Source organism: Balaenoptera borealis (genome assembly GCF_965194805.1).
Source record: "Balaenoptera borealis genome assembly, chromosome: 18".
NCBI classification, from domain to species: Eukaryota; Metazoa; Chordata; class Mammalia; order Artiodactyla; family Balaenopteridae; genus Balaenoptera; species Balaenoptera borealis.
Window position 1 is genome coordinate 31,646,095 of NC_138877.1, and position 1,153,433 is coordinate 32,799,527.

The following is a 1,153,433-nucleotide window of genomic DNA, read 5'->3' on the forward strand; positions in this document are numbered from 1 at the left end:
TGCCCATGGGCGTGTTGCCAATCCCCAATATACTACCAGGATTTCCAGCATGGTGTGGGAGTAGGAAGAGGATTTAAGTTCATCAAGTGAAAGAGCATGTGTCTCATCTGTGGATCTTCCATAACTTTATAAATTTTCCTGTGGGGAATTATGGTCCTCCTTCACAGATGGAGGGAATGAAGTGAAGAAAAGATAAGTGAATTTTAACCAGAAAACCATGAGCCAAGCAGTACACATGGGCAATGGCTTCCAACTCCAAACTCAGCACTCCATCCCTTGGACCACATAGATCTCATAACTGGGGTTTACCCTGTGTTAGAGAATAAATGAGAGGATGAGCTAATTTATTAAGCACATATTTATATATGCACAATCAGATTGCCCATGGTGGTTTAGGGACTATGGGTTATCTTAAAAATATGAAGCACATATAATTTGATATCCATTGAATGTGTATGTCTGGAATCTTCAAACTTCATTTAGTCAATCTAGCCTAAAATAGCAGGATGGAGAAATAATATTTATTGAGGATTTATTATGTTACAGAGTACGTGTGAGATCTTTTACACACTTTTCTCATGTAATGATAAACAACTCTGTGAGAAGAGGACAATTATTTTCTTCTTTTATAAGTAAGAAATCTGAGGATTAAAGAGGTAAAGTCAATTGTACAAAGTTACACAAATAATACTATACTTGTCTGACCCTGAAGTCCATGTCCTTTTCACTAAATCCCAATACTATTCTCACAATTTTGGGGGGGAGGTTAGTAACATATTTTAAGAATTTTTGTATTCTCAAAATAAAAATACATCATATTCATTGCACAGCATTTTAGTACTGTGAAGCTGAGGTTTAGAAGCAAATGATAGAAACAGTTGTATAATGATGATGGTAGCCAATAATTATTGAGTGTTTATATCGTGCTAGGTGTGCTTCTAAACATTTTATATATGCTAACCAATTCTATCCTTACAACAACCCAAAGGACTGAGAACTTTTATTGTCCCCATGTTAAATGTAGATTAAATACAAAAAGAGTTGAAGTAATCTACCCACGTTGACTCAGATGGTAAGTGGATTGAAACGCAGGCAGTTTGGCCCCCTGTCTGTACTATGTTCTGGTGACATAGCCAGAGGAAAGAGAAAGAAATAATGTGGTTTAGTGCCTATTAACAGTGGTCCCCAACCTTTTCGGCACCAGGGACCGGTTTCGTGGAAGACAGTCTTTCCACGGACGGGATGGGTGGGAGGGATGGTTCAGCTGATAATGCGAGTGAAGGGGAGCAATGGGGATCAGCCAGTGAAGCTTCGCTAGCTTGCCGGCCACTCACCTTCTGCTGTGTTGCCAGTTCCTAACAGGCCGCGGACTGCTATCGGTCCGCGGCCTGGGGGCTGGTGACCCCTGCCTAATACGTATCTGATACTTGGCTAGATGTGTTTTCTAGATACCTCATTTGATTGTCAGAAAAGCATGTTACTGAAGATATTGCAGTGATTAAGAGGAAGATCAGAAGTTGACAGGAAACAGTATGTATATATGTTATTATTAATTATCCTATTTTTGCACTAAAGACAACATCCTGAAATTCAGAGAAGTATCTTGCACAGAGTGACATAGCTCATATATGCTATAGTCATGATTTGGAAAAAAATCCATGCCATTTATGCATAAATTTTAGAGCTGTGGTTATAGAGGTTTAGGGAATATATTTAGGTTTTAAAGTAAAATGTAAAGTAAAAATTTGGCATATACAATTTTCTGTTATTAAATATAGACAGAGCATTGAAAAGTTAGTATTGAAATAGAAAACAAGGGACACCTGAAGAAAGGGATATATCTAATTTTTAGAGATAGAAGAATAATGTTCTTCTGATTAGAAAAAACATTTTCCAGTTCATATGCCAAACAGTAATATATGGAATCATCTTTATATTGCCATTATGCAGTGCCTGCATTTGTAGGACCTTAAAATGCATATCACTTGGATAAATGATCAGTGAGGGAATGGGTAGATTAATGAGTGGAAGAATGGATGCAGCTTGCAAGTTTAAAGTGGAATGGGACTCATTATCATGAAGATGAGAAAATAAGGGTGTTTTTTTTCTTTTATGCCTTCTAATATTCTATTGGTAAAGTTAATTTCTATTCTCATATCCTGAGACTCCATTTTTCAAGAAATAAAGGAATCCATTAATTAAGTCCAGGAAAAACACCTGAGCTTGTTTCCACAATTCTAGACGTATGCTGCCCAATACAGTAGCCACTAGCCACATGAGGCTATTCAAATTTATACCATTTTTAAAAATAAAAATCCAGTTTCTTGATCACAATAGTCACATTTCCAGTACTCAATATTCACATGTAACTAATGGCTGCTGTAGTGGACAGTGCAGATACAACAGAACATTTCCATTACTGACGAAAGTTCTGTTGGATCATTGTGTCCCAGCAGGGCAGTGCAAGTTCTTGAATAACAATCACAAGCCAAGCAGCTTGGGTCTGAGAAATTTCTCTGGGGTGGAGTTAGGATTGTGCCAGGTGGATACTCTGACTGTATGGTCAGCCAGAAAGGCTTGGACAAGACAATAAAACCATGTTAGAATTTAAGGACAAAAAGTAGAAACTAGAAAGAATCTCTAAGTTCTAATAAGTTAGCCACAGGGCTAAGTTACAGTGGTTCACTGATTCACTCTAGGATAGAAAACTATCTGTTCTATTTATAGAGTAAGAATGATTAGTGTTCTATGAAATCACAGAGGAACTACACTTATCTCCACTTGGGTAACTTGGGAAGGCTTGATGACTGGACATTATTATGAAGGATGAGCAGGAGATATTTAAACGAAGAACATGAGAAAGGAGGCAAAGGAAATAATTCACATAGAGAGTGTAAATGTACAAAATTTTAGAATCTTAGAAAAACTTCACTTATATCAATATGGCTGGATATGGGGTATTGGAGGAAGATTTATTTATTTATTTATTATTGGGGTATAGTTGTTTTACAATGCTGTGTTATTTTCTACTGTACAGCAAAGTGGAGTTCCCTGTGCTATACAGCAGGTTCTCATTAGTTATCTATTTTATACATATTAGTGTATATATGTCAATCACAATCTCCCAATTCATCCCACCCCCTTCCCCCCCTTGGTGTCCATATGTTTGTTCTGTACGTCTGTGTCTCTATTTCTGCCTTGCAAACAGGTTCATCTGTACCATTTTTCTAAATTGGAGGAAGATTTTTCAGAGATAGGTGCAGTGTATAGAGATAAACAATTTTCAGATAATGAAAAACTTAAGAGGGAAATCAAGGATGCAAAACAATATTCTACATAAGCGAATGTACTTACTCAGTATACATTAGCAGAGGTATAAGAAAGTTAGTAGAATTTGAAGAGGACTCTGAATGATAACTTTGAGTAATGGAAAATAAATACAAGCTAACTCAATATAAACTGAAAAAAATAATTATCTCATACAATAAAATCTACTGTAGAAAATAAATTAATGAGAAAAACAAAGACCAAAGGGAGTTGACAAAAATGCATTTTATTCCATGTCACCCCAGCTAAATAAAAACTTATTGAAATCATACAATTATAGAATTTGTAGTTACTTTAAAGGATTTGTTTCGTCATGCCATTACATATCACTGCACAGATGAATTAATTGTCTAAACAATTCAGGGGCATTATATCCTCATCTGATATATTCAACTATATAAAGCAAAATTGATGTTATTGTTGTGCTTAGAATTCTCTACAAAATAGCTTTATTGTTCAAATTTCCTTTGCTTTTGTTGATTTACCTACATTATCTCATCTCTTGCTCTTTTCTCCCTCTTTCTATCCTCATCTTTCTTTCTGTGTATTCTTCTCTATCATAGCATTTTTCTGTGTCCTTGGTTCGATGAAAAATTTTCATTTTTGAATTTCATCAGATTTCTGGATTTAAAAGAATTTAAATTACATTTGAGATTCTGTCTCTTTTCACATTATGTCATGGTAATTTATGACGAGAAATAATGACAATATGCTCTTGATTCTTTTTAGAAATGTCTTTCACTTTTGTTTTAATTTTAACAGCTTAAATTAAAATATTAAAGAAATGAAAAACTAAAAATAATTTTATTAACCTAAATGAGTAAAGCACTTCCCTTATAATCAGCAAGAGAATCCCTAATCTTTAAATATATTGTATACATTTCTCTCTCCTTTTGTTAATATAAGAATATTGTCCTTAATACGCACCATGTTCTCATCTGTGTTGTATCTAAATAAATATTAGTTTTTTTCTAAGAGCTGTACTTCTATGTCAGTGGATAGATTTAGATGCTTGGAAAAATTCCAGAAGCTTTTTTTAATAATAGAATAAGACCATGCACATTGTGTTTTATTTTGGCAGGTGTATGAGGCTGCCTGTAATAAATTAGCATATTGAGGAAAATTCACATACTTTTAGCAATGGAAAAGTGCAATTTATGGTATTCATTTCAAGATAAAATATAATCAACATGTGTCATTGAGGTAATTTTCCCAAAATGATCTCTTACTAAGTACCCTAAAGGAAAAAAAAAACCCACAAAATATTAAAACTGCAATCCAAATTATTGTGTCCAATCTCAGCAGATCTCAGGGAAGATGGTTAACGATTTTTATATTGCTATACTAGATACCACAACGATTTTCTTTTTCAAGGAATGAGTCATTTTTCAGGAATGAATCATCTTTAAATTCCTTCATATTTGTTCATCAGGAAATATCTTTAATGGGCATATGAGTGCAGTCAATTGCTTCTGTAACATTGAAGATCTAGCAATCCAAACAAATCATGTTGCAGGTGCTTTCTATTTGAAGGAAAGATGTACTTTGACGTTCTTTTAATTAAAGTTTCAATGAAATTAGTTAGCATTCTGCAAAGAGGTAATTCCTTTTCCTCTGGTTATCATCCTGTCAATTCCTGAAGGTACCAATAGCCAGTTAATTATGTTTTCAGTATTTTCACTTTGGCAAGCACAAAAGGGACTAGGTTTATCTTTTAATTCAAACTTCCCTGCAACACTAAGTTACAGTTATAAGGCCCACTTTAGAAAACTTGTAAACACTGTAGGTCTCACCATGGGTAGTTTCAAAATCCAGCTAAAGTAAGTTTCTGTCTGGTATCCATTTGTATTTTAAAAGCAGTAGATATTCTCTGTGTAATAAAAATAAAATATTGTTGCTTTACCGTATTAAGATTTACCAGAATCTATTAACTTGTAGTAGAAAATCACAATAATTAATATTCTTAAATCTAGGTCCTGCTTCTGGCTCTTTCCCTTACTGGTTACAATGTCTTGAATAAAGAGCTTCTTTCTTTGGGTTTCAATTTCTTCATTCACAAATTCAATAAAACTGTAATTTTTAGAACATCTGAGAGCCAGGCACTGAGCAGGCATCAACCACCACATAAAGATGAATAAGATACAGCCTGTGTCTTGTAGCAGTTCAGACTGGTGCAGTGATGTCCACTGTCTCACCAAACTCTGAAATTTTGTGAATTTATAGAAGCATCATTTCTAATGAAATCACAAAAAAACCCAAAAGAAGCAGCAGAAGAAAATCTTGTATTTTTACTTGAGCAAAGTGAGAATTTCCATTCATAAAATAGAAATCTGTTCTTCATCTAATCCATAGATATTAATTTAGTTAGACCTATAATCAAAAGAGAATGAGACAAAAACTGAAATATATTTTTTCCCCTTAGGACTACTGGAGTAATTTTGCATTTTTGAAGTATTTTTGAACATAAATAGTTAATTACATTTGGAGAAAATAATTGTCTGGGTACTGAATACGTTTTTGTCTCCCTCACTCTGTCTCTAACCTGATGCATTATAGAATAGTGTCCATCTTTATAGTTATAATTGAAATCATTGCTTTTGATATAATTACTCTGAATTCTATGGTAACAAAAAGGCCTAATGAAAGGATTATTTTTCCATGAAGGAAATTAAAAAAAAAAAAACTTTAAAAATGCATTCATGGCATTATTTTAAAAATACTTTAAAAATACAGAAGAAATTCTAAGATATTCTGGGTTACATCTGCTCTATCATGCCAAACACTTTAGGGAGAATCCTTTAGAATGATCATTTAACACCTGTAGCACTGCCTCCTCATAGTGCAGCCTGCAATCAGAGTGTGAAGCAATCACCATAACAGTTATAATTTAGATTATGACTTAACAGCACTGGTTGTGAAAGACTACATTGGAGTAAGTGGAATTTCCCTAATCATTGATTGCAAAAAGTGGGCACAATGAGTCAGGAGCCAAAATGATCTCCCTACTCCTCAGAGACAGGAGTGATGGCTGAGTTTTACTGAGCTGGGTTTTATGTGGGAGATGCTTTGCCCACTGGTATCTACTGCATAAAAAAACAGGTTTTGTTCTAGGGAAGTTTTTACAACCTCCTTTTTTGTCAAGGGTCAGTTATACACTTTCAATCAATCTCATCTACATTTTAAAAAACACTTTAAACATAGTGACCAGTATTTTCCAGCCTCTATTAAGTAAATTATAGTTACATTGAATGTTAAGTACAGCATAGCTGTTGTGACAACATTTAGTTAGAACAGTTATTGAAAATTTCAGATAAAGTGCTCCTCTTGACTTCAAAGGAGTTTGTATTATAATTTGAAAAATGGAGATTACTAAAAGACCAAGACCCTTAAATTCATCCCTCTAGCTTTTTACTAATCTTGACTTACTGAGAACTTGGGGGAAAGAAAATGATGGATAAAATTCACTAAGAAAATAAAATACATAAGAAAAATCGAATGCAATATTTGGGGATATGTCAAAATATATTGAATAACATATATTCAGGTAACTGAAGCAAGAAAAAATATTCCATTAACTAATCTTTTTCAGAAAATATGTTAATTCCATTAACACATTTTCTCTTTATCAGAGAAATTACCTTCCTGAATTTATTTCACTTATAGATAATGTTTGTTGTGCTCTACTGTATGTCATTTCAAAATGAAGCTGGGTGGAGTATGTATAATCACTATCAATTGATAAAGACTTAGAAGGAATTCTTGTTAGAATTCCTACCATGTCACTTATTATATGGTCTTGGATGACATTTTGCTTCCTCAGTTATCTTATCTGTAAAATAGGAATGATAGCATCCTTTGAGCTTTGTAAGGATTAAGGAGATAATGTATATACAATACTTAGTGTAGCAAATATAACAGAATAAGTGTCAAATACATGGTAGCTAACACCCATAGTATGAGTTTATTTGTACATATGTGTGTATCAAATTGGAAAACTCTGACTTTGCTTACACTGCTGCTTTTTCAATTTATTATTTATTCTCCTTCTTAGCAAACTTTTTAGCTTTTAGGCTACTAGTCATTCTGACACACTCAAACTTTTGCTGCTGTTCTACTGAAATTTTACTCAGGAACAGGCATTCTGCACCCAAGTATTGCTGAAAAACCATCAAAATTCATGCCTTTTGGTTTGTCTGCCCTAAAAAATGAAAAGTATTAGAATGTGATGAGATATAGATATATATATATATATATATATATATATATATATATAATCAATATTTTGTTTAGTTTGATTATCCTTTCTACACTCATAGAAGTAAGAAGAGTTTTTTTTTTTTTTTTTTTTTAAGTTCAGTGTTCTTGCTTTGACTTCAAACACTTAGAGAAGAAGGGCTCAGTGCTATTTCATATTCACCATAAAATATCCACTCTAGTGAGTAAGCCTATAGAGCTTATTGAAAATATCTTAGGGGAAGCAGATCATTGCCCACAACAGAGAGAACTATTTAATTAATCCCCAATATGCATTTCTATTCTGCCCAAAGTCTCCATTGCCACCATGCAGGGGATCTTACTCTAACTCTGACCAGTCTTCTTTGGCATGCAAAATCACTTCCTGTGAAATACAGCACAGGCCCAGCCTCAGGCCAACTTCTATCCCCAGTGGACTTCTCAAAGTTTCTTTGCAACAAAGTTGGTCTCCCACTTGAAGAAAATTCAAGCACAAACTGCTAAGAAGGTAAATGTTCCTCTACATCTCACACTTCCTAAATCCTGGTAATCATAATCAGTGATACACATATGAACAAGGGGCAGGGTCTATTTTGGAAGAGTTTTAAATTTTTCAAGTATGATAGACTTGTAAAAAGATAGGTTTCTAAAAGATAAATGTACAACCTACTGAGCTACCACAGCACAGGAAAGCTGGACCACTAACTTTACATGATGAATCAGGGAAATGCTTTAGAATAGCTGCTTCATGAGGATGAGTAGGATATTTTTGAATTCAACAAGGAAATAATCCAATCAAAATAAAGTAAACTGGTTAGAACCTAAAATGCCATTGAGGGTCATGGAGTAAACTTAAATCAGGATAAGAGGTTGGGTCTCTATCAAAGCAATGTATACTGTCTTGGAGGGTAAGGGTCAAATTGGAGAAAGATTAGAGGCAGAAATGGCGGTTAAGAAGGTCCTAAAGTCATCTGGGAAGTAGATGGTAGTTGTCTTACCTGAGACTTTGACCAAAGGTGTTAAAAAAAAGATGGGAGAAATTTGTAAATGTAAAATTGATGGATTTTTTGACAAGGAAAGGAGCAGTAAAAAACAGTATGTAGGAGGTTTCTAGGTATCCTAAGGTAGATGTTATGGTTAATTTTGTGTCAGCTTGACTGAGCCAAGGGATGGATACCCAGATAGATGGTAAAATATTATTTCTGGGTGTGTATGTGAGGGTGTTTCTGGAAGAGATGAGCATATGACTAAGTAAAGAAGAGCACGCTTATCAATGCAAGGTGGCATCATCCAATCTGTTGGACATCATATGAATAGAACAAAAATATGGTGGAAAAGCGAATTTGTTCTCTGGTAGAGCTGAGACATCCATCTTCTCCTGTTCTCAAACATCGGCGCTCCTGGTTCTTGGGCCTTTGAACTCTGACTGGGACTTACACCATCAGCTTTCCTGGTTCTCCAGTTTGCAGACAGCAGATTGTGGGACTCCAGAATCATGTGAGTCAATTTCAATAATAAACTTCTTCATATCTATATCTATATCTATTTCTATATCTATATCTATGTCTATGCCTAACCTATTGGTTCTGTTTCTCTGGAGAACCCTGACTAATGCAATGAGTAACTAGGGAGTGATACTACTGGCAAAAGGACAGTTTGTGGAAGAAGATGCTGAGCTCAGTTTTGGACATTTTTAGGTATATTCTAGTGGAGGTGTCATGTAAACAGCCACAAATGTTGCTAAAGACGTTGATTTGTTAGTAGTATGTGAATGATAGTTGAAGCTTGAAAGATAAGTTCATACAACGTGTGAGGATAGGATTTACTAAAGCAGTGATTATAAACTGAAGAGCAATACTTCTGTGGGGTGTCATAGCCAAATAACTAGAGGATTATTTTTAATATCCCTTTCTAGGAGTTTAGATAGTTCTCCATATCTATTCTCACAATCCATCCCAGAAGAATGCTGTGTAACTCTGATAATGATCCTCTAGGATCAACTTTAAGTACTAGGCTAGGAAAAGATAGGAAAACGTTAGTGAGATTTAACAGAAATGGAATCCTGGGGAAAACTTTGATTACAAATGGAGTGTGTGATGGACATTTCCTAATATTCTGTCTTGCCACAGTTTCCTCACTTGTTACATGAGAGTACAATTATTATCTACTTCAAGGAGTTTCCATGTGGATGAAATAAGATTACTTATGTAAGAAACTTGGAACTTTTAAGTAAGTATTTTAAACTATTAAATATTATTTTTATTACCTGGGGAAAATATCAAAACTTGGTCTCAACGTTGGTCAAACAAATTTACCCTGAAAGGGTAAAACAAATCATGAGTGAATGAAGGGAAATGTTGTATGTCAGCAGTAGCAAGCAAGGAGCGGGTAGGGGAATTTCTCAATCTAAAGGAAAAGTCAAGAAGGGGAATAATGGAGGGCAGGTTTGTACAGAAGAGCTGACAATCCAGTACTGGATAGCCCAAACTAATTTCTTTGAATAATTTGTTTGAACATAGGGCAATTTTCATTACCTAATTCCTAGAGCTATTATTTACTTTTCCTTTAAGGATGTACTAAGGGCAACATAGGTGACTAATTAATCTGGAAGTATAAGTAATTTGTGGGTGAATCCTATTTGAATCTATAAATACAGTGGGTCATAAATATTTAACTTAAAACAAAGAACTCTTTAATAAATATATTCCTAGAAATATCTCTTACCCAGTAAGTTGAGTATGCCCATAGAGAGTTTGTAGGTGATATGAGATTTATCTTAAAGCTTCAGATTCTTTTCTGTCCAAGAAAACAGACAAGAAAAATTAAATTCATTTATTCAGAACCTTTCACTTCTGTTCTTCCTACTGTGATTTACAATGAACCAATACCATAGCTCAGCTGGGTGGGATATGTCAAAGCAAGGAAAATAGGAGTTACACACAGATTTAAATCTGTAATAGAGCTACCACTAGGATTTAAAAAAAAGAATGGACATCTAAATCTTGACATCTAAATCTTGGAAGCTCAAAAAAATAAAAGTTCTAGAGTCAAAAGGCAATTGAAGAGAATCACGGTCATCCCCAGCTAAGAGTGAAATTAAAATTGTCTGACGATTTCAGCTTCCAAATGCTGATGACCAAATGTGATTTTCTCCTGGGTAAATCTCTTTTTTGCCCTTATAAAAGTTATATATCCCTGGAAGAATAGTTTTTATGAGTTTGCTCTTAGTTAAAGGACAGTTTAAAGCTAGATATTTTTTCTGAATAAGAAAAAAAACACATAAATTTCTCTAACAGAATATTTTGTCATTTCTCTTGGTCTTCTCGAAATAATAAGGCACCAAATTACACTTTTCTAAAGTTAAAAACTTTATTTTATTGAGTATAAATGAAAACATAATATTCCAGAAAACTTATATTCAAAAGTAATTAAGTTAGCAAAACATAGTGATTTTAAAAATTCCTAGATTTAAAGAGTTAGGAAGGTTAAAATATATCTATGGTGTTCTTAATTATCATTCCAGAAAACCATTACTGCATCTCCATATTGAGAGCTCTGGAGTCAAATATAGATAGATTTTATTCCTACGCATTGGCTGATCAACTTGCAGCACCATACTGGAAAATCTTGAGCACAGTTGATTTAACTTTCAAAAGAAGAAAACTTTACTTTAATCATTAAACTTGTAATAATATCTTTTTCTTCTTAGAGTGTGGTGAATTCCTTAGGTGCATAGCCAATGTTTCCTTCTATCATTTTTTCCTCTCCCAATCCACTTCACTTATACACGCACATACACAATCAGTCAGTGCTCATTGAGAGGGTTCCTACTTTCAAAATATCTACTCTTGCTTCAGAGAAAGGATTTTTCAACTAATCTCTATTATATCACTTTTATTAAGTGTTGGAAATATGTGGAAGTCCCTGGAAAAACTTTGCTGATTTGAAGAGACTGCAGAAAATCTTAATCACTTCTTACAAACAAAAGACTAATAGTCATTTAAAGACATGAAATTTAATGCACACTGGCAATTCAATATTTTCGTTTCCATTTTAAAAATTTCACATCTGCTTCTAAATACTGGGCAATCTTTCAGCTGTGCTCAGATTTCAGCTAACTCTGTCTACCGTGAGAACTGAATTCAAGATTTCTTCAAGTGATTTGAACAGCTAACAAGTCTTACTGTTTAATGAATTGTGTTCTTCACCAAACATTTTTTCTTCTTCTTCTCCTGATTCCTCCCTGATAAAATATAAAGTATGAAACTCTGTGAAGTGGAAAAATAATTCATGAAACATTCCTACAGGTTACCTCCCAAAATGGTGTTTGATATTCATAGAACCCAAATAAAACTGCAAGAATTAACATGATTTAAGAATAATTCAAGTTTGTCTTGAAGCTAACATGAGAAAATATTGATTTGTATATTGAATGAATGAATACTAGACTAAACATTATGAATATTTGACCATTTTGCAATGAGAACAAATAGTAAATTATATTTTAACAAGTCCTGGCTTCAATGAGTCAATAATATTGAGTGCCAATCTAGTAGTTAGATTGAAATAAAAGTGAAAAAAAGATTAAACAGGTGAAATAATAGGGGAATTTATATGCTCAAAATTTCGTGTCAGACTCCCCCAAAGTTTAACCTATCATTACAGAGTTCATGGAAGCATGTAACATCCCATGATTATTCAGAAAATAAAGCAAATAGAGTAGATTTGTTTGGAAGCAAATTTGTTATAGGGCTTTTTAATTGTAATGGTAAAAGACATTAGAGTCTTATTGAATTAAAATAAAGCTGCCCTTTGTTAAACCATTGAAAAATCATTAAGTAGGGTTTAAGAAGTGAGGCAAGGAGGAGCTTCAAGATGGCGGAAGAGTAAGATGTGGAGATCACCTTCCTCCCCACAAATACATCAGAAATACATCTACATGTGGAACAACTCCTACAGAACACCTACTGAATGCTGGCAGAAGACGTCAGACCTCCCTAAAGACAAGAAACTCCCCACGTAGCTGGGTAGGGCAAAAGAAAAAAGAAAAAAACAAAGGCAAAAGAATAAGGATGGGACCTGCACCAGTGGGAGGGAGCTGTGAAGGAGGAAAGGTTTCCACTCACTAGGAAGCCCCATTGCGGGTGGAGACTACGGGTGGCAGAGGGGGGAAGCTTCGGAGCCACAGAGGAGAAAGCAGCCACGGGGGTGTGGAGGGCAAAGCGGAGAGACTCCCACACAGAGGATCAGTGCCGGCCAGCACTCATCAACCTGAGAGGCTTGTCTGCTCACCCGATGGGACGGGTGGGGGCTGGGAGCTGAGGCTCAGGTTTCATAGGTCCTATTCCAGGGAGAGGACTAGGGCTGGCTGCGTGAACACAGCCTGAAGGGGTTAGTGCACCACAGCTAGCCGGGCAGGAGTCCGGGAAAAAGTCTGGAGCTGCCAAAGAGACAAGACACTTTTTCTTGCCTCTTTGTTTCCTGGTGCATGAGGAGATGGTATTAAGAGCGCTGCTTAAAGGAGTTCCAGAGACAGGTGCAAGCCGCAGCTATCAGCGTGGATCCCAGACACGGGCGTGAGATGCTAAGGCTGCTGCTGCAGCCACCAAGAAGCCTGTGTGCAAGCACAGGTCACTGTCCACACTTCCCCTCCTGGGAGCCAGTGCAGCCCGCCACTGCCAGAGTCCCATGATACAGGGACAACTTCCCCGTGAGAACGCACGGCACGCCTCAGGCTGATGCAACGTCACGCCAGCCTCTGCCTCCACAGGCTCGCCCCGCCTCCGTACCCCTCCCTCCCCCAGGCCTGAGTGAACCAGAGCCCCCCAATCAGCTGCTCCTTTAACCACTTCCTGTCTGAGTGAAGAACAGACGCCCTCAGGCGACCTACACTCAGAGGCGGGGCCAAATCCAAAGCTGAATCACTGTGCAAACAAAGAAGAGAAAGGGAAATCTCTCCCAGCAGCCTCAGGAGCAGCGGAATAAATCTCCACAATCAACTTGATGTACCCTGAATCTGTAGAATACCTGAATAGACAACGAATCATCCCAAATTGAGGAGGTAGACTTTGGGAGCAACGATATATATTTTTTTCCCCATTTTTCTCTTTTTGTGAGTGTGTATGTGTATGTTTCTGTGTGTGATTTTGTCTGTATAGCTTGACTTTTACCAATTTGTCCTAGGGTTTAGTCTGTCGGTCTTTTTTTTCTTTTTTTTTTTTTTTTTTAGTATAGTTTTTAGCACTTGTTATTATTGGTAGATTTGTTTTTTGGTTTGGTTGCTCTCTTCTTTCTTTTTTTTTTTTTTTTCTCCCTTTTATTCTGAGCCACGTGGATGACAGGCTCTTGGTGCTCCAGCCAGGCGTCAGGGATGTGCCTCTGAGGTGGGAGAGCCAAGTTCGGGACATTGGTCCACAAGAGACCTCCCAGCTCCATGTAATATCAAACTGTGAAAATCTCGCAGAGATCTCCATCTCAATGCAAAGACCCAGCTCCACTCAACAACCAACAAGCTACAGTGCTGGACACCCTATGCCAAACAACTAGCAGGACAGGAACACAACCCCACCCATTAGAAGAGAGGCTGCCTAAAATCATAAAAAGGCCACAGACACCCCAATACACACCACAAGATGTGGACCTGCCCAACAGAAAGACAAGATCCAGCCTCATACACAAGAACACAGGCACTAGTCCCCTCCACCAGGAAGCCTACACAATCCGCTGAACCAATCTTAGCCACTGGGGGCAGACACCAAAAGCAACGATAACTACAAACCTGCAGCCTGCGAAAATGAGACCCCAATCACAGTAAGTTAAGCAAAATGAGAAGACAGAGAAACACACATCAGATGAAGGAGCAAGGTAAAAACCCACCACACCAAGCAAATGAAGAGGAAATAGGCAGTCTACCTGAAAAAGAATTCAGAATAAGGATAGTAAAGATGAACCAAAATCTAGGAAATAGAAAGGAGAAAATACAAGAAACGTTTAACAAGGACCTAGAAGAACTAAAGAGCAAAGAAAGAGTGATGAACAATGCAATAAATGAAATTAAAAATTATCTAGAAGGGATCAATAGCAGAATAACTGAGGGAGAAGAACAGATAAGTGACCTGGAAGATAAAATAGGGGAAATAACCACTGCAGAGAAAAATAAAGAAAAAAAGAAAGAAAAGAATTGAGGACAGTCTCAGAGACCTCTGGGACAACATTAAATACACCAACATTCGAATTATAGGGTTCCCAGAGGAAGAAGAGAAAAAGAAAGGGACTGGGAAAATATTTGAAGAGATTATAGTTGAAAACTTCCTTAATATGAGAAAGGAAATAGTTAATCAAGTCCAGGAAGCACAAAGAGTCCGATACAGGATAAATTCAAGGAGAGACATGCCAAGACACATATTAATCAAATGATCAAAAATTAAATTCAAAGAAAAAATATTAAAAGCAGCAAGGGAAAAACAACAAATAACATACAAGGGAATCCCCATAAGTTTAACAGCTGATCTTTCAGCAGAAACTCTGCAAGCCAGAAGGGAGTGGCAGGACATATTTAAAGTGATGAAGGGGAAAAACCTAAAACCAAGATTACTCTACACAGCAAGGATCTCATTCAGATTTGATGGAGAAATTAAAAACGTTACAGACCAGCTAAAGCTAAGAGAACTGAGCACCACCAAAAACCAGCTTTACAACAAATGCTAAAGGAACTTCTCTACACAGGAAACACAAGAGAAGGAAAATACCTACAATAACAAACTCAACACAATGAAGGAAATGGTAATAGGAACATGCATATCAATAATTACCTTAAATGTAAATTCCTTAAATGCTCCAATGAAAAGACATAGACAGGCTGAATGGATACAAAAACAAGACCCGTATATATGCTGTCTACAAGAGACCCACTTCAGACCTAGGGACACATACAGACTGAAAATGAGGGGATGGAAAAAGATATTACATGCAAATGGAAATCAAAAGAAAGCTAGAGTAGCAATTCTCATATCAGACAAAATAGACTTTAAAATAAAAACTGTTACAAGAGACAAAGAAGGACATTACATAATGATCAAAGGATCAATTCAAGAAGATATAACAATTGTAAATATTATGCACCCAACATAGGAGCACATCAATACATAGGCAAATACTAACAACCATAAAAGGGGAAATCGACAGTAACACAATCATAGTACGGGACTTTAACACCTCACTTTCACCAATGGACAGATCATCCAAAATGAAAAAAATAAGGAAACACAAGCTTTAAATGATACATTATAAAAAGATGGACTTATTTGATATTTATAGGACACTCCATCCAAAAACAACAGAATACACTATCTTCTCAAATGCTCATGGAACATTCTCCAGGATAGATCCTATCTTGGGTCACACATCAAGCTCTGGTAAATTTAAGAAAATGGAAATTATATCAAGTATCTTTTCCGACCACAATATTATGAGACTAGATATCGATTACAGGAAAAAGTCTGGAAAAAATACAAACACATGGTGGTTAAACCATACACTACTTAATAACCTAAGAGATCACTGAAGAAATCAAAGAGGAAATCAAACAATACGTAGAAAAACTGACAATGAAAACACGACGACCCAAAACAGATGAGATGCAGCAAAAGCAGTTCTAAGAGGGAAGTTTATAGCAATACAATCCTACCTTAAGAAACAAGAAAAATCTCAAATAAACAACCTAAACTTACACCTAAAGAGGTTAGAGAAAGAAAAACAAAACAAAACAAAAAACCCAAAGTTAGCAGAAGGAAAGAAATCATAAATGTCAGATCAGAAATAAATGAAAAAGAAATGAAGGAAACGATAGCAAAGATCAATACAACTAAAAACTTGTTCTTTGAGAAGACAAACAAAATGGATAAACCATTAGCCAGACTCATCAAGAAAAAAGGGAGAAGATTCAAATCAATAGAATTAGAAATGAAAAAGGAGAAGTAACAACTGACACTGTAGAAATACAAGGACCATGAGAGTTACTACAAGGAAATATATGCAGATAAAATGGGCAATCTGGAAGAAATGGACACATTCTTATAAGAGCACAACCTTCTGAGACTGAGCCAGGAAAAAATAGAAAATATGAACAGACCAATCACAAGCACTGAAATTAAGACTGTGATTAAAAACCTTCCAACAAACAAAAGCCCAGGACCAGATGGCTTCACAGGCGAATTCTATCAAACATAGAGGAGAGCTAACACCTATCCTTCTCAAACTCTTCCAAAATATAGTAGAGGGAGGAACACTCCCAAACTCATTCTATGAGGTCACCATCACGCTGACACCAAAACCAGACAAAGATGTCAAAAAGAAAGAAAATTACAGGCCAATATCACTGATGAACATAGATGCAAAAATCCTCAACAAAATACTAGCAAACAGAATCCAACAGCACATTAAAAGGATCATACACCATGATCAAGTGGAGTTTAACCCAGGAATGCAAGGATTCTTCAATATATGCAAATCAATCAATCTGATACACCATATTAACAAACTGAAAGAGAAAAACCATATGATCATCTCAATAGATGCAGAGAAAGCTTTCGACAAAATTCAACACCGATTTATTTAAAAAACTCTCCAGAAAGTAGGCATAGAGGGAACTTTCCTCAACATAATAAAGGCCATATATGACAAACCCACAGCCAACATCGTTCTCAATGGTGAAAAACAAATCATTTCCTCTAAGATCAGGAAGAAGACAAGATTTCCCACTCTTACCACTATTACTCAACATCATTTTGGAAGTTTCAGCCACAGCAATCAGAGAAGAAAAATAAATAAAAGGAATCGAAATCAGAAAATAGGAAGTAAAGCACTCACTGTTTGCAGATGACATGATACTATATATAGAGAATCCTAAAGATGCTACCAGAAAACTACTAGAGCCAATCAATGAATTTGGTAAAGTAGCAGGATACAAAGTTAATGCACAGAAATCTCTTGCATTCCTACACACTAATGATGAAAAATCTGGAAGTGAAATTAAGAAAACACTCCCATTTACCATTGCAGCAAAAAGAATGAAATATCTAGGAACAAACCTACCTAAGGAGACAAAAGACCTGTATGAAGAAAATTATAAGACACTGATGGATGAAATTAAAGATGATACAAAGAGATGGAGAGATATACCATGTTCTTGGATTAGAAGAATCAACATTGTGAAAATGACTATACTACCCAAAGCAATCTACTGATTCAATGCAATCCCTATCAAACTACAACTGGCATTTTTCACAGAACTAGAACAAAAAATTTCACAATTTGTATGGAAACACAAAAGACCCCGAATAGCCAAAGCAATCTTGTGAAAGAAAAATGGAGTTGGAGGAATCAGGCTCCCTGAGTTCAGACTATACTACAAAGCTACAGTAATCAAGACAGTGTGGTACTGGCACAAAAACAGAAATATAGATCAATGGAACAGGATAGAAAGCCCAGAGATAAACCCATGCACATATGGTCACCTTATCTTTGATGAGGATGTAAGAATATACAATGGAGAAAAGATAGCCTCTTCAATGACTGGTGCTGGGAAAACTGTACAGCTACATGTAAAAGAATGAAATTAGAACACTCCCTAACACCACACACAAATATAAACTCAAAATGGATTAAAGACCTAAAGGTAATGCCAGACAGTATCAAACTCTTAGAGGAAAACATAGGCAGAACATTGTATGACGTAAATCACAGCAAGATCCTTTTTTACCCATCTCCTAGAGAAATGGAAATAAAAACACAAATAAACAAATGGGACCTAATGAAACTTAACAGCTTTTGCACAGCAAAGGAAACCATAAACAAGATGTAAAGGCAACCCTCAGAATGGGAGAAAATATTTGCAAATGAAGCAACTGACAAAGGATTAATCTCCAAAATTTAACAGCAGCTCATGCAGCTCAATATCAAAAAAGCAAACAACCCAATCAAAAATGGGCAGAAGACCTAAACAGACATTTCTCCAAAGAAGATATACCGATTGCCAACAGACACGTGAAAGAATGCTCAACATCTTTAATCATTAGAGAAATGCAAATCAAAACTACAATGAGATATTATCTTCCACCGGTCAGAATGGCTATCATCAAAAAATGTACAAACAATAAATGCAGGAGAGGGTTTGGAGAAAAGGGACCCCTCTTGCACTATTTGTGGGAATGTAAATTGATACAGCCACTATGGAGAACAGTATGGAAGTTCCTTAAAAAACTAAAAATAGAACCACCATACGACCCAGCAATCCCACTACTGGGCATATACCCTGAGAAAACTATAATTCAAAAAGAGTCATGTACCACAATGTTCATTGCAGCTCTATTTACAATAGCCAGGACATGGAAGCAACCTAAGTGTTCATCAACAGATGAATGGATAAAGAAGATATGGCACATATATACAATGGAATATTACTCAGCCATGAAAAAAAACGAAATTGAGTTTTTTGTAGTGAGGTGAATGGACCTAGAGTCTGTCATACAGAGTGAAGTAAGTCAGAAAAAGAAAAACTAATACCATATGCTAACACATATATATGGGATCTAATAACCAACAGAAAAAATTGTCATGAAGAACCTAGGGGCAAGATGGGAGAAGGCTAAGATGGGACAAAGTGAGAGAGTGGCATGGACATATATACACTACCAAATGTAAAATAGATAGCTAGTGGGAAGCAGCCGCATAGCACAGGGAGATCAGCTCGGTGTTTTGTTACCACCTAGACGGGTGGGATAGGGAGTGTGGGAGGGAGGGAGACGCAAGAGGGAAGCAATATGGGGATATATGTATATGTATAACTGATTCACTTTTTTATAAAGCAGAAACTAACACACCATTGTAAAGCAGTTATACTCCAATAAAGATGTTAAAAAAATAAAAATAAAATTAAAAAAAATTAAGAAAAAAAGAAGTAAGGGGAAGCTGGTTTACTAGTCAAGTTCTAAATACTGAAGAAATGACAAATGGAAGAGTGTTTTTTTTTAATCTGAAAATTTATCAAATATCCTTTTTCAATGGAAATAATCTGAATACAACTTTAAACATGTGGTCATAATGGATCACACTTGTTCTAGGTATTCCCAACCTAGGACTTTAGTCATATTATTTGCATTTAGTCTTGCTAACAACTCTGCTTATATTCTTTTCAAGAGTTATTATACTGCCTTCTGCAAAGAAAGGCAATATCTGTATTTCCCAACCTTCTAGAACATAATAAAGAAGCAAACGTTTCTGCCCAAAGCCTCTTTGAGCTATTTAATTTACTTTTTGACAAGAGGAGAATGACACTGAGCACTCCACAAAGAACAAAAGCAATTTTTCATACCATGAAATGCAAATGATAATTTAATCATTACTAGAAAAACCATTAATATATATTCAGGAAAATCTTATCCTGTCTTCTTCTTATAGAACAAGTGTGGCTTAAACACATGACATCTTAAAAAAAGGTAACTTTCCATTTCTTAAGAAAAACATTTTAAAGTTTTTATTTTGATGGAAATTAGTCAAAGAGAAAAAAATCAATTAAAATTTAACCAACAGAAGAGATTAATCCTCTATATCCCTGATGACTTTCTTCATCATTATATGTTATCATTCATTCACCTAATTTTAGAAAGACATGAACATCTTTATTAAAGGAGATATTTTTAATAATACTGCAAACTATATGTGTGTGTCTATATATATACATATATATATATATATATATATATATATATATATATATATATATATATGGGCAGTTCATGAAATCACTGAAGAGTTGGGTAGGGTGGAAAGATTACAGAAATATTACATGTACAGTATTAATTTCTAACTTGGCAAATGTTAATGGTGAGAATAATATATTTTATATACTATATTAGAAATAAATAATAGTGAGTAGAAAATTTGTATATTATAAAAATAAAATTATTATTTTATACTTACGGCGGTCTGCCGTGAACTTTGTCAGGGCAATATTTCAACTAGAATCACATAAAATATTGTCATACCCTAGGTCCCAGAAGACTTAGAACTCCCATACCTAAGCAAAGGCAATACTGAAGGAACCCTCTGACTTTGATATCAGCCCAAGTCAGACCATTATGCAATTCTAGAGTAGACAAGCTAAGGGCTGCCAGGCTGATTCATGAAAAAATGTACCTTTCTTCCTTCATAAACACACACATTTTCACAGGCAAGAGACTTGATGTTTGCTGCATTAAATACTTGGGATAACCCATCCGTATTGCCCTGTGCCTCTTTTAATTTACCTTTGTGACCAATAAAACAATCTGGTTCTTAACCTAAAATATATCAGGGATGGATAGCTCCCTTAAATCCTTCTTCTCCCTTTAGCATTATTAAATTCCATTTTCCTGTCATGCTTTATTCAACATATTCCAAAAAAGCTTATTGTTATTTCCATTCAAGTTATTTCTTTTGACTTCTCTATATTCTATTAATGGCTTTCACCAGGGTTGAAAATTAAGAATCTGCTTTTCTATGATCCTAGAATAAGCAGTTACCAAATCCTGCTAGTTTCTCCCTGCATCACATTTTTATTTTTATTATTTGTTGATCACCATGGTAGCAATCATTTTCAAGAGTTCATACCTTTAGGTAGTTTCTTGAACCCATCCTACTCTCTAAAATTTGTCCTGCACAGGAAATTATCCTCTGAAGCACTACTCTGATTATAGTCTATTCTTCTGGAAATTCTTTAATTATTGTTCTACACATGTCATTAAGATGTTCACATTTATTAACATACAGTTGTGCAAAATGATGTTTAATAACTTTTAATCTTTTATATTGGTGTGAGTACACCATTTATCACTTTATTGTTTTTAGTTATTTGTGTTATTGTCCTCTTTTTCTTGATTTGATCTCCTAGAAAAATGTATATTTTACTATATTTCAAATGACCCATTATAGTTTTCTTTTACATATTTGGTTTTTAGTTCTATATTTTATGTGATTTATCATTGTAGCATCCTGATGTTTATTAATATATACTTTTATAAAATTTTCTTAAAATTATCTTTTAAATTGTTAAAAATATATAAACAGCTCATACAAATCAATATCAAACAAGCAATGAAATCAAAAAATAGGCAGAAGACCTGAATAGACATTTTTCCAAAAAAGACACACAGATGGCTAACAGGCACATGAAAAGACGCACAACATTACTAATCATTATAGAAATACAAATCAAAAGAACAATGAAATATCACCTCACACCTGTCAGAATGGTTATCATCAAAAAGTTTACAAATAATAAATTTTGGAGAGAATGTAGAGGAAAGGGAACCTTGCACACTTTTGGTGGGAATGTAAATTGGTGCAACCACTATAGAAAACAATATGGAGGTTCCCCCCAAAACTAAAAATAGATCTACCATATGATCCAGTGATTCTACTCCTGAGTATGTATCTGGAAACAATGAAAGCACTAATACAAAAAGATAAATGAACCCTAATGTTCATAGCAGCACTATTTACAATAGTCAAGATATGGAAGCAACCCAAGTGTCTATCAACAGATTAAGATGTGGCATATATATACAGTGGAATATTACTCAGCCATAAAAGAGAATGAAATTCTACCATTTGCAGCAACATGGATGGACCTAGAGACTACTATGCTTAGTGAAATAAGTCAGAGGAAGACAAATACTGTATATCACATATGGAATCTAAAAAATAATACAAACGAATGTATATACAAAACAGAGACAAACAGATATAGAGAAAAAACTAGTGGTTACCAGTGGGGAGAGGGAAGGTGAGAGGAGCAATTTAGGGGTATGGGATCAAGAGATACAAACTAATATGTATAAAATAGATAAGTGACAAGGATATATTGTACAGCACAAGGAATTATAGCCATTATCTTGTAGTAACTTTTAATGGAATATAATCTGTACAAATTCTGAATCATTATGCTGTACACTTGAAAGTAATATAATATTATAAATCAACTATACTTCAATAAAAGCTTGTTTAAAATTAACATAACCCTCAGAGATTCTCAGTTGACTACAGAAAAATATCCAAACACCTTAGACTGCATTCAAGAGTTTTCAGTCTCACCTCAAAGTATTTTCTAGGTTTAGTACCAACATGGTATTTCTTTTAAAATTATGTCTCCTTCTTTCCATGATCTCCCTTGCTCTCATTTGAGCCATTTTTATTTTCCTCCTGTATTAGTGCATTGACGACCCTGCTTACATTCTTGTTTCTTTTCTTTGGTTTGTTCTCAATATAACTGCCATTGATCCTGCTAACATTTAAATCAGATGAGTTCATTATTTTGTTCAAAACCCTCTCAAGGCTGTCGCTTTTGCTCAAAATAAAACTAAAGTCCTACTAAGCGCCTACAAAACAAGACTGTCTGACCCTTCCATCTCTCTGACTACATCTCCTCCCAGGCTCTCCAACTCACTTGATGCTCAAACTTCAGGGATCTCCTTATTTCTCTAGAAGAATGCCTCTTTCACTCTTTGTGCTCCTATACTATCTGCCTTGCATTTCTCTAATGATGTGCATCTCCTTGTATACCATATTACAATTACTTGTGTCTCTCTGGCTGCTCTCCTGCTAGTTTATCAGCTTTTTGAAGGAGGACACAATTTATTTTCCAGCTTGTGTTTGAAAAACTGCCCCATCAACATCTAAAGGCTTAGACAAATACGTCTCTGATGTGACGATAAATGCATGTTGACTCATAATAAATGAAGTTGAGGGCATTCAATTCATTATGGGCACAAAATGATATTATATTAGAATTAATTCATATTGCTATTTTAAACATTTTAATTAGATACAATTATGTGTTCTTTCTATAAGATTTATAGGAAATATATCATTTAAATATACACAGTCAACCACAAATGAGTGAGTGTAGCCCTTTACAAGCACAATTTCCAGTATGTCTTCAGTTTTTAATAATTTCCTGAGCCTGTTGGGTTGAGAGGGTATTTATATATATGTAGCCTGCAAGAAACTACCAAGACTAACAGGCTTCTCTCAGATCACTCTGCTGAGATCTCAGAATCTGGGAGGGTAATGACAGATACTTAGATCAGTCCCACTTATACACTGTGGATAAGCCTAACATTGATCAGAGTGGCTAAAAAATAAATTTGAGCTGGGTTCATTACTGAAAGTAAAGTTCAAGTCTGCGAGTCTCTATGAGTCATTAGTTCCCTGCAGAATGTACCGCATGATTCCTGCAAAGGACAATGCTTCCACCGGAAAGGCAGATCTAGTTTTCTCACATTGGGTGAGAATTGGATTATTTAGCTGTGTGTTATTTTTAGCAAATTTGTCTGTAGAACATTTATTAAGACTTTTTTTTCCTGAAGTGTGGGAACATTTAGGAAAATTGACACTTTTGAAAGAGACACGTTGCAAAAGCAGTTCCATGTGGTTTTCTTTGATTGGTCTTAAGTATGTTACCATTTCCCTATTGGGCTCCAAAAGAATATCAACAGAAGGAAATGTATCTCTAGCTTTTGTTTTAGTTTTCAGAGGTTTTTTTTTTTTTTTTTTTTTTTTTCTTTTAATAATGATAAGCACTTCAGAAAAACTGAGAAGTCCTTTCCTTTGGCATGTTTCTTGAAAAAGAAAAAAAAAAAAACAAAACACTTTTATTTGAATGTGCCTTCTCTGATGGTGAGAAAGATTCCTGTCTCACACTGTAATTTTAGTTTTTCTGCAGATGTTAGGGACCAAATAGGCACGAGGTAGTCTTGGTGTCCCAATTCTGTAACCAGCAGAACTCTGTTATCTCCTAGTCGGATTTTCAGACAGCAAACTGCATCAGCAAGACACAGCATCTTGTGCAAATTATTTAAATGATAAAGTTTTTATTTTCTTAGAGTTAAAACAGCAATAATAAGAATACATCTGTCATAGTAGTATTCTAAGTATTAAGTGAAATAATAAATGTAAAGGATTTAGCACAATGCCTGGCATAAAGTAAGGGACTGGTCATTTTGTTTTAAAATCTGTTTTTGATTTTTTTTTTCTTCTGCTTTTCTGTTTCTTTTCCCTAATCCAGTGATATTCAACCAAGGGCAGTTTTGCTCCCTGACCACTGACCTCACCCAAGGGAATATTTGTCAATGTCTGGAGACATTTTTGGTTGTCATAACTGGGAGAGGGGAAGCTAGTGGAACCTAGTGAGTGTCAAACACCTTACAATGCACAGGGCAGGCCCCAAAGTAAGAATTATCAGTTCCAAAATGTAAGTGTGTCAAGGTCAAGGAATCAGCTTTCATCTATGCCTTTCTCTCCCGTCTATCTACTTACCTCATTCTTATTCCTCTACTGCCCTCTGCTTTTTCCTTTTATTTATTATTATATTTGTGTCTGTATTCCTTAGAAACAATATTTAAGTAAACCATAAACCTTGAATTTTATTTTACTTTTATGTCTTTAAAATATTGCTATGAGAAATGATCCACATCATTCTCACTCTGGTATTGGGAGAGGCAGTCTGCGTGGGCCCTAAGCATCAGTGACCTTCTGAGTTAAGTGTGTCAGATAGCAAGAGTTATCCTCCCCAGATACCAAGCAGTTTCTGTTGCTAGTTCCAGAAGCAACTACTTAGATCCAAGTGACCAGAGTGTGTTTACCATGTAATTTCTTGCTCCCCAAGGGAGGTGAGAGGGGAGCTGGCTTGTTTGCTGCCTGCTGCTGAAGTTGCTGAACACTTGGCCCTGGATTTCTCAGTCGTGGTGCAGTATTGGGTGCATAATCTTCCTCTGAGCCCATCGTGTCACCCTGTGGGTCTTGAGGGCAATGAGAACGGGCATTACCGTGCAGATTCTCATACTGTTGCTTAACTGCGAATGATCAGTTGTCCTGCTCTGATCCACCATGTCTCGTTAACTAATTTTGGGTTGTAGGGAGTTGTGGTGGATTTACTCATTTCCCTCTGTGAGGCTGGGATTTTTTCCTTACTGCACAACCGGCTAATCTGTGCGAATCAGAGTGCCCTGTAGCATTCAGTTCGTAAGGTTATTTTTTTGTTTTGTTTTGTTTCTGTTCCAATACTATAGCAATTGATCATAACAGGTTTATTCCATCATCATATCAATCACTGGTAGAGCCAAGATTTGAGCACAGGTCTCTCTGACTCCAAACTCCATTCTCTTTGTACCTCATCAGGTATGCTTATTTTGGTTTTATCCTCATACCTTTTAACCGCTCTACATAAACTTTTTCAAATTTTAGATTTTCTAATAACTCTGCCTTGAGTTGCAATGATTCTTGAAGTATGGACTTGGATTTTAACTCTGCTAGACCGTAAATTCCTCAATATCTGAGTCTTACTAATCTTTGTATTTGTAGACTATAAACTTAGAAAATACCACAAACATCTATTTAGTAAAACTGAGACAGCAATATATATTTCATTCTTACACACGGTTTTGTTAGCCCTTAATATGGTTTTGATATTGTGGGGGGTTTTGTAAAATTATTTTATCAATACTATTTTGAATATATCTCAGTATTATATGCTTTCATGAGGGCTCGTCTTTATGCAATCTGAAGATCCCAGCCTCAGTCCCTGAGGGCTATTAAACAGTTTATCTGTTGAGAAATCTTAGAAGAAAAGGTATGGTCCTCCAAAGGTTAGCCCTGAACTCAAGTCATGTAAAGAAAGCTACACTCAAATAATTATTTCAACAATTTTCTTGGAACTATTTCACCAGCTTTAGCCAATGTTTAGTTCATTTATCTCTTTTTCTCTTTTATGTCTCTATTTTCATATTTACCTCACTTTGATTTTAGTATATAGTTATAGGAAAAATATTTTATTTTAAATCAAGGTTTTACAGCTCACTTGATATTCAACCACTTTAGCAGGACAGTGATATTGTACCATAAATTGAAAGAAAAAAAAGTTTCTGCATAGACTGATAAGAGATTTACTAACTTCTTGCTTGATATTGAAATTCTTCATTTTTTTTTTTTTTTATTCAATATAACAAGGAAAAATGAAGCATGACTCCAGACCTCATTTTGGTATTGGTGCCATTCTCCAGGGTTCTTCATACATAAATTCTCTTCAGGAATAAATGTTTTACATTGTCCAGAGGAGAAACTTTTTTTTAAAGTAAGTGAATTTTTCAGTTTTGTAGGGAAAATTCTTGAGCAGTTAAATGGCACTCCTATTACAACTGCACACTCAGCACACTTCCTCTACCATAACAGTTTACATGATTTAAATCAATTTATTTTTTAAGCTTATAGCTTATTCTGAACCAACGAGCATACAATATATGTTTTAAATAATGTTCCTACTGCAAATCAATATTTTCCAGTTTTTATGAGCACTCTATGTAACATGGTAAATAGAAAATAACTTTTTCATTGCATATTCTTCAAGCCCTCTTTAAGAAGCCACACATAGTGGAGAATGGGTTATCTCACATCTTGTATCCTTATGATAGGTCAAACAAATAACGTTTCAAATCTAGCTTCACATATTTTGCAAATGTGTTTGCCATTAGTGATAAATACAAAGAATACTATAATATTTAATTTAAATATGGAAAACAAGCAAACAGAACAGGGAAGTAAATTTATAAATGCTGCCTTCTCTGGTTTTAGAACATAATGCTATATGTAACCTCTTTTTTAAATGTTCTAAAAATGCATTATGTGGGTTATTTCTGAGTTTTGAAAGCCTATTGAAGTCTTATAATCATCAAGAGCAAGAAGGACAAATGTTATATAGCTTGTTCTTTTTTGTGCTGAGTTATGTGTATTAGTTAAACTTCTAGTTGAACTTCTCAACCTTTGGATAATATATATATACACACATATATATGTATATATATATGACTCCACATTACAGGCAATCTAATACCTAACACATTGGAGAGACGTGGTTTATCACAAACGTTTTTAAACCATATTTTCCTTACTCTCACTGGAATCATGCTTTCAAATTCTGTCTGTGCTGCATTTGTTTAACTTTGATTTTAAGGCTATTGAATTGACTGTGTGCTCTGCCATGTCTAGTACATTGTGGGATAAATGGGCTGTAATCAGCTGGAGTATTCCAGTATGCAAATGACTTGCTGGGACTAAGCACACTGGGAACTGTGCTTCCTCTTTCTGATCACCAGAGTACCATTTAGCAAATTGCCATTGCAATGGGCTCAGTGATAGGCTGAGAGCTCTGAATAAGTTAATTGCAGATCCTTAAGGTACCTAACTTACCCTCACAACCCAGCTGAAAACAGGAATACAGGCAGTTCAGTTTGCCTATAAGCACTGAGTTGATGGTCTATTAAGAGCTCTGAACTTTTTAGAATGGCTATGTAAATGAGCAAGGTTTCTTCACTTGCCTATTTATTCTTTGAAATATCCTGCCCTTCCAGGGACAGAGAAGATACAACTGTTCTTCTGCTTGGCTCAGACTTTGGGGAATCTGTTTTTCAGCTGTTGGCAAAGAATTCCTCTTACTTACCTTCATGACTTAAGGAAGCTTTGTCAGATGCGGGAAAGCTATCACTGTGCATCTGAATTTTGAGGATAAAGTGGAAGTACTCTGCAATGTCTTGATTTTTCTAGGTTTTCTGGGACTGTTTTAAGTACTTCAAAAAATAAACTAATGAGGCTTATATTCTATTTAGGGGTGGAGGAAATCAGTACACCGTAGATTTTCCTTGCATATTTCAACCAACAGAACATGCAATTGAAGACATATGGGACTTGGACTCTTCAATTAACTGCTGTGAGAGATGAATTTTGGAAAGGGAGAAGGTCAAATGAGAAGAGAACAGATCAGGGTTAATGCCATCTTTCTTGAATGGCATCTTGGCCTTTGAGCAATGGTAATTAACATAAAACAATTCTCTTTTTCATTAGAAAACATTCCGACCATGGAGCCACACCGAATGATATGACTTTGGGATGTTGAGGCCCTTGGGGGAAAAATATTCAGACATTTAGAACAACTCAATTAGGGAAAAAAAGTTCTTTCTGAAACTAGAGTGCTTGACTATATGCCCAAAAGTATAGAGAATGGCAGGCATGGAACACCCCCCCAACCCTGCCAAACTCTTTATGAAAAGTATTATCTTCCATTCCATTTATGAGAAGACTGCTGCTTTAGGGACAGTCCTGAGTAAAATAATTAAATATAAATTAATCTATGAATTTTAAAGGAAAAACGATATGCATTATTTTGCAGGAACATTGGACAGTTTCCATTAGCGTTTGCTGTGCCACTGAGATATGTAAGTGGTTAGTCAGAAATACAATTTAAAAAATATTGTATACCTTTTAAAGCATATGGGACTCTAAAATTGTCTAAATCAAAACAGCATAAAAAATAACTCTGTCTTTCACACCAACCCATATTAAGAAATTATATTAAATACACACATATATGTACTGTGTATATTCATATATATATATATATATATTGCATTCCTATTTGTGTCTATGTATGAATGTAGATACATATTATTATGTAAGCATGCAAACTGGGAAACAATTGCATTGCACAATAATAATTTATACTTTTCAAATAATATTTTTATTTCAGCTACAGACAGTGGTAAAATGCTTATGGTTTTTCAGAATTTATTCCTAAATCTTTTTTCTTCTTTAAATGTGCACTCTTTTAAAACCCAAGCTTTTTATATCCTGGTTAAAAAGAAATATATTGGGTTGCAGTTTGGAAAGAGCAATATCTGTCATTGCATTTTCTTGTGACTGTCAAGAGCCTAAGTTTCCTTCTGTAAGATCAGTGTTTATAAATCACTTGCTTTCTAAGCAAGCACTTAACAGACATCATCTCTTGAAACATCACAATATTCCTGTGAGGGTAAAAAGGAGCAAATAACATTCTTCTCACTGATCAGAATCTGAGGTCTTTGGCTGAGTTACTGAAACACAATGACAACTGTGTCAAATCACACAGTAAACTTAGAGCAAAAATTATAACCCAGGGGCAGTATTCTCACTACCATGGTTGCAACTGGTTTCTCAGTGCAGTTGAATGTCTTTTACCTTTTCTAAGGGGGTGTGGGAGATGCTACATTTATGATAAAAATAGGTACATATTTCTTCTAACAATACACTTATGGGTTAATGTGAATTTCACTTGCACACTCAATTCCCCAGTTAGATTTAAGCAGCTCACAGTCTAAACAAAAAAATAACATTCACCATATTTCTGCTTGAATTTTATTTTTCAAAAGGCTTTCTCTTTCTACCTGACTCAACTGTGACAACCAAGATGACAAATTAGTTTTCTTTTGATTACCCACCCTCAATATATATCTGTAATCATGTACAGTTTTTTTTCTGGAACATTTTGACATTTCTAAGTGATATGTTTCCTGGGTAAAAGGACTCTTTTGTTATATAAAGGGTTACTACAAGGGTTAGCAATATTAATGCATAATGTCATACATGGTTGTTTGGACATTATAGTGGAGGCTGCTTACAGTTGCCCTGTTTATTGTTGGCTGTGAATGTCTGCTGTTCTAATGTGACATGTTCAGTAACATGACATGGATCACTGGCTGGTTCAAGGTTTCCGCTATAACACTATGAGGTCAATAATAAATAATTTTTCCCAGTCTAAAATGTTCCTAAACCTTGTCCATATAAAAATAAATGGAGTATTGACTAAAATTCCACTTATTTACACACTGTCATGATATTTAATACTTTAAAGCAGATTGCTAATGACCCCTCCCACATTGGGAAGAAAACCACCCTACTGAGTTCCATAAAAATGTGGTTTCCAGAGGAAACCTTTCTACTGAGTCCAATTGAAAGTTATATATCTTTTCCAGAGTTCCAATAGTTTGATGAAAATGCATATGGGTGTGCAAACTTGTTTCTATTTGCCACTTTCACAAATTCAATATATATTTGACTTATATCTTGAGCAAAGACGCAGGTTGTCAAATGTTAAAATTAGTTGAAGCATTGTTTTATAATCTGAAGAGTTCCCTTAAAAGACAGGCATAAAGGCTGAACTGAGGCAAATGAACTGAGCTCCACTGCTCCCCCCCACCCTCCGCCCCAGGTAGGAGGAGCAGCCCAGCTCTTACTTCTTTTTTTTTTTTTTTTTTTGAATAGTGTGTTTGTGATCAATTATTCTTTTTTTTTTTTAATTATTATTTATTTATTTTTGGCTGTGTTGGGTCTTCGTTTCTGCTGAGATCATAACAAACTCATGTGAGTCATTATGATCTCATGAGAAGTATATGAGATGCTTTCATTGAAATTTCACTGAAATCTTAATACAATCATTATGGTTCTTCCACTGAAAGCATAATCCTATGTTGTGAAGCCATCGTGGTGTATTCTGTCAATGCATACTAAGGGAGTCCTCACATACAGATTATTGGCATGATAGACTATAATGGCTCTTTCATAGCTGCCATGGTCCACTGTGTCAATGCACAGTGAAGGAGATTTTAATGCACTGATCCGAGGCTGAAGAGTGCTTCTCCGCTATGCAGAGGAGGGATAGTCTGATGAGTATTTTGATGAAAAGCTGGTTTTTAGATTTTCATTAATTTTTAACAAGCTTCACAGTGATAAAGAGATTAGTGTGCATCATATTAGTGCAAAGGTCAGGTTTTATTTAAGAATATATACCAGTTGTCATCTTCCCAAGATGCAAAACAACTTCTGAAAGCCTTTGTCTCTACCTATCAAGGACGAGAGCACCTGCGGGGTTCATTAGTAGATGCTTCAGGGTAGCCTCCCAAGTTAATCATCCCAGAATCTTTGCCAACCACTAAGAGAAGCTGCAGAAAGCACTTCCTCATTATTCCTAAACAATATCTCTCTGCTTGTGATTTATTATTGGGAATTCTGGATCCAAAAAGTGAAGTGTTTTCCTAAATTCATTTCTAAATGGAAGAAAAGAATTCAAATACATTTTTAGGGAACTTCAAAAGTCTTAAAATTAATGAACAAAATATAGTCATTTTCAAAGTTTTAATTAATCATGCATGACCATATGAATGCTTTTTCTTCACTGTGGAAGAAATTGTTAGATTGTACGCATGGACACTCATTTGTCCTGATTTTTAAATTTGCTTGCTTAAATAAAAGCTATAGCCACCTTTATGCATTTTGCAATTAACTAAAATTACTAACCAATTGGGAATCCAATTTACAAGGTAATTCTAAGACTAACAGTCCAATAAAAGTTAGAAAATTAGAAAACATTTTGCAGAGTTTTAGCCTTTGTTTCTTCTCAGGGCTGGACCTTATCCAAGTTTGATGTTGCCCTTTTCCACTTATAATTTTTTTTTTTTTCACTTCTTTCGCTTTACATTACTTTTCCAGGTATGTGGACTATTTTCTTAACATACTTTTGCCCTCAGCTGAATGTCAGATCATTCTTTCTAAAGTGTGAACTTATAGCTGCAGTTACCTCTGCCTCTATATCATTTACTTTGTTATTAAACCTTCAAGGAGTATAGTGCTATCATATAAAAATTAAGTCTTACAATCCAACTTCTTAAACATCCCAAAGAAATTAAAGTTAAGTGACAGGATTTTTTTGTGTGTCAAGAAATCTCTTTGTATAACCCATGCCACAGAATTAATTTCATTTTTGTTTGAAAGGCTCTCCATGACTAGACTCACCAGTGGCCCAGAAGTAGTAGAGATAAGACTGAAGACAGATTAATAATAATTAAATAACAATAATATCTAACACAAATATGCTAGTTATTCTCTATCTGTCCAGCCAGATCCATTCTCCTTTTCCTCTGCTTTGTTTCTTGGTGGGTTGAGGCCTATGGGTTTTATTGCTTCAGTTTCCTTGGCCTTTGGTATCCAGTTGGTTGCAATTGATGGGAGGCATAAGCAAGAAGTAGGAGGGAATGAGAAGGTGGTCAGCTATTTTTTTTCCTTTGCTCCCTTCTGCTTCAATTCAGCAGCCTGACAGTGGCTGAGAATCAGTTCTCAGGCCCCAATAAAAATATCAGGCCTATGGTAGAAATGACTTTCTGCTCTTGCTAGTTCCTGGGCATCTTAACATGTATCTTTGGTTCCTTTACACTGGGGCACACATCAGTAAATGGTTGCATCATTAAACATTTTCAGTTAAGTTCTTTGAGTAGAATTATATTTCCTATTAAGACTATTTTTTTTTTTTAATTATTAGCACCTTTTTTATTTATTTATTTATTTATTTATTTATTTATTTATTTATTTATTTATTTATTTTGGCTGTGTTGGGTCTTCGTTCTTGTGCTAGGGTCCTCTCCAGCTGTGGCAAGCGGGGGCCACTCTTCATCGCGGTGCGTGGGCCTCTTACCATCGCGGCCCCTCCCGTTGCGGAGCACAGGCTCCAGACGCGCAGGCTCAGCAGTTGTGGCTCACGGGCCCAGCCGCTCCGTGGCACGCGGGATCTTCCCAGACCAGGGCTCGAACCCGCGTCCCCCGCACCGGCAGGCGGACTCTCAACCACTGCGCTACCAGGGAAGCCTAAGACTATTATTGACATAACAAATGGCACCAAGACTGATCCCCAAGAAACAGACTATCAAGATGGCTTTCTGAGACTGGTTACACTCACCAAGGATATAGAAATTACTGTGGCATTTATGCTTGATGACCACAGATTGACTCTAATAATTTGCTTTGTTGGTCCATTGAAGGCTGTACTCAAAAGTATCCTAGTGTCAATAAGGTTAAAACTCAAGAATATCCTTGGCAGGCTATATAAGATTAAATGCAAACACTTTGAGATGGGGAGTGGGTGCTGGGCATGCTGTCATTATTATATTAGGATCCATCCTTTCAGCCACTGTCTATACCACAGACCGGGATATTCCTTTCATCAGGGCACTAAGAAATGCATTGTCAAGAGAAGTACCAACATCATTTGAAAAATTCTGTCTTGGCTGCACTCTGGATGTTGGAGAAGATGGCTGGATATGTTGCCACTGCATTGTGTGCCTTAATTTCAATAATTAGCTCCTTGAGACACAAAGGTAAGACAGCAGCACCTGATCATCAGAGACTAAGTGGGAGCAATTGCCACAGGAAACAATTGGTAATTAAAGTGCTTTGACATCTAAGGATATTTGGCAATGGCTAATAGATATGTGTCCTTAAGAATGAAATAGCTAAGTAACCTACTAAGGTGCCTCCGCCAGTTTCCCTTTGGCAGGCCTGTGCATCACAGCTTGTGTGAGTGTCAGATGCTAATTGTTCACAAATGCTCCTTCTTCAGAGAATCGTTCTCTGCTGAACAGATGTCACTTTGTTGACAGGGCTGAGAGGACTGATCTCTTTATCCTAGGGCGTCCTATGTCATGTTTAAGTGTTCTATGTCATGGAGTTACAAAAGCCCATCCTCCATTGTCTTAATAGCGAGACAAATTCTGTGGTGCAAATCATGAGAAAGCTGACAAAGGGATCAGCCTAAATAAATGTAGACTTAAGCTGAGCTATCCAATCCTTGCATAACTTCTTTCCTCACATTGTCTTGCCTGCCTTACTCCTTTTCTCTAAAGAATACTCACTTATTTAATAATATACTCTTGAACCCTTACTTCAGATTCTGCTTTTAGAAGACTTTCCTTAAGTTTACTGGAGCAAACAAAAACAGCATCTCACCTCTCCCCTCGCAAAGGATATTCTTAATTTGAATAAATAATGTCAATTGGCAGCATCTCATTTTCATTTTCTAGGAAAAGAATTGCACCTTTATTACCTAACCTCCTCATATAGATCAAGAAGGACTTTTGACAACCAAGTAAAGAATAACTTTGACTAAGAAATTCATTTTTTGGTGGAGGTGTACAGAAACAGGCTCATGTACACAAAAATTACTGGCCTCATGATATACCCCATTACACAGAAGTAGCTGGACTGATGCAAAGGTGGAATGACTATTGAATGCCCAATTATGGTGCCAACCAGGAGAATACATCTTGTAAAATAACGGTGCTATTCTATACGATTCAGAATAAGCTTTAAACTAAAACCCACACACGTTGGTATACCTTTGATAACCAGAGAGTAGAGGTCTGGGAAGCCAGGTATGGAGGTGAGTTCTTCCTCCTTCTCTATCTCTCTCTCTATATATATGCAACACTCCTATGCCACTTAGAGAATTTTTATTTCTCTTTCCACAACCTTAGGCATGGCAGGTTTGGAACTCTTAGAGAAGAATGTTTCCATGAAAGAGCATAGCCATTCTTCCAGTAAGTTGGTAGCTAAGACTATCTCAAGCCATTCGGGCTTCTTATGCCACTATACTGCAAGCAGAGTGACCAATCCTAGTTATCAAAGGGTTGAATAGTCATTATAAAATTAGTAAAAGAAGACTATATTTTGAAACAAGGAGACTCTCTGAGGCACATTTGAATAATCCACATCCAATAATAATGACCAAAAGTAAACTGCAGCGGTCCAGTGAGGACAGGATCATTAAGGTCTTTGATCTTGTAAAATTGATGACTTGGATCACTCCTCTGGGTACAGAACCCAGACCAACTGAGTTGCTGACAGAGGTTAAGGGGAACATAGAATAGATGATGTAAGAAGGAAGCAATGGTTAACAATTTAGGATTTATGACCTGCTATAGTAGGTTTTGTTGCAGCTATATTTTATGTTGTGTTTGTTTCTTTTTGCCCTTTACCCTGTCTTTTATATGAAAAGTATTGGCTATGGCTCAAGTTACAGTTTATGTTCTAGATAGTAAGAAGACTGAACTGACACCATCCCATGATGACATGATGGCTGATAAGACCTCTTTGGGTATGAAATATATACATCCAAATAAAGGACAAAAATGGATGCTGAGTGACAAAAGGAGTAGAATGTTCTGGTTATAAAACTTTATTCCTTCCTCCCCCTTCTCATACAATCTCTGCTCCTCTGTGCAATGAAATGCAGGCAGCTGCCCGCTAAGGGCTGTATCACCTGTGTGTCTTTGTCTTCTTTGAGTTCAACCAACATGAAGCACAGGTAGACGATGGTAGAAAGAAGTAGCTCCAGCTCATCAGGCACGGGTATTGTTAATTCCTCTCCTTCCCCTTCAAGCTTAGGTGTAGCAATGACTCCCTACTGTTGATAGTCCATGAGTGTCTCACATTCCTTGTTGGGTCCCTGAACATTCCACACACCTCTTTAAACAGATTATCCATTAACTCCTCTTCAGTGAAACACATCAGAGAGGAATTTGTTTGTTTGTTGAGACGACAACAAATAACATGTATTGACCATTGATGGGTCAGGCACTTTTCCAAATCCATTACATACATTATCCTACTTATTCCTCACAACCTGATAAGTTAAGAACTACTCCTCTGCCATTTTACTAATGATGAAAATGAGCCACAGAGGGCAAATGTCTTGCCCAATACCACATGGACAGTAGTTAGTACCAAACAGAATTGAATCAGAATGATTTGACTCAAGTCCAATCTTTGGGTGCCTTAAAAAATTTAGAGGTATATAGTTTTTGTGTAAATAAAGTGCCCATTAGAAATGGGACATTCTATTTGTGGAAATTCTATTTTAATTCTATTCTTGTTCTTACTTTAAAAACAAGAGACAAAGTTTATCTGGGCTGAAATTCTTTCTACCAACAAGTATAGACACTGAGAAACCTGCACAATATATAAAGATATAAGAACCTTGGCACACCAATTTCATATCCTATAAATAATCTGAGGTCCTAGATTGAATAAATTGTTTTCAGGTAATGTTTTATGTACTCAAACTTTAACAGAGCATTCAGCATTGCTGTCAGAACTTCTCTTCTGAAAATGCGTTTTTATCCTGAATTTGTGACACTTTTCTTCCAGCTTCTCTGGCTTTTTCTTGTATTCCCCAGCTGTCTCCTAATTGCATGTTTAGTTTAAATGGTTTGGAGTTCATGACTTTATCTTGGAGCCTCTCCTGTTCTTTCTTCTGTTTCTCTCTCTTCTTTCTCTTCTTCTCTGTCATTTTAATTTTATATTTTGCATTAGTTTTTCTTGCAAGGTATGTTTGGTTACAGGTTTATCCATCAAAGTAAACTGCTGGCGTGGTTTACCTGGTGGATTTGTCCTGGATGTGGTCTAGTTGGTTGATTTTGTATATTCACAATCTGGAATTACAGAAATGAAATTGAGTGAAAAAGTCATAAATCAATAGAAAGTTATAGTAACAGATACAAAAACATTCAAGCTAGGACTTCAGACTACTGAGACCCGCCATCTAGGAGACCTACAACTACCTGTAACACACAACTTTTCTGTTGGTTTCCTCTTTTGTAAAACCCTATTCACGAGTTAACTCCATATTTTTCATGATTTTAGATTTCTATTTTTCTACTGGCCAAATTAAATAATAAAGATTTGCTTTTGATATCAATTGGTATCCCAAGAAAAATGTGTTACATGTTCAAATAAGTTTGAACACTCCACAATATATTGTTATCCATATTGTTAACTCTGAGCAAATTAACATCTGGGAAAACATTTTTAACTTGTGAAGTTTCTTAAATGGAAGAATGTTTGTTTACACAGAGAAGAATTATGTTATAAGCAGTACATTTTAAATTTAAAGAACCATATTTTTCTACCTAAACTCCTCATTGCACATAACACTGTGGGACAGTCTAAATACAACATGAACTTGGAATATTTTAAGAATTAGTCACCATCAGTACAGCCCTTTTAATATATAGATTATCCAAAATAATATTATATTTGTTCTTGAAGTAAATCCACATGGGGCAGAAAACTGGTCTCTGGATAGTGATGAAAGCCATAGAAGAAAATTGTTGCTTTTCTTAAAAATGAAAAAAAAATCTCATTTAAGAGGTCAGTTTTTTGGCATGAACAAAAACTCTATTTTAAAATCATCTGAAAATGACTGTCTATGTATGGTTAGTGAGAGACTGAAGCTATTTCAGAGAAAATGAATGAGTCACAGTAATGAGTTCTTCCTTTATTGTAGAATTTAAAATAGACTGCTCAGGCTCTTTCTTGGTTGAAGCTACAGTATCACACAAGCATCTTTGAATCTGCTAAATAATAGCTCTCATCCAACATTTCTGATACATTTCATCTGAACTAATCATTAGTGATAGAATTGCATACTTGGTACTTATTATAAGTAAAGATTTTGATAAGTAAACTTTTGAGACCCAACATGAAAATCCAGTTTGAATGAATTTTTCACAAAACTGAATAATGACACATTCAAGATGACCCCGGAATGGGCAACTGATTATGAGATTGGACAAAAAGAGAAGGTAAATATATGAGAATACTTTCAGTCTCAGAACATCTTTTCTTCTCTTTTCTCCCCCATTCCTCTCACTTCTTTGCTCCTTCTCCTTTCTCTAGTCTTACCTTTATCATCATTTTTTCTCATCTCTCTTGCTTTTTCTCTTACTTCCCTGAAACATTGTTTGATCTTTCTTATACTCTCTCCTCCACTTTCTAACTCCTTCCTTCTGGTCACTTTTGTCTCATTTCCTTTCCAATTCTTAATCTTCATTTTGATTATACCTTGAAAAAGGAGGAAAGGCTAAACTTAATGATCATTATTATAATTGAGGAATGTATTTTTGAGTGGTAAATTTAGGTCATATACATTAATGTCATCATTTGGTTCAAATGTTATAAAAACTCATTCAATTAAAGTAAAATCACTCTGAGATTTTTTTTAACACGAGGCTTATCTTTTGAAATAATTGTTTCTCAGCCTGGGCAAAGAATAAGATTGAGTTTATGATGAGAGCAATGTGCCAAAGATCAAGCTGGCCTACTTCTCAATGTTGCCCTGCCTGAGCAAATTGGAAGCTCATCAATGCGTTGGTTGATGATGCAAACAAAAATACATGCACGGGAGGCCAGTCTGCCTGTTGCTATGTGTGGCCAGCCAGATGCTGAGTCCAGTTGCAGAGCTGCTCCTGGCAAACAGAGGTTTCCATGGAGCAGGACATTTGGAAAGACTTTCCCATGCATTTGGAAGGGCATGTTGCTAGCTATCACTCTGAGACATAAAAAAGACAATGTTTTTAATGAACTTCACATTCAGAAACATCATGATCTGGAGAGAGAAAAGCATTCAGTTTCATGTCAGGATTTAGGGCCTATCCCACTGAGCCCCATTTTACTAAAGAAATAGATTTAAAATGCTTATTAAGAGAAGCCTGAAAAAGGACAGGGAATTTCAAAGATATAGGCTGAAAGAGGTGTAGAGTATATACATAGGAAATGTAAGAGTCCTACACTATTTGTACTGATATTAGTGTGTTTTAGTCTGTTTATAGTCTTTTTTTTATGTATACAGTAAAGATACGTTTTTCCCTATGTACCCATGAGCATTAGTAGCTAACCTACCCCAAGCTAAAGATAATCACTCAATTTTCTCCAGCCTAGGTGTAGGTTTGTTTCTCATCTCCATCCCTTTTCTTTTCTCTTCCCTCCCCTGAAGGATTCAAAGCAACTTAATGGTATTAAGCATACTGGGAAAGGATGAAGCAATTCACCTAAAATATGAAATAGGGGATGGCCATGAGGGCTAAGGGCCATGTAGTGGAGGTGGTATTTGTGGTGATAAAGAAAATATATGTTTTTAATGAAATCACAATGTCATTATCACAGCTAACAAAATTAAAAGTAAATCTTTACCATTATCTAATACACAATCCATAATAGAATTTCCCTTCTTTTCCACAAATAACTTTTTTTTATTTATTTGTATCAGGTTCCAAGCTAAGTTCCATACATTCTATTTGGCTGTTATATCACACAGGTCTGATAATTTAAATATATCTCTTAAGGCTGGCACTTCAAATAGAACCTCAGCATTTATTTAATATTATCTTTGTTTTAAGATTTATGAATTATGTGAATTTTTTGAAAAATTAATTCAAAGTTATCAAGAGAAGAACCAATATAACATTGTCTATAATTTAGAAGATAATTTCTCAAAAAAAGATTTGCGATAACATGTAGAAATTATGCCAAAATATTTTGTCTTCAAAGTTAAAAAAATCCTTTAAAGAGAAATGCGTATATATATTTAAAAATATGTTTAAATTTATAAATATATTTATATAAGTTTAATGCACTTAAAATACATAACATGCTAGCTCTTATTTTTACTACCTCACTCTGCTATCAGAGGGAACATGTCTAATAGTCATTATTAAGAATTGGATAATCTAATATTAAATTTAGATGTTTCAGACATACTTAGAGCAAAATAAAATAATTTTCTAAAGTACTGTTTATATGTGTCAATCAAGAATTTTTTTTAGTTCTGATTAATAATTTGCACCTTGGTTCAGAAGACTCAACTTATAGTCATGGCAAATTCTTAACAATTCATCATTAATAATTTGAGATTATAAACATATAAATGTGTAATTAATTTAGTTTATAGACATAAATGTACAGATAGAATTTTCAGCCTCATATTGGCTTCACTCATAAGCAGAAATGGAATTCTTATTGCATATTTGAAATTTCTTTTCTATGAAAAGAATTTTGAAAGATTTATTTTCTTGCCTTTTTAAATTTTTTTTACTAGTTGAAGAGTACTGTGAGCTTATGAATGTTTTAATAGAAAGAAAAAAGAGCCCCAGCTCCTTCTTTTTCTTAAAGCAAATAACATTTTCATTCTAATTCTTCCTCACTCTATAGTTTCACAAGAATTTAAAAATTCCCCTGTCCACATTTCACAGAATCTGACAGACCCATACCCCAACCCCCACTTTAATCTAGTGACTTCCGTATTGATCAGGAATGAGTGTTTTTTGTGCTATTTGACAAAATGAAATACCGTGTGATTATTTTAACCATGTGGGTGTATGTGCGTGCGTGTATGTACACATATGTGTCTTATTATTGTTATGAAGCCAAATTAAATTGCTATATGATAACTGAGATTTAGATTATTATAAATATTATTTTGAAAAAGACAAAAGGCCAGTATGGATTAATTTTGTACAATTGTAGATAAAGTTGATCTTTTTCTGGTTTGCCTAAAATCAGTGTTAGGAACATATTTACATTGTTAGTAAAAATTTCTCCCTTATATAGCCATTTAATCATTTCATGTTTAATTCCTTGTTCATGGCACTGCAGAAAAGTAACAAAATGTCATATTTTAAATAACACTATATCTCAAACATTAAAAAAAAATCTGATCATCCTAATTATTGATGACTTGAATTTTATATACTCTGTTTCATTGTTTTTTTCATGAATTTAAAATTTTGTGCGAGATTCTAGCTTAAAAAGTATGTTATTTTCCATGTTCATTAAGGGAGTATTTTTACCCTAGATATGACGTTTTGTGAGATGAAATAGTTGGTGTTTCCCAGGCCTATTATCAACAGTTAACACTGTATTCACTGGACAAATGTTCGGAATTTTTTGGTAAAATACAATCACACAATTTTTCATTTGCTCGATTCCAAATACTGATATTAACAAAAGAAATATAACTGATGATGAGATAAAATATCAAACAAATGAAGAGAAGTCCCAAGCAATCCCAAATGACACTCAAATTTTGATAAGAACAAACTATTTCTACGTGAGCTGGTAGGCAGAACATCTGGTGAAAATGAAGAGTCATCGGTTTAGTGAAGATGTTTATAATTTCCTCTTTTGATCTTAATGAAAATTTGAAATTTTGTGGTATTTCTGAACAGATAGAGCTGTGACCAATGTTTCTCAATTCACACAGGTGATTTTTGTCAGCTTTTCATATTTAATCTTTTGATGTTATATTTTCTCCCTTTATGGTAATCTGAGGGGAAAGGTATATCATTTTGCAGGTGTACCTGAGGGCCATTATTGAGATAACGTTTCAAAAGGTTTATTTTTAGCTTGTTGCATCCAATTTTTTTGTCTTGCTGTTAGGTTGATTAATTGGTTAATGACAACTTTAAGTCAGTGCTACTTGCTTCTCACAAGCTCTTATATAATAGATGGCTATATTTGACAATTTCCCTTGCTGTTGCTTAAAGAAGCATATGTTTTCCCCCGAACAGAAGCCTGACTTAGGAATTGGTAAGGATGGCAACAATGAAAGAATTATGGGGTGTATCCTAGCCTCCGCTCTCACCAAGTGTAGCCACATAGCAGATGTTTTCTCTATCAGAAAAGCAAGGAGTGAGCACTGGCTGGTGAGAGGAAGGTCAAGAACAGAGAGGAGCAAACTTGGCAGAGGTTGGGGTCTGAGACAGCAGGAGCATTCCCTGCCTCTTCTGTGTCCATATTCCAACCCTGTGACCTTTACAGTCTATCAGTAATATGATCACAAGCGGAAAGTGGCTTTCCCATATGGTTCATTTTCTTCACATAACAGATGAAGAATCATGACAGAGTGAGACCCACAAAAACTCAGTGAGGGTATGTTCCACTAAAAAGGCTGTAATTAGTAGAGTGACAGCCATCAACCTCAGTGATTATCAGTGACACCTATTTCTCTCTTTAAATAAAAGTCAATTTAAAAGCATCTTTAAATAGAGTCACAGATGGAGAAAACAAATTTATGGTTACATGAGGTGAAAGGGGCGGGGGGTAAATGGGGAGACTGGGATTGCCAGATGCACACCACTATATATAAAATAGATAACTAATAAGGACCTACTGTATAGCACAGGGAACTCTCCTCAATACTCTGCAGTGACCTATATGGGAAAAGAATCTTAAAAAGAGTGTATATATGTCTATGTATAACTGATTCACTTTGCTGTACAGCGGAAACTAACAAAACATTGTCAATCAAATATACTCCAATAAAAAATAAATAAATAAAAAATAAAAAGCATCTTTACCCAGCAGAGTTTGTGCTAAGGAAAGATTGGTTAATGTTGAAATATTAGTTAAAAATACATACTTTAGATTCCTAAATAACCCACCCTTATAAAACTCAGACTCTAACCTCTTTTTAAATATGCTTTTGAAGACATTCTTTAATTAAGAAGGAAAAAAAAAAAAAAAACCACAGAGAGAAAATTAGGATGATCAACATTTCTCTTTCTGTTTTAATTCCACGTAGTGAAAGAAGCGATTCCTGGAAATAGTCATGATGTGCTTGGAGAGTAAGGACAATCTCCTCCTACTATTTGGAACATTTAATTTGCAGCTTGAGTTGCGGGGGGTGTTCAGATATTTTATGAACAGCCTTAACATACAATATACAATCTTTTTTGTTTGTCTCATAACACCAATAAGGAGCTAACAGAGCTTACAAGCTCCTTTATAATGGGATGAATGACTGTTGTATTATAATTGCAAACAAAGCTGCAGATGCAATGCAAAATTCTTTTTATGCTTGCAAATATATTTCTCATTGTTCCTTGTTTTAGAAGCAACCTTAATTTGCACTGAAAATTCTGTCAGCATCTTATTTTCATAAGACTATGTATCTTTTAACATGGACCTATTGTTTTTTTCCAATTGGTGAATACTTTTTTCAGGAAAAGTGTTTACGAAATTCACGAGACTAGCACTATTCCTACTGCTATAATTAAGATGCAGTACTTATACCTTAGCCATAAAACTATTCACTCCAGAAACTCATCTTATGAGCAAAGTTTTAGCTTATAGTTTTCTAAAAAGGCCTTTGGGCATATTTTATTTATATATCCATGTGTACAGAAATGTGTTCAACATATTTTTAAAAACTTCTTCCCGGGAGACATAAGGAAATTTTTCAGGTAAATATTTATATGAACCATATCAGAAACCTTACAAATGTATATTACTGATAGATTATTTTAAATAATGTATATTATTTTTTTCTTTCTAAAATGTCCCTATATTTGTATAGATAGTCTTTCTGAATAAAATTATAAATCATCATTAAAGAGAATGGAGGGGGCTTTAGATATCTTATTTCTTTGCTATGTATACTAAGACATTTTTCTACATTTCCTAAATGCACCAGAGATATGTATGTCATTGAATGGAACAAAACAATATTAGTTATAACCCTCAAATCTGTTGATCATGTACTATATCCCAGGCTTTATTCTTGTCAATTTAGCTGTGTTAATAAGTATAATTATTATAATAACACTATAATGTTAACACTGTTATTATTTCCATTTTACAGATGAGAAAAGTGAGGCGCAGAGATTTATTTACTTGCTCAAAGCCATTCAGCTAATGAATTGTAGAACTAGTATTGGATCCTAGACACTTTGAATGAAGAACCTATGTTTCTATCAAGAAACTTTGTCACATTACTAATTCTGGTCAGTCTAGTGGATTGATTTGTTATTTTCCACCATAAATTGCTTATTCCTGGAAAAGAAGATATGCTTTTCAGCTCTAGAATTTTCCTGTATCCTTCCAATTGACTGTGCATGGTCAAGTTGTATGTTCCAAATATATTTATCACTCTTGATTGTAACATTGCTAAAATTAGCTTACATAATTAAATCAAGCCCTTTACTGTTTTTACTTTAAATACTGGCACAATATTAGGAAATAATTATGAACCCATCATTTGTTGGACTCATATCTGTATAATCATCATTGTCATTTTCCTCTGGGGAGAGGATATGGAATCTGCTAGGAGACTTAAAAAATTACAAATTATTTTACAGGACTTATTTCCAAATAAAATCAAGTTTAGCACATTAAAGACTTTGTTCACAATTACCTTTGGTGCTTTGTGAAGGAGAAAATAGCTAAAAATGGCAATCAGCTAAGAAATAGTAAAAAAAATCCAAGGGATAATGACCTAGGGATCCCCATTTTGTTTGCAGCTTGAAATTTTTCAGTTTATTTCTATTGTATGGGATTTCTTCAACAATGCTAAATCGTGTACTTGCCTAAGTCAGAGGCCATCTGTTGGATGGATGCTGCTCACCTGTGATGCCATAATTGTAGAATCTTTTAGGACAGTGTTCAAATCCAGTGTCTTACTTTTTTCCTGCAGCTTGCATCCCTGATTCCTGTTGCAAGGACTTGTAAAGGGAGCAGGAGAGAGCAATATTCTAGTCTTCTTGGAAATTTGCATGTAGCAAAGCATGTAAATCCATATTCACAATGTGCATGGTTCATGGGGTGATGAAGACAATATGAGCCTCAGAGGGAATGATTGTTTCACAACAAGGAACTCATGCATTTCAAATTGCTCGACACCTGGGCTTGAAATAAGTCCATACTCCTGTTGGTTAATGCTGCTGCTGTACTGGCAAGAAGACTGACAGCTTGAAGGGGCATTCACAAAGTCATACAGCCTGTTAATTCTGGGAATGCATCTCTTTTTTTTCCCCTGACTGGCATGATTACAAGAAAAAAAAAAATGCCCATATTTTCCTAGGCCTGCATCTGGTTGCACAGCACAATGAAAACATAGACTCTGCATTGAGTTTATGGAATTCAATTCTCATTATTTCTGCTTGTACAAATGCATTTTGCTGAGATTGTATAAAAAAACTGAGATTATCTGGCATAGACTTTCTTTCATGTCCTTCATCAAACTACTATAGTATTATTCATATCCTTTTAGTTTTCTGTTTTAGTTTCTGGTTTTTTTTCCATACTGTCTGGGTTTTGCCTCATATAGATTCTTGCATAGAAAGGATAAATATCTGATTACTCTTTGGTCTGTGCATAAACATGGTTTTCAATAGATTTCTTGGTTATACTGAGTACAAACTACTTAAAAATATATTAAGCATCTCTTTATTTTCTTTCTCTGCATGGCCACTGATATGTATATATATCAGTAATATATATATACATACACACACACACACACACACACACACACACACATATATATATATATATCAGTTCACACGGATGCACTTGAAATATATAGGTCCAAGGATCTCAGCTCCCCATTATCATCCCAATTATCCTCTTAACTAATGTCCCGTGCACTGTGTATTTAAGGTTTATTTTTGACCTTTTCAATTGCAGCTACACACGTTATCTTTGCAGTTACTGGGGAAAATGGAATTAAATCAGCTAATCACAGGTCTGGGGAAAAAAAAAAAAAAAAAGGAGATTGTTCCACTGAAACCTTAGAAAAACTCTGACAGCACATTCTGTAGCTATTCATATCACTTTTTCAAAAACAAGCTCTGTCTTTAATCTGTTATTTGGTTTCAAGCCTGCTTTGATCCATTATTCACTTTGAAATCCAACCTCTGTTTAGACATTCACCTTAGCCCTATATTCTAAAATTGCACCCCACAGTTCAGAAAGATGGAGTCTTGCAACAGCAGCATTTTCTTAATTTCCCAGATCATAGAAATCCACAGAGGCTACTGAACAGCCGAACACCTCTGAGTTGGCTCCAGCCCCAAGAAGCACAATAATTGGGATTCAAGCAATTAGACAGTAATTTGTTTTTGTATTGTTAGCTAAGTACAGTAATAATGTAAACTAATAACCAAATATTGAAATGTTTCCCAGCCTTTCTTTCAAAGAGCTCTAAAATTCTGGAAGATTAGCATCTTATCTCTATGTGTTGGTTGGTCCTAGTCAGTGCCCAATAAGTAGCATTTTTCTTTACTGACTGAAAACTGTTTAATTTGAGAAATAACATAAAACAATAAAAAAGCTTCCCTTTCCTGAGTGGAAGCCCCAGAGATCTAGCAGCTGAGGTCATCCTTGGGACCCCCTTGCACCGAAATATTGTTCTTCTCAAGTTTTCCAATTAGTAAATAGTTTACATCCTTAGAGATAATATGAGTAAAGGGACAAAAAAGAGGCCAAAAGTACCACTAGGGAAAATTCTCCTCATGGAAACCAGGAATGGGGAAAAGGTATTCACTTCTCATAGAAGAAAATGTTACTTTATGATTTGAAAATACATTGCTTTCTTAAATGAATTTAATCCCCCTAGTAATCTTGTTTAAATAATTTGATTAGTGATTTTTCATTTCATGAAATATTAAAAAGTTCAACATTATTTTTTAAAGTTATAAGAATTCTTTAAAATTCGGAATGAGAGTTCCAAATTATATGGTATTGATTTACAAAGTAACAGGGATAAATGCCTTCTTGTTCTCAAAAAGCCCTCAGTACTACTTCTATGTGCTCCTTTAACCAAGGAGAAACTTTTGCTACAAAGGGTTTTCGGAATATGAATTTCAGTTTCTCATTGGCAAATTGTGGTTAATCCAGGGTGGCCTAAATTATATCAAAAAATATATCTATGTATTTTATTGATAATTTGGTCAGTCTCACACAGAAACCATGATACTTTATATAATTTTATTTAAAAACAAATTGTACTATATTTATTGATTCACAATCAATCATTTTTTGATCAGCTTCAAAGAATTTAAACAATTTATAATGAAAGTTTCATATTAAATACTAATATCAGATTTAAATTATATATATCTCTGAGAGTATTCATGAAGTTTTAGCCAAATACCTGAATATCATAATTTTTACATTATGTATTCTTTTTTCTTTTTTATTGAAATTGATGTACAATATTGTATGTTACAGGTGTAAAATATAGTGATTCACAATTTTTAAAGTTTATACTCCATTTACACTTATGATAAAACACCAGCTATATTCTGTGTTGTACAATATATCCTTGCCGTTTATTTTATACAGAATAGTTTGTAACTCTCAACTGCTACCCTTATGTTGCCCCTCCCCCACATCCCCACTGATAACCATTAATTTGTTCTCTATATCTGTTTCTTTTTTGTTATATTCACTAGTTTGTCATATTTTTTAGATTCCACATATAAGTGATATCATGTAGTATTTGTCTTTCTCTGTCTGACTTATTTCACTTAGCTTAATATCCTTCAAGTCCATCCATGTTGTTGCAAGTGGCAAAATTTCATTCTTTTTTATGACTGAATAGTATTCTATTTTATATATATGGAGTATGGTAGTTCTATTTTAGTTTTTTAAGAAACCTCCATTCTGTTTTCCACAGCGGCTGCCCCTATTTACATCCCCACCAACAGTGAACAAGGGGCTCCCTTTTTTTCACATCCTTGTCAACATTTGTTATTTGTGTTCTTTTTGAGGATAGCCATTCTGACAAGTGTGAGGTGATATCTCATTGTGGTTTTGATTTGCATTTCTCTGATGATTAGTGATGCTGAGTATCTTTTCATGTGCCTGTTGGCCATCTGCATGTCCTCCTTGGAAAAAATGTCTGTTCAGGTCTTCTGCCCATTTTTAATCAGGTTGTTCATTTTTTTTTTGCTGTTGAGTTGTATGAGCTGTTTATATATGTTGGATATTAATCCCTTATCGGTCATATCACTTGCAAATATTTTTTTTTCCCATTCCATAGGTTGTCTTTTCATTTTGTTTATGGCTTCCTTTGCTGTGCAAAAGATTTTAAGTTTAATCAGGAGAAAAGACAGTCTCCTTCCTGGTTTCCATGAGTATGCTGACTACTAGTTATCCATGAATTTTCTACTAGCACCTAAAATTAATATAAAAAATAAATTCTCTGGCTTTCCCCCAACTTCCTTTCTTGCCTTATTTTGATGAAAAGCCCTATAATCCAGGCAGAATTTCAAAATGAATCTTCTGAATTATCTATAATTTTTCCCCAGATAAATACAGTGCTGAGTTAATACTGTCTTTTAACATCTCTCAGTTGTACACTTCCTTTTTATCCCCTATGCTATTGTCTCAGTTCAGGTTTTTCATTTCTCCTGTTTTAATCTCTATAGCACTCATCCCTTTACTGGTCTCCCTAATTCCGTTTTGCCTTCTGATCTGTTTCTATCACATTTCTGGAGTAATCTTTCTGAAATTGAAATCTGATCATGAATCTCTCTTGCCAGTCATTCTTTAATAATTTGGCAATTTCCTACAGAATAAATTCCAAATTTCTTTTCATACACTGTAAATCCCATAAACTTTGGCTCATCCTTTCAACTCTATTGCATGTTCTATCACTTCTTTCTCTTTTCCACCATATACACAACCTATGGTAAAAACATTTTTTTCATTTTCTCCAAAAAGCACATGCTTATATATTTCCCTAGAAACATCTGTCTCCCCAGCATTTCTTCTTTTTTTTCCTTGGCCGCACCTTGCAGCTTGCAGGATCTTAGTTCCCTGACCAGGGGTTGAACCCAGGCCCTCGGCAGTGAAAGGGCAGAGTCCTACCGATTGGGCCGTCAGGGAATTCCCTTCCTAGCATTTCTTATTTAATTTTTTCAAAACACAGCTCAAAATTTTGCACCTCTTGGAGGAATTTTTGTCACATGCAAACTTAGTTGTTACTTCTCTCTGCTTCTCCAAATACTGTTCATATATCCATAATTTCACTAATCATTCCATTAAATGTATAAACTTTTCCAGATAAGTTTAAATTCATGAGAAGTGAGGCCATTTGTCATTTCATTATATTTTCAGAACTTATATATTACCTGATATTTTGTAGGTGATCAATAGTTGTTTTGAATATATGAGCGGTTGTATGCTTTGGGGTCTTTTTCTTCCTCTTACTATGAATGCCATCTCTATCCAATGCTCACTCTCTGCAATATAAATATCCTCCATCCTTTATGGTTCAGCCCACTGTCATTTCATTCACGACATATTTGCTGACCAGTCAGCTCTCCTTTTCCACATAATTGAACTCTATCAATTGTGATGACACTTATTTATCAGTCTTGTGCTAAGATATAAACAGACTAAATTAATTTTCTCTCTACCCAATCCATGCGTGTGTCCCTAATCTCTGGAAAGGTAAGGAGGGGAAGTTGTACAAACAGACCCATTACTGTTCTCATGCACTAAACTTTCCCTTTATGATTTCCTACTTAATTATCTTCATCATCATCATACACAATTCTCAGTGTGCAAACAACAGGGATCACAGAATTTAATGCATTTCAAAAGTGATGATTTCTTTTTTTTCATTCTGTACTGTTCACAGCAGAATTGGGATCAATATCCTTTTCAGTCTCAGGCTTTTTTACCTCAACATTTCATCTCAAAATATACTTTTCTACCTTTTTTACAATGTTTTCTATTAATTTACCTTATGTCATTAAGGTATCAGGAGGTATGCCTTTATATTCCTCAGTCACATTGCTGTTACTGCATAGGTTAATAGCTGACACTTGAGTGGCAAAAAGGAATAAAGCAAGAGATGTGGTATAATGAAGAATGAGCTCTCCAAGTGTATCATAACTACACTCCCTGAGTATACCCATGGAGACAAGTGGCTTGAATGAATTACCTGAATAAGCATAACTTCTTGTATAGAACTAATACAGATGTCATAAATAGAGAAGAAATAATTTCAGTAAGTTAAAAATAATTTCTTGAACCTTTATTGTTTGTCCATGTGGAAAGTAATCTATTGTAATGATCACGTTTGTGCACATTAGAGTCAGACAAACTGGATCCAAGTCTCAGCTTTTCTCCTTCCTGTAAGAGTAACCTTGGTCATTTGATTGGTCTCTAAATATCATTGGGAAGAATTATATTAATAGAACAACTTACAGGAATATCGTGCACACTGAATGTTGAGCATATAGAGTATGTAACTAGTAGCATAAGTGATATCAGCAAAACACATAGGGCATGTTAGATATAGATATGTAATAAGTAGTATGTATATGTGAGACAGAATGGATTTCATAAGGTGCATAATATATATATTACATATATATAGCTAGTAATCTACAAAATATACTACAGATAGAATACATAGAAATGTGAGTGCTGCTCATAGACAGAAAGACCAACTGGAAAGACCAGCTGGAAAGACCAACTCATGATCATACCTCTGCTTGACAGTTCTGTTACTCTTATATTTGGCAGCTACTTGATGACACTCAGCACCATCCTCTTCTGGCCCCCAGATATGCTCTACCTACAACATATGCAAATATAATGCAAGGCTGTTTAGCAGGTGAGTTTATAAGCCACAATTATGGTGATAAATTATCACTATGCTCTCTCTTAGAACACATGTGTGCAAGACTCAGGTAACTTCTGCCTGATCATGCTCCCTTGTTCCTTGCTGAACTTCAGTTTTCTTAACTACATTATCAGCAGGGAGAGCTGATGTGGCAAAAAGAGAGACAGGACATATGGCTATTATGTATTCTAGGACCCAATTGGTATACACTTTTCACCATTCCCCACTTGCTATCTATCCATGTCAGTTGATTCCTTTGCTTTCCCTTTGCTTCTCATTGTGAGTTTTAAACTGATTTAGTAAACTGTGCAACCCAAACATTTAAATTTGGTCAGTTCCATGACTCATAGTATAGCTTTTTTGGTCGTGACTTAGGGACTATTATAACATCATGGGGTTTCCCATACAACACACTTTAAAGAAAAAAAAAAAAAAAGAGGGAAAAGGAAATCAGCAAGTGCATCATAAAAAATAAATACAAATAAGTAAATACATGAAAATAATATTCCTACTAGTGACAAATTAAAGAAAAACTAATTAAAACTAACAGTCATTTTTATTTCTCATGCATGCAAATTTGAAAAAGAATAATAATGGCTAGCATTGACAAGGGTGTATATGTGGCTGGGACATAAATTAATAAAAACTTTCTGTGTGCAATTTGACAATATACATGAAATTACATAAATATGGTATAGTGTTTGACCTGGCAATTATACTGGTAATATATCAGAGGCTACATCCATTAAAAATGTTGATGCTGAGTTCTGCTAATTAGTGTGCTAAGCATTCACTGTGTACTCTTAATTCAGGGTACATATTATAGAATTTCTTTTTGAAATTCATATGCATTTGTATGGTTATATACACAGACAGTACCTGAAAGGAAATATAGCAATTTGTATTGGTACTTCAGAATGGAAAAATATCATTCTTTGTCTTTTTGAATGCTTTATTATGTTTCTATAACAAACATGAATTACTTATATAAAATATGTGTTAAAATGCACTTTCTTTTCTAACCTTTCATTGTGAAATATAACACACATACATAAAATGTAAATGTTCAGCTTAACAAATAAATATAAAGCAAATACCCATGTAACTATGTCAAAAGATAGAATAGTGCCTGCTCCAGAAGCACTCACCATACCTGTTCTTGGTTCCCCTCAGTGGGCCTGCTCCATTTAATAACTATCTTTCTTTTCTGGAAATTATTTCTTAACTTTTCTTTGCCAACTAGATAGTCATCATGAACAATAGAATTTCATCCTGCTTATTAATAACCTTTCAATAAATGCAATCATACTGTATGCAGTCTTCTGTATATGATGTATGCTGTGGGTTAATTTTTATAGATACCCTTTAAAAGATGAAGGAAATTCTCTCTTATTTCTAATTGCCTAAGAGCTCTTTTGTTTAATGACTGTATCCAACATTTCTTTCAATTTATTAAACAACCATATGATTTTTAAAGTCTCTGTCAATCTGTTGATATAATAAATTAAAATTGCTTTCTAATCTTAGATACATCTTGCATGCTTTCAATGAATCCAAATTGTCATGTTGGAATTATTTTGCTAATATTTTTCTTAGGATATTTGCATGATTTTGTGACTGACATATTCTCTTAATTTTCAGCTCTCATAATCCCCTGCTGATTTTTGGTATCAAGTTTAGGCTGTCTCGTGAAAAAAGTTGAAAAGTGGACCCCTTTTTCCTAGTCTTTGGAAGACTGTATGAAAACACTGCAAAGATTTCTTTTGTAGGTAGAACACTGGACTCCCAAAGATGCCCATTTCCAAATCCCTTGAACCTGTGAATACATTTTTTACAAGGCAAAAATAATTTTGCTGATGCAATTGAGAATTAGAATTTGAGATTAGAACTTGAGATTAGAACTTAATCTAATCACATGAATCCAAATGGGGAAAATCTTTCCTTACTGTGGTCAGAGAAAGACATGTGAAGACAGAATCAGAGTAGGAGAGATGCTACATTGCTGACATTGAAGATGAAAAAAGGAGGTCAGAATCAGGGAATTGAAAGCAGCCTCTAGAAACCAGGAAAGAAAGAAAACAGATTCTTGCCTAGGAATATCGTCTTGCCGAAATCTTGATGTTAGTCTAGTGAGATCCATGTTGGATTTTTTACCTACAATATTGTATGTAAAATAATAAATATGTGTTGCTTTAAGCCACTATGTTTATATCAATTTGTTACAGTGCAACATGAAACTAATACAATTCCTTTCATGAATTTTATTGGGATTGGAGTTGAAGTTATATGGCCTTGAGTAACATTTAGGGAAGATATGTAAATTTGGTTAATGTTTATGGGTTAATTAAGGTTTTAATTTTTTATCATCTAAAGGACATTTAATAATTAGCTTTTGAGGAATTCACTTATTTTTTCTAAATTTTAAAACCTACTACATATATTGCGTATAGAATTTTTTATTATCTTTTTAAAATTATGGTAAAAACATGAGACCTACCATCTTAACAAACTTTTAAGTGTATAATTCAGTATTGTAAATGATAAACACATTGTTGTGCAGCAGATGTCTAGAACTTTGTATTCTTGCATAACTGAAACTCTGTACCTATTGAAAAGCAATCTTCATTTCCCCCCTTCCCCTTGTCCCTTGCAACCACCATTCTGTTTTCTGTTTCTATTAGTTTGACTGTGTTGGATACTTCATGGAATGAAGCCATATTTTTTCTTCTGTGACTACTTTATTTCATTTAGCACAGTGTCCTCCAGGTTCACCCATGTTGTAGCATGTGATACTGCATAAACACAAAACTTGGTACTCATTGAAGCTCTATTTAGAATAAATAAGAAGGAAACTGGCAGAATTTAATGAACTAAAATACAACCCTACATATAGAGAGAATAATTAATGTCATAAATAGGTTCTTTGAAATTATAAATAAATTTGCTAAACCTGTAGTGAAATCAATCATGAAAAAGAAATGAGAAAAAGCAAAAAAAAAAAAAAAAATCTATAAAGTGAACTAAAAGGGAACTGGGAGACCCATATACCTAGGATTTATAAGATAATAGGAACTACATCATCTAGATGGTGGAATAGGAAATCCCAGAACATGTCCCCTTGCAGGAAGAAACATTTACCAATGATATATAATCCAAAACACCTTTACAAGATTTCCAGAATCTAGTTAAGAAATTTCAATACTTCAGGCAAGCACAAAGCTGAGAAAAGCCTCATTGAAATGAAAAAGAAATTTCACTTTATCTACATCAGCCCCTTCCCCAAGCCAGAAGATAGCAATGGGTTTGTGACTTCTCCCAGAGAGGGGAGATATTTACTCTATAACATAAATTTGTACACTATATGTAATTATATATAATATAATATATGTATATATAATAAATATATATACATAATTGTATATGTGGTGTTTCTATTATATTTTTATCAATGCTCTAGATAATTTCTTCTTATCTATTATTCAGTTAACTAATTTTTTTAGGTTTGTTAATAATCTTTCAGTTATCAAATATTCCATTCCCATAACATTTACATTTCTTTTCCGAATTTGCACTGATTCTCTGTGTAGTTTGATTTTCCTTGAGGTATCTTCAAGTTTATTGCTGTTTTAAATTTCTTTAAGTATAGTTAATTTATAGTCTGTGTTTGTTATTCTAATAGTTGAAATTTCGATGATTTATTTCTGTTTTTATTTTCTATATTTTTAAAATTTTCCCTGCAGCTCTCTCTCACAGTGTCATATTTTTTTCCCATTTGTGTCTGATTATCACTGATTATGTGATGGATATTAATCTTGAAATATTATCTATAGTAAACATGTGAAGTTGGGTTAAAGTTTCTTTTCCTTCAGAACAGACACTTGTTTCAGCCAAGAACCTGCAAAGAATACTGATTTAAAACCAGTTTAAATCAATTTCAAGACGTAAGATTTCCTAGATTGTCCAAGAAAATTCTGTGAGAGATTAGTTCTCCATTTCTCAGTCTCATCCTGAGGGTGCTGCTTGTTGAGATACCAGCAAGTTGTGAGGAAGGTAATTATTTTGGACTCACTGCTTTCAGTTGTCCTCTGCTTTGAATTCGGCCTCACTCAGTGGAAAGTTCAAATTTCCTGAAATCTGTATATGTACTCAGGACAAAAGTAGATTTAGCATTTATGTCTCTGAATTTCATTTCCTTGTGATATTTCTTCACTCCCTTGTTCGTTGTTACTGTTACAAAAATTGTAATAATATATTTTATCTCTATGTTATTCCTCTCCTCAGAGGGACATGTGGTCCATATATTCTGGCCTGCTATAACCAGAAACAGAAAATCAGAAATGAACCTTTAGTGTGTACTACAGACAATACAAAATCAACTAATTTTAAAAGATTCTTAGGTTCACAAGGATTATTATTTTTAAAAATTTATTGACTTATGATTGACAATTAAAATTTGTATATATAGAGATTTTTTTTTAATGTATTTAATCCCAATTTCAATGTCCATTAAGTTTATTTTATTTTTTTTTAGGTTTCTTTTTAAAAATTCATTTTATTTTTTTAAATAATTTATTAGAGTATAATTGCTTTACAATGTTGTGTTAGTTTCTGCTATATAACAAAATGAATCAGCTATATGTATACATATATCCCCATATCCCCTCCCTCTTGCTTTTCCCTCCCACACTCCCTATCCCACCCCTCTAGTAGGTCACAAAGCAGAGAGCTGATCTCCCTGTGCTATGCAGCTGTTTCCCACTAGCTATCTATTAGGCAGTGAATATATGTCAAATATACTCTCTCACTTCGTCCCAGCTTACACTTCCCCCTCCCCGTGTCCAAAAGTCCATTCTCTACATCTGTGTCTTTATTCCTGTCCTGCTCCTAGGTTCATCAGAACCATTTTTTTTTTTTTTTGGTTTTGTTTTAGATTCCATATACATGTGTGAGCATACGGTATTTGTTTTTCCTTTTCTGACTTACTTCACTCTGTATGACAGATGCTAGGTCCATCCACCTCACTACAAATAACACAATTCGTTTCTTTTTATGGCTGAGTAATATTCCATTGTATACATATTCTACAACTTCTTTATCCGTTCATCTGTCAATGGACACTTAGGTTCCTTCCATGTCCTGGCTATTGTAAATAGTGCTGCAATGAACATTGTGGTACATGACTCTTTGAATTATGGTTTTGTCAGGGTATATGCCCAGGGGTGGGATTACTGGGTCATACCATAGTTCTATTTTTAGATTTTTAAGGAACCTCCATACTGTTCTCCATAGTGGCTGTATCAATTTACATTCCCACCAACAGTGCAAGAGGGTTCCCTTTCTTCCACAGCCTCTCCAGCATTTACAGTTTGTAGATTTTTTGATGACAGCCATTCTGACTGCTGTGAGGTGATACCTCATTGTAGTTTTGATTTGCATTTCTCTAATGATTAGTGATGTTGAGCATCCTTTCATGTGTTTGTTGGCAATCTGTATATGTTCTTTGGAGAAATGTCTGTTTAGTTCATCTGCTCATCTTTTGATTGGGGTGTTTGTATTTTTTATATTGAGCTGCATGAGCTGCTGGTATATTTTGGAGATTAATCCTTTTTCAGTTGCTTCATTTGCAAATATTTTCCCCATTCTGAGGGTTGTCCTTTCATCTTGTTCATGGTTTCCTTTGCTGTGCAAAAGCTTTTAAGTTTCATTAGGTCTCATTTGTTTATTTTTTATTTTATTTCAATTTCTCTAGGAGGTGAGTGAAAAATGATCTTGCTGTGATTTATGTCATAGAGTCTTCTACCTATGGTTTCCTCTAAGAGTTTTATAGTATCTAGCCTTACATTTAGGTCTTTAATCCATTTTGAGTTTATATTTGTGTGTGGTGTTAGGGAGTGTTCTAATTTCATTCTTTTACATATAGCTGTCCAGTTTTCCCAGCACCACTTATTGAAGAGGCTGTCATTTCTCCATTGTATATTCTTGCCTTTTTATAAAAGATAAGGTGCCCATATGTACGTGGGTTTATCTATGGGCTTTCTATCCTGTTCCTTTGATCTATAATTCTGTTTTAATGCCAGTACCATATTGTCTTGAATACTGAAGCTTTGTTGTATAGTCTGAAGTCAGGGAGCGTGATTCTTCCAGCTCCGTTTTTGTTTCTCAAGATTGTTGTGGCTACTTGGGGTCTTTTGTGTTTCCATACAAATTGTGAAACTTTTTGTTCTAGTTTTGTGAAAAATGCCATTGGTAGTTTGATAGGGATTGCATTAAATCTGTAGATTGCTTTGGGTAGTACAGTCATTTTCACAATGTTGGTTCTTCCAATTCAAGAACATGGTATATCTTTCCAACTGTTTGTATCATCTTTAATTTCTTTCATCAGTGTCTTATAGTTTTCTGGATGCACGTCTTTAATCTCCTTAGGTAGGTTTATTCTTAGGTATTTTATTCTTTTTGTTGTAATGGTAAATGGGAGTGTTTCCTTAATTTCTCTTTCAGGTTTTTCATCATTAGTGTATAGGAATGCAAGAGATTTCTGTGCATTAATTTTGTATCCTACTACTTTACCAAATTCATTGATCAGCTCTAGTGGTTTCCTGGTAGCATCTTTAGGATTCTCTATTTATAGTCTCATGTCATCTGCAAACAGTGACAGTTTTAATTCTTTTTTGGTTTGGATTCCTTTCATTTATTTTTCTTCTCTGATTGCTGTGGCTAAAACTTCCAAAACTATGTTGAATAACAGTGGTGAGAGTGGACAGTCTTGTTCCTGATCTTAGAGGAAATGGTTTCAGTTTTTCACCATTGAGAACGATGTTGGCTGTGGTTTTCTCATATATGACCTTTATTATGTTGAGGTAAGTTCTCTCTATGCCTGCTTTCTGGAGGGTTTTTTATCATAAATGGATGTTGAATTTTGTCAAAAGCTTTTTCTGCATCTATTCCGATGATCATATGCTTTTTCTCCTTCAATTTGTTAATATGGTGTATCACATTGATTGATTTGTGTATATTGAAGAATCCTTGCATTCCTGAGGTAAACCCCACTTGATCATGGTGTATGATCCTTTTAATGTGCTGTCGGATTCTGTTTGCTAGTATTTTGTGGAGGATTTTTGCATCTTTGTTCATCACTGATATTGGCCTGTATATTTCGTGTTTTGTGACATCATTGTCTGGTTTTGGTTTCAGGGTGATGGTGGCCTCATAGAATGAATTTGGGAGCGTTCCTCCCTCTGCTAGATTCTGGAAGAAGGATAGATGTCAGCTCTTCTCTAAATGTTTGATAGAATTTGCCTGTGAAGCCATCTGGTCCTGGGCTTTTGTTTGTTGGAAGATTTTTAATCACAGTTTAAATTTCAGTGCTTGTGATTGGTCTGTTTATATTTTCCATTTCTTCCTGATTGTCTCAGAAGGTAGTGTTTTTCTAAGAATTTGTCCATTTCTTCCATGTTGTCCATTTTATTGGCATATAGTTGCTTGTAGTAATCTCTCATGATCCTTTGTATTTCTGCAATGTCAGTTGTTACTTCTCCTTTTTCATTTCTATTTCTGTTGATTTGAGTCGTCTCCCTTTTTTTCCTAATGAGTCTGGCTAATGGTTTATCAATTTTGTTTATCTTCTCAAAGAACCAGCTTTTAGTTTTATTGATCTTTGCTATTGTTTCCTTCATTTCTTTTTCATTTATTTCTGATCTGATCTTTATGATTTCTTTCCTTCTGCTAACTTTGGGCTTTTTTGGTTCTTCTTTCTCTAATTGCTTTAGATGTAAGGTTAGGTTGTTTATTTGAGATGTTTCTTGTTTCTTGAGGTAGGATTATATTGCTATAAACTTCCTTCTTAAAACTGCTTTTGCTGCATCCATAGGTTTTGGGCCCTCGTGTTTTCATTGTCATTTGGTTCTAGGTATTTTTTTAAATTTCCTTTTGATTTCTTCAGTGATCTCTTCATTATTTAGTAGCGTTATTGTTTAGCCTCCATTTCTTTGTCTTTTTTACAGTTTTCTTCCTGTAATTGATATCTAGTCTCATAACATTGTTGTCAGAAAAGATACTTTACAAAATTTCAATTTTCTTAAATTTACCAAGGCTTGATTTGTGACCCAAGATATGATTTATCCTGGAGAATGTTCAATGCACACTTGAGAAGAAAGTGTATTGTGTTGTTTTTGGATGGAACGTCCTATAAATATCAATTAAGGCCATCTTTTTTAATGTGTCATTTAAAGATTGTGTTTCCTTATTTATTTTCATTTTGGATGATTTGTCCATTGGTGAAAGTGGGGTGTTAAAGTCCCTTACGATGACTATGTTACTGTCAATTTCCGCTTTTTTTGCTGTTAGCATTTGCCTTATGTATTGAGGTGCTCCTACGTTGGGTGCATAAGTATTTACAGTTGTTATATATTCTTCTTAGATTGATCCCTTGATCATTATGTAGTGTCCTTCTTTGTCTCTTGTAATAGTCTTTATTTTAAGATCTAATTTGTTTGTTATGAGAATTGCTACTCCAGCTTTATTTTGATTTCCTTTTGCATGGAATATCTTTTTCCATCCCCTCACTTTCAGTCTGTATGTGTCCCTAGGTCTGAAGTGGGTCTCTTGTAGACAGCATATATACAGGTCTTTTTTTGTATCCATTCAGCCAGTCTATGTCTTTTGGTTGGGCCTTTAATCCATTTACATTTAAGGTAATTATCGATATGTATGTTCTTATTACCATATTCTTAATTCTTTTGGGTTTGCTCTTGTAGGTCCTTTTCTTCTCTTGTGTTTCCCACTTAGAGAAGTTCCTTAAGCATTTGTTGTAAAGCTGGTTTGGTGGTGCTGAATTCTTATAACTTTTGCTTTTTTTAAAGGTTTTAGTTTCTCCATTAAATGTGAATGAGATCCTTGCTGGTTAGAGTAATCTTTGTTGTAGCTTTTTCCCCTTCATCATTTTAAATATGTATTGCCACTCCCTTCTGGCTTGCAGAGTTTCTGCTGAAAGATCAGCTGTTAAGCCTATGGGGATTCCCTTGTATGTTATTTGTTGTTTTTCCCTTGTTGCTTTTAATATTTTTTCTTTGTAGTTAATTTTTGATAGTTTGATTAATATGTGTCTTGGCGTGTTTCTCCTTGGATTTATCCTGTATGGGACTCTCTGCCCTTCCTGGTCTTGACTGACTATTTCCTTTCCCATGTTAGGGAAGTTTTCAACTATAATCTCTTCAAATATTTTCTCAGACCCTTTCTTTTTCTCTTTTTCTTCTGAGACCCTTGTAATTCGAATGTTGATGCCTTTAACATTGTCCCAGAGGTCTCTGAGACTGTTCTCAATTCTTTTCAATCTTTTTTCTTTATTCTGCTCTGCAATAGTTATTTCCACTATTTTATCTTCCAGGTCATCTATGCATTCTTCTACCTCAGTTATTCTGCTATTGATTCCTTCTAGAGAATTTATAATTTCATTTATTGTGTTGTTCATCATTGTTTGTTTGCTCTTTAGTTCTTCTCGGTTCTTGTTAGACATTTCTTGTGTTTTCTCCATTCTATTTCCAAGATTTTGGATCATCTTTACTATCATTACTCTGAATTCTTTTTCAGGTAGACTGCCTACTTCCTCTTCATTTGTGTGGTCTGGTGAGTTTTTACCTTGCTCCTTCATCTGCTGCATATTTCTCTGTCTTCTCATTTTGTTTAACTTACTGTGTTTGGGGTCTCCTTTTTGCAGGCTGCAGGTTTGGAGTTCTCATTGTTTTTGGTGTCTGCCTCCAGTGGCTAAGGTTGGTTCAGTGGCTTCTCTAGGCTTCCTGGTGGAGGGGACTTGTGCCTGTGTTCAGGTGGGTGAGGCTAGATCTTGTCTTTCTGGAGGCAGTGCCACATCTGGTGGTGTGTTTTGGGGTGTCTGTGAACTTAGTATGATTTTATGCAGCCTCTCTGCTAAGAGGTTGTGTTGTGTTTCTGTCTTGCTACTTGTTAGGCATGGGGCATCCAGCTCTACAGTTTGCTGGCAGTTGAGTGGAGCTGGGTCTTAGTGTTGAGATGGAGATATCTCGGAGAGCTCTCACTGAGTGATATTAACATGGGGCAGAGAGGTCTCTGGTAGTCCAATGTCCTGAACTCGGCTCTCCCACCTCAGAGGCTTAGATCTGATACCAGGCTGGAGCACCAATACCCTGTCAGCCACATGGTGTCCTGTAAGTCAGAACTCTGAAATGGATTTCACTGAGCTGAAATCACAATGTTCGCAGGATCATCATCATTCTGGATGTTCTGCCAAATCAACTAGCCCTAAAAATGGATGGCGCTGGAGCATAGGGCCCAGACCTGCCATCACTGGCAGTCAGAGATCATGGTTATATTTAGATATTAAAGTGTGGTTTTAAAAAGATGTACAATGATATAATGATGATACAAGTATACATTGTGAAATGCTTACTATAATCAAATTAATTAACACAGCCATCACGTCACTAGTTACAATTTTTTGGTGATGAGAACCCTTAGCATTTACATTCCTAGCAAATTTCAAATAAATACAGTATTATTTACTACAAACTCTATGCTGTACATTAAACCTCTGGAACTTATTAATCTTGTAACTGAGCATTTGTATCCTTTGACAAACATCTCCCCATTTCCTGCAACCCTCAGCCCCTGGCAACCACCATTCTAATCTCTTCTATGAGTTTGACTTGTTTAGATTATAAACATAAGTGAGATCATAGAGTATTTACTGTTTTGTGTCTAGCTTATTTCATATAGAGTAATGTATTTTAAATATAAGCTATATTATAGAAATATTCTGAAATACTGGTTATCTTTTACATAATTACAAAAAAATTCAATTGGGAACTATGTTAGAAAACACAACCTTTTCCTCCTTTTCATTAATGCCTTAAATTATTAGCTTTGAAACTGACAAGTATACTGGTATGTATACCATCTAGGAAAAAAGACTTTTAAATAAAAAAACATTTTTTATTCTGAGAAGAGTCACAAAAATGGAAGGTGCTTACTTAGTTAGCTCTTTCACTGATATACTCTAAACAGCTGCCTGGATTCTTGACACATTAGAGAATCTTAAGGAAGAGAGACAAAACCTCTCAGTTCTACTTTTTAAAGAAAACATGATAGCTCTTGTGTTCTTTTAAAATCAAGGTTAAAATAGACCTGTAAATTAAAAATCTTCTACACTCTACTTTTACTCAGAGGATTTGACACTTAGGTATTATGAGTTCCAGAGCATGCATACAAGTTCCATAATCAAGAAAGCCTTGCTCTCGATTGTGACAACTTTTCAAGGAGAAGCAGTGTACTACATACTTGTCACATGGCCAATCATGGTTGAAAAGCCTTGCTTTGTTGATTTCTATAAGCATTCTATAAGACATTTTACTCTTTTATTCATTTTGATAGACTAGTGCAGGCAGATATTAAAAAGATCAGTATAGGATCACCTGCCACTTGAATACAACCCTATATTTAATAATCAAATACAACCCTATATTTAATAATCAATATTTTGTCCTGGTGATTTGTGTTTTCTAAGTACAATTTTTTTTTCCCTTTTTCCCTTTGTTTTCAATTACAATGAAATAATGCTTTTAGTCTCCAAATATGTATTGTATATGCTTCTCATTTAAGAGAGTTTTGTTCCTTTGGGCAGCCTGAATTTGATCAACATATATCCTTTGTGACTAAGGGCAACTTATGATTAATTAAGTTTTTAGAAGGAAACAAATTTAAAATAGAGAGTAATAGACATATGTGGTTTTCTTTTTAAAAATTTCAGTTTATTGAGGTATAATTGACATGTAATGTTTGTACGTTGTGGTGATTTGAAGTACATATACATTGTGAAAACATTTCCCATTCCGTCTAGTTAATTAACACATCAATTACCTAATATATTTGTCCCTTTGTTTTTATTTTCTTTGGTGAGAGCCTTTAAGTTCTACTCTCTTAGCAAATTTCAATTATACAGTACAGTGTTATAAACTACTGTCCCCACGTTTGTTTCACATTAGCTCCTTACACCTTATTCATCTTATACTTGAAAGTTTGTATCCTTTTACCAATACTTACCCAATTCTTAAGTCTTGGAGAGACAGGTATTATAAAACAATTGGGTGATTTATTTTATTTGTACTTTTCATCTTAGGGCCATACATTTTATTCACACTTTTTCATTAGTGCTTTTCACTGTCACTAAATATTAATAGGGTATCATTTGGCAAGTTTGGTAGGTAGAATTTTAAGATTTTCACACTGTGTTTTACCACCTTGAATAAAAGCTCCCTTTGAGTGTTACAAAACTTGTGAATATAACGGGATATATCTCCTATGACTGTTTTACTTTTTATGGCAAAAGGGCTTTTGCAAATATCATTAAGGCTTCTAATCAGTTCACTTGGTGATAATCAAAAGGGAGATTATCCTGGGTTGGCTTGATTCTGACAGTTGAGGACATTAAAAGAGTCAAGAAGCAACAGTATAGATTCTCTTACTGGTTTTAAAGGAGCAGACTAAAAGTGGTACAAAGGACCATGTGGCAGGAAGTGATGGGTGGCTGCTAACATCCGAGAATAGCCCTTGGTTGACATGTAAGAAAGCAGGAATCTCAGTCCTACGACCACAGAGGGCTGGAATTCTATTAGCAACCAGTAAGCTTAGAAGAGGTCCTTGAGCTGCAGGTGAGACCACAGACTGATACCTTGCTTTTAACCAAGTGACACCATGAAAAGAGGGCTCAGCGAAAAAGTGTCAGATTCCTTTCCCACAGAAACCGTGAGATCATAAATGTGTGCTGCTTTAAGCCACTAAAATTTTGGTAATTTGTTGCACAGCAATAGAAAACTAATATAGCAAGTCAAAAGAACATTTGAAGATACAATTTAATGATTTCTATTGCTCATTATACATCTGTGGCAAATATATTACAATGAATAAATTGGTTTTGGGAAAAATTCAATATCAACTTAACTTGCCAATGTTAACTTGAAATTGTAAAAATATAAATTAAATTTTAGTTAAAAAATGTGGGTCACTTTTCTCATGATTATTTATCAAGTTATAACAGCATCATCTATCTAAGATGATTTTCAGATAAGAAAAGAGACAGGATCTTCCTCCTGATACGTTTCCAAGATTATGATTTAGTGATCTTAGTTGCATGGATTATACCAAGTTACTTAAGTTTTCCATGTTTCAGTTTCATTAACTATTAAATTTAGTTAGATTATATTCCTCTAAGTCTCTTTTATAACAAAAGTTCTCTAGTACTCTGATATTTTAGTGAAAATGTAACTATGTATTTTGAGGAAAAAGTCAGAGTTTTTAATGTCTATTAACAAAGCAAGTAAATAAAGATCAGTACTGAAAAACTTTCACTACTGGGAAAACCAAATTTTCTAATGGCAATCAAGAACTAGATCTTGTAATTCCTTTTTTAAGGATAAAAAGGAAAACCTCTAGGTATACTCCTAGGAATTTAGAAAAACATTTGTGTGAACATTGAGGAAAGTTGAAAGAATACTTAGATCTTTTCCTTTAATACTAGGTTTCTTTTTTTATCTGTTACTGGGCCTATAAAGGCTCAATAAACAAAGTTGAGATAAGGATGAAATCCATTCTAATTCAATTCTGTAAATATTCTATAATAAATATATTAATGTGAACATGAAAGTCGAATGAAGGCAATACCATTAACTCATGCAAAGCATAATTATAATCAGGTCGAGTCTCACACAGGGGTCTCATTCATTTTACCATATAAAAGAAATGTAAGACAATTAATAGTTTTCAAATTAGCTTGACGGGAGAAAACCTACAATTGAGCAATCCATTACTTACTAATGAAGTTACATTCCATAAAGGAGTTCCTCCAAGGAACTTCCTTTTGAAATAATATTTATGTACAGTTTAGCAGAGGTGAGCACTGATTGCTTATCTCAATTGCAAATTTAACAAGTTCCCCAGAGGAAAAAGCACACAGATTGTTTGACTGAATTGTTGTGGCTGGTTTAAAATTATGATGAAAGGCAATGTAAAAATAGAAACCATGTGGGTTTCTTTATTCTGCTTGAAGGGAATGTTACTAACTTATTTTTCCTATAAAAACTCAATGAAATTAGAATTTACATGTTGCTTCCGAATTGGCAAAAACAAAGGGGGGTATTAAATTAACCAGTTTGTTATATTTATTAGTTTTATGTCATTCATTTTAGCCCAGTCACTGAACACGAGTGCATACTCAATGTCAGAAAGTACTAAAGAGAAATAAATATTAAAAAAAGATATAAAATGGTGTGTTATTAACTACATGTATGAATGTAAATTTAAAACATTCAGTAAAGATTTAGTTCCAGTGTACACACAGATAGAAGACTTGTAGACATACAAAGAAGCATGCAATATTATCTCTGACTTTACACACTTACAATGAAATTGATTAAAGATTATAAACATGCTTTTTTCAGACCTATAATAGTCTATAATTCATTCATCTATATAATAAATGAATTCTAGTAGATACCTGGCATTGAGAAAAAGCCATAATTCCTCCTATCATGGAATTTCCTGTAAAATGAGAAACACAGAAAATAAACATGGAAACAATAAATAACTTTAAAGTGACAAAAGTTTTCTCTGAAGATGTTGAAAAGAATTTAGTGATAGAGAAAAATAGATGATGGGGCAGCTAATTAGATGGGGGGAAGCAATATATGCCTTTTTGAGTATGCACCATTTAAGTTGAGACATGATGTTTCTAAAAGAAACAACTATGCCACGAAGTGAGAGAGTGGCATGGACTTATATATACTACCAAATGTAAAATAGATAGCTAGTGGGAAGCAGCCACATAACACAGAGAGATCAGCTCGGTGTTTTGTGACCACCTAGAGGGGTGGGATAGGGAGGGTGGGAGGGAGGGAGATGCAAGAGGGAAGAGATATGGGGATATATGTATATGTATAGCTGATTCACTTTGTTATAAAGCAGAAACTAACACACCATTGTAAAGCAATTATACGCCAATAAAGATGTTAAAAAGAAAAAAGAAACAACTATGTAATGAACCCACATAATGCAAATGGTTTGTGCTGGATTAGAAAGGATTTAGCTAATTAAAGGATGTATAGAGACCATTGTGATTGGATTACAGAGAACCAGAATCAGAGTTGTTTAAAATGTGCTGAAAATGTACCTAAGGGTCAGGGTTTCTAGGCCATGCACAGGATTTTAGATTGCATTGAAAGTTCTACCAAAAGTCAATGTAACAATTTTACGAGGTATGATATGTTCTGATTTATGGCTTTTAAAAAAGTTGACCCAGGCTACTTTAGTTTTAAAGATCATTGGTAGTTAATCTTTCATTGTTAGTGTAGAGGAATGTAAGAGATTTCTGTGCATTAATTTTGTATCCTGCAACTTTACCAAATTCATTGATTAGCTCTAGTAGATTTCTGGTGGCATCTTTAGGATTTTCTTTGTAGAGTATCATGTGATCTGCAAACAGTGACAGTTTTACTTCTTTTCCAATTTGGATTCTTCTTATTTCTTTTTTTTTTCTTTGATTCCCATGGCTAGGATTTCTAAAACTATGTTGAATAAGAGTGGGAAAGTGTACATCCTTGACTTGTTCCTGATCTTAGGGGAAATCCTTTCAGTTTTTCACCATTGAGAATGATGTTTGCTATGGGGTTGTTGTATATGGTCTTTATTATGTTGAGGTAGGTTCTATGCACACTTTCTGGAGAGTTTCTATCATAAATGGGTGTTGAATTTTGTCAAAAGTTTTTCTGCATCAATTGAGATAATCATATGTATTTTATTCTTCAATTTGTTAATATGGTGTATCACATGGATTGATTTGTCTGTATTGAAGAGTCCTTCCATCACTGGGATAAATCCCACTTGATCATGGTGTATGATCCTTTTAATGTGTTGTTGGATTCTGTTTGCTAGTATTTTGTTGAGGATTTTTGCACCTATGCTCATCAGTGATATTGGTCTGTAATTTTCTTTTTTTGTGATATCTTTGTCTGGCTTTGGTATCAGGGTGATGGTGCCCTTGTAGAATATACTCAGAAAATTATAAGACACTGATGAAAGAAATCAAAGATGACACAAACAGATGGAAAGATATACCATGTTCTTGTATTGGTCTATCAATATTCTGATAATGACTATACTACCCAAAGCAATCTACAGATTAAATGCAATCCTTATCAAATTATCAATGGAATTTTTCACAGAATTAGAACAAAAAAGTTTACAATTTGTGTGGAAAAACAAAAGACCTCGTATAGCCAAAGCAATCTTGAGAAAGAAAAATGGAGCTGGAGGAATAAGGCTCCCTGACACCAGACAATAATACAAGGCTACAGTAATCAAGGCAGTATGGTACTGGCACAAAAATAGAAATATAGATCAATGGAAGAGGACAGAAAGCCCAGAGATAAACCCACACACCTATGGTCATCTAATCTATGACAAAGGAGGCAAGAATATACAATGGAGAAAACACAGTCTCTTCATTAAGTGGTGCTGGGAAAACTGGACAGCTACATGTAAAAGAATGAAATTAGAAAATTCCCTGACACCATACACAAAAATAAACTCAAAATGGATTAAAGACACTGTAAAACTCTTAGAGAAAAACATAGGAAGAACACTCTTTGACATAAATCACAGCAAGATCTTTTTTGACCCACCTCTTAGAGTAATGAAAATAAAACCAAAAATAAACAAATGGGACCTAATTAAACTTAAAAGTTTTTCCACAGCAAAGAAAACCACAAACAAGATGAAAAGACAACCCTCAGAATGGGAGAAAATATTTGCAAATGAAGCAACTGACAAGGGATTAATCTCTTAAATATACAAAGAGCTCATGAAGCTCGATATCAAAAAAAATAAAATAAAACCCAACAAAAAATAGCTAAAAGACCTAAACAGACATTTCTCCAAAGAAGACATACAGATCACTAAGAATCACATGAAAAGCTGCTCCACATCACTAATTATTAGAGAAATGCAAATCAAAACTACAATGAGGTATCACCTCACACCGGTCAGAGTGACCATCCTCACAAAATCTACAAACAATAAATGCTGGAGAGGGTGTGGAGAAAAGGGAACCCTCTTGCACTGTTGGTGGGAATGTAAATTGATACAGCCACTATGGAGAACAGTATGGAAGTTCCTTTAAAAACTAAAATTAGAACTAATCTATGACCCAGCAATTGCACTCCTGGGTGTATACCCTGAGAAAACCATAATTCAAAAAGACACATGCACCCCAATGTTCATTGCAGCACTATTTACAATAGCCAGGACATGGAGGTAACCTAAATGTCCATCGACAGATGAATGGATAAAGAAGATGTGGTACATATATACAATGGAATATTACACAGCCATAAAAAGCAACAAAATTGGGTCATTTGTAAAGATGTGGATGGACCTAGAGTCTGTCATACAGAGTGAAGTAAGTCAGAAAGAGAAAAACAAATATTGTATATTAACACATATATGTGGAATCTAGAAAAATGGTACAGATGAACCTATTTGCAGGACAGGAACAGAGACACAGATGTAGAGAATGGACATGTGGACATGGGGGCGGGATAGAAGGTGGGATGAATTGGGAGATTGGGATTGACATATATATATATATACTACCATGCGTAAAACAGATAGCTAGTGGGAACCTGCTGTATATCACAGGGAGCTCAGCTCAGTGTTCTGTGGTGACCTAGATGGGTGGGATGGGGCGGGTTGGTGATAGGGAGGTCCAAGAGGGAGGAGATAGATGTATACATATAGCTGATTCACTTTGTTGTATGACAGAAACTAACACAACATTGTAAGGCAACTGTACCCCAATTTAAAAAAAAAAAAAAAAAAAGAGATTATTGGCAGTTGAAAGTGTAGAGGCCAAGAGTAGAACTCAGGAGACAAATGAGAGACTACGGCCACAGTGCAGCCAAGATGTGGCCTGAATGTTAATAGTAGCACTGGATAGGAAGACAAAGAGGTGAATAGTAGATTTATTTTGATGGTGGTATTAACGAAAATTGCCAGTATTTAGGACAGAGGGGTTTAGAGGAGAGGGATGAATAAAGACAGCCCCAGAATTTTTTGCTTGAGAAGGTGTATGAATGATTGTATCATTTACTGAGATGAGAAACACGTCCAGGTTTCATAAGAAGAAATAATCATGTGCACTGTGGACATGTTATTTTTGAGATTTGTAAATAAAACAAGAAAGTTGGCTTTAAATATGGGCAGTAAAGATATCCAACAAGAAATCTGAGTCATTAGCAACCATAGGAACAGAATGTAGACAGAAAAGAGCAAAGGATGGAGGAATAAGCCCTGGAGACTCCAACATGAAGCTGTCAGAAAGGTTATTGGAAAGGTTATTAGAAAAACCAAGATAAGATCGATATCCTTGAAGCTGAGAGAAGAGAAGGTTTCAGAAGACAGGAACACTCAGCTATGATAAAAACTGCAGAGAAGTAAGATTAGGACAAAATATGATCACGGAAGTTGGCATAAGTAAAGTTTCTAGAGATCGTTACAAAAGCCATTTCAGTGTAATAATGGGGAAAGAAAGTAAATTATAGAACACTGAGAAGTGAATGGAAAGTGAGAAAGTGCAGTCTGTGTGTAGTTAGTTCTTTCTAAAATGTTATCTATATAGGTAAGCATAGAAATGGAGTAGAAGCTGGAAAGAACTGTGGGGAAAATAAATTTATTAAGAAAATTAAGCAGTAAGGCAAGTTTGTATGCTGATATGAATATTTTACTAGAGAGAGAGAATGATGATTTAGGAGACTAGAGGAATGAATGACCAAAGTAGAAAATTTCTTAATTTCTTAAGATTGTTAGAGGAGACCAGATCCAGAGTAAGTGGAATGGAATGAGAAAGAGGAGTAAACTGTGAATATAATATGAGAGAAGATGAACAAAAAAAAAAGGCACATGCAAGTAAGTTAGAAATTAAGCATGAGTCAGAGAATTCTAAACAGATAATTTCTATATTATAAATGCTTTGGAAGCAAGGTCATCATCGGAAACTGATTAGGCAGATGGGACTGTTGAGGAGTACCAAAGTGTTTGAGGATAAAAGGTAATATATGAAATTGTTGTTTTAGAATAGCTTACCAGAGAAATTTTTTTGGATTGCCAGAGATGTTGAGAGAAGACTTGACATCTGATATCATAAATTTAATCTAACACTTTACTTTGAGTCAGCCTAACTGGTTGTGCAGCGTTGATTCTTCTTCTTCTTTTTTTTTTTTTTTGTAATTTTTGAATTTTATTTTATTTTTTTATACAGCAGGTCCTTATTAGTCATCAATTTTATACACATCAGTGTATACATGTCAATCTCAAGTGCCCAATTCAACACACCACCACCCCACCACCAACCCCCTCCCGCCGCTTTCCCCCTTTGGTGTCCATAAGTTTGTTCTCTACATCTGTGTCTCAATTTCTGCCCTGCAAATCGGTTCATCTGTATCATTTTTCTAGGTTCCACACATGTGTTTTAATATATGATATTTGTCTTTCTCTTTCTGACTTACTTCACTCTGTATGACAGTCTCTAGATCCATCCACGTCTCAACAAATGACTCAATTTCGTTCCTTTTTAGGGCTGAGTAATATTCCATTGTATATATGTACCACAACTTCTTTATCCATTCGTCTGTCAATGGGCATTTAGGTTGCTTCCATGACCTGGCTATTGTAAAGAGTGCTGCAATGAACACTGTGGTGCATGTGTCTTTTTGAATTATGGTTTTCTCTGGGTATATGCCCAGTAGTGGGATTGCTGGATCATATGGTAATTCTATTTTTAGTTTTTTAAGGAACCTCCATACTATTCTCCATAGTGGCTGTATCAATTTACATTCCCACAAACAGTGCAAGAGGGTTTCCTTTTCTCCACACACTATCCAGCATTTGTTGTTTGTAGATTTTTTGATGATCCTCATTATAACTGGTGTGAGGTGATACCTCATTGTAGTTTTGATTTGCATTTCTCTAATAATTAGTGATGTGGAGCAACTTTTCATGTGCTTCTTGGCCATCTGTGAGTCTTCTTTGCAGAAATGTCTATTTAGGTCTTCTGCCTATTTTTGTATTGGGTTGTTTGTTTTTTTAATATTGAGCTGCATGAGTTGTTTGTATATTTGGAGATTAATCCTTTGTCTGTTGATTTGTTTGCAAATACTTTTTCCCATTCTGAGGGTTGTCTTTCCGTCTTGTTTGTAGTTTCCTTTACTTTGCAAAAACTTTTAAGTTTCATTAGGTCCCATTTGTTTATTTTGTTTTTATTTCCATTACTCTAAGAGGTAGGTCAAAAAAGATCTTGCTGTGATTTATGTCAAAGAGTGTTCTTCCTATGTTTTCCTCTAAGAGTTTTATAGTGTCCGGTCTTACATTTAGGTCTCGAATCCATTTTGAGTTTATTTTTGTGTATGGTGTTAGGGAGTGTTCTAATTTCATTCTTTTACATGTAGCTGTCCAGTTTTCCCAGCACCACTTATTTAAGAGAGTGTCTTTTCTCCATTGTATATCTTTGCCTCCTTTGTCATAGATTAGTTGACCATAGGTGCATGGGTTTATCTCTGGACTTTCTATCTTGTTCCATTGATCTATGTTTCTCTTTTTGTGCCAGTACCATATTGTCTTGATTACTGTAGCTTTGTAGTATAGTCTGAAGTCAGGGAGTCTGGTTCCTCCAGCTCCGTTTTTTTCCCTCAAGACTGCTTTGGCTATTCGGGGTCTTTTGTGTCTCCATACAAATTTTAAGATGATTTGTTCTAGTTCCGTAAAAAATGTCATTGGTAATTTGACAGCAATTGCATTGAATATGTAGATTGCTTTGGGTAGTATAGTCATTTTCACAATATTGATTATTCCAATCCAAGAGCATGGTATATCTCTCCATCTCTTCATATCATCTTTAATTTCTTTCATCAGTGTCTTATAGTTTTCTGCATACAGGTCTTTCATCTCTGTAGGTAGGTTTATTCCTAGGTATTTTATTCTTTTTGTTGCAGTGGTAAATGGGAGTGTTTCCTTAATTTCTCTTTCAGATTTTTCATCATCAGTGTATAGGAATGCTAGAGATTTCTGTGCATTAATCTTGTATCCTGCAACTTTAGCAAATTCATTGATTAGCTCTAGGAGATTTCTGATGGCATCTTTAGGATTCTGTATGTATAGTTTCGTGTAATCTGCAAACATTGACAGTTTTACTTCTTCTTTTCCAATTTGTATTCCTTTTATTTCTTTTTCTTCTCTGATTGCCATGGCTAGGACTTCCAAAACTATATTGAATGGTAGTGCTGAGAATGGCCATCCTTGTCTTATTCCTGATCTTAGAGGAAATGGTTTCAGTTTCTCAGCATTGAGAATGATGTTTGCTCTGGGTTTCTCATATATGGCCTTTATTATGTTGAGGAAGATTCCCTCTGTGCCCACTTTCTGGAGAGTTTTGTATCATAAATGGGTGTTGACATTGTCAAAAGCTTTTTCTGCATCTATTGAGGTGATCACATGGTTTTTATTCTTCAATTCGTTAAAAAGGTTTATCACATTGATTGATTTATGTATATTGAAGAATCCTTGGATCCCTGTGACAAATCCAACTTGCTCATGGTGTATGATCTCTTTAATGTGTTGTTGGATTCTATTTGCTAGTATTTTGTTGAGGATTTTTGCATCTATATTCATCAGTGATATTGGTCTGTAATTTTCTTTTATTGTAGTATCTTTGTCTGGTTTTGGTATCAGGGTGATGGTGGCCTCATAGAATGAATTGGGTAGTGCTCCTTCCTCCACAAATTTTTGGAAGAGTTTGAGAAGGATGGGTGTTAGCTTTTCTCTAAATGTTTGATAGAATTCACCTGTGAAGCCATCTGGTCCTGGACTTTTGTTTGTTGGAAGATTTTTAATCACAGTTTCAATTTCATTACTTGTGAATGGTCTGTTCATATTTTCTATTTCTTCCTGGTTCAGTCTTGGAAGGTTATACCTTTTTAAAATTTGTCCATTTCTTATAGGTTGTCCATTTTATTGGCATAAAGTTGCTTGTAGTAGTCTTTTAGGATGCTTTGTATTTCTGCAGTGTCTGTTGTAACTTCTCCTTTTTCATTTCTAATTTTATTGATTTGAGTCCTCTCCCTCTTTTTCTTGATGAGTCTGGCTAATGGTTTATCAATTTTTTTTATCTTTTCAAAGAATCAGCTTTTAGTTTTATTGATCTTTGCTATTTTTTTCTTTGTTTCTATTTCATTTATTTCTGTTGTGATCTTTATGATTTCTTTCCTTCTACTAAATTTGGGTTTTGTTTGTTCTTCTTTCTCTAGTTCCTTTAGGTGTAAGTTAGATTGTTTACTTGAGATTTTTCTTCTTTCTTGAGGTAGACTTGCATAGCTATAAAATTCCCTCTTAGAATGGCTTTTGCTGCATCCCATAGCTTTTGGGTCGTCGTGTTTTCATTGTCATTTGTCTCTAGGTATTTTTTGATTTCTTCAGTGATCTCTTGGTTATTTAGTAACGTAGTGTTTAGCCTCCATGTTTTTGTGTTTTTTACGTTTTCTTCCCTGTAATTCATTTCTAGTCTCATAGCGTTGTGGTCAGAAAAGATGCTTGATATGATTTCAATTTTCTTAAATTTACTGTGGCTTGATTTGTGACCCAAGATGTGATCTATCCTGGAGAATGTTCCATGCACACTTGAGAAGAAAGTGTAATCTGCTGTTTTTGGATGGAATGTTTTATAATTATCTATTAAATCTATCTGGTATATTGTGTCATTTAAAGCTTGTGTTCCCTTATTAATTTTGTTTGGATGATCTGTCCATTGGTGTAAGTGAGTGGTTAAAGTCCCTCACTATTATTGTGTTACTGTCCATTTCCTCTTTTATAGCTGTTAGCAGTTGCCTTATGTATTGAGGTGCTCCTATGTCGGGTGCATATATATTTATAATTGTTATATCTTCTTCTTTGATTGATCCCTTGATCATTTTGTAGTGTCCTTCCTTGTCTCTTGTAACAGTTTTTATTTTAATGTCTATTTTATCTGATATGAGTATTGCTACTCCAGCTTTCTTTTGATTTCCATTTGCATGGAATATCTTTTTCCATCCCCTCACTTTCAGTCTGTATGTGTCCCTAGGTCTGAAGTGGGTCTCTTGTAGACAGCATATATATGGGTCTTGTTTTCGTATCCATTCAGCAAGCCTGTGTCTTTTGGTTGGTGCATTTAATCCATTTACGTTTAAGGTAATTATCGATATGTGTGTTCCTATTATCATTTTCTTAATTGTTTTGGGTTTGTTTTTGTAGGTCTTTTTCTTCTCATGTGTTTCCCACTTAGAGAATTTCCTTTAGCATTTGTTTTAGAGCTGGTTTGGTGGTGCTGAATTCTCTTAGCTTTTGCTTGTCTGTAAAGCTTTTGATTTCTCCATCGAATCTAAATAAGATCCTTGCCGGGTAGAGTAATCTTGGTTGTAGGTTCTTCCCTTTCATCACTTTAAGTATATCATACCACTCCCTTCTGGCTTGTAGAGTTTCTGCTGAGATATCAGCTGTTTACCTTATGGGAATTCCCTTGTATGTTATTTGTCATTTTTCCGTTTCTGCTTTGAATAATTTTTCTTTGTCTTTAATTTTTGCCAATTTGATTACTATGTGTCTTGGTGTGTTTCTCCTTGAGTTTATCCTGTATGGGACTCTCTGTGCTTCCTGGCCTTGTGTGGCTATTTCCTTTCCCATTTTAGGTAAGTTTTTGATTATAGTATCTTCAAATATTTTCTCTGGTCCTTCCTCTCTCTCTTCTCCTTCTGCAACCCCTATAATGTGAATGTTGTTCCATTTAATGTTGTCTCAGAGGTCTCTTAGGCTGTTTTCATTTCTTTTCATTCTTTTTTCTTTACTCTCTTCCACACCAGTGAATTCCACCATTTTGTCTTCCAGGTCACTTATCCATTCTTCTGCCTCACTTATTCTGCTATTGATTCCTTCTAGTGTAGTTTTCATTTCATTTACTGCATTGTCATCTCTGTTTGTTTGTTCTTTAATTCTTCTAGGTCTTTTTAAACATTTCTTGCATCTTCCCAATCTTTTCCTCCATTCTTTTTCCAAGGTCCTTGATCATCTTCACTATCATCATTCTGAATTCTTTTTCTAGAACGTTGCCTATATCCACTTCATTTAGTTGTTTTTCTAGGGTTTTATCTTGTTCCTTCATCTGGTACATAGCCCTCTGCCTTTTCATCTTGCCTATTTTCTGTGAATGTGGTTTTTGTTTCACAGGCTGCAGGATTGTTGTTCTTCTTGCTTCTGCTGTCTGCCCTCTCTGATTTTTCATCTATCCACCTTGCTTAGTCGTACATCTTGTTGAGTCCTTGTAATGTTGAGGTTCTTCCAGCTGAGCAGGGATGAAAGTGAGAAAAATGAAAGTTAAGTATTTTTCCTAAGTATTTTTCCAATGTATCATTTATTTTTATGGATTAGAAGACAGAAGAGTTTTGATAGATAGTTAAGAGAATGGTGGTTTTAATATATTGGAGAGAATGATGAGGAGCTACCTGAAAAGATGAGCTGGAAGTGGAGAAGTGTGTGGGGTTTAATATCTTGGTATTAGGTATGTTGGAATTGGTAAACTTGGGAGGGTATGGCTGAGAAGGAGAGGAAATGAAGGTCAGTGCTGATATGGGCAAAAAAAAGCCAGATAAGACAGTATATTTTGGGAATAAGGATAGGAAATGCGGTGGAGCTATAGAGTCTAAATCTCCAGTTTTTTGCATGGAAAAAGGATTAGAAGGTTGATAAATGATAATAGCATTGAGCATCCTTAATTTTAGATCTCAGCTAGATAATCAAATATTTCTAATAATATACTTGAATTGCTACTTATTTTATTGGTTTTAGAAATTGGTATTTGGCTCTCTGCTATGATGAAAGGGGATATTTTCTCAGTTACAGTAAATATGGCTTACATCTTCTTCCCTCTGATCTTCAAAAACAGTTATATCTAGGGTTTTTGTTCAGTTGGTACACACCAGTACAGCCTTACAAGTTGCTTAATATTGAAATAGGCCTGAAAGTTAGTCCAATAACTGCATTCTAGGGCCCTTGAGTGCCTCCTGCTGCCTCTCCCCATATCTCCTTGGACAGAGGGAGTTTTCAAGAGCCCTGATCCAGCACTTAACCTGGTGGGTGGGTACATTCCGAATGATCTAATTAGATGTAAAAGTTGACATATTATGTAAATATCATCCCTGGTTATATGCCTATCTAAGTTCCTTCAGGGGGCCACTGTATCAATATCAAATGCATATTTAAGCCTTTTTAACTTTGTTTTTTTTTGCCTTGACACTTGGCATGTGGGATCTTAGTTCCCCCAACCAGGGATCAAACCCCTGCACCCTGCAGTGGAAGCACAGAGTCTTAACCACTGGACTGCCAGGGAAGTCCCCTAAGCCTTTTTAAAAGACATATACCATCCACTATAAAAATAGGTCCTGATTGTTCACTCTTAAAATTAGGAGTTAGTGACCTACTCTTTTGTTTATCTGCTTTATTTTTTGCCTTATGTCCTATCACATATAGGCCTTACTTTATTAAAATTGATAATATCTGCCTTACATTGTATATACAATTAAATGATAGTAATAAGTAGTATCTAGTAATTTCTATGTACCACACTATCTCAGGTCATAGGAATGGTTGGAAAATTACCTATAATTATTATTTTTTTCACTTCTTTTGGCTAACAATACAAAAGGAATTGGTCTGACTGACTAGTTCTCTGTAACATGTTGCTTTCTAGCTGGCATTTACAAATAGCTTGATGAATTATTTATGATAAAGGTAATCATTCACATTTTGGAAATATTGCACAGATAGTAATTGAATGAGTAAGCAAAATTTAACAACTGGTATGAAAAAAATCTCAATTTCTTGAAATCCTTCACTTCCTTTTCTTGCTGGTAGTTGTATTCTGTACTTGAATAATGACTTTCTGGTGCAGCTTCACTCGTCACTCTGTTTTTTCAACATTTCATCACATTTTTTCTACACTCCCAATAATACCATATGACCTCTGGAGTCTACTTTTTTTCCCAAAGGACAACCTTCTGGATTAATTATTTAAAATTGTATGAATGATGATATAGAGAAGGATAAGTTTCCCCAAGTCAGCTTAAGAAATAAAGGGTACCTGTAGAGCTGAGTATTTCTGGATCTCATTTGCTTGCTCTCAACCATCCTATTCCCCTCTGACACTAGTCTCAACTAACTACCATCCTGAAGGTATGGTTTATAATTTCCTTAAATTTATTAAATAAATATATCACTAACCATATATATACCACTAAAAACCATATAGCATGTTTTTATGTACTGTAACTTTATTTAAATGTTACCATACCATGCATACCATTCACTAGTTTTGCTTTTTTATTTATATTATGTTTTAAGTCTATCCATGTTAATACATCTAGTTTTAGATCATTCATTTCCACAGCTGTGTAGTAGTGCTTTACTCCATGAACTTAACACAAATTATTTGTCTTCTGAAGTTGATGAATTTTTAAGATTGTCTTCGTCTTATAAAAAATTTTCCAATAGACACTTTTATACATGTATATTTGTGAGTCACAGGAAGGATTCTCTAAGGGATTATATATATAAGAGAATAATTGTTGCATCATAGGCATATGCACATATCTTCAATTTTACTAGATATTGCCAAATTACTTACCAAACTGCTTTCAACAATCTATGCTGTCACTGATTAACACTGCTCTAAATTCTTGCCAAAAGTTGAAGCAGTCAGACATATAAAATATTTTGAAATGACAATTTTAACTATTTCTTTGTTGCTTAATCATTTGCATTTGTTGATTCTACAAATGTCATCTTTATATATCTGGTTATGTTTCTAGTAAGTGTAGTCACTTTTTTTCTTATTGATTTGTTAAAATATATGCACAAGGAATATATATTTATTCGATATTTACACATTTTCAGTGTATGACTTTTATTTTCACTTATTTAAAACAGACTTTTGATCCACCGAGTTTTTTTTTTTTTTTTTTTTAATATAGCTTTCAACATTTAATGCCATTTTCCTTAAGGGTTTGTGTTCTTTTTTGTTTGTTTGTTCCTCGTTTAATAAATATTCCTCTATTTTGAAGATGTAAAGTTATTTTTCTCTATTTTCTTCCAAAAGTTATACAACGTTTCATTTGATATCGAATCCACCTGAGTAGACTTGTGTAGGAGTAAAGACCCCATTTTATTTGGTTTCAGGAGAATAATGACTTAATTCTGCCAAAACCATCCATTGATGGCTTCCCCAGTGAACTTCACAGTTGCCTCTCTCCTTTTGGTCTAAACTGGACATGTGGCTCCCTTCATCTGCTGCACAGCTGCCATTGTGAACATTATTCTTCTGAGTTATATCCATATTTTGTGAGATAGACTATAGTAACTTCCTAAGAATGCAAATGTGAGAAGTAACACATTATATTCTTTATATCTGAAACATATCATCAAAGCAGATGTAGAAACCTGTACCTCAGGCAGTAGAGTATGATAAAGAATTGAAATTCTCCATACAGATTGCTGGGATTTGTGTCCTAGCTCTTCTACTTACTACTTATGTGATGATCATGCCAATCTTCAGACTGGGTATGTGTAGCCCTTAGGGGTACATGAAGAGCTTAGAGTGGGTGAAAGGGCATAAATAGTTCAAAGGATTCAATTTTCATATCTCCTAACTATGTATACACATATTTATCTGACTGTGAAAGTACCTGGTTTGACTGAGGTTTGAGTTTTCTTTCCTACCTACCTTTTCACAATCACCTCTCTCTACCATTTTATCAAAGAAGGACATAAATCCTACCCATACTGAATCTTAGTATAATCTACTTTTTGTGGATAAGGTCATAGGGCAACTAACAAATGGACAGTTCAAAATGCTGTTTATGAGTGATTTTAAAAACCGAGGATGCAACTAGAGATTATCATACTAAGTGAAGTAAGTCAGAAAGAGAAAGACAAATACCATATGACATCACTTATATGTGGAATCTAAAATATGATGCAAAGGAACCTATCTATGAAACAGAAACAGAATCACAGAGATAGAGAAAGACTTGTGATTGTCAAGGGGGAGAGAGGTGAGGGAGGGATGGAGTGTGAGTTTGGGGTCAGCACATGTAAGCTTTTATATATAGACTGTATAAACAACAAAGTCTTATTGTATAGTACACATAATTATAGCCAATATCCTATAATAAACCATAATAAAAAAAAAAAAAAAACAGGTGCTAAACATTTTGTGTATGCCAACTGATAAGTTTGCTTTCAACATAATTGAAAGAGGACTTGATCCAGTTGTTAGCTGAAATATCACTAAACATAACATTTGATGATAGATCAGTCTGCGATTTAGCATGTAACTTAGTGAGAAGTCTAGCTTCTGGTTAAAAGCCTGTCTGATTTCTCAGATGGGATCACAGGCAATTACAAAAGTTTTGCCTGGGAGGTCTCATGGAGAAAGCTTTCCTCCCCACACCCAACTTGGTGCACAGCTCATGGATTACATGCATTGGGAACTCTGAAGGGATTGTAGTCAAGGACTCAGGGTCCCCACTCTTTGCATATTTACATTCCTAGCCCTTGGCGCCTTTATCCCTAAATCTCTTTATCTGAGGCTTTGGACAATAGTCTCCTTCAGACTTCTCTGCTGAGGTCTTCTGTGGGGTGAGAAAGGGGAAACCTTAGAGACTCATTTCCACACTCTGACTCAGTACAGATAATTTTCCCCTCGTAGCCCTCCCCCTTTGCTTTCTCCTCCATCCTCCCTTCCCTCCCTCCTCTTCCACAAACTGCCAGAGTCTCTTCTTCGGAGCTTCCTCAACGACGTGACAATTCCAAATCTATACTGATCCACCCAGCCTTCTACCTGGGCGCTGGTCCATGAGAGGAAGACAGGAGATGCTTTCTCCTCTGTTCTTTCTCTCCTAGATCAACTAACCCCTTGACACTTAGGAGCCAAATAAATGAAGTGACAGTAATATAACAAAGCTCTTATTCTCATTAGCTATTTACGTGAACAAATTTCTTCAGTATTTACATCTAAAAAAATGGGAGGGGGGGAGATAGAATTGAGGTTAAATTATTTCTCCTTCTAGCAACTAGTAGTATCAAAAATAATTGGAGCAAAGAAATTACATTCATTTCTTTAAGAATTATGTGCATAATTAAATATTTTTACTTTTATGCTTAATTATTATATGTTAAAATTTTAATATATTTTCGTTGATTTGCAATCAATTTGGAACTCAGACCAGGGGAATTTTTTTTAACACATAGTTTAGGTTATGGGAAAAAAGTTCAATGTTAATTTATATATTTTTTCTTCAGTGAAGAATGAAAAAGGATCAATAAAATACTTTCAAGAATAAAAATATACTATATTAAGATGTAATTCTGTGTGGGAAGTAAAATGGAAATATGAGTACAAGGAGAAGAGAAAAATGATATAAAATTCTCATTTATTGATGAAGAGCTTTTTCATCAATATATAATTGGATTATGATGATTCAAATTCTTATGGTATTCTGATACCATTGGGCATATAAGATTGAATGATGTGAGAACAATACTTTAAAATATCTAAATTTACAATGCATAGAAATAATATACCTTGCAACTATATTTAAACTTTGGATAAAATATTTGAGATGTCAAGTTAAAAGTATGTGCTGGGTACATTGCTTTTGAAAATTATGCTAAGGGTGCATGATCAAAAATATTTGATGACCAGTTACCTAAGAGATCATGATGTTCTCTGATACATGAGAAAGAACGTGGAACACCTTCGTCCTGGTGAAGTACAGCCTCCATGAGAAAGTAAAGCTTACCGAAAGGAGACAAAATCATTGTCTCTTACACAGATACCCAGGAGGAGTTGCAAAGTCATGGAAGATCTAGAGAAAAAATTAGACATAAAACTTCTCAGGTACCTTTTAAAAACCTCTAAGGGCAAAAGTTCAATTCTCACACTTTACATTAATCCCCTCAGGGTTCACTCCTAAATATACTGATTCCTTAGAAGAGTCAACTGTATAAATAATGGCTATAGCATAGATAGGATACTCTCTGTGTCAATCAAGGTCCTGGCAGGAAAGAGATGATTTATTCAAACGGGTGACTGAAGGGAATTGAAGGTAGGGACTCTGTACAGAGGTGTAGCCAAGGTTAACTGAAGAAAGAATGCTGAAGCACTAACATGGATGTGAAGCCTTTACTACCTGTGGTCTTTACCAGATCCCATTGAGAGAACTGCAGGTAGAAAACACGGGTTGCTTTTCAGCTTATGGTCTTACACAGAGAAACATAGCCAAGGTCAAATTGGGGCTGGCGGTGAGAGAAACAGGAAAATAACTGCCCAGAATCTCTTTTCTTCCTCCTCCTTGGCCTCCTATTGGGCAAATCAGATTGGAAGGCAGGGGTTAAGGGATCCTGGTGATGCAGTCAGTTAGAGATCAGACTCCCATGGTGATGGAAGGGTGAAGAAACGAACGGTAGAGGGGAAAATAGAGACAGTCTAATATTTTCAAAAATATTAGTGACTTCACTTTTGAGTAAATTAGAAGTTTATCAAAATGTTGTAAATCCCTCTATACTAACCCTAAATTACACAAGGCAACAGAGTAATTAGTCATTCAGAGTTTACAATGAAGTATGGGAGTTGGAGGAGATGTGAGTAAATGATAATTTTAAAATATATGTAACTGTAAGTAACTCCATTTTAAGGTGTGAGGCATTCTCTGTTTTACACATAAATGTATTTGCTCAATCTAAAAGTAATTAGAGTGCTAAGGGTCACATACACATTTTTAAAATGTATTGAATTAAGAATGGTGTTTAGTTGTCTCAGGTCTCAAGACAGGTTGTCTGTGTGGGAAGATGTTCTCCTAACAAGTGCTGATCAAACAAATATAATGAGAGCCACATAGGTAATTTAAATTTTCTAGTGGCTACATTTAAGAAAGGATAAATTAACTTTAGTATAGATTTATTTAACACAATACATCAAAACTATTATCAATTCAAAATAGTTACTTTAAAAATTATTAATGAGATATTATTACATTCCATTTAGCTTCATAGTGTCTTACAAGCCAGTGTGGATTTTACATACATGCCACATTTCAGTTGCTCAAGAGGCACACATGGTAAGTAGTGAACTTCTTGGTCAGCGTTGTTCTAAAAAACTGTCAAAATATACTTGATAGAAGCAAATGAGGATCTACTGGTAAAAGTATACTGAAGAGATTGTGTTTGAATATTTTTATTGAATGTGCTTTTATATTTCTAACCAGAAAGGCAGAGAGATTATGCAAATGAATTTTATGGAGCTAAAAATTATGTGAGTTAAATCCATTTAAATTCAATAATTCTACCTATCTCTTTCACTCTCTCTTGTTCTTGCCCTTTCTAGTATAATTTTAGGTAAATTAGGAAATGTACCTTGGACTAATAAGAACAATATACAGTTGAAGTAGTAAAATAAAAAAAAAAAAATCAGGAATGAGACTACAGATATTTAAAGAGGGGAGAAAAAGAAACAAATGCAGACTTTTTCCAATTTCATTTTATTGAGATATAATTCACATACCATAAAATTCAGCATTTTAAAGTATACAACTATGGTTTTAGGAATATTCAGAAAGTTGTGCAACAATCACCACTATCAAATTCCACAACATTTTCTTTACTGCCAAATAAATGCTGCATCAGTTACCAGTCACTCTCCATTCCCTCTTCGACTCATCCACTGGCAACCACTAATCTATTTTGTGTCTCTACGATTGACCTATCATCGAGATTTCATACTATGGAATCACATAGTGTGTCACCTTTTGTGTTTGACTTTTTAATTTATCATAATGTTCTCAAAATTCATACATGTTATAGCATGTATCAGTACTTCACTCATCTTTATGACTAGATAATATTCCATTGTATGGATATATCACATTTTGTTTGTCCTTTCTTCAGTTGATGAACATTTGTGTTATTTTCACTTTTTGGTTCTTGTGAATTATACTGTTATGAACATTCATGTACAAGTTTTTGTGTGAACCTATGTTTCCTATTCTCTTGGGTATATATGAGAATTGGAATTGCTAAGTCATGTGGTAACTGCATGTTTAACTTTTGACTCATTGTTAAACTCTTTTCCAGACCAGCTGTACCATTTTACATTCTTACCAGCAACAGTATATTGAGGTTTTTTTTCCATAACATCCTCACAAACACTTGTTATTGTCTAATTTTTTAAATAACCCTCTTAGTAGGTGTAAAGTATATTTCTCATCATGGTTTTCATATATGTTTCACTGAAGATTACCAATGTTAAGCATCTTTTCTTGTACTCATTGGCCATTTTAATATCTTATATGTAGAAATGTTTATTCAAATACTGACTTTGTACATTTTTAAAGTCGGTTATTTTATTTATATTGTTGAGTCGTGGGAGTTTTTTATTTGTTTTGCAAGTATTTATCCCTATTCTGTACATTGTCTTTTACTTTCTCAATGGTGTCTTTTAAATTGCAAAAGTTTGTAAATTTGATGTAGTCCAACTTATTACTTTCTCTTTTTTTGCTTGGTTTTTGTTGTCATATGTAAGAAACTATTGTCTACTCCATTTCACAAAGACTTACATATATGTTTTCTTCTGATAGTTTTTCACTTTCGCTCTTAAATTGAGGTCTTTGGTAAATTTTGTGTTAAGTTTTGTATATGACATGGGGTGGGGGTTGAAATTCAGTTGTCACAGCATCATTTTTTGAAGACGATTCTTTCTTCTTTGTCTAGGCATGCTTGTTGAAAATCAGTTGACCATAAACATAACATTTTATATATGTACTGTCAATTCACAGATTTTGATCTATGAATTGTTTTAGTTCTATTGTTTTATAGTGTTCTTCAAGTTTTAATTTACTCATTGATCTCTGTCTAAATGTTCTATCTATTATTAAAATAGAGTATTGAAGTCTCCAACTGTTACTGTTGAATTTTCTGTTTCTAGTTCATTTCTTTCTTCAGTTCTGTTGGTTTTGGTTAATGTATATTGGGGCTCTGTTGTTACAAACATATATGTGTTAATTATTATAAGTTTTAATCTTCCTGATGGATTAACCTTTTTATGATTTTAATATTTCCTCTCTTTTTCTTTGCCAAAATTTCTATCTTAAACTCTACACTTTGTGATATTACTATAGTCATTTCAGGTCTATTTTTGTTACTGTTTATCCGGCATATTTCTTTTCATCCTTTTACCTTCTACCTATTTGTGCCTTTGAATCTAAAGTTTATCTCTTGTAGACTGTTCATAGTTGGATCATGTTTTTTTTCATAATCCATTATGCCAATCCTGTTTTTAGGTTGAAATCTTTAGTCCATTTGTACTCAGTGTAATTACTGATAATATAGGATTTATGTCTATCATTTTATTATTTGCTTTCTACCTGTCTTAACGTTTGCTTTGTTCCTCTAAACACCCATTGCTGCCTTCTTTTATGTTAAATAAATATTGTCTAGTGTGCCATTTTAATATCCTTGTTGTAGCATTAAAAATTTTATTTTCCTAGTGGTTTCCCCTGGAATTACAATTAACAATTATAAGTCAAGTTTGAATTAATACCTACTTAATTTCAACTTATACAAAACTTTGCTCCTTTATAGCACCACTACCTCCTTCCTTTGTGATACTATTGTCATACAAATTGCATCTCTGTACATTGTATACACCTTAAAATAGATTTGTATGTATTGCTTTGCACAGTTGTATTTTAAATAATACAGAAGAAAAAAAAGATTATAAACAAAATAGTCCTTTATACAGGTATACCTCATTTTATTGCATCTCACTTTATTGCACTTCACAGATACTGCGTTTTTTATAAATTAAAGGCTTTTAGCAACCTTGGGTTGAGTAACTCTATTGGTGCTTTTTTTTTTAAACAGCCTTTTCTCACTTTGTGTCTCTGTGTCACATTTTGGCATTTCTTGCAATATTTCAAACTTTTTGTTATTATTATATTTGTTATGGTGATCTGTGGTCAGTGATCTTTGATGTTACTATTACAAAAAGGTTATAACAGGCTGAAGGGTAAGATGATGCTTAACATTTTTTAGTAATAAAGGATTTTAAAATTAAGGTATATGCATTGTTTCTTTAGACATAATGCTATTGCTCACTTAATAGACTACAGTATAGCATAAACATAACTTTTATATGCACTGGAAAATCAAAAAAATCATGCGACTTTTTCTATTGATATATTTGCTTTATTGTCGTGGTCTGGAACTAAACTTGCATTATCTTCAAGGTAAGCCTGTACTGTCTTTTACATTTACACATGTAGTTACTTTTACCAGATTTCTTCATTCATGTGGATTTGAATTAGTGTCTGATGTTCTTTCATTCAGCCTGAAGGATTCTGTTTAGCATTTCTTATAGGACAGTTTTGATAGTGACAAATTCTGTTTTTCTTTACATATAATGTCTCAATTCTCCTTCACTTTCGAAGAATCATTTTCCTGGATATAGAATCTCGACTGTTCATCTTTTCTCATTGGAAGTTTGAATATGCAATTCCACTACCTTCTAGCTTCTATGGGTTCTGATAAGAAACTTACTGTTAATCTTATTAAAGATACTTTGTATGTGATGAGTCACTTTTCTCTTGCTGCTTTCAAGATTCTCTTTGTCTTTGTCATTTTAGTTTGATTATAAGGTGACTAGATATGGATCTCTGAGCTTATCTTAGTTTAGCTTCTTGAACTTACTGGCTGTATAGATTGTTTTACATCAAATTTGGCAAGTTTTCAGCCACTGTTATTATTATTTTTTTGAATTTTTGAATTTTATTTAATTAATTTTTTATACATCAGTTTCTTATTAGTTATCCATTTTATACATATTAGTGTATATATGTCAATCCCAATCTCCCAATTCATCAGCCATTATGTTTTCAAATATTTTTCTGACATTTTTTTCTTCTCTCCTTCTGAGGCTCCTGTTACAAATATGTTGGTACACTTGATGGTGTGCCACACTCTCTGAGACTCTTCATTTTTTTTTTTTTTTCTTTTATTCCTGTTACAAACTCAGTAATTCCAATTAACCTATTTTCAAGTTTGCTGATTCTTCTGCCAAGCATATTTGCTCTCAAGGCCCTCCAGTGAATATTTTTTTTTTCAGTTTTAGTATTTTCCTACTCCAGAATTTGCATTTGGTTATTTTTTATAATTTCTCTCTCTTTATTGATATTTTTTATTTTGTGAAGCATCTTCATTATTTAGACTTGGTTTTGGTTACTTCTTTGAAAATATTTAAAATAGCTGATTGAAAAGCTATGTTTAGTAAGTCCAATAATCTTGAATTTCTCAGGGATGGTTTCTATTCATTCTTTTCCTTCCTTCTGCATATGGGCTATACTTTCTTCTTTCCTTGTATGTCATGTAGATTTTTGTTGAAATTTTATTATTTTAAATAATATAATGTGACAATTTTAATAATCAGTTTCTCCCACTCCCCAGAGTGTGTTGTTGTTGTCTGATTTTGTGGTGTCTTTCCTAAAATAAATTTGTGAAGTCAGCAGTCTTTGTCATGTTTGGCCAGTGTCTCTGCTTGATTAGCTCAGTGGTCAACTAATGATTAGACAGGGATTCCCTTAAAAATCTTGAACTAATAAGTCCCCAGCATTTGCCAAGGGGCTCCTTGTGCATGTTGGGTCATACATTCAATCCTAAGGCTGGCAGTCTACAACTCTACCTTAGCTTCAACTTCTCTCTTGCACAGAGCTTCATTATCTTCTGGAAGAGAGATTTTAGGGCCTTTTCAGGTCTTTCCTGGGTATGTGCCCAGTTGTACATATGTGGGTCACTTTTTATATGCCCATGAATTTCTGAAAGCTTTTAAAAGCTCTCAAGGGTGTTTCATTTTCCAGCTTTTTTAAAGTGTTTTGATCAGATTCTGATTTGCCCAAACTATTATTGCCTCAGCCAGCTACAATGTAAGCAATTGATGTTAACTGTTTTTTACAAATGCCCAGAAATAAAGACTATTTACACAGAACAATATCAGAGTCAGGTTAAAAAATACAACCTTTAGGAGTGAGAGTTTCCAGGGAACAGCCAAACAGGTCAAACAATGAGAATTTTCTGGCAATGGGGATTTTGTGTTTCAAATCCATCTGCTCTTTACAGGGTATCACTGTAATTGTGGAGCTCTTGGTTTTGAGGCTTCTGTGGAGCTGGAGAGAGAGGAATGGGAATAGGGCAAGTCAAAATGTCACAAATCTCAATGTCTTTAACCAAGATTCAGTAGTTTTTATTGAATAAGCACTGCAGATTTGGGCAAGCCTTTGGTAAATTTCAAAAACTCTGAAATAGTTAATTTTTATTTTTTTTCCCCCAGTGTTCTCATAGCTTTTATTGAGAAACAGATTTTTGGAAGTTCTTATTCTATCACTACTACTGATGTCACTTCAATAGAAGCATATTTAAATCTTATCCAACAACAACAATGACAAAACAAAAGCAAAATCTGGTTCTGGAAATATGGAGATTAAACATGTCACTGCATTTTTTTCGTAAAAAAAAACAACTTATAAATATCATTGCTTATCAAAATATTTGTTCAGAATTTAGGGATTTGTATTATATTCTTTTAGATTTCAAAATGTAATTCAAATGCACGATTTAAATAAATTAGAAAATTTAAGTTTTTACTTAATTAATAACATACCAGTAATTTTGATTTTTTTTTTTATGGCATTGATGATATTTGTACAGAATAAAGAAGTGGAAATTGAGAGACATAGAATATTTTTATACATTTTAAGAACTTGGATCTCTACACTAAAACATAATAACTAACGTTTTATGTGATATAAATTATTATAAAGTGAAGTATGTTAATCAAAACATATCATGGAGTTGAAGTGTATTATAATTGTTAAAATATTGGTCTTTTTAAATGTATCCATAATAAAACTCAAATAATTTGAAAAATTATGTTAGCGGTGTAGCATGTGCCACTCTATTCCAGATATTATTAGTCTAATCCTACTTTTAAAAAATATTCTTATATTTTTTTCTATCATTCCTACTTGCTTTGGGGAATCTGTATATCAACTTGGTAGGAATACAACATTTATCCATGGACATTTGAGAAACTGGATTTCTACTCTAAAGCTGTCCATAATTAAAAATACATTATACTGTTGACCTGTGAGTTAAACTGGTTTTCAAACAAAACTTCAGGAGGTTTTATTTATAAGTATTATTCTTTGCCAATTATGTGAAATTCTATGATGCTAGTTACCTTCTTGATCTTATTTGGAGAATGAGTAGTCTATAATTGGCATTGGCTCAAGATAATGCCAACTGGGAGAAGTAGTTGTGTTTATACACTGCAAATCCAAGTTAATTAAGCTTAAAGGGTTAAGTTAAAATAAGAGCCCAGAACTCAAAAGATACATTTTAAAGTTTTAATATTAGAGCAAGATTTAGAAAAATTAAATTGTAATTGTATATGTGATAATGTGTGGCTTTTGATATAATTTGAAATTTATAATATTGAGGCAGAAATTGTCTGTCTAGCCAGCACTTCTGAGTATGATTCCTTTACCTATAATTATGCAATGGATTATAAAAATTCACCATTTGTTGGCAAAATAAAAATTTCACATAAATTTTGGAGAATGGATAACCCATTTTTCATCATCTAAAACAAAACTCATATAGGCTTCTTTATTTTTCTGTTGCTGCATTTCTTTGCTTTTAAAAAACAGAACTGTTAAACATTACAGTGTCAGTGTGTTCAAATTGAAGGTAAATTCAAAAAGTGAGCTAACATAGCCATTACTTAAGCATATATATAACAAGTCACAGTAAGGAATTATTATTAATTCTAAGTTAAATAATTTTCTTGCATATTTATAGGGAGATGCAAAAAATAAAATGGCTACCAAGAAAAATCTTGAACTTCATTTAGTGACTTTCTTTTGTTGTTTTAATATTTTACTGTTGTTTTAGTAACATTTTATCATATTTTCACTTGTTAAATAAGTAATTATGCTTTTTTTGTTAGTGGTATAATATTTCATTAAAGAGGGGAAAAGAGCTATAGTCATTGACTCAAAAGATTAAAGTAGAAACTATATTACTATATAATTAAAATTTAATTGGATAACATAGACACATTCTTTTTAGATCTGTACATGGGAAGGTTTTAGGGGTAATGTTACTGTAGATGGCTGAACATAAAGACAATCTAAATGAGTGATCAGATTGTGATTACTAGTGTTATTTTTCCACTAAACTTTCAAGGAAGAATGGTTAATTCTATGTCTGCAGCACAGAGGTTCAAATTAAGGCTGGAAGGTCTTGTTATTCCATACACAAGGATGCTTTTGAAGATTAATGGAATTTTGTCAAAAAGACACAGAAGCCAATCTAAAAGCACTCCTACAGCCAAAGTTTGTTAATTTGAGCATGGAAAAGAAGATAATGTCTGTAGATCACAATACATTAAATCCTTGATACCCCAAAATAAAAATTTAATATAATGTAAATATAAAGTATTTTACAAGGAGACACATGACATCAAATAAAGTAATTTTGAGCCATGCTATTAAATGATGTTGGTATTTTTGATACATTTGCTTTAATGGTGAAAAATACAGAAACTAGTAAGTATTTTATACTTTGATTAAAATACATTTTTTTGATTAAAGGTATGGCAAAACCAAGTCAGATATCTAGAATTCAATTAGCTATTTTTTTCTGAGGTATAGTTGATGTGCAATATTATATGTTTCAAGTGTACAACATAGTGATTCACAATTTTTAAAGGTTATTTTCCATTTATAGTTAAAATATTGGCTATAGTGTCTGTGCTTGTAGTTTATTTATTTTACACATAATATTTTGTACCTTTTTGTAATATTTTGTACCTTTTAACCCCCTAATCCTATTTTGCCCCTCCCCCTTCTCTCTCCCCACTGGTAACCACTCATTTGTTCTCTGTATCTGTGAGTCTATTTCTTTTTTGTTATATTTACTAGTTAGTTTTATTTTCTAGATTCCACATATAAGTGATATCATACAGTATTTGTAATGTTATAATTAAAAATATCAACTAAAGTAGCATGATAGGAAGGATATCAAAAAATGCAAGTGCTTATTAAGTGCAAATGATCTAGAGTTATAATGAACAATGTATACAAGCATCTTAAGAATTCAAACTCAAATCAAGTGTTCAGTTTCCAGGAGAGCAACAGATTTCTATGTAATGATGGAAGAATTGAGTACTGGCTATAGCTTGAAACTGGAAAGGTAGGTAAATAATTACTCATATTTTTGAGTCACAGAATCATTAACATAGCTACAAAAGAATATAAGCACACACCAGGGAATATCAACAAGAATCTGGTCAGCATACCTGTCAGAAATCTAACCCAGTAATAGTCTCAATGAAATGTTAGCAAATATCTCTAAAACCTTGGACAATTAAATATAAGAAGATTAAAAAAGCACAGTATTAACATTTCATGTTAAGGGATCTCTACACACTTGGTATTTTATTTACTTGTAATTTGAGTGAAAATTAATCCTGTTGGAATTACTGTGTTATAACTATGGCTAGAATAAATAATTGAATAATTGATTTATCTTTATAATTTATATCTTACAAGCATACAGTTAGTATTGAAATGTCTCACATAAATATTTACTTACTATGTATTTTTAAAATTTTGCTGGAATGTGAAGAATTATATAGTACTAAGGAAGGTTTATGGTATTTCTAGACAATTGCATGTATGAAAGAAAAATTTAATTTGTACATGCTTTTTAAAATCTTTTGAAGTAACATTGAGTACTTTGTACACTGGTTGAAACTTTATTTAAAAACATCTTGAAAGTGACCTTGTATATGGCAGAATTAAAAATAGAATATTAATGTTTCCGAGGTACACTTAAAAAATGCAGATTGAGGAAACTAGTTTTTTATGGTTTGATGATAGCTTTAATCTAGAAGGGAAATGGTTATCCTACAGCATCCAGAGTGGACTGTGGAAAAACTTTGAAGAACCCTATGGTGACCCAGAAGAAATAACTTTAGGAATTATAGCATGGAAAGGAAAACTATTATTCTAATTTCTACAGCTGCAACATCATTTCATCTAATTTTTCAATATATTCCTCTTGCTTACATGTCTCCTCAGTGATAACTAACAATTTCAGTCTCTGAAATGGATAGCATACAGAACACTTAGATATAAATATATGGATTACACAATAAAAAAGGAAGCAAGGTGATGAAAAATTATCACCTTATAATAAGACAGCATTACTGTAAATGGAAAGAAAAAAATAAAACATGAACAAAATGATAGATTCTTAACATTGTACTGTATGAACCACGTGACCCCTTTCAACTGTGTTATCAGCATCCCTTTCAAGTAACTTCTTTGAAGTTTGCTCTTTTGACCACGTTATTGCTGAGTAACATTAAGTTTTCTTTTCTAAGTGTCAAAAGACTTATCCTCTGATGACCATAAAACAATTTTTGGAGGAGATCTAGTTTTATTACTGTTTAAAATAAAACTTGTATTTTTGTGTGGTCAGGATCTTTCCTTCCTGTGATGAGAAGGTCTTATTTTCTGCAACACTACATTTTAAGGATAGTGAACAGGATCTAGTTCTATCTGGAGAAAATCCTCAATGCCAAAATGAGGAGGGCTTAACTAAATTGCCAATACCAAAACTAACTGACCTAATTAAACCCAATTTATTCAATCTCTAAAGAAGAAATATCTACTTGTTTTCTCCTCCTAGACAAGAACTGGCTCCAAGCAATTCTGATAGCCAATGCTGTGAAGAAAAGTGGAGAATTTTTTACCTTTTGTGCATGTAGACTAAGGAATTTCCATTTTCATCTCTACTACCACTACTGTCTTCAGTCTCATCTGCTGTTTTCAAATCCAAACTTTCCAGTATTCCACTTGGCTGACCAGCCCCTTCCTGGTAACAGAGGGCTCACTTTCTAGGCTCAGTGCCATTTCATCCATCAACACTTCGTACAGTTTCTGTTTTTGAGAAGTTTGTCACAATTTCTTGACCACTGGTTACCTTTCTCTGTTTGCTTAATTGTTTTGGTTTCATTCCCTCTTTTGTTATGTATTATTGTTTTAAGAATCTTGGGCAAAATATAGTAGGCTCTGTCAACCATGTGGTTATTAATCTTCATTTAAAAACCACCCTTTCCCAGGCACTGCACTAAGCACTTTTCTTATATTTCTTCATTTTTACCTCAGACCAATCTTTCAAGATGAGTATTATTTTCTTTTTACATGTGAGAAGTTCAAGAATTAGGCAAATAAAACTTCCTTTTTGAGGTCCTCCTGCCGTAAGTATTAGAATTGGTTTTTCAGTCCAAGTTTTCTTAATTATAAATCTATTATTCTTTTAGACTGACTTCTTTTTACTATCAATGGAGAAAAAAATTTCCTTTAATTTTGAAATTTTGATGCAAAGTTGATGCAAATTTTTTCTTTTTTTTCTATACCTTCACCACTATTGAAAACGAGGGAAAAGGTACATTCATTATTGAATGTCTCTAATGTATAACCCTGATGATATTATTTAATACCTATTCTATATAGGTAATATACCTCTTCCATATAGTCAATCTTTCTCTCTCAAGTTAGAGAGAAAAGGTAGTAGTATGGGTGGTCCAAGGTTTTACCAAAATAATACTAAATTGCTAAAAAAAATTTGAGTTGTCAACATTAGAGAAAAAAGTCACTAATAAAGTTTGCAATGGTGATGTCAGAATTCAAGAAGTAAGCTGTAAGTATCTTTCTTCACTTTAATCAAAATACAGGACTAGTAATCATAGTAGTAGTAGCAGTAGTGATAATATTCTCTGCTATTGACTTCTTCAACTTTATTCAGTTGAGGAAGCTTTTACTATGTTGCTTAATGAAAATTCGTCCCATGACTTGTTCTCTTATTTTTAGGCAACCAATATTCTTATGGTTACTTTACTTCAAAAAGCCTCAAATTAGTATTCAAAATTCTAAACAAAAGAATTAATCTGCAAGGATCTTACATTCCTAAAATTAATATGAAAAGGAAATTTAACTCAATGTTTCTAAACATTAGTCATTGATAATCTCTCTTTCAAAATGCAGTAAAACAACCAAAAACCTAAAAGATACTTAATTTTAACATATTCCTGAAGAATGTATTTGCTAATACCTCTAGTGAGAGAATAACTTCCAAAAACACTTGATCCCTGGACCACTAAATTATCTCATATATTTTATAAGAAAACTAAATAGTCCCATTCACAGAAGTTCCCAGAAATTAGAGTTTTTAAAGATTTTATTATACTTCACAAGTATAGAATACAGAATAGACATACTTCATAAGATGACCAGTTTGTTTTTTTCATCTGTATGTACACTGAAAGTGATTGAATCCAATTCAGTTGTTGTGAGATAGATATATAGATAGACAGATGATAGATAATAGAGATTTTTGTGTATGTTTTCATAAAATAAAATTAACAGAGAATGTAACTCAGTTAATTCTTAAACTTATAAGTAGAATTAGTGCTTGTGTATGTGCTGTAAATTTAAGACCACTACTAAAGCCCTTCATTACTTTCTTGTTGATACCTGAAATTCTAACATTAATGATTTATTCATTTGGTAGAATTCTATTACAGCTAAAATCAGCAATGAAATACAATATGCTAAAACATTTTAGTATAGTGCTAAAATACTTTATTGTAGATTTTGCTTGTGATAGACAGCAACAATGAGAAAAGTCCCATCTGGTGGAATGGAAGAAGACTCTAAATATAGGACAAGGAGAATAGCATGCAAAATATGACAATGTGACGTGAATTGTAATAGATGACAGATTTTTATCTATGAAACAGTTTTCTCCAGAATCAATTCTTGTTCCGGCAATGAGTAAAATGGTGACACTTTGAAATCCATGAATTGACAAGTACTGTCAAGTGTATTATTACTGTGAGTCTATTATCTGAGGATATTCACCTCCAGGAGTCAACTAATCTTTGCTGAATGTACCATAGTCAATTCTGCCAGTATGCAAAATGGTGAAGAAACATAGGAAATGGTCTCAGTAAATTAAACTGAATTGTCATCTACATTTAGCCTCTGCCATGGCATCATGATTCATATTGTTATGGCAACTCATTTGAAAGAGAGCAAAGATCAGAACAGATATTCTTCTTTGGTTTGATTAACTGAGAGACATTCTGGAAGAAGAAAGTATAGATTTTGATATACCTTTTATAACGATCTTCAATTCTAAAAATGTATTTTCTAAGAGAATTGCATTTTAATGAGTAAATATTACTTGTATCTACCTACAAACAATATAAAAATATTTGCTATAGGCTAATCTATTGCCCAGAATATATCCTGGACTTTGCAGACATAAAGATGGTTCAGAAAATGTTCCTGACATCAAGAAACTTACTATCAACTGTAGACAACAGTTGTACTTACTGTTCAGGTAATGTGATGCATATGATACAGTCTTAGACAAAATATCTAAGAAAATGAAGTAGGGAGAATCATTCATCCTGCTGGACAAATCAGAAAAACTCTCAAAGAAGAGAAAACATTTAAACTGGAATTTTAAGAATAAACAGTTACATTTTTTCCATCTGAGGAAATAGTTTCCGCATGAGTATGGTATGATCAGGAACTCTGTTAGTGTCAGTTACAGAATTGGGCAATATAAGTATTTGTGGAAGGAAAGAAACTGTACATAATACCATTTCTACAACACATTATGGTGAATAGGTACTGGTTTAGGAACAATGGCAAATTAGGTGGAAATAATACAACACAAACTCTTAAATTCTCCTTTGTAGACTCATTAATCAGTCAGTTCAACATTTAACAAAATATGATTTATAAATATCATGTAGAAAACAATTATCATCAGACAACCGACTCCCTCTTGTGAGAGCACCAGAATCACAACTAACTGCAGAACAATCAATGACAGGAAAACACTGGAACTCACCAAAAAAGATACCCCACATCCAAAGACAAAGGAAAAGCCACAATGAGACAGTAGGAGGGATGCTATCACAATAAAATCAAATTCCATAACTGCTGGCTGGGTGACTCACAAACTGGAGAACACTTATACCACAGAAGTCCACCCACTGGAGTGAAGGTCCTGAGCCCCACGTCAGGCTTCCCAACCTGGGGGTCCGGCAACGGGAGGAGGAATTCCTAGAGAATCGGAATTTGAAGGTTAGTGGGATTAGATTGCAGGACATTGACAGGACTGGGGGAAACAGAGACTCCACTCTTGGAGGGCACACACAAAGTAGTGTGCACATAGGGACCCAGGGGATAGAGTAGTGACCGCATAAGAGACTGAACCAGACCTACCTGCTAGTGTTGGAGGTTTCCTGCAGAGGTGGGGGGGTGTCTGTGTCTCACCCTGAGGACAAGAACACTGGCAGCAGAAGATCTGGGAAGTCCTCTTTGATGTGAGCCATCCCAGAGTCCGACATTAGCCCCACCAAAGAGCCCAGGTAGGCTCCAGTGTTGGGTCACCTCAGGCCAAACAACCAAGAGGGAGGGGACCCAGCCTCACCAATCAGCAGACAAGCATATTAAAATTTTACTGAGCTCTGCCCACAGGAGCAATACCCCACTTTACCTTCCCACCACCAGTCCCTCCCATCAGGAAACTTACAAAAGCCTTTTAGATAGCCTCATCCACCAGAGGGAATAAAGCAGAAGCAAGAAGAACTACAATCCTGCAGCCTGTGGAACAAAAACCACATTCACAGAAAGATAGACAAGATGAAAATGCAGAGGGCTATGTACCAGAATAAGGAACAAGATAAAACCCCAGAAAAACAACTAAGTGAAGTGCAGATAGGCAACCTTCCAGAAAAAGAATTCAGAATAATGATAGTGAAGATGATCCAGGAACTCAGAAAAAGAATGGAGGCAAAGATCAAGTAGATGCAAGAAATGTTTAACAAACACCTAGAAGAATTAAAGGACAAACAGAGATGAACAATACAATAACTGAAATGAAAAATATACTAGAAGGAATCAATAACAGAATAACTGAGGCAGAAGAATGGATAAGCGACCTGGAAGACAGAATGGTGGAATTCACTGCTGCAATATAGAATAAAGAAAAAAGAATGAAAAGAAATGAAGACAGCCGAAGAGACCTCTGGGACAACATTAAATACAACAACATTAACATTATAGGGGTCCCAGAAGGAGAAGAGAGAGAGAAAGGACCCAAGAAAATATGTGAAGAGATTATAGTCAAAAACTTACCTAACATGGGAAATGAAAAAGCTACCCAAGTCCAGGAAGTGCAGAGAGTCCCATACAGGATAAATCCAAGGAGAAACACGCCAAGACACATAGTAATCAAATTGACAAAAATTATAGACAAACAAAAATTATTGAAAGCAACAAGGGAAAAATGACAAATAACATACAAGGGAACTCCCATAAGGTTAACAGCTGATTTCTCAGCAGAAACTCTACAAGCCAGAAGGGAGTGGCATGACATATTTAAAGTGATGAAAGGGAAGAACCTAAAAACAAGATTACTCTACCCAGCAAATATCTCACTCAGATTCGATGGAGAAATCAAAAGCTTTACAGACAAGCAAAAGCTAAAAGAATTCAGCACCACCAAACCAGCTCTACAACAAATGCTAAAGGAACTTCTCTAAGTGGGAAACACAAGAGAAGAAAAGGACCTACAAAAATGAACACCCCAAAATTAAGAAAATGGTCATAGGAACACACATATCGATAATTACCTTAAAAGTAAATGGATTAAATGCTCCAACCAAAAGACACAGGCTTGCTGAATGGATACAAAAACAAGACCCATCCATATTCTCTCTACAAGAGACCCACTTCAGACCAAGGGACAAAAACAGACTGAAAGTGAGGGGATGGAAAAAGGTATTCCATGCAAATGGAAATCAAAAGAAAGCTGGAGTAGCAATACTCATATCAGATAAAATAGACTTCAAAATAAAGAACATTACAAGAGAAAAGGAAGGACACTACATAATAATCAATGGATCAACCCAACAGGAAGATATAACAATTATAAATATATATGCAACCAACATAGGAGCACCTCAATACATAAGGCAACTGCTAACAGCTATAAAAGAGGAAATGGACAGTAACACAATAATAGTGAGGGACTTTAACCACTCACTTACACCAATGGACAGATCATCCAAACAGAAAATTAATAAGGGAACACAAGCTTTAAATGACACAATATACCAGATCGATTTAATAGATAATTATAAAACATTCCATCCAAAAACAGCAGATTACACTTTCTTCTCAAGGGCGCATGGAACATTCTCCAAGATAGATCACATCTTGGGTCACATATCAACCCTCAGTACATTTAAGAAAATTGAAATCATATCAAGCATCTTTTCTGCCCCAAACGTTATGAGATTAGAAATCAATTATAGGGAAAAAAACATAAAAAACACAAACACATGGAGGCTAAACAATATGTTACTACATAACCAAGAGATCACTGAAGAAATAGAAGAGGAAATCAAATAATACCTGGAGACAAATGACAATGAAAACACGACGATCCAAAACCTATGGGATGCAGCAAAAGCAGTTCTAAGAGGGAAGTTTATAGCAGTACAATCCTACCTCAAGAAACAACAAACATCTCAAATAAACAACCTTAACTGACACCTAAAGGAACCAGATGAAGAAGAACAAACAAAACCCAAATTTAGTAGAAGGAAAGAAATCATAAAGATCACAGCAGAAATAAATGAAATAGAAACAAAGAAGACAATAGCTAAGATCACTAAAAGTAAAAGCTGGTTCTTTAAGAAGATAAACCAAACTCATAAACCATTAACCAGACTCATCAAGAAAAAGAGGGAGAGGACTCAAATCAGTAAAATTAGAAATGAAAAAAGAGAAGTTACAACAGATATGGCAGAAATACAAAGCATCCTAAGAGACTACTACAAGCAACTCTATGCCAATAAAACGGACAACCTGGAAGAAATAGATAAATTCTTAGAAAGGTATAACCTTCCAAGACTGAACCAGGAAGAAATAGAAAATATGAACAGGACAATCACAAGTAATGGAATTGAAACTGTGATTAAAAATCTTCCAACAAACAAAAGTCCAGGACCAGATGGCTTCACAGGTGAATTCTATCAAATATTTAGAGAAGATCTAACACCCATCCTTCTTAAACTCTTCCAAAAAATTGCAGAGGAAGGAATACTCCTAAACTCATTCTATGAGGCCATCCTCTCCCTGATACCAAAACCAGACAAGGATACTACAAAAAAAGAAAATTATGGACCAATAACGCTGATGAATATAGATGCAAATATCCTCAACAAAATACTAGCAAACAGAGTCCAACAATACATTCAAAGGGTCATACACCAAGATCAAGTGGGATTTCACCCAGGGATGCAAGAATTCTTCAATATACGCAAATCAATCCATGTGATACACATATTAACAAATTGAAGAATAAAAACCATATGATCATCTCAATAGATGCAGAAAAAGATTTTTGACAAAATTCAACACCCCTTTATGATAAAAACTCTCCAGAAAGTGGGCAGAGAGAGAACCTATCTCAACATAATAAAGGCCATATATGACAAACCCACAGCAAACATCATTCTCAATGGTGAAAAACTTAAAGCATTTCCTCTAAGATCAGGATCAAGACCAGGATGTCCACTTTCACCACTATTAGTAAACATAATTTTGGAAGTCTTAGCCATGGCAATCAGAGAAGAAAAAGAAATAAAAGGACTACAAATTGGAAAAGAAGAAGTAAAACTGTCACTGTTTGCAGATGACATGATATTATACCTAGAGAATCCTAAAGGTGACACCAGAAAACTACTAGAGGAAATCAATGAATTTGGTAAAGTTGCAGGATACAAACTTAATGCACAGAAATCTCTTGCATTCCTATACACTAATGATGAAAAAGGTGAAAGAGAAATTAAGGAAAAACTTCCATTTACCACTGCAACAAAAAGAATAAAATACCTAGGAATAAACCTACCTAGGGAGACAAAATACCTGTATGCAGAAAACTATAAGACACTGATGAAATTAAAGATGATACCAACAGATGGAGAGATACACCATGTTCTTGGATTGGAGGAATCAATATTGTGAAAATGATTATACTATCCAAAGCAATCTACAGCTTCAAAGCAACCTCTATCAAATTACCAATGTCATTTTTTACAGAACTAGAACAAAAAATCTTAAAATTTGAATGGAGACACAAAGACCGCGAATAGCCAAAACAGTCTTGAGGGAAAAAAGCGGAGAAGGAGGAATCAGACTCCCTGACTTCAGACTATACTACAAAGCTACAGTAATCACAGTATGGTACTGGCACAAAAACAGAAATATAGATCAATGGAAAAGGATAGAAAGCCCAGAAATAAACGCACACACCTATGGTCAACTAATCTATGACAAAGGAGGCAAGGGTATAAAATGGAGAAAAGACAGTCTCTTCAATAAGTGGTGCTGGGAAAACTGGAGAGTTACATGTAAAAGAATGAAATTAGAACACTCCCTAACACCATACACAAATATAAACTCAAAATAGATTAGAGACCTAAATGTAAGACCAGACACTATAAAACTCTTAGAGGAAAATATAGGAAGAACACCCTTTGACATAAATCACAGCAAGATCTTTTTTGATCCACCTCCTAGAGTAATGGAAATACAAACAAAAATAAACAAAGGGGACCTAATGAAGCTTAAAGTCTTTTGCAAAGCAAAGGAAACTACAAACAAGACAAAAAGACAACCCACAGAATGGGAAAAAATATTTGCAAACAAATCAACGGACAAAGGATTAATCTCCAAAATATATAAACACATGCAGCTCAATATTAAAAAAGCAAACAACACAATCCAAAAATAGGCAGAAGACCTAAATAGACATTTCTGCAAAGAAGACTCACAGATGGCCAAGAAGCACATGAAAAGCTGCTTAGCATCACTAATTATTAGAGAAATGCAAATCAGAACTACAATGAGATATCACCTCACACCAGTTAGAATAGGCATCATCAAAAAATCTACAAACAACAAGTGCTGGAGAGGGTGTGGAGAAAAGGAAACCCTCTTGCACTGTTTGTGGGAATGTAAATTGATACAGCCACTATGGAGAACAGTATGGAGGATCCTTAAAAAACTAAAAATAGAAGTATCATATGACCCAACAATCCCACTACTTGGTATATACCCAGGGAAAACCATAATTCAAAAAGACACATGCACCCCAATGTTCATTGCAGCACTATTTAAAATAGGCAGGTCACGGAAGCAATGTAAATGCCCATCGACAGACGAATAGATAAAGAAGATGTTGTACATATATACAATGGAATATTTTTCAGCCATAAAAAGAACGAATTTTAGTCATTTGGAGAGACGTTGGTGGATCTAGAGACTGTCCTACAGAATGAAGTAAGTGAGAAAGAGAAAAGCAAATATCATATGTTAATGCATATATGTGGAACCTAGAAAAATGGTACAGGTGAACCGGTTTGTAGGGCAGAAATTGAGATACAGATATGCAGAACAAAAATATGGACACCAAGGGGGGAAAGTGGCTGGTGGGTGGTGGTGGTTATATGAAGAATTGGGAGATTGGGATTGACATATATACATTAATATGTATAAAATAGATAAGTAATAAGAACCTGCTGTATAAAAAAAATAAAATAAATTTCAAAAAATAGTAAATAAATAAATAAAGTTTTAGAGAACCTATGGAAAAAAAAAGAAAGAAAACAATTCTCATTATTGGATATCACTACGGCATAGATATAGGGGGGCAACCATGTCTGAAAACACGAATTCATAATAAAAATTTTGTTGATATTTTATTGCAAAACATGATAAGATAATTTTATCTATGTTTTCAGACTTCATGGTCATGCTGTAAAATAGTGAAAAGAGATCACTCAAAGAAGGAACATAGTAGCCTGGTTCTCCTTTACCTTCAAGATATTAAAGATAGGCAGGATATAAATTTAACGAATTCAGTTAAGATTGTCAAAACCATTGTTTGATCAAGATGTGTATAATACTTCATCAGTAATTGTTTAAGGCCTAGATTCCTCCAATACATATTGAAAAGTCAATAGGCAGAGAAAGGAGGCAAGAAAGAATAATCACAAATGAGCCCTTAAGAATACAGTATAACAAAAATACTGAATCACATGTAAATTCTTTAGTGGCAGAGCACACTTAAAAATCTGAAGGCATGCAGCAGCATATAAAATAGCTCACATTTGTATAAGCTTTGAAAATTAATTTTACACCTGTTTTTACATTTGCTTCTCTCAACAGGCTTGTGTTGTAGAATGGGCAGGAAACTTTATGTTTATTTTGTAAATGAGAAGATGAGTTATTAAGAGGCTAGGTGTATGCCTCATTAATGAGAAGTCCCAGAAATGCAGAGTCTTTACACAGCGCCAGGTGCATCAACATAAGTAAACTAAATAAAGATGTCTGTATCATCAAGTTTTCAAATTTAAAAAGTAGTCATCTGAGTATCTGTTTCCATTATACCCAGACTTCAGAATTAATTACCTTGAATTAAAAGGAGAGATCCAATTCATGCCATCATGTTTTCAATTTTTTCCTATCTTGTAGAAAGTAGAAATATCTGAACTCTTTAAAAAAAAAAAAACTATTCAATGTGATGTGCAAAACCCTGTGTTTTACTAAGATAATAAATTCCAGAATTTAAACTTATACTCTTGGAGTGAGGATATACACAAATAAGGGTTTGAGCCAGTCAATGATAAAGTCCAATAAATGATTCAGACCATCATTGTAAGAGTGGACTTCAGTTGCTGTAGTCAACCAAGGGTTCACGAATGATAGAGAATTTAAGTTGTGCCTGTACTATGGAATAAGTGAGATGAATATGGAATAAAGGGTAAGCATAAACAAATTTATGATCAGATCAAGGAGTAAATGATTTTTGACTAGTGTGGAATATTTATGAGTCTAGAAAGATAGGTTGTGCTGAGATTACAGGCAGATTTGAGGCAGCAACTTTACTTGATGAATTTTGTAGATGAGGGACCTTAATAATTTTCTATGGGCAGAATAGGTTAGAAACAAGATAATTCTTGAAAGAATCCACAAAAAAAGAGCTCACATAATGCGCTGACAAACGATTTGGAATGAAGGACAGATTTTGGAGACTTTGGTAAGCAAGGAATAAGATGCAGTCAAAGACAGTTTCTGGGAATCTCAAGACTATGTTAGCAAGAGAAGTCGTTTAAAGAACTCTTCCTAAGAGCACATACCCTCTGACGGTATTTTCTAAAGGTCTTTTTTTGGAATTAATATAGAAAAAATTCTGGAAAGCAAAGAGAGATGATTGCAAATCAGGTGTTTCACTGCAGGTTTCTTCATAATCAGTTGTTCATTGATTATGCAAACCCCATATGCAAACCTTTACAATTAGAAAAAAGGCAGCTAAGACTCCAGCATATCATGCTGTAGGTTTGTAAAAACTGATGAGTGCTTTCACTCCAGCATTTCAAAATGTTTTCCATTCAGTTATTCTTCTCAAGGTCTTCCAGAATTTTTTTCTCATAGCTATTCTTCTATAATTTTTTTTTCCTGGCAGGATAAACAGTCTTTTAGTTAGGAAACATTATATGCTTCCTCTGCCTAAAGCATATGTCTTACTTCTCTTTTCCACTGGGATTTCAGGAATTGGCTTCCTTACTAAGTACAATACAATGTTGCATCCCTTCTTCCTTAAATTGAAAGTCATGCAGTGATTATTCATTTTAAAATTTCCTTCAACACATATACCTTCCCAACCCCCCACACCCACACAAACCACACTTTCATCTTAGCTGTTAAGTTCCTTACCAGTTATTTGATGAGTTCTGATGATATGCAGAAACTCCTTTGTTTGGCATATTGTTTCTTTCTGATGCACATAAGCAAAGTTTATTTGGATGCTCAGAGTGCATAGAATTTGTTGTTAAGACTGGTAAATTTCAGAAGTCAGTGTAGTGAGATGGTTGTACTTGATTTATTTCTAAAAGATACATGAAGAGAAGCTTTCTAAGTTTTATTGCGCTAAAGCACCTCTTTCCATGCCACCAGTTTTTCAGTGTATGCCGCTCTTGCTAAATTTCACAGACACCACAAAAAAAAGTGGAGAATTTCTGTAAATATAACACTCCCATAATTACTTCAAGAACAGTACACACGTCATCATATTCATTTGCCATTTTCATGGTGGCTTGTCCTTTCTACATTTTATTATTCATTTATGATAGCTATTATAGGCCTTTCAGAGTCTCTCTTGCTCTCCTGAGGAATATTTATGGCTATTATAGGGCTCTTATGAGAAGACCCAAAGATAGTTATTGCAGAAACCCTGTGAAATGCTATATTAGTACAGGGATTGGCTGGCAGTAAAAGATCTCCAGTTGTTTCAGAGTCCCCCTTGATGAAGATAAAGAGACAGGTTATTCCTGGTGAGGTTTCCTTTTCACCCAAGAGAACCAAGTTATTTTTGACGAGGAGGTTAGAACGCATAAATTAACACAGTTCTGCAAATAAAAGCTGTTTTGGAAAGGTCACCAGGAGCAAAGCAAGAAAGGATTTGGGATATATTTGCAAACAGATTTGTGAATGCAGTTTATAACTCTATCTGTCACTAATGGGGAGGTGTGAGGTGCATGAAAAATAAATGACAATGTCTTAGCTAGCACAAAGTACAGGTTTCAACTCTCATCTGAATAGTACTGTCATAGGATGTAGAATGTAAGGTCCTCCAGAGAAGGGCACTAGAATGTTCTATTCACTATGTCTCCTAAGCAGATAGAATGGTGCCTGGCACATAATAGGCTCTCAGTCAATATTTGATGAATGAATACCTAAACTTCTACCATATCTGCTAAAGGTGCTCATTAATTTATAATTAATTATTATTTCTTTATGCAAAGCATTTTTTATTTTCATTTGTTTTGCTTTTGTTTAAGTTGATTTGTCATAATAGAATGGTGTAAATTTTAGTCCACAGTAAAAAGTTGATCAGTCAAAATACCTTCTGATCTCTTAATGTGTCACATTTATTTTTATTTCAAAAAGATTTTCAATTGTTTCTTTGAAAATGATATACTATTTTCATTGCTTTAAACCCCTGTAACTGATCATAAGACCTAAATATTAAGAAATTCATTTAATTCTAGATTTGTTATAAAGTTATTGACGTTAAACAGAATGTTCCACATTCTACCAAACAACTCTAATCTTGATCTAAAAAAAACAAAAAACAAAAAAACAAAACCCAGAAGGGACAAGAGGAAATCATTGAGATATATCTCAATATATCTCAATTTTCATTTAAGTGAAGAAAAGTTTTGCCTGAGGTTTTCTCATTTACCATTTTCTTCTGAGCAATTATAAAGGTGAGATAGGATTAGATCTGGAGATTTGTTTAATTATTCAAATATGTATATTTTGATATCAAGTTGTAGTAAATGTTACATTATTGCCCAGAATACATCAACCGTAGTCACTAGTCTAACTTTATTAGAATCAACTCATAAATTATTCACAGGGTACTATTAAAAAAACCAAAAAGACTATTGCAGATTTTGACAAAAAAAAGAAAAAAAATGGACTTTTGCTTGAATTCCAGTCCAGCTATTACTACCCATATAACCTTATACTCTTAATTTTTTAGTCTAATACTCCTCATGTGATAAAAGTAAAATTTTAACAAGTCCTGTAATTCACAGGATAATTGGAGAATTAAGTGACATCAATATTATGGACACAGAGGAGGATGAAAGCATTTAGATTTAGTTCTAAAGCAGTTAGAAATATTCTGGATTCATAGATACTTATCACTTTTGGCAGAAACCATTGGCAGATACCTAGAGTAAAAACCGTGAGGTCTGGGTGCAAGAGGAAAGGCATAGGTTAAGACACGAAGCTTGGTGACTTGTCCCAGTCCTCTGTTTTTGGTCATGTCCTCCTGGACATGCCACTACTTTTGTTTAAACACCAATCTCTTAATTTACAAAATATTGATACTTATCTGCCTCATTGAATTCTTGTGAGGATACCATTAAATAGTATATTTTAAAAACATTTTAACATTGGGTAATTTCTATACACGTATAAAGCCTTGTTGCAGCCAGTCAAGCACTATCTCTGTGATCCTTCTTTATACTGAACATTTCTTTGCAACATTAAAAACATGAAGTTTTGTCTTATATTATTCCTTGTATCCTCATATATTCCTGGCCATTTCTTGCTTTCCAAGTATCCTTAGCTACCTGGTTGCAGGTACATTACAAATGTCCTCAAGGCCTATGAGGAAACAGAATTGGCCCCTCAAGGATCATGTCACTGTGAATTTTAAAAGAGCAAAAGCAAAATCCAGAACAGACACAGAAATGAATTTTCTGTGTGATGATACTGGTACCTACCCAATGCATCCCTTTCTTCTCTCTCAAGTTTCTATGAGCGCCTACTCTCATATGTAACTATTGTTAGAATACTGACCAAGAAGAAGGTCATCTAGGCCCAAGGGTATAGAGACCTCTTAATGTGCTTGGAGTAGTTGAGTTTTGTTTTCTTCTATCTGTACTTTGTGAATAATACAAACACAGTCAATGCTTTGGATTTCATTTTAGCTCAGCACAAAGCTCTTTAATGGACCATGCTTGTTCTGGTGATGTGTTCATTGCCCAGGTATCCAACAGCTTGTGTCAGTCATCTTAGTTGTATTAGCTGCCTATAAATGTAGCTCCCTGCAAGATGAAATGACCTGGGACCAATTAATTGAAAATGGGAAAAAAATGTAGTAAATGCCATTGGGAGTGATTTAGCAAAACTAGCTATGCATCAATTGCAGATGGCCAGAGACACTGCTTGCCAAATCGAGTTGGCTACATACGAAGGAGAACATACAGTTCAAGCAGCAGGACTTGTGAAGGATGTAGAAATTCCAGCAAAATGGGCATGAACAGATGCAACATTACCTAGGTGCAACAAATGTGAGTGTTCTCTCATTGCTTAGTTGTTGTTGTTGTTGGTTCAAATAAGATATATTTTATGGGGACGGGTATGTTAAACTTCAAGTGATTCCCTGAGGTCATTAAGCCTAGAGCCCCATAGATCTCTTGGCTACAAACAACTCTAGAAAGTTACTTATTTGGGACTTAGAGTTAAATTTTCTGTGAATATTTTAATTGAATAAGAGTTTTCCTAATTATAGTCACATGGCTAAAAATTTCATCCTGCAGGTCGTTCTCATCATAAATGATCATTCTCCATCAATAATAAGCCTATTTGTTTAATCAAAGACAAACCATCATGTCCATGCATGAGAAAGCTGTTCTCCAATGTTTAAACACATCTTCTCTAATTTGAAGCATCTGAACCAATTTCTAGCCTTCATATAAAAGTTATGGATTTAAGAAGTATAGAAATTCCCTAGATGGAAATACTTTTTCATGCTTCTACTAGACATGCAGTAGGCCAAGATCATGAACTTTCACCTGGATCTATAAACATATCTTTATTGAAAGCTTTTGACAATTCCTTTTTGCTTTTGGATATCCTGATATAAGAAATTTCTGAACAATGTTCTAGTGACACATTGAATCTGTACATGAACATTCAACTTAGTGATAGTGATAACCTCTAAGAAGTGAAGCAAACTAGACTCCAGGTAAAATTTGAATAGAAAATAAAAACATTATAATTGAGTTATTTGTAGTGAGGTGGATGGACCTAGAGACTGTCATACAGAGTGAAGTAAGTCAGAAAGAGAAAAACAAATACCGTTTGCTAACACATATATATAGAATCTAAAAAAAGAAAGAAAGAAAGAAAAGAAAATGGTCAGAAGAACCTAGGGACAAGACGGGAATAAAGATGCAGACCCACTAGAGAATGGACTTGAGGATATGGGGAGGGGGAAGGGTAAGCTGGGACAAAATGAGAGAGGGGCATGGACATATATACACTACCAAACGTAAAATAGATAGCTAGTGGGAAGCAGCCGCATAGCACAGGGAGATCAGCTTGGTGCTTTGTGACCACCTAGAGGGGTGGGATAGGGAGGGTGGGAGGGAGGGAGATGCAAGAGGGAAGAGATATGGGGACATATGTGTATGTATAACTGATTCACTTTGTTATGAAGCAGAAACTGACACACCATTGTAAAGCAATTATACTCTAATAAATATGTTTAAAAAAAAAGAAAAGAAAAACATTATACACTACCCTTCATTCGTTTTTGCCATTTAGAACCTGATTAAAATCACCCAGGGTAATTTACTAATTAGATCTCAGCCACAAGTTCTACTATTCATCCCAGTTGCCAAATAGCTTCCATTACTCAGCAATCATATCATTTTGTGCCCGTGTCTCAATATCATCAACGGTAATATTTCCAAATAATTGTTACTAAGCTAGCCAGTATTCCTACAGTGACTTTAAGATTGGAAAATGGCATGAGAATATTATTTATCAGTATGTCTCGGTTATACTTTCTGACACTTACATGAATGATATCAAAAATAAGTCTATACCATCACAAAATGATTTCTGGGATAATTTAAAGTGCTGGTGCTTAAACTTTTCAAGCAGATGTGTGGGACATTTACTACCTACCAGTTGTTTGAGGTTGGGATTCAGAAAGACCTTACTTGGCACATTGAAAATTGCTATTCATGACTCACTTGTCACTATGTTGCCACAAGTGTCTCTTTAAAATATAATTTAATGGACATATGTCACATACATAGTAGACTATCAACACAGAGGAATTTGATTTACTCTTTTTTTTTTTTTTTTTTTGATGGTAAGAACCTCTTTTATTTATTTATTTATTTATTTATTGGATTAAATAACAGGCATTTACTTCTCACAGTTCTAGAGGCTGGGAAGTCCAAGATCAAGGTTTCAGCAATTCGATTCTTGGTGACAACTTTCTTCCTGGTTTGTAAACATCCTCCTTCTGCCTATATTTGTTTTTTTTTAATTTTTTAATTTAATTTATTATTTTTTTACACAGCAGGTTCTTATTAGTTATCAATTTTATACATATTAGTGTATGCATGTCAATCCCAAGCTCCCAATTCATCACAACACCACCCCCACCCCCACCACTTTCCCCCCCTTGGTATCCATACGTTTGTTCTCTACATCTGTGTCTCAATTTCTGCCCTGCAAACCGGCTCAGCTGTACCATTTTTCTAGGTTCCACATATATGCGTTAATATACGATATTTGTTATCCTCTTCCTGACTTACTTCACTCTGTATGACAGTCTTTAGATCCATCCACGTCCCTACAAATGACCCAATTTTGTTCCTTTTTATGACTGAGTAATATTCCATTGTATATATGTACCACATCTTCTTTATCCAGTCATCCATCAATGGGCATTTAAGTTGATTCCAAGACCTGACTATTGTAAATAGTGCTGCAATGAATATTGAGGTACATGAGTCTTTTTGAATTATGGTTTTCTCTGGGTATATGGCCAGTAGTGGCATTGCTGGGGCATATGGTAATTTTATTTTTAGTTTTTTAAGGAACCTTCATACTGTTCTTCATAGTGGCGGTATCAATTTACATTTCCACCAACAGTGCAAGAGGGTTCCCTTTTCTCCACACCCTCTCCAGCATTTGTTATTTGTAGATTTTTCTGATGATGCCCATTATAACTGCTGTGACGTGATATCTCATTGTAGTTTTTTTTTTTGTTTTTTTTTTAAATTTATTTATGGCTGTGTTGGGTCTTCATTTCTATGTGAGGGCTTTTTCTCGTTGTGGCAAGCGGGGGCCACTCTTCATTGTGGTGCGCGGACCTCTCACTATTGTGGCCTCTCTTGTTGCGGAGCACAGGCTCCAGACACGCAGGCTCAGTAATTGTGGCTCACGGGCCCAGCTGCTCCATGGTATGTGGGATCTTCCCAGACCAGGGCTCGAACCCGTGTCCCCTGCACTGGCAGGCAGACTCTCAACCACTGCGCCACCAGGGAAGCCCCTCATTGTAGTTTTGATTTTCATGTCTCTAATAATTCATGATGTTGAGCAGCTTTTCATGTGTTTGTTGGCCACCTGTATGTCTTCTTTAGAGAAACGTCTATTTAGGTCTTCTCCCCATTTTTGGATTGGGTTCTTTGTTTTTTGAATATTGTGCTGCATGACCTGTTTATATATTTGGAGATTGATCCTTTGTCCATTGTTTTGTTTGTAAATATTTTCTCCCATTCTGAGGGTTGACTTTGTGTCTTGTTTGTAGTTTCCTTTGCTTTGCAAAAGACTTTAAGTTTCATTAGGTCCCCTTTGTTTATTTTTGTTTGTATTTCCATTACTCTAGGAGGTGGATCAAAAAAGATCTTGCTGTGATTTATGTCAAAGGGTGTTCTTCCTATATTTTCCTCTAAGAGTTTTATAGTGTCTGGTCTTACATTTAGGTCTCTAATCTATTTTGAGTTTATATTTGTGTATGGTGTTAGGGAGTGTTCTAATTTCATTCTTTTACATGTAACTCTCCAGTTTTCCCAGCACCACTTATTGAAGAGACTCTCTTTTCTCCATTTTATACCCTTGCCTCCTTTGTCATAGATTAGTTGACCATAGGTGTGTGCGTTTATTTCTGGGCTTTCTATCCTTTTCCATTGATCTATATTTCTGTTTTTGTGCCAGTACCATACTGTGATTACTGTAGCTTTGTAGTATAGTCTGAAGTCAGGGAGTTTGATTCCTCCTTCTCCGTTTTTTTCCCTCAAGATTACTTTGGCTATTCAGGGTCTTTTTTGTCTCCATACAAATTTTAAGAGTTTTTGTTCTAGTTCCATAAAAAAATGCCATTGGTAGTTTGATAGGGATTGCATTGAATCTGTAGATTGCTTTGGGTAGTATAGTCATTTTCACAATATTGATTTTCCAATCCAAGAATATGGTATATCTCTCCATCTGTTTGTATCATCTTTAATTTCATCAGTGTCTTATAGTTTTCTGCATACAGGTTTTTGTCTCCCTAGGTAGGTTTATTCCTAGGTATTTTATTCTTTTTGTTGCAATCGTAAATGGAAGTGTTTCCTTAATTTCTCTTTCACATTATTCATCATTGGTGTATAAGAATGCAAGAGATTTCTATGCATACATTTTGTATCCTGCAACTTTACCAAATTCATTGATTTCCTCTAGTAGTTTTCTGGTGTCATCTTTAGGATTCCCTATGTATAGTATCATGTCATCTGCAAACAGTGACAATTTTACTTCTTCTTTTCCAATTTGTATTCCTTTTATTTCTTTTTCTTCTCTGATTGCCAGGGCTAGGACTTCCAAAATTATGTTGAATAATAATGGTGAAAGTGGGCATTCTTGTCTTGATCCTGATCTTAGAAGAAATGTTTTCAATTTTTCACCACTGAGAATGATGTTTGCTGTGTGTTTGTCGTATATGGCCTTTATTATGTTGAGGTAGATTCCCTCTATGCCTACTTTCTGGAGAGTTTTTATCATAAATGGGTGTTGAATTTTGTCAAAAGCTTTTACTGAATCTAATGAGATGATCATATGGGTTTTATTCTTCAATTTGTTAATATGGTGTATCACATGCACTGATTTGCATATATTGAAGAATCCTTGCATCCCTGGGTTAAATCCCACTTGATCATGGTGTATGATCCTTTTAATGTGTTATTGGGTTCTGTTTCCTAGTATTTTGTTGAGGATATTTGCATTTATATTCAACAGCAATATTGGTCTATAATTCTCTTTTTTTGTAGTATCTTTGTCTGGTTTTGGTATCAGGATGATGGTGGCCTCATAGAATGAGTTTGGGAGTGGTCTTTCCTCTGCAATTTTTTGGAAGAGTTTGAGAAGGATGAGTGTTAACTCTTCTCTAAATGTTTGATAGAATTCACCTGTGAAGCCATCTGCTGCTGGACTTCTGTTTGTTGGAAGATTTTTAATCACAGTTTCAATTCCATTACTTGTGATTGGTCTGTTCATATTTTCTGGCTCTCCCTGGTTCAGTCTTCGAAGGTCGTAACTTTCTAAGAATTTGTCTATTTCTTCCAGTTTGTGCATTTTATTGGCATAGAGTTGCTTGTAGTAGTCTCTTAGGATGATTTGTATTTCTGTGGTGTCTATTGTAACTTCTCTTTTTTCATTTCTAATTTTATTGATTTGAGTCCTTTCCCTCTTTTTCTTGATGAGAATGGCTAATGGTTTACCAATTTTGTTTATCTTCTTAAAGAACCAGCTTTTAGTTTTATTGATCTTAGCCATTGTTTTCTTTGTTTCTATTTCATTTATTTCTGCTCAGATCTTTATGATTTATTCCCTTCTACTAACTTTGGGTTTTGTTTGTTCTTCTTTCTCTAGTTACTTTAGGTGTAAGGTTAGATTCTGTATTTGAGATGTTTGTTGTTTCTTGAGGTAGGCCTGTATTGCTATAAACCTCCCTCTTAGAACTCCTTTTGCTGCATCCCATAGGTTTTGGATTATCGTGTTTTCATTGTCATTTGTCTCTAGGGATTTTTTGATTTCCTCTTTTATTTCTTCAGTGATCTCTTGGTTATTTAGTAACCTATTGTTTAGCCTCCATGTGTCTGTGTTTTTTACGTTCTTTTCCCTGTACTTGATTTCTAATGTCATAGTGTTGTGGTCAGAAAAGATGCTTGATATGATTTCAATTATCTTAAATTTACTGAGGCTTGATTTGTTACCCAAGATATGATCTATCGTGGAGAGTGATCCATACACAACTGAGAAGAAAGTGTTTAATCTACTGTTTTTGGATGGAATGTCCTATAAATATCAGTTAAATCTATCTGCTCTACAGTGTCATTTAAAGTTTGTGTTTCCTTATTAATTTTCTGTTTTGATGATCTGTCCATTTGTGTAAATGAGGTGTTAAAGTCCCCCACTAGTATTGTGTTACTGTTGATTTCCTCTTGTATAACTGTTAGCAGTTGCCTATGTATTGTGGTGCTCCTATGTTGGTTGCATATATAGTTAGAATTTTTATATTGTCTTCTTGGTTTGATCCATTGATCATTATGTAGTGTCCTTCCTTGTCTCTTGTAACATTCTTTATTTTAAAGTCTATTTTATCTGATATGAATATTGCTACTCCAGCTTTCTTTTGATTTCCATTTGCATGGAATATCTTTTTCCATCCCCTCACTTTCAGTCTTTATGTGTCCCTAGATCTGAAGTGGGTCTCTTGTAGACAGAATATATATGGGTCTTGTTTTTGTATCCATTCAGTGAGCCTGTGTCTTTTGGTTGGAGCATTTAATCCATTTACTTTTAGGTTAATTATCAATATGCATGTTCCTATTATCATTTTCTTACTTGTTATGGGTTTGTTTTTGTAGGTCCTTTTCTTCTCTTGTATTTCCCACTTAGAGATGTTCCTTTAACATTTGTTGTAGAGCTGGTTTGATTGTGTTGAATTCTCTTAGCTTTTGCTTGTCTGTAAAGCTTTTGATTTCTCCATCGAATCTGAGTGAGATATTTGCTGGGTAGAGTAATCTTGTTTTTAGGTTCTTCCCTTTCATCACTTTAAATATGTCATGCCACTCCCTTCTGGCTTGTAGAGTTTCTGCTGAGAAATCAGCTGTTAACCTTATGGGAGTTCCCTTGTATGTTATTTGTCATTTTTCCCTTGCTGCTTTCAATAATTTTTCTTTGTAATTTTTGTCAATTTGATTACTATGTGTCTTGGTGTGTTTCTCCTTGAGTTTATCCTGTATGGGACTCTCTGCCCTTCCTGGACTTGGCTAGCTTTTTCGTTTCCCATGTTAGGTAAGTTTTCAACTATAATCTCTTCAAATATTTTCTCTGGTCCTTTCTCTCTCTCTTCTCCTTCTGGGACCCCTATAATGCAAATGCTGTTGTGTTTACTGTTGTCCTAGAGGTGTCTTAGGCTGTCTTCATTTCTTTTCCTTCTTTTTTCCTTATTCTGTTCTACATCAGTGAATTCCACCATTCTGTCTTCCGGGTCACTTATCTGTTCTTCTGCCTCAGTTATTCTGCTTTTGATTCCTTCTAGTGTATTTTTCATTTCAGTCATTGTACTGTTCGTCTCTGTTTGTTTGTTCTTTAATTCTTCTAGGTGTTTTTTCTTTAATTCTTCTAGTTCTTTGTTAAACATTTGTTTCATCTTCTCGATTTTTGCTCCCATTCTTATTCTGAGAGCTTGGATCATCTTCACTTTCATTATTCTGAATTCTTTTCCTGGAAAGTTGCCTATCTGCACTTCATTTAGTTGTTTTTCTGGGGTTTTATCTTGTTCCTTCATCTGGTGCATAACCCTCTGCCTTTTCATCCTGTCTCTCTTTCTGTGAATGTGGTTTTTATTCCACTGGCTGCAGGACTGTAGTTCTTCTTGCTTCTACTGCCTGCCCTTGGTGGATGCGGCTATATAAAAGGGTTTTGCAAATTTCCTGATGGGAGGGACTCGTGGTGGGTAGAGTTGGGTGTTGCCCTGTTGGGCAGAGCTCAATAAAATTTTAATCTGCTTGTCTGCTGATAGGTGGGGCTGGGTTCCCTCCCTGTTGTTTTTTTGACCAGAGGCGACCCAAAACTTGAGCCTACCTGGGCTCTTTGGTAGAGCTAATGGCAGACTCTCAGAGGACTCATGCTGAGGAGTACTTCCCAGTACTTCTGCTGCCAGTGTCCTTGTCCTCACGTTGATCCACACCCACCCCCTGTCTCTGCAGGAAACCCTTCAACACTAGCAGGTAGGTCTGGTTCAGTCTCCTATGGGGTCAGTGCTCCTTCCCCTGGATCCTGATGGGCACACTACTTTGTGTGTGCCCTCCAAGAGTGGATTCTCTGTTTTCCCCAGTCCTGCTGAAGTCCTGCAATCAAATCCTGCTAGCTTTCAAAGTCTGATTCTCTAGGAATTCCTCTTCCCATTGCCGGACCCCCAGGTTGGGAATCCTCACATGGGGCTCAGAACCTTTACTCCAGTCGGTGGACTTCTGTGGTATAAGTGTTCTCCAGTTTATGAGTCACCCACCCAGCATTTATGGGATTTGATTTTATTGTGATTGTGCCCCTCCTACCATCTCATTGTGGTTTCTCCTTTGTTTTGGATGTGGGGTGTCTTTTTTGGTGAGTTCCAGTTTCTTCCTGTCAATGATTGTTCAGCAGTTAGTTGTGATTCTGGTGCTCTCACAAGAGGTAGTGAGAGCACATCCTTCTACTCCGCCACCTTGAACCAATCTCTTGATTTACTCTCTTAAGTACCAAAACAAAAGGCAAGTTAATATGATTCTCTCAAGACCCAGAAAAAATCCTTTCAAACTCCTTGAAAGAAATCTGCCTTTAGTGAGTTCACATGAATGAGGAGATGCATCCTAATTTTGTGCTAATTCAAAGAACGTCATAACACATGCATGTAAAAAATTAAACTTTGTCACCTGTAACTAGGTTTAATTACTCTTCTAAGTTCCCATCCCACTGAGTTGGTGTGAAAATACATATCACAGTGGTTCAGGGTTTTCCACCCTGATGAGCCATGTTTAAAGAGCACTAAATTACTTCAAAGGACTTGGGGGAAAAAACTTCCAGCCTTCAGTCACCTGTCCATATATCTTTGACCCTCTTAATTCTATTATTTGCTGTCCAGCAGCTCTTTGTGTTTCACTGTTACCCTTGGGATACCAGAATCTTTGTGAGAGTGAGAAGATGTACTTTATAGCCATGCTGTCAAGGGTTCCTTTGCTTTGATTATTTGACAAATTTCTGTGTGGTTTATTGCATCTTTGCACATTAACGAAATAGGGATGGACCTTTCTCTTTTGGTCTTTTCTTTTCTGCCAAAACTGGGAATTTACCTTCTAATCTCCTTTGGGAGATTAAGAATTAGGTAGGTGCACAATTTTTCCTAATGCTTCTGGGTAAGATGTTTTTCCAATACATGCAAACTCAACTCCAGCTCTGGAATAGAATAGTTTTAGGTTGTCTCTTATTTCTACCTTAATGGCCTTGGAGTAATAATAAGATCCTGGATCTCAAAGAAAAAACAGCAAAGTACCTGTGTATTCAAAAACAACAGGCTAATCATAACATTGATGCTAATGTGCAGGTTATACTTGGATATATTGCCCACCTTAAAAACATAACATGAAACATCCCTTAAACACCTATGCATCAATTTCAATTTGAAAATTTGCAAATTCTCAGAGGCCACCTTGAAGACAAATGAGATATGGAATCACCACAAAATTTTAGGTGTGTTCATAAAGCTTTCTATATTTTGGACACTATGTGTTGAAGCTATAAAGATATCTCAGGAAGTCAGAATCCCTCCAGCAAGTGTATTTTTAGAAATATATGCAGAGCTACCTGGTAGCTCCTATGAGATTTCAAACAGACTTTGAAGGACAAAAAGAGATGATACTTTACAAAAGCATTTCTGAAATAGAAGGAAACATGAGCTTGGGCCATAAAGAACTGAAAATAATCTTTTTGTCTCACTATTATAAAATTAGTCTGTGCTTGACTGTGAAAAAAGTTCACATCAATTAGTGGAAGGAATGGATGAAGTGGCAATGAGGTTATTTTCATGGGGAACTGAAGAGAATAAAAAATATACACATGTATCTACCAAAAAAAGAAAAAAAAAAATTCTACCAGAGTTGCCAATGTTAGAAATACCTGTACAGATATTCTAACCTTGCACCCATGAATTAAGGCACATGAGTAGTTTTCAATTGAATTTTATAAATAAACTGATATAGTTTAAGAAGGGAAGATACTGTTTTTTAGTTAGTGATGAATATTTGCAGTAACTCTATTATGTATGTCCCTTTTAAATAAAATATGCTGAAACCGTGAATTTGGAGAAAACAGGAACATTTTTGTGAATGTTTTTGATGTGTATTTTATGATAGACAAAATAGCACATGTCATGTAACAAGCATATCATGTTCTCAGTATGTTGCCAGACAGTAGAAATACAGACATGAATAAATCATGGACTTTCAAGAAGTTTGCAATAGAGTGAGGAAACAATGACATAAATAGAAAAGTACAATACAATAGTCATGCTGCAGTGTGGATGAGAACTTAGAGAGGAGAGGAACTAGCCCTTCACTGGAAAATAGAATTAAAATATCACCATGTAAATGGCATTTGAGATGTACTGTGAAGCGTGAGTACCAACTCTTTAGGTGAACCAGTAATGGAATAGAATTCTAGGTTGAGGGAAAAGAATATGGAAAGGCAATGGGTCAAAACAAAAGGCATGATTAAGTCTGTGGATACTTCTTTGGATCTTATTATTGTCCGTGCAGATTATGAAGGAGCCAGGTATTAGTTGAAATATAAAAATAGAAATCAAATCTTTCCACTGAACCAAATGATTTTAACTCTAAGATATAGCTGCAGTGCACATATCAGTATGGTGATAGTATAGTAATAATAACAATAATGATCATTTCTGTCATGCCTTCATTAAACGGTTACTAAGCGCTAGCTATTTGAATTCTCATAACCATCCTTCATTTATAGCTGAGAAAACCTTGACTCAAAGATGTTAAATAATGTGTTCAATAGCTAGTAGTAAGTTGTAGAGAAAACATTTAAACCTGGTTCCTATTTGCAGCTCCATCACTGAACTGAGCATAAGGAATAAATTATTTGTACTCACTGATTTTCTCCACCTATAAATTGCCTGCTATAATAGAAATTAAATCCCAAATTTATTGAGAGTAAATAAGAATGTAAAAGAAAGTATTTTGTAAATAGCAATGTATGGAATCACTATTACTGATACAAATAAAGGATATTCTAGTGATTCAGGCTATTTTAAATATTAAAGATGATGAGATTAGGTATATTTAGCAGACTAGCTTTGTATTCCTAGAATAGTTTATTCACGGCAGACAATGTTTTTCAGAATATATTTTCAAAAATACAATTTCTGTACATTATAAATAGTTTTAATTGTGGGAAAAGTGTTACACATTTAGAAAATACTGAGCTAAACATCTTTAAACTTTTTTTTTTTTTTTTTTTTTAATTTTAGGGCTTCTCAGAGGCTTAAATATATGTTCCATGAATTTCCAAGGACTAGTAGAATCTGAAGGATTCAAATAAATTCTCAAATTGATTTGAGCTCAGAAAATTATTTTCTTGGAAGTTATGGGACTAGGGTTTTGTGGAATACATTTTGGAAATCCTGATAATAAGACATTATTTTAAACTTGGTGTTTATGTATTAACATTCATGTAGATATAAATTTTAAAAAATATATTATTATAATGCTTGGGTAATACATGAATTACCTCACAGTCACCTAGAGCTATTAGTGAAAGAATCTAATGAATTAGTGAATGAACACTAAGTCTCAGTAAAATGGAACTTTTAATATGTCACATTTAACACTGTGTCAGACTCGATTATCAGGTGTTGCAAGTGTAGATAATTGAACGTTTTGAATATGCTCTTCCATGCCTACCTCCCAGTATTTTTCCTTTCGGATATATTTTTTCCTGGACTTCCTTTGCAGCAGGAATTTAGTTCAATTCTGGCTAATTAGATATTATATGATGTTGGCTTAGAAATGTTTTGTTGACAATTTTTGTCCCCATCAGAGAGAGAGAGGCACGTGAGATGAGTGATCTCATCTCATAACTTTGCTCTTATTTCCGGACTTTGAACATAATATTCCTGGACGTGATGATCAAGCCAATGCAGTCAGTTTGCCGTCATGAAGATGAAACAGGACACACTGGAAATTCAGACTAGAAAATCAGGAAATTCTGGGTCCTTGATGACATTGTTAAGCTATCAAAAAAACTGAAAACAGCTTACCTATGACTTCTTGTTACTGACATTACTTACTGTGTGATTTAAATTACAGTTAGTTTCAGTTTCCTCTTATTTATACTCCAATGCCTCCTACTTGGTAGAAGGACATTTTACTAATGGGCTCCTTCCTATATGTGTGCTCTGGAGAGTTTGGGATAATTAAGTGTTGCTTAATTGCTTATCCCAACAAAAGACATTTCTGTCTTATATGGTCATCTTTTCTTTCTTATCTGTATTCTAACTTTATATCACAAATGATATGTGTGATATATGTAAAATATTATTTTAGAACAATAAGATTAAAAACAGTATTTTTCTTCACCCACCATCATCACAATAAAAAGTATATATATTTTTTAAATCAATATAATTTTTCTGCTACTGGCAGGTTGGAGTAGACATATCTTTCCCTATTCTACCTGCTAAGTAGAATTAAAAATCCTGAACATTATTTATAATACAAACAAAAGAAATTTCTGAAAGTTAGAAGAAAGCACACTGCTGAGGTTCTTGGGACACAAGTTATAGCATGTTGAGTGAGTTTCTTTTGGTTTTCTTTGGTTTTTTTTTGCTTGATCCCAAGCTTGGAGGTGAAGAAGTTGGCAATATGTATTAAAAAACAAGACCAAACTTTGTGTTGCCAACAAGAAACTCACTTCAAATACAATGAAATAAGCAGGTTGAAAGTAGAAGTACATAAAAAGCTATATTATGAGAACATGAGTTAAATCAATGTAAGAGTGGCTATACTAACATCATACAAGATAGGTTTTGGAGCAGGTAAAATTATCAGAGATAAAGAGACAATGTATTATTTGGATAACATAAAGGGAAAATTTATGAAGAAAACATAGTAATTTTATATGCACAAAACTTACAAAGTTGAGAATTATATGAAGCAAAAAGTGATAAAATTGAAGGAACAAATTTAAAAATCCACAAGCTAGAGATTTCAACACACTTCCCTCAACAACTGATAGCCAACTATATAGAAAATCAGCAAGGATACTGCAAGATCATCATGAAACAGAATGTAGTCAAAATTTATAAAACACTACACTCAACAACAGCAGAATACATACTCTATTCAAGAGCCAAGGAGCATATAGCAAGATAGATGATATTCTGGTCCATGAAAGAAACCTTGGTAAACTGAAAATCATATACAGTGTGTTCTCTGACCATAATGGAATTTAACTAGAAATAAATTTTTAAAAAACAGCAAAATACTTAAACACTTAAACATTTGGACAATAAGTAAAACACTTGTAAATAATCAGTAGGTCAGAGAGGAAGTCTTAAGGAAAAGGAAAAGATGTTCAACATAACTAGCCACAGGGAAATGCAAAATAAAACCACCATGAAATATTAATGCACACCTATCAGAATGGTTAAAAAAAAAATTATTGTGAGGATGCCAAGAAACTGGATCACTGATACATTGCTGTTAGGAACATAAAATGGTACAGCCATTTCAAAAAAGAATTTAGGAGTTTCTTATGCAACTAAAAATGCAACTAATATATGACTCAATAATTGTACTATTGAGCTATTATCTCAGAGAAGTAAAGAAAACTTATGTCCACACAAAAGCCTGTACACAAATTTTGATAACATTTTTATTGCTAATAGCCCCAAACTGGAAATAATCCATACATTCTTTAATGACTGAATAAGTAAACAACCTGTAGTACACCCATACATTAGAATACTACTCAGCAATACAAAGGAATAAACTCCTGATGGATTTAGATGAATCTCCAGGGAATTATGCTGAGTGAAAAAGATAATTCCAAAAGTTTACATATTGTATGACTCTGTGATTCTCTTTAGGCAATATTTTTGACCTGAAAAAATTATAGAAATGAAGAAGAGATTTTGGTTGCCAGGATATAAGGAGTGAATGGGGGCAGGAGGGAGGTATATGTCTCTACAAAATGGCAACATGAGGAATGCTGTGATGATGAAAATGTTCTGTATCTTGACTGCAACAATATCAAAATCATGGTTGTGGTCTTATTCTATAGCTTTGCAATATAGTATTCTTGTGGGAAATGGGGTAAAAGGTACATTGGATTTCTCTGTACTATTTCTTATGCCAACCTACAATTACCTCAAAGTTAAAAGTTTATTTAGAAAATATCACTATGACTTCCCTCTTAGAACTGCTTTTACTGCATCCCACAAATTTTCACATTTTACATTTCTCATTATAGTTTTTATTTCTATTTTGATTTCATCTTTGACCCATTGGTTGTTCAGTAGCATGTTGTTTAATCTCCACATATTAGTGAATTTCCTAGTTTTCTTCACATAATTAAATTCTAGTTTCATACCATTGTGGTCAGAAAAGATGTTTCATATGATTTCAGTCCTCTTACATTTGTTAAGACCTGTTTTGTGGCCTAATATATGATCTATCTTGGAAAATATCTCATGTACCCTTGAGAAATATAAAAATGCGTTGTGAACAGATACCTTAACCTGATTAGTTAAGAAAAAATAAAGATGAAACTGTTTGCTTCAACTGTAATCTCTTGTCCCAAGTGGCTGCAGGCTTTTTATTTGCCTTACAGTATTTTCAAAGAATTCCCACTGCTTTCCCACCATGAGTAAGTTTCAAGTTTGTTGAATCGAAGGCAAGCACCTTGCCATGTAGGATCTTGTGATGGGATAAAGAATAAAACAAAGAGATCTTAGCAACCAAATATATATTTCACCACTTAGACAAGGCAGTAATTGAGTCTCTCACATATTTACAGGCTGACAGTGGAGAATCATAATATTAGTTGTGGTGCTGGTGGAAGAGGAGCTCATGGTTCAATATTTCTTTGGTCTTTAGTCCTTAACTAAGCATTTACATTAAATAAAATATAAAACATCAGTGTTTCAGAAATATTTAGATTACACCCTACAGAAATTAAAGTATATGCATCTAGTAGTCATAAAATAACTCCTGCTCCAATATATCTTATATGGTAAATATTGACTTCCCTTTCCAAAAATACTATAACTTAAATATTAATTTCTACTTAAGAATAGTTAAAAACATTCCTCTTGCCATAAGGCATGGGGTGAATAACTATTGTTAGATGTAAAATATCTGGCTGTATTATTGTGCACCAATATTTATTAAGATATTTTTCCAGATAATTTCAATACTGTTCCTTATTAACTTTCAGAAATATTAATTTTCTGACTCTGGCAGACATTATCAAACGTTTAATTGGCCACAATTAAATAACCCCTCTTAGCAAGAATATTGGTCAGTTGTCTGAGGTTAAATATTGTGGTTAACTCATCGTGACACGAGCACCAGGAAGCCTTTCAAAATCAGACATTTTGTGGGAGATTTAAGCCTCTTTTATGATACTATAATAAAATTTCAGTAAATTTAAATTGTTATTTTCCTATTTGACTTTTAGATTCAAAACATTCTTCTCCAGTGTTTATTGATAGAAAACTGATGGTAAGATCCATGCTGGTGTTATAAAGTGTCACAAAATTTTTTAAAAAAATTCTGATTTACAGCAATGTTCTAAAAGACTACATAAAAGAGGAAAAGTGGGAATAGCTAGAATTTTATCAATATCTAAATCAGTGCCTGTTATTTCATAATTTATGACAGTCAGATAAATGTAAATTGAAGAGAGTGCTTAGACTCTATGTAGCAGGTCATCTAATTATTACTTAAGTCAAACACTAGAACAGCACACTCAGAAAGAAGAGGGAAATGGTTAGACATACATAGGACCTTTAATTCTGTCACTATTATGGCCATATGACTTGGAAAACAAGAATAAGATGACCCTTCTGACCCAATGGTCTGTGACTTGGTTATCAAGGGAGAGAAAAGATTCCTGAATTTCTCCCTTTCAGATGTAGTAGTACTTCCCATTAATATTCTTTAACACTATAAATATATTTTTCTTTAACATTTTAAAATAGAATTCCACCTTCTTTTGGGAAGACTTTGAAAAAGTTGTAGAAATGACCTTATAGAAAAGAGAAGTTAAAAAACCCTCAGTATTTTTTTTCTTTATGGTTGGCTGAAGTTTATTTTTTGCTGTTGCTTTTTATTTGTTTAGTTTCATTTTATTAAGACTTTGGTTTTTAGAGCAGTTTTAGGTTCACAATAAAATTGAGGGGAAGGTACAGAGATTTCCCGTATACTCCCTGCATCCACACATAAAGCCTCCCTCATTGTCAACACACCCACCAGAGGGGTACATCTGTTTTAACTGAGGAACCTACACTGACACATCATAATCAGCTAAGGTCCATAGTTTACATTGCAGTTCACTCTTCGTGTTGATATTCTAAACGTTTGTTATAGATATATATGATATAATATTATATAATAATATATTATATATATTATTTGTATATTACATTATAAATTATTTATTTATACTATATTATATCTATATAATTTAATATTTATAGAATATACATATATAATGATGTGTACCCATCATTATGATGTGTACAAAGTATTTTTACTGCCCTAAAAATCCATTGTGCTGCATCAATTCATATCTCGCTCTCCCAATCTTTGGCAACTACTGGTCTTTTTACTATCTGCATACTTTTGCCTTTTCAGAATATTATATAGCTAGAATCTTACACTGTGTAAAGTCTTTTTCTTAAATTAATTTTTATTGGAATATAGTTGATTTACAATGTTGTGTTAATTCTGCTGTACAGCAAACTGAATCAAAGATATACATATATCCACTCTCTTTTAGATTTTTTTCCCATACAGATTATTACAGAGTATTGAGTAGAGTTCTCTGTGCTATACAGTACAGTCTTATTAATTACTTATTGTATATGTAGTAGTGTGTATATGTCAATCCCAATCTCACTGTTTATCCCTCACCCCCTTCCCCCTTGGTAACCGTAAGTTTATTTCCACCTCTGTGACTCTATTTCTGTTTTGAAAATAAGTTTATTTGCACCATTTTTAAAGAATCCACATATAAGTGATATCATATGATATTTGTCTTCTTCTGTCTGAATTACTTCACTCAGTATGACAATCTCTAGGTCCATCTATGTTGCTGCAAATGACATTATTTCATTATTTTTTATAGATGAGAAACATTCCATTGTATATATGTACCACATCTTCTTTATCAATTCATCCATTGATGGACATTTAGGTTGCTTCCATATCCTGACTATTGTAAACAGTGCTGTGATGAATATCGAGGTATATGTATCTTTTTGAATTATTGTTTCCTCCAGATATATGCCCAGGAGTGAACTGCTGGATCATATGGTGCTCTATTTTTAGTTTTTTAAGAAACCTCCATACTATTCTCCATAGTGGCTGTACCAATTTACATTCCACCAACAGTGTAGGAGGGTTCCCTTTTCTACACACCCTCTCCAACATTTACTGTTTGCAGATTTTTTCATGATGGCCATTCTGACTGCTGTGAGGTGATACCACATGGTAGTTTTGATTTGCATTTCTCTAATAATTACTGATGTTGAGCAACTTTGCATGTGCTTTCTGGCCATCTGTATTCCGTCTTTGGAGAAATGTCTATTTAGATCTTTTTCCCATTTTTTGGAAAATTCAGTTTAAGTTGTTTGTTTTTTTGAAATTGAGCTACATAAGCTGTTTGTATGTTTTGGAGATTAATCTCTTGTTGGTCACTTTGCTTGCAAATATTTTCTCCCATTCTGTGGATTGTCTTTTCGTTTTCTTTATGGTTTCCTTTGCTGTGCAAAAGGTTTTTAAGTTAAATTAGGTCCCATTTGTTTATTTTTTGTTTTTATTTTCATTACTCTAGGAGTTGGTTCAAGAAAGATCTCACTGTGATTTATGTTAGAGAGTGTTTGGCCTGTTCTCCTCTAAGAGTTTTATAGTATTCGGTCTTACATCTAGGTCCTTAATCCATTTTGACTTTATTTTTGTGTATGGTGTTAGAGAATGTTCTAGTTTCATTCTTTTACATGTAGCTGTATAGTTTTCGAAGCACCACTTATTGAAGAAACTCTCTTTTCTCCATTGTATATTCTTACCACCTTTGTTGTAGATTAGGTGATCATAGGTGTGTGGGTTTATCTCTAGAATTTCTATCCTGTTACGTTGACCTATATTTTTGTTTTTGTGACAGTACCATGATGTTTTGATTACTGTAGCTCTGTAGTATTGCCTGATTTTAGGGAGGCTGATTCCTCCAGCTCCATTTTTCTTTCTCAAGATTTCTTCGGCTATTTGGGGTCTTTTATGTTTCCATACAAATTGTAAAATGTTTTGTTCTAATTTTGTGAAAAATGGTATTGGTAATTTGATAAGGATTGCATTGAATGTGTAGATTATTTTGTGTAGTATAGTCATTTTGACAATATTGATTCTTCCAGTCCAAAAACATGGTATATCTCTCCATCTGTGTGTGTCATTTTTGATTCCTTTCATCAGTGTCTTGTAGTTTTCTGAATATAGGTCTTTTGCCTCCTTAGGTAAGTTTATTCCTAGGTAATTTATTATTTATGATACAGTGGTAAATGGGATTGATTCTTTGATTTCTCGTTCTAATTTTTTGTTGCTAGCGTAGAGGAATACAACAGATTTCTGTGTATTAATTTTATATCCTGCAACTTGACCAAATTCATTGATTAGCTCTAGTAGTTTTCTGGTGTCATCTTTAGGATTCTCTATGTATAATATCATGTCATCTGCAAACAGTGACAGTTTTACTTCTTCTTTTCCAATTTGTATTCCTTTCATTTCTTTTTCTTCTCTGATTGCCATGGCTAGGACTTCCAAAACTATGTTGAATAAAATTGGCGAGAGTGAACATCCTTGTCTTGTTCCTGATCTTAGAATAAATGTTTTAAATTTTTAACCATTGAGAATGATGTTTGTTGTATGTTTGTAAAATATGACCTTTATTATGTTGAGGTAAGTTCCCACTATGACCACTTTCTGGAGAGTTTATATCATAAATGTGTGTTGAATTTTGTCAAAAGCTTTTTCTGCATCTATTGAGATGATCACATAATTTTTAGTCTTCAGTTTGTTAATGTGGTGTATCACACTGATTGATTTACATATATTGAAGAATCCTTGCATGCCTGGGATAAATCCCACTTGCTCATGGTGTATGATCCTTTTAATATGTTGTTGGATTAAGTTTGCTAATATTTGGTTGAGGATATTTGTATCTATGTTCATCAGTGATATTGGTGTGTAATTTTCTTTTTTTGTGATATCTTTGTCTGGTTTTGGTATCAGGGTGATCGTGGCCTTGTAGAATAGTCTTGGGAGTGTTCCTTCCTCTGTAATTTTTTTGGAAGAGTTTGAGAAAGTTAGGGGTTAACTCTTCCTTAAATGTTTGATAGAATTCACGTGTGAAGCCAGCTGGTCTTAGACTTTTGTTTGTTGGAAGTTTTTTCAGCACACTTTCAATTTCATTTCTTGTGATTGGTCTGTTCATATTTTTTATTTCTTCCTGGTTCAAATGGAAGGTTGTACCTTTCTAAGAATTTGTCAGTTTCTTCTAGTTTGTTCATTTTATTGGCATAGCGTTGCTTTTAGTAGTCTCTCATGATCCTTTGTGTTTCTGTGGTGTCAATCATAACTTCTTCTTTTTCATTTCTAATTTTATTGATTTGAGTCCTCTCCTTTTTTTTCTTGATGAGTCTGGCTAAAGTTTTATCAATTTTGTTTATCTTTCCAAAGAACCAGCTCTTGGTTTCATTGATCTTTACTATTGTTTTCTTCATCTCTATTACTTTTATTTCTGCTCTGATCTTTGATTTCTTACCTTCTACTAACTTTACGTGGTTTTTTTTGTTCTTCTTTCTCTAGTTGATTTAGGTGTAAGGTTAGGTTGTTTATTTGAGGCTTTTATTGTTTCTTGAGGTAAGACTACATTGCTATAAACTTCCCTCTTAGAACTGTTTTTGCTGCATCTCATAGGTTTTGGATCATCATGTATTTGTTGTCATTTGTCTGTAGGTATTTTTTGATTTCCTCTTTGATTTCTTCAGTGATCCATTGATTGTTTAGTGACATACTGTTTAGCCTCCATTTGTTTGTGTTTTTTACCATTGTTTTCCTATAATTTACTTCTAATTTCATAGTGTTGTGGTCAGAAAAGATGCTGGATGTTATTTCAATTTTCTAAAATTTACCAAGGCTTGATTTGTGACCCAAGATGTGATCTATCCTGGCAAATGTTCCATGTGCACTTAATAAGAAAGTGTATTCTTATGCTTTTGGATGGAATGTCCTATCAATATCAATTAAGTCTACCTGGTCTAGTGTATCTTTTAAGGCTTGTGTTTTGTCATTAATTATCTGTCTGGATGATCTGTCCATTGGTGTAACTGGGGTTTAAAGTCCCACACTATTATTTTGTTCCTGCTGATTCCCCGTTTTATGGCTTTTAGCATTTTTCTTATTTATTGAACTGCTCCTAAGTTGGGTGCATATATAGTTACAGTTGTTATATTTTCTTCTTGTATTGATCCCTTGATCTTTATGTGGTGTTCTTCCTTGTCTCATGTAACAGTCTTTATTTTAAAGTCTATTCTATCTGATACGAGTATTGTTACTCCAGCTTTCTTTTGATTTCCACTTGCATGGAGTATCTTTTTCCATCCCCTCACTTTCAGTCTGTATGTGTCCCTAGGTCTGAAGTGGGTCTCTTGTAGAGAGCATATATATGGGTCTTGTTTATGTATCCATTCAGCCACCCTGTGTCTTTTGGCTGGAGCCTTTAATCCATTTACATTTAAGGTAATTATCGATATGTGTGTTCCATTGCTGTTTTCTTAATTGTTTTGGGTTTGTTTTTGTAGGTTTCTTTCTTTCCTTCCTGTTTTGTTCTCTTCTCTTGTGGTTTGATGACCATCTTTAGTGTTGCGTTTGGGTTGCTTTTTCTTTTCTTGTGTGTGTATCTAGCATAGTTTTGGAGTTTGTTGTTCCCATGAGGTTTTGAAACAGCAGTCCATATATGTACAATGTTATTTAAGTTGCTGGTCTCCTTCCTGCCTATAGAAGTTCCTTTAGCATTTGTTGTAAAGCTGGTTTGTTGGTGCTGAATTCTCTTAACTTTTGCTTGTCTGTAAAGCTTTTGATTTCTCCATTGAATCTGAATGATAGCCTTGCTGGATGGAATATTCTTGGTTGTAGGTTTTTCCATTTCATCACTTGAAATATATCATCCCACTCCCTTCTGGACTGCAGAATTTCTGCTGAAAAATCAGCTTATAATCTTATAGGGATTCTCTTGTATGTCATTTGTTGATTTTACCTTGTCGCTTTTAATATTTTTCCTTTGTCTTTAATTTTTTCCGTTTGATTAATATGTGTCTCAGTGTAGTCCTCCTTGGTTCATCCTGTATGTGTATCTCTGAGCTTCCTGGACTTGAGTGAGTGTTTCTTTTCTCATGTTAGGGAAATTTCAGCTATGATACCTTCAAATATTTTCTCAGGTGCTTTCTCTTTCTCTTTTCCTTCTGGGACCCCTATAATGTAAATGTTTGTGCATTTAATGTTACCCCAGAGGTCTCTTGAGACTGTCCTCATTTCTTTGCATTCTTTTTTCTTTATTCTGCTCTGTGGCAGTGATTTCCACCACTCTGTCCTCCAGCTCACTTCTTCATTCTTTTGCCTCAGTTACTGCTATTGATACATTCTACTGTATTTTTCATTTCAATTATTGTATTATTCATCTGTTTTTTTCTTTAAATCTTCTAGCTCCTTGTTAAATATTTCTTGTATTTTCTCAATCTGTGCCTCCATTCTTTTTCTGAAATTTTGGATCATCTTTACTGTTATTGCTCTGAATTCTTTTTCAGGTAGATTACCCATCTCCTCTTCATTTAGTTCTTCTTGTCGGTTTTTATCTTGCTCCTTCATTTGCAACATATTTCTCTGTCATCTGATTTTGTCTAACTTTCTGTGTTTGTGGTCTCTTTTCTGCAGGCTGCAGGATCATAGTTCCTCTTGCTTCTAGTGTCTGCTCCCTGGTGCATGAGGTTGGTCCAGGGGCTTGTGCAGGCTTCCTGCTCAGAGGGACTGGTGCCTGCCCTCTGTTGGGTGGAGCTGGGTTTTGTCCCTCTGATGGATAGGGCTGTGTTAAGGTGTGTTTTTTGAAATGCCTGTGAGCTCAGTACAACTTTAGACAGCCTGTCTTCTGATGGGTGGCTCTGTGTTCCTATCTTGTTTGTTGTTTGGCCTTAGGCTTTCCAGCACTGGAGCCTGCATGTTGTTTGTTGGGCCCAGCTCTTGGTGCTGCAATGTGGACCTCCAGGAGACCTCACCACAACCATTATTCCCTAGGGCTTCCACTACCAGTGTCCTTGCCCTCACAGTGAGCTATAGTCGATCTTAGCCTCCCCAGGAGATACTCGAAGACCTCTAGTTAGGTATAGCCCAGGTTCCTATGGAAATACTGCTTTGTGTTCGGTTCCAGTGCATGTGAGACCTTGTGTGTGTGCTCCAACAGTGGAGCCTCTGTTTCCCCCAGCCCTGTGGAGCTCTTGCACTCAAGCCCCACTGGCCTTCAAGGATAAATGCTCTGGGCATTCTTCCTCCCAATGCCAGACACTCAGACTGGCTTGGGGGGTCTATTTTTATGTGGGAACGTCCAGGTGTAGCCTGTGTGGATTTAATATGTTTTGGTGTGAGGGCTGTTTTTAGTATAGATTTCTGTCACCTCTTTTCTCAGTGTATGCTAGCCGTTATCCTCTTGATAGGAGGTGTGACTAATGTTGTGGTGACCAGAGCCCACAATGGATATTGAGCAGGGTCTCCCCTTTGCTCTGTGGTTGTCACTGGCTTATCAGAGGCGGGGTCTGCTCCCTAGTTGCTGGAGTAGAGACCCCCGGATCTGTTTCTGAACTGTGTTTCTGATCAGTGGTGCAAGATAGGTGGGATTGGAGCACACCAACTGGGAGGGAAGCCACTGAGTATTCCTCCTCTGGAGCTGTTCACCTGTGGGTGTGCTCTCTTTTATCACCTACCACCCCTTGTACAAGCTCTCAGATTACACTGCTGTTGGCACTGCTTTTAGCCATACCTTAACTGTGGGTATGCCAACAATTGGCCCTGTTGTCTCTCAGACGTTTTTACCAGGCCATCAGCATAGATCCACTGAAGTCAGGTCCCAGAATTGCAGTAGTCATGGATCTGGACTCCCTGTGGGTGCTGTTGGAGCAGCTCACCTGGCCTAACCCCTGCATGTATGTGCCCACAAAGTCTACAGCTGCTAAAACCATACCTGTCTTTGCTGCAGGATCACTCATTGTCCATTCATTCAGATGTTCTGTAGGCTCTGGTTTATAAAGCCAGACGTGGAGGTGTCGATTCAGTTTGTGTAGCTGTGAGGAGAGATTTCAGCTTTTCTTCCTCAGTTGCACGCCCCCTGGGATTCAGTTGTGGTTTCAGCCCCATCTCTGCCTGTGGGCCACTCACAAGAGTCTGCTCCCAAGGCCGCCCTTGTGCACACGAGTTCGCCCAGTGAGGAGGGGGCACAGAGGCGGTGGCAGCCAAGGTTGCAAGAAAGCTGGCCCCTGTGGTGATGAGTCACATGGGTTAGCCGGCAGCCATGGGCACAAGAGAGCCAGCCCCAGTGAGAGCACTTCCTAGTGTCCTGGCAGGCAGGGGCCAGCACGTGGGGAGAGAAGCTGCAATGACAACCTCGCCCCTTGCGCATCACTTAACAATGGTGCTTTGTTTCTATGGCGGTCTAGGTTTCCTCCACGAGCATTCCCAGTTGCAGATTTCTTCATTCCCATTCCCACAGGCTGTCTCCTCGCAGCCAACAGTAGTCCTCTCCCTGGGTTTGCTCTCCAAACCCCAAATTCCTGCTCCCAGCCCCATCTGCAGCACTGGTCACATGTCTCAGTCTGGAGCATACAGGGCTGTGCATGAACCATCTGTGTAGGTCTCACTCTGTCCTGCCTGCCAGAGACGGGTTGCTGTGCTCTCCTCTGAGAGCCCCTGAAGCTCCCCTTCTGTCCCAACTGATCTCCCTGCTGGTGAAGGGGCTTCCCCAGATGTGGTAACCTCCCCTCTCCTTCAGCTGCTCCCTCCTCCACAGGGGCACAGGTTTCATCCTGCTTTCTCTCCTCTTCCTTTTCCTTTCTTCTCTCTCTCATCCTACCCTGTTACATGGGGATCTTTCTTGTCCTTTTAGGTGTCCGAGGTCCTCTGCTAGTGTTCAGCTGGTGCTCTGTGAGAATTGTTCCATTTGTAGATGTATTCCTGATGCATTTGTGGGGAAAGATGAACTCTATGTCCTCCTGCTCCTCCACCATCATGACTCCTTGTGTGTAGTCTTTATAAATTGTCTTTTTTCACTTAGTATTATGAATTTAAATTTTCCCCACATCTTTCCATAGCTTGATAGTTTATTTCTTTTTAGTGCAAAGAATATTCTATTGTCTGAATGTGCCATATTTGTTTGTCCATTCAACTATTGAAGGACTTCATGTTTACTCAGGTTTTGGCAATAGTGAGTAAACCTGCTATAAACACCTGTGTGCAAGATTTTGTGTGGAAGTAAGTTTTCAACTTCTTTGGATATGTACCAAGAAGTGCTATTGCTGGATTGTATGGTAAGAGTATGCTTGGTTTTGTATAAAACCCTCAAACAGTCCTCTAGAGTGGCTGTATTATTTGGCATTTCCACTAGCAGTGACTGAAGTTCCTGTTGCTCCACATCCTCACCAGCATTTGATGTTGTCAGTGTTGCAAATTTTTGTCATCTTAGTAGGTGTGTAGTTGTTTCTTATTGTTGTTTTCATTTTTATTTCCCTGATGACATATGATGTGGAGCATCTTTTCATGTGTGTCTTCTTTGATGAGGTGTTTATTAAGGTATTTGGCCCATTTTTTAATTGAGTTCTTTCTTTTCTTCTTGTTGACTTTTAAGTGTTCTTTGTATATTTTGGATAACAACTCTTTATCAGGTGTGTTGTTTGCAAATATATTCTCCCAGTCTGTGATTTGTCTTCTCATACTCTGAAATCTTTCACAGAAAAGATGTTTTTAATTTTAATGAAATCCACCTTATTAATTATTCCTTTCATGGATTGTGCCCTTGATATCTCTAAAACGTTACTGCTATACCAAAGGTCATCCAGGTTTTCTTATTTTTCTATGAGTTTTATAGTTTTGCATTTTATACTTAGGTCTGTGACCCACTTCAATGAATTTTTGTGAAGAGTATAATGTCTGTCTAGATTCATTTTTTTTGCAGATGAATTTCCAATTGTTTCAGCACCATTTGTTGAAAAGACTCTCTTTGCTCAATTCTCTTACCTTTGGCCCTTTGTCAAAGACCAGTTGACTATATTTATATGGATCAATTTCTGGGATTTATATTCTATTCCATTGATCTATCTGCCTGTTCTTTTGCCAATACCACACTATCTTGATTATTGTAGCTTTTTTTAATAGTAAGTTTTGAAATCAGATGGAATCAGTCCTTCACCTTTGTTCTCTTTCAATATTGACTACTCTGTGTCTTTTGTCTCTCCATATAAACTGTAGAGTCAATTTGTCACTATCCACAAAATAACCTGCTGAGATTTTGATTCTGATTACATTGAGTTTACGGATCAAGTTGGAAGGAACTGACACTTTAACAATATGGAGATTTCCTATCTATGAACATGGAATACCTCTTCATTTATTGATTTCTTATTTGATTTCATTCATCAGTTTTGTGTTTTTTCTCATATATGTCTTGTACATATTTTGTTAAATTTATATCTAAGTATTTAATTTTAGAGGGAGCTAATGTAAATGGTATTGTATTTTTAATTTCAAATTCCTGTATCCTGCAACTTTTTATAATAGCTTATTAGTTATAGGATTTTTTTGTCTATTCTTTTGGATATTCTATATAAATAATCATGTCTTATATGAGCAAAGATGGTTTTATGTTTTCCTGTCCAATCTGTGTAACTTTTATTTTCTGTTTTTTTTTTTTTTTTTTTTTTTTGGTTTACTGCATTAGCAAGAACTTCTAGTAGGACTTTGAAAAGCAGTGATGAGTGGGGACATTCTTGCCTTGTACCTGATATTAGTAGGAAAGAGTTCAGTGTCTCAGCTTTAAGTATGATGTTAGCTATAGGGTTTTTGTAGATAGTCTTTATCAGGTTGAGGAAGTTCCCCTTTATTCCTACTTTATTCCTATTTTAGGGACCCAGTGAACTTGCTCATTGTAGTTTGTATGGGTGCTGAGGCTGTTTTCAGTGTTGTAAATAAAGTCTTATTGGGGAAAAACATAGAGCAATTTGTTGTCATTTTATTTGGCTTATGAATAAATGCATTCTTAAAAGATTTTTTGCATTTGAATTATTACTTGGTTTCTTTAGTGCTAAGTGAACTAATTTAATGGAATGTGCCTTTTCTCTTGAGTTTAATCTTACTTCTACATAACATCTATTCCCTTCCTTCCCATTTTTTCACCCAAATGAACAGTACTGTTTAGCACAAACATGTTTTTCTACTTTGTTATCACTGGTGCACAGTATTGATAGAAGGGTATTAAATATAAGGTTGTGTTGGAATGCGATCTGGTGGTGGATTATCGGTAGACTTGTACCTGGGAACCTGACTAGATATGAATCACAGGAGTCATTTCGGATTATCTAGCACAAAAATAATTATTTTGAAATAGTAGTGAAACAAAGAGAAAGTTTTGCCCATGTTCCCACTAATACCCACACCCCCCACTCCCATGTAAGATTTATTCCTGGTCAAATTTTTTGTTAGTAGAGGTGTGAAAGCAACCTCTCTTCATATAATAGTTCTTATGGTGTTAAGGAAACCAGTATCAATGAAACATGCACTATTTTTAAATGGGATTCAAAAACAGTTTGTGGAATCAGGCTCCCAGACTTCAGACTACACTACAAAGCAACAGTAATCAAGACATTATGGTACTGGAACAAAAACTAAAATATAGATCAATGGAACAAGATAGAAAACCCAAAGATAAACCCACGTGCATGTGGTCACCTTATTTTTGATAAAGGAGGCAAGAATATACAATGGGGTAAAGAGAGTCTCTTCAATAAGTGGTGCTGGGAAAACTGGACAGCTACATGTAAAACAATGAAATTAGAACACTCCCTAACACCATACACAAAAATAAACTCAAAATGGATTAAAGACTGAAATGTAAGGTCAGACACTATAAAACTCTTAGAGGAAAACATAGGCAGAACACTCTATGATATAAATTACAGCAAGATCCTTTTGTCCCACCTCCTAGAGAAATGGAAATAAAAACAAAAATAAATAAATGGGACCTGGGCTTCCCTGGTGATGCAGTGGTTGAGAATCTGCCTGCTAATGCAGGGAACACGGGTTCAAGCCCTGGTCTGGGAAGATCCCACATGCCACGGAGCAACTAGGCCCGTGAGCCACAACTACTGAGCCTGTGCTTCTGGAGCCTGTGCTCCACAGCAAGAGAGGCCACGATAGTGAAGAGGCCCACACACCGCAATGAAGAGTGGCCCCCGCTTGCTGCAACTAGAGAAAGCCTTCACACAGAAACGAAGACCCAACACAGCCAAAAATAAATAAATAAATAAACAAACAAATAAATAAATAATAAATAAATAAATAAATAAATGGGACCTAATGAAACTTAAAAGCTTTTGTACAGCAAAGGAAACCATAAACAAGACGAAAAGACAACCCTCAGAAGGTGAAAAAATGTTTGCCAATGAAGAAACTGACAAAGGATTAATCTCCAAAATTTACAAGCCGCTCATGCAGCTCAATATCAAAAAAGCTAACAACCCAATCCAAAAATGGACAGAAGACCTAAACAGACATTTCTCCAAAGAAGATATACAGATTGCCAACAAACACATGAAAGGATGCTCAATAACACTAATCATTAGAGAAATGCAAATCAAAACTACAATGAGGTAGTTTTGATTTGCACACACCAGTTTCCTCACACCAGTCAGAATGGCCATCATAAAAAATCTACAAGCATTAAATGCTGGAGAAAGTGTGGAGAAAAGGGAACCCTCTTGCACTGTTGGTGGGAATGTAAATTGATACAGTCACTTTGGAGAACAGTATAGAGGTTCCTTAAAAACTAAAAATAGAACTACCATATGACCCAGCAATCCCACTACTGCACATATACCCTGAGAAAACCATAATTCAAAAAGAGTCATGTACCACAATGTTCATTTCAGCTTTATGTACAATAGCCAGGACATGGAAGCAAGCTAAGTGTCCATCGACAGATGAATGGATAAAGACGATGTGGCACATATATACAATGGAATATTACTTGCCATAAAAGGAAAATAAATTGATTTATTTGTAGTGAGGTGGATGGACCTAGAGTCTGTCATACAGAGTGAAGTAAGTCAGAAAGAGAAAAACAAATACAATATGCTAACACATATATATGGAATCTATAAAACAAAAAAAAAGTTCTGAAGAACCTAGGGGCAGGACAGGAATAAAGACGCAGACGTAGAGAATGGACTTGAGGACATGGGGAGGGGTAAGGGTAAGCTGGGACGAAGTGAGAGAATGGCATCGACATATATACACTACCAAATGTAAAATAGATAGCTAGTGGGAAGCAGCCACATAGCACAGGGAGAGCAGCTCGGTGCTTTGTGACTACCTAGAGGAGTGAGATAGGGAGGGTGGGAGGGAGACGCAAGAAGGAAGAGATATGGGGATATATGTATATGTATAGCTTATTCACGTTGTTAAAAAGCAGAAACTAACAAACACCCCATTATAAAGCAATTATACTCCAATAAAAATGTTTAAAAAATAAATAAAGACCAGAGAAACACAAGTAAACAAGACAAAATTGGCCCATAAAGACCTACTTCGAAGTCAGACAGAGAAAGAGAAATATCGTATGATATCACTTATATGAGGAATATAAAAGAAATGATACCAATGAACTTATTTACAAAACAGAAAAAGACCCTTAGACCTAGAGAATGAACTTATGGTTACCAGGGGGGAAGGGTAGGGGGAAGGGATATAGTTAGGGACTTTGGGATTGACATATACACAGTGCTATATTTAAAATGGTTAACCAACAAGGACCTACTGTATAGCACAGGAAACTCTGCTTAATGTTGTGTGGCAGCCTGGATGGGAGGGGAGTTTGTGGGAGAATGGATACATGTATATATATGGCTGAGTCCCTTTGCTTTGTACCTGAAACTATCACAACATTGTTAATCATCTCTACTCTGATATAAAATAAAAAGTTAAAAAAAAACAAACAAACAACAGTTTGAAAACATTTCAGCAAATATGAATAACTTGATATTTAAATGATCTTTGCCCTGGTAGATACATTTTCACAAGTTATACACACACCTTGGAGCATAAGAAAGTTCAACGGCTTGTCTCAAAGTGAACGTGAATTTGCACCTTCACATGGACAAACTGAATAACCCCATAAAAATTCAATTAGCTTCTGTAGGTGTGATTCAATTCCTCCTCCTAAAGACTCAATCACAGTTTTATCTCTATGTTTTATTTTCTGTTTTAGAAAAGGGATACATAAACCCTGTTTTTTTTTTTTTTTCCATGTTATTGAAGTGTAATTGATTATTGGATTTAGTAAGAAGCATTTATCTAACTAATGGAACTCCTAATAAATATTGTCATATTAAGTCATTTCACTGAATCCTAGTGGATTCATTAACCACTAATTTTCTGTTTTTTCTGGTTTGCTTACTTTGGAAAAGATTTGGCCATCTTTCTAAGGTTGTGTTATGAAGGTAATGGATGATAGCAGCTCCTGAACTGTTACTGCTGTGATAAGGTGAAGTCAGCAAGAGGAATGGACACAGAATCAGGATTTCAACCGCACCTGTGTTCTCTGGAGGGGATTTAACTTCACATTCCAGATGTGGGTTTCAGAGACCTAGGGAATGTTATGAAGTTGGAATACATGCTGCCAAGTAGCAATCCATATACTTTTGGTTATGTAACTGCCTCTATTTTGACATTTAGGGACTATTTTGGAATATATTTAGCAATATTAAAGTTGTGTTGCTTTTTCTTACTTTTTTTTTCTTGTAATTGATGGAGGGCCTTTTGAGGATGCTAAATAAACTTACTAGAGAATGGACTTGAGGACACGGGGAAGGGGAAGGGTAACCTGGGACAAAGTGAGAGAGTGGCGTGTACATATATACACTACCAAATGTAAAACCGATAGCTAGTGGGACGCAGCCACATAGAACAGGGAGATCAGCTCTGTGCTTTGTGACCACATAGAAGGGTGGTATAGGGAGGGTGGGAGGGAGGGAGACGCAAGAGGGAAGAGATATGGGGATATATGTATATGTATAGCTGATTCATTTTGTTATAAAGCAGAAAGTAACACACCATTGTAAAGAAATTATACTCCAATAAAGATGTTAAAAAAAATACTAAAATCCACTGACAACATGAGTATGACTAAATTAATACACAAGTATGTAAGACTGAAAGGATTTTTTTATTCTTAATCTATTTGCTTATTGTGATCTTAAAAATAAATATTTGGAGAAGGTGTTGTGTTGCCCAATATCATTCATTGATTGTTGACAGTCCTTTTGTATCAGAAACACTCTGAATAACAGGTCATTTACTTTTGTTATAAAAGTGAGACATTCTATTTGCCTCAAAATGGAATCCATAGCTTCTTAAAGCAGTAGAAGTCTGATTCCCAGAACATCAGTAATAACTGAGACTTGTAATATATATTATTGTTAAATGTATTTGTAAATGGATGACATTGAAGAGGGTTTAAACATGGCAGCAGTTAAGTGACAAAAATGAGCAATGGTACTAGGCAAGACAAATATGAAAAGATCTAAATACCATGGGTCAGGAAATTTAGCAAAACTCTATTAGAGAAACCAAAAGATCAGAATTTTAAATATATTCTTAAAGTAGTTAGGGGCAAGGATTCTGAAGCAAATTGCTTTGGTTCAAATCCTGGGACCTCCAATTTCTTAACCATGTGACCTTAACTGGGCAAATTACTTAACCTGTCTGTAATTCATTTCTCTACTGCAACATGTTTCAGTAGAGAGTTTTTGAACATTTTATGAGTTAATACGTGTAAAGCACTTAAAAAAAGGACCTGCTTCATGTAAGTATTATGTCAGTATTGGATATTTGTGTTGTCATTCTTGTTCTGCATATAGAAAATGAGAATTCTTTTGGACTATGAGATCCTTTGTGCATTGGGTCCCATGGGTGAACAATACTGCTGTTTTTCTTGTTTTTTCTCACTACACTGTCTTCCCAACATGATCAATGAAGATCACATCTGCAGCCATCTTGAGACAATTCTAGAATAGGATTTCCAGGTCCAGAAGGTATATAATGGTTTCCATGTTTTGATATATAATCTGTTTAACTTTTGTAGTGCTGTTTATCTGTTTATCTTCAGGTTATCGGCAAGCCTCAGTGTTGCTGGTATAAGGAGTGATACAGGATCAATTAATGGATCTACATGAAAAACATATCTATTAGTACTGATGAGAAAAATAGTACAGACATTTCTATTAGAAAACATTTTTATTTATATTGGGAATTGAGATAAGAGAGTGAAGGGATTGTAACATAAGTTTAAATAAAAGGGCTGAATCAGAGGCACAGGGACTTGGAATTCCATTTCTAACCAGTGGGGGCTCAAGGTCTGGGTTTGTAAGATATGGATGATAGAGTTGGAGCAGATCAAGACTACAGTTTAAAAATGAGTTAACCTTTGCCAAACTAATGCTGTGTGAGATCCTGTGAATAAAAAGAGCACTTGGAAGAGACCTGTGCTGGCTTTGGAAATTTTCCTTTAGTAAAGCTTAGGTAAGGATAATAAAAGACTACTTACCCTAGTTAAGCAATCCCCATAACTTCTATGTAAAATTCCAAATCCTCCCTATCTTTGTAAATTTGTAACCATCTGGAGAAGCAATTCAAGTACCAACTACAGGAAAATCAGAGAGAATTCCTTTTACTCTCTCTCTCTCTCTCTCTCACGCACACACACACACACGCACACACACAATCACTCTCTCTCTCTTAAAGGTAAAAGAAAAATCAGTAAGTAATCTGATGCCCAGAGGTTTGCATAACCAGAATCTCATAGATCACTGTTTAGAATGCAACTCTGCAAATTCCCAGGCATCTGTTCCAGGACATAAAACTACATGCTTTTTCACAATTCTTTTGTGTGACATTAAACTAATATTTGCAAAGCATAAGACTAGCAAGTATAAGTGGCATTTACAAAGATTTAAATAATTTTAAATATAATTTCTCTGTTGATAATAGTTTGGGAGACAATCATAGTGTGTATATAAAAAAACTCATTTATTTCCATTGAACTATTTATTTTAATTTACTTTAATTTGATTTGAAGGATTTGCCTCCACAGCACATAATGAAATCTTAATCAAAATGGGAACAAACATTATTAATTTAGTTTCTGCATTCATATGCCAAAACAGTTTAAAATGTTTTTTCACTTTAACATGCAGTGTTTCTCTATAATGATTTGATTCCAATGGGCACAAAATTTTGAATGTTACCTCTTATGTGAAACCGTCATTCAATTCTGAACTAAGATGTCATTGATTCCATTAGAGTTTCTGTAAAATAATGATGGCCTGATATGGCTATAGAATTGCTTTTGATGTGATTAGTTGTCTATGCATCTTACTATTTTATTTCAAGCCAAAAGTCACACTTTAAAAGAACATCTAAAGCAAACAAATTAAAATATTTACAATTTTAGAATCTAGATGGTGATTATATGGTTATTCACTGTACATTTCTATCAAATTTGTAGTATGTTCATAATGTTTTTAATAAAATATTGGAAAAAAGTCTCATATAGACAGATAGTTATCAAAGTTATGGTATACTCTACTTCAGTACACAGACTGACGTTCATTGGCTTCTGGGATGCTTTTAACTGCTACATCTTTACCTCTGTTAAAATCACAGATAACATTAGAATCATTGATCAATGAGTAATGTTTTCTTTTCTCTTAATACAATACTAATTAACATTTAGCTTATAGTAAATAATGCATATAGTAAATTTAGATTCATGACTGTTTTAGTCTTTGGCGCTGACTCTTTTTTTAATAAATTTATTTATTTTATTTATTTATTTTTGGCTGCGTTGGGTCTTCGTTGCTGCACGTGGGCTTTCTCTAGTTGCTGTGAGAGGGGGTTACTCTTCGTTGCAATGTGTGGGCTTCTCATTGCTTCACTTGTTGTGGAACACTGGCTCTAGGTGCATGGGCTTCAGTAGTTGTGGCACGCAGGTTCAGTAGTTGTGGCACATGGGCTTAGTTGCTCTGTGGCATGTGGGATCTTCCTGGACCAGGGATTGAACCCATGTCCTCTGCATTGGCAGGAGGATTCTCAGCCACTGTGCAATCAGGGAAGCCCTGGCACTGACTCTTTGAGTTACTTTATTTGGCAGAATTTTAAACTCAAAACAGGATATTTAAGTATTAAAGTAAATATTTAAATATCAGTATATTTAAAACCTTTTATGTTATGTGGTACATAGTAGACTCATCATCAGTAAATGTCTGATGAAAGAAGAAGAAAAAAGAAGCAAGAAAGAAGAAAAAGAAAGAAAAGAAAGAAAGAAAACACAACTGTTCTTTGCTTTGGCCAGTGTCCAGCTATGAAACTAAAGTCCCCTTTGTTAATTACCTCTCAATATAAGGTACTACGGAAAATCAAATCTAAAGAGAAAGTGTTTTCTTAATTTCTTAATTCCATTCAACTGTCTTGCCTTCCCTTGTGCTTTCCTCATATGTTTCCCTAATTCAGAGAGAAAATGGAATGTCATTATTGAGCTAACATTTATGAAACAAGGGGACAGCGGGTGGTAGGGAGAGGAAGGTATCAGTAGGAATCCCTAGTGCCTTGTAGTGTTAATTGAGTCCTTGAATAGTTATGCAAACAATAAGTTTCAGTGAAGTGAATCATTTCAGAATTAAATCTATTAATTATTCTTCATGTTATTTAAAAGTGTTTTCATATGGCCTTCAACCTGCCTTGCCCAATATGTAGTCCCTTAAACAAGACAGCTTGCCTTAAATTGACCACATTTAAATTTAAACCAATGCAGCCAATTGTATACATCAAGTCCTATGGGCGAGGTACAGCACTGTATGTTGTGAAAAAAAGTAATGTGAAGAAAAATCAAGTTTCTGATTATATTATTATCATTTTAGAGATAATGGTAAACGGTTAAAGGACAAAAAAATAATTCAGCTTCAGCTGGCAGGCATCTTTTATAATAATTAGAAGGAAGGAATAGAAAGAGGTGGGCATTGTTTGCCTACCTTACTAATAGCCATCTGTGTCCTCAGGATTGACCCTCACCTCTCCACTCCACTGCCCACATCATTTCTTGTTCTGCTTTTGTCTAGTTGTAAAACAAATTAAAATCCTCAGCTATGAATGCTGTGGTTGGCAGAGTTAGAGCAGTGATATAGTTCAAAGAACCCCATCTGGCAAGCAAGCTCCAAAAACAAAAATAAAACCTTTTTTCCAGCTCACAGAAGTCCAGAGAGAGAGATTAATTAAAGTCAAAGGAGACAAAACACACACACACACACACACACACACACAGAACACTTCCTAGCATTGTCAGGATGATGATTTATTTTCTACTCTCTGCATACATAGTCTTTCTCCTTCACAGTATGTTCTTTGATAAACCAATAGTCTCTTCAAGTACAATTCAAAACATTATAGTATTTATGAATAAATCTCCTTGCTGAACCCATACTTCCGGAATTCTAAAAGAGTTGACTGTATAAATTGTGTCACATTTACATATTATGTTTTTTCTCATCCAGTTTATCTTTGGCACAGTCATTAATCTTTGGGGTTGGGTTTATTTTCACTTAAGGTTTAACATTTTTCCTGGTCTATTGACACAGTGTACCATTTGCTAACCACATCGTCCCCTTTGAGCTCCTCACGTACTTATTTAAATGGCATGGATAATGCTAGATTTCTCCCATATGATGAGGTAATTTACATAAGCATCCTCAGGGGTCTCTGAAGTTCTTGGTGAACATAACATTGTCCAAGATAATAGGATGCCTAGACAATGCTTTGTCCTTTGAATCCTGACTTTTCCTTGTGGTTTCAGGATCCCTTTAGAAGAGCCTGGACTTCCTTTTAGGTTTTTGTTTCTATGAGGAGGAAAAAAAATGCAAAATCAAAGCTCTATAGTGTGCTTTCAATTCTACATTTTAACAGATACTAAAAGCGAAAGAACTGAGCTATCTCTGAAGTATTGTTGGTTCGATGGCTAGGGAGGAGGGAAAACCTGCTGCTCTGTGGTGGAAAAAGAAATTCAGGGATCTTTTGTGCTGAGTGAAATAACATAGCCTTTACTTGTTCTCCTACACAGCTGGCAAAAATGACTTTCTTCCTTTATTTCTTTCCTCTTCTCTTTACTTACTGCACCTTATTGGCTCGTTTGCTCAATGGGAGGAAGAGTAGGTGTAATGCAAATTGCCTGATGTATTGAGGAGGAAATCCTGAGGGTAAACACTTGTATTTTGTAAGGTGATTTCCTATCACCAAATGTTACAAAACTGGGCAGGATAATTCCAGTTGGAGAAATATGTTTCCATTGTTAAGTTATGTGATTTCAGAATTGAAATGGTACTTTAGTAGCATATGACTTAATATATTGATTTGATTTTTTGGTTTTTTGCATTTGCTTTGATTCAGGCTTCATTTTAATTTTAAAATATTAAGATATTGTCAAAGTATACATTATGTTTTTACTCCTGATATTTCTACTTTAAGTCTGCAGTGACAACTGCAAAACTATGAGGATGTTTCAACTCACAGAAGCGTCTGGTACACCTCAAATTATTTACCAGCACCTCAGATCTTCCTGCCAGCCCCACAACATGGGTTAACATCATGGGTCAATTGAAGTTCAATTTACTGCCACAGTATATCATATGAATACTATCAAGATGACTGTGGTTTTAGAAGCGAACTAGTAGCTCAGAATGTTAGGAAATTTTAAAAATCCCCTTGCTTTTTTCTTTCTAGTTTTTCAGTTTGAAATGAAAGCAGACCGTTTTCCAGAAGTGAACAAAGCTTAAATATGTTTTGATAACTAATGGAATGTAATAGGATCTTTAATACCTAGTCTCTAAGGAGATGCCAAATTGATGTAGCAGGAAGGAGCCTGGATTGAAATCTAGAATAAGGTGGGGAAAACCTTATTCTAAAGTCCTGTCACTTAATAACTGTGTGACTTTGGTCAAGTCACTTTACCTATTTAGTCATCAGTTTCAATGTATAGAATACATTGTTATAATACATTTATTTGGAGAAAAGTTAAGGAAATTAGAGTTCCATAGCAGGGATTCTGGAAGGAATTTCCCACGTAACCTTTAATAGAAACAAGCACACACAGAAATATACACATCATACAAGTGTTCTACCAGCTTAGATATAAACTACAGTGGTCTACAAAGCTGATTAAACAGTCAATTTCTCCTGTCTATTTATTAAGCTTTATGAGAGTGAGAAAAATGTAAAGATACAGATACTGTCACCAATAAACAATAGGTATACATGAAAAGAAATTTAACAATACAAGACCTTTTATGAATGTATCCCAATTAATAGTTTATTTAGGGCTAAGGGACACCATGTGTTTTGAATAATCTAATTTTAAAAGGAAATATTTAAGGATGGAGATATTCTCACAGTAGTTCAGGAAAAGCTGACTTAACTAGTCTTGAAGAAGGTCACAAAATAGGCCAGCTCTGGGTGAAGTCTCATTTCTTCACTGTTTTGATTTCACACTCCTAATTTGGTCTTCTCCATCACCTATGTCTTCCTAATGTTGGCATGCAGATAGACCCATCATTCCCTCCTTCCTTCATTCATTTTGCCATTTATTGACCAATTCATTTATTTTTTATTGAGTTTTCATCACCTGTAAGACATTATCTTGTTTACCTCTGCAAATATAAAATGGAATAAGACATACTTTTAGTTTATAAGGAAATAGAGGACTACAGGTGAGGTAAAACAGATGCAATAAACATATTGAAGGAAAATGTGGCTATTTAAATAAAAGTAGTGCTTGTGTATTATACGAAATGAATACAGTGACTTGCAGGATAAAAAAATCAGTCAGGGAGCAAATGTTATTTGAGCTGGATTTAGAAGTATAAATAGTATTTCATTTCACAGAGAAAGAAAATCATACATTTCATGGAGAAGGATTGGCAAAATTAGCACATAAAAAGCAAGAGGGTAAAGTATTTAATGGGGAAGAATATGTATTCTTATCTAAGGAGACCCTAACAAAGAATAGTAGTTGTAGGTAAGGTCTGCAAGGTAGGTCAAATTCAAACACGGAATGTGGAATTTAAACATTAGTCCATTTACAATGACATCCAGTGTTTTTATCAGCTATATGCTTGATTAAAATATGTTTGTAGAAAAATAAATCCATATGGATAAGGAAAGACATAATAGAGAGTATGGAAATTACAATCTGGAAAACCAGCTAGGACTATCATGAAGATCTTAACCAGGAAACTGGCATCAAAACAAAAGGTGACTATGAGAGAAATTAATGAGGTATAATTAAAACATCTGGCTGCTATTTGAATTTGAGGTATGAGGAAGAAATAGTGAGGAAAAAAATGAATCTGAAGTACTCAGCTTGAATAGCTAAGCAAATTGTTTCACTAATAACAGATACAAAATATAGAATAAAAATTACCAAGGAAGTATGAAGGAGATTTTGGGGTGTTGTATAAGTTCATTATTTCACCCTTTGAATATCAGCATATGTATACTTTTGTGTGAAATCATATGCTTTAAGAAATACTTCAAGTAGCAGTCAAAACGTATCAATTTAAAAAATATATCTTTTGACTGATACTTAAAGAATATAGAGGAAACACAGGAGATAAATTCTGCTTTTAAAAGTCTTGTGATATAACTGGAGGAAGAAAATAATACAGTAATAATTACTACAAAAATTCACTGGAAAACAGATGCAAACTAAGTTGTGTCATGTTAACTTAAAGATTAAAAGAATCTCAGCAAAGAGTAAGAAGAGCATCCGTTGTCTGCTACCATTTTAACAGGTCAGCTTCATCGAGTTAGGCAGAGGAACAGCATTTTCAGGAGACAGTAAGGTAAAAATGTAGATGTACCTGATGGATAGGATTCCGTGGTTGGAAAGAATCTGCTTATCAAGTCATCATTAGCTCAAAAACCTGAATGTTCAGGGGAAGCTACAAAGCCCAACTGTTTGCATATTCAGTTTAATAACTTGAATGACTTGAACAGGACCATGCAGAGAGCGAAGCAAGTTCTTCCTCTGCTTTACATTATCATATGTTAAGCTCACAGGGCTACAATAGAAGCACTCAGAGAAAAGCCAATGCATAAATATTGATGGCTGAAATAGGAATTCCTTCCTCACTTGGAACAGTCCTAAAATGAGGAAAGTTTCAGTCAATATTCTGGAAGAAGAGATAAATTTATAATTTTCCCGGAAATTTAACGTAGAATTACTCCATTAATTTACCTATACCAACAATGTTAGCAATTTCTTCTGTTTTTCTGAAGTAGGGAATTGCTGATTCTTTTGTAATTACTTTACTCCTCAGGGACTATCTCAGTGCCACCTAATCATATTAAGCTAGAGTTTAGCTAACTCCGTTTCTCACTTTCACATAATCACAAGCTTTCCTATAGGACCTGTTTTGCTGTGGTTTTCTAAGGCTGATGTTTTATTAGTGCTTCTTGTCTTGCCACTTGAATTATATAAGGTAGTTATCAACTAATAGCAGACCACCAAAATTTTAAATGTATATATATATATATATATATATATATATATATATATATATATATATATATATAAACAATACCCAAGAACAGGTTTCTTTTAACGAATACTATTCTAAAAGTCCCAGATTATACACAGAAGTTACACATCATAAAAAACAATTTTTGGACCTGAATCTTAAAGAATAATTAAATTAAAATAGTTCCTTATTATATTTTTTAAAATTCCTTCATTCAACAATTATAACAATTATTTACTGAATATCTGTTATAAATTGCATGTTTGTGTCCCCCCAAAATTCATATGTCGAAAATCAAATACCTTGTGGGATGGTACTTGGAGATTGGACCTTTGGAAGGTAATTAGATCAAGAAACTGGAGCCCTCATAGTGGAATGAGTGCCCTTGTAAGAAGAGACCTGAGAGAGCTTTCTCTCTCTTTCTCTTTCTCTCTCTCTGTCTCTTTCTTTCTCTCTTTTCTCTCTCTGCCCACAGAGAAGAGAGCTCTAATCAGAACCTTACCATGCCAGCACAGATCTGGGACTTCCCAGCCTCCAGAACTATGAGAAACAAAAATCTGTTTTTTAAGCCACTCAGTCCATGGTGTCTTGTTTCAGAAGCCTGAACTAAGAAACTACAGTTGTCCCTCGATATCTATGGGGTATTAGTTCCAGATACTCAAGTCTGAAGATGTTCAAATCTCATATAAAGTGACACAGTATTTGCTTATAACCTGTGCACATCCTCCAGTGCACTTTAAATCATCTCTGGAGTACTTATAATACCGAATACAATGTATATGCTATGTTAATAATTGTAAATACAATATAACCACTATGCAAACAGGTGCATGGCATATGGCAAATGTAAGTTTTGCTTTTTGAAACTTTCTGGAATTCTTTTTTCCAGAATATTTTTGATGCACATTTGGTTGAGTCTGCAGATGGGAACCTGGCAGATACAGGGGGCTGTGTGTACCTGTTATGTTTTACCTTCTGTTCCATATGCTGGGACTATAATTTTGATATAACAAAGTGACTGTTCTCATGGAATTTATGCTCTAGTACCAGAGACAGACAACAAGCAAATAAAAAAGTATATATTGTATTTTTATAACATACTTTCACATAATAAAAAGGGGCTATTACTAAAACAAAAAAACAGGAAAAAAACTTTAAAAAATGGTATATGGAGAGATATTACTTTGCACAGAATAATCAGAAAATCTTCTTTGGGAAGTGGTGTTTGAGGGAAGACCTGAATCAAATGAGCATTTAAGTGATAGGGAGCTCTTGGAGAAGAGGCTTCCAGGTAAATGAAACAGCAGATGAGAAAGGCTTGTATATGAAGGGTGGGAAATGGGGAAAAGGATAGAATGATGATGAGTGGAATAAGTGAGGGGAGCAGGTGATGAGGCCAAATATGACCTGATAAAGCAATACAGGTTTATTGTAGAAAAGAATAAATATAAATATAGATAAATGGGGCTCATGTGAACTTAAAAATACAAAGCAAAATTAATAAATGATAGAACTCAGAGATCACTCCGGAAAAGAGAGAAATTATGCTGATTGGCTTAGATTAAAGCAGTGGCCACAGATATCTCATTGCCAATTACATAAACCAGTGATTTCTAATTCTGGTTTTGAGACACATGGGGTGGTTTTAATTATCCCAAGAGGTATAATATAATTTTTCAATACATGATTAAAACTTAGAAATGGAAGAATATTCCAAACTCAATTTAACTTGCCTACAATTGTCAATAATCTAAACTTATGGTCAGAAGAAAAAAAGTTCTTGCAAATGAATTTATCTTTAAATTGACTTTTAAATAGAAATTCAAACGACACTGAAGACATTGTGAAATGCTTCTGGCACCATCACCTTATTCTGCTATTTTATTTTAACTTATAACTTCAATGCTTGCTGAAAAGTAAATGTGTAATTATGTTCACCTGTAGGCTAACAGTAACCTAATATGTGTATCTTTACTTAACTCCTGTCTATTACAAGCATAATGACTGGGATGACATTGACAGAAGCATTCCCTGTTTAAATGTGAAAAGAAAATGATGATAAAGAAGGGTATATTCTTACTCTTGCTGAAAGATACCTTTTCATTTTGTAAGCAAAGCTTTTCCATTTCTTCCTTTTCCTTAATTTATTACAGCATATTGCAACTTTCCAGAAAGGCAAGGTTTTTTTGTTTTTTTTCAGTTTGTTCTCCAGCTAGGGAAACTGTTTAGAAAATTGGTTTCTTTTAGTTTGGCCCTGTGCAGGCTTGACCTATTTTACCTTGTTACAGTGATGGAGAGCTCCATTCCTACAAAAATTTAGCTTCAAAGAGTTCTGTTAATGGAAGAACTATAGGCACCTCCTTACAAACAAGGACAAACAAAACTTCTCTCTTTAAATCTTTTAATACAGTTACCAAATTAATGTGTTAAATATATACTTTTAAATAAATAAAGTGAGAATAAGCTAATAACAATAAAGTATTCAGATGTAATTTATACATTGTCATACAAGAGCTGTGATTTACAACCACAGATTTTTAAACTAACATTTTCTTATTAATCAAAATAATGTGATGTACAAAATTAAAGTGAATTCAGATGATAATCTTGATAATTCAAGCATATATGTTTAAATATTATCTTTCCTTCTTGCATTGCTTAAGATAAAACAGATCCAATCTCAAGTTTCTAGCAAATAATTTGCTTTCCCCTTTACAGGACAGTATAGGACAGCAAGATTGGTTAGCTTCATTGGTTTTAAACAACAATTTGGTCTATAAATGAGCCAACTGCTTATTGTTGTTTTTAATGGAAAAACAATTTTATGCAATAACTAGAGGGTACGTCACTAACCTGGGCCAGATTCATTAATTTGTGAGCATTTTTTTTTTTTATTCACAAGTAAAAGAGTGAGTGAATCAACATAACCCATTGCCACACCTGGGAACAAGAACCTCCCGCATATTCTACAGGAATATTGGAATGTTATCTTATTACAGGAGGCAGGATCCCAATTATTTGAGTGTAATTACTAAATTTTTGGCCAAAGTGCTTATTTCATTTTCTCAACATATTATTGCTGCTTTGGCTGGCCTAACTCAAGGTAGCTGATTTTGCAGTAAATGTATTTCATACAGTTGTCTTCCAGAAGTAACAATGTGTTATTGAATTTTCTCTAAATAAAAAATATTATAATTTTGTTCATGACATTGACTAATTAAGATTCAATGAAAGTGCACACTTTGGTCAGTTGAAGACACAAACTAGTTCAAAAGTTATTTCTACACCATTCAACCAATATTATTATAATGGTAGCATAAGTGTAAATAATAAGTATTATTATTATTATTTAATTCATGTTTTAGTTTATCCTGAAGCGCATGGGAAAAAATATTCCTGAGACAGAATAACTTTGTTTATACTGCCAGGGAAACACACTTTTCTAAACACATTTTTGAAACATCTGTTTAATGTCTCTGATTGTTTTTCACTTACAGTAAGCTTGTCAATAAAAATAATCGTTCAGAGAAAATATCATGCTTGAATATATTTGGAAAAAACTCAGTATATTTGGTATAAAAAGCTTTCAAATAATAAAACATTTGCACTTATACTAGAAGTACATAAAAACTGATATGAATAAACAACTGATATGGGTGGAAGGTTTCACATGAAGGGCCTTATTTTTATAGTTGGAATGCTTTCTCAATAAACGCTTGTTATTACTAACTGTCCTTCTAGCAGTCCTCTCTCAGGACACCTACATTTTGACAAAGCCTTGCCACAGAATCTTACCCTTCCTCTAGTTAAAGTCTCCAACAATAAATTTATCTTGATCATGTTCCTTCATTTCAGTTTTTGCCCAGTCTTTCACATTCCAGTTTTTAATTCACTCATTTTTTGTATTGCTAGTCTCTTTAAAAGAGTTATAAGGGGCTTCCCTGGTGGCGCAGTGGTTGAGAGTCTGCCTGTCAATGCAGGGGACACGGGTTCGAGCCCTGGTCTGGGAAGATCCCACATGCCGCAGAGCAGCTAGGCCCGTCAGCCACAATTACTGAGCCTGCGCGTCTGGAGCCTGTGCTCCACAACAGGAGAGGCCGTGACAGTGAGAGGCACGCGCACCGCGATGAGGAGTGGCCCCCACTTGCCACAACTGGAGAAGGCCCTCGCACAGAAACGAAGACCCAACACAGCCATAAATTAAATAAATTAATTAATTAATTAATTTTTATGAAAATAATAATCTTTAATAAAAAAAAGAGTTATAAGGATTGTAATATTATAAATAATATTTAAACATCAACTATGAGCCATACATCATTAACCTGGATTCTTGAATTGGTAATTAATCTTCCTAGCAATGCTGTTAATATTCTGTTATATTCATTTTACAAATAAGAAAATAGAGGCCCAGAGAGTGAGTAACTTTTCAAAGTTAGAAGTAAGGGGCAGGGCCAGATTTTAACCTTGGTCCCTCCAAGTCCAGAGATCATATGCTTTGCAACAAGCCACATGATTTCACTCACTTTATTGGGGAATCAATCTTGCTCTCATGGATCAAGTACAAGATATGACAGGATCAATTGTACTACTGGGTTGCCCTCTCTCTAGATCTCTCTTTCTCTCTCTTGGTGAGCTTTGTCAGTCATCCATGATAGTAAGGTTAGAAGACTACACCAAATCTGAGAGAAATACGAAGAATGGATGAACCTATCTCTAAAAAAATTGTGTGAAATTTCCCAGTTTAATGGGACCAAATTGAATCTATAAACTCGAATTGCACTTCCAAACATTTTGACTTAACTGATAAAATGATTGCCCAAAACATTTATGGGAATTTAGAAATCAATTTGTTCAAAATCTTCATCTTATAGTAATGAATCTAAGGCTCAAAATGATAAATGAGCTCCTTGAAGTCTAAGTCAACTGTATTTTATCATTAATGGGGTTTTAGAATTTTATTAAGTTCATATCCTTTGCTGTGAAGGTTTTCTTTAAAAATTTATTTAGCTAAGAAAATACACAGAATGAACTAGTTTCATTCATAAGGAGAATTTCTGGAAAACTTTTCAACATAATTATATATACATTGAATTGTGGTTCCTACTAACTTACACTGAAACTTAATGCTTAATAAAACATATTTTAGGAGACCTTAATTTTAATATTGCTTTACTCAATTTCCTTTTCTCAAGCATAACCTTAAATCAGATTTTAAACTTGTGGTAGTGTGAAACAGTGAAAGAATTTGTGTTTCAGATTCACGTAGTTCTTTCTGTTCCGAAGCTATCTATTGTTCAATATATTATATTTCTCACGAATTATTTAACCTTTCTGAGCTTCATTTTTAGTTTAAACTAAAAGCTATTCTCTTCATAAGAGATATTATAAGAATTATATATGATAGCTGACATAAAACTCTAGCCCTGTGATTAGTTTGTAATTGAAGGAGATGGTGTTGTAGTTGCCCAATATTTTGTGGCCTATCCTCCTGGGAGGCTTTTATAATCCTGACCCCTGAAATCAGTCTTGAACCATGATTTATGAGTAGAAGTGTTATGTTACCCTGCCATGCAGATGTTTCAAGTGTCTATCATGACAACTGAAATGTCTCATACTGGCTTTCCAGCCAGCAAGAGTCTTGCAATGAAGAAGGCATGGCCACCTTTGATGAAAATGTAAAGTGAAGAAAAGACAAGTCTTTGTTTTTGTTGTTGGTAGCATGTTGTAGCTGTTATAAAAGCAACACAGTCTAGCTTATTTTAACTGATTCAGAAATAATTAACATGTGATAGTCCTCCTAATAGACATTTGTGATTTACTCTCCAATATTTCTTCCTCATTTCCCAATAGAACCTGATTTCTTTTATGTCACCTAGGAAAAGTTCATTCTGCCCACTATAGAGGAGGGGTATTTAAGTCTGAGACCTTTAATGTATTCCCTCATTTTTTTTTTTCTAAGACATGCCCTTTCAGCTGTTCACTGTAACACAAAATTGGCTAGCATTCTCTTTTCCAGGATTAGAGAGCCAATTTAAGTGGATATAGTAAATTCTAGGAAGGTAGGAAAGTGGTAAACTGATTAAAAAACTTTAAGGCCAGGAACACCTCCCTCCATCACACTCCCACCTTCATCCTCACCTCCCACACACACAGCACACAGCTGTTGACTTTATCTACCCCCAAAAAAGAGAAAAATAAATATAATTATGCAGAGAAATTTGGAAAGCAACCTGTACTTTAGAAGTATATTATTGTACCTTGCTATCCAACTTATTGTTTCAGATTTCTCCTAAACAGAGGATTATGCTGAGTCAACAGAGTGCTATGAGAATGCAGAATACTAAGGTGAGTTAGAGATTTCAAGACACTCTCTTGGACTCAAACTTAAGTATTTAAGGACTCTGGCTTTGAGGACCAGCCTATGGAATTTCTGGGTAGCACACAGATCAAAATTCTTCTAAGGTTTTAGGGAGTTATATTGCTAGAGAATGACAAAAATAACAAAAATATGACTGTTGGTCCTTTGATGATCTCTAGGTCTTTAGAGCTCCATGAATAGGAAGGAGGATGCTAAAGCCAGAGTAGCTCATGAAAGCTTTCTAATGTTCATCTCAAGTGTGTCAGTGGAAGACAGTGTAGAGTGGAGACTGTCTTAGTAAACTAAACCAAGGTAATCCTTGGAGACCTGGATTCTGATAACAAAGAAATGTTTTTTTTTTCCTCCTTTGAGGAGTATATAAATGCATTTCATATAAGCATGACCATTTTTAATGGTTCATGCTATGTGTATAGACATTAGTTAATTAAGATAATTAACTCTTTGAGACCTTTGTCGTGTCCTACCATGAATTTATTTTCTCTTTTTTACCTTCACTATTATTCTTTTGGGGATTCACATGTCCCAAGAAAAGCTAAATTCTAGAACCAAGAACATGGCCTAGTTTGCTTCATCTGGACACAATTTTTGATTAAAAATTGGGTAAATGATATAAGCTGTAGTATATATACATATATATATATACACACATATATATATATATATGTGTATATATATATATATATATATATATATATATATATATATATATATACATATACATATATATTTAAGTCATTTCCTGGGAAATCTGGGGAAACAAAAAGTCTGTCCCTTGTTCCAGATGGTATTTTGTGCATATGTGATGTTTTGAAATACTGCTGCCATTTTGCTATCAGAAGAGAATATCATAGATGTGAGAACCAAAAAGAAGCAAACAAAATCTGATCCAATATGTCTGCATTCTCTTCTAGTTCTGAAATTTTTACAAGAAACCATGACCTGCCTTATCCAAAAACTTCCACTTTTGTTGATGTTACTTAAAAAAATACATTTTGCCAGGTAACTTTTTAAAGGACTTTATTTTGGAGCATTTTCATGTTTACAGAAAATTGAGAGGAAGGTACAGAGATATTCCATATGCTGCACACACACACACACACACACACCCATGCATAGCCTCCCTCATTATCCTCATCTGCCACCAGGGCAGCACGTTAGTTACAGTTGATGAACCTACGTTGACACATCATTATCACCCAAGGTCCATAGTTTACATTAGGGTTCACTTTTGGTGTATTTAGACAAAGATATAATAGCATGTATCCATCATTATAGTATCATAGAGAGTATTTTCACAGCCATAAAATTATTCTGTGCTTCACCTATTCAAAAAGAAACTCCCCCCACCCCCTTGTAATCTTTTTACTCTTTCCATAGTTTTACCTTTTCCAGAAGGTCGTATAGCTGGAATCATGCAGTGTGTAGCCTTTTCAGATTGGCTTCTTTCACTTAGCAAATGGCATCTGAGGTTCCTCCACATCTTTACATGGCTTGATAGTTTATTTCTTTTTAATGCTGAATAATATTCCATTTTCCAGAAGTACCACAGTTTGTCTATTCACCTACTAAAGGACAGCTTAGTCATTTCCACATTTGGGTAATTTTGAAAAAAGCTGCTATAAACATCTGTGTGCAGATTTTTGGTGTGCACAAGTTTTTTTTTGCTTTTTTGTTTTTTTGTTTTTTTCTTCCAATATTCTGGTTGCTTTACCTTATCTTTTCCAAGGCCCTGAGGTAATCTATATTAGTATTTTGCTAGCACCTTCTATGTTTTCCTCTATGCCAATATGAAGATACACTCATATAAAACATATAGAACACACACACAAACATATATATTTGTAGTCTCTTTGCTGTCATTGTGAAAAACAGTGGGATCAACTTTTAAACGCATTTATGCATCCTAAATTATCTCCTGGAAATCCATGTCAGTTAACTGGTTGAATTTTAAGTCATTCCTTTAAAAGCTAGGTAATATCTTTTGGTGTGGATATACTAATTCTCTATTGATGGGTATTTATTTAGGGTTTTTGTTTTTGTGTGTGCTTACATTTTTACAAGTATGAGAAATATTCTGATATTAATATTCTTGTACTTATTTTAATTTACATCATTCTTGTATTTATATAGGATAACTTTTCTAGGAGAGTAAATTACAAGGTCAAAAGATAAATTTTTAAAATTATATAAAATTTTATTATATTTTTCCATAATGCTGAAATAATTCACATTTCCTTGAACAAGAACTGAGCACACTGTCTTCCCTACTATCCTACAAGGAATAGATATGTCACTAATTTTTCCAGTCCAAAATATACAAATTACTATCTCTTTGTCACTTAAATTTACTGGCTACTGAGTTTAGGCATCTTTTTTTCAGTGTTTGGACAACTGGATTTACTCTTCTGTGAGTGGCCTAAGCACATCTATTTTTGCTCACTTAGGCCTGGTGTCTATTTTTCACCAGATTACATGTGATTTTCCAGTTTATCTCTAAGAGGTCTGGAAATTTGAATTCTTAATATAAATATCTTTTTCCCAGTTCCCAAAATTTTGTAGACTTCATTTATGGTATATTCTGAAATACAATCTTTTAAGACATTCTATATAGCAAATGTTTCTTTATTTTTACAGTTACCTGACCTAAAGATTGTTTCTAGATTTTAATACAGCTTTTTTGATTTTCTTGCTATATTTTTATCAGTATAAAAATTGATATAACTCTTTTTAACCTTAAGTCTGATACCATTTAGATATTTTATCAGTATGTGTTATGTAACATAGAAATCCAACTTACATTTATTTCCAGATGAAGATGCAATTATGTCAACAACATTTATTAACTGCTGTTTTTTATTTCCCCCTCTGGAGTTGAAGCACTACATTTGCAAGATAGACGTTAAATATTTATATGTACTGGGAACTATTTCAAGATTCCCAATTCAGTTCTATTAATTGGTTTGATTATTCTCAAGTCAATATTGACATATGTGTTTATCCCCAAGCCAATATTAATTTTATTACAAACACTCTAAATATATTATGATATTAGATATATTAGAACTGTTATTAGGATTTTATCAGCCCTGCTCACTTCCATCTACCAACAAACAAATCAACATTCTGTTGAAATATGATTGGATTTGTATTAAATTTATATATTAATTTTGGGAGAGTGGCTATTTTTATTATTTGAAGTCTTTCCCTCAAAATCATTTTTATCCCTTTTTAAGTTTAGATCTTGCTTTATGTTCTACAAAAAATGTAAAGAATTTTGCATTCTGTCTTTTTTATTAAAATTTCCCAGGATTATTATAGTTTTGCAACATTACAAATATAATTTTTTCTTCATTTATATTTAGATACTTACTCCTAAAATTAAAAAAAAAAAAAATTGAACTATTGATTTTCATGTATTTGTCTTGAAACTAAAACATCTCTATACTTTATTATTTCCAGAACATTTACTTTACTTGGAGATCATAATCCTAGAATCACATAATCAACAATTGCTATAGTATTATTCATTATTTTTCAATGTTTTTATCAGTTCTCTTTATTATATTATCTCACTTTTTATTTTACTATGTTTTATCTTATATTTCATCTCTGACAATATGGAATAATAATGATGAAAGTAGTCATCCATTCTAGTTCCTGAGCTAAACTGAAATCATCTTTCTGTTGTAGAATAATATTTACTCATATTTTTGATAAATTGTCATGATTATATTTTAAAAGTTTATAGCTAATCCTATTTATCAGCAAGCAGCTAAATTTTATGTGCAATTATAATCTTACTTATTTACCAAATTTTGCTTTCTTTTTTGTAATACAAAGCATTTTAATTGACGCCATTTGTTACCTTCAATCTACACAATGACAAAGTTTATAAACATATTTAAATATAGTAGTATCAATTCCCAATCTTACACATTCTATATGAATTTAATATTTAAATGGTCTAGTTTTTACCTAATAACTTCAAATAGAATTATTAACTGAAAATCTATTGTTCTTCATTCAGCTTTATCAGTGAGCGCAGATAGTATAGCTTATTAAGACACTCTCTTTTTCAAAACTTTAAGTAATGCTGTAGTGATTTACTTTTATGTATTAAATTTAATATTTGAGAGCAATTACATATTGTCATACATTACAAGCTGCAAGTGTTCTATTAATATTGCTGATTATAATTAATTTAAATATTTTTGACTTGAAGGTTTTTGGTGATAAGGAATTCAAGATTATGCATTAAAAGACTAAAATTTACAATTAATAAATTTTAATCTATATTTTGAAATGTCAATATTTCATAAATGCAAAAAACAAAACCTAACTTACTGAATATGAAATATGGATATTACTTTATTTCATACTCAGAACATTAGGATTTTACCCTTGTTTTGTTCCTGATCAAACACATTTCTCTGATTTTTTGTTTCTTTGCAAATTTTATTTATTTAAAAGTTGTTTTCACTTTTTAAAACATCTTTATTGATATATAATTTATATATCACACAATTTACCCATTCAAAATGTACAATTGAATGTTTTTTAAATTGAAGCATAGTTGATTTAGGATGATGTATTGATTTCTGCTGTACAGCAAAGTGATTCAGTTATACATATGCATACATTCTTTTTTATATTCTTTTCCATTATGGTTCATCACAAGATATTGAATATAGTTCCCTGTACTATACAGTAGGACCTTGTTGTTTACCCAATTTTAAATTAGTAATGCTTAATATAAATAACATTACTGATTTTAATTGAGAAGATTCATTCAGGCTTTTTTTTTCAATATATACATACTTTCATCAACAATGTACAACATAATTTAAAGAAATAATAATATAAAATAAGTAAAACAAATCAAAATACTTCTTTCAGGGTCTAAAATAATATCATATTTGCAAGCCAAGGTTTTACTGCTATCATTAGGCTGCATAAATAACAAGCAATTGTAGTGTGTGTGTGTGTGTGTGTGTGTGTGTGTGTGTGTGTGCTTTCCCTGTATGTGTATTAGGTTACAAGTTTAGGTTCTTTGATATATTTAAAACATCAGTGAACTTTCTAAAGTAACTGACATCTTTTGGATATCATTTATGTTAGGGTAATAGGACTAATAATTTACCATGGATTTAAAGATTCTGTACATATAGTTCTACACTGAGTAATTCAGAGTTGATGAAGTAGGACCAGGACCTTGACCAGAAATATGGGAGAAGCACTTAAATAGTCATAACATGATCTGATAATCTTACTCATAAATTAAGACTAATAAACGTTGGAAGAGTACTGTGTTTGATTGATGTAATAAACTTAATAGACATGTGTCCCAACTTTAATAGGAAAATGTGTTAATATTTTCTTCAAATTTCTTCTTGGTTTTACCATACTTAATTATCTAAAAATATTCTTCTTCATCTGAGAATTATGGGTAAAATATTGATTATCAAATGAGAGAAAAAAATAGACTATTTCCTCTGCTCATGTTAAAGTTGCCAAAGCCTTTAGTCAACTATTTGAAAGAACTTAGCTCTAACCTACCTATTAGAGAATTATAGAGAATATTCTATAAAAGTTTGTGCTTATAGATAATTATAGGTAATATCCTATAAAAGTTTGTGCTTTTTATTCATAGCGTATTTTATTGTAAATTTGTCATTTAAGTTTTCATAAAAATGCTGCGCATCAAGGAACAAATTGTGTCCATCATCAGTGTGGTAATTGCTACAGACCAAGAAACCCAAATGCAGAAATACTAAGAGCTATATAATTAACCAACCATGAAATAATTTGGCTGGCATCATACAAGTCTACTTTGCTGACAAATGATAAGGCCAATATTCTTCTTTGAAATGGAGAATGTTGATTACATTTCCAACTCAAAGAAATTGCATTCTTTAAGTCTCCAGTGGAAAGCAGGAGTCCAGAGTTAATGAAAGAAAATTCAAGACTATCTGGAATTCCTGGGGCTTCCATATTATTATAATATATAATGAATATTTATGGCAAATTTTTGAAGTGCCAATAAAAATAATTATGTGTGTGTGCATATGTGGTTATGTTCAAAAACTTCCTAGAGACAAGAGTACAAAAACTCAAGAAAAATACAAGTTTAGATAAATAAAAAGCTATTACAGTAAACTTGCCAAGTTTGACCCTAATTCCTTGAAGGAATTAAGATGATATACTATCATTTCACATTAAACAGATTTTGAACATTACATTATTGTATGATGACCACACACCATCATCTATCCTAGACTGACACAGCTTTAGATATTTTTATTATTTTCTACAAAGCTGATAATTTTGATCTCTGAGGGTTTTCTTTTAAGTATATAAAAAAATTAATAACTTTTTTTGGATTTCTGTTTCTACATAAGTCATTAATTATGGAGAATGCTCAATATGAATAAGAGATGACCTTGGAAACCTCCCATTCAAACACACACAAGAAAATCTTCAATGAAGTTTTTGTTAACTCTATTACTTTCTATAAAAAAAAATAATTCATTTGAGGGTTATTTCTACTTCAAATATCACTAAAAATATCAATTTCAGTAAGGTAAATTTTTCTGACCGCTTTTGTGTCTGTGTTTTCCTTGCCAACTGGAATTTGCCACCACCATATTTACCCTGCCATTTTACACTTATAATTACAATTTTGCAGAATTTTAATGTACTTTTTGTAATGGAACTTAAAGATTATACAGTTTAGCATTCTTATTTTAATTTACTATTTCACATCTGAGCGGGGAGCGGAAGCACTCTATAGTTGTATGATTATTTCAGTCTGGTGAACCAGTGTCCCTGGACTGTGAACTTCAACAGTGCTTCTCAGTTTTTTCCCCACTTAGGTGGACAAGATGGCTGGTAGAAACTGGAGTTACGTATTTCGCTTCTCCCACGTGATAGGATAGAGTTGTGTATTTCCCTGCTCCCTAAGTACGTTAGGCTCTGATTAAACTCCAGCAGGTTAGACTCTGGTAAAATAGTTTCTCCTAAAGGCAGGCTTTGTTAAGAACAGAGTGCTGCTGTGTATTTCAAAATGGTTCTTTTTTCCTTTCCCCTGCTGGAAGTTGGAGGGTATTTTTCTCTGATATTTACTATGAACAATGTTGACAAATAGTAATATACTATTACTATATTTACTATATTTACTATGAGATCCTGGAAGTAAATATCACAAACATGCAGGATTTCCCCTATAGCTGGGTCCCCTGGATTTTTTTTTTTTTTTTTTTTTACAACTTTATTGGAGTATAATTGCTTTACAATGTTGTGTTAGTTTCTGCTGTACAACAAACTGAATCAGCTATATGTATACATATATCCCCATATCCCCTCCCTCTTGAGCCTCCCTCCCACTCCCACCATGCCTATCCCACTCCTCTATGTGGTCACAAAGCACCGAGCTGATCTCCCTGTGCTATGCAGCAGTTTCCCACTAGTCATCCATTTTACTTTTGGTAGTGTATATATGTCACTGCTACTCTCTCACTTTGTCCCAGCCTCCCCTTCCCCCTCTGCGTCCTCAAGTCCATTCTCTACTTCTGCGTCTTTATTCCTGCCCTGACAGGAGGTTCATCAGTACCATTTTATTAGATTCCATATATATGCATTAGCATATGGTATTTGTTTTTCTCTTTCTGACTTACTGCACTCTGTATGACAAACTCTAGGTCCTGGATTTTTAAACTCTCAGCGTTTTTTACGCTGAGGCTCCAGCAATTCGTCAATTAGAATTTAGGTTTTCCTACCTCAACACCGGTTCTCATGGAGGTTTCTACTCATGGGTTTTTGCGTTGGTAAGTTTTTCTTTTTTTTTTTAAGTTCTCAGTTTATTATTTTATTTTTTCAGCTTTATTGGACATAATTGGACAAGTTTTGTATCTGTCTTTCTCTCCAATTTTGGAGGCAGGGGTTTGCCCTGTGTCTTAACTTCTCTGACAGATCTAAAAAGAGTTGTTTATTTTTCCATTTGTTTTAACTTTGTATTTGTTAGGACAGAGTGGCAACATCTAAGATCATTTCATGCTAGACTGGAAAAATCCAGAGTTGTAAGTTTTTTGGGTTTTTTTAATTAATTATTTATTGTTTGTTTGTTTGTTTGTGTTGGGTCTTCGTTTCTGTGCGAGGGCTTCCTCTAGCTGCGGCAAGCGGGGGCCACTCTTCATCGCGGTGCGCGGGCCTCTCACTATCACGGACTCTCTTGTTGAGGAGCACAGGCTCCAGACGCGCAGGCTCAGTAGTTGTGGCTCACGGGCCTAGTTGCTCCGCGGCATGTGGGATCTTCCCAGACCAGGGCTTGAACCCGTGTCCCCTGCATTGGCAGGCGGATTCTCAACCACTGTGCCACCAAGGAAGCCCCAGAGTTGTAAGTTTTTAATGAAAGACTACATTAACACTGTAGAAGCTCTGTGGGATGGAGGAGTAAGCACGTCACAAGTGCTGAGGACAACCTTGAGCTGCTCTACAGATTTGAAACAGTCTAGTTTTGCTGTGTATAACTGTGTTACAGCTGAAGAGGTAGAAACTCAAATAGTATTTAGGAAAACAGGAGGAAAGACTAAGAAACATCCTATATATGAATTAATCATATTAAAGGGTCATCATGAGAGGCTCCCAGACAGCAATATTTCTATTCAATTCTGAAACACCTGCAGGGATTTTTAACAAATTGATTGTCTTTTTTGCAGATTTTATATAGAGCCGTTTGGTAGGACAGTATCAGCCATGGAGCCTGCTTCATAATGTCATTTCTCATGTGCCAGAGGGTTTATATTGCCAGAGTCCATATTGATCCACTTTATCTGGTTTACCTTTATAGAGCATTTCACATCTTTGTTGATAATGCTAACTGAGTTGCTGCAGAACTGAAAGATTGTTCACAGTATATTGCAATGAAAGTTGTCAAGCATCTTTAGAATGCAGTGAAATTGACAGGATGGAGAGCTTATGATTCTGAATGCATTGACAATAGCCCTTTAAGATGATTATCTCAACAGAGAATTTTTAGGCTGAATTCAATCTGTAAATTTCCCAGCTAGTGTCTCAATCACACTGTATAGTGTGACATTTCAGAATGTATTCCCTTTAATAAAAGCATGCTATTGTGCCTTTTTTAGTTGCTATGGTTAATAAAATTTAAGATTTACCTTTGGGCAGTATTCTCCTGTTTTACTGGGTAAATCATTTTTCCCTCACTGGGCTTCAAAATCTACATTTGTCAACATTGTTCATTAGTTATTATCAAATAGGTATTACTGCTATGATTCTAACAACTCAAATTATTTTATTTATTTATCAGTCTGTTAATTTTTTTGTTTATTTATTTATTTGGATTGCAGTCTATACTACTGACCCTAGAAATATGTCAAACTTCAGTCACACTATTTTATCATTCACATTTGGCTATGGATATATCTTAAATTAACATGTAATTACATTATTATCCAAATTATGCATATGATTTAAAAAGTCAAATAAATTTACACAACTTGTATATGTCTAGAGAACAGGGACTATTAACTCTTTTAGCTACTTATTGTAGGACATCCACATTGCTAAATAACATGCTTGTAATTATTTTAATAATTTTTTTTCAATTTTAGACATAATTTCTGAACTTTTATTTTGGGAAAATAAGTAGTTTTCTTTTTCTTTGTTTGCTTAAACCACTCTACCACTGGCACAGGTTTTTCAGGTCTTCTTATCATTAAAGTGTAGTTATTTATTAATTTTGATTAATTAAAATTTAGAACCTATGACCATCTAAACATCATTTACATGTTGTATGTCAAAAGTATGCTTTTTTTTTTTTTTGACTTTCTTGTTTTCTCTGAAAGTGATACTCTGCTTGTTTGCTTGCTTAGTTTTCTGTATACTACTTAACATTAATTCAACCCCAAATTCTCTACTCCATAATTTCATCTCTTCTGTTTTTCACATATGACTGGCAATCCTTGGCTGTCCACTCATATTTAAGAGTGGTCAGTAGAAAGCTGCTTGGAAGTTACTTGTAGGTGTACAGGTTTGTCAATTGTGGCCTTATTTTTAAGGTGGCTTAGTCAGGTTCTTTTCTTGGGAAACTCCTGCATCTACAGCCTTATATCTTTTCTAGTACACCAAGGAAACTTCTTCTAGACTCCTAACTTCTGAGTATGATGGTGGATTCCAGCACTCTAGAAATGAGTGGGGAAAGAACGTTGGGGCCATGTCATCCAGTGTGAGAGCATTGTCTTAGCCTCTGACATCACAATGTACTCAGTCCTCTCCTTTGCCTTGTGTTTCCCCTCATTCACCCTGCATTTTTTTCTCTTACCTTCTCTAGAGTTTAAATGTCTTTTACCTGGGAGGAGAGAAGGCAGTGAACAATGCTGCATGGAAAAAAGATTCAGGGATTCTTAAAAAGTCTTTAATTCAGTGGGCACTGGTATTACCCATTACTAAGCTTTTTTATTGCAGGGGGCCGTCTATGATACAATTTATGTAGTTTCATGTTTTTTTCTTACAGCAGCCTGAGGATTAAGCATTCCTGGGTCTCCTAAATAAGTTACACTGCTTTATACTCTTTTGCTGTTACTGTTCCCTATTCCATTCTCAATCTCTTTTATTTATTTTTTTAATCTCTTTTAAATATATATCTACTTTTTTAAAATGCTACTTTTAAAAAAATATTTATTATAATTTTAGGGCAGTTTCAGGAGGGAAGAGAGCTAAATATGTTTGTTTAATCTAACATCTCTAACATCAAAATTTTTCTTTTATGTTTCTTTGAATATTAATTTTTTTCAGTTATTATGTTGAAAATTCCATAGATAAAAATTGATGAGTGTTTCAGAGATATCATAACAAAAGAGGTATAGTTTAGACATTGACTCTGATAATTTGATTATTTTAAGAATATTAAAGTACTTGATGTTAATTATTTTTAAAAAGTTAAGAATACAGAAAAGTAAGAAATGATGTTTATCCTTATCACCCAGAGGAACCAGAGTTAATATAGGCCCACAAACAGTGAGACAGTGTTTTGTTTTTTCCAACATAACTTTACAGGCTGAAACAGTACATCGCTAATGCACTTCATGTAACTAGCATTTTCAATTGACAATATATAGTAAAACATTTGTGAGCAAAATAATTCCATAACATTATTTTAATAACTACATGTTATTCTACCATATTTATATACCAATAAGCATAAATATTTATTATATATTTATTTTGGACATTTCAGAATATTTCTAAAATTATACCATGAAGATGATTCTTTTTCCTTTTTTTTGCATTTTTATTTTTATTTTTAAATTAATTTTTAAATTTTAACTTATTTTTTTATACAGCAGGTTCTTACTAATTATCCATTTTATACATATTAGTGTGTATATGTCAATCCCAATCTCCCAGTTCATCCCACCACTACCACCACCACCACCACCACTTCCCCACTTGGTGTCCATATGTTTGTTCTTTACACCTGTGTCTCTATTCTGCCCTGCAAACCAGTTCATCTGTACCATTTTTCTAGGTTCCACATATATTTGTTAATATATGATACTGGTTTTTCTCTTCCTGACTTACTTCACTCTGTATGACAGTCTCTAGATCCATCCACGTCTCTACAAATGTCCCAATTTATGAAGATTATTCTTGAATTCAAGAAACGTTGTTGATCTCAGTTGACAATTAATACTAGAAACAAACTATTGTCAGAAAGACTAATTTGCAAAACTAGTCAAATTATATTTAGCAATCAGTTTCCAAGTTGCATTTCTTTAGTTCAAATAACTACATATAACTGACAAATCAGTGCAGTTATCCATGAGTATGTTTTGCCATAAGTTCATCTCATGGGCTTGGATGCCATAGTAAATGTATTCATATGTTTCTGTAGATTCAAAACTGCTCCCTAAAGAAAAATTTGGGTTTGCTTGACCATATCTCTGTCTTTTAAGAAATTGAATATCCAAGTTAGACCCTCCAATTTTCACTGGGAATTACTACAGATTCCTTACAACCTGGTCATCTTTTGTCTTAAGCATGTGGGTCTGTCTTTGAACAACAATATATTTTATCACCTCATTGACAGTATAGTTTTACCTAGTCAAGAAATCCACTCTATCAAAAAATTTGATTACTAGAAATAATATTTATAAAATATTGTCTGACATATAAGCAGTCTGTTTTTTTGTAATATAGATTGTATTTTCTAAATATAGTTAATTGACCACATTAATTCACCAATAGATTTGCCTTTTGGGGGATATGCAATTATACTCCCCATTGGCTACAAGAAAAGGCCACATGAGACCACATTTGAATTATAATATAAATGTTTAATATGCTGGTCAATGTATCATTTAGTAGTCTATATATATAAACCATATATGAGAACTTTCTTAAGGAATTAAGTTCTATGAATATGTACCATGAATGTCATGAAAAGGAATCATGAATCTTATTCAGTGCCCATCTCCCGTGCTTATCATTATATATGCTATATATATATATATATATATATGGCAATGAAAATCATTTTTATTTGGTCGTATAATTTTTTGTTTTGACAATTGTTTCAGTCTTACTGTTAAATATGAAGATAGAATTAAGTAGAGTTTAAATGTTATTGAAAAAAAAAAGAGATTGGGAAAAGGTAAAGAGAGGCAGTTAAAAAGAGACATCGCTCCACTCTTCTAATTATGACTACCTTTATGTGTTAACTCTCTGCAGTGTTTCTATAATTTAACGACATCTGATACATTTAAGAATTGGCCTCATTAAATAACCACCTACATTACTGACTGAGAGTTTATAATGTTTTTGCTTATTATTTTGCTTTACTTTGTGTACTCACTTGAAATTCTCTAATATTTTTAAGCATGTTAAACTACTTTTTTTTTAATCATGTCTAAACTCTGAATTCCCTTACAAAAATTAATTCAAAGAAGGAAGAACAGTGTGAAAAATTGTCACTAATGAACATTTTACTATCCATCCCCATTTGAAAAAGGCAGAAAAACTAACTAAAGAAATACTGAATAGCTGTGTTGATGCTGCTTTAGTCAGCCAGCTATCTATTTCTGTTTAGTATTACAAAAAAGGTAGATAATCCTCCCAAGTATGTAAGTTAAACAAAATATGAGATATTTTAGTTTATAAAGCCCATATCAAAGTAATTTTTGCTTCTCACCATATATTTTCATTAAGAATGCATCATTGATTTGAATGGGCAATTCTGTATATGGATCGATGGGATACTGTGACTAGCTCTGAAAAGAACCTAACTACAAAATAGCTTGTGGTTAAATGTAGTATCTAAAACATTAATCCATCTGTTCAAATTAAGTCAATATATGTCTCAAGAAAATCAACTACAAGTAAATAAATTGAATGATGAAATAATGCCTATATTCTCTCTGGGACAAATATACTCTGGATATAAAAACATCATTACTTTTTTTTTCTTTTTGCCTATTCTGAAAGGCTTTTTTAAAAATGAGTTTTCACATTTAAAATGGTTATCTTGAAATAAACAAGTCAGTTATGTGAAAAAATTGGTCTGAATTATTTTAATTTTACATTATTCTATAAAGCAGGCCATAAATATATACAAACACATTCTGCAACACATTCTATATGAATCTTATTTGCTACCTGTCTTCCACATAAAGAGTGAGCAGTTGGCACACAGTGCAGGTGGAAGCGAAAAGGAGTGCCCAGCCCAAGGGGGGAACATTCAGAGAGCTTGCTTATTTTTTCAGCTACCCCAGCTCACTGATACAAACTGAATGAAATCCTTCTCTGACTTTTGAAGATGCATTAATTGACATTTAAATGCTGAAGATCATGTATAGGATACAAATTACAAACCTGTAAGGATTTTAAGTATTTATGTTGCAGAAGTAATGTCTGATACAAGATAAACACATTTTCCCAAATATGTAAATTTACAAGGTGGAAAATTTGAAGGAGACATAACTAGAGATAGTCAAGTTTGGAGGGTTTGACTTTGACACCTTGAAGGTGTTCTCACAATGGGCTCATGGAACAGAGACAAGGTATAAGTTAACTTCTTACAAAACTTCTTTTCTTTGTATCTGGAACAGGGTCTTCTGGATCTCTTCCTTCTTAAATCACTAATGAAGACACTCTTTATACATATAAACTTATGTTCTTCTGTTAAATCCTAAAAGTTTCAGGTTCCCCATATTTCTGTTCTTTGTCATTTTATGTTCTTGTTTTCCTGTTGAAAGGGGATTTCATTTTCTCTTGCAAAATTCAATCCTATCTATACTTATATCATCTAAAGCTTCATTCCTGGTCTTGACCTTTCTCCTATCTCCAGTAAATGAGTTTAGGCAGAATATAAGTAAAGCAGAACAAATTGCTACAAGAATGCCCTGCAGGTAATCACCACTTCAAATTGACCAATCCTACTCAATTTCTTTCCCCAAATCCATTCCTGGTTTTGCCTTTCCTATCTTAAGAACATTATTTATTTATTTAGTTAGTTTAGTTTAGTTTATTTTTAACATCTTTATTGGAGTATAATTGCTTTACAATGGTGTGTTACTTTCTGCTTTATAACAAAGTTAATCAGCTATATATATATACATATATCCCCATATCTCCTCCCTCTTGTGTCTCCCTCCCACCCTCCCTATCCCATGCCTCTAGGTGGTCACAAAGCACCGAGCTGATCTCCCTGTGCTATGCAGCATTATTTATTAATCTGTTTACTTTCTTAAGGAAAAAAAAAAAATCCAAGTACATGAGTTCTAAAATTATAAGTTACATACTTTCTGTGTCTAAAGCTTCCCTCACATAAGTCTTCTATCAGCCATTCTCAACCTCTTTAACAAATTCTTATTTCTCACTAATTGTCTCAACATGATTGTCTTAGGCTCTCTCTGATTTTATTAACACTTCTTTTCAATCCATCCATCATATTGCTGCTAAAATTTTCACTCAAAAATACCGGATTTAACTGTCACTTTCCTGTTTCAAATCTTTTATTTTTTCTTAAAAATTTTTGAAGAAATTCAAAGGACTCTCCATAACATAGACTAAATTATTTTCTGTTTTCTTTTCTATATTTTCTCATCCAAATATATAGCCACACTGAATTAATGGCAGTTTTCTCACGTGTGTCATGAAATATATATATTTTACATTATGAGTCCTTTGTCTTTTTTTTGCTATGATGTCTCTTCAATTTTGGTAAATCTAGTGGACAAATATGATAAACACTTCAAAGTCAAATTCCAGTTTCATGTCTCCTTTGCTGCTTTGTAAATAGCACACCATCAATATAGGCTTCCACATTTATTCTCCATTAAGTTATGACAATCTCTAATTTTCACAGCTGATTATAACTATATGCTTATAGCGCAGCCAAACTGACCAGATGATGAGCACCTGGAGGACGTAACCATTTTTCATTTATATGTGTAGGTCCTGTATTTAACGGGCCCATTGTAGGCACTTAATACATTTTCATCATTTAAAAAACTGAGCTTGTGACTGAGTTTGTGACCTTTCCAGTTGAAATGGAAAAAAATGAGAATCAAGCCTCTTTCTAGAAAAGTATACAAAATGTCCTTGCGGTCCTAGCCAACGTTCTACCTATCAACAATATGCGCTGTAATATCCCAAGGCCAGCTCTTGTAGAGCACTCACCTAACAGCTTCAGAATTACCCAGACTGATATTTAGCTCCATTACAAAGCACTTTAGGAGGTGCCTATAGCATGAAATATACACTATAAAACCATATTCTCAACCTTTCCTTCTGTGCAACTCAGTGATAACTGGACTGTTAGGAAGAAAACATTTTGTATGGTTTCTGACTAACCCTTCTGAGTAGTTTTTGTGCTGTTTCAAAGTAATTTAACTCTGGGGAGGGAGCAACAATCATCAGTCTAGGATCAGAATTAATAGGGTCTGTATTGATCGGACAAAGCTCTTTACTGGAGTTCTGGCCAGAGTCAAAAGTAACATTTCTTCACTTCTAACTTTGATTGTCTTTAGGGACCAGCATCAAAAGATGTGTGAGTTGCAAAATGTTAGTCATCTTTTTCAGACCATTAAAAAGCAGAACAGTGTGTCAGGTGATTGAAAACAATGTGAACTATCATTAGATCCTGAATTTTAAAAATCTTGTAGAATAATAAAAAAAAGTTAAGTAGAAAAAAAGACATAACCTACCATTTACTACCCATGTTAACAAATGTTTTCACTGTTTTACTTTTTATTTATTTCTAAATACAGAAACATAGGTAATAAATGTTAAGCCTCCTAGTTATAAATCTGTATTACTAATAATTGTAGGTTTTTTTTAAGTGGCTTATTATTTTTTCCATGTTCTCCTCACATAACAGCAAGATTTACATATACCATTTTATAATGCTTTTTAGGTATATTTGTGGAATCAATTGTACTGCATATCTTACTTCATGGCTTATTTTTTAATTGAATGTTTATTTTTATGTCTGATAATAAAAATTCAGGAGAAAACAAAGTATTACTCAGTTGATTTATATTTTCTCTCCTGTGATTTTTTTCCAAGATCTTTGAATGGGAATTCACTATTGGTTCTTATATTTAGATCAATAATGTAAAGGTAGGTACAAGACATTTTATAGAATGAAGAGGAAATAATGAGCAAAAATGGAAGACACAAAAGAATACAAACATATGCAGAATAAGTAGATCAGTGTGAGATTGGAAACTAAAATTTCATTCATGCCTTATTCTATTTGATAATGGTAGTGATTTTCTTTGGTGTAAATGTTAGAATCCCATCTCTATCCTCAAGCTCATCTATATTATTCCACTGAGTTTAATAATAAATGCTTACATTTTCATTTGATTTGTTTAATATGTTAATTTATAATTTTAACTAGTTTAGTTCACACCTTGTTTGCTGGTTTAAAATATCTTTGTCATTAAAGTAAATATATATGACACAAGCTGATAAAATTAAAAAAGAAAAATAAAAACACTAAATCTACTGTTTTATCCATATAAGTCCAAGGAAATGACTTAACACATTTCCCTTACTTTTATTTCAATAGCTCTCAGTGAATTCATATTTCTGAAGCTGATGATTTACTTACAAGACTGACATTTTTGTATGCAATCCTTACCTCAGATTCTTACTCTATCTTGCATATAAAATTAAATAATAACAATTTTCATGGTGTTTTACAATTGTCTCTTTGCATATCTGATATTTACTTGCCTCCTAAGTAATTTTCTTTCACTTTTATGTTTATTGTCTAGCCTACGACTAACATTAGTAAATGAATACAATAATTGATAAATACATGCTAATATTAATATTATTATCTATGAGGAGATAATCCACAAAATGCTTAGTCATGACATGGCATTTTTTCATACACAGTCTTTCCCTCCACAATCATTTCCTCATGGTCCTCATTTTAATCTTCCTGGAAAACTATTACTATTTTCTGGAGACAACATTAAACAAGAGATAAATCTTTTAATTGTATGTTTTGTTAATAGAAACTGTTGAGAAAACGCATATCTATGAAGGGACATGCCCCTTCCTATGAAGAAAAAGACAAATTTCACAACACTGGGTACATACTATCTCTATTTGCACCTTTCCTCTTTTATTGAACTACATTCTATTTCCCCCTCAAACACAAGAGCTATAAAGTCATACAAGGACATGTCTTGATTTGTAACTTACAAGGTTAATTTAATTACTGACATTTTGATGAAAAAGTCCACATAAATAATAAAACAAAAACTGATAGAGTAGACTGCATTTGCTAAATAGTATTATAAGGATCTCTATATGGTCACTTCTCAGGGAATTTAGTTTGTATTGTGAGCATACCACAATCATCTCTATTTTTATTTCATATAAGGGCAACACAATTTGTACCTGCTTTCATTTTTCAATGTCAATTGTTTTTTCCATTCACAACACACAGTCAGTGTTTGCTGAAGATAATTCTTCAGATAATCTCTATAGTAAACCAGTGACTGTACATTATAAAGACCTATCATCATACACATATCCACACTTACAAATATATATTCTTTCTTCCTATGTCTCTAAAAGATTTTTTTTTCTCAACACAGTTATTGTTTATTATTATTAATCCCTTATTGGTCTATTCCCACTGGGCTTTATACTTACAATTATCCTTTCTTCCACCAGTTTAAATTTCCCATTTCAAAGATTACTTAGCTTCTGTTAATTCAGTAACATTGAAACACATAATCCAAAGAATGAGTTGAATGAAATGAGGCTGGAATGATACATTAGAGCCAGGATATGAAGGTAGTAGGAGTTTTACTTTTCCTAAGAACAATGGAAAAAATGATATTTTGGTAACATATTTAACTTATCATTTAAGTGGGGTTATTTAATCTGCTATGTGGAGAACAACTATTATGGGGACAAAACCAATAAAAGGGACAAAGGTTGATTTAACAATCTGAGTCAAAGTTGGTTTGATATGATCTAATGATATGGCAGTAGTCACTGAGTGTAGGCATAGATTTATGAAATTTATGTGGGAGAAAGGGAGATAGAGAAATAATTTATGACAGCTACGTTTCTATCTTGATAGCTACTTGGATGATGATAGTGTACACAGAGTTAGGGAATGAAGAAAAAAACTGGTTTGGAGAACAATAGCTTGGAGGGTTGCACCTTAGTTTGGATTTCTTGATGAACAGACGCTGAGGAGATGACTCTAATTCAAGGAGCTTATTTGGAAGAGTACTTTAAAAAAGACTGATGGGGAGGAGAAAGTGAAACAGGGAACCGGATACAACAATGCAGGATATGTTACCTGGTAAATTGCCACTTAAGTTAAATTGCTAGATACAGTTTCCAATGAAAAACTGAAGTTTGATCAGTCTGGCATATTTTGGTGTCCGTCATGTGTAAAACATGCTCCCTAGTGTTATCTCCACTGTGAGAAAAACATATTTACAGACTGCAGAGTTAGAGTATTGATAGAAGAGGACTTCTCCCAAAGGATAATTTCCTTCCACTTCTGGCCTATACGCAGGTGGTAAAGGGAGCTCCACCCACCAGAGAAAGCTCTGTTTTGGTGGTTGGACCTGAATGTGTACTGCAGGGAACAGGGTATGAAGTTATGTGTGAAGCAAGAGGGCATTTGTCACACAATGGATTGAAGAAGAAAGAAGTAGTAAGTTGAAACTCATGAGAATGCATTTTTTCCAGAAACCAATAAAAGAGGGAAATTTCAAGAAAGATAAAGCTGAAATATTGAATCTTTAGAATTCAAGGGGAATACAGATTAAAAAGAATACAGTAGATTTACAAATGTTATTTCTGACGTTGTATGAAAACATGCAGAGTAATAGTAGAGGTAGAATTCATAAGTTACATAGTGTTTTTTTCTAATTTTGCCCTTTCAGTTATGGTATACTTATTGTAATTTTTATCAGGGTCACATCTACTTTTGGACACATGAGAGGACTGTATTTCCTTATAACCTTACATTTATGTGACTTGCTTTAGTCAGCTAAATGTCAATAAAGATGATACATGTAGAAGACTGGAATGACCAGGGATCTTCTGCCTGGCACTACTGCCAATTTCTTTGTAGATAAGTTTGTGTTCTGTAATACACACTCTATTGGCTACTGCTATAACACAAACCCTAACATTGCAGATCTCATATTCCTCTTTGGCTCAGTGGTAAATACACATCTGAATTCTATGCTGGCTTTCTACTTCACAGCTCATTTTAAGCTATAGACCTTCCTCTTTAAATCAAGGTGTGTAACTGGGCTCATTCAATGTGTCCCCACCAACATTCCACATTCTGAAGATTGTGAATGGTACCTCTTTGTTGCTATTCTTTTTTTCTTGGTGCATTTTCACTTTTTCATAAATTCTAAAATTGTCTAACATTTGTGTTACATTATTCCTTATTTTCTAGTGTGATTACTTATTATTATTATTATTATTGTTATTGTAATGTAGATTTTAATGCACGGTAAATCTTCACTTTTTTCCATTCCCTTAATCTGAATCTGGTATTTACTTTGTTTCACTGAAACTGCTTTGTTTATTTATATATTTATTTAGCATAGCCAATAACTTTATTATGTTCAATCTAATGGCCTTTTAAATATCTTTTTTATTCTCTTTGACTTTTCAAATTTAAATTATAATTTCTTCAAATTCTTTACTCATTTTGTTTAAGTAATGATACTTCCATTTTTTAAAAACCATTTTTTTTGCTTCAATACCTTGCTTCTTTGTACTTATTAACCTTGTGTATGTGGATAACCTTTAAACTTAAGGCTTTATTCTCAAATTTACCTTTGTCTTCTTCAACATACAGTGTTGGGAGAAATCTAATTGATTCTCATGTATTACATTGTAATTTCTAGACTTTCTTTCAGGTAACCATCTTTGCCAATGGTCTTTCCTCTGATTCATATTTTTATTTTACTGGTCTACAAGCAGAATATTTCTATTTTGTGTTTTAATGACCAAAATTCAGCAAATATAAAGCATAATTAATTTATAGTCCCTGTCTTTTCTCCTCATGGTGGTGAATGGCATTACAATACCCTCACTCCTTCATTCAATTAACTAAAATTATTAGTTCACTTTAACTGTATATAAGCATATTTAATGGTTGGGGCAAAATTTAAAGATAAGTAAACATGTTTCTGATGTCAAAGAGTTCATGATACATTAGGGGATATAAGTCAGCATAAAAATACCATGATGGTAGCAGAATGTAATAGCACAATGAAGAGAATTTTGTATGAAATATAACAAGCATTCAGATCTCTGAAGACTTCTCCTTGGATTTCTTGCAAGTAAATTACTAAATACAACTGACTCCTCTTTTGAGAATTCTCTTAGATTCTTGTTTCCTTTTCATTCTCACAACCACCACTCTACTCTAGGATATTCAGTTTGTCACACAGAGTTAGGTTATTTTCTTCAATGAAGAATGATAATATAATTGGTTTTGTAATCTGATTATAAAATATTATATTGATTAGGGCCTATCTATATGCACAGCAACTATCATGTGTTCCAAAAGGGGAGAGAACACATTTCATTAATGAAAATGAGAATAAAAGATAATATCTTGTTTTACCATTCTCTGAAGACACAGAAAAAAAAAAATCATTTAACATTTAAATATTTTTTTTCCCTCACAATGAAGGGAAAATATACAAAGTTTTTACATATTTCTCATCTGGGGACACATCAGGGAAGCCAATCAGCATTAGTCTTCAGTTTCAAAGATGACTCTACCTGCTGATAAATTTCAATACATCATTATGATGTATCTTAAAGAGCTACAGAAAAATAATACAGGCATTTTTCTCACTTGTAAATAAATTTTAAAATAATCATTCTGGAATTCAAGATCTATCCTAGAGCATCACCTCTTCTCTGAGTTCCTTGTTCACTTGAATATATTATCTACTTCACTCATGCCAGATTAATTTTACCTCAACCATCTTTCTTGTTGTGTTCTCCTTAGTTCTCTATGTACTTGATATTAAAATTAGAAAAAAAAGTGATAGTTTACATTGACTATGATGTCTACCTAAAGTATGCCAACATATAAGTGCCTGTTATAATTAATATAACTTGCTTAGAGATATAGATTATTAGAATCTAGAATTCTATCTAGAATCTTAGAATTCTCCTCTAGAAATGTCATGATTTCTTAAATTTTTTACTTATGCAGCTATATTGTAAACTCCAAGCCAACTGTCATATCTAATGATTTTGTGTCCTTCAAAGAATTTCACAAAGGAGTGCACTTTCAAAAAGTGTTCAATCAATCTTTGTTAATGTAAGTTCATAAAAAGAGTTATCAGATTAAGGTAGTCATTCACAAGTAATATTTTCTCTCATATATTTTATTTTCAATAAAAATAAAGAGATGTAAAATGCACAAAAATGCTGTATTTTAAAATATTCAGAGGACTGATGAAAAGTAAATTTGGAGGTTAATGTTTCCAGTTAATTGCACTCATTCTCTATTTAACTTTATATAGATAATAATTCATATTCAAGTATATTCTCTTAGTGTTGAAAATGTTTGTTATTTCATTTTATTTTATTTTTTTAACATCTTTATTAGAGTATAATTGCTTTACAATGGTGTGTCAGTTTCTGTTTTATAACAAAGTGAATCAGTTATACATACACATATGTCTCCATATCTCTTCCCTCTTGCATCTCCCTCCCTCACACCCTCCTTATCCCACCCCTCTAGGTGGTCACAAAGCACTAAGCTGATCTCCCAGTGTTATGCGGCTGCTTCCCACTACCTATCTATTTTACGTTTGGTAGTGTATATATGTCCATGCCACTCTCCCACTTTGTCCCATCTTACCATTCCCCCTCCCCGTATCCTCAAGTCCACTCTCTAGTAGGTCTGCATCTTTATTCCCATCTTGCCCCTAGGTTATTCTGACCATTTTCTTTTTAGAGTCCATATATATGTGTTAGCATACAGTATTTGTTTTTCTCTTTCTGACTTACTTCACTCTGTATGACAGAATCTAGGTCCATCCACCTCACTACAAATAACTCAATTTCGTTTCTTTTTATGGCTGAGTAATATTCCATTGTATATATGTGCCACATCTTCTTTATCCATTCATCTGTTGATGGATACTTAGGTTGCTTCCATGTCCTGGCTATTGTAAACAGAGCTGCAGTGAACATTGTGGTACATGACTCTTTTTAAATCATGGTTTTATCAAGGTATATGTCCAGTAGTGGGATTACTGTGTCATATGGTAGTCTTATTTTTAGTTTTTTAAGGAACCTCCATACTGTTCTCCATAGTGGCTGTATCAATTTACATTCCCACCAACAGTGCAAGAGGGTTCCATTTTCTCCACACCCTCTCCAACATTTATTGTTTGTAGATTTTTTGATGATGGCCATTCTGACCAGTGTGAGACGATATCTCATTGTAGTTTTGATTTGCATTTCTCTAATGATTAATGATGTTGAGCATTCTTTCATGTGTTTGTTGGCAATCTGTATATATTTTTTGGAGAAATGTCTATTTAGGTCTTCTGCCCATTTTTGGATTGGTTTGTTTTTTTGATATTGAGCTGCATGAATTAATTGTATGTTTTGGAGAGTAATCCTTTGTCAGTTGCTTCATTTGCAAAAATTTTCTCCCATTATGAGGGTTGTCTTTTCATCTTGCTTATGGTTTCCATTGCTGTGCAAAGGTTTTAAGTTTCATTAGGTCCCATTTGTTTATTTTTGTTTTTATTTCCATTTTTCTAGGAGGTGGGTCATAAAGGATCGTATTGTGATTTATGTCATAGAGAGTTCTGCCTATGTTTTCCTCTAAGAGTATGATGGTGTCTGGCCTTACATTTAGGTCCTTAATACATTTTGAGTTTATTTTTGTGTATGCTGTTAGGGAGTGTTCTAACATCATTTGTTTACATGCATCTGTCCAGCTTTCCCAGCACCACTTATTGAAGAGGCTGTCTTTTCTCCATTGTATATTCTTCCCTCCTTTATCAAACATAAGGTGACCATATGTGTGTGAGTTTACCTCTGCATTTTCTATCCTGTTCCATTGACCTATATTTCTGTTTTTGTGCCAGTACCATACTGTCTTGATTACTGTAGTTTTGTAGTATAGTCTGAAGTCAGGGAGCCTGATTCCTCCACCTCCGTTTTTCTTTCTTAAGATTGCTTTGGCTATTCAGGGTTTTTTGTGTTTCCATACATATTGTGAAATTTTTTGTTATAGTTCTGAAAAAATGCCATTCGTAGTTTGATAGGGATTGCATTGAATCTGTAGATTGCTTTGGTAGTAGAGTCATTTTCACAATGTTGATTCTTCCAATCCAAGAACATGGTATATCTCTCCATCTACTTGTATCATCTTTAATTTTTTTCATCAGTGTCTTATAATTTTCTGCATACAGGTCTTTTGTCTCCTTAGGTAGGTTTATTCCTAGATATTTTATTCTTTTTGTTGCAATGGTAAACGGGAGTGTTTTCTTAATTTCACTTTCAGATTTTTCATCATTAGTGTATAGGAATGTAAGAGATTTCTGTGCATAATTTTGTATCCTGCTACTATATCAAATTCATTGATTAGCTCTAGTAGTTTTCTGGTAGCATCTTTAGGATTCTCTAAGTACAGTATCATGTCATCTGCAAACAGTGACAGCTTTACATCTTCTTTTCTAATTTGGATTCATTTTATTTCTTTTTCTTCTCTGATTGCTGTGGCTACAACTTCCAAAACTATGTTGAATAATAGTGGTGAGAGTGGGCAACCTTGTCTTGTTCCTGACCTTAGTGGAAATGGTTTCATTTTTTCACAATTGAGGATGATGTTCGCTGTGGGTTTGTCATATATGGCCTTTATTATGTTGAGGAAAATTCCCTCAAGCCTACTTTCTGGAGAGTTTTTATCATAAATGGGTGTTGAATTTTGTCAAAAGCTTTTTCTGCATCTATTGAGATGATCATATGGTTTTTCTCCTTCAATTTGTTAATACGGTGTATCACGTTGATTTATTTGCGTATATTGAAGAATCCTTGCATTTCTGCGATAAACCCCACTTGATCATAATGTATGATCCTTTTAATGTGCTGTTGGATTCTGTTTGCTAGTATTTTGTTAAGGATTTTTGCATCTAAGTTCATCAGTGATATTGGCCTGTAGTTTTCCTTCTTTGTGACATCTTTGTCTGGTTTTGGTATAAGAGTGATGGTGGCCTCGTAGAATTAGTTTGGGAGTGTTCCTCCCTGTGCTATATTTTGGAAGAGTTTGAGAAGGATAGGTGCTAGCTCTTCTATAATTGTTTGATACAATTCTCCTGTGAAGCCATCTGGTCTCAGGCTTTTATTTGTTGGAAGATTTTTAATCATAGTTTCAATTTCAGTTCTTGTGATTGGTTTGTTCATATTTTCTATTTCTTCCTGGTTCAGTCTCGGAAGGTTTTACATTTCTAAGAATTTGTCCATTTCTTCCAGGTTGTCCATTATATTGGCATATAGTTGCTTGTAGTAATCTCTCATGATCCTTTGGATTTCTGCAGTGTCAGTTGTTAATTCTTTTTCATTTCTAATTCTATTGATTTGAATCTTCTCCCTTTTTTTCTTGATAAGTCTGGTTAATGGTTTATCAATTTTGTTTATCTTCTCAAAGAACAAGCTTTTAGTTTTATTGATCTTTGTTATTGTTTCTTTTTCATTTATTTCTGATCTGATCTTTATGATTTCTTTCCTTCTGCTAACTTTGGGGTTTTTTGTTCTTCTTTCTCTAATTGCTTTATGTGTAAGGTTAGGTTGTTTATTTGAGATGTTTCTTGTTTCTTAAGGTAGGATTGTATTGCTATAAACTTCCCTCTTAGAACTGCTTTTGCTGCATCCCATAGGTTTTGGATAGTTGTGTTTTCATTATCATTTGTTTCTAGGTATTTTCTGATTTCCCCTTTAATTTCGTCAGTGATCTCTTTGTTATTAAATAATGTGTTGTTTAGTCTCCATGTGTTTGTATTTCTTACAGATATTTTCCTATAATTGATATCTAGTCTCATACTGTTGTGGTCGGAAAAGATACTTGATACGATTTCAATTTTCTTAAATTTACCAAGGCTTTATTTGTGACCCAAGATGTGATCTATCTTGTAGAATGTTCCATGCACACTTGAGAAGAATGTGTGTTCTGTTGTTTTTGGATGGAATGTCACATAAATATCAATTAAGTCCATCTTGTTTAATGTATCATTTAAAGTCTGTGTTTCCTTATTTAGTTTCATTTTGGATGATCTGTCCATTGGTGAACGTGGGGTGTTAAAGTCCCCTACTATGATGGTGTTACTGCCAATTTCACATTTTATGGCTGTTAGTATATGCCTTATGTATTGAGGTGCTCCTATGTCAGGTGCATAAATATTTACAATTGTTATATCTTCTTCTTGGGTTGATCCCTTGAGCATTATGTAGTGTCCTTCTTTGTCTCTTGTAACAGTCTTTGTGTTAAAGTCTATTTTTTCTGTTATGAGAATTGCTACTCCAGCTTTCTTTTGACTTCCATTTGCACGGAATATCTTTTTCCATACCCTCACGTTCAGTCTGTATGTGTCCCTAGGTCTGAAGTGGGTCTCTTGTAGACAGCATATATGCGGGTCTTGTTTTTGTATCCATTCAGCCACTCTATGTCTTTTGGATGGAACATTTAATCCATTTACATTTACAGTAGTTATCGATATGTGTATTCCTATTACCATTTTCTTAATTGTTTTCGGTTTGTTTTTGTAGGTCTTTTCCTTCTCTTGTGTTTTCTGCCTAGAGAAGTTCCTTTAACATTTGTTGTAAAGCTGGTTTGGTGGTGCTGAATTCTCTTAGCTTTTGTGTGTGTGTAAAGCTTTTAATTTCCCCATAAAATCTGAATGAGATCCTTGCTGGGCAGAGTAATCTTGGTTGTAGGTTTTTCTCTTTCATCACTTTAAATATGTCCTGTTACTCCCTTCTGGCTTGCAGAGTTTTTGCTGAAAGGTCAGCTGTTAACTTTATGGGGATTCCCTTATGTGTTACTTGTTGTTTTTCCCTTGCTGCTTTTAATATTTGTTCTTTGTATTTAATTTTTGATAGTTTGATTAATACGTGTCTTGACGTGGTTCTCCTTGGATTTTTCCTGTATGGGACTCTGTGCTTCCTGGACTTGATTAACTATTTCCTTCCCCATATTAGGGAAGTTTTCAACTATAATCTCTTCAAATATTTTCTCAGTCCCTTTCTTTTTCTCCTCTTCTTCTGGGACCCCTATAATTCGAATGTTGGTGCATTTAATGTTGTCCCAGAAGTCTCTGAGACAGTCCTCTATTCTTTCCATTCTTTTTTTCTTTTTTCTGCTCTTCAGTATTTTTTCCCATTATTTTATCTTCCAGGTCACTTACCCGTTCTTCTGCCTCAGTGATTCTGCTATTGATCCCTTCTAGAGAATTTTTAATTTCATTTACTGTGTTTTTCATCACTGTTTGTTTGCTCTTTATTTCTTCTAGGTCCTTGTTAAACTTTTCTTGTATTTTCTCCATTCTATTTCCAAGATTTTGGATCATCTTTACTATCATTATCCTGAATTCTTTTTCAGGCAGAACCCCTATTTCCTCTTCATTTGTTAAGTCTGGTCGGTTTTTGCCTTGTTCCTTCATCTGCTGTGTGTTTCTCTGTTTTCCCATAAAATATTCTTTACTTTAAATTAGACATAATTGGAAGATGAACTCACTCTTAGTACTATTTAAAAACAAATCATAATATAAGAACATCATCTCTTGTCTATTTCTCTACAATCCCATGATGATTTCATCTTGGGGGAAATTATAGAAAGAATATAGCAATAAAATAACTTAAATTTTGGTTTTGCAAAATGTAAGATGCACAGATATTTAAAAGCTTTTCTTAATATATTTATATTAATTCTTTTGCAACTTACAGTGTTTTTCATACGTTATTGATCGACTTTTTCCAAATTAAATTATCAAGAAATGAGGTATTTCCCTAAAAATAAACCTACCTGAAGAGACAAAAGACATGTATGCAGAAAATTATAAGACACTGATGAAAAAAATTAAAGATGATACAAATTGATGGAGAGATATACCATGTTCTTGGATTGGAAGAAACAACATTCTGAAAATGACTATACTACACAGAGCAATCTACAGATTCAATGCAATCCCTATCAAACTACCAATGACATTTTTCACAGAACTAGAACAAAAAAAATCACCAATTTGTATGGAAACACAAAATACCCCTAATAGCCAAAGCAATCTTAAGAAAGAAAAACAGAGCTGGACGAATCAGGCTCCCAGACTTCAGACTATACTACAAAGCTACAGTAATCAAGACTGTATGGTACTGGCACAAAAACAGAAATATAGATCAATGGAATAGGATAGAAAGCCCAGAGATAAACCCACGCACATATGGTCACCTTATCTTTGATAAAGGAGACAAGAATATACAATGGAGAAAATACATCCTCTTCAATAAGTGGTGCTGGGAAAACTGGACAGCTACATGTAAAGGAATGAAATTAGAATATTCCTTAACATGATACACAAAAATAAACCCAAAATGGATTAAAGACCTAAATGTAAGGCCAGACACTATCAAACTCTTAGAGGAAAACATAGGCAGAACACTCTATGACATAAGTCACAGCAAGATCCTTTTTGACCCACCTCCTAGAGAAATGGAAATAAAAACACAAATAAACAAATGGGACCTAATGAAACTTCAAAGCTTTTACACAGCAAAGGAAATCATAAACAAGAGGAAAAGACAACCCTCAGAATGGGAGAAGATATTTGCAATGAAGCAACTGACAAAGGATTAATCTCCAAGATTTACAAGCAGCTCATGCAGCTCAATAACAAAAAAACAAACAACCCAATCCAGAAATGGGCAGAAGGTCTAAATAAATATTTCTCCAAAGAAGATTGCCAACAAACACATGAAAGAATGCACAACATCATTAATCATTAGAGAAATGCAAATCAAAACTACAATGACATATCATCGCACACTAGTCAGAATGGCCATCATCAAAAAATCTACAAACAATAAATGCTGGAGAGGGTGTGGAAAAAAGGGAACCCTCATACACTGTTGGTGGGAATGTAAATTGATACAGCCACTATGGAGAATAGTATGGAGGTTCCTTAAAAAACCAGAAATAGAACTACCATACGACCCAGCCATCCCACCACTGGGCATATACCCTGAGAAAACCATAACTCAAAAAGAGTCATGTACCACAATGTTCATTGCAGCTATATTGACAATATCCAGGACATGGAAATAACCTAAGTGTCCATCGACAGATGAATGGATAAAGAAGATATGGTCCATATATACAACGGAATATTACCCAGCCATAAAAAGGAAACAAAATTGAGTTATTTGTAGTGAGGTGGATGGACCTAGAGTCTGTCATACAGAGTGAAGTAAGTCAGAAAGAGAAAAACAAATACCGTATGCTAACACATATATATGGAATCTAAAAAAAAAAAAAAAAGATAAAAATAGTCATGAAGAACCTAGGGGCAAGATGAGAATAAAGATGCAGACCTACTAGAGAATGGACTTGAGGACACAGGGAGGGGGAAGGGTAAGTTGGGACAAAGTGAGAGAGTGGTAGTGTATATATGGACATATATATGCTACCAAATATGAAATAGATAGCTAGTGGGAAGCAGTCTCATAGCACAGGGAGATCAGCTCTGTGCTTTGTGACCAGCTAGAAGGGTGGGATAGGGAGGGTTGTTTTTTTTTTTTTTTTTTAAAGAAAAGAGAGTGAGTGGGGAAATCAGGTAAAGATAACAGATGAAATTATTGTATGAAAAGTATGTAATGTAAATAAAATAAGCTATTTTTTTAAAAAAAGAAATGAGGTATTTCATAAACCTCTGGGTTTAACAATTATCCTATGGTGACATTTTCTAATGAGGTTAACTCAATGTAATTATAGGAAATACTTTTTAGGAAATATTTGTTCAATGCTTACTATGTGCAAGGTGCCTTTTTTTTTTTTTAATTTATTTATTTATGGCTGTGTTGGGTCTTCATTTCTGTGCGAGGGCTCTCTCTAGTTGCAGCAAGCGGGGGCCACTCCTCATCGCAGTGCGCGGGCCTCTCACTATCGCGGCCTCCCTTGTTGCAGAACACAGGCTCCAGACGCGCAGGCTCAGCAATTATGGCCCACGGGCCCTGCTGCTCCGCGGCATGTGGGATCCTCCCAGACCAGGGCTCGAATCCGTGTCCCCTGCATTGGCAGGCAGACTCCCAACCACTGCGCCACCAGGGAAGCCCCAAGGTGCCTTTTTCAATGCCTATAATATTGCATGGTACACGGCAGGTACTTAATAAGAATGTGTGGAATATATAATGAATGAATATGCTAAAATTGATGATACAGAGAAAACGTAAGTCAAATAGCTAAGGAAAGTATCTCTGCAGCAATTCATTGATTGATAAAAGTCATTCGGGAAGTGTTTATTGAGCTCTACCATTTGTCTTATAATTGAAGGGTGTGTGTGGTGAACAAGATGGATTCCTTGCTCTCATAAAGTTTATGCGTTTAGTAGGAGGAAACAGACAAAGAACTAATATAATTTTTTAAATGATAAGTGCCATTACTATAAACAACTTTAAGTTAATATTAGGAGATTGGGTAAGATAGTGACTGGTGTTATCACCTGTATGTTTGTATCTCCCCAAAATTCATATCTTGAAATCCTAACGCCCTGAAAAGTTGGTATTAAGAGTTGGGGCTTTAGGGAGGGGATTAAGTCCTGAGGGTAGAGCTGTTATGAATGAGATAACTGCTTTTTAAAAGAGACTCCAGAGAGATCCTGAGCCCCTTCTGCCCTGTGAGGACAAAATAAGAACTCTGTGACCTGGTAGAGGGCCTTCACCCCATTATATTGGCACCCTGACTTCCAGCCTCCAAAACTGTGAGCATTAAATTTCTGTCTTTTTATAAACTACCCATTCTGTGGTATTTTGTTAGAATAGCCTGAATGGACTAAGACAATTGGGTAGGGATATTAAATAGGCAGTGTCGGAGAAGGCCTAACTGAAAAGGTGACATTTGGTGAATAGAAAATTCAAGAAAAAGAAAAAAAGGAGTAAAATAGAAGTTGCCTTTTGGTAGCTGAGTGGGTAGTTTTGGTTAAAGTATCTCAGATGATCCTAGATATTCAAAGAAATAATAAACCTATAGGAGATTAAAAGGAAAGTTTGGGAGTGATAGATATCCATAAAAGTATATTAGGAGCAAATACGAGAAATATTCGCATTTTTTTGAAATGCAACTTTATTCCTCTTACCTTATGTGGTCTGGAGAAATAAGATTTAAATGTGAACATTCAGATTTTTATAAGTCAATTTATATTATATTTAACAAATAGCTTAGTAGTTGTTAAATTAGTATTAAATATGAATTATTGTTATTAAATATTGTCCTTACCTGCAATCTGTAATGCTGACCACTTCCTGCTAAAATAAGGAGGAGGGAAAATAGATATTATATTATTCTTATTTTATTTCCCAAGGGACTCTTTAGGACAAAGAGAAGAAATGAGAAGGAAAAGGCAAAGCGAAGGGTACAGATAAAATGCTGAATCATTTGATAGTAACAGAAACTGGAGAGGAAATCTGGGTATCAACTAGGAGCTAAAATGGAGTAAGGAGTGTAGAGAAGGGGCTGTCAGGAGTTGTGGAGAGAAGTGCATTGTGAACCCTGCAATGAGGAGAACATTAGAAGAGTCACTGCAGCCAGAGGCCACTGATCAATCTGTCACCCTCAGTACTGGTGATCATTTTTGATTTGAGAGGTAAATTCGCACAGGCAGCTTTGTAGGATCTTTTTGAAACACAAGCATCGTCTCCTTAGTAAGATGTCTGAAATTCTTGCTCAGAGACAGTTCAGGGGCCAGTATCTGATACTAATTACCAGCACACGTAAAAAACAAATTTTACTGATTATATGGAATGTTAAAAATATCACTCCTCCCTCAGTGAACTATGGTGACAAGTTCCTGCCCAAGGGGAATCAGAGTTCTTACAGCCCAGGCAGAGCTGTTTGCCGAGCTGTTTGGCGGTAGCTTGTACAACAAAACGTCTATCTGCCCTTTAACTGATTTAAGGCTGTGTGAGCATTCTATTTACCTAATATATGAGAAAAATGTGTAAAGGAAAACCTGTGTAAATTGAATTGGCGTTCAAACCAAGATGTAGCTGTCAGTTATAATAAGACTGTGAGTGCTATGTGACCTTAGCTTGCAGCAATGAGCAGATTTAACAGTGATTCTGGAAGAAGGAGGCAAAAAACAAATTATTATCTTTCACAAGTAACAGCTCATAATATTAACACAGATCAAAAATAGCATAGGGAAAAGGTGCATTTTAACAAATATTGCACTACAATGATCTCTGTAGGCAGAGATGTTGATTGACAACTAAATAGCAAGCATGTTATATAGTTCATTGCCTTATTTCAGCATATATGGAAACAGAAAATGTGGCATTAAATTTGTTCAAAAAAAGGAAAATAAAGGAGAAAATGCACCATTTAGAAAGAAATTGCTGGCAATCTGAAGTTTATCTTTTTTTTCTCATATTTTTTGTCTAAATCCCCCAAAAGAGATATTGCTAATCTTTCCAGCTCCTGGATAAATTGTCATTAGTTCCAATCCAAACATCAAATGAAGGACACCAAATTCTACTAGTCAGCAAGGCTACTGAGAAATTTAATGTAGTGTTGGCAGAGCTGAGAGTAAGTTGTCAAATTGAGCAAGAGAGACAGAACTTCATTAGCTTCTATGGAAATGTGATTTCAGTACAAAAAAAGTCCCTGATTTAAATCATGGTGACCAGACACATCCAAAAGATCTCCTTCATGGAAAAGAAGAAGGTTGATTAAACAACATGGAAAAGAAGAAGGTTGATTAAACAGTCTTAAATAACAGTTTATGTTTTACTTGAAAGTTGGGCATTTGGCCAATAGATTTTAAAAAAAGAATTACATTCCTTATTGAGTTTTAAAAATAAAATTATTAAAGACTAAAATGTATATATTCAACAATAAAATTCAACATGAATAAGCTTCTTCTGTTTAAAAACTATGATCTTAAAAAGTGGATTGACTTGGTGGATGACATGAAAATTTAGGGATTGTATTGTTCAGAATGATTCAATATTTCACAGGTGATAAAATAAAAAAATATGAGGTAGCATCAAATTTCATAAGCAATTTTGCTATTTTGAAAGTTACCTTTTACAAAATATTTCTCCATTAATTTTGGTATGCTTAGATGAAATTAGTTATATGATGTGGCCACATGTGTAGAAAGTTCAAGGAAGGATTTGGACATGTTACAATACTTTAAAAATTATCACCTTTCATTAAATTTATCACATTGCAGTACACTACCTGAATTGTTTGCAAGTAGATAAATCTATTTCACATCACTCTTTCAAAGAACTTGTTTTTCCTTTGGGGAATTAAGGAGTCTACATAAGAGGTAAAATTGAAAGAATTAATAAGCAACACCAGAAAGATAAAACCATACTTATGTCCTACTTAGTATCTGATTAAGTGAACAATTCTTATTTCCTAAAAATACAATGCTATATTTTAGAGTTTAGATATTATAACTTATTTCAAATTGTAGAAATTCCAATGTTTGTTATGAAACAAAAATATTAAAAGTTAATTGTATGAATGAAAGCAAATGTTTTAAAAACCAAATATACGCTTTTGGAGGAATTTTCAGCATAGTCTACACAGAATGATATTGTTTTTAATATCAATAAAATCTATACTTCAAAAAGTGATTGTTTCAAGAGTGTTAAATTTATATTTAAAATTGGAGTGCTTATCTGGGAAAGTTTTCATAGAATATGTATTTTAATGTCTTAAAAAGCTTTGATTGATGAATACTGGGAGGGAGTGAGTTTCCCTGATAGGTGTTACATATCTGTCTCAGACATTAGGCTTTCTCTTTATTATTTCAGAGTATGTTTCTGGAAAATTCTTTGACATTGTGTTGGTAATTTCAGCTTTCTTCAGAGATTTGATGATATGCCTACTAGTTGTCTTTCCATTCACAGTTCTGCCATAATTTTTCTTGTCACCATTAATTGAATGTGGTCTAGTAACAATTTATAGGCATTATTACATAGGCAATAATGTCACCATTGACTGCAACAGTCAAAAAATTGTAAATATAAGATAGGGTCACTACTTTGGGCTTCATTATTACAGAAGACTTCAAACCACTGGGAATAACACTTCAGTACATTAGTAAGAGACTTCTTCTACTATGGAGTAATTTGAATTCAGAAAAACTATTTCCTAAAAAATAATGACATTTCTAGGAACATTTTTTTTCAAATCGAATTTGTTTACTTCTCTTTTTTATTTCTATTTTACATTGTCTTATGTGAAAACACGTCATTTATTTCTCTCAAATAAATTTTATCTTTAAAAGCTGGCACCATCCCATCCCTGACCCCAGGCTTGATTATTAGGATCTTCTGCTAGCAGTTAAAACCAAACAGAATGTCCTGATTTTCCCTGACTATACTTTCTTGATACAGGTTTTTTCCACTATCGCAAAGTAGAGTGTTTCTATGAAAACTTTTGTAAGCCAAATGGCATAAAGAAGCAATTGCCATAGGACACATGTTGCTAACAGATGCACAAAGTAAATCCAGATCAAGCACAGAAGCTCACAGAAGCACAGAAGTTCAAAGAGATCTTGATGCTGAGATACTGAGTGTAGTTTGCAGGGAAGGAGCTTGGTGGCACCCCTCTCTCTGCTCATGGTGCACTGCCTCTATAACTGCTCCCTGAAAAACAAATGCTGAATGCCATCTTCACTGTTCAACTTTTTCCATAAAAGTGAACATCCTCTTTTGCTTCATTTCACTTATCTAAAACAGGTACTAATATAGAACTTTGGTAAAACAGCAAAGTGGTATAAAGCGAACTTTCTAAAAGCCAGGTATACCTGTACTCTAGAGCTGCTTGGGTTTGCTGAGTGGTCATATCAAGAAACTTTATAATTTAATGGTAGATAGATAAGTATACTTCCAAACTGAATGAGAGTGCAGTTTTTATTCCCTATTCATAAGAGAATTAACTCACATTATTCTAAATTTTCAATTTAGAAAATACTTTTCTCACTTGATTCATACCAGTGTTACCAATCTTCTACCTCACTCTAACTTCAGGTAATATGCCAAGGGAAAAATTAAATATACAGTGATGAATCCGTATTAGGGATAATGTTGTTATGAGAAAAACTTGAGACAAAATTATCACTTTCTTTCTGGGTTCCTTTCTTTTATTGTCTTTTAATGCATCTGGTCTTGCATTTTGATTTCTGCCTTACGGTAATTCTCTGTATTGGACAGTTACTTGGAACAAGAGTGAGCATTAAAAAACAAGATTCATGGTATTGTTTGTGAAGATGTACCTTTTGATCTGAACTAAGTTGAGAAGAGTAGGGAATAAAGGAGTCTGAATTTATGTATTAGCTAACAGGAGAGATATTGGGTGTTCCCTGTAGAACTCAAGCCAGGATTCAGCGCACATTTGACTGAAGTACTCTTGTGATAATCTCTCAGGAAGGAGAGCAAATTAGTTGGCAGCTGGATGGGCAGTTGAAGGCAAGGAAACTATAAGAGCCCAGAGGATATGAATTCAGCATATGAGGAATCTAATATCTTCATATTTGGCAGTAGAGACTCCAAATCTGGATATTATTATCACTTTCAATTTAGAGGGGGAAAGTAGTATAGATATAATAACAGGAATTAGGGAATTAATGAATCTGGGACTTAAATTCAAATTTCTTTCCTATACAATGAGTTCAAGAAGGAGGAATGAAACACAGTTTTACACATACACACACACACAAACACACACACACACAAAATGAGAAGAGAGGTATTTTATAATGTTGAAAAATATTGATATGTTTTAAAAATAAATAGATCAAATATTGGTATGTTTTACTGTCTTATGAATATTTCAATGTAAAAATAAATTAGCTAAGGGAAAAGAGTGTAGTGACGGTTTTGATTTCAGTAGACATGGGTTTTGTTTTCAGTGCCTCCACAGGGATGGGCTAAAAATTATAACTAATATGTATAATTTGTAAGTCAATACAACCTTATTATCTCATTACAGAATATTTATCAAGCCTTAGTCAGCTAATCACCATATAATGTGAATCCAAGTGATAATTTTATAATAATTTTATAATAGAAGGTAATAATATTTATTATTGAAGGTAAAGTGGTTCCCCACTCTTCATTCTTTTACATCTTTCTCATATATATTAAAAATGACAAATATTTCTGCCATATGCTTTCTTATCTTCTTAACTGAATCCAAGCCATACTCGTATGTAGTTTGAAATTTTTTATATTTTACTGTAGGTTCAGGGTAATTTCAAGTGAACCAACTACGAGAATATTCAATAGAATATTCCACGGGACTTCCCAGGTGGCACAGTGGTTAAGAATCTGCCTGCCAATGCAGGGGACAGGCCTTCAAGCCCTGGTCTGGGAAGATCCCACACGCTGCGGAGCAACTAAGCCTGTGTGCCACAACTACTGAAGCTCATGTGCCTAGAGCCCCTGCTCCACAACAAGAGAAGCCACCACAATGAAATGCCCGCGCACCGCAATGAAGAGTAGCCCTCACTCGCCACAACTAGAGAAAGCCCGCGCACAGCAGCGAAGACCCAATGCAGCCAAAAATAAATAAATAAAATTTAAAAGTATTCCCATTATCTATTGAGATTATTTTTATAGGGATTCTAAGCATTACCCTCTGAAATAGAATTTCACATTTCTACATAACAACACTCCACTCACCCAGAACCCAAATAAATACAAATCACGTTTTTAGTAAACAAAATTACTTGATGTCCAGGAGTAAACCTAATCTGTAAGAGTAGAAGCTAGTGAAAATGCCACTCTCAACTCTAACAAAAGGCCTGTACAAATTTCATAAAATGCCTGGTTTATCTATATGGTTTTATACATATATAATCATTGGGATATGTAGCCCAGGTATCTTCTCTACAGAAAATGGAAGGTCCTTGGGAAATTATTATAAAGGAATTTGTCATTCAATTGTTCCTTTATTCTACTTCATTTTGTTCTTTAAGATATTATTGTCACTCCCTGTGATGAGATTTTCTAGAGATAATAAGTTTAAAAGTAGTGATGTCATATGCATACATTTTCAAAATTAGAATAGTAACCTAGTTTCTAAAATGGACTAAGATTTTGAGTATAGCCATCCAGATATTAGGATTTACAGTTTATCTTTAAGTGCTCTCTCCCAAATATTTGATATAGTTAAATGAATCCTGGATTTGGTTGCAAGTGGTTTGTGTTTAAGACTTTGTTTTCCCATATACTCTCTTTGTGAACTTAAAAATATGAGGGCATCTTGTAGAATAACCAGCTCCACACCCACATCCACTAAATGGTGTTAAAATATTGCTGCCCTTGATAGCTTATAGGCTTATTTTTTAAATCAAGTGAAATGACATATATGAAAGCACTTGGTAAATGATAAAGTACTAAGCAGTGCAGTATATACTTTTTGTTATAACATTCTTTAATTTAAAATGCATACATTTTTCATTTTAAAAAAGATGATTTTAGCATGAATATATAAAAATTAGAGGTTTTAAAAATCAAATCCAAGCAATTAAAATTTCAAAAATGATCCCTAGGAAGCATAGATGATGTGCTTCTAGCATGATAATCTCCATGACAAGTAAAACAGCAAGTCATTGTGTAAAATTACAGACTATCTGCTTTTGCAGTAATCCTCATTAAGGCTTCAAAGAAAAATGATAATGTCAAGGTCTTGGGTGGCTCTAGGACATTGACTGCTATCCAAACCATTCTTGCAAATATTAGTAAACTAAGGACAGCAGACTGCTGCAAGCTATTTTTCAGCCAGAAGGTTTAGATTTGTCTCCTAGATGGGTCTGACGTGTTATAGATTTCCAATGGGTTGAGGTTTTCCCAGTTACAGGGTGACTTTCTATGAGTTGCTGCTTTCTGAGGGTCAAGAATGGCCCCTAGTGGGGGACTGAAATTCAATATTTTGCATATAAGTGCAATAAGAATTCCTCCATAAGAAATTCTTAGTTGAAGTCCCTCCATTGTAATTGCTTAATACATGGGACCATGTAATACATGGGACCACTGCTGCTTCAAGATTCTTGTAATAACAGTTGATGACATTTTGGTAGTGGTTGCTATGTGCCAAGCCCTGGTCTAAGCATGTTACTCATATTAACGTTTCTAATTCTCATAGCAATCATATGAAGTAACTATCATTATCATCTCAATTACAAGTGAGGAGACTGAGACACAGAAACATTAATTAATTCATCCACGTTCTCACAGGTAGCAAGTGATGGAGCAGGGAATCAAACCCAAGCCCATTGTCTAATTCTGGAAACTGATCCCAAGACTTCTATCCCATACTGCTGTACCGAACCTATAAGTTTTAAATTGCAACAAAAAAGGGAATAGTACAACTTAAAAATTCCACTTTAATATGTGTCTTTTTTTCCACCTTTTTTTTTCTGAAATGACAGGAAGAAGAATCATGTTAAATACTTTCCACCCATACATAGTTGTCCATTTTCAAATACATATAATCTAGAAAAACTGGACCATCTCTTATTCTTCCACATAGAGCCAAAGATGGGTATGTATAGGGTGAGACTCCAGAGAATCTCCTTTTTATAATCATGGGGAAAGGATCTGAGCTTATTTCCTTTTCCCATCCTCTATCCTTCATACTCTATAGAAAGAAAATGAGAGGAAATATTTATAATTAAGTAAAACTGGTAAGATACACTTACCAGTTCAATTCAGCTTTAACAGTGAATTTTACTTGTTTCTCTAAAGATATCAACATTATCTATTTAAATAACACCAAAGTGCATCTGCTATTTAGCTTTGTTTGAGCTTTTCCCTATCACTGAGATTTAGGGAATACCACTTAAGAGAAGAAAAGCAATTTTAAGGTTATCATATAAGTGACAAAGACTATGGTCTGACAAGATATGCTCAAGAGACCAAAGACAGCTGTAGAATTCCTTTTGGATCTCTCACCCATAATTTCGCAAAGCTTGGTATAATTAACACACTTCATGTGATTTAAGTAACATTTGTTGCTTCTCTATCAGAATGCAAATTTGAGAGTGATATGGATCTGCACAGGAGACAGGAACAACTGTTCTCGAGGTAATAACTTGTGCACTACTTCCCAACATAGAAAGAGGTGACAGATACAGCATTACTCAGGTTTTATTAGGGAGTTAACATATGTTTTATTGCAGCTACAAGTGCTAAAACCAGATATGTCATAAAATCAACTAAAATTAAATGGTTTATTGTCATTTTGGAATTCTTAGTTTCCATGTTCTTAAAAGCTATATTGAATAATAGGACCTGCTGTTGTCAGATGAGCAACCATGTATGGGTAAATGGAAATACAATCTACCAAACAATGAAAAAAAATTTCACTGGGTCAGCATCCACTGTTTTGACAGGAAGAAAATTTCTCAACAATAGGAAGTAATTACTGGTTGGATTGTGTGTGTGTGTGTGTGTGTGTGTGTGTGTGTGTGTGTGTGTACACATTAAACAGTGATACTACAGTCAAGCTTTCTAATCCTGGGACTCATTCTCTTCTATAATAGGTGGAGCATTTGATAAAAGAATCATTTAGAGAAATGGCTTATTCCCCTGTCCTATATTTATGTAAAATGAAAGAAACAGGACCCAAACCCTTTACTATATAGAGATGAGGTAGTCTGATTTGTTTTTTTCTAATTTTGAAATTTGCCTGTAAAAAATCAGTCTAATAGAATACAGACATAGAAAATGAAGCAAACAATCCATTATATGGTAGATCTTTTGAAGTGACACTTTAATATGGAAACAAATTTCAAGGTTATGTATGTAATACTTCACTTAACAAAAAATTGAATGCAAATGAATAAATGTATAAATGCATTTTCTTATATATGTGTAATGCATTTGTACATGTATACACTTATAATATGTATAATGAAGAAAGGAATACTGGACATACTATCTAATGTTTCAAGTTTATGTGTGTGTATATATATTATGTATACACATGTACATAATATATATTTCTTAGCTGCATTATCTATAGTAGTTTCACTGATCACATTGCTCTCTCATCTAAGACAAGAATAAAGAAATATATAAATTCAGAAACATGCTATTGTACAATTCAAGCTTTCCTTAATGTGTTCAGCTTTGGCAGGACCCTCATCCAAAAGAATGCTCCTATGCTTTTATATGCATAAAACTGTATTGAAAGCTCATTTATCCCATATGTCTCTTATTTTTATTTAACCACAGACAAATTATTTTAAGCTTTCAAGATCATTTTGGGGTACTACAGCAGTACTTCTTTATATCAATAGTGGATTTCAAAAATACTCTATGAGAAATGTAGTGGCTAAGCTAGCATGAACGGCTTACTGAATAAAATCAAAGTCTCATTATCATACCACATGAAAAGGAGCTATGAGCTCCTAAGTAGAAATGGTGCTTTTAAATTCTAAACTTACTCTATAGACCATATATCAAAGCTTATTGAAAAGGAGAAATCTACTATAAAGAATAAGGAATGAAGTCTATGTAGAAGTTAAGTTTCTTGTAAGTTGTCAAAGGGAAGTATGCCACTACTGAAGTAAGTGGAGTAAAAAAAGGCAAAGGTAACGCATATAGTTCTACTCAGACTGCAGATGCATGGAGAGAAGTTTCAACCAGAACGTCAATCCATGCACTGCTTCCTTCTTCGAGAATATCTTGCTAAACAACATGATAGGAAAGTCCTGTGAACTTGGTGAACTAAGTGACTTAGTTGATTTATATTTTGCTACAAGCTCCTTAACGGCTCCTAGACTGGAAACAAAATCTGAGATGAGTCGACGAGCCACAAACATACTTGGACTAGCCCTCCAAAGAATTTCAAGATTCAAGTTATTAAATTACAACACAGAAATATTTCATGTGCTTATACAATGTAATTATGTAACTAAACAGAATATTAGAATTTTAGGGTACAAATATTTTTGTGTTTATTTGATAAATCGTATTCTTTAAGTAAAACTTTTTAAGTAATAATTATTTATTTGCAATGTATATTTCTCTTATCGGGAGGTAAATGGTCACCTCATCTAATCTTGAATTAGAATTTTTTCAAATGAACTCATTACATTGTCAAATGACAAAAATATTACAATTTAGCAATGAGTTTGGTGTCCTTTAATTTAAGGGAAAATAATCCATGGATTGGGGGAGTATGGTGCCTCACAAACAGAGGAGCAGATTTCCCTAAGGATTTTGGGCAAGAGCAAGTTTTATAGAGCATTCGAAGCAGCAGTGCAGAAACAAGGCATGATTGACTAGAAGTTTGAGGATTTCCTGGTAAAGTTAGCAAGTCCTGTTTTCTAGGGAAAGGTGAGATAGTTAGAGCTGAGTTGAAGGATTGTGATTGGTGTATGTTAGTTCTCCTAGACAGTGAGACATTTCTCCTGAATGCAGGTTGATTTAGGATTAGATTTGTGGTGTGGGTGGGACCACTGGGGCAGGCTTCATTTTGTGGGTCCCACTATAGGAATTTCTTTATCAACATATACAAAATATATATAGCAAAAGCTGAACTCAGGAATAGTTTTTCTAAGGTAATATGAAATGTATTCCTCCTATCATCTTTTCAGCCAGAATTTGCTTTATATATGTATTCTAGCTATTAATATTAGGTCATTCCATATTAAATCACACAATGCCAAGCACTTTAGTGATGATAATTCTGAGGAATCTATTTTAATTTTTACACATTTACTAAATCACAACTAAATTTTAAGTGTTTATATTTTATAACCCTCTGAAAATCATTCCTGAAACACTTACTAGATGTGTTATGATTTGCACAGTTTTAAGGTTCCCAGACACTTGCCTCCAGGTCACCAATATTTTTCAGAAGGCTGTGGTTGGTTCTGTGGTACAAAGCCGTCTTTCTTCTACAAACTTCATTTCAAAAATCAGAGAAAGAAAATTAAGTCTTTGTTTTTATTTGTAACAATCCACAGATTACCTTCAGATTTATCTAATAATACATAAGGTAGATCATTTTTTCAGACAATATGGCTTTAAGTTGAGTAGGATTTACTCCTAATTTATCCATTATTTAAATATCAAATGAAAGATTTACTATTTTATCTAACATAATATCTGTTCTGCAATATTTCACAAAGAAATTATGTTGTTTATCTCCAGATTAATATGGGTTAGATCTTGGCTCAAGTCTTGAAGTTTCCAATTTACATGAAATCATAACACAAATTTCAGTTACATATGCATATTTAAGAATTTAGCCCAGATGGTCTGAAAAGTTACTAATAGTGCATGCATTGGCCCTTCCAATTTCAATTTTGAGATGTCTGGTGGTCATACTACCTTTATGTCATCTGGCTGAGGAACTCTTTTAAAAAGAGTTACAGGCTGCAGATTAAATTTATGGAGATTATGTTGCTATTTTTTTGATAGATTAAATGTTTGATGTTTATGAGACCTTGTAAATAATTTTGGAAAGTAAATAAAACTCATTGTAACAGGGTCTCATGTTCATCCTAATGTATATTTTTCCCAGAGTTTAGGCATGTCTAGGCAAGTATGAGGATTAGTGGCATGTCTTCCTGCCCTACCCCCATCCTCGTTATTTTTACATATGGGAATAAAGGGGGTCTTGAGAGCTAAATCATTTAGAGAAGACTGCAGGAGCATAAGTGTAGTTAAAAAATGTGTCTAACTTGGAAAGAAGTGTTAATTCTCAGGGCATCACAGTGCCTAGCACTCAGTGACTGACAGTGTTTCAATCTCCTAAAGTCATGAATTAATCTTAAATTGAGAAACCTGGGGAATTCCCTGGCAGTCCGGTAGTTAGGACTCTGAGCTTTCAATGCCGAGGGTCCAGGTTCAATCCCTGGTTGGGGATCTAAGATCCCACAAACTGTGCAGCGCAGCCAAAAAAAACCTGAGAAGCCTGTAATAAAAGAGCAAGAAAACAATTCTTTGTTTTTACATGCCATTGCACAATCTATGCAACTTTGAGAGAGCAAAATGGTGTTAGTATTTCTGACAATTTCTGCAGCATTGAAGGTTAGTGTTTTCAACATCAGTATCATCAGAAAACAGCACCCAGTATAACTATTAGCTTCTTTGGCGTGTCCAACACTGTTGACAAAAATATTAGTAGTCTTCATCAGGACTGATAACTTCAGTGGGCACCAGCTATTGACTTGCTGCTGTTGACATTGTCATCAATGGAAGACAGGAAGAGTGAAGAATGAGAATACTGAGAGTTTTCAAAATTACATAGGATAGACTGTGAGAAAGACATACTTCTGATTTCTACTGTGACTTGGCCTTACCATTTTACAACTCTCACTCCTTCCCCTTCCAGCCTGGTAAATAAGTGATACATTATTAAACAGTGGTAGAAACAGCATACAGAATTGAAAATGTTATTCTTTGCTGCTTTATTTTGATTCAACCTATCTTTTATTGACTCAAATCTAGTTATATGAATATTATAACTCTAAAACATAAATAATATGTATATTATAATTTTTTGCTATTATCACAATAAAAATAATTATAAATATTGTGAATGTTTATACAGTACAATTATGCAAATTTTAAGGACATCTTTCCATAATGGGACATTTCTTCAAATATTCCTAAAATATATCTGATGCATCATAGCCAAAATGGGAAGTCTCAAGATAGGAATGAAGTTAAACAAAAAAATGCTGCCCCCCCAAAAAAAAATGCTCCCTGTGTCTCTTGAGAAGTGTACAAACACTCAATAAACATTAATAAGTGAGTACAACCTACAGTCTTACCTAAAAAATAAAAATTTTTGATTTAAAAATATTTATTTATTTTTCTTGGCCTCACCATGCCATACAACTTGTGGGATCTTAGTTCCTGAACAGAGATCAAACCTGGGCCCTCAGCAATAAAAGTGTGGAGTCCTAACCACTGGTCTGCCAGGGAGTTCCCCCCAAAATACTAATTTAATAGCAAATTCATTTAGTATTTGGTACATATGTACATAGTACACATTTAATAATCTTTGTTAAACATATCCTACTAATGCATATGATATAGATGTTCCTGTCAGAAAAGAGCATAACTCACAATTTTGGTTTCCATTTATTTGTATCAAAAATTATTTTGACTTCTCTGTAAATCTGAATGGCAAATCTTCTGAGATAACAACATGTAGGAACAGAAACATTGTTCCATGTGTGGAGATGTGACAATTTCTGTAGTTTCCTTTCTTTGTACTCATCCCTCCCCATACGCTTATTTTTTTAACATCTTTATTGGAGTATAATTGGTTTACAATGGTGTGTTAGTTTCTGCTTTATAACAAAGTGAATCAGCTATACATATGCATATATCCCCATATCTCCTCCCTCTTGTGTCTCCCTCCCACCCTCCCTATCCCACCCCTCTAGGTGGTCACAAAGCACCGAGCTAATCTCCCTGTGCTATGTGGTTGCTTCCCACTAGCTATCTATTTTACGTTTGGTAGTGTATATATGTCCATGCCACTCTCTCACTTTGTCACAGCTTACCTTTCCCCCTCCCCATATCCTCAAGTCCATTCTCTAGTAGGTCTGTGTCTTTACCCCCATCTTGCCACTAGGCTCTTCATTAACTTTTTTTTTTTTTTTCCTTAGATTCCATATATATGTGTTAGCATATGGTATTTGTTTTTCTCTTTCTGACTTACTTCACTCTGTATGACAGACTCTAGGTCCATCCACCTCACTACAAATAACTCAATTTCATTTCTTTTTATGGCTGAATAATATTCCATTGTATATATGTGCCACATCTTCTTTATCCATTCATCTGTCGATGGACACTTAGGCTGCTTCCATGTCCTGGTTATTGTAAATAGAACTGCAATGAACATTGTGGTACATGACTTCTTTTGAATTATGGTTTTCTCAGGGTATATGTCCAGTAGTGGGATTGCTGGGTCACCCATACACTTATGATTTCTAACATTCATAACTATCCTCCCATTAGAACTACCTCTCTCAAAACTCAATAACTACAGACCAACTGCACTTTAATTACAAGAAAAAATATCTTTGAATTCTACTAAGCACACGATTTATTCAGAAATCCTGAATCAGAATTTCAGGACTCAAGACATTTAAATTAATTTATTCTTTAAAGATGAAAACAGATTGCCCATCAGGAAAGGAAAACTTTAAAGGCACTTTCTACAAGAAGCTTAAAGAACTCACCAGACATTGCTGAAGCCTTGGGGTAAGGAGAAAAAAAAATCTTTTTGATAAATTAAGTATATGTGATTCAAATACAGCATAATTTTATTCACATTACATTTTATTACATAAATTTTAAAATTTGGAGATTTGCTGTACCCAGAATGATTGACGAATTATATCTGCTGATTATTCAATCCTGCAGTGATAAAAAACATATGCTTCTCTTTGCTTTGGTTTCTCAATCTTTCATCTAAGCATCTATATGATACCCATGTAGTTGTATTTAATTTTTGAACTGCATAGTCAAAAATCAAATTATATTTCCCTTTAATTTTTCTCTTTGATTCATGATTCCTTCTGAGAAATGGGCTCACCAAAAAGATAATCATAAGATATACTTATCTAAGTACTTGATAATTTGGTAGTGATTTACATTCAATTCCAAAGCACATTAATGAGTAATGTCTCTCATTCTTTCTACTCATACAGAATATATTATCATTATAATCCACTAGTCATTTTGAACTCTACTCTTAGTTATATCACCTTTCTCACTGAAAACTTTTTGTTCATAATATATTTCCAGCTGTTTTAGTTCCCCAAATTCAAGTTCCTTTCAAAAATCTCCTAACTATATCTAGTTCAACTGCAGGGACCTTGTATGCTTCCTAATACAGTGTCTTGATTATGTTAAGTGCTTAACAGTGCATACTTTAGAGATATATTAATATAATCCCAAACAGATGGTCTAATAATAAAAATTATATATATTCTCAAGGTGATGTAATAAAAATGATCTCTGTTACAAATGAGTAAAATGAAGGATCACTTATAATAATAACTCTTTAAAGGATATTATCAAGGAACAATTTTTTTTTTTTTAATTACAAATGGAGGCTTTGAAGAACATTAAGGTTTGAATACATTTGCTTCAAGCAAGCGTGCTGTGGATATTACTTATATGTCTTTACTTCCCAGTAAAAGAGAGGAGACTACACTGTTTACCCTGAAGAACACTTTACAAGCCACAACAATCTTGAAGGCAACCCTTTTTTAACTATTCAATAATTATTTGTTTGAACCGCTTTAAAAATATTGTTACTTATTAGAATTTTTGCATGATTTTCCACTCAAATTTGCATATAACATACATGTCTAAGCATGAAAATCTTTACCTTAGATCAAGCAAAGCTACAAAATAGATAAAAATCAACAGCATAATATATTTTTAAATGGTCAATTTAACTTTATCAAAATTAACAATTTCTGTTCTACAAAAGACACTGTTGAAAGAATGAAAGACAAGCCATAGACTTGAGAAAATATTTCCAATACATATATATGTTAAATAAGTTGTATCTAGAATAAAAAATAGATTTTGAAACTCAATAATAATAAAACATCAACCCAACTTTAAAAACAGTTAAAGATTTGAATAAACCCTTCATCAAAGAAAATACACAGATGACTGAGAAACACATGAAAAGATGGCATCTTTAGTAAGTAGGGAAAATGCAAATTAAAACTATGTTGAGATGCTATTATATACCTATGGATTGGCTAAAATTTAAAAATATTTATTATGCCAAGTTCTTTTAAGATCAGAGGAACCATAACTCTCATCCATTGCTCATGGGATTACAATATGTTAAGGTCACTTTGAAAAATATTTTTGCAGTTGCTTGCAAAGGTAAACATATGCTTATTAAATGACCCAGCAATCTCAACCTAAGAGTAATGAAGATTTGTGGTTTTGCAAAAAAACTGTACACAAATGTTTGCAGCAGCTTTTTAATAATCTTCCCACTGAAGACAACCTAACTGACATTCAGTGGTGAATAGATGAACAAGCTCTGGCCCATACAATGAAATACTACCCAGCACTAAAAAGGAGTAAACTAGTGACATGCAACAGGCAAATCTCAAATGTGTTATGCTTAGTAAAAAGCCATATTCAAAGAGCAGATTCATGTGCTATATGATTCCTTTTATATACACTTCTGGACAAGGTATGGTACGGGGACAGAAAAAAATCTGCAAACAGTTGTTTATAGCAGCTTTATTTATAATTGCCAAAACTTGGAAGCAACTAAAATGTTCTTCAGTAGGTGAATGGAGAAAAATACTGTGGTACACCCAGACAATGGAATATTATTCAGCACTAAAAATAAATGAGCTATCAAGCCATGGAAAGACATGGAGGGATCTTAAATGTATATTATGAGTGAAAGAAGTCAATCTGAAAAGACTACATGGTGTAAGATTCCAACTATATAATATTCTGGAAAAAGCAAAACTATGGAGACATTAAAAAAAGATCAATAGTGCCAGGGTGGCATAAGGGGGAAAGATGAATAGGCAGAGTACAGAAGATTTTTAAGACAGTGAATATGCTCTGTAGTGGTGGATACATGTACGTTTGTCCAAACCCATAAAATGTACAACACCAAGAGCAAACTTAATGATTTGCCACTGTAGGTTCATCCTTGGTAACAAATATACCATTCTAGTGAGTGATGTTGATAATGGAGGAGGCTATGCATGTGTTGGGGCAGGGAGTATATGGGAAATCTCCGTACCTAAAACTGCTCTCAATTTTTTTGAAATAAAAAAGAGACAAATAGGAGTTGGTGGCCCTTTCTTCTCCGCGGGACGTGGAGAGTGTGGCCGGGACAGACGATGGGGCCTCCGTCCTTGCCACCTCCGGAAAAGACTTCCGAGTGCGTTGCACCTCGAAGCGGGCCTTGACAGAAATGCTAGAACTTTGCGGCCGCTTAGTGCAAAAGTTGGGGGACGTGCTGCCAGAGGAGATTCAGGAGCCCGTGTTGCGAGATGCGCAGTGGACTTTTGAATCAGCTGTGCAAAAGAATGTCAGCATTAATGGGCAAGCATGGCAAGAAGCTTCAGACAATTACTTTATGGATTCTGATATCAAAGTCCTTGAAGACCAGTTTGATGAAGTCATAGTCGATATAGCCACAAAACGTAAGCAGTATCCCAGAAAGATCCTTGAACATGTCATCAAAATCATAAAAGCAAAACAAGAAATTTTGAAGCAGTACCACCCTGTTGTACATTCATTGGACCTAAAATATGACCTTGATCCGACTAAAGACTGCCCCCAGAGAATATGGTATCCATTGCGGCCAAAGAGAATCAGTCTTCACGTATAAACTCTTTGTTCATCTTGGAAGTTGAGATTAGGCACTATCAACATTTAGATTACAGCTTAATGCCTGGACGGGACTTCATTTAAAACAACAGATACGTAGTGATTCTTTTATACAAATATAGTAGCTCTATGCTGGGGTATGATATATTGTATTTCTTTCCTCACCTTTGCATTGATAGTCAATGAAAAGCATATTGTTTGAAAGTTGACACAAAGCCCGTCAATGGTCATTAAGAGTGCAAACTTTTACTGTCGTTGAATACCATCAACACTTGGCTGCCTTACAGCTTTTATGGAATTTCAGAAGTAACGTATTCCATTGGGTTTCCTGGATATACATCTTTCTCTAAAAAAAAAAAAAAAAAAGAGCTCTGTAACTGTTGTCGTTATTTAAGGGCTGAAAGTCATGCCCTCCCCAAAGCAGTTTGATTTATCAAATTAACGTACAGATGGCAAGACTGACTCTGACTTTGTTACTCTAAATTCCGCTAATTTGGATTTGTGGGATTAATTTTAGGATTTTTTGGTTTTGTTTTGTAAGACAAAGACGATGATTATTTGTGTAAGAATTTCTCTTAGAAATAAAAATTGGCATGTAGGCAATGTTTCTTACCCACGCTTTTGTTTTCCGTAGATCTCTTAACCTTTAAACATAATTTGACTTGGAACTAATAGTTTCTTTTCAGGATTTCTCACTATTTCTTTGTAAATGACTCCAGTTCAAAAATATATATCAGATTAATACATTAAATTGTCATTGTGGAACAAATATAGATACAATCATACTGAACTATTTTACATTTAAGAATGTTTATATATCAAGTATATAATCATTGGTAGAAGTCTGAGAAAGCTATATTGCCTATACTTCTAACATTTAACTACAGTTTCTTATTTCTTATTGTGTCTCTTACATTAATACAAGGTAGGCAGGGTCATCTAATTTGCCAGCTGTTTCCCTATTAATGACTCAATACCTTCATTCTTTTGCAGAGGACTTTACTAATCATGAGGCTGGAAAATCTGTACTTCTCTTGTTCATTATGTCTTAATAATCATAAAGATCTAAATGTGACAGAAAATCTGTCACAGTGCAGAAAACTTACAAAGCTACTTTGTCACATTCTGTATTTGAATATTACAACTTGAGATCTGTATATTTGTACACAGTAGTGTGTTTTTTTATTAAAATAATGTACAAAGAAAAAAAAAGAGACAAACACAAGAAGTAGATAAATAAAATGTAAAAATTCCTGCAGCTTAAGTGTATATACAATGCAGTGAGAGCAGAAAGTAATTCTAAATATATCTGATATCAAAGAAGTACTCTCAAGCCTACAGTAAAATTCCAAAGTATCCTCTGATGCAGACAACTCCAAAGAATGTTACAAATATTAATAGTTCCAGTTGTTATTTCTTTTTTGGGGGGGAGGGGACGGAGGGTGAAGTAAAAAAGTATACCCTTATTGCTTTCCCAGGCAAAGAGGGCCACAGCAGGGTAATGCCCTCAAAACTGTGTGTTTCTTGATCAAATCTTGGTAAACTACTTATCCTTTATCCCAGATTATTGGACCACTTACAGATGAGATCCTACAAGAAAGCAACTATTTTAACATTCTTTAATCCACTATTACCTATAAGTAATTGTCCATGGAGTCCTTACAAATTTTATGTCTGGTAGTAAACTAACACCAAGAAATGAATGTTAATCACTTCCATTTTAGGGACATAAATATTATCCTTTGCTGTTTATTTACAAAAAAATTTTGAATTATGGTTAGTAGAATGTTCTCATTTTGGACATCTCTGCTTTGAATACTTTTAATTACTACTTCAAAAAATTTTAATATAATATGAAAATGTTATGTTTAATCAATTCAATTAATTGAAAAACTTACTGGGTAACTGCTATATGATAGGTCTGTGTTAAATGCTGAGAAGACACTAATATACAATAGAGGCTCATTTGAGGAGACAGCAAAGCTAGCATGAAATACAAACCCTGGTGTTACTGCTGCATCAAAGGCAGGTGCCAGATGCTATGGAATTTGTAGGAAAGAAACTGAATGAAGTCATAAATAAAGGGGCATGTCAGAGAAGAAAACTATAAAGGAATTTTTAAAATATTCCAAACTACTTTATTTCTGAACTCTACCTTGCTGGAAGAACTTTGATTTTTTTCTGATGAATCCCACTCTTGATTATTGCTTTGCTATTAGATAAATCATTACATTGTCCTTCAGGTAGATCAAATGCATTATCCTCTATACTCTTTTCTGACCCACGTTCCTGATTTCTTCCTGTACACTGAATAGGTAGATCTTGCATTCTTCATAAGGTTTCTTTTCCACTTATCTGCTATAATTATATCCTCAAGAATAATTGGTCTTTTCAAAAAGTTTGGATAATTCAATCATCACAGATCCAATGGACAAAGTATACAATGATCGGTACTGCAAATTTCAATGTTCTATCAAAAGTATTAAAATTAAGTTCTAAATACATTTTTGTGTAAATTTAGTTTCCCCTGGGACAAGCCTGTCTCCAAACTGTAGACATGCGCAGTGTTATGCTTTGTGGCTAGAATATGGGTGTACTTTCAAACACCTCTTTTGGTTCAGGTCTGATAAAATATATATCTGGCACATACTTTTTATTTAGGGCTAAGGGTGAGGACAATGATTTCAAATTAAAGTGATTTTACTTTGTTATTTTCTTTTCTTCCTTTTGGTTTTCTCACCTATGCCACTTATTCTAATGAGATTTAACTTTGAAACTGGAAACCTAACTCTCTGTTTGTAGACTTAGCTTAATTTATTTGACCTATTTGGCTGCCTTGTTTTCAGTTTTAGTTTCCTAGGTAGACATGTGAAAGACACCTAGGACTGCTGTTCAACCTTAAACCCGCCACCTGATTTCCTGAAATAATCATACCTACTGTTTTAGTGTCCTGGTGACAATGGGACAGAGTTTCCCATTTCTAGACTGCTATTCATAGAATTATAGGATCATAAAAGCCTTCATAGGTTATCTGTTTTCTTAGCTTGCTAGAGAGTTTTCTTCTTCCTCAAACATTTCAGGACAAGAGAGCAAAAAAACTCAGCCTTGAATCAATTCTGGACCACATAATCATAAAAGTCAATTGCCCTTTCTTCACCATGATATATGGAGGGTATAGCACAGCATCCAGGTGCTAAAATAAAGTGTCAATATATATACAAAAGCTGAAAAAACTTTGCAAGAATTTAATGGTATAGAATCTATAAGTAGCACCATGTGAAAAATAGTTGGATAGTCAGTTGGCTAAATACATTTTCTGGAAAAGTGATATCACTAGGTCAAATAAGTTGGATTATCTAAAATAACTAAGAATGAGACATCTATTTGTCTAATATTTAATGAACATATAGCCTAGAGCTTTTTTTAGTCTCTCTTTTTTGTTATTGAGTAGCTCTTGTGACTAAATCATGTTTAAAGAGCAGAAAATAAATCATAGAAATCTAAAGCTGAGAAGAACATTGGGGTAGAATTATTCATGTCTGTTCTACTAACATGATAAAACTAAGACCTAAAATTCTTAGACACTTGAACCACATTCACTTGTAGCTGATGAGCAACACCAAGACTCAAACATCACAAGGTAGCATGATATAATTCAAAGAATGACCTGATGTCAGGGCAAGTAAATAAGATGCTTCCAAGCTCATGACAAATCTGTTCCTTAATTTGTTATCAAAAAAAAGTAGTAAAAGGAAATAATTCATCTGTGAGTCCTGGCTTGTTATTGACTCTGTTTGGTCAATCAGAATAACTTCTAACTGATTCACATTCTTTATGGTTAGTCAGAAGGGGTTGTGGCTTCTAATCAAATCAGCAGGTCTGGAGACCATAGATGGATGAAAAATGAAGACAGTCAGGTGAGTATTTGGATTAGTTTCTCAACAGGGACCTTAGAGTGGATCTTCATGAATATGAGTACAGAATAGCCAAATCTTGAAACTAACAAATTGCACTCAGTTATTAAATATGGAGAAATCTCTTCATTTTTATTTTTCACAACTTGGTAAATGGATTACAACATATTGATCTTGTTATGTTTCTATGGATATCATGGATTCTTATTTAGATCATCTATTTTTTTAGAGGTTAGAATCAGAGGTTTTCTTGCCATCTCCTTTTGTGTGTGGCTTATGATAATGCATTCAGGAATTCAGACATTTTGAGTCAAGAGTTTAGGGATACTTTCTATATGTACTTTATCTTAAAATAGGGGTTTTAGCATTAAGAATGATAATAATTTTGTTTGGCCAACTCAGTATTTAAAAGATATTTATCTTATCTTTCATTGATTAATTGGCTATCTAAATAACAAGGATATAGAACTAAGATAGGAACAAATGTTTTATATATACTATCTCTTACATTTTATTTTAATCCATCTACTATTTCATTTGCTTTCCTTTTGGCCATTTATTCTAAAAATTGATAAGACCTAAAAGCATTGCTTCTCTGAAAAGGTTTTTATTTATTCATTTATTTTTCTTTATGTAGAACTGGCCATGGCTTATAGGATGCAATAAATCACAATCAAGCAGTATGGAAAACATTTTTGAACTGGTAGAGACTTATAGATAATCTAAGACATGCACATATAGAATATGAAGAGTAATACATAGTGGCATTTAATTACCATTTCAGTTGGAAAGAAAAACTAGAAGAGTCACCAGCCCTTCAGAGACTTGGAAAACGGAATCTATCAAGATAAGGAAATAGAAAATGTTTAATGTTTCATAAGCAGATTACTCAAATTTTTAGATTCGTCAACATCAAATTTTTAAAGAAAAAATTAAATATTCAACAAATATTTCTTGAGAACTTACTATGCATGAGCATCCTTTCTTCAGCTGCAAAGCATAGAGAAAAAAATACACGATCACATTCTGAATATTGTATTACAATCTAGAAGACAGTGAGAAACCTGTATAAATAAATGTTTCTAAAAAGGCAAAACATAACTACCAGTTGAAAGAGATAAGTAAAGTGCTATTTCTTTTTTTTTTTTTTTTTCTTAACTCTTTGGAGAAGCATTTAATAAAATTAAAATATTTCTGCTGTGTAGCACCTCTTGGCACTTGAGTACCTATTGTCTAGTGTAGAGAGAAAAACAGGATAAGGTCAGGTGACAGAAGGGTGGTAGACAGAAGTATAGGAAGAGGACAAGTAAAGCAGTTGAGAGATCTAAATATTAGGAAAAGGTAGGGGTAGTGATGAATGCAGTCAGAAAGACAAAAATAGGGACCTGAAGAATCCAAGAAACAAGGAAGGACTGAGATAGCAAATAAATAACTTGCCCATTGATTGGGAGTGATTCTTCCTAGCAACTTAACAAAGCTGGTAATATATAAGTTCTCAGAGAATAACAAAATTAATTTCAAAAGGACATTTAATGAACCTTTAATAAGGTGAACACCTGACTTTTCCATTATCCCTTTTTCCTGAGAATCAATAGACATGGAGTCACATTTATTATTCCATGGGCCAATATATTTTTCAGAGACTGAGGATTCTTTTATTGGTATCTTTTCATTTTCAGGGAAATTGTCAAAAAAATCCAAAGGTTGGAGAACACAGATGAAGCTCATAAAATGTGCATGTTGCCCTGTCAAGTTTAAAGGTAAAACACCAAACATGAAATAGTAAGCCTTCCCCGGGAGTGGGAATAGTGAGTGTACTTCTCATTAAGCAGATGAATAAGGATAAATTAAAAACAATATCAGGCATTAGTAATGGATTTTTCCTATTTTTAAATATACTGGGTAGTGAAAGTGTTTATTACTCATATTTTATAAGTGAAGAGATTGATGTCTAGAAATTTTAAATGACTGGGAAAACTCATAGAGCTTGTAGTCATATTAAAACAAGTTCTCACACTCCCACTGCTCTGTGGCCCTGAAGACAACCATTCCCTTTACCTTGGAGTATGCAGTGTTCCTTCCACCATGCCATGTTATCTCCCCAAAACAAGATATTCTTGTCTATGCTGAGACACCCAATTATTTTCAAAGTTAAAAAATTTATCAAAAATGTTCTTTGTTGGTAGAAAGATTTTTTACTTTGTTCGTTATATGGAGAAAGTAGCTAGCATATGTATTATCTTTTCTCATATAATAAATTATTAGTATACATTCTCAGCTTATCACCAGCCATCTAATTACTAGTTACTGATATATACACTGAGGCTTACCAATCACCACTCCTAAATAAATAGCTATGAGAGGAAAGAAAACAAAAAGAATGAAGAAAAATAAACTCAGATTCTTTTGTTTGTACTTAGCTCATTTATTTTGACAAGCACAGTTTAAATTTAACAACTGGCTTAATCAGCCTTAATGCTGACTCACTCCAGGGTACACTTGAAGAGAAAGCCAGAATCATCAACTTGAGGACAGAAAAGGTCTTCATTGCCTTGTGATGGAAGACAGAATGTTTATTGCTTCTGTGTCTTTGATGATAGAGCTTCTCAGACTAACAACCAAAACATTTACTAAGCAAGTTCTCTGTCTGTAGAGCTATGAGAATTGGCACTAGAAATATTTTTTGTGATTTTTCTTTTCCATTACACAAATAAAATGTTAGGTACTTATGAAAATGTATTATTTTTTTCCCTTTCGTTCCATGTTTGGACAATTCCCTTGTCTATTTCTGAAATTTACGTTACTCTCCTGATTATGGTAAAGGCTCCAAGTCCTTACTGATTTGAAGATATTTACTTGTTGTCTTTTTTTTGGATGATAAAGTGTAATGAAAAATTAAGGGGACTGCCACTCAAGATAAGAGAGAAACAAGTTGACCTGTATCATTTCAAACTGCATATTGTCAACAGATATTGAAAATTAAATTTATGGGAAATGCTATTATAAAATGCCTCTAAACGTCAAAAACTTTCTACTGAGTGTTAAGTCACATTGCTAGGAATATACAGACAAGAAGCAGGAGGAGGCTAATGTGCAAATAAATGAGTAAATACCCAGAGGATTTACCATACAGCATGAAGTACCATAGAGTATTGAACAATTCTTCAAGTTAAAGGAACCAATGTGCCCTTGCCCAAGGCCCCCAGGCAAGGTGGTAAGAATGAATTTAACAGTATATTCACATGATGACACATTTATGTGACACTTGTAAATTTAATCAGTCAAGTCCACTGAATTGCTCCACATCAACTTCATCATACTTTCCCTTGTGATCATGGAAAGTGACTGTGGGCATTATTGGAATCTTTCTAAGGGAAGTTGAGTTGGAAATACACTTAATTTGGCTTTAAAAAGACAGCTGTGTTCTTACAGCTAAGGTATTACCAACTGCCCTAATGTAGGACAGTTTTCTGGGAAAACTTCTACCATTCACTGCACCAACTTATATGGTATGTTTACCACCTCAGGACTTCTGGTACAAGCCAGAATCATAGAACCAAAAGGCCATATTTAATGTACACAGCACCACATATAGAGCTATGTGGGCAGTGAAGCTAAAATAAGATTTGACATGTGTGGAGCAAGAAGCTTGTTTGTGGAAAATTCTTCTAATAATCAGACCAACAAAATTATAAGCAGACAGTTTTAATACCCAGTGAAAGCAGAACTTCTTTCCTGTCATGAATAAACTCAATAATGTGGCATATACAATTAAAAAAGTACCACACAATAAAATTTTAATTTATTTCTGTGTGAATTTAATAGGAATTATTCTGACAACAGGGAGCAAATTGTAATAAAAAGTTTCAAATCATAATAAAATCATTCATTCTAAGATTTGGAATAGAAATTGTGAATAGGCTCTTGAATTATTTGATAATACAATTAATAAAGAACATATCATATAAACATATTGAAAAATATTTTTAAATTTAAATATTTCAATTCCTCTCTAAATAATAAAATAAGTGCACAAAATATAGAACTCATAGTATATCTCTAAATACAAATAATTACAAACTAATTGAATAAAAATATATTTGCACAAAGATGTTTAAAGCCTGAAAGTTTTACATAGAAACTTGATATGAATATGATACATACTATTAAATATCAGTGGTTCTGAGGTAATAAAAGAAAAACTAGAGATTTAGAATAAATAAAGTTGGCTTCTAGCTCTTATGATTAAGAATAAAATTTGGGTTAGGATTTCGTGAGTAGAACTTGTGTTAAAAAATGTTAAGGAAAATGTTGGCAAAATAAAATGTTAATAAAGGTCGAAGTTGGTTCTGAAGGGAAGTAATATGGCTGAGGAGATGATTTGTGGATTAGGTATGTGATATTAATTACTTTCATCTTTAGTTTATATTATATTGTTTAGACAGTGTAGAACTTTGGACTATTGTTGAGGAAGATAGTCACATAACTGTTGTTAACAATTTTATATCTTTAATACTAAAAACAATACATGTGGTTAAATGAAAATCTGATATGAATATGCAGAAATAGATTCATATTTTTGGATGACTGAGGACAATGCATTAACTTCAACATCATTTTCCTCCATTATAGTCTATGGTTGAAATTTACTTATGTAAGTGACATATAAAATTGTAAAAGATGTTCTAATTTTTATTATCATTGTTTAAAAGGAAACATGTTTATGATAATTTATTTATAAAAACAGAAATTTTCTTTTGGTAGTTAAAATCCATATACCCTACAAATAGTATTTATGATGTGTTGAGAACAAAAGTTATATAATTTTTCTAACATTTATGTGGTAAAATGGCAGTCCGTATTTATATGTTCACTGGTACATTTTTAGATTTTAAAAGAAATTATGAACTATTTTTTAAATATATTTGCTATCAGTAGTTAGTAAGAATTTGATTTTTTTTTTTTTTTTTTTTTTGGCCAATCCTCTACTCCTTTGGTGACACTTTTCATCAGAATTTAAGGATTGAAGATTTAGAAATTTGCCTTCCAAGACAATATAATTATACTAAAAAATAAATTCAGGGATAGTAATCAAGTTTTAAATAAAGTTCAACTTCTGAGATCGACATCACAGATGCATGAACAGAATAATGACGTGCTCATCCATGTTTACGTTTATGTGTTCATGTGTGTTATGGGTGACAGATATTATATTCTTAAAAATAAAATACAGTTTTTCTAACACTGCATAATATGCAACCTGTTTTTTTAACATCTTTATTGGAGTATAATTGCTTTACAATGGTGTGTTAATTTCTGCTTTATAACAAAGTGAATCAGCTATACATATACATATATCCCCGTATCTCCTCCCTCTTGCATCTCCTTCCCACCCTCCCTATCCCACCCCTCTAGGTGGTCACAAAGCACAGAGCTGATCTCCCTGTGCTATGTGGCTGCTTCCCACTAGCTATCTACTTTACATGTGTTAGTATATATAAGTCCATGCCACTCTCTCACTTCGCCCCAGTTTACCTTTCCCCCTCCCCGTATCCTTAAGTCCATTCTCTATGTCTGCATCTTTATTCCTGTCCTGCTCCCTAGGTTCTTCAGAACCTTTTTTTTGTTGTTGTTGTAGATTCCATATATATGTATTAGCATATGGTATTTGTTTTTCTCTTTCTGACTTACTTCACTCTGTATGACAGACTCTACGTCCATCCACCTCACTACAAATAACTCAATTTCGTTTCTTTTTATGGCTGAGTAATATTCCATTGTATATATGTGCCACATCTTCTTTATCCATTCATCTGTCGATAGACACTTAGGTTGCTTCCATGTCCTGGCTATTGTAAATAGAACTGCAATGAACATTGTGGTACATGACTCTTTTTGAATTCTGGTTTTCTCAGGGTATATGCCCAGTAGTGGGATTGCTGGGTCATATGGTAGTTCTATTTTTAGTTTTTTAAGGAACCTCCATACTGTTCCCCATAGTGGCTGTATCAATTTACATTCTCACCAACAGTGCAAGAGGGTTCCCTATTCTCCATACCCTCTCCAGCATTTATTGTTTGTAGATTTTTTGATGATGACCATTCTGACTGGTGTGAGGTGATACCTCATTGTAGTTTTGATTTGCATTTCTCTAATGATTAGTGATGTTGAGCATCCTTTCATGTGTTTGTTGGTAATCTGTATATCTTCTTTGGAGAAATGTCTATTTAGTTCTTCTGCACATTTTTGGATTGGGTTGTTTGGTTTTTTGATATTGAGCTGCATGAGCTGCTTGTAAATTTTGGAGATTAATCCTTTGTCAGTTGCTTCATTTGCAAATACAATTGTAAATATTTATGCACCCAACATAGGTGCACCTCAATACATAAGGCAAATGCTAACAGCCATAAAAGGGGAAATCGACAGTAACATTTTCAATGTCATTTCCAAAACTATAAAGTTAACAGGAATTTCATGCAGTAGTTTTTGAAAAGTAGTATTTACCCAAATTAGCATTCTATTCTTTATTACATGTTTTTCTGCTATGCTGTTCATTGATGATCTTATACCCCTCCTGAAACGGCAAACATTGAGCTGGTGGGAAAATTCTTGTCTATCTAATTTGCAATAAAGAATATTGAATATAAATTCCATTTATAATTGGACTAGTGGCTCCCTCAAGAAATCCTTTTAAGGCCCTCTGAACTTGAAAAGCAATAATTCAGTAAATACTTACTAAGTTCCCTACTGTGTGTGAAGCATTGTGATAGCAGTAGGGAAGAAACATAGAAGTAAATAAGAAATAATCTTTTATTTCTATCATGAAATCCAAAATGATACTAAGAACCAGTAGGCATGTAAGTCAAATGTTAAAAGGGACTTAGAGTAAGGAGTAGAAGAAAACTTCCTAAATCTGGTTAGTTCTTTTACCATTAGGCATCAAGATCCAGTTCTTTCAGAAAAGCATGCAGAAAAAATGATTCTGAACTTTGTAGTCTGCATTTATATCTGTAAATAGAGTAGGAATATGAGACTATGATTTAGACCTCAGCCTTAAGTCCATAGGAGTGACATGTCACATTGCACATGCTGTGTGGGCAACCTTTTAAATCTAATTTGCATGAGTCTGCCATCTCTGTTCCACAAGTTCACATTTGCTAGGGCAAGATCACTTCACGGAAGGACGATGGGCTTTCTTGGGCATGCGTTCTTTTCCAATTCCCTACCTGTCTGGTTGTGTTGTTATGACAGTTAGTTCATCTGGGCAGGCTAGTCATTCCTGTTCATGTGACTAGATGACTTCCTAAGTTTATGTTTGCCCTGCTAGTCCAGTCAATCTAGTCAATCTATTTCAAGGAATTGGGTAAGCAAAGAGCCTTTGTAGACCATTAGACCTACGCTTTAACTGACTGAACAAACCAGCATTGGAACATAACAAGTGTATCCCAGCCATTATTGAAATTAATGATGCTCTCTCTGCAAAAATGATGGAAGGAAGGAAAGGATGGGATATTCAAAAATAGGACTCCACACTGAACCATTTTAAGATGTATTTTCCTGGCTTCCCTGGTGGCGCAGTGGTTGAGAATCTGCCTGCCAATGCAGGGGACATGGGTTCGAGCCCTGGTCTGGGAGGATCCCACATGCCGCGGAGCAACTGGGCCCGTGAGCCACAATTACTGAGCCTGCGCGTCTGGAGCCTGTGCTCCGCAACAAGAGAGGCCGCAATGGTGAGAGGCCCGCGCACCGCGATGAAGAGTGGCCCCCCGCTCACCGCAACTGGAGAAAGCCCTCGCACAGAAACGAACACCCAACACAGCCATAATTAATTAATTAATTAATTAATTAATTAATTTAAAAAGTCAACATCCATTAAAAAAAAAAAAGATGTACTTTCCAATTAACTGTTAAATAAAAATTGAGCAAAAATGATCAAATAATTGAGGAGTTGAATTTCTATCCCTATAATGTTCATGTGTCCAATAAAACAAAGCATCACCTTATGAATTGTATTTAGCCTTACCCCATATAAAATTTGAACAATTGCCATCAGTCTTTTTTCTTCTAATTTCTATAACTTTTACCACTAAAATTATCTAAAAATTATTATGTTAGATATCAATTTTGCTTTCTTAATATATAGTTGTGATTGCTTGTGTGTATGACTAACCCATATTCAAAATATACATTCAAAGACATCCACTATATCTGGTGAAGCAGGCTGATTTTCTCATAGCCTCCCATTATTTATGCCTACATATATTTATTTTCTTTCCTTTTTTTTCATATTTATTTAAAGCCACAGATCACATTTCTACTTACCCAGAAGGGTTTTACTTACCCCTTAGTTCTTTGCCATAGCTATTTGTATTCTCTAACTTTACATAATATAGAATTAATATTGTACTTTCCTAATAAGTGCCATTATTCTATAGCTCCTTCTGTATAACACTAGCTTAACAAGTTTAAAAATATCAGCAATTTTTGTATGATCACAATTTTGACGCTTTCTGTGTATTTATTACAATATTATCTGGGTGAATAAACACAAAATGTCAAAATCATTGGCTGTGCGCTTACTTAACCTATGAATCACAAAAGTGACAGCCACAAATAAACCCAACAAAAAACCATCTACCCAATAAAAGGGAAAAGCCTGATTTCTTCTAGTGACCATGTAGCTAGTTTTAGACAACACACTAAAGGGAAGTGACCATCTCTATATAAAAATAATTCCAAAACAAAAAATACTCAATTACTCAAATAATAATTCAAAAAACACTCAAATACTCAATTGTAAACCTATTACACAATGGAATTTCTGTAATTTAATTGTTCTTATTTCTAAGTGATGAACTATTTTATTTTATTGGTCAATATTTTCAGGCAAATATTGGTCAATATTTCGTAGCAAATTATTCCCCATTTTTTCTCTTCTTAAGAAATATTAGTAAATTCAATATTAAATAATCTTTTAAATTTCTGGCTTTACTACATGTAAAATTTAATATTAATTAAACATTTAAATCTATGTAAATAAATAACATTGCTTTTCCTTTTTTGAATCTATCTCACTTAGGCATCTTTCATCTCTGTTTAAATCTTCTGTATTTCTCTGACACCTCCAATTACCTGAACTCAAGAAGCTAGGTATAAAACAATTCAGTGATGTGAGAACTACCTTCTATGACACAGCTTTACAAACTCTGCCCACTGTGTACTCATCCAGATGTTTATATTATGGAAAATGCATGTCATTAAATAGGAGCCCCAACTTCAAGGAACATGCAATCCTGACTTAACATGGAAATAAGAGAGCTATTGCTTCTGAAGGCTGCAGTGCTGATGTGCAGATAAGGAAGGACACTCCGAACCTGGTTGACCAGGTTTTGTAATCCGTATCTCATTTACTATCAACACATTTCAAGTGTTAGTGACTTGTATTTAATATAAAACTCACATGTCTCATCCATAAACTTTAGTTTTCTATCTGTGATGAAATTTGCATGTTGACTTTTCTTAAAAGGAAGACAGAGACATTCATATAAGGCAAAATACTACAAGTGAGACATATGAAATTTATGCCAAAATGCTATTTGAGTAAGTTTGTTACACCTGATTCTATATATGGAATTGTTTGGGGTAAACTCACAGTAATTTAAATTATTTGGAAAATTAGGACATTTAAACTAGGACATACATATGGAAAGTATGATCTTGTAAACAATCCGTATTTACTACAGTGTGCACTGTCTGATTGCCAGTCTGCTGGTGGGATTTCTGTGTCCTCTTTGCACTTATCAGTTGTTTGTGAGTATATGGATTTTGAAACTAATCTTTCATTCCTTTCTTTCCATCAAATAAAGAGAGCTGTGATGGTTCAGTGTCACATGAAAAAATATTGCTTTCTTAAAGGTGAATCCAGAATCTTAACTCTAGATCTATAAAATAAATGAAAAGTGAGAAAAATAGATGGCATAATCAGTTTCATCAATGATTTTCTCTGTTGTGCTCTTATTTTAAAACCTTTACTATTGAGTCAATTTAATATTTGATTAAACTAGAATATATATACATATACATCTCTGAATAATTTATTAAAAAGTATAGGCTTTTATTGGTTATTTTCTTACAAAAAGTGCTTATTTAGGCCTAAATCAAATGGCAAATTGCTGTAATTCTCTACCCATGTTGTGTAGCTAAAGAACACTATCAAACTATTGTCCCGTTGTGTTGTAAGGAATGTAGCCTAGTCCAAAAAGAGGTCTGGACTTCATCCCTGGCTAATGCTAAACCCTTGGAATTTCCCAACAAATAGAAATATCTTTGTTATTCATGGTGGACACTTGGAATTATACTGATAATTTATGCTATATAATGTAATATGGAATTATATAATAATTTATGCTAACAAGGTGACACATGATGGGACCCTGAGGCCACATGATATCTATCATTCAGACCTCTGGAGGGGAGGGGAGACTGGAGATAGAGTTCAACCCAGTGGGCAATGACTCAATCATGTTGATGTAATGAAACCTCAATAAAAACTCGGAGCGCCGCAGCTCAGGTGAGTTTCCCAGGTTGGCGATCCTCCATGCGTGGTGTCACATGTTATAGTGGGGAAGAGGTAACAGTCTGTGACTCCACAGGGAAAGGGTGACCTGAAGCTCCATGTTTGGTGTTCTCCCAAACTCTGCCCTATGTGTCTTTTCCTTCAGCTGCTCCTAATTTGTATCCTTTTCCTGTAATAAACATAACTGTGAGGATAATATGTTTCCCTGTGATCTGTGAGTCTGACTAGCAAATTTTCAAACCTGCGGGTAGTTTGGGAAAACCAGAAACTTGCAGTTGGTATTTGAAGTCTTGGGCCAACTTGTCAGTGTGGAGGACTGCCCCTTAAACTTGCAGTTTGATTAACTCTGGATACCCATCAAGCCAAACTCTTGTAGGGCAATTCTTTTTTATTTTAAATATATTATAATCAAATGAGTAATCAAGATATGAACAAAATTCTGTATTTAAATTTGAATAGAACCAACTGGTAGCCCCTGTAATGTAATAATTCAGTATCTTCAGTTAATTAATTTCTACAATAATGTACTTGATTTTATTTTATGAAATTATTTTCACACATTAAAAACTTCCACTTCTTGAAAAATTATGTATAAGAACATAATTTAGAAAATATTTGCTTAAAGGTAATATGTTTAACAGTTTTGATTAAGAAAACTTTTTAAATTTTAAAATCTTATCTGTGTAGCCAATGCATTTTTTTAATGTTTGATGTACTAGTTTATTTTTTAAAGATGATTCACTGGTATATTCACTAATACTCGCATGATACTGCTTAACTTATTCTCTCTCTTTTTTTTTTTTTTTTTTTTTTTTTTTGCCTGTGTTGGCTCTTCATTGCTGCGTGTGGGCTTTCTTTAGTGTGGCGAGTGGGGACCACTCTTCCTTGCGGTACATGGGTTTCTCATTACTGTGGCTTCTCTTGTTGCAGAGCATGGGCTCTAGGTGTGTGGGCTTCAGTAGTTGCAGCATGTGGGCTCAGTAGTTGCTGCATAAGGGCCCTAGAGTGCACAGGCTTCAGGCTTTAGTTGCGGTGCACAAGCTCTGTAGTTGTGGCCTCGGACTCAGTAATTGTGGCACACGTGCTTAGTTGCTCTGTGGCATTTGGGATCTTCCTAGACTAGGGATCGAACCTATGTCCCCTCCATTGGCAGGCGGATTCTTAACCACTGCGCCACCAGGGAAGTCCCCTAACTTATTCTTATATGAGGTTTGATGGTGACTAGGGGCAAACAGATTCTGATAATATCAAAACAATTATATTTACCTCTAAAAGATAACATGTTAATAAGCAAACATATAAAACAATTAATTTTTATATTAAATGTGACATATTTAGTAAGTATTGAGTGATATCCTAAAAAATATTAGTGAAATAACCAGGACTTGGTGTGAAAACAATATTCCTAAGAGCTGCTTGGAAGAATAGCACAGTGAATCTACATTCCATTGGCTATCATTTTAAGAGACAATTGCAAAACACTAGAAAATAAGGAAATCTTTTGGTTTAATCACTCTTGAAGTCAAAGATAGTATACTTTCCCAGTAGGCAAAGCAAAATACTCATTTTTATTTTTGAATGATCAAATTTTCCACTCCCTAGTGGCTTTTTCACTCTACATAGTGATCTTTTAGATCTTCGTAGTGAGAAAAAGACAAATTGCTTAGATGGGAAGCGTTCCAGAAAATGAGCTACAATACCTGACCCAGTGTCAAGCTGGAGTCTGGCTGCTTTTTTCCCACTTTAATGAGGCTAACCTTCAGCTATGATGGGAAAATGGAATATATTTCTTAATGGCAGACTGTTCTTCAGTATCACAAAACCTAGATGTTGTGCAAGAGAATCAATGACAGCAGGGAAATGATTTTAACCCTGCTGGCTTCTGGCCAAGGAGTGAGCTATTACATTAACACCAACACTTTGTAAGGTTTTAATTTCTAAAATGAGAATACAAAAGACTTGGCAGAAATATTTTAAGGACAAACTCTCTAAAATCACAAGAAATTACTAGAAGGCAAAGTAAGTTGCCTTTTTAATACATGAAATAAAATGTTTCCATTTGAAGCTAAATTATCCAAATATCAATAGTATGGTGAAGTATTAATGATGTTCTGTTAGTTAAAATTAGTATTTAAAAAATCTTGCCAAACACAGTAGGAACAAGAGTAGATGGAGTTAAGATGATGCAGAAACTTCTGCCTAAGCTCTTGGATACATTAGCAAATAATCAAACATTTTAGAAAAATTGAAATATGTTCTGGTAAGAGATGTGAACGATTGCCAGTTTCTAGAGAACAACTAGGTTCTTTTTGGAGAAAAAAAAAACACATTATGAAAGAATTATTATGGTATTTTCCCTGGTATATTTTATTTTAAAAATGGATTTCCATTTACTATGATAAAACAGACTATATTAAAATAGAAAATAGAAACATAGTGGACTAATAAAAATAGAAAATACAATGTAACACTTTAATCAATAGCCCTTTCATTAAGAAGTTTTCCCAATATCCTGAAATTCAAAAATATAATTTTCACATACAAAATTTCAAAATGCACTAAAAATAATTTAAGAACCTGTTCCCACAAGATAATTTATGATTTTGTTATTTCCAAATCTCTTTTTCTTATTAATATAAGAGTTTTCTGCTCACTAATGAAGGTAGCATATTTTTAAGTTGTGATTTCTGTGTATATTTTTATTCTGTTTTCTGGTTATTTTTTCTTTGATGTTTTGATCCACTGTTCGTTTTTTTTTTAAGCTGGTGACATCATCAATTATTTCTTGTTTTGTTTTCCAAACAAATAATGCTATTATTTCCCAGTCCGCAAAAAATTATTCTTATAACACAGAACAAAATATCTTTCTTTCATGGCTTTTTATGGCAAATTAACATGAAAAAATGAGCATTCCTGTAAACACTAATAACAGATAAATTTTTCTCTTAATACAATATGTAATATATGAGGAAATTACTGTATATAACATTGAAGTATTTTAAAAGCATACTGAATTTTCTTTAGACCAGAATAAAAGTGGTATGAATGAAATCCTTCCCTGATTAACACGTTAACATTTTATATTATAAATTGTCTTCAACAGCCTAAGAATCTGCTGGCATCATTGCAAAAACTAGCAACCTTACTTGATAAACACATTACTTGAAGAACTAAACATTCTTATGGTTTTTAAAAGATTTGAAAAGCAGCCCTAAGAACAGATTTGAAAACAGGAAGCCAAAGTAAGGGGTACTTGTTTTTTCCAAATTCTCAAAATGTTTGCAAAATGGCACTAACAACTTGCAAGTGAGATTTTTGGATCTTGTTTTTCATTGGAAAAGGCTTGAAGTTTGAAGAAAACCAAAGTTATCTCATGAAATCAGTAATTTTTATTATTGCTAAATTTGAAAACGTGTAGTATTTGTGCCCTGAAATGCTTCTAAGTCACTTTGTCCTTCATCTATTGAATATGAATTTACATAGAAAATTTTAATTCTAGAAGACCTCATTTATTCCCTGTTATCTGATGTTTCTGAGTCATTTCCCCTGGACACATTATCAATGTTACTGTTTTACCTAATCAGCATTTTTTGACAATACCTACATTTTCAGACAATTTCTATAATAATCAGAGTTAGTATAATGAAAAATAATTGGTCTTGTTGTTTGTTATCTTGCTACTTATTTAATAACCGCATCTTGAAAGTAGCAAAATTTCTTCAATCATAACTGACCCTATCTCTATTTTTATTTTCACCCAAGAAATAAAGAAAAATGGTCAACATTTATATTCAGAAATCTAGTTAAATCATTCAAAGAAATGGTCAAAGTGTAAATAACCCACTGAAAATTTCAGGAATTTAATGTTATTTTCATAACAAAACATAAGCGGAAATAGTACATGTGATTTGGACACTAATGGAGAATATTGGTGTGATTAGTTTTCCAGTGAGTAGAACACAGGGACTGATATACTGTTCTTTAGAAAATAAAATAGATTTCCAAAGTTTCTTCAACATTTTCCACAAACTGCTTTTAGCTGATAAGCGGTGGGGAAGCTATTCATCTTTCAGATGAGAACATGTTTAGTTTATTCTCAATAATAAATGTTTGTAGATTAGAGGGGGAAAAACACATACACAAAGAGGAAATGAACTTTAAATTAGAATACTGACATAGAATTCTTATTAATGAAGTTCAAGTTTACAACTCCCCTTAAATAGAAATTGTATTCCCACGTGCAGGCCAGAAAAAATAGTGACTTTCTAAAGCAGACCCTCATTAGCCTGGGACTTCCTGGCACTAATATTTTCTAATAGTACCTGATTTCCTTAAAGGGAATTGCCTCTCTTCCACTGAGTGTAGTCTTGATAAGAGGGTATTTTCTAATTCCCTAGGATCGCTGCCTACATTTTACCTTAGAAGCCTGGTGGGCACAGTCCTTCCATGCACCACTTGAGATAGCCCGTGGCTGCCATAGGACCAGCTATAACAGAGTCATTATCAGTAAGGCTCACTGCAGGGGAAGGAAGAGGTGATGACAGAGGCAGAGACTAACTAGTCAAGGTAAACTCTTAGTTCTCAGGCACTTTTTTAAATTTCAAGAGTCCCCACGTTTGGACTGATTGATTCTGCCAACTTCCCAAATCTTTCTCCCATTTATCAAAAATTCCCTTTTCTTGAGTTGATTCCTGTCACTAAGAACACTATCTATGGACACCATCTATCCACCAATGATACATATACTGATAAGTTAATTTATCTTTAGGCATTTCTTATTCTAATAAGAGTTTTTTTCAAAATGATTCATATCAATCTATTTTATGAGACCTGTACTATTTAGCTGATAAATTCTACATTTTTGCTATTTTCAAGTTGCTATTCCAAGATACTAGTGATTAAGCATAATATTAATAACATTTCATTACATTTTGGACACAATTTTTCAATTTTAAATATGCTTACACATAAATTGCTTCATCTCAACTGATTATCATAAATGCCAAATTTTCAACAGGCAAATACTACACTTTTATTTTACAGATGGACTACCATTCACTGAGGATAACAAGATTTCTAAGTATAGACAATAATAAGTTTTAAACTCTGTATTTTGTGTTATTTACCACACAACACACTGCCTCCCATCATTGCAGTTGGGACAATTAAAGAGCAAGAGGATGGAATATGTTACTATGTATTAGTGGTTCTGATAAACAATTCCAACGTGTATGTGTAGGGGGCAGATTGCCCACACACCACCAAGCAATGCTCAGGACCCCATTGGAGTGTCTTAACAATTCAACTCAGTTCTGACTCTGATTACCTGGAGATAGTATCAGATTCCACAGGTAGAAGGCTCAGTCCCACAAGATCGCCCTCCAGTTGGAAACCCAGGTCGTTACCTGCACATCTGAGGGATGGCTATAAATCAGAAGTTTCCATGACCCCCTCTTTGGGTTTGGTTAATTTGTTAGAGCAGTTCACAGAACTCAGGAAACATATACATTCACTAGAATACTGGTTTATTACAAAGGATATTAAAGGATACAAATCAACAGTCAGATGAAGAGATAAATAGTTGAGGAACCAAACAAATGAGTGTCTGTCCTCATGGAGTTTGGGACCCAGCATGGTGGCAAGTGTAAGAGTTCTGGTTTCCCAACCTAGAAGCTGTCTGAACCTTCTCCTTTGGGGTTTTTGTGAAGACTTCATTATGTAGGCAAATGTGACTAAATCATTGGCCTTTGGTGATTGATTCAATCTCCAGTTCCTCTCCCCTCCCCAGAAATTAAAGGGTGAGGCTGAAAGTTCCAAGTCTCTGTTCTTGGTTGGTTCCTTTGGAAACCAGCCCCCATCCCAAAAGTTACCTTATTAATATGAACTCAGTTGTGGTGGAAAGGGTATTGTTGTGAATAGCAAAACACTCATTTCACCTTTATAACTCTGAAGTGATGTCAGGAACTGGGGATTAGAGACCAAATATGATAAGAGATGTTCCCCTTGCTCTTATCATTTAGGGAATTCCAAACATTTTGGGAGCTGTGAGCCAGGAATCTTGGGTGAAGACCCAATATATATATATATATATATATATATATATATATATATATATATATATATATATATATATATATATATATGAAATATATTTTGGTCATCTGAATGACCAAGTATATGTTTCTTATAAATCACAATACTGCACTAGAAACAAAGAAATAGGAAAATAAATAGGAAAAAGTCCATAGGCATTGTTCTTAGGTCAGTGGTTTAAGATTGTGTGGAACAGTGTCAAAAATTAGTGGTAATGTCATAGATCTTACTGACACAGTAAGAAGAATCTACAACAGTATCTCTCTCACACTTTCAGGGCTCTTACAGACATTTGGGGTCTGGGAATATCCTGCTGCCTGACTTTTGCCAGGACCCCTCCTCTAGATAAAGGTAGAAAGTGTTCTAAAAATTCTGGCTATCTGAGTCTTAAGCTTTTTCCTCTTCTCACTTGATCTCCAGGCTAAGGACCCTATTTGCTGTGTCAAGGGAGGAATATCTAGGTATTGATGGAGAGTGGCAAGCACAAAGAAGCATTTAACTGAATTTGTTAACTTTAATATTTGACTCATATTTGTAAGCTCTCAAATAATATTCACATAATTAGAAATACACATAACCTATTTCTTCAAGGAACATCCTTTCTAAACAATTGCCAAAGTACACAAAGAGTAATGAAGGGTGTGACAATATATATGTGAATCAGAATTATATTTGGATGTAAGAGGTCAATTATTCAGCTGCTATTTCTATTTGAATGAGCTTACACAGTAAAATGTGGGGATAAGTTGAACTTATGGTGATGAGCAGAGGGGCAGAGAGGGTCAGGAGGAGCACAGTGATCTATGGTGGAGAAGAGCTGACAGGTCCCAAAGGCTAATGGATCTGAAGAAGTTGATAACATTATGTATCTAGCACCATGCTCCTAAGGCCTTGCACATTGCATGAAAGGTGACTGCACTGCTGGATGAAATTCCACATGGAGCAACGTACACTGACTGTCCCAAGGGAACATTTGAACTTTTGGTCAAAGGACAGGCCAATGAATTCTGGAGGAAAAGAACATTACAAGTGTCATAATATTTTTGCTCTGAAGAGTATACAGTCTAGTCATATTGTATTGTGCCTAGTCATATTGTACTTCTCATAATATTTATTCTGGTGTGATTTGCTATTTGAGAGATGTTTTTCTCTTTGAAATAAGGAAAACTTAGATCATTCTTGACCAAATTCCTGTAAACAATGACAGACTTATTGGAACTTACATAAAGGCATTAAAATACAACAAAATTCAGCTCTTAGGAAGATGAACACTTACAACAGACAAAATTTACATTAATTATTTTTTCCTGCCTAAGTCGTGCATGCCCAAGGACCTCACACCACCTGTATTCTCTCTCCAGAGCTGAACTTAACCTCCTAACCATCTGCTTGCTTGCTGCTGTTAAAAGACAAACAAACAAAATTCAACTAAGTAAATGTAAAGATCTAATTGGCTTTATTCAACAATTCACAAATCGGGTAGCATCCCATCTAGCAAATAGTAAGGAGCTCCAAAAGGTTGTAGAAAAGGAAAGATTTTTAAAGGTGGAAACCGGACAAAACAAGAAGTTATTAGGAAAGAGTGGATTTTTTCAGGCTAGGTTACCTTCCTCAGAGGGACAAAAGGGGTTTTAAGGGGCAGATTACCTTACTAGTGCTGAACAGGTAATTCCAGATTGACTGGTTAAAGGTTACATGCCTGGGAGAAGCTGAAACTTCAGTTAGGTTAGACATTAAGTCCTGCTTTGTTGACATGGGCTTTGCATAAGCGACTCCATCTGGGGGCTGGTGTCTCTTTTTTAACACTGTTATTATGATGTTCACACAACAGGCCACTGGAGGGAGGTGGAAAAATGTCAAACAGTAGCCACATCACATCAACAAACAGTAGTGCAGGAGTAACATAAAGCAGTTCCACAGAGCTGTGTAATTTTTTGACCTGGATATCTTCTTAAACATGATGTGGTCTTGATCCTTTGCTTTTACCCTATGATGGACTCTACTGCCAGGAAAGGACTTACTCTGTTTCTTTCCTGTTCTTAACTTCTGTTTATCTAAGCAGCACAGGCAAACAACTGAAAAGCACTATATTATTATAGATAACGTTTTGAGCATTTGTTATTTATGCTTTCATAGCTACATAGTATCTATAGGGAATTAAGGAACAATACTTTTTGAGTGTTTAATTTTATTTACTACTATAAGATCAGCTTGTATGTCCAACACTGATTAATAATTAGAATAGTAGAATATTTTCTGGCACGAGAAAACTTACTAAGAAGGCAAATAAAGTTGGTTTAGGACACTTTTGCTATTACCTTGTAGGTGTTAATATAGGCCTTATCTGTTCTACTTTAATCCAAGGATGCAAGTATCAGATTTCACCATTGCAGCATGGATATGTTAAGGGATGTCTTTTTTTTTTTTTTTTTAACATCTTTATTGGAGTATAATTGCTTTACAGTGGTGTGTTAGTTTCACTTGTGACACTGTTGGAAGGTATTTTCAACAATGGACTGAGAGATCACTGAATAATTCTGTGGTCTAGCCACTCCTTGACCTAGTGAAATTATGAAGGAAATGTACGCTTGATGGACCATGGCTAAAAAAAGATGTAAATCTTTGTTTATTAGCAAAGATTATGTTCCACATCCTAGCAGAGAGGTCTCTCCTAACAAATGCAGTTTGTATCCTAACCCCCAAATCCTGAATGACAGACTTTTTCTTCATCCTTAACTGAAACCAAATATCAAGATCTTGCCACCTTTCAACCAGCTCCAGGATAAAGGAGACTATAGGAGACCACAGAGAAAATAAGTTCACATGAAAGATAATGAAAAAACACGTGAAATTATGTTTGACTATTATTACCTTTAAAGAGTACACCATGAATAACTTAGGGAACTTTACATGTAAATGGTGAAAGAATGAAGGGCAGAGGAAAAATATCTTAAACACACAATGGCCATCCCTATAAAAGCATAGTCACATCAAGGTCAAACAATGAGATCAATCTTATTAATGATTTCTCCTCCAAGGATTCAGTCAATTAAGCAAATCTACATTAGAGTTTTATTTATTGAGCTAGCATTGATTTTTAAATCTAACAATTCTAGCCCTAAATTCTTTTTATGTGAGTTTTTTTAAAGTTGTTTTTTATTGAAGGGCAACATTAATGAAGAAAAGTGTACAAATTATAAGCATTCTGTCTAGTAATTTTTTACAAAGTTACTACATTCATATAACCACTAACAAGACTAAGAACACAGGATATTAAATAGACTTCAGAAGCCTCCCTCCCTTGTGCCTCTGTACTGTTAAAACCCTTCCTGCCATAGCTAACTACTATTCTGACTTCTAATGTCATACATTGTTTGACTGTTATCGATCTTTATGCATTGAATTGCATATACACTTTTTCTTGCCTGTCTTTCACTAGCCAACAGTATAGGATATTCTTGCCTGTTGTTACATAAAATAGTTTATCTATTTTCTTTGCAGCATAGTGTTCTGCTTTGTAAACAGACTACAATTGCTGTATTTTACAGCTGATGGACAGTTGGGTAAAACATAATTTGGAATGATTATAAATACCACTGTTATAACACACACTTATATATGTCTTTGGAGACTCAGGTGTATTCATTCCTATCATGAGAATACAGAGAAGTGGAATCCGTGGGTTGAGGTGACACACCCATTTAGCTTTAATATCAGTTTTTCAAAGCAGCTGCTCCAATTTGTATACCTGCCAGCAGGGTATGAGAGTTCCAGTTGCTCTAGTTTAACACTAATTCTTCTTCTTCTTCTTTTTTTTTTTTTTATGGTAGTCTTTCTGGTAAGTGTGTATTGGTAACTTGCAATTTTCGTATTAAGTAATCTTTGCCTAAGCCAAAATCATAAAAAGTCCTATATTAACTTCTTGAAGATTTCTTTTTTTACATTTGACATTTAGTTTCTTAATCCATGTATAATTGATATTTGTATAGCTGGAGAGGTAAGAGTCAAGAATATTTTTTCCCACATTGATACCAACTTGACCAGCACCATTTATTTCAACAACCATCCTTTTGTCACTGCATTGCAGTGTTGTATACCAAAGATTTGTTAACAAATACATATAGGATTTCTTTTTCTGGGCTCTATTTTGTTATAGTTTTATATTTTTCTTCCTTGTTACCCTGTTACTTGTACAATTGGCATTGTAATAAGTCCTGATATGTGATAGAACACATTCTCCAGATTCATTACTCTCTTTCAAGATACTTTTGTCTATTCTTGGGCATTACAGTTCCATATAAATTAAGAGTTATTTTGCCAATTTTGGAAAACATTTCTCAGATACTGATCAGTTGTTCATTGAATACATATATATGAATTTAAGGGGATTTAACATTTTATTATATTGTGAATACTAATAAATAGAGGTCTTGAAATCTTTTGTTACATTAACTCCTAGGTATTTGATGCATATTATTTATTAAATATTCTGTTTGTTGTTGTATGTAGATATAAAATTGGTATTCATTATGTTGGTTTTGTGTGCAATAAAATTCTCAAGTTCAGCTACTTATTCTAACAGTTTATCTGTAGATTATTTTGATTTTCTGCTTAAACAATCATATTGCATCAAAATAATTATTTTTTAAAAAATTTCTTCCTGTCTAATCCTTATGCTGTTTATTTTGCTTTCCTTAATGCATTAGCAAGGCCCTGCTAGTATTGTGATGAATAAAACTATTTATAGTGGTCATTCTGTCTCATTTCTAAATTAAGGGGGAAAGCTATCATCACCTCACCATTAAAGAGTGATGCTTTACATATTTTTGTAGATGACTTATCAAATTAAAGAGAGTCTCTTAACTTTTTTTGCAACATTAATTTTCATAGGCTAAGCCAATGTATTCTTCAAATAATCCTAAGATATTATGATATTTTATCTTTTTAATGTATTGCTATATTTTATTTGCTAATATTTTGTTTAGATTTTTTGAATCTTTGTTCATAGTTTTTGCATCTTTGTTGCATCTTTATTTATCTTATGTTTGCTGAGGCCTGAATCTTGCCTTTATTTTAATATCTTTATCAGTCTTGGAACCAAGTTGATGACTAACTTACTTTATGGATAACTTACTTTATGGATTATTTTCTCTTTTTATATATGCTAGAAGAATTGTATAAGATTGATATTATTTCTTATATTTTGCTGAAACTATCTGGAGTTTGCTTTGTGAGAACTTTTAAGTTATTGATTATACCTCTTAAGTTGATGCAAGAGAAGGAAATATTTCTTCCCAGGATGCCAAATGAGGGTCCTTGGCTTTGTACAGAAAGAATTCAAGAACTAGCCAAAATAAAATAAAAGCTAGTTTATTTAGAGAGATACACATTCCATAGGCAGAATGTGGAGTGTCTCGTATGGTGAGAGCTGCCCCAGGTATTGGAATATTAGTTTTTATGGGCTGGGAAATTTCATATGCTAATGGGTAGGAGGAATATTCTTGTTAAGGGGCAGGGATTTCTAGAAGTTGGGACATTGAACACTTTTTGGCCTTTTATGGTCAGCCCCGGAACTGTCATAGCATGAGGGGAGTGTATTTTTTAGTATTCTAGTGAAGGCATGATAAGCTAAAAGGTCAATGACGAGACCATGTAGGGTGCCTTCTTGGTGTTAGCTGGTTCCAGCTGGTTTTTGTCCTATCTGCTTTTTCTCCTCAGCTGTGCCCCCTTCTACATTCTTTTAACAGTTGTGCTCTGTCTCCTTCTTCCCTATCTCAAAGGGACATAGGATTATTCAGATTTTATATTTCTTCTTGAGTCTGTTTTGGTGAGCAATATTGCCTATGGAATTTACCCATTTCCTTTAACTTTTCAATATTATTAGGCAAAGAATTGTTAATCATATTCTATTGTGAGTTTAATATCTGTAGTCTTCATAGTGGTATTTCTTTTTTTATTCCTACTATAGATATTTAATTTTTCCCTTTTTTAAAAATAATTTTTGTAAGGATTTATCAAACCAACTTCTGTCTCTGTGATTTAGTGTGATATGTTTGTTTTTTATTTCATTAACTTTCTTTCTTTAACAATCTTAATAGGAAAGACCATCAATGTTGAATAAACCAAAAACAATATTATATTCTGCAAGAAATGGTGGAGATGAATGCCATCCTTAAGGATGTATGTAGGGATAGTGGACTCATTACATCTTGGTTTGATTTCCTGCCCCTGCAGAACCAGATGGACCCTAGAGGATGACTGTAGACTACCTCAGGCTCATTCCATAGTAGCTCCAGTCACAACCACTGTAACAGATACGGTATATTTCCTAGAGCAGTTTAGTAAGATCCCAGATACATAATGTGCATCCATTCATTCGATGGATGCATTCTTTTCTATCCTAATCAGAAAAGTGTTAAAAGCAGGTTTCATTCACATAAAAAGGACAATAATATATACTTACAGTTTTACTGCAGGGCTATGTAAATTCTCCCACCATTGTTCATAACATAGACTAAAGAAATATGGACTATCTTGACAATCTCAGAATATCACATTGACTCACTGTATCAAATATATTCATTGGGCTGAATGAGAAAGAAGTGACTAGTAGCCCAGACAACTTGGTAAGACACACGCATTCCTAAGGGTAAGAAATAAACCTGGTGAAGTTCAGGGGTGTGTCACATCCATAAAGATTTAAGTGTCTGTTGATCATGGGAGTGCCACAATATTACTTTCAAATTAAAAGATAATCATTAAATCTTACAGCTCCTAAAACAAAAACAAAGCATAACATTAGGTATGCCTCTTTAGGTTTTAGAACCAGTTTGTTCTTTCTGTAGGGATACTTATCTGCCCAATATTCTAGGTGACATAAAAATCTGCCAGCTTTGAATGGAGCCCAGAGCAGAAGAATACTTTGCATCAGGTCCAAAGTATGGTATAAGTCATACTTTACCACTGGTAAAAAAGTTAATAAACCAAAACCTTAATTAAATAGAGTTTGGAGACCATAAGGGGAGCTCTCACACCCTGCTGCAATAGCAGAGCCCAACAGGAAGAAGAAAGACTCCTCTTCTTTCCTAGCAAAGACTCAGCCAATAAAAAGCCATGACTCCCTGTTTATCATAGCCCGCTCAACTTCCCTTTTCTCTCTCTAAATGCATTCTTTTTCCCTTGCCGTGGGGTAACTTGGATACAGCTGGCCATGTTTTCAGACTCTGAATTGCAATTCTCTGCTGATGACCCCAAAAACCCCTCTTGGCTGGAGAAATATCTGGCAATTTATTTACTTCAGGCCGACACACTTGAGCCATATAATCCTCCAGACCCTATGATTTTTGAAGTATCAGTGATGAGAAATGATGCTGTGTAGAACTTTTGACAAACTAGTAGGAGAACCACAATTCATGGGTTCTGGAGCAAGGCTACTCGTGGAAGAATTACTCTGGAGCAAGGCCATGCCATCTGTAGTGGAAAATCATACATCTTTAAAAAAAGAAAACAATGTACTTGTGCTTCTGGGCCTTGATTATCATGAGTGAGGTCCTGTCAGACCCATAAAGACATAAGGTTAAGGAGGTCCACATACAATCCATTGTATGGTGGAAGTTGTCTATCTAAGATTAAGTACTAGCTGGATCGGGGCCATGAGCAAGCTGCATATGCAGCCTGGACCCACTGTTGTATCAGCACCTTTCCATCTGTTCAGGCCTATGATCAGATGAAAAGGACTTATGACCAGAAGAAAGAGGAGGGTTATGCCCCATCTTGGATTATAGATTGTCAACTCAATATGTAGGTTTAGACTAATTATGTATGACCATTTCACTACAGTCTCACTATGGAGTACATTTTTAGACAATTATGAGGGAAAAATCCTCTAACTAATCAGAACATCAAGTAGTGCACTAGCATTTACTTTTTTGTAAAAATAAGTGGCCCCAAATTAGAATATACACAGATTCATGAGCAGTGGCAAAATGGCTTGGAAAGCTGATCATAGACCCATAAGGGAAAAGACAGGAAGGTAAGAATAAGGAGACCTGAAGTGGAGGTTTATGGGTATACCCATGAAATCGGACAAGAACTGTGAAGATCTTTACCCACCACAAAAGAGCATCCATTGTAGAAAGGGCACTAAACAACAATGTACAGCAAATGGCCCAGCCAGTTGGTATCAGCCAGTTTTTATCTTTGTATCCATGACTGGCATGATGGGTACAGAAATGAAGTGACCATAAAGGCACAAATGGAGGCTAAGCACAGACCCCAAAGCATGAATTGATCTAGCTGCTATCATCACAGAATGTTAAACTTGCCGTCAATGGGGAATTATGTTAAGTTCTCAATATGGCACTCTTTCTTGAAAAAACCCAACAATTTACTTGTTGGTAAGCTGGCTGCTTTGGGTCTCTTGCATCTTGGAAAGACCAGAGGTTTCTTCTCACAGGATAGATACATATTCCATATATGGGTTTGCCTTTCCTGACTTCAGGCCTTGTCCTCAATCAGCAACATTATCCAGGGTCTTATTGCGTGTTTGATCCACAAGCATGAGATCCCACATAATATCATATTGGGCTAGGAGATCCACTTCTTAGTTAAAAGGGAAGCAAGAGTAGGCCCACGACCTCAAGATCCACTGGTTAGATTATGTATCTCCTGGTTTATCATGCCGGCTTGATAAGATGTTGGGATAACTTGTTGAAGGCACAACTGAAATGCCATATGGAGGCAATACTCTCTGAGAATGTGGTACCATCCTACTGGATATCATATATGTATTGTATGAAAGGACTTTTTGTGGCTCCGTGTCCCCAATATGAAGAATACGTATGTCTGGGACCAAGCAGTGGAAAGAGGAATGGTCACTCCCGATGACCCACTTTGGCCTCTGTAGTGTTGGTGGTCCTGGTCCAGGAGATCCAACAAGAATATCATTGAATCATATACTACAGCTGCCAACTGAATACTTCGGTTTCCTTATTGTTCGTGGACCAGCAGTCAATAAGTGAAGTTACTTTATTAACAGTGATATTAATCCTGATCACCAGGAGGATGAAGGGACCAAGGAAGAATATGTGTGTAACACAGATGATCCACTTGGTTACTCCTTGGTAACTCCTTTCTCAGTTGTGCTGTAGATAGATGGATACAGTCAACCCATCCTGAAAAAGACATGCTGATCAGCAGGAGGTCAGGCCTCTCTAAGATGCAGGTTTGGGTCACACCACATGCTAAGCCATCAAGCAGAAACCTAGAATGGATAGTGGAGTAAGGATAGAATGAGTTTCAACTGAGGACCCCAGACCAACTGAAGTAGTAGGGGCTGTGGGTCTTCTGACTAAACTCCCATTTCTAAATCTCCCTCCAAGATGACAGGCCCACTGGACAAGTGGCTTCCTTGGTGTTCATGGAGAAATAGATATAAACTGTGCAAAAGTTTAACTATGGAAGAAGAGATGCATTTCCCATATACCCTTCAAAGAAGGACTTGCTTCCCAAGCATGGGGAGCATTGGCAGCAAATACCTCCTAGATATCAGCTCTGTCAGTGTCTGCTTTACCTTCAGAGAATCAGCAAACCAAAGATTACACCCATCATGCTGCAGCCCACAATCAGTGAAAAAGAAATGCAGGGGTAGAGATCCCAACTATTTTGGTTTGAGGCAGAACATTATTACCAATCATTTCTTACTCAAGAACTTCTCGCTTTGTTGTGCAACAGAAACTAACACAGTATTGTGAAGCAATTATACTCCAATAAAGATCTATTAAACAAACAAACAAACAAAAAAGGAAAAGACAAACTATGGAAAGGGAGAAAATACTTGTATATCATACATCTGCTAAGAGGTCAATACAGCATACCTTGGAGATATTTCAGGTTCAGTTCCAGACCACTGTAATAAAACAAATATTGCAATAAAGTGAGTCACAAGAAAAAAAAAAAAAAAAAAGAAAGAACTCTTACCGGGCTGAATAATGTTCTGCCCAGACTGCATTGCATTTTGATGATCTCCTTTGATATTTACTGTACCACAACTTTCCTTTCACAGGTATTGATCTTTACCAGTGTCTTGCACCCCAAATTTTAGTGTCTGTCTCTGAAGAACCCAAGATACAATGCTTTGGACCCATGAAATTACCAACATTTTTAAGCCTCTTCTCTCAAAATACTCAAAATCTGCCTCTTCTTGACTTTTTTTTTTAATTAATTTATTTATTTATTCATTGGCTGTGTTGGGTCTCCATTGCGGCGCGCGGGCTTCTCATTGTGGTGGCCTCTCTTGTTGTGGAGCACTGGCTCTAGGCACGCAGCCCTCAGTAGTTTTGGTGTATGGGCTCAGCTGCTCTGTGGCATGTGAGATCTTCCCAAACCAGGGATCGAACCCATGTCCCCTGCATTGGCAGGCGGGCTCCCAACCACTGCACCACCGGGGAAGTCCCTTGACTTTTCTTAATGCCACGTACAGGTTAGCAAATATTTTGTTTCTTTTTTTTTTTTTTTTTTTAATTGAGGTATAGTTGACTTACAAGATTATGTTAGAATCAGGTATAAAATACAGTGATTCAATAGTTTTATAGATTATCTCCATATAAATTTACTATAAAATATTGGCTATACAGACACATGAAAGAATGCTCAACATCATTAATCATTAGAGATATGCAAATCAAAACTACAATGAGGTATCATCTCACACCGGTCAGATGGCCATCATCAAAAAGTCTAGAAACAATAAATGCTGGAGAGGGTGTGGAGAAAAGGGAACACTCTTGCACTGTTGGTGGGAATGTAAATTGATACAGCCACTATGGAGAACAGTATGGAGGTTCCTTAAAAAACTACAAATAGAACTACCATACGACCCAGCAATCCCACTACTGGGCATATACCCTGAGAAAATCACAATTCAAAAAGAGTCATGTACCAAAATGTTCATTGCAGCTCTATTTACAATAGCCAGGACATGGAAGCAACCAAAGTGTCCATCATCAGATGAATGGATAAAGAAGATGTGGCCCATATATACAATGGAATATTACTCAGCCATAAAAAGAAATGAAATGGAGGTATTTGTAATGAGGTGGATGGAGTTAGAGTCTGTCATACAGAGTGAAGTAAGTCAGAAAGAGAAAAACAAATACAGTATGCTAACACATATATATGGAATCTAAGGAAAAAAAAAAAAAAAAGGACATGAAGAACCTAGTGGCAAGATGGGAATAAAGACACAGACCTACTAAAGAATGGACTTGAGGATATGGGGAGGGGGAGGGGTGAGATGTGACAGGGTGAGAGAGTGTCATGGACATATATACACTACCAAATGTAAAATAGATAGCTGGTGGGAAGCAGCCGCATAGCACAGGGAGATCAGCTCGGTGCTTTGTGACCACCTAGAGGGGTGAGATAGGGAGGGTGGGAGGGAGGGAGATGCAAGAGGGAAGAGATATGGGAACATATGTATATGTATAGCTGATTCACTTTGTTTTGGGGCAGGGGCTAACACACCATTGTAGGGCAATTGTACTTCAATAAAGATGTTGAAAAAATATATATATTGGCTATATTCCCTGCGCTATATGTTACATCCTTTTATCTTACTTATTTTATGCCTAGTAGATTGTTTCTCTTAATCTCTTTTATTTATCTTGCCCATCTCCCCATCACTCTCCCCACTGGTAACCACTAGTTTGTCCTCTGTATCTATGAGTCTCTTTCTGTTTTGTAATATTCATTTGTTTTGTTTTTTAGATTCCACATAAGAGTGAAAACACACAGTATTTCTCTTATTCTGTCTGACATTTTTATCAAACATAATACCCTTAGGTTCATCCATGTTTTTGCAAATGGCAAAATTTCATTCTTTTTAAGGCTGAGTAATATTCCATTTCGTTTGTATACCACACCTTTATCCATTCATCTGTTGATGGACACTTAAGTTGTTTCCATATCTTGGCTATTGTAAATAATGCCACTATGAACATGAGGGTGCATATATCTTTTCAAATTAGTGTTTTCATTTCTTTGGATATATAGCCAGGAATGGAATTGCTGGATCATATGGTAGTCTATTTTTAATTTTTCAAGGAACATGCATATTGTTTTCCATTGTGACTATTCTATCTTCCAGGCCACTTATGTATTCTTCTTTTTCACATAATCTGCTCTTGGGGCCTGAGGGATTGGAGCCACACTTCTTAGCTGGCTCTGGATCTCTGCCCTGGCTAGATGCAGGGCTGTGGCCTGAGCTGGCTCTGCTTCTTCCCCTGTGCATGCAGGCGTGTTGGCAATGGCGGTCTCCACCTTAGCAGGAACAGTGCAGAAACAGGAGGGGCTGGAGCAGGAGTTTGGCGCAGGCTGGGATTTGCACTGGGGCAGTCCTAACAGGCCAGCCAGAGCATCAGGCAGTGTTTGATCTGCTGCCCCTGTGCTGGGACTGGGAGAAAGCAAGTCTGTGCATGCTCTTCTCAAGAGCAGACTCCCTTCTTCTTACAGCCTTCCAGGAAACCCCTCTGGTTTTCAAGCCTGCTAAGAGACTTTCTTCCCAGTGTTAAGCCCCGTGGCCATTGTGCCTGATATAGGGCATATATTTCTCCTTAGGGAAAATCCCCAAGCCTGTAATATCCCCCCTCCTATTCTGGGTCACCCAATGGGCGTGACTAGATTGCTTCTCTTTACCTCCTACAGGACTCCATGTGGCTCTTTCTTTACAGCCTTGGTTATAGAAGAGCCATTCTGCTAGTCTCCAGGTCATTTTCAGTGAGAGTTGCTTCGTATGTAGTTGTAGTTTCGATGTGTTTGTGGGAGGAAGTAAGCTCAGGGTCTTCCTGCTCCACCATCTTGATTCTGCCCAGATTAGCAAATATTTTGAAAGTGAAAAATGGCAGACAATGTCACCTTCACCATAATAAATCTTACTTCTCTCTTCTCTCTAGGACCTATTTCCCTCAACTTCAGATTGCTTTGACTTTTTTCCAATGCCTTTAGATACAAACTTTTGTAGTTCATTTAGCTTTTTTATTTGTTCTTGGTGGGAAGATCATTCTAATTCAAGCTACTCTGGTTTTAATCAGATCACAATGCCATAAAAAGTATTATAGACTATATGGTTTAAACAATAGAAATTAATTTTCTCACTTCTCTCTGAAGGCTGAAAGTTTGAGATCAGGGTGCCAGCATGGTGGTTTTTGTTAAGAACACTTTTCCTGGTGTAGGGGCAGAAAGGTATTCCCTTTCTTCCCTTCTAGTTTCTCTGGCTGCTCTGATAATTAAATTGACATAAGACAGATTAACAGCAGAAAAATTAATTTTATATGTACGGGAGTGCCATAAAAATACAAGACTCTTTGGCAGTCAGGTAATTGAAGTTTATGTGCCATCCTGATCTAAAGAGAGGAGCTAGGGGTCTGCCTCTTCAAAGGCGAGGAAGATAATACATGGGAAGATGAGAAGAGCAAATATTTGGTAAATAAATGTATGCCATGCCATAAGTCTTTTGTATGTAAAAAGTTATCTCTGGTTAATAGCTCTCTTCCTGGTATAGGCCCCTTATCTAAGTTCTTTTAGGCAGTTAAGGGGAATAAAAAACTCTCCCTTAATCTGCTGAGTACTGATTGTCTTCAGCTCGAAATAATCCACAGGCCAAACTGCTCCATTTTTTGTTGTTATATTCTACTCCCCTTCACTGGCTTGAAGGCAGTTGCTTTCTTTCTATGTCCTTACATGACAGAGAGAGAAAATACTCTGGTGTCTCTTCTTATGAGAGCTAATCTCATCATGAGAGCCCTTCCCTCATGATCTCAGCTAAACTTAATTTCCTCCCAAGGCCCTATATCCAACTGCTATCACATTGGTGGTTAGGACTTCAATACATACATTTTAAGGGGACACAATTCAGTTTGTAGCATGTCATAACCAAAAGTTGATTATGATTATTTTATTCATTTACCAAATATATGTAAAAATTAAAAAATAAGTCTTTAATGTTCCCAAAGTTCTTTCACCCTAACTCATTTCTAAGAGGAAAACAGTGTTTTAGTTGTTTCATCTGTTATTTATTTCTATACTCCTATATTAATGTCAAGCTATTACAACTTGTTATGAGCTTTTATATGTGCATTCATCAATTTTGACGTTGTATATTGACTCTCTATGATTGTAAATAAGAGTACTAGCTTATTTACATTTAGAATCTTTTATCCTGCCAATGTAATTATCTCTAAAATTTTATTAAATTTATATTTAATATTTTAATTACTATGTTTATATAAATATTGTTTCCTGTTGAGCCAAGCACTATACTGTCAGTTTATTTCATTTATTATATAACTTTTTAATTTTAATTTAATTTAGTATTTCCTTTCTTACATTTTTTCATTATTATTTCACATCTGATATTCTTTCTACACTCCCCCAAAGCTCCAAAAATGTATCTTCATTTAAATTGACATATGATGAAAGCTATTTTGGTAATTCATCAGTTCTATTGATACTTTCCCAGACACAGCCTTCTGAGAGCTCTCTGGCTTCCTACTCTATTCTTACCTGTTAGTTCACCAGACCTTTAGCACAACACTTGTCCTATGCTTGCTTTTCTATCATCCTGAGAATTTCCTTCTCCTTCTTTGGTTCTATGTCTCTTGTTCATGTCTTCTCTTATATTTTCCTCATTATTTTTCTAGTCTTTGCTTGCCACACAGTCACAAAGTCAATGCTACATATTTTACGTTTCTGTTAGGGTATTACCCCACTTCTGGGTACCAATTCTTGTATCATTTAGATTTTACATAACAAATCACCACAAAAAGTAATGGCTTTACTCATTTTCTAAGAGGATTGTAAGGGTAGGGAGGTTTTCTCATCCGGGTCACCTCAAAAATATCTGCTTGGTTACTTCATGTATTTTTGGTTAGCTGGTTGATGGGCTAATGGCTAAATGTTTAAGATGGCCTTGTCTATTGGTTGGCAAGTTGTGAACCAGGTAACTTTAGTTCTATTCTGAGTGATTTCTCATACTCTAGCACAATAGCTCAGGTTTCTTCACCTGGTAGTCTCAGAATTATAAGTGCAACACAAGAGCAAGTGCCAGTGAACATATATTTCTGAGACCTCTGCTTCTTTTATATTTGCTAAAATCAAATTGGTCAAGATAAACTGAATGGTCATTGCAAAATCAAGGGGTCATAGAAAGGGAAGAATTTGGAGCCCTGTTTGCCATCTACCACTCTATCTTCCATAACAATAAATTTTCCTACCTAATCAAAACTCTAGGCTCAAAACTTGTGAATCATCTGTGATTCTGTCTATCTATCAATCTCTCTGATTATCTATCTATCTACAAATAATTCTAAATAGTTTATGATTTGTTGGGCACTGTTCTAAGTCTTCTATAATTATTTACCTTTTAATCTTAACATATCTAGGAGATGGCCCTATTAATATTCCCAAATAACAGAAAAAAAAAAAAAATCTGTGGCCAAAGAGTTTAAAGGCCATACCCAATAAATAAAGTAGAATTTGAAGCTAGGCTGGCTAGATCTGGAGTCCATGTTCTTCATTTTGGCCCCAGAGGTTATGTTTTTGGCCACCTCATCATGTTGCCTGCCATAACTATATTTACTCTCTGATTTTTGTTTTTGAGAGTTCTTTTACCTTTGACATGCATTTATCATCACCCCTTTCTTTTCTGTACTGCCTCCCTAATTTTCCTTTATAAATACCTATGAACTCATGATTAACTACAATAATTGTCCCCTAATAACCTAGTATACTTCTTTCCTCCAAAGCTACGTGACTTTTTTCAATTTCCTCACATTGTGTGCTTAGTCAACCTTTCCACCAGTGTTTAACAGCCTGAGACACATCATATTGTGTTTCTTATTTTTCTCCTTCCTTTCCATATTTCAAGCCTCAAGACTTTCTTTTACATGACCTTCTCTTTTTCAGTTCCCATGTAAATCCATCTCTCTCAAAATATTCTGAATTTATATTAATCAGTACTCATTTTGACAAATCATTTTTAGTCTTAATAGTTACTTCCTTGTTTTAGGAGTGTATGTGTGTTTTTTCAAAATAAAATTTAAATTTACGTCATCATCAAAATGATTTATTTGTTTGTTGATAATTGCTTCTTTGTTGAGCATTACAGAAAAGATATTATATTGTGAATACCAATGTAAGTGGAAAGTACAAGTCTTATCAACAAATTTTACCTTTAGTAGTTGACATGGAAAGAGTTGATTTTCAAGACTGAGTCTTGTGGAGAGTTACTAAAAATAATTCCAGGAAATTGTTAAGATTTCTAAATATATCTGAAGATAAAGAAAAATGTGTGATTTATTGAAAGAATAATATCATTCTAGGAGTAGGGGAACATGGTAAGAAAAGTTTCAATGCTGTGCTTAGGTAAATTATAAGCAAAGTGGTAAATAGAATAATAATAGTATTAGGGGCAGGAGAAGGTCATTTTGGAGATTCATAGTTAGTAGTTCCAGATCTGAAGACAGTTCAAATGAAAAGTATAGTTAACACTATTTTTTTAAATTTATTTTCTTTCTTTCTTTCTTTCTTTTCTTTTCTTTCTTTTTTTTTTTTTTTTTTTTGACTGCATCGGGTCTTAGTTGCAGCACTCAGGGTCTTCTTTGAGGTGTAGGGAATCTTTCCTTGCAGTGTGGACTCTTCGTTGTGGTGCAGGGGCTTCTCTTTAGTTGTGGCGAGCAGGCTCCAGGGCATGGGGGCTCTGTAGTTGTGGAGTGCAGGCTCCAGGGAGCATGGACTCAGTAGTTGTGGTCTGCAGCCTTAGTTGCCCCAGGGCGTGTGGGATCCTAGTTCCTGGACCAGGGATCAAACCCGTGTCCCCTGCATTGGAAGGAGGATTCTTTACCACTCCCTAGTTGAATCCTTTTTGCTACTAGTAGGAGAAGTAGAGACAAAGCTGACATATTTAGTTTTAAAAGACCAAAAAGTGATCTAATAGAACAAGCTTCATTTAAACTCCATAAGAAATATATTGTCCTAATTTTCAGGTCTGTTTTTGTGATAAATAAATAAATACTTAATCCACTCCAGAAACTTACTTTTATTGTAATCTGTTTTAGAAAATTCTGTTTAACCTCTAATTTGCCTGTTTTATAATCTCATAGCTTTCACTCTCAGCCTAGGATTTATATAGCTAAACCATCACAGGATGTACTACAACAGCAATAGAATCAACCAGCCACAATTATAAAGCAACAAGACTCATTGCCCAAGCAGCGGGCCATGTGACCAAATGGGATCTGATACGACAGTATAGCTTTCCTAATTAAGAGGTCCACAAATCCTAAAGGTATATTATAGCAGACTTAGACTATACCAAACTTCATAGTAAAATAGAACAAATATTCAGAATGTAGTTATAGTTTTGGATTAAAACTACTCAAATTTATATTCTGCCTTTAACTTAGTTATGAAAGCTCAAATAAAATAAGCTTTAATTCTTTAATTCTAAGTGTTCTTGAGTACAAAATTTGAAGATGATGATACCTGACATAGAAGGATATGGCAATTGTTAAGAGTTATAAAATACAAAATAGCTAATGAATATTAAGCTTGTTGGACACTGTTTTATGTGCCCAAATTCTCCTTCAGGAGCTAAAGATTTATGGTCCCAGCTAACTTTTATCCAAATGATTTAGTTGGACACCCAGATCAACAAGAATTCCTATAAGTTCTTTTCTATTCCTGTTAACAAGCTATTTGCTTCTTTTGACCAAAGGCTTGAAAAGAAGTCTTGCTACACCAGCTTTTTCTTATTATTTTTGCGTTACTGATGTCTTGTCTTTACCCCTTGCAAGCTGTAAAAAATTAATGACATGACATCACATGTGTCTTAATAAAGGAGATACACTGAAATTATTTTGCTAGTAGCATAAAAATGTGTATTAGAGAGGAAACATGGGGAAAATGGAGAAAATGACTCAGTAGAAATACTAAACTATAATTAAGAGGGTCAGATGTTGATAAGTACAAATTTACTTAGTGGTATATCAAACCAATTTTTGTTTTATATATTATAGTGAATACTAACCTATATGCGATGCCTTTGGGACAATGTCATAACTGCAGCATGACAACTTACTACTAGTCTTAAATTTAGAAAAATAGCTGAGCAAAAAGAGACATTGAGACAAAATTATATTATGAGATACATTCGGATGAACATGTTTGATTCATATATATTACCTTCCAACATAGAGTTAGTTACACAATACTTACTATAATGACAGGTATTACCAACCAATCATAATACTTTTTCTCACTGAAATCAAAAGTAATTGGATTGATTGAATAAAAGGGTTCCCTTATCCTTTCCAATAAAGAACTCGTAGGCAGCCATAACCAGTAATTTGGTGCTTGCATGTAGATTAAATAATTGCTTGTCAGGCCTCTATCTAGTGTTTTATTTTATTTCTCAGAGTGAGCTCATATTAAATGATCTGACCAGATTGGGTATGTGCAATTAGAAAATATTTGGAGTAACCAATGTATTGGATGAATAAAATATGTGTAACTTGTGGGGGAAAAAAAGAAAGGAGAAAAATTTGAGTCGGTCACTCCACCTTCTTTAAAGGTCCCTCTTTAATATATATATATATATATATATATATATGTATTTATATATGTATAAATCAGAGTATATATACCCCTGATTTACTTTAATATTCAGGCACCTAGATGCTTTTTGAATGAAGAAAAAGTAAGTTCCCTATATATTCTATGATTATTTCTACATCTACATATCCTGTACTCACACCATCCCATCATCTTATCCAGTTTGTTTATGATGTTTTGCTATTTCAAATATTATTGCATAAGCTGGTCTTCAGATTCTGCATATCAATGTAATATCTGAAGGTAGTAAAAAGTTTTCTGAGGAGAGCATGATCCTCAGGTTATAAATCCTGTCTACTTATCCTTTATGTAAAAAAAAGCAGTAGACAAATGTTCTCATATTGAGCCCTTTTTTGAAAAGAAAATAACCATAAAAAGCATAAAACAAACACATGAATTTTAAAAATTAAATAAATTCTAACACATAGAAACCAGGGTAGAAATATCGTAAGCAGTATTCTTCCATCCATCCATCCATGGATGAGCAACTAAAAGTCATATGAAGACAAGGGCAAACATTTACAGGTATTAGGGCTTTTCACAAAAGATAAATCATGGTTGAGTGGAGGGAAACTAGAAAAAATGTATTTTCTATATTTCATACCATCCCTATTATTGAAAAAAAATTGTTTTATGTAGATAAAATATGTTTAAGACATAGCAACTTAAGTTGTTTTTTTTCTTTGTTTCACAGAGTTTTAGGAATTAATATACTTAGTTGTGATGAAATGTTTATATTTCAGCAAAATTTTCAATTTCCTTTATTTATTGGTATTTATTTGTTTACATTTAAGAAAAATTAAATTCAGTGATTTTTGCTAAAATTAAAATAATGATAAAATCGTTTAAAAATATTCTCTGGATCCATTTCTTTTTCTCTCCCTTCCCTTACTTATATTTTTCCTATTTAAAAATTTGTCTGTGTATTCATATAAGTAAATGATGTTTATATATTAATAAAGGTAATTTCTTAATGGTGGGCTTCTTGGTGTTGTATAAAATTTTTTTCTTCTTGATGGTTTAGAAACTTATTTTTCATAAACATAGTCTATGATATAAGCAATTTAATAGTGCTAAATCATTATTTGGAATTATTTGGAGGAAGAATTATAAATTCAAATAAAAGTTGACAAGAAGAACCAGTCCTTAAGGGCTACAGTGTAAGAAGGTGTTATGTTTTATGTGGACTTTCAGTTTTCATCTTATAAGTTTGATTAGATTTTTACCTGTAAAAGATTTTGAGAGGGTATTATAATAAAAAGAAATAGAATGAGAAAAATAATTACTTAAAGAAGAAAGACAGACTGATGTGATATGAATACAATTAAGAAACTAGTTTAGACATAGAATGGGTTGTAGAATTGCAAGATAAAATGTAAGGAGACATTTTACTTATTGTTCATTCATTCATCCATTCGTGCATTCATCTGTCATATTTTGACAGATATGTATTTAGTTTCTATTGTGATCAAGCATCATTCTAATACTTTGGTATTAATCAGTGACCAAACATAAAAGCCCTTGCTGTCTTGGATTTTGCATCCTAGGGATGGAGGAGACTGTGATTGTTGGATATGAGATGCTGAGTGGGTCTTAACTATGGTAATGATGTTAGCAGTGGGGAAATATGAAAATACAGAAAAGACGAATCAGATACATAAGCAGCATCACATATCCACATATAGATTAAGTGAATGTTTAGGAAAATTATTACTCCTAGTAAGGGTGTCTGGTAGACTCCTGTTATCGTTTATATATGAATTATCGTGAATTCCACCCAAATGTAATAATTCCTCTTTCCTGATCTTGTCTTTACTTATTTACTACAGAGTTCAAAAAGGATTTAAGGTATCTTAAGGAAATATGTATAACAAAATAGAATAATTCTCCATAGTCTTTGTTTCCAAACTCTCTGGAGATTGAGTTTTTTTCTAAAAAAAATAATCCCCTTAACAAGATCACGTAACTATTCATAAAAGAGAGGACGCCTCTAGAAAATTGTCTTTCTTGGATCACTCAATAATTATTTTGAGGATTACGTGCTTCCATAATTCTTACTTCATTGGGATTTAAGGATTGATGAGCTCAGAATCTGTTAAGGATTTAAGAGATTTTCAAGGAAATGATCTATATAAATACAGGGTTTTACTTTACAATATTCTCCTTTTTTTTTTACTGCCATGTCAATATGGGGCTCACTCAGAGAGCAGCTTATGTGGCATTTACTCCATAAGCTGCTGATTATGTTCTTTAATGTCTGTAAGGCTCAACTTCTCGCAGATGGTACCTGCTTTACTCATCACTTCCTCACATGGTGTGTCAGTCATCCCAGGATCTCTACATGGCCACAATTCTTTTTAGGTTCTTGGGTGACATTTGAAGTACATCATCTTTGACAGCTGTTACTCTCACTTGATAAACAGTATTGATAACAAAGTTTTTATAATTTTTGTTTCACTGACTCCATTTAAAACTTAGAGTTAATTTGTGTTTACACTAGAAACAAATTTGCAAATTAATTGGAAAATTACAATAATTTTCTAATTAACTAAAAGAAAATTGAAAACAAAAATTACCCTCAATTACCAGCAAATTTCAGGGAAGAAAACTTGTGAATTCCATGAATTACTTGATTATAATTATTTCACATTTTCTCCTGTTCTTTTTCCATATGGCTTTGAGTAGCCTACATTTAAAAAAATTAAACTATTATTCACACATTTCTTTTTACCCTGTAATGTTATTGACTGAAATTACATGGAGTTTGTACCAATGCCCTATAAGAGTAATAAAGAACATTACTATTTAGCAACAACATTGACACTAATATCTGTTTTATTTAGAACAATATGTCCATGATATATGCTATATTTGTATTCTGACATCTAGAGTGCAAACTCCTAGGTAGAGAGGATACGGTGAAGAGTCTAAAGAAGAAATCAAGTGTGCTAAAATTGTGTGCTGGGGGAAGGAGAGGGGAATGTGAGGTTAAATCTGTTAATAGATAAATAGATGATAGATAGATAGATAGATAGATAGATAGATAGATAGATAGATAGATAGATGATAGATAGATAATTCATTTTGTGTGTGAGATTTGCAGTTTTCTCTTTAGTACTCAATTTGTTTTAGCCTTTTCAAAGTATTACCTATGTTATGGTTTAAACCCTTACTTATGCTATGGCAGCCTTGCTACCTTTCAATATGTACTGGAAATCATTTATAATCTTGATGTGGTCTCTCAGCCAAGTGTGCTTCATGAGACTCTTATCTTGTGCACATACCAGTGATGAAGAAGGCTTTAACTTCCCCTCAGCTTCACTAAAATTTAGATAGGTTTCTTCCTGACTATAGGCCCCTGACCTCCCTTTTGTTAGAGCATTTACATTAGAAAACTTTTCATTGTAATTTCTTTTTTTTTTTTTTTTTTTTTTTTTAATGTTGGGGTGGCATTTTTCACCAAGTTTCTTTATTTATTTATTCATTTTTGCTGTGTTGGGTCTTCGTTTCTGCGCGAGGGCTTTCTCTAGTTGCGGCAAGCGGGAGCCACTCTTCATCGCGGTGCGCGGGCCTCTCAGTATCACGGCCTCTCTTGTTGCGGAGCACAGGCTCCAGACGCGCAGGCTCAGCAGTTGTGGCTCACGGGCCCAGTTGCTCCGCGGCATGTGGGATCCTCCCAGACCAGGGTTCAAACCCGTGTCCCCTGCATTGGCAGGCAGAATCCCAACCACTGCGCCACCAGGGAAGCCCCCTTCATTGTAATTTCTTATTCTGCTTCTTTGAGCTGTAAATATTCTCCCAGCTTCTTGCCAGTTTTACAAGCCAGGAACATCTTTCTCAAGGACCTGGGAGTCATCCCTTTGAAATGCAATCATCAGGAAAGATAGAGCCCCTATCTCCCAGGCTGAGTGGAAGAGTAGTAGCCTAATTTCAGCAAGCTCCAATTAGCAAACATAGATAGACTCATCACAGGGAGTAAGTTCCCTTCTACATTTTTTAGTACTTTTCTACTAGCTAAACTTAGCCCTTAAAAATCTCTCCTGCCTTTTTTTTTTTTCAGAGAAATTAAGTTCAGTCTCTCTTCCTTATTGGAGTAATCTTGATCTCCATTACAATGGTCTTAAAATCTTCCTTGTCAGAGCAATTTTTCTTTGATTTGCAGAGAAAGGATGTGTCATTTTGTACCTGAATCTCTAATTCTGAGCTGATTTTTCAATTGGGTGTGACTATTGTAGAGATTTACTAATATGTTTTTAAAAGTGAAATAATAATAATCGCATTAAGAAATGGTGAAGAAAACTCATCTTCTCTAATCAGGACACGTTTTTATTAGGAGCTTGATTCTTGTTTCTGGGAGAAGAAAGAGGCTGTCAAGGTTACAGAGGGTTGGCCCATGATTTTATATGAGATGGTAGGTGTTTCCCACCTTCTTGGCTCTATGTTAGGTGACTGTACTTTGGCATGGGCTTAGCTAGAGAGATCTTTAGAAAAAGAGGTACATCTAAGGGGGCAGGAGTGCTGAGAAAGGATAGTCATTCTGATACCATCTTAAGAAGTCAATTCTTCTATCATCTTAGAAATTCTTGCTCTAGATATCTCATTCCAGTAGCATATGATGGCCAAAAAAAAGAAGTTTGTTCTGCTCAAAGAAATTGTTGGTTAAGAAGCAGAAAATGAATTTTTTTTTCTTTTGGCATTATCTCTTTTTTCTTTAAATTTTATTTTCTCAAAACTTGAAAAGGTATTTTAAGTTGACTTATAAATTTAAATGGAGGAAATGCATTTTCCATAATATTTTCCACATTCAGTTCAAGTGAAATGAAATGTTCTTAAAAATACTCAAATCATGTTTATGTATGTTAAAAACAATTTTTTACATCTCCATGTACATATATACATATATTCTTTAGTGTTTGCACAAATGTTTTGACAGCAGTAATAAACACAGACATTTGTCTGCAGTACTAACATTAATATATGTTGGATTTAGAGTTAGATTCCATGCTATATGATATACATGTATTTTTGACCCCTGGAATATGACCTCTTTCTCAGTAGAGAGAATATAGTGAAGAAACTAAAGATTATATTTCTTTATATGTTATATAAACTTATGTGTGTATACATATACACACACACATACATGTATATTTAAATGCATTATATATAAGTATACATGTCTGATAGCCAAAGTTTGTAAAATAAACACATTTTTTTGCATACTCTAATATCACATTGACCTGGAAAAAATACTAGAATGCAGGTTGCAAGAAGTTTATTAGATAGAAATTTATGCATTTATTTAAATTTCTTTAAATTTAAGATAAAATATTTTGTTTCATTTTTACTTACATTTTGATCAACTTCTCTAATAGTCAGGATCAAAACATACTGATGGAGCTTCTGGTGAACTTTAAGCCTTCAAGAGCATTCTAGAATCAATGGGAACACTAAAGATTTCCTTTATTTGACTCTTAGTTTCTCATTGATTTTCCAGGATATCCGTTTGAGTGTAATCTAAAAAAAGATTGTAGAAATGCTTAGTCAATATGCCATTACTTTTCATGAATTCAGTTGATTACCCAGTTACTTTGTTGGATATTAGGTAATAGTTCAACAGTGCAGTTCCTGACTGGTAACATTTTGCTAAAGCCAAAAATCTGGCTCATCTTAAGTCTGAGCGAACATCAAACTTACTAGTGACCTTCTTGTACATGACTCCAGCTCTCTCACAGATTCTAATGCTGCAATTTAAGTTTAATTAACATGAAAATACTTGGCCTTAGAAAACCTCAGCCTTCCTCCTTGAGTAAATATGATTCAAAGAACCATCAAGTGAAGTGGCAACTCAATTTAATGGGGATTAAATTTTCTCTGACTCTGTAATGAAAGGTAACTAAATTTACATTTCACTATTACAGAAATATTTAGTTTTAAATAGATCAAGAGTATAGTCATTTGAGGGTCAGTGCCTGAAGTAATGAAGGGTACCTCAAAACAAGAATAGTTTTAGGAATAATTTTGTAAAAGACAGTATTAGCCTGGTTTTCCACTTGTGGGTAAAGAAATTTGACTGCAACATTCACCCAGTTAAAATGCTTCACCTTAATTTCACTTGATAAAGTTCTATTAACCTAAAAACTTAAAAAATAACAAAACTGAATAGTTGCAAATATCTGAACTGACACCATGGGATGAATTGTAAATACACAGTTTGCTTATATTCAGCAAATGGAGCTAATATTCAGAGATTAATTGTATTAGTACAATTTCTAGAAAAGGAAACAGAGGCTTAGAATGGTTGAATACCTTGACAAACTTCACAGAGCAAATACAGAATTTGAAAGCAGGTAGAGCTGACCCTATGGGCTATGTTTTTTATCACTATGCCATATACTTAATACACCTTAGACAGAAAATTTTCAGAGAATTGTTTCAGTACTGATTCGTGTCAAGGTCATTTTAAAAGGAGTTTGTGTTCCTGTTCCTATGTTAATCCAAGGCAGATGGGTCATTTTCTTTCACCACACATGCTTTAATCCTGAAAAATTCTTAATTCCCATAAATGGATCCTATCAATCATTGCAAAACGTCAGTGGATAGCAACGATGCACTCTCTTCTTTGTTCATCACAGTGACACCTATTTTTGTGACCTGCCCAACTGCTCCTTGTTCTAAGCTTCTCAAACTCTCCTCTGGCTTTGCATTTCAGCTCTCAAAACTTGCTTCAGGTTTGTTGCCATTGGGATCCCTTTGGCATGCCATTTTTTTATTCTATGGATTTTGTTTTATTTTTTAAATTTTTTTATTAGAGTATAATTGCTTTACAATGTTGTGTTAGTTTCTGCTGTACAATGCAGTGAATCAGCTACATGTATACCTATATCCCCTCCCTCTTGGACCTCTCTTCCACCCACCCCCCCATCCCACCCATCTCGGTCATCACAAAGCACCGAGCTGAGCTTCCTGTACTTTATAGCAGGTTCCCACTAGCTATATATTTTACACATGGAGTGTATATATGTCAATCCTAAACTCTCGATTCGTCCCACCCTCCTCTTCCCCCCCTTGACCATTTGATACTTAGTCTTCTGGAATTTACCTTTCCTGACCTACAAAACTTCACTAAAAGGAAGAGATCCAACAACTTTTATTTCTGACACCATGAAGAAAAAAAATAAATGACATCTTTGGTAAGCCCCACTCAGCAGCCCCTGAGTGAGAAATCAATCAAAGACGTATGTATGCAGTTAGCCAATTTCAGGTCCCAGAGGCATAGAGTCTCCATTAAGTGTAAGCTTGTTGTTCTAATTCTTTCCTTTACAGATTTGCTCTTTCACACACTTGTGAACATGCTGGAGTTGTGCCTCTTGTCCAGTTTTTACAATATGTCTGTCAACATTTCCTGTGGTCCTCCATAAATGCCATCTGTGGCTTCGGTGGGAGAGGACTTTAAAATCTCACTGGCTTTTGGCAGAAAATAACCTATCTCCATCTGAATGACTCCCTCCTACCTGTAACTTTAAAACCTAGAATACTCTGGTTTCTTCCTATTTTCAAAGCAACTACCCCCCTCCCTTACCCTTTAACACTTAAAGCTCCCCAGTCATTTGAACTAACTGGAATTAGAAATTTATACTCATATAAAGTATTTTTTCTCAATCCCTTTACTTCTAATTCTAGGTAACACACAAAACTACATAAGTAAGGTAGCATAATTATAATATAAGAAGTAAATAATAAAGAAATAAAATACAGTAAATACTTTAAGAATAGTTAAGATAATAATATAAATATAAATATATAATTAAATATAATATCTAAAACTTATCAGCAAAGTTAGAAATTGTATCCTTTTAGGTACCTATAGAAAGAAAATACTGAATGTGGAGCCATTACTATGTGCCAGCTAGAACTATGCTAGATATTCAGATATCAAAGCTAATAAGGAAAAGGTTTTTTCTCAACAAATTTGAAATGTAATATAGGGAAAGAAAGTTTAAACAAGTAATGGTAGCACTAGATGGATAAGTGCTGTATGGATGTGTAAAAAAATGTCAAAGAACAAATGGCACTCTGCAAGAAAGTCTTCACAAAAGAAATTTTTTATTTTGCTTTAAAAGTGAGAACATATTTTTCATACGGTTAAGAGGGATATTGAGGCAGTTAGAATGATATGTGCTCAAACTTGAGTCACGAAGGAATATTGTCGTTAAAAATGTCCAGTACTTGAATCATAAGATGTAGGTGAAGGCAGAATTGAAGAGATAAGATTGGTTTAAGAAATATTATCCACTTTAGGCATTTAAAGATAAAGGATCTAATACAGGAAATTAGGAGTTTACAAATTCATTGAGATGGCTGGAGGAGTAGATGTCATGGAGTTGCCCCAGGATGTACTGGTGTCCAGAGCAAACTATTTTACTGAAGCTGTTCTTCAGAAATAAAGGAGCTGCTGCTCCAGCATAGTCTTTCATACCCATAAATCAGTTACTAGATACTGGAATGCTGAATACGACCCTTGATGTTTCCTCTTAATAACAGTCTCCCTACAACTTCTATTGTCAGCTGAAATAGCAACAGGAGGATGGACTTGACTTTATCTACCAAATATCACTGAAATTCATTTGATTTGTGGAGTCTAATTTACAATGTCTTTTCAGTATAGGAGGGCACTCTAGAGAGAGAGTTGAAAAAACAGTTCGTATTCTCTAAAGACCATCTCTTTGAGTACTCAGTATCCATATTTAAACTTCCACATATACTTTCATTCCCAAAGGATAGCAGTAGTAACAACATATCTGCAACACTATAAAACCATTCATTTCTGTAAATAAAGATGCACTCATTCTGTCCATAATAACAAAGACTCAAGTCCTATCAGTCATCATATAAACCCTATATGCTATTCATTCCTCTTCTAGTTCAGTCAAATTTCTACTTGTTATCCTATAATACAAGAATATTATAAAGGTAACTTTCAAATTACATCTTATATTAAATAGTAGGGGATAGTAAAGTAAAATAACCAAGGTTTGCATGTAAATAATTAATGACTTTTTATATAGAGAGACAGCAAATACATTCATTAGTTTTACAAATGCTTATTATTATTGATAACTTTCTTTTTCTTCTAAATAGAAGACACTCCAAACGTTATTGTTCTATAACCTAGATGAACTGCTTTCTCTTGCTTTAGCCCTTATGAGTCACTCAATGAATGAGTCAGAGTAACATACCAAAATGTGATATATTGTCTTCAATATCCAGAATCTTAGGAATCATTTTATCTCTAAGTGGTAAGAAGGTCAAGAAGTGAAACTTTTGTTTCTCCCTGGAGGGGTTATTTGAACCTGTTCCAGACTACAATACACCTACAAAGTTCACTGAAATGAAACTCCTTAAATATTCATTTACATCTTTTCTCTCTGATGTGTTTGTATTTTGTCAAAGCATTTAGGATACCCCATTCTTCTTACTCAAAAATAAATGGGCTTAAGGTAACCAGCTGATATAACTCTAAAGTAACATAGTGAAGGTGTACGTCAGTTGCTACATGGTGGAAACCAATCATTACTGTTTTTAGTCTTATTGCAGTAGAGGAATAGTGGTCAATTATAGATAAATAGCCATATGTTGGGTACCGACACGTGGTTATGTATCAAATTACCCCATAATCAAATTACCTCAGTTTAGAAACCACATCTGGGATATCACCTGTAATAGGATTCATTATTTGAATAAGTTCAACGTATTCCATTGTCATTCATTCCCTGTGTATTACCTGTCTTTGGCACCGACCAACTGAGTGAGTTATTTGGAATGTACTAGAAATTTCATTTGGCATTAATCTGTCATTTCCTCTTTTGTATTACTATTTTGGTGCACAAATGTAGCCTCAGGGATCCCCACATTCCCCTTTGCATCATAATTACCTCAACCCATAGGCCCAGAATTAATGTATGAATATTCCAACTCTTCACTCAGAGACTGGAGCATATCTGTTGGATAGACTCTTGTCCTACAGCAAGACAAAACCAGACTCAAACTATTTTTTGACTTGATTCCCAGGAGTGGACTTCCATGATATTTGGTTTCCCATAAATTATAATTTATGAGAATGTATCCAAAAAATCTCTCCAAATATTTTTTTCTCTTTTACTAAGCTATCTTAGTAAATATCTGCATACCATCTTGGAAAAAGCAAACACACATTCATATCAGTGTCACAGGGCTCTTCTTCAAAATTCCCCAGCTTTCTCTTCATTGATGAGATATGGATCTGTGATCTGGATCATATCTGGGAATTGACTGTCATTGAATGTAAAGCCATAATTACATAAAGTTGAACTCGTCTCTTGCTTACCATACAGAGACTTCTCAGATGTTTGAATCAAGAAGGATCCATATATTTCAGTGCTAGAATAGCATAATGAATTAGAAATCATAAAAATTCCACATGGATGTAATTTCTGCTTTGGCACTGCTGTCTTTTAAAGTAACTGTTCCAACCTTGCCTATGGATTAGGGATTGGATGCTGCTACTAAAGACTTACTATTTTGAGATTCTTTCATCAACATTAAGTTAATGCCAACACCTCTTACCTTCAACAGTGGCCTATAGAGAAGAACAGTTCTTTAAAAGGATATTTATACTCCTGTTATCTATGTATTCCTCAATGCTTTTCTTGAGAATTTGTCCCTTAGCTCTTTCAGGAAACATGGTAGTAGGTGAGTAATAAGTTAAATATGATAAATACACACAAACATTCTTATCTTTCTATTATTTTAGATTATTTTCTCCACATTATATCAATTCCTTCTGATACTTTAGCTTCATTCAATGTAGGCCAAAGTTGAATCCAGTTTTAGTCAACTGATTGAGGTAAAACATATTGCCTCTTTCAGCTACTTACGCTTAGATGTTAAGTCCATAGTTTGGGGCCAGCATGCATATAGTAAACGGAAAAACTGAACTACAATCCAGAATCCAGATTCTGAGAATTTCTTTAACAATTCAGACTCTTCAATAAAGAAAGGTATCTTAGAAGTGTGGAATACATATTGAATGAGTCAATCCACAATATCCTCTTCCAGAGAGAAATGTAGCTTTCAGAGGTCTTTGTATTCAATACTTTAAGTTTCAGCTTTAGCTTTTAAGCAATCTGGGATGGGAGGGTTTTTTAGGTGGAAAGAATATACCAAATTTCATTTAGGGAAGGTATTTTTATTGAAAAGTTGGAGCTTGGTTTGGTTTGGTAATATTTAAGGGTTGGTTGGTTGGAGTCATGACTGGGGGAAAAAAAGACACCAGTTAAGAAAAGAATGGTGGTGTAATGGCTGAGAAATTCTAGTGGGATTAAAGAGGTTAAATCATAGGATGTGTCATAAAAATGGAAGTTTTCCCCATGGATGTGCTTGCCTATGAAAATTAAAGCTAAGAGGGAAAAAAACGTTAAAATTTTAAAGATTTCACCATTAACTTTAATGTAAATAATGGTATAACAGCAAAAGTAAAAACCTTAAAAATAAATAAGTTGATCATCAAATTTAAAAGCTATTATTCTTTAAAGAATACTATTAAAAGAATTAAAATATAGACTATAGACTCAGATAAATTATCTGCAAATCACATATTTGATAAAGTATTTTACCCAAACTAAGGTACTCTCAAAGCTCAACAATAATAAAAGAAAAACCTAATGTGAAAAAGCGCAAAATTTGAAGACTTCTCATCATAAAAACATGTCAATGGCAAATAAGTACTTAAAAATAGAAGGGGAGGGCACACTTCCCACATCATTTTATTAGTCATTAGGAAAAATGTAAAATAACACTAAATCTAATACTATTACACCCATATTAGAATGTTTAAAATTAATAAGACTGATCATATTAAATTGGTGAAGATGTAGCATGACTAGAATTCTCATATACTGCAGGTGGGAATGGAAGATGGTACAATCACTTCAGAAAACATTTTGGAAATTAGTTAAAAAGTTAAACATATTTCTAGCATATGATCCAGTTATTTTCCTCATGATATTTACCCAAGAGAAATAAATGCATATATACAAGCAAAAACTTACACATGAATGTCCATAGCAGTTTATTTTTTTAAATAAATTTATTTATTTATTTGTTTGTTTTTATCTTTGGCTGTGTTGGGTTGTCGTCGTTGTGTGCGGGCTTTCTGTAGTTGAGGTGAGCGCAGGCTACTCTTCCCTGTGGTGCAGAGCCTTTCATTGTCGTGGTTTCTCTTGTTGTAGAGCACGGGCTGTAGGCACGCAGGCTTCAGTAGTTGTGGCACATGGGCTCAGTAGTTGTGGTTTGCGGGCTCTTGAGCATAGGCTCAGTAGTTGTGGTGCATGGGCTTAGTTGCTCCGCAGCCTGTGGGATCTTCCTGGGCCAGGGTTAGAACCTGTGTCCCTTGCATTGGCAGGAAGATTCTTAACCACTGTGCCACAAGGGTAGCCCCTAGCAGTTTATTTTTAATAGTCAAAAGCTGGGAAAAACTGAAATGCCCATCAACATTGAATGGATAAACAACTTGTTATAAACAAGTTGGAATATATTAATATTCTATCTTATGATGGAATATTAATCAGCAAGAAAAACAAAAGAACTAAAATAATAATATAAATGAACCTCCAAATATCTATATTGTGTGGAAGAGGTCAGAACAAAAATGAAAAAAAACAACAAAAAGAGTATATACTCTTTGATTTTATTCATATAAAACTCTAGAAAATGCAAACAAATCTATAGTGACAAAAAGGGAATCAATGGTTTCCTGGAAGTGTAAGAAAGCAGGAAGAGCAGTTATTATTTTTTAATAACTCCAATAGAGGCTAGCCTTTTTATCATTGTAGCTGGTAAGATATTTTTGTTGTTCTTAGTAGAGAAATCATACTATTACATATATGTACTATTCTGCACACATTTTTTGATAATTTTTTGTCCACTTTTTACAGTTAGAGGAGAGGAGACATATAAATAATAAGTAAAAGTAGAAGGAGATGATTAAGAATTGACCTATGGCATGAAAGTGTCTAAGCAAATATAAAATGTAACATCAGTAAAAGTAAAATCAGTTATTATTTTTGGCAACTAAGGTTATTCTTTTTGGCTCTCTAAAGGAACCAGAGATCTATCTTGTTTTATTGCTAATTCAGAAAGTGTTATGTTTAGACATTTCATATACTACAAAAAAAAGGTTTGTAAAACAAAAGTAATTTATTGTAATGTAGGTAGGTCTATCACCCTATGCTGTTACAATGAGTTAAAACCTATTTGATTTATAAAACTAGACAACTACAATAATAAACACTTCACAAAATTATATATAGTGAGTTTGTTTTTTTTTTTTTATTTAGAGGCTGGCTGATTTTCAAAAATGCATGTATCTAGAAAATGTACATGTGATCATCAAAGTAAGGTTGTGTCCTATGATTGAAGCTTGAAAGTATTTGACAAATATGATACATGGTTGGAAGTATAAATGACAAGCAAGAATAAAGCGTCTGAGCATGGATGATCTACTTAAACATGCAAGAATGTTTCAACATAATGAATAAACTTATACATCAAACTAAGGCAGACACTTTTGGATTGCAAACTTATTTACAGAATGTTTTTTGTTTATTTTTTTATTTCCCTTTATTGTTAAGCCAAAAGCACTACAGTTGAATTTTGAAACCAAATGAAATGAATTGGAAAGGAAAAGAAGTTAAATGATCAAAAACAAAAGCGATTATACTAGTGCTTGTTATACTCAGTTATAAAGAAAATCTTTGAAAAAATATGGTATAGAACAATGACAGAAAAAAACTTAGATGGATTGTATTATGTTTCCCACCTATTTTAAAGATAGTGTAGATTTCCAGAGTTTTGTATCACTAATATAATTGAGCTCTGATATCTCAGGCAGCTGTTAAGAATTGTGCACTTATTACCTCATTTAATTTTCAGAAAAGCCCATTCTATTTCATCAATTTAAAGTCAATAAATTTTGTTTTTCTTTCTCTTTTATTTTATCTTCTCTGAAGTCAGGATTTATGTTACAATTAATTGAATGCCCTTGTGTAATTGTTGAGGTTTTTTTCTTTGCTAATGATACATAGAATAATGATACATCTCAAACTGTATGGCATCTTAGAGTACCTTATAGATGGCAGTGCCTGTTTTCTATATGAAAAAAAATGATGATCAGAGAGGCTGATAATACTGATTAAAGTGAAATAATTAAGTTTTAGAACCAGGATTCCAACTCAGGATTCTGATAACTGTACATATACACTTCACAAATACTCTATAATACTTTTCCCCATATTATTTGTACATAATATTTCCAACATTAAGATTTACTTAATGATTACAAGGATGATTTTGCCATTATTTCAGCTACAGCTAAGTAATTAATTCTAATAATAGTTACTATTGAAATGAAAATAAGTTAACATTTTTATTGTCTCATGTGAGTTGGTGATATGCATTGTTAGTTCTATTCTTTGAACCTGAAAGAGTACCAGCAATGACCTTTGACAAAATGTTACAAAACAAAATTATTCTTATTACTATAATATTCACTGACATATTGACAGCCTTTGGATGCTTGTGTGGAAAAACTTTTTTTCATAAGATAACAAAATGTCCTATGCGATTGTCAGAATTTACTTGTAAACAATGGATCTGTTCATTCATGCCTTAACTCCATAACATATTGTCCTGAAACTGTCCACGGAGTGAAAATATTCAATTTATCTTATATAAACATGTTTTATACCTATCTTTGCTTCTCTTTAAGAAGATTGAGGTAAAGATGAGGTCATTGTAAAAATACCACATTTAATAATTTAACACATATTCATTAAATGCACCTATTAAATTCTGTACACAGTTCTTGATATAGAGGATATATTATTAAAGAAAAATTATCTCTATTCTCAAGGATAATAAAACTAGAGGAGAGTTATATTAAATATTTGTACAAATGCACATATTAATACAAATTCTGATGTGCTCATTAGAGAAAGGGACATAACTGTCTAAGCTATTACAGCAGTTAGACTTCCCCATAGCGAAAGAGGAGAGAGCCATGGAAGACGTCTGTAAGAGAGTAACATTTAAGATGAATCCCAAAGTATGAGGTGAAATTGGTAAGAGTGAAGTGAAGTGTATTTCATGAAAATTGAACAACTAAGTGAAGTCCCCATGTCAAAAGGCGGTCTTTTATGCACCACTTCAACTTCTCTTGGCCTCACCTGTGTCTTGTTCCACCTGCCCCTGTGTGGATCAGGTCTGCTTGGGTTTTGATTGACCTCATGCAGCCATAACCTGAGTGTGCCCCATCTCATTCTCTTGCCATGTGCTTTGCTTCCAACCCATGACTTCCCTTTTAGTGCCACTGGATCCTACTCAAGGCTCACAAATGCATAACTTATAAGAGCAGAGAATTTAACACTTACTGGGCCAGAACTTTCAGCATGGGAAATAGCAGCTTATTAATAAATTTCTCCCCACTTTTCCCCTATTAAGGATCTTCCTAGAACACAGTTTTAATTATTTCTTGGAGATTGTACCATGGGATCAGGAAATCAGTCCTACTTGCTGTAGACTAGCTTAGCAACCAACGCTCATACTCTCTCCTTCCTTACCTCCTTCCTCACTACGTCCTGCTCGTGAGGCCTGTGTTCCTTAATAATGCAATACTACAGAGTCCACTGACTTAGTTTCTGGAGCAGCCAGGTTAAGACAGGGATGTTCCAGGAACTGCTACTGTATTGATGACTTGCCAGATTAAAAAAAAAAAAAAAAAAAAATCCATTCTAACTAGTTTTAGCAGAAGGGGTCTATTACACTTAATTAAATGGCTTACATCAGGTCTCACATGGATCACAGGTCTTCACACCTCATGGAACACTCAGGCCTTTCTTCTCAAACCCAAGCAAGGCTGTCTCAGGGACTCTGACCTGCTCCACCCCCCGGGCCCAAAACATTGCCCAATGAATGAGAGCAATCAATATTAAGGCATCCATAACCCATGCGTAACACACTAGCACATAACACACACAGAGCACACTAACACATTTTTGTAACTAAACGATGCATGCGTTTATTTTTTTAAATAGATGATGACCATCAAATTGATATGTATTTCAATTACACTGAATATGTTTAAAAGAGTGATGTAATGGTTTTATTTTAAAAATATCAATATTTACATGACACCAGAAAGTATATATTTTGGCAACTCTACCTTCCCTTCAAAAATTTTAGCTGCCAACTTAAAAGTGTGAGGGATACATTATTATTTTTTTTTACATTATTTTTAAAAATACTTTCAGGGAGTACCTGAGCAGAACAGTGTGGGGACCACTGCTTTTCCAATCATTTGGGAAGCTCTAGCTAACAGATTCATTAGTAAGGTTGAAGAAATGCCAACATGAGCACTAAAGAAGACTACCAGAGTCATACATGGAACAGACCACCAAGGAGGTTGCTGTTTCTACCATGATCTGAAACGGTCTCAAAAAGAAGCCACTATAGCTGCTGGTTCTAGAATAACGCCAATGTTGAAAGTTAAAGAAACCACCTTTGCTCAGTCAGGAAATTGTTGCTACAGCTATCAGCTGCAGAACTAAGAGACTAAAAATAAATGTGACTTTCAAACTTACTCTTCCCTAGGATCAAGTTAAAATATATATGTATAACTATTAACTTTAAATACATATACATAAATGTATATATATATATGTGTGTGTGTATATATATATGTATAATTAGGTGGTACTAGAAGAATGCAAAAAATTCTGAGCTGTTTATATATCTGACATAGTCCACCCCCTTAGCTACTCAAAGTTTATATAAAAGATTCTTTCCAAAGAAAGTTAAAAGCCAGTTTCTCTAAGCACTTACACAATGAATGCCACAGCATACTCTGGGGACGGTTAGGAGTTAGGAGGAAGACCATGGTTCTTGTGGTGTTACTGAATGGTCCTTCCTCAAAAGTTTATGGCCTGTCCTTCCTTCAAGGGACTCTAAGTTTGTGATCTGACTCAACCTTGGGATTCAGTGAAAGGCTGTGACGTACTTAATTCCATTTGGCATAAACTGTTTCTTTCTTCCTTCCTTCTTTCCTTCCTTCCTCCCTCCCTCCTTTCCTTCATTCCTTCCTTACTTCCATCTACAGATCAGAGAGAGCTTTATTAAGTTTACCAATAGGTATAACATAAGACCATGTAGAGTATTCCTACTTATTAAAACTTATTAAACCATCTGATGACTTGCTGTCCAGAGAAATGTCCACGCCTAACATCCCTGACATTAGGAAGCGAATCATCCTCATTGAAAGAGATCTTTCAAATAGCAACATCTCCCTTATTACAGAGAACAACTACATTTCTTTTCAGAGATAAGTAAACTTTCTCATCAATGTATTTTGCAATGTCTTGGTGGATGCGTTTTACTGTAAATCTTTTGGTGCACCCAGTTATGATGTTGACAGAATATATATTTTATATTCCAATCTATGAACATTTTTGGATTAATTCTTTTGCATTTATAAGAAATTTAATGTCTTAAAATCATTTAACAAAGTGATAATTTAGTCCTGGCTTCAGTTAACTAACTTAGAAAACAATTAAATCCACTGAAGATTGAATCTTTGTTAAGTGTACCAATATCTGTGGATCAACCTAAATTAGATTTTTCCCTCTTTGACTTAGCATACTTAGAATCTATTCTCTTATATACTTACTATATTTATACTAATATAAAACAGAATCTTGCAGAATTTTGCACTAAGGTATGTAGTTCTTCTGAGACAGCTTTTACATATACACCTCCCTCCTTCCCAATATGTATGTGTATATGTTTGCAAGTGTGTGTGTGTGTGTGTGTGTGTATGTATATATATATATATATATATATATATATATATACACACACACACATATATATATGTATATACACAATAGTTAGATGGAGACAACAAAGGTAGTAGGAAGGTCTTGCAGAGAACTATCATCCCCTTCCAAGGCCACTTCTCAAGGTGAGGTAATTATAAGCTGTTAAGTTAAGCCTCTATTAGGAAGGGAAGAATGGGAGAAACGGCTGCTTCTGTTGTTGGCTGAGGTTTTGTGGACTGACTCTTCTCCTCAATATGGGTCATGCTTTCCTGCCTAGAAAGACTTTTCAGAGTACTCAGCCCAAGTCCTGTGAATCATGAGTTTCCTTCAGTCTGACTAGTGGGAAGAGGAATAATTCCAGGCACAAAGTATTGCTCCTTCTAATGATTTTGGATGGTTCTTTCCTTGGCTTCAGGTAGTTTCCTCATCTGTATTTACTAATCAGAATGCTGGCGTTCCTTAGCTATGTAGCTCTCTCCTCCCCAGTCTCTGTCCTCTGAAATCTAACTGCATTGCTCTTCCCAGCTCTCAATTGTCTCCTTGGTTCAACAAGTCCTCTGAGCTCCAATTCAGTTCTCCCTGTCTGCATGAGTCTTGAATAATTTCTTAGGACATTGAGCTGGGGCAATCATAGGGCTTACTTTGTTTCTCATCTATCAAGAATCACTGTCCTTTACTGACAAATTTCCAGTGTCTTGAAAACCATTTTTTCATATATTTTGTGTGTGCATGCTTTTTTCTTTTTTGAGGGGTGGGGTGGGAAGTGGAGTGTTTTTTAAGCAGAAGGGTAAATCTGTTTCATTTTACTCCATTTTAGATGAAGCAGAAGTCCTCATGATGGTTTCTTAACTTCTAAAATATCAACCTTCATGTTTCATAAAGAGTGGACTGATATACTATAAGAGCGAAGGCAGAAAGATCTGTTTGAGCCTATTCTAGAAGAAAAGGGAATAGCAAATGCTGAGTTGGACTAGAAAGGTGGCTAAGTAAGTAGAAGCAGATATGATATTTATTTTAAAGGCAGGTAATCATGATAATCGAGCAAAGTAATTTTAATCTATTACATTTTCTCATCCTACTAGATATTAGGATGAACAGTCTATTAAAAAAGCACAGGCCAAACTTTTTATGCCATAACTAGTAATAAGAATGTTATTAGATATTAATAGAATAAATTGTTTTTTCATTACCTAGTAAGATTCAGTATTATTAAACTTGAGCATTTATTATAATGGAAGATTTTCCTTGTTTTCAAAAACATGAAATGGAAAAGTTAGAAATAGAGGATTTAAACAAAATTCTCTTAGGATCTGTTAAACTGATTTACTAAATTCAGAGACATACATAAATGGGTTATAGTTCACATTATTATTCTCAGCTAATAATGTATATATTTGTAATTTATTGGCTTCCCAGTAAGTTCAGTAGATTTAATTTTTGTGATTTTTATTCACCTTGCCACAGAACTTAAAGTTAGACCATAATGACAGTGACAGTAATTTATTTGATTTCACAGTCCTGCAAGCAATACCATCAAGCAATAGATAGGAATATCTGAAAAATTTTATAATTCAATATTATATAAGTTGTGTAAAATATTTTAATCCAAAACAGTTGCATTTTACATAACTGGGAAAATCCTATATTTTTAAGAAACTTGATCGGTAAGTAGATAGATGGATTTATATATAAATATATAAAATAATATGTGCTTTCTAATAAATATAATATACAGTTGCCCTTCGATATCATTGGTTTATAACTTAATCATTGAATTTTTGTTAAACCACATTTGAATAGCTTTTCTTTTTAAAGAAATCACAATGTTTTTTTTCCTGTTGGAACTTCTCTTACATTGAGCAATGAAAATTCTATGATTCCTTCTAGTTTTTGCTTCAAGTTGCTTATCTAGAGGTTTTTTTTTTTTTTTTTGCCTTATTTAGACATTTTACTCAGCAAATACTGTTTCTGTCTTACAGCTACTTCAACACCCATATTTGATCTAGTACAAAGATAATACACTCACACTACTTTAAAAATTGCCTTAGGGTCTTCCTTTAACCGCCTATTTTTATTATCTTATCAACTAATGGTCCTAAACTTATTTGAAAAGTGAATATTCATTCACTGAGAAGGAGATGAGACACAAAATAAAAATTTAAGACACATATGATCCAGAATATGAATACTAAGCATTACTTCCAATATGTTGCACTCAATTATAAATTGCATATACAAGGCACACAGAATGCACAGACTCTTTTCACTAATGTCTTAAGATATTAAGAAGCTAATTACTTAAATAACGCTTGACTATTCAAAATGATAAATTGAAAGTTAAATATCTATTTCAAAATGTGCATGTTCTTGTTTCTAATAACTTATGATTATTTCTGAATTTTAAATAATGACATTAACTATTCTGCCTTTAAATGAAATTAATATGAACTGGATTTAGATTCTGTGGGAAAAAAATGTCCCTATAAGAATCAACATACATAAAATTTAAATGCCCTTAACATTGTACAATCTATCAAGTCTTTCATTGGATCTCAGCTGTTAACTTGGCTCGTCTTAATTTGTTCTGCATGAATATGTACATTTCTATCTATGCAATATGGAGAGCTACTAAATGTATTACAATGTACATGACAGGCCGGTTCAACCAAAATTGTTTTCTCATGCTCCACAACTTCTATGTGTCCTGTTAAGCATGTGTGAGAATGAGAATTTTTGTATTTGGAATAACCTGAATTTAGAATCTGAATTCACTTGATGTTCAAATATCAATAGGTTTGTACAATTTTACTGCTTACTGCCATTTACCAGAAGACAACTACTGTATTCATTGAGGAAACACTATTTAATTTGTAACTTTGCCAAGATTCTTTGCCAAGATATCTCCTAATCATGAGTTCAACCTGAAATTTGTTCCTGTTGGATCTTTCCCCATTTCATTAGTTCAACTACATTCTTGCAGTTTATTAGGCTCCATGCTTTTGGAACATCTGATTCTTCTCTTTCAAATGACATGACCAGTCTACATATTTGAAAGAATATTCCCCCTCAGGAAACAAGAAAAATCTCAAATAAACAACCTAACCTTACATAAAGGAACTAGAAAAGAAGAACAAGCAAAACCCATATTTAGTAGAAGGAAAAAAAAATCATAAAGGTCAGAACAGAAATAAATGAGATAGAGACTGAAAAAAATTGAAAAGGTCAATGATATGAAGAGCTGGTTCCTTAAAAAGATAAACAAAATTGATAAGCCTTTAACCAGACTCATCAAGAAAAAAGAGAGTGGACCCAAATCAATAGAATCAGAAATGAAAAAGGAGAAGTTACATCCGACACCACAGAAATACAAAGGATCAGAAGAGATTAGTATGAAAAAAAAAAAAAAAAAAAAGAGATTAGTATGAATGACTATATGCCAATAAAATGGAAACTCTAGAAGAAATAGACAAATTACCAGAAATGTACAATATCTAAAGACTGAACCAGGAAGAAATAGAAAATATGAACAGACCAATTATCAGTAGTGGAATAAAATCAGTGATAAAAACAAACAAACAAACAAAAACTCCCAACAAACAAAAGTCCAGGATGAGATGGCTTCACAGGTGAGTTCTACCAAACATTTAGAGAAGAGTTAACACCTATCCTTCTCACAATATTCCATAAAATTGCAGAGCTATTCTCTCCCTCTGGTTCACTTGACCTCTGCTTCACGTATGTATTTCCACCTGTGTGTCTTTCCTTTTCTGTTTTTTGGCTGCACCGCGTGGCTTGTGGGATCTTAGTTCCCCAACCAAGGATTGAACCTGGGCCCTCGGCAGTGAAAGCACAGAGTCCTAACCTCTGGACCGCCAGGGAAATCCCTGCATTCATTTCTTACTCTGACCAGGGCACACTTCTTCCATAGTTTGCACTATAACTTCTTTTAGGTGTCCGATCAAATGTCACCTTTTAAAACAGGACTCCCTGAATCATTTCTTAAACAAACAAACAAACAAAAACTAACTCCTCCTTCCTGGTATAACTTTTCCACCTTACTCTGTTTTGTTTTTCTACATAGCACTTATCAATATCTGATAGGGTGTTTATTGACTATTTATTTATAACTTTTCTTATTTCCAGGAGGATGGGTACTTTATTTTTTTCTCTACTATATTCCCCACATGTAAACCTGCACTGTTCAATAAAGTGATCACTAGTCACATGTAGCTCTTTAAATTTAAATTAATTAAAATAGAAAACTTAGTTCCTCTGTTGGACTGTTACATTTCAAGTGCTCAATAGCCACATGTGACTAGTGCTACCATAATGGACATGACATTACAGATTATCTCCATCACAGAAAGTTCTATTGGATAGCACTGGTCTAAAATATGCTGAGAGCAAATGTAGACTTTTAATACATATTTGTTGATTAATGGCCTAAAAAATTAAAGGGAAAAGAGAGAGAAATGTCAAACAGAATAAAAGGTATATAATCACAGATACAGAAGTAATTATAAGAATATTAAGTCCCTATTACATGCAAATGTATGGCAGAGGTTTAAAAAAGCTATGTGAAAACTCTGTATTCACAACAAAACTTAGTTTAAAAAAATCTGTCTAAAAATAAGTTGAGAATCTAGCAACTATCATAAAATATTGATAAAATGATTAAAGATATACTTTTTAAAAAGTACAAGGGCCAACAGGGATGTGGTCGAAATTAAAGTTTAGATACTTTAAAGAGCAATGATTTCAATTAATCTACTTTATTCTGAGACATATAAAATTTAAAAATCCATCCTGATCCGTTTTATGAAAATGGCATAACTGCATTATCAATATTGAAGTAACGAAAACTATAGATCAATATTATTCATGAACATATAGGTAATGGTATGAACAGATAATAAATAATTTAATATTTGAATCAACAAAAGAATCAATATAAGAATAATACACTATGAGTAAAATTTGCTTTATGAAGGTAAAATATAATTAATATCACGATGTCTGCTACTATAATTTATTACATCAACAAATTGATAAAGAAAAATAGACATGATTTTACCAATGATCAAAAATATTTGCTAAAATAGGTCAGAAAAGAAAATACTAATAAAATTCTAGGTAAAATGGAATAGAAATAAACTGCAATGAAAATTAAAACAATTCAATCAATTTCAAGATCTAGACAGAAATTTCCTTCATCATTTCCTAACTTTACTTGAATGTTCTTGTCCATATCAGTCGAGATATTAAAAAATGGAACAATCACAAAAAAGAGGAAATAAATCTCCCTTTGTTATTAATATGATTGTTTAGTTAAATAAGAACTGGAATGAAAGTGAAAGTTTTTTTTATTGTGAATAGATATTAGTTGACTACTGTACCAAATGATTTTCTCCATTTTAGCAATATGCACATAGGAAAAGGATATAACGTATAACACATAATGGTGATAATATTTTAAATTTAGAAAATCTTGAAGTAAAAGAATATGATCAACATAAAATCTAGTTGAAGAATGTAAATTGAAGTCTGAGCAATGTAAACTATATATATGTTCTTTTATATAAACACAATATTATTAAAAACTTAGTTATTGTAAAACTAGTAAATAACTTAAGCAATTCCCGTTAAAGTCCCAGCAGAGTTGTTATTGATTTTAATTGAATAAAATTATTTTAATATTATTATGTAATAATAAATGTCCTCAGTAAAGCCAAGTAAAACTAGTTAAGGACATTTTTCTTCCCAGTATCAGAACATACGTTAAATCTAGCAATTATATATGTTTTTAGTTAATGTATTCAAAGTCAGTTAGAAAAGGTACAAATATATATTCACCGAGAAGAAAATAAAATTGTACTGATAATTGTACTATCTTGAAAATGAATTACACACAAATTAAATGCTTAAATGTAAACAAAATTAAAGAGGAAAATAAGGAAACTACATGCGTGGCAAAAGTGTTGGGGAGGATTTCTTCACCAAGACTGGAAAATCAGAAGCTAAAGAAGAAAAGATAGGCATACTTGATTTAAAAAAATATGAACATGGAAGAAAAATAGTATGAACAGACTATATAGATAGACAATAAATTATAAAAAAAATATTTGCAATGCTGAAGATAGGTTATTATCTCTATAATAGTAATTGATAAATGACAAGAAGAGTGTTAAATATTAGAAAATGTACAAAGTATCATCTGAAGAGGCAATTCACAGAAAAACAAATTCTAATGAAAAGACGATTTAGCTCATTAGCTTTCACGGTAATGCAAAGTAAAGTAACAATAAGCTGTCAGATTATAGGAATCAGACTGACAAAAATGAAAAACTCTTTTAACACTTTTTGGTGGAAAAGTATGTATGTACCAATGTAATGTCAAATGTGAATTGTTACATCTTTTTAGCAAAGCATTTGGGAAATATATATAGATACATCTGGTTTAACCCATCAGCCCCATTCTTGGTTATCTACCCCACAGATACAAAAGTACTTGTCTATAAGGACAGGGAGCAAATAGGTTATGATAACATTGTTTGGAATTCCAGAGAATCATGAAATAAAGTGGATTTCTATTCATAAGGCAATAATTGTTTAAATTACAGTATTATGGAATAACCACATATTAGAATATTATGTATCAGTAAAAGTGAATTGGAAATATACCAGGTTATTTGAAATAACAGCATAAATTGTAATTGAATTAAAAATGAAGACAAGCGTGTTGACAACAATCTCACTTTTATACAATTATAATAAATCCTGTGTAATACATGTGTACATAATTATATATAACTATGTATTATATATGCATATATAAATTCACACAGGTATATATATTTACACAGGTGTATATACACATATATAGAATATATAATCATAGAGAAAGATACAGAATAAAATATGCCTAATCGATTATATTTGTGTGTATGTGTTGGGTGTGAGTGTGAATGATTTGTAGAGGGGTAGGGAAAAGGAGAGAAAAGAACCATAGAAAATTAAAATAGTAAACATAATGAAAAATAAAAAGTAGTATATATGACATTATGACATGCATGCATTTATACAATAAAATAATTGTGTAAGTACATTCTTTTAAAGGAAATGGGAAAAAATGAGCATTTTAGCAAGCTGTTGAGTTGAAGATAATAGACTAAACACAATTACCTTGTCATAATCCATTAAATATCGTTTATAATGGTGCAACTACATAAAGAATGGGAGAAAGACATAAACAGACTAGAGACTTGATCACATTTTCAGTAGACTCATAACAGATTGCTCTTCGTGGATGAAGCAGTGTGGTGGAAGCTGAATGTCTCTGAAGAAATGAATCAGGCTTCCAATATTTGACTTTTAGCTTCCACATACTAATTCTACAAAGATAGTGCATAACCAAATAGAACAAGCCTAATCAAAACATCGTGTGTCAGAGCCAATGATTCTATAAAGGTATAAAGTTAAGTGAGCATTTGTCCTTGGAACTAGGATGCATTTGATTTTCCATTGCTTTGCCATCTGTATCTTATGAATATTATAATTCCAATCTTTTTCTTCACTTAGTCAAACTAAGAGATGAAATAAGCTGTCTATATATTCTTAAAATATTCACACAATGCTTTAAGTATGCTAAATAAAACTTTTAATTATAAAAATGCTTGAAATAATTACTATTATATAAACATCTTTAAAAATTTGTATATACAGAAATCATGTATATTTTAAAATCATGAATGCTCAGTCATGTATAACTGAGGTACCAAAAGTTAACAAAGGGGTTAATAGATATTATTGCTACCATGAAGAAAGTAAAAATTAAGATATCGATAGTTCTCTCAAATATGTCTTAGGCTTTTTAGGATCTAATTGGGAACCTCACTATGATTAAAGAGAGAAAATTATTTTCAGTAGGTAGTGGGAAGGGGAAGAAAAGTGGAATAAGAAGGATGGAAATTAATATGCGTATCTTCACTCTTGTATCTTAATTAAGTAATAATTACCTAATTAATGATGTGTTTAATTAATAATGTATAAGTTATAATACTTAAAATAGGCAACTTTAAATTGCTACGTCATTGCAAATCCCATTTAAAGGATGTGATTTTGTATTCCGAAAAAATGTACAAATATAGGCCAAAGTAATTCAGGAAGGGGTAGTTCTTTTCTGACACACTGAAAAATAATTTTAAGAAGACAGAGTTGTCTTTAATATTTTAATATAGCTTATCCAGTTATTTGCAAAGTAATTACTGAAAAATAACAACTTCATGGGAAACACTTTCTTAGGATCTGCAATGGGTCCTAAGATTTACTGGGAAGGTAAGAATTTGTGTCCATGATTAGAAAATCCATTTGAGACGATGTTTACAATTGTGTATTTATTTGCTTTTGCTTTTATATTACCTTTTATCTCCTCTACTAATCTGTGAGCTCCTTGAAGATAAAACCTGTATATTATCTGCTCAGCTTTTTTATTTCCCTTGTCTAGAACATGGCCTAGCTCTTAGCTGAGACCAAATTCTTAAATAATAATGAATGAATAAAGAAACTGTAATATAACTAGTTGCCCAATGGGATGGAGTGAATCATTGTTGACATAAAACACCAGCACTATGTGGCATGTATAGTTATTATGTGTCACTACATGACATGTACCATTATTATTCGATACCTAATAAGTAGACATTTTAATGTGGTTATGTGGTTACACCTTTGTAATTATTCCAATAGTCACACAAAGAGTAAAAGATCATATATGCAATCTAAATTAAAGCTATTTTAAAATTGAATATAAATATACACTGAAGGTTAAAGAGATATTAAGGAGGAAGGAGCCTCTAAAAAGAATGAACTTAACTTTTGAAAGTTGCAAAAAAAGTGATAATATAATAACAAACAGAAAGCCAAGGTAACAGGTGCACATTTAGATAGATAACAGGTAATATTTCCAGCCATAATAAAGTGATTTGGCTTTATGATTATAGGTACTTTATTAGGATATACACTGTGTAAATTCAGGGACATCATCCATCCTGATTTTCATTTCTGCAGAAACTAGAAGAATATCTGGTATGAATTAAATGCCGAGTAAATATATGTTGGGCCAATTAATTAAATTGCATTGCCTTGCACATTCTTTAGTTAGATTTCCTCAATTTAAAAAGGAAGTTTAAATATATATATGTTTTATAAGCATATATTACATACTTATGTATATATATAGCTTTATGTATAAATATATATAGCTTAAAATTACAACATTATAACTCATTTTCTTAATGATAATACTAAAAAATCAATATATTTAAATTTTATTTCTCTAGCTAGTTCTTGTTACACTAATTCCATGTTTTTAATGCTACTAATTTTGTTTATTACTATATGAATTAACTATATGAATCAATTTATCTCTTTTCTTGCATATATGTTTACTTCCTTGGGCAATGAAAGGAGTTTATGATATGAAGAAGATTTCAAGTTATGAATTTCAATCTGCAATACACATTAGGAAAACAAATATTAAAATATGTATTTCATAAATTACCAAATTTTATCACATGAATATTTCCATAAATATGTATTTAAAACACATTTCTCCAATTAAATCACTAATTACAAGTTCTTTACAGACAGTGCTCCTGTAGTAGACTCATCTCACAGTTTGTAACAGTATTCAGTATTTACTCTCCAGAGGTGAAGTATTTCATCATATTAATGCATATAGAAAGTAAGAAAAGGAGGTTTAAAAGAATTTGTTTTTTTTTTTAAGAAAAGAGGTCTACTTCTAACAATAAACTTAGATTTTATAGGCTCTAGAGAAATTAGAAAAAAGTCATCCTTATCCAAATGAGTTTACATCTTCTGAACCAAAATAGATTATGAAACTAAACTTCTTCTAAAAGTATGGGTTATTTTCTCTCTTTCTTTTTTAATTTTAAATATTTATTGCTACAGGTAGTTTTTTGGAGGACTGAGTAGTGAGATCATATTCTTACTAGAGTCCAGGAGCACTCTATACCTACTGGATGCTCAATGACTTTTGTTGAGACGTCTGCTGTGACAACTAATGCTGCCAACAGGTTCCCTAAGAGCTACTCCCTAGTTGCCTCACAGTGGATCCTCCTTGCTCACTTCATTTGTTTTGGAAACATCTTTTGCTCTAGGTATTTTTATTCATTAAATAAATTTTACTGACTGCCTCTAGATACACCAGGTTCTGTGTTTACTGTTAGCTTACTATGATGAACATAATAGTCTTTAAAGACAAGGAGCTAATACATTTGTGTGAGGCAAGCGAGAGAACAGACAACTGTAAATGATATATGTTAGTGTAAGGTTAGTTATAGGTTCTTTTAAGGAAGCTAAAGCAGTGCACTTCACGTTAGCAGGGAGTGAGGTAACCTAGGGAGATAAGGACAAATAGTAGTCCTAAACTCAGGTTTAGTTCTGAGACCTAAACTGAGTCTGAGACTTAAGGAATGAATAGGAATGAACCTGGTTAAAGAGGAGGTTGATAGGGTTTACTTGGATAGTAGATAGCTGAAGGAAAGAAAGGAAGAAAGAAAGAGAGAGAGGGAGAGGGGAAGGGAGGGGGGGAGGAAGGAAGAAAGGGAAGAGTATGAGTGTATGTCCCTGAGAGATGATGGAAAGCATAAACTTAGGTATTTTGGGACTATAAGGTATGAGGGAATGTCAATAGATGAGGCTGGAGAAATAAGCAAAACAAGAAATTTTTGAACAAGAGCAAAAATTGTACAATACATTAATTGTTTAGTGTGACATTAACTGGGTTTGCATATTTAGTTGTTTGTATTACTTTTTTTCTAAAGTCCACTTTAGCTAAATATATTTATTTATCTATCCTTTCTTAATGTAGATTTTATTGATTATATCCTTTTACTTATCTCATGTATTGTTAACATTAACATTTCATTTTGGTTTATTCCATTATATACTCCCATCTCCTTCTTAATATATGGTATTACATAATCTAATTTACTTTTGAAATGTATATTTACTGTATCTTTAGATCAAAAACTTTAAGCAAGTATGAAAAGTCAGTCTTGAGATGGTTGGAATGCCTTTTCTCACTATCTGGCATGGTTGTTAATCATCTCTGCTCTTTCCAGGTCCCATATATACTTACCCTCTGCTACATTCATTCCAAATATGAGCCTTCAAACTATAAAGCCAAAAACTAAGCAGCAATCAATATTTATAGGCAAAAAATTCCTCTATTTTTCTCTCTTCTCTCTTTTCCCTTAAGTTAACATTACTCTACTTTTAGTAATAAGGTACCAGACATTGTTGCAGTCTTTTTGTTGTTGTTCCATTCTTATATTGCAAAAAGCCAGCTTTAGTAGAAAATTCATGAAATAAAATCCAGTGTTTCCATTACTGATCAGCACAGAGGCTAAACTGTTAAGAGAACTAATTAAGAGTAAGAAGTAAACAGAAACTTTCATGAAGGAACACTTTCAACATGTCACAACTTTCTGATTTTTAAAATTAGGTAAAATTACAAAGTATACAATTAATCAATTTTAAGTATACAGTTGGGTGAATTTTGACAAATGTGTACAAACTTGTACTTCTTATCATTATTATGGTAGAGAATATCTCCATCTTCCTGAAATGTTTCCTCATATCTCTTTGCAGTCAATGCACCTCTCCTTCCTCTCACCACCTACTTCCAGTCTCTAGAAATTGCTGAGCTGCTGTCTCTAGTTATAGTTTTGCCACTAAAAAAAATGTTATGTAAGTAGAATAATGTACTCTTTTTTTACAAAACAGAAACAGACTTACAGATATCGAAAATAACCTTATGGTTACCAAAGGGGAAACTTTGGGGGGAGGGATAAATTGGGAACTTGGGATTAACATACACACACTACTATATATAAGATAGATAACCAATAAGGACCTATTGTATAGCACAGGGAACTCTACTCAATATTCTGTGATAACCTATATGAGAAAAGAATCTGAAAAATAATGAATATATGTATATGTATAACTGAATCACTTTGTGGTACACCAGAAACTAACACATTTTACATCAACTCTAAACCAATAATTTTTTTTAAAAAAGGATAATGTACTCTTTGTAACTGGCTTATTTCATTTAGCACAGGACTTTTGATGTTAGTCTATTGTAGAGGGCTGAATGGTGACTTCCAAAAGATATGTCTGCATCTTAATGATTGGAACCTGTGAATATTACCTTACAAGACAAAAGAATAGAATAATGAGATGTGCTTATCCTAGATTATATGTGTGGTCCCTAAATGCAATAACATACAACCTTATAAGAGAAAGCAGAGGGGGTTTTGTCAGACACACAGAGAAGTATATGTGCAGATGGAACAGAGAGAGATGTGACCACGAACCAATGCATGCTAACAGCCACTAGAAGCTGGAAGAGGCAAGGAAAGGATTCACTCCTAGAGTCTTCAGAGAGTTAGGCTTTTAGCAATGTACGAGAGTTTCATTTGCTCTGCTCCCCTTGCAGTACTTGGTGTTTTCAGAGGTTTTATTAGTTTTAAAGTTATTTTATTTGCTGCTGTTTTATTGGGTGTGTAATGGCATTTCATGTCAGCTTAAATTTGCATTTTCAAGCAACAAATAATGTAGAGCACAGCTTCACATGTGTATTGATTATCTGTCTATCTATTTTGGTGAAGTGTATGTTCAAAACTTTTGTCTATATATTTATTGAGTTTGGAGATTGTATTAGTTTGCTAGGGCTGCTTTAATAAAGTACCACAAACTGAGTGGCTTAAACAACAGAAATGTATTGTCTGTTCTGGTCAGTAAGTAAACAAAACTTGAAAATAAAAGAGTCATGGAGACTAGAAGTTTGAAATCAAGGTGTCAGCAGAGCTGGTTCTCTCTGAGGGTTATGAGAAAGAATCCATTCTATGCCTCTCTCCCGGTTCGTGATGGTTTTCTGGCAATCTTTCGGGTTCCTGGGCTTGTTGAAACAGCACTCTGATCTCTGCCTTCACCTTTACATGACCTTCTCTTTGTGTGCATGTCTACCTTTAAATTTTCCCTTTTTATAAGGACACCAATTGTATTATATTAGGGTCTAGCCTCATGACTTCATTTAACTTGCTTACCTGTTTAAAGAGCCTATCTCCAAGTAAAGCAACCTTCTGAGGTACCGGGTGTTAGGACTCCAACATATGAATTTTGGGGGACACCATTCTTCCCATAACAGTGATGAACATGAGAAGTTCTGTGTTAGAGATGTTAGTGATGTTAGTTAGATGTTCCTCTAATACCTCCAAATGAATATGTCCAGGAGTCAGCTGATAGTATTGGTCTGTACCTCAGTAGTTAAGTCCAAGTTATACAAATACTATGAAGAGCAAAATCTAATACTGAGAGTGGTTTATTATTTCAAAGGCTACTATCAGATTAAATAAAATAAAACTAAAAAGTGTCACTTGGTCTTGGTAAGATGGAACTGACTGGTGACTGTAATGAAAGTATTTTTCTGCAGAATGGCGGGGTAGTATACAGACCACAAAGTGGTGGCAGAGTCTTTTTTTAATTAATTTTTTTATTGGAATATAGTTTATTTACAATGTTGTGTTAGTTTCTGCTGTACAGGAAAGTGAATCAGTTATACATATATACATATATCCACTCTTTTCTAGATTCTTTTCTCATATACCTCATTACAAAGTATTGCGTGGAGTTCCCTGTGCTGTACAGTAGGTTATTATTAGTTATCTATTTTATATATAGTAGTGTGTATATGTCAATCCCAATCTCCCAATTTATCCCTCCCCCGCTTCCTCCTTGGTAACTATAAGTTTGCTTTCTACATCTATGACTCTATTTCTGTTTTGTACCATTATTTTAGATTCCACATATAGGCGATATCATATGATATTTGTCTTTCTCTGTCTGATCTACTTCACCCAGTATGACAGTCTCGAGGTCCATTCCTGTCACTCTTATGTGGGAAAACTCATGGTGTCATCAACTTACCACTTAGAGGCTGAGACATTAGATCAAAGAACCCAGAGAACTCTAAGTCAAGAACCAGATAAGATTTTTTTAAGGTAGTCTAACCCAGATTTCTCTCTTTCAACTTAAATTTACACATTCAATTCATACAAAATGAGTTGCCCTCAGCCCTATATTCTACCCAGTTCAAGTTGTACATACTCTATGAATTATCTCCTGACTAAAGTAACACATATTAATTTCCTTTTTCTTCAGTTGTTATTATCCAGCATCATTTTTAAATTATCTGAAGCCAAAATGATTATAACATTTAAAAATATTGGTAATATATATTACATTTGTTATTATACAATGTATGTGACAATATAAATGCACATATATAAAAATAGATATAGGTATACAGATAGTATAAATTTCTTCCTTTCTAACTAATTGAAATGTGAATTTGAAGATAGCTTTGTAGTTTTGTGACCAATGACACATGGCTCTGTGCCAGACACTGAATGCTGCATCGAAACATTGATTAATTTGATAATTGAGAAAACGGATAACAAAATCTTTCATTAAAACACACATTTATTTTACATTAATGAAGTGTTTATTTTGTCATTTTTGAGGGAAATAGAAGATGTTTCGTTTCAATTAAAGACAACTGTCAGCTAACTTGGTAGCGTTTATAAAATTATGAACTAATCAAATGACTATTTACAGATTCCCACCATAAATGCACTCATCTTACATTTACTGAGTTCCTACTCTGTGACAGACATAGTGCTAGTGGTATAATTAGATGCTAAACAAGACTGACAAGACCCTGCCATACTGCAGCTTGCATTTGTGGGAGAGTGACAGATAATACAATAAACAAGTGATTCAATCATGTCTAATGGAAGTGGAGGCTCCTTTAGATTCAGCAGTACACACTGAACCTCAAGAAACATGCCAAACTAAGAGCCAGAGGAGGAATATTCCAGTTGTGGAAAAGGACAAACAAAGCCCCTAAGACATAAATATCATGTTGTATTAACAGTAATTCTCAGATTTTAGCATAGGTCAAAATCACATGTATTGTATAATTGAAGTTTGCTAAGAGAGTAGAAGTTAAATGCTCTCATACACACACAAAAAGGTAAATATATGAGGTGATGGATGTGTTCATTAACTCACTGGGGGGAATCCTTTCACAGTGTTTAAGTAATATCAAATCATCACACTGTATACTTTAAATACTTTTAAGAATCAAAACATGACTGGAGGAAGGTCATTATTTTCCTTGGAACTGGAAACCAGGTAGAGAATATGGTACAAGATGATGCTAGGTGTGGTGGTGGAATTAAGTTAAAAGTTCATCCATTTATTTTCTATTTTCTCAGTAGAGTATGATGTAAGGCTATCAGCTAAGAGATGAAAGAGATGAAGTTTGAAATTATTATCTTGTAAATTAAACAGGTGAAATTAGTTTAGAATCTATAGGATTTCATGGCAGTGTTGAGCATTTGAAACATGGAATCATGAATTTAAATTGAAATTTGAATTGAACTGAAGCCAGTATTCGACTTACTCAACAATGTCAAATATTGAAATGAAGGCTCAGAGAGGAGGTTAATTGGTTTAAATCAGAGTAAGGGTTTTGCTTATATAGTAGAACAGAGGCAATGAAAGGAAAAGGAGTTGAAATATTTGGAAGGGAACATTATAGCTTTATGCTATGGAACATAAGTTGGCAAGGTAAGAAATGATGGCTAAAATAAATAATTAGTACTAAATGAGAGGTCAATGGATGAAGCTATTTATCAGCAGTTGAACAATTATCACAGTTTAAGTACAGAGTCAGTGAGCTGGAATATCAAATATACATGTGATAAATATATATTGTCCAAATAATTATATGATTTGTTTCAAAATTATTTCACCCTCTCTCAAAGTTCTACTGAAATGTGCCTGACTGCATTTCCAGTACAGCATATAAACCATGATGTGGGGACACGGGTCTTGGGGAGAGAATAGTGCTAAAGAGAGAAAAACAGAGAAGAAAGAAAAACAAATAAGAAAAGGAAGACATTTCTTTTTTAGCATTATTTTATTCATAAAATTTTATTTTATAAATTCATATTAAATATACATTAACTATTTTAACTACTCTCAAATAAATATTTTATCACTTTCCCTAATGTGGCAGGACAAGTAATTAATATATAGTATAAATATATCTGTACATTATTTAGCTTTTAATATGTATATAATTAAGTTGAAAAGTTAACTGTGCTCATTCATTAGATAATACAAATTATAATCACCTTGATGGCCTTCTTTCTTGCCTCTCTTAAATTCTAAGATAGAAGGTCCTCTCGGACTTTATTAACTGTAGTTTCTGAAAAAGCTTACATATACATATAAAAAGCTTACCAATAATACAAGGGTGGTGAATAAATGCTGTCAAGCCTTGATTGTAAGTACTTTGAACCACTAAAAATTATACTGTGGTAGTGCAATTATTTACAAGGAAATATTGTCAAATGTATTGTTGAAAGACAAAAAGTTTGAAAAACGTAGCTGAAGTACAATTTTAATTTTTTAACATTTGAATTTATTACAGTGTATGAACATACTTATATAGGGAATAATTTGGATACACACATATATAATTAACAGTTATTAGCTCTAAGTAATGTAATATTAATTTATTACTATGCTTTTCTTCTGAATTTTTTTTCTCTAACAAACATGTATTACTCAAATAATTTTGCAAGTTTATTTTTAAATCTTAAAAAAAAAAAAAAGTGTTTGAGACACAGCCTGGTTCTTCTCAAAAGGTACTATTTTCCTCACTTCACTTTGATCTCTATATTTTAGATTGGATACTTTACACTTCAAGCCACACTAATACACAGATGTTATAACCATATTAAATACTACTATACAATTAAAAATATTAAATATACTTGAATATTTCTCTATTAAGGAGAGAAAATATTTCTCATGGGAAATACTCTTGTGTATGACTCTTTTTCATTACATAATTCTTGATCAGCTACTGAAATTATCTTTTCTGTTCCCCTTTCTGAAAGTTGAAAATAAATCACAATCACTGAGAAAAAAATGACAGGTTATCTGAAAGGATTATTTTATTTATTGGGAAAAAACAAACAAACAAACAAAAACTTCTATTGCTCACAAAACATTAACATAGTCCATTCTGGTAAACTCTACCATATAAGTAAAATTTCCTTTTACTCTTTGTTATTCTTTTCTTTTTCACTTTACTGAATATTTTCTGTTCTTTTTCTTTCATTTTTCTGATTGTAAACTGTTGTCATTCCATTTTCTCACTAAACTGGCACCTTAGATTTTTATTTTATAGAAATCTATGATCATCTTTTATCTTTTAATTGCTTAATACCAAATTAAGCTTACGTGATTTGTTTTAGACAACATGTTTCAATGTCCAATTTTTAGTCATTGACTTTCCTACCTTGACTCACAAAATAAGCCAAAAAGTTTGATTCCCCAAAACCATCCACGTAGTGCTTGTGGCAATATTTTTAATTAAAAATTGCAGCTACTGAATGTAGAGATTTTTTAAAAAGCAATGTAGTTTTTTTTTTTTAAACCAACTATATAGGAAGTGCAAATGTACATAAAAATCACCATTTTTTCATAAAAGTTTATTTTATAAATCCATATTCACTTAGATTTATTATTCCAACCTAGATCTGCCCTAACTAGCATGACTTAGGCATAAAACTTCTCCCTCCTTTTCCTCAAATGTTCTCTGTTATCAACAATTTCATCACTCCAAGAAGCTTATGAATATATTAACTCACAGAATAATATCTTCCTTAAGAGAAAATTCCAGTGATAATAAAAATTATGTTATCTATCATTATTTATCAATCAATGAGAACAACAGTAAATGAGCTGGCTATATTTAATTTTTTAAAACTTGGTATCTCACACATTTGAGTTTGTCTAATTTTAAATTTTAGCAACTTTTAGTTAAAATATTCTTTACAAAGTAAGATATGTGATTATTAGTGAAGAGTGTGAGATGAAGTTGGGGATTTACATCTCATAGCAAACAAGCAAGCGACAGTGTCTTTATGGCACCAGTCAGTGATTTATCTCTCCTTGTCAGGTTGCCACCATATCCAACATCAAATAATTATCATTTCCAGTTATTTGGAGAATTAAACTTGGCCTAGCTTCTTTCTTCACATTGGCATATTCAAAATGGAGGTCAGCAAATTCTTCTGTGTGTACAAGCTGGATAGTAAATATTTCAGACTTTGCAGACCATGTGGACATTTTTTGCAACTACTCAATTCTGCCATTTTTGGGCTAAAACAGCCAGGGAAAATATGAAACAAGTAAGTTGTGTTCCAATAAAATTTTATTTACAAAAGCAGGTGACAATTCCACTACTGGATCATGATGGTGTAGACTCACTTTTCCCTGCTTCTACTTACAACTAAATGCCCCAGAAATAATTCAACAGACAATGGTAAAAGTATTTTGAAAGTTGGAAAGAAGGATGGGCTAAGAATATTAATCCTTAAGGAACAAAGAAAGTATTTAGTTCCTTGGGTTTTATTTTTATTTCCCAAGTACGTTGGACTGGTCACTGGAGAGTTCTATAACTTGAAACCATCAACTGGAATAAAAATAAATAAATAAACCCAAATATACTTTCTCTGCTCAAAGGACCAGGAAAGGCAAAGGCCAATGTTTATTCCATGTCTAAGATATTTGTTGGTTAATTCACTTGCAACAGCAGCATCAAAGCCTTAGTGTCCTGAACCACCCCGGCTCCAAACCTTGGGCACCAGTGACCAAGCAGATCTACCCACAGGGAAAGGAGCAGAGGAGACCTGTGTGTCTTGACCTTTTACCTAGTAGCATAAGGACACTCAAACCTAGTCTATCTCTTCCCTGCTACACCCACTACTCCCCACCACCTCTGCCAAAACATACACAGAAGATTTCCCCACCAACAATAGGCAACATTAGAAAGAAGCTTCTGTCCCTGAAGGAGGCACTGATAGGGTTTATGCAGGAGTCTCAGTAGCAATTGAAGAAAGAAGCATGGTAGAATAGTATTATAAGACCTCTGAAAATTAAACAGTTGTGGGAAATACAGCCCACAAAAGAAGATCAGAATCTATCTGCTAATCTTGCATAGAATAGAATCAAATACCTCCTGACATAATAATCAAAATGTCCATGATGAAACAAAAAGTCACTCATCATATCCAGAACCAAAAAAACCACAATTTGAATGAGGGAAGACAATCAACTGATGCCAATGCTGAGATGAACCAGATGTTGGAATTACCTGATCATGACTTAAATAGCATTACAATAAATATTTAAAACAAATAAAATGATTTTAAAAATCTCAGGAAAGATGTAGAGGTTTAAAAATGCCTAAAAGAAAATGATAGACCTGAAAAATACAACTGAAATAAAAGCTTACTGGATGAATGTGACAGTAGAGTGGAGATGTAAAGGATAAAATCAGTGATTTAAAGACAGATCAATAGAATTTACTTACTCTAAACAACAGAGAGAATAGATTTTTAAAAACTATATATGGGATATATATAGGAATATATGGAAAAATAGCAAAAGATGTAACATTCATATCATTAGAGTGTCAGAAGGAGAGAAAATAGGAATAAAAAACTTTTTAAAAACTGGGTGAAACTTCCCAAATTTGGTGGAAGACATATACTTACTGTATGTTCAATAAGCTTAGCAATGTTAAGTTGGATAAGCTTAAAAATTCTCACCAAAATACATCATAATTAAACTTATTAATATTAAGATAAAAAAAACTTGTAAATATCCAGAAAGAAATAATACATTACCTACGGAGGAACACAAGGCAGCAGATGTATCATCTAAAATAATTGAGGCCAGAAGAAGCAGAACAACATTTTCAAATGCTGAAAGAAGAGCCATCAATTCAGAATTATATATCCTGAGAAAATCTCCTTCAATAATGAATTAAAAATGAAAATTTGTTGCAAGCAGAACTGTCATTTAAAAATAGCTATAGGAAACTCTCTAAAGAGAAAAGAAAGGATAACCAAAGAAGTGTAGGACCTTCACAAAAGAAAGAAACATATCAGAATGGGTAAAAAATAGAAATAAAACATAACAGGCAATTTTTCAAATAATGAGTTTCTTTAATCATATTTTATGGTGGGAGCAAAAAACTTAATATGTTCTGATATGATGCTCAATGTAGGTATAAGAAACAAACACTAGTTATAAAGCAGAAACTAACACACTATTGTAAAACAATTATACTCCAATAAAGATGTTAAAAAAAGAAACAAACACTTATCATAATTATATATAAAAGTCAAGAGAGTAAAGGGAACTAAATGAAAGTAAGTTTTCTACATTAATACAAATAGATTGTGACAAACAACTTATGCATATAGTAATATGTAGAAATATTACTAAGAAACTACAGAGCAATATACTAAAAATACAGAGCAATATACTAAAAATTAAAATAGAATTCTACAAAAAAGTTCAAGTAACCAATAGGATAACAAGATATAAGAAAGAAAAGAAGCAGAGGAAACATACACAAAATAAATAATAAAATGACAGACTTAAAACCTAACAAACCAATAATTATTTTAAATGTAAATGATCTAAATACACCAATGAAAAAAAAAAAAAAAACAGAGATTTGGATTAAAAAACACACAAGACAAACTATATGTTGTCTAAGAGAATCTCACGTCAAACATAACAACATAGATTAGTTGAAAGTAAAAGGACAACTAAACATACATGTAGCACACATTTTAAGAAAACAGGACTGGCTACATTAATATAAAATAAATACACTTCAGAGCAAAAAGAATTATAAGGAATATCATATAATGATAAAAGAATCAGTGCACGAAGAAGACATAATGATCCTGAGTGTGCACTAAATAATAGATCTGCAAAATGCATCAGAAAATACTACTAGAAACAAAATAGGGAATACACAAATCAGCAATTATAGTTAGTACTTCAAAACCTACTCTTTGGGGTTAATAGAACTACTACATAGAATCTCAGGAAGGATGTAGAATTCAACAACACCATCAGCTAAAGAGATCTAGTTGACATTTATAGAACACTCCACCCAACAATGGCAGAATACACATTTTTTTAAGGGCTTTTAAAATATTCAACAAGATAGATAATACTTGTCAGAAAAAAAACTATAAAAATTTAAAAGAATTAAAATTATACACAGTATGTTCCCAGACCATAATGGATCAAACTGGAAACTGATAACAGAAAGACAATAGGAAAATCTCCAAACACTTGAAAATAAAGCACACGTATGATTGACCCATGGGACAAAGAAAGAATCTCAAAGTAACTTTAAAAATACATAGAACTAAATGAAAATAAAAACACATCATAAGAAAGTATATGGAATGCCGCTAAAACAGTATTGAGAGGGAAATTTATAGCACTAAATGCTTGCATTAGAAATTAGAAAAAAATTCAGTAATCTACCTCTCTACCTCAAGAAACTAGAAAAAAAAAGAGCAAAATAAACCTAAGAAAACAAAGGAAGGAAGCAAATCATAAAGAGCAGAAATCAATGTAATTGAAAACAGAAAAAAAGAAAAAATAGAAAACACTAATGAGAAGAAAATCTGGTTCTTTGAAAATATGTTTTTAAATTGATAAAATTCTAGTAAAACTGACAAAAATAAGAGAAAAATCATAAATTACCTGTTTCAAAAATGAAACAGAAGATATCACAATAGATCCTGCTGCTTTAAAAGGATAATAAATGATTAAAACAAATAATTTGACACATCTATTCAACAGCTCAGGAAAACAGATTAACTCATCAAAAACTCAAGCTATAAACTTTAAGCCAAAATGAAACGCAACAAATAACCTGAGTAGTCATGTAACCATTAAAAAAATATATAATGTTCAATTAAAAAGCTACTGATGAAAGAAATAAAAGACAACAAAAGCAGATGGAGAGATATACTATGTTCTTGGATTGGAAGAATCAATATTGTGAAAATGAGTATACTACCCAAAGCAATCTACAGATTCAATGCAATCCTTACCAAATTGCCAATGGCATTTTTCACAGAACTGGAACAAAAAATTTTTACAATTTGTATGGAAACACAAAAGACCCCGAATAGCCAAAACATCTTGAGAAAGAAAAACGGAGCTGGAGGATTCAGCCTCCCTGACTTCAGACTATATATGACAAAGCTACAGTAATCAAGACAGGGGGGGTCTGGGCAAGATGGCAGAAGAGTAACACGCGGAGATCACCTTCCTTCCCACAGATACATTAGAAATACATCTACACGTGGAACTGCTCCTACAGAACACCCACTGAATGCTGGCAGAAGACGTCAGACCACCCAAAAGGCAAGAAACTCCCCACGTATTTGGGTAGGGCAAAAGAAATAACAGAGACAAAAGAATAGGGATGGGACCTGCAACAGTGGGAGGGAGCTGTGAAGGAGGAAAGGTTTCCATGCACTAGGAAGCCCCTTCGCAGGCAGAGACTGCGGGTGGTGGAGGGGGGAAGCTTCAGAGCCACGGAGGAAAGCGCAGCCACAGGGGTGCAGAGGGCAAAGTGGAGAGATTCCCGCACAGAGGCTCAGAGCCAAGCAGCACCCACCAGCCCAAGAGGCTTATCTCTTCACCCGCCGGGGCGGGCGGGGGCTGGGAGCTGAGGCTTGGGCTTCGGTCAGATCGCAGGGAGAGGACTGGGGCTGGCTGCATGAACACAGCCTGAAGGGGTTAGCGCACCACAGCTATCCGGGAGGGAGTCCAGGAAAAAGTCTTCAGCTGCCGAAGAGGCAAGAGACTTTTTCTTGCCTCTTTGTTTTGCGGTGCGCAAGGAAAGGGGATTCAGAGCGCCTCCTAAACGAGCTCGAAGTAGGCGTGAGCCACGGCTATCAGCGCGGACCCCAGAGATGGGCATGAGACACTAAGGCTGCTGCTGCCACCACCAAGAAGCCTGTGTGTGAGCACAGGTCACTATGCACACGGTCCCTCCTGGGAGCTTGTGCAGCCCGCCATGGCCAGGTTCCTGTGATCCAAGGACAGCTTACCCGGGAGAACGCACGGCACTCCTCAGGCTGCTGCAACGGCACGCCGGCCTCTGCCGTGGCAGGCTCGCCCCGCATCCTTACCCCTCCATCCCCACCGCCTGAGTGAGCCAGAGCCCCGAAGCAGCTGCTCCTTTAACACCGTCCTGTGTGAGCGAAGAACAAATGCCCTCAGGCGACCTACAGGCAGAGGTGGGTCCAAATCCAAAGCTGAAACCCTGGAGCTGTACGAACAAAGAAGAGAAAGAGAAATTTCTCCCAGCAGCCTCAGAAGCAGCGGATTAAATCTCCACAAACAACTTGATATAGCTGCATCTGTTGAATACCTGAATAGACAACGAATCATCCCAAATTCAGGAGGTGGACTTTGGGAGCAGGATATATTTTTTCCCCTTTTCCTTTTTTTGTGAGTGTATATGTGTATGCTTCTGGGTGAGATTTTGTCTGTATAGCTTTGCTTTCACCATTTGTCCTAGGGTTTGGTATGTCTTTTTTTTTTTTTTTACTTAAAAATTTTTTTTTCTAAATAAATGTTTTCTTAATAATTTTTTCCTTATTATCTATTATTAAAAATTAAAAAAAAATTTTTTTCTTAATAAGTTTTTTCATATTTTTATTTTAAAAAATTAAAATTTTTTTTTCTTAAAAAATTTTTTTCTTAATATTATTTGTCTTATTTTTATTATAAAAAATTAATAAATTTATTTTAAAAAATTTAAAAAAAATTTCTTAATAAATTCTTTCTTAATAATTTTTTCCTTAATTTTTATTATAATAGCTATATTTTATTTTATTTTATTTTATCCTCTTTCTTTCTTTCTTTCTATTTTTTCTCCCTTTTATTCTGAGCCATGTGGATGAAAGGCTCTTGGTGCTCCAGCCAGGCATCAGGGCTGTGCCTCTGAGGTGGGAGAGACAACTTCAGGACACTGGTCCATAAGAGAACTCCCAGCTCCATGGAATACCAAATGGCGAAAATTTCTCAGAGATCTCCATCTCAACATCAAGACCCAGCTTCACTCAACGACCAGCAAACTACAATGCTGGACACCCTATGCCAAACAACTAGCAAGACAGGAACACAGCCCCATCCATTAGCAGAGAGGCTGCCTAACATCATAATAAGGCCACAGACACCACAAAACACACCACCAGACGTGGATGTGCCCACCAGAAAGACAAGATCCAGCCTCATCCACCAGAACACAGGCACTAGTCCCCTCCACCAGGAAGTCTACACAACCCACTGAACCAACCTTAGCCACTGGGGACAGACACCAAAAACAATGGGAACTACGAATCTACAGGTTGCAAAAAGGAGAACCCAAACACAGTAAGATAAGCAAAATGAGAAGACAGAAAAACACACAGCAGATGAAGGACCAGGGTCAAAACACAACAGACCTAACAAATGAAGAGGAAATATGCAGTCTACCTGAAAAAGAATTCAGAATAATGATAGTAAAGATGATCCAAAATCTTGGAAATAGAATAGACAAAATGCAAGAAACATTTAACAAGGACGTAGAAGAACTAAAGAGGAACCAAGCAACGATGAAAAACACAATAAGTGAAATTAACCGTACTCTAGACAGGATCAATAGCAGAATAACTGAGGCAGAAGAACGGATAAGTGACCTGGAAGATAAAATAGTGGAAATAACTACTGCAGAGCAGAATAAAGAAAAAAGAATGAAAAGAACTGAGGACAGTCTCAGAGACCTCTGGGACAACATTAAATGCAACAACATTTGAATTATAGGGGTCCCAGAAGAAGAAGAGAAAAATAAAGGGACTGAGAAAATATTTGAAGAGATTATAGTTGAAAACTTCCCTAATATGGGGAAGGAAATAGTTAATCAAGTCCAGGAAACACAGAGAGTCCCATACAGGATAAATCCAAGGAGAAACACGCCAAGACACATATTAATCAAACTATCAAAAATTAAATATAAAGAAAACATATTAAAAGCAGCAAGGGAAAAACAACAAATAACACACAAGGGAATCCCCATAAGGTTAACAGCTGATCTTTCAGCAGAAACTCTGCAAGACAGAAAGGAGTGGCAGGATATACTTAAAGTGATGAAGGAGAAAAACCTACAACCAAGATTACTCTAACCAGCAAGAATGTCATTCAGATTTGATGGAGAAATAAACCTGTTTTACAACAAATGCGAAAGGAACTTCTCTAGGCAAGAAACACAAGAGAAGGAAAACACCTACAATAACAAACCCAAAACATTTAAGAAAATGGGAATAGGAACATACATATTGATAATTACCTTAAATGTAAATGGAATAAATGCTCCCACCAAAAGACACAGATTGGCTGAATGGATACAAAAACAAGACCCATATATATGTTGTTTACAAGAGACCCACTTCAGACCTAGGGACACATACAGACTGAAAGTGAGGGGATGGAAAAAGATATTCCATGCAAATGGAAATCAAAAGAAAGCTGGAGTAGCAATTCTCATATCAGACAAAATAGACTTTAAAATAAAGACTATTACAAGAGACAAAGAAGGACACTATATAATGATCAAGGGATCGATCCAAGAGGAAGGTATAACAATTGCAAATATTTATGCACCCAACATAGAAGAACATCAATACATAAAGCAAATACTAACAGGCATAAAAGGGGAAATCGACAGTAACACAATCATAGTAGGGGACTTTAACACCCCACTTTCACCAATGGACAGATCATCCAAAATGAAAATAAATAAGGAAACACAAGCTTTAAAGGATACATTAAACAAGATGGACTTAATTGATATTTATAGGACATTCCACCCAAAAACAACAGAATACACATTTTTCTCAAGTGCTCATGGAACATTCTCCAGGATAGAGCATATCTTGGGTCACAAATCAAGCCTTGGTAAATATAAGAAAATTGAAATCGTATCAAGTATCTTTTCCGACCACAACGCTATGAGACTAGATATCAATTACAGGAAAAGATGTGTAAAAAATACAAACACATGGAGGCTACACAATACACTACTTAATAACGAAGTGATCACTGAAGAAATCAAAGGGCAAATCAAAAAAGTACCTAGAAACAAATGACAATGGAGACACGACAACCCAAAACCTATGGGATGCAGCAAAAGTGGCTCTAAGAGGGAAGTTTATAGCAATACAAGCCTACCTCAAGAAACAGAAAACATCTCGAATAAACAACCTAATCTTGCACCTAAATCAATTAGAGAAAGAAGAACAAAAAAACCCCAAATATAGCAGAAGGAAAGAAATCAGAAAGATCAGCTCAGAAATAAATGAAAAAGAAATGAAGGAGACAATAGCAAAGATCAGTAAAACTAAAAGCTGTTTCTTAGAGAAGATAAACAAAATTGATAAACCATTAGCCATATTCATCAAGAGAAAAAGGCAGAAGACTCAAATCAATAGAATTAGAAATGAAAAAGGAGAAGTAACCACTGACACTGCAGAAATACAAACGATCATGAGAGATTACTACAAGCAACTCTATGTCAGTAAAATGGACAACCTGGAAGAAATGGACAGATTCTTAGAAATGCACAACCTGCCGAGACTGAACCAGAAAGAAATAGAAAATATGAACAGACCAATTACAAGCACTGAAATTGAAACTGTGATTAAAAATCTTCCAACAAACAAAAGCCCAGGACCAGATGGCTTCACAGGAGAATTCTATCAAACGTTTAGTGAAGAGCTAACACCTCTCCTTCTCAAACTCTTCCAAAATATTGCAGAGGGAGGAACACTCCCAAACTCATTCTACGAGGCCACCATCACCCTGATACCAAAACCAGACAGAGATGTCACAAAGAAAAATAACTACAGGCCAATATCACTGATGAACATAGATGCAAAAATCCTCAACAAAATACTCGCAAACAGAATCCAACAGCACATTAAAAGGATCATACACCATGATCAAGTGGGGTTTATTCCAGGAATGCAAGGATTCTTCAATATATGCAAATCAATCAACGTGATACATCATATTAACAAACTGAAGGAGAAAAACCATATGATCATCTCAATAGATGCAGAGAAAGCTTTCGACAAAATTCAACACCCATTTATGATAAAAGCCCTGCAGAAAGTAGTATAAAGGGAAATTTCCTCAACATAATAAAGGCTATATATGACAAACCCACAGCCAACATTGTCCTCTATGGTGGAAAACTGAAACCATTTCCACGAAGATCAGGAAAAAGACAAGGTTGCCCACTCTCTCCACTATTATTCAACATGGTTTTGGAAGTGTTAGCCACAGCAATCAGAGAAGAGAAAGAAATAAAAGGAATCCAAATCGTAAAAGAAGAAGTAAAGGTGTCACTGTTTGCAGATGACATGATACTATACATAGAGAATCCTAAAGATGCTACCAGAAAACTACTAGAGCTAATCAATGAATTTGGTAAAGTAGCAGGATACAAAATTAATGCACAGAAATCTCTTGTATTCCTATATACTAATGATGAAAAATCTGAAAGTGAAATTAAGAAAACACTCCCGTTTACCATTGCAACAAAAAGAATAAAATATCTAGGAATAAACTTACCTAAGGAGACAAAAGACCTGTATGCAGAAAATTATAAGACACTGATGAAAGAAATTAAAGATGATACAAATAGATGGAGAGATATACGATGTTCTTGGATTGGAAGAATCAACATTGTGAAAATGACTCTACTACCCAAAGCAATCTACAGATTCAATGCAATCCCTATCAAACTACCACTGGCATTTTTCACAGAACTAGAACAAAAAATTTCACAATTTGTATGGAAACACAAAAGACCCCGAATAGCCAAAGCAATCTTGAGAATGAAAAATGGAGCTGGAGGTATCAGGCTCCCTGACTTCAGACTATATTACAAAGCTACAGTAATCAAGACAGTTTGGTACTGGCACAGAAACAGAAACATAGATCAATGGAACAGGATAGAAAGCCCAGAGATAGACCCACGCACATATGGTCACCTTATCTTTGAGAAAGGAAGCAAGCATATACAGTGGAGAAAAGACAGCCTCTTCAATAAGTGGTGCTAGGAAAACTGGACAGCTACATGCAAAAGTATGAAATTAGAACACTCTCTGACACCATACACAAAAATAAACTCAAAATGGATTAAAGACCTAAGTGTAAGGCCAGACACTATAACACTCTTATAGGAAAACATAGGCAGAACTCTCTATGACATAAATCACAGCAAGATCCTTTTTCATCCACCTCCTAGAGAAATGGAAATAAAAACAAAAATAAACAAATGGGACCTACTGAAACTTACAAGCTTTTGCACAGCAAGGGAAACCATAAACAAGACCAAAAGACAGCCCTCAGAATGGGAGAAAATATTTGCAAATGAAGCAACTGACAAAGGATTAATCTCCAAGATTTACAAGCAGCTCATGCAGCTCAATAACAAAAAACAAACAACCCAATCCAAAAATGGGCAGAAGACCTAAATAGACATTTCTCCAAAGAAGATATACAGATTGCCAACAAACACATGAAAGAATGCTCAACATCATTAATCATTAGAGAAATGCAAATCGAAACTACAATGAGATATCATCTTACACCAGTCAGGATGACCATAATCAAAAAATCTAGAAACAATAAATGCTGGAGAGGGTGTGGAGAAAAGGGAACACTCTTGCACTGTTGGTGGGAATGTAAATTGATACAGCCACTATGGAGAACAGTATGGAGGTTCCTTAAAAAACTACAAATAGAACTACCATACCACCCAGCAATCCCACTCCTGGGCATATATACTGAGAAAACCATAATTCAAAAAGAGTCATGTACCAAAATGTTCATTGCAGCTCTATTTACAATAACCAGGACATGGAAGCAACCTAAGCGTCCATCGACAGATGAATGGATAAAGAAGATGTGGCCCATATATACAATGGAATATTACTCAGCCATAAAAAGAAATGAAATGGAGGTATTTGTAGTGAGGTGGATGGAGTTAGAGTCTGTCATACAGAGTGAAGTCAGTCAGAAAGAGAAAAACAAATACAGTATGCTAACACATATATATGGAATCTAAGGGAAAAAAAAAAAAAAAAGGTCATGAAGAACCTAGGGGTAAGACGGGAATAAAGACACAGACCTACTAGAGAATGGACTTGAGGATATGGGGAGGGGGAGGGGTAAGATGTGACAGGGTGAGAGAGTGGCATGGACATATATGCACTACCAAATGTAAAATAGATAGCTAGTGGGAATCAGCTGCATAACACAGGGAGATCAGCTCGGTGCTTTGTGACCACCTAGAGGGGTGGGATAGGGAGGGTGGGAGGGAGGGAGATGCAAGAGGGTAGAGATATGGGAACATATGTATATGTATAACTGATTCACTTTGTTATAAAGCAGAAACTAACACACCATTGTAAAGCAATTATACTCCAATAAAGATGTTAAAAAAAAAAAAATCAAGACAGTATGATACTGGCACAAAAACAGAAATATAGATCAATGGAACAGGATAGAAAGCCCAGAGATAAACCCATGCACCTATGGTCACCTAATCTATGACAAAGGGGGCAAAAATATACAATGGAGAAAAGGCAGCCCCTTCAGTAACTGGTGCTGGGAAAATTAGACAGCTACATGTAAAAGAATGAAATTAGAATACTCCCTAACACCATACACAAAAATAAACTCAAAATGGGTTAAAGGACTACATGTAAGGCCAGACACTATAAAACTTTTAGAGGAAAACATAGGAAGAACACTCTTAATGTTTTAAGACTGGAAAATTTCCCTCTAAATACCAGAATAAGGCAAAGATGTCTACCCTCACTATTAGTCAATATAGCACTGAAAATTCTAGCCACTGCACTTAAGGCAAGAAAAAGAAATAAAAGTCAGACAAATTTGAAAAGAAGAAATAAAATTACTTCTATTTGTATATGACATAATTATATTTGAAGAAAGTGCCAAGAAATCTACAAAAACTCCTAAAAAAGAAGTGATTTCAGTGAAGTGACAAGATATAAGATCAACACATAATAAATACTTTTTTTTCTGACAATAAGTGGAAACAAATAAAAAATGCAATTCTATTAATAAGTACTCCAAAGAAAATTAAATATATCAATATAACCCTAAGAAAACATGTACAGGATTGTGTATGATGAGTAAAATGCTGATGAACGAAATTAAAGAATATATAATAGTTGAAGAGATATAGTGTTCATGGATTGGAGGACTCAACTTTGGAAAGGTATCAATTCTCAAAATTCTATCAAAATATCATCAAGATTTTTTTACAGACATATTCAAGTTAATTCTAAGATTTATATGGGAGGGAAAAGGTCCTAGAATAACCAAAATAATTTTGAAAACGAAGAATAAAATGGGAGGAATGATTTTTCCAGATGTTAAAGGATATAATGTAGATGCAGTGTTGCACTAACAGAGGAACAGACAAATCGATGGAGCAGAATACAGAATTTAGAAACAAACCAACACAAATAAGCCTAAATCATTTTTAACAAAGGAGTAAAAGAAATTCAATTCAAGAGGACTGACTTTTTTTTAAAAAAGTTGTGGAGTAATTAGACATTCATAGGCAAAATATAAGCTTTGACGTAAGGCTCACGCCTTTTACAAAAACTAATTCAAAATGAAACATGGAGTTGATTGTAAACATAAAATTATAAAACCTCTAGAAAAAAATAAGAGAAAAATTTTGGTATCTGGAACAAGGTAAAGAATTCTTAGACTTGGCACCAAAATGTGATCCATAAAGGAAAAGAAAATGATAAATTGAAGTTCATCAAGATTGAAAACTTTTGCTCGGTGGATGAATCTGTTAAGATGATTACAAATTTCAGATTAGCAGGAAATATTTGTGAATTACATATGTGACAGAGATCTTGTATCTAGATTAAAGAACTCTCAAAACTCAACAGTAAGAAAGAAAAAAAATCCATTTAGAAAGAGTACCAAAGATATTAGTAGACATTTCACTAAAGAGACATTTGGTACTAAAGAGTACCAAAGATATTAGAAGACATTTCACATATGCTTAATAAGTACAGGAAAAGAAGTTCAAAATCAATTAGTGAATAAGAAAATGTACATTAAAACCACAATACACCCATAGGAATAGCTAAAATTAAAAAAAATAGCTACAATATCAAAGCTAGTGAATATTCGGAGAAAATCAATCCCTCATACATCGCTGGTAGGGATGTAAAATGGTACAGTTGTGATCAAAAACAGCTTGGCAGTTTCTTTAAATAAGCACACATGTAACTATCATACAACTTAGCACTTGCACTCATTTATCTCAGAGAAATGAAAATGTATGTTCACAAAAAAACCTGTACATGAATGTTTACAGCAGCTTTATTCCATTATAAAATTATTTTCAGTGTTATCATATGTGATTTTGTCACTACTTATGAAAAACAAGGGACTTGTTTCTGTTACCATTTTAATGAAATGTAGGCCAAGGCTCAGAGGATTTCCAAGTCTCATAGTTGAATAAGTTGAATAATGGAGACTAGGAGAAATTTCAGTGCTCTTTGCATTCTATCTGACTCCATCTCACCCCACCACAGACATTACTATAATAAAACCAAGAGAAATAGCAGCAAATAATAGTTACTTCTTTCAAGATTCAACCTCAATAGTTAATATATTGCAAAAAAGTGGCAAAATTTGCAAGTTAAAGGCATTATTTGTTTACTGGAATTGAAGATAAATATGAAAGACTGAATCACCACATGACTGAAAATGTTCAAGAAAAATATAGTAGCTCTGCCAAAGTATGGCATAGCCAGAAAAAGCAGAAGAGAATAAGTAAAAACCATGCCAAATATCGTCCAGTTAATCTCAGCCGTATTTAATGGAGCCCTGAATTGACTCATATGTAAATTCCCAGTGCTGGTGTTGATTGCCTTGTGTTTACATAGGTCTTTTTCAAAGGAGTTTAGAGCTCTTAAGACTTCAGTTAGGTCATTCATGAGAGTCAGCACATATTTGCATATACTCTAATAGAACCAGGTTGCTTCTCTAAAATAATATTGTTAAAACCATTACTCTTCTACCAACTTTGATGAATTTGGTAGTCAATGTGCTTCACAGAAAAAGTCAATAAAGTTTCCTTGCCAGATACTGTTCTCTTTTTATAAGTTGCAGTAAAACCATTTGGAAGGAAAAGTATCATTCTCACAAAATTATTTGATATGTGAAAACATTTTGGAAAAAATCATTATCAAAGTTGACTTATCAGTGTTTACAAGGCACCTGTCATGTAACCTCAGAAACCTTGCAACTAATTAGTATAACTTGTCCAGGGAAACCAGTAAATAAGTTCAGATTTCTCATTCTCCTCAGAAATCATAAAACCATAATAGATGTTTATAACTATATAATGTTCGACAAGGGATTTTTTTTTTTAAGAATACATTCAGTGGGGTCACACAGTACACTGTGAGCTCTTAGAAAGAACTGTGGTGAAAATTTAATAGCAACATGTTATTTTTGTGATTATTGTACTTACGTGAAGTTCTTAAGTAGAGGATTGAAGAAAGCATATCTGATGGAGCATTTACCACTCTACTAATTTTACTGGAACACTGAGGTCTCTTTTTAAAGGCCCTTAAAAATGGAACTGATGAAAAGATGAGTTCAAGGAAATGTCATTTTTTCAAAATACATTTCCTCAAGTTGCCATTTTAAGAGTAAATTAGTTTTGCTCACTTGCTCTTTCTCCTTTTACTGTGCGTGAAGTACTGTAAACCTGTATGCTAATGATCACCAGTTACATAAATGACAAAATGAGAGACCATTATGTGACAAACAAATAATAGCAGTAGTAGCTGGTAAATAATATCAGCCATTATACTCTATTTGCTGTTCCCAAAGTGTGACCTCCTAAGACAACCTTTGGAAATATGTTATCATTTAGGAGGTTAATCACATGCTAAAAGCAATTCTTGGCAGAAAACACGATTTTGGCACTATAGCTTTTTATGTTGCAAAATCTCGAAAGTATTATAAATCCAAGTTGAAATTACGCAGGGCTATGACTTACTCTTATCATTGGATCTGTTGAATTCTAAAGCTGGTCTATTTTTAACATAGCAGAGGCAAGATTTCTTGCATTTTCTGAGACATTTTCTTGTCTATCAATTTGTCATAAATGGCTAATTCTTAGATACAGTGATTTACCCAGGAAACACTGCTTCATTTTTCCTGACTATGCATTCATAAATTTCCTTTACAATGAATGCATTTGCTTTCTTATACACACCATAACTCATTATGTTATCACAAAGGGCCTAGGAAACTATGATGTTCAACAAAACAACACATTAATTATCTTTAATATTGGTAAATCCAGTGGTAAATGAGAATGAAAAAGAAGGATATTAAGGGAAAACAAAAAATATGACCTAAACAAGATATTTCTGTTACTGCTAAGGAGGGGAATCTAAACATTTCAAAAGACAAAACAAGGGATCAAGATGACATGGTAATGTAAAAATCATTGAATTCAATTTATGCTCTGCTCTCAGGTCAAGATTAATGCAACCAAATAGTTATATCAATATTTCCAATATGAGATACAACTACTCAACTTATTTGGGGGAAAGAGTAGTATTTGTCTATGGATAAAATAGTTGGGTCCTTTCTTTGCTTACTGGGAATAATCTAATCCAAGATCTTAGCTAGTTTCAAAAATTTATCAATTCAAACATGGATACTTTTTTTTAAACATCTTTATTGGAGTATAATTGCTTTACAATGGTGTGTTAGGTCAAACATGGATTCTTTAGGCATAAAAAATAAAATATCCAAGTTTGAATTAAGAACATTTCACCAATTTAAGAACAGAGAAAAATTTAAGGAAATAAAAGTAGAAATTATTTCTTTTTTTTTTAATGGAGACAATGTGTTACTATCATCTGATGGAGAAATACACATAGCAGAATCAGAATCACAACCTCCCTAAATGTTCAGATCAAAATTTGCCAGAGGCAGGAAAAATCACAGTAATGTGCCACCATACCTGAAAAGAATTTACATGACTCATAAAATCTGTAAGTAGTACATATAGTAGTATGTGCATATAGAATCATATATATATATATAATAGTGAAATGCAGAGCAAGTCTCTTTTACATACATGACAAGTGTAAATACTGATTTAATCATATTTAGTAATCTCATGATTGAAGTGTAACCTCTTTTGGAAGAGAGAATGAAAGGAAGGAATATACACTTTCAGAAGAAAACCCAGGCATTGAATTTGCCTTTATTTTCTATAAGACAAAGCTGAAGAGCTAATGGAATTATTTATACCCTAAAAAATTTTAAATACAAATACCAAGACTAAATTGACCCAGAAAGACTCAGCTCATAAATGGATCACCACAACATCAGATATATTCTGTCAACTCTTGATATGGATTTATTAAAATAAGCCATCAAGGAGATGAGTATTAGGTAAGCTGAGAATTCTGAGAAGCCAGCTTAGATTTGAAATGAAAAAGTCCTGACAACGTGACATATTAAGCTATTTCATCCAAGCTGTTACTAAAAGTAAAAATGAGTTTGCTCTTCCTTTGTCTCTTTCTTACAATAAACTTATTTAGTGTCTTTCCTGTGTAAAACACTGTGCTGGGAAATGATTATGAAATTTCTTCCCTCTTCGAGTTTACAGTATAATAAATGATGTCAAAAAGTTAACAAGAAGGGGCTTCCCTGGTGGCACAGTGGTTAGGAGTCCACCTGCCAATGCAGGGGACACGGGTTCGAGCCCTGGTCTGGGAGGATCCCACATGCCGCGGAGCAACTGGGCCCGTGAGCCACAACTACTGAGCCTGCGCGTCTGGAGCCTGTGCTCCGCAACAAGAGAGGCCGCGATAGTGAGAGGCCTGCGCACCGCGATGAGGAGTGGCCTCCGCTCGCCGCAACTAGAGAAAGCCCTCGCACAGAAACGAAGACCCAACACAGCCAAAAAATAAATTTATAAAAAAAAAAAGTTAACAAGAAATTAAAACACAATGTGATACATGTTATAATAAACACAGTACAGATATTAGGGGTCATGGATAGATACTCAAGGTAACATGTAAGATCTAATCTGAAAGATGAGTAGGTGTTAAACAAGTGATAAGTATGTTTATTTTAGTCTTTTAGTTAGAAGGAAGATAATGTGTAGTGGGGTTAGAGAGAGTTTTTAACTAAACAAGTTCTTAATAAAAAGAGACATATAGAAGTGGGCCAATCTAGAAGATAAGGATGCCAAATCCATAATAGGAAGTTTAAACATTTTCTTAAAAGCAATGAGGAGTCACTGACGTTTTTAAGCAGTGGAGTTAACATGGTGAGATTTTGTTGTTGTTGAAGATAATTCCTTATGCTGTGAAGAAAAAGATTGGAAGATTGAGAAACAAAATTATTTACTTATTAATAATAATAAAATAGGAGAGAGAAAAACAATATTTGTCTTTGGAAATGGACAGCAGAGAATAAGGAAAAATAATGGATTAGTTATACTTTGGAGGTATACTTGAAAGGAGTGTGTGACAAATTGGATGCAGGGTATGAAAGTGGGACAATTCAAGAGTGATATCCTGACATCCTGGTTTATTGTCTGAGAAACTTTATAAATATAAAATAGCCCTTTTGAGTTAATGTTGGTAAATATGAACATACATTGAAGATATCTAAATCTGCTGAATATTAGAATTTTATATCAGTTACATTCAGAATGTTCTTCACAAATGTTCAATTATAGAAATAACAGATATTTTTATTTAACATCTAACAAAAATTGGTTATAAAATGAACACACACAAACACAAACCCACATGAACACACAAACACAAAAAGTCCCCTCTAAAAGGACAATAGGAAATTGTGCTTCTCAATTGCTGTGCAAGAAACAATTTTTTTCTCTCCAAACAAATTTCATAATCAACTAAACTGTCCATATAAGAAAGCTTACATTGGTAAATATAATCAGAATTTTATTTTGACTTTGAATTCACTTTTGGATTTTTTTTAAGATTCTTCTTAGAATAAATAAATAGAAGATTTATCCTTAGTAAAAATTCAATATCAGTTACCTCTCTTCTTTTCAATAGTGTTTATTTTTCAGAGCAGTTTTTGGATTTTCTACATTGATCATATGTCATTTGAGAACAAAGACAGTTTTATTTCTTCCTTCCTAATCAGTTTAGCTTTTATTACTTATTCTTGTCTTATTGCATTACCTGGGACTTCAAGCATGATGTTAAAAAGCAGCAGTGAGAGAAGGCTTCCTTGCCTTGTACCTGGTGTTAATGACTTCAAGGTTTTCACTATTAAGTATAATATTAGCTGTAGGTTTCTGGTCAATATTCTTTATCAAGTTGAAAAAGTTTCCATCTCTTCCTAGTTTACTGAGAGTTTTTATAATAAATGGAATTTGGACTTTGTCAAATGCTTTTTCTACCTCTATTTATATGATCATATTAATTGTTCTTCTTTAGAATCTTTTTTTTTTAACATCTTTATTGGAGTATAATTGCTTTACAATGGTGTGTTAGTTTCTGCTTTATAACAAAGTGAATCAGCTATACATGTACATATATCACCATATCTCTTCCCTCTTGCATCTCCCTCCCACCCTCCCTATCCCACCCCTCTAAGTGATCACAAAGCACTGAGCAGATCTCCCTGTGCTATGCAGCTGCTTCCCACTAGCTATCTATTTTACATTTGGTAGTATATATAAGTCCATGCCACTCTCTCTCTTTGTCCCAGCTTACCCTTCCCTCTCCCTGTGTCCTCAAGTCCATTCTCTAGTAGGTCTGTGTCTTTATTCCTTTCCTTCCCCTAGGTTCTTCATAACCATTTTTTCTTTTTTTTAGATATGTGTTAGCATATGGTATTTGTTTTTCTCTTTCTGACTTACTTCACTCTGTATGACAGACTCTAGGTCCATCCACTTCACTACAAATAACTCAATTTCGTTTCTTTTTATGGCTGAGTAATATCCCATTGTATATATGTACCACATCTTCTTTATCCATTCATCTGTCGTTGGACACTTAGGTTGATTCCATGTCCTGGCTATTGTAAATAGAGCTGCAATGAACATTGTGGTACATGACTCTTTTTGAACTATGGTTTTCTCAGGGTATATGCCCAGTAGTGGGATTGCTGGGTTGTATGGTAGAATCTTGATGTGATAGAGTACATTAAATTATTTTCGAATGTTCAACCAACCTTGCATACCTGAGATAAATCCCACTTGGTCATGGTGTATAATTCCTTTTATGCATTATTGGATAAATTTTCTATTTTGTTGAGGATTTTTATGTCTATATTTATGATAGACATTTGTCTATAGTTTTCTTTTCTTGTAATGTCTTAGTCTGGTTATCATATTAGGGCAGTACTGGTCTCATAGATTAAGTTAGGAAGTATTCTCTCTGCATTTATCTTCTGAAGGAGATTGTAAAGAATTTGTATAATTTCTTCTGTAATACATGATAGAATTCACCAGTGAACTCATCTGAGCCTGGTGCATTCTGTTTTGAATATTTATTAATTGTTGATTCAGTTTCTTTAATACACATATATGCCTCATCATATCATCTATTTCTTCTGCGAGTTTTGGAAGATTATGTCTTTTGAGGAATTAGCCCATTGCATCTAGGTTATCAAACTTGTGGACATAGAGTTGCACATAGTATTCCTTTACTATCCTTTGAAGTCCATGGGATCTATAGTGATAGCCACTGTTTGATTTCTGACATTGTAATTTGTGTGATCTCTCTTTTAGTTTTAGCTAACCTGGTAGAGGTTGATCTTTTTGGCTTGGTTGATTTTCTCTGTATATTTCCTATTTTCAATGACATCAATATATGTTCTAATTTTTATTATTTCTTTTTTTTTTCTCCTTACTTGGAATTCAATTTGCTTTTCTTTTTTTAGTTTCCTAAGGTGGAAGCTTAGATGATTGATTTGGCAATTCCAGGACTTTTGTAGCTTCATATAAATTTTAGGATTATTTGTTCTAGTTCTAGTTCATGGTTATTTTGATAGGGATTGCATTACAGCTATAGATTGCTTTGGGTAGTATGGACATCTTAATAACATTCATTATTCTAATCCAAGAATATGGAATATGTTTCTATTTATTTGTATCATCTTCAATTTTCTTTATCACTGTTTTATAGTTTTCAGAGTATAGGTCTTCCACTTTCTTGGTTAAGTTTATTCTTATGTATTTCATTCTTCTTGATGAAATTTTAAATGGGATTTTTTTTTTTTTTTTTGCTTTCTCTTTCTGATAGTTCATTATTGCAGTATAGAAAAACAAAATATTCTATATATTAATCTTGTATCTTGCAAATTTACTGAATTCATTTATTAGTTCTAATAGCTTTTTGGTGGAGACTTTTGGATTTTCTCTATAGGGTATCACGTCTTTTGCAAATAGCAACTGTTTTACTTCTTCACTTCAATTTGGATGCCTTTTATTTCTTTTTCTTCTCTGATGGCTGTGGCAAGGTCTTCCAACACTATGTCAAATAGAAGTGGTGAGAGTGGGGATCCTAGTCTTGTTCCTGATTTTAAGGAAAGGCTTTCAAATTTTCACGGTTCAGTGTGATGTTTTCTGTGGGTTTGTCATAAATAGTCTTAATTATATTGAGATATGTTCCCTCTATACCCACTTTGATTAGAGTTTTATCATAAATAGATGTTGAATTTTGTCAAATTCAAATCATAGATGCTTTTTCTGCATCTATGGAGATGATCATGTAATTTTTATCTTCCCTTGTTAATGTAATGTATCACAGTGATTGATTTGTGAATATGGAACCACAATTTTATCCCTGGAATAAATCCCACTCAATTAGGATGTGTGATACTTTTTGATATGTTATTGGATTTGGTTTGCTAATATTTTGCTGAAGTTTTTTGCATCAATATTCATTAAAGATATGGGTAGGTGATTTTTTTTTTTTTTTTTGTACTGTCTTTTCTGATTTTGGTTTCAGGGTAAAGGTGGCCTAGTAGATGAATTTGGGAATGTTCCATCCTCTTCAATTTTTTGGAATAGTTTGAGAAAAATAGATATTAGCTCTTCTTTATATGTTTGGAAGAATTCCCTTGTGAAATCATCCAGCCTTGAATTTCTGTTTCCTGGGAGATTATGTATTACGAATTTAATTTCACTACTAGTGATTTGTCTGTTTCTTCCTGATTCAGTCTTGTGAGGTTGTATGTTTCTAGAATTTGTCCATTTCTTTTTGGTTGTCTAATGTTTTGGCATATAAATGTTCACAGTATTCTCTTATGATTTTTTTTTTTATATCTCTGTGGTATCAGTTGTTATTCTCCTCTTTCATTTTTTATTTTGTTTATTTGGGTCCTCTCTCTTGTCTTCTTGATAAGCCTGGCTAAAGGTTTTCAATTTGGTTTATCTTTTCAAAAAAAAAAAATCTCTCGGTTTCACTGATCTTTCTCTTGTTTTTTTGTTTTTTTGGGTTTTGTGGGGTTTTTTGTCTCTATTTTATTTCCTCTCTGATCTTTATTAGTTCCTTCCATCTTCTGACTTTGGGCTTTGTTCTTCATTGTCTAATTCCTTTAGATGGTACATTAGGTTGTTTATTGAGATTTTTCTTATTTCTTGATGAAGGCCTATATCACTATAAACTTAATCTGCTTTTGCTGTGTCCCATAGAGTTTGGAAAATACTTTTTCCATTTTAATTTGTCTTGAGTTATTTTCTTATTTCCTCTTTGGTTTTTTTCACTGAGTGTTTTATTTATTTATTTATTTTTTAGTAGATGTTGTTTAATTACCATATGTTTATGCTTTTCCCATTTTTCTTTCCGCAGTTGATTTCTAGTTTATTCCACTGTGATCAAAAATACTGCTTCATATAATTTCTTTCCTCTTAAATTTGTTGAGACTTGTTTTGTGGTCAATAATGTGATCTATCCTGAAGAACATTTCATGTGCACTTGAAAAAAAATTTGTATTCTGTTTTACAGTGGGATATCCTGTAAAATTTTTTTTTCCCCCCCTGGTTTATTGTGTCATTTACAACCACAGCTGCCTTATTGATTTTTCTTTCTGGATGATCTTTCCATTAATGAAAGTGGGATGGTAAAGTCTCCTACTATTATTGTATTATTGTCAATTTCTCCCTTTATATCTATTAATATTTGCTTTATATATTTAGGTGCTCCTGTATTGGGTGCATATATGCTATTGAGTGTAATATTCTCTTCCTGTACTGACCCCTTTATCATTATGTAATACACTTCTTTTTCTTTTGCTATAGACTTTGTTTTAAAGTCTATTTTGTCCAATATGAGTATTGCTATCCCCATTTTCTTGTCATTTCCCTTTGCATGAACTCTTTTTTCCATCCCCTCTCTTTTACTCTGTGTATGTCTTTAGCTCTGAGATGAGTCTCTTATAAGCAGCATACAGATAGGTCTTGTTTTTTATCCAATCAGCCACCCTATGGCTTTGATTGGAGCATGTAGTCCATTGACATTTAAAGTAACTATTGATAGGTATATACTTATTACCATTTTATTACTTTTTTGTTTGTTTTTGTAGTTCTCTCTCTGTTCATTTCTCCTTTTTGTTTATTCCCTTGTGGTTTGATGGTTTTGTTTAGAGTGTGCTTGTGTTCCTTTCTTTCTAGTTTTTGTGTTTCTGTTGTAGATATTTGATTTGTGATTACCATGGAGTTCACATATGTTGACATAAAACTATATTTACTTCTTTTAAACTGGTAGTCATTTAAGTTCAAACACATACTAAAAGCTCTACAATTTTTTACTCCCCTCCCACACATTTCTTGTTTTGATGTTCTATTTTATATCATTACTTTTATCCCTTATCTGTTTATTTTAGTTATAGTTGCTTTTCAGATTTTGTCTTTTAATTTTTATACTAGCTTATTTAAATGGTTGATCCTCAGCCCTTACTAAATATTTTCCTTTCCTACTGGAATTTTTCCTTTCCTGCAGATTCTTACTTCTTGTTATAGCCTTTTCTTTTCCACTTAAAGAAGACCCTTTAATATTTCTTTTATGGTAGAGTAGGTATTGATGAACTCTTTTAGTTTTTGCTCGTCTGAGAAGTTCTTTATCTCTCCTTGAACTCTACATGATAATCTTGCTGGGTAGAGTATTCTAGGTTGAAGGATTTTCCCTGTCAGCACTTTGAATATGTTATGCCATTCCCTTCTTGCCTGTAACGTTTCTGCAGAAAAATCAGGTGATAGCCTTACAGTAATTCCCTTGTACATGACTATTTTTCTCTTGCTGCCTTTAGAAGTCTTTCTTTGTCTTTAAATTTTGTCATTTTAATTATTATGTGTCTTGGTGTGGATCTGTTTGGGTTAATCTTGTTTGGGACCCTCTTTGCTTCCTGTACCTAGATAGCTGTTTCCTTCTTCAAATATGGGCAATTTTCAGCCATAATTTCATAAAAATGCGTTTTTGACCCTCTTGTCTCTCTTCTTCTGGGACCTCTATAATGAGAATATTGGTACATTTCATGTTATCCTCCAGATCTCTTAAACTGTTCTCATTCTTTAAATTTGTTTTTCGTTTTGCTGTTCTTATTGGGTGACTTCCATTATTCTATTTTCCAGATTGCTTATGCATTATGTATCACTTAGTCTGCTATTCATTCTTTCTGGCTTATTTTTTAATGCAGTTATCTTATTATTCATTTCTGACTGGTCCTTTTTAAAATTCTGTGTTTAGTCTTTTTCCTAATTCAGTTAGCATTGTTATTACTAATGTTTTGAATTCTTTATCTAGTAAATTGTTTATTTCTGTTTCATTATTTTTAGGGATTTTCTATTGCTCTATCAATTGAGACCACTTTCTCTGTCCTTTCATTTTGCTTAACTTTCTCTGTCCCTATGAATTTAGTTGAAACATTTATTATTGTAACCTTGAAGAGTTTTTCTCATCTGGGAGTTTCCCTATACAGTCTGCAAGTGCCTAGTGCCTTTGGTGGGAGAGCTGAATTTGGTGTAAACAGAACTCAAATCTTTCCTCAGGGTGTGCTGGCAGCTGTCACCTTGTTATGAGGTGGGGCTGGTGATGTAGGGGTAAGGCAGGAGCCAGTTATGAAGTGGAGCTTTCCCTCTGCTAAGTGGCCATCACTGCCCTACTAGACGTGGTTGGATCCCAAGTTGATGGAGCAGAAGCCCTGAGAGTTGGATCCAAGCTGGCTCTGTTCCCTTTAAGTCTTTGTTCTAAATTCTCCCAACACAGGTATCCTCATCCCAGAGAGGAACAGCGCTGGACAAAAGGAGTTTGTGTTGTGTCAGCAGCCTGGCCATAGACAAATATCCAGTCTGCCTCTGATGCACTGCCTATGTGACCACCAACAATGGTAGCTTCTCTGCATCTGAGTCTCCTTTGTCCCTCACAGCTGATCACTCTTCCCTGCCTCCCCCACACACTCCCTGTTGTGGAGCCACATGGCAGGTCAGGCAGTGCTCATGTGGGCTCTAGGCATGCATGGGACAGGGCCTGTGGCAGTCAGGGCACTGTCAGAAATTGGGACTGCCCATGAAGTGTTGTCAATGCAAGCATCAGCTATGATTGATGTTGCCATGCTCAGATGTGGCCCCAGGTCCAAGTCACCTCTGAGTCCCATGGCTGAGCTTTCTCCCAGTTGTGGCAGCCATTGCTCCAGTGGGGATCTGTGAGGTGAAGTAAGTAGGGATGGAGCATTTGCCTGGCCCAGGCTGGGGCATGCACAGAGACAATTGTGGGAAACCTTAGACTGTAGCACCTCAATCCGCCCTCTCTGTCCTGGCATGGGAGCTAGCCAGTGCTTGTGTGCTGCTCAGAAGTGGAGTCCAGGCTTCCCACAGCTCTCCTATTAGTCCCAGTGGCCTCCCAAGCAGCCAAGATGCCTCGTCCTCCCTATGTCAGACCCCAGAATTGGAGTGCCCAATATATAGTTCAAATTACTCACACATCAGGGCAGATCTCTGCCAATGTATTCTCCCTTTTACTCTGAGTATCCTCCCAGGGGCACTGGTCCCAATTGGAATGCTTTTTTTCCCCTTCTTATCCAATTTTTTGTGGATCTTTCTTACAGCCTTGGTTATATATGAGTTTTTCTGCCAGTTTCCAGTCAGTTTTCAGTGAGAAATTTTCCACAAGTAGATGTATTTCTGAAGCGATTGTGGGATAGGTGAGTTCCATATCTTCTTACTCCACCAGCTTGACTGATAACCCCCTGTTATGGGAAACTCAACCAAACTAGTTGTCTCTCAGTACAAATTTGACTGTTTGCTCTACTTCAAAAAGGAGATTTTACATACATCTTAATCTTGCACGATTCATCTATATTTTTCACAAATTTTTTACTATCCCTATTTATTATTGCTAAGATAGCAAACTCATAATCAAAGCAAACGTATAATCAACTATGAAACTTTGACAAAATTGTTGCACAAATTCTGGAGCCAACTTTTTACCTTTGTCTCATAGTAGGAAGAAAAATTGTATGTATTTGTGTTAAATTTTTTCCAGGTTTATTGAGATATAATTGACATGTAATATGTACATTTTAGGTATATAATGTGTTGATTTGAAAAACATGTGTTGTGAAATGATTACTAGAGCAGGGTTTGTTAACACCTTTACCTCACATGATTATCACTTCTATTTTATGGGGAGAATATTTGATATCTACTTTCTTAGCCACTTTCAAGTATATAATACAGAAATTTGAGATCTACTCTCTTAACAACTTTTCAAGTACATAACACATTTCAAATATAATAATACAAGTATATATAATGTAATTTTAAGTTAACTCTAATCTTGAGATTCATTCATTCCCCAGAACTTATTCATCTTATAGCTGGAAGTTTGTACCCTTTGACTACAGTCTCCTCATTTTTTCAATTCCCCAGTCCCTGGCTAACCCATTTCTACTCTTTGTTTCTATGAGTTTGGTTTTTTCAGAAAAGATTTCACATATAAGCAATATCATGCAGTAATTATCTTTCCCTGTCTGATTTATTTAGTACAAATAAATACATTTCATTTAGTATAATGCTTTTAAGTTCTATCCATGTTGCAAAAAGCAAGATTTCCTTCTTTCCCATGGCTGAATAATATTCCATTGTGTGTGTGTGTGTGTGTGTGTGTGCATGTGTGTGTTTGAATGTATCTCACATCTTCTTTATCCATTCATCCATAGATGTACAGTTAGGTTCTTTCCATATTTCTTAGCTATTGTAAATAATGTTGCAATGAACATAGAGTTTCAGAAATCTCTTCAAGATCCTGATTTAATGTCCTTTGGATACACCAGAAGTGATATTGCTGGATAATATAGTTGTTCAACTTTTAATTTTTTTGAGAACCTACATTCTATTTTCCATAGTAGCTGCACCAATGTATATTTCTACCAACAGTGCTCAGAGTTCCCTTTCCTCCACATCTTTGCCAATACTTTTTATCTCTTGTCTTTTCAATAATAGCCATATTAACATGTTTGAAGGCTGTCTCTTTGTGGTTTTGATTTGTATTTCCCTAATAATTTGTGAGCATCTTTTCGTGTACTTTTTGGCCATTTGGATCTCTTCTTTGGAAAAATGCCTATTCAGTTTATCTGTCCATTTTTAAATTGGATTATTTTTGAATTAATTTTTATTGGAGTAGGACCTGTGTGGCAGGGAAAGGCAGCCTGGCCTGAGGGGGCCTCTGAGTGCCTCGGAGTGCAGAGATCCAGAGTTCAGAGTAAACAAAAGATGTTGCGGCCATCAAGCCAGCAACCACTACAGCCACCCCGACTGTGCACACTGAGGTGATTCAGGATGGGAAAAAAACAGAATATTGACACTAGATAGTTAAGGCTTCCCTACTGTGCCTCAGAGACCATCAAGTTCAAAGTCCTCATTATGCATATGATGAAGCTAAGGCCCAGGGAGGGGAGTGACTTTCCCAATTCCACCCAGGTGATTTGTGCCAGTGCCCAGACAAGACGCCAAGTCACTTGGGGTTGAACCCACCCCAAATCACTGGGTACAGGAACTCAAGAGACTCGTGCCAAGTCGACCTGCCCTGTAATGCAGACTGGTGGCATGAGAACCCCAGACTCCTGACTCATTTTTCCATGCCACTTCCTTTCAATACCAGCATCTAACTCAGGGCACTGGGATGCTCTGTGCTGCAGGGACCCTGTCTCAAGGAGATGCCAATGTGCCCCTGTGCTCTCTCCAAGCTCCCTTCCCAGTCCCTGTCACCTGGCTTTCCTCCTCTCCCAGCTGCCCTTCTTCTCTCCTCTGATACTTACCTTTTAGAGATTTCTTGCCTAGAATCTTCTGCCGCATTTTCCTCCCACTTGTGTCTCTAAAGATCATTCCTCAAAACCACCCATTCCCCGAGTCATGACAACTCCATCCCCCTCTAAGTCCCAGCCATGTTTCCTGTTCCTCATGCAGACTCTGTGGTGTCAGACCGTCAGCCCCCACACCCATCCTCATGTGGAATACGTGGAATGTGGGCGGGGCTGTTGGTCTTCTGCTCAGTGTGTCTGACTACCTGAAAGTATCTCATGAGAGACTCATTTGTTTGGCTTGAAGGCAAATGCCCCCAGGAGTAGTCACACATGAAGTCATTGACAGTGCTGGTGTCTTGAAGAATAGGAATGACTTTTTCAGTGAAAATGAGAGGGAAGGTAAGTTTCAGCAGGAGCTCAGATCCTCAATGAGAAAGGGAGGCATGGTATTGGGGGTATCTGTAGCAAGCACAGATTGTCTGGGGGGTGTTGGCAAACCTTTTCTGTAAAGGGCTGAATAGTAAATAGTCCATAGACTTTTACTTTTAAGTCTATTTGTAATAGTCTTTAGGGACCACATGGTCTCTGTCACAACTACTCAATTCTGTTGTAGTGCAAAAGCAGCCATAGGCTGAGTTATAGGCTGAGTTGTGTCCCCCTAGATCTATATGTTGAAGGTCTAATGCCCAGTATCTCAGAACGTGTATGTATTTGGAGATGGGGTCTTTAAGAGGTGATTAAGTTAAACAGAGGTCCTTGGGTGGACCTTGATCCAATATGGCTGGTGTTTTTGTAATAAGAGGAGATTAAGACACAGAGGTGTTCAGAGGGAAGGCAATGTGAGGACACAGGGAGAAGACAGCCGTTGACATGGCAAGGAGAGAGGTCTCACGAGAAACCAACCTGCTGACACATTGATCTCTGACCTCCAGCCTCCAGAATTGTGAGACTGTTGGGACTTACTTGGCAGTCCAGTGGTTAGGACTTGAAGCTCCCACTGCAGGGGGCATGGGTTCGATCCCTGGTCGGGAAACTAAGCTTGCACATGCAGAGTAGCGTGGCCAAAAAGAAATGTCTGCTGCTTAAGTCCCCCAGTACAGTCTGTGGTTATGGCAGCCCTAGCAAACTGATACAGGCAGCCTGTACACGAATGAGTGTGACTGTGTGACAATCAAACTTTATGAACATTGAAAAAACATTTTTTATTGGAGTATAGTTGATTTACAATGTTGTGTTAGTTTCTGTTGTACAGCAAAGTGAATCAGTTATACATATACGTATATCCACTCTTTTTTTAGATTATATTCCCATATAGGTCATTACAGGGTATTGAGTAGAGTTTCCTGTGCTACAGAGTAGGTTCTTATTAGTCATCTATTTTATATATAATAGTGTGTATATGTCAATCCCAATCTCCCAATTTACCCCTCTCCCTTTTTCCCCTTGGTAACCATAAGTTTGTTTTCTATCTCTGTGACTCTACTTCTGTTTTGTCAATAAGTTCATTTGTACCATTTTTTCAGCTTCCACATAGAAGCGATATCATATGATAATTGTCTTTCTCTGTCTGACTTACTTAACTCAGTATAACAATCTCTAGATCAAACCATGTTGCTGCAAAGGGCATTATTTCATTCTTTCTAATGGCTGAGTAATATTCCATTGCATATATGTACCACAGCTTCTTTATTCATTCCTCTGTCAACAGACATTTAGATTGCTTCCATGTCCTGGTTATTGTAATTAGTGCTGCAATGAACACTGAGGTATATGTATATTTTAGAATTATGGTTTTCTTCAGATATATGCCCAGGAGTGGGATTGCTGGATCATATGGTAGCTCTATTTTTAGTTTCTTAAGGAACCTCCATACTGTTCTCCATAGTTGCTGTACCAATTTACATTCCTACCAACAGTGTAAGAGGGTTCAGAGCTGGAGGAATTGAAGACGACACAAACAGTTGGAAAAATATATCATGTTCTAGGATTGGAAGAATCAATACTGTGAAAATGACTATACTGCCCAAGACAGTCTACAGATTCAATGCAATCCCTGTCAAATTGCCAATGGCATTTTTCACAGAATTAGAAGAAAAAAATTTACAATTTGTATGAAAACACAAAACACCATGAATAGTCAAAACAGTCTTGATAAAGAAAATGGAGTTAGAGGAATCAGGCTCCCTTACTTCAGACTGTACTACCAAGCTACAGTAATCAAAACAGAATGATACTGGCACAAAAACAAAATATAGATCAATGGAACAGGATAGAAAGCCCAGAGATAAGCCTACACACATATGGTCACCTAATCTATGACAAAGGAGGCAAGAATATACAATGGAGAAAAGATAGCCTCTTCAATAATTGGGAAGACTGGACCGCTACATGTAAAAGAATGAAATTAGAGCACTCCCTAACACCATACACAAAAATAAACTCAAAATGGTTTAAAGACCTAAATGTAAGGCTGGATACTATAAATCTCTTAGAGGAAAACATAGGCTGAACACTCTGTGACATAAATCACAGCAAAATCTTTTTTGATCCACCTCCTAGGGTAATGAAAATTTAAAAAATAAATAAATTAATGGGGCCTAATTTAGCTGAAAATCTTTTGCACAACAAAGGAAACCATAAACAAGACGAAAGGACAACCCTTAGAATGGGAGAAAATATTTGTCAACGAAGTGACTGACAAGGGATTAATTTCCAAAATATACAAACAGCTCATACAGCTCAATATCAAAAAAACAAACAATTCAATCAAAAAATGGTCAGAATATCTAAACAGACATTTCTCCAAAGAAGACATACAGATGGCCAAGAGGCACATGAAAAGATGCTCCACATCATTAGAGAAATGCAAATCAAAACTACAGTGAGGTATCACTTCACACCAGTCAGAATGGCCATCATCCAAAAATCTGCAAACAATAAATGCTGGAGAGGCTATGGAGGAAATGGACTGTTTTTTTTTTTTGTTGTTGTTGTTGTTTTTTACCATGGAGTGATATGAGTTTCTTATATATTTTGGGTATTAACCCCTTACCAGGTATATACTTTGTAAAATATTTTCTCCTATTCCGTAGATTGCCTTTTCATTTTGTTGATGGTTTTATGTTTTATATAGTCCCACTTATTCATTTTTGCTTTTGTGTTTTTTGCTTTTGGTGTCATATTTTAAAAACTTTGCCAAGACCAATGTCAAGAAGCTTTTTTACCTATGCTTTCTTCTAGGAGTTTTACAATTTTAGGTCTTATTTTAAGTCTTTAATACAATTCAAGTTAATTTTTGTGAGTGATGTAAGTAGGGTCTAATTTCATTCTTTCATGAATGATTATCGAATTTCTTCAGCAACACTTATTGAAGAGACTATCTTTTCCCCATTGTGTATCCTTGGCTTTCTTGTCAAATATTAGTTGATCATGTATGAAAGGGTCCATTTTCTGGCTCTTTATTATGTTCCATCAGTCTACGTGTCTCTTTTTATGCCAGTACCATACACTTTTTTGATTATTGTAGCTTTGTAGTATAGTATTTTTAAGCATCGATAGGAACAAGCACAAATTTATTTGGCCTTACAATTTTACATATCTGGTATTAGAAATGGGAATTTAATTCTGCAAAACCAAAGGAAGTGCTCCCCCAATTCATGTCAACACACACACACCCACACACGCACACACAAAACACACTCATAAACATACATACCACTCTATATTACTCATATTACCCATGCTTACTCAGTGGGTAGGTGCATAATCAATTCAGAATATTACTTAGAAATTAATTGGAATTAAATACTGCTGAAATCAGTGACTTTGGTGGAGGTCTAAAATTCTTACAACCTCTCCATTTTTTTTTTTTTTTAAGTATTTGGAATTTCCACAGCTCTAGGGTGTAATCTATGTAGTCCATTCATAAATAAGTACCAGAGCTGTACCTACTGTTTCCTTAGTCACTCATTACTTCTCATTCCCTTGCAATATACAGCCATAGAACAAACTTTCTGTGAAAACATGAATAGGAAAGCCAGTGTTGTAAAGGTATACAATGACTTTGACCAGGTATATTCTTTCAGCATGCCCATCATCTGATTTTCACGTCGAAAATAAAAAACAAATATCTTTGGTGGAAATGCTGTGGAAAAACTATTATGTCTTCTGTGTATGTGTGAGAAAGCCTCCAAAAAGAAGAAATAATAAAAGTATTAAGGATCATCTTTTCAGGTGTTTGTTGGCTATCTGTATGTCTTCTTTGGAGAATTGTGTATTTAGGTCTTCTGCCCATTTTTTGATTGGGTTCCTTGTTTTTTGGATATTGAGCTGCATGAGTTGTTTGTATATTTCGGAGATTAATCCTTTGTCAGTTGCTTCGTTTGCAATGCTTTCTCCCATTCTGAGGGTTGTCATTTTGTCTTGTTTATGGTGTCCTTTGCTGTGCAAAAGCATTTAAGTTTAATTAGGTCCCATTTGTTTACTTTTCTTTTTATTCTCATTACTCTAGGAGGTGGGTCAAAAAAGATCTTGCAGTGATTTATGTCAAAGAGTGTTCTGCCTTTGTTTTTCTCTGAGATTTATAGTGTCTGGCCTTACATTTAGGTCTTTAATACATTTTGAGTTTATTTTTGTGTATGATATTAGGGAGTGTTATAATTCCATTCTTTTACATGCTCAACATCACTAATTATTAGAGAAATTCAAATCAAAACTACAATGAGATATCACCTCACACTAGTCGGAATGGCCATTATCATAAAATCTACAAACAATAAATTCTGGAGAGAGTGTGGAGAAAAGGGAAGCCTCTTACACTATTGGTGGGAATATAAATTGATAAAGCCACAATGGAGAACAGTATGAAGGTTCCTTAAGAAACTAAATTAGAACTACCATGTGACCTAGCAATCCCACTACTGGGGATATACCCTGAGAAAAACCATAATTCAAAAAGGCACATGCACCCCAATGTTCACTGCAGCACTATTTACAATAGCCAGGACATGGAAACAACCTAAATGTCCATCAACAGAAGAATGAATAAAGAAGATGTGGTACATAAATACAATGGACTATTACTCAGCCATTAAAAGGAATGAAATTGGGTCATTTGTGGAGATGTGGATGGACCTAGAGATTGTCATACAGAGTGAAGAAAGTTGCAAAGAGAAAAGCAAATATTGTATATTAACAAATATATGTGGATCTGAAAACAAGTGGTATAGACGATCTTATTTACAAAGCAGAAATAGAGCCACAGACAGATAACAAACATATAGATATCAAGGGGAAAAAGGGAGGATGGGAGGAATTGGGAGATTGGGATTGACATGTATACACTATTGATACTATGTATAAGACAGATGACTAATGAGAACATACTATATAGCACAGGGAACTCTAAACGCTATGTGGTGACCTAAATGGGGAGGAAATCCAAAAAAGAGAGGATACATGTATACGTACAGCTGATTCACTTTGCTGTGCAGTAAAAACTAACACAACATTGTAAAGCAGCTATACTCCAATAAAAATTAAAAAAATAAAATGCTTATTATGTCATGAGAAAAAAAAAGTACTAAGGAAAAAGACAAGGACACGAAGTATAGTTCTCAAAGAATGTGAAAGAGAAGCACAAACAACTTCACGACACTATTAATGTAAGCCCTACCGTGGCTAAGAGACCAAAATTCCAAAGTTCTCACATTACAGAAGAGAAACTGCTGATCACAGAGATCCAATATCACAGAAGTTATTTATTATTGACAATCTGTTTACTTCAGACTAGTTTTCTTATCATACCATGGTTCCTCAGTTCATTTTTGTGTGTAGTCAACATATGTAGATGTGAAATAAGAGTAAGTTAAAACAATATGAATGAATAAGCACCAATGCCTATCTAATGATTGATAAAACCCTAACACCTATGTATTTATGCATACACACTTTTCCTTTTATATAAATGCTAAACAGTGATATTGCCTTGAAAAACATTTATCCTAGACAATCAACAATAAAGCAGTTTTGATGTAGCATATGTAATTTTGTATAAATATTGTATATATATTATTGTTACTACCAGCTATGTTTTGCAGTGTAAACCAATGATTCTTCTACATTTTTTTAAAGTATAGTTTATTTTCATTTTTTTTTAATTTTTGGATTTTATTTTATTATTTTTTTTATACAGCAGGTCATTATTAGTCATCAATTTTATACACATCAGTGTATACATGTCAATCCCAATCACCTAATTCTTCACACCACCACGCCCACCCGCCCCTGCTGCTTTCCCCCGTTGGTGTCCATGTTTGTTCTCTACATCTGAGTCTCAATTTCTGCCCTGTAAACTGGTTTATCTGTACCATTTTTCTAGGTTCCACATATATGTGTTAATATACGATATTTGTTTTTCTCTTTCTGACCTACTTCACTCTGTATGACAGTCTCTAGATCCATCCACGTCTCTACATATGACCCATTTTCATTACTTTTTATGGCTGAGTAATATTCCATTGTATATATTTACCACATCGTCTTTATCCATTCATCTGTCGATGGGCATTTAGGTTGCTTCCATGACCTGGCTATTGTAAATAGTGCTGCAATGAACATTGGGGTGCATGTGTCTTTTTGAATTATAGTTTTCTCTGGGTTTATGCCCAGTAGTGGGATTGCTGGATCATATGGTAATTCTATTTTTAGTTTTTTAAGGAAATTCCATACTGTTCTCTATAGTGGCTGTATCAATTTACATTCCCACCAACAGTGCAAGAAGGTTCCCTTTTCTCTACACCCTCTCCAGCATTTGGTGTTTGTAGATTTTCTGATGATGCCCATTCTAACTGGTGTGAGGTAATACCTCATTGTAGTTTTGATTGGCTTTTCTCTAATTAGTGATGTTGAGCAGCTTTTCATGTGCTTCCCAGACATCTGTATGTCTTCTTTGTAGAAATGTCTATTTAGGTCTTCTGTCCATTTTTGGATTGGGTTGTTTGTTTTTTTAATATTGGGTTGCATGAGCTGTTTATATATTTTGGAGATTAATCCTTTGTCCATTGATTCTTTTGCAAACATTTTCTCCCATTCTGAGAGTTGTCTTTTCATCTTGTTTATGGTTTCGTTTGCTGTGCAAAAGCTTTAAAGTTTCATTAGGTCCCAATTGTTCATTTTTGGGTTTTTTTCCATTATTCTAGGAGGTAGATCAAAAAAGATCTTGCTGTGATTTATGTCAAATAGTGTTCTTCCTAAGTTTTCCTCTAAGAGTTTTATAGTGTCCAGTCATACATTTAGGTCTCTAATCCATTTTGAGTTTATTTTCGTGTACGGTGTTAGGGAGTGTTCTAATTTCATTCTTTTACATGTAGCTGTCCAGTTTTCCCAACACCACTTATTGAAAAGACTGTCTTTTCTCCATTGTATATCCTTGCCTCCTTTGTCATAGGTTAGTTGACCATAGGTGTGTAGGTTTTGTCGCTGGGCTTTCTATCTTGTTCCATTGATCTATGTTTCTGTTTTTGTGCCAGTACCATATTGTCTTGATTACTGTCATTTTAGAGTATAGTCTGAAATCAGGGAGTCTGATTCCTCCAGCTCCGTTTTTTTCCCTCAAGACTGCTTTGGCTATTCGGGATCTTTTGTGTCTCCAAACAAATTTTAAGATTTTTTTTCTAGTTCCGTAAAAAATGCCATTGGTAATTTGATAATGATTGCATTGAATCTGTAGATTGCTTTGGGTAGTATAGTCATTTTCACAGTATTGATTCTTCCAGTCCAAGAACATGGTATATCTCTCCATCTGTTAGTATCATCCTTAATTTCTTTCATCAGTGTCTTATAGTTTCCTGCATACAGGTCTTTTGTCTCCCTAGGTAGGTTTATTCTTAGGTATTTTATTCTTCTTGTTGCAGTGGTAAATGGGAGTGTTTCATTAATTTCTCTTTCAGATTTTTCATCATTAGTGTATAGGAATGCAAGAGATTTCTGTGCATTAATTTTGTATCCTGCAACTTTACCAAATTCATTGATTAGTTTCAGTAGTTTTCTGGAGGCATTTTTAGGATTCTCTATGTATAGTATCATGTCATCTGCAAACAGTGACAGTTTTACTTCTTCTTTTCCAGTTTGTATTCCTTTTATTTCTTTTACTTCTCTGATTGCCATGGTTAGAACTTTCAAAACTATGTTGAATAATAGTGGTGAGAGTGGACATCCTTGTGTTGTTCCTGATCTTAGAGGAAATGCTTTGAGTTTTTCACCATTGAGAATGATGCTTGCTGTGAGTTTGTCGCATATGGCCTTTATTATGTTGAGGTAGGTTCCCTCTATGACCACCTTCTGGAGGGGTTTTATCGTAAATGTGTGTTGAATTTTCTCAAAAGCTTTTTCTGCATCTATTGAGATGATCATATGGTTTTTATTCTTCAGTTTGTTAATATGGTGTATCACATTGATTGATTTGTGTATATTGAGGAATCCTTGCATCCCTGGGATAAATCCAACTTGATCGTGGTGTATGATCCTTTTAATGTGTTGTTGGATTCTGTCTGCTAGTATTTTGTTTAGCAGTTTTGCATCTATATTCATCAGTGATATTGTTCTGTATTTTTCTTTCCTTGTGACATCTTTGTCTGGTTTTGGTATCAGGGTGATGGTGGCCTCATAGAATGAGTTTGGGAGTGTTCTTTCCTCTGAAATTTTTTGGAATAGTTTGAGAAGGTTGGGTATTTTCTCTTCTCTAATTGTTTGATAGAATTCACCTGTGAAGCCATCTGGACATGGACTTTTGTTGGAAGATTTTTAATCACAGTTTCAAGTTCATTACTGGTGATTGGTCTGTTCATATTTTCTATTTCTTCCTGGTCAGTTATGGAAGGTTATACCTTTTTAAAATTTGTCCATTTCTTCTAGGTTGTCCATTTTATTGGCATAAAGTTGCTTGTAGTAGTCTCTTAGGATGCTTTGTATTTCTGCGGTGTCTGTTGTAACTTCTTTTTCATTTCTAATTTTATTGATTTGAGTCGCCTCCCTCTTTTTCTTGATGAGTTTGGCTAATGGTTTATCAATTTCGTTTATCTTTTCAAAGAATCAGCTTTTAGTTTTATTGATCTTTGCTATTGTTTTCTTTGTTTCTATTTCATTTATTTCTGCTGTGATCTTTATGATTTCTTTCCTTCTACTAACTTTGGGTTTTGTTTGTTCTTCTCTCTCTAGTTCCTTTAGGTGTAAGTTAGATAGTTTATTTGAGATTTTTCTTGTTTCTTGAGGTATACTTGTATAGCTATAAAGTTCCCTCTTAGAACGGCTCTTGCTGCATCCCATAAGCTTTGGATTGTAGTGTTTTCACTGTCATTTGTCTCTGGGTATTTTTTGATTTCCTCTTTGATTTCTTCAGTGATCTCTTGGTTATTTAGAAATGTATTGTTTAGCTTCCATGTGTTTTTTTCCCCTTTTTTTCCCCTGTAATTCATTTCTAATTTCATATTGTTGTGGTCAGAAAAGATACTTCATATGATTTCAATTTTCTTAAATTTACTGTGGCTTGATTTGTGACCCAAAATGTGATCTATCCTGGAGAATGTTCCGTGCTCACTTGAGAAGAAAGTGTAATCTGCTGTTTTGGGATGGAATGTCCTATAAATCTCAATTAAATCTATCTGGTATATTGTGTCATTTACAGCTTCTGTTTCCTTATTTATTTTCATTTTGGGTGATCTGTTCATTGGTGTGAGTTGTTAAAGTCCCCCACTACTCTTGTGCTACTGTTAATTTCCTCTTTTATAGCTGTTAACAGTTGCCTTATTTATTAAGCTGCTCCTATGTTGGGTGCATATATATTTATAATTGTTATATCTTCTTGGATTGATCCCTAGATCATTATGTAGTGTCCTTCCTTGTCTCTTGTAACATTCTTTATTTTAAAGTCTATTTTATCTCATATGAGTATTGCTACTCCAGCTTTCTTTTGATTTCCATTTGCATGGAATATCTTTCTCCATCCCCTCACTTTCAGTTTGTATGTGTCCCTGGGTCTGAAGTGGGTCTCTTGTAGATAGCATATAGATGGGTGGGTCTCTTGTAGATAGCATATAGATGGGTCTTGTTTTTGTATCCATTCAGCAAGCCTGTGTCTTTTGGTTGGAGCATTTAATCCATTCACGTTTAAGGTGATTATCAATATGTGTGTTCCTATGACCATTTTCTTAATTGTTTTGGGTTTGTTTTTATAGGTCCTTTTCTTCTCTTGTGTTTCCAACTTAGAGAAGTTCCTTTAGCATTTGTTGTAGAGTTGGTTTGGTGGTGCTGAATTCTCTTAGCTTTTGCTTGTCTGTAAAGCTTTTGATTTCTCTGTCAAATCTGGATGAGATCCTTGCCTGGTAGAGTAATCTTGGTGGTAGATTCTTCCCTTTCATCACTTTATGTATATCATGCCACTCCCTTCTGGTTTGTAGAGTTTCTTCTGAGAAATCAGGTTTTAACCTTATGGGAGTTCCCTTGTATGTTATCGTATGTTATGTGTCATTTTCCCCTTGCTGCTTTCAATAATTTTTCTTTGTCTTTAATATTTGCCAGTTTGTTTACTATGTGTCTCAGTGTATTTCTCCTTGGGTTTATCCTGTATGGGACTCTCTGTGTTTCCTGGACTTGGGTGGCTATTTCCTTTCCCATGTTAGGGAACTTTTCGACTATAATCTTTTCAAATATTTTCTCAGGTCCTTTCTCTCTCTCTTCTCCTTCTGGGACCCCTATAATGCGAATGTTGTTGCATTTAATGTTGTCCCAGAGGTCTCTTAGGCAGTCTTCATATCTTTTTATTCTTTTTTCTTTATTCTGTTCCACAGCAGTGAATTCCACCATTCTGTCTTCCAGGTCACTTATCCGTTCTTCTGCCTGAGTTATTCTGTTATTGATTCCTTCTAGTGTAGTTTTCATTTCAGTTATTGTATTGTTCATCTCTGTTTGTTTGTTCTTTAATTCTTCTAGGTGTTTGTTAAACATTTCTTGCATCTTCTTGATCTTTGCCTCCATTCTTTTTCCAAGGTCCTGGATCATCTTCACTATCATTATTCTGAATTCTTTTTCTGGAAGGTTGTCTATTTCCACTTCATTTAGTTGTTTTTCTGGAGTTTTATCTTGTTCCTTCATCTGGTACATATCCCTCTGCCTTTTCATCTTTTTTATCTTTCTGTGGATGTGGTTTTTGTTCCACAGGCTGCAGGATTGTAGTTCTCCTTGCTTCTGCTGTCTGCCCTTTCGATTCTTCTACATTTTAGGTGCATATATGTAATTTATGTTTAGATTCTTTCAATCCCAATTTTGTGACATAAAATGTTTTATAGCTTAGTATTCTACTTATTATGAAGAACAGTGGAAAGCCAACTGAAGCAAGCTAAAAAAGGAAGTAAAAATTGAAAAGAGAATATAAATTTCACAATTCTTGAATAAAAAAAATGTTATCTTAATGTGAGTTCAGGTGTTAGAAGGTTCCCATATGTAAAGGAATTATACAGTATAAAAATTATGTGCCAAATTCTCATCCTGTGAGATACACTGGCAACTGCATATGAAAAGAATCTAGCTTAGATAGAAAAATTTTATTTAAGAAATAAAAGGGGCAGACAGTTTATGAATGAATGATTATTATATTTCTTCATTAGCAATTATGTATTTTGCATATTAGCTGAGGATATGGAGAAGATGATGATTATAAAACATTGTGAGAAAATCAAGGTGATTTATAAAGGCTGAATAACTAAGCACAAAGGTTATGATAAAAACAAAATTATGGCTGGTGACTTCAGCATTTTTAGTTTGCTGTTGTAATCTGTTTAAAAGCTTTTATTAGATAATTTGATGTCCTTCTGAGATGAAAAGTTAGGGTATGTGACAGCGAGGCCATTAAGAGAAAGTTCTCCAGAGAAGAAGGGACAATGACAACCTTTGAAGAACCAAAAAATACCATCTTAAAACAATAGTTGATGACATTAGAATTACTTAGCCTTGAATGAAAACACTAAAAATGATAATAATGTTCTTTACGCATGGAAAAGGTTTCTATAAAGAGAACTAGTATAAGCACTTCAAATAAATCTAAATCTCCTGCTTGGATAAACTTTTTATGGTAAGATATTTGATAAAGTGACAGTAGCAACGACAGAATCAGAACAGAATAAATGTAAAAGAATACTTGCTCATGAGCAATTGAGAACAAAGAGCTGTTTGTGATCTTAATTATTCCAGATACATAGACTTGGGCAATTTACTTATTCTTAGAGTTTCCTTACCAATAAATAAAGAATATTGACTATCTCTTGCTTAAGGTAAATTCTGATTCTAAAATTATATTCTTCTGATCTGATGGATTTCATTGTTGCAAGCTATCAAGGTGTTGTAAATTCCGTAATCATTGTGACAAGTGCTAAATATGAGATGACCTAAACTTTTAATATGTGTTGTTCTGCATATGTTTAATAAATACTGAGTATGAAATAATTCAAATACAAAACTAAAGTTAGATAATAGATAAATTGATTAAAAATAGCACTTACACTTCATAATCTAAGAATAACAGGTGAACTCTGATTCTTTACACAACTATGTATATCTTTGATCATGCATGTGCATTTTGATCTGCAGAAGTATACATAGATCAACAGAGAAGATACATCTTTCTTAAGGAGACTTCTTAAAGTATTTGGTAAATTGAAGTTAATGTTTAAAAACAAATAAAATGCATCATTGCTATGACCACACACACACACACACACACACACACACACACACACATTCAGGAACATTTTTACATAGCCCTTTATAATTATCATTATTGAGCATGATGATAGAACAAAACTAAGGGAAATATCATAATCTGGAATCCACCACATAGAAAGTAGGATCTATATTTGAATCCACTTAGTTTAGTAGGAGTGTTTATATACTTTTACCACTTTATATTTCTTTAGCTCTTTAAAAAGGAAATAATATGTAATACTTTTGTCTTCAAATTCAACTTTGTTTTCTCTTAATTTATATGAAGGGCTTGTGTTATTATGATAATCATCTACTGCCAAGCTGTCATATAAAATCTGAAAACATTTGGTTTCTTTCACTACTCTGGGCACAAATCAGAAATGCAAAAATTATAATCTCCTAGACCTAATGGGGCTGACCACCACTCTTCCCACCCTTCCTAAAAAGCTCCTGAATTATATATACAAAATATATAATTTTGAGCAAAGGTTCAGAAGATACTGTAATACCAAACTAATCTCATAAGATTCTGTGAGACAGTTCAGTCTATGTTATGTTATTCCAGGAACCAAACTTTTCCCAACGTTTTCAGTGGCTTTTTTGGCACAAACTCAAATGGCTCCAACACCAGGCATAATAACAACAACAGTAACAACAATGGGGGGCGGGCGTAGGCTGATTTCCAAGCAGCATAGAAATAATCATGTGAATTCAGCCAAAGATTGCAAGAATTCAGCATCAGTTTAATGTATTTTGATGAGTTTGGGCCAGTCAGTACCAGTAAATGAATTATCTGTTTGGCTATTGGTGCCTGTAATAAGATCGGTATTTTGATTCTATTTTGTAATGTTTGAGTAACGTGACAAGAGGCAGAAGATACAAGAAAATCAAAAGAAGATAAGTCTCGTGAACAAAACTAAGCAGACAGCAAGTGTCAGAAGCCTGTAAGAATACATAAGAATGGGGATATATGTATACGTATAGCTGATTCACTTTGTTATACAGCAGAAACTAACACAAAATTGTAAAGCACTTATACTCCAATAAAGATGTTTTTTAAAAAAATGATATATAAGAAGACAGCACTAGAAGCATTTGTAAGAACACATTAGAGTAGTATCTTTAAAACTGCACTGATATTAATGAGGAATGGAGATTATAAATAAACATAACCATTGTGAGCTATGGCAGATAAGGAGATAGCCAATGATGAAGAACCACAAGAAACAGAAAGTTTACAATCTGTATGGGAACAAAAATTTACATCAGCTCCTCAATATGTAATCTAATTTGTGTGCTACTCAGAACATATGACAACAGACTATATCTTAAAAAGCCATATGTGGAGGTATATCAGACAAGGATATCAATGGGCTGCAGAGCTTCTCAACCCTGGCTAAAATTTAGAATTACTTGAAAAGTTTTTAAACATACCAATGCAAGTACCTTACCTATAGAGATTCTAAGTTAATTGGACTGTGGTTTTTCCCCAAAGGATTCTAACATATAGCGAGAGTGAGAACTATTGGGCTCCACCATCACATCTTATGCAATATAAATTTGGATATATCTCTGTAACCACAACCACAGTATGCTATGATAAATTTAGATAGAAAATGTGAAGTATGTGGTATATCTTTTTTAGAAAAACATCCATTAAAAACATTTAAGTGTATGCAAAGTATTTCCCTCTTCCAAATTTTGTTTTCAATGACAGAATTTTAGGCACCAGGATTTATTGGAATTTAGATGATATTTACATGCATTATTAATATTCATCTAGCTATTCTGCCTTTAGAATGATCATTTTCCCTATGGATGGAAAGAGTTTAAAGAATTGAGTTCCTATTTAAAAGTAAATATTAAATGCAAAGCGAAGTTTAAATCTGAATACAAAGTTTTTATTCCATTTTCTTTGAATCTACTCAGATATGCATATCTTACATTACTATTAATTCTTCTAATATTTTCTCTTTTAAATAGCCTTTTAATTTTAGAATAGTTTTATATTTTAAAAAGTTATGAGGACAGAATTACCATATAACCCAAACCAAGTTCCCTCATTATTAATATATTACATTAATATATTTGTCACAATTAACTAAAATACATTAAAAATAATGTAATTGATGCATTATATTTATTAATTAAAGTCCATACTTTATTCTGTTTTTCTTAATTTTTACTTAATATCTTTTTTCTGCTTCAGGATTCCACCCAGAATACCAATTACCTTTAGTTTGTGTATCTCCATAGACTCCTCCATCTGTGGTAGTTCCTTAGATTTTCCTTGTTTTTGATGGCCTTGACAGTTTTGAGGATTACTTGTCAGTTTTTTTGCAGAATGTTCTTCATTGGTATTTGTCTAATATTTTCTAATGATTAGATTTGTATTATGGATTTGGTGGAGGAAAACCAGAGAGGCAAAGTGCCATACTCTTCACCTCATATCAAGGGTACATAGTAGCAAGATGACTTATCACTGTTGATGGTGACCTTGATCACATGGCTTGATGTAGTGTTTCTCAGTTTCTCACTGTAGGGTTACTCTTTTTCTCCCCTTCTATACTCTTGGAAGGAATTTACTATGGGCAAGCAAAACCAAAGAAACAACAACAACAATAAAAACACAATGATTGAGAATGTCAAAGGGACACAGGACCCAACTGCAAGAGCTCTTAATGGCCAAAGCTGGAACGACTTCAACAAGAAAATAAAGGAGTATCTGATTATAACCTAATATATAAAATAAATATCAGTGAGTCTACACAGATATATATGTAATTAAATTAATAAATGAATAAGGAGAATAGATAAATCTGCTGCACAAAATAATTGAAAAATATTATGTAGATATGTTATTCTCAAGTAAGAAGTATATAATTCCCTCTCTAAGTGTGGATTGCACATTATTCTATTATTTTTAAAACTTTAATAAAAGGTTTTAAAATTTTCCATGAATTGTCATAGTTTAAAAGTCTATGTATATTGTTCCATCATTGAAATTTTAGCTTTAAATGCATAGTTAGTTGAAATGTTCATAGATATTTGCTTTTAAAAGGTAAATAAATATGTCTGGAGGCTCAGGTTAAGTACTCTAAAACATTTTAGTTTCTAAAACATTTTTACGTATCTGAAAACAGAATTTAGAAATCTTAGACAGTTTAAATATTTAGGGAGTGTAATAAGACTATGCCAATCTATCAATATACTTACACCTTTTATGTAAAATATTAAACAAATATTAAAAATATTAAGATTGTTTACCCTGGGAGTTTTCTATTACAGAACTCTACTCACGATAGTAACATTTTAAAAAATGCCATCTAGATGAAAGAACTGGATTTTTTATCCTAATAATTTTACTAGCTAACCTTAATTAGTATAACTAAACTTTCAGATGCTAGGTAATCAGCCTTATTCCATAGAAAATTGCATTATTTTGGAACTGAGATTTGGATCCAATTCTGTCTTCTCCTGATCTATCACTTCTTTATTTTCCTTTTTACTATGTTTTATTTTAAATTTCAGATTACATAATAAAACCTTTACATCATTATTATTTCCTTAGAAAACATTAAAAAAATAATTATTTTATTCCATATATTTTTTCTAAATTTTTAATTACACGTAACAAATTTATTGAAAGAACTGCACTGAAAGATGAAAACAGAAAGCATTTTATTATTTCTCACTAATGTTTCATTAACGTTATTCTACAGACTCAGTTTCATCACTATGGGATAAAATATTAGACAAATTTCATTGCTGTTTTAGTCACTTATAGATAACAAAAGAATATTTTATTCTTGCACATATAAAAATTCCAAGCCAGTATAATATCAAAGTTCCAAAACGTTATATAGCTTATTTTTGTTCCCTTTCAGATTAGGCTGAGAAACCTGCACTGAGAGAGTAGCATATGGTTGATTTCTTCTCTCATTCTCACTCCATTACCTTCTTGATGTCGTTTTAGGCTCCCATACGTTTATTAGATGCTGTTTTAGGCACTCACGACTTTGATACAATAATTTGCTCATATGTTTTATACAATACTAGTATACAGATACAATAGTAGTTATCAAATAAGAAAATGTTCCAGCAGCAACTAATGTTGTAATTTTTTTTTAACAAACTCAGTATCACAAACTAATGACTAAGTGTAGAGATCAAAGCAATAGACTTCACTAAGGACAAGTCTATATTGTAGGTCAGTAAAACAGCAGTGGCACTGATGCTTTTATTTTGCCCATCTTTAAGGTTTATGTGAATCACTACATCATACTTGATCTTGCTAATATGTGTGTGAATGTGTGGATGGGAAAAAATTAACATAACATTGTTCACAAAATCTCTTCCTCTGCCTGTTATAGAAAACCTGGTTTTTGCTAGTTAAATTCCTAGGTGTCTACAGTGCGTAATCAGGCCAACTAAAATAAGTGGAAGGATTGAGATGTATCAGACCACCCTGATTTTCAACAGGACATAGTTTTTGGTGAAAGAGATGTTAACAGTTATAGAGAAAGAAGAAAGAATGAGAAAAGTGTCAGCACTGAGTTAGTGCCTGAAGAAAATTTTGGAGCATTTGGGTTGACATTAAAAACCCTGAAGCACGTATTGTGGATGTGAAGTATTAAGAAAGAAATTTTAAAAAGTGAGAATTATAATTCTGCTTGTGTTGAGAAAGGAATCACACTTTGCACTTTCAGGAGTCTTAAAAAAATGTAAATTGATTTCCTATTACATACATATTTTACACTATTTTAGAAATGTCAGATTTTTAAAAATGTGTGACCCCTGTGTCCAGACTAGTTACACAGAAGCTAAATTTAAGACGAGTTATATTTTATATCTACCCCATTCATTCCTTTTTTCTCCATTTCTATAACCTTTCTATTATAAAGAGCGTCATGTTCTTAGATCTATGTGGAACTGACAGTAAGGATGGTAGATAGACAAATAAGTCACTTCGTCCCTATAAAATTTGGTATTTATTCTATCAAATCATGATTTTTACCAATATAAGACAAGTTTTCTAAAATTAAAGACATCTTTTTTCTTTTCCCTTGTCACTAGGTGGCAATTTTTAAAAGAAAATTTGTGAAATCAACTGTCACTTAATGTTACTTTTCTGAGCCAGTGAAGAACTTCTACAAATCAGATTTTAGATTGCTTTAACTGTTTCCCAACCCAATCAATTGAAGAGGAACTGATTCAACCTGCCTTTTGAAGAAAGGAAAAAATAGTTAAGGCTCTTACTCTCTGGATTTTGGAAGGTAAATGGTGAAATAGAGTTATAAAATTTTCTAATTTCTTTCTTTGCCTAAGTGTGCAGAATCAGACCCCTTTTCAGTTGATTGTACAAAAGCTCTGGAAAAGTTGTGTCAATTGCAAAGGCTTTTTTCCCCTGAAAGATGCTCTATGTGCCTGTTAACTCCTTATCTTCAAACGACAATCAAGAGTTAAGTAGGCTATTATCTCAGTCCAATTCTTGTTATGTTATATCTCCAATCCTCATACTTAATTGTACCTCTTTGGCTTAGTTTTTTATCTAAAACACCAAGATGATTACCCCATTTATAACATATAATAAATATAACAAATACGTTACATTAAATAGCATAATTTCTTGTATATAACTAAATATAAATAAATGCATTGGCAGAAAATCAACCCACATAATTAACTGCTATATTTAAATTCATATCATAACATATTTAAAGTACATAGCATTATTAGTTTACATATATCAATAACTATATTTCCATGTTTCTGAATGCACAGTGCCTTTAATAATTTACATTTTATGATAAGATTTGATTTCATTATAAAGGATTAAAGATACTTTACTTTTTATTCTTGATAAATATATAGAGAAACTTTATTATCATTTTATTAAGGAAATAAATAGAAGAGGGTAAGTTCTTCACTACCTTCTTCATATAAAATATTATAAAATGATCTTTATTTTCTCTTTCACGTGTCACTATTAACATTGCCTTACATTGCATGCATTCTCTAACCAACCACTTCCTTAAAAATGACTTTTTCTAAAAAAAACTTCAGATACCCAGGGACTTGTAAAATTGCCAATAAAAGTTGTTATAATTTTGAATTTGCTTATTTATATCTGTTTTATGTTGTTTTAATCTTTGTATGTTTACTTTACTTCCCCCATTAGTTTGAGCAGTAAGGGTCCAGGTTAGCTGACCACCAAAACTTAGGTATTTTCAAGGAAACAGCTCAGAATTCTCTTTTAGTCAGAATTCTTTTGTAGCCTTCACATTCTGAAAGATAAAATTAAGCATTCACATATCTATATGTTATTATTAATATTAAATAATAAAGTAGATGGGTATAGGAGATGAAACATTTACAGTAATTGTAGGATCTGGCAAATAGATTATGAAGGTTGATGTAACTTTAATGTTGATTAGGAAATGATAGACATAATATTGCTATGTAACTAATTACTTTTAAAAAATCACTATTAGAAGGTAGTCAGCGACTTAGCACTTGATAATACTAAGTGAACATCTACATGGAAAATCTTACAAATGTTTTTGTTAATATGAAGACACAATGAACATATTTGTAACCTTTATTTTTTTGTTCATTTTTAATTTGCTTTTGAGTAATAAAGCCTGGCTTCTAAGAATACAGTACAAAGGCTCATAATGAATGTAGAATCAAGGAGAACATGCTCATGCTATGCTTCTATTTTAGTAAATTACTGAATATCATTAGTCAATACTATCTTTACATTTATTGGAGTTTTTGTGCATGTATTTAATTAGCTCTAATTCTGTTTGACTTGTATCTGATCATTATTGCTACAAAATAAATTTTCTGTAGTAATGTCCAGAAAGTATAGGAAACCATATCTCAAAGATTGGAGAAGAGCTGGTCTTAGCATATTACAGTAATGTTCTCAGGCCATATGAGACTCCAACATTGATTTCACTGGTGAAAAAAATCAAAGAAACAATAATAGAATGCAAGTAGAACTAGATATATATTAAAATACAAGTGTCTTCTTTTGATTCCTAAATTTGATTAGTGTAAAGTGATAGTGTAAATAGTTAAATGGGAAGTGGCCATTAACTAAATCAAGTATTACAGAAACATTTTCAATTTAAGAAAATTTTAGAATGTTCTAAGGCATCCATAAATGAAATGTCACATGGAAGAAAGCAAAACAAAAATAACAAAACACATAATTTGAGTGTTCAGTTCAAGTGATATATCGAAACAGCTGGTTCAATGCAATAAGATTTAATTCAAAAGAAAGTTACTTGTCAAACTTGTGATCCACTGAAAGATTAATTCAGTAAGTAGTATTCTTTTTGTTTAGTTGTAATCAGTGCATATAATAGTTTTGTAGGTGGCTGTCTTGTGGCTTTCCACTAGATAAGAGTAAATTAGAGTGAATAAAATTTCATTATATATATTTAATATCCACTTGCAAGGAAGAAGGAGTTTGCTATATTTTGCATACAGCAAGAATTCCTGATGTTTCAGTGTTTTAGTGATGTAATATTTATTTTCTTACTACTTTAATTTAATTTTTTACGGTTAGAGTCATTGTAAAATAATTCATATTCTCACCTTGTGAATGATGGCGTATTAGAATGAGTCTTTAGTAATCCTGTTTTACAGAGAAATGAGTAGGATAACTTTGGTTCCATAGTTGCATGCTGAGATGCCAGACTTAAGACCCAAACAAAATGATGAGTTAAAAAGTACCTCCTCATCCATGTATGGAATACATCATATGAAGTAAGAGTTTAGTTTACTAAATTAAAGAAAAAGTTGAGTTATCTGGAAAACATTCATAATTAATTTTAGGGAATGGGAAAGGCATTTTGATATAATAATTGGAAGCGCTACTCATATTCCTCTGTCTTGTCCTTGGGAGAACTTGTCTCAAGCCGCTTAAAGAAAAATATTTAAGAAAACTGAATTAATGAACATTCCTTGGATACAAATAGATATGTTAAAGTTGGTAAAGTGTGACCAGCCATTTCCTCATCTCAACTGCTGCAAAGAATGGAGGTGGGCCTTTGTGAAAGACGATGCTGCTGACTAAAGTTAAGTTTGGAATTCAGAGAGCAGCCCTGATGACAGAAATAACAAATCATAAAGGGCTCCCAAGCACATGTCACACACGTAGGATTCTGCCTGATGAAGGATGGACTAAGTGACCTTAGGCATGAACTGACTACTCTAAACAGAGCCTCAGTAAAAAACTAATATTTCTCAGTTAATTGTGCTTTTTTTCCTCTTCATTTTTCTTTCTTAAACTATTGAAATGTAGGTAATCAAAGCTTATGTATAAATATTTATTAAACAAGTTAAAGAGAAGTCTATAAAAATAAATATGTAAAATAAATATTTTTAAAATTAAAATAAAATATAGTTCAGGTTTGGGGAAACTCAGAGACAAACACAATATACATAATCCATGTGCACAACATGCTTGGATGGGCACAAAATCAGAGTTTAAATACTGGAAGAATACAAAAAAAATTATTCTAAGTGAAATAGTCATAATAGACTTACAGGGGGTGAAATTTGAGTGAGACAGGAATGTAAAATAGTCAATAATAAACATTGCTAATCGGTGCTTTCTGTGTGCCAGTCACTATTCCAAATGATTCACATATATTAACTTATGAAAGTTTCATATCAAGCCTATGAAACATGCTACAATAATTGACCCAATTTTACAAGTGAGGTAAATGAAGCCTATACAAGGCTTTAAAAATAATTCACAGACTTTTAAGAGAGAGTTCTGGTTTTTAAGTAAGATTTTGTCTCTTACTAACAGTATAGCTTACTTAACATGGTTGCTGTGAATATTAAATAAAATTTTACACATAGGCACTTAGAATAAGTCCTCATCTAGGGTAAAGTATTAATAAATATTAAATACTTTATAATCATTATAATTATTTTTATGTTCTTGGTTTTTTGTTTGGTCTTGAATAAAGGATAGTTCTTTGTCTGTCAGTGAGAACAGTAATGGGTGCATGAAAAGGCACAGAATGAGAAGGAAAAGTAGTGTGATGGAGCACAAAAAAGATGGGAAATACAGGGTGGTGAACATTTGTGAAGTGTCTGAAAAAGCTATGCAAATGTTTGTACTTATTCCAGTAGGGCATGGAGAGCCAATTAAGAGATTTAAATAGAATTATCATGATTATTTCTCTGTTTTAAAACATAACTCCAAAGACATTGTGGAGAGTGAAGGTAGGAGAGATAGAGATTACAGGAAGATAAAGTATTAAAGAAACAATCAAGGGGAGACCTTCAAGATGGCAGAAGAGTAAGACTTGGAGATCACTTTCCTCCCCACAAATACATCAGAAATACATCTACATGTGGAACAACTCCTACAGAATACCTACTGAACGCTGGCAGAAGACCTCAGACTTCCCAAAAGTCAAGAAAGTCCCCACGTACCTGGGTAGGGCAAAAGAAAAAAGAAAAAAAAAAAAGACAAAAGAATAGGGATGAGACCTGCATCAGTGGGAGGGAGCTGTGAAGGAGGAAAGGTTTCCACATACTAGGAGCCCCTTCGTGGGCGGAGACTGCGGGTGGCAGAGGGGGGAAGGTTCGGAGTCACAGAGGAGAGCACAGCAACAGGGGTGTGGAGGGCAAAGCGGAGAGATTCCCACACAGAGGATCCGTGCCGAGCAGCACTCACCAGCCTGAGAGGCTTGTCTGCTCACCCGCCGGGGCAGGCAGGAGCTGGGAGCTGAGGCTTGGGCTTTGGAGGTCAGATCCGAGGGAGAGGTCTGAGGTTGGCTGTGTGAACACAGACTGAACAGGACTAGTGCACCACAGCTAGCCGTCAGGGAGTCCGGGAAAAAATCTGGAACTGCCTAAGAGGCAAGAGACCATTGTTTCAATACGCAAGGAGAGAGGATTCAGAGCGCCGCCTAAACGAGCTCCAGAGACGGGCGCGAGCTGCGGCTATCAGCACGGACACCAGAGATGGGCATGAAATGCTAAGGCTGCTGCTGCAGCCACCAAGAAGCCTGTGTGCAAGCACAGGTCACTATCTACACCTCTCCTCCTAGGAGCCTGTGCAGCCCGCCACTGACAGGGTCCCGTGATCCAGGGACAACTTCCCCGGGAGAACACACAGCATGCCTCAGGCTGTTGCAACGTCATGCTGGCCTCTGCTGCTGCAGGCTCACACCGCATTCCCTACCCCTTGCTCCTCCCATCCAGCTTGAGTGAGCCAGAGCCCCCTAATCAGCTGCTACTTTAACCCTGTCCTGTCTGAGAGAAGAACAGACATGCTCAGGGGACATACACACAGAGACAGGGTCAATCCAAAGCTGAATCCCAGGAGCTGTGCGAACAAAGAAGAGAAAGGGAAATCTCTCCCAGCAGCCTCAGGAGCAGCGGATTAAATCTACACGATCAACTTGATGTACCCTGCATCTGTGGAACACCTGAATAGACAATAAACCATCCCAAGATTGAGGCGGAGGAATCTGGGAGCAAAGATATATATATTTTTTCTTTGTTCTCTTTTTGCGAGTGTGTATGTGTATGCTTCTTTGTGTGATTTTTGTCTGTATAGCTTTGCTTTCACCACTTGTCCAAGGGTTCTATCTATCCGTTTTTTGTTTTTTGTTTTTTTTTTGTCATAGAGCTTTTAGCACTTATCATTGGTAGATTTGTTTCTTGGTTTGGTTGTGCTCTTCTTTCTTTCTTTTGTGTTTTTCATTATTTTTATTTTTTTTAAATTTTTACCAAGTATTTTTTTTTTTTTATTATAATAACTTTATTTTTTTTTTCTTTCTTTCTTTTTTCCCTGTTTTTTCTTCTTAGCCATGTGGCTGACAGGGTCTTGGCACTCTGGCCAGCTGGCAGACCTGTGGCTCTGAGGTGGGAGAGCTGAGCTCAAGACATTGGTCCACCAGAGACCTCCTGACTCCACATAATATCAAACAGTGAAAGATCTCCCAGAGATTGCCATCTCAATGCTAAGACCCAGCTCCACTCAATGACCAGCAAGCTACAGTGCTGGGAACCCTATGCCAAATAACTAGCAAGACAGGAACACAACCCCACCCATTAGCGGAAAGGCTGACTAAAGTCATAATAAGGTCAAATACACCCCAAAACACACCACAGGATGCAATCCTGCCCACCAGAAAGACAAGATCCAGCCTCATCCACCAGAACACAGTCACTAGCCCCCTCCACTAGGAAGCCCACACAGCCCACTGAACCAACCTTACCCACTAAGGGCAGACACCAAAAACAATGGGAACTATGAACCTGCAACCTGTGAAAAGGAGATCTGAAACACAGTAAGTTAAGCAAAATGAGAAGACAGAGAAACACACAGCTGATGAAGGAGAAAGGTGAAAACCTACAAGACCAAACAAATGAAGAGGAAATAGGCAGTCTATCTGAAAAAGAATTCAGAGTAATGATACTAAAGACAATCCAAAATCTTGGAAATAGAATGGAGAAAATACAAGAAACTTTTAACAAGGACCTAGAAGAACTAAAGAGCAAACTAACAATGATGAACAACACAATAACTGAAATTAAAAAATCTATAGAAAGAATCAATAGCAGAATCACTGAGGCAGGAAAACAGATAAATGACCTGGAAGATAAAATAGTGAAAATAACTACTGCACAGAAGAATAAAGAAAAAAGAATGAAAACAATTGAGGACAGTCTCAGAGATCTCTGGGACAACATTAAAAGAATGAACATTTGAATTATGGGGGTACCAGAAGAAGAAGAGGAAAATAAAGGGACTGAGAATATATTTGAAGGGATTATAGTTGAAAACATCCCTAATATGGAAAAGGAAATAGTTAATCAAGTCCTGGAAGCACAGAGAGTTCCATACAGGATAAATCAAAGGAAAAACACACCAAGACACATATTAATCAAATAATCAAAAAATAACTCAAAGAAAAAATATTAAAAGCAGCAAGGGAAAAACAACAAATAACACACAAGGGAATCCCCATAAGGTTAAAAGCTGATCTTTCAGCAGAAACTCTGCAAGGCCAGAAGGGAGTGGCAAGACATATTTAAAACGATGAAAGGGAAAAATCTACAACCAAGATAATTCTATCCAGCAAGGATCTCATTCAGATATGAAAGAGAAATTAAAACTTTTACAGACAAGCAAAGGCTAAGAGAATACAGCACCACCAAATGAGCTTTACAACAAATGCTAAAGGAGCTTCTTTAGGCAGGAAACACAAGAGAAGGAAAAGACCTACAATAACAAATCCAAAACAATTAAGAAAATGGTAAAAGGAACATACATATCAATAATTACCTTAAATGTAAATGGATTAAATACTCCAACCAAAAGACATAGACTGGCTGAATGGATATAAAAACAAGACCCATATATATGCTGTCTACAAGAGAAGGACTTCAGACCTGGTGACACATACAGACTGAAAGTGAGGTGATGGAAAATGATATTCCATGCAAATTGAAATCAAAAGAAAACTGGAGTTGCAATTCTCATATCAGACAAAATAGACTTTAAAATAAAGACTCTTACAAGGGACCATGAAGGATACCACATAATGATCAAGGGATCAATCCAAGAAGAAGATATAACAATTGTAAATATTTATGCACTCAACATAGGAGCACCTCAATACCTAAGGCAAATGCCAACAGCCATAAAAGGGGAAATCAACAGTAACACAATAATAGTAGGGGACTTTAACACCCCACTTTCACCAATGGAGATATCATCCAAAATGAAAATAAATAAGGAAACACAAGCTTTAAATGATGCATTAAACAAGATGGACTTAATTTTTTTTATAGGATGTTCCATCCAAAAACAACAGAATACAATTTCTTCTCAGGTGCTCATGGAACATTCTCCAGGATAGATCATATCCTGGATCACAAGTCAAGGCTTGGTAAATTTAAGAAAACTGAAATCATATCAAGTATCTTTTCCAACCACAATGCTATGAGACTAGATATCACTGACAGGAAAAAATCTGTAAAAAATACAAACACTTGGAGGCTAAACAATACACTAGTTAATAACCAAGAGATCACTGAAGAAATCAGAGAGGAATCAAAACATACCTAGAAACAAATGACAATGAAAACACGACGACCCAAAACCTATGGGATGCAGCAAAAGCAGTTCTAAGAGGGAGGTTTATAGCAGTAAAATCTTACCTCAAAAAGCAAGAAAAATCTCAAATAAACAACCTAACCTTACACTTAAAGAAATTAGAGAAAGAAGAACAAAAAAACCCCAAAGTTAGCAGAAGGTTAGGAATCATAAAAACCAGATCAGAAAAAAATGAAAAAGAAATGAAGGAAACAATAGCAAAGATCAATAAAATTAAAAGCTTGTTGTTTGAGAAGATAAACAAAATTGATAAACCATTAGCCAGACTCATCAAGAGAAAAAGGGAGAAGACTCAAATCAATAGAATTAGAAATGAAAAAGAAGTAACAACTGACACTGCAGAAACACAAAGGATCATGAGAGATTACTACAAGCAACTCTATGCCAATAAAATGCAAAACCTAGAAGAAATGGACAAATCCTTAGACAAGCACAACCTGCCGAGGCTGAACCAGGAAGAAATAGAAAATATAAACAGACCAATCACAAGCCCTGAAATTGAGACTGTGATTAAAAATCTTCCAAAAAACAAAAGCCCAGTACCAGATGGTTTCACAGGCGAATTCTATCAAACATTTAGAGAAAAGCTAACACCTATCCTTCTTCCAAAATTTAGCAGATGGAGGAACACTCCCAAACACATTCTACGAGACCACCTTCACCCTGGTACCAAAACGAGACAAAAATGTCACAAAGAAAGAAAACTACAGCCCATTATAATGGATGAACATAGATGCAAAAATCCTCAATCAAACACTAGCCAAGAGAATCCCACAGTACATTAAAAGGATCATACACCATGATCAAGTGGGGTTTATCCCAGGAATGCAAGGATTCTTCAACCTATGCAAATCAAACAATGTGATACAACATATTAACAAATTGAAGAATAAAACCCATATAATCATCTCAATAGATGCAGAAAAAGCTTTCAACAAAATTCAACACCAATTTATGATAAAAACCCTCCAGAAAGTAGACATACAGGGAACTTACCTCAACATAATAAAGGTCATATATGACAAACCAACAGCCAACATCATTCTCAATGGTGAAAAACAGAAACCATTTCCACTAAGATAAGGAACAAGACAAGGTTGTCCACTCTCACCACTATTACTCAACATAGTTTTGGAAGTTTTAGCCACAGCAATCAGAGAAGATAAAGAAATAAAATGAATCCAAATCAGAAAAGAAGAAGTAAACCTTTCACTGTTTGCAGATGACATGATGCTATGCATAGAGAATCCTAAAGACTCTGCCAGAAACCTACTAGAGTTAATCAATGAATTTGGTAAAGTAGCAGGATACAAAAGTAATGCACAGAAATCTCTTGCATTCCTATACAATAATGATGAAAAATGTGAAAAAGAAATTTAAAAATACTTCCATTTACCATTTCAACAAAAAGAATAAAATACCTAGGATAAACCTACCTATGGAGACAAAGGACCTGTATGCAGAAACCTATAAGAAACTGATGAAAGAAATTAAAGATGATACAAACAGATAGAGAGATATACGATGTTCTTGGATTGGAAGAATCAACATTGTGAAAATGACTCTACTACCCAAAGCAATCTACAGATTCAATGCAATCCCTATCAAACTACAACTGGCATTTTTCACAGAACTAGAACAAAAAAATTTCACAATTTGTATGAAAACACAAAAGACCCCGAATAGCCAAAGCAATCTTAAGAAAGAAAAATGGAGCTGGATGAATCAGCCTCCTGAACTTCAGACTATACTACACAGCTACAGTAATCAATACAGATACTGGCACAAAAACCGAAATATAGATCAAAGGAACAGGATAGAAAGCCCAGAGATAAACCCAGGCACATACAGTCACCTTATTTTTGATAAAGGAGACAAGCGTATACAGTGGAGAAAAGACAGCCCCTTCTCTAAGTGGCACTGGGAAAACTGGTCAGCTACATGTAAACGAATGAAATTAGAACACTCCCTAACACAATACACAAAAATAAACTCAAAATGGATTAAAGACCTAAATGTAAGACCAGAGACTATAAAATTCTTAAAGGAAAACATAGGCAGAACACTCTATGACATAAATCACAGCAAGATCCTTTTTGACCCACCTCCTAGAGAAATGGAAATAAAAACAAAAATAAGCAAATGAGACCTGATATAACTTAAAAGCTTTTATACAGCAAAGAAAAACATAAACAAGACGAAAAGACAACTCTCAGAATGGGAGAAAATATTTGCAAATGAAGCATCTGCAAATGACAAATTTGTCATTTGCAAATGACAAAGGATTAAACTTCGAAATTTAAAAGCAGCTCATGCTGCTCAATATCAAAAAAAACAGCAACCTAATCCAAAAATGGGCAGAAGACCTAAATAGACATTTCTCCAAAGAAGTTATACAGATTGCCAATGAACACATGAAAGCTTGCTCAACATCATTAATCATTACAGAAATGCAAATCAAAACTACAATGAGATATCATCTCACACCAGTCAGAATGGCCATCATCAAAAAATCTACAAACAATAAATGCTGGAGAGGGTGCGGAGAAAAGGGAACCCTCTTGTAGTGTTGGTAGGAAAGTAAATTGATACAGCCACTATGGAGAACAGTATAGAGGTTACTTAAAAAACTAAAAATAGAACTACCGTACAACCCAGCAATCCCACTACTGGGCACATACCCTGAGAAAACCATAATTCAAAAAGAGTCATGGGGGCTTCCCTGGTGGCGCAGTGGTTGAGAATCTGCCTGCTAATGCAGGGGACATGGGTTCGAGCCCTGGTCTGGGAAGATCCCACATGCCGTGGAGCAACTAGGCCCATGAGCCACAACTACTGAGCCTACGCGTCTGGAGCTGTGCTCCGCAACAAGAGAGGCCACGACAGTGAGAGGCCCTTGCACCACGATGAAGAGTGGCCCCCGCTTGCCGCAACTAGAGAAAGCCCTCGCACAGAAACGAACACCCTACACAGCCAAAAAAAAAAAAAAAAAAAAAAAAGAATAGGTCAGAGGAGAAAAACACTGTAACCATTAAAAAAAAAAAAAAAAGAGTCATGTACCACAATGTTTATCACAGCTCTATTTACAATAGCCAGGATATGGAAGCAACCTAAGCATCCATCGACAAATGAATGGATAAAGAAGATGTGGCACGTATATACAATGAAATATTACTCAACCATAGAAAGAAACAAAATTGAGTTATTTGTAGTGAGGTGGATGGACCCATAGTCTGTCATACAGAGTGAAGTAAGTCAAAAAGAGAAAAACAAATACCACATGCTAACACATATACATGGAATCTAAAAAAAAAAAAAAAAAAAAGGTTCTGAAGAACCTAGGGGCAGGACAGGAATAAAGATGCAGACATAGAGAATGGACTTAAGGACGTGGGGAGTGGGAAGGGTAAGCTGGGACAAAGTTAGAGAGTGGTATGGACATATATGCAGTACCAAATGATGTAAAACAGATAGCTAGTGGGAAGCAGCCACATAGCACAGTGAGGTCAGTTTAGTGCTTTGTGACCACCTAGAGGGGTGGGATAGGGAGGATGGGAAGGAGACACAAGAGGGAGGAGATATGGGGATATATGCATATGTATAGCTGCTTCACTTTGTTATAAAGCAGAAACTAACACACCATTGTAAAGCAATAAACTCCAATAAAGTTGTCAAAAAAATAAAATTAAAATACAAAATTTTAAAAAATTAAAAAAAAATACAATTGAAATGCTTCATATGAGAACTGAGTGCCTGAAATAGAATAATCTCATGAGTATAGAATAGTAACAGCAAAAAATCAAAAGTTTTACTCAAATAAGCAATAACTCCAAAGTTTCTAGCTTGAATCTTTGGCTTAAATGGTGATGACACTGTTAAATGAGAGATGAAACAAAGTGATGGGAATAATTTTTCAAGGGAGGAAAAGTTTGATTTTAGATATGTTGTGACACCATCACAAGAGATCCCCATGTGAAAATCCTTAGCAAGGTTAGCACTGACAGTATTTTTAGAAAATAGGCACAAGTAGAATATAGTTGAAGATACTATTAAATAAAAGTGAAAGAAAAGCAGGAAAAAATCATGACTCAAGAAGCTTAAAAATAGGGGAAGGGGAAATAGAAAAATATGAAGATTTTTCAATGCAGCAAAGGCATTTACTTACACATAATAGATATTTAAATAAAATAGACAGTCCCCAATTATTTGGAAACTGTTTATCAGACACAAGATATCATAGTTACTGCAAATGACCATTAAATTTTCTCTGAGTTCTTTAACAGCTAAAACGAAAAGAGGCAGGTGATGAGGCTATATTAATTTTATGATCTGATAAAAAGAAACATCTTCCTTCTGAAAAGATAAATGACTTCCCAGCAGTTAATTCAGGGAGCAATACTATCCTGTGAGTACTTATGCAAACATAATTTTATACCAGATAATGTATTCAATGGATTTTTTTTCAGAAGAATAAGCTATGACCATATCTTATGTAGATGGTTGATAAAAGCAAAGTTGATATGTATACAACAGAAACGGACATGTTCCAAGTCCAATAACATCTTTAAATAGAGACAATGAGAAAAAAACAGAACAAAAAGAATAATGAAAGCAATATATTCAAGGGAAATATGAAACAGGTAAAATATGCAATTAGTTGTTAGGCATTGATTTTGATAGGATTAGAAAAATGATATTTTGAATAAATGTTCTATATGAATATAATACCATAATTTGCATAATATTTAGCACATATTTTAAAAAATATTTGCTCTTAAGATACACATTTTTCTTTTTCTTTTCTTTTTTCCCTGTGACATCATCCTTTCTATAATTAGATTATTTAGATTTTTGAATGATTATTACCTTTGAAAATCCTTCAAAGAAAAACACAGAGTATTTGTACTTTTAAGGGATATACTAATCCTAATGACTTTAAACAAGTCAGGAAATAGTGACACATATAATTACTAAATTTATTAATTTTTAAAATATTCCTCTTCCGAATTATTAATTTTATTAAAAATAAAAGTTGGATTCTTAACTATACCACTAAGCCTTTTTTTATTTCCTTGAAAGTTGAAAATATGTGTCAGATAAATTACTTTTTCTTTCCAAAATAGAGTTTTCCTTTAGTTATGGGATTTTTTTTGGCTAAATGGCATACAAAGGGGAAAATTATGACTACTTGAGAAATTTTAAATAGTATACTGACTGATAAATGGATGAATTTTCACTTGTCAGAGCATTTTTTAAAATAATAATGCTTTATCTTAAACATTATCTAAAAATATGAAAAAAATATGGTTAGAGAGAGGGAGTTTGAGAAAATATTTTTAGAAACTGGTATAGATACTGAAAGCCTTCTCTGCTTTGAACTTGGTTTATTCAAGCAATGTATAATCCTATAACAACTTCATTTATCCTATGCATTTTATTTTATATTTAATATCTATGAATAATATATGATCATTGTAACTGGTGAGAATGTCAATATGTTATTATGGTAATCTTTAAGAAATCCTTAAATAGGGACCAAAACTCCTGACCCACCACCATGTAAAAATATTTCCTTTTCATGTGTGACTAATAGATTATGACATTTTATCAAAAGATGGAGGGCAAGGGTACTTTCAACATTTTATGAAAGATGAGCTCCAAGGTACTGTCGGAAATTAGAAAAAAATTTTAACTTATTGGAACTCTTTTAGATATAGATATCATTTTGATTAGTAGTGTTGACTTTTAAGCTTTTGTATACAGATTATGGAGAAGTTTAATATTTTATCTCAACTAAAGCCAAAAGGTGTTTTAATTTAAATTTCTAAAGCCCATCAATTTTATTCAAGGAAGATAAAAAACAAAAAATGGCAAGGAGGTAAAAACATGTTTTTGTTTTTGTTTTTCTGAAATGGAAAAGTGGTAAGGCTTGTAAAAGTTCAGTTCTAAGACCTAATCTTTGAGTGAATATATCAAGTCTGGTGTCCAAGACAACTTGGATGATCAAACATACCTACTTTGAGGGAGAGGTTGAATATTGTCTGACAACTGCATGTGTCAGGAGGGGAAGGAAAGATTAATCTCCAAGTGTTCAAAGAATCATGGAAAGTTCTGGCTCGGTGAGGAAATATATCTAAAGGGCTCAGTAAATCGAAAATCACACATGTAAAGAAAAATGATCAACTTCCTTTTAGAACCTCTTCTCTCCATTCCCTGACATAGTCAATGGCCGAGTCAATGTTCATAGCTAGCCTTTTTCTTTCTACAAATTTTTCCAAAACCAAAACCTGTGGTCAGGTATGTGTATAATAGATATTGCATGGTTAATACAATGTTTAATTCTGTTTTTTACTGGTTTTCTTTAACAAAAAAAGAAAGATGATACTATTAATATCATGCTGCAACTTGCATTTTTTAAAATAACCTTATTCTACTACAGTTTTAGATTCACAGAACTATTGTGAAGAAAGTACAGAGAGTTCCCAAATATCTCACACTCAGTTTCCCCCATTATTAACATTTTACTTTAGTACGGTACATTTGTCACAACTAATGAGCCATAATTGATACATTATTATTAACTAAACCTACACTTCATTCAGATGTCTTCAGTTTTCCCCTAATATCTCTTGTCTGCTCCATGATCCCATCTAGGATACTTTATTACATTTAGTTCTCATGCCTCCTTAACCTCCTCTTGGCTCGTTAAGTTTCTCAGACTTACCTTGTTTTCAATGACACGGACAATTTTGAGGGTTATTGCTCAGGCATTTTGTAGACTGTCCCTCAATGGGAATTTTATTTTTTTTCTCATGATTAGACATTTCTGATATACTGTGGTCAGTGTTATAGAGGAGGACAACCTGAACTGGAGTCCCAAGTCTGCCACTAAGTAATTATTCAATTATGAGCAAGTTTCTGTTTTTTACTATTAACATATAAGTACTATATAACATATAAGTAACATATTAATATTTTATAACCTGAGAAATATATGTATATATGCATGCATATACATATGTACATATGTGTGAATGTGTATATATATGTGTATATATACACATTCACACATATAATTAAAATATGGCATTTTCATTTTATTTACTGTGGACTCTTCAGAGTTGAGACACTTTTTTACTCACTTCTGAATCCCTATTCCATTAACTAGCTGGGTACCCCTCTGTAGGAAATTCTAAATTATTACTGTTGAAAAATATCTATATATGATGCATTCTTGAGCCTAGAGGAATTAAGATAAAAGCTTCTGGTAAACAAGTAAATATTCTAATGAGTTTCTAACAATATTATCTTTAGTGTAGAATGGATAACCTGAAGGAGTTTTGTAAAGTCATAAAGGCAGGTGTCCAAATATAAGCTGAATCAATGATTGGTGAGGATTTTATGGCAGACAAATTGAAAGGGAGATTGTACTCAAAGAGCTAAGGTATCTGCCAATAGAGTGGTTCTGATGAAACAAAGGACTTTGTACTAAGACCTAACACGTATTCTCAAAGCTGTATTCACCATAAATTATGAACTAATAAGAACTATTCTCTATCAGCTTCAATTGAATTTGGCTAATATATATTCAATGCCTATGATGTGCTCAGCAATGTTCTAAGCACCATAGAGAGATCAAATGAACAAAGATAATAGTTTTATTCTCAAGCTTATTGAAAAAATAAAAAGAGACACATTAAAGAGATAATATATAATGTTGCAAGATTAGTACACCAATGAGTAGTATAGACAAATAAAACTATCCCTCCAGGGTGGGACCACAAAGCCACTATTGTTTTAAGGTGAGTCATGTAAGGATCAACATTTCCAATTACTCATGATACTCACAGGCAACTTTAAGATGTTTAACTGGTGACAATTGGAAATTTATAGATAATTCAATAAATTATGGATAGTTACATATTTTATATTCCACTCACATATTCCTTTTAATTTATGCAACCTAAAACTAAAACGAGATATATGTGTTTTAGCCTTGCAATACATTTTTTAAAAGAGGCCCACATTAAGTGGTTTTCTTTTCTCAAATACGTAATTGTAAAACTCTCCTTTATTTTCTCAGAAAATGCTAACATAATTAATAAACAAATATAATTTTAAAAGATAAATTTAAACAGTCACAAGAAAATTTAATTTTTATCTATGAAATGATAAAGTAATGGTGGTTACAAAATATTTCTAATTTCTCATCCAGTAAAACTGCCATTTATTAAAAAGTTGTTCAAACTATATTGCTTAAATTGAGAAGTTTCTGCACTTCACATTTATTTTTCTTAATTCTGATTAAAAATAAGAAGTGATGTACCATCAAATTAAAAAATTACTAAGTAAAAACTTAAAGTCTATATGTGTATAAGCATTTCTTTTGAACTCAATGAAGTAGATAAATGTAAATACATGAAAATTTAATACATGAAAGTTTGGAATGCATTTTTACACAAATAAATTGACATACTACAATTGCATTTCCAAAGTGTGATTCATTATGTTGCTTTGTTTGGAATTTACACTAATCTCCCAACTGCAGTATTTATAAGCAGTGTGTCATTCTCTCACCATCAGTGAGTGTTTCTAAGGCAGCGCTTTTGTTGTCATGGCAGTGATGGATCATCAACGTTCAGTGGAAGACCTGTAATTTGCAAAGTGAATGACAGGCAGCATTGAAAATGCACCGCAGTGGTCTTTTCTAGGTGAGTTGGAAGCTTTTAGTATGAGAGTTTTCTCTCTTTAAGTCGTGTTTTAGTCTTCACACCAGGTTTGACATTTAGATTCAGAGGGTATAAATGAGATCTTCAGGTTTTGAACTTAAAATAAATTCTCCATGTAATAGAGCAGTAAATATTTTACTTTTTCAAAGGATGCTAAGACTCATTTAATCAGAAGTCAGTTTTGTCCTCATCCTTCCTAGCACAAGCTTCGGCCTCTCCCAATCGTAATCTGTATCATTATCTTTTCCATTTGATGTATCTGGAGGATTGAACAAAAAGAAGAATGAAAAAACCCATCACAGCATCTCTTAAGAAATAGCATTTACTTTTGTCATTATTTTTCTTCCATAGGCAAAATCAATTACTCTCTAGCCTGGAATTGAGCTTCCTTCTATTCTGCGACTACACAGTTTTTAAGATGCAGTGCAGGTTCAACATCCTTATGAATCTTCTACTGACCAGACAACCCAACCAAATGTCTCCTCTTTAAATGTCTACAATGTAGCTACTATTAAGTTGTAAAGTGATAAGAATGAAGGATTCATCACTGTTTTGCTCAGTGGAGTAATTTCATAACTAATACATAGTATCCATTCATTAAATATATGCTGAATCATTAATTAATTTAAAAAATACCATTATTGTTACATTATAACTACTGGTTAAACTTAATCATGTACCTATTTAATTTTCCCATGCATGCATCTTCCCCAAATAGATGGTGAGTTCCCAAGAGCGAGGGGAAATGTTTAGTACATCTATGTATTACAAATAACAAATTAAATAACTTGTATTTAATGCCTCTTACAGACCCTACACAGTGCTATGCATACATAGCAGAATACCTACTATGTAACTGATATATGGTAAATATTTAATGATAAAAATAGTTGCATACACCATTATTAAAAATTAGCAAACAAAAGAAATCATGTAACACAAAACATTAATTCTAAACTGCTATGTTAATTTGCATTGGCAAAACATGATATACCCTCAGGCAGCTCCTCTGATTTGACAGATGTGCCCCTGATTTGAGTGGAACATTACTATAAAGTAGGACGTGTGGGTACTATCTTAAATTGCTTTGTCATAGACCCTGGAGCAGTCATAATTTTTAGTTACTCTGGTTTCTCCAGCTCTAAATGCAAGTAGAAATTCCTGTCATCTGTACAACTTACAGTCATGTGATGATCTTAATATATTAAATCCTGTTGGCTAAGACCTTAAGTTTGTCAACAGTCATTCAGTATGTACAAGACAACAGTCATATGTCATTTTCTGTTAGGGTCCTTCACTAGGAAGTTAACACAAACTTACCTACCAGTCATTTACTCATTCAACAAATAAATATTGAGTACCACTGTATGACCTGCTGTGCAAACAAATGACTCTCATATAATTCGAGTAGGCATTATATTGTAGGTACATAAAAAGTGTAATAAGTGCCTGGGGAAAGGAGCTACACAATTCTTCTGGGGGAAATTAGTGGGCATATTTTAACTATTATGTATTCTGGTTCCAGAAAAGCATTATAAATGCATTCATGATTGCTTGATTGTAAACTTGTGGAATATAAATTGGGTAACAGCAGAGAAAGGGAAATTCACACCTGGTTACCATCCTCATGCAAACAATTAGGCAATAGCAATCTCTAGCGGCGTGCCACAGGGACCTATGCTTGTGTCACGTTCATCATTATTATTTTTGAATTAGATGGAGAGAGGAAAATTTGATCCTTAAATTTGTAGGTAACATAAAACTGGAGAATATTACAAATATTATTGGGACAGAATTAACCATAAACATCACATTCAAAAACTGAAACAATAGGCTGAAATCAACAGGGTGAAATTTAACCGGGATAAATATGAAGTGCCGCAGTGCTAAAAACCTCAACTCAAATAAAGAAATACAGGATTGAAAATAACTGGCTTTGCAACATCTACAGCTAAACCACCGTGAGTGAGTTAGATGAATAAAATCTTAATTTGGCCCTAAGTGCTGATGTGTCTTTGAAAAACATATGTGAACACAATTTTTGGCTGTACAGATGGATAGATAATGTCTGGACAGGGCTATAATATTTACTCTCTATTCTACTTGAGGATATTGTATATCTACAAATTTACTTTTGATAAGCTATATTTTGAAAACATCTCTGACAATAGGAAGGCACTAGAGAAGGATGAAAAGAATGATAGGGAAATCATCTAGAAATCATGATGCCTCCAGTGAAGTCAATGGTTGGTGATGGGCTTTAAAACAATGTCAAACAAAATACGATTAAAGGACCTGGGTATTTCTAACAGGAAGAAAAGAAGATTAAAGGGAAACATGACAAATGCTTTCAAATATTTGAAAGCCTATTATGTTGCAGAGGTGATTTAAGTATTTCTACAAAAGGTAGAGTGGACAGAAGATACAAAAGGAATTAGGTAAGAGGTTAACTCAATATATGAAATGTATGAGGAGAGAGATTTGTATCTATTTTATTCACTGCTCTACCTCAGCTTTTGCAAATAATTCTACCCCATGGAAGTAATCCAACAAATATTTTTTAATACTTTAATGAATGAATAGGTAATGAAGTATACAAATCTGATCTGTTGAAAAATGAGGTTTCTCTGTAGGTAGCAGACTAGATTCCCAATAATTATAACTAGTGTCAGAAAAGGGCAGTCAAAATAACACCACTCTAAATAAGGCAAAAAAAAAAAAAAATTCGTAGTAAAGAGTGAAAAAATTTCATAGTAAAGTGTGAAAAAAAAAAAGTTTTTTGGGGATTTTATCCTAAAACTAATATTACCAAAGTGGACATTTTATGTGATAGTCAACAAATTTTAAATTGCAGAAATTATGAGCTAACTTAGAATGAATCAAGTGTTGGTACATTTTGGGTGTGTATGTAGTTTTTCTAACAAATTTATAATAGAACAATATGATATTTTTCAACTCTTATTCGACTTTGGTAACAAGATCATGAAGAGGATCATTCCTGAGACAGTAGTACACTCCATCAATTACTCCAGTCTCCTTTCTTAATTCTTTGATAGTCAAGTCATTCTCTTTGTAAGTGTTCAGAATATTATATATATTTTTTAAATGTTGCTGCTTTAAAAGTTGATTGGTTTAAACTTTCTGATCCTCATTTGTAAAGGCTTTGCATGCAATCCAAATATTCTCCATCATTCCTTTCATGTTGTGTGTATGTGTGTGTGTGTGTGTGAAATCCTGCATCTTTTGAAATATTTGCATTTAATTTTAGATTCAATTTCCAATATATTTCAATGTGTAATCAATTTGTAAGTATTTGGAAATCAACAAGAAACTTTGTTTAATATAGAAGTTAATGTTATGCCAGAAATAGTTGTTTAGGGATAATTTTATAAGTGATATTATAAGTGATTCCTCACTTCTATGTGATTACTACATTTTATGATGTTATGATCAATTTTACTTCCCTACACAACTTTAGATTGAAGGGATCCAAATAATATTTGTAGAGGAAGGATCTTCCCTACAAACTAAGAGCTAACTAATCATTAATCATCAGGAAATATTTTTATTAAGTGAGAGATTTAACTTAATAATATATACTATTCTTTTCAACTTTGTTTGACTTTGCAACAGACACACATGTATTATGCATAAGTCAATCTTGCCATTTAGTACCAGTATAGTTTGCTTTATGTTACTAAATGTATTAATTTAGAGTCATCCAGTCATTTCTATTATGCTAGATTTAATTTACTGTTTGACTGTTGTGACATTCTGATTCTAATATAGAATTTATTAGTTAGACCTTTCAAATTTATGTCATTCAAAATTTTGAACAAGCAGGACTGAAGACATAAACTTACAGACTCTATTTAGAAATTTCCTCACTAACTCATGTACATTTAAAACCACCTAGTTGTACAACCAGTCCTTGGACCCATCTCCACAACCTCCTCAAAATATTTTAATGAAGAGAGATTTTGTGAGACCATTTGATAAAATCCAGGTTCACCTCACCTAAAATGTTGTTAAAATGTAGGATTTTGAAAGAAAAACTGTGAGTTGGCTTCTCTTCTGTGTGAATATATGTTGCTAGCTAATGGTCAATGTTTTTACGTCTAGAGAGTTACAAAAGAGCTATTGAAACATCTATGCCTGAAATTTTAGTTTCTTGCAAGTAGGAACGCTTGATAGTTTTCAATTGTCCAGTGACTCTTTTGTTCTCCCGGGTTCCACAAATAACATCAGTAGTGGTTTGGTGGGCACTTCTGCAAGTTCTCCCAATTCTTTGATATGAACCATATCTGGGTTGGTCGATTTTAAATCATATAGAGTCTCTCTTCATTTATATTAAATGTATTCTTTTTAACAGTCTCTTTTATGCTTTCCACATCATTTTTTGACAGAAAATGGAAGTATGAATTAGAAGCTCTGATTTAGCACATGAATTACAGTGTAACCATCTATATCAAATGTAGGGCAGATCAAATGCTTAACTTTTGTGTTAACATATCCAGAAAAAAAAAAAAAAAACACTTTTGTCCCCTTATATACTGTTTTACAGAAGCTTAAACTGGTTCTGGACAAGTTGCTCCTTCCCCACCTTACCCCCTTCTTTCAGATGAACATTTTGGTTTCTTAAGAACAAACCCCTAGTCGATATAAAATACAGCAACTTGCATGTAGAATATACTTGGTAGATGCTAGTAGAAAGAAAAGTGAATTAATGAATATGTTACAGGGTGATTTGTTGTAAATAAAAGCTAATAAGTATAGGCGGTATTCATCTTTATCCCAGATTAAAATTAGAACTAGAAAGACAGTTGCCATTCTCCTTTGTTATAACCACTGTGGCTTCTTAGTGAGGTGGACACTAATAGGTAATAATCTCAAAGAATGGGAAATTAGAAATAACTAGGGAAAAAAGAAATTTGACTCCTCTCAAAGTGTTTATTTATCTCCTATTTGTATGTTTTTTGTTTGTTCTCTTACTTCAATTTTTATATTGAGGGCATAATTCCACTCAGCAGAGAGTGAGCCTGTGAGGACCAGAGAAAAGAAGATGGCACTGTTTATTTTCAACTTGGAGGGAACTTTTAGTGGGGTCCTAAACTCTCTGCTCCATTTCCATGAGCTATATTTCAGAATGTTTATGTCTTTTGCTATTATTCTTGCTGATACTTTACATATATGGCTATAATACTATTAACAGAAGTAGCTATCATTTGACAAACATTTATATTTCAAACATCAGGACTATCTCCAATAGCTATAACATATGTATAAGATGTTTAATATTATCTTCATTTTACAAATTAAGAAACTTAAGACTAGAAAGTAAAGTGTTAAGACAATATCTCCCAATTATGAAATGACAGAACCAGGTTTCGATTCCACTTCTGTCAGGCTTCAAACCTATGTTTCTTCTACTTTAGCACATCAATCCTCTTAGCCTTCAATGCTAAATTTTAAATTAGATTTGGAATAACACTGGGTACATTTTGGAAACAAAGGCTAGTTTCCCCTCTTGCACCATATCTTTCCACATATTTTCTAAGACTTATTATCTGAGAACTGAATTTAATTCTTCACATCTATCAAGAAACTTGCTGCTACTCTACACAATTCACTGTACATTAGAATTAACATGTCTCTTTTGTGGAGTATCAAGACATTCTCACTTGAAAAAGACATACCATTAAACATTTTATTTATTACTTTTGGCAGTCAAATCTTTAGCCAACTGCCTGTGCTGCCTTTTGTTTCATTTTTAGTCTGACAGAAAGGACAATGGGGCGCCTGGGCAAGCTCCCACATTTCGGGATTCTGTTCTACACACAGCTTTTCTGCTGCCATTTTGAAGCATGAAAGGGACCTATGACAATAGTTATGACAGCAGATTTGAGTTTTTTATATGGTGCCAGCCCTTTTCTTTTTGTAGAGGTAAGTAATATCTAAAGTTGATGCTAAAAAATGCAAAGAGTACCATGCCAATAATTCCTTCTGCTCTTTTGTAAAGGTAACTTTATAGAATTAGAGTGAAAATTCTAAACACATTTTATTTAGAAAGCAATATATGCATATATAACAAATTAAGTGAAAATTTAATATCAAATCAGGTAAAGAATATAGTTAACAAACTAATCAACTATAACTTCATTCTCAGTGTATCCTTTCCTTATTGGTAGCAATGGCATTAATTTTCCACTTCTATCAATTCAGTAATAATTTATGGGACATTCTATGTAAAAGTCACTGTGCTGACAGCTGTGAGAATTAAGAATCTGACTGTGACACAGCCTCCTTTCAAGGGAGGACCGAGTTTACATTCTAAAATAGAACTTGGGTATCCATCATTATACAACAGCATGTGCAATGCATGTAATAAAAGTGCACGTATCACAGGAGCACCTTGGAAAAAGAACTAAGAGGAATTTATATTTTTTAAATTCGTTTTCGAAAGATGGATAAAATTTGACTAGTAAAAGGATATATAGCTGATAAAAGTGACAAGTGACATTAAGATATAGGAGTGAGATGGTTAGTTGACTATTTGGGTAGTCGAGAAAAATGTGAGTGAGAAGAGTGGATAGAAGATAAAATGAAAAAGTAAGTCTGTACCCCTGTAGACCAATTTGAATGTCAGGCTAATGCATTTTTTTTACTTAAAATTAAGAGATATTAAAAGTTTTAGAGCAGGTGACCTAATTAGTGCTATATTAAAACCAAACCAAAACAAAACAAAAACAGTAATACCTAGCTTGGCAGTCTAGCATTCTGATGAGGAAGGTGGACTCTGGGGTCATTTTGCTTCTGTTAATATATATTCACTCCTCTTCCTGGTAGCTGTGTAGTCTGGGACATTTGCTATTCCTTTTCCTTTCTTTTTCTCTGTTTTGTAAAATCAAGGGAATATTAATTATATACCGAGCTCACGCGAGTGTTGTGAGAATTAAATTTGAAAATACAGAATACAGGATGATCCACAGATTAAATATTCCTAAAAAGTTGCTGCAATTAGTACTTTTTACGTCATGTTTTCCTAGGGTCTCTATATATATTTAGATAGTATGAGTGGGAGGTATTTAAGAAAGAGATGAGGCATGGGAGGTAACTGAAGAAGTCTAAATTTTCTGAAAAGGAAGCCATAGGTAAGCAAGGTCATGGTTGTGGTAACTTAGATTGCCCAGAATGATCACCAGTTGAAAAAGTGTCCAGCAGTCAAGGCTGAGTCCAATGAGGTTTTTGATGCCTCTTAGAAAGAATAGAAGAATAGTAGGTAGCGTGTGTTTTGAGTGGAAGACAGAGAGTTCATTTTGACTATCAGTGACGAATTTACATTTTTCACATTACACTACAGCTACTGGCTTCAAAATTTTCATACAAAAAATATTTTAATAAGTTTTTCTAGAAAATAATTCCTCATTTGAATTTAATCTATCTTTCTTCATGTAGCACTGCCACTATTTTCTTTTGGAAGTAATAATAAGTGAGTATGAAGTGTTAGGGTTGTGAGGAATAAAATGAAAACAAAAATAGGCACTCTTTAAACTAGATGATGTGAATTAAAAGCAGCAATTAATACGAAAACAAAAGGAAATAAATAAGTCCCAAGGATCTAGTGTACAGCATGATGACTCTAGTTAACAATACTGGATTGTATATTTGAAAGTTGCTAGGAGAGTAGATCTTAAAAGTTCTCAACACAAGAAAAAAATTTGTAACAATGTGAGGTGATGGATGTTAACTAAACTTATTGTAGTAATAATTTCACAACATATACATATATAAAACCACTATGTTGTACAACTAAAGCTAATACAATATGATAGGTCAATTATATCTCAAGTTAAAAAAGCAAAAAAAGGAAAGAACAGAAAGTAAATTTAAAATGGCAATAAAATTAAATAGTATTTATTTTGGACATTTGTGCAAGGCTTTGAAATTTTTAATATAAAGTGAAATATTTTATTGAATATGATCCTTCCAGAATACTAAGAGATAAGCCATGTGCATGGTAGAATTCGAGCAGATCCAGTAAATCACATCCTTTGTCTTTGCCAACATTTGGAATAAAATGAGAGATGGATATAGAAATCAGACAAATTCGTTCATTCATTCAACAAATATTTCCCTAACTCCTACTCATACTTGACACTTTTAAAGAAACTGGAGATAAAGCAGTGAATGAAAAAATAATACCTGCATTCATAGAACCTATAGTCCACAGACAAGGACTGAAGGGAAATGTTGTGGGAGAAACACAAATGCACTACTCAAAGCCTGCTTCAAGCCAGCACAGGCTGCACACTGCCCAGCTATGAGAAATCTCGCTAGATGCCAGTACCAAGTATTGGCTGATTCAGGCCTGTGTGTGCTTCTGCTTTGGAACCAAGTTGGCACTCTGCAGAGCAGACAGCAGCCATGCCTGAGCAAAGGCCTAGCCATTGCTGTCTGATGTGTAACGCCCTTAATGGACTCGCTTGGGATTTGCAGAAATGATCTCAGGTCTGCGTCATAGTAAATGTGTCCCACCTGCTCAACCTTGCAACCTCATTTTTTTTCAAAAGTATTATCCCCCACCCCAAATTTGTTGTACTGCTAATTCATTGATAATATCTTTTCCTGAAGAGTTGTCACAGATGTTGATAAAAAGATGAAGATAAAATATTTTTTTGTTATAAGGAAGAAAGCCTATTTGTGAATGTGGATTTAGGCCTGGGACTAAAGGGGCTTTCTCACTCTCTACTTGTGAAGCACACAACCTTACCTACACAGTCTCATACTGAAGTGTGGAGCATACATGTCAGCAGGAGTAAGACTGGTAAAATAAACATAACCCTACAATTATCACCCAGATAGGTCACTTCCTCCATAGGGATGAGTGAGTGAGGGGTGGGGAGAGATGAGCCTTGCTACTCCAGATGAAATCTATCCACAGGGAAGCATGATGTCAGGAGAGAGGAGATGCTTATCTACAGACCCATCAGTATTATCTTTCTCATTTCAACAATAACAAAAATAAAGTTTGGTAATGTTGTCATTTGCCAAAGATATAATCTTATACAGTAAGAAGTAAATTTTGGAGTCTGGACTCAAGACTGTTTAAATCCAAGTAAATCCCTTTGAACTTCTTCTAAGTATTTGAACTTCCATGCATCGATTACTGTAGGGGGCATAGAGAAGTAAGTTAGCACCTTTGCCCGTAAGATATGTCAATCAAGTTGGGGAGTCAGAAATTTTGGATTATTCCAATATAATATTATCTCTATGATGTTTGATTGAGGATAGCAAGAAGACACTGAGACAAGCATACTTGTCAACAATGGGCTGATGAAAAATTATGACTAGCTTCCTAGAGCCAGATTGTGGGGAAAGAGATGAAAAATAGAAGGAAATGCTGGGCAAAGGAATTAAGGCCAGGAGATAGGAGAGAGCACAGAACATTGATGGATGACAAGTGGCTCCAAATGACTAGAGCATGTAGCACAAAGGAGAGAGTGATAAAATACGGGGCTATAGATGCATAGAATAGTACTTATTCAGTCAGTAAAGAACCCACCTCATGCCAGACAGTATCGTGTGCTGAGAATATGACAGCAATGAATACAATCAATGGTGTCTTGGTTCTCAAATGACATTGTGTGAATGTGTTCAGGTAGGAGAAGGATCCTCTGTTCTGGGGGCACAGGAGGTAGCACCTTCCTTGCTCTTAGGTGGGTCTATTAATGGCTTCCTAACAAAAGTGAAATCTAACCTGTGTAATGAAGTATGAGCAGGGTTTTATCAGAATAAATGTAGAGGAAGAAAATTCCAAAGAGAGGAAAAGGGATGTGAAAAAACAAAAAGGGAAAAAGCAGGGTGTAATTTATGACCTGGAGAACACTGGAGAATAGAATGTGAAGCAAAGGCATATATTCGGTTGAAAAATATTTGCCTTATGTACTGAGGTGCTCCTATGTTGGGTGCATAAATATTTACAATTGTTATATCTTCTTCTTGGATTGATCCCTTGATCATTATGTAGTGTCCTTCTTTGTCTCTTATAACTGTCTTTATCTTAAAGTCTGTTTTGTCTGATAAGAGTATTGTTACTGCAGCTTTCTTTTGATTTCCATTTGCATGGAATACCTTTTTCCAACCCCTCACTTTCCGCCTGTATGTGTCCCTAGGTCAGAAGTGGGTCGCTTGTAGATAGCATATATATGGGTCTTGTTATTGTATCCATTCAGCCAACTTATGGGTTACCAGGGGTGAAGGGAGAGGGGGACTGATACGGAGTTCGGGATTGACAAGTACACACTGTTGTATTTAAAATGGATAACCAACAAGGACCTACTGTATAGAACAGGGAACTCTGCTCAATATTATGTAACAACCTAAATTGGAGAAGAATTTGAAAAAGAATATATACATGTGTATGTATAACTGAATCACTTTGCTGTACACCAGAAACTAACACAACATTGTTAATCAAATATACTCCAATATAAAATAAAAAGTTTAAAAAAATCTATGGCATATTTAAAGCTTCAAAAAAAAGAAAAATAATGTTCTAAGAAAAAACATATGTAGTCTCTCATCACTTTAGGGTCAGTTCTATATCATCACTTATAAAATCTGTGTTTATTTGAGAATTTTTCTTTCTAAATTATATTTTTCTTTCTATATTGGCTAAAAGAACACAAGGCCCAATCCCATGACTATGCAGATAGTTGTTGGGAAGCCACAAAATCACCCCAGTTTTGACAATGAACATATAAACTCTGATTTCATGACTGTACTTTCATGCCGCTGACTGCAGGCTTTTTTTTTTTAATTGTCAAACTGCAAATGCCTCCAGGATTCTAACATTTTAACTTTACTGATATTTATAGCATAGTAGGAATAAACTATCCATATTTAATGGAGATAGAGAGAGTAGAATATATAAAACTTGACATGGAGCCCTTGTTCTAATTTGTCAGAGGTGATTAAGTTTAATTTTTCCTTCAGAAAACAGGACCAGTAATAGGGCTATGAACATGAGGTACTGCAAACCACATTATAAGCAAGAGAACCTCAAAACTAACCTCTGAGAGATAGGCTTTTTCAGGTGTTTCCAATATGCTTCTTTACAGATCTATATGGAACACTTGTTTCAACATTTAAGCTAAATCTGATATGATTTTCTTGATATTTCAGAATCTAATTAGGAATTTCAAGCAATTTTTATGTATCTAAGTATTTTTAATACACATATAACTTCTAACAGATATTTTGTAAAGAAATAATGTTAGTTTTTGTATTTTATGAGATTTTATGTTGTTATGCTTTAACGTGATATGTTAAAGGAAATCCCAAGTCTCATAGACAAAATGGTCTGTGAAGTAAAATGAAACTATAACCATAGGACAAAGGGAATAAACTATGGTTTATCAAAAGAAAAACCTTACTGCTTGAAGAATATTTTAAAAACAACTCTCCGTGTTAGAGGGAAACCATTGCAAAGAATGGAATTGTCGGCTTTAAATATTTGCTCAAATCAGCCATACTTAATTTTTAATGATGCTAACATTAGCAGCAATGCAGCCTCTTGTTTTGTTTACGTGATGTTGCTATTTCGCCATTACTTTGACAAGTGGAGTTCACTCAGAGATACCGTATGTTTTGGAAGATGAAAGGCTGGCACTGGAAACCACTGGGGACTTTCTGCTTCAGAGTCTAGATATGAACACGCTTAGAACAATATAGAATTTTCTATTTCATGTCCTGCCCCTAGCCATCCTATTAGTTGGAACCTGTGATCAGATTACAGAAAGATTATGCTTTAACCTACATTTAATCTAAACTAAATAGATATGAGAAGCCATGTTAAGAAATTCAATTTTGTTGCTTTTAAGAGGAAGATGAAGAGTGGGGTTTTATTTTGGTGTATTAAATGCTGCTGAGCAACGTAAAATTGTTTTCAATATAGTTTATATCCGTGAAGGACAAAAGTAAGTTGTTCCTTCATTTCAGGAGGATTATTTCTATGAAATTTCCTCTGCAGATACCAGCACCTCAATGGGCAAGAGGTCAGGAAGAATTATAACAAAATGTATCTTGGAGAAGATCTTGGGGGAAAAGATATTATTCCTAAAAGGCATTTCAAAGTCTTAGGCGTTGCAACCATGTCCTTTTTGATACAGTAGTTACTTTTCTTTTTTTTTTTTTTGTAATAGTAAAGTGTAGCTTATCATTCTATCCTTTTCAATCATTGTTCTTTTTATTGGTATTTGAAGCCAGTAAATTTACAATCTATTTTAAGCTCATCTTTAATAAGCACTTGTAGTTGAACCTACCTGGGTTATACTCTGTTTGTTAATTCCAGGCTTCATAAGGGTCTAGGTACTTTTCTTTTGGCTTCCCTTGGGTACCATAATGATGAAGTAACACATCAGACTTTGCGATCTTCTTGATGCTTTTTTTAAAAAATTATGTGCATGACTCACTTTTGTTGTATAGAGGACAATGCCACCTTTAATTTGATTTACATACCATTTAGGAATTACTTAGAGCAATATAACTTTTATTAAAACTGCAGAATGATAATCTTGAGAGATTACTACAAGCAACTCTATGCCAATAAAATGGACAACCTGGAAGAAATGGACAAATTCTTAGAAACGCACAACCTGCCGAGACTGAACCAGGAAGAAATAGAAAATATGGACAGACCAATTACAAGCACTGAAATTGAACCTGTGATTAAAAATCTTCCAACAAACAAAAGCCCAGGACCAGATGGCTTCACAGGAGAATTCTATCAAACATTTAGAGAAGAGCTAACACCTATCCTTCTCAAAATCTTCTAGAATATTGCAGAGGGAGGAACACTCCCAAACTCATTCTATGAGGCCGCCATCACCCTGATACCAAAACCAGACAAAGATGTCACAAAGAAAGAAAACTACAGGCCAATATCACTGATGAACATAGATGCAAAAATCCTCAACAAAATACTAGCAAACAGAATCCAACAGCACATTAAAAGGATCATACACCATGATCAAGTGGGGTTTATTCCAGGAATGCAAGGATTCTTCAATATATGCAAATCAATCAACGTGATACACCATATTAACAAATTGAAGGAGAAAAACCATATGATCATCTCAATAGATGCAGAGAAAGCTTTCGACAAAATTCAACACCCATTTATGATAAAAGCCCTGCAGAAAGTAGGCATAGAGGGAACTTTCTTCAACATAATAAAGGCCATATATGACAAACCCACAGCCAACATTGTCCTCAATGGTGAAAAACTGAAACCATTTCCAATAAGATCAGGAACAAGACAAGGTTGCCCACTCTCACCACTATTATTCAACATAGTTTTGGAAGTGTTAGCCACAGCAATCAGAGAAGAAAAAGAAATAAAAGGAATCCAAATCGGAAAAGAAGAAGTAAAGCTGTCACTGTTTTCAGATGACATGATACTATGCATAGAGAACCCTAAATATGCTACCAGAAAACTACTAGAGCTAATCAATGAATTTGGTAAAGTAGCAGGATACAAAATTAATGCACAGAAATCTCTTGCATTTCTATACACTAATGACGAAAAATCTGAAAGTGAAATTAAGAAAACACTCCCGTTTACCATTGCAACAAAAAGAATAAAATAACTAGGAATAAACCTACCTAAGGAGACAAAAGACCTGTATGCAGAAAATTATAAGACACTGATGAAAGAAATTAAAGATGATCCAAATAGATGGAGAGATATACGATGTTCTTGGATTGGAAGAATCAACATTGTGAAAATGACTCTGCTACCCAACGCAATCTACAGATTCAATGCAATCCCTATCAAACTACCACTGGCATTTTTCACAGAACTAGAACAAAAAAATTCACAATTTGTATGGAAACACAAAAACCCTGAACAGCCAAAGCAATTTTGAGGAAGAAAAATGGAGCTGAAGGAAACAGGCTCCCTGACTTCAGACTATACTACAAAGCTACAGCAATCAAGACAGTTTGGTACTGGCACAAAAACAGAAATATAGATCAATGGAACAGGATAGAAAGCCCAGAGATAAACCCACGCACATATGGTCACCTTATCTTTGATAAAGGAGGCAAGCATATACAGTGGAGAAAAGACAGCTTCTTCAATAAGTGGTGCTGGGAAAATTGGACAGATACATGTAAAAGTATGAAATTAGAACACTCCCTGACACCATACACAAAAATAAACTCAAAATGGATTAAGTTCCTAAGTGTAAGGCCAGACACTATCAAACTCTTAGAGGAAAACATAGGCAGAACACCCTATGACATAAATCACAGCAAGATCCTTTTGGACCCACCTCCTAGAGAAATGGAAATAAAAACACAAATAAACAAATGGGACCTAATGAAACTTAAAAGCTTTTGCACAGCAAAGGAAACCATAAATAAGACCAAAAGACAACCCTCAGAACGGGAGAAAATATTTGCAAATGAAGCAAATGACAAAGGATTAATCTCCAAGATTTACAAGCAACTCATGCAGCTCAATAACAAAAAAAACAAACAACCCAATCCAAAAATGGGCAGAAGACCTAAATAGACAGTTCTCCAAAGAAGATATACAGATTGCCAACAGACACATGAAAGAATGCTCAACATCATTAATCATTAGAGAAATGCAAATCAAAACTACAATGAGATATCATCTCACACTGGTCAGAATGACCATCATCAAAAAATCTAGAAACAATAAATGCTGGAGAGGGTGTGGAGAAAAGGGAACACTCTTGCACTGTTGGTGGGAATGTAAATTGATACAGCCACTATGGAGAACAGTATGGACGTTCCTTAAAAAACTAAAAATAGAACTACCATACGACCCAGCAATCCCACTACTGGGCATATACCCTGAGAAAACCATAATTCAAAAAGAGTCATGTACCAAAATGTTCATTGCAGCTCTATTTACAATAGCCAGGACATGGAAGCAACCTAAGTGTCCATCATCCGATGAATGGATAAAGAAGATGTGGCACATATATACAATGGAATATTACTCAGCCATAAAAAGAAATGAAATGGAGGTATTTGTAGTGAGGTGGATGGAGTTAGAGTCTGTCATACAGAGTGAAGTAAGTCAGAAAGAGAAAAACAAATACAGTATGCTAACTCATATATATGGACTCTAAGGGAAAAAAAAGGTCATGAAGAACCTAGTGGCAAGACGGGAATAAAGACACAGACTTACTAGAGAATGGACTTGAGGATATGGGGGGGGGAGGGGTAAGATGTGACAGGGTGAGAGAGTGGCATAGACATATATACACTACCAAATGTAAAATAGATAGCTAGTGGGAAGCAGCCGAATAGCACAGGGAGATCAGCTCGGTGCTTTGTGACCACCTAGAGGGGTGGGATAGGGAGGGTGGGAGGGAGGGAGATGCAAGAGGGAAGAGATATGGGAACATATGTATATGTATAACTGATTCACTTTGTTATATAGCAGAAACTAACACACCATTGTAAAGCAATTATACTCCAATAAAGATGTTAAAAAAAAAAAAAAACAACAACTGCAGAATGTTTTATGGAGTCCTAGAGATTCAACTTTTACACTTATGGTGAGATGTTTCAGATCTTCTGAGAAAACACTGAGATTACAGGGGTTTATTTTGTTTTGTTTTTTAAACATTGCATTAAAGAAAATCAAATAACCCATGTTACAAATAAGGCAAAGACAGAAAAAATTAGAAAAAAACAAATCATTGCACAAAGACTGCCACAACTCTAAGATGAAATATTTTCCATTTTAATTGCTGGCAATTTTTTTTTTTTTCCTTTGAGCAATGGAAGTGAAATGTTAATACAATTTAATTAACTACACAATGAATTGTTTTTACCACTTACTCTTAAATAGTTTCTTTTATTTCCATGATATGTTTTTTCCTTATTTCAAACACTGGAAAACAATTAACCTTTCCTAAAAAAAAAAAAAAAAAGAGGTATACAAAAGCTTTGAAGTATCGTATGATACAGGGTTGAAGTGAAAGTGATTGCTGGCTTTATTTCCTTTTTTTCCAGTGTAGGGGAACAACACACTTCTAAATTCATTCTTGCAGTTTGCTTCTGTTCAGGCTACTGGAAACCAATTCATGGCTGCATTTCTGGAGAGCATATAAAACTAACATTGGTATGTAGTTTTCCTGACAGAGGCGCACTCATGCAAAGCAAGATGGATGGGATGTCGGCTTTCTCTATCATGGGATCTCCATTTAGTGACCCAGATGAGGACTGTGAGAACCTGTCACACAGACATGACAGGGCCAAGATACGGCTTTAAATGGAGCTCCAAATCTCTTAGATTTGAAGTTGCCGAGAGCACAAAATTTGTCATAAAAGACTTGTCAGTACAGAGTTCATTAAGGTAAAGTATGATAGTACTTTATCTGGACACAGCTGAGCTCTCCCCTGGCAGACTGATCTTCAGTTACAGGAGAGTTGTATTTTGTTTTGTTTCTTTCCTTAATGACCTTTTAAAATGATTTCGTTAATATTTTCCTTGTTCTTTCATCTTAACTCAAAAGTTGCTGATCGCATTTTCCCCCAAGTTTTCCTCCATTTTTTCTCCCTTGTTAAATTTGTAGGTGTGTTTGTGATGTCAATTCACAGTCACTTGGGACTTTACTGAGTCTGGAGGTGAGGTGTTAAACCTCGCAGGACAGAAGTGTAAGGCTCAAGGTGAAAGACAAGGCTCTTGATCACTTTCACTGCAACTGCCACACTACACGTTTCGTGGCTGCCACTGCATTTTCTTTCACTCAGTATCCAGAGATCAGTAATGGTATTCAGAAATGCAAGGCTGTCCAGGATTTAGCTAGAACCCTGATGTTACCAATTCGCAAAGGAGTTAATTCCCAACTGCAAATTGGTTTACAAGAAGTTAAGTCTGCCATTTTAAAATATCATTTTAATAGCAATGTATGACTGTTAATTTCAGCATAATTCAGATTTATTATGTCTTCTTCAAAAACCATTAGTTTTTTGGTTTGTTAGCATTTTTCTTTCTTTCTTTCTTTTTTAAATCCAAAGAACATAACTATGAGGTCAATCAGGGGCATATCTCCTATTATCCTCATTTTATCAATGGGAAAATCAAAGGAAAAGAGAAGAATAAAAATAGTTGTTTTGCCTCAGTTTTAGAAAAAAAAATCACTGGTTTACCTTGTACTCACCATTCCCAGCTTAATGTATTTACTCACCTTTCCCAGCTTAATGTATTTAATCTAAAAGATAATCAAATATTAAATGATATACCACAAATGTGGTAATGCTCCTTCTATCCCCTGTAGGACTGAAGGACTTCTCCTCCAGCTACTATATGTGCTGTCAGATGTCAGCCCTCAGCTGACGGCCTTCCCTGTGTGGCCAGTATCCAATGAATTGTCTCTGTAGGGGAGACAGGGGTTGGACACTTGGCCCCAGCTTAGGACATCTCTAAAGTGTCATCTCAGCTTTAGAGCTTACCATGGGAGCAGCACAGGTTTTTGGTGACATTACATTGCAAAATTGTTCTGCCCCATCCATCCTGATTCCTCTCCTCCCACAGGTTTTGATCACAAGAGCACTCTACAAGACTCTTCCTGCATCCACATTTTGTCTCAGTTTCTGCTTTCCAGGAAATCTGACCAGTGACATGACATTTAGAACTAATGGAAGAGTGGGGTGATGTTGGTAGTGGAAACACAACAATATTCAGCCCTTCAACTTTTTCCTCTCAATATATCTGATGTACATTAAAATATGTTTCTTTTATTACATTGTGTCAACATTACATATCCAACATAAACAGTATAAGGAGGTCCTTGCTGAAGGTGATAATACAAATCAATTTGCACTTAAGCAAAGGATAATGCTTGTCTTATGTCATTTTGAGTATTAATCATATTAATACTGATATGTAAAGGAATCTTACTAAGTGCATTTTTGAAAAGATCAAGTAGCTTCACCAGGTAGACAGAACAACCATCCAGGCTTTACTCTGAAACTGTGGACTTGGGTCTCCTTTCATGTGTGTGATCCTCCAATGGAATGAATGGTTCCTTTAATCAGATCCCCATTACTAAATGCGTATTGACTCATGATATTGTCCATGTTGCTTTATTTTCATGTAATGTATAAACCGTTATTTTGCTGCATGAGAAACTATCACAAACTCAGGAGCTTAAAACAACACACAGTTTTTACTCACAGTTTCCATGAGTCAGGAGCACAGCCTGGCTGGGTCCACTGCTCAGGCTCTCAGCAGGTCTGCACTCAAAGTGTCAGGCAAGCTGTGTTCTCATCTGAAGGCACAGCTAGGGAAGGATCTCTCTCCAAGTTCCCTCATGTTGTTGGCAGAATTTATTATATCTCATTGTATATTGCTTCTTCAAAGCTAGCAGCCAAACACAGACACACACACACAAACACACAGAGAAAGAAAGAGAGGGGAGGGGGAGGAGACTCTCTGGTGTTTTGCTTTTAGACTCTTTTAGACTCTCTATTAAGAGCCCATTAGGACAGACCCACCCAAGATAATCTCACTTTTGATTCACCTAAAGTAAACCAATTAGAGACTTTGATTACATTATCAAAATCCCTTCACTTTTGCCTTGTTTAGATGGTTAGAAGAAAGTTATAGGTTCCACCACACACATGGGGAGATTATAAATAGGTGTATGTCATCTCAGAATTTTGCCTACCACATGAAATAAAATTACATTATTACAAAGCAAACAGCAGTGATTTTTGACGTTACAAACTATGTTCAAATAGGTAACTATAATTTAAGAGAAGGGGTGCACATTTCTGTTTAGGAAGAATCCCAAGTTCTGGATTTTGTTGCCATGATATTGGAGCCCAACTAATTACTAGTCCAGGTTTTCTTTGCCTGACACTCTGACCTCCTGATACAATTCTTACACGTGTCTACTCTCAGAACATACAGTGTCCCAAATGTGCTTCCTAGAGTAAAACATTTGGCTTACTTCTGGGGCTCCAATTTCTCCAACCCTCTATTTTTTCGTAGTTAACTAAATGTGTTTTGCTTATTGCTAATTCAGAGTTGATCATTCTTTCCTAAAGAAGACTGACAGTTTCTTTCTTTTTTATTCTTCAAAATGGCAATATAGGTGCACTTATGATTATTGGATTGAAGGTCATGCTTCTTCCGGTGCACTGAAGAGAGTGGAGGACATTTCAATGCACCATTGTACTTGAATTTGGCCACATGACTGACTTACTTTGACCTAAGGCAAGTTATTGGCTCTAACAGAAACAGAGGTCTTTGGATTGACCTCTTGACTTCCTATCATTCTCCATGAGAAGCATTTCCTCAGTTGACACTGGGCTAAGAGGGATGAGAGAAAATCAGAGCAGGTCTAAATCCAACCCAGACCTTAGAGCCAAGCCTGTCTGACTCACATCTTGAGGTAGAGCCACCAGCAGAATGCAGCCTAGATGAGCTTAACCAAAACTGATCTCTAGTCAGGGGAGCAGAAGAAAGGTGTGTTGTTTAAGCCAATGATTTTTTTTTTTTTAATTGAAGATATAATTTGGCTTTATTCAATGATTCATGAATCAGGAAGTATCCCATCTAGTAAATGGAAGAGCATTCTAAGCCACTGAAATTTGCAGTGGTTTGTTAGGCAGCATTATTTCAGCAATGGTTGAGTAAAACTTTGTCAGGTATGTATGAATTTACATTTATCTACATGAACTTTATATAATATATTAAATAGATCATAATATAGAAAGAAAGGATATTTAATCATTACTCAGTATATACTAATTCTAGCACTATTTGGTGATGCTTTTATTTATAACGCACATGACTTAATGAATGGAGCATCTTGCTCCTCAGTAAATTCTATTCACCTGTCAAATCTAATCTAAGTTTTACCTTCTTTGTGACTCTTCCACCATTTTTTCCCTAGGAACTTCTTTGGACCCCTGCAATATGTATGAATTTACTAAGTGTATTAGATCTAAGTATATGATGTTTGTTCAGTTGGGCTGAACTTCCTCCTGTGCTTGTGGTAAACCATAGTATTAGGGTTGGTACTGTCATTTCCTATGTTTTTTCTCTGGTAAGGTACTATTGCATTGAGTGCTATTTATTTATTAGTTCATCAAATATTTATCGAGAGCCTACTACGGACCAGGCGCTATGCAAAATTCAGTGTTATCGCTTACTCGTCTCTGATGATAGAACTTCTTTACTCAACACCTTATTGCTAGTGATCATAGACTGATTTCTATGTAAAGTAGAGATTGTTAATGGCCGTAAGACATTATCAAATATTGTGCATATATATGAAATATTTTGATATATATAATAAAGATATAAAATTTTAAAGGTTGTTATTGGTATAGTCAGTAATAAAGGTGTATTGAGATGATAACAAAACAATTGAGTAATAACAAAAATATAACAGACATAACATGTATTATATCCTTTCTCTATCTCAAGTACTTTTCAAAGCCCTTTACGTGTATTAGGTCATTAATCCTTACAAAACCCTGTGATGTTGTTAATATCATTGTCCCCAAGGAGGCCAATAAAATTGCTTAAGGACACAAAATTAATAAGTATGGAGTAAGGTTAAAATCTTATGGTAGAACAGGAAACAGGCAAACAAATAAAAATGCATATATAGAACATATATATTATAAAGGTGTCAATATAATATGCTGGTAAAAAATTCAGATTTTAGAATCAGGCTGCTTCTGTTCAAATTTCTGTTTTTACTTATTTGCTGTGTGACCATGAGCAGGTTAAATCAACTAACCTCAGTTACACTTCTGTGAAATTAAAAGAATAGCCATACCTATCTAATTTTTATGTAAAAATTAATTAAGGTGTAAAACTCTTAGAACAGTGCCTGCCAAACAAAAAAGTGCTGAGTAAATTCCAGTAGTTACTATTACTTCATGGGCTTCCCAAAATTAATTGAGTGAATCGATAGTCTTTACAGACACTACATGAACAAAACAAATAGACATGTCCAGGTGAGAAATTAATCAATTATAGAGCAATGCTTACCAACAACTGCTCTTGTGACTTTCACTGTGGGGACCTACCTTTGAAACCAGGATTGTACTTTCTGGCCATAGAATCTCATATCTGTGACAAGTTTCCCCCATAGCCATACCACCCTCTTGTTCTACTTCAGTTTCACAGTCTCTCATGGATAGTGATTGTACAAAAAATAATAAACTTATTGTATACTATCACTGTTCTGGTTGTAATCCTCAACAACATTATGTGGTAAGTATTATTATTACTCCATTTTACAGGTAGAAAACTGAGGGAAAAAGTGATGAAATGACTTACCCAAGAGTAGCAGGAATGGATCTGGACTGTAGAATCTGTTGAGCTTATCTCCCTAAGAGTTTCGTCCCTAATTCAAAATCCTCAAAGTGAATTTGTTAAATTAATTGACTTTATATTTTTGAGCAGTTTTAGATTTACAGAAAAATTAAGCAGAAACTACAGAGTTCCCAAATACCCCTATGATCCTCCAACTACCCGCCATTCGCTCAGTTTCCTCTATTATTGACAACTTGCATTCGTGTGGTATATTTATCACAACTGATGAACCAATATGTTATTAAATAAAATCCAAGATTTGTAATAGGGTACAATTTTTGTATTGTACATTTTATGGATTTTGATGACAGTATAATTGTATGCATCCAACATAACAGTATCATAAAGAATAATTTCACCACCATAAAAGTCTCCTGTGCTTATGCAACCCCCCACTCTTCTCAGTCCCCTGGAAAGCACTGATTTATTTACGGTCTCTGAAGTTTTTCCTTTTCTGAAAGTCATGTAATAGGAATCATATGGTATGCAACTTTTTCAGATTTACTTCTTTCACCTAGCAATATATATTTAAGTTTCCTCTTTGCCTTTCTATGGCTTGATGTCTTATTTATTTTTATCATTGAATAATATCCCATTGTATGACTATGCCTCAGTTTATTTACCTATTCACCTATTGAAGGATATCTTGGTTGTTTCCAAATTTGGCCAATGATGAATAAAGCTACTATAAATATTTGCATGCATAATTTTGAGTGAACATGTTTTCAGCTCATTTGAGTAAATACTTTGGAATATGATTGCTGGATTGTATGGTAAGAGTATATTTAGCTCTGTACATAATTAACAAACTATCTTCTAAAGTGGCTGTACCATTTTGCATTTCCACCAACAATGAATGAGAATTCCCGTTGTTTCACTTCTTCACCAGCATTTGGTGTTGTCATTGTTTTAGATTTTAACCTTTCTAATAGGTGTGTAGTATAGTGGTATCTCATTGCTTTAATTTACAATTTCTAATGGCATGTGATGTTAAGTATTTTATATGCTTATTTTCCATCTGTATATTTTCTTTGGGTTTGGAATTGAATGCAGCATGAGGGTGGGGGTATATTTGAGCAAGCTGAGAATAGAAAAGTCTCCATATTTCCTTTAGAGAGCTACTAAAGGATATAGACACTTTTAGATCAAATCTGTCTTGTGGCCTCCTTGTCTTTTCATCAATAACTATTCTATCATTATGAATAATCGGTGCTGGGTTTCAACTCTCAGATGTTGAAAAATATTTTGAATATTTTGTAGTACTCTCTTGATTGAGTCTCCAAATTATTGAATATCTCTGAAAGTGTTGTTCAAAAACACCAGTTTATGAGGTTACTGATTGCATACCCTGTAAACCAGAAAAAGCAACAGTTGAGCATCACTCAATGATTTTGTTCTACACTAATAGCATATGGTTGGCAAAAAAATGCCCCATAGTCCTGATACAAGAAACTCAGCAACACTAGAGTGCATTAGGTGGCTAGTAAAAACAAAACTCTTTGATGACTATTGCATAATAGTGACCAACATATAGGTTCATCAGTGATAGTTTGTGATTTTCCTAAGACTAGTGAAATATTAGACATTGAGAAATAATTTTTCCTTAAAAATAAGCTAACTATACTGTCTTTCAGTAGAAAGTCAACTGGTTTAAAAAAAAACCAAACAAACCCTACTGTTTTTTAAGCATTCTAATGGACAGTTTTTAGAAAATAGACTCTTTGCTATGCTGTGTTAGTAACAATGACCAGCAAGAGTTAAGAGAACATCCAGAAAATATAAAGTAATATTCCAAGGAGGGACTTGGGCACTGGAAGACTGTAACTTTAATAAAGTGCAAAAATAAGTAATCCTTTGTAACTCTTAATTACCTTAATTTGAATTTAACACTTTCCTTGGTGTCCTCATTCCTGCTAAAGTCTCTCAGAAACTAAAATATATCATGATTAACAGTCTTATTCATGCATTTCATGTGTTTTTATTGTGTGAATAAAGCCCTAAAATGCCTAATTAGATGAATACAGTCTTTCCAAGTGGTGAATTTGGAATGACTCTTCTATTGAGATGGCATTATAATTCCTAATAATATTTTAGCCATAATCATCATATTACTCAATACCAGCCTGAGACTCTTTTTAGTAACATCAAATAGTCTAACTTTTCCAATTTTCTTTCCACATAAAAACATTTATATTTTTACTGCCAAACATATTAGACCATGCATCTGAAACACTGTGTTTCTAGGACTGATGCCTGCATGTCATTATCATCTTGTGTCCTTGTCCCTAATAAATGTTTCCCCGTGGGAGCCACATGGCACTCAAAGCTGCCTGCAGTCTTTCCAGGAGACAAATAATTAGCCACGAAAATAATTCATTTCCAAAGGGAATTCACATTAGCTACATTTCTCATGCATCTCTCTATGAGAATGAATTTCATGTAAGTTAAGTCAGACTGCTTCAGTTAGGACTTAATTCTGAGCTTTCTTTGACTGGTGGATAGGAGAATTTTAGGCGTGAAGGATGCTCTTACCCTAGGATCAGCTGAATCCATCTAGGTTCACTGATCTTTTTCTTAAAAACTATGTTAAAGTAAGCTACTTACATTGGATTTTTAAAGATAAAGAACCCATTAGATTAATTTATGGACCCATCATGTATAAAAGTATACTAAGTAGTCAAATTAAATATATCAATATGAATTATAGGTGTAAGTAAACTCTCAGGTGATTTGATATTTTCCTCTCTTATATATTAGCTAATTCGGTGTCTAAATCTGTTTCATTTGCCCATTTTGTGAGGTTCTATTTTTTGTTATTGATTCTACTGGCTAAATTTATCTCACCTTTTGTAGAGCTATTGTCAATGGTAGGATATGTTGGATCCCTCTTATACACTCCATGATTGATTAGATATTTATTACTATTATTTCTAGATTTGTGGTGTTTGCTCAAATATTCAAGAACCAACTGATCTCCTATTTTTTTCTTTCTCCCCTTTAAACTGTTTTTCTTCTTCTGCCCTATCCTTTGATATCTGTGTACCACACACTCTTTACCACCTATAGTTCTTCTATTGCCATTGAGTTCTTATATTCACCTCAGCTGCTTTGGGTTCTATATCTTGAACGTGACCACATTTTTCCTTGCATCACTAACTTCTTTGTTGGGAAAATATTCTCTTTCCAATGCATTCAGATGCCTTGTGTCCTTCTGAAGTCTTGTCTCTCTCCTTCCATGTTGTTGGAGACATTATTTATCTAGCCCACAAGAAAATCTCTTATTTGGATAGGAAACAGCTAACTTCTGTGTAGTTCCACAAGGAAGACAGTTCTCAACAAGAAGGTAAGAGAAACCTTTATTTATATGCTCTCTGTTTCTTTAAATCAAAGCAGCCATATACCAAATGCTGTTTGCAGTATCTCCAGTGTTCATTCTTGTAAGCAAATGCAGAATAGAATGGCTCGTCTCCATGTCTTTAAAGTTAGCAATGGCTGTGAGACCTGCCTTGGTCATGTCTAACTTCTGGGTATACCTTGAAGAGTCAGTGCAATAATTTTCCATGTAATCTTTTCTGTTAATGCAATGGGGAAAAGAACCACTCAAAATGGTAGCTCTTCCATGAGTTTAAGCCATGGAGTGATGAGGATGACTTGGAGCAAAGGCTCCAATTAACCTGCAATCGTAGAAAATCAAGATAAACACTAAAAAAAGAAAATTAAAATAACTCATAATGCAAATACCAGAGATAATCTTATCAATAATAGATCATATAAACTTCATATTTATACAATCTCTCTTTGTGTGTGTGTGTGTGTGTGTATGTGTGTGTGTATATATATATATATATATATATATATATGGATATATATGGATATATCCACATATATATCCATGCAAAGAATAATAACATTATGGCTTGTTCTTTGGTTTAATAGGAAAGTCTTTCCAAGAGAGAAAATATTCCTTTACAATGTAACATTAATAAAGTAAGGTCTTACATCATATGAATATATTCTCTTATATCTTGGTGTTTGTTTAAACCTATTTAGTTTTTTTTAAACATTCCTGATAATAAACAACTTTGTTAAGCATCCTAGCTTCAGAATATTTCTACATTACATAATTATTTCCTCTGAGGATACATTTATCCATGTAGAATTTCTGAGACAGTACATGTGCAAAATGATTTTTTGTTATATGTAAACACATTTTTGAAAATCTAAAAATCTGCCCTTGTACTAACTGCCTGAGGCTTTTAAATTTTTCTACATTCTTACTAAAACAGGAATTGCTTTTTCTTAACTATTATCAATTTTACTAATGAAAATAGTTTTAGATTTTTGAATTTATTTACATTTGTTTAAAAGCTGGTTTAGTACATGCATCTTTATATTTTTATCTCTCATTTGTTTTGTACATTGTCTACTAGGTGTGATAGAGCTACAGACGTGTGTTATGTTTTGACAAGTGTAATAGTGTTTATCACCATTTTCCTAGGGTGAGGCAGTAAGAGAAAAGCTTTATTCGTTTGAGAAAGAAAATATTGAACTACTCTGGAAGTGAAGATAGTTAATCATATAATCTGTATGTCAACTTCTCCCTTTAGGCTATAAAATTAAGATACAGTATAAATTGTGTTTCACTAAGGTATCTTTTAACTGTCTCTGAGAGACTTTCTGAAGACAAAACTGGTTTACATTTTTATGATCGCTGGTAAAGTAGTGTCACATTTTTATTTGATCAAAACTAGAATTAAATGTATCAAAGCAAACTGAATTTGTTTGAACAGTTTATGACGAACTTGATTTGCTTTTATTTTTTAATAATTGAATTTTAGTAATGTCAAACTATTTTCTCTCTAGAGAACAAAACCACAACTCTAAAAGTCAACAGTGTCATCTAATAAACTGAAAACAGCTTATTTTCACTATACAGTAAGCATAGGATCGAATCAGTTATCAGAATGTCTGATTTCTGATAATGAATTTTAGAATTCTAGGTGATAATTATCTGATTCTTTTTCTATCTATGGATATAATTTGAAATAGAAAATGTGAGTTTGAGAAAAATAAAGAGAAAATTAAGGTTAATTTGGGAAATTGCAAATGTACTTACAAAACTATTTTGAGCAAGACAAATGAAACAAAGCAACAGGTCATCAAAAAATTGGTTTGAACCATTAATAGAAGAAAAGGGGTAGGAGACTCATATTATATGAAATGTAGCCAGATCTCAGATCACTATCTTGATCAAAGGATCTAATCAGGAAGTCAAAATTAATTTCAAAATACTTATTTCCTTGAATTAATCAAATTCCACCAGTGGGAGATAGAGATGCAAAAATGTGTGTGTATATAAATAACTTTTTTTTTTTGCCTTTCTTCCCCAATCAATCACTTTCTTTATTCAGCACAGCTAAGCTAACACTTCTGTCATACTTTACATCCTTCAAAATCACTACCCTAGCCCTGGTCTAGTACATCTCTTTGGCTTTTTATTTCATCTCCTTTTCTGTTGATTTTGTACTATAATGCTAGAAATATCTTGTCTCATTGGAAAGAATCTACATCAAATTAAGGTAGAAGAAGAAATTGATTTAGCCAAGTCATAATCCTCTTTGCAAGTGGATCACTGTGGCCATTAATAATGATTGTTCCAAATTAACATACATTCCTTTAGTTGGGAAAGAAAGTGAGAGTGCTACTTTATACCCAAGGAGATCTCTCAATATTGTCACATAGAAAGGTGGAATAAATATTTTACATCTATTTGAAAATCCAAAATATACTTCATACAAGGGGCAATAGATCAGAATTAAAAATGAGAGCTAATAACTTCTCTGGTGTAAGAACAAACTGTTAAGCAAACCAGAAACAAGTAGCTTAAGCTGGTAAGTTTCATCATTTGTTTTTATTACCTTATTAACTTTTTGATTTTAAAGCATCTATGAAAGAATGATATGTGAGAGCTAAGATAATTATGTAGAAAAATAACTAGAAATTTGGGAAAATACCATCATGGGTGTGTTAGTCAGAAAAGAATAACAAGGGAAATAACAAGCAACCTGCAATTCTTAATAAACTAACATAAGTTTATTTCTCACTCTCTGGAGACCCTACAGCAGGCTGGGCAACCCTGGGCATCTGCTCTCCATATGCTGACTCAGAGACCCAGACTACTCCTATTGTGGCTACATCAACTCTATAAAGCCCAAAGCAGGGGAATCCGAAGGACATTTCCTTTCTTCATCATGAACATGAAGTTCATTTTTTCTGCTCATATTTCATTGAACAGACCTAATCACTTGGCCTCATCTAAATTCAAGAAGGTGATAAAGTATAGGTTTTTTAGTTTTGTTTTATTGGGTTTTTTTAAAAAAAAAATATTTTATTTTACTTTTTATACAGCAGGTTCTTATTAGTTATCTATTTTATACATATTTGTGTATATATGTCAATCCTAATCTCCGAATTCATCCCAGCACCACCATCCCCCTGCTTTCCCGCCTTGAGTTCCATACGTTTGTTCTCTACATCTGTGTCTCTATTTCTGCCTTGCAAACTGGTTCATCTGTACCATTTTTCTAGATTCCACATATATGTGTTAATACACGATATTTCTTTTTCTGTTTCTGACTTACTTCACTCTGTACGACAGTCTCTAGGTCAATCCATGTCTCTACAAATGACCCAATTTTGTTCCTATTTATGGCTGAGTAATATTCTATTGTATATACGTACTACATCTTCTTTATCCATCCATCTGTTGATGGGCATTTAGGTTGCTTCCATGACCTGGCTATTGTAAATAGTGCTGCACTGAACATTGGATGCATGTGTTTTTTTGAATTATGGTTTTTCTCTGGGTATATACCCAGTAGTGAGATTGCTGGGTCATATGGTAATTCTATTTTTAGCTTTTTAAGGAACTATATTTTTTTATGTGTAAAAGATGGATAAATATGAAATAATTTGTGGAAGTATCCAGCACAATTTCTGCCAAAATGGGATATATTATTTAATTATAATGAGGATTGATGTATTTATAACTATCTCAAATTTCCCTAAAAAAAAAGTATATATATATATATATATATTTATATATATATGTTTATATATATATAAATATATATAATATATATATATTTTTTTTTATGTCTATAAATATATATATTAAAACTATATTGGAAGTACATGCTAAAATATCAACAGTGGTTTCTGTATGGAAGGATTGTTTTTGACTTATTTTTGAGCTATTTGGACATAATATTTTATAATTTTTCAATCATAAACATGTAAATTAAGACACATACAATTAGAATATGTGTATAATTATATATGTAGTATATAGACAGAGCTTGAAGCACACCTTTATTTTCTTTTCTCTGTTTAATTTATTAAATATGAATATGAACAAATTCTGCATATTTTTCTTTGATTTTTTTCTGGAAAATTGCCTTTCAAATATATAAAGGTCTACAAAAATTATAATTTTTGCAACCAATGGTCTACTTAATTCATTGATTTGTTTAGTTAATATTTATAAATGTCTTTGTGCCAGGCACTGTTCTGATACTGAGGATTTAAAAATGGGGGAAAATTAGGAGTCCCCATGGAATCTATATTCTAGTAAGAGAAAGACATAAAACAGATGAGAAAAATCAGTAAAATATATAAGATGCTAAAAGTGTTAATGAAAGACATAAAACAGGTATTAGAGATAGAAGTACAGAGGTGGTAGAGGAGGGACCTCAATGTTAAATAACATGATGAGGGAAGACCTCTTCATTAAGCTGATTTCTGAGTAAAGAATTTAAGATAATGAGAAAGTAAGGCCATGTTGATGTCTATGGAGGGAGCATGCCAGAGAGACTAACAAGAAAATAGTACTCTGAGGCAGAACGTCGGGTCGGGTGGGAGCGGGGTCGGGGGGAGTCATAGAGTGAAGGATCAGGCACGTGGCAGCATAGTCTCTGTGATCTTGTGAGCCATGACAATGAGTTTGGCTTTTTGAGTTGGGAACTCATGGGAGTATTTTAAACAGAAGAAGAGATCATATATATTCTCAGTCACTCTGGCTGCTGTGTGGAAACATATGTTAAAGAGGGTCAAGGTCAGAAGCAGAGAGATCAGTCAAGAGCAAGAATCCAGATAAGGGATAAGCTCTTTCCAACTAGAGTGGTAGCAACGGAGGTGGTAAGAAGTGGCCAGGTTGTTGATTCATTTTGAAGGCAAATTCAAAAGGATTTGCTGACATATTACATTTGGAATGTGAGAGGAAGTCTTGTTCACCTGAAAGAATAGAATTCCCCTTTAGGGAATTCTGTGATGAAAGGGAAAGACTGCAAGGATAGGTTTGAGGCATAAAATCAAGAGTACTCTGTATATGTTAAGTTTGGAATAAAATAATAAAATAACCAAGTGTAGGTGTTCAAAAAGCAACTAAAAACACTAGTCTGCCATTTTGGGAGGAGAGAATTGCCCTGAAACTATAGTAATAGTACGAATTAATGCTTATATTGCACTAATTAGATGCCAGGAACTGTTTTTGCTATTATATTTATTATATTTATTTCGTACAAATTTCCTATTAGAAAAGTACTATTATTATCAACATTTTACAATAAGGAAACTGAGACACAAAGTTAACTATTTGTTTCAAGGACTAACAGATAGTAATGTATAGCCAGAGTCTGTTTGTCTGTTAGCCCTGCTTACTGCTTCTCTTGGTAACTAATCATCATAGAGCTAGTTTTCAAAGCCATAAAATGATGAAATCCCCAAAAGTCAGGAGAGAATGGAAGAAGTTCAAAGACTCAGCCTTAGAACACTTCAGAATTAAGAGTTAAGAGTTGAGAAAAATATCATCTCTGGAGGTGAAAAAAGAACATCTTATAAAAAAGAAAATAAGTAAGTCATGCTTTCTTGGAAACAAAGACAGTGCTTCAAGGAGAGGGTGTGATCAATTATGTCAAAAAATGCTGATAGGTCAAACAAGAAAGGCTCCAGATTGATTTTTGGATTTAGCAACATGGAGGACATTGGGAACATTGACAAGATCAGGCTAGTGAAGGGACAAGAGCGAATTTCAGAGGAAGAGGAAGTGAAGATAGGGAATGCAGACAATTTTTTTCAAAGTTATTTTATAAAGCAGAAAAGTAGGGATATACCTAGAAAGGGTAATAGGGCCAAGAAAGGAATTTTTTGTTTGTTTGTTTGCTTTTAAGATTAGAATAATAAGCCATTGTCTGCACTCTCCAAATGTAGAGTGTGTAAGTAGAGTGTATATGCACAGATATAAGAAGGTGTTAGGATGGAAGAAATTATCATCCTATTTTGTTTGTTATCTCAGTGAATGAGAAGGATTCTTCATCTAAGAATTGATGTGAAAGCTAGGCAGCATTTGAGGTCAACCTCACTTATAATAGGAGCAATACAAATTAACACTACTCAGAGATGCCACTCACCATCTAACAGATGGGCCCAAATGGAAATGTTTGACACTATACTATGTTGGTGGAGGCTAGGAGGGAGACAAGATCTCCAATACATTGCCAGTCAGAGTAAAAAGTGGTATAATCCTGATAGAGAGGAATTTAGAAGTTTTTAGAAAAATCATATATGCATTTAGCTTTTCACCCAGCAAGCCCACTTCTAGGAAACATTACCAAAATTATGAAAAAGTTATTGCATTTGATTATTTATTGTGGTATAATTTGTAATTATAGAAGTTTGGAAACAATCCAAATGTAGGTAAATGTAGGACTAGTTGAAAAATTCATGGTTCAACATATGGCAAAACTTTGTACACTTAAAAATCTGTACAGTGACTTGGAATGATCTACAGGTAGGATTGTAAAGGGAATAGGAAAATGTGCAGAGCAACAAATATTTTGTGCTACTTTTTCTGCAAAAAAGAGGGAGGGGGATGTATATATGTACATAGACTCATATACATATATATTTGCTAAAAGAAAAGCTAGAAGGGTAAATAAAAATGAATACAAATGCTTACAATGGAAGTAGGAAGAGAAAAGTGTAGGGGGCAGAGACAGAATTGAGAACCCCCATAGCAACCTTTGTTACACAGTACTGATTTTGATAATTTATGTTTGTTTTACATGCTCAAAAATATTGTATCAAAGGAAATATAGACAAACACACAGAGAAAGAGAATGACAATAAAGTATGCTGCCAAAGTTCGGATACTTAAAAAAAAAAAATTAATAGGTGTGTAAAAGTATCTTAATAGAATTTTATTTTGCATTTCTGTTATTATGGAAAAATTGAGCACTTTCTCATATGTATGTTTTTTAAATGATTTTCTAATGTGATGTGATTATTTGTTCCTTTGGCCAATTTTTCTGTCATGTAGGGGTCTTTTTGATTTTTAGGAGTTCTTTTTATGTTAGGGATATTTGCCTTCTGTCTGTGATATGAAGTGCAAATTTTTCACCACTTTGGTTTGTAACTTAGCTTACATTTGTTTGTTTGTTTGCTTATTGTGATACAAAATAATTCTATGTGTTGAAGTATATCAAACTTCTGCGTTTTTGCTTCAGAACTTTAATTCATACTTAGGAAAACTTTTCCCATGTCCAACAAGGAAAGACTTTTATTTTTTTCTCTCTCTCTGTATCTCTCTGTCTCTTCCTTTCCTTTCTACTTCCTTCCAAATGCCAAAGTAAAAGTTGTACCTGCTAAGGTTAAAAGCAAGGCCGACTTGATTCAAGGCTATTGTGATAGGGAAGAGATGATCATCTCCACTGAAACAAACAGCTGAAGTGTGTTTAAGAGCTGGGATGGGAGGAACCTGGGCCGTCTGCATTTGCTAATCATCCTTACCCAAAACAAAGGTAAACTTTCTCTTACTTTCATGACAGGAAATAGTTTTACAACTTGGATCAAGGTGCCCAAGTAAGTTAGGCTTCTACTCTACCACAGAACCTGGGAGATATAGCCATGATCTTCCTTGATTACATTTCAAAGGGATGGTTCCCAGGTCTTTAGAAAGAGTCATGAACAGTACAGCTGGCAAGAGGCCTTCTAAAAGATTTACATCTCAAAGGAGCAGAGGGAGGATTTACAATTAAAATTTTTCTAAAGAAAATACTCTAAGAAAAGAAATATCAGTGGTCTAGAGTAGGGAAGGAGGCTCTCTAAAGTTTAAGCAAGCTGAAGGGAATGTTAGGTTCCTCTTGGTCCTTTCCTTCCTTCCTTCTTTTTTTCCTTCCTTCCCTCCCTCCTTCCTTCCTTTTTTTTCTTTCTTTGAACATTGGGTATTCAATCATTTTGAAATTCATCTTGATGTGCACATTGATAACTTTGGTTGCTACACTTGGTACTCACCTGCAATCTAAAGGCAGGTGACTGAGGGACTATATTAATGGAAGCTTTTTCAATAACCTCCATCAAATGAGCAGTGCTGATTTAAAAAAGAAAGAAAGAAAGAAAGAAAGAAAGAAAGAAAGAAAGAAAGAAAGAAAGAAAGAAAGAAAGAGAGGGAAAGAGACAGAGAAAGAGAAAGAAAGAAAGAAAGAAAGAAAGAAAGAAAGAAAGAAAGAAAGAAATGAAGAAAGAAAAAAGAACGAGTTTTCCATAAGAACAACAAGAAAGGAAAACTCAATTCCTCTTGTTTTCATTTGAATCTTCATTTCTGTGAGAAGATGTCTTTATTATATTCAGATAGCTATATAACCTTGAGATATACCTAGGAGATTTAAGACTCATTTTAACCCTTCATTCTTTATAGGTATACAAACAAAAGAGGATGGATGGTTGAGTTTGTGAGGTTTTTTTTAATATTTATTGAAAAATGTGGCAAGTATACCAGTTGTGATTAATCAGTATTACCTTCTAGTTCTTCTTAGACTAAATGCTCAAAATTAATTGTGGTTATATTAGAACAAAATCTTCCATGTAACACAGAGAAATAAGATATGCACTGTATAAGGTTATCCCAAATATACAAGATTTTAAAGAATGGAATGATTGTATGAGCTCATTTTCAAGTTTTTTAATTTGCTTTCTCTCCTAAAAATCATTTCTGGCCTTGCCGCTAATGTAATTATTAACAGAAATATTCAAAAATTATATATATATATGTTTTCCATAAAGGTCAATAAAATACATGAATAATTTAAATACAGAATTTATTTTTAAGTTGCTGAGAAATAAAATGGCTGAGAAGTCATAATACTGTACTTTTCATCTGTCCAACCATGAATAGAATAAAATTAATATGTAGTCAAACAGAAATAACCAGAAGATAAAAATATATCCATACATATAAAATTTTTGGCATTGTCTTGGTCTACAAATAAAAAAAAGTTAATATTCACATAATATGAAAAGCTGATGTGTATACGTGTGTGTGTGTGTGTGTGTGTGTGTGTGTGTGTATGTTCAATGCTTTAAAAAAAAATGCAGGACATGCACAGAACGCCTTTTTTAGCATTTATAAATTACATATATTTAACCATATATTTAATGGACATAGAAGTCAAGGGAGCACTTACTAGCCAATTTTAAGATCATTTGAGCATCAAAAAGAATAATGCATACAATTGATTGAAATACATTGACTAAAAATGAAAAGAAAAAAAAAAATCACTGTTCTAGATTAAAGCTGGATAAAGTGAAGTGCAACTTAATACAATGACTAATCCTTGACATAATAGAATTTAAACGGAAACAAATAAAACAAATCTTTTGCCCCTCCTTCCATTATGAAATGAAGTCTACTCCGTTTCCCCGAACCTAGGTTGGTCTTGTGAATTGCTTTGAACAATAGACTGCAGCAGATTCGAGGCAGTATCCGTTCCCAGGTAAGGCTTTAGGCTTGAATTTCAGTTTCCTCAGCCAAGAACCTTCTGCCTTTGCTCTTGGATCTCAACTGCTATATTATAAGAAAGTTCAGACTACACTCCCAAATAATTAATGACCACATGGAGAAAGGTCCTATGACCTGAGAGGCCATTTTGTATATTCCAGTCTCAGTTAAACTCCCAGCTGAATGCAGCCATGAGTGAACGCAACCAGCATCATGTACAGCAAATGTACCAACAAGTTGAGCTTTGCCCAAATCTCAGACCAACAGAGTCACGTGAAATAATAAATCATTATTGTTTTAAGCAACTAAAAATCTTTAGTGTAGCAGGAAATAATGAAACATCTTGTGATATCCTATACCAACAAACAAAAGCCAAACAGTTTTATGGGAGAGCAAATGTGCCAAAGTGTTAAGAATTGAGGATTCTAGTTGAAGTTTGTGAAGATATTCATTCTACTATTCTTTCAACTATTTTGAAGTTTTATTTTTTTTCCAACATAAAACAGTAGAAAAATAGGAATGAACAAATGAAAAAATGAATAATAAATGAATATGTTGTAATGTTAGAGGACATCTCTCTGAGTCCTCATATCTCATTTAAATTTGTACACTGTTCTCACCAAGCATTTCCTATTCCCTTTCCCTGATTTATTTTCTCATATAAAATTATTTTATATTTATGTGGCAACCTAGATATTTTTATATATTGTTATCATATAACATTTATTTACCACCCACCTACATGTTATCTGTATCCCTCACTCCTCCCTCACTATCCATCCCTCATTCTGATTTCACTCTTGCTAGGTCATAAGCTCTAAGAAAACAGAGAATTTTTATGTTTTGTTCGTTGGTAAATCCCCAGAACTTAGTGCCTGGTATGTAGAAAGTGCTTAGTAAATACTTATTGAATTAGTGCATGCTGACATTAAAGAGTCTATTTAATAGTAACAACACCATTGTATTAGTAGAATAACAATGTATTCTAATATATTCTAAAATAATATAATAAATAATATTTGCTTTTGAATGCCTATCACATCTCAAAGATATACTTTACATATATAATTTCTAATTATTAACACCTTCAAAGATATGTATCAAGTCCATTTTATAAATGAACAGAGATTTCAAGTTGCTCAAAGTCAAGAGATAGCAGAAAGTTATCTAAGCACCAGTCTTCACTCTTCCAAACACCTTTCCTCAGTCTTGTTCAGAGATTGTTTTGTCTGAATGGGAATTCTCATCTTCTCTGGACTACTGAGTGTTGGATGAGATTCATTAAGAGAGGTGATGGAAAGAATCAGGCTGACTATAAAGAATCCAATTTGTAAAATTACAATGGCATATGAGGATTGGAAATACATTATTAGTCACTACATATTTCTGCTTTTCACTTCAATTTTATTAAAACATGCTGAATCAATAAAGAAATAAGAGTTTTAGAGCAAAAGTATATGACTTTTGTTTAACAGCATTATTTACTGCCAATCTGATGTCCACTCAAGTTAGACATGACATATGACATATTCATTAGAGTCACTGGAATTCCCATGAACAAAACAATTACAAAGAAAGAATCCAAGATGACAAGTTAAGTAACAAATAACAGAATTAATTGAGAGAAATTGGGCTATCTTGATTTTTTTCAGCAAGAGAGATTAATCCTTGACAAAAGCAAAATGCTGTATTAAAATAAAGCCTTATTGGAGGCAGGACAATCACCTGGACCAAATAATCTGAAAAAGTGCTCAAATATAACCAAGCTAATTGAAAATTTAATCTTTAATTTTCATCAACAAATGTTATTTTTCAAAAATCTCCTTCTCCCATAAAGTGTGTGATGAAATTTCTGAAACAATCTACCAATTTACACATATAACAATAAATATTATTACACTTATTTTATCTCATGCCAACACCCAAGACACTTTTGCTCATCATATAAGTAATGTTTTACCTTCTAGTGAAGATAATGCAAGTGTGTTAAGACAGTGCTGGACATTATTCATTTATCAGTATTACAGCAACAACGGATGAAAATAAACAGAACTCTGATGAAAGTACATAGCTACTGGAATAACTTAGGAGATCACCTTGCCAGATGTGATGCAATTGTTTTGGCAAATAAGTGATGCGCTAGAATACGTATCTATATCTATTTGTTCTATATTCGAATGTGAAGAGAAATTTACAGTTAGTGGGCTGTGGGGAGAGTCAAAATTATCAAAGTCGTAGACATGAGGATTAAAAGTAATATGGTATCCTCTAGGATACAATAACAGAAAAAGGATATTAGGTTAAAAACTAAGGAAATTTGAATAAACTATGTATTTTACTTAATAATAATTTATTAATATAAATCCATGAGTTGTGACAAAGGTAACATACTAACGTAAGATATTAATAATAGGAAACTGGGTATGGGGTATATGTAAACTTTCTGTAATTCACAACTTGACAACACTTTGGAAATCCAAATATATTCTTAAAAAATAGTTTATTGAAAAGAAAACAGAAACAAAAAACATGCAATGCTTTCGTCGCCTAGTCGGGTGTGTTTGTATTTAGTGGTTGCTATTTTTGATGTGCTTTTACTTAACAAGAATTGCAATTGTATCTTAGGGGAAAATGTAATGTAAATGTTAAAGCATAATTAATGCCTATTAAAAATTCTTGATTTCTCTTTGATTAGAGAAAACACACAGTTTCTCTGTTGCCCCATAAGAAAGAAAATAGTGCTGTCTCCAGATCTAGTTATACAATTGACCTAGCATTAACTGTTGAAAAGAAATGGAAGAAGCATATTTTAACACAGCCTTAAAAAGTAGAGGCATTCTTTGCCTGCTCACAAATCTTTAGCTCCCAGATCTGTTAAGGAGATAATGCAATGTAATTATAACCTCTGATTTGGATTTTAATAAATAATTATGAAATATTATTACTGTAATGCAATTATATTAATCTTGTGTGGTCTTTTTAAAATATAAATTTATTTGTTTACTTTTGGTTGCATTGGGTCTTCGTTGCTGCACACGGGCTTTCTCTAGTTGTGGTGAGCGGGGTCTACTCTTCATTGTGGTGCATGGGCTTCTCATCGCAGCAGCTTCTCTTGTTGCGGAGCATGGGCTCTAGGCGTGCGGGCTTCAGTAGTTGTGGCTCTCAGGCTCTAGAGTGCAGGCTCAGTAGTTGTGGTGCATGGGCTTAGTTGCTCCGTGACATGTGGGATCTTCCTGGACCAGGGCTCGAACCCGTGTCCCCTGCATTGGCAGGCTGATTCTTAACCACTGCTCCACCAGGGAAGCCCCATTCTGGTGTGGTCTTATTTTTGATTTTTTTTTTTTTTTCTATTAAAGAAGAGTTGAGGCATGCAATATGAAAATATTTTGGTTAAAAAAATCAGTTATAGCTAACATGTTTCATAACTGCTTGAGAAAATTCAGTGCACCTTTCATTACTTAAATAGTCAGAATATTTTATGTCATTATACCCCTGTTTTTTCAGGAGTGTCAACAATATTTATAACAAGATAATAATTGAGGTCAAAGATGGTGTTAACACGATTCTAACACATTTTTGCTATTTATGTGTCTTTAGACTATTGATTTAAATGTTACCCAATATAGTTTTCTCATCTGCTAATGGCAATAACATTCTCTACCTCATAGAATGTTATGAGATTAAATTAGATCATGTAAATGTAGCGAATTACACTCTAGAGAGAAGCACTAAATTGATTATTTTTTCTGGTTTTGGACTGCCTTTTCCCTTTATAGTGAAAAGGGGAAATTGAAATTCAGAATATAAACAATTATTATAATAATAACAAGTGGTTCTCACATTTATATTATGGAATTTAAAATAATTTCTGATGTAGGTTTACTTCAACCTGTCACATTATCTTCATTGATTTAGTTGATGGGAGAGCTTTTTGTTCCAGTGAAACACCTTCTATTCTTTTATAACCAAGCAGAAGTCATGCCTGATTTACTGCAAATGATATTTAGGCTTTAGATATGTAAAAATTAACATGTTTTACTTTGAAAAAAACACACTAATATTTACTATGCATTGCCATACAGTGTCTGCAATATAATATATACAGTAAAGATAGATATGGGTAGATAGATGGGAGGAAGGAAGGAAAGAAGGAAGAAAAGAAAAGAAAGAGAGAAAGAAAGAAAGAAAGAAAGAAAGAAAGAAAGAAAGAAAGAAAGAAAAGAAAGAAAGGGAGAGAGAGAAAGAAAGGAGGAAAGAGAGAAAGAAAAAAATTCAAACAACTGTATATATTTTTTTATGCATGTAATTCTGTCTGTGTGTGCATTTCTTTATGGATAATTATGTACTAAGGATAAGTAAGCAAGTTACTCCCTGTATTTGTGAGCTTTATCCCTAATTGTATTATTGATGAAAGTAAACCTTTGGGAAAAAAATCACTTTGGCATTTTGGATTCCTACCTAGAGAATAGGGATTAAAGAATATACTTACAGAAAAGGAGGAGGTAAGAACTAATTAGTAATTATAGCTTATGAATATTTACAAATTAAAGTTACTTTTAGACCTAAAGACTTATCATAAAAATGTTTACTATGCAGAAGATGTTCCTTTGAAAAAAATACTATTAAACAAGAATCATTCTGTACCATGTTTAGAATCCAATATTTTAAATTACTTTAAGACAGGTCTGTCATAAGATTTCCTTCTAGAGATTTTGTATAGATAACCAAATAATTTGGTATCTTTATCTGTTTTGTAAAGTGTGGGGCCTAGTGTTGATAATCATTGAGGTAGTTTCTCTGAGTATTTAAATGATTCATTTGAAGGAGGTGAGGTGCTTTGGGGAAACTTTATTAACTTTTCCAGGAGCCAAGAGTATCATTTAACAAATGGTTACTGCCTCTTCCCATCAAAAATGGCCCATTACAACAAAGTCATGTACCATATGTCAGGTAAATCATATGTTGATTGAGCTGGAAAGATTAAAAACCTTTCCAGAAGAGGATAAAATGAAGCAGTAAAGAACTGATATCAAAAAATGAAGTCTACTGCCACCCTGTAGTGCTTAGTAAGTCATTAGCTCACGTTCACTTCACATTAACTGACTTCACATCAGTATACTACCATATTTCACAGCATTTATAAATCCACAAAGAGAATCAAAGCAGTAAGAAATGTGCTCTTCATTGTCGATCAGAAGAGCCAATTACAACTTCTAGAAAATCCCTGTCGAAGTCAGCGAAGTGCAAAGCAAGCAAAAAAGTCACTTCTCTAGGGTATGCCTTTTCAGCAAGATTTGACAACTTACTTACAAAGAATTATCCGAAATGGTGATCACGATCATTATGTGTCTATCACACAAGTGCTAAATGGATGTGTACTACATGCATCCTATAAGAATAAGGAAGACATTTTAAGGATATTGGATTTAAATGATTTCAGTGTCCTTGTAACCTCATAAGCAGATATTCAAGACAGTCCTGTCTTTTAACTTAACCTGTAAAAAACAAAAGTACAGATTAAGAATTGTTTATCACTTTCAACTTCTATAGTATATTCATCTATATTGAACAAAAATTTATTTTTCCTTAAAACACATACACCTGAAGCAATTAAGAAACTCTAGAATTCCACAATTTCTGGAAAATGAAGTCCTTGATGACTTAGAATCTAATATTTATCATGTATATTATGTATCAAATTGGGACACTGAAATTCAGCAATAACTATTTTAAGTTATGTTTTCTATAGATACCATCAGAAGCATGGGTTGATTACACATTCCTGATTCTAATAGCTTTTTGGTTTTTTTGGAAACAGTAATTAATCAGTTAACAATTAACTTAAATAGAAACAATGGAAATCTAGATATCTAAGTTGCATTTCAATTTCACTTTTGAAAACCTATGATTCTAATTTTTTAATGAAATCCTTTGCTTTTCATGATTTTGAAGAAGACCTCTTTGGCTAAGTCAAATTTTACAGTTTTGGGAAAAGTCCTTTGAAGGACTTATAGAACAAGAAACAGATAATGGTGGTTTATGACAGCACTTTATGAAGCTAGAATGAGTATAACGATGTAACAACTCAGCTATGAGTTTAGAAAGATATCATCAAACTGACTTAACGCTATTTTATACCAAAGGAGAGTCCCAAAAGTAAAGGTATATTTGTGTCAGTTGTAACCAAAATACCTTTCTAGAACTGGTTATAAGAAATTTTAATCAGAAATATTTAAATTCATCTCACATAGATACAGATTTCCACAATCAAATAAAAAATGATTTGTCCTACAGTGATTTGTTCTACTAGCTCAGAAGTCTTAAAGAAAATGACAAACCAGTAGCAAAAAGCACAACAAGCATCCAGACCTTGGTTTCTAATATCATTTCCAGCAAAAGGAACCAGGAACCCTTGGAGTAGCGTCTGATTCTAGGCTGGGGCAAGAAATATATAAGAGCATGAAGAATTTTGTAGTGCCATAAAGTAAGAAAGTGCTAAAAAAAAAAAAAAAAAAACACGTGGATGAGGGTATGTCAAAGGAGCACATGACCCATTTGAAGTAGGTATCGACAGAAAAAGCTGAAGGTTTTGAGCAACAAAATAAAAAAAATGGTATTGGATTATAATCCAAAGTATAAAATACATATCCATGCGTCCATTCTGATAAAAACTAAGGTTTGAATAAATTAATAGATGGAAGAGAAGAGATAAATCCTCCATGCATTTATGTTGCTACCCCACCCTCAAGGAGAGGGAGGTTCCTTACATTACTGAGGTCTGCACATAGAGACTTCCAAAGAATATAGTAGAGAAAGGAGGAAGAGAAAAAAAATGACTTTACAGTGAATAAGCCTGACAACACTGCCTTAGTGTATATCGACTGTCAAAAATCATGTTAATAGGATGTAGACATGATATCATATGATGAAAATGGTACTTTACCTTGTAGCTTTTTTCCCTAAAACCTGTAGTCTCAGTTTTATCATGACATCAACCAAATTCCAATGGTGGAGATCCTACAAAATGCTTGATTGTTACTCCTCAAAGCTGTCCAAGTCATCAAAAATGAGGAAAGTCTGAGAAATTGCTACAATAAAGAGGGGCCTAAGGAGACATGACAATTAAATGTAATGTGGTATCCTGAATAGGACTCTAGAACAGAAAAATGACATTAGGTAAAAACCAAAAGAATATGAATAAAGTAATGACTTCAGTTAATAATAATGTATTGATATTATTTTATAATTGTATCAAAATATCATATTAAAATAAGATGATAATAATAAGGATAACTGGATGCAGGACATATGGAAACTCTGTACTATCTTCTCACTTTTTCTGTAAATCTAACACTGTTTTAAAAAATTAAATATTAAAAGTGGAAATATAATAATGTGTGAAAATTTTCAGCCTAGGTGCTTCATAAATATAAGTTAATAAGTCTAGAGCCTTCTGATGTTCTGCCTTGTATAATTACAGTGCATAATCTTGAGAATATTGGTACCATAAAAAATGTCTAAGTTTGGGAATGACTAGATAAATGATATAATTTAATAATTCTTGTCTTATTCTACATGAACTGGATTATTTTCATTAATCTATCAAGTAAGGTCTGAACACTTTTGGTTAACTCTGCTCCATCATCAAATCTCATTTAAATAATGGTAAATGCTTACAAAGTTAAAGAGATCAGTAACTAGGAAATTGGAGCAGGGCAGTCTGTTAAAAGTTTTGACAAAACTATACAGATCTTGGAGATAAGTGGCAGAATTGTCATTTTAGCAGATAAATATGGAGGCTGAGAATAGAGAGCACCTCTACCTTTCTAGTCAGCAGGTAAAAAAAGCAGGAGAGAAAGGCAGCAGAAATCTGTTTTTAAAAAAAAAACTGTTTAGAAATAAATGATTATTATTAAAATTGACTATGCTTATGGAATTTCTATACTGACCACCTCTTCCCTCAAAAGCAAAACAGTTGCATCTGCTTTATTTCTTTTATTCATGCCAAAACTTGAGGAATGCTCTCTATAAAATCTTAATAAGCATAAGCTGCAATAGAACTTGAGTTTCCAGTGTGACTGTCAGGGTCATAGAGCAAGGCCCTTATATTTTGCCTTGGGGTGGGGGAAGCAAGAGTGGGCCTGCTAGCTTGTTCCTCTACCATTCCCCGACTGTTAATTCTTTCCAATTGAGAGCCTCACCCACATACACAAAGCACATAGGTATACCTCATTTTCATCTAGGAAGTCCATTGATGAAATGGCTCTACCAAATGACAACTAAGACAACTGCTTAGATTAATCAACATGGTCCTTCATTTAGAATGATACGAAGGTGTGAGAAGGAAAAAGCACAGCACAGAATAACAAATAATGAACAATGTTCAAATACAACAGGAACAAACAAAAGAAGTACAACTGACTCTCAAGGAACCACAGGTAAGTCAAGGCCTACAAAATTAACTTACATTTCCTATTTTCCTACTTAGTTTCCACAGAGATTTGAGGAGATGTTGGTGAGTAAGGGGAAACATTCACTTTCATATAATGCTAGTGGTAATGAATACTGATGCAACTAGTGGGAGTAGTATTATTGCATAAGTGTTGACCCCTTGACCCAGAAGTTATACTTGTAGGAATCTCTCACAAAGACATATGAGAAAAAGCATGAAGTGACACAATCACAAGAGTATTTATTATATTTGTAATTGCAAAAGACTTGAAACAGCCCAGACACCCCATAATCGGGGAAAGTCCAAATGAACTGCATTTATTCCTTACAAAGAAATGTATGAGAAAAGTAATATGGAAGAGCTCTCCACTCTTCTGTAGTAGTCTTCAGGACATATTGTTAAGTAAAAAAAAAAAAAAAAAAGCAAGTTTCAGCAGAGTATATATACATATATACAATGTAAACCTTGTGTAATAAATTCTGTATATGGAAGAATATGTGTGTTACGTGTGCGTTTGTATATATGTAAACATATTTTAAATATAATAAAAGGAAAATGAAAAATTAATACCAGTAGAGAGAAAAATAAAGCATGTGGATGGTGATAAGAATGGAAGGTAGACCTCTCAATTTTATAATTTTAACTTGGGAACCAAATAATTATTTACCTAATTAAAATGATTTTAAAAAATCAATCCAATCTACAATAGTAGTTTTAAAAACTACTTTAAAAGACAAAACAAATTTACCCACACATATATCCAGTTGGTGACATATTCACACAAGGAAGATTTAATTCTATTGATTATTAACCATGACATTTTGATAGCATATATCTAGTTAGAATGATTCTAGGGGGGGGAAAGAAAAAAACACAAAGAAATCTTAAGTTGATATTGTATTAAAAAACAAATAAAGAATTACATTAAGGTCATTAGGAATCAAAATTTTCAACATTTGAAAAAAATGCAAATATAAAATCAAAGAAATTAAGTAAAAATTGTATGATTTTTAAGCTGAATTAGAAACATCACTATGAACTCATAGTTCATTTTTTTCTTTCTAAAAACAAAAACAAAACAAAAAATAACAAATTTCCAACTCTTTCAACTAAGTAGTTATAGAAGCAATGATAACTCAATAGAAATGAACATCAATAGTGTCCAGATTGTGGTTTATAAATATTATTTACCATGAAATAAACTAAGACTTCTTTGAGAATGATCTGATTCCAGATCTGGGCAGGGAATATACAAGATAAGCTTGAGACATATTGTTGTGCTTAAAAGCAAAGGAAACTAATACCCTAGTATTCCGTCTAAGGGGCAAAGAAACAAATTTGAAGGACCTAAAGATAAATAATTTGAGCACAAAAATGATTAATGAGTGTAATAGATTGAAACATATCAAGTACATAAAAGATCAATGAGTTTATAATGACACTCCCCATTGTTGATTGTTAAGACACCAACTTATTACTTCTAAAAATTGATAAATTAAGAGAAAGAAACAAGGATTTGTCATGTTCTACATTTACTGACTGTATTTGCTGTATCCAAGTAGTTGGACTGGGACATTTCTGCTTCAGATCATCAGTAATTTATCATAGCTATTAAATGCAGAACAAATAATAGAATTAGAGAACCACCATTTTACCATTCTTCAGGAAATAATGCGACCATGTTCCTCTATGGCTACTATGACCATCAGTTGAAAGTTTGATGTGGAACTTTATAACAGAAGAATCAATGACAGTATGAAAGTGGGTGTTATAATAGATAAATCAGTCTAGCAACACCTGAAATCACTGATTAATGTTAGCATCACACAAAAAAATGGGACTATCAGACATCATGGGCATGGTGATATGGTAGAATTAGAAAAACACAATGCTCTAGGTAGCTCATAATTTTTTAGGTAGTCTTCTTTGTTAAAAACTGTTTCCATATATTCTAGATTTCTCTCTTGCTGGACCATTGACTAATACAGGTAGGGTTAATATCACTAGCCCCAAGAAATTGTCTTTCAAGATAAAATTCATACCCTGAATTACTCACAATTCTATTACATATGATGAATTCAATGCAACCTCCTTACTTGAGAAAAATGGCTCATTAGTAATCTTTGAGATGTATAATCACAATTATTCAAGTTATTACCAGTAGTATGGATAAATGGGGTCACAACTAGACGCCAGAATTTTGGTGGTCAACTTGCATTTATTTGCTATAATATCGAAACTGCTACAAAGACTGTAGTGTGTCCTAGCTCCTTCTGACTGTTGGGAAGCAGATAAAAAAAATAATAATAATAACTTTAAGGCCTCAAACTCCCAACCCAAGACAAGGGTAGAAGTAGAAAGCTTTCATGGCAACATTGTAAAATATAATCTCTTCTCGAAACAGGTAGGCAGAAATGGTTGAAGATGAAATGACAAACCTGATGTTGAGTGTAGCAAAGTTGTAATGATAAAGACATAACTTCACTGAAGTTCATATGCTAAGGTTATGATATTGATTTTGAAGAATTAAGAGACTGAGACTTATAATTGGAACTTTAGGACAGAAATAGACTAAAATTAAGCTAAAAATCGTCTTAAATATTCCATGCATCTGAAAGCAATTCCTTCTTCCTTTCTGAAGAAACAGTCTTCTCTGACATAATGACCTTTCAAGGATTTCATCAGGGTCAGGAGTGACCCACTGACTCACAGTGTTTGCCAATTCAACTCGAGATGTCCCACCATCCGTCATTGCCTCATATACCCTAATGAATGTTAATCTTGGCACCGTTCAGAGGAAAGTTGCAATGTCAGCTCTAGGAGGAGGTAGATTATTCCAAGAATTATAGGATCTTGAGGGTTGGTTTCAACAGCATTCTAGTGTGGAAATAGGTTTTATAGACATTAGACCCAAGAAAATTAAACATAAGACTGGGTCAGCTAATCAGCCTGGACTTGGAATTTAATGTGTAAGCAAGTGAGAATGACTCTAACAGTTTACTTGTTTAATTAATTGAGGCTTAGATTCAAAAGTGGTTCTTTTCATAGGCAGAACACTCTGTGACATAAATCACAGCAAGATCCTTTTTGACCCACCTCCTAGAGAAATGGAAATAAAAACAAAAATAAACAAATGGAACCCAATGAAACTTAAAAGCTTTTGCACAGCAAAGGAAACCATAAACAAGACCAAAAGACACCCCTCAGAAGGGGAGAAAATATTTGCAAATGAAGCAACTGACAAAGGATTAATCTCCAATATTTACAGGCAGCTCATGCAGCTCAATATCAAAATAACAAACAACCCAATCCAAAAATGGACAGAAGACCTAAATAGACATTTCTCCAAAGAAGATATACAGATTGCCAACAAACACATGAAAGAATGCTCGATATCATTAATCATTAGAGAAATGAAAATCAAAACTACAATGAGATATCATCTCACACCGGTCAGAATGGCCATCATCAAAAAATCTAGAAACAATAAATGCTGGAGAGGGTGTGGAGAAAAGGGAACACTTTTGCACTGTTGGTGGGAATGTAAATTGATAGAGCCACTATGGAGAACAGTATGGAGGTTCCTTAAAAAACTAAAAATAAAACTACCATACGACCCAGCAATCCCACTACTGGGCATATACCCTGCGAAAACCATAATTCAAAAAGAGTCATGTACCAAAATGTTCATTGCAGCTCTATTTACAATAGCCAGGACATGGAAGCAACCTAAGTGTCCATCAACAGATGAATGGATAAAGAAGATGTGGCACATATATACAATGGAAAATTACTCAGCCATAAAAAGAAATGAAATGGAGTTATTTGTAGTGAGGTGGAGGGACCTAGAGTCTGTCATACAGAGTGAAGTAAGTCAGAAAGAGAAAAAGAAATACCATATGCTAACACATATATATGGAATCTAAGAAAAAAAAAAAAAAAGTCATGAAGAAACTAGGGGTAAGACGGGAATAAAGACACAGACCTACTAGAGAATGGACTTGAGGATATGGGGAGGGGGAAGGGTCAGCTGTGACAAAGTGAGAGAGTGGCATGGACATATATACACTACCAAACATAAAATAGATAGCTATTGGGCAACAGCCGCATAGCACAGGGAGATCAACTCGGTAATTTGTGACCATCTAGAGGAGTGGGATAGGGAGGATGGGAAGGAGGGAGATGCAAGAGGGAAGAGATATGGGAACATATGTATGTGTATAACTGATTCACTTTGTTATAAAGCAGAAACTAACACGCCATTGTAAAGCAATTATACTCCAATAAAGATGTTAAAAAAAAAAATGTGGCTCTTTAAAGAATTTGGAGCAACAGGAACTCTATTCCTTGCTGGTAGGAATACAAAATGGTACAGCCACTTTGAAAGGCAGTTTGGCAGTTTCTTACGAAATTAACATACTCTTACCATACAGCAATCTAATTTGTCTACACAAAATCCTGCACAGGAATATTTATAGCAGCTTTATTTATCATTGCCCAAACTTCGAAGCAACCAAGCTGTCCTTCTGTAGTTGAATAGACAAACTGTGGTACATGAAGACAATGGACTATTATTCAACAATAAAAAGAAACGAGCTGTAGAGTCACTAAAAGACATGGAAGAAATTTAAGTGCACACTAAGTGAAAAAAGCAAATCTGAAAATGTTATTTACTGTATGATTCCAATGATATGACATTCCAGAAAAGGCAAAACTATGGACACAGTAAAAAGATCAGTAGTTGCCATGGGTGTGGGTGAGAAAGGGATGAAAAAGTGGAGCAAAGAGGATTTTTACGGCAGTGAAAATACTCTCTGTGATACTATAATGGTGGATACATGTCATTTGTCTGAACCCATAGAATGTACAGCTAGAAGAATGAACTCTAATATAAACTATGGACTTTGGGTGATAATAATGTATTAATGTAGGTTTATCAATTGTAACAAATGTACCATCTTGTGTGAGTTGTTGATAATGGGAGAGGGTATGTATGTGTGGAGGCAGGGGTTAAGTGGGGAATTTCTGTACCTTTCTCTTAATATTACTGTGAATCTAAAACTATTTTTAAAAAAAAGTAAGGTCTTTAAAAAAATACGGCCTTCCAGTTAATGAATCTGAGATGCCAGAACTTCCCTGGAAACTAATATTAATGCTTTGGAGGACAAAAATAGTCTTTGAAAAACTTTGAGGCAGTTGTTTTCTTTAGACTGGGATTAAGGTGAGGTGTGATACTATAAAACCATGTTCTCTGATTTACATGGGGCTCTTAGAGTGACAAAAGGAAGGGGAAAGTCCTTACTTTTCAGACACTGTCACAGTTGCCTTTGATAAGGCCACAGTTACCTTGTAGGTATGATAACAAGTGCAATAATAATAATAATGTCTTTCTTTAAAATAATTAGAAAAATAAAAACTAAATGTTTGGTTAATTTGGTTAATTTTAAAGAGAATATTTTTGTGTCATTTTTACTCTTCTGTATCTATGCAGTTTTTTTATTATAGAAAAAAACATATAATATATAGTTAATTTTTTTAATTAATAATTTTTTTTAGATTTTTTTTGATGTGGACCATTTTAAAAGTCTTTATTGAATTTGTTACAATACTGCTTCTGTTTTATGTTTTGGTTTTTTGGCCATGAGGCATGTGGGATCTTAGTTCCCTGACCAGAGATTGAACTCTCACCCCCTACATTGGAAGGCAAAGTCTTAACCACAGGAGTGCCAGGGCAGTCCCTATACTTAATTTTTTAAGTGCATCATACAGTATTGTCAAGTATCAGTACAATGTTGTACAGCAAATCTCTAGCACTTTTTCATCTTGAATTACTGATACTCAATATCATTTGAAGAACAACTCCTTATTTCCCTCACCCTTCAGCCCTGGGTAATCTCCATTCTACTTTTTACTCCTGTGAATTTTACTATATAAGGTGCACCATATAGGTTCAGTTTATCATTCTATTCCTTGCCTATTTCACTTAGCATAATGTCCTCAAGCCTTAACAATTCTGTAGCATATGACAAGATTTCCTTCTTTGTTATGGCTGAATAATATTCCATTGAATGTATATACTGTATTTTCTTTATTCATTCATCCATTGATGGGCACTTGGTGCATTATCTTAGAGGCAATACTTCAGTTTTCACCATTGAGTATAATGTTAATATCCTTCTATTCCTAGTTTGTTGAGTATTTTTATCATGAAAGAGTACTGAATTTTATCAAATGCCTTCTCTGTATCTTTTGTGATGATCATGTGATTTTTATCTTTCCTTCTGTTAATGTGGCATATCACATTGGCCAATTTTTGAATATTGAGCCATTCTTGTATCCCAGGGACAAATCCCATTTGATCATGGTTTATGATCATTTTAATGTGCTGTTGAATTTGGTTTTCCTGGATTTTGTTGAGGATTTTGTATCTATAGTCATCAGAAATATTGGTCAGCAGTTTTCTTGTTATGTCTTTTTTCTGTCTTTGATATCAAGGTAATACCCGGTCCATAAAATAAATTTGGAAATGTTCATGCCTCTTCAAATTTTGGGAAAAAAGTTGAGAAAGATTGATGTTAAATCTTCTTTATATATTTTGTGGAATTCAGCCATGAAGTCTTCTGGTCCTGGACATTTTTTGTTGGGAGATTGTTGATTACTGATTTAATCTCTTTACAAGTCATAAATTTGTTGAGATTTTCTATTTCTTCCTGATTCAGTCTTGGTAGATTGTATGTTTCTGGGAGTTCATCTATTTCTTTTAAGTTATCCAATTCCTTGTCATGTAATTATTCATCAGAGTCTCATGATCCTTTGTATTTCTGCAAATTTTATCCCATGTGTAGATTCACGTGACCACTATCACAATCAATATACAGAATACTTCTATCACAAGGATTGCTCATGCTACCCTTTTAGAGCCACAGCTACTTCTCTCCCCGTCTTTTCCCTCTAACCGCTAGCAAGCACTAATCTATTCTGCAGCTCTATAATTTTGTTATTTTGAGAATGCTATATAAAATATATCAAAAATTATGGTGCCTTTTGATATTGGATTTTTTATTCAATATAATTCCCTTGAGTTACATCCCAGTTGTTACATATATCAATTGTTCATTTCTCTTTATTTATTTTAATTAATTAATTTATTTATTTATTTTGGCTGTATTGGGTCTTCGTTGCTGTGCACAGTCTTTCTCTAGTTGCAGCGAGCGGGGACTACTCTTCGTTGCAGTGTGCGGGCTTCTTATTGTGGTGGCTTCTATTGTTGCAGAGCATGGGCTAGGTGTGTGGGCTTCAGTAGTTGTGGCACACGGGCTTAGTTGTTCCGCGGCATGTGGGATCTTCCCGGACCAGGGCTGAAACCCGTGTCCCCTGCATTGGCAGGCAGATTCTTAACCACTGCGCCACCAGGGAAGCCCATTTCTCTTTATTGTTGATTAATATTACATGCTATGAATGTACCACTGTTTGTTTTACCATTCACACACTGAAGAACATTTTAGTTATTTCTAGTTTAGGGCTATTGTGAATAAAGTTGCTGTGAACATTGATATACAGATTTTTATGTGAATATAAACTTTCATTTCCCTGGAATAAATGCCCAAGAATGAAATTATTGGATTGTGTCATAGTTACATGTTTGGTTTTGTATGAAATTACCACACTATTTTCCAGAGCAGGTGTATTATTTTATGTTCCCACCAGCAGGGTAAGCATGATCCAGCTCTTCAATATCCTTTCCAGCATTTGTTGTTAACACTATTTAAAATTTTATTTTAGCCAATCTGATAAGTTTGTAGTGATATCTTATTGTGGTTTTAATTGTATTTTTCTTATGTATTCTGTTCCACTGATCTATGTTCTACCTCTCCACCAATACAACACAGTCTTCATTATTATAGTTATATAATAAGCCTTAACAGTGGGGAGATTCAGTCCTCCAAATTGATTCTTCTCTTTCAGAATTGTTTTAGATATGCTATGTCCTTTACCTTAGCATACAAAGTTTATAATAAACTTGTCTGTGTCTAAAATAACCTGGCTAAGCTTTTGATAAGAATTTCAGTAAGTCTAAATATTAAATTTGGAAAAATGGAGATGTCTGTCCTCTTATTAGTCTTCTAATCCATGAATTTCCCTTCCTTTGTATTCATGTTTCATTAATTTATGCTACTTTCAAAACTTTAATTGAAATGTTTATTAAATTATTTTTATAGTTCTGACTATTATTAGATGAAACTTCTAAACTTCTAATCACATTAATATTTTGCCAGTATCACAAATTTCACATGTACAATTGAAAAATGTCAAAGTGGAGAGGCAGGGTAGGAGGATGCTGAGATCACTTCTCTCATGAACATATCAAAAATCCACAACTACATGTGGAGAAACTCTCACCAAATACAACCTGGAGACTGGCAGAAAGGCTCTTCTATAACTTAGGCCATAAAGAAAGATTCACAGAGTCTGATAGGAAGGGAGGAGGAGTGATCTATGATCTGGTAAAGAACCTCACTCCTGGTGGGGGACCCAGAAGAGGAAGGGGATACAAGGGACTTAAGGACCATTGCTGAGCAGTGAGGGGTTCAAGCCACATATTAGGTACCCCAGCCCTGGGGTCTGACACCAGAAAGATGAGTCTCCTTAGCTGGTCTAAAAAACCAGTAGGGCTTACTGGAGGGCTGTAAGAAACCAAGACTCTGCTCTTGAAGAGCATGTGGACACACTTGCTTACTCCTGTTGACAGTGTAGACAGCAGATTAAAAACTATCTGGAGCTCTGGCTGGCTTGCTGGGACCACACCAGTGTACTTCCCAGTCCACACCAGATACCTGCTCTAGCCCCTCTTGTCCTAGTGCTGCTCTCCACTAGGCCAGAGGCTGCCATTGCTAGGGAGAGTGCACACACTTAGAGGGAATTGAACCAGCTCAGACCTGACCCTGCCTCTGATAAGTGCAGAGGCAGCCATTGCCAGAGGGCACATGCTTGCCCATTTTTAGGATGAGCAAAACTATCTCCAGGATAGAGACTGACATTGCCTGCAGGAGTGAAACCAACAGAGTATTGTGGCATCAACCCCTCCAGCACCCAATCCAGTATCTAACAAAGGTGCACACAATGAGGGAAAAAGGGAAACCAGCACAGAAGTGCACAAGCTCTCAGTCTCTTGCCACTTCCCCAAATAAAGAGGAGACTGTCATTACACAGGAGAGAAACCCACTCCCTTAGGCCTTCTGATCTAGCCCCTTGGGGCTCTAGCCTACCCCTGATAGGGAGGTGACTGTCATTGAGCATAGGATAAGCCCTGGCTTGCACATGACTCTGGTGCTTGTCCCTCCATCTCCTGCACTACCTCTCACCAAGGTGGTGGCTACCATCACACCACAGGTAAAGATGTGTCTATCAGCTTAAAACAAGTAGATATAGGTATAGGTCAACATATACGAAATCCATAGTAACCACAAATTAAAAATCTATAATAGATACACAAATCCTAGAGAGAAAAGAACACAAATATAACAGTGAAGAAAATCATTAAACCACAAGGGAAGAGACTAAAAGAAGAAACGAATAGATAAGGACTACATAAACAACCATAAAACAAGTAACAAAATGACAATAAGTATTTACCTATCAATAATCACTTTAAATGTCAATTGACTAAATGTTCCAATCAAAAGGCATAGGGTGGCTGACTGGATTAAAAAAAAGAAAGATCTATCTATATGCTGCCTATAAGAGGCCCACTTCAGAGCCAAAGACACAGATAGACTAAAAGAGAGGGGCTGTAAAAAGACATTCCATGTGAATGGAAATAAAAAGAAAGCTGGGGTAGCAATACTCACATTAGAAAAGGTAGATTTTAAAACAAAGTCTAAACAAAAGACAAAGAAAGGCACTATATAATGTTAAAAAGATCAATAAAAGAAGATACCGAATTTCTAAACATATATGCACCTAATATAGCAGCACCTAAATATACCAAAAAAAAAAAATTTAACAGACATATAAGGAGAAATTGACAATAATACAATAATAGAATGGGACTTTAACACCCCACTTACCCCATGATCAATGAACAGATCATCCAGAGAGAAAATCAATAAGAAACTATGGTCTTAGATGATACATTAGATCAGTTGGACTTAATAGATAGCTACAGGACACTACATATCAAAACAAGAGAATACACCTCATCTTCATATGCACATGAAACATTGTCCAGGTTATATGACATCCTAGGCCATGAAATGAGCCTTAACAAATTTAAGAGGACAGAAATTATATCAAGCATCTTTTTTGAACACAACAGTATGACACTAGAAATCAATTATAAGAAGAAAAATGGGAAAAACACAGACATGTGGATACAAAACAAAATGTTACTAAAAAGAACAGTGGGTCAACAAAGAAATCTAAGAGGAAATCAGAAAATACATTGAGACAAATGAAAATACAAATGCAACATTTCAAAATCTATGGAATATAACAAAATCAGTTCTAAGAGGGAAGTTTCTAGCAATACAGGCCTAGCTGAAGAAACAAGAAAAATCTTAAATAAACAACCTAACCTACCATCTAAAGGAATTATAAAAAAATGAACAAAAAAGCCCAAAGTCAGCAGAAGGAAGGAAAAAATAAAGATCAGAGTGGAAATAAAATAAGATAAGAGTAGAAATAAAATAGAAGCCAAAAAAAAAAAAAAAAAAAGAGAGAGAGAGAGAAAATCAATGAAACCAAAAGCTGGCTTGTTGAAAAGACAAAAGAAATTGATAATCCTTTAGCCAGGTTCATTAAGGAAAAAAAGAGAGAGGACCCAAATAAACAAAATGAGAAATGAAAGAGGAAAAATTATAACAGATATCACAGATATACAAACATAAGGGAATGCATGCCAACAAATTGGACAACCTAGAAGAAACGGATAAATTCCTAGAAACATATAGTCTTCCAAAACTGAATCAGGAAGAAATAGATAATCTGAACAAACCAATCACTAGTATATAAATTGAATCAGTAATCAAAAATCTTCCAACAGGGTTTCCCTGGTGGCGCAGTGGTTGAGAATCTGCCTGCCAATGCAGGGGACACGGGTTCGAGCCCTGGTCTGGGAAGATCCTACATGCCGCAGAGCAACTGGGCCCATGAGCCACAATTACTGAGCCTGCGCGTCTGGAGCCTGTGCTCCGCAACAAGAGAGGCCGCGATAGTGAAAGGCCCATGCACTGTGATGAAGAGTGGCCCCCGCTTGCCACAACTAGAGAAAGCCCTCTCACAGAAACGAAGACCTAACACAGCCAAAAATAAATTAAAAAAAAAAAAAAAAAAAAAAAAAAACTTCCAACAAACAAAAGTCCAGGACACAATGGCTTCACAAGGGAATTCTACCAAATTTGTAAACAAGAGTTAATATCTATCCTTCTCAAACTATTCGAAACAACTGAAGAGGATGGAATACTCCCAAATTCATTTTACAAACTCACCATTACCCTGATACCAAAGTCAGACAAAGACACTACAAAAAAGAAAATTACAGGCAAATATCTCTGATGAATATACATACAAATATCCTCAAGAAAATTTTAACAAATCAAATTCAACAATATGTAAAAAGGATCATGCCCCATGGTCAAGTGAGATTTATTCCAGGAATGCAAGGATGGTTCAATGTTCGCAAATCAATCAATGTGATGAACCCCATTAATAAAAGAAAGGATAAGAATCACAGGATCATCTCAATAAATGTAGAAAAAGAATAAAATTCAACATTCATTCATGATAAAAACTCTCATCAAAGTTGGTACAGAGGGACTATAGCTCAATATAATAAAGGCCATTTATGACCAACGCACAGCTAACCTCACAATGAATGGTGAAAAGCTGAAAGCCTTTCCTCTAAAATCAGGAGCAAGACAAGGATGCCCACTCTCACCACTTTTATTTAACATAGTATTGGAAGGCCAACAATCAGACAAGAAAAACAATCAAGATTCATCGAAAGTGGAAGGGAAGAAGTAAAACTGTCACTATTTGCAGATGACATGATATTAAAGATAGGAAACCCTAAAGTACCACCAAAAAGCTACTAAAAATAATACCTGAAGTCAGAAAAGTTGCAGGTTACAAGATTAATATATAGAAATCTGTTGTTTTTCTATACACTGGTAATGGACTATCTGAAAGAGAAAGCAAGGAAGCAATTCTGTTTTAAATTGCACGAAAAAGATAAAATACCTTGGAATACTCTTAACCAAGGAGATGAAAGACCTATACTCTGAAAATATTAAGAAATTGATGGAGGAAATTGAAACAAATAAAAGGAAATATATCCCATGTTCAAGGATTGAAAGAATTAATATTGTAAAAATGTCTGTACTACCCAAAGCAATCTAGAGATTTAATTCACTCCGTATCAAAATACCCACATTTTTCACAGAACTAAAACAATAATCCTAAAGTTTATATTGAACTACAAAAGACCTTGAATATCCAAAGAAACCTTGAGCAAAAAGAACACAGCTGAAGGTATCATGCTCTGACTTCAGACTACAGTGCAAAGCAAGGGAAACAAAACCAAAAATAAACAAACGAAGCCTAATTAAACTTAAAAGCTTTTGCAGAGAAAAGGAAAACATTGACAAAAACCAAAAGACAACCTATGGAATGGAAGAAAATTTTTGCGAATTATATGGTTGATAAGGGGTTAATATTTAAAATATATAAACACCTAATACAACTCAATAACAAAAACAACAAACAACCTTATTAAAAATGGGCAGAAGACATGAATAGACATTTTTCCAAAGAAGACATGCAGATGGCCAAAACACACATGAAAAGATGCTCAACATTGCTAATCATCAGAGAAATGTAAGTAAAAACCACTATGAGGTATCACCTCACATCTGTCAGAATAGCTATTATTAAAAAGACAACAAATGATAAATGTTGGTGAGGATGTGGGTAAAAGGGAACCCTAGTTCACCACTGGTGGGAATGTAAATTGGTGTAACCACTATGGAAAACAGTATAGAGGTTCCTCAAAAGACAAAAGCCAAAACTAACATACAATCCAGCAATTTCACTCCTGGATATATATCTGAAGAAAATGAAAACACTAAGACATGAAAGCAACCTCAGTGTCCATCAACAGATGAATGGATAAAGACTATGTTGTTTACATATAAAATGGGATATTACTCAGCCATAAGAAAGTATGAAATTTTACCATTTGCAACCTGGAGGATATTATGTTTAGTGAAATAAGTCAGACAGAGAAAGGCAAATACTGTATATTTTCATTTATATTTGGAATCTAAAAAATAAAAAATAATAAATGAATATAATAAAACAGAAACAGCTTCACAGAGAACAAACTAATAGTTACCAGTGGGGAGAGGGATGGTGGAGGGGCAAATAGGGGTTAGGGACTAAGAGATATAAACTACTAGGTATAAAATAAATTAGATATAGAAGTGTGTTGTATAGCACAGGGAGTATAGCCAATATTTTATAATAACTTTAAATGGAGAATAATCTATAAAAATCACTATTTTGTATACCTGAAACTAGTATAATATTGTAAATCAAACATACTTTAATAGAAAAAAGTCTCTTTCCCCAAGCAAACATCTTTTTTGTTTTTCTGTTTCTGTTGAAGGAGTGATTTCTCCTAGTTATTTTTGGCAACATTTCTCTCCCATATAAAGGTGTCTTCTATTCTTTGCTCCTTCATATCCAGTGGATGTCAGATCCTATTGAATGACCTTTGATACATTCTTTTCACATGTCTTGTCTTTCTCCCTTCAACTAAAGCAACCTTATTTAAACTCTTCTTTACCTATCCCTGACCATTGATGTAGCCTCTTAATTGATAGGTGCTTCAAATATCTATCTCAATCCATTCAGAAACATATTACAAATTTTCATTCAAGAAGATAAACCCTTTTCTCTGATGTTATAACACAGAAAGTTGGTGATTGATTGGTTTTAAAAAGGGAATCTGGTCAACTAATTAGGGTCCTCATATTTCTTTGTTTTAACAAAGCTCTTATCAAGAAGAAAACCAAGAACGAATAGAACCTTAAAATAGGCTTATGTCTCCCACAAAAGTGGTTTTATTAAAATCTCATTTCTATTCAAATCTCTGTACTTTGAGAACTGGGAGGAAGAAATGGCAGGAGGAGAGAGTGTGGGGTGGCATGTTGTGTAGTTGTGTGTGTGTGTATGTTTATGTGGTTGTTTAAAGAAGGAAACTTAAGTCATTGGGCAGCTGGGCTGTTTCATTCGAAAAGCAGACAGCAGGACTTTGAGTCCGTGGAGGTGCCCTAACCTTGAATAGTTTGATCAAAGTATTTTCTCTCCCTCATTGCATGACATAGTGAAGAGTTTTTAAGCAGTCTGATTGATTTTTTAAGCAGTAGGTGTGATTTTTTAGACTCGATCATAGACAGTTACAGAGAATTTAACTGGGGGACCTCGTGGGGGAAACTGCCCTCCCCACAGCAGACTTGGTGCACAAACAACACATTAGTTTCTAGGAGGAGCTGATCAAGGATTCAGGCCCCAGGCTGGTCATGCCCTTCGCATACTGTATTCCTACACTAGGAGCCTTCATAGCAAGGTCCCTTCATCTGAGGCCTTTAGCAGAAGTCCTCTCCAGGCTCCTCTGTTGGGCCTCCTTATCATGGGTGGTGGGGGGGCGGGGGAAGGGGAGCAGGGAAAAACGAAGATACTTTCCTCCTCTGGCTCAGTACCCAGTAATTTTCCACTCCTAGCTCTCCCACATCTCCCTCCTTCCACCTTAGGACCCATAAAACTGTCAGAGACTTTTGTCCTGGATTCCCTCAACAGTGAGAGGATCCTCTCTTCTGCACTGACCCACCCGACCCTCCCCTGGTGTGCTTTTCCCACGGGGAAAAGGGAAGAGGCAGACTGGCGCTTACTTCTGTTGCAGTCTCTTGCTTATACCATGGCAGTAAGTGATTAAAGGCGCAACTCTCATTTTTGTCTTGTTACTTTAATTGGTAACTCTGACATCTGACATCTCTGCTCACTCTCTCCCAGCTCACCTGAGTTCCTGACACAAAGATGTTGGAGGGAAAGGGCCCACGAGAAAGGAAATCGATTATCCCCATCTTCCTCAGAACCTCCATCCTCACTTTTCTTTTCTTCACTCAGTCCCCTTAAGAGAACTTTCATATTGTTATTTATTAGTCCTACATATTACTAACCTCTGTTTCTATTTAAAATATTTAATTTGCATAATACCTTTGGATTATTTTAGTCAAATTCGTTTCCTGCTGCCATTTTATATGTTTTATCAATATTTATTTATATTTTATTTCCTCTATCTTTTAAATAACATACAAAACTTTTCATATTTACTTTCAAATTACTTATATCTTCCCATATAATAATCCTCAATCATAATGAGAATACCCTGACACCCTAGACCTGTTATGGGATCCTTATGTGATTTTGTGAGTGGAACAATAGGTCCTGGTTTTATGGGGATTTTTCTGAGAAAATGTTCCTCATTATATTTTCTCATTTCCTGCAGAATTAACTACGAACTCCTCCACCAAGAATTTAAGAAATGCTATAATGTGATTGCAATCCAACTTTTCTAGTTTTATCTTATAATTGTCCATTTTATGTAACTTAGGCTCTGGTAAAACTGATTTATAATTAGTGCTTTTTCCTTATTTCCAATCTTCCAATTGAAATTATAACTGAACACTAATACCTGGTTCAAGTATGTATTCTTTTATAGGCATTTTATGTTTCAATATGAAATCTCATAGAAAATTTTATACATCTTATAAAATTTATAATCTGATGGTGTCTTTGTCATTTTGGTACTTGTTCAATTAATTTTTATACTTTTCATTTGTTTAATTAAATGCACATTATTTCCCAAATGGGTGAATTTTGAAAAGTCAAATTATGAATACAGGTATAGGTATCTAGGATCTTAGAACTCTGGCAGATGGCAGGTATTCATGATTGCGTGGATGGGTGGTCATTTCATTGTCAGAATAATGATACTCTGTAAAATCACAACATAAAAAAAAAAAAAAAAAACTGAGTGGAGATTGTGGATGGCTCGGAGAATAAAAGCTGTTATGACTGCTCTTCTCTAAGAGTGGATGGAAGACAAAAGATTGAGGATGGAGGTGGAAATTTTGTTTATTTTCTAGGTTAGGAACAGAAAAGGATTTCTACAGAATATGAAGATTAGCCTGAAAATAGATACAGACTGCTTCAAGGGTTTCCAATTCTGTTGTCAACGGCTTTGTCTTTTCCAGTTCTCTCTTATCTGGTCCAGCTGTTCTCTTCCTTCCTTCTTTGTTCTTAGCTCCTCCCCCCATTAGGGAGAGGTCATTGGATAACAGACAACACAGGCACATCAGTATGGAGACTGTTTAGTTTCCCAGGAAACCTTTAATGTCCTGTGATCTCAGGGAATACTTTCCTGTGGAGTATTTTGAAAGACAATTTGAAGTCTATTTTCTCTATGTCTGAAGCCTGAAAAAATATTTACAATAGTCTTTCAAAGTAAAGTTTCATTAAGTGTTAGGTATTAAGATGTTAGTTAATAGTCTCAAAGCACTGCATTAATAACATTCCATCAGAGTTAAGTATGTAGATTTGGTTAAGAAGGAAGGCATTAATGGGAGCATAACCAATTTACACATTATCATAGCAGGATCAAGTTGAGAGAAGAGAAATCTTTCACATAGAAATAAATATTTATTAAAGTGAAATACAGAATTTTACTTACCTGTAAATAGCAATGTATTCATTCACCCATATACTTTCAAAATTAGACCAAAATATCTATCAAATCTACCCTAGTTTAAGAGAAAATATGCAGCAATAATTTCGCAATTTCAAGGCTTTTTCAGACTCTGAGAAATAAAGCTGAATAGAAACTTCATAGATTAATTCAGTAAATAATCTTCACCCCACAAAGTTATAACTATTAGTGGATAAATTATTATCCTTTATATTCCTCTTGTATCTGAAAAATCCATCTTATTTGAAGGTATAAATTATGTATTCTTAAATGTATGATACATGTTAAGTGATTAATCTTTTGCTGAAAATAAATACATAATATGCAAACCACACAACTGAATTTAGTTCAGCCTGTGTGGCCTATGTTTATGCAGTGATTAAGACATATACAATGGAGAACTCATTCTCAACGTTTAAAGACCTTCAATCTACTTAGGAAGATGATTTATACATTTGATAAACAAATATATTCAAGTTTTACTTAACCAATCAAAGAAATCTGTATACTACTAAAAATACTAGCTGGCAAGGCCTCTTTATAAAACTTAAGACAAATCAGGGTTTTATGGAATCTCAATAATTTTGAAATCTCACAAAATTTAATTAAGAACAAATGTAGACTTGTATTTTGATTAAAAATAAATCTCACAATTTCAAGATCAGAGAGAACAGAATTAACTTCAAAACATTTGAAAACTACATTAAAAATTTCATGGACGGGATTAAAAAATTAATAATGGAATAAAACTACTAAAATGAACTAACATATTTTTAGATGGTTCATTTATTCACACATTCCCCAAACAATATTTTCAAGTGTCTACTATATGTCAAGTACTTTAAAAATGAATAAAATATAGACTCTGTCAAAAAAGTCGGTCTTGTTAAATATATAAATATATAAAAAAATAATTGTGTTAACAAGTAAAAATGATATCACTTGATAAAATTAAGTGAAACAAGTGAGTCTAGGTAAAGTTTACAATTATACAACAGTATTGATCAGATGAACATCTATTAATCCTATTTTCGATGAGATCTGTAATACTGAGATTAGTTTAAGTTACATTTTAAAAAGAGATCCTAAACACTAGAATTTATGCAGAAGAAGATAACTAGGATGATAAATAAATCTGGGAAATATGTGATAGGAACAACTGAAGGCACATATTTAGAATAATTATTATGGAAATTGATGAACTCTACTAAAGAAATATACTTCTTAAATCAGACATAACTATTTTAAGGGTTAAAAATGCTGTCATTTAGAAAAGAAAGCACATATTTTCAGAGTTGTTTTATAAAAAAGACCTAGGATTAATTATTTTGTTAGAGAGAAGCAAGGCTCAATTGAGTATGAAGAATAATTTTCTATTAATTTGGACTTGCCCAAGAATGGAATAAGCTGACTTGTGAAGTGTTCAAGAAAAGGTAAGGTGTCAGAAATGATAAAGAAGAAGTTGCTGCTCTAGGTTATATTATGATCTACCCAAGTACTGTACATGATTTTATAATTCTGTATTTATTATGCTTTTTACATACTTCTAAATGAGATATTAACATTATTGTTATAAATACCTTTTGTTTATATCTTAATTATCATTATTAACATTATTTTGGTATCAAGGTCTATAGAATGATGCTCTCAGGAGTTTGTAAAACATTTAAGTTTTACAAACATTAATTTGCATTACACAGATTTATTTCTAATTGGTGATCCACCTCTCTTATCTCTTACTTTTTTGTTATAGCTCAATGCGTTAAGCTATCAGGGAAGTTCCTTCTAATCTGCTGTCAGGTGCAACAAACCAGACAACCAATCTTTTTAAATCAATAAACTTAACTGTGCATACAGTTCTGAGTCAGTAGTTTCCTGTTTGAATGAGATCAATTAATGTGAGTGAACTTCAGACAAATACTTGATAAGCTAAGAGGCCATGCTCTATTTTCTTTTTCCTTTTTATTTTATTTTGTTTTTGCATATGTTGAAGTCCCCTGTTCTCTTATATATTTATGATTGTGATCCAAATCAGATGTCATTCAAAATCTTTCATAGAGTTTGAATGGTAACAAAGGAAGAAGAAGCATAGACATAATCTCAGGTTTTATTTTGATTTGTTTTGTTTTGGTGGAGAAGAGTGAGAAAGGTTATTTTAGGCAAGTAGAAAACACTTGGTAAGAGGAAGGAAGAGGAGAGCAAAGCCATGTGTATAGTAAGCAGACCACTCTTAACTTAAGCAAAAATATAACAAGTAGGAATGAGGGGGAAAAAAAGCATAAAAAAGGTGAAAATGTCAAATTATTGGAGGAATTTTAGAACAGTTTGAAGGAAAGTTTGAGCATTACCACACATGGATACTGGTAGTTCTACACACATACATGGGCACACACACTGCTTTAATTCTCCTCGTTATGTATCCCATTTATTGAGAAAATATGCAAGTGACATTAAGCATTTTTAATATTCAAAATTGAAATCAAGAATCTAATCATTAATAACTTCTAAAAAAACACTCAGATGAATAGTGAAAATTGGTTACACCAATATTTCCCAGTTGTGAATAATTTGAGGGCCCTGAAGAGGCATCATTTAGCTTCTGGGTGGTGAGAAAGCATCAGTTACATTTAAGATCACTTCTCTTCTTTTCTCATTATGCTATGAAAATTAGCCATGAACAATGAACACAATGAGCACAAATGAAAATAGTGGATGAAAGCACAGGTCAATATTTGGTTAACAGATAATCAAATAATTCAGAGTATGCACATATTAAGATTTTGGTCAAACTAAAAAGCCATCATTGAAAACCTGGTTTCAAGAAACCAGTTTTAGAAACACTGTTTACTTTTGTGATAGGACCACTATCACTGAAATACTTTTCTCCTTCAGCTGCTAAGATGTCTTTGATGCTGCAGTCTGTCCTGCACTTTATTTTACTAAAAAAAAAAGGTAATAAACTAAGCAAAGTACCAGAGTTTCTAGAACAAGTACAATTTCCATTGCAGAGAGGCACCCACAGCAGAAAAGGATAGTGTATGAAAGCAAGAAACAAGGAGGGAGAGACAAAATCCACAGGTCACGGGAACCTGCAGGAAGGTTTGGGGAGTCAAGAGAAAGTGAAAAGGATATCCATCTTAAGCACTGAGAGAGCAAGAGGAAGAATTTTAAGAAACATTGTAGTAATTTATAAATTAAATTTCTTTATTTTTGAGAGGTTTCTGGTTCTCTTTATTTTCTTTAGAGTGGTTGACAAATATCTTTTGAAATTTGACATAATGTTGAAACACTTATTGGAGTCCATTTTTATGCAGGTTCCACATGTTTTTTGATTGAATAACTGTGATGGACGTCTGGCTATTACTTCCAGTTACCAGTAAGTGTTCTTAATTTTACTTATCTTGCAATGTAACTATCCTGGGGATCCCTACAAATCTCCTTACACCCTGTCACTCATGTGTCGAGTTCACATTCTTGCGCACTCATCTCACTGTGGTTCTATTGGTCTGATTTCCTCTTATATGACACCCTTCTAGTAGGTACTGGGTCTTACCACACTTATATGTTTCTAGTACATATAAATATCTTATTGTTGTGTCTTTACTGTTTTTTCAAGTTACCATTCTATCCTGATTTACTCTGTTTTATATCTGCCTATGTCACTAGTGACACTATTTGTGATATAAGTTCTCTCTTTTCCTTAAGCTAAAGCCATAAGCAAAACGATTTGTGATAAATGTTCTTCATTTTTTCTTAAGCTAAAAACATAACATTTCCTCCATAGACATATGCATACCAATAATTTCCCTACAAGGACATTTTAAATCCCTAGAGTTTAGGATCTCTGCTTCATTCATTTTTGTGACTTACACAGCAGTTAGTTTGGTTCATGGCAAATAGAGATAGTCAATTAGTACTTGTCTCAAAAAAGAAGGAAATTATTCTAAGATGGCTAAAAGAATAAGAAGAGCAATAGGTTTTTTGAATTATGCACTATTAATATCTCTGTCATTAAGTCTTTTCTTAGAGAAGATTGTTTTAATAGTATGTGATTTCTACATGCCCAAATTAAAATATCTATAGAATTTCTGAATTAATTTAATTGCTGGGAAATCTTTTCATATAGGCTTTTTTTTTTTAATAGTTTAATGAGATTCTTGTCTGCTTACATTCTTTTTTTTTAATGTATGTATGTATGTATGTATGGCTGTGTTGGGTCTTCGTTTCTGTGCGAGGTCTTTCTCTAGTTGTGGCAAGTGGGGGCCACTCGTCATCGCGGTGCGCGGGCCTCTCACCATCGCGGGCTCTCTTGTTGCGGAGCACAGGCTCCAGACGCGCAGGCTCAGTAATTGTGGCTCATGGGCCGAGTTGCTCCGTGGCATGTGGGATCTTCTCAGACCAGGGCTCGAACCCACGTCCCCTGCATTGGCAGGCAGATTCTCAACCACTGCGCCACTAGGGAAGCCCCTCTGTTAAAATCTACTTTTCTTCTTTAAACAAACCAATGAAAAATACAAGAAAAACTTCATATTAAACAAAAATATAGTCAAGATTATAAAACATACCTTCCAAACCTGTGAAGCCTGCACCAAGTGAGAGAGACGATTAAAGACCAGCAAATATTTCTCCAGATTGTAAGTAAATGGTCCAGTCTTTTTTTTTTTTTTTTTTAGGCTGAGTTAGTAGGCTGTATTTTCTTTTTTAATTGGAGTATAGTTGCTTTACATTACTGTGTTAGTTTATACTGTACAGCAAAGTGAATCAGCTATACGTATACATAGATCCCCTCTTTTTTGGATTTCCTTCTCATTTAGGTCACCACAGAGCACTAAGTAGTGTTCCCTGTGCTTTAAAGTAGTTTCTCATTAGTTATCTATTTTATACATAGCATCAGTAGTGTATAGCTGTCAATCCCAATCTTCCAATTCATTCCACCCCCCTTACCCCTTGGTATTCATATGTTTGTTCTCTATTTCTGTTTTGTAAATAAGATCATCTATACCAATTTTTTTCAGATTCCACATATACATGTTAATATATATTTGTTTTTCTCTTTCTGACTTACTTCACTCTCTATGACAGTCTCTAGATCCATCCACGTCTCAACAAATGACTCAACTTCTTTCCTTTTTATGGCTGAGTAATAGTCCATTGTATATATATACCACATCTTCTTTATCCATTCCTCTGTTGATGGACATTTCGGTTGCTTCCATGTCCTGGTTATTGTAAATAGTGTTGCAATGAACACTGGGGTGCATGGGTCTTTTTGAATTATGGTTTTCTCAGGGTATATGCCCAGTAGTGTGACTGCTGGGTCATATGGTAGTTCTATTTTTAGTTTTTTAAGGAATCTCCACATTGTTCTCCATAGTGGCTGTATCAACTTAAATTCCCACGAACAATGCATGAGGGTTCTCTTTTCTCTACACCTTCTCCAGCATTTGCTATTTGTAGATTTTTTTGATGATGGTCATTCTGACTGGTGTGAGGTGATACCTCATTGTAGCTGTAATTCTTTACTGTAGTCTCTCTACTCTGGGATATTGCTGGATGTGGGGGAGGGAAGAATACAGTGATTATAAGAAGGTCAATGGCCAAGGAGGAACGTAAGTTGTTTGAAAAACTGAGGTGACAACTATGTATGTATACATGTTATATGTATACATACATATGTATGTATATATATACACACACTCTAAGGTAGATGTAGAGACAACAGACACAAATTAGAAATGCTGATGGCTCCAGCTCACTTGTCAAAATCTATATGGTAGTCTTCCACTCATAAACACTATTCAACAAAGCAATTCATGGGAATTATGAATAAATGCAGGGGGAAAAGGAGGAAGTGAACACAAAAAGAAGACAGCTAGAACACATAGCAGGAAAATAATTACTCGAGGAAATATGGGATCACCTCAGATAAATAATTCTCAAGTAAATTATAGTCAACATAGTTTTTTTTTTTTTTTTTTTTTAAAGTACACACAGAAAAAGATACATGGTTTCAAGTATTAGATAGAAATAGAGGAGACTCAGAAGCTAACCTCAGGGAAAAGGAATAAATACAAAAAAAAAAAAAAATCAGCACATTACAGATATGCTTATTTTATTAAGCAGAATAGGTAATCATGTCTGAAAATATATTAGAGAAGTGATTACAGAATAGAGTAAATATTCCTGAAACACTTTAGAGACATGGTATATAGGACAGAGGAAAGCACAAAAGAACACTGAAAACAATAAAAACAAAAATAAGCATAATGAATATAAATGGGTGGAGGTGAAAAAAAGAGCTAAATATACACCCTACTGGTGTTCCTGTAAAGGTTTATGGATATAACATACCAAATTCTGTGTGTATGTGTGTGTGTGTGTGCGTGTGTGTTTAGGTAATACTTCTTAAATTTAGGAATGTAATTTAGCAATTAATATTATTTGAAAAAAAATGTTATTTATCTTTTGTTAAATTACAGTAAAATTATTTATTAGAATAGCATTTTAAGTATGACCTCAATTTTCATGTTAAAAAATGCATAGAACTTGTTAGAATCTATCTTTGTTTTCTATTGTGCTTACTTCTAGGCAGTTGGAGTTTGCATGAGTTTAAACATTCTTTTTTACTACTTTTCTTTATCACTTGAAAAGTGTAGGGAATTTAATTTTCTTTAAACAAATACGTGATAATTCCTTTAAATTGAAATTGCCATAGTAGTAAATAATCTTTTAAAATGTAGTTACTGACTTTCTCATAAAATCCCAGAAATATTTGAAGTTTTTGTTTAAATCTCCTAGGTGATTTGGTAGGAGACTTCAGCAAAACTTAAACATTTTGTATCTAGTTGTTTGATCAAGTCATACTCTGCATTGCTCAAAAAAATCATTAACATTGTTCAACAATTTAAAATCTACTGATGTTTCTGTTATAATATTTTTTTCTGTATGGTAATATAAAAATGATGAAGAATGAGAAAATGTGACTATGCTTATGCAAAAATATATAAAATAAACAAAACCAGTCATTATTTGTATTTTTCATAATAAAAAAATGTAAAGAATTTCCACACCTATAAGATAAAGTAGATATTAAGGAAATCAATTTCATTAGTGGAAAAAAATATTTGGAAATTTGCTATAATATGTAATGAAGTAAAGAAGCCCTCACTATCTGGAAAATATTTTCTATGTTTATGTTTTCTATTTTCTTTAATTCATTTTTATTTGGTTTGTTTCTCTGAACAAGTTTTTATAACCTTATCAATGTTGCAATTCTGAAAATCGTATTTTGGCATATTTATAACAAGTGTACAAAACTTTACTGCAGCACTTTTTATGCTCATTTTATTTATTCACGTCACTTCTGAGTTGACCTGCTATTACACTATTATTTTCCTTTTGACTAATTTTAAAAACATAATTTAGCTTACTTTTGAAAATCTTCTTTGTACACAGTTGGGAATGATGAAATACATTAATAATTGATAGTGAATTTACAAAATCCAACTCATCATAATCCTCCAAAACTTGTATTCCCAGAATCATTTCTTCCTCCACAGCATGCTATGTCGTCTCTGTTTTCTCTTCTCCCCATCACCTCATCCCTGTAGGTTAATACTGTTTTAAAAAATGTATTTAATGTCATTGAATGGGATTTTGAGAAATCAAAGAAATAAATGCACATGTTAATTTGTCGCATGCTTACCTAAGAATCATTTAAATATTTTAAAGCTATAATTCACCTAATTTAACCCTAGAGTAATTTTTTTTTTGTCAAAACATAATCCAGCAGTTCGAGAAATGTTAACATTTCTTTGTGTTACTTAAACAGCATACAGTGTGGAGAGGCTATAGAGTTCAGGATGACACCTCTTTGTATACTTTGCAGTCCCAACTTTTTCTTTCATTTTTCTTTCTAAAAAAAAAAAAATGTTCTTCAATATATTTCACCTAGCTGTAGCCCCAACGCTTTATTTCTTTTGTATTTCCCCATTTCCTCCCTTATCTACATAGGTCTCCCTCTCTTTTTTTGTTGTTTTTTTCTGACTTCTACAATACAGTAGCAGTCTAGAAAGATCTGTTATGATAAATGGTAGAATGCTTCTCATAGAGAATGGTAGGGAGACAGACTTGAGTAGTTGAAGGAAGGAAAATCAGTAGTCAGAGACATAAAAAGTCCAAGAACTCTCAAAATAAATGTTTGCTCATTCAAACTTATTATAGTATTATTCTACTTAATGAAATGCTTAGCGTATGTTAATTTAAAACTCTTAGACAGGACGAACAGTAAAATCCCTGACTTCTTTGTAAACAAAAGTGGTGTTAATTACAGGCTCTTAAAGGTATTAGGTGAATATGAAAAATCATGAAACTTATTTATTGTCTTCCTAAATATAGAGCTAAATGAATGGAAAATAGAAACCTTCTTTCATCATGTTTCTAGTTCATAAAAACTACTGTTGCATCAAAAATCTAGATGTGAACAAGAAAATCCAGTTTTTCTTCTTCCTGTAACTGTCCTGTGCACAGCAAATACATGGGATCCTGTGTTAAAACAGTCTGGTCTTCTCTTCCTGGGAAAACAAAATCCATTCATTTCTGTGAAGTTCACAAAGATTCATCACCACCATTATGAAGGCCCCAAAGTTTATATAAAGTTGCCATTCTCTTCATTATGGGTAAATCAACATTCTGGGTAAAGAATAACCGAAGTCCTTAGCATTACATTAGAAACTGGTTCGGGCTTCGGGGAAAACGGCTTGGAAGAAATAATGCAGTGAGAACATGTCTTCACTCAAAGTGTTTGCAGTTTAGGGCTCGGCTCCTCTATTGATAGAGAACTAAGGTCGAAATCAGAAACACTAGAAATTCAGGCAAACTATTCATATCTGTTAGTCAAATTTTTTACTTAGTGACAAACGCTCAACTATACAGAGTGGAACTGGCCAGGCTGGCTTCCCAGAGTGTCTCGGTTGAACAGCAGGCCTAACCAAGACCCAGTCAGGAAGCAGGAAGCATATTGGGTGAAGAAGACTCCAACTTAACACTCATAAGGCACCAGAGAGTTAAACCCTTCCCTGGGTCTCCCTAGCTACAAAATATTAATGTCCATGTTCTTAGTCTCACTCACTATTGAGGACTTTTAATTTGCCATGGGGGCCTGATTCAAGAATTGTGCCAAGGTGTTGACACTTTTGACAGGTCTTTAGTAGCAAGAAGAGCAGAAAGTATAGTGCTATCAGGGGGACACTGCTTTGTGAACATGTGGGTGTGCAGGACAAGCTTTCCATTGCAAACTTTATTGTAACATATAAGATTGTTCTGTCCAGAAACAAAGGAAAACTCAAAAGCAAAAACAAAGCAATTCAATTGCAATTAAATCCATAAAGAAAAAGAAAAAAAGAGATCATTCTGATCATTTTCTCTATATTCTAGAACTATATAAAGCTTTTGTTTTCTTTTGTTCTATTAAAACATTAACTTCCATATTTGAAATGAAAAGTAATCTCTCAGCTATCCAAGCCATGCTTAGAAATTGTGGTGCTTATTAGTTATCTATTTTATACATATTAGTGTATATATGTCACTAATATATTCTCAAGTTTTCAATACTATAATTAATAGTTCTTTGAGTCATATATCACATTTTTATCAATTGTGTTTTAATTAAAATATATTTATAAGCTTAATGGCTACTCAGGCAAACTATTATTAGCACGTTCCCCAAATATGTTAGATTTCAAGTAGCCCATTGAAAAGACCACTGCTACTTTGTAACATATGAAGTGATAGAAGGGTGTATGGTAAGGATGAGTCAGTGGTTATATGTGTAAGTAGAGACAAACTCAAATTTAGCCAGTGTACAGCATATTGAATTTTTGAAAATCAACTAATTTTGAAGCACGATTTTTAATACAAATTATATTAATTCCCAAATACTTCATTTCACATTCTTAGTTTGGAAAACACTAATGACATTTGAATGTACACAGAAGGAACAATCATTTTTTAATTCTGTAGGTACATTATTAAATACTCTCTTCCTTGCTTCTTACATTTTATAAAAATTTGAAACTTCAGTTCCTTGTCTGAAGTCTTTTTTTCCCATCTACTTCTTAACAAAATCTTTCTCTTATATATTCCTTTCATTTGCAACCTGCATCTCGTGTAAGCATCATTTCCAACTACTCCATTAACCTTGATCCCTTCTAATCTATCACCAGGCATACTTCCAGGGAGTTCTTTCCCTGACACACTTCTTAAATGTCTGATGTGACACAATCACATTTTATAGAGGCTAAACACAATCTCAACTTTGTATTTACCCAATTATCTTCACCACTGGGTAGCCAATGGAACTAGGTAATTTGAGTTCATAGATATATATTAAATACAGATTAACTTGTTCAGTTATCTACACATTAGCTACAGTATTACCAAATTATAATATTCTGTGATGTTATATTTAGCTATAGGTTTTCAAATGACCATAGTAAAAAGAAAAACAAATATTCGTGAAATATAAGCCTGATTAATGGTTAATTTGTTGATTAAAAAAAACTCTCTGCAAATCTTTTTTTTTTTTTTTTTTTTTTTCCAGAGAAAGAATAATTTACGTAAGTTTTCTCTTTTTCTTTTTCAGTGCTGGCCAGTGTAATCACCATATCTTTCCAGTGATTGATATTAATTTCACCTCAAATATACAGGTATTTTATTTGTTTATTTATGAGAATACTTTGCTCTAATAGCAGCTTTTGAATTTAATATATTTAACAACTTTCTGAATTATTTTGTGCCAATTTCTTAATTCTATGGGTGCAATCTCCAACCAGTCCTTCATGGAATTTCGTTCAGTTTCTCAACACTGTTTGTATATTATTTTAAATAAATCCAAATGACCAATAAAAGCCCTCTCTTGAAGAGAAATTTCAGTAGTATTGCTACTGTTTTCCACAAACCAATATCCATTGTCTATGAGATATTTTGTTGTTGCATGCTAACAAAAAGAACTGAACCCAAAATCAAAGATCTAAATAAAACTATGCCCAATCATCTCAAATGTTCAAGTTTGGCATTTAGATAAATCTGGAAATAGATTTGGCTAAAAGAAGAGAAAATTGATGTTCTTACATTATTTCTGTGTTCTGTGCTTTTCATGCATGATGTGATTTAGATTCCTTCCAAGCATTTTATACCTACCTACTTTTAACTGTGTACTCCTAATACATCTGAAATGAACTGTTTTTTTTTTTTTCTTGAAAACAAGCAAAACTCCCCAAAACCCCAGAAAACTGCATTTTTGTTGTAATTGTGGACAGTGTCCCTGACAAATAATTTAGTAGTTCTCTGGCACATGTGTGCAAAAGTTGATATTATCAAGATGTTTATTAAACCAAAATTATCTTTTGAGATAAATTCGAATTTGTACTTTTATTATGTAGAAAAAATGAGATGAAACAATCCAAGGCAGTTCATCTTTAGACACAGTTGAACTGTGTTACATGGAAAATATGAATTTGGGATTACTGTTGAGATGATGTTCTTTTGATTTTTAGGGGAAGAGTAACTATTTCTTATTTATAAACCTCACCAATATTAGAATGGCTCAGATTTCCTGGTTTGTTAACTACCCATAAAATAGGACTGGAAGGTTTTGCATAATTTGGTATAGTTGAATTTACGAAAACAATCACTTAGTGAAGAAGATTTAATGACCAAAAACAGGAGATACCATTTTCTCAAAGTCTTTACGTAACACCAACATGTACTTTGGTCCTGGAAGAATGTAATTTAATGTTATTTTATTTTCATTTAGTGTAGTCGATTTGTACAGGGAAGTTTTACTTCACCAAAACATTTTATATCATGTCTTTCAATGTAAACCAAATTTTGCTCTGTGTAAATCATATCACAGTGTCTTATGGTATCAATAAAAACTCATGAGTTTGAAGAACACCATGATAATGAAATTTCTAAAATTTTCCTTTTCAAAGTGCTAGCTCATTCACCCTAAACAGAAAATCATTTTTTTCCATCTGTGAAATGATCAGGTGGTCTATTTAAAACAACAAATTGTAATAATTCTTTGGAATAAAATAGTTTAACTATTATAATATTATGCATGAGTAGTTCAATTTTCTTCATGCGATCTCATAAAGAATTATACATTGTCATTATACTTAGTAATTATGTTGGAAAAATATAATTACACATTAAAATGCATTTTCAGTATTACAGGTAATTAAACTAAAAAACAACTATTTTATGAATAATTCATTTCTTCTTTAAAAAAACTATTTTAAAAAAAATTAGCTGATATCAAAGAATTCTAGAGATTTTAAAAAGAACAAAGGACCAAGTAGGGACTCTATTAAAGCTGTAATATTTTAGTAGTGTTGCAGAGGAAATTCCGAATAATAAGGCATGTAACTTAAGAAGGTCTATGCTTAATTGATGTTGAAATTTTCCTTCCACACCGAAACGTTGACTGAGAATATCCTTGGCAGACAAGCGGACATATAGAAAATGCACATGAATTACATTAGCCCTCTGAGACCTACATACAGTGAGGGTTTTACTGGCACAGAAAAGAAGCTTTCATCTTCCATATTCTCTTCCACGGGCTGCTCCTATTCAAGCTACATGATTTAACTGTAAAGAGTATCAAGATCTTCCACCACTGTACTTAATTTTTATCTATCCACATTTGTGACTCAACTATATTTATTATGACTATTTCAGGTGATTTGGAATAATTTAGTAATTAGAATATATCCCAACTCTCTTTTGGTTAAATTGTTTTAAATTTCCAGGAAGGAGAGAGGAGAAGATGGCAGAAGATTAAGATGCGGAGATCACCTTCCTCCCCACACATACATCAGAAATACATATACACGTGGAACTGCTCCTATAGAACACCCCCTGAATGCTGACAGAAGACGTCAGACCTCCCAAAAGGCAAGAAACTCCCCACGTACCTGGGTAGGGCAAAAGAAAAAAGAAATAACAGAGACAAAAGAATAAGGACGGGACCTGCACCAGTGGGAGGGAGCTGTGAAGGAGGAAAGGTTTCCACACACTAGGAACCCCCTTCTTGGGCGGAGACTGTGGGTGGCAGAGGGGGGAAGCTTCGGAGCCACGGAGGACAGCACAGCCACAGGGGTGCGGAGGGCAAAGTGGAGAGATTCCCGCACGGAGGATGCATGCCGACCAGCACTCACCAGCCCGAGAGGCTTGTCTGCTCACCCGCTGGGGCAGGCGGGGGCTGGGAGCTGAGGCTCGGGCTTCCGAGATCGGATCGCAGGGAGAGGACTGGGGCTGGCGGCGTGAACAGAGCCTGAAGGGGTTAGTGCACCAGGGCTAGCTGGGAGGGAGTCCGCGAAAAGGTCTGGACCTGCTGAAGAGGCAAAAGACTTTTTCTTGCCTCTTTGTTTCCTGGTGCGTGAGTAGAGGGGATTAAGAGCACCGCTTAAAGGAGCTCCACAGACGTGCACGTGCTGCGGCTATCAGCGCGGACCCCAGAGGTGGGCATGAGACGCTAAGGCTGCTGCTGCTGCCACCAAGAAGCTTGTATGCAAGCGCAGGTCACTATCCACACCTCCCCTCCCGGGAGCCTGTGCAGCCTGCCACTGCCAGGGTCCTGTGATCCAGGGACAACTTCCCCCGGAGAACGCAGGGCGCACATCAGGCTGGCACAATGTCACACCGGCCTCTGCCACTGCAGGCTCGCCCCGCATCCGTACCCCTCCCTCCCCCCAGCCTGAGTGAACCAGAGCCCCCAAAGCAGCTGCTCCTTTAACCCCGTCCTGTCTGAAGGAAGAACAGACACCCTCAGGTGACCAACACGCAGAGGCGGGGCCAAATCCAAAGCTGAACCCCGGAGCTGTGCGAACAAAGAAGAGAATGGAAATCTCTCCCAGCACCCTCAGAAGCAGCGGTTTAAATCTCCACAATCAACGTGATGTACGTGCATCTTTGGGATACCTGAATAGACATTGAATCATCCCAAATTGAGGAAGTGGATTTTGGGAGCAAGATATATTATTTTTTCCCCTTTTCCTCTTTTTGTGAGTGTGTGTGTGTATGCTTCTGCATGAGATTTTGTCTGTAGAGCGTTGCTTTCACCATTTGTCCTAGGGTTCTGTCCATCCATTTTGGGTTCTTTTGTTTTTTTTTTTAACTTAAAAAAATTTTTTTTTCCTAATAACTTTATTTTATTTTATATTACTTGATTGTACTATATTTTATCCACTTTCTTTCTTTCTTTCTATTTTTTCTCCTTTTTATTCTGAGCCGTGTGGATGAAAGACTCTTGGTGATCCAGCCAGGCATCAGGGCTGTGCCTACGAGGTGGGAGAGCCAACTTCAGGACACTGGTCCACACGAGACCTCCCAGCTCCACATAATACCAAACGGCAAAAATCTCCCAGAGATCTCCATCTCAACACCAAGACCCAGCTTCACTCAACAACCAGCAAGCTACAGTGCTGGACACCCTATGCCAAACAACTAGCAAGACAGGAACACAGCCCCATCCATTAGCAGAGAGGCTGCCTAAAATCATAATAAGGCCACACACACCCCAAAACACACCACCAGAAGTGGACCTGCCCACCAGAAAGACAAGATCCAGTCTCATCCACCAGAACACAGGCACTAGTCCCCTCCACCAGGAAGCCTACACAACCCACTGAACCAACCTTAGCCACTGGGGACAGACACCAAGAACATTGGGAACTACGAATCTACAGCCTGTGAAAAGGAGACTCCAAACAGAGTAAGATAAGCAAAATGAGAAGAGAGAAAAACACAGAGCAGATGAAGGAGCAAGGTAAAAACACACCAGACCTAACAAATGAAGAGGAAATAGGCAGTCTACCTGAAAAAAAATTCAGAATAATGAGAGTAAAGATGACCCAAAATCTTGGAAATAGAATAGACAAAATGCAAGAAACATTTAACAAGGACCTAGAAGAACTAAAGAGGAAACAAGCAACAATGAACAACACAATAAATGAAATTAAAAATGCTCTAGACGGGATCAATAGCAGAATAACTGAGGCAGAAGAACGGATAAGTGACCTGGAAGATAAAATAGTGGAAATAACTACTGCAGAGCAGAATAAAGAAAAAAAGAATGAAAAGAACTGAGGACAGTCTCAGAGACCTCTGGGACAACATTAAACACACCAACATTCGAATATAGGGGTCCCAGAAGAAGAAGAGTAAAAGAGAGGGACTGAGAAGATATTTGAAGAGATTATAGGTGAGAATTTCCCTAATATGGGAAAGGAAATAGTTAATCAAGTCCTGGAAGCACAGAGAGTCCCATACAGGATAAATGCAAGGAGAAACACGCCAAGACATATATTAATCAAACTATCAAAAATTAAATATAAAGAAAACATATTAAAAGCAGCAAGGGAAAAACAACAAATAACACACAAGGGAATCCCCATAAGGTTAACAGCTGATCTTTCAGCAGAAACTCTACAAGCCAGAAGGGAGTGGCAGGACATATTTAAAGTGATGAAGGAGAAAATCTACAACCAAGATTACTCTACCCAGCAAGGATCTCATTCAGATTTGATGGAGAAATTAAAACCTTTACAGACAAGCAAAAGCTGAGAGTTCAGCACCACCAAAGCAACTTTACAACAAATGCTAAAGGAACTTCTCTAGGTAAGAAACACAAGAGAAGGAAAACACCTACAATAACAAACCCAAAACATTAAAGAAAATGGGAATAGGAACATACATATTGATAATTACCTTAAATGTAAATGGATTAAATGCTCCCACCAAAAGACACAGAATGGCTGAATGGATACAAAAACAAGACCCATATATATGTTGTTTACAAGAAACGCACTTCAGACCTACGGACACATAGAAACTGAAAGTGAGGGGATGGAAAAAGATATTCCATGCAAATGGAAATCAAAAGAAAGCTGGAGTAGCAATTCTCATATCACATAAAATAAACTTTAAAATAAAGATTATTACAAGAGACAAAGAAGGGCACTACATAATGATCAAGGGATCAATCCAAGAAGAAGTTTTAACAATTGTAAATATTTATGAACCCAACATAGGAGCACCTCAATACATAAGGCAAATACTAACAGCCATAAAAGGGGAAATCAACAATAACACAATCATAGTAGGGGAGTTTAACACCCCACTTTCACCAATGGACAGATCATCCAAAATGAAAATAAATAAGGAAACACAACCTTTAAATGATACATTAAACAAGATGGACTTAATTGATATTTATAGGACATTCCACCCAAAAACAACAGAATACACATTTTTCTCAAGGGCTCATGGAACATCCTCCAGGATAGAGCATATCTTGGGTCACAAATCAAGCCTTGGTAAATATAAGAAAATTGAAATCGTATCAAGTATCTTTTCCGACCACAACGCTATGAGACTAGATATCAATTACAGGAAAAGGTCTGTAAAAAATACAAACACATGGAGGCTACACAATACACTACTTAATAACGAAGTGATCACTGAAGAAACCAAAGGGGAAATCAAAAAATACATAGAAACAAATGACAATGGAGACACAACAACCCAAAACCTATGGGATGCAGCAAAAGCAGTTCTAAGAGGGAAGTTTATAGAAATACATTCCTACCTTAAGAAACAAGAAACATCTCGAATAAACAACCTAACCTTGCACCTAAAGCAATTAGAGAAAGAAGAGCAAAAATACCCCAAAGTTAGCAGAAGGAAAGAAATCATAAAAATCAGATCAGAAATAAATGAAAAAGAAATGAAGGAAATGACAGCAAAGACCAATAAAACTATAAGCTGCTTCTTTGAGAAGATAAACAAAATTGATAAGCCATTAGCCAGACTCATCAAGAAAAAAAGGGAGAAGGCTCAAATCAATAGAATTAGAAATGAAAAAGTAGTAAAAACTGACACTGCAGAAATACAAATGATCATGAGAGATTACTACAAGCAAATCTATGTCAATAAAATGGACAACCTGGAAGAAATGGACAAATTCTTAGAAATGTACAACCTTCCGAGACTGAACCAGGAAGAAATAGAAAATATGAACAGACAAATCACAAGCACTGAAATTGAAACTGTGATTAAAAACCTTCCAACAAACAAAAGCCCAGGACCAGATGGCTTCACAGGCAAATTCTATCAAGCATTTAGAGAAGAGCTAAGACCTATCCTTCTCAAACTCTTCCAAAATATTGCAGAAGGGGGAACACTCCCCAACTCATTCTACAAGGCCACCATCACCCTGATACCAAAACCAGACAAAGATGTCACAAAGAAAGAAAACTACAGGCCAATATCACTGATGAACATAGATGCAAAAATCTTCACCAAAATACTAGCAAACAGAATCCAACAGCACATTAAAAGGATAATGCACCATGTTCAAGTGGGGTTTATTCCAGGAATGCAAGGATTCTTCAATATATGCAAATCAATGAACGTGATACACCATATTAACAAATTGAAGGAGAAAAACCATATGATCATCTCAATAGATGCAGAGAAAGCCTTTGACAAAATTCAACACCCATTTATGATAAAAGCCCTGCAGAAAGTAGGTGTAGAGGGAACTTTTCTCAACATAATAAAGGCCATATATGACAAACCCACAGCCAACATTGTCCTCAATGGTGAAAAACTGAAACCATTTCCACTAAGATCAGGAACAAGACAAGGTTGCCCACTCTCACCACTATTATTCCTCATAGTTCTGGAAGTTTTAGCCACAACAATCAGAAAAGAAAAAGAAATAAAAGGAATCCAAGTCACAAAAGAAGAAGTAAAGCTGTCACTGTTTGCAGATGACATGATACTATGCATAGAGAACCCTAAATATGCTACCAGAAAACTACTAGAGCTAATCAATGAATTTAGTAAAGTAGCAGGATACAATATTAATGCACAGAAATCTCTTGCATTCCTATACACTAATGATGAAAAATCTGAAAGTGAAATTAAGAAAACACTCCCATTTACCATTGTAACAAAAAGAATGAAATATCTAGGAATAAACCTACCTAAGGAGACAAAAGTCCTGTATGCAGAAAATTATAAGACACTGGTGAAAGAAATTAAAGATGACACAAATAGATGGAGAGATATACGATGTTCTTGGATTGGAAGAACTAACATTGTGAAAATGACTCTACTACCCAAAGCAATCTACAGATTCAATGCAATCCCTATCAAACTAGCACTGGCATTTTTCACAGAACTAGAACAAAAAATTTCACAATTTGTATGGAAACACAGAAGACCCCAAATAGCCAAAGCAATCTTTAGAATCAGGCTCCCTGACTTCAGACTATACTACAAAGCTACAGTAATCAAGACAGTATGGTACTGGCACAAAAACAGAAATATAGATCAGTGGAACAGGATAGAAAGCCCAGAGATAAACCCACGCACATATGGTCATCTTATCTTTGATAAAGGAGGCAAGCATATACAGTGGAGAAAAGACAGCCTCTTCAATAAGTGGTGCTGGGAAAACTGGACAGGTTCATGTAAAAGTATGAAATTAGAACACTCCCTGACACCATACACAAAAATAAACTCAAAATGGCTGAAAGACCTAAATGTAAGGTCAGACACTATCAAACTCTTAGAGGAAAACATAGGCAGAACACTCTATGACATAAATCACAGCAAGATCCTTTTTGATCCAGCTCCTAGAGAAATGGAAATAAAAACAAAAATAAACAAATGGGACCTAATGAAACTTACAAGCTTTTGCACAGCAAAGGAAACCATAAATAAGACCAAAAGACAACCCTCAGAACGGGAGAAAATATTTGCAAATGAAGCAATGACAAAGGATTAATCTCCAAGATTTACAAGCAACTCATGCAGCTCAATAACAAAAAAACAAACAACCTAATCCAAAAATGGGCAGAAGACCTAAACAGACAGTTCTCCAAAGAAGATATACAGATTGCCAACAGACACATGAAAGAATGCTCAACATCATTAATCATTAGAGAAATGCAAATCAAAACTACAATGAGATATCATGTCACACCAGTCAGAATGGCCATCATCAAAAAATCTAGAAACAATAAATGCTGGAGAGGGTGTGGAGAAAAGGGAACACTCTTGCACTGTTGGTGGGAATGTAAATTGATACAGCCACTATGGAGAACAGTATGGAGGTTCCTTAAAAAACTAAAAATAGAACTACCATATGACTCAGCAATCCCACTACTGGGCATATACCCTGAGAAAAGTATAATTCAAAAAGGGTCATGTACCAGAATGTTCATTGCAGCTCTATTTACAATAGCCAGGACATGGAAGCAACCTAAGTGTCCATCATCAGATGAATGGATAAATATGATGTGGCACATATATACAATGGAATATTACTCAGCCATAAAAAGAAACGAAATGGAGTTATTTGTAGTGAGGTGGATGGAGTTAGAGTCTGTCATACAGAGTGAAGTAAGTCAGAAAGAGAAAAACAAATATAGTGTGCTAACACGTATATATGGAATCTAAGGAAAAAAAAAAAAGTTCGTGAAGATTCTAGTGGCAAGACAGGAATAAAGACACAGACCTACTAGAGAATGGACTTGAAGATATGGGGAATGGGAAAGGTAAGCTATGACAAAGTGAGAGAGTGGCATGGACATATACACACTACCAAACATAAAATAGATAGCTAGTGGGAAGCAACCGCATAGCACAGGAAGATTAGCTCGGTGCTATGTGACCACTTAGAGGGGTGGGATAGGGAGGGTGGGAGGGAGGGAGATGCAAGAGGGAAGAGATATGGGAACATATGTATATGTATAACTGATTCACTTTGTTATAAAGTAGAAACTAACACACCATTGTAAAGCAATTATACTCCAATAAAGATGTTAAAAATAATAATAATAAAATAAAATAAAATTTCCAGAATATGACTAGAAACTTTAAGAATTTGAAGCTTCTTTTGTTCATAACATCTAAAATATATTGAGTTCATCCTATGTTCTCGATAGTGCTTTTTACTAGATCACTTTTATTCTCACAAAAATTACCATTAGACAGCCCATTGTTCAGTAAGGAAACCTAAGTTAGAGAGATTAAATTACTTGCTCAAATAACTTGCAAATAATGAAACAGAGTTTGAACCCAGGTGATCCAATCCAAGAGGATGATATTTTAACCTCTGTATTATAATACGACCTCAGATTTTACCGAACTTCCTTAGAATTGCTTGAGAAATACCCAAATTAGTTCATTATGGCTATCAAGAAGGACTAGATTGTAGCTACACTGTTTTAAGTACATCATTTTTCTGAGGATATATATCTAGTGCAATTTCAGATAGACAGATACACAGATACATCGATATATAGATAGATACATAGATTTCTTAATAGACATTTCTTATGTAACAAACATATCTGATTGTGAAGAGTTTCATGAAAAGATATATTATATTTAGAAGTACTGTGTCTCCATGAACTTTTTATGATGCAAACTCATTTTCTTTCCATTCTACTGACTCCAAATGTTAAACTTGACCACTTTGAGGCTTTAATTCAGTAGCCTTCTAATTATCTCATTATGGACCAACAACCTCTACTTCTCTTATAACAGTGTTGAAAAGGCATAGGTTTGAAGTTAGGCAGATGCAAGTCTAAGTCTTTATTCTGCTACTGCAAACTCTGTAAATTTAAATAATTGCTTAGGTTTCCTTGTATATAAATGAAAGGCAATCTCCTCAAGGTTTAATGTATTCATTTCTCAAATATTGATTATACTGTCACATTGAACCATGTATATGAAATCTACATAGGGATAATATTGAGCACTCAATAGATATCAGGAAATAAATAAAATAAACAAATTATCAATTGATGCCAAATAAGTCCCAGGTATGTCTTCAAACAATGTTTAAATAGGCACATTCTCTTTGTGGTATACAAACAACAAAAACATCTAGTAAGAATATATATAAAATTGTTCAGAGTTGGGTTCTTAGGATGATTATGAAATAGTATTAAATATGCAAAGATGACTAGGATATTGTAGGCAAATGTATCCCTCTCCTTCCCATCAGAGAAAAACACAAATAGTACATTTTCTAGATCCCTAGAAAATCATCCTCAATTATGAAATGTACATAATTACTTTTATGGAACTGTTTAAAAGAAAATTGGTCTTGAAATAAAAGAAGAGAGATCTATGTCAGTGGAGAAAATTGAAAATCATGGTACAAAGAGAATAAAGAAAAGAGAAGAAAATGTTACTTTAAAAAATGCGTGCACACAAAATATAATTAACTTCCGCTACTAGTGAAAAAAAGAGTTTTCCATTCATCTCAATTGCTTACCATTCCAGATATTTATACTTAGCCCTCAATCTCTCCTTAGCTTTAGTGGAGAATCTTCATGGTGTGCTTAAATTACATTTAGTTTCTGTTTGTATTCATCCTGTAACAAGCCTCAGATTGGTCCTTGTGTACTGTCAACATCTCTGCATTTAATGGACAGTAGCAATAAAACTTTCCACATAAATTATGCAATTAACATTTGTTTTAGTCTGTGTAAATGGAAACGCCCTGGCTTTAAAATATAAATTAACAACATCTGTTTTGAAGTAAACCCTGTTGTGTTCCAGTGAAGCTCCACAAATTTATCACCAAATTTTAACAAGACCAGTCCTGGAAAATATTGAACTCAGGCCAGTCAGAATATTCTTTTAATCTACCATCTTTGACATCTAATTAGTTATGAGAATCAAGGCTCCAAGTATTGAAGCAAAATCACATACTCACTACCTAGAATATTTTCCATTTCTAGTGTATGCAGCAATGTTTTCTTGCCTTAGTGAATTCAATAGCCTGGGTCTACAAAAGGGAACCCTTCAGATTAGTAAGGAAGGGATACACAATTTGTGGGAATCAGTGCCAAATTGAAAATATGGAGCCCCTTGTTCAGAAGTTATTAAGAATTTCAAAATGATAAAGTAGGGCAAAAACTTGGCATGGGGCTCTATGTGACCATTTATACAGGACACTAACCCATAAAGCTGGCCCTGGATTTTGTTTGCATCACTCTGTTTGCCTTAAGAATTATGCTAGAAATATGACCTGCAGTTATGTTATAGCAGATTTAATAAATTACATTTTAAACAGCTATTCTTCCCGGATTAGTTTCTTGGATAGCAATCGAATAAGTCAAACTTTTGACTGTATCAATATGCCAAAAAAAAAAAAAAAAAAAAAGAGAAAGAGAAATTTGGACAATCATCTAGTTAATTCCAGCCTCAAAGTCATACTTCTACTTGACATATATGGGAAAAATTGAGTGTTATTTGAATTACTTAAATTATTATATAATTTTAGGTTCTAGATTGCCATTATTATATATTACATGAATTGATATAAGCTTTTATATTACACTTCAATTTTTAACTATTTTGATATCTTTGTTAAAATTATTTGAACAGTCTCCTAGTTATGTGTAATGATAATATCATCTTAATTTTTGGAGTGGATATTGTAATATGCTTGTCACTTATGTGAAATACATATATACAAATAGAAAGATAGATGGTTGGATGGATAGATAGTAGATAGGTAGGTACATAGCTAGCTAGATAGATAGATAGACAGTAGGTAGATAGATAAAGGATACATATTTAATCCAAGTTGAATTTAATCCTACCCTTGAGATCAGATAGGAGTGCTTCAAATTCCTAACGCCATTAGAAACAATATACTTCCAAATGATTTTTGCCGTTTTTAAGATCCCCCTGGCTCCAGGCATGTTTTTTTCTGCAACATATTGACCCATACTTGCAGGTCACTACCAAATTGAGCACACCTGCACCCCCCCCCAAAAAAAAAGAGTAATTACACAGAAAAGCAATGTGATTTCTACTTCTAGCCATAATGGAATTGCTGGGATATATTTTATCCCTCACCATAAAAAATAATTAGACTAAATGTAATGAAAATGTTTTCTAATATTCAACAACAGATAAAGCAGGGCAGAGAGCACTGAGAAAAGGAAACAAATGAACTGAGTTTATAAGTTTCCATAGGCTCCAAAGCTCAGGAATAAGAAAACTGATCAGTTTAACAGTCTCCCTGAGTTGAAGGGATCCTTTTCCTGGTCATGCCCTCCCTTCACCATTGATGCTAATGCTTACAACTAGCGTTTCTAACTCAGAAGCACTGGGGGCTTTCAATTCTGGTCCATAGTCGTCAGTAAACCCAGGGAGTCTAGCCCTCAGAGGTACGGTTTTATCAGCAACCTGCTCCTTCCTTCTGGGCACCAAACTGTGTCCAAACGCTCCTCCCCTTCACCTACAAGAGCAGTTTATATCTTTGCTCCACAACAGTATCCTGAGACACGAAGCTTTTTTATGTCTCCCCATGGGTAGAGACCATTTTCCTCCTTCCTCCAGAAGCAGCGGATTTTTGCCTGTGCCTGCCTCCAGGCAGGAATATTTCCTGTCCCTACCCCAGCAGTTTAAGGTTCTTGTTTCTTAAGAGGGAAGGGTCTGGGAAAATGGGTTTTAGGCCCTCTCCCAGCAGTAGCTGACTCTCTCCTAAATTCCCTCACTGTTGCGTAGGTCTCTTTCTCCTGCCCAGCTCCCAATCTTTTTGTGAGCACCCAGTAATGGGATTAAAAACTTGCAAGTGAGCTCAATCTCCTCTTTATTTGAGGTTCCTAGTTTATCGTAACTGTCACATTAGTCCACAGTCTTCAGAAAATTGTTAAAGTTGTAGCTGACTTATCTTTACCCCTTTTTAATGGAGATACCACTTTTTCCCATACTCTGGCAAAGGTGAAACCTCATTATGTCCCATCTCTCTCTGTGAGGTTTGTCACTCTTTGGAATTTATTTCCCTCAGTTGTCTTGCAAACTCAGCTCTTGGATGGGCTTGTGAAAAGTTATGACATTGTGAATTAGTTGATGTTTTTGTTTTTTACAGAGTGTTCTCTCACACCTTCCTATATTCTATGTAGAAATAGAGCTTTTGTCATAGTATTTTGATTAGTTTTCTTTCTAATGGCTTTTTTCCCTTGGTGTTATCTCTGTTTCCCTCCTTTTAAATGCTTTTATTGTTTTTCTTTTTTGTTTGCTTTGGTATGTGTCTCTCCTGTAGGAACTTTTTTTTTCAATTTCCAAAAATTTTTCCATTTTTTACCAATTTCTTGGAATTTCTTCAGTCTGTGTTAGGGCACATCCACTGGTAGAGCCCACAGTGGAATGTTTCATTGAGAGACACCTGTCCCCCCTATCCTATGGCTAATGTCTAAATCACTTACTATATACACAAGGGTTCACCTCTCTTTCTGGCAGGTTGTGCATTTGAGACTGTTTTACAAAACCAAGCAATGAGAAGAAGAGGTGGTCTCCTAATTTAATCATCTTGTTCTTAAGTGTTCCTTGGTTCAGAACCTTTCCAAATCATTCTCTCTCAATCTTCTTGAGACAATGAGCTTTCTATCTTTTACCATTCTGGGTTAGATACAGGATCCTGGCTCTATAGGGTAAGCAAGCAGATGTCCAGTAGAAAACATATGGTCCTTAGAAACACTGATAAAATATTGTCCTGTTTTTAGCTCTACCTTTCAATTTCACCTTCAGAGGGAAACGTTGCCTCAAATTCACAAGTTGATCTGGGGGCAGGGTAAAGTCTACAACATCTATAACTCCTACAGCTTTCTCTGTCTTTGCATTTTACCCTTAAACATTATTTCTTTTATAACCATTATCCACTTTTCATAATTGTGTTGAAATTTCTTATCCACCATTGCCTGTCTTCCCATTCTATTTGTCTTTCTAGGTTTATACTTTTCTATTCCTTTTCTGTTATTTTAGTTTGGATTATGGAAGGTATGAAATATGTATACACACACATGAACAAATAAATCTACCAAATTTTTCCAGATAGATCTTTTTGCAATAATTTATTTAGGCATAGTCAGACTATCATTTGATGATCATCATTTATATATTATCCTTATTATATTTAAATATACATTAGTTACCTATAATCCATATTTCAAAATCTTTCTGATTAGTCTATTGAGATACATGATTTTTCAATTCCTTATTAAAGCAATAGTCAAAATCCACCATTTAAAAACTATTATGAGCAATGCCTTCACCATTATTAACATCATTACCATCAGTATCAGTTGTCTATATGCCAGGTACTTTTCTGTCCATTTATAAGTATTATTCATTTAAAACTAGGAAGAACTCAATGAACTAGTTACTATTAGCACCCAAAATATTTTAAAACCAAATATCTGATAAGGGGTTTATATCCAAAGTATAATAAGAACTCCCACAACTCAATAGCAAACACATAGATTAGAAAAACAAAACAAAACAAACAAAACAACAACAACAACAAAAAAACAAAGAATAGGCAAGGGACCTGAATAAACATTTTTCAAAAAAAAATAAAACAGATACAAATGTACAACAGATACATAAAATGTGTTCAACATCACTAAAGATCAGAGAAATGCAAATCAAAATCACAATGAGACATTACCTTATCCTGTTAGAATGACTGCTATCAAAAAGATGAGTGATAACAAGTTTTGGTGAGGGTGTGGAGAAGGGGAATCCTTATACATTGTTGGTTGGAATGTAAATTGGTACAGTGATTATAAAAAACAATATGAAGTTTCTGAAAAAATTTAAAATACAACTACCATATGATACAACAATCTCACTTCTGTGTTTATGTCCAAATGAAATTAAATCAGTATCTCAAGGAGTTATCTGCACTCCTATGTGAATGCAGCATTATTTCCAGTAGTCAAAATATGGAAATAGCCTAAGTGCCTGTCAACAGATAAATGGATAAAGAAAAAAAAAAAATATATATATATGTATATAGTGAAATATTATTCAGCTAGAAAAGAGAAAGAAATCTGCCATTTGTGACAACATGGATGAACCTGGAGAACATTATGTTTTGTGAAATAAGCCAGTCACGGAAAGACAAATATTGTACAATCTCACTTATATGTGGAATCCAAAAAAGTTGAACTCATAGAAGCAGAGAGTAGACTGGTGATTTCCAGGGACTGAGGGTGAGGAAAATGGGGAGGTGCAGGTCAAAGGGTACATATTTTCAGTTATAAGACGACTATGTTCTAGAGAGCTAATATACAGCATGATGATTATGGTTAATATAATGTATCATATACTTGACAGTTGCTAAGAGAATAGACCATAAGTGTTCTCACCACACACATAAAAACAGATAACTATATGAGGTGATGAATGCATTAATTAGCCTCATTGTGGTAATTATTTCACAATGTATATGTATATCAAACCATCACATTGTATAATATATATAATATATAATATATACATTTTAATTTGTTAATTATACCTCAATAAAGCTGGAAAAAATTTAAAAAAAAGATAAAACTAAGGTTTTGAGTGGCAGAGACAATATTTAAATAGATACAGTCTAACAAGAGTACCCACTCTTTACCACAGTGCTATGACTGACACTATAAAAGCATTATTAATTAAATAATAACTTACCTTTGATATACTTAGTGTCAATATTAGTTATATTTCCTAACATATTGTTTCTTACACATGGTTTGTCAGGTTTTTACTAAACCTCTTCCATCAGTCCCCAAAGACTGTTATCCCAAAGTTACTAGCATTAATCAAATAACCTAACCTTAAAAATTAAAGGGCTATATGGTCATATTATAGGGCCATTAGAATGTGGGACCAGAAATTCATTTAGCAGAATGCATAAATATGTGCTTAGCAGATACTAAAAATGTACTGATTTTATTTTACTGTTACTATGTCACTTTATATTATATATTACTCTTTTATATTTGAGATCTTTATATGGTGAATAATTTGTTCCAGTTTGCCTGGGGTCTTTCCAGTTTTAGCTGTGAGAGTCTCCCATCCTTAAAAACTCCTCATTTTCAAGCAAACAGAGATGCCCTATATCTTTGTTATATTCTCTGAGAATTTAGAAACATAGAGGCTAGAATAAAAGTAAAGAAATTCCACAAAGGTATTCAAAATACACAAGACCAGTTTTAGAACAAAATAATCATGCTGATTTGAAGACATATATTGGTCATGAGATTCATCTTCACAGTACCTTGTTTTCCTTCATTTCTGTAAGAGTATTGAGGCTTGTCTAAAATAATTAATCGTAGGAGTTCACAGCAATAGTAAACAATAGTGTTTCAGAAAACAAAATATTTTTCCTTCGGAAAAGGAATCATTTCAGGGTGGAAGTGTTCAAAGTCACAGTGCAGGATTGTGGGAAAGGTGGAGGGCACAGAATTAATGTGGGCAAAATAAGGAGAAGAGGACAGCAGGAGGAAACTTCTAAGAATGGTATGATGTGAATAAAGTAGGGTGGTTGCGTCTATTGACCTTGGCCTTGAGTGCTTAGTCAAGGGTTCATATCTTCTTGCATGTATTGGAGAAATGTAAATTTATGAAATGATGGAAACGATGTTCTTTTAGAAAGAGCAAATTATCCTAGTGAGTATGGAACTCCTCAACAGAGGAGAATCATCTAGAAAACTATGATAGAGTCATCTGGTTCTTCTAAGCCATAGCTAGTGTTGAAAAATGAGAGGAGGACCCACCCATCCTTGGGAATTGAATATTCTTGAGAATATTCAATAGAGAAGGAGACAACTTCTCACTATGATCCTGTTGACTTAAAGAAAACCACACAACATAAGAGCTGTGAGTTTAAGTTTTACTTAAACTCAGGGTCTTACTGAGGATTGTAGCCTGGGAAACAGCCTCTCAGTAGTTCTGAGTGGACTAGTCTGTGGAGGTTGGAGAGAAATCAGTATATATAAGATTTTGGCTAAGGAATATGTGCAGTCAAGCGTATATCTCAGTAAAAGGTTACTGCTGGTCACAAGGAACAAATTTCTCAGTTAGTGATTTTAGTGTTTTTCTTATATATGAGAAAATGCAAAAACCTAGGTTAATTAAAATTCTTCCTGAGATATACATCTGACTATCTAAGGGGCCAGATTTTCCAAAGCACAGAGTGCCTCATCTTGTTTTCATCCTGAATTCCTCTCAGGGTGCGGGTGCACTGTTGGTCAGTGACTGCAGTGGCCAATGATTTAACCCTTGTAGAACTGGGTGGTGAATAATCTTTGTTTTATATTTCTCATCTCCTGTCTTCCGTTGTGATTGCTATTCTTTTTTTTTTTTTAATTTTATTATTTATTTATTTAATTTTTGGCTGTGTTGGGTCTTCGTTTCTGTGCGAGGGCTTTCTCTAGTTGAGGCAAGCGGGGGCCACTCTTCATCGCGGTGCGTGGGCCTCTCTCTATCGTGGCCTCGCTTGTTGCAGAACACAGGCTCCAGACGCGCAGGCTCAGTAATTGTGGCTCACGGGCCTAGTTGCTCTGTGGCATGTGGGATCTTCCCAAACCAGGGCTCAAGCCCATGTCCCCTACGTTGGCAGGCAGATTCTCAACCACTGCGCCACCACGGAAGCCCGTGATTGCTATTCTTATGGTGAGACCTCTTGAATGAAGGGCTGTGCCTGCCTAATCATGAAATGCATTATATCATACAATCTGTTTCATAAATAATAGGGAAAATAATGCCAAATATAAAATGCCTTTTAAAGAAAAGTAGGAACTTGGTTAAATATTGTTAAACTGATGAAACAAAGAAGCCATCTGACAGGTTTTCTAATGTCCTGGTTGCCCAAGAAATCAAACCAAAATCCAAACCTATAAATGCCTCAAAGTTAGAAAGTCAAAACCTAAGGACACCAGTCAGAAACAGCCAACTTTTAATCAGAAATAACCAGCTTAAAACTATAGTCAATCAATAATTTCCTTACTTTGCTTCTGCTTTTCTTTCTCAGCTTCTCCTTGAGCTCCTGTTGGTGGAGCACTCCTAACCACTTCTGGGTTAACGTTGCCTAATTCAAATCAATAAATGCTCAAATAAACTCTTAAAAAATTTAATATGCCTCACTTTATCTTTCAACAATTTGTTTCTGCACGCTTAGCCTCACCTCTTATGTCTTCATAGTTCAATTCTATTTTGCTCTTCGAACTTTTTGGTCTTTGTGAACAATGTTCAGTTTTAAACGTTCATGCAAATATCTGGACTGAGTAATACTTCAAGGAAAACTAAATACCTAAATGAAAGTACCAAAGAGGTACATGAGATGGGTAATGCTCAGAGTCAGAAGCTTTGAGTTCCCTTTCTTGAAGTTTCACCATGCAACCCTCCATAAAGAATTTTGGTTCAACACTGCAGAAGAAATATCATTAGGACAAACATTTACCTCATTGAGTTCCAGGACTTTTTTTCGCTTGTTAAATAAGCATTAAGAGTGTTATTTTTAGCTACGTGTGCTTCTCTGGATGCTGAGGACTGGGTATGTCTTACTAGCCATTGACTCAGTAGTGACAAATTCCATTATAACAAGGCAAGAGAATATCTCCTGTATTTCATTATAATGACCTATAACCAGTAAATGACTGATGGTTCTGCACTTTTCTTGCAGGGGTAGGGGGGTCTAAACTAATTTGATCCTGATTTTTTTTTTCTTTTACTCTTAATTCTTTTTGGAATATAATGGTATGTTTTGTTTACTGTTTTACATCTTTGCATTTCTTCTTGCCACATTTTCCTTGTCTAGGCATCTTTTTATATTATTCCATAGACTGACTCATTTAATTCATGAATTATGTTTGCAAAAAAAGTTTAAAATGCCAAATTTTTTAAAAAGAAAGAAAACTCCCCAAAACTAGCATTGTATTTAGATGGAAAACTTGGTGTTGTGTCTCATTCTATTAACAGTAGTTAACAAGTGTAAATTGCTTTTTTACTAGCATAAATTTCCTACTGTGCAGCCCTTTGTTCACTTCATGCTCCTTTCCTGCCCTATTAAGACTGCACAAATACCTGATTCTACCTTAATGTAATTTTAAATGCTTTACTGTTTTGAATAATATTTATTTGTAAGACCCTTCATGAAATGAAAGTGAATGCAGTAAAGCAAGCAAATACCAGGAACTATACCCAACATTGATTCCAGAAAGACTACAGGACTATTGTATATACACACAAATATATAAAAATCATATATGAATATATAAACATGTATATTTTAAATAGTGCTTTAGTTTTTAGGGAATCATGTATATGAGTGTGTTTGTCTGTGTGCATGCATTCATTGGTAGGGAAGTTTGGTTCAACACTGCACATGTATTTCTCATTATCTTCCCTGTCTTGGAATTTCAGAGCTCCATCTTAGAGATTCATCTAAACTGGGAGAAAATTATTTCTGGAAATTTGTAGATGCTTGGTTCCAGTAGTGGAGATATGTATTGATAAATATAACCTTTTAATAAGGCTATTAAGAGATACATATTAGGAAAACTATCCTTGCTCCATGAATTATTTAGAGTATGCTTATGATCATGGTGAACTTTCTGGGTCACTTTCTGGTTTCTTTCTGGACCACAGAATTCAACTGGGTTGCCCTGTCACTTAAAAAAGCTAACACACCACCACCACAGTAAATCTACCAGGGAGTGTGACTGTTAAGTAAAAAAAGTATTCTGACACTTGATAAAATACTGAGGAAGACTTTATTCAGGACTACTATGATAGATGTCAGGACTATCACAATAAGAAAGAGAAATTGAGCTCAACTCCAAATACAACAAGGAAAAATGAGGATTTATAGCCAACAGGTTATTGGATGGAGGCATAAATGGTAGGCGGAGTCTTGCTAAACTGACCTACCAAGATTATTGTTGAAGGCAGATCACGGTGGTCATACATCAACAGGGGAATGATGAAGGATGAGGAATGTAATTAGATACCAAGGTTGGGAAGATTCTCTCAAAAGTGATGTAACAGGATTCTTGCTAAAACTAGACTTTACAAGGACAAAAGAGGACACCCAGGATGAAGCTTAGTTGAGTTGAGGGTTCAGAGGAACCTGGCTAAAATTTGGTTAAGGAGAGAATCTTTGTCATAACCTCCTAGTAGAGTGGAAGAGACAATTCCACTATAGGGATTATAGAAGCAGTAGCAGCAAATGATGGTCTTCAGTAGTTTCAGCTGCCATCCTACCCGTGTTGTGACAGTGCTAGACATAACTACAGTGATAGCCATTGTGAAGTTTGGAGGAGATCTCTGGGCAGGGTCGTGTCAATGGAAAATTAATCAGTCGATCTAAGAATGAATAGGAAAACTTTTTGAGCCAAATTTGAGGATTATAACCCAGGGAGAGCATCTCAGAAAGCTCTGAGAACTGTTCCACCTATTAGAAGTCAAGACACAGTTTATATAAATGTTTTGAGACAGAGAGCTGTACATCAGATGACGAATTATTGACAATTTACATAATCCAGATGTAAGCGGCATCATGGTGGGTCATGTGACCCCTTACAATAGCAAGAAAGAATGTTATCTTTTAAGGATAACATTGTTTTTTGTTTGTTTTGTTTTTGTTTTTGCCCATGCAGCACGGCTTGCCGGATCTTAGTTCCCCGACCAAGGATTGAACCCGGGCCCCTGGCAGTGAGAGCACCGAGTCCTAACCACTGGCCCACCAGGGAATTCCTGGTAGTTGTATTGTTCATCCTGGGAGAATGATGCTCTTTTTGGTTGAATAGGTATTCCTGCTGATGGGAGACGTTTGGTCAATGCCTAGTGCAGATACACAATGCACAGTAGAGGGAGAGAGGAGGTCAAAGGGCAGAGAAGAATATTTATGTTTAAATTATTCTTGTCTTGCCATAAAGTATGAATTTTATTTCACAGTGGCACCAGTATGACAGTGCAGCCCGGGCAGAGCAAGCATCAAAAAAGAGCATAGAACGATCAACAGGAGTCAGTAACATGAGAGGTAACTGCGATCGATGAAAGAAAGCAGATGAGCCATACCCTGAGATGCACACAGACATTTCAAGCAGGAAAGGAACCTTAAATGTGAATCTGAGATACTGTCTTTCCATAGGTAGGGGCTTATGAGAAAGTGATATCTTATTAAATTGACCCCATTTGTACCCATGGGCTGGTGAAGCCTGGGGACGTTCACCTACTGAGATAATAATTCAGAACAAATACAAGATATAAATGCATACATAATAAAAGTGTTAGTAAAATAAAAATCAGCTCATCTTTCATGTACTTCACCATTTTCGATTTATCAGAATCAGGACTGTGAATGATGAATGTGATGAAGATGTCAAAGACAATGGCAAATGCAAATGAGAAAATTAAATCTTACACAGAATACAAAGGCAAATAAATAATTGGAATACAAAATATTTCCTCTTCAAATAAGTTATACACATCTCCACTTGCAGTACATGGTCCAGCAGATCATTAGAGGATATTTCAAGAGATACAATTTTGCATTCATTTACTGTTCTCTAGATGAGGTTTTCTTTGTGAGACCAGAAGAATGCAAAGCTCCATCCAGCTACTGGAAATGCCTGAGTCAATATCTGAGTGCACTTTGGAAGATGAATGGCTGAGAACAGATTTCAAATATTGGCAGAAGGAATCACACTCTTAGAAATTAAGTAGAGCTGTCACTAAACAAGAGCATGAGAGAATTGAATACGACACAATTTTGATACCAGTGAAGCCGCCTCTAATAAGGAAATAGCCTCAGGTTGGCGGTGGGACTTCCTATGAGAGTATTCCTCTGCTATAGGCACTGCAGCTGCTACTGAACACTCTAAAAATGTTGCCTGGCTTGTTCTCACATGCCTCCAACAATCAATGCACAAGTTTTTACTAAGTGCTTTTTCTGTGTCTGGGATTAATTCAATTCGGTGGCAACATAAAAAAGTGAATGACCCCATTCCTGCCATCTGGAAACTTTTGGTCAGGGGCAGAAGTTAATATACATGATTAATAAGCAAACTACAAAAGATGTTTAATAGCAAAGCACTAATGCATTGATTATAGAACTTACCAATAAACATTACAAAATTACTTACAGTTTTGGTTCTGCTATTACTGTGTGATTTGGAGCAATTCTTATTGTATCCCATTCTCAGTGACCTCAGCAGTTAAATGAGGAAATTTGATTGCATGTTCTCCTAGGTGCCTTCCTTTCCAAGGTTTTACAGTTTATGAAGATGTAGACTGTACCAAAAGAAACAAGTTGTTTTGTTTAATTATATTGAATCTTTAGTTTTGCTCAGATTATGAACCACATATGAAGATGAATACTTGAAAAAAATACTACTTTAAAACAAGTTGGAGATCATAAATTATATACCCATCTCAATTTCACAACCCAATTAGTGTATTACAAACAAGGATAATTTCTGCAGTAAGGAAATTTGTTTAACTTTGATCAATCATTTTTAAATCATATAATCATATGTAAGCATGTTTGTCCCATCCCATATATATGTATATTTAAATATATGTAAACATGTACATGCATATGCCATATAAACATATATGTATACATTTGTTTAAATAATGCAGTTAGTAATTATGCAGACACTGAGAAGCTCTTCTATTGGTCTAAAGACAGACATAAATCAACTCGAGATGAAAGAATCAAGGGAAAGCCATGAACCGATATCTCACAAAAAAAGATATACAAACCACCAACATACCCATGAAGACAATCAACATCATTAGTCATCAACGGCGGTCCCCAACATTTTTGTCACCAGGGACCAGTTTCATGGAAGACAATTTTTCCATGTACAGCGGGGGAGTGGGGGGATGGTTCAGGCTGTAATGGGAGTGATGGGGAGCAGCAGATGAAGCTTCGCTTGCTCTCTTGCCGCTCACCTCCTGCTGTGTGGCCCAGTTTCTAACAGGTGGCGGACCACTACTGGTCCTCGGTCCGGGAGTTGGGGACCTCTGGTCATCAGGGAGTGCCAATGAAAATAACAATGAGATACTATCTCACAACCACTAGAATGGATTAAAAAATAAGTCTGACAATACCAAGTGTTGGTGAGGATGTGAAGCAATTGGTGGTATTGTAAAATGAAACAACCACTTCTGAAAATAGTTTAGCCATTTCTAATAAATTTAAGTATACATTTACAATATAGCCTAGCAGTTTCATTCCCGGGTATTTACACAAAACTGAAAAATACATGTCAACACTAGGAATGCTCATAGAAGTTTTATTTGTGAATTAAAAATCGAAAACAGGGGCTTCCCTGATGGCACAGTGGTTGAGAATCTGCCTGCCAAGGCAAGGGACACGGGTTCGAGCCCTGGTCTGGGAAGATCCCACATGCCGTGGAGCAACTAGGCCCGTGAGCCACAATTACTGAGCCTGCGCGTCTGGAGCCTGTGCTCCGCAACAAGAGAGGCCGTGATAGTGAGAGACCCGCGAACCGCGATGAAGAGTGTGCCCCACTTGCCACAACTAGAGAAAGCCCTCGCACAGAAACGAAGACCCAACTCAGCCATAAATAAATAAATAAAATTAAAAATCGAAAACAAAATAACATCCATCAACTAGTTTATTGATAAATACATTTTATTATCTTAATTTAAGAAGTATACTATTCACCAAAATAAAAGAACAAACTGCTGATAAATACCTAACCATGGGTGAATCCCTGAAACAATATGCTGAGTGAAAGAAGCCAGACAAAAAGATAAATACCGTGTGATTTCCTGTACTGAAGATCTACTACAGTCAAAACAAATCCATAGTGATAGAAATCCTGGGGCATGGGTAAGAAGTGGTGTGTAGACTGCCTGCAAAGGACCATGAGGGAATTTTCCATAACATGATTAGAGTAGTAATGATGTATGTATTTGTTTATAAAATTATCAAACTGTACATTTAAATGTTTGAATTTTCACAGTATGATTAAATAGACTACAATATTTTACTAAAATCATGTAATGTGATAAATATCCCTACAAGGCAATCAAATGTATCAAAGCAACATGTTGTACACCTTAAATTTACAGTTATATTTCAAATATTCAATAAAAAATACCATTTTAAAAAAGTTAAAATGTTTGAGAACATGAAAAGAAAGTTTGCATTTTATTAGATGGAAATTTGATCACAGTAAAATTGATTCTTTAAAAAAAATCAGTTTCCCTTGCATTCTAGTTTTGTCTTTGGATAAGAGAAACAGCAATTCGCATTAGTTTGCCAGCCTAGCAAAAAACGAGAATCAATTAGGTTTCTCTGATAGTTCTTTGAATACTGTTACCAAAGCCCCATTCTGGGTCTGGGACAGAATCTATATTTGGTAGATTAATGGGTTAGTAATGAGACTGAACCAGCTATGACAGGCATGAAAAATAAATTGATAGCCCTTTTTGAATTTGTTTTTCACTACAAATAATATTGATATAATAAGTGAAGAAATATTAAATGTTAAAGAGAAAAGTTATAACAGTCTTAAGTTTAAATAATTCTTAGTAAATACCAATTACAATTGTATTTTAGATTTAATATTCATCCATATTTTAGGTGGAAAAATACTGAAAATAAATTTCCAAAATTGTCCACTATTTTAACAGGTATAAACAAATATCATGCTTGATCTAATTATAAGCAAAGAAACAATGCTTCCCTGAATTTTAATGATCCCAAAATTCAAGCAGATTATAATAAAGGAAAACACATCCACGTTGATCAAGTAGTATTGGTGTAGCCTTGACAAAGATGAACAGAATGCTTTAGCAACCTGTAAATGATGTACTGGACCCCAACTCACACACATGCACAAACACCCACAGAATCACATACATACACACATTCCATGATATACCCAGACCTGAAAAACCTCTTTAACTGAGAACTTGAAGTTAAAGAGGTGGTTCATTGCATTACTAATTGTAGAATTTGACTCTTTCTCTAGGTGACTTTATACAATATTCCTCATTTACCAGCCTGTAGGAATTAATTGATAGGAGCCTATGTCCTGATCATGGGCGGAAAAATTATATTGAAAATTTAATAAACCAACAGTAAGCAAGAGAGTGTATTATTGGCTAAAGAATAGACAAAGAGATCAATGGTACAGAATACAGAACCTGGAAATAGAGCCACATAAATATAGTCAACTGATGTTTGACAAAGGAATAAAGGTAATACAATGGAGCAAAGACAGTCTTTTCAACAAATGGTACTGAAATAACTGGACACTCAGATTCAAAAAAAAAAAAAAATGAATCCAGACATAGATCGTATACTTTTCACAATAATTAACTAATTAACTCAAAATGGATGATAGACCAAAATGTAAACCCAGAACTATAAAGCTCAAAGAGATAGAATAGGTGAAAACCTAGATGACCTTGGAAATGACTTTTTAGATAACAGTACCAAAGTCATGATCCATGAAAGAAAAATTTGATAAGCTGGAGTTCCTTAAAATTAGAAACTTGTACTCTGCAAAAGACATCAAGAGAATAAGAAGACAAGCCACAAACTAGGAAAAAATGTTTGTAAAAGACAAATCTGATAAGGAAATGTTACTCAAAATAGACAAAGAACTCAAAAAACTCAAGAATAAGAAGACAACACAATTTAAAAATGAGCCAAAGTGCTTAACTGACTCCTCACCAAAGATAAACAGGTGGCAAATAAACATATGAAAAGATGTTTCACATTATATGTCCTTAGGGAAATTCTCATGAAAACAGCAATGAGTTACCACTGCACATCTAACAGAATGGCCAAATTTTGGAACCCTGACAACACCAAATGAGGGAGAGGATGTGGAGCAACAGGAACTCTCATTCATTGCTGATTGGGAATGCAAAATGATATAGTCACATTTTGAAGACAGTTTGGAAGACAATTTTTACAAAATTAAATATACTCTTACCATAAGATCCACCAATCACATGCCTTGGCATTTACTCAGAAGAGTTCAGAACTTATGTCCACACAAAAACCTGTATGTGGATGTTTATAGCAACTTAGTCATACTTGCCCAAACTTAGAAGCAACCGAGATGCCCTTCAGTAGATGAATGGATAAGTAAACTGTGATCCATCAGACAATGGAATATTATTCAGCACTAAAAAGAAATGAGCTATCAAGCCATGAAAAGACATGGAGGAAACTTGAATGCATATCACTAAGGGAAAGAAGCCAATCTGAAAAAGTTACATAGTGTTTGACTTCTACTATATGACATTCTGGAAAAGGCAAATCTATGGAGTTAACAAAAAATTCAGTGGTTTCCAGAGGTTGAGGTGGGGGAAAATAAGAATAAGTGGAGCACAGAGGATTTTTAAGGCAGTGAAAATACTTTGTGTGAGACTATAATGATAGATTCATGTCACTATACATTTGTCCAAACCCAGAGAAAGTACTACACCAAGTGTGAACCCTAATATGAATGCTGGACTTTGGGTGACTATGCTGTGTCAGTGTAAGTTCATTAATTGTAACAAGTGTACCACTCTGGTGGGGAATGTTGATAATGGGAGAGGCTACATGTGTTTAGAGTGTTTGGGAAAACTCTGTATCTTCTCATTTTGCTGTGAACCTAAAACTACTCTAAAAAATAGTATTTAAATTAAAAAAAATTGAGTATTTAGAAATGTAAAATATTATAATGACATTATAGTTTTTCCATCAGTGACATTTAGATTGTATATTTTGTTAGAGAACTATAAATATCATGGAAAAGTGGTATTGCAGTGTCTTTCAATGTGTTTTCTATAAGATTTTTCAGAAGCTAGTAATTTAAACAGTCCTAACACTGCATGCTGTTTCAGCTGGAAATGTTAATCATATTTCTATACCTCGGGAATGAAGAATACAAAGGCCACAAAATTTCTGCTATAAAGATGATTTATTAATGTTGAATATTCTCCTTTTCATTACTATGCATTTATTTGGGAAAGCAATCCTTGTAGGGGAAGAAGAGATGTATGACAACTAGTAACTTGCAAACAAAGAAAAGGGCCTGCTTCACTGATCCATGTCATTAGCAAAGTCTTGGAGGCTCATAACAAGCACATCAGTCGAACAATACAGACCTCCGTCTCCAAGTTATCCACACACAGGTTCATACACTCACTCTCACACATATAACGCTCACACAAACAACACACAGGCTTAACAGAAGCAATATGCATGCAACACACATTTACACAATACACACACACACACACAATAGACCATTATAATCTACACGTCCATGACAAGTAGCAAGTATTCAGGATTATTACCTTAAAAAATAAACTGATTGAAGGGAAAAATGAAAAAGTAAATAAAGCTATAGAGAGTTACAGATTTTGCAGCCTTTGTCCTGCCCCCCACAAAGTTATTGTCCTTTTAAATCAAAATATATTGTCAGACTGAATAACTGACAAGTTCCTTTTCAAAAGAAAATAAATAATGGTCATACATTTAATCATGTTTCTTGTATCCCCAGGCTCATCATAGTATGTGGGACACAATGAATTCAAGAAGTACTTGTTACATGACCAAACCAATGAATAAGTATACTGATTAGATGAAATAATAAAAAATTGTGGATCATTTTGTGGAGCTGAGAATAACGATAGTATAAATGCTATTTCTAGGTGATAGAGTATCCATGCACATACAGCTTAGTTATATTGCCAAATTTTCCCCCAATAGTGGTTTTCATCTACTTAACTGAAAATGTCTGTTGATTATTTTTATTCTTCTATATCTCTCAGATTTGCTACTTATTTCCTCTGTCTCTATCTTAGTCAAAAGTCTTATTATTTCATACCTTGAATAGGTTGTTCAGAATTTGCCCCCACCCTGCAGATTCTCTCAATTCTAAACCATCATCCTGCATAAAAATGCCAGGCTAGTCTTTTTAAAGCAAGGATTTGGGCAATTTACTACCCTGCTTGAACATCATCAAGTTCCCAACCCCTGTATCAACAGAATAATTTCCAGACTCCTTATCTTTGTATTCAGGTTCCCTACAGGGGTGTTCACACACTTTCTTTCCAACTCACATATTTCTATATCTCTCTTGATTCCCCTAATCAAGTCTACTTAGTATCACTGTGACACACATTGCATTTTTCCATTTTGACATTCCTGCTCACATTGATCCAGTTTTTAAAGGCCATCCTGCTCCTCATCTCGCAGACCCCAGCAACTCTATCATGTTTATGTGATGAAGATGAAGACTTCTCTGACGACACCAGGAAATCATCCTTCTTTTTTCTGAGTAACCAGAGCACTAATTATCTCTACCACATTTCCTAAAATATAGTTTGTGATATAACATTAATTCTATGAGAAAATAAATGTTAATAACAAATGTCTAATAACTTTTGGAAACCCTGATATAAATATACTATAAAAAATTCTTATCAACATTTCTCCAAGCCATGTTAGATGGAATGCAGCATTGATTGCGGAACTCATGTTGTACAAAGCATCTAATGGTACTGGCATTCCACCAAACACATTGTGGGAAAACATTTGTTTATGACAGTTTTATAAGATATATTTCTAGCTTGAATTATCCTTTTGTTTTTTTCCATATAGGCATTTTAATTTTGTAGCTGAACATATTTCCTTCTTTGTGCTGATTTCTAGAATTTTTAGGTTTTCATTACTGTATTAACCTTATTCCTGGCACCATATTGCTTTTTAATTTCCCTCTATGCCATATTTGCTACATACTTCCAATTTTTTAAATCTAAGTATATTTCTTAAAATACTCCAAACTACTTATTAATTTCCTATTGTTGCTATAACTAGCACAAACGGGGTCGCTTAAAACAGCACATATTTATTATCTTACCATTCTGGAGGTCAGAATGGGTCTCACTGAGGTAATATCAAGGTGTTAGAAGTGCAGTGTTCCTTTCTGAAAGCTGTGGGAAGAATCCATTTTTGTGTTTTATCCAGATTTGAAAGGCTGCTCCTGCCCTCACTCTTTGCAAATAACTCCCTTGCATTTTCAAAGCCAGCGATGGTTAGAAAGAGATCTCACTCTGACTTTGACTCTCCTGCCTCCCTCATTCACATTACAAGATCTCTCATGATTACATTACATTAGACTCACTGGATAATCTAATATAATTTCCCCATCTCAAGGTCAGCTGATTACCAACCTTAATTCCATCTGCAGCCTGAAGTCCCCTTTTCCTTGTAACACAACGTATTCATAGTTCCTGGATATAAGAATGTGAACATCTGTGGGATCATTAATTTGCCTACAACAGATACTTTAAACTATTTTGAACTAAAGTATGACAACCAATGTATAAAATAAGTAAAATGTATAAAATAGTGAATAAGTAAAAAGTAGGTAAATAATAATTGAGATGTTCTTTGCGGTACATAATCTTCTTACGTGGATTATAAGTGGTTAAGTAGTTTGTCTTAACTTTTACTGTTTCCCCTCAGTGCCTGAAACAGATTTTTATCTACAGCTGATTCTCAGTAACATTTGTTAAATAAATGCAACTTACATTATTCTATCTCCACAATTCCATAGGCCAATATACACACATATTTACAAACTACAATATTACACATTATTTCCAGCTATTTAAAATGCTTTGATAAATGCTATAAAATATTTATTCTATGTAAAATACTACATTTTCTCTTATCTGTTTAATATAATTTTCAGATCCACCTGAGGTAAATGCTTTATTCTATCTAGCACTCACGAATTAAAGACTGATTCATATACAAAAGCTGAAACCCTAAAATATATGGAAAATGAGAGGAAGAATAGTTGTTAAAAAAAGAAAGAAAATTCTCAGCGATGTTAGTGTGACTTGGGAAGAACGTATAAAATATAAACAGCATTAATATATAGTATATAATAAATAAAAGTGCTACTTTTTTTTTTTGCTTTTGAAACTTATTTCAATGATTTAGAAACTTGATTTTAATTAAAGTAGCAGGATTAGACTATCTTAGATCTTTCCTATTGTTTTCCAACCCTCTGTACCAATTTGAGTAAAGGACAATAAAAATTTGTCATGATCTAGGATTTATATTTGCTGCTGTTATTTAGAAAATATATAATATTAATAATAAAAAATTGAGTAAAGTCCAGTATCCTCTGTGTTTACAACTGTTTGGGAAACTCTATAGCAGGAATTCAGATTGGGAGGATGTGAAATAATCACTTTAGAGCAATGGTTCTCAAAGCTGGCTGTCATTCGTATCTCCAAGGACATTAAAAAATCTCAATGCCCCTCCTTGTCACCCCCCAAAAAAGATTAAATTCTTCTACCTATTTTAGAGATCTGACAATCAAAGAGTTGCACAGTTAGTTGAGAAAGGGGAACAAAATAAAATTCTAATGATTAAGTTTTTAAAAAAATCCCACTGCCCAGGTCACACTTTAGACCAATGAAATCAGAATCAGATTCCAGGTCACACCCCAGATCAATGAAATCAAACTCAGATTCTAATGCATGGGCACAGTGAGTTTCCAGAATTAATGGTCTTACCTTAGGGATTGATTTCCAGCAGCAATTAACAATCTATGAAATCTCTACTTACTAATTTATTCTCTAAATTTATCTCAGCAAGATCGCTAAACTTTTAAAATCCTGAACTTGTAACCATCCCCTTGGGTAAAAGAGATTCATTTTTTCAGCACTCATCCTTTATTTTTTGATTCCTCATCTTTACTTCAGAATCATGCTGGAAGACTTAATCTCAAAATTCAACAATTGATTTTACGTAGTCTTATAATTTTAGCAAGCTAATTAGAAGTTCTTAATTTATCTATGAGTGTGTAACTATATATATTGAGGATTGATACCTAATTCCGAAATCCAAGGAAAAGAGTGAGTGAAGGTTTTAGTTACAGATGGTGAAATTTATAATACCTAACATTTGTTGAGAGCTCACTTACACATAACACAATTTACAAGGTAGGAACTATTACTATTTTTTTTCATTTTCTTTATTTATTTAGTGGGTGAGTAAACTGCGGAAAAGAAAGTGTAAGACTTGGCATAGTCCACACAGCTTTTAGATCTAAAAATCGGGATTACGAACTAAGTCAGTCTAAATCCAGAATGTGTGCTCTTACCTACTATATCACAGAAAAACTTAAAATATTATAATATAACCAAGCATTTCTGAGCAGTAGTGGCAACCCTTTCAGGGATCAGTTTGCCTAGATGTTGTTCTCTTTCCACAAAAGACTTAAAAGGAAGCCTTTCACTAGACCAGCAGAGAAATACAATATTCCCCAAACATTAAGAGGCAGCTGCAGGAAGCATTTTGTAAACATATGGTACTTGTATAATTAATGTTTAAGTAGAGAATTAGCTTACAGTCACATAATTACAGTTAGAAAACCTGAAATTTCCCAAGCTGAATTCATAGTGCCTCTTTTTCTCTTCAAGCCTGTCTACTCCTTTTTTTTTTTTTTTTTTTTTTTTTGCCCAGTGCATAGCAACTAGAAAATTTGTTGTTCAATTCATCTTTTGGAAAATATTCTCCACAAATTCTTTATTTTCATCCAGGTTTCCCACAACCCTTACTTTAGATATCTCCCCCTGCCTTCATTCCAACTACTTGGTTTAAAACTTTGTCCAGGGCTTCCCTGGTGGCGCAGTGGTTGAGAATCTGCCTGCTAATGCAGGGCACACGGGTTCGAGCCCTGGTCTGGGAAGATCCCACATGCCGCGGAGCAACTAGGCCCCTGAGCCACAACTGCTGAGCCTGTGCGTCTGGAGCCTGTGCTCCGCAACAAGAGAGGCCACGATAGTGAGAGGCCCGCGCACCGTGATGACGAGTAGTCTCCACTTGCCGCAATGAGAGAAAGCCCTAGCACAGAAACGAAGACCCAACATAGCAATAAAGCAATCAATCAATCAATAAATAAATCTTTAAAAAAAAAAGAAAAGTTTGTCCATTTTCACCTTCAACGTTGTGATAGCTGCCTGGTTGCCCTATCAGTCTAGCCCCTTTTGCATTGTCCTGACAGATGACCTCATCTAAAATGGAAATATAAGCATGTCTTTTTTTTTTTTTGCTTAAAATAGTTCAATAAATTTCAGGTTAAAATACTAAAATTATCTTCAAGATAAAATCTAATCTCCTTAAATATAGTTCTCAATATGCTTCTATAATCTAACCCTGCCTATTTAGTCTCATTTCTAATTTTAATCCTAATGTACTTCTTTACCTCTAAACATTCATGTATGTGTCTCCCTTTATTAGGGAATCTTAGAAAACCTTTTATTCTCCTGGATATATCCTTTATATATATTTTTAAAATTCATCCAAGTATTACTTTTTTAGGAGTTTCTTATTCAAATCTCCAGCTACAATATAACCAACATTTATTTTCTACGTGACAGCAAATTCTAAAAGTCAACTGCCAACTAAATGTGATACAAAGGAAAAAGATACTCTACACAAATGGAAATTTTAAAAAAAGATGGAGTATCAATACTTATATAAGACAAGATAAACTTGAAAACAAAAACTACAACAAGAAACAAAGAAGGACATTACATAATGATGAAAGAATTAAGCCAAGAAGAGTATATAACACTTAAGAGCATCTAAATATATAAAGCAAGTTTTAACAGACATAAAAGGAGAACTAAACAGTAACTCGTTAGAGAAGGGGACTTTAACACCTAATTTACATCTATGAACAGATCGTCCAAACAGAAGATCAATAAGAAAACATTGACCTTAAACAATACATTATGACAAATGAACTTAATAGATATATACAAACAATACATTCAAAAACAGTAGAATACACATTCTTTTCAAATGTATGTGGAACATTCTCCAAGATAGATCACATGCTAATCAATAAAACAATTCTCAATAAATTTAAGAAGATCAAAATTATATTGAACATCTTTACTGACCACAGTGGTATGAAACTAGAAATCAATTACAAGAAGAAAAATGGAAAAATCCCAAACATGTGGAGGCTAAACCACATGCTGTTAAACAGCCAATGTGTCAACAAAAAAATCAAAGAGGAAATAAAAATTACCTCAAGACAAATGAAAATAGAAACACAGCATTACGAAATCTATGAGATGTAGCAAAAGCAGTTCTAAGGGGGAAGCTTATAGCAATACAGGCCTACTTCAGGAAACAAGAAACGTCTCAAATAAGCAATTTAACATTACATCTACAGGAACTAGAAAAGAAGAACAAAGCCCAAAGTTAGTAAAAGAAAGAAATAATAAAGATCATAGAGGAAACAAATAAAGAATAAAAAAAGGAAAAAAGACCAATAAAATTAAGAGCTGGTTCTTTGAAAAGATAAACAAATTGATAAACTTTTAGCCAGACTCAAGAAAATGAGAGGGTCCAAAATATAAAATCAAGAATGAAAGTGGAGAAGCTACAACCAGTAGCACAGAAATATAATACAAAGGATCATAAAAGATCACTATGCATAATTATACACCAAAAAGTTGGACAGTTTAGAAAAATGGATAAATTCCTAGAAAAAATCTTGCAAGACTGAATCAGAAATAAATAGAAAATCTGAACAGGCTGATTACTAGTAGTGAAATTGAATCAGTAATAAAAAAAAAAATCCCAACAAATAAAAGTCAGGACCAGATGGCTTCACAGGTGAATTCTACCAAACATTTAAAGAAGAGATAATACCTACCTTCCTCAAACTATTCTAAAAAAAATTGAAGAAGATTTGTTCTACAAGGCCAGCACTACCCTGGCACCAAAAGTGGATCAAGACCAAAAAAAAAAAAAAAAAAAAAAAAAAAATATATATATATATATATATATATATATATATATATATACCAATATCCCTAATGAACATATACATGAAAATCCTTAACAAAATACTAGTAAACTAAATTCAGCAATATATTAACAGGATCATACACCATGATCAAATGGGATTTATCCCAGGGATGCAAGAATGTTTCAATATTCACACATTAATCAATATAATACACCATATTAACAAGAGGAAAGGTAAAAATCATATAATCATCTCAGTAGATGCAGAAATAGCATTTGACAAAATCCAACATTTATTTATGATTAAAACTCTCAACTAAGTGGGCATAGAGGGAATACACTTCCACTAATAAAGACCATATATGACAAACACACAGCTATCATTATCCTCTATGGAGAAATGCTGAAAGCTTTTCCTCTAAGATCAGGAACAAGGCAAGGATGCCCACTCCCGCCACTTTTATTTACATAGTACTGGAAGACCTAGCCACAGCATTCAGAAAAGAAATAGAAACAAAAGTTTTCCAAATTGGAAAGGAAGAAGTAAAACTATCTCTATTCTCAGATGATGTGACAGCATATATAGCAAACCATAAAGACTCCACCATAAAGTATTAGAACTAGTAAATAAATTCAGTAATTTCAGAATATAAGATACAGAAATCTATTGCATTTCTATACACTAATTACAAACTATCAGAAAGATAAATGAAGAAAATAATCCCATTTACAATTACAGCAAAAAAGAATAAAATACCTAGGAATAAATTTAACCTAGAGGGTGAAAGACCTCTACTCTGAACACTGTAAGATGTTGATGAAAGAAACTGAAGAAAACACAAATAAATTGAAATATATACAGTGCTCATGGATTGGAAGAATTAATATTGTTAAAATGTCTATGTTACCCAAAGCAATATACAGGTCCAATTCAATCCATATCAAAATACCAATGACATTTTTCACAGAACTAGAGGAAATACTCCTAAAATTTGAATGGATACACAAAAGACCCTGAAGAGCCAAAGCAGTTTTAAGAAAGAATAACATAACTGTAGGTGTCACACTCCCTGATTTTAAACTATACTACAAAGTTTTAATGATCAAAACAATATGGTACTGGCACAAAAACAGACACATAGATCAATGGAACAGAATAGAGAGCCCAGAAATAAACTCATGCTTATATAGTCAATCAATGAATAAGGAGGCAAGATTATAAAGTTGGGGAAAAGACAGTCTCTTCAACTAACAGTGATGGAGAAACTGGACAGATACATGTAAAAATTGAAACTGGACCACTTTCTTATATCATATACAAAAATAAATTCAGAACGGATTAAAAACTTAAATGTAAGACCTGAAACCATGAAACTCCTAGAAGAAAACATAGACAATAAACCCTTGATATTGGTCTAGACAATATCTTATTGGATCTGCCTCCTCAGGCAAGGGTGACAAAAGCAAACAACAACAACAGTGACAACAAAAATAAATGGGACTACATCCACTAAAACGCTTTTACACAGTAAAGGAAACCATCAACAAAAAGAAAAAAGCAACTTACTTAATGGGAAAATATATTTGTAAATGATATATCTGAAAAAGTCTTAATATCTAAAATATATAAAAATCTCAAGCAACTCAATATCAAAAAAAAAAAAAAAAAAACAATCAAATTAAAAAATGAGCCAAGGACCTGAATAGATATTTTTCCAAAGAAGACATAGAGATGACCAACAGACTCATTAAAAGGGGCTCAATATCACTAATTATCAGGGAAATGCAAATCAATACCACAATGAGAAAATACCTCTCACTTGTCAGAATGTCATCAAAGTAACATCAAATAGCAAGTGTTAGCCAGGTTGTGGAGAAAAAGGAATGCTTGTACATGATTGATGGGAATCTGTATTCGTGCAGTCACTATGGCAAATGGTAGAAGTGCCTCAAAAAATTAAAAATATAACTATGATACTAACCCAGCAATTCTACTCCTGGGTATCTACATGAAGAAAATGAAAACACTAATTCAAAGAGATATATGCATCCCTCTGTTCATTGCAGTGCTATTTACAATAGGCCAAGATATGGAAGAAACCCAAAGGTCCATCAGCAGATGAATGGTTAATGAAGATGTGGTATTTGTACACAATGGAATATTACTCAGCCATAAAAAAAGAATGAAATAATGTCATTTGTAACAATATGGAAGGGACGTAAGTTATAGTAAGGGAAGTAAGTAAGATAGAGAAAGACAAATTCTGTACAATTTCACTTATATGTGGAATCTAAAAAACAGAAAAAATGAACAAACCAAACCAAACAAAACAGGCTTATAGATACAGGGAACAAAGTGGTGGTTGTCAGATGGGAGCAAGTTGGGAGAACGGACGAAATAGGTGAAGGAGATTAAGAGGTACAAACCTCCACTCCTTATACAAGAAATAAGTCATGGGGATGTAATATACAGCATAAGGCGTATAGTCAACAATATTATAATAACTTTGAGTAGAGACAGATGGTTACTAGACTTATTGTGGGGATCATTTCATAATATATATAAATTTCAAACCACCATGTTATACACCTGAAACCAATATTGTATGTCTACTATACTTTAATGAAAGTGTATGTTCAAAAAAATGAATAAAAAAGTAAAAGTCAATTGCTATATATGGCAACATTCAGAGAATAAGCAGTTAGGATTAGTTAACAAAGAGCTGAACGGTGCCAGTGATTTTATCATAAGTTAAGGAGATATTTAAAATCTTAGTTAGAAAATGTTCTATTCCAAATTTTATCATGTCCTTTCTCCATATTTGTTCATTTTTTTCCTTAAATTTCCATGAACAAAGTAGACATAAATATGAAATTTTCCTCTCCCTTCAGCAGTGCTGTGTTCAATCTCATCATGTCACTTTAATACAATGTTTAGACTATGGTAATGCATTTACCCTTTTCCTATGGTAGTAGCCCAGATATTGACTATATCTTTTATAATTTACCAGTTAAATTTTACAAAGTAGAAACAAGAACAAAGTAAGAAAAATACTTGGAAAGATGATGTAGAGATGATATAGTGATAACATGCAGTTTGGTAAGTGATTCAAAAGCAATGATGTTTATAATAAACTTATATGAAGGTAATGATTATTACACATGAGCATACAGCCATGATATGGTGTAAACTAGAAGCCAGATCATGCAGTTACAGTGTTTACCATTGTTATTCAATAAAATTTACTTACATCATTTAGTATATCTTCTACTCCATTGTAATGAAGAATACTAGTAAGCAGTTTGCAAAAAATTTTGATTTATAATATTCAATACATTTTTTTCTCTTCTCTTTTTGTTACAGCTCCAACGTCAGGAATCACCATCGGAAAATAAATTTTAATCATTACTGAATAAACAACAAGAACTTTGAATTAGTAAATAACTGTGTTTCTCTTGACCAGGATATAGTATATCCTAATAAGAACTATAGTTTTCTAACTTCATGCTGTGAACATGACTCTACTTGACCCCTCATTACCCTCCATACACATTCGACTCCTATAAAATTGAGAGATTTATTGTTTTTCTTCATTCCAGCTTTGATCAGAAATGTATTCTAAGGCAGATCAATCATTTTTATTGAAATAAACATAAAACTTAAAGTATCTCTAATTATTATATGTTATTATAAAGTGAGAGGACCTCTGGGTTATGGTGACAGAATTCAGAAGACTTTACAGGAAAGTGGAGGAAGCTGAGAATGGGCTTCTATTATACCTTCTTCCACAGATTGCTTTCAAGGAGTGTCATCAGTTTGTCCAAATCTCCAGATAAAGGAGTTTATTGAACCCAGATTGTTGCTGATATACAAGGCTATATCAATTGACAGGTAGGATTTTTCAGCAAGAATTTGAAAGTGATGCTAAGGAGTATTTGAGTAACATTACTATGGTTCTCGCTGATCCTTCTGTTTTGGAGCATGACTAATGCCAAGGGCTGAATTATAAGGAGGACGTTTTATTTCCTAAGCAAAAATCCCAACAAAGGGCCTGAAACCTAGTTATTAGTTTGAAAGCAACTAATATTTCAATTACTTAGCTTGAGACAACATGAGGGATTACAGCGTAGCCTAAAGAATAGTTGACATATAAACATCAGAGAGCTGAGCTGTAGTCACATGGCTACATTTATCCATATGTGCCATAAAGGATCTTAAGGCTTATAAATTAGCAGGGTTGTTAGCATATTAAGGGAAAAAGAAAAAGAAAAAGAAAGATGAAAGTTTTAAAAAAAGAATAAAATGGAAAATTAGACGGGAAAGAAGGTAGGAATTGAGGGAGAAAAAGGCTAGAAAGAGAAATATGTTAAAAGATGCTCAACATAGGAAAAGGATGAGGAGGATGGATAAAATGTGATATATGAGATTCCAATGACAACTAGTAGTGTTTAGAGATTATTAAAAAGCTTCATTCATTCATTCAATTGTACAAAGTAATGGCACAGACATGGTCACTTCTGTCAAGGAGTCATTGTTGGAGAGAGAATTGAAAGAAGTAATGCTAAAATTGATCAGTTGCATTTTATGAGTCTGCAATGGAAAAAGCACACACAAGGAGGACAAAACTACTCAGAATCAGGGAAGTGAGTATTCATTCAGGTTCTGAATGAAAGACAATGTCTTCAATATGGCAATGTCCTAAGAACAGGGGTGCATGGTGAAAACAAAAGTCTAAAAACATATTATTTGACAACCAAAGTTACGTGAGAGAAGCAGTGCTGGAGGCTAAGAGTGAGAAACTTCCCTAACTCTTAGAGTTCATCAAAGAATTAAAAGCTTGATTCCTCCTTCAAAACATATGAACCATATTCTTGCAGTCTTAAAATAACTGAAATTCATAAAAATACATAAATCACAATTATGGCATAATCAAACAGGTTTAACTACAATAAGCTAGCAATTTTTGAGGCCGGCAGTTTCTCATAAAACTGGAACTCTAATTTGGGTAACAGAACAGAGGCAGAATGAAGATACTGTGCCGCTATTTGAATAATTCCTTTTGTTACTAATGGAAAAGAACTGCACCCTGTTATCCTGAAGTAACATTACAGTATGTGGCAGCCTCTAACTAAATCAAAGAGGAAGAGTTAGAGGATATACAACTATATGATATATAGACTTTTGGAACACCATTGTACATGAGGAAGCCAACAAATAATAGTTTGAAAGGTAAGGATACATATAATTACTTAACTAAATAGATAAAATAACCAGTTCTCATAGTGCTACACCTAAGCTTTCAAGCATGCATCTATAAATATGAGGCAATATCTAGTTGTTTATGCAGGTGTCAGCGTTTCCTAAAGGATAGGCTGTAGTTATTAATAAATCATAGCCTAAGAGAAAGATATAATGAAATATCTAGGTTAAGAAATTGTATAGCCATAGGAAGAACTCTCACCTGCCTTGGAAAGTAAATAGCTCTGGGGAGCCATACATGGCCAAAGAAATTCACAAATTTCCTTACCCAGTACATAATTTTAGCATTTAACCTTACTTAGGTTGATCTATTCTGATTGTGTGTGTCTTTTATTTATATTATACTGTGAGCTTAGCAGGAGTAAGAACTATGCCTTCTCCACTTTGCCATCTATTCCTCACATTACTTAGTGTCTACCAGGTGCTCAAGTAATATTATTGACACTTAAGCCATACCGATGCTACTTGACCTCACGTGCTTCATTCAGTAAATCATAACATTCTGCTTTTGCTTTGTTTCCTTCTTCTTTTCTCAAAATTTTCTTCCAATTACTTTCAAGACTATCAGGTGGTTTGGTTGACACTGTATGCCTATTTTAGTAGTTTATATGCAAGTACTTATGTATAAAGGACTGACCACCATGCTTTTGTTGATGAAAAGGTAACCACAGGAGTTTAAAATCCAAAAGATACTGTGACCTAGTTACTTTGATGACTCTCAAAAGTTAGTAGATTTGGAAAGATGTATCTGTGAAAGGCAAGGGAAGTATTCCAGGTAATATCATATCAAAACACATAAATGAATTAAAGAATTGAATCTATTTCATGAACAGTGGATTCAGGCTGAATATACACTCAGTAGACAAATTTGGAAAGGCAGAAGGTTCTCACCTTTGAAAGAGCTTTGGTGTCAGACAAACCATCATATTCCAGTTCTGCAGTTTATAAACTGGGCAAATATGGGTTGCATTAATTTTCTGTGGGTGTGTGAAAGGGATCTCATCAAGAATGTCACAGTTTGTTTCCACAGCACTCAGCAGCCCCAACTTCCTCTTTTGCACCTCCCAACCCACTGCCAATGTAAATTATTGTGTAGTACCTGTATTTTTCAGGAGGATAAATCATGAGAACAGAATTTTTTAGTAAGAACTTTTTTTCAGAACAACATGGAATTATTTTAAGGTGTGTTTCCAGCCGATAGTAAAAATGACAAACTAGAAACTTAGCTAAGTGGATGCTATATTCCAAGAATTCAAGTCCTGAAGAAGGTTATTTTAATATCAAAAGAATGTTGACAACATCTCTTAGTGACACAGATTCCACTAGAATCTCCCCTTTGCCGTGGGTTTGAAGTTGAGCCTCTGGTGACCTTGAGATTTGTAATATCAAACTTCTTTTAAATGACTAAGCAGGTATTATAATTTTCTTTTTTCCTGAAGGAGATGGTAAAGAGTTGCCCATCAGCTTATTTATAAAAAAGCCATTAGGAGAAGGGGGAAAGGAAGAATGGGGATAAAGCCCTTTAAAAAGAGGTAATAAATGATCACATTAGAACAGTAAGATGTAAAATAAGGTCTCTGAATTTCCATTTTTAAAATAGCTTTATTTTTAAAGATTAAAAAATAAATAGATTTATTAAGATATAATTCACATTCAATACAATTCACCCATTTAAAGTATACAAGTCAATGATTTTTAGCATATTCACAGGATTGTTCAACCATCACCACAATCTAGTTTTAGAATATTTTCATCCTCACTAAAAGAAACCCCATACTCTTTAGCAGTATATCCCCATTCTCCTCTCTACTTGTCCCCCACCCCATCCCATTCAATTCTAAGCAATTGCTAGTCTACTTTCTGTCTTTATAAATTTGCCTATTCTGGACACTTTATATGAATGTAATCATACAATATGTGGTCTTTTGTGACTGTTTTTCATCACTTAGCATATTGTAACATGTATCAGTACTTAATTTCACTTTATAGATGAATAATATTGCATGTTATGGAATATCAAATTTTATTTATCATTTCATCAGGTGATGGACATTTAGGTTATTTGAACTATTTGGCTATTAAAACTAATGCTGCTTTAAAAAAAAAAGAATATCACCGTTTGTTGTAAAGATTAAATAGGATTATGGTTATAGGGTATGTTTATTATAGTTCCTCGTACCTAAGACTCAATAAAAATGAGCTTCATTAATCACTACGAAATATAGAAATAGTGAACATTTTTCTCAGCAGGGCTGATGTATCTTAAGAAACTTTCCTTACTCAGTACATATTTCAAAATGAAACTAGTTTGACAGCTATAGAGATACTACAAGTAAGGACACCATGAGTAGGGTAGCATTAATGAAATTGATAGTTAGCAGACAGCCTGGGAACAAAATTATCTAAAACTGGCAACAGATTCAGGGTTCTGTACAGGAGACAACTGTGGCCTACGGGTGTGGAAACTTTGGTTCTCATTCTGACTCCCCACATCTAGCTGCATATCTGCTGTATATTTACTCACCTGTGATAAGCAATAGAATAATAAATCTCCCAGTTCAATTGGTTTTAATATTAAACATCCATGATTAGATTAGATAGATAACGGGGGTGTCAGATGAAAGACAGCATCAAAATTTCAAACTTTAGTGAGAGACAGAAAAGCAGCATTAAAACTATGAAATTTGGAGAGCAAGAAAAGGCACTGATTTGGAGGGAAGAATCTTGCTTTTTTCTCATCTTTATCTGCAGATTGTGATTTTTATTTGCTGGCATAAAACTCAAGTGAAGATATTTAGGAGGCATTTGGGAATATGGGCTTGACACTTCAGAGAGAAGATATACGACAGGAGCTGATTTGGAAGTCCTCTGCATAAAGGTGACAGTTGGGGCTTTGATAGTGAATGATATCACAGAGTGTAAAACTTTTTCAGAAGGGAAAAAAAGCAGTCCAAGAACAGAGCTTTTGCCAAGACTCAAGTACAGGTAGTGTCGAAGGAAGAAGAATCAGAAAAGTTGGTAGACTTTTCAGTGAAGGACTTAACAAATGTATGTCAAAGATAAGTTTCAAGGGGGAAAAAAATGTAGTTCTTCATATCTATATTTACTAAGCTCTACTGAGTGATGATAATAAACATACAGAGGTAGTATTAATAAGCCAATTATGATTAGGAAGATGAGTGTGTATCAGAGTATTAGGCATCACCTTTTCTATCCTAGCTTGGAAATGACAGACCCATGATTCAAACTTAGATATTTCCAATGCCAGGGGCCATGTGCTCTTAGTTATTACTTTAATGAGATCAAGGAAGATAAAGACTCAGAAAAAAACTGTTGTATTTGATATGTGAAAGGTGTTGTGTATCTTTCCAAGAAGAGAAGTCAGATTTCAAAGAACCGAGTTTGGAAGGTGCAGTAATGAGCTGGAGACAAAAGAGAAAATCTACTTCATCTAGAGAAGTAATAAAGTAATAAACTAATATTTTATAACTAGTAAAGAAAAAAAATTAAAGGATAGCAACTTGAGACAGTAACAAAGAGAAAGAAAAACATACCACTGTTATAGGGTGATCTGACCTAATGTTTGGAAAGAGAAAAGAACAAGTAGAAAGAATAAAATTATATTAAAATTATATTATTTTATAATAAGAACTCTACTATGGATTTAAGGTTTCATTGGGTTTAGATCTTGGCTATGTCATTAACTAGATTTTAGAGCTTAGGAAATTTACTTATTTCTCTAAGCCTGAGTTTCTTCATTGGTAAAATACATATAATAACAATACCTAAGGATTAAATGAACAGAGAATATGCAATTGCTTTTTCCTCTGCCTAGAATGTCCTTCCTGCAGATATCTACATGGCTAACTCCTTTATTTCCTTCAAGTCTGCACAGAAATTTCCCTCTCAGTGAGGCCTTCCTTGGACTCCTATCTAAAATTACAAATTTCCTCATATCCTTTACATTACATATTTCCCTTCCTGCTTTAATTTTATTTTAGTGCCTGCAATTAGGTTATCTACTGTTTTTACTTAACATGTTCTTTGTCTTTACACCCCACTCAAATGCATGCTTCATGAAGGTATTGATTTATTTATGCTTTGTTCAGCACACTTTACAGGCTTTGAATAAATATTTATCAACTGAATGAATGAATGAAGATGTATATCAAAATCAACAGCCAAATCTCCTAGCAGGCTCTTCCTCAGGTAGAAGAATTGACAGACAATCTAAACACGTCTTTGTCCTCTGAAAATTGCATCAGAATCTCTCTTGAATATGACACCAGGGCTGTGCCATCAGCTAGCTTATTTCTCATTTCCCCTGTAGATGTTTCAGTCTAGTTAGGACTCATTGTCTGTTCTTATAAAACAAGTGCTTAAGTCATCCTTAATTCCCAAGTACACTTTTCTCTTTCTCTACAATTTTGCCACATTCAGCTTTATTCTCACACCCAGTTGTATTTCTTAGAATTCCAAATGAATTAGGGCCATGAAATCCCTTTGTGTCTGTTTTCTGGGTAGCCTCTCAATCAAGAAACAGTGAAGGGTTTTGTATTTTTTGAATAATTCCTATCTTTTATGAGCCCTATGCACATTTCTACCATTTATTTTTATATTTCTGTGGATCTGGCATATTTCTACATCAAAGCAGTTCAGATAGACTTTAGAAAACAAAACAAAGCAACATCTTTGGATGCAAAGAGAAAAAATATGAATCGTGACTATAATTTCAGAGATCAAAGACTTATGTTAATCACAATTTCTAACTTTGATATAATTTCAATAAATTGCTAAGCCATCCTTTATTAAAACACACTTGAGGTCTTATGGTAAAGTTCCTTAAAATTATGAGAGAAAATTAAATTCTTGGTGGTGACACTAAAATGGGTGTTTTATTTGCTTTAGTAAGAGGATGAGTAAGTAACTCTTAAAAATTTACTTTCTATTTCAAGAGACGAAAAGCACAATCAAGTTTAAGGTAATGAGTGTCAATATTATCAGTTGTATTTTTTTTTTTAATTACTGAGAAAAATATCACATTTATTGCAGGTCATAAGATTAGCTTACTGTTATGAGGTTGTTTGCTTCATTGTCCAGCTGGCTGGCTCTACAAGATTTGTCTACAGTTCATTAGAATTGTATATAACACTCTTATGAGTCCTTTATCTTCCCCATTATCCTTTTTCTATTTTTTTCTTTCATTTTTGTTGTTCTATAAAAGCCAGCATTCCTTTAGTGGCATAGTATCTCCCAAACAGATTCTATTTATAATTAATTAATATGCTTTTCAAACATCACATATTATATAACAGATAACTCCCATTATTGTTGTCTAATTTAATTTCACTTCACTTCCTTTTTTCAAACATATTTCATTGTGATTCATTGGATATTTCAACTATCCAAGCTCCTTCAACTGTCATTCAAAGCCAATTTAATATATCTACTTTCTAATCTCATTGCATTCAGCAAGTATTTATTATTTACTATACCATATGAATTGAGTTACAAGTTCTATCCATTCTAATTGTAATTGTACTTCTTTTATAAATAATTAGCTAAATGCCCCAACTTGTGTTCTACCTATGAAAAAAGACTATGGCAATTTTGTTGGTGCTATTTCATGGTGCCTTACAACCTTTTTTCTATTGTGTAGCCTTTACTTATGATATTTGTATAGCCAGTTTCTTAGTCCTCTGAAATTACTGCCCTATATTAAAAGCATCTCCTGCCTCTGTTTAGCATTTTTGATAAGTAAGATTACTGACACATCATGTAACTCTTTTTTAAAAACTTTCTAGCTGAAATGTACCTGGTCTTGGATGGGGCAACAAATAGGGAGGACATCCCAAAAATGCAGAAAAGGAGTATTGAAAATCCTGGCACCTAATTTTAGATAACTGGACAAAGACAAGTGTGGAAATGTGTTCTCACCTGGAAGAAACATGGACCATGGGGAGAAGCTAGAAAACCTAAAACCTGCTTAGACACTTCTGAAATGTGTTGTGAAGCTGAAGTGATTTGTACTCCTTTTGATCACATTACCAAGACAGACCCCAATAAATGATTTTATCTTTTGTTGCTTGATTGTATAATACTTTATATCCCTGAGCAGATCAGGGTGGCCAGAATGTAGAAGTAGCTGTTTCCAGTAATATGTCAGTTAAATTTGTTTATACTCTTATAATTCTTATTAAAGAGTTATCACTGAAAAATCTGCTTATTTACCTAATTAGTATAATTAATTGAAGAGTGAGAATGTATTGAAAGGGTCACTGTATTAAAGACTTAAGTGTCAGATCTATTAATGTATGTCATAAATATTTATTGAGCATCTACTATGTGTCAAAACTGTTCAAGGCATTGGGGATGCAAAAGAGAAAAACACTGACTAGATCCTTGTGCTTGCTAGGCTTGCATGCTAGTGAAAGAAGACAGAAAATAGAACAAAGACAAGCTGAAAAAAATCAGTCAATGATGAATAGCATGTAAATAATTAAAATAGGATGCAGTTCTGTCAAGTAACAGGGTGGCTCTTTTAGACTGGGTAGGCAGAAAATGTTTTGCTAAAGAGGTAACATTTCAGCCAATATCTGAATAACAAAACCATGTTGGCAAAGATCAAAACTTGTTTGGAGAGGATTCCAGGCAGTGGGACCAGCTTGAACAAAGGCCCCCAGGCATGAGCAAATTTGGCCTATGTGAGAAACAGAAAGAAAGTCAGTCTAGTTGGGAGGGAAGAGTAGTGTGAGATAAAATACTTGAGAAAAGTGGAAGCAATTCATGCATGACTTTGTAAGTCATGAGAGGAAATGGAATTTGATTTTGCAATTGGAAATGTAGAAAGTGACATGATATGATTGGATGGATGTTGTTCAGATAATGTATATGTTCATTTATTCAATAAACCTTTATTAAGTATATTCTACATACACTGTTCTACATACAAGGGATATATCAGTGAAGAAAATGTGCAATGACATCGGCCCTCTTTGAATTTGTTTTATATTGATAAACAGATACATAAATTATACAGTATGTCAAGAGATTATAAGTGTGAGGGAGAAAAAAAATCATAGCAGGGAGGAGGGATTGAGAAATGCTATAAGAGAGGACAGGTAGGTTAGAATTTTAAATAGGGAGCCATTGCAGGCAAGACTGAAAATTTGAACAAAGACTTGAGATTAAAGGAAGGAGTTTGAGACTCTCCCATTTTACTACATTATTTTTATAGTTCAAAAAAATGTCAACTGAAGTTAGTGCTTTTTGTATTTTCACCTTGGATTACCACGTTTATCTCATACTTGTAGCTTGAAAGTTGCCCTTTAACCTCTGTACTTATCGTTTCTATACAATATTCAAATTTTATTTTATTGACACTAAAGAAAAAATAAGTTCTGGATTGAAACAGATTTTAGGTGATGATCCAGACAAACATCTTTTTGTATTTTGTTGTTTGTTTAGTTAGTTTTGCCATTACCTCTCACTATTATTCCTCAACTTGCAGTAATTCAAAGAGACATAATTTTCAAATAGCTGGAACAAAGTTGGATGGTTTATTTTATGTGTCAGCTTGGCTATACCACGGCACCTAGATATTTGGTTAAACACTATTCTAGCTGTTTCTCTGAAGATAATTTTTTTAGGATTTTTAGGAGCCTGGCTGAAATAGGCTGAAGAGGATCCTTTGACAGAGAGAAGCTGTAGATTCAGAGGTTCCTGAGAGCAGTCCTACGGGTTGGAGGAGAGATGAGGTAACACATACAGAAAAAGGACCAGAAGAAAATAAAATAAAAACAAATGGCAAACAGCCAAATAACTGTGCCTCCCTGATAGATTTTTTAAAATTTGTGAAGGTATTATAATGAGATGAGTTTTTCATGTTATATGGATAAGTTCTACTTGGTAAGAAGCCATTATCACCAGTTTTACTGTCAATCAGTATTTAGAAGTAAAACAGAGTTGCTAAAATTTTGCTTTTATCTTAGAAGGGCTGTGTTACAATTAATCTAATGATGTAGTCTCCCATACTAAGAAACTTAATAGGCCTGTAATCATGACTCACCCATAACTATCCCTTGGCAGAAATTCCAAAGAGTGGTCTAGAAAAAGCAAGACACAATCTACATGCATGTTTGAACCTCAGAATTGCTGAGGGAAGCTGAACAATGGGACTAACGGTGTCGACATCTTAGGGCAAAATTTGTCAGATCTAAGCATATGTTTCTAGTCTAGAAGTTTATTTTGAGAAACTCTTAGAAGGAGTAGAGCATTAACAACTTAGCAGCAACTTAACAAAGGTTTTGACCCTGTCAGGACATTGTGCTTGTTAGCTAGAGTGCCCCCCAAATCCTGGATTTAGAAACATAGCTCTGGTTTTTAATAATTGTGACTTATCTGCAAAACCAGGATATCCCAGGAATCCCAGTACTTCAATCTTATAAATAATATCTTCTAGACATTATTTCTTGCACCCAAACGGGACATAAACATTCTTTGTCACACCAAGGGACCTAAGTTTTAAAGCTAAACATATGGACATAGGAACCTAAGACTTGCTGGAGAAAATTTACATTAATTTACATGCCTGTACAAGTTCTATCCTTATCTAATTCTTAGTATCTTTCTCAACTGACTATATCTTAACTGTTGTTTTATTTTTAATGTATAGCCTTAATGAATAAAATTGACTAGCAAAAATATTGCTAATTGCAATTATGCATTTAGGTTGTGATTGCTAAAATATCTATCTGAAAAATCCAGAGCTGGATAAATTTTTATCTTAACTTGTTGGTTAGGTTAGGAAACTCTTTTCCAACCTTTCCTACCCACTCAGGATAAACCTATTTTCCCTCCCCTCCAAAAATCAATCATTAGTCTTTCCCTTTTCTGTTCTTTCCTCTTTCATGTTTCTTGTTGCTACTATTCGTTTTGCCTAGAATTGTTTTCTTATTTTTTTATGTCACTTTCAATTCAGAATAACTCCTTGAAGGCTCTGCTTTTTATGCTTTGTGTCAGCCACAATGACCTAACATTGCTTTACATCCATATCTATACAACCTAAGTAGAATTGGAATTGACCATCAGATTCTGTGTATTCAGTTCGTGGCAGCCTGTCACAAATGCTCTACAAATAAAGTGGCTTGTATTTCAAGAGTTCTGCCAATCACATTAGCCACAAATGAATCTTCCAGACACAGCTATTTCTAAAGAAGTTCATGAAGAGGCATAGACTAGATCTTGATGATTATACATGGATATAAGCTCTCATTTTGAGATGGAAACATGCTCTATGAATCATTATTATTCATGATAGTAAGAATAGCACTACCATCCAATGATACAATAGTAATAATGGCTCTGGTTTGTTATTTGTAACTTAAAGTGACTCATTCAATTCTCAGAATAGCTAATAAATACTTGCAAAATATGTGTTAATTTGGCCTACTGATAAAAACTGCTGTATAAATGTACAATAATCAAATAACAGTAGCAATACTGTGTTCACAAGTTAATTAATAATGAGCTACTATGAAAAAACTGACATCAATCTTATGTTTTAAAATTAGGATTAGAGATTTGGGGTGTTTAAAAAAATTTCATGTAAGAAGGGGCAAAACTAAAAATTAGTTTTTATACTCAAGTGCAATGCATTAAAAATTGTATTTTCACACTTTGGAACTGGGGATTTAACTGCTACTGAAAATGGCATTAATATGATAATGATATGCTAACAAGAATCTTTCACTCCTTGTTTCCTCTAGCCTGAGTGTATATGCTTTTCCTTACCTTTTCTCTCCAGGCTGTCTAGGCAGTAACCTCAACATCTTTTAAGAATGCAGTGAAGAAGTAATTACTATATTGTTCTAAACATATTGCAACCTGAGACAAGCCCAATCTGATATACATTCTTTGAGTCTTTGGCAGAATCAAAGATGAATAAGACATTGTCAAGAAGCTTACCATCCAGAGGAAAAGAGGGAAAGAGGAGCGTAAAAGCCCTGGGAAACACAGTACACTTGAATTCTTTCTATCAAAGAGGACCTCATTTATAATTCCCTGTAACTTTAGGTAATATCTCTTTGTCTTTCTTCTCAAGTCCTTTACACCCTCAATATGCTCTGGAGCCCTCACTTTTCAGACATAGACCCCTTGTCCTCTGCTTTTCTCCCTCTTCTTTCCATTCCTTAATTCCTTAAGTTGATCCAACTGCTTCCTTAGGAGCCCATAGTATTTCTTCAGGAAGTAAAAGTGCAGAGAAAATTACTGGACAAATACAGACTTCTCTTTGGCTGATGGAATGAAGAAAAAGGCAGGAAACTCTTACAAAAATGATACTGCTCTGTCAGACATGAATCACTTAAATATAATTGTCAAGAGTGAGAATTCTAGGGGCTGGAGTGCCTGGATCCAAAGAGCTTCCCTACAAGTTACTGTTTGAATGACCTTGGACAAATGTCCTAATATGTTTTTTGGTAAATATATAATATATATATGTGCATATATAAACACATATGTTATATATTATAAATATTATGTATTATCAATGACTATAATAACTGAATAAATGAATGATTATATGAATACAATAAATATAATAAGAATGTAATGGTATATGAATGCATATCATTACATGACATATAATGAATATAATAATGAACCTAACAATAATACCTAACTCATAGGACTGTTGTACAATTTAGATAAGTAATTATAGATTATTACATCCCTATTACCTTGTCAATAACATGGTAATTGCACAATAAAAATTAGCTATTATTTATTATTATTGTTATCCACAACTGGCTTCTGAATTTATTTTCTAACAGGCTAACAAAAGGACTATTAAAAATCATTTGTTTTCATAAATAGCTTAATGAATTTGATGGCAACACAATACAACACTTACACGAATCACTTTACTCAAATTAGGCACCTTTTCTGTTTGCTTCTGTTCTCTAAATATATATAATTATATTTGATAGTGAAAATCTTATTTTTATGATGAAATGTATAAAATATTATTTCTGTAAATTAGAAAGTCAAAAAATAAATATACTTTTAACTCTGACTACATATTAGAGTAAAGAAGGAGTTTTTAAAAAATACGGATGACCAGGCCCTATCACCAGATATTCTGACTCAAGTCTATGGTCAACATGGGCATTTGCATTTTACTTTTGCCCTCCCTAGGTATTTCCAGTGTACAGCCAGAGTTAAGAAAAGCCATGAGTATATGCGATTATATCATAGAATCTAAGTTCTGAAAGTGATTTTAGAGATTATCTAATTCAAATGTGTCTACAACACAGACTGACTCAGCATATGTTCGAGCACTTCCAACTGATGCAGCCCATTCTGCAAATAGCTCTGGAAGGTGGGAAAAATTTTTATTGATTTTCCACATGCTGATCTTTCAAATATTTAAAACAATTAACCATTCTACTATGCCTACCAGACTTTTTTTTCACAAGGCTAAGCATCCCAAACTCTTTCTAGTAACACTTACACAGATAACCCTTTTCTTTGTTCAGCCGGGCATTCAAAACTGAACAATGAGCAAGGTATTACTATCATCCTATGTATTCTTTGTCTGCTAAATCAGTCTGGGATATATTAACTTTAAGGTCTTTACAACCATATTTTATAATTCATACATCCTGATGCTAAGTAGCATAGCTACTATATTAATTTTCTATTACTGCATATAAAATTACCCTTAAAACAAAGCAGGTAAAAACAATGTATGTTATAAAATACATTATTATAAAATGACAACATATTATTCTATCACAAAATTTTTGAAGGTGAGGGATCTAGTAGGGGAATTAAGCTTAATTTCTTTTTAAACATCTTTATTGGAGTATAATTGCTTTACAATGGTGTGTTAGTTTCTGCTTTATAACAAAGTGAATCAGCTATACATATACATATATCCCCATATATCCTCCCTCTTGCGTCTCCCTCCCACCCTCCCTATCCCACCCCTCTAGGTGGTCACAAAGCACCAAGCTGATCTCCCGGTACTATGCAGCTGCTTCCCACTAGCTATCTATTTTACGTTTGGTAGTATATATAAGTCCATGCCACTCTCTCACTTCGTCCCAGCTTACCCTTACCGCTCCTCCTGTCCTCAAGTCTATTCTCTATATCTGTGTCTTTATTCCTGTCTTGCTCCTAGGTTCGTCAGAACCTTTTTGGTTTTTTTTTAGATTCCATATATATGTGTTAGCATATGGTATTTGCTTTTCTTTTTCTGACTTACTTCACTCTGTATGACAGACTCTAGGTCCATTCACCTCACTACAAATAACTGAATTTCATTTCTTTTTTATGGCTGAGTAATATTCCATTGTATATATGTGCCACATCTTCTTTATCCATTCATCCGATGATGGACACTTAGGTTGTTTTCATGTCCTGGCTACTGTAAATACAGCTGCAATGAACGTTGTGGTACATGACTCTTTTTGAATTATAGTTTTCTCAGGGTATATGCCCAGTAGTGGGATTGCTGGGTCGTATGGTAGTTCTATTTTTAGTTTTTTAAGGAACGTCCATACTGTTCTCCATAGTGGCTTTATCAATTTACATTCTCACCAACAATGCAAGATGGTTCCCTTTTCTCCACACCCTCTCCAGCATTTATTGTTTGTAGATTTTTTGATGATGGCCATTCTAACTGGTGAGAGGTGATACCTCATTGTTGTTTTGATTTGCATTTCTCTAATGATTAGTGATATTGAACATGTTTTCATGTGTTTGTTGCCCATCTGTATATCTTCTTTGGGGAAAAGTCTATTTATGTCTTCTGCCCATTTTTGGATTGGAATGTTTTTTTTTTTTTTTGATATTGAGCTGCGTGAGCTGCTTATAAATCTTGGAGATTAATCCTTTGTCAGTTGCTTCATTTGCAAATATTTTCTCCCATTCTGAGGGTTGCCTTTTGGTCTTGTTTATGGTTTCCTTTGTTGTGCAAAAGCTTTTAAGTTTCATTAGGTCCCATTTGTCTATTTTTGTTTTTATTTCCATTTCTCTAGGAGGTGGGTCAAAAAGGATCTTGCTGTGATTTATGTCATAGAGTGTTCTGCCTATGATTTCCTCTAAGAGTTTTCTAGTGTCTGGCATTACATTTAGGTCTTTAATCCATTTTGAGTTTATTTTTGTGTGTGGTATTAAGGAATGTTCTAATTTCATTCTTTTACATGTAGCTGTCCAGTTTTCCCAGCACCACTTATTGAAGAGGCTGTCTTTACCCCATTGTAAATTCTTGCCTCCTTTATCAAAGCTAAGGTGACCATATGTGCATGGGTTTATCCCTGGGCTTTCAATCCTGTTCCATTGATCTATATTTCTGTTTTTGTGCCAGTATCATACTGTCTTGATTACTGTAACTTTGTAGTATAGTGTGAAGTCCAGGAGCCTGATTTCTTCAGCTCCATTTTTCTTTCTCAAGGTTGCTTTGGCTATTTGCCATCTTATGTGTTTCCATACAAATTGTGAAAATTTTTATTCTAGTTCTGTGAAAAATGCCACTGGTAGTTTGATAGGGATTGCATTGAATCTGTAGATTGCTTTGGATAGTATAGTCATTTTCACAATGTTGATTCTTCCAGTCCAAGAACCTGGTATATCCATCCATCTGTTTGTATCATCTTTAATCTCTTTCATCAGTGTCTTATAGTTTTCTGCATAAAGGTTTTTTTTGTCTCCTTAGGTAGGTTTATTCCTAAGTATTTTATTCTTTTTGTTGCAGTGGTAAATGGGAGTGTTTCCTTAATTTCTCTTTTAGATGTTTCATCATTAGTGCATAGGAATGCAAGAGATTTCTGTACATTAATTTTGTATCCTGCTACTTTACCAAATTCATTGATTAGCTCTAGTAGCTTTCTGGTAGCATTTTTAGGATTCTCTATGTATAGTAATCATGTCATCTGCAAACAGTGACAGCTTTACTTCTTCTTTTCCAATTTGGGTACCTTTTATTTCTTTTTCTTCTTTGATTGCTGTGGCTAAAGCTTCCAAAACTATGTTGAATAACAGTGGTGAGAGTGGATGACCCTGTCTTCTTCCTGATCTTAGTGGAAATGGTTTCAGTTTTCAACATTGAGAACGAGGTTGGCTGTGGGTTTGTCATATATGGCCTTTATTATGTTGAGGTCAGTTCCCTCTATGCCTACTCTCTGGAGGGTTTTTATCATAAATGGGTGCTAAATTTTGTCAAAAGCTTTTTCTGCATCTATTGAGATGATCATATGGTTCTTCTCCTTCAATTTGTTAAATATGGTTTATCACAGTGATTGATTTGTGTATATTGAAGAATCCTTGCATTCCTAGGATAAACCCCACTTGATCATGGTGTATGATCCTTTTAATGTGCTGTTGGATTCTCTTTGCTAGTATTTTGTTGAGGATTTTTGCATCCAAATTCATTCATGTTATTGACCTGTAGTTTTCTTCCTTTGTGACATCTTTGTCTCATTTTGGTATCAGGGTGTTGCTGGCCTCTTAGAATGAGTTTGGGAGTGTGCCTCCCTCTGCTGTATTTTGGAAGAAGGATAGGTGTTAGCTCGTCTCTAAATGTTTGATAGAATTCTCCTGTGAAGCCATCGGGTCCTGGGTTTCTGTTTGTTGGAATATTTTTAATCACAGTCTCAATTTCAGTGCTTGTGATTGGTCTGTTTATATTTTCTATTTCTTCCTGATTCAGTCTCAGAAGGTTGTGCTTTTCTAAGAATTGGTCCATTTCTTCCAGGTTGTCCATTTTATTGCCATATAACTGTTTGTAGTAATCTCTCATGATCCTTTTTGTTTCTTCAGTGTCAGTTGTTACTTCTCCTCTTTCATTTCTAATTCTAATGATTTGAGTCTTCTCCCTTTTTTTCTTGATGAGTCTGGCTAATGGTTTATCAATTTTGTTTATCTTCTCCAAGAAGAGGTTTTTAGTTTTATTGATCTTTGCTATTGTTTCCTTCATTTCTTTTTCATTTATTTCTGATCTGATCTTTATGATTTCTTTCCTTCTGCTAACTTTGGGTTTGTTTTGTTCTTCTTCCTCTAATTGCTTTTGGTGTAAGGTTAGGTTGTTTATTTGAGATGTTTCTTGTTTCTTGAGGTAGAATTGTATTGTTATAAAATTCCCTGTTAGGACAGTTTTTTCTGCATCCCATAGGTTTTGGGTCATCGTGTTTTCATTGTCATTTGTTTCTATGTATTTTTTTATTTCCACTTTGATTTCTTCAGAGATCTCTTGGTTATTAAGTAGGGTATTTTTTAACCTCCATGTGTTTTTATGTTTTACAGATTTTTTTCCTGTAATTGATATCTAGTCTCATAGTGTTGTGGTCGGAAAATATACTTGATACGATTTCAATTTTCTTAAACTTACCAAGGCTTGATTTGAGACCCATGATATTATCTACCTTGGAGAATGTTCCATGAGCACTTGAGAAGAAAGTGTATTTTGTTGTTTTTGGATGGAATGTCCTATAAATGTCAATTAAGTCCATTTTTGTTTAATGTATAATTTAAAGCTTGTGTTTCCTTATTTATTTTCATTTTGGATGACCTGTCCATTGGTGAAAGTGGGGTATTAAAGTCCCCTCCTATGATTGTGTTACTGTCGATTTCCCCTTTTATGGCTGTTAGCATTTGCCTTATGTATTGAGGTGCTCCTATGTTGAGTTAATAAATATTTACAATTGTTATATCTTCTTCTTGGATTGATCCCTTGATCATTATGTAGTGTCCTTCTTTTTCTCTTGCAATAGCCTTTATTTTAGTCTCTTTTGTCTGATATGAGAATTGCTACTCCAGCTTTCTTTTCATTTCTATTTTCATGGAATATCTTTTTCTATCCCCTCACTTTTAGTCTGTATGTGTCCCTAGGTCTGAAGTGGGTCTCTTGTAGGCAGCATATATACTGGTTTTGTTTTTGTATCCATTCAGCCAGTATGTCTTTTGGTTGGAGCACTTAATCCATTTACATTTAAGGTAATTATTGATATGTATGTTCCTATTACCATATTCTTAATTGTTTTGGGTTTGTTATTGTAGGTGTTTTCCTTCTCTTGTGTTTCCTGCCCAGAGAAGTTCCTTTTGCATTTGTTGTAAAACTGGTTTTGTGGTACTGAATTCTCTTAGCTTTTGCTTGTCTGTAAAGGTTTTAATTTCTCTGTCGGATCTGAATGAGATCCTTGCTTGGTATAGTAATCTGGGTGTAGGTTCTTCCCTTTCATTTCTTTAAATATGCCCTGCCACTCCCTTCTGGCTTGCAGAGTTTCTGCTGAAAGATCAGCTGTTAATCTTATGAGGATTCACTTGTATGTTATTTGTTGTTTCTCCTTTGCTGCTTTTAATATTTTTTCTTTGTATTTAATTTTTGATAGTTTGATTAATATGTGTCTTGACGTGTTTCTCCTTGGATTTATCCTGTATGGGACTCCCTGCACTTCCTTGACTTGATTAACTATTTCATTTTCCATATTAGGGAAGTTTTCAACTATAATCTCTTCAAATATTTTCTCAGTCCCTTTCTTTTTCTCTTCTTCTTCTGGGACCCCTATAATTAGAATGTTGGTGTGTTTAATGTTGTCCCAGCAGTCTCTAAGACTGTCCTCAATTGTTTTCATTCTTTTTTTTTTATTCTGCTCTGCAGTAGTTATTTCCACTATTTTATCTTCCAGGTTATTTCTCCAATCTTCTGCCTCAGTTATTCTGCTATTGATTCCTTCTAGAGAATTTTTAATTTCAGTTATTTTGTTGATCATCATGGTTTGTTTGCTCTTTAGTTCTTCCAGGTCCCTGTTAAACGTTTCTTGTATTGTCTCCATTGTATTTCCAAAATTTTGGATCACCTTTACTATCATTACCCTGAATTCTTTTTTTCAGGTAGACTGCCTATGTCCTCTTCACTTGTTTGGTCTCGTGAATTTTTACCTCACTTCTTCGTCTGCTGTGTGTTTCTCTGTCTTCTCATTTTACTTAACTTACTGTGTTTGGGGTCTCCTTTTTGCAGGCTGCAGGTTCATAGTTCCCATTGTTTTGGTGTCTGCCCCCAGTGTCTATGGTTGGTTCAGTTGGTTGTGTAGGCTTCCTGGTGGAGGGGACTAGGGTCTGTGTTTTGCTGGATGAGGCTGGATCTTGTCTTTCTGGCGGGCAGCATCCTGTGGTGTGTTTGTTGGTGTTTGTGACCTTATTATGAATTTCTGCAGCCTCTCTGCTAATGGGTGGGGTTGTGTTCCGGTGTTGCTAGTTGTTTGCCATAGGGTTTCCAGCACTGTAGCTTGCTGGTCTTTGAGTGGAGCTGGGTCTTAGCATTGAGATGGAAATCTCTTGGAGAGCTTTCACCGTTTGATGTTACATGGAGCCGAGAGGTCTCTGGTGGACCAATGTCCTGAACTTGGCTCTCCCACCTCACAGGCACAGGCCTGACATCCAGCCAGAGCACCAAGACCCTGTCAGCCACACGGCCAGGTACATGGGGAGTTTCTTGCCTTTTGGGAAATCTGAGGTCTTCTGCCAGCGTTCAGTAGGTGTTCTGTATGAGTTGTTCCACATGTAGACGTATTTCTGACGTATTTGTGGGGAGGAAGGTGATCTCCATGTCTTACTCCTCCGCCATCCTGAAGGTCAAGCTTAACTTCTTGAAAGAATTTAAGCTTGAATGAATAACGAATTTATGCATATAATTTTAAAATCACAACAGTAATGACCCTGAATTCATACAATTGCTCTTTTTGTGCACAACTAAAGCACTTTGTTATTCTTTATGTCTATTTTTACAAATTATTGAAACCTTTTTTGGTTCACATCATAATCTATTCCTTTTTCTTCACAACATTATGTTACTTGCATATTTGATAATCACACATTGTAATACATATTTATCCAAGCTGTAAATGAAACTCTTGAGACAGATCCAAGCGTGGCACTGTGACATAGCAGTAAACCAGTCGTCTAAGAGGACACTAATTCCTATAGTACAAGATGCACTTTCATTTACAAGTTTACCTACTTAATCACATTATCTTCATCTCCGAAATGATATGATGTGACACTGTGGTGAAGCATTGATCAGATCTACAAATAATGTGTTTACCAGGTTTTTCCCCTGCTCTGATTCAGAAATATCATAAGAGAAGCAGGCTGGGCTTACTCTTTTTCCTTAATAAATGGATCATTACTTTTTGTCATAGAAACATCTGTGGCCTTCGATTCTGAAACATACCTTCCTCTCTGATCAGTTTCAAATTTCTAGCATCTCTCCCATTTTCCATGACTTCTCAGGCACCTTCAAACTAGCTTGTGCATTACTTTGCAATTCTCTTTATAAACTGAAACATAACATGTGAAGGAGAATCAATCCACTTAAAGCCAATGAGTCTATTTTTAAAAGTATTATGTGTTTGCATGTTTTTATCAGTTTCCTAACTTTTTTCTCCCATTTATAAGAATATTTCTTGTTTTCTAATCATCATTAAGTGATGAATTTTCAAGTGAAAGCCAAACTAGCACAGACCTTGAAACAAGTAAAAATGATAGTATTATGCTTTCCACCATAATAATAATAATATTGCTTTCTACTATAACAGTATATTGTCAGAACACCAAATTAAATAGGAAATCTTATCAAACTGATAATAAGGAGCTTTCTTATCTAGAAAAAAATTATAAAATGTATGACTTTTATCTTCCAGAAGTTAAGGCTTTCTAGGTGTTTTAAGGGTAAGATAGTCAACACAAAATCCAGTCTGATTTGAAAAATCTGGATGATTCAACTTTTCTTGAGTTAGGCTCTAATTTCCCAAAGAAAAGCCTGAAGTCTAGCTTCCAAGAGAACGCTTCCAACAAATATTTTATAAATATCTCCTTATTGCAATAAATTCACATCCTCTCACCATCCACACACACATAACTAAGGGCATCACTCTATAGGTTGTTTTAAAGCCTTTTGACGTCTTTCTCTTAGGGTTCATCTTATGTTATTTTTATTTTTATAGCTTGTTGGTATACTAATATATGAAGCACTAGACAATTCAGATTTATTAACCCTCTCTGGAACTAGATATTCTTGCTATCCTGGCGCCAGAATACAGCTCTAAATCATTCTCAGCAATATTCAGCATCAATGCACACAAAAAAACAACTAAGCAATCAACCAGACAAACAAAACCAAGATCACATGAATCCAACAAAACAAGAAGCATGAAAAAAGAAGTAATAATTTAAACTTTAGCTATAGTCTCATACTCAAAATTCTGTAACATATTCTAAGATACAAAAATAATTCATATTATATTGTTGATTGAGGCAGATCTGAGACACTCAGTGAAGACATGGAATTTTCTCTGACAAATTTTAAGTACTGCAATTAAGTACTTCAAGTACTGCTTCATTAATTAAAAATTAGTTGATATACAGTAACAAAAATTGAAAAACACTATTTCCTTGATTTTGAGAGGTTCTTATTATTGTTCCTGTCTTCCTCAAATATCTTTTTCTCAATCTGATTGTCTATTATTCTAACAACTTTGTGTAGAGTGAGTGCTGTTCTTGGATCAGGCGCCATGGTTTAGAAAATCCCCAAGCAAGCAACCATAATAAATAGAAAAATACTTATTAAAATTGCCCAGGAAATAGTCTTCAGACACAGACAAAAAACCCTAATGGATGTCATAAAAGGCTAATGATAATGCAACACTATTTCAATGAAGACATAATATTTCCTGGGAAGAAAATATATGCATTTCCTAAAATATCTGTCGGGAATCATATTCATAATAGCAGCCACAAAAAAAATATAGACAAAAAAGAAGCAAACAAATAAAACAAAACAGGAAAAGTGAGAATTAACCTGTGAATAAACTTTCCTGAGAAGAAATGAGTTGTGAGTTGTCTTTTATAGTGTGTATTGAAGTCCAGAATATGAAAAATAATTTAATTTGCTATTTTTATGTTTAAGGATTCAAGTTTGAATATAGAGTTATAGGGACAAGAAGGGTTCATTTGTTTGAGAAACTCTTGATACTGGATGAAACATCCCTCTCAAGTGCCCTAATATAACATCCAATGGTTATTTATACCTACTCTCCCTGTAACATTTTCTTACTTATTTCTCTCTCCTCATTAAGAGTTCTTGAGCACAGAGAAGGTAGTGTTCAGTAATAGCCATCCATGAAAATATTTATCAAGTGAATGAGTGATGAAAATAAACTTTACTACACAAAACAACTAATGTATAAAGAGTAATTACTTAGTGCATGGGGTAGATTATTGGATATTTTATTTCCAATAAATGCATTTTCAATTTATTTTCAGTAGCTGGCTAAGAGGTAATTTTCATGATACTGTCAAAAGTGTGAAAAATGTGACATGCAGGTAAAACTGAAGTTGATATTTTGAGAAAATGTAGACAAAAAAGGTTAAATGAAAACTGAAAAGAACAGGATATGTTTTTCATAAAGAAGCAAATGAAGTACTTAAATATTATGTAGACCGTTAGTAAAATTATGTTATTAGTAGCCCTGTTAATTTGAGCCATGTTATTATCAGCTCTGAGGATACTACATATCCAGGTCACATCCAGAAACCACGTCCCCCCAAGGATCACCTAGGCAAAGAGGAAAGGTCCCAGCCAAGAAATATTTGGGTAAAAGCTTGGAGGTTAGACTAAACATCAACATAGAACCTTTGTCCTTGTGACCTGACAAAGATTTCTGGGGGCAAGATAGGTAGGTCTGTGGTCTAGTACCACATCATCTTCATAAGGAATATGGAGATGACATCTCTTCCTTAAATATAGAAAAGGCGTCTATTCCTTCTTCTTATAGCCCCAATCGAAGGATAAAAACAGAATTCCATGATATATTCTAAGGCAGTGGTTTTCAACCAGTGGTGATTTTTGCCCCACTAAAGGAACATTTGGCAGTATTTGGAGACATTTTTGATTATCACAACTGAGGTGATGCAGGTAGAGGCCAAAAATGCTGCTCAATATTTTACGATGCACAGGGCAGGTCCCTACTCCCAACAACAGAGTATCTGGTCCAAATGCCAATAGTACTATGGTTAAGAAAACTTGTTCAAAGGTCTGACTATAGCTAATTATGTAAATTACATAATGTAAATTAAATAATGTATAACATATATTCATATAAGCCTACAAATAATAATATAGATATTTCTTTATCTGCATATGGAATATAGCTGCTTATCTTATCTAAGTGGTTTTACTGAAACTAGCTAAGTCTATTGCTCTATGAAGACATGGCTTTAAAGGTGGTGTCACTACACCTACAGCTGCATACTTGTTAAATTGTCAATACCTTCTTTAGAAAACAAAGATCTGTTTCTGGCTTTTGGTTCCCTGCCAACAATATAATCTTGATTAAACTAGCAGTTTCTTTTCTCTTAAAAATAAGGCTGAGTGTTTCTATGCAGTTGAGAGTGAATCACCTTAGGGATTAGTCATCAAAAAAATACATATTATAAGCTCTTTAAAGTTAAAGCGTAGTGTTAAATATATAGCAGCTTGCCATCCCACCCCCCTTGTTGTTAGTGAAGAAAGATGTTTTAAAAACAGGAGGCAATAAATGCCACCTACTTTTAAAGTACAGGGTTCCTGACATTTGCATTTCTGTGTGTATTTAAAGTCTGATATTCACATTGAATTATGTTGGTATTTGAAAACAGACTGACTTTTAAAAAATTTATTTATTTTATTTATTTATTTTTGGCTAACTTGGGTCTTCGTTGCTGCACGCGGGCTTTCTCTAGTTGAGGCAAGCGGGGGCTACTCTTCGTTGTGGTGCACGGGCTTCTCATTGGGATGGCTTCTCTTGTTGCACAGCACAGGCTCTAGGCACACAGGCTTCAGTAGTTGTGGCACGCAGGCTCAGTAGTTGTGACACATGGGCTTAGTTGCTCCGCAGAACGTGGGATCTTCCCGGACCAGGGTTTGAACCCGTGTCCCCTGCATTAGTAGGCGGATTCTCAACCACTGAGCCATTAGGGAAGCCCAAAACAGACTGACTTTTAATATAGTGTATCAACTTCAAAAATGTAAAGAAATAGGATATTACTCATATATTTTCATGTCTAGTAAATACCTGCAAAATTAAACACCTAAATGTTAAAACTGGTTATCATGGAATGAAAGAATTATAGCTGAGTTTTAAACATGACATTTTCAATAATTAATAAATGTGTTACTATAGTAAATTAGCAGGAGTCATTCTTTAAAAAGCTTAATGTATCCCATAAACCCAGATCATAATGATAATTTATAAAATGAAAACGGATTACAATATATGCTTTCAATCTGCTTTATTCTCTTGAAAAATACAAGGAATATTTGTTCCTCTCTCTCTCCACACCCCATACTGCCTCACACTCCTACCACATATACACAAAGTCAAGTTTTAAATGTTTTATGGGTACATTCCATTTATAGATATAACAATTTACTGTATTGAACTGGTCCCCTATTATTGGACATTTTTGTTGTTCTCAAAATTTAGCTCATATATAAAGCTTCAAAAAACATCCTTTTATATCTATATCTACATCTGTATCTACATAATTTGTATGTTTCCTTGATAATTTGCTTAAGATAAATTCCTAAAGTACACAGCCAAGTCAAAGGAAGGCACTTTTTAAAGTCTTCTGGTACACAGTGACAAATTTCCCTCCTGAAATATTTACTGTTACTGAAATTTACTTAATTAGTTAATCTATTTATTTTTACTGTTACTGAAATTTAAATTCCTATGTTCAACCTAAGAGGAGGCCTACTTTTTCTTATCACTAAAATAATACATATGATTTTCATATTTTAGCTAACTGATCACATGCTGCATTACTACATACTTAAAGTTTTTTATTCAAGTGAAAAATAAAATTTTGTGTGTATCTCCCACTGTAGTGTATAAATTCAATGAGAGTGTGACTATGGCTTTCAAAAGATATAATCTTGACCACTATGTCATCCTCCAGGTTCCTCTAGTTTACTCAAGAGCCCTTTTCTTTATCCCATTCACCTGTTTTTGTATAGGATCTTAAGTGACATTCATATTGTAGAATATTACTTACAGATTCCAATGAATAGATGCACTCCATGACATAAAATATCTAGAGACATGGTAGTACTGTAAATAATACAAACAAAAGACACTATGCTCTGATATCAAAAATGTGCCTTTCATTTGGGAAGAGGTGAAATATAACTGGCATTTATCTGACTAGATAATCAATGAAAAGTCAAATAAAATTTACTAAAACATAAAGACTAGAAGAAATAAATATGAGTACACATTTCTAACAATAAATTCAAATATACTCCTACATTAAAAGAAGGCAGCATTTTTTTTTTAAAAATGAAAATTTTCATTTCTTCATCTCTAAATATAGAGCAACAATAGATAAATAAGTAATATTTATTAGTGCTCTACATTTTCAGCATAATCCCATTAATTAGGTAATATGTGGATCCTCTATTAGGCTAATTTACCTAATAGACTATGGTACTTTCATTGTTAGGCAGTTGTTTAAATATTGTTTCAAACATACAACTATTTTCTAACACAGGTTGTCAAGCTTTTATCATTTTATCCGTATCAGCAGTTTTCTAGGGCTTAAAAAATCTCTAAGAATATTAAGCACACATTCTTTTCAATAAGGCTACGTGGATCTATAGCTGTATCAATTGAACCAGGCATAATCATCATCATCATATTTATACTCTGCTTTATAATTAATAAAGTGATTTCATAGATTTTAATCCATTAAATCATCAAAATAGCCCTGGGAGACAAGTTTCTTGCTCTGTTATTATTTTCCTTACACAGAGAAACTAAGGCTGAAGTTCACATGGTCATTATTGCTGAATTTTGCATCATATAGTATTTCCCATTTAAATCCCATTCCATCCAGCTTACTTCTGTTTACTTCCAGTTTACATGTGTACATATAAAAAGTATTCAATATTACACATTTCTGTTACTGTTTCTACTTTACACAACCAATTACATGTGTGAGATAAACTAATCAACGTGACAATTGTTTTTAGTGTTTTAACATGAGAATTGGCCTTACCATCTTTTCTCACCATTATTTTTCCTTCTAACATTATCTATAAAACTAGAATAATTAGGGATGATATAAGCCATCTAATAAACTCAGCAGTCTTGTCATATTCATTTGACATGAAATTGATCTAGTGAGTTGATGGTCACTCCATTCCCCAGAGCCACTGTGAACAGAGAATCCACTCTTTCATGGTTAACATCAACATGATTAATGGCATCAATATGATTCATCATTTCATTAATATGATGTAAACAATAAACTAATTCAGTGAATTAAACGAACAAAAATGTCAATCTACTTTTTTTATCACCTAAACCAAACAACCAATTGAGTGACACTATTAACTTTTCAAACAATTTCTTTGAAATCATACAGGATACAGCTTAATTTGAGATTATTTTACTTGAAAACCTTATATACACATATAATATAAAGACATTTTTCAGTATAAACATTTTGGTGCAAAATATTTTATTTATATACACCTATAAAACTAATTTTAATCATTTTTAATCTTATATATTTCATATTTCTAGTGGCATTTCTTTATTTCAGCAACTTAATATTCTTGTTCACAAAACTAACATGTATGTGTATATATATATATGGAGAGAGAGAAAAAGAAAAAGAGGAAGAGAGAGGAGAGGCATGTAAATAGTATTTTATATTTGAGGTAGAATGTAGATCAGATACCTACCACATGTACTTTCTAATATAATTATTTTAAAAATTAGTATAGTCTATTAAACATGTAAATATTTTTTTCTAAAAAGATGAGTCAGTATTTTTGTCTGGGTTTTAGTTGCTTCTGAGACCATGGGCAATCCCTTAGTGCAAGAAACTTGAAGAGAGAACACACACATGAGGTGTCAATCATAGAAGAGAAACTTAGGTTTTATAGTAAAGCCTTGTCATAGCTTCTCACAAGTATTCCATCTGCAAACATACATGTAGGTTCTATATTTTTTCCCTGTTCACTCACTTCAGGAATGCAAGAAAACTCATCTGAATGAAAATCAGGAAAAAAAAGATGAAACAAATGTTATTGAAATCAAGGAATTCTAATTAGGGAAAGGGTAAAGATGGTATTAACAGCATTTGGATACGCACAAAAACAGGACTATTTTTATAATGTAAAAAGCAATCTTGGGCTTCTCTGGTGTCACAGTGGTTGAGAGTCGGCCTGCCAATGCAGGGGACACGGGTTCGAGCCCTGGTCTGGGAAGATCCCACATTCCGTGGAGCAACTGGGCCCGTGAACCACAACTACTGAGCCTGCGCGTCTGGAGCCTGTGCCCCGCAACAAGAGAGGCTGTGACAGTGAGAGGCCCGCGCACCGCGATGAAGAGTGGCCCCCGCTTGCCACAACTAGAGAAAGCCCTCGCATAGAAACGAAGACCCAACACAGCCAAATAAATAAATAAATAAAAACCCTAAACCAAAGCCTGCCTTTTCAAAACACAAAAAACAAACAAACAAAAAAATCATATACATTTTAGGTAACCAGCCATTTTACATGTGTTGTCATCTATTTATTTGCATTATCAATATATGTGACTTACCCTTATCAATCCAATGCATTCATTTCCAACTTTATTGTTTTAAATTACCAGTATCATCCAGTAATTCTGATGCTCTTTGTGATAAACTTTCTTTTCTTCAGACAGGTCAAATGATGGTTCACACAGAGTTACCCACCAACCCACTCCAGCCCACCATCTGTGGCTCTATATTACATTTTCTGTTGATTCTTTTACTGGGAAGAGTTGCACTAGGGTGAGCTATATCTTACATACTCTTTAATTAATTGCCTTGCTGTAAACTTCTCTGTTCCTGGAATGAGTACCGCAAGAGATTTGTCAAAAAGATAATCAAAAACAGGAAGAGTGAGTGTGAGAGACAATGCCGCTTTCCCACTAGTGTAAATATATGTTATTTCAAACACCTCATGTTAGTACCTTTTGACTTCATCTCCATTTATTGAAAAGAAGCAACTTAACCTTTAGATTATTCGTACATTGTTTTAAATACACCCAGCTGTGTCCAGAGAGTTTCTATTTCTTTCAACATATACTTCAGGGCTAAAAGAACTGGTTTCAACATTTAAATCAAGATTATTCAACACACCTATTTGTCACATTTTCAGTGCTTCTCTCTGATGAAATATGTTATTGACAAACGCCAGTTACACTATAACTCGCTTTGCTTCACAGTGAGCACAAAGATATACTAAATAGTGAATAATCTATATTAAACATTGCTGTATTTCCTTGTTCACTAGAAAAATTGTGTATAGAAGAAGAATATGGTGTCATCTGTTAAAATTGTACCCAGTCAGTGGTAATTCCATCACCCAGCTGACAACTACACACAGAATCAACAATCTTGGTAATATCCATGATTGCATTTTTTGTGAGCATGTGTTAATATTTCTACAAACAGTTCAGAATGATCTAAAATATTTTTTTGTTTTTTTAATGAAGAAAAGGCTAATTTTGTGCAGCAAAGTAGTAAAAAGTGACATTTTTATATTTTAAAGAAGTTGAGCAATGTGATGGATAGTTTGGTTTTTCAGCACATACAGTGAAGTTAGCATTTCTCCAATAATTCAAAAAATTTCACCCCTGAGAGTACTCCCTGATTTTACTTCTTTTTCTTTACCGGTTTTGATTTCCTCCATTATGAGATACACTGAAACATTAAAGGTAAAAATAGCACTATTATACATTTCTCAAAACCTATAGAATGTACCACACAAGAGTAAATACTCATGTAAACTATGATCTTCAGTTAATAATAATGACTCAATATTAGTTCATCAATTGTAACAAGTAAACTATACTAATAATTAATAATGGGGACAAGCATTAATAATAGGGGTGATTGTACACAGGACAAGAGGTGGTATATGAGAACTCTCTGTCCTTACTGTTAAATTTTTATTTAAATCTAAAACTGCACAAAAAAACAAAATTTATTATTTAAAAAAATACAATATTCCAGTTTGAGAAAATATATTTTGAATATTATTATCACTATACATTACTACCAAATATTTTTGCAATGCTTTACAATTCATTTTTCACTTATTTTTGCATTTTTTAATAAGTGAGAGAGTGAAAAAACACATTAATTTTATTTGGGTTCCTAAATACTCTATTCTTAGTTTTTAATGGATTATATAATTTTTAATGGATTATATAATTTTTAATATAAAAAGCTGTTCTTTGATTAACTTTTTTTAAAATTTTTATTTATTTATTTATTTATTTATTTATTTATGGCTGTGTTGGGTCTTCGTTTCTGTGCGAGGGCTTTCTCTAGTTGCGTCAAGTGGGGTCCACTCTTCATTGCGTTGCACGGGACTCTCACTATCACGGCCTCTTGTTGCGGAGCACAGGCTCCAGATGCGCAGGCTCAGTAATTGTGGCTCACGGGCCCAGTTGCTCCGTGGCATGTGGGGTCTTCCCAGACCAAGGCTTGAACCCGTGTCCCCTGTACTGGCAGGCAGATTCTCAACCACTGCGCCACTATGGAAGTCCCTGATTAACTTTTAAGAGCAGTATTTTGAAAAATTAGGAAGATAATCTCAAGAAAATTTTGTATTCATTTTTTAAAAAGGCATTTCTTCAAATACATGCCTAGATGCTAGTATACAGTTTCTACATTGCTATACATATGCAAATATAGTGTTAAGTAGAATGGATGCTGATGTTTACAGAATGTTTGAATCTATTTGATCAACCCAGTAAATGAAAGTGAGAAGTCAATATAATCATCATAGAAGACCACGTCTGTGGACAAGGGTACTGATGGATATTGCCTCAGATCGTCTTATTTGTGCTATGGCTTCTGGTCTCTTCCTTGGGTATCTGGCTCTGCAGCCCAGGCTGGCTTGCCTTGGTCCATTGCTTCTTGATATCTGAAGTGTTCTTAAACAGCTCACACTGCTTCAATAGGAATGTAGTAACTGCATTTCTGTTGCTTTTGTTGTTATTTTTCCATTTCTTCTTCTAATTCTATTTAGTTTATCTATGAAATGCAGAGGCTGTGGAATACTCCAACTCTTTTATGTAACTATACTGAAACTTGCCCTCTAGACTAGAGATATGCAAACTCTTGGTTGATCATCAAAATCATTTAAAAAGTTTTGAAGAAATATAGATACATATGCCTTATCCAAGGATAAATGAATCAGTTATTTCCAGAGGTGGGACCTAGAAACTCCTATTTTAATAAATACCTATATATGACTATAATTAGAAACCATTGCCTGGGAGTATAATTAGCCACAGTATGAGATTATTGTGAACGTGTGTGTGTTTGTATGATTACTACTCTAAAACTCCATCTCATTAGGCCATTGCTCTATCTTCTATGCTTATTTCTTCTCTTCTAATATAAATATTTTCAGGGCAAATAATTGTTTTCTTAATCAGATGATCTAGGCTTTGTCTTTTTGCTATATATACTATAGCTTGTTATTAATTTTTGTTATTGCTACCTGTCCAAATGCACATAATGGTGAAAGTACAAAACAATCCTTTCAGTCATGTCTTCTAATCCTTATGGAGCCCACAAGACAAGCAGAGAAGTTTGACCTGAGAGGTCCTAGAGAGGTTCTTTTACTCAAGGCAACTCATCCTCTTAAACTCAAGTTTAATGTTTATCATGTTACTTTAAATGCATTGACTAATTTTTACATTTAAAATAAGTTTGTATATTGTCAATTTTTTTTTTTTTTAACTTAATTAGCTGGCAAGAGTAATGGAAACACCAAGTTTCAAATATTTTTTTTCAGGGACTAACTTGTCAACTTCTCACAGAGTCTGAATGGATTGAATAGTCATTGGGTTGAAGCAACCAAAAACATTTGCTTACCTAGTTTTTAAGAAAAAAACATTGATTTTTATTAAGATTGATGAAATGTTAGAAACCATAAACACACCAGATAAATATTTTAATTTTGTTGTTGTTGTTGTTAGAACCCTTCTGCACTTCTCAATTAACAATCATATACTAATGGTGGCTTTCACATTTCAGAAGAATGTTCAATCATAAGCAGAAACTGAGCACTAAGAGGAAAAAAGAAAGAAAAAGAAAAATCAAGTGCAGCAATCCAATAAAAAATGGGCCACAAAACCCATAGGTACCATGCATAATGGCCATGAGGTCAGCAGCCCCAAACTCTCTATTCGTATGAATAGAAAAAGCCAGTCACAGACTCTTTCCCAAAGCGATCCCAAGCAGTGTGCATAAGAGCAATAGCTGTAAAATGGAGTCCCAACAGACTTATTCAAACATGCAAATTAACAGCATTGAAAAGCAACGTACAGTAATCAGGTCCCATTTAGTCTTGTAACATCATCTGGGACACAATAGCTGTCTGTGTATCCTGTAGACAGTTTGTATTGGTAATAGACACCACATGAGTAATTAAGCACTTTAAACAAGTCAACCATTTAAGCTGTCCTACAAGTTAGGAGTGAAAAGCAAAGCTGAAACAAAGAGCAATAACTAGGAGCCATTAATCTTGAAAACGCTGGTCCACCCAAAAGCATATGTTCCCCCAAATGAGAGCAGATTGTAGGTCTCACCTGCACTTCAGATGTTTGCTTCATTAGTGTTCTACACACTTAAATAACTTAGATCCCAAACTTTTTTTTTTGTAACTAGAAATAGTAATTGAGGTGATCATTTTCTAATTCATTTTGTATTTTTAAAATTTTTAAAGATCTATTTAACAAATAGTTAAAAATAGTCATCTACTTATTGCTTCCAAGCTTGCTCTATTTTTCTAACTGCATGATTAACTTCAAGACTTATAAGTTGATGTACCCTGGCACTTTGTACCCACATGTCATAAGGCTAGTGTTTGGGGAGTCTGTGATTCCCAGTGTAATCATGCATATAAGCTTTGGATAATCAGATTTAATCTGTTTTAACTTCTGGAGTATGTACTGGGATAGAGTGGTGGAAATAATTTGTCGGACACTACAAAAGATCACATTTAAAGTGTCTGCAGTAGTCATGTACTTCTTTCCAAGAGGGAGATTGTAGAACCCAATTTTCTAAATTATCCCTGATGTTAAAATGATGTACTCTTGATTGCAATGGAACAAAATGAAGGACAGTTGCTTCACTATTTGAAGATCATTATTCTATTAATCCTCAGCCTTTACTCCTCAAGGCTAAATAATTTAAATCCCTTTAGTCTTTCTACATAATTCTGGTTTTAAAGTGCTTTATCATTTTTGTGTATGTTCTCTGAACTCTTTCTAATTTATTCATATCTTGCAGCTGCATGGGTATTTTAGTATGGCCTTTGCCCCACAGCAATCCTGCCAGGTCACTATGGTCAATGTTCCCTTTAATTTTTTCTAGCTGTGTATAGGCTGGATGACAAGGGAGCTGCTGAGAGGGTAGGGTCAGGTCAGGGTGTCAGTGGGGTTACTGACTCACCTGGATTTAATAGCTGGGACAAGAAAGTGGACCAATAGAACCTCCTGAGGCTTCAGACCTGCTATAAATGATGTATGAGACTTTCTTACAGTCACTTCTGAGTTACCCTCAAGGGAGTGAAACTTTACCAACTGTTGTGTGGATGTTCAACGTAAAGAAAGTAGTGACCCACAGATGTGAACCACCACAAAAATTCTTTAACTTATCCTTAACCTTACTATTAAACATTCAGCCTCCTTCTAGGCAGCCAAGAGTTTAGCTTTGAAGATTTGACTTGTAATACATAATAGTTAGGGACTTTTCAGGTGTCTTTCTAGGGAAACAAGAGAATGCTCATTAATTTTAATTCCTCTAATGCCCTCTTCAGTGGTTTGATGAGTCAGGCTCAAAGTAATAGGAGTCATTTTTATATTATTCACTCAACTGCTTTGAACTTCAAGATCTATTATCTTCTCCCTGTCAATATGTCCAAAGCAGTTAAGCAAATGTTATTAAAGCAGAGTCCAGTTTTTATCTGATTATAGATAGCCTAATGTTATCCCATATTAAGACAAGGAAGGAAGCAGGATAGAGGCAAGCTTATCAAAACAGATGAATTACAGAAAGAAAAAAAAATTGAGGGTGGATATGAGTGAATGAAGAAGTGTAGCAACATTCCAATGAGAAAGAAGCCAAGATAGCAGGTAAGAGGTAATCTGTGCCTAACTAAGCCTTGGAAGTTAAGGGAAAGTACTCATACAGAAAACAAGTTTTTGGAAAAAAGGGCCCAGGGCAAGAATAGGGTAGATATGTGGATTGAAGTGTTTGGAAGGACTGGAAATTAGATTGAATACCATTGTATGAAACAAGAGATATTGTGCCACTAACCAAAAATATTAAGAAGCAAGATGTTAGAACTAATTAAGGGTATTTTGCTACTGTGTCCCTAACATTTCAGTAGGATCAATTAGAAATTTTGCAAAAATTGACCCTTCCTCTGAAATAAGAAAGATTATGGTCAAACATTTCCTGGGCAACCAGTGTAGAACTTTGGTAATAATCCAATGAAACTGCATGCTGTTGCTAACTTGTAAATATTAATGTAGCCAGGGAAAAGCTTGCAGATTCCCTTTTATAATATCAGCTAAAATTATACAATGTATACTTATTTCTTTTATCCAAACCCCATACGCTCAATAATATTGTCATATTAGCTAAGACTATGATGAATGTAATGGAAAATGAATGAAGTAGAATTGTACATGAAAAGATAAAATGATCCAGTAACAAGGAATTGTATGAGAGTCAGAGGTACTTCCCATCACTGGGAAATAAAAGTCAAAATAATTGTGTAACAGCAACTCTAAAGGTCTTGCTCAGCATTAGATTAAAACTTGCTATCCCACTAGACTCATTTTATAAGATAATTAAATTAGATTCTAAACAATTGATCTAGACATTGTTGCATAAGAACTGCACATTCTCTTCTCTTTTGTTTCCAATTATTTTTAATGCATAATTTTATTTTTCTACATTATATCTATTTTCATTATAAACAAAAATCTAATCATACCTGTATCTTTCTACTAATGGGAGGGAAAAGGAAACTTTAGAATGAGATTTTTTCCTTTTAACAAAACAATTTCTATCATCTTACCCAACACAGGACATCTTAATTAGAGTTGATGGCAACATTATTTTTATACTGAAAGCTGTGCTAAAAGCTATGATCCCTATTAGTCCATAAAGATTATTGGGCAGCATGTTAGTTCCTAATAAAACCAAGATGATTTGACAAAATTAAAGCAAAATGTCAATGCAATACAGGCTAATGTTCGTTCTATAATAAAAATATTAAAATTCTAAACACTAGTAAATTGAGACATTTTATATAATTTCTTCATGTTGGTACCTATGCTTTTCATGAAATATTTATCTTTCTCTTCTCCTCAAGTCCTTTAAATGCACTACAGTGGAACTTTACTAGTTTTCATGAGAGAAAGAATAGTTTATTTCATTGTGATTATTCGATTAAAATATGTAGAACTGCAACTTTTTTTTTTTTTTTCTCAAAAGTAAGGGTTTTGAGCTTAAGGCAAATAGTCTCCAGCATGGGAAAATAGAACGTTTCTCTTTAAAAAGAATAGAGAGGGGTTAGGTTGAAGTTCTGGTCCAGATGAATTATTATCCTCAGTTCACCCAAGATTCAAGCAAACTGCTCAAGGGATGATTTCAAGCAAACTGGGAGCAAAATAGCTTTTGCAACTTAATATAATGTATCTAGGGAAAACATAGTGAGTATGGTTATATGAATCAGTTTCATCTGATACTCATGATTTAAATATTCTATTAATTCATTTATTTATTCATATTTGCCAAGTCTGTCATATCCTTTCACAATCCTTCCTGGGGTCCCAGCTCTCTTGTGAGGTTATCATTGTATCTGCTATAGACCACTAGCATAGTGATTACAACTATTATTATTGTTATTATTATTTCCTCATTTGAGTGTCATATTCATTCTTGAGCCTATAGGAAGTAGCACATAGGTTTGTTGAATAAAAAAAAAAAAAAGAATAATTAACAGAAGCGATCAAATGATAAAATAAATTGAAATCATTTCTTTTTTTGTGAAATACAGTATAATATTTAATTACAGTTAATATATTTATTCATTTATTTATATTCAGTGCAATTCTTTGAAATCATCTTGCTGGTTTGTTATTAAAAAATAATTTTGAGAATCTGCTGTCCAAACAAACTATTGCCTGCTTTTTACCACATGCTTACAACATATAAGGGATTATCAGATATCTCACTAGAATAATGAAGGCTATCCAACATTTCAAAATTTTAATGCAGTTGAAAAATCTCAAGAATATGAAATACAAGACAGAGGTGTTGAGTTTAGCCCTGTTCATTGATTGGAAGGCAATAAGAGCATATTCACTTTTAATTCTAAATATAACACTAGGACACCTAGAAATATATAATTAAAATACATATTATACACAAATAAGTAAGAATTTTCATTATGAAATTTAATATACAGAGAAACGTTCTCATTTAAGTGATTCATGATCATCACAATTATCTTTTATCCATTTTGGAATAAAAAACAATCATAGAAGTCAAACTGTGAGAAATGCCACATTTTCTAGTAAAACAACACAAGGCACACTCACACTGGGCACCTAGAATAAAGATGAGAATAAACAAAATATGTTCAGTGAATGAACAAATGTGACCTTTGGGGTTTAACAAATGTAGAAAACATGGACAGCCATGCAATTTCCCTAGTGAAAATCCGTATGGTAACTGTTCCTCACCCACTTTCCACTCACTTGGTCATAAATGTGGATCTATGTTTTCTCTGGGGTCTTCTGTGTGCAAGTATCATTTTATTTTCTCTTTTTTTAATTAATTAATTCTGTTCTTATATTCCTCCTGCTTTAACATCTACTCTCCTCTGCATTACCTATCATCTTCCAAGATTATTTGATTAAAAAGCGATAATGACATTTTATACCTTTCTTTTCTACATGCTTATGTAAATTTAGAAAATCAAACAAGCAGATATTCAAATAAATAAATGAAATAATTTTGATTTTTTGCTGATTGCAAGCTCATGACCAATACATCCATAAAAATACCAGCCAGCCGTGGTTAGGTGTGTTTGTTTGGTTTCAGTTGGTAAACATCCTTTTATCAATATTTGTTGACATATTCTGCCTTCCCTGGAGTAGCTCTTCCAAACTTTTTGTCTTCACAAGAGCCCATCCACATTCATTGACTTCTCACTTCTCTCCTTTAACCTTAATCCTTCCTCCCAGAAATGGAAGGAGTTTCAAGAAAGAAAATGTGCATAACTATTTGTACCCATTGCTAGTTCACCTAATCTAATTGTCAATGTTTAGTTAAAGAATAAAGATGCAAATTTTCTTTAATGCTGAATGGATGAGTGTCAAAATTAATATTCATATGAACCCCGGGCAGAAGACAAATATCATCATCATACAGTATCATCATTATACAGAGACTGAAGAATAAATTTGATGTTATACAAAATATAACAATTATTAACATTGTAGTAGTTGATTACTTTAAAAAAAAACATTGATATAATGGAGAAACAATCATTTCTCAGATTTATTATCTGCTAGATTGACTCTGTCTTTCCTACACTGAATGTTTACAATGCCAAACAGATGCTTTCCTTCACCGGAGGTCAGTTGTGAAACATTATATTTCTGGTTTACTCAGCAGAGGCAGGACACCGCTCATGGTAATATTATCACCAAAGCAGTAAAATGTCCTTTCTCTTTCATAGTATCTGATTTAAGGAAAGGTTATTTTCTTTAATGTTTGTGATACACAGCAATTCCTATATAGAAAAATCATATTATCCAATTAGTATACTAGCTTCAAAAAGAATCCCATGTCCTTCCGAAAGTTATTGAGGTAATGTGCTCGTTCCTAATATTTATGTAGATTATCAGACTATTTTCATATTTTCAATTCCTTTTAAGTTTATTACTAATATTTTTGGAAATAGAACTATCAGTGTTTGAAGTCATAATTAATTATTGCAACATTTTACTGCTTTTAAATATACATCTATACTTCAATTCTCTGGTAGAATTTCAATATATATTGCACACTGGAAGTTTTTTTACTGTATCACAAATCTATATGTGAAATGGATATCCAGAAATTACAATAAGTTTGAACGATGGCTGACTTTGTTTTAATCGCCAGCATTGTAACTAGTTAAATGATGTGGAGTACTTATCATAGCATATCACTTTCTCAATGATCCCACGCAGGATCGGCAAGTAGGTGGGCAAAGGCTGATATCAAACTCAAAGAATCATAGTTGCTCATCAATATCTCTAATGTCTCTATCTCACTAATATCTTCGTCCCTGGACAATTAAAAAAAAAACATTCACTTCCGAGGCTGTGCTTTGAAGGAAACAGAAGAAAAATCATGCAGTAGAACAGCAACTTCCCTTACCCTACTGTATTCTCTTCACCCAGAATATTTCCTTATTGTCACTCTTCCTCTATTCTTTTGCTTTCATCTAACAGAAAGGAATCATTCCTTTTTAACTTACTAAAGTGTCCCAAAAGCTGTTCTCTCCTCTGTGTATATGTGTGTGTAAATATTGTTCTATTTTTTGTACCATTACCCTTATCCTTTCAGCTAAATAATTTTGTTTCTTTCTAAATGAAAATAAGCTCAAATCACCCTTTTCAGCATAAATAACTTTTTCTGAAACTAATACTCCTAACTAAGTCTCCACTCCTTATGTTCTGCCTTTGTCAAAGTTTTTCCTAAAAATAGTTTTTATCTGCTATCTGCAGTTCATCATCATCTACTTACTTTTGAGTATCTTGGAATTAGCTTCTCTCTAAAAGTTGGCTAAGTCTATTTTTAAAAATTACCTGTACAGGTACATATTTATAATATTACATAACTTATTATCATACCAACACTTTTAGTTCAGTCTTCTGGTTTTTTTCCCTTCAGCTCGCCACCCATAAAATCCATGCTACCATTCACTCTATATATTCATTTGAATTGTTTCTCTGTGATCATATAATACTCTCTCCCCCATCTCTGTTTCTCTGTCTCCCTCTCTCTCACATACCTACATATTCACATGCACACATATACAATTAAACACATCTATGCATATATTCAATGTTTTATTTAGTGAATGTTTCCTTTAAAAATCATTATCATTATATCTATACATTTCAGTACCTTGCTTTTCTCAGAGAAAAAATTCATAGGTAAATTTCCCTACATCTATATCTATAATTGACTCCTGTTAATACCCATATAGGATGTTATGATTTATATATACCTTGATTCATTTAATCTCTCCTCTACAGAGGGGTGGTTCACATGATTTCCTTTTCTTTTTTTGACACTACCAATCATGCTGCAGTAAACATTATTATACATATATCCTTAAGGTTTGATGTTTTTATTCTAAGTGATATCAAAGTATTTAGCCACTCATGTGGTGGGAGCAGCACCATAACAATAGATACTAATGGTAAGGAACTTGTGTTCCTTGTGTGAAACACTTGTGTGAAACAACTTCATTTCTATGAATAGATTGGCATGAATAGAATTGTTGGGTCAAAGGGAAAGCACATTTGTAATTCTGGTAAATGTTTCCAAATTGCTTTCCATAAAGATATCAATAATTCATATTTCTTTCAAGAATCAGAATTAGTACTTTTTAACCAACATTTCTTCTCTGAGTGATATCAGTTTTTATAATTTTTTTTAGTCTGATATGTATTGTCATTACATTGTTACTTTAATTTGCATTCTCATTACAACTAATGAGTTTAAACTTTTCTATCTCCCTCCTTCCCTCTCTCCTCTCCTTCCTCTCTGTACTTCATTTCTCTTCTGTTTTTTGACAACCTGAACTTGCTTTTCTGAGAAAAATGTTTTCATATTTTTCCCATTGTAGTATTGGGATGTTTGATTTATCCTCTTCTCATAATATCATACAAGTTTTGAGTAACACTACTCTTAGTCTCTGCCTTTAATTAGTTTTTCCAAATCAATTAAGCATCTATTGTCTCTCCTTGGAGTACTTTGCCGTACAATTTAAACAATATTTTATAATTGATTAATTCTAGATTTTAAAAATAAATTTTCAGTTTCCTACTGTATTAATCTGTATGAGCTGCTATAACAAAATGCCATAAACAACAGACATTTATTTCTCTCAATTCTGGAGCCTGGGATGTCCTACATCAAAGTGCCTGCAGATTTAGTTAGTGGTGAAAGCCCTCTTCCTGGCTTGCAGATGGCCATCTACTCTTTGTGTCTTCATGGCAGCGACAGAAAGAGAGAGAGCTCTAGCCTCTTCTTCTTCTTATAAGGACATTAATCCCATCATGAGGCCCCATGCTCACGACCTCGTCTAAACCCAATTACCTCCTAAAGTTCCCACCTCCAAATAGCATTATATTTGGGGTTAGGGCTTCAACATATAAATTTGAGGGAGACAAATATGTTCAGTTCATAGCATTCTGCCCTTTGTCCCCTACAATGCATGTCTTTTTCACATGCAAAATATATTCATATCATCACAACAGCCCCCAAATCCTAACACATTCCAGGATCAATTTAAAGTCTACAGTCCAAAGTTTCATCTAAATATTATTTAAATAAGATATAGGTGAGACTCGAGGTGCAATTCATCCTAAGGCAAAACTCCTCTCTAGTTGGGAACCTGTGAAACCAGACAAGTTATGTGTTTCCAAAATATAATGGTGGACAGACACAGAATACACATTCCCATTTCAAAACACAGACATCAGAAGAAAGGGGTGATGGGCCCCAAGCAAGTCCAAAAACTAGCAAGGCAAATATCTGTAGATCGTGAGGCTTGAAAATAATCTTCCTTGATTCAATGTTTTACCTTCTTGACTCACTGAGGTGGTAGTCCCACCTCTGCTGGACAGTGGTTACGTTCCTGCAAATATGAGGGGTGGCTCTGCCACATGGAGTGTGAGGGGGTAGGGAGAGTTAAAAGAGTGTTGTACTCCAGCTTCTTTTGAGTGGCTTCATCCCCCCAAGGCTCTGAGTGAGCCTGCCTTCAAGGCTTGGGGGTGACTGCTGCCTGGTCTCTTGAAACAGAGGGGATGTTTCCCCATTTGAAACCAAGGAGGCAGTTCTAATGATTCCCAAATTGCCTTCCTGGGTCATTCTTCCCATGTCTTGAAAACCAGTGCATGTTCACAACCAAACAGTTTTATGGACTGGTCCTACAGGATCAAATAAGTCTGGCAGCCTTCCTTCATTCCATCCAGTTTCCATCCTCTTCAATTAACACTGGCCATGTTTCTGCTGGTGTGGCTGACTACGTCCATGTTTCACACCAACATGAATCTCTTTATCAAATGACTGTTAAGCCACACTTTTGGTGTTCTTTTCCAAACACTCTCATTTTTTGCCGTATGGATAGGCTAAGAATTTTCCAAATCTTTAAGTTCCACTTCCTTTTTATTTAACAATGTTTTCATTCATTTATTTCTCTCTTCTCACATTTTACTAAAAGCAGCCATGAGAAAGCAAGTCACTCCTTCAACACTTTGCTTAGAAATCTCCTCAGTTAAATATCCAACTTCATCTCTTGCAAGTTCTACCTTCTATAAAGCACTAGAACAGGAACACAATCTAGCCAAGTTCTTCAACCTTTATAACAAAGATTACCTTTTTTGCCTTTTCTCCATTGTCCAATAACAAGTTCCTCATTTCCATCTGAGATCTCACCAGAATGGTCTTTGCCATCCATATTTGTATAAATTTTTTTTATGTTTATTTAGATTTTTCTCTAAGAAGGTTTTTTCCCCCAGCTCTCTTCTTTTCATCCTGAGTTCTCACTAGACTGCATGGCAATCTTGATTTTTTCTTTCATCCATCTCAAAACTCTTCTAGCCTCTACTCACTTCCAAATCCACTTCCATATTTTTAAGTATTTGTTACCTCAGCACCCCACTTCTAAGTACCAATTTCCTTCTTACTATGCTTAGGCTTCTATAATAAAATATGATAAGTGGCTTAAAATTTCTCATGGTTCTGGAGACAAGGGTTCTAAGATCAAGGTACCAGCGGATTTAGTACCTGGTGTGGACTCTCTTCATGGTTTGCAGATGGCCACCTTCTTCACATGGTGGAGAGAGTAAGCGCTCTGGTCTCTTTCTCTTCTTACAATATAAAGACACTAATTCCATCATGGAGGCCCTACCCTTACAGCCTAATCTAAACCTAATTACTCCCAAATCCCTTACCTCCAAGTATCATCACATTGGAGGCTTAGAGCTTCAACATTTGGGTTTTTTTTTGGGGGGGGGGGACACAAACGTTAAGTACGTAAAACCTACCTTAGTTGAGAATTTCTCTCCCAACTTTTAATTTCATATAGTCTTCTACAATTATTTCTATAATATTTATTATGTTTTCAATTTACAGTCTATTTACAAGTGAATTTAGTATCTTATGTGAGATAGATACCAAACTTTCTTTTCCAGAATGATAGTCAATTGTCATCATCATTTATTGAATAAATCATGCTTTATTTTCCATTCAACTGAAATACTGTTTCTATTATTTATTAAATTCTCACATTTTCTGTGATATATTTGTAAACTCCATATTTCTTCAAGCTACATATTTTTTACTGTTTGATAACCAGATAAATTTTATTAGAATGGCTCTATAGTGTTTTATGATGTGTAGTAAAGCAATCTCCCATTTTCCTTTTTCATATATCTGCTGGAATTGTCACAAGCTTAAACATTCCTTAGTCATAACTGATATTTCCATTATATTAAAACATCACCTCCCAAAACAGGGATTTCTTTTCATTTGTTAAGATTTTGTTTTCAATACTACATATGATTACGTATTATTATATAGATCCTTCATATTTCTTATTAAACTCATCCTTATGTATTTCACATGTTTTTTGTGACTAAGAATGGACTAAAATAAAACACCAATTTTACAATTTGTCTTGTATCCATGTCTACTTCAAAATCGTCTATTGTTAAGTGTACCAATTTTTTTAGTGGTGCCTTTTGAGTTTTCTAGGTATATGATCATGACATCCACAATTAAAACAACAAAAATGTTATATCTCTTCTTCCCCAATGTTTATACTGTCTTTAATTTCCTTATCTTTTTGAATTTGATTTTTATTAAAATCAAATTGGAATCTGACTTATATCAAATGAAATTCAAATAATTTCATAATAACTCCATTAAAATTTCATTGAAATATAATAGCAATAATGCCTATATCTGCTCTTCTCCTTATATTTAATTAATATGGTTTTAGTAGTTTTTCCAGTTGCAATAATGCTTACTGTAATTTTTTGTAAACAGGATTAATAATACTTAAGAAGTTTCTTTCTCATATTCCCTTGCATCTAGAAACCACATAGGTGACTTGAAGTCTATCAGTCAGAATCATCTTCATGAGAATGAGATTCAGAAGTAGTTAATGGAGTAATGACTTCTTATAGGGAAACTGATGTTAAAAACACAGTGGTACTCAGTTTGGTCAATGGGGGCAGAAGTGAACCTGCAACACAGTCCTGCAAATCATAGATGCTTAGAGGTGGTGACAATGTAGTTTTCAAGTAGAAAGACTACTCAGAGGTTGACATATTCCTTGGTTATATAGCTTTGCTCTTATCTAGCATTTCCAGAGATGTATTAACTACTCCTTATTCTTTAATAAGATTATTTCCTGTTTAAACTGTCTAAAAAGTGTTTTCTTGCTCACACCTCACAGTTCTGTGCAACACAATAATTGCTAACAAGACAGGTTGCAAAGAACCCAGAAATAAATGAGTGTAGAATTGAGTTTTTCAACTGGTTTGGATTGGAGGCATAAGGATACAATTTATACTTGCTCTGTTCTGAATGTGTCCCCCTAAAATTCATATGTTGAAATCCTAACACCCAATGTGATGTTATTAAAAGGCAGGGGCTTTGGGGAGGGATTAGTTCATGAGGGTGGAGGCCTTATGAATGGTATTAATGCCCTTATAAAAGTGACCCTAGAGAGATCCCTAAACTCTTCTGCAATGTGAAGATGGTCTGCAACCCAGAAGAGGGCCCTCACCTGACCATGCTGTCAGCCCAGAGTCAGACTTCCAGCCTCAAAAACTGAGAAAAATCAATTTCTATTTTTTACAAGATACTCAGCCTGTGGTGTTTTGTTTTAGCAGCCCAAACCGACTGAATAGTATTAATGTGGGAACTTAGAAGTCCTTGACTACAGTGGCCACCCTGGACATTTTCACTTTGCTTATTGAAATCAAGGTTTTGGCTGACTGAATGGCTGTTAGCACAGACCATTGAGAAAGATACAAGAAATATATATAGAACGCTTAGTTGACCAGATGTTTCAAGTAGTGCTGAGGCACTTAAAGGACATATTAAGCTCAGAGTTTAAAATTCTTGGTTTCTGCAAGGCCAGACTTCCTTAAAATAATATCTTTACATCATTTAATTGTAGGGATTATATAGCTGAAAATCAAATCCATGGTAGGAAACCCTGGATTGCTGATTTGCTGTGGTTGAATTCAGAATTTCATGAGGTCACTATGTGAAAATTAAAGGGTTTACTGTGGAAAAGTGGGGCATAAAACTGGAATGTGGCTAAGTGAGAGAAAGTGGATGACAAAAAAATCCCCGAATCCTTTGGACTTCCTCTCCTTTCGTATCTCTTGAGGCTGTTTTGTCTTCTTTAAATCTCTGTAATGACTTTCCCTGAGGTAGGTATCTTGCAAGGGAAAGTTGCTTATCACATGTCATTTTCTCTACTATACTCCTTTTAGATATCAGGGCCCAATTATACTATCAAACCCAGAACAAGACTTTTATGTCAAATAGATTTGTAAGCATTTCCTTATTTATATCTACCTTGACATTGGAAATATACATAGTGATGAATATTCCATACATAGTGATGAATACCATGAGTGCAGAACCAGGAAGAGAGAAATATAACTGTAGAGTGTTCTAAACGTTTCACTATGTATACACTTACTGGAGTCTCTGGATTCAATAAATGATGTTGAGGAGCTACAAATGGTTCTAATCTCTGCTGACCTTGAATACCAGCACACATTATCAATGGTGTTCTCAATTAAATGAAGGTTAGATGCCCAGAAGAATGCTAAACACTTAGGAATGGGAATGTTGGAGTGGATTACTTTTGCATAACCTATTTAGTCATCTCCTATCAATCAGCTTGAAAATGCCTGTAGGATAGTCCCTTCACTAAGATATTGAACATACATTTGTGAGAAGTGTACTATGAACTTGAGAGGTTCTATAAGGATGGTCCTCTGTGGGCTTTGGATACAAGTAGAAGACCCAACCCCTGAACAAAGCTCTCTCATTATAATGTGGATTTTGAGATCCTGGGGCAACAGAGACCAGTAGCAATACTTAATTGCCAGAAGAAATAAGAATATTTTTAATGGAATAGGTATCATGGTTAAGGACAAAACTAAAGTAGTTTAACCCTGAGAAATGTTTGCTTGTCACTGATCAATGTACAGTCCCTAGTACAGAAATAGACGGACAGTCCATTAAGGTCCTACCTGAGTTGTATTTGTTTTTTAAGTTAAAAAAGCAAAAAACAAAAAAACTTCAGTTCTAAAATGATTACCATGCAAAACAAGTTTCCCTCACCAAGACACTCTAATTCCACACTTCTTCTCCTCTCTGCACCCTTCACCTCATGCCCTCAGTGAAATGAAAAGAACAGTTGCACTTTTTCAACATCTTTCCTCTCCCTTCCCCTAAGCAATTCTTAGATTTTGCTGATGAGGTTTACTATTTTCTGTTATAGAATAGTATTAGAATTCCTCTTGTAATATTTCATTTCTATGTCAAGAATCCTTATGTCACACTTATAGAACATATTCTTAGGTTAGTATAATCAATTTAAGGTCTGTGTTCTACTTGACTTTTTGTTTTGTTATAGCTTATAATTTTGAGGCAAGAGTTAAATTTATCTGATAAAAAAAATTGTCTCAAGGGAGCAATTGGGATTGGAATGATAATTATTCAGGTGTCTTTCAAAATGGTTTGTTTGAAGAACTAGTGCCTTCTTTAAACAAACCACTTAATTATTAAATGAGAAAAATCAGCTCGCATAAAAAAATTAATAAGCTTTAAATCTATTATAAAAACATGTTATCAATACCTTCAAACCCCTTTTTAAGAAGGATTAACTTTGTGATAGCCCTCTGTTTTGCTGCTGGGACCATAATAAAGTGTGTGTTTGCTTTAAAAATTTTGGGGACTTCCCTGGTGGCGCAGTGGTTGAGAATCTGCCTGCCGGTGCAGGCGACACGGGTTCGAGCCCTGGTCTGGGAAGATCCCACATGCCGCGGAGCAACTAGGCCCGTGAGCCACAACTACTGAGCCTGCGCGTCTGGAGCTTGTGCTCCGCAACAAGAGAGGCCGCGACAGTGAGGCCCGCGCACCGCGATGAAGAGTGGCCCCCACTCGCCGCAACTACAGAAAGCCCTCACACAGAAACGAAGACCCAACGCAGCCAAAAATAAATTAAATAAATAAATAAAGAAGCTTTCATTTAAAAAAAAAAAAATTTGTTTTTTGGTTTTTGGTTTTTTTTCCCAGGATTATCAATCCTGGGAAATCAGGAATTTCCTGGTTGTTTGCACGTAAAACATCAATTGATAAGTTTCTTTCAGCTTTGATTCCATGTTGCTGGAAAGTTTGACCAAGCTTGCATGCTAATTTGTCCTTAGTTGCAAGTATTACAGTAAAACTCATACTTTGCCTAATGAAAGGATAACTCTTCTTCGATACAATGAGAACTCAACAGTGACTCAGAAGTAGGAAATTCCCTGGAATCAGGAAACAGAAACCAAAGCTGTTTCATACAGGCCCCACTGGGGGAGAGAAGATTGGACATAGAGCTGTTAGAAATCACAGGAGAGGGGGAGACTGGAGAGAAGAAAAAGTCTAGAGACGCCTTTGTTTATGTGTGTAAAACATACCAACTATGTCATGTGAACTCCTCCTCCCTCAAAAACAAACAAAAAGAAGTGATTTTATGTTATTTATGGAGAACAACAAATAGACTGGTGTCTCTTTGTGTTAGTATGTAGTAGTCACAAATGTGGGCTCAGTTTGCAGTTGAGTTATAAACGTTTCTCTCTATAAGTATAACTATGTACTCACCAAACATCATATTTTTATTGATATCTGTTTAATAATATAAGTTTGCTGGCATCCAATAAGTCAAGTCAGCTTTCAAATTTTAGTGATATAAAACACAATGTCACTAAAGTAATTAACACTATTGTAAATTATAATTTAAGTACTCATTTTCATCTTAGAGATAATCCTAAATGGACAGTTTCTACTATTACAGAGACTTGTAGAATGCAAAGTGTTAAAAAAAAAAAAAAAACCTAAAAAAATAATTAGGCAAGAAGTATCCACATATTCTACATTAGGTTGCCTGATTCACCTAATCTAGAATTTGACCAAAATGATCTTGTCATTCACTAATTCTTTGAGGAGATTTTTTACATAATAGTTAATTTTCCATCACACTACCAGTTAAAGGATGGGGCTGTGCAGGCTCAGTGTTCGAAGACTAGAACAGGGGATGCTAAAATTTGTTGGAAGAACTTGAATGGTGTCGTCTAGAGTTTAGTGAAGAGGACACAGAGACAGGTGTGTGATTCTACATAGAAAAATCTAGATGGGAAAAATAGGCTGGAGGGACCCATGATACCAGATTAGAGGAAAGGCTGAAACAGTTGCTAGCCAGGCTCCAGATTTTGTGGGATTTTCTATGGGCTGGAGAGGATGCCTGAGGATATAGTAGGGTTAACTTGATGTTCTAACAGTATGCCCAGATATCTGGTTAAACATTATCCAGGTGTGTCTATGAGGGTGTCTCCAGAAAAAAATTAGCATTTGAAAGAATGGACTGAGTAAAGCCATCCTCCCTAATTGGGGTGGGCATCATCCTGAATAGAACAAAAAGGTGGAGAAAGACAGGATTCTCTCCCTATCTCTCTTTGTCTCTCTCTGTCTGTCTCTCTCTGTTTCTTTTTCTTTCTGTTTTTCTGGAGAACCCTGATTAATACAAGTCATCTTGACAGGACTAATTCAAGGATCCTGCTGACTGGGGTAGCCACCCACCGAAGCTGGATGGTGTAATGTTGGTTAGAGCAGAAAGCAAGAGGCAGATAGTGGATGCCCATTTTTTGCCCCAAGAAATGATACAGGGGGCCCTCCTCAGGATTGGGGGAGAAATAAATTTCCAAAGAATCCATAAAATTGTCACTTTAAGTGGGGAAGTGAGCAACTGACCACTTAAAGTAGAGATTAGCACCAGTCAAGAAAGGGATTAGCCTTTTTGTCTAATCACACCCTTCCTTTGTCCCAACCATAGAGATTCCAGAGCTATCAACAAACAGAAGCAGGAGGTGGAGCTCACATGGTGAAAGGCCAGACTGTTTTCCCTTGCACACTGCCAAACAGCAAAATATTGTGTTAGGCTCTTTGGGGGAGTGGGAATTACTTTAAATTGGCTAAGAAAGTGAAGTTTTGAAATTGGTTCAGACTAGGCTTTCTCATATCTAAATATGAGTGTTTTATACCAAAAAGTGAGCTGAAAAGATATGAGGCACATGATATATCAGCCAGAAAAATGTTTAAATATAGTATTGTAGAAAGTTACTGTTTGAATTCTGTTGAATCCAGTCCACTCATACAAGCTCAAGTGATTTTTTTTTTTTCCATTTCCTTTCAAAATACTTAGTTCAGGAAATAGTCACAAATTCATAAAGGTATATTCTTATGATCTTGGGATCTGAAAAACATGGCTCCAGAGGCCATGAAATGTAAGAAGGAAAAAATGATGCAGGGACAGAATCCTATAAAGGTGTGGTTCCTAAGAATCTTTCAGGCATAATTGTCCTCAGAGCTAGTTAATTTTGTTCTGAGGTTAGGGTGAATAAATTGGAATTTCCTATCTGCATTTTTCTGTTTTTGTGTAAGAAGGTCTTTGAGCACAATTATAACATATTTTCTCCAAACAAGTAGCTAAAGGTAATAGAAAAAGGGTGCTCCATTTGGAATTAGAGGAAAGCTAAAAGTCAGTGTTCCTTTTCTCTATAATCTTACTAATTTATATGCAGGCATTTTTGGAATTACCAGCAATGGGAAAATTCGATCTCTGAATATAATATAAAAGTAATATTTTCAGCATTTTGGGGAATTTATGATGATCCTCATATAAAAGAGAGATTTTATTGATGAAATTTGGAAAGGAGTTAGACATATATATATAGGTATAAATACAGATATAGATAAAGATATAAATGCACACATTAAGTCTGTGTGGTCCTGTGGTGTGTACATATTTTAATTTAGGTGTATAAAAGTTTAATATCTGTACTATAAAGTAGCTGCTGTATAGTATTAAAGATTGTTACTCTGTAATTTCTTTTTTTAATTCTTTCCCTTTTTTCTCTAAAAAAGTGTAATTTTGCTGTGAATCATTGAAAATTATTTTTAAAGAAATTAGAGGACAACTTAACATTATACAAATGTGTATTTAGAGTTACAGAATTTTGAATGCAACATCAATAAAACCATGGTGTTAGTTTTTCATGATTACAATGTGATGAATCTTAATTATTTTGAGCTTTAACTTTAAGTGGATAACAATGACATTCAACTTCAAATATTGGAGAAGATTTATTTAATTGCCTTATTTGGTACATTTTCTTCCCTTTGAATTTTTTTCTCTAATTTCTTGATGACTTCTGTAAAGAAATTCCCTATAACTGAATATTTATACTTTAGAATCAGGAGATAAATGTATACATGGACAATAAATTCTCAAAGAATATCTATTTCACTGAGCTACTCTAAACTGTTTAGTTACTTATATAATCCATGATTAGGAAGTGGTCCTCAAACCTAATTGCACATTAAAGTCATCTGGGTATTTTTAAAAAATACATATGTCCAGAATCCAAATTCATGTAAATGGTCTGGAAAGGGACAGGAGAATGAGTGTGTTAAAAACCTCTCCAGGTGTTCCTCACCTGTGACCGCTAAATTAGACTAAAGCTGCAAGATTTGTGGTTACTGTTACTAATAGCTCTTGTTCTTTACATCTCACTCTTCTACATTAAAGAAACCCCCTGCAGCCTCTGGGAATAATTTGTTTTTGTTATGCACTTTAAACTATCTCTCAAAAATGGTTTCCAGAATACTTGGAAAAGTAGATTTAATGGATATTGGAATAAAGAAAAATAGTGTTACATGAAGCACTCTGATTTAGTTATGATGGGCTATGAAGAAGAGATTTTAAGAGTGTTGGAAGTTGTATGGTAATAAAACTGAATGAAGGAAAAAAGGATTGAAGATGAATTATCTGAGATAAGTAAATGAAAATGGCACTAGTGAAGAAAGAAATGAATGAGAAAAAAATAGTGTTAAGAAAGAGGAAATTCCTTCTAAATAATGTATTGGGTCCATATCATATCTCAAATCCTACTTTGTAAAATGTCTTTTAGCTTTTGGTTAAGAATATGTGGTCCCCTAAGTTTCCTTTGTGTGAAGGCTGGATGCTTCTTTAATTTGTGCATTCTCTGTATAAGAATCTCATTCCAAGATTCAATCAGAATGAATGTACATGTAAATACCATCCCCCTTGTTTTTTTTTTTTGTATTATGTGTTTTACTTATGTAATTTTAGCTAATTATAACCCTTTTACTCTTTTTGAAGGCCAAAGTGGGCATGATGTTTAATTCTATGTAATTTGGAAGGAATCAGGAATCATCTGGAAATCACCGGAAAAAAAAAAAAAAGCATGCTTCCAGTAAAGAGATATTAAGAATAATAAGAAAGAACAAGGGGACTAGAACATCATGTACAAAATGTGCTTGGCTGTGATTCCTCGTAAGCAAAAAATGCCAAGGACATGGAAAAATTGTCTGCAGTATGTTTAAGCTATGACCTGAATTATGCCTGATAGCCTTGCTTAAAATATAATTGAACAGCCAGTGGGAAAACAGGAAATTGCCTGGATTAGGTGTTGGCTGAGGCTATGAGGAGACTAAATGGATGAAAGTTCAACAACTTACTGAATAAAAGGTACCATAGTTGGTAGATACCTTTCCTTGAGAGAGCAGAAGAAATAGTTTCAACTATCATATAAAGGATAAGATGAGGATGCTAATATAAAATATAGATGTTCTCAAATCAGTAAACTCATATGGCTTTAAAGTATTTGTAAGTATTTTCAATGATACCAAGTATTCAGAGGTTATTCATATCAAAGAAGTTCATCAAATTTGTCCTCATTAAGGAAAAAAATGTCTATCCAATAAAAAAGATATATATCCCATGAACAAAGTCCACAGGAAAATAACAAAGTTGAAAAAAAATGAGCTTAAAATGTACTGACAGTTGAATAGTTGTTTTTTCATGTATAACACACTCACAAAAATCAATAAAAAATAGACAGCAATAGGAGATTCATAGAAGAAAGTGTGCAAATGGCACAGAAACATTAAGAGTTCAGTTTGCCCAATAACCAAAATAAGGAAACAAAATGAAATAAATTTTAGTATATAATTTTTTAAAAAGATTAAAAGTATTACTAATTCTTAGTGTTGTGTGAGAGAGAAAAAAAATCTTAGGTGTTAATAATGGAAACATTTGTGTGTGTTTTTAAATACCAGTTTGTATTTTGCAATTTAATTTATGTTATTTTTATGAAACTATAATTTTCACTTTTATGTAAATACTACTATAACTTTAATTACGTCTGTCATAGGATAATTTATATACAAGATTTATTCTTCTCACTATCATTTATTTACCTATGTTTTCTTAAACTACTTTTTTGCATATATGTTTTACATAAGGATTATGATGTCTTAAATCTCCTGCCCCATCCAATAAACAAACTCTTTAAAATTCAGGAATGACAATCCTCTAAATCCTCTAATGTAGAAAAGTATTTTGTCAAAATACCTGGAAGAAACAAATGAGCTCCTACCAAGAATAAAGGAATCAACTGATGGGTGTCAGTGGATATTGACAAAAGCATTTGCTAAGAAGAACAGTTCACCCCTGAACCTCTGCTCTCATATATACACACCATATGCAAGTGGGTCTTGACATTCCACAGCTGATGATGCGAGAAACAGATGTGAGAACATAATTGGTTTTCATTCAAAATCATGAGCATGAGCTTGAAATACACACTTCAGAAGGCTCAATTTGTTAATGACCAGCTCCACTTGATTGTTTGAACATAGTGAACAAGAAAATTTATGGTATGTAGACCAGAGAGGAAATCTAAGGTAAATTCTTTCTAATCACACACCTTGAAAAGTTGTTACATTTATTTAAAAACTTTACATACTGATGAGTCCAACTTTAAGAAATGTGAACGTTACCCAATTCTAATAGCTTCACTAGAGTCAGTCTTGGTGAATATTAGAAGTAGGTAGTTTTTTTCCTTTGGCGATCTTCTGTCCACTCTACAGTCTTTTTCTTATTTGTCACAAGTTCTGGACAGTCTTACTCCATAGAATAACAATTTGATAAATTCATTCACACAGTCTAAGTTATTAAGATCACCCTATGGTACTCTTACTTTTCAGAGGGCGTCATGTTAGAAAAAAAAGCACAGATTAATTTCAATATATGTGAATGATTTTCCAATTTTGCAATTTAGGAACTTCAGGCTAGACATAAAGAAAATATTCTAAAATCAGCCCCATATCTCTCCTGATGTTTGTCTACTCCAACCCTGGTAACTCTGTTTTCCAAATCAGTAAATAGTTATCAGCACCCTTTCTGCTGTATAAGCCAGCCATCTAAATTGCCCTTGACATCTCTCAGATATGTGAAATCAATTCCAAGTTGTAATGATATTTATCTCCTAAATATGTCTTCCATCCATCTCCACTTTCTCCACATTTGTCAAGGCTACATATTTTTCTATGGATTGACTGAATAGACAAGTTCAGATGATTTGCAAGAGCAAATGGGTATCTTCAGCATGACTGGAAATGATGTTTCGAATGGAAAAAAAAAAAATGCAGGGAGAAGTAAGATGAGCTAGTACTTCAAATTCTGGTAATATAAAGATTTCCCCAGTCTCCTTGGTGGTGTTAAACCCTCAGCATGAGGCTTCCTTTTAAAATGTCGAAGGGGAGAAATATTTCAGGCAATAATCTGATAAATCTAGTAAAACAGTTTTTATTTTGCGTCTACCTAATTAAAGCATCAACTAATCTTAGTAGAGGAATTTTTTTAATCGAATTAAGTTTGCCTAAAGGCTTCTAAGAGAATTTATGATCCACAAAATATTAGCCTAGTAGCATGAAATTTGGCAGCATTTCTAACTGTTTTCCAAAGATCTTTTTTACCCAAGTGATTAAGAAATGTTTCATTTGGTACACTGCTCCCATCCCTGTGGCCAGGTGTAATAATCTCTGAAACTTTCATGGTTTAATCATGTCTTCAGTTAGATAACTCATTTTAAGAATTAGAATTTGAATTACTGAAGACTAATAATACTGAGTACAATATTAAACAAGAGTATACTTTTGGAATTTTGCGTGTGTGTGTGTGTGTGTGTCTGTGTGTATTACTTTCTGTTTTGATCCCCATAATAGCTCTTTAGGATTAATAGGTAAGTTGATAGAAATTATTATAGCTACCAATTTACATATGAAGAAATTAAGTCTTGAGAAATGTCTTGATTTACTTAGGTCTTAGAATATGTCAGGAACATACCACTCAGAGGAAAATAAGGAACTGAGTGAGCACAGACTTGCTAACAAAACTCTATAGAGGCAATTCTTGGAGCTTAATGAATATGTAAAGGCTTTTAAAGTCTCTGAAAACTAAATCAAAATAAATCTCAGCATGAACAGAACAAATCAGAGCAACTTCTTTGCTCGTCAGGGTGAATTTTGAAATGTTTTTCTACACATAGTTATTTTTGATCTGTGTATGTGAACGTGTGTGTGTGTGTGTGTGTGTGTTTATGAATGCTAGAACATCCAGGACTAGTTGAGCAAACTTTAACTTCTAATTTAGAAATCTTGAGAATCTTTACTAATTCTTATGATTTAATGTCTACACTTGATACACTTTGGATCAGTAAATACCATAATCAGTTTCTTGTATAAGTCAAAGAACATAAAACTAGGCAGGACAAGAGTAGGGCAGCATATCTCGTGAGGGGAGATATTTAATGGGTCCAAAGGACAACTAAGATCAATTATTTTTAAAATCAATTTAACATGATTTGATAAAATATGTAAAGTTTGTGCCAGGTGCCTTGGGGATGAACAATGAATAAAACATAATTGATTCCTAAAGTAAATTATAATGCACAAGAAAGACTGACATAAGGTGAAATGGGTTAAATTTTAAAATAGAGTTTAAAATTTAATGAAATTTATATGAAATAAAGGGAAATCAATTCTAACTGAGAAAATAGTTAGCGGTGTAGTGGCATTTGAACTCCACTGAAGGTTGCATATAGAACTTTTCCAAGAAAAAAATAGATGACAAATGGATTCTAAATTAGGAGGTTGTGAGTCAATAATTATTTAAGGACCTCTAAACATGTTGTGATGGCTTAATTTTAGTATGCATGGGGGAGTTTGGTAAAATATAAGACTGGAAAATAAGTTGGAGACAGATGATAAAGCCTTAAATATGATGTGAAGGAATTAAGATTTTTTTCCCCATGGTTAGGGTTGTGACTGCATGCCAACTCTGATTGATTGATAGTGACTTCCAGACCCTGGTACTGAGAGGCATTCAGAGCACCAGGGTGAACTTAAAGATGTGTTTAATCAGCAATGTCTTCCATGGGTAAAGGAGGGTGTCAACTGAAATAAATGCACAACCTAAAAGTTGAGAGTTATATTTTATTTGGCAGACATTCTGAGGACTTCAAGCTTGGGAGACAGGACTCTCAGATCACTCTGAGGGACTGTTCCAAAGAGACAAGGGGGGAGCCAGGATCTATAGGAGATTTTGCAACAAAGACCAGGTAGCTTGAACACCAAAAGATTACTGCTAATTAAAGAAAATCAGATATTTCAAGTTAAGGAATTTAGTTCTTTTCTATGTATGGGAAGATGCAAGGGTCTGGCCTCACTGAAATTATTCCTTTGATATGCACCTCAGCTATCTGGGGCGAGTATCCTGTCCTTTCCCATCCTAAGTCCCCTCAGGGTGTACAGTTGGAAGTGACTGCAGTGACTAGGGCTTGACAGTGGGCAGCCCATTTGTCTCCATCCTGAGTTCCCTCAGGGCTCACCATCTGGGCAGCTATAATATGATGGCTTGATGGCTGCAACATCTTTTGTTTACTGATATAGCAGGCAATATATTTCATTCACAAGGGGTTGTGAAGAAATTAGGTAGGGGGCAAACATAAAATAATTTTGTTTTCCTCCCACCACTTGCTTCAACTATGCTCTATCAGATCTCCTTTCCAGATTCTTACTAACATCTAGAAAAATCTTAGAGCTTTCCAGTAACTTTCCATTATGAAAACTATATAATTGTGTTCTCATTCAGAGTTTTAAAAATAAATATAATCTAATTCACTTTAATTTTCTATCAAATTTAACGTACTTACCTCTTTCTCTTACCTGATGGGCAAGTCACTTTGGATTGGGTTTTGCCAAGATTGTTCAAACCAGGTAAATTTCCTCATCCACAATTTATGAACCACAGTAAACTGACATATATTTGCATAAGCTGACATAATAAATACTGGGGTGATACAGCTTGTCCATTGTTGGTCCTCTCTCTCTCATAACTCTGCTTTCTTTAGAAAGTGTTTATCCCTTTGCTTAAATAAGATAAGGGTAAATCAGTCACTTTCCTGCCTCTTTTTCAGGTTGAAATACTTAATTAGCAGCCTTCAAATGGGTTTGGAAGCAAATAGACAATCAAGGAGGTGAAGGTATAGCAGTGGGATGTGACACAATGAAAGAAAGCAGCAAACAAAGGGTGTTTTATCAAGCCAGCTGCTGCTCTGAGGAATGAGCCTTCGTCCCACTGGGTCAGCTCTAGGAGTCAGTGTAAAACCCATACCTCAGACCTATTCAACTCAAAGGGCTTTGAAGCTAATATGTTTATACGCTAACTCCTATCAGTCATTCCCGGGCACTGCTCATGGGGAGGTGTGTTCATTCCCAGGCACTTTTGGCTGCTACGCAAGTGGCAAAGCAAAATCTAAGGCACAGAAAAAGCTCTCAGGCAAAGTAATTAAGGTTCTGGCATTTGGAAATCCAGTGAGTATTCCTGAAGTGGGAATGGAAAGGGGAAATGGACAGGGCACCAACATCTGCTATACAGTGTCTAAACAAGACATCACAAAGTCTATAAGGAGCTCCTGTGAGTGCCCTCTTTTTTGACATGAGGATTGTTGCTGATGAAAAAAGATAGGAAAGGCAGGATAAATCTCCCCAGGATCTTATGACTCCTAAAATGTCTCCAACTTCAATCAGTTCTTTCCTATGAAAGTCTTCTGTTCACATCAACCAGTGAGGTGATGGGTATAGGGCACTTTGGACCACACCTTATAAGCCCTAACAGCTAACTGAAGGCTTGATTTGTAGTATTGGAGTACTTAGCATCTATAAAATTATGTATTCACGTCACGGCCTTTTGTAATCATCCACTATATTTTCACAATTTTTCCTTTTACTGTTTTACCAAAATATGCTTTTCATTCATATTCATAGTCAAGTGCTATGGATTTGAAAAAAGATATTCATTTCTAATAACTTATTTGCAAAAAAGTATCAAAATGATATTATTTTTTTAATTCAAGTATAGTTGATTTACAATGTTTCAGGTGTACAGCAAAGTGATTCAGTTATACATATTTATATATATTCTTTTTCAGATTATTTTCCATTATAGGTTATGACAAGATATTGAATATAGTTCCCTGTGCTATATGGTAGGTCATTTTTGTTTATCTATTTTATATATAGTAGTGTGTATCTGTTAATCCCAAATTCCTATCTTATCCCTCCCCACCCCTTTCCCCTTTGGTAATTATAAGTTTGTTTTCTATTGACACACAAAATCTTAAGGATAAGAAATACAGATCTAAGAATAAGAAAGGCCAATCTTTAAAAAATTAATTAAAAAAATTCTGATATTGCTAGATGTTTTGCCAAAAGTGACACTAAGAAAAAATATACAGGATGCTACAATAAATTCTATCTTGTCCTCTTTTTTTTTTTTTTGATTTGCAGTAATTATAATGCTTACAATTTCTTAGTTATATAATTTTAAAATTATTCACCCAGAATTATTTTCAATTTAAAAATGGAATGTTATCCAAGAAAAGCCTTAACAACTTCAGTGTTACAGCTTACCTAGAGAAATTTTAGCTAAATGTCTTATTTAAGCCCCATCAGCTGGGTATTTTTATATATAACTCACACTTTTCTCCAACTCCTCTTCATTCACTCCCTCACGTTATGTCTTATGTCATTATCTCCCACACTAAATTATAAGTTTCTTTAAGGACAGCAATTGTCTTTTTTAATGTTAGATTATCAACCTCCCCACAAACACACCCAAGTCCTACTACTAGTAAAATGTTTTCCCTAAAAGCTCTCTCTATACATTACTTTTAGCACAAAAATAAAATCTGAAAGTTTGCAATAGAATTTGCAAGTGGTTTTAACTTCATTTCTTTTTGCCCTTGAAACATTTGAGGAACATACAGTATAACAAGTAGCTAATCATTATTAAATTGATGGGTATTCATTATAATCATTTTAATGTAGACATTACATGCTATTCTATATGCATGCCCTTGTAAGTTAACTTCATTTTGTGCCCTTAAAATGATTAACAGAGAAATACTTTGGTACATACAAATTTCAGCTCCTTTCCCATCAATAATACCCTTAATTGTGAAAATCCAAGAGGGAGGCGATGGTGGCCAAAATAGACGCACTTTCTGGCGCTTGTAACCTGTACTTACAATCCTTAATCTTGAAGGATTCCTCAAAAGGAAGCAGACCTTTCCTTTAACTTAATATATTTAATTATGTAAATTTCACTTGCCAAATATGGGTGGTTGTACTAGGTTTTTCAATTCTATGGAGTGTTAGAAATGAGCTCCTACTTTAGGACATTAACTTTTTTTGCTATCTAATCATTTTGTTTCTGAAAGAATAATTTGTAAAGCAAATGATCACTATTCGAAAACTAAAAAATCATAGGATAATTGGCTAAAAGCAGACACTAAGCACCTTGAATTTTTTAAAAAAGGTTAACAATAATAATGAGAGCTTATATTATTCAACACTTATTTTGTGCTGGGCATTTTAAGTACATGCCATGTAGTCTCTCATTAAATCCTCCAAACTGATAATGAAGATTCTATAATTCTGCCCATTTTACAGGTGAAATAAGTCTCTGCAGTTTAGCACCTTAACAAATGTCATTGAGCTGGTAAGCAATAGAGTTGAGCTATCAGCCTAGGTGGTCTGATGTGCTCTAAAACAGACCTCTAAATTGTTATAAAGAAAAATAAACATGTTGCTGGAAAACTCTATGCTTGGATTTATATTAGAATTAAGAGAAATGAATCTTACATGTGTTTATTTTTAACAAATGTTGTTTGTTGTGTCAAGAGTATATTATAATTACATGATTAAAAATAATATTGCCCACAACATTTGTTACTCATTATTGACCTAGGATGGTTCTTACTGTTAAATCAGAGATGGTGGCCTTCCATCTATAGGCCCCATTTGGCTCTTGCATTAATTCCATCAAACTGGGACTTCAAGCTCCATGGGGTGAGAGCACCCAGCCTTAAGAATAATTTTCTCACTGATAGGTTGCTGTGGCTACTTTCTGGAGAATTGGCTAGCTTGCAATTTTGCCATTGCAAAGTTGTGGACCCTGGGATAGTAACTTCAAATTTCAAAGGGCAGTAAAAGCATGGGGTTGGTGTATTAAACATCTTCACGTGTCTTCCTCTACATTGTCATCTTAGAATCTACTGAGTCTTTTCCTTTTCTTTTCTACTAGTATTCCTGTCTTGTTCTCCCTTCCTCACCACCTACAACTCTGGCTCATTTCTCCTCTCCCTACCATCTACATATCTTCTCTATTTCTCTCCTCCACCCTCTATTATAGTTCAACATTACTTATTACTTTAAGAAGTGGAAGAATGGAACACAGTTTGTTCCATTTCTAGAAAAAGTGTTAAGCATACATTTTAATAAATGTATCTCTTCCCCATGATTGCTAAAATTCCATGACAGTCTTTGAAATAGGAAAAAAATCTTAAAATTACCCTCTGTCATGTCGAAATATTCATAATATTTCCAAAAATACTTGACATAAAATATTTTACATTTACTTGTGATATATAGTCAAATTTTTAAAAGGTTTCTATAAGCATGAATACAATAAGCAATACTAATATTCATGTGATACTCTCTATATGAGAAACAGTTATCTAATGCTGTATAAAAAATCACAGTTTATTTTCAAAAGTAACAATTTTTCATGGTTTCAGTAAGTTAGCGATTCTGACAGGACAAGTAGGGACCACTTGTTTCTCCTCCACAATGTTTAGGCTTCAGCTGGCTAATGTGAAGGTTGGGGAGTGTAATCACCTGAGGGCTGGTTTATTCAATATCTGGTAGCCTATACTGATGAGGCATCTCAGGTCTTCTCCAAGCAGACTTCTCCAAGGGGTTCCTCGCTGAGGTTGGTCTCTCTGAGCTTCTTCTCCACATGGTGCCTGGGGTGGGTGGATAAACATCCTGAGATGTCACCATTTATGACCCAGCCTCAGAAGGCACATAGCACTGGCTCTACCATCTTCTATGGTTGAGGCAGTCACAAGTCCCATCCATATTCAAGGAGAGGGGAAAGAAGAGTCCATCTCCTGGTGGGAAGTGCAAGGTTTTGGAGGAGCAAGTGGGACCAGAAATATTGCTATGCCATTTTTAGAAAATACAATCTATTTTCTGTTCTCCATTTTATATATGAACTATACACTGCCATATGTTAACAGTGATTTCTTCTCTATGTGGGATACGCCCTTAAATCCAGTGATTATTCCTGTGGCATATAATAAATTCCAAAGATGTAACATAACTCCTAATTTCTTTCTAGCTTGAAATTGAAAACCTGATGATAAGGATGGCTCCAACTGATAATATCTATATAGTGTTTTCCAGTTTGGAAAAAAAAATTATATACATATGTAATTTTGCTTAACAAACTTTCCTGTAAGGTAAGTAGAGGATGGTTCTCTGTCTTCAGAAACAGGCTTTAAAAGATTTGCCCAGGTTACAAGTAGATACCAGTAAAAGAATAATGAAGGCAGCCTACTTTCTTTCACAGTGCTAAAGGAGAAAGCATTATTTTAGATCTAAAATGGCTTTTTTCCCCTTTTCTTCAAGACACAATGGCTAGAGGTAAAAGTATAGAAAGTAGCATGTTGCATATTCTAGACGCATAATCCCAGGAATAAACACTCTTGAGAGTGTTTCGTATGGTATATGCATCATCAAAATGAAAAAGTCTTAGTTTTCCTGTCCTGTGTCTGAGTCAGTACTCAAAGAACTGTGAAGTATGGATGCATGTAACTATGTAACTGTCACCTTCCCATACTCTGCACTTTGGAACAAGGCAGAATACCCTGTGCGGGGAAGGCTGGCTCAGTTGATTACTGCTGGGCTAGTGGAAACCAAAAGGCTGCACTTGAACTACTTGCTGAGAGGGTGGTACTCTTGAATCACTAATTAACCATAATCATTATTAGGGTAGCTATTGCTTTAAAACTATTTCTAAGCTTCCCATTTATTTTCAGGTTCCCTTTTCCCCTTCCCCTGCCTACTTGATTTGTTTTAAATTTCAACTGTCGACTACAGCTTTCTATAGCACTTACTCATGACTGCTCCAGCTTTCTACCTTCTTTTTCCATTCAAACAGCTAAATTGGAAGTGTATAGAGTTTGATTTATATTTAGATGCATTTTTTAAATGAAGAGTTAAAAGTTATAAGTCTGCACAGCTTCAGGAAACATTATTGAAAGTCCTTTAAAACCATTATGTAGACTCACTCAAATGGCCGCTACAAATGCACATTATAAAATCAGCCTTTTAGCTGTTAGTATTTCATTGGAGTTTGTACTATTTTCCTTTGCTATTGTCAGTATTTAATGGTAATCATTTAGTACCATAAAGCTAGACATGTTTCTTTATCTGAGAATAATAATGGCACGTATAGAGAAATAAGTGAGGAAGGGAGGAAATTTAAAAATGTGGTAGAGGATTGAGGTTTAGGAGTGCATCAAAATTAGTTTGCAACAATATTGGAACAAACTGGCTTAAACTACAAGTGCGTTTATCATTTTAAGAAAGTAGAAGTCCATATGGAGTGTGGGGTTCAGGGTTAGTAGATACAGTGTCTCAGGGATGACCCAGATTCTTTTTGTCTTTCAACTCTGTCACCTTCAACATCAGCTTCATGCAGGGTTAGTTCTCTCTGTGGAGCTGAAAAGGTTGTTGGTATCTGCAAACTGCTGCACTGCTTGCTTCCTTTTACATATTCAACTGGAGAGGGGAAAATAAGAGCAAGGACTGCGAGTAGGAAAAAGAGGGAGAGGGAAAAGAAGGGGGTTGGAGGAAGAGAGAAGAAAGAGAGGGAGTGGAAGAAGGGAGGGAAAGAGGGTGGGATGGAGGGAGTAAAGACAAGATGGGACGCAAGAGAGGAGAGATCCTTTCAAAAATCTCTCTGATGGACCAGTCTCTCAGGGAGGGCACTAGTAATCATGTACTGACTGTCTCAGTGTGAGATTCTAACCCATCACAGGTGACAATCATGGCAAACCATGACTGGAATACAGCATCATATCAGGACCTTTTCCTGGAGCTGCACACTAAGTCAGCATTTTCTGAGTCTCTTGGGGTACATTGGAGCAGGGTGGATCCCTCAACAAGTTTAAGATTCTTTTAAAAAGGAAGATGAGGAAATAGAGATTGCCTATGTAGCCTAGTATCTGCTATGGGTAGGCAGGTATAGAAATCATGCAATAAAATTAGCCACATACAAAAGGGTTTGAACTTCTTTTTTTCCTAATACACAGTTCCTGTATCATTTATGAATACCTCATTGGAAATAATTCAACTAAATTATAGAATTATAAAATAAGGTATATTAAAGTAAATATATTTTAAGTCACTGAGACAATCATTCTTCATTTAAAAAAAAAATTATTTATTTATTTATTTATTTTTGGCTGTGTTGGGTCTTCGTTGCTGCACGCGAGCCCTCTCCAGTTGTGGCGAACGGGGGCCACTCCTCGTTGCGGTGCGTGGGCCTCTCATTGCAGTGGCCTCTCTCACTGCGGAGCACGGGCTCTAGGCACGCGGACTTCAGTAGTTGCAGCACGCGGGCTCAGTAGTTGTGGCTCACGGGCTCTAGAGCACAGGCTCAGTAGTTGTGGCACACTAGCTTAGTTGCTCCGTGGCACGTGGGATCCTCCTGGACCAGGGATCGAACCCGTGTCTCCTGCACCGGCAGGCGGATTCTCAACCACTGCGCCACTGGGGAAGCCTGAGACAATCATTCTTATTTCTTTTACTTTTATTTGAGAAACTTGAACTGTTGCAATTTACTATTTTCTTTTCCTCCAGGAAAGATTGCAGCTCTTTACAATTATTTCCTCTTTCCATTATATAAAATACAACTTCAATATTATCATGACATTAATGTATTAATTCATTTAAGCTGTACTTGATAAATACCTACTTCAGAATATAATAAGCTAGGTGTTTGGGAATTATAAGAAAGACGCAGAAAGGGGTTTGGTCCCCAAGCTGTTTATGGTATAAGCAGAGATAAGATGTGCATAAATAACTCCAGTGCAAGGTAGAAAACCAGTGCCATTAGAGAAGTGCAGATACAGGGAAATGGGAAATGAGGCTCCTTCACTATATGATTACCCACATGAATTTTCTTTTTTCTCTCTCTTTTTTTTTTTTTTTTTGTAATTTAACTTTATTTTTATAGTGGAGTATAGCTGATTTACAATGTGTTTATTTCTGGTGTACAGCAACTTGATTCACTTACACAGAGACATCTATATATTCTTTTTCAGATTCTTACCAGTCTTACGTATTCTTTTTCAGTTATTACAGTGTGTTGAGTCGAATTCTATGTGCTATACATTATGTCCTCATGGACACATGAAGTTTCAAAGCAAATCTTAGTTCCAGTTCTTGCAGAAATTATTACTAGCTCTTCTTATTTTATCATTACTTATGTCATTATCAGCAGCTCTGCTCACTCTTATCATATGCTAGTTTTACCTACTTATGAGTCACAATAGAAGGACTTTTACAACAAAATATTTAATTTGCCTCTAAAGAAGTTATAAGATATTAAGCTCAGATGGTGCATATGTTCTCGGCCTCAAAAGCAGCCCTCATCCCTGCTCTTCCTCTAACACCTGAAGTCAACAATGTAATCTGTTATATGGTAAATTGATCCAATCACTATTCCAGGTCTTAGACAGTTATATTTGTGTTTTGTTAATCCACAACTGTCCTAAATAGCCCAAAGTTTAGACTAAACTAAGTCAAACTTTTGACTGGAAGTATTCCTGAATGATATCCCTATATTCCGCTTTGGACAAGTGTAAGCAATTACTATGCACACACACGGAATGAGATTGTCACAGGGAAAGTATAACAATAAATAGCATCATAGTGACTGAGGTGGGCATCTTTTTAGCTACTTCAAATTAAGATCTTCATTTTGAACACGAGTTTGATCATTTTATTTGAAGTACTCTGAATTCACAGAACAGCAAAAAATAAAAATTTATAAAAAAAGGAGATTTGATCTGCAGTCCCAATTCTACCACTAACTATCTGGATTACATGTATAATTGTATTTGTTATCCCTGTCTGAATGTTTTTATCCCTAAAATGAGAGAGTTAAACCACTCAGTTCTTAAGGGGGATCCCCTTTCATGTCTAAATTCTATAGTGAGATATTAGAAATATAAAATGTCAAAATAGATCATAAAACTGTGTGAAAATTATGTTCATATTATTTTTATTCCTCTGAATAGAGATTTCCATAGATTAACATAAGTAATTGAGAGTTAGCTGCTTTCAATATGGAGCTAATTATTTATTTAGGTATAAGGAAGTAATTTTTCAGCCTTTTGAGTGTGTCAGATTCTGGGAATGTTGCTTGCACTATCTCATTTAATTCTCAAGTAATCCTTCAAGGTAGATGTTAGACTCTCATAAAAACTGATGAAATACAATAAAGCACAGACTTAAAATTATTTGTCCAAGATCATGCAACTAGTAAATAGTGGAGTTGGAATATAAATCCAGGTCTCTCTATGTCTGTTTATTATAGTCAAATGGTTATGTGTAATTTACCTGTCAAGCATGTAATACTTTTTGATGGAGAATGGAAGTTCAAAAATTGTTTTTTTTTAGAATCATATATTTATAAACCACAGAAAGTTAAGCCTTCTGCTAAAGGTTGAGTAAAGTTTGAACAGTTTTAGATTGCCAAAACAATTTAAGTAGGGTAAACTTGGACAGTATAGAACAATCAGTCTTTTCCTTCCTCTGTAGTAGTTATAGAAGGAATTTCTCCTCTCTAAGGCTCCAGAGAATGCTTTGAAGTACTCTACAAGGTATAATGTGGGAGAATCTGGCTATAGTTTCCATTTATATAAAAAGAGTTTTTATTTTAAAAGCACTTTCACATGCATTATGTAAATATTCAGTAATGAATATTTAATCCAAAGGCATCTGAGCCTCATCTATATTTTTATGGGGCATAATTTATGCAACTTTTAGTCTCCCGATATCTCTGCCCTCTGAAGAACCCCACTTATGACAGTCTGTTAAAAACTAGATTTAATAAATATCCAATATTAATACACCTTGCATATAAAAATAACACTTCATTCCAAAATACAACTTCTTACAGAGAGTTTTGTTTTTATAGCGTCAGTGGGCTTCACTGTTAGCATAATGGAAACAATACAGGTCAGGACACTTAGAGCAGCTTACTCTGTAGGGCTGAAATTGCTCACGATGAAAATTAAAACAATAAACTTCAGCCTAGATGTCTTCATTACTAAAGCATTGGGTCATTTACTTTAATAATGTCAACGTACTTTCCCTCTCACATTCTGTTTAATTAGGAAAGGAAGCAATATGCAAGAGCACACCTCATGGTGTCCCATTACCTTGGAGAAATGTTTTCTCTGTTCCTAAAAATAACATGTCCAATTCTTACACCCTCTGTAAGGGATACCTGAAAAGGTATCTCAATGGGAAGACAACATAGGGACACTAGAATAAAATTGACTTTCACCTTCCAAGGAGAATGTACTTGGAATGACAATAAAACAGGTATTGTGTATATTTTATACCTAAAATAATGTAAAAAAAATGCATAGTCTCAAACAGTTATATGAAAATAATGTTGTCCAGAAATTCTGACCAGAGAGTGAAAGGAAACTGAAACTAACAGAAAGGGTACATATCCATTCTGGTAAAATATCAGTTTAGTGTAGCTACCACCAGTGGAAGTAACAATTTAGCCTATGTTTTCCTTCCCAGTATTTTGAAACTGTAGTAGAAAGGAAATTGGGCTGTGTTTATCCAACTCCTGGAATGACCCTACAGATTGCCAGTCATTATACACAGTCATTATATACATAGTTTTTAAAATAAATAATCCAAAGGGCAGTGCATGATTTATTTTGGTTAGAACAATGGAGGGTTTAAACAGCACATTGTGTAAGCAGGGCTCATTAGGTGTAATCATAAAGTAAGTTTATTTTATCTCCCTTATGTTTATTCAGGGGTGAAGTTTCCCCCCTGCCTCTGGATGATAACACAGACAGGCCCATAACTTTTCCATTCACACGTAGGTAATAAAGAGTTCTATGATCACGCTAAGTCAATAAACAAGCTGTCCTCCATGGAAATTACATGGTTCCATCCAATTGACTTTAATCTTTTTCCCCTTCCCTGGCAAGGGTCTGTTCTATGCAGGAAGCCTAAGGCCAAGCATGGGGCTTGGTTGATGTCCATACCTACTGCTTCTCCCTCATATGTTATCCCAACTTGTTGGTCCCTTTGGTTTGGGAGTGGAAAAGCAAGCAAGAAAAGCAAAGGGTGTCAGAAAAGTACTGCACTTCTACTATTATAAGATGGCTTTGCGCTCAGTTGGCCTCACAGGTGTTTAAAGTTGATTCGTGGGGAAAAGAGTCCTTCCCATCACTGATACCATTTTCTTTCAGTCTCTTGATACCTTTGATACATACTCCAATAGCACAATCCATGCCTTTACTGCAGTGCCTATGAGGTCAGAGATTCCTGTAGCCTTTCTCTGCTAAGCAATAAGGTAAAGCTCATTCAGAATTTTTGGTGTTTTTGGCATGAAAGTGGCCAGTGGGAACATGCCTTCATACTTTGTCTTTCCAAACTACTGTAGTGTCAGCTTCTTGAGAAGCAGATGCTTTTTCTCAGCTTGTCCATAGCAGCTTATGAGCCTGTTACACTCCTCATTTCTCAGGTTTGACTCAGACCACTGTCCATTGCATTACCACCCATCTCAAACATCAGGTCCACATATTAAGCTCTCCAAGTATTCCCTTGAAGCCCTCATCTCGGCTTGAAAGGACAGTGAAAGCAACACTTATTCCTTCCCACTTTGTGGAGGGTCGGGGTGAGTGGGAGACCAATCATATTACAGCTCTCTCTAAGGAAATCTCCATCACCCACTGTGCTGCAAATCTCTGCCCTCTGGATAATATTTTCATAACTTCAATTTGAGTGAAAGTTTTAAGAGCCATCTAATTACTTTTCAGACTCCTACTTTAAAGATTTCGTAGGATACATGCCTTTGGAATTAACTTCTATTGTCTTCATTTCTGAGCCAAAAGTAAGATTGGGAAGAATACCATACATAATCCTGTTCCAAACACTCTAGTACTTTTTTTCTTGAAACTGCTTATACAACACCAAATGTTCAGAAGTTGCTTGAAAAATGGTGGTATAGACTCTGATTTGGATGCAGACTATTAGGGAGAAGATACTTAGAAACTAATTAGACATTGAAATGATTTAAAAAATTATCTCACTATCTGGTTTTTGGGAGAGAAAGCAAACTATTGACTACAAATTAAATCATTGCTCTAACCTTTGCATTAACAATATCAAGTTAGATCCTTCCCATCGGCAATCCCAAAACCCAACTAAATGCATGCATCTTAATTTGTGCTAAAATCTGAAAGAAAAACTTAGCTTGTTTCTACATGTTTTTAGACTTAATATCAAATTGGAAATCAGAAATTTAAAATTTGTTATTGCAGAAACATCTACATGTATAGCTAATTTCACATTTGTGTTCAGATGTTTGGCATGGAATAGAAGCAACATCAGACTTTTGTTTTTTCCCCTTCATAGTTGGCAAAGAGACAAAAAAGCCAAATTCAAGGGAGCACTTCAGTAGTTTACATTATCGGAGAAGAATTATGTGTAAGCATTTCTACATAACTTCCTAAGTTCCTATGAAACTTTGGTCAATATTTGGTATTGATTATTAGCTACCTTTTTAACAATCTGCTCAGAGGTTGGGAAAGGTTGTTGATGAGATGTGATGTAGGAAGTCATATTGCTGAGGAAGGACTTCCCAAAATTGCCAAGGGTGCAGTCTCCAAAAAGAAGTGGAGGTAGAACAATCTGAATAGCCTTGTAGAGAAATGAGAGAAGAGTCATGAAAGCACCTGATGACTTTCAGCCAAAAACTGAAAGAAATACAAAGAAAAACAAATTGCAACATATCTGTTCTCTTTTATAGAAAAAAAGTGCAAAGCTGTCAATGGCCACAGGATTGGTAAATGTAGTACACTTGTCTTATACTATTATATATAAGACATTTGTGGCTTGGAATATTCTAATCTTATTCCAAAATTCCCAAAAAAAAGACAAACAAATTAGGGTCTAATTCCCAAATGCAATTACATAACTTATTTCAGGCCAAGTTTTGAAAGTCAGGAGTGATGTAGGTTTTAGTTCTCAAACTTCTACTTCCTGGGCAGATCTGTGGGGTTCTGTTCCTTAGAGAAACTCATGAGCCCTAGAGTATTAACTTGGCTCTGAAAAGAGAATGAAATGCTGCCTTGTACTTCCTTAGTCCCTAATATAATTACCACAAACCCTCTCTCCTGTAATTGCAAGGTCAGATCCACATTCCTCACCCTTGAATTGCAAATTCCACTCAGGTCTGGCTGGCAGCAGCAGAAGCTAATATTAACTGAGTGTTTATTATATGCCAGATATTTTACAAACTGTTCAAGATGCATTTTCTGGTAAAGACCCCCTTAGCACATCGAGGAGTAGGCTTTATAATTTTATTAATGTATGGAGAAAACCCAAATCAGAGCGATTAAATGTCTTCCTCAAATTATTACAACTCATAAGCAAAAGAGGCAACTGGCAAACCAAGGACACACTGACTCAAATGCTCATATGTGATGTGTGGATTACCTCCCTGAATGACCTTGTGTGAATGAGATACTGTATGGGGCTGAGCTTCGTACCAACCGGAGTCCAGAAACACACTGCTGATTCTTGAAACTAGATTTCCTTTTCTGTGACAGGGTCAGACAGGTGAGACAGAGGTTGTGTGATATGCTATGTTATTTTTCCAAAAGATTTTGTCTATTTATTGCTACGTTTGTGAATAAATATAGATACATATACACCTACGCACACCGGGACACCTGTATTACTTACCTTTCACTCTTAACAAGCACTAAAACAGGCACTGAGACTATGAACATGAATGAGACAGGACCTCTACCTCTCAGGGCCCTGTGGTTTCACTTTGAAGACAAGATGGATTACAACACAATCAGGTAAGTGCTATAATAGATGAAAAAAATATTTGAAGAGGACAGGGATAGAATGATTTCCTCCTTTGTCTATAAGAATTGGAGAATGGAGTGGCATTTTTCCAATGCAGGCCTTTTCTCCATTTTGTAGCTTATATCACATTCATTACTCCATTTTTATTACTTACTTATCCTTAGTAATCCACTTATTTAAACAGCATACCTAAGCAGTCTTGCCTTCTTAAAGATATCCAAAAAGCAGGTCTCAAATGACTAAGCAAATGGATGGCACTGTGACTCAGACTTGTTTCAGTTGAGGAGGCCTGGAATGACCTGGTTACTAACCTTAAGAAGCTTACTTTATAAAAATAAAAATTAAAAAAACAAACAAACAAATAAATAAAAACAATGAAATGCAGAAAGTGATAAATGCTAAGTATTGTGCTAAGTGGTATAAGAAGTGGTCTTGGGCATCCTGTTTTAAGTCATAATGGGTTTCATTGAACTGGCATAGCTGTATTAAATGAGCAGCCCCTCTTCTCTTTTCCACTGCTTAATTAACACTATAGCAAGCTTATTGTTATTCAGATAGGTACCAAAAATTAATGTTTGAAATCAGAGTCATTTCTCAAATGAGATTCAAAGAGGTGTGTAACGGCCATTACCTCATCAGCATTTAGTGTCTCTTCTGAAGGACAAGAGAGTATGGAAGAGAGGAATCAGAATTAGGAAGAGTGAAGATAAAAGAAAGGCCAAAGGAAAGGAATTTTTTTCATTATACTGTGGACTTTAATGGATCTCTGTTGTCAGTCTAATTTGTAAAGATCAATGGCTTCTGTTAAACTGTAGTCTGGGCTTCCCTATCTCCTTTTAATTCATCTACTCAGCACAAGCTTTCTTTTTGAAAGATAAGAGCAAGAGAGAGTCTTCAGATATTTTTACTGGTCCTTTTTTTTCTGTGAGCTCTCAAATAACCTAAAATGTATATGGGAATAAAAACTTCTTAAATCAAGGAATAGGATGTGAAAGCCATCAGTTGAAATACTGTCAGAATACAAGCAAACCACAGTTTATCAGAGTGCAGTTGTGTTTACAAGTTGCTAAACATGTGAAGGAAAAACGAGGAATGGAGTCAAATTTTCAGAAATTTCTTAATGTCTAGCTGTGAAAACCTACAGCAAAACTAGCTCAGTTTTCACAATTTATCCAGGTATCCTTATGTCAAAAAGGAAATTTTAAATTCTTTGTGAAACATACTTTAGCTATTTGACAGGGTGCATCAGCATAATGTATGGCATAGAAGACGTGTCCCTTGTTTTATTTTAGTTGATCATATCTGTTTATCTAGTATTCACAAGACTTTTGTCTAATACTCAGCGTAATGGATTCAGCTTTCTGTTTTCTCAACGTCTTGCTTTGTTACTTTAAAATACAAGAGGAGGAGAAAATAAAATATATTACATTAAAACATTGATAAGTGATAACAAATAAAATTGTAAATATGTATAATAGCAATCGCATATATATAATTTTACCTGTAATATGTCTTATAACTATACATATTATATAAATATGTTTTATATATAGAACTATGTAGGTAGATAATTATGTATTTAATATAATATTTAATATATAATAAATATAATTGTACATAATACCTATACCACTATATAAAATTTTTATTTCTTACTGATATATAGATGAATATTTTGCCTCTCTAACTTCCATAGAAAGTAGCTCTCACTGAAAAAGTTTGATATTACAAATTAATGATATTTTATTGCACACTTTTAGAATACGTTCTAATATTTGAGCACAATCACCCACATCCACTATGCACAATGTTGAGAGTCTCACCTTATGATATGAACATTGTAATTCTAAACAACATTCAATCATCCAAAAAAGAATCAATTACCTTTTGTATAATGTACTATGAAGGTCAAGGAAATTGACTAATACATTCTCAATGATACATTTTGAAATCAAAGGGTTTCCTGTTTGTCTCAGTTAAACTGAAATATAATTTACCACAGTATTCCATCCCCCAAATATTTTAGTTAATGAAGGTTTACTATGTGATTTACTTTCAAAGAATTTTGGAGTCTGTGGTAAAAAGGTACAGAGGACAATGTAAAAAATCCTAGCATGAGTCAAGCAGACTTAGGTTTGGATCCTGTCTCTGTGATAGTCCAGCAGATTGCCACAATAGAACCGGAAAAGAGAATCTAAAAGAAAATGTGTGATCAAACTTTGTATTTTCCTATAAGTTTGCCTTGCAGCTGAAAGAACCCAACAGAGCCCAACACCTAGGGCACAGGATCAAAGGCGCGTTACTGGGAGAAACATAACTTTATAACAAAACCTAATTGGACCCATGCCCCCAGGGTAAAGATCACACGAAATAGCATTGGTGAGAAAGTCTCTAAGACAACCAACCCAAATCAATGCTACTGCCTGGCACAGGCCCATTCATTCTTTGTCATTTCCCAGTCTATTCTTCATCAAGTCACTGTCTCCTTTAAAAATAAATCATCAGTAAGACATATACAAGTACTGAAAAATGAGAAAATGATCTTAAGCAAAAGGCCCTTGAAGAACAGTAATAAGTTATTGGAAAGAACAAGAGGAGTTTTGATGGGAGCTTTCAAACGAGTACTATGTCTTAGTCTCAAAAAATTCTGCAAAATATGACCTTTCAAAACGAGCTCACCATTCAGATAAGAGAAATGGAGGTTCAAGGAAGGGATTATAAGACAAAGGAAGGGGATAAATCAATCTGGAAGAGCTGAGAGGGAAACTAGAAACTAGAACTGAAGATATTACAGGGATGAAAGTGGCATTTAATGCCACAAAAAGAGAACAAAAGTGATTGACAAAAGCATCAGGCAGAAGTGGATCAACATGAGGAGATCACAGGCACAAAGGAGCACCATGGTTATGCAAAATATAAGGGAGGAAAAATTTGTAGTAAAATAATCACAACCATTCTGGTCAAGCTACAGAATTTAAAGGGTTTAAAAAAAAAAAAAAAAAAAAAAGACAGGTACACAGGGCAGAAATTCAGAATGGCATTAGATTCCTTCATAAAAACAATAACAGAAGGTAGTGAAATATATAGACACAGGTTGGAGGTGAAAATGTTTTGGTCACTTGTTCTCAGAAACAAAGGAAACAAAAAGTAAATATTCATAAACACAAGGAATTTAAAAACCGGAAGAGGGTTGGGGAAAGGGGAGTTTTGAGGGAAGGAAGGTTTTGGGTGAAGTGAAATGGGAAATAACCAAATAGTGCAGCCACCAAAGAGACTGTCTAAATAACTTAGGAATGGAGAAACTGTGTTTAAATGACTCTTAAATGACCCACTGAAGCAATTTAATTATAAAACACTAAAAATGATTGGAATTATTTTTAATAGAATAGAATGTAAAGTAACAAAGGAGAAAGAGTAATTTTGTGGCTGTGATTATTTCCTTATGTTTTTAAACAAGGAGTCAATAATTATAGTCTAATTTGAAATATACAGTTATTGGCACCATTTTCACTAGCTAATTTTAGAGGGACATTTTAAAAATACCGTATTTTTGAGTGTATGTGTATGTGTGAATAAACATTTAACTTAAAGTCAAGAGTTCCTTCCCTTACACTTCCGTGGTTGTAGTTGTTAAATTTTATTGAAATTAATACTTTTAAAATAACATGTATAGTGTAGTCTATTTTTCTTAAAATATCATCAATCTCTCCTCCTATAAACATGTGTTTACATTAAATATCAGAAATTATCTTTGCCAGATGTTGATTGGGTAAATTTGTGGGAGGTCAGGTATGATATATTTACTGTTCTTTGAATTTTCCTGTCCTGCATTTTCCTGTGTTCCTATATTGTCCTAATGATAATATATCATTTAAAAAATACTTTTAGTATTCAAAAATATCAGCATATTTCTTATACTGTATTATCTTAAAATACAGTGTTTAACCACTTTCTAAAGTGTTCTAATTATCAACTGCACAAAAATGATAATAGATTACAAATTACTCATAGTTGCACATTTATAAAAGTTTTTAGAGCTGTACTTTCCCAGAAGTCTCTTCTGAAACCAAAAAAAAACAAAAAAAACCATTAAAAACAGCAGGCTACCTTTCTGTTTTAACTTACTGGTTTTTACAGATACTGGAGCCAAAACTAAATTAAAATTCACTATGTTTTTGAGTGCCTAAAATCTCTTCCTAGGTACATGTTCCCATCTATCACCACCTCTACCCCTACCACCCACCTATCATTGTCAAATAAAAGCTATATACCATCCTTCCCCTCCTCCTCTTAAGATTCTACATTCTTCAAATGACCAAGGTTGTACCATGCTAGGATGCAACCAAAGTCAATGTGGGTTCCATACATTTAAACTAATCAAGTGTGAGTTAAAACTTTTTGGGTGCATGAATCTGAGTCATTCTGGTGTTTGAAGATCTTTTTTAGTACTGTAAACCAGGAAGCATTAACAGTGTTCTACAGTCCCATATATAAGATTATATCTAGACAAACTCTGGTTGAATTGTTGGGATGGGAGTCAACACTCTCGCTCTCTGCCTGTTTCCTTACAGTAGAGATGAATTCATTAGTGTAACACTCTTGGTCCCTGTTCATCCTTCCACCAACTCCTCCCTGAGAGTGAAGTGAAGTGAAGTGACTTAATGTGATTAACAAGTTTGGGTGAAGAAATTGGTCACATATAGCTCAGCTTTTTATTTTCTCTTTCCTCTTGAGAGAGGCTACCTTAAAGTGAGTCTTTTCTGCTTTTCTAGCTTCTTCACAGTCAGCCCATCACTGCTGGTTGAATAATCTAACTCTGAGGATTAATATGAAGAAGACCATTCAACTCTTACTTATAAACCACTTTCTACAATAATTAGCTCCTTAATAAAGATAATACTTTGATTTTCATTTGTCTTACACTATATAAGATTTACTACCTTGGCAGAGATATAGCATTGCACTTCTTATTGGGCCTCAGCAAAGTGTGTTGTAATTTTTAGGACAACATCAGAAAGTAGTAAAACCTCCAATCTTGGGCTGTAGGATTCTATAAAGCCTTGTCTCAAAATATTAACTCCTAAACGTTTCTAAATGTAGTGTTTTGCATGCTGTAAATATTAATTCTGTTACCTATTTAGTTGGTAAATGTAATTTTAACAGCACACAGAAAAATGCTATTATTATTACTATTACTGTGTTATAATGGACTGCAGAAAAAGAACTTTCATTTTTAAAGTTACCTCTTAAAGATATACTTTTTTTCCTTCAAGTCAAAAATCCATATTTTTTAGCTTAACATCTCTGACATCAAACCATAGTTTAATTGTCAGCATTATTCTTTGTTTCTTAATTGTATTAAAATAATGACATATCCTTACATGCAATAGTCATAGATTTGATGAAATATGGTATACTGACTTTCTTCATCTGTTTTGGATCTAAACTTTAAAAAGAGTAGCAACTTTTAAAATCTTTTTTTTAATATCTATACCTCTGTTGAAATAAGCCATTTCAAATGTGATTCATTAAAATAAAGTCAAGTAAATCAGACAAGGAAAGACAAATATTATATGATATCACTTATATGTGGAATCTAAAAAAATGGTACAAATGAACCTATTTACAAAAGAGAAACAGAGTCACAGATGTAGAAAACAAATTTATGGTTACCAAGGGGGAAAAGGGAGGGAGGGATAAACTGAGAGATTAGGATTGACATATGCACACTACTATATATAAAATAGATAACTAATAGGAACCTACAGGGAACTCTACTCAATACTCTGTAATGACCTATATGGGAATAAATCTAAAAAAAGAGTGTATATATGTATATGTATAACTGATTCACTTTGGTGTACAGCAGAACTTAATACAACATTGTAAATCAACTATAATCCAATAAAAATTAATTTAAAAAATAAAGTCAAAAGAAAGTGCCAAGAGTATTTTACTTCTCTCTTTTTGATTTTATTTTGAGGGACTAGACAAATACATATAGGAATCAATTACTTCTCTGAAAGTGGGTATGGATATCATGAAGCTTAAGCATAGCCTGGGGTGGTCAGAGTTTGGGAATGCCTAGAAATACCATGTAGTACAAGATTATGCAGTTTCTTTGGCAATTTGCAATTACCAGCTTGCTACCTGATAAGACTTGGACATGAATAGTCTCAGGAAAATGTTCCTGTCCCCTAATACAGCTGACCCATTCTTCACTTCTGGCTGCACTACACAAAAGGCCACCGGATTACTAGAGACTGCATACTTCATAAAACGGTTGAGAATAGCCATGGAGGAGTAAAGGTCTATTTCCCTGAGAATATTTAATATGGGTAAAATGGGATCATCTAGTTGGTGGTCCATATAATCCTCACCCTAGGCAGGTAGCATCATTGGAAATGGGACATCTCTGTTGGGACATGAAACAGCAAAAGGAAAATGCTGTGGATCTCCTGCTTTGTACAATTGTCTTTATATAATTTTGAACCTTGCATCCTTTATAAATATTAAAGATATTTCTCTCCTTTGCCTTTGTATGCTGGATTGTTTCCATCAATCACAATAACAGTTTGTTATAAGAAATTAAATTTTGTCCTTTGTTTTAGTAAAAAATAAGGCAGTTACTTCCTTAGGAATTTTTTTTTTTAAGAAGCATTTAAGGAAGAGCATAGATCTCTGGAAAATATTTTACTGTGGCTTTATCTTCCTTCCTCTCTGTATTAAATTAGCAGTAAAGTGGAGAATAACTGGAGAGTAACGGGCTTTAATAAACTCGTAGTGGCTTTACACCACATACATCGAGATGTAATTCCCTTCAGAAGCATTGAGAGATGAGATAGACCAATAAATCATATACGGTGGAACCCAGTTTTACTGTAGTTCTACAGAAAGCCAAAGTCTTACCTTCACATACCCAGAGGAATTATATTACCTAAAAGAATACAAAGTCTGATATATCATAGATTCTAAGGTATGAATTTTTCTTCTTATTCAAAACAATGTATCTAAAAAAGATTTTCATAAAAAGAGTTTTTGTTATTGTTTTGAGATTAGGTGGCCATTTACATGGTTTTCAAGTTAAAATACCTAAGGTGGTTTAATGTAAGAAAAGAAAGAAATAACTTGAGGATTGCAATTAGATGGTTAGAAGTACATGGTCACTTACCTGTTTCCAAGTGTTAAAATTACTTTTAAAATGTCAATGTAACTGTAATATCATTAAGAACTTTAAAATCTTTTTAAGAAAAATGTGCTATTCATTCTGGGTTATTCATTATGAATTTCTATGTGGCTTTTCATATGTAGATATATTTACATCTTCAAATATGAAACTATGGAAATATAATAAGACCAATCAATTTCATTTATGTGTGAATCACGGCCCTGCTTCTGGGTAATATTCACTTTTAACAAGAGCTAGAGAACAGGTCTCCTTGGCAATGACCATCGCACAGAGTACTGTTTACTGCTCCTGAAAGCCATCGCCATACAAAATGACTAGGTTCTGCATAAAAAATTTTATTTGCCACTCTCTCACTTTGTCCCAGCTTACCCTTCCCCCTCCCCATGTCTACTTTTTCTTTTATTCCCTTTACTCTTTGGGATAAAATTTTATTGAAATACTTCACAATGAATAAGGATAATAGGATATAATAGACTGAGATACTTCCACTTATCTTCAAATCTGTTGTTCTTTGTTATCATCAATGTACTTTTTTTTTAGATAAAAAAGCATAAATGATATTCAGTGATATCTTATTTCAAAACTTCTTGGCAAAGAAGTGTAGCTTCCTCACATTCAATGTTTTTGGAAATTTCTCATCTTATGCATGCTAATCCCATCCTTTGGAAATGTGTAGAGTATATGCACAGTACAATGTAAAAATATAAGGACTGTGAAGGCACTTATGTAAAGTTTTGCCCTTTCTCACTCATGATTTTAAATCAATAGCAGTATTCAAATATCTTTTCCTTCATAGTTAGTTTTAATAAACTATTATTAATATTCAACCCTTCTAAATACACTCATCAGTCCTAAAACTTAGAGTGGTGTAGTGGACTAACTTCCATTCTATAACTTCTGATATTCTTATTTTATATTATTATTTTAGATGATCTCATTTAAAAAATTATTTTTAAGAAATGGAACAAGAAACAAAATTCTAGTTTGAATGATAGTCACAAGCATGTCAAATTCTTGAAATTTGAAATTTTAACATTTGTGATTAGACTACTTTCAAGCAATAGTGAAAGTTCATGGTAAGTACTGAGTTATAATTCTGTTGATCACACATTCGAATTGCCTGCTGTCAAGCAGGTGTCCAAATGTGGGTCATTTAGCAAGTGTGACAGTTTCATTGAAGGTTCACCATCAACTTCTCTACATGGAATCCTTATTTCTCTTTGTGTTGTAATATCATAGCTATGGGGTTGTCTGATTTTTGTAATCTTCATCTCCCTCTGGCCCTTGGGTAATTTTGAAAGGACAGAGACCATCCAGCACACAGACTTTTAAGGATATTCATTGACCTCTTGGCATCATGTGTATAGGGGAAGCAAATAACATAATTTTTTTACATTACAAAAGTCTCTTCCCTATTATCAAGTCTTCAAAACACTAGACATTAAATTAATAGTGATTCAAAGCTATTAGACAAAAGATTGTAGTTATTATTTTCTTTTAGAGTTCCAAATAGCATTTTCTCTGTCTCATCTTCCTTCTTGTGAGGCATTTAGCATACCATTAAATACAACGTTGGCCAAATAACTGCATTAATGTAGTAGAATGCACCTGAGAATTTCTGGCTTTTTTCTATCATAGTGAGGAAATCCTTATTTAAAAATATGTAAAATGTAAGTTTCCATCTCTATTGTGTTACATAATATATATAATATATATCAAAGGATTTATATTCAAAATATATAAATATCTCCTAGATCTCAATATTAAAATGATAAATGGCAGAATAAAAATTGGACAAAATATTTAACCAGTTCACCAAAAAAGATATAGCAATTGCACATTAATGAAAATATATTCAATGTCATTAGTCAACAGGGAAATTCAACATAAATTTACCACCTTTTAGGTTTCACTAAAGTTTTCTTTCTCACTTGATAAGTACTTTTGCAAAAGCTGGAATATTTTTGAAGAGTATTTTTGAAATGTATTCATAGGCTTCTTTTTTCCCTGTATATAAGTATATATATATTTACCTGTGTGTGTACATATATATATATACACATATGTATACATATATGTATATTCCAACTGTTACTTTATTTACCTTATTATCCTTAAGTTAAATGTAAGACACAAGGAAGCAGTTTTGCTTTATTTAAAAAAAAAATGTCCAATCAACACCAATTACGTTTAGTGATATATTTGGGTCAGTATGGACAAGGAAGAATGGATTCTGTTGCTACAGTTCATCTCCAACAATAATATGGCACAATGGTCAGTACAAGACATACTAACCCTGCACTTTTGTGTGCCGATCGGAAATTCTGACCTCTTCTTTGAAGCTAACAAATCAGGTGAAATAACTGAGTTTTTAAAAAGCTTAAACATGAAGCTCAAATACACACACATATATGTATATGAATGTGTACGTATACATGAATGTACGTATAAATTTTTCTTAGTCTTTTCCTTTTGCCTTTTTCTTAATAGAGTCTTGTGATTTTTGTTATTTATATTTTTGTTTGTATAAGAAGTCTTTGTTAACCCCAAATTAAAAGATAGACTTTCTTGTATTTTCTTCTAGGAGGTTTATTATTTTGGCTTTTATATACAGGTCTATGACTAATATCAAGTTTAAATTTGTATATAGTGAGAAGTAGGATTCTAGGATTTTTTGATACACATATTCAATTGTTCTACCACCATATTTTACAAATAATTTACTTGGCACCTCTGTTGAAAATCAATTAAAAATATACATATAGTATATTTTTATATATACTATACATATAATATATTTTTTATAATATAATATCATATAATATCATATATATTATATATATATAGTATAATATATTAGAATATATTATACTATATATTTACATATTATGTATAATATATACTATATGTATACAGTATACATACATATATGTATGTATACTGTATACATATAGTAAATAGTATATACGTATATAATCATAAATGCAATAAATCATAATTTTTCTATGTATAGGAGAATCTATTTCCAGACAATTTCTTCTGTTTCATTAACCTATAATTATGTCCTTATGCTAGTTGCTCATTATCTTGATTACTATAACTATACAGTAAATCTTAACACTAAATAGTATGTCCTCTGATTAAAAAAAAATAACTTTATATATTTTAGGTAATTTAATTTTTCATATAATTTTGGCTACCAGTTTGTCAAATTGTATGAAGAAGTCTACTGGAATTTTATTGAAATTGCTTTGAATCTGTGGAGATCAATTTGGGAGACTTTGCATAATAACAATATTAAGTCTTTTAATCCATGAATATGATTTTACTATTAAGTTTTTTTTTTAAGTTTCCTTAACAGTATTGTATAGTTCTTCAGTCTACAGATTTCATACATATTTTTTTCAATCTATCCTTAAATATCTTATATTTTGATGCTTTTTAAAATTTTACTTTCCAAATTTTGTTGCTAATATAATGAATACAATGGATTTTTATATAAAGCCTGTACCCTGTGATGTTGTATGTCTCTTATTAATTCTGTTTTTTTCTTTTAATTTTTAAGATTTTTAAATTACATTATACAGTCATCCTAAAATAAAGAAAATGTTAATTTTTACTTTCTATTCTTGAAAGTGATGGTTGTTGTTCTTTTTCTTATTGAACTGACCAGGAAAACTGTTGAAAATGAATAGTGAGAATAGATACCCTTGTCATTTCTTGACTTTAAGGAGGAAATATTCAGTATTTCACTATTAAGCATTATGCCACTGAAGATGTTTTCATAAATACTCCTCTAAGGTTGAAGGAAATCTTATTGATCCCTAGTTTGCTAAGACATTTTGTGAATGGCTTTTGAATTTTGTCAAATTGTTCTTCTGCATCTACTTGAGATAATCTTTTTTTTATTTGTCCTTTATCTTATTTATGTGATGAATTATACTTATTGATCAAATCTTTGACTACCTAGGATTAACTGCACTAAATGTTGATACATTATCATTTTTATAGTATGCTGAGATGGATTTGGTTTGATAGTATTTTATTAAGGACTTTTACATCTATGTTCATGATGAATATTGTCATGTAACCTTTCTTTTTCAGTTTTATTTCTTTTTTAAAAAAATGTTATTTCTTTGTTAGGTTTATGTATGGGTCGAACATTGTCTTCATAAAATGAGTTGATATGTGTTTCTTCATTCTCTATCTGCAAAAGAAGTTTGTATTATTTTGAGATTATTTCTCTCACATTTTTTATAGAATTCAATAATAAAGTCATCTACTTCTGGAGGTAAGGTTGTTAATTATGAATTCAATTTCTTTAATAGATATAGGGCTATTTAATTTTTCTATTTCTTTTTGTGGCAGTTTTGGTAGTTTGGATTACAAAAAGTATTATATATTTTCTCCAAGTTGTTGAATATATTGATTTCAACATCTTGTATATAATTTAAGGCTTCTGTTATTATTTTTCTCATCCCCTTCTTTTCTACCATTTGGCTTTTATATCTCTACTTTTCCATCTTATGAATTTTAGATTCCATTGTCAGTAATTTTAGATTACTGATTTTTGAACTTTCTTATTTTTCTATTATAAATATTTTAAACTTTATATTTAACCCCCAAGCCAGCTTGGCTGCATCTGACAAATTTCAATATATAGTATTTTCATTTTTATTTTTCTCAAATATTTTATTGTTTTTCTTGTGATTTCTTCTTACATGCACAAATTACTTAAAAGCGTATTGTCAGATTTCTAAGTTTTGTGATCCAAAATTTGAGCTGTCTTGGTAAATTTTTATGTCCATATGAAAACAATTGTGTAGTCTGCACTTTGGAAAAATACGCATTCCATAGGCAACAATTAGTACAAATTGATTAGTATTATTGTTTTAGTGTCTTGCGTCATGTTGATTTTCTGACGTTTTATATTTCAATAAATTGCTCAGAGAGAAGTTTAAAATCTCTAAATATAATTGTGTGTGTGTCCATGTCTCATCTTTGTTCTCAATTTTGCTTCATGTATTTTTGAGCTGTGTTATTAAGAATATACACGTAGAGTACTGTGTGTCTTTATAAAAAGTGACTATTTTATAATTATGAGATGTCTCTCAATGATATTTTTTCTATTAAGTGTATGTTGCCTGATATGAATATCACTACACCAGCTTTCTTATAATTTTTATTGGTATTTTATACTTTTCCTCATCTAGTTACTTTGTATCTCTCTCTGTCTTTGTATTTAAGGTTAATTTCTTCTCATTCTTCTTCTCTTTTTAAATGTAGGTAAAATTGACATTAAATTAGCTTCATGTGTAAAATGTAGTGATTTGATGTTTGTATTATATATTGCAAAATGATCACCACAATAAGTCCAGTTAATATCTGTCACCATACAGAGTTACAAAGATTATTTTTTTAAAGAGAAAATATAATTGTCTCTCTCTCTTTTTTAAAAAATCTAGTCTAACAAATGGCCATCATTAAAAACTCTAAAAATAACATGCTGGGCAGGATGTGGAGAAAAAGGAACCCTCCTACACTGTTGGTGGGAATGTAAGTTGGTTCAGCCACTATGGAGAAGAGTATGGATGTTCCTCAGAAAACTAAAAATAGAGTTACCATATGATCCTGCAATTCCACTCCTGGGCATATGCCCAGAGAAAACTCTAATTCAAAAAGACACATGCACTCCTATGTTCATAGCAGCACTATTCACAATAGCCAAGACATGGAAACAACCTAAATGTCCATTGACAGATGAATGGATAAAGAAGATGTGGTACATATATACATATATACAATGGAATATTACTCAGCCATAAAAAAGAGCAAAATAATGCCATTTGCAGCAACATGGATGGACCTAGAGATTATCATACTAAATGAAGTAAGTCAGACAGAGAAAGACAAATACCATATGATATCACTTATTTGTGGAATCTAAAATATGACACAAATGAACCTATTCACAAAACAGGAACAGACTCAGGGACGTAGAGAACAGACTTGTGGTTGCCAAGGGGGAGAGGGTTAGGGGAGGGTTGGAGTGAGAGGTTGGGGTTAGCAGCTGTAAGCTATTAGATATAGAATGGATAAACAATGAAGGTCCTACTGTATAGCACAGAGAAATTATTCAATATCTTATGAATAACCATAAAGGAAAATAATATAAAAAAAAGAATGTATATATATAACTGAATCAATTTGCTGAACATCAGAAATTAATACAACATTGTAAAGCAACTATACTTCAATTTTTAAAAAGTTCCTTGGCAAATATATATAAAAAAATGTCTAGTCTGACAACATTGGCCCTTAGTTGATGTGTTTTATACACTTATTTTAATTGGAAAGGTTAAAGAAAAGGTTATTTTTCCATCAAACCTCTATTTTTTCTCCACTTGTTTCAACTATCCTTTCTTTCTTTCTCCTTTCCTGTCTTTTATTAGGTTATGTTAATATTCTATTTTGTCTCATCTATTGGTTTTATTACTATTTATTTTTCTTTATGTTTAGTTGGTTTCTCTAAGGTTTATAATATATGCATTTTTAATTTATAATCTACCTTCAAAAGATATTATACACTTTTGTGTAAGATCCTCAAAAAAATACACTCCTTATTTCCTTATTCCTCTTTTCTGATGATATTTCAGATTTTAATTTTTTTATTTATTTAATTTTTACATCTTTATTGGAGTATAATCATTTTACAATGTTGTGTTAGTTTCTGCTGTACGACAAACTGAATCAGCTATATGGATACATATATCCCCATACCACTACCCAGATTTTTAGATTTACTTATGCTATAGATTCCATAATATGTTCCTATTGTTTTTAACTTTAAAAGTCAGTTAGTCTTTAAAAAAAAAATACCAGCATATTTGCCAACGTCACACATTCTATTTTTGGTATAGATTTGTTGGGGGGTTTTGTTGTTGTTGTTGGTTCTGTTGTGGTTTTTGGTATAATTTTTTAATAAGCTTGAATAATTTTCTTTTACATTTCTTGTGAAAATTTTATTGTGATTTTTTTCAGTATCTGTATCATGATATCTTCAATTTGCTTTCATTTTTCATGATTTTTTAATATAAATGATGGTTTCTTTTATATGAAGGTATTTTCTTTATATACTAGTGTAGGTTGTTTTTCTTTCAGCATTTTAAAGTGTTCCTTTCATTGTCTTCTAACACACATTATTTCTGATGGGATAGTGAAAAATTTTACCTTTGTTTCCCAGTATGTGATGTATCTTTTCTTTCTTCTGGATGTTTTTAACATTTTTTAAATTACTTTCGGTTTACAGAGATTGCTTTTGTGATATGTTTTGTCATGGTTTCTTTTGTATCTATTCTCCTTGGATATTTGTTGAGACACTTTAATTTATATAGTACTAATTTTCATCTAATCTGGAATATTTTACTTATTACACTGTAACATTTTTCACACACACCCCTATTCCCTCTGAGTTCCAATTTCTTGGAAAAAGTTTTATAGACCAATAAGTCTTTTTTCATTTATTGTTATTTTCAGCTTTCTTTCTCTCTGTGCTTCAGTTTGAAGAATTTCTATTGTTATGGTTTCAAGTTCACTGATCCTTTCTCTTCAGTGCCTATTTTGTGTATAAATTCAATAATATAAAATAATTTAATTTTTTAAATCTATACATATTCAAATTGGTTATTTTTTTATATTTTCACTTTTTCTCTTAATTATGTCTGTTTTTTTGTAGGTTCTTAAATACATTTATAATAGCTCTTCCAATAAGTTTGTGTGCTAATCCCATCATTTCTAACATTTTTAGACATGTTTTTACGAACAGATTTTTCTCTTGGTTTCAGGTCTCCTTTTCTTATTTCTTTACATGTCTATTAATTGTTGTTTGGGTGGTAGATATTGTGCTCATGGTTTTATATTCTGCTTTCCATTGTATTTCTTTAAAAGTATTGAGATTTTAGCTGCATGGCAGTTAATTATCTTGTGGATTAGATTGATTCTTTTAAGGCTGTTTTTTAAACCTTTGTTAGGGTGGCCCTCCAGTAGTCTCTTATCTAGATATTGTTTGTTCCTCCTTATAAACTGTGGTCTTTCCAGGATCTCTATTGAATGTTTTTTCCTCAGGTTGGTCAGAACTCATATATCTCCTTTCTGTTGAGAGCTCTAGAAGTTATTTGTTTTATAGATCCTCTGTTGTTCTATTACCTGGCAGTTGTTCTTTGGCTGACCTAAGGAATCTCAGTTTATATAAATCAAATTTATTAGTCAGTCAAAGACTCAAGTGGACCTTTATGCTTGAGCTCTTTCTCTCTTAGTTCTATTATCTAAGTACTCACCCCCCAAAATTCTAGACACCTCAGATTTTCCAAATTGAATCTTACATCTTAGATCTGTGCTCTGGAAAGTTCATCCAGGAAGAAAGCAAAAACAACTGTAAGATTGATGTCATTCATTTCCCTCTCTCAGGGATTACATTTTAATATTGTGTTTTTCCAGTGACAGAAATAGTGGTTTCATACATTTTGTCCAGTTTTCTAGTTGTTTATGCTTAGAGGGCTAATCTAATACAGTTATGCCATATGACAGAAGAGAAATAAATCAAGTATATTGTATTAATATAGTCCTCCATTGTTAGGTTGTTTACCTTACTTATCATTCTGTTAGCTACTTTAAAGATGAAAGCAAGTGTCAATAATTTTTGGAGTCTATTCACTCACCCAGTTCCACCACTTCCCATGTAATGCAAAGAGCTTAGCTGAAAAGATTTTATTTTTAAGCAGATATTAATTTTTATGTACTCTTCTTTGTTTTTCCTGCTTTACTGTTCCTCCATCTTATATCATTTTCCTTATGCATAGAGCAATATTTGAGTCTTTTTGTGTGAAAATCAGATAATGAGGAGTGTGCTCAGTCTTTGTTTCTCTGAAATTATGTTTAGTCCCTATACATTTTGGAGATGTACTTTACCTGGGTATTTAATTCTGGTATTGGCTTACTTATTTTTTTTCATAACAATCTAATTATGTCAGTTTTATTCTGTTTAATATTGTCTCTGTGAAAAAGTCAGCTGCCAGTTTTATTATTACTCCTTTGAAGGTACTGTGTATGTTCTCTTTTTTCTTCTGGCTGCTTTCAAGATTTTCTCCATATCTTTGATTTTCTTTGAATGTAAACGTTTTGAGGTTTGTCAAGCATCTTCACCTGTGGATTGATGTCTTTCTCTTTGGGAAACTATTGTCTGATATCTCCTGAAAAATGTCCCCCCTTTTTTTTCTCTATTAGCCACTCCCATTGCACAAATTATAAAAATCTCTCATGATGTCATCTTTTCACCTCAATGCATATACAATGTTATGTACTATTCTATCTTTCCATTCAATGATCCTTCTATCAATATATAATGTGCATATCCTAATAATTTAAAGTAAATTTTAGTTCTTAATTTTAGTTATAATATCTTTCAACTTTAGAATTTCCATTTAATTATTTTTCATAGATTTCAAATCTTTAGTAAAATTCTTTGCCTTTTAACTTATTTTCCTGAACTTATACATAGTTATTTCTAAATCTAAATCCTATAGCTTCAATATCATGAACACCTCTGTTTCAATTTTGTTGGTCTCCTTTTCTCTGAATTTTCAAACATTGTTCCTATCTCCTAGCATGCCTGTTAATATTTGATTGAAATTTAGATATTTATTAAAATATTTTTTGGAGACAATGATTTCTTTTTTGCCTCATAGAGAATTTAATTTCTGAGAGGCAGTTAGGGAGGTGTCACATCACCTTAATAAAACAGAAGATGAAGTTATTTAAGGCTTGGCTTGGCTTTTTGTGAATACCATTATTTTTCCTTAATCTATTTCTAGGGCTACTTGTAGGGCATAGCGTTTCAGGGAACTCAACTGAAAACCCAAAGTATCCTTTCTTTGGTAAACCATGAATTCCAAATTTTAACACCCACTTCTGTAAGACTGATGAGAGCTTGACTCACCCTTTTAGTCTCTTAGCTATTGTTTTCTGCTTACTTTCTTATCCTCTCATACTATTTAGCATAGGAATTAACAAATACCTTCAGGAGAAAAACATTGAATAATACAAAACTCAATATGCTCCCTTTCTCTCTGAGATCTTTAATTCCTTGGGTCCTTAATTCCTGGAAATTTTAGCTGCTTTCCAATATTGTTTGAAGAATGACTTTGTGATAGATCTGACATTTAGTCATTTTTGTTAAGATGATTATTCTGATGGAATGCTCTCCCATATCCGGAAGCGGAAGTGAACCATTTACTTCTTAACTGCGTAAATAAGTTACATATCCTCCCAATGCAAATCCATTATCATTGTCCTTAATGTATGCTTCATTTAAAAGATAAATTATTAAAATGTTGACCTCTAAATTGATGAATCTAAAATTTAATCTATACTGAGTTGGAGACAGAAGAATGACCCACAAATTAGAATGTTGAAGGATGTTATGAGAAAACACCAAAACTGTGGTCATGAAATTACTTTCTTCTCTTAGATGATTACTGCTGCTTCTAAATCTTAATAGGTCTAGTTTTAAAGCTGTACTTTCAGTAACAAATTTGATAATGAATTCATTTCAATCTTTAAAGTTGTACATGTATTATAATGTATAAACATTTTTGTAAAGGAGTGTATTTATGTAATTTATGAATAAAAAATCCTTTTCTTTTTTTTTTTAACCTGGTAGAGGTATGAGTAGAAAAGCATTTAAAAAATGCTGTAATAGAAACCACACACTTAAAAATTTTTGTGAACTCGAGACTTTACTTTCAGGAACTAATTTCTACTAGATTTTATCTACCTGGAAGAAAGCTAAAGGCTTTAGTCTTACTTAGTGAAATGTTAAAATCAAATAATGATATATTGTGCAGATCACAATTAGGAATTTTATTCTATGCTGATAACATCCACACATCTCTTTTGTTCTTGATTAGCTTCAACTATATATATTATATTCATGTAAGTGGGAATCTATATTCTTTCAGAAACTTTGAAGTCCATAAAAGAATATTTTAATTAAGTAGTTTTATTGATCAGTTGGAGAAATATTTTAGGCATTAAGTAAGATGCTAAATTCATTTTCTGAACTGGTATATCCTCTCAATTTTTATTTACTTGAATTGTCAGGACTATTGAGAAAATGAAGGTTTATTAAAGGACTCCTATTAATTTAGCTTGACTACCATTGAATCTTATAATCAGCTTCATATTTTAGCATGAATAACATGCAATTTTGCAGCTTGGGAAACAACATTTGGTTTTTACATCTTTATCAACATCAATCCAAGGCTGCTTGTTACTTATTAAACAGCACAATTTGGTTTAAATTCAGCTCATCAAATATGAGGTTCTCATCTCTCTGTTTGAGATAATTTGACTTTCTGGAAAAAAAAAAAACTATCATGTTGATGTACGATTCATTAACAAAAAAATCAAGCAGCTATATTTTACTATAGGTTTTGCACTCAGATTTTCAAAAACTTCTGCAGTTTCTACTTTGAAATACTAAAGTCCACCTGTGCTCATATTAGGAAGGCAAAATTTATGCATTTCCTCTATGGCAGATAACAGATTTAATATTTCTATACATCTTTAAGAAGAAGTTAGAGAGCTTGGTTTTCCATACATGGCAATCATCTTCTTTAACTGGCAGCATTCATGACAGAATAAACTCCATTAACTTGTCCTATTAGTGCTCTGTGCAGTCAGCAAGACCAAGGCTGCATAAAATGATGAAATGACTAACAGACTTCCTCAGAGCCCTGCCGAGTGCTTTCTGCCACCCAGAATATATAATTACTGCTCACATAAACAGGCAGAATTTAGTATTCTATTGCTCAGGCAGTCCCTGGAAATCCAAGAAGGTTCTTAATGAGAGGAATAAAAATAAAGTCTTTTCTGTCTGTGCATAGAGAGTCGTTTATTATACTTTTATTATAGACCTATTATATTAAAAAATAAAACTGTTCAGTAAAACCTAATCCTTTTTTCCATTGGCTAATATGATGATCAAACAACTTGGCACACCCTAAAGAGCTTCAGATTGAAGAGGTTTTCTGACTAGATGCCTCCCTAAAGCCTATTCGTTACTTGTGGACAGCAGAGCACAAGGTGAGCCAATAACAGAGGAAATGGGAGCTAATGAAGCCAGCAGACCAGAGGATACTTGACCGAATATAATTAAATAGAAGACAGATATTACATCATTAAAAATAATCCCAGTTAAGTGTTTTAAACCAGGTAGGTATCTTGCTCTGCAGATGGCGTAGCTGTTAGTACTTATCTGAAGAGAGGTATTCTCTTCTGGAATAACTTGTGCAAGAAGGAACATTAGTCACTTCAGAGATATAAATAGCGTTTTTCTTCCCCTCTGCCTCCATTTTCTGCTGCTTGCCTTTACCCTCTGCAACCCTCCCCTTCCCTGCCCATTTGAGGTGAAAGCTAGCTTCAGAGCTGACTAGCTGCATAGACCTGCCAATATAAACCTTGAGTACATTACATTTTAGTCTAACAAAATATAGGAAGCATGAAGCTAAGCAATCATAAAGGGAATGATTGAAAGGAAGAGTCAGAACAGATGTAGAATAGGAGAAGCATGAAAAAAAATCAACATTAAAATCAAATCCAGGTCACTTTTTGCTAGCAAGAATGAGTTTATGATTTGCAGATTGAATATAACTAAGAAGAAAAGTATTTTTCATAACAATGACATATATTCAGCCTTTTTTTGGAAAAGAATTCTTTTTTATATTACAGCAGTATCTTGTCTTGCCCTTGTATTTAAAGGTCTTTTTGCATTTCCATTATAAGTCCCTAGATTGAATGTTTTGTAACTTGGCCACAAAAATTCACTGCAGATAGAAATTTTAAATTCAAGATATTATTCTTGTGGTGGATTTTCTAGACTATTAACATTTTTCATGCATCCTTTTGTGAGTTAATAGGACTATATAACTTGTTTAAATGTTCTAGTTATAGAGAACTATTAATCCTTCCCCAGTTAAGAGTCTTTTATCTGAAATAAAATTAAAATTTAAATGATGGAATACTGTCTTCTGAATCAGTAATTTCATGTTTGTAACATGCATGTTTTCAGGAAGTAAAAAAGAATGATTTGAATTTATTAGATAAGCTGCATAAATCATGCAATCGGAACAGAAGTTATTTTTAGCTACACAGAATCACTGAAAATTAGAATAATAAAGAACTTAAAAGTCACTTAATTTGGTCAGGACACAGTAATTACTCCAAGCAACAAGTAAGGTATATGGGCCTGCTATGGGACATAGTAAAAAAAATTTTCTTAAATTTAGCTCAGGATGAAATTATGGTTTTTGTCCATGAACAATGGATGAAGGCCATCATTTCCTTTAGGGTAAGTTCAAATGTCATAGTGTGTCTAATATGATTTCCACTTGCCTTCAGAAGAATGCCAAAAGAGAGTATATTGTATTTATATATTACTATTCAATATCAAGCTTTATGCCATCCTTCATAATTTTTTTCCTAGTTTGCTTAGAAATTTGTTTAGGAGAAATGATAAAAACTGTGGCCTAAAATAAGGTATGTTTGATTAATGATGTATATCTCTGCTCATTTATGTTACAAGAACATTAAACAAAGTGTCAAATATGAGTTTTAGCCAGTACCTTCTGTTGACAAATCTAGACAAGTGAAGAGACAACTCAAATAACTTTTTGCCTAGGCTATTTGCACTATGTGTAGAGAGGATGCAACACACAAATCTTAATTAGAAATAAAAATAAACAAGGTTTGATAAATAGGAAAGGGGTACAACAAACTGAGATCAAAAAGATGAGAAATATAATGAGTTTATCTGAAAGCACTAGGAATTTGTAGTGGTCTGGAGATGCCCAAGGGTATCTTTAATTTTCACATTTTTAATACAGCAATCTGATGTTAGTTAATAGTTGAAGCCATAAGATTATGAGAAAAGAGGTAGAATGAGGGCAGTACCAGAAACCTGAAGAATGCCTTGAAAGACACTGAGAAGAAAGAGTCAGAAATAGAACAAGATATGTTTTGGGTTACATACATTTAAAGTGGAGAAAGTTAAAAAGAAAGGTAAGTATCTTAAAGCACAAGAGAAACAGATAAGAAGACAAGTACTAAAGAGTCTACTTGCTTTGGTAATAAAGAGGTCAAGAGCAAAGTTGATTCAGTGAAGTGGTTGGAAGAGATTCATAATTACCATAGGTTGAAGACTGAATGGGAGGCGAGCACATAGAGCTTGAAGTGCCATGACAGTAGGACCAGCTTTATCTTGTTTTTCATAGTATCCCCATGTGTACCACAGAGCCTCACATAAGAAAGGTTTTCAGTAATAGTGTGTTAACAGATAGATAGAGATTGACTGATTCATCACTATTCTTTCCAGAAATGGAATTGAAAGGAGAAGAAAATAAGTTGAGCCAAAGCCACAGGGGAATGCCATATTTAAAAATTTTATTTTCTTATATTTCCGTGTAGAAATTGTAAAGAAGTTCTCAGCGTTAGGGAATGAAAATTTGAGTATATAAGAATTGGTGGAGAGCTAAATTATGAAACAAAGTCTATGACATTGACAGAGTATAAGATGAAGGTTAACAGTGTGGCAGTCTTATCCCCTAACCCTGGAGAGAAAGAATTGTGGTTAGATGTCATATAGATCAGTGCATATGAGGGAAATTTCCAAAGTGTTACATAAATATAACACAGATTTAATATTTCTTAATATAGAAGGCGGCAAAGTAACATCATGAGGGTAAAAAGCAGAAAGTTGGGTACAGATTGTAAGAAAAGTTGTGAAATTTCAGAAAGGAGAAAGATTATAGTTAACAGGCAAGAAAAAAAAATTGATAAGCAGTACTAAAGTTTAACCTGAAGTTAAAATCATCAGTTTATAATATAAGCTATTTACAAAGCTAAGAGACTTCAAAGACTAGATATACCAGATAAGACAGACTGAAAAAGAAGATAAATAATTCTAGGGGGGGAGTAGGGGCAAGATGGCGGAAGAGTAAGACACGGAGATCACCTTCCTTCCCACAGATACAGTAGAAATACATCTACACGTGGAACTGCTCCTACAGAACACCCACTGAACGCTGGCAGAAGACGTCAGACCTCCCAAAAGGCAAGAAAATCCCCACGTACTTGGGTAGGGTAAAAGAAAAAAGAAATAACAGAGACAAAAGAATAGGGACGGGACCTGTGCCAGTGGGAGGGAGCCGTGAAGGAGGAAAGGTTTCCAGGCACTAGGAAGCCCCTTTGCGGGCAGAGACTGCGGGTGGCAGAGGGGGGAAGCTTCGGAGCCGCGGAGGAGAGCGCAGCCACAGGGGTGCGGAGGGCAAAGTGGAGAGACTCCCGCACAGAGGCTCGGCGCCAACCAGCACTCACCAGCCCGAGAGGCTTGTCTGCTCACCCGCCAGGGCAGGCGGGGGCTGGGAGCTGAGGCTCGGGCTTTGGTGCTAGCCGGGAGAGAGTCCGGGAAAAAGTCTGCAGCTGCCGAAGAGGCAAGAGACTTTTTCTTGCCTCTTTGTTTCGCGGCGCGCAAGGAGAGGGGATTCAGAGCGCTGCCTAAACGAAATCCAGAGACGGGTGTGAGCCGCGGCTATCAGCGCGGATCCCACAGCAACAGGGGCACAGAGGGAAAAACGGAGAGATTCCCGCACAGAGGCTCAGCTCCGAGCAGCGCTCACCAGCCCAAGAGGCTTGTCTGCTCACCCGCTGAGGCGGGTGGGGCTGGGAGCTGAGGCGCAGGCTTTGGTCGGATCGCAGGGAGAGGACTGAGGTTGGCGGCGTGAACACAGCCTGAAGGGGTTGGCATGCCGTGGCGAGCCGGGAGGGAGCCGGAGAGGAGGTCTGCAGCTGCCGAAGAGGCAAGAGACATTTTCTTGCCTCTTTGTTTCTGGGCGCGCAAGGAGAGGGGATTCAGAGCGCTGCCTAGACAAACTCCAGAGGCGGGCGCGAGCCACGGCTAACAGCGCGGACCCCAGAGACGGGTGCGAGCCGCGGCCATCACCGTTGACCCCAGAGACTGTTAGGAAATGCTAAGGCTGCTGCTGCCGCCACCAAGAAGCCTGTGTGCGAGGACAGGTCACTCTCCACACTGCCCCTCCCGGGAGCCGGTGCAGCTCGCCACTGCCAGGCTCCTGTGATCCGGGGACAACTTCCCCGGGAGAACACACGGCGCGCCTCAGGCTGCTGCAACGTCACGACGCATCTGATGCCGCAGGCTCGCCCCGCCTCCTCCGTACCACTCCCTCCCCCGGCCTGAGTGAGCCAGAGCCCCCGAAGCACCTGCTCCTTTAACCCCGTTCTGTCTGGGCGGGGAACGGACGCCCTCAGGCGACGTACATGCAGAGGCGGGTCCAAATCCAAAGCTGAACGCTGGGAGCTGTACGAACAAAGAAGAGAAAGGGAAATCTCCCCCAGCAGCCTCAGAAGCAGCGGATTAAAGCTCCACAAACAACTTGATGTGCCTGCATCTGTTGAATACCTGAATAGACAACGAATCATCCCAAATTCAAAAGGTGGACTTTAGGAGCAGGATATATTAATTTCCCCTTTTCCTTTTTTTGTGAGTGTATATGTGTATGCTTCTGGGTGAGATTTTGTCTGTATAGCTTTGCTTTCACCATCAGTCCTAGGGTTAGGTCTGTCCATTTTTTTTTTTTTTTACTTAAAAAAATTTTTTTTCCTAATATATGTTTTCTTAATAATTTTTTCCATATTTTCTATTTTTAGAAATTAAAAAATTTTTTAATAAGTTTTTTCCTATTTTTTATTTTAAAAAATTAAAATTTTTTTTTCTTAATACATTTTTTTCTTAAAATTTTTTTTCTTATTTTTTACTATAAAAAATTAATAAATCTATTTTTAAAAATTAAAAAAAATTTTTTCTGAATACATTTATTCTTAATAATTTTTTTTCTTATTTTTTATTGTAATAGCTTTATTTATTTTATTTTATCCTCTTTTTTTCTTTCTATTTTTTTCTGCCTTATATTCTGAGCTGTGTGGATGAAAGGCTCTTGGTGCTCCAGCCAGGCATCAGGGCTGTGCCTCTGAGGTGGGAGAGCCAACTTCAGGACACTGGTCCACAAGAGACCTACCAGCTCCACGTAATACCAAACGGCAAAAATCTCTCAGAGATCTCCATCTCAATATCAAGACCCAGCTTCACTCAACGACCAGCAAGCTACAGTGCTGGACACCCTATGCCAACCAACTGGCAAGACAGGAACACAGCCCCATCCATTAGCAGAGAGGCTGCCTAAAATCATAAGGCCACAGACACCCCAAAACACACCACCAGACGTGGATGTGCCCACCAGAAAGACAAGATTCAACCTCATCCACCAGAACACAGGCAATAGTCCCCTCCACTAGGAAGCCTACACAACCCACTGAACCAACCTTACCCACTGGGGACAGATACCAAAAACAACGGGAACTACGAACCTGCAGCCTGTGAAAAGGAGACCCCAAACACAGTAAGATAAGCAAAATGAGACGACAGAAAAACTCACAGCAGATGAAGGAGCAGGGTCAAAACACACCAGACCTAACAAATGAAGAGGAAATAGGTAGTCTACCTGAAAAAGAATTCAGAATAATGATAGTAAGGATGATCCAAAATCTTGGAAATAGAATAGACAAAATGCAAGAAACATTTAACAAGGATGTAGAAGAACTAAAGAGGAAACAAGCAACGATGAAAAACACAATAAATGAAATTAAAAATACTCTAGATGGAATCAATAGCAGAATAACTGAGGCAGAAGAAAGGATAAGTGACCTGGAAGATAAAATGGTGGAAATAACTACGGCAGAGCAGGATAAAGAAAAAAGAATGAAAAGAACTGAGGACAGTCTCAGAGTCCTCTGGGACAACATTAAACGCAACAACATTCGAATTATAGGGGTCCCAGAAGAAGAAGAGAAAAAGAAAGGGAATGAGAAAATATTTGAAGAGATTATAGTTGAAAACTTCCCTAATATGGGAAAGGAAATAGTTAATCAAGTCCAGGAAGCACAGAGAGTCCCATACAGGATAAACCCAAGGAGAAACACGCCAAGACACATATTAATCAAACTGTCAAAAATTAAATATAAAGAAAACATATTAAAAGCAGCAAGGGAAATACAACAAATAACACACAAGGGAATCCCCATAAGGTTAACATCTGATCTTTCAGCAGAAACTCTGCAAGCCAGAAGGGAGTGGCAGGATATACTTAAAGTGGTGAAGGAGAAGAACCTACAACCAAGATTACTCTACCCAGCAAGGATCTCATTCAGATGTGATGGAGAAATTAAAATCTTTACAGACAAGCAAAAGCTGAGAGAGTTCAGCACCACCAAACCAGCTTTACAACAAATGGTAAAGGAACTTCTCTAGGCAAGAAACACAAGAGAAGGAAAACACCTACAATAACAAACCCAAAACATTTAAGAAAATGGGAATAGGAACATGCATATCAATAATTACCTTGAATGTAAATGGATTAAATGCTCCCACCAAAAGACACAGACTGGCTGAATGGATACAAAAACAAGACCCATATATATGCTGTCTACAAGAGACCCACTTCAGACCTAGAGACACATACAGACTGAAAGTGAGGGGATGGAAAAAGATATTCCATGCAAATGGAAATCAAAAGAAAGCTGGAGTAGCAATTCTCATATCAGACAAAATAGACTTTAAAATAAAGAATATTATAAGAGACAAAGAAGGACACTATATAATGATCAAGGGATCGATCCAAGAGGAAGGTATAACAATTGTAAATATTTATGCACCCAACATAGGAGCACCTCAATACATAAGGCAAATACTAACAGCCATAAAAGGGGAAATCGACAGTAACACAATCATAGTAGGGGACTTTAACACCCCACTTTCACCAATGGACAGATCATCCAAAATGAAAATAAATAAGGAAACACAACCTTTAAATGATACATTAAACAAGATGGACTTAATTGATATTTATAGGACATTCCACCCAAAAACAACAGAATACACATTTTTCTCAAGTGCGCATGGAACATTCTCCAGGATAGATCATATCTTGGGTCACAAATCAAGCCTTGGTAAATTTAAGAAAATTGAAATCGTATCAAGTATCTTTTCCGACCACAACGCTATGAGACTAGATATCAATTACAGGAAAAGATGTGTAAAAAATACAAACACATGGAGGCTACACAATACACTACTTAATAACGAAGTGATCACTGAAGAAATCAAAGGGGAAATCAAAAAATACCTAGAAACAAATGACAATGGAGATACGATGACCCAAAACCTATGGGACGCAGCAAAAGCAGTGCTAAGAGGGAAGTTTATAGCAATACAAGCCTACCTCAAGAAACAGGAAACATCTCGAATAAACAACCTAACCTTGCACCTAAAGCAATTAGAGAAAGAAGAACAAAAAAACCCCAAAGCTAGCAGAAGGAAAGAAATCATAAAGATCATGTCAGAAATAAATGAAAAATAAATGAAGGAAACAATAGCAAAAATCAATAAAACTAAAAGCTGGTTCTTTGAGAAGATAAACAAAATTGATAAACCATTAGCCAGACTCATCAAGAGAAAAAGGGAGAAGACTCAAATCAATAGAATTAGAAATGAAAACGGAGAAGTAACCACTGACACTGCAGAAATACAAAAGATCATGAGAGATTACTACAAGCAACTCTACGCCCATAAAATGGACAACCTGGAAGAAATGGTCAGATTCTTAGAAATGCAGAAACTGCCGAGACTGAACCAGGAAGAAATAGAAATATGAACAGACCAATCACAAGCACTGAAATTGAAACTGTGATTAAAAACCTTCCAACAAACAAAAGCCCAGGACCAGATGGCTTCACAGGTGAATTCTATCAAACATTTAGAGAAGAGCTAAGACCTATCCTTCTCAAAATCTTCCAAAGTATTGCAGAGGGAGGAACACTCCCAAACTCATTCTATGAGGCCACCATCACCCTGATACCAAAACCAGACAAAGATGTCACAAAGAAAGAATACTACAGGCCAATATCACTGATGAACATAGATGCAAAAATCCTCAACAAAATACTAGCAAACAGAATCCAACAACACATTAAAAGGATCATACACCATGATCAAGTGGGGTTTATCCCAGGAATGCAAGGATTCTTCAATATACGTAAATCAATCAATGTGATACACCACATTAACAAATTGAAGGAGAAAAACCATATGATCATCTCAATAGATGCAGAGAAAGCTTTCGACAAAATTCAACATCCATTTATGATAAAAGCCCTGCAGAAAGTAGGCATAGAGGGAACTTTCCTCAACATAATAAAGGCCATATATGACAAACCCACAGCCAACATTGTCCTCAATGGTGAAAAACTGAAACCATTTCCACTAAGATCAGGAACAAGACAAGGTTGCCTACTCTCACCACTATTATTCAACATAGTTTTGGAATTGTTAGCCACAGCAATCAGAGAAGACAAAGAAATAAAAGGAATCCAAATCGGAAAAGAAGAAGTAAAGCTGTCACTGTTTGCAGATGACATGATACTATACATAGAGAATCCTAGAAATGCTACCAGAAAACTTCTAGAGCTAATCAATGAATTTGGTAAAGTAGCAGGATACAAAATTAATGCACAGAAATCGCTTGCATTTCTATACACTAATGACGAAAAATCTGAAAGTGAAATTAAGAAAACACTCCCGTTTACCATTGCAACAAAAAGAATAAAATATCTAGGAATAAACCTATCTAAGGAGACAAAAGACCTGTATGCAGAAAATTATAAGACACTGATGAAAGAAATTAAAGAAGATACAAATAGATGGAAAGATATACCATGTTCCTGGATTGGATGAATCAACATTGTGAAAATGACTCTACTACCCAAAGCAATCTACAGATTCAATGCAATCCCTATCAAACTACCACTGGCATTTTTCACAGAACTAGAACAAAAAATTCACAATTTGTATGGAAACACAAAAGACCCCGAATAGCCAAAGCAATTTTGAGAACAAAAAATGGAGCTGGGGGAATCAGGCTCCCTGACTTCAGACTGTATTACAAAGCTACAGCAATCAAGACAGTTTGGTACTGGCACAAAAACAGAAATATAGATCAATGGAACAGGATAAAAAGCCCAGAGATAAACCGATGCACATATGGTCACCTTATCTTTGATAAAGGAGGCAAGCATATACAGTGGAGAAAAGACAGCCTCTTCAATAAGTGGTGCTGGGAAAATTGGACAGATACATGTAAAAGTATGAAATTAGAACACTCCCTGACACCATGCACAAAAATAAACTCAAAATGGATTAAAGACCTAAGTGTAAGGGCAGACACTATCAAACTCTTAGAGGAAAACATAGGCAGAACACTCTATGACATACATCACAGCAAGATTCTTTTTGACCTAGCTCCCAGAGAAATGGAAATAAGAACACAAATAAACAAATGGGACCTAATGAAACTTAAAAGCTTTTGCACAGCAAAGGAAACCATAAACAAGACCAAAAGACAACCCTCAGAATGGGAGAAAATATTTGCAAATTACGCAACTGACAAAGGATTAATCTCCAAGATTTACAAGCAACTCATGCAGCTCAATAACAAAAAAAGAACAACCGAATCCAAAAATGGGCAGAAGACCTAAATAGACATTTCTCCAAAGAAGATATACAGATGGCCTACAGACACATGAAAGAATGCTCAACATCATTAATCATTAGAGAAATGCAAATCAAAACTACAATGAGATATCATGTCACACCAGTCAGAATGGCCATCATCAAAAAATCTAGAAACAATAAATGCTGGAGAGGGTGTGGAGGAAAGGGAACTCTCTTGCACTGTTGGTGGGAATGTAAATTGATACAGCCACTATGGAGAACAGTATGAAAGTTCCTTAAAAAACTAAAAATAGAACTACCATACGACCCAGCAATCCCACTACTGGGCATATACCCTGAGAAAACCATAGTTCAAAAAGAGTCGTGTACCAAAATGTTCATTGCAGCTCTATTTACAATAGCCAGGACATGGAAACAACCTAAATGTCCATCGACAGATGAATGGATAAAGAAGATGTGGCACATATATACAATGGAATATTACTCAGCCATAAAAAGAAATGAAATGGAGGTATTTGTAATGAGGTGGATGGAGTTAGAGTCTGTCATACAGAGTGAAGTAAGTCAGAAAGAGAAAAACAAATACAGTATGCTAACACATATATACGGAATCTAAGGGAAAAAAAAAAAAAAAAAAAGGCCATGAAGAACCTAGTGGCAAGACGGGAATAAAGACACAGACCTACTAGAGAATGGACTTGAGGATATGGGGAAGGGGTGGGGTGAGATGTGACAGGGTGAGAGAGTGTCATGGACATATATACACTACCAAATGTAAAATAGATAGCTAGTGGGAAGCAGCCGCATAGCACAGGGAGATCAGCTCGGTGCTTTGTGACCACCTAGAGGGATGGGATGGGGAGGGTGGGAGGGAGGGAGATGCAAGAGGGAAGAGATATGGGAACATATTGTATATGTATAACTGATTAACTTTGTTATAAAGCAGAAGCTAACACACCATTGTAAGGCAATTATACTTCAATAAAGATGTTTAAAAAAAATAAATAATTCTAGGATTAGGCATTTAGGGTAAAAAAATAAATAAATAAAAACAAGTGTTTAAATTAATTGAGCAGTTCCGATGACCATATTTTGGGATGCTTAAAATAAAGCCAGGAGGTCTCTGGCTGTGTAATAAGGGAAAGATCAAGAAGTTAGAGACTTTTAGGAGGTTACAGTACAAGTATTAATGAACTGAGAGCATGAGATAGAAGGGATAAGTGATTTGATGAGGTAGTGAGATATTAGCATTTTATATGTATGAGGTGGAGAAAGATGTTAACCCTCAGGATATGGCTATGGAAAGTCAGTGGCTAAACGCACAAGGGTGAAAAATACTGGAATTGAATGGATCATTTCAATTCCAGTAGTATACTTTTTTTCATTGAAGTATGTTTAATTTAGAAAATTGTGTTAGCTTCAAGTGTACAGCAAAGTGATTCACGTGTGTATTTTTTTTCTGATTCTTTTCCATTATAGGTTATTATGAGATATTGAATATAGTCCCCTGTGCTATAGTAAGTTCTTGTTGTTTAGGATCAAACTACTTTTTAAGCTAAGATGTAAGAGAGGTTCTCCACATAGGTATTAAAAGGACCAAGTGGTGCCACACACCTTGAAATAAAGAAGAAGTCAATAAGCTAGATGCAAAGTACTGATAGAAGGCTAGACCAGTTATTAATAGTAATAAATTCATTCAGGAAGTATAGCTGGCAGTGTAATCCAATGGCTTGGGATTCAAAGTAAGAGTGGTTTTTACATGAGAATAGACCCAAGGGATAGTGCAAATATTGAAAAGGAAAGCTGTTTAGAGATATTTAGGACAAAGGAATCATTTTTGATTTGAGGATAAGGCAAGTTACACAAAAACTAAATGTAACTTCATTACAATTAAAACTTCAATTTACGTTTGTTTGCTTTTAGTCCAAAATTTTATTGTGTGCATTTTGTATCAGTCCATGGGTTATTTACTGTGGATGTCTAGATTATTAAGAAAATTTCTGTGTAATTGAGGAGTTCACAAACTATTAGGAACTCACAGTTTATCTGATCTCATAAATGGAAGAGTTTTCCCATATAAGGGAATCAATAAACATAAAACCTATTATTATTTTTATCCATAATTTGCATTAATTGTTTACTTAGAATCTGCTAATGGCTGTCATTGTTTTATGAAGTGGAATCAAACCTTATTCCTCTCCTTAAGGGGATAATAACTTATTTGTAAGTAAAATGAAAGAGTAATATGACATGTCACATAAATGATAGACAGTAAGTGTTTCAGGAGTTTGCAAAGGGAAATTGGACCATGTTATCTCATTTTCCTGTGTTTCAAAGAATGCTGTCTCAATAATCACCATTCTGTTTTTGTTTTGATGAAAAGTAAAGTTAAAAACATTCTAGAGGTATTTTATAGAATGTCCTCACACATTCTAGAGGGCATTGTAGAAAACAGAGCATCCTCTGAAGTTTCTCTTTCCCTGCTAGATTTGCCTAAGGGAGTAAAGATAATTATGACGATGAGCTGTATCTTTATTATTGTAATTTATTGAGTGTTAATGGTACACTCAACACAGTAGTAAATAACAGAAAGAAAATGATCACTCCAGCCTCAGGTCAGAGGCAGAACACAATTACAAACACAGATATAGAAGGGGAGGGCAAGCCCAACACTCAGTGGCATTGTAGAAAAACTAAACATAGACTAGATCACTTAAGCTGACCTAACAAATATGTGAGACATAAGAGAATAAATTGAGGAAGATTAGTGATTAGTGAAGGAATAAATAACACTTCAAGATTGTGAAATAATATGGGACCAAATCAACCAGACCTTGGAGGCCAGTCATAATTTCAAATATGCAGTTCATTCTCAGATTAGATCTCACATCATGCATCCTAGGCTTTGATATGAAATTTATGGTTGCCACTGTGAAAATGAATCATCTTATGTATTGAATAACTCAGAAGTCCTCAGTGAGATTGCAGGAAAAGTTTAGCAATAAATTAACAATTATGGATGAGATGGGAGATATGAGTGCTATAAGAACAAGAGGACTTAACCAAGTCTGGAGGGGTCACAGAGATATATATGTGGCGGTGTGATTCTGACTTGTAGATTGGGGTGTAGAAGAAATTTGTCCAGAGAGAAAGAGGATGAAAAGCAGAAAAAGGGTGAGAGAGAGTGTAGCAGAGTAGTGATACTGGAGAGTGGAAACTACCTGGTATATAAAAACTTTTTAATTTTTGTCTCAATCTTTTCCTGAAGTCCATATGCAATTCTATCTTCATCTTCATTAGACAGCCTAGTACCTTTAAGATAAATTCCTTTTTTTTTTTTAAGGGTTCTGTTAGTTATAAACAACGAACCTTAATCCTTGATAATGCTTTGATATCCACTGATACCAGGAAACAGTTAAAGTCTGACATATTTATAATATTCAAGAAAGGCAAATAACAGTAAAGATGGTTCAGTGGGCTAGGATACGGAACTGTTAAATGAAGCAGTCTAGAAAAATTAGGGTTAATATAAGATGTTATGTTTTAAAATGTGAGATGCCGTTAAGAACATGAACATAGTGAACGTGGTGTTATTCATCTAATTCTACCATACAGGTATTTAGGTCAATTCCTTGAATTTTAACAGATGGGGGTATTACTTAGCAAAACGTTATTAAATTTTTAAATTTTTTACTTTGGGAGCAGCAGAAACTAAATGACAAAAAATCTTCACTATAAATATGATGAATTGAATATGAAAACCTGGGATAATTTTTCATACTTTTTTTGTGAGAATTTGCCTTCTCTGCCTAATCTCTGGGTATATAAAACTGATTCATTTCAAGATGTAATTTAAAAATCTTGTATCTTTATTTTTTAAATTATTTCAGCTGAAAGTATCTCTTCTCCTGTGATGTCATAAAAACTTATGTATAGATTTGTTTTCTTTTATGAATCCTGCTTTTGGTGTTTTATCTAAAACAAAACAAAATAAACAAAAAATAACAACAAAAAACAAAACTATCACCAAAATCAAGTTTACAACGGTTTTCTCCTATACTTTCTTCTAGGAGTTTTATAGTGTGCATTTCACATTTAGATCTACAAAACACCTTGAGTTTATTTTTGTTTGTTTGTTTGTTTGTTTTAGGGCAGTGACCATTCTATGATATACCACTATATGTCAAATTCATTTCAAGGATCTTTGGCAAAACCAGAACTTACATAAGGATGTCAAAGTAAAAATCATACCAGATAAATTTAAGTGGGCAAGGAAGACTCTATTCAAGGTCATTGTGATAGAGAGGCCAGAAATCAATCTGAGCTCACTCAACTCTGCTGAGACAATAGGTGGGAGAGTTTTTAAGAACTGAGGTGGGGATGGGGGTTGTAGACCATCTTTTTTTGCTAATTGACTATACCAAAAAGATAAATAAACTTTCTTGTATCTTCATGATGGTATGTAGTTTTACAACTTGGAGTGATGTGTCCACCTAAGTTAGTCTCCCCCTACCCACAGAATCAGAAATAAGGAGACTATCTTCCTTGCTAGTTATATTTTGAAGAATAGCCCTCAGGTCCTTAAGAAAAACATTATTGTGTTGTAAAACTGACAAGAAGTATTTTAAAGTATCTCAAACAGGCGGAAAAAATTTTTCAGTTATAAATTTTCTAAAGTAAATAATCTAAGAAGAGGGCAGTCAGGGACCTAAAGTCAAGAAGAAGCCATTTAAAGTTTAGTTAAACTGAGGGGAATGGTAAGGCTGTCTTCATCAAGGACAATGTCATCATTGTCCTTTTAAGAGGTCTAGTACATTAAAGTGTTAGTTTATGTTTTGTCAAAAACAATAACCTAAATAGGTTAATATTTCATTATAATTTCTTTTTCCAAGTCATTCCTAGAAAGAAGCAGAGTTTCTAAAATACTTGTGATATCATTTCAATTGATAAAACTCCATAATTTTAAGTTGTATGAAAGCCTTTTTAAAATTTTTTCTTGAAAACCACCAATATTTGATAACTCTTAGTCCTCATGTCTAACATATAGAACTATAGGCTCCATATTACAAGAAATCTAGAATTTAGGATAGTGTACAAATACATGTCATTAGGTGTATCTATAATTTCCTCATTTTGCATATTTTGAGAGTTTTTTTTTTTCCTCATACCACTCTCATGAACGATGCATTTGGACTCTGAGATTTGGATATAATGTCATTAATTAGTAATGAACTGTCTCACAATAATAATACACTTCTTTTTCAATTGAGGTATAATTGACATAAAACATTATGCTAGTTTCAGGTGTACAAAATAATGATGTGGTATTTGTATGTATTGTGACTGGTCCTCACACTAAGTTTAATTAACATCCACCACCACATGTTATAAATCTCTTTTTCTTATGATGAGAACTTTTAAAAGCTACTCTCTCAACAACTTCCAAATATACAGTAGAGTATTAAATTTTTATTAATTTTTATTGGTGTAGAGTTGCTTTATAATGTTGTGTTAGTTTCTGCTGTACAGCAAAGTGAATCAGTTATACGTCTTATTAACTATGGTCACCATGCTGTACATTACATCCTCAGGAATTATATAATTTTATAACTGGATGTTGTTTGTGCCTTTTAACTACCTTCACCCATTTTCTTCACCCCTCACATGTTTTTTTAATTTTACATATCATACCGCTATCTATACCTTTCCTGGAAAGACTGCAGTTCATCCAGTTTCACTGCAAACATGGTGAACATCTCATTCATGGAGAGAGAAATATATATATATATTGCTCTTGAATTACACTTTTCCTCTATATTTTATCCTTTGGAAATTAATTGTCCTTCTTAATTAGCTCTTGGATTTAATTTTAGCAATTCTATGAATAAAAACTCATAGATAAAAGCAGATAACGGTGACTCTACTGCTGTGATCTTTGTTCAAAAACAATTGAAGGGAATGTCTACTAGTTTAGGAGGACATTCAAATGAAAATATATCCTGCATTCTCTTTAGCTAAGGCCTGTTAAGCAATGTGGTAGGGACTGTCTCTTATCATGCATAAAAATCAGTGACCTTTACTCTTTTTTTTCTTTTTTTTAAATTTATTTTTGGCTGTGTTGGGTCTTCATTTCTGTGCAAGGGCTTTCTCTAGTTGTGGCAAGCGTGGGCCTCGCTTCATCGCAGTGCACGGGCCTCTCACTAACGCGGCCTCTCTTCTGGCAGATCACAGGCTCCAGACGCGCAGGCTCAGTAGTTGTGGCTCATGGGCTTAGTTGCTCCGCGGCATGTGGGATCTTCCCAGACCAGGGCTCGAACTCATGTCCCCTGAATTGGCAGGCAGATTCTCAACCACTGCGCCACCAGGGAAGCCCGACTCTTACTCTTTTTTTTTTTTTTTTAAACATCTTTATTGGAGTATAATTGCTTTACAATGGTGTGTTAGTTTCTGCTTTATAACAAAGTGAATCAGTTATACATATACATATGTTCCCATATCTCTTCCCTCTTGCATCTCCCTCCCTCCCACCCTCCCTATCCCACCCCTCTAGGTGGTCACAAAGCACCAAGCTGACCTACCTGTGCTATGCGGCTGCTTCCCACTAGCTATCTATTTTACATTTGGTAGTGTATATATGTCCATGCCACTCTCTCACCCTGTCGCATCTTACCCCTCCCCCTCCCCATATCCTCAAGCCCATTCTCTAGTAGGTCTGTGTCTTTATTCCCATCTTGCCACTAGGTTCTTCATGACCTATTTTTTTTTTTCCCTTGGATTCCATATATATGTGTTAGCATACTATATTTGTTTTTCTCTTTCTGACTTACTTCACTCTGTATGACAGACTCTAACTCCATCCACCTCACTACAAATACCTCCATTTCATTTCTTTTTATGGCTGAGTAATATTCCATTGTATATATGTGCCACATCTTCTTTATCCATTCATCCGATGATGGACACTTAGGTTGCTTCCATGTCCTGGCCATTGTAAATAGAACTGCAATGAACATTTTGGTACATGACTCTTTTTGAATTCTGGTTTTCTCAGGGTATATGCCCAGTAGTGGGATTGCTGGGTCGTATGGTAGTTCTATTTTTAGTTTTTTAAGGAATCTCCATACTGTTCTCCATAGTGGCTGTATCAATTTACATTCCCACCAGCAGTGCAAGAGTGTTCCCTTTTCCTCGCACCCTCTCCAGCATTTATTGTTTCTAGATTTTTTGATGATGGCCATTCTGACCAGTGTGAGATGATATCTCATTGTAGTTTTCTTTTTTTTTGTTTTAGAAATTCACGTTCTTATTTATTGATTGATTGATTGCTGTGTTGGGTTTTCGTTTCTGTGCGAGGGCTTTCTCTATTTGTGGCAAGTGGGGACCACTCTTCATCGCATTGCACAGGCCTCTCACTATCGCGGCCTCCCTTGTTGCAGAGCACAGGCTCCAGATGTGCAGGCTCAGTAATTTGTGGCTCACGGGCCCAGTTGCCCCGTGGCATGTGGGATCTTCCCAGACCAGGGCTCGAACCTGTGTCCCCTGCATTGGCAGGCAGATTCTCAACCACTGCGTCACCAGGGAAGCCCCTCTCATTGTAGTTTTGATTTTCATTTCTCTAATGATTAATGATGTTGAGCATTCTTTCATTTGTCTGTTGGCAATCTGTATATCTTCTTTGGAGAAATGTCTATTTAAGTCTTCTGCCCATTTTTGGATTGGGTTGTTTGTTTTTTTGTTATTGAGCTGCATGAGCTGCTTGTAAATCTTGGAGATTAATCCTTTGTCTGTTGCTTACTTTGCAAATATTTTCTCCCATTCTGAGGGTTGTCTTTTGGTCTTGTTTATGGTTTCCTTTGCTGTGCAAAAGCTTTTAAGTTTCATTAGGTCCCATTTGTTTATTTGTGTTCTTATTTCCATTTCTCTAGGAGCTGGGTCAAAAAGGATCTTGCTGTGATTTATATCATAGAGTGTTTGGCCTATGTTTTCCTCTAAGAGTTTGATAGTGTCTGGCCTTACATTTAGGTCTTTAATCCTTTAATTTTGAGTTTATTTTTGTGTATGGTGTTAAGGAGTGTTCTAATTTCATACTTTTATATGTACCTGTCCAGTTTTCCCTGAACCACTTATTGAAGAGGTTTTCTTTTCTCCACTGTATATGCTTGCCTCCTTTATCAAAGATAAGGTGACCATATGTGTGTGGGTTAGTCTCTGGGCTTTCTATCCTGTTCCATTGATCTATGTTTCTGTTTTTGTGCCAGTACCAAACTGTCTTGATTACTGTAGCTTTGTAATATAGTCTGAAGTCAGGGAGCGTGATTCCTCCAGCTCCATTTTTCATTCTCAAGATTGCTTTGGCTATTCGGGGTCTTTTGTGTTTCCATACAAATTGTGAAAATTTTTGTTCTAGTTCTGTGAAAAATGCCAGTGGTAGTTTGATAGGGATTGCATTGATGCATAGATTGCTTTGGGTAGTAGACTCATTTTCACAATGTTGATTCTTTGAATCCAAGAACATGTTATATATCTCCATGTATTTGTATCATATTTAAATTCTTTCATCAGTGTCTTATAATTTTCTGCATACAGGACTTTTGTCTCCTTAGGTAGGTTTATTCCTAGATATTTTATCCTTTTTGTTGCAATGGTAAACGGGAGTGTTTTCTTAATTTCACTGTCAGATTTTTCATCATCACTGATGAACATAGATGCAACAATCCTCAACAAAATACTAGCAAACAGAATCCAACAGCACATTAAAAGGATCATACACCATGATCAAGTGGAGTTTATTCCAGGAATGCAAGGATTCTTCAATATACGCAAATCAATCATCGTGATACATCATACTAACAAATCGAAGGAGAAAAACCATATGATCATCTCAATAGATGCAGAGAAAGCTTTTGACAAAATTCAACACCCATTTATGATAAAAGCCCTGCAGAAAGTAGGTATAGAGGGAACTTTCCTCAACATAATATAGGCCATATATGACAAACCCACAGCCAACATTGTCCTCAATGGTGAAAAACTGAAACCATTTCCACTAAGATCAGGAACAAGACAAGGTTGGCCTCCCTCACCACTATTATTCAACATAGTTTTGGAAGTGTTAGCCACAGCAATCCAAGAAGAAAAAGAAATAAAAGGAATCCAAATTGGAAAAGAAGAAGTAAAGCTGTCACTGTTTGCAGATGACATGATACTATACATAGAGAATCCTAAAGATGCTACCAGAAAACTACTAGAGCTAATCAATGAATTTGGTAAAGTAACAGGATACAAAATTAATGCACAGAAATCTCTTGCATTCCTATACACTAATGATGAAAAATCTGAAAGTGAAATTAAGAAAACACTCCTGACCCTTACTCTTGAGGAGCAAAATGGGAAGTCAAGCCATAGTCAGGATGAAGAAGTTATATTAATAACTTGGAATGGTGGGTAGAATATTCACCTTGGCCCTAGGAGTTTTTGTGAACCCTCTCGAGTTAAAGGATATGCCCAAAGATAGCCAGGAATTTGAATATCTCCAAAGAGATGGGACCTCTGATCACTGCTCTGATTCAGGAGCAATAGGATTACATATTTCTAATCAGATTCAAGGTAGAAGTTTTATTTATGACTCCCATTTGGAAGGGATTAGGGCACAGAGCACCTAGATGGGGTCACAGATAATTCTGGAAACTCAAAATTCACTAGTGAGAAGGTAGAAAGATAATTATTAAAAGAGTATCCTGTGTCTTTTAAAATTTCTCATTCTTCCCTCCTTATGAGCCCTTTCCTAATAAACAAGGGTATCCACTTTGGATCTTGGAGAATTAAGATTGTTACAATTTCAGGAGAACGGCAGTGCCCAGCTTTTGGAACTTCGTCACAGTGGTCTTTTGGAATCAAAAGAAAACTGGAATTAAGGACAATATCATAGGAAGAGCTTGGCAGATAATTCAGGGAAAGCAGGACTACCCTCCTCAGGCCGGAATGAGAAGAGGGGAAGGCGTTGCTGACAGAGGAGGTCAAGGCTGGGAAGGTGCCACCAGTCCTGGGGGTAGTGGTGAGTGTGAGAAGAGTCAGCACTGAGAGACCCTCCGGCCCAAAACTTCCTTGCCCAGAGCCAGGGAGACCTGAGGATCCTAGCCAGTACCTTCATGCCACTGTTTGATGTTCCAGCAAGCATATCACATAGCTTACGCTGAGCACACATATTATTTATTCTTCTTATCACAGTTGGAAGACAGCTTTCCATGTGCAGCTGTCTGAAACGGGCCTTTGGATCTGAATAAGGAAGTAGCTTGCCTCTGCCTCAAAAATGCTAAGTTCCAACCTAAATTACTTTATGTTGACCACCTTGTCTTCCTGATGTCCTGGGACATGTTAATTCCCACGTTGCAGAGTTGGAGATCTTGACATCAAAATATCCTGATGAAAAAATATAGCATCACATTTAAAAATGAGGGATCTGGAGTCAGGGAGACCTTGATGCGTATTCTGCCTTTTTAATCTTTTCCTAACTCTACATCCTCAAAAGCATTACACTAAGTATATAATAAATGAACATATTAAGATTACTGTGGTCTTAAAAAAATATAGAAAACACTGCATTTAGTTCCATCAACAACATGATCGGATACTGATTAAATATTTACAGTTCACAGTCTGGATTTTGCCACCAAAAGGACACTGCAGTTTTACCTATGGCAACTCTATTTGGTCCGCTCTGGCCTGTCTATGTGTTGAACTGCATCTCGCAGACCTACAAGCCCTGTGCTTGGTGAGCTTCAAGACTGAATAAAGAGCCCAGAGTCAGGGACAGAGACATCAATGGTTTAATGAATGGGGTATCTTACACATCTGAAGCAAGGTCCTGGAGCAACATCCCACCATGTGTGGCAGACGATGGGCAGAAAATGGAAGCAGTCTTTTCTCCCGGGGGAAAGGGGAGATTGCAAGTTATAGTGGGAATTATATCAGGTTGACTCTTTGGTTACCAGGAAAACTAGCAGAGGGGTATGCCTCTCACTGTCCCTTAGTTAAGAAAAATCACCAGCTGGTGCCTGGGGCAAGTATGTAAGAAGGTCAGTCAGGTGAATAGGGTGTAGGTGAAGGAGGCACTGGTCAGGCAGTGGATGTAGAGAGAGCAAGAGAACAGCCGTCTTGAGGGACCTGACCAAATACCATGTATGCTGCAGGTAGACCAAGGACATGTCATAAAAATTATCTTCTTGTAACTTTATACTACTTTGTATTTTCAAAGGAGGAAATTTTCTCAGTGATTCATTCTTGTCAAATGAGAATTCAGGTGTAGTGAAGGAATTCATATGATTCTACTCAAATGGGAAATTTTATTGTAGGACTATGATTTAATTTAAGTCAACGGGAGTGTTGACACCCCAAAAGACATGGGAATCAATGAAGAGGGGCAGATGAGTAGAGGAAACCTAAATTCAAGGAAGGACTCAGGGATACAACTCTTATGATCTTAAGGCAGCACTGCTTCCTGTAAACAATTTATTATGATCTTCATGACAATCATGTCAAAATAACAATCTGAATATCTGCTTCTGTTGGAGAATTTCCTCAGACAAAGTAAATGGTCTTCTGGCACCTCTTCTAACTCTCTCCTGACTACTCTGCACAGGGTTGCATAAATAAAGAGTGTTGTGATAAGGTCAGACATCAAACAAGAAACAATCACATTTTATTGACTCCAAGACATATTTTTACATGTTAATATTTATGAAATCTGACTGTATCCCACAACTGATGGTTTATGTAAATTCAATGACAAGACATTTTCTTTCTTGAGGGCACATTCAAACCTTTGTATATTACAGTAGATGGCATCTTAGATTTGATGAAATAGAGTATACCCTTTGACTAGTGAAGGGAGGGATTAGAGAGCTAAGATGAGTTACAGAAGATCATGACCCAGAATCTGACAAAAGCAGCATGATTCTCAACAATAAGGACTTCTGAATTTTAAGATGTGACAAAGAAGGACGAATGATGGAAGAAACACAAACTCTGGAATTTGAGAGACCTAAAACCATAGGGCCTAGATCAAAATATTTATTATCAATGTGACAGGGAAAAGTTGTTTTAACTTTTCTGAGTTTCATTTCTTACCCTATAAATTGGGATGATAATACCTATAGGGCTACTGGGAGCTCTAGATATATGTGCCAACCCTGTAACATCCATTATATATTTAAATTTTTCAAATAATTTTTATACCACTGTTTTAAGATTGTTAGAAAAGTAGTGTTGTTAGTGTTTGTGCTGGCTGGGTTCCATTTGGTATCTTACCCTTTACTACAATATTAATGATGCCTCACAGAGATGTCCTCCTGTAACAATGTTTATTTGGTCTTAAAATCTCCTGAGTATATATAATTGCTCTTTTTGTTGCCTTAAGTTCAGTATAACCACTGTAACCACATGGTTTTCTGGCAAGTGATTTCTGTCGAAAGCAAGGTTACTTGAACCGAACTTGGTTTAATTGATTTGTTCAATGGAAACACTAAGAATAGCATTTGAAAGGTGTAAATTAGTCTAAAACTAGTTACAGGAGCTGAGGGATGAAATAATGCCACAATCAAGTCCCAACCTGTCAAAGCATCTCCACTGGAGAAGTCTTTTAAATAAATTCCATTTCTGGTTCTCAGGACTACAGAGCCTCTACATGACAATTGTTCATTTCATCGTTAAGTGCCAAGGTATTTATGTCATATTCTATAAGCACCACAATATTAAAGAAAATAACCAACATCCACGCAATGGTAAACAAAATTAATGATTCAGAGAATTATAAAAAGAACACTGAGCTATTAAAATTAGTCTGATCTTTAAGAAATTTCAGCCCAGCAGTTCTAATGTTATTAAAAATAACAAGATCATAACAAGTAGTCATTAGAATTTGCATATGTGAGTGAGAATGTTCTTAATTACAAATTACATTCTCTAAATTATTTAGAAGCTGTAAATCAGCACAAAAAAGAATAACAAGTTTAAGGAGTAAAGTGTTTTAGGGGATTTTCAAGTGCAAATGAAGGCAACAACAATAGCAAAAAACAAAAAAAAAAAAAATGCTTTTTTTTTCCCAATCAAATATTTTACCTGAATAAAATATTATGACAGTTACTATAAAAGTTTATAAAATTCAGTGATACCTCCATTCATCTGGAATTCTGTTTCCTGAAAACTTCAAGTGTTCCAGAAACAGAACTGAGTTGAACTGAGTCCAGGGATTTCCAAAATAACAGACATAAAGTTTAGCTATTAAGTCATTCATTTAACAACTATTTGTCAAATATTTATGAGCTGGGAGTCACTATGTAAAGTGTTAGGAAAATATTGATGGGCAGATCTTGAGATAACTTCCATATCTAGAAGGATGGATTTTAGACCTACTTTTCTCTGTACCTCCCACCAAGAAAAACTAAAAGTCCTGGAAAATATATGTAAAACAAACTTAAGATTACCCTGAAAGCTGGAGAGATTAAGTCAGACCAGCTAAGGAGTTCGAGACCCAAGGGATGATGGTAGTGAGTTTCCTAGATTTTTGTGTAACTTCATTTATCCTGAACTGAATCATGAAGAAGCTGGCAATCTGGAAAAGCCAACAGATGCCAACAAAAATCCATCCAAAAAGCCTGTTCTCTGTGACCAAAAGACCAGGAAAGAGGCAGCCAAGCAAGACAGAAAACTTTTTAGATGATAACCACTTTTCTCTAGTCAAACACCACAGATCAAATTGCAACTACATCCCAGCAAAGGCCAAATGGTGAACCTAGACTTCCACTCTTGCCAGGGTGTAGCAGGATGACCCAACTTGCCTGCTACATTGGTGTCAGAGAAGACTGAGTGGGGAGCTAGAACTTTCATCCCAGCTTGAATAGAAAGACTCCCAACCCCAGTGTCAGTGAAGTCCAGTGTGGAGCAGTGAAGAGGTTCCCCTCTCCCTTAGCCCTCGCTCTCCCAGATAAAGATAGTATCAGCAGATGCCCTAGTGGGAGCGCCTGAATTCATACTCCAGCCCAGCTGTCGCAAAGAGTCCCTCATTTCTAAGTGTTAAAGGAGGCTGAGTCCAAACTTCCACCCCACCTGGCAGTAACAAGGTAGCACTCCCCACCTTTTACCCATCAGGCAATACAAGACGAAGCCAGCAAAAACACAGGACTTAAAAAAGATCAAGAGTTTTATAATACTGAAAATGTTCAGGTTTCACTTGAATATAACTCATGTACCATGAACCAGGAAGATCTCAAACTGGATGAAAAAAGACAACCATCAGACACCATGATGGTGCAGATGTTAGAATTATAGGACAAGAATTTTAAAGCACTTATAACAAATGCTTAGACAAATATTACAAACATTTTTGAAACAATGGAAAAATAGAAAACCTCAGCAAAGAAATAGAATATGTAAAGATGAACCAAATGGCCATTTTATAACTAAAAATTATGATAGCTGAAATTAAAGTAACTCAGTGGACGTGCTTAACAGCAGAATGGAGAGGACAGAGGAAAAAAATCAGTGAACTTGATGAGAACAATAGAAATTTCCCAATCTAAACTAACAAAGAGGAAATAGACTAAAAAATAATTAACAGAGCCTCAAAGACATGTTAGAATATAATAAAAGATTTAACATCTGTGCCATCAGAGTTTCAAAAAGAGAGGAGAAGTGTGTGTGTGTGTGTGTGTGTATTGGGGATAAAGTATTTGAAGAAATAATGGCTGGATAGTTCCCAAATTGGGGCAAAAAACATAAGCCTGTAGAATTTGCTGGTTCCTTGAATGACTGTGTGTTCTAATTGCAGAGTGAGAATACGGATGTATGGAGGAGGGAATAGATGTCAATAAATGCAGTACAAGGGTATAAGCATTGCAGTAAATACTTGAACAAAATTATGATAGAGAGATTAACTCTGATTGGAAGAGGTAAATACATTTCACAGGGATGGATACATGAATCTGATCTTCAAAGTATAGAGGTTAACAAAGGGAAATGCAAGAAATAGATGTAATGGGCAGTGAAAATATTTGGCTTCTATTTGTTACTCTGGTTCATAGTGTTTTTGACTTTCATGTCATATGTACTGAGATGAGGTAGACTATAGGCCTGGAGTAGACTGGCAGCAGCTCTTCAGAAGATAGGAGTGATATGAGTGGTTTTAACAGTTCTAGGCAGGTCCAGTGATAACTAGAGAATGATAACTGCAAGTATAACATACAGAAAGGAGCATGTAGGAGACTGACTTCCAGAATGGCAGGAAAGGACCTTGATAAACTCATTGTCCTCTAAAACAACAACAATAATATGGAAAAGAACACTAAAATCAACCATTTCAGAATGCTAACGGTTAATCAAACCCACAGAATAAACTGAAAATGATCTCTCCAAGAGAAAGTCCTGAACCTCAGTAAGACAGCAGGGTCCATGACATTTATCTTCAGGTCCAGGGAAATCTTCTGACCAATAATTGTTCATTGTTATATCTGATACCAAAACCAGACAAAGACATCCCACAAAAGGAAAACTATAGACCAATATCCCTTATGAATATGGATAAAAAAATTCTCAACATCATACTAACAAACCAAATCTAGTATTTAATACATGAAAAGGATTATAATATGTGACCAAGTGGGACTATCCCACAAATGTAGAATATTTTGGATGGTTCACATATGAAAATCAAACACTGTAGTATATCATATTAACAGAATAAAGCATAAAAATCACACTCATTTCAATATTGGTAGGAAATGCATGTGACAGAATCTAACATTTTTCCATTAATAAAACACTTAATGATTGGTAGGAGAAAGAAACATCTTCAACCTGATAAAGAATATCTTCAAAAAGTCCTTAGCTAACATCATGCTTAATGGAGAAAAAATGGATTCTTTCCTCTTAAGATCAGGAACAAGGATGATCACTGTAGCCACTTTTACTCAACAGTGTACTGTCAGTTCTAGTCACAATATTAGGCAACTCCTAATCCTTTATTTTTCTCTTTTTAAATTTCTCTTCCAGTATCTTGATATAGGATACTTCTACTTTGCACAACTAAAATATTTACATTTATAACTTATTTCCCTTATATTAATTCAAAACAATGGAAGGAGAATATTTGTCTTAGATATAACATAATTATTTAGCATACTTACTTATAATTCATAGAGAGGATTCTGGGGTCATTTATATACTTTTATTCTTGGCTTGGCCAAATTAGGTGCTGTACTTGTTATCATGAGGTAACTGGATAAAAAATTTACTTGCCAGGTATTTCCTTATTTCTAGGCCCAAAGATATCACTAAGACTTAGTTGCCATGATTAATAACAATGTTTCAAAATTTTATTGTTACATTCACAGGAATCTCATGCTCTTTTATTTCTCTGTGTTTATCCTTCATCACTCATTTTATGACACAATTTGTTCTTCTTTCTTGGTTTTACTCATTCCCATCTCCAGTGATAATATAACAATATCTTTTTTGTGATTCAGAATATCTCTCTTACACTTCAAGTACACCTTTAATTTTACCTCCTTCATCAAGATTTATAAATTGACCAACTTGGTTCCAAATGAAAGCTTTCAGTGAAAAAGATTCTGATTCTACATCTGTTTTAAATATCTTAAAAGAAGTTAGCTATTACAAATCAAAACCAGAATGTTTTGGTTATTATTATATTCATCATTATTTTAGTCTGGATTTTATTATTTCTAAAGTCAAAGAATATCCACTTAGCTATATCTATTGGTATAATGCTGCAACATGTATTCCTTAGACATCTTGACAAGTATGTTATGTGAGAAAAGTGCAGAAAAAAGGGGGAGAATAATTCTCTCCGAAGAACCAGTGTGATATGATATTGAAGGTTATCTGCACACTTAAGAGTGATTTTTAGAATTTTCTTTGAAAGGAAATGGCATAACCTATAGTCCATTCTTATCTGCTTTAATAAAAAAAGGCAATGAATGTCACAACTCTGATATCGCTTATAAATTTTAAACATGTCAAAATTGCATACTATTATTCCCATAACTTTTCCATGAGGTAAGAAAAACAGAAATACCAGTCTGGGAAACTATATAGTATAATCTGGAGCCTTTCAAAATTTATTTTATGTGACATTTTGCAAAATATAATTTTTCTTTTCTCGTCGACATCTTCTTCGGACTTACCTATTCTCTGTCTTCGTTTTTGAAATTGCCTCATAAATAGCTTGCTTGGTATGATGCTATACAAATAAAAAGTAGCACTACCTTTATTGTTATGATGATCATTTTTAGTTTAGGTTGATAGTTATACTTCTCAAGTTCAGAAAACAGACATCTATCCATATCTATTCATAAATGTTTCTAACATATGGTATCTAGACACTTGGTCAAGAGGCTGTTTAGTAAAACATAATACAAAAAAGGAACAATAACTTCCTAAATCTCAGCATGATATAATATTAAAGGCTATCCATGAACTTAGGAATGAATTTTAGAGGTTTCCTTGAATAGGACAATCATAACCTATAGATCAGATAAAAGAAAATAGGGGCTGAGAAAAGATAAGTAGGATGTAATTTAGTAAAGAAAATAGTATTGTGTTTTGTGGAAGTTTGGGGCTGAATTTCAACGTAAAATAATTTTTATTGCATTCTCAATGAAAATGTTCAAACAAATGTGACTTATTTTAAAAAAGACCACTGCTATAATCTGTATAGGATTACAATGCAAATAATAAATCAAATGGTTATTATATATCAATTATATATAATTGATACTGTTTGTTCAGTACAGACAGCTTTCTCTATGCAATGGCTATTTTGACAGAAAACTGTGTATATTAATCTTGGTAAATTAAATTTTACTTTTTAATATACTTGATAAAGCCCTAAACTTTAAAAAACATATTTTGATAAATCTTAAATTAAAATTTGTTCTACAAATAAAAATATTCTTATATTCCTTTTTATATGTTGGCTTAAATAGTTCACAAAAATGTATTATTATGACAGGTAATTAATATTATAGAGAGAGTCAACAAAATACGTTCATTTACCTATTCAACAAATACTTACTATTCATAAGTATGCAAGGTTCTTAGACAAAATAATAAAGGTTGAAGCTATTCTCAAGAAGTTTAGAGTTCAAAAAAAAGGGAAATGATTACATTATATATATTTTAGAACTGTAGTTTACCATTAATTCCTTTTCATGATATTCATTAATTAGAAAGAGCAATGGAGTCACAATTTTTCAAACTTTCTGTTTTATGTTTACATCTACCCTGAACCTCACACTAATTACTACAAGTTTAGAAAGCAAAATGGACTCTTCCTACTGGCATCAGCAAATTGCCACTAAACCTGGTCCTAGTGATTTCATTTTGCTTTGACACCTGAAATGAATAAGTCAGATTTTGTGATTGTTACTTGGGTGAAAATCCAAGAATAAATGTTAAGAAGATTAGGCTTAGCAACCTTAGCAACCTAAGTGTCCATTGACAGTTGAATGGATAAAGAAGATGTGGCACATATATACAATGGAATATTACTCAGCCATAAAAGGAAACGAAATTGAGTTATTTGTACTGAGGTGGATGGACCTACAGTCTGTCATACAGAGTGAAGTAAGTCAGAAAGAGAAAAACAAATACCGTATGCTAACACATACATATGGAGTCTAGAAAAATAATGGTTCTGAAGAACCTAGGGGCAGGACAGGAATAAAGATGCAGACGTAGAGAATGGACTTGAGGACACGGGGATGGGGAAGGGTAAGTTGGGAAGAAGTGAGAGAGTGTCGTTGACATATATACACTACCAAATGTAAAATAGATAGCTAGTGGGAAGCAGCCACATAGCACAGGGAGATCAGCTCCGTGCTTTGTGATCACCTAGAGGGATGAGATAGGGAGGGTAGGAGGGAGACGCAAGAGGGAGGGGATATGGAGATACATGTGTATGTATAGCTGATTTACTTTGTTATACAGCAGAAACTAACACAACAATGTAAAGCAATTATACTCCAATAAAGATGCTAAAAAAAAAAAAAGATTAGGCTTAGGGCTCATATTGGTGGAATGAAAGTTGAGATTGACTTAAGAATCTGATCATCATATATCAATCCTATCTTGTCCACGAAGCTTACATGATTAACACATATCACAGATTTATCTTTTCTCTAAATTCCTGTAGGCTGCAATTATTTATTTCACCTCTTCTTGTCTCTTTTTGTTCCTATCCATCAGTTCATAGGTGCCTTAAAGGCAAAGTAATTCCCTCTGTGTCTCCCATCTTCACTTGGACATCTAGCTTGGTTCTGAACAGCCCTTGATCTTATGTGAAAACTCACCCATTTATGACATCAGTGTCTTAATGAAAATTACATTAAGAAAGGACTGAAAAAAGTTCAGTGTTTGCAATTGTTGGAATTGTGACTAAAAAGTGTGACATGTTGACAGAGACATAAAAGAAATGCAGATTTACTCATTTTCATGCCCCCAACAGAGCACACTTAGTGCCTTAACATAGTAATAAATGCTAAGTTGAATTATTTACTCTAAGAAAAAAAAATATATATCTTACCTGTCTTTATTAAAAAATCTGCTTCTGCCATATGAACCAAGGGGGTAGGAACTCACCATACTTAGAATTCTGCCTAATTCACGCAGTGGAACACAGGGAGAGGAAGTAGGTTGGTGGGAAGAAATCATGTTAAGCTTCTTTTAGTCCCCAGACATCAAAGGTTTTCACATTCCCTCCAAGGTCATTTTACTGCAGTGAGTTATGCCTTACACATTATGCTTTCCATCTTCTTCACAGGATGTTTTGAGAATTAATAAGATGCTCAGCTCAGTTCACATATTTCTTCACACCTCTGTGGATCTCCTCCACACCCCAAGGAGTACTTTATAGGCATCCTTTACGGGAGTTTCAGTATGCTCAATTAAGAATAATTTAATTAAAATTTTATTTTAAAAATAACATCAAACTCCCCAATGCTTTCAAACTTACAAGCATACCTCTCTGTAAAACATATATTAATTAGGGATCCCAGCTACGTTTGGTGTTCTTTGGATGTCTTGAACTATCTAACCAAGCACTTCCCTCTTCAATTTAAAAAAACAAATGTAACTGGGGGAAATACGCAAAATTAATATGCACCTGGCACCCTATTCATTGCTTCTGTACGTGGTGTTCTTGCTGCAATTAGTTGGAGCTCTGCACACTGATGAAATGAGGCGGTTGCAGAGGGGAATGCCAATCTGGCCCTTTACCTTTACTTTTCTGATTAATTTAAACTTAAATCATCAAGATGTTACTCTTAAAAGTCAGTTAATTTTTCAAGATAACTCTTTGGTGTTTTACAGATTTTTGATGTTCCCCCACCCCAATAGTTTCTTGTACAACTAACTAACTAACTAGGTAAATGAACAAATAGGAAAATACTTAAAGAGAGGGAAGTAAGAGAGATGAGGGGGAGGGAAACAGGACAGAAAAGTGAAGAAACCAATTGTGAACTAGAAACCTAAAGGGTTGAATTAATTCTCCAACTTTTTAATCAAATTGTTGTGTGTTGTTGTAAAGAACATACTGGCTTTGTGGTCAAAAGTTATTTGTTCTACTCTCCAGAATTCCCTGGCAGTCCAGTGGTTAGGATTCTACGCTTCCACTGCAGGGAGCACCAGTTCAATCCCTGGTGGAGGAACTAAGATCCCTCATGTTGCATGGCCAAAACAACAGAAACAAAAACAATTATTTGTTCTACTCTCGATGATTGGCAACTTACAAACACCTTATATAGTTTCTAGCCAATCACTTAACTTTTGCACTCCTCAGATTTCTTATTTACAAAAAGAGAACCAGATCATCTCCAGGTCCTCTTCTAGCCCTAATTTTGGTGTGTTTGTGTGATACTCCCACTGTCCCATCCAAGGACTGGCCTGAGTCTCAGAAATCATATTTTACTTGTTCACATTTCCTGCTAAACAAATTGCTCAATGGGAGAGCTTGTGACATGCCCACTTCTTATATCCACAGTTCCTGGCACAAGTTAAGCCTTGAATACACATTTACTGAACTATCACACTGAAAAAGGCAAAAATAAATAAATAGCATTAAACTGAAAAGCTATGTAAACAATTTTTTCCCAAAGTAAATATCTATATAACTAATGTTTTTAACTTTAAAAATGTTACATTCTGAGGAAGGTGAAAAATAAATGACAGTGAGAAACACAAGGTGTATTAATAAATAACAGGCAGGTTTTACTGAAAAGTAAAACCAAGAAAAGTAGGATAACCTGTATCACAAAGCCTGTGAGGAAGAAAAGGCAATTTTATAAGAGAAAACTAGTCCACAAGGGCTTCAGCTGCTGTCCTAAACTGCAGAATGCTTGTATAGTCTGTGTTTAATGGTCTACAAGTGACAAATTATCATTTTTCATTTGCTTTTATTTCTTCTTGGTAATTGGAAAGATAATATAATAGCATCAAAAATAGCATTTATGACTTCTAACAATAAGGACCCAACAGTAAGCAACTATTCTGAGACAATGCAATATCCAAGGGCAGTTCTAAGAAGAATGAGCTAATCACTAAACAGAGCTGTCTGATGAAATATCCAATTTAGTTGTTTTGCATAGATGCTATCTCCTGCCACATCAGGAGAAGATTTTCATACAAAATGATTAATCAGCATTAATTTTGGCTGCCACACTAGTCTACCCCTCCAGCTTCTTGCTGTTAACTGTATAAATGGCAATTAGTACAAAGTAATTTACCTAAAACAGGACTAGTTCACATTCTTTTCCTAACTCTCTAAGATCTGCGTTTTGTTTTTGTTTTTGTTTTGTGTGTGGGTTTCTTTGGATTCTTTCCCTCTTATCTGGTTATTCTATTTCCTATATTCAAAATAGTTTCATCTTTTCTCCTGTTTTCCTCTTACTTCTGTTTGCCTTCTTCTTCCACTGATTTATTTTCTACCTTATGCTTCTTATCTGGCATCCAATGCTCATGGATTTGATCTTAACCAATAATAGAGTCAACTTTCCAGTCTGGTTAAAGAATCATTCTCAGTCTGCTATTGGTTCATATTGAATGCTGTTTGAAAAGAAATTATATCTTAAAAGGATAATTTAAAGGACAAGCTAAATCTTATTACAGTATAAAGCCAAATAGTCACAATCTATATACATGATCATATCATATCAATTTAGCCTCTCACAGAATCACTTTCTCTAAGTTCAGTTGCAATGTTATGCCTTTGGCTTTTTCTAAGGATGTTAAAAGAAAAGGCTTTTGACAACTGTAACAATCAAAATCCTCTAAATACATTCCCTTCTGGGAGAGAAGAAGAAAGAGAAGATCATCGCTTTCTCTCACATATTGTTATTCTTCCTTTTCTTTTTTCTCTTTGACAACTAGGAAACTCAGCATCAGATTTTATATTCACTTCTAGCAACTGCTAACAAAACAATATAACCAGCTTAAACCTAAAAATAGAATGCAGTTTTAAATATTTCTGTTTTCTACTATTTACCTTTATTATCATGGCTTCCAGATTCAGAAATGAGCCGTGTGTGTGCTGTATCCAAAGTCTGATGAAGCATCCAGAAAAGCTCTTCTGCAGAAATGTTCTCTCCCACCATGTCAGGAGGAGATTCTTATACAAAATGATTAATCAGCCTTAGCTGGATATAAAACCTCCATGTGCTAATACATATGAAGTATGATGTCAGTGAACATTATAGAATTGATTTCTGTATTTAGAGAGATGTAAGCTGACATTTTACTTGCTACTTCCAAATGCAGAATTTGAGTCCATCTTAATAAAATACACAATTGAGTTTTTAATGGTTAAAAAAAATAGAGAATTTCCAAATTGAATTTAAAAATTATGCTCTTTTTATGGGTACGTTTAATCATATTAAGTTGCATTGGAAATATATTCCAACAAGGAACTTTATAGGGAGGTGATATAGGTACTTGAGATTCTCTTTGACAAATATCGTTATCAGCAACCCAGGTAATTGTTATAATCAGATTAATGTAAACTTTAGTTTTCTACTTTTATAGAGTCAATATGTTTGCATTTTAAGCAACTTTCTTCCAAATGGTCCACATAATGTTGATCTAATGCATTCAAAGCTGGCAAAAAAGACCCTTCAGAAGAGAAATTGCTGATATTCTTTATTCATCTTTTTAAGTCTCCATGAGTAATGTCAGAAGAAATAACTGACACTTAGAACTGTTACCCTATTGCTGTTAAATGTTATTGATATTGTTACAACCAGGAGCTCTATGGATTATACACAACTATACACAACTTCTTTCTCTAACTGTAGTGGATAGAATGGCCAGAAAAATATTGCCAGGGGAATCCTCATTTTCTCTGGTACAGTGATTCATACATCAATCTCATTTGATTTCTTTAACCCTATTTCAAAAATCTCGATAAAAAGGTTCACAGTCAATGACTGTTTGTTTCACAGATAAAGAGTAGAATTGTGGGAAAACTAAATGAGGGTGAGAGGTTAATATGATAGTTTCAGCCATCATATAAGTTTAGCGATCTGTAGAGTGAGGCCACTTGCTGCTATAGCCAATATCGGAAGATTGTTTGGCACAGTTCTAATTCATATGCAAGCCAAACCCTACAACACTTGAAATGTTTAAAAGAAGTTAATTGCAAATACTCTGGAATGACATAAATAATATATAGAAGACTTTTTTTAAAAGCCACAGAAATGAAGTTTCTTTGTTTCCTCTAGCTTAGGAGCTGAAGTATCTAAGAGCAAGTGAGTAAAATACCATAGGGACAATCATGAATGAATTTGCTGTCATTTTATTTAAATTAGCATTCTCACACTTCACTTGTGTATAATTTGTGATATAGTCCCTGTGACACAGTAGTGAGCACTGCTGCTTTAGATGCAATTTAGAGAGGATAACTAGTGTTCTCCTGCGGGTCTTTCTCAACTTTCAAAGGTGCAAAGAGTTTATTAAACATCACTTACCCCCTACCTTTCCCAACTAAATATCTGTTAGTACCCAAAAGCCTCAGGCACAGGAAGGCAGCCTATTAAGATATGAGTATTTGGCTAAGATTTTCCCCGTTGAATATTCTTTCTTATTCAGGTTACAAGAGTAGTATGAAAAGAAAAAGAATACTCATTTTTTTCATATTGTAAGTGAGAAATACAGGTGTCTAGATAAGAAATAAATGATTCAATTTTGTATATCTGCCTCCATAATTTTGATTTTTTCATAAATATTAAGTATATGATTTTGCATCATTCAGCAAATCTTCTCTGGTTACGTCTGAATCAAATTTTGTTCCCAGAATTATATAGTATGACTGTTGATTTTTCTATGCTCTGGGTTAAGTGGCAAATATACAGATTTGAATTTAACCAAGGTAGATTAGTTCAAATAGAAGGCTAACTCTTGCAAATTTGAAAAAAATAAAAGAATTTTGCTCTATGCTTCATAAAGTCAATATGTTGAATTCAGTCTCATGGGAGGTCACTGAGCCTGATACTATGGCTATATAATTTTATGACTCTTCATAACATTTGTTGTATGCAAAGCATAGATAATGACAGAGGAAACCCAAACTTATGCTTTGGTGCATGTACTACTTTTCTTTGTGGTTCATGAAGAATAAAACAATACATTAAAGGCCACAACTAACTGCTGAAGGAAGAAATTGAGAAATAATACTCAGGGATTTAATTTTTAGTTGATTTTCTAAGCATGATGTATCATAATCTATTTCACTATATTCTAATGCCTCTCTTGTATTTTGAAAAATAAAAGTTAAGAAATGCTAGTTGAGAAATTTGTTAATCTGTGCCAAAATTGTTCAAGAGAAGCTTCTTTTTGATATCTATAGTCTAATCTTTTTTTACTTCTTCTTTTTTTCACCTAGCAAGGTTCTCTCTAATGTTGAAAACATCTTCTCTAGAAAAAAAGTGAAAAAAAAAAACTCATGTTAGATATAAATGGAACTCAGATACAAATAATTTGATACACTTTTAAATTTTATTATAGGACAAACTCCATTTATAAGAAAATCTGGATTAAAAGGGATTTCAGGAATTTCTGAGACTTTTTTCATAGGACAGTTCTTTAGGGGATTTGTCAAGACCTTTTAGTATGTCATAGGAATCACTCTCTATTTATCCAGAATATATTTGCTTTAGAATAATTATATATTATTAAACACTTTTGAGGTAGAAGAGAATTTAATTGGAAAATTCCCATTTTATAAATGATTGAAAGACACTTCCTTCATCTCAGAACTAGTGAGTGGCAAAGCTGATCCTAGAAATCAGTTCCTATGATGGTTAAGAAGAATGTTTAGAAAATAAAATTCCATTTCAAAAGAATAAAATATTATTTTCCTTGTGCAGTAAGATAAACCATGAATTCATTTCCCACATTCTTTGTGAACTCAGGCAAATGCAGCTCAAATGAAAAAGCAAACCTAGATTGGAAAATCCATTGACTTAAGGTACAATGTCCGTCCTCTTGACACTTAAGGTTAAAAATGAAAAGGAGTGAAAAAGTAGTCTATGGAGAGTGCTCATTTACAACATAAAGAAAGAAGATTTGCATGCTGCAGAAACGGATGGGGATTTTTGATTTGTTGAATGGAGCTTATTAATAGCCTTCTTCAGATAATTAAAGCATTTGGTATTCAAAATAATTGGAATCATTGAAAATAAAAGATTTAACCTTGACAGTAGTTTTAGTCTGATGGCTGAAACTCATCCTAATAAGAAAAAAGTATTCTCTTAAAGTTTCTAATGATACTTATGGTGCTTTCTAGGTGTATAATATGCTTTCTATTTAAATAAATCAGCTATGCTCCTCAATATGACCCACTGGGTTTGAGTTTGGCAACAGCAACAGAGTGGCAATGCCTTCCCTTGTTTCAAGTTTAGGCAGTGAGTCAACTACAGAAACTGAGGGAAAAGGTATTGCTTAAGGCCATGTGTTAGTATGTTTTGCTTTGGCAGTGGGGTTGGGGTTAAGGAAATGGAATTAATGCATAATAAATTCTTACTGATTATTTTTTTTCCGAATAAAATAAAAATTTTGTGTTCTTTTTTAAATTAAAAAAATAAAAAAGAAATTAAGAAAAATGTAAAAATGAAGTGCTAACTTGTAGAATTCTGAGGGTACTAGAAGTTTGAACATTTATTAACTGCATATTTATTCTTGTTAATATTCCATAAATGGAAAAGTAAGGAAATTTTTTAGATAAAATATCTGATGCCTCAAAATCTCAGTTCAATGGTAGATCTCGATACACTTTATATCAGAAACAATTGAGGGCTTCTGTATAAAACAAATGTTTCATTTTCTAAAATAATCCTTAATTAGTTTCAGTGAAAATCATGGTCGAATTTGTTCTGAGACCATTTTGTGACCAGTTGTGTCCACAACTGGTCACAAAATTTTGAAACGAGAATAAAGGCGTACTGTTTGTGAAAGTAATGTTCAAACAGTGAAACAAAATGAAACAAAAATTACTACGTTTTAAGTCCTAGATTCTTAAGACCTGGTTTTAAGTTTTAACTTCATAAGTTATCAGCTGTGTGACATTACCTGGTAAATTACCTCTCTTATTTTTCTTGTGTAGAAAATGAGAATAATTATATCTGCCTACTTACATCACACCTTGTTGTGAAGATCAGGTCACATTGATGCCCATAAAAGCACGTTAGGAAATCACAGTGGAAATTTTATTGTTATCTTTTGAATGAGAGAGAAAGATAAGAATGAATTTGAATAAGGAAACAGAGGAACGTCTATAAATAAATCTAAACAGAAACTACACAAAGAAAAATAAAATCTGAGAAGACAACAGAAAACTGTATAACACAGATACTGAAACACTAAGAGTCTATTATAACTGCATTTATTTTGTATTGTTTCCAATTTATTCCTCTAGCTCCTGTTATTCAGGTTCCTCCGCTGTTTCTCAAAGACAATCATTGATTAAAAATAAATATATAAATAAAGGACTTTGATCCTCTCTCTCTGGCTTCTACATCTTCTATTCCTTACTTTGACTTGCTTATTTTCCCCCTGGATCTCTATTAAGAAACCTGGATCTGAAGCAAGATCCGTAAATGATGCTTTTATCCCCAAAGACGCATGTTTTCAGAGTTTCTGACCAAGACTTAGACTGTGCACTACAGAACTTTGCCATTTCAAAAGGAAGTTTCAGTCAAAGAAAGTTTAAATTTGATACTTTATTTACAGTGCATCGAGTGGCCTTTATCTAAAATAATCATGAGCTCTCATTTCACAGCGGTGTACAAGAAGAATTGTGGAGTCAGCTTTTTAAGTGTTGGAATTTATTTTAATAAAGTTCCCTTTGTTTCAATACATGAGTTTTTACTAAAATCATTTAATGCTTTATAATTTATTTTAAAATACATGAAAAACAAAGTTAAATATTTTAGTATTTGATAATGATTTACTATTTCGATCTGATGTTCTCTGGAAATTAAGTACTCAATGTGTTAGCAAGATTGATTTTCTGGACCTTCCTTTTTAGTGTTCTTAGGCAAATCAGCTAACCATTTCATAGGTAAAAATCAATCATGTTTATAGCCATCAACCCAAAAAAGATGACACTAACTAAATTTTTTGGTCTATTTTTAACAGCTTTATTGAGGTATAATTTTTATACCATACAATTCATTCATTTTAGGTGTACTATTGATGGTTTTGTGTAAATTTACGGTTGTGCACCCACCTACACAATGCAATTTGGAACATTTATATGACCTCAAAAAAAAGGTCCATTATGCCTATTTGCAGTTACAATTCTCACTTCTAGCCCCAGTCAATCACTAATTTACTTTCTGTTTTTACAGATTTGTCTTTTGTGGACATTTCATATAAATGGAATTGTATAATATTTGGTTTCTTACACCTGGTTTCTTTCACTTGGCATACTGCTTAAAACTTTATTCATGTTTTAGTATGTATTAATACTTCATACTTTTGTATTGGTTAATAGTATTCCATTGTATCAGTATACCCTGTTTTGTTTAGCCATTCATCTGGTGATGGAAATTATGTTGTTTACACTTTTTTGGCTATTTTGAATAATGTTGCTATGAACATCATATACATGTCTCATGTGGCCATATGTTTTCATTTATCTTTGGTAGATACCCTGAATTGCTGGATTGCATGATAAACGTATGTTAACTTTTTAAGAAGCTGTCAAGTTTTTTCCAAAGTGACTTCATTATTTTGCATTTCCACCAATAGTTTATGAGATTCTAATTTCTCCATATTCTCACCAACAGTTGTTATTGTCTGTATTTTTGAGTATGGCCTTTCTAGTAGGTGTGAAGTGGTATCTCATTTTGGTTTAAATTTACCTTTCCCTAATGTCTAATGATGTCAAGCATCATATGGTGTGTTTATTGATCATTCATATATTTTTTCTGTTGAAATATTTTCATTGGTAAAACTGGATATTTGTCTCTTTATTGGAGTAATAACATTTTTTAATCTTCTGGCTGTAAGTTCTTTATCAAGGACTTATTATAAGATATATGATTTGCAAATATTCTCTCCCAATCTGTGACATGTATTTTGATTTTCTTAATGGTGTCCTGTGAGGTGCAGAGGGTTTTTATGTTTGTTATTTTACTATTTGTTTTTTATTTATTTGGCATAAAACAATAAAGAAATTTATAAAACAACTTGAGAAATATTAGCAAATATTATTGTCAAATTAATAAGAGAATTAATAAATAGTTTAAACACTGGCTACAATGCCTGAACCAACATTTAAGATAAATCACACTGCAAATACTGAGTCAACAAATGAAAACAATATCCAATCTCATTACTATTCAAATAAATGTAAACTCTAAATTCATGATAGTGTATTTTGCTTATTAAACCAGTAAAATGAAAAAAAAAATTAATCATGATACCTCTTGAAGTAATTAAGAATGGGCCATTTGATAACACTTATTTTCTCACCCTTATTCTTTAGCAATTGAGATAATTTAAAAGTCCACAGATGGAGAACAAACATCCCCTTTATTACTGATAAAGAACTGGCTGGTGAACATACTTTTGTATGAGAACAAAAACGAACTTGCTAACTCTATAGTCAATCTTTTCCACAAGTCCAGGCCTTGGGAAAGTAAGTTTGATTTTGTAGAGCACCAACACTTACCCAAGTTACTGTCTCTCACTGATCCAGGTGGAGAAGAAAGAACCAGGCAGGGTTTACACAGGGAAGAGAGTTATCAGATGAGTTATCAGACAAGGGATTTATTATAAAAATTAAACCTTACTCAACTGTGGAAAGAGCTGAGAAGATGAATATCCAAAAGGGAGGGTTGAATTATCAGAGAAGTCACCAACCATTTGATCTGAGAAACGAAGTATGTCTAACCAATAATGTGTGACCATTAAGAGATGCTGGCAAAGAAGGTGTTTCTTTTGTGGTTCTGCAACTAAATATTTTGTTAAGGGTGTGACGACTCTCAGTCAGAAAGGCCAGTAATTTGGAAGAAGAGCTGGTCATAGGGTAAAGGAAAATAAGAGGTGCCTCTGTGATCACTGGCATTGCCTCCAACTGCATGATCTTAAAGAAATGGATTCTGATTTTAGTTTTAAAATCTCACATAAATTCTTTGTTGGACAACCATAACCTGGAATCAACAAGTAAGGGGATTCTGAGAAATGTAATTCTAGTTTAACTAATAGACAGTAGAAACCATCAAGGGACCCCCTGCCCCAACTTTAGCTTCTCCCATCAAGAAAGATGAAACAATGACTGTTAGCTTCAAACTAAACTCGCTTCTCTGTAGGATGGAGTAAGGGGTTGGTCAACAGGTCCAGAACATTTATGGAAACTTCTTTTTAATAAACATAAAGAATAGGTAAGAGAGCTTCCCCTTGGCTATTTCCAGTATTGATGAGGATATTTGAAAAGTGGCATTCTCATATATTATTGGGGGAAATGTATGTTAATACATTTTTGAAGTATAATTTTGAAATATGTATCAAAAAGCTTAAAACATGAATGGTCTCTAATACACTATTTTCACTTACAATCATGTATCTAAAAGCAGTAATTGGAAACATGTGAAAAGATATATTTATAAACATATTATGTGTAGCCTTGTTTATAATAAGAGAAAGCTAAAAAGCAACTTCAATTTCCTTCAATATATAATTGCTTAAAAATTATGATGCTAACATCATTGTTGTTAAGATGCGATTATATATATAAGGAGAATGTGCTTTTATAATGACGAATAAGGATGATGTATAGTGTGTAAATATGTTAATAGGGTTATTTAATAGAGTGACAGGAATTCAGCTAATATTATTTCTTCATATTGTTAAAAGCTGTTTGAATTTTTACAATGGATATGCATACACTAAAAAGGAAAATATAGTGTTATTATAACATTTTGAGAGTAAAGAACTATGTGAAAACTGTCTATTCAAGTAAATACTCTGAACAAGTTCAAGGGTTTTTTTTTTGTTGTTGTTGTTTTTAAGAAAATTGAATTGATTTTGGATGACTGCAGCAAAACACACTGATTAAAATACTCCTATCCATGTCGTGCTTGTTTAAAAAATTTCGAATATAAAGTTGAAAAACGTGAACGCATTTTAATCTCATGAAGTTTTAATGAAATTGAGAATAGTATTATTTCTTTAAGCCTGTTGAAATGGTTTCAATATAATCTTCCTCCTAAAACGGTTTACTGCATTTAATGGGAGCGTCAGAAACACTTTCACTTCCTTTTCATACAAGACTATAAGAAGATACAACTTATTGTTGCTATTCTATTCTTCATTCTTCTTTTGGCTTTGATTCTAAGGACAGAGCACCCTTTTCTTCTTGCTACAGATATGACTCTGCATAAATCTCATAGGAAAACTCTCTATGCAAGAAATGATATGGTGAAAAAAAAAAGTTCTTCCTCCTTTCTATATAATTTTTCCCTCTGTGAGCTTGTGGTCTGACCCTGAGTTTTATTATGAATCCCAGTTGCCAACAACTTTCTTTTGTGAATTATAATCACTGGCTTCTCTCTTTGTTAGAGACATAAACGTTTAAACTATAAGGGCTCCCTTGTATAAGCATACCTGCCACACTCCCATGTCTTCTTTCAGCTCTTTTCCTGTGAATAAAAAGGCTTTCAGAGTAAAGTTAAAAGTCAGATTTGTGGACAAATATTTTTCTTTGAGTTGGCTGAAGGTCAAACTCTCTGATCTACATTGGTTAAGTACCATCAAGACACAAGTACATTAGCTAGTAAGAGAGAAGAATGTAAGTATGAAATTAAACTTTATAGAAATCTTCACATCAAATGAATGAACAAAAAAAACACATCTCATAGCAATCCACAGAGTGATGGGCGTTTTAATGACGGGACTGAAGCTTAAGGTTATGACCACAGATTCTGAAGCCAGACTTCCTCAGCAGCGACATTCAGCTCTGCTGTGTATTCTTAGGCAGGTTTCTAAGCCTCTCTGTGCCTTAATACTAATGTCTACCACATAGGACAGCTATAAGGATTCAATGAGTTAATGTATGTCAAATATTTAGAAAATGCTTGCTGCTACAAGTACTGTATGCTATACAATGATTATTACTTTTGATATTTTTATAAAGGGAAGAGGAGAATCATTAGAGTGGGTCAGTATCATTCCCCCAGTGTTAGAGAGCTTAATGATTTTGTGTTCTGTGTATACAGCTGTTTCTTTCATAATAATATAATAACAACAATGTCAAGAGCTTACTATGAGATACACTTTATATATATTATCTCATTTGTTCCACACAAAATCTATAAGGAAGATTAAATATACAGATGAGCAAACTGAGGCTGATTGGGTTTGCTTGAGGTCGGTTAATGAGTGACAGAGCCAACCTGCCTGATGCTAAAGTCACTGCCCTTAAACCCTGTGCTGTGCACCTCCAGAACTAAAGTTGAAGGTAGGAGGCAGGCATCGTTCTTACATCCAGTTTCTATAAACCTTGTTGATAAATTATTTTAAACCTTATTTAAAAATCCAACCATAAACGTGATCTCCCTTTATCAAATAAATCGTTTATGTTCTATTTATAACCCACTGTTTTTTTAAAAAATATGTTTCCTGAATTGACTCAAGGTAGCCTTATTTGTTCACCCAATTAAAATAAATCAAAGATTCTTAGGTTTCTAAAGTATATTTTGTATAAACTTTGGTCAAAATGAATATGATCAAAAATATTCAGAGTTAAAATGGCAAGAAGATGAGCAAGGTTTAATCCATGAATATTATTGTAAAGTCTCATGTTATGACTTTCCCAATAAGTTAAGATCCAGACATCATATGCTGTCTTAAGGATCTGCAATTTTAAACAATTATATTTTCCCTTATTTTGTAGCTTAGACTTAATGATGTTGTCTTAAATCTTTTATATTCCTTGCAACTCTGAGAATTAGAGCAATCTAAATTTCATTCTTATTTTTTCTTCACACACTGCAGGATCTCTGGAGGATAAGAACTGGAAATCTTGAATTTGTTTAAGTCAAAGAAAATAGGTGAACGAGGGCTAATGGAATGCAGTAGATTTGGTAAACAGAGGATTTTCAATTTACTTTTTAGGCTCCCCTTCATCTGTGTTTTCTCTCCAGGTCCAAATAAGGTCTAAATCAAAACCTAGAAAACAACACTGCTCTGGTGAGTTGTTATTAGTATTTTTACATAAATAAAAAACAGACCTATTTTTCTGGAGAAATTGTATTGTCCTTTGGACACAAAAGTGTCATAAAACATATACAAATCTAAAATTACTGTAATGTAAAATTACTTTGCTACAGTTGTCCAGTTCCCAACCACACATGCAACCCTGCCCCTTTATCATATTCATCATATCCAGTTACTCATAAATAAGGGTGGATAAGGATGCAAGAGGCACAAATGAAGAAGAACCAGCACTATAAATGAAGAAATCATAATATTTTAAGGTAAAGATGCATTTCAGAATTTTTATTTTCTAAATTGTCTTGACACTAGCCTTAAGGTCTGTTGAACTCTGATGAATATCACATTAATTTCATTCATCAATCTCAGGATTGATAGATTTTAATATTACTGTTCTATTTGTGTGTAAATTATATCCTAAAAGTACATAGTTAATAAGATTGAATATTGTTAAATTATTTGCAAATTTCCCATTATCCTGTAACTTGATGAGATGATTATTTAGAAGTTAGGTATATTCATTTCCTAGGGCTGCTATAAAAAAGTACCACAAGCTGTGTGGCTTAAACCAACCAAAATGTATTGTCTCACAGATCTGGAGGCTAGCAGTTCAAAATCAGCCCTGGTGTCTATAGAGTCATGCTCCCTCTGAAACATGTAGGGGAGGATCCTTTCTTGTCTTTCTCCTTCCTTGGTGGTTTTGGTTAGCTTGTAATCTTTGCTTGCAAATCTTTGTCCCTGGTTTGCAGCTGCAACACTTTAATCTCTGCCACTATTGTTGAAAGCATTCTCCCCTCATGTGACTGTGTCTCAGAGTCTCTTCTGTTTCTAGAAGAACACCAGTCATATTGAACTAGGGCTTGCACTACTTCAGTATGACCTCATTTTGACTTGATTATATCTGCAAGGTCCTACTTCCAAATAAGGTCACATTCTGAGATACTGGGAATTAGTTTGACAATTATGTTGTACTATCCTCACTTATCACTGTTTTTTGCATGGTTGTTTATAGCTCAAACAAAGTTATGCTAAATTAAAAGCATGCAAATTGGAACAATTTTGTAGATATGACTTCAGAGCTGGACCATACTTCAACAGATTAAGTGATTATTTTAACTAGCCCCTACCTTTATGTAGTATTGTTAACTTTATTCCAAATTTTGATAACGTTACCATGCAATTAATTATTTTAGGCAGTTACATAGTTATGAATGTATCAAAAATTCCATGCCAATTTAATGAAAGTAACAAAGCCAAATCCATCCTCCGCATCCCAACACTGAATTAAATCTTGCAGACAAAGTTTTGGGTGAAGTAGAAAAGAATAGCTTTATTGCTTTGCCAAGCAAAGGGGGCCACAGCAGGCTAATGCCCTCAAAACTTGTGTCCCAACCCAGGAGGTGAAGGTTGTGAGGAGTTTTATAGTCAAGGTGATCTTGGGTGGCCTTGGCCTGTAGTGACTTGAAGCAGGGTTTCAGTTCCTGGCCAGTGATTGAGGTCGGGTTGTGGCGGCGAAAGCACTGAATCCTAGCCACTAGACCAGTGGTCAGTGACAAGGCCCTGGCCCTACGGCTTTGCAGAAAAAGAATTCCCACAAAGATGGAAAGTAGTGAAACAAGTAAAGTATTTATTAAGAGAAAAAAAGAGTACAATACGTGTAAATAGACACACGGGTAGGCTCAGAGAAAGAGTCACGCCCTCGTGGCAGTTTGAATCACTTTTATGGGGCATTTCTTCCAGGTTTCCTTTGACCAATCATTTTGATTTGCCTGGTTCAAAGTCCATATTTGGTGTATCTCAGGATTTTCTCATGTGTGCTTGCAGTGCGTGGCTTTTAGCCAAGATGGATTCTACCGAAGAGGCTTATGGGTAGTGAGCATTAGTTGCCATCACTTAGCATCACTCCACTTTTGACCTCCAAGGAGCCTTTCTGTGCATGTGTAGTCAAGGAAGTCTCCTGACTTCAAGAATGAGGAATATGTGGTCTCTTATTTTCTATCTGGACAGGGCCAGCCTCCTCTCTCAATTGTCCTGTTATTTCCATCTAGGAGTATCGGTCCACAAGGAATGAACTCAAACCATTTGCCCTGGGGGCCCATCTCTCTCTTGCCTCAAAGGGGCAGGGTTGCTGATAAGGATCAGGGTGCATGAAGGACCCTCATTCCTCAATCCAGAGATCATCTGGCATCAGGCGATAACGGGCAAACTGTGACCTTCTCTGGAATGAACAGTGCTTCATCAAGTATTGTAGTTAACACCTTCTATTTGGTGCGGGTTTTAGTGCTGCAAAAGAGCTCAAAGGTATTGCTATGTGTATCCCTTGAGGGGAAACCAGGACCCTGCCCCAAGGCTGCAGTATTGTTTCTTGACTGCTCCTCACTTATCTCTGCATCCCTTCCTTTCCCTGATTAGCAACTGTTTGAACCTGTCCTTTGGAACTCTGGGAAGGGGACACAGAAAGACTTATGTGCCCAGGAGCCCCACAGAGTACTGCTTGGTTTCACTGTTAATCTTATACTGCTCTCAATATCTATACCTAAAATCTTATGATTGATTTTTAAGGTTAAAACCTAGTGTCAGTATTCAAAACTAGCAAAAAAAAAACTTAGGGCAATGAATTTTGTTCCAGATAAACACCTAAGGATGCACAGAAACAACTCAGGCTCCCTTCCAGAGTCTGAAAATATTTCTAATCAGTAATTTTGTAATAAACCTACTCATTAGCAATACTTGGTACTCTCTCTCTGTTAGATCTCCTTTTGTACCTGAACTTTCTGGGTTTTAGTTTCAGTTATATTCACTATTTCAGGAAGTTCCTTGCTGGGTATTTCTTACTTGTTTGATGAAGCTTGATCCTTCTGCCTGACCTTGTTTTAGAAGTAGTTGCTTAAAAGCTGTGAGTTCTTCCACTTATCACTAAAAAGTTTTTCTCTGGCAAAACTGAGCTAAATTCTCTTCCTCTGGGATTGCATTCATTGTGTAAAGTAAGGCAATTCCCCAAGCAAAGTCATGTTCCTTTTCCAGGGCGGTCTGCTGGAGAAAAAGGCAGGCCTTTCTTCAGAGTGGTGGATGCCACTTCAGGCCTGGCCAACTCCCTGTATGCTCCTTTCAGCCTTGCCTCTGGCCACAGGGATGCATCCTGTGTCCTCCCCTCTGTAAAGCTGCTGTGGCCCAATGTGCCTCTGGGCTTTTTACCCTCAGCATCTGGTTGAAGCCGTTTCCTCATATTGACATCTCTTTCTGGCTCCCAATACAAATACTTAAGTATTTTTAGTGTCAGAGTTTTGTTGTTAATATGGTACCTGTAAAGGTTTAAATATATATATATATATATATATATATATATATATATATTTATATATATATATATATTACAGCAAAGGTAAAAAATTGAAAACTGCTGCCATGCTATGATGATTGTCTCTGGCCAGAAGCCTCTGATCCACTTTCTGCTAAATTTTGCAGTAGGGGTCAAATTTTCCTCCTATCTGACCCCTCCCCTGTACTACAACATGCTGGTAAAAAAAAAGGTTCGAGATTTCAACTAAGGTTAAGTGATGTTTAAACTTTAATCGGCTCTCACACTGACACACTTAACATAGAAACAAAAAAAAAAAAAAATCAACACATTCAAGATTTTGGAAAAATCAAGCAGAGAGTGAAAATATTTTTTGGATAAAGGGCTATCATTTCTGTATTAAAAAGCTAATGGATGTATTAAGTGTTCTAGTAACTGCTGTCTGAAGCAGCATCCCCCTCCACACAAGCACACCTTACCTCTCCTCTTCTTCCCAGAATTAGAATTTGAATGGAGTGTAGACACCCCATTGATTGTGAAGAAAATGAAAATACAACTGAGGAATATTTTCATGTTTAAATGACCACTATACAGCATATATCTTCAAATGGCTGAGCCAAACACAGGAGATGGAGTAAACTAATGGTTTTCTTCCTTCCTTTTAATTTTTTTTTGTTTTTTTCATATATCAATATTACATATTTCAAATATTATAATGGAGATTCTATACTTGCACACATATTATCTGGGTAATGTTGGCAATGCACACATATTATCTGGGAAATGTTGGGAACACTGTCATTTAAAATTTTTGGTCTTAGTTTCCTAATTTGTAAAAGTAAAGTTAAAGATAAATAACAAATGAATTGTACAGTTTTTAAAATAGTATATCATGCATTTAAATTCACTTGAGAATTAAGCTTTATAGTTATTACTCACAGAAAATTTTCTCCACTATAAAGTTGAGTCAGATAGGAACAACACTCTTTGACATAAATCACAGCAAGATCTTTTTTGACCCACCTCCTAGAGTAATGGAAATAAAAACAAAAATATAACAAATGAGATCCAATGAAACTTAAAAGCTTTTGCATAGCAAAGGAAACCATAAAGAAGACGAAGAGACAACCCTCAGAATGGGAGAAAATAGTTGCAAACTAATCAACAGACAAAAGATTAATCTCCAAAATATATAAACAGCTCATGCAGCTCAATATTAAAAAAACAAACAACCCAATCCAAAAATGAGCAGAAGACCTAAATAGACATTTCTCCAAAGAAGACATACAGAGGGCCAAGAGGCACATGAAAAGCTGCTCAACATCACTAATCACTAGAGAAATGCAAATCAAAACTACAATGAGATAACACCTCACACCAGTTAGAATGGGCATCATCAGAAAATCTACAAACAACAAATGTTGGAGAGGGTGTGGAGAAAAGGGAACCCTCTTGCACTGTTGGTGGGAATGTAAATTGATACAGCCACTATGGAGAACAGTATGGAGGTTCCTTAAAAAACTAAAAATAGAATTACCATATGATCCAGCAATGCCACTACTGGGCATCTACCCAGAGAAAACCATTTCAAAAAAGACACATGCACCCCAATATTCATTGCAGCACTATCTACAATACCCAGATCATGGAAGCAACCTAAATGTCCATTGACAGATGAATGGATAAAGAAGATATGGTACATATATACAATGGACTATTACTCAGCCATAAAAAGGAATGAAATTGGGTCATTTGTAGAGACATGGATGGGTCTAGAGACTGTCATACAGAGTGAAGTAAGTCAGAAAGAGAAAAACACACATGGTATATGAACGCATATATGTGGAATCTAGAAAAATGGTAACGATGAACTGGTTTGCAAGAGAGACTTGGATATAGAGAACAAATGTATGGACACCAAGGAGGGAAAGTGGGGGGAGTGTGTGTGGGATGAACTGGGAGATTGGGATTGACATATATACACTAATATGTATAAAATATATAATTAATAAGAACCTGCTGTATAGCACAGGGAACTCCTGTGTACAGTAGAAACTATCACAATATTGTAAAACAACTATACCCCATTTAAAAAAATTTTTTTAATAAAATAAATTAATTAATTAAAATTTGAGCCAGAAAGAAGCCAAGTTACAGATTCTTGGTAAATTTAGAATAACTTTACCAACACTTCTGCTTTTTCATCCAGGATCATCTAGAGCTTGTATACTTATTACTCATAATTTTGTCCATTTGTAAACTCTATGCCAAATGCCAGAAACTATTTCTTAATTTTGAAAGCAGATAACAAGTTTTGTAATCAGTTACTAGCTATGTGACTTTGGACAAGCTGCTAAACCATTTTGAACCCCAGTTTTCTTTAAAAGATGAAAATTGTAGCTAATATATACAGCAGCATAGGAACAAAAGAAGGAAGAAATGTCAATGAAAATTTAAGAATATGTAAGTTGGAAAGTGTAAAAAATGCATTATTTGGTTTATTACTGGCCCCCTTTTTAGTGACTAAAAAAAAAACAAAAAACTATGGAATGAATTATAACTTTGGTTACCTAAATTACCTATTCAATAAAATAGCCTGAAGTCTTTAAGTAGCAATGAAGTATACAATACAATGTGTACACCTTTCAACTTGCAATAATGTGAAGGATGTGTTTCAATTAAAACAAAACTCAATTAAAAATACAATGTATAGTATAATCCCACCAACATATCTACCTCTATGTTGATACGGATAGTGATACAGATGTATAGATATGTAGATATGCATGCAGAGAATACTCCAGATGGATATACTGCAAAAACTACATGGTAGCTATGTATAATATTATATTTATTTATTTTGATTCTTTTAAATTTTTTCCTAAATAAACTGTATCCATTTCATAATAAAAGGAAATTCACATTTAAAACAAAAAACTGTGCCTGAAAAACCAAACATAACTAAATATACCCCTTGAAAATGGGAGTCAAATGATGGTTCTAAGGAACTAGTCCAATAAAAAATAAAGCCAACCTAAACAACCAAAACATTTGAAAGAGAAACACATTTTTAAATTACATGCATATTTGACAACTTCTCCCTTTCCTTTTGGCTTCACAGCTGAGGAAAGGGAAAAATGAATTCAGTTACAGGTGATTCATAGTTTATATAAATTCATTTTTTAAGGAACTGAGCTCTAGTAGTTATTAATTATTAGAAGATTTACAGTGTATTTACGAATGTTACATAGCCATGTCTGCTAGAAAAGAATGGATTCTCTCCAAAACGCATGGAAATAAGTGTTGCATTTATACATAGGAAAGAGGATTTAATTCCATCATTATTATTGCCATTTTTAACAGCAATAAAACTCTGCAGCAGCCATCATAATTATTGTCATAGGCTGGGAGGTTGTGGGAAGGCAAAAACATTTTTATAGATTAATAATCTCTTGAGGTCGTGGAGTACCCAATGTACTTCTCTCCTGAGGGGAGGGGAAAGTGAAGGAGCTGAGTCTGATTAAATCTGAGAACGCTGGGTTTCTGTGTGAAGATCTTAACAAGGAAATGAGATTGAGTTGCTTTAAAACTCATCCCGTTCAACTACAGTAAATATTGCTTGGTGGCAGTGAAATCTTAATTAGTATTTCCCCCCTGTTAAACAATTCCAGTGTTTAATAGACACTGTAATAGTGGCATTTGCTTCTCCTGAAATGTTCTTTTTTCAACTCATTTTTTTAATCTCATATTTTCAGAGGAAGGACAGTCTGTAAACTGCCCCTGTCTTTTCATGCTTATTTGCCATTGCCTTACATCCACCTGAACAGAAGCTATTTCTCTCAGGTCAGGTCAATCATCTCAGTTTTTATTACAACAAAGATGTTTCCACAAAAAAAAAAAAAAAGGCTAAGCTGAAAAGTGAATTATGTCAGTACTTAGTCTATTTTTAGAGACATAAATAATTTCAGATGGCTTTGTGAATGTATTTCTAGAATAATGTCATGACTCATTTAATTATAATGTAATGTAATTTAAACCCATGGACAACTCTTCTGAAGCTGAGACTGATTTTTTCCAGATTTACTCCTAAATTTCTAACAGAATTCACATTCACTCTTCATTCATCTTCATTCATTGATTTAAAATTTATTTAGAAAATGTAAATGTGTTGAGAGGTTTAGACATGGATCTTATTCTCAGGGAACTATCAAACTATTTGGGGAAGATACATCATGTACAGAAGAAATAAATATGTATCTGCCTTCCAAAAGTTTAGTTGATTTATATGGTGAAACTTTTCAAAGTGTCCATAAAGCAAAGTTAAAAAAACTAATTAAACTAATTTTTATACATAAACTTTTGCAACTGGTTTAAATGTTTTGTTTTGTTTTTTTCTTTCCTATAAATTGACCAGGAAATATATTCTTTGAACATCTTAATCTCTAATCAGTATACATCTGTAAGTCAAAAGGAGTAGTAAGAGGACAGGATGTTGGAACAATGCTGTAAAACAAGACTGTCTCCAATAGGACATATGGTTACCTTTATTATTTTATTTTTTAGTAGACCCAAGAATATTAATGTCTTCTTTGTTCTGCCTACTATTGTTTCTACAGATTGACAACAGAGTACTTAATTCCTCTTATCAGGTAAGAGAAGTGAACCAGGAGTGTGTGGTTAAGGTAGACCTGGGTAGTTATTATTTTTAATTCAAGAAATGATTGGAATATGGATAAAATGGTAAAATTAGATCAGAATAGTTTCTTCTGTTAATCCAGTATCGCAGCTCTCTTGTCACTCTTCTAGGAAGCTCAGTGAAAATCGTACAAATACTAAGCAACTGAAACAAAACATAGCTCTCTGTATCTTAGGTTAATGTAAGCTCAGTGTTCTTCAATTGAGAGTTTGGAGAGAATCATCCCAGCATGCATAGTTTAACATAATCTCAATCACTATTTTAATACTAATTTTGCTCTGTTAAACTTCTTGGCCACAGGTGAATAATATAGGTATAAATATAAATATAAATAAATATAAATATGTTCTTAAATGAGAGAGAGGGTCTCAAAATTCTCACCCATGATGCATTGATATTTTTCAAGTCATTCAGCTGCAGGAAATATATGGACTTTGCTAAATATATGGACTTTAAACCCTTTTTATGAAATGATTAAAACAGTGAAACTAATAGATGCAAAACAATATAAATTTGTAAAGTATGTAATATTTTAAAATTCCTTCCTAAGATGCTATCAGTTTTGATTCAAAAATAACTCAAGAAGGAAACTAGGCATATATTATCCTCTTTTTGTATATGAAGAATGAAATTCAAAGAGGGTCAGTGACTTTATCCAAAGAAGACATTCACAAGCTCTTAGATTTGGAAAGGGTCTTTTAGGTACTGTGACCATATTTTAATTTTATTATATGGACCCTTTTAAAAATGAAGGGAAAGCTAGAACATCCTTGGAAAACTGAGGTATATGTTTTAAAAATCATGTGGTCAATTACATTCTTCCAATTCCATCTATGATAATTTAGTTTTGGCTTGAATAATTCCAGTGATGGGAGAAAAATATTTTGTGTAACAGGTTATTCCTTTTTTTTTCTTTTGCCATTCCGCGCTGCTTGTGGGATCTTAGTTCCCTGACCAGGGATCGAACCCAGACCCTCGGTAGTGACAGCACGGATTCCCCACCACTGGACCGCCAGGGAATTCCCTTACAGGTTATTCCTTAACAGACTTTTTTCTTATTAGATATTTTATTTATATTCATCCAAAACTTTCACTCATTTATCTTTTACCCATTGATTTTAAGTTTGAACTTAGAAAATGATCTATCTTCCACATAAGAATCCTTTAAATATCTGAGTACGTTCATCACGTCCCTCCTTCCATTATCTGTAGTTCTCTTTCCCTCGCCACCATATTTTTTCCATTGACCCTTATGAAGCATGATTTTCAGACACCTTAAAGTTTTCCATAGTTCTATCTCAAATGTATCATTTAGAAATGTGTGTAGACTACAATAAAAGTAACTGGCGGAATAGAACCAAGTACCAGTTTAAGTATTGACAGATTTAGGATTGTTTCTAATTTTATGTTAACTGATAATGACTGGCATCATGCTGTCATTATGACAGGCATCCAAAGTCTGATTCTTTCATGGGAGCCATTGTGGAATGCAGAGATCCACCCTTGGTTGTAATCACACTAACTCTTTCCCTCATGGGAGAAGTGCTCCCTTGCTACCTCCTGAGTTTCATTCTCCTCCTGACCCTGGGACAAATCCTCTTCTTTGCTGGATCACCTGTCCTGTGCAGTCCAAAAGAGTCTCCTCAGGATGAGCTGCTGGGCTCTGATAGCCCCACAACAACTCATGCATCTTTACCTCAGCAAATGGGAAAATTTCTGTTATCTCTCTTATAGCATTTTTGTCTGGGTGTCTCCAGCCAGACTCCTGTCTTAAACTTCTGGTAAAAGAAAACAAGCATCACTTTCTATGTTCATGTGTGTGCCAATCTCTATCAAGCCCACGTCAATCTGCTGTAAGTATTGTATGGTGCAAAACCTCATAGTTGCAATGCCATGGCATAGTCAAAATCCTGACAGGCAGGGAGAGGTCAGGCTCACCATTCTACAGGAAATCCCCATTCTACTCTAAAAATTCACTTGAAAGAATCTTTTTCAGTTTTCTAGTCTTCTATCATATAATTCTTTTTGAATGGATTTTGTTTGGACCAGCTTTTCTACCCGTTAATAAATACTGGCATGGAGTTATTGGAAAACCATTTTTTTTTTTTTTTTTTTTTAGAATGGGTGGGTATTTAAAGCTATTGTCTTCAGCTTTAGATTTTAGAATTCTAAAATTCTAAAAAAAACATGCATTTAACATTTTCATGTATTAACCTTATCCTTTACAGAACATGGGAAAAGAATCAAAACTATTAAGTTTAATCTATGTACAAATTGTAGGAAAAATAGAGTTATAGTAAGAGATGCTGAAACAGCCTTTTGTACCTCAGCTCCCACTGTTACACATAATATTTAACAGCATGAAAACAACTTAATAGTCATAGAGTCACTGGTCCCATGATTCCAAGCCCTGGGTGCATCCATACTAAAAATGTTTATATAATCCTTATTTCTATAGAATTCTCAGGAAGAAAGAAAAATCAGAATGCTTGACTAACATAATGTTGCCAATATTTATGACACCATGTAAATCTAATCCTCACTGTTGGGAAAAAAAAAATCAGCTTCTTTATCATCCAATAGCTCTTAAATAATAAAGTTTACTTTGGAGGATTAATCATAGGGATCCTGCTTATACATCTCTACCCTGCTCTTTTAAATCATATCACATCTTCTTTTCATTTAGAAAGAATCTAGATGATTTGTATACCTTTCTCTGATTTATGGCTTTGAAGGAGAGCTCTCAAAAGGCTCAGTTAACATGGGAATCAATAATACTGATGCTAAAATGGCTCTGTGTAGGTATGTTTCCTTCTTTCCCCACAATGCTGTCTGGCACGCTTTCCTAAAAGGTCCCTCCAAATATGTTATCTGAGCGTTACTATGGAATCACAGACTAAGAATTGCTCATTTTAAAATATAAATTGACTTTTAATTCTTATGATTAGTATTTTAAAGCCAATTATTATTATTTTTTTAAACATCTTTATTGAAGTATAATTGCCTTACAATGGTGTGTTAGCTTCTGCTTTATAACAAAGTTAATCAGTTATACAATATGTTCCCATATCTCTTCCCTCTTGCATCTCCCTCCCTCCCACCCTCCCCATCCCACCCCTCTAGGTGGTCACAAAGCACCGAGCTGATCTCCCTGTGCTATGCGGCTGCTTCCCACTAGCTATCCATTTTACATTTGGTAGTGTATATATGTCCATGACACTCTCTCACCCTGTCACATTTCACCCCACCCCCTCCCCATATCCTCAAGTCCATTCTCTAGTAGGTCTGTGTCTTTATTCCCGTCTTGCCACTAGGTTCTTCATGGCCTTTTTTTTTTTTTTTTTTTTCCTTAGATTCCGTATATATGTGTTAGCATACTGTATTTGTTTTTCTCTTTCTGACTTACTTCACTCTGTATGACAGACTCTAACTCCATCCACCTCATTACAAATACCTCCATTTCATTTCTTTTTATGGCTGAGTAATATTCCATTGTATATATGTGCCACATCTTCTTTATCCATTCATCTGTCGATGGACATTTAGGTTGCTTCCATGTCCTGGCTATTGTAAATAGAGCTGCAATGAACATTTTGGTACATGACTCTTTTTGAACTATGGTTTTCTCAGGGTATATGCCCAGTAGTGGGATTGCTGGATCGTATGGTAGTTCTATTTGTAGTTTTTTACGGAACCTCCATACTGTTCTCCATAGTGGCTGTATCAATTTACATTCCCACCAACAGTGCAAGAGAGTTCCCTTTCCTCCACACCCTCTCCAGCATTTATTGTTTCTAGATTTCTTGATGATGGCCATTCTGACCAGTGTGAGATGATATCTCATTGTAGTTTTGATTTGCATTTCTCTAATGATTAATGATGTTGAGCATTCTTTCATGTGTCTGTTGGCAATCTGTATATCTTCTTTGGAGAAATGTCTATTTAGGTCTTCTGCCCATTTTTGGATTGGGTTGTTCGTTTTTTTGTTATTGAGCTGCATGAGCTGCTTGTAAATCTTGGAGATTAATCCTTTGTCAGTTGCTTCATTTGCAAATATTTTCTCCCATTCTGAGGGTTGTCTTTTGGTCTTGTTTATGATTTCCTTTGCTGTGCAAAAGCTTTTAAGTTTCATTAGGTCCCATTTGTTTATTTGTGTTCTTATTTCCACTTCTCTGGGAGCTGGGTCAAAAAGAATCTTGCTGTGATGTATGTCATAGAGTGTTCTGCCTATGTTTTCCTCTAAGAGTTTGATAGTGTCTGCCCTTACACTTAGGTCTTTAATACATTTTGAGTTTATTTTTGTGCATGGTGTCAGGGAGTGTTCTAATTTCATACTTTTACATGTATCTGTCCAGTTTTCCCAGCACCACTTATTGAAGAGGCTGTCTTTTCTCCACTGTATATGCTTGCCTCCTTTATCAAAGATAAGGTGACCATATGTGTGTGGGTTTATCTCTGGGCTTTCTATCCTGTTCCATTGATCTATATTTCTGTTTTTGTGCCAGTACCAAACTGTCTTGATTACTGTAGCTTTGTAATATAGTCTGAAGTCAGGGAGCCTGATTCCTCCAGCTCCATTTTTCGTTCTCAAGATTGCTTTGGCTATTCGGGATCTTTTGTGTTTCCATACAAATTGTGAAATTTTTTGTTCTAGTTCTGTGAAAAGTGCCAGTGGTAGTTTGATAGGGATTGCATTGAATCTGTAGATTGCTTTGGGTAGTAGAGTCATTTTCACAATGTTGATTCTTCCAATCCAGGAACATGGTATATCTTTCCATCTATTTGTATCATCTTTAATTTCTTTCATCAGTGTCTTATAATTTTCTGCATACAGGTCTTTTGTCTCCTTAGGTAGGTTTATTCCTAGATATTTTATTCTTTTTGTTGCAATGGTAAACGGGAGTGTTTTCTTAATTTCACTTTCAGATTTTTCGTCATTAGTGTATAGAAATGCAAGAGATTTCTGTGCATTAATTTTGTATCCTGCTACTTTACCAAATTCATTGATTAGCTCTAGGAGTTTTCTGGTAGCATCTTTAGGATTCTTTATGTATAGTATCATGTCATCTGCAAACAGTGACAGCTTTACTTCTTCTTTTCCGATTTGGATTCCTTTTATTTCTTTGTCTTCTCTGATTGCTGTGGCTAACACTTCCAAAACTATGTTGAATAATAGTGGTGAGAGTGGGCAACCTTGTCTTGTTCCTGATCTTAGTGGAAATGGTTTCAGTTTTTCACCATTGAGGACAATGTTGGCTGTGGGTTTGTCATATATGGCCTTTATTATGTTGAGGAAAGTTCCCTCTATGCCTACTTTCTGCAGGGCTTTTATCATAAATGGGTGTTGAATTTTGTCCAAAGCTTTCTCTGCATCTATTGAGATGATCATATGGTTTTTCTCCTTCAATTTGTTAATATGGTGTATCACATTGATTGATTTACGTATATTGAAGAATCCTTGCATTCCTGGGATAAACCCCACTTGATCATGGTGTATGATCCTTTTAATGTGCTGTTGGATTCTGTTTGCGAGTATTTTGTTGAGGATTTTGCATCTATGTTCATCAGTGATATTGGCCTGTAGTTTTCTTTCTTTGTGACATCTTTGTCTGGTTTTGGTATCAGGGTGATGGTGGCCTCGTAGAATGAGTTTGGGAGTGTTCCTTCCTCTTCAATATTTTGGAAGAGTTTGAGAAGGATAGGTGTTAGCTCTTCTCTAAATGTTTGATAGAATTCACCTGTGAAGCCATCTGGTCCTGGGCTTTTGTTTGTTGGAAGTTTTTTAATCACAGTTTCAATTTCAGTGCTTGTGATTGGTCTGTTCATATTTTCTATTTCTTCCTGGTTCAGTCTCGGCAGTTTCTGCATTTCTAAGAATCTGTCCATTTCTTCCAGGTTGTCCATTTTATGGGCGTAGAGTTGCTTGTAGTAATCTCTCATGATCTTTTGTATTTCTGCAGTGTCAGTGGTTACTTCTCCTTTTTCATTTCTAATTCTATTGATTTGAGTCTTCTCCCTTTTTCTCTTGATGAGTCTGGCTAATGGTTTATCAATTTTGTTTATCTTCTCAAAGAACCAACTTTTAGTTTTATTGATTTTTGCTATTGTTTCCTTTATTTCTTTTTCATTTATTTCTGACCTGATCTTTATGATTTCTTTCCTTCTACTGGCTTTGGGGTTTTTTTGTTCTTCTTTCTCTAATTGCTTTAGGTGCAAGGTTAGGTTGTTTATTCGAGATGTTTCCTGTTTCTTGAGGTAGGCTTGTATTGCTATAAACTTCCCTCTTAGCACTGCTTTTGCTGCGTCCCATAGGTTTTGGGTCGTCGTATCTCCATTGTCATTTGTTTCTAGGTATTTTTTGGTTTCCCCTTTGATTTCTTCAGTGATCACTTCGTTATTAAGTAGTGTATTGTGTAGCCTCCATGTGTTTGTATTTTTTACACATCTTTTCCTGTAATTGATATCTAGTCTCATAGCGTTGTGGTCAGAAAAGATACTTGATACGATTTCAATTTTCTTAAATTTACCAAGGCTTGATTTGTGACCCAAGATATGATCTATCCTGGAGAATGTTCCATGCGCACTTGAGAAAAATGTGTATTCTGTTGTTTTTGGGTGGAATGTCCTATAAATATCAATTAAGTCCATCTTGTTTAATGTATCATTTAAAGCTTGTGTTTCCTTATTTATTTTCATTTTGGATGATCTGTCCATTGGTGAAAGTGGGGTGTTAAAGTCCCCTACTATGATTGTGTTGCTGTCGATTTCCCCTTTTATGGCTGTTAGTATTTGCCTTATGTATTAAGGTGCTCCTATGTTGGGTGCATAAATATTTACAATTGTTATACCTTCCTCTTGGATCGATCCCTTCATCATTATATAGTGTCCTTCTTTGTCTCTTATAATATTCTTTATTTTAAAGTCTATTTTGTCTGATATGAGAATTGCTACTCCAGCTTTCTTTTGATTTCCATTTGCATGGAATATCTTTTTCCATCCCCTCACTTTCAGTCTGTATGTGTCTCTAGGTCTGAAGTGGGTCTCTTGTAGACAGCATATATATGGGTCTTGTTTTTGTATCCATTCAGCCAGTCTGTGTCTTTTGGTGGGAGTATTTAATCCATTTACATTCAAGGTAATTATCGATATGTATGTTCCTATTCCCATTTTCTTAAATGTTTTGGGTTTGTTATTGTAGGTGTTTTCCTTCTCTTGTGTTTCTTGCCTAGAGAAGCTCCTTTGGCATCTGTTGTAAAGCTGGTTTGGTGGTGCTGAACTCTCTCAGCTTTTGCTTGTCTGTAAAGATTTTAATTTCTCCATCACATCTGAATGAGATCCTTGCTGGGTAGAGTAATCTTGGTTGTAGGTTTTTCTCCTTCATCACTTTAAGTATATCCTGCCACTCCCTTCTGGCTTGCAGAGTTTCTGCTGAAAGATCAGATGTTAACCTTATGGGGATTCCCTTGTGTGTTATTTGTTGTTTTTCCCTTGTTGCTTTTAATATGTTTTCTTTATATTTAATTTTTGACAGTTTGATTAATATGTGTCTTGGCCTGTTTCTCCTTGGGTTTATCCTGTATGGGACTCTCTGTGCTTCCTGGACTTGATTAACTATTTCCTTTCCCATATTAGGGAAGTTTTCAACTATAATCTCTTCAAATATTTTCTCAGTCCTTTTCTTTTTCTCTTCTTCTTCTGGGACCCCTATAATTCGAATGTTGTTGCGTTTAATGTTGTCCCAGAGGTCTCTGAGACTGTCCTCAGTTCTTTTCATTCTTTTTTCTTTATCCTGCTCTGCAGTAGTTATTTCCACCATTTTATCTTCCAGGTCACTTATCCTTTCTTCTGCCTCAGTTATTCTGCTATTGATCCCATCTAGAGTATTTTTAATTTCATTTATTGTGTTTTTCATCATTGCTTGGTTCCTCTTTAGTTCTTCTACGTCCTTGTTAAATGTTTCTTGCATTTTGTCTATTCTATTTCCAAGATTTTGGATCATCCTTACTATCATTATTCTGAATTCTTTTTCAGGTAGACTACCTATTTCCTCTTCATTTGTTAGGTCTGGTGTGTTTTGACGCTGCTCCTTTATCTGCTGTGTGTTTTTCTGTCGTCTCATTTTGCTTATCTTACTGTGTTTGGGGTCTCCTTTTCACAGGCTGCAGGTTCGTAGTTCCCGTTGTTTTTGGTATCTGTCCCCAGTGGGTAAGGTTGGTTCAGTGGGTTGTGTAGGCTTCCTGGTGGAGGGGACTAGTGCCTGTGTTCTGGTGGATGAGGTTGAATCTTGTCTTTCTGGTGGGCACGTCCACGTCTGGTGGTGTGTTTTGGGGTGTCTGTGGCCTTATGATTTTAGGCAGCCTCCCTGCTAATGGATGGGGCTGTGTTCCTGTCTTGCTAGTTGTTTGGCATAGGGTGTCCAGCACTGTAGCTTGCTGGTCGTTGAGTGAAACTGGGTCTTGATGTTGAGATGGAGATCTCTGAGAGATTTTTGCCGTTTGGTATTACGTGGAGCTGGTAGGTCTCTTGTGGACCAGTGTCCTGAAGTTGGCTCTTCCACCTCAGAGGCACAGCCCTGATACCTGGCTGGAGCACCAAGAGCCTTTCATCCACACAGCTCAGAATATAAGGGAGAAAAAAATAGAAAGAAAAAAAGAGGATAAAATAAAATAAAATAAAGCTATTATAATAAAAAATAAGAAAAAAAAATATTAAGAGTAAATGTATTCAGAAAAAAATTTTTTTTTAATTTTTTTAAAAATAGATTTATTAATTTTTATAGTAAAAAATAAAAAAAAAATTTAAGAAAAAAATTTATTTAAAAAATTTTAATTTTTTAAAATAAAAAATATGAAAAAACTTATTAAATTTTTTTTTAATTTCTAAAAATAGAAAATACGGAAAAAATTATTAAGAAAACATATATTAGGAAAAAAAAAATTTTTAAGTAAAAAAAAAAACAAAAAAAATGGACGGACCTAACCCTAGGACTGATGGTGAAAGCAAAGCTATACAGACAAAATCTCACCCAGAAGCATACACATATACACTCACAAAAAAAGGAAAAGGGGAAATTAATATATCCTGCTCCTAAAGTCCACCTTTTGAATTTGGGATGATTCGTTGTCTATTCAGGTATTCAACAGATGCAGGCACATCAAGTTGTTTGTGGAGCTTTAATCCGCTGCTTCTGAGGCTGCTGGGGGAGATTTCCCTTTCTCTTCTTTGTTCGTACAGCTCCCAGCGTTCAGCTTTGGATTTGGCCCCGCCTCTGCATGTAGGTCGCCTGAGGGCGTCCATTCCCCACCCAGACAGAACGGGGTTAAAGGAGCAGCTGCTTCGGGGGCTCTGACTCACTCAGGCCGGGGGAGGGAGCGGTACGGAGGAGGCGGGGCGAGCCTGCGGCGTCAGAGGCGTCGTGACGTTGCAGCAGCCCGAGGTGCGCCCTGTGTTCTCCCAGGGAAGTTGTCCCCGGATCACGGGAGCCTGACAGTGGCGAGCTGCACCGGCTACCGGGAGGTGCAGTGTGGAGAGTGACCTGTGCTCGCACACAGGCTTCTTGGTGGCAGCAGCAGGAGCCTTAGCGTTTCCTACCAGTCTCTGGGGTCTGCGCTGTTAGCCGCGGCTCACGCCCGCCTCTGGAGTTCGTCTAGGCGGCGCTCTGAATCCCCTCTCCTTTCGCGCCCAGAAACAAAGAGGCAAGAAAAAGTCTCTTGCCTCCTCGGCGGCTGCAGACCTCCTCTCCGGCTCCCTCCCGACTCGCCGCGGCACGCCAACCCCTTCAGGCTGTGTTCATGCCGCCAACCCCAGTCCTCTCCCTGTGATCCGACTGAAGCCCGAGCCTCAGCTCCCAGCCCCGCCCACCCCAGCGGGTGAGCAGACAAGCCTCTCGGGCTGGTAAGCGCTGCTCGGCGCTGAGCCTCTATGCGGGAATCTCTCCGTTTTCCCTCTGCGCCCCTGTTGCTGTGGGATCCGCGCTGATAGCCGCGGCTCGCACCCGTCTCTGGATTTCGTTTAGGCAGCGCTCTGAATCCCCTCTCCTTGCGCGCCGCGAAACAAAGAGGCAAGAAAAAGTCTCTTGCCTCTTCGGCAGCTGCAGACTTTTTCCCGGACTCCCTCCCGGCTAGCACCAAAGCCCGAGCCTCAGCTCCCAGCCCCCGCCTGCCCCAGCGGGTGAGCAGACAAGCCTCTCGGGCTGGTGAGTGCTGGTTGGCGCCGAGCCTCTGTGCGGGAGTCTCTCCGCTTTGCCCTCCGCACCCCTGTGGCTGCGCTCTCCTCCGCGGCTCCGAAGCTTCCCCCCTCTGCCACCCACAGTCTCTGCCCACAAAGGGGCTTCCTAGTGCCTGGAAACCTTTCCTCCTTCACGGCTCCCTCCCACTGGCGCAGGTCCCGTCCCTATTCTTTTGTCTCTGTTATTTCTTTTTTCTTTTACCCTACCCAAGTACGTGGGGATTTTCTTGCCTTTTGGGAGGTCTGACGTCTTCTGCCAGCATTCAGTGAGTGTTCTGTAGGAGCAGTTCCACGTGTAGATGTATTTCTACTGTATCTGTGGGAAGGAAGGTGATCTCCGCGTCTTACTCTTCCTCCATCTTGCCCCTCAAAGCCAATTATTAACAAGTATTTTTTTCCTGTAAATTATCCCAAAACCCAGACTTAAGAAATAAAGAACTTTAGAATTGAAATTGGAAATTCAAAATGTTTGGATTCTAGTGATCCATTTTAATACTATTTGGTTCCTCGGTACCCCACGTGAGTTACATTTTGGCTACTGCTCACTGTTCCCTTTAAATAATTAGATAACTTACAAAAACATACATAATTCAGCAACATAACATTCATAGTTGAGCAAGTAAAAGAGAAACAAAGAGCATATTTAGCTAACTGAAGGTAATTAATTAATGGAGGAAGTATTAAGATAATAAAGTCTCATTTTATAAAGGACCTGCAGCAGCGGTCCCTGACTTTTTTGGCCTCAGGGACCGGTTTCGTGGAAGACAATTTTTCCACAGATGGAGGGGGGGATGGTTCAGGCGTTAATGCGAGCTATGAGGGGGATGGTGGTAATGCGAGCGATGTGGGGGATGATTAAGGCTGTAATGGGAGCGATGGGGAGTGGCAGATGAAGCTTCTCTTGCTCTCCCTCAGCGCACCTCCTGCTGTGTGTCCCGGTTCCTCACAGGCTGCAGACCAGTAGTGGTCCGTGGCCTGGGGGTTGATCTACAGTGATGTAGCAGGTCCACTCCTCTGTTTTGGGAAGAATTATACCCATACCTGGAAGAAGAAAATATATATGATTCACAAGTATCTTTCAATGAGAGACTCATTTTTCAAAATGTCACTTATAAATGTTTTAAAACCTTCACTGTGAAGAAGTTTATAATGTTTAATAAATTAACTGTAATGCATATTATATCTGTGCTTTTTTTTCATTTTTTTGATAGAAATAGACAATTACTTGTTCCTATAGTTTGCAACATAATCCTTATAAAACGTTTGAAGGTTGTAATCACCGCTTCGTGGACACTTCATTAAAAAATAAACAAAAATCTTTCCTGTTTCTTTGACTTTTTATATGTTCTATATTTTAATATAATTGACTATTTTGAATTTCTCCATAATTCTTTCTAACTTTTCAATAAACACACTAGAATGTGGATCTAATATCTGACTACTGGAATACCTCTGAAGAGCTGATATGCTTACCACTGAATTTTCTCCTGGGTTATTGAATCATTCCTGATCTTTCCCTAGAGGATCTTTTTGGGGGTGAATAAACAGCCAATCTGTGCTTAAATCCACTATTTAGAGACTTTTATAGTCAAGATCTTTCTTAAATTGCCTGTAATTGTCGCATGTATGAAGACACCTTCCTAATGAAGAGGGAGTATAAACAGAGGGACAGGAGGCCTGGAGATCCCTTTATTTTGCATAGACATTAAGGGACTTCTTGGAAGGAAACCACTCATTTAAAATCTGGTCCTTCTTGCAATTCCATTTTCTTACCCCTGATGTTTAACATCTTGCATCTGGGTTAACTTATTTTTAATATTGCTGAACCAAAATATGATGTGCTTTTGGGTGATGGTTATGAAGTTTGCAAAAATATATAATAGTAATTTTGAACATCATTGAACTTCACTCACGGCACTGGAAACACTGGAAAGACATTGGCTGTTCATGATCTATTCATCATTATATGCTAGCACTTAGCATTCATTCACTCACTTAACACATACCTGTCAAACACCTACTATGTGTCTGACCCTTTTCTAAGGTTACAAAACAAAAATGCTTGCCCTCAAGGAGCTTACATTCCACTGTCTGACACATGGACATACTCAATAATCACTAGGTTTCTTTATTGAATGAGTGAGTAAGTAAATGAATTAGTTCTTCCAGAAATGATCCTGTTTATAAAATAGTTTAAAAATAGCTACATATTTTTTAACCTATGAAGACAAATCTCTAATTAGTCGTATAAGATCTCTGTGAGGATTTTATATTGCATTTTTTTTTTCTTTTTTGTGTGTGTTTCCCTCATTTAACACATTTTTCTCTCTTTATGCAGCCATTAAAAGTTGTGATTATTTAAGAGCCTATATTTTAAATATATAACATATATATTAAATACATATAAATTAGAGGCTTATATAGAGAGGTGGTGTGTAGATATATAGATAAATTCAGTGTAAGTCTATTTAATATTTGATCTGGTATGAAGCAACAAACAGAACTACTAATTATTGCCCATCCTTCCCAAATGAGTACAAACCAAATATTCCTGACTTTTTAAAATAAATTCCAATCACATGCAACAAAGCGCTCATATACTTTAATAAACTGACATTTATTTTGTTTTGGTTTTATACTTATTTTCATTCATTTGTTTGTTCTTCCCTTTTTTTAACACATTTTTATTTTCCAACTAATCTATGTCACACTAATCTCTACTGTCAAATTGTTCAAACATGGAGGAGAAGACTCCATGGGTTACCATTATTATTCATATTCATTAAAATCATCACTATTGTTAACTGGGTCCACTGTAGTTTCCATTGTGATGAACGTGTTAAACTCAATATAAATTATCCATTTTTAGTATTTACTTAGTATTTACTCATATTTTAGTATGTAGTATTCACTTTTAGTATTAATTGGAATATTTTTATAGTATAAATTAATATAACTATAAAAAATTTTTATTTAGTATGTAGAATTATTAATATTTAGTGTTATGAATGCAAGAATAATTTAGTCAGGAATATGTATAAAGGCTGTCATTGAGTACAGTTCTTTTATTTTCAGGTGATATCTCACTCAATATAATTTAACATCCAGTTGCTTTTGAGTTACAGATGATTTGGTACAGTAAAGGTTATATTATGGCATCATTTCTACATAGTTATTAATTAGTGTGCAAATTATAATTTTTCAAATACTGTAAATGTCACTAATGTCCTTATAGCTTCTTCCCTTACCGATTCAAATTCCAGATTACTCACATGTTATGTAGGGTTTTAGTGGCTTCATGTTATAAATCAAAACACTTGAGATACCTTTCTATAGATATAATGGGTGGGTCAGAATTATTTACAGCATATGCTAAGTATAGCACAAGTGATTTAAGATTGACTTACAGCTCTTTACTGAAGAGTAGACTTTTGGAATAACAGAAAAGTTAGCGTCACATCATCCAGTGCATATATTCTCATGAGTGCTCTCATGTTCAACATATGAACTGTCAGAGTGATCATTTACCATGGATGCCTCTGATGGATGAATTACTCATTTCTGCCTAATGGACCACTCAGCATTTCAACTGAATGGTAACTAAACATATTCTTTATAGTGTTCAATGATCAAACACCTAGTATATTGCTAAGTCCTTAGGGGTACTCAGTGGTTCATTGATGATGATTTTGCTTATGAGTCAAATGGATTAGGGAAACAGAAAATAGAAAAATAATCAATGGCAAAATCTTATATATATATTAACCATATATTTCTTTAAAAAAAAATATTTATTTATTTATTTATTTGGCTGGGCCAGGTCTTAATTGTTGCAGCATGCAGTATCTTCATTGCAGCATGCGGGCTCTTTAGTTGAGGCATGCAAACTCTTAGTCGTGGCATGTGGGATCAAGTTCCCTGACCAGATGGAACCCAGGCCCCCGGAATTGGGAGCATGGAGTCTTAGCCGCTAGACCACCAGAGAAGTCCTCCAATGTTAACTTTAAAGGAGATTAGCACATTTGTCTACTAAACCTGTGACTATAATACAAAACTGTTCAAAGGTAATGAATTAATTAATATAGTTATATATGTATACAATATATGATAGGTAGGTCTCTCTAATAAAAGCTTTTTAAAAGATGTTTTATATTTCTTTTAAGATGATATAGTTTATATCTTAGCCTCAGTAATAACTATTATCACATTGACAACAGTGTATTGAGTCTACAATATTTACTACATAAACCTGTATTATATTTTAGAGTATTTCTAATTAAAGATGATCATTACTTTCAAATAAAAAATAGTATATATAGATTAAGGTTAACATGATGTATTATATAAAATTTTCAGTTTTAATGTAAATGTTTTATTTGAAATTTGGTTCTGTGCAATCTGTATGTTCATTTTGCATCCACTACTATAGTGTTTTAAGAAATTCCACAATTTGCTTACATTAAATATAAGTGAAGGAGACAGAAGGGCAAATATCTCTTCATTTTCTCCTATGCAACTGATATTTGGCAGTAGATTAGTAGTCACATCTGCTCGTGACCTACTTTTACATGGTATAGACCTAATTAGGCTGATGAATATATGAGAAATGTGTCATTTTTAATTAGTAAATGTCATTATTGAGTAGAAAAATGTGAAAATTTAAAGGTATGAAGATTTCTTTAAATTCTCCATATTTACTGAGTCCTATTTTTCACTGTGCATACAGAGTAACACAGAACTCTATTTGGTCCATTTAATTCCATGAGTTAGCTTTAGACATTTTCATTTGTGAATTTGGATTTTACATTTTCTAGACTCAGAATTAATCTGTGGTGTAATGTGGAGCATTGAAATGGAAACAAAATTAACACTGCCAAGAAATATTCCCTACAGTCTGCTATTTACATCAGTTAACCCATATTGTGGACTATAGAATCTTGGCAACACATAAATTGGCCACACAATCTGTGCAGGCATCATATTTTTTAATATTTGGAAAGTTTCTATTCCTTAAAATATTGTAATATAACTATACTGTTTTTTTCTAGGCAGTGACTAAACACGTATACTAAAATGAGACTAATTCATACTTTACCATACAAGTAACTAAGGCATTTACACATACGGTAAACTGTAAATGATGTAAAAATGAGAATTTAATACTAATTTCAAGTGTTTCTATACTACTCTAAGAAATAAATGAAAGCCTTAGTCAGTGGAGGAACATGTATCCATTCTGGATTTCATTTTTACCTAAGTTTTCAGGTGTTTTATTGGGTCTATACCCTCTAAGCCAAAAATCTTAATTTGTTACAAAGACCTATTGTCACATGAAAATTTTTTCCCAGTCTCAGCTGATGGCAGTATTTAAAATGTGTTTCCTGCACCACCTCTGTATGGGTTGCTCCCTGCATGATGCCTGCCTATGCTGATGGCCTGGGTCATATGCTCTATTGGTTTCCTAGGATGGCCCTAACAAAGTACCCCAAACTGAGCAGATTAAAACAATAGAAATGTATGGGTCTTATGGTTCTGTAGGCTGGAAGTCTGAAATTGTCAGCAGGGCTATATTTCCTCTGAGACTGGCTAGAATCCTTCCCTGTCTCTTGCTAGCTTTTGATAACAACTTTCAATCCTTGGTGTTCCTTGGCCACTTCACTTCTATTTCTGTCCCTCTCATGAACATTGGCCATCTTCCCTCTACGTGTCTGTGTCTCTTTCTCCTGTTCTTATAAGGACACCATGTAAGATTGTATTAGGGCCCACCCTAGTCAAATACAATCTCATCTTAACTTCATTACATTTGTAAGACCCTATTTCCAAATAAGCTCATATTTATAGGCATTGGATGTTAGGACTTCAACATATCTTTTGGGAGGGACAGAGCCCAATTCACAACACTTGGCTCTTCTTGTGTTAAGCTCTGTGGTTCTGACCCCACATTGAATGCTATGTATCTTTATTTTGCCTTCCATTTCACTGAGTCATTTCCTGATTTGAGAAAAATCTGAAGACGTGGTGCTATGGGCTGAATGTTTGAGTCTCCCTCCAAATTCATATGTTGAAACCCTTAACCCCCAAGGCAATGGTATTAGGTGGTGGGGCCTCTGGAAGGTGAATACATAATGGGAGCAGAGCCCTCTTTAATGGGATTAGTGTCTTTATAAAAGAGGCTCCAGAAATATCTCTTGCCCTCTTCTGTCATGTGAGAACACAGCAAAAAGATGACTGTCCATGAACCAGGAAGTCCTCACCAGACAGGAATCTGCTGGCACCATGATCTTGAATTTCCAACCACCAGAACTATGAAAAGTAAATGTTTGTAGTTTATAAGCCACTCAGTCTATGTCTGTTATAGCAGGTGGAATAAACTAAGACAGGTGCCTTCCATCTTTTCTATGCCATTGCACTTCCTATGAGATTTAGAGTCTGTCCAGTTTGGAGGTGCCATCCCCAGCTGGCACCTTAATTTTTAAAATTACACTAAGATATAAGGTCCACAGATTTGGAGAAAGAATATGGTCAAAGGGATTTGCATACCCTTTTTCTCCCTTTTAAAGAACAAATCTAAGCAATAGCCACTACCACTGGCTCTGTTTTCTGATGTTTGCCATAATGTCAGAAACTTCAATGACTTGAAGGATACTGGGAACAGGAGCTGACATTGCTAAGAGACTGGTGATATTTGCAAAAGAAAATGTCCTCAGCCAAGCTCCAATAAGGAAACTCCGTTCACCATTCCAGAAAGAAGGAATTTGTTTTCCTACCCTTTTATTATATTCTTAGGGTTGGGTTGTCAGCTCTTTTATTTTTTTCCCTAGGGCAAGATGGTGGGTCTCCGGTGAAATTTAATTACAAACGCTACCTTATCTTCATGAAAACCAATCACAGCCCTGCCCTTGTTGGAATGAGTTACTCTTTAATGGGTTTAGGAAGAAGTACATAACAAAAAGAGCTACATAAAATGCCTCAATCAGGGAATGTCTAGGTTATTCATTCTCCTTTATCCTGATATGCATGTATCTTAGAGTAAGAGTAACATGCATAGGTTGCTCAAGAAAAGTTATGGTGAACTCTTTTTGTTTTGCTAGCAGTTTTATATGACTGGGAGGGTGGTATTCAGATCTTCACTGATGTTTTCCCCAAACATTATGTAACACCTTTTTAATATATAACTTGCTGTAGTAGTAGGAGCTATTCCTTTTTTATCCATTTTAATACAGACTAAGAGCTGCAGTCTATCCTAAAATGAGACCCACTGTTGTAAAAGTCTATAGATAAAGATTTTCATATTTAGAATTGACAAGTTTCACACTGAAAATTAAATGAGTTTAGATGCAACACAGTGATATTTGTATGGGCTCTCAAGCTGGACAAACTGGGTTAGAATTCTTGTTCTATTACTCACTAGAGGAGAGATTTGAGGCAAATTAATTGAGTCAATATAAGAAAAGTATCTCTCATATACATGGAATTCATTTCAGTAGTCCTGTTAGAGGCCTTAAATTCCATCGTTTGACATTTGAATTTAACATCATATAAGAAATATAATTTCTGCTATACATTTACATTCTCAAAAAGAGGATATGCAAGAAAACCAATTGTAGCAAAACCCTAAAGAGTTGTGAAAATAGAGCATGAGATTTGTAATCCAAAAGCTACTTGCTGTTCTGAATCCTTCACTGCTTCCAGAAAACACTGGAGAGCCCTTCATCTTGTCCACATACCAAAAGTTAAAGATTAAATTGGAATCAACTTTTTACAGTTTTAAAAAATTGTTCAAAAGAAGCATTTCATTTTTGGAATGAATAAGATAGTTTTAACATTTTATATTTTATATGCCTAAACTCATTAAAGGTCAGAAAGCTGGAAAAACTTTTCCTTCCAATAAAAACAAGGTAAAATAATATAAATCTAACATCTTATTAAATTTTTTAAATTGAAGTATAGTTCATTTACAATGTGGTGTTAGTTTCAGGTGTACAGCAAATTGATTCAGTTATACATACACATATATATTCTTTATCAGATTCTTTTTCATTATAGGTTATTACAAGATATTGAATATAGTTCCCTGTGCTATATGGTATGCCCTTGTTGGTTATCTATTTTATATATAGTAGTGTGTATCCATTAATCCCAAACTTCTAATTTATTCCTCCCCACATTTTCCCTTTTGGTAACCGTGAGTTTGTTTTCAATGTCTGTGAGTCTATTTCTGTTTTGTAAGTAAGTTCATTTGTATCATTTTTTTTAGATTCCACATATAAGTGATATCATATGATATTTGTCTTTGATTTACTTCACTTATGATAATCTCTAGGTCCATCCTTGTTGCTGGAAATAAAATATTTTTATCTAAAATGTAAGATTTTGATATTCCAAATTGTGCTTACTCTAAATAAACTGCTTTGAAAAGTGAAGTATAACTAATATCCATTAGAGCAGAAATTATAAGTGCTCATATGTATAGACTGTCACAAAATAAATGCATCAGTGTAATCAAGTTAATAAATAAAAGTTTAGAATCACCTTTTCACTCTTTCCCAGTAACTATTCCTCAGCTCACCGAAGGTAAGCATCATTCTGACGTCTTTCATCACAGATTAGTTTTGCTTATTTCTGAAATTAATGCAAATAGAATCATGTGAAAGGTGCCATTTTGTTTCTTTTGATGAACATTATGTTTTCTAGACACAACCACATAACTGTGTGTGTTAGTTCATAATTTTCATTGCTATGTAGTTTTCCATTGTATGACAACACCAGTATGCATCCAGTGTATTTTTATTGGCTATTTAAGTTATTCTGATTTGGGAATGATTATAAATAAATAATGCTGCAAGGATTATTTTTGTTTATGTCTTTTGCATATTTATTGGTATTTTGTTGGTTACGTAAAAGCACTACTGTTTATTGATTCTAGACTAAGGCTATTTTGGATATTACAAATAGTAATGACCATTTGTGCACGTACATTTATTTTGTTTTTGTTAGGATTACACCAAGCATTCTAAGATGCACCAATGTTCAACTTTATTAGGTACTGCCAAACAACTTTTCAAAGTGGCCATTCTAACATACATGTCTATCCACAGTTTTTGAGTGTTTCAATTATTCCACAACATCACCAGGACAGTTGATGTCATCAGTCTTTTTCATTTTCACCAGGTTGGTTGCCCTCATTGTAGTTTCAAGTTGCACTGCCCTATGCTTAATGAGGCTGAGAATATTTTCATATGTTTATTAGCAATTTGCACATCCTCTTTTATAAATATCTTTTTTGTAGTAAGATTTTAGTAAGTTTTTAATGTCTACATTTATTCATATTATTCTAAAAGTAAATATGAGGTTTCTGGAGCAGGGAAGGATTATTATTACTTCCAGCAATAACTACACCAGTACTCAATGACCTATTTTTTTCTACAGCAGTGTAAATGAGAGCCAGACAGGCATGTCTGCTTGTACATCAAAGGGGTTTTATTTTTTTCTTTGCAACAAAGATTTATTTATTTATTTACTTGTTTTTCTATTTAGTTTTCTTAATTGTATTGTAATAAGACCACTTTACATAAGATTTATCCTCCACAAATTTTAAATGTACAATACATTATTGTTGACTATAAGTACAATGCTGTACAGCAGATCTCTAGAACTTATTCTTCTTACTTAACCAAAACTTTATCCCTGTTAATAACTCTCATTAACGCCCTCCTCCTTCCCAGACTCTGCTTCCTACCATTCCAGTCTTTGATTTTATGGATTTGATTATTTTAGATACCTCATGTAAATGGAATCATGCAGTACTTTTCTTTCTGTGTCTGGCTTATTTAACTAAACCTAATGGCCTCAAGGTCCATCGGCATTGTTGCATATTGCAGAATTTCTTTCTTCTTTAAGGCTGAATAGTATTCCATTGTATGTATATATCACATTTTTTTAATCTAGTCATTCCTCTATAGGAATTTAGGTTGTTTCCACATCTAAGCTACTGTGAACAGTGCTGCAGTGAAAATGTGAATGCTACTATCTCTTCAATATAAAGAGGGTTTCTAAAGTCACAAGAAAGGAACTCTGAAGTTAGGAACCTCACATAGTTTATATGTATGCTGTCCAGCTTCTACCATCTTCTGAGAGATAAAAGGGAATCTAATCTCCTTAATGTAAACACTTCCACTTTGAGAACAAAAAGAGGAGGTGCCTGGAGTTTTATGTTCTGGAACATAAGTAAATGTCTATTTATATTGGGAGAGGGAGATAAACCAAACAATGTTTCCAAAGTTTCAGAATTTATCCTATTTTGAAATATAAATAACATGCCTAGAGCAGCTAAATCTCTCTAGAATCCTCATTACTTATTGCTATTTTTTTTAACTTTTAAGATCCGTCCATTAACCCAAGATGCAGGCTTTTTTGCCCAAAAACCTCTAACTTTCTGAAACATGAAAATATTCATATTACTTCCCAGCTGTTTTCTGTCCAATTTTTTATTGAACTTTTTTTCAATTAATATGGATTTGCAGAAGTTCTTCATATATTTTGGGTGCAATTTTGTCACCTTTTGTTTTGTGTCTCTTTTCTCAATTTTTAAAATGTATTTGTATTTCTATGGTTTAATATATTTAATGCTGACATCTTCTGGTTTACTAATCCTTTCAAAAATCAGTGTCTAATGTATTACTAAACTCATTTACTGCAATCCTAATGACAAGTTTTATATCTTTTAATTTTAGTATATCCATTTTATTATTTTTCTCTATTCCTGATCTTTGGTGAAGTTCTCTATCTTTTCATGCATTTTCTTGAGGATATTAATTACAGTTACATTAATGACAATATCTGACCCCTTTGATAGCTAAATCATCCATGGGCCTTTTTTTTTTTTTTTTAATTGGGGTATAGTTGTTTTACAGTGTTGTGTTAGTTTCTACTGTACAGCGAAGTGAGAGTTCCTTGTGCTATACAGCAGATTGTCATTAGTTATCTATTTCATGCATAGTAGTGTATATATGTCAATTCCAATCTTCCAATTCATCCCAACCCCCCTTTCCCCCCCTTGGTGTCCATATGTTTGTTCTCTACATCTTTGTCTCTATTTCTGCCTTGCAAACCAGTTCATCTGTACCATTTTTCTAGATTCCACATATATACGATATTGTTTTTCTCTTTCTGACTTACTTCACTCTGCATGACAGTCTCTATGTCCATCCACGTCTCTAAAAATGACCCAGTTTCATTCCTTTTAATGGCTGAGTATTCCATTGTATATATGTACCATATCTTCTTTATCCATTCATCTGTCAATGGACATTTAGGTTGCTTCCATGACCTGGCTATTTTAGATATTGCTTCAATGAACATTGGGGTGCCTGTGTCTTTTTGAATTATGGTTTTCTCTGTGTATATGCCCAGTAGTGGGATTGCTGGGTCATATGGCAATTCTATTTCTCATTTTTTAAGGAACCTCCATACTGTTCTCCATAGGTCTTTGTTAAACTTTTCTTGTATTTTCTCCATTCTATTTCTGAGATTTTGGATCATCTTTACTAGCATTACTCTGAATTATTTTTCAGGTTGACTGCCTATTTCTTCTTCATTTATTTGGTTTTGTGGGTTTTTACCTTGCTCCTTCAACTACAGCATATTTCTCTGTCTTCTTATTTTGTTTAATTTACTGTGTTTGGGGTCTCCTTTCTGCAGGCTGCAGGGTCGTAGTTCCTCTTATTTCTGGTGTCTGTCCCCAGTGAGTGATGTTGGTCCAGCGGCTTGGGTAGGCTTCCTGCTAGGGGGGACTGCTGTATTCTGGTGGGTGGAGCTGCATCTTGTCCCTCTGATGGGCAGGGCTGCGTCTGGTGCTATGTTTTGGGGTGTCTGTGAACTTAGACTTTAGGCAGGCTGTCTGCTAATCTGTGGGGTTTTGTTCCTGTCTTCCTAATTGTTTGACATGAGGTGTCCAGCACTGGAGTTTGCTGGCCTTTGGGTGGAGCTGTGTCTTAGTGTTAAGACTGAGACCTGTGGGAGAGATCTCAGCAATTAATATTCCATGTGGCTGGGAGTTCTCTGGTGGTCCAACGACATGGACTTGTCTCTCCCACCTCAGAGGCTCAGACCCAACCTCTGGCTGGAGCACCAAGACCCTGCAAGCTACATGGCACAGAAGAAAAGGGAAAAAAAAAAAAAAAAGAAAATGAACAAACAAAACCCCAAGACAAATGGTAAAAGCAAAACTACACAGACAAAAACACACATGCACACACACAAAAGAAAAAAAAAAAGAAAACAAAAAGAAGAGAGCAACCAACAAACAAAACCAAAAATGAAAACAAACACTAAAAACTAAACTAACAAAAACAAAAAATCAAAATCAAATCAAAAGCAGAAAGCAAATTAAAATAGGCAAAGAAAGCATAAAACAAACACACAAAAACGATAAAAAAGATAAAAGAAAAGCAAGAAGAAAACAAAAGAAAAAAACACAGAGCAACAACAAAAAAAGTAAAACTAGAAAAATATAAAATATAGTTAAAAGAAGATGAAAACAAAGGAAAAAACCAAAAATATGAAAAAACACTATATAATGAAAAAATAAAGTAGAAATAGAAAAAATATTAAAAATAAAAGCACAAAAGAAGAAAAGAAAAAAGTAAATAAAAAAATAAAAGAATAGTAAAAAATAACAACAGAACAAAACATTAAAAAAATAGTAATAATAATAATATTTTCCTATGGCCTTAGCTGTCAGTGTCTTTGTCCCCACAGTGAGCCACATCCAATCCCTGCCTACCCAAGAAATCTTCCAATACCTCTAGGTAGGCCTCTGGACCTGCTGTGGGCACTCTGGGGCTAGCTTAGACTCTGATCTGGCCTTACTCCCATGTGTACTTGCCCCCAAATTCCACAGTTGTCCCCAAAGTCCACAGCCTCAATTTTGGGAACACTCATTTTCTATTCAGGTATTCCACAGATGCAGGGTTTACCAAGCCAATTGCGGATATGTAATCTGCTGCTCCTAAGGCTGCATGGAGAGATTTCCCTTTGGTTGCACTGCCCTTGGAGTTCAGCTTTAGTTTTGGCCCCGCCTCTGCATGTGGGCCACCCTTAGGCATCTGTTCCCCACCCAGGCAAGAGGGGGCAAAAGCAGCAGCTGATTAGGGCTCACTTGCTCCCTTGGGCTGGGAAGAGAGTGGGATATGGCAGTCACAATTGGGCTGTGTGGATAGTGCCTGTCGTGACAGAGGCCAGCAGAAAGCTGTAACAGCCTGAGGTGTGCCGTGGCTCTCCCAGGGAAATTGGGCCTGGATTGCGAGACCCTTGGCAATGTTGGGCTGCACAGGCTCCCAGAAAGGTGTGGGCAGTGACCTGCGCTTGCTCACAAGATCCTTGGTGGCAGCAGTGGCAGCGTTAGCCATCATGCACACCTCTGGGGTCCGAGATAACAGCTGCATCTTGCGCGTATCCCTGGAGCTCATATAGGTGGTGCCCTGCCATCTGTGAGTACACAGAGCAAGAAGATCCTATGGCGGGCCCGCCCTTCTATTCATGTAGCCCACAACAATGGTTCCTTGCCTATCTGGCAGGCCCAGCCTTCTTCCAAGACTCCCTCAGCTGTGGCGCCCTAGGCCCCTCAGGCTGTCTTCATGCAGCCAACCCCAGTCCTCTCCCTGGGGTCTGATCTCCAAAGCCTGAGCCTCAGCACCCAGCCCTCACCCACGCAGGTGGGCAGACAAACATCTCAGGCTGGGGAGTGCTGGTGGGCACCAATCCTCTGTGTGAGATTCTCTCTGCTTTGCCCTCCACACCCCTGTTGCTGCACTCTCCTCTGATGCTCCAAAGCTCCCCCCGTCCCCACCAGTGAGGGGGTTTCCTAGTGTGCAGAAAGTTTTCCTCCTTCACAGCTCCCTCCCAGATGCGCAGGTCCCATCCCTATTCCTTTGTCTCTCTTTTTTTTCTTTATTCTTTTGCCATACCCAGTTATGTGAAGATTTTCTTGCCTTTCTGGAAGTCTGAGGTCTTCTGCCAGCGTTCAGTAGGTGTTCTGTAGGAGTTGTTCCACGTGTAGTTGTATTTTTGATGTATTCGTGGGGAGGAAGGTGATCTCCACGTCTTACTTCTATGCTGTCTTGAAGGTCTCTCCCCATGGGCCTATTTCTACTGTCTGTTTCCTCTTGATTTTGTTTCTTGATCATTTTTGACTGAATGCTAAAAATTCTGTAAGGAAATTGTTGATGTTCTATATGATGGTATCTTCTCCATAGAGAATTTAATTTTGCTTTTGACAAAGAGTTAGATTAAAGGCAGATCACCTTATATCTTAATCCTGTCTCAGATGGAGGTGTTCAGACACTGAGATCTTGTCTAGTCCCATTATAGTTCACTCCTAAGAGTTAGCAAGTCAGGACTCTTTTCTTGCATCCTGGGACATACAAAGGTCCATCCTTTCCCTGAAATCCAAATTTTGTGTCCCAGCACTCTTTCAGCAGTGTTACTGGAAGTTCTACTTCAAAAAACTTTGTCAAGATTCTCAGGCATCATCTATTTATAAATCAGCAAATATCAGTTTCACCTCGGTGAATTGTTTTGTCTCTCTAAGATTGTGGTCCCCCAAGGTCTGGTTGCCTAAGTAACTCCCAGGTACTTTCAAAAGACATTTTGGTGGCATTTTTTTTTTTTTTTTAGTTTGTTTTGCTTGTTTTCTTTGATATTAAAACCAGTGTTTCTAGTTATTCTTGGAAAGAGAATTTCTTCTCCAAAACTTGTTCCATTATAGCCAAAGTGGAAGTTCTACTTAGACTATAATTATTCCTAAATTTCTACTTATCATTTAACATTGAGTAAAATTTTTATTTTTTTAATAGAATATTTCTCTGACGTTCTATATTCTCCTGTTTCATTTTTTAATGTTCTCAGAGCTCCTATCCACTTATTGAGGTTTGTAATTAAGTAGTTTTTAGATTAACTTGGTTTATATCTTTATTTATCACTAGTCTGTAAATTCTAAAAATGGAAGGGATATGCCAGTTTGCTTACCATGTAAGCATACAGTAGACACTCAATAAATACTTTTAAATCCTGAATAAACAAACAAAAAGTTTATCAGACATATAGAAAAAGAAATCTCCAAAATTCAGCCATTACTCAGATAAGGGTTAAATTGGTCTAATTTCAATAGGTTATTGTAAGTTAGTTAAACATATCTCATAGGAAAATATTCTCCAGAGTTAAAATGCAAATACACCTAAAATTTTACTTGAGGTATTTCTTTGTAATAATTTATTAAAAGTCCAATCACATAATGTAGACACAGTAGTGTTAGAAAGACTTTTAAATGAGAAAAACAAAACAGAGCATGTTCTCTGTTTCTAAAAATACTTGAAAGCTCCTGCATAGAAAACTAAAACATAGATAATAAATAAGCATGGTTGTAATAAGTACTGATATCAGAGACTAATGTGATAAAGCTCATTAAAATATTAGAAATGCAGTTAAATAAAACTTGTTTTTAAGAGGCATGTTCAATAGCATCACATTTTATGGATAGTCTCTAAATAAATGAATGCATTATAAAAGTTAATTTGCCATCATAAGTTCTCAATTCAATATACAATAATTCTCTGGTGAAATTATCATCTTTGACATACAGCCCAAATATACTCAATAGATTACTTTAGCCCATAAAAAAATATTTTCTTTACTTATAGCTATTCTTTTGAGCCTTAATATCTTATCCTTAGGCCCTAAAATCTACCATTCCAACATGTTGTCTACTATTGAAAAATTACTCAAGGTGAAAAATGTCTATGAACACATTGACTTAATAAATTTTCTAATTTTAGAATTATTTCCAAAGAAATTTCAAGTCAGAACTAGATAGACCAGTGCCAGAGTCACACAGATCCTATTAGCAACAAGAAATTTTAACTGTTAGAATAACATCCCAGTGTGGTAAAGGAGAAATAAAAGTTTGTCATCAGTAAGATATCAGAAGTAAAAGTAACCTATCTTTTTTAAAAAAGGGATATAATTTTTAATGTGTTTACTGAGCTTAGGATATAATTTTTAATGTGTTTACTGAGTTTAGTGTCAGATGTATTCTTGCTCATATTTAACTTTCTAGAAAATTGAGTAATATTGGTACAAAGAGCAATGCATTTGGAGCCATACAGTTTTGGGGTTTGAATTCTAGCTTTATAATTCATTATGTTCTTATTTTCACATTTTTGTTTCCATATCTACAACATGGTGCCAACATTATCTACCATTTAGACTTAAATGACTAAGATAAAACATCCACAAAGTGCATATCAGAAATTCTGGCTCAAACTAAACATCCAAGGTATGCTACTTTTTCTTTTACTGCTGTATTAATGTTTCTTTTAATGTCATATTAATGTTGTTTAATATCTTTTATCTCATATAATTTTTATTCATTCTAATATGCATCTTGTAACCACCATATCAGGTCTATAAGTTGAAATACTTTCTACAGAGTTTGACATAAATTATTTTCCTTTTACAGAACACCTTTCTTTAAAAAGCTATATCTTGTGGGAAAAGTTGGAATATAAATAAAATATTTCATTGAGGAAAAAAATTCATTAATAACCTTTTTGATCAGGGGCTAAATTGCAACAAGTGTCTGTGTCTCTTGAAATCTCAGGGGAAAATGCTGATGATGGAGCTCAGCCTGATTTGTAGAATTTTAGGGAGCACTATAATCAGATAATATTCACTGCCTTAAACATAAATACAGGCAGTATAGTTCATGAAATATAGCTCCCAAAAAGAAAGTTTTATGAGGCTAAATACAAACTCTATTCCGTTCCTTTATCATGACAAATTGTTATTATTGTTATGCTGTCAAGAACCATATGGAAGCCACAAAATGCATGCAAGTCACACTTCTAGTTTAAATGACATATTCCAAAATATAGAGTCAGAATTCAATAGTGGCTTTTTAAAATTCAACTCACCCTCCCAGGATCCTCAAAGTGGTGTAGAAGATTGGTCTTCCACTCTTAGATGACGTGGGTGGAGATCCTCTTGTTGACAGCAGAGAGATGTCCACTGCTTATACACAAGTTCCTACATCTTCTTGGATTGGCCACAGGACTGTGCAAGCTCAACTTTTCAGGATCTTGGTAGAGATGGGAAGCACCATGAGGGCTGAATTTAGAGGATGGGAGCAATGATGAAGTGCCGCCCTGGTATTGGAGATGAATTTTTAAAAAGCCACACCCAAGATCAAGCTCCCATTTGCATTTCCTCTGCATATTTATGTGCATTCTTTCAAGGAGTTTCAAAGATGTCCTTTAGTAATCCTAACTTCAATTTGAAGCAGGATTATGGGAGGAGAGAGGTAGGAGAAGGTGTGAAGAGGATGAAATAAAATGTTTTATCTTCTTGCATTTACACATAGAGGGAGGTTAAGCTGCTCTTTTCATCAGATCATACCTCCATTTCTTCTCCCAGTCAGGCAAAACCATTTACCTTCTTCAATAAACAACCAGAAATAGAAGCCTGCAATTATCCTCATCTGAAATCTCAAATTACTTGTCCTCAAAGGAATTTAACCAAGTGATCTTTACTTTTCATAGGGTGCTGCACATAGGAATCCTCCCACCAGTGTTCCCAACCATCGCCCCCACCTCCATGCTCTGAATCCAGGTGTTCCATCTTCTTGCAACAGGTGCTTCATCCTCAACATTCAGCATCTGGAGAACAGCAACACTTACTTTGTCAGTTCTTATTTTCTAATAATGTCCCAAGCATAAAGTGAGGATTTTAATCATTTATTCTAACTTCCAATCTTATAAATAGTTCATTGGACACTAATAAAACATAATTCAAAGAAAAGAAAGAGGAGAAAATGCAGGTAAGATGTGTTTGAGATATTCATAGAATCCTGACCTGAGCTTCTCAGACTGGGTGCCTGACAGGGCTCAACTGATTTTCAGTTAAAGAGAAAATGTTTAAATCTCCCTCAACAATAGAGTATGTTCTTTTTCTCTAATGAAAAGCACAAGTTCAATAAAATTGGAATTTTTTTAGCTTGTCACTTGACATTTTAAAATTATCATCGTGGTTAATTCTGCCCTTAATGGTAAAATAACAGTGATGAGACTAATATAATTAGAGAAGCAAAAATTACCATTTTTGAGGGCTTTTACATCTCTTACATTTTTGATAAAATCTTTGTGTGCATTATCACTAAACTGTCAGAATAGCTCAGTGAGGTAGGTATTACGTTTCCCGTTTTATAGATTAAGAAACTGAATCTCAGTGATATTAAGTTGTCACATTTCTGTTAATTCACAGACCCTGGCACCCCAACTTAGTTTTGTGTGAGACCAAAGCTCATGCCTCTGGCAACTGAGCTACATTGCCAAATATAAGCTGAAAAGTTTCCCTAGTATTTTACCATTTACCAAATATTTATCTTTTTCTCATTAATGCACCTCACAATCTCATAAATAAATTAATATATGCATTATTGACATTTAAAAATATTTTATTTGTTTAAATGTTATTTTATTGTGATGAAAACACTTAACATGAGATCTACCCTCTCAACAAATTTTTAAGTGTATAAGTACAGTATAGTAACTATAGGCACAGTCTCCTACAGTAGACCTCTAGGACTTAATTATCTTACATAATTGAGACTTTATGACCTTTGATGAGTAGCTTTTCATTTCTCCCTCCCCTCAAGCCCTGACAACCAACATTTCACTTTCTGATTCTATGAACGTGACTATTTTAAATACAGCATATAAGTGGATTATCAATATTTATTCTTCTGTGACTGGTTTGTTTCATTTAGCATAATATCCTCAAGATTTTCCACATTTTCACATATTTCAGGATTTTCATTTCTTTTTTATTAAGGCTGAATAGTATCCCACTGTATATATCTACCACATTTTTCTTTATCGTTTCATCCATTGATGGACATTTCCATGTCTTGGCTACTGTGAATTGTGCTGCAATAAACACTGGTGTGCGAATATCAATTTGAGATCCTGATTTTAGCTATTTTGCAAAAGTATGAAGAAGTGAGATTGCTGGATCATATGGTAGTTCTATTTTCAGTTTCTTGTGGAATGTCCATATTGTTTTCCATAGCAGCTGCATTATTTTGCATTCCCACCAAGAGTGTACAAGGGTTAGAGAAATATCTATTCAAGTCTTTAGCCATTTTTTAATGGGGTTATTAGGTTTGGTTTTTTTGATTTTTGTTTGCTTTTTTTCTACTGAGTTGTAGAAGTTCCTTATATATTTTAAAAATTAACCCTTTAACTGATGTATGCAAATATTTTCTCCCATTCCCAGGTTGCCTTTTCACTCTATTGGTGGTTTCCTTTGCTGTTCAGAAGCTTTAAGAAAAAAGAAAGCAAGGAAGGATCTTCAAGATGGCAGAAGAGTAAGATGCGGAGATCACCTTACTCTCCACAAATACATCAGAAATACACCTACATGTGGAAAAACTCCTACAGAACACCTACTGAACGCTGGAGAAGAAATCAGACCTCCCAAAAGGCAAGAAACTCCCCAGGTACCTGGGTAAGGCAAAAGAAAAAAGAAAAAACAGAGACAAAAGAGTAGGGATGGGACCTGCACCAGTGGGAGGAAGCTGTGAAGTAGGAAAGGTTTACACACACTAGGAAGCCCCTTCACGGGCAGAGACTGCTGGTGGTGGAAGGGGGAAGCTTCAGAGCCACGGAAGAGAGCGCAGCAACAGGGGTGCGGATGGCAAAGCAGAGAGATTCCCGCACAGAGGATCGGTGCCGAAGAGCACTCACCTGTCCGAGAGGCTTGTCTGCTCACCCGGCAGGACGGGTGGGATTTGGAAGCTGAGGCTCGGGCTTTGGAGGTTGGATCCCAGGGAGGGGACTGGGGTTGGCTGCGTGAACACAGCCTGAAGGGGTTAGTTTGCCACAGCTAGCCAGGAGGGAGTCCGGGACAAGGTCTGGGGCTGCCAAAGAGGAAAGAGACTTTTTCTTGCTTCTTTGTTTCCTGGTGTGCGAGGAGAGGGGATTCAGAGCACCACTTAAAGGAGCTCCAGAGGCGGGCGTGAGCTGCAGCTATCATTATGGACACCAGAGACAGGCATGAGACGCTAAGGATGCTGCTGCAGCCACCAAGAAGCCTGTGTGCAAGCACAGGTCACTCTCCACACCTCCCCTCCCAGGAGCATGTGCAGCCTGCCACTGCCAGCGACCAACGATCCAGGGACCACTTCCCCCAGAGAAAAAACAGCACGCCTCAGGCTGGTGCAACATCATGCCGGCCTCTGCCACCGCAGGCTCGCCCCGCATCCGTACCCCTCCCTCCCCCTGGCCTGAGTGAGCCAGAGACCCCGAATCAGCTGCTCCTTTAACCGCGTCCTGTCTGAGCAAAGAAGAGATGCCCTCAGGCGGCCTACACGCAGAGGCGGGTCCAAATGCAAAGCTGAACACCGGGAGCTGTGCAAAAAAAGAAGAGAAAGGGAAATCTCTCCCAGCAGCCTCAGGAGCAGTGGAATAAATCTCCACAATCAACTTAATGTACCCTGCATTTGTGGAATACCTGAATAGACAACAAATCATCCCAAATTGAGACAGTGGACTTTGAGAGCAAAGATATATATATATTTTCCCCTTTTTCTCTTTTTGTGAGTGTGTTCGTGTATGCTTCTCTGTGTGATTTTGTCTGAATAGCTTTGCTTTCAGCATTTGTCCTAGGGTTCTGTCTGTCCTTTTTAATTTTTTTTTTACTTAAATTTTTTTCTTAATAATTATTTTATTATTTTTTATTTTAATAACTTTTTTATTTTATTTTATTTTATTTTATTTTATCTTCTTCCATTCTTTCTTTTTTTCCTCCCTTTTATTCTGAACCATGTGGAGGACAGGCACTTGGTGCTCCAGCCAGGCATCAGGGCTCTGCCACTGAGGTGGGAGAGGCACGTTCAGGACACTGGTCCACAAGACATCCCCCAGCTCCATGTAATATCAAACAGTGAAAATCTCCCAGAGATCTCCATATCAATGCCAAGACTCAGCTCCACTCAACGACCAGCAAGCTACAGTGCAGGAAACCGTATGCCAAACAACTAGCAAGACAGGAACACAACTCCATCCATTAGCACAGAGGCTGCCTAAAATCATAATAAGGCCAAAGACACCCCAAAACACAACACCAGACGTGGACCTGCCCACCAGAAAAACAAGATTCAGCCTCATCCACCAGAACACAGGCACTAGTCCCCTCCACCAGGAAGCCTACACAACCCACTGAACCATTAGCCACTGGGGACAGACACCAAAAACAACAGGAACTATGAACCTGCAGCCTGTGAAAAGGAGAACCCAAACACAGTAAGTTAAGCAAAATGAGCAGACAGAGAAAGACACAGCAGATAAAGGAGCAAGGTAAAAACCCACCAGACCTAACAAATGAAGAGGAAATAGGCAGTCTACCTGAAAAAGAATTCAGAATAATGATAGTAAAGATGATCCAAAAATCTTGGAAATAGAATGGAGAAAATAAAAGTAAAGTTTAACAAGGACCTAGAAGAACTAAAGAGCAAAAAACACTGATGAACAACACAATAATTGAAACTAAAAATTCTCTAGAAGGGATCATTAGCAGAATAACTGAGGCAGAAGAACGGATAAGTAAGTGATCTGGAAGATAAAATAGTGGAAATAACTACTGCAGAGCAGAATAAAGAAAAAAGAATGAAAAGAATTGAGGACAGTCTCAGAAACTTCTGGGACAACATTAAGCGCACCAACAGTCGAATTATAGGGGTCCTAGAAGAAGAGTAGAAAAAGAAAGGGACTGAAAAAATATTTGAAGAGATTATAGTTGAAAACTTCCCTAATATGGGAAAGGAAATAGTTAATCAAGTCCAGGAAGCACAGAGAGTCCCATACAGGATAAATCCAAGGAGAAACACGCCAAGACGCACATTAATCAAACTATCAAAAATTAAATACAAAGAACAAATATTAAAATCAGCAAGGGAAAAACAACAAATAACACATAAGGGAATCCCCATAAGGTTAACAGCTGATCTTTAAGCAGAAACTCTGCAAGCCAGAAGGGAGTGGCAGGACATATTTAAAGGGATGAAGGAGAAAAACCTACAACAAAGATTACTCTACCCATCAAGGATCTCATTCAGATTCGAAGGAGAAATTAAAACCTTTACAGACAAGCAAAAGCTAAGAGAATTCAGCACACCAAACCAGCTTTACAACAAATGCAAAAATAACTTCTCTAGGCAGGAAACACAAGAGAAGGGAAAGACCTACAATAATACACCCAAAACAATTAAGAAAATGGGAATAGGACCATACCTATTGATAATTGCCTTAAATGTAAATGGATTAAATGCTCCAATCAAAAGACATAGAATGGCTGAATGAATAAAAAAACAAGACCCATATATATGCTGTCTATAAGAGACCCACTTCAGACCTAGGGACACCTACAGACTGAAAGTGAGGGGATGGAAAAAGATATTCCATGCAAATGGAAATCAAAAGAAAGCTGGAGGAGCAAGTCTCATATCAGACAAAATAGAATTTAAAACAAAGACTATTACAATAGACAAAGAAGGACACTACATAATGATCAAGGGATCAATCCAAGAAGAAGATATAACAATTGTAAATATTTATGCACCCAACATAGGAACACCTCAATACATAAGGCAAATAATAACAGCCATGAAAGGGGAAATCGACAGTAACACAATCATAGTAGGGGAGTTTAACACCCCACTTTCACCAATGGAGAGATCATCCAAAATGAAAATAAATAGGGAAACACAGGCTTTAAATGATACATTAAACAAGATGGACTTAACTGATATTTATAGGACACTCCATCCAAAAACAACAGAACACAGATTCTTCTCAAGTGCTCATGGAACATTCTCCAGGATAGATCATATCTTGGGTCACAAATCAAGCCTTGGTAAATTTAAGAAAATTGAAATCGTATCAAGTATCTTTTCCGACCACAACGCTATGAGACTAGATATCAATTACAGGAAAAGATGTGTAAAAAATACAAACACATGGAGGCTACACAATACACTACTTAATAACGAAGTGATCACTGAAGAAATCAAAGGGGAAATGAAAAAATACCTAGAAACAAATGACAATGGAGATACGACGACCCAAAACCTATGGGACGCAGCAAAAGCGTGCTAAGAGGGAAGTTTATAGCAATACAAGCCTACCTCAAGAAACAGGAAACATCTCGAATAAACAACCTAACCTTGCACCTAAAGCAATTAGAGAAAGAAGAACAAAAAAACCCCAAAGCTAGCAGAAGGAAAGAAATCATAAAGATCATGTCAGAAATAAATGAAAAAGAAATGAAGGAAACAATTGCAAAAATCAATGAAACTAAGAGCTGGTTCTTTGAGAAGATAAACAAAATTGATAAACCATTAGCCAGACTCATCAAGAGAAAAAGGGAGAAGACTCAAATCAATAGAATTAGAAATGAAAAAGGAGAAGTAACCACTGACACTGCAGAAATACAAAAGATCATGAGAGATTACTACAAGCAACTCTACGCCAATAAAATGGACAACCTGGAAGAAATGGACAGATTCTTAGAAATGCAGAAACTGCCGAGACTGAACCAGGAAGAAATAGAAAATATGAACAGACCAATCACAAGCACTGAAATTGAAACTGTGATTAAAAACCTTCCAACAAACAAAAGCCCAGGACCAGATGGCTTCACAGGCGAATTCTATCAAACATTTAGAGAAGAGATAACACCTATCCTTCTCAAACTCTTCCAAAATATTGCAGAGGGAGGAACACTCCCAAACTCATTCTATGAGGCCACCATCACCCTGATACCAAAACCAGACAAAGATGTCACAAAGAAAGAAAACTACAGGCCAATATCACTGATGAACATAGATGCAAAAATCCTCAACAAAATACTAGGAAACAGAATCCAGCAGCACATTAAAAGGATCATACACCATGATCAAGTGGGGTTTATCCCAGGAATGCAAGGATTCTTCAACATACGCAAATCAATCAATGTGATACACCATATTAACAAATTGAAGGAGAAAAACCTTATGATCATCTCAATAGATGCAGAGAAAGCTTTCGACAAAATTCAACACCCATTTATGATAAAAGACCTGCATAAAGTAGGCATAGAGGGAACTTTCCTCAACATAATAAAGGCCATATATGAGAAACCCACAGCCAACATTGCCCTCAATGGTGAAAAACTGAAACCATTTCCACTAAGATCAGGAACAAGACAAGGTTGCCCACTCTCACCACTATTATTCAACATAGTTTTGGAAGTGTTAGCCACAGCAATCAGAGAAGAAAAAGAAATAAAAGGAATCCAAATCGGAAAAGAAGAAGTAAAGCTGTCACTCTTTGCAGATGACATGATAGTATACATATAGAATCCTAAAGATGCTACCAGAAAACTACTAGAGCTAATCAATGAATTTGGTAAAGTAGCAGGATACAAAATTAATGCACAGAAATCTCTTGCATTCCTATACACTAATGATGAAAAATCTGAAAGAGAAATTAGGAAAACACTCCCATTTACCATTGCACCAAAAAGAATAAAATATCTAGGAATAAACCTACCTAAGGAGACAAAAGATCTGTATGCAGAAAATTATAAGACACTGATGAAAGAAATTAAAGATGATACAAATAGATGGAGAGATATACCATGTTCTTGGATTGGAAGAATCAACATTGTGATAATGACTCTACTACCCAAAGCAATCTACAGATTCAATTCAATCCCTATGAAACTACCACTGTCATTTTTCACAGAACTAGAACAAAAAATTTTACAATTTGTATGGAAACACAAAAAACCCTGAACAGCCAAAGCAATTTTGAGGAAGAAAAATAGAGCTGAAGGAATCAGGCTCCTTGACTTCAGACTATACTACAAAGCTACAGTAATCAAGACAGTATGGTACTGGCACAGAAACAGAAATGTAGAACCATGGAACAGGATAGAAAGCCCAGATATGAACCCCCGCACCTATGGTCACCTTATCTTTGATAAAGGAGGCAAGAATATACAGTGGAGAAAAGATAGCCTCTTCAATAAATGGTGCTGGGAAAACTGGACAGCTACATGTAAAACAATGAAATTAGAACACTCCCTGACACCATGCACAAAAATAAACTCAAAATGAATGAAAGACCTAAATGTAAGGCCAGACACCATCAAACTCTTAGAGGAAAACATAGGCAGAACACTCTATAACATAAATCACAGCATGATCCTTTTGGACCCACCTCCTAGAGAAATGGAAATAAAAACAAAAATAAACAAATGGGACCTAATGAAACGAAAAAGCTTTTGCACAGCAAAGGAGACCATAAACAAGATGAAAAGACAACCCTCAGAATGGGAGAAAATATTTGCAAATGAAGCAACTGACAAAGGATTAATCTCCAAAATTTACAAGCAGCTCACGCAGCTCAATATCAAAAAAACAAACAACCCAATCAAAAAATGGGCAGAAGATCTAAATAGACATTTCTCCAAAGAATATATACAGATTGCCAACAAACACATGAAAGAATGCTCAACATCATTAATCATTAGAGAAATACAAATCAAAACTACGATGAGATATCATCTCACACTGGTCAGAATGGCCATCATCAAGAAATCTACAAACAATAAATGCTGGAGAGGGTGTGGAGAAAAGGGAACCCTTTTGCATTGTTGTTGGGAATGTAAATTGATACAGCCACTGTGGAGAACAGTATGGACGTTCCTTAAAAAACTAAAAATAGAACTACCATATGACCCAGCAATCTCACTACTGGGCATATACCCTGAGAAATCCATAATTGAAAAAGTGTCATGTACCAAGATGTTTATTGCAGCTCTATTTACAATTGGAAGCAACCAAAGTGTGCATGAACAGATGAATGGATAAAGAAGATGTGGCACATATATACAATGGAATATTACTCAGCCATAAAAAGGAATGACACTGAGTTATTTGTAGTGAGGCGGATGGACTTAGAGACTATCATACAGAGTGAAGTAAGTCAGAAAGAGAAAAACAAATACCATATGCTAACACATATATATGGAATCTAAAAAAAAAAAAAAAAATGGTCATGAAGAACCTAGGGGCAAGACAGGAGTAAGGATGAATACCTACTAGAGAATGGACTTCAGGATACAGGGAAGGGTTAAGGTAAGCTGGGACCAAGTGAGAGAGTGGCATGGACATATAAACACTACCAAACATAAAATAGATAGCTAGTTGGAAGCAGCTGCATAGCACAGGGAGATCAGCTCCAGGCTTTGTGACCACCTAGAGGGGTCGGATAGGCAGGGTGGGAGGGAGGGAGATGCAAGAGGGAAGAGATATGGGGGCATATGTATATGTATAACTGATTCAATTTTTTATAAAGCAGAAACTAACACACCATTGTAAAGCAATTATACTCCAATAAATATGTTAAATAAACGAACAAACAAACAAACACCGGGAAGAGGAAAAAAAGAAAACAAGGACTCTCTGTAACTCATTTGCCCAAGAACCCAAAATTTTAAAAAGTCAGAGTCAGAATTTGAATTCAATTATTGTGAATAATTCACACTTTTTATGCAAAATAAATCCGTAGACTTCATTATAGCTTTCCTGGAAACACCACATGAAATATTAACTATTTTTTAGAACTTTCAAAAATAAACAAGAAATTCCAGTATGGAATTCTAGTAATGAAGCCAAGAAGGAAATAACAATATGTGAGATGCCCTCTGGGCAACACCTGCTTTTGTTTTATAAAGTACATTTTTATGTGAAATTACTCTGGAAGAAGCTACTGGCATCTTTTATTCAAGTCAATTCCATATATAATACATAGTTTATGCCTACCATCTGAGAGAAAGGACCACCTAACAGTACTCTTATATGTTCGTCGGATCTATCTGCTCAATGGCATGCCCCATTTGTGGGCTGATCCAACAATTTCATTTGTCACAGTGACCTGCTGACTCATAAATATTTCATATAATCTCTTAACTTAGTGGATTGTATTACTAATACCTAGTGCTTTTTTTTCACTCCTAAAATATAAGATTTAGCCTATTGCTTGATAATTGAATGGAAAAATAAATGTTTTTATAGAATAGTTCTCGTGACAGGATTTTGCAGTTCAACAGAAAGATGGAGAAATAAGAAACCTCTGTTCTCTTATTTTATTCAAAATCAATAAATACAGGACAATAAGGAAAAAGGGAAAAGGTTATTACTATGAACATGCATCAGGTACTTTGGAATTTTTACTTTATTCATGAGAATAAACATATGCACTTGTATTTGAACTGACCAATGATGTATGTTGCTTGGCGCAATTATAAGGATATGTTCCAATCTGCATTCTGACTTTGTAACACTAGGAAGCTCTTATTTGAATCAGTCTCAACAGCAATTTGGAATGACAACAATCCATTTAAAAACAACCTGTTATCCTTCTCAAATATAATAGGATTATGTAAGTCATTGTTCAGAACTAGCTCTTTTCTGTCTTAGAAAATGTGAATGTTCTAATTACCCACTCATCTTGGTTCAAAAACTATTGTAATTCTTTAAATTGGATTCTTCTACAGAATACCGAGGTTGGGAAATTATTTTCTGATTGAAAAATGTGAAAAGTCAATTTACTAACTTTATACTCTTTCTTTGATGTCTAAATATTTACAGTAATTTTGAATGATTCTACATAAAGTACTTAATATTAACAGTGTTTAATGATTATGTGGAACTTTAGTCACTATGAAGTGTTTAGCAATTGCAGGTATTTTTGTACAACATCACTCTTAGATAAGTCAGTATTCAGTCCACATTTTATGCATCTCAGAAAAATAAACCAAATGAGGGAAGCCTGTCAGTGCAGTTTACCATGGTCTAGCTTCAAAATGGAGATGAATTGCTGCTGCCATATCAAGCATATGCAGTCCATCCAAGATCTTTAAAACTGCTGCAGTTAGCAACACTGAGTGATTTTGAAGCACTAGGATCTCCCCCCCGCCCCCCCAGTATGTATATAATAGAGCTAGAGTTTCCAAGATGGGATTCTAGAGGTCAGGGGACAGGAAAAATATATCATCGTGCTCTGGTGTCTTGCACAAAATTCATACCCAAGGTAAGCTCCCAGAAAATGTAAGTTTAATGAAGGAATAAATGTTATTAAGACAATTTTTACATGGAGTGACCAAATAAAATCAGTTCCAGAAGCTCTAATTTAATCTGACAAGCCCATCCTGTCTATACAAATCTGATCTAGGGAAAATCAGAAGTTTTAGGCTTGACTGACATCATTGGCACCATGTTCTGTAAGCCAGTACATATTTATGCTGAAATGGCACCTTTACACTGAAGAACTGAGCAGATTATAGGAAAAAAATCTCTTCTAATTTAGTACCAGTAGCATTTAACATGGTGCATCAATAGCCAACACTGAGGGGCCAGTGGATCAGGAACTTTCCCAAACAGTTTTGCCTATGATTGCAATTAAGTGACCATAGCCTATAGTGACAGGTTCAAGAGTAGAAAAATAAAAGGAAAAAAAAAAAAAAAAAAAAAGGCAAGAAAATAATGTAAAAGTAGATGAAATAGAAGGAATGAGAGAAAAATAGATAAAATAATAGATAAAGTGAGTAAAACTATTATGTTTTTACATGATTTTGGTGGCATCCTGGACACAGGTTAACTATTATACTTTTCAGATACATTCCACAGAGCCCTTGTGTTCAGAGAAAAAACAGAAATAGGAAGATTAGCCAGATGGTCAGATTTATACTTCCTTCCCCTGCTTCCTCTTTCAAATAGGGTAGTTCCACCTTTATATATAATTCCATAATATTTCTATAAGATATTTCATGTGAAGAAAGAGTTTGGATACCTTTAAAAATGTTTATTATTACATTTTTATAGTCCTTCTGTAAGGAGGTAAAGATTTAGGCAGTTATTTTCATTCTATATTTGACAGATCCTATGTTTCAATCTGCAATCCACCACCCATTAGCTACAGAAAACAAGTCTTCAGACATAGACCTTTTATGGTTCCCATTGCTATCTGCAAAATCATCTCCTTCTGTGTTGCCTGTTTAACTTAGACTCTTCCTAAAGTGGCAACTTCATTTGTCTCCTGACATACCCTATACTTTCCCTCTTCCATAACTTTGCTCATCTATTCTCTCCCTTACCTAAATCACTCTTACTGATGTTTTTAACCTGTCTTTACACCCATCTTTCAAAGCCCTCATCAAATGGAAATATACTTCAATGCCTTTTTTGCAATTCTATATGATGGGAAATTTTCCTTCTCTGTATTTTAACACAGAGATATATATCGTGTATTATATGTTTGCTTTTAGTTTTTGTTTATATCAATTATAAAGTTAGTAGCACAGTGTATTGGTGAAGAGAGAATGCTCTGGGATTAGGATGCCTCAGCCAAATCTCAGTTTTGCCACTTTCTAGGTATATGAACCTAAACTAGTCACTTAACCACTTGGTGCCCCAGTTTTCCCATTTCATAGATATTTTGTGAAGTTTAAATACAAGAAAAGATGCAAAAATATTGATAGTATTTTGTACACAGTAAGTGCTCCATGCAGCTATTTATTAAGATCATTATTATTTGTTTTATGAATATGCATTATTTCCCCAAAAGACAACAAGGACTCTGCACTTTGTTTTATTCTGTCATTATACATTGTAGACTGTATCAAGGTGGTTGATATGCAATAGGTAAAAATTATTTTGAATTGAACTGAAATAAACTAAATCAGTGTCCCTTTTTGAGTTCCTCTGCAATAGAAGCTTGCCATTTTTCTTTCTTTTTTCTGGGTTTCCTGGTAGAGTTCCAACTTTGGTGATTACATTTGGTTTATAACATTTCTGGTGCGTTTTAATTGGAAATGTGTTTTTCTTGTCTTCCAGAAGGGTAAAAACAAGAGGAAGCATACAATGGTTCTACCCATAAGTGGTTGCATTCCACTGTGATATGGAGGAGACTAATTCCCTTCACCCTGCCTAACAGAGCTCTGTGGAGACACTATTCATACCTTGGAAATGAAAACTCTTCAGGAGACACCTTCATGAAGCACAATGGCTAATATGCATTAGGAGTTTACTATGGTCATATCTGTATGATACATTTCTCAGTTGTATTTTATATTTATCCCTTCAACGGTCCTAAGAAGTGGGTTGTATAATTATTCCACTTAAGACAATGAATTCAAAATGTTTGCTTGATGTGCTCAAAGTTACACAGCTAGTGAAATGGAAGAATCTGAATCTGAAGACAATTGATTCCAGAGATGGTAGCTTTTGGTAGATTGATTATTTATATCCTAATATTGAGAGTCATCCTTGAAGCATTCTTAGCAAATGTAGAAATGAAGAACACAAGAATGACTGCCAGAAATTCCCATAAAATGCCACTATATGAACTTCTAAGGAACTCTGACATAACTCAGAATACAGAATAGAATAGACCCTGAACTGAAAGTATTCAAATTCTCCCATCCCAAGGAAGAGAGCTCATAATAGAAAGTTAATTTCAGATGCAGAAAATGGAATTATGTTTTGTGCACAATTGAGTTTATAATCTGAAATCCATAGCTATTCATAACTATTTATTTGAACCTCACTAGTGCAATTTAAACCAATATTTTCAGAATATAATTTATTCAAATTGAATAAATTAATTTTAAAAGCACTATAAAATGTGTGTGTAAGCAGCATGAAGTGATGATTCTATAATGCTGCCTATCATTTTTATAGAATTTTTTTTTTTTTTTTAGAAATGGAACATCACTAAGGACATTTCTATCAAGAGTAACCTAAAGCTCTTTCTTCACTTTCTATTCTTGGCTTGAAATCATTTCCAAAGAATACAATTCAAATACTTAATCTTTATTGCATCTTCTTTAGAAAATTTCTCAAAAGGTTATATATCTTTAATGTTAGCAAACTTGTTTTAAGACTTTTCACTCTCAATTTTCTCTTACCAGTTTTGCAGATATTCCAAAGTGTCTTCCTATTCCAAAACAAACTTCTAAAATATGAGTCCCCGTGTAGGCCAAGATGACTTCTGATTCCTCCACTACCAACTTCAACTTTAGCATATGCCTTTTGGGCTATCAACTATTAATGTTTGCTTTTCACTTTGTCTATTACTATGTAACAAACCACTCCACAATTTAGTCTTAAAGCAACAACAGATACTTATTTGCTCACAGTTCTCTGATTTGGGCACAACGTGGAAGAGACAGGTTTTCTATGCTTCATGTGGCATCAGCAAAGGAAGCTCAAATGGAGCTGGAAGATCCATTTTCAAAATGGCCTCATTCAAGCATCTGGCAAGTTTGTACTGGGTGATAGATGGGAGCTCTGCCAGAGCTATTCAAGCAGGAGTCTTGATTTTTCTCCCTGCAGTGTCTCTATTAGTCTAGATTGGATTTGTAAAGTGTAGTCTCAGGATACGAGCATTTCTGACATGGTGGATGGCTTCCATGGCTTTCAAATGTAAAAGTTAACAGGCATTCTTACATATTAGGCTCAGAACTTGAGAGTATTACTTCTGAAATAATTTATTGATTACAAATCCAAGGGGAGTGGTTGCACAAGATCATGACTAGCAATGACTAGTAAAAGATATGGTTCATTGGGAGCTGTTGGGGCAGGGGTGGGGGATGGGAATGAAACAGATTGGCATGCCCTTCTATCATGTAAATATCCAAACTCTCAGGTATTTTAAAACATGATTTCATAATGAAGGTGAAAAAATGGAGAGGAGCAGACGTTAATCAAATATTCAAAAAAGCAATCGTAAAGTTGAGAAGCGAGCAAGAAAAAAGGGTTCCAAGGAAAGAGAATAGCCTGTGCAAAGTTCCCTTGGTTATGAGGAAACATGCTAACTATGAAAGATGCCAGTGTTTCTGGAATACAGATAGTTAGGAGGGCCGGGATGTGAGATGAAACTAGAGGGAAAGATGGGACCTGTAGGGCTTTTGGGGCTGCATTAAGAGAGTTTTCCCTTTATTCCAAGAACACTGAAAAGCTATCTAAGAGTTCTAAGCTAGAAAGTTACATGGTAAGAATTCCAATTAAAAAAATTACTTTGGTTGATACACACAGAGTTTCTCTATTTATAATATTGGAATAGTAATATCACTTCATAATGCTTAAGTGTTCAGCATAGTGTCAAGCACATATTAAACACACCATAACTGTTAGTTCTTGTTATTAACTGCTGTTATTATTACTGCTGTTTGTTGTTTCTGGTGGCTTAGAACTATATTTGTATTCACAAAAATCAGAGATGTTTGTCCAGAAAGTCAAATGATGGGAGTTGTTTGCTGGACATGCAGGAAGGGAGGAGAGTCCTTTTGAAGAAGTAAGCCACATCTGGTGCAAAAACTCAGCAGAAAGATCAAATTCCTCCTTTAAAATAAGACACACACTCAAACACTGTGAGTGCTTAAAGAATAATTAAGGCAAAGCAATACAATGCCTAAGAGAGCCGGTAGAAACAGACCTTAGTGGCAAAGTTCTATCTAGTCAGGATAAAAAGTGAAAACTATTCACAGCCCAGGCCTAGCTGAGTTTCCAGCATCTTCAGTGAGTCCTGAGGAGACTATTCCTCCTATAACATCAGCAGCCTAAGCTATGCCTTGTTCCTCCAGCATCTTGACTCTTGAGGACTTATTGGTCTTTTCTTGCCATTTGTTTTAGTCAGTAGTCCTTGGTCTACCTGTCTGGTCTCCTGCATCTAACTTTAGTGACAACATGAAGCAACAGCAGTAGTGAAGGAGGTAGATTTTCATCAGGCACCTTATGCCTCAAATTTATTTAAAAATTCACTAAAGATTTACTCATCAAACATTTAACAAAAGCCTACTATGTGACAGACATTTTTCCATATTCTAGCAATCTAGAAAACTGACTCTCAGGAACTTAGGTTCTAGTAATAAGGACAGAGGTAATAGGGGAATAAATAAATGAGAGGCAAAAATTTATCTTAATGATAACTTCAAAACAATATAAAAATTAACTGATATAGTGGAAAATGGCTGGGTTTGTGGGGAAGGAAGGTGTGCACGTTATATTGAGTGATATAAAGAAGCCACACTTAGCATTTTTGGACCTAGGTTTCTATCAAGAATAAGCACTAAGTTCAAAAGTTCTAAAGGCACAAACAATATTGGGGTATTGAAGGAACAGAAAGAAGTTTAGTGTTGTTGACTCATGGTCTATCAGCAAAGAGTAGAAGGGGATGAACTTGGAGAGGTAGGCAAGGGTCATACAATGAGACTCTTATGCCCACGCTAAGGAGATTGAATTTTCTTGCATATGCAACGGAAAACCATGGAGTTTCTTTAGAAGTGGAAATATATGATCTGATTTACATTAAACAGCTATCATGGTGTGTGCTTTGTGTTGAACACACAAGAGGGACTTCAGGTAAATAATTTAGGATGTTGTTTCAAGAGAAAAATGATGTTGGTTTAGATCACAGTGGCAAAATTTAAGAAAAAGACATTTGGACTTTGGATGCAAAATTCTAACTTCTGTTAGAATAAACAAGACCTTTGAGTCTATGGATAATTTTGGAGTGGGAAGTATTACTTGCAAAAAGTGAAGTTTATGATAGTAAGACATGTCAGTGTATAAGGAGTAACTGCGAAAAAAAGATGAAATAGTGTATTCACCCTGAATTTGTGGAGTATCTAATTTAGTTTTATAATGTTCAATAAATGGTTTTATAATGTTTATGGTGGAGTATCTAAGAACAAAGAAGAGTTTTAGGCATTTTTTTCCATGTGATTAGAACTTGGTAGTCTAATTCTAACTCTAATGCCTCTAAAAAAAGAGTTCCTTTTGTCTCGTCTCTTTTTATGTGGAAGAAGGATGGATGTAAAGAAGGCTTACGTGTCACCCCTGCTAGAAGTGGTACCAAAAATACACAGATCCTTAATTTTCCTCTTTGAATATTTGGTACAGTAAAAGAGTCAATCTTGGTGCACTGAGGAACAATTCCTGCTATTGTGCTTCTGATTTCCATTAATGGAAATGATGTAATAAACAGAAATCCAGATTGAGGGTCAGTAGATGTATTTTTTGTTGGGGTGGGGGAGGAGAATGACGTCCAGGAAATGTTTTATTAACTGGCTCTGTGATAAGTCACATACACTGAATATGTCTCATTTCCCAATTTACAGAGTGATGATACTCCTTCTTCCTCCAGGAGTCAAAGATAATCATGCATATCATGTATAAGGCATTCTAGAGAAAAGTACATTTGAAATACAATCTCTAATAGTACAATCTTTAAATGTGAACTCGAACCACTAAGTGATTTAGAGACTTGCCGTATTACACACACTGAGTAACAAAGACTGAGTTTATCCATTGAATTCTTAGCTTAAAATCCCTCATTCATGCAGAGTCAATCTAATTTTTCAAAACTCATGTTTTAATAACCAAAAGCTAACACTCTATCTTTAAATATCTATGAATTGAAGGTACAGGTAATTTTCAAATCTAAGAGTGAAGGTGGTAATCCTTAAAGATTAGAACATGTGTGAAATGTAAAGAAGTTAATATAAAATTAGACTAAAATGTGCAGTGTATGTTTTTCATATTCACCTTCTCAGATACTTTAAGTATGTATAAAATTGACTGTGAATAGTTCTTTATTACTAGATTTACAAACTTTTGTTGACATTCTATAGCTTGAAGGTAAAATATCATGAAACAGTAAAATGAAGAATACTTAAGAATTGCTTAAGTGCCATGACTGATCTTTCTTATTATCCTTTATTAGTGCATAATTCATTAAAATGAAGTCATCATCATACACATACACATCATTTCAAACCTCTAGGACTGGTATATAGTATATTTGATTCTTACATTATTATGCAAGATATATTCATGGCTAGTTTTAACACACTGTTTGCCTCGAGTCAGTTGTCGTGCTTCCCCAGAGTGATGTATCTGGTTATACTGTGGTGGGTGTTTACATGAATGTTATTGATGATTTAAGCAACTTGGCTTAGAGGCTCTTTTAATAACTCCTGCTGAAGAAGAGGTAATAATAGTGGACAATACTGTCATCTGCCATACAATACTTCAGAATGTTCCCATTAAGAGAGAACCACTCAGCAGTTTTTCCAGGTGTTACCTATCAGCTACAAATACCTCCTTATTTTCAGTTTCACTCTGTGTCAACATAAATTAGTGGTTTTACAAGTTAATTTCTTTTACTATCCACTGCTTTCTCTGAGAGTGTGTCATGAGTTCACCAACATCAGTGACATCTTTCATATCCATGACAGCATTTTCATTCAATGTAAATATTTGATTTGTAGATTAGCAAGATGTAAAATGATATAACCAAAGAACAAAGAAAATCATGTAGGATGCTTGCCCCGTGCATCAATATTATGTAGACTATCAAGTTAAAGGATATGTAAGTTGGTGTAGTGGGTAGAGGGTACTGCTGAAGAGAGAGTCCTTTGGGGTATGAAGGTCCTGGTAGAAATTATTTCTCACCTCTACTAGCAGTAGGACCGTGGGCACATTATGAACCTCTCTAAATGTCAGTCTTCATCTTTAAATTGAGGATAATAATGTAGCTACTTTTTTTTTTTTTAATGTAGCTACTTTAGAGGATATATTGCAGATGATATCCTTAATATGCCTGGCATGTACTAAGCATCTGAAAAAGTAGATATTATCATTAATGATTGTTATTGTATTAATGTTAGAAATAGAAAATAAATGACATTTTTATTTGTGGTGGTTTTAAGATACATCTGATAATTCTTTGACAACCTGTCCTACTTTTTGTGGAGTTTAATCCTCTCCCCAATATGGATTGGCCTTAGTAACTCACTTCTAACAAATAGAATGTGTTGGAAGTTGCTGTGTGCTTTCTAAGACTAATTCATACATTGTGGTGAAGTTCCCTTCTGACTCTCTCTTTTGGTACACATGCATTTTGAGCTCTGAGTAGTCATGGAAGAAGTCCCTGAGCCACCATGCTGTAGAAATAACATAGAGCTTGAGAGACCACGGAGGGCTGGTGCTTCATCCTCTAGCTGTTTGATGTTTCCAGTCCATAACCAGATACATGATGATTCCCACCCCAGCAGTCTGTCACTGATGAGAGATCTGAGCATGGTGCTATTATTCAAGCCACAGTTGGGAGGGAGCTTTCAGGCAGCAGTAGATTGCCCAAACACTATTACTATGTCACCCCATTCTATCCTTCTGCTCTTTTGCTCTCTCCCTTTCAACATCTTAGTAATTTAATTGTATTTTTATGAATAGTATAGAAAAATTTACTTTCAAATTGTGATACTGTATTCCTTGTAGGTCTATGTGTAAGAGGCTAAGGGATGTGGAGAGTGAAAGATTGTGGGTTATTGTCAAGGCCATAGGTATGGAGAAAGGTATGCAGACTTTTAAGCAAGAGACAATGGTTCCATCTCTGTGGGCACATATGGAGACAGCTGCATTATGTCAGATTTCTTAGGCTGTAGAGCTAGAAAAAGGACATGGATTTAGGAAAATGTGGCCATCTGCACAGCCACTGCATTGCAGTTATGAAGCTCCACTCACAAAACACTACTCTCCTGAAAGTGTTCCCTAACGGAACATGTGGATACCCCAGATGTCCCATGGGGTCATACATAATGGGAAGATACCTATGAATGAGAACAGTTGTCCATTCTTGGAGAATCTGTTACGTCATGCAGGCCATAGAGTCTTAGAATATTAAACCTGACATGGACACTCTTGGCTTCATTACAAAATATGCCAAATGCTAAAAAGGGATGAAAATGGCCCTAACAAACTACGCCACTTCCCCAAGCATTATCTATTGTTTTCTGATTTCCATCATCGATGTTTAGTTAATTTAGTAATTAAATGATGTATCACATTGATGAGTGTGCTGTATTTGTTTCAGAGAATAGTTATTACACGTGGCACTGAAACCCCATCAGAGGACAAGACATTCTGCAGATTTGCTTCAGGAAATTTTATAGGAGTGAACCTTCCGTAACTTTTCTCACCTCACAATTTAAATGAAACACTTCCCTATCTTAAAATCGAGTTCAGTTACAGAGACATAGATGCCTAGAAAACTGTAAGTTTGTGTCAGAAATTTGCCAGAGATCTGTTCTCAGTCTTGTGCACTCTTCTTCAACGTGATGATGCAGTTTCATGTTTACAGAAAAGGTGAGACCCTCTGATTCTCAGGAGGAAGGTCAGTCTCCCATAAATATGTGTTGAAATTTAGAGTTAATCTGAATTAAAGAAATGTTAGTTTGTAAAAGTTGGCAGTAGAGAAAACAATTATATTTAACATTTTCTTTGACCTCTTTTCTCGGTATCACCCCACTTTCACGAGCTCATCTTCCATCTCGGAAATTTCAAGTGCTCCCTTCTCCCCCTATTTTGTCTGTCTGTTCCCTGGTATGCATTTAATGTATGAGATTTTCAAGGGCCAACAATTTGGGGATAGGAAGGGACAAAGCAGAATTTTGCTTGCTCCCAATGTTCTCTGAAATATGTGACATACCCTGCAGGAAATAACATTTTGGATGCCAGACACTCATTACCACATTAATTGCCTCAGTTATGACAGTTTGGGCCTGAGCAAATGTCTGGGAACCTGCCGGCTCCTTGAGAGCAATACGGGCCAAGGCAAGCAGGCTTGGAGCTCCTCAAGCCGCCAGCTAAGAGATGCTGTGATCCGCGCTTGCCGGGTATTCATCTTCACCACTTGAGTCACTGTTACATTTGTGGGAGCGTGGCTGCTGTCAGAAATCTTGGTCTCTAAAAACTTATGAAAAATATTCATATAAACAAAATTAAAATAGAGTTAAATTATAAATTCTCAACAAGGCATTTTCACAATAATGGAATTGTCCAATTGACTGTAGGTCAAAGCAACACAGGGTGAAGGAGGTGGGTGGAGGGCTGAAAGATAAAAGCTCCAGATGGGCTTTGAGCTTCCCTTCATCTGAAATGGAAAGAGCAGTGTAATCAGAGCAGCACATGGAGGGCCATTTGAACTGAGTCGACAGTAAGAAACATTTGAAGTCAAAGGAAAATCCAAAAGAAATTTTCCTTAATACTTTCCCCTCCAAATACAATTAATCTTAGAGTAGCCTTTTAATTAATGTAATTAGAGGTTTTAATTACTGAAAGTCAGGTTAAAGATGAAAAATACCATGTAATGAAGATGATTATTTTCTTCCTCTAAGTCCTTAAGGAAAACCAAATGCAGTTTTTCTTTCCCAGCCCTTTCAACTTCAGTGGTATTTCCTATACTTAAATAATTCTGAGAGTTAAGGGAAAGAAGCAGAGTGAATAGAGTATGTTAAAAGTCTGATTAAACACAAAGAGAAGATAGCTTTGATCTCTCTCAGACCATAAAAGAGTCTCATGGAATTAGGTTTCAATGATATCACTATTATTATAAACAGAAGGTGGCAGTACAAGTGGATCCAATCTTTTCATAAAGCAATTTATAAATAGAAGTTCTTAAATATCAAAAATACAGAAAAAAATTATGACCTATGCATCACAGCGTTACTTGTAAAATGGAAATTTTGGTAAAAAGTGTACTGTTTATTACTGGAATAAAGACTATGTTACAATAGTAAAGAGACTCCAGATATAGTTTAGACAAGAAAGTTTACTCATATCCTGCATAGGCATCTGGCTGATCTAGGAGAGGGTGGGATAGCTCTGTACCATGAGGTTATTCTGAGACCTTGGTTCTTTCCATTTTATTTTGCTTCCATCTCCACATGGAATTTCTGTTTCTAGTTGAGTCACTCCCACTTCTGGCATCCAGACTGAGAAAAGTGGGAAGAAAAAGCAGGAACAGTAAGTAACTGCATTTTTAGAGATGCAGATTGGTAGGTGCATACACTCTTTCCATTTGTATCTAATTGGCAAAACTAAATGACCTCGAGATAACTACCTACAAGGGTTACTGTAAAATTTAGTGTTTTAAGTGAGTGGCCATGTACCCATTTAAATTTGGTGGTGCAATGGTTCTAATATTGAAAGGAAGAAGGAGGGAAAATATACTGGGATGATAGGAATGGATGCCACCAAGTCTAACAACAGAGATACCTGTCAGTATATTTTGAAGTACATATTTTTATGGAATGGTGTAACATCAGCAAAAGATTGTACCAAAAATTTGTAGCATTAAAAAACATTTATGTCATACTTCACACACACACTCACACATCTAAATTTAATGGTTAATTTTATGTGTCAACTTGGCTAGGCCACAGTCCTCAGATATTTGGTCAAACGCTAGTCTAGGTTTTGCTGTGAGGTATTTTTTTAGATGAGATTAACATTTAAATAACTAGACTCTGAGATCCCCCTTCATAATATGTGTGGGCTTCATCCAATCAGTTGAAGACTTTAAGTGAAAACAGACTGAATCCCCTGAGGGAGAGATAATTCTGCCTTCGATGCCTTTGGACTCAAGCTGCAAGATCTGCTCATCCTGGGTCTGCAGCCTGCCTGTATTTACTGCAGATTTTGCTCTTGTCAGCCTCCACAATCACGTGAGACAATTCTTTAAAATCTCTCTATCTCTCTCCACACACACACATGCACACGCACACACACAATATATTATCTATTTTATATACATATCCCATGGAATTCAAAAAAAGTGTGTTCCTGATTTATAGGATACTGAAGTTAAATAAAGATTAACCAGATATCTTTATAAATTATAGTACTAAGGTTTTATATATTCTGGTTTATTTTGTCTCACATAATTTATTTTGAAATTAGAGAGATTTATTAAAGCTTCGCATTTCTTGTTATTTTTCCCTCTGCCTCCTGTATTTCTTGTTTGACCAAGTTGCTGCCATGTAATCTGGTATATAGATTTTCAAAATTATTTTCCTCATTGTATGTTATAAAGTGCCTTTATTTGTCATCTTTGTTGCTTTTTAGCTGGAAGCATGTACTTGAAACAACGTTGCTCAATTTTTTCAAGATTTATATAATGTTTTTGGTAAATCATTTTTATACTTCATAGCTTTAGTGTTTGCTTTGTAATATAAACTGAAGTCTTTTCTCATTTCCTTTAATAGATCAGTTATAATCACTTACATGTATTGATGAGAAGAATATGTCTGATCTTAATTTTTGCTAATTATTTTATGTTTATGTTTGCAGGTGTTTTCCTTTTTAAATGTATTTTCTCTGTTTTCTCCCTGTTTGCTGCATTTTCTAATATTTACAAAGTTTCAATGATTGTTCCAGAGATTACCTTTATATCATGCCTTAGTTCTGTATTTCTGTATAGAGTAACTATTAGTTTCATCCTATGAAAAATAATAATATTTTTCTGTCCTTTTCCTCTCTTCTCTATCATTCTCTTATATTCAAAGATTTGACCTATGATATACTCTTTCTTAGTGTTCAACTGTGTACAGTCAAATACACTTCTACTAATTGATTTGTCAGGTTTATGTTATGTTTTGGCTTATAGCTGTAACACGTGAGGCAACCTGTAAGTTCTCAACTTTTCCCCTCATGCCCTTCTCAATATTTTTAGTTGTTTAATCATGTTTATACTGTATTTTGCCACTCTGGTCTACATTTTCCTTTAGAACTTAGTTTTATTGTTCAATATATTTAATGCTTGCTCTTGTGGCTTTGGCTAAATTTTCAACCACCAACTCTTGGTAGGCTGAATTCATTCTCTATTAGATTCCTCAGGATATTCTTGGGAAAAAAAAAAAAAAAAAAACTCCAAAAAACTGTAGCTTTTATAATTGAAAGATCTTGGCTGGATATAAAATCTTTGGCTCAACCTTCATCTTCTTAAGAATATTTCAAGCCCAGTGTCTTTTAGAGTTGAATAATTGGCTAGAGTCACCTGAGGAAAAGCTCTCTCTTTTCTTTCTTTTTTTTTTTTTTTTTTTCACTTTACAAGTGACTTGATTTTTTGCCTCTTCTGCCAAAATGTTTATTTTAAAATTCCAATAACTTTATTAGGATATATCTTACTATTAACCATTGTATTTCATTTCCCCTGGTATACAGTGGAACTTTCAATATGTAGATTAAAGGGTTCCTGTTATTATTATATTTTGAAACATTAATTCTGTTTCATTGGTGTGATACATTCTTTTTTCACTGTCTTCTCTCATTTTCTAACTCTTCCTTTACTCCTTGATTATGTGTGTGTGTGTGTGTGTGTGTGTGTGTGTGTGTGTGTGCATGTATTGTTTTTGGGAGGGGGGATTCCTCATTTCTATTCTCCATATTTTCCACTGTGTCCCACATTATCTCTTCTCTTGGGCTTCACTCAATTTCATCTGAAATTCTTAAGAGTTTCCTTCATTTCCTTTCCTGAATTTTGCTAGGTCATAATTTTGCCAGTTCCCTTACTCTGCTTCTCTCAGGTTCAAACCATATATTCCCTGAGTTGTTGTATTTGAGTTTTGTCTTTTTCTTTCCTTTGTATAATTCATGGTGGAATCCTCAGTTAAAATTTTCTTCTAATATGCAACAACGTATTTGCCAATCAGTGCTTTTCCTCTCTCAGTAATTTTTACTGCTCTTCCTCACAACTTTTATTATAGTATTGTTGTGCTGGATCCCTTTTAGTTACTAATAGCTGAAGGAGTCGGGCTTTTTTGAACCAGTTGCACTGTTTGGTTTATTTTTATTTTTCTTCTTGGCTGGTGGTGAGGGTGATGGCATCCAAGATTGCCCTCCAGGTTTTCCATCTCAAAGGCTACCTCTTCTGTTGCCTAGATGAACAAATGTCTTATCAAAATATGGCCCCTCTATCGGTTTTCATTTTGTCTTTTTGAAGACAGGTAGGTTCAGGAATCCTTCTGTCCCTGCCTGTGCAGCCCAAGTTCCCAATGACTACTGTAACCAACTTTTGCTGGACTCCAAGGTAAATGATATGCACTTAAGACATGTCATTTTACTGAAGATTCTGATATTTTCTATCCCAGGACTCCTCCCCAGTCTCTTCCACTGGAAACCTACCAGAAACATACTTCACATGTCTTCATCGTCTACATTTCCTGGGCAGAAAGTTTCCTGTTATGGGCTTCCCTGGTGGCGCAGTGGTTGAGAGTCTGCCTGCTAATGCAGGGGACACGGGTTCGGGCCCTGGTCTGGGAAGATCCCACATGCCGCGGAGCGGCTGGGTCCGTGAGCCACAGCTACTGAGCCTGCGCGTCTGGAGCCTGTGCCCCGCAACGGGAGGGGCCGCGATGGTGAGGGGCCCGCGCACCGCGATGAAGAGCGGTCCCCGCACCGCGACGGGGAGTGGCCCCCGCTTGCCGCAACTAGAGAAAGCCCTCGCACGAACCGAAGACCCAGCACAGCCAAAAATAAATAAATAAATAAAAATAAAAGTAGCTATAAAAAAAAAAATTAAAAAAAAAAAAAAAAAAAAAGAAAGTTTCCTGTTACATCTTGGCCCTCTGACGTTTACAATTCAGTATGGGTAATTAATCTTTGAGAACATATTTTTGTAAGTTCTTTCTGGGATCTGCTGCTGCTTCGTCTCTCAGAGCTTCACTGTAAAACACCCTCCCATTTCCTGCACAAGGTGCTCTAGCTCCACAGCTTCCTGCACATCTTTGATTATTAACAAACTCTTTGCTTATGTTGGGATTTATGCATTCCCTTTGTCTTATTACTTCAATCAAAGAGTAGTTGGAATTTTTAAAATTTTATACAGAATTTTAAAGCTGTGAACAATAGATTCAATATCTAAGATGCCACCACATTTACAGCTGCTGTATTTCAATTTCATTAAGGAAACCAAATCCACAGTGCGAAATTTATACGCTGATATTCCCAGGGCAAGTAGTGTCAGAGAAGGGACTAGAACTCAGGTTCTTAGATTCTAGTCTAATCGGCATTTGCCACACATATTACCTTTATCCCTTTTGGTACACTACACACCACTAGGGATCATTAATGTTTTGCTTTTTATACTTAATCTACTGTTAATCAAGCTTTTAGTAATACTACATAAATAATAATTTCTTATGATAATGATTGTTTACAAATCCCTTACATTTAATTATTTCTTGGTTGTTTCCTAGGCTGGTTGTCAGCTATTACACACAAGGGAAGCCATACTGCTTATTGTTTGCAGATAATCATTATGATTGCTCTTATCTACCAATTACTAAATGCACTGATGGACAATTGATATAATTTGGATTGAGTTAGGGGTTAGCACTACAAATGCTTACATCAGGTCTAAATGATGTATGTGTGTATATATACATGTATTTGATATATGTAATTGATATATATATATGTATATACACATAATTTCATGTAATTAATGTCATTTAAAATATTTTTCTCAGCTCAGAAGGAAAAAAGAAAGGGGTCAGTGAGATGGAATCATTGAGATCTCCAGTAAGCTGGGGGAGCTATTGAATGATAAATCCTTGTCTTCATTTCCCATTTATAAACAAACCCAGAGTTATGGGAAACAAAGGAATCAATAATAGAGCATGCAGGCAAATTCCCATCAGATGATATTATCTGGTACTGCAAGGAGATTTTAGAGATGAAGAAAATACCACAAAATCATTTTATAATCAGCGTTCTAAATACACATTTGCCATAAATATTGCAGGAGACATTGCTCAGCCATTTTTAATTTCAGAAGTCACAACATGTCTGGAGAACTCAGACATCTTAACAAATGTTCACAAAAATTATTTCCAAGGCTCTGATAACATAAAGTGAAAAAGATCCAAATGATCATGGGCATGATGTTGAATCCACGAACTTCTGCTTTATCTGTAATCATTTAGCCCACTGGAGTTTTTCATTGCTCAAACCACTTCAGAGACTGCAAGGATTCTCATTCACTAACCAGTATCTACCAGTGAGTAGCAATCTACGTGTTCAGCTTTAAAATATCTGGTTCTCTAATGAATGTGTGGCAAGAGGTGCATGACAAGATTACTGAGTAGTTCACCCCTTAGTCTCTTTTTCTCTTCGGTTTTTCTTTCCCAATAATAAGGTCTGAGCAAGCTACATGCCACCTGAAGTGGGCAATTTGTCTATGGGTCATGTTTTGCACACTTCTTTAATTGAGTAGTATGTGGTTTCTAAGTCAGCAAAGAAAATTTAGAAAACATTCAGATGACTGTATCCAAAGGCTCATTAGCAATTTCCTAGAGCCAGCCCTGTTTATGCAAATACAGTTTAGAACAAAAATCTAACATTAAGAGAAAATCTCACTCTTTCCATAATAGAGGAAGCTTTTGGGTAATATCCAATTAATAGGACAAGCTATTTTGAATGCAGGCAATTGCTCGTGCCAAGTAAATTCTTGAAGGAACAATTCAGGCTCTGTCCTCCAGAGGCTTGTTGAAGTAGTCACTAATGTCACAGTAGTAATGGCCTGAGTCAAACCATCCATTTACATAAGCCAGAGAAGATCACGCCTTGTTTCCTCTAGCACTTTGTTGAGCTATGCCTGTTGCATCTCTAGCATTAGATATAAATAAACCAAATCCTCATTTCGAGAATGGCAAAGAATTAGAGAATAAAACTTACTTAGATAGAAAAGGTAAGAGACAGATTAACCTTAACAAAATAGAGCCACAAGACTTAAGGTTGTTTTTTTCTTACTGAGACATTTTCTTTTCCCTCTTAAGAATAGTTAACCCTCCAGCCATCCATTCACTCATTAACAATGACAACAACAATGCCTGTTGGCATGGAATACACAAGATATGTGGATGGCAAAGAAATAGTTCCCCTTTCTCACTGGCAATCCTAATTGGCCAACATTTAGGGATTAAAGAATAGTTAAATACTTTCAGGAAAGTATAGATGCTCTCTTTCCTCATATGTTAAGAGCCTTAACATATTGGGAGTACTATGTATTCTAATTTTACAAATCTCAGAGGCAGCTGATTTTATATTACATAAGGCGTAAATGAGTTGCTCTTTTTATGTAAGTACTCAGCATTAACCCATGAAACAGACTAATTCTCACAATAAGAACTTGGTGAAATAATACTTGATTAATTTTAAAGAGGTCCCTACAAAGATAAGAATCTATGTTCCCAAATTGTATAATCTAGAGGTTTTCAGAAATCTCATTTTTCTACTTTCTAGACAAATTAGGGTTTTGTAATGGTCTCAGAAGGCTTAAAGTGAGTTCTGACTGTACTCATTACTAACCTTTAATCTTAATCAAGTTATGTAACTTATGATAATTCTATTTTCTTATCTACAAAGTGAGGAGAATAATCATGACACCCCCCAACAGGTTTATGGAGTTCTTTTGGTAAGCCAAAAGTTTATATGTGAAAAACTTCATAAATATAAATTATCTTACAAAAGTTTCTTGTTTTTATATTGGTTGTTGTTGTACTAATTCTTTTTGACCACTTTGGTAGGCTAGAGGAGGAAAAAAATAAGACTTACATTTCTAGTTAGTTTATATATTTTGTCATCAGAGGATAAAATGCCAGTATGTGGGGTTATCATTTGCTCTTTAGACAGTTCTAAAGGGTAGATATTGAATTAAATCAGCAAAATCTTTCCTTCAGCTTAAATGTAACGACATCCAGGATGTTATTCTCCAAAAGATAATATTTATAAAATATAAATGTAGATTCACCTTTTATCCCATCTCATTTAGGTCAAGTTAATGTGTACCATCACCTTCAATGGGCATAGTCTCTATATTTTTCATCAGTTTTGAGATAGGTGCTTGAAATATTCTGCTATCTGTTAGAAATTCCTGATACCTGAGCTTGAGTCACGTGTGAAGATCCCCTATTCTATGCCCATACTTCTCATTATGCCATGAAGCATGTGACATATGGATGTTTTGAATTTGGACATATTTTTCTGTTGGGATCAATATTAGAAATGGTATCTCATTCTTAATTCTAAACAGATGTACTTAAAATATAAATGAGTATCCCGTTGAACCGAGAATTATTTTTATACACTGGTTAAGGGATATATTCTCTCTAAAACAGGATAAGGTTTCACACTCCTTTGCCATGACAGCGAGGCAAACCTAGTTGAGAATTTTAAACAACGTCATGCTCTTTTGTGGTAATGTCCTTCTCGGGAAATACAGAATTCATGAGGACATAGAGGCAGAACTTCCCCCCAAAGTCAGCTTTTTCTATTCTCTTCAAAAGGTTCTTGTAAAGCATCTATATGCTTTAAATGATAATGCCAGAAGAGTGTTTCAATTTTGGGTCATTTAAATTGACTCAAGATAAAGTAAGAATACAAAATAAGTAAGAAGGAAATAACACCTATATGTAATGACTATATTTCTAAAAGGCAGGGTCAGTTCAACTCAATGTATAGGCTGCATCTTCTCTTTCTATCTATCCAATCAGCAGAGACAGGTTATACTCTGCCTATAGAAGGCATACAAAATTGCTTGTTGCTTAGATGTTTGGGTGGTATATGATTCTTTAAAAAAAAAAATGTAACACATTATAGCATATCTATTCGTATAAATTAATTCAATAATAAGCAAAGAAAAAAGAGGTTTATAGTTTACCTTTAAAGTATAAAACCAAAGAGTTTAAAATTAAAATCAAATATTATGACAGCAGCAGACTATCATCCAATATCTGACTTAAGGCACATGTCTAATACCTAAAATATTTAAAGCATTATTAAGCAGGCATTTGACATTATAGAAATGAAAAATATACACTTCAAAATGACTGGACCTCTGAAATGGAATTGATTTTCATTGTGTCTGTCAAAAATGAAGAAAGGAAAAAAGTCCACAAAATAAAATGGCATTTGATACAAATGGTGCTATTATTACATATAAATTGAATATTGAGATTCCATACAGTCTTCTTACAAACTAGATATGCAAACATCTGAAAATGAAATCTGTAATAGGGAAATATAGTGAAGTAGCAAAAAAAGTGAATTTCAGCATTAAAGATACGGGTGCCCCAGTGGAACACAAGAGTAAATTATATGAAGTGACTTTTATTCTCAAAGAAGGAAAGTTAGAATTAATACAGGAATTTTCAACTTGGAAGAAACTTGGATACATTTTAAGTTAAGAAAATGGCTTTTTCTCTAAGAGTGAGTGTTTATAACTTACTACTGTTATTTCAATGGGTTATTTTAACTTAATTTCAAACCTACACATAATTTACAGAAAATATAATTTATGCTGTTTAGCTTGGTTTTCTTACACCTATTGATGTTCAGCAAACCTTTGCATCTCCAATATGAGCTTTAAATGATACTGTATGAATAAATACAATTGAATACCCATACTTAGCTCAAAAATCAGAATCAGCCAATGCAGAAAAGCTCTTGGTTTGGCCACTATAAAATGCATTTTCTTATCCCTACTCAAAATGTGGAGAGCACCAGAATAAAAAGACATCTGCAGGTCACTGCAAAGGAAAAGATAACACTGAAACAACCTGAATATTCTTGTCAATGTGTTTAAATGGATTATTATGTTTCCTTATAACATGGCGTATGCAGTGAAAAGAAAATGTAAGGGCAGTGATTCATGCAATGAACAAGGCGCCTGTGTCACCTAAGTCGAGGCCGAAAATGTGAGTTGGACTGAATGGTGAAGGTTGACATCATTTGTTAGTCGAATGAGCTTTCTGACTAGATTCCCAGAAAAAAAAGAAAGTCCATGAGAAAGAGGAGGATAACTGTTGAATTTGCATAGATGCAAAAAAATAAATAGATGAAAGAGTCTATTCCAACGTTAAATAGTGGGAAATGTAAAATAATTTAAATAATAAATTTGAGAATAAATTTCTTATGATTTATTAACACATACAAATAATAGCACCATGGCCTGCACATGACCCTGTGGTTATATTTTTAAAGAATCATGTTAACAACTATAGCTAAACAAGAATTAGATTGTATTTCTTCACCTTCCTCTTTTCCAAATGCTTTTTGTTCTGTCTTTAAATTCACTTTCATGACCCTGGTCCTGGTGTTTTAAAACAATACACACATGAATATTAAGTAGGTGGATACAACCAAAGAACTTTAGAAATAGAAATATACCCCAAAGTCAGTAAGACCCAGAGAGGAGACTAAAGGACTTTTTGGAGGAACAGGCATTTGAAATGAGAACTCCACACCACAAGCAAAGCTCTCTTTCTCATCCTGACTACTCCAGGGAAGCCCTACGATGCAGACATCCAGGAGGAGCTAGAGACAGAACACAAACACAGAACATAATGTGGTCTCTTTCCACTTGTCTGCTTTGGCTTATGTCATTTCTTCTGCAATGGCTCTAGCTCTCCCTCTACACCTGCAGTAATTTGAACCAACATTAAATGCCAGTTTAAGTTTAACTTCTTACAATTGCAGGTAAGTGACCTTACCTGCAATTGTTTTCCTCCTGAATACTTCTATTACTGGTCTTGTGTCTTACTGTGCTTACAGCTGTCCTGCTGTTTTATACTTTTTAGTGTACCCAATTATCTCTTTACTTAGATAGAAACTCCCTGAAGTTAGACACTCTATCGGCACTTATTCTGAAACCCAGAATAATGCTTTGAATTGTAGCTACTCAATGAATGTCTGTTAAACACACACACACACACTCACATACAGGTATGATAAATAAAATGGCTATTTAGAAATTGTGAGAGTAGTCGTTCTGAAAAATGCTTATGAACATGTAGTTTGAGAGCAGTTTGTATCCAAATTAGCTGTAAAACTTGACCTCCTGAATGTAATGCTTTGGGGACAGGGCCTAGAAACTTGAATTTGTAACAGGTCTTTGGTGATACGTCAGCCCCTTAAGATTTGTGAAATACTATGGGTGTAGAGGGAATGAGGATGAGATATTTTAATAGACTTCAGTCATGTATACTTGTGCCTTCCATCACCTGTATTTCATTATTTTACTATTGTCTATTCTATTCTCTGAGTTCTCCATAAACATCTAGCCAACTCCCTGATTTAGGGTGGTATTGTTTAGAGTCTCCAGGGATCAAAGAATCTAATTTAGAAGGGGTGTGTATTAGTCTTCTAATGCAACTGTAACAGATTACTCCACATTAGCTGTAAAACAATACCCATTTATTATTCTACAGTTTCCATGGGTTGAAAGTCTGGGCGTGGCATAGTTAATTTGGTGCTCTTTTGGGGCCTCACAGAACTGAAACCAAGATGTCAGCCACCGCATTCTGGTGTGGATGGAAGTTTAGAACCTGCTTCTAAAGTCATTCATGTTGTTGGCAGAACCATTTCTTGCAGTTGTAGGACTAAGTCCACTGTTTTGTTGTAAGATAGGGACCTTTCTTACTCCCTAAATTGCTTTCTCACTGCATTTGCTTATGGACCTGTACATCTCAGAGTCTTAAAGAACACTCAGAATCCTTCTCAGAATTGCAATCTCTCTGACTTGCCCATCTATTGCATCTCTTTTGCTTCTCTCTTCTGATGCATCTGTCTTTTACTGCAGGTGGATAAGTCCTCCATTTTAAGGTTTTATGTGATCATGTCAGGGCTACTCTGACAACCCAGTATAATTTCCCTATTGTAAAGTTATATCTCCAAAGTCCTTTTTGCCTTTTAATATAACATTCACAGTTTTCAGGATTGAGGCATGGAAAGCTTTGGAAGGTCATTAGTGGCCTGCTATAAGATGTAAATAAAAGTCTTTAGTTCAAATTTCCCTCAGTTTCTTAATGTCCCTGCTGAAACATTTCCCTAAACTTCCATTCACACCATGTACACTTTAGAGGATACTCAGGACTCAGATTCAATTAAGATTTTAGTTGAGCTTCAGTCATCTCTATGGGTCTTGCTAAACTATCTTTTAATGCCACTTGTAGGGACAGCGTCCTTTCATGCATCTATATTTAGATGTAGAATCATATAAGACTTTTTTGATATTCAAAATTCCTAACTCCTCTTTGCATATATAACTGCTAACCACCACCTCAGTTTTGTTGGTATGGATGCAAGTTTTGGTTTGCTTGGGTTTTATTCCAAAAGTTAGATACAGCTACTTTAAACTAGCTGATTCTGCCATGCTATGTATTTCCAGTGTCATGTCCTCCTGCTAAAATTTAGCTTTATTTGTTCATAGGTCAGTTTCTGAAATAGTGGCAGAGAAGCATCAGTAAGTAACGAGTTAAGCATTTTTAACAAAGTAAAATAAAGCAAGCTACTGTTTAAAGGGATAAATGACTAAAGAAGAGAGGCTTTCCTAAAGAGAAAAAACTTTCCAGCTCTGGGTATGAAAAATGAGGAAGTGATATTGACAAACATTGGCCTATTTAAACTTGTTTTATTGTTGTGGCTATTTGTTGTTTTATTTTTTCCCTATATCCATGGAAAAAAAATTAGGACTATAGTAGCTGACCATGATTTAGGAAAGTTGAATTGTCTTTTCTGGGTTGATTGAGCCCAGGAACAAGTCTGTATTGTTTGAAATATTAACACCATGTTGGAGAAAGAAAGATGTGAACTGCAAAGCAAAGGGATTTTCATATAAGTCAAGGACTTTGGATACCCAAGAACCATGGACAATTTTTCAGGATTTCACAGAGTGCTAAGAACTTTACAGAATTGAATTCATTTCATTTCAAGTACACATTTAAAAAAATTGAAACCTTATTTTAGATAACCAAACATGAGGCAGTGAGGATGAGTTAAATACTGTTTGCTGAGATCACACAACGTCTACAGAACTGTGATTTGTACACTGAGTGTTGCACTTCAAAGCCCATGATCTCTTTGCTCTCAAACATTATTTCCATGGAAAGCAAAAGATTTAAAACTACTCTTATCAAAGCCATGGAGAAAGGTTTAATAGTCACAACGAAAAAGAATGGTAAGATTGGTTTGTAAGTTGCTTGTGTTTTCCATCTTAATTTCTGCTCAAAATTTTTCACTATTCTTTACTTATATGTTTCTTCATTGAAATAGTCAAGGAATGCATGGTGAAATGGTAAAAACACGATAAAGCCCTAAACAATACAAAATACAATACTGTATAAGATCAATATCCCTCCTATATTCACCCAGGAGCTCTCTATATGCCATATTTAGAGGGAACCACTAATACTGATTCATTTACTATGCATACTCTCAGAAATATACACACTTATACAATGTAAATGCATATGTGTGTGTGTGTGCATGTGTGTACACAGATATTTTTGTATACTAGCAGAAGCATAGCATACACAGGGACATAAGACTATTTTTCCAGATGTATAACCTGTTGTCACACATGAAAATATAGCTTGAAGATTATTTTTCAATGTATATGTAAATCTATTGCCTCTGTCTTTTTAATAACTGCATAGTCTGTCAATGTATGTCCTTAATTATTAAATCATCGTGCTATTGCTGGAGTTTCTTCTTCTCTAGTCTTTAATAATCAACAGACAATGCGGTAGTTTACATATGCATATATGCATCTTTACATACGCGTCTGCAAAAGTCTTAGAAATGTAATTTCCGGGTGAGTGTACATGGTTGAATTTTCAAATTTTCGCACTACTTTCCAAGAGTTTTTACCTATTTCCACTCTGAGACAAGATATGAAGTGACTTGTTTCCTCATACCCTCACCTACACAATATTATCACATATTTTTGATATGTGCCAAAGTGGAATGTGAAAAATGGCATCTCGTTATTTGTTTAATTTGCATTTAATTACGTGCAAGATTATGTTTTCATATGCTTAAAAGCCATTTATCTTTGATTTTATTTATTACAGTGAACCGCATCTTCATGCTGTGTCTGTTTTTCTCTTGCATTTTGGTCATTTTGATCACTTGCTTACTGATTTAAAAATACTCTTTTATGATAACGAAATTAGGTTTTTGTCCATCATTTGTGCTGCATACATCTTGTCCTGTTTATCTTTTGATGTGTTTATGAATTATTTGCCATTTAAAAAATGTTATGAGTCAAATTTATCATCAATCTTTTCCTTTATTGCTTCTGACTGTTTGTGTCTTATTTAAAACCTTGATTCTTCTCCATATTTATTTAAAAGACTATGCTGTTGGCTACTTTTGCTGATGTACCAACCGTATTTCATTTTCTCTATTCTAATTTTTTTCACATAGAATTTATTTTTGTGACACAAATAGGAATCTTGTTTTATTTATTTTTTTCCAAATGGCTAGCCAATGTCCCAAGACTTTGATTTGAAACATTATAATTATGATATGTTCAATTTTATAGATAGATGCACAGATAGATTTGGTGTTTGTTTTGTATCATTTATCTATCTCTCTCAATTTAAACAGCAAATCCAAATTATCTCAGTTCCAAAGACAATATATTTTAATGGCTGACAGGCTAGGGTAATATCACTTCAACAAAAAGACATATTCTCACTAGTTTTTTTTTTTTTTTTTCCCAAGTCTAAATTTTTACATGGAATTTGGAATCAACTGGTTTGTGTTTGTAAAGAAACAATTGACTATATGTTGGGTCTTACATCAAGTTGAAAAAAGTTTAAGAATAATAAAATATCAAATTATACTCTAAAGAACAATGTGCATCTTTCCATGTATTTAATTATATATTTTCCCCCTCCATGACTATAAGAGGTTTTCTTCTTTTTTTTCACATAAATCCTGAACATTCTCATTAATTTTATCAATAAGTATTTTTTTTTTCCTTTAAATGAACATAATTATAACACGGTTTTGAAGATTAAATTTCATACATGTAAAAAAATGTTATAAAAGTGATTAGCTCATAGTAAATACATAAGAGTTATTATTCTTAGTACTTATTGACTAATTTAAAATAATTTTATATCTTCACACCTTACTGGATTTAAAATATATTATTAGCTTCAATAACTTTATAAAATAACAAATTTAGTAATGTGTAGATTAATTGGGGTTTGTTCATCAAAACAATGATTATTTTGCCTCTTTAAAAAAATTCCACCTCATTATTATATTTCATAAAATTGCACTGACTTATACTTGCAGATAAATTTTAAGCAATACTTGAATATTTTTTTCTGTTCCTGGCATAATACAAGTAGTTATCTATTTTTTTTAACCACTTTTGCATTGATTTCTGATACACCTTTTTAGGCATTGATATTAGTATTTCATAAACTATTGATTGCATGCGTGACTTTTCTCCTTTTAATTATTTAGATTCCTTGACATTAAATATCTTTGAATATCTGGGTTAATTTTCTTGTTTTTGACTTGTTAAAATTTATTGTTGGATTCTGTTTGCTTATATGCTATCTAGAAATTTTTCATAAGTATTTATGAATTAAATTGTTCTGATTTTCTTTGTTGTATTCTACTGTATATGTTTGCATGTTTTGGGGTATATACATAGTGTTATACTTGCTTTATATAAAAGTTTTAAAGGTGCTTCTTATTTTTATGTGCTCTGGATCTTTAAATATAATTGAATTTATCTGTTTCTTGAAAGTTTGATATAAATCCATTATAAAGGTTTCTGTAATTTTTAATTTTGTGGGATTGGGAGTGGGAGCTGTGAGTTCTTGTGGTGAACAGGTAGACAAAGGGGGAGTTTTATCAAATTCCTTACCCTTAGCTATGATAACTGCTTTGTTAAAAAAAAAAAAAATGTTCTGCCCCTCCCAAATTCAGGGTTTCAGCTCTTTTTGTATACAATTGATTGTAGCATTCTCTTAGAATTTATTCAGTTTCCTTTGTTTTTGTATTATTTGTCCATTTCATTTTCAAACTTTTAATTAGTTCTTTTAAAAAATATTTTTGCTATTGATTAGCTGGTTAATAATGTATTTTATTGTTGTCACTGTTGTTTCAGAGAATTCACTTGAATTTATGTGTTCTAACTTTTGCTTTTTCTCTAATTTATTATTTTTTGCTATTTATTGTACCATTTTAAAATTTTGTCTTGAAGTTAATGATTTTCTTTTTCTCATTTTCTGAGTGAATTCTTAATTAATTAATATTTGGTCACATTTCATAATGGATAATTTCCTTTACTGATTTCCTTTACTAATTTAATGGTAGATGTTAATCATATCTACAAAATACCTTGACAGTAACCTCTAGGTTAGGACTGGATTAAATAGCTGAGTACTATAACCTAGCCAAGTTAATGTATAAAACTAACCATCACAATGAGGGAACTCACCTACAAGGGGAAACTGATTTCCATCACAAATATGTCTTGTTCATTCCTCCAGTTTCTGTCAAGGAAACTTTCGTCACCTCACTCACCGCTCCCTGGATTCTAATCATCTATCTGTGCCTTAGCACATGGAGCTGGGGAGAATACTTGGGGTGCTAAAATCACCTAAACAATTATCTGATCCCATGACAGCCAAACTGGAACACCACCTCCACATTTACTTGGCTCCTTGCTAGCACACACTTTTACCTTTTACATAATAAAGACAGCGATATCCTAAGCAAATTATGGGGATTGGAAGGGAGGGGACAAGAGCAAAACTATGACATTGTCCATATTTTATCCCACTTATCAGTGTTGCTTAGCTTTCTTCTAACTAGACTATAATTTCCTCCACTGAGGGATTTTTAGAGTTTCTACGTTCATTCCTTAGACTCTTCAATTACCCTCTTATCATCTTTGGTATCTTCATAGTTGAGTTGCTTGAGTTAACCAGCAGATTTAACAATAGCTTAAAATTTAGAAAACAATGTTAAGTAATGTTTGCTTATGAACAATTATTATGATAAAGAGAATTTCCTTTTAAAATCAGATAATATAATAAGCAAAGTTAAATAGATAAATATAAATAATAATAGCCTGAAAAATTTTAGTCGTGATGGAGGGAATTGAGTTATTTAATCTTTCAGGAAAAAATTCTCACATTTTTGTTGTTGCCGTTGTTCCAACATATCTAGGTCTTCTAATACACCCCCAGTAGCACGGCTCAAAAAACAGGGATTCTCATTGTTTAATGTGGAAAGGTAGACATATCAGAATCTGGTGTATGAGAGTTTGTGACTGGAAAGAATTCTACAAGTGATTTTCAGATGTCTTCCTCAGATTACAGGCCAATCTTTCCTCAAGTTGGTAATCATTTCTCTAATATTGGAAGTAGCCCATAACACTTAATTGTAGACCTACATAAAAAAGGAGAACTATTCATTTCTAGCTATCTTTTCAAGCCTGAATTTTAACAGCACAACATATTTTTGGTATATTACATTATATTGAAGTGGTATGATATGTATGGTATAATATCTTTGGTATATTATACATCGGAAATTGCCATATATTCTTCTGCTCTATGTCTGCCTCCCCGCTTCTCTGAATGTCTCTCAACAAATACATTAATTTTCAAGGGTAGACACAAAATCATATAAATTTCACAGTGTTGGCTGTGTATCCTCCACTTTTAACTCAGGAGGCATAAGGTTTGAATGGACCATTAGAATTCCTCTAGTTCACTGGTCATGGTTAAAGAAGAATGACATTTAAACAGTTAGTTCCCAATTTTTGCAATTTTTCTTGTTACCACTCTATTCATTTTACTCAGCTTAATAAGCACTTACATTTTACTTCTTACCATTTTTCTACTCATTCATTGATTCACACCAATGAGGTTAAGAGTCATTTAAAACAGATGAACCAGCAGCATATTTTGTTTTTCTTTACAGTAGTCTGAATTACAGTGCGGTTTCCTTTTTCCAATTTTTGGACTAGTGGAAATACATACTTGCTACAATTTATCCTGTGTTAAAGTCAACTAAAAATAAAGAAAATGCAATAGCAATGGATAACACATTTGATAGTACTCTATGATGACTAGATTTTTTAAAGTCAACATTTTTCTATGATCCATAATAATAATTATTATTTATTTCCTGTTTCCCTGAGTTAATTCTCCATCCTCAATTCTTCACTATTTATTGGAAAAAGGAGTCTCGGCAAGATCATTTAATCAGTTTTCAGAATTTAAATGAAAAAAGTCAGCAGAGGAAAATACACATATGTAATTGACAGAAATCTTGGGTTATTCAGGCAGTATTAAAATAGTTTAGAATAATTAATTTGTATGGACACACCATCATTAGGGAAAGTGAAGACAAGATGGATAAGGTGAACATCTCTACTATCACTATTACTAGCATCAACAACAGCAATCAAAATTGGTCTCTCTGCTCTGTCAGGTATATGTGTCTTATTCTTATTCATTCAAGTCCCCATATGATATATGAGAAAATATCATTGACCACATTTTATGGACACAAACAAAATACTTTTATGGTGTTGAACAACCTGTCTAAGTTCATGCAGTTAGTATATCTGGAATATGAACCCAGGCCTCTTGACTTAAAAATGGAGTTTCCCCCACAATTCTAAACTTCTTCCAAATCTCATGTTTTCTTCCAATATTACAGGTATTTTTTTTTTACCTTACTTTCATTACATGTTATAAGAACCCCACTTTCAAATGCTTATTTTATACACTCTACTCATAGTATCACCCAGGAAAATATTAAGAGTTATAATAATGATAGTTTCTTCCTCTCAGAGTTCAGAAGCAGAAACAAAAAATGTGAACATCTATAGATGTGTTTTTGAATGAGAAATATTGGGGGAAAACCATTTGGCACTAGAAGTATGACTAAACTCTGATTTGGTTTGTTATTTGGTCTTTTCTATCACCACCATTAACATAGAAGTGGCCTTGTCTGCCTTTTGTAATATGTGAGCAAAAACAACTTCCAATCCTGATGCCCTCATTGAATGAAATAATATGAACAGACCTCACAACCTCATAGTGGAAATGAGAGAGTAATAACTTCGTCAGTGGAGTTCTTGCTTCATTTCCCATGACTCCAAATAAACCACCTATTCTTGTGCTGTAACTGATATATCACCCATTAGATTGCTTATAATTAATTTTAATATTTTCAACACAGACAAATTGATATTTATGTATTAGTGTCTATGAACTTTAATCTCTGTTTTAGGGGAGGTAGGTTTATTTTGAAGTACTCAAACATGGAATCAGCAATCTAGTGATGGTTAGTTAACATTTGAAAAACACTAATCAGGCATCTACACTCTAGAAGTGACCAGTACAATTGCTTCAACTGACCCTAACTGCACCTTCATGAGGAGTTCATTAATTAGCATAAGGGATGTTGAAAATAGTTTTTCATTAATAAAATGAGCAGCATTAAAATTTGTAAATTATCTAGACATATTTTACAGGCACTACCACAATTGGGTGACGGAAAGAAGACCCTGGTGAGCACCGTCAGCCAACACTCTTTGGAGGAGCACCCCCTGCTCCACTCTAAGACTCTAGTTCAGTCCCTCATTCTGCCAATTGCAGCAGATTATGTGCCCTGATTCTCACTGAGGAAATAATTGATGTTACAACTAGAATATCATTACATCTGCTTCCAGTGAATCTTTGAGCAAGGTATATGTTGCCGTATCTAAAAGATAGTTTTCTTGGACTTCACCAAGCTTACAGAAAAGGGTTGTCTGCCCATTTCTGCCCGAATGAAGAGGTGTTTTGTAGGTGTGAGCTACCTTAACGTGAGACTTTCATTTGGTGTTAAGCTTGTTTTGGCATTTCTAGATCTCTCACCTATCTTCAGTCATAAGACCTAACGATTGATAGCTATTTAAAAACAACAACAAAGTCAAATTATCATGGGTCAGCTTAATATCCCCATCTGCCATATCCTAATAACATTTTTTTCTTAAATTATAATAATGTTCATCGTTTATTATTAGACTTTGCCTAATACAAGTCCTTACTGTAAGGCAATGTGCACAGGGTCTTAATTTGTTGCTGTATTCCTTGCCATTGTTCCTTGAAAGTGCATGTCCTTCATTTAATTACCATCCTTGTCCTGCTACATTTCCTCAGCGACTTCTCAGGTTCATAGCACATCACAATTCCTACAGAAAAGTCTTAAATAATAGAGAAGAATTGTCCTATCCATTCCACTCAGTTGGAGACCTGCTTCAGTTTTGTAAGAGCCAGTATTCACTTCGAAGTTTAAGGTCCAGCTTTTCAAATGCAAGGCTTGGCAACCCCTAAATCTCCACAAGCACTTCAAAATAGTAGTGTGGAACCTGAAAATACTTGTTGAAATATCTAGATTTCTAAACAAAAGACTTTTGAAATTCCATGTTCTTTGGATAACAACATGCTCTTAATCTTATCCAGGAGCATGCCGTAGTAGGTTCTGCTTCTTTTCTCTTTTTTATAAGTTCTTTATCTGTGTTCTGTCCAGCTATAATTCATCAAAGGAAAAACACTACATTTTCCCCACCTATAATTCTTGATCAAAACTTTAACTTCCACTAGTCCCTTTGATATGACTTAGTTATGGATGGAAGCATCTTTTCTTACATGGAAAATGTGAAGATCAGTATCACAAGCCAGGAAAAGGTATGTTCTCACAGCTTATAGAAAGTCTGTGGTCACTCAGCAAGAAGAACTTGGTACAAATTAACATGCTAGAATATTTCACAAGAAAATATATTCATATAATTTCTTTCTGTTCAACATTTAACATATTATATAGCTGGTTAGCATATTCTCCTAATTAGATTATATATAATTTATGGCAGGTAATCAATGTTTTTACTTCTATAATCAATACACTTTAAGCATTACTTAAAGTTTCTATTTTCTAACACTTCTCAGAGGTATAATTATATATATGTAAAATATTTTCTGCAGCCTGGTTATACAATCATTTACAGTACTTGAGTAATACAGTGAACTACACTAAAGTCCACAAACGTTGTAATAAACAAGAGCATGATCAGCAGGAGATAGGTAAAAAAAAAAACAGGAAAAAGCAGTAGCTTTAGTTTTAAGAGTTTCCTTTCCAGCTTTAGCAATAATTAGCCAGATATCCTTGGGCATCTGACCTTGGACATCTGTCCTTGGGTTATTATGAGAATTAAAGAAAAATAACATAAAAAGACAACTCTTTTTGTAGAATGTAGTGAATGCTTACAAATGTACCTTATCCACCTGTATTATTAGGGTTTATTTTTTGAAAAACAAAATGATCTACAAAATGTGTCCACTATGAAAGAATTTTCTAAGTGAATGCAAAGTCTCAGAGAAAATTCTGGTTTGTTGATGGTTTTGAATAGAAAAACCAACTGAGACCAGAGCAGACAATAGGTCCCTAAAGTGTTCCCCCTAAGTTGCTTTGATGTTGTCCTAGTGTCTTGATACCAGGAGGCCAGGGATTGCAGGAAAAGGGTCTTTTTTGTCTTCATTCACTTTCCCCCCTCAGTTTCTGAAATGATTCTCCAGAATTTCTCCTCATAAGAAAGATACATTAGAAATACATCTACACGTGGAACTGCTCCTACAGAACACCCACTGAACGCTGGCAGAAGACGTCAGACCTCCCAAAAGGCAAGAAAATCCCCATGTACTTGGGTAGGGCAAAAGAAAAAAGAAATAACAGAGACAAAAGAATAGGGACGGGACCTGCACCAGTGGGAGGGAGCTGTGAAGGAAGAAAGGATTCCACACACTAGGAAGCCCCTTCGTGGGCAGAGACTGTGGGTGGCGGAGGGGTGAAGCTTCGGAGCCACGGAGGAGAGCACAGCCACAGGGGTGCAGAGGGCAAAGCGGAGAGATTCCCACACAGAGGAGCGGTACCGACCAGCACTCACCAGCCCGAGAGGCTTGTCCGCTCCCCCGCCGGGGCGGGCAGGGCTGGGAGCTGAGGCTCGGGCTTTGGTCGGATCGCAGGGAGAGGACTGGGGTTGGCGGCGTGAACACAGCCTGAAGGGGCTAGTGCGCCACAGCTAGCCAGGAGGGAGTCCGGGAAAAAGTCTGCAGCTGCCGAAGAGGCAAGAGACTTTTTCTTGCCTCTTTGTTTCGCGGCGCACAAGGAGAAGGGATTCAGAACGCCGCCTAAATGAACTCCAGAGACGGGCGCGAGCCGTGGCTATCAGTGCGGACCCCAGAGACGGGCAGGAGACATTAAGGCTGCTGCTGCCACCACCAAGAAACCTGTGTGCGAGCACAGGTCACTCTCCACACCAACCCTCCTGGGAGCCTGTGCAGCTCGCCACTGCCAGGGTCCCGTGATCCAGGGACAACTTCGCCGGGAGAATGCATGGCATGCCTCAGGCTGCTGCAACGTCACGCCGGCCTCTGCTGCCGCAGGCTCGCCCCGCATCCATGCCCCTCCCTCCCCCCGGCCTGAGTGAGTCAGAGCCCCCGAAGCAGCTGCTCCTTTAACCCCGTTCTGTCTGGGCGGGGAACAGACGCCCTCAGGCGACCTACATGCAGAGGCGGGTCCAAATCCAAAGCTGAACGCCGGTAGCTTTACGAACAAAGAAGAGACAGGGAAATCTCTCCCAGCAGCCTCAGAAGCAGCGGATTAAAGCTCCACAAACAACTTGATGTGCCTGCATCTGTTGAATACCTGAATAGACAACGAATCATCCCAAATTCAAGAGATGGACTTTGGGAGCAGGACATATTAATTTTTCGCCTTTTCCTTTTTTTGTGAGTGTATATGTGTATGCTTCTGGGTGAGATTTTGTTTGTATAGCTTTGCTTTCACCATTAGTCCTAGGGTTAGGTCCGTCCGTGTTTTTTTTTTTTTAATCAAAAAAAATTTTTTTCCTAATAAATGTGTTCTTAATAATTTATTCTTTATTTTCTATTTTTAAAAAATAAAAAAAAATTAATAAGTTTTTTCATATTTTTTATTTAAAAAAAAATTAATTTTTTTTTCTTAGTAATTTTTTTCTTAATAATTTTTTTCTTATTTTTTACTATAAAAAATTAACCTATTTTTAAAAATTAAAAAAATTTTTTTTCTGAATACATTTATTCTTAATAATTTTTTTTTCTTATTTTTTATTATAATAGCTTTATTTTATTTTATTTTATCCCCTTTCTTACTTTATTTCTATTTTTTTCTCCCTTTTATTCTGAGCCGTGTGGATGAAAGGCTCTTGGTGCTCCAGCCAGGCATCAGGGCTGTGCCTCTGAGGTGGGAGAGCCAACTTCAGGACACTGGTCCACAAGAGACCTCCCAGCTCCATGTAATATCAAACGGCGAAAATCTCTCAGAGATCTCCATCTCAACATCAAGACCCAGCTTCATTCAACGACCAGCAAGCTACAGTGCTGGACACTCTATGCCAAACAACTAGCAAGACAGGAACACAGCCCCATCCATTAACAGAGAGGCTGCCTAAAATCATAATAAGGCCACAGACACCCCAAAACACACCACCAGACGTGGACGTGCCCACCAGAAAGGCAAGATCCAATCTCATCCACCAGAACACAGGCACTAGTCCCCTCCACCAGGAAGCCTACACAAACCACTGAATGAACCTTAGCCACTGGGGACAGATACCAAAAACAACGGGAACTAGGAACCTGCAGCCTGTGAAAAGGAGGCCCCAAACACAGTAAGATAAGCAAAATGAGAAGACAAAAAAACACACAGCAGGTGAAGGAGCAGGGTCAAAACACACCAGACCTAAGAAATGAAGAGGAAATGGGCAGTCTACCTGAAAAAGAATTCAGAATAATGATAGTAAAGATGATCCAAAATATTGGAAATAGAATAGACAAAATGCAAGAAACATTTAACAAGGATGTAGAAGAACTAAAGAGGAACCAAGCAATGATGAAAAACACAATAAGTGAAATTAACCATACTCTAGACGGGATCAATAGCAGAATAACTGAGGCAGAAGAACGGATAAGTGACCTGGAAGATAAAAGAGTGGAAATAACTACTGCAGAGCAGAGTAAAGAAAAAAGAATGAAAAGAACTGAGGACAGTCTCAGAGACCTCTGGGACAACATTAAACACACCAACATTCGAATTATAGGGGTCCCAGAAGAAGAAGAGAAAAAGAAAGGGACTGAGAAAATATTTGAAGAGATTATACTTGAAAACTTCCCTAATATGGGAAAGGAAATAGTTAATCAAGTCCTGGAAACACAGAGAGTCCCATACAGGATAAATCCAAGGAGAAACACGTCAAGACACATATTACTCAAACTATCAAAAATTAAATATAAAGAAAACATATTAAAAGCAGCAAGGGAAAAACAACAAATAACACACAAGGGAATCCCCATAAGGTTAACAGCTGATCTTTCAGCAGAAACTCTGCAAGCCAGAAGGGAGTGGCAGGATATACTTAAAGTCATGAAGGAGAAAAACCTACAACCAAGGTTACTCTACCCAGCAAGGATCTCATTCAGATTTGATGGAGAAATTAAAACCTTTACAGACAAGCAAAAGCTGAGAGAGTTCAGCACCACCAAACCAGCTTTACAACAAATGCTAAAGGAACTTCTCTACGCAATAAACACAAGAGAAGGAAAACACCTACAATAACAAACATAAAATATTTAAGAAAATGGGAATAGGAACATACATATCGATAATTACCTTAAATGTAAATGGTTTAAATGCTCCCACGAAAAGACACAGACTGGCTGAATGGATACAAAAGCAAGACCCATATATATGCTGTCTACAAGAGACCCACTTCAGACCTAGGGACACATACAGACTGAAAGTGAGGGGATGGAAAAAGATATTCCATGCAAATGGAAATCAAAAGAAAGCTGGAGTAGGAATTCTCATATCAGACAAAATAGACTTTAAAATAAAGACTATTACAAGAGACAAAGAAGGACACTTTATAATGATCAAGGGATCGATCCAAGAAGAAGATATAACAATTGTAAATATTTACGCACCCAACATAGGAGCACCTTAATACATAAGGCAAATACTAACAGCCATAAAAGGGGAAATCGACAGCAACACAATCATAGTAGGGGACTTTAACACCCCACTTTCACCAATGGACAGATCATCCAAAATGAAAATAAATAAGGAAACACAAGCTTTAAATGATACATTAAACAAGATGGACTTAATTGATATTTATAGGACATTCCACCCAAAAACAACAGAATACACATTTTTCTCAAGGGCTCATGGAACATTCTCCAGGATAGATCATATCTTGGGTCACAAATCAAGCCTTGGTAAATTTAAGAAAATTGAAATCGTATCAAGTATCTTTTCCGACCACAAGGCTATGAGACTAGATATCAATTACAGGAAAAGATCTGTAAAAAATACAAACACATGGAGGCTACACAATACACTACTTAATAACAAAGTGATCACTGAAGAAATCAAAGGGGAAATCAAAAAATACCTAGAAACAAATGACAATGGAGACACGACGACCCAAAACCTATGGGATGCAGCAAAAGCAGTGGTAAGAGGGAAGTTTATAGCAATACAAGCCTACATCAAGAAACAGGAAACATCTCAAATAAACAACCTAATCTTCCACCTAAAGCAATTAGAGAAAGAAGAGCAAAAAAACCCCAAAGCTAGCAGAAGGAAATAAATCATAAAGATCAGATCAGAAATAAATGAAAAAGAGATGAAGGAAACAATAGCAAAAATCAATGAAACTAAAAGCTGGTTCTTTGAGAAGATAACCAAAATTGATAAACCATTAGCCAGACTCATCAAGAGAAAAAGGGAGAAGACTCAAATCAATAGAATTAGAAATGAAAAAGGAGAAGTAACCACTGACACTGCAGAAATACAAACGATCATGAGAGATTACTACAAGCAACTCTATGCCAATAAAATGGACAACCTGGAAGAAATGGACAGATTCTTAGAAATGCACAACCTGCCAAGACTGAACCAGGAAGAAATAGAAAATATGAACAGACCAATCACAAGCACTGAAATTGAAACTGTGATTAAAAATCTTCCAACAAACAAAAGCCCAGGACCAGATGGCTTCAAAGGTGAATTCTATCAAACATTTAGAGAAGAGTTAACACCCATCCTTCTCAAACTCTTCCAAAAAATTGCAGAGGAAGAAACCCTCCAAAACTCATTCTCTGAGGCCACCATCACCCCGATACGAAAACCAGACAAAGATACTACAAAAAAGGAAAATTACGGACCAATACCACTGATGAACATAGATGCAAAAGTCCTCAGCAAAATACTAGCAAACAGAATCCAACAATACATTAAAAGTATCTTACACCATGATCAAGTGGGATTTATCCCAGGGATGCAAGGATTCTTCAATATACACAAATCAATCAATGTGATACACCATATTAACAAATTGAAGGAGAAAAACCATATGATCATCTCAATAGATGCAGAGAAAGCTTTGGACAAAATTCAACACCCATTTATGATAAAAGCCCTGCAGAAAGTAGGCATAGAGGGAACTTTCCTCAACATAATAAAGGCCATATATGACAAACCCACAGCCAACATTGTCCTCAATGGTGAAAAACTGAAACCATTTCCACTAAGATCAGGAACAAGACAAGGTTGCCCACTCTCACCACTATTATTTAACATAGTTTTGGAAGTGTTAGCCACAGCAATCAGAGAAGACAAAGAAATAAAAGGAATCCAAATCGGAAAAGAAGAAGTAAAGCTGTCACTGTTTGCAGATGACATGATACTATACATAGAGAATCCTAAAACTGCCACCAGAAAACTACTAGAGCTAATCAATGAATTTGGTAAAGTAGCAGGTTACAAAATTAATGCACAGAAATCTCTTGCATTCCTATATACTAATGATGAAAAATCTGAAAGTGAAATTAAGAAAACACTCCCATTTACCATTGCAACAAAAAGAATAAAATATCTAGGAATAAACCTACCTAAGGAGACAAAAGACTTGTATGCAGAAAATTATAGGACACTGATGAAAGAAATTAAAGATGATACAAATAGATGGAGAGATATACCGTGTTCTTGGATTGGAAGAATCAACATTGTGAAAATGACTCTACTACCCAAAGCAATCTACAGATTCAATGCAATCCCTATCAAACTACTGCTGGCATTTTTCACAGAACTAGAACAAAAAATTTCACAATTGGTATGGAGAAACAAAAGACCCCAAATAGGGCTTCCCTGGTGGCGCAGTGGTTGAGAATCTGCCTGCTAATGCAGGGGACACGGGTTCGATCCCTGGTCTGGGAAGATCCCACATGCCACGGAGCAGCTGGGCCCGTGAGCCACAACTACTGAGCCTGCGCGTCTGGAGCCTGTGCCCCGCAATGGGAGAGGCCGCGATAGTGAAAGGCCCGCGCACCGCAATGAAGAGCGGTCCCCGCACCGCGATGAAGAGTGGCCCCCGCTTGCCACAACTAGAGAAAGCCCTCGCACGAACCGAAGACCCAACACAGCCAAAAATAAAATAATAAATAAATAAATAAAGTAGCTATTAAAAAAAAAAAAAAAAAAAAAAGACCCCAAATAGCCAAAGCAATCTTGAGAACGAAAAATGGAGCTGGAGGAATCAGGCTCCCTGACTTCAGACTATATTACAAATCTACAGTATTCAAGACAGTTTGGTACTGTCACAAAAACAGAAATATAGATCAATGGAACAGGATAGAAAGCCCAGAGATAAACCCACGCACATATGGTCACCTTATCTTTGATAAAGGAGGCAAGCATATACAGTGGAGAAAAGAGAGCCTCTTCAATAAGTGGTGCTGGGAAAATTGGACAGGTACATGTAAAAGTTTGAAATTAGAACACTCCCTGACACCATACACAAAAATAAACTCAAAATGGATTAAAGACCTAAGTGTAAGGCCAGACACTATCAAACTCTTAGAGGAAAACATAGGCAGAACACTCTATGACAGAAATCACAGCAAGATCCTTTTTGACCCAGCTCCTAGAGAAATGGACATAAAAACACAAATAAACAAATGGGACATAATGAAACTAAAAAGCTTTTGCACAGCAAAGGAAACCATAAACAAGACCAAAAGACAACCATCAGAATGGGAGAAAATATTTGCAAATGAAACAACTGACAAAGGATTAATCTCCAAGATTTACAAGCAGCTCATGCAGCTCAATAACAAAAAAACAAACAACCCAATCCAAAAATGGGCAGAAGACCTAAATAGACATTTCTCCAAAGAAGATATACAGATGGCCAACAGACACATGAAAGAATGCTCAACATCATTAATCATTAGAGAAATGCAAATCAAAACTACAATAAGGTATCATCTCACACCGGTCAGAATGGCCATCATCAAAAAATCTAGAAACAATAAATGCTGGAGAGGGTGTGGAGCAAAGGGAACACTCCTGCACTGTTGGTGGGAATGTAAATTGATACAGCCACTATGGAGAACAGTATGGAGGTTCTTTTAAAAACTAAAAATAGAACTACCATACGACCCAGCAATCCCACTACTGGGCATATACCCTGAGAAAACCATAATTCAAAAAGAGTCATGTACCAAAATGTTCATTGCAGCTCTATTTACAATAGACAGGACATGGAAGCAACCAAAGTGTCCATCATTGGATGAATGGATAAAGAAGATGTGGCACATATATACAATGGAATATTACTCAGCCATAAAAAGAAATGAAATGGAGGTATTTGTAATGAGGTGGATGGAGTTAGAGTCTGTCATACAGAGTGAAGTAAGTCAGAAAGAGAAAAACAAATACAGTATGCTAACACATATATATGGAATCTAAGGGGGGAAAAAAAAAAAAAAAGGTCATGAAGAACCTAGTGGCAAGATGGGAATAAAGACACAGATCTACTAAAGAATGGACTTGAGGATATGGGGAGGGGGAGGTGTGAGATGTGACAGGGTGAGAGAGTGTCATGGACATATATACACTACCAAATGTAAAATAGATAGCTAGTGGGAAGCAGCCGCAAAGCACAGGGAGATCAGCGATCAGCACGGTGCTTTGTGACTGCCTGAGGGGGTGGGATGGGTAGGGTGGGAGGGAGGGAGATGTGGGAGGGAGGAGATATGGGAACGTGTGTATATGTGTAGCTGATTCACTTTGTTATAAAGCAGAATCTAACACACCATTGTAAAGCAATTATACTTCAATAAAGATGTTTAAAAAAAAAGAAAAGAAAAGAAAAACCAACTGAGTAATTGCTTAGGAAAATAGGACTATCAAATGTATAGTATTCACAGTATGAAAAACCTTGGTGTGAATACATTAAAAAAGAAGCATGTTTTTTTTTTTTTTTTTTTTTTTTTTTTTAAATAAAGGGCATCATCATGTTTTTCCCCATTTTTTGAATTTTTTATTAATTAATTAATTAATTTTTGGCTGTGTTGGGTCTCCGTTTCTGTGCGAGGGCTTTCTCTAGTTGCGGCAAGTGGGGGCCACTCTTCATCGCGGTGCGCGGGCCTCTCACTATTGCGGCCTCTCTTATTGCGGAGCACAGGCTCCAGACGCGCAGGCTCAGTAGTCGTGGCTCACGGGCCTAGTTGCTCCGCGGCATGTGGGATCTTCCCGGACCAGGGCTCGAACCCGTGTCCCCTGCACTGGCAGGCAGATTCTCAACCACTGCGCCACCAGGGAAGCCCCAAGAAGCATGTTTTTAAACAGAGCAAAACTAGTTACCTGGAGGAAAGAATTACCTCAAATGAATAGACCTTGACAACAAAAAATTAAGAATAATTCAAAAAAATGACAAAAGCATGAAAGCTAAAATATGAACCATGTCTGATGGGAATGCTTAATTTTAGGAAGAATTCACCTCAGACTTGATTTAAAATAACTTTTCACTACTTAATAGAATTAAGAATGCTCTTTTTTCATTGTAAATCTAGTGTTCTATTTTAAATTGATTTATAATATACAGATAATTTTTTTAAAACATTAGGTCATTTCAAACCTCACTATTAAAATAGTTTAATGTATATGACTTTTGAAAATGTTCAAATTTGAGTTTTTATGTATGAGGGGGAACAATGGTAAAGAAATGTCAGCAGCTCTCCTGCCTCCAAAATATCTTGCAGGAGCTATATTCCATTGTAGTATAAGTTTACTGAAAATGTTACATATATACAAAGAAAAGTGTACAGATTTTTCCTTGACTTCTCAGTATGAGGGTTGACCAAGAAGCTTCATGCAGCATGACTAAACTTTGGACAGGTTTCTTCCTGATTCTATCCTCCCTACCTACCCCACCTCCCTCTTTTTTAGAGCATTTACTTTAGAACACCTCATTGTAAATTATTTCTCTGCCCATTTGAGAAATAAATCTTTTAAAAATTCTCTTCTCCGTTTTACAACCCAGAATATCCTTCTCACGGACCTGAGAACCATCTTTAAAAATGTAAATATGAAGAAGTAGCAGCCCTATCTTCCAATTTCCTGGGAGGTTAGGAGACTAACATTGGAGGGCACTTTGTTCCAAGTTGTAAAATAACTTTGTGTCATGAAGATACGAGTAGTTTACTTTTCCTCTGCATAAGGCCAATTAGCCAACAGAGATGATCAAGACTGTACCCTCACTCTAGTGCTCAATAACCCTTCCGTCTTTCGTTTCAAAGGAGCTGAGTTCAACCTGAGTTCGGGCTTCTCCCCTAAAGCAATAGCTTTGAAAAAAAGTCATTCTTACCAGTTTAATTTTGTCCAGTGCAAATTTTGCTTTGACAGGTGTTAGTGTTAAAAACAAAAATACAGTAATATAAGGAGACAGAGAAAAAATGTACTATTTTTATGTAGGGTATTCAACATGTTCTCTCTGATAATGAAATATCTGAAAAGATACCTGAAGGAAAGGACAGATATGGATATATGGATTACATAGAAATGAAAGAAATAGCAGTGTGAAAAATCCTTGATGTGTCATTGGACTTGGAAAGTCTCAGGAGCATCAGGAGACATTTTTCTCCATGGAACATCATTATGCATGAGGTCTTTTAAAAGAGTCAATTTCCTTCTTGCTCAGATGAGAAAACTGAGTCTCAGAATAGTTTGATGACTTCTGTAGATAAATGAAGAAGATTTTTCTATTAGGAAAGCTATTCAATAATCAATCAGTGTGATTTGCTTGTTGAGTTGTGTTTTTCTTTAATAAAGAATGCTAAGGAATTATCAACTGGAAAATCTAATCAGTTCACATCAGAAAATGTAATCATTTATAAAAAATGGGAAAACTTAGGAAAATTCTTCAGTGGTAAATTATAATACAAAGAAGTCATTAGTAATGAAAAATTGAAAACAAACTTGAGATGTGAATTCTATACATTTTGAAAAATGAAGTTTCAGTTACCAACCAAGGCACCTTAGAAGAAAACTGGTTCATAAAGTATCTGCTTGAAACTTCCTTTAATAATATTAATTATAAAATACATGTAAAATAGAGAAGGGATCTAAACAGTAATGAAAGACTACATACTTCAAATATAGCAATAGTAGAAGGTAATCTAGAATTCTGTCTCTGCCACTTATCAGGTAAGCACCTTGGGGCAAATTTTAAATTCTTTAAGCTATGATTTCATGAATTATAAAATAAGGATATTTATATATAACTCACAGGATTGTTATAGGATTAAATGAAATTATGTATGCAAACTGCTTGATATAGCACATGCTTAGCATTCAAAAATGTCAGCAATTGTCATCATGAGTATTTTTATATTGTTACTAAATTGATTGCAAAACTCCCGGGTTTAATTTATGTATCAGTATCTTTTTAATATTGAAAGTTTAAAGAACATTCAAAAACAGAGAAAATATTATAATAAACAAATTTGTGGTTCTATATTCAAATCCTAACTTTTCTCTCCTCAGCAATGGATTATGAGAAAATAAATATCAGTCATCCTATCATTTAATCCATAAATAGTTCAGAATATATCTCTAAAAGATCAGGACTTCTAAAAAATAACATGTTCTATATATCATTCTCACAGCTAAAACAATAATTCCTTAACGTCAACCTTAGTCAATGTTCAAATGTCTCTAATTGTCTCAAAATTTGTTTCAATTGGTTTATTTGTTTTGGAATCAAGATGTAAATAATATTCACACATTGAAACTGGTTATGTCTCTTTAATCTGTTGTAGTCCATAATCTCTATCTCTCTATCTGTCTTGTTTACGAATTCAGGCCATTTTTTTTTTTTTTAATATTTATTTATTTATTTATGGCTGTGTTGGGTCTTCGTTTCTGTGCGAGGGCTTTCTCTAGTTGTGGCAAGTGGGGACCACTCTTCATCGCAGTGCGCGGGCCTCTCACCATCGCGGCCTCTCTCGCCGTGGAGCACAGTAGGCCATTTTTTTAATTTAAATCCAAGACTAAATAAGGCTAATATTCTATCTTATTCTACCCATTGCAACTGTCCTCAAGATGTCTCTTGGTAAAGGAAGTGAGTAATTAATTGGTCGCTAGGCTTTTATAGAGACAGGAGAGGTGGCAGACGACTTCTAGTTCAATAGATGGGAAGCACTCAAGAGAAGGAGCGTGGTCCTCCCAGGGCAGTTTGGAGCTGGGGTGAAGCAGTCAGTCAGACTTAGCAGTAAAATCAATAAAGACAAATTGTTTGCCTCTGCTCACAGAGTTCTTCTTGATAAACTAGATTTTGCCATTAGAGATTACAGAATAAGAGGCCGCTACAAAATAGTCTACGGTTCTCCCCAGATAATCCCAAATGAGGTAATCATTTCACTTGCACCCTCTGATCCTATCATGTTAAACCTTTAAAAAGAATTCCCTGGTATATAGCCATGATTGAAGTCACTTTCCAAAACTCCTCATATATATCATACAGTATTTTCTCTTTTTTTTTCAAAGTAATAAAGCAATAGAAATAAAATCAATATGGAAGGAACAATAATGTTCATGTGCAGATGTTAATTGAAAGAACTCCAAAAAGTAAATATTCCAATTTGTGGGAAAGTAATTGTACAAACACATTGGTTCCAGAAAATAATTTTGGATGGCCAGGAGAACTCAACTGATTAAGGGGGGTGTGATTAAATTTAGCCAGAATACTAATACAGTAGCTCAAGGAATAAGGCAGAAATGTGCAGACTGTGTGAACTGAACAAGAATTTCTAACACATTAATGTGCATGGGTAAACTTGGGTTCCCAACACCAGATGAACAAATGATCCTGAGGTGTAAAGTTGTAAAGGAATTAGAAGCATTGTGAAAGTCTGAAGGTTCAGCAGTAGGAAGAGTAATGAGAAAAGCCAGAAGTCAAACACTTCATCCAAGGAGGGCAAATATGTGTGTCATGGTCTAAACATACCATAGAGAGATCAGAAGACATCTGGCTCTGACAATGACTATTGTGTGCACTTGGGCAAATCATTTGATTTCTCTGAGCCAAGTTTCCCTTTCTCCTTTGGTGAAATGAAGAAAATAACATCTACCTGGAAGCAGTGCTGTAAATAGTAAATTATAAAATACATGTAAATGATCTATCACAATGTTTTTGGTGATGTTTACAAAAGAGTGACAAGTATTCTTCACATACAATATTAGACTCGAGATTGTAAGGCACTTAAAGCTCAGCTGCTCTAATCACAATGCTTGAAATTTGAAAATGGAAGCCATCATTAATATTATTATGTTTAAACCTCTGTGACTTCTCTGCCAAGGATTCATTCAGTTGATAATTATATGCTTCTAATGATGGAGAGTCCATTTACTCCTGAGTTTCACCAAAATGCTTCCAAATACACACAGTAACTTCTTGTGAAATTGGAGTTTTGCTTCTGTTTCAATCTGAGTTAGGAACTGCTTTTACATTCCTGCTAAGCATATTAAATCAGAATACAAGTCACTGATGTTTGGTAGAGTGGATCATATATTTTTGTTTAAAGAGGTGGAGATGAGTGCATTTTAAAATCATAACTAATACAGTGTCCAATGTATAATATGTCTTCCTTAAATGTTTGTTATTGGTGATAAAGGTGATAATGAATCTATTTCTGATCTTTGCTCTTACTGCAATCATTTTGAGGCTCTTTCAGTTTTGTATAAAATTCTCTTCCTGTTGTGTCTTCAAAATATACAGCTGGCCACCATTAGCTCAGACATGCCTCTGTGGCATGTGTGTTTTGTATTATTGCTCATTTGTTTCTTTCTCTGCCTACTCATCTGTTTTCCTGGCTGTGACTTTTAGCTTCCTCATTTGTCTAAGTAAGAATTGTCCTTGGATGTTTCCCTTCCATCATTTCTATTGTTTCTTGCTTTCTGGTCACTTTGTTTGACAGCATCTGTGCAACACTTCACACTCATTAATATCCTCCACAAGTTGCTTAATGATAGAGGAACCCTGTTGAGTGTTTGCACAGTTAAGAAAGAAACCTGTCCAGCTTTTGATAAAAGCCTGTACACAGATTATTCTTAATTTAAGAAATTGTCAGAAGTTAATGACAGGGAAATAAAGGCAGATGCAACTACTCAGTAATTTCTTTGAAATGTGTTGTGTGTGTGTGTGTGTGTGTGTGTGTGTGTGAGAGAGAGAGAGAGAGAGGGGGAGAGAGAGAGAGGTTTAACTCTTTCACTGAAGAAAAAGCACATACATAGACAAAATATACTTATGAGAAATGGATCATCTAACTATAACTAATGCTTAAATGTATTTTGTTAAAACATACCAATGATAATTATTGGAGAAAACGTTTAGATAAGCTTAATTATGCAAAATGCCTAGTCTCTTTATTGTATATTGTATGTGTGCCTAATATATTTCAAATCAAATATCTCTCATATTATTTTACAAGACATGTAAATACTTTGACTACCTCAGTGATAATAAGAATGTTCTAAAATAGACATTTATGTCTTGCCCAATGCCTAGTTCTCACAACGGATAAAGATGGTAATGCAATGAGACATTGTTCAAGATGACCAAATTATCACTCTTTGACTCAAAGATGTAGGCTGGTTATTTCCTCTTTGTGTGTCTATAGCTGCTGTTGACTTTTTTATTCTAGAATTTTCTGTGGAAGAGGCTATTTAAAATCAAGTGCTCACATAGTATGGAGTTTCTGCAATAGTTATAATTCGTGAAGTAAAAAGCTATAAAGGATCATTTACAGTTCAGTCAAGGTTTCTGCAAATGCAGCAGCTGTCAGGTAGATGAAGAACATGTCAGCTAATATTAAGAATGACATAAAGAGCGTGTTCACTCAAAACTTGAAATCAGAGCACAAAGGATAACACAAAATCCTTTCATAAAGAAATTCAACTCCATGGGAATCCTGGTGGGAGATCAGGGGTTTTACTTCACCCACCACTTCCCTGGGGTGAACTGAAGTGTGAAAGGAGCTCCAGGTTCACTCTGGTTTCCTCCTCCTAAAATGGTAGCTATTCTCTAAGTCTTCAAATGTCTTTCTTTTTCAGGCAAGAACAAGAATTAAATTTTCTTAAATTTCCTATCTTGAAAGAGTGTCTGGTTACTTTGAAAATCCTAAGTAGTTCTTTCTATCCTTCTCCTTTTTCAAAAACTTTTCTTTTATATTTAACTTTGTTTTTCCAATTGTTTTAGTTAATTGTAAAAGACAGAGTTTTAGGCACCTCAACTGATAAGAATATTTACAAACTATTTTGTTGTTGAAATAATAAAAGTGGCTCCAACACATCTTCATTATTCCCCAATACACAAACATATATACCACAGACTCATTGGGTACCAATATCTGGACAAGTGAACTTTATCCCAAGGATACTACTTACATTTCAGTTGGGACTGGTTGCCTAGGAATCAGCTCCTTCTTCTGGACCCTAGGAGTGCTTGTCGCACTAACAGTGATTGAAGCTTATTAGCTCCATTAATTCTAATCTCTAGAGTTTGTACACAGGGACAGAGGGGGATACTGTCTTTCTAAACCTTGCCTTGTCATTGGCAGAGATCACCTACAAGATGTACTGGACACATGTTCTATAGAATTTGCTACAAATCAGCTAATCTGCCCAGGATAATGTTTACACAGATGTCTTTTTGTCTTAGTTGGTCATAGATATTTTTTGGTTATTTTTATCATCCCAAGTGAGTGTGGAGGAAAATAGACAACATTAAAAATAAATCTCATTTATGTGCTTCCCAAGGGTAATCAAATCATTTAGGCAAGTATTCACATGCCAGATAGGAAAAAGACAATGGACTACAGAGAATGACTAGTCTGTTGGTAATTTTCTGCAAACCTATCCCATCCTGTCTCCCTTTCACACCTCTATTATAGCATTTAATCTGAAATAAGCCAGATCTGGGAAGCCGTCTGAGTTTTGGCCAGGGAGAGGTCCTGTTCAGTTTTATTTTACCCTGAGGTCTGCATGTGGAAAATATCTTTATTTCTAATGGAGTCCCAGTTTCACAGACAAAAACATCAACACAAAACCTTACTGGAGACTCTCAGCAGCCCCAAAATTATAAAGGTTAATAAATTATAGTGTTCTCCCAAGCTTTCAAAAGGCTCCGGAAGCTAGCATGGAGGCAATCTTCTCTAGTTTCAATCCGTTGTGCATCATAGATAAATTTCCAGAGCTTCACAGAATTGCACATGTTTAAAGACATTGACTGTAAGAAAACAGTTTACATTGGTGCTGCTCATGAGGGTCTCAGAAGGAGAAAAGAACTGTCTGTGAACACACCTACAACAGCGTTTCTTCAATTGGGACCAATGGTTTGGATTCAAGAATTCATCTGCCTGTACCTCCCAAACTATTTGTAGAATTGCATGATACTGTGCATATTTTTTCCAAACAATTTTTTCCCCAAGTACGTTTTTGGTATTCCTTAAAAATAAATATTATTTTCAAATGTCCAAACCAACATTTGCACTGTGACATACAAGAACTAATGTTTGTAATTGAAAGTTGCATGTGCACTTTGGGACATGAAAAAATTTAGTAGATATTTTAGGTACGTATTATATATTGTGTGAGTTAGATGTGTGTGCTTTCATTTCATTTTCACATGGTGAATTTAGTAGCTTTATATGAGTTTATAATGGCTAAAATATACTTAACATTGACATATAATTAGGCATAATAACCTTACCTTGATCATTTCCAAAATGAAATAAATAATAAACTTCTATGGACATAGAATATACCAACATAAAGGAATACTTATTTCTGTGAGGTAGACACAAGATATATTTACTGAGAAAATTAGAAATATTTGCAGAAAGGATTACTTATATTGCAGGAAATGTAAAAATAATGTAGTATAGTTACTACGCTTTTTTCATCAGAAGGAAAAAATTAAAGTATGGATATCAATTTCTAGAGTGTGAGGCTGCTCACTGAACTCTCCTCTATCTAATCAGTATGAATCATCTACATGCATTCTTTCAGACTTCCTGTTGCACAGCCTTGAAAGGAAATGCAAGAGAAATAAACAGTCATAAGGAACATCACCATCCAATCATGAGGCAAGATGTTCACCACTGCCATGAAATATTGAGGCCACAGAACATGCATTAATCATAAGATGATTTTATGTGCCTTTATTGTGTGTTTATCCTAAAAGGTTATGGAAACAAAAATATTTACAGAAATAATGTCTTCCCAATAAGCCACCTGAGAGAACTATGTTTAGAAAGTCAAATGATAAAGAATATTTGATTTAAATAGAAATCTAGCTCTAAAATTTCCAAGGAAAGCCATTGTGTCAGTTCTTAGGGAACAAGATACATGTAAAGAGGTGCAAATGTTCAAATTAAATCTAGAAATATAGCTGAGGCAACTACTTTCAGAAAATAGTAAAATAATTTAACCACTTGTGAGTCAATACCAGATAGATACAAAGTAATATATGCTCATTTGGATATATTTTGAAAAGGAATGTCTTTACATTTTCATAAGTTTTGGGATAACTTAATTATTAAATATATATTGACCAAAGGCATCAGGAGTCCATGGAAAAAATGGCTGATTCTAGGGCTGGAACAGGGAGAACATGAAATAGTTCTGGAACAACTCATTACACTAGAAAGTAAAGAAGCGTTCAAAAATAAAGAACAGAGACCTGTCAAAGGGACAGCAGAGCCAGTCAGAAGGAATTTTTAGTGGCCAAACCTGGGACACTTTGATTAACAAAATTAATATTATAGTATTAGTTCATAAATCAAGGCATAAAATAAATATCCAGGAGTTCATAGTGATATCAATAAATAATAAATTAATTAATACATAAAAAAATAAGGAACAACAGACAAATCTTTCTTACAGAAGTATTCCAAATGATATATGCAGACATCCCCCCCCCTGCCAGGAAGTGGAGCTTAGACATTCCCCCACCCACCCCACCCCACCCCACCCCTCCCTTGGCCTTGAGTATTGGCAGGACTTAGTGACTCATTTCCAAACAGTAGATTAAGAAAGAGAAAAATAGCCCCATAGCACCTTTGCAATTGTGAAGTCCAGCAGACGCTATCTTAACCAAGTGATGGAAGATATGTCATCAGGGATATCATGTGGATGTACTGATATGATGTGATGAGGAGGGTGCTTCATTTCTGTGATATGATATCTACATTCTGAATCATTAAACAAACAGACAAACCAAATGTGAGGGGTGTTCTTGACCAGTACTCTTCAAAACTGTCAAGGTCATTACAAAAATCAAGGAAAGGCTGAGAAGCTCTCACAGACCAGCAGATTCTAAAGAGACATGATAACTGAATGCAGTGTGGATCCTGAAACACAAGAAAAGATATTAATGGAAAAACTGGTGAAATTTGAATAAACTCTGGAGGTTAGATAATGTAATGTACTAATAATGGTTTCTTAATTTTGACAAATGAACCAAGAGTGGAAGATGATAACTTTAGAGAAAATTGAAATTGAGTGAGAGGTATACAGAAAATCTCTGTAAATTCCTTAAAACTTTCCTGTAAATGTAACATTTTTCCAAAATAAGAAGCTTCTTAAAAGAAATACCTGTTGACTAACCTGTTTAAATTAACAGCATTATGAATGTCAACTAATAAAGTTTTTCTTTCTAATTTTTATTTACACTAATGAGAAATCCAATATACTTTCTTGTTTTCCTCCATAGTTTCTCTCTGCTGTACTCTTAGTTATCTTATAGTTAGATGCTATTTTCAATATTATATAGTCCAACAAAGGAAGCAGAATATACAATGGAGAAAAGATAGTCTCTTCAATAAGTGGTGCTGGGAAAACTGGACAGCTACATGTAAAAGAATGAAATTAGAACACTCCCTAAAACCATACAAAAAAATAAACCCAAAATGGATTAAGGACCTAAATGTAAGGCCAGACACTATAAAACTCTTAGAGGAAAACATGGGCAGAACACTCTTTGACATAATTCGCAGCAATATCTTTTTATGACCCACCTCCTAGAGTAATGAAATTAAAAACAAAAATAAACAACTGGGACCTAATGAAACTTAAAAGCTTTTGAACAGCAAAGGAAACAATAAACAAGATGAAAAGACAACCCTCAGAATGGGAGAAAATATTTGCAAACAAAGCATCAGACAAGGGATTAATCTCCAAAATATACAAACAGCTCATGCAGCTCAATATCAAAAAAACAAACTACCCAATCAAAACATGGGTGGAAGACCTAAATAGACATTTCTCCAAAGAAGACATACAGGTGGCCAACAAACACATGAAAAGATCCTCAGCATCACTAATTATTAGAACAATGCAAATCAAAACTGCAGTGAGGTATCACCTCACACCAGTCAGAATAACCATCATCAAAAATCTACAAACAATAAATGCTGAACAGGATGTGGAGAAAAGGGAATCCCTCTTACACTGTTGCTGGGAATGTAAATTGATACAACCACTATGGAGAACAGTATAGAGGTTCCTTAAAAAGCTAAAAATAGAACTACCATATAATCCAGAAATCCCACTCCTGGGCATATACCCTGAGAAAACCATAATTCAAAAAGATACATGTACCCCAATGTTCATTGCAGCACTATTTACAATATCCAGGATGTAGAAGCAAACAAAATGCCCATCAACAGAAAAATGGATAAAGAAGATGTGGTACATATATATACATACATATAATATATATATAATATATATACAATGTATATACATATATATGTGTGTGTATATATATATAATATATATACAATGGAATATTACCCAGCCATAAAAGGAATGAAATGGATGACCTAGAGACTCTCATACAGAGTGAAGTAAGTCAGAAAGAGAAAAACAAATACCGTATGCTAACACATATAGATGGACTCTAAAATAAAAAAAGGTTCTTAAGAACCTAGGGGCAGGACAGGAATAAAGATGCAGACATAGAGAATGGACTTGAGGACACGGGGAGGGGGAAAGGTAAGTTGGAACGAAGTGAGAGAGTGGCATGGACATATATACACTACCAAATGTGAAATAGATAGCTAGTGGGAAGCAGCTGCATAGCACAGGGAGATCAGCTTGGTGCTTTGTGACCACCTAGATGGGTGGGATAGGGAGGGTGGGAGGGAGACGCAAGATGGAGGACATATGGGGATATATGTACACATATAGCTGATTCACTTTGTTATACAGCAGAAATTAACACACCATTGTAAAGCAATTATACTCCAATAAAGATGTTTAAGAAAAAAAAAAAAAGGAATGAAATTGTGCCATTTGCAGAGACGTGGATGGACCTAGAGACTGTCATACAGAATGAAGTAAGTCAGAAAGAAAAGCAAATATCGTATAATATAGTTTATATGTGGAATATAGAAAAATGATGCAGATGAACTTATTTGTAAAGCAGAAATAGAGACACAGACTTAGAGAACAAACGTATGGATACCAAGGGGGGAAGGAGGGATGGGACAAATTGGGAGATTGAGATTGACATATACACACTACTATGTATAAAATAGATAACGAATGAGAACCTACTGTATAGCACAGGGAACATACTCAATGCTCTGTGGTGACCTAAATGGGAAGGAAATCCATAAAAAAGGGGATATATGTATACCTATAGCTGATTCACTTTGCTGTACAGCAGAAACTAACAAAATATTGTAAAGCAACTATATTCCAATAAAAATTAATAAAAAATATTATATAGTTCAGGAAATAGGGTCAGTACGATTCAACTATATATTCATTGCTTAAAAGAAATCATTGTGCTTAATGTTTAAATTATGTGATGGTAAATACAGCAAATGGCCAAAGTTTTATTGCAGGTTTATTTCATTAATGAGATACCAGGAGATCATGAATGATTTAGGATACACATTATAATATTACAAATTGATAATGTAGATAAAATCAATTTATGGCTAAAGAAATATTATCCATCAGCTACACATTTATATTAACACATAGAGTAGGAAGGGAAGGCTAGGGGGTAATAAACAAACAAAAAATCAGTTTGTAAGCTAGCTTCACATGTACACAATGCCGTATATTGTTTTCCCTTAAAAGTAAGTTATGCTGTGCATTTGGATCAGTAACACAAGGTATGTGGTATAACAAATGACCTATTTTCTTCAGTTGCTATATGTGTGACAATTACTCTGAAGAAATGCTTGAAATGATGAGATTCTGAGATAGCTTGTTTTGCGCCAAACCCTTTTGATCTGGTTCCATTATATACCAGGATTCACAGCATTGTTATGAGCACGCAATTACAAGTCCACATAAATAGATATAGTGGACTCATAAGAACTGCAGAATTGAATTCAATACCCAATTGCCAGACTCTCCCTCTGAAAAAAGGAAAAGGACTTAAGAATGGACACCAAGTTTCATGTAAGAGAAGAATAATTTTCTGGTGTTTTTTTTTTTCCAGATCATAATAAAAATTCTATTCCTACACTCTCCCTGATTTCTTTTTAGAGGACAAAAAAAAATCAAAGAAAGAAATATTTTTATCAAGATGAACATATTTATTTTTCTCACTGTCATGTGTCCTGCAAACTTTTCTCATTTGCCAGATGAGTTCTTGAGTCAAGGATAAAAACCAAGAAAGAGCACAATATAACCCACTTCCTTTTTGAACCCATGGTCAAGGTATAATTAGAGATTCCCTTGCATGTGCATAAAATATATTTTTATTACATATATTTATATATAATATCATATATTATTTACATTTTATTACATATATATATATGTATATATATATATGACTCAAAGAAGAATCAGAACATATTTGAAAGACAATTTATAGTAAATTTGGATGTTGTTTATCTGAAGTATTTTCTGTCAGCGCTCTTTACGGTCCTCTATGGATTGCAGTTAAAAAAAAATTCTGTTAAAATGCCTAGTGCCATGACATTATTCCCCAATTCCTTCTGTTCTGATAATTTCATCTACCTACTAGCCTTACCATTTGAAGGGAGTAAGGGAATACCAAGGAATTCTGAGAGAATACTGAAGTAGAAATCATTCAGTGTTGTCACTCTATACCACCTGTCCCTTGCCAGAAAAGTCCTTCTCATCTCTCTACCTTTCATGCATATATTGTATGACTTTAAGGCAAAACTATCATCTCCCTGTGAAGTTCACACTTGTCAAAAACAATTATGTACTCTCCCTGTTCTCACTGTGTATATATACAACCCTATTTTAGTGTGGACTATATAGTTGTAAGCACATGCCTATATGCTTCTCTCTCCCATTAGAAAGTGGGCTGATTGACTCCAGTACTCCATGTTATTAATCTCACCTTTCCACTGGAGCTTACAAAGTGTTCTATGTGATTATTTATGGTTTTTGAATAAATGACACTTAGAAAATACATATGTTCTTTCTTATTGGTCTCCACATGCAGAGAAAAATTGGTCACTTCTGGAAATTATGTATGTCAAATACTATTGCTACTTTTTATCTGAAGTACTCAGAAGGGATGTTCGGCCTTCCAGAAAGTTTTCAATTGCACAATTACCACAGTTAAAAAGTGCCAGTACCATGCCATTTGACTGAGTATGGCATTTATAGAAAGAAAATGTTTGCAGGTTGTGGGGTAAAAGTGTGAAATGATGAATGTATTTTTACTTGAAGCATTTTTTTCTCCAACAATGACATATAAATACGCTTTTGTCATTTCCAAATACAGACACTTAGTATATAGTTTCTATTCAGGGTAACTCTGCCTCTCCACCCCATAACATTTAGAATTTAAATTTGGTAGCTTGGGATTGAAAACCATACCTGCTTCAGACAGGTAAAATAGGAGTCATCACATTCATACCTCTGAGTGCACCAGAAGGTGCAAGGTTTATTGCTCCACCATATGCTGCAGGCTTTGTTATTTCTAGAGTGAAATCTACAAACATAATCAAATTGAATTGAATATCTAAAGGTGGATATTTACCCTGAGGACACTTCGCAAATTCTTACACTGAGGTAACAAAGAGAAAGCATGTAAGGAAAAGACAAAAATATATATATAACCTAAATTGAAAACTACTGAGAAGAATAAGAAATAATAAGATTGGAGAATTGATAGCACAATGAACTGGGAATTCCCTCTCTGTACCTAGAGCAAAGGAATTGATATGAATATTTCTTGGTTGAACAAAGTAATTTGAGTTTTATTATAACAGGAAAAGTGTTATATAGTCATTAACTTTATAAGTAATTCACATGTAGCAAATATAGCTCAATCAATATTGAAATAATTAGCTTCAACCCCAAAAGTGCAATTTAAAATTGAGCTTCTTTCTCTTAACCATTTTGCATTTTTGTCTGAATGATGCAGATAGTTTTGAATTTTCTACTTTTTTTCTGTACTGACATTACCTAGATGCACGTAGATATTCTCTAGTCTCCTTAAATGCAGGAGAAATTTAGGGTGAACTGAGAAAAATAAGTAATGCAGTTGAAATCTCTCTTTGTGCAGGGGATGTGAGCAACCCATTTTCAGAAGAGCATAGATAGTTGAACACGAAAAGATATTTGGCTGGCTGCTGACAAATGGTCATGTAACCCAGTTCTGGGCATACACTAGTTATTAGTTTAGGAAGGGTTTATCTACCAGGTCTGCTTATAAAACATTTTCAGTCTAGATATTTTCTAGGTATTCCTGTATTATCTTTAATCTCTATACTCATTTATCACCTATGTGTTCCTATAAAAATTTTGAATCTCCCATGGTTCCCACTGACTTTATATTAAGATCCACCAGATGGAAACACAGCAGTGGCATGTATAATGAGACAATAGGACAATGTCATGATAGAGTTCTTCATTTCAGAGAGAAAACGATTCATGTGATGTTCTCAAAGACCTGAAGAAAATGTGTGACAATTCTACTGACATTTGAAATGTTGGTATTATATTAACTGGGACAAAATTTCTAAGAAAGACCATCACTTTAACTGTTATTGTTCATGGGATATAAAAAGACAATATTCTCAGAGTGTCAATAAATTGTCATTCACTATACTACATTTTCTATGCATATGAGAGTAGGGTATCATGAAAAATAATTCAGAAAGAGAGATGGTGAATAATCAAGGATAAACATGTGCTAACTTACTGTGAGAACTATCCATGAAGATGAATTATGTACCAAAAGATAAAAAATGAGTAATTAAGAATACAAATAAGAAAAAAAGATGGTATGAATTTCCAGTAGTAGGTAAGTGAAAAATAGTGATATAATAAAATAGTGGTGCCAAGTATTAGGCATATTCCATCTTCTTTCCAGAAAGTTAAAAATCAACAGTGTTAGACAGGTTTAACTAAACATATCAGAAAACAGTGGGTAAATTATATAAAATATCTTCTTAACTACACTCAGGTGCATAAAGCTGACCCTATGAAAATTTGTAAGCTAGAATGCTTTCCTCAACTCTCTATAATTCTACACTAATTCCAACATTTTAATCTTCTTATGGTACCTATAACCAATACTAAATTGGCTGAAAAATGACTTCCCATTACATGATGGCTTTTCACATAACTTAGATTTTATCTTATTACAAGAATCCTCCCGAAGAGGGTAATATCAATGCCAAAGTAACGAATCTCTAATGATAGGCTGGCGGGTGTTATGGCAAATGAATAAGAAAACTATTTTAAGATATCACCTTTTTGAGGAAGTTCAAGCTCTAAAATTTTATTTCACTTAAACATATTTTGCTACTCTGTCAGGTAGCAAACAAAGAGAAAAAGAGTTTCCTTGAGCAGGGATCTTTTCCACATTGCCTAAGTGTAATTCAAAATTTTGATTAGTAGCTTGATTCTCTATGTAATTATTCAATTCCTTTTATTCTGTCTTTTAGATTTTTACCATTACGTGATTAATATATGGCTTTTAATCCCATGCCAAGATTCCACTTTCTACAACAATTGAACTAGGACCTTGTTTTCTTGTACACTGTTGGAACAGAAGAATTTGGTCTTTCAGTTATACTCAGAGTACAAGCTGTAAAATACCAACACTGATTTATGCTTTCCTGTTTTGGAATCATGCAGTCTTAACTGTCCACTGAGTTTTTATTGAGCCTCTTGAGCAGCGTATCAAGTATTCAAGAAAAGTGATTATCTTAAGTCATCATTCTATTTAAAGTAAAGGCTCAGTGTAGAGATGGGTTTACTCATTTTTATATTAATCTGTAAAAACATATTTAAGTTAATGAAATAATAATTATTAAAGGCACAGCTAGCTGATTCTTTCTTTAAAATGTGCATATATATAAGTATAGGAGAAAATATGTGTACATTTTAACACATTGGAGGACTGAAGATAACTGTGTGTGTATACATACATATATATATTATATATTATTTATATATATGTAACCACATATAATTTCTCAAACTAGAGATGACCACTAATATCAAGCTGGTGAATGACTATAAATACAGACAAACATACACATACACACATATTCATTCACCAACACACTTGGATATATAGATATAGATATAGATAATATTTTGGTCATAGAAATGCTATAACTCATTATGGTCCATATAATGAAATCCAAACAGAGAAGAAAACAAACTTAATATGTTATTAAAAAAATAATTGATGTTTTTCTTTGGACAATTTTCAGGGTTTCTTTTAGATGTGGACCATTTTTAAAGTCCTTATTGAATTTGTTACAATATTGCTTCTGTTTTATGTTTTGGTTCTTTGGTTGCAAGGCATGTGGGATCTTAGTTCCCCGACCAGTGATCAAACCCGTACCCTCTGCATTGGAAGGTGAAGTCTTAACCACTGGACCACCAGGGAAGTCCCCAGTTGCATATTTTTCAATAACTTGAATTATTATTTTGAAAAGGCTAGTCTCCAGGTAGGGACTGAGACCCCCTTTCCTAAGGGAAAATATGTATTATTATTGACCTGCTCTTGGAGAAAGAGCAGCCAGAGAAAAAGAAATGCAAGGTGTTACACGGCATGCTTTTACTTTGCCTATAAGAACTTTGTTCTGGGGATCAATGTTTGCACCTTGTAGAAATATGACTTGCATGTTGCCTTTGCAATATGGGTCAGGAAATCAATGTAACACCACAGTTGCTTCCACCAACCTTCAGTTGTCTAGGGTTGCCATGACCATGCACTCTTTAATTTTCAAATTAAATTTGGATTCGTTCCAGAGATCCCTTAAAGAAATTGATTTTTGACTGTAAGTGGCTTACATTGTGCACGATGTTTGAAACTGATGTTGTGGCAACCACAGATAGTTGGCATAAAAACCTCATGTTATCTTTGCCAGGTGCTATCTTTCACGGGAGAAAAGTCTTTGCCCTTTAATGAATTTTATCATTTCTCTTTTTTATATCCTAATTTTCAGCTAACTGATTTTAATAAATTAAGAGTTGTTGATCATGAACTTTGGTTACAACAGGTAATTTTCAATTTTTTCCCAATTTCATAGTTTATATTCTTAAATACTATTTGACTTCTTTTTCTATGTAATTGGAGTTTGGCAATGTATTTAACTAACAATAGGCAATTAGGAACTGAAGAAACTTTGAAATTATAATCAGTAACTGTTGCAAAAATAAATCATTCACCCAGAATGATAGATTATTGCTAGGTAAATCTTTTAGTTAATATATAATTTTTCCTTTGAGAATTTTTTATAATAAGGTTACAAATAAATCAATTTTTTAGTCCTTAACTGAAAATATAAATAGTATTTCAGGATTTTGTGGTGTCCTGAGTTTTCAAAGAGTCATTAATCATCTTTGAGCAATCTCCAAATAGGTTGAAAGTAATAGATATGGTTTTGAATTTCACCTAATTCTACGATACTCTGGATGTACATTTTTTTCTTTTCAAAATGCACATTTTTGTCAACAAAAATTGAAAAATTAAAATCAATATATGGTACAAAATTATATTTAAAAGCATATTCAAAGCATGCTCATATACATTACTCTTAAGAATGGAAACTGATACACATAAACCTTTGGGGAAACATAATGGCAATGTGACAAAAACATTAAAATGTTAATAGTTTTGAAAATTATTTTGGATTCCACAAATTACTCTGGTGAATAATCCCATAATTAGTAAAATCTTGTATAATATAGGCATTTATACAAGTGAAATCAATAAAAAGCAAAACATGAAAGTAACCTAAATTTTCAAAATAGAGGGACTAAGTTAAGGAAATCTTGATGCAAACTTAAAACACGAGACAGGTCATGAGAATGATGGTTTTGGAGATTAAAAAGATATGCATAAATCATTAAGTTAAAAATCAGGATATACATATATATGCTTGTGAACATATAGGAATGCATAGGTATATTCCTACATATAAATGTACATATATGCCTATTGTGCTCACAACTGTGTAACAAAACATTGGAGGAATTTTTAAAGCACGGTGAAAAAATACCTATATGATATTAATTATTGAGTTAGATTGGGTTACAACTATAGGTTTATTCATTTACACCGTTTTTATGTTCTAATTTAGTAAATTTATTACAACAGTAATATCTTATTACCCTTATTATATAATACACATAATATAAACTTTATATATATATATGTTATATGATAAAAGTCAACTTAGCTTTAAACTGAAATAAAATATACTAAATATATTATAGAAGATCAGCTCCATGTTTAAGAAGCTTAAACCCTAAGCCTTATCAATATATGGTTACAATAAAAGTGGACTTTCTTTAAAGATAAATAGTAGAAGCAATAAAAATGAATTATTTATTTATATTTATAAGAAGCAATAAATATAAATCATTTCATATTTTTCCATATTTAACTCTTCATTCATTTGTCAAGTACTTACTAAATGCCTGCTGTATGCAAGAACTGGCTATGTTTTAAAGATGAAATAAGAGAAAAGACAAATGTCTGCCCAAAAGGAGCTTATATGTATAAAGGAGGAGATAAAAAATGAAACAAAAGGAAAAATAAATGATTAAAGTTAATAATATAGCCAAGTTAGTTATGGCAGGAACATAAAGCCTGCCTAGCTTTACATTAATAGAAATTAACTGAGGGGCTATATCTGTCCAGTATCTTGATGAAATTACCTTTTTCCCTATAATCCTATATGAGCTAGGTAATATGATCTACAGAGATAAGAAAACAGACTCAGAAAAAGTAAATTTACCCAAGACCATTAGCTAGTGTATATCTCAGAGTCAAACCAATGTCAATCTATTCTAGAGTCTATTCTAACTCTAAACTCCAATGATAATTAATTTAAATCTAGAAAGATGAGTAGGCATTTGACAGGTAAGGAAAGTAAGAGAGGAATATTGGTTCTAATCCACTGAAATTTGTTCAAATAATATTTTGTAATCCCATAATACAGAAGTGTTTATTCCTCTTACAAGATTGGTGGTGATGATATTAAGATCAAACCCTGGTACTTATAAACCTGTTCTAAGGACTTTATATATATGAGATCCTTTATTTCTCATTAACAGCACCATGAGGGCATAATGTTCACTCCATTTTACACTGAAATAAACAGAGATGTTAAATACTTTGTATAGAGACACACAACTGGTAAGCATTAAAGCTGAAATGTGCAATAGGCATTATGCCATCTAAGTCCATACTCATAACTGAGAGTATGAAATCCTGCTTCTTTCAGAAAGCTGCAGGCTGTGCTAGACAGTAAGGTTTAAGCAATGGGTGAACCATTAGAGAATTCAGTTTAAAGTAGGCATTTTTTTCTTCTCGTGAATGGAAACCAGAATTATCAAGAATGGCCAGGTTTGGGTGACCACCTCTTATACCCTGAAAGCATCCTCTGTATTGATCTAAAATGACACTTATCAGTCTACTAGATGAGTACATGTTTATTTTACTGTGACCTCTTTCCTTCCTCTACCGCATTCATCATTTCTCAGGATGCAGCTCCTGATGGCTGGAACTCTGCTTTATTTGTTATGTGATCCTCAGCATCTGGTTTGTCCCAAAGGCACTATGTTTATCAACAGAAGGCTAGTTAGGAATCCTAAAAGAAGGTTTAGGCAAGAGATGATGAGGTCCTAAACCATAGTTATACAAAAGGGGATGGGAATTAGGGAATATACTGCTGAAATATTTAGAACATAATGATCATCTAGATATGGGCTGAAAGAGAAGGAAGTATCTAAGATGACTGACAAATATCTGGGGGCTGGGGGTTGTGAGGGGGTGGGATCATTCACAAAGAGAGGAATTTTAGGAGTTAAGTTTGAGATATATTGAGTGTGATTTGCCTGTTGTTTTTAAATAGAAATGAATTGTCCAGAAGGCAGCTGAACACAAAAGCTGAGGGACTCAGATTTGGTGTTATCACTTATGGATGCCTATAAAAAATACATAAATTCCAGGGAGAAGCTGGGAGTTGGAATTCCCTCACAACGGTATAGCAATGTGCCAGGGGTGGGGTTTATGGTGAGTGTGTGTCTCAGCCTCTCCTACTCATTTCAATGTGGATATTTTCTCAGTCACCTGAAGTGAAGGAGCCACTCAGCTAGTTTCTGGGTTTCTCTCAGAGGGAACTGTTATGTGTAGCTGTGTGTGTAGTTGTATATGTGCAGTGTGTAGCACAGAAACTGAATAAACATTTTTCCAAAGAAGACATGTAAATGGTCAACAGGTACATAGAAATGTGCTCAACATCACTAATCAGCAAAGAAATGCAAATCAAAATGCATATTGATTTTGTTCACACAATGAGGGGAACTCCCTGGCAGTCCAGTGGTTAGGACTCCATGCTTCCACTACAGGGGGCATGGGTTCCATCCTTGGTCGGGGAACTAAGATCCCATCCCGGAAGCCATGTGGCATGGCCAAAAGACAAAAACAAAAACAAAATGAGATATCACCTCATACCTGTCAGAATGGCGATTATCAAAAAGACGAGATAGGGACTTCCCTGGTGGCACAGTGACTGGGAATCCGCCTGCCAATGCAGGGGACACGGGTTCAATCCCTGGTGCAGGAAGATCCTACATGCCACGGAGCAACTAGACCCGTGTGCCACAACTACTGAGCCAGTGCCCTAGAGCCCGTGAGCCACAACTACGGAGTCTGTGTGCCACAACTACTGAGCCTGGGCGCCTAGTGTTCCACAAGAAGATAAGCCACAGCAATGAGAAACCTGCGCACCACAACGAAGAGTAGCCCCCTCTCACCATAACTAGAGAAAGCTCTCATGCAACAACGAAGACCCAATGCAGCCATAAATCAATAAATCAATAAATAAATTTATAAAAAAAAAAAAAAAGACGAGAGAAGTGTTGGCGAAGATGTGGAGAAATGGGAACCTCTGTGCACTGTTGGTAGGAATATAAATTGCAGCCACTATGCAAAACAGTGTGGAGGGTTCTCAGAAGATTAAAAATAGAGTTAATCATACAATCTAGCAATCCCACTTCTGGTTAATCCAAAGGAATGAAATCTGGATCTCCTCAAGGAAATATATGTAACCCATGCTTGTTACAGTATTATTCACAATAGCCAAGGTATGAAACCTAAGTGTCCATAGAGGGATGAATGTATAAATGTGTATGTATATAATGGGATATTATACAGACTTAAAAAAGAAAGAAATCCTGTTATTTGAGACAACATGGATGAAACTGGATGGCGTTATGTTAAGTGAAATAAGCCAACAGAGAAACAAATACTGCATGTATCACTTACAGGAGGAATTTTAAAAAGTCAAACTCATAGAAATAGAGAGTAGAATAGCAGTTGTCTAGGATTAGAGGGTGGGAAAAACAGAGAGAGTTTGGTAAAAGGATACAATCTTTCAGTTATAAGATGAATAAGGTTTGATGATCTAATGTATAACATGATGATTATAGTTGATAACACTATGTTGTATAATTGAAAAGAGTGAAATTTAAGTGTTCTAATCAAAAAAGAAGAAAATGTAAATATGTGAGGTAATGGGTGTGTTAATTAGCTTGATGGTGGAATCCTTTCACAATGTATGTGTATCAAATCACCTGGACATACACTTTTAATACACAACAATTTTGTCAATTATATCTCAATAAAGCTGAAAAAGAAGACATTGTAAAGTACAAGTCAATTTCTAATATTAATTTAATTATTTTTTTCAGGATTTGTAGCACACAAGAATGGTCACTAAAAGGTCTTTTGGGTTTCTTGGAAAGGATGGAAAAATTAAATTTAAAAACTGGCAAATGTCTGTGACAAGTGCTACTTTGGGATATCATCCAAAGTGAACAATTCAATCAAATCTTTTGTGTGGGGTATTTTCACAAACATGCGAAGTCGATAGTTCAGTTTGCATTCTTACACTGTCAAATTAATGTGTTCCTTGATTTTAAAACTTAGCTGATAACAATTGTCCTGATACAACTGCTCTTTTTCCCTTTCACTGCAGTTCCTGACTGCAAGCTTGGAAAGGACTTCAGCTGTAGCCAAGAGTCAGCCAGTTCATTAGCAGTCTCTTTCTTTGAATTATTTCTTTTAGTATTTTTTTTTCAATTTGCTGAAAGCGCATTTTCAGATAAAGAGGTGTCTTCCTCAATGCGTGTGTGTGTGTGTGTGTGTGTGTGTGTGTGTTTGTGACTAAAGAAACTGACCCAGTATACCCATTTCATAGGGTCACTGTGCTCATATGTTCCCCTTGTTGACAGAATCCAATCCAAAACACTCCCTTCCAATCCTGTGCTTCTATTTCCACTGAGCAAGAGTGACTTCCTGTAATCCATCTGCATTCTAGTTTTCTATCCCAGGAGAGTGAACCAGAACCTCCAGAGAAGATTTCTCATTTACAGCAATCACCTCAGCACCTTAGAGTGACTTTCTGAGAATATGGTCATCACCCTTCTGGCCCCTCTAGTTACAATTTCTAATTCTTATCCCTACACCTCAAATCACTTATCACTGCTGCATTTTTATTTAGTAGACCTTATCACTTTCAAGTGTACTATATATTAATTAATAATTTATCTATCTATCTGTCTATTTATCTATCTCTATTCCTCTGACTGGAATGTGTTGTTTTGTTTTGCTTTGTGCCTAACAAGGACACTTCTGGAAACATAGTGAGACTTCATATTCTTACTGTGGTTAGAGGTATTCTGAGAATTATTCTGCTCCTGATAAGAAAAATCTTATCAAAGAGTAGAACACATTTCTGCTCCAGCCTGACCTTTAAAAGTAGATGAAAGCCAGGGCTCACGCGGAATCCCTCAGCTCACTTTGCCACTGAAGATTCCCCAGCCATACTGGACATTGCAGGAATCGTCTTTGTTATATTACAATTCCTTAGCTTGTAGTCACCATTTGTTGTTTAATTACTTGATTGAGATGGCTTCATGAATAAAAATGGAGTTTTCAGAGGACAGCTAAACTGCTCAGACAAGTTAGTAGAAAAAAAAAAAAAAACCTACTGTAGTTGATTCAGATAATAAAATATGCATGATTCCCCCTTCCTACTAGTTTATGCACTCTGGGTGACCTGCTTTCTCCTGTAATTTCAGGCTTCCTAAAGGAAAACACAGGGCCACTGCAGGAGACCTTTTACATCTCTGGAGTTCTATGACAGCTTTGGCTTTTCTCGGTATAGAAATAGTTCTAATGTTTGCAAACGTCGTCTCCACCTGTACAGGCTTTTTTCACTTCGGAATGCCTCGACATTTATCGTGTATTTTTTTTTTTTTTTAATTGTAGAGGGGCGGAGTTCCTCCTTTCTGAGAAGTAGAGAACGAATGTACCCCACAGTTTTGAAAACTTCTTCTCTGATATTGGCATTTAGCAGTAATACTAACAGCTTGATCCTTTAGAAAAATTCAAGAAAACCATGTTCTTGACAGGGGGATAACTATTTCTTGCTGGAGTGAGAGCAGCTTCAGCACCTTCTGATCTCATCATTAGCAATAAAATTGGTAACCCACTTCTGCAAATTGGCAGATTGAGTAGGGAGTCTGAGCAGCAAAGTGGCAGCCTTCCCTTTATCTGTGTTTCAGAGTTAAGAGTGGTTTCAGCTTTTTTTCCCAAAGTATTGCTGTGGTATAGCAGTGCAAAATCATAAAAACAAAAACAAAAACAAAAACAGGTAGCTAATGATGAAAAGTATCTCTGAAGTTACAACAGAGATGAGCCTATACTACACTGGGGGACTTATCTGGAGATGGTTGCAGCGGCTTCCTAAAAATGTAAAATAAAAACCACCTTAATTTTTTGGTTATCACTTACTATCATCTTCCAAGTACGAGTCTTCTTAAAAATATCAATCAGTAGATTACTATCTGACCTTAATATTTGAAATACCCTAAGAATATATCACTATGGTTTCTTTCTTAAAAAACAATTTTTTTCTCCTTTCAGTGTCTGGTTCAACTATCATAGCATTGAACAGGGGGAAAAAGTAAAAGCATAAGAAATGTTGTTTTTTTTTAAAAAAAGCACAGAAATTCAGTCCAGTCAACTTTTCACTTGTCTCTTTTATGTTGATGTCCAAATAAGTGAATTTTTGCTACAGTGTTTACTCCAACTTTGGGGGCAACTAAAATTAAAACACACTTGTATACCCCTTGCAAACTTCAGAACACATGTAAAATATGTTGCCAACATTTAACATAACTAGCGGCATGTAAACCAGACAGCAGGTTCACAACTCTTTACGTCATCCTTGAGGTACGCTTCCCACATCCAGGCTGCCCATCCTGCTGAAGGCTTTGAATTGGGCTGTCATTCTTCTGAGACACAGACATCAATCTCCAGCACTCGGAAAGATCATTTTTAACTTATTTTTTTCCTCAAGGTAACTCCCAGGAATGAAGGATAAGGATGTCTTTTTCATGTGTTAGCAGTACATGGAGCCAAAGTGACTGCTCTGGGAGGTTTATAGGCAGAAACAAAAGCAAATCCAGTTGTTGTTTTTTTCTTAACCTAACCGAATGTAGAGTCTGGAGTGACATCTCAGGAATAACCTTTGCCTCTACCTATTCCACATGCCAAGGCTCCTCTCTGTCTCTCCCACCTCATCACCCACTCCTCTCTTGTTCACTTAGCCTCAGCTACATATCTTCTCTATCACCACCTTGAGCTTGGCAAGGCCAAGTTTGTCTCAATATCATTGCATTTGCTTTTCCCTTGTTTTTAATGCTTCTCTCAGATCTTTGAATGGCTGCTCCTACCCTTCAGTTGAGAGTTCAGAATTTACCTTACCTGAGCACATCAGCTAAACTAGCCTCTTGTTGCAGACAATTTCTCACATGATTCTGTTGTATTTCCTTAGTGATTCTGGTCACAATCCTACAATGTGTACCTATCTGTATCCTTGATTGTTTCTCTTCATTAGAGTGAGAAGAGAAACATATTCTATTTGTAAACCAGAATATATATTCACCAGCTGGAACGTATTGGGCATATTAGCACATAATTTTGAATTAATTCATTGATTTAAATGTGGTAGAGTAAAATAGAAAACAAAAGTTGGATCATGTTATCAATAATTACCAAATGATAAAGCATCATCATTTGAATCAAAAGATTTGAAATATAAAATCATAAGTGTCTGAAAATCATCAATAAAAGGAAAATTTTATACAAGCTAATCCAAAGATCACTTCAGTAGTATAGACAATCAGACTCCAGGACTTATTGTCTTCATTTACCAGCTGAATACTCCGTAAAGCCTTCTTCCTACTATGTATCACAGATATGGAGGCAGCAGGGCCTCTTTATACAATACTTGGTATATAAGACATTATTATGACTACTCTTGATCTCTTCAACTTTATTGGGAAAATTAATGAAAATATAGCTTGATCCTGTGCTTTCTTCACCTTTTTGAGATGATCTGCATAATGTTAGTCAGGTGCTACAATATTTTGGGATCTATAACCAAAGGCTTTTCTTAATAAAATTGAACATAGAAATTTTTAACAGGTAAATATTAAAAAATAGAAGACATGATTCCAGGGACAAAAGCATTTCTAAATTAACAAAAGTGAGTTGTGGCTAATGGGCACACACAATCCAAGAATTCCTTTGCCAAATCTAGTGCACATCCCAACACTGCTATGTAATAATGATATTGGACAAAGCACAAGTGAGAGCAGAAATGATGGTGGCTTCTGATTCAGCTTTGGCTGATGAGCTAAATGAACTGCCAGCATTTATAGGACAGAGGCTAGGAGGAGTAGCAATAGCCAATTTTCTGTGCAGATAATACAACATTTTCTTTAGCAGAGGAAATTGGTTGAAAGTTCTCTCCATTTTCAGATGCCTTTTGTTCAGTACTTTGTGAGTGCAGTTTGCCAGGGTATATTTCTATTTGCTGGAAAGTTTTAATAATTAAGATGAGTCCTAGCAAAGCTGTAATAGTTTTATCGGCTCTAAAGTCAGGCTTGATGAGCACTGGGAGATTTTTGATCCCTTGCACCAACGGTTTGACAGTTTCCAAATGTTCCTAGTAGAAGACCTAACAGGCTGTGTGCCTAGGCCAACTGATTCTAACTCAGATTCTGCAAGGTAACTGCAGCGCAGGGATGGGAAATTGAAAATGAGAGTAAGTGAGTGAAGACTGAGTATTTGATCCCATTTAACCTTCTGGTTAATCTACCATGAATCTGTACTAGCCAACGGTAAGGGCAAGACTCTTGAATTCCCTCTCCACAGGCTAGAAGTAGACACACATTTGGGCAAGCATTTTTAATGACATGTTTTTATAGTTTCTTTTTATGGAAAACAACATCACCGCACTTTATTACTCTTTTAAAAAAGACTTACTACTCTCACAAATTTCTAACTAATGATATAATTACTTTATTAGATAGCACAATTAGAAATTATTTGAAGTATAAAGAGCTCCTGGTAAAGAAATGCATAATTTACTACATAATTTTGATTCAAATGATTATTAAGTTAAAATCAGAAGTTGCTGAAAACCTCAAGTAATGTTTTTTACCAGTGCCACATGATAAAGTAATTGTTCAATTAGCAATTAGTTACAAACAGCAATGCCCTTTATTTTTACTTAAAATAAGCTGATTTCCACTCTTCAAGAATGAATATTAATTAGATGGAAAGATATAAAATATCACACCTTGTTAATAGAATCTACAGTCATACAGAAGCCCTGTCTGTTCATATGAATTAGGTACAGAAATAAACAAACTTTTACTTTTTATCCTTTACTCCAGAAGCATAGGAGTGAGAGAGAAATTCTGATTTTTAAGCTTGATTTTTCTGACTTCCTTTACTAAAGTGAACTACGTGAACTTTTATTCCTTAGAAAATAGAAGTGTTACTGCTCATGTCTTTTAATTTTTAATATATGAGTCATTGTAAATACAGATGATTATATGGTAATTTAAAACACACCTTAAGTTTTTAGGTAATCATGCTTACCTTTTTATACTGTGGCATTCATAATTCAACATTTTCTCCTTTCCCTTGGCATTAGTTTACATAACATGTAGGAAAGTTAGGACATAGTCTATACTATAGCCATATAATATCATTTTTCTTCTTGAAACTCACACATTGTGTTTTTAATTATTACATTTATAGCTTTTTTTAATGGTTTGTGTCTGTGTATGTTGTTTGAAAGGTAATAATTATTGGGAAAGGAGTAGGCAGGTAGATGTATGCTTCATTCCTTCAATTCATGGTTCTGCCCCTTATGCGCTGTGACACATAAAGCAATTAAACTATTGCAGACTGTTTTCTCATCTCAGAATGGGGGTCATGAGTGCTCCTTCACATGTAAAGATGAAATAAAATAGTGTATGAAACACTGCCATGTGTACAACATTCAACATGTGTCACACCCTCTCTGTTCCAACCATAGCTTTCCAACTACTGAGAGGGTTCAAGTAGATATGAAATGATGGTAAAACTGAAATGCTGTAGGGCTTTCTGTATTGGGGGAAAGATTTGTTCTGAGGTTGGATAACATCTCCTCTGTCTCTACATTTCTGTGTTCTAGGTGAAACCGAATTAACTCTAGAGGTAATATTTGCATGTTGAGGCCAAGGCAAGTAAATACTTTTTTTCCCTAATAGCAGAAAATATAAGATAAGGCAAATATATAAACTAAGTGCATTTATTTATTATAATAACAGTCTTCAGACTGGGGGTAAGCTAAATCCAGAGATAACTGAATGGTGCCTCCAAATCCCTGTTGTGAAACCAAACATGTGATTCCTCAGACAGTCATGCAGTGCCACAAGGACTCTATATTAGCAAGTGTGTTTGATAACACTTCTCAGTTGTGTTCTCCATTCACATCTATTATGGGTTGAATTGTGTTCCCTGAAAAGGTATATTGAAGTCCTAACCCTGGAACCTCAGAATGTAACTTTATTTGGAAATAGTCATTGCAAATATAATGAATTAAGTAAAGATGAGATCATACTGGAGAAAGATGGGCCCCTAATCCAGTATGACAAGAGTCTATACAAGAAGAGGAAAGATAGACACAGGGAGAAACACCATTTGGCAACAGAGGCATAGTTTGAAGAGCAATGCATTGGAACAGAAAGGATTAACTGCCACTGCCTGAAGTTAGACAGAGGCAAGGAAGGAGTCTACCAGAGTCTCAGAGGGACCATGGCTCTGCTGGTGCCTTTAGTTTGGGCTTCTAGACTCTTGAACTTTGAGAGAATAAATTACTGTTGTTTCAAACCACTCAGTTTGTAGTACTTGATTCCAACAGCCCCAGGAAATCCATCCAACATTATATTAAAAAAAAAACATAACTGAAAGCAGTTATATGAAGTAACTCACTAAAATCAGTCACAATGACATCAAGAAGAAGAATAGCTACATTCGAGAAGCTAGAGGAATGACAAGGAAAAATTAAACAAACAATAGAAATCTGTGCTAGTTTATAATTATTACTTTATAATCAGAGTATCTCTGAACTGAAAACCAAGTTTTCATTTCTTGTGTATGAGCTTCTTAAGGTCAAGGACTATGTATTGTTTATTGCATATCTTTGGGACCTTGAACAATGCTTGTCATGTAGCAGATGTTAAGAGAAAGAAAAAAGGAAGAACTGAAGAAGAAAGGAAGAAAAGAAGAAAAGGAGGAAGAGTGGGAGAATGAAGGAAATAAGGAAGGAAGACTCAGGAAAGGAAAAGTAGAGAGAAGAGAGGAGAACATTAAACTGTTTTTGTCTTCTATGCACAACTTAGATAGAATTCATGAAAACCGGAGACCAAATTTTAGTTATTAGGAAGAATATTGATGTATCATTCCCTAAAGAAGCCGTCTCAGTAAAACATTGCTCTAGCTTCTCCAAGCCTATCCTGAGTTGTGAATTATTACAAAAGAAATACGGCATTGGCAATTAAATTTAATTAATATATAACATTTTGCTCTAAAATTAAATGCATTCTTTATAAAAATTAACTTCAAAATTGGAAACAAATAGTGTTATGGATAATGTATATACCAAAATAGTTGTACATTTTGAGATTGCTATGGGGATACTTAAGCCAGTTTGTCTTACCTTCTGTCACTACTAACTGGTTTGTTGACTTCTCAGAGCCTTGAGAATGAAGTTTATTGATATTGCTTAGTTAAATATGTGTATAAATTTCTTTAGCCTTTAAACTAGTTTTTTTTTTTTTTTTCTAAAGAAACTGTATGATGTTTATTCCTGACATTCTGCTTCAAAATGTATCTACTCCATGTTATAAAATGCTTTGGATGGAAGGTAAAAAGCATAAATTTCACTATTTATAATGTTTTCTGTATGTTTACTTAAATAAAGTAGGAAAGAATATCAAGTATTTTAATAAATATTTAACTTTATTTCCATTATAAAAACTATCCCACTTTTTAATTTTTTTTCTACTTGTTTTAATTATTTTTGATTTACTGAGTTAAAGTACTTTTCACATTTACTTAAGAGGCTGGTGGGTGCCAAGGAGCAGAATAAATGTATCATCAGACACACATAGCATAGAGGGAAACCCCTAAATTTCTCATGCAGTTCATTCAGCAAATGAAATATGCAGGTGTTTCATTTAATATTACAGGGTAAATTTGGTCTTCGGGGAGGCAACAAAGGTTGAGACTGTCTCTGACAATGGAGAAGAGACTCCAGCACAGAAACAAGGGGTACAAATGGATATGATAAAAACATACCTAACACACCAGATCAAATGAGTCTGTTTATTGGTTTGTGAGTTTCTTTGAATTTTGTTGAACCAGCATACAAAGTCTCAAGATTATTTGCCATATTCTAAAATATATCATATATCATACAAAACTGGTGACACCATTTGAAGAGTTTTGAGTTTCTCTCTTATTCACTTAATTAGAATTAATCCATCATCCTTTAGTCTCACCCCATCCTACAAGATTTCTAGTATTTCAAAAATAACAACAACAACAACCAAAGATAGTGCCAGGTCTTTTACAGACAGTATAAAACTCCTCATTTAAACCCTACAAGGAAGTTAGAATGCTTTCTGTTTATATTTGAGGAAACTGGTGTTTTGTAGGTGCTTGAAGTGGGTAAGATTTTCAACTGCCAGTTCATATGCTCCACTTGGTTAATGATTCATGTAATCTAAATTCAGTGCAAGAAAGTTCACAGTGAGCATCTACTATTCTCCAACGATTGGACTGGGCACAAAGAAGGAAGAAATGAATCCAGAACTGCATCTTGTTTCATATACAGGTTATAGTAGAATTACTAGTTGTCTAAAATACACAAGAATGCTAAATTATTTAGTAATATGCATCTTAATAATTATCAACATTTTTTAAATGTTACGCTTAAAGCAAGGGCTTATGCAACACATACCATATGCTATGTACTGTTCAAAGTGCCTAGAATGTTTACTCATAATCTTCATAAATAAATCTACAAAGAAGTAAAACAAAGAGAAAACACACACACCAAGAGATTAATAAGCTTGTTCAAGGTCATACATCTAGTATGCGGCATCAGAGATTTTCAACCAGGCAGTCTGACTCCAGAGGCTCTCCTTAACCACTACACTGCACTGCCACTGCTGGGCTGAGGCACCTCCCACATAAAAGTTTATCCTCTGGAGATTATCTGTATAGTTATCCAAAACTGACTACGTGAGGACACCAGCTACTGAAAATACTACACCTCTTTCATTCACTCCTCACCATCCTATATCTGCATCAGTCTTAAGTCCATTTCTCCAGGGATACTGCCATAGATATTTGCTTCGCATGTGCTTGTGTAAATTGTCTCCTTAGAAACATGAAAGAGCAAGACTGTAACTATAAAGGGCATATTTAAATAGGTTATTAAACACCAGTGTGACTTCTAAAAGCAGACTACCCCTACAGATAAGCACACACACTCCTTAAGTATATAAATTATTTATGAGTTTAACTATATTTTCGGAAAAGTGAAAGAGATGTGTATTAGAAATAGAGAGGTTTACGAACAGAGTAGTATTTCAAGGAAAATTTCCCCTCCATCCTATTCAATCATCCATGCTTTTTTACTACATATACACTCTGACTTGCTCTAGTTTATGCTGAGGGAAGGGAAAATAGATCTAATATTTACTGAAAACTTGCTATGTAGCAGGCATTTTCACACATGTCTTCTAACTCTAATAATGCTTCATAGAATTATTATCCTCTTTTTACATCTTAAGAAATTGAGACATTGTAGGTTAAGTGACTTGCCCAAAGTCACACAGCTGGTTAACAGTGGAAAGAGGATTCTAACCCAGGTTGTCTTACCCCAGTGGGCTAGGTTTGCCTTTAAAAAGAAGACAACATGAATGTAATTGAAACAGAAAGTTCTGTTAATATTTTTTTCTTCATTGTTCCGTTTATACTGTTAATTTCTTTATTATCAATCTTTAAGTACTTCTTATATTTTCAGTGCTCCATATTGCCAATATTTTCCATAAATCTGTTGTTTCTCTATTGACTTAATTTACAGGAACTTCTCCCTGAAAATTCAATTTTTATATTGTGAATATGGGTTTGGGGACTTACTTACCTAATTTTACATTTATCCAACTAGATTTTCCTATACTGTTATGCCTCTTATTTTTATGCTGATAGTGTTATTTTTTTTTACATTATAGTATGATAATTATGATTTTTACATATAAATATTTAATTCATCTGTAATTTCCATTGTAAACAATATAATATATGATAGAGCCTAACTTTGCTTTCTTCTGGACACCTATCCACTTGTGTCAGTATTATTGAATAATGAATCTTATTGCTCCTGACTGGAAACATCATTATATATTATGTCCTCATGCATACAAGGATCCATTTCTAGATTCCCTTTGAAGAGTAGTTTGAGGAAAGTGAATGAGCCTATTTGTCATTACCAGAGTGAGAAGGGACACAGTAGCATTAACTGAATTTCAATAAGAAGATAAAATCAGATCACAAAGTGCCTTGTAGACTCTTCTAAAATAAATTAAAAGTACAGAAGTTAATGCAGTTAAAAAAATAATATCTGCAGTACAGGTGCTTAATATGGAGAAAGAGAAGAAAGAAGACTCCTTTTAAAAGGCCAATTCAGGGAACCAAGTCAAAGAAAATGTGGCAAAGGAGATGGAGTAGGCTTAACTCAAAATAATTGGGGCTTTGGGTAGTCATTTATTATCTACAGTAATCTAGATAATATAAATATAATATAATTGGTGCTGTACCACACTGAGCTGAACCACAGTGAAGTGTATACAGAAAATTTCAGTTTTCTAGGGTATGTAGAGAAGAGTTTCTAATAAATCAGAAATGTTAGTTACCCGATACTTAATGAAAAAACTTCTGTGTTTCAGCGCTGCTTGTTGATGATGTTTCTAATTTGTATTCATCACCTTCCTTGAGATAGTTAAGTTCAGTTTATTGAAGGTAATTGAATCTTTTATGATTCAGAATCCTCAGTGCCTCAGGGACATCATTCTAAACATCAATCCTAATTTTATGGGCACAGATCAGACAGAAACTCTAGTGAATATAAGTAAAACTCTGGAAATTGCATTTTTACCAAAGCCCTGATATCAACCTAGTTTCTTATGCCTTTTTGGAGTCATTTGACTTTTTTTCCTAAAAAGCTGAGTGTGTAACAATTTTGGTTAACTCAAGTTTCAGGTTTATTGTAATATTTATAATACATCAGAGGACGCAAATCTTTTTTTCTTGAGAGAAATTTCTTTCTATTTTTTTTTCCATTTGGTTCAAATATAACAGAAGTTACAGTCTGGATACTTTAGTGAGGATGCAGAGGAGGAAAAGAGTGAACACAGAGTTTGTTATATACATTAACAGAATGATATTAAGTTGATTTTAGGCAAGAGGAAACAGAAAAAAACCTGAATCTTATCTTACAACAGTTAGACCTTCCTCTCTTGCATTTCACAAAAGAGATACATTATTATTAGGCTGGATATCCACACCCAAGTGTGAAAGTTTAATGAACTACACTGGGAACAATGGAAATCTCTTTTTACTTGAACACAAGGTGCCTTAAGTTGAGAACTGCAGCTGCAGAACAACCTGCCCTTTCACCCTTCACTTTTTACACCCATGTTCAGACTGTCTTCTTCCAGCATCGAGGGGTAACCCTGGATCATATCAGTCCTCACAAAGCAAAGAGCTTTCCCTGCTGTTTATGGAAAGGTGTCTAGCCCTCAAACTTAAAGATTTTTAAGAGTGGGTCAATGTGCATGGCAGGAAATCTATCCTGGCTGCTCACAAAGACAAGGGGATGGGCTATGTCACTTTTCTCTAGACTCACTGAAGAGAAAAAGAGAGAGACAGTGAAAAAGACATAGAGACAGATACTTAGAGTAAGATGAAAGAGAGAGTTTTTGAGAAATGTGAGGGAGGAGCCCAAGCCACTTTATCACTCTGCATGTATTAAAAAGTTCCAGAGAGAAAAAGCCATCTCTACCCCAATATAGACTACTCCTCCAGCTAATGATACACCACAACAAAAGTCATCTAATTAGTGTCCTTTGATCGATCCAATTAACACTTTTCTTTGGTGGTGGTAAAATGTAGTGGTGATGGGTGTTGTGATAATTGGAGGAGAAAGAGAAAGAGCTAGAAACTTTAAACTCTCTTCTCTTTAAAACAGGCAGTATTCATCTTACTAACGAACGGTCCTTCTTTATCTCGGAATGCCCTTGCAACAAATGCAAAGTTTAGGAAAAGTGTTCAAGGAACAATGAAGGTAAATGGGACAACATTTTGCTAATATGGGGAACTATGACAACCCTGGAGATCAGTGGAAGATCTGATGCCCCAGAAAGATTCACAACATGTTCTACTGCTTTTATTAAAATTATTAAAAGTGTAACTTATTACTTAGGGACCAAGGCTGCATATCAAAAGTTATTTTGCTATGCACTAATGCTTTTCAGAATGTCATTTAGAAAAGATGAGGGGAGAATGTGGATATGGAGAGGAAGAAAAAGGGATACTTGAAGAAGAGCAGAAGTCAGACAAGAAAAGTGACAACAGGAAGAATACTGGAATAAAAGAGATGACCCCCAAAAGCAAAGAGCCAAGAAAGAAATGGAAATGGAAATGTCCTGAAACATTACCTTTCCTTGACAAGGTAAGGTGCTAGTTGATGACCTGACCACACTTGGTATTTGTTTTCCATCCAGCAACACAGAGACTACACTACTACAACACAGTAGCCCACCTGCTACTAAGGTGGACCACTGATTATAGCCTTCAGCAGTGGCCCCCCTGCACCCACTGTTATCAACTGGGCAGCTGCTACTTCAAAAGTTCCTTCTGAGCCCAGGCTACTAGAAGAACCCTAAGCATTGGTAAGAGCTCAACATGGCTTTTCACGTTAAGAAGAAATATTATTTTCAGAGGAGTTATTATTAAGCAATCACTGCTTCATGATCTACTTATGGATAAGGCTTGGAGATGAATAAAATGCTTGGCTTTCACTAATAGAAGAATTTACACCATAATTTAAACCTCTACACTCTTTTATTTTCCAAAATACTTTAGCATTTTTATTTAGCATGTAAAAGTAATATATATAGAGTGTAGGGCATTTGGAAAATATTTTTAAAATAATAATAAGAAAAAGAAACACAAACCTTTATCCTTTTCAAGATAATCTCTGTTCCCATTTTAAAGTTCTTGTTATCTACTATCAAATTGCCCCAAGAAACGTATATTGACTTTTCCTCCCATTTTGTGTATAAGAAAGGAATGAATTTAGTGAATATATTTTAATGTCTGTCCCTTCATTACTCCTCATTACTACATTTGTTTAATTATCTATTTTTTAATCAATCCCATAGTTGCCTCTGTACCTTTTCCAGGGTAAAGCCTATAAGTTCCTCTTCAAATCCAGTCACCAGGGTCTCCGTCCCACACTGACAATACAACTTTTACAACACGTCTGCACCAAATCTGAGTCCCTGTTCCCTGACAAGCAGCCCCTCCCACTTTGCTCAATTCACCAGTCAGTGTACTTAATTTTTTTATTTGTCAAATTGTACATGTTTGGACACATGTTTTGTACGTATTTCATTGTCTATATGTCCAAGATGGGTATTTATTAGATTTGAAGGGAAACTTAGAAGTTATTTTGTTAATTTTTTTTTTTTTTTTTAATAAATTTATTTATTTATTTATTTATTTTTGGCTGTATTGGGTCTTCGTTTCTGTGCGAGGGCTTTCTCCAGTTGCGGCAAGCGGGGGCCACTCTTCATCGCGGTGCGCGGGCCTCTCACTGTCACGGCCTCTCCCTTTGCTGAGCACAGGCTCCAGACGCGCAGGCTCAGTAGTTGTGGCTCACGGGCCTAGCCGCTCTGCGGCATGTGGGATCTTCCTGGACCGGGGCACGTACCCGTGTCCCCTGCATTGGCAGGCGGATTCTTAACCACTGCGCCACCAGGGAAGCCCCTGTTAATATTTTTTAAAGATAAGAAACTATATGCCACAATGTTGAAAAAATGTCTTGACAACTTCTGCTTTAGTGCTCCCAATAATATGAGCTCATCACTTGACAAGCTAGTACTTACTTTTGAATTTTTGTCCAGTTAAAAAAAAAAAAAAAACTTTTTATTTTAACCAAAACTATATTTCCCTATTTGGTCTAATAAGGCTATGTAGAGCACAATTTTCTTTTCCTTTCCTTTAAAAAAAAAATAATAATTATGTCAAAAAAAAAAAGTCTAATGTCTACCTTAACTCTTGTCTTTAAATCCTAGCTAAGAAATCCAGTCCCTTCAATTGCTTCTCATAAGACTCTCATCATATTCTGCATTGTTTAGATTCACTCTAATTTTAATGTCCTTCTTAAAATATAACACTAACTGATCAATGATATTTAAATGTATTCTGATCTTCATCCATATCTAAAAAGTTAATAAATTTCAATTTAGCACAAATTGTTCTTAGAATGGTCATATTTCCTTGTGCTCATGCCTTTATTTTCTATGTAGTCATAAAACATTTACCTAAAAATTCTTTCTATGTTTTTCCCATAGAAATATTTTGCATTTGATTTTATAATTAGTGACTTCCGTTGTTCAGTCTTTTCAAAGAATGACTATATTTATTTCCAACTACATTGCCCAGTGTTTTGTACAATAGCACTTAAAAAGCTGTTGTTATATATGTTATATATTTCATATATTCAAGGGTAGAATCAAACATGCAATAGCTAAATATATATCGTGAAACTAATGAGGCCAGGGAGATGATGTCTATCCCTTATTTTATCAACTTGTAGTATAGTATTGGTTGTCATGTTTAACTTATGAAATTAAATGCTCTAATTTGAAAAATTAACATAATATTCCTTTTCTAAACAAAACCTGTGACTATGGTGATGTTCATACAGTATAAGTTGACTAAGAAGGCTTTGAAAGAAGAAAAGTGCTGTACAGAGAAGTAAAAGAGTCTACTGAATTCTTTTTCACCCTCTACAAAATGGCCTTCACACTCTTACATGGATCCTAGTGGCACACAGGAAATATGACCCCAACAGATAGTTGATATTGATCTCTTCTCTTTTTTGACATTCACAGGAGAATTTCCCACATTCATATTTAATACATTTTTTTAAATGTTACGTTTTCAAGGGAGAGTAGGAGGACCCTGAACTCACCTCCTCCTATGGGTACACCAAAATTAAAACTGAATACAAAGCAACTATTGATGAGAAAGACCTGAACACTAACAGAAGAGATCTGCTACAATTAAAAATATAAAGAAGACACCACAACAAGATGGGTAGGAGGGGTAGACACAACATGGTATAGTCAAAACCAATAGTCCTTGGTATGAAACCCACAAATGGGAGGATAATTACAATTGCAGAGGTTTACCCCAAGAAGTGAGGGGTGCAAGCCCCACATCGGACTCCTCAGCCCAGAGGTCCTGCACTGGGAAAAGGAGCTCCCAGAATATTTGGCTTTGAAGCCAGGGGGGTTAATTTTGGGAGAGCCAGAGGACTGTGGGCAATAGAGACTGCAGTCTTAAAAGGTGCATACAAAATCGCACATGCTCCAAGACCCAGGGCAGAAGCATTAATTTGAAATGAGACTGGGTCAGACCCACCTGCTGACCTTGGAGAGCTTCCTGAGAGGCAGGAGGCAACTGGACTCCACCTTGGGGACATACACGCTGGTGGCAGCCACTATGGGGAGCACATTCTATCACAAGGACATTGGTGTTGTCACATGCCATTTTAGAGTCCTCCCTCTAGTCTATTAGCATTGAGAGATTACTCACCCACAAGTGGGCTGGCACCAGTCCCAGGCCTTTCAGCCAGCCACCCCAGGAGCCAACCTCATCCACTGGCACACCAGCTGACTTAGGAACCCCTTACCACACAACTGCCCTGGGATCCATCTCCACCCACCAAAAGGTCCAGGACCCAGCCCCACCCACAAATGTACTCACACAAGACCCTGGAACTCAGGGCCCCACACTTGGAGACTCTGGGACACAGTTCCTCCCACCAATAGCTGGCACTAGCCTTGTGACTGTCTTCACCCTGCAGTGGGCAGGCACCAGCCCCAGGACACTTGGGCCTTGGCTCTTCCCACCAGCAAGTCAATGCCAACTCCAGGACGCCCAGCACCCTCAGCAAGAGACCCTGAGGTCTGGTTCCATCCACCAGAGAGCTAGCCCTGATCCTGGGAACATCTGGACCCCGACCCCACCCACAAACAAGTCAACACTAACTCTGCAAAACCCAGACCCTGAACCATATCCACCCACCAGTGGGCTGCAATTAGCACCAGGACCTTGCCTCACCCACCAGCAAGTGGAAACCATCCTTGGGATCATCACAGCCCCACAACATGCCATGTCAAGACCCAGCACATCCACCAGTTGGCTGGCACCAGCTTTGGGACACCTTGGACTCCTCATAGATCAGACCCAGGATCCAGCCCCACCCACCATCAGGACAACACCAGCTCCAGGATGCCCAGGGCCCAGCAGCCATGGACTCCAGGACCCAGCTCTGCTCACCAGTGGGCCAGCACTAGTCCCAAGATGTCCAGAACCCTAGCCCCGCCCATCAGAAGACTGACATCAGCTTCAAGATACCTTGGATCCCTTATCAAGTGGACCCAGGATCCAGCCCCACTCACCAGTAGGGTAGCCCCAGATTTGAGATACACTGGACCCCCCAGCCAGCCATGTCAGGAACTGGCTCTGCTCACCAGCAGGCTGACACTCAATCTGGGGCCCCTGGCCTCACAACCAGCCACCCAGAAACATACCTCAACATAATAAAGGCTGTATATAACAAACCCACAACTAACTTCATATTCAACAGTTAAAAGCTGAAAGCATTTCCTCTAAGATCAGGAACAAGACAAGGATGTCCATTCTTTCCCCTTTTATTCAACATAGTTTTAGAAGTCCTAGCCACAGCAATCAGAAGAAATAAAAGGAATCCAAGTTGGAATGGAAGAAGTAAAACTGTCACTGTTGGCAGATGGCATGATACTATACATAGAAAATACTAAAGGCGCAATGAGAAAACAACTAGAGCTCATCAATGACTTTGGTAAAGTTGCAGAATACAAAATTTATATACAGAAATCTGTTGCATTTTTATACACTAACAATAAAATATCAGAAAGAGAGATTAAGGAAACAGTCTCATTTACCATTGCATCAAAAAGAATAAAATACCTAGAAATAAAATTACCTAAGGAGGCAAAAGACCTGTACTGCAAAAATCATAAGATGCTGTAGAAGAAATAGAAGACCACACAAACATATGGAAAGGTATATTGTGTTCTTGGATTGGAAGAATCAATATTGTTAAAATGATCATACTACCCAAGGCAATCTTCAGATTCAATACAATCCCTATCAAATCACCAATCGCATTTTTCACAGAACTAGAACAAAAAAATTTAAAATTTGTATGGAAACACAAAAGACCCTGAATAGCCAAAACAATCTTGAAGAAGAAGAAAGGAGTTGGAGATATCACACTCCCTGACTGCAGACTATACTACAAAGCTACAGTCATCAAAGCAGTACGATACTGACACAAAAACAGACACTTAGATCAATGGAACAGAATAGAAAACCCAAAAATAAGCCCACACACTTATGGTCAATTAATCTATGACAAAGGAGGCAAGAATATACAATGGGGAAAAGACAGTCTCTTCAATAAATGGTGCTGGGAAAACTGGACAGCTACATGTAAAAGAATGAAATTAGAACATTCTCTAACACCATGTATGAAAAAAAAAAAATTGATTAAAGACCTAAATGTAAGACTGGATACTATAAAACTCCTAGAGGAAAACATTGGCAGGATACTCTTTGACATAAATCACAGCATTTTTTTTTTTTTTGGATCCATCTCCTAGAGTAATGGAAACAAAAACAAAAAGAAACAAATGGGAACTAATTAAACTTAAAAGCTTTTGCACAGCAAAGGAAACCATAAACAGAATGATAACACAACTTACAGAATGGGAGCAAATATGTGAAACTATGAGACCAACAAAGGATTAATTTCCAAAATATACATACAGCTCAATATCAAAAAAACAAACAACGCAATCAAAAAATGGGCAGAAGACCTAAATAGACATTTTTCCAAATGAAAAATGCTCCACATCGTTAATTATTAGAAAAATGCAAGTCAAAATCGTAATGAGGCTTCACCTCACACTGGTCAGAATGGCCATTTTCAAAAGTCTACAAATAATAAATGCTGGAGAGAGTGTGGACAAAAGAGCACCTTCCTACGCTGTTGGTGGGAATGCAAATTGGTGCATTCATTATGGAGGACAGTGTGGGAGTCCTTAAAAAACTAAAAATAGAGTTACCATATGATCCAGCAATCCCACTCCTGGGCATATATCTGGAGAAAACTCATTTAAAAAGATACATGCACCCCAGTGTTCATAGCAGCACTATTTACAACAGCCAAGACATTGAAGCAACCTAAATGTCCATGGATAGAGGAATGGATAAAGAAGATGTGATAGATAGATATTTATATATATGGATGACCTTGGATTTTGCAATGAGATATTGGGTACAATACTGTTGATATTAGACTTTATTAAAATTAACGACTTCTGCCCTGAGAAAGATACTGTTAGTAAAATAAAAGACAAGTCACATACAAAGAAAATATTTGCAAAACCTATATCTGATAAATATAGGTTATAAGCAAAATACACTTATATGCAAAAATTCTTAAAACTTAGCAATAAGAAAACCAAAAGGTCCAAATAAAAAAATGAGCAAGAGATCTGAAAGAACATGTCACAAAAACATATATACAGATGACAATTAAGAGATTTTAAAATTTCTTTTATCAGAGCTTTGAAGTTTTTCACACAAATCTTGTTCATATTATGTAACACCTATGCCTAAGTATTTCAGTTTTATGGTGTTATTGTAATTTTGAATATTAACTGTTCATTGTTTCTATACAGGAACACAATTGACATGTTTTTAACTTCTGTCCTATAAGCTCAGTATACTCACTTACTAGTCCCAAGAGGTTTTCAGCTATTCCTTGGGATTTTTGTAAATAGATTTTCACGTCATCTGCAAAAAAAGGGTTCATTTCTTCCTTCCCAATACATATACATTTTATTCTTTTTTCTAGTCTTATTGCTTAGCTAGTACTTCCAACATGTTGACTGAATAGGAATGTTGAGAAAGAACATCCTGGCTTTGTTCCCAATGTTAGGGAGAAAACTTTCAGTTCCTCATCAAGTATGATGATGTTAGCTGTAGGTTTCTTGTAGATGCTCTTTATCAAATTGAGGAAGATTCCCTCTATTCCTAGTTATCTGAGACTTTTTATTATAATGGCTGTTAGAGTTTTTCAAATGTTTTTCTCCATTAATTGATGTACAATTTTTCATCTTTCATCTGTTGATATGATGAATTACATTGGTTGACTTTCAAATGTTGAAGCAGGCTTGTATATCTGGAATGAATCTCACTTCATTGTAGTATATAAAATTTTCATGCATTGTTGGATTTGATTTGCTAACATTTTTGAGGATTTTTGCATTGATATTCATGGGAGATATTGGTCTGTAGTTTTTCTTTTTTCTGGTGTTGGAATTAGGAAGGCCCTATAGAATGAATAAGAAAGTGCTCCTCTGCCTTTATTTTCTAGGAGGGATTGTAGAGAATTAGTATAATTTCTTCATAAATATTGGTAGAATTCATCAGTGAAACCTCTTAACCTGGTGAATTGAATTTTTTTGGTAACATTATTAACTATGATTCAATCTTTTAATGGATGTAGTTCTATTCAGATTATCTATTTCTCCTTGTGTTTGTTTTGGTAGTTAGTGTGTATCAAGAAAGTGGAGAGTCTTGCGAAGAAGAATGACCAAATCAAAGACCTGAGGAAAAGACCTGCAAAATACGAACCTGAAGATTAAAAACTGAAGAAGATTTTGTCTGGAAGCTGCTACAACATGAAAGTACAAGCTGATTCTCACCTCAGGCATGTATTTGCAACAGTTTGTTATATTCCCTCTTTTTATTTTTCTAAGATTTAAAATTTGCTTCTAATATTTAGAACTAGAGCTCCTATTTCAGTTACCTAATTGAGAGGAGAGAAAATCTACTGACTGATTCCAGCTGGTCGTCCCAAACTCCTCTCTGCCAGGTGCTCCAGATTCTTAGTTCAAATGCAGTGAGGATTCTTTATAGTAAAGAAGAGGCTTTTAGAGTGGGAAGAAGAGGCTTATTCTTTTGCATTAGTATAAAGAAAACATCTTTTCAATAAATGTTAAAGCTAGCCTTATCTGTGCTTGTGCATTCCCCAGAGTAAAAATAAATATAGAATTACTAAAGATAGTTATTACAAATAAACCTTATTTTTAAATGAAAAAATATTAAAAATAAAAATTAAAAAATGTATTTCATCTAAATTATCAAATGGAGACATGGAATTATTCATAATATTCTTTTATTATAATTTTAATGTCTTAGAGGTCAGTAATGATACCTCCTGTTTCATTTCTGATATTTGTAATTTTTTTCTTTGATATTTTCTTGCTTAGCCTGGCTAAAAGTTCCTTAATTTTACCAATCTTTTCAGAAAACCAGCTTTTGATTTTGTTGGTTTTCTCTATTGTTTTCCTGTTTTCAGTATCCTTAATTTCTGCTCTAGTTTTTATTATTTATTTGTTTCTTGCTTTAGACTTCATTTGTTCTTCTCTCTGGTTTCCTAAGGTAAAAGTTTAAGTAACTGAACTTAGATCTTTCTTCTTTTCTAATATTTGCACTTAATGCTATAAATTTCCCACTAAGCACCACTTTTCCTCATCCTACAAGTTTTGGTAAGTAGTATTTTCAGTTTTATTCAATTCAAAATATTTTTAAAATTTTTTGAAGTTTTCTCTTTGATACCTGTGCTTTTAGAAGTGTGTTCTTTGATATTCAAATACTTAGGGATTTCCCAACTATTTTCTGCTGTTGAGTCTTGCTTAATTCCTTTGTTATCTGAGAGCATACTTCATATTTTTTTTTTTTTTTTAATTTGTTAAGGTATGTTTTATGACCTAGAATATGGTCTATCTTGGTGAATTTTCCATGTGACCTTGAGAAGAATGTATATTCTGATGTTGTTGGAGTACTCTATAAATGTTACTTAGACCAGGATACTGGTAGTGCTATTGAGATCATTTATATCCTCACTGATTTTTCTACATGCTTGACTTATCAATTACTGACAGAAGAGTGTCAAAAGCTAAGACTATAATAGTGTAGAGTCAATTTCTACTTTCACTTCTGTGTTTTGTCTCACTTATTTTGATACCCTGTTGGGAGGCACATACACTTTTAGGATTGTTATGTCTTTGAAACTTGATCCCTTTTCATTATGTAATGCCTCACTTTACCCCAGATAGTTTCCCTTTTTCTGAAGTCTGCTTTGTCTAAAATTAATACAGCAATTCCACCCTTCTTTTGTTTGGTCGTAGCATGGTATATCTTTCACTATCTCTTTATTTTTAACCTATCCATGTCTTTACATTTAGTGTGGAATTGTTGTAGACAATGTGTAATTGAGTCTTGTTTTGCAATCCACTCTGACACTCTCTGTCTTTTAACTGGTACATTCAGATCATTCACATTTAAAATTGTTATTTATATAGTTAATTTTATGTCTATCATATTTGTAACTGTTTTGTATCCATTTCACTTTTTTTTCATTTTTTCTGCCTTCTCAGTTTTCAATTGAGCATTACATATGGTTGCATTTTATCTCTTCCCTTAGCATATCAATTCCACTTCTTATTTAAGAAAAAGTAGTCGTTGCCTTTGAGCTTCTAATATACATTTTAACTAACCTGAGTTTATCTTCAAATAATACCATACCACTTCATATTTAGTGAAGTTACCTATAACAGTATTTATAATTCCTTCCTTCTATCCCTTTTAACTTGCTGTCATTAACTTAACCATATGCTATAATCACCTAATATGCTGTCACTATCATTACTTTAAATAGTTACCTTTTAATCAATTAAGATTAAGAAAATAATGTATCTTATTTTTATTTTATTTATTCCTACTGAATACTTTTCCTTTCTTTTTGTACATCTAAGTTTCTGACCTATATAATTTTGATTCTCCTCTGAAGAACTACTTTAAACATTTTTTGCAAGGAAGATGTTATGAACTGAATGTTTGTGTCCTCCCAAAATTTAAATGTTCATCCTGACCCCCACTATGATGGTATTCAGAGGCAGAGTCTTTGGTAGATAATTAGGCTTAGATGAAGTCTAGAGGGTGGGGCCCTTGTAATGGGATTAGTGCCTTTTTAAGAAGAGGAAGAGAAAACAGGGCTCTCCATCTCTGCCATGTGAGGACACAGCTAGAAGACAGCCATCTACAACCCAAGAAGAGAGCTGTCACTAGATGCCAACCTTGCTGGTACCTTGATCTTGGACATCTCATCTCCAGAACTTCAATAAATAAATTCCTTTTGTTTTAACCATCTAGTCTATGGTATTTTGTTATAGCAGTAAGAACTAAGACACAAGATTTGCTAATGATGAATTCTCTTAGTTATTGTTTGTCAGAGAAGGTATTTCTCTTTCACTTTTGAAGTATAATTTTAATTGATATAGAATCCTAGGTTAACATTTTTTCCCTTCAAACTTTTAATTAATATTTCCCTCCACTCTTCTTGTTTGCATGGTTTTTTGATAAGTCCACTTTGATTCTTATCCTTGTTACTTTATAGGTAATGCTGGCTTTCTCCCTGCCTTCTTTCAAGATTTCTTTTTTGTCGTTGGTTTTCTGCAGTTTGAATATGATATACCTAGATGCAGTTGGATTTTTGTCTGTTTGCGGTTTCTTTTTTTGGAATTTATCCTGGTTTGTGTTCCCTGAGTTTGCTGGATCCGTGTTTTGATGCCTGTCATTAATTTTGGAAAGTTCTCAACAATTATCACTTCAAATATTTCTTCTATTCTGTTCTTTCTTTCTTCTCCTCCTGATATTCCAAACACAAATATGTTGCACTTCTGAAATTGCCCCACAGTGCTTAATGTTCATTTCTTTTTTTTATTCCTCTTTGCATTTCAGTTTGGGAATTTTTATTGACCTATCTTCAAACTCACTGATTTTTTTCCTTCGTCAGCTATGTCAAGCCTACTGATGAGTCCATCAGAAGTATTCTTCAGTATGGTTCTTGTTTTTTATTTATAGCATACCCTTTTGAATCTTTCTTAGAGTTTCTATCCTTCTGCTTACATTACTCATCTGTTCACACATATTATTCATACTTTGCATGAGTCCTTTGAATATTAATCACAGTTATTTTTAAAACTTTATCAGATAATTTCAACATCAGTGTCATATCTGAGTCTAGTTCTCTTGCCTGCTTTGCCTCTTAAGACTGTGTTTTTTCTTGCCTTTTTGCAAGAAATACAAAGGAAATACAGGAAGGCTGGGAGGGACATGTTTAGGGGGAATATCCTTCTTCCATGTGGGAAAAGGCTCTGCTAATTTTTCCCCCCTCTGGAGAATACACCTTTGTTACAGAAAACATTCTAGGTATATTTCAGAACACCTACTTTTTCCTTCCCCTGCCAGAACCAGGAGGTCATCTTTCTAGAATCTTCACTCTTAGAACCTGATGAGGTTCCTGGAGGTAAACCCCTCAAAAGTGTGGGGCTCCTCTATAACTGCAGTCCCCCAGGAGTTTCTGATTCTCATGCAAGTTCAAACTCAGCCTCCATCAATTTGCCAAATTACCATTTTGGTATCCCTACCACTTTATGGCACTAACAGATTCTGCTCTACATAGCAGAGCTCATCTGTGACTCTCTATGTTCACCTTTCTCTTTAAATTTCCAGATGGAGATGTGCCCTGCAACCTCATTTCTCTGGTAGGCCCAAGAAAAGTTGTTGATTTTCACTATGTTCAGTAATTTTTTTTTTTTCCTTTTTTCTTGTATGGGTGAAGTGACAATTCCCAAGCTCTTTACATGTTGGAACTAAATTCAAATTCTCATCTTGCCTAAATTTTAATACCATTTCTAATTTGTACCATTTTCATATGTTAGTGAAGTTAGTGAGCTGCTCTCATTATTATCCTCATCATGAGTATTCACATGCCATGTACATGTACTAATTTGCAACCAGAAATAACCCCAGGTAAGATTTATGAACAAACCTCTTAAAACTCAATGATTGTTTGTAGAATAAAAGCTAAATTCTGGGTTTTATTTATTTATTATTTTTAATTTGAAAGCCTTATTTCAGGCTGGTGATGTCTGCATGTTTTCATTTGAAATTGTATATTAACCACCAATACTATATTAGCTTTTGTGCCTTGGGCTGCTTAGCATGATTGTTTGGGGCAAATGTTAATGTAACCAAGGCCACAAGTTTAATCCCCACATGGGTCAATTATCTTTCCAAGTTCCACTGCACAGTTTGCCCTCCTTTCACAGACTCTAATCAGAAAATTTTGCAAATGAGTATTATTGCTCACTGAGGGTATACAATTAAAGAGCATGGATTGAATTATTTTAGAGAATAGGAATTCAATGTTCACATAGTCTAATAAGGAGACCAGCAGTTCTACGATCTTATAATAGCAGGACATTCAATATTTATGCTTTTTCAGACCTCTAATTAGCTTCACACTATCCCTTCAAGCAGTAGATGACCAAAACATAAAATGACATGACACATCCAATGTGAAGTATATGTATACGTAAAATTGGTAGATAAATGACATCCTACATGCAAATAAATGGGTTTTAGGAATCTACCAAAAAGAAGTTCCATTCATGACTTTTGTACTATAATTTGTGCAAATACAGTACAGATATTTTGTAAAGCAATTGATGTGCTTTTACCAGAATATTTTCTTTATATTATTTCATTTAAGAAAAACAAAAAGATCCTCAAATCTCAAACTTTTACTTTTCATCTAGGTGTTTTTCATAAGAAAGGGAAATAAAGACTAGCAAAATATCAACATAATTTACTGCTTTATTGTTAAGTACTCTATTTATAATCTCTAACGATTAGTGTTTTCTTAATCTCTCCCTCTCAACTCACTCTTTGTCTCATCCTGTAAACATTTTTAAGTTGCTGTTATTTCACACAATCACCACACATGGCCTCTATTTTTATATACTTCCTTAATTATATTATTCAATTCCCCCTAAAACACTCCACTAAAACACATTACCAATCCTGTCCATTATGTCTATCCATTGCCATCCCATGGCCATACCCTTATTTCATTGACTCTACTTTTTAAAAGTGTGACAGTCACCCACAATACCAAATCTAAAAGACCCCTTTGGCCCTCCTCTTACTTCACCACTACAAGGCATTTCATACTTGAGCTACTTTCTTAAACCCTTTCCTCCACTAGCTTTAATAACACTACTTTTTCCAAGATCCCTTCAATTTTTACTAACTATGTTTTCTGTCTTCTTTGCTGGCTCCAATTTATCTGCTTTTTCTTTATGTATTTGTTTTTCTCTCCAGTATTTTTATCTTTGGACTTCTCTTTCTAGTCAAAAAGATCTCTGAGTAATCTTAACCACTTTTATTTCTTCAACTCCTGCCTTTATACTAGATGTTTGGTTTCCAAATTTCCAACATGAGTCCAACCCTGTCTTCAAGCCCATAAACTGGACAAATGATTAACTCCTCAGTAGTGTCTACCATTCCTGCCACTGCATCAGAGACAGATCAGTTGTCAGTTTCTCTCAACTGTACCTCCTTAACCTGTCTTGTATCTGGTCTCTCCTCTCTAATTGCTACTGCTATTACCGTGGTGCAGACCTTAGCCACAGCCTGATTTATAATTATAAGCTCCTAAATAGTTTTTGCCTCCAGTCTTGCACAATCCATCTGGCTTTTACTGCTAGATTGATTTTTCTAAAATTCAAATCTAATCACATTTGCTCCTGATTAGAACCCTTTAATGGTTCCCTGTTTACCACAGGATAAAATAAAAACTCCTTTGTATGACACATGAGGCTCTCCTTGATCTAGACCCTACCTTACAACCTCAGATTCCTCTTTCTTCACATTCCTTTCTTTGTCCATGCCAGATCCCTTACAGATTTCCCACTGGGACAGACTGTTTCAGGCACCTGTGCCTGACTCTCGCCTCATACCCAGCCTCAACACACAAACACTCTAAATATCTCCAAGTTGCCCAGTGAACAGTTACTCATCTTCAAACCTTAGATCAAAAATCACCTTTTCTCTACAAACTTCTCTGATATTGTTTAGATTATAAATAGATTTTTGTATCCATATTTTCAAGTCCAACTTCCTCACTGTATTTTAAGCTCTTCATCAGTAGGAGATTTCTTATTCATCTTACTATTCCCAGGATATCATGTGGTTCCTGGAAAATAGGTAAGTATGTAAAATAGTTGACAGAACTGAAGTTGTTATTAACTGGTAAAATTAAGCACATAGAAAGCAAATATTTTTCTATAACTGCAAGTTAGAAAGGATACCTCTATTAAACTAGCTATTTGAAACTTGAGAAGCAACTAGGACTACTATTATTAAGAAAAATTAGATACTCTTTTTGGCCTCATAGAATCCAAAGTGAAGCTGGGAAGAAAGAGGAAAAGGCTCTGAAAACATCAGAAGATGTACTACTTCTCAGAAAATGCAATAGCTGAATTCTCTTGGATCCAGATATTATATTCATAAATAAGAATATATGAGAGTAAGATAAAGAGGTATTATGTTTTAATTGCAATTGATAGCAAACTGCTTCTAAACTGTCTTTCCTTATATTCAACATCAACTAAAGATCTTAGAATTATGGCACTGTGGGAACACAAGAGGAAGAGTGGCAGCATAAACTTATTTTAAACACTTTTCTTGAGATAGGAATGAGCTTAAAAGTTGGCTTCAACCTAAGGAAAATAGGAATAGGCAAAGAAAATCTTTTATATGTTCAAAAATCAGTGTCCCTCTTAAATTCTTATTGTTTTCCTTTCTTCCTGCAAGTGAAGTTGTATAAGATTTAGACTAGATTTTAATTATAAAAAATAAAAATAATACAATGAATAAAATAAAATATTTTCTATAAATAATATGTAAATCATATATATACATTCATATAAACTATGTAACTCTCAACTGTTAACTCTGCTTGCCTTTATACCGTTTCCTAACTTTGATCTGGTTATGCATCTTCACATCTAGACAAGTAGTCAGGCTGACCCTCGAATAAAAAATGAACTACGATTCACTGTGATAAATTAAACAGTTTGCCATGTATTTGTCAATAGGTTGGAATGCCTTCATAGAGCAGTCTGCTTTATCAGCAAGTAATGCTTTATTGCTGTTCCCTTCTAATTTCCCCATGGGCGGGTGCAAACTTGAGATTACAGCAAGACGAAACCAGCAGGTGTCAGATTGTCCATCTTCCTCTTCAGCTACCGCCTTCATCCTCATTAACTTGCTCACCTGTCTTGCAGAGAAACTTTTCCTCACTACTTAGAAGTGCAAGATGTGAATGATTTTTTAAAAGAAACATTAGCCACAGAGATGTCTAGAGAAAGTCCCCTTTATTACCTGATATATACTTTATCAACATTACCCATTGGATGGAAACTGTAAAAAAGCTGTTCGGCTCATGGGAAGTAGTGTGGCTGAAAGGGTTCATTCACTTTAACTTTCTATGAAAGTAAATACACACAGAAAAAGGATGCTGACTTGTGTAAGGTTGAAGACAAAAAAAAGGGAGGGGGAGGGGCTTTGTGATATATTCATAGATAGTCCAGGAAGCATCTGCAGAGTGCAGAGGTCACAATTAGAGAATGCAATACTGAAGGAACCACTCTAAGTTCACAAAATTGCTGTCCATCTGATAACCACTCAAAATGTATGATGAAGGATTTAGTGTTTTTGTTTTTGTTTTTCCTACATCTAGGTAACATAGGGGTTCCATTGTGAGTGGATTTCAGTGTTCTGAGTCATACAGCTTTCTAATTTTGTATTAGTAAGTCAATTAAGTGAATGAATTGAAGACTAAATTCTATGGGACAGATGATAAAAAGAATGCACATACTTCTTCCCTAGGGCAGAATTTCCAAAACAGGGTAAGACATACCCAAAGGGATACTGAAGATGCAAATGATTCAATGGCAAAGCCTGAATAACTATTATAAATACTATCTATACTGAATTTTATTTAAAATTAATTTAACATATTGAGCTTACCTAAATTTAATTTTTTAATAACTATTCTAGAGGTCTATCTGAAGTAAATAAAATTAAGATTTTGTAAGTAGCAAATAGCTTTAATGTTTAAAGTTGCAAGTGAATTTTAAATGTATTCATTTATTAATATATTATATATTTCTATATAAATAAATAATATGATACACCTACATATATATATATATACACAAAATTACATATTACAATTGTTTGAAATAGAGTGTTTTAGCTATCATAAAAAGATAATATTGATATATTACTTAAGAGGATGGTCTTTGGAGTCAGGAGATCTCTGCTTACCAACATGATCTGGATTTTAGTCCTAGTTGTGATATTTACAAACTGTCACCGTGGGTAAAAATTTAATTTCTTTCTTCCTTTAATATTTTAAATTGGGCTAGTAATACCCATATCACAGGACTATTTTGAAAATTAAGTGAGATAACATTATAGAAATTCTTAGCATATTGCCTGGCATACAGAAGGTAGTTAAGAAATCATAGATATATTGAATCTGTCTTGCAAAATATTTTTAAACTGTAAAAATTATTCCTTGGGTAGAGTGCAGGTAAATTACTCAGCTGCTTCGAGGGTTACATAGACCACTGAACAGGCGGGATGTGAAGTCCTCTGCACATCTACCACTGAGACCACATATTTACCTCTCGACTTCTTGGCAACCACAATTACCCAAGGAGGACAATATTAATCATTTTTGACCCCAAATACAGAACCTTGGTTTTAAAAAAGAAATTATATCACAATATCAAAGGATAAATATGAACACTGCAATACTAGATTTTGATGGTGAGATAGCATTTGCCAACCAGATGTTGTTCTAGAAAATCTGGCGAGTAGTTACTTTCTTAGCCGAAGGCTGCTTTATTCTTGCTTCGGAATAAAACCTGTTGGCTAGTAAATGATTAAAAACAGTGGTTGACTATTAGGAAGACTGATGCTATTTCTTCCTTTAAAATTTATGTTTATCTTTTGTAAAAGATATTATAAAATGATTATAAAGTATGAATACTTATTCTATTTTAGAAAGAAACTTTCTTCTGACCTCCCTTCTTTTTCTTACATTTTCTCTCTCCTTTTATATAGAAAAAGTGAGGTAACACTGTTCTCGTGGTGCGAGATTTTATTATTGCTTAGGCTAATGAAGTATATGCCCACCTGGTGTCCCTGACTCCTCGCCATGTAGAATTCCTTCCAAAAGCTTTTTCTGCATCTATTGAGATGATCATATGATTTTTATCCTTCAATTTGTTAATGTGGTGTATCACATTGATTAATTTGTGGATATTGAACCATTCTTGCATCCCAAGACCTGAATGCTTTTTAACCACTGTATTCCAAACAGTGGGGCAGCGTGTACCACACAGGAATAATTTGATATAGCATTGTTGAATAAGAGAATAAAAGCCTTGTTAGTATAGTATTTGAGAGATGAGAAAATAGCTTCAGACATACTAGTCTAGAAAATCCAAATTCTAACTATAATAATCTAAATAAAAAAATAATACTCCATATACATTTGGGGAGAGAATAGGAATCATCAACCTTCATTCAAGGCATGGAATGCTTCATGGAAAAAAAATCATATATAATATATGGATTATGAAGAAGGCTATTCAACAAGAAGCTTAAAGCACCAAGCTGATCTCACTGTGCTATGCAGCCGTTTCCCACTAGCTATCTATTTTACATTTTGTAGTGAATATATGTCAATGCTACTCTCTCACTTTGTCCCAGCTTCCTCTCTCCCCTCCATGTCTTCAAGTCCATTTCCTATGGCTGTGTCTTTATTCCTGTCCTACCCCTAGGTTGAGAACCATATTTTTTTTAGATTTCATATATATGTGTTAGCATACAGTATTAGTTTTTCTCTTTCTGACTTACTTCACTCTGTATGACAGACTCTAGGTCCATCCACCTCACTACAGATAACTCAATTTCATTTCTTTTTATGGCTGAGTAATATTCCACTGTATATATGTGCCACATCTTTTTTATCCATTCATCTGTCAATGGACATTTAGGTTGCTTCCATGTCCTGGCTATTGTAAATAGTGCTGCAATGAACATTGTAGTACATGTCCCTTTTTGAATTATGGTTTTCTCAGGGTATATGCCCAGTAGTGAGATTGCTGGGTGAGAGGGATACTCAAGAGAGAGGGGTTATGTGGATAAATGTATACATATAGCTGATTCACTTTGTTATACACCAGAAATTAACACAACATTGTAAAGCAATTTTACTCCAATAAAGATGTTAAAAAAAAAAAAAGAAGCATAAGAGGAAAATTGGAATTCATGCACAAGGGGAAACCTGGGCAAATATTTAAAAAGAAGACATAAGGTTGTGATCATTAATTTTATGCAGCAACTTGAGTGAGCCATGGATACATAGATTAATCATTGTTTCTGGATGTTGTCTTTGAGGATAATTCTAATGGATGGACTCAGTAAAGTAGATTGCACACCCCACTGTAGGTGGGCGTCATTCGATCTACTGAGGGCCCAGATAGAACAAAAAGCAGAAGGAGGAATTCATCCTTTTTTTTCCTGCCTCACTGATAGAGCTGAAACACATTATTCTATCTTCTCTGACCCTCAGATTGGGGTTTAAATCATTGGTCCCCTGGTTCTCACGTGTTCACACTTGAACTGAATTACACAACCAGCTTTCTTGAGTATCCACCTTACAGACAGCAGATAGTGGGAATTCTCAGCCCCCATAATTGTGTGAGACAATTCCTCTCAACAAATCTATTGTTTTTTTCTCTAGAGAACACCGACTAACATAGGGATGAAAGTTATAAATGCTTCTGGGTTAGTTATTCTGAAAGGATGGGGAAAAAATACATAAAACTGCTGTAGTTAGTTAGAATTCAACCAGTTATTCTGATAATGAGAACAAAAGGAAAAGTGAAAAAAATGTTCCAAACAATATTGGTAAGTTTTGCCAACAACAACAACAACAAACACATAGAAAAGAATAAATCAAGACTAAGTTTATGTTTGCAAATGAACAAATTCAGGAGGATAATATAGTTATCAATGATGCTGAAACTAGTAATTAAAATAGAAAAAATCAAATACTAGGAAAAACCTCAAAATTTAATATCTATAAAATGTTATGTACTTTCATATATTATTGAATATAAAATAATTTTAAGATACAGGATTTAAAATATCCAGAAAATAAATTAATTATTTTTCTGGGGTGAGTTTGAGTAGGAAAACATGTTTTGTTGTTATGTAGAGTATTTCAAGCAAACAACATAAAGTTGTTTAACTCACTCAGTTTACATTTAGACAACAGGTAGTCACCTGCATCTTATGCACTTACCAGAATCCCCTTATACCAGAATTCAACAATTTTACAATTTTTTGATGATTTATATGTAACAAAAGCACAGATTAAGATTCATGGACTGACTGGAAAAACTGTAAAATTAACAATTTATGCCACTGATTTGCAAAGTAACTTATGAAGCTGAGCATGTACAAAGTCACAGGACCCTAGCTATTGTTTCAATAAAACTAATCAAAAATGCAAAGTCTTCAGTCTTGTATATTGGTTGTTCTGACAAGATAATTTAATTTTATTGCTTGATCTGTTTCTAAATATTCTAAAATTACACATGTGCAAACACATGGGATTGTTACCTGCTATTAACCTCAAATAATATGAATACAAATACATGCACACAGCACACAAACTCTCTCTCTCTTTCTCTCTCTCTCTCTCACACACACACACACACACACACACACACACACACACACACACTAATATAACCAAATTATAAGATGTTTCCTGGGATTCTATATCTTTCTGAGAGTTGTTTACTTTTAACAATTTAACTACCTTTACATTTTCTAAAGAAATAAATCAATTTAAGTATAGGCTGTATTCCTGATCATGGGCTCAACATTAAATGCATTATAGTGATTACTAAGAGCATAATATGAGAACAAAAATACAACTATAAACTTTGACACTGCATAAATCACTAGATACATAGTTATTCCTGGTTATGAAGTACACACATATGCATACACATGCATACACATACAACAAACAGGATTCTTTACATTGCATACATAATGACATCCATAGGTTAGTTATTGAATCTATACAATTTTCATCCTTGGTAATTCAACTAGCATTGTGTTATATAGAAATTGATCTAGAACTGGATATTTCATACTAATACATTTCTTCATGACTTTTGCCTCTTACCCCTCTGATTTTGGAACAACCCTACATCAGAGGCAAATGTTTCTTAATTATCACTCTTTTCTTAACCTTTCAAGTCAACATCTGGACTACATTTATATTCTCTTGACTGTCACCTGAACAGTTTCCTTTCGTGCTAGATGAAGAAACTGATTCCTGTAATGAAATCAATTCAGTTACAATATGGAGGACAGAGACATGTTTAATTACATGTCAGAGGTTAAACACGCTGCTACAGCAGCTAATTAAACTATACATTCAAACTCTCAAGTTGTTCTCGTTGTGTCACCAATCCTGAAGCATTGTCCCATTTGTTTTTCTATGGAGACTTCTGAATTGATTAACAAGGAAACATAGCCTCTGTCATTTGTTAAAATTCCAAACACTTCTACATTATAGCATGGTTCTAGGCACCAATAAATGCTTGACCAAAGATTTGTAATTAATATATAATCATATACCATACTAATGTATATTTTATATATAAATGTAGTATCAGTACAGCTATGATAAATCTGGATATTTCTTTCTCTATAACATAAAAGCAAACAGAGTGTCTGTGCTAACCCATGCGATACCTGCAGTGTAGGTCATACTAAAATGAAATGACTCTTATCACTTCCCCACTGAACTTGCTACTCCATTAAGGTAGATCAAATTGCTCATCTTGACAGAGATTGATTACCAATTAACTGTAGAATAAGCCAACAAAAATGAAGGGCTCAGAAATGCCTTGAAGTTTAGTGAGACATCTTTATTAAATATGGAGGTCTGTGGCATAAATACTTCGAAGAAAATTGTTTTTGAAAAAATGCTATAGATGCTGCAAGAGGTGGTAATGGTATTCTGACAAAATAGGAAATCTTGGTAGTTCTGTAGTGAAACTTAAGGTGACCTTGTAAAGAGCCTACATAAACCATCCGATAAAATTCAGGGTTTCTGATATCCTTTACTCTCGTCACAATTTGACATCGAGTTGCATCAAGTCAAATGAACCTATGTGAACAGCCATCCTTCAAGCATAAATTCCATCTTTTCTCTGCCTCCCAGAGTATGAAATAGCTGCCTGTCCCTTCGTGTTTTTAAGTTTCTTTGTCAAGTTGCAAGTGGAGTTTGATACCCTCTGACTTTCATAGCTCTCCAAATTTTATTGTATCTGTGGTAGTCCTCAGATAACAAATATTTCTCTATTCAGGTCTACTAGAGTTAGTGAAGAACATTAGGATTAAATGTTTCCAAGACTTAATTTGTTTTAAGTTTTCCCACATGTGGCTTAGTAGACAGCTTCTGAAATGGCAGCTCCAGAGCTGATCCTCCAAATCCCAGGAGAAGGTTAGTGTAGCATCTGCAGTTTAAATTATATTGGCTCCACCAAGCTCCATGCCCTTTACAAAATGATTGTCTGATGTGTGGCTACTTGGTTTTATCAAACAAGTACTTCTGCTTTCTGAAACCTTTCAAAATGGTGATGGGTCTCAAGGACCTAAAACCACTTAATATCAAAATTCTACATTAGTTCCGGGTTCTACAAATCTCATGATTTTCTGTCTGTAAGTTCTAAAAATATTAGCACAAAAGCACAAAACATCTACATTCAAGGTAACAATGAAAAGTTGAATGTGCATGAAGTATGTTATTGGAAGGATTCACCTAAGATAAGCTGGTGATAATGCTTGGAAATATTTTTCTCTTTCTACTTGCCTGATGGATGCAGATCAAATTCTTTGAACTTATGAGAGTGATCATAAAATGTAATCAAAGTTTCCAGATCGAAAGTTGCTCTGAACGGTTCAGTAGGCAGCTGCATCAATGCTATAAAGCACCATGACTACTAACATAGGTCCTGTTTCTAGAAAACAAGATGAAAACCTTTTTCTTTTAAAAGAAATGTGGTCAAGGCCTAGGAAAAGAATGACAGCTATATTAATGTGGCCTCCAACCCCAAGGAACTACAAGCAATTTGCAGATTTTTTAATGTAATTAACCCCCAGAGTCCTCCTGTTATGTGTGTTTAAAAGTGGGTTGCAAGTACCATCATAACAGTTTTCAAAATGAGAAGTCTGAAGGGTTAGATTATCTAGTGGCTTAACTCAAGTTGACAAACCAAATACTGGCTAGGTTTTTAAGTGTAATTTCATTTCTTCTTTGCAAGAAATTCAAAATATTTTGAAGGTTGGGGAGAAAGGATCTCTAAATTTACTATCTAACAAAAAGAACCATCCACAATGTGAAAGGCAATTAGCATAGCAGCGCACTCTACAAATGCGGAAACTCCAAACTACCAATTGCTTAAAGAATACCAGAATGTGACTGCCTACTCTTTTGGTGCTTCAAAACTGTGTTCATTTGAATCTGATGCTTTTAGTTTGGAATTCCTGTCTGAAAGATTCTAGGCAGGTTAAAATGTGTGTGTGTGGGTGTGGGTGTGTTTGTGGGTGTGTGTGTGGGTGTGATCTTTGAAACGTGAGGTTTTATTAAATACATTTATTGTGTACATTTTTTTTTACAACTGCACTCCCTTCTACCTCCCACAAAATGTGAAGAATTATGCTAGAAAGAGGCAAAATTACATGTTATATTTTAAAATATTTTTCATACTCTAATAGAAGAGAGAGTGTGATTTCCCAGGGGAAATATTATACTCCCTCAAGTTTATTAAATGAGATATTGAAGGAGCCTGATAACACAGAAGAGTGGTCAGGTGTGTCAGTGAGGCCAATATCAGTTCTTTCCCAGAAGACAAAAGTAAAAGAACTCCTGTTGTTAACATCTTATCTATTATCAATTCAAGTCAAGAAACAAACCATTTTTTAATTGAGCACTGCAACATACCAGGAAACACAGTATAAGTTAAAAATATAAAGAGAGTTAGACAAGATCAGTACCCTTAAGGAAAATAAGAAGAAAAACATTTAATTGATTGCAAAGTAGTTTTAAGAACTACAGTGAGAAAAGAGACAGATATTAGATAGTAACATGGACTGAATTGTGGACACACCCTATCCCTGTCCTACAAAATTCCTATATTGAAACCTTAAACCCCAATGTGCTATTTGGAGATAGGGCCTTTAAGAAGGTAATTAAGGTTAAATGAGGTTGTACTTGTATGCCCGAATCTGATTGGGCCGGTGTCCTTATAAGAAGAGGAAGAGACACCAGAAATCTCTCTCTCTCCACACACACAGAGGAAAGGCCGTATGAGAAGGTGACCATTTGCAATTCAGAAAGAGAGGCCTCACCAGAAACCAGTATTGATGGCACCTTGATCTTGGACTTCTAGCCTCCAGAACTGAGAGAAAATACATTTCTGTTGTTTAAGCGACCCAAAATGTCATATTCTGTTATGACAGTCCAAGCTAATGAGTTAGATAGAGATGATAGACAGCTGATAGATGATAGATAAATAGATAGATGATAGATAGATATAGATAGATAGATAGATATGGAAAAAATAGAGCAAAGAATAAAACGTTCTCTCTACAGATATAGCAGAAAGCTGTGGAGAGGAACAAACACTTGAATTATGTGTTAAAAGATAAAGTAGAAAGTTTGCTAAGTAAATTATTGTCTCACAATTTTGTGTTTGTGTTCTGAAAATAAGTACCAAACATTTTAACAAATGACTTTGCCTTGTCCTTTCTTATCAGTTTTATTCTGATTTTATCTCACAACTTTCTCCATACTATAGTGTCAATGTCCTTCAGACTAAAACTCCTCCTTTGGGTCTAAACCTCCCCATTTGTCTAAGTGTTAAATTCCCAAGTATTGCCCTGCCTCTTACCTGTGCTTCCAGTGAAATATTGCTACTTGGGTCTTCTCTCCATTTCTAAAAATTAATTATTTCAATCATCTTGGCATAAATAGTACTACTACTACTACGAATAAATTTGTATGTCTATCAGTACATAGTATTTTCATGTATGTTATTGTATTTACTACCTAAGACAATGCTATCATGCAAGTGTCTTTAATCATATTTCAAATAGAAATATATTAAGGTTTAGAGACTTTAAGTGATTTGCTAAAATTACTCAGTTATTATGTTTGGTGACTAGGACATGAAATAACATCTGAATTACAGTAAGTTTTCTCCTAGTGGATATCTACAGTTTGTGGGCTAAAGTCAGCATTCCATCCAGTCACCCATTTTATTGCTATTAAGAGCCCATGATCTCTGTCAACACCTATCTCCAGTTCTCAAGTTGTGTACTTGGATGTAAGGCAGCTTAAACTTAGCTAGGTCAGTGCATTCCTTTACTTTGGTCACAGAGATTACTCTAAAAATGGCTCCATGAAGCCCATTTATTGCTAATCACAGGGATTTTGTTGGAGTACCTTGAAGAGGTGTTTGTTCTCTTTCTCTAAACTCGAACCAAGAGGAAGTAAAATGAGAACTGCAGCATCCGTCTCATCACTATGTGCAGCATGAGAATTAAACCAACACAGGGAGGAAATCCAAGCCAAGTAGAGGAACAAAGAAACAGTCCTGAAGACATCATTTGGCCAGTGAAGACGTTTATACCTGATGTTTGCCACTATATTTTGCCACCTAGACTGCTTTCATTCATGTGCATCAACAAATGTTCCCTTTCTTGGTTGAGCCAGTTTGAGTTGGAATTCATAATTGTCACAACCTAGAATCCTAACTGAACAGGTTTTCCTCTAAAAAACTATCTGTGAGGCAACTTCTAGACCAATGGCTGTATTAATCTATGGATGTGTATTTGAGTTATGAGCCTTCTTGTGAAGATGATATAGTCATTCATAACCATGAGCACAGGGTTAACACCACAAAGCTGGGTCAAAAAACTGCTAATTTCAGGAGTCAGACATAAGTAAAAAGTGACCACCATAAAAAAGAAATATAGAATTGAATGCAAGACAGTGTGGTCTAGAATGAGATAAAAAATTACAATAACAATATTTTTATGTACAACGACTAAAGAGGAAAAAAGTGGCTAAGACCCCAAGATGAATACATGGAGAAGAAAGTTCAGTAAAGGAGAAAACTAACTACCAAGGATTATAGAGTCAGAATTCAAAAGAAACTGGATTATTTGCTGTGGTAAATGGCGACTAGAAGGATAGTTTTAGCCTCACACAAGAATAGTGAACCTAGAGTCTCATTTTGGTGGAGCAAATTAGGGACAACGGTGGTAGGGACCACTGAGCAGAGGCTATTGAGAAGACTATTCCAAGCTTCAAGTTAAAATGACTCTAGAGGGGTCCTCAAGGCTTACAACGACACAGCCCATGTCTCTGAGGAAAACCCCACTGAAAATAAAACTGTATAGTCATTCTTGTATTCTCAGTACCTAGGCCCATAGTGGCACAATAGCAACTCAGCAAAATTTTTTAAATTTATTTTATTTATTTATTTATGGCTGTGTTGGGTCCTCATTTCTGTGCGAGGGCTTTCTCCAGTTGCGGTAAGCGGGGGCCACTCTTCATCGCGGCGTGCGGGCCTCTCACTATCGCGGCCTCTCTTGTTGCGGACCACAGGCTCCAGACGCGCAGGCTCAGTAACTGTGGCTCACGGGCCCAGCTGCTCTGCGGCATGTGGGATCTTCCTAGACCAGGGCTCGAACCCGTGTCCCCTGCATTGGCAGGCAGACTCTCAACCACCGCGCCACCAGTGAAGCCCTCAGCAAAATTTTATTGACTAAATGAATAAATATTGAATGAAGGCTTCTTTTATTTAAAACTTTGAAGGGACTTGAAGGAAAAAGTCTAGCATCAATCTGGGCCATAAGAAGGGCAAATTTTACCTAGAATAATTCCTCTAGAAATTGAAAGTCTTTAGAAAGGGATTACAAAAAGGAGTGGCAAGAATTGCTATCTATAAGGATTCATATAAGGTTTTAATTATACACTCAGTTAAACTCTTAACAATACTCTATGTGCATGTGATTATTATGAACACTCACACTATAGAAAGAATTAGGTCTTCATTCAAAATGACTTGCCAGTCTATTTTGAACTGTGGAAGGGAATTCCAGGTGCCAATAAGGCAGGAGGAGTCAGAGAAAGGCTGGGATTCCAAGAACGTGGTCTAACCATTATTTCAAGTCCAAACAAGTTAAACGTGCAGAGAAAAGAATCTCATTGAGGAAGTACAATGACTAAAAACTGCCTGGTTTTGTTTGTTTGTTTGTTTTTTGACCTTATAAATAAATTAAGGAGAATATCTAAACAACCTAAGAAAACAAACTTTTTCAAGAACTTTATTTGGGCCATTTTCATACACACATAATGCTATGCTAATTTTAAATGAGTCTCAGCTTTTCACTTAAACATGCCAGCAGGAAGTCTACTTGGCAATACTTTCTTGGATGTTTTGCCAATTACTGTATGTACTGGAAAACAACAAAACCGCCTTCTATAAAAAGCATCACATAATTCAAACTTTTGAATGATCCAGAAGGGGTTCCACTTCAATTACTCTGAATGAGTGAAATTTTACTATATTCTTCCACATCAATTCTGAATTCACTGTCTTCTCAGGAAAGAATTCTAAAAACATTACATAGGGGCTGCTGAATTTTGTGAAGACCTTTTTGCTTGCCTAACAGGACTATCCTTGGCAAGTTCGAATTGTTCCCTCTGCATGTGTTGTTCTGAACCATTCCTCCTTTTCTGGATCCTCAATGTCCCTGAAGTAGATGACCACTGCCCTCTTCTAGCATCAATACCTTGCATTTATTAGCACTAACAATATGTTACAAACATTAAGATACCACCTCATTTAAAAACCCTACATAATGGGTGTTATTCCTATCTTCATATTGCAGAGGAAGAAGCTGATATGCAGAAGGGTTAAGTAACTTGCCATAAGTCGCACAATTAGTAAATGAGAGTTAGGCTTCAAAACCAGGTCTATGTGACTTCACCTGAATTCTAGAGTAGCTGGTAGGAAATCCTTCATCTTAGTTTGTTTGAGTTGCTACCACAAAATACCATGCCTTGGGTGGCTAAGCAACAGAAATTTGTTTCTCACGGTTCTGGAGGCTGGGAACTCCAAGGTGATGGCACCAGCATGGTTGTGCTTTGGCGAAGATCCTCTCCTTGCCGACTGCCTACCGCTTGCTATGTCCTCATGGGGCTAGGGAGCACTATGAGATTTCTTCTATAAGAACCCTAATCCCATCATGAAGGCTCCACACTCATCACCTAAGCACCTCCCAAAGGCTATACTTTCTCATAGCATCATATCAGGCATTAAGATTTCAACACTGAAGTTTGGGGGAACACAACACTCAGATCATAGCACTCACTCTATTTTTATAAAGTTTAATTGGAACACAGTCATGCCCACTGGTTTATGCATTGTTTATGGCTGCTTTTGGGCCATAAGCAGCAGAGTTGGGTGACTGCAATAGAGACCATACGGCCCACAAAGATGAAAATATTTGCTATCTGACCTTTCACAGAAAAACATTTGCCAACCCCTGCTCTAGCAACTATATCATTAAGTTATCCCCTCTAGTACTCAATACTATCACCAAAACAATTTTTCACCTTGTATACAGATTTCATTGGAATTCCTACAGTGCAGAGCAACCAGTTATAAAGAATTAGTTATTCTTTAAATACAGAAATAGCACTTTGGGACATTTTTCATACAATTCTGGAAACTACATAATTGTGATGATATGAGTACACCTTTGAGTAATTCAAGTGATTTAGTTTACCTCTGTTTGATATATTTTTCCAAGTTTGATTACATTTTACATTGACTGAGGAAATCAGTTTTAGCATAATCTATCAAGCACTTGTTAAATGGTAAATCATAACCATAGCATAAAAGACATTGTCTGGGGCCTCATCCATGAATGAATAACACACACCAAAATATTGTTGGATTATCATTTGAAAAAGTTTAAATAGCAGTTTAAAATAGATAAAATATCGAATCTTCCAAATGTTATTTTCCAAATGCTAGATGAAACCAGTGATCCAAGGGCAATGGCAGCTGGAGTAGGACTCAAGGAAACAGGGAAGGATTGAGATGGGTGATTTAGAGGCTGTTAAATGTATGTAGTGTAAATTGAAGCTGTAGATCGTCAATGAAAAAAGTCACTTTGCCAAGTTTAAATAAGAACTTTAGTAAAGATGAGATGTTCCCAAAGCACATTTTAGGTGAGAAAAGAAACTTTCCATCCTATAGAGTAAAAGAGTTTTATGTTTTACCAACAGTCATTCCATGTGATCTTTCAGTGGTAACCTTTGTTCCATTTTCAATAAACTCTTAATCTTTAAGAAATTTTCCCATTTTATATTTGTTCCACATTTATTTAAAGAATTTACTTAAAATCTATTAAAGAATTGTAAGATTCAATATTGATCTCTTAAAGAAAACGAAAAAGAGCCACTGATGCAATACCAGCAACTGTTTTCTCAAGCCAAAATTGATTTGATTGAGATCGTTCCCTGTATTAAAATGAAATGCATTTCTGTGGATGCACTGATGCTTCACCATCTGTCCAGCATCTCAGATTTACTCTCCCAGATAACTTCATATTTCTCCCTGCAGTCCCTAAAGAAACATCCCTTTAAACAGGGAGCCACATGGAAAAATACACTTCAACAACATTTGAAGGTCTTGCATTTAGCTGCAAGGGCTTCTGAACTAAATGACTAATGTGTCTAGAGAGAAGCTCCATTTGAAGTTATGGAAATGGGAAGGAGCAAATGCAAGGGATAGAATGTATACATAAAACAAAATGATGGCAGTAAAAGACATAGGGATTTATAGATAAAGCCAAAAGATGCTGACAGCCATCTATCAGTCTACCTTGATGAAGTAGGTATTGGAAATTAACTTAGGAACCCTATGAATTACATTCAATCCATGCTCTGGGCTAAGCACTTGTCAATTTCAGCTGCTATTGCAACCTATTACTTACAGACTACATGGCAGGCAAGCTAATAGCACTGGATAGTGTCAAAGAAAATAGGAGAATAAACTGAATGTAGCAAGCTTGTCACTGACAGAGCATGTCTTTCAGAAGCCCAGGGTGAACACCCAAAACCTCAGTTGTTCACTTGTTCCTAGGTAAGCCCTTAACTTTACATATTATCATTCTGTCTATGTAGAAGAGCCTTCCTGAAGGATTAGTCACCAGTCACCCAGATATCTGGGTACTTTTGCTACTGTTTTCAAGGCCTGTGGAAAATTCTGGGAATTTAAGTGTTTTTTAACATTTAAATTCAATTTAAAGTTGTCAACTCCTTCCATTCTGAAGTCAGACAGATGCCATCCTGACCATTTAATTTTAGTTTCAACTAAGATCTGTCCTCTTGCTTTAGGTTATTTTTCTTTTAATCATAAGCTTACTTCCTATGTTTACCTAGGCAACATGTAACTCTTACACATAAGAGCAAATGGAAAGAAAGGTTGCAGTTTGTATTATGAAACATATTATCTCTCTACTTCCCATAGACTCTGTGTATGAGTGAGTACATTTAATCTTATCTCATAAAAATAAGAAAGATGCATCTGTACAACAAAACATTTCTTTAAGATGAGCTCCACCAGTGCTCTGGAATTATATTGTATTTTTCAACTGATAAGCTTGTCTAACATTGAAATATTTTAATAAGAAAGCACCTTCAGAGTAAATGTCAGCCAGAGCGATCTTCTGACTAACAGATGCTAGTGGGTATAGAGAGGGGGAGAGGGACATAAAAGCACTGAAAAATAAAGCAAGGCCAAATTAGAACAAATGTTTGTCAAGTAAAAAGGGCAGCTCTTCATCTGATGGAAGGAGTTTAATTAGAAAAGTCACAGAGAGAAGCTGTCTCAAATGTGCTGGTCCCGTTCTGTTCAGATAAGCTAATGAACCTCACTGAACTTTGCAGAGAAATGTTGAACCGATAATCCGAGGAAGAAAGAATTCACAAAATGTGTTGTTGTGCCTCTTACATTCAAGAGGGTCAGCTGCTTGGGGCACCAGGTCATAACAGAGAAGTGCTGCAGGATTTACTATCTGATTCTCCTTCTGAGTGGCTGAATAGGTAAATGGATCAGAGGAAAATATAATTTAAATATGTCCTTCTCTATAAAAACAAAACATTTTATTGTTAAGCAGTGTTGTAAAATATGAATCACATATTTTATGTACCAAATCACCTACAAGATATATAATCTACACTGTGGTGTATTTCTATGCATCCCTGGGAATTTTCTCCTCCCCAATAGTAACCATAACAAAAATCTATTAAAGGACGTACTTTCTCTTTTTTTTTTTTTGTATTAGTCAAGGTCACCTTGGATATATAAAATAATATTGTAAAGAGAATTTTATAACAATGATTGTGTAAGGAAGACACAAATCTCAAAGGAAGCTAGATATGGAAAAACCTGAAGTCGTTTACAAATCTCACTAAAAAAAAGAAGGCTCTAAACTCTTCTGATTGTTTAATGCTTCAGTGCCTTTGTCAGTTTTATTTTCCTTAGTGGTTAGCCTTTTGCAGAGAATTCATGTCTGGTATTGAATTCCTTGAGAGAGTAATAAAGCACATACGGAATAGAGTAGCATGTGGAATTAAATTGCAAAATGCTTATAGTGGAGCTTTTTCGATACGGGACATTTACCAGCTACCTTTAGGAAAGTTTCTTTTGTTATCTGACATAAGCAAATTCAGGTGCTATGCACTGAATGAATTAATCAAAGCTTCCCCTAATCCACTTACTACCTCATGCGAGAAACCCAGAAGCAAACACCTAGTTGTAATAACAAATAAAAAAATTGAAGTTAACGGGTACCATTGTCATTTTCAAAAGTATGAAAAATGCACACAGACATAAATAAACACACACACACACACATATAACCACACACACTCCAGAGAACCCTAGTCAGAAAGAAGTTGGACCATTATACTCTATTACCTTTCACATTTTCCTGTTGGCGTGGAGAAGAAAATCGTTTTATAGAAATTGTTACGAATGTTCTGACTTAAAACTGGAAAGTATACAATACTTAAATACAAACAAGCTGATTTTGCCTTTAGTGGGGAGGATGGTGTCAGAAGAGGGAATCACTATCAAAAGACATTGTGTTTACTTAGAATTTGATATTTGAATCTGATTTCAGGGGTCTGATACCCTTCAGATATTAAATGGAATTACTCTCAACTACTGGGCTTCTGAGTGGGAAACTAGACCTGGGACACTTTCCTGCCTATATCTGAGATCTAGCTTAATGTTCTTATAGCTTTAATACTGGGAAACTATCCTAGTCTCAGGAATTTCTTCCATTACTCTAAATCAGTGGTTCTCAACTGGGAGTGACTTTGTTCAGTGGGGAACATTGACAAGGACTAGAGACAGTTTTCACTGTCATAACTGAGGGGAGGAGGTTCTACCGGCATCTAGTGGGAAGAGGCCAAGGATGTTGCTGAACATCCTACAATGCACAGGGCAGTCCCCACAACAATGAATTATCCAGCCTCAAATGCCAATAGTTCCAAGTCGGAGAAACGTGCACAGTGTAACCCATGAATGTGAGGACTGTATTTCTCAGGATATCTCTGCCATCATACATGCAACTGTTTCCGTGGCAGTCAAATTATTTACTTCCACCTAATTTGTATGTACAGCCTCTTGCTTTTTTTGTTTTTTTTGTTTTTTTTTTTTTGCTCACAGACAAAATCTGCTTCCAGATTTCATCCTAGAGGCACACAAGAGCTAGTGAATCAGTATGTGTGATTTTTTCTTGATAGCATGAAGCCATTTGTTTAGAAATGCCAGTTTTCTGAGGCATGAGGGGAGATTGGGAGAGGTGGAGATCGAAAGTGTTGAGAACAAATGTCATCTACTTAAATGTCCCCCCTCTTGGGATTATTACAGAATTGTAGCATGGCTCAAAGAGTTTGTATCAACAACTATATTGAGTTTGTCCTACAATATTACCTGCTCTCTAAATAAGAGAGAAAATAGATGAAGTAACTGCAGATAGAAAAGCAATCAGTTTCAGCTACCTCTTATTTCTGACTTAATGAAAAATATTTTAATAGATTTAATTTATCATTAGTGAAATTGTAACTTCACAAAAGTTAACTTAAATGGTTAACTTCCTTAGATGCCAGTCTTTATAAAGCAAAGGCTATCCCAATAATTATTATACCTAGGAACTAAAATTAATCAGGTCACCTGAGAAAGAGAGAGACATTTACTTTAGATCCTAATTTAAACATGTGAACATGGTCACTCTTTGTTGGTAGCTATTCTTGCATATTGTAGAAGTCTTTTTTCAATTCATGGCTAAAGGTAATCATGAAATAATTCACTGGATGTTGGTGTTGGAAGGAGGCTGAAAGACCACCTAGTCCAACCTTCTAAGTAGTGAAGGACTATTTTCTAAATTATTTCTGATGGATGTAGAGCAAGCCTTATTGGAAATTTCTAAGGATAGCAGCTCACTCAAGATTAAATGAATCTTGGTGTTAGAAAAAATTGAGCAAGTAATTTGTCTAATCACTCTCAAATTCTTAAATCCTCTCTACGACAGCTTTGACATTCACTCAGTCATTCTTTAAGTCAAGAAATATTGTTTGAATGCGAGTGCATTAATTTCCTCATGCACCCTTTGTTCAGTATTTCAAGAAATAGTAATTAAGAGTTATCCTGTTTTAAACCTTCGAGTGTTAGATTCTGGGAAAACAATAGTAAAGTGAAGTAGGAATAATCCTTCCTTCATGGAAGATTATACTTAAACAATAGAGATGTGCTTCATAAATATGAGACAACAAATTAGTTAATATGCTATGAAGGAGAAGCACACAGAGCAGAAAATTTAAAGAAGACTTCCCTGAGGAAGTGACTTTTGAGATATAATAACAAACTCAGCACCATCACCTCTAGCAATTAGAAAATACGACCTTATGTAAAGCTGGTATCTCTCTTTTGATTGTGATTTTGTAGTTCAATGGAGAAAAAGCTTAAGCCTTCTTGTTAAAAATAATTTCTATCCTTTAACCTTTATTCATCCCCAAGATAACAACTTTAAATAAAATTATCTAATTCCATCTTCCCAACAATGTTAGAGATAGTTATGATTTTCCCCTTTTACAAATGAGGAAATTGAAATTTAGAGATGTTTCATATCTCTTCAAGTTCACACTGTTTATAAATCAGTAAGCCAGTTCACACTGCTTATAGATCAGTAAGCCAGAAGCGAAATTCCAACCCCTAAGGCCACACACCACTTTAAAATGTTTGAAAACGGCTGTAGTATCCACCCGTGGTCTTCCTCTGTCCACACTAAACTCTCCCAGTTCTCTTTTAGAATTCTTCACTTCACTGGTTTTTATAATGTTTAGCATCCTCATATTTTCCCTTTCCTCTCACTTAAACAATATTCAGAGTGGATTGCAAATTCCAGGTAAAGTTTGATAAACATGGTATAAATTGAACTATCATTGCTTTTTCTAGATCTTATATTTTCTTTAAGTCATAATTTACTTTTCTATTAACCATACCACATTTTAAATCACATTAAATTCCCTGTCAATTGAAACCTTTGTCTTATTTGTAATACAGTGTGATACTAAGTTGTGTTTCTCCCTTACTGTACATCTGTACTACTTTCACAAGACAGCTGTTTGATTGTCGGGCATTTAAAACTCTTACAAAGTTTGTCTTTATATCAGGAAAAATATGTCTCCCTGTATATACCAACCATTAATCCTCATTCCCTATGGTCAAACATATCTGCCCATGTGATCCCCTGACAACAGGATCAGAAGAGTTAGCATATTTTAAAGCACTGTCATAAGTGCTTCCTCCTAATTACCTCATTTTAGCTTCCATTATATGTTAGGAATGATGGGTTATCTCTATGAAATAACTGCAGCTTCAGGAGATTCTGTAACTATCTAAGGTCCCACAACTGGTAACCATAGAACTAGGATTTGAATGCCTCCTTTGGCTCCCTAACAAATATGTAAGTACACCTACCAGACTTATCTTTAGTTTTGCATTCTTTCACTTCTTCATTAAATATGTATAGAATATAAGAGAGAAAAATAAGCTACATTCTATACCCCCCTCCATATCTTGTGTTCAAATAATGAAAATATGTCCCAGAAATATGATGTGATTTAACACCATGCTAGGCATTATACAATTAAAGGGACAGAAGGGAAATATTCTAAGCTAGACTAGAACCAAGACAACCTGTCTTCTTGGATGAGGTATCCCCTGAACTGTTTTCTGAAAGATGAGAGAAAATTACTTGAAAAGGGAGTTGTGGGGAAATGTCAAGGCATAGACATGCAAAGGCTGGAGCAGGCAGGACCCTTCTTGTGAATGGCCTTTTGTTCAATATTAGAAAGTCAGGGGAAAAATTAAGTGCAACTGAAGTAAGCAGATGCCAGGTCATAAAGTGCCTTATAATTCTGTGCTAAGGAGTTTGGACTTTATCATGAAAGCTATGGGAGTCATTATAAGATTTTGAATCAAGGAAAAGACATGATTAGATTTGCATTTTAGAAGGCTCACTCTGGCAGCAGTGTAAATAATGGATTAGAGGAAAGTAAAACTAAAAGGAAGGAATCCAGACAGGAGGCTGTTACAGGAATCCAGACAAGACAGGGTCAGGGCCTAAATTAAGGTGGCAACAGTGAGAATATTAAAACTAGATAGATTCATAACTCAAGTGATAGTTTGTAGGTAGAATCGATGTGATTTGTTGGCTGGACCAGAGAAATAAGGAACCAGGAAGACTCAAGGTCACCCCTGTTTTCTTATTTGTATACTGTTATCAACTGAAAATAGAGATAAAAAGAAGCAGGTTTAGAGTGAGGAGAGGAGTTACTTTTCAACCTTTGAGGCTAAGGTGACATGGATTTCTGAGCGAATCAGTTTGGGGGCAAAGGATGTTTTTCTGCAGCTCAAGATGGATCTTAGGGGTGATCAATGTACAAGTAGTAGATGAAGACATGACTATATGCTTTCACTAAATATATCGTGATAAGAGAGGGTCAAGTACAAATGTAAGGGGAACTATATATATATATATATATATATATATATATATATATATATATAAAGGACTAACATGGGACATCAGGAAAATAGGAAGACAAGCTGTAAAGTATCAAGTCACTAAAATTAAACAAGAAAAGTGTTACAAGGTAAAAAGATCCTCTATTAGTGAAGCCAAAGACAACAGAGAGGTCAAGATAAAGTCAAAAAAGTCTCCTTGACTGGAATGTCTTTGAAAGGCTAAGGAGAGTACTTTCAAAGGCCAGGGAGTAAATGAGAAGTAAATGACACAAATAAATTTAACAATTATTTCAAGAAGTTTATCTGAAAGAATGTTAGCCGGACAAGGGGAAAAAATGCTATCGGAAAACATTGCTTGGTTGATGTTTCTTTGCTCTTCTTGTTTTGTTTTGCTTTGGAATTATAGCATGACAGAATGGATTTAGATGGAATGGAAGCAAGAAAGCATTTATGGTTCTTGAGATGTTGAAGTTTGCATTTGTTGATACCTATTTTGTCCTACAAAGATGGGGGAGAGGTCATCTTTTGAGAGTGAGGGTTATTGGGAATCTAAAGAGCTGGGGGGAAAATCGTTAATAATAGCCTCTGTAGGAAGGAAACTCCCTGGGGACGTTGTAAAGGCTTTCCAGTTTAGGTTAAAGACCAAGAGTTGGCAGTGACCCCAATTCACATTCTGTGAATGATTTCCAGCAATTCTTAATGACACCAGTCAGAGAGAAGGTAATGATTTAAAAATGAACTCCTGGCAGTTAGGCTCTATGGAAAAAAAAAAAAAAAAAGAGCAAAGAGGGAAAGTGGGTGAGGAATGTGTTGATTAATCCACTCACCAAATATTTATTGAGATAGATGCCTAGGAGTAGCGCTAACAATTAAGGGTGTGATTATCAAAAGTAGACACAGTCTCTGCCCTGCTGGAGCTTTGGGTTATTGGGTCTTGAATTCTAGTGAAGATAGGGAAGGTCATACACTTAATTCTCTGTTTCTTTAGGCAGTATTTATTGGCTAACCAGTATGAATAATATCACATATTTATACTTTAATGTATCTTTATTATTTAACTTCTCAGCTTTGAACATTATATTTTATTTCCTACCTATACAAATTAAGATTATAATCTGATTTACAATATTTCTCATCATCTCAAGCCCATTCTCCAAAGTTAGTAACTTAAAAAAAAGTTAGTAACATTCTCCAAAGTTAGTCACAGATATTTAGTACATTATCTGTGATGGTCATGCTTACACTATCTTCAGAAATCATAATCCGCATGGGTGTTGGAGGCTTTCTTAGGTTTCTAACATATTCAAAAGAGATTTATTTTGTCTCCCTTCAGAGTAATCCATCTCATTTGTGTGACTGGGAGACTTGAGAGCTCTGTGTAAGATCTGCATCCATGAGAGAAAGAAAGAGCAATATAGAGACATTTTACATCATAGAAGCGTCTCTCTCTCATTTTCCCTTTTCTTTTCAGATATTCTAAGAAAGGTACAGAGGCAAACTTTAAAAAAATTTTCTGTCTATAAAATTCAGGATTCCAAACACTGAATGCCATTTAAAACCCTTTCTGGAATAAGCTGAGATATATGTAAATAAAATAAAATAGCAGTTAGAAGGTAATATATGGAGATTCAACCAAATGCTTTAAAATATTGAATCGGAGGCAAACTTTTATTTGATTGTTACAACGTTACTAAATTGCTTTGTCTTTCTTAGGATTTACCCATTAACAACTTAGAGGGAAATTTTCACTTTGCAAATATCTTATAAAATCATGAGGCAAGTGAGAATTGTGTTATATCTGACCAGGGTAGCAATTTCTGCCTGAAAATACCAAAAAAAAAAAAAAAAAAAAAAAAAATCAGACATGTAGTTTTGCTCAAAGGGAGAAATCAGCCATCTAGAAAGTCAGGTTATTTAATATATTCTAATAAATAATGGGGCTTTTTAACCTCTTTCACTCGATACTTTAAAATAAATTCTAGGTCCAAAACCTAATTTTATTAGCCTATAAAGTTGAAAAAAATTCACTGAAAATTGTAACAACCAACTTTTTTGTAACTTAATTAGATATTTACATTAAGTCACAATAATATGTGTACGAGAAAAGTGTTTTGGCATAGAGTAGGAAACCAGAATTCTGATTGGAGGAACATGAACATCTTAGAAAATTCAGTATCAAATCTTGATGAGGAAGAATGGTTAGGGTCCCACTATCCCCTCTGGGGCTAGGATGTTTAAGGGAAGAATTTGAGTCTGTTGATTCAATTTGTGTTTTAGTTCAGGAAACACTGTCACACAACATAGTATCGGGATTAATGTGATTCGCTTGTATCTCTACTTTCACATATAGTAGTTGATTTCTATACATTTTCATTCTATCTCCTTTTAGTTACTTAATAACGCAGACCTGGCCAAAACAAATATGTGAAAAGTTTTATATCTTTGTCTTTATTTTCATGCTATTTTGCTGTTACCATGTATTTGCAACATTTTTTGCTAAACCTTTGTGCCTGTGCAAAGACATTTTAGAGACTGAGAAGAGGTTATTGCTCTGCACGTTTCTGTCACTATAGTTTCTCCTCGGTACATCCAAATGATATTAACCTCTTCTTGGAGTGTTCCAACAGACACACACACACTAACACAGGATCCTAGATTTTACAACACATATATCACAGACCCAAACACATCACTGAAGATCAAAGTTGAGTAAGTTGTTTATATAGGTAACATTTGTTGTTGATACTGTTGTTATTACCATAGGTTCTAACATTTACTCTTCCTATGTACTGGCACTCTCAAAAAAAAAAAAAAAAAGTCTACATTTAAGATATAAATTACATTACATTAAAAATGCTGAGGAGTTATACTAACAAAGATGTCCAGCTAAGTCATTAATAAGTAGGACAGAAAACTTTGTAAATTCCATCTGCTGGAGTACAGTCACTTATCTTCTCGAAAATCACATCATTAATTGCTCATTGAAAATCTTTCATTAAAGGAACTGCAGAAGGGCACCCTTTTATTACCTAGGTTTAGGTGGAGAATCAATTTGTAATTCAGCTATTGATAAGTAGCAAGTGTTTTAGGGAACTGAAATGGTTTCCAGACAGAAATACAGTGCCATGTCCTAGCAAAGACATCAACAGAAACATCAGTCCAAGAAATACTCATAAATAGGTACAAGAATTTGCAAATTAGAGACACTAGCAAAGAAACCTTTGACCCAGTATGCCAGGAACAACTTGCTATGCTGTATCTTCAGAGAAAGGGTCAGTATTTATGATATCTTTTAATTTTTCAACACAGTATAATTTTGAATAGGTCTCTTAGAAGATTAATCAGGGCTATTTTTTGTAAATAAATTGTGATTTGATAGACCAAATATAAAAAAAAAAAAAAAATAAGCAGGATAAATGTCAGACATTAGTATGAATACAAATGTTTATTATTTTATAAAAATTAGATAACTGACATTTAGGTACTTTGAAATTTTCCATCAAAATTCCCAGAAATTTTCAATTATGTACACTTAAAAAAAGTCTTGTTGAAATCTGGGATCAGGAGACTGAAGAACAATTTTAAATGCTTTTATACATTCAAGTTAAAGCCATTAAGGTTTAAAAAAATAAAAGAAGGAAGGGTTTGTAAAGAAAATTGTGGTCACTGTTAGTTTCACTGGGAACAAGATAATTTAAAAACGCTAGTTGGGATATGACAATTAAATTACTTAATCTGTTTTACAATTATGTTAAAATATGTATTGCATTTGTCAGTGCTTATTAAGTATCAGGTATTATGCTATGTGCTCTGGACAACTTTATTTTATGTAATTTTTATTACGACTTCATAAGATGGACATTTTTACACCCCTCTTAGATGAAGAATCAGAAGACTTGAAAACTTGATTTTCTCGCAACCACAAAGCTACAATATGCCAAAACCAATCTATAAACCTATATCCTGTCTAAATGTCTGCAATATTTTCTCTATATGATACCTTAAATTTTTGAACACTGGATTTTCTGATCTGAGTAGAATACTAAATAAATAAGAGATTGGGAGACAGGCTCTGTTTTCAAATTTGAACAAGATATTTGAACATGATATGAACCTTAGGTAACTAAACTTTCAAAATCTCAGTTTCTTCATCTGAAACACGAGCATAACTGTAAGTAACTCAAGAGGTTCCTGTGATTATTAAATAAAATGATTTTCTTCTTAGTGCGGTGGCTGGCAGATGGAAATATCTCAGTAAATGTTGATGGTACTCGTCATCATCATCATAGTCATCATTGTCACCATTTCCTGGCCTTGGTGTAAGCATCAGCGTTCTATTATGTTGTTGTTTGTTTTTCTCTTAATTTTGTATACTTCATCACATCTGAACAAGATCTTTATATGATTTCATCGTTATTATGTGTGATATTGGCAAAGTCACATAATTAATTTTTCCTCATCCAGAAAGCAGAGGACAAGTGGTATTATATCTGTTTTATCACTTTCTTTATTTGACATAGGAAACTTAACTTACGTACATAAAAGTAATTTGTAAGTCAAGTTATGAAAACAAGAGAGTTTAGACCAGGTTGTAAACAAAACAAACCAAACCACCATCCTTCACTTGCTTGAATAGACATTACTAATCAATCACTGCACTCCAGCTTGCCAGCTTGGCCAAGATGTCCCAGAATTCTTCTTTAACTGACTGTTCCAGAGCCATTAACAATTAATTCAAGTTTGCACATAGGATAAAACTTATTTGTCACCTTCCTGGCCTCACAGTTTAGTCTATATCACTAGGCAAGTTCATATTTATCTTACTGACTCCTAATTTTTGTTTATTGAATAAAAAAAGTCATGATCCATGGCTTCTGAATAACTACAGTTAAAATAAGAAATCAAATTATCATAAGTATAATGTTGTATAACCCTTTAAATTCACTAAATATATATTTTAAAGATATATTTATTTTTCATTTTAATTTTATTCTGCTTAACTAAAGTCATCAGTAATAAAAATCTAAATTAGGAGGAGCTTCAAGATGGTGGAAGAGTAGGACGTGGAGATCACCTTCCTCCCCACAAATACATCAGAAATACATCTACATGTGGAACAACTCCTACAGAACACCTACTGAATGCTGGCAGAAGACCTCAGACCTCCCAAAAGGCAAGAAACTCCCCACATACTTGGGAAGGGCAAAAGAAAAAAGAAAAAACAGAGACAAAAGAATAGGGACGAGACCCGCACCACTGGGAGGAAGCTGTGAAGGAGGAAAGGTTTCCACACACTAAGAAGCCCCTTCGTGGGCAGAGACTGTGGGTGGTGGAGGGGGTAAGCTTTGGAGCCACGGAGGAGAGTGGAGCAACAGGGATGCAGAGGGCAAAGTGGAGAGATTCCCGCACAGAGGATCAGTGCTGACCAGCACTCACCAGCCTGAGAGGCTTGTCTGCTCACTCATTGGGGCAGGCGGGGGCTGGGAGCTGAGGCTCGGGCTTTGGTTGGATCCCAGGGAGAGGACTGGGGTTGGCGGCATGAATAGAGCCTGAAGGGGGCTAATGCACCATGGCTAGCTGGGATGGAGTACGGAAAAAGGTCTGGGACTGCCAAAGAGGCAAGAGATTTTTTCTTAGCTCTTTGTTTCCTGGTGCACGAGGAGAGGGGATTAAGACCACCGCCTAAATGAGCTCCAGAGATGGGCGCAAGCCGCGGCTATCAGCGCGGACACAAGAGATGGGCATGAGATGCTAAAGCTGCTGCTGCAGCCACCAAGAAACCTGTGTGCAACACAGGTCACTATCCACACCTTCCCTCCTGGGAGCCTGTGCAGCCCAACACTGCCAGGGTCCCATGATCCAGGGACAACTTCCCCGGGAGAACACATGGTGTGCCTCAGGCTGGTGCAAGGTCATGCTGGCCTCTGCCACTGCAGGCTTGCCCCACATCCTTACCCCTCCCTCCCCCCGGCCTGAGTGAGCCAGAGCCCCCAAATCAGCTGCTCCTTTAACCCTGTCCTGTCTGAGCAAAGAAAAGATGCCCTCAGGTGACCTACATGCAGAGGTGGGTCCAAATCCAAAGCTGAACCCTGGGAGCTGTGGGAACAAAGAAGAGAAAGGGAAATTTCTCCCAGCAGCGTCAGGAGCAGCATATTAAAGCTCCACAATCAACCTGATGTACCTGCATCTGTGGAATACCTGAATAGACAACGAATCATGGCAAATTGTGGAGGTGGACTTTGGGAGCAACTCTCTCTCTCTCTCTCTCTCTCTCTCTCTCTCTCTCTATATATATATATATATATATATATATATATATTTTTTTTTTTTTCCCTTTTTCTCTTTTAGTGAGTGTGTATGCATATGCTTCTGTGTGTGATTTTGTATGTATAGCTTTGCTTTTACTCTTTGTCCTAGGGTTCTGTCTGTCCGTTTTTTGTTGTTGTTGTTGTTGTTTTTAGTATAGTTTTCAGCACTTGTTAGCATTGGTGGGTTTGTTTTTTGGTTTGGTTGCTCTTTCTTACTTTCTTTTATTTAATTACTTTAAAAAAATTTTTTTAATAATTATTTTTTGTTTTTTATTTTAATAACATTTTCTTCTTATTTTATTTTATTTTATTTTATCTCTTTCTTTCTTTCTTTCTTTCTTTCTTTCTTTCTTTCTTTCTTTCTCCCTTTTATTCTGAGCCGTGTGGATGACAGGCTCTTGGTGCTCCAGCCAGGTGTTAGTGCTGTACCTCTGAGGTGGGAGAGCCAAGTTCAGGACATTGTTCCCCCAGAGACCTCCCAACTCCATGTAATATCAAACAGCAAAAATCTCCCAAAGATCCCCAACTCAATGCCATGACCCAGCTCCATTCAACGACCAGCAAGCTACAGTGCTGTACACCCTATGCCAAACAACTAGCAGAACAAGAACAAAACAGCACCCATTAACAGAGAGGTTGTCTAAAATCATAATAAGGTCATAGAAACCCCAAAACACACCAGCAGACTTGGACATACACACCAAAAAGACAAGATCCAGCCTCATCCACCAGAACACAGGCACAAGTCCCCTCCATCAGGAAACCTACGCAACCCACTGAACCAACCTTAGCCACTGGGGACAGACACCAAAAAAATGGGAACTACGAACCTGCAGTCTGTGAAAAGGAGACCCCAAACACAGTAAGATGAGCAAAATGAGAAGACAAAGAAACACACAGCAGCTGAAGGAGCAAGGTTAAAACCCACCAGACCTAAAAAATGAAGAGGAAGTAAGCAGTCTACCTGAAAAAGAATTCAGAATAATGATAGTAAGGAAGATCCAAATCTTGAAAACAGAATGCAGAAAATAAAAGAAACGTTTAACAAGGACCTAGAAGAACTAAAGAGCAAACAAACAATCATGAACAACACAATAAATGAAATTAAAAATTCTCTAGAAGAGATCAATAGCAGAATAACTGAGGTAGAACAATGGATAAGTGACCTGGAAGATAAAATAATGGAAATAACTACTGCAGAACAGAATAAAGAAAAAAAAAAAAATGAAAAGAATTGAGGACAGTCTCAGAGACCTCTGGAACAACATTAAATGCACCAACATTCGAATTATAGGGGTCCCAGAAGAAGAAGAGAAAAAGAAAGGGACTGAGAAAATATTTGAAGAGATTATACTTGAAAACTGCCCTAATACAGGAAAGGAAATAGTTAATCAAGTTCAGGAAGCACAGAGAGTCCCATACAGGATAAATCCAAGGAGAAACATGTCAAGACACATTAATCAAACTATCAAAAATTAAATACAAAGAACAAATATTAAAAGCAAAAAGGGAAAAACAACAAATAGCACATAAGGGAATCCTCATGAGGTTAACAGCTGATCTTTCAGCAGAAACTCTGCAAGCCAGAAGGGAGTGGAAGAACATATTTAAAGGGATGAAAGGAAAAACCTACAACCAAGATTACTCTAACCGGCAAGGATCTCATTCAGATTTGAAGGAGAAATTAAAAGCTTTACTGACAAGCAAAAGCTGAGAGAGTTCAGCACCACCAAACCAGCTTTACAACAAATGGTAAAGGAACTTCTCTAGGCAAGAAACACAAGAGAAGGAAAACACCTACAATAACAAATCCAAAACATTTAAGAAAATGGGAATAAGAACATACATATTGATAATTACCTTAAAAGTAAATGGATTAAATGCTCCAACCAAAAGACATAGATGGGCTGAATGGATACAAAAACAAGACCCGTATATATGTTGTCTACAAGAGACCCACTTCAGACCTAGGGACACATACAGACTGAAAGTGAGGGGATGGAAAAAGGTATTCCATACAAATGGAAATCAAAAGAAAGCTGGAGTAGCAACTCTCATATCAGACAAAATAGACTTTAAAACAAAGACTATTACAATACACAAAGGACATTACATAATGATCAAGGGATCAATCCAAGAAGATATAACAATTGTAAATATTTATGCACCCAACATAGGAACACCTCAATACATAAGGCAAATACCAACAGCCATAAAAGGGGAAATCAACAGTAACACAATCATAGTAGGGGACTTTAACACCCCACTTTCACCAATGGAGAGATCATCCAAAATGAAAATAAGAAAGGAAACACAAGCTTTAAATGATACATTAAACAAGATGGACTTAATTGATATTTATAGGACATTCCATCCAGAAACGACAGAATACACTTTCTTCTCAAGTGCTCATGGAACATTCTCCAGGATAGATCATAACTTGGGTCACAAATCAAGCCTTGGTAAATTTAAGAAAACTGAAATCGTATCAAGTATCTTTTCCAACCACAACGTTATGAGACTGGATATCAATGACAGGACAAAAATCTGTAAAAACTACAAACACATGGAGGCTAAACAATACACTACTTAATAACCAAGAGATCACTGAAGAAAACAAAGAGGAAATCAAAAAATACCTTGAAACAAATGACAATGAAAACACGATGAGCCAAAACCTATGGGATGCAGCAAAAGCAGTTCTAAGAGGGAAGTTTATAGAAATACAATCCTACCTTAAGAAACAAGAAACATCTCAAATAAACAACCTAACTTTACACCTAAAGCAATTAGAGAAAGAAGAACAAAAACAACAACAACAAAAAAAACCAAAGTTAGCAGAAGGAAAGAAATCATAAAGATCAGATCAGAAATAACAGAAGAAAGAAATGAAGGAAACAGTAGCAAAGATCAATAAAATTAAAACCTGGTTCTTTGATAATATAAACAAAATTGATAAACCATTAGCCAGACTCATCAAGAAAAAAGGGAGAAGACTGAAATCAATAGAATTATGAAAAAGGAGAAGTAACAATTGACACTGCAGAAATACAAACGATCATGAGAGATTACTACAAGCAACTCTATGCCAATAAAATGGACAGCCTGGAATAAATGGACAAATTCTTAGAAATGCACAACCTTCCGAGACTGAACCAAGAAGAAATAGAAAATATGAACATACCAATTACAAGTACTGAAATTGAAACTGTGATTAAAAATCTTCCAATAAACAAAAGCCCAGGACCAGATGGCTTCACAGGCGAATTCTATGAAACATTTAGAGAAGAGCTAACACCTATCCTTCTCAAACTCTTCCAAAATATAGCAGAGGGAGGAACACTCCCAAACTCATTCTATGAGGCCACCATCACCCTGATACCAAAACCAGACAAAGATGTCACAAAAAAAGAAAACTACAGGCCAATATCACTGATGAACATAGATGCAAAAATCCTCAACAAAATACTAGCAAACAGAATCCAACAGCACATTAAAAGGATCATATACGATGATCAAGTGGGGTTTATCCCAGGAATGCAAGGATTCTTCAATATACGCAAATCAATCAATGTGATACACCATATTAACAAATTGAAGGAGAGAAAACATATGATCATCTCAATAGATGCAGAGAAAGCTTTCAACAAAATTCACCACCCATTTATGATAAAAACCTTCTAGAAAGTAAGCATAGAGGGAACTTACCTAAACATAATAATGGCCGTATATGACAAACCCACAGCCAACATCATCCTTAATGTTGAAAACCTGAAACCATTTCCACTAAGATCAGGAACAAGACAAGGTTGCCCACTCTCACCACTATTATTCAACATACTTTTGGAAGTGTTAGCCACAGCAATCAGAGAAGAAAAAGGAATCCAAATCGGAAAAGAAGAAGTAAAGCTGTCATTGTTTGCAGATGACATGATACGATACATAGTGAATCCTAAAGATGCTACCAGAAAACTACTAGAGCTAATCAATGAATTTGGTAAAGTAGCAGGATACAAAATTAATGCACAGAAATCTCTTGCATTCCTATACACTAATGATGAAAAATCTGAAAGAGAAATTAAGGAAACACACCCATTAACTATTGCAACAAAAAGAATAAAATACGTAGGAATAAACCTACCTAAGGAGACAAAAGACCCGTATGCAGAAAACTATAGGACACCAATGAAAGAAGTTAAAGATGATACAAACAGATGGAGAGATATACCCTGTTCTTGGATTGGAAGAATAAACATTGTGAAAATGACTATATTATGAAAGCAATCTACATATTTAATGCAAACCCTATCAAACTACCACTGGCATTTTTCACAGAACTAGAACAAAAAATTTCACAATTTGTATGTAAACCCAAAAGACCCAAATAGCCAAAGCAATCTTCAGAAAGAAAAACGGAGCTGGAGGAATCAGGCTCCCAGACTTCAGACTATACTACAAAGCTACAGTAATCAACACAGTATGGTACTGGCACAAAAACAGAAACATAGATCAGTGGAACAGGATAGAAAGCCCAGAGATAAACCCACACACCTATGGTCACCTTATCTTTGATAAAGGGGGCAAGAATATACAATGGAGAAAAGACAGCCTCTTCAATAAGTGGTGCTGGGAAAACTGGACAGCTACATGTAAAATAATGAAATTAGAACACTCCCTAACACCATTCACAAAAATAAACTCAAAATGGATTTGAGACCTAAATGTAAGACCGGACACTGTAAAACTCTTAAGGGAAAACATAGGAAGCACACTCTTGGACATCAATCACAGCAAGATCTTTTTTGACTCACCTCTTACAGTAATGGAAATAAAAACAAAAAGAAACAAGTGGGACCTAATGAAACTTCAAAGCTTTTGCACAGCAAAGGAAACCATAAATAAGACCAAAAGACAACCCTCAGAATGGGAGAAAATATTTGCCAATGAAGCAACTGACAAAGGATTAATCTCCAAAATTTACAAGCAGCTCATGCAGCTCAATATCAGTAAAACAAACAACTTAATCCAAAAATGGGCAGAAGTCCTAAATAGACATTTCTCCAAAGAAGATATACAGATTGCCAACAAACACATGAAAGAATGCTCAACATCATTAATCATTAGAGAAATGCAAATCAAAACTATAATGTGATATCATCTTACACCAGTCAGAATGACCATCATCAAAAAATCTACAAACAGTTAATCCTGGGAGGGTGTGGAGAAAAGGGAACCCTCATACACTGTTGGGGGGAATGTAAATTGATACAGCCACTATGGAGAACAGTATGGAGGTTCCTTAAAAAACTAAAAATAGAACTACCATACGACCCAGCAATCCCCCTACTGGGCATATACCCTGAGAAAACCATAATTCAAAAAGAGTCATGTACCACAATGTTCATTGCAGCTCTATTTACAATAGCCAGGACATGGAAGCAACCTAAGTGTCCATCGATAGATGAATGGATAAAGAAGATATGGTACATATATACAATGAAATATTACTCAGCCATAAGAAGAAACGAAATTGAGTTATTTATAGTGAGGTGGATGGACCTAGAGTCTGTCATACAGAGTGAAGTAAGTCAGAAAGAGGAAAACAAATACCGTTTGCTAACACATATATATGGAATCTAAGAAAAAAAAAATCGTCATGAAGAACCTAGGGGCAAGACAGTAATAAAGACACAGACCTACTAGAGAATGGACTTGAGGACACGAGGAGGGGGAAGGGTAAGCTGGGACAAAGTGAGAGAGTGGTAGTGTATATATGGACATATATATATATATACTACCAAATATAAAATAGATAGCTAGTGGGAAGCAGTCGCATAGCACAGGGAGATCAGCTCGGGGCTTTTTGACCAGCTAGAAAGGTGAGATTGGGAGGGAGGGAGACGCAAGAGGGAAGAGATATGGGGATATATGTATATGTATAATTGATTCACTTTATTATAAAGCAGAAACTAACACACCATTGTTAAGCAATTATACTCCAGTAAAAATATTAAGGGAAAAATCAATCTAAATTAAGTTTTGTAGTTTCTTCTAAACTTTGAGTTGTTGGCATGATAACCAGTGTAGGAATACCTGACTGGTGTTCGTGATTATGCATATAAAATATATTGATCAATATATTTTTATATTGTCTCATTAGAACACTTCATTCTCTGCCACCTCCCAGCCACCAACTCAGGACCAAGCAAATCAATCCTTCCCACCTTCCAGATCACCACCCAGTATTCCTAATTTTCTTTATCATTTATATTTGTTTACTTGTCTTGGATAAATATTCAGGCATCAGAATCAGAAGGAGAAATCTTTAAAATACATTTTTTATATCAAGCTTCCCACCTCAAAGGATGAAAAACCACGCATTTTGTGTAGAGCACTGACAGGTACATTTTGAAAAACTCCCCTGATGATGCTGCTGCGTGCCCCTAAGAAAAGCTACCTACATAGAAAATTGAGGGCTTTAAGAAGGTAGTTAGCATTTTGCTTCTCACCTGGGAGGAGTTTAGCAAACATCAATCGTTCCCTTCTTCCCTTCTGCCCATCCGTCTTCACAAATTCCAGACTCACTGATTAGTGGTAGAAGAAATCTTCAATGCAACCCCAGAATTGTGACTGAGAAAATTGAAGCGACCTACCCAGCCTCATATATTCACTCGTTGCATTTCCCATCTTGTATCTACCTGCTGCTTGATCGTTTGCCCTTGTCCACATTTTAGTGTCCAATTCATTCAGTGAAAAACTGACCTCCGACTCTTTGCAGGAATCAGGGAGAAAAATAACATCTCTTCAGAAACTGTTATGGGCTAAGTATTTCACATGAATTAGAGTATCAAATTTCCATCGTGATCATATGAAGTAGATATTATCATCCTGGTATTATAGGCAAGAATACTAAGGTTCAAATAATTTATGTAATATTTCTCCTCTGGCAAATAGTAACAAAAAAATTCAGATTTTTGTTTGTCCTTACAAAATCTATGTACTTTTCACTAACTTTCACCAGACTGTGATTTTCTTCTTAATGAGATTATAAAGTCTGTATTTATACAGACTTTAGAATATAAAGGATGTTGTATTTTCAGGTAAAACCCATAGGAAGTAGTGAGCAACAGTTAGTGCAGGCTGTAAGGGAAGACTAAGCTCATGAGAAATTCTCCCTGCTTCTGCAAGAATTCTGGCCTAAGGTTATCTTTTCTGCTTGCACTGTTTTTAATTCTAAACCAATGGTTGACTTCTGTCCATAATCATAATCTTACTGGATTCCAAACCACTTTTGCAAGCCCCCAGACAAATGTTATAAACTCTCATTGTCCACTGAGAATTCCTCACTAGTCAATTTGACTTTTTCCCTTTGATTCAGAGTAAGTGATGAAAAGCAAAGAACATATTTCTGGCTCTGAAGAAAATTCTGAGAGACAGTCACAAAAATAATAGAAAATAAGAGTGGTATCATGAAAATAAGTGTTTAATCTCTAATGTTCAATAATTTGAAAGAGCTTGTCAACAAATTTATATTTGACAATGTAGATGCATTTGAATACTAAAAGTCAGTCAATATGTATATACATATACACACACGTAACAAATGTATATATCACACTATATTTTTTAATGAACTTTGTATGTTCACTGTATAAAAATGTCCCTTTTTTGAATGACAATAAAGAGCTTGTTCTGTTGTTATGTATTTGATTATTTTTTTCCTTAACATAAAAAAAAAAAAAAATAGAACTAATGGTACTTTATTACTTACCTTGAAGAAATACTGAAGATTAATTAGATGTTCTTAAAGTAATCTTAGCTCCTTAGAAAAATAACAAAAATAAATAACATTTCAATGGAAAAAATTAGTGTGCATATAACATGCATATTTCAAATATATTCATATAGGTGATTCCTATTTGTATGTGCATGAATATTAAATCTATATTTTTACGAACATTTTTTCTCACTACACACACTTACATACATATATGGATTTACCTTTTTATTTGTCTGCTTATTTACAAAACTGAAAAACTTCAAGGAAATCCTTTGTGGATTTTGCAGCTCTTCAAGGAAATATCTATTTAAAATGTCTGGAATGTGTATTAAGGAAAATAAATGATTTCACATTTTCTTGAGAAGAAAAAGCAATTTCACAGTGCACAAATGGCTTAGAGTAATATGGATTTTTTTCACTGTATTCTTAATTAAGAAAGATTGACACCTGTGAAGGTTTCAAGCCAACTAAAAATCCCAGATTTTAATTAGCTTTTCTAATGGTTACGTTTTCCTGTTAGAAGACATTTGCAAATCTACCAATTTCTCAGGGACAGTAGCAGAGCATAAATAATATTAATAATTATGTTTACTACCTCCATAAGTGTCATGGTATGCAGCCGTGCAGAGATAGCACTAGATTAAATAATTAAATATGGTACAGTGGCTTTTGGCATTCTCTTCTCCACCTTTATAACCTTCCTTTCTAGCTCTCTGGACTGTACACCTGACTGCCACCCACTAACACTGACCCTTGGTCCCCTTATACATGCCTCCGGGTAATCTTACCCTCTTACTGCCATGCCCTATTCATGTCAATTTTCCACCCGTTCGGACTTTCTAGCCTCTCTCTTAGAAAAACTACAAACACTGTCTTCCATTATTACTTGCTATAAGCTTAGAATTTTGATAAACTGACCTTTTGTAATACTGAGATATTATATAGAAATCCAACATATTTTTTACCCATTTTATTGATAGCTGGATACTGTAGAGCATATTTCTCTTCCAAAGGGGTGTTCTTATTTTAACAGGGGGGAAGTGTTAACTCAAATAATGAATCACTGACAGTGGGATTTTAAGTACTGTCTTTCAGTCAGGAACAGATTGAGGTGACATTCAAACCTCATCTGGTAGGTGACAAGCCACTTTACATTAGTGTATAACATTTCTGAAAAACTGCAGAGGGAATAAATATCAATCTTTTATCCTATCATGAATCTCTAAGAGAATATATGACTAATCATAGGGTGGAATCTTGAGATAAATCACTACATGTGCATATATCTTTTCCAGTAAGTTTTTGCATAATTGTGTTTATGCAGGTTATACACATGTATGCAGACACACACTTGACACACACTCGTACAGGCACATGCATTCACACATACATCCCGATATTTATTTTGGACTCAGCCTGTCTGTTCATTATTTTCAACCATTTATGTTCCACATCAAGTCAATCAATTGTATGGACTGTAGAGTGATTTAATTAAGTCATTGTGTTAGCTAAAAATAACCAACCAATGTCAGGTTTCTCACATTGTCTAAACGCAGCTATTATGTTTATACAATTAATAAACTTCTATGGGTATAAAAAGGTCATCTGTACATAAATTTTACAAATTGCTTGAGATTATTTGACAAATAGATTATTATTTGAAAGCTTACTTTAAATGGGATTTTGGACATTCATTTGAAAGAACAAAAGATTAATAAAACCAAAATTAATTAAAGAGAAGATGATTAAATAACATGTGTTACAATCTCAGAACCGTTGACTCTTTTCAATGAATGAGCTGTCATTCGAGAAATTCTAATAAATAACGTGTAACTGTTTCATTAAAAAGTGCAAATAATTTTTAAAAATTGTGTTGCAAAATAATTTTAAATAATTAGAACAATTAAAACAGTCTTTAGAACATATTGCATATTTGATGTAGAGTAATTTTTATATATTGAACTTTTCTTTTTCCTTTTTTTTAATGGATTCAGTGGACTTTCAGAGGCATATTTCCAGCATCTTTGGGGATCTTTATATTCAAAAGGGATACACCAAATCTATTAATTGAGTGAATAAGTATGTTCTATAGTTTGAAATTAATTTAAAAGATTCAGTGTTAGTATCAAGACGGCAGAGTCAGTGGATGTAGAGCTTATCTTCCCCCCACAAATACATCAAAAATACATCCCCATGTGGAGCAATTATCACTGAAACATAACTGGAAACTGGCAGAAGGACTCCTGTACAAACAAGGCTGTAAGAAAGATATATATGTAATCCTTTAAGAAGGGGAAACAAAGTGATTGAGTTGGGACCTGTGCCTCTGGGAGGGGACTCAGAGGAAAAAGGAGAATAAATGTGAAGACACCCACCTTGGAGAGTAAACAGTGAGAGCCATAGACTGGGTCCTACACAGCAGGAATGAGCCCCTTGAGCTGGTTGGAGGACCACTGGGATTAACAGGAAGGCTGTGGGAAACCTGGATTATGATTGGAAGAGTGTGCATGTGCTGACTTGCCCCTGAAGAGAGCGGGGAGAGGGCTACTCTGCGGGTTGCCAGTTGCTGTGTTTCTTGCCACTGCCTCTGGCACACCCCAGCCTTAGCCAAGTGAAAGCTCCGACCCCTCTCACTCCACATCTCAGTGCAGCACTGGATCTGGAGTGGCCACAACCAGGGATAAGACTCAATTGTGGGACACAGAGGAGACCTGGTCCCAGCATGGAGCCTGGATGGGGCAGCAGCGGCCATTGTTGGCCCTTACTGAAGCAGTACATCAGAAGCAGTCCAAATCTCAGACAGTAGCTACTCTACCACAGCTCACCCCACCCCCGACACACACAGAGAGTCCACGCGGGCCCCACCTGCTCTGCAGTGTGACTCCACAACAAGATGGTGACAGCAGAGACTGGGGGCAGTGATCTGCTATAAGGGACAAACGGGTCTTGCAATCAAGGCTGCATCTGAGTGGAGCAAGGGAAATAATTGTGAGTGTCTGTCCAGGCAGAGTATTAACCTCTGTCTGCAGGCTGACATAAGCTGAGATCCTACAGGCGACCCACTTGCTTCAACATTTCCCTGATCTGCAGCAAAGGTCCCAGTGTGGGGAGGGGTAAACACACTCTTAAAGGGAACAGAGCCAGCTCAGGCTCAACCCTCAGGGCTTCTGCTCCAGCAACTTGGGATCACACCCCACCACCAATAGGGTGGTGTTGGCCACTGAGCAGAGCAGAAGTCTCCCTCACACCAGGCTCCAGCTCTAGCCCCTCCATCTCCAGCCCCAACCTTACCAATGTGATAGCTGCCAGCACTTCCTGAGGAAAGATGTGACTTGTGTCCACATCAAATCCAGCTCTCCAACCAAAGGCATTGGACACACACAGTCTGTATAGAGATGCTCCCACATAAGAACACCCCTTCAAGACTGCAACACGTAACTGTTTCACGTAATTCATAGAGGCAGAGAAAGTTAAGCAAAATGAAAAGGCAGAGGAATTGCTCTCAATTGAAAGAGCAAAAGAAAACCCCTGAAAAACTAAATGATAAAACAGACAATTTACCAGATGAAGAATTCAAAGCATTAGTAATAAAAATGTTAACTGAATTAAGGAAAAGATTAGAGGCACACAGTGAAAATTTTAACATGGAACTAGAAAATATAAAAAGACTCAATTAAAAATGAACAATCCAATAGCTGAAATTAAAAAACACACTAGAAGGAATGAATATCAGACTAAATGATACAGAAGAAAGCATAAGTGATCTGGAAGGTAATGGAAATCACCCAATCAGAACAGCAGACAGAAAAACAAATTAAAAAAATGAAAACAGTTTGGGAGATTTCTGGGGTAACATTAAGTATATCAACATTCTCATTGTAGATGTCTCAGAAGGAGAAGAGAGTGAGAAGGGGATTGAAAATACATTTGAGGAAATTATGGCCAAAAACATCCCACACCTGAAGAAGGAAACAGATATCCAGGTATAGGAATCACATAAAGTCCCAAACAAGATGGATCCAAACAACCCACACCAAGAGATACCATAATTAAAATAGCAAAAGTTAAAGATAGAGAAAATTCTAAAGTCAGCAGGAGAAAAACAGAGTCATGTACAAGGGCATCCCCATAAGGTTATCAGCTAACTTCTTTGCAGAAACTTTGCAGGCCAGAAGGGAGTAGCATGATACATTCAAAGTGCTGAAAGGGAAAAACCTGCAACCTAGGATATTCCCTCCAGCAAGATTATAATTTAGAATATAAGGAAGGATAAAGAACTTCTCAGACAGGCAAAAATTAAAAGAGTTTATCAATACTTAACCTACTTAAAATAAGTGTTAAAGGCTCTTCTATAAGTGGAAAAGAAGTAAAAATCTATAGAAAAGGAAAAAATCAAACTAAGAAAGGCAAATATATACGATGGTCAACTAATTATATAAGCCAGCATAAAGATTAAAACACAAAAACTTGTAAAAACAACTATAACTACAATAAATAGTTAAGGGATAAACATGAAGGTATAAAATAGGACATCAAAAACATAAAATGTAGAGAAGAGGGACAAAAATGCAGATCTTGTAGAATGTGTTTGAACTTAAATGACTACCAGTTTAAAGCAAGTAATATATGAACTTCATGGTAACAGCAAATCAAAATGCTACAATAGATACACAAAAACTAAAAAGAAAGGAAAACAAGCATACTAGTAAAGAAAATCATCAAACAACAAGGGAAGAAACAGAAGAAATAAATGAACAGAGAAGAACTACAAAAACAACTGGAAAACAAGCAATAAAGTAGCAACAAGTACATATCTATCAATAATTACTTAAAATGTCAATGGACTAAATACTCTGATCAACAGACACCAGGTGGCTTATGGAAAAAGAAAAACAAGACCCTTCAATATGCTGCCTACAATAGACTCACTTCAGAGCTAAAGACATGCACAGTCTGAAAGTGAGGGAGGAAAAAAGATATTTCATGCAAATGGAAATGATAAGAAAGCAGATGTAGCACTACCCATATCAGAAAAAATAGACTTCAAAACAAAGGTTATAACAAAAGACCAAGAAGGGCATTATATAATGATAAATACAGGAAGAGGATTAATATATATGCACCCAATACAGGAGCTCCTAAATATATAAAACAATAATAGAATAAAGGGAGACATTGAGAATAAAATAATAATAGTAGGGGACTTTAACACCCCCCTTACATCAGTGGACAGATCATCCAGACAGGAAATCAATAAGGCAGCAGTGACTTTAAAAGACACTATAAACCATTTAGACTTAAAGATATCTACAGGATATTCAATCCAGAAACAGCATTTACACATTCTTTTCAAGTGCACATGGAATGTTCTCCAGGATGTAAATTGGCTGCACCAATTTAAATTCCCACCAACGGTGTACAAGGACCCTTTTCTCCACATCCTCACCAATATTAGTTATTTGTGTTATTTCTGATGATAGTCATTCTGACAGGTGTGAGGTGATATTTCATTGTGATTTTTGATTTGCATTTCCCTGATAATTAGTGATGTTCAGCATCTTTTCATGTGCCTATTGGCCATCTGTATGTTCTCTTTAGAAACATGTCTATTCAGGTCTTACGTCTATTTTTTAATTGGGTTGTTTGTTTTATTGATATTGAGTTGTATGAGCTGTTTATATATGCTGGATGTTAATCCATTATTGGTCATATCATTTGGAAATATTTTATCCCATTCAGTATGTAATATATTCATTTTGTCGATGGTTTCCTTTGCTGTGCAAAAGCTGTAAATTTTAATTAGGTCTCATTTGTTTATTTTTGCTTTTATTTTCTTTGCTTTAGGAGACAGATCCAAAAAATTTTTACTGCAAGTTATGTCAAAGAGTGTTCTTCCTATGTTTTCTTCTAGGAGTTTCATGGTTCCAGTCTTAGATTTGGGTCTTTAATCCACTTGGAGTTTATTTTTGTATATGGGAGAGGTGTACAGAATAAAAGAACTGAATGTGAAGGACTGAGAGTTTAGAGCTCCTTGTGGTAATCAATTTGAAAATCCTGGAAAATGAGTGTGATAAAATAAGAAATATATTTGGCCATTGTCCCAGGTTTCTGGCACAAAACTCTTCAAACCCCTGGAATTTCCTGAGTTTTACCTTTTGTCATTCATAAAAAGACACTTTTGAGCTTATGCTAATGAGGTGACTTATGGTGGTGCCCCCTAGATAGACTCAGGATGCAGCTGGTCAACAGAAAGACCAAATGATTAGCAGGTTGGAACTTTCAGCCTCACACACCAACCACTGGAAAGGGGAAGCAGGGAGCTGAAGATCAAACTCTATAAAAAAACTCTGGAACAACAAAATTTGATGAGCTTCCAGCTTGGCAAATCCATCTACATGGCAAAAGAGTGGTGAACTCCAGTTCCATGGGGACAGAAGCTCCTGTGCTCAGGACCCTTCCAGACCTCACCCTATATACGTCTTTATCTGGCTGTTCATCTGTATCCTTTATAATAAACTGGTAAGCATAAATAATTGAGTCTCTGAGTTCTGTGACCTGCTCTAGTAAGTTCATTGAACCCAAGGAGGGGTCATGGAAACCTCCTCCCATCTATATCATCTTGGGTCAGAACCTGGTGACAACCTGTGCTTGTAATTGGCATCTGAAGTTGGAAGGGGGTGCAGTCTTGAGGGACTGAGCTTTTAACCTGTGGGAACTGATGCTATCTCCAGGTCGATAGTGTCAGAGTTGAGTTAAATTGTAGGACACCCAGTCAGTGTCTGTTGAGGATTGGAAACTTGCTAGATGGTATTGGAAAAAGACACATAAATGGGCCTAAATAGTTTCTTGGAAGATAATGGTGGTGACATGTTCAGTAAGGAAGAAGGTGATGTCCAACAACTTCATTTGAACCTGCCAGTGAGCAAGTGGAGCTGGGAAAGGATGGTTTTACAACAAGAATTCTTGACTCTCTTTTCACTCCTTTTATAGGAAGGATACCATTACAATAGGGTTAAGATTAAGCATATCCTTGTAGTCAATGAAATGATCTGGGTGCTTGAGGAGACATGGACAGGTCTTCCATGCAAGTTTGATAAGAGTAAACGTTTTTGAAAGTCTAAGGAAAAATGACACAGTTTAGTTTCTACACCTTGCATGTTCAAAAACCAAAGTTCATTTTATCAAGGTGTTTAAAATTTGGCAGAGTTTGCTCTGAGTTTGGTATATGTTTCCAAGGAATACACTGAACTAAAAATATTGTACAATACATATAAATAAAGGCAGTGAGAATATCAGTATCATTATGATCATCTAGTGATTGGAAAAATTTACACACAAAAGGAAAATTTCATGGGAGAAATCTTGACGTACAATACATTTTCTTGTATTAACTAGTGTTAAATTTTTACTCTAAAAATCTACACATTAAGGGTAAGAATTTCAATAATTTCAAATCAGTGTACTGAAAAAATCAAGTCATTTCTCTAAACGTATTTCTTTTACCACTTTTTTGGGGGAGGCCCTCAGTGTTGTCAACCATATCAACAGCATTGTGGGTCTTTTCAGAAACATCCAATGTGTGTACAAACACACACTCACACAAATTAGTGTAATGAAAGCACACTGTTACATACATCCCGCATCTTCCTTTTTTTTTCCCCACTTAATAATATATTGGACATGTTTCGTGTTTTTTTTCTACTAATTTTATGTTTTTTGTGTGTGTTTATTTTACCTCTATATCATTGAATCACATGCCTTTTTATAAACCTATAAAAAGTGAGGTGAAGAAACCGGCTGAATTATTTTTGTAAATGGCTAACCAACCGTATTTACATCATTTATTAATTTACCACTATTGTCTCTGTTAAATTTAAATGCTTCAATTGTTCTGCATTAATTTATAATTACCTGTGTCACAGTACCAAGACCACACTCTTTCAATTATCAAAACTTTGCAATACTATCAATATTTGGTAGTATATGCCATGTTCGTTACTCTTAGAAAATTTTTTCTGATGATTCCTACAAGTTTATTCTTCTGGATGATCATTTGTGTCACTTTATCAGCAAAGACGTTATTTCTGGAGTATTTTGAACTATTATTAACCTAGTTAAGGGATTTTTTGAATCACAAGAAAATGCTATTTGGAAAGAATGAGAAAAGATGAAGGTGATGATGAGCTCATATTTCCCAAATTAGTGGAAGTATAGCATAGTAAATCAGGAAGAAACTACAAAGTGGTATTACAGGAGGTTCTGCTGAGAACCTTTAAGGAGAAATTTCAGAATCTCTTCAATACTCTAAAATTTATTGAAGTTTCTTCTATATGGTTTTAACTATTTGGCTAGTAGAGAAAGTAAGTTTTCTAAGTTTTCAATCCCCTTATTCAAAGGACCTGCAAAAGGAGATAATGAAGTATGAATAAACTAGGAAGAAAGAAATTAATTAGTAAGAAAGAAAGACTCTAATAATTCATAATGATGTTGTGTCACTTCTATAGTTTTAATATAAAAATTACAATTTTGCTGGTTACTACTTATTTGAATCCAGTTCCCCCTTTTTTTTTCTCCTTTATTTTACATGCAGGCCCAGTGCCTGAGATGAATTTGCAATAATTTCTCAAGTTGCCTTGCAAGATGTCCAAAATTTCTTTCTGCTTTTATAAAAAATGGAAGTCAAACTAGAAGAATATACAGTGTGTGATAAATTGATATATTTTTCATTACTTGAGAACATGGACTATTTTCTCTCCTATATATTTAGCTGTTTTGGCTTTAACCCTTTCCACTTCAATCAAAGTATAATTTTGAAGGAAGACTGTGTCTTAAGTTTTCATTGAAGACTCAGCTATGTTTTCTTTTTCACTGACTGTAACAGAACTAAATGTCCCAGCTGAGAAAACTCACTGCTTGCCACCATTTGAGGTACCTACTGCCCATAAGCATAATTGCCCATCAACCCTATAGAGATCTGTAAATGTATTTGGAAGGCCTGAAAATGAGATTGATCCAATAATAAATACCCCTAAGAAAGAAGCTGGAGAAAACACTGGAAACAAATATCCTTCTATTATCACCTCAGCATTCACTGTAGTTAGCTCCATGACAGAAAACAAAGGAAAATGTTTTATGACAAGTGGCAGCACTTCTGACTAAATGATGGGAGATTTTTTAGTTGTACCTTTGAGAGGAAATGGATGTGTGTGACATATGTGTAATTACTCAATTATCAGAGTGTGTGTGTGTATGTGTACATGATATTGAATAGTTCATATCCTAATATATTATGTTTTAAAGTTTTAAATGCTGTCAGCAAGCCTCTATGTGGTGCACACCTCCAGAGCCAGCAAAATCATATCATCAATATTGCTATATCTCTAATAACCAGCTACATGTTGGGTAAATGCATTTCCGTTTAGAAATATCAAATTATTGGACCACTTGCTATATTGCTAATGTGAAAGGCTTGGGGGAATCTATGAATACCCTAAACTCATACTTGCCATGGAAAAATTTTACTCATCTCTGAATTATTACTTGGCCTCTGAAAATCATTATCATCATTTGGCTTCCTTGGAGAGATAATTTACCTCATATGGACAAGCACTTTCCTCCCAAGAGGGAGTAGTTTTACTAGCTTGCGCCTCATAGGATCAGAAATACTTAATTGTTTCTTTAGTGCTGATAGCTTCTTTCAACTGGTGAGAGGACTAATCATCTTATGCAAATACCAAGCCAATGAAATAATATGATGTTTGTATTCAAAGCAATTAGGTTGCCACTTCAATTTCTGTTCTATACTAATAACTTGCAATAAGAAATCTTAGAATATCATTTGTTATCTTTTTTATTGAACCTCTAATTAGTAGAATGCATTTAGTGTTTTTGAAGATTATATGTATCTACATAATACATAATATATAGCAATATATATATTAGAAAATTTATGAAGCTTAATATCTTAGTTGACACCTTAATTTCTGAAAAGGGACTCAAAGTACATAAAATTTTAATACAATTTTTAAAAACAAAATAATTTTATTTAGGAAAACAACTGAAAATAAAAATAAAATTATGGGCCATATTTATCTCTTGCCTGTACAGTCCACTTTCTTTTTCTTTTCCTGGACTAGTAGCTAAATAGCTCTGTGCAAGGCTGCTAGATTATTGATTACACACAGCTCATCAATGGGTCCCAGTACACAGACACAGACATACACTCACATCTATATGCACATACAGCTGCAGATTCTGAGGTATTTTATTTTATTTTATTTTATTTTTTATTTTATTTTATTATTTTATTTTATTATTTTATTTTATTTTATTATTTTATTTTATTATTTTATTTTACTTTATTTTATATTTAGTCTTCCAAAGGTCTGGTTCTTATTTCTATATGAAATGTACTCTCTAAATTGCCCTGGAACTCTACCTTGGGCAGCTTTATGCATCCTAAATGAAGACAGCAGGGCCCTGGCCATCCCCTAAGAACAATGTTCTTATTGCAGGTTGCAGACGCCAAGCAACAGGAGTCCTGAAGCTGCATCTGACTCGAGGTTGTCAAGCTTTACAAGCTGTTATTTTCCTGCTTCCTCACTGTCCTGGGGACTTCCTGGTTGTCCTCTTGAAGCTTTCGCCATTGATTCCTGTTTCCTTACTGTGATGCTCTTCTGAAGTGACATAGGGGCTTGTACAGATTGTTCTAATGAGCGTAATGTACAGAGCTCTTACAAAGAAGATGTGTGGAGAGCAGGCAGGAAGCATAAGGGATGCCTGAATGATTTGTTTAATCTGCCTTTTCTATTAATCTACATGCTGCACGCCCTGTTCCTTTGAGAGGTTTTCAGTGACGTGTCACTGGTGTTTGGGACCATCAGATTTGTACTTATAGAGCCCTGGTTTCAGGAATAGGAATAGGAATCTACCCTTTCATTATCTTTTATTGAGACATCAGGGAAGGAAGAAAAGGGTCTTTTGTATGAATGATGCTTCTCAGTTAGAAAAGTGAGGCTAGTCCACAGGAGACATTTTCTCAATATCCCATTTCCATAGATTCCATAGATCCTGTATCAATTAGAATCATTTTATCTTTTTTCCTTTGAATTTTATGAAAAGAATACTATATGAGGGGGAGATATTAAGAATGAGAAAAGGAAGAACAGTTTCTTAAATGAAAAAGAAAATTCCTTGAACATGTCACAGTACTACTGAAAATGTACTGCAGCAATTGAAATGCAGATTCAAGTCCTGTTTTATTTATTTTAAAGCATTACAGATGCACTCAAAAGACAAGCCATCAGTCAGCAATGACAAGAGAACATGAAAATGTATAAAAATAAATTGGGCTTTAATTTTTCTTGACTGAGTATAGACATTTATCATAACTAATGTACTTATAATAGCATAGTACTCTTTTTTTTTTCCCATTCTCTTTTGTAATCTCATCTATTTTGTGATGTGTCTTAAACCTAGTTAGAAAGCAATAGTCCTGGCTGTTATAAAATGGCGATATTTCTTTTGACCCATAATGGTGAAACCCACTGCAATTAAAGTTACGGCAAAAGTTTATGCAAAAACAGTGCAATGTTTTTGCTAAATAGTGTGTGAAGTCCTCCTACTTGTGATACCTGATACCTAATTGCTGATGTCATGCTCGCAACAGCAGCATCTGTGCATGCTCAACACTCTTAATGGACAGCTCCTACAGGACTAATGTCTTTTAATTGATGGCGTTTAGCGTGGCTTTTGGTTTCTCTCTCCTGTGAGAAGCTATGCCCTTCTGCTCTCCTGTCCCCAAACGAGCTGGCTCTCTGCTGGGGAACGCGCAGTACAGATGGTCAACAAAAGGTGAAGATTGCTAGGACTCTAGCTATCAGTCTCTTTTCAGCCAAGAGAAAATCTGAATTACTAATCAGCTTCCCTCTGTCCCCACATTCAGTCTTACTCTTTGCCCAAGCTGTTTACATTTGGACTTAATGCTAATCTCTCTTGTCAAATGGCTTTATCAAGTCCCATTTGATTTGAAACACACCTTTGTAACTAGCAAATCAGGGTTGGACCATTCTAGTTCCTCAGTACCCTCAGATCATTTCAAATACAAATCATTCTTTCCTCGGGGAGAGAGCTAAAGCCTGGTTAAATTTCATCTCCGGTATCATCTGAAATGAGAAGAAAAAGTACTTGAACACAATAGAACTAAATAGCAGATCACATGTCCTTCACATGAATCCAGATAGTGCATCCTCTATAGAATTGTTATCAATGTTATTATGTTTAGCTTTTCACAAATAGCACATTTGGAGTTGAGTTTTCTGAACAGTGTACCCTTAGTTCTACTTCGATAAGAAGTCAGGTACATCGGAAAGGATAAATGAAATGATATACACCTTTCAGTGTATTGACCTCACCATTTCTCTTTGTTACTAAAGACACTGTTTTAAAAATCATTTGCAAAAGTTCAACACATAAGGTTGTGATCGTAAAGAAAGTCTACAAGATAGGATATAACTTTCAGGTCTGCAGTGCTCAAAACTTCTGAGACTGGGGGCCTAAAGGATAGAAGAGGGTCAATTCTGGTTTAGAAGGGGGAAGAAAATTGGCTACACCCTGCTGGCCAATTAACAAGCTTCTATGTCCTTAGTTTTAAAGACAGCCAGCAGCAGCTCTGCCTGTGTGGCCACCCAGAGGGAAGTGTCACAAAGTTCTAATGAGATGCTGTTAATTTTGAGTGATATTCAGTGCAGTCTTCTTTCTGCATTAGGGGGAAAAGAGACATAAGATTGCACTCCCTTAAATCATGATCCTAGTACTGGTTTCTAGGCAACCACAACAACAGAATGAAAAAAAAAAAAAATTGAGCCTTTGGAAGATTTTTTTTTCCTGAATAAAATACATGTTTTTGCTTGTCAATCAGTTTTTTTTTTTTTTTTCCACTGTGTATTCTGTAATGGGATATTTCTAAATCTGAGCTTTAAATTAAAGAAAAATCACTCAAGGTAAATGCTATGTGCTGCTATTTACTTTATGTTATAAGAAAGACCCCTTTTAAAACTACTTAATGAGATTAAAATGGTAAATTCTGTCTATATTAAGAAGTAGATATTTTTTCAGATGTATGTAAGAAGACTGGCCTTTCTTGGTAGTAAAGATTAAAAACCAAAACAATAAAAGCAGTGTTGCAAGACTAAGCAAAGAAATAAAACTAAAGCAATTAAACAGCTACTTTAACGTAAACACTTTTTAATGTTAAAAGGTATCACAGAGGTGCACAAGTAGTATGCCAGATAAACAGCACCAGTCTTTGGCTGCTGTAACAGAATACTATAAACTGGGTGCCTTAAACTGTAGACATAAATTTCTCACAGTTCTGGAGGCTGGAAGTCCAAGATCAGAGTACAGGCTGATTTGGTTTCTGATGAGCGCTCTTCTTGGCTTGCAGAAGGCTGCCTTCGTATTATGTCCTCAGAGAGTGGAAAGAAAGGGCTAGACTTCTGGTCTCGTTTTAAAAGGGCACTTAGCCTATCATGGCGACTCATCCTCATGAATTCATCTACATCTAATTACCTCCAAAGGCCTCAACTCCAAATACCACCACATCGTGGGATTAGGGCTTTACCATTTATTATAAATTTGAGGGGGATACAAATTTTCAGCCTGTAACAATCCCTGATACTTATTTGATTACTGTCTTTTGCAATTTATTTTTATGTTAAGTGGTTTAGTCCTCAAAATAACACTTTGACATAGGAATTCTTACCTCATATTATAGGTGGGGAAATTAAGTCTCAGTAATTAATTAACTTGCCAAAGTTTGGTTTTTACTTTGGGTGTTCTGATTTCTGGATCAGAGATTAGCAAAAGTAAAAACATTTAAATATTAAAAGTCAAAAGTAAACTATGTTATTCTCCTAAGTAGTCCCTGGCATTAATAGTCACAAAATAAAGGCTTTTTCATGGATGAATGAAACTATTTTACTTCTTGAGAAAGGATAACTCATACCAGACACAGTTCAGCACTTAAGGTCAACACTTGGGATAGAGATATAAACAAATAAGCCTTGTGAGAGTTCACACAGGGGGCAATGGGCACAGAGACAGATATTATAAGTTACATACAATATTCTGAAGTATATGGTAGTGCTTATTATATTATGGAAGTAAAGGAGTGTCACCTAGGCCAACCTGGGGAAGACCGAGGTAACTGGGTCAGGCAAGGTTTTAGTGAGATTCTGAAACAGCCTCAATTTCAGGACCTTATCCAAACATAAAAACAATGCTGTTTAAAAGCAACCAAGAAAAAAAAATTAAAAAATAAAAGCAACCATGGACCATGTGAAACATGTTGCACATTAAACTCTGAATATAATTGTATTCCAACAATATTGAAATAGTCTTCTCAGATCTTTTGTGAAATGAAGGAGTATTCTGAACCAAGCATGTCAATATCTCTACATTTTCTTATGCATATAATAGGGAGAAATACATGTATTTCCATTGTAGAAAGAAGTGAGAACTTGTGAATATTCCAGGAAACTAATGAATTTCCCATCTTTCTCAAATGCATTCTTTTTTTTTTTTTTTATATAAGAAGAGTTTTATTTTTTATTTTTTATTTTTTTTTCACACACACACACTGTATTTTATTTTTACAAGAGATAAATCGACTGACACCAAGCATTGTACATGGATGACCACAACAAAAGCAACAATGATTGCAATTACGAAACATGAAACACACTTATACTATGTCATAATATTGACATTCAGTCCAGTAATCCTCCACTGTAACAGCTCCTTTACTTTGCAGTGAAAATTGATTTGTATATTCTTTGCCTCTGAGTCCTTGTGGAATTTTTTTTTTTTTTTAATTCAGACAGAAAGTCACAAAAATTATACCCATCCTCATCAGTTCACTCAGTCCCATGTAATTAATTTTTTTTTTTCATCTTGATCTTTTGTTAGCACTTTTATGAGTTCATCAGTTTTTCATTAGAGTTCTGAAAATGCTTATTCATTCAGTTCAGCAGTACAGTCCGTTACCAGATTTTGCAAATATGTTCCTATAAAAGGGTTTCATCTTCAAGAAATACATGGAAAAGACTCTGACAAGTACAGGTTTCTGGTAACGGACTGTACTCAAATGCATTCTTAATTGGAACTCTTAAAATTCTGAAGAGTTGCTTGCTATTTCTCCTTACTTGAAAGGTCTTCTACTTCCTTCATGCCAAATAAACTTCTGTTTTAATTGTAATTTTAGTTATTATATGACATTTTCCTGATGCTCTCCAATTGGCTGTGACCTGACCATCAATTTTGTAATATTTATGTAGATATATAGGAAATCCAATGAGTATATGTTTTGATTATTACTATTACATTATTACTTGCTCAAATTGGTTTTGATTAAATCAAAGTCCCTTTGCAAACAATTTACTCTTTTCCAATACCTGTTTTTTAGCAAACATATATGAAAGTTAAGCTTGGTTGGTGTTTTCATATGATAACAGTTTTAATTATAGAAGGACGCATACCATATGAGGAGCCAGAAACTATATTAGCAGTGAATGACTTGTTTTAGAAATGATATACTATTGCAAAGACTCACTTAAAAAGTTAGGATTTGGTTCAAAATTCTTGATAACAAACTCTTGTGCAGAATAATTCAGTAATAGCAGAGGATTTCTGTCTAAAAATAGAAAATCAATTTTTTATGTCCCAACTATGGTTAATTAGAGTTTAAAAATATAAATAATTAATGATTCTATATGCCTATTAATCCAAAACACTTTTAAAATGACCAATTTACTGAAAAATATTCCAGTATAGAAAATAATTAATAATCATTAAAATGTTATCAAGTGCACATTAGAAAAGATGTATTTATCAGCAGCCAAAAGAGAAAAGAATCATATGGTGGTTCTATTTTTTAATGTTTTGAGGACCCTCCATACTGCTTTCCATTGTGGTGGCACCAATTTATGATGCATTCCCACCAACAGTGTACAAGGTTCCCCTTTATCTACATCATTGTCAACCTCATTGTCTTTCACTTTTTTGACAATAGTCATCAAGACATGCGTGAGGTGATATCTCATTGAGCTTGATTTGCGTTTCCCTGATCATAAGTGACATTGAGCATCTTTTCATATACCGGTTGCCATTTGTATCTCTTCTTTGGAGAAACATCTATTCAAGTGCTTAGCCCATTTTTTCCAGCCTTATTGAGATATAATTGACACATAACATGTATAAGATTAAGCTGCGCAATGTGATATGTGGTTCATGTATATATTTTGAAATGATTGCCACAATAAGGTTAGTTAACATAACCATCACTTCACATAATTAACTTTTTTTTCATTTGTGGTGAGAACTTTTAATATCTACTCTCTTAGCAACTATGAACTATACAAGACAGTATTGTTAACGATGGCCTCCACGTAATACAATACATCCCCAGAAATTATTCATCTTATAACTGCAAATTTAAACTGATCTCTGTTTCTGTAAGTTTGAATTTAGTTAGAGTCCATGTAAAAGTGAGATTATACAGTATTTCAGAGTATAGTCTCTGACTTATTTAACTTAGCATAATGTCTATAAGGTTCATCCATGTTGTCACAAATGCAGGAGTACCTTATTTTTATGGCTAAATAATAAATATCCCATTATATAATATATATTACTATGTATGTTATATTTTATACATTTAATATATATTCTGTATATAAAAATTATATATACAGTTGACCCTTGAACAAGCCAGTTTTGAACTGCACAGGTCCACTTTTATGTGGATTTTTTTCAATAAATACTACAATACTACTACAAGATCTGTGGTTGGAATATACATGGAATCTAGAAAAATGGTACAGATGAACCTATTTGCAGGGCAGGAATAGAAACGCAGATGTAGAGAATGGATGTATGGACATGGTGAGGGGAAGGGGGTGGGATGAACTGAGAGATTGGGATTGACATATATACACTACCATGTGTAAAATAGATAGCTAGCAGGAACCTGCTGTATAACACAGGGACCTCAGCTTGGTGCTTTGTGGTGAGCTAGATAGGTGGGATGGGGAGTGGGAGGGAGGGAATATATATATACATATAACTGATTCACTTTGTTGTACAGCAGAAACTAACACAACATTGTAAAGCAACTATACCCTAATTTAAAAAAAAAATACTATACTGGTTTAATTACTGTGGCTTTCTAATATGCTTTGAAATCAAAAAGCATGATGCCTTCAGCTTTGTTCTTCTTTCTCAAGGTTGCTTTGGCTATCCAAAGTCCTTTGTGATTCCACATAATTTTATAATTGTTTTTGATCCAGAAATCCCACTTTTGGATATTTTTCCAAAAGAATAGATGTCAGGATCTTAAAAAGATATTGGTACTCTCATTTTGTTGCAGCACTATTTACAAGAGCCAAGATGTGGAAACAAAGTAAATGCCCATAGATGGATGAATAAAGAAAATGTGGCATATTCAAACAATGAGATACTATTCACTTTTAAAAAGGAGGAAATGTTGCAATATGCACCAACATAGACAAACCTCATTGACGTTATGCTAAGTGAAATCAGCCAGTCATGGAAGTATGAATAGTGCATGATTCCACTTAAAGGAGGTATCTGAAATATCCAAACTCATAGAAGCGGAGTAGAATGGTGGTTTCCAGGGGGCAGGAAGCAGGGACAAAGGGGAGATGCTAATCATTAACAATAAAGTTTCTGTTATTCAAGTCATCTTGAGATCTACTGTACAACATTGTGCCTATTGTTAACAATACTGTATGTTACACTTAAAAATCTGCTAAGAGTGCACATCTCATGTCAAGTGTGTTTACTGCAATAAAATAAAAATAAAAAACCTTGGAAGGAATTTTAGTTCAGTGTTGAGGTTGAACTATCAGGAGAATGTATTCTGAGCCAGCCAAGCAACTCTACATGACACTGAAAATATATTTTAAAAAGTAGAGAAAAAAAGGAAGAGAACAGAATGTGAATGTTTAGACATATAGTCTGCCTCCTGAAAAAGGCTGGAAATAACTTTGTAGTAGTGTTTGGAAGACCATTTTTTTCACTATATATGAACCTCCACTAAAGAATTTACTAGAAAGTAGGGTTTGCTTTTTTTCTCACAGGAGCTAATACACTGAAAAAGTTCTCAGCAAAAATTTAAATCATTGTTAGTAGTCTGTAAATATAATAAAGTGCCATTACTTGAGTTACCTATCAAAATAAAAATTCATATTATTATTCACCCAATAATTAATTATTTTCTATTTCTCACCAAAGCAAGAATAAGATTAAAATATAAGTAGGTTGGGGGCAGACCTTCAAGATGGCGGAGGAGTAAGATGTGGAGATGACCTTCCTCCCAAAAAATACATCAAAAATACATCTACATGTGGAACAACTCCTACAGAACACCTACTGAATGCTGGCAGAAGACCTCAGACTTCCCAAAAGGGAAGAAACTCCCCAAATACCTGGGTAAGGCAAAAGAAAAAAAGGAAAAACAGAGACAAAAGACTAGGGATGGGACCTTCACCTCTGAGAGGGAGCTGTGAAGGAGGAAAGGTTTCCACACACTAGGAAGCCCCTTCTCTGGCAGAGACGGGGACAGGGGAGGGTAGCTTTGGAGTCACAGAGGAGAGTGCAGCAACAGGGGTGCAGAGGGCAAAGCAAAGAGATTCCCACACAGAGGATCACTGCAGACCAGCACTCACCAGCCTGAGAGGCTTGTCTGCTCACCCGCCGGGACAGGTGGGGGCTGGGAGTTGAGGCTCGGGTTTTGGGGGTTGGCTGCATGAACACAGCCTGAAGGGGGCTAGTGCACCATGGCTAGCTGGGAGGGAGTTGTGGCAAAAGTCTGGAACTGCCTAAAGTCAAGAGACCATTGCTTCAGGGTGCAAGAGGAGAGGTGATTCTTCCCTGTCTGCCCACAGAAGGCAGAGCACCACCTAAACGAGCTCCACAGATGGGCGCGAACTGCAGCTATCAGCTCGGACCCCAGAGACAGGCATGAAATGCTAACGCTGCTGCTGCAGCCACCAATAATCCTGTGTGCAAGCACAGGTCACTATCCACACACCCCTGGGGCCTATGCAGCATGCCACTGCCAGGGTCCTGTGATCCAGGGACAGGTTCCACAAGAGAACAAATGGTATGCCTCAGGCTGTTGCAATGTCACATCAGCCTCTGCCATTGCAGGTTCCCCCTACATTCCAATTATAAATACCATACCCCTCCTTCCCCCACCCAGCCTGAAGGAACAAGACCCCCCCTAATCAGTCGCTGCTTTAACCCTGACCTGTCTGAGTGGGAACAGATGCCTGAGGGTGAGCTATGCTCAAAGGTGGGGCCAAAACCAAAGCTGAACCCCAGGACCTGGGTGAACAAAGAAGAGAAAGGGAAATTTCTCTGTGCAGCTTCAGGATCAGCAGACTAAATCCCCACAATCAACTTGATGTACCCTGCATCTGTGGAATACATGAATAGACAACAAATCATCCCAAAATTGAGGCAATGGACTTTGGGAGCAACTGTAGACTTGAGGTGTTCTATCAGAGACTGATTTGTTTCTGATTTTTATGTTTATCTTAGTTTAGTGTTTAGCAGATGTTAGCATTTGTGGATTTGTTTATTGGTTTGGTTGCTCTCTTCTTTTATTTTTATTACTTTATTTTTAAAATTTATTTATTTATTTATTTATTTATTTATTTTTCTTTCTTTCTTTTTTTCTCCCTTTTCTTCTGAGCCTTGGGGCTGACAGGGTCTTGGTGCTCTGGCCTGGTGTCAGACCTGAGCCTCTGAGGTGAGAGAGTCAAGTTCAGGACATTGGAACACCAGAGAGCTACCAGCCACACATAATGTCAATCGGCGAGAGCTCTCCCAGAAATCTCCATCTCAACACTAAGACCCAGATCCACCCAACGGGCAGCAAGCTACAGTGCTGGATGCCCCATGCCAAAGAACGAGCAAGACAGGAACACAAAACCACCCATTAGCAGAGATGCTGCCTAAAATCATATGAAGTTCACAGACACTCCAAAAAACACCATCAGAGGCAGCCCTGCCCACCAGAAAGACAAGATCCAGCCCCATTAACCTGAACACAGGCACCAGTACACTCCACCAGGAAGCCTGAACAAGCCACTGAACCAAACTCAGCCACGGGGGTCAGACACCAAAAACAATGGGAACTACGAACATACAGCCTGTGAAAATGAGACACCGAACACAGTAAGTTAAACAAAATGAGAAGACAAAGAAATATGCAGCAGATGAAGGAGCAAGGCAAAAACCCACCAGGCCAAAAAAAATGAAGAGGAAACAGGTAGTCTACCTGAAAAAGAATTCAGAGTAATGATAGTAAAGATGACCAAAAATCTTGGAAGCAGAATGGAGAAAATAAAGGAAATGTTTAACAAGGATCTAGAAGAACTAAAGAGCAAACAAACAATGATGAATGACAAAATAAATGAAATTTAAAATTCTCTGAAAGGAATTAATAGCAGAATAACTGAGGCAGACGAATAGATCACTGACCTGGAAGATAAAATAGTGGAAATAACTACCACAGAGCAGAATAGAGAAAAAGGAATGAAAAGAATTCAAGACAGTCTCAGAGACCTCTGGGTCAACATTAAATGTACCAACATTCGAATTATAGGGGTCCCAGAAGAAGAAGGGTAAAAGAAAGGGACTAAGAAAATATTTGAAGAGATTATAGTTGAAAACTTCCTTAACATGGGAAAGGAAATAGTCAATCAATTCCAGGAAGCACAGAGAGTCCAACACAGGATAAATCCAAGGAGAAACATGCCAAGACACATATTAATAAAACTATCAAATATTAAATACAAACAAAAAATATTAAAAGCAGCAAGGGAAAAGCAACAAATTACATACAAGGGAATCCCCATAAGGTTATCAGCTGATCTTTCAGCAGAAACTCTGCAAGCCAGAAGGGAGTGGCAGGACATATTTAAAATGGTGAAAGGGAAAACCTTACAAAAGAGATTACTCTACCCAGCAAGGGTCACATTCAGATTTGACAGAGAAATTAAAACCTTTATAGACAAGCAAAAGCTAAGAGAATTCAGCATCACCAAACCAGCTTTACAACAAATGTTAAAGGAACTTTTCTAGGCAGGAAACACAAGAGAAGGAAAAGACCTACAAAAAATACCCCAAAACAATTAAGAAAATGGTATATAGGAACATACAAATCGATAATTACCTTAAATGTAAATGGATTAAATGCTCCAACCAAAAGACACAGACTGGCTGAATGGATACAAAAACAACATCCATGTATATGCTGTCTACAAGAGACCCACTTCAGACCTAGGGACACATACAGACTGAAAGTGAGGGGATGGAAAAAGATACACCATGAAAATGGAAATCAGAAGAAACCTGGATTAGCAATTCTCATATAAGACAAAATAGACTTTAAAATAAAAACTATTACAAGAGACAAGGAAGGACACTACATAATGATCAAGGGATGAATCCAAGAAGATATAACAATTGTAAATATTTATGCACACAACACAGGAGTACCTCAATATATAAGGAAAATGTTAACAGCCATAAAAGGGGAAATTGACTGTAACACAATAATAGTAGGGGATTTTAACACAACACTTTCACCAATGGACAGATCATTCAAAATGAAAATAAATAATGAAACACAAGCTTTAAATGACACATTAAAAAGAATAACTTAATTGATATTTATAGGACATTCTATCCAAAAACAACAGAATACACTCTCTTCTCAGGTGCTCAGGAAATATTCTCCAAGACAGATCAAATTTTGGGTCACAAATCAAGCCTCAGTAAATTTAAGAAAATTGAAATTGTATCAAGTATCTTTTCTGACCACAATGCTACGAGACTTGGTATCAATTACAGGAAAAAAGTGTAAAAAATACAAACACATGACGGCTAAATAATACGCTACTAAATAACCAAGTGATCTCAGAAGAAATCAAAGAGGAAATAAAAAATACCTGGAAACAAATGACAATGAAAACACAATGACCCAAAACCTATGGGATGCAGCAAAAGCAGTTCTAAGAGGGAATTTTATAGCAATATAATCCTACCTTAAGAAACAAGAAAAATCTCAAATAAACCACCTAACCGTATGCCTAAAGCAATTAGAAAAAGAAGAAGAAGAACAACAACAAAAACCCCAAAGTTAGCAGAAGGAAAGAAATCATAAAATCAAATCAGAAATAAATGAAAAATAAATGAAGGAAATGATAGCAAAGATCAATAAAAATAAAAGCTGGTTGTTTGAGAAGATAAATGGAATTGATAAACCATTAGCCAGACTCATCAAGAAGAAAAGGGAGACTACTCAAATCAACAGAATTAGAAATGAAAAAGGAGAAGAAACAACTGACACTGCAGAAATACAAAGGATCATGAGAGTTTCGTACAAGCAACTATATGCCAATAAAATGGACAACCTGGAAGAAATGGACATTCTTAGAAAGTTACAACCTTCCAAGACTGAACCAGGAAGAAATAGAAAATATGAACAGACCAGTCACAAGAACTGAAATTGAAATTCTGTTTAAAAATCTTCCAACAAACAAAAGCCCAGGACAACATGGCTTCCCAGGCGAATTCTATCAAACATTTAGAGAAGAGCTGACACCTATCCTTCTCAAACTCTTCCAAAATATAGCAGAGGGAGGAACACTCCCAAACTCACTCAATGAGGTCACCATCACCCGATAACCAAAACCAGACAAAGATGTCACAAAAAAAGGAAACTACACGTCAATATCACTGATGAACATAGATGCCAAAATCCTCAACAAAATACTAGCAAACAGAAGCCAGCAGCACATTAAAAGGATCATACACCATGATCAAGTGGGGTTAAGCTCCAGAAGCCGAGGATTCTTTAATATACGCAAATCAATCAGTGTGATACATCATATTAACAAACTGAAGGATAAAATCTATATGATAATCTCAATAGATGCAGAAAAAGCTTTTGACAAAATTCAACACCCATTTATGATAAAAACTCTCCAGAAAGCAGGCATAGAGGGAAGCTACCTCAACATAATAAAGTCCATATATGACAAACCCACAGCCAACATCATTCTCAATGGTGAAAAATTCAAACCATCTCCTCTAAGATCAGGAAAAAGACAGGGTTGCCCACTCTCACTGCTATTATTCCACATAGTTTTGGAAGTTTTAGCCACAGCAATCAGAGAAAAAAAAGAAATAAAAGGAATCCAAATCTGAAAAGAAGAAGTAAAATTGTCACTGTTTGCAGATGACATGATACTATGCACAGAGGATACTGAAGATTCTACCAGAAAACTACTAGAGCTAATCAAAGAATTTGGTAAAGTAGCAGGATACAAAATTAATGCACAGATATGTCTTGCATTCCTATACACTAATGATGAAGAATCTTAAAGAGAAATTAAGGAAACACTCCCATTTACCATTGCAACAAAAAGAATAAAATACCTAGGAATAAATCTACCTAAGGAGACAAAAGACCTGTATGCGGAAAACTATAGGACACCAATGAAAGAAATTAAAGATGATACAAATAGATGGAGAGATATACCATGTTCTTGGATTGGAAGAATCAACATTGTTAAAAAGACTATACTCCCCAAAGAAATCTACAGACTCAGTGTAATCCCTATCAAATTACCAGTGACATTTTTCACAGAAGTAGAACAAAAATTTTACAATTTGTATAGAAACACAAAAGACCCCAAATAACCAAAACAATCTTGAGAAAGAAAACGGAGCTGGAAGAATCAGGCTCCTTGACTTCTGACTATACTACAAAGCTACAGTAACCAAGACAGTATGGTACTGGCACAAAAATAAAAAATATAGATCAATGGAGCAGGATAGAAAGCCCAGAGATAAACTCATGCACATATGGTCACCTTAACTTTGATAAAGGAAGCAAGAATATACATTGGAGATAAGACATCCTCTTCAATAAGTGGTGCTGGGAAAACTGGATAGTTACATGTAAAAGAATGAAATTAGAAAAATTCCTAATGCCATACAAAAAAATAAACTCAAAATGGATTAAAGACCTAAATGTATGGTTAGACAGTATAAAACACTTAGAGGAAAACATAGGCAGAACACTCTATGACATAAATCACAGCAAGATCCTTTTTGACCCACCTCCTAGGGAAATGGAAATAAAAACAAAAATAAACAAATGGGACCTAATGAATATTAAAAGCTTTTGCACAGAAAAGGAAACCATAAACAACATGAAAAGACAACCTTCAGAATGGGAGAAAATATTTGCAAATAAAGCAATTGACCAAGGATTAAATTTACAAGCAGCTTATGCAGCTCAATTAAAAAATAAAAAATAAAAAATAAAAACTCAATCCAAAAATGGGCAGAAGACCTAAATAGACATTTCTCCAAAGAAGATATACAGATTGCCAGCAAACACATGAAAAGATGCTCAATGTCATTAATCATTAGAGAAATGCAAGTCAAAACTACAATGAGGTGTCACCTCACACTGGTCAGAATGACCGTCATCAAAATATCTACAAACAATAAATGCTGGAAAGAGTTTGGAGAAAAGGGAACCCTCTTGCACTGTTGGTGGGAATGTAAATTGATACAACCATTATGGAGAACACTATGGAGTTTCCTTAAAAATCTAAACCTAGTACTACCATATGACCCAGCAATCCCACTACTCAGCATCTACCCTGAGAAAACCATGATTCAAAAAAGCGTCATGTACCTCAATGTTCATTGCAGCACTATTTACCATAGACAGGACATGGAAGCAACCTAAGTGTCCATCGACAGATGAATGGATAAAGAATGTGTAGCACATATATGCAGTGGAATATTACTCAGCCATAAAAAGAAACAAAGTTAAGTTATTTGTAGTGAGGTGGATAGACCTAGAGTCTGTCATACAGAGTGAAATAAGTCACAAGGGGAAAAACAAATACTGTATGCTAACACATATATATGTAATCTTAAAAAAAAAAAGGTTCTGAAGAAACTAGAGGCAGGATAAGAATAAAGACACAGACGTAGATAATGGACTTGAGGACATGGGGAGGGGGAAGGGTGAGCTGGGACGAAGTGAGAGAGTGGCATGGACTTATATATACTATCAAATGTGAAATGATAGCTAGTGGGAAGCAGCTGCGTAGCACAGGGAGATCAGCTCAGTGCTTTGTGACCACCTAGAGGAGTGGGATATGGCGGGTGGGAGGGAGATGCAAGAAGTAGGAGATATGGGGATATATCTATACGTATAGCTGATTCACTTTGTTTTAAAGCAGAAACTAACACACCATTGTAAAGCAATTATACTTCCATAAATATGTTTAAAAAATGAAAATAAAAAAATAAATAATAAAAAGCAGTGAGCTATGAAGCCATAGAAAGACATGAAAGAAAGTTAAATACATATTACTAAATAAAAGAAGGCAATATGGAAAGGCTGCATAGAATATGATTTAACTAAATGTCATCCTGGAAAAGACAAATCTATAGAGATCATGAAAAAGGTTGGTAGTAGCCAGGGGTTGGGGTCAGGAATGAACATGGAAGAATTTTAGGGTAGTGAAAATATTCTGTATGATACTATAATAATGGACACATGTCTTTATACATTTACCCCAAACCACAGAATGTATAGCACCAATAATGAACTCTAATGTAACCTATGAACTTTGAGAGCTTATAATTTGTCAGTGTAGGCAGATCAATTTTACCAAGTGTACCACCTCTGGTAGGAGCTATTGGTAATAGAAAGGTGATGCATGTGTGCGCCATGGGGCACATGGTTAATCTCTGTATCTTCCCCTTAACTTTTCTGTGAATCAAACTGGTCTAAAAAATAGTCTTTAAAATGTTATCTTAGACATTTTTCTGTTATACTCACTTTCAGCTTGTGTACCATGTTTAAAATTTCCATTTAGGGGCTTCCCTGGTGGTGCAGTGGTTGAGAATCTGCCTGCCAATGCAGGGGACACGGGTTCGAGCCCTGGTCTGGGAAGATCCCACATGCCACGGGGCAACTAGGCCCGTGAGCCACAACTACTGAGCCTGCGCGACTGGAGCCTGTGCTCCACAACAAGAGAGGCGGCGATAGTGAGAGGCCCGCGCACCGCGATGAAGAGTGGCCCCCACTTGCCGCAACTAGAGAAAGCCCTCGCACAGAATCGAAGACCCAACACTGCCATAAATAAATAAATAAATAAAATTAAAAAAAAAAAATTCCATTTAAACAACTACACTCATCCCTCTTTCTCTTAAACTACTCTCCAGCCAGTTTAAATACCAACTAGAGATTGCCTTTTAACTAGCTCAATAGTCTCTTGGTTTTCACATCTGTTCTACCTTAGCTTCTGTCTTCATTTTACCTACATGTTCCTTCCTGCCCCAGAGTTTTGGGTACTCTGGGCTCTATTCTTCTTCAATATCAAAATTACAACTTTATGTTTTGGTATTTACAAATCCAGCCACAAACTAAGAAAATATTTCCATTTATACTGTCCCTAATCCATTCAATTTTCTCAGAGTGACTTTATATGTGGCATTGATCTGCATATTCTCTTATAATTATTTTTTATGTCCTATTATTTTCTTTTTTACATTATGTTCTATCCCAAACTGTAATTACAGTTTTTCTTGAAGTTCATTAATTCCTCCTTGTGTCTGGTTGCTCCTTACATCCTGAAGCCTTTACAAATTTTCAAATTTAAATTACACAGATTAGAAAAAATGATTGTGGCTTTCTTCTTCCAGATTTTGAATTTCCTGAAGATAATAAACCAGTATAAAATTTCTTCACTTTTGTGTATTTAAACGTCCACCATCCTCATTCAAGCTACAATCTACCAGGACTGTTATAATAATCTCTTATCTGGTTTCCATACTTACACTTTACTTCTTGACTGGCCCACTTCTGTTCTTGCAAGACAGTATTCATTCTTTATCAATGGCAGAAGTTGGTTGTTTGGTTGGTTGTTTGGTTGGTTTATTTGTTTACTCATTCATTTATAAAGCTCTTCTTAATTTCCCTTCAGTGTCTTTTCATCAAACATACAGTCAAATCCCAAATACTTTCCATTGTCTAGAATTCTGTACTCAATCTGATTTCCTATTTATATCCACAGATTCACCTTGTACTAATCTCTCCTCTACTCACTGTATGCTTTCTTTATGTTTCTCACACTTGCCAATCTCTTTCATGATTAGAATTTTGCTGCAGTTATTTTCTCTGCTCTTCACTCTTTGTCTTCATCTGGCTGGCTCTTCTCAATCTTCAGAGATCATATTAAATACCATGTCATTGGCACAGATATCTGTGGCCACCCTGAGCAACCACCACATATTATTTTTTATTAAACCACGTTTTTCATGTGTTCTTTTTCAGATCTTCTTGCTTGCTTGTTGTTTATTTTTCTCTAGATCTTGTGATATGTATTTATTGATAAATTCATTTTAATCAAAAGTTTAATATTTACCACCTTCTTTTCTAAATTCTGTTAAGACAGGCTTTTCTGTATCAAAAAAACCTATGCCAACACACTTAACATAGTAGGCATTCTTAACACATGTTGACTATGTTAAGTAAATAAATAAGCAAATAAATGAGTTGACAGGTTAATGGCTTAAAATGTCCCATCATCAAGTATTTCATACTCCAGTTGCCCTTGATATACTTGATCTTTTTTTTTTTTTTAATTTCCCATCCCTAGACATAGGAAAGGTGAATAAACTGGCCCTGTTTCATATGATTTGATATACACACAGGAAGTAGAGGATTTTTTACATAAGTAGTTATAATATACTTCCCCAAAACACTACCATAATGCATCAGGACATCTTGTTTTAACAAAGTTCTATAAACATATACCCATATTTAAAATCTTCTGTCTCTACTAAGTATACCATGATGCAAAACAAGTACCATTTCTACCAATATTCCATATATTATTAATGCTTACATATATATTCTAATTATTTTTGTAAAAAATAAGGACATGTAATACAAAGTTGCTTTAATATTATTTATGTTTTAAGCTGCCCCAAAAATATTCCAACCAAGACATAGAATAGTGTAGTTTTTATAGACGGAGTATTTGTTTCAAGGGCCATTCACTTGTTACAAAAATTACACAATTTTAGTTGTCAAAATAACCCATATAAGCAACATGATTTAAAGGGATATCTGAGTCTGAGTGCCCAAACTGATTTTTTTCTAATTTATATATATTTGTATAATTTTATTTAATTTTTAGAATCCTATTTATTTTTGACACAGAGATAATAATAATAAAACAGTTGCACGAGATTTAAATGTAATTTATGTGAAAGAAGGTTTAACATGTTTATCCTATACAAAGGATAGCTAAAAATAGTCCATCATAGTTTATATAAAAATAGGTGACATGGAACAGGAATATTAATATCATTAAATGCTTATCTCAGGAATTTATTCCACATCTCAGTAGTTTCTATCTGATTGCAAGGATCCATAGGAATTATAAATGATTTCCCCATTTCTTTATGTTTCTAATAGACTGGAAACATCAAATTAGAATTCAGTCTTTTTTCTCTCCATGAATTTTAGTATCTAGTTTCCATTTGAAAAACCAATGCATTTGTCTAAACCACCAGGGTGCCTAACTCTGAGAGGAGATGGAGGCGTACACACACTAACTTTTATGTCATCTTGTCATGCTGTGGTATCTCAAGGTGCTTTGCAATAACATTAAACTTTAAAAAGTTATCTCTCGTGCTGAGTTAATTAGTTAAAATCAGATAAGTGGCAATGACAGCAAACATATCTTACATTCAGGCTTAACCCTGGAGCCAATATCAATAGACGTGGAGGAGTCCCTTGAAGCAGGTGTCTTGTAGTTCAAAGGGAGACCACCTGCTGAGACATATTTTAGCAGGGAAGATGTAAGGAGACTTGCTTTAGTTGACTTCAACTTTTGAGCAGTGAAAAGAATCCCTAGTCCAAAAAGGTAAGTCTGTATTTTGATGAGCACTGTGAGTTAAAATTATCTTAGTGGTGTGACATGAAACTTAAAATGTGCCACTGGAACAAGCCTTACATGCAATGATGTAAGTTCTTAATAATTGGCAGCAACTATGTTTTGAATCAGTTATAATCCATTGAATAAATGAGTTAGGCTCTCCAAGAAGGAAATGTCATATGTTTTATACCTTGTAAAAAAAAAGAAAAATGATGAAGACACCCCCTGAAACCATCCTAAGAACAGATAATATCCTCTATTTCTTTCTAGCTAAGAGCAGATATACTCATCAGATTAAGATAATAAAGCACAAACCCAAATTGCTTAACCTCAATAATGCTACTCACTGTTGAAAACTCTAGGAAGCCATGGAGCCAGCCTCTGTCAAGGAAGAGAACCTCAGAAGGAGCATTTAACATTTGCACAATCCCACTAAACTTTTGGAGTGACATCAGCAAGACAGTGATATGGGTCATCCCCAACTTCAGTCCCCCTCACAAGAAGACCAACAATCAACTATGCATAGACATCATTGTACAAATCCTAAAACACAGAGTCTGAAGTACACCCTGGACCAGAGACTGAGAAGGATCGCATTAGAAGAGTAAGAGGAGTGGCTACATACTGACACTAATGCCTCTCCCCCTGGTTAGCACAGCACCACACAGAGAGAAACTCCTGTGTTTACAGTTTCTCCAGTGGGCAAAAAAGAGCTCAAGGTAGACACCCAGCTTCCCCAATGTTGTGGGCCCTTGCACCTGGGTCTCACCTCACAGGAAATATAGGGCGAATATATGGGGTTTGACCACTGGAGATCTGGTTGTGACAGAGAAGGTGAGTAAGGTTTAGAGCAACCTGTGCTTACATCTTGGCAGACTGAGTTCCTACTTGCAGGAGTACCCAAGTGGCTCAACCAGTGGATTTGCACATCTGCAGAGCCAAGACTGTAGCCCTATTCTGCCAGGGAACTTGGGGCACAGTTCTGCCTCATTCAGAACAACAGACAATAAATCTTGCTGGCCTTGGGGCTTTTTCTACCCAGTCTGGGCAGGGAAACTAACTTATAGTTATACCTACTTCTGAGTGCAGCCCCTAGTTCCACCCAACCAGGAGCCTGGTGGGAGCTCCTGGGAAGCTACATAATGCAGTAGCATTCAAGTGATGAGTCTGGTTAGCAGTGATATTCATCTATAGCATAAGGATGATGGCCTTATTTGGCCAAGGAACTCTGAGCACATTTCTGCCTGATTCAGAATCTTAAGCAATGAGCCTTGCAGGTTTTGGAGACTGTTCTGCCACTCTGCCTAGTCAGGGAAGCTAATTCATAGCCCCGCCTATTGCTGAGTACAGCCCCCAGCCCTACCCAACCAGGAAATCTGACCAGAAAACCCAGGAATCTGTGTAGCTCAGCAGTACCTGAGTAGAGAACCTGGCCAGTGGCTGTGCCCCTCTGCAGAGCCAAGTTAGCAAGGAGCTTGATGCATAGTTCTGTCCCATTCAGGACCCCCCAAAATGAGCCTTGCCTGTCTGGGAGTTTGTTCTGCCACCTCACCCAAGCAAGGAAGATAATTCATAGCTTTGTTTGCTGCTGAGTGCAGTCTCCAACCCTATCCAATTAGGAAACCTGGACAAAGCACCAGAAAAACTAAACAGCCTGCAGTACTCAAGCAGAGGGCCAGCCCAGTGGCTATGTCCACCTGCAGAGCTAAACTGATAACCCCATCTGGCCAGGGAGCTTGGTGTGCAGTTTCACCTGATTTGTTTCCCAATCAGTGAGCCTTGCCAGCCTTGAGGACTGTTCTGAGGCCTTGCCAGGGCAGGGAAGCTAATTTGTAACCCTGGCCACTGTTGAATAAAACTTTTAGTCCTGAAAAACCAAGAAGCCTAACCAGAACTTACAGAAGGCCGCATATCCCATCCTACAGCTCCTATAGAGTGACACTTGATTAGTGAGCCCTGCCAAAGACTTGCCCATATTCAGAACAAAGCCAATGGTCCCATCTGGCCAGGGAATTTGGTGCATCATTCTGCCCAGTTTAGGTCTCTAAACAATGAGCCTTGCTGGCCTTGGGATATATTTTCTTTATCCCCTCCCAGGAAGGGAAGCTAATTTATAGCTCTGCCTACTGCTGAGTATGGTATCTAGTCTCACCTGACTAGGAAACCTGACCAGGGAATCTAGATAACTATGGAGCATATCCTACAGCCACACTTGAAAGGGAGCCAAGCTAGCAGTCCCATCCAACTATACCCAGTCAGCAACATCACCCCATGACTTCAGTTAGGCAGTGGTCTTACCAAAATATAGACCCTGAAAGAAAGCTCTATGTGCCCAAGGATGTTATCAGCTAATACATCCAGAACCCCAAGCTGATCTGACAGGTGAAGGACTGTCTCTGTCAAAGCAAGCATGTAGAATCTGGAAGAGGAGACCACTTATTCAAATGTGCAGATACCAACACAAAGAATCAAGGATCACAAAAAAATCAGGTAAACATGACTTCACCAGAGGAAACTAATACAGTTCCAATAACTGCTTCTAAAGAAATGTAGATCTATGAACTATCTGACAAAGAATTCAGAATAGTCCTTTTAAAGTAGTTTAATGGACTACAAGAACACGCAGGCAGAAAACTAAACAACATTAGGAAAACAATGCATGAACAAAATGAGAAGTTCAATGAATAGAAACTATCAAAAAACAAACAGAAATCCTAGAGCTGAAGAGTACAATGACTGAACAGAAGAATTTAACAGAGAATTTCAACAGCCAACTCAACCAAGTAGAAGAAAAGTATCAGAAAAATAAAAATAAGACATTTAAAATCATCTGGTCAGAGGAGCCAAAAGGAAAAAGAATGAAAAAGAGTGAAGAAAGCCTACAGGACTTATGAAACACCATGAAAACAAACAGTTTATAATATGCATTTAAGTCTTGTTCATGTCTTTCCATGGCTTGATAGCTCATTTCTTTTTAGAATTAAATAACGTTTGATGGTCTGGAGGTACCACAGATTATTTATTTATTCACTTACTTAAGGACATTTTGGTTGGTTCCAAGTTTGGGCAATTATGAATAGAGTTGTTATAAATACCTGTTTGCAGGTTTTTGTGTGGACATGAGTTTCCAACTCCTTTGGGTAAGTACCAAAAAGCACAATTGCTGGATGTTGTGATAGGAATATGTTAGTTTTGTTCTAGAATAACATTTTGTGGATAACTAATCAAAGAGAACAATACATCACTAGATTGGGAGAAATCAATATTTAAATGTCACATCTAAACCAAAAACAGGATGAACATGCTTTCTTTTTGTCATTTCGACCAGTAAGAATGTCTTTTGAACAACAGTTAAAGTCATTTGACCTAAGAGACATATAGAGAACATTCCACCTAACAGTGGCAGAATGCACATTCTTCTCAAGTGCACATGGAACATTTTCTAGGAGAAAACCTGGAAAATTCACAAACACACAGAAATTAAACAACACTCTCCTGAGAAACCAATGAATCAAAGAAGAAATTAAAAGGGAAATAGGCATCTTGAGGCAAAATAAAATGGAAACAAAACATACAAAACTTAGGGGATGCAGAAAAAGTGGTTCTAATAGAGTAGTTTAGAGCTATAAATGTAAACATCAAGAAAATAGAAACGTGCCAAATAAAAAACCTAATGTTATACCTAAAGGAACTATAAAAAGGAGAACAAATTAAGCCCAAAGTTAGTAGAAGGGAGTCAATAATAAAGATTAGAGCAGAAGTAAATAAACTAGAGATCAGGAAAACAATATAAAAGATTATCAAAACCAGGAGTTGGTTCTTTGTAAAGATAAACAAAATGGATAAAACTTTAGTTAGGCCAACCAAAAACAAAAGGGAGAGAATCTAAATAAATAAAATTATAAATGAAAGAGGAGACATAACAACTAATATCATACATATACAAAGAATCATATGAGACTACTATGAACAGCTATACAACAAAAAACTGGAGAACCTAGAAGAAATGGATAAATTCCTAGAAACATGCAACCTACCAAGACTGAATCAGGAGGAAATAAAAAACTATGAATAGACCAACTATTAGTAACAAGATTTAATTAGTAATCAAAAACCTCCCAAAAAAATAAGCCCAGACTTCGTCCCAGCTTCACCTTCCCCCCTGTGACCTCAAGTCCGTTGTCTACATCTGAGAATTTATTCCTGCCCTGCCACTAGGTTCAACAGTAACATTTTTTTAGATTCCATACGTATGCATTACCATACAGTATTTGTTTTTCTCTTTCTGACTTACTTCACTCTGTATGACAGACTCTAGGTCCATCCACCTCATTACAGATAACTTAATTTTGAGAGCAGCAATGACATATATACACTACCAAATGTAAAATAGATGGCTAGTGGGAAGATGCTGCATAGCACAGTGAGATCAGCTCGATGCTTTGTGATTACCTAGAGGGGTGGGATAGGGAGGGTGGGAGGGAGGATCAAGAAGGAGGGGATATGGGGACATATGTATGCATATAGCTGATCCACTTTGTTGTACAGCAGAAACTAACACAACATTGTAAATCAATTATACTCTAATAAAGATGTTTAAAAAAATAAAATAGTACCTTCCACATGAAAAAATAAAGAAAAAGTAAAGAAGAGACAAATATAAGTCCAAGGAGGAACTTCATAAAAACCCAATGCCCTAAGGAAGGTCAAATAACTACCAAAATAAATAAATAAGCCCAGAAACAGATATGTTCATCGTGAATTTTACCAAATGTTTAAATAAAATTTAATGCCAATCCTTCTGAAACCCTTCCAAAAGATCAAAGATGAGGGAACACTCCCAAACTCATTTTACAGGACCAGCATTACTCATATAAAAGCAGATAAGGACACAATAGGGAAAGAAAATTACAGGACAGTTTCCCTGATGAATATAGGTGCAAAACTTCTCAACAAAATACTAGTGAATCAAAATTAGCAGCACATTAAAAGGACTGTACACCATGATCAAGGGGAATTTATCCTTAGAATGCAACAATGGCTCAACATATACAAACAAATCCATGTGATACACCACATTAATCTAATAAAAAATAAAAATAATGTGAATATCTCAAAAGAAGTAGAAAAAGTATTTGAGAAAATTCAACATCCATACACGATAAAATACTCAACAAAATGGGTATAAAAAAAATGTACCTCAACATAATAAAGGCCATGTATGATGACCACAGTTAACATCATACTCAATGGTGAAAGGTTGAAGCTTTTCTCATATGATCAAGACCAAGACAAGGGTGCCCATTCTCACTATTCCTATTTAACATAGTACTGAAAGTTCTAACCAGAGTACTCAGGCAAGAAAAGGAAAAAAAAAGGCATCAGAATTGGAAAGGAAGAATTGCCTGTATGTGTACATGATATAATTTTTTAAACATCTTTATTGGAGTATAATTGCTTTACAATGGTGTGTTACTTTCTGCTCTAGAACAAAGTGAATCAGTTATACATATACATATGTTCCCATATCTCTTCCCTCTTGCGTCTCCCTCCTTCCCACCCTCCTTAATCCACCCCTCTAGGTGGTCACAAAGCACTGAGCTGATCTCCCTGTGCTATGCGGCTGTTTCCCACAAGCTATCAATTTTACATTTGGTAGTGTATATATGTCCATGACACTCTCTCACCCTGTCACATCTTACCCCTCCCCCTCCCCATATCCTCAAGTCCATTCTCTAGTAGGTCTGTGTCTTTATTCCCGTCTTGCCACTAGGTTCTTCATGACATTTTTTTTCCCTTCGATTCCATATATATGTGTTAGCATACTGTATTTGTTTTTCTCTTTCTGACTTACTTCACTCTGTATGTCAGACTCTAACTCCATCCACCTCACTACAAATAACTCCATTTCATTTCTTTTTATGGCTGAGTAATATTCCATTGTATATATGTGCACATCTTCTTTATCCATTCATCTGATGATGGACACTTAGGTTGCTTCCATGTCCTGGCTATTGTAAATAGAGCTGCAATGAACATTTTGGTACATGACTCTTTTTGAATTCTGGTTTTCTCAGGGTATATGCCCAGTAGTGGGATTGCTGGGTCGTATGGTAGTTCTAATTTTAGTTTTTAAAAGAACCTCCATACTGTTCTCCATAGTGGTTGTATCAATTTACATTCCCACCAACAGTGCAAGAGTGTTCCCTTTTCTCCACACCCTCTCCAGCATTTATTGTTTCTAGATTTTTTGATGATGGCCATTCTAATCGGTGTGACACGATATCTCATTGTAGTTTTGATTTTCATTTCTCTAATGATTAATGATGTTGAGCATTCTTTCATGTGTCTGTTGGCAATCTGTATATCTTCTTTGGAGAAATGTTTATTTAGGTCTTCTGCCCAATTTTGGATTGGGGTATTTGTTTTTTTGTTATTGAGCTGCATTACCTGCTTGTAAATCTTGGAGATTAATCCTTTGTCAGTTGCTTCACTTGCAAGTATTTTCTCCCATTCTGGGGGTTGTCTTTTGGTCTTGTTTATGGTTTCCTTTGCTGTGCAAAAGCTTTTAAGTTTCATTAGGTCCCATTTGTTTATTTGTGTTTTTATTTCTATTTCTCTAGGAGTTGGGTCAACAAGGATCTTGCTGTGATTTCTGTCATAGAGTGTTCTGCCTATGTTTTCCTCTAAGAGTTTGATAGTGTCTGGCTTTACATTTAGGTCTTTAATCCATTTTGAGTTTATTTTTGTGTATGGTGTTAGGGAGTGTTCTAATTTCATACTTTTACATGTACCTGTCCAGTTTTACCAGCACCACTTATTGAAGAGGCTATCTTTTCTCCACTTTATATGCTTGCCTCCTTTATCAAAGAAAATATGACCATATGTGCGTGGGTTTATCTCTGTCTTGATTACCAAACTGTCTTGATTACTGTAACTTTGTAATAGTCTGAAGTCAGGGAACGTGATTCCTCCAGCTACATTTTTCATTCTCAAGATTGCTTTGGCTATTCGGGGTCTTTTGTGTTTCCATACAAATTGTGAATTTTTTTGTTTTAGTTCTGTGAAAAATGCCAGTGGTAGTTTGATAGGGATTGTATTGACTCTGCAGATTGCTTTGGGTAGTAGAGTCATTTTCACAATGTTGATTCTTCCAATCCAAGAACATGGTATATCTCTCCATCTATTTGTATCATCTTTAATTTTTTTCATCAGTGTCTTATAATTTTCTGCATACAGTTCTTTTGTCTCCTTAGGTAGGTTTATTCCTAGATATTTTATTCTTTTTGTTGCAATGGTAAATGGGAGTGTTTTCTTAATTTCACTTACAGATTTTTCATCTTTAGTGTATAGGCATGCAAGAGATTTCTGTGCATTAATTTTGTATCCTGCTACTTTACCAAATTCATTGATTATCTCTAGTAGTTTTCTGGTAGCATCTTTAGGATTCTCTATGTATAGTATCATGCCATCTGCAAACAGTGACAGCTTTAATTCTTCTTTTCCGATTTGTATTCCTTTTATTTCTTTTTCTTCTCTGATTACTGTGGCTAAAACTTCCAAAAGTATGTTGAATAATAGTGGTGAGAGTGGACAACCTTGTCTTGTTCCTGATCTTAGTGGAAATGCTTTCAGCTTTTCACCATTGAGGACAATGTTGGCTGTGGGTTTGTCATATATGGCCTTTATTATGTTGAGGAAAGTTCTCTCTACACCTACTTTCTGCAGGGCTTTTATCATAAATGGGTGTTGAATTTTGTCGAAAGCTTTCTCTGCATCTATTGAGATGATCATATGGTTTTACTCCTTCAATTTGTTAATATGATGTATCACATTGATTGATTTGCATATATTGAAGAATCCTTGCATTCCTGGAATAAACCCCACTTGATCATGGTGTATGATCCTTTTAATGTGCTGTTGGATTCTGTTTGCTAGTATTTTGTTGAGGACTTTTGCATCTATGTTCATCAGTGATATTGGTCTGTAGTTTTCTTTTTTTGTGACATCTTTGTCTGGTTTTGGTATCAGGGTGATGGTGGCCTCATAGAATGAGTTTGGGAGTGTTCCTCCCTCTGCTATATTTTGGAAGAGTTTGAGAAGGATAGGTGTTAGCTCTTCTCTAAATGTTTGATAGAATTCACCTGTGAAGCCATCTGGTCCTGGACTTTTGTTTGTTGGAAGATTTTTAATCACAGTTTCAATTTCAGTGCTTGTGATTGGTCTGTTCATATTTTCTATTTCTTCCTGGTTCAGTCTCGGCAGGGTGTGCATTTCGAAAAATTTGTCCATTTCTTCCAGTTTGTCCATTTTACTGGCATAGAGTTGATTGCAGTAATGTCTCATGATCGTTTGTATTTCTGCAGTGTCAGTTGTTACTTCTCCTTTTTCATTTCTAATTCTATAATTTGAGTCTTCTCTCTTTTTCTCTTGATGAGTCTTGCTAATGGTTTATCAATTTTGTTTATCTTCTCAAAGAACTAGCTTTTAGTTTTTTTGATCTTTGCTATTGTTTCCTTCATTTCTTTTTCATTTATTTCTGATCTGATCTTTATGATTTCTTTCCTTCTGCTATCTTTGGCGGTTTTTTGTTCTTCATTCTCTAATTCTTTAGGTGCAAGATTAGGTTGTTTATTCGAGATGTTTCCTGTTTCTTGAGGTAGGCTTGTATTGCTATAAACTTCCCTCTTAGAACTGCTTTTGCTGTATCCCATAGGTTTTGGGTCATCGTGTCTCCATTGTCATTTGTTTCTAGGTATTTTTTGATTTCCCCTTTGATTTCTTCAGTGATCACTTCGTTATTAAGTAGTGTATTGTGTGGCCTCCTTGTCTTTGTATTGTTTACAGATCTTTTCCTGTAATTGATATATAGTCTCATAGCATTGTGGTCGGAAAAGATACTTGATACGATTTCAATTTTCTTAAATTTACCAAGGCTTAATTTGTGACCCAAGATATGGTCTATCCTGGAGAATGCTCCATGAGCACTTGAGAAAAATATGTTTTCTGTTGTTTTTGGGTGGAATGTCCTATAAATATCAATTAAGTCCATCTTGTTTAATGTATCATTTATAGCTTGTGTTTCCTTATTTATTTTCATTTTGGATGATCTGTCCATTGGTGAAAGTGGGGTGATAAATTCCCCTACTACGATTGTGTTACTGTCAATTTCCCCTTTTATGGCTGCCAGTATTTGCCTTTTGTATTGAGGTGCCCCTATGTTGGGTGCGTAAATATTTACAATTGTTATACCTTCTTCTTGGATCGATCCCTTGATCATTATATAGTGTCCTTCTTTGTCTCTTGTAACAGTCTTTATTTTAAAGTCTATTTTGTCTGATATGAGAATTGCTACTCCAGCTTTCTTTTGATTTCCATTTGCATGGAATATCTTTTTCCATCCCCTCACTTTCAGTCAGTATGTGTCCCTTGGTCTGAAGTGGGTCTCTTGTAGACAGCATATATATGGGTCTTGTTTTTGTATCCATTCAGCCAGTCTGTGTGTTTTGGTGGGAGCATTTAATCCATTTACATTTAAGGTAATTATCGATATGTATGTACCTATTCCCATTTTCTTAAATGTTTTGGATTTGTTATTGTAGGTGTTTTACTTCTCTTGTGTTTCTTGCGTAGAGAAGTTCCTTTAGCATTTGTTTTAAAGCTGGTTTGGTGGTGCTGAACTCTCTCAGCTTTTGCTTGTTTGTAAAGGTTTTAATTTCTCCATCAAATCTGAATGAGATCCTTGCTGGGTAGAGTAATCTTGGTTGTAGGTTTTTCTCCTTCATCACTTTAATCATATCCTGCCGCTCCCTTCTGGCTTGCAGAGTTTCTGCTGAAAGATCAGCTGTTAACCCCATGGGGATTCCCTTGTGTGTTATTTGTTGTTTTTCCCTTGCTGCTTTTAATATGTTTTCTTTATATTTAATTTTTGATAGTTTGATTAATATGTGTCTTGGCATGTTTCTCCTTGGATTTATCCTGTATGGGACTCTCTGTGTTTCCTGGACTTGATTAACTATTTCCTTTCCCATATTAGGGAAGTTTTCAACTATAATCTCTTCAAATATTTTCTCAGTCCCTTTCTTTTTCTCTTCTTCTTCTGGGACCCCTATAATTCGAATGTTGGTGCATTTAATGTTGTCCCAGAGGTCTCTGAGACTGTCCTCAATTCTTTTCATTCTTTTTTCTTTATTCTGCTCTACAGTAGCTATTTCCACTCTTTTATCTTCCAGGTCACTTACCCGTTCTTCTGCCTCAGTTGTTCTGCTATTGATCCCTTCTAGAGTATTTTTAGTTTCATTTATTGTGTTTTTCATCATTGCTTGGTTCCTCTTTAGTTCTTCTACGTCCTTGTTAAATGTTTCTTGCATTTTGTCTATTCTATTTCCAAGATTTTGGATCATCTTTACTATCATTTTTCTGAATTTTTTTTCAGGTAGACTGCCTATTTCCTCTTCATTTGTTGGTCTGGTGTGTTTTGACCCTGCTCCTTCATCTGCTGTGTGTTTTTCTGTCTTCTCGTTTTGCTTATCTTACTGTGTTTGGGGTCTCCTTTTCACAAGCTGCAGGTTCGTAGTTCCCGTTGTTTTTGGTCCCCAGTGGCTAAGGTTGGTTCAGTGGGTTGTGTAGGCTTCCTGGTGAAAGGGACTAGTGCCTGTGTTCTGGTGGATGAGGCTGGATCTTGTCTTTCTGGGGGGCATGTCCATGTCTGGTGGTGTATTTTGGGGTTTCTGTGGCCTTATTATGATTTTAGGCAGCCTCTCTGCTAATGGATGGGGCTGTGTTCCTGTCTTAATAGTTGTTTGGCATAGGGTGTCCAGCACTGTAGCTTGTTGGTCGTTGAGTGAAGCTGGGTCTTGATATTGAGATGGAGATCTCTGAGTGATTTTCACCATTTGGTATTACGTGGAGCTGGGAGGTCTCTTGTGGACCAGTGTCCTGAACTTGGCTCTCCCACCTCAGAGACACAGCCCTGATGCCTGGCTGGAGCACCAAGAGCCTTTCATCCACACGGCTCAGAATAAAAGGGAGAAAAAATAGAAAGAAAGAAAGAAAGAAAGAGGATAAAATAAAATATAATATAATAAAGCTATTATAATAAAATATTTTTAAGAAAAAACTTAAGAAAAAATTTTTTTTAATTTTTTAAAATAAAAAAATTATTAAGAAAAATTTTTTTTAATTTTTTAAAATAAAAAATATAAAAAAATTATTAGGAATTCTTTTTTAATTTTTTAAAGTAAAAAACAAGGAAAAAGTTATTAAGAAAAAATTTATTAAGAAAAAATAATTTTTAAAGTAAAAATACAAAAAACAACAACAACAAAAAAAATGGACAGATCGAACCCTAGGACAAATGGTGAAAGCAAAGCTATACAGACAAAATCTCCCCCAGAAGCATATACGTATACACTCACAAAAATAGGAAAAGGGGAAAAATTAATATATCCTGCTCCCAAAGTCCACCTCCCTAATTTGGGATGATTTGTTGTCTATTCAGGTATTCAACAGATGCAGGTACATCAAGTTGTTTGTGGAGCTTTAATCCACTGCTTCTGAGGCTGCTGAGAGAAATTTCCCTTTCTCTTCTTTGTTCGTACAGCTCCCAGGGTTCAACTTTGGATTTGGACCCGCCTCTGCGTTTAGGTCGCCTGAGGTCGTCTCTTCTTCGCTCAAACAGGACGGCTTTAAAGGAGCAGCTGCTTTGGGGGCTCTGGCTCACTCAGGTGGGGGGGATGGAAGGGTACAGATGTGGGGTGAGCCTGCGGCGGCAGAGGACAGCGTGACGTTGCAGCAGCCTGAGGCACACTGTGCATTCTCCCGGGGAAGTTGTCTCTGGATCACAGGAGCCTGGCAGTGGTGGGCTGCACAAGCTCCCAGGAGGGGCAGTGTGGATAGTGACCTGTGCTCACACACAGGCTTCTTGGTGGTGGCAGCAGCAGCCTTAGCATCTCATGCCCGTCTCTGGGGTCCGTGCTGATAGCCGCGGCTCGCGCCCATCTCTGGAGCTCATTTAGGCGTTGCTCTGAATCCCCTCTCCTCGCGCACCAGGAAACAAAGAGGCAAGAAAAAGTCTCTTGCCTGTCTGGTAGCTCCAGACCTTTCCCTGGACTCCCTCCTGGCTAGCTGTGGTGCACTAACCCCTTCAGGCTGTGTTCATGCTGCCAACCCCAGTCCTCTCCCTGAGATCCAACGGAACCCCGAGCCTCAGCTCCCAGCCCCCGCCTGCCCCAGTGGGTGAGCAGACAAGCCTCTCGGGCTGGTGAGTGCTGGTCGGCACCAATCCTCTGTGCGGGAATCTCTCCGCTTTGCCCTCCGCACCCCTGTGGCTGCGCTCTCCTCCGCGGCTCCGAAGCTTCCCCCCTCTGCCACCCGCAGTCTCTGCCCACAAAGGGGCTTCCTAGTGCCTGGAAACCTTTCCTCCTTCACGGCTCCCTCCCACTGGTGCACGTCCCGTCCCTATTCTTTTGTCTCTGTTATTTCTTTTTTCTTTTGCCTTACCCAAGTACGTGGGGAGTTTCTTGCCTTTTGGGAGGTCTGATATCTTCTGCCAGCGTTCAGTGAGTGTTCTGTAGGAGCAGTTCCACGTGTAGATGTATTTCTAATGTATCTGTGGGAAGGAAGGTGATCTCCGTGTCTTACTCTTCCGTCATCTTACATGATATAATTTTATATAGAGAAAATTCTTCAGACTATACAAAAAAAGCTGTTGGATCTAATCAACATGTTCAGTAAAGGTACAGGGTACAAAATCAACATATAAAAATGAGTAGTGTTTCTACAATAACAATAAATTATTTTAAAAAGAAATAAAGAAAGCAGTCTCATTTGGCATCAAAAACAATAAAATATCAATATATAAGAATAAATATAAACAAGGAGATGAAAGATCTCTACAATAAAAACTATAAGATGTTGAAAGAAATCGCAGAAGACACAAGTATATGGAAAGATAACCCATGTTCATGAATGAAAATAATTAATATTGTTAAAATATTCATACAACTCAAAGCCATCTATAAATTCAATGCAATCCTTACTATGGTTCCTTTGCTCTTTTTTACAGAAGTGGAAAAACCAATCCTAGAACTTGTATGGAACTACAAAAGACCATGAATAGCCCAAATAATCCTGAGTAGGAAGAACGAAGCTGGAAACATCACAATTCCTGATTTCAAACTATATTGCTAAGTTATAGTTATCAAAACAGTATGGTACTGGTATTAAAACAGACACATGGACCAGTGGGACAGTATGAAGAACCCAGAAGTAAACTCATGCATAAATGGTAAACTAATATATGAAAAGAAAACAAAGAATACTCAATGGAGAAAAGGTAATCTATTCAATACATGGTGCTGGAAAAATTAAATATTCACATGCATAGAATGAAACTTGACCTCTATTTTACACCATTCACAAAAATTAATTCTAAATTGATTAAAAACTTAAATGTAAGAACTGAAGCCATAAAACTAGAAGAAAAAGTAGCGATAATAAAAGCTTCTTGACTTAGAGTTTGGCAATTTTTAAAAAATTTATGACACCTAAATCACAAGTAACAAAATAAAAGGTAAACAAGTGGTACTACATTAAACTAAAAAGCTTCTGCAGAGAAAAAGAAACAATCAACAAAACAAAAAGTCAATCTACCTGTGGAATGGGAGAATTTGGTTGCAAAACATATTCTGATAGGGGGTTAATATCCAAAGTATATAAGAAACGTATACAACTCAGTAGCAAAAAACAAATAACCCAATTTTAAAAATGGGCCAAGACCCAAATAGATAGTTTTTCCAAAGAGGATACTCAAATAGCTAACAGGTACATGAAAAGGTGGTCAACACCACTAATCATTAGCGAAATGCAAATCAAAACCACAATGAGATATCATCTCATATCTGCTAGAATGGCTATCATCAAAAAGACAAGAGATAAAAGTGCTGGTGAGAATTTAGAGAAAAGGGAACCCTCATATACTGTTGGTAGGAATGTAAATCGGTACAGCCAGTATGGAAACAGTATGGATGTTTCTGAATAAAATTACCATACGATCCAACAATCTCACTTTTGGGTATAGATCCAAAGGAAAAAAAAAATCATTATCTCAAAGAGCTATCTGCACTCCTGTGTTCATTACAGCATTATTTACAATAGCCAAGACACAGAAACAACCTAAATATCCAATGGCTGATGAATGGGTAAAGAAAATATGTATGTGTGTATATATGTGTGTGTGTGTGTATATATATATATATATATAATATTCATCTATAAAAATAAGGAAATCCTGCCACTGAGATAATATGAATGGACTTTGAGGACATTATGTAAATGAATAAGTCAGACAGACAAAGACAAATACTGTATCATTCCACTTATATGTGGAATCTGATCAAACCAAACTCATAGAAACAGAGATCAGATTTTGTGGTTGCCAAAGGTGTGGGTTGGAGACTGGGGGAATTTGGTGAAGATGATCAAGATGTACAAACTTCCAGTTATATGAGAAATAATTTCTGGGGATGTAATGTAGACATGATAACTATAGCTAACAATACTGTTCTGTATATTTGAAAGTTGCTAAGAGTAGACCTTAAAAGATTTCATCACAAAGAGAAACATTTTCATAATTATGGGAGGTGATATGTGTTAACTAAACTTATTGTGATAATTTTTTCACAATATAAGCATATAACAAATCATTATATAGTGTACTTTAAATTTATGCAATATTATACATCAAATATATCTCAATAAAATGGTGAAAATTTCCAGAAGTTCTTACTCTCATGTAGGTCTTGGACAATTATGTTTTTGATATATTTTCTTTGTTATTTCTTTTTAATTCCTCTGTAAATTGCATTACTGATCAAATTATCCACTTCCTTTCACTTTGCAAATATTATCTTACCCATTAATATCAGACCTTCACAATTTCTTGCTTTGGCCAATAATTGTGAGCAAAAGCATTGGGAACAACTTTCAGCCAAAGTTTTAAGAACAATTACATGATTTCATCATGCCCTTGTTTCCTTTTTCCTTGAGATTTATAATGTTCCAGATACGGGACTTGCCTTTAGCCTGAGTCCAATAATGAAGATAATGTGGAACAGAAACCATCCAGTACAGGAGAGACAAAAATCTGATAAGGAAGTTGTGATCAAAGGTTACTGAGGGCTTCCCTGGTGGCGCAGTGGTTGAGAATCTGCCTGCCAATGCAGGGGACACGGGTTCAAGCCCTGGTCTGGGAAGATTCCACATGCCGCGGAGCAACTAGGCCCGTGAACCACAATTACTGAGCCTGTGCAGCTGAAGCCTGCACGTCTGGAGCCTGTGCTCCGCAACAAGAGAGGCCGCGATAGTGAGAGGCCCGTGCACCGTGATGAAGAGTGGCCCCCACTTGCCGCAACTAGAGAAAGCCCTCGCACAGAAACGAAGACCCAACACAGCCAAAAATAAATAAATAAATAAATAAAATTTTAAAAAAGAAAAAAAAAAGGTTACTGAGATTTAGGATTTGGTTACTACTGTGTCATAACTTAACCAAAATTGACTGATAGAAATTTTCATGCTGAAGCCAAGAAACAAATAAGACAGCATAACAAACAAGTAGGCAAATACTTGAGAAGCTGGAATATACATTATAAAAAAAGATAATAGTATGGCAAAAGTTTGTAAAAGAGTACATAAGACAAGCATTTTAAAGCATGATGGATTCAAGTTATTCCACAGATTAATAGTTCCTCCTGCATTATAAGTTTCACTCAAAAATGTCAGAATTTAAGTTGAAATATCTTTAATACGGAAAACATATTTTCTTTGAGGGGGAGTGTACTTCTAGGGATGAGCATAGTAGAGATGAAAACACTTCAAAGAGCTTCAGGAAACAATTCTCCACAGAAGACAGAATAATAAATCCACATTTGCAATTTAGGTCCATAATTGTCTTGTAAGTGTGTTCAGTAATTATATGAAGGTAAATTTAATTTTCAACATTTCAGATTTCTTACTCCTTAGCTGTTAATGTAAGAAAGACAAATCAGAGAGAGCCACTACACCTATATCACTGTCTTTTCGTTAACTAAATGTCTCCTATATCTTCATAGCTTCATGGAGCACTATTTCTAAAGTCACTGTATTCTAATTAGAGCAACATTAATTCTCAACACTAGAAATATAATAGAAAATTGCTATTACATACAATGAAGGAATTATTAAGTAAAGGTATGCAGGAAAAGAAAGATATTTTTTGTAGAACTGCATAATGAAAATGACATATGAAAAAAACACTTCTTTTGGCTGTGTGAAAATGCATGTATAATGTTGATCATGGAAGGAACCACCACCAAGTAGTCTGTTCACTTTGATGCTGACAAGGTATAATTTTAGAAAATCAAGTTGGAATACAATCTATAATATATAAAGTTGCTAGCTAAATCATCATTGATTAATGGTGTGACAGACAAAAGTATTTTCAAATTATTTTAAAGACAGAAGCTCTTTGAAGAAAAGCATATTAAAAATTGGCAGGTGTTAGTACCAGTGAGTTATATTTGTTTTATGTTTCCTATATGCATATAGCTTTTCAAGGAAATATAATACATGAGTCAAAAAGATGTGGGCTTCCCTGGTGGCGCAGTGGTTGAGAATCTGCCTGCCAATGCAGGGGACACGGGTTCGAGCCCTGGTCTGGGAAGATCCCACATGCCGCGGAGCAACTAGGCCCGTGAGCCACAACTACTGAGCCTGCGTGTCTGGAGCCTGTGCTCCGCAACAAGAGAGGCCACGATGGTGAGAGGCCCGCGCACCGCGATGAAGAGTGGACCCGCTCGCCGCAACTAGAGAAAGCCCTCGCACAGAAACGAAGACCCAACACAACCAAAAATAAATAAATTATAAAAAAAAAAAAAAAAAAGATGTAAAAGATCCAAGTGCATATTTGTTATTTAATTCTGTGCCTCTGCATCTACAGTCCAGTTGACGAAGCTGATGACAATTTTGCACATAAGAATCACTATGGGCTAAAAGGATAAAATAAGCATTGCCAACCTTCCTTTTTTTCCTTTTGGGTCTGGGAACACCAAGACCCAAAAGGAAAATGGAAAAATTTTGGCTATGGTTAATGGAAAAATTTTGTATGATTAATATCAAAATTTTTCTATACATCAAACTAAAAAATATCAAGCATGAAGAATATGAAATTTATGTCTCACAATTTAAAATGTCGCTGGTCACCCATAAAGTTGTCAATATATTTCTGCAAAACTTAAAATTATTTTTCCCCTACTGAGTATAATTTCTCTTTATCCAACACAATGCCATCCAATATCTCCAAACTGGACTACCAAAATCATTAACCTTAATTTTACTGTCTCTTATGTATTCTTGAATAATTTATGTGACAATAAACATTGTCTCATATGAAAACAAACACTAGAAGAATATTGTTTTATACAAATATATGTGTCAATTTTTGATGTTCTTGAATTTTTCTAAAGTGGTGCTGGTGGGAAGATATTTGAAAATCAGAGTGAAGACTTGACATAATTTGATCTTGAAGAATTTATTTAGGTAACAGTGATAATTAAGAGACTATAATTAGAAAGCCTGAGTTAAATTTGAAAACCTGAACCAAGAAAAGTAGAGTGAGACTCTCAAGCAATCGTCATATTGGAATGCATGCAATTGACACATAAGACAGAAAGGCTGAAGTGTCACCCTGTAATCCACTATAATACATAAATTTTCCAAGACAAAAAAATTACGTTACAAATTTCTTCCATATTTGATATAAAATCCTCTAACATGTTCACTGACACCTAGTACTTGTTGGACTCTCAATTTTCCATGGTTGTCCATCATTGATCAAGACAAGCAAGTGTCACTTATTAAAAAATTTGTCAATCATTTAAATGTTTTCCACTGCTAAATCTCTAGTACCTAGTGTATATTAGGTATTCAATAAATATTTAAAGAAGTAATGATCTTTCATCATGGGAATGCTTGGTTTGTTGATCTTCCTAATCCATTTTCACATAGATTATCTGAACCATAAACTTAGTCATATTCAATGTTAGTTCCATTCCCTAGAAATACAACTCCCATGAGAGAAGTTTTCCTTTATTCAAATTATTACATATAAGACAGGAAAAGTTAGAAAAAAATCATCCCATTTCCATCACAGGAAATAGTTACTGCTACAGCCCTACAACAAATATCTAAAATCTGAGTAGCTTTAGGAAACCAGTATATTTTAATTAAGGTTATATTGTTAGATAACAACTAAAAGGTGGTAGAATATATTAATCAATTTCTAAAAGTCATATTTAACATTATTGATAGGTTGACTATGGTACACTGAAATGCACAGAAGACAAAAAGTTAAGAAGCCAGAAGGGGGGGAAGTTGAAGTAGGAAATAAAAATAGAAATAAATGACCAGGAGGATGCTTCCTTTATTGAAACACCTCTTAGCACATTTCTTTGTTTTTACAAGTATGAATATATTTAATTCAGTTTGCCAATGCTACTTTATTTAGCTGCCTGTTTACCTTTCTGCAAAGCCTCATTACCCATAAAAACAAAGAATGAAGTTGATTAATGTGCTCTAAGTGTGATGTTAAAATTGTAATTTTCATATACGTAAGTGGATGCTTCTGCAGTATTTTGTTTGATAATTTACAGAGTTAGCACCGTCCAAACCACTAATCAGTTTCTTTTTATGATGACAGCTGCAGAAGATTCTTTTGGAATGCTAATTTTCATTAGTGCTTTCCCTTCCTGTGGACTAGATGCCTGGCTCAGAATGATTTCATCATTGCAAACTAAAGTTTTGAGAGCAAAGGCACTTGGGCTATTCATAAGTTTTCTAAGAGTACACAGAGAAAGTATAGCAAACACAAAATCTAATGGGTGAATTTCAAATGTGTAAAATGAATATAAATAATATATATAATATTGAAGGCACATGATCACAAAATTACTGACTAAAATTGCTGAAATTGATATATAAAAAGAGAAAAAGGTGCTTAAATATAGCAAAATGACATTGTCTATCAATTTTAGAGAAAATTAAAGTAATTTATATATTTACTATTAATTTGTAAATGATAAAATTTTAATTCATTAATATGTAGTAGTTTCTACCTATACAAGTACTTTTTCATTTATTCTTGTAGATTATCATTAATCATTTTGGGCTTTTCAATCAAATTTTTTGTTTTTAACAAAATTGCTCACATTCACTGACTGCTTCTCATGTGCTAGGGACGTCATCTCTTGGAGGGCAGCACAATTACTATCCCATTTAAAGATGAGGAAACCGAAGCACAGAATTTTGGAGGAACTTGTGATTCAGCCGAGCCAGATTTGAAGCCAGAGAGTCTGGATCCAGAGCCAGGCATCATTAGCAGGTATTAATATTAAATTCATAGAAAGAAGGCATATAATTCAAAGCAGAGATAGTAGGTGGGTTAATGCCTTGTCTTACCATGTGTGAAAAATAGAGCTTAAACCTAGATTCCTAATATCCTACTAACCCATGTTTTATAGAATTGCTTCCATTTCTCATAGTAACTCCCACTTTGCCTGAATAGCAGTATTGGTTTCTGTTAATTTGGAATTTTCATGCTTGGATGATAGTATTAACGTTTTATGTCAGTGTAAATGTTAAGTCTCCAATCAAAAGTTCTAAATATATTAACATTCTGCCTCTGTGCATAGGTATGAGGAGATAAAATGACATGCTGTCTGAGAAATTATGTTTGTACAAATTAGATATATTTTCATTTAAAAAACTTGGTATAAGGAAGACTTTTGATGTATTCTTTCCTCTTTTGAAGACTGAATAAAATATTTTATCTATAATATTAAAATAATAGTCAACCTTAGATTTTCAATCTTGACCTTTCCAGAGATAGAATATTAATATATATAATAAGGATAAATATAATTTACAATATTGTTAATTGTAGATCTTCTTTCCTATTTTTGTCCTCAATCAGTCTAATACTGCAATTTTTAACATCTCCAGAGAATGCTAATTTACAAAAATAGGTAGTTTTCAGCAAAAACAAAATTACACAAATCAAAACGGTTACTTGACAAACTATTACCTACTTTCTTACCATCCTTTTACTTTCAGGTATCCTCAAACAATTAATAACATCGAACACTACCTCCACTTTTTCACCATCCATTCTTTTATTAACTGTTTGCATCACGATTGTCCCTTTTGTCAGTCTACTGAGATGGCTCTGAGGAGTACTATCAAACTTTCACTTTCCTTGATGGCTATGCCACTATGTGACCATCTTTCTGTATTTATAAATCCCCTCTTGGTTGAAGCATAAGTTCTTTCAAAAACTCATATTTGCAATGATAGTAAAATGTACAACCAGTTATACTTCATGGCTCATGCTGGTGAATATGAAGATATCTTTAACTCTCATTTAATTATGCATATTATAAAAGACACTACCTGTGAAACAGGGGAAAATTACATAGAAATGTAGTATTTTTAGGGTTTAAGAAACTATAATTTATTAAAAATGTGCACAGTTGAAATCCTAATTTGCATCTTTTAGGCTACTAAAAATAAAGGAGTATTGATTTTTTTTTAAGTCCTTAAGTAAACTTTATGAAAGGGAATATTATTGTTCCCATTGTTGTCTCTATTCATTGTGCAGAATATACCCGATCACCTAAGTGGAAAATGTAGAAAGAAAAAGAAATTAGTGGAATTATAGTGTTATGATAGCATTCTACAGATACCCATAGAAACTATAAATGTTTTCTTATAGACCTATTAGGATATTTCAATGTTGATGGTTCCTTAGCATAGGTATTCCCTTGAGAATCACTTTTCAATGTGTTCCAGAGTGCACTGTGGTAATTTTGTAAAATTTTTGTTGTCACAATGATTAGGGGATACTAATGGCACTTAGTTGAGAATGGTCTGGGTGAGACAGTCCTACACAATGAAGAATATTCCTACACCCCACACAACATTTTAATGTCACACAATATTTATTTAGATTAAAACTGTTTATAATTAACTGAACCTGAAATCTAACCATTGTACATGTAAACACACAATATTTGTTCTATTAATTTTATATATGCTAAATTTTCCAGAAATGCAAAAACTGTGTAAATCCAGAAAGGACTATACACATTTGGTTTGAAACTCCTTCAAGAGTTGTTCATGATTTCAGAAGATGACATCCCCAATCAAATACCACTTGTGGTATTTGAGTCATTACAAATTTGTTTGTATCTGTCTGCATTTGTAGCTGTCAGAAATACAGTGCACAGAACTGGCTCTTTTATCTCATCGTGTAGTGAGGTCATATTTGTGTATTTGCATATTGAAATGTGTACTGTCTTATTATACATTTCTTTCCTTTCATCCCTCTTTCACACATTTAGGGCATTGTATAGATTTTACAAAATTACATGTATAGGTAGATTTTATTATCCATTATTTTTATTGCAGAGATTTTTAAAACTCATTTTACATTTGTTATTAAAAGATTGTTGAATTTGATAAGGTTGACAATCAAAGACATAGCAGAACATTCTGAAATAATAAAGTATTGATACAGTTCTTATTCACAATTTTTTAAATGACAAGCTGACAGAGTAGGGTAATTTGAGACGTTTGATTTAGTTATTTGATATCATAAGAAGAAGAGCAATGTGGCAGTGCCATTACTTCTGCTTTCGTTTTATATTCAGCTGTAATATACTGCAGTGATCTTATTACAGAAATGAAACTTTAAAAAGACCAGAGAGTGACATGGGTTAGAAAGAATCAAAAGGTTGCAAGATGGCACCATAAACAGAGTTGGAACAGAGACTATTCCTACTGATAATAGAATTGAAGGAAAAGAAGAAAAGCAAGGCCTTGATGCAAAATTGATGGCTCTAAGAAAAGTAAATAAACAACCAAAAAGACCAAAAAAAGTTCCTAAAGAAGAAGAAAGGGATAAGGTATATTGACGCTATATTTATAAAAATAGAAAAAAAAGTTTATGAAGGATATATTTGTGACATATTGCTCAGAATTCATACATTTATTGAAAGCACTATATATATATATATTTTTTTTTCTGTAGAAGATACTGTGTCCTTCTTAAATTAGCTGCAGTAACACATGGGACAAGACACACACATCCTCTAACAATATTGAAACCAGAATGCAACAACTCTGCAAGAAATCTAGTCATCTCATTTATTAGGATGATTTATTATTCACTGAGCACCAACTCAATGCTTTTTATAACAGAGAAAGAAGTTTTTTTCTATTTCAGATTTTTTTAATATAAATAAAAATAAATGAAAGAATGGAATTGTCTTGAGTCTGCTACTATACCACTTATCACTTTTCTCTAGAAATTTATCATAGAAAAAAGGAGACTTAAGCCTCTAAAGAATAAATGATTAAAACCAAGAAGTAAAGAAAATAACATAACAAGGTGAATAGAAAGAATTTAGGGGGAAAAAAACCACATAAATTTCAGAGTTTCCAACCCAGTTTGAACACTTATTCTTTAGAGTAAATTACTACAAATATTAAATAACTTGAGTCCTTTTCTTCATACTTCTCCATTTTTTTCCATAAGTTACCTTCTAGCCCTATCTGAATGCACATTTGTATCTTCTCCTTAAATGCTTTAAGACCCAAATTAATAATTTTTTTCTTAGTAAGACTTTCATTTTCTACATAATCTTTGCATATTCTGCCTTAAATTACCCACAATTTATATTACATACTCATGCAAACACAAATGCTCACATACTTAAATGGAAAGTCCATTGAATTTAATATAAAATACACCTGAGAATTATTAGACATATATCTTCATGGAAATATACATTGTAACAAGATTATTGAATCACTACATGGATAATTTCTAAATGTTAAAAAATAATACCTCTGCCTTATAAAAAAAATATAAATAATTCAATGAGAGCTTGCCAATTGGCAGGTAGAGTGATAAATGCTTTTCAGACATTTTTTTCATTGACTCCTTGCAGCAATGCTGAGTGATATTTATTTTTGCCACTTAATGGATGAGGAAACAGGCATGAGGAATCAAGATGTTTCTCATAGTCATGGAAAAAGTACTAACCAGGATTCAAAATCATAATTCAAACCATGTTTTTCATCTTTATTTCCTACTTCCTTCCAATAAATTCTTTCTAAAATTTACTTTTTAATAAATTTAATAAAATACAGAAAGCACAAAGTGTTAATGTAAAAACACACAATCATATTACCACACTCTAGAATTAACCGCTATTAACTATTTGTTTTGGCTTTTAGTTTTACTCTAAGAAAATAATATAGTAGCAAAAAAGTTAATGGTTTCCTTAATCATCACCTCATGTCTTCTTTATCCCTTCCAAAAGGTAATAACTGTTATGCATTACTTCACATCAATTTAATTATTTCACATACATGTTACAAATATATCTATTTTGTTCTTCTTTTCTGAAGTCATTACTGTGTGTGACACTAGTCTACTGTTAATTCTTCTCATGGCCACTTTTTATTTTCTTAGATTTTGAAGGGAATATCTTTTACAGAAACTGAAGAGCTCTCTTAAGGAATGTGACCAGAAGCAGGAAAATGTCATACTAGGTAATATTATACATGCCACATCCTTCAAACTAATAGGGGTCTCAGTGGAGACAATAGAAAGGCAACTAATTATCCATTTGAACAAGGTAAATTATATGTACTTCTGTGAAATCTCCATTCCAAAATGCTCAATATATTTCTTCTTAGAAAGGTATGAATGCATAGAACATCAAAGCCATACCAAATTCCATTTTATAGCCCACTGTAATAAGTAATAGCAAATGTGCAAATCAAACTCATAAAATTGTTTATCTGAACTATTTTCTCAAAAATGGCAAAGATGGGACTATAATTAAAATTTGGTAAGGCCTAATATTTTAAATTATGTCTCCATGATCAAAGAAAGGCTTCACCAGAACATTTACCTTCAGAAAGGAATAAAAAGACCATAGGGACTGTATCGTTATGTGAAAGCAAATGGCATGGCAGTTCAAAATGAAATTGTTTCTGTTTAATGTTTTTCCCATTTAATCGCAGCATTATTTCTCCATTTTTCAATGCTTTGCTAAGTAGAACTACATAAGCAAACTTTCCATAGTCAAGATTCTTTGTCTTCCTTGTTTCTGGATCTCTAAAGAAATGTCTTTGCACAACAGTCTATAAATGATAGTACTACCACTACTTACAGAACTACTTAAATGATGGTTCCATGGCCCCTTGCAATATTGATGTTTTAAAGGGAGGCTGAGTAGTGCTCAGGACTAAAATATTTGATCTTCTGTGAGGACTGGGCTGTCTCCTGGGAGATTTTAACATAGCCATTTCTGCAAATGGGAAAGCCTCTATACTCAGACAAATGCAAAAATACAAGTCTTGGGAAAAGATTTGGGGCCTTGTTGCTTATAGATATATAAAATGATATAAAACACAGAGCAAAAGGTTATAAATTCAATTTGAAGAGGTCCCAAATGTAATTCTAGATGCACAAACTAATTATAACACATGTACAATGATATAATACTATAGACTGCACTGTGTTAGAAACACATATCTCAATCCATGTGCTGAAATTTCACAACAACTTCAGGCCTCATTTTTCTTGTATTACAAGTGGGGCTAATACAGCTTGTCATACACCTCACAAGGAATATTATGAGGATTCATGAGATCATTAAATGAAGAGTCTCCAAGTGTTTAATTTACTCCCTGGCAAGAACTCAGAATCCCATTCACCCTTGCAGGGCAGTAGTATATATTTATTCCAGAAAGAGTTAATATTTTTTCCACCCACCCTGAAAATGCTATGCTTGTTTGTGGTATGTAAATAGGTCTATTTATAATGCATTAAGAGATACTTAGGATAAGAGTCAAAATTGTATTTTAAGTAAATTAAAATAGTAAAAATCATCAGAATGGCTCCATATTACTTTGTCTCACCCTATGGATGGGAAAGTGTATTTTTAAAGATTCATAGGTATGCAAATTAATATATAAAAATGTAGACCATCAGGAGTATCATTAAAAGGGCGAAGTTATACCTGAACAGTTTTTGTGTCATTTCTTGTTATCAAAGTCATTTGATTACTCTCTTTTTAACTAAACAAGCTTTTAAATAGATAACAATTATAAAGGTATTTTTGATGCATTATTTAAAATCAATGTCAAATTTCAAGCTAAAGGATGACATAGTCCTTTTTATAATCTTATAAAATAAATTCTCACTCTTTGATATAATAAATATCTTGAAAACATAAAGGCTCGTAGAAATGTTCTGAGATGTTCAGAAGTGATTATTATGAGTGTTTAATGAAGCTTGCTTTATTGAGCACATATCGGTCACCATGCTAGGAACTTTCACATGAGGGCAAATGGCTCCATGGCAATCAGGCATGATAGACATGGTCCCTAGGGATGTTCCATGCTGGGACAAAATATCAGTGATACCCATAGCTGATGGGAATACAAGCCTGTAAGATTCTGACACCTGTGTTCTTATCACAATGCCATACTGCTTCTCTCAGAAAAGCCTAAATAAACAAACAAAAAATTTAGATCTGTCTCAAACAGGAGAGAAGTTTTGCATAATCTTGTGTGGTAACTAATTTTCTCTGGAAAAAAAGTAAATTTTTCTGTATTTGGTTTTGATAACAAAAGTCAAAAAGAAAGAGAAAAGAAATCAACTGTTGGCAAAAGACTTAAAGCACAGAGACAAAATGAAAAATAGAAGGAAAACCTGCTATTGATATTCACACAAACAAAAATATTTTATAGGAGTGTATCACAAATTTGACATTAACTATGTAATTCATAGTGTGACTGTCATCTTCCAGTTAAGCAAGTATTTCATAAAATCAATTAATCTGTACTGTTGAGGGGCTCTGTAGAATATTTGGGACAGATAATAATAGGTGAAAATGTAGCTGAAATAGAATTATGTCTTTCTTCCCAAACTTTACTATTTCTGAAATTGACTCAATTTCAACATTCTAGGCTTAGATATAAAATCATGTTTTACACATGGGCATAAACTAACCAAAATCACTTTCAGCAAATTTGGAAGTATCAGTAGTCATTAAATTAATAATAAGGGTTAAACTTCTTTAAAAACATACCAGTTTTTCTGATCATTACTGCAAACAAAGACTTGCACTTTTTAATCTGCAGACATGTATATTAAAATAAATCAAATGGATTTTTAATTTTGTATAACTCTAATTTATGAGATAGTATGCCTTAATAGGAAAGATACTATTTAGGACCCCTGGATTCTAGTATAATTTTGCCAAATCTGTAAAAACCTGGTTAAAAATCATAATTGCTACTGTTGCAAATCTCCCCACCAAACAAGGAAAATAGACTAAATAATTTTCAAAATTACTTAGCAAAAATAAAGAAAAGCTCTTTGCTATACATGCAAAAATGTTTGATTTTCTCAAGTTTGTAAGCTTCTTTGTATTTCATTCTGAGAATTAAAAAAAACACTTATTGATAGTGCATATATCATTACCATCTTTAATACTTTTGCTTTCTTCATTCAATATTTTCAGGTAGTTGATCAGCAAATAGATTTTACGCTATTATTAAAACAAAATACAAGGGCCTCCCTGGTGGCGCAGTGGTTGAGAATCTGCCTGCCAATGCAGGGGACACGGGTTCGAGCCCTGGTCTGGGAAGATCCCACATGCCGCAGAGCAACTGGGCCCGTGAGCCACAACTACTGAGCCTGCGCATCTGGAGCCTGTGCTCCGCAACAAGAGAGGCCGCGATAGTAAGAGGCCCACGCACCGCGATGAGGAGTGGTCCCCGCTCGCCGCAACTAAAGAAAGCCCTCGCACAGAAACGAAGACCCAACACAGCCATAAATAAATAAATAAATAAATTTATTAAAAAAAAAAAAAAAACAAAAAAAACAAAATACAAATTTCTGGTGTTTTTGTCTCTACAATAATGGGATGGCATGTGAACAGAAGTATGCTAATATCCAGCTCTTACAGCCATGGCATATAGAAAAAAGAGAGTCCTTTTTCTTTATGTATAGCTTTATATTTTTGCTGCCAGGGATTTATAGTTGAACATAATGTAGCACCATGGTATGAGCAAAGTTAAACAGGGAAAAAGGAAAACCGAGATTCATATTCGAAAAGGAAAAAACTCCCAAGAATTATATCAAGGATCTTTCCCTGCCATTTTCCCATCTCCCAGTTAAAGCCCAGACCCATACTACAGGCAATCACAGCAATTCCTCCAGGACCACAGTCTATTATTCCTTATTTTTTAATTATTTTTTTAATTGGAGGATAGTTTATTTACAATGTTGTGTTAGTTTCTGCTGTACAGCAAAGTGAGTCAGTTATACATACACATATATTCACTCTTTTAGGTCATTACAATGTACTGAATAGAGTTCCCTGTGCTATTCACTATGTTCTTATTAGTTATCTATTCTATACATAATAATGTGTATATGTCAATCCCAATCTCCCAATTTATCCCTCCCTCTGCCTTCCCCCCAGTAACCACAAGTTCATTTTCTACATCTGTGACTCAACTTATGTTTTGTAAATAAGTTCATTTGTACCATTTCTTCAGATTCCACATACAAGTGATATCATATTTGTCTTTCTCTATCTGACTTACTTCACTCAGTATGACAATCCATGTAGCTGCAAATGGCATTATTTTATTCTTTTTTATGGCTGAGTAATATTCCATTGTGTATATGTACCACATCTTCTTTATCCATTCCTCCATCAATGGACATTTAGGTTGCTTCAATATCCTGGCTATTGTATATAGTGCGCAATGAACATTGGGGTACATGTATCCTTTCAAATTATGGTTTTCTCTGGATATATGCCCAAGAGTGGGAATGCTGGATCATATGGTAGCTCTATTTTTAGTTTGTCATTCTAACCAGTATGAGGATATACCTCACTGTGCTTTTGATTTGCATTTCTCTAATAATTAGTGACGTTGAGCATCTTTTTTCATGTGCCTCTTTGCCATCTGTATGTCTTCTTTGGAGAAATGTCTATTTAGATCTTCTGCCCATTTTTTGATTGGGTTGTTTGTTTTTTTGATATTGAGCTGCATGGGTTTTTTGTATATTTTGGAGATTAATCCCTTGTTGGTCTCTTTGCTTGCAAATATTTCTCCCATTCTGTGGGTTTTCTTTTCATTTCATTGATGGTTTCCAAGAATAAAATACCTAGGAATAGACCTACCTAAGGAGACAAAAGACATTTACTCAGAAAACTATAAGGTACTGATGAAAAAAATCAAAGATGACACAAACAGATGGAGAGATATACCATGTTCTTGGAAGAATTCTTGGATTGGAAGAATCAATTTTGTCAAAATGACTATACTACCCAAAGCAATCTACAGATTCATTGCAATCTCTATCAAATTACCAACAGCATTTTTCAGAGAATTAGAACAAAAATGTTTACAATGTGTATGGAAACACAAAAGACCTCGACTAGCCAAGGCAATGTTGAGAAAGAAAAATGGAGCTGGAGGAATCAGGCTCCCTGACTTCAGACTATACTACAAAGCTACAGTAATCAAAATAGTATTGTACTGGCACAAAAACAGAAATACAGATCAATGGAACAGGATAGAAAGTCCAGAGATTAAATCCATGCAACTATGGTCACCTAATCTTTGTTGTACAAAGGAGGCAAGAATATACAATGGAGAAAAGACAGCCTCTTCTGTAAGTGGTGCTGGGAAAACTGGACCTTTACATGTAAAATAATAAATTAAAACATTCTCTAACACCATACAGCAAAACAAACTCAAAGTGGATTAAAGACCTAAATGTAAGACTGGATACTATAAAACTCTTAGAGGAAAACATAGGCAGAACACTCTCTGACATAAATCGCAGCAAGACCTTTCTTGATCCACCTCCTAGAAAATAAAATGAAAATAAAAACAAAAATAAATAAAAGGGATTTAATTAAACTTATAAGCTTTTGAAGTCTAGTTTATACTCAAATAGTAAATGATTATTTGATTAACACCTGTCTTCTCTATTAGACTAGGAGCAAGTGTGTCTTTTTTCTTTTTGTTCTACCTCCAGTAATTTACCAAATCAGCAAGTGCACTGTAGGCATGGAATATTTATTAAATTATTTTAAAGTGAAATCAATATGCAGAGAAACCTAACTTAATGTTATACGACCTGTTAATAGAGCCTATTCTATCTACATAATGTGCTAAAATGAAAGCAATGTCCAGATATAAACAGCCCCATATTTTCTTTCTTTTTGATACTAATTTATGAGATGAAAATTTTATTTATTGAACTGAAGAGTTCACCCAATTCTTGTTCTCCAAACACCATTCTGATTAAATCGAATTCATGCCTCAACTTAAGGAAGTACACTTGTATGCTCAGATATCTTTGTAGTCTAGGAAATGAAATTAGAAAGAATGCTCATTGTATATCGCAGTATATGTAGTTACTGCCTCCAAATATATTGATAACATCAATGCTATACTAACATGATTTAACCTCTTAGTTATACATATTTACTTTTCTATATCTGAAATGCAAAAAAATAATAAAATAAGCATGGTGACTCAAGAAAATACTCCATATATCCATGGAATTGTGTTTGTAGAGTGTACATTAGTCGACATATATTTTCTCTCCATTTTTCATCTCTAGCTCCTCTGCATGATCTTCATTCCTAGAAATGACAACCATGGCCAGTGACAGCTCTAGACTTACATGGGCCCTGATGGGGAAATTCTGAAATGAAGAGAGCACTTGCCTTAGGTATGTCCAGATAATGTCTTGGAGATGACTCCTTGTGGCTGCAACTCTGAGCTACTTTATTGTGGTCAAGTGAGATCAGATTTCCAGCTCCTTGGGAGAAAAGGAAGGCTCATGGGACTGGAAAACAGCTGTTCCCAAAAGATAAAGTTGTCCAAAGGATTAAAGAAAGAAAGAGGTGTCTTCTTCCAAGGGCTTTTTTTTTTTTTCTTAAGAAAAAATAATAATAATAAAGTTTTTGCCCTTTTCTGTACACTTTCACCAGAGGACTGAGCCATTATAAACATATGTAAAGACAGAATACCTTTCTTATATGATTTTATTTTTATAAAATAATTGTGTTGTTGCTGGTCTTAAGAGAGTCTGGGAAGGAGTTAGGAAGAGCCAACTATATAAAAAGCCATGCCATCCCTAAGTTCAATTCTTGAGTTTATTTTCAAAAAGAAGAGAATTTTTTTTTATGCAATATGCTTACATTAAAAGCAAGTGACAGTCCAGTACAATAATCTCCATTTAGTCAATTGGATTTTTTGTTGAGAGGGTCATTGTTGAGGAAAAGTGGAAGGAGTCAGAACACCTCAAATCATTTCTTCACACAGAGTATGTGTAGATGATATTGGTCATTGTTGCTCTCACAGAATGTGATGCCCATTGGAAATCTAAGTCAATGGATAATATTGTGTAAGATCTACAATGGGCTCTAGAATTCAATACCAATGAATAGGAATTCCACGGGGTTCTTCTTAACAAGCAGAAGTTTTTTCTCCTTAAATTTCAGCCTCTTGGCTCTGAAAAGTAGTTAGGATTGCCTTTCAAAATAGCAAATTAGGCATGTATATATATATATTTCTTCCAGCTTCACAGAATAGTAGTTTTAAAAGGAGTTAATAAACTTCTACTGTTATTTTCTTATGTTCAGAATAGACTGTGTTCTCTATGCTTTACAGGCAACATATTCTGTCTATTCATTATCTCCAGTAAAAATGATAAAAAAATAATTGAAAATTTCTATCATAAAAATATACATTTCACTGTATTTCTTTCACATTATATCATGAAATATGTTAGTATTAAAAATGTTCCTATAAGCCAGAGAGTACTTATATGAAATTTTGTCACATACAATATGTAACAGATGTCTGATTTGAGTGTTCTATTACTAAAGAGAGCCAGAAATGATCTGCTCTATAGTGTATTACACCAGAAGCTAGAAAACGTAGAATCTTAAGTCCTTGGCTCTGCTGCTGACTATTAAATAGCACCAAATGACTCCTGAATCATCTGTGCCTCTTTTTATTCACCTTCAAGAAGAGGGAAAAAAATTATCCTTCTTCAAAGTGCTAGAGGGAATGATGAAAATAATTAAACATATCAGGGTGGTGATCAGAAGTTTAAATGATCACTTATGGAAATATTAGAAATTAGGGGGCAAGGCATTTCTGGAAGACTGTCAGGACCAAATCCAAAGGAATTGATGAATTGGCAGGAGAAGCCATGGTTTGGCGATTCTCCCTAAGTGAGGAAATTACCACTTGTCTGCACAGAAAAGCTTTAATCGTGTGGTGATGCAACACTGCACCCAGGTACTTGGGCTCTTTAGGTGGAACATGGTCTCCTGGAGCCATGTGGCTAAAGCAGGAACTTTCAGATCATTGGTTCAGCAATGGTTCATATGTCCCTTACAATCGCAAACCTCACATTCTCCTCTGAAAATTCAAATTATTTGTCACATATTGCTCCTGTAAGAGAATAGTTATAGGGAGATGAAAGGGTAAAATTTTTTCAATAGGTGTAATAGACTAGAGAATAAAAATAATGTAACAGTTCTAAGAGCAGGTAACCTAAAAAGTATAATTGATGTTGATACAAAGCAATATGAAAGACTTGAGAACTTCTTGATTCCTGCATGGGACCCTTCGAGAATGAACCAGTTGTAGTGATTTTCAACCTTTGCCTTACATGGGAACCAGCTAGAAAGAGGCTAAAAAACTTATGCACACCCCACACCCAAGGTCAAATAATAAGAATTTCTGGGAGTGGAGCTCAGTTTTTTGTGCTTTAAAAGTTTTACAGGGAAATAAAGTTTTAAAAATTCTATTCAGGGGAGGAGTCAAGATGGTGGAATATGCAGACATGGAATTCATCTCTCTTTCCAAGTACATCAAAAATACATCTACAAAGGCAACAATTCTCACAGAGCACCTGCTGAACATTAGCAGAAGACTTCGGACACCTAAAAGGACAAGAAAAAAATCCTCTCTCAATCAGATAGGAAGAAAGAAAGAAGAAAAGAAAAGAAGAAAAAAAGGGACCAGCAAAGCAGGCAAGAAGCTGAAGGTGAGGAGAGGTTCCCACACTCACCAAAACTCTCCCTCATGGTGGGAATATCAGCTGGGACAGAAACGGATCTTCAGGGGATTGAAGGAGAATGCAGCAGACAGTCTGTGGAAGGCAGGACAAAGTATTCATCTTTACACCAAGACCCGGCTCCACCCAACTGCCTACAGCCTCCAGGGTTAGACACCTCACACCAAACAACCAGCAAGACAGAACCACAGCCCCACCCATCAGTGGACAGGCTGCCTAAAGTTGCACTAAGCTCACAAACACCCAAAACACACCAACCAATGGGGCCCTGCTCATCAGAGAGAAAAGACTCAGCTCCACCCACCAGAGAGCAGACACCAGTACCTCCTACCAAAAAACCTACACAAGCCCTAGAGCAACCTCACCCACCAGGGGGCAAACAACAGAAACAAGAGGAACTACAGCACTGCAGCCTGTGGAAAGGAGACTATAAACACCATAAGTTAGATATGTTGCAGATGAAGGAGCAGGGTAAAAATCCATAAGATCAAATAAGTGAAGAGGAAATAGGCAATCTACCTGAAACATAATTCAGAGTAGTGATAGTCAAGATGATCCAAGATCTCAGAAATAGAATGGAGGCACAGATCAAGAAGATACAAGAAATGTTTAACAAGGACCTAGAAGAATTAAAGAACAAACAGTGATGAACAACACAATAACTGAAATGAAAACTACACTAGAAGGAATCAATACAGAATAACTGAGGCAGAAGAATGGATAAGTGAGCTGGAAGATAGAATGGTGGAAATCACTGCTGCAGAGCAGAATAAAGAAAAAGGAATGAAAAGAAATGAGGACAGTCTCAGAGATCTCTGGGACAACATTAAACACACCAATATTTGAATTATAGGGGTCCCAGAAGAAGAAAAAAAGAAAGGGTCTGAGAAAATATTTGAAGACATTATAGTTGAAAACTTCCCTAACATGGGAAAGGAAATAGTGAATCAAGTCCAGGAAGTACAGAGAGTTCCATACAGGATGAACCCAAGGGGAAACATGCCGAGACACATATTAATCAAACTAAAAATAATTAAATACAAAGAAGAAATATTAAAAGAAGCAAGGGAAAACAACAAATACATACAAGGGAATCCCCATAAGGTTATCAGCTGATTTTTCAGCTGAAACTCTGCAGGCAGGAAGGGAGTGGCAGGATATATTTAAAGTGATGAAAGGGTAAAACCTGCAACCAATATCAGTCTACCCAGGAAGGAACTCATTCAGATTCTATGGAGATATCAAAAGCTTTACAGAGAAGCAAAAGCTAAGAGAATTCAGCACCACCATCCAGCTTTACAGCAAATGATAAAGGAACTTCTCTAGGCAGGAAACATAGCAGAAGAAAAAAAGACCTACTAAAACAAACCCAAAACAATTAAGAAACTGGTAATATGAACATATGTATCAATAATTACCTTAAATGTAAATGAATTAAATGCTCCAACCAAGAGACACAGACTGGCTGAATGGATACAAAAACAAGACCCATATATATGTTGTCTACAAGAGACTCACTTCAGACCTAGGGACACATACAGACTGAAAGTGAGGGGATGGAAAAAGTTACCACATGCAAATAAAAATCAAAAGAAAGCTGGAGTACCAATACTCATATTAGACAAAATAGACTTTAAAATAAGGACTATTACAAGAGACAAGAGACTGTTACAAGTGTCCTTACACTACATAATTATGAAGGGATCAATCCAAGAAGAAGATATAACAGTTGTAAATATCTATGCACCCAACATAGGAACACCTCAATACATAAAGCAAATGCTAACAGCTATAAAAAGGGAAATTGACAGAAACACAATAATCATGGGGAACTTTAACACTCCCTTTACACCAATGGATGGATCATCCAGACAGAAAATTAAGAAGGAAACACAAGCCTTAAATGACACATTACACCAGATAGACTTAACTGATATTTATAGAACATTTCATCCAAAAGCAGCAGAATACATTTTCTTCTCAAGTGCACATGGAATATTCTCCAGGATAGATCACATCTTGGGTCACAAATCAAGCCTTGGTAAATTTAAGAAAATTGAAATCATATCAAGCATCTTTTCCAAGCACAATGCTATGAGATTAGAAATAAGTTACAGTTAGAAAAAAACTGTAAAAAACACAAATACATGGGGCTAAACAGTATGCTACTAAATAACCAAGAAATCACTGAAGAAATCAAAGAGTAAATCAAAAAATACCTAGAAACAAATAACAATGAAAGCATGAAGACCCAAAACCTATGGGATGTAGCAAAAGCAGTTCTAAGAGGGATGTATATAGCAATACATTCATACCTCAAGAAACAAGAGAAATCTCAAATAAACAACATAACCTTGCACCTGTAGCAACTAGAGAAAGAACAGCAACAACAAAAAAGCCCAAAGTTAGTATTAGTAGAAAGAAAGAAATCATAAAGATCAGAGCAGAAATAAATGAAATAGAAACAAGAAAACAATAGCAAAGATCAATAAAACTAAAATCTGGTTCTTTGAGAAGATAAACGAAATTGATAAACCTTTAGCCAGACTCAGCAAGAAAAAGAGGGAGAGAACTCAAATCAATAAAATTAAAAATGAAAAAGAAGTTACAATGGACCCTGCAGAAATACAAAGCATCATAAGAGACTACTATAAGCAACTATATGTCAATAAAAAGGACAACCTGGAAGAAATGGACAAATTCTTAGAAAAGTACAACCTTCCAAGACTGAAGCAGGAAGAAATAGAAAATATGAACAGACCAATCACAAGTAATGAAATTCAAACTGTGATTAAAACTCTTCCAACAAACAAAAGTCCAGGACCAAATGGCTTCCCAGACAAATTCTATCAAACATTTAGAGAAGAGCTAACACCTATCCTTCTCAAAATCTTCCAAGAAATTGCAGGGAAGGAACACTCCCAAACTCATTCTATGAGGTCACCATCACTCTGGTACCAAAACCAGACAAAGATACTACAAAAAAGAGGAAAATTACAGACCAATATAACTGATGAACCTAGACACAAAAATCCTCAACAAAATAGTAGCAACCCGAATCCAACAACACATTAAAAAGATCATACACCATGATCAAGTGGGATTTATCTCAGGGATGCAAGGATTCCTCAATATATGCAAATCAATCAATGTGATACACAATATTAACAAATTGAAAAATAGAAAAAATATGGTCATTTCGATAGATGCAGAGAAATGTTTTGACAAAATTCAACACACATTCATGATAAAAACTGTCCAGAAAGGGAGCATAGAGGCAACCTACCTCAACATAATAAAAGTAATATACAACAAACTCACAGCAAACATCATGCTCAATGGTGAAAAACTGAAAGCCTTTACTCTTAGATCAGGAACAAGACAAAGGCGTCCGCTCTTACCACTATTATTCAACATAGTTTTGGAAGTCCTAACCACGGCAATCAGAGAAGAAATAAATAAATAAATAAAAGGAATCCAGACTATGAAAGAAGAACTAAAGCTTTCACTGTCTGCAGATGACATGATACTATACATAAAAAATCCTAAAGATGTAGCCAGAAAACTACTAGAGCTAAGCAATGAATTTAGTAAAGTAGCAGGATGAAAAATTAATATGCAGAAATCTCTTGCATTCCTATATGCTAACAATACAAATCAGAAAGAGAAATTAAGGAAACAATCCCATTTACCATTGCAACACAAAGAATAAAATACCTAGGAATAAACATACCTAAGGAGGCAAAAGACCTGTATGCAGAAAACTATAAGACACTGATGAAAGAAATCAAAGACAATACAAACAGATGGAAAGATATACCATGTTCTTGGATTGGAAGAATCAATATTGTGAAAATGACTATACTACCCAAAGCAATCTACAGATTCAATGCAATCCCTAATAAATTACCAATGGTATTTTTCAGAGAATTAGAAGAAAAAATTTTACAATTTGTATGGAAACACAAAAGACCCCAAATAGCCAAAGAAATCTTGAGAAAGAAAAACGGAGCTGGAGGAATCAGGTTCCCTGACTTCAGACTACACTACAAAGCTACAGTAATCAAGACAGTATGGTACTGGCACAAAACCAGAAGTATAGACCAGTGGAATAGGATAGAAAGCCCAGAGATAAACCCATGAACCTATGGTAACCTAACCTATGGAAAAGGAGGCAAGAGTACACAATGGAGAAAAGACAGTCTCTTCAATAAGTGGTGCTGGGAAAACTGGACAGCTACATATAAAAAAATGAAATTAGAACACTCCCTAACACTATACACAAAAGTAAACTCAAAATGGATTAAAGACCTAAAAGTAAGGCCAGACAATATAAAACTCTTAGAGGAATACATAGGCAGAAATCTCTTTGACGTAAATCACAGCAAGAGCTTTTTGATCCATCTCCTAGAGTTATGAAAATAAAAACAAATTAAACAAATGGGACTTAATTACCCTTAAAAGCTTTTGCACTGCAGAGGAAACCATAAACAAGATGAAAAGACAACCCTCAGAACGGGAGAAAATATTTGCCAACAAAGAAACTGACAAAGGATTAATCTCCAAAATATACAAGCAGCTGATGCCGCTCAAAATCAGAAAAACAAACAACCCAATCAAAACATGGGTGGAAGATCTAAATAGACATTTCTCCATGGAAGACATACAGATGTCCAAGAGGCACATGAAAAGATGCTCAACATCACTATTAGAGAAATGCAGGTCAAAACTACAATGAGGAATCACCTCATACCCGTTAGAATGGCCATCTTTAAAAAATCTACAAACAATAAATGCTGGACATAGTGTGGAGAAAAGTGAACCCTCTTACACTGTTGGTGGGAATGTAAATTGATACAGCCACTATGGAGAACAGTATAGAGGCTCCTTAAAAACTAAAAAAAGAACTAACATATGACCCAGCAATTCTGTTACTGGTCATATACCCTGAGAAGACCAAAATTTAAAAAGATACATGCACCTCAGTGTTCATTGCAGCACTATTTACAATAGCCAGGACACGGAATCAATCTAAATGTCCATCAACAGAGGAATGGATAAAGAAGATATGGTATGTATGTGTGATGGAATATTAGCCATAAAAAGGAACAAAATTGTGTCATTTTCAGGGACGTGGATTGACCTAGAGACAGACATACAGAGCAATGTAAGTCAGAAAGAGAAAAACAAACATCAGTTATTAATGCATATATGTGGAATCTAGAAAAATGTTACAGATGATCTTATTTGCAAAGCAGAAATAGAGACACAGACGTAAACAACAAACGTATGGATACCAATGGGGAAGAGGGGTGGTGGGATGAATTGGGAGATTGGGATTGACATATATACACTACTACGTATACAATCGATTACTAATGAGAACCTACAGTATAGCACAGAGAACTCTACTCACTGCTCGGTGCTGAACTAAATGAGAAGGAAATCCAAAAAAGAGGGGATACATATATACGTATGGCTGATTCACTTTGCTGTACAGCAGATACTGACACAGCAGTGTAAAGCAACTATACTCCAATAAAATAAATAGATAAATAAAAGTTAAAAAAATAAAGTCAATGAATGTTGAGATTTAAAAAATTAAATTAAATTTCTGTTCAAAAATAAATTTGTATAGGTGATTCTGATGTGCATCCATATTTGAAAGCCACTGATTTAGTGCAACATGCAGCTACCAAGAGTAGAAATTTCTTCCTGACTGCTGTAAAAAAAAATAGAAAAACATCTCTTCTTTTCCTTAAAAGAGCTGTATATAAAAAATAACTACTCATAAAACTTGTAAAGATTAACAGCTAAACCAATGTTTCTTGTCCAATAGTATTGAAACCAAAGATTCAGCTTTTCACTCACCTGAATCTATAATATCCTTTGAAATGCATGCATTTGAACTCTGGTACTTGCACTCCTGGAACTGTCTACACAAGTCTAAATATTACTTTTAAAGCACTGTGTTAAAGTCCTCAAAGGAAGCTTTCTTCTGTCATGATTGACTTTTTGCCATCAAATGAGTTATTCATTTTGATTATGGACTTAAGTGGCAACATGAATACTCTGCCTGGCATTCAGACCATATCCATCACAACATAATAGCACCTTATAAATGTCATCATATCTGTGTATACCTGTAAACACAGATATTGAGTGCCACATGCAAGCTTAGGTGTGATACATGTCAGGACAAGCTACATAATTTTTAGGGCCCTGAGCAAGATGGAAATACTGTAACCCTTGTTCAAAAACATTACAAATTTTAAGATGACAGTTGCAGAGCATTAAACCTGTAGGTTCCAATGGGACTGCACAGATAATACATCCATTAAGAAGGACCCCTGTTTACGAAATATATACATATATTTTTTTAGGAAACTTGGATGAAAAAAAAGAAGGGAAAGGAGCAGAGATGGATAGCTAAGTCAAGGAACAGAAAAAACTTCAATATCTCTCACACTAATTGTTTCATTTGTCTAGTAGTACTGGGGTCCACAAACTTGCTGGTGGGCCAAATCCAGCCCACTCCCTGTTTTAGTATCTAACGTTTTATTGGAGCACAGTCAGGTTCATTCACTAATGAATTGCCTATGACTGCTTTTGTACCAGTACAGCAGAAGTGAGTAGTTAGTGACAGAGCCTGCAAGGCCTACAAAGCCAGATTTAAAATATTCACTTTCCGGTCCTTTATAGAAAAGTTTGCTAACCCCCGAGTAGTATCATGGACTAGACGTAAAGTCAAGTTGAAAATTTTTTAAAATATGTACTTTAACACTTCTACTACTCTTTCTATTACCAGATAACTGCAACAATTAAATTACCTTTCCCATCGTTTTTTATAACAAAATATGTGAAGATGTATCCCAAGTAGATCTCCAAATTTTAGATTAGAAAATCATAATCATTAATTGGTCCTATCTACCAATCCCTGCAATGTCATCAGAAGTTCTGATAAGCACTCAGCCCTTCTGGGAAGCACAGTGCTGCCCAGAAGTAACCATTTCAAGAGGAATAAAATTCAAATAAGACAGTCTTCAACAGTTCACAGTATCTCTGAACGATTTGTGGATGAAAAGTCACTATTTCCCTTATTTGCAGCATTTTTAGGTGCCATGTTACAGAGCATACCTGTATACCTCTTCTGTAAATGCCACAGTAGCCTGGCTATCAAAGGCCAACATTTAGACTCAGTTTTTGGAAAATTCATCTGAAATAACTGTGCAATTATATAAAAACCTATCCATAAAACAAAGCAAATCTTATTACCAGTCCCATGCTCAGAAATTACCAACTTTCATTTTAATGACCTCCAGATGTATTACACAATAGCAGCTCCTCAGTTCAGGAAAATAAAAGTAGAATTACTATGCACTGGGGAGTTAGCTAGAGAAGTATTCAGTTTTTCAGAGATATAATTTCACTTCAAGCATAAGCAGTCAGTGATGAGTTGTGAGTTTAGAGTAAAACATATAAAACTCACCTAATTTTCTTTTTTTATTTGAATGGAAGGAAAGTTCAATCAAGGCAATTGGACTTATTCTTTTCTCTGCCAAGAGTTGAGATTTTAACACATATATTTTACTGGTCATTTAGAAAACAAACACAACGGCATTCAGTTTAGTTTTAAATGGTGAAACAGAAATAAAAAAAAAAATAAAAACAGATGCAGGAAATAAAATTGAATTCCTAGTATATTGTAAACAAGCTTAAATACTGTATTCACTTCCCTTGTGGTGTACTATTTGGTCTGATGGCCTGAATGTGACAAATGTTATTGGTGACTCACAGCTCATGTCCACATGTAGCCACAAAATCCAATTTTTGTGACAAACTCTTTTTCTTTCTTTAACTTTTTTTATTTTTAATTTCTATCTGCATAATTCTAACAAATTCTGATTGTATTTCAAATTACAGCAAAGAAAGTTACCAATGTGTTTTCACCACCTGGATCCTATTATTTTGTGATGTTGTTCAAAGAGAACCCATTGTATTAATTGCAAACTATGGTGAGGATGCCTCTTATAAGGCCTGAGAAATCCACCAGTTTGTGACATTCCAAAATTCTTCCTACATTAGAAAATGTAAACAAAAATAAGAAACACAGAGTATTTCCCAGTTCTACATCTTTCACCATCTCTGTGGCTGTTATATCCTGAATTGAGACTTTCATCAAGATTCTTCCCAGAATCATGTCATAGCACTTTCATCACTGCTTTCATGTGTTATTTCCCAACAAAACTTTGCACAAACCTACACTTTGATGCAGAACTTTTCATCAAAGTGTAACATACAAACAGAAAAGCAAACAAATCAAAGTCTACAGCTCAATTTCCCAACTAGAACACTTTTGTTTAACCAGCATCAAATAAAGTAGCAGAATATTCTAGCAAGCCAGAAGCCCCTAATGCTTTCTTTTAGTCACAGTCTCCCAAGAGGTGCTAATATCATGAATTCTAACCTAAGAGATTACTTTTGTATATTGTTGTACATCATATAAAAGGGATAACACAGTCTGTGTTGCTGGATTATTTTGCTCAATATTATGTTTGTGATATTGTCACATTGTCACATGAATTTTTACTTTTATTTCCTAGAGAGTTACCATTATGCTATGAATCAGCATCCTTAGTCTCCTTTATGAATTCCTTCACTATATAATTCTGTATTCATTCACTTTTATAGTCTTTTATTTCAATTAACTCTTTGATATCTAATTTTTTGTAATTAACTGTTCTGGACATTATGAGAATAAAAATTTCTGTTAAAATCTGTCTTTGTCTTAAGGTGTTTAACATTTAGTGGAAGGAAACAAACATAACTAATTCAGATGTCATATACAATTGCAGAAGCCCTAAATAGAAGTATAAGAAACATATTGAAAGGATACAAAAGTAAGTTGTATTAATTTTACCTGAGGAAGTCAGAGAAAATTTCATCTGTGAAGCTGCCTTGATGGTTGAGAAGGGTTTAGATAGCTAATGAAATAGTATAGGGCACTGCTTGCTGACAACATAGATGAACAAAGTCCTGTAAAACAAAAATGAAAAGAATTATCAGGAATAATTGTGATGAGATGCATCAGCTGATTCTGCTGGAAATGTACCTTGGGGGCATTTTCCACCATGCAGGAGTTATTCATCTCCTCTTCCATTTCCCTTGCTCCTTTCGGAAAGTAACCTGCTCTATTTATTCCATTGTTTCCTACAGATAAACTGATTTCTTGACTCTCCATGGATTTTTCCCTCTTCTTTTGTCTTCAATATTGTCATTATTCAAAGAAAACCTGATCACACTAAGGGAAATCAAGATGGCAGAGTAGGAGGATGCTGAGCTCACCTCCCGTGAACAAACACATCACATACACCTACATGTTGAGCAACTCTCACTGAAAACCAACTGGAGACTGGCAGAAAAACCCTTACACAACCAAGACTGTAAAGAAAGATCTACAGGGAGTCAGGTAGGAAGGGAGGAGAAGCAAACAGGTAGAACCTTCACCCTTAGCAGGGGACACAAATGTGGAGAGGGATATCACGAGAGTGGAGATCCTTCCTGGGGAGTGAGGGTTTGGAGCCACATATTGGGCACCCCAGCCTTGAGGTCCAACACTGGCAAGAGGAGTCTCCTTAGCTGGTTCAAAAACCAGTGGGACTTACAAGAGGGCTGTAAGAAACTGAGACTCTGATCGTAAAGAATGTGTACACATGCTTCTGAAGTTCTGGGAACAGCACAGAGGAAGAAGATTGAAACTTCTTGGGGTTCTGGCCAGTTTATATGACCCCAGCCCACACAGGCTGTCTGCTCCAGTCTCTCTTACTCTAGTGCAGCTCTCCACTAGGGCAAAGGCTGCCTTTGCCAATTAGAGTGAGCACACTTAGAGAACAGAGCCAACTTGGACAAGACCCTATATCTGAACAGGGCAAAGACAACCATTACCCGCACAAACATGGAGGCAGCAGATTGAAAACTGCCTGAGTCTCTGACCAACTTGGCAGGACCATCCCAGCATGCAAGCAAACCTTTGCCACACATCCTTTCTGTCCCCTTTCCTGCCAGTGCTGCTCTCCCCAAAACCCAAATAAACAAAATAATTAATGAAAGAGGATAGATTACAACCAATATCACAGAGACACAAAAAATCATAAGAGAATACTACAGTCAAATGCAAACAAGTCAGACAACCTAGAAGAAATGAATGTTTCTAGAAACGTACAATCTTCCAAAACTGAATCAGGAAGAAATAGATAATCTGAACAGACTGATTACTAGTAGTGAATTTGAATCAGTATTCAAAAATATCCCAGCAAACAAAAGTCCAGAATTGGATTGCTTCACAGAGGAATTCTATCAAACATATAAAGAAGAGTTAATGTTTCTCAAACTATTCCAAAAAATTAAAGAGAAGAGAATACTCCAAAATTTATTCTATGAGGCCAACATTACCCTGATACCAAAACCAGACATGGACATTTAAAAACAAGAAATTTAGAGGTCAATATCTCTGATGAATATAGATGCAAAAATTCTCAACAAAATATTAGCAAACCCAATTCAACAATATATAAAAAGGATCAAGTGGGATTTATTTCAGGCATGCAAGGATGGATCAATATCCCCAAAATTAATCAATGTGATACACCACATTTAAAAAATGAAGTGTAAAAATCACATGATCACCTCAATAGATGCAGAAAAAACATTTGACATAATTCAACATCCATTCATGACAAAAATTATAATCAAAGTTGATATAGAGGCAACGTATCTTAACATATTAAAGGCTTTTATTACAAACACTCAGCTAACATCATACTCAATGGTGAAAAGATGAAAGCTTTTGCTATAAAATCAGGAAAAAGACAAAGATGTCCACTCTCACCACTTCTGTTTAACCTAGTAGTTGAAGTCTTAGCCACAGCAGCCAGACAAGAAAAACAAATAAAAGGCATACAAACTGGAAGGGAAAAAGCAAAACTGTCACTATTTGCAGATGACATGATACTATATATAGAAACCCCTAAAGTCTCCACCAAAAACTATTAGAACTGAGAAATGAATTCAGTAAAGTTGCAGGATATAAGTTTAATATAGAGATTCTGTTACTTTTCTATATGTTCATAATGAAATATCTGAAAAAGAAAGCAAGAAAACAATTCCATTTAAAATTGCATCAAAAAATACAATAACTTGGAATACACTTATTCAAGGAGGTGAAAGATGTATACTCTCAAAACTATAAAACATTAATGAAAGAAATTGAAGATGACACAATAAATGTAAATATATCCCATGTTCATGAATTGGAAGAATTTATATTGTTAAAATGTCCAAACTACCCAAAGCAGTCTATAGATTTACTGAAATCCCTATAAAAATGCCCATGATATTTTTCACAGAAATAGAACAAATAGTGCTAAAAAGTATATGGAACTACAAAAGACCCCAAATAGTCAAAATAATCTTGAGAAAAAATAACAAAGCTGGAGGTATCACCATCCCTGACTTCAGATTTTACTACAAACCTACAGTAATCAAAACAGTATGGTATTGGCACAAAAACAGACACATAGATCCTTGGAACAGAATACAGACCCCAGAAATAAACCCAAGCACTTATTATTAATTAGTCTATGCAATGGAGAAAAGACAGTCTCTTCAATAAGTGCTGCTGGGGAAACTGGGCATCTACATGTAAAATAATGAGATTAAAACATTTTCTCACACCACATACAAAAATAAAGTCAAAATTGATTAAAGACCTAAATGTAAGACTGGACACTATAAAACTCTTAGAGGAAAAGATAGGAAGAACACTCTTTGACATAAATCACAGCAAGATCTTTTTTGATCCACCTCCTAGAGTAATGGAAATAAAAACAAAAATAAACATATGGGACCTAATGAAACTTCAAAGGATTTGCACAACGAAGGAAACCATAAACAAGACAAAAAGACAATGCTCCAAATGGGAGAAAATATTTGTAAATGAATCAATGGACAAAGGATTAATCTCTAAAATATATAAACAGCTCATGCAACTCAATATTAAAGAAACAAACAACCCAATCCAAAAATGGGCAGAAGACCTAAATAGACATTTCTCCAAAGAAGACATACAGATGGCCAAGAAGCACATGAAAAGCTGCTCAACATCACTAATTATTAGAGAAATGCAAATCAAAACTACAATGAGGTATCATCTCACACTAGTTAGATTTGGCATCATCAGAAAATCTACAAACAACAAATGCTGGAGAGGGTTTGGAGAAAAGGCAACCCTCTTGTACTGTTGTTGGGAATGTAAATTTATACAGCCACTGTGGAGAACAGTATGGAGGTTCCTTAAAAAACTAAAAATAGAATTACCATATGATCCAGCAATCCCACTACTGGGCATATACCCAGAGAAAACCATAATTCAAAAAGACACATGCACCCCAATGTTCATTGCAGCACTATTTACAATAGCCAGGACATGGAAGCAACCTAAATGCCCATCGACAGATGAACGGATAAAGAAGATGTGGTACATATATACAATGGAATATTACTCAGCCATAAAAAGGAACGAAATTGAGTCATTTGTTGGAACGTAGACGGATCTAGAGACTGTCATACAAAGTGAAGTAAGTCAGAAAGAGAAAAACAAATATCTTATACTAACACATGTATGTGGAACCTAGAAAACTGGTACGGATGAGCCAGTTTGCAGGGCAGAAGTTGAGACACAGATGTAGAGAACAGATGTGTGGACACCAAGGGGGGAAAACTGCGGTGGGCTGGGGATAGTGGTGTGCTGAATTGGGAGATTGAGATTGACATGTATACACTGATGTGTATAAAATTGATGACTAATAAGAACCTGCAGTATAAAAAAACAAACAAACAAACAAACAACACAACTAACACTAAACTTTCTTTGAGTTATTTGTATGGAAATATGTTAATATAAATGTTTCAGACATTAAATGAAATTTCAAAAAATCCTATATGTTCTGGTATAATGTTATAAGTCATAATTCTAGTTATTACTTTAAAATGTATATCTCAGAAATAACTAAATTTCCTTGTCAATTGCATTATTATGAACTTTCATCAAATCTTTAACTGTGGACATTTTAAAGTCTTTTGTCATTTACAGACAGTTCTGGGTGTACTCTGATGCTTTTGCAAATATGTTCCTATAAAATGGTTTCATCTTCAAGGAATTCATGGAAAAGACTATGAGAAGTACAGGTTTCTGGTACCTGACTATACTGCTGACATGAATGAATAAGCATTTTCAGACTCTAATGGAAAACTGATGAACTCATAAAAGTGCTAACAAAAGATCAAGATGGAAAAAAAAAAAAATAATTACATGGGACTGAGTGAACTGATGAGGATGATTATAATTTTTGTGACTTTCTGTTTGAATTAAAAAAAAAAATCCCACAAGGACTCAGAGGCAAAAAATATACAAATCAATTTTCACTGCAAAGTAAAGGAGCTGTGACAGTGGAGGATTACTGGACTGAATATCAATATTATGACATAGTATGAGTGTGTTTCGTGTTTGGTAATTGCAATCATTGTTGCTTTTGTTGTGGTCATCCATTTACAATGCTTGGTGTCAGTCTATTTATCTCTTGTAAAAATAAAATACAGTGTGTGTGTGCGTGTGTGTGTGTGTGCGTGTGTGTGTGTGTGTGTGTGTGTGTGTGTGAAATAAATAAATAAATAAATAAATAAACTGAAAAAAAACAACAAAAAAGTCCCACATACTGATTTATTCTTCCTTTTTGTTTTTTTTTTTTATCATACAACAATATCATTTTAACTGCTAATAAATGGAATAACGTGAAGAAAAATAACATACAAAATAAACAACACCAAAAACTGAGATTAAAACAGGTAACACTGATCTTGTAGTTTAGAGGGATCATTCTTCATCTTAATAGAATGCATTTATAAAAACATATAAGAAACATATTTAAGTGTTTCTCTTGCAGTTTTCCAAGTTGTCATTCTTGAAATTTAAAATGATTTTCTGATAAATGTGAGGCAATTTTTGGTATATTTTAAATATACTACACCAGCAGCTTGTACAAATAAAGCTACCAAGACTTGAATGATGTTAAACACTTTGGCAGCTATTTATAACTAAATAAATATCACTCTTTTTGGAAGCACATCTTTGTCAATCAAATTTCTTGAGATGGCTGCCCTAATATTCATCAGTTCCTGATTGCTGACATCTGAAATATGTAGGAATCATGAGTTAAAGGTGAAGTCATTTTGAAAATGTGTGAGGTCTATTACCATTAAATCACAGATTATCTACAAATAATATAAACTCATCTAGTTTTTCCCACTCCTATTTTAAATATCTGTATTCCAATGATATGGTAATTGTTGACTAGTTTGTACTTGTCTACTGTTTTCTGTTTTTATATATTTTTGTTTATCTTTACCAGAATACCAATAAATGTGTAATTAATGAAAAATGCTGTTAAAATTCATTGACAGTTGCATGGTATTATGTCAATTCATAAATGTCAACCATCATTAAATGACATAGGTAAGTATACATTAAAAATCATTGAAGAAAAATATATGTATAAAGGCTCTATTTTGAGATTAGTTTTTAAACATTAATTAGATTGTAGCACATTTTAATCCAATGTGCAACAACTTGCACATTGTATTTAAAACAACTTACCTAATGATAAGTATATTATCTTTTCAGGGTATATTTCTTGAAAAAAATGTGTATACATATATATTTATACAGAGGGAAAAATTCTAACTTCTTTTTATTTACAGCAGATCTAGAATTTTTGGAATTTAAAGATATTATACAAATAGCAAACAAACAATAGAAAACTTCATTATCAAATGATTAATATCCAGTTTGGGATATGCACATACTTGGGATACATTGGGGTAGTTGAGGAAATTATTAAAATTCCTATAAGTATTGATTTCTCATATAGTTTTAGTTACTATTTGTTTTGCAATTTGTAATGTACATAATACATTGATATAGTGGTAGCACAAGTATGTAATTTATTAATAATTCTATGTAATTCTAAATATCTCTATTTAAGAAATGCCTTGAGGATATTTTTTAATGAAAAATATGAGGGATCAAAAATTATATAGATACATAGGTAAAGGACATAGTTTCATAGTATTCAAACAAATCAGTCCTATCAAGTTTTTTTTTATATCTGTGTATTCTGAAATATTGTTGCAAAATTCCATATGAAACCTGTCTCTTTATTTGTGATTGGGCCACCAATAACCAGCCCCCAGTTCTTTTTCAAATGTCTTTCTTGACTGTTTATTCTAGTAATAAAGAAAATGTCAAATGTATTTAATTAACAGGTAGGTCAAAGAATATAATATTTGTTGAAAAACTTGCCATCTATAAAACAAATCACATAAAGCAAAATAATGAGAACATCAATTTTAATCTTTCACTTGAACTTTTCTATTTTAAGTCTGATACCATATTTGAAGAAATCATGAGCTCTTAAATAAAAAGATACATACCTTTGTGGTATTTCAAGCTTAATAAGTAATATACATGTTTACATATATATATGATATATATGAAGAGAAAGAATGCAAGGGTGAAGATCAAAGCTAATGTTTATAATATTTATGAGGCAGATGACAAAAAACCCTCAATTTTTAATGGTACTTGAGTTCTATGCCATACCTGAGTGGAGATAATTAAATAAAAATGACATCCTATATATCAGTCTAATAGTACTTTATCAGATTAAGATTTATGAGTATCTTAATTTAATTTTTTTTAATTGTGACATGAAAATAAACAAATTACACATTCCTAAAGTTTTGTACTACCTCACACAGGTCAGAATGGCCATCACTAAAATGTCTATAAATAATAAATGTTGGAGAAAGTGTGAAGAAAAGGGAAGCCTCTTACAATGTTGGTAGGAATGTAAATTGGTGCAGCCACTATGGAAAACAATATGGGGTTTCCTCAAAAAACTAAAAATAAGAGTTACCATATGATCCAGCTATCCCACTCCCCAGCATATACCCAGACAAAACTATAATTTGAAAAGATACATACATCCCTATGTTCATAGCGGCTTTATTTATGCAATAGCCATGACATGGAAACAACCTAAATGTCCATCGATAGATGAATGGATAAAGAAGATGTGATACACACACACACACACACACACACACACACACACACAATGGAATACTACTCAGTCATAAAAAAGAATGAAATGGTGCCATTTGCAGCAACATAGATGGACGTAGAGAAGATCACACTAAGCAAAGTAGGTCAGAAAGAGAAAGACAAATACCATATGATGATATACATGGAATCCAAAATATGACACAAATGAACTTATCTACAAAACAGAAACAGACTCACAGACATAGAGAACAGACTTATGGTTGCCAAAGGGAAGGGGCGGCGGGTAAGGGATAAAGTGGGAGTTTGGGATTAAGAGATGCAAGCTAGTATATATAGGACGGATAAACAACAAGGTCCTACTGTATAGCACAGCTAACTGGATTCAATCTCCTGTGATAAACTATAATGGAAAAGAATATGAAAAAAATATATGTATGTGTATAACTGAATCACTTTGCTGTACACAGAAATTAACACATTGTAAATCAACTATACTTCTATAAAATATATAAAAAAGAAACTAATATGAAAGCCATAATAAAGAATTCATCAACCAAAGAAAGAAGTTTTGTTACTACAATTCTCCATTTCTTATGAGAGCTGTGGAATTGGTTGTTTATAAATTGCTTAACTTCATCAATTTACAAGCCATCACAGTTAAGTATTGTGAGCTATATGATATTGAAGGAAAAGGATGGTTTGCAAGACACATTTTTCCTTTTTTCATAACTAATAATGTTGGCTGCAATATATTAATTACTTCTGATATTTTAGGTATTATTCTCTGTATATTTCATATAGTCTTCATAACAAAATCGTGAGGTGACATTATCTCCATTATACAAATTGGGAAAGTAAGGCTTTGAAGGAGTTAAATTACTTGCCTCAGTTCACACAGTTTTAAGTGGCTAGAGTACAATTCAAAAGGGTATCTAGATCTGTCTAGGTTTCCAGCTACCATACTCTACAGGGCTTTGTTCTGAATACCTGTCTCATTTTTCACTCTTGCGAGAAAGTCAAACAAAGTAGACACCTCAAGAGCTAGCTCTAGAGATGTACTAGGTTTCTTTTTTCTTTGATACGCACCTTGATCATTGTTACTCCTACTTCATGGGGCATCTTTTAAAACCATGGTATTTTAAACCATTCTTAAAATGAAGAAAAACGATAACTAGAAATAAAGAAGCTCAAACCTTCACTTATACCACCAAAGCTCCACTTTTCCCTCTTGTCATAATTGTATGATTCCTGTAACCTCAATTTAAACTTGAGGTTTTCCAAAGTGCTTTATAGAGAAAAAAGAAGGTGAGGGAAATTCTTCTTTGACAATTTGCAGCCCAAGCTAGGAGAACAAAATCTCCTAGAGAGAAAAGCTCAAGTCTGTGGAGATCAGTTACCTGTGTCGTTCTTCTTGACCCTCCCACACCATTGAGAGTTTGTGCCAATATGACCTACTCACATAGGAGTTTGTGTCAAGGAATAAGGACCATGCTGTTAGCATACTTTGTGTAAATGAATAACAATGGCACTTAATTGTATGCCGGAAAGGATTTCAAACCTTATATTATGTCTATGATAATGATGAAGTTGTACAAAATTCATCGTGACATTGTTAGTTCTAATAGTTACATAGAAAAGTCACCAAATGGTTTATTTAATTTAGAATATAATACTTATGAATAATTTTAAATTGACAGCCTAGAAATTCTGGATCCTTCTTTCTTGAAGCGTAGTGAACACAAATGTAATGGTAGCATAGATTCCCAACTCAGTGCTTTAACCCTAACCTGTATGTAACACCTGTGTCCAGCAATCATGTATCTCCTAGCTGTGACTGCCAGGAGACTTGCCAATTAGTGTCAATCGTAGAGGTAGACTGAGAATGTGGGCATCTGACCAGGAAGAAAAATACCGACATCAACACATTTTGTATGAAAATAAAAGCAACACAAAAGTTGTCACAAACAAGTTTATACAAAACACAGTCTCATAATATTCCCTGGTCTCCAAAAAATTCAGACTACATCAATTAATGTCATCAAAACAAAAGTAAGGTATGATCACATGATATCCTGTAAATCGATTATATAATCTATAATATAGATCTTATTCATATTTTTTGCCATTTCCTAAATTATCTCATGCATCTTGATAACTACTACCTAGAGAAAAATCAGCAACTAGGAGACAGTTTTTTGACTGTATTTTTCCATATCATCTTCTTGATATGGTATGAAAATTACATGGCGGATTTAAAATGGGTATATGGGAAGAAAATCCTTCTACACTTGATCTAAAGGGAGGTAATCCTTTTCCAAGAGACATGCGGGTAATTTATAGTTAAACCTTTTCCCTTGATCTCTATACCTCTATATCACTTTTTCTACCAGGAGTTAATTTGATTAAGTGCATACCAAGAGGGAATCCAAGCAAAAAGAAGGATTTTCTTTGAGCAGACAGCCAGGAACACAGCAGCAGAAACTTTTTTTTAAAATTGATTGAGCCACTAGTGATACACATAATTGACTTTTAAACTTAGAAATAGGCTCTAAAAGCACTTGAGAATCTCAAATGGAAATCATGGACCATGGGTAGACTTGTGCATTTTTACCATTTTTATATCCAGAAAATCCTCATTTTATAAAGTTTAATGAAAATTCTGCTTTTCTGTGCATCAAGGAGGACAAACAAAACATTGAATCATGGGATTTTCTGAATATATTCTTTTAAATATCTGAGATTATTTCAATGCCAGCATATTGTTAAATACATTATCTTTGTCTTATAAGCTGAAAGCACAGACATCTTGAAATGAAGATAATTCTAAATGTGAAAGCAATTCTTACCCTGCTTCTTCTTACTACTGGGGTTTCTCAAGTACACACACCTATTTATCAGAAGTACTTGGTTTTACTTGAAACATATTCTATTTTCTAAGTCATTTTTAAATATTATTTTCTATGTTTTTTCTTACCAATTTCTATATAACAATTGAACACCAAATATACAATTATATAGAGAAAATATTGGATGAAAATAGTAAGTTCTAAATAATACTAAATATATAAATTAAGGAAAAATTTTAATAATAACTGATGCTATATTTTAGGTTAATACCTTTAAATGTGATTTTTAAAGATGAGAGCTAAGACAGTTAAACAAATGTGCTACCATGTGCTGGTATGTGTTGAAGCCTTAATGTCAGTTAAATATAATTTTGATATTTAATTTCTTTAGTCTTGGGAGACTGGGAATAAGGCTAAAAATGCATGGTATTTATTTAAGAGATAAGATAAGGTTTTGTAAAGCCATCTCAGTACTTCAAGGAAAATCAAGATTCTTTCTTAAAATGAACCTCAGTCAGTATACTCTTGGGTCTGAGTATACCAGAGACTTATTTACAATGTGTGAAAATAGTTAGGGAGACCTTAGAAGGTTAAGCATAGTGAAAACCTTTGGGAAGCTTGTACTAAGCCAGTTAAAGCTGCATTACCAAAGAAGGAATGCTTAGACCATAACAGTCATCCCAGGGAATAAAAAATCCAATCACTTATTTTACAAACAAAAAAGGATGTTGATATTGTTAATTTTTTACCTGATTATATTAATACGATTGTGGATGGAGCTGTTTGGTGCACTAGGGCAGGCAGAGCACTCTTCCCCTCCACTTGAAGAGCTCTGGTAAATCTGCTTGGTCCTAAGGTATTTAATGTGATTCTTCAACCTCAGGAGACTGGAATCTCAGGCTACTGCAGGATGAAGTTTTATTTCTATAATTAATGAATACTCTATAATACAGCTATTAGTACCTTCATCTTAGAGATGAGCATCAGAGACCCAGAGAGTTAAAGTATCTTATTTTGGCACACTTAGAAAATTGTAGATCCAGGACTAGAACCCATTTCAGTATCATTTAAAAAGTCTTTGTTTTCTACTGTACTATATAGCATTATCAAAAAGTCATTCTTTAATAACACTTTCAGGCAGCAACTTCCATGTGGGAGACACAATTCTAATCAATGAAGATGATTCAGTAAAGAATGTCCCATTTTCATGAAACTCACTTTTTTTTTTATCTCTTACACTGATTGATGTCCACAGTGTTAGTAACTTCACTAACACATTTCTGTCAGGTTCTCCAATATACTATTGCTTACACTAACCAGTTGTCTTCCAGGCTTATGTAGGTAAATGGCTATTCTTTTTAAAAAAAATTAGTTTCACAGAGTGTGATAGTCATACTCAGCTAGTCACATATCTTCACAAGATAATGAAAGGTGTGTGGATTCGTGGTGGAGAAAATTCTATTTATATCCTTTGCCACCTCCTTCCACAAATATTCTGATGTATGTCTAATGGGAATATGTTTTGTCATCCTATACTTGAGACTAATTGCTGTAGAAAAGCACTGCTACTAGTAGGAGAGTGCCATATCCCTGGGATACATCAGGGACAAGAACAATAAGAGCATTGCCAGTTGAAATAGCTTACTTCAGAACACTGACTCTTGAGTCTCTACAAGTCTACTTGGATTTGCTTTCTCTGCCTGGTTCAAGTTATAAACTCTCAGGGAATCACTATATTTCCAGCAAGGCAAACCAAGTTTTGAGAATAAATCCAGGTAACATTAAACCAAGAATCTCAGATACCAACCATATATCTCTATCATCTGATCTTATTTTTTCCACACAAATCTCTCTATGATTAGGAAGATCTAAAATTTTGGCAGTACATTTAGTATAAGACACCATAGAGAAGCAAGAATTCTCATACACTCTTAGTGGGAGTGTATTTGGTATTTACTCTAATGCAATGTTGTCAATGCCTACCAAAATTTCAAATATGTATACATTTTCAACCAACAATTTCATTTCTAGGTATTTATCCTACAGATATACTCACACACAAGCAAAATCATTTATGTACAGTTTTACTCATAATACAGTGTTTGTTGAAGCCAAATAATTTTAACAGTCTAGAAATCCTAAAATAGACCACTAATTTTATACACATACATATTTATCTATCAGCATAGCAGAATATTATGAAGTCATAAATATTGAGAAAGCTCTTTATGTGTAGACAATTCCCAAGGTATATTTTTTAGTGAACTACAACAACAACAAAAAGAACAGAATGTACAGAAGGATGTTTGAAGTACTTTATTACATAGTAAAAGACGTAAAATATCTTGATACACATTTACTCATATATGAATGCAAAGAATCTCCAGTAAATCAACAACAATGTTAAATTTGGGAAAGGCAAGGTATATGAGGACAAGAAGAGAGAATTTTCACTTATATGCCTATTTATAATTTCAGTTATTAAACCATATGTTTATACAATCTAATAAAAACATTAATATAAAAATACATAAACTTACAAAACAATAAGATTATAAACACTTCTTGTTCTCAAGTGTTACAGTTTTGTTTTGTTTTGTTTTTTTAATTTGACCAATGGGAGACAGTGAAATCAATATTACAGGATATCATGTGATCATATATTTTCTGTCATAAATACTAAGTTGCATCTACAATTATATTATAGAGATCAGTGTGCTTGTCAGTTGTCCAGTTCATTATACCTTCTAAAGATTAATATTGCAACTGCCATTGAGTGGTATTTTGGAATGAAACTGAGTGGTCATTACAATAATTGGACTTTTTTTTTAATTTTAATTTTTATTTTTTCCCATTCTTTTTCAAATTATTTTCCCATTTAGCTTATTACAGGATATTGAGCAGAATTCCCTGTGCTATACAGTAGATCCTTGTTGGTTATCTATTTTAAATATAGCAGTGTGTACATGTCAATCCCAAACTAGACTGACATTATATAAAATTTGTATCATAGATTCATCTCAAAATAAAATATAAAAGTTGGGTTTTTCAATGTTACTGTGGTTTCTTAAATAATTCTAAATTAGGTTGAGTTTCACTAAAATAGTTTATCTTAAAATTTATAGTTTTATTAGCCAAGGAATTGTTTTGTTTAGAAAAATCTAGCACACTAGTATATAAACTATAAAGACATAAACTCTATAAAATTAAAGGTACAGAGTATTGTATTTAGAATACAAGTAGAAAAAAAGCTATATATGCTTCATATACTTTACAATTTATAGCACAAGAGCTTGGTTTCATGGAACAATAATACAATGAATTTCAGGTTCTAATTTGTAGGTATAAAAAGTATCACTTCTGATAAGAACAACTGACTTGAGTGTCTCTGAAAACTAGTTCCACAGATTTCCAGTGCTTTTCAGAACATGGGAGCTGATTGTGATTAATCAGGGAAAAGCCCTTCTCTAATAAGGCTCTGTCTGGTCCAATTGCTGAACATGACAGTCTTGAGAATTACATCGCCAAATGGTCTTCTAGAGATGGAAGGCTGAAAGATTGGCTGAATTAAATAGCTCACTCAGATGACCTTAGAAATGGACATTTTGACTTAAGGTGAAGAAAATTTCATGCATTACTGATTTTTCATACTATACATGTATTTTGAAAGAAAAACGTTATAGGACGTTTCTCTTATCCTGAACAATTCCAGGTATCATTATCTTGTCTAAATGCTGCAATCACTCAGGTGTGCATCCATCCCTTCACTACTGATTACGGATAACATTTGTAGCATGAGGATGAGGGAGGGAGGTGAGAGCCTGAACATTGAGAAAAGTCATCAAGAATCATAAGAGAAGAGAAGCTCATTTTTATGATTTTGCCACCACCCAGTCAAGTGTCGGCTGCAGACATTTATTATTATTGCATGTGGGCTTCTAAGACAAGTGAGTCATTTCTCAGAGTGGGTTAGCCTCCAACATAATTAATAGCCAGAAGATTTTGTAGATAGATTTTTTTCAACTCAACAGCAAAGGTTCTTTAAATTGATCTGTTGAGTTACGCACAACCCAATCATCACACAAACAAAAGACAGTTCTGATTGTACAGAGATACATCACCACTCTCACCAAAGGAGACAATCCTCCATTAAAAAATACTATACATGTTTATATTTACTTAGAAAGAACTTTTGTCAATCATATGAAGGCATATTTTTAGGAAAATCTCAGTTCGGTGGTGTACATAAACCTTATCTTTAGCATTATTTTTTTCCACCAATAAAACCATACCAATTAAATAAATGTTTTGATCTATCAAAAATAAGAGTTTAATGAATTATTGTGTTTTTATCTATTTAAAAACAAAACATATATATATATATATATATATATATATATATATAGCTTAGAAAATAACAATAAACAGAAAAAGAGAATAATATCACCCATAATTTCAGTACTCACATAACCACTGTTGGGAATATTGATGTATACCCTCTGTTTGTATCTTCTTGTGTTGATATATATTTATATATATATATATATATACACACATTTATATATGCACACACACATATATTATATGCACACAAACATATATATGCACATACATACACTCAGTCTCACCTGATTGAACTTTTGACTTCTGTCCACATTTGCTAATAAATAACCCTATGTTAAAATCATTTAAGCTAAACTATTATGTAATCCTATGATTATTTCATGAGGAGATATTCTGAGACAAATAATAATATAATTTTAGAGTATTAATATGCATTACCTAGTTTATCTCCCAAAACTTGTACCAGTTTATACTCCCACCAATATTGTCAGCTAGCATTTACTTCCATAAACCTTGAAAACAGATGTCTTGCTGAAAATCTCATACAAACTAAATGTTTAAAATTACATTATATTGTAGTCTAAATGTGCATTTGTTTTATTAAAAAAATGACAGTTTATAATTGCATCCCCTGTTATTTTTGGATACTTATTTTGGATGTTTTGCATATTTTAATGGTTCCAATTATTTTATTTATAAGAACACTAACATTAAAGTTACTAATTTTTTTCATTTTTATTGAATATTTTTATCACTTATTTGTCTTAAAACTTAAGATTTTTCTTAAATTTCCTAGTATATGCAAAGTTTTTATGTTAATCTAGTAAATTTTAACAATCTTGCAACAACCAAATTGAAGGAAATGCTAATAGACAAAATTGGTACAATTTGAACATCAGAATAATTAGGTAATGTATTACAACCCACAGTATAAAATAAGTATCCATGAGTCTAATCTGATATAAATAATTGCATAAGTTAATAAATGAAGAAAATATACAGCTTTTTCTTACAGTAGAATTTCCAATTAATAAATGTAGAAAACATAATTGAAACAGAAAATTACCATTTGGAGAATAAAGCAGTAAAACTTGTTCCATACAAGAATCATCTATGGATACAAAAATTAATAGACAATAGTATAAAGAGAAAAAATATTTTTCAATGTTTCAATGTACCTCCCCACAAGATGCTTATTTTATTTTTTTAACATCCTTATTGGAATATAATTGCTTTACAATGTTGTGTTAGTTGCTGCTGTATAACAAAGTGAATGAGCTATATGTGTACATATATCCCCATATCTCCTCCCTTTTGTGTCTCCCTCCCACCCTCCCTATCCCACCCCTTTAGGTGGACACAAAGTACCGAGCTGATCTCCCTGTGCAATGGAGCTGCTTCCCACTAGCTATCTATTTTACATTTGGTACTGTATATATGTCCATGCCACTCTCTCACTTCGTCCCAGCTTACCCTTCCCCAACCCCGTGTCCTCAAGTCCATTCTCTATGTCTGCATCTGTATTCCTCTCCTGCCCCTGAGTTCTTCAGAACCAATTTCTTTTTCTTTCTTTCTTTTTTTTTTTTTTAGATTCCATATATATGTGTTAGCATATAGTATTTATTTTTCCTTTCTCACTTACTTCACAAGGTATGACAGTACCTAGGTCCATCCACCACAAAGCAAATAATTCAAATTTGTTTCTTTTTATGGCTGAGTAATATTCTATTGTATATATGTACCACGTCTTCTTCATCTATTCATCTGTCGATGGATGCTTAGGTTACTTCCATGTGCTGGCTATTGTAAATAGTACTCTAGTGAACATTGAGGTGCATGACTCTTTGTGAATTATGGTTTTCTCTGGGTATATGTCCAGTAGTGGGATTGCTGGGTTGTATGGTGGTTCTATTTTTAGTTTTTTAAGGAACCTCCATACTGTTCTCCATAGGAGCTATACCAATTTACATTCCCATCAACAGTGCAAGAGGGGGCCCTTTTCTCCAAACCCTCTCCAGCATTTATTGTTTGTAGACTTTTTGATGATGGCCATTCTGACTGGTGTAGGGTGATACCTCATTGTAGTTTTGATTTGCATTTCTCTAATGATTAGTGATGTTGAGCATCCTTTCATGGGTTTGTTAGTAATCTTCATATCTTCTTTGGAGAAATGTCCATTTAAGTCTTCTGCCCATTTTTGGATTGGGTTGTTTGTTTTTTTTGATATTGAGCTGCATGAGCTGCTTGTATATTTTGCAGATTAATCCTTTGTCCGTTGACTCATTTGCAAATATTTTCTCCCATTCTGAGGGTTGTCTATTCGTCTTGTTTATGGTTTCCTTTGCTGTGCAAAAGACTTTATGTTTCATTAGGTCCCATTTTTTATTTTTGTTTTTATTTCCATTTCTCCAAGAGGTGGGTCAAAAAGGATCTTGCTGTGATTTATGTCATAGAGAGTTCTTCCTATGTTTTGCTCTGTTTTATAGTGTCTGAACTTACATATAGGTCTTTAATCCATTTTGAGTTTATTTTTGTGTATGATGTTACAGAGTGTCCTAATTTTATTTTTTACATGTAGTTGTCCAGTTTTCCCAACACCACTTATGGAAGAAGCTGTCTCTTCTCCATTGTATATCCTTGCCTCCTTTATCAAAGATAAGGTGACCATATATGCATAGGTTTATCTCTGGGCTTTCTATCCTGCTCCATTGACCTATATTTATGTTTTTGTGCCAGTACCATACTGTCTTGATTACTGTAGCTTTGTAGTATAGTCTGAAGTCCAGGAGCATGATTCCTCCAGCTCGTTTTTTTTTTTTTTTTTTCATGATTGTTTTGGCTATTTGGGGTCGTGTGTGTTTCCATACACAAGTGAAATTTTTTGTTCTAGTTCTCTGAAAAATACCAGTGGTAGTTTGATAAGGATTGAATTGAATCTGTAGATTGCTATGGGTAGTAGAGTCATTTTCACAATGCTGATTCTTCTAATCCAAGAACATGGTATATCTCTACATCTGTTTGTATCATCTTTAATTTTTTTCATCAGTGTCTTACAGTTTTCTGCATACAGGTCTTTTGTCTCCTTAGGTAGGTTTATTCATAGGTAACGTATTCTTTTTGTTGCAAGGTAAATGGGAGTGCTTCCTTAATTTTTCTTTCAGATTTTTCTTCATTAGTGTATAGGAATGCAAGAGATTTCTGTGCATTAATTTTGTATCCTTCTACTTTACCAAATTCATTCCTTAATTCTCGTAGTTTTCTGGTAGAATCTTTAGAATTCTCTACATATAATATCATGTCATCTGCAAACAGTGACAGTTTTTCTTCTTCTTTTCTGATTTGGATTTCTTTTATTTCTTTTTCTTCTCTGATTGTTGTGACTAAAACTTCCAAAACTATCTTGAATAATAGTGGTGAGAGTGGGCAACCTTGTCTTGTTCCTGATCTTAGTGGAAATGGTTTCAGTTTTTCACCATTGACAGCGATGTTGGCTGTGGGTGTCTCATATATGACCTTTATTATGTTGGGGTAACTTCCTTCTATGTCTACTTTCTAGAGAGTTTTTATCATAAATGGGTATTGAGTAATGTCAAAAGCTTTTTCTGCATGTATTGAGATGATCATATGCTTTTTCTCCTTCAATTTGTTAACATGGGTTATCACATTGATTGATTTGCATATATTGAAGAATCCTTGCATTCCTGGCATAAACCACACTTGATCATGGTGTATGATCCTTTTAATGTGCTGTTGGTTTCTGTTTGCTAGTATTTTGTTGAAGTTTTTTGCATCTATGCTCATCAGTGATATTGGCCTGTAATTTTCCTTTTCTGTGACATCTTTGTCTGGTTTTGGTATCAGGGTGATGGTAACCTTGTAGAAATAGTTTGGGAGTGTTCCTCCCTCTGCTATATTTTGGAAGAGTTTGAGAAGGATAGGTGTCAGCCCTTCTCTAAATGTTTGATAGAATTCGCCTGTGAAGCCATCTAGTCCTGGGTTTTTGTTTGTTGGAAGATTTTTAATCACAGTTTCAATTTCAATGCTTGTGATTGGTCTGTTTATATTTTCTATTTCTTCCTGGTTCTGTCACAGAAGGCTGTGCTTTTCTAAGAATTTGTCCATTTCTTTCAGGTTGTCCATTTTAATGGTATATTGTTGCTTGTAGTAATCTCTCATGATCCTTTGTATTTCTGCACTGTCAGTTGTTACTTCTCCTTTTTTATTTTTAATTGTATTGATTTGAGTCTTCTCCCTTTTTTCTTGATGGGTCTGGCTAATGGTATATCAATTTTGTTTATCTTCTCAAAGAATGATGTTTTAGTTTCATTGATCTTTGCTATTGTTTCCTTCATTTCTTTTTCATTTATTTCTTATCTGATCTTTATAATTTCTTTCCTTCCACTAACTTTAGGGTTTTTTTGTTCTTCTTTCTCTAATTGCTTTAGATGTAAGTTTAGGTTGTTTATTTGAGGTGTTTCTTGTTTCTTGAGGTAGGATTGTATTGCTATAAACTTCCCTCTTAGAACTGCTTTTACTGCATCCCATAGGTTTTGGGTCATCATGTTTTCATTGTCATTTGTTTCTAGGTATTTTTTTATTTCCTCTTTGATTTCTTCAGTGATCTCTTGGTTATTTAGTAGCATATTGTTTAGCCTCCATGTGTTTGTATGTTTTACAGATTTTTTTCCTCTAATTGATATCTAGTCTCATAGCGTTGTGGTCTGAAAAGTTACTTGATATGATTTCAATTTTCTTAAATTTACCAAGGCTTGATTTGTGGCCCAAGATACAACCTATCCTGGGAATGTTCCCAGAGCACTTGAGAAGAAAGTGTATTCTGTTGTTTTTGGATGGAATGTCATATAAATATCAATTTACTCCATCTTGTTTAATGTATCATTTAAAGCTTGTGTTTCCTTGTTTATTTTCATTTTGGATGATCTGTCCATTGCTGAAAGTAGGGTGTTAAAGTCCCCTACTATTATTGTGTTACTGTTGATTTCCCCTTTTATGAGTGTTAGCATTGGCCTTATGTATTGAGGTGCTCCTATGTTGGGTGCATAACTATTTACAATTGTTATATCTTCTTCTTGGATTGATCCCTTGATCGTTATGTAGTGTCCTTCCTTGTCTCTTGTAACAGTATTTTATAGTCTATTTCGTCTGATATGAGAATTGCTACTCCAGCTTTCTTCTGATTTCCATTTGCATGGAATATCTTTTTCCATCCCCTCACTCTCAGTCTGTGTGTGTCCCTAGGTCTTAAGTGGGTCTCTTGTAAACAGCATGTATGTGAGTCTTCTTTATTTATCCATTCAGCCAGTCTATGTCTTTTGGTTGGAGCATTTAATCCATTAACACTTAAGATAATTATTGATATGTAGGTTATATTTCCATTTTCTTAATTATTTTGAGTTTGTTATTGTAGGTCTTTTCCTTCTCTTGTGTTTCCTGCCTAGAGAAGTTCCTTTAGAATTTGTTGTAAAGCTGGTTTGGTGGTGCTGAATTCTCTTAGCTTTTGTTTGTCTGTAAAAATTTTAATTTCTCCATCAAATCTGAATGAGATCCTTGATAGGTAGAGTAATATTGGTTGTAGGTTTTTCCTTTCATCACTTTAAATAAGTCCTGCCACTCCCTTCTGGCTTGCAGAGTTTCTGTTGAAACATCAGCTGTGAACCTTATGGGAATTCCCTTGTATGTTAGTTGCTGCTTTTCCCTTGCTGCTTTTAATATTTTTTCTTTGCATTTAATTTTTGATTGTTTGATTAATATGTTTCTTGGCATGTTTCTCCTTGGATTTATCCTTTATGGGACTCTCTGCACTTCCTGGAATTGATTGACTATTTCCTTTCCCATATTAGGGAAGTTTTCAACTATAATCTCTTCAAATATTTTCTCAGACTGTTTTTTTTCTTTTTTTCTTTTTATTCCCTCTTCTTCTTCTGGGTCCCTATAATTTGAATTTTGGTGCATTTAATGTTGTCCCAGATGTCTCTGAGGCTGTTCTTAATTCTTTTCATTCTTTTTATTTATTCTGGTCTGCAGTAGTTATTTCCACTATTTTTTCCTCCTTGTCACTTATCCATTCTTCTGCCCTAGTTATTCTGCTATTGATTCCTTTCAGAGAATATTTAATTTCATTTATTGTGTTGTTCATCATTGTTTGTTTGCTCTTTAGTTCTTCTACGTCCTTGTTAAGGATTTCTTTTATTTTCTCCATTCTATTTCCAAGATTTTGGATAATCTTTATTATCATTAGTATGAATTCTTTTTCAGGTATACTGCCTATTTCCTCTTCATTTGTTTGGTCTGGTATGTTTTTTACCTTGCTCCTTCATCTGCTGTGTTTTTCTCTGTCTTATTTTTTTAACTTGCTGTGTTTGGGGTCTCCTTTTTGCAGGCTGCAGTTTGGTAGTTCCCATTGTTTTTGTGTCTCCCTCAGTGGTTAAGGTTGTTTCAGTGGGTTGTGTAAGCTTCCTGGTGGAGGGGACTGGTGCCTGTGTTCTGGTGGGTGAGGGTGGATTTTGTCTTTCTGGTAGGCAGAACCACGTCTGGTGGTGTGTTTTGGGGTGTCTGTGAACTTATTATGCTTTCAGGCAGCCTCTCTGCTAATGGGTGGGTTTGTGTTCTTGTCTTGCTAGTAGTTTGGCATAGGGTGTCCAGCACTGGAGCTTGCTGGTCGTTGAGTGGACCTGGGTCTTAGCATTGAAATGGAGATCTCTGGGAGAGCTTTTACCATTTGATACTACATGGGGCCAGGATGTCTGGTGGACAAATGTCCTGAACTTGGCTCCCCCACCTCAGAGGTTCAGGCCTGACACCCGGCTGGAACACCAAGACATTGTCAGCCACATGACTCAGAAGAAAAGGGAGAAAAAAAAGACAGAAATAAATAAAATAAAAAAGTTATTCACATAAAAAAAATTAAAATTAAAAAAAATACAGTAACCTAAAAAAATGAGAGAAAGAAAGAATAGAGCATCCGAACCAAAAAACAAATCCAATGGCAAAAGCAAAGCTATACAGACAATACCACACAAAGAAGCATACACATACACACTCAGAAAAAGAGAAAAAAAAAAAATATATATATATATATAGAAGAGTGCAACCAAACCAATAAACAAATCTACCCATGATAGTAAGTTCTAAATAGTAAAACTAAGATAAACATAAAACCAGAAACAAATTAGATGTAGAAAGCAAACCCCAAGTCTACAGTTGCTCCCAATGTCCACTGCCTCAATTTTGGGCTGATTCATTATCTATTCAGGTATTCCACAGATGCAGGGTACATCAAGTTTATTGTGTAGATTTAATCCACTGTTCCTGAGGCTGCACAGAGAGATTTCCCCTTCTCTTCTTTGCTTGCACAGCTCCTGGGGTTTGGACTTGGCCCCGCCTCTGCATGTATGTCATCTGAGGGTCTCTGTTCCCACCCCAGAGAGGACAGGGTTAAAGTAGCAGCTGATTCAGGACTCTGGCTCACTCAGGCTGGGGCAAGGGTGGGGTACGGAATGCGGTGCCAGGTTGCGGTGCCAGAGGGCGGCATGACGTTGCAACAGCAAAGGCACACTATGTGCTCTCCTGGGGACGTTGTCCCTGCATCACGGGACCCTGGTAGTGGCGGGCTGCACAGGTTCCCAGGAGGGGAGTTGTGGATAGTGACTTGTGCTTGCACATAGGATTCTTGGTGGCTTCAGCAGCAGCATTAGCATTTCATGCCCATCTCTGTTGTACACGCTGATAGCTGCAGCTCATGCCCATCTCTGAAGCTTGTTTAGGCGGTTCTCTTAATCCCCTCTCCTCACACACCTTGAAACAATGGTCTCTTGACTCTCAGGCAGTTCTAGACTTCTTCCCAGACTCTCTCCCGGTTATCTGTGGTGCACTAGCCCCCTTCAGGCTGTGTTCATGCAGCCAACCCCAGTCCTCTCCCTGGGATCTGACCTCCGAAACTTGAGCCTCAGCTCCCAGCCCCCACCCGCCCTGGCAGGTGAGCAGACAAGCCTCTCAGGCAGGTGAGTGCTGGTCGGCAGCAATTCTCTGTGTGGGAATCTCTGCTTTGCCCTCTGCGCCCTTGTTGCTGTGCTCTCCTCCATGGCTCTGAAGCTTGCCCCCCCCATGTAACCCCCATCTCCACCAGTGAAGGGGCTTCCTAGTGTGTGGAAACTTTTCCTCCTTCAGAGCTCCCTCCCAGAGGTGCAGGTCCCATCCCTATTCTTTTTTCTCTGTTTTTCCTTTTTTCTTTTGCCCTACCCAGGTACGTGAAGAGTTTCTTGCCTTTTGGGAAGTCTGAGGTCTTCTGCCAGTGTTCAGTAGGTGTTCTGTAGGAGTTGTCCCACATGTAGATGTATTTTTGTTGTATTTGTAGAGAGGAAGGTGATCTCCACTTCTTACTCTTCTACCATCTTGAAGTTTCCACCCCACCCCCCACAAGATGCTTATTAATTAAAAGGAGAAACAATAGCAAATTTACAATTGAAGAATTTGGCATACATCACTTTAACCGGATATCAAAGTAACATCATCAATCACCATTATTCAAGCTTTTTGGTATCATGTGCCTCGTGATATGATGTACTGAAAGCACATAATTTCTGAAATATTCTTGCCAAAAATACATAACTTCAGTCTAACTGTGAGAAAATATGACAAGCCCAAATTGAGGAAGATTCTACAAAATACCTGGTCAGTACTCTTCAAAAGTGCCAAGGTCATGAGAAACAAAGGAAGATTGAGGAACTATTCCAGACTGGGGAAACGAGCAAGATGACAATTAAACACAAAGTGACAACCTGGATTGGATTCTGAACCAGCAAAGGGGCATTAGTGGAAGATTGGCAGAATTTGAATAAAGTAAGTAAATTTGTCACTAGTAGCGTGTCTATATTAATTTCCTAGTTTTTATATTGCACTATGTTTGTATAAGCCATTATCATTTGGGGATGTGAATAGACAGGCATAAGCAAATACCATGTACTATTTTTGCAATTTATAAGTAGCTTAAAAATTATTTCAAGTAAAAAAATTTAAAAATCTAACAATTAGCTCCTTTGAGTTCTACATGTTAGGTATCATTCCTACAATAACATCCTCTCTATGAGGTCATGTGTATACCCCTTCACATTATACCTGATTTTTAGTTTTAGTACTTCATATTAAAAAAGTTAATTGATCTGGGATTTATTTTGGTATTCCTCAAAATGTTAATCTGTTGCCCTACCACCATTTATTGATTAGACAACTCTTTGCTTATTTGAACTGCCAATCTCATTTTATGCTAATAATTTTTAAATGTCATTGAGGTTGCTGTTTCACTTTCACCTTTATTTCATTGATCTTACTGTTCTTGTGCCAGTTCTATAATGCTTTTATTGTTATGGATTTGTAATAAATTATTCTATATAGTAAGTCAAATATCTCTTTATTTATTTTAATTTTTTTTCCAAATTGATTGGATATTTATACAGGTAGGTTTTTTTTATTATAGTAAATTTAAAAAGGTTATTAGAATCTCAAAAGACTTATTAGGATTGTACTCATTGTTGCAAGGAAATAATTGGAAAATTTATTTGAGTTCTATTTGGAGAGAGAAAAGTAAATTGCACTATGTCTCATGAGAGTTTAGGGTATACTCTTTATATATTTGAAAGAAAAGAGGATTTCAGAAATATTCTTTGGTTCTTCTGGGGTACCTGGTAGAATCAAATGAGAAATTTATCTGTAGGGTCATACTCTCAAATTAGATACACAGTTGGGATTGACATATACACACTAATATGTATAAAATAGATAACTAATAAGAACCTGCTGTTTATCACAGGAAACTCTACTTCACTTCACTGTACAGTAGAAAGTAACACAACATTGTAAAACAACTATACCCCAATTAAAAAAAAAAAATTGGACACACAGAATTCTTACAAACAAATTCCTCCAAAGGTGATTTTATGATCTACAATTACAGACCACACAAAGTTACCAAGAGCACCTTTTTCTCTCTTTCCTAAACTCTGATGACATGAACATTAGATCTTTGGTTATAGTCCCACAGGTCCCTGAATCTCCAACCATTTTGATTCAGTCTATTTTCTCTGTATTGTTCAAATTGTGTAATTTTAATTTTTCTATCTACTAGTCTAGAGGATCATTTCCTGTTCTTCCTTCATTGTGCTCCTGAGCTCATCCTTTGAGCTTTTTATTTCAGTTTTTGTGTTTGTCAGTTCTAAAATTTCCAATTTCATATCTCCCAATTCATTGCTGAGACTTCCATTTTTTTTCTGAGTCTTTCTGTTTTTATCATTTGCTGTCAGTGTGCTTGTAATCACTCATTCAAGCTTTTTTCTTAATGGCTTTTAAAAATCTTTGGTAGATAATCTTAACTTCTCTGTCATCTCAGTGTTGACATCTATTGATTTTCCTTTTTCATTCAGTTTGAGATCTTCCTGGTTCTTGATATGACAAGAGATCTTCAGTTGAACCCTGGATATTTTGTATCATATCATTAAACTCTGCATTGTATTTAAACATTCTGTTCAAACTGGCTTCCTTTGAGACCACATAGGCAGGAGAAAGAGGAAGCATATTATGTTATTACTTCCAGGTGTGGCTAGAAATCCAGGTATCCCAATTGGTCTCCATCGACACTAAGGTGTGGGGAGCTCCTCATAACTGCTGGGCTTAGGAGGGAGTTCTAGCTTCTCATTAAGGCTCCAGTGATACCTTCCTTGATGGCCAAGAAGAGTAGAAGTACCTTAGTACTACACCCCCCCACACACACGTGATTTCCACTGACACAGTGTAGAGGTCATAGGGGCAAGTGGTAAAAGTCCTGACTCTCCAGTAGATCTTCTTTGACACCACAAGAGTGAGAGCAAAGATGCCAACTCATTACTGCCAGATAGGGGTGGAAGTCCAGCCTCCACACATAGTCTCCATTCACACCATGGGAGTGTGGGGGAGAGAGATGGAGGTGAGACTTACTCCCTTGATGGGGATGGAAGCTCTAGCTCCCTGCTTTACCTTCTCTGACATGATCCCAGTAGGAGACCCGGAGTACCTTGTTACAGCCCGAGAAGGTAGAAGTCCATGTTCCTTATGTGTCCTTTGCTGGCATAGGTAGAAAAGGGGGCAGGGTTTTTTCTGTAGTGTTTAGATGGAGTAGAGAAGTTATTGTCTAAAATTTTTTATCTTCATAGGTTACATTTTCCTCGTCCTTTGGCTAGAGATAGCAGAATTCTGTTGTTGTTGTTTCTGCATTTTGTTGTTGTTGGCATCTCTGGATTTCTGGTTCCTTTATCTACATGTCTGGGATATATGAGGCAAAAAACAAAACCCAGGGAAGTCACCACTATGTCATTCCTTGCATCCCAAGTTCCCTAACTAGTCTTTCTCCTCTACACCTTTCAGAGTCTTCTTTTGTTTGTTTCAAAAAAATACCAGAGCTTTTGGTTACACTCAGTAGAATGTATATGGAAAAGTACATCTACTCCTTCTTCTCAGATGTAAATCTTACAATTCACTTTAAAAATACTTCAAAAAATTATTTTAAAAGAGTGGTTGTGACTTAAATTTGCAAAGGCACCAGTTTTATAAAAACTTTGAGTACCATGACATGTTCAAAATAACTGGAACTGGAGTATTACAACCTCTGTTACTTCAAGTTCTTCATTCCCCAGTGAGAAGTGGGGAGAAATATAAATTAAAATGAGTTTCATCATGTTGTATTAATTATTCCACTTATTGTTTATTATCTTACTTTTTGGTTTTATGTGTTTCTGAACTGTAGAAGAGATTAGAAAGGAAGAAAAGAATAAGCTAATTAAACTTGGGACTCTAAAAACTAAAAAAATAATCTTGAAAGTCTAGACAAAAATGTGAAGTAAAATTTTGACTAAACTGTAAGAAATGTATCTGAGATAATCAATATAAGGTATATATATTTAGTTTATATTTACCTTTGTGATTTACTCAGGAAAAACAAAAGTTACATGTGTTGGCAGCAAGTCTCAGATATCAAAGAACCTAAGCAACTATAAATAGGACTTTAATTTTAAGATTATTTTCTAACCACCTTTACCAAATTCCAAAATCAAATTATTTTCTCTGTCTACTTTATGTTTCTCTCTGTCTTTCTCTTTCTCTTGTTTTCCTTTCCATTCCTTTCCTTCTTTTATTTCTTTGTTTTTTTTGTTTGTTTGTTTGTTTTTTTGGTAAGACTTTCTGTCCTTAAACACTATATGTCAGCTAAGACTATCTTCTGGATATTTGTATGTTATACCAAAAAGCATCAGTGACCACCAGTCTGTGTCCAGAAAATAAACTTTCAGAGGAGAAAAGTCAAAAGAAAATCTATAAATTAAATACAGCATACAAGGAAAAAAAGAGAATTTTCTTAGCAAGATAGGTTCTGAAATATTTGCTATCAACCCCCTTTGCTTTATGAACCTGTTAAATTTCTTTGTGCAAAACAATATACAGTAGCAAAGACTTTTACTGGATTTTTGCTCCTGATCTTCTACCATATTTTGGCCTTGGTGAAGTATAGTGAAAAACTGACACAACCATTCTTTCTCTATCTAAAGTTTGTTGCCTAATGAACTATATGTACAACATAAACTCATGCAGTGTTATATGTCAATTATATCTCAAATAAAAAATAGCTAGGGAATAATACAAAATTAAATGTAGCTTTCTGTTTTATCTTTTCTTAAATGTTTGATCTGTAATATTTAAAAACATCCTAACTAGGGTTTCTCATATTGTGGCATCAATGTTTCTTTATTTCATGCTCTGGTTAAATTGAATATTTCTGTTGAATTGGAATAGTCTTTAAAAATATTCCACGGGAGTTCCTTTACAATCTAGTGGTTAGGACTCTGTACTTTCAATATTCCACAAGTTTGAAGTCTTCATCTACCTACATACTGTATATATTCAATTTTAAGTGCAGAAGATAATACTTAACACATAAATATCTGAAGTCTTGCCACTGTTTGTGGTGTTCTAAGAATTTGTTTCAAACTGTGCTGGGGATATTAAGCAACACAACCCCTTCTGACAACAAAGGTGCTATCAAGAGCAGTTGCATCAATAATGGGTGGATGTAAACTCCCTAATAATCATAGATTGGATATTGCGTAGCAGTTTCAAAAACACAATTATAGCCCATTGCGTCACTAATGTGTGCATTTAGGCCTCTTAATAGTACATATTGGCCTAATGACTGTGAGACAGTGGAACTAGTTATCAATGTGTAGATTCTCATTTCCTGGGTATATTTTAGGTGCAGAAATAACTGTTTGAAATTATTTAGGTTCATTCTTACTGGAGTCAGGGGCGTGGAAAATATTTCCTCTAGTGGGCCCTTCTGGCCCTGTGTCATTAGGAAAAAAATTACTAAATTGTTACTCAAGTGTTTCTCAACCTTGCTTCAGAGATGCAGAGCTCAATTTATGATGCACATGGGTCACATTTGTCTCAATTCATCTCTCACACTGAAATGTGCAAAATCTAGGCATAGGTCTCCCCAGCTTGTTAAAGCCATTCCTTAATTTGCAAACCCACTGTTTCTAAAAACAAAAAGAATTTTTTTTTTTATTGTAAGAAAAAATATAGATTATCTCCTGCTTACCTACAGTAAACCAGTCTTAATTTCATCCTAAAAAGTCAAACAGTCTGCATTAAAATGTTTACCTGGAGTCTATTTCCCTGTTTTTTTAATGGGAAAAAATATAATAAGCAATTATACCTCATTACCAAACACCTGACCAATTCCTAAAAAGTAACTAAAATGCAGTAAAATTCTTATATACAAGTAACAAATTATCATGCTAAACTGTTTAAAGCATCATTTTCTCATCAGCAATCTATTTTTAACAGTTTCTGTCTGTGCAGTAGCCTGTACAGTTGCATGTCATTACATCAACACTGCATTCATTATAAAAGTGGGATAGAAAGTAAAGCTTGAAGAAAGCTGAGAAAAAGGGAGGCAGGAGGATTTCAACAGTCTTTGTTTCTGTTTTCAAAAGTGATGTGGCAGAGGATTTGGGTGATTGTGGAGCAATTTTAGGCAAACCATAATTTTCAGAAGAACTGGCAGAGATCCCCTATCTTTTTAGTGCTGCCCAAGCACTCCTGAACAGAAAGTAAGTAATAAATATTTATGGTAGGTAAGATTCATGTTTTAGGGTAAGAAAAATTAAAAAAAACTTATTTTTCCTTACACGTTGCTTAATTTCACCTATTTTTAATAAAGTATATTGGAGGAATCCAGGCTCTTTCACATGTAAATGAAAGGATAATATTATACCTATAATTGTATCTGCACACCCTTGTTTTTGGCATTCCTCCTACTTTTCTAAGTATCTAAACATAATTCTGATATCCTACCAATATTTTGGTAACAACTTTCCCACACATCGTGTATTATGTTTTGAACTCTTAAATAAAAATCATCCTTGCATTAACATTGGCAAAATCAAACCAAAACAGAAGTAATCATATATTCTTTGATATTTAAGGTTTTTAAATCTCAGTAAAGAGATTTACTGGGAAAACACTAGTGGGAAGAAATTTGAGGAGTTTGTTTAAACTGCAAAGAGAACTAAACTTACTGAACATACGACTTTCTATAAAATTTCAAAATGTTCCAATATCAAAGTTCTTAAATAAAATACATTTGCATTTGTCCCTGGGCCTTCCCCAAGGACTTGTGTCATATTCCCCTAACTGATATCTCATTGCGTTTCACTCTGATTACGGGAAGAATTGCTTCATCCTGCCCTGGCTTCTCCACACATTTCCTCTTAGACAGTGGATGTTCTCCGCAATCCTGGACAGATTACTCTTTCCCTGAGTACCATAAATTTATTGATAAATGATTAGGATTCATAATGCAAAGTCATGACCCCAATTAACACATTTTCCTTTCTATTTTCAGTTATAACTTTGAAACTTCGGATTTGATTTATTTACTTAATGCAAATGCCAGTTACAGTATATGTGACTTTGTGTTTCAATGATATTTCTGATATCTTTTTTAGTTCTATTAGTATTTATTATAGGGATAAAACTGAGGTGAGAATAAAAACAAAGATAAGAAAATTCAGCAGGTCTACTACAAAACAAAGGAGACATTTTTTAAAAAATAATTTTTTTCTTTCTTTACATAAACAATAAACAATCAACTAAAAACTGCTAATCAGAACACTACTAGGATATTTAGGAGATTTGAACGTGAGTCCTTAAGAACATTTATCCATTTCCGCCAGTGTGTGTCTATTTCTAGATTCATACTTATAACATATTTATTGTATGAAACATATTTATTTACAAACATATGGTTTATATATGTATATATTTCTATATTTATATTTATTTATACTAATATATCTTTAAAATTGTATTGTTCAAGAATCATCGTTATTTCCAAGTTGTTAAGCTGTACCTAATTTTTCTGAAATAGTTACTTTAGAAGACACTCATACCTTCTTATATAATAGAAGACAAATTCTTGAATATTAAAGTCTTAGCAATCAAGATAAATATTTTGTAAAACTAAAAATGAAAATGAGAGCTTTAAGAATTAAAATTGTTACTATATCTCCTTTATACATTTTAACCTTCAATTTTGCTAACAAATAGATAAATCAGTTTAGAAGCAGGCCAATTTAGGCTATATGTGCAAGCTTTTAATTACTCCCTCTTGAAAGTGGGGATGTTCTTGCAGTAATTTGTCAGGGAGATCGGTTACCAAAAAATCTTTCAATAAATAACTCATAATCTAACCATAATCAATGACCAGATGAAAACAGTAGCATACCCAGTGTGGGTCTTCAAAGAAATAGAAAAAATAAAGTCTCTACTCCTAAGGAATGGCACAGTCAGTGAAAGTGCAACACATATTTAGAAGCTGATGTGCACTTAGTCTAACAAGGCCAGATCAAGTAAATACCGTTAATTCATTTAGCTACTATCTATTAACTACCTATTCTATTTACTTCACTGTGCTTGCATTTATAAATATCAAAATAAAATAAGCATTATGGCTGCCCCAAAAGATGTCAGAATATGTTACAAAAATAAATATGGAAATAAATAATTATAATACAATATAATAACTGCTATACCAAAGATCATCTGCAAGGTACAGAGAAGAAGTTTATGGGAAAAAATACTTACTTTGACTAAGGAAGCCTGGGGAGGTTTCATAGAGGTGGGAGCATCAAAATTAAGTGTTACAGAATAAATAACATTCTGCCCAGTAGTGGTGGTAGGAAAGGCATTCCAAATAATGGAAGCAATTTGTGTAAAGACATGAAAAAGTGGGAGTATGGCATTTTTCAGAGGACTAAAGTAGTTTGGCATTGTTGAACCATAATGTAGAAAAGAAAAATAACAGGTTATGAGACAGGACACGTAACAGCCAGATCATATCAACACAATACTGTTAATGCCTAAGTGAGACAAGCAAGCAATAAAAGCAGTAACCATATATTGTGTTTCCATATAGGAACTCAAGGGGTTCTGTGCTGGAAATCTAGATACCAGTATTTTCACCATATCAGATGGCATTCGAAATCATGGGTAGGCTATCTAAGTTAGAGGAGGAGAATAGAGTGCAGATCCCCTTTGGACACCAAGAGTGAGTGTGTAGATTAGAAGGTAAGTTGTAAGTGGTCTATGGAGATAGGAAGAGCATGAAGAATGAACATTCTTGCAGAATCCTGGGAGTAGTAAATTTCATATACAGAGTAACCAACAATACCAAAGTCAAATAAGTAAAGACTAAAGGTATGTATAGGATTTGGCAACTGACATATTATAGTTTGTCTTAATGAGAGAAATTCTGTGGAGTGCCAATGTTGCAGTAGACATCTATAAATCTGTAACAAAGAGTAACTTGAAAGCCATGTTGTCCAATTTTAAGAACCAGGGACTTGAGAAAGAAAAAGATTTTGTGAATGTTAAAAGCTTAGTAGTACATAACAAAATTTAAAGTCTAAAGGACTTATGAATCATATTGTGGAGAAAGAATGTGTAATAAAATTATTATCTTATTCCAGATCAACCACAGCAAAGGGTGTTAATACCACAAACAGGGACCAAGGGTGGGTAATTGGTAAAAGAGTATCTAATGGGACAGAGCAAATATTTAAAACTCAATGTGTCATTAAGGGTTTATATATAAACCTTGAATAAATTTAGAGAATTCAAGAGACAAAATAAGCTTTTGCCAGGCTTTCCAGTTCAGTTTCACAGAGTTACATTTTGGCATAAGAATTTTGTGAGTGTGACAATCATATTCACTAAACTTGGTTGCAGTAAAATGAGAAAATGGAAACATAAGTATATACAACACATTTTGAACTTTGAATTCTAGCTTACAGTTTAAAAGACACAAATTTTACAATAACTGTACTTATAATATTTTGCCAATGTATGCACAATATAAAAAGATGTAAATTGTGACATTAATAACATAAAATTTGGGGATTGGACAAATAAAATTTAGAAAATTTTTATACAGTTGAAGTTAAGCTATTGTCAACATAAAATAAACTGGTGTAACTATAGCATGTATTATAAAAGCCTCATGGTAATCCCAAAGCAAAAATATATATTATATACACAAATGATAAAGAGAAAAGAATCAAAGCATACCATTTGAAAAAATCATTTAATGACAAAGAAAAACAGCAAGAGAGGAAGAAAGGACCAACAGAATTACAGAACAATCAGAAAGAGATTAACAAAATGGTTATAATAATTCTTGCCTATCAATTAGTACTTTAAATATAAGTGGCTTATCTTTTCAAATTAAAAAGCATAGAGTGGTTGCACTGATGAAAAAATGAGACCCAACTATATGCTGCTTATGTAGCAAGCATAGCTATACTTATGTCAGACAAAATAGACTTTAAGCAAAAGATAGAAAAGAGAAAGATATATAATATTATTATTATACAATAATAACCAGGTCAGTTCATCAAGAAGATATAACAACTGTAGATATATGTACCCAATATTGGAGCACCTAAATATATTAAACAACACTTAACATATCTAAAGGCAGAAATAGACAGCAATGTAAGAGAGTATTTCAATGCCCCACTTTCAGTAATGAATAAATCATCTGGACAGAAAATCAAGTACTTCAACTACACTTTAGAACTAATGACCCTGAGAGACATATACAGAACATTCAATCCAATAGCAGATGTGCATATCATATGTTGACACAAAACTAGTCAATAAATTTAAGAATATTGAAATCACATCAAGTATCTTTTTCAACCACAATGGTATGAAACTGGAAATTAATAAAAGGAGGAAAGCTGGAAAATTCACAAATATGTAGAAATTAGATAACACACTTCTCAACAAACAATGGGCTAAAAAAGAAATCAAAGGGAATATAAAAAATATCTTGACCCAAATGATAATGGGAACACAACACTGAAAACTTAAGGGATTCAGCAAAAGCAGTTCTTAAAAGGAAAGTTTATAACAATGAATGGCTACATTAAGAAAAAAAGAAAGATCTCAAATATACAACCTAATTTTACACCTCAAGGAACTAGAAAAAGAAAAACAAACTGAGCTCAATATTAGCAGATGGAAGGAAATAATAGAGCTTAGAGAAGAAATAAGTGATAAGAAATAAGTGATATAGAGACTAAGAAAAAAATAGAAAAATTAACAAAATCGTTTTTTAAGACTGACAAATTTGGGACTAGACTAAGAAAAAAGAGAAATGACTCAAATAAATGGAATGATAAATAACACCACACAAATGCAAAGGATTATAAGAGACTACTGTGAACAATTATACACCAACAAATGCAACAACCTAGAAGAAATGGATAAATTCCTAGAAACATAAAACCCACTAAGACTGAACCATGAATTAATAGAAAATCTGAAAAAAACAATAATAAAACAGTAGATTGAAACAGTCATCAGAAGTCTCCCAACAAACAAAAACCCAGGACCAGGTGATCCACTGCTGGATTCTACCAAATGTTTAAGGGATAATTAATTCCAATCCTTCTCAAACTCCTCCCAAAAATAGAAAAAGAGAGAATATTTCCAAACTCATTTTTCAAGGCCAGCATTACCCTGATAATGAAGCTAGACAAGGATACTACAAGAAAAGAAAATTACAGGTCATTATCTCTGATGACCATAGATGCAAATCTTTTCAAGAAAATGTTAGCAAACTGAATTCACTAACACATTAAAAAGATCATATGCCGGGGCTTCCCTGGTGGTGCAGTGGTTGAGAATCTGCCTGCTAATGCAGGGGACACGGGTTCAAGCCCTGGTCTGGGAAGATCTCACATGCCACAGAGCAACTAGGCCTGTGAGCCACAACTACTGAGCCTGAGTGTCTGGAGCCTGTGCTCTGCAACAAGAGAGGTCACGATAGTGAGAGGCCCATGCACCGCGATGAAGAGGGGCCCCCGCTCGCTGCAACTAGAGTAAGCCCTCGTACAGAAACGAAGACCCAACACAGCCAAAAAAATAATTAATTAATTAATTAAAAAAGAAAAAGATCATATGCCATTATTAAGTGGGATTCATCCTTGAGATGCAAGGATGATGCAACATATACAAATCAATGAATGTGACATAATACAGTAAAAGAATGAAGGATAAAAATCATATGATCATCTCAAAAGATGCAGAAAAATAATATTTGACAGAATACAACATTTTTTTCATGATAAAAACTCTCAGCAAATTAGTTATAGAAGGAATTTGCCTCAACATAATAAAAGCCATGGAAGGAAAGCCAATAGTTAACATCATACTCAATGTTGAAAAGTTAAAATCTCTTCCTCTAAAATCAGAAACAAGACAAGAATGCTCACTCTTGCCAGTTTTATTCAACATGGTATTGGAAGTCCTAATCAAAACAATTAGTCAAGAAAAAGAAATAAAAGATATCCATATCGAGAAGAAGAAAGTAAAATTATCTCTGTTTGCACATGGCATGAGCTTATACATAGAAAAAAAGACACTACCAAAAACTGTTAAAACTAATAAATGAATTCAGTAAAGTTACAGGATACAAAATCAACACACAAATATCAGTTATGTTTCTATACACTAATAATGAATTATCTGGAAAAAATAAAGAAATAATTTCCAGTAGCATCGAAAACTATAAAATACTTAGGAATGAATTTAACCAAAGAGCTGAAAGACCTGGATACTTCAAACTATAAGACATTTTTGAAAGAAATTAAAGAAGACATAAATGAATGGAAATACATTCCATGTTCTTGAATTGAAACACAAATATTGGGAAAATATCCATGATACACAAAGTGATCTACAGGTTGGATGCAATTCCTATCAAATTCTAATGGCATTTTTCACACAAAAACAAAACAAAACAAAACAAATTTGTATGGAAACACAAAAGACTCCAAATACCCAAAACAATCTTGAGAAAGAAGAACAAACTGGTGGAATCATAATTCCTGATTTCAAACTATATTACAAAGCTATAGTAATCAAAACCATATGATAATTGCCTATAAACTGACACATATATCAATGGACTAGATTAGAGAGCCCCAAAATAAACCCATGCATTTACAGTCAACTAATTTTTGACAAGGATGCTAAGAACATAAAATGGGGAAAAAATAGACTTTTCAGCAAGCAGTATTGGGGAAACTGGATACCCACATACAAAAACATGCAACTGGACCCCTATTGTATACCACTCACAAAAATTAACTTGAGATGGAATAAAAGCTTTAAGATCTGAAATCATAAAACTCATAAAAATTAGAGAAAAACTTCTTGACGTTGACCTTGTCGATGATTTCTTGGATAAGACACCAAAAGCACAGGCAACAGAAGCTAAAACAAACAAGTGGGACTACATCAAACTAAAGAGTTCTGCATTGTAAAGGACCCAATCAATAAATTGAAAAGACAACATATAGAATTGAAGAAAATATTTGCAAACCATATATCTGATAAGGGGTTAATACCTAAAATATATAAAAAGTCATACCACTCAATAGCAAAAAAGCAAATAATCTAGTTAAAAATAGGTGAAGGACTGAAAATACATTTTTCTAACAAAGATATACAAATGGCTACTTAGCACATGAAAAGGTGCTCAGCATCACTAATCATCAAGGAAATGCAAGCCAAAACATAATAAGTTTATCACCTCACTAATTGTTAGAATGTCGGTTATCAAAAAAATAAGAAATTACAAATGTTGGTGAAGATGTGGAGAAAAGAGAAACCTTTACACTTTTGGTGGAAATGTAAATTGATATAGCCATTATGGAAAACAGTATAGTAGTTTCTCAAAAAATTAAAGATAGAACTGCCATATGGTCCAGCAATCCAATTCCTGAGTATATGTCTGAAATAAATGAAATCAGTATCTTGAAAAGATGTCTGCATTCCTATGTGCATTGCAGCATTATTCATGATAGCCAAGATATGGAAACAGTTTTCTTCAGTTGATGAATGGATTAAGTAGATGGTATATGTATATAATTAATGGAATATTATTCAGCCAGCCATAAATAATGATATCCTGCCATTTGTGAAAATGTGGAAGAACTTGGAGGGCATTATGATAAGTGAATAAGCCAGACAGTAGAAAAAGAAATACTATATGTTATCACTTATAGGTGGAATCTAAAAAAAAAAAAAAAAAAAAAATACATAGAAACAGTGAATAGAATGATGGTTGCCACAGGCTGGAGGATGGAAGAAATAGTGAAATTTAGGTCAAGGTTAAAAACTTTTAGTTTTAAGAATAAATTCTGAGGTACAGCATGGTGACTATAGTCAATAATACAATATTGTGTAATTGAAAGTTGCTAAGAATAGATCTTAAGCTGTCTCATCACAAAAAAGGGAAGAGTTAGGTGTATGAATATCAAATCATCACATTGTACACTTTAAATATATGAAAATGTATTTGTCAATTATTTCTCAATATTGTTGAAAAAATCCAAGTCCATATCCATGTCTGGATATGGATATAGGTAAATATAGCTATCTCAAGAGTCTGAGTAAGAAATTAAAAATACCTAGAGTAAAGCAGTCCAGAGACTGAATCAAGTATTAAGTAGGTAGGCCTAGTTATTGATTAGATGGTGAGTTTCAGAGAGCAAAAAGTCAAATTTTTCTTTCAGATTTCTTACAAATAAAATTATGAGAATTTCTAGGTTGTGAAAATAGATATAGCCCAACAGAAAAGTAAATTGTAACTTAAAATTAGTTTTGGACACAGAAAATTACACAAATCTAAGCTTAAAATATTACTTTAAGATAATTTAAAAATGTCAAATAGACTGTAAGTATATTAAAAAGATATTCATGCACTCTGAAGCTTTTGCTTGCCTTTTCAAGCTTTAATAAAAACCACCAAAGACTAAATTTCACTTTATACAAATATTAGTATATAGTTTCTGTAAAGTCACCAGTAATAGGGCTAAAATAGACTAACATCAAATTTACTTCTTTTGTAGGTAACTTGGTCCCTTTTCATATTTTATTTTACTTCTTCTTTAATTTATTCTATCAAACAACATGTCAGTAATACCATTTCCATTGAGCCACTTCATTTTAAAAGAGGCAGCGTGAGATGGGCTCACTCATCCTATTGCTAAATTTTTTTTCTTAATTCCTATCTTCAAATAAGTTTCATAGGGGTTAATTCAATGGAATTTGAGACAGAAAAGAAAGACTTCTCAGAAAAGATACCATCCTTTTTCCATCCTTCTTAAGGCTATCTTAGAGAATTGCTAAATTGCTTAGATAGAATGGAGAGTATGGCATCATTATTTCTCAGCAATTTAAAAATAAATACAACAGTTAAACTCTTTGTGCCACTATGATGACCTTAATACTATAAACATTGGGAATTAGAACATGTGACTGTTTTAATTAGTTTATTGACAATTGTCACTACAAAGGAGGCCAGAAATGTTTTTAAGGGGAGATAAAGCAAAGTAGAGGGCTTAATTTTGTTTTTAAAATCTGGTATATTGCTATAGCCTAAAAAAAATTCATATTTTACTTATCTAGGTTAGCAGAATAACCGCAATTATAGAATTTTATTTTAATGTGTCCACAGTAAGTTCAGAATACCCAGTCAAATAAGGAGTTCAAAATAATGTTGATCAATCATAAATGTAGCTTTTGTTATGTTGGAAAGATTAATTTTAAATATTAAGGTAATTCAGGTGGGCCCCAGATTTCTTATATAACTATAAGATCTGAGGGGGAAAAATATACCCCTTAAACTCTGCTATATACAAACGGACCCGAAATATATTTTACCCACAGAATTGAAGTCGAATGATACTGAGGAGGTTTTTCTTTTTTTCTTTTTAATGTTTGAAGATTCTTTCCTGACAACTAATGATCCTTTATGAGCATTGTAATAGGACAGAAATATAAACCTGTATGACAGGTGGATCATTTCATAGTAGTTGTATATAAGCTGCTACTAACACAGACCCTCAGGGGTCTGCTTTTAAGTCCCAGGTGACCAATAAAAGCAGAAACTAAAGGTATATTATATATACACAAGGCAAATTCCAAAGGAGTAGGACACATAAATGTAAAATAATAATAATAATAATAATAGTAATAATAACAAGGACCTATAAAGAAAACAAGGATGCGTTTCTTTTTAGGATCAAAGAAAATATTCCTATTAAATATCATTCAGAATTTAAAGGCAGTGAAAAAGGAGATAAAATCAATTTCATAGCAGAATACATGATAAACAATGTAAAAAAGTAATAAGAATAATAACAAATTGGGAAACATATTTATAATATATCAGAAACAAAGGGATAAACATGCATTCTTCTAGATTTTGGGTAGAAATGGGATAACTAGAAATGTTACATTTGTATTACCAGTTGAGTCATCAGTCTTACTTGTGAGAATCTATTCCAAAGATACTCTGGAAAAATATAAAATGATTACACAAAATGTTATTCATAATGATATTGTTAGTAATATCAAAAGTTAGAAAGAATACATAAACTTGTCAAAAGGAAAGAGACTTTAATACAATCACATATTGGACAATATGCAGATGTAAAAAAGAAAGAGAACTCTCTCAGTCATGTGGATACTATTAGCTAAAAAAGCAAGGCACAGAATAGTACACAAGCATTTTATTTTCACATAAATAAATTCATTTTGTTTTCATAAATGTGATCAATATTTTCCCAAAAAAGCTTTTGACAATATCTAATGTCTATTCCTGATAAAACTCCTGAACTTGAGAAAATGCATCTACAAAATCTTAGTGCTAACATCCTACTTAATGGTGAAAGACTGAATGATATTTTCTTCAAAAGATCAGAAACACCCCCACACACACACACACACAAAAAGGTCAGAAACAAGATAGCAAAATCTCACCACTTTATTCAATATTGTAGTAAAGGCTACACTCAGTGCAATAAGGCAAGAAAAATGAGGAATAAAAAGCATCCAGAATAGAAAAGAAGAAGTAAAACTAATTAGAAAGCTGTTGGAATCTATAATAGCTACCAAAACTAAAAAGTGAGTTTAGCAGTTTTACAGAATACAAACTCAACAGTGAAATAAATTGTATTTTATATACTAGCAATAAGCAATCAAAAACTGAAATAAAAATACTATTTTCAACTGCATTAAAAATATGAAATACGTGGAGGTAAATCTAAAAAAATGCAAAGGGCCTGTACACTCTTATGTAGGAAATATTGCTGAATTCAGAGTTCTTAATAAATGAAGATATAGAACATGTTCATGGGTAACAAGACTCAATATAATTAAGATATAAATTTAACCCAAATCAATCTATAGATTTGATACAATCCTAACCAAAATTTCAGCAGGCTCTTTTAAAAATAAAATGTGACAAAGTGATTCTACAATATATGTATAAAGAGAAATGCAAAGGACATAAAACAGCAAAACAATGTTGAAAAAGAATGAAGTTGGAAAACTAACCCTGTGTGATTTCAAGACTTACAGTAAAGCCACTGTAATCAAGGCAATGTGTTATTGGTATACAGATAGACAAGTAGATAAATGGAATAAAATAGCAAACTAGAAATAGATTCAAACTATATAAATAACTAATTTTCAACAAAGATATAAAGGTTAGTCAGCAGAGAAAGGGTATCTTTTTTCACAAATGATAGTGGAAGGTAGATATTCATATTCAAAAGAGAACTTTAATCAATAATATGAAACATAGAGAAAACATTAATTTAAAATGGATAATAGACATAATGTAACATAAAATTATGAAACTTGTAGAATAAAATGTAGGAAAAAAATCTTTTGACTTGGATTAGGAAATATTTCTAAGATATAATACCAAAAGCATGATCCATGAGAAAACAAATTAATAAATTGGAATTCATGAAAATGAAAAAAATCACCTGTTCTTAGAAGGATACTGTGCTTTTAAGAGGACTGGCAAAATATTTGGGGAAAATATTTGCAATGTATATATGTCTGACAAGGTTTTATATTCAGAATTTAGAGAATTCTCAAAACCCAATAACAGGAAAACCAGCAAGACAGTAAAAAATGAGCTAAATATTTGAACAGACTTCATCAATGAAGATACACAGATGGCTAATAAGCACTAACATGAAAAATGGTCAAAAGCATTAGCCATTGGGAAATGCAAATGAAAACCACATTGATGTAGTACATACTTATTAGAATGTCTAAATTAAAGCTAATGACTATACCAAGTGTTTGCAAGGATGTTGAGGAACTGTAACACCTACATTGACAGTATGTAAACTTGTTCAATCACTTTGTAAACCAATCTGAGAATTTCTGAAAAAATTAAACACATCTACCATAGAAACTAGCAATTCCACTTCTGGGTATTTACCCAAGGAAATAAAATCCTGTGTCCAAATCAAATGTTGTACACAAGTGTTCTTAGCAGCTTTTTTTGTAGTAGCCATAAACTGAAGATACTCTAAGTGTCAATTGGCTGGTGAATAGATAAAGAAATGTAATATATCCTCCTCATGGAAAACTATTCAGCAATAAGAAATATCAATACACACTACAACATGGAGTTCACAACCATTATAGTAAGTATAAAAAGCAAACACAAAAGACTATGCACTATAAGATTCTACTTAAACTCTCTAAAAGGCAAATCTACAGGGACAGGAAATAGATCATACTGGCTTGGCAAAGTGGATAGGGTGGGGCTGGGGCTGGTGGCAACCCTACTCTGGAGGCAGAGTTCCACATCCAGGGAAAGAGAACTTTGGAGAGCGATGATTATGCTCACTCTCTGGATTGTCATAACGCTTTCATGGATCTAGACACGAGTTGAAACTAATCCAATTGTGTACTGTAAATATATGCAGTTTGCTATATATCAACTATGCCTCAATAAAGCTGGGAAAATAATAAATAAAATAAAAATGAAGATGACATAAGAGCCCACAGAGAGCTTCTGATGGCCAAATATGGAAGGATTTGATCATTGGAAAGAAAAATAACTACAATAAAAAAATCTCAACTTCATAATGATACACATAAAAGAGATGGAAGGAAAGGCAAAGGAAAGAAGTCAACATTTATTCTATATTTTCTGTGTAAACTATATTTCAGGATAACCAATTAGGTAAACCTGAGTATGAAAAGTTATTCATTATGGAAAGGATAATATCATCTAGTAAATGTGAAATAAGTGTTTCAGGCAAAGTACATTAGTGAATAAAACCATTAGATAAAGGATTGATGGGTAAATTTACAATGAGGTTCAGGATGTAATAGTTTTACCTACTGTTCACTCTCAGCATCACTAAAAGCAGGACAATAAGGTAGTATATGCTGCCTGATGTAATATAACATGACAAATTCAGCATTACTAATAAATATTGTTAGTTAAAGAAAGTTGAAACTGAATCTATTCAAATCTTTACAGATATCTTCCAGGAAATGCAAGAGGAAGAAGCTAAATGACACCATGAAAATGCAGAGTTAAAACCACAAACTAAGATAAATTATTCAACAAGTATAATGGAGCAAAATTATTCAACAAGTTAATGACATAAAAAAGAGAAGAGTTAATTAAAAAAACAAAGGCATAAAAATAAAATGCAATTTAAGGACTTGTTTTAGATTCTGATTTGTATAAACAATTTTAAATATAGCTAGATATTAGATGATAGCAGGAAAGTATCAATTTTGTTAGATATAAACATGTAAGAAACTATTTACATTTTGGGGAGAGATATACATCTTAACATGTATGTTGAAATGATGTACGGTCTTGAAGTTGCTTTAGAATACTTTACAACTGTATCAAAAAAGGAATGGATGAGGCAAGGATGAAGTGGCAAAATCTGGAGAGTCATTTGATCTAGGTGCTGGAGCGAGTGGGTTTATTACCCTTGTGTGTATTTGATATTATTCACAGTAAATATTTTGAAATTACAAAATCAAAATATTCTGAAAACAAGATATTCTTCCTGTCTCTTCTCAGCTAAACTGGCTTTACTGCTCTTCTACTTGTTACTTGGTCTTTGTAACTCAGTCACTTTCCCTGCTCCACAGATCACAGGAATAGACCTAGTTTGGGATTTATCTGAAAGTTGCTTCAACCAACTATAACTTAAGAAGGATGCAAAGTGAGTATTGATGTGGATTTATAAGAATGTGACTAGACCATTTTTTGGAGATTTTTCCACCCCTCTCACCAAAAGGAAATACAGAAACCTATTCACCTATATGAAATACATGCTTATTATTTCACAGTGGTTTATGCAATAGTACATAGATGTAAATGAGATATTCTAGGACTTTTTTCATATCAGTACTAAGTAATTTTCAAAATTTGAACGAAAAAATACCCATCAGATAACATTTACGTTGCCTCAGAGTTCTCGAATGTTTACAGCAATTCTCATTGCACTTTATTATGAATATAGAAGATTTTGGAACTAAATGTACATTAATTGTAACATAAAAGTTATGTCCATTCAAATACAATCCCTGATTAATCACTTTATGTATTTACTGCTCTATTCCTTCCAAATAAGGTAGAGGATAGGAAGATTCTGAGAGAGAATTTATAAAAGAAACTCTACTGTTCACCATATTTTTTAATATTCTTTATTGCATAGAGTCACTTTCAACATTCTTACTATTACCTTTGACTGCATGTGTTAACATTAAATTGTTATACACGTTTCTATCTTATATACTTTATAAATGTATTTCACATATCTTTCTAACATATAAAGAAAAATTAAGTAGAACACATATTTTTGTTCAAAATAAATTTTTAGAACATATGTAATTCTCCAAAAGATGATATATTTATTTTTTCAACAAAACTATAAGATTTAGCTGAACAAATGACACTAAAACTGTGATTTGTTTTCAGAGAATTAATGAAGCACAGAGCAAATGTAATTAATTATTAAATTCAGTAGATAATCAGACTAAAATATGATGTAATTCCAATCTAAAAAGTAAAAGTCTACTAATTAACTCTCAAATCCAGAAGCATGTCAGAAATGGCCTATCATAAATACATCTTTACTTTTATATATTTTACTTGTATATATAAATATATATACATATATATGTATATAAAAGACAACCCTATTTTTGTCAGATTTGTCCTCAATTTCTGTTAAATTATTCATACATATTCAAACACACTAATTTAAATATTTCTAATAAAATAAATTCGGAAATTTCTTGTTAGTCATATACAATCATAAGGATGAAAGAACGAGTTCATCTGCTGTTTGTTTTTTTATCCTGTCTGAACATGATTTGGTACTGTATTCAAAGTGGAAATGAATATCCCCAAACTGAGGAAAATAGACCATTTTTGAAGCTTTTGTTCCAGTTTCATAAAAATCTGCAATGTTCAACTGTGGCACAAAGCTTCACTAACCTAGAAGTTAGGAAATTACTCTTTAAAGCAACATTCAAGAACTTTTTCATTTGTTCCAATCTTGTGATTGCTTGTGAACAGCAGAAGTGTTTTCATATCTTCCTCAGTAGAGTTCAACAAATAAATATGAAATAGCATAAATGAATACTCTTCATGGCATGTTTGCTTTGTGACAGACATATGCACAACATGCTTGCCTTACAGGGATCCCAGATGGATTTCTATCCCCATTTCGCATTGGCTGAGAGTGGTTGCCTGACCAGGCAAAAACCACACGGTTAGGAAGCACCGTTTAGTTACAAGCCTGTATAAGCCTGAGTTCTCAGCCACAACTAGGCCCTTATTTCTAGGTGGCAGAACTAGTGTTTGCTCCTGGAGAGACAAAAATAAATAATATACAGGCTCTGCTCCCTACATACATGGAATGAGGGAGCAAGCAGGCCATGCAACATTTGCAAGTTCCTATACCTCACTCAGACTCAATTTCCTCCCTTATTAAATGGAGGGTAACAATATAGCAGCATTGTTAGCAAGGTTACATGAAACAGTGAATGTAACATGTCTACCACATAGTAGGCACTCAACACATTTTAGTTCTCTTCTATTCCATAATACTGTAACATGGAAGAGATTCAGAACAAAGGAAAGAATTCTGAAGGCAAGTTAATTTTTAAAAATATTCAGTGACTTTGATTTATAACCAAGTAAGTTTCAGTTTGAAGAATAACATACATCACATTTTAATAAAAAGTATAAAAAATCACCAGTACACAAAAAATCACTCTTAACCAAATTACTTTAATGACTTGTGGTAAATGCGTTCTTGAATGTTGGACAATTTGAGAGTAGCAAAGTGCTTTATTCTTACAAGGATCATTTATTCTGTATTTGACAAAAATGATGAACATTTCATTCTGCTTTACTTTTAAATGGGTATTATTGTCTTTGTTGTTTGACAATGTCAAGAAAAATGTCACACCAATCAGAAAAGCCCATTCATACTTAATAGGTCGACTGCAGAACAGAATGTACCTTTGACTGATTTATGGCTTGAAAATTCTACATAAACAATGTTGATATTTCCATTTTTACCAAGTATCAGCACAAGACACTTTACAACTGTTGTTTAAGCAAAACACAACTGTTCGTTGCTATAAAAAAACAGTAGCAAGTAACAGAATGTGTTTTTTTTTTTTAAACTGCCTATTTACTGAAAATGTGTAGTTATAACAGTAGAGTGCGTTAACCTTTAACTCGGTAAACTTTATGTTCACTAACGATTAAAACATAACTGTTTGAATTTGAAGTTCTTGGAACTGTGGGTTAAGGATTAGAACATTTTTGGGGCAATGTTTACAATTATATTCTAATAAGTGAAACTGATAATTAGCATATGAACTTTATAATTATAGATCTTAAATGCTCTTTCTTTGTCAGAGCCTTGTTAGAATATTCTCTTAAATTTCTTATCCTAAATACCTTGATGTTGCCTATTCTCATTTAAATGTTAATGTGGTCAGCAAGTGTAATTGCACAGCACCTTTCTTATCAAACTCACTTTTAATTAAGTACTTCAAAAGAGAGACCAAACTTTCTAAACACTTTACGGCTATAATGTTTCTCTACAATGATGTGACCAGATTTCAAATACCCATAGACAAATTTATGAGAAGAAATTGCTCTAACTCTCTCTTACTTCTTTGAATTGGTGTATGAAGAACTACACCTCTTTCTCTGTGTTGGGACTGTGCTTTAAGAGGACTGTGTGTATGTGTGTGTGTGTGTGTGTGTGTGTGTGTGTGTTTTGCTGATCGGTACAGGAATTCAGGAGGAAATGCATTACCCTTGAGTTCCAGGGAACTTAGATTTATGAGATGTATTTGTGTGCTCAAGCATATCAAGACCTGCATAAAACCAGTGCATTCCCTAAACTCAAAATCATTTAGTAATCTCTCTTACATTCCATCTCCTTATCAAGGAGAAATGCCCCGCAACCATTACTAAAGCTTCAAAGCCTATCATTTAAAACAAATCTCCAGGCAATTCCTTGCTTTTAATATCAGAGGCTTATTGCTTGTACTTTACATATAGACACAAATATGGAAATTTGTATTTTAAAAGTCTCATGCTTATATGCGTGTATACAACAGAAACAAAGGCTATTAAATGTTTGACTTTTTAATTTAAATGTCTGCTTTTTGTCTTTTAAAAAAGTTAGTAAACTTGACCAACAGGACTGTCAAATCAAAGGTCAAACTAATACCTGGAAAGGTGCAGCAATGGGTTTAGTGGGGGCAAACTGGTTAAACTATAAGTCAAGCTTAATTCAAAGCAGCAGGAACAACAGATGCTGTTGCCTTTATTTTCCCTTGTTGCCATATGGAAAGGGAGAAATAAATACTAGGATGGAGAAGAAAGCTGCTGAATTGTGTTTCTACTCTTTCTTAGCTTGCCGCCACATTTCACTACACAAAGTGGCCTAAGCAAAGTGCTTTATTTGGTGTGGACATTCCAACCCTGGTGACCAGCTCTCTCTTTGAAACAGGGGCATCAGTAGGATGGGAATCATACATAAACATCATTTTTTCTCATGAAAAATGAAGTAATTATGTTGTATTCTTTTATTCTGAGAAATCTTACAGCAACTATGAAGTTATGCATTCCCACACAGGACTGTATTGTCTTTAAAGGCAAAATTAGGTCTTGTATCACTCTACCTTCAGCAACTTGCATTACCTGGCATAGAGTATACACTCAGTAAATGGCCAAGATTCAACACAGAATCAGTTTTATTTTTCCAATATTACTGAAGGATTACTGTGCACCTACTTTGTGCCCATCATTGTTACACTGCCTCGCGAGAAAAGTCTTCTTTTGCACTTCTTTTTGTGATAGCCCTCCTGAGGTCATGAAACCTAATGGAGTAGGTTAATTTTGAATTTATTATTTGTTGAGAAGCTGGCATATGTTAGGAAATTTTAGTATTGGAAATACAGTAGTGAAGACAGCATTAAAAAATCCTAATCTCATAGAGATTATATTAAAAGCAATAAAAATAAATAAGTAAATAATACACAGGCATACCTCAGAACTATTGCAGGTTTGGTTCCAGACCACCACAATAAAACAAATATTGCAGTATAGCGAGTCATGTGAATTTTTGTTTGCCAGTGCAAGTAAAATTTATGTTTACACTAAACTGTAGACTATCGAGGGTGCAATAGCATTATGTCTAAAACAAACACTGTATATACCTTAATTAAACTATACTGTTAAAAATTACTAACCATCATCTGAGCCTTCAGGTAGTTGTAATTTTTTGCTGGGGGAGAGTCTTGCCTAGACGTTGATGGCTGCTGATTGCTCAGGGTGGGTGTTTGCTAAAGGCTGGGGCAGCTGCTGTGGCAATTCCCTAAAATAAGACAATTAAGTTTGCCACATTGATTGATTCCTCCTTTCGTGAATCATATATCTGTAGCACCTAATGCTGTTTGATAGCATTTTATGCACAGTAGAAATTCTTTCAAAACTGGAGTCAATTCTTTTGAACTTATAAACTAAGTTTATGTAATATATGTAATATTCTACATGTATTGTTGTCATTTCAACAATCTTCACAGCATCTTCTCCAGGAGTAGATTCCATCTCAAGAAACCTCTTTCTTTGCTCATCCATAAGAAACAACTTCTCTTCCATTAAAATTTAATCATTAGATGGCAACAATTTAGTTACATCCTCAGACTCCACTTGTAACTCTAGTTCTCTTGCTATTTCTACCACATCTGCAGTTACTTCCTCCACTGAAGTCTTGAACTTTTCAAAGTCACTCATAAGAGTTGGAATCAACTTCTTCCAAACTCCTGTTAATGTTGACATTTTGACCTCTACCCATGAATCAGAAATGTTCTTAATGACATCTAGAAGAGTGAATCCTTTCCAAAAGGTTTTCAATTTACTTTGCCCAGATCCATCAGAGGAATCACAATCTATGGCAGCTATAACTTTACAAAATGGATTTCTTAAAAAAAGACTATAAATTCAAAATTACTCTTTGATCCATGGGCTGCAGAATGGATGTTGTGTTAGCAGGCATGAAAACAAATTAATCTTATTGTTCATCTCCATCAGAGCTCTTGGGTGACCAGGTAGATTGCCACTGAGCAGCAATCTTTTGAAAATAATCTTTTATCTGAGCAGTAGTTCTCAACAGTAGGCTTAAAATATTTAGTAAACCATGTTGTAAACAGATGTGCTGCCATCCAAGATTTGCTGTTCCATTTATAGAGCACAGACAGAGTAGATTTAGCATAATTCTTAAGGGCCCTAGGATTTTCAGAATGGCAAATGAGCACAGGCTTCGACTTAAAGTCACCAGCTGCATTAGCCCCTAACAAGAGAGTCAGCCTAGGCTTTGAAGCTTTAAAGCCAAGCATTGACTTCTCTCTAGCTATGAAAATACTAAATGGTATCTTTTTCCAATATAAGGCTGTTTTGTCTCCATTAAAAATCTGTTGTTTAGTGTACCCACTTTCATTAATTATCTAGCTAGATCTTCTCGATAACTTGCTGCAGCTTCTGCATTAGTATTTGCTCCTTTATCTTGCACTTTTATGTTCTGGAGATGACTTCTTTTTTTCAACCTTATGAACCAACCTCTGCTAGCTTCAAACTTTTCTTCTGCAATTTCCTCATCTCTCTCAGTCTTCATAGAATTGAAGAGAGTTAAGGCATTGCTCTGGATTAAGCTTTGGCTTAAGGGCATGTTGTAGTTGGTTTGATTTTTCTACCCTGACCATCTGTTGCACTTTCTTATCTTTTGTGTGTTAACGGAAGTAGCACTTTTAATTTCCTTCAAGAACCTTTTCTTTTCATTCACAATTTGGCCAACTGTTTGGTACAAGAGGCCTAGTTGTCAGCCTATCTTGGCCTTCAACATGCCTTTCTCACTAAGTTTAACCATTTATAGCTTTTGGTTGAAGTGAAAGTTGTGTTACTCTTCCTTTCACTTAAACAATTAGAGGCTATTGTAGGATTATTAATTGGTCTAGTTTCAATATTGTTGTGTCTCAGGGAATAAGGAGGCCTGAAGAGAGGGAGAGAGATGAGGGAATGGCTGGTCAGTGGAACAGTCAGAACATACACAACATATGCCAATTAATATAAGCATTTTATATGGGTGTGGTTTGTGACACCCCAAGCAATTAACTTGTAACATAAAAGATCAATGATCACAAATCATCATAAGAAATATAACAATTATTAAAAAGCTTAAAATATTATGACAATTAACCAAAATGTGACCCAAAGACACAACATGAGCAATTGCTTTTGGAAAAATAGTATCAATAGAATTGTTTAACATAGGATTGCCACAAACCTCCAATTTGTAAAAAAAAAAAAAAAAAATGAAATATCTTCAAAGTGCAATAAGGCATAGTGCAGTAAAACAAGGTAAGTCTGTAGTGTCTATTTGTCTTAGTTTGGGATCCCTAGAAAACAGAGCCTTCATCAAAGCATAAATACTAATTCTTCATTGAGAAGTATTAAATCAGGGCAGTAAGAGCAAAGGCCAAGTTTAGTGGACCAGAGAGGATGGGAGCAAATCCGAGGTGATGTGTTATGGAGGTGTCCCGTGCTTCATAGTCATGGCCATTTGTCTATGAGGGATAACACTCGACAAGGTTTAGAGAAAAGTAGTCATTGGAAAATAGGAAGGGAGGGAAAATTATCTCCCCATCTTCAGGCTCCTTCCTGTTGTTTTCTATTTCTCATTAGTCAAAATTCCCCACTACTCTTCTGCCGCTGTAGTGTTGGTGGTGGTGTGGTGGTGGTTAAGTTCCATTTACAATACTTCTGGGTTACCTGGCCTTTTGGAGGAACCAGATCCCAAGTCTCATGATACGAAGCTTCTTTGGAATTTGGTAGTATTGATTCGACCTCTGTGGTTCACACTGGGTAGACCTAAGTGCCATTATAAACATTTTATAAACATAGCATTTGGCCAAGCTGTGGACATGTAACTCAAATCAGTCTGATTCATTTCCTAAGTATGTTATTCTCACCTGAGAGGGGAAAATTTCACTTATGAACTTACTGAGGGTCGATGATACAATCCTTGGGTTGCCTGTGGTCCTCTCTTTCTTTGGAGGAAACAACGTGCAGCAAAAAAGAGAGAGGCAACAATAAGATGATTTTTTTTTTTTTTTTTTTTTAACATCTTTATTGAAGTATAATTGCCTTACAATAGTGTGTTAGCTTCTGCTTTATAACAAAGTGAATCAGTTATACATATACAATATGTTCCCATTTCTCTTCCCTCTTGCATCTCCCTCCCTCCCACCCTCCCCATCCCACCCCTCTAGGTGGTCACAAAGCACCGAGCTGATCTCCCTGTGCTATGCGGCTGCTTCCCACTAGCTATCTATTTTACATTTGGTAGTGTATATATGTCCATGACACTCTCTTACCCTGTCACATCTCACCCCACCCCCTCCCCCTATCCTCAAGTCCATTCTCTAGTAGGTCTGTGTCTTTATTCCCGTCTTGCCACTAGGTTCTTCATGGCCTTTTTTTTTTTTCCTTAGATTCCGTATATATGTGTTAGCATACTGTATTTGTTTTTCTCTTTCTGACTTACTTCACTCTGTATGACAGACTCTAACTCCATCCACCTCATTACAAATACCTCCATTTCATTTCTTTTTATGGCTGAGTAATATTCCATTGTATATATGTGCCACATCTTCTTTATCCATTCATCTGTCGATGGACATTTAGGTTGCTTCCAGGTCCTGGCTATTGTAAATAGAGCTGCAATGAACATTGTGGTACATGACACTTTTTGACCTATGGTTTTCTCAGGGTATATGCCCAGTAGTGGGATTGCTGGGTCGTATGGTAGTTCTATTTGTAGTTTTTTAAGGAACCTCCATACTGTTCTCCATAGTGGCTGTATCAATTTACATTCCCACCAACAGTGCAAGAGTGTTCCCTTTCCTCCACATCCTCTCCAGCATTTATTGTTTCTAGATTTTTTGATGATGGCCATTCTGACCGGTGTGAGATGATATCTCATTGTAGTTTTGATTTGCATTTCTCTAATGATTAATGATGTTGAGCATTCTTTCATGTGTCTGTAGGCCATCTGTATATCTTCTTTGGAGAAATGTCTATTTAGGTCTTCTGCCCATTTTTGGATTGGGTTGTTCGTTTTTTTGTTATTGAGCTGCATGAGCTGCTTGTAAATCTTGGAGATTAATCCTTTGTCAGTTGCTTCATTTGCAAATATTTTCTCCCATTCTAAGGGTTGTCTTTTGGTCTTGTTTATGGTTTCCTTTGCTGTGCAAAAGCTTTTAAGTTTCATTAGGTCCCATTTGTTTATTTGTGTTCTTATTTCCATTTCTCTGGGAGCTGGGTCAAAAAGAATCTTGCTGTGATGTATGTCATAGAGTGTTCTGCCTATGTTTTCCTCTAAGAGTTTGATAGTGTCTGGCCTTACACTTAGGTCTTTAATCCATTTGGAGTTTATTTTTGTGCATGGTGTCAGGGAGTGTTCTAATTTCATACTTTTACATGTAGCTGTCCAATTTTCCCAGCACCACTTATTGAAGAGGCTGTCTTTTCTCCACTGTATATGCTTGCCTCCTTTATCAAAGATAAGGTGACCATATGTGTGTGGGTTTATCTCTGGGCTTTCTATCCTGTTCCATTGGTCTATATTTCTGTTTTTGTGCCAGTACCAAACTGTCTTGATTACTGAAGCTTTGTAGTATAGTCTGAAGTCAGGGAGCCTGATTCCCCCAGCTCCATTTTTCGTTCTCAAGACTGCTTTGGCTATTCGGGGTCTTTTGTGTTTCCATACAAATTGTGAAATTTTTTGTTCTAGTTCTGTGAAAAATGCCAGTGGTAGTTTGATAGGAATTGCATTGAATCTGTAGATTGCTTTGGGTAGTAGAGTCATTTTCACAATGTTGATTCTTCCAATCCAGGAACATGGTATATCTCTCCATCTATTTGTATCATCTTTAATTTCTTTCATCAGTGTCTTATAATTTTCTGCATACAGGTCTTTTGTCTCCTTAGGTAGGTTTATTCCTAGATATCTTATTCTTTTTGTTGCAATGGTAAACGGGAGTGTTTTCTTAATTTCACTTTCAGATTTTTCGTCATTAGTGTATAGAAATGCAAGCGATTTCTGTGCATTAATTTTGTATCCTGCTACTTTACCAAATTCATTGATTAGCTCTAGGAGTTTTCTGGTAGCCTCTTTAGGATTCTCTATGTATAGTATCATGTCCTCTGCAAATAGTGACAGCTTTACTTCTTCTTTTCCGATTTGGATTCCTTTTATTTCTTTGTCTTCTCTGATTGCTGTGGCTAGGACTTCCAAAACTATGTTGAATAATAGTGGTGAGAGTGGGCAACCTTGTCTTGTTCCTGATCTTAGTGGAAATGGTTTCAGTTTTTCACCATTGAGGACGATGTTGGCTGTGGGTTTGTCATATATGGCCTTTATTATGTTGAGGAAAGTTCCCTCTATGCCTACTTTCTGCAGGGCTTTTATCATAAATGGGTGTTGAATTTTGTCGAAAGCTTTCTCTGCATCTATTGAGATGATCATATGGTTTTTCTCCTTCAATTTGTTAATATGGTGTATCACATTGATTGATTTGCGTATATTGAAGAATCCTTGCATTCCTGGGATAAACCCCACTTGATCATGGTGTATGATCCTTTTAATGTGCTGTTGGATTCTGTTTGCGAGTATTTTGTTGAGGATTTTTGCATCTATGTTCATCAGTGATATTGGCCTGTAGTTTTCTTTCTTTGTGACATCTTTGTCTGGTTTTGGTATCAGGGTGATGGTGGCCTCGTAGAATGAGTTTGGGAGTGTTCCTCCCTCTGCAATATTTTGGAAGAGTTTGAGAAGGATAGGTGTTAGCTCTTCTCTAAATGTTTGATAGAATTCACCTGTGAAGCCATCTGGTCCTGGGCTTTTGTTTGTTGGAAGGTTTTTAATCACAGTTTCAATTTCAGTGCTTGTGATTGGTCTGTTCATATTTTCTATTTCTTCCTGGTTCAGTCTCGGCAGTTTGTGCATTTCTAAGAATCTGTCCATTTCTTCCAGGTTGTCCATTTTATTGGCATAGAGTTGCTTGTAGTAATCTCTCATGATCTTTTGTATTTCTGCAGTGTCAGTGGTTATTTCTCCTTTTTCATTTCTAATTCTATTGATCTGAGTCTTCTCCCTTTTTCTCTTGATGAGTCTGGCTAATGGTTTATCAATTTTGTTTATCTTCTCAAAGAACCAGCTTTTAGTTTTATTGATTTTTGCTATTGTTTCCTTCATTTCTTTTTCATTTATTTCTGACCTGATCTTTATAATTTCTTTCCTTCTGCTGGCTTTGGGGTTTTTTTGTTCTTCTTTCTCTAATTGCTTTAGGTGCAAGGTTAGGTTGTTTATTCGAGATGTTTCCTGTTTCTTGAGGTAGGCTTGTATTGCTATAAACTTCCCTCTTAGCACTGCTTTTGCTGCGTCCCATAGGTTTTGGGTCGTCGTATCTCCATTGTCATTTATTTCTAGGTATTTTTTGATTTCCCCTTTGATTTCCTCAGTAATCACTTCATTATTAAGTAATGTATTGTGTAGCCTCCATGTGTTTGTATATTTTACAGATCTTTTCCTGTAATTGATATCTAGTCTCATAGCGTTGTGGTCGGAAAAGATACTTGATACGATTTCAATTTTCTTAAATTTACCAAGGCTTGATTTGTGACCCAAGATATGATCTATCCTGGAGAATGTTCCATGAGCACTTGAGAAAAATGTGTATTCTGTTGTTTTTGGGTGGAATGTCCTATAAATATCAATTAAGTCCATCTTGTTTAATGTATCATTTAAAGCTTGTGTTTCTTTATTTATTTTCATTTTGGATGATCTGTCCATTGGTGAAAGTGGGGTGTTAAAGTCCCCTACTATGATTGTGTTGCTGTCGATTTCCCCTTTTATGGCTGTTAGTACTTGCCTTATGTATTGAGGTGCTCCTATGTTGGGTGCATAAATATTTACAATTGTTATACCTTCCTCTTGGATCGATCCCTTGATCATTATATAGTGTCCTTCTTTGTCTCTTGTAATAGTCTTTATTTTAAAGTCTATTTTGTCTGATATGAGAATTGCTACTCCAGCTTTCTTTTGATTTCCATTTGCATGGAATATCTTTTTCCATCCCCTCACTTTCAGTCTGTATGTGTCTCTAGGTCTGAAGTGGGTCTCTTGTAGACAGCATATATATGGGTCTTGTTTTTGTATCCATTCAGCCAGCCTGTGTCTTTTGGTGGGAGCATTTAATCCATTTACATTCAAGGTAATTATCGATATGTATGTTCCTATTCCCATTTTCTTAAATGTTTTGGGTTTGTTATTGTAGGTGTTTTCCTTCTCTTGTGTTTCTTGCCTAGAGAAGTTCCTTTAGCATTTGTTGTAAAGCTGGTTTGGTAGTGCTGAACTCTCTCAGCTTTTGCTTGTCTGTAAAGGTTTTAATTTCTCCCTCACATTTGAATGAGATCCTTGCTGGGTAGAGTAATCTTGGTTGTAGGTTCTTCTCCTTCATCACTTTAAGTATATCCTGCCACTCCCTTCTGGCTTGCAGAGTTTCTAATAAGATGATTGAGTGGAGAGAGTTTAAACGGCTTTGTGTCTTGGTGTCTTTCCTTTGAGGTGGTAGATAACCCCTGGTTCCGACAGCTTTTCCATTTGATTCAATCAGCTACCCCAAATCTTTAATAGATCACATTTTTTAAGCTGCTTTGAATTGGGATTCTGTAATTTGCAACTGAAATAAATGCTGCCTAATGCGCCATGTATTATTTTCTTCATTTTTCATAAAAGAAAGTGGAGACATTAAGTCACTGATTTAGTTGTTATTTTGACTAAATTATACCAGCCACTCTGGTATGTGTGCCATTGATAGCAATCACTTTTACATATTTACTGAGAATTACAACATAGGAAAAGTATATGAGGACACTAAATTATATTGAACATAAATTAATCTGACAACTGATTCAAAAAGTAGTACCCTACTTTCCAGGGTTTCAGGCTAGTCATTATAAACACAAATATAAATTGTATACAACTCTAGACAGTTTTAGGAATTTTGTAGTAAGTATTTTGTATTAGTCTTGATACAAAAGTCTTTGTCTTAATTTCTATCACATAGTTACAATGGGAGCTAATGTTTACTATAGCCTACTATAGACAAGACATTGTACTCACATACATTATCTCACTAATCACACTCGATCATCCCAACAACTCTGGTATCCCTCTTCTCCAAATGTGGACACTGGCACTCACAATGAATAAGTAATTTTCTATCAAGTATTTGGAAAAAATGGGGCTAGATTATCGGTATGTCTGACCCTGGAAACTTTAACTAATGCACCATGAAACTAAAAAATAATCTTATGCTTATTCTATTGTGGGCTTTGGATAAATGGTAATTTTAGAAAGTTCAGTGTACTTTTGGCAGTAAATCAAATAAATAGTTATAAATAAAGTATAAACATGTCATATACCAAATATTTCTCTTATAGACACTAACCGAAATGCAAACTTGGGATAAACTGCTTAATAGGGAGCATGCCCTAGTTTTGCACAAAAGCATTCTACAGACTATTTCTAATTTTGTTTTAAAATACTTTCCTCAAATGTATGTAAGCCATATGCACTATATTATTGCTAAAAGGGAAAAAAAGACTGGGATTTTAAGCATATAGCAATGCAAAGGTAATGAATTAACATACACCAGAAGGTCTCTTTTCTTTTCACAGCATCTAATTACTCTAAATATATTAGCGCATATATTAGCATAATTGTTGCACATATTGCTCTTAAATACCCATAGAAAAGATGTATATACTATTCTATATCATTCAACCCATTGAATATTTTAATTCATTGAACATGAACTTACAAGAAAATGTGTGTGTGTGCATATATATATATGTATGTACATATATATATATGCACACACACATACACATATATTCAGGTGTTAAAATGCATCACCTCGGATAATTTGAATATGTAGATTAGTCTTGATAAACACTGAGAGGGCTTTTTATCCTTGATTTCCTTGTTCAGATATTTTTAACTCATTCATCTCCTTAAAAAATCCCATAGAACATTTTATTCAAAAGTTCTTCAAATACAAGACAGAATAAAACATGAAGGGAGAACAATTGTATCTAACAATTACACAGCCAAAAAACCAAGTTTACCTTCAGATATATAGACAAATGTGAAGAAAAAAGAAAAAGAAAACAACCATACATGCTAATGAGACACCAACATCTAAATACAACCTATTCTCTCATACTAATTCAATCAACAAATTGGTACAGAAAATAATGTCACATGCTTAGGAATGCTTAACATTTATAAACAAATTCAGTTACATATCATCAAAACTAATCAGTTTTAATAGTTTAATATTTTATCAGAGCAAATATGAGAGATTTGTAGAAGTTACAGATAACAGCACAAATAAACTGGAAACCATTAAGGAACATTATAAGAACAAACTGTGTCAAATTATCTTTATGACCCAAAATGTAAGAGAATGCTAATGAAGCATATTTAAGATAGACATAAATATAAAAATATATGCATATTTATGTTTATATGTTTACCTTTGGGGGCATGAGATCTTTAAAAATGGTTGAGTTTGTATTTTAGTAACAGTGTTTGCATTCATCATTAATTCATTGTTAAATTCACCATTAGTGTTATTTGTCAAATATTTCCAGCTCTGAATTTTCTAGACACAAGGTAAGATTGCACTTCCTATACCCCTTGAGGTTGGGTTGTGGGGGAGCAATAAGGGGGGAAGGGGGTGCCTGTGATTGTCAAAGCAAATGAATAGTGAAGAGGATGGAGCATATAATGGCTGGTGAAAAATGCTTCAGAGTTTTCTTTCCCTCTGCCTAGGAGACAAGCAGTTTTCAAGATGGAGACACATTTTGGGGGATACGGCCTGCTAAGTCAAGCCTAGGTCACAGATTGAAGAGATGTGGAGCAGAACACTGAGTGAACTGCAATGGACATGTCATTGAGCAAGAAATATTTTCATTATAATATGTCATTAAGATTTTAGAAGTTCCTGTTAATGCAGTATACATTAATCTATCCTGATTGATAGAGAAACACAATTTTTGTTCTTTACAAATAGAATAATAGTTTGGTAACATTCTGGTGATAAAGAAAAGCCAGTAAGATGTGCACAAGTCCCTGCACCAACCTCACCCACCAGGGAGCAGACATCAGAAGCAGAGGAACTATAATCCTGCAGCCCGTGGAAAGGAGACCACAAAGCCAGAAAGTTAGACAAAATGAGATGACAGAGAAATATGTTGCAAACGAAAGAATAAGATAAAAACCCATAAGAACAACTAAATGAAGAGGAGATAGGAAATCTCTCTGAAAAAGAATTCAGAGTAATAATACTAAAGATGATCCAAAAATCTCAGAAAAAGAATGGAAGCACAGATCTAGAAGATACAGGATATGTTTAACAAGGAGCTAGAAGATTTAAAGAACAAACTAATAAACAGAGATGAACAATGCAGTCATTGAAATGAAACATTCACTAGAAGGAATCAATACCAGAATAACTGAGGCAGAAGAACAAATAAGTGAGCTGGAAGACAGAACAGTGAAAATCACTGCCACAGAACAGAATAAAGAAAAAAGAATAAACAGAAATGAAGACAGTCTCAGAGACCTCTGGGACAACATTAAATGAACCAACATTCATCTTATAGGGGTCCCAGAAGGAGAAGAGAAAGGGCTTGAGAAAATATTTGAAGATATTATAGCCAAAAACTTCCCTAACGTGAGAAGGGAAATAGTCACCTAAGTCCAGGAAGCACAGAGAGTCCCATACAGGATGAACCCAAGGAGGAACATGCTAAGACACATATTAATCAAACTGAGAAAAATTATAGACAAAGAAAAAATACTAAAAACAGCAAGGGAAAAGCAACAAATAACATACAAAGAAATCCCCATAACATTATCAGCTGATTTTTCAGCAGAAACTGCAGGCCAGAAGGGAGTGGCACAATATATTTCAAGTGATGAAAGGGAAAAACCTACAGTCAAGAATACTCTACCCAACAAGGCTGTCATTCATTTCCTAATAGCACTTTAAATACCATCAAGATTGTCTCTCAAATTCTAGCTCAGGATTATATAAGTAAACTCTAGAAATAAATGACTATGTTAAGGTCTCTGAAGAAACTAAGCCAAGAGTATACCTTGCACTGAGACACAAATGGCCATACCTCAATGACCTTGGGCCACAACAGAATATATCTCTAACATTAAAGGACCTCACAAATAGGAAGAAAAAAACATGGCAACCTTTAAGTAATCAATGAATATTTAGCTTTTATAAAATCAGAACTTAAAAATAAATTTCTTAATAAAAATATTCATCAAGTTAACTGTTTATAGCTCATGGAAAACATAACACAGGGAAATGTAAAGGAAAGGGGACTTCAATAGCAAAAGAGACACCTGAAGTGTCTGAAAGTTGAGATGTCAGAAAAGGCTTCCCCAAATGGGAGTTGTACGGGGTGAAAAGGGATGGATTTGAAGACAGCCAACTTGGATTTTGATCTCCAACTCTGAACTGGGAAACTGATATAGTTATGAAATCCCTGGAAATGGTCTGAACCCCATTCTCTAAACCTCACTTTCTCTATGACATATTTCTCTCTTTTGTGCCCTTAACTTTTCTCCTCTATTGTCTTCTTTAGGGTTTAATCAGGCTTTCTCTCCTCTCTTCTAAATAAAAAAATCATTCTTCCTAATTTTTTTTTTTTTTTTTTATCTATAGCCCTATCTACCCCTCTTCTTTACAAAGTTGCTGTGTTGGCCCCTTCCAAGCCCTGATCATTTACTTTTTCGATCCCAATTTTTCAAACCTGAGCTATCTCTTTTCTTCACTGAACACTTGATACAAACTGCCCTCACATTCATGATGCTAAATCAAAGAGACGATTTCAGTAATTTTCTGGCTGATGTTTCAACAATATTTGACAATGTTATCACTTGCTCTCTTTCAAAGCAAAGCACTCTTTGCCTTCATTTTTCTATATCGTAGTTCAAGGGTTTCTCTCTAAGGGGGCTTCAGGAGAGAAATTTGATCGTTAAAAAACTGCTAGGAGATATGCATTGTAGCTTAATTTGCAAAACAATTATTTCCCACATATTGAGAAGTAAATTTTTGATTCTATATCAAAAACAAGATGGGAATACTGCAGTAATTGGGGTGGGGACATTGCACTGCCAGAGCTTCCATGATCCCCACAATTCCTGACTACTTTTCTTTCTCTCTGATCCTTATCACATCTTTTTCAGACTCCTCTTTATTAGTTGTACTTAAAGCTGGTTTTCATCAAGACTTTTCCTAAGCCCTTTGGCCCTTATCCTTTTGCCCTCTGACCCAGTTCCATAAGACTTTAAAGGAAATAAAAGTAAATGAAACCCATTTGAGCTACTTTAGGGTTCTCTAGAAGGGGGATGGTGTTTTGCTGGAATGATGCAAAGATATCAAATGAGCACTGGGCAGGAATTGTTCCTGTTCTCCTAAGGTCTGGAGCCAGGAATGGGTACCATGGAATGGCTGCTTGATTTCCTGAATTTACACACAATATTTCTAGTTACCAACACAGATTGGCTGGCCACTGTGAGTCCCAAATTCATTCCTCAGGAGGGAATCTCATTACATACACAGCTTCCCCTACCTATTAAAATCAGTCTGCTCTGGTATTAAAAATGTCTTTCTTTTCCTAATCTTAATATACCTCAGTTGTTGCTTCCCAATAAAATTTCTTTCAGAATTTAGCAATTATAATGCATTTCAACTATTAAACACCTCAATACTTCACTCTGAAGAATAACCTCTCACCACTTTTGTCCTACAAAGGAAAAAATATATATAGTATCAGTGCTGAAAAGCTAAGCCCAGCTAGTTGAGTTCCTGGTTTTATAAGAAATTTCAATCAAGTAAAATTTTTTTTTTTTTCCTTTCAGGCAGTTGGACCAAGTCAAAAACAGAGAAACACTATGAGCTAGTTTCTCCAAATTCAGTCCATTGCTACAGTTGCTCCTCTAGAAGTGGTCCCTCTGCTACTGCAATTTAATAAAGATAGAAAAGATTGAATTTCCTAACTTCGCCCAAACCAATTAATCAGCAAGCAAATTAAAGTCAGCTGTGGATTGAAACCCTCAGTCACAGTTTAGACTTACTACCTTCAGTTATATTATTGACAAAAAAATATCAGATTTATAGACAGCAGGACATTCAGACACTTTTGGAAATGAATATGATTCTTCATATTATTTTCCTCAGGTTGCCTGCTGTGAACTTATCCTCACACATCATTACTGAAAAACATAGTATAAGTGTTGCCATTATAACTCCAATTGCCACGGAGTTCTAACAATTTAATTTTATAGTTATAATATTGCAAACTTTGCTTTATCAAAGAAACATTCCTTGTCTAAAATGTCAAATTAATACCTTTCAGTTCTCTTATAAATAGATAAATCCATCTTAAGTTAATTGGAAAAACAAAAACAAACACACAAAACCTTAATATTATAATTTTTATCCTTAAAATACCCAGGCTTAAGTTCTTGCTGCCATTATGGCTTTGCAGAGCCCTGGAATTATGTGCTTGAAGGCTATGTGTATTTTTTCTGAATTGTTGTCTACTAACTCCCCAGTAGCTGTCTAATGGGGTTTGGCAACACTTCAAATTTAATGACACTAATTGCACTTAAAATGCTTTTGTAACAAGTATGTCAGTATTTTATATATTTTCTTCATAACTAAATGAATTTGAAAAGAATTCAGCACTCTTAGGCTTATAAATTACACGATTATACCTTTGGTAGTCTTAAATCTCAATAATTGAAATATACATCAATGGTATACCAAAACTTTCTGTAATTAGTCAGCAATAATAGAGCTTCTGAACATGAAAGCTTTCTATCTGTAGGTTTACTGGACATGTTGATCCCTTTTCATACAGTCTCATAACATACTGCTTCTAGACATTTTAACTAATGGAATCATGGAGCAAAAGGAGTGTGAGAAATTAGAACCTTGGAGTGGGAACTTCTATTTCACTTCCTCGAATTCTGAGATAAATTATGTTGACTGCTCCACTCATTCACCATTTCCTTATTTATGGACTTACTTGGATGTCTATTATACAATAGAATATATACCTATTTTTTTTCTTTTTTTCTTATTTTTATTGAAGTATAGTTGATTTACAATGTTGTGATAGTTTCAGGTACACAGCAAAGTGATTCAGTTATATACACACATATATATATATATCCATTATTTTTCAGATTCTTTTCCATTACAGGTTATTACAAGACATTGAATATAGTTCCCTGTACCATACAGTAGCTCCTTTTCGTTTATTTATTTTATATATTGTAATGTGTCTCTGTTAATCCCTAACTTCTGATTTATCCCTCCCCTCCTGCTCCCTTTGGTAACTATAAGTTTGTTTTCTATGTCTGTGAGTCTATTTCTGTTTTTTGTTTGTTTAATTTATACTTTATATTGGAGTATAGTTGATTAACAATGTTGTGTTAGTTTCAGGTATACAGAAAAGTGATTCAGTTATACATATACAGGTATCTATTCTTTTTCAAATTATTTTCCCATTTAGGTTATTACAGAATATTGAGCAGAGTCCCCTGTGCTAAACAGTAGGTCCTTATTGGTTATATATTTTAAATATAGCACTGTGTGCATGATATTTGGGATTGACATGTACACAACTATTTATTTTTTCAAAAAATAATCCAATCACTGTTTTTCAAAAAGAAGTGCAGCTGTATAATTCAACATTTAAAAGTACTTTAAATACTCCAGTGAGCAGGAGCCATTTTTTGATCACTTGTTCATGAAATTTCATGAAAACATGAATATACCTAGGTACACACAACAATGACAAAATAAAATCAGTATGCTTGTACTTCTAAAATTAAGCTATACAAAATACAGTCTACCACTGCTCAGGATCTTTAAAAAATCAATTCAGTTGTTTAAGTATGAGGTTCACACACAGAAGTAAATTAATTAAAATGAAACTAGAGATAGGGTCAAAATCCAGAAGATTTATATAAAATGACAAGAATCACCACATTATTTCCATGTGCACTTTAGTTTTTGGTACAACCTATTTATAAAAGATAAATTGAATGCATGTACTGGAAACAAAATATCCTGCTAATGTCATGTTGAAGACATAACAGAGCACCATAGACTTTATGTATGTCTTTCTCACTGGTACTAGAAAAAACAAAAACAAAAACAAAAACAACCTACCAGAGCAAAGATAGTTTTTTCAGCAAAGGGTGCTGGAAAAATTGGCCATCAACATGCAAAAAGAAAGAAAAAGAATCTAGACATAGATTTTACACCCAGCAAAATTAACTCAAAATGGATAACGGACCTAAATGTAAAACACAAAACTATAAAACTCCAAGATAGTATAGAAGACCTAGATGACCTTGTGTATAATGATACTTTTTAGATACAACACTAAAAGCACAATCTATGAAAAAAAAAATGGTACAGTGAACTCCGTTAAAATTAAAAATTTCTGCCCTGCAAAAGACAATATGAAGAGAATGAGAAGACAAGCCACAGAAAGTATTTGCAAAAGACACGTCTGATAAAGGACTGTTATCCAGAATATGAAAAGAACACTTTAAACTCAATAACAAGAAAATTAACAACCCAATTAAAAAATGGGTCAAAGACCTGAACAGACATCTCACCAAAGAAGATAGACAGATGGCAAATAAGCATATAAAATATGCTCCACATCATATGCCATCAGGGAAATGTAAATTAATTATCACTACACAACTATTAGAACGTCCAAAATCTATACAAACTACCAGGTATAAAATAGATAAGCAACAAGGATATATTGTATAGCACAGGGAGTTATAGCCATTATTTTGTAATAACTTTTAATGGAGTATAATCTGTAAAAGTACTAAATCACTTTGTTGTAACTAATATTATAAATCAACTATACTTCAATAAAAAAAAAAAAAAAAATCTGGATCTGGAGCACTGACACCACCAAACTCTGGTGAGGATGTGGAGAATCATCATTTGCTGGTGGGTATGCAAAATGCTATATATACTTTGGAAGAGAGTTTAGGTTTTGTTTGTTTGTTTTCTTCAAAAGTAAACATAGTTTTACCATATGATACAGCAATTGTGCCCTTTGGTATTTACCCAAAGGAGTTGAAAATTTATGTTGACACAAACCTATACATGGATATTTATGGCAGGTTTATTCACAATTGCTCAAACTTGGAAGCAAACAAGATGTCTTTCAGTAGGTGAATGGATAAATAAACTGTGGTACATCCAGACAATGGAATATTATATAACACTAAAAACAAATGAGCTATCAAGCCATGTTGAGACATGGAGAAGGCTTAAAGGCATATTACTAAGTGAAAGAAGCCATCTGAAAAGGCTACAGATTGTATGATTCCAACTATACGATATTCTGGGAAAAGCAGAACTATGGGGTTAGTTAAAAGCAGTGTTTGCCACAGGTTAGGGAGAAAGGAAGGATTAATATGCAGAGCACAGAGGATTTTTAGGACAGTGAAACTAATCTGCCTGTTACTATAATGGTGGATGCATGTCATTATACATTTGTCCAGACACATAGAATGCACACACCAAGAGTGAACCCTATTGTAAACTATGGACTCTAGGTGATAATGATGTGTCCAAATAGGTTCATCAATTATAGTAGATGTACCACTGTGGTGGGAGAAAATGATAATGGGGAAAACCATGTGTGTGAGGGCAAGAGGTATATGGAAATCTCTTTATCTTCCTCTCAATTTACCTGTGAACCTAAAACTGTTCTAAAAAAAAAAAATCTTAACAAACAAAAAAATAAACTGTCCAGATTTTAGACTTTAGGAACTAGGTGGCATGAAGATGCAAGAGCTGTATTTGAAATGTGCTATATAATGAATATTTTTGTAGTTTGTTACTAGCAAGAACAACTGTATGTTAGTATATCTTTCCCTATATAAAAAAGATAAGCCTGGGTATATATCTTATTATAACTTTAACTTTTTGATTTTTGTAGTCTGTGAAATCTCAACGGTCTATAATGAGCTCTGCTAAGACTAGAAGCTAAAAAATAAGCATAAGGAATTAGTTTTTTAAATTGTATTGTTTACACTGAGGTCCATGGGGACCAATCTTTAATGTCCCAGCAGATGGCTCTCCACGATTCCACTGTGAATGTCTGACTTTTCTAGTCACATCAATCCCTAGCTTTTGGAGTCTACTGTGTCTTACATTATTTTTTTCTTTTATCACACTGTTTATCTAGTCTGTTATATCTTCCACAAAAACAGCCATTGTGTTTTAGTTGCATATGTCTTGCTATCTATGGAATTATCTGGAATACGTTTCCTCCTACCCTGTCCCTTCGCTGACCCTTGCTTGTTTTTCACTATTCTAAGCCAATTGTAATAGATACTGTAGTATTCTACTCTAAACCTCTTTTCAAATCCTATGCACACATACTTCAACTTCTGGGAATATTAACTGCTGATAGCTCACAGCTCTGCCCCTCACTGAGAATTGCCCTTGGCCACAGGGAACCCTATTGCCCAGGAGCTGCCCACCAACAAGGACAGGTTGATGCAGAAAAACAAGACCCACCCTCCATGACTCAAATAGGTACAACTATAAAAGTTATACCAGATCCAAGGCTTTGCATAATAACAACTAGGTTTTCAGTTGCAACTACGGTGAAGGTCAACTTCTGCTGCCCAATCCAGCGATCCTCTCTTCCTTATGGTGGTATCTCACAAGACCACTCCTCAATGAATCTTCTGCACATAATTTCCTATCTCAGAATCTGTTTCCAGAAAATCCAATCTAAGATACCAACCCTTGAATTCTCTAAGATATTTGGAGAACAGAGAAAATCAGAGAAAGGAACACTTTACAAAGAGGGATTTTGCTCTAACCTCAATATGAAATCATAATAAATAAAACAGACTGCTTTCAATTATACCAATGGTAGGCCTAATACATAGATGTGAGTCCAAATACAACACCTCTATTACTCAATTCCTTTTAAGACCAAACCCAAAATCCGTATCTCTGAACTTTATGAAATGGAAAATCTTGACTTTGGTAGAGCAGACCAACCGTGAAGGAGAAGCTCTAATTCTTTCTAAATTAGCACCCCTTAGCAGCTCTGGACTGTTCTTACAACTCCAAGTACAGAGGACACATATTCTTAAAAACAAACAAACAAAAAAGACAGAAAGAACACTTGATTAGATAAGACCTACCTCCCTGATATTAATGTTTGGTTTTCTAGGAATTTATCACATTCAGTGGATGTCTTTGGAACTTACCATAAAAATTAGCACACTTCTCTTTGGGAAAGTAAAAGAGATAAATTATAAACTTCTTAGCAGCATTACTGATTACAAAGTCTGTTACATAGGGTTTTGCATATAAGGATGGATATATTTTAGTTAGTATTATGTTTATTATCTGACAGATTTTCAGCCAGATTGCAAACATCTTTAGAAAAGAACTATGACCTTTTACCTGTGTTTCTCAGCTTTAATAATAATAGCTTGTGACATATGGTAGGTGTTCAACAAATTGTTTTTAATAAAATGATTGGATAAATTTTAAAAATTGGTAAAAAATGTTTATCCAAGTAATTGATAATATTTTGGAAAAAATCTAGAAACTGATCCATTTGTATGTTATTGGTTATCTCTTAATTTTGCACAACTCTATTAATCAACATTGAACTCAGTCATCTATGAATTCAGCTATGTCTCTAATGTCTTCATAAGACTATTAATTAGAAGCTTTATCAAATGTACTCCTAAAGTCAAGCTAAATTATTATACACATCCATATATATATGGCCATTGCAAATGACCACATAATTTGTGCACTACGTAGCTACTGGGAAAACCATTTAAAGGGCACCAGTGAAGCTGCCCAATCAGGCAGCCCTCTAAAATCTCCCTGAAACGTACTCTACAGATCTATTTAAAAAGAAATTTTATTTCTTCATCTTGTTTGTGATGCATTAATGTGAACTAATTGTGACCACTGATTTTATTTCTAACTATTCTCCATTCATATGTCAAATTTACCAGAATGTAACTTTCCCTTTTTGAAAACAGAACATGTGCTCATCACCAATATTGGAAAATATTGCATGTTTCTCATATTTCTCAAATATTACAGTGGTTTTGTGGTTTAAATGACAGCATACATTTAAGCATCCTGTAATATAATTCTTCCATTTCTGGAGACAAAACCATTTAAATGATGAACTGGGTTTTGTGTGTGTGTGTGTGTGTGTGTGTGTGTGTGTGTGTGTGTGTGTGTGTGTTGTATGTACCACTTTGTAACAGTCATTGTCAGTGGTCTGCTCCTAGCCTCACAAAGGCCTTTACCATTTTCATATGTACATGCTGTCAACCCTCAGGACCAGTCCCTGCAGTCCATTATTCGACTCTTGCCATTAGACTGTAGATTGGGAAGTACCTGGGAAGTTACACCCACCTAGGGTAGCCACTAACCAAAGAATATTGGGGCAATGGCATAAATACTCTCACTTCCTTATTCCTGATAAGATAACTCTGAGGTGTAGGTTACAATGTCTGCAGAAATTCCTATGCTTTGAGTTCAAGTTATATCATAAGGAGATTTGCTTGACATTACACCTTCAACATTATATAATTTTGTGAAATGTGTCCCTCAGAAAGGAAATATATGTTGAAGTCTTACTCCCCGTTACCTCAGAATGTGACTTTATTTTGAAATAGATCACAATCACCTATTTATAGAAATAAGCAAGGTAAAATGAGGTCTTTCATCTGGGCCTTGATCCAATATGACTCGTGTCCTTATAAGAAGAGGCAATAAAGACACAGCGGGAGAAAACCATGTGAACATCAAGGAAGAGATTGGGTGATGCATCTAGAAGCCAAGGAAAGTCGAAGATGGTGAGCAAACCACCAGAAGCATAGAAAAACGTGTGGAACAGATTTTCCCTCACAGCTCTCAGAAGGAACCAACACTGCCAACGCTTTGATCTCAGATGTCTACTCTCTAGAACTGTGAGACAATAAATTTTTGTTGTTTAAGCGACTCAGTTTGTGGTATTTTGTTACAGCAGCCTTTGAAAACTAAACACTCCCTTGCCTGAACCATTTTCCTATTCCCTCTCCCTTCACTGTGAACATTTTCTAAAAAAATATTTTTATACGAGTATCCATCTCAGTGTCTGCTTCTAGAAAATGCTGTCTAAGACAACTCCTAACTTGTATCTCAAATTATTTGGTGTGTGAAAAAGATTATTAGAAGAAAATTGGTAAAGACCAGTCCTCTTACAGAACAAGGCATATGTATTTTGGAACTGAGCATTTAGCTTTCATTTCACCATCCATGAATATCATACCTTTCTCTCTAAGAGATAACAATTACCTCATTAACTTCCACTATTATACTAAATTTTAGCACTTTTCTCATTAACTCACCTTATTTCTGGATATAAGTACTTTAATTCTATTCTTAGAATATCTTGGTTTCTGTTTGCCTTTACTCTAGCTTTCTGCCTTTCCTTTCGTCTTAGGAAAATCTTATAGATTTGAGCTTATTGCAGATTTCCCCAATCTGTCACATAGGATCCATTTGCTGTTTCCTGCTTTTCTTCTACATTACAGTTATGCAGAAATGTATCATCAGAATTTATTTCAGAGCCTTTCAACACTCTCGACACATGTATACTTTAGAGTTACAGATGGGATCATGGGTTCACATTTACCTTTTTTAAGCTTTTCTGAAGTCAAGAGTATGTCTTTGAAACTACTAAGCAATTCTGTCCTCACCATCCTAAATTCTAAATAGGCACAGTCACTTTAATTGAAAGGTTTCCATAACACTCACATCACCAGCTAATTTTCTTCCTTTGTTTGAATGAAATCCAGCAACAGCACATTTGCTTCCCCATGTAAGATGAAATTGTCAACAAGGTAAATAACAAATTTATTAGATGCCATCCTTTTAGCAGAATTAGATTTCTAACAGATGTTTACAGAGTTTAAGTCCTCCATTATTTCCATACAGATGGTTTTGTGTTAATTTCAAAGTCTCATGAATTTTTACCCATAATCTTCATTTGATTTGAATATATATCAGAGTTATTATTTCAAAACATATTTATTTTGTATTTATGTTGTACTTTCTAACAGCCAGACTTTGGCAGAGAATTATCCACAAAGATATTAATTTTCTTTATTTTCCTTATTTTTACCTTTATTCAAAGATTCTCTATTTTGCTTTGTAGAGCATGTATATAAAAACAAGGCATAAAATTGTAAATATTCTCAATATGTTCACCTCTGTTATTCCTTTCTTTTAAATAATAGTCATCTTGAGCTGCCATAAGAAAATATCATAGACTGGGTGGCATAAAGAACAGAAATTTCTTTTCTCATAGTTTTGATGGCTGGAAGTCTGAGATCAGGGTGCCAGAATGATCAGGTTCTGGTGAGAGCTCTCTTCCTGTCTGGTAGATGGATGACCACCTTCTCTCTGTGTCCTCACATGGTGGAAGGGGAGCCAGCTCCCTGGTGTCTCTTCTTATAAGGGTACTAATCATAAGAACCCTATCCTCATGACCTCATCCAAACCTAATCACCTCCCAGAGGCCACATCTCCAAATACCGTCATATAGAGGGTTAGGGCTTCAACATATGAATTTTAGGGTGACATAAATGTTCAGTCCATAATAATATCCACTGCTCTTTTCAAACTGCTCTGCTCTGCCAAGTCTTGTTAATACCTATGAAAGCATACTATGGTAAACCTCAAGCTTACTCAATATGTAATATGGACTTCAGACATATAGACTATATATAGAACCTTAAATCATAATATTATTTGAAGTCCTCTTATTGTAACCAAGCAGGACCCTATCAGGCCTTCCCGGGGCAGACCCCTCCCCACTATGTCCTCTGCCTGCCTCTTGTTTGTAGAAAAGCTGTAGTCTCCCAGGCCTCCACTGAATCAGAAAAGCCTGGCTCAAGAATTAATGACTGAAAAAATGTGAATATGTAGTGACAAAAGTAGCAGTTCAACCAGGAGAACTGGTAAAAATGTAAACAGTAAATCAGCCATATGGCAGGCACAGAATGTTTAGTTCCTCCCTGAAGAACATAAATAACAGTATCCGATGCACAGTCCTGAGTTATTTTACAGATATTAAAACCCCCATGAAATGGTAGAAGTTAACTATATGACCATGAGCATGTCACCCTCAGACTGGTTGGAGCCTGAGGATTGATAATGTTAACCCCTGTGACACCACCCAGCTACCTCATCATCAACCAATCAGAGAATTGTGCACGAGTTGATCACATACCCTGAGACTCTCTTCCCTCACCTTCCCCTTGAAACCCATCTGAGTGTTCTGGTCATTTGAGCATGAACTGTCCCATTCTCCTTGCTTGGTCCTTGCAATAAACCTTTCTCTGTTCCAAACTCTGATGTTTCAGTTTCTTTGGCCTTACTGTGCATTGGGCACATGAACTTGGGTTCAAAAACGTTATCTGTTACTTACTTCTAAGAATTACTATATACTCCTTCAATGTGGTCTTTATGCATGCATGTGCATAACTATGTATATATCTGCATGTTCAATATATTGAGCATCAAATTCCAAATAAATGTTTTTCTTCTTTCCACATATATACCAATTCAAATCCTTCCGATTACATTGGGAAGTCTGACAATGAATTTGTTTCCCTAGTCTTCATGAGTTCCAACTATCTCCTGCCAGGAGACAATTGTTTGGTCATCACAAACCAGAGTACTGAAAATTTGTATTCTTGCATATGAATAAAATAATAAGCTTCCATGTCCTCATTCTTTTCAAAAGTTTTGACTATCAATTTGAAGACATGATTACTCCACAGGTGTTTCTAAGACTTTCAGTATTTTTTATCTAGGTCTTCAAAGGCAATAGAAACACATTAAATTTCTCTCAATCAAATTACTTGTTTCAGGCATAAACCAGCATAAGTGGATAGCACTGCATGTTGCCATCCTAGCAGTCACATTTCTGGCTTATGGCTCTGAGTTCTTAGGTGTATACAGATCCACTTTTTCTCCCATTTGGTAAAGAAAAATCATCAACAATATTTTAACATAGGTACTACTTTTTAATTATTTCATTAGCTTGTCTTATCTTACCAATTAGATTATAAACTCATTTATATTGTATCTAGTAAATCTCTTAAGCTATAAGAGACACTTGATAAATACCTGATTAATTAGCCATGCTAATTAAGCGTGTGTTTGAAAAAGTTTTTATTGAATTAGTATGCAGGAAAAGAAAGTTTCTAGGTGAGTTACAATGGTATAAATTTGACATAGGATCCCTCATAATGAGTGATAGATTGTAAGCCACTCAACTACATGATTTGTACAAAATAAAAGTGAGCTATTGTTTATAATAATTCTGCCTACAAAAATTAATAATTACTTAGGGATACCTTTCTTTGTTGAGAGTAATTATGCATATTTATTATTACTATTTTGTGATCATGTATTAAAAATTGATTAAGACAATTTTATGAAGGGTAATTGCAGCCTTGACTCTAGTGGGATCCTTGCAGTGGCTGAGGCAGGGAGTGATACACTCACAGTGGCAACTGGGACACACTGGAAGACAAAGGTTGAAGGCTGGGAGTTTGCAAAGGACTTCACTTTTAAACGTGGATTTCTCTCTAATACAAATGTCAATAATGTCGTGTAAAAGTGGCAATGTTTGAGGAATTCTGAATTCATGACGAAACATCATTTTTCAACTAATCCACTGTGGCCAGACACACAAAAACCTGCCCTCTTTGTGGATTCTATGCACTGCCTGGACTTGTTGAGTGTCTGGATTCTACAGTGCTTAAAGTAGAAATTGTCACCATGATTTCAAAGGGAGTTCTTCATGGTTAGGAACTGCTGCAAAAGATTGATTTCCATGTCAGCTTAAAATTTCCCAGCTTTATCAGTTCAAGCCATGTCCTTAATGCAGTTTCAATGTTGCTGGGGTTTTTATTATTATTATTTAATATAGTCAATGTACATACTTTAAAAAACCTACTTGCAAGTGAAGCATTTTCCAATCAATATTTTGAATTTACTTGATTAAGAAAAAAATGTGCTCCTCAATTCTGAGAATTTTCTCAGTGTTTCCGTTTGACTTCAATAGTATACATTTAATTTTATGTAAACATAGACTCCTATTGCCAGAAATAATTTTATAAATTAATGGACAAACTGACATCAGTTTTTCAAAGTAAGATATTGAGTCATATACACAATATAGATAAAAACCTTCAAAACAAATATGCAGCATCGTAGGAAGTGGAATATAGATGGGTTTAATTTATCATGATTGCTATGAATCAGCATTAGATTTTCAATTTGCTTTTATAACTATTTTTATATTGCATTTCTTTTCTTGTAAAATTCTCAGTTAGTTTTATTAACATATACAAATAGATTCACAGTTGAATGTCTTATAAGATTCTTAAATATCTCCAAAAGAGAAAACAGATTCAAGGAATAAGGTAACATTATATCTCAGAGGCAATATTTTCAATATTTGCCTGGTATATATGCATAAACATGTACATAGATAAAAACACATGTAGTTTCTTGTACTTATGAGACATGTTCTATCACTGAGAAGAAAAACTTTTCTTTGTAGAATTATTATAATTCATTAAAATCAATGAAGTTTCTTATTTTTGTCCAAACTAGGAAAAACAAACAAAATTAGGAGCATAAAATCTCAGGTCTGAAGATCACTTTTTAAAAAAAAAAATTATTGGAGTATAGTTGCTTCACAATATTGTGTTAGTTTCTACCGTACAGCAAAGTGAATCAGCAATACGTATACACATATCCCCTCTTTTTCTTGGATTTCCTTCCCATTTAGGTCACCACAGAGCATTGAATAGAGTTTCCTGTACTATAGAGTAGGTTCTCGTTGTTATCTATCTTACACATAGTATCAATAGTGTATATATGTCAATCCCAACCTCCCGATTCCTCCCATCCCCCCTTCCCCCTTGGTATCCATACATTTGTTCTCTATGTCTGTGTCTCTATTTCTGCTTTGCAAATAAGATTGTCTATACCAATTTTTTCAGATTCCACATATGTGTTAATATACAATATTTGAAGATCCCTTTTAAAATTACATAATTTAATCATCTATTCACTGAAAAATTCATTACAAAAAGGTAAAAACTTGAAACTCCAAGTATTTTAGGAAAGTGCTCAAGTTCCAGGACTCGTTCTTGGTGGAGTCCAACCGTAGCACCTAGTTTTCTGTTTGTTTGCTTTTACTTCAAAGACCATATTCTTCCTGCCAAGTAATGCTGTTCCTCAGAAACTCTTGTGTGTTGGCTAAATATGTGTCATCTACACATCCTCTAATTTCATGCAAATATTTGTTCAGAAATTTTGACGAGAGCTCTTTATTTTAAAAGATATTTAAAAATTTTTAAATTGCTACCTACAACAAGCTACCTTCTCTGGAACACTGAAAAAAAGCATATGGTCTCTGTGCTCATGTAGCTGCCATCTGAAGGAATGGCAGCCCTGTGCTAAGTGCTTTAACACATATGACCTTATTTTATCACTAAAGTGAAATAAGTACTGTTATTTCCTTTTTTACATGTACAGATAAGCAACTGGAAATAGTTTCAACTTGCCCAAATTCACAGAGTTTAGTAAATGGTAGAGTTGGAATCCATCTTTTCTACACCTGCCTAAGCCTCCAAGGTTCACTGCAGTTAGAATTACTGATGATCTTCACCTGTAGCTTCAGGTCCTTTCCAGTATTAAAACAAAATAATAGAAACAATATGCATAACCATGTTTTGTTCCCAGTTCCTTCTCAGCTACCTAAAGGTAAAATCAAGTGAATCTACAAGCCCAGGGAGCTGCTTGGTCTCTATCACCAACTTAATGTCTGCTTCCTGGCAAGCACATGAGGATGAGAGCTGGACTCCTGCATGACAACAAATTAATGAATTAATAAATTCCATTGCACTTCATCTTCATGTTGGTCCAGTCCAAAAGATGAGGTTTCTGGCCAGAATCATCTCTTTAGTAGTTACTTTGATTAGTATTCCAATACTCTTCTCTGAGTTCAAAGTTCTGACTGGTAACCCAGGATACTAGTAGTGATACTATTAAGCTGCTACTACTGCTATTTCTACTATTTTTCTACCACTCCTATTTATTTAATGTTGTGAAATCCTCATGGTTCTTGCCAGAATCCCTTTCCATAACAGACACCTATGTTTCCAATCAAATAACTACTTTCCTATGGAAATTAATGAAATTTTGCTGCTTTTTGAATCCTAAATACCTACCATTATTTGTAATCACCAATAGTGGTTCTGGAAGACTTACTGATTGAGACAACATCGACCGACCATTTCTTGTATTATGGCAAATTTGCCATAGTCTTTGGACATCATGACTTATTGCTTGACTACCTGGATTTTCTTTGAAGTCATATGTTCTTAGAAGCCCAGACCTTTAAAACACTCCTTTGTCTCATCAAACACACACACACACGCACACACACACACGCACACACACACAACACCAGATCTGGGATGCTGCATTTTCAACACAAGTCTAAGACCAAATTTTTCTCTGTTAACTCTAAGCTTATCCTCTCTCCACCAGCTCTGTGTCTCTGTGCCTGATGGCAACACTGGCTCTGATGTGGGTTATTTGCTCTTCTTGCTTTTCCAGACTCTGTCCTATTGCTTTTCATTTATGGTTGTGGCTTGTCTTCTTTCTTCCAGATCTAGCTGTTTAGAATGGTGTAAGACTGAATTCCTATTTATTATCTGTTAACTAGATTAGTTAACTACCCACATCATACAATAATTCATGTTTCATTCTTTATTCCAGGGCATCATGCAAATTCATGAAAAATACTTCTCTGAAATTTAGGTACACTGTATTCATGGATTTATTCTGATCTTTAGCCTTGATAGACTGCTAAAGGGAGAAAGTAAAGAATAAAAAAAACTTTATTTTTGCCAGGTACACACAGTCAAGATGCATTCAGTTCCAAAAGTCATTTTGTCATATTTCATTCTCAGTGACTCCATGCTGATTTTGAATAATTGTTACTTTTTGTAAGTCAGTCTTCAAATATTTGTCCTAGATTTAGTCTGAGATTAACACTAAGATCACTAATTAATCACTATAGGTTAACCTATTTTTCTTCTTCTCGTCTTATTTTATAAATTGCTGTTATTATTATTATTATTTTTGAGAAACATTTCCTAGTATTTTACCTCCTTTTTGGCCCTTTAAAATGCCAGATATCAGTTACAATGGACTGACTGTCTTATGGGCAAACTACGTCATTGTTTTGGGATATATTTCATTTGAGCCAGAAGAGTTGAACTTTTACAGAGCGATTATTAGAATCTTTTCACCCACCTTGAACCTAAATCCCTCTCAACAACATTCATTTTCTCCTTTTTAGTTTGTAGATCACTCACAATGACAGAGAAGACAAGTAAAATAGAGTTGAATGGTTTTATCTTCTCTTTGTCACTTATCAACGTTCAATCGTCATCTGCAGAACGTATACCTATCCTCTGTTCCTTTTTCAAATACAATTTAAAAGCCCTTCAAATTTGTTATATATTTTTCCTGGGAATGCCTTGCAAAACTCAGCTGCCTTAAAACTTCACCATTTTAGTGCATTTTCTCTGGCCTTGTCCTGTCAAATATTCTGTGTTGGCTGTACTCTCCTTTTCACAACTTCCCGACAGAGCCTTTTACCATTTAATAATTTTTAATTGTGAATTCTGGTACTTGATGTTCACAAGCATAGAAAATTTTATGTCCTGAAGATGAATTGTGAATAGGGAGTATATTTGGAGAGAATTGTCTGAGTAGCTCAGAGTAGCACTGACCCCTCAAAGGCTCAGATTTTTGTAAGGAGTGGAGGAGATTTGAAGAAATAGGAGGGATAATGGGGGTTAAGGGAAAATAGAACAGAACTTTAAGGAAGATAGGGGTTACATGAGTCTGGTATAAAGGAGTAATAACATGGACATTTAAAAAAAGTTATAAGATATAAATATGTGTATGTATATACATATATAAATATATATTTTTTTTTCTATTTATCTATCTAGTGAATATCTTGACCCATTAACCTTCATTAACCAAGAAGAAAAATTATCTTCCCTTTCAAACTGTCCCATTTTCCACAGTCATTTTTAAATAAAGACAGTTTTATTTTCTTGAATTACTAACTGCTATTAAGTGAAATATAGTTTTATCACTTTCTTATTACTACTAAATTGATATTTTTTATGTAAGTAAACATGGGGGTAAAACATTTTATCTTTCATGTTATTAGTTTTACATTAGATTTTCCATTGTAATGTGTTCTAAAATCATTAGAGGAGATATTTTGGTAGACACTGGAAACACTTTCATTTCATCTCATAAATACATAACTATATCAGTAAATATTTTATGCGTGTTATATTTTAACTATGAATATAAATCAATGAATTATAGATAAAATATCTAAGCATATCATGAGACCATGTGCATAATTTTGTTTGTATATTTTAGGTTTTCTTCTAATTTTACTATTGGTCATAACTGCTGAATACATATGAAGCTAAAGATTTATCAGTTTTTTCACAGGTTATTTGTTTGATTTGTAAAAAGAAAGTTTAATATTTAGCAATCAGTTAAAATATTGAAATTGTCTAAAATCAAACCAGGTTTTGTAAAAATTTTTTCTTGCTAAAATCAGAAATTAATATTTTCGTGAATTCTTAAAATTTTGTAATCCAAGTTTTTGCTTAGAGTTTTATAATCACTTAAGCATGATTAATATAAGCATTGTGTTGACATGGCTATTGGTTTCTGTCACAAGGAAAAACTCTGTTTCCTTTGCCTGGGGTGCATATTTGTACACTGGCTTTCTTCCCATTAAATTATAGTTCAGAGCTAAAAACTAAAGTAATGCCTGATTTTGTAATACTGAAACTGCAGTTTTGGATCATTTTAATGATAAAAATATTAGAAATCCACCACTCCTGAAATCAAAGTGACTTGGGAAGTAAATTTAACAGGAGACTAAAACTCTAAGCTCCTTTAGCAATCATAACTCTCAGGTGGAAATTTGGTCCCTAGAGGTATTGTGCTCTGTTTTTGTTTGTTTTTAAAACAATTTTTAGGAAGTTAGATTTTCTTTCCTGTCTTAGAGATATATCCTAGGTACAAGTATAAAACCACGGCAACATGTTATTTCTGAGGGCATGCAGGAAAAGGAAGAAATTTGATTGACCATCATCCTATCTGAATAGCCTTCCATTGCAGGAATATTATAGATATAATTCTCACTTGGGGTGAGAAGTTGAATTATAGGAGCTCCAAAATCTGAGTCCATATAACTGTAATATTCTTTAATATATGTGAAGAAAAAGTGGAGGTCAGCATATGTGGGGAAGGTAGAAAAAATATAGGAATTTAGAGGCAGGGGTTATACAATTTAATAATTATGATCATTGTACACCCCATGCCAGTTTACTCACTTCTTCAGGAGCCCAATTCTCATCTCCATCAGATTCCAGCAGGGGGAATAGAGAAAGTACCATTTCCCATGTCCCTATGTACCCAGGAAGCCATCCTGCCTCTGTTTCTTGATACGAAGTCAAGAAACAGACTAAACTTGTTTTTGTTTTAACCCCAAATTCTTTCACTAGACTCCAAACTTTGGGGAAATATAGTTAAATAAGGTGATCATGAAGATATCTAACCTATTATGATTCTAGAAATTTGTTTCCCCAAGTTTAAGTCCATGCACACTGGGGTGGAGAGAATCAAGCTCATTATGTTGTTTATCCCAGGTAACTATAAAAAGTGGGAACTTCTAAGTTTCACACCCAACAATTAGCTTCTTTTCTCTTTACTACTGTGTGTATAATTGGATTTGAATGAACTGGATAAATATAAGAGCAGTCTCTATATGGGGTGGCTGAAAAATTCAATAACCTGAAGCCAGTGTAAGCATATATACTTTGTTAAAATAATATCAATGTTAAGGAAAATATAATAATCAAAGTCACATTAATGTCAACATTCTTATAGCAATCTCTACATTGCTGTTTAATATATACCACTCTAACTGTAACTCTATATAATGTTAATTGAAATATTTCCTGTGGTTTTTATTTCTTTTGATCCTTTAAGAAAACTTAGCTAATTATTAACATGTAAGTTTTCAGTACCTGACTACTGACAGAGGTTATTGACAAAAATAATGAATGAAATGGATAACTGGTAAAACTATAAAATCTAATTCTAACTAATTTTTAGGTATATTTCAAACTATTTTAAGTCAATCCACGTTTAAAAACCAAACAAATTATATCTCAGGGTACAACAGATGGTGATTTCCATCTTTCTGACTATTTAAAGGAAGAGAGGTCCATTTTCTTACACAAGAATAATCTTTCTACTCATACTTGAGATTCCATACCCTGGGACCTGTATCTAAATTATTTACCCCTAATAATTTTTTTTCAATGTGTAAAATTGCTTAAGATGCTTTATTTTTAACTACAACATCAAAAGTGTTTCCCCCTCCCTCTTCCTTCTGGCTACAATCTATCTCCTTTGTCAGATAATTAAGCATTTAATCTGAATTTTCCTTTGTAACACCATTGAAACAGATTTGTTAAAGTGCATTAATGTCTCATTATTGACAAAAGCAAGGAATATACTTTCATCCCAATCTGATCTAATCTCTCTATGGTACTTGAAATTGAAGCCCACTCTCATTTTTAGCACTATTATCTATCATCTGTGTCTCTTAACTGCCATGATAATTTTTTTTTCTAGATTTTTCTTCCCTTTTTAGAGTTCTTCTCTGACTGAACAGATTTAGTTTTTCACTCTAAATTTTAACCATTGGCTTTTTCTTCTTTCCTGTTTTTCTCTTTTCATCTAGTACAATTTCAGTTTACACTCTTATTGAAAGAGCTCCTTTAATTCCTGACTTCAGTCACCTATAAAACAGTGATTTCTAAATCTGCAACTCAAAACAAACCTCCCACTTGAACTCAGTCATTGTATTTCTGTGTCCTTAATGGATCTCTCTATATACAGATATTTAAATGGTATCTCCACAACTAACTAATAGCCTCATAACAACTTCTTTGGTGAATCCTCCTTCCATTCTTATGGTCATGTTAATGAAAGGCACTCACCTAAATTCATAGTCCTCTCTTAATTATTGCAACACAGTGCAAATATATGTTTCAACCTTCCTTGCTCTTAGGTGTGGCCAGAGGACTGAGTTCCAGTAGATGTAATGGGAGAGGAAGTAATATATTATATTTATACACATGGTCAGTGACACCTTCCATATATACTCCTTTATTCTAATTTATTCTAATTTTCTTTAAGTTGGAAGGAAACCTGAGACAAACTTAATTGTTAGAAATTCAAAATTAGGAAAATCTCTGTCAGTTTAAGGACCTGAATGACTGTGTTGAAGAGAGCTGCCCCACACAATTCCATTTTATGAGCAAGGAATAACCTCCTATTATATTATACCATTAGTCATTTGGGGGACTTTATTGTTTTGAATACCATAAAAATAAAGATAGCTAAGCCCAAAACTTGGATGTCATTGTAGACCTATGTATTTCTCTGATCTGATCAGTCATGTAGATGTTTGTGTACACTCACACATCTATCTAGCTAGCTAGCTAGCTAGCTAGCTATCATCTGTTCATCCTATTTATCCCTTTAGACTTCCACCATCATTTAATTCAGGTATTCATCTTTTCTTAGATAAAAAATTTCAGTGGACCGTTAATAGGTCTCCCTGAACATAGCCTCAACCCTGCTTATCTCCATCTCCCCTCAGTCCTGTATTCAAAATAATTCTTCATAAATAAATGCTTAATTATTTAACTCACCTATTCAAAATATTCAATTATTGTCATTATTTTCTATTAATCTAATATTTATTGAATATGATGATTCAGGCATTCCTAGTTAGATTGAGGTATAAATAAGCATAATCCCCAATTTTAAGAAACTATTTTAATGTGAATTAGACATACAAATAACTATAAAAACACAGACTTTCTCCCCTTGTACATAGGATAAAAGCCAAATCCCTTGGCATGACATGAGAGAACTTAGTGAATTTCTAATAGTTATTAAGCAGATGTTTTGAGAGCATTTGGGAGAAAAAGCAACGATCATTAGGAGCCAGCATGGGCTCACAAAGAATAACTTCTTTTTTGATAGAGCTACTAGACTAGCAAATTAGGTAAATTTTATAGACAAACTTTGTTAATTTCAGTAAAGCTATGTTTGTCCACAGGGAAGTTCTTTCACTGATGTCCTTGGAAGAAGATGGGACAATATTAGTTGGAAGGCAAAATATTAGAATATTGATGGATACATGATAATTAAATGTCTTCATATATTTGTCACTGTTATTCCCAAAGAGATTGGGCATGGGAATAATTTAATCAAAAGTATCCATTATTAATATTAAACTGGGACTATTCTGTGGAGTGGATTTGATTGTAGAGAAACTGGAGACAATTGGACCAGTTGTCACTGTGCCATCCAAAATGGTAGACAATAGCTGCATGTGACTATTGAGTTCTTGAAATGTGGTTAGCATCACTAAGGAAATACAGTTTTAATCTTATTGAATTTAATTAACTCAAAGTTGAATACCCACATGTTATTAGTGGTCAGCATATTGAACAATAGATATCTAGAAGCTTTCCATCATCACAGAAAGTTCTACTGGATATTCCTGGTTTGATAGACATAAGATAAACATAACAGTGATGGATTTGTGGTAGAAAAGAAACTAATTCAAATACAGAAATTATTTCAAAGAACAATTTAATGGACCTTTACAACTGATTGAAAAATTGAGGTTTGAGTGAATCAAGAAGCCTCTCCAGCTAGGGGACTGGACTGATGCCTGAAAAGAAAATCTTTAGAATGCACACTTTTAAACTATTTAGAGAAAGGTAATGATAAATGAAAAAAACATTTTCATATATGCAGTAGCACAGGTAAATTTAGACCTGTGATGGTAAAATTATTTAATATTTATTCATTGCTTATTGCATTTGGGCTACTATAGAACCACTTAATATATTGTTTTATTTATTTACTCTTCACTTGCAATCCTATGATATAGTATTAATTCAGTGTGTAACATCATTATTATCACACTTTACATATGCAGAAACAAAGCCTTAGAAAAGTTAAATATCATATTTACAAGATAACACAACGAGATAAAGACCTAGCAGGGATTTCAACCCTCATCTATCCAATACAAGTATCCAAATTTTTAATCACCAGACACCACTGCTTTGTATTCTATAGGATGCTGCTTGAAGAGTCTTTTCTAACACATTCTTCCTATAGTAAAAGCTAGTGTGAGAGGTACTTGACACCTGAGGATGTGATCAGTTAATGCAGACATTTCAAAATCTATAGTAAATCTAATATTCTTGGTTTTTCTGAACACATGGTCAAAGCGTTTACTTGCATTTTGTATAATAAACATTCAGCGTGAATTTATTTCAGCAAAACTAAGTTCTATAATTAATATAAACTACAAATTAAAATATATAGCATTAACATTATAGTAATAACTCTAAAATAAATGATTGTATTTTAAGTCCACATTATCACAACTTTATTTTTTGTGAGTAAAATCTGAGAACAACAAAGCTTGGGCATCAATAAATATGTTATCATGGATATACTCTTTGGATTTTTATTTTTAATTTTCAATCTCTTTATGTTTTTGACCCAAATCAACAAATTATTCAAAATTATCACTATCTCTATTCCAACCCCAGAGTTTCTGCACATGTTAATACATAATTTGAATTAATAATTTATTATACTTGCCTTGTGAAAAAGAATAAAACATTTTGCAGTTACAACAAAATTAAATGATTGTGGCTAAAATGCCTCTTTATTTACCCTGGCTCTCAGTAATAGGAGGAGGCAACACCTTGAAGGAAATGAACCCACTTCTTGATCTTTGCTTCTCTACTAGTAAGAAGCTTGCTTAGAACATAAGCTACAGGATTTGCACCTCTCAGAAAGTCTGTTTCATATGAATCTGATTGTTAAATAGGTATTTGGCTGGCAAAAACATACTGTTACTTGGAGATGAAACTCAGAGTATCAAGAGCAATTCACATTCGAAGGAAAGAGGTGAATTAGGTGTTTGTTGATGTTATTAGGCATGTCTACTTCTGTATATACATTCCACAGGACTGAGATTCTCAGATAAAATACAGTATGCCCAGTGAAATTTGAATTTCCGATATATTTGTTTCACTATAATGTATGGGATAAACTTATATTAAATTTTATTTTTTTGTTTATCTGGATTTCAAATTTAACTGGCATGCTCTGGTTCACAGATCAGAGAAGGAAGTAGCCTGAATAGAGGTTATGTAACTTGCCTAACAATCTTTCAAGGATGGAAATGACATCTTCCAAGTCATTCCTTTGGAAAAAAAGTAGGAAAATGTGTATCTAGAGCCATAAGAACAAAAAGAGAGACACTGTAAAGATAGTAGGAGAATTATAAGGGGTTATAATCAGCTACTTCCTTTTTGGGGATTTTGCTGTTACAGAAATTTGAATAGAGTACTCAGTCATGGACCCTCCTACATTGGGTCATGTTGGAACTAATGGAACAACTAATCAGAAAAAATAACAAACAAATAATAATTCCCTTTATCCATATATATACTAACTATTGTAAATGAAGCCATTTATATAATTTTACAAGGAAATGAGTTGGAATTCAGAATGCAAGTTTTTCCTCTGATTAAGCAAAATGGACCATATTATCTAATTGTTCCAAACCACACTTTTCCCATCTTAAATCAGTAAATCAATATTGTCGATCTAAGGTCTATAAGGAGTTTTCTATAAGTAATTTGTACTCTATTCAGTGTTTGGATTACATTAAGCACTCAGTACAGTTTAACTAGTATTACTAAGAAGATATAGCTATAAAGTATAAATGAAGTATGTTAGCAATTATTTTTACATAAATAGATGTTTTTAACTAAAATAGACTTCATTTTATCACAGTATCATTTACTCTTAGGACAGTATTCTCAGGCAGAGTAAATTTAAAAAAATATTTTGCTGGAGAAATATATTCAGATAATTCAATCTAATCATACAACTTAATGTCCTGTGACAACAACTCAGAAGCAGGTTTTAACATCTTGCCTGAGATTTTCAGAACTTTGTCTTTGGCTTAGAAGAGTTGTTTCTATGAGGATATATTTTAATTTGCATAACTTCATTAAAGATTTCTGCTTTCTTCAGGTCTGATTGAATTTCAAGTGGTAAATCTATGACGAAAGATGAAAAACGTATCTCTTAGTTAATTATCAATACGTTATTCTAAAAAATTGAATTTATTAATTTTTTAACTTTCATCCTTATGGGAGTTTATAGCTACCTTGATCATAAGCTATTGTGAATATGAAATTATTACTTTTCATTTCCAGATCAAGAAGAAAATCATTCTGAAAATAGAAAACATTATTACTATGATTACATAGTAAATCAAAACTAAATTATTGTTAAAACTATTGTTTTAATAGGATAATTTTAGTTTTTATTATTCATAATTAAAAGAGGAAAGTATTAGTGAAATAAAATAATTTCTTGCCTCCAAATTTTCACATTTAATATTGTTCTTGCTAGCATTTGTGTATATATCCATCATAACTCAGTAGCTAAAAAAGATACTTTCCCTTTTATACCAACAGAAACCAACTTCTGAATTAAAGCTACTTCATATATCTAGTCTCTTCGCAATAGGAATTGATGATCTATTATTTCATAGGGTTTGAGAATTTTGACAAGAAGATCTGGTAATTCAGAGATTTAAACTGTATGTGGATGAACAGTATTAAGTTCTGTACAAAAACAAAAAGAAGAGAGAGAAACTGATATCGGACAAATGTTTTGATGAAGTTTTAGAAAAAAAAAAAGGATAGACACTAACCAAACAGTTTCATTCAAGCACTATATACAATGCAACCAAGAACAGATATGAAGGACTGATATTAGAGTAACAATGAATAATAAAATTCTTCAATGTCAACTCCCATTTTATCTGATTCTCACTAGTTCTTTGATTGAATTATATATGAGAAAAGTACATTGATAAAGCACTAAATATATTTCAATTATTGAATTTGCCATCAATCTATCATCAAAAATGATACACTGCCAATATTTTGAGTTACCTACAAAGGGGCTGAATCAGAGTGACACATTCTAGAGAAATAAATCTAGTTAACCAAAGCTGCATTATTGAAAAATAATAATAGTCACAGTAGCTGAAAACTTTTTATGGGACTGGTCATGTGTCAAATGCTTTATTTTCTTGTTTACCTTCTCAGAAACCCTGAGGTAGGTATTACTGTCATTTCCATTTTATAGGTAAGACAACTAACTTTAAAAAGTTAACTAAATTACTAAATCTCACATTACCAGTAAGTGGAAGAGCCAGGATTGACCTTTCCATAGCCATCTGTCTATCTGTTTATCATGTATCTATCTATCCATCTATCTACCTATCTATCTAGGTCCTCTGAATTAAAACTCCTATGTTGTAAGCTCTACCTGGTCAATATGTAACCATAACCTGATTTAACTTTTCTTCAGTAGAATAGAGTAAATAGAGAAACTTAGCCCTGGGGTTTGTTATGGTACCAAATGAGAAAACATTTGAAATCTGTAAAAACTGTAAAGTCTAGTACTATTACAGATATTTTTATTATTAATAAATAGAAAGTTCAGGCACTGGGTTTATTAAAAAATAAAATATGATTCAAATTTCATGATGCTTACAGTATAGTTTGACTATTTCATATAAAGTTAAAAATAGAGGATGTATCAGCATTTCATAAAGAGTTCAGAGGACAGAGACATTTCATAGGAAGGAGAATGGGCAGGAAGGATAAAAGAAGGCTCAGATAGGTAAGAAAATTAATATAGAATATTTTAGGACGGTGGGCCAGGAGTAAACAGAAGTATTCAGGAGAATTATGTAACTCAATTTAGCTAAATTTTGTGCAGTATGTAACAGTTTCTAATCTTCTGTATCCTGATCAATATGTTTTCATTTTACCAATAAAAATAGGTGAAAAGTAATAGTAGTTTTAATGTACATGGCTTTTTAAAGTGATTTTTCACATGCTTTATAGGATTAAACATTTGTAATTAATTTTCTGTGAAGACATTTGCCCACATTAGCTAATTATTAGTTTCCCAACTATTTCTTCTTCATTAGTTAGAGAAGCATTTCATGTGTTAGGAGATTAGTCCTATGTGATATGAGTTGCAGTTTTTTTCAGATTAATATTTGTCTTTTGATTCTGCTAGTGTTGATTTTGTTGTGGAATTTAAAAATACATATTGGTTTTAATTTTATTCTTTTATGGATTCTGAGTTTTGTGCCATGGTGAGAAAAGTCCTTATCCATCTGATATATTTTTAAAAAATTATTCTTCCATGGTATCTTCTAGGATTTTTGTGGGTTTTATTTTTATAGTTAAATATTTCATGTGGAATTCTCCCTAGAGTAATAGTGTGAGATAGGATTCTAAGTTTTGTGTTTTCCATGGGTCTACAAAATTGTTGAAATAGCATTTATTACAAAATTGAAACTCCAACTTTATCTTTCATTAAATTTCTATATGTATTTGGATGTATTCATACATCTCTTCTTTTGCAATAACCTATTAATTTATGCATCAACATTACATTTAAGCAGCATTATAATTTTATGATATGTGTTCTAATGTAGTAGAGCTAGAATTTCAACATTATTCTTCATTTTCAGAAAAAGTATTTATTTATTCATTTATTATTTATTTATTTATTTATTTGGCTGTACCAGGTCTTAGTTGCGTCATGCTGGATCTTCGTTGTTGTGTGTGGGATCTTCATTGCATCATACGGGATCTTTAGTTGTAACATGCGGGCTCTTAGTTGCAGCATGCGGGATCTAATTCCCTGGCCGGAGATTGAACCTGGCCCCCCTGCATTGGGAGCATGGAGTCTTTTTTTTTTTTTTTTTAAACATCTTTATTGGAGTATAATTGCTTTATAATGGTCTGTTAGTTTCTGCTTTATAACAAAGTGAATCAGTTATACATATGCATATGTTCCCATATCTCTTCCCTCTTGCATCTCCCTCCCTCCCACCCTCCCTATCCCACCCCTCTAGGTGGTCACAAAGCACCGAGCTGATCTCCCTGTGCTAGGGAGCATGGAGTCTTAACCACTGAACCACCAGGGAAGTCCCTTCAGAAATTTTATGAATAGTCTTGCTTACTTATTTCTCCACATGAACTTTAGATTCAGGTTTTGAAGTTCAAAATCTCTTATTTTTATTTGTGATTCCCTTAAATTTATTGATTAACTTAGGGGAAAATGTCAGCTTTACTATATTGAGCTTCTTGCTTTTCAAGTAGCAAATAACATAACTAAGGTCCCCTGACATTTTCTCCCACAACAGTCCCATCCAAGTCAGGATATAGCGAAGTAAACTTGACAGTCTAACCTGATCAGGGAGGCCCTGAAGTTTAGCCTGATTGTGCCACTCTCAGCACCTGTATGGAAAAGTCACCTAATTGAGACCGGTGGTCTGCTGGTGGCTCAGCATTGAAGGAGAGCGACCTACAGGGGAGGCTGGGGTCGACCCCCAGGTCCATGAGCAGAATGGAGGAGAGAGATGGAGGCTTGGAGTCCACAACCAGTGAGGACTGAGGGGAGACTAAGGTTGATGAGAGAAAATGATATGATTACCCAGAAACCTTACTAAAGTCAAAGGGAAAAACCAAATCGAACACCTGGAATCTTCATTGAGTCCAGCAGGGAAAGCGTTATGAGGTAAACCTGCAGTGGTAACAATGCTTTTTCCTAAAACATTTTTCTCCCAATGTGAGTTAAATGTGCAGCCCATCATCACAACCCAATTGTGCTATTAAATGTCTATCTATCTCCTCTCTTTTAGAATAACAGTTTTAGGAGTGTGGAAACTTTTCTACCTTAATTACCTATTATATCTCCAGCGTTTAGAACACCTCCTAGCAGTTAGGAGACACTCCAAATTTTTTTTAAAAAGAAAACTTCATAAATATGTATTCAATAAATAAGCAAATAATAAAGTCATGAATAAATGGAGTGATATTCTGCTAAAGATATTACCTTTGATCATTGCATTCCATTGGTGTATTAGTGAGATGGGCCATGAGAAAACAGGAAAGTCCAGAAGGCCAGAAGTGTGAGAAGAGAGGTTGTATGAAAGTTAAAGACAAATATGCAATTATTCTTTTGCTTGAATTGCATTATGTTTAGTGTTCTAGGTGAAGCCAAAATTATTACTTAAGTAATTTTTAAAATCTCAATTTGTCTATATGGCCTTGACCATGTTATTTGCCTAACAGAAAATTTTATTTGGAGTTTTATGGTCACTTGAGACCTGGATCTTTCACTTTTCCTACAAAAAGCAAATGGGAATAAGCATTGACTTTGCTTGTTATCACTGAAAAAAAATATGGCCCAGATGAAACTTTGCTATCAGTGGCTAATTCAGTTTCTTATTCATGTGTTCATTATGAGTGAACTTGACCATTGCAATAGTTTCCATAATCACTTCCCTACCGTTAGAACAATTTTTGATGATATCATCCTCATGCTTCACTTGCTTAGTTAGATCCCAGTGCATCAATGAGTCATTTTAACTTTCTGCTGTGAAGGCTTTTCATGCCCAGGCCTAACCACTGTCTCTAAGTTTTGTGCTGTTCTTCTTAGCCAGGGCTGTGACATGTTTGACTACAGTTGCTTTCTAGACAATTCAAATAAGTTTTTATAAATAACAAAGTAAATCTGCACCTGCTTCTTTGATGCTATTTGAGTACAAAAGGAATTTGATATTTTTTGGATACCTACTATGTGTGAGATTGTGTGCTACAGCTGTCACATTCATGGTTTCATTTAAAATTAAGATACTATTTTCCTTATAGTAAATTAGTAATTGTACACTGTAAAAATTTTGGAAATGTAAAAGTTTACAAAATAGAAAACAAAATTAACCAATCTTTCCTCCCAGACTAGAAGTAACCATTCTTAATATTGTATGTATGATATTACGGGGTTTTTCTGTAGATACATTTAATATATGTATCTGATTGTGCTGGTCATATAGTTGCCTACTTATTCAGTTATGAACATTTTCTCATTTTATTAAAATATTTTTAATTTTTAAGACACTGTATAATAACTTTAAGTTCTTTTTGCAAAAATTTTTATTTTATATTGGAATATAGTTGAGTAACAATGTTGTGTTAGTTTCAGGTGTACAGCAAAGTGACTGTTATACATCTACTTATTCTTTTTCAAACTCTATTGTAAAGTTTTATGCCATTTCCCATGGGCAATTGGAATCACAATTGATGGAATTAAAAGCATGAGTTGAAACAAAGGACAAATAACTTTGGGGATACAAACTAACATGGGTAATCTCATGATTTGGTACCCCTATTGTTATGTTAGGTTTAATTTAAAAACTGATTTTAAAAAGTATGATTTCTCATGCTTAAGAGAATGATATAATAATTTTTATACTGAAGAGAATTGTGAACCAAGTTTTATACTTTAAATAATTGATTTAGCATTAACTAGCTTATATTCCATCTCCTAACATTGTATATACTGTAACATCACATTACTATTACATATTATTAGATATGTATCACCAACTTACACATATTAGGATTAAGATGTTTACAATATAAGTATCATTTGTGTTTTCAGTCATATATAATATATGAGACCTGTTGAAGGCAATATACTTTCTCCCTTCTCCCCAAATGATATAAAGTTGCATTAAATTGAATAAACCAGTTTCATTTCAGGTTCACAGTGACTGCAAACTAGATCTACAAGTTATCAGTTAATCACTTCTGCTAGTTTAAGTGAGAGGCAATGGGATCAGAGTGGACATGGGAGGTGAGTTGGGTTGTGTGGTAGTGAAGAAAATAAATTACCAATATGTGGGTTCATGGATGGTCTTGACAAATATCAAGGCAGTTATACTCCTGAAGCTCAGTTTTGTAAGGTTATTGGAGATGGAGAAATGTGGAGCCAGAAACCTATGTTTTACATACAGGATACTTGAAATTCTGCTTAAATTCTTGCTCTGTTTGGTAAAAGTCACTCAGATACTATTGGGAAACAGGTTTAGTCAAAAGTTAGTATGATAACAGTCATCAAACAGAGATCTCTTTCCTCAGCAGGGCTTGAGTCACTTGTAGCCCAGAATTAGGGAGCAGGCAAGAGGAGGTACCCACTTGTCCTGTCCACAGGGGTCCTCAATATTCTGCTCAGTCCATCCAGTGGAAGAAAAGGATTAGGAAGAAGAATTAAGAGACTGTGATAAAGACATTGCCTATCACTTCATCCCACATGAAGATTTTCATTTCAGATTAGTTTTGTTTTTTTAATTCAGAATTGAATTCCTTGAAAAATAAAGAAAAGCTTAATTTGAAATCAGTGAGAAGAGATGAAGAACTAAAGGACCATGGATGAAAATATACCCTAAATAGAAAGTTAACAAAGGTGATGTGGCAAAGTCACTCCACTGGAGAAGACCATCACAGAATTTATTGGTAAAGGCTTTGGGACCTCAAAGGAGAGGAAGCACATGGTTTATGAGTTTATTTTCTGGACACTGTTTTGATGGTGGTAGTAAAACGTTCTCTGAGATAAACTGGTACAGCAGGAGGTTAACATCACGTAGTGCTGAGTAGAACTATGTAGTCATGTTCTTATAGCAACCTCAGAATGTGACTATCATTTGTGTAGTTGTATTTGTGACCCCTCAGACAGGCCACTATTTCCTAGAATTTATTCTGAGGTAATTGGAATTTCTAAATTGCTTAAGAATAAATGATGAGCACAAAACTTTCAACTGGATAACTACTCCAAAGAATCAGTTTCATCTCTGTAACAATTTTTTTGTAAAAGTCTTTCTTAATCACTATTTTCTTAATTTTTATAGGGTGCTTGCGAAACCATATAATTCTCAGAAATAATCTGGTTGTTAAAAAAAAAATCCAGAATGAAGACATTACCTTTAAATTATTCTTCCTAATGTCTTATTAATAAGTATAAAATGACTGCAAATATAAAATAATCTAATAAATGTTTCACTTTAAATTAGCACATGCAATGAAACATTTAAAGCGTTATTTGGCAGCATTTTGGTGAATTTGACCCTGACAGTTGAGGATATTTATTATTATTTATTTGTTTGTTTGCTTATATGGTTTTTGCTGTATTTACTGATTAAGAAACAGAATTAAGAGAAAGTGTCAGGCATACGGTATTTGTTTTTCTCTTTCTGACTTACTTCACTCTGTATGACAGACTCTAGGTCCATCCACCTCACTACAAATAACTCAGTTTCATTCCTTTTTAGCAGAATGGACTTGAGGACACAGCAGGGGGAGGGAGAAACTGGGGTGAAGTGAGAATAGCATCGACATATATACACTACTGAATGTAAAATAGCTAGTGGGAAGCAACAGCATAGCACAGGGAGATCAGCTTGGTGCTTTGCGATGACCTAGAGAGGGGATAGGGAGAGTGGGAGCGAGGCTCAAGAGGGAGGGGATATGGGGATATATGTATGCATATGGCTGATTCACTTTGTCGTATGAAAGAAATTAACACAGTATTGTGAAGCAATTATACTCCAATAAAGGTCTATTAAAAAAATAAAAGAGAAAGTGTCAGGCAAAATAGAAGATGTTTGCTATGACACATTTAATTAGCTGACACAAATATTATATTAGCACTTTTAATAACTTGACCTTCAATTGCTCCTCGGGTGATACAACACAACAAAGAGAAAGATCTTTCTTTTAAAATGACAGCTGCTGATAATTCTCCATATTTACACATTTTGTTCCTTCTAAAATAGCACAGTATGTCCTTAGTTTTGTGATGTTCCTCTAAGATTAATAGGTCTGAACTCACATTTTCTGATAATCCAGCTTTTCACAGTAGGCCAAGTTCATTGCCAAGTCAGGGGGATAAGGATTATTCCACAGCTAGGACTACGAAAGGCTGCAGAACAGGAAGAGAATGAAAAGTATTGAGTTAAAAGATTTGCATTGATCTAGATTATCACCAAAGTCACCTAAATAGTCTCATGCTGTCTATGCTCCCTCCAGATGCTCAATCTATCTTAACCTGATTACAGATTTATTGGTTCTTATTCACATCTTTGGTCAGGCTGCAACTACAAATAAAATGTTCAATAGCCCCTTAGAACTGAAGCGTCAATGTTATCCACTTAACCCTCTGGCCAACACTTATCTTGCCCCAATTCTACACTCCTCAACTATGTAAAGTCTCCATTCCAGCCAGGCTGCTCCATTTTACCCTAGCTTAACTTAAAACATCACTGCCTCCCACCCTCTTCCATAAAACCACTCTCAAACACACATCTGACATGCTTAGCTGCTTCTCCAGACACCTCCTTTTCATTGCTATGGTCCCCAAGTATTCTAAAAAATAATAAGATTAAACTCTCAACTTCTATAACACTGCTGTTAGTTGATAGTGTACTTATGATATTCTCATGGCCTATTTTCTTGAGGTCAAAGTGAGGTCCTGCAGCTCGTGAATGGTCCCACTGCTTGGTCTTACAAATACTCCATAGTTACTCAAGAAATATCCAGTGGTTAAATAAATAATTTCTGATATATTTACCAGCAGTCTGAACAAAAGTTATATGAAATTTGTGACATGTATAATAGAAATAAAGTAGAGAATGTATTCTAATTATCTCCAAATGTATGCTATGACAAAGGTCACCAGAGAGTCAATCAGGAAGCATCAAGAGGTATGTGGGTCCCCACTTGCCTGTGGTGTCCTTGCCTTCTTTCTGGGCCTACCTGTGTCTTGTATCCACAGGACAGTATCTGGGCAACATTTTGCATGATGAACATCTTACCTGATCCTTCAGAATCTTTACTGTTTCCCATGGTCAGATCCACTAGGCTGAGATTTTTCCACTTAATAATTATTTTAGAGGTTTAAACTTCAGAAAATAATTTAGAAAGAATAAATCCACACTATGGGTTGAATATTTTAGAGCCAAATAAACAATTAACATATGTAAAAAAGTAACCAGTATTTACTGAATACTGATATATTTAAAATACTATTCAATGTTTTTTGTGAATGTATCTTATTTATTCCCAATTTTTAACAGTGAAGGAATTGAAACTCAGTATGGTTACCCTACCTTCCAAAGGTCACACAGTCAGAATAACAAAGGTCAGATTTGTGCTCAGTATGCTGAGTTGTATGATAAATGTATTTTTAGTTATTTTAGGAACTCTCAAACAATTTTCCCGCACAATTTTACATTCTTACCAGTGGTTTATGAGTATTACAGCACCACTACATTTTGCTAGAACTTGGTATTTTTAGTAATTTAAAATCATAGCCACTCTAACTGGTATGTATTGATGTCTCACTGAAGTTTTTATTTGCATTCCCCTAGTGACAAATTATATTTAGCATCTCTTCTTGTGTGTATGGCTATTCTGTGAAGTGTCTGCTCAAAACTTTTGCTCATTTTTATTAGGTTGTTTGTCATATGTCTACACAAAGACTTGTATACAAATGTTGATAGCTGTTTTATTTATCAAAACAATAGCCCAAAATCATAAACAATCCAAATGTCATCCAATAGGTGAATGGATACATAATAAATATGATATATCAATGCAATGAATGCTAGACAATAACTGGAAGCTACTGCTACATGCAGCAAACTGAATGAATCTCAAAATCATTGTGCAGAACGAAAAAAACCACACCAAAAAGAAGATACTGTATGGTTCCATATATATATGGAGAGAGAGAGATAAATATAGATAGATTTATAGATATATAGATAAGTGTACATACAGATATAGATATAATGATGATAGATAGATAGCCAGGCATAGATACAGATATGTAAGTATTTGTAGCTTCATTAAAGTGACAATGTCACAGGGGTATGCATTTGCCAAAATTTTTTAAATTGTACACTTTAAGTGGGAACATAAATTATACCTCAGGTTGATAATAAATTAGATAGATAGATAAATAGAGAGATAAATAGAGACATGGTTGTCTGTATATATACATACCAGAGAACAGATCAAATAAAATTTGATCCCAGTATTATGCTCTTCAGTATGCCTAATGAGACTAGAGGAAGTGTCTCTATACGGAAATATCTCTACCATGGTTTTGATCTTATCTGTTGCTACCTCTTGTTGTATCTTCTTATTTCCATGTCATTTACTGATTTTTCCATAACCTTCTTTAAAAAAAAACCTCTGAAAATTCTCAGTTTGTTCATAATTGCTTATGTTTAAGACTTCACTTTGAGAGTCAATGTTGTTTCTAAAGTTATAAGCTATTCTGTTATTGTCCATATATACCACAAAATACCCCATTTTACGACTGGCACTCTCTGCTAATGTGTACCCTTTCAAAACAATCATTACTCTTGCGAATTATCAGGAAATGAATTCTCTTTTTACCATTTACAGTTCCAGGATGAGTAATAATATATACACAATGACTTCAGCAGGAAGAGGACAATTTCCAGGTTCAGCCTTGTCTTAAAAAAAAGTATGTCCTGGGACTTCCTTGGTGGTCCAGTGGTAAAGAATACACCTTCCAATGCAGGGGACACGGGTTTGATCCCTGGTCAGGGAACTAAGAGACCACATGTTGTGAGGCAACTAAGCCCGTGCGCCACAACTATTGAGCTTGCGTACCTCAACGAGAGAGCCTGCATGCCACAACTACAGAGTCCACACACCCTGGAGACCCCCACGCCACAACTAGAGAAGAGACAACCCACATGCCACAACTAGAGAGAAGCCCACGTGCCGCAACTAGAGAGAAACCTGAGCAGACCACGCGCCTTAACGAAAATATCCCGCATGCCTCAACAAAGATCCCATGTGCTCAACTAAGACCCAACGCAGCCAAAAAAAATAACGGGGAAAATAAATAAATAAAATAAATAAATATATTTTTTTAATGTATCATTATTAAAAAAATAAGTATCTCCTATCACCCAGTCATCCTTAATAAGCTGACAAATGGATCAGCTTAACCCTGAATGAATTTCAGTGTCTTCTAGTTTGCAAAACTATTTCGACAAGTGAAATTCACTAAAGTTACAAAAGTAAAGATTTTAGTGTTCCATTTATTGAATATTTTGATTAAATTTTATTTTTAACAAAATACAACTAAAATATAAAATATTATAGATTTTGACAACTACAATTTTTATTTGATTGGTGGACTAGCACAGTTTTTTATATACTTGCACCAAAGGCAATTCTAAGTACATTTATGCTTCATAACTTTCTTAAGTTACTAGGACAGTTTTACAACCCTCTGCTATATTCTACCAAATTTGGTATTTGTAGTTTCATCTCACAAAAAAATACATTTATTTTCACTGATAAACTTTTTAAATGAATTTTAAAAAGCAGTAATAGTAACGTCAGATGTTTCACCTTTAAAACAGAAGGAACATCAAAACGTTTTACAATGATCCCTTGAACTGAAAGGGAGAAAAAAATGACTCATTACTACAATTAATTTATTTTGCTCTTTGAAGCTTCTGATGACACCTATAAAACTGTCCATCATCTAATTGTCCATGAAGGTTTTCTTGTGCTAATGTATCTAACACATAAACAGCCATCACTTACTTTACTTTTTCTATGCACAGAAGAAAATTTGGGATTAAAAAAAATGAGTGAAGTTGTAAGTTCAGCCTCTGGGTAGATTTTGCTGTTTGTAAAAAGTACCCTCCTTTAAAAATAAGTGGAAATAATATAGAAGAATCATCATTTGATCCAAATGAAAAGTTACCCTTCAGAATATGCCAATACACCATTTACAGCTTCATGTATTAATCAACAGTGAGCACAGTCTTTAAAATAATTACAAACTATTGAAGCAGATGTTGACCCTGCTACAATAGATTTGCATTTCCTGCTTTTCATGTGGTAGGGTCTCCATAGTGGACAGCAACTGTTGACAAATATTTTCTGCAAGCTACACATTCATCTACAAATTTCTTTTGAGAAAGAGGTAGACCAGTAGGGTAGGAATTATTTTTTTTTAATATACATACTTTATTTCTGTGATCTCATTTCTGCCAAAAGGGTATATTGCAAATTTTAAACAAACAATTAAATAAATAAATAAATGAGTTAGATGCACGTTTTTCATTTTAAAATTCACTCTAGCAAAAGCATTCACACTATTCTCCATATTCTCAATGACAGGACTACTCAACCTCTATTCTCCACACATGTTTCCCACATATTTTTAATATTAACACTTATCCTGTTAAATGGGGACCTGGAGGTTTCATGTACCTGGCAGGCCACTGCATGGGCCAAGGAACAGCAAGCTGTCTCACCAACTGGCCACTACGGGGAGCACATTGGAAGACTTGAAGGAGTAAGCTGTTCTTACCCTCCTGTGTGGAGGGACACTTTATTTTATTAAACAGCACCCTGCAAGCTTCTTTTGATTGGGAAGTGTTAATCATGTTCTATCTGAAAAGACCTGGAAAATAAAATGTAGATTATAACCGATTGTGTTTCAGATTTTAACACAGAATACTGTGAGAAGCATGTCCCACAGTATTAATAGAAAGCATGTCCCAAAGTATTAATAGAAAGCATGGCAGAAAGAGTAAATAACAATCGGGGATCAAACAAACCATCATATGCTTAGTTTAATGCAATTATTAATAAAATTGTGTGACCAAAAAGCAAAATAAAACTCTGGGAAAATTCAAAACAAAACAGGACGTGATGCCAGAACAATAGGTCTAAGCTGGACCCATCTTGGGCAAACTGGAACATGGTGACCCTGGTTAAACCCAAAGCCTGAAATCTTTGCTAACTCTACTTAGAGGTTATGATGTTTCTTGATAAGATCTTTTCCTTAAAGAAGACTCAGTAGAACCAAATCTCTCCCAGTTTATTCTACGTATTATATCCAAATCTGCATGGTTTTTCTTATGTATTTTGTCTTGAAAAATTGACAGCACTTATATTAAATAAAAGTCCATAAATCTCCATACATTTCATGTTTCAATTGATCCTGGCCATTTACATAACAAAAAAAAATTCCTGAGGATGCCTCTCAGATTTTACATCAATGTTTGGCAAATTTGCATGCATTTATGTTGAAGTCTTGGCTGATTATTCAGACATTTTTCCATAATTTTCCTTTACTCTTATTAGTAATACACTGTACATGCTGCATCTCTAGGGATTATAGAACAAATTTTATGTTTTAATAGAATTCATCAAAGAGGTTAAATTTTAATTTGAGTCAAATACAGCAATATTCTAAATACTTGAGGATCCTTCTAGAATGCAATTCCCTTCTGGGTTTAGGGACAATAAGAATAAGTATATGGTAACCCATGAGCACAGATCTGTGTTGTTCCTAGCAGCTAGTTGCTATTATGTTATGCTTCATGCCATGCTGCTGCAGACTAGTGGGAATACTTTATTCAGTTTCTCAAATTTCATCAATACAGTGAATGCTTGTTTATATCCCCAGCATCTATATCCCTGTTCTTCTGAAAACAGCTCTGATTCCACTCCCAGTAAATGTGCTCTAGGGCAAGGATAAGGCACCAGAAGCTATACTGTCCAGTTTTCTCATGATAGGTTAGATAGATGATAGACAGATTATAGATAGATATAGATAAGATAGATTTTCTTCAACCAGTTTGCAATGGATTTTTTGGTTACTTGGAAAATTCTAATAATAAAAATTCTAAGACAACTATATGTTATGGAATCATGAATATTTTACCAGAGGCTCCTTATTTTAATGGAATGTGACTCTGCCTTTGGAAGAAGTGCTTAATTACAATGTAAAAAGTAATAAACTTTGCTTTAATTTAAACTCATGATGCTTTAATTCAAACTTAAGCACACTTTATTTGCATTTTGTCTTCATGTACTTTAATTCATTCTCCCATTAGGTAAATAGAAAGAGAAGAAGTATTTTCATAATATACATCCAAACCAGACACTTAAAGAATGTTTATGACCAATTCAATGTTTTTTTTATAAATTAAAAACTGACTACAAAAAAGGTGATTTGATCTACATTATGAATGAATATTAGGATGTTAATGTGGAAGAATAACCTGCTGTTTATTTGTTGGTTTGTTTTTAATTGTACACGTCGGAGACACTTAGTATTCCCCCCCACACACACCTCCTGTCTTGGTAAATGCTTGAGAATTTAGTAGTCATATTTTTCCGAATGAGCAGACAACATTATAAAATTGCAGATGGATCAGTGTGCATGCAAAAAGCATCCAAGCAGCTGCAGTTGAAGTAGATTTTGCATAGGAACCTATTTTACAAAGTGAGCTACGGCAGACCCAGTATTACTGTTATGAAATTGCCTTGATTTCTCAAACCCCCAAAGGACTATTAAATAAGATTTTCCTACCTTGACATAAGTAGAATAAACCATCTGGTTCAGATGATGGGCTGTGCCTGAAGGGGCAGCTATAGCCTTTGCTTCTACCATAGAACTAGCAGAACTAAAGGGTTATAAATGTATGAATATTCCATAAACATAATTCGGTTTATAAGATGCATTGATTGAACTGATTAAAAAATCTAGGAGACATCTAGTGCAAAGCCCAGGTTATGGAGAGATTCGGCAATATTGACTAGGAAAGGGAAACATCAGAAATGTAAAAGGAAGGAAAGTTGTTTTCAGAGAGAATAGTTCCAAAGAAAGAATGGATTGCCTGCACTTTAAAGGCATTGTGGTGTTTAACATTTTCCTCCTGTAGTCAGTGTGCCTTATATGTGTCTATTGACATGGCCATTGTCTGTCTCACAATGCAAGATCTAAAAGCTTGACAAGGAGCCACATAGACATGGACACTTAATACAGGCCCTTTGATAAAAAGAAGAGAATGGGAAGAAAATGAGAATAAAGAGGACTATATAAATAAGAAAAAGAAGAAAGGGAAAAAATCACTTATTAGTGAGAAATATAGTATTTTTTTCTATTTTATGAACTAATGTTCAAATGATCCTGAATTGTCACATTCTTTATTTTATATAAAAAATAGGTAATGACTATGTTGTTAAAAAGTAATTTATAGTCTTCTTAAGAACTATGTGTATCCAAAATTAATAACTAAGGAGAATCTTCACATTGCCAGAGACTGTGCCTTCCATTGACACTGAGAGTATTGAGATGGCTTTATATTGGAATATGTATTTGATTGCTTCCTCAGTTTTGATTAAAAAATATCAATTTGGGCTCCATTTAATAAGCTTACTATTTAATATTTAGCTGCGAAGATAGTTGACCTGCACTCTAGAATTTTGGCAGGGCAAATAATACTAAATTCACTACTGCCCCAAATCCAAAGTTCATTTTAGAGAAAATAATATTTAGGCAGAATTGCCTGAAGATTATATGATCTATCTATTTCTCTAGATACCATGATACCTATGCCTTTATTCAAGACATCAGATAGCTGGGTAACCTAAATTCTATTGTATTGTTGCCCCTTAAGACTAGTTTGATCAAACTGTGATTTGGTGCAATTTCATTAGCACTATATTGAGCGACATCATAAGAAATAGTCCCATGCAATTCAAAGCTGTGTTTACCAGAAGGTGTGGCTGAGAATTTTGTTCCATTAGGTTACAGTGTCCTCTTTGGAAGGAACTGGGAAAAATTAGTTTACTTTTATCTTACGGATATTATGAATCACCCACTTATCCTATTTTCTCTTCTAATTTTCTACTATAGAGGTTAGAGTCAAACTGTGACCAAACTTTCTGTGTTCTAGCCTCATTTCTAGGTCTATTTATAACTCTCTCCAGGTGACCTCTTTGCAACACATTTCTACTTTATTATTTTGCTGGATATTTTGTATTTTATGAAACTTCTTAATTTTCTCTGGAATAATAAGGGAGAAATATAAATAATATTAATATAAATTGATTTAACAACAAATATAGTTATATTCTAAATTTTAAAAAAAACATTAAAAACTGAACTTCAAAAAATATGTATAAGGCGTGATTGTGGGTGTGTATGTGTGTGTGTGTGTGTTTTGGAACAGACTGTAGTATAGTTGAAAAAATTAAATTGAGAATATAATACCCAGATTATTGAAGGTTATGAGATAGATCATTAACAAAATTATACTTACCATATATTGCTTGAGTGCTTGTTTTGTGTCTGATGCTATGCTAGCTATACTTCAATCATTTTGTAGTTGAGAGAAGTTAAGCTAAAAAAATAAAATAACTTGACTAAGGTTATACAAAGGGTATGTGTTAGAACTGAAGCTTTCACCCAGGTCTTTCTGACTCCAAATATAGTATCTATTTAAAAATCTCATGGGAAGCCTTTCAACATAGTTTTAAGTTATGTGTTCTTTAGTTAAAGCAGAATGTGAAAAACAGCAGCTCATAACTTAGAGACACAGGTCACAGCTTATCCTTCTCCCTATGGAAATCCCACCAGCATGAAATTGCTGCCAAATGGCTAATTAAATCTTGAATGCATCAATAGGAATATATTTACAGAAAGAGATGATTCTATTATACTCTGAAATGGTGGTACCACATCTTATACACATTTGGAGAAACATATTTTAAGATGGAATCTGATACACAAAAGTGCCCATAGGAAATGGTAAATAAGTATTTCATATGAAATACATTGCAAGAATAGTCTATATGTAACCTACCAAAGAAAATACTGCATCATTTTTTATCACAATTAATTGTGTAATAAGCACTCACAATACTTAGTGGCATACTGCAATGGACATTACTTTGGTTCTCAATCTATGCATAGGCTGCTTGGTTCTCTTGTCCTGAACTGGTCTTGTTAAGATGAACCCATGTGTCTGTGTTCAGCTGTGGTTTGACTAGGCAACTCTGCTCATCTTGACTGGCATTTATCACTTATCTTGTGCCACAACTAGATCAACTGGGGTGACTAGCCCATTCCATACTTTTAATCTTCCAAGAGGCCAAAGAAAGATATTGTGGTAAAGGCACACAGACAAGAGACAAAATGAAAGGAGGTAAGGCTACTTGAGACCTAAGCTTAGACCTGGCACAATGTCATTTTTGCTATATTCTACTGGCTAATGCACAACACAAGACTAGCTCAAATACAAAGAACAGAGTCAGGGTTAGGGTTAGGGTTCTCAACATCTTGATGAGAGGTACTGTACAGTAAAGTCACATAGTAATGGACATACATAAAGGTAGTGGTGGAGAATGGGGCCATTTTGCAAACATTCTACCACAAATACTAAGTGAAATGACAAAAAAGTTCTTCCAATATTTGTTATTTCTATGTATTTCTCACAACAGTTAAAACTCCAATTTGACTAAAATAAACCCTCTAATTTGGTCCTTTTCAGTTCTCCAATTATTTATACTTCCTTTCCTTAAATTTCTAGGCATTTAGAATTCATGTGCTGCTTCAGTCATTCAGCACAGCCAACTATGATGCCTCAAGAAAATCATTTTGTTTGAAACTCAACTGTTCACCTCATACCAATATTAAATCCTAGGCAACTTTCAACATTTGGTCTCCTACTCCCACTCAAAAAATAGAGTTTCTAGAGCAAAATCTTGAACATGACTAAATAGATTCAGTGTCATTGATCATACATCAACTGGTCCTCACTGCTGTATTCCTTTATTCATCTCGTAACACTGTTGTATATTCTCAAAGCAGCTCTTCCAAGAATTTCTATATTCTTTAAATTCACCAAATGTTTTAATTTACCAAGAAGAATAGTATCATGAAAAATGAACCCCATGGTTTCAGCTTATAGCTGTTACCAAATTCTCTGATCTCTTTAAAATGTTTCCCCTCTCCCAATATTTCTATATTAAAGGAAAAGTTGTCTTCCTCATTCCTAATGAAGTTTAACCTCTGTATTTCTTTTTCTGCCATTGCACATTCTAGGACTTACATCATCATTCTTTTTCTTTTTCCAGAAATTCTTCTGAGACCTCTCCATCTGCATTAGAATATGTTCAGGTCTCTCTTATATTAAAAAATGGAAGCAAAAACTTTCCCTATCAAGCTTCTATGATATATTTTCCCCTTGCTTTTGTTGCTAATTTTCAAGCAATCATTTACATTCTAAGGATGTAAATTTATGACTACTACATTTCTTAATCCCCTACTGTGTGGCTTCTTCTTCCCCTCCAAACTGAGAACCACACCTCCCATGGAAATGTCCTGTAACTTTCTGAAGCACAATTACTTGTTCTCTGTGTTCTTTATCCTTGACCTTTTCTGCAACCATCAGTTTTCTCCTACTTTGTGAAATCTACACCTTCTTTCATTTTGTAATTTTATTATCTTGATTTTCTTTTAACTATGCCTCTTTGTTTCTGCTCATTCTTCTTTGCAGTTTCTTCTTCTTTACTCCTCACTAAAAAAATGACAATAAATTTAGTAATATTTGTAGAGCACCTACTTTCTGCCAGACAATGAACTGCATGTTTAATATGCATCTCTTCTAACTTTATACAAACCCTAAGAGAAAGTTGTGATTAATGTTCCCAAATTGCAGATAAAAAATTAGAAACTCAGGTTAATTATCTTGGCTAAGTTTGCACAGGTATTACATGATAGAGGTTGGATTTAAACTGTCTACATTCAAAGACATTGATCTTAATTACTACTATATTTGACCAATAAATAGTGCTCTATATTTATCTCTCAATATTTTCCCCTTTATTTTGTTGTAAATGTCACTCGTTCTTTGGTTTTTCTACTATCCTTTGTATTCAAATGTCCATATCAGTCACTCCAATTCTGCCCCCTCACCTTTATTTACTGGTAGCTTACCTGTTCTGTAGTCCTATATCCACCTGTCCTCTTGTCATATATTCCTTATCAAGCTAAGAATAAAAAAAGTGAGCTAAAATGTATTGAATGCCACACACCTTGCCATCATTCTCATAAATAATAAGTTACCACTTATTTGTTGTTCTGTGTCAATAAGACACTGTGAGAAGCATTCTCCACACAACATCTTATTTAATCTTCTAAAACTTTTGAAAATAGGAAGCTCTAATAACACTGGACTTATATTAACGCATGTCAACAGTAAATAAAAAGTAAAAATAAAAAATATTTTATTACTGTCTACAATATTCATCTTATGCCTGATTTGCTTCCCTAGTATAGATTTCTTGATTTGGCCCTGAAGCATTTGAATTTGCAACTGTGAATTAGCAAATAAGAACTCTCATTTTATCCCCTTTTCCACTGCATTTCTTCAGCCTGAATTCATCTCTCTCAAGCATCCTTGTCTTTTGATGTTTTAGTGCAACTTTAAAAAAACTAACAAAAACAAAATTTATTGATTTGTTTCTGAAAATTCAATAGTAAGGTAGGGTCACACATTTTTTTCATCCTTTGGCTCTGGTTGTTTATGATTTTCAAGGCTCTGCCTTTCTTGTGTTTCAGTTTCAGCACTATACTGACTTCACAAATAGCCACAAGCATCAATCAACCACAAGTGCATTCTTCATCATTCATATCCAGGGAGAAGGAGAATGCTCCCTCCCCTTACAATCAAACTGTACCCTGAATTATACTTGCGTTGAACCACCCTGATGACCTTGGGGATGTCATTTACTGATTGACTTGGGTCTGGGTTCCTGAAGCAATTACCATGGCAAGAGAGTTAAATTTACTCTGACTCCTAGACAAATCAGGCCCACCCATGAAAATCAGAGCAGAGACAATCTAAAATGTCTTAATCTTTGCACAATGTATGAGGGTGCAATATATGATGCTATTTTCTTTACCTTCCTGCATAAGAGACACTTCAGCTTTTATATACTTGCAACCTGAGATTACCTAGCACACAGTTTCAAATACAAGACTCAAATATGTGTTCAACATATATTTGTGAGCAAACATGGAATGGCTTGACAGCCTGTGAAGCAAAGAAATTTAAAGTTAATCTGTTTAATGAGCGCTACCAAAGCAAGCATAACTTAAGATATAGATTCTTTCTCTCTCTCCATATATATATAGCTTATAAGTTAATTCTAAGTTTATTCTTTTTAAGAAACACACATACCTCTATAGCATATAGAGGCATATATTTGAATTGCTAAAGGAGGTTACATTCTCTCTATACATTCAAAATTTTGTAAATAAAAGCCTTATTTTTTTCTAAATTAATTTTTTCCTGATGGTCTATCAGGAATTCCATTAATAAAATATTAAATTTTCTTATAATGTTGAAAACAATTTATATTATTTTAAATCACAGAATTAAAATTTTTCAGATGTGGTTTCTTTCAGATGTATGAGACATAGTGGAAACTATACATTTCAACTATAATATTTATTCTTTTGACAGCAGACTGTAAGCAAGAGTTACTGAATTGAGTTGAATAATTCCTCTAAGAAGTGGACTCTTTCTATAATTTGACATTCAAACTGAAACTTTAAAAGTTCTCTCCATTACCCATATCAGAAATTTATGAAGAAATTCATAGGAGCATAAAAATAGTGTTGGTTGGAGACGATGCATTCGTGTATATACATCACAGTACAATAAAGTCTTTTTAGAAATATTTTCTAAAGGATTAGTGTTTAAGCACTACATATGAGAAAATAATTTCTTGGATATACATGGATGTTTCATTCTAAAGGATTATGCTGCTTTATAATTCTTTAGCTAAAACGGATGTTTAAGCCTCACCATCCAATTGCACCATTGACAAAGCATGCAGTGATATGAAACTCCCTTCTTTAAAGTAGCAGTCTGTGTAATTTAATGTAAGGCTCAAATATCATGTAGCTCTTCCTTGAATTTCTGAAGTGGTGTGTGTCACAACCACCTCACAACCTACTTGTAAGCATGCTAAAAATGGTATTTCTTTGGTAATGGCAGATCTCAAAAGAGCTGCAGTTGAGTTCTCTTTGGGTTCTGAGTTTTAAAAACACTGCCTAATCATTTGCTTAAGAAAATTCTAGGAAGGGCCTTCAAGATAGCGGAGGAGTAAGATGTGGAGATCACCTTCCTCCCCACAAATACATCAAAAAACATAGATATGTGGAACAATTCCTACAGAATACTTACTGAACGCTGGCAGAAGACCTCAGACTTCCCCAAAGGCAAGAAACTGCCCACGTACCTGGGGAGGGCAAAAGAAAAAAGGAAAAACAGAGACAAAAGAATAGGGATGGGGCCTGCACCTCTGGGAGGGAGCTGTGAAGGAGGAAAAGTTTCCACACACTAGGAAGTCCCTTCACTGGTGGAAAGGGGGGTGTGTTGGAGAGGGGGAAGCTTCAGAACCACAGAGGAGAGTGCAGCAACAGGGGTGCAGAGGGCAAAGTAGAGAGATTCCCGCATAGAGGATCAGTGCAGACCAGTACTCACTAACCTGAGAGGTTTCTCTGCTCACCCGCCAGGGAGGGTGGGGGCTGGGAGCCGAGGCTCGGGCTTTGGAGGTCAGATCCCAAGGAGAGGACTGAGGTTGGCTGTGTGAAACAGCCTGAAGGGGGTTAGTGCACCACAGCTCACTGGGAGGGAGTCCGGGAAAACAGTCTGGAACTGCCTAAGAGTCAAGAGACCATTGTTTTGGGGTGCACGAGGAGAGAGGATTCAAAGCACCACGTAAACGAGCTTCAGAGATAGGCGAGAGCCATGGCTATCAATGCAGACCCCAGAAACGGGCATGAAACAGTAAGGCTGCTGCTGCAGCCACCAAGAAGCCTGTGTGCAAGCACAGGTCACTATCCACACCTCCCCTCCCAGGAGTCTGTGCAGCCTGCCACTGCTAGAGTCCCAGGATCACAGGACAACTTCCCTGGGAGAACACACAGTGCACCTCAGGCTGTTGCAACGTCACGCCAGCCTCTGTCGCCACAGGATAGCACCGCATTCCTTCCCCGCCAGCCTGAGTGAACCAGAGCCCCCTAATCAGCCGCTCATTTAACCCCCTCATGTCTGGGCAAAGAACAGATGCCAGAGGGTGACCTACATGAAAAGGTAAGGCTAAATCCAAAACTGAACCCCAGGAGCTGTGGGAACAAATAAGAGAAAGGGAAATTTCTCCCAGCAGCCTCAGGAGCAGAGGATTAAATCTCCAAAATCAACTTGATGTACCCTGCATCTGTGGAATACCTGAATAGACAACGAATCTTCCCAAAATTGAGGCCTTGGACTTTTGGAATAACTGTAGACTTGGGGTTTGCTGTATGCAACAGACTAGTTTCTGATATTTATGCTTATTGTATTATAGTTTTTAGTGCTTGTTATCACTGATGGATTTGTTTATTGGTTTGGTTGCTCTTTTATTTTTTTCTGCTTCTTATTACTTTTTTATACTTTAATAATATATTTTTTGTTTTAATAACTTTATTTTTTTTATCATCTTTCTTTTTTTTTCTCCATTTTCTTCTGAGCCGTGTGGCTAACAGGGTCTCGGTGTTCTGGCCGGGTGTCAGTCCTGAGTCTCTGAGGTGGGAGAGCTGGGTTCAGGACATTGGACCACCACACACCTCCTGGCCGCACATAATATCAATAGGGGAGAGCTGTCCCAGTGATCTCTGTCTCAATGCTAAGACCTAGCTCCACTCAATGAGCAGGAAGCGACAGTGCTGGACACCCAATGCCAAACAACTAGCAAGACAGGAACACAACTGCACCCATTAGCAGACAGGATGCCTAAAAGCATAATAAGTTCACAGACGCCCCAAAACACACCACCAGATGTGGTCCTGCTCACCAGAAAGACAAGATCCAGCCTCATCCACCAGAACACAAGGACCAGTCTCCTCCACCAGGAAGCCTACACAACCCACTGAACAAAGCTCACCCATGGGGGAAGAGAGGATGTTCCTGAAAACAGTGGGAACTACAAACCAGCAGCCTGCAAAAGGGAAACCACAAAACACAGTAAGTTAAGCAAACGAGAAGACAGAGAAATACTCAGCAGATGAAGGAACAAAGTAAAAACCCACTAGACCTAACAAATGAAGAGGAAATAGGCAGTCTACCTGAAAAAGAATTCAGAACAATGATAGTAAAGATGATCCAAAATCTTGGAAATAGAATGGAGAAAATACAAGAAACGTTTGACAAGGAGGTACAAGAACTAAAGAGTAAACAAACAATGATGAACAAAACAATAAATGAAATTAAAAATTCCCTAGAAGGAATCAATACCAGAAAAACTGAGCTAGAAGAATGGATAAGTGACCTGGAAGATAAAATAGTGGAAATAACTACCACAGAGAAGAATAAAGAAAAGAAAGAAAGGAATTGAGGAGAGTCTCAGACCTCTGGGACAACATTAAATGCACCAACATTTGAATTATAGGGGTCCCAGAAGAAGAAGAGAGAAAGAAAGGGAATGAGAAAATATTTGAAGAGATTATGGTTGAAAACTTCACTAATACAGGAAAGGAGATAGTTAATCAAGTCCAGGAAGTGCAGAGAGTCCCATACAGGATAAATCCAAGGAGAAACATGCCAAGACACATATTAATCAAACTATCAAAAATAAACACAAAGAAAAAATATTAAAAGCAGCAGTGGAAAAACAACAAAAACATACAAGGGAATCCCCATAAGGTTAACAGCTGATCTTTCAGCAGAAACTCTGCAAGCCAGAGGGAGTGGCAGGACATATTTAAAGTGATGAAAGGGAAAAAACAAAAATCAAGGTTACGCTACCCAGCAAGGATCTCATTCAGATTCGACGGAGAAATTAAAACATTTACAGGCAAGAAAAGCTAAGAGCATTCAACACCACCAAACCAGCTATACAACAAATGCTAAAGGAACTTCTCTAAGCAAGAAACACAGGAGAGGGAAAAGATGTACAATAACAAACACAAAAAAAATTAAGAAAATGGTAATAGGAACATACATATTGATAATTACCTTAAATGTAACTGGATTAAATGCGCCCACCAGCAGACATAGACTGGTTGAATGGATACAAAAAAGATACCCACATATATGCTGTCTACAAGAGACCCACTTCAAACCTAGGGATGCATACAGACTGCAAGTGAGGGGATGGAAAAAGATATTCCATGCAAATGGAAATCAAAAGAAAGCTGGAGTAGCAATTCTCATATCAGACAAAATAGACTTTAAAACAAAAACTATTACAAGAGACAAAGAAGGACACTACATAATGATCAAGAGATCAATCCAAGAAGGAGATATAACAATTGTAAATATTTAGGCACCCAACATGGGATCACCTCAATACATAAAGCAAATGCTAACAGCCATAAAAGGGAAATTGACAGAAACACCATAATAGTGGAGGACTTTAACATCCCACATTCACCAATGGAAAGATCATCCAAAATGAAAATAAATAAGGAAACACAAGCTTTAAATGATACATTAAACAAGATGGACTTAATTGATATTTATAGGATATTCCATCCAAAAACAACAGAATACACTTTCTTCTCAAGTGCTCATGGAACATTCTCCAAGATACATCATATCTTGGGTCACAAATCAAGCCTTGGTAAATTTAAGAAAATTGAAATTATATCAAGCACATTTTCTGACAAGAATGCTATGAGACTAGACATCAGTTACAGGAAAAAAAAATTAAAAACTACAAACACATGGAGGCTAAACAATACACTGCTAAAAAACCAAGAGATCACTGAAGAAATCAAAGAAAAAATCAAAAAAATACCTAGAAACAAATGACAGTGAAATCACAAAAAACGAAAACCTACAGGAGGCAGCAAAAGCAGTTCTAAGAGGGAAGTGTATAACAATACCATCCTAACACAAGTAACAAGAAAAATCTCAAACAAACAAGCTATCCTTACAACTAAAGCAATTAGAGAAAGAAGAACAACAACAAAAAAATCCAAAGTTAGTGGAAGAAAATAAATCACAGAAATCAGATTAGAAATAAATGAAAAAGCAAAGAAGGACACAATAGCAAAGATCAATAAAACTAAAAGCTGGTTCTTTGAGAAGATAAACAAAATTGATAAACCATTAACCAGACTCATTAAGAAAAAAGGGAAAAGACTCAAATCAACAGAATTAGAAATGAAAAAGGAGAGGTAGCAACTGACACTGCAGAAATACAAAGGATCATGAGAGATTGCTACAAGCAACTAGATGCCAATAAAATGGACAACCTGGAAGAAATGGACAAATTACTTAAAAAGCAAAACATTCCGAGACTGAAAAAGGAAGAAATAGAAAATATGAACAGACCAAGCACAAGCACTGAAATTGATACTGTGATTAAAAATTTTCCAACAAACAAAAGACTAGGACCAGATGGTTTCACAGGCGAATTCTATCAAATATTTAGAGAAGAGCTAACACCTATCCTTCTCAAACTCTTCCAAAAAATTGCAGAGGAAGGAACACTCCCAAACTCATTCTATGAGGCCACCATCACCCTGATACCAAAACCAGAAAAAGAAGTCACAAAAAAAGAAATCAATAAGCCAATAACACTGATGAAAATTGTTGCAAAAATCCTCAACAAAATACTAGCAAACAGAATCCAACAGCACATTAAAAGGATCATGCGCCTTGATCAAGTGGGGTTTATGCCAGGAATGCAAGGGTTCTTCAATATACACAAATCAATCAATGTGACACACCATATTAACAAATTGAAGGAGAAAAACCATATGATCATCTCAATAGATGCAGAAAAAGCTTTTGACAAAACTCAACACCTATTTATGATAAAAACCCTCCAGAAAGCAGGCATAAAGGGAATTCACCTCATCATAATAAAGGCCATATATGACAAACCCACAGCAAACATCATTCTCAAGAGTGAAAAACAGAAACCATTTCCACTAAGTTCAGGAACACGACAAGGGTGCCCACTCTCACCACTATTATTTAACATAGTTTTGGAAGTTTTAGCCACAGCAATCAGAGAAGAAAAAGAAATAAAAGGAATCCAGATCGGAAAGAAGAAATAAAGCTGTCACAGTTTACAGATGACATGATACGATACATAGAGAATCCTAAAAATGCTACAAGAAAACTACTAGAGCTAATCAATAAATTTCATAAAGTAGCATGTTAAAAAATTAATGTACAGAAATCTCTTGCATTCCTATACACTAATGAGGAAAAATCTGAAAGTGAAATTAAGGAAACACTCCCATTACCATTGCAACAAAGAGAATAAAATACCTAGGAATAAACCTACCTAAGGAGACAAACGACCTGTATACAGAAAAATTTAAGACACTGGTGAAAGAAATAAAGATGATACAAAAACATGGAGAGATATACCATGTTCTTGGATTGGAAGAATCGAAATTCTGAAAATGACTATACTACCCAAAGCAATCTACGCATCAATGCAATCCCTATCAACTAGACTCTAAATCCATCCACCGCACCACAAATAACTCAATTTTGTTTCTCTTTATGGCTGAATAATATTCCATTGTATATATGTGCCACATCGGCTTTATTCATTCATCAGTCAATGGACACTTAGGTTGTTTCCTTGTCCTGGTTATTGTAAATAGAGCTGAAATGAACATTTTGCTATATGACTTTTTGAATTATGGTTTTCTCAGGGTATATGCCCAGTAGTGGGATTGCTGGGTCGCATGGTAGTTCTATTTTTAGTTTTGTAAAGATACTCCATACTGTTCTCCATAGTGGCTCTATCAATTTACATTCCCACCAAAAGTGCAAGGGGGTTCCCTTTTCTCCACACCCTAACCAGCATTTATTGTTTGTAGATTTTTTTTGATGATGGCCATTCTGACTGGTGAGAGGTGATAACTCATTGTAGTTTTGATTTACATTTCTCTAATGATTAGTGATGGGGAGCATCCTTTCATGTGTTTGCTGGCAGTCTGTATGGCTTCTTTGGAGAAATGGCTATTTAGGTCTTCTGCCCATTTCCGGATTTCTGGTTTGTTTTTGTGATATTGAGCTGCTTGTATATTTTGGAGATTAATCTTTTGTCCATTGATTCATTTGCAAATATTTTCTCCCATTCTGAGGGTTGTATTTTCGTCTTGTTTATGGTTTCCTCTGCTGTTCAAAAGCTTTTAAGTATAATTAGGTCCCATCTGTTTATTTTTATTTCCATTTCTCTAGGAGGTGGGACAAAAAGGATCTTGCTGTGATTTATGTCATAGTGTGTTCTGCCTATGTTTTCCTGTAAGTGTTTTATAGTGTCTGGCCTTACACTTAGGTCTTTAATTCATTTTGAGTTTATTTTTGTGTATGGTGTTAGGGAGTGTTCTAATTTGATTCTTTTACATGTAGCTGTCCAGTTTTCCCAGCACCACTTATGGAAGAAGCTGTCTTTTCTCCATTGTATATTCTTGCCTCCTTTATCAAAGATAAGTTGACCATATGTACCTGTGTTTATCCTGTTCCTTTGACCTATATTTCTGTTTTTGTGCCAGTGCAATACTGTCTTGATTACTGTAGCTTTGTATTATAGTCTCAAGTCAGGGAGCCTGATTCCTCCAGCTCTATTTTTCTTTCTCAAGATTGCTTTGGCTATTCAGGGTCTTTTGTGTTGCCATACAAATTGTGAAATTTTGTGTTCTAGTTCTCTGAAAAATGCCAGTGGTAGTTTCATAGGGATTGCATTGATGCATAGATTGCTTTGGGTAGTAGACTCATTTTCACAATGTTGATTCTTCCAATCCAAGAACATGTTATATCTCTCCATGTATTTGTATCATATTTAAATTCTTTCATCAATGTCTTATAATGTTCTGCATACAGGACTTTTGTCTCCTTAGGTAGGTTTATTCCTAGATATTTTATTCTTTTTGTTGCAATGGTAAATGGGAGTGTTTTCTTAATTTCACTTTCAGATTTTTCCTCATTAGTGTATAGGAATGCTAGAGATTTCTGTGTATTAATTTTGTATCCTGCTACTTTACCAAATTCATTAATTAGCTCTAGTAGTTTTCTGGTAGCATCTTTAGGATTCTCTATGTATTGTATCATGTCATCTGCAAAGAGTGACAGATTTACTTCTTTTCTGATTTGGATTCATTTTATTTCTTTTTCTTCTCTGATTGCTGTGGCTAAAACTTCCAAAACTATGTTGAATAATAGTGGTGAGAGTGGGCACCCTTGTCTTTTTCCTGATCTTCGTGGAAATGGTTTCAGTTTTTCACCATTGAGGATGATGTTGGCTGTGGGTTTGTTATATATGGGCTTTAATATGTTGAGGAAAGTTCCCTCCATGCCTACTTTCTGCAGGATTTTTATCATAACTGGGTGTTGAATGTTGTGAAAAGATTTCTCTGCATCTATTGAGATGATCATATGGTTTTTCTCCTTCAGTTTTTTAATATGGTGTATCACATTGATTGATTTGTGTGTATTGAAGTATCCTTGCATTCCTGTTATAAACCCCACTTGATCATGGTGTATGATCCTTTTAATGTGCTGCTGGATTCTGTTTGCTAGTAATTTGTTGAGGATTTTGGCATCTATGTTCATCAGTGATATTGGCCTGTAGTTTTCTTTCTTTTTGACATCTTTATCTGGTTTTGGTATCAAGGTGATGGTGACCTCGTAGAATGAGTTTTGGAGTGTTCCTCCCTCTGCTATATTTTGGAAGAGTTTGAGAAGGATAGGTATTAGCTCTTCTCGAAATGTTTCATAGAATTCGCCTGTGAAGCCATCTGGTCCTGGGCTTTTGTTTGTTGGAAGATTTGTAATCACAGTTTCAATTTCAGTGCTTGTGATTGGTCTGTTCATATTTTCTCTTTCTTACTGGTTCAGTCTTGGAAGCTTGTGCGTTTCTAAGAATTTGTCCATTTCTTCCAGGTTGTCCATTTTATTGACATAGAGTTGCTTGTAGTAATCTCTCATGATCCTTTGTATTTCTGCAGTGTCAGTTGTTACTTCTCCTTTTTCATTTCTAATTCTATTGATTTGATTCTTCTACCTTTTTGCTTGATGAGTCTGGCTAATGGTTTATCAATTTTGTTTATCTTCTCAAAGAACCAGCTTTTAGTTTTATTGATCTTTGCTATTGTTTCCTTCATTTCTTTTTCATTTATTTCTGATCTGATCTGTATGATTTCTTTCCTTCTGCTAACTTTGTTTTTTTTTTTTTTTTTTTTTCTTGTTTCTCTAATTGCTTTAGACGTAAGGTTAGGTTGTTTATTTGGGATGTTTATTGTTTCTTAAGTAGGATTGTATTGCTATCAACTTCCCTCCTAGAACTGCTTTTGCGGCATCCCATTGGTTATGGGTCATTGTGTTTTCATTGTCATTTGTTTCTAGGTATTTTTTGATTTCCTCTTTGATTTCTTCAGTGACCTCTTGGTTATTAAGTAATGTAATGTTTAGGCTCCATGTGTTTATATTTTTTACAGATTTTTTACTGTAATTGATATCCAGTCTCATCGTGTTGTGGTCGGAAAAGTTACTTGATAGAATTTCAATTTTCTTAAATTTACCAAGGCTTGACTTGTGACCCAAGATATTATCTATCCTGGAGAATACTTCATTAGCACTTGAGAAGAGTGTGTATTCTGTTGTTTTTGTATGGAATGTCCTACAAATATCAATTAAGTGCATCTTGTTTAATGTATCAGTTAAAGCTTGTGTTTCCTTATTTATTTTCATTTTGGATGATGTGTCCATTGGTGAAAGTGGGGTGTTAAAGTCCCCTGCTATGATTGTTTTACTGTTGATTTCCCCTTTAATGGCTGTTAGTATTTGCCTTATGTATTGAGGTGCTGCTATATTGGGTATCTATATATTTACAATTGTTATATCTTCTTCTTCGATCTATCCCTTGATCATTATGTAATGTCTTTTTTGTCTCTTTAACAGTCTTTATTTTAAAGTGTATTTTGTCTGATATGAGAATTGCTACTCCTCATTTATATGGACTATCTTCTTTCATCCCCTCTATTTCAGTCTGTATGTTTCTGTAGGTCTGAAGTGGGTCTCTTGTAGACAGCATATATATGGGTATTGTTTTTGTATCCATTCAGCCAGTCTATGTCTTTTGGTTCGAGCATTTAACCCATTTACATTTAAGGTAATTATCGATATGTATGTTCCTATTACCATTTTCTTAAGTGTTTTGGGTTTTTTATTGTAGGTCTTTCCTTCTCTTGTGTTTCATGCCTAGAGAAGTTCCTTTAGCATTTGTTATAAAGCTTGTTTGGTGGTACTGAATTCTCTTAGCTTTTGCTTGTCTGTAAAGGTTTTAATTTCTCCATCAAATCTGAATGAGATCCTTGCTGGGTAGAGTAATCTTGGTTGTAGGTTTTTCTCCTTCATCACTTTAAATATGTCTTGCCACTCCCTTCTGGCTTATAGAGTTTCTGCTGAAAGATCAGCTGTTAACCTTATGGGGATTCCCTTGTGTGTTATTTGTTGTTTTTTCCTTGCTGCTTTTAATATTTTTTCTTTGTATTTAATTTTTGATAGTTTGATTAATATGTATCTTGGCGTGTTTCTCCTTGGATTTATCCTGTGTGGGACTCTCTGTGCTTCCAGGACTTGATTAACTATTTCCTTTCCCATATTAGGGAAGTTTTCAACTATAATCTCTTCAAATATTTTCTCAGTCCCTTTCTTTTTCTCTTCTTCTTCTGGGACCCCTATAATTTGAATGTTGGTGTGTTTAATGTTGTCCCAGAGGTCTCTGAGACTGTCCTCAATTCTTTTCAATCTTTTTTCTTTATTCTGCTCTGCAGTAGCTATTTCCACTATTTTATCTTCTAGGTCACTTATCTATTCTTCTGCCTCGGTTATTCTGCTATTGGTCTCTTCTAGAGAATTTTTAATTCATTTATTGAGTTGTTCATGATTGTTTGTTTGCTCTTTAGTTCTTCTAGGTCCTTGTTAAACTTTTCTTGTATTTCTCTCTTCTATTTCCAAGATTTTGGATCATCTTTACTATCATTGTTCTGAATTCTTTTTAAGGTAGACTGCCTATTTCTTCTTCATTTGTTAGGTCTGGTGGGTTTTTGCCATGCTCCTTCATCTGATGTGTGTTTTTCTGTCTTCTCATTTTGCTTAACTTACTGTGTTTGGGGTCTCCTTTTCACAGGCTGCAGGTTCGTAGTTCCCGTTGTTTTTGGTGTCTGTCCCCAGTGGCTAAGGTTTGTTCAGTGAGTTATGTAGGCTTCCTGGTGGAGGGGACTAGTGCCTCTGGTGGGTGAGGCTGGATCTTGTCTTTCTGGTTGGCAGGTCCATGTCTGGTGGTGTGTTTTGGGGTGTCTGTGACCTTAGTATGATTTTAGGCAGCCTCTCTGCTAATGGATGGGGTTGTGTCCTGTCTTGCTAGTTGTTTGGCATAGGGTGTCCAGCACTGTAGCTTGCTGGTCATTGAGTGAAGGTGGGTCTTGGTATTGAGATGGAGATCTCTGGGAGATTTTCACTGTTTGATACTATGTGGAGCTTGGAGGTCTCTTGTGTTCCAGTGTCATGAACTTGGCTCTCCCTCTTCAGAGGCACAGCCCTGATGCCTGGCTGGAGCACCAAGAGCCTTTCATCCACATGGCTTTCTTCTTCCTTCTTCCTCCCTGTAGATACTCTTTATTTAAAAAGAATGTGCTGAAGTAAGTCAGAGAAAACCAAGTATATGATATTGCTTATATGTGGACTCTAAAAAAGATGGTGCAAATGAACCTATTGTAAAACAAAAATGGAGTCAATGATGTAAAAAGAATGTGCTTTATAGGTGTGTCCATAATCTTTTGGGAAAGTTCAAAACCCTCTTAGGGGTGAGGGGTGCTTGGTATGTGTTAAAAACTATTTTTGTAATAACACCAAGACATTTGTTACTTTCACTGTGTAGGCTTTTACACTGATGGTGTAAAACCAATGATGGGTAAAATTGCTGGTACCTTAGCATGAATTAAGGAAGTGACACCAAACTGTACTAGCAGTCATAATATTCTTCAATGCCACACACTCACAGTGAAAACATGAAGTAATAAAAATCATTAATGTTATTAAATCTCAACTTAAATGTGTGACCCTTTAATATCCTGCTGAAAATATGAAGGGTATCTCTACAGCATTTTTGCTTCCTACTCAGGTCATGTAATTATCTGAAGATAAAGCACTTATAAGAATGTTTGAAATGAGAGCAGAACTAGCCAGTATTTATTTATTTATTATTTCTAAATAAAACACCAATTGTACTTACATGAACAACAGATTGACAAGATATGTGGTTACTCCTGGTTAGGATGTTGGCAAACATTTTCTCAAAAATGAATGATGTGTGCCTGTCATTTTATAGCTAATTTTTATTTCAATAATAAAATCTGAGACTTCAAGCAAAAATTAAAATTTTGGAAAACTTACAGGTATCATGCTATAAGATTTAGTTCTTATTTTTAAATGAATTTATAAATTAACCTTTAATAAATATGATTCTATTTATATGAAATGTCCAGAATATGCAAATTCATAGAGACAGAAAGATTTGTGGTTGCCAATGGCTGAGAGGAGAGGGACTCAGATGAGGGATGCTAATGAACTCAGGGTTTCTTTGTGAAGTGATGAAAATGTTCTGGAATTAGGTACTGTTGCTGGTTGCACAACCTACGAAGATACTAAAAATCATTGAACTATAATTTTTAGAAGGTGAATTTTATATTATGTCAATTACAACTCATTTTAAAAATTAACACTTAAATATTTCCCAGTTTCATTTTCTAATGAAGTAAATATTGACATAATCCCTATGACTAAAGCCCTTTGGGATCCTCAATAATCTGAAGAGCATGAAGATAACCTGAGGACAAAAAGTGTGAGAACCACTGGTGTAGGCTTATCAGTGATCAGGAATTCAAACAATGATAATAATAATTATGAGGAGCTAATGGAATTATCTGGAGATTGACAGTTTATCTCTCACTCACGGCTGAACAGTTTGTTTTACATTCAGATTTACATTGGCAATCTGCTGTAATATCTTTGCAAATGAGTGGCTAACTGTCATTGCATTCTCAAAATCTGATTGCAGAAGGAATCAGGCTGATTGGTTTGTTCATTACAATTGCTCCTAAGGTTAAATCCTTTCACACCAGGATACCTCACATGTCATTCTTGCAACAGGTACCCATCTCTGGAACTTTATACAGTGATCATATGGTATAAAAAGCAGCTGGGTGTTCTTTCCCTATATAGTGGCTCTACATGCACCAGGTTAAACTAGAAGGAGAAATCAGTTGGGGCATGTACATAACTGACACAGCCTTTCCCTCCAGCCACAAAAGTGAGGTATATTTGAGGAGTTGTATTTAGTTCCATAAACCTGGAGTATAAGGTGCAGGGGCAAGCACAAAGTGATGTTAAAGAGGTAGTTAGATCGAGAGATTTTCTCTGCTCTCCAAACTAAAGGTTTGGAATTTATTCTTTAGAGGTTAAGGCATTATTTATCAAACTTTAACCAATATGTTTTATAAGAATGTTTCCTAGTAAAAATCTAGTGATTACAATGAACACTTCTTATTTTCTTATTTGCCTTTGTAACCTCGGATAAGTAACTGTCCATATTAAGCTTTCTGTTAATGAATAAATGCATTAATTATAGGTGGATTTATAAGTACTCAGCAAAAAACAAACAAACAAACAAACAGAAGACTTGGTGGACTTCCCTGGTGGCGCAGTGGTTAAGAATCCATTTGCCAATGCAGGGGACCTGGGTTTGAGCCCTGGTCTGGGAAGATCCCATATGCCGCGGAGCAACTAAGCCTGCGTGCCACAACTACTGAAGCCCGCATGCTAGAGCTCATGCTCTACAACAAGAAAAGCCACTTCAATGAGAAGCCCATGCACCGCAACAAAGAGTAGCCCCGTTTGCTGCAACTAGAGAAAGCCCACACACAGTCAAAAATAAATAAATACATTTATAAAATTAAAAATAACTGGGCCAATTAAAAAAAAAAAAAAAAGACTTGGCAGGTGTGATTTAGTTAAGGAACTTTAGATGGAACCATTTTCCTGGATTATCCAAGTGGGTCCCATCAAATCACCCTTCCTGGCTGAGGTCAGAGTAAGATGTAACTGTGAAGAATCAGAGAGACACAATGATGCTGACTTTGAGGGCAGAGGAAGGGGGTGGGAGCTCAGGGATATGGGTGACCTCGAGAACCTGGAAAAGGCAAGGAAACAGATTCCCCTCTAAAGCCTCCAGAAAGGAATGCAGCCCTGACAACAACTTGATTTTATCCCACTGAAACCAATGTTAGATTTGTAGCCTACAGAAATGCAAAGTAATAAATTTATATTACTTTAATAAGACACCAAGTTTGTGTTAATTAGTTATGGCGACAATAGAAAACTAATACTAGCAATCACATTCATATAAATGGAGAGGTGGTTGGAGGATATGTGAAATAGGTCCTGGGGGATAGGCACTGAACAAAAAACAAGTGTGAAAATTGTTTCGTTATCATTACAGAATTACAGTAGTATGGAAGAATGATATTTTTGCATTGTGTTATAAAGTTTATTTTAATTGCAAAATAGATTCTGCAAAGAGTAATTATTTTAGATATATTTCTTTCTGCAATAATCTGTGCTCTGTCTTTGCAACTAAATCTGTATCTACAGTCAGCAGGTTAATGACAAGCATAGTTTACACGTTGAAATGAAGAGCTGGTTTACTCAACAAGCATTCAAACATACAATTTCTTTTGACAAACATCCATATTTTCAAGATTACAAGTCAGTAGTCCTTGGAGTTATTAAAACTGAACTTTCTGAATTACTGGAAATTTTTTTGTATCAAAGACAAAATATAGAGTTACATTTAACTTTCACTTTATGGTAACAGTTATGTAAATATTTGTTAATCTTCCTCCTTAACGTCTTACAATATGAAGCAGCGTTAACCCTTAACTGTATAAAGGGTTAACACTGCTTCACATTTCCAAAAGCAAAATTTCTATATGAAATTTCTTTCATAGTGTTCTGTTTTTTTTTAACTTGTGTTCTTTGGTTTTAGCAATAATTTAATTTAATAAGTATATACATATATATACATACATACATTTGCATCTCTGTATATATACATATATATACATGTTAAAAGTTGTCATTAAAACTGGAGAAAATTAGTTTCAAGCATATTTTTAACATTATACATGACACTACTAACACTAATAGAAAAATTAATAAACTATATGTTATGCATACATATATCTCTATGGAGAAAAAAAAACATAATCCATATTTAAAAGAAGAAAAAAGAAAAATTAATACAATAGGACACTCAGAGATTATATAACAAAATGAAGGAAATATCAAGGAATTACTAACATCAGAATTCATAAAAACTAGTGAAAATTTTAAATATATTTGTTTCAGCAGTAAGCATACATGTGAAAAATTTATTCATTAAAAGAAAGATACACTTTCATATTAGCCCCAAATTAGCACCCAAACATGTATTTAAAAGAAACACATATGTAGAAGTTTACACTATTTTACAGATGTCTTTGAACTGACCTATATATGAAAATGAAAATTCTTTAATCATCTTTAAGTTTTATTGCAAGGTGAGAAATTGTTATTGCTTATCAATATATAGCAGCATTTGGAAAGTTATAAGCACATGCTACATTAAAATCTATTTTATGTTTGACACATAATAGTAGAAAATCTGAACTCTTCCTTCTGATTCTGAACTTTCTGATAACAGAATAGAACAGAATGGGTGATGATTAGTTCATGTTCATTATGGGGAGCCACTTGGAGGCATAAAGGGCTCCAAAGTTCACATGTCTGCATTGTCTCAAGGTTCTTAATATAGTTGGTGGCTACAGGAAACATTAAATTTGGGCCTTTTCGCAAACTCAAAGGAATTTATAAAAAAAAATAGATTATGAGCTTTTAAATTATCATAAAAATGGTGGTTGTGACTTAAGGAGGTAATAAGGCAGTTTATTATTTGTTGCCACCTTCTCAAGATATAAGTCCTCTAAGCTGCTAAAATGAAAGCCAGAATTGCATAATGAGCTAATAGCAGAATGAGCTAATAGCAGAATTATTTAAAAAATAATTTAGGGGATATAGTTTCTCATGTCTCCTATCCAAGAAGAAGAGAAATTAAGTACCTGCCTATTTTGAGACATTTTCCCGGACCCCTGTTTATAAGCTACTGTGGTAGGCTGACCAATGAACCCCCAAAAGATGTCCGCTTCCTAATCCCCGCAACCTGTAGGTGTTACCTAACGTGGCAAAAAAGACTTTGTAGATGTGACTAAATGATTTTGAGGTGAGGAGTTTATTCTGGATGATTCCAGTGGGCCCAGTCTAATCACAGGAGTTCTTATAAGAGGGATTCAGAGAAAGTCATAAATGTGAATACAGACACAATAGGTTGGAGTGATGAGAGAAAGGGTCCAGAGAGTACAAGTGACTTGTAGAAGCTGAGAAAGGCAAGCAAAGGATTTTCCCTCCAGAAACTTCAAAAGGAACCAGCCCTGTGAAAGTGTTGACTTTAGCCCAGTGAGACTGATTTTAGACTTCTGACCTCCAGAATTGTAAGAAAATAAATGTGTTTTGGTTAAGTCAGTAAGTTTGTGGTAATTTATGACAGCAGCAGTCATAAATAGATATAATTATTTAAACAGGGCTAATGAGAGCTAACATAACACAGCCACAGATATTAGGAGTTTCTCTCAGGAGCAATCTCAAATTCAGTTAATGCTTTATCAGTGTCCAAGAATTTCTTCCCTAAAAACAGCATATGGGAAGCTGCTTGTAACAGGTAAGGTTATGTTCATTGGAACACAGAGATTACTTGGCTTTGTTCTTCAATGAAGATAGTTAAAAATTATGGTTTTTATTTACCTCTTAGAATATATCATGGTTCCTTCAGAATCAAATAGTAATAAATAATTAAGATAATGAAAAACTTATTAGAATAATAAAATTAAGTTTGCAAATTATTTATTACATTCTTCTTTCTTCCGTACACCTCTTCCTTCTGATGCAGGTCCAAAATAGAAACTGGCATGCAAATTCCTATGTTAAATCCTAAGAGAAACCTGCCCCAGATTGAATGGGAAAAAAATGACAAGGAACTTTGGCAAAATTAAAATGACTCTTACAAGCTATGTTTTTAAATTATATTTTTATTTCTATAATAGTATTGCACATGAATGTGACTCTATTATAAAGCTTGCTCAAATAAAAATATGGTAAATAATTTAGATTATAGGACTTTAAAAAATTTTATGATTTGTTCTCAGAGCATTTTCAACTGACCTATAATACCAGAAAACACTTAGAAAATTTGATAAACCTGAACAAAGACATACTAGAAGAGCTTTTATAAGGATCATAAACACACAATCTGCATGCTATTTTTTAAATGTAATATATGTACATGGTTTAAAGAATTCAAACAGTACAAAGACTGTATAAAGAAAAATCAGTTTCTGTCTTAACATCCTGTCCCCATCTTCCTCCCAAAGGAGAAATACTACAATGGGTCTCCTAAGCATCATTGTAGAGACATTCGGGGCTCATACATAGAGAATATATGCATAGCTGTGGCCCTGCCATTTTAACACCTGTTGTACACTCTCACACTCAACTGAATTGCTTCTTAGTTTATTTTAAATAACATGGTTTGCAGGCCATTCTATTATCCATTTATATAGGTTTACTTGTTCTTTTTATAGAAACATCACATTTTCAACTTATAATGTACCATCATTTATTTAATCAGTCCTTTGTGTATATATGTGTGTGTGTAAAATACCATTAGTCACAAGGAAAAATTTAAAAGAGATTTAGATAATATGTAAAATATAATACCACCAAAACTAGCTACTGTAGAGAGTATAGCTTACTAAAGAAAGGATGAAAAGGACAGAATGTAATATTTTCTCAGTGTTTCTGTATTTATTGTAGATTACAATCACAGTTTAGAGTTATTTCTCCTCTTTAACCTTTGCTGTAAATTAGTTAGTATGGGACTAAGCAGTAAATGTATGGGTGATTAATATGTTATTTCCTATATTAATATTGAACACTGATGTCTAGAACTCAGTTCCAATTGATTATATCTTTCTTCACCTAAAATTATTCATCTTTTGCAAAATGTGACTTCAATAAATAAGTCATAAAATGGATCCCACTCTCTCCTTAATTTCCATTATTTCTTCTGGGTGGTGTCTAAATAAATGCTTTTGTATTTTTCTGTGATGATAATGCTAAGAAGAATAGAAAACCTGATCCAAATTCCAGAGCCACATCATATAATACATTCTTTTGTATTAAACTGCATGTATTCTCATCCCAGACTAGCTTCCACAGATTGAATAAGCTACTATAAAATTTAAAGTATGAAATTTATTTTGAATGTCATTTTATTTCACATTATGGAAAGCACAAATATGATATCTTCAAATTCTGATCAAATGTTAAATGTGTATAATGATTCAGGAGAATCAGAAATCTTCACATTCAGAATTAGAATTCTCTATTTAGCAGCTAAGTAAGCTTTGACAACTCACTTTCACAGAGTCTTAGCTTTCCAATATCTAAAATTCAATTAATAATACCTGTCCCACAAAATTATGTATCAATAATATGATATATGGAAAGATTTTTATTATTCACTTCAAAAGAAACTAATTGATGACTTTATATCAGCCAATATGCAATCAAATGTTGGTTGCTATTACTACTAATGATGTATGCAAAACAAAAATATAAATATATCAGTAAATTTATTTGTAATGAAAGATCATAGAGTTAAAAGAATGATGATCTGGGTTCTATTTATGGTCTGCAAACTCTCCAGTTGTTTTATTTGTGTAATCTCTGAGCCTCCAATTCTTTACTTATTGACAGAGAAGATTATATCAGCTAATCTTTGAAATTCCTTTATAAATTATATCATTAATAATAACTTTTGCAGGTAATAGTATATGGGTACCTATATTTATTGTAGTAATAAGTTGAATTTTAAAGTGACTTAGGCCTTTCCTATGCCATGAGTAGAGTAAGAATAGTGTATAGAATTTATGATTTATAAACACCAGGATATAGCAATTGTGCTAATTGTCACCAAGAAAAATAGTAAAACTTTATTCAAAATTGTTGTCAACTAATTTTGGAGGTCAACATTCTAATGTTAATACCTGGAACAATTATATCAAACTAGTAGCAGTAGAAGGAGACAGCATGGAAGGGAGGAAAGGAGAAAGGAAAAAAAGAAGTATGGAAGCAGAAAGAAAAACATAGGCTGTATTGTTGAAATGTCAAAATGCATAGTAGACACACAAGGTTTCTATGCAGGTAGTGCAGATAGCAACCCTAAGTAATAAAATCACTCTCCAAGAATAAGCCAAGGAGACCTCAGAATGTACATGGAGAAATTACCTCACAAAATGGGCAATGATCCAGTCAAACATAATTCAGTCTGCTGGAAGAAAGGAGGTTAAGAAATTGTAGATTAACCACAAGATGGAGAAAAGAAAGAAATCACATCCTTGTTTTCATTCTGAGATGCAGACTCTGAAAAAGTATTCATTTTCCAAATCATGTATATTCTAAATTCAGTCTATCTGTCTATACAATGATATCTGTGTATTGATTGGCCTGGATCTTATATTAATTGACAGAAATTGCAAATGCTCATCAGCCAGACATAAAAACATTACTTTCTTAATGTTTTTCCAACCACCACTTTCCGAACACAGTTTCTCAGATTTTTGTCAGGACTTTTCTACTTGTCTCACATATTTGTTTTCCAAGGCATGACTCACAATCTCCTTTGTCTCCTTTGGACTAAACTGATGTATGCTAATATAGTTTTAGTTAGCCAATCTATCATTTACTCCTATGTACACATGGATTTTACTCTAATATATGTAAATAAATATGAACATTGATAGGGTCTTTGATTATTTTTAAATTATTTGTGAAAAATGAATACAGCAGTCCCAAAGCTAATTTTAACAGCAAATAAAAGTTAGTATATATAAAAACTTATTTTAAATTACATTCCATTGAATCCAGTTAAAAAAAAAAAAAAAAACAGAAACACTTTTTTGTCTCTTTTAGTAATGTAACTGTACCCTGAACTAAATGATTTATTTATTCTATAAGATTTTAAAAACAAAGACTGAAGGAATCTAGAGGAAAAATCTTAGAAATTACTAGGCAGGAGGCTATATCGTATCTATGGTAAATGAAGATTATAGGGCTCTGAGAATCAATCAAGTATCGTCTAAAATAACTTTATGAGTTTATGACTTTTCTTTCTCTATCCACAGGAATAGAGATAATAATAATTATCTCCAATTTCACTTATTTTAAAATGTATTTTCTTGTCATTCTCTCCTGATTGACTATGAATATACCTGGCATATTCATTTTAATAAATATATCATATGAATTTTGTCAGTATGTAAAAAAAAATTTTTTTTCATGTCACTATTTTCTTGGTCACTATTTTTCTTTGTGTATATTTGTGGATGCCAAAGAATCACATCTACTAAACTTGTATTGTGTAGTAACCATCACAGGTTTTCAATCAGATCTAAATATAGAGCAGCACTAAATTTAGGAGGAGGAGAAGCTGAGAGCAATATTATCAATAAATATTATGATTTATTTATTTATTTATTTATTTTTATTTTTAAAATTTATTTATTTATTTATTTATGGTTGTGTTGGGTCTTCGTTTCTGTGCGAGGGCTTTCTCTAGTTGAGGCAAGCGGGGGCCACTCTTCATCGCGGTGCGCGGGCCTTTCACTGTGGGGGCCTCTCTTGTTGCCGGGCACAGGCTCCAGACGTGCAGGCTCAGTAGTTGTGGCACACGGGCTTAGTTGCTCCGCGGCATGTGGGATCTTCCCAGACCAGAGCTCGAACCCGTGTCCCCTGCATTGGCAGGCAGATTCTCAACCACTGCGCCACCAGGGAAGCCCTATGATTTATTATATTGTACATAGTATAGTAATAAATGTAATAACAAATGCCATCTATTGTTGAAGTTTTAATATCCAACAAAAGTGCCTGTAGAAAGTGCTCAATCAATACTGTTGAATGGGGCTTCCCTGGTGGCGCAGTGGTTAAGAATCCGCCTCCCAATGCAAGGGACACAGGTTCGTGCCCTGGCCTGGGAAGATCCCACATGCCACGGAGCAATTAAGCCCGTGCACCACAGCTACTGAGCCTGTGCTCTAGAGCCCATGCTCTGCAACAAGAGAAGCCACCGCAATAAAAAGCCCGTGTACTTCAACGAAGAGTAGCCCCTGCTCACCGCAGCTAGAAAAAGCCTGCGCAGCAACAAAGACCCAACGCAGACAAAAAAAATTAAAATAAATAACTTAAAAAAAAAAATACTGTTGAATGAGTGAACGAAGGATAATGCATTTAATAGCAGCTACTTAGACTGATTTTGTGTGGCAAAATATAGATTGCAATATAAATATGAATGTATTCAAATACTCATTTACCATGTGCTATGGTATGCATTCTAGGGTAAAATTGGGGTATGTTAATTTTAAAATATCATGGAATCCAGTGTATGATAGACAAAATGGCCAGATTTATTAATTGAAGCATTTAAGAAAGAAGAGAAACTCAAGTGTGCTGGTGAAAGAACCACATAAGCCTCCTTTATCAGGTTACAGATTTCACCATTATGTGATTTTAGCAGATATCTAAATCTATATTTTGTTCATCCAGTTCATGCTAGGCATTGTGAAATATACACACATACACATATATCACATACATACACATACACACATAGTAAATATAATAAACAAGAATTGAAGCAAACAGGGCAACTTTAGTAAACATTATAAGCTTATTAAGAATATAGAAAGCTTATTTAAGTAGGAATTAGTGAGACTGGATCAAGAAGTAATATTCAAAAAAGACTTAGAATTCTATCTTGGCAAATATATCAGAAAGGTTGATATGTTTTAAAAAGTTGCTATTGGAAAGTGAATGGGAAAATAAAAAGTTGTAAATCAACTTTCACAGATTATCAAGAGAAAACTAGAGAAAAATAATATGTAGGGTCTTCTTCCAAAAAGTCAGCTACTTCTAGGGTAAGAAACTGAAAAGTGCCGTACCATTGGTTACTGAAAAGGACCCAACAAAACTGTATGAATTTTCTTGGGCAAGGAAACACAGACATTATTTAAATAGCCAAACTTTAAGAAGTATATCTTAAAAATAGACTCTGACCTATTTTTCCTGAAGAATAATGTCAAAGTAAAAAGACTTTCAACTTATAAAAAAATAACAATGCGGGTATGTTCTTTTCTTTTTATGCTTTTAGCTCTTTTTCTTGCACACACTTTTTCCCCCCTGTCCCCCTTACTTGTTTACTGTCTGTTCCTTTTTTATACTGTATTAGTGTCGGTTTTAATAGTAGGTATCTGATGTAAAAATCTGTAAGAGATGTCACATTTCCAGTAAATCGTCACATAAGTTGTCATATGATGAGAACACTGTTTCTCTTATAACTGAAGGAGAACAAGGATGTCTGCTCTCTAGGTGGAGGTCTCGTGAACCATGATGGTGATCACAAATTTGCTGATGCTGAACCAGTTGTCATTCTAGTAAGAGCTGGATAAAGTTGTCCTAGAAGATATCAGCTCCCTAATTCAAGACAGAGGAACTGACATCACTGTCAGAGTCATAAGAGACCATCTAGACCAGCGGTCCCTAACCTTTTTGACACCAGGGACCAGTTTCATGGAAGACAATTTTTCCATGGACTGAGGGGGCAGGGGATGGTTCTATATGATTAAAGCACATTACATTTATTGTGCACTTTATTTCTATTATTATTACATTGCAATATATAATGAAATAATTATACAACTCACCATAATGCAGAATCAATGGGAACCCTGAGCTTGCTCTCCTGCAACTAGATGGTCCCATCTGGGAGTGATGGGACCACCTCAGCTCCACCTCAGATCACCAGGCATTGGATTCTTATAAGGAGCATGCAACCTGGATCCCTCACATGCACAATTCACAGTAGGGTCCACACTCCTATGAAAATCTAATGCCACTGCTGATCTGACAGGAGGTGGGGCTCAAGAGGTAATGCAAGTGATGAGGAGCGGCTGTAAATACAGATGAAGCTTTGCTCGCTCGCCCGCCGCTCACCTCCTGCTGTGCGGCCCAGTTCCTAACAGGCCACAGACCGGTACCAGTCAGTGTGCCAGGGATTGGAGACCCCTGATCTAGACCACACGATCCCCTAAGATGACCATCAATGTGTAATTTATCCTTTAAGATGATACAAACCTCTAATGGAAATATTAACATTAATTAATTAATTAATAATTAACATCAACATATTTTGATGTTGATGAAGGCATGATTCAGAGAAAATTCTGAGTTTTCAAAAGTCACTGACACAAACAATATTGTTTGTAGTCGTGACAGCAACATTGGTATGAATATATGAAATATCATAATCATTGGTCTAAATAATTAATATATTCTTATAAAGCAAAATTAAATCATTATAGACAAATTCATCTTAATTTTCAACAATTCAGTTGCATTTATTCAGTGTTTACTAGGCACAAGGACCCATGAAGATAATATAGACAAAAGAGATGAAAACTATGGACCCTAGCTTAAAGGAGATTAAATTACTTTCTTGTAAATACACACTCACACTAAAATATTAATACTAATACTGATAATACAGTTCTGACTCTGAGATTTTGTTTCCTCATCTTTGATGAAAGACTAAGAAGACTAGAAAGTTTCTAGGGTCCTATATGACTAAATACTAAGGTAAATATTAAATAAACTTAGAAAATTTATGGATGCTGTTTATTTCATGTATTACCATCCACTTAAATAATGAAATTTTGGCACTTCCCTGGTGGCACAGTGGTTAGGAATCCACCTGCCAATGCAGGGGACACGGGTTCCATTCCTGGTCTGGGAAGATCTCACCTGCCGCGGAACAACTAAAGTCCATGTGCCACAACTACTTGAGCCTGTGCTCTAGAGTCTGCAAGCCACAACTACTTAGCCCGCATGCCACAACTACTGAAGTCTGCATGCCTAGAGCCCGTGCTCCACAACAGGAGAAGCCCAGCACTGCATTGAAGAGTATCTCCCACTCGCCACAACTAGAAAAAGCCCGTGCGCAGCAACAAAGACCCAATGAAGCCAAAAGAATAAATAAATAAATAAATACATACATACATAAATGTTCCTTTAATAAATAAATAATGAAATTTTGACTACAATTGGCAGATGATCTCATAATTTTGAAAAATGGTCATTCACACAATAGATTTTAAAGCTTTTGAAATGTTTTGCTATGTACCATAACAAATCACATCTTAATGCTAATGTATAAATTTTAGAACAATGAAATATATCATTAATTTACCTATTGCATCAATGAGACATATTTTAACTACTGCATAATTCATGGTATCAGGTATAACAAAATATCCCTAGGTCATGTTTTCGGCTATCTTATTTATTTACTTTTTTAAATATCTTTATTGGAGTATAATTACTTTACAATGTTATGTTAGTTCCTGCTGTATAACAAAGTGAATCAGCTATATGTATACATATATCCCCTTATCCCCCTCCTCTTGTGCCTCCCTCTCACCCTCCCTATCCCAAGATGATCTCCCTGTGCTATGCAGCTGCTTCCCACTAGCTATCTATTTTATATTTGGTAGTGTATATATGTCAATGCAACTCTCTCACTTAGTCCCAGCTAACACTTCCCTCTCCCCGTGTCCTCAAGTCCATTTTCTACTTCTGTGTCTTTATTCCTGTCCTGTCCCTAGGTTCATCAGAACCATTTTTTTTAGATTCCATATATATATGTTAGCATATTGTATTTGTTTTTCTCTTTCTGACTTACTTAATTTGCAATTTTTTCATCTATCTTCCAAATAAATGTTTTTGTAAATTTTCCCTTTGATTTATATTGGTGTTCAAAAGGCTGCTTTAACTTAGTTTTTAATAGCTTTATTGAAAGAGAATTGAATAAGGATTATTCCTTTTGTCACTTTTTCCTACTGATTTTTTTTCCACTTATTCTTCCCTCCAATCATCATTTGCTTCCTTTTTTGATTATTCAGACACCATTTTTCAGTACTACTATCTTTGTTAAATTTAATTTTCACCTCTTATAAAACTATTTTTCACTTAATACAACCAGAGCCTCTTGACATTTATCCTTTTCACAAGAATTCTTTTATTATTTGCTACAGGTTGATTCTGCCATCTCCTTTTCCTCTCCCTCTCTACTGCTAATGGGAGAAAATACTATCTGTATTCATATGCCATCTTCTCCCTCCTTATCACATTCTGAAGAGCATCTAACACTAACTTGCAGTAATAGAAAGAGTTTGAACAAAGAAAGGGGAAAATCCTATAGCTGATGGCCTTCCAGCAGGATTGTAAAATCATTGTTATAGGGAGAAGCCAGCTGTTGCCATGGCACTTTGCCTAGCATAGTTGAATCAGGTCTCTTCTTTCCTGATTGGAGAATATCGGCATCTTATTATCATAGGTATAAGAGGCCACATGTGTCCCATGCACTTATAATATCTGTGAGTTACTTACATGAAATCATGATAACTCACCAAGAATCAGACATTTGATTTCAGCCCTGCCTCTTGTCAGTGAAAAGCTACATAAATCTGTGCAGACAAGTAATTTGACCCTGTTTTGGTTTAACCAGTGGTAAACAGGGTTAATGATACCTATTTAAATTTGTTATTGAGGCACTTTATTTATTGTTTAAACCTGAACCTTACATTAACATCAGAGTGCACTGAAAATTATGATGTTTGGGATATGTTAGATAAGCTTAAATTACTCATAATTTATTTTTGTGACAAAAATAAACAAGTAAATTTTCAAGATTATTAAGTGACATATTGTCTATTGCCAAATAAATATTTAGAAGTTTAAGAAGGTGTTGATAATAATAAAGAGTTTTAAGTTTGAAAGGTTATATCACCATCTGGGCAATAGATTCATGGGGAAAATGAGACATGCTTATTCTCCATTACTTTCTGAGAACTCAGAGGCACTTGAAATTTGATTGGGAAAAAAAAAGAGCAAACACATTCTACTGAAGATACTGGGTTATGTGTACATTCTCTGGAGATCTAGAATCACTGCTCTTTACAAGGCTTAACTCTGAACTTATTTATGTTAAGTAAAAGAGAAACGACAGTTAATTGTGTTAGTTGTCAGTATGGTATAAGCTTAAGAAAATGTAATTTTTCTTTTTCTCTTCAGTAAAATGATATCTGTTAAACTCTAAAAGAAATTTTAATAGAAAGACATTTACTAGAAAAATAGTGATTAGCATTAGTATTCAGCAACGACATAGTTAATTTTATTTGTCCACTTAAGGCATATTTCAGATGGCTGGGCACACTCATCTCATGGCTTCACATTGAAGCCATAATTTGTGCAACGTGTTGTGTTAATTTAATTGACTAATATTGTAAATTTCTGAAAGAAATTCTTTTTTTATATCAATTAGTTTTAAAGATTTATTCTGCTTCATCAAAGGAATTCTTTGTCCATTTACGGAACAGTTCATTCTCTTCGTCATTAGATAACTCATTTTGAAAATTCCCTACGTTTTTTCAAAATGGTTGCAGTTTTGCAAGTTCAAGATGAATTATTTTTTACATATCTAAGAGTAGTGAAATAAGGAGGATTCTCCAAAAATGACTTTGGGAGATCACTTAATTGTTTAGCTGGGACTGAAGGAACTCGCTTTCCTCAGCAAAAAGAGTAACACCTAAACCAGGCAAAAGTTCATGCCTAAGAGGCATTTAAGAGAGCAGATAAGCTTTATTTTAGACAATTCTTAATGTAAAAAGACTGTGCATAGTTATAAAGTATAATAAGTGAGTTTTGTTATAAGGTAAAGTAGAGAACCGGAAACATAATTAGAGTTGGCTAACCAGGGCAGGTTTAACTTGGAAATGGTGGGTTCCACACTCTTTCAGACAGTTGGTTGTCCAACATTTCTTTTCACAACAACCTTGTATATTTCCAGTTGCAGAACAGGCAACTAGTAACCTGTTCATTCTCTATTAAGAGGACACTTTCCCACAGATCTCCTATAAAAAGTGAGACCCCCAAGAAGGAGAACTTCCATATTGGAGCTCAGACCCACATTAAGGTTCCAACAGAGCCCCAGGCTAACACCTCTCATGAGTTGATGTGGCATTTAAGTGGACCACATCTTTTCTTTTCTTGTTACCTTTTGCTCTAAGTAACTTTGTGTTTTTCTCCAATAAAGTCTTTTCCATAACCCATTCTGTAAGAAATTGTGGAATTTGTCTGAAGCCATTTTTCATGGCCAGGGGTAGACCCAGAAAGGACTCCCATGAATGACATGTAAAAATTATGAAAAGATCCACCATAGTTGACAGCAAGAAAATTAGTCAAAGTCAAATCTATTCTTATGATTATTCCCTGACTTCATTCACCCAATCCCTTCCCTACTGAGGAAAAGATAGTTTCTACCATCCCTCCTATGAGTTGTCAATGAATTTATCTAAGCAGTAGTAAATTTTATAGTTTTCCTTTGGATTTGTTTCTTCAACATAAAAATCCATTTCACCAAGGCTAAGTGATCCTAAAAATTAAGGGACAGTGTTGAAATATTTATATTCTGGAGAAAAATGCTCCTGGGGGAAATAAACTTCTGCAGTGCTAAAAATGTAATGAGTAGGTAAAACATCAAAGTTAAAAATGATAGCAGTTTTTTATAACTGAGCAATTACTGAATGAAAAACAGATTTCATCTGATAAGCACAAGACAACATAACATCAGATTTCAAAGTTTTCTGTTGCCTAGTGTCAAGCTTTTTGTCTTTCCTCTTGTTTTGTTAACCAACAATGGAATCCTAAGGAAATTGCAAGTAGCATCCACTGGCTTTTGTTTTTAACACATATCATGAATATAATTTATTAATTTTATGTAATACTTATTTAATGAATGTCTTTTCTCCTTGTCTATATTCACTGCTAAATTCTCAGCATCCAGCGTAGCACCTGACACATGGTGAACTCTCAATAAATAATTATCGAATGAATTTGCTACTTTGAAAATTCAGTTCATATCAATAAAATGGAAAAAATGAACTTGATAATCAAGTTATTTGACTTACAATAATTTTTATTTTAAATTTCTCATTTCAATGAAATCAACTCTCACTTGGAAAAAGTGAATGATATGTTTTAAAAGCAAGGTTAAAAGTAAGTTTCTCTATTCTTAGAATATGAAAATGCTTCGTTTTCTCCTGTCTTGTTATATTTCTGAGATTGACCTGGAAATTGTTGAAGCCTCATGAAAGTTAACGTTGTCTTTAGGTAGAATGGGGGAGTGTAGAAATGAATTTAAGCTGTCTGCTGTAAACATTTCTTGGTAACTTTAAAAAAGCTCCAATTTTAGTAGTTTGTAGCCTGCAAAGTAACGTTCCAATGCTCAAATCAAAATGTTGGAATCTAATATCCTAGCTTCAGTACAATCTGTAACACTGCCATTTATCTGTACTAATTATTGAGTTTGATGTTAAAACAGTAGAGGCAAAAACCAAGACTCCTCTCCTCAAGGAGTTCTTTTACTTTAGTCCCGCAGATACATTTCAGAAACAAACCTGGAGTAGGCAACACGTTCAAACAGAGGGGTGTCATTGTACAATCTCATGAAAGGGGAACCTCACCTAAGTTGAAGATATAATGGAAAGCCTCTCGAAACAGGTAATATTGGAGCTGAATACTTAAGGATTTGTAAGAAATATCCATGTGTAGGAGTAGGAATGTACATGCTAGAAAATGAATGTAAAATACTGAGATATTTGATTAAATATGTTGTACTTGCCTTTGGGTAACTGTAAGTCATTCAGTGTAGCCATAGTCAAGGTGCCTGTGAGGAAAATAATGAAAGACAGGGCTAGAAAGGTAGGCAAAAGTAAGCAGTGAAAGTCTTGTATTAATTCAAGAACTGTAGAAATATCACTAAGGTAGTGATGGTTCAAAATTTCTATACATGTATATCTTTGGAATGGCAAACTTGCTGGCTGTCAAATATACAGAAAGGTACTGCTAACGTGTTATTTGGAAGATGTTTGCATAGCAAACACTATTTTTATTTAGAATATCTGTTTTATTTTTCTCTAGGTTTGGGAGAATGCTTACTTTACCTGCTATGGAAACAACCCCTCCTTGTTTCTTTACATGGTATAGATTTTTCCATTACTCTACTTATATATCTTTCTTATTGTTGGTTTCTAATAGACAGAATATGCATTATCATGTTTTTTAACCCAATCTGACAATCTTTCTCTTTTAACTGGAGTATTGAAACCATTTATAATTAGCGATATGATTTGGTTTAAATATATCATCATATTAATTGTTTTATTTTAGTCTTAAATATTCTTTGTTTCTTATTTCTTTCCCCATCATATTTTATTTATTATACAAGAATTTTTTAGTATTCCATTTTATCTCTTCTATTGACTCATTAATTCACTTCTTTTTTTGTCATTTTAGTAATTTGTCTAGAATTTACAAAACATATAATTTTGTCATCACATTCTAACTTCAAATAATATTATTCTACTTCATCTGTAATGTGTATCCCATAGAACTGTACATGTCCATTTCCCCTTTTCCTGTTCTTTATGCTATGATTGTCATATATTTTTCAATATGTATTATAAACCCATTAATACATTATCATGTTTTTCTTTAAGTTGCCAAATATTTTAGAATTTTAGAAATGAGAAAAAATTATTTTATGTTTACCTCTGACCCTACATTTCTGGACTATTCTCTCTTTGTCCAGGTCTTAGTTTCCATTTCCAATTGTTTTCTTTCTGCCTGGAGAAATCTCTTTAACAAATTTTTGTAGTGTAAATATTCTGTCAACAGATTCTCTCAGGAATAGTATACCATAAAAAAGTGTTTATTTTGCCCTCATTTTTAAGGATATTTAGTAAGATATAGCAACCTAGTTTAATAGATTTTTCTTTTAATACTTGTAAGACTGCTGTTTCATTTTCATTTACCTTGCATTTTCATGTGCCTTGCATTGCACATCATTCTTACAGTTGTTCCTTTTTACATGAGTGTGGATTTTACTCCTCTTTCCCCTTCTGATTGTTTTTAATAGTGTTTCTCTTTGTCATTATTTTTCAGTAGTTTTACTGTAATGCATCTTGATATTTTCTTTGTGTTGATCTTGATTATTTTGAACATGCCTATTTCAGATTTTCATGAAATCTGAAATATTTTTGTCCATTATTACTTCAAATAATTCTCTGCTCTTTCCTCCACATCCTCTCCTTCTGGTATTCTCGCTAAACCAATGGCCAATTACTTGATATTGTCCCACAGACCACTGAGATTCTGGGCTTTTTGTCTTTTAGCATTTTTGTTGTCTATATTTCAATTTGGGATAGTTTGTGTTGCTCTTTATTCAAATTCACTAGTTTGATAATTTTTTGTAGTGTCTAATCTTTTTTATGCAATAGAGTGAAGTTTTATTTCATATTTTGTATTTTTCAGCTCTAGAATTTCTTTGAAGATAATTAGTGATATCATATATTAGTGATAGGATCGCCTATGATTTGATTCATCATCACATATGACTCATATATAATTAACATATATGGACTAGTCATCTGTATGTATATACACATTTGTGTATGTAATGTAACTTTTTTGAGTCAGTGTCTTCTTATTGTATAACTGCTGTCACTTATGGGTTTTGATTCTATTGAATGACTTTTCCTTCTGGTTATGGGGTATAAGCTCTTGCTTATTCACATGTCTAGAAATTAGTATTGTACACTGGACATCATAAATAGTGCTGAGTATCTAGATTATGTTACCTTCTTTTTAAAAGAGTGTTGAATTTTGTTTTGGCAAGCATTTGATATATTTAATCAACTTGATCAATTTGAGGATTATTTTTCACCTTTGTGAGGATGAATATAAAGTATCTTTTGCTCTAGGACAAGTTGAGCCATATTTATGGCTTTGCTGAAATTTCTATTGAGTGTTATTTATATTCAACAGGGTCTTTACACACTGATTATTCATGTCGTGAGTTCTTCCAATCCCATGAGATCTAAGAATTCTTCAGGTTACAGTTTCTGGGTAGTTAGTCCTTTCCTGGTAGTCGTTCTTTGCCTGAACTCATTGCATATCATTCTATGTATATGTAGCTTAGAGTTAAAACCAGGATTCAAGGGAATCTCATACAGATTTAATTACACTGTCCCTCAAATTTCAGCTATCTCAACTTTCCTAAACTCTTTTTCTGTCTCCTCAGCTTAGCAAGACTATAAAGCTCTGATTAGGTTCACTCTTTGTGTGATGGGGATGCAGTAAATGCTTCCATGTTAACAACAACAACAAAAACAAAAACAGTGACAAACACCTCACTTCATTTTCCTTTTTTTTCTTATGGGACACAGGGTTATGCTGCTTCTTTTTTCAATATATGAAAATGACTATTTCACATATTTTCTCCAGTTTTCTTATTGTTCTATCAGAAAAGTTAGTTTAGTACCAGCTACTCATCATGGTCAAAAGCAGATATCCTAGCCAACATATTTTAATTATCTCTCTTCTCCACTGTTTGAGGGCCCAAGCTTGGCCTTTAATTCTTTATTTTCAGTACCTAGCTGAGTACTTGTCACACTGCCTGAGGCTCTGCAAATGAAAATATTATGAGTTAAAGGTGTGTTTGAAGATATACTCAATTTTATTACTAAGAAAGTATTTTCAACCATGTAGTCAAAACATGTGCCATACTACTTGGTAATGTATTCTCTTTACTTAATAGTTGCTGATACTTTTTTGTCCTTTTGTATTGTGTATTCTTTGTTCCCTGACTACTTGCCTCTGAATCCTGCCTCATCTGTGGTAATAAGAGGGCTGATGCATCTAGTTTCCTTTGAGGCAGTACTAATATATTCCAGATTGAGACTTAACTGAAATTGGATTCCCCTGTTGGGCAGAAAATAAATGCCATGACACATCCCATGTGATTTTTAACAAACATTATCCATAATACAAATAATATTATTTAAAATGTTAACACTGGCTCTTGTGTGGGCTACATCTTCTTTGTAGTTTTGTGTTTTGCTTTCATTCCAAGTCCTCTGTTCTTTCATAAAGAGGCTTCATAGTTATGAATCTGTAATAAGTTAAATTCCTTCTTTCCTTCTCTACTTTGTGAATTCTGTAGTTGATAACTTCTGGGCATTCACCAGTAACTCTGCTTTTCCATATTTATCATTTAGATATATCTCTTTCTAAAATCATTTTCATCTTTTCCAGTTACTTGGAAGAAAAACTTTAAATCACATTTTCTCAGAGCCATTTACTATACTTTATTTTTTCTTACCCTGGCAGTATTAGATTTTCCTCCTGCACTTGTATGTATTCAACAGATTATTAATTGCAGTAATAGACAAGGAATGAAATATACTGTTTACAATATATGGAATCATATAGACCTATTCTCACTTAAGTGCTGTGCAATTTTAGGTAAATTACACAATATTTCTATCCCTCAGAATTCTTACCTCTGAAAGAGTTCATAAGGCTGCTATGAGAACTGAAAAGAGCAAGCATGCTTTTGATTGTTTGGGTACTTAAAGTAGTGCCCAGCTATAAACGCTTTCAGTAAATGTCATATAATATATAATGACCCTCTTGTTATTCTTTCTCAATAATCAAAATTTTAGAGGTAACTGGGGCTTCAAGAGGAACAAAATTATCTTTGCATGATCAAAACCTTGTTGGCCATATTTGTAGACATTTAACATTAGGTAGCTTACCTAATGTTAAGCCTACCCTTTGAAATTATAACACAGTCATGTACAATCCATAGGTCAAGGTTTGCCAACTTTTAGGAACAAATTATTAGATGAATTATTCATTTGTTCTGTGTCCATACAATTATGTGTTTGTTTATTGTCCACCTCCTGGATTAAAATATAATCTCTATAAAAGATATCTGCTTTGTTTACCTTTGTATCTTCTATGCTTTGCACAGACTGGCACATGCTGAGCATCGAACAAATACTAGCAAAAAACATGTAGTATATATCCAAGTGTTTTACTGCTAATACCTTTAAACATTCAACTGTAGAATTGATAATACTAGTGATTTATGAGATTTTTTTCACACAATATGGTATCATCTGCTTTGTACTGATTAATTGAAAGAGGTTATATAAACACTATACTATCTATAAACTTGATCTAAATTATTTATAATAAAAAGTTTAATAAAACTATAACAATAGTATCATTTTATCATTATTATTATTACTATTCTAATTTGAAGATTGTGTCCCTGATTCATTAATTAAGGAAAAAAAAAAAGAAAACTTGAGCAGAGAGAAAAAAATCATGTTTCAAGTTTTCAAGTCTAATTTTTGAGTCATAGTGGAAATGAAGATCAGTTATAAATCCAGGCTCTTTTTCTATGAAGGTGTGTATTGATTAGTCAGTTCAATTCAGACCATCAGAGAATGATGTGTGTAATGAGAACCTCAGCTACTGATACTTTAGGATAAAATCAGTAAATGATAATATAAAAGTTAAGCTGGTCTGAGACTATTACACAGCCTCAGGTTGATATACCTTTTGAGAATTTCTGAAGAGGAAGTTTTAAGAATGCCTCAAAATAGAATAGTTCTTTGAATGTTTCATGGTCTTTTACTCCATGGAACAAAATTAAGGAATAGGAGCAAAGTAGGAGGAAAAAACAATCTAATTTTGCAAAATAATTGGGCCTTTTTGTTTTGTTGCTACAGCCTTAGAGACCATCTTCTGATTTTCTTCATGGGAGGAAGACTTGAGTTAATGGCTTGAAAATTGTTAGGCTCCTCAGGTGGGTTTCAAGCCAGCCAATCTCCTTCATAACCAGTAAGAATACATGCCAATTTCTGCCAAATGTTGGCAGTCATTTGTATGACCTGCCTGGCTTAATATAGCAGCAAGTTGGGAAAATATCCAACAAAGCACAACTTTAAGACAGAAGTGAACACCCACAACACAATCAAATTTAAAAGGAGAAGAAATTGGCCATGGTTTTGAGTGATCTGAATGACCAAAACATTGCTAAACATCGTGAAGCACTGATGCATATTATATCAATTGCCAATAACTTTAAAATACCTTCAATAAAATATATGCTTTAAATTTCCTTCTAAGAAAAAATAAAATTAATTTGATGCTAAACTTGGAAAGTCTCACTAAAATGAAAATATGATTTTAGTAGAGGAATAACATAATTACTCATGCATTCAAATATTTGGTCCATCTCCATTTTTCTTAATGTGTTATTAACTACTTCTATACCAGCTGATGTTAATTATGACCCCCCAAAATGCAGCTTTCATTCACTTTACAAATGCAATTTTTGTTCTATTATTCTCTCTCTGGCACAAAATTCTTAAGCAGATAATACAATGAACAATCATTTGGTTCAGTCTCATCAGTCTCTAACAGAGTTTGTAATTCCCTTTTGACCTCCTATTTATTTACAAATTACACTACTATTTTTCTAGTCTAAAAGAACTCCCATCTCTTCTGATGGCCTTTATTTGATTTAATTTAGATGACTTTGATTGTATCCATGTCTTTTTTTTTTCCAAGTTCAGTTAAGATTGCTTCTTTTCTTTCCTTTTTTTTTTTTTTTTAACATCTTTATTGGAGTATAATTGCTTTACAATGGTGTGTTAGTTTCTGCTTTATAACAAAGTGAATCAGCTATACATATACATATATCCCCATATCTCCTCCCTCTTGCGTCTCCCTCTCACCCTCCCTATCCCACCCTCTACTTTTCTAATGTGGAATAGTGTATCTTGTCTGTAGTTAGTATCTAACTATAAAATGTAGATGACTTTTTAATCTTTTATTGAATAAATATTTGTTTAAACTTCACCATAGTTTTAAGTAACCTCATTTTCCTCCTTTTTCTCAAAATTTCTGAAATCTGAACTTTGTTGAATAGAAAATTCATGCAATCATTGGAATATATTATTACTTTTAAGGTTGAGTATTTTTTCCTCAGAGTCAGTTTTCTTTTTCATAATAAAAGAATGTCATTCACATTGGCAAGTATTTTTCTTTTTTCTTTATCAAAATTCTATTTATTATTCAGAGGTGTTCAATCAAAATATCTTGATTAGTAGCCTCTCTGTTACTTTGGTTCAGAAAAAATATGCAGAGTTAGGAAGTCAATTTCTGAGGTTTTTCAAGTAGATGTATGGATTGCATATATGGTACAATTATTGTAATTGTAACAATTATAATTGTTACATCAGTAGTCTCAAATTTCATTTTAAAATACAGGAATTAATCAATAGTTTTAAATTAACTTTCAAAGACAGTTTCCAGAATTCAAAATGCCAATTCTCCTCATTATTTTAAAATAATTTATATTTATTGCATCTTCTCTTTAATCTTGAAACTGGCAATGAATTTAGTTAGTGTACCTAATATTACAAAATAAAAAATGCACCATAAAAGAAACATCTTAAATTGTCCCCTTAGTGATTTTTTAAAATTTCATCTCTTTCCAATTTTTTAAACTGCACTCTGGCTATTTCATTCAAAACAGTTTATTAAGCAGGAAAATGTGATGACATAAATATATGAGTTCATTGTACATGTAACTAAGTAAAAACTATCAAACCAGTATTTCCAAAATATGTTTAATAAAATATTGGGTTTCTTAATGGATATAATTAGCAATCACATTAATATAATTTTCATTACTGTAGGAATTCAATTAAGTCTAATATACATAGTTGAGATATACATAGTCTCAACTTAAATCTAATATTCATAGATATATTCTATGCCATATTTCCTCAACATTTTCATCACAGATTATCTTTTTTAGGGGCATCTTTCTAATAAAGTACCCCATGGAATGCTCTTCAGGAAAATAAACAGGTTTCCTTTTGTATTACATGCTACGGAAAAAGTAAAACCCATTGTGGTAATTAGCTAATATTCACTGATCCCTACCCCTTTGGTTAATATGCTTTAGTTTCTATTTCTAAATTTTCCATTTTCTGATATGTTCAATTTGTAAACCATCTCAAATAATTTTGGGTGCAAATATCCTGTTAATTCCCTTTTCTGACACAGACAAAATTTATTCATCTTTATGTTGGACAACAATATACCTGGTATGCAGATCTATTTTACTTATCACACTAAATAGAATTTATTAGTCTTATCTGTTCCCTATGCCTTAATTGTGAGCATTTTAATATCAGGGTATGGATCTTGTTGAAATTTTGTATGTCAAAAAAACCCAGTGTTTATCACACTCAATAAACTTTGAAAGAAGAAAGAAAGGTATTAAAAGTAAAGTTTTTAATATGTTTGTATATTGGCCAGTTGATATGTCTAATTGTATCTCTTGCCTTTTAAAGAATTGCTAGCATCAATTACCAAAAATATGTGGGAATGCATTCCAGTGTCAAGGTCTGTATTTGGAGGTGTAATCTTTTTTCCAGGCAAACTTTGACTCTACACATCAAACTTTGTGTCACCAGATGTTTCTAATTGACTATTGGTTACTTTCTTCAGTACAGTTTTCCTCTTTCAACTTTACATTTACATTGAAAGAGAATGAAAACATGGTGATTACAGTACAGCAAATTAAGTTCTACAATGGCCTAATTAGAATGGCAAATTATTCCATTCTTTTCTTAGAATATTCTCATAAAACCTAGTAAAAAGTGTACAAACAGATGAGGCATTCAAAAGTCTTACTTAATTTTGTACCTCGTTTTAGAAGGATAGACTGTAGTTGGAAAACAAAGAGAAAAATATAAAATTAACAACATAAAGTGAAAAGAATATCAACTTAAGTGTTTAAAAATTCAGCAATTTTTTTCAAGCTATCTGAGCAAAAAATCCATTCTACACTATGCCTAAAGTTTGGGTACTCATTTAAATTTCACCCACTGCTCATTCTTCTCAAGAGAATCTCTTTCATCTATGTCGGGATTCTCAATTTACTTTGTGTTTAAATACCTAAAATAAAAATACATAGGATTATGAAGGAATTAAATAATATGGAAGTACGTTTAGGAAGATGTTTTTAAAATAAATTTGTAACACAGAATACACATGTGGTCTGTTAAATAATAAAATTTAGTGTATGAACTAATAAATGCTGTATAGTTTTCCAGTTTTATTGGTAAATATTTGATATATAACATTATATTAAAGATGCACGGCTATCAATTTGCTATATGTATATATTGTGAAATAACTACCATAATAAATTTAGTTAACATCCATCACCTCATATAGTTACAGATTTTTATCTTATGATGGGAACTTTTAAGATCTACTTTCTTAGCAACTTTCAAATATACAATCCAGTATTGTTAACCATAATCACCACGCTGTACATTCTATAATTGTAAAGTACTAAGCATTTCAGGAAGTCTACAATTGAAATTTGTATAAATACACATGGTATGATTCCTTTTGGTGACAATATTGTAGATATCACTAATACTACAATGTAGTGAAATCATTATATCATTTTCCCCATTCAGCTTTATAAGACTCCTTTTATTCTATCCATGGATTCCTTCTTCATGAAAGCATGCAATAAAACAGAAGTCTAATTAGCTATAGTCATACCAAAGTCTGTGGATCATCTGTGATTTACTCAGAGTTAACAAATATCTCTGTTCCTCAGACACCCTCATTCTTTCATTTGTTTATTGAGCATTTGTTCTAGTTTTAAATCATGCCATTTCTCTGCCTTTCAAATTGGCAATATGAAGAAAAATTTACAGTAGCTGGCATAAGATATTGCAGAAATAAGTAATAACTGTTCTTAACTACCCCTAATAAGGATGTAAATTAATACACCGTTTCTGGAAAGCACATTGGCACAAGTATTCATAGTTTAGACTTTTGACTTCTTGGTAGAGATAGAGGACAAGAACATTAATTTTGTTTAGGGAAAACAAAAAGAAATGATTTTTTTTTTTAAGTAAAAATGCCTCAAGGACAAAGCGAGAGCTAAAGTACAATAAAGAGCAACATTTTGGAAAGTCAGATGAAAGATTTAGGAGATTGGAGAAAACTCAATTAAAGCTGATTGTGGGGAAGGCTGAGATCTAACACGATTTTTGCTACCAAATTCCCCAATACCTCAATAATGGGTGGATCCAGATGCGTAGAAAGGAGAGGTCTTAAAATAAGGAGTACTTCTTGAAAAGTTCTTTATGAAGCTGTTAAATCCATTCCCTCTCCATAACCCCAGCTCAACTTTAAATAGTCCATCAACTGTCTCTCATCAAACTGCCCATTCTCCAGAAAAAATCAGAACATAGTCTCTCAAAAAACACTAAATAGAAGTTTCTGGACTGCATATGTCAGGTAGAATTAAGAAGGAAGAAAAGATACACCTAACGAATGAGGAAACCACCAACATGTTTCCCCCAACTGCCTCACCTCTTACAACACTGGGGTAAACATGTCATACTTTTACTTCTTGTAGAAAGGATACAATGGCATCAAATCACCCTCAGGGAAGCCTTCAAGAAGCAACTCCCAGCCACAAGCTGCAGAATCCTCTTCATGAAAGGCAGAAGCCAAAATAAATAACAACAGAGACAATGGAAGGAAACAGACATACTCATGGTAAAGAAAACTGTATCCCAGAGAGAGATAATAGCAGGTATACCATCTTCAAACAAGAATGAAATATTTTTTTAAAAAGGAGAACAGAAATAGATCTGTTGAAAATTAAAAACTTAATAGCTGAAATGAAAATTCAATAAAAAGTTTGGAAAATAGTGTTGAGGAAAACTTCCAGAAAACTGAGAGAGAAAGAGAGAGTGAAAGAGGGAAAGAAAGAGAGAAAGGAAGAAAGGAAGGAAGGAAGCAAGCAAGGAAGGAAGGAAGGGAGGAAGGGAAGAGCAAAGGAAGAAAAAGTTTAGATTAGTATCCAGTAAAGAGTTCCAGAAAGAGAGAGAACTGAGTAAAAGGAAAGAAAGGATTTAATTAAAGCAAGAACATTTTCCAGAGCTTATGCATGTGTGTTTACAAAGAGCACATATTACTCCACACACTAGAGAAAAATATACCACCACCAAGGCACACTATTTTTAAATTTCAGAAAACTGAGGATGCATAAAAATTCAACATGTTTCCAGAGGTAAAAATAGGTTACATACAAATGTAGCTATATACACTTGTAAGTCCTTAATCATGAAATTACTAATATGCTATACACGTATTAGGAGGGTGAGTCAGCTACCATGGATGCATGTGTGTGGTAGAAATGAAGGGAGAGATACAAGCTAAATCGTCATCCTCCAGAGTGCAAAGTCACTAGTTAATGCCTCAAACTGAAAATTTAGGAAGTAGAAAAGCAATCATATTAAGCTGAGTTGTGGTGGTTAAACAACAACAGCAAGGAATTAGCTAAAAGAGTTTACAGTGTTAGTCTTAAGAGAGAAAGACGAGAAAAAGAAAACTACCATTCCTAAAACTATGCGACTCTCTGTAAGAATGCACAATTTTGATTTTAGAAAAAGAATAAACAAAATATATTCAGATTACTGATCCCAAATTAAAGCCACAATTATATCTCTAAATATTTAATTATTTTTATCATATCAGTGTTTATAATATCACAGCTAGTAAATAACCAAAATGTACAAAAACAAGAGAAAATTTTAATGAAATATACTGCATCTATATAGTGGGACATTATGTACTCATTCGATATTTGAAGAGTTTGAGTATTATGAAAATTCTTATAAATTAAATTGAAAAACAATAGAATATTTATTTTCCTTCAAAATTGTCTGCATTTTCAAACTATTTTATAATGGCCATGTTTATTTTATTTATAAAGTTTTTAAAAGTTAAAAATCTATGAAACTGTAACTACAGATTTTCCTATTGAGGTTGTAGGTTCCCTAACTTTTCAAATTCAGTCAAAACCAGCAAAGGAAATTAGAATTTATAAACCTAACATACATGGTAATAGGTTTATTATTTTTCCTATTTAGCTTAAGTAAAAAAGGTTTTCAAGTTAATAGCTTATAGCTTTCCTCAGGAATAGAATTTGGGATGAGAAATTGTACTTTGCCAACAGGAACCTCTCTTACAGACAGTAATATTGTTATTGTCACAGATTGCTATATAGTGAGAAGGAGTTATCTTTTATTATTTTTTACTACTTCAAATGGCAATTTATAGTTCTTTCTTTCACATGTTTTCAATGCCAAAGAGGTGAAGGTATAATTTTCTGCAAATGTATTTCCCTGTTATAAATCTGATTTGAACACAAGAATGCATATATTCATGTACTTGCTAAGCCAAAGGTATAAGAGAAATGCACAAAACACAAATAATTTATGTCTACATGGTGCCACGGTTTCAAGAAGAAAATTGAAAAGCAACCAATCAGCAGAATCTGGTGTGCTTGAGTTTTGTCCCTGAGTTACTTACCTGATATTTTAACTGAATTGACTAAATGAGGTCACAGAGATATTGCTTTGACATTGGAAGCTTGAATTGGCTATGACATTATTTAGTAAAGATATGTTTCCAGTCACTAAAAATTTTGAAGCTTTTGCAGTTTTCTACATAAGAAGAATAAATATATTGTCAGTAAGTCCTTCCCGAGGACAGACAAGATGCCCAGCTCTGTGTTAAGCACAGCATAGACTCAGCAAAAGGACTTTGTAGTCTTTCAGGGGCAAACCTAACATTTGTGAGTATGTAACACAGGGAAATCTATAATATGTAAGTGTAGAGATTTGTGGGAGAGGCCACATAAACTGAGGGAGGGAGTGAGCAAGCAGTCAACGGAAGGCTTATATATTCCAGAATTTAGAATTTCAACACAGATAAGTTCCTTCTGAATTTCCATCAAAATTCTAAGGGGGTAATTATGTTTCTACTGCATAATGTGCTCTTTCATAGCTATGTATATATGAGAATAATACAGATTTTATGCATAGATTTGCCATTTTTAAAATGAGCAAAGATGAAATATGTAGCTTAAACACATAAACCTACACTGTAAAATTGCTGACTAAAATAAAATCGTAAAATACCAAAATATGCAAGTGACACAAATCTTCCACTTATTCAATTTCTCACAAGAAACTCACAATAAAAAGTCTGTTTTCTTATGGTATAGCACAATGATTGCTCAAATGTTTACTTCTATTTGCCAGGTAACTCACTGCTAATGTATTTCAGAAGATTTTATCCATTGTCTCTATTCTCAAATGAGCAATTGAAAGCAAAGTTATTAAAAACGGTAATTAATTGCCTTATTTGTTTCATTTAACTGAATCTGTCTCTGGTCATACTGAGTATTTTTGGTAGAGTATTTGATTATAATTTCTCTGCCTTTCTGTTTCTCCCATCCAGCTTGATTCAGCAAATGTAGTTAAAAGACCTAAGCTTTCTTTGTGAGAGTGCCAACAAAACTGGCACTGAGTTGAAAGGGAAAAGATTATTTTGATCTTGTGATTGACTTATTCAATGGAAATAAACGACTTTCTTTGTCATCCAAGAATCCTCTTAATATCCACTGTGATTTTTTTTTTTTTTCTGCAAAATTGCCACCACTTAGAGATAAAAAGGACAGTTCAGAAACATAGAGAAAATATTCTGCTATTTTGTCTTTCCTCAAAGGTCACTGATGGGAACGTTAGAGTTGGTGAACAGGTCATTTTGCGTCTCTTAATATGTCTTTATGGTCGTAATCAGTTTTTCTGATGCTGTAATTCTCACACTATAAATTTTGTCCAAAATGGAATACTGGAACTACAAAATTTATTTCTACAACTAGCAAACACTAAAAGAGATATTTTATTTCCAAAGCTATGTGTGGAAATCAGAGCCATAAGTAGAATTTATGAAAGTGGGTATTATTTTCCCTTTTAAATAATTTAAAATATTTAATGTTTGGTCACAGTATCAGAAATTCTTCCACTGGAGTTTTTCCTTGGGTATGTCAACAATTCTTTCAATAAATATTTATTGAGAATCTATTGTATGTGAGGCTGTGAAGTAGTTTTGAGGGGTAGTTATTTTTAGGCAGTTATGCAAATTTCCTGTTGTCCGGTTAATAACTTATGTCTTTAGGGTGCAGCACCTTAGAGAATATTAGCATGTCATTAGCTGGGCACAAGGACTATAAACATGATTCAATTCTCAGGTACCAGTTAGGGGAGTGGGTTAGAAATGGACAATAAAAGGGTGATGAGTACATACTTGTTACAAAGTTTAATCCCCTTTAACACTGCAAAAACAGTACACGAATGCTATTTGAATGAGCAAATTGTCATGACACATAGACTTAGAAAGGGAGAAAGGGTGATCTGAGATTTAAATTTTAGAGTTTAAGACTTAAAAAAGTGGCACAGTTCAGCTGACAATAACATCCATGAAGATATCTCTAAACTGGATTAATAGATGAATAGAATTCACAGAAATGAGAAAGCAGTCTCAGAGTGGTCCATCAGAACGAACACTTCATTTGTCCAAATATGAGGATAGCAATAAAGAAGAACTAAATATTGTGAACTCAATGGCAATGTTCTGTAGTTCTTTTTTTTTTTTTAACATCTTTATTAGAGTATAATTGTTTTACAATGGTGTGTTAGTTTCTACTTTATAAAAAGTGAATCAGTTACACATATACATATGTTCCCATATCTCTTCCCTCTTGCATCTCCCTCCCTCCCACCCTCCCTATCCCACCCCTCAAGATGGTCACAAAGCACAGAGCTGATCTTCCTGTTATATGCGGTTGCTTCCCACTAGCTATCTATTTTACGTTTGGTAGTGTATACATGTCCATGCCACTCTCTCACTTTGTCACATCATACCCTTCCCCCTCCCCATATCCTCAAGTCCATTCTCTAGTAGGTCTGTGTCTTTATTCCCGTCTTGCCACTAGGTTCTTCATGAACTTTTTTTTTCCCCTTAGATTCCATATATATGTGTTAGCATACTGTATTTGTTTTTCTCTTTCTGACTTACTTCACTCTGTATGACAGACTCGAACTCCATCCACCTCATTACAAATAACTCCACTTCGTTTCTTTTCATGGCTGAGTAATATTCCATTGTATATATGTGTCACATCTTCTTTAACCATTCATCTGATGATGGACACTTAGATTGCTTCCATATCCTGGCTATTGTAAATAGAGTTGCAATGAACATTTCGGTACATGGCTCTTTTTGAATTCTGGTTTTCTCAGGGTATATGCCCAGTAGTGGGATTGCTGGGTCGTATGATAGTTCTATTTTAAGTTTTTTAAGGAACCTCCATACTGTTCTCCATAATGGCTGTATCAATTTACATTCCCACCAACAGTGCAAGAGTGTTCCCTTTTCTCCACACTCTCTCCAACATTATTGTTTCTAGATTTTTTGATGATGGCCATTCTGACTGGTGTGAGATGATATCTCATTGTAGTTTAGATTTACATTTCTCTAATGATTAATGATGTTGAGCATTGTTTCATGTGTCTGTTCGCAATCTGTATATATTCTTTGGAGAAATGTCTATTTAGGTTTACTGCCCATTTTGGATTGGGTTGTTTGTTTTTTTCTTATTGAGCTGCACGAGCTGCTTGTAAATCTTGGAGATTAATCCTTTGTCAGTTGCTTCATTTGCAAATATTTTCTCCCATTCTGAGGGTGGTCTTTTGGTCTTGTCTATGGTTTCCTTTGCTGTGCAAAAGCTTTTAAGTTTCATTAGGTCCAATTTGTTTATTTTTGTTTTTATTTCCATTTCTCTACGAGCTGGGTCAAAAAGGATCTTGCTGTGATTTATGTCATAGAGTGTTCTGCCTATGTTTTCCTCTAAGAGGTTGATAGTGTCTGGCCTTACATTTAGGTCTTTAATCCATTTTGAGTTTATTTTTCTGTATGGTGTTAGGGAGTGTTCGAATTTCATACTTTTACATGTACTTGTACAGTTTTCCCAGCACCACTTATTGAAGAGGCTGTCTTTTCTCCACTGTATATGCTTGCCTCCTTTGTCAAAGATAAGGTGATCATACATGCATGGGTTTATCTCTGGGCTTTCTATCCTGTTCCATTGATCTATGTTACTGTTTCTGTGCCAGTACCATACTGTCTTGATTACTGTAGCATTGTAGTATAGCCTGAAGTCAGGGAGCCTGATTCCTCCAGCTCCATTTTTCTTTCTCAAGATTGCTTTGGCTATTCGGGGTCTTTTGTGTTTCCATACAAATTGTGAAATTTTTTGTTCTACTTCTGTGAAAAATGCCAGTGGTTGTTTGATAGGGATTGCATTGAATCTGTAGATTGCTTTGGGTAGTAGAGTCATTTTCACAATGTTGATTCTTCCAATCCAAGAACATGGTATATCTCTCCATCTATCTGTATCATCTCTAATTTCTTTCATCAGTGTCTTATAATTTTCTGCATACAGGTCTTTTGTCTCCTTAGGTAGGATTATTCCTAGATATAATATTCTTTTTGTTGCAGTGGTAAATGGGAGTGTTTTCTTAATTTCACTTACAGATTTTTCATCTTTAGTGTATAGGCATGCAAGAGATTTCTGTGCATTAATTTTGTATCCTGTTACTTTACCAAATTCATTGATTAGCTCTAGGAGTTTTCTGGTAGCATCTTTAGGATTCTCTATGTATAGTATCATGTCATCTGCAAATAGTGACAGCTTTACTTCTTCTTTTCTGATTTGGATTCCTTTTATTTCTTATTCTTCTCTGATTGCTGTGGCTAAAACTTCCAAAACTATGTTGAATAATAGTGGTGAGAGTGGGTAACCTTGTCTTGTTCCTGATCTTAGTGGAAATGGTTTCAGTTTTTCACCATTGAGGACGTTGTTGGCTGTGGGTTTGTCATATATGGCCTTTGTTATGTTGAGGAAAGTTCCCTCTATGCCTACTTTCTGCAGGGCTTTTATCATAAATGAGTGCTGAATTTTGTCAAAAGCTTTCTCTGCATCTATTGAAATGATCATATGGTTTTTCTCCTTCAATTTGTTAATATGGTGTATCACGTTGATTGATTTGCGTATAGTAAAGAATCCTGGCATTCCTGCAATAAACCCCACTTTATCATGGTGTATGATCCTTTTAATGTGCTGTTGGATTCTGTTTCCTAGTATTTTGTTGAGGATTTTTGCATCTATGTTCATCAGTGATATTGGCCTGTAGTTTTCTTTCTTTGTGACATCTTTATCTGGTTTTGGTATCAGGGTGATGGTGGCCTCGTAGAATGAGTTGGGGAGTGTTCCTCCCTCTGCAATATTTTGGAAGAGTTTGAAAAGGATAGGTGTTAGCTCTTCTCTAAATGTTTCATAGAATTATCCTGTGAAGCCATCTAGTCCTGGGCTTTTGTTTGTTGGAAGATTTGTAATCACAGTTTCAATTTCAGTGCTTTTAATTTGTCTGTTCATATTTTCTATTTCTTCCTGGTTCAGTCTCGGCAGGGTGTGCATTTCTAAGTTTTGCCATTTCTTCCAGGTTGTCCATTTTATTGGCATAGAGTTGCTTGTAGTAATATTTCATGATCATTTGTATTTCTGCAGTGTCAGTTGTTACTTCACCTTTTTCATTTCTAATTCTATTGATCTGATTCTTCGTCCTTTTTGTCTTGATGAGTCTGGCTAATGGTTTATCAATTTTGTTTATCTTCTCAAAAAACCAGCTTTTAGTTTTATTGATCTTTGCTATTGTTTCTTTCATTTCTTTTTCATTTATTTCTGATCTGATCTTTATGATTTCTTTCCTTCTGCTAACTTTGGGTTTTTTTTTTGTTCTTCTTTCTCTAATTGCTTTGCATGCAAGGTTAGGTTGTTTATTCGAAATGTTTCCTCTTTCTTGATTTAGGCTTGTATTGCTATAAACTTCCCTCTTAGAACTGCTTTTGCTGCATCCCATAGGTTTTGGGTCATCGTGTCTCCATTGTCATTTGTTTCTAGGTATTTTTTGATTTCCTCTTTGATTTCTTCAGTGATCACTTCCTTGTTAAGTAGGGTATTGTGTAGCCTCCATGTGTTTGTATTTTTTACAGATCTTTCCCTGGAATTGATATCTAGTCTCATAGCATTGTGGTCGGAAAAGATACTTGATATAATTTCAATTTTCTTAAATTTACCAAAGCTTGATTTGTGACCCAAGATATGATCTATCCTGGACAATGTTCCATGAGCACTTGAGAAAAATGTGTATTCTGTTGTTTTTGGGTGGAATGTCCTATAAATATCAATTAAGTCCATCTTGTTTAATGTATCATTTAAAGCTTGTGTTTCCTTATTTATTTTCATTTTGGATGATCTGTCCATTGGTGAAAGTGGGGTGATAAAGTCCCCTACTATGATTGTGTTACTGTCAATTTCTCCTTTATGGCTGTTAGTATTTGCCTTATGCATTGAGGTGTTCCTATTTGGGTTCATAAATATTTACAATTGTTATATCTTCTTCTTGAATTGATCCCTTGATCATTATATGGTGTCCTTCTTTGTCTCTTGTAATAGTCTTTATTTTAAAGTGTATTTTGGGGCTTCCCTGGTAGCGCAGTGGTTTAGAATCTGCCTGCTAATGCAGGGGACATGGGTTCGAGCCCTGGTCTGGGAAGATCCCACATGCCGCGGAGCAACTGGGCCCATGAGCCACAACTACTGAGCCTGCGCGTCTGGAGCCTGTACTCCACAACAAGAGAGGCTACGATAGTGAGAGGCCCATGTACCGCGATGAAGAGTGGTCCCCACTTGCCGCAACTAGAGGAAGCCCTCACACAGAAATGAAGACCCAACACATCCAAAATAAATAAATAAATAATAATTAAAGTGTATTTTGTCTGATATGAGAATTGCTACTCCAGCTTTCTTTTGATTTCCATTTGCATGGAATATATTTTTCCATCCCCTCACTTTCAGTCTGTATGTGTCCCTAGGTCTGAAGTGGTTCTCTTGTAGACAGCATATATATGGTTCTTGTTTTTGTATCCATTCAGCCAGTCTGTGTCTTTTGGTGGGAGCATTTAATCCATTTACATTTAAGGTAATTATCGATATGTATGTTCCTATTCCCATTTTCTTAAGTGTTTTGGGTTTGTTATTGTAGGTGTTTTCCTTCTCTTGTGTTTCTTGCCTAGAGAAGTTCCTTTAGCATTTGTTGTAAAGCTGGTTTGGTGGTGCTGAACTCTCTCAGTTTTTGCTTGTCTGTAAAGTTTTTAATTTCTCCATCAAATCTGAATTGCTGGGTAGAGTAATCTTGGTTGTAGGTTTTTCTCCTTCATCACTTTAAGTATATCCTGCCACTCCCTTCTGGCTTGCAGAGTTTCTGCTGAAAGATCAGCTGTTAACCTTATGGGGATTCCCTTGTGTGTTATTTGTTGTTTTTCCCTTGCTGCTTTTAATATGTTTTCTTTATATTTAATTTTTGATAGTTTGATTAATTAATATGTGTCTTGGCCTGTTTCTCCTTGGATTTATCCTGTGTGGGACTCTCTGTGCTTCCAGGACTTGATTAACTATTTCCTTTCCCATATTAGGGAAGTTTTCAACTATAATCTCTTCAAATATTTTCTCAGTCCCTTTCTTTTTCTCTTCTTCTTCTGGGACGCCTATAATTCGAATGTTGTTGCATTTAATGTTGTCCCAGAGGTCTCTGAGACTGTCCTCAGTTCTTTTCATTCTTTTTTCTTTATTCTGCTCTGCAGTAGTTATTTCCACTATTTTATCTTCCAGGTCACTTATCCGTTCTTCTGCCTCAGTTTTTCTGCTATTGATCCCTTCTAGACTGTTTTTAATTTCATTTGTTTTGTTTTTCATCGTTGCTTGGTTCCTCTTTAGTTCTTGTAGGTCCTTGTTAAATGTTTCTTGCATTTTGTCTATTCTATTTCCAAGATTTTGGATATCTTTACTATCATTATTCTGAATTCTTTTTCAGGTAGACTGCCTATTTCCTCTTCATTTGTTAGGTCTGGTGTCTTTTTACCTTGTTCCTTCATCTGCTGTGTGTTTTTCTGTCTTCTCTTTTTGCTTATCTTACTGTGTTTGGGGGTCTCCTTTTCACAGGCTGCAGGTTCATAGTTCCTGTTGTTTTTGGTATCTGTCCCCAGTGACTAAGGTTGGTTCTGTGGGTTGTGTAGGCTTCCTGGTGGAGGGGACTAGTGCCTGTGTTCTTGTGGATGAGGCTGGATCTTGTCTTTCTGGTGGGCACGTCCACGTCTGGTGGTGTGTTTTGGGGTGTCTGTGGTCTTATTATGATTTTAGGCAGCCTCTCTGCTAATAGATGGGTCTGTCTTCCTGTCTTGCTAGTTGTTTGGCATAGGGTGTCCAGCACTATAGCTAGCTGGTCGTTGAGTGAAGCTGGGTCTTGGTGTTGAGACGGAGATCTCTGAGAGATTTTTGTCATTTGGTATTATGTGGAGCTGGGAGGTCTCTTGTGGACCAGTGTCCTGAAGTTGGCTCTCCCACCTCAGAGGCACAGCCCTGATGCCTGCCTGGAGCACCAAGAGCCTTTCATCCACATGGCTCAGAATAAAAGGGAGAAAAAATAGAAAGAAAAATGAAAGAAGATAAAATAATATAAAGTAAGATAAAACAAAATAAATTTATTGAAATAAAAAATAAAAAATAATTATTAAGAAAAAAGAAAAAAATTTTTAAAGTAAAAAAAAAAAAAACAACAAAAAAAAACGGACGGAGAGAACCCTAGGACAAGTGGTGAAAGCAAAGCTATACAGACCAAATCTCACACAGAAGCATACACATACACACTCACAAAAAGAGGAAAAGGGGAGAAAATAATATATCTTGCTCCCAAAGTCCACCTCCTTAATTTGGTATGATTCTTTGTCTATTCAGTTATTCCACAGATGCAGGTACATCAAGTTGTTTGTGGAGATTTAAACCGCTGCTTCTGAGGCTGCTGGGAGAAATTTCTCTTTCTCTTCTTTGTTCGCACAGCTCCCAGGGTTCAGTTTTGGATTTGGACCTGCCTCTTCATGTAGGTCACCTGAGAGCGTCTGTTCTTCATTTACACAGGATGGGGTTAAAGGAGCAGCTGCTTTAGGGGCTCTGGCTCACTCAGGCCGGGGGGAGGGAAGTGTACGGATGCAGGGCGAGCCTGCAGCGGCAGAGGCCAGTGTGACGTTGCAGCAGCCTGAGGCGCGCTGTGCGTTCTCCCAAGGAAGTTGTTCCTGGATCACGGGACTCTGGCAGTGGCCGGCTGCACAGGCTCCTGGGAGGGGAGGTGTGGATAGTGACCTGTGCTCACACACAGGTTTCCTGGTGTTGGCAGCAGCAGCCTTAGCATTTCATGCCCGTCTCTGGGGTCCGCGCTGATAGCCACAGCTTGCCCCCCTCTCTGGAGCTCGTTTAGGTGGCACTCTGAATCCCCTCTCCTCGCGCACCAGGAAACAAAGAGGCAAGAAAAAGTCTCTTGCCTGTTCAGCAGCTCCAGAGCTTTTCCCTGACTCCCTCCCGGCTAGCTGTGGTGCGCTAACCCCTTCAGGCTGTGTTCACGTTGCCAACCCCAGTCCTCTCCCTGTGATCCGAACTCCGAAGCCCTAGCCTCAGCTCCCAGCCCCCGCCCACCCCAGCGGGTGAGCAGACAAGCCTCTCGGGCTGGTGAGTGCTGGTCGGCAATGATCCTCTCTGTGGGAATCTCTCTGCTTTGCCCTCCGCACCCCTGTGGCTGCACTCTCCTCCGTAGCTCCGAAGTTTCCCCCCTCTGCCACTCACAGTCTCTGCCCACGAAGGGGCTTCCTAGTTGTGTGGAAACCTTTCCTCCTTCACAGCTCCCTCCCACTGGTGCAGGTCCCGTCCCTATTCTTTTGTCTCTGTTTTTTCTTTTTTCTTTTGCCCTATCCGGGTACGTGGGGAGTTTCTTGCCTTTTGAGAGGTCTGACGTCTTCTGCTAGCGTTCAGTGGGTGTTCTATACGAACAGTTCCACGTGTAGATGTATTTCTGATGCATCTGTGGGGAGGAAGGTGATCTCCGTGTCTTACTCTTCCGCCATCTTCCAATCACTCTGTAGTTCTAAATTAAAATTTGAAGATAATCAGATAATGACTAACACAATAGGAAAGGAGAAGAAGGAAGTTTCATGTAGTTCCTAGGTCATTAGCAGCCCTGAAATTCATAAAGAATGTTGTATCTGAAGTTAAGGTACAAACACCAGCTCACATACAGTACATAATTTTTCTTTATCATATATATTTTTAACAGGCACTGCATTATTTCATCATCAGAACAAATGAAGGAAACAGGAGAAATATGGAGTATTTTGAGTGGACAGTGTCTTTGGGGATGTAGCAGTCAGTCACATCAACACCACATAAGTAACCACATTAAAATCCAGTGGTTTACAACAAAAAGTATTTATTCTCCTGTGCATGGTCTACAGGTTGTGATTCGTCTGACCTAGGCTGGACTCAGTTTCATTGCTACATCTTCAGCTATGGTTTGGCTGGGCTTTAGTTCCAGGCTTCAGGTTGAATTCAAGATTTCTCTACATGTGTTTTGTTGGGGGTCTAGATGAAAAGGAAGTATTCCCTCTAACATGCTCTTCTCATGACAGCTGTGGTAAACTGAGCAAACATACACAAGGCCTCTTTATGTGCTACATTCTCATTCCTTTGGCCAAAGTAAGTCACATGAACAAGACCAGCATTAAGGATTGAGGATATATATATTCCAAACACAGTAGGAGGTGGACAGAAAGGACATTTGCAAAAAAGTAATCCAAACTATCACAGGGGGAATACAGGTCCCACTTAAGAGGATGAGTTGAGAGAGATTTCTCAGAAAAAATGGCAAAGATTTAAAAAAAATAAAAAACAGCCTTCTGTCACAGATGTAGAAAACAAACTTTCTACAAGGGGGAAAGGGTGCAGAGGGATAAATTGGGAAATTGGGATTGACATATACACACTACTATATATCAAATTGATAACTAATAAGAACCTGTAGCACAGGGAACTCTAATCAGTATTCTCTAATGACCTATAGAATCTAAAAAAGAGTGGATATATGTATATGTATAACTGATTCACTTTGCTGTGCAGCAGAAACTAACACAACGTTGTAAATCAACTGCACTCCAATAAAAATTAATTTAAAAAATAGCCTTCCTCTCACCTTTTCCAGACAATTATATAATTTTTAAAAAGTAAGTCTGCCCTCTTACTCTTTGCTTCTCCCCTTCTGATGCTTCATTTCTGCACACCTTCTATCTCACCGCAAAAGTTACCAGCCTTTGCAGTTTTTGTTCATGTTCTTCTGAATTTCTTTCCTAAATTCATATAGATGCATATGAGAATATGTGTATAGAGAGATTATTCCTTCTGAGCAGATGAGAAAAATGAATATGTAATATTTCATTTTTTGGATATATCACTATTTGATTATCCATTCTCCTGCTGATGGCCATATGGATGGTTTTAAGTTTGGGTCATTATGAATAAGACAGTTTTTAAACACTCTTTTACAAGTCTTTTTGTGGACATAAATTTTCATTTCTCGTGTAATGAAGTAGGGGGGTAACGGGATTGATGTATATTTAAATTCATGAGAAGCTGCCAAATAATTCTCAACGTGGTTTAACCATTTCACTCTACCACCAGAAATGTATGCAACCTTCACGTCTTGTCCTCATGTGTGTTTTTCTTTTTTTAATAGATCTTTATTGGAGTATAACTGTTCACAATACTGTGTTAGTCTCAGTTGCACAACAAAGCGAATCAGCCACATGTATACACATGTCCCCATATCCCCTCCCTCTTGAGCCTCCCTCCCATCCTCCCTATCCCATCCCTCTAGGTGGTCACAAAGCACCAAGCTGATCTCCCTGTGCTATGCAGCAGCTTCCTCTAGCCATCCATTTTACATTTGGTAGTGTATATACTTCAATGCTACGCTTTCACTTCATCCCAGCTCCCCCCACCCTGCCTCCCGCCCCGTGCCCTCAAGTCCATTCTCTACGTCTGCATCTTTATATTCCTGCCCTGCCACTAGGTTCATCAGTACCACTTTTTTAAATTATATATATATGTGTTAGCATACGGTATTTGTTTTTCTCTTTCTGACTTACTTCACTCTGTATGACAGATTCTAGGTCCATCCACCTCAGTACAAATAACTCAATTTCGTTCCTTTTTATGGCTGAGTAATATTCCATTGTATATATGTGCCACATCTTCTTTATCCATTCATCTGTCGATGGGCATTTAGGTTGGTTCCATGTCCTGGCTACTGTAAATAGTGCTGCACTGAACATTATGGTACATGTCTCTTTTTTTTTTTCTTTAAACATCTTTATTGGAGTCTAATTGCTTTACAGTGGTGTGTTAGTTTCTGCTTTATAACAAAGTGAATCAGCTATACATATACATATATCCCCATATCTCTTCCCTCTTGGGTCTCCCTCCCTCCCACCCTCCCTATCCCACCCCTCTAGGTGGTCACAAATCACCAGGCTGATTTCCCTGTGCTATGCGGCTGCTTCCCACTAGCTATCTATTTTACATTTTGTATAGTATATATAAGTTCTCAGGGTATATGCCCAGTAGTGGGATTGCTGGGTCATATGGTAGTTCTATGAGGTATCACCTCATGCTGGTCAGAATGGTCATTATCAAAAAACCTCATGTAGTTTTATTAGTCTTTTTTATTGTAGCCATTTTATCCTGTGTGTAGTGCCTAGTGCTTTTAATTTGTATGTCCCAGACGATTAATGTTGACAAAGTTTTCTGAATGCTTATTGGTGATTTGATGTCTATGCAAATCTTTTGACAATTGTTATTAAATTTCTCGTCTTGTTGGGTTTTTTGGTTTGTTTGTTTGCTTGTTTTTAGTTCTAGAAACAAGACTGCCAACAGTTATATTTACTGCAAATAATTTTCCCAAGTGTGGCTTTCATTTTCCTAATACTATCCTTTAATGAAAGGGAAATATTAATATTTTTGGAGCTTCCTTCACCAATTATTTTTTCTTCTTGGTTAGTTATTTTTCTGCCCAATTAAGTATGTCATTTTCCTACCCCCCAAACACAAAGCTATTGTATTCTATTTTCTTCTAAGAGTTTTATGGCTCTGAGTTTTACATGTAGGTCTATGATCAAGATTTTTGTGTAGAGAGTAAAATAGGTTTTGAGGGTTTTTTTTGTTGTTTTTTGGCTAATGGAGTTATCCAGTTGTTCTAGCAATTGTTAAAACACCTGTTAAAAACATCGAATTCTCATTGAATTAACCTAATGTCTTTATCAAAAATCAAACTGATGATATGTGGGTAAGTCTAACAGGAACAGCACTGCTCAAAAGAACTTTATGTGACAATGAAATGTATTATATTTATACTGCCCAATAGGGTAGTCACTAGCCACATGTGGCTATTGAGTACTTGAAATGCCACTGAGACAACAAATATTTCACTTTATTTAATTTTTATTAAATATGGACAGAAAAGATCTGGAAACTGTATTCTGTTCCATTGATCTCTTTTCTATTCTAGGTCAATCATATTCTCTGAATAACATAGATTTTTAAAAAGTCTTAATTGCAGGCAGTACAATTACTGCAAATTTGTCTCTTTTTTTTTAAGACTGCTTAGACTGTTCTATATTCTTGATGTTTCCATATAAATTTTAGGATCATTTGTTTCTTCTAAAGAGCCTGCTGAAATGTTTATAGGGATTGTATGGAACTTATTTATCAGTTAAGGGAAGTATTGACATCTTACCACACTGAGTCTTCCAGTCTCTGAGAATGACCTATCTTTCTATTTCCTTGGGTTCTATTTAACTTCCTTAGCAATGTTTTCTAGTTATCATTATAGAAATCTTGTACACTTTACTTTGCATTTATTCTTAAATCCTTTTTTGTATCTTTTTCTGCTAGTGTAAACGGTACTTTTAAAATTCATTATCCAGTTTTTTTGTGGTAATTTGGAGACGTAATTGATTTTTGCACATTGATCTTAATTCTGTGATTATGCTAAATTTACTTCTTAGTTCTAGTAACTTCTTGTAAAATCCTTAATATTTTCTATGTCTATGTTGAGGCTGTTTTCAAATAAAGGGAGTTCTATTACTTTCTTTCCAATATTTATACCTCCTTGGATTTTTAATGTGCACAATCATGCTTTCCAGTCTTGAAGACTTTTATTTCTTCTTTTCTGAACTTTATTCCCAGTCTTAGGGAGAAGGCATTCATTCATTTGCCTTTGGATATTCTGTTAGCTAGAGGTATTTTAAATATTGAGGATGGTCCATTCTATTCCTACTTTGAAAAGAGTGCTTAGTTTTTCCAAGTGCCTTTCTCTGCATCTGCTAGAATGGCAGATGATATGGATTGATTTTGAAATGTTGAAGCAATCTTGGATTCCTGGAATAAACCCCACTTGATCATGTTGGCTCACAGTAAAGGTAAATAAACCTCTTCATTCCTAAAAGGACATTATTGTCTTAAGTCCTATTTTATCTAGTATTAATATTGCTGAACCAGATTCCTCATAGCTAATATCAGTCAAATATTTCTTTTTTCTAAACTTTTATTTTCTTTATCTTTAGATTGTCTCATTATATTTTAAATTTATTTTTTTATAATAGTTCTGTAACTCTGCTTTTTAAGTGATGAATTTAGTTCTTTTAAATTTATTTTAGAGATAAGATATGTATATACATATAAATGTAAAATTGTTTTTAACATAGAAGTTTATTTCAGTTTGTCCCATTTTCCTTCATTTAGAAAATTTCTTTCTATGCTTCTTTTAAAATGATACTCATACCTCCCTCAAACCATGATACTATTAAGAACTTTAGCATACTCTCCCCTCTGTTGGTGTTTTCTCTTCCATAATACCAGCCCTACTTGTCAGTATTAAGTAGATTTTCATTTGAGGTTTCTCATAAATATACTTATGTTTTCTCTTTTTATTTTTTTTGTGTATCTAGGTACACATATGCATACATATATTTGATGACAAAATATAAATATATTATAGCAATATGTACTTATTTATTTAAAGATTATAATAACTATAGTTGATTATCTTTTTCCAAAGTAAAACTGGCAGCTTCTCTTGAGTGTGTATCTGTCTATTTTTAAGTACTTTGTCCAAACATTTTTATTGAAGGCATTTGTGTGGTAACCCTTCTGAGGCATTATATGTTTGCAAATATTTCCTGAGGATATTTTTTATCATCCCTTAATATATTTAAATAAGAGTTCATCTGGATTTTGAATCTATGTTCTAAGCTTTTTTTTTTTCCAACACTTTGAAAATGTTGCCTCAAGGCTTTCTTGAATCCAGTACTGACATTGAAAAATCTGATGTAAATCTAATTTTTTTTCTTTTGTATGATCTACTCTTTCTCCCCATAGTTGTTAAAAACCTTCCCTTTTTCTCTAATAATATATAATATAATTAATGTAGGTTTTCCCTAAACTCTCTTATTTGACCCTTTTTTTAGCTCTCTTTAATCTGAAATCTTCCTTGGTTTTTCAAAATATTTAATAGTGTTTGCTGAATATCTTAACTGAGACCCTTGTCTCAAATGGTCTACCATCCAATTAAACTTCTGAAATGAACTCTAACTTATAGACAGAAAGTGATAAGACCTTTGTACCAATATTCTGCGGGTTATTAATGTAAAGCTCAGGTTTTTTTGTATTAAATACCAACTTCTAAAATATGATTTATAGTGAAATTTTCTGATAATTATCCAGAAGACACACTTAATGGAATCTGCAGTAGCAATGTTAGAATAATTATCAAAAGATAGTCTCCACATGAATTTTTCAGATGTTCCACTGAAAAGACCAAAGATAACAAAGTTGTGCCCACACAGAATGTGGGTTATTAATACACATTGTCTTCAAAGGATTTACAAAGCCAGTAATAAATGTGCATACATGTGTATTGATATTAGTTTTTATATGTGCACTTTTAGATTTTAATTATTCTTACCTCACATCATCATAAAACTTTAAAATCAATAGGGTGCTCATATTTAGAACAACATTTTGTGAACATAAATCATTTCTTTAATAAATTAAGAAATAAACTCAGGAACTGTTACAAAAGGAGACTGATCATGACTAAATATGATGTGACGTGGTGTTCTGGATGGGATCCAGGACTAAAAATTGACATTAGATAAACACTAAGGAAATACGAATAAGGTATAGACTTTAGTGAATAATAGCGTATCAATATTTGTTTATTCATTGTGACAAATGCACCATACTAATGTAAGATGTTAAGAATAGGGGAAAATGGGTACCAGCTGTATGGGAACTCTCTATACTATCTTTGTAATTTTTCTGTAAATCTAAAATTAGTATAAATTTTTTTTTTTTATTTTTAAAAAGTAAATTCAGGAAGCCTCATGTTGTACTTACTAACATTTTATTTTCCTTAGCTGTATATGAGATGATTAAAACTTTCCAGGTTAATAATTTCTCATCAGTATGGTATAAATATTAATATTTTTTGGCACATAGATTTGTATAGTACTCTAGCTCTTGGAACTTAGAGTAATTATTTGTTATTCTTCATAGCATTGGTAAGTATGTAAATATAGTATATTTATTTTTTTAATGTGGGAAAAGTAAGAAAGGTAATTTTTTTCTTTACATTAGACTATTTAAGTCCACTCTAAAATCACTTAGCATGCTATAAGATGTAATTTACTAAATGGAACTTGGCCACCCAGAGTAATTCCTTTACTTATTTATTATGATTTTTTAATGATATGCAATTCTAAAAGTGAGCACTTTACACTAATTATCAAGGGCATTAATCCCATTAACTGTATCAATTATAAAATGGATTTAATCAAAGAAAAGGTGCAATAAAAATGCAAACAATTCCATAGCACATTTCCCAGTGCCTTGTTTACTAAAGCCTTCACTGCTTATGGCAAACTGCAAAGCAATTAAGGACCATAGTTCATTTGTACCATGGTTGTGAATACCAATGGAGCCGCACTTCCACAAAGCTACATGCACATGGACAAAATGCATATGAAAACCCACACTTCTGATGTCAAAGTCTCTTTCCAATTTTCTTCCTTGATTTTTTTGAAGTATAATTGACAAACAGAATTGTATGTATTTAAAGTGTACCTTGTGATGATTTGATATATATATATAGTAAAATGATTACCACAATCAAATTAATTAACCCATCTATTATCTCATATGTTTATCTTCTTTGTTTTTTTTTTTTGTTTTTTTTTTTTTTGGTGAGAACTCTTAAGGTCTACTCTTTAAGCAAACTTCAGGTACATAATACAGTATTATTAACTATAGTTACTATGATGTATATTACATCCTCAGAGCATATGCATCTTATAACGAAAACACTGTACCCTTTGAGCAACATCTCCCTATTTCCCCCACCCCCAACCCCTGGCAAAGTCTCTGTTCAATTTACTTCCTTGATTTCTGAATTTCCATTGGTCCATTCTAGTCCATGGTCACTGATTCCTTAGGTTCTGTAGTGTAACACTGCCCTTTACTCCCAAATGTGTCCACGTGTGTTTTCTGAAATATATTGTACAGATACAATTGAAAATTTAGCTGTTATTTAAACTGATTCAATGAAAGAGTATAAACCTCCAATGTTGATTCAAGTCACTTTGTGACTGAGGTATTAAGGTCATCTGCTTGATTATGACTGTGAACCAGAGTAGACCTGAGAAGTCTATGGGCGTCATACACATACACAAACAATAAAGAAAAGGATATGAATATGTATATAACTAGACACATTGTGAATTTATAAATAAATTATAGGAACTTAGACCAATGTCTTTAAAGTGACCTTGCTGACACTTCTAGCCTAAAATAGTTTTAGAAACTTTCCTCATCTGACTTGCAGAAAAAGTCCAATAGCAGCCTCAAGCTGGAATCAGTTTCAAGGGTTATGATTTTCTTTAGACATATTGGTGTGTACACCAGCTCTAAACATGAATCCTTTAGTTTACATTTGAGAAGAGTTTTACTGGGTGGCTGCTGGCAGTTCTATGCATAAGTATTCGTATGCTTTTCAAGCCACAGAATACCTAATCGCAAAGAATTTAAATTCTCTCATAAGATTTTTATTCGTATTAAAATATTTAAGAATGGCAGTGTGTTATTAATTTTTTTCTATTTTTCCATCATTCCATGCACTAACATTCACTTGAACTTTATTTCTCTTCTTTTTTTTTTTTTTTTTAACATCTTTATTGAAGTATAATTGCCTTACAATGGTGTGTTAGCTTCTGCTTTATAACAAAGTGAATCAGTTATACATATACAATATGTTCCCATTTCTCTTCCCTCTTGCATCTACCTCCCTCCCACCCTCCCCATCCCACCCCTCTAGGTGGTCACAAAGCACCGAGCTGATCTCCCTGTGCTATGCGGCTGCTTCCCACTAGCTATCTATTTTACATTTGGTAGTGTATATATGTCCATGACACTCTCTTACCCTGTCACATCTCACCCCACCCCCTCCCCATATCCTCAAGTCCATTCTCTAGTAGGTCTGTGTCTTTATTCCCGTCTTGCCACTAGGTTCTTCATGGCCTTTTTTTTTTTTTTTTTTTTCCCTTAGATTCCGTATATATGTGTTAGCATACTGTATTTGTTTTTCTCTTTCTGACTTACTTCACTCTGTATGACAGACTCTAACTCCATCCACCTCATTACAAATACCTCCATTTCATTTCTTTTTATGGCTGAGTAATATTCCATTGTATATATGTGCCACATCTTCTTTATCCATTCATCTGTCGATGGACATTTAGGTTGCTTCCATGTCCTGGCTATTGTAAATAGAGCTGCAATGAACATTTTGGTACATGACTCTTTTTGACCTATGGTTTTCTCAGGGTATATGCCCAGTAGTGGAATTGCTGGGTCGTATGGTAGTTCTATTTGTAGTTTTTTAAGGAACCTCCATACTGTTCTCCATAGTGGCTGTATCAATTTACATTCCCACCAACAGTGCAAGAGGGTTCCCTTTCCTCCACACCCTCTCCAGCATTTATTGTTTCTAGATTTTTTGATGATGGCCATTCTGACTGGTGTGAGATGATATCTCATTGTAGTTTTGATTTGCATTTCTCTAATGATTAATGATGTTGAGCATTCTTTCATGTGTCTGTAGGCCATCTGTATATCTTCTTTGGAGAAATGTCTATTTAGGTCTTCTGCCCATTTTTGGATTGGGTTGTTCGTTTTTTTGTTATTGAGCTGCATGAGCTGCTTGTAAATCTTGGAGATTAATCCTTTGTCAGTTGCTTCATTTGCAAATATTTTCTCCCATTCTGATGGTTGTCTTTTGGTCTTGTTTATGGTTTCCTTTGCTGTGCAAAAGCTTTTAAGTTTCATTAGGTCCCATTTGTTTATTTGTGTTCTTATTTCCATTTCTCTGGGAGCTGGGTCCAAAAGAATCTTGCTGTGATGTATGTCATAGAGTGTTCTGCCTATGTTTTCCTCTAAGAGTTTGATAGTGTCTGCCCTTACACTTAGGTCTTTAATCCATTTTGAGTTTATTTTTGTGCATGGTGTCAGGGAGTGTTCTAATTTCATACTTTTACATGTACCTGTCCAATTTTCCCAGCACCACTTATTGAAGAGGCTGTCTTTTCTCCACTGTATATGCTTGCCTCCTTTATCAAAGATAAGGTGACCATATGTGTGTGGGTTTATCTCTGGGCTTTCTATCCTGTTCCATTGATCTATATTTCTGTTTTTGTGCCAGTACCAAACTGTCTTGATTACTGAAGCTTTGTAATATAGTCTGAAGTCAGGGAGCCTGATTCCCCCAGCTCCATTTTTCGTTCTCAAGATTGCTTTGGCTATTCGGGGTCTTTTGTGTTTCCATACAAACTGTGAAATTTTTTGTTCTAGTTCTGTGAAAAATGCCAGTGGTAGTTTGATAGGGATTGCATTGAATCTGTAGATTGCTTTGGGTAGTAGAGTCATTTTCACAATGTTGATTCTTCCAATCCAGGAACATGGTGTATCTCTCCATCTATTTGTATCATCTTTAATTTCTTTCATCAGTGTCTTATACTTTTCTGCATACAGGTCTTTTGTCTCCTTAGGTAGGTTTATTCCTAGATATTTTATTCTTTTTGTTGCAATGGTAAACGGGAGTGTTTTCTTAATTTCACTTTCAGATTTTTCGTCATTAGTGTATAGAAATGCAAGAGATTTCTGTGCATTAATTTTGTATCCTGCTACTTTACCAAATTCATTGATTAGCTCTAGGAGTTTTCTGGTAGCATCTTTAGGATTCTCTATGTATAGTATCATGTCATCTGCAAATAGTGACAGCTTTACTTCTTCTTTTCCGATTTGGATTCCTTTTATTTCTTTGTCTTCTCTGATTGCTGTGGCTAACACTTCCAAAACTATGTTGAATAATAGTGGTGAGAGTGGGCAACCTTGTCTTGTTCCTGATCTTAGTGGAAATGGTTTCAGTTTTTCACCATTGAGGACAATGTTGGCTGTGGGTTTGTCATATATGGCCTTTATTATGTTGAGGAAAGTTCCCTCTATGCCTACTTTCTGCAGGGCTTTTATCATAAATGGGTGTTGAATTTTGTCGAAAGCTTTCTCTGCATCTATTGAGATGATCATATGGTTTTTCTCCTTCAGTTTGTTAATATGGTGTATCACATTGATTGATTTGCGTATATTGAAGAATCCTTGCATTCCTGGGATAAACCCCACTTGATCATGGTGTATGATCCTTTTAATGTGCTGTTGGATTCTGTTTGCGAGTATTTTGTTGAGGATTTTTGCATCTATGTTCATCAGTGATATTGGCCTGTAGTTTTCTTTTTTTTGTGACATCTTTGTTTGGTTTTGGTATCAGGGTGATGGTGGCCTCGTAGAATGAGTTTGGGAGTGTTCCTCCCTCTGCAATATTTTGGAAGAGTTTGAGAAGGATAGGTGTTAGCTCTTCTCTAAATGTTTGATAGAATTCACCTGTGAAGCCATCTGGTCCTGGGCTTTTGTTTGTTGGAAGGTTTTTAATCACAGTTTCAATTTCAGTGCTTGTGATTGGTCTGTTCATATTTTCTATTTCTTCCTGGTTCAGTCTCGGCAGTTTGTGCATTTCTAAGAATCTGTCCATTTCTTCCAGGTTGTCCATTTTATTGGCATAGAGTTGCTTGTAGTAATCTCTCATGATCTTTGGTATTTCTGCAGTATCAGTGGTTACTTCTCCTTTTTCATTTCTAATTCTATTGATTTGAGTCTTCTCCCTTTTTCTCTTGATGAGTCTGGCTAATGGTTTATCAATTTTGGTTATCTTCTCAAAGAACCAGCTTTTAGTTTCATTGATTTTTGCTATTGTTTCCTTCATTTCTTTTTCATTTATTTCTGACCTGATCTTTATAATTTCTTTCCTTCTGCTAGCTTTGGGGTTTTTTGTTCTTCTTTCTCTAATTGCTTTAGGTGCAAGGTTAGGTTGTTTATTCGAGATGTTTCCTGTTTCTTGAGGTAGGCTTGTATTGCTATAAACTTCCCTCTTAGCACTGCTTTTGCTGCGTCCCATAGGTTTTGGGTCGTTGTATCTCCATTGTCATTTGTTTCTAGGTATTTTTTTATTTCCCCTTTGATTTCTTCAGTGATCACTTCGTTATTAAGTAGTGTATTGTGTAGCCTCCATGTGTTTGTATTTTTTACACATCTTTTCCTGTAATTGATATCTAGTCTCATAGCGTTGTGGTCGGAAAAGATACTTGATACGATTTCAATTTTCTTAAATTTACCAAGGCTTGATTTGTGACCCAAGATATGATCTATCCTTGAGAATGTTCCATGAGCACTTGAGAAAAATGTGTATTCTGTTGTTTTTGGGTGGAATGTCCTATAAATATCAATTAAGTCCATCTTGTTTAATGTATCATTTAAAGCTTGTGTTTCCTTATTTATTTTCATTTTGGAGGATCTGTCCATTGGTGAAAGTGGGGTGTTGAAGTCCCCTACTATGATTGTGTTGCTGTCGATTTCCCCTTTTATGGCTGTTAGTATTTGCCTTATGTATTGAGGTGCTCCTATGTTGGGTGCATAAATATTTACAATTGTTATACCTTCCTCTTGGATCGATCCCTTGATCATTATATAGTGTCCTTCTTTGTCTCTTGTAATAGTCTTTATTTTAAAGTCTATTTTGTCTGATATGAGAATTGCTACTCCAGCTTTCTTTTGATTTCCATTTGCATGGAATATCTTTTTCCATCCCCTCACTTTCAGTCTGTATGTGTCTCTAGGTCTGAAGTGGGTCTCTTGTAGACAGCATATATATGGGTCTTGTTTTTGTATCCATTCAGCCAGCCTGTGTCTTTTGGTGGGAGCATTTAATCCATTTACATTCAAGGTAATTATCGATATGTATGTTCCTATTCCCATTTTCTTAAATGTTTTGGGTTTGTTATTGTAGGTGTTTTCCTTCTCTTGTGTTTCTTGCCTAGAGAAGTTCCTTTAGCATTTGTTGTAAAGCTGGTTTGGTGGTGCTGAACTCTCTCAGCTTTTGCTTGTCTGTAAAGGTTTTAATTTCTCCATCAAATCTGAATGAGATCCTTGATGGGTAGAGTAATATTGGTTGTAGGTTTTTCCTTTCATCACTTTAAATAAGTCCTGCCACTCCCTTCTGGCTTGCAGAGTTTCTGCTGAGAGATCAGCTGTTAACCTTATGGGGATTCCCTTGTGTGTTATTTGTTGTTTTTCCCTTGCTGCCTTTAATATGTTTTCCTTATATTTAATTTTTGACAGTTTGATTAATATGTGTCTTGGCGTGTTTCTCCTTGGGTTTATCCTGTATGGGACTCTCTGTGCTTCCAGGACTTGATTAACTATTTCCTTTCCCATATTAGGGAAGTTTTCAACTATAATCTCTTCAAATATTTTCTCAGTCCCTTTCTTTTTCTCTTCTTCTTCTGGGACCCCTATAATTCGAATGTTGGTGCGTTTAATGTTGTCCCAGAGGTCTCTGAGACTGTCCTCAGTTCTTTTCATTCTTTTTTCTTTATCCTGCTCTGCAGTAGTTATTTCCACCATTTTATCTTCCAGGTCACTTATCCTTTCTTCTGCCTCAGTTATTCTGCTATTGATCCCATCTAGAGTATTTTTAATTTCATTTATTGTGTTTTTCATCATTGCTTGGTTCCTCTTTAGTTCTTCTACGTCCTTGTTAAATGTTTCTTGCATTTTGTCTATTCTATTTCCAAGATTTTGGATCATCCTTACTATCATTATTCTGAATTCTTTTTCAGGTAGACTACCTATTTCCTCTTCATTTGTTAAGTCTAGTGTGTTTTGACCCTGTTCCTTCATCTGCTGTGTGTTTTTCTGTCGTCTCATTTTGCTTATCTTACTGTGTTTGGGGTCTCCTTATCACAGGTTGCAGGTTCGTAGTTCCCATTGTTTTTGGTATCTGTCCCCAGTGGCTAAGGTTGGTTCAGTGGGTTGTGTAGGCTTCCTTGTGGAGGGAACTAGTGCCTGAGCTCTGGTGGATGAGGCTGGATCTTGTCTTTCTGGTGGGCACGTCCACGTCTGGTGGTGTATTTTGGGGTGTCTGTGGCCTTATTATGATTTTAGGCAGCCTCTCTGCTAATGGATGGGGCTGTGTTCCTGTCTTGCTAGTTGTTTGGCATAGGGTGTTCAGCACTGTAGCTTGCTAGTCATTGAGTGATGCTGGGTCTTGATGTTGAGATGGAGATCTCTGTGAGATTTTTGCCTTTTGGTATTACGTGGAGCTGGGAGGTCTCTTGTGGACCAGTGTCCTGAACTTGGCTCTCCCACCTCAGAGACACAGCCCTGATGCCTGGCTGGAGCACCAAGAGCCTTTCGTCCACACGGCTCAGAGTAAAAGGGAGAAAAAATAGAAAGAAAGAAAGAAAGAAAGAAAGAAAGAGGCTATAATACAGTGAAGTAAAATAAAGCTATTATAAAGCAAAGCTATACAGACAAAATCTCCCCCAGAAGCATATACATATACACTCACAAAAAAAAGGAACAGGGGAAAAATTAATATATCCTGCTCCCAAAGTCCACCTCCTGAATTTGAGATGATTCGTTGTCTATTCAGGTATTCAACAGATGCAGGCAGATCAAGTTGTTTGTGGAATTTTAATCCGCTACTTCTGAGGCTGCTGGGAGAGATTTCCCCTCCTCGTCTCTGTTTGCACTGCTCCTGGGGATCAGCTTTGGATTTGGACCCGCCTCTGCGTGTAGGTCACCTGAGGGCATCTGTTCCCCGCCCAGACAGGGCGGGGTTAAAGGAGCAGCTGCTTCGGGGGCTCTGGCTCACCCAGGCCGCGGGGAGGGAGGGGTACAGAGGAGGCGGGGCGAGCCTGTGGCGTCAGAGGCCGGCGTGACGTTGCAGCAGCCTGAGGCGCGCAGTGCATTCTCCCGGGGATGTTGTCCCCGGATCACGGGACGCTGGCAGTGGCGGGCTGCATGGGCTCCCGGGAGGGGCGGTGTGGAGAGTGACCTGTGCTCGCACACAGGCTTTTTGGAGGCAGCAGCAGCAGCCCCAGCGTCTCACGCCCGTCTCTGGGGTCCGCGCTGATAGCCACGGCTCGCGCCAATCTCTGGAGTTCGTTTAGGCGGCGCTCTGAATCCCCTCTCCTTGCGCGCCGCGAAACAAAGAGGCAAGAAAAAGTCTCTTGCCTCTTCCGCAGCTGCAGACTTTTTCCTGGTCTCCCTCCCAGCCAGCTGTGGTGCACCAACCCCTTCAGGCTGTGTTCACGCCGCCAACCCCAGTCCTCTCCCTGCGATCCGACCGAGGCCCGAGCCTCCGCTCCCAGCCCCGCCCGCCCCGGCGGGGGAGCAGACAAGCCTCTCGGGCTGGTGAGCGCTGCTCGGCGCCGAGCCTCTGTGCGGGAGTCTCTCCGTTTTTCCCTCTGCGCCCCTGTTGCTGTGGGATCCGCGCTGTTAGCCGCGGCTCGCGCCCGTCTCTGAAGTTCCTTTAGGTGGCGCTCTGAATCCCCTCTCCTCGCGCACCAGGAAACAGGGAAGAAAAAGTCTCTTGCCTCTTCGGCAGCTGCAGACTTTTTCCCGGACTCCCTCCCGGCTAGCTGTGGTGCACTAACCCCTTCAGGCTGTGTTCACGCCGCCAACCCCAGTCCTCTCCCTGCGATCCGACCGAAGCCCGAGCCTCAGCTCCCAGCCCCGCCTGCCCCGGCGGCTGAGCAGACAAACCTCTTGGGCTGGTGAGTGCTGGTCAGCGCCGAGCCTCCGTGCGGGAAGTGCGGGAATCTCTCCGCTTTGCCCTCCACACCCCTGTGGCTGCACTCTCCTCCGTGGCTCCGAAGCTTCCCCCCTCTGCCACTCGCAGTCTCTGCCCGCGAAGGGGCTTCCTAGTGCGTGGAAATCTTTCCTCCTTCACAGCTCCCTCCCACTGGTGCAGGTGCCGTCCCTATTCTTTTGTCTCTGTTATTTCTTTTTTCTTTTGCCCTACCCAAGTACGGGGGGAGTTTCTTGCCTTTTGGGAGGTCTGACATTCTCTGCCAGCGTTCAGTGGGTGTTCTGTAGGAGCAGTTCCACGTGTAAATGTATTTCTACTGTATCTGTGGGAAGGAAGGTGATCTCCGCGTCTTACTCTTCCGCCATCTTCTCGGCAGCCCTATTTCTCTTCTTAACTACAGTCTCAGTGGTAATGTCAGCGTGTACACAGAGAACTGCCATCATTTTTTATAATTACATTATGATTCTTAGCGTAAAATCTGCTTGACTCTCCAGATTTTTCCATCTTAGTGATAACCGCCATTATATGTCATGTTATCTCTTTTAAGTTATCCCTCAATAATTACTTAACTAGCATATTTCTCTGATAACTTTCATTGTCTTCTAACACTAATCTATCAGCTTGTTATTTTAGCTCACTCGTCTCAGTAAAATCTGCCCGTGTTGGCAATATAGCCTCATGTATGTATACGATGAACTCGTGTTTATCAAAACCATGAATCAAAAATGAAGCTTAAATATCTAAGTTAGCCTCTATGTATTGGTCAATTCCAACTCCTGATTTGCTCAACATATTTTCATTAAAAAAATTAATGGGGCTCAGTAATCCATATTAGTAATTTATTGAATCAAAATGTTAGACACAATCATTTTTGGAAAAGAAGGGTATAAGGCTAATTCAAATTAGCAGATAATCAAAATATAATTTATATTTGCTTATATATATATATACATACATGTATGTGTTTGTGTGCTAAAAAAGATATACATATATATCTTTGTTAATATTTCATAGAATCACAAAATATCAGGTTTAGAGGACACCTCACATGTAAGTTGATACAACGACGTATTGAATGTTCACATTCCTACAACCTCTTGGAAAATAATATCTAAAGCTTTAATAAATGTGTGCCCTAGGAATTCTCACTCAAAATGAGTGAGCATTTTCCAGGGTTTCCTATGATACAACCTTAACAAACTACATAGGGCATTTGCTTATAGGTCCACAATCCTTGAAGCCAACTGTGTCTTGGAGTTCTGAATTGTTAGGGTTTTAGGAAGATAATATACAACATATTCAGTGGGATCTGAGGCAGGGCCTCATAGCCAAATATTTCTGTAGCACACATATATAGTCATACTAAATGTCATAAAGAACAAAAACATCCTTATGTTATTTCAAGTCAGTTTTGCTCTCAAACAAGTTTAGGTCAAATCAAGTTTTATGAGCAAAATACATTATAAAAAATGTTTCAGTTTTCCATGCTTTTGAGGTTTCAAAATTCCTAACCATTATTTTGCTTTCTTTCCCTAGGATTACATGATATAATTACACAAGAAAATACTTGAATATAATACTAAGTTTTGTGGCCATATGGAAATGTCTTATTGCTACTAGTACTAGAGATTATAGATTTTTTTTCCCAAAGGACAATAAACAGATGACTATTAACATTCATCCAGATTCTCCTCCTTCAAGCAAAAGCTATGAAGGAAGGTAGGGTGGAGGGACAAAAAGGACAGGGTAAGTCTCTAGGCACTAAGTAAAAGACTTTAAACTTCTTGTGTTTTTACTCCATCAGTAAAATAGCTTTTATTCTCAGTAGTGTATATTTATAAATTAAATGTAACATTATTTATATATTATATACACTGTATGTAACACAAAAATAGACATTAAAAACAATGGAAAAAAACATAAACATACAAATGCTTTAATATTTTTCAACATTAAAAGTGATTTTAAGTATCTTCTGTGATTCACATCCTTTTGGAATCTGCTGCAAAAATGGATGCATACTCTATATCCTCTTTCCTGTGGCCCAAACTTATACCCTTAGGGTGGGAGACAGCATAGCTGAGTTGTATTTCTCAAATTGTGGCATATGTGACACTGGTGATACACGAGGTGATTTTAGGTGATACATGGAGGCACATATTTTAGTAAATAATTACTTAGTAATTTAAATGTATTTAATAAATATTAATCATTTTTAAAACTCCATCATTTTAACATTTTTTAAACATCTTTATTGGAGTCTAATTGCTTCACAATGGTGTGTTAGTTTCTGCTTTATAACAAAGTGAATCAGCTATGCATATACATATATCCCCATATCTCTTCCCTCTTGGGTCTCCCTCCCTCCCACCCTCCCTATCCCACCCCTCTAGGTGGTCACAAAGCACCGAGCTGATCTCCCTGTGCTATGCGGCTGCTTCCCACTAGCTATCTATTTTACATTTGGCAGTATATATAAGTCCATTAACATTTATTTTTAAAAATCACAATTAACACATTAAACTCTTGATTTTATTGGCATCCTTGCTTATGTGAAAGGTACAATTTTAAAAAACTTAACCAGTATAAAGATAAATGTCAACTTTATAAATAAAATCACAGATGTTTTGTGGCTATGGCAGGGCTTCAAATGATAGTATGTGAGTGAATGGAATTGTGAGTGAATGGAATTGATAGTATGTGAGTGAATGGAATAGGAAACAAAACCTAGCAACCAATAAGGAAGACTCTAGTCAATCCATCTTAGTTTGATGATTGCCTCAGGTAATGCATGGAAAGTAGTTAGTACAGTGCCTGACTCAAAGTAAAAGTCCAATGAATGCTGGTGTTAAATGAAAATACAGTAATCACTTATTCAGCTCATCTCTTTCCTCAACCCACTAGCCTTAAGGTCAGAGACAAAGACGGATAGCATGTAAAGAATCTTAACGCAACGCGTTGATAATCTCCTGTCTAGATTTGTCCTCATCCATTCAGTAGACAGCAGCACAGTGTTCTGACCACATTTTCAAAATCAAGAAGATAGTTTCTCATTCAGCAGGTTGCAATGATTATGCCACTCAAAGGTAACTAAAATACATGAATATATATATATATATATAAAATCAACAACTTATTTTTAAATAAGAATTAACCTTTTCTAAAGAATTATTTTTGTTTTATTTTATTATATCTAATTGAAGCTGCTTTTTTGAGTTCTGGCTTTATATTCTCCTCATCAACTTTGAACAGCTCACCAAAATATAGATGTAATTTAAACAAAATCAAAAACAAAAAAATATTAATTCCTAAGATAACCTTCACACATTATGGAATGAGATAGTCCCATTCTTTTAAAAAACAAAGAAGAAATGAGCATCTTTGAGCTTTATAGCATGAGGATTTTCTGGGATAGAAAATAAATAATTTGACAACTCTGAGCTTTCAAATCAGATGTCTAAAGCCTAACTCATACTGGATAATGTTCAATTCCAAAAAAACCAAACACAAACAGGCAAAAAACTCTGAGATTTGCTTGAGGAATGGAAACCAACTTAATTCCAAAAATTAATTTTCAATCTCTTTTACAATAAAATAACTTTCTATAGGTATTTAAAACACATTTCTCAGTGATTACTCAGAATGTTAAAAGATGATGGTAATCCCCTTACAGCTCGTTATAAATACTTAACTGAGATTGACCTAGGTTCCCAGTAGAAATTACCTTTACAAGACATGAAACAACCCTGTCTCTTTGCAAGCTCAGTCCTCTTTCGAGAACCTAAACAGAACTTAGTTGGCTTGTACTAAATTTCTTCTGATTATGAGCTCCCTACTCTAGTAAAATTTTGTTAGCTCTGGCTCTCAGGAAACATAGCAGTAATGGTCATACCATTTATTTAAATCTAGGCCACATTTGATTTGGTGCCTATTGTGTACTTTCCTTTTTTTTTGAAATTCCTTTTTGAACAGTACGAACTCCATGCTGTTGTAGGAGTTCTGAAGATGCTGACAAAGAAGCAAGGGGTAGTCTAGCTTTTCTCCACCCTTCATCAACTATCACAGACTCTCCATTAGCATCTGAAAGTGCCAGTGAAAGGTAAGCTCATCCCAGCCCAAGCCCCTGTTAAGGAAGATCACCATTATCTTGGACTTCCGGATCATTCCCCATCCTCCAGATTCCAATCTTCATAGGACTCAGCAGTGCTTGTTCTGCCCCTTATCTTCCCCACACTTCGTTTACTAAACCCACTTCCCTGTGCCCTCTGAAACTCAAAGTCAAGTATCAGCAGAATTAACTTTATCCTCATCAATTGTATGAAAATTCCTTCCTCCTTTTTGCCATAGCTGAAACCCAGCTCTCTCTTAATAACACTATTTCTCTGAAGTCCCTGCTTCCTTTCCTACATGCCTCATAGCCTAGGATCTGGAAGTTAGTCATTTTGCCATTTTTTCAGAGCCACTTGATATGTTCTTTCTCTTGTCCTTTCCACTGCTGTTCCTTCTACCTGGAATGCTCTCCTGCACTTCACCCTCCACATCCACAGGGCTACATACTTCACTTCCTTCAAATGACACCTCCCCAAAGCTTTCTCTAGGACCTATCTAAAATAGCAACCTCCTCCCTACATCTTATATCCTCCTCCCTGATTTCTTTTATCATCTTACACCAAAGTGAATCAGGTCAAGAAAAAATGTAAGCCTGATACTTGCTGGATACTGTGCTGCAGATATTATATGTAATATTTAATAGCCATTTTGTCAGTGATTGCTGTGGGCAAGGTTCTGTGCTATGTACCAGACATAAAATGATATGATAAAGGCCATAGAGTCCTTAGCTTTCCAGAGTTTGGACACTAATGGTTTATCAAATCCCTACTATGTTTCAGCTATTTTACATGTAGTCACTGTAATTTGGAAAACAACCCTTACATGATCTCCTTTCTTCCTTCTCTTTTCTCCGTATTACCATAGCAATTGATCTAAAGCACAAATCTGAATTCTCCCCCCTACTTAAAAACGTACAGTCTCCTCTTCTTGGAATGTGTTGGAATGTTCTTTCTCCATATCTTTATGTGGTCAATTTCAACTCACTCAATATTCAATATTTAGCATGATTTACCATATTTGAATGCTTCTCCACCCCCTTCTCTTTATATAAATCTAGACTTCATTAGATTTCCTTTCATCTGTGTTCTCATAGCTTTTATTACAGTATCTATCACTCCATCACAAAATAATTCATTGAAATTCTATTGATCTATGACCTTATCTGTCTTTGATTCCCCCCATCAAATAACACAGACATATAATAAATGCTTGATAAACAAATCAGTACATTGTAGTTCCCTATGAGTGTACTTCCATGGGGAAGAAAGGGGAGAGCTCACTAGACTCAGGAACACAGGTGAAGGAAGTCAGGAAATAAAAACATCTACTTCTCTCCTGTGCTTAGCACGCCTCTTGCCACCATAACTACAAGCCTCTCAAGAAAGGATAACTCAGAAGATGAGGATGGTGGATATGTCTCTTTAAAAAAAAAACTGTCAATGGGGAGAGAAAATTTTTGGAAGCACAAAAATTTAGAATGAGAGGAGGGTTTGAAATAATATAATTTCGCAGATATAATGAATTCCATATTACAGTGGAGGAAATAAGACTCAAAGAGATTAAGTGCCTGCATCAATGTCACACAGCTGGTGCATTTTAGTATCTTCATTTAAATTCATATAATTAGGAGTGTTCCCGCTGAACCTCCATTCAGTTTCTGAGAAGTGAAAATTGTGTGAAAATCCATATGGGTGTCATGAAACATGATATAATTTGCAACACGTTATTCCTTTATCTCCCCCCATGTCACCTCTATGAGTCAGCCTAGCACTACAAAAATTTCCATATACCTGGGAGAAACAGGTTTATTATCACAAGTATTCATGTGTCCTGCTTTATCTGTTTCATTCTCCTTATCTTTTATTTGACCACTTACCCATAATCAAATATATGATTTTCCTACTGCCATCATGTTCTTTCTTCGAGATTTCCTGTTAGACTAATCTTTAATTCTTCTTCTTTCCACTTTTATGTGTTAACTTTATTTCCTTACAATTTTCTTCTCAAGTTGTGTTCTTCTTAAAAGGCAGATGTTACTTGGCAACAGAGCCCTATGGAGTCTTCCTGGAACGATACTACGGGTGTCTGGGCTCCTGGTTCCAGGGATGACTGAGCAGAGGTAACTGCACTTGGTTGCCCATATTTCTTGCATGTATTTGTCATCAACAGGCCCTTGCCTGCCTGTAGATTTACTTACAACAGGAATTCTTGGCTCTCTTGAGTCCCTAACAGCCACTTCTCAGGGTAAAATAACCCCAGAAGAGAAAAACACAAATCTAAGAAAAATCCCTTATAAATTCCTAATATTGTAATTATATTGGGATCTTGTGACTATAGTTTATCTCAAGGGAGAACAAAGTCTGTACGTGAAGCAAGAGAATTCACATCATGAAACTATCCAAAGATCCACTTTCCGGATGGTCTGTTCCTTTCCCCCTCCTGTGACGCACCATCCTTAGAAGCTGTTCATGCCAATGGAGCAAATGCTTCATTTCCTGGAAGCTTCTATCAGAACTTCCCGTTCCCATTTGTCAACATTCACCAATAAGGACGTCAACATTTAATTTAGTCTTAGCCTTTGCTCAATGTCTACAGGTTTTTTTCTCCCTTAAAGTCTTTTCCTTCCTTTTTGTGTAACTATGAAGGGAATTCAACTATGTGAAACCAATGAAAAGAGGCTATTTTTGAGCCTGTGTTTTATTAAATGGGAACAATATTATTAGTGCATAATGCATATTTAATACAGTAACAATAATTAGTTTTAAGTACTATTAAAGATGTTTTAAAGCCCCTTTTAAGAAGTCAAATATGTCAGAGTCCCTGGTGACAGGCAATGCTATTAATCGTAGAGATTTTGTTAGCTTTCTGGGTATTTCTTAAATGGTAGGCAGTTGAAATGCTTAACACTCCCTCACTTTATTCATGTCTCTGGGGACTCGTGTCATTCTACTCTTAAGTCTGTTGCAATTTCACATGATGTTCTTTCTTTTCTAAATCATGCCTCAAATTTTCATGACTTGGACATCAGTTAAAAATCAATTGCTCATTACAAGCAGTTCATGCAGCTCAATATCAAAAAAAACAAGCAACCCAATCCTAAAATGGGCAGAAAACCTAAACAGACATTTCTCCAAAGAAGATATACAGATTGCCAACAAACACATGAAAGCATGTTCAACGTCACTAATCATTAGAGAAATGCAAATCAAAACTACAATGAGTTATCACCTCACACCAGTCAGAATGGCCATCATCAGAAATCTACAAACAATAAATGCTGGAAAGGGTGTGGAGGAAAGGGAACCCTCTTGCACTGTTGGTGGGAAAGTAAATTGATACAGCCACTATGGAGAACAGTATGGAGGTTCCTTTAAAAACTAAAAATTGAGCTACCATATGAACCAGCAATCCCACTACTGGGCGTATCCCCTGAGAAAACCATAATTCAAAAAGAGTCATGTAACCACAATGTTCACTGCAGCTCTATTTACAGTAGCTAGTATATGGAAGCAACCTAAGTGTCCATCGACAGATGAATGGATAAAGAAGATGTGGCACATATATACAATGGAATATTACTCAGCCATCAAAAGAAACGAAATTGAGTTATTTGTAGTGAGTTGGATGGACTTAGAGTATGTCATACAGAATGAAGTAAGTCAGAAAGAGAAAAACAAATACCATATGCTAACACATATATATGGAATCAAAAAAAAAAACCAAAAAATGGTTCTGAAGAACCTAGGGACAGGACAGGAATAAAGACACAGATATAGAGAATGGACTTAGAATATGTCATACAGAATGAAGTAAGTCAGAAAGAGAAAAACAAATACCATATGCTAACACATATATATGGAATCAAAAAAAAAACCAAAAAATGGTTCTGAAGAACCTAGGGACAGGACAGGAATAAAGACACAGATATAGAGAATGGACTTGAGGACACAGGGAGGGGGAAGCATAAGCTGGGATGAAGTGAGAGAGTGGCATGGACATATATACACTACCAAGTGTAAAATAGATAGCTAGTGGGAAGCAGCCACATAGCACAGGGAGATCAACTCGGTGTTTTGTGGCCACCTAGAGGGATAGGGAGGGTGGGAGGGAGACACAAGAGGGAGGAGATATGGAGATATATGTATATGTATAGCTGATTTACTTTGTTATAAAGCAGAAACTAACACACCATTGTAAAGCAATTATACTCCAGTAAAGATGTTAAAAAATAAATCAATTGCCCATTGATCAATGAGATCTCCCCTCTTTTTTCTGTTTTCTTGTAAAAGCAAAAGTATCTTTCATATATTTCACTATACTTTAGAATACAGTATGCTTCAAACTTACCTGTGTATATCTTTGTTTTTCTTTCTTCTATCATATTTGGAATCCTTCCAATACCCTGTTCTTTCTCTTATGTTTTATGGAGAAATAACAGGCTCTCTCAAATGCATCAGCTCTATGTTATGATACTAGGTGACTAAAATTCTTGTTTCTATTTCCTCCAATTTTCTGCTGCATTTCTTTTAAAATTTAACTTTCTGGGACACTTTAATTGGTCCTTTTTTTTTTAACATCTTTATTGGAGTATAATTGCTTTACAATGGTGTGTTAGTTTCTGCTTTATAACAAAGGGAATCAGTTATACATATACATATATCCCCATATCTCTTCCCTCTTGCATCTCCCTCCCTCCCACTCTCCCTATCCCACCCCTCTAGGTGGTCACAAAGCACAGAGCTGATCTCCCTGTGCTATGTGGCTGCTTCCCACTAGCTATCTATTTTACATTTGGTAGTGTATATATGTCCATGCCACTCTCTCACTTTGTCCCAGCTTACCCATCCCCCTCCCTGTTCCTCAAGTCCATTCTCTAATAGGTCTGCGTCTTTATTCCCGTCTTGCTCCTAGGTACTGCATGACCTTTTTTTTTTTTAGATTCCATATATATGTGTTAGCATATGGTATTTGTTTTTCTCTTTCTGACTTACTTCATTCTGTATGACATACTCTAAGTCCATCCACCTCACTACAAATAACTCAATTTCGTTTCTTATTATGGCTGAGTAATATTCCATTGTATATATGTGTCACATCTTCTTTATCCATTCATCTGTCGAGGGACACTTAGGCTGCTTCCATGTCCTGGCTATTGTAAATAGAGCTGCAGTGAATATTGTGGTACATGACTCTTTTTGAATTATGTTTTTCTCAAGGAATATGCCCAGTAGTGGGATTGCTGGTTCATATGGTAGCTCAATTTTTATTTTTTAAGGAACCTCCATACTGTTCTCCATAGTGGCTGTATCAGCTTACATTCCCACTAAAAGTGCAAGAGAGTTCCCTTTTCTCCACACCCTCTCAGGCATTTATTGCTTATAGATTTTTTGATGATCACCATTCTGACTGGTGTGAGATGATATCTCATTGTAGTTTTGATTTGCATTTCTCTAATGATTAATGGTGTTGAGCATTCTTTTATATGTTTGTTGGCAATCTGTATATCTTCTTTGGAGAAATGTCTATTTAGGTCTTCTGCCCATTTTTGGATTGGGTTGTTCGTTTTTTTGTTATTGAGCTGCATGAGCTGCTTGTAAATTTTGGAGATTAATCCTTTGTCAGTTGCTTCATTTGCAAATATTTTCTCCCATTCTGAGGGTTGTCTTTTCCTCTTGTTTATGATTTCCTTTGCTGTGCAAAAGCTTTTAAGTTTCATTAGGTCCCATTTGTTTATTTTTGTTTTTATTTCCATTTCTCTAGGAGCTGGGCCAAAAAGGATCTTGCTGTGATTTATGTCATAGAGTGTTCTGCCTATGTTTTCCTCTAAGAGTTTGATAGTGTCTGGCCTTACAGTTAGGTCTTTAATCCATTTTGAGTTTATTTTTGTGTATGGTGTTAGGGAGTGTTTGAATTTTATTCTTTTACATGTATCTGTCCTGTTTTCCCAGCACCACTTATTGAAGAGGCTGTCTTTTCTCCATTGTATATTCTTGCCTCCTTTATCAAAGAAAAGGTGCTCATATGTGTGTGGGTTTATCTCTGGGCTTTCTATCCTGTTCCATTCATCTATATTTCTGTTTTTGTGCCAGTACCATACTGTCTTCATTACTGTAGCTTTGTAGTATAGTCTGAAGTCTGGGAGCCTGATTCCTGCAGCTCTGTTTTTCTTTCTCAAGATTGCTTTGGCTATTAGGGTTCTTTTGTGTTTCCATACAAATTGTGAAGTTTTTTGTTCTAGTTCTGTGAAAAATGCCAGTGGTAGTTTGATAAGGATTGCATTGACTCTGTAGATTGCTTTGGGTAGTAGAGTCATCTTCACAATGTTGATTCTTCCAATGCAAGAACATGGTATATCTCTCCATCTATCTGTATCATCTTTAATTTCTTTCATCAGTGTCTTATAATTTTCTGCATACAGGTCTTTTGTCTCCTTAGATAGGTTTATTCTTAGATATTTTATTCTTTTTGTTGCAATGGTAAATGGGAGTGTTTTCTTAATTTCACTTTCAGATTTTTCATCATTAGTGTATAGGAATGCAAGAACTGGTCCATTTTTAATACCTTTTGACATCACATAATTACTGGTTTCCTTTGTAGGGAAAAAACAGCAGACACTTTTTGTTAAATATAAAATATTTTATTGTAGAACCTCTTTGAACACTTCAAATTGACCTTCTGTGTGATATGTATGGAGTCAGCACTGCACAATATGACCCCAGGTAGTATTCTAATATTTTAAACAGATCTTCTCCACCAGCTGCACCAGACAATTTCTTGGTTAACTTATGTACCTCCTTAAAGTTCCTGCTATCTTTATTTCAATGACCTTGAAGTTATATTCACTTCTGGCCAATTAAGCTGTAAATCAGAATTTCTCACTAATAGTGGCGCAATTATAGACTACAGTGAAATTGCTCAGCAAAGAGAGATTTCTGTATACATTTAGGCTTTGTTTATTTGCCAAAGAACAGACAAAATTAGAGCAACCACAGCCAGCTCTACCCCCTCACCCTTTCAAAAAAGTCTATCTGGAATATTTGTATTTCATTCTGTTTCTAAAAATATGTGTCTCATCCTATCTTATTTTGCATACCTTTAGGAAAATTGACTCAAAGATTAAATTTTATTAGTCATAAAATATAAGCTTATAGTATTCAACTCTGTTTAACCACGTAAACACAAAACCTTGTTAGCCAATGGTGTTTAAATATTGTTGCACCTTCATTAATGGTATTGATGCTACCAAAAACACCAGTTTGAATGGCTAATTGTTTTTCCATCTGAAGGATGAAACAGGCAAGCTGTGTTGAATTTGTTCATGAGATGTTCTCATTTACATTTGTAATTTGTGTGAGCTCTTGTCAACACAAACACCAAAATGGCAACTATCCACAAGGAGGCCAGAAATCTAAGTGAGCACAGGGTGATTATGGAGAAGTTGAGCACATTTACATCTCTCTGTACTGAGAGAAGACGAAGAACACAGTTGGGAGTATCAACAAGTTTTAGCAAAGGCTGAAGTATCAAATGTACTGAGAACGTCTTCTATTTTTTTTGAAAAAGACTTCCTGAAAGTCTGTGATTCCATGAAATGTTGCTTTGCTGCTTTGCTGAAGACTGTCAGTCATTGAAATATATGACACAAGAACATCTACCATGAATATATTTTTAATCTATATGTTATGGATGGTTTTATCACATGGAAGAACGTCCTTTTCTTAGTATGGAAAACATCTATGTGTATAATTCATCTTTTGGATTGTGACAAATATACTAAATTTGGACTGCTGTATAGAGTTAAAGATCACAAGTTTAGAGTTAAATATACATTAAAGAGTGCATTCAAGTCTAAAGTATTTTAAAATTAAAGAGACATTTAAAAGTTTCTTTTAAATTAATTATGAACCCTTTTACAAGTTAGTTATATAAAAAAAAAAAAAAAACACAAACCTATCAAGCAACTCATTATATAAGACACAACTTATTCACTTGTAAGGATAACACTAAACTTAATGACTATGCTATACAAATGATGTTATAATTGACATAATATAATAGAATAGTATAAAAACCTAATAATAGCAGGACTTTTAGTTAGAAAAATGTGTCCTACTATTTCTTCAAGGATTACTTTAAAAATAGAATTTGGTTTTAGTAAATATTAATGTGTGTTTAGGGGGTCATTCAAAAATATGATTGATTATCTGCTTTTTTGGATTCCTCTTGATCACCTTTAAATTGTGAAATATACTTTTACTCCTGGGTATTGTCCACTTAAATTATATTTATATTTATGTACTGCATGCCAAACCAATTTTTACTGTTTTTTTTTTTAGATTCTCTATGCTTAAGTCAAAGTATTCCCTCCATTAAACATCTCTGGTTAATCTAAAACATGAAATGCAAGCTATTTTAGTTACTCCATAATTGCTCAAAAATAGTCCTTTACTAGGTGCTCTAGGGGATACAACAGTGAATCAAAAAACATATCCTTTACAGAAGGAAAAGAGACCAATGTACCAATAACAGGAATACAGTGTAAAAAGCATAGCATAGATTGGGCAAATCCTCCCAAGAGGCCATTGAAAAAAGGTAATTTGCAGTGTGGTGTGGGGAAGGGACAGAGCAGTAAAGAGGGAATCTAAGAAAGAGTTCCTAAGTTGAGCCTTAGTAAAGAAGCCTTTGATACAAGGAAGTAAACTGGTTCATGCATATTTTTGCAATGTTTTCATTATTCAAAATGGCATGAAGATGGCACAGGGAGTGGCACTGTGTGGTGAGAAAGGCTTCTCTGTGGATAGAAGCTTTGAGAAAGAACTTGGACAGGAACTATAGGTAGAGGGCTGAAAATGCCAGAATTAGTAGGATATGTGAGTGAGCTTTACCTGTAGATTTTGGAAAGGTCTGAGGATTTTGAATGGATAATTACAAACGTACTTTAGAAACTTTAAATTGGCTTGAATTTTCAGTTTTGACTAAGACTGGCAAAGGGGTCATTTGCAAAACATGGACTAGAAGTGAGAAGCTGTGAAGGCCTATTTTAGGGCCTACTAGTGAAATTTTAAAAGGGGACACATTTGAAGGTATGACAGACAGAGTTCACATCAGAAGCATGTGAATTTGTGAAAGTATACAAAATAAGAAGTATGAGAAGAGAAGTCCCAAGGCAATAATTGTGAGAAAACTTTTAAGGGGAGCAGAAGAGAGTAGATGTAGGAGTGAAGTTGTATGACGCTTTTTATGAGCCAGTCAAATCCTTCCTCATCTCCATGAAGCCACTATCATTAACCTCCATTATTAACAGAGTGTCCATTTTGTGCTGATAGAATATAAGAGCACCAAGCTAGGGAATAGACTGTCTGGTTTCAAATCCACAATCAACTCTGAGATTTTATATAAGTCATTGAAACTCTCTGAACCTCTGTTTCCTCATCAGTAAATAAGGATAATAATTTCAACTTCACAAAGTGGTTTATGTTACTTTCTGCCTCCAGGGCTCCAAAGAGATCTACAAGCTTTAATACTTTTGCGTGATAAAGTTTTGTGTAATCTACACATTGAGGTTCGCATTTGTAAAGAGAAAACCTCCATGCATGTCATGAATATGCTCCAGTTCCTCCTAATTCACAGGGCTATAAAGCTTAAATCACCCTAATAACTTCTGTCAAAATACGGTATTAATTTGTTCACTCATCCATCCACTCAATTAAACTATATTTATTGAGAACATACTATGTTTCAGCCACTGTGTTAAGGAAGAGTAACCAGCAAAGCTAAGGCCTCTGCCCTCATAAGTTTTAGGTCTTAGTAAAAGGAGAAAGGCAATAAACAAATGAGGAGGAGCCAGCCATCCTCATTTGGCTGGGAAGAGTTTTCCAGGAAGATCTTGATGATCAGCGTCTTCATTCACATCCCAGTCCCCTCAGTTACGTGGTGCATCCTAAGTAATGTGTCTCTAATGATGCTAATCATAATCACTTATCTTCTTTTTGCCTCAGTTTCCTCATCTTAAAATTGTTTTACATGAGAAAATGCCTCTTAAGGTGATTGTGAGGATTAAAAGAGTTAATGTAGGTAAAGAGCATAGCATGTAGTGAATTTGGTGTATTTATGAATAATAATGGCTTTGAAGTTTGTACATTATTTCTTTTTGTACATATATGCATATATGTGTTTATAAATTGCATATAACTACATATATGTATTTACATAGCAATATGTATAGAATATGTAAGTATATAAATACACACACAGATAATGTATATATACATAACATATAGTATATATACATATAGTTAGAATTGATACAAGGTTAAGTTTGTTTTAATGTTATTCTTGCTTGTTTTCTAACATACTTTATTGAGAATAAAGAAAGTGACAGTGCTACAGCTAGCATTAGAATTTGCATTCAATACAGAATATGTTTGCATTAGTCAGGATGCTGCAGTAATGGAAAACCCTAAAAATTTCAGTGACTTAATGAAATGCAGTTTATTTCTTACACATGCAAAGTCTGAAGCAAGTCAGACAGTCCTCCTACATATTGGTAGTTAAGTCATAATAAACAGGGGACTTCCAAAGACACCCTAACAGGTGAAGAGAAGCCTTGAGAATAGTGGAAGTAAAAAGGTCAGATTCAAAAAGGGCTAGTCTTACTTCCATCCACATACCTTAGCCAGAACTCAATCATGTGACCCAAACTACCTGCAAGGGAGATGGGATAATATAGGTTTAGAGACTTTCCATGTGACCAGGAAGAAGAAATGTATGAATTCATGAAATTGCTTCTGCCAAAGTATCTGGTGAAGTGTGTTGGATACAAACTATAAAATGTATAGCTGTCACAGTGGAAAACAATTCTCGCGTAACACTTGCTTTAACAGACAAAGTAACAATCTACGAATCTCCCATAGTTGTATTCAGCTCTATCTTTCAAGATTATAGAGCAAAAATATTTATCTCGCATAAAGTTCTTTCTCTCCTCAACATCAATTTATACCTATTTCTAATTGTTGTTCAGATCAGATGGATTAAAATAAAGCACACCTATATGTGCATTATAAACCGTAATAACTTCAATGCAGTATAAAATATGTTATTACTGCCATCATATGTTTGTAAAATATATTTATATACAAGTACACACACACATACATGCACACAGTAACACACACTGTCTTATAGTAACTCTTAAATGGTTATCTGGCTCTCCTTTTTAACTTAACTGGAATATTTTCAAAAATCTCTAACCAGAAAGTGAAATCTTTCAGGGTGTATGGAGTTGCAAGAGACTGAGAATGCTAACCACATGGTCAGGTCTCAATAAATATTTGTCAAATGAGCAAACAGGGTCAGGTGATAGAAGAGATTTTGTGCCAAGCTGAGGAATTTGGATGTTATTCCACAAGGACAACCATAGGAAGTTTTTGAGCTGAGAAATATAGCAGGATGAAAACAGTAATTTAGAAATGTTATTATGTCACTGGATGTAGGAATGATGAGAGGGGAAAAGCTGGAGAGGAAACTAATCAAGAAGGTATTGCAGTAATTCTGTATATGAGGCTGGGCTTAAACAGTGGCAGTTGAAAGAAAAATAAGGAACAAATGCTGGGATGTTTTAAATAAAAACTAATGAATTATTGAATGGTGAATTGTTGACCATACAGGGAGAAGAGAAAAATCAATTATTTCAAGATGCTGAACTTTGGAGCTAGGATAAGACTAACACCCTTGATTGAGAGAGGGCTGCTTGAATGGAGTAGGATCATAAGAACTTACTTGTCCATTTCACAAGCAACTGCACTACCACGTACCAGTGATTCCTCTATCTGGAATATGTGTGAAAGGGTACATGTGCATTAATCATTTTGAATTAGATCTTTTATTCTATGCAACCTTCATTTAAAGAATATTAAACTTCATTTGGGGGGTTGAAATAACATTTTTAATATTACATTAGGTTATGGGGCCACAAAACACTATGCATTCAATGCTTACATTCAAGTAAACAGTGCCATTCAAGTAAATAAGTATTTCCACCTCTAAATAATTAGTAATTAAATTAAAAGGAAAATATTTTAAGGAGATGTATTGTAAAATATGGTACACAGATTTTGTCATAACTAGACCTAGGCAAAACCATTGTGTGAGCTACTCTCCATCCCAAATTAAAATTGTCCTTAGTTCTTTCATTTTACTTCATTTATAGGGATAACATTTAGCCTGTGCTGATTTATAAATTAAGAATGGAATTATAGTCTGAAGTCAAGGAGCCTGATTCCTCCAGCTCCGTTTTTCTTTCACAAAATTGTTTTGAATATTCAGGGTCTTTTGTGTTTCCATACAAATTGTAAATTTTTTCTTCTAGTTCTCTGGAAAATTCCATTGGTAATTTGATAGGGATTGCATTGAATCTGTAGACTGCTTTGGGTAGTATAGTCATTTTCACAATATTGATTAATCCAATCCAAGAACATGGTATGTATCTCCATTTGTGTCATCTTTGATTTCTATCATCAGTTTCTTACAGTTTTCTGCATACAGGTCTTTTGCCTCGTTAGGTATGTTTATCCCTAGGTATTTTATTCTTTCTGTTGCAATAGTAAATGGGAATGTTTGCTTAATTTCTCTTTCTGATTTTTGTTGTTAATGTATAGGAATGCAGGAGATTTCTGTGTATTAATTTTGCATTCTGCAACTTTACTAAATTCACTGATTAGCTCTAGTAGTTTTCTTGTGGAATCTTTAGGATTTACTATGTATAGTATAATGACATCTGCAAACAGTGACAGTCTTACTTCCTTTCCAATTTGGATTCCTTTTTATTCCTTTTTCTTCTCTGATTGCTGTGGCTAGGACTCCCAAAACTATATTGAATAATAGTGGAAAGAGTGGACACGCTTGTCTCATTCCTGATCTTAGAGGAAATGCTTCCAGGTTTTCACCATTGAAAATAATGTTTGCTGTGGGTTTGTCATATATGACCTTTACTATGTTGAGGTAGTTTCCCTCTATGCCTACTTTCTGTAGAGTTTTTATCATAAATGACTACACTACAAAGCTACAGTAATCAAGACAGTATGGTACTAGCACAAAAACAGAAATATAGATTGATGGAACAGGATAGAAAGCCCAGAGATAAACCCATGCACCTATGGTCACCTAATCTATGACAAAGGAGTCAAAAATATACAATGGAGAAAAGACAGCCTCTTCAATAAGTGGTGCTGGGAAAACTGGACAGCTACATGTAAAAGAATGAAATTAGAACACTTCCTAACACCACACACAACAATAAACTCAAAATGGATTAAACACCTAAATGTAAGGCAGGACATGATAACACTCTTAGAGGAAAACATAGGTAGTACATTCTTTGACATAAACCACAGCAAGATCTTTTTTGACCCATCTCCTAGAATAATGGAAATAAAAACAAAAATAAACAAATGGGACCTAACTAAACTTAAAATATTTTGTACAGCAAAGGAACCCATAAACAAGACAAAAGACAGCCCTCAGAATGGGAGAACATATTTGCAAACGAAGCAACTGACAAAGGATTAAACTTCAAAATATACAAGCAGCTCATTCAGCTCAATATCAAAAAAACAAACAACCCAGTCAAAACATGGGCAGAAGATCTAGACAGACATTTCTCCAAAGAAGACATACAGATGGCCAACAAACACATGAAAAGGTGCTCAACATAACTAATTATTAGAGAAATGCAAATGAAAACTACAATGAGGTATCACTTCACACTGGTTAGAATGGCCATCATCAAAAAATATACAAACAATAAATGCTGGAGAGGGTGTGGAGAAAAGAGAACCCTCCTGCACTGTTGGTGGGAATGTAAATTGATACAATCAATATGGAAAACAGTATGTAGGTTTCTTAAAAAACTAAAAATAGAACTACCATATGACCCAGCAATCCCACTACTGAGCATATACCCTATGAAAACCATAATTCAAAAAGACACATGCACCCCAATGTTCATTGCAGCACTATTTACAATAGCCAAGACATGGAACCAACTTAAATGTCCATCAACAGAGGAATGGATAAAGAAGATGTGGTACATATATACAATGGAATATTACTCAGCCATTAAAAGGAACAAAATTGAGTCATTTGTAGAGATGTGGTTGGACATAGAGAGTGTCATACAGAGTGAAATAAGTCAGAAAGAGAAAAACAAATATTGTATATTAACGCATATATGTGGAATCTAGAAAAATGGTATAGATGATCTTATTTTCAAAACAAAAATAGAGACACAGATGTAGATAACAAATGTACAGATCCCAAGGCGGAAAGGGGAAGTGTGGGAGGAATTTCGAGATTGGGATTGACACATATACACTATTGATACTATGTATAAAATAGACAACTAATGAGAACATACTGTATAGCACAGGGAACTCTACTTAATGCACTGTGGTGATCTAAATGGGAAGGAAATCCACAAAAGAGGGGATATATGTATATGTAAAGCTGATTCATCTTGCTGTACAGTAGAAGCTAACACAACATTGTAAGGCAACTATACTCCAATAAAAATTAATTTTAAAAAATGAATGGAATTAATCTGACTTTTCCCTAATTTATCAATTAAATTATTTTGTTTGTCAAATTGCCTGTTTTGAACCAATCAATATCGAAACTAGCTCATCCAATAAAATATTTTATTTCAATTTTCATTCAAGTTAGTGAATTCCCACCAATTACAGAGAGATTCAGTACACAAACAGTTCTTTAGTGCTCTATGAACTATTGAGATTATCCAAGGAAAATATTATGGAGTTTATCCTTACTTCCTGATGGAATATGCAGAAAGAGGAAAGAAAGGTGTAAAGAAAAGAATTGTAGATTAAAACATTTCTGAGACTCAGGCTTGTCCCACATTAAACCTCTCTTTCTGGAGGAATACCTTAGTTCATGGTGAAATACTTTTATTTCAAGTGAAATAAAGGTATTCTTGTAGTTCCATCTCATAACTTACTGAAAACCTATTTTCTCAATATTTTCTAACTCTTCCGAGTACCTGTTATCTAATAAAGTAGGTGATTATGAGTGAACCCATTTACTAGTTTAGGTGCTTTTTCCGCTGATGACTAGAGATAAAGGGAAGGGAAGGGCTTCCCTGGTGGCGCAGTGGTTGAGAATCTGCCTGCCAATGCAGGGGACACAGGTTCGAGCCCTGGTCTGGGAAGATCCCACATGCCACGGAGCAACTGGGCCCGTGAGCCACAATTACTGAGCCTGCGCGTGTGGAGCCTGTGCTCCGCAACAAGAGAGGCCAAAACTGAGATGTCAGTTTGTTTTTTGCCTTTTCTATTTTCCAGGTATATGTTCCGTGGTTCATGGCCCCTTCCTGCATCATCAAAGCCCACCATACAGCATTTCAAATCTTTCTCTCTGCTGAGGTCATCACATCGCCTCTGTCTTTTGTAATAGAATCTCTGTCTGTCTCCTTCTTATGAGGACAATTATGATTGCATTTAGGGACCACCAGGAAAATAATGAAAGGCAGTTTCCCTATTTCAAGATTCTTAATCAAATTGGCAAAGTCTCTTTTGCTATATAAGGTAGGATTTGTGGGTTGAAGGGGTTAGGAACTGGATATATTTCGGTACGATTACTCCCTAACACAGGAGAGTTTTTATATATCTTAAAATTAGTCTTCCTAACAAATTCTAACATATTCATAGTGTTTTAAAAAGTATATAGTTTGCTTTGGCAGAGGGGGGCTTCTTTTAATCCAGTGTCCTACAAGAGCAAGCAAAATATTTGGGACAACAAAATTTTCCTTGTCCCAAGGTCATTCAAAATTTACTTTTCTCTTTTAAATCTCTGCACACGAGTTTCTCTGAAAAGACCCACAAATATAAAATTGATGCCTAGCCTCAGTGGTTGTCAGAGTATATAGACAGTTAATGAGGCTGCCAAGGAACAATACCTATCTGGTCATTTAACCACTTTGTTCTATAACTGCACCATTCTTTACATTAAATTACACCGAGAAAAATGAACCATACTAGCTATCCATCAGCAGCCCTTGGTTACACGTTGTTTAGTAGTTGAAAATCACAGGATTATTTTTAACAGGTGTCTAATTTTTGTAATTACCTGGAGTAGGCAATTAACTTTTTTTTCTGATTCCAGTAAGAATGATTATGAAAACACATCACAACTTCTTTCTTATGAAGTGTTGAGACACATTTGATTCCTTTACAGTGTTTTCAATTTTCATTGTTTAATTAAACAATTACAGAGAAGGCCACTTGGAGGACACAACAAAGGGGACCATGGATGACTTCAGAGTCATTCATTTGGCCCAATGGTGCTATTTTTACAATGATCTGTGGGATTTCTGTTGTCAGCAAATGTCCAGCCCATTGTTTTCGCATTTCTGTCTTCAGGGGGTTAGCTGTTTTGCCAGAAGCTCCCATGGAGCTTTGCTGCAACACAGCCCTCTGTTCAGGGCTCAACTGTCTCCATTAATGGCATTTTCTCACACAGTGCGGCTCCCTGACGTGTCCCCTTGTGTTTCATTTTTACTTTGTATGAAATGTACTGCAAATAGCTGTTTATGCTCCGTCTATTTCATGGTGTCATGCCTTCTCTTCGGTGTATTAAGGGCCTGAAAGTCTACTATTAGCTATTTTCTACTTTAATTAGTTGCCTGCCACTCTTGTGTCTTTGAGCTATGTAATCTCCAATAGGTAGCAAGCTAAATTATCTGACATTTTCTTCATGTCAGTTTGTTTTAAAATGTGCCTTAGCAGTTTTTAGCAGGCATATATTATCATTATGATAACATACCAATGAAGACTAAATATGCTTTCATGTCCACATAAAACATAAATACATCTACAAATGCACTTTTAAAAAGTGAGGGAGAATAGCTAACAAGTTCAATGTCAAAAAGAAACTGGGTCAGAACTAAACAAGGTAAATTGTAAGTAAGGAGGACTTTTAGCAGAAATGAAAAACATGATCCTGGAATTTCTTTTCTGGAGAACAGGAATAATAATACCTATCTCAGACATAATATTCGCAAACTATCAGTGTTTTGTCTGGCAAATAGTAAGTGTCAACAAAAATTAATTATATTGTATGTCATATGTCATGTTATATCATATCATGTAAATGTGTATAATTATTCATTTAATTCAACATAAATCTTTTTTGTGAGTACCATGTAACAGACTTATGCGTTTGAGTGCCTACTATGTGATTATATTTGGCTCATCAAGTATACTGATTTCAATTGACTCAGTGCCTAAGACATGAACCATGAACTTTTATTGAGCATGTAAAACTTGTTTTTGAGCAAGCCATGGAAAGGACCATTATGATTCTTGAATGCAGAGATTATGTCTCGTACACTAAATAAATTATATCTCTCAACTGTAACTGTTTATGACATTTTAAAAGGTTGTCCCAAAACCTATGGGTTGCAGCAAAAGCAGGTCTAAGAGGAAAGTTTATAGCAATAAAATCCTACCTCAAGAAACAAGAAATATCTCAAATAAACAACCTAACCTTACACCTAAAGCAATTAAAGAAAGAAGAACAAAAAACCCCCAAAGTTAGCAGAAGGAAAGAAATCATAAAGATCAGATCAGAAATAAATGAAAAAGAAATGAAGGAAACAATAGCAAAGATCAATAAAAGTAAAAGCTGGTTCTTTGAGAAGATAAACAAAATTGATAAACCATTATCCAGACTCATCAAGAAAAAAAGGAAGGAGATGGAAATCAATAGAATTAGAAATGGAAAAGGAGAAGTAACAACTGACACGGCAGAAATACAAAAGTCCATGAGAGATTACTACAAGCAACTCTACGCCCATAAAATGGACAACTTGAAAGAAATGGACAAATTCTTAGAAAAGCACAACCTTCTGAGACAGAACCAGAAAGAAACAGAAAATATAAACAGACCAATCACAAGCACTGAAATTGAGACTGTGTTTAAAAATCTTCCAACAAACAAAAGCCCAGGACCAGATGGCTCCACAGGCGAATTTTATCAAACATTTAGAGAAGAGCTAACACTTATCCTTCTCAAACTCTTCCAAAATATAGCAGAGGGAGGAACACTTCCAAACTCATTCTATGAGGCCACCATCACCCTGATACCAAAACCAGACAAAGATGTCACAAAAAAAGAAACCTACAGGCCAATATCACTGATGAACATAGATGCAAAAATCCTCAACAAAATACTAGCAAACAGAATCCAACAGCACATTAAAAGGATCATAAACCATGATAAAGTGGGTTTTATCCCAGGAGGCAAGGATTCTTCAATATATGCAAATCAATCAATGAGATACACCATATTAACACATTGAAAGAGAAAAGCCATATGATCATCTCAATAGATGCAGAAAAAGCTTCTGACAAAATTCAACACCCATTTATGATAATAACCCTCCAGAAAGTAGGCATAGAGGGAACTTACCTCAACATAATAAAGGCCATATATGACAAACCCAGAGCCAACATCATTCTCAATGGGGAAAAACTGAAACCCTTTCCTCTAAGATCAGGAACAAGACAAGGTTGTCAATTCTCACCATTACTATTCAACATAGTTTTGGAAGTTTTAGCCACAGCATTCAGAGAAGAAAAAGAAATAAAAGGAATCCAAATCCGAAAAGAATATGTAAAGCTGTCACTGTTTGCAGATGACATGATACTATACTTAGAGAATCCTAAAGATGCTATCAGAAAACTACTAGAGCTAATCAATGAATTTGGTAAAGTATCAAGATACAGAATTAATGCCCAGAAATCTCTTGCATTGCTATACACGAATGATGAAAAAATCTGAAACAGGAGTTAAGGAAACACTCCCATTTACCATTGCAACATTAAGAAGAAAATACCGGGCTTCCCTGGTAGTGAAGTGGTTGAGAATCTGCCTGCCAATGCAGGGGACATAGGTTCGAGCCCTGGTCTGGGAAGATCCCACATGTCACGGAGCAACTAGGCCCATGAGCCACAACTACTGAGCCTGCGCATCTGGAGCCTGTGCCCCACAACAAGAAAGGCCATGACAGTGAAAGGCCCTCTCACCACGATGAAGAGTGGCCCTCATTTGCCACAACTAGAGAAAGCCCTTGCACAGAAACAAAGACCCAACACAGCCCAAAAAATAAAAAATATAAATAAATTAATTAATTAAAATAAGAATGAAATACCTAGGAATAAACCTACCTAAGGAGACAAAAGACCTGTATGCAGAAAACACTGATGAAAGGAATTAAAGTGATACAAACAGATGGAGAGATATACCATGTCCTTGGATTGGAAGAATCAACATTGTGAAAATGACTATACAACCAAAAGCAATCTACAGATTCAACACAATCCCTATCAAACTACCACTGGCATTTTTCACAGAACTAGAACAAAAAAATTCATAATTTGTATGGAAACACAAAAGACCCCGAATAACCAAAACAATCTTGAGAGAAAAACAGAGCTGTAGGAATCAGGCTCCCAGACTTCAGACTATACTAAAAAGCTGTAGTAATCAAGACAGTATGATACTGGCACAGGTAAATGGAAATATAGATCAATGGAACAGGATAGAAAGCTCAGAGATAAACCCACGCACATATGGTCACCTTATCTTTGATAAAAGAGGCAAGAATATACAATGGAGAAAAGATAACCTCTTCAATAAGTGGTGCTGGGAAAACTGGACAGCTACATGTAAAAGAATGAAATTAGAATACTCCCTAACACCATACACAAAAATAAACTCAAAATGGATTTTGAGACCTAAATGTAAGGCCAGACACTATAAATCTCTTAGAGGAAAACATAGGCGGAACACTCTATGACATAAATCATAGCAAGGTCCTTTTTGACCCAACTCCTAGAGAAATGGAAATAAAAACGAAAATAAGCAAATGGGACCTAACAAAACTTAAAATCTTTTGCACAGCAAAGGAAAACTTTAACAAGAGGAAAAGACAACCTTCAGAATGGGAGAAAATATTTGCAAATGAAGCAACTGACAAAGGATTAATCTCCAAAATTTACAAGCAGCTCATGCAACTCAATATGAACAAAACAAACAACCCAATCCAAAAATGGGCAGAAGACCTAAATAGACATTTCTCCAAAGAAGATATACAGATTGCCAACAAACACATGAAAGGATGCTCAACATCACTAATCATTAGAAAAATGCAAATCAAAACTACAGTGAGTTATCACCTCACTCAGAATGGACATCATCAAAAAATCTACAAACAATAAATGCTGGAGAGGGTGTGGAGAAAAGGGAACCCTCTTGCAATGTTGGTGGGAATGTAAATTGATACAGCCACTATGGAGAACAGTATGGAGGTTCCTTAAAAAACTAAAAATAGAACTACCAGACGACCCAGCAATCCCACTACTGGGCATATACCCTGAGAAAACCATAATTCAAAAAGAGTCATGTACCCCAACGTTCATTGCAGCACTATTTACAATAGCCAGAACATGGAAGCAACTGAAGTGTCCATAGACAGTTGAATGGATAAAGAAGATGTGACACATGTATACAATGGAATATTACTCAGCCATATAAAGAAATGAAATTGAGTTTTTGTAGTGAGGTGGATGGACCTAGAGTCTGTCATACAGAGTGAAGTAAGTCAGAAAGAGAAAAACAAATACCATATGCTAACACATATATATGGATCTAAAAACAAAACAAAAAAAAATTGTTCTGAAGAACCTAGGGGCAGGACAGGAATAAAGATGCAGACGTAGAGAATGGTCTTGAGGACACGGGGAGGGGGAAGGGTAAGCTGGGATGAAGTGAGAGATTGGCATCGACATGTATACTCTACCAAAGGTACAATAGATAGCTAGTGGGAAGCAGCTGCATAGCACAGGGAGATCAGCTAGGTGCTTTGTGACCACCTAGAGGGGCGGGATAGGGAGGATGGGAGGGAGATGTAATAGGGAGGAGATATGGGGATATATGTATATGTAAAGCTGATTCACTTTGTTATAAAACAGAAAATAACACACCATTGTGAAGCAATTATACTCCAATATAGATGTTTAAAAATTAATTAATTAAAAATAAATAAATAAGTGAATAAATAAAAAGTGAATAAATAAAAAATAAATAAATAAAAGGTTGTGTCTCTCCCTGCCTCTCTGAAACTTCCAAACACTGTTGTTCAACAAATTTCATTATATTCTCAAGATTTGAGGAGATTTAGGAGGCACCATGGTACACATGCTTTATATACAAGTTACTTAGATCACTCAAATATGTAGAAAACCTATGCACATTTACATTTATTGTAGAGAGCCATTAAAATGTCTACAGAGACAGTCCAATCTTGTGGAATGGGTTATTCTGCCATACTCCTTTTCAAATGAATCTAAAAAGCTTTTACAGGCTGCCACTTTCACTGTTCCAGTGACTCCCCAATACTTATCCCACACAGTATGTGATTTTGAATTATGCCCATCAATGGTCTCCCTTCTATTTCTGCCTACCAAAAGCAAAATAAGTGACTTCTACTGATCTTTGCCAAAGAATAAAATAGTGATCTAAAAAGGTTCCTAACAGTAAGCACAGTTGTAAAATAGGGGCCCCTTCATCATGTGTCTTGTAAATTTTGGAACCTAAAGAACTAGAAATAATTTGTGTGTGTGTATCAAAACTAAGAGCTTGATGTAGGGTTGAAAGGGTCATTACATAATTAAGGATTTACAAAGAGCCATATAATATATCCACTGCATTCAAAACATTTTATAAAAGTACCTAAATATTTCATTCTCACCACAACTAATGTTTTATAATAACTTTAAATAATTTAAATGGTGCAATGTAGGTGAAGAAACAAAATTCCATTGATGTCTTTTACAATGTAAGCCGTTAGGTTCTTTATTGATAGATATAACATGATTTATCAAATTTTATTAAGGTCATTTCAAAAATCAAGTCAAGTGACTTAGCCAAATGTTTTAACTCATAGAACTTTAGCAAATTTTGAATAAGACTAATGTAACACAGGCAAAAAAGCAGGGCTGTTAAGAGCTCAGATTCAGCCCCTCACAGGCTGGGCTCAGGGTCTAGCCTACCTCTGTGAGCCTGTGTCCATGAGAAAGTGACTGAATCTTTCTGTGCCTCTATGTTTAAACCTGCAAAACTGAGATAATCATCTTACAGCATCATCATGGGAATTACTAATTAGAGACTTATGAAAGGCTTAGAATAGAGCATGATACATACTGAGCATTTGATAAATTGCAACTTGTACTATTAAAACTACAGATAAAATAGATCTGTATCCTAAATCCATGCCATGTAACAGCAATGGCACAGTCACATAATCACAAATGTGAAAATATCATAAACATCATCAGAAAAAATAAATATCCCTACTCCCAGTGTTTATCCTAGTTAGTCCATATTTTTCATGGGACGTACCAGAATCAAGTCACATTCCAGTCATTAAACTTCCTACTAATAATCTAAGCTGTAACCTAAAATTGAGTTTTTTTAACAGAATATCATATTAGTCTCTTATCATATTACCACACCATCTTTAGCCTTTGACTCTTCTCTTCCTCTGGAATTGGAAATTGGAAAGTGAAGGCAAGAACAACTTCTGTTGCAATGATATCTGAGTACATTTTCTCCCCTTACTAAGGAAGATTGGAGATTTTCTTTTCCAATTCACAGTGCAATCTTATTTGTACAACTGCTATGGGAGGGATTTGATATATGTGGATTTTGATATAGTCTATGACTACCAATAAATTATCATACCCTGTGTCATCATTTAGAAAGAATAAAAAATAGGCTAAAACATTGCAGTATGCGAAAAATTCTTCTTTTACCATTTTCCCCATAGTCAGAGCCCTACATTGTGGTTCATCGGCAGTGATTCCTTTTCAACAGGGTAACATCTTTGATGTTTGAGGGAAGAAGTGAAAGTTAACTTCCAATCCATCTGGAAACTACTATTCTCACTCCTCAGGAAAAAAAGACATAAAAATCTAATCTAAAAATAGTCTTTTGAAAGAGAATAATTCTGTCAGGTTGTGCTCAAGTGTATTTGCCATTGAATTTTGAAAATATTCTTAAATTTCATTAGGACATAATATATTTTCATTTTTCAATGCTGGGTGAAATATTATATCGAGTAATGTCTTTGCTAATTCAGTTATGGATTCCACAGGCTATAATCTTCCTTTGTACGTTTTAGTAATTCTAAATAAGCTCTATTTCTTCTAGGAATTATTTTCTAATATTCTTCTTTTTCTACTAAAGCAGACCATTTCTTTTCATTGAAGATCCATTTTGAAATGTTCATTAAATGTTGAATGTTTATCAGTAGCTGCCATCTCTGTGTTCCTAATTCTTCTTTGTGGCTTTCAACTTTCATTTTTCTCAATACAAACACTTTCAGATTTTTACTTTCATCTATTCTTTAAGAACTTGAAGGATGACAAAACCACTTTCAGAAAGCGCTGGGTCAGTAATATAAGGCATTTTTTAGAAGATTTTCGACCACGCATAACAGAGTAAAACAGGAAACAAGAGGAAGCAAACTAGAGTTGTGTGAAATTGCTCGTTTATTCTTCTCAAGTAGTTTTCAGTTTTTCATGAAACTGCTGAAAAATTCACAAATTGTATTCCAGTGAGATGAATATTTGTTTGCCAAGTGTTCATCAAAAATTTCGTCTTCAGGTAAACATTGCATATGCATAAGACCTCCTGTTCCCAGGTGTGTTGCTAGTACCTGCTTATTCACAGGCATGAAAATGGAAGCAGGGTTTTAAATATGCACAGCCTGGCTGGCTGGATAAGGAGAGATGCAAAGGGAGCTGGGAGTGCTGCTTACACTGCTGCAGGGGTGGGCATGCATTTCCCCCCTCGTCCCTTTTCCAAAATGAAGAGTTTAAGCTTCAGATTTTTTCTAATAGGGAATTTTTGTTCTGATATGCTCTTTCTACCTTTCTGGCTAATTTTATTGTGGGAAATCACATTCTATGTCAAAAATCTCTTCACTTTTATTCATAATAAGGAAAAGAATAAACGACCCAGATGCATTGACTTTTTCCCAGCATTCTTTGTTTCCATGTATAACATTTTCTTTTGATGATAATGTGATAATTCATTCATTTCCTGCTTCAAATAGTAATTTTCTGAATGAACAACTTTAAATGCCATAGTTTCTTAATGGATCAGTAATATGACAGCAAGTATAGGTATCTGCTAGTTTGAAATACCACACAAAGGGTACTTTGAAATTGGTTTTCCTCTATGTGCATTTAAATGATATTAAAGCATTCCTTAATTTGGATGAGGTAAATTATCCCTTCACATAACTCTGACAGAGGCATTTGTAAGATAGGAGCCCAACATAAAATGCCATTTGGGGCCCCTATAAGTGGCTGAACTGAGAAGCAAATTTTCCTTTCTTTCATTCTTCTTTCCCTCCCTTCCTCCTTCCCTTCCTCCCTCTCTCCCTTCCATTTTTCTTCTCTCTTTCTTTCATTTATTTCCTAAAATCTCAAAACTTCTCATAACTGACTTTTAACCTTTACAAAAAGCAAAACAGGAAAAAAGCCCTGTATAAACTGAGCAGATATAGGACAGTAGGAAAAGGTGTGCCCAGCCTCAAGGCTTTCAACTTTCAAATTGTATAATACTCTGTTCATTGGATTCACTAGGCCTTAGCCGGTTCTTGATGCCATTCCAAAGCTTTGAAACTTCTTTAAAACTCTTTGTCTTGATTTCCTATACCTCCTATCTACCAATGGATTCAGTTATATTCATGTGTGCATCTCATGAGTTGCTTATTGAGCATAACATAATAAGAGATTACTACACATGCACACATATGCACTGTCCTCCCAGCATATATGATGCATCTGTGTGAGCACGTGTAAGAAGTATTCATTCAGCCTGTTTTTTAGAATTTTCTGGAGGGAAGAGAGTTGTTTTTTTTATTTTTCCATACATTTTTTGTTCATTAGGGATATATATGTCATTTTGTTTTACTATCAGATTTTAGAAATAATTTTTGAATATGAAAGTAAAATAGTGAATGTTTTTAAGTTAATTGTTCCTTTTAAAAATTTTATTGAAGTACAGTTGATTTACAATGTTGTGTTAATTTCTGCTAACAGCTAAGTGACTCAGTTACACATATATATATTCTTTTCATATTTTTTTCCATTATGGTTTATCACATGATATTGAATATAGTTCCCTGTGCTATACAGTAGAACCTTGTTGTTTATCCATACCATATATAGTATTTTGCATCTGTTAATCCAAACTCTCAATACTTCACTCCCCCTAAAATTGTTCCTTTTGATATCCCTGCCTCTATTTCTCATTTTAAACATTTTATTTACTATTCTTCTCTTGTTTTAAGAGTGGCTAAGGCATATACACATTGAGATGGACCCCAAGTACCCTTCCATAGACCAACAGGCCTTGTATGGTGACTATAGACCAGCAGTATGAATGAAGATAATGACAGTCTCTTGTTTTATACCTTAGAACACTGAGCTCTTCTAAATTAAAGGTCTAGCCAAAATTATCATAAAGGGAATCACAACTTCCATGATGTGCTTTATTTCCTAAGTGGGCTCATACTCAGAAAGATTTCCCAGGAGGTAGGATCAAATTATGAGATCCCTAGGAGTTTAAAGGTTTTTTTGTGGGTTGCATTGGTACATTTGCTCATTTGGAATCTTTCATGTTTACCTTTACAATTACCTCAAAATATATAATGAGTATCTGTTATATACCTTTACATTATTATATAAGCTAAGGTCACACTGGTGAAAAAGACACAAATCTTTCTCCTCAGGAAGTTTAAAATCTAATAAGTGAAAAGACAATTATGATGTGTAGCAGATACAGGGCATTGTGAGAGTCACCTGACTCAGCTGTGGGAATCAGAATGCTTCAAACTGAGGAAACTTGTAAGAAGGCTCAGAAGAAAAGCAGAGTATGGATAAGAGGAGAAGTAAATAGTGTACTCCGACAGGAAGCTATGATATGAGGATGGCAGTATTGAGAGATGAGTGTGGATAGGGACCAGTATATGAAAGGCCCATAGACCATAATTGCAATTATTTACTTTATCTCGGTGGTACTGAGGGACAGATGGTCATTAAAGAATTTTTAAGTATCAATTGGATATATATATACACACACATATATATGTATCTGTGTATGTGTGTATATATATATAATTATATGTGGATTTCTTGAGACCTGAGGACTGATCAAAGATGGAAAGACTGTTATAAACCTAAGTGAGTCCCCAGAATCATTTTTGTGCAAATCTCCAGCCCATTTCCACACTGTGCATGAAAGATACATTATGAATATTCTGCTATCAAGGTATTGGTTTCCCTTCTAACCTATACTCACAGGTTTGACTGCTAGTTCTGTGGAGAGAGCATGAGTTGAAAAAAAAAAAAAAATTGCTCCCACTTCCTACTAGCTATGAATCTGGGCAAGTAGCTTAGCTCCTCTTAATTTTAGTTTCCGTTCACTTGTTAATTTAAAAAAAAAAGTTTGGTAATTTCTCACTCATCTGGTATATGGTGCTGTAGAATATAAAATAATCTGAATAATTAGGTTCCATAGTATATTATTGCTGTGTTATATCAAAGGAATTTCTCAGATAAGGCTGTACCATGGCAAAAACCATGACAAGGATAACATAGTTTGTGTGAAGAATGATGCTGGAGCTGGTCAGCATGAAAACCCTTCACTTGTTTCTGAGTCATTCAGCAGCCATAGCAAATAATGAGAATGTAAGAATTTTATACAATTCAGAGATGACTCTGGTAGAGGTGAAAGAATGGTACTTTGAAAGACAAAGAATGAGGAAGGAGAGGGATAAAATTGAAAAGCACACCCTGAAATTTATTATTTCTTACAAAGCAGATGCCAGGGAGTATCATGCAGTATATGTAACAATAGGAAATAATGCAACTAGATACATCTCAGTACATTTTAAACACAGTATATATAACTGCTCCTAGATGGCATTCTTTGAGCATGTGAGATGTAAGGATTGTTCTGACCGTGCTTATCAATGCTCTCAGATGAGAACAAGGTTCATGTATTCTAGTTTATCTCAAAGGAAATGAAGACCACAACCCAAAGTTCTACTGTGCTGAGGTCTAATCATCTTTGTACCACAGACAGAAAAATATAATTTTATTAGCTTTGTTAATAACAATTTTATATTCTTATTTTGTGGGTGGATCTTTTAGCTTAACTAAAATAGTAGCATCCCAGGGTCACAAGGCTCTTCTTGGGAGATAGCAGACGTGCCCAGACTTTTCTGGTGAGTCAGTAACTCCAGAAGGTAAGCTTGGAAAGCCATGTGCATAAGAGCTCTGCAAATCATTTGTGGCCCTGTTTCCTACAAATTCTGATAGCCATTTCTAATCAACACATGTATCTACATTCTCAACTCTCAGCAGAAAAGCCTGATCAGATTCAGAAATCTCATAACTGTATCTGGCAAGGCAAGCATTACTTTCAGATGTTCCTATGTTCTGGTCTATCAATTAAATGTATTTTACCATTTAATGCAGACTCAACTAATTCAACTTTCTCAGGCTATTGAACAGGCATGTAAAGCCCCATTTCTTTAAAGGGCTGGAAGAAAGCACCAGTTATCATCCAGAATACCCGTTTAGTTAAAGTGATACCTAAACTTTACCAGACTAATGAATTGAGACCATTTCATAGGAATTTTATTCTACCTCCTTTATTTAATGCAGTATCCAAAATGTTGTACACTCCTTGGCTGCCTGGTATACATTTATTCATAACTCAGAATCACCGTGAACTCATTAATAGCTCTTCTCATTGTAAAATGGTACTTTCTGCAAACACTTCACATGGTCTATTATTCTACTCCATTTACATTTATGAGTGTCTTTCATGTGTCCATCCCATAGTGCTATGCAGACTTAATATAAAAGAAGATACAATAAATATTTAAAAGGCTAAATCAAACAAAATTTTTTTTGGTTAAACCTTACAAATCAACAGTAATTTTTAAGTTCTCATGCATAAAAGAATAGATTCCTAGCTGAAGAACAAGGTGTAGAAGGACTTGTGATCTATTAGAATCAGACTGCAATGTGGCAGGTGAAGGTCAGTGATTGTAAATTGTGACAGAAACACTTCCAGAATCAGAAAATCTTTATGTGACAAGTATGCACTGGGTCGGTACAAAAATGAAATTATATGGTTAGTAAAACACACACACACACACATGAATGCACACACAACTTTACAGTAATCCAAAGGTCAAAAGTGTGATTTTAAAGCAAAGAAAATCACCTCTTTATGGTTACCAGCATGGTTGACACTTTAAACATTTATACTGGAGAACCAATCAGTAGCAACCCAATTTTATCTGTACTAAATTCAGGGAAATTTGAAGACATTCATGCTTGAATATCACACAGACATTTATGCAAACATCAAGCTGCTTCATAAGTCTGCAGGGACTGGGAAGAATATCTGAGTACCGTCTGCATACATATGGCACTGCAGGCCATGGCATTGAATGTTATTCGCTAAAAATATCTAAATATAAAGTGAAATAGGATTTCAAACAAGCCCCAGAGGAATCAGAAAGTAACTTGGCAAAGCACAAACCATTCCCAAAAGGAACACATTGAAAGGACAATATAGGGATAAAGAAAAGATCCAAAGCAACTCATGTTTATTCCAGAAAATTCAAAAATGTAGAGTTCTGTCAAGGAATGACACAGACAGCAGTATTCAAACTATACAAATAGCCTTAAGTAAGCATTCAAACAACAAAATACTATGGACAGTATATTCTAATCTAAATATCAGGGCCAATAGTGTGCACATTTAACATGAGGTGTTAAAATGATATCATAGGAAAAATTCAAGATTTATTGTCTTTGTCTAATGATGAAAAATTTAAGGTGTTCTTGATTTAAAAAAGAAAAAGAAAAAGAAAAAACAATATAAGTGTTCAGGCTTCTAGATTCTATTGAATTTGTTTTGCCTTTATGATCATGGAAACTTTATTTAATGTCTCATTTTGGAATTTAATGAAGGATTTAAGATTCTTAAGGACTCTTAAGATTCCTTAAGAGGAAAGGTGAGTAAAGGTGATATCACTGTTGTACTGTCATTATCATTATCCTATTATCCAATACTGTAAAGATCTGGTAAGTTATTTTCCCATATGCAGACCACCCATCATTTTTTTTTTTACATTTTACTCATGATTTGTTTCTTTCATAACCCTAATTGTCAAAATTTCCATGTTCCAAAAAAAAAAAAAAAAAATGAACCTAATGGAGTTAAACCGGAAAAGAATTTATTCATGACTATTACAATAAGGGAGAGAGATTGAGCATAACCCTCTGAAACAAAAGTCAAGAGGTGTTTTAAATGCTAGGATGATTCATGATTAGATTATCTGTATTAGCTAATTTTCAATTATCCTATTGAAGTTAGATTCCCTACCCCATAGAAACTGCAAGAGAAGGGCTCTATCTTCCTTGATTACATGATTACATTTCAAAGGGATGGCTTCCAGGTCCTGGAGAAATACATTCCTGGTCTGTAAAACTGACAGGAAGCTGGGAAAAGTTTATATCTCAAAGGAGCAGAGAAAGAATTTCCAATTGCAATGGTTTTAAGGTCAATGTCCTAAGAAAAGGAAGAAACCTGTCTAAAGGTTAGTCAAGCTGAGAGGAATATTAAGGCTGTATTGGTCAACCGTACGCATCTCTTAGAAAGCACCACTCAACTGCCCCAGAAGCTTCACTCCTAGACAGATGACAGTTGGAAGTATTCCAAGTAGATTTTGATTAACAAAATAAGGATATACCAATATCCATAGCATAGTAAAGCAACCACCATTACATCACAGAATAACAGAAAAGTATGGTTATGTACACAAATGTACTCAGTGTAGTGTAATAAAACAAAATCGTATTTAACACCATCAACATGATGATGAAAAATGGATAAGCCTCATGTTCCTAAAAACACCATACATAATAAAAGGTGCTAATATTCATATTTTCAGATTTTAATAATGCTATTAATCTTCTGTAGTCAATAGTAATGGATGTAATATTTTATCATTTTAAACTTCTCAACCTTTTGATGTTGAGAACAGTGAATATAGTTCTGTACATAGACGACATATAGATACATGTCTATATTGAATAAAAGAAACTAATTCTTGACCACAATTAGTTTTAAATGAATACTGCTACACCAGTGGGTAAAATGAAACCCACTAGATTTATTTTCTTTGCCCTGGGTCCTTTGTAGTAAAATACTCACATCTATATGCTCTGAGGAGCTTGGCAGAACACACCTCAATTAACATACCTTAATGACTCTATTTGGTGGTTACCAAATTAGAAATTTAAACAATATAATGGAAAGAAGTCTTTCAGGTTAACTAAACCCTGTTGCTGTGGGTAAGCTCAGATCTTTTCAGTTTATTTTCTTGAAACTGTGCTTGCCTGTAAGTTGCCCACCTGGCTGCTCAGGCTCTCCTTGGGAGAGGAATCCATGCTCCTTCCCAGAGGAAACTATTCAGTTGTCAACAGCTTTGTTTAATTTCCTCTCGAAAGAAAAACTAAAACTTTTTGGGAGCTTTTCCTAAGTCACTGCAGGTAGTTAACAGTTTGGTTAAAAATAATTAAGCCAATTAGTTAATACGAAACTTAAACTCCTTCAGATAGAACACTAAGCTCACAGGATAAAAGAGATTGCCTAAGTGGAAGGTTCTCGGGGGAGGCTTGGAGCCAGACCCAGCATGAGGTGCTTTATTTTCTACCGCAAGTCTTCACACTTCTGCAAAATTGTTGGAAGCCAGTTCCTCTGTGCGTAGTTTTGCTTATTCTTTTCTGCATGTAAGTTGTCCTTACCGGGAGTGCCTCTACTTGCTCCTAAGCAGATACCCTATAGCTAGCTCAGAGCATTAACAGAATGCAGAGTGAACTGAACACAGTGTGACAGATGCTTCCAGAAGGGACAGCCAAGGTAGAAACAAAAGACAAAGAATAAGTGAGATACACTGCAATTGCCTCTGATAAGGATAGAATTAAAGCTCATTCTTCCAGAATAAAGGAAAGGCCTATTCGATTCTGTTGATCTTATTTTTACTTCTGAACCATTTGAAGTAAATTGTTTAGCTTTCATCAGTCATAAATGTCTGTCAGGAAAAGGTAAGGTGTTTAGTTCCCAAATGTTACCTTAGTTAACAATGACGCAATGTTTCTTCTTGTTGCAGCTAGAAATCTAGCTCAGTCTCAAACTTTGACCTTCATGTGTGCAGATACATTTATATACACTATATTTATGCATTCATTTTCCCTTCAGTATATATTTATTGACTGCCTTCTCTTGATCAGGCACACTGATACTGCAGCAGGAAAGGCAGAAACCCACATATTCTTGTCTATTCAGCCATTAGATTAAAACAATAATATAATTATATGAAGGTGATTGTTTTAAAACTCTTCATCCCAGGTTTAAGAAATTTGCTTTTTAGTGCCAAGTCTTCAATTATTATTATTTTTTTGCCAACCTGTATATAATAGATCCATAGGCAAGCAAGTAGTGATTCTTACCTGAGCATACCACCAAGATGGGGAGGTACTCATATTTCTCAGTAAGACTATATGCCTCTCTGTGTCTGTTTAACTGTCTGTCCACATTCATATAGATGTGGTATACATTATAACCATCTAAAGTATGTCTGTAGAGTAAAATCAACTGATTTCCTTATAAAGGCTTTGAAATCATCCATAAATTAGAAGTATAAAGTCTATAAATGCAATTTATAATATTTATATGTAGATACCATATCCGATGATAACATTAATTAAACTACTATTTTATTTTCAGAAGTATTTCTGATGTAAGCTATATTTATATCCCCAAAAGGTAGACTGCCCAGCTTTAAAATATAATAAAAATGTACTGTTATACTTCATCAGTTTCTAAATGAAGATTTTGTATTCTTCTACTCTGACACCATAAAAATCAATTTTAAAAGCTCTGTGTTTGTCTCAGAATCCTCCTACACACTTTTTATTAAAAACAAAATATCTACATCATTGAATCTGATTTAGAGTATGTATGTGAAGAAAAACAGAACACCCTGAAAAATACTTCTCTTCTTCCGGCTATGTTTTATATGTCCCAACTTAGTACATATTAATTGTGAAAGCCAGAAAAAATATTGTAGTAATTTTAAATAAACAAATTTGGCTGAAACATTGCAGAGCGGAGCATAATGTATTTGGGGAAATAGCTACAGCCATTCCACAAATGAGTAGGTAAAGGCTCAGTGTGAAACAGTATTGAGATTTCTAAATAGATGTTTTGCCCAAGACTCCAGAACTAAGAATATCCTCTGTTGATTTAGTAATTGCAGAAAATTCAGAATTTAAGATAAACAAGGGACACTTTTTTTTTTTTAGTTTATATTTTCACTCAAGATTTAAAAAAAACAGCTAGATTGTAACTGTTCTACAATCCAGCTACCTTAAAGGCAAGTGGTTTAAGAGTATTTCAGTGTTTAAGAGTATTTCAAAACATTATTTCTTCTTAACCTCTGCTTCACATTTCAGATTAATTTTTACTTCGTTCCCATTTAATATTAGCACTCTAACGAAATAAAACCCCTGGTTATTCTACCAAAAAAATGAAAAGAATTTATTGAACACCTACTGTGTACAAAGCATTTGAGAGGTTATATAAAAATATAGCACAAGCCTTCACCAAGCTTGGATTCTTTCTGGGAGGATTAAAAAAGCATAAATGAATATACATCAGAACCTAACACAGCATGTATAGGATCATAACACTGAGCAGCAATAACTACTATTAGTTAATTAGCAGTTATTGTTTTATGTTATAAGAAAATGTTTATTGTATATACCGTTATCTTACTTATTGCTGGGTGATAATAAAGAATTGAAAGAGCTAGTTCCTATCCCTAAAAATTCAAATCACAGAACACCTTAAAGGTAGTACTTAAGACACCACTTAAGCTAACCCCTCACTGTCCATGAAGAAATTGATGAGTCTACAATGCAGAAAATAGACTGCACATGAAAAGAAAATGACTTTAAAAACAAGTGCAAGAAAACAAATTAACGTATACAAGATGTAATGTAAATGTGAAATATTTCATTAAAATGAAAAGATTCTGAAAATGGAAGTGAAAAAAACTAGGGGTGTGATTAATTAGGAAAATCTTTGAAAAAATTAGTTGAGATAGTACTTGGCATCTCGAATGCTGCATGAGAGTTGAGAGGCTACCACATATATTTGTGATGCCCCAAGTGGTGGCTTTGAAGTGGAGCCCAAATAATTATATAAAGTATATCACAAATATTTTTATTTTCACATAGAGTAGGTGAAAATCCCCAAGAAAAAGACAAAGGTTATGCATCAATCTGCACAAGGAAACGAATGTAAGTGCAAGAGATTTTACCAAAAGTATAAAGCCAGTCACACAACTGATAATGAAAACACTAAGATCCATTGAATAAAGAAAAATAATTTCACAACAGGGGAAATACAATTGTCTAATGTACATATTATGAAATATCCAATCTCATTATTGATCAAAAATTGTTAATGTTAATGGAAACTGTGAAGAATTATTTATTTATATACTATAGTAACAATGAAATTCCATGATATTCAGTCTCAAGAATTTATGACGCTAGTAATCATTCAGTGAAGCATAATTTTGGAGAATTTCTATGGAAACCAATGTAATATTTTTTGTCAAAAAATTAAAAACTATATCTAATACCCTAGCAAATATCCTTAGAAATTATTTTGAAAAAAATCATTCAAAACTTCAGGCATAAAGATAACATTGTGACTTTACTTTTATCAGTACAAATTTGGAAACAACATTAATAGGAAAACTAAAATATTATGACTCAACTATTCAGTAAAATATTATGCACACATTAAATACTGTGTTTACACATTTTAATATGTATATATTTATTGTCTCTACCTAGTGGGGTTATGAATGAATATTTTCTTCCTCCTTATATTTCTGTACCTTAAAAAACCCTTAATTGAATGTGTTCCTTATAGGATGGAAAGAGTTTGCTAACTTGGTAAGCAAAATATTTGTTAAGTGAAATCAAGTAAGTTATTAATAGGCAGTGAAAGAATGGAAGACAAAGTGTGGAAAGGTGTATCCAGGTCAAGTTCAAGTCTCACTGTAACAGCCAACATAGAACACTCCAACCTGTGGGGCTACAAGACAAAGGAGTTACTGGCCTCTTTTACCATGTTTCATGGTGACTGAGGTCCTAAAATGAGGTCATTGAGTCAATGTAAAATACCATTGCATCACTCTCAATGCCCCATTTAAAATCTCAGGAACATTCACCTGCATTTACTTTCAGAAATATGAGCTCGTTATAACACTTGAGAATAGCTCACACACATTTTCTGAGATTATGTGTTTGAAAAAAATGGGTATGTGTGGCAATGGGATATCCCCCACTCATTATTCAGATCTTTCAACACTTTAAGCTCTTGCTCCTATAGGGCCTAAGGCTGTTGGATATATATTAATAGCTTCCAATATCCGTTTGCAAGAAATATTACCATTTCACTACACTAGGTATTTTCCACGTTAGTATCTTATATTGTAAAGCTAAATATAGCTTAGCTGATAGTTAAAATTATAGTCACAGTTATTTGAAAATTTCACTTGTACTTTGTTTATTCACAAAATCTTTGTTTAAAACTATAGTGATTTTAAACAAATTCCTTGTCTTTTAAAGTAAGTTTTATCTCTCAAAGCAATCAACTGATCATGAGCACATCAGCAGTTGAACTCTTTAGTTTCTGGGAATAGTCAAGAAAAATTTTAAAAATATATCTGACCTGTGTCACTTGCATTAAGAATATCTGCCATGTCTCTAAACATGTGGAAACTGTGTTCATTCCCTTATAGAATTTCTGTTTAACCTCTTCATATTAAGTTGACATTAGCAGTTGACAGTAATGTTGTCACCAAAATGTCAAAGATCAACCAAACATCCTGATGTCTGCTCCACAACAACGAACGATATCAACCCAGAAAAACGTAAAATTCCAGCCAGCAAGTGGCTTCGCACCTACTTTTTACAATGTGTGCTTTCAGGTTTGTCTCAAGAAAAAAAAAAAAAAAAAAAATGCCAAGTAAGTTAAAAATGGTCAGTGTTCTTCTTTGCTTCCCACAAAGGAATATGAGCAGTAATTGATTTAAATATTTGGATATACAATGGCCAGATCCCTACTTTGTGTCCCATTAAAAGAGTAACTAAGTGACTATCACCTTTCTGTATGTTTCTCCATAAACCCAATAAAAATATAACCAATATGCATTGTTATTTCATTAGTATCAATTTCTTTAGAGTCATATTTCTTCTGTGTGATGTTATGGCTTCATTTGCCAGTTTGTCTTTATCTCAAATAAAATTAAATATTAAATGTTTCTTTAAAAGCATTTTATTTACACTTGCCTTGATCATTAATGTATTCTTTATACATTCAACAAATAATTATTTGTAAATAATTCAATTCTGCAAGATAGTTGTAGCGAGGAGGAAAAGAATGTAAAAATGAATGAGGCAAATCCCCTTCATTGACAAACTCATAATTGGGGGAGGCAGATTACAGTGTAATAAGTTCCATAAAAAGGATATTCACAGAGTGCTCTGGGAGCTCATAGCCTGAGGATGTGAAGAGTACTTCCCCAGAGAAGGGAGATCACTAGTTTGCCTCAGAAGATGAATAAGGGTTTTCTAGAAGGAGAGAGGAGGAAAGTGGAGGAAATAAATAGCAAAGTAAAGGCCTTAAAAGAATGTGCTAGGCTGGAGAAAAGCTAAAATATGAGTATGTTGGAACTTAGAAAATTTGCTTGATAGTAATTCACACAATTGACTTTATATAGGAATTATTATTGGTTCTCTTTTCCAAAAGTGAGACTTTTTGGTCCTACTAGGGCCTCCTCAAACTGCTTCAGGAGAAACTCCTCCCTTCATTAACTGCTTACAGACACATATTTCTTTGGAAATCCTCAAGTTCTCTAGGTTTCTTCTCTTCCCTGAGATGTTGAACTTCCTTTCATCTTGATTGGAACCCTGCTCTTCTCATTCTTCACGTGCTTGGCTTCCTCTCATCATGGAATCTCAACTTACACGTCCTTGAAGTAGCAACCACATTACTCTTTCTCACATAATCATACTTTGTTTTCATCACAGCAACCATCACTTTTTGAAGTTATCTGTCTATTTCTTATTATTCTTATTATTTCTTATTATTTGTCAATTGCTATAAGGATATAAAATTTGTAAAGTCAAAAAACCAGTCTACTATTCAACACTAAAACCATCACATATAAAACAGAGGCGGCCACATAGTAGGCATTATATGATATGTTTAAAGAAAGATGCAAAGGAAAAAGCAAATGGAATGTATAAAATAAGAAAAATCAATCAAGTAATATGTCAGCATCAAAGTTGCATTCTCCTCCCACAGCTTTTTAAGATTGGACTTCATCAAGAAGCACACAGTAAAAGAGAATGGAAGGACTTTGTGGAGAAAGAAATGGAAGTCTTATGTTTTGCAAATGCAGTTAAAAAAGCCAGTAAAATCTATGTATTAATATTTATTTCCACTTATATTCAAAGGTGGGTGAGCCCTGGTGATGTTGAGTTTACATTAACCTTACTTATATCACCAAATACTTGTGAGATTCAAATGAGAAGTGGGTGTAAAAGTATCATAAAATGTAAGAGACTGCATTTCCTTGCCTTCTAATAGTAAAAGAAGTAAAATATAGATTCTTCTGGGGTAGTAAGGAAGACCATTTAAGATACCAATTAAATAGATTACCACTGGTATATTTTCCATTACCATCTGATTCTTCTCAGTCTATGAATTTTGTCAGGAAAACAATAAGTAACAGAATTATAACAAATAGATCTTTAGTTAATCTTCAGAAAAGTGTTTGTATCATGATGAAAACAGTGTTATTTTTTGAATGTCACACATAATTGTGCATAGCCAAAGTAAATGAGCTAGTAAATGGCCTGGCATTAATAATTATACTGACATGCATGCAATATCAAGTATTGACTAATAAAATGACTGATAATTTTCAGGTAATTAAATTTAAAATTATGAAAGGACTTTAAACAAACGTGACTTGTAGCTTTTATAATGTTTAATTAAGTACATGCTAAATGTAACAATAATTTATTTCATCAGTAAAAATGTGAATACATGTGCAAAATAAAATATTTTCAATAAGAATATTAGTATCATTGGGCTTTAGATGTCATTCTTTTTTAAAAAACGTTTTATTTTTTGTGGATATTTTTACCTTTTGCGTATGATTTCATACTTCCATTAAGCTAAAGAATTAAGTAAGCTTTTAATCTTATTGCAGATTTACAAAACATCTCTATCACTGAGAATTTTGAAACAAATGAAAAAAAGAAAAAAGCAACCTGGAAAATATTTTTAAGGTAGAAGAAGAAAGAAAAAGAAAAAACAGTCACAACCAAGAGGAGCCTAAAAAGCAGACATCACTATTAAATATAATGTGGTATGTTTGTTGGGATATTAGAACTGAAAAAAGACAGTAGGAAAAAACTGAAGAAATAAGTATTTGGCCTTTAGTTAATATTAATGTATCAATATTGCCTCCTTAATTGTGAAAAATGCACCATACTAACGTAAAATGTTAATAATGGAGAAAATTTGGAGTGGGGCATATATGAACTCTGTACTATATTTGCAATAATTTTGTAAATCTAAAACTTTTATAAAATGAAAAGTTTATTTAAAATATGTTCATAGATTTAAAAGTGATCATTATACTGTCTACTCATTAAAAGATAAAAAATATTTGGTGAGTGATAGACTAGCAAATTTCAATCTTCATCCTACTCATCTTAATAGAATTTTTCTTTACAAATAAAGAACATTGGAATTATTTTGCCAATGAGTAGTAGGTACATATATAAGAATTTTGAAATCTAGTGTTGAACTTTTAATCTCAGAGAGCTACCAATAATTAAACATACATGTGCACACATAATACATTAAATATATTTTTAGGAAGGCCTTCTATTTCCCCTGCTGAGTTATACGTCATATGATTTTCTGAAACCCTGGCTTAAACTGATTAGATGAGGTGTGGAAACCTGATCAAGGAAAATCCATCCATATTCTGGCCAGTAAATAAGGGGGTGACCTAGTTCAACAATATAAGCAGAGCCAAACAGATCTCCCTTCTCGGGAATAATTGACTATGAAATGAAAATAACATTTGTGCTTCTAGTAGTGGCAAAAATAATGCATCCTAGGTTGTCATGATGTGGAAGAACCTGGGGTAATCATTATGGGATATGGATGAGAAGAGCAATCAAGAAAACCTAAATACAAAAAGAGGAAAATAAAATAAATGCAAGAAACATGCTGGACATCCACAGGAGGTGAGAAATAGAGGAGAAAGAGAAAAATAAAAAGAATAACAAGCAGAAGCTGCCTTTGAGAGAATGGCATCCTTTGCAAACAACTCTCTCTGTGTTTCTGCTTTGAGCACAATAAGGCCTGGTTGTATTTTTATTTCTTTGTCTCATTTGCTTACAGTAAATCCCTCTTTTCTAGAGCAAGTAGAGGTCATCTCATGAAACTATCATCAATGGAACCCACCTAAACCAGACACCAGGATTATACTAGCCACTATGCATGCCTGTTGGAGCACATCTCTAGCCATACTTCTTTGTTTCCATTGGCACTAGCTGTTCTTTGGTTCTCTCAGAACCAAAGTATCATTATTTCCAATATTTGATCAGAGCCTTTAAGACAAGCTTTAGGTTTAAATTTGTAACATTGCAGTTGTTCAAAAATTACATTACCCTCTGAACTATTTTTAAATAATCCTGTCAGAAAACAACTTTCTCGTTACTGTATATCTCGGTGTCAAAGTTAAAATTACAAAGTATTGGCCTTTATAGTTATTCCTCATCAACAAACTAATTATTAATCATTTTTCTCACTGATCTTATATATAGACAAGTTTCATCTAAGACAGTGAGAGACAGAAGAATCCTAGATCATCAGAGGATAAATATTACTGGGTGCTATTGTAGAAGTCTCATTATTGCACAGATCACTTCTCCTGCTGTAATTAAACTGTCTCTTAATTTTCTTTTCTTTTGACAAATCTCTAAATTTCATGAGGTCAGTAATGTTTTGTCTACCATTGTATTTTCAGAACCTAGAAAAGTGGCTGGTACAATGGTTGCTGAAAAAAATATTGAATGAAGAAAGAAAAGGTAGAAAGACAGTTATTCCTTTAGCCAACCACAACAAGGAGAACAAAAATCATAATAAAAGTAATAATAAAATGTCAGAAAACAGTGGAATAATGACTTTAAAATGAGAAGAAAAAATAAATATCATTTTATTTTATGCCTCATGAAATCATGGTTCAAGAATGAGAATAAAATACATTTTTAGTCAAAACAGAGTTTATGAAACATAGAAACAATATGAAGAAACTCTAAAAGAATTTATTTCAGGAATAAGAAAAATTATCTCTAGATAACATCTAAGGGGGTAAGAAAGAATACTGAGGAAAAAAAAGTCATAGACTTGTAGATAAATCTAAGTCAATATTAGGATTTTCTAATTTATGAGGTCTTAAAACAAGATAAATAAATACAGGAAAATAACATATAACAAGAAAAGAATTAAATTATTCCACAGTCTTTGCACTTTTTAAGAGAAATATAAAGATACATGTTATCTGTAGTCCCTGATAAGTCTCTATGCTTGTTAAAGTTTGAAAGATTCACAATAACAAATAGAAAAATAGACACAAAATAAGTTTATTAGTTATGAATCTAATCACAATTAATATGAATGTATTAATAAATTACTAAAGTTGCCCTATTGCAAAAACTACAGCTATGTACTATTTATAAAGACAAACTAAAATAGTAAAGATATTGCTGGAGTAAAAGCAAAAGATATGCCACTTGCAGCAAAAAATGCTAGTAAGGAATACTTTAAATACATTCTTTAAGTTTTCCTTAGTAACTGAACACTGATTTTCTGCGGCAATTTGTCAAATTTAAAACTGCATTTTCCCTACTCCTTTGCAGTAACTGTAACCAATGAAGCATAAACTGTGGCTTCAAGGAAATCTCTTTACTAGAGATTCACTCAGTTGGAAGGAAATGGTAGGACATGGGGGGACTGAAGGAGGAGGAAAAGCAGAGGCCAGACAGGATTGGTGCCCCTGAGGTGAGGGAGATGAGGAGATGCAGGTTGGAGGGACCCTCCAAGAAGAGCGGGAGAGGAGTGGAGGGCATTTGCCCTGCCCACTTGAGCCCAGGAAGCTTGCTGGGCTCCCAGGTGAAGTCCCCTGCCCTCTAAGACCACGGCTAGGGGGCATGCCTGGGCCCCTTCTGTTCCTTGAGCCTAAACCCCACACCTCACAGCCCCCAGGGTCTTTTCCAGCCCTGTGGGTCCTAAGCATAGGCCCCAGCCACCACCCAAACCTCACCCTTTCTTAGGCCCTGCCCTCCACAGCCAAGACCTTTCCCCCCTTTTTTTTCTTTCTTTCTTTCTTTTTTTTTCCCCACCTCCTCTTTTTCACTAATGTGGTATTGATGTTCCTTCCAGTTATTGATTCATCTATGTTTTTATTTTATATTCTTTCTAACATATCTGTTAGTTTCCTAGCCTAATTTTACTTTTTACTTTGTTATTGTTCTCTTTTTTTTTTTCACCCCACGCAGCTTGCAGGATCTTGGTTCACAAGCTGGGAGTCAGGCTGAAGCTCCTGCAGTGGGAGCTCCAAGTCTGAACCACTGGACTAACAGAGAACCTCAGGGCCCTGGGAATATTAACTGGAGTGAGGTCTCACAGAGGTCCTCGTCTCAGCACCAAGACCCAGCTCTACCCAACAGCCTAAAAACTCCAGTGTTGGAAGCCTCAGACCAAACAACCAGTAAGACAGGAACACAATCACACTCATTAAAAAAAATAAATAAATAGGGCAGCAAAAAAATATGTCACAGAAGAAGGAGCAAGGTAAAAACCTACAAGATCAAATAAATGAAGAGGAACTAGGCAATCTACATGAAAAATAATTCAAAGCAATGATAGTAAAGATGATCCAGAATCTCAGAAATGGAGAGGCACAAATTGAGAAAATACAAGAAATGTTTAACAAAGATCTAGAAGAACTAAAGAACAAACAAACAGAGATGAACAACATAATAACTGAAATGAAAAATACACTAGAAGGAATCACTAACAGAATAACTGAGGCAGAAGAAGGAATAAGTGAGCTGGAAAACAAAACTGTGGAAATAACTGCCGAGGAGCAGAAAAAAGAGAAAAAATGAAAATAATTGAAGACAATCTCAGAGACCTCTGGGACAACACTAAACGCACCAACATTCCAATTATAGGGGTCCCAGAAGAAGAGAAAAAGAAAGGGACTGAGAAAATACTTGAAGAGATTATAGTTGAAAACTTCCCTAACATGGGAAAGGAAATAGTCACCCAAGTCCAGGAAGCACAGAGTCCCATACAGGATAAACCCTAGGAAAAACACACCAAGACACATATTAATCAAACTAACAAAAATTAAATTCAAAAAGAAACATTAAAAGCAACAGGGAAACACAAAAAATAACATAAAAAGTAATCCCCATAAGGTTATCAGCTGATTTTTCAGTGGAAACTCTACAAGCCAGAAGGGAATGGTAGTATATACTTGAAGTGATGAAAGAGAAAAACCTACAAGCAAGATTACTCTATACAGCAAGGATCTCATTCAGATTCAACAGAGAAATCAAAAGCTTTTCAGACAAGCAAAAGCTAAGAGAATTCAGAACCACCAAACCAGCTCTACAACAAATGCTAAAGAAAATTCTCTAGGCAGGAACACAAGAGAAGAAAAAGACTCACTAAAACAAACCCAACACAATTAAGAAAATGGTAAAAGGAACATACATATTGATAATTAACCTTGAATGTAAGTGGATTAAATGCCCCAACCAAAAGACACAGACAGGCTGAATGGATACAAAAACAAGACCCATATATATGCTGTCTACAAGAGACCAACTACAGACCTAGGGACACATACAGACTGAAAGTGAAGGGATGGAAAAAGATATTCCATGCAAATGGAAATCAAAAGAAAGCTGGAGTAGCAATACTTGTATCAGATAAAATAGATTAAAATAAAGACTGTTACAAGAGATAAGGAGGGACAGAATAACAATCAAGGAACAATCCAAGAAGAAGATATAACAATTATAAATGTTTATGCACCCAATATAGGAGCATCTCAATACATAAGGCAAATGCTAACAACCATGAAAGGAGAAATTGCTAGTAACACAGTAATAGTAGGGGACTTTAACACCCCACTTACAGCAATGGACAGATCATCGAAACAGAAATTAAATAAGGAAACACAAGCTTTAAATGACAAAATAGACCAGATAGATGTAATTGATATTTATGGAACATTCCACCCAAAAGTGGCAGAATGCACTTTCTTCTCAAGTGCAAACAGAACATTCTCCAGGATAGATCATATCTTGAGTCACAGATCAAGCCTTGGAAAATTTTTAAAAATTTGAAATCATATGAAGCATCTTTTCTGACCACAACGCTAAGAGATTGGATTCAGTTACAGGAAAAAAAACTGTAAAAACACAAACATATGGAGACTAAACAGTGCGCTACTAAATAAACAAGAGATCACTGAAGAAATCAAAGAAGAAATAAAAAATACATAGAAACAAATGACAACGTAAACAGGATGACCCAAAACCTATGGGATGCAGCAAAAGCAATTCTAAGAGGGAAGTATATAACAATTCAATCTCACCTCAAGAAACAAGAAAAATCTCAAATAAACAATATAACCCTACACTTAAAACAACTAGAGAAAGAAGAACAAAGAAAACACAAAGTTAGTAGAAGGAAAGAAATCATGAATATCAGAGCAGAAATAAATGAAATATAAATGAAGAAAACAATAGTAAAGATCAATAGAACTAAAAGCTGGTTCTTTGAGAAGATAAACAAAATTGATAAACCCTTAGCCAGACTCATCAAGAAAAAAAGGGAGAGGATGCAAATCAATAAAATTAGAAATGTAAAAGGAGAAATCACAACTGACACTGCAGAAATACAAAGGATTATAAGAGACTACTACAAACAACTATATGCCAACAAAATGGACAACCACGAAGTAATGGACAAATTCTTGGAAAGGTACAATTTTCCAAGCTGAACCAGGAAGAATTAGAAAATAAAAACAGACTTATCACAAGTAATGAATTTGAAACCATAATTAAAACTCTTCAAACAAACAAAAGTCCAGGACCAAATGGCTTCACAGGTGAATTCTACAAAACATTTAGAGAAGAGCTAACACTGATCCTTCTCAAACTCTTCCAAAAAATTGCAGAGGGAGAAACACTCCCAAATTCATTCTACGAAGCCACCATCACCCTGATACCAAAACCAGAAAAAGATACCACTGATGAACATAGATGCAAAAATCCTGAACAAAATGCAAACAGAATCCAACAGCATATTAAAAGGATCATACACCATGATCAAGTGGGACTTATCCCAGGGATGCAAGGATTCTTCAATATATGCAAATCAATCAATGTGATACATCACATTAACAAATTGAAGAACAAAAACCATATGATCATCTCAATAGATGCAGAAAAACTTCTGACAAAATTCAACACCGATTTATTATAAAAAAACTCTCCAGAAAATGGACATAGAGGTATCCTACCTCAACATAATAAAGGCCATATATGACAAACCTCACAGCAAGCATCATACTCAATGGTGAAAAAAATGAAAGCATATCCAGTAATATCAGGAACAAGACAAGATGTCCACTCTTTTCACTGTTATTCAACATAATTTTGGAAGTCTTAGCCACAGAAATTAGAGAAAAAAAGAAATAAAAGGAATACAAACTGGTAAAGAAGAAGTGAAACTGTCACTCTTTACTGGTGAGGTGATACTGTACATAGAAAATTCTACAGATGCCACCAGAAAACTACTAGAACTAATCAATGAATTTTGTAAGGTTGCAGGATACAAAATCAATGCCCAAAAATCTCTGGCATTCCTATACACCAACAACGAAAAATCAGAAAGAGAAATTAATGAAACACTCCCATTTACCACTGCAACAAAAAGAATAAGATACCTAAGAATAAACCTGCCTAAGGAGATGAAAGACTTGTATTCAGAAAACTCTAAAACACTGATGAAAGAAATCAAAGATGACATAAACAGATGGAGAAATATACCATGTTCTTGGATTGGAAGAATCAATATTGTGAAAATGACTATACTATCCAAAGCAAATCTACAGATTCAATGCAATCCCTATTAAGCTACCAATGGCATTCTTCACAGAATTAGAACAAAAAATTTTACAATTCATATGGAAACACATAAGACCCTGAATAGCCAAAGTAATCCTGAGAAAGAAAAACAGAGTTCGAGGAGTCAGGCTCCCCAACTTCAAACTATACCACAAAGCTACAGTGATAAAGACAGTATGGTATGGGCACAAAAACAGAAATATAGAAAAATGGTACAGGATAGAATGCCCAGAGATAAACCCATGCACATATGGGCACCTAATTTTATAACAAAGGAGGCAAGAACATACAGTGGAGAAAAGATAGCCTCTTCAATAAGTGGTGCTGGGAAAACTGGACAGCTGCATGTAAAAGAATGAAATTAGAACACTCCCTAACACCATACACAAAAATAAACTCACAATAAATTAAAGACCTAAATGTAATGCCAGACACTATTAAACTCTTAGAGGAAAACATAGGAAAAACAATCTTTGACATAAACCACAACAAGATCTTTTTTGACCCACCTGCTAGAGTAATGGAAATAAAAACAAAAAATAAACAAATGGACTTAATTAAAATTAAAAGCTTTTACACAGCAAAGGAAACCATAAACAAGATGAAAAGACAACCCTCAGAACAGGAGAAAATATTTACAAATGAAACAACAGACAAAAGATTAATCTCCAAAATATACAAACAGCTCATGGAGCTCAATATCAAAAAAACAAACAATCCAGTTAAAAAATGGGCAGAAGACCTAAAGAGACATTTCACCAAGGAAGACATACAGATGACCAACAGGCACATGAAGAGATGTTCAACATCACTAATTATTAGAGAAATGCAAATCAAAACTACAGTGAGGTATCACCTCATGCAGGTCAGAGTGGCCATTATCAAAAAATCTAGAAACAATAAATGCTGGAAAGGGTGTGATGAAAAGGGAACCCTCCTGCACTGTTGGTGGAAATGCAAATTGATACAACCACTATGGAGAACAGTATGAAGGATCCTTAAAAAACTAAAAATTGAGCTACCATATGACCCAGCAATCCCACTACTGAGCATATACCCTGAGAAAAGCATAATTCAAAAAGAGACATATACCACAATGTTCATTGCAGCACTATTTACAATAACCAAGACATGGAACCAACTTAAATGTCCATTGACAGATGAATTGATAAAGAAGATGTGGCACATATATACAATGGAATATTACTCAGCCATGAAAAGAAATGAAATTGAGTTATTTGTAGTGAGGTAGATGGACCTAGAGTCTGTCATACAGAGTTAAGTAAGTCAGAAAGAGGAAAACAAATACCGTGTGTTAACGTATATATATGGAATGTAAAAAAAAAAAAAAAAAAAAAAATGGTACTTGTGAACCTAGTTGCAGAGCAGGAATAAAGATGTAGACATAGAGAATGGACTTGAGGACAAGGAGTGGGAGGGGGAAGCTGGAGCAAAGTGAGAGTAGCATCAACATATATACACTACCCAATGTAAAATAGTTAGTTAGTGGGAAGCAGCATAGCACAGGGAGATTGGCTCAGTGCTTTGCAATGACCTAGAGAGGTAGGATAGGGAGGATGGGAGGGAGGCTCAAGATGGTGGGGATATAGGGATATATGTATGCGTATGGCTGATTCACTTTGTTGTACAACAGAGACTAACTCAGTATTGTCAAGCAATTATACTCCAGTAAAGATCTATTAAAAAAAAAACCAAAAAGACTATATGGGGCCTGCAAAGACCAAAATATTTACTATCCATCCCTTTACAGAAAGAGTTCGCCAACCCCATTTTTAGGGGATTCTTTTTAAAATGCAATATGCACATTTAACTTATCAAATTCTTAATCAAAATCTTTATCCTCTTTATGGATAAATCAAGGTCCTTAGGATATTATAACTCTACTTATCCCTTCCCACATACATGTTACTGTAGTCAGAAATATTATTTTTATTTTTAAAAAAACTTCATTTTGAAAGCTACCTTATGATCCAGCAATCCCACTCCCAGGCATACAGCCAGAGAAAAACATGGTTTGAAAGGATACATGCACCCCAATGTTCATTGCAGAGCTGTTTACAATAGCCAAGACATGGAAGCAACTTAAATGTCCATCAATAAAGGAATGGATAAAGAAGTGGGGTACATATATACCATGGAATATTACTCAGCCATTAAAAAGAATGAAATAATGCCATTTGCAGCAACATGGATGGACCTGGAGATTACCATACTAAGTGAAGTAAGTCAGACAGTGAAAGGCAAATATCATATGATATCACTTGTATGTGGGCTCTAAAACAAAATTGAAACAAATGAACTTATTTACAAAACAGAAACAGACTCACAGACTTAGAGAATGAACTTATGGTTACCAAGGCGGAAGGGTTAAGGGGAGGGATAGATGTGGAGTTTGGGATTGACACGTACACACTACTATATTTAAAATAGATAACCAGCAAGGAAAAAAATAATAATGTATTATGAATAACTTTATGACAATAAATCTGACCTTAAAAGATAAGAAAAAATAAAGAAGCATCATGGTAAAGATGACATAAGAGAAAGAGATAAGGGACATTTTTTCATGGTAACTGAGGAGCTGCCATTTCATCTTTGGGCTGCTTATCTCCAGACTTCATTTATGTAGGAGAAAGAAAAGCAACCTTGCAGTTCTCTTTGGGTCTTCTGTTACACACAACTGCACTAAATGTTAAGTGACATATCACAGAAATAATAATCAAAAGAATACTGATGTGACTAATTGTGATCAGATTATTCTGACTATCCATTGAAGCAAAATAAATCACTCCCCAAATAGTGACTTAAAATATAATTTTAGATTCTGTGGGTCAGTGATCCAAACAGTACACAGGGACAGCCTGTTTCTGATTCCTAACATCTGGGGCCCTGGCTAGAAAATTTGAATGTCTGGGGCTGATCCAATGTCGAGGAGTAAGAATCATCTGGAAGAGTCTTTACTCCCATGACTTGCTATTCACACGATATCACCTTAGACCTCACCTCCACGTGGTCTCCTCATGTTCTTCAGTTAAGTGGTCTCCTTCATGTTCCTCACAGCATGACAGACGAGAAGAAGTGTCACTGCCTTTTATAAACTAGTCTTGGAAGGCACAAAGTATTACTTCCTCCCTAAGCACAAGTTTCCCAGATCAAGAGAAGGGAAAAAGACACACCTTCATTGGAAGGAGTGTCAAAGTCACATTGTGAGAGTAACACATGGGATGCAAGATATTGTTGCAGCCATCTGTCCAAAATACAATTTGCCAAACAGAGGAAATAGATAAGTAGTATCACAATGTAGTCATGAAATATTCAAGTTATAAGGAAGACACAATAATTCTAATCTCTTTAAATCAAATAATATAGCTTTAACAGTAATGAAGTAAAATTGACAAAACAACATGGAAAAATTGACAAATCCACCTTTAAAAGTGTCTCTCAATAAACTATAAATGAGATAGGAAAATAAATCAGTAAGAATAATAGAGATTTAAGTAACACCGTTAACAAGCTTGAAAAAATGGATACAAATAGGGCATTGCACAATATTGGGGAATGGACATTCTTTTCAAAGATGTAAAATATTGAATACACACTAGACCAAAAAATAATAAAATTTAAATGGATCTGTTTAATATAGATCATGTTCTTAACTCACAAAGTATTTCAGTCTGAAAAAATAACAAAAAGAGAAATTCATCAAGTTATAAGTTAAAAATACAATTCAAAAGAATTCATGGGTTAAGAAAAATATTCCATAGAAATTTTTTTTTTTAAATTAGGACTGAAAATTTTTTAAAACTACATCATAATTTTGGGATTTAACTAAGAAAAGATGTTATACTTAAAACATTTTGGTAATTAAAAGAAAGACTACAAATCAAGTAGTTAAGTCATCTAACAGATGTTAGATAAAGGACAACAAAATAAAAACTCAGAAAGAAAGTAAGTAGTCTCAAGAGAAGAAGTAATTAATAAATTAGAATATAATAATGTAGCAAAACAAAGTTAACAAACCACTTGAGTTGTAAAAATTCTAATAAAATTGTCAAATCTGTGCCAAGATTAGAACAAAAACAGAATTGCAAAAGATGTGTGTGTGTGTGTGTGTGTGTGTGAGAGAGAGAGAGAGAGAGAAAGAGAGAGGGAGAAAGAAAAGAAGGGATGTAGGGGGAGAAGGAAGGAGGGGGGAAGAGAAAGAAAGGGTGAAAAAAGATATCTGTATCTATAGATGTAGAAGAGATCAAACAGTAAATAAGAGATTTCAATTTTATACCAAAAATTTAGCAAAAGTTAAACAAAATGAACCTATTCTTATAAAATATATATATAAGTAGAAATATAAAATCTGAATAATTCCATTAAAAATTAAAGTAGTTGATAAAAATCATTCTGTAAAAATCACTAGGCTCAGATATAAAATATTATTGAAAAACCTTAAATAATACCTAAATGGTGATATATCATTTCTTCTCAAATATGTCTCTACATTAAATGAATTTCTTATTAAATTCCAATAATATTTATGTTTGCTTTGGGTTTTTTTTTTTGTTTGGAGATAACTTGGCATGTTAATTCTAAAGGTTAATAGAAGAAAAATAAAGAACCAAGTATAGCCAAGAGCCTCATGAAAAAGTAAAACACATTGGACAAACCTGAATTAATAACTAGTAAGATTTATATGAGTCAGGATAATAAAGCCAAAGTGGTACTGGGCACAAAAAAAAGACAAATAAACAATAGGGCAAACAAAATGCATTACTAATCACTGTCAAAGGATGGGCTATTCAACTGGTTTTGGAAAACCTGGCTATTCACATGAGAAGAAATCATATGCTTACCTCACACTCTTCTCAAAATTTAATTTCCAAAGATGGTATAGGGAAATTATATAATCACAGAATATAAAAAAGATTTCCAAGACAGAAGAGTACAAATCACAAAGAAAATATTGATAAAGTCTAAGTTAAATTGGGAGCTCAATTGATCTAAAATTGGAGAAAAGGAACACTGAAAAGAAAAGCCACATACTGTGATACTTTTGCAAGATATACAAAGGACTAGTATCAAGACTATACGAAGACCTCCTATAATAGTAGGATAAAGACAAATAACAATAGAAAAATAAAGTCTTGAAGTAGTTCTTAGAGAAAATTCAATGGCCTTCAAATGTTTGAAAATATGGTCAACCTCATTTGTGAACAGGAGAATGCAAATTAAAACCACAATGAGATATAATTACATCCCCAACATTAGCAAAAAAATCAAAAAAGCACACCCAGGTTTAGTAAAGATGCAGAACACAGGAAATTTCATCCAGAAATTTTCATATTATGCTGGTAGAAGTATAAATGCATACAATATCCTTTGAAAACAATTGAATATTACAATTAATGCAGTGAACCATCTGCATACCTGAAAAATCAGCAACTCCACTCACATGTGTGTACTAAGAAATATGTACATAAATTTTTACAATAGCATTGTTTAAAATTTAAAAAGAAAGAAAGAATGACAGAAAGAAAGAGACAAAGAGACAGGAAGGAAGGAAAGAAGAGGGAAAGAAAAAGGAAGAAAAGGAAAAATAAAGGAAAAAGCATAGAATAATCTAAAATTCCATTAACAGTGAAATGGATAAGCAAAAGTTATAGCAGGCTATATGCAGTAAATGTTATGGAACTACAATCACACATATTAACATGAATAAATTCCACAAGCCAAAAATGGCTTGAAAAAGCAAGTTATATCCCAGCTGATTTACATCAAGTTCTAAAACATGTACAACTAAGCAATATGTTGTTTAGGAATAGGTACAGATGTGGTAAAACTATAAAGTAAATTTGGGAAACTATACAAACAGTATTTATGCTGGAGGATGCCTGTGTACAATGGTGGCAGGGAATATATTGGGGAAGGGGACTACAGAGACTTCAAAGTTTATCAGTAGTGGATATGTTGATACTCAATTTTTATTATTCTTAATGCCTGACAATTGTACATCACTCAAGTATTTTATTATAAAAATTATATTTACCTCAAGGCATTAATAATTTAATCAAAGTAATAGCCTACAAAATGATGCAATAATTACAAACCCACCTGCTTCCTGGCTTACACTATGTTACTTAGTTTCTTGGTGGGTTTTCAAACAGTATAGAGCTAATAATGGTTGAAGTTAAAGCAAGCATATGATTTTCTGTCTGTTTCTGATAATTTTATATTCCTCTAAATTGAAAAAATATATACACAAATTATATTAAATATGCACATTACAATATACATCCGCATATATAAACATTTTTAAAGTGATGACTAAAATATTTTAAAATATACTTAAAAAGTGCAAAAAAAAAGTGTAAAATATTTTAAAGGTTAAATAATTATAAAATATATAAAATAAAGCAAATATATACTTTCAATCAAATTTTAGTCAACACAAATAGGTATATAAAATCTATCCAATACAGTTTTGGATAAAACAATCTGTCTATGAGATTGTTAAAATTCTTATATGCTGGGAATAAGCAGTGTAATACACCTTACTCATAGGCAATAAATGTACTTTTGTCTTCAGGAAACATGATTTTTATTTATGAAATAATAAAAAGAAATTGTCTTTTCTTCATTTGTGTTAAACTTTTTTTTTTTTTAATCTGGAGGATGGAGAGTAGAGTTAGTATGGATAATAGAAATTATTGGAAAGATAAAAATGAAGCAGACAAAACAGTAGGACTAGCTATATTTGCACTCTAGCTATAGAGGAAGTGAAGACTGGTACCTTAAGATAGTCTATCAGCTAAGCAAGTTGGAGTTGATGGGTGACTGATGGGCTGACATAACCAGGTCAGAGTGCTCTGCTAGGCTCTTCTAAGTCATAACAAGGAATTAACACAGACAGAGCCATGTGCCTCTCTGGAATGGGGATAGGGGTTTGAGAAATAGCCCACAGAAAATAGGGTATGGAATCCTTTTTTTCTACTACAACTAGGTGAGCTAAAAATGGTAACCCAAATCTTTTTCTATTGAAAACATTCAGAACCAGAATTAAACTGGAAAATAGATAATTCCTGTCCTCCATTAAAACTTGAAAGCTATGGAATACTGGCAATGATATCAATCTATTAATATGAATACAAAAATAGAGTTTAGGGCAGAGTTTACCAACTAACATGTTTTAGGTATTAGTACTATGAGACAGTATTCTAAAATATAAGGATTTCAAGGCCACATAGGTACATCCAATGGAATCTTGCAAGACATCTTCACATACTAATTTGTGAATTTTTGTGGTAAAGAAACATACATTTTTTTTTAAACAAGTATTTGTTATATTAACTTGGACAGTTTTTTTTTTTTTTTCTCTATAATACTAACATGTTATAGAAATAGTGTTTTGCTCAATCTATTGATACTTAAGTAACACTTGGCTTATAGTCAGAGGTTTATAAAAGAATTGAGGCATGAGTAATCTGTGCAAGTCTAGTTTTTGGAATATGACATCTTCTGAACCTGAAACTCTACGAAGAAAAAAAAGTGATGAAAAAGACTAAGTGTCATTGAGAGTTGCAATTTTACTTTTCTGATAAAAGTTTAAAAAGTTTGAATCCAAGTAAGAAAGTATATACACACACATACACATATGTTCTGCTTTAAATATTTTTTGAAATAAGGTCGGATATTCTGTGGAAAAAAATATATATATAAATATGTATTTTTTACTAGGCACAGAACACACAAATACTGAATGAAAATTAAGTGGTCTCTGTCCTTATTAACTCTGTTCCACTATAGTGGGGGAGATAAATTTAAGAAAGCACAAAATTTAAAGACTCTAAAATTTAGTACATATATTAAAACCCTGCGATGATGTGATAAGTACAGTCAAAATGTAGATAAATAATCTGCCACCCCAACAGGAGTTAAGAACTTAGCAGCTCTCTCCCCATGCACATTTGTAAAGGAGCAGGAGAGGGGCTGACCAGAGAACAGGAATGAATTGTAGTTTCATTATATCTGAATTATGGTTGTATGGCCTTTTTTCTGTACTATGTAGGAAATAAACAAACATAGGTCTTATATTGGGAATAAAAGAATTAAGGACATCTTTAGGTACAGTGGTTAAGGAAATCCTGGCTGAAAAAGAGACATTTTTCTGAGATGTAAAGGATGAGAAAAATCTAGTCATGTGTTGTTAGTGGTAAAATGTTGGCAAGGAGCATCTCAGGCAGAGAAAAACACCCAAGGCTGGACAAATCTTGGCATATTCAAGAAAGTGAATATAACACCAGAGTGTCCAGTGAGCCATGAGTTTGAAGAAACAGGGAAGTCCAGATATGCAGCTGCTAGAACAGTATAGAAAGAAGTTCAGATTGTATTCTAAGTACAGTGGGAAACCCTCAAAAGATTTTAAGCAGTTGAGTAACATAATCGAAAGGACATTTTTGCAACAAACAGAAGCTTGGGTTGATGACGGTGAGTATGGAATCAAGGATACTACTCCATAGGCTGTTGCAGAAATCCAGGTAAAAATATGATGGTGGCCTTGATTGCCATGAGGTCATTTGCTGCCAGGTAAAAGAAAAGGTGTGTAAGGGAGACTAGAGCTGTAGGAGTGAGAAGAATGAAATCACCTGTAAGAGTTGGAAAGCAAGCTTATTAGGAAATTGAAGTAAGGAAACACCAAGAAGAGTAATTTAATTGAAGCAAAGCAGCTGAGCTTTGCCATGTTCTCCAACAATCTTTGACTGTTGAGGTGAAGTCATTGAGGCTGAAATATCAGAGCTCATCCAGGTTTGGAGTTTGCTAGTACTGTAAGAAGGAAAAAAACAGAGAAGAAATAGATTTGAGGGTATTTCTAAGAGAATAACTGAAGTAACATATCTTAGAATCTAGTTGGGCAAGAAAGGAAGAGAAACCAGAGGAAACAATAGAGAAAAATGACGATAATGAAAAAGGAAGGAGTATTCTACACCCTCACACCCAGAAATTCATGAAGCTATGAAAGAAGAAATGATCCTCCACTTGAGAGAGTTGTAAGGGAACAATATCTTCAAGTTTTAATTAAGGCAAAAAATGTGGAGGAACTCATCTAGTATATAGGCAAGGAGGCAAGGATGTATAGTCATGGAGCTAGTGTTCCAGAGGTGGGAAATGAATGGGGATTGGGTCTAGCTCAGAGACCTACAGAGTAATGTGGGAATGATTATCACTGTAAAAAGGGATGGCCAAGAAGGGAAGATAAGAATAATTATTATAATCACCAAGATGTGTGGAAATGCAGACCTACTGCTGTTCTCACAAATGCTTATGTCTGTTTATGAGATGGTATCTCTCTGATGTCTATTCATACTCATGGGATGTTGCAAGCTCTCTCAGGGAGCTCCATGTGTGATAATAGCTCTTCTAAGCTGAAGTTCCCTGTGGCTAGGCATAAGGTCCCAGTGAGCTTACTAGAGGCTCCCTAGCAGCTGTTCACGGAAGTTTGGAACAACAAGTTTTTGAGGCTTTCCAAAGTTTTGACTCTCAAAGTTAAAACTTTCTGAATTCTTACTCCATCCCCTAATAGAAGGCTCTACCTACAATCTAATTTGAACTTATGATTTACCTATTGAAAGTAATTTAAAGATTACCCATGCATTGGTTCTTAAATTTGACTTACATCAAAATCACCTTTTGGAAATTCTTTTGGAAAAAACAAATCTTGCACTCCATCGAAAAATTCTTCATCATCATTTCTGGAGATTAATATATTTATATTTGAATCAATATATTTAATAAAATTTCCCTGCAAGGAAACAATACACTTAATAAAATTTCCCAGCAATTATTGTGCAGCTAGGTCTGCATTGGCCAACAATGGGAACTTTCAGCTAGATGGAATTTTTTTTTAAATTTTTATTTTATATTGGAGTATAGTTGATCTACAGTGTTGTATTAGTTTCAGGTGTATAGCAAAGTGATTTAGTTTACATAGATATATATACATATATCTATTCTTTTTCACATTCTTTTCCCATGTAGATTATTACAGAATATTTATTGAGTAGAGTTCCCTGGGCTATACAGTAAGTCCTTAAGGTTGATTATCTATTTTATGTATGGTAGTGTGTATATGTTAATCCCAGCTAGATGGAATTTAAAATAAACTTTCATGATCTTGCTACTTCTACAGCCAATCAATGCATCTAGCTTGACTTTCAGGAAAAAAAACAGTCTATTTTGGTTTTGCCAAACAAAGTTTTAGAATCCTTAGTATAGGGAGTAATTAACAGTTTGGCATTCCTATTGAGAAACCAAGTATTCCCTGACTCTTGCCCACAGAGTGCACTGAAGATCCAGTGCACGTCTTCACCTCAATACCTTCTACATTGCATTCGATGATCTATCTGTATGTCTGTTTTCTCCTACTAAGTTTAATTTCATCAAAGATAAGAAAGTGGTTGCTCTCAGCTTTGTATTTTCACCATTTAGCACAGTCCCTGGTATGCACATTATTTCTTTGATGCTTCAATAAACTCAATTGTAAGACCTTGGAGTTAAGTGGGAAAGAAATGCAAACAATTAAAGTATAATTGGTAAGTACACACTGGAAATCCACATGAGATATTCTGCCAGCAATGAGAAGGAATCCCCAACTTAGGTTTGAACATGGGGTTGAAGACAAGAGAAGACTTCACAAAAGATGTGAAAGAATAAAATCAGTGTTTGAAAACTCTTTAAGTCAATTTTTAAAACGTTCAAGTGAGAGTAGAGAAATGTGTCAATCAAGGATAGACATCTATTTAAGGTAGGGAAATGATAAAAGTGAAGTATTGAAGAAGCACAAACAGCTGCTAGTGATAGCTTGGAAAGAGCCAGATTAAGCAGCGTGGCACTATGTTTAGGGTAGATTCTAAACTTTTATCTCCTTTTTTCCTGTTTTCTAAAAATGAGCATTTACCCTATCTATTCAATACTAAGTCCTCTTCAGAATATCTACTCCTGAAACATGAATTCTTGATAGCAAAATGATGGGATTTGAAAACAGCAGAAATGAGCTTGAGCCCTGATTCCTCCACTCATTAGCTTTTGTTGCCACGAATTGAGTCCTGAAGTTTTTTTGAGACCCAGTTTCTGTAAAATGAGGATAACGAGTCTCGCTTTGTCACAGTTTTTATGAAGATAACATAAGAAAATGTGTGGTAATGTGATTAATAAACTGAAAATTGCTTCATAAATATAAAGTTCTCTTATTTTTATTCTATACTCATTCTGTGCCTGTTTCTTATGATATTTTGTCATTTTTCCTGGGAAAATACTCTAGAGTACATGCAATTATAATTTTGTGATAATTATCTAAATTAATATCTAATTATTTTATTCAAGTGTTCAAATAATTTTAAATTCAACACAAGTGATCTCAAGGACAAGTAGTATGGGCTACATTTTCTTTGGTTATGGAATTCATAACCAAATGAATTTATATTTGTAGAACACATTTAACAATACTTCATATATCCACTTTTTTTTTTTTTTTTATTTCACTTTCTGCCTGAGGGAAAAAAAGTTTTTAATCTCTTCTTCTATGGACTTGAAATTTCAGGGAAAAAATATGTATATCTAAGTTGGTGAGACAGTAATAATAATCTTTGACATAATAATCCTCATTATCCATGAGAAAATAATTGTTTTTTAAGTATTAATTTGTTCTTTCTATACATTATTTTTAAGGCTTACTGTCTACCAGGCAATATGATAAGTACAAAGGACACAGCAGTAGCATGGTAGAGACACTCAATGCCTTCGGGAAGCACACAACATATTGGAAAAGACATATAACTAAAAAATTATGTAAAATAAGATGAATGTGCATGGTGATACAAGAAAGAAAACCACATAGAGGCAGTGCCTGATATTTGAAACTTATAATCAAGGCAAACCATAGTAAAAAAGACAAGAAGTCAAGGCTTAAGATCTTAACTATGTGTCAAAGTCAACCACATGGGAGTCCCATGACATGTCACTTGCTTTTTAAATGCTATTTCCTACTGTATTTATCCTTAGATTATTTAATCTTGCTTTATTTTTTCTAATCAGGCTATCCTTATGTTCCTTGAAAGTACACAGGACTTAAATGGAGTGAAGGTAATTGACAAGCAGATGATATTGTTGGCATGAATAAAACAAAAATAAAATAAAGTAAAATAAAATAAAATGGGAATTCCTACTTTGAAAGGTACTTGAGACAATTACTCTAATATAAATAAATTAATTATTTATATCAATATTTTGTGAGAGAGGATAAAATCATCTTTTCTTTGTTATGACCTTTAATAATGGATGAGGAATTTATAGAATTAAGCTTCAGCAATGAAATGGTTATATGACATATAATCTCACATACCTCCCAGTAATAATGGATTGTCGTAGAGTGGTCTGCTTCAGAGCTGTGTGGCTCTGAGATTGACAGTCATGCCTTGCCAAGCAGGTTAAATCTTAGAGTGCAGGTATCCACAACTGAGCCAAACTCAAACTCGGAAAGACTGTTTTGACAGCTCAATAAAGCCCTTGAAAGATTATTTGTAGAGGTTGTTATGATGATTAGGTCTTGCAATGTCACGTGTTATTAGGACCATTTGTGAAATTTGGGGGTTTTGCTTCCTATAAATTGAAGTATTATTTATCAGAAACAAAGTAAATTTCCCAGTGGTTCGCCTATGTACTGAAACGGAACTGTTTCTCAAGAAGTGGCTTTCCTTTGTTTCATTCTTAGCCACAGCATAAAGGGACTTTTCTAATCAACATTAATGAAGCCACCTAACAGATTCTTTTCTGATATTTATATTTAATTTGATACGAAGACCAATGCTTGTCACATAGTAGGTTATTAGTGAATATATATTGAACAAATATATAAATATTCACAGAGCTACCTTTAAAAAAAACTAGTCTGGAAAAACGATGGCAAAAGCATATTCAGAGTATGAAAAGAATAATGAATGTTGCAGGAGCAGTTAAGGCAGAAAAATTAAATAAAGTTTGATTTATTCTCACAAATAAGATTTTTTAAACCAGTGTCTTAATACTACTGTACTTCCTTTAGTAATGAAAAATGGCAAGGCTTTGCCTTGTCTCAGTAACCAACAGAAATGACAAGGAGCTCTTGCTACAAACCGCAAACAAAAGGATTCAAGACATATTACTGAGACAGTACCAAGCCAACCACTGACTCTATCACAAAAGGTATGATGACTAAATATGAAAAGGATTTTTGAAATAAGGGCCATATCTTGTCCAAATAATTACTGTATTAAAACCACTGTCATTTTGGTGGAGGGTTGACAGGTGAAATATCTCACAGATGACAGTCTTACCATATTACAGTTCTTCTGCTGTTGCACATTTCTCCCTTTGTTCCCTGCCTTGATAAAGCTGAACAGCAAAACATTAACACAAGCTTCAAAAGTTCAATTTCCACGTTATGTAACGTGTTTGACATACTAGCAATGCCCCGCTTCGAGTTGATTATATTTTCTTTGAATTCATCCTCAAAAAATCCCATCTACAATCTGTAGCCCATTTCAAGGACTTTACATTCTTGTTTTCACTCTTATAATTTCTCACTGTGATTTTTTTTCTTAATAAGAATCTCAGAAGAATCTACCTAAAGAAAGGCAATCCATACAATATGAGTACACCTTCTAGTAGTTTAGATCACCTGCATTTTTATTACAAAACATCAGAATATAAGGGCAAATGGCCAAATTGGATTACACTCAGGATTGCTGCTAGAAAATCACAAAGTCCATCATCATTACCAGTGGTAGAGTTAGAAAGACAATTGGAATTTAGAAATGTATTTTTTAATGGTGCATAGAAAAAATGCACAATGTGCTAGGTATTGAATTTTCCCTGGCTTGGGAAAAGTTATAATCATTTCTAATTTTCTTTTATGTAACATATGACTATCTGAGATCAAGTAAATAGAAATTTCTAAGTGTCAATGTATAAAATATTTCATAAACAAGAGACACAGCCAGGAAGTCTGCTGTATTTCTGGAAATGTTCCCTACACTCTAAAGTTGACAAGGCAGAGGGCCGTTGCAGCATTAATTGCAACCCTCAGAATGGAAGAATATTTCTTTGTAATTAAGACTTTCTGAATTTAAAGAAATAGGATCTACATCAGCTTCTCTGCTTTTATGGTAAATTGTTACATAATAAATGAAATCAAGTGATTTAAATGGTGGCTACTGAACAGACACAGCCTTTCACAAACAGCTTGCCAATACTGCTGCATTGTTTGTCCCCAAGTACTTATACCTTCTCAACCCTACTTTTCCTGTGGCAAAGGAAATCCTGGAGGCTCTGCCAGAGCAGAGGTGCCAGTCACAGAGGCAGGGCTCCTTAAAGGACACAAAGCAAAGGACAATTGAAGTCCAGTCCCGAGTGGATGTTGGGACACTTTCAGAGAGCAACAACCAGACTTGAAGCAAAAGGCTTCCAGATGAGGATGGATTTAAAGGCACAGGCAGTTTCACTCACAGAAGCGGTAAGAAAGACTCCCTGAAAATATGGTGGGCAGAGCAGAGAATGTCTTTTTATGGCTACTGCGGCAGCAATGTTCAGAAACTACACAGGAGTCAGCAGAGTCACAGGCTGAAAAAAAAAAATGTTATTCAACTAATACATACACTGGGAAGAAGGGAATATTACAGATCACCATGATTTATGATTGCATGGGCGCTAGACGTGTGGAGAAGTTGGAAGAACATGAAAAGGACTGCAATAGAGATTCATCTTCCGCTTTCTTGCAAAGTGTGCACCAGGACTTTTCACAGCTGAGATAAGCTTTCCTCAACCCTAGCTGGAAAGACCAAGACTGGAGGTTAGCATCCAAGAATAAACTGATACTTTCCTGGTCTCCCTTGCACAGGCTAACCAACAATATTCCTTCTAGCATTTCTTTCATCAGTCTCAGTAATTCTGAGGAGATTAGAAAGTTCAGTCAAATGTGGTTTGTTGCAACTGACCACACCTATATGCCATCTCAGATCCATTCTAAATGGGTTTTTTCCCACATTACACAATCAAAAGCTACCTGGTCCAATATCCATGTTCCCAACATCATCAGTCTCAAAATTAACACGTAGTTCCTTCCTTCCACTATCTGTCTGAAAAGTGGTTCTCAGGTGATCAGTATGGCCTCCGATCTGTTGTAAGTCATTCCATTATAGGGCTACAATCACTGAAATATGACTCCTGGCACTGGGAGAGCAAATGGCCCCAGAGACCACAGCTCTCAGGCACCCAGCAAGTCACTACCTCTACATCACTGAGCAGTGTTTTGTAATCAACATTGAAACATTCCTGTAATACCTAAGGCTCATTTCTGGTACATCCTCATTTCTGTCATAAGCAAACAGCTGTCTGTGCCGCCTAACAACGAGTGTGAGCTGTGCTTCAGGTGCTACCCAGGACTCTGTCTAATGCTTTTATTCATTTTGTATCATCTTTCAAACTCAGACTCCCCAGTCCACTAGAAAATCTCCAATCAGTGATGACTTGAGTATCTACATTTGCTTCTTCACAATAGTTCTCCGAATCAGTTGTCTCCAATATCAGTGGCTAAAATCAATCTGTGTTTCAGATTCCACTTATACAAGGACTTTAGCAGTTTGAGTTGAATTGTCTTATATGACAAATAAAAGTCTTTGTTCAAAAACTCTGATGTGGATGGAATACCATTGTTTTAAATTTTCTTTTTGGTTTTTTAATCAACTTAAATCTGACCCCAGAGTATTACTCCAGCTCCTGACCCCTTTTCCCTAAGGTTGCAGGAGAAAAAAGAAGGCTTGTTGTTACCCAGGAAAAGAAGAGAAGGCCTTGAAACTTCAGTCTCTTGTGAATGCTGAGTCTGACAGTCCTTGGAAGCTCAGTGGTACTGCTGTGTCTTTGCTAGGCACCTAATATTTCTTTCCAGAAATCATTACATTTATGGAATAAAATCCACACAAAATAATATTATTGATACTTTCAAGCTTGTTTTTGTAGTTACCATCCTTCAAACTTCTTCAAAATAAGAAATTGTACTCGTATAAGAAAAGAAATATATCTTGTCTAAGTTTCCCACTGCCCCCAAATTTCTGGTACAGTATTGTATACATATTAGGTACTGAATATTATTTTTATCAATGAAAAATTAATATTGAATTAAACACTACTAATACTCAATTCTGGATATTTTCAATTTGGTTGACACCTGCTTAATTCATTTTATGTTGCATTGCAATCCAGTGAAGCTATGATTAGCCTTTTTCTTTCTTCCAGAAGCATGAAGTCTCGTGTCCCAGACTGTTCTTAATTCAGTTGAAAAATGATTTATGCCATACGGTAAATGTGTCTGCATGTGTGTGTGCATTCACCTATTTAGGAATTGCTATGCTACACAGAGTGAAAAGTAATATATAACACAGAAATTGCAGTCTTACTGTGGGTTTGAAACCTGCCTCTACCATCTATTAGCTTTGTAAGCGTGATAATCTTAACTTCAATAAGCTCTTGTTTGAAAATTTTCAAAATAGTAATAATACCTATTCCATGGGGTTCTGGTCAGGAGTAAGTAAGAGGAATGCATATAAAGCACTTGGTGGGGTATATGACACGTACTAAGTTCCTAACGAACATTAGCTAAACATATCTATCACTAGTCTTGCAGGAAAATGGCTTTCAATATTTTGAAAGCACAGTACATAATATAGTTAAATAACAACTAAGTACTTGATAAACTAAATACATTTTTGTCACAATATTTCTCTTACTATGTGTAATGAACTCTGGTATATTTTTTTCTCTTCCACTCTATTCTATACTTGTTTATATTATTTCATTTTTTAAAATCTGAGCAGGACCCACTAAATTGATTTCATAATCCACTAAAATAATCCTCTCTGACATGAAGAAAAAAGAAATAGCATTCTAAAATGAATAATCATGATAATAGAAAATATTTTTTTTTTTAATATTTAACATTGTGATAGTTTGGGTTCTGATGAATTTCAGGTTTTGTTTGTACTAGTGGATAAAATGCAGTGTTTAGGAAGGGAATTTCAATGTCTGGCAGCAGATATTGCAAGAATGTATTTTTTTCTGAATGACACCCAGAGATTTTGCAGAGACAGGGATATTACAAAAACTAAAAGGAAGGAAAAAGGTAGAGAGAATTTTTTTTGTATTAAAATACATAATACTTGGCCTGAACAACATTGAACAGAGTATTTGAAATAAAAATTGCCTTAGAAAATCTAGAATGTTTACCAAAATGTTATAAACTGTTTACCAAAATGATATACACATGTTTCATAATTAAAATAAATTATACATTTATACTTTAAGACACCACACTGATCTCTAGTAAATTAATATTCTGGACACTACAAATGTGTTAATACAAAGTTGTAAATGTGCAGGTCAAGGAGTTCATTTGGTATTTCTCTGGGCATTAGCAAAAAGGTACTTGCTCTTTTCAATATAGTCTGTAATTCTTATAAGTATTACATTTTCAGCTTTCAGTTAGGCTTTCAGTTCTTAGTAATTTGATGAATTTTCTTACCATAATGCTGTGTTTTTAATAATTTAGTCCCTGACTCCAGTTCTTGATTTTATGGGATGTTATCATGACATACTCACTGAATTTTAATATGCTTTTTCAAACATATGTATATATGTATCTTACAAACATTTAGCATTTAACTGTAGATATTACATGAATTAGAAGTGTTTCTAATCCTTTACTGCAAAAACTAAGTATTCATGGGATTAGATGAAAAGTATGAATTATAATTCTAATTTATTTATGAATAAAAGAGACTCAAAATTTCTCCTGTTTTTATTCTGAAAAAGCATGTTCAAAAGCTCCATGTCCTTGGTGAGCATTTATTTTTATTTCAAAATAAAATGCAAATGTAGGATTTCTCTGGTGGTCTAGTGGTTAAGAATCTGCCTTCCCATGGAGGGAACAAATGTTCAATCCCTGGTCTGGGAAGATCCCACATGCCGCAGGGCAACTAAGCCCATGCGTCACAACTACTGAAACCGTGCTCTAGAGCCCATGAGCTTCAACTACTGAGCCCGCGCATCACAACTACTGAAGCAAGTGCGCTCTGGGGCCCGCATGCTGCAACTACTGAGGCCCGTGTGTCTAGAGCCTGTGCTCTGCAAAAAGAGAAGCCACTGCAATGAGAAGCCTATGCACAACAATGAAGAGTAGTCCCCGCTCACCACAACTAGAGAAAGCCTGCACAACGAAGACCCAACGCAGCCAAAAAAATAAATAAATAAAATGCAAACATAAGTTACATCATTAAATTTCAAACCCCCCAATGGAAGGAACTTTGGAGAAAAAAAAAATCCCAATTTAAAAATTCTTACTACCCTTTACTTTCCACATATCTCTTTTCCTAAAAAGCAAATCAGCTTAAAAGAACTAGTGATAGAAGTTTGATTTTGTAAAAACTGACAGAAGATATAATAAAAATAAAATGAGTGTTGAACATTTGAATATACTTTGTAAAACCTTGAAATAAGCCCTTTCCAAAGGTTTATAATGGATATAAATAAGAATTATTTCACTTTTTTAGAGTTCTAAGGAAGGAAGCTGGTGGTTGAGATATAGTTACCAGGAGAAGTGGAGATTTCTTTAGAGTATCAGAAAATGTATGACAATTTAAAAAGAAAAATAATATCAGTTAGCATATAAACAACTTCTGATTCACTTGATTGCTAAAGACATTTCATGGTAAAGTAGTATGTTAAAAATAAGTGCTTTGTATTTAATTGGAATTCTACTGTTTAGCAAATTGATCTCTCTTAGACTAAGATACTAAATAAACAAAACAATACAATAGAATATGAGTTTAAGTTCCAGCCAACGTGGAGTAGCCCCATTCCTCTCTTTTACTAAAACTATAACCTCTGTACATATAACAACAAACAAGCATAGAAAAACCCTGTAAGGTAGAAAGAAGAAGGCAAACTTCCTAGGAACCTCAGACCTAGGGGAATGACAGGGTATTGAATTCCTGGGGAGACCTTATTGCCTTGCATATATCCCTGACAGAATGCTACAGAAACTGCCAACCCAGAACTGCCAAAAGGCCTAGACAAAAATAAGCACCAAAAAAAGCCTGCTCTCTCCAGACAAAGGGCCAGAAAAAGGGTAGCCTAATACACTTAATACACCCATCCTACACCCCCAGTTTCAGCAGGGCCAAATGGGGGCTGATTTTCCACCCACCCTCTATGTCATAAAGCAGGCAGTGTGCTTCATCTAGGTAGGGTTGGCCAAGCAGAGAGCTAATCATTTCCTTACATTGTTGAGTTATGTTAGCTTGTAGTGATTGATTGGTTCCTATATGTTGTTTAGAGACTTCTGTAGACTATAGCTTCTAATGATTGAATTAATCAAATGAACCTGTTATTTCCAAGTAAAAACCTAGAATACACAATGTTTTATTTAAACCCCAATTTTCATCCTGAAGAATCCTGAGTAATAATTTTTCCAACTTTTATTGTATTGAAATCAAAATCACATGACATTAAGCATGAAATAAATCAATAGTAACTTCCCTGACTTTCGGTTTCCATAAGAATACTTAATGTTGTTGATTGGAAATGTCATAGCTATGTGAAATAAGGGGTTAGATTTCATTTTGGATTGCAAGTAACAGGAGATTAAAATACTCCTCTACTTGCCCCATCACTTTCACCTGACAAATATGTTTATATTGAGTGTACACTATGTAAAATCAGTGTTTCATTTGCTGAGGATACAACAGTGAACAAAACAAAAGGAGCCTGTCTCATGGAGCTTATTTCTAAAAAAGAAAGCAGAAAATAATCAAGAAAATAAATAACTTACCTAGTATGTGAGATGTTGATGACTCCCAAGGAGAAAAACATATATAACATGGAATATAAATGTAAGGTGTTGGTTAAGGGAGATGTTTTCAGATAGGGAAGGTTTCACTCAAAGTGTATCATTTGAGTAAAACTTTATAGGAAATGGACAAGGTCAACTTTGTAGCTATTTAGAAGAAGAACCTGAAAGGGAAGCATGCCTGATACAATCAAGGAGCAGTGTCTAGACTGGAGAACTGAGAGAGTGAGTAGTAAAATGTAAGAGTGGGAAGCTATGGGTATATGTTATATGGATTATCCTAAGAACTTTGACTTTAATTCTGATTAGCAACAGAAGAATAAAAATATTGAGCACAAGGGTGACATGATTGCCTCACTTGTTCGTAAGATCACTTTGGTCACTCTGTTGAGAATAGACTATAGCAGGGAGGGCAGAAGGAGCTATTCCAATAATTAGGCATGAGATGATCATTGATTGGACTAGTATTGGTCTTATAGTTGGTGGGAATTCATTGAAGGCAGAGTCAATTAGTGCTGATAGATTGAGTTTAGAATTTGAGAATAAATAAAGGGCCTAGGCTGAATCCAGATATTTTTACCTGAAAATTAGGACTATGGAGCTTCCATTTACTGAAAAGAGGAGGACTATGACAGGAGCAGTGTTTGTTTGTTTGTTTGTTTCAGTGGTGGAAGTGGGTGGGATGGAGGCTTCAAAAGTGATGAAGAGGAATGAGCCAAGGAAGCAGAAAAAATAGCTGGAGAGGTAGAAGAAAAACAGAATTACTTGGAAGCCAAAATGAAGAAAGCATTTTAGGAAAAAGGATTGAGTGTTTAATGCTGCTGATATGCTAAATAAAACGAGGCCAAGAACTGACCAACAATGTGGACATCACTGGTGACCTTGACATGGAGCAGTGGAGATGAAAGACTAATTGAGGTAAGTTCAAGAGGAAATTGGTAAAGAGGAATGGGAGATAGCAAAAATAGAAAATTATCTTAAGGACAGAGTGTCAACAACATAAAGAATAAAGATGATATAACCTCAGGTCAGGTTTTTCAGCCCTTCAGGCATGCCAGGATAAATGCTTCATGCATTTTGTTTCCTTGAATCTTTATAACAAACCTATGCAATAAATATTATTATCTGTATTTCATGGATGAGAAAACTGAAGTATATTAAGATTAGAAAATTTGCTTAAGATCACAGAGACCTAATTTTTAAGCACTACATTAGGCTAACAATGAGGTAGTGGAAAGGTATCATTTTAAATAGTTTTCAAATAGCCAAAACAATCTTGAGAAAGGAAAACAAAGCTGGAGGTCTCACACTTCCTGATTTTAGAACATATTAAAAAACTACAGTAATCAAAACACTATGGTGAAGATGGTGGAAGAGTAAGATGTGGAGATCACCTTCCTTCCTACAAATACATCAGAAATACATCTACATGTGGAACAACTCTTACAGAACACCTACTGAACACTGACAGAAAACCTCAGACCTCCCAAAAGGCAAGAAACTCCCCCATGTACCTGGGTACAGCAAAAGAAAAAAGAAAACACAGAGACAAAAGAATAGGGACTGGACCTGCACCAGTGGGCGGGAGCTGTGAAGGAGGAGGTTTCCACACACTAGGAAGCCCCTTCACTGATGTAGAAGGGGAATGGCAGGGGGGAAGTTTTGGAGTCATGGAGGAGAGCGCATCAACAGGGGTACAGAGTGCAAAGCATAGAGATTCCCGCACAGAGGATCAATACTGACCAGCACTCAGCAGCTAGAGAGGCTTGTCCACTCACCCACTGGGGCGGGTAGGGGCTGGGAGCTGAGGTTCTGGCTTCAGAGATCAGTTCCCAGGGAGACTACTGGGGTTGGCGGTGTGAAAACAGCCTGAAGGGGGCTAGTGAGCCAAAGCTAGCTGGGAGGAGGTCTGGGAAAATGTCTGGAACTGTGTAAGAGGCAAGAGACCATTGCTTCAGGGTGCACTAGGAGAGGGGATTTATAGCACTGCCTAAAGGAGATCCAGAGACGGGCACGAGCCACGGCTATCAGCACGGACATGAGAGACGGGCATGAGACGTTAAGGCTGCTGCTCCAGCCACCAAGAAGCCTGTGGGCAAGCACAGGTCACTATCCACACCTCCCCTCCTGGGAGCGTGTGCAGTCCGCCATTGCCAGGGTCCCATGATCCAGGGACAACTTCCCTGGGAGAACACATGGCGCGCCTCAGGCAGTTGCAATGTCACACTGGCGTCTGCTGCCACAGGCTCGCCCCACATTCAGTACCCCTCCCTGCCCCCAACCTGAGTGAGCCAGAGCCCCCTAATCAGCTGCTACTTTAACCCTGTCCCGTCTGAGTGAAGAACAGATGCCCTCAGGTGACCCACATACAGAGGCGGGGCCAAATCCAGAGCTGAACCGCAGGAGCTGTGGGAACAAAGAAGAGAAGGGAAATCCTTCCCAGCAGACTCAGGAACAGTAGATTAAATCTTCACAATCAACTTGATGTACCCTGCATCTGGGGAATAACTAAATAGACAACAAATTACCCCAAAATTGAGGCGGTAGACTTTGGGATCAACGATGTATATTTTTTTCCTTTTTCTCTTTTTGTGAGTGTGTATGTGTACGCTTCTGTGTGTGATTTTGTCTGTATAGCTTTGTTTTTACCATTTGTCTTAGGGTTCTGTCAGTCCGTTTTTTGTTTTTTTTTTTTCACTATAGTTTTTAGTGCTTCTTATCATTGGTGGACTTGTTCTTTTGGATTGGTTGCTCTCTTCTTTCTTTCTTTCATTATTTTTGTTTCTTCTTTTTATTACTTTTTAATTTTACTTATTTTTAATAATTATTATTTTTTTTTATTTTAATAACTTTATTTCATTTTATTTTTTTCTTTCTTTCTCTTTCTCTCTCTCTCTTTCTTTCTTTCTCTCTTTCTCTCTTTCTCCCCCTTTCTTTCTTTCTTTCTTTCTTTCTTTCTTTCTTTCTTTCTTTCTTTCTTTCTTTCCTTTCTTTCTCCCTTTTCTTCTGAGTCGTGTGGCTGACGGGGTCTTGGTGCTCCAGCCAGGTGTCAAGCCTGTGCCTCTGAGGTAGAGAGCTGAGTTAAGGACATTGGTCCACAAGACACCTCCAAGCTCCATGTAATATCAAATGGTGAAAGCTCTCCCAGAGATCTCCATCTCAACACTAAGACCCAGCTCCACTCAATGACTAGCAAGCTACAGTGCTGGACACCCTATGCAAAACAACTAGCAAGACAGGAACACAAACCCACCCATTAACAGAGAGGATGCCTAAAAGAATAATAAGGTCACAGACACCCCAAAACACACAACCGGAAGTGGACCTACCCACCACAAAGACAAGATCCAGCCTCATCCACTAGAACACAGGCACTGGTCCCCTCCACCAGAAAGCCTACACAACTCACTGAACCAAACTTAGCCACTGGGAGCAGACACCAAAAACAACGGGAACTATGAACCTGCAGCCTGTAAAAAGGAGACCCCCAAACACAGTAAGTTAAGCAAAATGAGAAGACAGAGAAACACACATCAGATGAAGGAGCAAGGTAAAAACCCACCTGACCAAACAAATGAATAACAAATAGGCAGTCTACTTGAAAAAGAATTCAAAGTAATGATAGTAAAGATGATAAAAAATCTTTGAAATAGAATGAAGAAATACAAGACACATTTAACAAGGACCTAGATGAACGAAAGAGCAAAGAAACAATGATGAACAACACAATACATAAAATTAAAAATTTTCTCTAGGAAGATCAATAGCAGAATAACTGAGGCAGAAGAACACGTAAGTAACCTGGAAGATAAAATAGTGGAAATAAAAACTGCAGACCAGAAAAAAGAATGAAAAGAATTGAGGATAGTCTAAGAGACCACAGGGACAATATTAAATGCAGCAACATTCGAATTATGGGGGTCCCAGAAGATTAAGAGAAAAAGAAAGGGACTGAGAAAATATTTGAAGAGATTGTAGTTGAAAACTTCCCTAATATGGGAAATGAAAAAATTAATCAATTCCAGGAAGGACAGTCCAATACAAAATAAATCTGAGGAGAAACACGCCAAGATACATATTAATCAAACTATCAAAAATTAAATACAAAGAAGAAATATTAAAAGCAGCAAGGGAAAAACAACAAATAACATATAAGGGAATCCCCGTAAGTTTAGCAGCTGATCTTTCAGCAGAAACACTGTAAGTCAGAAGGGAGTACAGGACATATTTAAAGGGATGAAAAGGAAAAATCTACAACCAAGATTACTCTACCCAGCAAGTATATCATTCAGAGTCCACAGAGAAATTAAAACCTGTACAGACAAGCAAAATCTAAGAGAATTCAGCACCACCAAAGCAGCTTTACAACAAATGTTAAAGGAACTTCTGTATGCAGGAAACACAAGAGAAGGAAAAGAGCTACAATAACAAACCCAGAACAATTAAGAAAATGGTAATAGGAACATACATGTCGCTAATTCCCTTAAATGTAAATGGATTAAATGCTCCAACCAAAAGACATAGACTGGCTGAATGGATACAAAAACAAGACCTGTATATATGCTGTCTACAAGAGACCCACTTCAGACCTAGGGACACATACAGACTGAAAGTGAGGGGATGGAAAAAGATATTCCATGCAAATGAAAATCAAAAGAAAGCTGGAGTAGCAAATCTCATATCAGACAAAATAGACTTTAAAATAAAGATTATTACAAGCGACAAAGAAGGACACTACATAATGATCAAGGGATCAAACCAAGAGGAAGATATAACCATTGTAAATATTTATGCACCCAACATAGGAATACCTCAATACATAAGGCAAATGCTAACACCCATAAAAGGGGAAGTTGACAGTAACAAAATCATAGTAGGGGACTTTAACAACCCACTTTCACCACGGGACAGATCAACGAAAATGAAATAAATCAGGAAACACAAGCTTTAAATGACACATTAAACAAGATGGTCTTAATTGATATTTATAGAACATTCCATCCAAAAACAGCACAATACACTTTCTTCTCAAATGCTCATGGAACATTCTCCAGGATAGAATATATCTTAGGTCACAAATCAAGCCTTGATAAATTTAAGAAAATTGAAATCTTATCAAGCATCTTTTCCGACCACAACACTATGAGCCTGGATATCAATTACAGGGAAAAATATGTAAAAAATAAAAACACATGGGGGTTAAACAATACACTACTTAATAACCAAGAGATCACTGAAGAAATCAAAGAGGAAATCAAAAAATACCTAGAAACAAATGATAATGAAAACACGACAACCCAAAACCTATGGGATGCAGCAAAAAGCAGTTCTAAGGGGGAAGTTTATAGCAATACAATGCTACCTCAAGAAACAAGAAACATCTCAAATAAAGAACCTAACGTTACACCTAAAACAATTAGAGAAAGAAGAACAAAAAAGCACAAAGTTAGCAGAAAGAAAGAAATCATAAAGATCAGATCAAAAATAAATGAAAAATAAATGAAGAAAACAATAGCAAAGATTAATAAAACTAAAAGCTGGTTGTTTGAGAAGATAAACAAAATTGATTAACCATTAGTCAGACTCATCAAGAAAAAAAGGGAGAAGACTCAAATCAATACAATTAAAAATGAAAAAGAAGTAACAACTGACACTGCAGAAAAACAAAGGATCATGAGAGATTACTACAAGCAACTATATGCCAATAAAATGGACAACCTGGAAGAAATGGACAAATTCTTATAAAAGCACAACCTTCTGAGACTGAACCAGGAATAAATAGAAAATATAAATAGAACAATCACAAGCACTGAAATTGAATCAGTGATTAAAAATCTTGTAACAAACAAAAGCCCAGGACCAGATGGCTTCACAGGCAAATTCTATCAAACATTTAGCGAAGAGCTAACACCTATCCTTCTCAAATATTTCCAAAGTATAGCAGACGGAAGAACACTCCCAAACTCATTCTACGAGGCCACCATCACCCTGATACCAAAACCAGACAAAGATGTCACAAAAAAAGAAAACTACAGGCCAATATCACTGACGAACATACATGCAAATATTGTCAACAAAATACTAACAAACAGAATCCAACAACACATGAAAAGGATCATACACCATGATCAAGTGGGGTTTATCGCAGGAATGCAAGCACTCGTCAACATATGCAAATCAATCAATGTGATACACCATATTAACAAATTGAAGGAGAAAACGATATCATCATCTCAACAGATGCAGAAAAAGCTTTTGACAAAATTCAACACCGATTTATTATAAAAACCCTCCAGAAAGTAAGCATAGAGAGAACTTATCTCAACATAGTAAAGGCCATATATGACAAACCCACAGCCTACATCATTCTCAATGGTGAAAAACTGAAACCATTTCCACTAAGATCAGGAGCAAGACAAGGGTGCCCACTCTCACCACTATTATTCAACAAAGTTTTGGAAGTTTTGGCCATAGCAATCAGAGAAGAAAAAGAAATAAAAGTAATCCAAATCGGAAAAGAAGAAGTAAAGCTGCCACTCTTTGCAGATTACATGATACTATACATAGATAATCCTAAAGATGCTACCAAAAAACTACTAAAGCTAATCAATGAATTTGGTAAAGTAAAAGGATATGAAATTAATGCACAGAAATCTCTAGCATTCCTATACACTAATGATGAAAAATCTGAAAGATAAATTAAGAAAACTCTCCCATTTACCTTTGAAACACAAAGAATAAAAAACCTAGAAAAAAAACTGCATAAGGAGACAAAAGACCTGTAAGCAGAAAACTATAAGACACTGATGAAAGAAATTAAAGATGATACAAACAGATGGAGAGATATACCATGTTCTTGGATTGGAAGAATCAACATTGTGAAAATGACTATACTACCCAAAACAATCTACAGATTCAACATAATCCCTGTCAAACTACCAATGGCATTTTTCACAGAACTAGAACAAAAAATTTCACAATGTGTATGGAAACACAAAATACCCCAAATAGCAAAAGCAATCTTGAGAAAGAAAAACGGAGCTGGAGGAATCAGGCTCCCGTACTTCAGACTATACTGCAAAGTTACAGTAATCACACAGTATGGTACTGGCACAAAAAGAGAAATATAGATCAATGGAAGAGGATAGAAAGCCCAGAGATAAACTCACGTACATTTGCTCACCTTATTTTTGATAAAGGAGGCAAGAATATACAATGGAGAAAAGACAACCTCTTCAATAAGTGGTGCTGGGAAAACTGGACAGCTATATGTTAAAGAATGAACTTAGAACCCTCCCTAACACCATACACAAAAATAAACTCAAGATGGATTAAAGACTTAAATGTAAGGCCAGACACTATAAAAATCTTAGAGGAAAACATAGGCAGAACACTCTATGACATAAATCACAGCAAGATCCTTTTTGATCCACCTCCTAGATAATGGAAATAAAAACAAAAATAAACAAATGGGACCTAATGAAACTTAAAATCTTTTGCACAGCAAAGGAAACCATTAACAAGAGGAAAAGACAACCCTCAGAATGGGAGAAAATATTTACAAATGAAACAACTGGCAAAGGATTAATCTCCAAAATTTATAAACAGCTCATGCAGCTCAATATCAAAGAAACAAACAACCCAATCCAAAATGGGCAGAAGACATAAATAGACATTTCTCCAAAGAAAAGATTCAGATTGCCAGCAAACACATGAAAAGATGCCCAACATCACTAATCATTAGAGAAATGCAAATGAAAACTGCAATGAATTATCACCTCATACCGGTCAGAATTGCCATCATCAAAAAAGTTACAAACAATAAATGCTGGAGAGAGTGTGGGGAAAAGGGAACCCTCTTTCACTGTTGGTGGGAATGTAAATTGATAAAGACACTATGGAGAACAGTATGGAGGTTCCTTAAAAAACTAAAATAAGAACCACCATATGACCCAGCAGTCCAACTACTGGGCATATACCCAGAGAAAACCATAATTCAAAAAGCCACATGCACCCCAATATTCATTGGAGCACTATTTACGACAGCTAGGACATGGAAGTGAACTAAGTGTCCATCGACAGATGAATGGATAAAGATGATGTGGCACATATGGACAATAGAATATTACACAGCCATAAAAAGAAACAAAATTGAGTTATTTGCAGTGAGGTAGATGGACATAGAGACTGTCATACCAAGCGAAGTAAGTCAGAGAGAGAAAAACAAATACCATATGCTAACACATATATATGGAATCTAAGAAAAAAGAAAAAAAAAGTGGTTCTGAAGAACCTAGGGCAGGACAGGAATAAAGACACAGATGTAGAGGATGGACTTGAGGACAGGGGGATGGGGAAGGTTAAGCTGGGATGACGTGATAGAGTGGCATGGACTTACATATCCTACCAAATGTAAAACAGATAGCTAGTGGGAAGCAGCTGCATAGCACAAGTAGATGAGCTCCGTGTTTTGTGACCACCTAGAGGGGTGGGATAGGGAGGGTGGGAGGGAGATGCAAGAGGTAGGAGATATGGTGATTTATGTATATGTATAGCTGATTCATTTTGTTATAAAGCAGAAACTAACACACCATTGCAAAGCATTTATATTCCAATAAAGATGTTAAAAAAAATGTATGGTATTGGCATAAACACATTTATAGAGAAAGACCAATGGAGCAGAATACAGAGACCAGAAATAAATCCTTGCAAATGTGGTAAATGATCTTCAACAAGCGTGTGAAGACCACTCAATGGAGAGAGAATCATCTCTTCAACAAATGGTGTTGGAAAACTGAATGTTAACATGCAAAAGAAAGAAATTGGACCCTTACCTTACACTATAACACAATTTAGCTCAAAATAGATTAAAGACATATAAAACTCATAGAAGAAAACATAGGAGAAAAGCTTCATGACATTGCATTTGGCAATGATTTCTTGGATATGACAACAAACATAGGTAGCAAAAACAAAAATAGATAAATGGGACTACATCAAACTTAAAAACCTGCACAAAAAGAAAACACTCGATAGAGTGAAAAAGCAACCTATGGAGTGGGAGAAAATAGTTGCAAGCAATATATGCGATAAATGGTTGTCAAGAGTTTAGCTAAGTTACTCCACTATGTTGCTGCCTCATCATCCATTTCCTTGGGTTAAGCAACCTGCAGACTCCTTAAACTGACACTAGATCCTTCATGAGAGTGCATGCTTTGTATAGCAGCCCACAGAGCCACAAGTGAATGTGATTTCTGATATGACTTCCACAACTGTCCTTGTGATCAAGTCTCTCTGCCTTCCAATGTCTTTGCCTTCTGGAACCCTTAGAAGAGACCTCAATGGAACATACCAAAACCCTGCCTTTTTTTGTTTAAATTGACCAATCCAATGTTAGCCCAGGAACCCCAAAGCACTTCATCCATGGACCCTAATAAAGATGTGTATCCCAAATCTTTTTTGTCCAGTTTTATTGAGATATAATTGATATACAGCACTGTGTAGGTTTAAAGTGTACAGCATAATGGTTTTAATTTCTCCTTTTTCATTTCTGATTTTATTGATTTGGGCTCTCTATCTTTTTTTCTTGAGGAATCTGGCTAATCGTTTATCAATTTCATTTATCTTTTAAAAAAACTGGCTCTTAGTTTTGTTGATCTTTTCTATTGTTTTTTAAAGCTCTATTTCATTTCTTTCTGTTCTGATCTTTATCATTTATTTCCTTCTATTAACGTTGGGTTTTGTTTGTTCTTCTTTTTCTAGTTCCTTTAAGTGTAAGGTTAGGTTGTTTAAGATTTTTCTTCTTTCCTGAGGTAGGCTTCCATTGCTATAAACTTCCCTCTTAGACCTGTTTTGTTGCATTCCATAGATTTTGTATCCTTGGGTTTTCATTTTCATTTACCTCCAAATATTTTGTGATGTCTTCTTTGATCTCTTCAGTGATCGAAGTTTTGTTCAGTAGCATATTGTTTAGCCTCTGCATGTTTGTGTTTTTTGCAGTTTTTTTCTTGTAGTTGATTTCTAGTCCTCACTGTGTTGTGGTTGAAAAAGATGCTTGATATTATTTCAGTCTTCTAAAATTTACTGAGGCTTGTTTCTTGGCCTAGAATATGATATACCCTGGAGAATCTAGGGTAGAGTATTGGAGAATGCTCCATGTGCACTTGAAAAGAATGAGTGTTCTGCTGCTTGTGGATGGAATGTTTTATATATATATATATACTAAGTGCATGTGTTCTAATGTGTCCTTTAAGGTCAGTGTTTTCTTATTGATTTTCTTTCTGCATTTTCTGTCCATTGATGTAAGTGGGGTGTTAAAGACCCTTACTATTATTGTGTTACTGTCAATTTCTCCTTTTAGGTCTGTTACTATTCACTTTATGTATTTAGGTGCTAATGTGTTGGGTGCATAGTTCAAATATATTTACAACTGTTGTATAGTCTTCTTGGGTTGATCCCTTGATCATTATGTAATGTCCTTCTGTCTCTTGTTGCTGTATTTGTTTGATTTTGCATGATGTAAATATTGCTACTCCAGCTTTCTTTTGATTTCCATTTGCATGAAAAGCCTTTTTCCATCCCCTCACTTTCAGTCTATGTGTATCTTTAGAGCTGAAATGAGTCTTTTGCAGGCAGCATATATATGGGTATTATTTGTGTATACATTCAGCCCTCTATGTCTTTTGATTAGAGCATTAGGTCCATTTACATTTAACTTAATTATTGATAGGTATGTACTTATTGCCATTGTGTTCATTGCTTTTAGGTTGTTTTTGTAGTCTTTTTCTTCCTTCCTTCTTCTTTTGCTCTCTTCCCTTGTGATTTGATGACTATCTAGAGTGTTATGCTTGGAATCCTTTCTTTTGTGTGTCTGTGTATCTATTATAGATTTTTGGTTTGTGGTTACCATGAGATTTATATATAGCTATTGATATATAATATATAGGTGATTATATTAAGTTGCTGACCTCTTAAGTTCAAACACATTTTAACAACCTGCATTTTTATTCCACCACCACATTTACTGTTTTTGACTTCATATTTTACATCTTTTTTGTGTGTGTATCTCTTAACTACTTATTGTGTATATAAATGACTTTACCACTTATGTCTTTTAATCTTCCTACTAGCATTATAAATGATTAATTCACTATGTTTTCTGTTTATTTGCTATTACCAATGAGATTTTTTTTCCTTTCATACTTCTGATATTTCTGATTGTGGTCTTTATTTTTTCACGTAGAACAATCCCTTTAACATTTCTTGTAAAGCTGGTTTAGTGGTGCTGAACTCTTTTAGCTTTTGCTTGTCTATAAAACTTTTGATCTGTCCTTTAAATCTTGCTGGGTAGAGTATTCGTGGTTGTAGGTTTTTCCCTCTCATCACGTTATATATATTATGCCACTCTCTTATGGTCTGCAGGGTTTCTACTGAAAAGTCAGCTGATAGCATTATGGGAGTTCCCTTCTATGAAGCTTGTTGCTTTTCTCTTGCTGACTTTAATATTTTCTCTTTCTCTTTAATTTTCAATATTTTAATTACAATGTGTCTGTGTGGTCCTATTGGGGTTAATGCAGTTTGGAACTCTTCCTAGAGCTGGATGTCTGTTTCCTTTCCCAGATTAAGGAAGTTTTCAGATATTATGTCATCAAGTATGTTCTCTGCTACTTTCTCTTTCTTTTCTCCTTCTGGGACCCCTAACATGCAATTGTTAGTACACTTGATGTTGTATCAGAGGTTCCTTATACTGTTCTCATTTTTTTAGTTCATTTTTCTTTTTTCTTTTCAGTTTGAGTAATTTCCACCACTTTGTTTCCAGTTCTCTGATCAATTCCTCTGTATTATCTAATCTACTGTTGATTCCTTGCAGTGTATTTTTTTATTTCAGTTATTGTATTCTTCTGCTTTTTTTGGTTCTTCTTTATATTTTCTAACTCTCTGTTAAACTTGTCACTATGTCCATCCTTTCTTCTCCTGAGTTCCTTAAGCATCTTTATGATCATTACCTTAAACTCCTATCAGATAGATTTATCCCCACTTCACTTAGTTCTTCTTCTGGGTTTGTTTCCTTTTCCTTCCTTTGGAACATATTCTTCTGTCACTTCATTTTGCTTATTTTGCTGTTTTTATTTCTGTGTATTTGGTAAGTTTGCTATGTTTCCCAATCTTAAAGAAGTGGTCTTTTGCAGGAGATGTCCTATATGTGCCAGCAATGCACTACCCTCTGGACACCTGAGCTATATACTCTAGGGGTTCCCCCTATGTAGGTTGTGTGGGGTCCTTCTGTTGCAGCAGGCTGACTACTGTTGGTGATGTTGTAGGTGTAGTTGGCTCCTAATCAGGTTAATTCCCAGGCCCTGCCTTATGTGGAGGTTGCTGGCCACTGGTGGGTGGGCCCAAGTCTTGGAATGGCTGGTTGTAGGCCTGGGGGTCCTGGATCTTGTGTCAACCTGTTGGTGAGCAGGCCAGTTCCTCACATGGCTGGCTGCAGGGTCCAAGGTGTCCTAAAGCTGTTGCCAACCTGCTGGTGAGTGGGGTAAAATCCTGGGGCAACAGGCTAAGGGGCCCAAAGTGTTTTGGATTTGGTATCAGCCTGATGGTGGGTAGGGCTAGGGACCAAGTGGTCCCAGAGCTAGTACTGGCCCACTGGTGGGTAGGGCTATGTCCTGGCCCAGCTAGCCGCTTGGCCTCTGGAGTTTCACTGCTGATCATCTGGTGGATGGTGCCAGGCTCTGGTGCCAATAAGACAGAGGATTTTAGATTTTAAGATTTTAAAATAGTGTTTGTCAGCACCAGTGCCCTCATAATGGGAAAGGTCCCAGAAATGGTTGTTGCCAGTGCATATGTCCCCAGGGTGAGTTCCAACTGCTTCCTGTCTTTCTGCGAGGATTTGCAAGATCGGCAAGTGGATCTGACCCAGCCTCCTTTCAAATTACTGTCCTGGGTCTCATAGTGTGTGAGATTTTGTGTGAGCCCTTTAAGCATGGAGTCTCTATTTCCCACAGTCCTCTACCTCCCCTGAAAGTAACCAAGCCCTACTGGCCTTCAAAGCCAAATGTCTTCCTGGCACAGTATTCGTGGGCTGGGAAGATAGCTGTGGGACTTGGACCCCTCACTCCTTCAGTAGAATCTATGTGATTGTAATTATCCTCTCATTTGTCAGGTGCCCACCTGGGGGGTATGGTCTTGACTATACCACGTCTTTGCCCTTCCTACCTGTCTCATTGTGGTTCCTTCTTTATATCTTTAGTTGTAGAAAATCTTTTCAGCCAGTCTTTAGGTCATTCTTATCAGTAATTGCTCTGTAAATAGTTGAAATTTTGGTGTGTCCATGGGAAGAGGTGAGCTCTGGGTCTTCCTACTCTGCCATATTGGCCACTCCCCCCAAAATTATCTTTCTGTCTACACTTTGCTTTCATCTCTCTATATGTCCCTTCAAGGCCTGCTAGTTACTTCCCCCAGGACCTATGTGTAATAAAATTCTCTATTTCAATTTATCTTGTGATCTGTTTTTGAACCACTGCTTACCATGTAGCACCCTGTTCTCCACTTAACAAGTGTTAATTTGGTCGATTTGTAATAATGGTTCATATCTAAAATATTAAAGAACTCTTACAAATTAACAAAAATAATCAATCCATCCATCAATCAGTCAGTCAATCACCTGATTTTTAAAAATGGGCAAGAATTGCTAGACATTTTTCCAAAGAAGATATATAAATGGCCAACAGGCATAGGAAATGAGGCTCAATGTCACAGATTATCAGGGAAATGCAAACCACAATAAGTTATCACCTCATGCCTATTAGGATGAACACGATTTTTTAAAAAGGCAGAAAATAATAAATGCTGGCAAGGATGTAGAGAAATTGGAACCTTGTGCACTTGTTGATGGGGATGTAACATGGTGCAGCCACTATGGAAAAAAGTTTCCTCAAAGAAAAATTAGAACTATCATATACCCATCCCACTTCTTGGTATATATAAAAAGAAAGAGAATCAGTATCTCAAAATTATATATATAATATATATATATATATTTATAAATATATATATTATATATACATAAATACATAATATATATAAATATATTGTATATGTATGTGTATATATATATATATATATATTATATATATATATATATATATATATATATAATATCAATGTTCATTGAACCATTATCCACAAAAGCCAAGAGGTGAAAGCAATCTAAAAGTTCACTGATAGACAAATGGGTAAAGAAAATATGGTGTAGAAATAAAATAAAATTTTATTCTGCCTTTAAAAGGAAAATCCTGTATTTCTGGGAGAGGGGGACATGGGAGTTGTTGCTCATTGGGTATAGAGTTTCTGCTTTGCAAGATATGAAAATTTTAGATATTTGTTGTACAACAATAGGCATGTAGTTAACACTACTGTGATGTAACTTAAAATGGATGATTGTAAATTTTATGTTTTTATCACAATAAAAGAAAAAATAAATACAATTTAACCAGGAGTAAATATGTTTTTTCATTGCATGCCTTTACTGTCATCTGAAACTGCTCAACTGTAATAAAAGCTTGCATTTACTAAATAATTTACCAGTGTTGAGTGCAAAGAAGGAGTCTGACATAGGTTGTTTATAATTCTATTCTACTAATGAGAAAATCAAGGTTTTGAGAATTATTTTGCCTGAACTGACATGTATCTTAAATGGTTACATTATTACTCAAATTAAGCACATCTGATTCCACATAAGCACTGAAGTATAGGATCTACTTTGTTGTTGTTTGAGTATTTTAGCTGATCTGGAAAAACCCACAGGATGAACATTTTCCAGCACGGACTTCCTTGGTCTAGTAAATTTTAGTAATTTTGCCAAACTCATTAAGGTTATAACTATACATCAGTTAATTTTATTTACAATATATAATATGTACATACCTGTGGAATAAATGTAGATTTTCATAGCAGCAGTATGTCCTGAAATACTCTTCCTTTAATATAACTCATCTCATTTGACCCTGTCAGGAATGAAGAAAACTTTCCTCTAGAATTCTAAGTTCTTCTGACTGGTCTAAGAATTAAATTGACATGAGACAGATTAATAGGAAAATATCAAACTTAATTTTGTACATTTGAGAACTCCACATACATGAGAAGTTTAAAGTCAGAAGGGTAAAATGAGATATATACCTCATTCCTGAGTCAAACAATTTGGATGGGGACCTGGGGCTTCCAAGGACAGGATGGTCATTCACAGGACAATAAGAAGAGCAAATGTTTGGTAACAGTTTGCCCTGCCATACAGATGGGGCCACTTAGATAAAATTTACCTATGGTAATAACTCTGTCCTGGGAAAAATCCCCAATTTAAATTATTCTAGGTAGTTAAGGAAAGGGCAGTAGTTTCTCTTGAACCTGAAGGGTCTCAATTGCCTTTAGGTCAAAATAATCACCATGTAAAAGTGACACATTTTGGGGGAGGCTTGTTATGAACCCTACGACTCTCTTTACATCTCTTTGTCACATGGTATAGTTTGTGTGAGAAGACATGGATGATCTTATTTTGTTGATGAAGAAACTGAAGTTAAGAGAATTTGAAGCAACTGCGTTTATCAAGGTAACTCTTTTGTAAATAGCAGAATCAAGAATAAAACACACAATTTCTCATTCTTTGTCCAGGCTCTTCTCAAAAGGGATGCTACCAGCTACCATTTGGCAAATTTATCCATTATTAAAAAGAAACTAAATGTTTCCGCAACGTTTCACCTGGATTTAAAAGATTAAGCACCTGCTTTCAGAAAAATTTCTAGCCTTCGGCTGCTTACGAAGCTACTTCTTTTCTCCTAGGAGGTTCTTTCTCATCTATGTTAATAATACTTGGACGAAGGAAATTTAGAAGCCTTCCTTTATATATTTAAAAACAAAACTCTATCCAGTGCCATTTATACACTTAATGAAAATAGAAATTACCGCTTAAATCTGTATAAAACCAAAGCATATTCTTTAATCAACCCTATTCATGATATACCAAGTTTTCCTTAGAATGTCTTAGATTTAAGTTTGTTTATTTATAATCATCTGTTGGTTTACTCTCTCCTTCTCTCTCCCCCACCATCCCCAAGTACCGGTGTTTCAGTGTAAATGACACCCTGTATCCTTCTGTTCACTTCTTGCTGCCTTAGCTCTGCTTAGTAATTTATTGTTCCCGGACAGTTCTGATTCTTTTGGCCTTCTAAATAGTAGATGTGCTTCCTCAGCTGTTTACATGATTCTCTGACAGTATTATGTGCATCGCAAGCCAACTAAAATGGGGCTTTAGCTTCTTAACTTTTTCTAATTATTCTGATTTGTACTGGTTTAAAGTCAATTGGACAGAGGCAGGCAGAAGATCAGTCTCAGCTTGTTTCTTCTTTTTTTGAAGATTGATCTTTCCTTCCTATCTGTGTCTTACAAGAACAATATTCATTTTATTCTTTTAATGTATAAGTAATTCAATATTTAGCTATCTTTGCACTGTATATAATCTCTTTTTTCCCCTTCAGCTTCTATTCTCTTAGTCCTTTTAAAATGTCACTTAAAAAAAATATCCACGGGTTTATTGGAAGTGGAGATCTTATTGAAGACATAGGTGTGGCTTTTCTCTCTTCTCAGTTACATTCTTTAAAAAGTATTTATGGAATCACAATATGTATAAAAAATAATAGATAGAGTATGACCATCAGCTACTACAAAGGAGGAAGGATCCAAATTCAGCCAGAGTCTACTTAGGTCAATTACATTTTAGTTGGTAAAACTAAGACATAGAGGTTTCAGAAGAAATTGGGAGGGGAAATAGATGTAGAAGATGAAAATATATGTTTGGGAGAATGAGTTTTTGGTTATTATTCATCCAAAGTTTAGAAAATGTGTGCCTGTGGAACATGAGTAAACCCTGTTTTTTTTAATTTTCAATTTGTTCTTGATTAATTGTTTGCTATTGTTTTCTAGTTCTTCATTCTCTGTAACTTGATTATAAATAAAGGCTCAAAGAACCTTGTATGTGGACAACATCATATGTATAGTAATGACCTAGTGACTGAAGAGAAAACAAATGAATTAATAAATGGTTGTATATACTTTTTTATTTCTCAAAAATACGGTGTTGTTTAATTTCAAAGTGTAGTAAGTATAATACATGAGCCTAAGTAGTCTCTCCTTTTCAAAAACAATTTAAAACTTCAGAAATGTTTTTCTCATTCAACTAAGAACTTACACAAATACTACTAATAACTTGTCTTATACTGAGTTAAATTTTGTCTTCTTTTTAATAGTATATTATTAACATACTATCCTCTAAAAATAGTCTTGCCATATATTGAAGATTAAATTCCTGGAAAAGGAACTGTAATTTGAAATAATGATACTCACATTTTATTTTCCATTGGAAGAAAATTATAACTGGAAGTCACATTCCTAACCCTGAATGGGCTGGATGCCCATTTTTATAGAAGTAGCCACAAATATATTTAATCAACTATAAATGATATACCTACATAATCTGAGGTTTCTAAAGGATATATACCTTGAGAAAGGCGAACAGCACAGCAAGCCATTATGTAAAATTGAATTTAATGTAATAGAGTGCAACAGAATACATTACAAAAGATTTAAAATAATGGACTCTATATTGGAGCAGGTGAAACTTACCTCAGAGGCACAAAGCCCTGGCCTTCACACTCAAATCCAGTGCCACAGTACCTTGAGGGTTTGACCCCAAACTCCTCTGCCCAGGGTATTGTAGTCTTCTAGAAACAATGCTCAAGTCCACGGGAGCAGAGACTTTCTTTGAAAACCTCATTAGCAAATCTAGGTGACTCTGATCCTCAACCAGGATGTAAATACCTACAGGTGTCTGTGCCATCCCATCATGGTCTGTGTTTCCTCTCTCTTAACCTGGCCTCACAGTGCTTCTCCCTCCTTCACCTTTCCATGCAGACCTCTGGTTTCACTGAAGTTTTATTTAACATCTCTCCTTAAGTACAATCTTTCCCTGAAGACACTACTAGCCCTGAAACACTCACAAGTGGAAGCTGCCTGAGCCTGGTTACCCGTTCATCTAAACCTTTTTGCTTTTCCTCTTGGCCACAGGTCCTCACAGCCCTTGCAGTTGGGCATGACCATGTGGCTGCATTTGGGTCAATGCATGTAGGAAAAGTGTTGAGTGTTGCTTCCAGTCCCAAACCATTAAAAACCTCCTATGTGCCATCTTCCAAAGAATCATTCCCTTTACTTCTGATGGCAATGGAGACCACTCTAGGGAAGCCCTGGAAACCACCTGATGGGATGGTAATAGAGCCATAGTTGGAAGGAACCCAGGTCCCTAAATCATCTCTTGGAGGAAAGTTGGTCATTAGAGGTGATGACTGGGATAGTTACATGTATTCACATAAATAATTTTTTATGTTAAGCCATGAAATTATGGATGCTTTTCTGTTATAGCAGCTAGCAGTGCCCTAATGAACGCATTGTTCATTTACCCACCTCATAGTGCCCAAGGACTAAGAGGAGATTTTCATATGCTCTTTCAAAAAAAAAAAAAAAATCCTCAATGCCTTTAGGTTTTTACCTTTTCATCTCTAGTAAGTTTCACCTCCTCTCCTCTTCAGTTTCTTTTTTCATGGCCCCAGCTAGAATTTACCATTACCCAAAACAGCTACAACTCTGACATTAAATTCTAACATCCAATTTTTATATCACAGCCTCCAGTTAGCTCAGTCATTCAGTGACTCTAACTTCTTTGCTTGCTTTTTGTCTTCATGCTATATTCACTCCTGGACTCCTCTACTTCCTTCCCCACTCCTTTGACTGCCTCATCGTCCAGCTTGGATTACTGTTCTGGCATGTCCCCCATCCTCTTCTCAGTATTGGCAGCTCCATTTGCCAGTTGATCCTCCTCAGCAGATTAGTGACACTTACCTGCATAGATTGGTGTCTCTATCAATTCAAGGTCCCTGATGTCAATTAAGCTCTCGATGTGCCTGGAGATAATTCTATGTTTTCCTAATAAATTTCTTCTGCTATTCACCACAGCAGTTATTTCAAACCTCCTATATTTCCTTCAAATCTATAATATTGCCACCATGCCTTTCTCCTAGCCAGTGGCCTGTTTCTCACTTCACAGAGAAAACAGAAGTTACTGGAAGGAATTCTGTGATAACTTCCTGCTGTGAGACCTAAACTTAAGCCACATCTTGTCATAACAGAAAATGTCTTTTAATATAGTTAATCTTTCACCTGTGATTGATATCTCTAAAGGTTGCTAAATAAAATACAGGATTCCCAATTAAATTTGAATTTCAGATAATTTTTGTTTTTGTATAAGTCCCTGGAAATATTTGGTATATACTTATACTAAAAATATATATTTATTGTTTACCTGGAATTCAATTTTTTTCTAGACATCCTGGCTTTTTGTTTTATTTTTTTTTACTAAATATGGCAATCTGATTTACTCCACTTCTATCCTTTATCAGCTTCTCACTAAATATTGCATTCTCTTTTGTGTCTTCAGTAAGCCAACTCTACTTCCCATTCCTCTAGAATATTTAGCATACTCACTCATCTCTCAAACTCAGTTATTCTCTGTCAACACCATGTTCTTCTCCAATGACTCTTTGTCTCTCTCCTGCCCTTTACAGCCTATTGGAAGTCGTGTATGCACATTGTTCCCTCTTCCTCACTTGACATTCAGAAATCTGACCACTATATCCACCAGTCTACTGAATTTTCTCTCATCAAAATTAACATTAATTTTGCTAGATCATCTGGACGCTTAGTCTTTACCTTACTTGACTTTTACATAACATTTGACACTAGTGCTCCTTGTTCCTTGACATTTCTTTCTGGGACATTTGTGACCCTGGAGTCTCCTCTTCTTGTTTCTGTACCTCTGAATCCCTTTCTTAGTTCATGTTCAGGTTCCTCTGTTCTGCCCAGTTTTAAAAGGCCAGTGTTACCAGGCCATCTGTTTTGTTTTAGGTCCACTGTACTTTCAATCTCCCTAGAAAAGCATCTATCTCCAAGGCTTCCATCATCATTTCTAGTATAGCTGTAGCCCAGATCTTTCTCTTAACATTCAGAAGTGTGTTTTCCAAGGTCTTCCAGACATTTGTATTTGGATGTACCTCAGGATCATCAAATTAAATATGGCTAAAGCTAAACTTATAATCTCTACCTCCAAAATGTATCCTCTCTCATTGGAAGGCAGGAAGGAACTGATTTCATTTCTGGACACCACTCCCACCTCTTTCAAATCTCCGACTAATTAAACACAAAGCGTTAGGAAATGTATCTACTGCACATATTTCAAATCATGCCCCTTACCATTACTCCTACTGTCTCTACTCTTGGACATGCAACTTTGCTTCAGGTCCAGCTTCTCAAGTCATCCATACATGGCCTCCTTCCCCTGCCCCCGGGGAGACAAGGCCTCGGAATTGGCTCTTCTTTCCTGCTTGGTTCCTTTCACCTGCTCCTTAATGGGTAATGAGCAAGGTAGATGTTAACTTTTGATAAATCATGTTGTTACCACTCCATAGTTTGGTCTGAGAGGCCCTCTCTCTTCACTGCCTCACCACCACTCTGTTCTCACCAAGAGCTAGAGGAAAGTTCTCTTTGGCCCTGAATACAGCACTGTAGGTTTACCTTCACCCCACCTTTCACCAGAAGGTAGAAGTTTTTGTGATGCACTCTTCCAATAAGCACAGTCCAAACCCAGCTGTACTTCATCATTTGGCAGGCTCTTACTTATCGATTATCAAAAACACAGCCCTTTTCCAGTGGTCTGCTAACTTAGAAAAACTTGAAGGCCTTCACAAATCTAAAGCTTCTGGCACCACATCTGAGTGGTGCCACATTAATGTTCTTTCCCAGAGTTAAAGCATCCACCAACAAATAAGGTCCTTGTGGTGTCCTTGGGTTTATCTCCATACGGAGTGCCACACTTCACTCCCATCCAAGCCTTTATCCTATTTTGAAGCATAAGTGTAGCATCATGCAGAACTCTCATCCAAACTTCAACCAGGTGACACCATTTTGAGACATTATGTATGGCCTAGGATATTATTTTAAGGGCTTTTGTTCTGGATGGAATCTTTCTAGCCTATTTAATAAGATTCTGACAAGTATCTCCAGCCTCTTGGAGAAGATATGGAATACTGAATGACTTTATTATTCTAGGTAACAGACAATACCCACTGTGGTCATATTGCAAAACTTCTCCATTGCTCTGAATGGATCTAAGAAGCCAACATAAACCTACAAAAACTTTCATCACAATAGCCACCTCCAAAATAGAGGTTTTCTTATTCTAGGTAGGTGGAGTAGGAAATCCTTGGCTAAAATCTGCTTTGAAGGACAAGGTCTCCTTAACCCACACCATATATTTAATATTTTTTCCTGTATCTTGGGGAAAAGATGAAAACATAAAATTATCAGATTAAACTCTGGTTCTCAAGTGAACTCCCAGAAAATCTTTGTATACCTTTCTCAGAAAGATGAATATCATATAATTAAGTGGAACATGTGAAGCTTACAAAGTTTGAGAATTTCTTGACCAAATGTGTGGCAGATTTTGTTTAGTGTTGCCATTAAAAAACAAGAGACCTGCCTTTGAAACTGCCTCAAAGGTCTAATAGGGTGATGACTGGCTGCCTTCACTGTCAATCCTTGGACCTAGGAGAGAGTATTAACAATGTCCAGACTACAGGAGACACATTGGTTGCTAGCTTTCTGTTGTCCTAAATATCTGCTTCATGGTTTATTCAAAATAACTAAAAGTTAGGCCAACCATAGAGAAAGGAGTTATTCATTATTTTGTCAAATACTTAACAGAGAGATATGCATAGAATAATGAGTTAAATGATCCATAGCTACAAAGATATTTCATAGATATTGACTGTACAGGTCCAAAAAAATATTTCTAGGATTTATCTAGTCTTCATTGCCTTTAACTATACCTGTTAGTATAAATCAACTATACTCTGATAAAAATTAATTAAAATATTTTTTTAAAATGTCTCCAGGCATTGCCAAATGTCCCCTTTGGGAGAGGGGGGAAATCATCTCAGTGTGAGAACCACTGTTTTATACAATATCTCATTAATGTGTGACAATAATCTACAATTCTCATGGCAGAGCTGCCCTCCCACATCTAAGAAGGGTCATATCCTTACTTGAAGGGCCTACTTCTTCCCATCCTCTACTATCTGTACCTCCAAATTGACACAGTAGGCTCTTTGCCAATCTACTGAAAGAATGAAGGAATATCACTGAAGGGCTTTAGTTACTCAAACCAGGCTGCTGTGATTTTTGTAGCCTATCATCCTCCTGGCCTTTCTAGATAACTAACAATACCTCACTAGAAAGGTGTCCATTTATTAAGAGAAAGACCAACAGCATGTATATTGTCTCTGTTCATTCCAAAAAACAACAAATACTGATTATAGTCACCAAGATTTGCAACCCAGTATTATGTCCAATCTGACAGTGATAAGGGAACATTAAGTAAGTCAATCATCTAAGTCGACACTTCAAATGGTATCCTCTCCACCAAGTCCTTAAATGTGTCTGGTATAGCCCACTTTAACACTAGTTTAGTGAGTGGTGTATCCCAGCTGGCTGTCAAATTGTCTATGACTACTGCAAATTCTGAGTTTCTTTTTTTTCCAACCAGCCTTCTCATATCATTCTACCTCCAGTCCTTCCAGACAGGTATTAATGTTTGTTGGAGTTAGCAAATTAAATTCAGAAGCATTTGCTAGTTGTTTCAGAAGAATTCAGAATGTCTGCTTAGTGAAACTCCTACTCAACTCCTGTTCAATAAATTACTTCAGAGGCTTGTGAATTACATCATAATCCACAGTTAGAAATGAGTGTCAGCACTGTTTTCTCACTGTGGTTAAACCTTTAAAGAGCCATTTCTCATCTTCTTGTAAATTCCTTCCAGAAATGATTAGATCAACCATACCACTTCTCCCAGCAGTCCTTATTCCTAACTACTTTTCTATCAACATCTCTGAAAGGTGATGAGGTTATGAAGATGCTGAAACAAAGTACTTTTGAACTGCAAATAATAATAATAAAATTAAAAAGTAGCCCATGGACTTCCCTGGTGGTGCAGTGGTTAAAAATCCACCTGCCAATGCAGGGGACGCGGTTCGAGCCCTGGTCTGGGAAGATCCCACATGCCGTGGAGTAACTAAGGCTGTACACCACAACTACTGAGCCTGCACTCTAGAACCCGTGAACCACAACTACTGAGCCCGCATGCTGCAACTACTGAAGCTCATGTGCCTAGAGCCCCTGCTCCGCAACAAGAGAAGCCACCACAGTGAGAAGCCCTCGTACCGCAAGGAAGAGTAGCCCCCACTCGCCACAACTAGAGAAAGCCCACATGCAACAACGAAGACGCAGTGCAATCAAAAGTAAATTTTAAAAAAAGTACCCCATGACAAATAAAGATTGTCTTCTTACCATCCTTAGAAATAGTATCTGGTAATATTCTTTAAAACCATCACTGAAAATTGTTATCTCTCTACAAGGCCACAAGAACATCCAGATTCCAGCTGTGTGTCTAGTGACTGAAATTCCAAATATATAATAATCTTTCTAGATTTCTTGGATAGTGCCCAGAATAGAAATAAACTTGAGAATTTAATATAATGTCATTTGTTAGCTTTTCTTTTATCTGGTCCTTAAATTATTGACCTTTAACAGAATGATCCTCTTGAATAGTCCCTAAAATGTCTTGAATACTGGCAGCTATGTTCATTCTGTTCTCATTGTTATCACTTATGTACCATTAATGGAGAAAGAACCATTGGTTCCCAGTTTATACCCTTCCCTGCAATTTTCCCTTTCACTTCTGCAATGTTAGGAAATCAGAGAAGTCGAAGTTATATAAATTTAATTCCAAAGCACCTCTTTTCCATCAGGAGCCTGACATGTTGGACTAATTGGAGACTGACTACCTATGTCATCTTACTTCTATTTGATGATGTACGTTAACCCAGAGGCCAGGTATGGAGAATTTAGCTAAACAGCACTTTACTCCCATCCAAGTTAGAATAGGACTTAATGAGTTCACTTATTTCAATCAAGCTTCCAGAGGCCTGACAGGTATCATAAAGGAACATGAGTCATTCATGTCATGACTAAAATATTACAGTGACCAGTGTCCTACTCTTTGACATTTCAACAATCCAGACAAATGTCCTATAAAATAACCCCCTGGCCTTTAATATCAGACTGTATAGTCCATTATCAAAAAGGACTTTCCCACATAGAATCCAGAAGGATGTGTAAAGGAAGTATTTATTTGGAGCTCAAACTATTATAATTCTTATGAAGTCTACTCCAGGTGTAGACTTAGGAGTGCCTACTGCATCTTATCACATCAATATCTACCCTTGCTCCTGATTTTCAAATGCAAGTGAGACCTTGTTCTCCTATGGTAGCCCACAAAGCAACTCATACCTAAGCTCTCAGGAAGACCCACCTCCCCAGACTCCATACATTTCCTCTCTCATTTCCTCTTCCCCCACAATCCTGTCAATCCAAAAAGATTTCTTTTTCTACCACTTAAACATTACCACTTTAGAACAAAAACACCATCTACTCTCACTGAACTGCCATGATAACCTTCTAATTGGTCTCCTTACAATCATTAGTGTTTCCTTATCATTTATTCTCCACAAAGAGGCCATATTCTTTTTTTGTTTTTAATGTATCAGATTTTTCCCCTCTTAAAACCATCTGGTAGCTGCCCATCACACTTAGAATTAAATCCAGACTCTCTGCCAAAGCCTAAAACAGCCATCATGATCTGTGGTCCAGCCTCTCTCCTACCCTTCCCCTCTTCAATGAACTATGCAGTCCTTCCTGACTTTTATGTCCTTCCTGAAGCACATCTTGCTTGGTTCTCGAATCCATCAACTTTCCTCTAATGATGTTTAAGTAGGTAGCTTCTCATTATTCAGGTCTCTTCCAAAAGTCATCTTCTTCTCAGAGAGACATCCTAGTAACTCTATCTAAAAGAGCACCCCCCTCCTTGCTTGACACCCTAATTCTTTCTGAGAAATTATCACCTTCTGAATTGTTTTAATATTTGTTAACTCCTTACAGCACAAACACTCTGTGATTCACCATGGTATCTCTAGCAACAGAATAATGTCTAGAATACGTTAGGAGGTCAATAAATATTTATTGAATGAAGAAGTGCCTTACTCTCATTCCTTGTCCCTGCCTTGTCTTGCCACTTAAGTGCTGGTGATCAGTTATTCTAATCTCCATGGGTTTTTTTGTTTACTTTTCTGAGTTTTTGTTTTGTTTTGTTTTGTTTCTTTCCTGGATAGGTGGAAGAAGATTTCAGGTACAGGGAAGGGGAAGAAGTGAAGGAAGGAAGAAAATTCTCATTAGAATATTCAGAGTCTAATTGGGCTTTTTACAAAAAAAAAAAAGGTAAGCCTCTTAGCATATCTCTAACACTTTGTTATACAAAAAGAGTCTTAGTCTCTATTATCTGATTTTAATTGCACAACAAAAAGCTCCCATGAATTTTCTTGCTTGTTCAGTTAAGGATTCAAAGAAAGGAGATGGGGATTATCCTGTACACCCAGACCCCAGGCCCCCAGGCTCTAAATGGATGCCAAAAGGGAGAGTAGAGAAAAAGAAAAGTTGCTACTTCCTCAAAAGCTATTAAAAAAAAAAAAAAACTGAGAGAAGACACTTGGAAATATTGAGAGATGTGGAAAAGAAAGAAGATAAGACAGAAAGAACTTGTTAAGTGGAGGACTTGGGTGCTGACTATGTGGAATCAAGGATGAATTCTAGGTGTCTTGCCTGAACTAGTGAAATCATTTTGTAAAAGAGGGATTTGGGGAATTAGTCTGTTAGGGAAATGGTTTTAAATACATGAATTTACATTTATGATGCCTATTAGAAACCTAAATGGAGATGTCAAGTAGGTGGTTAAAAGTATGAATCTATATTAAAGTAGAAAGATTTTAAAAAGTTAATAAGCTATAGAATGTTTTGCATACCAAGGGAATGTAAGATCATTTGTGACTATGATTTCCACACAATCATGACCATCACCCTCATGTTAGAACACATTTCTAAAACTCTTTTTATTTCTCTAAAAGAAAATTCACATATAAAATAACCTACTATATATTATACATAATTTTGAAATATCTATAATGTCCTAGAGGAGAAGAGATGAAAGACTGAGTTCTGGAGATATTACTAATGCAAATTTAGAATTCAGAAATATAGAGACCTGGAATTCATTGGTGATTTTAAGAAAAGCTGATTGGAAAAGTGGGTAAAAATGAAAGCCTATTGGATTTGGGTCATGAGAGACAGGAGGCAAGAAATGATGAGCTTTATTTTAAGAAAGACCAGAAAAAGAAATTGAATGGGATTTTGTTTTAAAATATTGTGATATTGTGGCATATTTGTATGCTCATATAAATAATCTTAAATAAAGGTTAATGAGTTAAAAAATTGAGGGGTAAGCCACAGAAATAAAGACCTTGAAGTAGGTGATAGGTGATGAAATCCTATGTCACAGGGAGGAATAGACCACAGACAGAAGGAAAGGGGTTTACTGTAACAGAACTGAGAATCAAAAACTGATGTGGATTTTATATTCGTTTTCTACTGCTGCTGTAGTGAACAACCACAAAATTAGTGACTTTAAGCAACACATTTATTCTCTTTCAGTGCTGGAGGTCAGATGTCTAACATCAAAGTATCAGTAGGGCTACTTTCTTTCTGGATGCTTCAAGGGAGAATCCCATTTCTTTGCTTTCCATCTTCAGAGGTGGTCTGCATTCCTTACATCTCTCTAACCTCTCTCTTCCACTGTCACATCCCCTACTGTCTGACTCCGATTCTTTCTGTGGTCCCTCTTGTAAGGACCCTGCGAGTACATTGGGGCCACATGGACAATCTGGGATAATCTCCCCACCTTAAGCTCCTTAACTTGATCACACCTGCAATATCCCTTTTGCCATATAAGATGACATACCCAGGTTCTGGAGATTAAGACATTGATATCTTTGGGGAAAGAGAAGGGACATTATTCAGCTCACTACAGTTTTCTTCTGATAGTTTCTATTTTCCTCAATTAAAATAGTAAATGAGATCATCAGCTGAAACTGAGAATAAGGGAGAGATTGTAGGAAGTTTAAGGAGAAAAGAAAATGTATGAAAATAACTCAGAGAGTAGAAAAAAGAACTGATCAGGTAAATAATGTAAGAATGCTTGCTGTTACAAGGGCCACCTCAAATTTAGGTCTTATATTTAAAATAGCACCATTACCACAGTGGAATATGTCTCTAGTCTTATTAATCTTCTCAAATGCTAGTGAATAGTCAGAAAATTCTTGGGTTTAATAGTGTTGGGATTTGGTCAGTTTAGTATAACAGAAAGAGAAAGAAATCTAAGCTGAGTTGAAAAGGAAAGAGATAAGACAGAGTATAGGAAGTGGGAAAAAGATAGGGTCAATTTGTAATCAGAATTGGTGGGAAAATGTTGAAATGTGGATTCTAGAGTGGGCTGTCAAAGAGTGTACTATGCAAAATTACAATATTGAAGGTGTTAAAATTTTGGTAATAATAAAGTCTAGGCTGTGACCATGGGAAGGAAGATAACTACTCCATTACCAGCTTCTGTAGTGCATGTATACAGTTATGTAGCAAAACCATTACTAAAAATAAACAAGCAAACACATGTGGGGAAGCAGGGATTTAGGAGAGAGCTGGATTTAAACTATAAAAAGAGGTAAATAACATGCTTAGAGAAGAAACTGTATATATAGGTGTTATGCATTGAGTTGTGTTCCCCCAACAATTCATATGTTGAAGTCCTAATACCCAGCACTTCAAAGTGTGGCCATATTGGGAGATCCAGTCTTTAAATAGGCATTTAACTTAAAATAAGGTCATTGTGCTGGGCTCAAATCCAATATGATTGGTGTCCTTATATGAAAAGGAAATTTGGACACGGAGAGTTACAGTAGGAAGATCATATGAAGACACAAGGGAGAAGATGGCCAACTATAAGCCATTTATTCAGAAGAAACCAACCTGACCAACACTTTAATATTAGACTTCCAGCCTCTAGAATTACAAAAAACAAATTTCTGTTTTTTAAGTCACCCAATTTGGGGTACTTCTTATGGTGGCCCTAGCAAAATATACAATAAGTGATTTTACTCTGTCAATATGAGTTCAGGGGGCATAGTGAAAGAGTTTGATGAGTTGAGATGGGGAATTTTGAGATCCTGAATCAAACTAGAAGATGCTCAGAAAAAAAATGAGGATAAAAACGTGGTGATGAGAGGACCTTCCAGATGGCGGAGTAAGACGTGGAGATCACCTTACTCCCAACAAATACATCAAAAATACATCTACATGTGGAACAACTCCTACAGAACACCTACTGAACACTGGCAGAAGACCTCAGACTTCCCAAAAGACAAGAAACTCCCCACATACCTGGGTAGGGCAAAAGGAAAAGAAAAAAACACAGAGAAAAGAATAAGAACAGGACCTGCACATCTGGGAGGGAGCTGTGAAGGAGGAAAAGTTTCCACACATTAGGAAGCCCCTTCACTGATGGAAACAGGGGATGGGAGGTCGGGGGAGCTTCAGAGACACAGAGAAAAGCACAGCAACAGGGGTGCAGAGGGCAAAGCGGAGAGATTCCCGCACAGAGGATTCATGCTGACCAGCACTCACCAGCCTGAGAAGTTTGTCTACTCACCTGCAGGGGTGGGTGGGGGCTGGGAGCTGAGGCTCAGGCTTCAGAGTTCAGATCCCAGGGAGAGGACTGGGCTTGGCTGTGTGAACACAGCCTGAAGGGGTTAGTGCACCACAGCTAACCGGGATGGTGTCTGGAACGACCTAAGAGTCAAGAGACCATTGTTTCAGGGTGCACGAGGAGAGGAGATTCAGAACACTGCCTAAACGAGCTTCAGAGATGAGCACAAGCCATAGCTATCAGCGCAGACACCAGAGACAGGCATGAAATGCTAAGGCTGCTCCTGCAGCCAACAAGAATCCTGTGTGCAAGCACAAGTCACTATCCAAATCACCCCTCTCGGGACACTGCAGCCTGCCACTGCCAGGGTCCCATGATTCAGGGATAACTTCCCCGGGAGAACACAAGGCATGCCTCAGGCTGTTGCAAAATCACTCTGGCCTCTGTCGCAGCAGGCTTGCCCTGCATTCTGTATCCCTCCTCCCCCTGGCCTGAGTGAGCCAGAGGTCCCTAATCAGCTTCTCCTTTAACCCCCTACTGTCTGGGCGAAGAACAGACACCAGAGAGCGACCTACATGCAGAGGTGGGGCCAAACCCAAAGCTGAAACCCAGGAGCTGTGTGAACAAAGAAGAGAAAGGGAAATTTCACCCAGCAGCCTCAGGAGTAGTGGATTAGATCTCCACAATCTACTTGACGTACCCTGCATCTGTGGAATACATGAAAAGACAACCAATCATCTCAAAATTGATGCGGTGGACTTTGGGAGCAACTGTAACCTTGGGGTTTGCTGTCTGCTACTGACTAGTTTCTGATTTTTATGTTTAGCTTAGAATAGTTTTTAGTGCTTGTAATCATTGGTGGATTTGTTTACTGGTTTGGTTGCTCTCTTCTTTTTTTAAAGTTATTTTTATATTTTAATTTTTTTATTTATTATTTTAATAAGTTTATTTTATTTCATTTATTTTACTTTTTCCCTTTCTTTTTTCTCCCTTTTCTTCTAAGCCGTGGGGCTAACAGGGTCCTGGTGCTCCAGTCAGGTGTCAGGCCTGAGCCTCTGTGGTGGGAGAGCTGAGTAGAGGACACTGGACCACCAGAGACTTCCCAGCTGCATGTAACATCAATCGGTGAGTGCTCTTCCAGAGATGTCCATCTCAACACTAAGACCCAGATCCACTCAATGACCAGCAAGTTGCAGTGCTGCACACCCCATGCCAAACAACTAGCAAGAAAGGAACACAACCCCACCCATTACCAGAGAGGTTGCCTAAAGGCATAATATTTCACCTACACCCCAAAACACACCACCGGATGTGGTCCTGCCCATCAGAAAGACAAGAACCAGCCTCATCCACCAGAACACAAGTACGAATAACCTGCACCAGGAAGAAAGTTAAGCAAAATGAGAAGACAGAGAAATACACAGCAGATGAAGGAGCAAAGTAAATACCCACCAGACCACACAAGTGAAGAGGAAATAGGCAGTCTCCTTGAAAAAGAATTCAGAGTAATGATAGTAAAGATGATCCAAAATCTTGAAAATAGAATGCAGAAAATACAAGAATTGTTTAACAACGACCTAGAAGAATGAAAGAGCAAACAAACCATGATGAACAACACAATAAATGAAATTAAAAGTTCTCTAGAATGAATCAATAGCAGAATAACAGAGACAGAAGAACAGATAAGTGACCTGGAAGATAAAATATTGGAAATAACTACCACAGAGCAGAATAAAGAATAAAGACTGAAAAGAATTGAGGACAGTCTCAGAGACCACTGGGAAAACATTAAATGCACCAACATTTGAATTATAGGGGTCCCAGGACAAGAAGAGAAAAAGAAAGGGATTGAGAAAATATTTGAGGAGATTATATTTGAAAATTTCCCTAATATGGGAAAGGAAATAATCAGACAGGCCCAGGAAACTCAGAGAGTCCCATACAGGATAGATCCAAGGAGAAACATGCCAAGACACATAGTAATCAAACTATCAAAAGTTAAATACAAAGAAAAAATATTAAAAGCAACAAGGTAAAAGTAAAAAATAACATACAATGGAATCCCCATAAGGTTAACAGCTGATCTTTCAGCAGAAACTCTGCAAGCCAGAAGCAAGTGGCAGGGTATACTTAATGTGATGAAAGGGAAAAACGTACAACCAATATTACTCTACCCAGCAAGGATCTCATTCAGATTCGATGGAGAAATTAAAACCTTTAGAGACAAGCAAACGTTAAGAGAATTCAGCACCACCAAATCAGCTCTACAACAATGCTAAAGGAACTTCTCTAGGCAGGAAATACAAGAGAAGGAAAAGACCTGCAATAACAAACCCAAAACAATTAAGAAAATGGTAATAGGAACATACATATCAATAATTACCTTAAATGTAAATGGACTAAGTGCTCCAATAAAAAGACACAGAATGGCTGAGTGGATAAAAAACAACACCTGTATATATGCTGTCTACAAGAGACCCACTTCAGACCTAGGGACACATACAGACTCAAAGTAAAGGGATGGAAAAAGATATTCCATGCAAATGGAAATCAAAAGAAAGCTGAAGCAGCAATTCTCATATCAGACAAAATAGACGTTAAAATAAAGACTATTACAAGAGACAAAAAGGACATGACATAATAATCAAGGGATCAATACAAGAAGATAAAAATTGTAAATATTTATGCACCCAACATAGGAGCACCTTAATACTTAAGGCAAATCTTAACAGCCATAAAGGGGAAATCAACAGTAACACAACAATAGTGGGGGACTTTAACACCCCACTTTCACCAATGGACAGATGATCCAAAATGAAAATAAATAAGGAAACACAAGCTTTAAATGACACATTAAACAAGATGGACTTAATTGATATTTATAGGACATTCCATCCAAAACCAACAGATTACACTTTCTTCTCAACTGCTCATGGAACATTCTCCAGGATAGATCATATCTTGGGTCACAAATTAAGCCTTGGTAAATTTATGAAAATTGAAATCTTATCAAGCATCTTTTCCAACCACAGCACTATGAGACTGGATATCAAGTACAGGAAAAAAACTGTAAAAATACAAGCACATGAGGGCTAAAAAATATACTACTAAATAAACAAGAAATCACTGAAGATATCAAAGAGGAAATCAAAAAATACCTAGAAAAAAATGACAATGAACACACGAGGACACAAAACCTATGGGAGGCAGCAGAAGCAGTGCTAAGAGGGAAGTTTATAACAATACAATGCTACCTCAAGAAACAAGAAAAATCTCAAGTAAACATGCTAACCTTACAGCTAAAGCAATTAAGGAAAGAAGAACAAAAAAAAAACCCAAAGTGAGCAGAAGGAAAGAAATCATAAAGGTCAGATCAGAAATAAATGAAAAAGAAATGAAGGAAACAATAGCAAAGATCAATAAAACTAAAAGCTGGTTCTTTGAGAAGATAAACAAAATCGATAAACCATTAGCCACACTCATCAAGAAAAATAGGGAGAAGACTCAAATCACTAGAATTAGAAATGAAAAAGAAGTAACAACTGACACTGCAGAAATACAAACGATCATGAGAGACTACTACAAGCAACTATATGCCAATAAAAGGGACAACCTGGAAGAAATGGACAAATTCTTAGAAAAGCACAACCTTCTGAGACTGAACCAGGAAGAAATAGAAAATATAAACAGACCAATCACAAGCACTGAAATTGAATTGGTGATTAAAAATCTTGCAACAAACAAAAGTCCAAGGACCAGATGGCTTCACAGGCGAATTCTATCAAACATTTAGAGTAGAGATAACACCTATCCTTCTCAAACTCTTCCAAACTATAGCAGAGGGAGAAACACTCCCAAACTCATTCTAAGAGGCCACCATCACCCAAAACCAGACAAAGATATCACAAAGAAAGAAAACTGCAGGCCAATAACATTGAATGAACATACATGCAAATATCCTCAACAAAATACTAGCAAACAGAATCCAACAGCACATTAAAAGAATCATACACCATGATCAAGTGGGGTTTATCCCAGAGTGCAAGGATTCTTCAGTGTATGCAAATTAATCAGTGTGATACACCATACTAACAATTGAAGGAGAAAAACCATATGATCATCTCAATAGATAAAGAAAAAGCTTCTGACAAAATTCAACACCCATTTATGATAAAACCCTCCAGAAAGTAGGCATAGAGGGAACTTACCTCAACATTATAAAGGCCATATATGACAAGCCCACAGCCAACATCATTTTCCGTGGTGAAAAACTGAACCCATTTCCACTAAGATGAGGAGCAAGACAAGGTTGCCCACTCTCACCACTATTATTCAACAAAGTTTTGGAAGTTTTAGCCACAGCAATCAGAGAAGAAAACAGTAAATAATTAAAAGTAATCGAAATCAGCCAAGAACTAAAACTGTCACTGCTTGCAGATCACACAATACTATACATAGAGAATCCTAAGGCTGCTACTAGAAAACTACTAAAACTAATCAATGAATTAGGTAAAGTAGCAGGATACAAAATTAATGCACAGAATTCTCTTGCATTCCTATACTCTAATGAGGAAAAATCTGAAAGAGAAATTAAGGAAACACTCCCAATTATTATTGCAACAAAAAGAATAAAATACCTAGGAATAAACTTACCTAAGGAGGCAAAAGACCTGTAGGCAGAAAACTGTAAGACACTGATGAAAGAAATTAAAGATGATACAAACAGATGGAGAAATATACCATGTCCTTGGATTGGAAGAATCAACATTGTGAATATGACTATACTCCCAAAGCAATCTACAGATTGCAATCCTTATCAAACTACCACTGGCATTTTTCACAGAACTAGAACAAAAAATTCCACAATTTGTATGGAAACACTAAAGACCCCAAATAGCCAAAGCAATCTTGAGAAAGAAAGACAGAGCTGGAGGAATCAGGCTCCCTGACTTCAGACTATACTACAAAGCTACAGTAATCAGGACAACATGGTACTGGCACAAAAACAGAAATATAGATCAATGGAACAGGATAGAAATACCAGAGGTAAACCCACACACATATGGTCACCTTGTTTTTGATAAAGGAGGCAAGCATATACAATGGAGAAAAGACAGCCTCTTCAATAAGTGGTGCTGAGAAAACTGGACAACTCCATGTAAAAGAATGAAATGAGAACACTCCCTAACACCATACACAAAACTAAACTCAAAATGGATTAAAGACCTAAATGTAAGGCCAGACACTATCAAACTCTTAGAGGAAAACATAGGCAGAACATTCTATGACATAAATCACAGCAAGATCCTTTTTGACCCACCTCCTAAAGTAATGGAAATAAAAGCAAAAGTAAACAAATGGGCACTAATGAAACTAAAAAGCTTTTGCACAGCATAGGAAACTATAAACAAGACGAAAAGACAACCCTCAGAATGGGAGAAAATATTTGCAAATGAAACAACTGACAAAGGATTAATCTCCAAAATATACAAGCAGCTCATGCAGCTCAATATCAAAAAAAACAAACAACCCAATCCAAAAAGGCGCAGAAGATCTAAATAAACATTTCTTCAAAGAAGACATACAGATGGCCAACAAACACATGAAAGGATGCTCACCAATACTAATCATTAGAGAAAAGCAAATCAAAAATACAATGAGATATCTCCTCACACCATTCAGAATGGCCATCATCAGAAAATCTAGAAACAATAAATTTTGGAGAGGGTGTGGAGAAAAGGGAACCCTCCTGCACTCTTGGTGGGAATGTAAATTGATATAGCCACTATGGAGATCAGTTTGGAGGTTCCTTAAAAAAGTAAAAATAGAACTACCATATGACCCAGCAATCCTGCTACTGGGCATATACCCTGAGAAAACCATAATTCAAAAAGAATCATGTACCAAAATGTTCATTGCAGCACTATTTACAATAGCCAGGACATGGAAGCAACCTAAATGTCCATCGACAGATGAATGGATAAAGAAGATGTGACATATACATACAATGGAATTTTACTCAGCCATAAAAAGAAATGAAATTGAGTTGTTAATAGTGAGGTGGATGGACCTAGAGTCTGTCATACAGAGTGAAGTAAGTCAGAAAGAGAAAAACAAATGCTGTATGCTAACACATTTATGGAATCTAAAAAAAAAAAAAAAATGGTTCTGAAGAACCTAGGGCCAGGACAGGAATAAAGACGCAGACGTAGAGGATGGACTTGAGGACATGGGGAGAGGGAATGGTAAGCTGGGATGAAGTGAGAGAGTGGCATTAACATATATATACACTACTTGATGTAAAATAGATAGCTAGTGGGAAGCAGCCACATAGCACAGGGAGATCAGCTCGGTGCCTTGTGACCACCTAGAGGGGTTGGATAGGGAGGGTGGGAGGGAGATGCAAGAGATAAGGGATTGGGGATATATGTATCCGTATAGCTGATTCACTTTGTTATACAGCAGAAAGTAACACAACATTGTAAAGCAATTAAACTCCAATAAAGATGTTAAAAAAAAAATAACTTGGTGATATTAAATGCGCTGGAAGACTTGGGCTTGTTTTTTTTTAATTTATTTTTTATACAGCAGGCTCTTATTAGTTATCTATTTTATACATCTTCATTTATATATGTCAATCCCAATCTCCCAATTCATCCTACCACCATCACCCCGCCACCCCCACTTTCCCCCTTTGTTGTTCATACTTTCATTCTCTACACCTGTAAGACTTGGACTTCTTATGTTGACTGAAGAAAAGAGGGATGTATAATATAACAAGATTAACCCCAATGGTCTTTTATGGAAAGGAACTTACTCAAATCTATGTTATTTGAACTTTAGACCTAGTCTTTTAGATGGTCGACAGTGGAGAGACAAGAATTGTTATGGGTATAAGGAGTCTTATCACCTATGATTATTACTTCATAATATATTGCTAAAAGGATATCTGGTACAAAGGGAAACTCATAATTTTTTTAATTTGGTGACATGGTTAAATAAATAAGTGATATTGACAATATTTTTTGAAGAATTTTAGGACTAACCAATGCCTAGGGCTGCACGTCTGTCAAAAATAAATAAATAAAACAATAGAAAGGCTGGCACAGAGTGCCAAGTACACAATGAACCCTTAATGAATGCTTACTGAGGTGACAACCATTGAATTGGTACCACAAGGAAATAGCCAGATTAAATAATGAAGAAATACTAGTAGTACAAAATAACAGAATGGTTAAGTTGGTTACTGATTTCACATACAGTTGCAAAGAAATGCATACAAAATCCCTAACAAAAGCAGCACAGCATAGGAGAATAAAATCATTAGAAATCACAGACCCACTTTGTAGATAATGAGACCCAGCTTTATAATTGGGAGCCACATTTTCTGCAGTTTCCTGAGGGAAATTTTTTTTAGCTTTCACCTGAGTTTATCGGCAAATACTTGACGACTCATATCTTAATAAGCAACAAAGTACAACCAATCAATAAACTGTTAAATGACAAATATTAGCAATTAATATTGAGTATAAACTATGGCCACATCAGAAGGTAAATATAGTCCCAAGTGTTGCTGCTTTACTTTAAGTACTGTTAACCTGTCCAGGTTTTAATGTTGTACTTGAAATAAAGTGAGTCTCAGTATAATACCCCAAGTATTAATTACTGCTTACTACCCTGACCAGTATATAACATTGTCAACAAAAAAGTAATCAGTCATTCTAATAAAGAAGTGAAAAATTTTATTCAAGCCAAATTGAGGCTTGTAACCCTGGAACAGCATCTCAGAAAGCTCCAAGAGTAGTTCTACTCGTTAGAAGGCAAAGCACAGTTATATAAGTTTTTTCAGACAGAGGGCTGTATGTTAAATGACATATTATTGACAGTTTACACAATACAGATCTGCAAGTACAAAGTGCTGGGTCATCGTGACCGCTTACAAGAAGAAGAAGAAATGTTATCTTTCAAGGAGTTGTCTTGTTGGTGCTAGGAGAATGTTGCTTTTTATGGTTGAGCAGGTGTTTTTGTTGATGGGGAGATTTGGTTGATGCATAATACAGATACACAATGCACAGTGGGGAGACAGAGGAGACCAAATGACAGAGAAAAATTTTTAATGTTTATATTTTTCTAGCCTTGCCATAAAATATGAATTTTATTTTACAACATCAGCCTTTTGACATTGAAATTTTTAATCACTAGAGAAATTGACAACACTTTCTTTCGTGTTGAATGAGGTTCAGTTAGCTCCTACTTGAATGTATTATGTGTCTGTTTTGTTTACTATACACATATAGCTTGTACTTGTGCTGCTTTATTGTTTAGGACAAATCCCATCTTTTTTTTCCCTTTCTTGCTGTACATGAAAGAAGCAGTATATAAATTTCCTTCACGAATTTACCAATCAAATTTGTAAAAGAGAAGACGAAGTTGTCCTTAAAATTTCTAGATGATTTTTATGAATAAATGGTCTCCAAAGAGGAGAAATTATACTAATAAATTCAGTAAAATAAAAAACTACTCAGTTGTAGCTGACAACTATAGTGAATAAGTAAAGTTAAAATTATTCGAAATAAAACTGTTAATAGAAAACAAAAACTGCTCAGTTGTCCAAATCTGAAGTTAGGAACTTAGAGTAGTAAATATAAAATAAATAGATAAATAAAACTACTTTAAATTTCACAGAAGGATCATGGAGAATAATTAGAAAGAGGATGAGATATACAGACCTCCATCACATTATAATTTTGTAATTTAATTCACTAAGTTCTTCATCTCTAAAATGTGGACAGTAATATATTTGCTTTGTATAGTTTTGTTATGATTACATAGGATGGCATATAAGGAACTTTTAGAACAAAGCCTTAGGCATATCATAATACTCATTAAATATTAGTAGTATTAGTTGTTATTGTGATTTTATCATTGTAGGAGACCAGAATATGCCTCTGCAAAATATGCCTCTTTGACATAAGGATTGTTTTGATCTGATTATTTTGAAAAACAGTAGATACAGGATAAACTCTGGAAACAGTCTGTTACACTTTTGTAAGGAAATTCTCCATTTTTAAGGATGTCTCCCTCACTCTACCAGGAACAGAAGGATGACTGTAAATCACAAGCAACTTTTTATCATTGGAGAAGGCACAGACTCAAGTCTGCAAAACAAAGCTCACACTTGTTTACTGAACTATTTCTAGTAATCATCCCATGACTTGCCTCCTCTGCCCTCTTCTATGTTTTAATTAAAGATTGTATTTAAGCTCAAGTTCTAGCCACCTCTTTGAGTTTACTCATCCCTCAGTTTCTCCCATGTGTGTGTGTGTGTGTGTATACACACACACACACACACACACACACACATATATATGATATACATATTAATTAATTTCTGTTTTTTCTTATTAATCTATCTTTTGTAACAGGGTCCTCAGCCAAGAACCTAAAAGAGTAGAAGGATAAGAATTTTTCCTCTCCCTATATCATTATTTTATATAATTTCACTAATATTTATTGAGCTTCCACTATGTGAAAGGGATTATAATAAAAAGCAAAGTATGAATGTTCAGAGTGGCAATCAATTTTAAAAGTTCAGGTTGAAATTTTAGCACCCAATTCTTCCCCCTCCACCATCTACACAACTCCAGTCTAACCACCTGAATGCAAAATTATACTCCTCAGCAATTTAAATTATGCCATTATTCCTTTGCTCAATTTTTATCACAGATTTAAGCTCTATAGTGCTAATAAACCTGCAGACACAGAAGTTCATAATTTATGTATGTATTTGATAGCCTCATCCCTGACTTCCTAGCCTCAAATCTAGGGTCTTAAACTGCCTACTTAGCTCTGTTAACGTATTTTAATCTTTCATATCAGAGAAGCCATTCAAATGTTCTTAAGCATTATCATCTTGGCACTTTAATTGAAATATATCTTTACATTTCAAAAAAATGGAACATAACAGTGAATAAAAGCAGCCCTTTATTCACACAGTGTATGCTAATGTTGACCAAACTGCTCTTGGTTTTTCAAAGGACTCTTGTGATTTCCTGGAATTTCCTGAACTCAGCACTTTGATGACCATGGCTATTTTAACTTCTTTGCTCTCCCAATTGCAAAGCAGCTTTTGACATTTGGATTTTGTGTTCATCTAATGGCAACTGCAATTAAAGATTTCCCACATCAATGAGCTAACTTTCTAAGGCCATTTCAAAGGGTGAATTCAATATTCAAATTGCATGATGCTTATTGATCTGTGTGCTACTATTTGTGTGACTGGAAATGTACTTATTAGAAATTTTCCTGACACTATTGATAAAAAATAGTGAACAGAACTAATTTCACTTAAGTATTCTGCATTCATCTGATGAGAACATAGCTGAAGCCAGATAATTCATTGATTAGTATTGGACATATATAGAGAAAGAAGACAACTCTCAGACTTGACAAACAGTGCTTAGTTTGAGAGAATGAGCATCTAAATGCATTTATAGATTACTGAAAGTGCAATTTAATTACTTCATAATCATTTTTGAAAGGTCTCCCAAGAAATTGCAGGTTTAGACAGCTTAGAAGCAGAAGATTCCTCTTTAGCCCATGACCTCTAGTAGATTTAGGAACACTTGACGCCCACCCTAGATTCACAGGCTACAAGAGAGGACTTCCTTTTGTAAGTCCTATGGACACTAAACACTGGGTTGTTATCCTGCTGCCACAAATATATTTTTACTAGATAGAAAAACATAAGAAAAAAATAAAGTAAAACAAATCATACCAGAGCAATTTAGAGATGTTTGTTTCATTTACACTTGCCTTGAGATTATAGCTACCCATAAAGATTGGATTAGAGAATTATTATAATTATCTTGATAAGTGTGCCATTAAAATTTCCTCTTTCCCAAAACATCTATTCACTTAGTTTCCAACCTTTTTAAATAGTTTCTTCACTGCATACAAAAAAAAAAAAAAAAAAAGCCAAAAGTCATTTTGAGTTATTCAAAGGACAATTGGAAGGTTTAGCTTGGCTAGCATTCCTTCCTAGGTTTAGTGTTTTTAATTGGCCAAAGTAAATAACTTTTTAAATTAATTTTATACATATATTTATGTGAGAAAAATGAATACATAATAATTATAATCATTTGGAAAGCAAAGGCTGCTGGCATTTCAGGAATCCTTTTCCTTGAATGAGGAAATGAAATCAAGTACATATCCTCAGATCCCATGTTTTGAACTTAATGCAAATGTGCTGGGAAAAAGCAGTAAAGATTTTCCTTATATTTAAGACAAATAGGAGGAAGTAAATATATAAAAGGAGGGAAAGACTTAGAGGTATACTCCTGCCTCATACTAGGCAGAAGCAAGAAAGAAGCTAATTTTTGGTGACCCTGTCTCTTCTAGCTAATAAATTACACAGTTGTTGAAGACATATCAATGGGCAGAGATCATTGCTGCTTTAATGTTGCTAAAATGTAGTACAACTATGTAATGTAACATTAAAGTAATTTATATAATTAGGTCTTCATATGGTCTCATAATAGTGTAGTTATAATTATCCCTATTTTATTGATGGAAATATTGAGTTATCAGAAGGTTCAGTGACTCACCTGGCCAGTCAGTGGCAGAAATGGTACTAGCAACAGATATTGTCACACCCAGTATATGACAATTCCATTGTACATATGTGGCAAACAGGCAAATTATATATATAGAAAAGAGACTACATAGAGAGAGGGAGGCGAACAAATGTAAATAGAATATACAATTTGTAGTGAATTTTTTTCTGTTTCTGTGTGTGTGCATGTGTGCACAAGCACATATGTGTGTGGAGAGAGTATCAATTAGAGTAATAATTATGTGTCTTGTTCTGGAAACCCAGAGAGGAAAAACAAATCATCAGGACAATAAAATTAACAGCAAAAGGAGTTGCTTCATAAGTTGAATGGTAATTGCCATGAAATAATGGATACAATTCTGTTTGATAATTGCATCTCTTCTATGAAAGGACTACCTTATCTAGGTGATAATAATGGAGGTTTTTCAATGCATGGTTTGATTTTTCCTGATATGATTAAAAAACAAATAATGAAAAAAAACAAATGTGAAGAAAACTTCACATCCAAGTAAGTAATAAACCATCTATCTAAATAATATCAAAATATAATAATTTCTGTAAATATTTGGAATCATATATGAAGAATTTATACACATTGTATTGAATATGATTATAGATATTGTTTCATAAGTCCTTCATTCTAATACTTTTTATTACAACCAGATTTCTTTTTTTTTTTTTTTTTTAACTTCTTTTTTGGAGTATAATTGCTTTACAATGGTGTGTTAGTTTCTGCTTTATAACAAAGTGAATCAGTTATACATATACATATGTTCCCATATCTCTTCCCTCTTGCATCTCCCTCCCTCCTGCCCTCCCTATCCCACACCTCTAGGTGGTCACAAAGCACAGAACGGATCTCCCTGTGCTATGTGGTTGCTTCCCACTAGCTATCTATTTTACATTTGGTAGTGTATATATGTCCATGCCACTCTCTCACTTTGTCATATCTTACCCTTTCCCCTCTCCATATCCTCAAGTCCATTCTCTAGTAGGTCTGTGCCTTTATTGCCATCTAGCCACTAGGTTCTTCATGACCCTTTTTTTTTTTTTTTCCCTTAGATTCCGTATATATGTGTTAGCATACTGTATTTGGTTTTCTCTTTCTGACTTACTTCACTGTGTATAAAAGACTCTAACTCCATCCACCTCATTACAAAAAACTCCATTTTGTTTCTTTTTATGGTTGAGTAATATTCCATTGTATATATGTGCCACATCTTCTGTATCCATTCATCTGATGATGGACACTTAGGTTGCTTCTATGTCCTGGCTATTGTAAATAGAGCTGCAATGAGCATTTTGGTACATGACTCTTTTTGAATTATGGTTTTCTCAGGGTATATGCCCAGTAGTGGGATTGCTGGGTCGTATGATAGTTCTATTTTTAGATTTTTAAGGAACATCCATACTGTTCTCCATAGTGGCTGTATCAAGTTACATTCCCACCAACAGTGCAAGAGTGTTCCCTTTTCTCTACACCCTCTCCAGCATTTATTGTTTCTAGATTTTTTGATGATGGCCATTCTGACTGGTGTGACATGATATCTCATTGTAGTTTTGATTTCTCTAATGATTAATGATGTTGAGCATTCTTTCATGTGTTTGTTGGCAAGCTGTATATCTTCTTTGGAGAAATGTCTATTTAGGTCTTCTGCCCATTTTTGGATTGGGTTGTTTGTTTTTTTTGTTATTGAGTTGCATGAGCTGCTTGTAAATCTTGGAGATTAATCCTTTGTCAGTTGCTTCATTGGCAAATATTTTCTCCCATTCTGAAGGTTGTCTTTTGATCTTGTTTATGGTTTCCTGTGCTGTGCAACAGCTTTTAAGCTTCATTAAGTCCCATTTGTTTATTTCTGTTTTTATTTCCATTTCTCTAGGAGATGGGTCAAAAAGGATCTTGCTGTGATTTATGTCATAGATTATTCTCCCTATGTTTTCCTCTAAGAGTTTGATAGTGTCTGGCCTTACATTTAGGTCTTTAATCCATTTTGAGTTTATTTGTGTGTATGGTGTTAGGGAGTGTTCTATTTTCATACTTTTACATGTACCTGTCCAGTTTTCCCAGCACCACTTATTGAAGAGGCTGTCTTTTCTCCACTGTATATGCTTGCCTCCTTTATCAAAGATAAGGTGACCATATGTGTGTGGGTTTATCTCTGGGCTTTCTATCCTGTTCCATTGATCTATGTTTCTGTTTTTGTGCCAGTACCAAACTGTCTTGATTGCTGCAGCTTTGTAGTATAGTCTGAAGTCAGGGAGCCTGATTCCTCCAGCTCCATTTTTCATTCTCAAGATTGCTTTGGCTATTCAGGGTCTTTTGTGTTTCCATACAAATTGTGAAATTTTTTGTTCTAGTTCTGTGAAAAATGCCAGTGGTAGTTTGATAGGGATTGCATGGAATCTGTAGATTGCTTTGGGTAGTAGAGTCATTTTCACAATGTTGACTCTTCCAATCCAAGAACATGGTATATCTCTCTATCTATTTGTATCATCTTTAATTTCTTTCATCAGTGTCTTAAAATTTTCTGCATACAGGTCTTTTGTCTCCTTAGGTAAGTTTATTCCTAGGTATTTTATTCTTTTTGTTGCAATGGTAAATGGGAGTGTTTTCTTAATTTCACTTTCAGATTTTTCGTCATTAGTGTATAGGCATGCAAGAGATTTCTGTGCATTAATTTTGTATCCTGCTACTTTACCAAATTCATTGATTAGCTCTAGTAGTTTTCTGGTAGCATCTTTAGGATTATCTATGTATAGTATCATGTCATCTGCAAACAGGGACAGCTTTACTTCTTCTTTTCTGATTTGGGTTCCTTTTATTTCTTTTTCTTCTCTGATTGCTGTGGCTAACACTTCCAAAACTGTGTTGAATAATAGTGGTAAGAGTGGGCAACCTTGTCTTCTTCCTGATCTCAGTGGAAATGGTTTCAGTTTTTCACCATTAAGAACGCTGTTGGCTGTGGGTTTGTCATATATGGCATTTATTATGTTGAGGAAAGTTCCCTTTATGCCTACATTCTGCAGGGCTTTTATCAAAAATGGGTATTGAATTTTGTCAAAAGCTTTCTCTGCATCTACTGAGATGATCATATGTTTTTTCTCCTTCAATTTGTTAATATGGTGTATCATGTTGATTGATTTACATATATTGAAGAATCCTTGCATTCCTGGGATAAACCACACTTGATCATGGTGTATGATCCTTTTCATGTGCTGTTGGATTCTGTTTGTAGTATTTTGTTGAGGATTTTTGCATCTATGTTCCTCAGTGATATTGACCTGTAGTTTTCTTTCTTTGTGACATCTTTGTCTGGTTTTGGTATCAGGGTGATGGTGGCCTCGTAGAATGAGTTGTGGCGTGTTCCTCCCTCTGCAATATTTTGGAAGAGTTTGAGAAGGATAGGTGTTATCTATTCTCTAAATGTTTGATAGAATTCGCCTGTGAAGCCATCTGGTCCTGGGCATTTGTTTGTTGGAAGATTTGTAATGACAGTTTCACTTTCAGTGCTTGTGATTGGTCTGTTCATATTTTCTATTTCTTCCTCATTCAGTCTTGGCAGGTTGTGCATTTCTAAGAATTTGTCCATTTCTTCAAGGCTGTCCATTTTATTGGCATAGATTTGCTTGTAGTAATCTCTCATGATCATTTGTATTTCTGCAGTGTCATTTGTTACTTCTCCTTTTTCATTTCTAATTCTATTGATTTGAATCTTCTCCCTTTTTTTCTTGATGAGTCTGGCTAATGGTTTATCAATTTTGTTTATCTCCTCAGAGAACCAGCTTTTAGTTTTATTGATCTTTGTTATTGTTTCCTTCATTTCTTTTTCATTTATTTCTGACCTGATCTTTATGATTTCTTTCCTTCTGCTAACTTTGGGGGTTTTTTGTTCTTCTTTCTCTAATTGCTTTAGGTGCAAGTTTAGGTTATTTATTTGAAATGTTTCCTGTTTCTTGAGGTAGGCTTGTATTGCAATAAACTTCACTCTTAGAACAGCTTTTGCTGTATCCCATAGGTTTTGGGTCGTCGAGTCTCCATTGTCATTTGTTTCTAGGTATTTTTTGATTTCTCCTTTGATTTCTTCAGTGATCACTTCATTATTAAGAAGCGTATTGTGTAGCCTCCATGTGTTTGTGTTTTTTACAGATCTTTTCCTGTAATTGATATCTAGTCTCATAGTGCTGTGGTCGGAAAAGATACTTGATACGATTTCAGTTTTCTTAAATTTACCAAGGCTTGATTTGTGACCCAAGATATGATCTATCCTGGAGAATGTTCCATGCGCACTTGAGAAAAATGTGTATTCTGTTGTTTTTGGGTGGAATGTCCTATAAATATCAATTAAGTCCATCTTGTTTAATGTATCATTTAAAGCTTGTGTTTCCTTATTTATTTTCATTTTGGATCATCTGTCCATTGGTGAAAGTGGGGTGTTAAACTCCCCTACTATTATTGTGTTACTGTCGATTTCCCTTTTATGGCTGTTAGTATTTGCCTTATGTATTGAGGTGCTCCTATGTTGGGTGCATAAATATTTACCATTGTTATATCTTCTTCTTGGATCGATCCCTTGATCATTATATAGTGTCCTTCTTTGTCTCTTGTAATAGTCTTTATTTTAAAGTCTATTTTGTCTGATATGAGAATTGCTACTCCAGCTTTCATTTGACTTCCATTTGCATGGAATATATTTTTCCATCCCCTCACTTTCAGTCTGTATGTGTCCCTAGGTCTGAAGTGGGTCTCTTGTAGACAGCATATATATGGGTCTTGTTTTTGTATCCATTCAGCCAGCCTGTGTGTTTTGGTGGGAGCATTTAATCCATTTACATTTAAGGTAATTATCGATATGTATGTTCCTATTCCCATTTTCTTAAATGTTTTGGGTTTGTTATTGTAGGTGTTTTCCTTCTCTTGTGTTTTTTGCCTAGAGTAGTTCCTTTAGCATTTGTTGTAAAGCTGGTTTGGTGTTGCTGAACTCTCTCAGCTTTTGCTTGTCTGTAAAGATTTTAATTTCTCCATCAAATCTGAATGAGATCCTTGCTGGGTAGAGTAACCTTGGTTGTAGGTTTTTCTCCTTCATCACTTTAAGTATATCCTGCCTCTCCCTTCTGGCTTGCAGAGTTTCTGCTGAAAGATCAGCTGTTAACCTTATGGGGATTCCCTTGTGTGTTATTTGTTGTTTTTCCCTTGCTGCTTTCAATATGTTTTCTTTATATTTAATTTTTGATAATTTGATTAATATGTGTCTTGGCATGTTTCTCCTTGGATTTATCCTGTATGGGACTCTCTGTGCTTCCAGGACTTGATTAACTATTTCCTTTCCCATATTATGGAAGTTTTCAACTATAATTTCTTCAAATATTTTCTCAGTCCCTTTCTTTTCCTCTTCTTCTTCTGGGACCCCTATAATTTGGATGTTGGTGCATTTAATGTTGTCCCAGAGTTCTCTGAGACTGTCCTCAGTTCTTTTCATTCTTTTTTCTTTATTCCACTCTGCAGTAGTTATTTCCACTATTTTATCTTCCAGGTCACTTACCCGTTCTTCTGCCTCAGTTATTCTGCTATTGATCCCTTCTAGAGTATTTTTAATTTCATTTATTGTGTTTTTCATCGTTGCTTGGTTCCTCTTTAGTTCTACATCCTTGTTAAATGGTTCTTGCCTTTTGTCTATTCTATTTCCAATATTTTGGATCATCTTTACTATCATTATTCTGAATTCTTTTTCAGGTAGACTGCCTATTTCCTCTTCATTTCTTAGGTCTGGTGTGTTTTTACCTTGCGCCTTCATCTGCTGTGTGTTTTTCTGTCTTCTCATTTTTTTATCTTACTGTGTTTGGGGTCTCCTTTTTATAGGCTGCAGGTTCGTAGTTCCCGTTGTTTTTGGTATCTGTCCCCAGTGGCTAAGGTTGGTTCAGTGGGTTGTGTAGGCTTCCTGCTGGAGGGACTAGAGCTTGTGTTCTGGTGGATGAGGTTTGATCTTGTCTTTCTGGTGGGCAGGTCCACGTCTGGTGGTGTGTTTTGGGGTGTCTGTGGCCTTATTATGATGTTAGGCAGCCTCTCTGCTAATGGATGGGGCTGTGTTCCTGTCTTGCTAGTTGTTTGGCATAGAGTGTCCATTACTGTAGCTTGCTGGTCGTTGAGTGAATCTAGGCCTTGGTGTTGAGATGGAGTTTTATGGGAGATTTTCGTTGTTTGGTATTACGTGGAGCTGGGAGGTCTCTTGTGGACCAGTGCCCTGAAGTTGGCTCTCCCACCTCAGAGACACAGCCCTGATGCCTGGCTGGAGCACCAAGAGCCTTTCATCCACACGGCTCAGAATAAAAGGGAGAAAAAATAGAAAGAAAGAAAGAAAGAAGATAAAATAAAGTATGATAAAATAAGAAAATTTATTAAAATAAAATATAAGAAAAAGTTATTAAGAAAAAATTTATTAAGAAAAATTTTTCTTTAATTTTTTAAAATAAAAAATAAGAAAAAAATTGTTAATAAAAAATCTATTAAGAAAAATTTTTCTTTAATTTTTAAAAATAAAAAATAAGAAAACAATTATTTAAAATATTTATTAAGCAAATTTCTTTTAATTTATTAAAATAAAAATAAGATAAAAATTAAGAGAAAATTAATTAAGAAAACATGTTTTAATTTTTTTAAATTAAAAATAAGGAAAAAATTAAGAAAATATTTATTAAGAAAAATTTCTTTTAATTTTTTAAATCATTTTTTTTAATATTTTAAAATAAAATTAAGAAAAAAATTAAGAAAAAATTTATTAAGAAAAAATTTTTTTAATTTTTAAAAATAAATAAGAAAAGAATTATTAAGAAAAAATTTAAGAAAAACTTTTTTAAATTTTTTAAATAAAAAGTAAGAAAAGTTTATTAAGAAAAAATTTATTAAGAAATTTTTTTTTAATTTTTAATATAAAAAATAAGAAAAAAAATAAGAAAAAAATTATTATGAAAAAATTAAATAAGAAAAAAAAAATTTTTATGTAAAAAAAAAAAAATGTGGACAGACTGAACCCTAGGACAAATGGTGAAAGTAAAGCTATACAGACAAAATCTCACCCAGAAGCATACACATACACACTCACAAAAAGAGGAAAAGGGGAATAAATAATATATCCTGATCCCGAAGTCCACCTCCTCAATTTGGGATGATTCGTTGTCTATTCAGGTATTCAACAGATGCAGGTACATCAAGTTGTTTGTGGAACTTTAATCCGCTGCTTCTGAGGCTGCTGGGAGAAATTTCCCTTTCCCTTCTTTGTTCGTACAGCTCCCGGGGTTCAGCTTTGGATTTGGACCCGCCTCTGTGTATAGGTCGCCTGAGGGCGTCTGTTCTTCGCTCACACAGAGCAGGGTTAAAGGAGCAGCTGCTTCGGGGGCTCTGGCTCACTCAGGCCATGGGGAGGGAGGGGTACGGATGCGGGGTGAGCCTGCAGTGGCAGATCCCGGCGTGACGTTGCAGCAGCCTTAGGCGCGCCGTGCGTTCTCCCAAGGAAGTTGTCCCTGGATCACGGGACCCTAGCAGTGGCAGGCTGCACAGGTTCCCGGGACGGGCGGTGTGGAGAGTGACCTGTGCTCACACACAGGCTTCTTGGTGGCGGCAGCAGCAGCCTTAGCATCTCATGCCCATCTCTGGGGTCTGCACTGATAGCCACGGCTTGTGCCCATCTCTGGAGCTCCTTTAAGGGGCACTCTGAATCCCCTCTCCTCGCGCACCAGGAAACAAAGAGGCAAGAAAAAGTCTCTTGCCTGCTCAGCAGCTCCAGACCTTTTCCCGGACTCCCTCCCGGCTAGCTGTGGTGCACTAACCCCTTCAGGCTGTGTTCACGCAGCCAACCCCAGTCCTCTCCCTAGGATCCGACCTCCGAAGCCCGAACCTCAGCTCCCAGCCCCCGCCCGCCCCGGCGGGTAAGCAGACAAGCCTCTCTGGCTGGTGAGTGCTGGTCGGCAATGATCCTCTGTGTGGGAATCTCTCCGCTTTGCCCTCCGCACCCCTGTGGCTGCACTCTCCTCCGTGGCTCCGAAGCTTCCCCCCTCTGCCACCTGCAGTCTCCACCCGCGAAGGGGCTTCCTAGTGTGTGGAAACGTTTCCTCCTTCACAGCTCCCTCCCACTGGTGCAGGTCCCGTCCCTATTCTTTTGTCTCTGTTATTTCTTTTTTCTTTTGTCCTACCCAGGTACGTGGGAGAGTTTCTTGCCTTTTGGGAGGTCTGACGTCTTCTGCCAGCGTTCAGTGGGTGTTCTATAGAAGCAGTTCCACGTGTAGATGTATTTCTGATGCATCTGTGGGGAGGAAGGTGATCTCCGCGTCTTACTCTTCCACCATCTTCTCCTCCTCCTCAACCGGATTTCTAATATCATCCTTCTAAAGTAAACAGGTTAGAAAAAATTTTGTTTTCCTTAAGAAAATTTTCCAAAAATAACATGGTTTGTTCATACATTCATTTATTCAATAATATTTCCTGAGTGCTTACCACATGACCAGCACTGTGTCAGGTTCCAGGAACATAAGGATCTAGAACATACTGATGGTGACCTCAGCCAGCAGCAGCTTGAAGCAGGATTTCAGTTCCCAGCCAGATTGAAGTTAGGCCACAGCAGTGAGAGCACTGAATCCTAACCACTAGACCACCAGGGACCAGTGGTCAGTGACAAGGCCCTGGCCCATCAGCTGTGCAGAAATGAATTTGCACATAGAGATGGAAAGTGTGAAGCAAGTAAAGTGTTTATTAGGAGGAAAAGTGGTATGTGTGGATAGACACATGGGCAGGCTCAGAGAGAGGCGCACCCTCATGGTAGTTTGAATCAGTTATATGGGGCATTTCTTCCAGGTTTCCTTTGGCCAATCATCTTGCTTTGCCTGGTTCTGTGTCATATTTGGTTTATCTCAGGGTCTTCCCATGTGTGCGTGCATCTTTTAGCCAAGATGGATTCTAGCGAAGAGACCTACGGGTAGGTTGACATCAATTACTGAGAGATGATACCCCCTCTATTTTTGACCTTCATGGAGGCTTTCTGAGCATGTGTAGTCAAGAAGGTCTCTTTGACTTCGAGAATGAGGAATGTGTGGTCTTTTATCTCTTATCTGAGAGAAGCTTAGCTTCTCCTCCCTCCCGCTATTTTGGATTATCTGTCCACAGGGGATGAACTCCGGCTGTTCAGCCTGCGGCCCATCTATATCCTGCCTCAATACCATACCCACCCAAAGAAGCTGAGTAGACGAGACAGACAGGGAAACTCAAGGTAGCCCTGTAGTGTGATGTTTAGAATAACTGAGGGGGACACAGCATGCAAAGGACAGAGACTAGAGAGACCCAGGGAGACTTCCCCAGGGGATGACATCTCAGTTTTGGATCCCCCTGAACAAGCAGGATGTAGCCAAATAAATTGGAGTGTGTAGGTTGTGAAGGGGGTGAGTATGGTATTTTAAGCTTCTACAAGATATTCTTAAGAGGCATATTCAAAAATATTGGGTGCAGAGTGGCTGGATTGGGAGGGTCTGTATGTAACATACTTTGGCTGGAACATAAGGTATATAACAAATATGAAATGAGACCAAAATGCAATAGGCAGATCATAAAGAGACATATGCATTATATTAAGGGAATTATTTTTATGAGAGTGTTTGTATATGTAAGATTCTACTCAATATGTGCCTTTTTGCCCTAAAAAATTTATGTCAGTTAATTTGTACTTTGGATTTGATTTTGAAGCATCTTCTAAGATTATCAAAAATGAGAATCATGAAAGTCAAGAGAATCTCTTATTGGTCAGAAAAATATTTCCCATTGCTCACCCTCTCTGCCTCGCTCCCACCTCAAATGAGTGTTCCATAAAATTATCTATTTTTATCGTGAAGGGTAGTTTTATCTTCATAAAAGATAACAAATATATGTCATACAGAATAGGGATTGATAATCTTTGTAATTTTATCTATGCTAATGTAACTACAAATGCTATTCATATTCCTTGTATATCACAACAGAAAATACATAATACAGGTAGAACATTGAAAGTATAGTTACAAGTAGTCCTATGCAACAAAACAGTTTACATTCTATTGTCGATGGAATATTTCTAAGCTGTTTGCTTGAATAATGTGTGAGGTAAAGCATTTGACATGCTAATCATATATTGCTTTAAAAAGTATTTCCTACTATTTTACTTAGAATTGGTTGTGTTTCAATTCCTTTGATTCTCCCCCTGCTTTTTTATTATAGAACCAGAAAAACAACTTTTTAAAATATTCTACCTGCAAGAGAAGGTGTCTCATCAGGCTCCTCTCCCCTTGTTTCCAAACCTCCACTTACATCCTTTACTGCTTCCTCCCTAAGGCAGGAGTTATTACTAAGGGGAGTGGTCAATGCCCAAGATATTATTTGGGAACATGTTTTACTACTAATGCTTTAGAAGTCATGGGCCAAGTGCAGTTTTCAGATTATAGTGTTCAGATTATATCTAGGCAAGTTTTCTATCCAGACAATGGTTCGGTTTTTGTTTTTGTTTTTTAGGTTATTATTAGGAGTTTTAATAAGCTAGGAAAATGCTTACAATTTAATGTTAAGTTAAAAATGACAAAATTATATTTGCACAATGGTCACAACTATATCAGAGAAAACAAAAATAGGGAAAAACATGGCAAAATTTAGTTATCTTTGGGTAGTGAAGTTATGACTTACATTTCTATTTTTCTGTATTTTAATAATTGTTATTTTTGTAATAGCAACCCCTTTATTTGGGGCATTTTACACATTTAACGGATTTAATATCTCAAAAATCCTATGAAATAGGGGTATCAATATCCCTGCTCTGTAGAAGAGAAAACTGAGGAACGGTGTTGAAGTAAATGTCCCATCATCACAGCGGTATGAATAGTGGAGCCAGTATTTGAATCCAGCAATCTGGCTGCAGGGACCTTCCCAACATCACCCATTCTTTATTTTTTTTTTATACATCTTTATTGGAGTATAATTGCTTCACTATATTGTGTTAGTTTCTGCCATACAACAAAGTGAATCAGCTATATGCACACAACATATACCTGTACCCCCTCACTCTTGAGCCTCCCTCCCACCCTCCCTATCCCACCCCCCTAGGTGATCACAAAGCACCGAGCTGATCTCCCTGTGCTTTGCAGCTGCTTCCCACCAACTATCCATTTTACATTTGGTAGTGTATATATGTCGATGCTACTCTCTCACTACATCCCAGCCTCCCTTTCCCCACTGTGTCCTCAAGTCCATTCTCAACATCTGCATCTTTATTCCTACCCCACCACTAGGTTCATCAGTACCATTTTTCTAGATTCCATATATATGCATTAGCATACAGTATTTGTTTTTCTCTTTCTGACTTACTTCACTCTGTATGACAGACTCTAGGTCCATCCACCTCACTACAAATAACTCAGTTTCATTCCTTTTTATGGCTGAGTAATATTCAATTTTATATATGTGACAACTCTTGTTTATCCATTCATCTCTTGATGGACATTTAGGTTGTTTCCATGTCCTGGCTATTGTAAATAGTGTTGCAATGAACATTGTGGTACATGTCTCTTTTTTTTTTTTTTTTTTCTATCCTTTTAATGTTTGGCATAGACATTTTTTTTAAAACATCTTTATTGGAATATAATTGCTTTACAATGGTGTGTTAGTTTCTGCTGTATAACAAAGTGAATCAGCTGTACAGATACATATATTCCCATTTCTCCTCCCTCTTGCATCTCCCTCTCACCCTCCCTATCCCACCCCTCTAGGTGGACACAAAGGATGGAGCTAAAATCCTGTGCCATGCAGCTGCTTCCCACTAGCTATCTATTTTACATTTGGTAGTGTATATATATCCATGCCACCCTCTCACTTTGTCTCACTTACCCTTCCTCCTCCCCATGTCCTCAAGTCCATTCTCTACATCTGCGTCTTTATTCCTGTCCTGCCCCTAGGAGCGTCAGAACCAATTTTTTTTTTTTTTTTTTTAGATTCCATTTATATGTGTTAGCATATGGTATTTGTTTTTCTCTTTCTGACTTACTTCACTCTGTATGACAGTCTCTAGGCCCATCCACCTCACTACAAATGACTCAATATCATTTCTTTTTACAGCTGAGCAATATTCCATTGTATATATGTGCCACACCTTCTTTATCTATTCATCTGTCAGTGGACACTTAGGTTGCTTCCCTGTCCTGGCAATTGTAAATATTGCTGCAATGAACGTTGTGGTACATGACCCATTTTGAATTATGGTTTTCTTAGGGGATATGCCCAGTAGTAGGATTGTTGGGTCATATGGTAGTTCTATTTTTAGTCTTTAAAGGAACCTCCATACTGTTCTCCATAGTGGCTGTATCAATTTACATTCCCACCAACAGGGCAGGAGGGTTCCCTTTTCTCCACACCCTCTCCAGCATTTATTGTTTCTAGATTTTTTGATGATAGCCATTCTGACTGGTTTGAGGTGATACCTCATTGTAGTTTTTATTTGCATTTCTCTAATGATTAGTGATGGTGAGCATCCTTTCATGTGTTTGTTGGCCATCTGTATGTATTCTTTGGAGAAATGTTTATTTAGGTCTTCTGCCCATTTTTGGATTTGTTGTTTGCTTTTTTGACATTGAGCTGCATGAGCTGCTTGTATATATTGGAGATTAATGCTTTGTCAGTTTCTTCATTTGTAAATATTTTCTCCCATTCTGAGGGGTGTCTTTTCATATTGTTTATAGTTTCCTTTGCTGTGCAAAAGCTTCTAAGTTTAATTAAGTCCCATTTGTTTATTTTTGTTTTTATTTCCATTTCTTTAGGAGGTGGATCAAAAAGGATCTTGCTGTGATTTATGTCATAGAGTGTTCTTCCTATGTTTTCTTCTAAGAGTTTGATAGTGTCTGGCCTTACATTAGGACTTTAATCCATTTTGAGTTTATTTTTGTGTATGGCATTAGGAATTAGAATCTGTAGATTGCTTTGTGTAGTATAGTGTAGTATAGTCATATTCACAATGTTGATTTTTCCAATCCAAGAACATGGTATATCTCTCCATCTGTTTGTATCATTTTAAATTTCTTTCATCAGTGTCTTACAGTTTTCTGCATACAGGTCTTTTATCTCCTTAGGTAGGTTTATTCCTAGGTATTTTATTCTTTTTGTTGCAATGGTAAATGGGAGTGTTTTCTTAATTTCACTTTCAGATATTTCATCATTAGTGTATAGGAATGCAAGAGATTTCTGTGCATTAATTTTGTATCCTGCTACTTTACCAGATTCATTGATTAGCTCTAGTAGTTTTCTGGTAGCATCTTTAGGATTTTCTATGTATAGTATCAGGTCATCTGAAAAGTGATAGTTTTACTGCTTTTCCAATTTGGAATCTTTTATTTCTTTTTCTTCTCTGATTTGTAGAGCTAAACTTCCAAAACTATGTGGAATAATAGTGGTGAGAGTAGGCAACCCTGTCTTGTTCCTGATCTTAGAGGAAATGCTTTCACTTTTTCATCATTGAGAATGATGTTGGCTGTGGGTTTGTCATATATGGCCTTTATTTTGTTGAGGTAGGTTCCTTCTATGCCCACATTCTGTAATGTTTTTTTTCATAAATGGGTGTAGAATTCTGTCAAAAGCTTTTTCTGCATCTATTGAGATTATGGTATGGTTTTTATCCATCAGTTTGTTAATATGGTGTATAACATTGAGTGATTTGCATATACTGAAGAACACTTCCATTTCTGGGATAAACTGCACTTGATCATGGTGTATGATCCTTTTAATGTATTGTTGGATTCTGTTTGCTAGTATTTTGTTGAGGATTTTTTCATCTATGTTCATCAGTGATATTGGCCTGTAATTTTCTTTTTTTGGGACATATTTGTCTGGTTTTAGTATCAGGGTGATGGTGACCTTGTAGAATGAGTTTGGGACTGTTCTTCCCTCTATTTTGGAAGATTTTGAGAAGGGTAGGTGTTAGCTCTTCTCTAAGTGTTTGATAGAATTCACCTGTGAAGCCATCTGGTCATGGGCTTTTGTTTGTTGCAAGATTTTTAATCACAGTTTCAATTTCAGTGCTTGTGATTGGTCTGTTCATATTTTCCATTTCTTCCTGGTTCAGTCTTGGAAGGTTGTACTTTTCTAAGAATTTGTCCATTTCTTCCAGTTTGTCCTTTTTATTGGCATATAGTTGTTGCTAGTAGTGTCTCATGATCCTTTGCATTTCTACGGTCAGTTGTTACTTCTTTTTCGTTTCTAATTCTGTTCATTTGAGTCTTCACCTTTTCTTTCTTGATGTGTCTGGCTAATGGTTTATCAATTTTGTTAATCTTCTCAAAGAACCAGCTTTTAGTTTTACTGATCTTTGGTATTGTTTCCTTCATTTCTTTTTCATTTATTTCTGATCTGATCTTTATGACATCTTTCCTTCTGCTCACTTTGAGTTTTTTTTTTTTTTTTTTTTTTTGGTTCTTCTTTCTCTAATTGCTTTAGGTGTAAGGTTAGCTTGTTTATTTGAAATTTTTCTTGTTTCTTGAGGTAGCATTGTATTGCTATAAACTTCCCTCTTAGAACTGCCTTTGCTGCATCCCATAGGTTTGGGTCATCGTGTTTTCATTGTCATTTGTTTCTAGGTATTTTTCGTTTACTCTTTGATTTCTTCATTGATCTCTTGGTTTTTTAGTATCATGTTGTTTAGCCTCCATGTGTTTGTATTTTTTAGTTATTTTTCCTGTAATTGATATCTAGTCTCATAGCGTTGTGGTTGGAAGATGCTTGATATGATTTCAGTTTTCTTAAATTTAGCCAGTATTAATTTGTGACCCAAGACGGGATCTATCCTGGAGAATGTTCTGTGTACACTTGAGTAGAAAGTGTAATCAGTTGTTTTTGGATGGACTGTCCTATAAATATCAATTAAGTCTATCTGGTCTAATATGTCATTTAAAGATTGTGTTGCCTTATTTATTTTCTGTTTGGATGATTTGTCCCTTGGTGTAAGTGGGGTGTTATAGTCCCCTACTATTATTGTGTTACTGCCGATTTCTCCTTTTATGGCTGTTAACATTTGCCTTATGTATTGAGGTGCTCCTGTGTTGTGTGCATAAATATTTACAATTGTTATGTCTTCTTCTTGGAGTGATCCCTTTATCCTTAAGTAGTGTCCTTCCTTGTCTCTTGTAAGAGTCTTTATTTTAGAGTCTATTTTGTCTGATATGAGTATTGCTACTCCAGCTTTCTTTTGATTTCTATTTGCATGGAATATCTTTTTCCATCCACTCACTTTGAGTCTGTATGTGTTCCTAGGTCTGAAGTGGGTCTCTTGTAGACAGCATATATATGGGTCTTATTTTTTATCCATTCAGCCTGTCTTTGTCTTTTGGTTGGAGCATTTAGTCCATTCACATTTAAGGTAATTATTGATATGTATATTTCTATCACCATTTTCTTAATTATTTTGGGTTTGTTTTTGTAGGTCTTTTCCTTCTCTTTTGCTTCCTGCCTAGAAAAGTTCCTTTAACATTTGTTGTAAAGCTGGTTTTGTGCTGCTGAATTCTCTTAGCTTTTTCTTGTCTGTAAAGCTTTTGATTTCTCCGTGGAATCTGAATAAGATCCTTGCTGGGTAGAGTAATCATCGTTGTAGGTTTTTCCAGTTCTTCATTTTAAATATGCCCTGCCACTCCCTTCTGGCTTGCAGAGTTTCTGTTGAAAAAATCAGCTGATAACTTTATGGGGATTCCCTTGTATGTTATTTGTTGCTTTTAATATTTTTTCTTTGTATTTAATTTTTGATAGTTTGATTAATATGTGTCTTGGTATGTTTCTCCTTGTCTTTTTCCTGTATGGGACTCTCTGCACTTCCTAGACTTCTCTGACTATTTCCTTTCCCATGTTAGGGAAACTTTTCAACTATAATCTCTTCAAAAGTTTTCTCAGAACCTTTTTTTTTTTTCTTTTATTCTGCTGGAACCCCTATAATTCGACTGTTCTTGTGTTTAATATCGTCCCAGAAATCTGTAAGAGTGTCCTCAATTCTTTTCATTCTTTTCTCTTTATTCTACTCCACAGCAGTTATTTCCACCATTCCATCTTCCAGGTCACTTATCTCTTCTTCTGCCTCAGTTATTCTGCTACTGATTCCTTCTAGAGTATTTTTAATTTCTGTTGTTGTGTTGTTCATCATTGTTTGTTCTTTAGTTCTTCTAGGTCCTTGTTAAATGTTTCTTGTATTGTCTCCATTCTATATCTGAGATTTTGGATCATCTTTACTCTCATTACTCTGAATTCTTTTTCTGGTAGACTACCTATCTGTGCTTCATTTGTTTGGTCTTGTGGGTTTTTACCTTTCTCCTTCATCTGCTGCATATTTCTCTGTCTTCTTATTTTGTTTAACTTACTCTGTTTGGTGTCTCCTTTATTCCAGCTGCTTGGTCATAGTTCATCTTACTTCTGTTGTCTGTCCCCAGTGGGTGAGGTTGTTCCAGTGGCTTGTGTAGGCTTCCTATTGGAGGGGACTGGAGCCTATGTTCTTGCATGTGGAGCTGTATCTTTTCCCTCTGATGGGCAGGACTGCATCTGGTGGTGTGTTTTGGGGTGTCTGTGAGCTTAGTATATCTTAGGTAGCCTGTCTGCTAATGGATGGGTTTGTGTTCCTGTCTTGCTAGTTGTTTGGTGTGAGGCATCCAGCACTGGAGCTTGCTGGTTGTTGGGTGGAGCTGGGTCTTAATGTTGAGATGGAAACCTCTTGGAGGCTCTTACCAATTAATATTCCATGGGGCCAGGAGTTTTCTGGTGGTCTGACATCTTGTACTCAGCTCTCCCACTTCATAGGCTCAGGCCTGTCTCCTGGCGAGAGCACCAAGACCCTGCAAGCAACATGGAGTGGAAGAAAAGCAAGAAGAAAAACAAACAAAAACAAAAACAAAACAAAACAAAAAAAGAACTCAAACAGACAGACAAAACCCCAAGACAAATGGTAAAACCAAAACTAAATAGACGATATCACATGAAGAAATATACACACATGCACTCACAAAAAGAAAAGAAAAAAAGGGAAAACAAAGAAGAAGAGAGCAACCAAACCAATAAAGAAATCCAAAAATGAAAATAAACTCTAAAAACTAAACTAACAAAAATATAAATCCAGAAACAAATCAAATGCAGAAAGCAAACTAATAAAAAGCAATGGAAGCATAAAAAAACACACAAAAATGATTTAAAAAAATGTAAAGACAAAGAAAGATGAAAACAAAAGAAAAAAAATACAAAACAGCAAAGTAGTGAAGTAAAAGTAGAATAATATAAAATATAGTTAAAAATGAAAACAAAGCAAAACAAACATGGAAAAACACAATATAATGAAAAAGTACAGTAGAATTTAAAAAAAGAAATAAAATACAAAATATATTAAAAAAGCAAAAAAAAAAGAGACAAAGTAAACAAAAAAGTAAAATTAAAAGAATAATAATAAAAAAGGAACAACAACAACAAAAAAGTAGTGATATTTTCCTGTGGCCTTAGCTATCAGTGTCTTTGCCCCCACAGTGAGCCACAGTCAATCCCTGCCTCCCCAGGAAGTCCTCCAATACTTCTAGGTAGTTCTCTGGACCTGCTGTGAGCACTGTGGGGCCAGGTCAGATGCTGATCTTGCCTTACTTCCATTTGTATCCGCCCCCAAAGTGCACTGTTGCCCCCAAAGCCCACAGTCTCAACTGTGGGAACACTTGTCTACTCAGGTATGCCACAGATTCAGGGTTTACCCAGCTGATTGAGGGAATTTAATCTGCTGCTCCTGCAGCTGCACAGGGATATTTCCCTTTCTCTTCTTTGGTCACATGGGCCCTAGTGTTCAGCTTTGATTTTGGCCCTGCCTCTGCATGTTGGCCACCCTCAGGGCTCTGTTCCCCACCCAGGCAAGAGGAGGCGAAAGCAGCAGCTGATTAGGGCTCACTTGCTCACTCAGGCTGGGGGTAGGGAGGGATACAGCACTCACAATTGGGATATGTGGGGAGTGCTTGTGGCAGCAGAGGTCAGCATGAAGTTGCAAGAGCCCAAGGCATGCCATGCACTCTCCTGGGGAAGTAGGCCCTGGTTTGTGGGACCCTCAGCAGTGGCTGGCTTCACAGGCTGCCGGGAAGGTGTTAGCAGGGAACTGCTTTGCACACAGGACCCTTGGCGGCAGCCTCTGGGGTCCGAGGTAACAGCCAGCATTATCAGTAGGCATTTCCCTGCTGTCTGTGAGTGCATGGAGTGGGAAGCTCTTATGGCAGGCCCGTCCTTCTCTTCATGCAACAAAGGTCTCCTGCCTCTCCAGCAGGACCAGGCATTTTCCTGGACTCCCTCCCAGCTAGCTGTGACACACCAGCCTCCCGAGGCTGTCCTCTGCAACCAACCCCAGTCCTCTCCCTGGGGTCTGATCTCCAAAGCCCAAACCTCAGCTCCCAACCCCCACCCGCTTGTCAGCTGACAAGCATCTCAGGTTGGTGAGTGCTGGTCGGCACTGATCCTCCATGTGGGAATCTCTCTGTTCTGCCCTCCACATCTCAGTTGTTGCTCTCTCCTCTGAGGCTCCAAAGCTCCCCACTCCATCCCTGCCATAAGGGGGCTTCCTAGTGTGTGGAAACTTTTCATCCTTCACACCTCCCTCCCAGAGGGGCTGGTCCGGTCTCAATTCTTTTGTCTCCTTTTTTTCTTTCTCTTTTGCCCTACCCAGGTACGTGGGGATTTTCTTGCCTTTTGGGAAGTGTGAGGTCTTCTGCCAGCATTCAGTAGGTGTTCTGTAGATGCTGTTCCACATGTAGATATATCCTTGATGTATCTGTGGAGAAAGGTGATCTCCATGTCTTACTCCTCTGCCATCTTGCAGGTCTCTCCAATGGTCCTGTTTTGACCACTTTCTTCTCTACATTTATTTTTTTTTAGTTTATTGAGGTATAGTTGATTTGCAATATTATATTAGTTTCAAGTTACAACATAGTGATTCAAAATTTTTATAGATTATACTCTATTTAAATATATTATAAAAATTGGCCATATTCCCTGTGTTGTCCAATATGTCTTTGTAGCTTATTGTATACATAATAGTTAATATCTCTTAATCCCCTATCCCTATCTTGCCCCTCTTCTTCTCCACCTTTCTTATGAGTAACTGTGGGGACCTGGACACAATCCCACTCATTTTAGATTCAAGGAAAGGTAATGGAAACAAAAAGTCTTTTTTGGTTGTCCTGTTTTAAGCAGTGTTCTCCAATTTAGCTTTATCACAGCTGTAACTCAGAGGTTGTTAAAGATTTGTTCAGCTATTGATACAGCAGCACTTAATTTCCCATTCAAACTGGGCTTGTAGTAAGTGTAATTCTGTCAGACAGAACCCCAAGAGTAGAGGAGTCCTCATTGAAAGACCAGTTATCATACAACAGACCAAGTAGCAACAGATCACATCTTCAAGCTGTTTTCCTAGTACTTAAAAGGTATTTTCCCTTATCTGTGATCATCATGCAAAAAGGTATCCACAAACTCACTCATTTATCAAAATGTATTAAATATTTACTATGCCTTTATATACTTCCTATTCTTATCTATTCATTATATTCCAGACTCATATTTTCAAAATCTACTTGACATCTCAAATTCTATAACTGCTAGGTGGCATAAACATATCAAGACCAGAAAGATCTGTCTTTCCAAAAACCTTCCCCATGTCAGTCATACTTGATTTCCCTTTTTCTTACCCTCACTCCTCATCTGATCCATTACAAATTACTCTTAGCTTCATCTCCAAAATATACTTTGAATCTATCCAGTTCTTTTCTATTTTACTGTTGGCACATTACTCCAAGGCCCCATTAGTTCCCTTCTCAATGACTGCAATTGCCTCCCAACTGATCTCGCTTCGTTAGAAGCAATTCAGCATTTTACTGATTAAAACCCTCCAATGTCTTCCAGAACCCTGAGAATAAATTCAAACTTGATATCTTAGCCTAAAAAAGCCTATATAAACTTGGACCCCAATCTCATGTCTTACACTTACCTTCCTCCTTGATTTCTGTGCCACAGACACACTGACTTTTTGTTTCTATGTTTAGAACATAAAAGCAGAATTTTAATCACCAGCCATCTTTTGGCCTATGCACTAGCTGTTTTCTCCACTAAGAAAGTTCTTGCCATCATGTTTTTCATCTTCATGAACTTGAAACTTATTTTATTTATTTGAAGTATTTTTTTTATAATCTCATAAATATATTTAGGTAATATATTTTGCTCTAAATATCATCTTCCAATAATTTTGAAATTTATACACTAGAATCCACTTTTAACAATCTCTAATGTCTACTTTAATTTTCTCTCTTAGCCATTTCTTAAAACATTATTATTTAAACTCCCATATACATATTTCAAAGGTAGCATTTTGTTTTTATTATTAATTGATTTGATATTTATTTATTTATCTATTTACACCATGATCATAAAATGTAACAAAAGTGATTGACAATATTGACAGTTACCAGTTTTCTTTGTGACTATATTTTTTAATGATCCTTTTTTTTAAGTTGGAGAATATTTGAAAAGTTCTAGTGTAGGTTCAAAAGCACACATAAACACACATAGTAATATGGTATCTTATGCAGGGTTTAGAATCTATAGTTTGTGTGTAACTTAAAAACTAACAAGAGTCAGTACTGTTTGAAAATTCTTTGAGTGTTCCAGTTTGGTGACCTACAGAACAATACTGGAACAGAATAATGGGTCTCTGATCAGTACAGAATGAAGTTATTGGTTTGCATTTAAAGCGTATCTTCTATTTTCTATTTTTTAAAATGTATATTTAAGCAATAGAAAAATATTAACTAACTCTGATAATATATGATGTGAGAAGAAATGGAGAAGTAAAACAAAGTAAGTCTTCCATCTCAGGTTCCTTTGGGGAATGTTCATTGATAAGAAATTGGGCAGATTCATTTACGCTATTTAATTTGTGACTTTGATCTCTCTGTCTCTTTCTCCCTCTTTCAGTCTGCATCGCCGCCTTTGTCTCCCTCTGTCTCTACCAGTCTTTATCTTCAGATAGCTCTCCAGCAGGCCCCCAAATGTGTGTCAGATCAGATGCCTGCCGCTCAGGCTGACACACCAAGACAACCAAATAAAGTCCCCACATAAAGTTCAGGTGCCCCTCAATAGACTACTTCTTCACTGGACCTTGAGGTGGATGAGTCCAAGCATGTGACCCCTAAAGAGCCATTTCTCAGGTCAGATTGCTACAACCAATGGGTCTCATGGGCAAGAGCCCTGTTGAATTTTCAAAGTTAGATGTTTTGGGGGTTCATCTCTCAGATACAGATCTTAAAAGTTGGGTTGCCTGATGTGGGGTTCAAACCCTTTGCTCCTCAGGGAAAAGCTCTGGATTTTGAGTTTCTTCAAATTATTAATATAGCTGTGTGTGTGTGTATATATATATATATGTATATATATATATATATATATGTGTGTGTGTGTATATGTGTGTATATATATATGTATATATATGTATTCTAAGCATATTTTCCCATTCAAAACTCTTCGTCTTATGTTTTGCTTTGCCTGATATTAAAATTCACACTTTTGTCAATTTTTTTGAACTTGATACATATATCTTTGACAACCTCTTATTTTCAACCTTTTTTTTGTATATTTTATTTTAGATACAAAACTAGTTAAGAAATTATAGCTTTATTCATCTACATAGTTACTTTGCTGAACTCAAGAGGCTCTCTTTTCATGGTGTAATGTAGTTTTATTATTGTTACTCTTTTTTGTCTTTCTCTCAAATTGAAATTTATGTATCTTCTTGTCCCTTCATATAAGTTGCTCTTGGATTATAAAATATATATTCAAATGTATATCTTCTATGAAAAACTTCAGCAAATCTTCTATCAAACTGTTTCATGTCTTTCAAAATCACTAAGAATCATAATTCTCTTTTGACATTACTGTTGGCAGAATACTCTCTAACAACCACATTCAGTTTCATAGATAGGTTATCAACATTTGTTACATATAAATATAACCAATCCAAGGGTAATATCACTTGAGGTGCTATATGCTGGGAGATATCTTTAGGCAGTCCTTCTGCTCAGCTTCTTTATGCGAAAAATGGGGTTCCAGTTCATGATGTTGACATAAGAGGACCCTGCACCCCCTCCCACAACACATTGAATGTACAGCTACAGATGGAACAACTTCCTCTGAAAATTACACATTGAGAGATGGAGAGAAACCCCATATCATTGCAGGTAGGGACACAATCTCACCATAAACCTCACCCACAGCTAAGTGAACTACAGTTAGGAGGAAACTCAAAACTCAGAACTTGTCCCTGAGGAGCAAAGGGTTTGAACCCCACATTGGCCATCCCCAACTTTTATGATCTGTATCTTAGCGATAAACCCCCCAAACATCTCACTTTGAAAATCTAACAGGGCCCTTGCCCATGAGACCCACGGGGTTGTAGTCATCTGATCTGAGAAATGGCTCTTTAGGGCTCACATGCTCGGACTCACCCACCTCAAGGTCCAGTGGAGAAGCAGCCCATTGAGGGGCGCCTGAACTCTATGTGGGCACTTTATTTGGTTGTCTTGGAGTGTCAGCCTGAGGGGCGGGCATCTGATTTGACACACATTTGGGGGCCTGCTGGGGAGCTATTGGAAGCTGAAGACTGGCAGGAACCATCTTTGTACCCCTCCTCTGCCATGCTGCAACGTGCCAGTATCTCTTGCAATGGAGATTTCACACATGTCTAGTGCCCTGGTTCTTACTTCTGGTGCCCTGGGTTTTGCAGCTGCTGCCTGGCAGATGCCCCTTGGTCACCTACCTCTGGTAATCAAGGGGGCTTGCATTCCTGAGTCCCATGGGACTGTAGCAATCAGAGAAATAGTTCTTGGCAGGCAGCCAACCCCAAGGCACTGCACAGACTGAAACACACCCTCAGTCTTTCTGTGAAAGAGGCCTATTTGCTTGTTCTGAAGCTTCAGCCTGAGGGGAAGACTTCCAGTTTGGCTTACATCTAGAGGCCTACGAACCTGCTCTCAGGGACCGTAAGTCACTGCACACCATCTTAGCACTCTCTTTCTGCCTCACCCAGCTCACCGGAATCTCACAGATAGGAGGTTACACATCAGTCCCAATTTTTGTGACTGCCACCCAGGGGCACCTCTAGATCTCCTTGGCATTGGCGGCCAGTGGAGATTATACTTGTGGTCCCACACACTGTATATATTTGCATACTTTAAAAGCTGCTGCCTGAGGGTTCAGCTTCCAATCATCTTTAATCTAGGTGCTGACTGACATCCTCCCCTTTGGGACACTGACAGGTCTTGGCACAGCCTCAACTACTTGGAGCCATTGAGAATAAGATTGGCTGCTTGGACAACCACAAAGGGTTTAAGAGACAACCAAGAGCTAGGGCAAGGTTGAATGATAAGATTCATCTCCTACAGGAGACCACTTCTGCAAGATTGGGAGAAGAGGCTGTTTTGTCTAATGCATAGAAACCAACAAGGAGAGTCAAGCAAAATGAAGAAACAGAAAAATATATTTCAAACAGAAGAACAAGATAAAACCTTAGGGAAAAAATAATGAAATGTAGATTAGTAATTTACCTGATAGACAGTTCAAAGTAATGATCATAAAGATGCTCAAGAACTCAGGAGAAGAATGCATGAATACAGTGAGAATTTTCACAAAGAGATAGAAAATATAAGAAAGTACGAAATTGCTGTCACAAAGCTAAAGAGAAGAATGTCTGTAATCTCTGCCATAACACTTTCCTACTTGTGTTCTGGATGGTATTTTTCTCTGATCAGATTTTTCAATCGTATCCCAACTACTTTCTATTTTCTAAAGAAACGTTAAAATTACTTTATCCTAATGGTCTTCCACCCTGTTTTCCAGAATTAGAAATTAATGTGTGTCTAATACCTTTGTTGTCTTTCAATAAAGTTTGGAGTATCCTCTCTTTGTGGATGGCATAACACTGTCACACTAGAATCCAGACCGACAGAAAGTGTCCAGCGTCCTTTGTATTAGATGATGGACTCATAGATTTTCAAACTTTGAAGTAAATAAGGAGTTACCCAACACTCAAAGTAGAAATTTACAGCTTTGTTGATAGCCTGACATGCAACTACTTTGTGAATACTTTTTGTGATTGAAAAAAAAAAAAAAACCTCCCCTTTTTTTTTTACAAAGTAGATGATATCATTTTCAACAGAGGTAAATATAGAATGATTTTACCTTAACTGAGTTATCCATGGCCCACTAAATTTTCTTTTCATCAAAAACTCAATTCTGATCTGTTATCTCAATTCAATTCCTCTTCCACATGACAGTCCTTCAGTTGTTTGCAACAATAACATTACATATGTCAGCGATTACAAATATCAGCACATATGCTGTCACTGCCCCATACTGTGATCATATAATACAAACCATTTTTCTTGCTGAATTTAGATCTAACTTTAGAGTTCTTAATTAAGTTTTGTGGGCAGCTTCTGTCAATGGATGGTCAGTGGCACATATAATAATTTGTATAATTGTTGAAAATATACACAGTCTCCCTCTGGGATGCTGACCCGATTTTCCCCCTCCCTGAAGGATGATTATACTGTTAAATCTAACTCTGAAGTAGGTATTTGACTTAGTTTGGCCAATGAAATGTGCATGGAATTGAATATGTCACTTGTCAGCAGAAGCTTCAAGAAATAGTTGTAATTCATGGTTTGCCATGTCTCCCTTCACCTGGCTGCAGGAGCGTCTCTGTCAGTGACATTCTTGCAATTAAAACCATGTTGAGAAGAATTGCAGAAACATGAACAAGAAATAAGCCTTTGTGTCATTAGTCACTGATGTGTGCCTGTTGTTTATAACTACAGCATAGTCTATCCTCTCCTGAAGCACTGTGAATGCATTCACTCATTTATTCATTCACCAAACATGTTTTCATCTCCAATCATCATTAGGTTCTGGAGATACAGCAATAAACAAGACAGACATGTAAGTTCTGTGTAGAACTTACATAAAAACAAGAAACCAATTTTTTAATGTTTTTAACACAAATAAAGAATTAGAGATTGAGATAAATGTAATGGATGGAACTAATTAAATGTCATAATAGAGAGAAGAGGAGTGGAAAGTTAGAGTCTGATTTGGATACTGTGTTTAAAAACCCTTCTGTAAAGACATGCAATTTATACTGAAGGTAGAAAAATATGAGAATTAACAAGCTATGAGAGATTTTGGATAAAGTAGGAATGGATCAAGGGTAGTGACAACATGGTCAAAAAGCTAAAGGAAAAAAAATGTGATGTATGTCAGATATTGAAAGGAAGTCAGTATGAGCTAAAGAATATTGAACAACTAATGTGTTCTGAGAGCAGTAGGAGTCAACTGCAGGACTGTAGCCAGAGATGTGATGTGCATATATGAAAGGTCACTCTGACTACTTTATGGAAAATAGAAGGGGCAAGGGTGGAAGGAGAAGGAACAGCTAAGAGACTTTTGAGGTAATCATGGGAGGCAATATGGTGACTTAGACTAGGGTAATAGCCATGAAGATTGTGGCCATATTAAAATTTTATTTTGAGAATGGAATCAGTTGGAATTGCCGATGGAGTAGAATAAAATTTGAGATTGAGGACAGAATAAAGAGTAAACTCTGTGTGCTATTTCCTGAAAGACTGGCATAGGGACAGGTTTTAAAAGGTGTTATAGTGAGTGGAAATGGAGAATTCAAGTTTGGACCAATTATGTTTGTTTTGTTCTGAAATGTTCACATGGATGTCTGGTAGGCAACTGAGTACATATGACTGAAGCTCAAGGGTAAAATCTGTGCTGGAGATATAAATTTGTGAATTATCACAACATAAATGCCATTTAAAGGAATAGATATGAATATAATTTCTTAGTAAAAGCATATAGAGAGAGGAAAGTGAGAACACAATATTGAACCTTGGACAACATCAAAATCCAGGAATTGAGTAAGGAGCAAAGCCAGTGAAGGAGACTGCAAAGGATCTGTTATGAGAAAGAGGAGAATGCATGAAAATGGTATAACGGGGATTATTAACTCTTTCCAAAATAGAGTGGTTTGTCACACTGCCAAATGCTGTTGAGACACCAAGTTAGAGAAAAATAGTGTTTATTAAATTTGGTAACATGAGAGGCTCTTAGAGATTTTGAAAATAGTGACTGAAGGAAGAATCTGGACCAAGAGGGGTAACACATGAGTTACAGCCAGAGGCATGTGTGCCTCTCTTTAGCAAATTGAGGTTATTGAAAAAGATAGCAGAAATAGGAAAATTCTTAAAAATTGTTGTGCATCTATGGAGGGTTTTTTAAAGAATGCGAGTCACTAAATCTTGTTTCACACTGATAGAAATATCCTATAGGAGGAGAGAGATTTACGATGTACTAGAAAAAAATCATAGCCATAGGTATGAATCCCTTGAGATGATGGAAAATGATGGAATACAGAGCACACCTGAAGAAATTGGACTTTAATGAGGTCAATCCGTTCCTTCATCTTTACATGACGGGAGGAAACAATGGCATTTCAGGGGCAGGTAGCTTTACAGACTGAGTGATGGGAAGATAATGACTTTGAGATTCCCTAAGTAAAGTGAGAGCAAAGTAGGAGTGAGTAAGAAGAGGGTGAAAGACTTTTAATAATAGGTGAGCAGGAATGAAACAGTTAAGCAGGAATATCAAGCTGATAAAGAAAGTATAGCAGATTCAATGATCATTGATTTCAAGTGTGGCCGGTCAATGTGGTTGTGAATTGCCTTTGTAGGCTAAGAAAAGACAAATACTGTGTTTTATCCAGGGTTCTGGTTTGGATTTGGAGTATGACTGACAGAGAAAAGGGTAAGCAATAATAGTAAAACCACACCATCTAAACTACGGAACATGGAAATGAAGAGACAAGGCTGTTAGGTTGTAAGTTGTGGAGTAAAAGGATGGGATGTCTCACTGGGGCCAAAGGATTAGAGCTGTGGAGGCATTTGGGCAAGTGAGTTGGAATATTAGGATGTAAAGGTCAGAGTAAAAGTAGCAGTTTCTTGTGATACTGTGCACTACCCTGGTCTTAAATCTTCCCTGCTTCACATTTTAATGCGACTGTGATTAATTTCGTAATCCCTGTTTCATGGTATTCTTTCTTCTTTGCCTCAACTGCTTTAGCTATTTTTATCCTATTGCACTGCATGCATATTTATCAGTAATTTAAGATAATTTTTTTTGGAACAAAGCAAAGCATCAACTAATTAATTTACAGATTTCAAAATACTTCTTTCATGACATTGTTTCTAGATCTATTGCCATTTCAGTTCCTCTTCTCTGAATGGGTTCCATTTTTTTCAAGACTCAATAAAATGAAACATCAAGAATGAAGAATAATCACTTAGTAATAGGTTAAAGTGTCACAGTCAGTGATAGGAAGAGGTAAGACGGAGACACAAGCCTCATGACTCCTGGTCCAGCATGCATATCTCTTGATCTGTACGGTAAACTAAGAATAATTGCAAATATTTACTGAGTGATAATCTTTTTGCACAGTGATGCTTAATACTTTACATGGTGCATTTCACTTATTTCTTACAAATAAACATGATGTAGGTATTAGCCCATTTTAAAGAACGGTAAACTGAGGCTTAGGAAAATTAACCTGTACAAAGTCACACAACTAAGAAGTAGTGGAGATCTTATAAAACCTCAAGCAGTCTGAAACCACAGACCACTTTTCTTTTTCCTCTGTCCTACTTGCCTTCTATTCAGGTAAGCTCAGGTTGTATTTTCTGGTTTTAACAACTACTCATATACTCATATTGAGGTTATAATAACTTAAAATTTCTTGGTAACCTTCACATACAATCTGTTTTTTTTTTTTTTTCTCCTTGCACAATGCCAGAAACATAATAAGTACCTAATAAATATTTGATTCATTGAATTAGTGTTCTGTTCAATCAGTAAACTAAATAAACCCTGCTTCGCATATCTTCATTCCAATAATTAATTAAAACATTGATTAGAATGGGACTGGAGGCAGAGTCTTGGAGAAACTTCTCTCCATCATTCTTCTAGTATGACTGTTTAGTCAACTATGTCAATTTTAAATTCATCTAATATGATATCTCTAATATACATTCTTCATCTTGTCCACAAAGATAATCTGAGAGGCTGTCAAAAATAATAATAAAGTTAGATTTTTTCCCATAATATTCACTTCATCTCTCTGCCTAAGAAAATTATCTAAATAGGAAATAAAATTAATTTGACATTACTTATTCTTAGTGAACCTATGTTGGTTTCTATTAATCATTGCTACCTCTTCTGAGAATACACAATCCATCTTGATAATTATTAATTCCATTTTTATGTATATTTTGTTCAGAAATCATTTTTTACCCTTTTTGCTTTCCTTAATAGTATTTATGAGTAATATCTGTCTGTTAATATACTTAGTCTCTCTTTGTTTTCTTTTTCATTCCTTTGTATATGTGTGTGGCATAAAACTCTTCCATCACTAATTGAATTCAATTTTACTTCTTGTTTCCTTTTTCCATAGATGACAAAGAGTTCTTCACACGTATGTCTGGAATAGATCAATATAGATAGAATGATTTTGGGGTGCCAGTGAGGCCCTGATACTTCCCAAATTCTCTGAACAGATTTGCACACCATGGCTGGTAGCCCTTATTCTGACACTAAGATATTTTCTTTTTGGGTTTTTACTATATGGGGTCCATAGAGTGGCATTTCTAAAACTTTGGAAATGGTAAATAGTAGATAATACTTGGGGACTTGACCCCTAAAATGAACACATAATCATGTATGTGTATAATTATGTTTAAAAGATTTGATGAGCAAAATTTTGCTGTACATGACTAAAGGTACTAGTATATTTCAAGAAGGACTATATCACAGCACTGGGGATGAGGATAGGGTGGGATTGGTCTATAAGGAAGCAAAGAAAAAGGAGGTTCACAAAGGAAAATGGCATTTGTGAGACCTTGACGCTATGTTCAACAGACATTCTTTTCCAAAAGACTTTAGATATTTCTGGTCCTACTGGCAAAATCATCCCGATTTGAGTTACCACGTTATCTTAGTCCTACTAATAAACATTTCATTAATCTACATCCTTTTCTTCAATTCCTCAATTATAATGGAATTTTCTAAATCATGTTTAATACTATATTACATATTGCTTGTTAATAGGGACAAAATATGTTCATCATGTAAACATAAATATTCCCATTCTTGGAAAGTCATTTTTCATTGTAAACTAAAATTTTGATACTGGGCTAGAGAAAATATATCTTTACTAACCCATTTCATCTTACTGGGGATATTGCTATACTGGGAAATGTAGTGTAGCTGTGGGCCTAGTAAAATGAAATGTTTTGCTGATCACAGCAGTGCATCTAGAAGAGTTTTGTGATTTATTTTTCATTTATAGAATATGAGAGGAAATGATACGTTACCAACGGTCCTGGGCGATGAAATAGGTGCTCATTCTCCACATCCTCTCTTCCCCTTTGCCAGCAACCTTGGGAACCATGTATTCTAGGCCGTGTAGCAATAAATGTGAAGAGGCAGGCAAAGTTCAAGTTCTAGTAGGCCATAAGTCCCTCACTAAGAAAACTAGATGAGCAACTACTGAAAAATACAAGCAGAGAGGTAAAGTAGCAGAGTATCATTTTAGAAGCAATACACTAGTTTTATGACCAATAGAAGGAGAATTAAGTGTATAGGATAATGTTATAATTTTGACTTGTGCAAATGAGAGTATAGCGTCATGCACTATTATGTAAAATGTGATATAGAAGGAAGGAAGGATCCTGTGTCAGTTTCCTTCAGAGCTGTTAGTTTATATTTTCATTTTCATCCTTGCTTTAGTCTAGTCCATCAGAAATTTCAAACCATTTTCAAAGGCAGTGTCAAAGCTAGTATTTGAACCAAGAGTTTTTTTTATTCCAAGCTTAGTTGTTTTTTTAAAAAAATCATAACTCTACATGTTATTTGGTGGAAATATGTCACACATATTTTCTTATATCAATTGCATTTAATAGTTTATATTTTAAAATTCCAGAGAGCAAGAACTATATCCAACTGTTTGCTTTCCATCCCTTTGCCCAACCATATCCATAAGGTCATGCAAAACCTAGATCAGGGTCTCCCACATTTGAACCTTTACTAAACATTACCTTCAATTTTCATATGAATTCTGCAGCTCCAGCATTAGTAAAAAAATATGTAAAACAATAAAACTGTTCTGTGAACAAAAACATCAGCTTTCAAACATCTTTTCTTTGTTGACATAACCTTAGGTTCAAAAACTTCATATGTAATGTTAACTGTGTCTTACAGTTTAAGCTTCAGTTATCTTCCTCCAGTTCTTCATCTGGTTTACCATAACTTTGAAATTAGACCCATTCTTCACCATCATTCCTCAGGGATGTCTCCTTTGACCTTCCAGATCAGGCCAACACTCCCCTTGTATATGATAGCCAAGATCCAGTTACCATCCTTTTGTAGCCATTATGAGAGATGGAATTTTCCATTTTCTTTTATGATTCTTTAATCACTATTTGTTTCCATTACCCGAATATATGTGCCTTTATTTTTTCTCACGCTAGTATCTCTCAATTTTTATCAGAATTGTTAGCACTTGAAGGAATTCATTAAAAGTGTGTCATATGAATAAATAAATGAAACATTTTGTTTTTGTTTTCTAAATCATCATTTTATATTATCTGAAGCTCATCCTCTTGTTTCCTCTTTGGGTTTTCATTGATATATATGTTTCTTGCTCTTCTGCTTTCAGCTGTTTTTACTGGACAATAGCACAGAAAAAATGTTCGGTGTAAATACTATTTAAATAATCCATAGAAATGCTATCCAAAAAATCCCCACAATATTTGCAGGCTTTTTACTCTTATTAACCTCAAGGGATCATTTAATTTCATTTAAAAATGTCATACAACAGCTTCTAGGACTCCACACGCAGCAAGTTATAGCAAAGTGACTTAAGCCTTATTTTTATTTTCTTCTTCCTTTCAGGAACCTCCAAGACAAGAGGTCAATTTAGCTCCGTTTTATTCTTAAAAAAAGAATTTAGTGTTCTTGACAGGTGTCAGATTACAAGTCCTTAGGGACAAATGTTTCCTATTTGCCATCAGAGTATTTATAACACAGACAGTTGTACATGGTTTTCCTTTCTCTTCCCCTGTTCCTTACCTTATCCACAGACCTCAACCCTGACCCTCAGAGAGCAACTCCAGATGCAGGAGAGTAATTCAGTCTCCTGGCTATTAAATCACTGACTCTTTAGCACACTTTCTCTACAGGAGTGGCAGCAAACACCCCTTGTGATATATCTTGTGTGATGCTATAATTTGTTCCCTTCAAAGTGGATGGAAATGTTAAACACATTACACAAAAATTACTGAACAAGCATACAATCAGAACACCTTCAACATTTTGTTGTTGTCATCCATGTCATAATTGGTGCTTTTAAAATCATATTAAATTTGTTTCAATGGCCTCAAAATTCAGTGTCAGAATTTTGGTATTTTTTCCCACTGAAAGTATTCTGATTTTAAGGATGAATAACTTAAAGCTGCTACAAACATAAAATAGAGTGGTCTACAAAAGATTTCTTTCCTCCCAAAACATTTTCCATGCATTGGTATTATTAGCCATTCTTCAGAATTTTCTGGGGAAGCTCCAATAACCTTTTAACAAATGTCTCAAAATAACTTCTAAATCTACAGTTAGTCTCATATCATGTATAGCAAACATCCTAGGAAGACTAGTTGGAGATGATCTCCACACACAGAAGATTGCCTGGGACCTGATAATGAGGACAACATCATCAGATTTAAAGATTTGAGGCTATCTTTTTATCAAAATGGGGGTCAATCTTCCAGTTCAATCCCAGCAAACTTACCAGCAATAAGAGAGGTGACAATTCAGCATCACTTCAGGCCAGCAAGAGTCAGGCCTAGGTAGCTCAGGATGGTGACCACTAAAGCCAGCACCTCCCATGGTAGGTTGTTATTCCCACCACCAGCCACATACTGCAGTAGACAGCTGGGAAGACAGTTAATCATATGGACATTCACCTTATTACCATGCAGAACTTCATTCTGAGACTCGAACTCCATATTGACAGACTTTTCTTCAGTTCCAACATTGAAAGGAAAAAGATGTTCCACCATACCCAGTGCTAGAAGATCCATATCTGACTCCCTGTACAGCACCAAGAGTACCAGTTTCATAGTCATCCTGGAAGGGAAGATTAAGAGTTCTTAAATTACATGAGTTGGTGACAGGATAGAATCCAATTCTTAAAGCTATATACTTCCATGCTTACCAAATTTAGTGTATATACAAATCATCTGGGGACCTTGTAAAATTCAGATTCTAATTCAGTTGTTTTGGAGTGAGATCAGAGACTCTGCATTTCTAACAATCTCCCAGGTGATACCAATGCTGCTGGACCACAGAAGAACTTTGAGTGAAGAAGCAGATGATCTTTGAAAGCGTATTGCACCTGGAAATCTGAGAACTGGATTCTTCTTCCAGCCTTCAAAGAATTTGTGGCAGTAGAATTCATAAATGTGAATGTACTTTCATGAGTGGCCTGTGAGATAAACTGGCAATGGACTTCATATTTGTGGATGATTTTTCATGATCTAACAAAAGAAGAATCTTGCCCCTAGAGAACATTCTGTCAGGCTCTGAACATGTTTCAGAATGTAACAATAAGAAGCTTTATTTTTTTGCCAACATGACCAAAATCTAGGCAATTGTAATTCATCAGAAGTCTAGAGACGCATTGAAAAAATAGGAAAAGTTCTTTGGATAATGTCCCACTATCTCTTATATCATCATTTACTTGCAGTTGAAACTGAATTTAAAATTTTAAAATTTTTCTTTTCCTCATAGCAAAGGGGAAGAAAGACTTAGGAGTCCATGCCAAAGGTGATTGTCTTAGCTACTTTATGGATATTCAATTCTTCCTTACATCTATATCAAATCCTAATAAACTAATCCCTTTAACAAAAAAAAAAAAAGAAAAAAAAAAAGGCTATATAGTTCCAGAAATGCTGTGGATGATTGATTTTGTATCCTTGTTCTAAGCATTTTAAAGCTTGGATCCCAGTATCTTGTCACCATTCCAACCAAAAACTGGCACAAAATGCATCTGACTTTCAGTTGTAGACCATTTCCTCAATGTAATTACTGACATCTTTATTCATTTCCTCATATCTCCTCTGGGAATATGGAGGGAGTCAGTGTAATATATTAAAGAAAAAAATAAAAAACACTAACAGTGTGTGTGAAAGGAAGAATATTTTCACAACACAATTCTGGCTACATTTTTTGATAGAAGTTTCATATTCACCATCATCCTCAGCAATAATCAAGCTAGCTCACTGACCTGTGTTTGTAAGCACGTTTTTAACAAAGGCCTTAGGTCCTAGGATCTCAGTAATGGCCTCATCGATGGTGCTAATCTCAAATTTCCCCAGAAGTATATCAACCATATGTTTAGTTTCACCCAAACCTAAAGTATATTTAAAGGATTTCCTTGCTCATCTCAGAGACCTCTCTCCCAAGCTCCTCATTTGTCCTCTTATTAATTCCATCACCTTTGTAGATCAAGTGGTCACTAGTGTCATTCATGTTAGACATGTTCCTAATGACCACAGTTTGAGGTACATCTTCTCCTTTCCCATCTTGGTTTGGATTTAGGGATGATTCCATGGTGCCTGGATTGTGGCTGAAGACATACTGTGAAAGTTTCATTTACACTGGATGTTAGAGAACACAATCTGTAAATAGCTGTTCTATTGAAAATTTTCTATTATTGCTTATTAAAATTCTATCATAATCCGCCTGTCTATAATATCTACAGTTTCTATCAGAAAATTGAAATTTTAAAAATAACCTCTATAGCATGTTTTAATCTTAGAATATCACCCTTTGTATCAGTCTGGAATAATTTCAAAGTATGTGAACACAGGAAGAAGTAAATATTGATTGAGCCCTGTCCTATGCTTCAGGCGTGATGCCAGGCACTGGAGATATAGAGGTAAGGCATTGTCCCAAAACCCTCCCCAGTGAGACTCATTTGTTTTCTTTCTTCATATATTACAGTGGCCTCACTTTCCTTCTTTTTCTTTACAGTGGATGCTAATGCAATTTGTACAAAAGAATTGATGAACATAGCAAAAGAGACAAATGGCAAAACTATTTGAAGTATTCTTTCTTGGGCTGGTTTTTCTCCAAATGACAACTGATAATTAGGTAAGTGAATGAGACCATACTGTAAAAACTGATTTTCTCTGATTAAACTACTGTAAGCATAACGATATATTAAAGAGGGAACAACCTTACTTATTGATGCTCACTACCCTCTTGTTGAGTTATCATTTAGTATTGGGTAGAGAAGCAGCTAAGTGTACAAAGTTTAGGGTCAAATGAAAATTACCCGAAGCTTTATGGGTAATTAGGTTGGGTTATATTAGGCAAGGGAGTATTCATTAGTTACAATGCAAACACTGTGTTGTTACAAGACATTCGTATCCCGGCATGATTCCTAGTTCAGCCCTAATTACCTCTTCACCAGATGATCAGTTTTGCAGCTGGGTGAAGAGGAATCCTCAGGAAACACTGGCATGTCACCCTAGAAATATGGTAACTAACAGAGCAAGGGACTGACCACAGCTTCACTATCTCTGAAGAAGAAAAGGGCTCTCTTTAGAATTCTTCTACCCACAGAGAGAGCTTGATGCATCATTTGAGTAAGCAGTCTTCTACATGTGTTTTGAGGGAGTTTGTAAGAGGCCTTTTGCTCTAAAATATCAACCCTGGTGATTGCACCATTACCATTTAGATTAACTTCCTCAAATATTGGATGTCGTTCAAATCAAGATCCACAAGGTAAAAACCTAAATTCTGCCAGGAGGCCAGTATTTTAAATTTGTGTCAGCTTATAGTTAAGGTGCCCATTTAAGAAGGGTGACCATGTACAGCAGTTTACCCAAGACAGTCTTGGTTTACACCCTTTGTCATGGCATAATCTTCAATAGTGCCCGATTCACTCTCATTCAGGGTTAGATGATGATAAATGATATAATCTCTAAATAAATCTAAAGTCTGGTCAGGATTTGTGGTTTCAAATAACAGGAACAACTCTGGTTAATTTAAGTTTTACACAAGAGCATCTGATTGGTTGAACTAAGACCAAATATTCAGCTACAGCTGCCAGAGATTAGGGAGAGCTTTTAGTCAGTGCTGCCTCCAAACAAGAGTTTTTGGGCAGACTAACCAAACCAGAAAAAGGGTTCAGAGTCTGACAGCTAAAAAAAAAAAACAAAATTTTTCTTCCTTCTGGTTAATCTCTGATGTGTGGAATTATAATTTGATGTGACAACGTGTGTCTCATAAGTACATAAAGAGACATCAGTTAAATGGGAGAACCCCAGACCAATAAATTTTTCCTTCTTCATAGTGTTGCCTAGAAACAACCCTTTACAAGTCTCATCAGAACACGAAGTTCTGTAAATGGTTAGATGCCCTAAATTTGTTGATAGATCATTCAGATCTATAAAGCCCTAGAAAAATGTAATAGTAAATATTTCTGGAAATTTTATGTTAATTACTCCATTAAACATTCATTTCCCTAATATATGAGGATTACCCTAATGTTCTTGCTAGTATACTCATTTATTAGACATATGTGGTACCTTTGTAAAATACTATAGTTTCAAATTTTTAGCAATCCTTAGCTAAAAAGTGTTTGTGTGAAGATGCAGTTTGATTTTTAAATGCAAAATGTTGTTTTTATAAATTAATGACCACTTTATTGAAGATGGTGGAAATATTTAATTTCCTGTAAAAGTTTGGAAAAGGGATCAGAGACCACCAATGATACTTTGGAATGAAAACAAGCTCAATTCATTGATAGTAATAAAAAAACTTGTCCTGTGCTATACCAAATATATTGATAGAAAATAAAATTTAGCTTTTATTTAAACACATAATAATCATTTGTCTTATAATAAAATTGTTTAAAATACTAGTATACAATATTAAAATACACATTATACCACATTCAAGAAAGAGACTTTGATTTTTGTTTGATAAGGAAACACACGTCTCTCTCAGAATAATAATTTATCGAAGTTTCAACAAATGCACATTCATGCAATACACTCAGAAAACAAGGAGAAAATAAAACAGTATTAATCCCCAGTAATTGGAATAGTGATTTGGGAATTGAACAGCCTTCATTCTGCTTACTAATTCTTTATGTAACCATAGGCTGGCAGCTGAAATTCTGCTTACCTTAACGTCTAAATCAGTAGTATGACTGTTATATATCTTTTGTTAATAATAAATCCTGTTCCACCATTAAATATGGCTTAACTTTAATTTTGAAGGCTTAAAACAAAAATAAAAGTGCCATATGTGGACTTATAGCTGGACCCATATACAGTTTAGATAAAACACATCTTTCATAAAAGCATTTTCTCTGGCAGCCCTATTAGAACTATGCTTAAACATTCTATGTCCTCTCTAAATGTTCTTCCTTTACCTTTATATTTCTTGACTGATGATGAAAACAAACTCCAGAGACATGTTAAGAATGATCCCCATATAGATTTTGCACTGTAAAATAAATGCCTAATCGCAGCAGGATTATTTGTAAGTAATCCATCCTAATAGAAGGGAAACATAAGAGAGTCTATCAATTCTGCCACTACAAGTCCTTTAGAACATGAACGATTGCTAATTGTATGCTAAAAAAAAAAAAAATTCTGAGAGTAATATTGACTCCCTTCAAACTGGGAACTGATGAGCTCCATGCCAATAAAATATAAACACTTCACAGTTTATTACACTGTTCACCTGAAAAAGAAACAAAACAATGCCAATATTAAATAAAATTTTAGCCAAAACAGGACTTACTTAAACATTTGGGATTATTATATTATGTTCAATATGTTTATATTATTCTAAGTCAAAAGTCATAATAATTTTACCAAATATTAAATGAAATAATCTTATGATTTTCAGGTGAGTATAGAGATGCACTTAAAAATGAAGTTAAATCTAAACAAAGGCATAGAATTTATTACTCTGGATTACCACCAGCTCACTAACCAACTTGAACCAGTTACTAGAAGTTAGGCTAAAACAAATTCTCCCTAAGTAATTGAAGAAATAACTTATGATAAATCTTTATATACTCAAAGTAGCTACAATGTCAAAGCTCACAAACTTAAGTGGGTATAGCGATAAATACAGAGAAAGAGAAACAGCATAATTCATATGTATTCTATTCTATGTATTTAGTACACATTTAGTATGTGTACTAAAAGCCTTTGTAATATTCTTTTTATCTATATGAATGGAAGTTCTTCAAGTTTTTACAGAACTTTACTATCTTTTTTCAATGAAAAGCTAAAGAACAAAATTACATACTTTTTAGGATGATAAAGCGGAGACATTAAACAGTATTTAGTATTTATTACCTATGTCATTAGCAAAGTTCTTAAAAGCCAAAGTCAGGATTTAAGAGTCCTGTGTTCCACGTCTTGCCACAAATACTAGAACATTCTATTCAGTAGATAATATGATGATTGCATGGTCTAATAATACCATGCGAGGCTGACTATTTGGTGAGTGATCACGAATTCAAACAGAAACTTTCCCATAGTGAATCCAAACAAAAACTTCCAGTTAAATACCTTTCAATTAAAACATGCCATTCCAGAGCCCAGTATCTATTTCAGAACTTTCTTCACTATGAATTTCCAAATCGCTTAATAGCAGATCTTATTCCAATTGCTTTATCTTTTTCATTTATTTCTTGGCCTATGTATATCTGAGATTCTAAATCTCTTAATTATACAAGTAGGATTCTCAAGGAGGATAAAATACAGTCAGAATTCATTCCAAAGATGCCGCTAATACATAACAGAGAGAACTAATGGGTATAGCTCAGAGACCTAAGCAATAATTACTCTTATGAATTATATTGTGTGAATAAAATATAGATGCATGAGTAATAATATATTCATGTATATATTATTTAAAGTAGATTTGTATTGACTTTCACAGAGAACAAATTATTTAAATTTTAAAGAAAACATATTGTGTGACAAGAGTACTATTCTACACTTGTAAAGTCTAATAACATACCAGCCCTACAAATAATTTTCTCTTGTTGGTATAGCATCAGGATATACCTAAATAAATAAATAAATAAATAAATAAAAGATAAAATACTTTTTCTCTTCTTTTTTACTTGTTTTTTATTTCTGTTTTTCTGCAAAACTGGACCCCTCCCTATATGTACAGTACTTCCAATATAGCCAAGACTTCCCTCTTGTGGCTGGTTGATGTCAATATATAACTCCTTTATGTTTTAAGTGACCACTTTCTTAAATTGTTTCAGCAAGGAAGATGAAAAGAACCAAATTGCATAGTTTAAGATACATGAAATCAAAAATAAATAATATCTAATTCCAGTAAGCTTATTAGATTCTCTGAAATACTTCAGATTTTAAAATAATCTAATTAAATTCCCAGTATTCTTTCTGACAGTTGATTTAAAACCTTTACATTCCTGAGTGTGGATATCCTTCTTCTGCTCCTGGCTCACACTTTTAGGGATATTATTTTATCAAAAGATACTTTAATTGTTTCTGAAATAAAATATTTCCTGTGCTTAGACTACCTTTTTCAGCCTTACTCTAAGTGGGAAAAAAAAAAAAAAAAAAAGGGAGAGAGAACAATGTCCTTTTAATTAACATTTTTTCTTTGAAAACACAAAAATCTGATTTCCTCAAATTTAGAACTTATTGGGTAGAAATAAGAAATGAGAAGAAAAACTTTAACCTTTAGTTCACTAGCATATTTGAGTTAGAATAACAACTCCACTTGCAAACAACAGGTAAAATGCTAACTTTCAAAAAAAATAACTAAAGGGAAATGAGAAACTGAAGACTTAATTTATGTGACTTACTTTACCATTCATATTTCAATTAATACTCGTATAACCCTCTGACTATATTACAATTTTCCATCTTGTAGATGAGGAAATTGCTGTTTCAATAATTTCCATGAATAAGCCCCAACCTGGACTGTTACACAATCCAAAAATTAATTGCTATATTAGTATTCCTAAACAATTTTCTCATTTTTATGCCTATATTTTTTTCTATCTAAGCTTTACTTTTGACTAAAAATGAAGACTATTGAGATAAAGAGGTTAAATAGTTTGACCAATACTACAGACAAAAATTATGGTCCAGTTATGAAATAAATCACATGGATTCTGTAACTCAAAAGAAAAATATTAAAGATACATCTTCTTTTTTGGCAATAGGCTTTATCTCAATCTAGCTGAGATAACTATTTCTTGGATGCTGTGAAAAAACACCTATGCAGAGTGAAGTAAAAATAGCAGAGGTGCTTTAGCAGATGTGTTTGGTATGAGTTTCAAAAGCAGTCCGTTTTATGATAAGAGGGAATACAAAATTCTAAAAAAATAAAATTGCAAAGAACTGCAGGTAATATATTTGAACATTTCTATAAAACTAAAACTTAAGGATAGACACAATGCACTGAAAAGACTTTTGAATTATTAACAAGCTTGTCAGCATTTGCTATTTCAGTACAGGCTAGAAGGCTGGTTGCTGTGCCTCCTCTTTGATAAGGTTTAAGAAAAATCACTTTAATGGCAGAATTTCTTTGAAGCAATGTTTATACCATCGTCCATCACATGTGATGAATTCAAAAACATGATTATGACAATTTAGAAGACTTTTCCTTTTAATAATTGTTCTAAAAAAGGCAGATTTGAAAATAATGTAAAAATGAAATGTTTCTTCTGAGAATGAAAAATATCCTACAGGCATTGGTATGCTAAAAAAAATAACTTCTTTAGAGTCACCTGGAAAGTTATAATAGATCATCATTGATTGTTCTCAAGTTTATTTTCTTTGCAGCAATCTGTTTCCAGTGATGCATAAGGAAATCCACTCTAGGAATGAATAATATGTAACAGGGGTTGAAGCCTGCCTTTATTAAAAATGTTATTTCCCCCTGTACTTTAATGAACAGGAAATGATCTAAGAAAGATTTCTCGCTAATGCTAAGAGATTTTAACTTAACACTTAACATGAAGACTTCCTTCAGAGCTGAACATGCTTTTTGAGCTTCAGATTTTTTGAGTTATCTTTAATTCTGTCAGAAATAAAGCATGAGATAGTAAAATTTGCTATATCTGAGAAAAACCATTTGTCTTAATTCAGTGTCATAGAGAATCTTTCGGAGAAATATCAAGGATTGTCAAATGCTGTTAAACCAATGGACCATATTAGATTTATACCATGATGCATACTTCTATTGAAAGCAATATTGTATTAGTAGAAAATGCAATAGACTTGGATACAGAAGACAAATCTGGCCATATATTTGTCATAAGGTATGCACTCATAAGTTCTCTATTCATTTCAATTGTCACAAAGTACCACATGCATCTTAACTAAACTCTCTATGGTTTCAAAAAAAGAGAGATCTAATGCACACTATAATAATAGAGACACTTTTATAAAATAGGTCTTGTCTGCAAGGGCTCAACTAGACATTAGACCATGAAATACCTGAGTTCTTACTACTACAATAGCGACAAGTTAATTAGTGCATTCAAATTTCAGTTGAGAACTCTGTTGTGGTGGGAAAAAGTGTCTGTGTTTCTCTGTTTGTTTGTTTTGCCATACTTAGCAACCATATTTCAAGGCTTCAACCTACTTATATAGTCTTGGCCGCTTAGGTTATCCTCCAAGTTATATTTTTTACAATTAAACCATCCAGACTTATACAAGAAATATTGAGTCTGTCCTGCCCTCAATGGCTTAATCCATTTATTGAAAGAAACAATAGAAATAGTCTTAGAAAAAAATACTCTATCAAAAAATGGAAAATTGTAATAGACAAACTTGGAAACCAAACAGCTATGAAAAATAAATCAAAGAAACTTTCATAAATGAATTTATGAAATTGTTTTAAGTGAATTTTAGGAAATATTAATAATGCAGTAATTTAATATAATGTATTATATTTTCAAAATTTATTCAAGTAAATTGTGTCAGTTGTTTTTAACAACTCTTCAAGCTAAGATTTATTGTATCCATTTTAAATATATTAAATTTGTAAATTGTTGTAAGCTTAGACATATTAGGAGCAATGGAATAAGATTCTAGACTGATAGGTTTGCATTTCATAAAAAGTATGAAACCAGCTATGTGTTCCCTGAACAAGTATATGACATCATTAAAAAATACCAACATTATGTCTTTAAAGACTATGATATAAAATGACATTGAAGAAATTGGAAATGCTTATTCTCAAGAAAAGAAAAATTGCAGAAGATAGTGGCTGTTTTGTGGGATAGAGCTATTCCTTCTTTTTTCCAAAGGGCTGAATGATAATCATCAGGAATCAGTCACATGGAAGCTTGTGTGTGCTCAAATGTCTAACAATGTTTCCTAGAGGGGAGAGCTCCCCATCTCTGGAAGTATTCATAGTCTAAACATCTCAGAAAGAGCACAGAGAAAGGATTTCTGAACTGGAGTTCTAGAGTCAGAGTCTTGAGCTTGGATCCCAGTTCTACCACTGGGACAGTGAACTTGAGCACTGGAGGATAACGACAGTAGTTACATCATAAGGTTGTTGAGGATTAAATGAAATAAGACATGAAAATCACTTAATGCAGTAGGTTTCCATGTATAGTATGATAAGACATCAGTAAATTTTATGTATTATTATTTCACACACACATAAACCCCCGTCTGCTTACAAGGTATTTACAGATCAATTCTTATACATTAAGCAGTAATTTGCCACCTAAAGTATAAAGACAAATAAGACAGTTTGATTTTGAAGAGCTCATTGTTCTCAAAGTAAATGAAATGCCAAATCATTTCAAGATGGCCTGACAGGTGCTAACCAGGAAGTGTGGGAGCAGAGAGGAGGCAGGCACTGGGCTCACCTGAATTTCTAAGCAGCTGACAGGAAGCCACACATTTTGGGTGTTTTTCCAAAATATTTAAATTGATAATTTCTACAAGTAGCTAACCTCACTATTACTTGAAACTTCATATGTAACTGTTAGAAAGTAGCCTGGTTCTCAGTAATGACTTCAAAATTTCTGTATAGAAAGGGCTGGAAATGAAGTTGAAAAGCAGAACTAGAGCATTTATCTGAAAGATATAGTCCCATAGCAAGCACATTAATTTTTAAATTATGATGTCTTGTTATTGGGATTGGTTTGAGAAAAGTGACAGAAATCGTGAAGACCATAAACCCCACAAGCTGCCCTTTGGTGCCACCACTGCCAGCTTTATACTACAAAACACAACTTTATCATTTTTGGCATTTCTTGAAATATTTTATTAAAATCTAAATTCAAAAAAAAAAAAAAAAAAACTGTAATTTTGACAAGACTACCTTTCTCTTGCTATAGTGCACTATTTAACATGACCAGGTTTTCTTTATGCTTGGAGAACCCTCTCCACTGGCTCCCTCTTTCAGGGTCTTTTCCATTTTTCAAGTACCCATTGAATACCATGTTCTCTGATTCTTCTTTAAAAATGGATCTTTTATGGAATGCCATACAAATATCATTCTTATGTTCTACCACAATTTTTATTAACATAGTTATTTAGTAGTTTTCTTATTTTCTGAGTCTTATTGATTGATGCATCATCACTCACAACCCCTAAAATTGTACTTTGCTCCATAAACGTTTGTTAAATAGTGAAATTGAATAGCCCTTGCTTATATCAGTTTAATAGTAAAAGAGGTAAATAAGTAGCTATAGCAAATATTAATAATTTTATGTAATTCTAGTTTTAAAAACTCTCACAATATAATTTGTGATCAAATAATGTGGTTCAGAAAAATGACTAGTTTTATACTTCCATCAAATTCCTTTGTCATGTGATTTTTAAGCTGCAACTCAGTAGCCAATATCCTGTGTTTCAGTCTTGCCCTTTGATAAAGCTTTATAAATTATGTGAATCATAGAAAATAAAAGGGTAAGTTGTGCATTATCAAAATCATAGAGCTAGCAAATAAAAGCAATTCATTGGCATATGATTTTGAGCTAAAATTTCATTATGGCTCCCATGTCATTCTAATATAGATTAGGGGCAATCAATTTTTTTCTTAGGTCATTAGTAGCTCCTAAGAAATATGTTATATACAAATTTTAAAATTATAAAACTAATAGAAAGGGATTAGTGAAACAAATATGTCTTAAAATTTTTAAAAATTGCATTGCAACAAACTGTTTAAAAACCTATTTCCCTCAAAGAAAATTTCCAATTTTGACATTTGGATGATTGAATGTCTATTTGTAATTCCTGCAGAGAATACCTATAACTGTGATGGCAATTTTGTGATGAGCCTTAGAAACTTCAGAACTTTAGCTAGCCTTAGGGTAAAGACAGCCAGTATGTTAGAATAGTATAGAAGTTTAGTAACAAAGCTATTTGCTCTAAACTAGTAAATATATACCATTGTTTCTCGCTTTCACCTGCCTTGCCTGTACTCCTTTTTCCTTTCTCAATTTTTTATTCTAATTCTATTTTAGTTTAATAATGTTCACCTAAAGCAACGCTTTTTTAAGTGAGTGGCATGAAACAGTAGTTCCATGATATGTTCTACAATAAAATGGAACCATAGTCATATAAGCCTGGAAAATACTACATAACCCATTACCCTTTAGAAATTCAATGTGTACATTAGTATATTAAAAGTCCTGAGAAATCATACAGTAAAGAAATCTCTTTAACATGGTTAGTCAACATTTTTCAAATGTATTTGACTTTTACCATGTAACTTATTAGAAATAATAAGAATTGATTATGTACCATAGACCTCATTAAGTACTTTACCTGCATTCTATCATTTAATCATCATAACCACTCTAGGAGATATGTACTATTATTACCCAGGTTTGCAGAGGAGGGAATAAAAACTTTGTTAAATTAAGAATTTGCTGAAATTGATAGAACTGGTAAGACTCAGGGCTGACTTGACTCAAGAATTCATGCATGTATTCACCATGCTCTTCTGTCCCAATATAATTACACCATTTTATAAAAGCTATTTTAGATTTGAGGGGAAAGGGAAATATAACAAGGGTAATAGAGAAGTTCTTGTTCAAATCATGTTTTTGCTTTGAAAAATACTATTTGAAGGAAAAGCATGGTAGCATTTTAACAAAGTTGTGCAATTATCTTAGCTCCAAACTAAAAAGAAAGCCCAAAGAACTCAAAAGTTCTTATTTATTCTTGATATATAGTTCTCTGGGCTATACCAAAGCTCTTTAATAAGATTTTCACCTTCACTTTTTTCTTAGCTGCTTGATATCTGCTCCATTCTTTCTTTTCTTTTATTCATGTTTACCTTACAATTTTGGTATTTTGTTTACAGTTCATATTTACCAAGTGCTGAGTAATGGTTCAGTTGAAGGTCAAACTTAGTCTTCTCTGATGCTTCTGCTTAATACTTATTTCCTTAAATACTTGTTTCCATTTAAAGTAAATCAAGCTCAACAGTTAAAAAAGGAAACTAAATGATTGATTATATTTATAAATAATTCACATAATAAATTATCAGGTTTTAAAGAGATTTGGGTATTCGGGTAACTTCAGTAAACTCTTTGTGTTGGATAATATACCAGACACAGGATAAAAATTAAAGTGAGATCTGGATTCTGTCTTCAAGGAACAAAGAATCTTGTGGTGAAAAAAGTTACATAACAAATAAAATTCTATTACGCTAATACAGAGAGTGAGAAGTAGAATGAATGGGATATGCATGGAGAATTAGGGTCTCACAGAAAGAAAATATCTCTCTCTGATTTTTGAAAGATCAATGAGTTAGCCATATGAATGCAGCTCAATATCAAAACAACAAACAACCCAATCAAAAAATGGGCAGAATACCTAAATAGACATTTCTCCTAAGAAGACATACAGATGGCCAAGAGGCACATGAAAGGATGCTCGACATCACTAATCATTAGAGAAATGCAAATCAAAACCACAATGAGGTATCCCTTCATGCTGTTCAGAATGGCCATCATCAAAAAATCTAGAAACAATAAATGCTGGAGAGGGTGTGAAGAAAAGGGAGTCCTCTTGCACTGATGATGGGAATGTAAATTGATACAGCTGCTATGGAGAACAGTACAGAGGTTCCTTAAAAAACTAAAAATAGAACTACCATATGACCCAGCAGTCCCACTACTGGGCATATACCCTGAGAAAACCATAATGCAGAAAGACACATGTACCTCAATGCTCATTGTAACACTATTTACAATAGCCAGGGCATGGAAGCAACCTAAATGTCCATTGACAGATGAATGGATAAAGAAGAAGTGGTACATATATACAATAGAATATTACTCAGCCATAAAAAGGAAAAAAAGTTGGGTCATTTGTAGAGACCTGGATGGACCTAGAGTCTGTCATATAGAGTATGTAAGAAGTCAGAAAGAGAAAAATAAATATAGTATATCAACGCATATATGTGGAATCTAGAAAAATGGTACAGATGAACCTATTTGCCTGGCAGGAATAGAGACACAGATGTAGAGAATGGACATGCAGACATGAGGGGGAAGGGGAGGGTGGGATGAATTGGGAGATTAAGATTGACATAGATGCAATACCATGTGTAAAATGGATAGTTAGTGGGAACATGCTGTATAGCACAGGGAGCTCAGCTTGGTGTTCTGTGATGACCTAGATGGGTAGGATGGGGGGTGGTAGGGAGGTCCATGAGGGAGGGGATATATGTATACATATAGCTGATTCACTTTTTTGTACAGCAGAAACTAGTACAAGATTGTAAAGCAATTATACTCCAATAATAAATAATTGAACAAACATGCTGTGTTTGTCAAAAAAAAAAAAAAAACAATGTGATGAAGAATGGGGTTCCATCAGAACAGCATTCACTAATTATAGATGTGAAAAATAGCAGTGTGTGTGTGTGTGTGTGTGTGTGCTTCTAAGTTTGAATAAGAAGTACCTCATGATTGTCAGGGCATGAAGTGTAAACTATGAAATGATATCACAAGAGACTGCATAGGTAGATACACATCAAGCCATGTAAGTCTGTTGTGTCAAGAGATTTATGAAATCCACTGAATAATTTTATGCAGAGAACTAGCATGGTTAGACCTGCATTCTGGATAGGTTATAATGGCTTTAACCTGGGGAACAGATTTTCATGAAACATAACTGGTGATGAGACCAAACTGGACTTTTTCATGATTATACAGGTAAGAGATGATGAGGGTCTGAGTAAAAGCAGTGGTAATAAAGATGGAGGTGAGCAGATCAATTCATGCAGCATAAGATGGTGGATGGTGTACCTCTGATATGTTTGTGGGAAAGGTTTTATAGCCTGAATGTTTGTGCCCCCCCAAATTTATGTGTTGAAACCCTAACCCCAATGTGTTGGTATTTGGAGATGCAGTTTTTGAGAGGTAATTATGTTTAGAAGAGATCATGAGGGTGGTATCCCCAAGTTGGGATTAGTGCCATTATAAGAAGAGGAAGAGGAACCAGAGCTCTCTCTCTCCCTCTCTCTCTTTACATCATGTGAGGACACAGTGAGAAGATGGCCATCTGCAAGCCAGGAAGAGAGAGAGCTCTATGAAAAATAAATGTCTGCTGCCTAGGCCACCAGCTTTTGGTATTTTTCTACAACAGCCTAAGTTGATTCAGACAGAGAATGGGACTAAAAGTTGTCAAACTCAACTCCCCCATTTCTAGTTTGTGTGGAGGGCTGAATAATGGAGGCACAGACTAAAGCCAAGAAAAGAGAAGGAGCATTATGTTTGAAGGAAAGATACTAGGTTTTGATATGTGCGTACTGAATTGGAGGCAGGGATGTCTAATGAGAAATTTCATATATATAAAAGATGATAGAAACATGACAAAAAGGAGGGAAAGAGGCAAAAGCTACTGCAAGACATAAGTATGCACAGATGCAGCTCAAAAACCTCCAACCGGCTTTTCCCTCTCTATATATCATACAAGGTAGGATACACGGTAATCTTGCCTTAAGCTAATTGGAAAATAATCAGATATTTTGCAGAATCAGCTTGCTCTTCTTGTGAACTTTCCTTTCCTTTGGTGGTACTTTAGTTTCCTGAGGGACGAAGGCCATTTTGGAGAAATGTTTATTGGATGTAAGTAAGAAACTAAAAGAATTCCATGCTGGCTTCCCAATAACAACTGGGAAACAAGGGAGGAAAATATCTAAAGAGAAAATAATAAGCTTTCAGTGGGTATAAGTAAGAACCTTTTCTATTGCAAGAAAATAAAATCCAACTCACTTAATTTAAGAAAATAAGAGAATTATTTGGCTTGTATGACCAAAGACTCAGTGGTATCTGTCTTCAGGCATCGCTTGATCCAGGGTCTCCAACAATATCATCAGGAATCAAATACTACTCTCTTTCCCTGCTCTACTTCCCTCTAGAGGGCCTTATTCTCTTGTTACTTCTGTCTACAGTTGGGGATCCTAGTAGCTCCCCGCTTATATCATGTTAAGAATTCTATTAGGAAAAAAAATGTTTATTTATTTTGAGCTCAAAAGAAAATCCCAGAATTAAGCCTTATTGGCCAGGCTTGGTGCATGTGTTTGTCCCAGAACCATTATGTCCAGTGGAAATAGAATATGCAGATTGGCCCAGCCTGGATCGTTGCCCACAGAAGGTGCTGGCAGAGGAGAGGGGGATACAGCACCACTGAAATGGGAGGGAATCCCTGACAGGAAGTCAGGTTCTGAATTAAGAAGGAAGAATGGACACAGGGATGGCAGAATCAATAGCTATCCACCAGAGAGCCTCACCACAACAATAACCAGCTTGGAAGGACGAACTGTGTGCCTGTGTGTTGAGTTTGTGTATATCCAGGTGTGCGTCCACATTTACAGTGAGAAGAGTCCACAGCAGCCTACTCCCTCCAAGTCTTTTTCATTTGGGAGATTTCTCCCTCACACTCACTAGATTTTAAAAGCTGGAGAAGATCCTCACCAGGTCCTGGCTCCTAATAATCATATCAGCTCTTAAGAAGACATCCCTGGGTAACTTCAATCCTGTCCTCCCCTCTCGCTCTCATTCAAAGCAAATAATGCCCTGTCCAATTTAGCATCAGAGAAACTTTCTCTATATTCATTCCCCAAACGTTTGGCACATCACAGGAAGTATACAAATGACAGCTTTTCAAAATGTGGGGAAAAGGGTCAGGGGCCACATAATGATCAAGACAATATGAAATTTAAAACCATTTTCCTATTGCCTTCTTTCCTTCACAAAGTCAATACACTCATTTTTCCACTCCCTCCCTAACTTCTTTGCTGTCTGCTCCCATTAAATTAACACAAAGACAGTTATCAATCATGCACAATTCAATGTGGATGGCGCTTAGACTGACAGTCTTGCTCTCTGTCCCTCTATAAACTGCTGAGAGTCAGAAGAACTGTGAAACTGAATTTTCATATGGCTCTGGAGAGCTGAAACTCTATCCAGAACTGGAAAGATAGTATTAATTTTTACTATATTTTAGTACAAACATGTAATATGTCAGTTAAATTGTGTCAAATACAACCTAAGTATCAAAATACTCTATACAATTTCAAATTTATAAAATTATTTAACTTGTTAAACATCCAAATTTCAAACAATTTACTTTTAAACAGTACCTTTATAAGGAAGAAAAAGTTGAGCACCTTTACATACCATGCTAATAAGTTAGAAACCACCTACCACGTGGTCTTTACACATTGGGCACTCAATGGAGATGTGTTTTTGGATAGTTATACATAGCATAATTAGACTAAATATAGAAAATGAATGCATGCTCTGTAAAGGCAAATATTTTCATATCTACTCCCAGTATCCAGTACAGTGTCTGACACATAGTAGGCTTTGCATAAAAATTTGTTGAATGATCAAATAAAAGAGAATTCCAATTTATGAGACCTGGAAACAGAAACTGCAAATAGAGTAACTAATGCAAAAGTTCTTTGAAGACAACAAACCAAAAAACAAAAAAGGGGGGAAAAATCATCATGCTGAGCTTCAGCTACACCAATCTCAATTAATAATCAAGGTTCTATATCACTAGAGTAAAAATTTTTGAGAGAAAAAGTAAATTGCTTCCTGAGAGCTTCTGTAATGCTAATAGAATCTTTAGACTCCATTGTTACACCGATGATTCACCTGTAAAAAGCAACCACACTTTTTTTTGGCCTTCATTATCAGCCCATTTCTGGCCTGATTTGCTTTAGATGATTTACACTCTGCTGCACCTGAACTGTGACTTTCCATATCAGAAAAGGGAATGAAAAATGAACAAAAGAAGGGGGAGGGGGATTGTAAGAAGAAAAAAAAAAAGAGTGTAAAAAAAAATCTCAACATCCCACCCACCCACTCTTTATGCTTTAGGTTGAAATGTTAATTATTTGTAAGACTTCTCCCAGCACCTGACTCCTGCAAAATCTTCCATTGTCTTACATCCAAAGGACTTTACTTTATGGTGAGTGAAACAAAACCTATTTTGGTCTGTTTTGTTTTTCAAATTGTCTGCAGTCCATAGCAAGAGAGTTGGGGAATCCAGCTACATTACAATGCTCTTTTGGCATTCTTCACTGCAACCACTCCTTGTGGCAACAACTTAAGCTGGTCAGTTTAAGCCCTAAGCACATCTCTTGCCCATTAGTAGACAACTTTGATAATTTTTGAATAATATTAAACCATTCCAGAGCCCAGGAAGGCCAGAGAGAAAGCATTAGCCAAACTTTCATTTCCCTGGATAGCTAACATTCTGTCACTGCCACTGGGCACAAATGAAGCAGTGATGGCCTGTGGTCAATATGTGAATTGGAAACCAGCCACAGCACTTCATTTCAAAAGCAAAAGTACTCATATTTACTTTACCCAATGATAAGACAAGATGCATGGGGGTTTTTGGTCAGCCTCAGTATGTAGAGTGTGAGTTTACACTCAAACACCTGTAATCATCCTTTTTAAGACTAGTATTGAGAAATTGAATAGAGAGCCTGAATTAATATAAATACTATTACAAATGAGGTGAAAATGGGAACCCCATTTTGATTTGCATTGATTTTGTGTTTTTATGGTTTCCCCCCTTGAGAAAACTAAGTCTATGATACTATGCACAAAATTGTCAACTACAAACTGGTCCTTGCCATTGGCACTTGCCATCTACCTCTACAAGGAATAAATCATGTGTTGCTGCAGCTGCTGATTTTCAACAACCCCTGAAAGGAGTTCAGGGTAGAGAGCAGAAATGAAGCACTCTGTGCTCTGGGAAAAACTGGCAGAACAGGTCTTCAGATAGTTAGATATTTTCAGGAGCTGATTTTATGAGCCCAATTCTTGTATCTCCTCATATCTAGAAAAGCACTAAAATCCTTCATGGTGACGACTGCTCCTCGTGACTAGCAGAAACCTTCTGCAAAAAAGTATGTGTTTGGTTGCATGTACTCCCCTTCACCAAAATCACATATTTACTGACATTTCCCCCTACCTCTTTGGAGCAGTTTCTCAGAGCTATCTGAAATGCAGTCTCCCAGGCTGCAGTCCTCGTTTTGACCCAAATAAAACTTAACTCACAGCTCTCACGTTGTGCTTTTTTTTTTTAAGTTGACAGTAAATGATGAGCCTATAGCCTGGTCGATACAGGCATATTGCTTTATATGTAGACAGCTATACGATTGGTTGCTATGCTAATGTAATAAAAATTTTTAAATTGCTTAATGCAAAACTTTAGATCGGACTCAGCAAAGGATCATGAAAATTTCCCAGTTTAAAATCATTAATTTCATTCCCCTATTCTAAGTGAGTTCTGTTCTCTTCTCCCTTTTCTTTGATTATATAGCCTATCTCTATGGATGTATAACGCATGTGGAGTATTTCCTTCTGTGGAAGCTTTCTGACAGTGTTGGAATAACAAAATCCACCTTTCATTTTAATGTTTATTAATTTCTCCAGTCTCTCTCCCACGGAAAGAACCTGAAAAATCTCTGTAGAAGTATGAATTTTAAGAGAAATCAAGCTTACTCTTAAATAATTAAAAACTTCTGAGTGTAAGCTATATTTTAAAAATCCATCAAAACAACATCACTTCCTTTAATGCATTAGATTTTAAGAATTAAACCTGCTTTCCCCAGTCTTTTTGCACATTAGCATTTTTGATTGCTGGTTAGTAACATAAGCATTGTAATGGGTTCTTCTAAGATGATTTTTAAGACTCTTTACAGAGCTACTTTGGCTTATCTATATTCGAAACAATGAAATCACCACACCTGCAAAAACTATACTATCTGTAAGGTAGTTAAAAGCCAGCTTTGTCAGCATTTTGCCCAGTAATAAGGGAGGGAGGGAGAAGAAAAAAATTAAAATTCACTTTCTTGATTGAAGATCTATCTTCTTAGCAAAGTTCAAGTATACAATACATTAATGTTCATTCTCATCACCATGCTGTATATTAGATCTCCAGAATGCATTCATCTTGCCTAAGTGAAACTTTGTACCCTTTAATCAACACTTCCTCATTTCACCCTCCCTCTACACCCCGGGCAACCACCATTCTACTCTCTGCTTTTATAATTTTGACTATTTTATTTTACTTTATTTTACTGAGATATAATTGATATATAACATTGTATTAGTTTTGGGTGTATAACATAATGATTTGATAAATGTATATATTGTGAAATGATTACCATAAATTTAGTTAACATCACCTCACACAGTTAATATTTTTCTTGTGATGAAAACTTTTAAGATCTACTCTCTTAGAAACTTTCAAATATACAATACAGTATTGTTAACTATAGTTAATAATAACCATGCTGTATATTGCATCACTGGGACTTATTTGTCTTATAACTGGAAGCTTATACATTTTGACCACCTTCACCCATTTCACACACCCTCAACCCCCTGCGTCTGGCAGTCACCAATCTGTTCACTGTATCTATGAGTTTGGGTGGTTGTTTTTTAGTTTCCATGTATTTGTCTCTCTCTGTCTGATTTATTTCACTTAGCATGATGCTCTCAAGATCCATCCATGTTTTTGCAAATGGGATTTCCTGATATGCTTTCTAAGAGTCTGGCACCATGTAAGTATGTACTCAGTACAGGACAGCTAATATCAAAGCATGTAACAGCAAAAAATCATTTTATTGATTATTACTTTTTCTTTCCTACATTTTTAAGAGTACAATAAACTGCATTATACCATCTGCAAAAGAACATTAGTCTATGAAGAAAGGGCTAATGTGGAACTTTCACTGATACTTCTACTCACTTCAGCCCAAAAGGAATTGCATGCTATGCTTCACAGGTTCCAAAGCACGGAGTTTACGGCAAAATTATATTGTGGGGACAATAATGATTTTGATGTGGAAAATAAATGCTTTAATTATTATGATTTGTATGCATGTGCCTTTTAATATTTTCTTTTACCTCAAGGTATTCTTAAGGTAATTTCTGAGATCTCTATCAGAATTTAAAAGGCAGGTGTAAGCTTAGAAATGAAGATAAATCCACAGAATGAATACAGTCAGTGCCAGTGCAGGGTCCTAGGTCCCAATTCTGTAAATACAAGTTGTCAAGGACTACTCAAGTACAATTAAGGCAAAAAAAAGAAAAGAAAAAAAAACTAACATAATCAAGAGTCATGAGTTAACAATATCGTAATGAGGTTAAAATGCAAATTTCACCCTGAAATATATAAATAAACTGAAAGAATGTAAGAAATAGGAGGTCACCACCATATTCATATTGTAGCAAAGTAGGGGAAAGTGGAAATGTACTAAGTGGATGGAAGAATCCCAGGGTGGTAAAAGGACAAGGCTGAATCTTAATAGTCAACCATGCCACCACTTACTCTCCCAACCCTAAACTTGAGTGATGTTACTACTTAGATTCACAAAAAGGATAGTCCTTATTATCTCTAAAAATGAATTTTTAAGCTCTACAAAACATATGAAAAAAGAGAAAATATATTATTTATTCTGATTCTGGTCTCAAGCGAGCAAGATGGATTAATTCAACCATCTTTCGTAAATGTTTTTACGTTACATCAAACCTAAATGACACTCTGCTGTTGGCAACGTGTACCTGGGATCTCAGTTCTTCCTTTGAGTGGGCAAGTGATGATGAGCACATCATTATCTATTCCTGAGCCCCGGTATCCTCATCTACATACTGAGGAAATAAGATACGTGTACTTGCCAAAGAGAACTGCAGCAGGAATCAAAGGCAAAGCACATTATTAACTATTAGCAAACTGGTTAAGAGCAGACTCTGGATTGACTTGCCTTAGTTCTTATCCAGGCTGTATGCTTACAAACTGTGGAGCCATGGGCTAGTTATTTAATCTCTCTGTGCCTCAGTTTCCTCACCAGTAAAATGAGGATAATAATACTACTTACCTCATAGAGTTTTTGTCAGGATTAAAGGAGTTTATTTAGGTAAAGAATTTAGTGTCTGGCATATACTGCTATCTAAGCATTTGCTGTTATTACTATAGATATAATGTTGAGAATTCTGACAGATTCTTCTTCATACACAATGTGTATTGTTTACACTGAAGTTTAAGCACATATTCGAGTTGGTGGGAAAAGAGCTTGAAGAAAATGATTTAGCACAGCAAGAGTGAAAATGATCTTCCAAAACTAAGGCGATCATCAAAAAGTTCCCCAGCCTTTCATTACCCAAAACTGTCAATTTATTATATTTCAGTGCCCCATAATGAAGGTGGTCATTATGTCTTGCTAAAAAGTAACTGCATCACATCAAACACCTCTCAAAGTTAATACAAGAATCTAAGTTACACACACACACACATATATATGTAGCTTTAGAGTAAGTATTTAGCTTCAAAAATATTTCCATATCTTTTTCAATAAAATCAGAAAAGAGCTGACTAGAATGATAATAAATAAATAGATAAATAATCAGAAATAATAGTTAATTGACAGTCAAAAATTTTGGATTGATGTCCATTTTATCTTAATGATTACTTGACTGTTGCTACATAAGACCAAGGACGAATAAAGATTTATCCACAGATTAACTTTTAGTTCCTCAAGCAGCAATAGCTTTGTGGGAAAAAAAATCATAAAAGAAGAAACAGGCCAAGTGATTTTAAGGAAACCTGCAATCATTTTCTACTATAAATAAGGAAAATTGAAAAGCAACAGGCTGTTTAGATTTACAAAAGAAAAAAATTGCATATAGATACTTTCATAAATATTTAAAATGTTATATGCATTCACAACAACACACAATACAAATTCATTTCACACATAAAAAGTCTGAAATATGAAATGTCAGGGTGTCATTTAATTCACAGCTATATGTGTATATGACAAGGAAGCTCATTTTATTTCTCCTCTTACAAGAAGGACACCGCAGTAGAATATATGGAAATTTCTAACATAGTATATTCATACCTCTAGACTAGCTTATGAGGAAGAAAAGCTCTCCTTGCTTTTGAGGTCATCACAAAACTCAGTGACCTGTGAAGGTAAAAACTTACTGGATCTGTTGCTCTTGGAGCCATGAATCTGGTTGAATCTCTGTGATGTCATAAGGCACAAAATATACATTTTTAAAAATTGTGCACCCTAGACATCTTCCATAGTCATATTTTCACTATGTCAACCTACACAATTGCTTTGACCATAATAGCCATGTCATTGGAAAAGATGAATTTTACTTTCTAAAGACTTGGCTATAAAATACGAATGAACTGATTATGACAGTTGACTCCAAATAATCCACCCTCAAGTGGTAAATTATAGGATGAATGATCAAAATAAGTAATTTGCTTTTGCTACTAAGCAATAGCCACATATAAAGGGCAGGTACATCATTTAGTGAGCCACAAATATTAAGCTTTGAAAAGCTATCTTTTCCATTATCCTAAGGACTGTATTACAATTGATAATTTTAAATTCCACTAAAACTGTACGTGATGCTTGAGTTCATTATTTGGCAAGATTGAGTAGCAACAACTGGGAGACAAGAGACTCAAAGTTGACTCCGACTCTGTCAGTAACTCGGTCAGTATGACTATGAACAAATCACTTCACAGCTCAAGGCCCTTGATTGCTTACAGCAAAAAGAGGGGGCTAGACAAAAGATCTGGATTCTGATATCTAGTTTCTGAGACTAGACAAGATATTAAATTTTCAGTTTTCAACTCACAAATTTGTCATGATATTTCAAGCTGCTCAAAATGTGTTTTTAAAAAGAAAAGAAGAAAAGAAAAAAAGAAAAAAAAACCTGGAAAAAAACAAACTGTGTTTATATTCCTAGGAATAAATAGGTTGGGAAATATGAGAATGAGGAAAAGAACATAAAAAATTACAGTGGATTTATTTATTCCATCCCCTCACACAAATACACATTTCCCCACCACCACCATTGTGGGAAGCTAGCCTCCAATGGCTTTATGACTATACGACATAATGTAATCCTCTTAAAAACCGGGATCACCATCAAGTTTTTTCTTCAAGCTGAGACTCAGTGATGATGGTCCAAAACTATTCCCAGCCAAAAGGAGAATTGAATCAGAGGAAAACAAGCCCCAGCACCAACTCTGCATACGCACCCCAAGACTCAGAGAAGTCCCCACCACCCTCACAGTATAATAGTGTCCAAACCTATCCTTACTCTAGCATCCAGATTCAGACTTGCATGAAAACCAGAAAGTAGAGAATCGTTTAAAAAGACGAAAACCCTTGACTCTTTATTTCTAGATAAGTCCCAGTGTAGTATAAACCAGTCTCACCAATGGTGTTTAGGGGAGAAATCAGGGTTGGGCTTTAGTATGCTGAGATCCAGCGTTCTCGGGAGTCTGTGCCCAGACGTTTTCAAAAGTGTACTCTGTGAACTCAAAACACCTTCACAAAACCTGATCATCACTCTCCAGGTATCTGGGGCAACCAGAAAGGGAACAAAAGCCTGAATATAGAAGTCATGGATGTTTTTTTTTCTCTTTTAATACATACAAAATGCATTTCCTGTCATGAAAGAGGTAACAGTTCTCTTTATCCTTCAAACTTATCTGAAGCACTTTTCATATAAATAATTTGATTTCTTCATGTATCTGTGGATATCTTGTGCATAAAATGAATGTGTGGGGTCTTCATACCCTGTTTACTGAAAACAAGTCTTTTCAGATGCAACAATGAACATTCTGTTCCTTCCCTACCCATATTCTTTTTACTGCATACCTGCATTAAATCCCAACTATATTTTTGAAAACCAAATTTATTTGTGGAATTAATAATCTGAAAAATCACCCTCATCCAGCCTCATATTGGCCTTTTGTCTCCTTTGATAACGTCATTCATTACTCACTATCTTTATGGAATTCTCGCATACAGAGAGGCAGCATTATTAGTTTTTGACATACCGGTGTGACTTAATTTCTCCACTAACTAGGCTAAAATAGAGAGATCTGGCAGATAGTAGATAGCGATAATAGATAGTAATAATAATAGTTAAGAGAGAATGGCAGATGGAAAATTTTGCTGAGCTGATATGAAGCTCTCATTAAGAATCTAATGCCTGCTCTGGAATGCATTGAATTATTACTTTCCAAACATGTGTTTGCTTTTTTTTTTGTACACACAGGCTGAGTTAAAAACTCTATAATTGACTGCTAATGAATGTTTTCTATTGAACCGTTGACCTTGGTGGTATGACACACCTTGAGAGAGTGATCCACAAAATTCCTGTGCACCACTGAAAGATCATAGGAATATTTGCCTTTCATGTTTGTGCTCAGAATGGTATTTGATGAACACAAAGTCTTTAGAGATTGTTGGATACATTTGCTATTCAGAGTCAAACTGAAGTTTTTGGTGTTTTGTTTTGTTTTGTTTTAACATCTTTATTGGAGTATAATTGCTTTACAATGTTGTGTTAGTTTCTGCTGTATAACAAAGTGAATCAGCTATATGTATACATATATCCCCATATACCCTCCCTCTTGCACCTCCCTCTCACACTCACTATCCCACCCCTCTAGGTGGTCACAAAGCACCTAGCTGATCTCCCTGTGCTATGCGGCTGCTTCCCACTAGCTATCTATTTTACATTTGGTAGTGTATATATGCAAATGCCACACTCTCATTTCGTCCCAGCTTACACTTCCCCTTCCCCATGTCCTCAAGTTCATTATCTACATCTGCGTCTTTATTCCTGTCCTGTCCCTAGGTTCATCAGAACCTTTTTTTTTTTTTTTTAGATTCCATATATATGTGTTAGCATACAGTATTAGTTTTTCTCCTTCTGACTTGCTTCACTCTGTATGACAAACTCTAGGTCCACCCACTTCACTATAATTAACAATTTCATTTCTTTTTATGGCTGAGTAATATTCCATTATACATAAGGGCCACATCTTCTTTATCCATTCATCTGATGATGGACACTTAGGTTGCTTCCATGTCCTGGCTATTGTAAATAATGCTGCAATGAATATTTTGGTACATGACTCTTTTTGAATTATGGTTTACTCAGGTAGATGCCCAGTAGTGGGATTGCTGGGCCATATGTTAGTTCTATTTTTAGATTTTTGAGGAACCTCCATACTGTTCTCCATAGAGGCTGCATCAATTTACATTCCCACCAACAGTGCAAGAGGGTGTCCTTTACTCCACACCTTCTCCAGCATTTACGGTTTGTAGATATTTGGATTATGGCCATTCTGACTGGTGTGAGGTGAAACCTCATGGTGGTTTTGATTTGCATTTCTCTCTCATGATTATTGATGTTGAGCATCCTTTCATGTGTTTGTTGGCAATCTGTATATCTTCTTTGGAGAAATGTCTATTTAGGTCTTCTGCCCATTTTTGGACTGGGTTGTTTGTTTTTTTGATATTAAACTGCATGAGCTGCCTTGTATATTTTGGAGATTAATCCTTTGTCAGTTGCTTCATTTGCAAGTATTTTCTCCCATTCTGAGAGTTGTCTTTTCGTCTTGTTTATGGTTTCCTTTGCTGTGCGAAAGATTTTAAGTTTCCTTAGATCCCATTTATTTATTTTTGCTTTTATTTCCATTTCTCTAGGAGTTGGGTCAAAAAGGATCCTGCTGTGATTTATGTCATAGAGTGTTCTGCCTATGTTTTCCTCTAGGAGTTTTATAGTGTTGTGCCTTATATTTAGGTATTTAACCCATTTTGAGTTTATTTTTGTGTATGGTGTTAGGGAGTATTCTAATTTCATTCTTTAACATGTAGCTGTCCAGTTTTCCCAGCACCAATTATTGAAGAGGCTGTCTTTTCTCCATTGTATATTCTTGCCTCCTTTATCAACGATAAGGTGACCATAGGTCCATGGTTATATCTCTGAGCTTTCTATCCTGTTCCATTGATCTATATTTCTGTTTTTATGCCAGTACCATACTGTTGTGATTACTGTAGCTTTGTAGTATAGTCTGAAGTCAGGAAGCCTGATTCCTCCAGCTCCATTTTTCTTTCTCACGATTGTTTTGACTATTCCGGGTCTTTTGTGTTTCCATACAAATTGTAAAATTTTTTGTTCTAGTTCTGTGAAAAATGCCATTGGTAATTTGATGGGGATTGCATTGAATCTGTAGATCGCTTTGGGGAGTATAGTCATTATCACAATGTGGATCCTTCCAATCCAAAAACACGGTATATCTCTCCATCTGTTTGTACCATCTTTAATTTCTTTAATCAGTGTCTTATAGTTTTCTGAATATAGGTCTTTGTCTCCTTAGGTAGGTTTTTTTCAGATATTTTATTCTTTTTATTGGAATGGTAAATGGTAAATCCTTAATTTCTTTTTCAGATTTTTCCTCATTAGTGTATAGGAATGCAAGAGATTTCTGTGTATTAATTTTGTATCCTGCTACTTTACCAAATTCATTGATTATATCTAGCAGTTTTCTGGTAGCATTTTTAGGATTCTCTATGTATAGTATCATGTCATCTGCAAAGAATGACATTTTTACTTCTTCATTTCCAATTTGGATTCTTTTATTTCTTTTTCTTCTCTAGTTTTCATGGCTAAAACATCCAAAACTATGTTGAATAATAGTGGTGAGAGCAGGAAATCTTGCCTTCTTCCTGCTCATAGAGGAAATGGTTTCAGGTTTTCACCACTGAGAATGATGTTGGCTGTGGGTTTGTCCAATATGGCTTTTATTATGTTGAAGTAAGTTCCTTCTATGCCCACTTTCTGGAGATTTTTTATCGTAAGTACATGTGGAATTTTGTTGAAAAAATTTTCTACACCTACTGAGATTATCATATGGTTTTTATCCTTCAATTTGTTAATATGGTGTATCACATTGATTGATTTGCATGTATTGAAGAATCCTTGCATTTCTGGGATAAACCCCACTTAATCATGGTATATGATCCTTTTAGTGTGCTATTGGATTCTGTTTGCTAGTATTTTGTTGAGGATTGTTGCATCTATGTTCATCACTGATATTGGCCTGTAGTTTTCTTTTTTTGTGACATCTTCGTCTGGTTTTGGTATCAGGGTGAAGGTGGTCTCATAAAATGAGTTTGGGAGTGTTCCTCCCTCTGCTATATTTTGGAAGAGTTTGAGAAGGATAGGTGTTAACTCTTCTCTAAATGTTTGATAGAATTCACCTGGGAAGCCATTTGGTCCTGGGTTTTTGTTTGTTGGAAGATTTTTAATCACAGCTTCAATTTCAGTGCTTGTGATTGTTCTGTTCATATTTTCTATTTCTTCCTGGTTCAGTCTTGGAAGGTTGTGCTTTTCTAAGAATTTGTCCATTTCTTCCAGGTTGCCCATTTTATTGGCATATAGTGGCTTGTAGTAGTCTCTCATGATCAGTTGTATTTCTGCTGTGTCAGTCATTACTTCTTTTTCATTTCTAATTCTGTTGACTGGAGTCTTCTCCCTTTTTCTCTTGATGAGTCTGGCTAATGGTTTATCAGGTTTTTTTATCTTCTTAAAGAACCAGCTTTTAGTTTCATTGATCTTTGGTATTGTTTCCTTCATTTTTTTTTTCATTTATTTCTGATCTGATCTGTATGATTTCTTTCCTTCTGCTAAATTTGGGGTTTTTTGTTCTTCTTTCTCTAATTGCTTTAGGTGTAAGGTTAGGTTGTTTATTTGAGATTTTTCTTGTACCTTGAGATAAGATTGTATTACTCTGAACACTCGTCTTAGAACTGCTTTTGCTGTATCCCATAGGTTTTGGGTCCTCGTGTTTTCATTGTCATTTGTTTCTAGGTATTTTTTGATTTCCTCTTTGATTTTTTCAGTGATCTCTTGGTTATTTAGTAGAGTGTTGTTTAACCTCCATGTGTTTGTATTTTTTACAGTTCTTTTCTTGTAATTGATACCTAGTCTCATAGCGTTGTGGTCTGAAAAGATACTTGATATGATTTCAATTTTCTGAAATTTGTCAAGGCTTGATTTGTGTCCCAAGATATGATCTCTCCTGTAGATTGTTCCCTGAGCTCTTGAGGAGAAAGTGTATTCTGTTCTCTTGGATGGAAAGTCCTATAAATATCTATTACATCCATGTGATCTAATGTGTCATTTAAATCTGTGTTTCCTTATTTATTTTTTGGATGATTTGTCCATTGGTGTAAGTGGGGTGTTAAAGTCCCCCATTATTATTGTGTTACTGTCAATTTCCCCTTTTATGGCTGTTAGCATTTGCCTTATGTATTGAGGTGCTCCTATGTTGGGTGCATAAATATTTACAATTGTTATATCTTCTTCTTGGATTGATCCCTTGATCATTATGTAGTATCTTTCTTTGTGTCTTGTAAAATTCTTTATTTTAAAGTCTATTTTGTCTGATATAAGAATTGCTACTCCAGCTTTCTTTTGATTTCCATTTGCATGGAATATCTTTTTCTATCCCCTCAGTTTTAGCCTGTATGTGTCCCTAGGTCTGAAGTGAGTCTCTTGTAGATAGCATATATACTGGTCTTGTTTTTGTATCCATTCTTCCAGTCTGTGTCTTTTGGTGGGACCATTTAATCCATTTACATTTAAGGTAATTATCAATATGTGTGTTCCTATTACCATTTTCTTAATTGTTTTGGGTTTCTTTTTGTAGGTCTTTTCCTTCTCTTGTGTTCCTGCCAGAGAAGTTTCTTTAGTATTTGTTGTAAACTGTTTTAGTGGTGCTGAATTCTCTTACCTTTTGCTGGTCTGTAAAGGTTTTAATTTCTCTGTCGAATCTGAGTGAGATCCTTGCTGGGTGGAGTTATCTTGGTTGTTGGTTTTTCCCTTTCATCACTTTAGATATGTCTTGCCACTCCCTTCTGGCTTGCAGAGTTTCTGCTGAAAGATCAACTGTTAACCTCATGGGGATTCCCTTGTATGTTATTTGTTGCTTTTCCCTTTCTGCTTTTAATATTTTTTCTTTGTATTTAATTTTTGATAGTTTGATTAATATGTGTCTTGGAATGTTTCTCCTTGGGTTTATTGTGTATGGGACTCTCTGCACCTCTTAGACTTGTCTTACTATGTCCTTTCCCATGTTAGGGAAGTTTTCAACTATCATCTCTTCAAATATTTTCTCAGAACCTTCTTTTTTTCTCTTATTCTCTGGGACCCCTATAATTTGACTGTTGTGTTTAATGTTGTTCCAGAAGTCTGTGAGACTGTCTTTAATTCTTTTCATTCTTTTTTCTTTATTCTGCTCCATGTCAGTTATTTCCACCATTCCATCTTCCAGGTCACTTATCCATTCTTCTACCTCAGTTATTCTGATGTTGATTCCTCCTTGAGTATTTTTAATTTCAGTTATTGTGTTGTTCATCATTGTTTGTTTGTTCCTTTGTTCTTCTAGGTCCTTGTTAAATGTTTCTTGTATTTTCTCCCTTCTATTTCTGAGATTTTGGGTCATCTTTACTATCATTACTCTGAATTCTTTTTCAGGTAGACTGCCTATTTCCTCTTCATTTGTTTGGTCTGGTGGGTTTTTACTTTGCTCTTTGATCTGCAGTGGGTTTCTCTGTCTTCTGATATTGCTTAACTTACTGTGTTTGTGGTCTCATTTTTGAGCCTGCAAGTTTGTAGTTCCTGTTATTTTTGTTGTCTACCCCCAGTGGGTAAGGCTGTTTCAATGGCTTGTGTAGGCTTCCTGGTGGAGGGCACTGGTGCCTGTGTTCTCCTGGGTGGGGCTGTATGTTGTCCTTCTGGTGGGCCAGGCCACATCCGGTGGTGTGTTTTTGGGTGTCTGTGAGATTAGTATGACTTTAGGCAGCCTCTCTGCTAATGGGTCGGGTTGTGTTCCTTTCTTGCTAGTTGTTTGGCATGGGGCATCCAGCACTGGAGCTTGCTGGTCATTGAGTGGAGCTGGGTTTTATTGTTGAGATGGAGATCTCTGGGAGAGCTCTTGCCAATTGATAATAGGTGGGGCTGGGAGGTCTCTGGTGGTACAATATCCTGGACTCAGCTCTCCCACCTCAGAGACTCAGGCCTAACACTCAGCTGGAGCACCAAGTCCTGCCAGCCACACAGCTTGGAAGAAAAAGAATGAAAAAAAAAAAAAAAGAACAGATCCAACTGCAAACCAAATGGTAAAAGCAAAACTAAACAGAGAAAATCACACAAAGAAACATACACATACTCAATCAGAAAAAGAGAAATAGGAAAAAAAATTTTTAAATAAATTAAAAAAATTAAAATATAAAAGGAATTTTAAAAATTTAAATAAAGGAAGATAGCAATCAAACTAATAAACAAATCCCCCAATGATAACAAGCACTAAAAACTAAACTAAGATAAACTTAAAGCCAGAAACAAATCAGATGCAGAAAGCAAATCCCAAGTCTACAGTTGCTCCCAAAGTCCACCACCTGAATTTTGGGAACATTTGTTGTCTATTCAGGTATTCCACAGATGCAGGGTTTATCAAGTTGATTGTGGGGATTTAATCTGCTGCTCCTGAGGTTGCATGGAGAAATTTCCCTTTCTCCTCTTTGTTCTCCCAGCTCCTGGTGTTCAGCTTTGGTTTTGGTTCTGCCTCTGCATGTAGGTCACGCTCAGGCATCTGTTCCCCACCTAGACAGGAGGGGGTTAAATTAGCAGCTGATAAGTGTTCTCTTGCTCACTCAGGCTGGAGAGAGGGAGGGGTACTGTAGTCATAATTGGAGTGCAGGACGAGCCTGCAGCAACAGAGGCCAGCATGTCATTGCAACAGACTGAGGCATGCCATGTGTTCTCCTGGGGAAGTTGTCCCTGGGTCATGGGACACTGGCAGTGGCATGCTGCACAGCCTCCCAGAGGGGTGTGGGCAGTAACCTGCACTTGCACACAGGATTCTTGGTGGCAGCAGTGGCAGCATTAGCGATTCATGACCGTCTCTGGTGTCCGAGCTGATAGCCGCAGCTCGTGCCCATCTCTGAAGCTCGCTTAGGATGTGCTCTGCCTTCTGTGGGCACAAGGAGCAGGAATCCCCTCTCCTCATGCTCCCCAAAACAATGGTCTCTTGCCTCTTCGGCAGGTCCAGACATTTTCCCTGACTCCCTGCCGTCTAGCTGTGGCACATAGTCTCCTTCAGGCTGTCCTCACACAGCCAACCCCAGTCCTCTCCCTGGGGTATGACCTCTGGAGTCCGAGCCTCAGCTTCAAGCCCCCACCCACCCCAGTCGGCAAGCAGGCAAGAGTCTCAGGTTGGTGAGTTCTGGTTGGCACTGATCCTCTGTGCGGAAATCTCTCCACTTTGCCCTCTGCACTGCCATTGCTGCATTCTCCTCCATGGCTCTGAAGCTTCTGCCCTGCCCACCCTCTGTCCCCAACAGTGAAGGGGCTCCCTAGTGTGTGGAAACTTTTCCTCCTTCACAGCTCCCTTCCAGAGGTGCAGGTCCCATCCCTATTCTTTTGTCTCTGTTTTTTTCTTTTTTTCTTTTGCCCTACCCAGGTACGTGGGGATTTTCTTGCCTTTTGGGAAGTCTGAGGTCTTCTGCCAGCATTCAGTAGGTGTTCTGTAGCAGTTGTTTCACATGTAGATGTATTTTTGATGTATTTGTGGGGAGGAAGGTGATCTCCATGTCTTACTCCTCTGCCATCTTGAAGATCTTCTGTATGATAGTGACTCTTTTCATCTGTATCTCCAGCCCAGATTACTCTTTTGAGCCTTGTATGTCCAACCTTGCAGGACACCTCCAGTGGGATAGCCTGTGCACAGTAAAGCCAATCTACAGACACCAGGTTGTGGTGAAGGAAAGTGCAGATAATGCTC

General features: G+C 34.8%; 3 long non-coding RNA genes and 1 pseudogene across 4 annotated transcripts; 3 read left to right on the forward strand and 1 right to left on the reverse strand.

Annotated features, from left to right (window-relative positions):
- Window positions 1-45,380: 45,380 nt before the first annotated feature.
- LOC309615737 lies at window positions 45,381-757,430 on the forward strand. Its single transcript, XR_014237034.1, has 2 exons — window positions 45,381-46,786; window positions 757,163-757,430. It is a non-coding gene; the product is annotated as an uncharacterized lncRNA (long non-coding RNA).
- LOC309615786 (kinetochore-associated protein NSL1 homolog pseudogene) lies at window positions 197,326-207,223 on the forward strand (annotated as a pseudogene). Its single transcript has 2 exons — window positions 197,326-197,337; window positions 198,463-207,223. The product of its transcript is annotated as a kinetochore-associated protein NSL1 homolog pseudogene (transcript).
- Window positions 287,335-541,384, forward strand: LOC309615764. The gene is made up of 2 exons (XR_014237060.1): window positions 287,335-290,077; window positions 541,237-541,384. It is a non-coding gene; the product is annotated as an uncharacterized lncRNA (long non-coding RNA).
- A 4,850-nt stretch (window positions 757,431-762,280) lies between the features above and the next one.
- On the reverse strand, window positions 762,281-777,246 carry LOC309615747. The gene is made up of 2 exons (XR_014237043.1): window positions 768,889-777,246; window positions 762,281-768,580 (listed from the first exon to the last, which is right to left on the reverse strand). It is a non-coding gene; the product is annotated as an uncharacterized lncRNA (long non-coding RNA).
- Between the last annotated feature and the right edge of the window lie 376,187 nt (window positions 777,247-1,153,433).